The sequence below is a fragment of the Siphateles boraxobius genome, unplaced genomic scaffold (assembly GCF_051911475.1).
Source record: "Siphateles boraxobius isolate OS27281-9 unplaced genomic scaffold, OSU_SipBor_1 25, whole genome shotgun sequence".
Taxonomy (NCBI): Eukaryota; Metazoa; Chordata; class Actinopteri; order Cypriniformes; family Leuciscidae; genus Siphateles; species Siphateles boraxobius.
The window spans coordinates 22160076-23310315 of NW_027508866.1; the positions used below are offsets into that span (position 1 = coordinate 22160076).

The 1150240-nt window shown below is 40.4% G+C and overlaps 21 protein-coding genes and 3 long non-coding RNA genes across 49 annotated transcripts in view; 11 read left to right on the plus strand and 13 right to left on the minus strand.

Annotated features, from left to right (window-relative positions):
- Positions 1-50494, minus strand: part of erbin (erbb2 interacting protein) — a 92510-nt gene extending 42016 nt beyond the window's left edge. The window contains exons 1-2 of one of the 2 annotated variants that reach the window (XM_077243216.1): positions 50044-50494; positions 607-814 (exon numbers count right to left, since the gene is read on the minus strand). In XM_077243216.1, coding sequence (XP_077099331.1) covers positions 607-795 — 189 coding nt within the window. In that variant the 5' untranslated portion in view covers positions 796-814; positions 50044-50494. The remainder of the gene's footprint in view (positions 1-606; positions 815-50043) is intronic. The other variant, XM_077243217.1, reaches the window with a different exon arrangement.
- Positions 50495-51982: 1488 nt separating this feature from the next.
- Positions 51983-65723, minus strand: nln (neurolysin (metallopeptidase M3 family)). Of its 3 annotated transcripts, XM_077243207.1 has the most exons (14): positions 65580-65704; positions 64784-65034; positions 64548-64696; positions 63065-63169; positions 62054-62156; positions 61275-61435; positions 60953-61088; positions 57553-57919; positions 55946-56147; positions 55623-55809; positions 54248-54376; positions 52790-52926; positions 52605-52640; positions 52141-52267 (listed from the first exon to the last, which is right to left on the minus strand). In XM_077243207.1, the coding sequence occupies exons 1-13, from the start codon at positions 65618-65620 to the stop codon at positions 52632-52634; spliced, it is 1977 nt and encodes a 658-aa protein (XP_077099322.1). In that variant the 5' UTR covers positions 65621-65704; the 3' UTR covers positions 52141-52267; positions 52605-52631. The 3 variants fall into 3 exon arrangements, with proteins under 3 accessions (XP_077099321.1, XP_077099320.1, XP_077099322.1); XM_077243206.1 differs by lacking the exon at positions 52605-52640 and having other exon boundaries at positions 51983-52267; positions 65588-65723; XM_077243205.1 differs by lacking the exon at positions 52605-52640 and having other exon boundaries at positions 51983-52267; positions 65580-65723.
- A 2892-nt stretch (positions 65724-68615) lies between these two features.
- On the plus strand, positions 68616-79847 carry sgtb (small glutamine rich tetratricopeptide repeat co-chaperone beta). 2 transcript variants are annotated; one of them, XM_077243210.1, is made up of 12 exons: positions 68616-68714; positions 69905-70020; positions 71960-72063; positions 72194-72269; positions 72453-72552; positions 72640-72744; positions 73677-73815; positions 73947-74009; positions 74612-74649; positions 75670-75753; positions 75930-76050; positions 79097-79847. In XM_077243210.1, exons 1-11 carry the CDS (start codon positions 68629-68631, stop codon positions 76039-76041), a joined length of 1023 nt encoding a protein of 340 aa, XP_077099325.1. In that variant the 5' UTR covers positions 68616-68628; the 3' UTR covers positions 76042-76050; positions 79097-79847. The 2 variants fall into 2 exon arrangements, 1 of the variants encoding a protein (XP_077099325.1); XR_013207138.1 differs by having other exon boundaries at positions 68644-68714; positions 75930-76105; positions 79097-79231.
- Positions 79632-94601, minus strand: trappc13 (trafficking protein particle complex subunit 13). Of its 2 annotated transcripts, XM_077243208.1 has the most exons (13): positions 94482-94601; positions 90149-90217; positions 88870-88969; positions 88190-88274; positions 87978-88105; positions 86913-86985; positions 86585-86629; positions 86188-86205; positions 82846-82979; positions 81226-81424; positions 80998-81098; positions 80776-80923; positions 79632-80249 (listed from the first exon to the last, which is right to left on the minus strand). In XM_077243208.1, exons 1-13 carry the CDS (start codon positions 94564-94566, stop codon positions 80142-80144), a joined length of 1293 nt encoding a protein of 430 aa, XP_077099323.1. In that variant the 5' UTR covers positions 94567-94601; the 3' UTR covers positions 79632-80141. The 2 variants fall into 2 exon arrangements, with proteins under 2 accessions (XP_077099323.1, XP_077099324.1); XM_077243209.1 differs by lacking the exon at positions 86188-86205.
- Positions 94602-96541: 1940 nt separating this feature from the next.
- On the plus strand, positions 96542-112380 carry pum3 (pumilio RNA-binding family member 3). 4 transcript variants are annotated; one of them, XM_077243224.1, is made up of 18 exons: positions 96542-96656; positions 96850-97046; positions 97201-97380; positions 97497-97635; positions 98259-98334; positions 98416-98509; positions 98603-98669; positions 98882-99056; positions 99170-99273; positions 107765-107843; positions 107922-108020; positions 108116-108169; positions 109490-109570; positions 109686-109828; positions 109954-110176; positions 111056-111143; positions 111341-111431; positions 112145-112380. In XM_077243224.1, exons 2-18 carry the CDS (start codon positions 96977-96979, stop codon positions 112269-112271), a joined length of 1890 nt encoding a protein of 629 aa, XP_077099339.1. In that variant the 5' UTR covers positions 96542-96656; positions 96850-96976; the 3' UTR covers positions 112272-112380. The 4 variants fall into 4 exon arrangements, with proteins under 4 accessions (XP_077099339.1, XP_077099341.1, XP_077099340.1 ...); XM_077243226.1 differs by having other exon boundaries at positions 96614-96656; positions 96971-97046; XM_077243225.1 differs by having other exon boundaries at positions 96629-96733.
- Positions 112381-113022: 642 nt separating this feature from the next.
- On the minus strand, positions 113023-116163 carry kcnv2a (potassium channel, subfamily V, member 2a). The gene is made up of 2 exons (XM_077243211.1): positions 114757-116163; positions 113023-114244 (listed from the first exon to the last, which is right to left on the minus strand). The coding sequence occupies exons 1-2, from the start codon at positions 116065-116067 to the stop codon at positions 114002-114004; spliced, it is 1554 nt and encodes a 517-aa protein (XP_077099326.1). The 5' UTR covers positions 116068-116163; the 3' UTR covers positions 113023-114001.
- A 2515-nt stretch (positions 116164-118678) lies between these two features.
- On the minus strand, positions 118679-144480 carry vldlr (very low density lipoprotein receptor). 6 transcript variants are annotated; one of them, XM_077243219.1, is made up of 20 exons: positions 144092-144480; positions 139343-139462; positions 136396-136518; positions 135193-135315; positions 132969-133340; positions 132692-132814; positions 132062-132184; positions 130012-130131; positions 129751-129876; positions 126613-126784; positions 126218-126436; positions 125951-126069; positions 124864-125003; positions 123882-124023; positions 123559-123708; positions 123271-123333; positions 122473-122511; positions 122095-122172; positions 121338-121507; positions 118679-119490 (listed from the first exon to the last, which is right to left on the minus strand). In XM_077243219.1, exons 1-20 carry the CDS (start codon positions 144156-144158, stop codon positions 119455-119457), a joined length of 2625 nt encoding a protein of 874 aa, XP_077099334.1. In that variant the 5' UTR covers positions 144159-144480; the 3' UTR covers positions 118679-119454. The 6 variants fall into 6 exon arrangements, with proteins under 6 accessions (XP_077099334.1, XP_077099333.1, XP_077099336.1 ...); XM_077243218.1 differs by having other exon boundaries at positions 122095-122175; XM_077243221.1 differs by lacking the exon at positions 122473-122511.
- A 2195-nt stretch (positions 144481-146675) lies between these two features.
- sh3bp2 (SH3-domain binding protein 2) lies at positions 146676-169617 on the minus strand. Of its 4 annotated transcripts, none has more exons than XM_077243231.1 (13): positions 169569-169617; positions 159810-159949; positions 159083-159185; positions 157382-157499; positions 157217-157284; positions 156912-156994; positions 155087-155143; positions 154417-154951; positions 152615-152717; positions 151252-151307; positions 149260-149338; positions 149045-149104; positions 146676-147678 (listed from the first exon to the last, which is right to left on the minus strand). In XM_077243231.1, exons 2-13 carry the CDS (start codon positions 159943-159945, stop codon positions 147523-147525), a joined length of 1554 nt encoding a protein of 517 aa, XP_077099346.1. In that variant the 5' UTR covers positions 159946-159949; positions 169569-169617; the 3' UTR covers positions 146676-147522. The 4 variants fall into 4 exon arrangements, with proteins under 4 accessions (XP_077099346.1, XP_077099344.1, XP_077099343.1 ...); XM_077243229.1 differs by lacking the exon at positions 169569-169617 and adding an exon at positions 167346-167593; XM_077243228.1 differs by lacking the exon at positions 169569-169617 and adding an exon at positions 167346-167584 and having other exon boundaries at positions 152615-152714.
- Positions 152829-564618, plus strand: LOC143750294 (uncharacterized). The gene is made up of 2 exons (XR_013207142.1): positions 152829-152937; positions 564481-564618. It is a non-coding gene; the product is annotated as an uncharacterized LOC143750294 (long non-coding RNA).
- spp1 (secreted phosphoprotein 1) lies at positions 217001-222507 on the plus strand. Its single transcript, XM_077243234.1, has 8 exons — positions 217001-217094; positions 218187-218256; positions 218349-218405; positions 218513-218569; positions 219170-219220; positions 219376-219417; positions 220204-220500; positions 221898-222507. The coding sequence occupies exons 2-8, from the start codon at positions 218203-218205 to the stop codon at positions 222243-222245; spliced, it is 906 nt and encodes a 301-aa protein (XP_077099349.1). The 5' UTR covers positions 217001-217094; positions 218187-218202; the 3' UTR covers positions 222246-222507.
- LOC143750291 (uncharacterized) lies at positions 228765-229824 on the minus strand. The gene is made up of 3 exons (XR_013207140.1): positions 229739-229824; positions 229497-229557; positions 228765-229344 (listed from the first exon to the last, which is right to left on the minus strand). It is a non-coding gene; the product is annotated as an uncharacterized LOC143750291 (long non-coding RNA).
- LOC143750292 (uncharacterized) lies at positions 268575-269334 on the minus strand. The gene is made up of 3 exons (XR_013207141.1): positions 269161-269334; positions 268917-268977; positions 268575-268767 (listed from the first exon to the last, which is right to left on the minus strand). It is a non-coding gene; the product is annotated as an uncharacterized LOC143750292 (long non-coding RNA).
- Positions 290488-297373, minus strand: parm1 (prostate androgen-regulated mucin-like protein 1). Its single transcript, XM_077243237.1, has 4 exons — positions 297211-297373; positions 295827-296393; positions 294563-294641; positions 290488-294124 (listed from the first exon to the last, which is right to left on the minus strand). The coding sequence occupies exons 1-4, from the start codon at positions 297245-297247 to the stop codon at positions 294043-294045; spliced, it is 765 nt and encodes a 254-aa protein (XP_077099352.1). The 5' UTR covers positions 297248-297373; the 3' UTR covers positions 290488-294042.
- On the plus strand, positions 300099-302074 carry cldn23.2 (claudin 23.2). The gene is made up of 2 exons (XM_077243238.1): positions 300099-301310; positions 301355-302074. Exon 1 carries the CDS (start codon positions 300164-300166, stop codon positions 300881-300883), a length of 720 nt encoding a protein of 239 aa, XP_077099353.1. The 5' UTR covers positions 300099-300163; the 3' UTR covers positions 300884-301310; positions 301355-302074.
- On the plus strand, positions 303002-305991 carry cldn23.1 (claudin 23.1). The gene has a single exon (XM_077243235.1). The coding sequence runs from the start codon at positions 304290-304292 to the stop codon at positions 305109-305111; it is 822 nt and encodes a 273-aa protein (XP_077099350.1). The 5' UTR covers positions 303002-304289; the 3' UTR covers positions 305112-305991.
- Positions 306834-314161, minus strand: LOC143750288 (uncharacterized). Of its 5 annotated transcripts, none has more exons than XM_077243241.1 (4): positions 313408-313550; positions 311684-311964; positions 308400-308478; positions 306834-308296 (listed from the first exon to the last, which is right to left on the minus strand). In XM_077243241.1, exons 1-3 carry the CDS (start codon positions 313408-313410, stop codon positions 308430-308432), a joined length of 333 nt encoding a protein of 110 aa, XP_077099356.1. In that variant the 5' UTR covers positions 313411-313550; the 3' UTR covers positions 306834-308296; positions 308400-308429. The 5 variants fall into 5 exon arrangements, with proteins under 5 accessions (XP_077099356.1, XP_077099358.1, XP_077099357.1 ...); XM_077243243.1 differs by lacking the exon at positions 313408-313550 and adding an exon at positions 313968-314161 and having other exon boundaries at positions 307813-308296; positions 311684-311985; XM_077243242.1 differs by lacking the exon at positions 313408-313550 and adding an exon at positions 313739-313925 and having other exon boundaries at positions 307813-308296.
- Positions 315411-352555, minus strand: lrp13b (low-density lipoprotein receptor related-protein 13 b). Its single transcript, XM_077243215.1, has 55 exons — positions 352496-352555; positions 351466-351585; positions 351123-351353; positions 350043-350156; positions 349697-349816; positions 348934-349059; positions 348648-348851; positions 348358-348526; positions 348115-348283; positions 347797-348025; positions 347209-347328; positions 346893-347111; positions 346166-346486; positions 345863-346081; positions 345617-345784; positions 344621-344887; positions 344321-344536; positions 342117-342323; positions 341773-342036; positions 341475-341690; positions 337799-338005; positions 337455-337718; positions 337155-337370; positions 335127-335333; positions 334787-335050; positions 334480-334695; positions 333996-334151; positions 333182-333448; positions 332876-333091; positions 332474-332626; positions 332107-332373; positions 330278-330493; positions 330029-330181; positions 329683-329949; positions 329383-329598; positions 329044-329229; positions 328759-328962; positions 328172-328336; positions 327858-328073; positions 327110-327339; positions 326354-326483; positions 326081-326274; positions 324593-324779; positions 324142-324357; positions 322686-322869; positions 322411-322612; positions 321667-321831; positions 321348-321557; positions 320005-320554; positions 319505-319630; positions 318882-318989; positions 317881-318114; positions 316421-316730; positions 316218-316332; positions 315411-315506 (listed from the first exon to the last, which is right to left on the minus strand). Exons 1-55 carry the CDS (start codon positions 352545-352547, stop codon positions 315465-315467), a joined length of 11010 nt encoding a protein of 3669 aa, XP_077099330.1. The 5' UTR covers positions 352548-352555; the 3' UTR covers positions 315411-315464.
- smad2 (SMAD family member 2) lies at positions 355043-385304 on the plus strand. Of its 3 annotated transcripts, none has more exons than XM_077243212.1 (12): positions 355043-355206; positions 355445-355523; positions 359638-360055; positions 369879-369968; positions 371358-371551; positions 371677-371811; positions 372203-372277; positions 374908-374961; positions 375117-375329; positions 376217-376354; positions 380665-380809; positions 383197-385304. In XM_077243212.1, the coding sequence occupies exons 3-12, from the start codon at positions 359817-359819 to the stop codon at positions 383318-383320; spliced, it is 1407 nt and encodes a 468-aa protein (XP_077099327.1). In that variant the 5' UTR covers positions 355043-355206; positions 355445-355523; positions 359638-359816; the 3' UTR covers positions 383321-385304. The 3 variants fall into 3 exon arrangements, with proteins under 3 accessions (XP_077099327.1, XP_077099328.1, XP_077099329.1); XM_077243213.1 differs by having other exon boundaries at positions 355449-355523; XM_077243214.1 differs by lacking the exon at positions 355445-355523 and having other exon boundaries at positions 355050-355206.
- skor2 (SKI family transcriptional corepressor 2) lies at positions 524289-538391 on the plus strand. 4 transcript variants are annotated; one of them, XM_077242018.1, is made up of 10 exons: positions 524289-524567; positions 525598-525665; positions 529559-531359; positions 531940-532003; positions 532999-533079; positions 534598-534663; positions 535244-535342; positions 535553-535620; positions 537565-537633; positions 537838-538391. In XM_077242018.1, the coding sequence occupies exons 3-9, from the start codon at positions 529629-529631 to the stop codon at positions 537628-537630; spliced, it is 2175 nt and encodes a 724-aa protein (XP_077098133.1). In that variant the 5' UTR covers positions 524289-524567; positions 525598-525665; positions 529559-529628; the 3' UTR covers positions 537631-537633; positions 537838-538391. The 4 variants fall into 4 exon arrangements, with proteins under 4 accessions (XP_077098133.1, XP_077098135.1, XP_077098132.1 ...); XM_077242020.1 differs by having other exon boundaries at positions 524340-524567; positions 534601-534663; XM_077242017.1 differs by lacking the exons at positions 524289-524567; positions 525598-525665 and adding an exon at positions 528270-528586.
- ier3ip1 (immediate early response 3 interacting protein 1) lies at positions 539026-543101 on the plus strand. The gene is made up of 3 exons (XM_077243245.1): positions 539026-539167; positions 540355-540456; positions 542467-543101. Exons 1-3 carry the CDS (start codon positions 539077-539079, stop codon positions 542520-542522), a joined length of 249 nt encoding a protein of 82 aa, XP_077099360.1. The 5' UTR covers positions 539026-539076; the 3' UTR covers positions 542523-543101.
- hdhd2 (haloacid dehalogenase-like hydrolase domain containing 2) lies at positions 547189-564618 on the plus strand. Its single transcript, XM_077243236.1, has 8 exons — positions 547189-547243; positions 547857-547953; positions 556277-556485; positions 558736-558820; positions 558917-559133; positions 562829-562892; positions 562986-563141; positions 563595-564618. Coding segments are annotated over exons 1-7 (798 nt in total). The 5' UTR covers positions 547189-547242; the 3' UTR covers positions 563111-563141; positions 563595-564618.
- katnal2 (katanin p60 subunit A-like 2) lies at positions 563319-572823 on the minus strand. The gene is made up of 16 exons (XM_077243232.1): positions 572626-572823; positions 571842-571912; positions 571582-571748; positions 571369-571405; positions 571172-571295; positions 569512-569610; positions 569346-569417; positions 569077-569154; positions 567718-567816; positions 565724-565787; positions 565487-565605; positions 565278-565369; positions 564940-565050; positions 564701-564863; positions 563816-563918; positions 563319-563706 (listed from the first exon to the last, which is right to left on the minus strand). The coding sequence occupies exons 1-16, from the start codon at positions 572674-572676 to the stop codon at positions 563567-563569; spliced, it is 1590 nt and encodes a 529-aa protein (XP_077099347.1). The 5' UTR covers positions 572677-572823; the 3' UTR covers positions 563319-563566.
- A 1089-nt stretch (positions 572824-573912) lies between these two features.
- Positions 573913-577173, minus strand: sigmar1 (sigma non-opioid intracellular receptor 1). The gene is made up of 4 exons (XM_077243239.1): positions 576901-577173; positions 575528-575728; positions 574700-574792; positions 573913-574617 (listed from the first exon to the last, which is right to left on the minus strand). The coding sequence occupies exons 1-4, from the start codon at positions 577043-577045 to the stop codon at positions 574388-574390; spliced, it is 669 nt and encodes a 222-aa protein (XP_077099354.1). The 5' UTR covers positions 577046-577173; the 3' UTR covers positions 573913-574387.
- Positions 577174-577241: 68 nt separating this feature from the next.
- Positions 577242-710917, plus strand: galt (galactose-1-phosphate uridylyltransferase). The gene is made up of 11 exons (XM_077243233.1): positions 577242-577662; positions 578346-578515; positions 580545-580620; positions 581481-581529; positions 593219-593348; positions 606106-606162; positions 629011-629133; positions 673292-673424; positions 677064-677147; positions 703607-703761; positions 708127-710917. The coding sequence occupies exons 1-11, from the start codon at positions 577626-577628 to the stop codon at positions 708205-708207; spliced, it is 1095 nt and encodes a 364-aa protein (XP_077099348.1). The 5' UTR covers positions 577242-577625; the 3' UTR covers positions 708208-710917.
- Positions 710918-1150240: the final 439323 nt, after the last annotated feature.

Below are 1150240 nucleotides of genomic sequence, written 5' to 3' on the forward strand. Positions count from 1 at the left end.
CATGTGTCACTGGCAAGGCTTATACTGTAAATATGTTCACGGTTATTTTTTTTAATGAAAGAATGCATAATCCTATCTTTGTGATTCTAAAATAAGGAAACACACAGATAGCTTTTAATGCTTACTTAATAAATATTTCAAACAATTGAATCAAACAAAGCATACAATACTTGAAATAAAAACGTCTTATAAAAAAGTAATTAGCCATTCTGGCTAATTGAAAGGTGAAAGGTTTTTCTGAGTTGCGCCCTCTACTGTGCAGACGTGAATGTGAAATTTCATTATTCTTTTCATTTTTGGTGTGAAGGGGCCTTTACATTTGCCAAAAATAGAACATTTTATTAAAAACAAAAAAGCAGGCCCAGCCCATATGAGAAAAAAGTAATGCACAAGTAATGCAACATTACTTTTCATAAAAAGTAACTAAGTAATGCGATTAGTTACTTTTTTCGTGAGTAAAAATATTGTAATGCATTACTTTTAACAAAAGCTTTCCCCCAATACTGCTACCAACTAACAAAAAAAGGTCAAGTTTCACCGCCTAAGCACAAACAAACTTTGCAGACATGCAGTGCAAGCGTGTCAATGGTGCGAGTGCACTCATACTTTGGGCAGCTCATCGATCTGGTTGGCGTCGAGGTAGAGCTCCTCCAGGGTTTTCTCGAAGCTGAAGATCTCTTTGGGCACCTGCTCCAGGCTGCAGTGAGAGTAGTCCAACGAGGTGACGGTCTCCTCCTCACCACGCAGGCAGCGGCACGGCACCAGCCGCACAAACAGACTCCGCTTGCTGCTCATCCTCACGACAGCTCAGGCACTACAGAAGAGGAGGAGAACAAGATCAGCATCTCATCAACGTTAATTATTCAAGGAAATGAACACTGGGATACGCGATAGTTCTGCCAAAACAGCTTGGTTTACAGCTTAGGCCATCCTTAAAAATATTCTTGTTTGCCGTAACCCGACCGACCCTGTCAATTTAGGACCGACCCAATTATTATTATTTTTTCCCTTTTAGTCCGACCGACTTGCCGGTTGTAACTTGCGTTAAGACCGACTGATTTTTTTTTACTCTTCAAACAACTAATACAATTAAATAAAATAAAATAATATTAATTATATTTTAGTTAGTATTGTGAAAGTTGCTTATGCCTACATACAAACGTAGGCTACGTTCTTTCTTTTAAATAAAAACCCGTGCGTCATCTATGATTGTTTACACCATTGGTCTACGCATGTCACACTATGGCTTGTACATTCGCTTCGTTTCTTTCACTGTTCGCGCTTGGTAATGATTAGGGATGAGTACCGAAACTCGGTATTAAACGGGCCCCGGGGCTGAATTTCAGCCATTTCTATATATGATAATATTAAACCATTTGTCTGTGATGCAATTTTGCTATTCGCAGTCCAGAAGAGAGAGAGAGAGCGATCTCTCACGCGGAGCCACAGCGCTCACAGATGACAGCCCTGCTTAATGAGTGACAATGAGGACAGTAGTGATCGACCGATGTATCGGTTTACCGATATTTTTCCCGATATTTAAGCATTTTCCCATAATCGGGAATCGGTTTTGTAATATCGGATTTTCCGATAAACGGCACCATCTTGTGGCCGTTTTGAGAATTCCGCCATTGCAGCCCGCGTCTGAGGAGATCAGTCAACAACAACTCTGTGCACAGGTAAAGTATATGTTCTACTTGCTTTGCTTTAATTATTCAACTTTATTTAACATAACAGACATGCATGCAGAAATGAGATTTGAGACATAAATGCCTGATATAGTTTATGCAGCTTGGTTCTAAAAAATTGAGACGAACTCATTGAGCCACGTAGCGTAATCCGTCATGTCCTTCCCCAATAAAGACGTAACTTTACATTAATTAAATAAAACAGACATGAATGAGTGCATGTTGAAAATAAAAGAGCTGAATTTAATTCTCTATCTGTTGTATTTGCTCACCATTAGTCTCGAAAAAAAAGTTCGTTCATATTGCTGAGCACTCACTGGGTTGATGATCAGGAATGCTCGAGCACGGCCACTGAATGAAATTTTTGACAAGATTATCTTGTTTAAACACCCTAGATTATATTATCATTTACTACATAGCAATTATTTCGCTAATACACATCTAAATATACCGCTTTGTGGAAATTAATTATTTATTATCTGCACGCGCGATCGCGGTTGAGTAACGTATAGCCTAATGTTATAGTTATGTGTAAATGCATAGATAAATAGCACTTTGTCATAAAGCATTTCATGATCTAGACCGACAAAAATATTAATAATAATTAATAACATACTAGTTGGAAAATGCAATGATGTATATGCTGTTTTGTTTGTTACTTTCCTGATGTTATAGGCTATTCCAGCTAATATTATGCAGTGAATTAATATTACCCATGAATTATTCCTCACTCTTAGTTTAAACCTATTAAACGGCACATAAACCTTCTAAAACTGTTTAAAATGAATTACATTTCAGCAAAGGTGATATGACTCCTCTGTCAATTATTTTTTCCATATGAAAACATTAGACTTTTAACATTTATTTTGCCTATTGTTAACATTGTTGCTGCTGATGCTTATAAATGATATGTATAATTTAGATATAAATTATATAATGTAATAATATAAATGTTTTTATTGTAATTTGATTAGTTTACCATTTATGCAAACAAATAAACATACCCAAATATGTTAGAATAGTTTTTGTGCTTTATTTTTTACCTCAAAGCTTTTATTTTTAAACAAAGACACTTAGTAACAGTGCACTTTATTTTTTGGACTCAGACCCCTCTATTTATTTGTGTATAAATATAAAGGTTTTTTTTTTGTATGCAAGGAGGGAGTGATTGTTATAAATAAAATGGTTTGTTCAGTTCATTTGTGTTGTAATAATTGTGCCAAAAACAGAAGTATAACAGTAAATAAATATCGGTTCTGCATATCGGTTATCGGGCACATACACATGCAAATAATCTGTATCGGTATCGGTTATAAAAAATCAATATCGGTCGATCACTAGAGGACAGAACTAAACATTCAAACGTAGTTGCACTTTAGATCTGGGATATTATTCTAATTTTATTTTAGATTTCGGCTTTCAAAGATTAGAAAAAAATATATTTGAGATGAAACCATTACAACTCATTCTGTCTAGCGCAACTTCCTTCCCTTCACAGCGATGCGCTGTCATTTCTTACTAAAACCCAAACGTACCGTCAGAATCAGCACGATCGGTGATTGTTGTAAAATGCAGACTCTACTGTTGCTAAATTGCGGACGCGTTTAATCATTAAAAGAGCTATTAAAAGCACAAAAATCTGCGCAAGAGACGCTGTTCACAAGGCGACGCGCGCTTCGAAATGGACTGCAACGAGACAAGAAAAGTATACTTAACTTTGGGTTTATGTCTTAAATGGACGGAAACAGTTGAGAGAAAATGATGGTGCATCATTCACCTATTAGATCTGCACTCGGTCTTAAAGGGGCAGCGTCTAATATACCTGCTGACGATTGAGCCGTTAATGCGAATCAAACAACAAAAGGCAGAGAAAATCACCCACAGCTCTTGAATGAATAACTTAAATTTTAATAAGCATTAATCTATCTATGATAAACTATGCAGTGTTATTTTACATTTGATTACTAAATTAAATTTCTTTTCAGACAGAAACACTAAGGCCTACCTGAAAAGTAATTTTAGACCTTCCTGAAATTAAAGCACTGTGTATATAATTTGTATCTTTGTTTAATTGTAATCTTTTTTTGAACATGTGTTTGTACTCGTTTTTGCTTATCGTATCCTCGCTCATGTATATAAAACAAAAAAGCCTGCACACTGCTGCATAACAAATAGCCTAGATATTTTATTCGTTTTGTTAAAGCATTGATTTTTCTTTTGCTATAGATATTTTACATTTCAAAATATGAAGCAAATGTTAATTACCTAAATGTAAAAAAAAAAAAAAAAAAAAAAAAAGAACCGATAAGAATACCGTTCAAGTACCAGATCGATAAGCAGTATCGGTAAGAGTAGTAATACCATTAAAACCTTAACGATACCCATCCCTAGTAATGATGCAGTAAATAAAATGTTCACGGTCACCGTTCAAAGTAAGGGTGTCACGATTTCGATTTTAAATCGAAATCGATCGAAATTAATTCACAAACTCAAAAATAGAAATAAAAAATGGAATCGTCGATACTGCCACGCCCCCATGTCGCGCCCGTGATGGAAAGTTCGGATTGTTTTACTGACTCTATTGTTCAATCTCGTTCATCAAAATTAACTAATCTTTTTTCTAGTCATTTCATTTTTCTAGGCTTTAAATGTTATACTTTTAACAGGCAAATTCCCCGAACACATCCAACGCAATCTTGATCATATTCTGAATTAAGAAATCATTATAATGCAGTCAAAAGTAATTTACAGGGAACATTAATACTTGACCTTCCGAGTCTTTTGTTCATTTGTCGCGTGACATAGGCAATGAACGGATCGTTCATGAACGACTCATCACGGCGCGAGAAAAAATCACGTGTTGAAAGGCTGTGATTCCTCTGACTTAGATTCTATGCCCGAGCCCGAACGTGGCCAATATTTCCCGTCACTATCCTCGGGCCGGGCTCTTGATCTATAGACGTGCACTCCCAACGCAATAGAGTGCGGCGCGGGACTAGATATGATGGCCGAGTGCGAGCGCGGGCGGTAATGTACTCACTCTGTGTGTGCGGGAGAATAAAAAGATTTGCGGGACTCCCGCAAACTACAAATATCTATGAATAAAACATATAAAAACTAATAATTTTTTTATTAATAATCTGTTGCAGAAAAGCAACAAGAACAACTAAAACAAAATAGAAACGATTTACAGGCCAGAGTTTCTATTTATAACATGTTTGCAGCGTTGAGCGATTTAGCCAATCACAGACATATGTGTTGATTTCTTGAACGCAATGACCAATCAGAAGCATTTAAGATACTCTCCTCACCGCTCAAAACTGACTTTTTGTTCAGTGCTGAATTCTGTAAGCTGGCAAATCCTCTAATTATAACAAACAAAGTGTAGGCTATATATTATGAAAGATTCAGTGTGCAGTCAGCTTCACTGATAATGACAGAGATGCGTGAGATTGCGATGAACTGATGTCAGCTTTTTAGGAGCAACAGCAACCTGTGCTTAAAAAAAAAAAAAAAATCGAGAATCGAATCTAACCGTGACCTTAGAATCGAAAATGTAATCGAATCGAGGATTTGGAGAATCGTGACACCCCTAGTTCAAAGTCATATGGGTTTGGGCACCATAATAAATGCATTCTAAAAAATGCATTAAAACAGCTCGACACCGCTTTAACTTGGCACGAAGTTCTGGAAAAACTGTGCACAGATCTTTTCCCCTCCTTCTCACCTGTCTAACGGTGATCGTGTCGACTGAACTGAAGGAAACTAGGGATGGCGAAAACTACAAAGTTTCTTGACCGACCACCGAGCCTCATTAGCCGGTTGAAACCGGTTAACCGATTAGTTTAAAAAATATGCCACGCTATTTGAAATAACAGCCATTTCGAGCCGCGCCTGCAATTTCGCAACTCTGTCGCATCTCTCTCTGCCTCCCGCTCACACACACACACACACACACAGACAAACACTGCCCCGGCGCCGCGCTTCCACTCACGTCACTTTTTTAAAATCTCCTACAGCGCGAAAGATGAGTCCCGCAAACGCGGGGCCGAGGAGCTTGTATGTAATCGGAGGACAAATGGCTCCTTAGTTTCGAAATGGTTTGGGTACAAGGTGATCGCGTTGAAAATAAAGGCGTTGGTCTGGCGTTAGAAGCTCATTTGAAACATTGCAGCGTCTCATTTAAGAAAATGTCAGCTCCGAAGAGACTCCGCTTAGTTTGAGGTAACGTTAGTGCTAACAATAATAAAGAAAGATGATGATCATCATCACCTTATCTGTTACCACTGAAATGTAGATGTAATGTATTTCTACAGTATTACTACTGTATTTAAGCACTGTATCACACAATTTGCAACTTACTGTATCATTATTTTTGGTGAAATGGAAACGCGAACCCAAACGCTGTGACCTCGCGCCAAATGTTTTTATTGGTTTATTAAGTACAAAGAGGCGAGTTATGAAAAATTGAGTGTGAGGGATTTGTTCACTTCACACAAAAATATCTTCGAATAAGATGGCTAACTGTAGTAGCGTTTAGTCCACTGTCTATAATAGCCTAATTTAGAGATCACTTTTTTTTTTAACCGACTACCGACAACTTTGATCGGTTAACGTTGATACGGTCAACCATCGGTCAAACGGTCATCGGTTAGCATCTCTAAAGGAAACCACTAAAATGTTGGTGGAGGAAACTCAAACTATTGAGGACGTCTTACAATTTGACCCTAAAATCAAAGTAGTTTCTTTTAAATTGAAATTTCAAAGTGAGCCACCACCTACGGGCTTTTTTTTAAACCAAAAATGTGATTTAGGTGGACAGATCAATACAGTACACAGAACATGGAGGATGTTGGAAAATAACAATGTCTTTTCTGTTAACCAAATGCTTTTTAATATTCGCTATTACTTCAATGCAAGTGAACATGCACGCCGTTATTTGTTGCTTAGTGACGTGTGTGTTCAAGTAAGCTAGAAATGCGCAGATTCTGCGCAACACGCTGTATTTAATATATCATGAGGACTCACGAGTTGCGTATTTGCGCTAAATCCGCGCAGATTTGGTTCCAAAGTTCATTTTTACCCGTATTTGGCGGGTTGGAGGGTGTTAATTTCAATCCCTGAATGTTGCACTCCCGTTTGTCATTGTGCACAAAACTTCATGCCAATAAATCATCAGAAATATTGCTGACTTGTGTGCGTCTCAAGCGCCCTCTTTGCGTTAGTCCTAATGCCTGTTAGTTGTCTGTGGGAAAAAATTAATTAAATTTTTTCCCCCATTAAATCTTGAAAAAAAAAATAGACCTACCTACCGACCCTTTTTTTTTTTTTTTTTGCTGTTACTGCAAACCAAAATATTTTTAAGGATGGCCTTAGTTAGTTTCACACTGAGCAAGGAATCAGCTTTTTACGATTCGTAATTGATTTCAATTAAAATAATTTTAAATGATTGAAAACGCGTGTAATTTTAGACAGTTTTAGTTTTTTTCTTTTGGCAAAAATGTCCTTTCAATTTTGTCATTAAATTTCAAAAATTCATTTTTCTACAAAACAACATTTTCATTGACTGTGATGTGTCATATAAAGCTCAAAACTAATTTTGAAAAATGTATCAACATGATTTTATGTTTGATATATCAACAAACAATTCAGTGTGTGAAACATGTCTGCTTATGTGTGTTGTTGCATAAACATTCACAACGTGAGCTACACGTTATGATCACACCTGAAATTTACATTTTCTTTTTTCTGAAAACATTGCTAGAGCATTACTAGAAATTAAACTAAAACCTGCCAATTATCATCATGATGCATTCTTTGACCCATTTTTGGCAGTTTGCTGCTGAAGGGTTTATTGATTTTGTCAGTGAACAAATGAATGTTTCCTTCAGTAATTTTGTTGGCGAGAATAACACTCTTTTAGGCATAAACATACTGCGAATAAAGCCGACAATTACTCAATCTACAATAGCACTGGGAGGAGCACATTAACATTCATTAAAACCTTTATATTCACGGTTGGCCTGAAAAACAGCATCATTATACAATGCCTTTTTATTCTGTTGAAATGCAAAAAAGTCCTCGATATGGCATCAAAAATGGGTGGCCCAAGGTTTGCTCATGAATTGACAGTGGTTTTCACGAGGTGCTGCTCTATTTATCCAAACCCAGTGGCAACAACAATTGCCTGCTGTACACACAAGTATTCTCTGGTGTTGTTTGTGTGTGGACCGTCATGAAGAGCCCTTCAATCTGCATTTAAATAAGACGCCACAGCTAATGCTATTCAGAAGTATGAGTGATCTGAAATCGGCTGACAAATCAGCTGAAAACTATCAAAAACATTTGTCGTCATAAAACCAGGGCCACTGAACCTCAGTTCTACACCTTTCACAGGACATCAGTCCCCATTGATTGTAAAGTCAAGGTGAATTGTTGGTCAACAATGTATTTAACTTCGTGAATCTGGCACAGGATATCCTACAAGAAAAATGCAGTATTGAACTTTTATCAAAATCAATTGGATCAGGTACAAAGAGCATACATACTTTACCAAATGTAGCCAGACTGAATGAAAAAGTCACTTAAGCAATGCCTGAAAGTCTCTTTGGCTACTGGTTAGTGGTTAACATTATGTAATAGGCCACATCACATCAGCGTCACAGGAAAGGTGATACACAGAAAATAGTAACTTCACTTGAAGGAAAGATTACAAAGAAAAATCTTTCTTTCCAGGAATAACATCCTTAAAAAAAGAAGAACAAAGAGTGTTGACTTTTTATATAGTACGAAATACCAAATAATCATATCAGATGGTTAAAATTTGTGTAAACAGATCATTTGTATGCATGATCCTCTAGATTTAGCTATATTAGTGCCACAGCGACTTGGACATGTCAGAGTTCAATAAAGAGATTTGAAGATTGGTTGGTTGGTTTTGTTTAGAGCGATTGTAAGCGATTCTCAAAAGGTATTAATGAAAATAATCAGATGTTGCAGGAGAAAAATTAGAAATACATTAGAAATATATTACATTGATACATTACTTTTCAATAAGCTTCATTACTTGACAAAGCTTTTAATAAATATTTAATAATAATCAATATAATTATATTAATGTAATAATTTTAATAAAAATGTAATACGATTTTATAATAATAACTATTATTTATAATTTATAAGAAGTTTAATAAAAATACTAATAATCATTATTATTAAAATAACAAATTACATTATAATTGTATATTATTACTACTAGCTACTACTATAATTAATAATACTAACTATACATGTTTGTATACAACTAATACATATGTATTTATTTCCGTAGTCTAATAGTGATGCAGTCATTTCAAAAACAGAAAGCAAACAATTACAATCTGTTCTGAATATATCAGTTACTGAACAGTTGAATATAAAAATAACCTTTATCCATCATAAAAAACGGCAGCTAATCAATAGAATCAGTTCATCCCCTGCAATCCTCTGGTAAGAAGCCCAGCTCTTTGACCGCTAAGCTACACTGCGCCAGACAATAGAGGCAGTTGTTTCGGTCATTAGATATTAAACACACTTGATACAGTTATACACTAGTCAAGGTCAGGCATACATGGGTAATGTTTGATGAAAATGACAGGTCAATACTACTGGATAATAAATTAAGAGATTGGTGATCATACTGTATGAATCATTTAGGGAAAGTAAAACAGGCCTCGAGTCTAGTTCCTCTTGAAGAAGGTCTCGGCACCATTGTGTTTTCACACACACTGTGTCGTGATTACAAGGAGTCCTGCGGTATTGTGACAGGGCGTCTAGAGTATCTGCTTTTAGACATGTATTTCAGCGCACAAAGAGACGCAAGCAGTGCAGGAGGAAAAAAAGCCCTCTCAGCCTCTGGCTGCATTGTAGTGGATGAAAGGGAGAAGTTTGAGAAAAAGTGTGAGAGATTTCCGTTTTCAACCAGTGGTTACGTGTGCAGTTTCGTGGCCATGTGATAAATCTGATGATGAAGAAGAGCGGGATTATATCACAGACACAGGAATGCGGCTGCATCAATGAGATCCTTGTGGAGGAGTGTGGAGAATGTGACCTTTCTCCTCCTCCTCAGACGGGCACAGCACAACTCTTCATCACGTGTGCAGAAGTGTTTGGACCGAGCGCATCCAAACAACCACTCCTTCAATGAAAGTCACTGTGGTAAGCTACCAGTCAAACTCCATACACACCTTCTGCTTCATTACATTTCAAACGCTTTGATGGAAAGGCTTAAATGCTTGAAATACTTTTTGTAGAAAAATACACATTTTGCTCAAATATAGATTTCTTTATATGTTTAAAAAATAAAAAATTTGAGCAGGTATGGGTCAATGTCAAATAAAGAGTTTTCAAGATGAAGCAAAGTAAAAATCTTTTACAAATCTAGTGTAAAACTTGTGTGCAATCTTGGTATTCAAGCTGCCATTGAAAAACTACAACTTGCATGATATTTGACTGCCTGAACTAACCCTGCCCGGTCACAAAAAGGTCAAATTATCTGATATTAAGAGAACTTCATAAACCTTAACACACAGATGTGAGAGTCTGCGGAGTCGCCCCCTCTGTGATATTTCCTGTGTGTTTTTTTGTACCATACTTTACTATGGAAACAGCTTCTGATGAAAAGAATAAAGATCATACAGTCTGCATGCAAATCCTTCCCAGCAAAAACACGACGTACCAGTTACATAATTGGTAGTTTTTGGTAATTTCATGATTTACTAATTGACAACATAAATATGACATTGCATGCTCGTAATTTCTTTTGCACTTTATTTATAAGATTTACAGTGCTTTTGATTTTGGCATTTTCAAGCTCAATATCCCCTTACTGTCAGCAAAGAAATGATGAAAAAGAACACCAGGAACTTTCTCCAAGTAATCACCTTATGGTTCAACTGAAAATAGTCAAACAGCACTTCCTGGAAGCAGTTAAGAGTGCAAATGTGTGACTAGTGAGACGCTTGGTAAGGCTTCGTAAGGTCAAAAGTTTGTGCAGAGAGTGATAGCGTATAAGAACACGCTGCTCTCCAGAGACCTCCTCTTAGGCATGAAAAAAAAATTAGTTTGGTTCCGGTTTCCGACCGATCCTGTCAATTTATGTGCGACCCAAATTTATTTTATGAGCTTGGGGAAGAAATAATACAAATTAAATAAATACACAAATAAAAAACTTTGAGGCGAACTATAATGTATGTTTTTGTACAGCACCGTATTTGTAGAGCCTGTTGTCCTCCAGCAATGCTAACAAACGAGGCAGCCACGGGCGTTCACACATCGTTGTTGTCATGTAGATGCACTGCTGCGCTCGTGACAGGGTGCATGAACTGAACGAGCAGAGACAGAGATAGAGAGAGAGCCCCGGTCGCGCGCACGCACGCACTCTCTCTGCAGAGCCAGGCGAAAGTATAGGCTTCACCGTCTCAAAACTAAGCACTGTCTTGCTCTCTCTCCCTCGCACACGTCCGATAATGACACGTATAATTCGCGAACTAATGACTCATTTGAACCGATTCGTTTTAATGAATGGTTAAAACAACTGATCTTTCCAACACTGAACTCACGAGACGTCTGAATCGGTATATAACTAATCGGAAACACTTTACAATAAGGCAACCCCGTTTGCCCCCGCACACACATTTAAAATCAGCGTGTGTGTGTGTGTGTGTGTGTGTGTGTGTGTGTGTGTGTGTGTGTGTGTGTGTGTGTGTGTGTGTGTGTGTGTGTGTGTAACATGCTGGGACACACAAGGTGGTAGAGTACATGTAGGCTATGTTATGAAAAAATAGAGTAGCTTATCAATCGCTACTGTAAATAAAAATAAAAAATAATAATAATTTCCTTCCTATCCCTTGCTGCCACAAAAAAAAAAGTCCCTACCGACCCATGACCTCAACTGACAACCAACCGGAACCAAATTTTTTTTTTTTTACGCCTTATCAGTCATAATAAACACGCGGCGGGTGACGTCCACTTGCGGAGGGAAGTGCTGATGCAATCAGCTTAGCTGACGGGAAGACGACCAGTCGTCTCACACAGGGTGTGTAAGAGCTACAGGGAAGTGGACCCCCTTTCGCCACAGGGGGTCTTATCTGCATTGCTAATGGTCATAAAAGGTTAATATTGGTTGATCTGTAGGTGCTAGTTAGCCCCGGATCTCTGATACCCTGGTCTCTAGATTTGGCTCAGGCCCCTCCTTCAATGTGTTTTGCTTCATGTAGAGGCCATGTGGTGTTCAATACCATTGACTTGGTGAGCTGCATTGCTCCTTAGAGACGTTCTCATCCTCTCCGAGGGATGTAACGCATGGCATGCGTCACATGATGCTGTCAGCACCAATAGGAAGTAAAACCATATTTTCCCACGCACTACAAATTGCTAAGTTATGCAATGCCTGTGTTTAAACCTCAAAAGAGTAAATGCCTAGAATGAAAAGAGCAAAAAAATGCAATTTGTAAAAGAAATGTGCAGTAGCGGTTGTGCAGTTTCTCAGTCTGGACTGGATGCTGAATAATCTCTCAGCTCTTCTGGACTGCTGTAGTCCTCAGCCTTCCACTTCTCTGTAGCTCTTACACACCCTGTGTGAGACGACTGGTCGTCTTCCTGTCAGCTAAGCTGATTGCATCAGCACTAGTTGATTTAGTAATTTAGTAATTTTTACAATAATATGAAATATGATTTTTTTTTCAAATTCTGAAGTTGTCTGTTACTCTGTTTTAATGTTTCTAGATATAAGATATGATTTGATATGAATTGATCAAAAAAGTTAATCAAAGAAAGCCATAAAACATTAAAGATTTAGCCTAAGCTTTTTAAAATATAATCAACTGACAATTCATATTATTGTAAAAATTACTAAATTACTAAATCAACTGTCATTATGAATTCAATTGATTAGACATGCTGTATGATTGTTAAAAATTTAATTAAACCTTCAAAACGTAATCCTGAACATTTAAAAAATAAAAATAAATAAAATAAAAAAACAACCCCAAGAATTTATGAAAAGATAAAAACGGATGTTACAGTAGATATTATTGTCATAGGCAATATTTAAGAGCCAGTAAGTTGTACCCGATCATGGGTCTCTCTCTATCAGGACAGCTCATGAACAGCCAAGCAACTGCACAGCAACAGGTTAAAAAGCACTCAGAAATGCAAGTGCACAGCAGCACCCTGGCAACCAACCACAACACTCCAGCATAGTGATGGAAAGTTTTACAAGCACTAAGACTGTAAAAATCTAGTTAGAAACTATTCTTCTCACTTATCGTAACTGTGCATGTTGCCGCATCCAAATGTTTGTGTGTGTGTGTGTGTGTGTGTGTATACGAGGGGGCAGGGAAGGGGCAAGAACGATTTGCCTACTGGCACAACTTTCACATCAAACAGACCTCCCACAATCTGTCTTCCCTCTTTTGTGCCAGTCCACACGGCTCTCTTTAACCGGAAAACGCCAGCCCATCGGGAAGCCTTTAACCCTTCGGGTCACCACCATTGCCATGGTTACAGTGGGAGTGTGGTGGGGAGAAAACATTGGACAATGTGACAGAAAGCTCAGCACTACTACACAACGACAGCACCTCAAGGTTACCAGGATCATGTGGCATAAAAACAGGTCGGAAATATTCCTGGGAAAACACCACACCTAGAGAACCGTGGCGGAAACCCTTCACACACAGGCTGGCACTGTAAAGCCCAGCCCACTGTTCTGGGGATGGTTTTCATGGATCATTTACCACTGGATTTTGTGTAAGACAGTACAGGCTTATAGTTAAAAAAAACAATGTGACTTGAGAAGCTTACAAGAAATGGTGAACGGGATTTTTTAATCCTGATTTAAAGGAAAAGTGCTTCAAAACAGTTCAATGTATTCACATTGCTCTTTCGCATTAATCTAGAGCAGCAACAAATAATCAACAGCCAATAATAATGAAAGAGTTTAAAAATTCTTTATTCAACATTTGGATGCGAAAAACTTGGGAAAACTGTGGGAAAAGTACACTGCCAATTTACTAAAATTGGTACTTTCAGAAGCTAATACGTAGTCTCATGTGGGTTGCCCTGTCAGGTAGGCTTATATTTACAGGAAACAGAAATTACTAAAAAAAAAGTTACTGTGAACATAGGAGTGAAACTGTGTTGCCATACACTGTCACAATACACTGGTATTGACAATAACCATCATATTTAAAAAAAGAAAAAAAAAGAAGGAAATATTATGTTAGTACTACACATAATAATATCGTAAATTATCCAGCAGCAGTTGGCTGACACTCCATTTTGGAAAGAGATCTGTGTGCAGCTCTACTACTACTGCACAAAATCAAGAGCAAGGAGAAAAATGTCAGTGTGTGAGTTTTCAGGATTGCGTAAAATAGATGGGGTGTCTACAGGAAGTTCTGATCAAAAGTAAGGTCTTTTCGTACAATTTTGGTTCCCTACACTCAAATTGATTGCTTAACTGGCTAAAAAAAGATTAAACAAAATTGACAAAGTTAAAGATGAATTCGACTGATAACAAAATATATATTTTTTTTTTACATTTAAGATTTCACAATAATATTGCTATCGTCACTTCTTTTAGCCATGATAATTGTGTTGATAACATTTGATATGGCGACAGTCCTATTTCCTCAGTGTCTTGTAAGTGACAGGTCAAGTGTGAATATGCAAAAGATTTTGAGGGAATAATGGCTTCAATTTCTGTCTGTTCCTCAAACGAAATTGTATGACTTTGTATACTGAATAAAAAAATGCTGTAGAAACAAATTTGACTCAGAAATTGCTAGTAAATATCAATTAATTACAAAGAAATGGCAAGTAACACACTGAATTAAGTGTGAAATAGGGGTAAGAATGTATCTTTTTTCCAAAATAGATTTTATCGAAAACACATTTTTCGAATACAACAGCTATGAAAAAGTGCACCAGGGACTTTCAGCCTGTAGTTTGGAACGACATGAGTGAGTTTTTGGTTGAACTGTTCCTTCAAGCCGTGACCCATCTGAGATTTCAGCAGGGCAAATGATTCGCCGTGAATCAGTGGCCCCGTTGGCTGTTGTGGGAACTCACTGACCCATTTCCCGCCGCTATGTGGACTGGCTCTGATGACCAATTAAACAATGGTCACATTTTAAATACAACAGGGCTTTGCTGGCCTCCACCCTCCCCCAGTCTGCGGTTATCGAGACGCTCTGCTCACAACAGGAAGAGCTCGTCTGCAGCGTCTCTGATGCAAAGCACTGTTGCCATCTCGAAGCCTGCGTAATGCTATCCAGAGCACCAGCGTCGCCAAGAAACGGCCCCTGCTAATATGCGCTAGCCTGTTTGCGGGTGCTGACGTGTACAGCTCTCAGTTCCTGATGGGGAGAAGGAAACGTTTTCAGATCCTGTCGCACAGCTCTATGAACCAACGACCGACATGTAGCGTATCAGATCCAACTGAAATGTACGGTTTCTGACAACGCTGAAGATATTTATAGGCGAGCTGGATTTGGGTAACACTTCAGCACGATGCGGTTTGACAAACCCAGCTCGCCGGAGGAATGCTCGGGCGATGCATCTGAAAAATAGGCCACGTTTGGAGGGAACAGAAAAGGCCAGGGAGAAAGTGAGAGAGAGAAAAACACTGAAAACATCAAGAAAAACCCTGAGAATATGCAGTCTGGAGGCTAGAACTGAAAATAGCAGTGCGTGAGCTGATGATCTGAAGTTTAGTTACAGCTCTCTGGGAAATCTATATCACTTCGCACAAGTAATGTAGGGCAAGTTCTGCTTGAATACTGTAATACTACAGGAAAGATTATTTGACTCAATACAAGGAAGTCAACATGGAAAGTCCTGCTATTGGGGGTTTCAATCAAGAGCATTAATAGCTGGGTTTCTTAAGGAAAAAGCAAAAATGACAATATGAGTGTAGAGTTGAAAATATAACCTTCAAAACAGAAACATGTCAGAGCGGTTGACTAGATGTAAATCAGGTCAATGCGGAAGTAACCAAAGTTACTCTTGTTTTCTAACCATGCGTTTCACAATATTTAATTATTAATAGTTCACCCAAAAATGAAAATACTGTCATCATTTACTCACCCTCAGGTTGTTCCAAATCTGTATGAATGTCTTTGTTCTGTTGAACACAAAGGAAGATATTTTGAAGAAAGTTTGTAACCAGGCTGCTTTGGGGCACCATTGACAATTTCTTTGTTCTTCTGAACACAAATGAAGATATTTTGAAGAATGTGGGAAACTGAACGGTTCTGAGGCACAATTGACTTCCATAGAATTTTTTTGCCTTCTATGGAAATAGTAGGGGGAAAAAAACTATGGAAGTCAATGTTGCCCCCAGAACTGTCCAGTTTCCCACATTCTTCAAAATATCTTCATTTGTGTTCAGCGAAACAAAGAAATTTATACAGGTTTGAATACAAATTGAGGGCGAGTAAATGATGATAGAACTTTCTTTTTTTGTGTTCCACAGATTTAGAATTTCTTTTGTTTAAAAAAAAATGTTTTTGTCTGAAATATTACTTTAAAAAAGCATTTAGTAAGTTGCTTTGTAATGCAGGACAAGTGCTTTTATCATGTTGTACTGATCTGGCCTGTTCTTGGGCCAGCTCAAACATGTGTCTGGGCGTAAGCAGGGGTCAGGTGTCCGGTTCGCCGGTGAGGTGTGTGTGTGTGTGTCCAGCTCAGAGGTGAGAGGTTGTGTGTGAGCAGCAGGAAGGCTGGGTGTGCGTTTCATTCGGTCTCTTAGTTGACAAGCCCATCTCCCAGACACCGCAGGGGCTCAGGCCACTCAATAATTCAGCACAAGAGACCGCTTTAGAGACACGAACTTACAGGTAGGAAGCCGCCACTCGGGGAACATCTCTGACAGATGCAATGTGGATTCCTTAGTTAAAAAAAAAAAATTCTTGGGAAAGGGTGAAGCCAGGATATAAAAGAGGTAAAAAAAACACTGGTATCGGTGACAAAAGCAGCATAACCGGTTTGTCCAGTTCTGCTCCCCTGTTTTGGTTTTGGTTCTCACCGTTCTGCACAATGCACAGTGGTCTTGCAGCAGTAAGGCAAACAAAACCACTATTGTCCTGGCGTATCTGTTCTGAACGAAGGGCGGGTAATCTGATCTCGCTCCATGTGCTGTGCCTGTGCCGCATCAGCTTCAACTCAAACTTGTTATGTATAGAGACAGTGAGAGGGACCTTTGCACTTGTCAGTTCACTTTCTGGCTGTTTAATTCCTTTGAGACAACTGCATTTGAAAGCAAAAACTGCATTGGCAGAGAGTGATATATAGCGCTGATAGTAATTTTTGGCACATCTTTTGACATTGTAGTCAGAATCCAAAGTCTGTCTTCTTCTGCCAGCAATGCATACTCAGGAAATGACACTAAAACTAGGTTACATATTTTCAAAGGTTATTGCTGAGACAAGTACAAAAAAGTAGCGACAGTGATTTCACCATGCTTAAAACATAGTTACACTCTTAAAAATAAAGATCCCAAAAAGGTGTTCTTGCACAGTAGAGCCATAGAAGTTTTAGAAATTTTGGATTCCCCAAAGAAGCTTTCGGTTAACGCTGGAACTAATGATTATTTTTATGATCTGATTTATCTTTTGGTTGATAAGGTTTATGCAGTGTAGGTCTAATTAGAAAAGTTGTTCACTATGGCTGTATTCACATTTTTGGAATTTACAGCAGCAATTGCTTACAAGTATGAATCCTGAAATGATTTTTTCAGGCAGGAGATTAAAGTATCAGCTTGAATATGTTCATTCAGCTGTAAGATCAAACAGCTGAAGTCACAACCATATTCTAACTATCCATAGCCGTAACCATAGCAATAGCGTCAAACATGGTGTCCATAAATCCGTGAAGTTTTTAAATGATTGACAACGCGTTATTAAATAAATGACTTCCGTCAAATGCTTTGTTATCGGTTGCAGAGAGCAAGTTTGAGCCGCGGGTCTCGCACCCACGACAGCTTGTAAAAAAGTGAATGCTGTGTGAACCAGGGGCTGAATTTCGTTTTGGAAAATAGGGGGGAAATCCCCCTTTAGGTCATTCTTATGGGGGGGATTTTTTAATTTGAGGGGGGAGTTTTTTTAGACAATTTAAAAAAAAAAAGTTTAGCTAAATGTTTGCTCACTCATTGTATTTGTGTTTTTACAATGGGGTCATTTTTTTTAGTTTACACAACAAAAGGAAGCTTGATTTCAATCTTTGAATTAAATTGAAAAAAGTAGCACAAATAAATACATGAAATAAAGAGAAAAGTTTAGGTCTAACACTAGTATTCAGAAATTCTAGAAACGGAAAAAATAACACGGAATAGTCTTTTAGTCCTGTATAATTTGAATACATAGGCTATTAATCCTGATCCCTTACAATTAATGCTATCTTTTGTTGTTTTATATACAATAATGTCAGACACATTTTAGGCTACTCTCACTTTAAGAGCTAGTGCACGGATCCATTAAGGGGCCGTTCACATGTTGCGTGTAAAGCGCAGTCCGCGCCACTTTCTCCTCTTTTAAAAAGGGCTTCCTGTTGCGAAGCAATCCGACGCCTATTTTTCACGCGACACGCAAGCGTGTTGGAAGCGTTTCCAGGCAAAATAGAATAGGAAAAGATGTTTATGTTATTTTGTACATGAATACATATTAATAAATTACATTTTTGACAAATTTAGATATAAATATAGGCCTAATTTAAAAATAAATAAATAAATAGGCCTAATCATCAATTTTCAAATATTGCACCTGTCAATACAGAACGACATATTCTGTAGTCTATTTTGCTGTCAATACTGCTGTGCTGACAGTGTCTTTATCAGTAGGCTTTATATTTATGCTTAACACGAAGTAGGCCTATAGGGCTTGCACAAGTCTCTCCAACATGTCGAACAAGGGTGATGCGTGTCAGCAGCGCCGCGTCAGACACGCTTCTGATGTGCAAAGACACAGAAAACGCAACGCTGCTGCCACGCAGCTGACACGCAACAGAAACGCCACGCTTACGCCACGCAGCCAGTGTGTCCCAGGACTAAAGGATGAACGCGCAAAAGACGTAACGTGAACGGTCCATACTGTTTTTCTTATAGTGTCACATGCATTTTCTTTTTGTATTATTTTTTTAAGACATAACCGATTGTGTTTGAGAGGATACTCCCCAAGACCGGAATTTAGACAATGTTGTGTGCTTTTGACCGTTAAAGCGCTATAATTCGCGAAAAAGAACTCAGTTTTGTTACTCATGAGCTGTTTGTTATGCGGTTTAAAATCGCTTTAATGTTTAAATAGGTAAGACTTAAAAAGACGCACAAATTATAAACAATAGTGACGATGCAATGGCCCGATTGTGCAAGTGACACTTCCATCATATGTCCCGACTCCTGAAACGCGAGAGTCTAGAGTCGCCGCCTGCAGCTGCAACGCGATTGGCTTGCCTTGTGCAACCTATTTTGAGAGACAGAGAAGACGCGGCATTGGCAGAATCACTCACAATGTTTGTGAAATTGCGTCTCGCAGAATGTTTTAAAATGACTGATTTTATCTTATAATCTGTTAGGTTAAATTTACTCATAGGCCTACATGCTAGATTGAATGAATGTTTGTGGGAATTTCCCGCATTATAAACGCAAGACCTGCAGGAATGATTAAAATGATGCGCAATACCCGCAATCCCGCACCAAAATTCATGCCCTGTGAACGCAGGCGTATTAAGCACAAAATAATGGACTGGCAACCGTATTTTAGCACGATGTAAAAATCCACTATAATAGTCCAAATACTTGTGCTGCAGTCTCATCGTTTTGAGGTATGCCATTTCTATGGCTTTTTTAGTTTTACAGAGCACTATTTTATTTGGTCTTATTTAAAAAAATTCTCGAGAGTCGGAGTCCATAATTGGAAATGGGCTTAAACAGAGCAACGAATCGACGCTAATCAACTAATTTCCGTAATCGACATTCCAGCACCACTTTCAATGACGAGTTCTTAAAAGAACCATTTTTCCTTCCTTCTAAATCTATAGAATCTTTTTCCACTATAAAGAACCTTGTGGAATGGAAGGACTCCATGGATGTTAAAAGTTCTTCATGAAACCACAGATGCCAATAAAGAACCTTGATTTTTAAGAGCGTAGACACAACAGCAACATGAGAAGATATGGTCAATAAATGATTAAATTAATTTATTAACAGCCATCACAAGCAGCTCTTCAGCTGAGTAAAATAGTCCATTAGCCTAACTGTACTTTATTTACATTTGCCAAGCAACAAATGATATACGGTCACAGGTATTATATTGGTTATTTTCCAATGGCTTCGAAGACTCAAATAAATTAAGATTTGAACTTCATAGTTAAGCAAAAAGAGAGAATGCTTTATAATGGGAATATAAGGCCAAGAATAAATGTAGCTATTAGGCACAATGGAGAATAAAGCTCATCGTTCTCTCTGTGACTGGCCAGTGCAGGACGCCCAGGGGTGAGTCAAAAGACAGAAATATGAGCTTGAGAAGACAGCCAATCACCACAAACCCCCCTCTGTCTCGATCCCTAAATGTCATATGGAGTTTCACTTACATCCACACCATCCACCCAGACACATCTAAGAGGTGGATACAAATAGATCAAGGGATCAGTTAATTCATACCAATTAAACACACTGAACTAAAGAGTGAAGTCAAATGAACTTTTACGCAAAGCAACAGCTCAAGTGTATAATTGCAGAATATTCTTCTAATCTTCAAAATATCTAGCTCAAGGCATGCCATCCTCACAAAGCTGTAAGGAAGAGCATCCCCCTTTCCTGTGAATAAAAACTGCTGTTGAACACCTTTGCCAGAACTGCAGAGGGAAAGCAGCATGAGCTCATTAAAAAGTCCTGCACTTGCATTTAGTGGCAGATATCTGACCATTTTTCCACACGACCTTATCAATTATGAGTGAGCTGCTGTTTTTAGACGTGCAATCCTCTCACCTCGCTCTGAAACACACTCGGGCAGGGAAACGGAGCCAAAGGAAGCCAGCATTAAACCGGCATCAGCTGCTGAGCTTTTAATTAAATATGAGATTAGCTGAAAATGTGGAAAAACACTGAAAAGCAAATGCCTCTGGGTCCCCTTCATACGGCACCAGGAGATTCATGTTTCAGTGGCAGTGTAAAGATCCAGTAAATGGGAAGTTAAGGAGCTTGTTATGATGCCCCAGTGGAGTTGAAGACCCCAGAGTAGGCTATGTGAAGTTAAAAAAAAACAACACACGTGTCACTCAGATTTGACTTGCTCACAGTAGTGCTGCACAATTTAATATCGCAAACGTGATGTCAAACCTATGTGATTATATGACGCAAAATGCCGAGATTTTATATAAAATAGCCTAAACAAATTAGGGCTATTAATGCAATTAATGCAGCATCTGTTAATTTTTTTTTTCATCATTTGGCTAGTGTTACATGATCCCGCTCTTATTCATGCAAATGCTTTTAAAGCATTCATGCGCGACAAGACAAAAAAACGCGCGACAAAAAAAAAGACGCGCAGCAGTATCATGTGTGCGTATGCCTGTCGCGATAATCAATAAATCAATTAATCGCACGATAAAAAAAATGAGCTCGATAATTTTTCCAGCCGCGATAATTCTCATTTGCATGCTTGTTTGTTTTCCTCGTCTCTCTCTCTCTCTACCAAAGAGACTGGATGACAATATCAACGCTGACCGCCACACATTGATTTTCGAATGTTTTTTTTAATTATTATTATTATTCTTTTTTACTGAGCCCATTTACAATCGTATTTGATTGCAGAGCGCCGTAGCGCAAGCACTACATCTCGCTCGTCCCTCTCTCTCTCGCGCGCGCTCTCTCTCTCTCTCTCTCTCGCACTTATATGAGGTGCCGTCTAGGGCTTAAATCAAACTTCATTCACGCACACAAATATGAAACACTTGCATACACATATACTAAGTAGTCAAACATGCATGTATACTGCTGAATGCTCAAACAAATACAAATAAAATGCACAACGACACACCTTAAGTCGCTCACGCACATACATGCAAACTCTACACACACACAAGATAAGCGCACACACAAACTCTCCACGCACATAGCCTACTCATATGAGACACGAGTGCGCACAGAAACTCTCCACTCACATATGAGACACGCGCTCACACACACAAACTCGCGCACACTCATATGAGACGCGAGCGCGCACACACACACGCGTACAAACTCAATGAGACGGAGCACACACACAAACTCTCCGCACACATACTCATATGCAGGGTCTGAAATTAACACCCGCCAAGCGCCAAATGCGGGTAGATTTTCCGTTTGGCGAGTAAATCTCAAAAGGCTATCCGCTACACTGGCGGGTGAATGTTCCAGACATCCTAAGTCTTGCGGAAGTTCCGGGAGTCTCCCGCATTTTGATAGCGGCTCCCTGATGCCCGCAAATTAGTTCAAATCTCCAGGAATCTAGAGCGAGCGAGAAAGAGTGCGGTCATACTGTGATCCAAACCGTGTAGCGCGCGCACTGCAGAGAGGGAGAGACCTTGTGTGTGTGTGTGCCTCAAGAAGCGTGTGTGAACCTTCACACCAAAAATAGACCAACACTAAATATATTTTTTAACTTAAATAATTAACAAATTAAGATGACAAAAAGAAAACACTGAATCAGTTTGAAGCTTTGAAAAAACGGCTTTTTTTCATCAGACTACGTTTTTTCATCAAATGAAAACAGCAGGCCTACCTCAATCCACAGCTTGTCTAGTTTTTACTTTAAAAAGTAACATGTCTACATGATGTGGGGTGAGTCTGGGTCTCCGATGGCACAGATGTCCCGGGAATACAGAGATAACGTCTCGCTAGAGTGGCCAACTTCGGAAAGCGCCTTTCATTTGCTTGTGGATGTTTGCTTCGCAAGTGATATTGCATTGTACTTGCACTAGGCCTACTGCTATTTTAATACCGCGTAGCATATTTTGCAAGTAACTTCGTCGCCCTTTCTGTCGAAATGGTCCCACACAGTAGCTACGTCTTTTCGCTTGCTTCATTGTGCTTGCTCAGAGAAATGTCTTTAGGCGCGTGTGGTTGCGCGTGTCAACGCACCCCATGATTTAACAAATATAGGCTATATACTGTTTTTTTTAACCATGCAGCAAACAAACAAAAGGCTAAATGTGTGTGTATATTAGGGGTGTGACCCTACACTGGTCTCACGGTTCGGTTCGATTACGATTATCATGTCATCGATTCAGTTCAATTCGATATCGCGATGCATCGCGGTGCACTGCATCTGCAATTTAAATTTTTACTCCAAAAGAGATGTGTGCGTGCGCGCGCGCGTTCGCCTGTTCGGGAAGTCGCACTGATAGAAACAGTGACATTCCAGTTTAAGTTTCAAGGGAGTAAAGCCTGTTTGAAATGTTCATTTAAAAGCAGCGCTCATTAATCAGTGTATAATGTTACCATAGAGATGCGCGCATCAACAGTCGCCGAGCCCGCTGTTGAAGGTAACGATCATCCATTTATAATCACGCGTAACACAGAATAATTGTAATTTGACCATCGGGTTCGGATAGCCTACTTAAATCAGCTCTATGTGTGCGTGACATGAGCGCGCACAGCGTGTGTCTTCTCCAGGTCGTGCTTAACAGGTTGTTCATTAGAGCCGAAATGTGCCCAAAATAGATGTAGGCTTTTAAAGTATTCGGAGCATTTTTAATGACTCACACTTGCGTCTCGCCTCCTCTGCCATTGTATGCTACCGCGACAAAGCATACACGCGACAAATGACGTCAGAAAAGCGCCAGTAACCGGTTATGGTCTATTACTGAACCGATACCGAATCGTCCTCGTCTGCATCGCGATGCATCGTAGAAACGATTAATTTCGACACCCCTAGTGTGTATATATATTTATTTTTTTTTTACTTTTAATCTGTTTAACTGATAGTATTAATCGGTAAAAATGTTTACTTTCGGTAAAGTATCTGATAGTTTTACAAAACCTTCAAATGTACTGTTATGAGCACTAGTTCCATGCTCACATCTTCCATGTCTTACTATTTGTTGCTCTGATTTGACTTCTATGTACTCTTATTCATTCAACATAATACTTATCTCAATTAAATGTACTGAAATGAAAATATGTGACAAAAAGGCTGTTTATTATTTTGGCCGGTAAAAAATATGCTTGGCTGGTAGATTTTTTCATCTACCAGTTCCCGTGGCAGGTGAGCCAAAAAGTTAATTTCGGACCCTGCTCATATGAGACGCGAGCACACACACACACACACACACACAAACTAGTGCACATACTCATATGAAACGCATGCTCACAGTACATAATGCATACGTATGATTCTCAGTGTGAACGGAAGTCACACATTGGTTAGTGCATTTTTTGTTAACAGAGACTGAGAGTCCATTGCTTTTATTGTTTTCGGTTGTTTTGTTCATTTAAATAGTCTTTAGAAACAAAAGTTTATTGATCTTTGAAAAGGTGTACCTGCACTATTATGCCATTATCATTGTTTTAGATGAAAATGGTCTCAGAACGACAATATTATCGTTTATCGCAATAATTTCTTGGACAATTTATCGTCCAGCAAAATTTGTTTTCGTGACAGGCTTATGCGTGCGCACAAGACAGCACGCCAAAATACAGTTCTCTTTCGCGCTTGAACGAACAATAACACACAATTATGCCAAAATGTCTTTTTGTCGAGTAGCTACATAACATAAGAGCAGTCTCATGATTAACGTAAAGAGTTGTGACTGGTGAGAGAATGAGGCGCGTGTGAGATCCGCGTCTCTGTCAGCAGTGGCTGGTCATCCAATTATTTAGTTGATGTTGCTAGTTTGAGTTGAGAAATACACATTTCAGCATTATCACTAATCTGCGTGTGCATTTTCCTTGAGAACCAAGCAAGTTGACTCATGAAACTATTTGTATATTAAATCGCAATCACATATCGCAAACGCAATATTGACCTCAATAATCGCAATATGACATCTTCCCCAAATCGTGCAGCCCTAGCTCACAGTTGTGCCAAGCATGGTGCTTGGCAAGTGTTACTTTTACACTGATTTCTGAGTTTCACATGTGCCACAGAGATGCACACAATCAACAGACTTCATTTCTAAGGTCACTACTATTACAAAGTTAGTCAGTAAGCTTAAAAAAAGTATTCTATAATACAGAAATACTGTTTTTACTGTATTTTGATCAATAAACACAGCCTCGTTGATATAACTTCTTTAAAAAAAATTAAAAATTCTTACCAACCTCAAACATTTGTGTATATACAAACTATCACACATACACGTCAGATTGCCTATTAGATGTAGTTGCTAATATCCTAATATTCTGGTGAATAAGAGTGAAGCGCGAGTAATGCCTGCATGTGTGTGGGTGCATCAGCTGCTAAATACTGCCAGTGTGTCAATGTTGAGCCATTCAAAAGCTCATGTGTGTTTATACAGACTAGAAGAGCTAGCGTGACCTGTGGGAGTTGATTTGACCTCTGTGCATATAAAAGCCTAGTACGGTGCTTCCCAGATTCACTCTCAATGTGTTATAGTTTGTGTGAGACTTCCTTAACACTTCAGAAAAAAGCATGCACTATTACTGCACCCATATTTTAGCTCAGTGTTAAAGGATAGTTCAGTTGAAACATTCTTCAAAAAGTCATAAAGGTTTGAAATGACATGAGTAAAAGATGACAATTTTCATTTTTGGGTGAACTTTCCCTTTAATAAACTATAAACTTCCAGAATCAGATACATGGTCACTGAGCATCACACATCACATCCTCTAAACGAAGAGCAAATGTCAGTGTAGCAGCAAAATCTGCCATCAAACTTCTCATGCTGTATCTTCATGTGCAGCTCTGATGGAGGCACAGATGAAGAGAGAAAAACATTCAACTTCCTCTTTTGCAGTAACTATGTCAGACACATTCAGATCAGCCTATCATCTTCATGCAAACTAACCTCTGCTGTACCTGAAGATTATATCATATCTGTTCACATTCGTTTTATTACACAATCCAGATGAATTCAAAAGAACAGGGCATTTTATGACAACACAGAAGCAGAGAGCAAAGAGCTCTAAAGCAGCAGCTCTAAAGTCAAAAACAAAACCTTTAATTTCACCGCAAACTGACTGTATACAATTAACTCGATTTTTACATTTTCTAAAGAAATCGCAAAACTCACCTGGGTGGTTACCAGGGCGTTGCGAAGGTTTCTAGGGTATTCTGGTGGTGGTTGCTTATGGTCTCAGGTCAAAAGAGCCCCAAGACTCTATGATAATCGGGTCTTTCAGTGAAAGCCTATGGGATTTCTGCCTCGTTTAATACTGGAAAGACGGAGATAACGAAGTCGTCCCTCATAAATCTGTATTTAAATGTGCTCATTAGTACAGTCATCAGGCCTCATTTCTACCCACAGCACGTCTATTAAGTGTGTGCGATCAGTTTTATTCACTGCGCTCAAGTGACCCTCAGCAATGGAGATGAAAACGCTTATTTGTGAAAGAAAAAAAAAGTGCCTCATTTCACTCACATTGCTAAATACACACAGGCCTTGTTGCAATGCAGTGTATGCAAACATTTGGGAAGTGGGAAGTTTTGTTTTTCACATCATCTCCAGTTAATACCATGAACAAGCCAACAAAAACAGACTTGGAAAGTCCAAATTCTATATTGTCAGACTTCTGTGCTGTAATGCACTTTCACCAAAAAAAAAAGTACTTAATAAATATAATACCATCATAATTTATTTTTACATTAAAATGAATTTTACAATAAATCTTAAATCGTTAACTAAAAATGTATATAAAAAATCATTTAAAAAATAAAAATCACCTAAAAATAATTAAATCATAAACATATATTTTAAAATAAAAACACATTAAAATAAAAAGCATACACACACACACGACATCAGTGAACTGTAACATCCAAATGTGTCAAATTATTAAAATATTAACTTAAAAATCTCAGGGGGTAGCTTCAGTAAATAAATAATAAAATAAAAATATGCAGTACATTGCACCTTTACACATTTATCTGGCAGACACCGATGCCAAACACTGGACGCCACGACTGCAGGAATGATAACGGAAGTGAGAGCGAGTCCTCCTGTAAAGGAGACTCAAAGAAAACTCAGAAAGGGAGGATGAGAACGGCCTTGGAGTGATGGACGTAACAGACAACAAACCCTCCATCATCTAAACTGAAACCAAAGGTTAAGACGACCTCTGCCCCAAAGGCAGGATGATCACCAAACACCTCACCTGCTGATATAGACCGTTATTTACTTACTATTAAGGTTACACTTTTAAAACAGTTATAAATTTGAAAACAAAAACATTCATTGCAGTCTAATTTATGTACTTTACTGGAACACACAGTGATAGATTTGCAAATTCGGAGATTCAAGTCGTAGACATTTGTTATTCGTCTCTTTCTGATTCAGTTCATTTACATTAAGATTGACTGTGCCTAACATGAGAATATTTTAGGAGAAAGCGTTATCTCAGCATCGCTCAACTGTAAAGCTGTGTGTGATCAATGTGACAAAGCTGTGTGTGGTCAATGTGACAAAAGTAGTGATATATAGCACTTTTGTCACGCTACACCACTACTTGCTGGAAAAAGTAGAGTGTTACTGGAAGAAAGCAGGTTTGGTTACCCCTCAACACTGAGATCTGCATACTGTAAGCAGAGGACGTCGAAACAGGCCGATTAGCAAGAGGAAAACCAGAAGTTCCTACTGGCTTCATTAAGGAACGTCTCTGGCCCTGAACACCATTAACACTTTCATACCAGGCAGCGCTGCTTTCATCCGGGCTGTGAAACAGTCGTTTACTCAGACCTTCAGGACCAACTCTTTCCAATACAAAACCGCAGTGACAAAACACAACGGGCAAAACCATTCGATACCGCGGCGAGTAAAGCACATAGCCCATCTGTTCCGCTCCGTTACCCTGCATTTCACCTATACTTTTGGAAAGGAAAATAAAGAAGTGTAAGCTTTATTTGGTAAAGGGAAGTGACAAACTTTTCTGGGGGGTTGCTATGGAGTTACTATGAAGATTTTGAGTGTTTTAGACCCTTTTTAAGCTGTGAGGGATGAGTTACGCTACTGTTCAAAAGTTTGGGGTCAATGCGATTTTTCTTTGAAAGAAATTAATACTTTTATTCAGCAAGAACAAAAGTGACATTAAATATAAATCTTGTATAAATGTGTAAAATAAATGCTGTTTCAGTTTATTCGGTCCATGCATTCGGCCCGTCTTAAAGTGACGGCACCCTAATATTCCTGCTGTCGTCTTCATCATTTAATGTTAATAAAATAAAATAAAAATACAGCTTTAACAAAGATTATCCTAAATTTAATTTCTACAGTGAACAAATAGTGTTATTTTACATTTAGGTAGCTTGTAGGATAAATGTGCCGCGCATAGTGCGAGTACCAAACAGCATCTCCATGTGCTCACTTGTGAACCAGATCAAAAAAGTTGTGTACATCTGACTATATTGTTTAAAAGTGTTGAGCATTTTGCGATAACCTGGCTGCAGTTTTGTGTTGTAATGAAATCGGCATATGTTCATGCATTCAGTCCCTTTTAGAGGATCTAATCTGAGCCGCCCACACTAGCAGGAATGAGGAGGTTGACATCATCAGCTCCCACTTCATCCCAAGATAAAACAGACCCTTCTCCCTCTTTCAGCAACATTTTCAACATGAAAACAGGCAATACCAGTAAGCGATTTAAGATTTAAATGTGCATTTCCCTCAAATGCCAAAGAAAAGTTGATTATATTAGTAACGCTTTACAATACGACCTCGGTCTATCGCAATCGGTCATTGAAAAAACACCAATAACATCTATGATGTGAACAATGTGTCAGCAATCTATAATTCAATGCATGACCTATTAAAGGGAAATGGCTGTTTTCTGAAGTAAACAAGTAAACACAGGCTGGCACAGTGATCTTAGCCATGGCGTTCCCTTGCCTTTGAAAAGCGCAGTGTTTGCCAAATCCGTCCACAGAGGGAGTTTCTGAGCCTGCTGACTGCATGCGGGGAACATGTCTACCATCTGCCTGGATCTGCAGACCTACAGCGCGAGTCTGGAAGACCAACCCATGTACAAAATGGTGGTGTGGTACACACAAAGTCAATGCCAGGAAAAGATTTTGGAAAAGAGCAAATAACATTGCAGTACTAGCGGCTGCATCCAAGCTTTCACACATTCCCATGAGACATCAGCTACAGAAATGCCTGTTGAACGTGTTTGTTGTGTTCATTAAATAATAAATGAATTGAAACATTCTCTATTAGATCTCAGACAGCTATAGCTACATTAATGTTGATTGTTACATTCCTAGTGAATCTAATACCGGATGGCAATACCACTACTGCAATAAGGTAATGAGAATTCAAAGACGTCCCGCAGAGCATTATATGAGGCTTCACAGTGCTTGATCAAAGAGGCACGTGTGTGTATATTTAAATGTGTGTGTCTTTTTGTGGTTGTGGATGTTTTCTCTGGAATCAGAAATTCTAAGGGGTTGTTCACAAAGAACACGCTTTCCATTCACTGCTCTACTTTTCCATAATAAAACCAGCACTCTCCATACCTTATTAGTGAAAATGAGTAGCCTATATCTGAATCCCACACATCCTTTACACTGCAAGAGAACATTAGTTGTGGTCTGGATTCGTCACGTTACACCGCTGCTCATATTCACGGCATTACTCAAGCCAGATCTTGAGGAAAAGTGAGGCATGTGTTGTTGCATTACTTATAGCTGTTACTGTCTTGTCCACAGACATCGTCATTGTTCCAAAATACTTGAGGTAAAAAATACATCGCAGTAAAAAGCGAAGTCAACTGAAGTGGTGACATATTCGTGATGTCTGAGGTCTAGAAAAGCGCTTTGGCTTCATTTCTGCTTTGTAATGTCTCGTGTCTCCATCAGAGGATAGCGATACGCCTTGAACTGATACACATGCTCCAGGGACACGTGCTGCTGTTGTGGCCAAGCACTTGTTTTGCAAGAGTCTACAGGATGGGTCATGAGAAATGTTGGCTGAATGCACAGACAGGTTCTGGAATGTGGGGGTGGGGGGGGGGGGGGGGGGTCAAGGAAATGTCTGATGCTTCTTAATGAGTTATAGTGTAGTCGCAAAGCAGAACTGTAGATGTGCCATTACTCTCAACCTGGAAATACAACCCGTCGCTGAAGATGCAAACGCTGACCGAAGAAAAAATACAATCTAGCAACAAGCTAATTTTTCATCAATGCAATCTAAACCTGTGATAATGGACACCACTGTACAATACGGACTGTGATTGCACTTCATTTCCGAATTTGTATTGATCCAAAGCTGATCAATGGCAGTGCAAACAAATCACTCAAACATTGCAATCATTTTCACTGAAGTGAAGACTTAGTCTTAACAGTCATTTATAACAGCTGAATACACTTATTCTTTACTAAATGAACCACACGATTTGAAATGTGGACACGTTTCAAATCTAAAATATTTTCTTCATCCCTAAACCATTCTTTGCCTTTCTTCTCATCCATCTTTGATCTACTGAACTAGATTCACATATATTAATTGAAAAATGCAGAAATGCGTCATGAATAAGAAATACATTGGCTGTTTTAAAGGCCATAATATATGGCAACACCAGTTTTACCACTTGCAACGCGGCAATTTTTTTATTCAGTTTAAAGGGTTCAAAATACTTAACGCAATTAACGCAGTATCCGTTTTTTTCTGTCACCCATTGACTAGCCACGTATAATCATGCTCTTATTAATGCAAATAAAGTCTTAAATGAATGTAAAGATTTGTGAGAAAAGCACTGGCTGGTCTTCAAGTGTCATTAATGTTAATCAAAGAACAAAGCGAGTAAATGACTCACTCAGACCCGGCGCCAGGATGATTATTATACCGGCATCCTAATAATCATGAATGCCCTCCGCTGTCTTTTAACATCTCTGGCGAGCGGCTTCATCGCGCAAAAGAAAAACTCTTCATGAAGCGCAGTGAAATGCAGCGACCTATGGCCTTTCCTGATGGATCAAGGTTGTTCATTTTCTACGTGCAATTAACACGAGCTCTAAGCGTGTGGGAGACTGCTGCAAGTATGCGCTTAATCAGGGTCCGAAATTAACTTTTTGGGTCACCTGCCACGGGGACTGGTAGATGAAAAAATCCACACGCCAAGCATATTTTTTACCGGCCAAAATAATAAACAGATTTTTTGTGTCACATATACATTCATTTCAGTACATTTAATTGAGATAAGTATTATGTTGAATGAATAAGAGTACATAGAAGTCAAATCAGAGCAACAAATAGTAAGACATGGAAGATGTGAGCATGGAACTAGTGCTCATGACAGTACATTTGAAGGTTTTGTAAAACTATTAGATACTTTACCGAAAGTAAACATTTTTACCGATTAATACTATCAGTTAAACAGATTAAACGTTATAAAATTTTTATTTATTTATATATATATATATATATATATATATATATATATATATTAGTGCTGTCAAACGATTAAAATATTTAATCGCGATTAAATCGCATTAATGCCATAGTTAACTCGCGATTAATCGCACATTTTTATCTATTCTAAATGTCACTTGATTTCTATTTGTCTCATTATTTTTTTAATTTTAATGCTCTTATCAACATGGAAAAGTGGATCAGCAGTAAGTTTGTTCTTAGCTGTGGTATCCATGTGCTTCTGTCTGAAGTCATCCATTGTAGAGCTTAGATCGGGCCCAAAAAATCAAACCCGACCCGAGCCCGTGCGCATTGTGTCCGAGCCCGGCCCGACACATAAACTGTAATTATGAGCCAGAGCCCGATTTAAACCCGTCCATTTTTTTAATACGTGGGTCGTTATAACTGACGTTCTCAACTACTTTCTATGTTACTTTCTCCCGCCCGCAACATTTTTTCTCCCGCTCCCGCCCGCAAATAGACTCTTTTTTTGTAGGCTACCTCCAAATACTTTCGCCTACGTGTCGCCACCATACACATCAGCATAAATGCTCCAGAGAAATTATTTGTTATTAAAGCATTAACACACAAACCACTGTTATAACATAAAAGCAAGCGGGCTACTGAGTGCATGGTTTGGCATGACTGAGAGCGCGCAAAATGCGCTCCCTTAATAATTCCTAAAAAGTAGTGGTGGGGGAAAAAATCGATTCTGTTCAGTATCGCGATATTTTGCGCACGCAATTATATCGATACAGTAGCGCAAAGTATTGCGATATTTAATTATAAAATTATCTGTTTTACTTTCCGGTTTTCTCAGAGTTTACTCTGATCATTTACATTTGCGTATTACATCCACAAGGTGGCGCCTGTTGCGATGCTTTGTTGTCGTACATTCGACAGCAAATTCAAATGAAAATGGCTTCAGTATTACGTTTGTACACGACGCTCAGCATCTTTCAAATCGAAAGTGTGGGTAAATTCCGGTTTTATGATTATTCTCAGGTTTATGTTACTCTATTATGTCTGCTTTATGTTACTCTATTGTATTTAAATAATTTTAAGTTATGTGCTGAGAGCTCAGTGAGTTTTGTTTGTTTCATATTAAATATTACCTGCTCGGTCTTGTCTGTCAGCGCGTTGTCATTGTCCTCTATTTTTCACTGCTTGAGAACATGGGTTGAAATCGCCCTCTAAACCCTCATTCACTAAGTTAGGCCTATTCCCTAAGTTAACGTTAGTCCACTAATACTGTTCACTTGAAGGAGTGAATGAAAACGAGTGAGTGACAGGCGTTGAGCGTACATAAGCTGTACATTCGTTAATGCAGTGCAATGTGGGACAGAGACGCGATCTGACACGCGTCCCATTTTCTCACAAATCTCTACGTTTATTTAAATAATTCAAGATTGCTCTTATGAGAACACTTGACAAAACTGACATTTTGGCATAATTTGTGTGTGTTATGGTTTGTTCAAGCCCGAAAGAGAACTTGATACTGACGCGCGTCTTTTCTGTGGGTCGTGTGTGTGTGTACTACAGGCAGGATTTAACGGATACTGCGTAATTGCGTTAAACATTTTTAACGCTTTAAACTTTTTTTTTTTTTTGCGGTGCCGCGGTGGGCAAGTGATGAAACCGGTGTTGCAATGTGTCCCGAATGTTCAAGAACAAGTTTTTCAGTTTTTGCACTTCAGTTAATGTGTAGAAGATAATGTTTACAGAATTAAATGTGACATTTAAAGTGAGGTGAGCGGTCTTATTTTCCTAATTTTTTGTAATGCCTTTGAATAATATGGGGGACGTGAATCGCAATATCGCAGAATCGAATCGCAATACTTGCTGTATCGCAATATATTGAGAATCGCAATAATATTGAATCGTGGCCCAAATATCGCAATACTATCGAATCGTCACATTTTTGCCAATTCCCACCCCTACTAAAAAGCTGACATCAGTTCATCGCAATCTCACACATCTGTTATTATCAATGAAGCTGACTGCACAATGCATCTTTCATAATATATTCACTTTGTTTGTTATAATTTGAGGATTTGCCAGCATACAGAATTCAGCACTGAACAAAAAGTCTGTTTTGAGCAGTGAGGGGAGTCTATTTTAAATGCTTCTGATTGGCCATTGCGTTCAAGAAATCAACACATATGTCTGTGATTGGCTACATCCCTCAACGCTGCAAACATGTTATAAAAAGAAACTCTGGCCTGTAAATCGTTTCTACTTTGTTTTAGTTGTTCTTGTTGCTTTTCTGCAACATAAGAATAAAAATGTATTAGTTTGTATTTTTTATTCATAGATATTCTAGTTTGCGGGAGTCCCGCGAATCGTTTTATTCTCCCGTATCCGCACACAGAGTGAGTGCATTACCGCTCGAGCCCGCCCTCGCACTCGGCCATCAAATCTAGTCCCGCACCGCACTCTATTGCGTTGAGAGTGCACGTCTCTAGATCGGCGTCTCGCGCTCGCGCCATCCACTCAAAACGTAACGTTAGCCTACTACTCTTTGGCCGGCGCGCAAGCCCAAACAAGTACGTGCGGCGTGCCTGTTGTTTTGTTTCCGGTCTAGCTATCCGGTGTGATGTTGTAGTTTTTCTAACGTTACTAGTTGTTGCAACAGCATGTGAAAAAAATACAAAGTTTGCTAGGCCGAAAAAAGAGCGTTAATCTCACGATAAAAAAATTGACGCCGTTAAAATGTGTTTGCGTTAACGCCGTTAATAACGCGTTTAACGCACAGCACTAATATATATATATATATATATAGACACACATTTAGCTTTTTGTTTGTTTGCTGCATGGTTAAAAAAAAACAGTATATAGCCTATATTTGTTAAATCATGGGGTGCGTCGACACGCGCAACCACACGCGCCTAAAGACATTTCTCTGAGCAAGCACAATGAAGCAAGCGAAAAGACGTAGCTACTGTGTGGGACCATTTCGACAGAAAGGGCGATGAAGTTACTTGCAAAATATGCTACGCGGTATTAAAATAGCAGTAGGCCTAGTGCAAGTACAATGCAATATCACTTGCGAAGCAAACATCCACAAGCAAATGAAAGGCGCTTTCCGAAGTTGGCCACTCTAGCGAGACGTTATCTCTGTATTCCCGGGACATCTGTGCCATCGGAGACCCAGACTCACCCCACATCATGTAGACATGTTACTTTTTAAAGTAAAAACTAGACAAGCTGTGGATTGAGGTAGGCCTGCTGTTTTCATTTGATGAAAAAACGTAGTCTGATGAAAAAAAGCCGTTTTTTCAAAGCTTCAAACTGATTCAGTGTTTTCTTTTTGTCATCTTAATTTAAATATATTTTTTAACTTAAATAATTAACAGTGTTGGTCTATTTTTGGTGTGAAGGTTCACACACGCTTCTTGAGGCACACACACACACACAAGGTCTCTCCCTCTCTGCAGTGCGCGCACTACATGGTTTGGAGCACAGTATCTAACACACACACACAGGCGAGTAAGATCTAAGAATTTATTATAGATTTATTATAGATATGATAGACATGCTTTACTCGCAGAGTGAAATTTACTCCTATTGTAGAGGGTTGGGAAGTAAAATGCACTCTGCTGCACCAGCTTTTTATAAGCGATGTAAAAAAAATTTTTACACATTTTATACAATATTTATTCATATTGTCTTTAGACACACAACTGAAATATTTGTAATTATACAGCCATTATACAGTGCATGTTATTATTTGTGAAAAAGCGCCACATAGAGAACAACATATGAAACCTCACAGCTGACAGCACAGCTACTGTGCGTGTTTGAAACAGGAAATGACACTACTAAAATTAGTCACTATGCAAATTCTGAATTAAACAGCACAATTTGGACTAAGTGAAACTTCAAAGGGAAACAAAAGAGTCTTGTGCACCGTTCTGCAGGCGCTGCCTAAACACAGTGTGATGTATGACATATATATACACATCATATAAGCATCTCCCTGGTCCTTGAGGAGCCGCAGCTGTGGAGGAGGAAGGGCTGAAGCTGCAGAGATTGGTCTGTCTGACAGTCACTTACTTCTGCTCTAGTTCCTCCCGGGTCCTTTTATTGGCCTCTTGTGTGTCAAAGATTGACTGTCTGTACACACACATACTCCTGCACGGGACACTGCAACATGATTACCGTTTCTCCTCTGTGAGAAGCAACCGTTTACCAAGAAATATACCTGATCTTGTCAGACTATCGTGTGAATGCAGAAACGTGGCTCTACCGTTTCAACTGATTTTGAGAATGTCTTTACACAAAGATCTTGTTGCACGAGAGGGATTTTTTTAATAAATGGGACAAAAAAAGAGCATCACCTCACTGACCCACATACGTGTGAGATAAAGACATAAACCTTGAGACGTCCCCATCCGCCTTTCAACCGGAACCTAGCAAACTTCAACGCGACACGCTGAAACAAAAGTCAGCATAAACCACAAAACCCTTTCATTAGAGAGGCGAACTCTTCTTGTGCACAATCTTAAATCCGTGTTTTCGGTCATAAAAGTGAGATTGTCACATTAGCGTTTATTTGCTTGTGTTGTATGGAGATGAAAGGGGCTGATAAGCAGGATTGGAGTTTGATGCTGAAACAGTCGTGCGGTAGGGAAAAGAGAGGCAGATGCTGAGGTAAGTAGGTCACAGAAGCACAGTGTCGTATCAACGGGAGAAAAGCTGTCGGCACAGATGTGAGATTTGCCGGACAGACTCAAATGTCGAATGTTACACAAACTGACGTCCCCCAGTAAATGCTACGGGCCCCCCGCAAAATAAACAAATTCCAGCAGGTATGAAAGCAAAATGAGCTTATTTTTGCTTCTATAAATTGCTTCCATACAGTTGCTTTTCACAAAACAATAACGATAAAACACGGAAAGATGACTAGCTCAAAAGGAGGACATTTGGCAACTTGGTGATCTAAAAATAACTGTTTACAAGTAAGAGCTTTCATTCTAGCTTTTAGAATTTAAGCAAGTTTATTCAAAAACAAATTGAAGTACTCAAACACTATATTTCAAATCTTCTGTATATTGCCATATGGTAATTTTATCCTGTTCCTGACACAAAACTTTAATCATCATCCACTGAAAATCTTCCTCTCTCAAGTATCTCTCAAATCTCACCTGCTTGTTTTCTTTTGAACTCAACGGATCTCAAAACTGATTATAATCAGGAATGTTTCTTGAGCATCAATCATCATATTTGAATGATTTCTGAAGGATCATTTATTTATGATTTATGATCACGATGTAGGCCTGTTTGTCACACACAGCTCTCGAATGACTTCAGAAGACATGAAATATATTACAGAGCACATGTAATCGAGTAGTTCTGGTTCTTTTTGTCATCTTTAAAGTTAAACAGCATCTGGCCTCACTTTCAATGAAAGGAAAAGGCGGAAATTGTGTGGAAGAAAACATCATTTGGAATTGAAAGAACAAGAAAATGAAACAATGAAAATTTTCTTTTTTGGATAACCCATTTAAAAAGAGATCAGAGAGTCCCTGGGAAAGATCTTAGCATTTTATATTGTTCCATTTAGACTCTCTCTCTCACACACACACAAACACACACACACACACACACACACACACATCAGCACTTCATTAGCCATTTCCACAGCTGACCTCATCAAACCTCCTCAGCACCGATGACAAATGCACACACCGAGAGGTGCAAACAGAAATCATGCTTGTGACTCCAAACAATATTGATGAATACAAATTACACATCTGACCTAAACATTATACATCTGGCTATTTCTTTCTGCCCTCTTCTGATTTAAATATGATATGTTTCGTGTGAAACTGTTTCTAAGCACCAGCCAAAACAACATCTGCCTGAAATCTGTGCATGTCAGCTACTGACAATAAGTAATTAATGAGGTGATTCACTGCTGGTAACTTTAACTAAAATATAAATTAAAATAAAAAAAATTAAAAAATAAAAATTTATTCAGACAATTCATAATTAGTAAATAGATAATAAATCTAGTAACAGTATTATACTGTAGAAAAAAACACATAATACTATGTCACTTACTGGACGTATTCAAAGTATTTTTTTACATTATAAACTGGGTCTTTATACAGGAAACAATATAGATGCCTTATATTTTAGGATGGGGACCCAGCTTGCACGAGGACTATCATATTTGGTGCTCCATGAGTGAAAACAGGTGAATCTCAGCAGACCTTTAAGAAAAACAGGAAATATTAAATTGCTTAAAAATATTAAAAAAAGAATTCATTTTCTTTATGCAAAAAATGCAATATTACTGATGCAGTAATCATGTTTTAGAGGGATTCAACCTTTACAACAACCACCTGTTATCTTTCGTAACTGAACTTTACATACAACAGATTTTCATTATCTGAAACCTGTATATCCAGTCTTACTGCAACACATCATAGAAGTACTTCAGAAGTAACAATTGCAGCAGAATGAAACCATGTCCACAGTGTTAATCATAACAAGCTCTTGGTGAAAACTATTTGAAATGTTTACCCAACAGCCTGATGGCAACTCGTTCCACATTAGGTCTGAGTCATTTAGGATACAAATGGGATTCGCAATTTACAGAGCAGAGCAATCACATGACGGGGAACAAAGTCTATGGTGCCGTGAGGGAATGAGCAGAAATACTCCCGCATTCTCCTGATTTTAATGGAAACATTCCATAGCACTGACACATACTGTATCTCTGTCAAACACACACACAAAATGGAGCGTATCTAGAATGTATCAGTCTAAATATTTTCTCTGTAGAAGCACACATTTTTTGAAGAGGAAAAGACGGGTTACGTGGAACACAATAAATCTCTAATTGTTCAGTTTGGTGTGAAGAGAATGAGTTTGACTCAAAAGCGTGTTATTTTCCATTGTCATCTTCAGGGCTCGAGACCAACAGCGTCCTATCGTCCTGGGGACGATAGAAAATGTGTTTAGGACGAACAGAAATATTCTCCAGGACGCCTACAGGACGAAAGACATTTTTGTATGCGTGTTCATTTATTACTAGCCTATTAGGCTAACTTACTTAGACAATGCCAAAATAAACTGACGAAGTGCTGACTACAAAGGAGCGCGTCTTCATGCTGTTACTATAGTTACTATCACTGGCCGGCTACTCACCCGGAGATTTGTTCCGCGGTACATCTATCAAATGGCTTAATGACATCGCAAATATGTTGCGCTGGTTAAACAACGGTAAGGTAAAACAGATCGAGCACCAAGACGGCCCTGCATCTCCTCCATCAAACCCGAGTAGGCCTACAATTCCCGAGTTTGATGCGAGTACAATTTAAATTGATTATTTAATTTTTATTAGTCATTGGATTGAAACAGTCTGCTAACTGCTTGCTGCTAACTGCTTGCTGCTAACATCTTGCTACTAACTTACTAACGTAACGGGCGCTACCCCGGCTATGTGTGTGTATATTAGGTAAAGCATACATTTAGATTTCAATATATTTGTGGTCTTTTTTCGTAGTCAGTGTAACTTAGGGTGACCAGACTTTCACGTTTTCTGGGGACAGTCCCTGTTATTGGTGCAGTGTTAATTTCGTTTATTTTCATTATGTTCAAAGACATTTTTTCACAGACGAAAACGAGACGGTAACTAAATAAAAACTAGTTTTGAATGACAAAAACTATGACAAAATTCTATTGACATTTTCGTTAACGAATAAAAACTAGACAAAAATGTTAGATAGTGACGATTTGGGAAGCAAATCCAGTCACAACTGATGTCCTGCGTGTGTGGTAGATGCACACATTTGTACATGCGCTGCATGTCTCATGAAACGTTAAAAAATGTAAACGTCTGGGAGAATGAGTAGAGCAGACATATAGATCTGAATAAGAGTGACGACGCAAATAAAGAGCTCTATTTGGTACGGTTTTCTGTTCGCACACACCCGACCCGAAGCGTGCAGCCATGCACATAGACACCTATACAGCGCGCGAGTACTGAATTGATCTCTCTTTTGTGTCTGAATGGAGAAATACACACAACATTATGTCGAAATGTCCGTTTTGGAGAGTATTCACGTAAACTATGTTGGTTATGTCTTAAACAGTTGTGAGTCTATCGGATGTGCATCAGTGCAATTGGATTGGAAAGAGAAAAGCATTCACTGCTCGTTAATAGCTTTAATAATGATTCATTATATTTAATTCATACAAATAAATATGTCTGCTGCTTCATATAATAAAGAATGATGTATGCAAGTAGTTATAAAGAATGCATAAATCATTCATTGAAAAGAAGACTGTTCTACTTCAGGAAAAGTGGTTTTATTTAATTTTAAGATATTTTTTTTAAGTCACAGTAGTTAAATCTGTATCTTGCATGTTCAAACTTTAAAATCATTCAAATTAACAGGTTAATATATGTTTTCTCCGGAATTTTAGAGACATTCTAAATTAATGCATTAACCCTTTCACACATAAGTTTAAAATATTCTAACTGACCCCCCAGCGTGAGTTTTTCAAGGCGACCGTTATTTAGAACTTGTCACTTTAATGTTTCCATGGTGACGCGTTATTGCTTGTCACGTGACACAGCGCAACCACAACACAGCGCTGTATGAATGATGATCTGCTTTTATGTCATTTTCCCTTTTTTATTAAAAATATTCACAAATGTATTAGCTATAGCATGAAACACTGATATTCCGATTGTCGAATATGTGCAAGTGGATGTGTTTTGTTGTTTAAACACCTTTATAACGATCGCGTTAGTTGAGCTGTATGCGCGATGGGCAGCGCCATGTTAGTTGGTTTCACAGTTCAGAGAATGGGATCTGTTGGATTTACAACACGTCAATTCCTCAACTTCTCACGAAATACATGAAAGTAAGTGGCCGGTGAACTGGGAGAAGAATAGGGTCAAATGTAAAGCTACTTACATAATGTGTATCTGATATGAATAAAATGTGTCGTCTTATTATAATGTAATGTATTATAATGTTCTTATTGCCGCTTCCATAGACATCGGTGTGTATTTTACAAACTCAAAATCAATGTTTTGCTAGTACTTGTGTGTATTTAAATATCTGAAACCTAAAATAAACATTATGTGTTTGAAAACACTGAATAGTTGTGATATATGACAGCACTGAGTGCGTCCTTCTCTGGCTCAGCGCCAGCAAACGCGCGAAAGCACATTTGAATTTAGCAGTTGATCACGTGATGCACTGACCGTTCTAATCACACCGGTGTGATCGTACGCTCCAGGGACCAGCCAAGACTGATCACACCGGTGTGATCGTACGTGCGAAAGGATTAATGCATTTTAGTCTTAGTCTAGTTTTAGTCGATGAAATACAATAAGATTTTAGCCGACTAAATCTACAGTAGATCAACATTTTTATTTTGGGACGGTTGACATTCACTTTAGGACGGTTCAAATTGTTTTTCAGGACGGTTCCAGGACGGAGGTGAAAAAAGTTAGTCTGGAGCCCTGGTCATCTTTGTCATTTCATCTGAATCTATTGAGCTCAACAACCTTACTAAAGCAATGGAAAAAGCTGGAGAAGATTTCTTTTTTGTTTTCAGTTCACAAATGATTCTTTTGAACTGGTTATTTAAATGATTCGATTGAATCGATTCACAAAGCTTATGCAAATAACTTGACTAACACCACGTTACACCAGACGCACGCGGCACGGCGCAACGCGACCTAAGCAAACAGAACCCATTATAATCAGTGATGCCGTCTACACTAGACGCAGCCTGGAATGACACGACAAAAACCTGACCGTAAACTGATGCCCTGTTCTATTTCTGACGTACTTCAACGTTACTTTGACATTGACATTAATTTTAATTATACTGGTCATGTTTGTGCTTTTTGGTTAGGCCTATTTATTATGTGCAACATTTAAATTAATATTCAGAAACAATATTTGTTTTTCTGATTAACTTTTATTAGCCTGCGAACTAGAATAAAATAGGCCTAGGCTACTTGATTATATATATTTTAAATTGGATATATCTCTGCTATTCTTAATTAACTGGATAGTTGTTGTTTTTTTGTCTGCTAAACAAAATTGTATATAAACGAAAAGCATTTCGATTTCGAATAAAGAAAAAATCATATAAAGATCAACAAATCCAGAAAAAAATGTTTAACAAAATTACGAAAGGAAGGATAAATGATGTTTGACAGGAAACGCATCTCAAGGTCGCATACACAGACTCATGTTGACGTTAGAGCAGTCAGCACTGAAAAACAGCCAAGTAAAATATTAAGCCAATTAAAGTTACAAAAGTTCAGTGAGTGATTTTCTTTTTCTTTTGTTCTTTGATCAACATTAATGGTGGCAGCGAGTATAGGCTGTCAATGCACTGATTCAATAGACATAGGCCTACTGTTTTTCTTACTCAACCGTTTAAGCCAAAACCAACTGTTTACGGGGATATTTGAACTTGAAAAAAGGTGTGCATTGACGTCTTTCCATGGTTGAAACAACAATTCTTCTGATGTTTATTCATGTTTATTTGATGCTATAAATTAGATGGATAATTGTGAGATATAATTCTGTGTGTAGACCTATTTGTTCGTGCACTATGTGAGAGGCGGCTCTTTGGGCGCTTCGTATGAGTGCGCAGCTCATAAAACAGGAATGCAGAAGTGTTCTCTTTCGTCTTGCGCTTAAAGAATGCTGTCAAGAAGAATCGATTTTCTATTCGTAATCTTACTAACTAGCCTATAAAAAATATTGAATTCATGTTATTGCATGTGAATAAATGTGTATAACTAAAGGGCTATGTGAAATATATAACATTTTTTGATATTGACGATTATCGTCTGGAAACTGGAGACTGTTATAATCAATATTGCAATACTTTGTGAGACATCGTCGATATGCGATAAAATCGTCATATCGCCCAGACCTACTCCACATAAACTGTTATCATTTTCATGCATGGAGCGTCTCAATAAAGAAAGTGGCCAAATATTAAAGATTAAATGAACATTTGAAATAAATGCCGTTTGGCCAATATGAAACAAGGATTTTGGTCTATAGGGATGTGACGGTGACGATATTTTCCCACCGGTTAATCGACGTGTGACAACACCGGTAATACCGGTATCACCGGCGGGGGCTTTTAAATCACTAATTTAAAAGGCAAACATAAAATGCGCGCGTTTGCACGGATATGCATATAGGTGCTGTCTAGCGGAGCAGAACTGTTTTGTTATTGAGCCCTGAAATGGCGCTAATTTGAAAGTGAAACTACATTTTTTTTCACATCGCTTATAAAAAGCTGGTACGGCAGTGTGCACTTCACTTTAACTTTTAAATTAGCGTCAATTCATCCTTCGCAGGGAGTTTGATTGACATGCGGTCTGACCAATCAAAATCCAAAATTTTTGTCCGACAAAGCAGTCAGGAGAGTTAGTAGAATAACGTCGGTGGATTTGAACTTGGCTTTAACTGAGGCAATCTGTCACTAATACGGTTCACTTGAAGGAGTGAATGAAAACGAGTGAGCGAATTCAGACAGCTGTTGAGCGTACATAAGCAATGTGTCATATGTACATAAGCAATGTGGTATTGGATAAGTGCACTCAATAACGTCCACTATGGTTTCTATTATTGGTTACTATGGTTGCGCTAAATCCGCGCAGATTTGGTTCCAAAGTTCATTTTTACCCTTATTTGGCGGGTTGGAGGGTGTTAATTACAATCCCTGAATGTTGCACTCCTGTTTGTGCACAAAACTTCATGCCAATAAATCATCAGAAATATTGCTGACTTGTGTGCGTCTCAAGCGCCCTCTTTGCGTTAGTCCTAATGCCTGTTAGTTGTCTGTGGGGATTTTTTTTTTTACATTTTTTCCCCCCATTAAATCTTGAAAAAAAATATAGACCTACCTACCGACCCTTTTTTTTTTTTTGCTGTTACTGCAAACCAAAATATTTTTAAGGATGGCCTTATAGGCGTACCGTAGTGATTCAGAATAAGTCAAAAACACGGTTTGGAAAATGGATTCATGATGTAGCCTACTCGTTCATTTTGAACTAGAGCCCGACCGATATGGATTTTTGGGGGCCGATGCCGATACCGATATTAGGGAGTAAAAAAAGCCCGATACCGATATATCGGCCGATATTATTTATGTGTATATTATAATACAGTAGCAATTAGGGCTGTAACGATACACCAAACCCACGATTCGATTCGTATCACGATTTTTGACCCACGATTCGATTCGTATCGCGATTCTATCACGGGGGCGGGGCTTGAGGGGGCGGGGCTTGTGGTGAAAAAAAGAGATTTTGAGAGAAGAAAAAAAATACCGGTATTTTTATTAAATAACATTAGGAAAAACCTGTATAATCTAAACACCAAAGAACAATAATAACTATGCAAATTATTATACTATACGGCAGTGTAGGCTGCTGCTTTTGGGCTGTGTTCTGTACTCCAACTAAATTGATTTCGGTATGGTGCCGTAATATGCATCTGCATGTTGGACGTGTTGCCGGTCAATTGAGGATTAATTTAATGCACTTTCTGAGAATTTATATTTCAAGTTTTGGCTGCAAATTTCACGTCCATAATGCTGAAATTGCCAAATTTTAAATAATTTATCCTCAACTAGTTTTGTGGTGTAGGTTTACGTAGGCTATTTTATAATGTTAACTTCAAATAATACTAATAGTAATTTAAAGATGTGGTAGTTCTCATGGGCCTGAGGGGAGGGGAGGGGAGGGGGGAGGGGGGGATCCCCCCTTTAGATCATTCTCATGGGGGGGATTTTTTTTGTTTGAGGGGAGAAAGGGGGGGCATTTTTTCCAAACAAAATTATTACATTTATCTTGCCTAAATGTTTGCGCTCATTGCATTTTTACAATGGGGTAATAGCCTATTGTTGTTAAGAATTTACACATCACAAGGAAGCTTGATTTAAATTGTTTAATTAAATTGAAAAAAGTAGCACAAATAAATACAATAGAATAAAGATACAAATAAAGACAATTAAAGAGAAAAGTTTTTGAATAGGTCTAACACTAGTATTTATATACAGATACTGAATAAAGTAATCAAATGGAAAATAACACTGGGTAGTATTTTAGTCCTGAATAAATTAAATACATAGGCTATTAATCCTGATTCCTTTAACTTAAAGCCATCTTTTGTTGTTTTGACAACAAAATTAATGACAGACACATATGGCTGCCGTCACTTTAAGAGCTAGTGCACGGATCCTGTGTTCATTATACTGGCATGCGTTTTATGTTTATTAAAGACAAAACCGACTATAGCCTATTTAGAGTATAGCCTACTCACAAAGACCGAAATTGACAATTTTGCGTGTTAAAGCAATATAATCCGCGAAAAATAGTTACTAGCCAGCTGTTTTTGAGGCGGATTTTCTATGAATGTGCGCATAGAAAATAATCTCAGAGAGCGCGCGAGCACTGATTAGTTTAAAATCGCTTGAATGTTTAAACTGGTAAGACTTAAAAAGACTTCAGTCACGATGCACTGCTGGCCCGATTGTGCAAGTGAATATTCCGTCATGTCCCGACCTTACAGTCTATGGTCCCGACTCCAAAACGCGAGTGTGTATTATCGCCGCAGCGCTTGATGCCTGCCTTACACAAAACATTATGAGAAGAGATAGAAGACGCGCGGCACCGCTGAACACTCACGCTGTTTGTGAAATTGCGTCTGGAAGATAGTTGTTAAAAGAATGATTTTATTTTATTATCTGTGTGGATTACGATTGCGGGAATTTCCCACATTATAAATGGGAGACCTGCGGGAATGATTAGAATTATGCTCAATACCCGCGCCGAAATTTGAGCCCTGGTTCTGGACAGGAAGGATAACTCTGGGAGTTGGAAGGGGTGTGATCGCGATTCTGCCTTCTCACATCGCGATACAGGATCGTGGACCTGAGTATCGCGATTTCGATTTTATATCGCGTATCGTTACAGCCCTAGTAGCAATATTATGTATGTGTATTATAGTACAGTATACCAGTCAAAAGTTTGGACACTTTCCTATTGGTGTGTACAAACTTTTGATGGGTACTTTACACAGTAGCTATAAACAGAATAAATATATTTTATAAACACGTTTTGCAATGATCACTCAAATGTGGTAATCATACACTTGTGTGACACAGATATGTAATGGAGGCAGGGGGAATGATAGAATGAGAATTATACAGCTGAGCTGTAACCAAACTAGTTTGCATTGCATGTTATATTATATTCTATTATATTCTAAATACTGTTGCATAATCTTCACTAACGACGACTTTGTCTTTTAATTTAGTCATAACTTGTATCAATAAATATATAAAAAGTGTCACTGACAAAACCTTATTATCTTCTATTTTTACTCTTAATTCCTCTAATCTCTACCAGTGGAGGAAGAACTCAGATCTTTTTACTAAAGTAAAATGAATAATATCATAATGAAAACGTTTTTAATTGCATATGTACAGTACTTTTATACTATTTTTAATAATTAGTAAGCAAAATGTACTAAACGTGAAACTAGGCTACTCTTAATGCAAAATGGCCCTATATAAAGTGTTATAATTATATACATTTTTGGAATATTGCTTGATGTTGTAACGTAGCGTTATCAGGCAGAATGAGCTTTAACACGGTGTCTACACCGGACGCGGCCGTTACTGCTCGCGTCGCAACAGCTGTTTACCCGAGACAAAGCAGAATCAGTTTACTGTCGGAGATCGCTCGCGCCACGCATTTTAATCAATGTTTCATCAACCAATTGCCTTAATAAATAAGAAGAAGGCCTAAATATAGCAGACAATATAATCAGGACTTCTCAGCTGCGCGCTTGCAATAGTCACAAGCTCACACAATACGTGACAGAGGCTTGTAGCAGAGAAATCAATTCTGTGAATTACACTGCGCAAATCACAAGTAGGCTACTACCCACCGGATGAAGAAGGGTTGGCTCTCAGTCTCCACAGGCTACATAAAATATTCATTTTATTTTATTTTATTTTATTTTTCGTGTTTGCATTTATGAGGAAAAAACAATGTTACAGACGCGACAGTTCAGCACTACGGACGTGAGCGCTCTGAAAGCGGCACTAATGCTTTGAAACTTTCACATAGACATCAAACAGAAAGCACAAAACCTTTCGTTTCAAAATGAATTTCGTTTTGTATTAATTGTATCTTAATTTTAATCGATGTTTCATCAGCCATTTGCCTGGATTTAATTTATAAGAAGTAAATTTAGCAGACGATAGATAATCTCGACACGGAGGCGCCTTCGGGTGAACTGGAGCTCGTCTCATGAACCGAAACTCAGCGTATAGACCTGAGAATTGAAATATATCTATATTGAAATGTCTACTTTTAAACAGAACAATTCAAAACGAAAGACAGACAGACTCATGTAATCGTATGAAATGTGCATTTCTCTCTGGCGCGCGCTCACTGAAGATCGCGAGTCAGCATCGTCAACTTCATCTTTGGCTGACACTGACTGAAAACACTTGTTTATTAATAAACAATTAAAATGTCTCCTTGCTATATTTGTTGTATTCATAATCATTATTTTTGCCAGTTCTTGTGACAGCTTTTAGGTGCTTTATTGGCAGCGCCACCCTTACATGAATCACCATACCAGCATTTTTTAAAATATTCATTTATCGGCCATTATAAATGCCGATACCGATAGTTAGGAAAATGCCTAAAATCGGCCGATAATATCGGCCCGCCGATATATCGGTCGGGCTGTATTTTGAACATAAGTTACGGACTGCAGCAGCTGATACAACGGCGTTCTGTTGCTCAAGTGTCCATTTGCACAAATGCGACCACATAACATTTTAACTCGCACATTCTCAAAAAATGGTCGCATATGCGACCAATTTGGTCGCAGTCTGGAACCCTGAAACACATGCACAAGATATGAATAAAACTATTTTTCTAAATGAAGTTACATTCAGGTTTTATATTAAACTGAACACATAACCTTGCACGTTGCACAAGATCTCTTCCTTGAATACAAAACCATCTGAGATGCACATTTGTTACTCTTTATTTAGACGAGAGAATTCTTCTGTTTGCATTTCTAATACACCTGCACTGGAACTCCTGACTAAGCATCCAGCAGATGAAATGGCTTTAAGAAATCAGAACCCATAATAAAAGAGCACAGGGTAAAAAATAAAAAATAACAGCTCAGGCCTGTTACATAACTGCATCCTTGTGACTTATTTATTGAAATGCTCAAAACAATCTGGTGTAACCTACAGACAAACCCTCAGCAGAATCTTTCCCGATTAAAGTTCACACTTGCCGGATCTGTTCCCATCTGTTTGTTGCTGGATGCAGAAAATAGGAATTAGCCATGAGGGAGATGAGCCGAGCAAGTGGCAATAATCTCTCTCAAGCCATCTTATCCCATTAGCTTCATTTACCACCTGCTAAAACGATCCGCTAGACCAACAGAGAACACTGTTGATATCCTGGGTAAAATAAACGCCAAGGCCCAAAGGAACCGAAAGCCACAAAAGAGCTCTCTTATATCCAGATCGTTTCTCCTCAACAGCAATGACATTAAATGGAAGGTACCTTTACAATCTCCTGAGAGACCTTTGCCACCTTCCCACATTTTTCATTATTATTTTTTTACAGTGATTTGCGATAACTGGATAAGTATTTCAAAATAAATTTTAAAGAGATTCTCTCACTCACAAAGAGTAAAATTTATAAAGAATAATGTAAGGGGGGGAGGGGGTCATTTTTAATTAATATTTTTATTTTAGAATTAGATAACTATATAATACACAACTTTTCTGGAAATCACAATTTTAAAATTCCCTCAAAATATTTGGTTTTCTGTGATCATGGTAACCCCGAATGTCTCCTCTAGAGTTTCAGAAGATCTCAATTTCTCAAATTATGTTCAGATTTGTCAAGATGTGAGAAACTACGACGAATAATACAAGAAGAATGACGACAAAATAAACATCCAAAGTAGGGACATCAATTTACATGTATTCCTATAATTGATTGTTCTTTGATTGTTGGACCCTTGGCTAAATATGTTTTGGAATAAATGGCAAGCCATTGCATTGCTTGAAGACATTCGCTACTTAGTACTGCGCTTGAACGGTATAAAATCACCTCAACGCTTAAAAAGACAATCAAATGATAAGCTTTTGTGACGCCGCAGTACAGAAACAAGTGCTTTGACCGCCCACACAGATGTCGCTGTCCAACCAAGAGGTTTGCAATTGGTTAATGGTGTGAATTTACATGTCAACACAAAATTTGCATATGAAAGTCTACCAGGTAAAATTCCTCTGGCAAGAAAATTTCATCAAGCAAGAATAAATGTGGCCACACATTTACAGTATGTCAACAACTGTCTCAAAAGTCGGCATGAAAATGAAGTTGCGCCAGTCTTTTTTTCCCTTTTGTCACGTATATTAGAGCGAAACTGCTTTTGGAACAGGACAAAATGTAGGGCTGGACTTGATTTTGTCCATGGGGAATTAATTGGATGGAGAGTTTTGCTATTGGTGGATCTCATGTGAGTGACAAGTTATTGTCCCGCCCTCACGCGAGTAAACATCATCAGAAAAGAGATGTCAAAGAGGGAAGGGAAGTCATTTTGATTATGAGGGCACATTCATTAAAAAAGTATTTTAATTTATAATAAATACTGCAACATTCTATACAAAAATGAGAACTGTTGATTTTTGATTGCACTGTGACTAATTGTTTCTATTTCTCCAAATTAATTTTTACAAGGAAACTCGACCGATGAAAAATGAAAACTATGAGAGAGAAACATCCAAGTATGACATTTCCCTCTGGGTCGCATTTCTCACAATCCCATGACAGAGGATGAAATACACCCATTCATTCCTCTATCATGAGTTTGAATGGGGCCTAAAACGAGAGTTAAACCCACATCAGACCGTCAACATCACGATCAGACGTTTGCGATCATTGCGGAACTCGAGTATCAGGACTGACTCACTGATTCCGATCATTACACTCTCAAAGCCTTTAACGCCACTGACAAACTAATCTGATCACTTAGTGAAAGGATCTGTTCACAGTAAATCATCAGGTATCAACACAAACCCTGATTTTACCTACAGAACCTGTTCAGAGCAGGAAGTGATTGTGAAACAAAGGCATGAAACGTTAATCTATCTGCGTTATGGCACAATGACGGTATATTACTCATTGAACACAATAAACGAGAGATTGCAGCAGATATGCCTCGTAAACCACACTGTCCTTTCAACAGGAGACAGAATAGAAAACAGGATGTGTATCGAGAGACGGTGGTTAATGTAACGTTACTGCACCTGAACATTTAAACCTCATATGTGTCGATATTGTTCAAATAAGACGTTTTATGCCCATTCGAAAACATTAAGCCTATTAGAACGTGATGTTTTGTGACACATAATGTTACATGGTATAGCTGCCTAAACATAGTACACACTCACGTCTAATCACAGTCATGATAACGTTACTTAATTCGCTACATTGTGAAAACCCGTTGGTTTATGACACAACAAAAACAAAGCCTGAGTCATGTAATACTACAGAAAAAACACTGGGTTACACACGCAGTGCGAACTAGAAAACAAATTAGCGTCCCTCGCCGATCTTAGCATTATCTGGCTAACAGTGAGGAAGACAGAAAACACAGAGGCGAGACGCTGAAGGACAAATAAAATGTCTGGTACTCACCTTAAACTGAACCTTTTCGTTATTTTCCTTTCATTTACGAGGGATAGAAATCATTCAGCTAATCCATGAAGGTTAGTTCACGACTGGAGACACGGAAAAACATTACAAACCCCAGGAAACACGGCGCTTGATACAGGAAAGCCGAGGAAAGCTGCTGCTAGCTGCGCGAGCTCTGCTAATGCATTCTTCACCTCAGCGCGCGACGCGGAAAGTTGCCCACAGCTGCCTGGAAGTTTTTTTGCTGATTCAAAAGAAAACGGGTTGACGAGACGATGAAATTACAAAAAAGTGTCCTTATAATAAAAAGAGCGACCAAAAGGGTCGCCGGGATAATTGATTTACATTGAGGCGCGGAGAAGCAGTCATTGAAGTGATGGAGCAGTGAAGCAGCGCTTGGATAATCTGCACTCTGCACTACAGTTGTGCTAATGGGGATGTTCGATTCACCAGCGAATCGGTTCTTCTGAACCCGTCTTTTCAATGATTCGATCGCCCGATTATGTATATCATTTGACTGGAAAAATCAGAACGCTTAGTAATCGTTATAGCTGCGTGTGGACTTTCCTATTCATCTAAAAAAATATATAATTATTATTAAAATGTATTATTTAAACGTTTGTTAAAAATTATAGACACAATGAAATTGTAATATTTACTTTTCTACAAAAGCGAACCCTTAAATTGTCGCGTGGGGATTTCTGGGAAAAGTGTGTGATACATCGAACGAATCAGTGTATCAAATGGAGACCGGTTTGTTAGGGTTAAAACGAATCGTTCGAACGAACCGACTAGCTAAAATTAATTTAAAACTTATTTGAATGATTATTTAAAATCATAGACACAGTGAAATCGTAATATTTATTTTACTACAAAAGCGAACACTTAAATTGTCGCGTGAGTATTTTCGGGGAAGGTGTGGTGTGATTATTCAACGAATCAGTGAATTACATGGAAACCAGCTTGTTGGAATGAATCGTTCGAACGAACCGACTCGCTAAAATGAATCGTACTTCTCAGCGCCGATGCTAAAACTGGTGGGGGCCTCCGTCGAACCCCATCAACACAGAACAGCTGATAGGCGTACAGTTTGACCCAATGGAAAATGTGTGTCCCCGGTAACGAATAATTTTCTCCCAATTGAAGGCAACGGAAGGAAGAGCCTCGATCACGTTTCCCTCGCAAGGTTATAATTGTGTCATAATTTTACAACGGACGAGTGTTCGTCATGAAAAACGTGTGAGTTTTGGTTTTTATCATGGCTTTAACTCTACGAGGGGCATTGGTAAAAATGTATTAAAAGGTGCTAGTAAAAAAAATTAGAAAATGTCAATAACTCAGAAAAGTAGTGGTATTTAGTCTCTAGTTCATATTTTATGTAATAGTGATAAAATAGTGAAAAACTGATAATCCTTAAATGTCTAAACCTGTTTTATTCAACACTGGCTCGTTTAGAGTACTATCGGTTGGTGTCTGTCTCCCCCTAGTGTTCACTGTCACTTTCAATCTTAAATGACGGGGGTTCTTCGACTTTTCAGGCCAAGGACTCTTTGTGGATACGGCATAAAACGAGACATTATAAGTCTGGTTTATAATAGCATGTGTGCAGCCCCCTATTACTTTATTTAGACACTTATTTACTTAATCTTATGATGCTTATATTGCAAATACATTATTCATCATGGAAATACATATTGAAATTTTGCACTTTACACTGTCATTTCACTTAACTTAAAGTTCAGCAAAATTAGCCATTATCTATTTGAAGTAAGCTTTGATGTTAACCTAATATTTTATTTATTATTTCCCCACAAAAAATAATTTGAGACTGCACAGACCTTGAAGACTCTTCATGCATGACCCAGTTTGCATACAAGCTTATAGCGCCATTCAAATGTGTAGTTGATTATTAATGAAACAAAACACCAGCAAGAAATACAACTTAAAATGTATACATAATAACATTTTATTCTGTATAACACTACAATTAGAATGAAAACTAAAGATGCATGTGTCATTGGATCTCTATATATTCAGAAAAGTTGCTTTCCTGTAGTTCACAGGTCCGATGTCAATGAGAGTTTTGTTCTGTAATTGTTTGGGCGAGTCCTTTACACTGAAAAAACGCATCCTGGCATGGTTCACGACCCAGGAACGTTTTCAGCATATCCATGCCATCCACTGAACCTCCTGTTTCCAGGACCACGCGCCTGTATTCCCGGCCCACCTGCATGTCAAAACACACATGCACACACACCCACGCGCGCACACAGAGTTATCAAACTGAAACATAATCAAAACATATGATTACATTAATTTCACTAGTCAAAAAAACAACAAATATTGTGAAAGCGCTCTACAAATAATCTTCCTCTGAATGCAACACAGACTCATCCTTCAACAATACTATGACTAACTATGACACAACACTCACTCATTTACACAACAATTGTATGAACAATCTATTCTCAGCTAGTACTATTCCTGAGGTATCTATTATTATAAATAATATTTGGCTCTTCTTGGCAGATAATCCCTCTATAGCAGTTTGACAATGAACTCACATTTGCGTCACTGTGGATAAGAGTCTGCTACATGCCCTAAATGGAAATATGAATGTGGAAATGCCGGCACATCAGTCATGTGGTAACTATCAACTGCTATTATGACTCAGTTCTCTATTAAAATGTGCTGTGCCATGATGAGACAATCTAAACATCAGTCACATGTAGAATAACAAGAGTGAAACCTTTGGATTTAAGACCCCCTCCTTTTTGAAGCGACTGAAGAAGATGTCCATGGAGTAGACTTCACTCCACAGGTAGCTGTAGTACTGACCGTCGTATCCTCCGGCTAGATGACTGAAACTAGCCGTCATGTTTGTGCCTGCAGAGAACATGTCGAAAGAAATATGAAATCAGTGCTTAAGAGGCTCCAAGTCTTTTGCTTTGAAAGAACAAAATATCATAACATCTTCTAAATAGGGGTGGGAATCTTTTGGTACCTCATAATTCGATTTAAATCGATTCTTGAGGTCATGATTCGATTAAAAATTAATTCTCGATGTTGAATTGAATTTTGATTTGATATATGCATAGATTTGATTGTAGTTTACTACATCATTATTTACATTAATCTTAATTGTAAAACCTCGAAATTTGTTTTTTCTTCTCATTTTAGTCAACCCGATATAATAAATAACATATGAATATAATAGCATATAATGTGTTTGCGAGACAAAACCTCCAAAAGACAGAAATGGTTAATGTATTACTTAATGTTTTTCATATAACTACTGCCACACGACTAGTGGCTGTTGTGTGCAATTCCACAAATCTAGAAGACTTTTCGAACATATCATATATAAATGATAGGCTTTTTTAGACAGGAAAACCTAGAAAATAAAACAGAAGAATTGGTGGAGAATCAATAAATCATTAATAATTTACTAACATTGTGTAAATATGCAATCATGTAATCAATAAAAAAATATAACTGTAGTCTGATTATGAGTATCTTAAAATGTAATCCAATTGCAAGTACTTCGTTTTTGGAATCTGATTACGTATTCCGGATTACATATAATCCAGTATGGCAGTGAAATAACGCAGTGTCTAGAGATGTTTCTCTAAAAGTTAAACTTCTTTTAACTTCAGCATTGTGTTTTCAGAACACCATGTCATGTGTGAGATGCTGCAAAAGACAAGAGTGCAACAGTCAAACATGCTAGTCTAGACTTTTCAAATTAAACCTCCAGATTGGACTTCTGTACCTTTAAGGGGCAATTCATTTCAATTCCTGCATTTTTGCATTCTCCCGCTGAAGAATAGAGTAAACTTTATAGTTACTAACACAATGTGTATCTGATATGAATAAAACACGTCATCAATTTATATAGTCTGTATGACGCAGGGCGACGTTCTAATCACACCTGTGTGATCGTATAAAGGGTTAATACAATTTGTGTAAAAGATACTGAATAACAAACAAACGCAACAGTAAAACACATGTTTAGCACAAGTTTATGTAGAAAAAGAATATAAAAGCAGCGCCCATATGCAAATGAGCTCTGTTGTGGATAGCTAATCTCTCTGGAGTGTTCACACCAAGCTGCTGAACACTGAATAGTCGTTGATGTGTTAATGTGCTCATTAGACCAGGTGTCATAAGTGTGTTGGGACTCATTGCCTGCATATGTGTTTATGACCTGGTGTGGCTGGGATTCCCAGGATGTCTTTGCTGTGCTTGGCAAACTCGGCTGCAGTGTCCGCTCTGTCTTTAGTGTGGAGTGTTTGGTCAGCTTTACTGAGAACAATCTGCCTGAGGTTCATCAGACCTGCGGACAGAGACCCTTTTTAAATGAAAAAAACTGACATATATTTGAAAAAACAACAACATTTTTACCACAAATTTACAACAAATATGTATAGAAGATATTTAAAGTAACAGGAAGTGCTGTCGGATGAGAATAATGTTTCAGCAATTAACTGTTAATAGTGTAATTTGTATTAAACAATGTGTCAAGTTACAATTACTAATCGAACGCAAGGATGACATAATATGTCAAAAACCAATAAATATTTTATAATATGGCCAATAACAAAGACACAAGAGTATTTTATTGTGAGTCTGAGCACTAAAGACATGGTTAGAATAGACCAAGTGATTACAGTGGCTCAACCTTAAGTTTATCAAGCGATGAGAATACTTCTTGTGCGCATTAAACCCCCCCAAAAATAATTACTTTATTCAACTCTTCATTTTCTTCATTTTCCTCTGAGTGAGTTCACGAGAGTCACGACGCATGCGCGAGAACTGAGAAGATGACGCTCACGATCATTTGATGGGAGAGTCTAAAAGGTAAGCCATTCATTTTGCGGTATTGGTAAGGCACTTTTACGTTTTCTCGTTGGTTTCTCACGATTCGGACATCCAGGAAATGCACACTTTAGAACCATTTTAAACACTACATCGAGACCCATCTGCGTCATCTTCTCAGTTCTCGTGCATGCGTCGTGGCTCTCGTGAACTCACATCAGAGGCCCACACAGAAGAAAATGAGTTGAATAAAATCATTATTTTGGGGGGGCTCTGCACAAAAAGTATTCTCATCGCTTGATAAACTTAAGATTGAGCCACTGTAGTCACTTAGACTATTTTAACGAAGTCTTTACTAACTTTTCTGGGATGAAATTACTTTTCTGCAGATGAAATTACATAGCAGCCTCTGAAGGAGTGAGCCAGTTCTCAGATTTCATCAAAAATATCTTCATTTGTGTTCTGAAGATGAACGAAAGTTTCTCTTCTCCCCAAATGTTCATTATTTTAATACAAAAAGATAGTATTTGTTCTATAAATAAAATATTATAAATAAAGCATTGCATAACAGTGAATCTAATGAGAATCACCATTGAGAATTTAAAAAAAACTCTTTCATGGTCATTAAAAAATAATTTTGTTCATATTTGTTAGATCATTTTAGGCCTACATATATATATATATATATGTATTACTTCCCTCTGAATAATCTTTCCTCAAAATAAGTTGAACATACAGATGTTGATTATATAGATGTAGCGAACCTGTGTTGGCCACTCTAGATGCTATGAGTTTATCCAGCAGGCCGTCTGGGATCGGGCTGCCATCTTTGTAGTGGCGGGACATCCTCCTGAGAGGCTCTTTCTCCCAAACCCAGTTCTCCAGCATTTGAGACGGCACCTCCACAAAATCAGTCTCCACCTGTGTTCCACTGAACTCGGCATAGCGCGTCTGGAACATGCAGGTTGACACAGAAAAGCACATTTGGTACCACCAGTTATACTTCTTATTGATTTGAGATTTTTTCATTCAGTGTGGCCTCAGACATTCGGACCCTCAATCTTTATGTTTGAGAATACTGACTTACCCGGGAGCAGAGCTCATGCATGACATGTCCAAACTCATGGAAGAAGGTCTCCACCTCATGGTGCTGCAATAAGGAAGGCCAGTTGCTTGTGGGTTTTGTGAAGTTGGACACCATGGCAGCCACAGGCATCCTACGATTCCCATCGGGCTGAAGACATCCTGGCTGGAGCCCAAAGCATGCAGCATGGCCATACTTACCCTCCCTGAAGAGTAAAACAGACCAATAAATCTGGAGGTCATTACATCAATGGCCAATAAGCCAGTTCCTTAGAGAAGGACATGAAGTATTCATCAGATTTCATCTGCATGCTCTTAAAAGACTCAGGACTGCACTGGGGTGGTTTAAGTTAACAAACCTCGTTTAGTTTAAATCAGCATGAATTCCCAGGCTGGTTTCCGTGTTATTTTTTGTATTATTTACGCAGGGTTTCTGCAGGTTCAACAGGCTAACTGTTAGACCATTATGAATGCAATTTAAGACTTATTTCATGTCCTTTCACGTCCATTCAACAATCAACTGAATATGACTACACTGAACTGTGTTTAACCAAGTAATTGATGGGCTAAAACTGTACTCTTCAAAATCCTTCTTTCCAAAGTCCCATTTGAAGTGGACAGTTTTGAGCACTAACGTTAACTTCATAAGCCAATAAAGTTAAGACCTAAATAAACATTTTAAGGACTAAAATTCAGATTATTGGATTTTAGACTTATCAACAACCCACAGAAACCCTGTTATGTACTTTCATAGTATTTATTAATATTTTGAATTCGCTTTTGTTTTATATTTTCAGTTTTCATTCATAAAGACAAAACATGTAATTTTCGCCCCTTGAGGTCACTTATTCAAAACAATATCAAAGGCATAGCTTGATGATGTGGTGAATGAGCATGGAATCATGGGAGTGTCGTCTTCACCTCCACAGCCGATGGAAAGCAATCTGACAGGACTCGGGCAGAAATTATGTTCATGAATGAGCTAATGTATTAAAGTTTTATAACGTTAATAAAGCAGGGTGGGGCGGAGAGCCCGGGACATTTTACCTTGCTGTTTTTATTGTGCTTATATGGTGCAGTCATCTGCTGCCGCTCTTTTTGCTTGGTGTTTATGTTTATTTTACCATTTCATTTATGTTTATTTTACCAAGTTACGTTTAACATCTGAACTCCTTCTTCCTTGACCTTTGTTTTCTTCTGTTTCTTCATGCAATCACAGACAGACTCAATGATGGTGAGATGATCAGATCATACCGGCTGTTGACAGACTCCTTTTGCATTCAAAAATCTCACTGGATTATTACAATTAATGACAAAAGGAATGTTTGGAAATGTTAACTGATATTTCCTACTGACACACTACAGCAAAAGAGATGACCTTGCTGACTTTGATCTCATCTCCATGATTTAATTTCCTGTTTTTTTTGTTTTTTTTCCATGTTGGTTGCACCACTTGACATTGCTGGACCAGCATAGCTATTCTGTTTACTAGCAGAACCAAGTTGATTGAGCTGGTCAATGAACAAATCATTTCTGCTGAAGCTTGTTGACCAAGGAAAATTTACTATGTGAAAAAGTGACTTAGTGAATGTGACTTAGTGAATGGTTTACCTGGGATGCAAGTCCAAGTAAAACCGTCCAATTTCATCTCCAGTCACAGAGTCCAGTACTGAGTACAGTTTGACACTTTCGTGCCACACATGGGCATTCTCCACCTGGTGGAAGGCCAGACCCAGCAGATCCTGATATATGTTCAGCAGGCCCTCTGTCACCACCTCCAGAGGGAAGTACTCGATCAGTTTGTCCTTATCCACAGCAAACTTCACTTGTTCCACCTGGTTCATGTAGTAGGGCATGTCCCATGCGTGCAGCTGTCTGTCAAAGGCCAAGCCCCGCCTCTCACAGTCAGTGTGTTTGAGTGTCAGCAGGTCGTGCCGCTCCTGCTCGCCCACTGGTCTCAACCTCTTATACAACTCATCTATTGAGCACCAAAAACATTTTGATTATTTAGACAGGTGGAAAACTGTTCAGAACTAAAACACTAAGCACCTGCCAAAACCGCTCTGACAACCCTGAAGGTGCCCTGTGGTATCATCTGGCACCAAAACATTAGCACCAGACACTTTAAGTCCTGCACATTGGGTGAAGTGACCACGGATGGGACGTTTTGTTCCAGAATGTCCCAGAGATGCTTGATTTGGATTGAGATCTGAGGTATCTGGAGGCCAGGGCGACACTTGGAACTATGTGTACTGGGTGGCAAGATACATTATCCTGCTCTAAGATGCCCCAGCCATTTCGGTAACATCCCACACATTGGCTATGACAACAGACTAAAGTTTGACCTCATTTCTATTCGTTATAGAATCCTGAAAAATATGTATCACAGTTTCAAAAAACATATGAAGGAGCACAGCTGTTTTCAATATTGATAATAATCATTGATAATACGGTACAGTACAGTACAGTACGATTCGGTAAACCCTGATCCGGTTTGCGTTTCCACCGCCAACAGTACCCTTACTTAATAGGCATGGTGTAGCCTTGTCACAAGAAGACAAGCGCCGACATTAGGTGTTTCTCAATAAGTACGCAAAGTTCGGACTTGCCAAGACCGACTCAGGAGAATGACTCCCGAGGATGCGAGTCCTGTAATTCTGCAAATGGAACAGCAGCGTTCTTGAAAGTCTCACTCAACTCGCTCTGCTACTCCGGTTATCTCTGTTTATCTCAGAGGCTCTGGCTGTATGTACATTTTAGGCAACAATAAAACAAACTATATAATAAAACACCACTCTGCCACTTTTCGTTTTCATTTAAAGAAATCTTAAACATTATAGCCACACAAATGTGGTTCAGGCAACGCGCATTGATTATATTCACTGCATGCATAACGTTAGCCTATTTATAACAAAAAAAATATAAAACTCAATCCTGCCTCTTTTCGTTTAAATTTTAAAAATATTAAACATATTAATATGGTCCAGGTAAGATGTGCATTTGTACTACACAACAAATGTTGCAGTAAACAACATTACAGTGATCATCTTCACTGTAAAACTCAAACCAGTCTCTTTTTGTTAAATTTGAGTTTTATCAATATTAGCCATTATAAAAGTATAAGTAAAAGGTACAAGAAGCTACAATAAGAAATAAAGCAAACAATTCAGTCAAACATACAAAGTCAGCGCTCCAGTCTAACCTTACAACAGTAAAGATAAATAGCCTAAATATATAAAGTTATGAAACTTCACTTAGCCAAAACGATTGGCCAGAGAACATATTATAGATTCACGAGACAAAAGATCGCCCGTTAGGTCTACACAAGACGAATTATATCTCATGTTTAACCACTACAGAGACGTCAGAGTCAGAATCAGCGTCAAACGTCTGAACGACTAGCCGAGGAAAGGCTGTTCGTCGTTCCAGGCGGGGTACATGAGCGCCGAGCGTCCGGTGATCGCCTGGAATCGATCTCAACACCTGGATCAAATTTTCATAAATCTTTATAAATAAACCACAGATTTGAGCTTTAAACAACTACATTCTCACCTGAAAAACTCTTAAAACTACATTTTGTGACACAATAACATTAGTATTATATTTCAACTGTATATTAAAAAATGGCGCTTCTTATGTTGTCATTCCCCTTGTAGCACACGCAAGTGACGATTCTGTCAACCAATCAACGTTCTGCAGTGAGTCTAGCTCCACCCTTTAGGTACTCTACCACTGTACCCCAACAGAAGGGTACCGGAAAAGTGGTACGGTACGTTCGGCATTTTGGTAGCATTCACGACTTTTGACAGGGCTTGGGCCCTAAAAATAATAATCCTAAAGAAAACAATAGGCCTTTCCTGATAAGAAACGGAGCAATTCCAATAGGGTCCTCTCACCATCGGCGCTTGGGCCCTAACTACATGTACTTACTATAGGATTAGGGTTATGGACACCTTATGGTTAAGGTGTCATTGTTACAGTGTAATTATATATTTAAGTACTGAGAAATATTAAGCAACTACATGTACTTACAATAGGGGTTAGGATAGGGTAGGATTTGTTTGAGGGTTAGTTGCATGTACTTATGCATAATTTATAGTTATTACTATGGTAAGTACATGTAACATATGTAACAAGGACACTGTAAAATAAAGTGTTACAGGGTTATATGATTAGGGTTTGGTTTAAGGTTTAGTTGCAATTTATTATGCATAATTTATAGTTATTACTACAGTAACTTCATGTTAGGACATGCAAATCAGGTTTATTGGCAAAATGTACAGACTTTCGTCTGTTTGCAATTAACAAATCAAACAAAAGTGTAAGACTGGAAAAACTGAAAGAACTGGGAGAGAGGGCAACTCTCTGAGAAAACAAAGGAAATTAACATTTGAACTCTCTCTTGTGAAGTTAGCATCACCATTTGAGACGCAAGTCTCACCTCAGAATATATCTCTTTCCCTCTTCCCCCACTCCTTCTGTCACGTTTTGGTTTTGTTCCTTAATAATTAGGTTTTGGTTTAGGGTTAGTTGTTTGTAATTATGCATAATTTACTGTTAGTACTATACTAAGTACTTTAGTAATTACTATGTTAAGATGTGTAACAGGGACGCTAAAAAGTATTACCAGTATTTTTACTCAAAAATCACTAAACAGATTTAAAATAATATTTTAGAAAATATTCACAATATTCAAAATATTTAGAATTGTATTCCTTTAGAAATAAAGGAAACTACTAGTTGGCGGATTGCCAGTAAAATATTATCAGTCAATTTATGATTATAAAAATAAATGAAATAAATGCAAAGCACAACCAAAAAGCTACAAGAGGAGTCTAGGCTACACCACAGACAGATGACAACATAATGAAACAGTCAGGTCACTTTAACAACTGAACATGAGGACAAGGGTCACCAAACTGCATGACACTCCAGAATTAAACTGTGCGTGCCTGAATGTAGGTGCTGGTCCTTCACAGAAAGGACTGGACAAAAAGACAACAAAACATACCAAGAAATCGTGCCACATTCTCTGAATTTTTGGCCATGGTCATTTCCAGCATGTAATTGGCATGACTGCTGAAGCCCAGTAGTTTGGCTAGCCTTGCCCGCAACTCAATCAGCTGTTCAAGAATAGCAGTGTTCACCTGTAAACAATGAACAAACGTTAATAGTGCATAGCTAGGACATGACTTTATTTTCATGACTTTCCATGTCAGGGCTGGAAAACAGTTTAAAATCCCCTGATTTTCCACCTGAAATAATAATTTGTTCATTCCAGTTGGGCTAATCCTCCAAAGCCTAACTGAACCCAAAGTACGAGTTGAACCTACATCCTTGCACCTGCTGTGAAAGGCCATCTCCATCTTCCTCCTGGTTTCGGAAACATGACATCTTTTCATCAAGGGGAAGTAGTGGGGATACGCAAGGGTGACTATATACCGCCCATCTTCTGTTTTCTCCAGACCATTCAAGTAGCTTTCCGCAAGACCCACTTGAAAAAGAAAGGAGGAAGTGTGTCCAAGATGAGTTCACTAAAGGGGCTTTCGTAAGGGATAGTTATAGGAACTAGCCACCAGGACGGTGCCGCAGAACCAAATGTTCCCCTAAGGGTAATTTCCCAGGTTGCATTCGCACCGGCAGTAGGAACTGTGAAGTGACATAAGCCAGTGACGTCATTTAAGCACCGCTTACAACAACATCAACAACTCTTTAGCGTGAAGGTTGAGAAGTGCATGGCCTCCATCTATCACTGTTTTCCATGTTCCTGGAGTTAGTTTGTGGAGTAAATATAGGTAAACTGTGTTTGTTTACAAAGGCTTTTTAAAAATGGCGGGTGCTGGTGTTTCATATGGCATGTGTTCGGCCAAACAACATACACTTGCATCACTGGTAGTTCCTGTTGTGCTGAGTTAGACCCTACTCTGAAGTAAGAGCTAATTTAGTTTTCACCCAAAAGGCGTTCCTATATTACCAAAATCATTCCCAGTTCCTGCGGTGCGAATATGCCAAAAAGCGGGTACTTCCCCAATAGTTACAGGAACTATGAAACCGTTCCTCTGGTGCGAAAGCCCCTTAAAACAGTTGTTATACTACAGTTAAACATACTTACCAAGCTCTTCTTGCGAGAACAACAGCACTGTATTTTCTTCATTCAAATTTTGGTTGAAATCTATGGAGAGTTCACTTATTTTTTTAGAGATTGACTTGATTTCCTGAGAAAAAAAAGACATCGAAAGACCAATACAAATAATTAATAACTAGAGTTTTATTTTCCAGGGCTCAACAGTGAAGATTTTCTGCTTGCTCAACCAGGCCGAAAGCCCAAATTTCTAATTGCCCGGCCAATGTTTTCATGTTTTTACTGGCCTCAACAAAAAATGATAAATGTATATTTTTTTAATTACTTTAAATGTATAAGTTTACATTTATAATTTTACTATTGTTTAATTTTTATACATTCATTTTTACATTTGCCGTTATTATAACATAAAATATTTTTTTATATGTATAAAGTAAACGTTTATACATGGTTTTACATTTATTTTTAATATTTATGAGATTTAAAAAATGTATTTATCCTTTTAAATACATATATATGAATGTATTCATAAATACATATAAATATAAATGTATTTTTTCAATGCTTAGTATTTAAAAAATGTTTTATTAATTTATATGTACATTTATCATTTTAATATTATAACGTTTAATTGTTATATGAATAATTTCACATTTATAGATTAAAAATTACAATTTTTACATTTATAAAAAAACTTCTATACATAATTTTACATTTATTACTTAATATTTATCAGAATTATTTAAAAATAGTATTATTATCAAACATTTTTCACACATTTAAATGTTTTTTTTCAATGCTAAGTTTTCTATTGGCAATAATAGCTAGAATATCAAGTGGTATTTTCCAGTGACAAATTTGCTAGAATTTTAGAAGCAGATGCTCAGGTGTCTATTTTTCAGGTTTTTGGGTTTGTTCAAATCATTAAAAAGTAAATACTGTAAAAATAGTAATAGAGACACTCTGCTAAGAAGAATCAAGAGATTATATGTGAATTCATCCTCACAGGCAAGTTTAAAGTAAACACCAAACCAAACCTACTTCTTGTATATCCTTAGACAAGTGCAATCCATTCCGTTTGCCTAATTTTATGAGACGTCCCAGGAATCTCTCAGACTCAGGCAATAAACCACTGGATTGTTTTTCCTATAAAGATAAAGAGGGAAATGCTGAGACACGCACAGTGAATAGCTGAAGTTATGTTTACTGCCGCGGTCCTGACACCAGGCAAAACTGACATGGGCCCGACACCGTACTAGTGTCACATGCTTTCCTGTGAATGGACTCTTCCACAGGGTCAGATTCGGTAGATTTAGCGGGATCACTTTATTACAGCCCAATTAAAAAGGCAGTAAATGCCCTGGAGAGGACAGCCTCGATCGTCAAATGAGCGTTATTGGAGTAGAAAGGCGCAAAATAGTGTCTAGCTCACTCCAACGGGAGATTTCCACTCAAATAATCATTTTAATTTGAGATATCCGCAACATGAAACTGTTTTGGACAAAGAGCTCAGCCAACATTGCCAAATGCCTCATTTTGTGGGTCACCCCTATGAAACCGGACCCGGTTTCCAGCTAGCCAGACGTTTTTTTAGTACCCGGAGATTAAGTTCTCCATTGATGAGTGATGACAGAGGTCATCTTGTTTACCTCCAATCATCATAAAACAACACATATTCATTAATTGTAGAAAACTGACCAATAAACTGTAATAAGCAGGAGCAGACATGAGATTGCTGGAAAATTACAGATTTATAAACTATTCTCATTACGGAGGTAGGAAGATTGTTGGCGCATTTGCCTTTTCCAAATGCAAATCATAAGCGTCTCAAACACACAGCTTTGAATCGAAACTGAACCTCTGAAACAAGCAGCGCGTCAGACTATATATTTATATAATGACATCACAACTGTTTGAGGATCGCACTAAGCTATATATCACATTCCCACAAACCTGCTTCAACCGAGCGTGACAATAAGCGCGTATAATTTATGCTCATCTTGGCATTTCGAACCAGTGTTTTTTATCCCAAAATGTGCATAAAAACTCGTGGATGTAAACATATCTATTAAAAATATCTTCAATTGTGTGTTGAAGATGAAAGAAGTTCTACGGGTTTGGAACGACATGAGGGTGAGTAAATAATGACTGAATATTTTGGGTGAACTATCCCTTTAAGAATCATCTGGGGACTGTTTGCATACTGTTACATTTTCATTTGACATAGACATTTTTGTATACTGAATAGTGGAGAAGAACATATTTGGATGGAGGGCTAGTGGTTAGTGCACATGCACTGACACATTTAGCCGTGGCAATCATGTTTATTGCTTTTCGTCTGCGTGCTCTGAGATACAATTTATTATAGCCAATGAAAATGATCATAGGCTATAATGATTGCCTATAAAAATTATATACTCTTTCCACTGTACCATTAATAAAATGAAATAAAATAGCAGAATTATTCACAATAACACTGGAATGATCAAAATACAGCACTGTGGTGTGTGTGTGGTTGTGTTACCTGCAGGACTAGAAGTCTCTGAAACACATCCGCCCTCATGCTCATTTCCACATCGAAATCAGACAGGCGTTTCTCAGCCTCGGTGCTCGCCAACCTGACCTCTTTACACGGAGAGACATACTGGGGGAAGTCCAACATATGACGTGAAGCTGAAAAAGAGTACAGAAAAGTGAATATGACAGCAGATGAAATAACTTCACATTAATACAATGTGAATGTTATCATTCGCCGCTCACCAGCATAATCTGCTTTTGCATCTGCAATGACTTGCAGAGTATTCTCGAAGCACACCTTCCCGATGTCCACGGAGCCCACAAAGTCAAAGGCTTGCTGTATCCGCTGGATCAGTCTCTGAGTCCGATGTCGGATCTCTTCTGGGGTCAGATCCCATCGCAGGGTGTTGTTCTTGTCAACTGTGCTGGAGCAGCACAGTTGGACTGATCCATTCTGAAGTGTCATCTTGAGCTTTGAGCTGGATATAATGACTCTGCATTATATTAAAAAAAAGTCAGTATTTATACACTTTATTTCTTTCTTTCTGTATTAAAGAAAGAGCCAGTAACACTGTGCAAATATAAGCTTGCATGCATTGCATGGGCTCTTCTATGCAGCTTCTTGTAACTTTAGAAATGGAAAAGCAACAAATTACTGTTCATAAAAAAGAGAAGAGAATATGGGCTAGAAGAGAAACTGTGTGCTGTTCAGTGTCGCAAGCTGTGAATGTTTTCCGTACTAACGATGGACACTTTCACTTGTCTGTCAAAATAGGGAATGTGAACTTGATCTGCTTGTGATACACTTATACTACTTCACATATGCCAGTTGCATTGCCTAGTTCCGAGAGAAGCTAATGAGATAACCTGACTAAAACCAGATATCCTCCAATACTAAAGCTTTGTAAGGTAAGTTCGTGCATTTATAGCTTGTCTATTTGACCCCAGTCACATTCAACCATTCTGTTATTAGCGATATACCCAGTCAAACAACAACACATACAGCATAACGTGTGTTAAACAACAGAATTCACAATACCTTCTTACCGCATGGGCCACTGAAATGCCGAAGATAAACATGGCATGCCTATAATTTCATCCGTGCAAGGTGTAACGTGCAAAAATAGGATGCAACTCCTACCGTCACTCTCGACCGTTAACCAATACTAGTACTACTACTACTACGATGAAGGCTTGGCTTTTGAATATTAATTGCGTAAACCGGCAGGGGATTCTGATTGGATGCAAGGGAGACGTTGAGAGCTAGTCAGCTGGCGAATTAATGGATGTGGTGCAAGATTTTCTTATGAATATTAAACAACTAACAGTGACATATACGTGTTTTTTATTTTATTGAACAAAGATCACAGGGGATGCATGTATCACACTCAAAAAATAGGATAAAAAAACTCGAGGTAAAGCAAGGCAATAAAGTACATTTTCAATTAAGATACAGTTAGACATAGTCTACTAAAAAAATATTCATAAAACATTTAAAGCAATTGAAAATTAAACATACAATACATTAATGCAAATAAATAACATGAAATTTAAAAAAAAGACATCTTCAGGAAATCAAGAGGTAACTTAATAATAATGAAACAATATTTTTTTTAACAACAGAGCAGTTTTAGCAGCTTTGTTGTTGGCTGATAAACAAAATATAAAAACTTGAAATCAACACAGAAAAGCCTAAAATTGGGCTTAGAATCAGTGACTTTACATTTATGGAGATTAAACTTTTATTTTATTTTATTATTATTATGGAGATGAAACTGCCCACATAGAGTAAGCAGTGACATGTACGTACAGTGCTTAGCATAAGTTAATACACCCATGCTAAAGTTGACTAAAAAGAGGAATAAAAAATCATCTTTTGGAAATTGATCTTAATGCCTTGATTAAAAAAATGAGGAAAAATCCAACCTTTAAGGACACCAATTTTCTTTGTGAATGAATGTATCGTAAATAAATAAATGTTCTTCCTTAAAATACAGGTTGCATAAGTCAGGACACCCCTATATGTTAAATTCCCATAAAAGCTGGCAGATTTTTATTTTTAAAGGCCAGTTGTTTCATGGATCCAGGATATTCTGCATCCTGACAAAGTTCCCTTGGTCTTTGAAATTAAAATAGCCCCACATCATCACATACCCTTCACCATATCTAGAGATTGGCATGGGTACCATCTCTCAATGCAAACCAGCTATTAAGCTAACTGAAATAAAACCATGCCAATCTATGGTGAAGGGTATGTGATGATGTACCAAGGAAATTGGTGTCCTTAAAGGTTGGATTTTTCTTCATTTTTTTAATTAAGGCATTAAGATCAATTTCCAAAAGATGATTTTTTATTCCTCTTTTTAGTCAACTTTAGCATGGGTGTATTCACTTAGGCTAAGCACTGTACATGAACAACAACTCCGAAAGAAGTGTTTCTTTTATTAAACGTTAAAAACATGTTAACAGCATTTATGTGAAATTCCTCTTCTACATGGTTTAGAATTTTTTGAATCCCCGTATCCAAAATAGACAGTGTTTGGTAAGTGGAAAAATTAGGCTAATTAATTGCTAGCTAGTAGCTAATTATTACATCGCCAACATTGTTAGAATACTGTACTAATTAATCTCTAAAAGTATTGCATTACTTATTACTAATTACTTTCTAAATCCCATATCAACCTCAGCCAGTTGAACAATAATGATAGACATGAAACTGCACTTTTAATAATATAAAAAACAATAATAATATAAAATTGCATAAATTATTCTTGAACTTGTATTAAAGATATATCTTTAAAAAATATCCCTTACTTTACCTTTTCAAGGGAAAAGTAATTCAATTACAGTAATTAAGTACTTAGTTCTGCATTATATCCAACACTGAAAATAGAAATAGACTAAATGAATTATACAAATTAAAGACAAAATGTGTAAAACATTAAAAGTTCATCTTTAATATTTCAATGTAATAAAGAGTTAATAATTCAAATCGAGTCAGTTAAAGTCACGCTGAAGTGCCTTGAAACGCACCGCATTATTCTATGAGTTGATGTAATTTCCACTGAAATGGGAACGGCGGGACATATTAAACAGCTCCTCCCCTTTAAAAAAATAGCCAATAGCGTTTCGTTTAAATCACAGCTCAGCCAAAGCCGTTAAACTCAGTAAAGCTGAAGTTTCCTCCTAATCTCCACCATGTCGCTTTAAAGAGACCATTCTGTGCAGAATTCAAATGGGTCTGATATGTTTTCCGGTCTGCACCGACTCGATCATATGATCCGCTCTGTGTTTCGTGTATCTCTGGACTGGAGCTGTGGCGGTTCCTGTGACAATAACGTGAAACCAGACTTCATCTGCCTCAATGAAAAGCATATTTACACTGTCTGAATCATTCCCTATCCCCGCCTATATAGTGCACTTTGTGCCATTCATCATGTCAAAAATAGTAATTGTGTGAACAAGGGACAATTTCAGTCCCCACTTTAGCATCTATAGGGGGCGGAGCTTCAGAGTCTAGAGAGCATTTGATTGGACAAAACATCTGATGAGAAGCTGAAGTGCAGAGTGATGTCATCAAAATTACTGATCCATTTTGGTTGAAGTGAGAGACTGTGAGTTTTGAAAGCTTATATCTCATACATGTGAATGTTGTCATTGTTTTGGAACATACTAGTTTATAGATAACAGTAAGACGAACATATTCATAATAAAAGCCAAAAAATTAATTTCACATTTGATGTGCAATAGATCACATGAAATAATGTGATCTATCACACACACACACACACACACACACACACACACACACACACACACACACACGCACGCACGCACGCAAGCACGTACACACACACACACACACACACACACACACACACACACACACACACACACACACACACACACACACACACACACACACACACACACACATATCCACCACTTCTGTTGTTCTGATGTTTTTTGAAAGTAAATAAATAAAAAAGGTAGATTTTTAAAAAAAAAAGGTGTACACCTTTTGCGTAGTAGGATCATGAACTCTTCATTGTAGTCCTTGAACAATGCCATTTCCGGCTTGACGGCGCATGCGCTGTGCTGCGCATCATCATCAGTCTCACGCAAGTGTTCATGACGCTGTGGCTGGAACGAGCGCTGCGGGCACTTTCTCCAGGTAGGTGGGCGGGGGCGCGCACAGCATCCACAAGACTATAATGTTATTGATATTGTGCGCTGATATGAGATGATATGAGTCTAGAAGAGTATCAGAGACTTGCGTTTGCAAAGGTTTCTCTTTCTGTCCGATAATTAAACTGCGAATGTCTTCAGCCATTGCCCAACCTCCTGCAATCTCATCTGTGTAAACCAGTGTAAACATAGACCATCTGTGATGCACAGGCTACTGCTCATCTACCTAACAATAGGTTTATTCTTAAATATGCATCAGGCTATGTGATATTTCATGTTGTAGGGCGAATTTTGATGCCTTTGTCATTACATCATAACTGCATCATGTGTTTTGGCTTTTGTAATCCAGGGACATGCACAACAGACTCAATAGCCTATTACAGTTGCTCGAAACTATGTAGGTTAGTCTACAATATGGGACCAGAACAGTTTTATATATCAGATCACAGCCATGTGGCTTTGATAAGCAGAAGCTGATGAAATAAATAAAAGACTTATTTATTTAATTAACCCCTCGAACAACATGCAGCATAATAGTTTGGGCATCGTTTGAAATTTAGCGATTCCGTTAATCGATTTACCAGATTTTATTAAAGTTAAGTCAAACATTTATATATAACATATTTGTTTAGCAAAACGTTTTGTTGCAACTGATTTCCATGAACAAAAATCTGCAACCTATGGTTTTCCTTATGATTTTAACAAAAATAACACAGCAAAAATAGCTGGACTAAATAACTGAATAAAGTTCAGGTACAGAAACTTGAATCAAATGTAAAACAACACTGCACAGCCTATGAGAAGCCGCTTTGGATGTCTGCGAAATAAAACAGTGTGTGATGCGAGAGTTGAGAGTCTTCTTGCGCTTGTAAATGTTTTGAAATCACATTAAAATGCACACACACAGGAATTGATTAGCGTAAATTGCGGAGTCTAAATTTTAATTGTATTAAAATTACGTATTTGGAATCGATTTTTGATTCCCCTAATTGTTTGTCTAAATAGGTTTAGAATAATCAGCTGATATCACTTGAAAAATTTACACATTATTGAATATTTTGCCAGTACAGTCTCTTGTTAAATCATTATTCCTCTTTCAGCTGACCCATCCATGCCAGCTTTCCTCTAACGTCTGAATCTATTGAAAAGGACCTTTTTCAACAAATCTTTCCTCAGGTTTCTCCCAGACAAAATGGCAGTGGAAAAGCGCTTGGCATATTCTATCGTGCAGTTCCTCCGAGATCAGACACACTGTGGCTCGCTGAATTCAGATGAACAGGAAAGCCTGGAAGGTAGGTCACCCTCATGTTTAAAACATTTAAAGTCACAGGCCTTTTCTACTCTTGGACTGGCAGATTCTGGACTCTGGCAGATCAGAAGGACTTTCTGAAAGTCACCACAGCAAACTATTTGACTTGTCTGTTTAATTACATTATTATTAGTGATATATCGGCGGCCTGATATGTCAGATTGATTAACTGACAAAAATGTGGCCATTTTGTGATTTGTAAAAAAAGAAGTGTGCTTAAATTGTATGGGTAACACTTTACAATAAGGTTCATTAGTTAACTACCTTAGTTAACATGAACAATACTTATACAGCATTTATTATTCTTAGTTAATATTCATTTCAACATTTACTAATACATTATTAAAATTAAAGGTTGTATTTGTTAACATTAGTTAATGCACTGTGAAGTAACATGAACAATCAATGAACAGCTGGATTTTTATTAACTAACATTAAAAAAAAATTTACAAATACAGTAACAAATGCATTGCTCATTGTTAGTTTGTTTTAACTAATGTTAACTAATAAACCTTATTGTAAAGTCTTACTATTGAAGTTACACTTTAAATGCCTCAAAAGTTGGGACATTTTGTAAAATGAAATACAATCAAGAGTTTGTTGGAAGTGTGGATGTAACACTCCACAAATGTTGGGAAAGAGGCAAAATAAAAGTGGAAAGGTTCTAGAATATCCAAGTTAAACTCTTTTAAACAGTCCACAATGAGCAGGTGAATTGGTAATAGGTGAGTGTATCGTGGTCTGTGCAAGTTAAGATGGGTCATGGCTCATCGCTTTATGAGAGAATTGTCAAACAATTCAAAAATCACATTTCTCAATTTGTCTTTCACCATCTAGCATACATAGTATTGTGAAGAGATTCAGGGAATCCAGAGAAATCCCAGTCTGTGTAGGGCAAGGCAGGAGACCTCTGTTGAATGTGCGTGACCTTTGACCCCTCAGATGGCATTGCATGAGAAACCTGTTATGCTACTGTGTTAAATATAGCCACATGTGCTCGAGAGTACTTTGGAAAACCGTTGTCACTGAACACAGTGCAATCAAGAAATGCTACTGTAATCTCTGTTAAGCAAGGAGAAAGCTATTCATCTGTTCAATACAGAGATGCCGGCGAGTTCTCTGGACCCGAGCTCATCTCAGATGGTCTAGAAGGCACTGGAAATGTTTGCTGTGGTCTGATGAGTCTGTTTCAGCTTGTATCGTATTGGGATGCATCAGTGCAAACGGCATGGGTGACTGCCATTTGTGTGAAAGTACCACTAATGTGGTGTATATTTGGATTGAAAAGAGACGTTTAATGGCATCAAGATGACATCTTTCCTGGGAAGCGGATGTCTCGTATCAGGCGAGATTGGGCAAAAATTTCACTTGCAAAACTGCAACAATTAGTATCCTCAATTCCCAAAGGATTAAAGAGTGTAATTAAAAGAAAAGGTGATGTGACGCAGTGGTAAATATGCCTCTGTCCCAACTTTTTTGGAGTGTGTTGCAGCCTTCAAAATCAAAATTTGTTTATCTTTATCTTTACTATCTTTTATTCTTTATCCATGCTATCTTTTCTTTGTACTTTTGTCAGACAAATAAAGGTTAAAGAGAATTAACAAACCAAAAATTCTTATTGCATTTTACAAGTTGTGTACCAACTTTTCTAGAAAATGACTTGCACATAATACTGTATGCATATTTCAATATTATTTCAATAAATGATGAAGTCATGGTAAAACATTGCACATTTAAGATCTTCATAAAACAATTTAAAAAACATTCAAATTAAAAAGTCTTCATAAAAGGCCACGATTGTTGAAGAAACGCCACCATATCAGCATTGCAATATGTAATTTATATATAGCGTTATTGTTTTTTTTTAACAAATACACAATTGTACAAAATTGAAAATATGAATGCATAATTCTCTATTTAAGTTGCCGTACAGTGTCTCGAGACCACTTTCAAGATCAGCTCCAGTGACTGCCATCTGGCCGCCCCTCAGCCACTGAGAGAGATATTCCTCAACTCTCTCCTCAAAGTAACTACATTTTATACATATCAGCCTGTCATGATTTTGATTACAGTTGTTTTAATTCTGCATAGTATGCAACGAGCTAGATTTTAGACACACATTTCCCCACAGTTTCTTGTCTAATTGTTGTTTACAGAATGATATTATCACGTTACCTGAGACGTTTCCATCTCCTGAGGACATTGAGAGAGCTGAGCAGCTTAAAAATGAGGGCATGTCAACCTTTCCTACTGTATTTAGACTCAAAACACTGTCAGAATCATACGATGCATAATGTATAACTTAATCGTTCTGTCATCACGTTGTTCCATTGTGATAATGCAAATAAAAACATGATCAATAATGAATGCATCAATCATTTCCAATGCTCAAATGCTTTTGTGTTTCTTTATTAGGGAATAACCACATGAAAGAGGAGAATTATAGCAGTGCTGTGGACTGTTATACAAAAGCCATTGAGTTGGACCAAAGAAATGCAGTCTACTACTGTAACAGGTGAAGGTTTTGATATCGAGAATGCGTCACTCATAAAGACGGATGTGTTGATGTTTGGTGTTGACTGATGGGATTGTTCTCTCTCAGGGCTGCGGCACATAGTAAACTTGCAAACTACACAGAGGCTACGGGAGACTGTGAACGAGCGATTGCCATCGACCCTTCATACAGTAAAGCTTATGGCAGAATGGGGTGAGATGGTTTAATTATTGTGGTGTAACCGTCAGTGTTGTTATTGTAACTGAAACTAAAAATTAAACTATTAAAAATCATTTTCGTTAATTGAAATAAGGCTGAAATAAAATAAAACAAATATTAGATATAATTTATAAATATTATAGAATTTTATAACATATTGTTAATATTAGTTAACTACATTAGTTAAAATGAATTAACAACGCAAAATAATACTTAATCATTTATTAAACTTAATCATTTCAATTTCACCATTTACTAATATATTATTGAAATCAAAAGTTGTATCTGTTAATATAATTTAATGGACCTGAGCTGATAAGAACTAACAATAGCATTTTCAAAGTTCATGAGCGTTAAATGAATCATTTTTCGTGAGCATGAAATGAATCCGTTTCGTGTGCTTTGAATTAACTGGTTTCAAGAGCAATAAATGAATCAGTCTCATGGGCATTTAATTAATCAGTTTCATGAGAATTAAACGAATCAGTTTCATGAGAATTAAATGAATCAGTTTTATGAGCATTATATAAATCCGCTTCATGAGAATTAAATGAATCTGTGTCATGAGCATTAAATGAATCAATCTCATGAGTTTGAAATAAATCAGTCTCATGAGTTATATTTGGTTACAACTGTACTTTTTTCTGTTTAATATGTAGGTATATAATAAATATAGTTATAGTGGCAAGGTCGATTCCTTAAAAGTACTGAAAATCATAAATGAAATCATTATGGACCTAGCATCCTCAGATGAATCAGAAACCAGAATAAGTGCATTCCTTTTGATTCCCATCCCTGCTGAGTTATACAACAGATTTTAAAAGTTAATCTAAAATATTTTTAAGTAACCAGTATGTTACAGTTATTAATTTACAAAATTACAGTACTTTTATCTTTTATCTTCTTTGATCTTTTTATGATTATAGATTGGCACTAACTTCTATGAGCAAGTATCCAGAAGCGATATCTTATTTTAATAAAGCTCTGGTGTTAGATCCTGAAAACGACACCTACAAATCCAACCTAAAGATCGCAGAGCAGAAACAAAAAGAAGCATCCAGTCCTGTGAGTAGAAGAAACTGCTCAGTCTATCTTAGTTTTTAATAAATGTATATTGAGTATCCCAATTATGTAATTAAATATGAGAACTAGTCAATAATAATTCCTAACATTAGCTTTTATATGTGTTCTCACAGACGGCCACAGGACTGGGGTTTGACATGGCCAGCCTCATCAATAACCCCGCTTTCATTAGCATGGTATGCACAAGTGTGTAGTTTCGCATTTCTCTGTTAATAGAATTTATGAAATGGGTCATGAATCGACCCTGCAACCCCTTTCATCTGTCTGGAATGGAGCCCATGCCAGAGTTAAAGGGCCAGTCGGTTGAATCAGATTGAGGGTGAGCGTGGGGTTTCTAGCACACTGCAGCAGTCTAGAAATTGGGACGATTTCATAAAAAGAACAGACTTTTAAGACCTAAATGCACAAAATCTAATGCTGGGTGTGACTGCTTTGGTGTAGAGGAAGGAAGATGAATTTGACATGCTCTAGGCATTGGTTATGCTACTTAAAGACCCTTTGGCTATGTTTGGAATAGCACATTACCATACAGTACTACTCTGCAGAATATAGCGCAGAGCATTTTATCTGACAAAAACTTCATCAGTATGTTAGTCCATTTTCAAGGAAGCGAAAGGCTACATTTTTTTCTATCGTTTAAAAGTTTGAAGTCTGTCAGAAAGAGTCTCTTTGGTCACCAAGGCTGTATTTATTGGATCTAATCTTACAATGTCACTGTCATGTATTCTTTAAATGTGATGTTTGTATCCACTCAAACACTCTCTCTTTTGCTCTATAGGCTGCCAGTGTGATGCAAAACCAGCAGGTGCAACAACTGTGAGTTTAAATAAAACAACTCTGTCTTGCACGTTTTTGCTTTCATTTAAAGGGTTAGTTCACCCGAAAATGAGAATTCTGTCATCATTTACACACCCTTATGTCGTTCCAAACCTGTATGACTTTTAGAACACAATGAAATATATTTTTTATATTCTGTCATAATGTTTGTCCATCCATTGAAAGTCTACACAATCAACATTTTCCAGCTTCAGAACGTACATGAAGAATGAATTAAGCAGTTTCTCAATTCTTGAACTGATTTATTTTAGGCTTTTATCCACATATAAACATGGTCACTCATACACACACACACGCGCCTTTAGAAATCATTTTAATATTGTTGAAAACCCATGTGCTGCCTATTAGTTGTTTAAACCGTGATAAATTTTTTCCAGACTTCTTTGAAAAATAGAAAGTTCAAAATAAATTACTTAACTTTCACTTCTTTGTCAACTTTTGCACAATAGTGTACATTTGCTAAGATTGGGCAATTTGTTCCAAGCAGTACAATCATTTTATATGATGAACAGATATTTTTTAGGCTTTTATTAAGGCTTCTTATCTTAACAGATCAATGCACGTGCATAGAGTATATCAAATATGGTAAACAAAACTCAACCGTACTTTCTTGACGTATGAGAACCGATGTGGTTTGTTCTCACGCTACAATCACACACGAACAAAAGTTTTTTGGGTGAACTATCCCTTAAACAGCCAATAACAGGGTTCGTACAAGGTGCTTCGGACCTTTTCTCGATACAAATTTCGCCAACACTATAATATAAAATATTATTTATTGAACAATTATAAACTTTGTATTCAATATATATTATTAAATACGTTGCAAGTTGTATATATCATATCTGTAATTTGAGTTTAAAAAAGTCCATGAAAGTCGTGGAATTACTTTTTACCGTATCTGTACGAACCCTGTAACACTGCAACAGATTAAGATACACACGCTATATTTAAAAAAGTCATGACCTGGTGTGTTTGTGATCAACTGTCCAAAACCAGCATGTCGGGCATGATGTCTAATGCAGTGGGCGGACCTGCAGCGGGAGTGGGTGGATTATCTGACATATCCAGTCTCATTGAAGCGTGAGCATCTTCTCTTTGACATTAGATTGATGTGACATGTGTTCCAGGGAAGGTTTTAAGAATTATGTGGTGCAGATATTTAGAGGTGATGTGTATAATACACCAAGCAGAATTACAAACATAGCAGGATGTTTTGATGTGGCTCATAAACTAGGACTCTGACACGTTTCTCTCAGTGGACAGCAGTTCGCCCAGCAGATCCAGCAGCAGAATCCAGAGCTGATCGAACAGCTGAGGAACCACATACGGAGTCGCTCCTTCAGCGGCAGCGCAGAGGAACACTCCTGATCCCGGCAGGTCTGAGACCTCACACTCGTCCTGTTTAAACTATACACTTACAAGCAGTTCTGATGTGAGTAAACGCACATTAGAGTTGGAGCATTGAGCTGTGGTGTTCATGTGGGCGTCTCAAATTTTAATACAGCTTGTGACATTTACAACCTAGGCTCATTGGAAAAAAAATGACTCTAAAACATAAGTATACATGCAATTCACTGCGGTTTCCAGCAGAAATCAACACTAGAGGCAGTAAAACGCTAACAACTTGCATTCCGTTTCACACAAATGATGATTACTGGAGCAGATTATCAATGAATAGACTTATTTTTATGCAAAATGGTATGACTCAGAACGCTAGCTACGTTTACGTGCAGTAATCGGACTGATAGCTCAATCAAACTGAAAAGCATTCATATAAACACCTCAATCAATCTGATCAAGCTTGGGCCAAATGAAGTTTGACTAGACCTGGACTTTGTTTTAGTTTATGCTGCAGCTTTACTTTTGTTTTGCTGTTTATGTTGAACATTTAACATTCTTTAACATTGTTACATTGGTGGCAATACCCGGGAGGAAAGAGGAACGCGTTGTCAAAGAGCACTCAGTGTTTTTTTTTTTTTTTTTTTAAGATGTCATTAAGAGGAAAAAGAACAAACAATTATACTCACAGTTGCTCTGGTGACATCATAATGGTAGTAATTCTCAACGCAGAAGTTGTTCGTAATGTAATGTACATGTAAACACAAATATATACAGGTCCTTCTCAAAAAATTAGCATATTGTGATAAAGTTAATTATTTTCCATAATGTAATGATAAAAATTAAACTTTCATATATTTTAGATTCATTGCACACCAACTGAAATATTTCAGGTCTTTTATTGTTTTAATACTGATGATTTTGGCATACAGCTCATGAAAACCCAAAATTCCTGTCTCAAAAAATTAGCATATCATGAAAAGGGTCTCTAAACAAGCTATTAACCTAATCATCTGAATCAACTAATTAACTCTAAACACCTGCAAAAGATTCCTGAGGCTTTTAAAAACTCCCAGCCTGTTTCATTACTCAAAACCGCAATCATGGGTAAGACTGCCGACCTGACTGCTGTCCAGAAGGCCTTCATTGACACCCTCAAGCAAGAGGGTAAGACACAGAAAGAAATTTCTGAACAAATAGGCTGTTCCCAGAGTGCTGTATCAAGGCACCTCAGTGGGAAGTCTGTGGGAAGGAAAAAGTGTGGCAAAAAACGCTGCACAACGAGAAGAGGTGACCGGACCCTGAGGAAGATTGTGGAGAAGGACCGATTCCAGACCTTGGGGGACCTGCGGAAGCAGTGGACTGAGTCTGGAGTAGAAACATCCAGAGCCACCGTGCACAGGCGTGTGCAGGAAATGGGCTACAGGTGCCGCATTCCCCAGGTCAAGCCACTTTTGAACCAGAAACAGTGGCAGAAGCGCCTGACCTGGGCTACAGAGAAGCAGCACTGGACTGTTGCTCAGTTTTGCATGTCATTCGGAAATCAAGGTGCCAGAGTCTGGAGGAAGACTGGGGAGAAGGAAATGCCAAAATGCCTGAAGTCCAGTGTCAAGTACCCACAGTCAGGGGTGATGGTCTGGGGTGCCATGTCAGCCGCTGGTGTTAGTGCACTGTGTTTTATCAAGGGCAGGGCCAATGCAGCTAGCTATCAGGAGATTTTGGAGTACTTTATGCTTCCATCTGCTGAAAAGCTTTATGAATGAAGATTTCATTTTTCAGCACGACCTGGCACCTGCTCACAGTGCCAAAACCACTGGTAAATGGTTTACTGACCATGGTATTACTGTGCTCAATTGGCCTGCCAACTCTCCTGACCTGAACCCCATAGAGAATCTGTGGGATATTGTGAAGAGAAAGTTGAGAGACGCAAGACCCAACACTCTGGATGAGCTTGAGGCCGCTATCGAAGCATCCTGGGCCTCCATAACACCTCAGCAGTGCCAAAGGCTGATTGCCTCCATGCCACGCCGCATTGAAGCAGTCATTTCTGCAAAAGGATTCCCGACCAAGTATTGACTATTGTGTGCATAACTGAACATAATTATTTGAAGGTTGACTTTTTTTTTTTGTATTAAAAACACTTCTTTTATTGGTCGGATGAAATATGCTAATTTTTTGAGACAGGAATTTTGGGTTTTCATGAGCTGTATGCCAAAATCATCAGTATTAAAACAATAAAACACCTGAAATATTTCAGTTGGTGTGCAATGAATCTAAAATATATGAAAGTTTAATTTTTATCATTACATTATGGAAAATAATGAACTTTATCACAATATGCTAATTTTTTTAGAAGGACCTGTATAAATCAGATTGCAAAAGTTTAGGGTTCAAACAGAACTCTCAGAATCTGAAATCTGATTGTATTCATTGAGATTCATGAAAACTAGTGCATAAACATACTCTCTTTACTGTCACTTTTGTCCAATTCAATGTGTCTTTGCTGAAAAAAGGAATTTATCAAAAAAAATTGTCTTTCAACACTGAGCTGTGGTGCTCAGTTTGAAACTTGTGACATTCGGTTTCCAGCTGAAATGAAAACTAGTGGCAGTAAAAGACCAACAACTTATTCCTTTCACATAAATTATGATTACATGGGCAGATTATCGATTAATAGACTTATTTTCACAGGGTTCCTTGCGCAAAAGAATGCGATGACCTCCAAACACTTTCACCATCGAGCATTTGTAAATTTGTAAATTTGTATACAATAATACATTTTGACGTTTGCATCACATGATCAGCTCCATATCAAATCCATATCCTAAAATAGTCAACTTTCTTGATAGCTCACCTGATACAGCATTGCACTTGTGATGTGAAGCGCTCGAATACAAGTCACGATAAAAGAGCTTAAATCACTTGTAGAAGCAAGCTAAAATGGCTTGGCTGCTTCAGCAAATCTGGTTTAATCTCATGTTTGCTTTTTTGATAACACTATTAGTCTGGTTCATTGTTGTCATTATCTGTTCACGTGCCTGTCTATCCTGCAGAATAATGAAAACTATGAATCTGGTCTATACAGGATCAAGAATCAGAGGAGGGCGGGCGGAAAAGAGACGTGAGTGCAATCGTTAAATTCATTCTTCTATTGGAGTCGAACCCGAGACGGAGGGAATGGCACTTTATACGGAGACGTCAGGAGGGAAGAGGAGAAAACACATCTAAAATCACCTTATACACAGAACATTCTCTTAGGTTTCTTTGTTTTGGTCTGTGTAGATAATGTTTCAGTCCTCTTTATGAATGTAGCTGGTTATGACACATCAGAGTTGACTATTTTACTAAACGAATGATTGATCATATGTTTATGCCTATTAACTAGATGTGGGGCCATGTTATTAACATCCACGGACATTGTATAAGAATAGTTCACAGCTAAAATGACAATTCGCAAATTGTTTGGAACGACATGAGGGTGAATAAATGATGACAGTTGTCATTTAGGGTGAACTAACCCTTTAACGCATTCTGATTATTTTTTACAACATATTCTGTTCGTTTTAGGAACAAGAGACTTTTGTGTGTGGTAATCACTATATCAGCTGCTTCACCAGATCTGTTTGTTTAGTCATTTTATTCACTGGTAATGACAACAAAATGTTGCTATAATAAGCATATGCATAATCTCAGCATTTTCAGTTTTCTTTTGCATGCTCCATAATCTGATATTTGCAGTCAGATGAGTGATTGAAGCCTATGTAATATGCTTATAAAACACAGAGCAGTATAATGTTTTGTCAAAAAACAATGTTAATAAATGTGTCTTGAAATCATTCCGTCGATATCAGCGTCCTTTGCGGCAAAACATTATGATATTTGCTTATCACCCACCGGAACAACACACTTTTGTATAGCAAACCTTAAATGTTGTAACTCACTACATAAACTGATTTTTAATTTACATTTTATTTACATTGACAGTTAAAATCATGATTAAGGGCTTTAAAAATGACATTTTAAAACAACAACCTTAAAGGTAAAGAGCAAAAGGTGTTATATTAATAGATGCAGAACAGATGGGAAGTTGGTCCATTGACACAGACAGTGCACAAGGGTGCCACAAGGGTTCAACTCTCTGGACTCGTGTAAGGACACACCACACAGACCTGTGCGATGTCATCATATTCATACGTTCTTTTCAGGAAAGTATCCGTTAGCCTCAGTCCTGAAATGCTCTGAATGAAAAAAAAATGATAGATGTATCATGGATCCTACATCATAATTAATTTAATTTTTGCTACAGTACCTCTGGTGTTCTTCAGTCATCTTTGACCAAAATTTAAATTAACTTTAAATTTAAGACAGTTAAAGTTGGGAATTTAATTTTCAGGTCTATGCTCAAAAAGTGAATAAATGGATTATAAATAGAGCGTAAATACAATTTTGTATAAAAAAATCCCCTAAAAGTACAAAATATTAAATAAAAAACGTCAAACTAAAATATAGTACATTAATTTAATTGACAAAAATAAGTAAATCTGTCATTTTTGACCGACACACGAAGAGCACCAGAGGGTTGAGGCAAGCCTATCTGTAAATGACTGCTGTTATGATTGGCCCCTTGCATTACATGCCAAATTACTAAATATTGCTAAACTGAATTTGAATTCAAGTAGCAAACTGTCCGACTCTGCAAAGTCGAAAATCTAAAAATTGTACAAGCCCATTGAAACTTCAATCATCAGGCCTGCTGGAGTGTACCTGTAAGCCCTGAACGGACGACAGGAGCCTGAGAGGAATGGACAGGGATGCGCTGGGGCTGAGTTTACCCAGCTGTCTGCCGGACACCCCACACCAGTGGACGGAGCGCGTGTTACACATCTCCAGAACCAGATCCATGGTCCTCTCACTGACAACAGGAACACCAGCTGTTAAAACCCACAGTTCATCTGTAAGCTGACAGGCTCTCAGCCATGCTCTGACCTGCAGTTGGTGATTTTACAGGTGATGTCAAAGGGTTCCTCTAGGTTGACAGTGTCCGGGATGAACTCGAGGGAAAGCCTAACATCACCGTAACCAGGAGCCTAGAAGAGAAGGCCTGAATGAGCTGCGTTCTGTGTAACATACAGACAATTTCTTACTGATTTGTGTTGTAGTTCATTGGATTAACTATAGTGACTGAGCAAATTTTTTTTGTCTAATCTAATGTACCATTCTCTGTAGCTGGCTGGTCTGTAGACGTCCTCTCTCCCCGAGGTTGGTTTTCCACACAATGTCTAGTTTGCCGATTACAGTCACCCCCTTGATGACCCCGGCCTTCTCCGCAAACTCTGGCTTGGGCTTCAAACAGTACAAATACTGCCTCGTGTCCAAGGGCTGCAGATACGACATTTTCCCAAACGTCGACTCCCTGCAGAAATCCAAGGAAAAGTTGAGCAAAAGTTCAATAAAGTCTGTTGCTGTACCATTTACAGCTGTTTAGCAAATGCCATTTCAATAGGAAGTGAACGCAATTGGGAATTTTGGTTCAAGTTGGTCGCATGAATTCCCCATGTTGATCAACAGAAAGCTGCTTTGTTTGAAAGCCAGTTCTGTGAGAGCTGTGCTTTATACATCACTACTCTTTTGACAACCGACAATGGGCCTTTTTAAAGAATATGGGTAACCAAACAGATGATGGACCCCATAGACTTCCATAGTAGGAAAAAAAATACTATACAAGTCAATGGGGTCCATAAACTGTCTGGTTACCCATATTCTTTAAATATATCTTCTTTTGTGTTCAGCAGAAGAAAGAAATTCATACAGGTTCGAAACAACTTGAGGGTGAGTAAATGATGGCAGATTTTTCATTTTTAAGTGAACTATTCCTTTAAACTATTAACACAACTGTGACATGCTGTCAATTACCAAAGAAAATCATTTTGTTTTTCTCCCTCAGTCTATAAAAGCAAACAATCGTTTAATTTACAGTGATGCACTTACAATTGAAGTCTATGAGGCAAGATGTTTCAGAGGGTTTAAAAGCAGATCTGTGTAGTTTGTATTTTTGGAAAAGCGAGAGTTGAAAGATTGGATGTGATTTTGTCACACTAGTCTCAAGTTTTCAAAACAGTATGCATTTTAACATTGCAATATATAGACTTACATTGTAAGCGCATTACTGTAAATATGATTTTTATTTGTTATTACAAAATGTCAACATCATACAAGTAAACATTATTTTCTGTGCCAATTTACAGCATGTCACAAATTAAAACAATCATGAAAATTGTATTGAACCCAATGCATTCTTTTATAAACCTACAATACTGTTCGAATGTTTGGATTGAGTAAAACTGGTAATGTTTCAGAAAGAAGTCTCAATTTAATTGATCAAAAATACAGTAAAAAAAGTGATATTGTGCAATATCATTATTATTTTTAAAAAAAAACTGTTCTATGTGAATATACTGTGTTAAAATGAAATTTATTCCTGTGATCAAAGCTGAATTTTCAGCATCATTACTCCAGTCTTCAGTGTCACATGATCCTTCAAAATCATTCTAATATGATGATTTGATGCTCAAGAAACATTTATGATTATTATCAGTGTTGAAATCAGTTGTGCTGCTTCATATTTTGAGGAAACTGTGTTATATTTTTTCAAGATTTTTTGGGTAAATATAAAGTTCAAGTTCAATGTTTGAAATATTACGATCACTTTGTGGTCACTTTTGATGTATCCTTACTGAATAAAAGTTTTAATTTCTTTAAAAAATATATAACTATACTTACCCAAATCGTTTGACTGGTAGTATAGAACACAATCACAGTAACAGAAAGGCTTACCTCTCGTCCGCAGAGGACACAGCGTTGAGCTCAGTCACATTGTACATCATTGAAGGTTCCAGAGAAACTTTCTCCATGAACATTGGGGATGTAGTGATGTTCTGGATCTGTGCCTCTAGGAACACCTCATCCGTCTGTAGGGTCAAAGGTCAAACACATCAAATCTGGGGTGTGTTTCCCAAAGCCAGCTATGGTCACAAGTTCCGTCGTTACCAATAGAGTTCAATGGAAATTGCAATCATAGTAGGCCTTTCCTCAGCCCTGGTCAGATTTCATGCAGTATTGTACTGTATGTACACTGAACAAAATTATAAACGCAACACTTTTGTTTTTGCTGAACTGAACTCAAAGATCAAAGACTTATTCTATGTACACAAAAGGCCATTTTCTCAACAACAACAAAAAATTGTTCACAAATCTGTCTAAATCTGTGTTAATCTGTGAGGGTAGGGGGATTTGGGTCCAAAAACCAGTCAATATCTGGTGTGAACCCCACTTGCTTCAAATCTTCTTTGCATAGAGTTGATCAGGTTGTTGATTGTGGCCTGTGGAATGTTGGTCCACTCCTCTTCAATGGCTGTGCGAAGTTGCTGGTTATTGGCAGGACCTGGAACACGCTGTCGTATATGCCGATCCAGAGCATCCCAAACATGCTCAATGGGTGACATGTCCGGTGAGTATGTTGGCCATGCAAGAACTGAGATGCTTTCAGCTTCCAGGAATTGTGTACAGATCCTTGCAACATTGAGCCGTGCATTATCATGCTGCAACATGAGGTGATGGTCGTGGATGAATGGCACAACGTTGGGCCTCAGGATCTCGTCACAGTATCTCTGTGCATTCAAAATGCCATCAATAAAATACACCTGTGTTCGGTGTCCATAACATACGCCTGCCTATACCATAACCCCACCGCCACCATGGGCCACTCAATCCAAACCGATCTGACAGTTTGTGCAGAAATTCTTTGGTTATGCAAACCGATTGTTGCAGCATCTGTCTGGGTGGCTGGTCTCAGACGATCTTGTAGGTGAAGACTCTGGATGTGGAGGTCCTGGGCTGGTGTGGTTACACATGGTCTGCGGTTTTGAGGCCGGTTGGATGTACTGCCAAATTCTCTGAAACACCTTTGGAGACGGCTTATGGTAGAGAAATGAACATTCAATTCACGGGCAACAGCTCTGGTAGACATTCCTGCAGTCAGCATGCCAATTGCTCCCTCAAAACTTGCGACATCTGTGGCATTGTGCTGTGTGATAAAACTGCACATTTTAGAGTGGTCATTTATTGTGGGCAGCCTAAGGCACACCTGTGCAATAATCATGCTGTCTAATCAGCATCTTGATATGCCACACCTGTGAGGTGGATGGATTATCTCGGCAAAGGAGAAGTGCTCACTAACACAGATTTATACAGATTTGTGAACAATATTTGAGAGAAATAGGCCTTTTGTGTACATAGAAAAAGTCTTAGATCTTAGCTCATGAAAAATGGGGGCAAAAACAAAAGTGTTGTGTTTATAATTTTGTTCAGTGTATATAAATTAATATTTTATACACTTTATCCTGGTGGGATACTTTATTTGAAGGGCTTTATATGAAGACTTAATGCATACAAATGAATTACAATTCAGTAATATCACAATAAACAGGACTATCTCTTCGCTTCTGAATGGCACTGAATTGAACCATCGTTGTTTAAAGGTCTTTGACCGTGGCCCATCAAATCAAGTACTTCAGACAAGTTTAAGTGGAATTTATGGATTTTTTTCAGAGAGGCATATAAAGCAGCTGTTTGCCCATTAGTGTTATTTTGAGTTGGGGGTTAGTTCATGCATGTGGATCAACAGTACCGTTTGAGAGAAGTGTTGTTACTGATACAGCATGAAGCAAAGAACCCATGCCAAGCCTGATTCATTCAATAGCCCAAAAATCAAACAGTTTGACCAATGTGCATTTGAAATTAGACTATATCATGTCACTCTAAAGAAGTCTTTTAACTCATCACACCATTATTATTGATACTAATGTGATATAAAACTGTTAACATGTGGTTTTTGGAATTTCACACCAAAAGTTATTTAAATCTGTCAACGAAAACATCAGTTGGTATAAAAGATCATTAAAAACAAGCATCAGTTTCTCCCAGCCTCAGGAAAAGAGTGAGTGTTGATCCAGTTGAGCACTGGTGAGATGAGTGAGCAGTGAAGCAAAAGCATTGAGAGAAAACAAGTTAAGGAAAACAGAAAAAAGATATTTTTTATTTTTTTAAATTAAATCTAATTCTCGGTTTACATATTTCTTTATTATTATTATTATTATTAGATTATGTGGATTGCCAATTAAAAAATTATAACTTTATTTTGTTAAATTGAAAAATTAAGGACATTTTCTATTTTCAAATATAATTGATTTAATTTATTAATTCATCCATCCATCTATATCAATCTGTATCCATCTATCTATATCCATCCATCCATCTATCATCTATATCCATCCATCCATCCATCTATATCCATCCATCCATCTATATCCATCCATCAATATCCATTTATACATCCATCCATCCATCCATCCATCTATATCCATCCATCCATCAATATCCATTTATACATCCATATATCCATCCATCTATATACATCTACCTATCCATTTATCTATATCCATCCATGTCCATCTATATCCATTATTCATCCATATCCATCTATGTCTAACATCCATCCATCTATAATATCCATTTATCCATCGTCCATTATCCATCCATCCATGTCCATTATCCATCCATCTATCCACCCTTCCATCTACCTATCTATACATCTGTATCAATCCATCCATCTATATCAATCCATCCATCCATCTCCATCTATGTCCATCTAACTACATTGATCTATTCATCTATCTATCCATCCACCTATCCATCTATCTATCCATCCATCCGCTCTACCTTTTGAAACAACTTGCCATTTTGGCTAATGCTTGGTTTCTCAGATTATTGCTTAGTAATAGCTAATAGCCAAAAAGCTATTCAGGCCTTCTTTAGGGTACTGCAGTAGGTAATGTAGCCTTTCTAAAATCTTGCCAACAGATAATACAGTAAATTGGTGTCGTTTAACACAAATTAAAGGTTTTTGCAAAAAATTATGAATTAGAAAAATAACTTTTACTAATAGCACAGGTCCGGATTTCTCAATAATCTCATATTTTTCATCTCAGTATTGTCCTGTTATTTGAATATCAAAATACTTTTCATATGTTTTCCCCTTGCTTGTTTCAAAGGCTCAGAAGAAGAAAAGAAACAGGTTATGCTGGAAAAAAAGTTGCAATGAGAAAGAAAAACAATTACCACGGAACTGAGGTCACTCTAATGGAGGAATAAAACACAAAAATAAACATTAGAGAAGTGAAGGTTACATGCACCAGAAAATGACAATGTCAGTTTTCTTCTTGAGGCAGCATAAACGTGAACAAAACAGTGAATTATGAATGAAACACACACACACACACACTACTTTCAAAAGATATATCAAATGATGAAAAATGAAAATGTATAAAATGGGATCTTAAAAAGCATAGCCTCACTATAAATTATTTCAAAGACTGCGAGGCAGTGCAGAGAGGAAGATAAACAGTACGACCATGGAAAATACTATAGACTATAAGCGAGTCATTTGGTTTTGTATATATTCTCTAAATATTAGGGGGAAAAAACACAGAGCTCAAACTGGTAAATGTAAACTTACCTCAGCATTGTAGAATTTGGTCTTTACATCTAGAGGCTTGAGGACCTGGTTCAAAATGGAGTTAAAACTGAAGTTTGAGCTGCAGTTTGCTTCTACTTCAACAGAATCCATGTCAAATTGAATTTATCACACAACTCAAGACTGCTTTCGATGACCTAGCTTCAGTTCTTCAACTCTGCTGACTATTTTCATGATGTTTAAAGCAGCATGAGATCTCATGCTCCAGTTCAAATGTCAAGCTTAAGTGTAAATTAAAAGTCTCGGCTGTGTGCAAAATGGTTTGCGTAGAGCTGGCCTCCAATCACAGAGCAGGAGGAAATGAGCTTACCTGAAATTTGAAGAACTTTCTAAAGTATAGCTTCTCTCCAGTCTGAGTGGTGTAACTGACAGCACAGACCAAGCTGGAATCAGATGATCAGAAACAAATATGGTGAGGACAACAGCGTGCTGTATACATCTCTTATTCTTGATGGATTTTATCTACTGTATTTATGGTAGCAACGTGAACATGCAACAGCATTTGCAACCAATTTTAGCCCAGTCATTTGAGTAATTTAGAGGATATCAAACCCAAAAATGTTGGGGCGGGACTTGAATTTACCCATTGAAGTTAATTGGACTGTGAAAAATGGGTGTGGTCAGAACTGAGTGTGAATTTGTGGCAGTGGTATTTTAGTATTTTTTTTAATGTTGTCAAATCGATTAATCATGATTAAATCGATAAAAAAAAGTTGGGGTTTATAAAATCTACGTTTATGTGTGTGTGTGCGAGTATATATATATATATATATATATATATAGTATGTATATGTGCACTATGTACACACATATATAAGCATGTACACATATATATATACACACACATACACTTAAGCATACACTGTGTGTGTATGTATATTATATTTATATAATATATATACACACAAACAGTGTATGCATAAGTCTATGCGTGTATATATATATATATATAAAATATACGCATATATTATATAAAAAAACTTTTGTTAGATGCGATTAATCATTTTTGACAACACTATTTTTTACATATTATTGTAGTATTTATTACAATTTTTTTATGATCATTCAGATCATTTTTATTTCAGTTTTCATTTTTTGTGATTTTAGTACTTCAACCAAGGAAATATTTCAAATTCTCCATTCCAGTTTTTTTGTGTTTTTTTAAGTTTAAGTTTTTCAAGTAATATTTATATTTTATTTCATTTTTGCTTTATTTAAATTTCTCGAAAACAATTTCAATCGCTTTACTTTTTTTGTTAACAACATTAGATTTGCGGAGGACTACTCCATTCGATTCATTATATGATATGATTATATTAACGCTACCCAGCATTAAATGACTAGGAATGTCTGGAGTCTGTCAGAATTTACGCACATGTGTGTCCCGATCTCCTTGACTTCATGATGGATGACATCATCAATGCAGGACTCTGGCTTGAGCTCTGAAACGGCAGAGTTTGAAGCGGACAGATTTAACCTCTGGGAGCTCGTCTGCAGGTCTGCCTGCGAACAGAGACAAACTCGATAGTAGCGAGACAACATAACCGACACAACTACAGGCTTTAATTACTTCACTTGAGCCGTTACCTTTACGAGAATGTCTTTGACCACTTGACTGCTGTCGTTGTGCACGCTGATGTAACTGGAGAAGGTCTCTCCAAGGAAAATATTTCTGTACGGGAAATGGTGAGAATGCATTTTTAGCATAACTGGAATGCTTTGGGATTCAAATGAGCATGTGGCACTTTCCACTAATAGGACACAGAAAAGGACTTGCGGTGCTTGACCAGCAGAAAGCCTTGATCTTTCACCTCAGGAGGAAGTCAAACGAAAAACTATATTTATTTTCTAATCGGTTTATGAGCCATTTGCATTTTTTTAATGTTACAAAAACACATGCCTATATGGAGGTTGTTTTTTTTTACAGTTTGATTTGTGTGAGCATTTTCCTAACAAAAATAAATAAAATCTAGTTTTTTTTTTTTGCTCAGAAATTTCAAAATTACCAGTGATTTAGGATGGTATTATCGATATTTGATGGGCTATTAGGTGAAAATAATAAAGTGGCTGGCGAGTGTGTATAGATAGATAGATAGATAGATATTCAATAATGATATAGATATAAACATAGATGTGATTTTTGCCTCTAAATCTTTTAAAAAGTCATGCGATACCAAAGTGTACCATGTTTGTGGAAAGTGCCATGAACTTATTAATAAATCCAAAAATAAATAATAAAATTTTAGATCATTAAATCTATACATTACCCAAAATTCTGAGGCAGCGTGAGCATTTCCCCAAGGATTAGTGTTTCGGACCCCTTTACGGTAGACGGATCGTCTTTCATGAGTCGTATAAACAAATCACCTGCAGACATGTGATATGCAGAGCTGTAAAACCTCTTGACTGACTGACTAGACCCCCACAGACATCTAAATCAACAGAGCTTTTTATTTGTGCCTTATTTATGTTTAGTCAAGACTTTTTAGAAGGCCACACATGTTGGTCACAGGCCATGATTTGCCAACATGCATGTATGGCAAAATATAACAATGATATCCGAGCCATCAAATTATGAATAATAACCAAATAAAACTATCTGCAAGCCATGATTCAGCTGAATATTTATACAAATTAGAAGCGTAACATGAGGTGGTGTCTGATGAACTCCATTCACTTCATCCTTTCAACATTACAATCTCACTCATGCAGATTTATAGGGGAACATATTTCAGCCACTTTTATATATAGAAGTGCTACTCAGAACTGTCATCGTGACATGCGGTTCTGGAGCACGGCCTCTGGCGATCGCATTTCAGAGCATTGGGTACCTGCAAAAGCATTATACCAGCCCTCTCACAGAGACTGAGCTGCTGCTAATAGCTTTCAGAGAAACTCAACACTGGACTCATGTGTTGCATTACAACAACAAATGTTTCAGTGTATTTACAGTGTTTTACACAGGATTTAGTGAGACTGTGTGGGTGGACCTTGGTCCCTCTAGGTGTAAAATGTTGTACATAAGAGTTCAGAATTAAGAGCTCCAACCGATGTTCAAATTGAACAAAGAAAGAAGTCGATGAATTGATGTGCACCTGAACTTTAAAGGGAGTTAAACCTCTTTTTAGTTGTGATTTAGTGTATCAGACTATATAGCATTCAGGCTGGAACAATTAGAATATAATAATAATAATAATATTGTTATATTATTATTCTATGACAGTTATAGTCATATATTTTAAAAGAAATGCACTGTAAAATAAATTTATTTTATTTTACTTTAAGCTACAGTATTGAAATTACAATACTTTTGTCGTAATTTCTACAATTGCAAGAGATAAACCTTAAGCTTTTATTTTGACGGAATCTGCAGTCGAGCTTTTATTTTGAAGGAAACTGCAGTTGAGCTGGGTACCTCTGCTTTAGACAATTAATAATAATTCATTTATGAATTTCTTTCCCAATGAATCAGTATCTGATTTCACAAAATGTGTGTATTCTTCAAATGATGAAATCCCGGTTCATCTAAGCATCATTGGACTGTACCTGGAAGATCTCGGTCCTCACACGTTACCGGCATGTTAGTGAAAAGCGTAGGTTTGGTCAGCCGCATCACTGGAGGTAGAAACATAACATGAAATCTTTACAATATTTCAGTATCAAACACACATGATGTACAGTTCAGTAAACTCTTGAAGGCTCTAGTTGCTTTTATTTAGATTTATTTAAGGTTGACCAGTGTAACAGACAGTAACAACTTATGTGTAGACACGAATGTACCATGCAGTTCACCATGTTAGTTTCTTGTGTAACTAAATGCTCAGTTGTTCCAAAGACCAACATAGCCATAAAGTGATATTTACACTATAAGGTTAATAATATATATATAGTTAGAGGTCTTATTCCACATATGCCCTGAATTCACATTCCTGTCATACAGCACCAAATGATGATCTATATTCACTTGATTAGCATTGTGAAATTATTTCATGATCACAACTAAGTATATTTAACCTGTATTTATCTAAGTGTAACACAGCAATGGAAAATCATTCACTGGTCTCATAATTCGGACTTCTTTTCTTAGAATTGCGAGTTCATATCTCACATAATTTAATTCTGACTTTATAACACGCAATTGCAACTTTTTATCTCACAATTCTGACATTATAACAACCAATTGCGACTTTATATCACAAAATTTTGAGGAAAAAAAGTATGCAGAAGTAATGTAAATTTGCAATTGCAAGAAGAAAAATAAGAAATGTTAGATAAACTTTTACATTTTTTATTCCATGGTGGAACAAGCTTCCATATCGGTAAATTAGACCAAAAAAACATTTTTTACTTCATCAGAATGTTATGGAACTTGGGGACTTTTGTGGCACTTGATGTATAAACACACACACACACACACACACACACACACACACACACACACACACACACACACACACACACACACACACACACACACACTATTATTAAAAATATTATTATTATTTTTATATATTATTATTTTATATGGTCTATAATTTAGAAGCATTGCATTTGTTCAGGTAAAAACGGGTTTAAATGCATAAAAAGATACTGTGTATTTGTAGTACCTCTCCCATGTATGTACTCGCTTTAACTTTAAAAAAAACTTAGTTATTTGTAACTTTTTTGATATTTTAAGTGTCAAAATATCATGTGGTGCGACCGTCCGTCCGGCCCTAACTTCCGTTTTGAAAACGTCTTTGAAATTACTCTAAATGTATTAAAAATTATTTTCTGCACTCTTTGGCATGATTTCCAAAGTGTTTTGTAATTCTGTAAAAAAAAATCAAATCATTTGTAGTTATATTTCCTTTGACCGATGATGTCCATTTTATGAAATATCATGTGGTGCGACCATCAAGGAACTACCATTTTGGGACTTTTATGTTGAAAACTATTCAAACACAGGAAGTTACATCCAATTTATATATACCAATTTACCAAGGACCCATGGAAGCCACAAGCAGGTTTGTAATTCTCTCAAATAGGAAAAAAAAATAAACCTTTGTAATGGTTGGTAATGTATGCAGTTACCAAAGTTGGATGTCATGTGGTATGACCTTATAAAAATTAATACTAAAGTTATTTCTACAAATATATATTTTTATTCTAAATTTTATATTGACCTTTTGTGGAAAGCTAGCTTGTTTTGTTTAGGTGTCCAATTCTGTGCCCGTAAATTTTGACTGGATTTGAAAATATCATGTGGTGTGACCAAATATCATGTGGCGTGACCACTGCAGACTGTTTTTCATGATAGATATATGTCCTAGATTGGCAGGTTTTGTGCTTTTATATTCAATTGATGGTTTATATACAAAAAGTACTTTAATTTAGTATAATTTGGAATAGATTTTTATGCAATTTGGGATTTTTTTTAAATATTTCAGACGGTTTATGTTTACTCTTTGTAAAATATGAGAAAAATGCAACAAAAAAGTTATAGCATGTAATTTTAGTTTAGTAATTATGCATTTATTAGTAATGTATTTATTATTGCCTTTTTATTTATTTAAAACAATTTTAATCTATTTTACCAGATGCCCAATGCCAAGTGAAGTAAAAATTCTGACCCTGCAGGAAGAGTGGACTACCTTGCAAGGATAAGAGTGAAATATTATTACAGTTTAAAATAGCTGGTTTCTATTTGAATATATATATAGTAGACCGTAATTTATTCCTGTGCATAAAGCTAAATTTTCAGCATCATTACTCCAGTCTTCAGTGTCACATGATCCTTCAGATATCATTCTAATATAATGATTTGCTGCTCAAGAAACTTGATTATTATCGATGCTGATCTATGCTCTAGATCTAACTCTCAATTTCCTGATTGAGGATTTTAGTTATACTATTTTTGTTACTACTGGAAATTGTGGAAACTGTGATACATTTTATATGTCAGGATTATTTGATGAATAGAAAGTTCAAAAGAACAGCATTTATTTTAAATAGAATCTTTTGTAACATTCTAGCCTAAATATCATTACTGTCACTTTTTTTTCAATTTAATTTGTCCTTGATTAATAAAAGTATTAATTACTTTAAAAAAAAACTATTTACCCCAAATGTTACCTATATACAATATTTGTATTACATATACAAATATACATATACAATATTTGTATTACATTAATATATATAACATTGTTATTTTTTAGAAAGAAATTCTAAGTCAAGTTAAATGAAATGGTGCACTTATGTTTGCGATGTGATTTTTATAAAAGAAAAATGTTTATAAAATGTTTGTTCAGGAAAATTCTGTGAATTTTTTTTATAAAATTTGGTTTAAATCTATTTTTTGTATAAAATGCATTGTTCATTGATCTCTTTAAATAGATTTTTAACTATATAAGGTCTTCGTTGTCATTTGGAGCGACCACTCATCATGTGGTGCGACCAATAAAAGCAATCTCTGTATTAAATTTAAAATAAAATATCTTATTTCTGTGGCTGAAATATGAATCACTGATAAAGTATGCTTAAGTGAATGATATTTTTAAAACATTTTAATCAGTTTTATGTGATTTACAGGAAAAATAAGTCTGTTAACTAGATTTAAGGCGGCAACTCTAAAATTATAGAACAGAAAAATGAAAAACAAAAAAATACTTTGTTTCTAAACACTTTAACTACTACGAACTTGAAAAAAAAATGTAAGCATGTTAAGAAAATTAATTAATTTTAAGATAAATCACGGTCACACCACATGACATTTTTTAAGGCTATGGCCAATTCATCTAGATGAAGAAACACTAAAATTAAATCACTTCAATTAAAAATTTTATATGAATTTATGTGTACAAAACATCCTTAATGTACAATTGCAACAGGTATTATTTTTTTTGTATTTTAAAATCGGCCTGTTGAAAATCCTTATACGTCATTGACCCAAATATAGTCATGTGACATGAAAACCCCTCAAAATCCAAAAAAATTTAAGAATAAATATTATTGAAACAAAATTCATTCATTTTGTTAACATTTTTTTGCTATATACTATAGTCTGTTTTGATCGCCAAGTGTGACCTCTGATAAATGTTTTTTTAAAATGCAAAGATTCCAAAAGAAAGGCTTCATTTTCTTTATGCAAAATATGTCTTGTCGTCCTATTTGTACACGTTCTTTAGCACAATATTACACTGCATTGTGTCATTCTGTTCTTTAACTTTAAGCAGTTCAGTCTGACTAATGAGCATGATATAGATTAAATCCATTTAATATGCTATCTGTTTTAAAACACGTTATACCAGTTTCATTAACATACCAAAAGAACAAACTTGAAAATGACTGTGGGGAATAAATTCATTTATTGTTCTTAATTCATTTTGTCAATCTGAAAATTATTCCAAGAAAAGTATAGTAATTATATGAAAGATATAGGGTTATTTATTAAAACCCTTAAGAGATTATGTAGAAGAATAATAAAGCATCACTTCGGAGAACTTTTCAATTACTAGACTCAATGTATGTCGATAATAGAATCAATGATAGACAGAAATCTGTGTATCTGATGATGTCACAAAACACCAGCTGTCATTTGTTAACTACAGCAGCACAAAGCAGCAGAAAACTGCTACATACAGACACATATTCTTACAGTATGTGACTCTTAGACTAGTAAACATGTACCAGGGCTCAAACCTAGTGAGCAGGAGTATATTTGAGACTCAGCCCATCCTGTGCTCAGCAGAAGTGATTAACTTTAGCATGCAGCTAACAGGGCGATCGCTTCAGCTACAGCGGGATTTATGAATGAATATAAGTAAGCACACAACATTGTTCAGACATTCAGCTGCTCTTTCGCTACTAGAGTAAGAAATATTAAACCCCGCAATACCTTTTAATGCGAGCAGATGCTCTTGTTTTGCCTGGTTGACATCCATCCTGTCTGCTGCTGCACTGGACTGACCTTTCACCTGCATATCAGCTGCTGACGGCGACTACAGAGGGACAAACCGCGTTTCAGCGACACCAGAACGCGAACGCAGGCGTCTGTAAATACAGCAAATCCATACAGACACAGTGTGTGATTAATGCACATCATGTAATACTGCAGTTCAACACCTTTTTACTGTTACCACGTTACTATACACTTCAAATAGGACGTTAAGTACTTAACTTTTTTTGTTGGTTGTGTATCGTCACTCTCGCTCACCCAACCCATATTTTAGACTTCAGAGATGCATTCATTGGCTTTTTCTCTCCATAATTATGATTTTATAAATGCACGTACATTATTTATATATGATTCTTAACACTACCTGACATATATATATGATTCTTAACACAACCACCAGTGAGAGGGGATTATAAATATTATGATATTTTGAAATTACACATATTTTGCTGTTGGTGTATTTCATGTCTGTCATGATGGCAGAGTTTTGGCTGAATTCTTATGTTTATTTTTTTCTAAATTCATATTTTTTTACATTAAATTTTCATAAGAAACTGTTTTTAAGAAACACAATTACATTAATGTTTTAAATAGCAATTGTAATACCAAATTAATTAAATGTTTACAGCATTTTTTTTATTGGACAGGTGCAGGCTGTTAATAAATAAAGATATTAGTGGTACACTATGTAACTTTTGGCGCTCTAGTGGTTAAAGGTCATAATTTACTCACCCGCATGTTGTTCGAAACCTGTATGTTTGTATTTCTTCTGTTGAACGCAAAAGAAGATATTTTTAAAAATGTTGGTAACTGGACAGTTGACGGTAGCCATTGACATCCATAGTATATAAATAAATAAATAATTATAAAAAAATATATACAGGTCCTTCTCAAAAAATTAGGCACCTCAGCAGTGCCACAGGCTGATTGCCTCCACGCCACGCCACGCCGCATTGAAGCAGTCATTTCTGCAAAAGGATTCCCGACCAAGTATTGAGTGCATAACTGAACATAATTATTTGAAGGTTGACTTTTTTTGTATTAAAAACACTTCTTTTATTGGTCGGATGAAATATGCAAATGTTTTGAGATAGGAATTTTGGGTTTTCATGAGCTGTATAACAAAATCATCAGTATTAAAACAATAAAAGACCTGAAATATTTCAGTTGGTGTGCAATGAATCTAAAATATATAAAAGTTTAATTTTTATCATTACATTATGGAAAATAATGAACTTTATCACAATATGCTAATTTTTTTAGAAGGACCTATATATATATATATATATATATATATATATATATATATATATATGCTATATATATGAAAGTCAATGACTACCTTTAACTGTCTGATTACCAGCATTCTTCAAAATATCTTATTTTTAGTTACACAGAAAAAAGAAATTCATACAGGTTTGGAAAAACTTGAGGGTGAGTAAATGATTACCAAATTCTCATTTTTGGGTGAACACTGCGGAAGAACACTGTTGACGGAGCTACTCTGTTTATGTCTCTGACGAGACACGCAGGTACTATGCCTCTCCGCAGCAGTGCTCGAGCTAAAATAGTCCAAATACATACCCACCAGTGATTTACGTAGTAAATCGAAAATATAACAGTTCAAAATAATAACATATTTCACACTCCTTGCAGTATTTATTTATTTATTTATTTATTATTTATTTATAATCCCTCTTACGGGGATTCGCATTTGATGTCCTTGACATTAAAATGTTTGAAATAGCCCGTAGAGTGAGAAACTGCTCCAAATTAATCAGTGTGAATCATTGTTCAATCTGCTCAAATGATTCATACTAATTCAACCAGTTAGACCTATTCAATTTAAAGTACCGACTCAAAAGAGTAATTCACTCGAGAATGCTATTTTACTATTTTACCTTATTGCAAAAACCTTAAGCTATTTTATAACAACTAAATATCAAAATATTCTAAACTGTATTTTTAAATAAATTATTAAACGATGTTTTAAACAAATATGCCAGTGACTTTTAAGTTGACTTGTTACGCTGCGACAGACTGTCGCAAACGGGCCCCCAGTTCTTTACGACACTGGAAAACAGATGCCGTATAGTGATTTGTCTGTACACATGGGTGAGTAGTAAAACGTGTCTCGTCGTTTTGTTAAAGAACAACGAAAATGCCTCTGAATTAGGACGAGAACGGTTACAGTATGTAAATATATATGTAACATTTATTCGACTACTTGCCTGTCATTATTTTTAGGTTATTGTAACGTTATAAGCCACTACAGAAACTTAAATTGCCACTGTTTGATTCTTTACAGGGTGTTGTTCAGACACAGGAGATTTTCTATTGTATCGTGATTAAAATTCATGCATTCCAGCTTCCAGAATAAAACACAATTGTAAAACCAGTAATCGGATAATTTAATCAAACTTTTCCAGTCCAGAATGGAGGCTAAACCGAGAAAGAAGTCATTCACGCCCAGAGACGGAAAGAAAACATCATTCAAGCCGAAAGGTAACTTCTTTTACATTCTTATTTTTTATATTATGCTGTAAGATCTCCACCTATTCTTGATAATCAATTTTGCAGTGTTGTAAAGAATACAGAATACAGCTTATGCTCAGGCATATACTTGCAATGCATTAATATCAGTGTTTTCCTTCATTAGGTAAAACTGGAGGAAAACCACAAGGCAAACGGCCATTCAAACCTTACAACACAGACAAAGCAAAGAGTTTTAAAAAAACAGGGGCAGATGGAGGACCAAAGACATTCAACAGAAAACCAACAGGTGGAAAGTTTGCAAAGAAGAGGAAATACCCTGGAGATGGAAGCAAACAAGAGGAAGGTACACATGTCAAAATATGTCCTGGATTGTCTTACCTGGGAAACACTGTAATAGTGTGTTGTGAATTGATGTAATTTTCTGGTGTAAATTAATCAATAGAATGTTTTCTTTCAAAGGCTCTGAAGGGAAGAAACCTAAATGGGATGAATTCAAACAGAAAAAGAAAGATTTGAAACAGAATCGTCAACAGAATGAGAAAAAGGACAGTTACCAGATTGTAAACCGAGCCAAACAAGTGTGGGAAATTGTAAGACGGTAAGTGCTTATGGTTATTACATGCAAGGATTTTGTTTATGGGTTTTTCTTCAGTCATGGGCTTTTAATAAAAAATATAAAATAGCAATAATAACAAGCTGTAATAAAACACTTTTCAGTTGTCACACTCAGTTTAATTGCCTACTAATAATGTCAAACAATAGATATACATGTGTATCACAGTAGAATTCTGTCTTTTTCAACAGTCATTTCCGTCTCATCTCAAATCAATTCATTCTGTGGTGCATCAATGATTGTACATCCTAATATATGCAATTAATGCAGGATACAAATATTGTTAGCAAATAATATTTATCATCTCAAGCATGCTTTGTTTGCACTGGGTATCTCCTTGGTAACCAAGTACACTCAGTTTTGAAAAAAATTTATGGACAAAATTGATGCAAATTGTTTTGACAGTAAATATTGAAATGGTCTGTGTAAGGTTATCTTTGTATAGATTGTTTTTAGTAGTAAAGTATTATAATATGCATATTATTCCAAGAAACTTTTAATTTCAAGAATGTGAATTTCATAAAACCAAAATAAGCTAATTTTAATAAATCTCAAAAAGTGCAAATGCTGAAGAAACACTCTTATCTGTGTGTTTTGTGGAAGTACAGGAAAGACTGTGACAAGCAAAAGAGGGAAAAACTGATGAAAGAACTACAGGATCTTGTGAAGGGAAAAATTAAAACCGTAAGTAAAAACTCTTCTTTGCACTGAATTACAGTATTTTCTAAACTGTGAACCATTCTTTTGTGGTTGTTTTTTTGCTAGATTGCGTTTGCTCATGATTCCACACGAGTGCTTCAGTGTTTTATTCAGTTTGGGAGTGAGAACCAGAGGCAGGAGGTCTTTGAGGAACTCAAAGGTCGGTCTTATTGTCAGTATAATGATCTGCGTGTGTTTATGTGAAGTGATCGTCTCTCATCACCCTTCTCTACCCTGATATTTCACTTTCTAGAGCACATTGTGGAGTTGAGTAAATCGAAATATGCCAGAAACATTGTGAAGAAGTTTCTAATGTATGGGTAAGTCACATCCATTTCTCATGAATCTCTTTGGGTTTGAAACGGTTGGGTTCAGAGAAAGTCAATTATAATGCAGTTACTTTAAAAACAACATTGTATGAATTGCATCCTTTAAGTGTTTGCTATGTTTGACTTAAGGCTCGATTCAGAATGATGTTTTAATGATGCATTTAAACAAGAATCGTTTGATAATGAACTCTTTTGTGGTGTAGGAGTAAGCAGCAGGTGGGGGAAGTGATGCTGGCTTTTAAGGGGAAGGTCAGACAGATGCTCAGGCACTCCGAGGCGTCTTCAGTAGTCGAGTACGCTTACAACGATAAGGCCATCCTCTCTCAGAGACTCATGCTCACTGAGGAACTCTATGGAAACGTATTCCAAGTCTGCAAGGTATGTGCGCTCTCAGCTACTGGATAACATACCTAAAAGCTTTATGTAAACCGAAAGATAAGTGTGTTTGTTGTCCATAAAAATGGTGATAACATTTGCTTTTTTTTTGCCAGTCCCCAATTTGTCCTACGTTAGAGAAGGTTTTGGAAGCAAATCCAGAGAAAATGGAGAGCATCATGGATGAAATGAAGCAGATCCTCACACCAATGGCACAGAAGTGAGTTATTCTTAAAGCTGACATCTAGGGATGGGAATCTCTAGGCACCTCACGATTCGATTACAATGCTAAAACGATTATCGATGCATCTTTTTTTGTGCGTCTGTGGGACTACTTGGTACTTTTAAAGCAAAGTATTTATAATGACCCATAAAGAATTTACTTCCAATATCTTTTATTAATGAAACAAATGAAAGTGATTTGGTAAGTCAACTATAAGGTTACATTTGCCAGCATATCTCCCAACATTGCAAAGAACCAACAGGAAAATAAATGTGTTCCTGTACTAGCAGCATACTTGTAGTAAATGAATATAAACTTCAGCATATTCTGAATTTCTAACATAAAATAGACTTCAAATGTGCAATGAGCAATATAATTCTTCAGACAAAAACATTAACATTTTGCTGTAGCAAAATCACAAACAGCTTTCATACAAAAATACAGAATTATGTACCAGCATAATATTTAGTAACATACAAAGCTGCTCTTATACACAAATAAATAATAAGGAGTCTAAGACTTGAAATTGTTGCTGTATGCCACAATCGAAAGCAGCTTATACAAAAAATGTAAGTGAACATCTGCAGAGAGCACAGTCAAAATGTAACTTTTTGTGACTGGCATTGCACTGATACACACTGCCTGTGGAGGGCAGTAAAGTAAACCTATGAATAACGTACGTATAACAGATCGGTTTACAGCAGATAGCACAGTCGAAATGTAACCTGGCATTGCACTGATACACACTGCCTGTGGAGAGCCTACGTATAAACCTGCATATAACAGATCGGTTTACAGCATATTGATGTGAAAACTAAACAATACTGAAAGCAACTCTCATACAAAAATACAAAATAGACCACAATGAAATTATGTGAAATTTCCATACGTTAGCTTTTAAAGCTGCTGTAGGTCAATTTTGTAAAAAAAATTTTTTTTTTACATATTTGTTAAAACTGTCATTATGTCCTGACAGTAGAATTTGAGAGATAATCTGTGAAAAAATCAAGCTCCTCTGGCTCCTCCCTGTGGTCCTATTGCCATTTGCAGAAATACACCGCTCCCGGTCAGAAACAACCAATCAGAGCCAGGAGGAATGTCTTAGCGGTGTCAATCACGCTCGTGTACACGCTGATCACCCCTCTCTTGCACAGCGTGTACCAGTCGTTCAAATTAAACTCAAGATTGCCGGTGTGCTGCAGCTGTGCTAATGGCGGAGATAAAACCTTATCTGCCAATTTCTCGAGTGGCACCTGCTCATAAAACAAGGAGGTAAAAGGAAAAAGACAGATGACGATAAACAAGCGAAAAAGAAAGAATTAGACAGAGCCCATTGACTCGGGGGCAAAACTCTAGCAGCATAACATGAAGATAAAATGTCACGCACTGTGCTAAGCAACAATTGAAACCTGCTAATTCATTGGCTTGTCATGTTGCTGAAATAATGTACTAGCAAACCTTATCTAGCATTACATATCGCTAGAATAATTACTTGCATACTGTAATGTTAGTTACCGTTATATTAACGCTATCTTACTAGCTATTTATAACCTTTAGAAAGAGTGCAACGTTATAAAGTTACATGAATTGCAAAATACATAATGATTTGAGGACCAAGTTTGTAGTCAAAGTATGGGCAGGCCATAGTCAATGTAAAGCATATTGTTGATGTTTCGTCCCTATTAGTGAATGTTCCATAACTGTTTATAATCCGCCGTCATCGGTGGCCCTGCTTACTAGCCTGCGCGTTCACGGCAGGCTCCGCTGTGGGGGAGGAGCTGTGGAGGGAGGGCTGTAGCGCAGCAGAGAGCAAGTGGGTTGGACCTGTAAGTTGTGCTTGTTCAAATTTTCAGGCTAAGTCAACGTTTTCTCAAAACTCCCTACTGCAGCTTTAACGAAGAGGGTGCCGTTCAGATTTCGAGCTCAGCCATCATGCGTCTCTGTTATGCGTACGCCACAGACTTGCCCGGAGCTGCACTTCCGCGCTTCAGAGTTCTGCCTTTTGCGTTCCATCAATATTACGTTATATTACGTAAAAAAATCGATTTTTGACATCTGTGAATCGATTCAGAATCGTTCATGTACGCATCGCGATGCATCTAAGAATCAAATGTTCCCCCGCCCCTAATGCGCAGTATGACCAAAATTAGAGGAATCCATTTTGCATTTTTTTTTTTTTTTTAATTTTGCTTTGTCCTATAATCTGTAATGGAATTTAAAGGGCACCTATTATGCCCCTTTTCACAAGATGTAAAATAAGTATCTGAGGTCCCCAGAGTGTGTATGTGAAGTTTTAGCTCAAAATACCCAACAGATTAAGGATGTAACGATACATGTATTCGTATTGAAACGTTCGGTACGAGGCTTTCGGTTCGCTAAACGGTTCGCATTACAAACCGAACTATTCGTTGGACCATTTTTCCTGCCGACCAAAATGCGACCACCACACCGTTACGCAACATCAAATGTCAAACGTAATGAAAGCGGAACGAAACTGCACTACTCATTATTTTGTGCTTAACGGACAGTTTATCAGTTTGGACCAATGTCAGTGCTGCACGAGACGATCTTGATGAAGCGACACTGTTTCTACACAGCGCTACGAGATCCAGTAAAGAAAGCATTTGAATTCACCACTGAAGTAATAACATTGCTGTGAGATTTAGTGAGAAGCATTAAAATTTCTCCGTTATTAACGGATCAAACAGCGCTGACGTAGAAACCAGGAGAAACATTGTTCCATGAATGAACTAGTTATAGGCTTTAAGTCCACAGATCAGCAACATTCACCATGGATTTAATGTAGTAACACTAACTTGTAACCATGGAAGTTTGGCAGAAATAGTCAAATGCTTTCAAGTACATCACACTAGAGGTTGACCGATAGTGGATTTTACGGATACCGATAACTAGGTTTGACTGTATGCGCCGATAACCGATTAATCAACAGATATTTTAAAAATGGATACTGTATTAAAAACAAATATAACACTCACAAGTAAAACACAAAGTAAAACAGTACTGAACTGAAATGTGCTAAATGAAATAAATGTATAAATATGAATATATTAAAATGAGAAGTTCTACAGAACAAATTCTACAGAAAATAATTTAAACATTAAAATATTACAGGTTTCTTTAGCTATAACCTAGAAAAATATGTAAATTGAATAGGTAACACTTTGCAAGTCCCATTTGTTAACAAGGATGCATTAGCTATCTTTCATGAACTATATGCTATATTTAAATGCAGTATACATTTTTTACAGCATGTATTAATATTTGAGCAATACAATTGTACCTTGATCATTCATGTTAGTTCATAGTACATTAACAGATAAAATAACAATTAAAACTAAATTTAAAATGTATTAGTAAATGTTGAAATTAACAAACTAAAATTGAACAATACCACAATATTTATTAACCTTAGTTAATGCTAAACATTTAATCTTATTGAAAAGTGTAACCACTTCATATAAATCCCAAGAGTGCTTAAAGATGGCCATCTTTAAATATCTGCAAAGGCCAGAGCATTACAATTACATAAATTACATTATACAAGAGTGTTTTTAACATCTACTCTCGTGTAATGGAAATCATGTATAGTCCCTCACTTTATTTGCTTCTATTAGAACACTTGATGATTATCTAATCAAAATAACTATGTATTGCAGTGATAAAAAAAGAATTGAATCAGATGCGTTTCTGATTTGTTTGTTTCTTTCTGCTACATGAACATATCAATGTTGAGAAAGCAATCACGTCACTAGCTTTAAATATGCAACTTCTCTGGCTAATGAATGCATAAAAGTGAACAGCTGGGTATACACTAATGCAAATAGATGGTAACAATTGCGACATTAAACATTTGGGTCAGGTCTACGTGTGTTTTTGTCACATTTTTTTAACCGATTGAGGTACTAATGTTAGAGTCCTCACAGCCTCAAAGGCAAACTGCTGTTCTTTCTCTGCTGATGCAGCATCTAGTCAACAAATGAATTACTTTATAATTATATAGCAATATGTACTGTAATGTTCTGTATTGATACTGTTTCGCTGTCGGTGTTTTAAATGCGCATATGAAGTGTCAGCGCTCTCTGTATAATGTGTGATCTCCGTGCTGTGTGTTCTCTCCGTGCTGCTTGCGATCTCTGTCCAGCCTCATGTGTTCAAATAAACAGCTCAGCCAGTGATAGTTTGTTATTTGTCCTCTAGAGGCCGCTCTCGCTCTGTATAATGCCAGCAGTCTGTTCTCAGCGCGCTCGTACTGTGTAATGATAGCGCACACTTCTCAGCTGCTCCAGCAACGGACGCAACCCGGAAAAACTAATGGTATGGATTTTTGCCAAGGGGGTAATCCATCAACCGGAAACTGAAGCCTCCCTGGGGGCCGCCATTGTAGCAGACCATCACCTGCTGTTAGCATTCCATTGACTCCCATTCATTTTGGCGTCACTTTGACGGCGAATAACTTTACATCTGAGGCGTCCAAAGACTTAATTTGTCCATTATTTATTTCTAAAGAAACAACATTACTTTGGCTCCATTACTCTGTATCTTACGTTATGGTCCCGTAGAAGCCGTTTGTGTAAAATAAGGCTAACGATTGCGTCATAACCACGCGACTCTGTCGCACAGTAGAGAAATTACCGTATAGACAGGAGAAGCTCTCAGGCAATCTTTTACTGTCTGGGAGGCAAATGGGGGGACATGGAGGCATAAACTCAAGGGAGAAGCCCAGATAGAGAGTCCATAAAAGCAAAAATAGTTCAACAACGTTTTTGAGGAATTGGAAATAATAATGTGATTCAGATTTGTCTTGGCACAGCTACTAGAAGATTTACAACTGTCAGACAGGTTTTCTAGCGTGACATCTACGTCGTCAAGCTCAGTTTGAGCCTGCGCACTACGCTCAGCCATCAGGAAGTGAGTGCTTCTAATGGGTTACCGTTAGTTACCGTTTGAAATCAAGGGGGTCGCTGTGTCCATTTCTTTTACTGTCTATGATTTTTGCCGATAACAGGAGTTCCACCAATCAACTATCGGTACTGATATATCAGCAAAACCGATGATTCGGTCGAACTCTACATCACACATCTTTTTCCAGCAATTCAAAACTCAAATAGTATCATATTTAAATGTTATTTTTAATGTGATGAACAAAACATTATTTGTTCATCCTTCAAAGATTACCCCCATTTATAAAACTGAAAGTTTCAAGATGTAGGAAAACTCACACTTATTTAAAAATAATTGTTCTTTTAAGAAATATGAAATTTCTCTGGCATTTCTTTCTTTTTGCTGTATCGAATACGTACCGAACCGTTACACCACTGTATCGTATCGTATCGAACCATCCCGTGAATTTTGTGAACCGTTACACCCCTACTACAATATCATTTTTTACAGCATGTTTATATAGTCACTTTTTGGGACTCAGAAAAACATGCCGTTTTAGTGTATATCCCTTTAAAATGCAAATGAGCAGCTGCTGCCACACAGGGGGCGGAGCTTCACGAGATCGCACTCAGAGCCAGGACAATCTCATCGCACGGAATGATAATATCAGAACAGAAACTCTCAGTAGCGTGTTCATTTTGACCCGGAGTCGGACAATAATCCCCATAGAGTCACAAAGTATTTATGCTGTGTAGAGATTAGGGTTGGGCGGTATTACGGTAATATCGTATACCGCGGGGTCTTAAAATAGCAACGGTATCAGTTTCAATACCGTCATTACCGGCACTTATATATAATATATAAATATAATTTATTCAATGCCTAAAAATGCTTATGTAGTTGTCATCAAGTGACAGTGTGGAGGAGAAAGAGAGAGAGAGAGAAGGTAGAGGCGGTAAATACTGACGAGGCAATTTGTAAATGTTGCAATAAAAAAGGTGACCGCAAGAGATGGAAACACCTCTAACCTAATGTCGCATCTCCGAAACAACCACCCACTCACTGCTGCGAGAATGCATTTTGCCCCGAGTTCATTAAATAAGCGCATTAGTTTATATCTGTTAAAATATTATAATGTTGTTTTTTTTACGTTGATAATGAAAACTGAACAGTAGAAGTAAGATGGGATGCATCGGGAGTCAGACATTGACCACTTAATTAAGTTTCATTTTGTAAAAGGCCTTTCTTTAAAGTGAATTTCGTTTTGTATAAATTGTATCTTAATTTTAACATTTTTTTTATCAACCAATTGCCTGGATTTAATAAAAAAGAATCAAACATAGCAGACAACATAATCATGACATGATCGTGCGCTGGCGCGCCGCAGTCACTTGCATTAAAATCTCATCATAAATTAACCGAAACTCAGTGTATGTCTCACAGACATGACAGATAGGCCTATATCTAAATAAAGCTTGAAATTTCATTAAATGAAACAATTCAAAACGAAAAGAAATAGGCCACTCGCTGATTATTTAATCCATGATGTGCATTTCTCTCTATGCGCGTTCATACGGAAATGGCGATCATCAAATTCATTAAACGAAACTATTCAAAACGAAAAGAAATAGGCTAGCCTACTCTCTGATTATGTAATCCATGATGTGCATTTCTCTCTATCGTTCACTATGGAGATGGCGATTCGTCAATTTCTTTAAACGAAACAATTCAAAAGGAAAAGAAATATAGGCAGCATACTCTCTGATTAATCCATGATGTGCATTTATCTCTATATAGGCGCGTTCACTAGGAGATGGCGATCGTCAACTTAATCTTTGCAGCACTGACAGAAAAGTTGTATTAATAAAAATCAATGGACGCGTGTCACCGGATTTAGAAAATGCACTTCTTGCTTGTTGCTTGTGAATTTAATTTAAATTAATTAATAAAATGAATGCTTTAATTGTCATAATTAAAATAATTAAATATTATTAAGTGTCCCATTTTTTTTCATTTAAAAATAGTATTTATATCTACCACCCCCTCAGCACCTGGGTTAAAAAATTATTTGGCGCCACCATATTATAACGGCCCACGTATTAAAAATAATCGAGTCTAAATAGGGCTCCGGCTCATAATTACATTTAATGCCGTCAGCCGGGATCAGACACAACGTGCACGGGTTGGCCTTGATTTTTGTTTTGGTTTTTTTTGGTATTAAAAAATCTGGTATTCAGTTTCTGAACGGTGTAGACACAAGCCAACAGTTTGGTGACGCTGTCTGAGCCTTATGTCATAATTTTTAATTAGTCACGGTAATACCGTATACCCCGGTAAAATAGGAAGGAAGGTTTGACGGTATCAAAATTTGGAAACCGCCCAAGCCTAATAGAGATAGAAAAGGTATAGTCTAGTTTAATTACGGTTATAACTTATTTTTCATCTTGCTTTTATCCACTGTTAGTACAAGCCTGTTGTTGTGGACTGCGTCCGAATGATTTGCTGATGAGTTTTATGAAGTTTATTGTACATCACACAAAAGATGAAGTGTTAGTTTTACTCTAGAAAATCACTGTAAGAGCTGAATAAACACAGAATAAGAAGTGCGCATTGAAGTCTTATCCTTAAACTCTCTCTCTCCCTTTCATTATCATCAACTCATTACAACCAACAGTAAACAAATATATACCGAATTTAACCCTTTTCAGTGGGTGCTTAATAAACTGGTAAACTTTATATCCGTAAAACAACTCTGACGAACTGTAATAAAGTGCGTCCTCTCCCTTCCATTACTGCTATGACCAGTAAAGTTAGGCCTATCGCTGCCGAGACTGTAAGCTGGGTCACGAACAGTTGGTACAGATCCTTCCTCCAGTAAAAACTCCAGTAAAAACAAGAGTAAATGAAGACTGCTATGTTCATTCTTACATCCAACAACAAAACACCTCAATTGCTTAGGAGACATTCTTGTCTGCAGCTGCAGTGCTCAGGTGTGGAAACAATGGCGGACTGTGTTTAGCTCACTCAGGGCGGGTCTACGCTAAAACTGCAGTGTCAGTCAACAGTTGTGGGCGGGGCCTGTGCAAAAGTACGACACATTGCCCCGAATCTGAGAACGGCTTGTTCTGAGACGGTGCTTATTATTTATGGGGATTTTAAAAAGAGCACTGGATGGATTTTTATCATTATAAGGGTGGTTGTGTACACACACTGCCAACACACATTTATGTTCAAACACCATGTAAAAGTGAATTTTGCATAATAAGTGGCAGTGCCCTTTAAACAAATGAATAACTTTTGCATCACTGCAAATGCAACCTCACATTATATAACATCTTTTAACACCTGAATTAAAAACAATTTAATTATAATAAAGCTGAAGTGTAAAGATAAAAGGCAATTCAAAATATAGTATAGTATTATAATAATACTAAAATAACCCTGATGTATAAAAAACCTTTTGTCAATTTTATTAGAGTTTATTTTTTACAGATATTTATCATACTGCCCATTCCTACAGGCATGTGATGATAGAGTCTTGATACTTTATTTCTGAGCGAATTAATGCATTACGTTCCCTCTACAGGGAGGCCGTCATTAAACATTCATTGGTCCACAAAGTTTTTCTGGACTTCTTTGAGCATGCTCCCGCCAAACAGAGAACGGTGAGTGTTGTGCCCAGTTTGACTGCTGATGTTACCGTCTGCTGTCTGTACTGATGTCTGTTGTGGGCTGTCCTTCAGGAGATGATCGAGTCCATCAGAGAAGCGGTCGTGTACATGGCACACACTCACGATGGAGCCAGAGTGACCATGCACTGTTTATGGCACGGCACACCTAAGGTTAGCACTCATTCAGACTCTCCACCTTACACTCTTCATGATTGCTGGTGTTTGCTTTTAGCCTGACATGTTTTTGTCTCTGCTCTTTCTTTCAGGACCGCAAAGTTATAGTTAAAACAATGAAATCATACATTACAAAGTTTGCAATGGTAAGCTGACTTTCTAATCTGTGAAATCTATGAATGGGTGAATCTCACAGAAAACATTATATTTTACCCTAAAATCGATATGTATACAGTCCTGGTCAGAATTTTTGGGATCCTTGGTAAATATGACCAAAGAAGTCTGTGAAAACACATCTGTATGGTTAATTCTTTTGACCTTTCATTCAAAAAGTACACAAAAATCCAATACACATTTGCATCAATTAATGGCACCCTTTTATTCAATACCTCTTGCAACCTCGGTTCACCAAAATATCAGCTTTAAGTCTCCTACAGTATAATACATGATGAGTTTGGAGAACACCTGACAAGAGATCAGAGACCATTCCTCCATACAGAATCTCTCCAGATCCTTCAGATTCCCAGATCCATGTTGGTGCTTCTTCTCTTCAGTTCACCCCAATCATTTTCTATAGGGTTCGGGTCAGGGTACTGGGAAGCTTCATTTTGTGTTCAGACACATTTTTGTGTTGATTTTGATGTTTGTTTTGGATCGTTGTCCTGATGGAAGATCCAACAACGGCCCATTATAAGATTTCTAGCAGAGGAAGTCAGCTTTTGATTTTTTATCTGTTGGTATTTGCTAGAATCCATGATACCATGTATCTGAACAAGAAGTCCAGGACCTCCAGCAAAAAAATAGCCCCACAACATACAGTATGAGATCCAGCAGTGTATTTAACCGTGGGCATGGGGTACACATCAGAACTATATTTGGTTTTACTCATTGCAATTGATGATTAAGGGAATTTGGCCTTTGTGTTTCCTCATATTTATACTTCTGTTAAAGAAGTCATGGCTGAATTAGATTGTCATGTTCCTAGTCACCCCGGTGTGCTAAAAAATGTAAATATGTATCTTATATGTATGAATTTCTGGGGTGCCAAATTAAGTGTGGCCAATGTGTATTAGAGGAAAAAAAATCATAATGGGATTTTCCGCCACTTTCATTTGTTTTACTTCAATGAAAGGTTAGATTTTTGTGGTTTGTTTTAAATAAGGATTAACCATGCAGATTTATTTTCACACACATTTATATAATAGTGAGAGTGTGTGTGTTTGTGTAATTTTTAAATTTGTTGAAAGTTTGAAAAACTTCAAAAAATGAGGGAAATAGCGTTGACAAAATTGGCGTCGTTTTCTTTAAGAAAATGATCATTTCTGTTTTCATTTGATTTTCGTGGGGTAAAGTTGACCTAGACACATTATTAACAAACCTCAAATAATTTATTATATTAATTTTAAGTAGTTGTTTATTCCATTAAATGTTTCACGGAAGTAAAAATGAGTTTTATTTATTTTCAGGGTGAATATTCTCATCTTGTCTTATTGGCTGCATTCGATTGCATCGATGACACCAAGTTGGTTAAACAAATTATCATCTCAGTAAGTGTTTTTTAGTTAGATATTTCTTTATTGGCAGTTTTGTCTGCTGTTGTTTTTTTTCTCCAGTATTTGGATGATTTAATATTTCTTATATCCTGTCTTATTTTGCTCTCAGGAAATGGTTAGTTCCTTATCTGACATAATCAGCAATAAACATGGTAAAAAAGTACTGCTTTACTTCCTGAGCCCAAGAGACCCCGCACACCTCTTACCCGAGATCATTCAGGTGCTTGAGAAAGGTGACTCCAATGCACACAGGTATGACGTATGAGAAAATGTCCTCTCTTCTATGAATGTGCATGCCATTTGAATCAACCCTGTCCTATGGACAATAAAGAAATGCTCCACTCAAACGCTGAAGCATTTTGTTTTTGGTCTTCCAGTAAGAAGGATGTAGCGATCAGGAGGAAGGAGCTGCTGGAAGCCGTGTCCCCTCCTCTGCTGGAGCACCTGTGTGAGAACGCTCAGGCTATGGTGATGGATAAAGCCAGCTGTGTGGCTGTGAGTGACATCCTGGGGGCCGCCATTGGAGATCTCAGGCCTGCCATGGAGGCGGTGGCGGCTCTGGCGGCCGGGCCGCTCGTACCAGGTGGAGAAGATGGCCAGGTAACTCATCTATAGGTTTCAGCCTCAGATATTTGCAGTGCTGTCAGTAATACCAGTATTAATATGTGACGTTGTTTTCACTGCAGAGGCAAATGCTCTATTTTTGGCATTGAAGTTTATTGAGATTTCTTCGCAAAAGGATTTTGTAATAATAACTGATTCAAAGTCAGGTCTTGAAACATTGGAATCTTTAAAAACTGATCACCCAACAACTATGAATATTTTAATCAAATTTTCATCTCTCGAATTAAAGAATTTTAACTATTTTCTGCTGGGTACCTGACCATTTGGGAATCTCTGGTATTGAGCAAGCAGACAGTGCTGTTAAAGAAGCATTATCTACAGAACCAGTTAAATGCTCTTTACATTTCACAGATCTGAGACCAACTTTAAATATATACATTAAAAAAAGGCAATTTTTTAAGAGCAGTGTCCATTTAAATAATCGCTGGGATCAAAGCATTTACACACGATGCCGGATAGGATCCTCAAGACTCGTATATAATGTTTTACTATCAGGAGAAAATTCATCAAAGTGTTCATCTTGTTAGAATCCACTGTCCATTAAACATATTTTGCTGGACTGTAATACTTCTGCCCCTTTGAGAAAATTGTAGTTATTCTGCTGATACTTTTGAAAAGGTTTGTAACCAAGTAAATCCAGACTTAGTCTTAAGGTTTAAAAAATAAATAAAAAATCTTTAGTTAAATTTTTTTAATAACTATACCTGGCTCTTGCCATCAACATATGGAGTGCACTACAGTTTTAAGGAGAATGCAATGGCGTTGACTTATGAATTTGTATGTCTTAAAGCATATTAAAAACACCACATAGACATATAAACACCATTAAAAGCTTGATATTTGTGTTTCCTGTAGCTGCATATGGCAGAACACCCTGCTGGTCACCTGGTGTTGAAATGGTTGATTGAGCAGGATGCTAAGATGAAGGAGGCAGCGAGAGAGGGCAAGTACAAAATGTCAAACCTAGACACTCACTTTGGGCTAAAAGAGCTTGCTGGGAATTTTCAGCATATGTTTGGGCTTCCTTTTCTATTCTAAGAAGTCACTTGGTCTGTGTAAGCCTACTAATAAAAATAAAGTGAGCAGTTTTACATGAAACACAAGTTTTACTGTCCTCTCTTGCCTTATTTTGGGCCACAGAGCGTTTTTCCAGGATTCTTCTGGAGAAGGTGGAGTTGGAGGACCTCAAGACGTGGGCTTCGGTCAACCGTGGTGCCATGGTTCTTTGTTGGTAAGTATATGGCTAGCACTACCGAACAGATCTAGAAATAACAAAATGCACTCCTTTTTGTGTACTCTAGTAAATTGCTTTCGAATTGATGGGTGTAAAGAATAGCACATCAGCCCTTGTTGTTTGAGCGTTAAATACGCTGAATATACTCCCAGAAGAACATGCCTGTACATTCATTCATGTTTAAAGCCTCTGCTTCACAAAGCCTCAAAGTGCTTATCCTGTGACATCACAAGCTCACTATCGCAGCAAATTTGCTGCTTTTCCATCATACTGTCAATTATTAGTTAGAGGAATTGCCCACAGTGAGCTTTGGGTTAAGCACATCTTTCAAAGTCCTGCTTCATTATGCCATGCTGTTGTCTGTATGCTAATAAAGGGCTAAACTGTGGCTCCCAGCTGCAAACCCTTGAGTTACACCCCGCAAAGGATTATGGGTTCTTTCCACTCCCAGTCTCAGCCTCAGTCTTTGTCCATGACCTCTTATAATCTCCCTAAGACTTTAAGCAGCGAGAGATTTGTTTCTTTATATTCTCAGCCTAGACTGTTTGTTTATTCTGATGTCACTTCTTTTTTCCACCAATCAAATTTCACAAATTTGAAGCCCATGCTGCATACAGAGAAGCACTTAATCTATGAATGGATCTTTGCATTGGTTGGTTGCATTTGATTCAAGTTTTAGCTGCTTTATTTGGTTTTGTTTGTTTCCACAGCCTTCTTCACAGTGCAGATGAAAGTGTTGCTGAAGAAGTGAAAGTTATGCTGAAATCCATCGTTCCTAAATTACAGAAGATCCAGAACTGTAAAGGAGTAGAGGTTCTGCTGGAAAAACTGGCCTAACAGAAGTTGATGTCCTAAATCAATGTTTTGTTTTTTCTTTCTTCTGGATTTTTAATTGTGAATTTATATGCTGATGTATGTAAATACAAAATACACAAGAATACCCGGACCTGTTTTTTATCATTCTTTTTAATGTCTAATCTTGTGAAACAAATCAAGGACATGTCCAATTCATATTTCGTGTGCCCCCCATATATATATATATATATATATATATATATATATAAAATTATATTTATTGTAGTAAATTGAATATATGCCGTTTAAAAAAACGATTCTGTCAAGACGAGGGGATTATTTCACTTTCCAATTTCTGGAGGAAATGTTTAATTTGCATGAAAATCACAATGGTCATATAAATGTGCTTTTATTTTGTGCCAAGTAAAATTCTTTCTTTTCTTTTTTTTGGGGGTGAAATATGACTTGGAGATTTCTGTGTGAGATTATTTTTTTATATATAAAAACATCTGTGAATATATGACCTCTGATGCAAAAGCCTCTAAAAGCCAGCTATGTCAAAAATTTGATAATAATGAGTGAATGCTCTCCTCGCATAGTATACGTTCATCAAATACTTTCACTTCAAACTCATTAAATCCTAGACTCAGCCCATTCTGAAATGTTGGTACTTATGGTAGAAACCTATAAGAGCCTGATAAAAATGTTAATTTTAAAAAAAAAAATGTTAGATGGACTTTGAGGCTTTTGCATCTGAAGTGTTATATATATATATATATATATATATATATATATATATATATATATATATATATATATATATATATAGTAGCTTTGAGGATGGAGACATGCAGGCTTGAAAATTAATTTTGTTTCCCTGCTCTACTTCCATCTGTCCTTGGGACTTCAATGATCCCCAAGGATTAATCTTTCAAGGATTATCAATGCTTGCATGAGCATGCTTTTCAGATTTAATTACATTCTAGTTGTCTGCATTCTTATAGATGTCACAATGGCCACCCTTTATTAAGTCAACAATTTTTTGTAATTGTAATTCACATACAATGCCAAGTTGTAATGAAGATGTCAGCTCTGAATTCATTTTAACAGGTTAACCTCTGTAAATTTGCTTTAAATCATAAAATAGCCGTCAATACGGCAGTTAACCTTATAGGAGATCTTTTTCCAATCTGCCCAGCTCAGAGTGCTTCCAGAGGAAACCAGTTGATATAAATCGGCTTTTCCTGATTGACACTAAATGCCTATACAAGATTGTAAAAAGTACTGATGCTGAGCTTGTGCTCGGCCAGATGTTAAAACCTTCAACTGATTATTTGAAGCTGTGTTTGTCTACAATGGATTATTTGGCTTAACCTTGCCTTTAGACCATATAAAAATACATTGTTATGACTTTTTTTTCTTCTTACTATTACTTATGGCACAGTAAAAATCAAATGTTTTTAACAGTTGATATTTGACAAATAAATAGGTGTTCCAAGAAGAGTTTTTATTAATCTCCATTATAACCTGTAAGAGCTGTCTAAATGCAGTGATTCAGCATTAAAAAATCTTAAAAGGGCTGCCTGTGATGTAAAGTACAAAGGTTGTTCAATATAAATGTATCCCAGCAGCACAAACAACATGGTTTCGATACAGTTAGCAAGTTGTTTGAAGACAGTTACTTAGATGTTCTGGTTGTTTTTCATTTTTTGTTGTCCATGAGTTAAAAATCCATCCGTGGATAAAAAAAAAGTAGTTCTGCGCATCGCACCCTAAAAACAATCTGTGAACGTCTTTGCAGCCCTTTTCACAAACCTCACTTTCCCGCGATTCTTTATAGAGGAGGTGTATTCATAGGCTTTCAGCTTTGCATAGTAGTCTGAGAATTTATTAAACAGGATGGAGATTGGCATACCGTTGAGAATTATTCCAAACGAGATGCACGCAAATGCAAAAATCCTGCCCAGCGCGGTCTCTGGAAACATGTCGCCATAGCCCACTGTGGAGATGCTCACCTGTGGAATAAATGGACGAGGAATACTTAAGTGTGCAGTAAAATGACAAAAGATCTTTTTAGATTTAGGAAAATCAGTCACAAATCGTCAAAACGCCAGAAATGTCATTAGAGTTAAACTTAAGAGTTAAGAAGAGAAGAGCAGTTGTAAATTATGCAGAGAGAGGAAGCAACACATTGATGTCAGGCAAAGAAGTTCCACTTGGGCTTAACACAATTGAGAGGAAGCATTTAATAGCGTTATAGCAGAAAGACACCAGTAAGTCTTGCTCTGTCAGTCCTCTGCACAAAAAAAGTACATATTACCATGTTTTTTTGGACGTGTACCATGGATATACCATCATAATTTTAGAAGTACTTTGGTGCACTATGTACATCCCATTGTATATGGATAATGTCAGGACCATGATATATTAAAGTATCTTTGCATTATCACCTAATCCCATCCCTTTACCATGGTACAACCACACTACTTTTTATACCAGGCATAAACCTGAAAAAATATGTACTTACAGCTGCCCACCACCATGCATGTGGAATGCTGGTGAAGTTTGTTTGATGCACATCATGCTCTACGGTATAAACCATGGCAGAGAAGGTAAAAATTCCCATCGCAATGAAGAGGAAAAGACAGCCCACTTGTTGGTAACATTGCCGGAGCGTGAAGCCAAAGGCTCGAAGTCCAGTAGAGTGACGCGCCAGTTTTAGGATACGAAATATTCTCATGAGTCGCATGATGCGGAGAACTTGCCCCACTTTACCAACCCGTCCTACAGTCTCAATATCGCTACCATGTCTACCATGGTCGTCACTCTCGAAACTCTCTAGGACCATCTGAAGATATAATGGAAGGATTGCAATCAGGTCCACAGCATTCAGCACGCTCTTTGTAAAGTGTGTGAGGTCAGGTGTGGACACAAGCCGGAGAATATATTCCATGGTAAAAAATGCAATGCAGAGCATCTCAACATACTCACAGTAGGTCTTACCACTCAGGTGACCGGTGGTCATCTTCTGCATTTCCTCTACCGTATTGAGCGTCATAGCCACAAGTGATACCAGCACGAAGAAACTGGATGCTACTGCCATGAGCTTGGCTGTGACCGATGAGAAGGGCTTCTCCATCAAGTTCCAAATGAGAAAACGTGTATGACCAAAAGCCATATCCTGAAACAGGTCCTCGTGTTCCTCAGTTTCCACCTCTGCCTCAAGTTCTCTTTGCACCTTCAGCTGTTCGTTTAGTTCATCTTGCCGTTCCTCAAATGAAATGCGGCAGCAGCGATGGGTGTTCTTGATACGAACGCCCCAGTAGTTGATCTCCTCCAAGAAATTGCGTGGGCACAATTCATCTTTAATCCAGAGAACTCCAGTCCTATAGAAGTTGAATATGCTGTGGAAGACGTCTGGATCCCTGTCAAAGAAAAACTCATTATTCTGCACAGTGTAATCATCACAGAGGTCAAGTTTCCTGTTGTGGTCCGTATACGTTGCAAGACGGCCAATCCTTGTTTTGGGATATTTTGCTGCTACCCTGTAAGAGATCTGGTAGACCTTGCCTCCTACGTTGATGTTGAGCATGTAGTTCTTAGTCGGAGAGGATAGTTTACTAGTGGTGGACAGCAGTCTCTCCTCTTCATCGTCTTCATATTCTGCGTATATGTCATAAATATCCTTACTTAATTCCTGCATCGAATTCCATGGTTTCACCCAGTTTTGCTGGCCGAAAGGAAGTGTGGAGTCCTCTGGATCCTTGGGAATAGGGGCTGTGACCCCAAGTTTATAGTTGGGGAAAAGGCTTTGCCTCCTGCCTTTAAGCTTGATCATTGTGCCAGTGTCCTCTCAGCTTGGCAGATGCACAGGTTACTGGAGGTGTAGAGGCATTAGATGGCTCTAATACCTCTGTGCTGCTTCCCGCAGTTGCTCAGGGGTCTGACTCAGACTAATGTTGCTGACAGAGGGGATATGAGTGCTTAAAGGTTTAAATACTATGATCCTCTTCCAAATTTCTTTCCCAACCGTGATGTCTTTAGTTTGCCGTACATTCACATATCTCCAACCGAATATGAGGATATTACACCGTGTTGCTTATAAACTACAGCAATAGAGGTTATCTTTTGACATACCCTGTACCAGGCAGAGCTCTGGAATATGGACGAGAATCATTTTGCAAGGGATGGATATCAAACCACATTTTAACCATCTCCTTTTTTGGAATCATTGAGAAGTGTTCACATCTGACTAAAACTTCCAAAAATTCCAAAAACTTAAAAGTAAACACAAAATCAAAATGGCAATATTCCATTAAAAAAAATAAGAATAGTCAGTGTTTATTATAAATGATTTATCTGTGCACATCATTTTTTAATTCCTGTGTCCTCGTAATCTTTAATAAAAATATCTTCCCCTCCCTCTCGTAGAGACATCTCTTCTCTTCTCTGATGACGTGCTTACCGTCACGATGGCAACACAACATGTCACTCACATGAGATCGCAGCAATAGTAAACAACAATCCAATGATCCAATCAATTCCAGATGATCAAAATCCAACACCTTTCTTGTTCGAAATGCTGTTTCACTCAACTACGGTGAATGTGATTTCACCAATTCAACATGTTCCTGGATCAACATCTTTGTTGATCCTGGAAGATCGTTCCAATCAACCAATGTGTCAAGTTTAGGCTTACAACCAGGGTTATGTACTTCTACATCTCCGTTATTCCCTCTGATTTTTAGGGATAACTTATGGGTAAGGTAAGGTTTAGGACTACATTTTTGGACAGGAATGTTGTTCTAGGATAAACAAAATATGTTGACCCAGGAACATGTCTTAGGCCCCGTTTACATGAAGGGAAACGCAGATATTTCCCTGCAGTTTGGCCTCTCTTTTACATGAAAACCCCGTTTTTGTCACAGAAAACGATTACTTCTAAAAAAAAAATCCGGCCAAAGTGGAGATTTCTGAAAACGCCGGTTATGTGTTGTGGTGTCAACTGGGAGAAACAGGGTTTTAAGGTTCTCAAACGTCACATTATGCGCCAGAAAATGATTAACGTCATGTGAGCGCCCAGTTTGGCATGATGGCGCTCGACGGCGTATTTATGTGGGTTGATGTAAATGACAACTTTTTTGAAAACGATGTTGTGTGCACGATGTTATTATTGAAAACGGAGGGGGGGAAATATTCGTTTCTCTAAATACCCGGGTATGTGTAAACGTGGCCTTACTTGGCAAAATCATGGTGACCCAGAACTACTATGAACCTGATTTCACCAAGTGCATCATGTTCCTGGCTCAACATCTTTGTTCATCCTGGAATAACATACCAATCAGATTTGTGGGGCAAGGTTAGAGTTTGTCAAGTTTAGGCTGACAGCCAGGATTAGGTACTTCTTCATCAGTTTTGTTCCCCCATCATTTCTCTCTAATTTTAGGGATAATGTATGGGTCGGGTTAGAACTATGTGTTCGGAGGAATGTTCCAGGATCAACAAAATATGTTGGCAAAATCACAGTGACCCAGAAATACGACACAATAGAAGACTGTCGCAACTTCCATTTCATACAGTCTTTAACACCATCAAGCCTTCCCAAGAAGGTCCTACTGGAGAGTTCAGGTGGTGTAACAAATAAAGTGGTTTTGGTTGGAATAATGTGACATGATTTAGCAATTTATCTTCTCTCTCACTTCTCACTAAAAGACAGGAAGCTAATTTTAGTGCTGGTATGACAAAATAAAAAGCAAATATACGGATTAAGTCAAGCACACACTGTATTATTTTTTACAATTATTGTTGCTCACACTGTATATAAATGATTCCAGCACTGAGATCTTTGGTAAAGCCCAAGTGCAACATCAACTTCTTTTGTGTCAGACTCCAAAATACACATCACAGCCAACACTTTGGTCCCAACAACCCAGACTCTTTTGGACATTTGATGTTTAGCTTAATTTTTATCATGAAGGCAGTTAATTACTTTAGTGCAAATAAAAGTAAGCATTTAAAGACTACAGAGTGCCTTAAATGAGAAATGGCTCTCAGACAGCAAAATTATTATGTGAACCCAGCTGTAATTGAGGTTATATCTACACATTTCATTATGCTTGTGCTGCCACTGCAAATATAAAGTTTAAAAATATCAGTTTGCATCATGATCCTTAAATTGACACCTCAAAAAAGTAAGGACTTATCTGGAGTTCACCAGTAATTATCAAACTGATGGTAATTATGTGATGATGCATATAAATGCTATCATTCTGCATTATTACATAACATTATGAACAGGCGACTAGAATTTGAGTCTGGATCAGATCCTGGCCTGTCTAACCTAATCTAGTCTCAAAGGAGCCTATAAAACTTTTTTTTTTTTTAAATTCTATGCAATTAAACATTCAATCACAAGGTTCATTTTCACTTTGACCAATAAAGAAACTTACTTTAAACTTTAATTTTATTTTACGTTTGCAAATGTTTCCTTTTCACAATACAGAGCATTTTGTTCCCCGTACACTGCTATAAAAGGTCACAGGAACAGCACACAAACATACAAAATAGTTTAACAAACTTCTTTTTTTTTTAAATACATTTTCCTCTACCCCAGTACAGTGCCCAACCATAGCAAAATTGTCTCAGTCAAATGTATACAATCTTATTTACAGAGGAACATTTGATCAAAGTGCTTGAAGAATCCTGATGATGTTTTCCAGAGAGGAATATATACAAATGTTTTACAAATCTTGTAACAGCACTTTTCCCTATAAGCTTTAACCCAGAAAGACACAAGAAGCTTCATAATAATGTGTCTCTGGGAAATAATGTTCATTTGGAAAACAGAAAGAAAGAAACTTACATCTTAAAGACATGGCCATCTAAAATATGCATTTTCATTTAAATATTTCAGGCATCCACACACACTACTGGCCATCTATTCTTGATTCTGGTTCTCCAGCTATGCCGTCATCCATTTTTGGATGGTTATGGTGTGAGTGAAGGTAAAAACCCAAACCCTCAGAATTCCTTGATGCTTTGAACACAAGCTTGAGCAGGATGCAAATACTTTCTCGTACCACAAATTACATCCTCTTATTGGGTGAAAGAAAACTTGGAAATGCACTTCAGAAGGCAGGTGGTTGTGAAACCGTTGAAACGGCAGCTGTTGCCATTGGTGCCAATTGGCTAGTAAATAAACTGGAGCATTGTAGGGGGTTTGGGGTTATGACAAGTCATCTTCTGTGTTAACCACTGAAATCTGCAGGAAATGGACAAGAAAATTAGGGGGCTGAAGTTCTAGATGCATTATAGCTTGTTAGGAAAACATGAAGCTTTTAGAAAAATGAAACCGTGGAATATGGCTCCTTTTATATTTTATGCCAGAAATCAAACACATAACCACAGGCCCAGTTTACATCTGGTATTAAGATGTGTTTTGGTTGATCGGATCACAAGTGGATGATGCTAAATACAGGAGTAAACGGGGTCTAAAACGTTTTGACCTTGTCCACTTTTGACCACCTCCAGACATAGTCGTAAACGCATTTGACCGGATTGCTTTCAAAGTGTAAATGCTGATGTGGTTGAATGCTTTCGAACAAAAGACGCCTATTCTTTACTTTATGACCTAATGCATAAACATTATGGGAAGCGGCTAGCAAGAAGGGATTTAAACTTTGTCGGCTGAAGACCAAAGTTTGGTTTGAAGATGAAAAACGTACAAATAACAATGTTTTCTCACCATTCCTGATTTATAACACACTCACAGCGTTCGGCTGGTCTTGCGGCTGTCAGAGCAGAAATGCAATCTGATGCTCTCCGCATGTTTTTTCATCGTCTCTGGTTGCGTTCATATGTAAATTGTGGAAGCTTTTTAATCCATTAGATCGAAAGATCTGAAAAAGCCCATACATTTACCCCATAGACCCTCCCCTCGAAGAAATCAGGACAAAAGTGGTTGAAAGTGGACAAGAGAGACAGATGAAAACACCTGGGGCCCCATTTATAAAACTGTGCGTAGGATCCTTGCTAAAAGTGAAAAAAGCCAGAAAGCTAAAAATGGCGTACGTACGCCAGAACCTGCGCAGAATTCACTTTATAAATCCCAGTTAGCGGAAGATTGTGCGCACATGCGTCTCCTCCCTGAAACAACCATATATGGAGCTTACAACGTCTAGTTTTACTATGCATATCCTCATCTGCATATCAGTTGCATATGATTATTCATCCACGTGATAACATGTTTAACGGTACAAGACATTAGGTAAATATGAAATGCGGCTGTGCTGTCACATTAGTTACATTAATAAAAACTAGTAGCCTATCCTTGCCTTGTTTTTGAATAAATAAATCAAATATTTCTATTTATTGAATAGCCTATAAATAATGTTGTAACTTTTCAGTAATGATTTCATGTAATTTAAGTGTTTAACTCCATTAATCATAATGGCATATTTAATCTAAATATTTACAACAGAAGTAAAACAAAGTTTAAATCATTATTTTATTTATTTAAACTGTTATTGTGAACATGAACTGTATTTATGATTAGGACTTATAATTAAGATTTACGGTTTTAGATGTGTTAGATGCTATACATGCGTCAGTTCCACTAAACGGCCCAACGCGCTTTTAAGAAGGGATGGATGTTTGCTTCATGTGATAGGCTTGGTGAGTAAAATTGTATTTGTATTATCTTTCTGTATATGTATAATTTTTTTTTAGATTGTCTGTCTAAAAGTGACCAAAAATACATGTAACTCCAGCTCACCATCGGTGTCGCCAAACTGCTCCATCTCCAAAAAGTTCGTACGCATGGGTCAGAGTTTGCGTGCAGGTGTGCAAATTTTCCTGTCAGGTTTGTTTTTATAAATCACAACTTGTGCGTCGGAAGTGGCGTACGCCTCTTTCAGGGCCTGTTTTGTGCGTACGCAACGGTTATAAATGAGGCCCCAGGTGTAAAAAGGGCCACAGAACTAATCCTCACTGTTTCCATTTTTGGCATTATGGCATAGCAGAGAAACATGTGTTTGTAACAATGAGGTAGAAGACAAATCTATGGTTTCATTAATCTCAAAGCGCAGATGATGATTATCTATTACTCACAGCAGGATATGTGTGGCCTACAGAAGCACTGTGTCTCGTGATATCGATATTGAGGTCTTCCTCTGTGGTCTTGAGATATACTGGATTATCGAAGTTCATGCTCTTCTTATTTTTTATCTGCCAATTGCGCCACATTAAGTAACCTCCGGCAGCAGCCATGGCCAATAACACTGTAGGCAAAGAAAAATGAATTTAATAACTAACAATTCATCTGTAAGAACAGTGAAAATGTGCCAGCCAATGTGTAATATTAAGAGAAGAAACGTGTTAAAACTCCAAAACTATCCTGACAAAATGTAGTTTTCTTTCCTGTGTGACATATGCCCAAACTTTGTTTCAATATTAAACGGCTCATAGACTTTATTACAAACTAAATGGCTTTATTTACGTCATAGCCATGAAACATGATTTGCTACTTGCTAGTTGGTTGAAGGTGGTATTATCAGGAATGACAAGATCATTCTACAGAGCATTTTGACTGGTCAATAACCTAACTAAACTAAACACTAACAACATAGTGCAAAACTTTTGGTCCATTTTCCCTGGAAGAGGAAGTATTGATTTTCAAAAGGATTAATCTGCTAAAGATTAGTCAACTTTTAGGATTACGTTAACACATACAGTAGATGACTTCAAAGCTAACATGCATGGAATAAAAGCCTTAATTTGAATTCACCAACAAACACAGATGTATAAAATCATAAATATTACAATTGCATTCAGCATATCATTACAGGAGCAGAAACAATGTACTTACACACAGGTAGAATAGCCCAGGCAGCAGCGGATCCTTTGGCCGATGAATTTACTTCATGTATGGAGGTGCTTAGGTTTCCTTCTTAAGAAAAAAAAAAGTAGTAGAAAAGGTCAAATCTAAAGACTATGAAACAAACTATATCAAGAGTCTGCAAAGCAACATAATAATGGAAATCGCATACATGGAGTTTGGATTTAAGGGCAAATAAACAAGATGCAACAAAACGATGAATGGGAGATAAACCCTTAACCGCCACTATTTCCAGTCCTTCTATTTTTAAAGGGTAGGATTTTCTATTCTAAATGCAGTGTTAATGACAATGGCTACAGTTTTATTTTCAGATTAAGATTCAAGCAGACGGGAGGCAACTAGTCTTACCAGTATGAACTGGTTCGGTGGCAATTGATTTTGCAGATGCTGTAAAACAAATTATAAGTATAATAACTGGAGGCTCCTTTTCCATATAACTTATATATTAACATTTTTCACAAGTATTTTCTTCATCAAAGTGCATGCTTCAAATAATCCAACCACAGTCAATGTTATCCATCTTATTTTTAACATAGCGCAGCCATTTGAAATGTCTGGCTCTGGTGTCTGGTGTTGCAAACTGGTATTTCTTATCATATTATTGTAATGTATTGTCATAATTGTGCAAATAGTTTTACCATTTACTGTACTTTGTTATTCTTCTAGTTTTTTTGTTATTCTTCTAGTTCTTTAATTATAGCGGCTAATGTATCGAAAGTCTTGCACATGCACAGAAAAAAAGGAAGTTTCACATAGCAAAATAAGGTAGATAGGCTAAAAGTAAAACAATCTGTAAGCTTTCAGTTTGGCATTTGTTAATCTATAGTTTAAGGGGGAAAAAACAACAGAACTTAGTTGCGACCAGTAGAAATTCAAGAAAATTTACGAATATTTGAATATCCCACATCAATCTGTGCTTATGTTAGGAGGGACTAGCATTAGATAAAGTTCCCAAAATCACTAAGTAGAGCTTTTATTAACAGGTCAGTCATCACACCAATCAGTCCACCTCAATGCAAGATTGAAGGAAATGTTAAAGTGCCACTTCTACTGACTTCAATTGTGAAGCCAACTATCATTATTGCAGGAAGCAAATCAAAGGCATTGATCTCCATGCATGTGCAGTTCTCCTAGTAACTGCTTTACCTTTAGGGTGAGTGGGTTGAGGGGTCAGCCTCCCTCCATCTCGAGGGGCGGCAGTAGGTGCTTCTGTCATAAGAGACCATTACAGAGCCGTAGCAATAAAACGGCTAATTCTTAGCTTTATGTTAACTTGCAATTGTTTTTAGCACTGCAGTCAGAACGGGCCAAAGATGACCACCAAAGAAGGATAATAAATGACAAAAATATGGATGGTACACATTCCAAAATGTATCCGAATGCAAATGCTTGATCAGCAATACACTGACTTGTTACGAAATAAAAGCTACGTGCCTGGTCTGCAGCGCAGGCCATCTGAGGAGAGTGTTTGGCCTTGCGGACACACACAGGTATATTTAGGGGAATGTTTGTTAATTTGTGGAGCTGGCAGGCACATGAAGGAACAGCCTCCATTCTCCATCTTCTCGTTACACCAGTTGGTGCCTGTTTTGAGAAGACAACAAAACCCGGTTACTACCAACATCTCCCCTGACTCTTTAAGATCAAATCAGAGCTCAAAGACTTCAAGGCTTCTGTTCTTTCCAAACAATGGAGACGTTTGTGAATCACAGAATCAGCAAACATAAAAAAAAACTCTAGATAAATTCAGGACACACCAGACAGCTGAATTAGCTCATGGTACACAATGATGTCCTGTGGTTCATTGAGGTTGCTGGCCAGCACAGTTACATCAGATCCTGTGAACTTGTTTGCGCCGTAGATGGCCTCATTCTCACCGTCTGTCCAGAAAACTCGATCCTGCGATGGGAAAAAAGTGAGGATAAGAGAAAACAAACTTGGTTTGTTAAATCAAATCAACAAATGCTCACATACTGCTATAGCACAATTTGATACTTCTATTGATCCATTTTATGCCGGGTTCAGACTACACGATATCAGCCAAATTTTGTCATGATCCGTTTGACGTAGGGCGTCATGGTAATTCATAAAAGACATCGGGACTGGGACTCAAAAAAAGGGCATCGGGACTCAAGAATTTATTGTTTTTATCTTGTATAGCGTGTCATAGTGAACGACAACTATGCTGCATCTGCGGCGCTTCACGACGTCACAACAGAAAGACTAGCACGTTTCATTTTTTCTGATCGTCCACAACAGGTTCCGTCACACCTGTGACTTTATGGAAGATCTTCTGTGCTCCTATTGGTCAGACAGCTTTCAAACATGGCAAAACAAAAGAGAGACAATGGTATTGGTGCTGTTAGGTGGAATAATGCAATGGAAGAAAGGTTCATAGAGCTACAGTAATGGCAACAATACTCATGCCTTTATGATGTTTCCTCGAGGGACGACCAAGACAGAGTCAAAAAAGATAAATTCTGGTGAACGTTAGTGAAGGCTCTTCAGCAACCCGGTGAGTACTGGAATCAGTATTAGGCTAGTCTCAACCTTTGTTTATGCTCTTGTGAAATCAGTTGCTCGTTCAGCCTTCTCGATGACATCACGCACATTGTTAAAGACGGCAAGTGATGATTGTTCGGGAAGCAACGTGTAGTCTGACATGTTTCTTGTTTACGACACAAGAATGCAGGATGATCCCGACATTAGTTGTCAGTTGTAATTGATCTAGTTGCGTACCTCAAAAACAGTAAGGGCAAAAGGGTGGGCCAGGTAGTCTGGCGACTGCAGAACCTTCCGACGGTTGTCTCCATTCAAGTCTACACTACAGAGCATGTGCAGCTTGGAATCCACCCAGTAGAGTCTTCCCTTGATCAAATCTACAAGACAAGAGGCATGATCAGGGGATAATTCATGATTCTGTCTGGTTGCTAGTTGGTCAAACAATAATCAAGTCAAAAGAGCCCAACCCCCATTCAACTGGATCCCTTCAGAGTTTTGCTCCAACCCTAATTAAAAACACCTGAACCAGCTAGGCAAGGCCTTTAGAATTACTTGAAATCTAATTCTGGCATGTGAAAGGCAGGTATGTTGGAGGAGGGTCACATCTAAAGTCTGCAGGACTGTAGCCCTACACTGAGATTGACCAGAGGTGCCAAACTCTGCTCCTGGACGGCCACCCAGGGGGTAGGGTTTAGCTCCAATCTTCCTGCAACAAAAACCTGTAGTTTTCAAGTAATCCTGAAGCACGTTATTAGCTGGATCAGTTGTTTAATTAAAGTTGAAGCTAAACTCTGCAGGACTGTGGTCCTCCAGTTTGGACATTTGGACAATTTCCACCAAACTAAAGTCTAAATGGTTCCACAAACCACTAACCCATAGATGTCTTACTTCACTCCTGGTGGGCCACAATGCTGCAGAGTTTAGTTTCAACTCTGAAATTTGCTAGAGAACTACAGGCTGGTGTGTTGGAGCAAACTAAACTCTGCAGGACTCTGGCCCTTTCAAAAGCCGAGTTTGACACCCCTGCCCTAAACTAGTAAATACCACTTGTTTCTGGGAAAGCAGAATACCATGGAAGCCAACCTCTTAGAGAGCTAGAATGCTGCAGAGTTTAGCTCCAGCCCTAATCAAACACACAAGAACCAGCTAATCAAGGTGTTCAGGATTGCTAGAAAATAACGGGTTGGTGTGTTGGAGAAGGGTTGGAGCTGAAGTCTTCAGGTAGCCTTCAAGGAGCAGGTTTGGCTGCCCCTGCCTTACTGGTTTCAACTATTGTAGTTGGTTCAAAAACAAAGTAGGTCAAACATCACAAAACTTCACACACCAAGAGTGATTCCATTGGGCCACTGAATGTCTGTATCAACTAGGACCTGTCTATCAATCCCGTTCATACCAGACTTCTCAATCTTAGCTGGCTCGCCCCAGTCTGACCAATACAGGAATCTGTAATTGAAGGACAAGGATACAATTATTTGAAATTTATACTAGCTCAAAACAGATGATCACTTTTAAAAGGTTTTAACTGAGCAAATTTGAAAACTTTTAGAGAGCAGTGGAAATGTTTTGATAATACCCATTCCAATCAATTTACCCTGAAAGAGGATCCACAGCAATAGAGGCTGGTTCTTTTAGGCCGCTGTTAAAGAGCACCTTCCTCTTGGTCCCATTGAAGTTGGCAACAGCAATACTCTTACTGCCCAGGTCTGACCAGTAGATGTTTTTGTAAATCCAATCCACTGCAATCCCAACAGGAATCTGAACATTGTCAATCACCTTCGTATGACTTGCTTCCTGCTTATCCAATACTGTGCTGTGGGGGGAAAAAAGCACCAAATCACCAGGCAAATATGGGTTTGTAAGCCATCCAAGTATCTAAGTAGTAAGAGAACAAACACATTTCTAACATGTATGCATGAATACCTATTCATATAGTAGTTACTATATGACTTTAAAGTGAGGAAGAGGCAACAGAGAGCCAGCGGTTACCTAAAAATTGCCTTCTGCCCCAGGTCAGCCCAGAATATCGTCTGCTGAACGAAGTCAGCATCAAGGGCAACTGTGTTCCGCAGCTGCTCCACAATCTGGGTATATTCACGGCGCTCCAGGCCTAGTTTGCGGATGTCTCTTCGATTGGTGAAAATCAAACAGGGCTCTTTACCTGCAAATGCAAAAAGATGAGTACCATAAATGCAGGAATTCAACGTTATCATGGTGTCTGCAGTTCAGCAGAAAGTATTAAAATATCTTAAATTCACCTTTCCCAAATTTAAGGTTAGGGTTAATTTTAGGGTAAATTTAAATACAAGCCACATAGAAATATCTGCAGGTCTTAAATTAGGTCTTTAGAAAGATGGAGAAATCCTGTTAAAACAGTTCTACGTTTCTGTGTTCATTGTGCCATTTGAGCCACCTTAAACTGTCGTCCATCTGCACTCTTCAGCCTGTTGTGCTTCCATCCATCCATCCATCCATCCATCCATCCACACGTGCACAGACTATATACACCTTTGTTTTGTAATTAAATTAGTATTCAATTCTTTAAAAATACTATCTTAAAACAAGCAGATACCTCAGTTTGACACTTTCAAACTATTAGTGGTGCATTTACCCTGGATAAGAGTGGGTGTTTTTTTAAATTATTAATTCCAATGGGAACCAAGCAATGTGGCTTGTGGGATTGACAGTGGATCTACTAAGAGCAAAGACAAGTTCAGAAATACACATGTTTATGCAAATATTAAACACCAGACAGGAGTCAATATTTGTGAGGCACAAGTAGTGACGTCATGAGTGTTTAAATTTTTTTTTTTTTTTAAATTATGCAGGAGTTTCTTTAAAGTAACAACAGGTAACTTTTCAACCTTCATAATACATTTCCAAGTCTCTTGTGATGGTACATCGACTTACAATAGCTTGAATGACACGTCTGCCATAGCCTGACGGGGTCTGTAGCGTTTTTAATTGTACTTTTAAACTTCGGGTTTCTGGTAGTAACCGGCGAACAAAGAGAACTACATAATTCGACTGCTTTACGGCATATACGTCACTTCCACCACCACCCCCACTTCCTTAAAGTCGGATGTGCGAGCCAAATTTTATACAGTCATGGCCGAAGCAGCACAGAGAAAAAAGAAAGTAAAGGTTTTGTCGGAGGAAAGCAAAAAGAGAAAAAGAGAAAGTGATCGCATAAAAGGCAGAACGAGGATCAACATTGGTCCAGCTTTTTCTCGCTGGCGTGAGCTGAAAGAGGAGGAGGGGTTCCCGACAGATGCTGACTTGGCTGTCATGCTTTTGGACCAGTAAGTATATTGCGTGCATACCATCTCTTTGTTTTTTTGGCTGCCTGATTATGTTATGGAAGCTATTTTATCCTCCGTTTATCTTCATGAATGAAGTAATGATAGTAGAGTAGCGAATTATCAATCTGGTAGCTAGTAAACGCTATTCTCGTTCTTTTAGCATTCTCGTTCTGATTGGATCGATGAAATGCAAATAGCAAATGTTTGACCTAAAAAGTGTAGTTTACTCAACATGTACAAACAAAGGAGGAAGATAATAATATTATCATTGAGTTCATAGCTTCTCATTTGTTACATGTGTAAAGTTACTTGATTGTGTAATTTCCGATTATTGCTAGATACAGAGGCAAACGGGATTCTTGTCGCAATTTTTTCGGATGACTAATTTCCACCCTCATGTTGTTCTTGTGCAATACTTCTGTGTGATTGCATTGAAGTATCATATAGATTCAGAAAAACGGTAACCAATAGACTAGGCTACTATAATGACGCTGGCTTGTAAAAGTGATCATCGCGATCATTTGTCGTTATAAAAAAAATAAAACGCATGAAATTATATTCATATGACATGCTGAAATATATGCCATCGTACCTGGGATGAAGACATTTCACACACGCGAGAACACCTGCATGTGACCTCCTCCTACAGTGTTCAGGGCTATCATGGTTGTCAACAAATGCACGTGCATGTAGGATGACAGTTTACGACAGTAGTAGAGGACAATACTGTTTCCTAACTGTAGGGGGAGCCCGAGAGCAAAAAACTACCTGTTGTTACTTTAAACTTTGTGTATATCATATTGTTTACATATTGGACACTTAAAGGGGTCATCGGATGCCCATTTTCCACAAGTTGGTATGATTCTTTAGGGTCTTCGTGTAAAGTTTGTAACATACTTTGGTTAAAATTCCTCAATGGTTGTGTAAAACAACACCCTTTACATCCTCAAAAACAGCTCTGTTCACAGCGACCCGTTTCAGTGCATATCTCTATAAATGATAATGAGCCACTGCTCACCTCACCACTCTCTTCCGTGGGGCGTGTCGACACAAGACTGCATTGGCGGACAGTATACAAATGGCTGAGGGTGGAAATATGCTAATACGGGACAGTCCGTTAGTGGTCGTGGGCGGAGCATGAGCAATATGACATCATATAGCTCAGAAAATCAAAACGGCTTGATTCAGTGTTTTTGATGATAAAAATAAGGAGTGAATGGATTTTTTTCATTGTAAGGGTGGTTGTGTCCACACACTCCCGAGACACATATATGCAAACAACATATAAAAGTGAATTTTACATCCGATGACCCCTTTAACAGTTGTTATACATGTGAATATTCATTGTGACTAGGCTGGCTGGATTTTAAAGTTAAAAAAGTTATTAAATTGACACCTTAATGATGATTATATTGGCTGGGCAATTTTTTACTGTGTCATACATTCTACAGATATAACCCAAAGCAGAGGAATTCTAGCATTGAGCGTAGTTCTGCTGCTGCAGAATAAACACCGTAACTCTGGCTTGGGCTGTTTCAAAGAAATCTATTTAATTTTTATACTTTCTCAAGACATTCTTTCAGGTTTTTAAAGACATGTACCACTGTTACAGTACCTGATTGGTCTGTATGTTATAATTACTGAAAATAAATTCCACTGCCACCATTGGTGTGCATAAAATTTTCAATAACTCATTTGTTCGTCATCAATTATTCCTTACTTGTTTGAATGTGAAACCCAATGTTTAAAACAAAATCACCATATGTTGAATTCAGCCAAGCTGGGTGGAACCTAAAATGAAGTACAGAACTTGACAAGCTCTTACCTACAGCCTTGCACACTCCAGTGGTGGGGTCCATCTGATAGCCATTGTGACACTCACATTTGTAGCCTCCTTTAAGATTTATACAAATTTGACTACATATACCAGGGTTGAGGCACTCGTTGACATCTGTGGAGAAACAATCATAGTCTCAGTTCCTGTTGAGGAGCACAGTCACAAAGATCCATTTTTTAGGACCCATGATAATCAATACTAAATTCATTTTTGGACTACATTTGAACAGTACGTGTCGGTTATTCATACCACCGCAGGTCTTGCGATCGATGAGCTGGAGTCCTGGCGTGCAGTCGCACTCGTAGCCAATCGTCAGGTCGCGGCAGATGTGCGAGCAGCCTCCGTTATTGAGCAGGCATTCGTTCATATCTGGAACAAAATGTGGATTGCTGCGTTACACACTTGGAATATCAATGCGGCACATTCACAGGAGACGCATGGATGCAACATGCTGACATTTACAGGGATCAATAATCCAGAGGGGTTCCACATGATGAATGTCCCCAAGGTGGAACTTTGTCCTTGAATCAGGTTTGAAAACATGGAGCATGCTAATCTATATAGACTCCATGCTGGACAAATGTGGCATAACACTCAGTGTTTTATAGCTTTGAAGAATGATGTTTTGAGCCCATGTCAACTAGTCGTGGATTACAACATAAGCTGTGCTTGTTCTATATGGAAAAAAAGGTAAAAATTCCTGTCCTGTCCACAAACAGTGTATTTGTGCATGGTATCCTATAACAGCCAAAAAAGAGAAGCGAACAGAAACTATTTTCTAAAATTTTTCAAGCATTGTGATGAATGGTGTGAATTTTTATTCTTTTGACCAACAAATGCAATTAACCCTGAAGTAGAAAGTGATACACAAGACAATATACCAGGTCTTAAGGTCTTGTATCTTAAGATACAATAGCTAAAGTTCTGCTGCTCACTCCCTCTGTAAAGGCCTTTTTCCAACTTGATTTCACACAGAATATGCATCAAGTCAAAAATGGATCAAAATAAAATCAGATTCCACTTTTAAAGGGTTAGTACACCCAAAAAGATATGTTGAAGAATGTTGTAACCAAACAATTTTAATGACCACTGACTTTGAGCAAATTATAACAAATCTCATTTGTTTGTGTTTTAAGCACTGAGATATGGATTATTTTGACTAGATTCACATTGTGATCCATTTCAAGGTCTTTTAGCGATGACTGTTTAGTCACTGTTGTTCAGAACTAAACTGATCCTGCACCAGACACATCAAGAGTGCGGCAGAATTCCTTTTTGGCATCCCTTTTATCCGTCCCCACGGTCCATTCACACCCCAAACATCTGGAACAGTTCAAGCATTTAGGTCAAAAGATACAGCTTGAAACAATTTACTCAGACAGCATTGTTGAGTCTAAAAGTTTGCATAACAGACTACTGTTGCTGTGTGAACTAATTATACTGCAGGATCTCCCTCCTGATGCACCCATAATGCTTCAGTCTGTAAACTCAAGTCAGCATACTACACACAACAGAAACATTTGAGTAAACTGTTCTAAGATCAAAGTTCGAAAAATCTTCCATTGACATTATTAAAGTGCCCTCAGCAAACATTCTTGTAATATGTCTCACCCTCATGTCATTCCAAACCCATAAGTTTTCATTCATCTTCAAAATACAAATGAAGGTCTTTTTTGATGAAATCTGAGAGCTTTCTGTCCCTCCACTGACAGTTTACACAACTACCACTTTGACGCTTTAAAAAAATCATTTGTTTTCTGAAGATGAACGAAAGTCTTACGGGTTTGGAACGACATGAGGGTGAGTAATTAATCATTTTGGGTGAACTAACCTTTTAATTGTGTTTATTTGTATAGTGAATTGTGATTGCTGTTTTTTATTTTTTTGTATCCATTTAAGTATTTATAGAGAACTACACTGCAAAGACTGTAACTTTACAGAACTGATGATGAAATTCAGTTATTGCAATTCAAAGCTTTTTGTAGCCTATTTATACTAGTCACAAATGTTAGACTTCATAATTTATTATGCATTCTAATGTTGGGGATGTTGGAAATAATACGTCAAAAAAAAACTTTAAAAACTAATATGTAATACAGTTAGGTGACAAATTACACACTTCTAAGAATAAACCACATTTTAAATATTTCGGACTCACCCACAAGATATTTAATTCAAAGTTTTGTGTGCACTAGTGATATACCTTCTCTGACAAATTTAGATGTATATAGAGAACAGTGATGTCAGAAAGCCCATTTGTCTTTTGTAAGGAGAAGAACAGCAAAACACTTATACGTACTGCACTCTTTGATGGGTTCATCACTCCAGTCAGGACAGTCACGGACCTTATTACACACTTTACTCATCTCAATGCACTCTCCACTCCGACACTTGAACTGGTCAGGGCCGCTACACTGAGTTACTGAGCAAATAGACAACGAGAACATCAGATTCAGTCCTTGAAATAAATCAAACACAAATATATAGGATGTGAACCAATCAAAACATGTAAAATGAGAGCAGCAGTTGTCCATTGGTGGGTTGTGACCCAATATAGGATAGCAATTCTGTTAAAAAATGTGAATGCTAATAATAATAATAATAGTATTCATGCATAGATAAGATAGCAAAATAGGCTTAATTAAAATAAACAAATTACTTGGACTAGATTAATCAGTCAATTGGTAAAATGGCCAATATTAATTCAATATTTGGTCCAGTGTTGATTACATGTTTTATGCTGGTGGATAATATAAAACACTGCCATTATATAAAACTGTCTTCTTTCATTTTCAGCCAATGTCATAATCTTTTATATTACTGGGCTGTTAAATGGTAATATTAAAAACTTTCTTGGGTTTTTAAGGATATTTGTTACTTTTCCAGGTAGAGCATTCTGAGGAAATGTTTTTCAGTTCAACGGACTCACAGTTTTTGCAGTTGACTTCATCTGTGCCGTCTGCACAATCTCTGAGCCCGTTACACTGTCGGCTGCCATGGATACAGGTGCCGTCATCGCACTTAAACTGGTCGGGCCTGCAGGTACGGGCCGCTGCAAATGACACGGACAAACAGAGACCTGTTAGTTAACCAGAAGCTAGAACATGCAGAAAACAAAAAGGTCATGTTTCCATGACAAGAACAGCAACACACAATAAACTCCAGCCATACATTCCAAAACAAAACAACCCCAACAAAGAACTTACAGCAGTTTTTCTCGTCGCTGCCATCCTTGCAGTCTGGGTCCCCGTCGCAGCGCCACTTTCTGTGAATGCATTCCCCCGAGCCGCACTGCATCTCGCTGGGCGAACACTTGGCTGGAGGCGTTGGGTGTCGACCGCAGCGCTCCGGCGACTCGTCCGATTGGTCCTGGCAGTCCACGTCGTCATCGCACAGCCAGCTTCGGGGAATGCAGGTGTTGTTCCCACAGTGGACTTCACTGGGGCCGCAGGAGGCAGGAGCGCAGTCCTGTTCGTCACTGCCATCCCCACAGTCATCCTCACCGTTACAGACGAAATTACGAGACACGCAGCGACCACTGGCACAGGTGAACTCCAGAGGGGCGCAAGTAATGTTACCTAATAACACCACACAGGAGAATGTGTGTGATGCAGCTGTCAAAAGGGCTCGACAAATGCTTCAGGGTTTCAGAATAGTCTTGTGGACAATAATTGCAAATGATTTCATGGAGATCTGAAATTTTCTAGAAAATATATCTTTAATAGTGCTAAATTTCCCTCAACAACTTTCAACTTGTCTTACTGTTTGCATCAGTGTTGTAATTGTTAAATAAAACTATTACTTCTCTGGATAATTTCTTCTGTTAAGTTCCTAGAGGTCAGACGTCCACAAGTAAAATCATGAACACACTGGAGAGCTGCTTTATAGTAGAAAATGAGGTTGTAATTCTACTGAAAGACACTGACATTTTTTTTTTCATGTTTAACTATTGTATAAAGTGCTATATAAATAAACATGACGTGACTTATATCCATATATCTATGATCAAATGCTTTCTTAACTGCTTTTTTCCCTGTTATTTTTTATGCTTTTTTGTTATTGAAATTAAAGCATGCAGCACATATTTATTTAAACATTGCTCTCATCAGTGTGTGTTCGGCGTTCGATGTTCGCTAACAGTGTATCATTGCTCACGTGTATCATTTTTATTCATTGAAGAATAAAAAAGAACTTCACCGTGAGTATATCGGGGACTTAAATTACTAAAAATGTCAACTAAAATTAAAACTGAAAAATATAAAAGCTTATTCAAAAAAATTTAAATACTAAAAATAGTGTATAGTATAAATAAAAATAAAACACTGGTCTGCTTTTATTCAATCAAAGAGCATTTCCCAAAATAAGTATTATGGGATGGAAATTAAATTAATAAAATAAATAAAAAATAAATAATCATACAAAATAAATAAAAAACAAATATATTAATTGTTAATATATATTTGACATATTTGGTCTTGGAAAAATTATGAGAAATGTTTTCAACTATAGTGAAATCCCTGACTTGTCTTATTGCAAATCTGATCAGAGTTTAAAGTCCCCTTGTGGTAAAAATCAAGCTTTTAATGTTGTTTATATGTCTATGTGGTGTTTTTAATATGATTTAAGACAAACCATGAGCAAATTCACAAGTTAACACCAATGCTGAGTATTTTCTCCTTAAAACTGTAGTGAAAAAAAAAGACAGTCTCAAGAACGCAGTTTGAAATCGCTGGTGTTTCTGACGTCACAAACTACAATAGTCAACATTTGAAGTGGATCAATACCTTTCATCAAAGTTATGCATGAATTTTGAACAATGCCCGTTTTAGAACAACCTTGAACTTTTTTGATCCACTCCAAATGTTGACTACTGTACCTTGTAACCAACCAGGTCATTGTGTGATCGCCAACGAGTGGATCTCTAGCTGGTGCGATTCAGTGGAGGCGGGGCTCATTTGCATATTGATAGACTCGTGTACACTAAATGAGGCAAGGGTATAGTTACATTCAAGCTATTTTAAGGCATGAAGAATTTTTTTCAAGTAAAAAACATTTATACATTTAATTTTGGTGATCAAAGATGAGTTTTAAGAGATAAAATTGTCTACAGGGGGACTTTAAAGACTTTAAGAACTTTAACTTTTAACTTTAAGAAGACCATTACTCTTATTCAGGACAAAAGTACAGATATCTTTGATTGGGACTGCATTACAAATCAGTCTGTAAAACACAAATGTAACTATCCAAGCCTAATTCAAACAGGGCTTAAAAGAAACAATTGAGATAATTCCTTAATTTCTCAGAGTTTACTTTGGCTCTTGATGACTCATTTCCAATTATTGGCTTTACATTCAAAGCAGCAGGAGATGAGGCAAGCAAAACAGGAATTCAAATTCACTGTAAGAGGCGTTGTTGTGTCTAGTGACTCACCACAATTAATCTCGTCCTCTCCGTTGTCACAGTCTTTCTCACCATCACACTTCCAGAAGACAGGAATGCACTGCGTGGAGCCGACGCCACAACTGAACTCGTTCACTCGGCAGGTTCTCGTGTCTGGGTGGAAGAGCCAGTCAGGACCATATAACAATTCACCTTAAACATCCGATTTTACAACTCTACAGACAATTTGGTGACCCATACTTAGGCCAGTAATGCCTTCTGAATGGTAACATTTACTAGCTGCATTCCACAGAAGACACTTTCACACAATTGGTGAAACTGTGCAAAATAATCTATTCTAAGTGCTTGCCAGGCTTAGCATAAACAAACATTGTTGTACAACACGTAACATGGGTGTAATCCTTCACATAGAAACAACCTTTAGACTGATGTGAACAATTAGGTTGAAACATTTATCCCTTTGGCAACCCTCCAATGGTTAAAAGAGGTTGGCGGCTCATAAACACGACAGGAAACTTAATATCAAAAGGAAGAATGGTGCGGTTGAGTAATCCATGAAACCGTTGATATTTTACACTATAAGGCCGAACCATATAAACGTAACATATCCTTCATATAAACGGCTTGCTGGATGAAAAAGCAAAAACCAAACTAGCACGCAAACGGAAATATTGAACATGAGATCTTGTATCTTCAAAACACCACGTGTGAGTTTTATAGCCACCCATGTGCAAAAGTTCATGAACACACACACATTGTTGGTCCCTTTCCATTTTCTGCTGACTAACTTTCCAACAGCTGGTCAAACAAGACTTGTTATAGAGCAGCTACGTACATAACTGCACGTACACGATACTCCTGCACGCGACTGTATAGCTACAGTAGGTTATTAAAACAATAGATCATTTTTTAAGCCCCTGTCGCAATAAGGGCTTGAACTTCAGACTAATCTCATCATTCTATGCAACAGAACAAGGACATGCTGAGAAGACATCCACTTGCTTTTGTAATGGACATCATGTAAAATGTTAAACTAACACACAGGGGTGTACCTAAAATATAATTCACAGTTGAGATAAGACTCTCACACTCAGGTTAAAAATAAACAGGAAATTGTATGGTCTAGCTTTCAAGGTTACCCACTCAGACAGGGTTCATGCAGTGAACACAAAGTCCCAGCGAAGAAGGTGAATCAATATGTTGTGTTAAGGTGGAATCTGACTTTAGACTTACGGCACATTTCGATGCTCTCGTCCGAGCCGTCCTCACAGTCTGGTTCACCATCGCACTGCCATCTCTTGGGAACGCACTGTCCACTGCGACAGACGAAGTCTACCTCGGCACAGGTCTTCCTCACTGAAACGGTCAAGTAAAAACCTTTACAAAATCTACTTTTTTAGTAGAATTAGCTTCAAAGGGAGGGAAAAACAAGCCATGCACATAAATGTTCAGGAGTGCTTGAAATACTTGCTAATGACGCCTAGGTATCCAAGCAAAGATTTAGAAATGCTGTATAAGAGTTGCAAATTTTAGACTTTTGGCACAGTATGATCACGTATGAAGCAAATAATGCAATGTGGAACCATTTCAGGAATAATTAGGCCACGTTTTCATTGATTTGTTAACCATTTGAAGTTGAACTCCACTTGGTTTTGCCAAATTACATAATTTTTTGGCTAGAGGCCAGGCTCGGCTCCAGATATAAGATGAAAGGTGGGCCAGGTGATAATTCTAGTGGGACGCAGGGGGATACTAAAGTGTGTAGTAGTAATAAAGTTCCCTAATATTTGCTTTGTATATCCCTACGGAATTCAGAACATCCGTAGCGTATGAGGCTAAGGTTATTATCGTGACAGCCAAAAAAAAAAAAAAAAAGGGAAAAGAAAAATAGAGCTGAACTGAATATCGCAACAACTGCTGTGATTGGTTGTGATGTGGTGTGGGGCCAGGGTGGGCCAAGCTCCTGATTGGATCCCACCATAAATGAATTTATGCTTTTAAAAAAGACGCCACAGAGTGACATCATAACACGACCGCTGCAGCGTCCGTACAAACTTCGCCTGCTCAACGTCTAGTGTGACCACGGCATGATTCTGCTCATATCTATTATAAGGAAAAGCAATAACCTCTGCCGAGTTCTCATAGTCTGCACATTTTTGCCTAATTCAGCACTGGATATTGATTGAAAAGAAAGCCCTTCAACCCTAGAGTGGCACTTTAAGATGGGGCTCTTTGAATCCGGCGATATGAAGTAAAGAGCTCCCTCCCGTCTCGGACACATTCACAGTCTCTTCATGTCTCCTCTCAGCACAAGTGCTCCTCCGAGCAGAAGGCCTCCTGCCCACAGAATGGCAATAGGAGACGGAGCTGAGCAAACTGACAGGACACACATTCTCAACACGGGGCCGAGTGTTTACTGCCACTGCTGGGATACAGTCAACCATGCGGTCAACCATGCGGTACCCCCCCCCCCCCCCCCAGTTGGAGTAAATTCATGTTGCGTTAGATGTCCACGCGTTTTCCAGATGTAAGGCTTGTGTGTGCAACCTTTGCTCACACAGAATCAACAAGAAACCACCTAATATTAACCTAAAACAATATGTCATTAACTTATACGTATTATATATACACAACTAGTTCAGAATAAAAAGGTTTTAATCATATTATATATACACAACTAGTCCGGAATAAAAATGTTTTAATCATTAAGATTTATTAAATGTTTTTGAAAGAACTCACCTAGGCTGCCGTTTTCTGGATCAGAAATCGATCAAATTAAAACCGTAAAATGATCAGTCTTCAGTGTCACAATCCTTCAGAAATCATTCTAATATGATGATTTGATGCTCAAGAAACATTTATTATTATTATGATTATCAATGTTGAAAACAAATGCTGCTTCATGTTTTTGTGCAAACCATGGATTACCATTCAAAAATTTTTTTTAAAAGCAATTAATACTTTTATTCAGTAACAATGCATTAAATTGACCCGAAAATAAGTAATTTTAATCATACAAAATATTCTATTTTAAATAAATGCTGTTCTTTTTAACTTTGTTCATCAACGATTTCTGAAGGGAAATAAACAAATATCACATTTTCCACAAAAAAATTAAGCTAAACCATTTTAACACCAATAAGAATTCACAATAATTGATCATCAAATCATCATATTAGAATGATTTCTGAAGGATCATGAGACACTGAAGACTGGAGTAATGATGCTGAAAATTCAGTTTTGATCACAGGAATAAAGTACAGTTTAAAAGTAATTTAAGAAAATATATTTTTCCCTACATTATGTTTTTTCCTGCATTTCAGATTCAAATAAACGCAGCCTTGGGGAGCAAACATGAAAAAAAAAATATTCCAAACTTTATCAGTAGTGCGTATCATATTGATATAATGCATGATAAAATATCTAAGATAAATATTATATTATTAAATTCAGTTATAAAATATATTTACACTACAATAGTAATCACAATCATCTATTAATATGTACTGTATGTTTGCAATTCCCATTTACTTTTGTAATGGGAGACAGGATATTCAATGAAGAAGAAAAAACGCAGGTATTTATTCTCTGTCAAAATGACCTCAAGGGAAGCAAAAGAGTTGCTGCCGCCCTATGAAACTTAATTTGCTGTTGTCACCATTTTAAAATACCATTTCATTTCAGATTTCAAAGCATGTTTTCATTCTGTGGATTATTCTATTCTCGCGAGTAAAAGGTGAAGAGGCCTAAATGAGAACACTTGGATCCAAAAAAAGACTCCAGCTCATATCTGTGCCGGCCCTCGTCTGCAATTTCTCTCGCATCAATGACCCAGTTATCAGATGAGCGTTAGATCACCCTGCTGGAACTCTTTACACATAAAAAAACACTTAGTATGCAGACATAGGGATGATAGTCAAACAAGCAACTGTAGCTCATCAATATTTTAATTCTGCTGTGGGTTGTCCAACTGCATGCCAATCGCTTTATGCAGACATTATGACAGATTACCCAAGAGTTACATCAGCTCTGAAGATCAAGACTAGTTTAACTGTTGATCAGGGAAATCACATGCTGGCATTACACTAGTAGGTGTGGTTATTCTGGCACACATCAAGACAAACACGTGTGAGAACAATGACGGATTGTTGTGCATGGAGCTGATGTCACACAGACTCACCGCAGGACGTCTCGTCGCTCCCGTCGGAGCAGTCCATGTCTCCGTCGCACTGCCAGACAGAGGGAATACACCGGCCGTTCCCACACTGGAACTGAGATTGCTCACATTCTGTCCGGGAACCTGTGAGGAAGAGGGAGGGAGCTTCAATGGCTTCAGCTCGTCTTGTAACGACTCAATGTACAGAACTGACCAAATTTGCACTTTAAAAAAAAACATCCTGCATAGAGGTGTGTGATATTGATAAAAATATATTTTCTGTGATTTTTGTCAATTTTCTCCCATCCCAGATTTATATGCGGAGAAATCTGCCATCTTTGCTCACGGGCGCTCAGTTCCGCAGCCAAATTGTTTGAGCCAATAAACTGCGCTGTAAATGCCGTGTGAATAACTGGAGCCACAGGAAAACAAAAGTTGGAATGAAACAATGTGATAATCTTTTTTTGCCCCTATTGTGACGTGTATATATAGGGCGGGACTTGATTTTTTCCAGGTTTGCTATTGGTGAATTTCATGTGAGTGACAGGTTGCTCCGCCCTCACATCAGTGAACACATCAGAGAAGAAGAGATGTCACTGCAAGAGGGAGGGGAAGTTATTTTGATTAAAGATTACGAGGCACATGAATAAAAAAAAAAAAAGACTGTACCAAATTATATTTTATAAACACTGCAATATTGCATATTTCCATTGGCCTATAACCCATAAAATGTGAGTAATGACGTCATCGTTAAAAACAAAACTGCCATGTAAATTTAGGTGTATCACACAAGATATCTGACTTTCAACCTTATATGCCTTATCTATCTCTGCTAACCTGACCCAACTGCGTACGTTTAAAAAAAAATTCTGATTGAGTACATGATTTGATCAGGAGTTCTAAGTGCCTACAGCAGAGTTATAATGCTGTCTATGGAAGATCTGTAGAAGATCGGACCAAACGTGATCAAAAGTGTACGGTACAGAACTTACAGTTCAGTATAGGTGCATTAACGGCAAACCAGATAGAAATTGCTTTTGGCAAGACTAATGAGAATTTAGTCAAAACCACCAGTAAAATAACAGTAATCTCTTAATAAAATGACCTGCATGTCTTCTGAATGAGGGACAGTGCAGCCAGTCCTTCAAAACAATGCGGTCACCTCATGGGCACCAACTTATGACACGTGACATTACCCAAAGTCAGCCGCTTCTATGACCTGCCTGCCATTCAGTCCAAGATCAGTCAGGAACACTGTCAAAGCTAGTTAAATCTGTAACACTCCATCAATCCACCCAAAATGAATAGAAAATAACATGGTAGATGTCTCTAAACTAGCTTAAGGGTTTAAAATGCGTTTTACGGTTTCAGATTACCGTTATAGGCTGTGTAAATGCAGGACAGCTGTTCTTGACAATGACCGCATTTCAGAATCTTCTCACAGCTGCATGTGTGCTTTCAGACAATGGCTCTGTTCCGAACAGAACACTAGCAAACTACTGATGGAACACTGATACTGCTATACGCTTTAAATGCAATATAACAACAATAACCAAAAGACATGCAGGACATGTATTAACAGCAAGAACAGAGTACGTTTTTTTTAGATTAAAATCACAAGCATATTTAGAGTCTCACAGCTCTATTATATAATATACACACACACACACACACACACACACACTTATAGAATAGAGCTCTGAGACTTTAAATATGATTGTGCTTTTAATGAAATCACACATGCAGCTGTGAGAAGATTCACTCACACACACCATTTTTAGCTGTTTACAGAGGAATGGCATTTATACCAAAGCATATACCAAATAAGAAAAAAAGCTACTAATTCAACTAGAGTGCATTGCGCAAACCATTTGGCATTTAAAAATTATTTTGATGTTTACAAAATGCAGCACTAACACTCTGCAAACATCCCTTGAAGAAAATGTCAGCTCCAAGTCCGAGATTGACTTTTAAGCTTTGAAGACGACTTGCAGAGACTGAGCTTGCCAAGGACCCAGAAGCTTTATTCTTTCATATCTGTGCAAGTAAAACATTTACCACATGACTCCCAAAGCTCTGATTCATCAGAATATCTGTGCTTCATCGCTGACAGATGCTGAGAATGCCTTAATCTAAAGCACTCCTGGACCATTTGGATCAGCTGGACCTTAAATCTCAAAACCCAACCTCACATCAGCATTACATATTCACTTATGAAGGAAATATCAAGTAGTACTTCCTTGATTTGAAACCCATTTATCTTTCCTCATCAGCAGAAATAGACCAATTACTTCTAAACTGTCATTTAGCAAATGCTTTCATGCTAAATTATCTACAGTACCGCTCATTACAAGGTCAGGCCCTAATGGAGTAACGTGAGGCTATAAGGACCTTTCTCAAGGGCGCAATGGAGACATGGAGATCAAGGATAAACTGCTGGGGTTTAAACCAACAACCTTTCAGTACCAGGCCACTAGGCCACAGCCACCCCAACCTTGCTGTGCTTTCGGTTCAAGCTTAGATATTGAAATTTACAAAAACATCTCACTAAAAGGAGTCACCTATTTAAACACGGATAATCTGAGATTCAAAAAGAAATAAATCATAAGAGGATTCGTTTTAGTGAATAAAAAAGTGCCGTCAGTTTAGGCTAATTCCCGAAAAACAAATGAATCATAGGAGTTCTTTTTAGTCAATCCATTTTATAAAGTGGCGATTTCACATTAATTTGAATGATCTGATTTGTATGAAAACTGGGAGGTTGGTGGGGAAGGAGAGCAAGCATAAAGTTTTACCCCCTAACCTGAATCATAAACCTAACCATACAAATGATACTGAACAAGTTCATTCAAATTAATACTAATTCTCCAAAATATAAAACCATTATGTATTTCCATGAGTTGGTGTGGTCTGATTCCTGAATAAATCTTAGGAGTCCGTTCTTTTTAGTCAATTACAACCACTTATGAATCAATGTCCCACTGAAGTGCCTTGAAACACGAAGACAGGGCGGGGCAAATCAAACAGCTCCACCCCTTTATAAAAATAGCCAATAGTGTTTATTTTATATCACAGCTCGGCCATAGCTGTTGAGCTCGGCAAAGCTGGAGTTTCCTCAATCTCAAACCATTTCTCCTCCTAATCTCCATATTGCTTAAAACGCAGCATTCTGTGCAGAATTAAATTGGGTCTGATACTTTTCTGAGTCTGAGACTCGATCATTGGATACACTCTGCGTTTCGTGTCTTTGGACCGGAGCTGCGGCGGTTCCCGTGACAATAACGTGAAACCAGACTTCATTCGCCCCAATGGAAAGCATATTTATCGTTCCCTATCCCCTATTTAGTACTCTGTGCCATTCACTATGTAGAAAATAGTAATTGTGTGAACAAATGACCGATTTCAGCAGGAGCTTCAGAATATATTTATAGTGTAGGGGGCGGAGCTTCAGATTCTAGAGAACATTTGATTGGACAGAAAAGTGTTTCTGTCCCACCCTAGAACTGTAGAGTGATGTCATCAAAATCATTGATTTATACAGGCAGAAGTGAGTAAGTTTTGAAAGCTTATCTTCTAAATGTGAATTTTGTCATTGTTTTGGAGCACACTAGCTTATAGATAACAGTAAGCCTAACATATTCATGCTAAAAAATAAAGAAATTTTGATTTCATATGGACTTTAACTCACGTTACTTGACTCAAAATTAACCTAAAAGTACGGCTGCTTTATGTATACTAGAAATCAATGTAGGTTTATTACTGTAGTCCTTAATAGTCCTTAATATTAAAGTATTAAGCATACACAAAATTAGTTATGTTGCAGGCTAATCAGAAATGATCTAGCCTAAAAGAATCGTTAAACCATTAAGAAACCGGAATCGTTTCAGAGGAAACAATCTTTCGATTCTTTAAGGTTCCCATGCTAATGTTTACATAGGGTATTCATTAACTTAAGACAAAATTAAACTTAAATACGCGTCTTAAACGCCCCCTTAAATTGCACTCAATCATTGCGCAAGAGCGCGTCCAATAAGGCATTGCTTGGATTGTGTAAATCGCGTATATAAATCACAAGCAAGTATATCATAACTCTTAAAAGTTTAATTCACCCCGAAGCAAATAAACTATCCAAGCAAACCGCTGCTGGAATACAGGCTGACGAACGCGTCTCACACGCGCTACACCCCGAGTCACCTGTTTAATTACCGCAACCAAACACGCCTGACGCCTCGCGTCTTTACCGAGCTAGCGGACTGAGATATTAAACAAGCATTCTTAACGAATAGTGGAAAGCCTATAGCTACACTAACGTTTGAACACAACAGGCCAATACTATGCATAAATAAACGCTCAAACATTAGAAGGCGTTGGCGCAGATATATTCAGCTACGCGTTCAAAACGCACATGATTATATTTAAAAAGGGGAAATCATATCACTTAAACAAATAACACCATCAATAATGTGAAATGTATGTGGGATTGCTATACAGCTACCATTTGCAAGGGCCTATACGTTTAAACGCATTTTAAATAGGCGATCAATGGCCATCCAATCAAAGACATTTTAAACTGAAAGATCCACACACGAACACATTTTTCCCATGAGATAAAGCACCAATGATACAAAGAAGCCCAGTTTAATACAAGACATTTAAATCCCCTCTGAGAATTAGATTGGAAACACTGTAACCACTGACGTTGTGAGAACACGGTATTGTTCTATATGATCTTCCCATGGCAACCATTGTTACATCAGCGTTCTAAACACTCACCGCGCGCAAATCCACACAGCTGAAGACATACTGGCAGGACGAGAAGCCCCAGGATAGACGTGACCATTTCGCGCTAGAGAACCTGAACCCCGTGCTGTCTGTCTGTGGCCTCGTCCCTGATATTGTAGCGCAGCCGATATGTCTTCGTGTGGTACAAACAGAAAGCAGCGTGAACCGAGGGCTTTTATCTCATTTAGGCAGTTCCCCGGTCAGTCTCTCCACACGAGCGAAGCGGTCACAGAACCGCAATCCATGTCCTAATTTAATGATAGCGTGAACCTGCAGCAATTGCAAATAACCGCTCCACTGCCGAACACAGGCGTATTTTTTCCCCCTTCAACATGTCATTCACACATTGTTAACCCTTTCTTTACCATATCTTCCGCTAAAACTGCCTTACACGTATTGTGCAGTGAAGTCTCTCTTAGCCTTTATAAGACATGTGAGGAATAAATAAATCAATAAACCATCTTCTATCCTGTGTAAATTTCAGTCAATTTAAATATAAGTGAAGACCAATGTTTTTGGTACCATACCAAGCTGTTTAGGAACTTTTTAACGTCACTAATTATGGAGAATTAACTTTTTTTTTTGTTGCTTTTATGAATATGTTAGTCTTACTGTTATATATAACTTATGCTAGTGTGCTCCAAAAAAAGAAAAAAATTGCATTTAGAAGATACAAGCATTCATAACGTTTAATCTCTCACTTCCGCCAATATGGATAAATGATTTTGATGACATCTCATTAGGTTTTCTGTCCAATCAAATGCTCTCTAGAATCTGAAGCTCTGCTCCCATTACAAGCAGACGCAAGCTTTGGCTGAAATCGTTCACTTGTTCACACAATTACAATTTTCTACATGGTGAAAGGTATGGGGGTAGAATTGTTGCATTATTCCAAATAAAAAGATTATGATCCACAAATAAATCTAAAGAGTTTCACAAAGAATTATAAAACTCACAAATAGAATGAGAATAGAATTTTTCAAATGTTGTTTATACCACGAACACAAATCGGCCTGGCATTTATTTGTGAAACCGTTTTTTGTGCATTTGTGAATCGGTTCCTGTGCATTTGTAGATGATCCCCTCACGCAAAACGGGGTTCTAGACCTTGTGTGCATTTTTCGTTCCACTGACCTGCATCTGTGTGAATCTGCCCTTTCCTGGCAGTTCTCAATTCGTAGTTGTGACCGTCACTCTTTAGCCAATCAGATTTGAGCTTATCAATCGACAAATCATAATCAATTGAGGGTGTACATATCTGGATGTTACGTCATGAGCTAGCCTATATATATTTATATAAGAATGTAAGAAAATAATATAGAATAAACTGTGTTGAACGGAAATCTCAAAAAATATTTATTTAATGCAGTCTTTTTGACAATTATCTTTTTCATAATCATGTTTTCCCTTTGACAAATTTTGACAGATCAGCTGGAATTTTGGATCAATCCACCTGAATCGTTATGAATTCTTCAAAAGTACTTATAAAATATCCTGCTATTTGATTCTACTGAATATGTTCACTTTGAAAAGACGTCAGGAACAGTGTATCAAACATCTGAGGAGAAGAGTAGTGATCAAAGATCCCTTTCTAAACACAGGATTACATGAACTGGAGCAGATCAGAACATACGCTGGAACCTTTCATGCATATTGATCCTTTATTCAGAGGAGATCAATGTTGTCAGCAGAATCCAGACAGATCAGTGAGCAAGCACTATATTTACTCTGTTCATTAATCACCAGTCCTGACAGCTCAAGTCTTCTCTTCTCATTTGCTCTTGCTCGCCTCCTCACATCTGATTAAAGCTTTGAAGAATATGCCATTAATATCCTGTTTATCTTATGAGGTGATAACATAATGATTAGTTGTGCATGCTAAGGGATGCAGGGAAGCTGTGGTAAAATTAACAGTAAAAATACAGTGAAACTGTAATATTGTGAAAGGTTTCTATATGAATGTTAAAATGTAATTTATTCCTGTGATCAAAGGTGAATTTTCAGCATCATTACTCCAGTCTTCAGTGTCACATGATCCTTTAGAAATCAATATAATATGTTGATTTGATGCTCAAGAAATGTCATGGCGTCACATTTAGGCTCTTTTCAGGACGTCCTGCTATTACAGCTCAGTTTTAACACTAAATTTTAATCATCCTCCATTATAATAATTTATTTAGCAGCCTCTCTTTAATTTAGTCACTCTGTTGCATATTAAATATCTGCCTTAATATTTTAAGTAAACTATGTTTGAATCCAACATGGCTTTCTGAATGTAAATCTAAGACTAGAATGAATAAAAAATAACTGATTTAAAATAGTATTGGAAACATATTAACTTGGGAAACTGAAATACTCAGGTCATTAATTATGTAATTTGTAAAATAAGCTTTTATGAAGCCTTTAATGCATTGCTCAGTTAGGTTTCACATATATTATGTAACAGATTAGCATATATGGGGCCACTTTGTAAAATTTTGTAAAAATGTAAAATTATTTTATTATGTGAGAAAAAAAAGTGTCTTTACTATTCTTATGATTTAATTTAGGCCTACATATGTAGATAAAATAGGCCTTTTCCAGTGCTTAACGATTTTTATTTTCAATAATTCACTTTACATCTGTGTACAGTGTTATAGTACCAACATTACAATAACATACAGTTAATAAATGACTTATATAATGTACAATATAATACAACATTTATACAATAACGTAACAAAGATGACCGAAATTGCAAGAACATTCAGGCTTTTATTGTGTTGGAATATCTATCTATCTATCTATCTATCTATCTATCTATCTATCTATCTATCTATCTATCTATCTATCTATCTATCTATCTATCTATCTATCTATCTATCTATCTATCTATCCATCCATCCATCCATCCATCCATGGGCATGTTCTTGACAAGTTTGCTCGGTTACTGGCTTCAAATCTTTGAAAGGTTTGTTTGAGGCACTTAATAGCTAAACTACATATTTTACTGTATCTCAGAAAACTCCTCCCCCAAATGACACGTATAACCAATGAAATCTGTGATTAATCACATTACATGTCAGGCGACTCTTGCTTTCTAACTGAGCGATTCTTAGCCAGAGTGAGCTACATTATACTAGCATTTGCTATTCAATACTGTTTAATTCACTGGAACTCAAACTAAAACTGGAGGTTCCCTGAAAATCCAGAAGACTTAGTAACAATGTGTCCATCTACTCATGGACTTAAATAAACAGTTCATTAGCACTCATTCATTATCCGTATGATATTCAGAGTAAGACTGGCGACACATCCTCATGAGAGTGCGATGGTGACTCCAGCCAGTAGAGGGCGCTGTCTGCCGTGGACCGGTCCAGGGCACATGTTCACACACAGAGCGGGCACATGTAGGAGTTTCAGCACAGGAGAGGAGGCCGAGGTCACCTGGGTGGGATGTAGCCGTATGGTATATGTAAGCACAGGGAGTAGTTGGGCAGAGAGTTGTTGCTGCTGGGTAGAGGGTTGCTGTAGTAATGTTCAACCAGGGCAGATAAAGTGGGGAATGTCAGATCTGACTCCAGGTACACCCTCTGCTCCTGTAAATATAAAAGAGACATTTTTTGGTGAATTACCCATAAATAATGTGCGACAGTGGCATCTCCTTATAATTCAGTAGCATTAGCATCCCATTACAGGACAGCATAGAAAAGTTTTATACTATTATTATTTTAGAAGTTCCTAATTTTTGGGGGGGTTGCAGATTGCAGCATAATCACAGTGTCTGATATGGTCTACTCTGCTCTGATTGGTCAGATGACCCAGTCTGTTGTGATTCGTCTGCTCTGCTCTGATTGGTCAGATGACCCAGTCTGTTGTGATTGGTCTACTCTGCTCTGATTGGTCAGATGACCCAGTCTGGTGTGATTGGTCTACTCTGCTCTGATTGGTCAGATAGCCCAGTCTGTCCTGATTGGTTTACTCTGCTCTGACTGGTCAGATGACCCAGTCTGTTGTGATTGGTCTACTCTGCTCTGATTGGTCAGATGACCCAGTCTGTTGTGATTGGTCTACTCTGCTCTGATTGGTCAGATGACCCAGTCTGGTGTGATTGGTCTACTCTGCTCTGATTGATCAGATAGCCCAGTCTGTCCTGATTGGTTTACTCTGCTCTGACTGGTCAGATGACCCACTCTGTTGTGATTCGTCTGCTCTGCTCTGATTGGTCAGATGACCCAGTCTGTTGTGATTGGTCTACTCTGCTCTGATTGGTCAGATGACCCAGTCTGTTGTGATTGGTCTACTCTGCTCTGATTGGTCAGATAGCCCAGTCTGTTGTGATTGGTCTACTCTGCTCTGATTGTTCAGATGACCCAGTCTGTTGTGTTTGGTCTACTCTGCTCTGATTGGTCAGATGACCCAGTCTGTTGTGATTGGTCTACTCTGCTCTGATTGGTCAGATGACCCAGTCTGTTGTGATTAGGCTACTCTGCTCTGATTGGTCAGATGACCTAGTCTGTTGTGATTGGTCTACTCTGCTCTGATTGGTCAGATGGCTCAGTCTGTTGTGACAATGGGAGTACTTTATATATGGTAAATATTCTAAAATTTAGTGTCCCAGGGTGTTGCTATGCAGTTGCTAAGGTATTGTAAATGGTATTTGCATGTTGTTTGTGGCAATTAGGGGTTCCTGAGTGGTTTCTAGATGTTAAATTACTGATCTCTATTATATGGTCTTTAATGGGTTCATCTTCTTTATAGTTTTACGAGCAAAAACCTGATGCCACATAATGTTGGTCAAGTTATGTGCCAAATTTAAAATACTATCAGTTAGTACTTTGTTCATGTCCCTTGGTAATAGCAAATCTTGTCTTGGTAAACAACTTTCAGGATGATGATATTATAATATTATAAGAGCATACAGTACATGTATTGTAGATTTAGAGTTCTTGAAAAAATACTAACCTCTTGAAAGAGCCTGTAATTTCTGGCTTTGTTGATACCCGTGTCCCAAACAACAAGCACCTGTGTCAAACAGGAAAAAAGTGCAAGCACAGATAACTTAGATTTGTTTTTGTTTTTAAGGAAAATATACTTTTATTATTTTTAAAAACAGACACTTTATATATATATATATATTTGACAGTCTATATGTATTATGCACATTATGTTGACAGTACCTGTGATGTTTTCCCTGTACCTGATTTTCGGATGCAGTACAGACCGTTCTGTGGGAAGTTGTACGTCTCCTTAAATATTCTGTAATCAGTAAGTAAAGACACAATTAACAATGTAGTCAAACAAAGTGATGCATGGACTAGATCAGTGGTTCTCAACTGGTGGGTCACCACATGTAAGATCTGGGTCCTCGAGTGAAATCAGGCGAGAACAGCAGTTGTCTAAACTCTAAAGAGAGAGTACTGATACTGATGCAGTTTACGGTACAATTAATATTCATTTCCACTAGAGGGCAGCAATACATAGAAAAAAAACTATACACACAAATATTTACAGTTTTTCTCAGTCGCTTTGGTGCATTTCTTAGATCAAAGGTGCAATTCTTGATACTACTTGTACAAATTCCAAATCATCTAGTCACTTGTGCACAACATTAAAGCAATTTCTTATTCCTTTGAACAATTGGCAATTGCTTTTGTACATATTGCAATTGATAATGTACAAGTGTCAGCTTTTTTCCACATTTTCAAATGGTCATGTCATGTTGATCAAAATATAGTAGATGGTTCTCTGTTGAATAGTCTTACCCCTCAAAACATCTAGGCATTAGTTCCTTGCATAAGCCATTACATGCAAAATTGTTGAACTATTTGTCATAAACAGTCAAGCATAGTTTTACACAATTCTATTAGACCTTTTGTACAAAAACGTGAATTGATGAATCGTGCAGGTGAAATTGACCCTCACTCATGAAGGAATGTAAAGTGTTAGTTCAACCAACAATAAACCAGTTGTCTAAATTGCTCAAAGGTGCTCAAAGGTGCATCTCATGAATACAGTAATCAATTGGCAAGCATATAGACAGACCACAACTAAGGGGTGTTTCCTGTGTTTCTTTCTAATTTAGTTTATTTTTCCTTTGTGCCCCTTATCTTTTTCTTTCTGTAAATTATTTAGGTTTTTTCTTTCATAAAGTAGCACTAGTACAAACTAGGGGTGTAACGATTCCCTCATGTCACGATTCGATACATATCACGATATGATATTACAGTATTGCGATACTCCAAGACATTTGATAAAAAAATTAACAAAAAATGAACTGTTGATTAAAATGCTAATTTTGGTATTGCATTGTGTGTGTGTAAATGAATAGTGCTGGAAATACAGGACAATAGAGACACCAGAATAACAATATTCATGATTCTGGAGCTGAAAATACAGAATTATTTTAGATGAATATGCTTGAACTGACTAGATTTATTTAAAATAATGTTGGACACTTTTACTGGTAACATCAGACATTTGGCATTACAGGATCCACAAATATTCCTCCATTGCAGTATTATACATTATATTCAACATTATATATATATAGTATTTTACGTAATGTAGTACTGACACTACAACTCTTATTAATTTTTTTTATTTTGGGTGAACTACACACAATACAGATTGTCACGATCCACGATACATATTGTTGGATTTTTGTATTGCGATATATTGTGACATTATATATTGTTACATCCCTAGTAAAAGCTGTGAAAAACAAAATCCTGTCCATTCTCTTTCTATCGATAACCCACATACAGTAATATGTAAATACTGTTGAAATTGATATATGCCATAGAAGTGCAGCCTTGTGCAATTACAATACAGTAACTGTCATCCAAACTGAAGCCTACTGTAAGTTTACATCAGGTAATACTGTCAAAGTACACAGTTACATTGACAACATGCCTAAACATTTTGATGACCTTGTTCGTGAACACTGACTCAATGACTTATCATTCTGATGACACTGACATGATCATTGGCATGAATATTTACTTTTGAGAGATGTACTAAGGATTTTTAGTGACGGACTAGCTTTAGAAACATATCTATAATATATTGCAGTTTGTACAAATTGTTCTGAGAAATGCACTTATTATTTTGCACATGTTAGGGATGATGTGAAAAACGCACCAAAGCGACTGAGAAAAACTGTAATTTACCTTTCAACATTACTGGTTTCCAACGTGTCCACGAAGACGGAGGGAGGCAGATGCACCTGATGAGAAAAACGTAAACAAATGGATTATTATTGTTACGAGAAAAGGAGGTAAAAGGTAAGATAAGCTTCCGATTAAAACAAAAATCTTGGTAAATGTTGCAACAGCAAAACAAAACAGATAGTTTGAGAAATTAAGTCAAATCCCACACAATCTATTTTGGTTCAGCGTGTCACTGAGGAAGTGACTCATGTTTTCTACTTCACTACAGCAGTTAACAGACAGACAGACAGATAGACAGACAGACAGATAGATAGACAGATAGATAGACAGATAGATAGATAGATAGACAGACAGACAGGCCGACAGACAGACAGATATATGACAGACAGACAGAAAGAGAGATAGACAGACAGACAGACAGACAGACAGACAGACAGACAGATAGATAGATAGACAGACAAGACAGACAGAGATATAGATAGATGACAGACAGAGATATAGATAGATAGACAGACAGAGATATAGATAGATAGACAGACAGAGATATAGATAGATAGATAGACAGACAAGACAGACAGAGATATAGATAGATAGACAGACAGAGATATAGATAGATAGATAGACAGACAGACAGACAGACAGACAGACAGACAGACAGACAGATAGATAGATAGACAGACAGACAGACAGATGACTGATAGACAGATAGATGACAGACAGATAGATAGATAGACAGACAGATAGATAGATATACAGACAGACAGACAGATATATATATATATATATACAGACAGACAGACAGACATATAGATAGATACATAACACAGACAGACAGACAGATATATATATATATATATATATAGACAGACAGAAAAACAAACACATCGATAGATATACAGACAGACAGATAGATAGATGACAGACAGACAGACAGATAGATAGATAGATAGATGACAGACAGACAGACAGACAGACAGATAGATAGATAGATAGATAGATAGATAGATAGATGACAGACAGACAGACAGATAGATAGATAGATAGATAGATAGATAGATAGATAGATAGATAGATAGATAGATAGATAGATAGATAGATAGATAGATAGATAGATATACAGACAGGCAGGCACGCTTTAGAGATGCTGAACATCACTCCTACAAATTATGAAACTTTGAAGCAGAAACCGCTTATTAACAAGAATTAGCTCAAAGAACCCAGATGTACACAATACATGCTGAGACTTCCAGACTTCTACCTGCATCATCAACACATTTTGCGTCACATTGTCTTTTATTAAAAATGCACTTTATTAAAAACAGAATGTATACTGTGTCCACATTCTCAGTTGAGGTAAACTTACATTTTCATAGTCATCATTGTCCGAGTCTTCGCTTGGCACTCGTTTTTTTAAAGGATTCTCTTCAATTGAAGAACGAAAACTTTGTCCATCCGGCGATGCTCTTCTGAGAAGAAATGCACAAACAGTTTGTATAAATAATCTCCCTAAGCCTAATATTCACAGACATACGTGAAAGTTGTTAGGTTACACACACACACACACACACACACACACGCGCGCACGCGCGGCAGCCAGTGCTGCTGTCTGTCCCTCTCCTAATATTATCTTTATCTGTTCTACTTCAGTAATTTCTGTATTAAGTTAGTGAGTTTGTTGAAGTAGAGGTCCCTGATTAAACTGTATTATTTATCTATATAAGTGTGTGTGTGTGTGTATGTGTGTAAGTGTGTATGTGTGTGTGTGTGTGTGTGTGTGTGTGTGTGTGTGTGTGTGATTGTGTGTGAGTGTGAGTGTGTATAATTAAGAACAAGCTAAAAGCCAATTATCTTAGATATTCCAGGTCATAATCTTGGAGAAACACAATGTACAGATATTCAGTGTTTGGGAAGGAAAGCTTTAAGGTGTGACAGAAATCATGGCTCTCTATCTCACAAGTAACACCTGTAATCATAGTGATAGAAAATATACTAAGGTCAGTGCCATGACGCTTGTTTTTTTGTATATTATTTGTTAATTTATTCTGAAAAACTAAAACTGGTATTCAGACATAGTCACTTGAATACACCTCTTCAGTAATGAGCTTGTCTTTAATTTAAAAATTAACATTATTTTAAGTAGTTGATCTATTATTATTATTTCTTCAATAAATAAATAAAATTTTATAAACAAACAATGCTTCATATCAAAAACTTTTGTTCGCCAAATCAGAGTCATGTGGTACGACCAACACGCAGAGATATGGAAGAAAAATACACAAATCACATAAATGAGAAGGAAATATTAGTTCTGGTTTCAAAATATCATGTGACGTGAATTTCCAAAAAACAAATTGTTTATGAATTTTTCTTTGCAAAAATGTCTTCAATATTCAGCTTATTAAAAATATATTTATAATAATGATTAAGGTGTGTAAACTCTCATGTATTCACGGTGTAAAGAAAATATATGATTCATTTTTATTTGATGCTTAAACCGTAAGACATTTTTAGATTCATTACATTTCTTGACAATTGTAAAAAAGTGTTTAAAAACCATTTGAAACCAACATGAATAAAATAATTCAGAGTAAAAGTGTTTTTTAAAACATTTTTTTTAGCATGGACCCTCTTTTATGTGAACATGAAGAATGTATTCATTCAGTATTTTTAATTTAAGATATTTTGCTAACACTTTACTATAAGGTTTCATTTGTTAACATTTGTAAACTACATTAGTTAACATCAAACAGCGACAATGAATAACACGTCTACAAAAAAGATCAAATGTGGAATCTGTTAACAGTTAATGTACTGTGAACTATCATGAACATTTTTATTAACTAACATTAACAAAGTTCAATTAATGCTGTAAAAAATATTTTGCTCATTGTTTATGTAAGTTAATGCATTATTCAATCTTGAGATTATGAGAGCTAATTGTAAATGAGACCTAATTGTAAAGTGTTGCTGATTTCGTGCTCTAACATGTTATGCGGGTTAAACTCTCACACATGTGGTTAAAAAAGCGAAGTTACAGAATGCGGTTGCCGATCTTGTTTTATAACTGGACTGTGCATGAACACAAATGTATTTAGACCCATGAGAGTCTGTGGTCATCATCTCAACAAAAGCAGGTTGTCAGTAAGGATCGTGTAAGACACTTACTGGAAGGAGGGTCTGCTGGGCTTGGGCTTGGTTGGTAAGGGAGGTTTGGGTATCTGTCCCACGTTCCTGTTACGAGCAGCAGAGGACAGGTGAGGCGAGACGGGACGGTGCTCAGGTGTGCTCTTCACTGTCAGCTGCTGGCTTGAAATCTTTGCTTTACTTTCACTGTTCAGAATCACCTTCTGCAAGTTCTCAATGATGGGTAAAGTAGCTGACGTATTCCCAATGAGAAATGCGTTCGGCTTCTTCTCGCAAACAGGCATTGTGGAGAACGGGCCTGACATGGTCTTCATGCTGTTTGGCGGGGGTAAAGGAGGAATGGGGCCAACGGGGCATCTGGTGGAGTGGTGCGAGTCTGGTTTCTCTAAATGTGGGGCGTACGGGAGGGGTGGAGGAGGACCTTTGCCTGAACACACAGGCTTTTTGAATGGAGGGGGGAGTGGAGGTGGAGGGCCTTTCATGTGACGGGTATCTCTTGACGGCTGAAAGGGAACAGGGGGTGGCGGGTACGGTGGGGGTGGGACCGTGGTTCGGCCTGGAAAAAAGACCATCAAACAGTTATTCCACTCAGTTGGTTTCGTCTAAGGTAGATCTGCTCAGTCAATCTGAATGCAACCGTAGCGGAATCGCTAATATATGCCCGAGAAATGAGAAAGAATCAAGCTTTTACCCGCTGATGTTGGTGACCCGTCCTCGCCATCACTGTCTTCATCTTGTGTCATGTAATCTAAATTCAATTCAATCAAATTCAATTAAATTTCTCATGCATGATTTTTAAAATTGTATTTATTTTTATGCAATTTTATTTAATTACAGACTACAAATTTTGTGTAAAAAGATGATTTGTTAAGTCATTATTAAATACATTGTTAAATAAATTAAAATCAAATACGTTTAAATTATCATATACAATTTTATATAATTGAAAAAAAATACATTTATATAGATTTATACAAATACTTTTTACAGCATTTGTTAATCTTTGTTAATGTAAGTTAATAAAAATATAGGTCTTCATTGTTTGTTCATGCATGGTTTGTTCACAGTGCATTAACTAATGGTAACAGATATACTTTTCTTTGTAAAAATTTCTAATGATGTAAATATTGAAAAAAGGTTCTATATAGAACTCTAGGGTTCTTGACTCAATTTTATGCCAAACAGCTTCTATATAAGGATACTTTTTTTCCTAGAAATAAGGTTTGTTACAAGCTACTTAATTCATAAAATGTAATAAAAAAATGTATGAATTAAATCTGTTTGAAGTGCTTGCCAGAACCCTTTAAGGTAAAGAGTATTAAGTGCTGTTCAATGAAATATTGTTCATTGTACATTTATGTTAATTTAGTTAATTCATATGAACGAATGAGGCCTTATTGTAAAGTGCCTGTTACCAAATTTTTATATTTCTAAATAAACACAGTTTTGTAGACCGGGTATATGTTATTGTAATTTGTAATTGTAATTTTTAATTTTTAATTTTTAATTTTTAATTTTTAATTTTTAATTTTTAATTTTTAATTTTTAATTTTTAATTTGCAATTTTCAATTTGCAAAATGTAATTTGTAATATGTAATTGTAATTTGCTATATGGTTAAGTGAAATTAAACTATGAAATACGACTATTAAATATTTTGAATATTAAGAGAAAAAAGTGTAAATCATTTTATTTAAACATTGGTTATGCTTCAATTTAAGGTGTCTGTGTTACAGTATAATTATGCATTAAAGTTATACAAATACTACATGTATTTACTATAGGGTAAGGTTAGGATTAGGGTGCGATTTAGGGTTGCATGTAATTAATCACAATACAGTAAACAGTAATTAGTAACTACATGTAAAGTTTAAAAACTGTAACTGTAATATATAAAGTGTTACCGCAAGATAAATACAACTATGTAGGAAGACTCATTATGGCTATATTTCAGGATGAAAATGTCAAGATTCATCAGGCTTTAACTGTGAAAGAATGTTTGGGATAGAGCATGAAGAATCATTAATGTTGTGAAATTAATGTTGTGATGTTATTTCCATCAAGAAGTGCATCAATGTTTGGTCGAGATCTTTTATTGACAATGCAAGAGTCCAGCACTCTGTAAAGTCTCCTCCAGCACATCCCGAAGACTTTCCATGAATGAATTCATATGTGAATATGATTCTTCATGCTTCCTCCCAACCATTCTTTCACAACTTGAGCCTGATGAATCTTGACATTGTCATCCTGAAATATAGCCATGATGTGTCTTCCTACATGGTTGTTTAAGAAATGAAAAGCTACACACTCCATCTATTAGGGTTAGAAGAACTGTTGCTTAACATATAACATGCTAGAAACATAATAATCACTGCAATAATGAACCAGTCATATACTCTTAAGCATTTGCCAATTTAAATCCAAACAGCATCTTTTTTTTCTTTTTTTTTGGCAGGGCAGTGTATAATAGGTCAGTATAAAAGCATAGTAATTTTGAAGCCCTAGTGTCACTCATACCTGCTTCAAAGTCATATTCAACAGGTCTGATCTCCAGCGGTTCCTCTAACTGCCCATATATGCTCTCAGAATCCAAGTCATCACTATTAAAACACACAAGAGATTCGTGAGAAAAGTTACACAGAACACGTAGATGAAGAATTACACAGACATGCTGTGATTGAAAGAAAGAAAGAAAGAAAGAAAGAAAGAAGACACACGAAGGTACCAATGAGGAGGTAAAAACCATGTTGTGTAAGCGTAATGTGTGTAATGTGACTGAGCTGTTCTGGTGTTGGTTTAATGTGAGCAGATGGTAGTTTTACCTTGGAAGCGGCAAATCTCTTTTATCATTATAATAGTTGATTTCTTTTCTTAAGTTCCCCATCCATTTCTGTCAGAAATGAAAAATACACATTTCAGTTTTATTTGAACTGATCAAAGAAACAAACACGTTCATGGTTGCGCAGTGCAGTCTCATGTGATCTCACCCTTCTCTCATCCTCACTCGCTGCTGAGAAATACCATGTCCGGTGTCTCTTACTGAAGTGGACGATCTTGAAGGGGAACACGTTGCTTGATGTCGTCTCCTCTGCTGCCCGCAGAACTCTAAGCAAAGAAAGAAGTGTTTGGAAAATAAACTGATGGTGATTGATAAGAATAAATCATTTTTGTTTTAAATTTAAATGTACACTACTGTTCAAAAGGGGTCTGTAAGATTTTTTTTTTATCATAACACTTTTAAATTGATCAGTAAAGACATAATATATGTTATACATTATAATGTTTTAATGTTTTTAAACATTATAATGTTGCAAAAGATTTCAAGATTTAATAATTCCATTGTTTTTTGTCTTTCTGTCTATCAAAGAATCCTTATATGAAATGTGTCAGTTTCCACAGACACATTAGGCAGCAGCACAATTGATTTAAACATTGATAAATAATGATAAATGTTTCTTGAGCATCAAATCATCATATCAGAATGATTTCTGAAGGATCATGTGACACTGAAGACTGGAGTAATGATGCTGAAAATTCAGCTTTGATCACAGAAATAAATCACATTTTAACCAGTTATTTTAAATTGTAACAATATTTCACAATATTTCTGTTTGTACAGTTTTTGATAAAATAAATGATGCAGTCTTGATGAGCAGAAGAGACTTCTTTCAACAAAAAAAAAACCTTAAACGTTTGAACTCAAGTGTTTCCGTGTATGCAAAGACTCATAAAAAACGACAACAACACAAAACACGTTTTAACCTTTTGATTTCTGATTATTAGTGGTGCATTCAATCAGGATTATATCGTTTTACTGTATCCTCAGTGTCAGATACATGGCTAAAGGGTCCAAAATTACAATGAACATGCAGTTAAGTGTCCAAAAACATTACAATCAATTCACAATTAAGAATTTTCTTTTAAAGTATATTCCATAATAAATATATTGTTATTATTAACAATAATTAATAATAATAAAACAATAATCCTGTTCCGCATGTACATACTATGTACTTATTGTAGTAATGACACTAGCTGGGTAATAACTAGGTAATGACCCTGAACCTAACCTTAACTCAAGTAGGTATCATTTAAACTCATTATATTACTCAGTATTTAAGTACACTGTAAATTCATTGAAAAAGCACATTCTGTAAAATAAAGTGTCCTTCTAGATCTTGCTCATCCGCGAGCACTCCCTGTGGTCTGCTGTATTAATTCAGAGGGCTATTTTTACCCGATCACAGCCACACAATAATTACATGTTCACCATATGGCACAGTCAACCTGCTTAGGAGGAACTACTGCAGAATCCGACGCCCTTTCCATAACATTAACATCACGGAACATATGGTATTAAACAGAACATACACATGAACGCTGAATTGACATGCACAGGAAACACATGCGAAGGCCAATTCGGTGCAGAATCGAAACTCTTGCATTTAAAAAGTCTGCGTGAGGAACGCACAGCTGTGGACAGGATGTGGCCTGCGATCTTGTCGAGATGGCCACTGGTTAACAACTTACAGATTGCGAAACCTAGTACAGAGAGGTGGGCTTCTGAAACTTTCTCTGGCTGAATGACCACAGATGCACCTGAGCTTCATTTGAGCAAATGCAGTGTTGTAAGGGAAACCGACATGAACTGGTGGAAATAACCAATGGAAACAACCAGAATAACCAACCTGTTGTAGCCATTGAGGGAGAAAGCTCCTTGCGGTGCGGGAGAAGTACTGCTCTTGAAATAGTAGAGGCAGCCTTTGTGGATTATAATGAAGCGAAGCGGCCCTGTGGAATTGGCAGACAATCAATATGTTTCTCTTCAAGGTTTTACAGACTATTCCAGGTTAGTCAACAAGAAAAAGCATTGTCAACCTATTTAACTCCTGCATGGATTAAACTACCATCAAATTCCTGGGTTAAACATTGTATTACCCACAAAATTAGCCTAAATATTGAACATTTATCAATTAAGCGGTGTAAAAAGGTCCTATGGGTAAGTCCTAGTTTTCTGCATGGTACTTCCTAAAACTTTACCCCCTAAATTAAAATTGTGTCATTAACATCACAATTCCATCATGTCATTCCAAACCTGCATGAAATTATTTCTTGCACAGAACAGGAAAGAAGAGCTTCTGAAGAATGTGAATGCTGAATGAATGGGGACCAAACAAACATTTACTTTAATTGGGAATATTATATATATATATATATATATATATATATATATATATATATACACACACATATATATTCTTTCCAAAAAAATCTTCTTTTTGGTTCCACAGACGAAAGAACGTCATACAGGTTTGGAACAACATGAGGGCGAGTTTCCTTTTCTCTAACAGATGTTAATGTATGTTTGATGTTTAGTCTATTGGCTGATGGATTCCAGTGAGCTGCAAAACTCACATTTCATCAGGCTGAACTGGCTGCCTCCTTTCTTGTGCAGATACCCAGACGAGGTGACTCCTCCCGGCATGGTGAGCAGATTCTGAGCTCCGATAGCCCTCATGGGAAGGGGCCAGGAGACCGCTGTAGCAGCCATGTTTCTGTAAGAAAGAAAAGGCCATGTTGTTAAGAATCGTTCTCGACAATTACCTTGTTACGGGAAGGGCTGGGGTGCCTCATTTCACGATCACCTACTGCGGGGGGTGAAAATATCTGAAAAACCACCAAGAACACTCTAGTTACCACCTAACAACATCCCAACAGCCACCCAAACACCTGCGGCCCCAGGCCTAGGGCCAAATCACAACTGTGCTGAAATTCAACACGATATTATCTGTATAAAACACTATTCAAGGCAAATATAACTATCAAAATTAAATCTCTCTTCACGTTGCAAAAATATTAAAACCTTTACATTTGAAGGTTTATAACCTACATTAATGAACTCTACTTTTCAAGTTAGTGGGCCTATTCTGAAGATCTCTCTTTACTGTGGGGTATCTCTACATAAAGGTAGGAAGGTATCCCTATACATTACAGAGGATTTATAATTTTTCATTTTTCACAATTAGAAAGAATTGTTATGCCAAAAAATCTGTGTTCTTGCCCTACTCCAACTCACTATGATAAACCTACAAATAACTAAAAGAAAAAGAAGGCCTGACTACAATGGCAGCAGATATGCTTACTTGCTCAGACAACATATTTCCAGATAAACATCTGGTAGAACTTATTATCAGTGGTCTTGGTGTAGTTAATCAGATTCATTCTGACATGGTGTTGATGGGCAGCCATGGGTAAACCTCAAACCATTAGAACTTCTGAAGCCCAACTAATAAACCCAAACAATGTTCCTCCGCAAGTAATGTTATGTTTCTAACAAAGATGGCAATAGAGAGCCCAGAATTCCGGAGTGTACCTTAAAGCTGCAGTAGGGAGTTTTGAGAAAACGTTGACTTAGCCTGAAAATTTGAACAAGCACAACTTACAGGTCCAACCCCCTTGCTCTCTGCTGCGCTACAGCCCTCCCTCCACAGCTCCTCCCCCACAGCGGAGCCTGCCGTGAACGCGCAGGCTAGTAAACAGGACCACCGATGAAGGCGGATTATAAACAGTTATGGAACATTCACTAATAGGGACGAAACATCAACAATATGCTTTACATTGACTATGGCCTGCCCATACTTTGACTACAAACTTGCTCCTCAAATCATTATGTATATTGCAATACATGTAACTTTATAAGGTTGACCACTTTCTATAAGTTATATCTACTAAAATAACGTTAAAGGATTAGTTCACTTTAAAAAAAAACTTTTGCTGATAATTTACTCAACCCCATGTCATCCAAGATGTCCAAGTCTTTCTTTCTTCAGTCGAAAAGAAATTAAGTTTTTTGATGAAAATATTCCAGGCTTTTTATCCATATAATGGACTTCAATAGGACTCAAACGTTTCGAGGACCAAATGACAAGTTTCAGCGCAGCTTCAAAGGGTTTTAAACGATACCAGACGATGAATAAGGGTCTTATCTAGTGAAACGATCGGTCATTTCAAAAATAAATAAAAAACTTTACGTTTTATAAGTGAAACGATCGGTCAAATTCAAAAATAAATAAAAAACTTTACGTCTTATAAGCACAAATGCTCGCCTTGCTCTGTTCTGTGATGCACGTTCGTGATCGTGTTCGAACTCGTTCATCCAAATGAACAAATCTTTTTTCGAGTCATTCGTTCGTTGAATGAATGAAATGACTCCGAAAAAGACTCGTTCAAAATGAACAAATCTTTTTTCGGGTCATTTCGTTCGTTGAATGAACGAAATGACTCGAAAAAAGATTTGTTCATTTGAACAGGAGAGTCACGAACGACGGTACGTGCTCGCGCTGTGCAAGAGAGGGGTGATCAGCGCGTACACGAGCGTGATTGACACTGCTAAGACATTCCTCCTGGCTCTGATTGGTTGTTTCTGACCGGGAGCGTTGTATTTCTGCAAATGGCAATAGGACCACAGGGAGGAGCCAGAGGAGCTTGGTTTTTTTCACAGATTATCTATCTCATATTCTACTTTCAGGACATAATGAGAGTTTTAACAAATATTTGTTTACAAAAGCTACCTACTGGAGCTTTAAACGAGTTCGGATTTTAGCCCTTCCGGTTCAATCATCCTGAAGTCAATGGTTTTTTGAATGGGATTTTGGTTAAATGCCTGAACTCATTTCTGGGTGTGAACACAGACATATTTTGGGGAGCCTCCAAGGCAAAAAGGTTGAGAATAACTGTGCAAAACTCAATGATAAACAAAAACCTTCAGCATCTAAACTGGTAATACTGGAAACAGACATAACAAATTACAGAAATAACAAATTACAGACATAGCAAATTAAAAGGACATGCTTATAAACACATTGAGCAAACCCAGTCAAAACATGAAGATGAGACAGCCGATAATAATAAACAATGAAAAAACACTACAGCCATCCAAAGAGACCTATCACAGAAACCCTAACAAAATTCCTGCTATAGATCCATAATTTCCAAATAACATCAGTGATAAAGAGAATTCTTAGGAATTTAATTACATAATCATAAACTCCACATAATTGTACTTCAATTAAGAACCCAACTCCAAACAAACTTCTCCAAACACCCACCCACACTGTCCCATGATCCTCAATCTGCTCCCTGACTCCACAATGGACGCTTACCTTCTGCTGACGCATCTTCTGATGCTCTGCACTGCTGGACTCTCGCTGAACATATCGCCAGAAGAGACTAGAGATCACAGAGAGCTTGAGGACGTACTCGTCTCCACCACAAAACTTCCAGCAAAAACCTTAAATCTGGCCGGGACACTGAAAGAACAGGAAACTCTACGTTTCCTTTGGAAAGTCGAGCCCCTCCTGGGCTGTCGAGCGAACAGAGGAATTTGCTTATCCGGCGCGGCACGTCGAGTGCCAGACAGCACATATAGATGGGAACGGAGGAAAGTCCATCTAACACTGGGTGGAGTGGCGAGATTAGAATCCCATGGGACAATTTTGACCTAAATGAGAAGTCTAATGGTAGCGTAGTGGATCCCATCATGACATTATAATATCCAACCAAAGAATTATGGTTCAGGAGCGAGCTTGTGGCAAGAGGATCCTATTTTTAGGAGTTAAGTAGAAGTTTAGTGTGGCACTGTCAGCAAAGTGCTCTTGACCTTCTTACAGACTTCACTTCAAGGAAATTAAAAGAACTAAACGTCACTGTGTTTAAGAAGATTGTGCAAAAACATACAAATTATCCACCAAATCAGCAAAACGTAAAATGGTTACAAATTGCAATGAGAGTGTGTAGTTTTTTTAGAGGTGTTTCATAAGCCAACCCAACTATTACTATTTGAACATCCCCTTGAGCCAATGTATTAAAAAAGGCTGCATTACTGATCCTGCAGTGTTTGTGCTACGTCAAAACAAAAATATATATTTTTTAAAATCTAAAAAATCTAAAATTCTTGTACACTTTATGGCAATCTTTGTATTTATGTTTGGTTTCATATGGTTTCGAAAAATTATTTATCATCATTTTCAACAAAACTTTAAATGTAATGCCTCAAAAAAATTGCCATACATATCATATATTTTCCAAACATGCACTTCCTTTCCTTACACTAAAAAATATATTTAAAAAAATGTTTTTTTAGACTGATTAATATAAGTAGTACGATTTTTTTTCATATCATGAATTATTAATTACAAAATTATCATTTTTGACATGCTCCAAAAAATATCAAAATTAATTAAAATTATAAATGAATCAGAGTCTGAAGAAGATGCATGGGCGTCGAAACGTTACTCATTTTGTACTAATACAAATATTAAAACGTTCTGTGCTCCGGTCCTGCTCCTTGGTCCTATAGCTAGACCTTGGGTCCTTTTCCTCAGAATTTTGTGTCCTGTTCCGTGAGCACCAACTAGGCTGAAGCGCAAGTGACTCCTTTCTAATGTTCGAGTCTTTGTTTGCAGACATTAATAGGGACAAAAAAATTCTCATCAACATATTTGGCTATTTTCCCCACCCACATTATTATGATAATGTCAGCAGAAAAGTACATTGTTTCAGAGGCAAAGCAAGTTATTTTGATAAGTAATTTGAAAAGTTATTTTTTTTCTTATTATATAATGGAAACAAAATAGTAAATATCAACCAATGTGCTTGATATTTTGTTTACATCATGCATGCCCATGTAATAAATTCCTTCTCCAACATAAAGAATTTTGTTTTTGAAGTAGCCTATTACTCAGAATGACCCTGCTACTGTAAACAAACACATGGGTTGCTCTAAGCTATGAAGTATTAATATTAAATTTCCCAAAAACCACAATAAATGCCATGCTCTAGGAACTGCAACAAAATAGCAGGGTGGAGAAGATTTCAGCCGTATTCAAGCAACTTCCTGATTCCTGCTGATATGACCTCATGTGCTGCTCAGCATGAAGTGATAGGAGGTCAAACACAGTATACAAGTGCATTTATTTTTTAAATGTGATGTGAATTTCAGAGGGTGAGAATGTAGCACAGATCTTGATTATCCATCAGGAAATGATTGGATAATGAAAAGCAGGCATTTCATGCCAGAATAGAGCCACATGATTGGAGAAGAGGCCGCAATGATTTAAATGTGGATAAAAATATTACATTTAGATAAAAAAACTCTGTATAATAACTTGAATCAGTCTGAAGAAGCAAATGGAATGAAAGGAATGAAAACTGTGTCCTTCTGTAATGTTCACCCTTCTTGAAAGTGCAAAAGTTCAAGCCAACCAGTCCACAAGAAAAAGAAGACTGGCACTGAAACATATTTGTCTATTTTCCCGCCCACATTGTTACAATGATGTGAGAGGAAAAGTTAAGTTGTTTCAGAGAAAGAGCAAGTTATTGCATTTTGATTAAAGATTATTAATAATGTTTTTTCCGCTTTGGGATGGCATTATTTACAGTAAGACCAGGGATGTGCATCTGTAAAGGGAGTATGATCAATTTCCACAGAAAGCAATATAATATATCATGCCTCAGTGGTGTCTCAGAGTTTCCACATGAGATTGTTTTCAGCTTGTGATATTTTAACAATGTTTCCATTCACAGAAGTCAGTGACCAGAGCTTAACCTGCTCTTAAAGGGTAACTAAACCCTTAAAAAACTTTTTTTAGTTAATGATCTGTAAGACTGTGGCTTTATTAATGCTGTTCATGGATTCGAGTAAATTGTTTGACATTTGGGTATAAAGTGGTTTAATTCTACTATATATGGTGTACAAACGTCTGAGTGCTGCCCTCTTCAGGTTGAATGGTTCCTACTGCAGTTGAATTTTCCTATTGGATGTTGTGGTACTGCGTAGCTACAGAGAGATGCGGGTCTCAGGTGAATGCCCCCCCCTCAACTTTTCCAGCATTTTTCAAATATTGCCAGTGGGCTCTGACCAGGAGTTGTGGGTGAATATGTTAGAAATAATCCATGACTAAACCATTTTAATGCATCACAATGAGGTAGAAAACCACTTGACGCGACCAAAACAAGCTAAACTGACTGATAAAAAGCCCCTTTAAACTGACTGGATAACATGCCTTATCTAGCAAGCATACAATTTTGAGTAATAGAAGTGACAAATGAAAGTAAATTTTATTTCATACTAAATCTAAGATGTCACCCATCCAGTTCATCAGAGTTAGTGAAGCCATCAGGTAGCAAACATGAAAGTGTGTCACTCAAGCAAAGTTGTGATAGATAGTCACCACCAGTGTCAGGTTGTCTAATCTGGTTTAGACTTTATTCAGAGTGAAAGCCCTGTAAAAACTAGAGCAAGGGTTGAAATGTTATTAGCTCAGCTAAAAGCACATTAAAACACCTGTTAAAACTAGATCACATATACTGTATGGTTAACCATATGTAGGCAATATCAGATAGGGTACAACGATACTGAGCGCTTTGAGCTAATCAGGATTTTCCAGGTTAGTGGTATGAAATGTCAGTAGTACAGTAAGTACACCAGATGTCTGTGTTTATTAGATCATTTGTACTCGTCCGCTAATTCTTTCTGGTATTTTCTGCACAGCTGTTTCAGACAGCTGGATAGTGGTCTATCTGACACATTAAACTAAACAAACTCTCCTTGGTCACTGAACACGCCAATCAGACAGTCTCTTCTCACATTAGCGAAATTTTGTGGGCAAAATGGTCCTTGGCTGTTGCACAGCTGACACAGAAATCACTTTCAAACCAAGCAGCTTTCTGTTGGTCAGCGCGACACATTTCTATGAACAGCTTAATCTGTTGTGAAATCTGCTTTGTGAAATCCATTTGTCCTCACGTGAAATTCCTGATAGCATATTTCTAATAAAATGGCAGGATTTCACCAAACAGCGATAAATGTGACTGCACCTAAACGAGCGTTTCTTGGCCAAAATGGACTTTCTGCTGCTACATTCTGAATATATATGAATAATACACTTACACTCGCTTTACTAATATTAAAGCATACATTTTGAATTAGGTTTTATCCCTGAGAGGACCGTTTCCTTATTATGTTAATTTATGTTACAAACCAAAGATAAGAAAAGAATCTGTGGGCATCTGTTTCAGTTATTATTTTTGGTGTGCACGTACATCCTTCCTTCATTTCCTAACCTTCACCTAAAATACAGCTTGAGTCCTGCTTTCAATAAAGGAGAACATGATGCACATATGTAACACAGCATCCATCAACGGCACATGAACTTTTGGTAACACTTTTGAATAATGATCCGTCATTAATAAGTAACTATGCAGTACTACATTAACACTTTGGCTTCTACTATTAACTATTATGGAAACAAGCTTATTCCAAAGTGTCACCGAAGTTTTTTTTCAAACGTCTGCCCACAGATGTTAGTCAGAACAACATTTCATAGTCTGCTGGATGTGCCCCCACATTATAACGTGTAGAAATGCAAAGTGTATCCTGTCTGAAAAGGTCATGTGAACACCTTGAACATGGGGTAGGAGTTTAGTGGTAAAGGTGTGGAGTAACATCCATATTGTGGCCTTGAGTGTGGCAGGGGTTTTCCCTGCAATCATTATGAATGAAAAAGGTTCATTTGAAATACGTTTAACTTTACATTAAATCTGCAGCCTAAATTTTACCAGAGCCACATGACTGGAGTTAAACTACAGATTATATGCGAACAACACTCGTAGGTAGAACTGTACTCTGATTCACTTCAGTCGAGCACCACAAACTACCCACCTTCTCAAGGTACGTCTTAAAAACGACAATAAATCAATGACTCCCATTTACTTTCTTTATACACATGGTCTACAACGGCACTAGCTCACAATACTGCAGTAACCCTCAAACTTGTGCGAATCACTTTCACTTTTCAAACAATTGATAACAAAATACTCTTTCGTACATCAATGTTGTTGCAGACATTCAAATGGACAAAGACACAGAAGTGAAGAAACCCGCATACTTACTTGTTACAGATCTCCTGGATACACATCTTCGCATGCGACTGTTGGAAATGACTGAAGGTACGCTTTTTTTTCATCGAAAGAGCCATTCGTACTGGCTGGTTTTTGCCACCATGTTTTGGTTGATGTTTAATGTACGGTCTGAAGTTGAATGAGTTAGTTGAGGGTTCAGGCAGGAGACGAGTAGAGACAGGCTGTGATCTCAGGCTCATGCACAGTGCAAGTCATTTCCTCTCACGGCCCACATTGGCGTGCGCTTTTTCTGTGTCACAGAGTCACTTCCTTTTGGTTGCTGTATGGACAAACTGATTGGCCAAAGTTCTCAGGACTTGAATTCACTGGCAGGGACTTTCCACCTCTTTTAACATGAAATTATGTCGTCAAGACGGCTACTCTGATAACCTTGCAACAGCGTTTGTTGATTTCTAGAAATGTCTCAAGCTCAATTGTAGGACACTATGTTGATTTTTGTATCTAAATGACCTATACAGCTACAAAAGCCTGACAACAGATCATTTTGTGTGAAACTTAGTAGTTTCATCATGGTTGAGTGTAGGCTAGTATCACTATTAGTATGAACCATTAAACCATTCCCTAATCATAATTACTAAACTTTGGGTAACACTTTATTTTGATGGTCCCTTTTGAAAATTCTTTTCTGCACTTGACAACTACATGTCAACTAACTCTCATTAGAGTATTAATAGACTGTCTGCTTAATATCTGATATTCATTTTGATGCTCCTCAACAGACATTATACTGACTATAACTTTGCAAGTACGTCAACTTATTCTAACCCGAACCCTTCAGTCTTTTAATACTCTACTAACACTCTAATGAGAGTAAGTCGACATGTTGGGGCAACGTTACTTATAGTCAACAGAATGTGTTAAAGGGACCATCAAAATAAAGTGAAACCAAACTTTGATGTGTAAACTTTGAGGTTTCTGTTACATGAATGATACCTCAAATGTGTCCTTTTACTTTTCTAAATAATCAGAGTCATGATTTACATTGTCATGAAAATGGGCAATAAAATCCTTTAGTCTTCCACTGATTTAAGGCCCAAATCAAATCTTGGGTCAGAAACTTTTTGACCCATTAGTAGTCACCTGGAAATTACCCAGAACAGACGACCAATGCCCCAGCAACCCCCTACATCGTGGCGGCAACTTTTTCCACAGGTGTGAACAACTCATTGTAAAAGAAAAAAGTTTACATTTACATTTTGAACACCAGCATTTAATCAAATATGGTCAGCTTCCGTAAACTGAGGTAAATACAGGTATTTATAAAAGTGTTTTCTTACTTCCCTATTACATGAACACAGTTGCCTATATAATACACACCAAACTACATAAACTCTGTGATCATGACAGATCAGAATCTGTAACACAAACTTTTTAGTGCATCAGACTTTACAGATAATTAAAACTAAAACTCAGGTACCTCAGTTATTTTGAAAAGTGTAACCATAGAGTAACTAAAATACTAAATTGAATCTTTCAAATAGAAACATAACATTTATTGTAAATGACCCATCAGTGTCAAAAAGTCAGTGTCAGTGTCACTAAATTATCACAGAATCATTTGAATACATTGAAATGTTCGATTATATAAGTAACGTTGCACCTACATGTCAACTAACTCTCATTAGAGTATAAGTAGACTAGTAGGGTTAGTATAATTACTTGACATGTAGTTGCAAAGTTACTTATAGTCAGTGTAATGTCTGTTGAGGAGCATCAAAATAAAGAGTTATCAGATATTAAGCAGACAGACTAATACTGAGAGTTAGTTGACATGCAGTTGCAAAGTTAGCCTACTTATAGTCAATAATAATGTTCAAAAGGGACTACTAAAATAAAGTGTTACCAAATACTCAACTGAAGTAGGTTGTCATGGCAATTACAACACCGGCACTACACGTACTATGATGATATACCTACTTTTTGGTTTCATTTAGGAAAGGAAAGTATCCTTCTACAGCATCCTCTAAATATAAAATTGAGCAGAAATCCCCAGATAGAGGATGTGAATTCGAACGAGTTCCTTCTCTTTTTCATCTGTTCGGTGGGATGTACACAAGTTACATTGCCTCACCAGATTCCCATGATCAGTCACAATATTTCAAAGCAAAATCAAAATCTATAAAGCATCAGTTAACAGAGTGCCTTGCATGCACCATGATGATACATTTCTTTTAAAAGAACAAAATAACTTACCCATTGAGATGATCTAATGGAGGCTTGGCTTGTACACTTAAAGTGAGTGGTTAGTAGTGAGCACAAGTCAACTTCCTCTCTGCTGCACTTAAAAAAGCTGTTTATGACCCTCCCATTTACAACTCTGCCATTTTTCTGTTGCTCATCAAGAGCTGGATCCAATATATCTGAATATCTTAACACTAGTCATTCTTTGCACTACATAATTATCGCCGTTTCAGAGATGTTCACTTTACATATGGTCAAAATTTTAACAATTTAGTTTGATTATCCATTTAGACATTTTACTAACTATATGTACTGTACCTTTGCAACTACATGTTGCAAAGGTACAGTACATATAGTTAGTCATTAACTGTCATTAGAGTATTAGTAGACTGTCTGCTTAATATCTGCTAACTCTTTATTTTGATGCTCTTGAACAGACATTATACTGACTATAACTTTGCAAGTATATGTCAACTTATTCCACTAACCCTACCAGTCTACTAATACTCTAATGAGAGTTAGTCTACATGTAGGCTACTTGAAAAGTGGACAGTTGAAATAAAGTGTAACCATGTCAAATCTTGTTTTGAAGGTTTTTATGTGTCTAGCTATGAGAAGTATTGTCACATGTATCTTTTACAGTCGAAAATATTTTTGTGTCATATCACATCATCCTCCTAGATAAACTGTATTGGCATTTCCTGAAAGAAAAAAAGTGGTTGCAAGATAGCAGAAGAAAAGTGTTAAAGTTTTCACTAAATTTTGGTTTTAGTTCTGCATTAAAAAAAAAAAGTTGCATCAGACATGCACTGCTGTCAGCTTGTTTTCTGCTGGCTGTTTAGTACGAGAACCAGCTTTTAATGCAACATGTATTTGGTTTATAAAAGGTGGCTATATTGTTAAATAGATGTAAGAATAAAATGACCAGTTACACTTATGTAAATAAATGTAATAATGATAGTCAATGCTAGATTTTAAAACTTGAATCTGTTTTGTCTTGTTGACAAAGACCATTTTCACAAACTCCACCACCATTGTCTGGTTAAGCCAGACAAAATTACAAGAGAAACAAATGACTAAACCAGCAGTGCGAACAGTAGAGATAGCGGCTTTAGCTTTTGACATGTTTGAATCCGCCTTTTCCAATCCCATTCTCCTCCTTATCTCCAGTTTATTTTAAATAAAAATTAAAGAAAATATTCAAGAGTTGAAATAAAGGTTAAAACTGTCAGGGTTCTGTCACTAATGTCTAGTCTATTTCTTGGTTTTGTGACAGAGCCCTGACACTCCTGTTTTGTCCTGAACTGTGTAGCACACAGCTTGTGTTTTACACTAGCTGTGTGCTTTCATGTTTCTTGTCATGTTTCGTGTGAACACGTGGCTTATGAGTGTTTCATTAGCTGCGTGCTCATGTCTCATTTTGTGTGAGCACATGGCTGGTGATTTGTTTTACTGGTCATGTTCTTGTGTTTTAGTCATGTTTGGTGTGAGCACATGGCTTTTCATGTATGTTTCCTTGTGCCATGTGCTCTCCTGTCTAGTCCCTCCCATCTTGTTACCTGATTATTGATTCATTTGCCACCTGTCCTCCCTCGTTACCTGCTTTGTTTGCTTCCTTATTTATTCTCCTTGTGTGTGCAGTTCTGTGCTGTTTCGATGTCGAATGTACCCCTTGTGTCCTGTCGAGTCGAGTCGGGTCGAGTCGGGTCGAGTCAAGTCGTCCCCTACGGGGAACTTTAGTTTGTATTTTGTTTTATTTTTATAAATAAAAAACCCATCATCTCTGCATCTGAGTCCTCGCTCCTTTCACCACTACCACACCTGACAAATACTTTATTTCGATGGTCCACTTTAGACATTAACTACTGTATAAGTAACTTTGTAACTGCATGTCAACTAACTCTCATTAGAGTATTAGTAGACTGTCTGCGAAATATCTGATAACTCTTTATTGTAATGCTCCTCAACAGACATTAAACTGACTATAAGTAAATAAAGTGAAACCACATTAAGTGCCCAATGGGTATTTAATATACTTACAACTGAAACTGGACTTAAAGGTGGACTATAGAGATAACTAATGTCCCAATAAGGCAGCGTCCATGACATTAATAAATAAATATGTTACTATTATTGTATTCTGTTTCATTATGTACTGCAATACACTGAGGTGCAAATAGTATCTGCCACTTTTTTCACTAAGTATACATAACTACTGGCATCTAACTAAAACTTGCACGTAGAGAAAATAGACTCTGCATTAAAATAAAACCAGTAATATCTGATAAAAGCAACGGTTGACTGAAAAACAACACAAGCCCACAAAGAGAGGAAGTACTATAGAGGCTGTGTGGTTGTAGGCTTCCAGAAAGTGGCATGTAAATGAGCACAGTGAAGTGAGAACTGACTGCGAGCGTTTTAATGTCTTATTGTTTGTTTTCCATGTAACTTACCACTATCGTCCACCCACACGGGGCTATTCGAGAACATTTCCATAAAGAACAGACATGAAAAACACCAACAGATAGAGAAATGTAAGGAAAATAAACAGATTTGTACGTAAACTTTACCACAAATTGTTTTATGTATAGTGCTGTCCATTTACGGGTCTGCATGTTTTCCTAAACAAATCTTATAGCGATAGTGAGTGAGAAACGATGAGTGAAGACCGGTGAGACAAATTTTCCACTTGAAAGATGTTTATGATTTTTAAGCCGCATGCACATTAACCGTACGAAAATGCTACAGAATGCAGAATCAGCAATGTATCTTTCGTTGCTAACCTCTGACTATCACTATTTCTAAAAGAATGTGTAGAAGCGGTTTCATTTGTAGACGACAGAACGAAAGACTTTCGATATACAAAGACACTCATATGGGAGAAAGTGCAACGCAAATATGGCAGAATAAGTCGCACCTTTTAAATAAAAGAGCCTATCACCGGTTGCTATAAAAACAGTCAGTGTTCTGAGACACACACTGCGCATTTGCTGGTCCAGTTTTTTTTTTGGACATGATTTGAGTGTTTAGAAACTACATTTATGAGACAGTTTCTGTCAGATTTCATTGCTGATTTCAAATATGAAAATTAATCATAAGCTTGGTGAACAGCTTTGGAGAATTTGATGTTTCCCCAAAGAGATTCAAGAGCTGTGCTTGTTGAGAGGCGTTTCAAAGATGGCCGCCGAGTGAAATGACTTGCCTTAGGGGGCTTTGGCGGAACCAACCAGATCGCAAGTAAGACGCATATTAACGTTTTTCCTAACATCAAAGTTAAAATATATATTCTATTGATAAGTATGTTGCTGAAGCCCCAACTTCATTAAATATCCAGGACCAACAAGCATGATGCCATGCGCTCAGGGTTTGGTTGACTAGCATGTTACCGTCAGCACTGGTAGAAGAGGAATCTAGTATCGAAAAGTATGATTATCGCATCATTCGCTATATGCCAAATGGCTTTAATTTGTTTGTCTTTCACCTTTAACAGAATAAGATCTAGACAAAATATTAAAAAGTTTGTGGTCAGTAAGATTATGTCTCTTATGCTCATCAAGGCTGCATTTACGTGCTAAAAAAATACAGTAAAACAGTAATAATGTGAAATATTCTTACAATTAAAAAAAAATATTATAAATATTATAAAATAAAATATAATTTATTCCTGTGATCAAAGCTGATTTTTCAGCATCATTACTCCAGTCTTCAGTGTCACATGATCCTTCAGAAACATTCTAATATGAGGATTTGCTGCTCAAGAAACATTTATTATTATTATTATTATTATCAATGTTGAAAACAGTTGTGCTTCGGATTATTCTTGTGGAAAGTATGATACATTTTTAAAGGATTCTTTGATGAATAGAAGGTCCAAAAGAACCGCATTTATTTGAAATTAAAATCTTTTAGCATTTACCATTTACTTTACTGTCACTGACCAAATTTTTGAACGGTAGTGTATTTCTGGCCAAAAATTAGATTACTCAATGAAACTTCCATTAAGGTTAATGCTGAATTTGCAAATGAATCTCTTTATGTCATGTGTCTTTTCTTGGTGCTCTCATTATTGTAGCCATTTTTAACATAATATTTAGGGTTAAATACCAGTCTTAAAGCAGTTAAATATCAATGAGGTTTCTTTGTGCGGCCTACCAAACAAAGCCACATCACAGGAGCTTGACTTCTGGAGATTAATGAACACCAGACGGTGTATTTGTAAGCAGAGCCACTAATTACTCTCCATTAAAAGTAGTTAAGTCACAGCAAAGGCACTTTGAGGTAGGAAGATACAAAGTAATCTGACAAAATGCATCTTCTTTGATAGAGCTTATTCTAGATGATTCTTCAGTGTTTCTTCTTGTTTTTGATCTGTTTGCTTTGTACTGAATAACTGTCTATTATTATATTGTTTTGAAACAGATTCAATAACAACTGAACTGATGCAGAAAGCTTGTCTGATGCATGTCTACCCACATCTGTGAGTGCGACTGACGCAAGTCTTTAGCCCACGCATCTGGGACCAGTTTCTATTATTACCTCCAATTCAACGGAAATATTTACAATGACTCAAAAGACCAGGGCCCGTATCCCTAAAGGTTCTAAGAATCCTCTCCGAGAGCTCCTAACTTAACCTAAAAATTCCTTGCCAGGAGTTTTAGCTTAGAAGTGATTCCAGAACATTTTCAGTGAACTCTGAGCAAGGAATGGATGGAAAATCCTATCTTAGTGAGGAGGTGTGGTTGACCCCATTGCTAGGTATGAGTCATCATTTCAAAAGCCGTGATTGGTTGATCCAACAAGTTTGATGAAAATGAACTTTTGGTGATAATGAGCAAAGGATGCACCCTCAAATCAATAAAAATAATTATACACTCTAATCTTATTCAGACTGTAATTGTAAATAATATTTCACATTCAAGAAAGTAGCTGGAAAATGAATAGTAAGCTGTAGGGGTCATAGCCTAACATTAGAATCTAAAATATGTGAAAACTTAAGCTCATTACACCCTGTTCAAATAATGATTTGTGTCTTATTTGCTCATATTAATATCCTAGCTGGCATATTTTGTACTTTCACTCTCATATGGACCCCATTGAAAACAAGATGGCCTATCTCAAGGGGCTGTCCTTAATGAAGTAGAAATTGCAACGTTACAACTCAGTGTGGTCTTAACGAGGGTAACACGGCTCAGCTTGTATCAATGTCTGTAGCGTCTCAATAATTCCCTGTCATCCAGTGTTTGCAGGACATCTCTCCTGCCTCCTGTGTTGGCCATTTTGTACAGCTGCTTAGGGGAACTCCTACGCCACTAAAAGTCCTCTTCCCTGCTCTTAGCAGATCTCGCCTTAGGAGCCCTTTTAACCGCTAGGAATCTTGAGGAATAGCTTTTATATTAACTGGGATTTTCGTGTCACTTTTAGGGGAAATTCTAAGAAAACGTCACGACTCTGAGTATTTTCTTAGAATTTGGCCGCTAGGAGCCACTTTTTGCACAAAAATTCTTTAGGGATACGGGCCCAGATTTCTTTTTTTCTCAGAAAAAAAAAGGTGTGTGAATAAAAAAACAATTAATTCAGTTCAAGTCCCTTTTCTGTTTTGCCTCTATTGAATTTAAAAAGACAAAGCTTGTGTTTTATTCTGGATTTGTTAAAACATAATGCAAACAGATTTATTTATTTTTTTAGATCATCTGTACCCATAAATCTGTATTTGAGTCAAGTATTATTGCCATTATAAACTGAGTACTTAGATATCCCCCTCTCGGCTATATATATATATATATATATATATATATATATATATATATATATATATATATATATATATATATATATATATCCGTCAAAACAAAGTGCCATAATACATGACAAGCAATCTCACTTCCCAGCACTGAGTCCCCTACACATGATACTTTGGTTGGTTTGGTTGATTACATACGTTCTTCTAGTCAATGCCGCCACCTGCTGTTGGAAACACATACATACACACATAGAAAAAAAGTGAACCTTCCAAACAAACACCAAATAGAGAGACTTGTTTTGGCAAATTTACTAAGGGGTGTTTATAGATGAAGTTTGAAACTGCATTTTTTCCTCCTTTGTTTAATTGTTTTTTTGGTATTCAAACAACACTGGACCCCATTGACTTTGTGTGAAAAAAAAACACAATTTTTTTTTTGTAATCCAGAAATTTGGAATATTTACGCTTAACTAAAAAAGAGAAATGCCTCTAAACAAAATAATGCAGGGCAGATCAAGTATTTTATTTGTAATAATTATGTTTTGATTATTTCAATGTAACTGTTTTAAAGTCCCCCTGTAGTCAATCATTTTATCCCTTAAAACTCATCTTTGATCACCAAAATGCCATATTTAAACGTTTTTTCCTGTGAAAAAATATTATTCATGCCTTAAAATAGCTTGAATGTAACTACACTCTTGCTTCATTTAGTATGCGTAGTATGAATATGCAATTTGGTCACGCCTCCACTCACACCAACTCACAGATCCACTCTGCCAACTCACTGAGGTAAACGCTACACAATGGTGTCGCTCTTTACAACGTCGGACACATAACGGTAACTAATATAATTAGCCTTTTGCTTGACTATGTTATCAAAAAGCTAATAATGTGTTGCTGATGTTACACAAATTATGTTCCCGTTCGCCATCTCAGAGTCAGGCAACTGCCTTCTAACAATCATCAGAAACGCTTTAAACAACTCAGAACGTCAGTGGAAAAAGGGGTAACGTTACGGTTCATCATAACATCATAATATACATCATACCGCTATATTGCTAAATCCACCCGATTTTTCCAAATCAACAGAAAAATATAGCGGGATAACCTGGTATCTGTTGAGACCTGCTAGTTCGCTGTTTATGGTATAGACTGTCGGCACGTTGACCTGACTAGTTACAAGTCAGAAAAAACAGCAATTTCAATCCATGTTTTTGAGACTGTCTTTGGTTCACTGCAGTTTTAAGGAGAAAATACTCCGCAATGGTGTTGACTTATGAATTTGCACATGGTTTGTCTTAAAGCACATTAAAAACACCACATGGACTAAACAACATTAAAAACTTGATTTTAACCACAGGGTGACTTTAAATAAATAATAAACAAATACCTAGTAATTAATCAAATTTGTGATAGGTCTATGATTACTTTTGAATAATTAATAAATATTTTATCAGCAATCACTTTACCATAATTTTTTATTTACATTTTTTATGATACTTTTCTATGATACACTTTACACATTCAAAAAAAAAATGCTTCAGATTTCTGTTTAAAATTTTGGGTGTAGTGGCCCACTACATAACTCTAACTGCACCAGTACTGGGAAAATGTGTGTGAATTGCAGCTAAGGCGGTCACTCAAACTCACATGGCCTGAGGCGTCCCTAATTACAGCAATTTGCAATTTGCGGAGACATCAACACCTTTTATTTCTTTGACGTCAACTGATGCAGGTCACTGTGTTTTCTCAGTACTCTCTCAAACAGAGATATGTACGTAGTTTATGAACAAACATTAAAAACAAGCAGAAGACCAATGATAATTTATTTGGCACAAGAATATGGATAATATTGTTACACCAGAAGGCAATACTAAAAAGAAACAAAGTATTTTTGCACAGTGTGAGAAACCGACAGCGCTGCTCCATTGCTCCCTCCTCAGCCCTTGTAAAGTCCCTCAAAACAGACATTTTACAGGATTAACATCTCTGACAGGAAATGGAAAAAAAGCATGTCAGAAACCCCTGCCACGTTCGCCACTTAAAATAGCCGCTTCTCAAGACAAGTATAGCATCAAATAAAAGATAGAATCCTATTAAAAGTACCAAGAAGGGCTAGATATTCCTATACTTAAAACAACAGTGAACTACTTAAGAGCACACCAAAACATCTGTTAATTTTACAAAAAATTACTTTTTTTTTAACCAAATGTTTTTAAAGTAAGGTTCGACATGTACAGTAAGTCAGCATGAAATTAAATCTGACCCTATTTACTTCCTTAAAGGTGCACTACAGAACTTTGGACAATAAAATTACGTTACTTGCGGAGTATCTCGTTTACATTAATTGTGCTGCTGTGCTGATCTGCTTATGGATCAGATGGTTTGAGGAATCGCTATGCTTACCTTTGAAGCAGATCTGTGACGCTCGCTCTACGCTCCACTGATAGTAAGCATTTCAGCGCATGCGAATGCATTTATCATGGATAAGCACTCAAAAATGTTTTTCAGGAAGTGTATGCCACTGTGTGCCAGGTTTTTGACACCCGAGGACACGCACTAAAGACTTGTGCATTAGGTGTTTGGGTGAGGAGCATGCGTGTTCAGTTCTCGAGGGAGCTGAATCTGTCCATTGTGAGAGTTTCACAATGAGGAAGCTCCATTCACGCTTGGCCCAATTCTCAAAGAATGTGGGACAAGTATCTCGGGCCTGTGGTTGCTGAGGCACAGTAGAGACTTAAGTCGTTGGGTTCACCGGTCGGTGGTTCCTTGCACACAGTGGCAGTGTTGCATGCCTACCAGGCAGACCTGCTTAAAAGATTTGGATCAGGGGCAGGGATTGTCTCCTGAAGCTGTCGCTGACCTGCGCCGCACCACAGATCTATCACTCTGTGCCAACAAACAAACAGACGCTGCCATTGGTCGTTCAGTGGCGGCAATAGTGGCCACAATGAGGTATCTGAAGTTGGCAGACATCAAGGGAAGATGGGAAACTTTCTCCTTGATGCACGGGTCTTCCCCTCAGAGCTTTTTGGCACGTCTATAGAGATGGTAGTCGGGAGGTTTAGTGAAGTGGGTGTGGTTGGTGGCTTTCAGGAAGTACATCACGTGCCGATCTAAATCTTCGCCTGGGGGTTCTGGTCCATCACAGTCTGGGGACTGGAGGCAGGGCCAGAGGGAGAGCGTAGCCACTCGTGCTCCTTCTCCTTTGAGGAGTAGAGCACAGAGGAGGCGGGACGTTAAGAGGAAGAGATCTTAGGGAAGTGATCTAAAGAATGCAATTTGGTAAACAGGACCGAATCGCTGACCTATCAGGCACCTTTTTTAGGTGCTGGGAGTCTTGGGACCCTTGACAATTTCGGGCCGTCCTTCTGGGTTAAGTGTATATTAGAACCCTCCCCTTCTGTCAGAGTTTTAAAGTCCTCCACTCCATGTTGGAGCCTAAACCGATCCCTTAAAACCTGTAGAGGCAAGTAGAGGATAATTTGCCTTTTTAGCAGCTCTTCTTGCTATCAGGTACCTTTGTAGGGTGCTGGGAGTCTTGGGGTCCTGGACTAGTCCAGGCAGGGTGTAAGTGCTTTCCCCTGATTGTTCTGAGGTAGTAGAGCTGTAGCTCCCCTGTGGCTTTCTAGAGGTTGGAGTTGTTTGTAGCGAGGAGGGTGAATAGTTATTCTAAATGGAAACCCCCATCTTTGCTCCCTCTAGTAGTAGTGGTAGGTCAAGGTAGCGTATTGAAATCTGTCTCCCTGGGCCAGTATTCACAAATAGCTGTGTCAAGCTAAAGCAGCTGACGTAGCTAAACCTTAGAGCTCTGAGGCTGGGCCTACGAAGAAGGGAGGAAGCTTAAAAAAGTCAAAGACTTTCCTTGTCACAGGGCATATGAGGTTGGGTTATGGTCGAGGGAATATTATCTCTAGTGAGTCTGAGGATGTGCCCTGTATAATTTACGCTTTGTATGATGTATACGCATGTTTCAGACACTGTTCAAACTGATGGCCCCAAAGCATCGATCCAAACGCAGTGCCTCGTTCCCCTTCTCAGGGAACCATGGTTACAGTCATAATCTCAGACTTTTTTCTGTATACATGCAAGAGCGAACAACGTAAGCCTGGTATCCCCCACGTAATCTGACCAGACAACTCATTTGAGATGCCAAGCAACTTGCCCAGAAAGTATTTTGTGGTGGAAATTTTTATATTTTTCCCAGCAACACGTTTTACAATGATATTACATATTTACTGCAGAAGGTGAGGACAAATAAGCTTCTTCTATGTGTTATGAGTGAGTCATTGCATCGATTTTTACCAAAATGCAACAAGCCATATTATACTTTATTAAAACGTGTAGGTCAAGAAAATCTCTACTAAGCGGTTTCGTCACAAATGACAAACAATATATACAGTATATATATTTTCTATTTTTCCTCATTCACTTAAACAATAAACCAATGAAGATATGTTCACTTTTATGTTGATACTCTATTATACTCAAAAATCCTTATTGAAATGAAATACAGACCCATGAAAAACATGTTACATCGGTGTTTTAGGAAAAAAGAGTGCAGAGTAGGACTTGCTACCAAAAATAGACAAACCCATAGACAGACCACACTCCTTGAAAACACCACACTTTTCTGACCTTTCTTAAAACATCACCAGCATATGGCTGAACAGGTCAACGTAATAGGCACCGCCCAATTGTGACCATCTAAGTCTACTTCCTCCTCAGAGAAGGCTGAACTTATGCCGATCTCGCGGCCTCCTTGTGACTCTGTAATTACCTTTGAAGAGGCCCAGTAATGGGTGAGCGTTGGCGTCGACAAACCAACACCACATGCAGCTTCCAGGAAGCTAATGTTTCAGCTTTACCCACTTTCAGTGTTTAGAGAAAGGACAGGATGCAGGGATGATGGGAACTCTTTGGTTAATGGTGATGCCTATAGATCATCATATTTGTTTGCCAATGGCATGCTTGACTATTCAAGCTCTTTGGGCTAAGTGTGACATAAATGTTTTGACTGGACATATAATTGAGAATTTGTGAAAAAGCTTACATTAGATGATCAACTAGACTTAAAATCAACTTTTGCCCACTTTTATTGACATGTCTGTGGTCTGCTATTGTTTGTTCGTTTCTTTTTAGAGACGTTTGCCCACAGAGGACATATTCTTCATGGCAAGTTTAACAGTAAAAAGGGAATTTTTCATGTATATATGGAATAGATTTCCGGGTGTACGCCTTTATGCATGATCTGACTTTTAAACATGAATTTAAAAACAGAAAATAACAGTTTAAGCCCCGCCCTTATGATTTTTAAATAATATGTTGTATTCTGTTCAATTATGTGACATATATTAACTGTTGTCATTAAAACCAAATGGGGAACCAAATAATTTTTAGCAGTTTATGCATATACACACACAGTAAAAGTGTAATTTCATTTTATTAATTTTATGTCAAGGGGACGATTTTCTTTTAAACCAACCTTTTTTTTAATTATCTGAAGGTTCAAATGCCAGGTTCAGATTTTATTGTTGTACCCTGACATTCCATTTTATACTAAAAACATTCATCATAAAAAAGTTTAAATATTATGATCTAAAGAGTGTGTATAGATCATATTTCTTTAAATTTTTATTGTGTGAAAATAATTTATATACATTTTTCCAAAAACTGGTTGCCCCACTACAATAATTTTCACTACAACAAACATATTTGTTTGTGTAAGCTTCTAATAAAGCTTGTGCAAATAAGAAATGTGAATAAAAGCTACTTGAACAGTAATATTTTATTCTGTCTGTTCCAATTAAGCTATAACTATATCAAATTGTGCAAATGAAAATGTCATTTAATTGTATATACTTAGTACTCTAACGGAAAATTGCCCATTTATCTAAATGTTTTAAATGTAATTTCCACCATAAAATGCTATTAAACACAATACTTGATTTTAGATGTGTTCAGAATTCTGCTGATATGTGTATATAAAGTAACAGACATTTTTAATAAACAAATTACATGGTGAAAATGGATGTTATACATTGTATATACAGTAGTGGCCAAAAGTGATGTCCGAAGAAGATATTTTTTTCAATATTTTAAAAACACTAAACTTTGTGAAGGTATTTATCTGACAATAATTATTTGGCCAAGCTACAGCTACAGGTTATATTTTGCTATGCAAAAAAACTAGCAAGAAAAACAGAAGGCTCACCGGAAAAAAGTATAGGCTACATTAACAACAGTATAATCAGTTATTGATATTTTGTTGGTTCTCTCTTGTTTCTGCATGTGTTTCATAATTTCTTGGTGACAGCCTGGACAAAAATTATGTCCGCACAGTTTGGCATGTTTCGGTGCGTTACCACAAACAAAACAAAGACTCTCAGCACAACTACACAATGTGTTAACAAAATCTTTACATTTTCTTTTAATGATATTCGAATAAAGGGTGAAAAAGTCAATTTTTGTAGGTCAGACATCACTTTTGGCAACTAATATATATAGATATAAAATAGATCTAGATAAGATATGTTTTTCTAGAACATCATCTCTTGCCATAGGCAACACATTTTATGCTGCACAAATCAAATAAACATTCACAGTTATGTAACAAGCAGCCAAAGTCTATGTTGCACATAAACACAATTCCATTCAGTGTGCCAGTTGTCTTTAAAGTTTCAGCATTGTGAAACAAGTATTCTCTCAGACAGAAAACTGCTCCCAAAGTAAACAGACTGCTGTGCCAGAGGTCTAGAGAGCCCGTGGAGCTGATTTGTGTGGTGTGGGGCTCCAGCTAGTTGTGAAGGATTTACTGTCGACCGCAACAGACTTCTCTCGATGAACACCCTTCTCCCACACACTGCCTCGGGAAAGAGGCTTTTTGCTGGCCTTTTTTGTATGAAATGGCGTATGTATGACACCCCAATTCGTATTTCCATTATTGGCGTGTTATCAACACGCATAATCGCTTTTCAGCGTGTTTATCAACGCCATTGACTTAACGTTACACTGTATATATAAATATATGACCTACCCAGGGCAGGACTTAGCGTGGTGGGGGCCCCTGGGCTTGAGTCACTTTCGGGGCCTACCTTCTATACATTACTTTAAATATAACTAAATGATACATACACAAGCTATGTATTAGAGGTACACAATTCTGGATAAACTGAAAAATAAAAATAGAGATCACGATTCTGAACAAACAACTTAAAATAACATAATTTATGTTAATTGCTGAAGTCTATTAAAAATGTTTAATTAATCTGAATTATTTAAAAAAACTTGGGTTTGAATGATTCAATTCCTCAATCAAATACACTTGTTTCATAGATGAATCAGCATTTTTGAACAAATCTCTTGAATGAACGATTCAATGAGAAATGTTTTCTGGTGGCGTAACAATATAATCAATCCAATCTTTATTAGTGCAAAGTGCAAAGCTACTTTCAAATGGTGACTGGTACCATAGACAGTGTTACATGTTAAAAAACGTAATAAATTATTCATATGACCACTGATTGAAGCTTAAAGTTTTTTTCCAATAAATAAATGATGATTAAAAAAGTTCAAAGTGATCATGTGTTTATTGCCATGTAGCCTACAAATGTCTTTTGTCAGAATGAGAATAAAACAATAATTTACCTGGAAAACATATTGAAAAACAAACAAATACCATGTAAGGTTGCAATCATAACAAATCATATGTATTCCATATAAATAGCTAAATCTATGAGTGTATAAATCTTTAAAAAAACCTGTTCCTGGTAAGTGCTGACAGATTGTATACATATAGGCAGTATTAGGCTGACTTTGACCTATAGTATGTCTACTACATCACATAAATTACAATCTTAGAGTATAATATATAACAAAATGAAATAAGCATTTTAAAGATCATTAGATGTAATTTAGTACTCTAGCAAAAATACATAAATAGAAATGTAGAACATGCCTAACTTAGTTCAAATTTAGTGGTAGGCTAATATAAGATAGCAATTTTAATATAGGAAGTGACTCAATTGCAAGAATATAGCAAAATAACTCATTGAACAAAGTGCAAGATACATTGTGTGTGTGTGTGTGTGTGTGTGCGCGCGTGTAATACGTGAGTATGTGAGTGTTGTATTGAAAAATCTAAACTATGCACACAAATTAGAAATGTACAGTCAATAAAAAAAATAGTACACTATAATATGAGGCTGATCATTTAAAACAACAACAGGCAAGGTAGCAGGATCAGTGAATAAAGAATCTGTCGCTGTTTCTGACTGAAGAGATGATGATTCATTGATGGGCTGCCCTGCTCGTGAATTCAAAACGTCTCCAACCGTTTCTTCCCTCTGGATTCTCCGCTTGCACATCAGGCTGTGGTGTCATGGGTGTAAAAAATCCAGTAATCCTTTTCATTTTACTGAGAACTTCCTTTTTGCGTTGCTGTCTTTCATTATTTAGTTTTCTTTTGCGCGCCACTCTGATACCGTTTGTCCGCCATTACATCGCTGTCTGCGGACAGGGTTTTTCTAATGCAGTAAACGAGGCACACTACGTAACTGCCAATAACCAGTCAGCTAACCTCAAGGTGACTGACATTTAATTTAGCTACTTAAATTACATTTTTCATTGCAGGGCAGGTACAGGTAACAATGTTAGACCAATCAACAAACTTTAAATGAAAAATTAAAATCAAACGTAAATGGGCGGGGCCCCTTATTGGGAGGGGCCCAGTCAAGCCCCATGCTAAGTCCGGCCTTGGACCTACCCCAACGCGTCCCTAAACCTACCCGTCACTGGGGTAATACCATTTATGAGTCTTCCCCTACCATCCTAGGAAGAAAATATATCGCTCCCCAGATGGATAGGCTACATTTTGCTTCGTTTCGCTCGGACATTTAACGGCGTACACATAGGCTACACGCGGAAGATGACGGTTCGTTTCGGCGTGGACATACTCAAAATGACAACTCAGGACAGGACAAACTCATAGCTCAAAATGCGTATAGATAACACGCCACTTGACTTGAAAGTGGCGTGTATGTTTACGCAAAGTCATGATGTCATGTTGCAGATACAGACTACCTTATAACACTCATGCTCAAAGTGGTTTCTAGGCTTAGGCCTTTTCAATGTATGTCTGTGGTATTTGTATTTTTTTATTTGTTTGTTTTATCATACAACAGCAAAAAAAAAAAAAAAAAAAAAAAAAAAAATGCGGGATCATAATGAAACAGCAAACTTTTCCTCAATAAGCTGGCACTCTTCAATGATGCCTGACTTAGTAAACATTACAAAATAAATGTCCACAGTTAGTTTCTGCACGGGTGAGCTCTCCTGTCACTGTAAAACAAGATTTGTGTGGGAGGAATTTAAGTTTGTTCGCATCTAAATTCCTGGAAGTTATGGGAAGATATTTCCACATAATGGTCATTTTTATATATTTGCTCATTTGTTTTGTCAAGTCTTTGAGGCTCTTTAGGTGACAAACATGGTTCAAAAACATATTTTATGAGGGCAGAACTTTTTTGTATGTTCCCTTCACTGGTGTTTACTTGTTTGAAGATTTCCCTGGCACATCTTGGATACAGAAATGCTATTTGAATCCTATTCCTTGAACATTGTGCACAGAGTTTGGTTTTAATTTGCTTAAAATATGTAGAAGCTGTGTAAATTATAATTACAATAAATTATAAACATTTTAAATATTATTTTTGAACTCGGCGTGTAAATATATGTTACATGTTTTGCATACATAATTAACAAATAATAATAAATAATACAATTAATTGTCTAAAAGCATGATTACAAAATTATAAGGAAAAATGTGAATATTTTTCCTTCAATAAAATAGCCCCTCTGCACAATATTTTCTTGTTCAAAACAAGCATGCAGTTTTGCAAGTGCTATTTGAGCTTTCATACATAATCATAGTCTATAAACCATCTGAATTGGAGGTCCGCATACTATATAATAAGTCATAAAATTATGAAGCTATGAAGTAATAGTGCACATTTGTGTATGTGTTAAACAAGAGATCATAACTTTTTAAAGCTCTCTGAGGTCTCATTCTCTTGGGAATTTCCATTTTTCTCGGTTGTTCCATTTTTCTCGGTTGTTCCATTGGCATTCTGATGTGAAATTTATGACTTCAATTCTTAATACATTGTCTATCTGGTGGTAAATTCATTAACTAGGACTTTCACTGATAATCATTTTCCTCTTATGAAAAAATGAACATTTACAGTTTTGTTTAATTGGACTTTTATTGCATGTACTGGTATGACCACATCTATTAAAATATTTTGTTCATTCTGCTATAGAAGAATAGCCTACTACATACAAAAATAGGCCAGTGGAGAACTTGACATGATTAAAACAGCAACATTTTTCAAAAACTAACACCTTATGACGTTGCTATACATTTCCTTACCTGGAAAAATGCATCAATATACACTTTCTGAATGGATTTTTCCTGTTACTACTAGTCACACTCCCATTCATGCATATAAGAGACATTTATACATAGTGTTGAAATTCCTCATTTTGGTAAGGAAACTCATAGATTTAAATATATGAATGTATTTCTCAACTTGTAACTGAAATGCTAGTTTGTGGATAAAATGTTGGCTGTACATTTTGTACACCTTGTTATAGCACAATTAAATATTGAGACTTTTTGTGCCTGAAGAAAAGCCACACTAAAAACCGAGCCCCAGACAGTTCCACATTTAGCGTATGGGACATTTGATTCTGTTGGAAAAAAGAATGACTCACCCTACCAAAATTATGATGAACATAATGTATGTATTTTTTTTCTTAACCTAAAAAACATTATTTGTGTTTTACTTTTGTGCAAACTAAGTAAATACTTAGAGGAGATGTGGAGATATTCATACTATGTGCATGTCCAACTTAAGCAGGTTCGATATTCCTGTCATTGATATATTGTGTGAGTGAGATATTTTCTTAGATTATCTATTGAAGAATGCATTTTCTCTTTTCAGTTTATGTAAATCTTACATATTTATCACTAAGGTCATTAACAAAAAAGTATTGACAGGTCCATGTCCCACCTTCTGAACAAAATCTGCTATAAATGGAAAGTATAGAAATTGAAAGAATTAATTTTCAAGACCACTAGCCACTGGTGTTTCACAGGGGTCAGTACTCGGACCTATTTTGTTCTTCATTTATCCCAAATCAAAGTAAAATTACCACCTGTAAATTTATAATTTTTAGAGGATATATATAAGTCAGCAAAACATCATCCTATGTCTGCCAGACATTTCAGCCAGCCACCTAAAGCTGAACAAGTAGAAATCAGATGTATGGATGCTTGCCGAGCTTGATCAATTTTGTTCTCTGGATAAGAACGTACCAGGTGCCACAAATGTAAATAATGCAGTAAATGCTTTTTAATTATGAAAATGAATAGAATTGAATGATGGATGAACTTTTCTGTTTATAAAAATGTTTATAGCAAGAGTAAGGTAAGACTTCATCACATCCCTTCTTAAAATCCATTTGAAGTGTGTAAATGTGTGTCCTTAGTAGAAAATGTTACACATTGAAACACATTGAAAATGTGTTCCCTTAACAAAATCTTTCTCTAAACTCTGAAATCAGGGGTGACCAGACAAAAAAAAAAAAAAAACCCACCTAAGACTGGGTGTCTACATTTACTACATACACCATTATGTCACATGGTGCGTTGCCTTTGGCATAGTTTTAATGGTGTATGCGTGTTTGATGTATGTGTTGACATGTTTAAGATAAAATTGCGTACATACTGAGCCTGACAAGCTGGATCCTGATTCTAGTTCTACATATGTGTTCTTAATGACCTTAAGGGAACTGAGCAGCGATACAACAGTAAAGTTTTCTTAGAATGATTGACATTTTGTGGAGCTGGTTTTGAAAACCAAGTAACACTAGACATGGACAGGGACAGACAGTATTACATAATGAGCAAAGATGTTTTTGTCCATGAGTAAGGCAAAAATGGTTTTAATACCACCCATAAACTCTGTTTTTACCCAAGTAAAAAATTATCACTGAGAGCTTAAGAGACTTTTAACAGGATATTTTAGTGTACATTTAAATGTTTTGAAGGATCCCTCCATATCCCACCCATTTACCCCATTCCCTAAGAAGTGTTTTTCCTCTTCAGCAAGTTCTTCAGATGTTTGTTTCCATGTTTATATATATATATATATATATATATATATATATATATATATATATATATATATATATATATATATATATATATATATATATATATATATATATTTTAATACGGGAAACTACATACCATACCAATAAAGTGTCTCATAAAAATGGCAGCAAGCCATAAGATGTCATATACTTTAATTGTTGACCAAACTCAACCAATATTGTTAAAAGAAAAGTATTTTAACAATAATTTCTTACAATAAAATTCTATATTCAGATTTTTTTTCTGTATTCAGAATTGTACTGTCAAATAAATTCAACTTAGTTCAAATAGATATGAGATAAATACTATATAAAGATTATGCTATGAAGATAACAATGTCATGCTGCGTGTGGGGTAATTGTGTGTTTTGTGGGAAGTTACCATTATGTTGAATAAGTGTTTCCTTCAACTGGAAACATAAAACATTTTTTATTTATCTTAATTGTAATTTAGAGCAACAGCAAAATAAACCAGCAAATAATAAAGAAAAGTGCATAATACATTTATGCCACAGTGCATCCTGGGAAAAGTGGACATAGTAATCATTATGATTCTACAGTACAATGCTGTTACAATGTAGCCCTATACAGTGTATATCAAATAAATACTACTACTACTACAACTACTACTGTAAATTCAAAATTTTAAACTACATTTTTACAATACGACTTTAACACCCAATTATCTTTTGTGAACTCTGTTGTAAGCTCATGAATGCCATACTTTAATAAATTACAGCTATAATGCTATTATGGAAGTCATCATGTGCTAACTACCATGTTCTGCAGTATTTTCTGTTTGACAAGAATTATTTTGACATATGAAAAATCTCCACATAGCACCTATACATCAATGCAACATTCAATTGCTTTTTTTAACAAGTACGTTTAATGTCGTTTTGCGGCGAAACTAATGAGCTTGTTTTTTAATGATAGTGTTGACTTAATGTTGGCATGAATGAGATTAAATGTTGGCCTGGATGGACAAACTCACATTTCACAAGTCATTAAATTGAACAATTACTTTTAGGTGACCACAGCAATGGCACCTACAATAGTCCAGCGATTATATTACTGAAATTGGAAGTTAGAAAGCACTATAAGCACACTAGATACACTCAGATTAGTGGTTGAATGCCTTCGTTGATGCCTTTACCTCCAAATAATAAGGAAACGTGCTAATACCTTGTCTTTCCCAGGGATACTTGGTACAGTTACCCAAGGTCTTAACAAATGAATCATAAGCATTTTAACTATCATGCAGTTTTAATATTAAACATTTATTCAAGTTCAAAAAAAAAAAAAAATCACTGTTAATTTTCAAAACCCAGTTCCATATTTTTGTGGTACAACATTGTACAAACATAGTATCATTTGTTAGTATAGTTTCTTATATATGTGTTATACCTATATAAGAAATTATACTAACAAATTATACTATGTTTGTACAATGTTGAAATGTTTAGTAGTGCACGACTTGAAAATAAGGGTTCCAATAGGGGGGATTCGCAGTGAAGTCATTGAAGAACCATTTTGGGTTCACCAAAGAACCTTTTAGTGAACAGTTCTTAAAAGAACCCTAGTGTTACGAACATTTTTTAAATATATTGTTTTCACCATAAAGAACCTTTTGTGCAATGGAAATGTTCTATAAATGTTAAACTTTTGTCATGGAACCATCAATGCCAATGAAGAACCTTTATTTTTAAGAGTGTAACCTTATTCCATTAGTGCTAATTAATAACAATAGCTGGTTTGTCAAATAAATGACAAAAGTGTCTTTATGAGTCAAGTCAAATATGAACAAATAATGGGATTGACTGTATAGCAGTATATACAAAATATCCTACATAGGTAATTATTGATGTTTTGATAAGCACATTGTACTTAATTTTTGATGTGCCTGAGGCAAATAACTTCTTGTATGGTTTGTGAGACAGTAAAGAACAGCATCTTCTTCAATGGTTTCAACATGCATTCTTCTCAACTGAGAGGATGTGTAAATTGTTCAAACATGTCTGGCCCATACAGATGCTTAGCCATGTGTGGAGGCGCCTCAAATCTGGACTAGTCACATGAGCGGAGGGGGATTGTTTTGTTTAGTTTTTATTCGCTTTGTCTTTTTCATTTATTTAGTTTCCTTTAATTAAATAGCTGCAGTGCACATATAAACATAATAAAAGTATTTTTTTCAGGAGCTTTAAGGAAAGCAGAAAAACCAGGGCCTATATACACCCCTGTTTGCCCGATTGCAAAAAACACAAACAAATAATAATAGAGACAAGTCTACAGGAAATGTTGTATGCATTTTGAGCTGTAACATTTAAACACAACTCAAACCAATTATGTTTGTAGAGCATAGCTTGTTTTTAGCTAATCATAACAAAATAAATTTTGACATTGCTATACTAGTTTGAACAAGAGTAAGTCTGCAAAGCCTGTTTTTGTCAATAACCATTAAACAGTTGACCACATGACTATGATTTTTTTTCTCACTATTTAGGACATGTGCTTCTTATTGCACATCCATTACGTAATATTACGTTTTTCCAGTACACCCAAAGACAATTAGAAAATTTAGGTACTTTTTAAGAATGATGCATGAATTGCTTTTACAAAAGAGGTGTTTTGGGCTGCCAAAAATGCCTCTCTTACAACATCTTATTCATGGTTACTCATGGAGTCTAATTATGAACTAAGCACTAGAGCTTTTTGAGACACCATTGAAAACCATCATGCCAGACAGGAAATGTACCTTCAATTATAGACTATTTCCATCCTGGGTATGAAACGCTACAGACTGCGTAGGCGATACACTATTACTAACTGCCAGAAACTTAATAAGTTCAACGGTGCTCTGCATTCTCACAGTTTCTAAATATGAATACATTTTCTACACGAATTATTGCTAAAATTCCTGTGTTCTGTCTCTGCACTTGTGTTGTTTAGATTTGTTGCAGTCAAACAAAGCAGTGACCTGTGGATCCTCAGTCGCTTTTGAAGAAGTCAGCTCAGTTCATTGAAACAGGAAGTATGGATCTGTAGTCATGGTGGAAAATGGGGGTGGAAATCAAAATACATGTAGACTGTATAACATCCGAGCACACACAACCTGGGTAGAGACGTGTGGGATGAGAAAAAACAAAGACTTCATGAAAGACATGTGCCATGTCACGTCTTTCTGACCAAAACGCAACGAATTACTGTAAAAGATTTGGTTTTGAAGAGTTGTGGCTCTTAAATTGCAGTAGTATTACAGAAACAACTTACTTAGCAATGAGAGTGTAAAAGTACTTTTAGATGTTATTTCCAGTATGGATCATACTGAACATTTCCATATTTAATATTGCATATTCAAAATAAATACTGAAAAATACAAGTTCAGGCATTAGTATAAAAAAAAAATTGTGGTTGTTTGCATTTAATTAATGACGTCTCTCACGGACGACTGCTGTCACATATGACAAACACAACATAAATCTAGGCCTGGCCTGTCTCAATCTCCACTGTTGTCAGTCCTCCTTTTATGATTCCGTTCCTCCGTGAGAGATACGTCGCGCAGGTGTCGCTCATCAGTAATCACGGCACCGGCCTCGCGCCGTTCTCCCACGTCCCTCGACCTTGTCCTGCATACATGTCCACATACCCCCATTGCCCCTCGCAGGCCGAGGGGTACAGCTGAGATGGCGTCCTATGGCGCCGACGGCAACAGGCTCCGGCCCACGGTGAACGGGAGCGACTCCTCCGCTCCCTTTCGGACGGCAGCCATCCCTCCTCAACCCAGGAGCACGGCAGCGAGCTCTCCGTCCCACCTGTTCTTCCATCGCTCCAGCACCATCGGCAGTCATCGCTCCTTCGTGCTGCCCGAACTCCTCAGCACCGCGATCCCCCTCAGCAGTGAGGGCTCTCCGACAGCGTGTTCCTCCTTCCTCCCGGATTTCGGCACCAGTGCAACGAGGTTTAGATGTTATGAGAAGAAGGAGATGGGAACTGGCGAACATTCCATAGACTTCTGTCACATACTGTATAACAAACACAACAAAAGTCCAGGCCTGGCCTCTCTCGATCTCCACTGTCGTTGCTCCTCCTTTTATGCTTCCGCTCCTCCGTGAGAGATACGAGACCGGTGCGTCGTCCAGGTGTCGCTCATCAGTAATCACGGCACCGGCCTCGTGCCAATCTCTCACGACCCTCGGCCTCGTCCTGCTCACCACACTCACTTTCTCTCTTCAAAGTGTGGCTTCAATTATTATTTTTTAGTTGGCCCAAACTTGAATCAAACTTAAAAAAGTATTTTGGCTCAACTAGTTTTATAGTTCATTCAACTAAAATGTTTTAATCAGGATTTATTATTTGGGCTTAACTAAAATTGCTGTACTAATCTGTGTTTACTGAGGTAAACAAATGTATTTACTGGTGTGTAATTAATCACATAAAAACACATATGAAAACACACATCAGCCTTTATTTCACAACAATCTGTACAACATACAGGCTAGTGCTCAGTTGACAAAATATTAAATTCAATACTGCCAATTTCATTTTAAACTAATCTGAAAGCTCAGAGCGCTGCAACTGCAACACATGTACATAGAAAAACACCCGCAAATTAAGAAAACATCTTCATCAGTTTCACAACACATTTGTGCTCCAAATACTCAGAAAACAACCAAATACAGAAACGCGCTGCAAACGTTCACAACACAACAAAATACAGACAAGCGCTGCTAAAGTTCACAACAAAAACAAATACAGAAACGCGCTGCAAATAGCACATGCCCCAACGGAAAGGTTTCAAGGGGACCCCAATTTTGACCCTGTTTTGATACAACGTTGCATGTTCTTTTATTCTACATTGGACCATATTTGTTCATACATGCCTAAACAAAGAGAATCAAGGATATTTTTTTTACCACTTTCTAAAACAAATGTTCCAAATGAGCCAAGTGTGAAAACACCCTTAAAATAGGTTAACTTAAAGTCCCTGTAAATGCAATAAAATAAAATAAAATCGAAAACACATTATAACAGAAATGTATTGCTAAAACATATTACAAAGACTGTGAACTGTGAAGTACTAAATTGTGGAGTTAGACCGTTAAACAGTTTTTCACCATTGCTATGTTACGGATTTTTTGGGCGGGGCAAAAACGGGGGCTCGATGACGCACTGGAGTTCCTGAGCTCCTAGACACGCCCCTACTTTATACGCACTAGAGCCACTGAGGCTGGCCCCTCCCCTAACAATATAAATAGAGCACATTAATAACATCAGTTTGCCGCTCAATCGCGAGTTACTGTTAGTATTATTAGTTACCACAGCCTACAGTTTGCTAGCTAGCTATGCGTTCGTCACGGAAATGCTTACTACCTGGATGCGGTCACGTACAAAACGGATGTCCTTATTTACCTTTCCAAAAAACCATCACATCAAGAAGAGTTGTATTAATTTTGTGAAGAGACACCTTGATGGAGAGCTGAGGATCACCGCGAACACCCGCCTCTGTATCATTTTACATGGGATAGTTTTATAAACTTATGTCGGAGACAACTGAGATTCACTGATAACCCGCCGTTACTGGTGAATGGGGCCGAATCGACTATCTCTCGCCTCGGCCTTCATCCTCCCGTCGCGCCGACAACTGGTGAGTATTTACTTCGTGCGAGTGGGCCTGGTTTCAGAGCAGCCAGCAGACACGCCCCCAGCGTTTGAGAGCAGAGACTACTGCTCATTTTTCAAGTTTCGATAGCTTATTTTATGTACTTGCCGGCTTTTTTATCACTCAAATTTGTCTGGGTAGCTAATAACAAATTTTTCTGTGGTCTGACAAACTCAGAACACATACTTAATTTTGACTTTACAGGGACTTTAATAATTTCTAAACTTACTTGTTGTTCCAAGAAAAGTGCTGGCCATCTTAGTCTGATCGTAGTGACAGGTGGTTGATCAGAAATCACCTCTCGTCTTCTTAGGGAGAAGGTCAGGCCCATTTTGGCATCGACTTGGGTTAGATTTACATTCTTTTTCTTGAGTTCTTCTTCAAGCCACATTCTCTCCCCCTCCAGTACTGCTTCATCAAGTCCAGTCGAGAAACCAGGAAGAAAGTTTTTTGAGTGTTCCACCTCGTTTACCTCTTTGTCTCTTGTTGATCTGTACTTCACTACAGCATGTAGAGCGTAGTTTCTGTCGATAATTAGCCATTTTGAACTTTAAACTCACTTTCCATCCCTGCCATCTGGTAACAGGCCCTGGTTTTCTGAGGCATGGATGCTTCTTGACTAATGCTTTAGCAACTTTCTCGTACTCAGTATCACTGAGTAAAAGATGTTGAAAAGGTATACATGGTCAACTTTTCCAGGATGTCAATTTTCACTTCGCAAGTTACTTTTAGAGTTTTATTTTTACTTTTTTCATATTCTTAATTTCCTTTTCTTAGCCTTAGTTCAAGCTCATAGGAAAAGGTAGGTATAGTAAAGTTGGCTGGCCATGGACCTGAATGTTGACACTAGCTGAACGAGGCTGTGGATAGTTTCAGTAGATAGTGCTGTCGGAGAAATTACTGGCTTGTCTGAAAACTTGCAATGACGACAGAGCATCAATTTGGCAACACCCTGATGGAGAAATAAAAGTACAATTGATCACAAAAAATAAAAGCACAATTGATCCCAAAAAATAAAATAAAACGATGCTTATTAAATAATTTAACATAACTATATTAGTTAGGCCTATTTCCTTAAATTTGTGATGAAACAGGAGTTGCGACCAATTTTACTCCATATCGTAACGTATTTGTAATTGAAATATACTTAGGCTATACAATACAAAGGGTTTCAAAAATGTAAGAACTCTAATCCAAGATTATGTGATCACTAATATAAATCACTTAGTAGTGCACAAATTTGAGTACACAAAATAATAGTATCAGCTGATTCACGAACTAAAAAGCTTATTGAGACACCCACTGATAACGGCCTTGTGAAATGCCGTCCTCAAGAGGTCAAAACACCGTTTCAAAATGAGGGCCATTTTATCGTAGCTGGAACGTTAGATATTCAGGTTTATGTCGGCCTCTTCATGGGACGATTGCAAGAGTTTTCACAATCTTAACCGCATTCATCACGCTCACGTTACTCTAAAATAGTGTATTAATGTGTTTAACATTACGCGTTTCATAGATTTCAGTTACTCGCAATCATAAAAGTAGGCCTAACGTTACATGGGCTATAATGATGAGAGAAAGGCCACGTTCTCTTCATATTAACTCTTCACATTAGGGAAACACAAAAAATATCATACAACATACCGAAATTAAACCTATGACACATTACTGTATAGTAGAACATTTGACATGTTTTACAAATTAATATAAGGTAATATACCACGTTCCCTTAGCTAAACGTACGTTATATGGGTGCCTTCCCCTTGGACATAGGCCTAACGTTTTAGTGGTTTTAATGTATTTACGTTTATAAATATCCACACAAAAACAACAAACATGTTTACGTTGTTCGAAAATGTTGTACATAATAAGTTTTTGTCGATAAACTTGAACATATTCTAAAATGTAACGTATTCCGTGCCGAGTGACCTTGACGCAACGTTACACTTAACTTTCTCTCGGACATAACTTATAAAACATTTCTAAATACCAATCACAAACACGTCTCAGGACGTAACAACACACAAACATTGAATATGTTGTACATTTTTGTCGTTATTAGGTCTAAAATTGATAATTTATTCAGTGCCACTTACCTGAAGTTAAGTATGACCTTGACAAAAATGTCTCCCGCAGCCGAGCCAATGCCTTGTAAAACCACTTAGTCAAATGAGCTGTATCCTTCCGCGAAGTCAAATGAGCTGTAGTTCAGATGCTTCTGTGAAGTCAAATGGGCCATAATCCAGATCCTTCCATTCTCTATAAATGTAGTGATGCACTTTTATTTTGTATTTATTACCAAAAATAGATAGCTTAAATTCAAGATTTAAAAAACAAGGTTTTACATATTAAAGTGTTGTAGGATCCATCCGCTCTCATAATGCAGAAACGAAACCTCGACAATTTGATGTTGTTTTGATATTATATCAAATGTTCATTTTAAAAACAAAACAACAAATATGCTCTATTTTACGCATTAAAATATTTTATAGCATAGTTTATTAGTCCAGTCAACATTAGCCATCCTAAAGTTGACTGAATTTGAAAATATCCCTTCATTTTGTTTTTGATATATTTTTGCAGACTTAATATAATGTCTTCTTAACTAATCCTAAGAATATTGGTTCAACTTAAATATTTTTGCTCTTCCAACATTTTATTAATTAGCGTTTTTACAGTGTTAAAGCTGCATAATGTAACTTTGGCCAATAAATTGGCATGTTACTTGCAGAGTGGCTCCTTTTGCCACTTCTTGTTTTTCGTGGATGAATTACATGGTTTGTGGATTCACCATGGTTACCTGTAATTGCTATAGAGTGCAACAGTGCAATATTTTCGCCTTTCATTTTTCCTATAGGAATTTTCAAAAAAAATTAGTAAAGAGTTATAAGCAATGGACCAAGCCAATCAGGTAGGAAGTGAATCACCACATTACAAACTTGGATTTGAAGCCAAAAGTATTTGAAAATCACACAAGACTGTGTACTAAGCCCAAAGTATACTTTGGTTTTTATGTTTACATTAGGGTATGTGTACAGTGTTGGGGTAAGTTTGTTTTAAAAGTAATGCTTTACAAAATAGCGTTACTCTCTAAAAAAGTAACTAATTGTGTTACTTGTTTTAAAAAATATATAAAGTAATGTGTTACGTTACTTTTTCTAATCTGAGCTAGGCTTGCTTGTTTGTTTTTTAATCACAAAAAAGGTACATTTATTTGTAAAGGTGTAAACTAATTCAAATGTATAGGTCCTTTCTCACCAAAAGTAAAATGAATAAGCGTCAGACTTGTAATGGTGGTGGCCCCAAAAGACAGTTCAAAACAACAATAAATATTTTAAGTCGCTGTTCGGGCGCCAGGCAAGTGAATGCCTGTCAAAAATTAACCCAGGATAGCATAATCAACCACCTTTTACATATCAAAATACAAAATTGACATAGTCTGGGGTTTGCTTCCCATCCCTTTTTAATGGCCACAAAACTTATTCCAGTGTGAAAAATTAGTGAGCAATTCCAGTGCTGTATAAGAAACACAACAACTTTATCTCCAAAATCGGTTCAGATGGAGAGGAAAATAAACAAAATAAAACAAAATAACAATAGTCGTACCATATTATTAAACCCCACTACTTCTCTTTTTTTCTTGCTTTTGTTCGCACATGCAAGGGGGAGGGGAAAAAAAAACATACACAGTGCGAATCAGTGCAGATACGTCACAACAGATTTTCCGCAACAGTAGTATTTTTTCCAAGTACACAAACGCCGTAACTCAGCAGTTATTAGTAGAAAAAGGGACAAAATACTAAAACAACCATAATAAACATCAGTCAACTAGACTCCTCGGAAGTATGTGTGTGTGTGTGTGTGTTGGTATAGTTAGTGGGTGTGTCCGGCCGACATGTGTAATTTCGGACGATGTGCGTCTCTGAGAGAGCGTGGTAATGTTTGTGCGGAAGCAAAGCTTGATGCCACTGACCCAAACGAATGTAGCAGACCGCAAAGTCTCGGATGAGTGTCTGGAACCGCCGTGGACTCTGAGGTGAACCTTTTCCCGATCGCGCTTTCCTCTAAGGACGGCTGAATGAAATCCGTGAAGGTGCTTTGCGCCAGTTCACCGACTCAATGAAAACAGAACGTCTGGAAGCGTCAACCGACAGAAACAGAAGCCCCACTCCACATGGCACTCCAACTTCTTTTCTCCTCTCCGACAACCCTCTCACGAGAACTGCATTCACTTGTGACCCCTTTTTTTCTTTTTTTTTCCTCCCAGGTGCGTGAGCCTCGTCCATTAAATTGGCTTCCCCCATTACTTAACGCACGCCTCCCTTTACGTCATGAAATTGACAAAGAGAAAGTATCCTAGCGTTTTAATATGGCGGCACGGGAAACATATTTTTCCCTCTGCCACATTCTCTCCCCCTTGAGAAGACAACGCATAGTTGAAAAGAGAAAACCACTCTAATAACCATGGTATCATGGAAAATTCCACGGAGTTTTTTCTGAGTATGACTTTCTACTTCTTTTGCTGTAGGAAAACACGGTTTCATATTGCAAACATGTACATTGCGCACATACTCTCCTGTGCTTTCCAGTGCAACTTGATAGTTCACAGGACCTGCGATATGGTCCCTTCCACTTCGGGGCCAGCTTAGCAGTAAAATTTCGTTGTGAACTGGATTTGGGGAAGTTTCTGATCCATATACGATCCTTCTCCCCGAAGGTGACATCCCTTCTGTTCTTGTTATAACCCCTCAATTGTCTCGTTTGGGCTTCCTTGCAGTCTTCCACGGCCTTTCTTTGTAATTGAGACAACTGATGAACCACATCATATGAAGGACCCGAGGGTGAAAGGTCGTGCCCCTGCAATAATTTGTCCAATGGACTGTGAAGTTTCCTGCCCAGATGGAGCTCAGCAGGTGACATCCCAATAGTCTCCTGAACTGCGGTATTAAGTGCAAAACAAAACTCAGGCAGATAGTGGTCCCAACTTTTATGATTATCTTCCACAAAAGAAGCCATCATGCACTTCAGAGTACGGTTGACTCTTTCCGTCATATTTGTCTGCGGGTGGTAAGCGGTGGTGAGTTTGTGTGTCACACTCCACCTCGCAAACTATTCAGTGAATAATGCAAATACAAATTGTGTTCCTCTGTTGGACAGGATGTAATCAGGCACGCCCCATCGAGTCAACACTTCTCTTCGTAGAATTTCTGCAATATTCTGAGCAGTGGCTTGTCGCATGGGAAAGAGTTCAATCGATCGAGGAAAATAGTCAACAAAGACGAGTAAATACTCAAGTTGTTTTGTGCTTTTCGGCAAGGGGCCTAGGTTGAAGTTTTCCTGCTGTTTTTTTGTTGTCACTTTTAAGAGTTTGACATTTTACACACCTTTTGACATGTTTCTTGATGTCCGTCCACATGCCCGGCCAGTAGGCAACGTCTTGTACCCTTTTATATGTCTTGAAAATTCCAAGATGTCCACTCAGGTGACTGAAATGATAGTATTGGAGAATTTTGGGCACAAGGCTGCTGGGAATGACAACACGATAGTGGACTTGGTTGTTGGCCAGGTGAGTGGTACGATACAATTTGTCTTACAATACTACATATTGTTCCTTCTCTGGGAGTTCGTTCTCTGCAAGTGCCTGAAACATTTTGCTGACTTCAGGATCCTGATGTTGTTCATTCCAGAGGTGTTCAGGGGTGATCGGAAACTCAGACTCCTCTTTTTGACTGGTGTACACATTACATCCAGGTATCTGGTACATTCGTGAAAGAGCATCAGGTGCTACATTTAACTTTCCTTTCCTGTACTCCATCACAAAATCGAACCTTTGTAGTCCGAGAGCCCATCTGATGAGTCGGCTGGTTGTTTTCGAGGAACTCATCACCCACTGCAACGAGGAATGGTCTGTGATCACTGTAAACAATCAGGGTTCTAAGTAATGCTGCCATTTGTCCAGTGCCCACACCACTGCAAGACATTCCTTTTCTGTGGTGGAATAGTTAATCTCAGCTTTATTTAGAGTCCTACTGGCATAAGCAATCACTTCCTCACCGCCTTGTTCTTTCCGCTGAGTCAACACAGCGCCCAAGCCAGTGTCGCTTGCATCCGTGTAAACTGAAAAAGGTAGTTGGAAATTGGGATGTCCAAGGATAGGTGGCAATGTAAGGCATGTTTTTAAATGCTCCAAGCTTGTTGGCATTGCGATGTCCAAAGAAACGACTGTCCTTTCTTTTTTAGGGTGTTGAGAGGCTCTGCGATCCTAGAGAAGTCTGCCACAAATCGATGGTACCACTCAGCCAATCCCAGGAAGCGCTGGACCTCTTTAAGGTTACGGGGAACTGGATAAGTGCGAATTGCTTCCACCTTGCTGGGATCTGCGGTAACACCTTGTCCGTTCACTACATGATCGAGGAAGGTAATCTCCCGAAGACAGAACTTGCACTTCTTTAGGTTTAACGTCAAACCAGCTGTTTGTAAACGCTGCAGGATGGTCTGGATGTTAAGAAAATGCTGGGCCATTGATGGGCAGTAAACGATGATATCGTCGATATAGACGAAACAGATGGTTCCAAGCAATCCTCTCAAGACTATCTCCATCAGCCTTTGAAAGGTTGCTGGTGCATTTTTTAGACCAAAAGGCATGACATTGATATGGTACAACCCCCCTGTCGTGATGAAGGCGGTCTTTGACTTACTCTCAGGTTCCATGGGTACCTGCCAATAACCACTATTCAGATCCTGGTCCTGGTCCTGGTCATGACGTTAAACTGATCCAATAGGGTCTAGTTCGGGTAACCTACCAGAGGATCACAGATCAACATGTTTATGGGGACCGACCTAGTGTAACTATTGAAGTACCTGGGCAGCAGCAGTGTTACTTTAACCCCACGGTGGCAAGTACAGTGTTCAACTCTGGAAAGGCTGGTGGGGACAAGACGTAGGCGAGTAAAGGGAGACCCTTGAAAGGCGTAGTGTACTGCGCTCCATGCTTGAGGACTTGCGACCCTTCGTGGAGTAACTTAGCAAAGAATACAATATGGAACCACAACACAATTCAAAAGATGCTGGCACGGTCGTCGCCCAGTCGAAAAAGGACCGCGGTGGTAGGTTGGCCACTGGTTACATCAAATCAGCGAAGAGTGGCAACATCAAGCAGTTCTGCGCTGCTACCTACAACGTTAGAACCCTAAACGACACCATCTGTAGCGAAACAGGTGAGATCATCACGCACAAAGTCGATCGAATCATAGCCGGCTGCGAGAAACACCACATCGACCTCGTAGCACTTCAAGAGCACAGACTCCGAACACCCAAATCGGTGGGCTATAAGAAATACAACAGCTGGACAATGGCACATACAGACTCATTGAAAAGCCACGGATCAGCCTTGCTATATAACACCAGAATCACTCAGTCGATCATCTCTGTCACCACTAAATCAGAGCGCATAATTGCCATGCATTTAGAAGGCAATCCTAAAATATGCTTTGTGTCCGCATACGCCCCGACGGAGACATCAGATTCTTCAGCAAAAGACACGATCTATGACGATCTTGATGAGCTGATAAAGTCAATTCCGCCACACACCGTCACCATTCTTGCCGGCGACTTGAACGCAAGAATTGGCAAGGTCAGTCACGACACCAATCCTAGAGTGGTTAGGCAACTTCAGCTACCACGCAACCTCGAACGACAATGGTCGAAGACTAATCAGCATGCACGAGTTTTCCAGTCTGCGCCCAGCGAACTCTTGGTTCCGAAATCGACCGACGAGACTACGCACATATAAGAGCCCAAAAGGAGACTACGCTCAACTAGACCACATTGTCTTCAACACCAAGTGGTGGAAGTCAGTCAAAAACTGTCGCGCTTACAACACCTGCGCCATTGGATCAGACCACAAGATGGTGAGCGCTAAATTCAAACTGGCGCTAAGAACAGCAAGAAGCCCATCCACCGCCAGGTGCACCTTTCAGAATGACAAGCTGAAAGATTTGAACATCCAAGCAAATTTCGACCTGGAACTTCGCAATCAATTCGATTCTCTGCTTGACGAGTCGAGTCAAACAGAAAACGCCCAGAACCTAATACAGCAAAGAGCAGACACACTCAACACTGCGCTGATAGCAGCGAGTGAAAAGGTCCTGGGCAAAAGACTGAGGTCAAAACAGCCCAGCTGGGTCAGCAGTTCAACGTTGCAGCTCATCGCAGAAGAAGAAATGGCGAAGGATGATTTCATGCGCAATCAAATGAGAGAAAAGAGAGATCAGTGGAGAAACAAGCAGTCGAGTGTCAAGACAGCTTTTGAAACTGACAAAGAGGCATATTTCAACACTCAACTAGAAGCTCTCGAACTGGCAAATCAAAAACACGAGCATTGCACAATATGGACTTTAATCGACAAAATCTCAGAGAAGCCGCAAAATGCTGCAGCCAGCAAAGTCCAAATGCTTGATGGCTCTGAACCAAACTCGAAGACTGAGCTCATCAGCGACTGGGGCAAGTACTTCTGCAAACTCTTCAACAACAAGAACGCGACGGTGGAAACGGTCAACTTTCCAGAACCAAGCCCAGACATCGCTATCTTAACAACGAGTCCAACACGAGAGGAAGCGGTGAGAGCGATTCAACAGCTTAAGCGGAACAAGTCACCAGGACCCGATTATGCAATGACAGCAGAAGTCCTCAAAGACGGCGGAGAATTCATAGTAAATGAATTGCATAAACTCTGCAATCTCGTTTTTAAGCATTGCTGCGCACTGGAACAATGGTCATCGAGCTTGATCATCCCACTGCCCAAGAAGGGCAATCTACAGCTGATGAACAACTTCAGAGGAATCAGCCTGATGTCCATCGCAGCAAAAACATACAATCGCATTCTCCTCAACCGCATCCAGAATACAATCGATAAGCTGCTTAGAAACAACCAGGCAGGCTTTAGGAGCGGGCGCAGCTGCACACAACAGATCCACATCCTGCGAAGATTCATCGAAGGAGCAAGAGCACAACTACTACCGTTGTACATCACGTTCGTCGATTTCAAGAAGGCATTTGATTCGATAGATAGACCTATGATGTTTGCAATCTTGCGACACTATGGCATTCCTCAAAAGATCGTTGATGCTATCCAAGTCTTGTACGACGCATCGGTGAGCCAGGTGTACTTGGAAGGCCAGCTTTCAGAGCCATTTGCTGTCACAACTGGAGTATTGCAAGGTGACGTTCTAGCTCCGTTTTTATTCATCATAGTAATAGATTACGTCTCCAGGCTATCTGCTGGAAGCTTCAGATATACCTTACACATAAAGGTCCTCCACGCAGGAGTAATACGAGACCGCAACGCGGTACAGCAATAGCCAAAGAAACTAGAGCAGAACGCAAACTTAACGATTTAGCATTTGCAGACGATATTTCACTTCTGGAAAATGATCTTACTAGGGCACAACAACAGCTCACCCAACTACAAAAAAAAGCTGGCACAGTCGGGCTAGAATTAAATGAGGAGAAGACTGTCCAAGTGCAAATGAATGCTTCCAGTGACAATAAACATTTACTAATAAACGGAAAGGATGTTGAAATCGTAAACGAATTCAAGTATCTTGGATCTTACATCATATCGACGGAGAAAGACGTCAACAATCGTATCTCTCTTGCATGGGTGGCCTTTACCAAGTTAACGAATCTGCTTACCGCTCCACCACCTAAGCCAACGATAGAATTCAGGACTCGGCTCTTTGATGCAGCTTGTCTATCTGTATTGCTTTATGGCTGCGAGACATGGGTTCTAACGAAAGCTCTAGAGGAAGAACTGGATGTGTTTGCGAGAAAGTGCTACCGAACCATGTTGGGAATTAGACAAGCAGACGCCCATATGAAAAACAAGGAACACTACAGACTGACCAAGCAATGTCCAGTCAGCGTGACCATCCGCAAGCGACAGCTAGAGTTCGTGGGCCACTGTCTTCGTATGGAAGAGAGCGATCCAGCCCACATCTATGCCATCTATCATTCAGAAGTCTGTGATAAGAAAAGGCGAGGAGCTCCTCGCTTAACTTTCAGACATAAAATCCGGAGCTATTTTGACGAGTACAACAAAAGTCAAAAAGCCCGGAATCAAATAGCTCTCCTCGCAGCGAAGAGCAGTTAGTCACTCACCCATGTCGAAAGGGAAGAGGAAACTAAAGTGATCATCAGCATCGCCAAGAATAGAGAATTGTGGAAACATATTGTCGAGCTCCATACCAGGGGACCCGACCAATGATGATGATGATGATTCAGATCCAAAGTCGTAAAAATGGCTGCACCAGAGAGCGACTCCAGGATCTCTGTGATGTTGGGAATCGGATATGCATCACTTTCAGTGAGGGCATTGACTTTTCTATAGTCAACACAGAACCTGAGACTACCATCTTTTTTTGGAACCAAAACAACTGGGGATGCCCATGCTGAATAAGATGGTTCTATGATGCCAGCCTTTAACTTGTCTTCAATCTGTTCTTTTACTATAGTTTGCTTTGCAGGGGTGAGCCGATAAGGGCGTTGTTTAACAGGTACCTGATGTCGAGTGTATAGGCAGTGCTGAAGAACATTTGTACGTCCCGGTCGGCGAGTGCACACAACCTGATGTGTCTGCAAGATGTGACGTAATTTGGATTTCTTCATTGTGAGGTAAAGTTGCTTCTTTTAATGCATGGTCAATTAAGACTTGATCCTCTGCATAGCTAGGGTCTGCATCTAGAAGAGGCCAATAGTGGTCGGGGAGGAGGAACGGAACTTAACAAGGACAGATTTTGTTGAGAGCTTTTAGATTTCTTTTGTGTTCGTTGACATGGAACTCTGCTTGCAGGAAAACTTATGGTGGCCTCGTTGGAAATAGTATTCCTCCTCAGGAGAACATTGGAAAGTATATTTCCTTTCCGAGACATTAAGTTGGAGGCCGCTCAGGAAGATGAAGTCTAAACCCAACACTGCTACATATGTCAGCGATGTTGAGGTAAGAACTACAGCCCGCATAGATACATTGGTGTTATGAAGGGTAATCTGCACATTTATCCACCCAAGTGGAACTTCGGCCTCGCCATTTGCTAAGTAGAGAGGCCCTAGGGTCCATGGATGGAGACTCTCCTGGGGGGTATGTTCCTTCCACAAACTCTCATGTATAAGAGTATAGCTAGCTCCAGTGTCCACGATAGCTTTACCCTTCCATGTGCCAATGGCGACCGGAACAACAAGTTGTTGGTGTACTGTTAACTGTTTGCTGTCAGTAACCTGCTTCGTCTGGTTGGCAGTGATGGGTTGGCAGTGATGGGGGATGCAGTCGTGGCGGAGATGGAATTGTGGGAGGGTAACACACGGTTTTTGATTTTGAGGGGGTTGTTTGTTCTGAGAAGGTTGATGCTGATGAGATGGCTGATTTGAAAAAGATGAGGTAAAAAAAGGACAATTTCCTGGGGAATTATGTCCTTTACACCGCCAGCACTGAACTTGGGACCTGTCCATAGGGCGATTAACCGGAGCTCGAGGTGCCATAGCCTGCTGTTTAGGGTGTACGCCTCCATCATACCGGAATTGCTGCTCATAGTCCTTTTCTAATTGATGGCCTAACTTCACCAACTCCTCCACTAAAAACTCGACTGCGTAACTGACTGGCTAGGTGAGGTTGAATATTTTTTAGAATCATTTTCACAATTTCACACTCCGTTAATGTATTTTTCCATCTCTTGCACAATGCCTGGTATGAGAAAGCAAAGTCCCTAATAGATTCTCGCTCTCCCTGAGTCCTTGTCCTGACTCGCTCAGCTAACTCGTCCTCATAGTCCTCTGAAAGAAAAGCAGAGAGGAATGCTGCCTCAAATTCAGTCCAAGAGACAATGGAAGAGCGAGCAACTTCCCACCAGTCACGAGCAGTTCCATGTAAGACTGTACGAAAAGTAGCCAAAAGATCCACGTCTGACAAGGGGTGCAATGCCAAAAAGTCTTGACATTGAGTCAAATAACTCAAAGGGTCTGATTCATCGGATGGCTTTCCAAATGTGGGAAATGTTAGTCGAAGATGATCACTTTTAGCTGTCGGGGTAGTGGAAGATGTGATGGCGGCTGCTTCTGGGCTGGGTGGTGAGGAAAAAGAACTATGGGTTGGAGGTATAGTTAGGGATGCCTCTTTTGGTTGGTCAGTTCTGTCAGTTATCTGCATTTAGATTTTTTTGTTCACTTCTGACTGAAATTTTTGAAAGTCAGTGCAAAACTCCTGCATTTGTTTTTTCCCTTGTTGAAACTCTCTATTAAGTTGATCTTGACTAATTTGCAGATTTTTGCGCATGTCTTTCAGGTCTTTTTGGATTTCTACCTGAAGCTGTTCAACCAAGAAACGTACCTCAGATACAAGAGTAGCCTTTACATTTGTCAATTCTTCTACAATCATACGTTTGGTAGCTTTGGTCCATTGGTCCATCTCACTTTCCACCTGTTCTTTGTTATCGGAGATACACTTTTGTAGCTGTTGATGGTTGTCCTCCATCTTAGTTACCATGTTGGAAATATGTGTCGCTTGTTCAAAAAACTTGGTCTTTACCTCCCGGGTGAGTTGAATAATTGCCCTCTCTTGTTTCTGGCTTGACTCCTTTAAGGAATCCAAATCTCCTTGTACTTGCTGAGTTACTTGTTGATATCCTCTGCCAGATACAAGAGAGGGCAATTATTCAACTCACCCAGGAAATTAAATGCAGATTCAGGCCTGTACTGTAGAGGGTGCAGCTCAAACAAGCCTTTCAGCTCTGCAGCCATTCTGGATCGCAGAAGAACAGGACGCAGGGGAAGAAATTCAGAATTTGGATTTTTCCCACCTCCTTCATGAAAATAACACCTGGAATGTCGCTCAAAGTCGGACATCCGAACTCAGGGCAGATCGATCAACCCTGACCTCAGTGAGACGTTTCATTTGATGTTACTTCAAGCATAGTGTGGAAAATATCTTGTGTCAAATGTAAAATCAAACGAACACCACTTTTTTTTTTGGTTTCACTTTATTTTGATGGTCCCTTTAACACATTCTGTTGACTATAAGTAACGTTGCACCTACATGTCGACTAACTCTCATTAGAGTGTTAGTAGAGTATTAGTAGGCTGGTAGAGTTAGGTGTTAGTAAAATAAGTTGACATGTAGCTGCAAAGTTACTTATACTCAGTAGAATGTCTGTTGAGGAGCATCACAATAAATCATTATCAGATATTAAGCAGACAGTCTACTAATACTCTTATGAGAGTTAGTTAACATGTAGTTGAAAAGTTACTTAGAGGTCAACAGAATGTTCAAAAGGGACCGTCAAAATTAAGTGTTACGTTTTTTATTGCTGAAGAGTAGCAGATAAGGAACTCCCGCACACTATCGTAACTTGCAATTTAAAATGAATGTTTATTAACACACAACGTTTCGGTCACTCGACCTTCATCAGGAGTATACAAATGTTCAAAATCATATCTTTTCAGATAAAAAACATGACCAATTACCAGAACTCCATCTGTAAACAATTAAGCTCATTGGAAGTACATAATTAGCACCACATCACAAACAATTACAAATTGTAATAGTTACAACAATCAATACAGATCAACCTGTAGGTTAACAAGATCATCCAAAATACATAATCAAGACGTCATCATCAAACAGCATCAAATTGTAATTCTAAACAGTTGCAACAGTCAGGCTCCTTAGCCACTCAAACTCATTGTAAATACCTAGTAGAAACAACATGTCATTCAAAACACTACAAAATCACTATAACATTACATTAAATAATGCTTCGTCGTTCATACCCTTAGGTGATAAAGTTTGAAGAGTTTAAATCCAAAACAATTCACGTCTCTCTAGGAGTAATTCAATGTCGCCACCTCTAGGTGGCAAAGTCACTTTCTCAATCCCACAAAACCGTAAAGAGGTAACATCGTGATTCAAAGTTACAAAATGTGCCGCAACTGGATAATTCATATATTTTCTTCTGATCGAACTCTTATGTTCACTAATTCTTTGTTTTAATTGACGTGACGTTTTTCCCACGTAGCCAATACCACAAGGACAACGAATCAACTAAACCACATGAGTGGAAACACAAGTAATCACAGATTTAATACAATATTTTTTGCCAGTTCTAGGGTGACAGAAAAATGATGTTTTAAAAGTATTATTACACTGAGCGCAATTCCCACAACGACAGTTGCCCTTCTGTATAGGACTAAGTAAGCTCTGAGATGTACGAGGACTAGCACTCTGAAAACGCGCATGTACCAAGCTGTCTTTTAAATTTCTAGCGCGTTTGTATACAATCAAAGGAGGATGTCTAAAAATATCGCTCAACTCCGGATCAGAAGACAACAAATAACAGTGTTTTTTAAAAATTGATTTTATCATGTAAGACTTAGGTGAATGTGTTGTAATACAAGAAAAAGAATACTTTCTTGATTTTTTTGTCTTCTTTTTTAACAGTTCAGACCGTGTCTTTTTAAAAGCTGTATTAAATGCTTCATCAACCCAATCTAAAGGGTAACCTCTGTTCAAAAATTTATTTTTGAGGCAGTCCTTTTTTTTTAAAAAAAGGATGAAAACTGATAGCGAGTAAAAGTGTTTTACGATCAGTCTCTTTTGTAAACAAAGTTGTAGTTAAACTACCTTCGTTCTTCTGTACCCACATATCGAGGAAATGTACTTTAACCGAATTAATTTCAGAGGTAAATTCCAAATCATCAACCAAGTTATTCAAAAATGTAACAAATTCTCAAGCATCATCGTGATCACCCAAAAAAATACAAAATATATCGTCAATGTATCTGTACCATTTGATGATCTGTGAATAGAAAGGGTTATTCTCTGTATTCAATATGTAACTCTCTTCAAAAAAAACATGAATAGATTGGCACAGAGGGGGGCCAAAGTTCGAGCCCATTGCTGTCCCACTTATCTGAAGAAAAAAATCATTATCAAAACTAAAATAATTATATTTCAAAAGGTAGGAAGCCATCTCGATGATAAGGTCTGAAGGTGGACTAAAGTCCTCGCGTAACGAAAGATAATGTCTGAGGGCAATAAGTCCTTTTTCATGTGAAATGTTAGTATATAAACTTGTTATGTCCAAAGTTAATAATACAGAAATGTCCGGTAAATCATGTAACTCAGAGATCTTATTGATGAAATCAGTAGAATCTCGAATGTAAGATGGTAACGAATAAACAAAAGGTTTTATAAAATAATCAACATACTGAGATAAAGGATATAAGAGGGAATTAGTCTGTGCCACAATTGGACGACCTGGAGGGTCAATAAGTCTCTTATGAATTTTAGGAAGAGTGTAAAAAACAGGTCTAATCGGGTGTTGACAATACAAGAATTTAAACTCCGATTGAGATATCCAACCCTCCATTTTAGCATTTGTTAAAAATGACAATATCTCAGATCGATAAGTATTGGTAGGGTCACCGGGGAGTTTTTTTATAAAACTTAATATTCTGTAATTGTGCAAGAATTTCGTGTTGGTAATTTTTCGAATCTTGGACTACAATTGCCCCTCCTTTATCAGCAGGTTTTATAATGAGGCTTGGGTCACTTATCAATTCGGTCAAAAAAATTTTCTCGTTCAATGAAAAATTATGAGAGATTTTATTACTAGAAGAGCAAGCTTCCATCACCTCTTGTTCAACCAAACGACAAAAAGTATGAATGGTGTGATTAGACACATTAGGGCAAAAATTACGTTTAGGTCTAAAGGGTGTCCTAGATGCACCCGACTCTGATTTTGAGAAAAATACCATTGTTTCATTTGTCTAAAACATTTGAACAGATCCACCTTTAGACCAAAACAATTAACACCACTAGTAGGCACAAAAGATAGTCCTTTAGATAAAACCACAATTTGGTCATCAGATAGTTCTATTTGAGAAATATTGGTTACCGTCTCTTTGAATAACTGCGGGTCCACGGTCGTAAACTTCTTTGAGGCTCTTGAACCTCTTCGACATTTCTTCTTTGTGGTCTCCGTGGAGGGGCTTGTCTGTCCAAAAAAGAAGTCGAAGTGTGTGCACTCGAATCACTGTCGATGGTAAACTCACTTTCAGTAGAATCACTCCATTAAAAAAGGTTGCTCCATTTCTTCTCGTCCGATTGCGAAAACGAGCCGTAGCTCCAGATGATCCACGGACTAATGCGTTGGCCTCTCGGGTCACGCTGTCTCTCATGTCAGGCAAGGTGGCTGGTCTCTTGTCCCATGGATAAACTTCATTCCGAAGGTAATCCTCTGTATCTCGTTTGTATTTCTTCAACTTGATATCTTTCAAGTAATCTCTGTATTTCTCAGTAGACGACTTGATAGAGGAAAGAAAGGAATCGAAGTCAATATGGGAAATGGATTTAATCTTTCCTTCAAGTAAGACTATTTTTTCGTGGGTCTCATGTTCATCAGCAGATACTTGTTCCACAATCAGAAGCATCAAATCCATAGAACACTTATTAAGAATCTCGCTCCATCTCTTTAAAAACAGTGTGTTTTGTTTGCACAATGTTGGAGGTTTAGGAATTCTCAGACAGTGTGGGATTCTCTTGTTCCTCCAATATTCGCTCAATGTTGAACCATGCATTTTTAAACGCATTTCGTTATGGTACAGTCTTTCAAGTTGCACCCGGTGTTCATCATGTGATAAGTTAAAATCCACGTTCTCCTCTGGGAAAAGGATCTTATATGCATCTTCTTGCGTAAACGCCAATATGTTCGTGCAGTTGTCCGTCAAAATGTTGATCTCTTGAAAAGTAGTCATGTTTCTTTTTTTGCGAGCCTCAGGGTGCGTATGATAAAACTCTCTCAGTCAGCAAAGATACAATTAGTGAACAAACTCCATCGCACACCTGCAGGTGATAGGTGCGTCGGATAATAGGACCAAACAAGTTAGTCATTTTAGCAGATAAGGAACTCCCGCACACTATCGTAACTTGCAATTTAAAATGAATGTTTATTAACACACAACGTTTCGGTCACATGACCTTCATCAGGAGTATACAAATGTTCAAAATCATCTCTTTTCAGATAAAAAACATGACCAATTACCAGAACTCCATCTGTAAACAATTAAGCTCTGAAGAGTACAAATGCTTCAAAGTGAGGCAGGAAGTGACAGTGATGAAATCCCGTGATCCATGCATTGCCCAAATAGTTCCTGGCATCAACACTGGAAGGAAGTGGACTCCATCCACTGTTACAGCAGCCTAAGTCAGCCCTAAAGACACCATTGGCCATGTGCAGCAAGGGAGAGGAAGCCTTAGCCTTTGAGATAGTAACAACTCAATCTCAGTGTCGAAAACTTTTCGTTGAGGAGGTGTGCCGCAAGAGCAAGCAACGAGATGCGTGCAAAGGCTTTTTCCCAAGCAAAGGAAGGGCAGTGGATGAGATTGGAGGGAGCTGAGAGGCTTAAGTTCTTTTGGAAGGAGCTGTGGGGCATGGAAGCATCTCAAATTGTCCTTCCATCTCTAGTGAACCTCAGCCAGTGGTACGGAGAGGATCCTATGTGCCACCTCTGCTAATCTCAAGCGAACCTGAAGCACATCTTGGTTGGCTGCAAGGTAAGCTTGATGCATGGCCGCTATACGTGGAGCCAGAATTAGGTGTCTTGCAGCGTCATTGGACTCCAGACGGACCTCCATCAACACCTTAACTCTTCCGTTATGTCTTCATGCTCCAGTAAAGGAGTTTGTGGGGGAAGGGGCAAGGGAGGTCAAAGTGAAGACCCCAGATACTGGCTAGTTGGGTGAAGCTTGCGGCTGGAAGTTTTTAGCTGATCTGAATCAGAGGCTTTGCTTACTTCGCACTGTGTATATCATAGAGGTTACTGTGCCCTTGGAGGACGGTGTAGAGGAGGCCTACAAACATGGTGGTAGATCTGTTATCAAAATTCTTAAAGATTTAGAAATCTGAGACCAGGCCCATCAGCTAGCTGTCAAGGCCAACACCAGCAGAGTCCTGCACACAGGCGGGTGACCGGCTAATATTTGATGCAACGGGTGTCATAATATTTACCTGTAGGTTGCGGGTCGGACGCGCAGTAGACACAGGTGGACTGCGGGTCCAATAGCCAAGACTATTTCAACTCAATTCGGTGCATTTGACAGCTGCTTATTTGTGTTCACACCCTGTCTGAAGACTGTTAAAGGCTTCAAATTACAGCACGATTTACAGCGCTGAACGTTGTAGCCAATCATGCTGCATCTGATTGAAAGCTATAGTGATTATAGTAAAGGGAGCTCGCTTTTTGTATTTAATATAGCTATTCACAATTTGAATAAAATAAAATAATTTAATAAAATCTTTTTTATTTTTTAAGCCTATTTTTCGTGCTGTTACCCGTAGCTCTTTGTACAGAGGACCAGTGGCCAGGTAAACACTGCTGAGTTTCAGATGAGAGACAACCGCGTTTAAATGCCGAGTGAATCTGCTAAACTATTTAGTAGCTTTAAGCTTACAGTTAAATAGGCCTACTAAAACATTCTTTGTTCTTTTATTTTACTTGTGTTGTTTAATGCAATGTTTAATTAATTGCATTGATTCAGAATGCCTAATGTTGGTTTTATTGCTTGTGTTACAGTGTTAGGCTATATGAAAAAATAAACTCATGTAGGAGATGTGGGTCCGGTTCGGGTCGCGTTTTTTTTTTTATGTCAAACGGGACAGATCGGGTACAGACTGAAATTAGTGTTTCTGTCGGGTGTTCTGTTAAAAACTGCGGGTGACACTCAAGAACAAATGCAGTAACAAATCTTCTCAAAGTAACTTCTCAAAGTAAATAACTAAAAATATTACCTGAACCTAAAATATTAAGATGCCATGACTCGAACTCCAAACTATATTTGTATCAATTTCCAATGTAAATTAATGTCTTTAAATGAGATTAAGTGTCAACAACTTACATGTTAATGAAAACATCACATTATTTGTGGCAGATTTTGTTCCTGAAAGTTCAAAGTAGTTACAATAAGTAAACCCCAAAAACCTACAATAATCATTATATCTAAGAATATAATCGTTACAATATACAGCAGAGTCTATTAAATGTACAATCCAAAAGTCAATGGAGAAAAAACCTAGAATATAATGCATCATTGTTGTTCTGCCTGCCCCAGTTTTTATCGTCAAACATTGTTTTGTTGATGGAAGAATTTTCTTGTTTTAAGAGATTTCCACAAGATTAATTTTATTATTCTAATTGTGTTGCTGTTGGATCTAGACAGTAAACACTTTTGAGGTTTTTATGTTCAAAATTCATCTAAAGTGGGAAAGCATATACTGTATTTTTCCCTTTCCATGCCCCATATAACATTACATAACATACAAAACAAAACAGAAATGTTCTTTCAAAGCTTTTTATATGTTTACACACATTAGGTTATTCTGTTTCCAGACTATGGATGACAACGCTATTGTTTTTGACCAAGTGTACAGTATGTGGTTCAGTTTCAGACAAATTTTGAGTCAGAAGGCTCCTCCAGAGTATGCTATCCTCCAGTTTCAGAAAGTTACAGTTTCTGTTTCCTGTTTGTGTTTTCACATCACTTTCTTCCAATCTTCCCAAGAATTCCCAAAATGTTTCATGCTTAAATTGATCCAGACAGAATTTTACATCGGAGTTCCCTGACAGGAAGCCGAGCATGCATTTGACTTGTCTGCTGAACCTTTGGGGTTAAGAACCTACTACTTAAACCTACACGCGTAGTGGTTAACAAGCGCTGCCAATTTTTTTTAACTTTCACATATGGATATACTGTACATTTTCTGACACTGTATAGCTGATGACTCATGTTACATACAGATTTTCCGACATTGACTGGCTTATGTGGATTTTCCATCGCCATAGCCATAAAAGAGTCTCAATGGTTTGTAGGTCTAGATCATGTTATTCCCCAGTTATAAAACAGTGAAATCTAGACCACATCTGATATTAATGGCCTAATATAGTTTTAACAGTTAAGAAGCTGATAGTTTAATTCAAAGGTCCTTTAAAAGCATGTTTGGGAATGTATAATCCATATAGGTAATGTGTTCCTACAGAATGTTTCCAAACAAATTGACCTCAAAGATTAATGGTTTGGGGCCTATTTAATGGCACACAACTCGAAACTTCATTGGTTAAAGTCTTGTAAAGGGTGACATCAACTTCATAAACTAATGTTTTGGATCAGGGCTGAATTGAAGCCATGTGGTCTTTTTAAAAAATATTTTTTTTTACTTAATTTCCAAAGCCACCAAACCGCAGTACAGAAGCAAAGACTAGGCTGATTAGAATGCAGTCCTGGTGCATGCTTCACTGAGTTCATAAAGTCCATCCCTGTATGAAACACAGACATTGTGGTGAAAACATCACCACACACAACTTAACATTGATTGAAATGTCATTGGACAGTCACGATTCTGTCTTGTGTATGTGATGGCTTCATGCGTTTGGGATTCAACAAAGTTTAAGTGAGTTTAACTTAACGTAAGAGTCAAACATGCAAATTCGAAACGGTTTAAACATACACAAAACAATACATCGTAAAAAAAAAGACAGTCTCGCTCATGGTTCATTGAAAACACTTAAATAACTTGTTTTAAATTAAGCTAGCAATCACTGTTCAGCTTCAAAAAAAAAAATTTGAAAAGATCTCATTCTGCTGGACTTGATGTTCTTGTCTGCCATCTCTACAATTGTTATCACATCACTCGGCTGATGGGCTCACCTCACAGGTAGATCTTTCAAGGTTTTGTGGAGGGAAGAGGTGTCTAAGTCACTTAAGTCAATGGAGTACCTCGGGGTTCTATACTTGGCCCCCTCCTTTTCTCAATGTACACAACCTGACTAGGTCCTTTTATCCAGCACTTGAATTTTCCTTTCTCTGCTACACAGACTATAAGCAGCTCAACATCTTACCCAAGCTAGAGGATTGCAATAGTGCCTACATGGATCGCCAGAACACCACCTCTAACCGAGTGAAGACAGATCTCCTTGCCTTCCCACGCAGCTCAGCAATTCATCATAACATCGATAATGGCATTCAGGTAAGGCCTGCACTTGAAGTGTTTGACCAAAATCTAAACGTCAAAACTAGACTACTGTCATTTCTTGATAGAAAATACTGCAATGCTCTTTTACCTGACCTTTCTGAAAGCATAAGCAAACCTTAAATTTGGTGGCATGTTTTGTCTTAAATTAATCCAAGAGAGCTCATATTACACCTGTTTTCGTTTTACTTCACTGGCCGCCGGTCACCGCCCGCATCAAGTTTAATGTCTGCTACAGACTGTGCGATTTCAGCAATCCTATAATATCATTACAAATAACGCTGTACGACACTGATCTAATAAACTTGGGTACGACATGTATGTATACTGTACGAAGATGACACCTATTGAATTGTAAACTACTGTACGACACAAATTAGTATAGAAGAATAAAATGCCATCAGCATGCGCTTGTGATAAACAAACAGAGCAAGATAAATCGCACTTTGGCAATTGGGTTTTTTAAATGCGCCGTAAAAAGAGGAGGAAACGAAAGAGAAGACGAAAGAGGAGAATTTGGACGCGCACATGGCTAGGTAAAGAGGCATGCCAATTTTGCAAATGGAGCTTGAGGTAAGCAGTTTTAAGTTTTAGCGCCATGTCGCGTTAATACGCCATTTCAGGATGCATTTTTATTGACTAGTCAGTAGACGTACAGTAGGTCGTAGCAGCAAACAGCTATCTTGGCTAACTTTAGTCGCAAGACTGTGACAATGGCCGTCTTTGAACCTCTCTCACTGTACAACGTAGGACCACCGTTTTAGGAGCCATGACCACAGAAATCTCCGTGATTGGTCATCTTTCATCTGGATCAGCCCAAAATCATACAATGTGTACCGTGCATAAGATGCTGACATTCAGAACAGTCACTGAATCTGCATCAAATCAAATATGCTCTGATTAGATTTGATTTTGTGTCATGTAGTATTTTTCTTGTCAGTGTGGACTGACATTAACTTAATTAATGTAAGATATTTTGTTAGAAAATGATTCATTAAAAAAAAAAAAAAAAAAAAAAACTTCTCAGTCATTAATTTGACTGATATTTACATTTGAAAATATGTAAGCTATATGGTGTGAAATCACACACCAGTCCGTGTGATTATTTCTAACAGAATTGGGAAAGTTTCTGTAATTCTGTGGTGTTGTGGTGGTGTCTCTGAGTTTTTTTGTTAATCCATCCGTGAGCCACAGGCGGTTCAGCCGCCATGCATGACAGCAAGACGCTTATTTTGACATAAAAAAAAATCCATCACCAACTATAGACTTCTTACAACATTTGCCTGTGTGAAGAAATGAAAAACATTTAACTTCTTATATGAATGGTGGTTCAATGCTGCATGTCTTAACACGTGTGTTCTCAAGATTATGTTTCTAGATGACAACCTACGATTAGTATGTCTGATGTACTTTATTTCCCCATTTACTTGCACCTTTAAAGTCCCTTTGACTTTTTTTTGTCTTCACTTACATAAGTTGGTAGAATGATTCTTATATAGAGTGATGTATGATGTTTCAAGTCTATAAGCTGCCTGTCAATCATAAGCATATTCAGTCTCTTTAATTGCTGCCCTGAGGTACACTTCACAATATCTTAGCAAATCATGAATCATGAACACTAACTATCACTTTCAGTAGCTTATTTATGTTCATGTGCTGCTCGTTAATGGTGAATAATTGTATAGTACAAGTTAGGGAATGCAAAATTGTCTTGAACATACAATAGTCAAAGACTACATATTCTATATAAACGAACAGAATAACACAGAAGGAGGCACAATGACTGACTTTATTGCTACAAACAGACTGTGAATCACAGGAATGATACAGACTGATGGGAAATTCATGTGATTTTGGTATGACACACCATCACTCTACTCAAAATAAACAGTCAAATGTTTTTCTTCCTTTTATGTGACAAACATGGGTGCAGTATACATAAATCTTACCTAAATAACAATATGATTAACTATTATGTTAAACCGTGAAGTTTTTTTTAACATATATTAGTTACAACTGAAATTTGTAACATAACAAGAAGAACCTGAACATCTAAGTGATACTTGCACAGTGGTTTAAGTATTTGTACACATGCACATCAACCACCATCCCCCAAAACATTGCAGATGTATGAGTCATTCAGTTATTCATTTAATTTCTAATCTGCTTATTAATTTCAAAAACCCACACAAGCCTCAAAATTTGAGGTATCATTCATGTTCATAGCAAAAAGGTAAGTGTAGGGAATTTGAATCCCAAATCAATAGAAATTGTGCCTAGCAAACACTACCAAATATAAACTTAAAATATATTGCAATAAACTGCTCCTTTTGTGATTTTCTGTGACACACTGTTCCCTTCCAAAGTTTGAACTGATTACACACTTAACACTTCATTCTGCTTTATAGCTAGAGGCCTTAAACCCCCTTAATTGAAGCTATTAAAAATTTATTTGCCCTGTTTTATTATACAATAACAATTATAGTGGACATTGAGTCTTTCCATGCTATATGCATAATATGTTAGTAATAATAATAAGCATGACAACATTATATCAAGGATCCTAAGAGCAATATAGGACATTGGTTTTATTTTTTCTGCTTGTCAATGTTTGCATTGCCTGGCCATATAAACCACAGGAAGAGTGGGAGCAAAAAGGTGGGACAGCAGCGGTAAACCTCATGACATCACAAGCTTCACAGGCATTGGCTGTTTCCTGAGGGAACAGGGTTTAAAAGCCAAACCAGCAGCCATCTCTCACTAGCATCAAAACATAGCAAGATCTCATCTGATAAACAGGACCTCAGTCTATCCTCTGACAGTCAAAGGACTTCAAATTTCTCAAAGAGAAAGAGGTAAGTCACAATTAAACAATTCATTTGTTTTTATTCTCTAGGATGTTGAGGTTAAAAACCAATTGTTGTCCAAGGATTCAGTATGCAGATGTTGGAAGAATCCTGAGTATTATGTGGAATGTATTTACATGCTTGTAGTCTGCAATTGAGCAGGTTCGTCAGGCATTTATCTGTATTTATAGCATGTGAAGGACTTAGTTTGGGATCATGCTACAGCCTATTTAACCTTAAATCATGAATAATTTCATTGATGCATTGATGCTGCTCTAAGTAAAAAAAAAATGCAGTTATTGTTCAGCCTCAATGTAAGTACAAGACTGAAGTTATGAAGACTTTTAATGATTCCAACCACAGTTTATTATAGGCAGAGATGATTAACATGAACTTGACAGACAAAAGAGGAAGTTGCGGCTACGGCACATAAAGGCCTTACTAATTTGTCAACTGAGTCATTTATTCCAGCGACACAACCACTAAATTAAAGTTCCATACAAAAGAATAATAATACTGGCTGACTGACATGTTGCCACCATTACTTCTGCCGGCAGCCTCAACAAAACGCTTCCACGATTAGTGTTCTGTGCTGCACTTCACATTTCCTTTGACGCCACAAATTTTAGTCCTTGGCTCACAGCAACAAAGATTCTAATGAGAAACTAAGTCTGGAGCCAGAGGCGTGCTATTTCTTGGGATTGTGGCTGCTACATAGTCTACATATAACTTCTGGAATTATACACCAGAAGGAGATCATTATAGGTATCGCCAAACACACGCTACCTCAACTTATACTTTATGCAATGCAGCTGTAGCTGAAAATAAATGAGATGTTTCATGGTGAGGAAGTTCTTTGGCATTTACCAACGTGATTCTGAGTGCCCTTAAAAGGCATGCTTCCTTCCGAGTCGGTTTGCCTTGCAGTAAATACCAAAACAGAACATTCAAGTAAAGCAGAACAGGCGATCCTATACGTAATACATTCGTGCATTAGTTGGAGTAACTGTTTAATGGCCTTTCTAACATACTTACATTCATAAGTTCAAAATTGACGTTAATTGCAACTGTCCATCTCTTTGTTTTTCTCCCTTTTTTAAGAGTATTTTGCACAAAAATGAAGACTGTTATCGTTTTAACCCTCCTCATCGCCACAGTCTTCTGCCTACCTGTAAGTTCATTTTAATTGTGAAATCTGGGCTTTAAAGTTTTACACTTATGATTTTTTTCTTTAAATGTGTAAATGCACTTTTTTTTTCTCAGGTCAAGCGCTCAGCCAGCAGTTCAGAGAGCTCAGAAGAAATGCTTGCTGTTCAACGGGCAAGTATCTTATTTGATATGGGCAAAATTAACACGGTGTTGAAATGAAATGAATAATTTGTATATAAACTATACTGCTATTTTAACAAAACATCTGTCCTATACAGCCACCTCCTATTCTACAAAAAGCTGATGCTAATATGTTCCAGGAAGAACCTACACAGGTAAAACCCATCCTCTATAGCCTCTAAATGTCTATAAAAGAAAAGTTAACCCCTAAAATTCTGTTATTTATTCACCCTTGTGCCATTTCTTTCTTTTGTGGAACACAAAATGTGAAATGGAGTAATATCTTGACCACGTCTTTTCAATAAAATGAGGACTGGGGCTGTCAAGCTGAGAAATTACAAAAAACCTACAAAAAAGAATCAATTTGTTCTTTTGAGTCAGATCTTTTCAAAGAGTTGGTTGATTCAATTCATTATTTTAAAAAAATGCTCTGAATGACTCGTTGACTCACTGATTCGGTTGCAGTGGTTCAGTTCACTGTTCTTCACAAAATAAATATTGTACTAAACTTTTATGGTGCTATTGCATTGTCAGTGCATGGACTAATACATAAAAATGATCCACTGAAGAAAGAAAGTCACTGGTGACAAATGATGGGTGAACTATAGGAAAATTAGTGAACTATTACTAAATGTCAAAGTACTGATATAAATTAGAACATTTGAGCTATTTAAATTCAAGGATGTGGTAATTAGCACATACATGAGCAATACTGTATTGTTTTATTTATGGCAAGGCGTTTGGTTGTGTTTCAGACCACACCAGCAGATTCCAATGAAAGCACAAACAGTGAAGATGACACTGAGGTAAATGAAGACTCATCCTCTGACCACATCACACGTCACTGCACTCCCACAATAGCCAATAAAAGACAACAGGCTCTAAAAATACCATTCTGTTGGTTTAGACGCACTGTAAGTGACCCTGTTGCGAGTCTCAATATTGTTTTTTGCATTTGCAGGAGGCAGATGAGGAATCTGACACAGATGAGGATGAGGAGAACGTGAGTCACTCTGGTTATGCTAAAATATTTACATTTCTGTGATGTAGAACCATTGTGCCCAGTTGTGGACTAAATCTACTGGTTTTGGTTAAAAATCTAGAATTTAGGATATCAAGTGGCGACCTTTCTGTAGCTCAAACTCTTACTAGCAATGCCAAGGTTATAGGTTCAATTCCCAGAAAAAGAAACAACCGATAAAATGTAAAGCAATATGTGTTGCTTTGGATAAAAGTGTTTGTTGAATGCATACAGTAGTTGTCAAGCCAAACACAATCCAAAATAATACTGTCTATGGTACTATGGTTGATGCACAGATGTTAATGTCAGCAATAAAAGATTCATGAAGTTTCTCCTCCCTTATTTATTGTAATATCGTGATTACGCACGGTTATTTGGCTATTTACATTTTATTATGTGCATTTAGCATTTTCCATGCTGTCCATAGACCTATCAGACCAGACCTGTGACCCATTTTTGGGTCTCAACTCACACTTTGAGAGCAACTGGACTAAACAGTAGGCAGGAAAGGTTTTTTCATTATTAAGCAAATGGCCTGTTCACAGATAATGCAAAACTGCTGTGGGACGTGACAGTCACATATTTGATGTTTAACGCACAATAAGTAGAAGCAGGATTGAGCAGGATTGAGATTTTGGAACAATGAGATTTCACAATGTTCTACCCAGCATGACGCCGCAAAAAAATATAATCCAGCATGATAGAAGGAAAACAAAAGAAATGTGTATGTTCAGATATATTGTGCATTAATATATATTGTCCATTTAGGAGACTGACTCCAGTGAGAGTAATTCTGGAGAAACTCAGAGCACCGTAGTCCCATCCACAGTCGAGCCCTCGCTGGACCCCATCATCAACACAGGCCGGGGAGACAGCATGGGCTACCCAAGCGACTACAAAAAAAACATAGTCTATGTGGACGCGAACAACTTTGAAAAACTACCTTCACCATACAAGTCCTACAGCAGTGACAAGTTAGGCGGTTTGACATTTGTGAGCAAGAAGACGTCTGCTTATGATGATCAGAGCTTCAATGATGTGGAGAAAGAGATTCAACTGCACAAGGTAAATAGAAAGGTTAATTTTTGTTTGGAAAATGTGACCATATGCAGGGTGGAAAAGTAAAAGAAAAGGAAAACAAAGAACAAATGTTAAGAAAGTGCTGTGGCAGAACCATGCTATCAGATGGTAGCCTACTTGGTAATTAGGGGCAGTGTTCCGGGTGACTGACTAAGTAGATATGCTACTAACTTTAGGCTACTACATGTTTCAGTACCGTGCCAGTAATATTTTCATAATAGTGTAGCTTTTCCAGTAACAACCTTTATTTCACAAGTAGCAGTAGTACAGTGCCGCGCAGTTTTTTGTCCATACTACGCTGAGTGAATAGTCAAACGTACTCACCTCAACGGTCCTCGCTCGCTTCCCTTCTCTCGTAGGAATGTGCGAATCATTTCAGTGAATCGATTCATCTTGAACGGTTCTCTCTTGTAGCATGTAGCGTTGGAAAGTCCGATTTGTTCTAGGGAGTCGGTTCATTCTAAAATGATCTCTCTCAGTTTATGGTGTTGGAAAGCCCAATTTATTCGATTTAATCAGTTCATTAGGATGATTCATTTATATGAACAAGCTAACAAAAATGGTTCACTAGTTCGTCTCCCTGTTTTATGTACTATTTTTCTACTGAGCAAAAATATGTCTCTAATTAAATGATAAATTATATCATTGAATAGTCAGCTATTTGTTTTAACATATTGCCCTCCTAAATACATTTAATGTAGTTAGCTATGCTATAACTTAAAACAACAAATAGCTACTTTTTTATAATCTTTAGCTTGATTGTAGTTTATCTTCTTTAAATTTTGACTAGCTTGTTGCACTTTTAAAGTAGCATATAGCTTCCATGATGCTAATTAAAGTCGGCATGAAACTGAAAGTTGTGATAGTCTTTTCTTCCCTATTGTGACGTATATCTGAGTGAAACGGCTTCTCGAACAAGACAAAATGTAGGGCGGGAGTTGATGTTGTCTGTGGGGAATTGATTGGATGGTTGTGGTTTGCTATTGGTGGATCTCATGTGAGTGACAGGTTGCTCCGCCCTCTAGACAGTAAACATCATCAGAGAAGAGAAAATGTTGGTGCAAGAGGGAGGGGAAGTTATTTTGATTAAATATTATGAGGGCATATAGATTTAAAATTGTGTTGTGCATGGATAAATCATTTATAATAAATAGCCTACTGCAATATTCCATAAAAACAATAAATGTCCATTTTAAACCATTTTCATAGGGACTTCAAGGGTTTTGCTTTGACAAGTAATATAACTATTGCTCATACTTAGAGTTAAAAACAGTATTAGTCTTTGTGTAACTCTCCTGTACCATTTATGCAACAGACATGAATGAGTCCTCAAATTAACAACTGAATGATATAACAAAACAAGAATGACTTTTGTTTCCCAGGCTCTACAGGTGCATGATCTTCTGGAGGAGGACACCAGCACCCCCGAGATGGAGAACATGGAGCCAGGAGACCGCCAGGCGACTCTGGGAGGCCAAGAGATCGTTCCTGCCGGGAACCAAGAGTCAGACGGCGAGGGAGCGAGTGCTGGAGACTCCACCGATAGCACCAGCGCCAGTGCCAGCCAGGAGGAGAATACAGAGGAGTCAGATAGCAGCGAGGAGACCACAGCCACCCCTGGAGCAGCAGACAGTGACAGCGACTCCTCACAGAGCACAGAAAGCCAGGAGAGCGATTCGGATGAGAAGAACACACAGACCACCGAGGCTTCCATCATAAACGCAAAGTAATCACCGTCAAGCACAGTCGACACAAACGAATGCAAATGTATTAATTGTATGGTGCTTGGTGACTCCACGTGGTGTTAGTGTGAGTTCGACGACAAACGCAGAGCACAGAGACACGGTTCATACGAGTTCTTGAGCTATGCAGTTTCATCTCACCATTGTCTTCCTGTTCATTGCACAATTATTTACAAACCTAATGTAAATGTAATTTTATACTGCTCTATGTAATGAATGATCATTTATGAATAAATTTTGTCCTATATCAGTTATGCAGTGTTTCTTAGTGCACCGAGAATACACAAGATAAAGCAATTTCTAAATATTACCAACGCTACCTTAGAAAAGATTTACAGATAGAATTCTAGTAAACCATTCAACTTGGACAGAGTTTGCCTTTGGAAGAGTGGAATTTTATACAACACAATTTTTGGTGGTGCTTGGCTGAGGCAAAAAGACTTTAGATTTAAGACTTGGTGAATTTTTTTTATTTTTTAAATAAAATATCTAAACCAGCCTAAACGGGTTTGCTGCTTAGTCTCCCTGATCTGTTCATTGGATTTGGGCACATTTTAGGGTGGTTTGAGCAGTTTCAGCAGCCCAGCCAAAATAATATAGAGTGGTGGTTTTTAAAGTCAGCATGAAACGGAAGTTGTGATGGTCTTTTCTTCCCCGTTGTGATGTATATCCGAGTGAAACAGCTTCTCAAACAAGAACTAATGACACGCCAGTGAACACATCATCAGAGAAAAGCTTCAAGAGCGAGGGGAAGTTAATTTAAATAAAGATTAGGAGGCACATGAATTAAAAAAAAGAAATACTGATGTGCACAGATAAACAATTTATAATAAATGCTGCATTATACAATTAAAAACAAATAAGAATTTTCCATTTAGATTTTTGGTGACTTTAAGCTTTTTGACTTGAAGGCCCCTTATATTGGCTCAAATATACTGGCTGAGATATTTCCTCTGCCATTTCTGCAGTAATTATGACAGTTTACATTATTTTGTTTATTAACAGAAACTTATGACTTGGTCCAGTAACACCCAGGCAATAACCAAGCATCTTGGCCTGACTTTCCAGCAACCACCCTTAACACTTTATAAACCACATATAAACTGTATAGCCACTTTTGAAACATTTCCTTTGATAAATAACAGAAGGCGGGGAAAAATAAATACCTCTCTACTACAGTTACAGGAATGTCTGTTTTGAACGCTATGATGTTGTCAGGGTTTCGGGTAGGTGGAAGCAGCAAGGACTCAAGTGCAGAACAACGGGCTTTTATAAATACAAATAAAACAGAATACAAACAAAACTACCCCGTGGGGGAAACCAAAAGACTTGACAACAGAATCTAGGCAGGACACAAGGTGTACATTCGACAACAAACCAGCAGTAAACACAGGACTGCAAACACAGGGTGAATAAATAGGGAGAGCAAACAAAGGTATCGGTATCGAGGGAGGACAGGTGGGGCAAATGAATCAGTAATCACCTAACAAGATGGGAGGGACTAGACAATCAGTACATGGCACAAGGAAACACATGACAAGCCATGTGCTCACACCAAATATGACTAAAACTCAAGCACATGGCCAGTAAAGCAAATCACTAGCCATGTGCTAACAACAAAACATGACAAAAAACACAAGCACATGACCAATAAAGCACAAGCCATGTGCTAACACAAAACGAGACATGAACACACAGCCAATAGCCGCGTTTCCACTGTCGGGCCAGGGCCGGGCCAGGGCTAACAGCGAGCCGAGCTGAGCCAGTGGCCTCAGGTCTTAAGCACCGGGCTTGAGTTTCCACTGCCGGGCCAGTAGCCCCGCAACGCTGCCCTAAACCCCGCCCCTAACACGCCTTTCTGGATCAAACGTCATATAACCCAACCCATTTCAGCAGGTATTATGAATTTATTTACTTTATAAGTTAGGAAGATAGCATGTATATCAACTCACCGGCCGTGGCTGCAATAGTGTCCGACTTGTCTCGCGAGTCGCCACTAACAGAGGGATGGTGACCCAGCACACCGTCCATCAAGTCGAACCATGGAAAGTTTCTTCTCTGAGCTCCCCTTTGTCCATTGTGCGTTTTAATCGCCTTGTACAATACTGCGCCCGCAACTTTTTTATTTTTTCCCGAACTTGAAGCGTTGCTCGCTGAATGCGTAGCTTAGAAAATTCAGCAACGATGTATTTTATAACGTCCGTCCTCGTTTCTTCACACGCCGTCAAATTGACGTTGTACCCTTTCTTCTGCCCAAATGCTCAGAAGAGCTTTGGTATCTTCGACAGACCAGTACAGGCGATTCTCCATTTCGAGCAGCGATTATTTTGTGCGATATAAAAAGTGAAATGTGCATCTTGCCGGCTTTGCCGCATACCATCACTTTCCCTAACACCCATAAACTCCGCCTTTTACCTTGCCCACGCCTCTAGCCCGAGCTGGCCCGCTTTGGCCCAAGGTATTCGACGGGCCAGAAATCCCGGCCGTTGGCCCTGAGTAAGCCCCGATCAAGCCCCGGGAGTGACAGTGGAAACGCGACTGGCCCTGGCCCGGCAGTGGAAACGCGGCTAATGAGAACACTCATAAGCCACGTGTTCAGACATGTAAGACTGGAAAACTAGTTGAGGAACGATCACTTCTCGAGTGGACAAAGGACCCTGCTGAAAATTACCATTTGAATTTATTCTCGTGCACCATTCGAGACGCATGTCTCACCCAAGAATCATTCTAATCTACATTGCTTTCCCTCTACCCCCACTCTCCCTCCCTCGTGGTGAGATCACCCAAACTCACACAAGAATCAAAATGGTTTTAATGTGAACAATTATCATAGAGTTTATACATGTTTGCTATCATTTTAAATGTCTCAGTGCAACTGGTACAAATGTCTCATTCCCAAAGAATTAAACCAAAAGGTAAAAAAGTTCTTAAGAGTTTATAAATATCTTGCACACAGAAGGGGGTGACTTTCAAGCAGAAAAAGAATCAGGGCCATTTCTGTACCTCAGATCAGCCAGTGAGGCTGAAATTGTAATGATACATTTACCTGACATAATAAATTGTTACATTTGATAATTCTAACTGACTTTGACATTATTTATATAGAGTTAAAGGAATAGTTAAACATTCGCTCACACTTAATGATGCACAGATATCATTAAAACCTTTTCATTTATGGAGTCAGATGAAATAACGAGTTAATACATATGAGAAAATGTATTGAAGTGAATCAAAAATACTTTGTCGTGAGAACACGTAGAGAGTTCTTCACCCGCTGATCAGAAGACCCTCATTGGCCTGACGCAGCGCGGGGTTTACACACAAAACATTACAACATGAAAGCACGTGATAAACACATGCTGCATGTAACACAGCACAAGACAAAACATGACATGAAAACACATGAAACAAGGCACACATACAAGACAAAACAGGAGTGTTAGGGCTCTGTCACAAAACCAAGAAATAGACTAGACAGAAGTTACAGAACTAAATTACAAGACTTACCTGGAGAGATGTCAAACCCTCACTTGATTTCTAAAAACGTATCACACAGCTCTGTCTTTCTTTTGCCAGTGTCTGGATGTGTAGGATTCAGACAAATATTTGTCAAACTTTGAAGTTTGAGTGAGTCTCCAGTACTCATCCTGTAATTATCCTGCTCTGAGATCGCAGATAGTCTGGCCATTTCTTACAAAAATAAATACTATACTAAATAAAATGTCTAATTCTTTAAATTGACATTGGTGTTGACAAAGTAACAGCATGGTGCACATAACTTCTGCTCCATTAATGTGACGTTCTTCTCAACGTACAGTAAGATTAATTATATCTCTAATCACAGTGCTATCAAATCAAATCCCTCAACGTCTGGTACTGTTTGCAGACGCTTTCCATATATATAATTAACCTAACAAAAAAAACACACATTTTGATTTAGGTATGAGGCTCAGATGTAAAATAAAGCACTCTATAAACTGTTTAATGCTGGAAAATATTGAAGGAGCTGTATGTAAGAAATTTATTTCAATTAATCATAAAATGGCCCTGATATGTCACTAGACATTAAGAAATCAAGTTCATTTCAAATACTCATATTACTGACAACAGTAGTCCGGCCAGGATATTGTCATTTAAAAAGTGAAGTTGCAGCCCTCAACTGATGTTGATGTTGTCATATTGTGTTTTGGTCTGATGCGCCAGCCTCCACCTATCTACCAATCACGAAGTCAGTAGTGTTGCGGCATCCAGGTTGCCAGCTCTGCTATTTACCACAGCTGCAGCTACAAACGTGTCGGAATCGTATAAAAAAAAAAAGTCTAACGTTGCGAAACCAAAAAAAAAACTCGTTATGAATCCGAAATACTTCGTGACAAAGTCCGAAATAAAACAAGGATCTGTATAGGAGAGGCATTGGAAAGATGGAGACGGCTGAAAACAGAAAATAATTTGAAGACAGACGCCAACGTTGCTAATTTTCGCCTGGACAGGTAAGATTCATCTATGTTTGGCTAACTTGTACTTGATGTAAATGGACATTTCAAATATTCATGACAGTCGAACAAAGTTATGCATGTTCGTTCAAAGTAACGTTACGTTAGCTCATATGGAAGAGGTGGGCCATTCAATTGAAAAGGTAAGGAATTGTTTAGGTAATAAAAACGGCAAGTCGTCATTACTAACATTAGCAATGCATTATCAGAGCCCGTTTCTCATGCAAGTTCTAGAGCCAAAAATAATAGAATGACATGTAATCTTTCACATCACATATTTTAGCATTATGGACGTGTACTGCAGGGTAAGTTAAAAAATACAGCTGGTCGCTTTAACTTATAGCGTCAGCTAAATGAATAGCTGTATCTTTGATATCGGTTACACACAGTGACAGAGGCTTGTGCTTGTACTTACGTTAATGACAGATACCTACCGTTACAAGTTAGACTAACAGCTACTGTTCTAACAATGTACTGTCACATACGAGCGTACATCTTTATGATTATATTTGGCTAATCGCCATTAGTAAATTTTTGCGATATATAATTACTTCGCAAAACATCTCTCATTTGAAGCATAAACATAATTAACAGAAAAAGCTTCTTGTAGCAGCCTACATTCCTGCTAGATCCTGCAGCCTATCTGGCAACCTCGAGTCAGGGAGGAGGCAGAGGGGATACACCGCTCTACAGTAATTTGAAAGTGATTGCAGTACCAGTTTTGGCCACAATCTTACATACGGCTCCTTTAAATAAAAATTAGAGTAAAGTATTATATATATATTTATTATTTATTAATATTTAGCACTTACTTTATATGCAAATTACTGAGATACTATTAGTCTCAGACAGCCTACAGTTTGTTCATTTACTGACTAATGCATATTGCAAACAAAACTGGATCTTTCAATATCTGGCCATCACTGGCTGACCTTACACAACTTCTGAGATGTGCGAATAAATGCTGTGTCCCAGCAATGCGCTAAACTTGACCTTCCATTTCCATGTGTAACAATGATAAATGGATATCACTATGATTACTGGTCCCCCGCTCACATGGTAATATCTGACCAATACAATGAGGTCATGTAGGAAGAGATTTTTTTTATCTTGTTCTTTTGGATTGTAGCATGTCATAGACCATTAAGTTACGCTGTAACAAGCAATGTCCTTCCAATCCCATATGGCCTTTTCATTATCACACAGCAGATGCACCTTTTGACTTTCAGCATAATCTTTAACCATGCTAAATGAATGCAATGTAGCATATGATGTAAATTGTTGAGATCAGTTGAAGTTCTTCTTCTACTACCATAGGAGGCAGTGTTGCGTAATGCATTACAAGTAAGGCGAGTTATGTAATCAATTACTTTTTTCATGTTACTAGTAAAGTAACTCATAACTAAAATATATGAGTTACTTTATCTAATAAGTTACTCAAGTTACGTTGTTTCTCAGCTCTCCTGTCCCCATGTTGAGAGAAATCTTGCGCTGTATGTGAACATGATGGTTATTGTAGTTCTAGACTAAATGTGAGCATTTACTCATCTCACTTGCACAAAAAACACAACATTGTAACACATTACTTTTAAAAGCTACTTTCATCAACCATGCTAGGATGATGCTGTTAATCTTACTTATTTTTACCTCATTAAAAAAATGTGAATTGTGCATTATTGAATAAGAAAAAAACCTATCTACAAGGTTCCATGTCATTTATACTAATGCTATGGTAATACTACTACAACTATTGATAATTATAATATAATTTTATACTATTCTTATTATTATTATTTCAATCGGTTACTGAAAAAGGTACAAGAAAAATGACTGAACTCACATATTGATATGCTGATATGAAATCTTTTTTTGTTTTACTTCAGACAAAGTACTATTAATAATAACTAATAATAAACCCCATTTAAAATTTCGATTTTTTTCTTCCATCATAAAATAGTTTTTTTTCTTAAATGAATAAAAAAACAACAACCTCAAAATGAACACGACACCATAATGTGGACATGCAATTTTAATCTTAATTAGTTATATTATTCATTAGTATCAAGACCTTCATTATCAATGCATAAACATTATGTTATACTGTAGACTATAATTAGTTGTACACTATTATTTGTGTGTTTTGCATGAAAATACGATTAAACAGCAAGTTATTAGCAGTAATCATCAAGCCTTCCACATGTCCTGGCATTAGTACTGGTCATATTCTGCGTAACCCAGGTTGTGGTGTCTTCTATATTGGGGATTGTGGGATTTGTTGTGCTGTCTGTGGTCGACGGAGTTGTTGTTCTGCTAGTTGGAGTGGCTGTCGTGGGGATTGTGGGATTTGTTGTGCTGTCTGTGGTCGACGGAGTTGTTGTTCTTCTAGTTGGAGTGGCTTTCGTGGGGATTGTGGGTTTTGTTGTCTTAACAGTGGTCGACGGAGTTGTTCTTCTAGCTGGAGGAAATGTGTGTGGCACAATAACTTCCTCAGAGGATTCAGATTCACTTGATTTAGACTCACTTGATTCAGAGTGTGAATCATCTCTGGAACTGGATCTTGAGTCTGATGAATCAAATCCTCTGCGCAAAGGAAACTGGGGATTCAAACAGTTGAAATAAATATAATTATTAATAGCACTGTATTATGCTTTTGAAGAAACTGAAGTAGCAATAAAAATAACATTTATATATATTAGAATATCATACAGAATAAAAATGTAAAAGAAAACAGATAACTGATACTTACTGGTTTTGAAAAGACAGATGCAACAAAAAGCATCAGTAAAATTGCCTGTATTGACTTCATCCTACAAAACAAAAGCACTTAAAGAGATTAATGTGAAACATTTATTCTCTAAATATTGTTTACCACAGAATCATTTTTTTTATTTATAACACATTTTGCTTGCTCGTATTCAGTGATTATTCAGTTAGCAGTAATACAGTTAGATTCAAAATGAAGCATAACTCAAGAGATGAGTGAGTTACCTTGCGCTGATGCTCTTGTCCAGTTATTGTAATGTCACAGTCTGTATTACTCTGGCATCTGTGATAATGAGGCTTAAATACTGGATGGACTTGAATAAACCAGAGCTTGGTCCAGTGAATTCCCATGTAGATGACGTGACAATAAGTCAACATTTTGTGCAACTTCCCGGGTCTATACCAAAACTTTCAAAATGCCTTGCAAAATCCCTTCAGTGTGTAGTAATCCAAACAAGACGGTAAATCATGCAATGCCGCTGTCCCAATGCATTGTTCTGACAAATCACATTGTCTGCTATGTGTTTAGCTTGTAAAAGGTACAAAACATAAGTGTATTCTATGTATACATATATACACACATCTCAAATCCACACATGTGGATTTATTGCCTTTTACTTTATATTTTGTACACAGTCCAGTGCTCGAAACACAGCTTGAGGGAACTTGATGGATCACTGTTTTATATCCTGTACACATACTGTAAATTGTCAAATTACTTAATAAATAGCAATTTGAATACATTTTTAATGCCTGACATTTATATTAACTAATGTTGTGTAACATAAATACAGCATGATCCCATGCTGCAGGTAAGTTACTTTCAAAACATATGAATATTATTTAATTATTTTTGGGTGATGCTAATTTACAAACTTTTGACACATCAGAATCTCGATAAAAACATCGACATGATGAGAGACGTTGTCCTCCGTTGCTTGATCTGTTATCTGGGCGAAATAGAAGATGACCTCAAGAGTGCAATGTAAGTGACTAGAATTATTCTATATATTTATGGTGTTTTGAGAAATGTATTTTTACATTGTTTTCATTTATAAAAATAGAAATGCAACTTAAACAATAATCTTTTTTCCAATTAAATTATATAAAGCTAATATGAAAATATTTAACACAAAATAGATTTTTGTCAGCCACTATATGAAAAAAGGTAACACTTTATTTTGATGGTCCACTTTAGACATTCTACTGACTATAGGTAACTGCAACTATGTTAACTTAATCTATTAACCCTAACCTAGCAGTCTACTAATACTCTGAGTTAGTTGACATGTAGTTACTTACAGTTAGTAGAATGTATATAGTGGACCATCGAAATAAAGTGTTACCTTTTTTCATATAGTGTCTGACAAAAATCTATTTTGTGTTAAATATTTTTTAATATATTAAATATAATTTAATACCCCCCCCCCCCCCCCCTACAATAGTGTCACCAAATGTAATTTTACATTTATTTATTTGTTTCTTCCTGAATTCACCCTCTGTCATTGGTGAAACTTTACTTATGTTATTGTGAAAGTCTTTGTCTTTGTGGTCCACTGAAACATAATATTCGTATGTTTCAGTGATTACAAAGAAAATAAACTATAATGGTTTACTTGTAGTTGTCTTAGCATTTTTAGCTGTTATAAGAAATGTTTACAACCGTACACAAATCAACTTTATAATTATGGACAGACTTTTAATTAGTACTTTATAAAAATACTTCTTTAATGTTTGTTTTACAGTGTGACAATGGAGATATCCTGCAGCACATAATGAAAACTGCCATCTGCAAGAGGGATTATCAGGAGGATTTCAGCATCATGTTGGAGGGGATGCAAGTCATGGCATGGCTTGGAAAATCTGGCAAGAGCCTGTGCTGTTCTTCTTGGACTCACGTATGCACTAAACCTCACCTACCCTAAAGTATTGAGGCACACTTCTTGGAACTGGATGTTTGCAAGTTTTCCCCGAAATTATAACACTTAAAAACAAACTCATGACTTAGATTTAGACAATGCATTATGACCAAGTTCTGCTGAAAAAAAACTGCATTGATTTATGAACGTTTAACATTGTTCTACATACAAGCTTTCAGCAAGTACAAATTATTTCATATGTTTTGCTACAAGTTATTCACAAGTTTTAGTAAAGAATGTGAATTTTCCAACAGAAATTTGTATGCACATGTTTTTGTGTAACAAAATGATCTTTCTCAATGACATGGAAAATGTTAGCATTTTTTTGCTTTTATTTTTCATATCTTAAAACTGCTGTCTTACATTTTATATAGATTTGTTTTATTTGTGCAAAAAATACAGAATAAAAGCATGTTTGATAACAAAAAGTGCATTATGTATTCATTATTATCTTAACCTGAAAAAGTCAGTTAATGTTATAATTAAATTAATTTCATTAATTGATTTATTTATTTATGATTGATTTATTTGTGAGACAAGTTAAATAAAAAAGGCACATTCCACTAATAATATTAAATTCATCATGTGCCATAGACTAAATAATTTAGGAAATTTTACTTAATTTATTCGGGTAGATTTCACTAAAAAAAAAAACCTTAAATTCTACTTAAATATAATACGTGTAATTGTCACGGTGTGGGTTTGTGTTTTGTTCCTTGTTTTTGTCTGTCATGTGTTTCCCTGTCTTTTCATGTTCAGCTGTTCCCCGTTTTGTTGATTAGTCTCCCCATGTGTTTCTGATTAGCCACGCCCCCTTGTTATCTTGTTTAACTTGTTTGCCTGTGTATTTTTATCCTTGTTCTTCAGTTGGTGTTTGTCGGTCGTTGTTTGATGTGAGACATTTCCCGTAGCTGTTCCGTGTCCTGTGTGCCTTATTCTGAGTTTTCCCTGGATTACTGTCTGTTAGATGATTAAAGTGCTTGCGATTGGATTCACTCTCTGCTTCATCCTTGCTGCAGCGTAACAGAATGACCGACCACAAATGAATCCAGCAGCATGGATCTCGCCTGATCTTCCCAGCATGAGCCGGGAGTTTGCTGGAAAGACCGCGGCTTTAGCCCTGAAGAGCTCTGATTTGTTCCAGTTCACCTGGGGGTTTGCCTCACTTGCTGCCTCCTGCTCCCTAGAGGATGAGGCAATAAAATTATGTTACCGGCTGGGGGCTAAGGAGGTCAACCCGAGGGAACTGCCCGATCTCTCCGGTCTGGGGACCTTCATTCCGTGTCACGCCAGGCCTTCACCGCTGGTCCCTGTTCCGGTGGTCCCAGTTCGGAGACGGAGGAGGAGGAGAAGAATGGCCTCCTCAACGACGAGTCCGGTGGCTCCTAAGCCAGAGACCGTCCAGCCAGAAACCGTCCAGCCAAAGACCGTCCAGCCAGAGACCGTCCAGCCAGAGCTTCACGTCAGCCACGTCCAGCCATAGCTTAACGTCAGCCATGTCCAGCCAAAGCTTCACGTCAGCCACGTCCAGCCAGCCCTCTTCACCGCTGGTCCTGCCCAGCGCTCAGTCCTCTTCGCCGCTGGTCCCGTCCAGCTCAAGGCCCTCTTCGCCGCTGGTCCCGTCCAGCTCAAGGCCCTCTTCGCCGCCGGTCCCGTCCAGCACTGAGCCTTCGCCGCTGGTCCCGTCCAGCACTGAGCCTTCACCGCTGGCCCCGTCCAGCACAGAGATTGTTCGCGTCACTTCCTCCGAGCCAGTGTCTACGGACAAGATGGCCACCTCCGAGCCAGTGTCTACGGACAAGATGGCCGCCTCCGAGCCAGTGTCTATGGACAAGATGGCCGCCTCCGAGCCAGTGTCTACGGACAAGATGGCCGCCTCCGAGCCAGTGTCTACGGACAAGATGGCCGCTTCCGAGCCAGTGTCCACGGACAAGATGGCCGCCTCCGAGCCAGAGTCTGTTCCTGTTCCCGAGCCAGAGTCTGTTCCTGTTCCCGAGCCAGAGTCTGTGTTGTCTGTTCCCGAGCCAGAGTCTGTGATGTCTGTTCCCGAGCCAGTGTGTGTGATGTCTGTTCCCGAGCCAGTGTGTGTGATGTCTGTCCCCGAGCCAGTGTGTGTGATGTCTATTCCCGAGCCAGTGTGTGTGATGTCTGTTCCCGAGCCAGTGTGTGTGATGTCTGCTCCCGAGCCAGTGTGTGTGATGTCTGTTCCCGAGCCAGTGTGTGTGATGTCTGTTCCCGAGCCAGTGTGTGTGATGTCTGTGCCCGAGCCAGTGTGTGTGATGTCTGTTCCCGAGCCAGTGTGTGTGATGTCTGTTCCCGAGCCAGTGTGTGTGTTGTCTGTTCCCGAGCCAGTGTGTGTGTTGTCTGCTGTTCCTGAGCCGGTGTCTGCTGTTCCTGAGCCGGTGTCTGTACCGCCATGGCCGCCCGAAGGGTCTTCACCGCCCTGGCCGCCCGAAGGGTCGTCTCCGCCCTGGCCGCCCGAGGGGTCGTCTCCGCCCTGGCCGCCCGAGGGGTCGTCGCCGCCCGAGGGGTCATCTCCGCCCTGGCCGCCCGAAGTGTCGTCTCCGCCCTGGCCGCCCGAGGGGTCGTCTCCGCCCTGGCCGCCCGAGGGGTCGTCTCCGCCCTGGCCGCCCGAGGGGTCGTCTCCGCCCTGGCCGCCCGAGGGGTCGTCTCCGCCCTGGCCGCCCGAGGGGTCGTCTCCGCCCTGGCCGCCCGAAGGGTCGTCTCCGACCTGGCCGCCCGAAGGGTCGTTTCCGCCCAGGCCGCCTGAAGGGTCGTCTCTGCCTGGTCGCCTGCACGAACCTGGCCCTCCGCCCATCCCCCAAGACCGCCTCCACTTCACCACCCTCCTGAACTGTAGTGTTTTTGTTTCAAGGGGCGTCGGGAGCAAGGGGCGTCGGGGCAAATGTCACGGTGTGGGTTTGTGTTTTGTTCCTTGTTTTTGGCTGTCATGTGTTTCCCTGTCTTTTCATGTTCAGCTGTTCCCCGTTTTGTTGATTAGTCTCCCCATGTGTTTCTGATTAGCCACGCCCCCTTGTTATCTTGTTTAGCTTGTTTGCCTGTGTATTTTTACCCTTGTTCTTCAGTTGGTGTTTGTCGTCGTTGTTTGATGTGAGACATTTCCCGTAGCTGTTCCGTGTCCTGTGTGCCTTATTCTGAGTTTTCCCTGGATTACTGTCTGTTAGATGATTAAAGTGCTTGCGATTGGATTCACTCTCTGCTTCATCCTTGCTGCAGCGTAACAGTAATATTGTTACCATATTTTTTTAAGTAGATAGCATGTAATATTTTTTACAGTGTACATGTAGTGCAGTTACTGCTTGTGGATGCGAATTGACAATTCACCATTAAATGTGTTATTTTGAAAAGTGTTTTTATATATATATATATATATATATATATATATATATATATATATATATATATAAATATAAAATATTTTGGCTTAATTCTACTATCTGTTATTCAGATTTTACCTCAAATATTACCTTTGAATTGGAACAACATAATGAGAAGTAATTGGGATGCTACAGTATAAGTTTTCTTAATAATCTTATCATGTTTACTGTGCCTAGATAGCAACGTCAGGTATATCACACATTTCAAACTGGTTTATTCTGTACTTCAAGTGGTAATTCGGCATTTTTTGGATTAATATGATAAACAGGTTTGAGATTGAAAAATTCCCTATGTTTTCCCTTTTTTTCAAAATGGGCACCTTTAGCATAATTTTTCTCAAAAACTACAAGGTTGTGTGCAGAGAACTTTTTCCTAAGGAATCTCTATATATTTCTGATGTTAAATATAAAAAAGTAGGTAGTGCCCCACTTGGTGGAACGAAACGTTATTTCTAGGCGTCTTTTAGGCTACCGACAGCGGCCTAATGATTTTAAAAGTGACCTTTGTGACCATCGACTATGCAATACTTTATTTTACTTATAGTGCTTATACAATTATTAAGCCTATTTGGAGAGAGAGATGTTTATAATGTGACAATATGTCAGTCATCGTGTGATAACGAAAATATGACTAGGCCTAGACTAATTGTTCTGAGCAGGTGCTGTCAGTGAACAGCTAGGCTGTAAAACTGTTGGCTGCAGACAATCATGAAAATGCTAACTATTTGGGAAACATTCTCAAACAGCAGTCAAGTTGTCATTGTTTGTGTCAAACAAGTTGTGATTTTTTTGTAACATTACAACAGGAGATCATGACTTTTCTTGAATTTTATCCAGATACAATAGTGCTATTTTCTGATTGCCTATTGTGTAACCCCTTTCTTTCTTTTTGATTGGCTGATAAGTGCCAGGCTCACTCCAGGGGAGACATGCTTGATTGGTGAGAGCAACGCGGTCAGAGAAATTTTGGGCGCTGCGCATATTAAATATATTATAAATAGTTTTTCAGCGTGAGAAATACAATGTGTGGCGGGAGTGCGTGACAAAAGACCGAAATGAGTGACTGTCATGCTCAAAGCGTGACACTTGAGAGATCATTTTGGAACATCGTTCGATACAATGGGCGTTTCACTCCTAACTTTAGGACTCCTAATTTTTTTCACTAAGAGTAATTCACGAAGCATTTTAGCCCTAAAAGTAGCACCTAAGTCTGGGACAGCTTAAAAGAAGTCGAGAGGACTCCTAACTGCTAACTCACTAAGACCTATTCACAAAGGATTGTAGCGCATACCATCGCCTCTCGCAGTCGTCCGGGGTCCGCGACACAAGCGGGAATGCTGCATTGATCTGCAAACAAATCCTCTCACATTTCTCACGCTTAGTTTAACTTGATATCCCAATGTCGAATTTCCCTTTTATTATGTTTTTTTTTTCAGCAGCAACTGGGCCAGCAGCAGTAACTGATCCTGCGTCCAGTTGGGCTTTCATTTCTGTTTTGGCGAGTTCATTATCCACCGTCATTCAATAGGAGCAACATTTCCTTGCTTTAAGTAGTCTATTTAGGCTATGGAAGCTTGTTTCCGCCACAGAATGAATAATAAAAAAGGTAATTGTGACTTTTTATCTCACAATTGCAACTTTATTTCTCACAATTCTGACTTCATATCTCGCAATTGTGAGATAAAAAGTCGCAATTATTATTATTTATTTTTTATTCAGTGGCGGAAACAAGCTTCCATACTAATAGGATGTCAATTAACCAAGCAAGTGTTAATGCAAGTGTCGTTTTTCATTATTTGGCAAGTGGCGGTTTCATTGGGGTATTGGGCTACCTCAATTTAATTTAATTTAATTTAATTCACCACTTTTCTCTCTCCCTCTCTGCCTTTTTAGAATTACACTTCACTGGGGCCTGCACAAACATGTCATTATATATCCATTTCGATGACATTACTATTATTATTTTGTGTAGGACATGCATAACATAACATAGACGCAACAAATCGTGGAATTACGACATCTAAATATGTCTATATTTAGATGTCGTAATTCCACGATTTGTTGCGTCTGTGTTATGTTATGCATGATGGCCCTGTCATCTAACAACCAATCACGTGATCATTGCGAGGAAACTCGTGCATGAGAATTGACGTCATCCATAGCAACGAAGACTCACTCTTAGTTTAGGAGTTGTCATTTTTCCTTACTAAGAGTAGTACTCCTAGTGGTAAAATAAAATTCTTTGTGAATATGGCCCCTGGTCTTATGATAAAGAGTAGGCCTACAGGTATGTAATTAATAAATACATTTTGGTTTTCACGTTTTTTTTTATACCTCTGTAACAACAATGATGTTGGAGTAGGGTTTTCTAACCTTTTTCAATTCAATCAATGTCAATTCAAACTAAGACAGTCGACACAGGTATGCCTAATTGTTTGAAATTGATTACTAATTTTAGGTGAAAAGGCTACCAAGAAGATTCGAAAATGTATTCCTTGTAAAGGTATGTTAATTTACAGAAACCAATGCACTGAAGGCAATGTCTACATGGCCCCAGGGGCTTACATCATTGTAACATTGTATTTTTAGAGTAAACCAACATAATAATCTCCATGTGCACAGCAAGTGTGATCGTCAGGTGCAGGTTGGTAGCAGGAACATTTAAAGTAAAACAGTGAAATGGACCACCGCATGCTGAAAAACTTTACAGAATCTTTGTGAGCAAGCAACACGTTTCGCCTGTAGCTCCCTCTGATTGTTGCTCACTCGGAACAAAGATTCAGTAAAGTTTTTCAGTGTGTGGTGGTCAAATTTACCTGTTTTGCTTTCATTGTATTTTTAGAGTTTGTAATAACATAATAGTCTTTGTTGGAGGCACAATGAGTGCTTTTTGTTTTTTTGCTGGGGTATTTTATTGGGGTATTTCACACCAAAAGGGGGCATGACACCTTGGTGGTGGCTCATGTCACACAATCATGTCATATGAAGATGGGGGTGGGCTCAGTATGTTTGAATCATAGGAGAGATGTAATGGTTCTTACTGCAAACTCACAACTAAGTCACACTTTTCAGTAAATATTGCACAACTACTAACACAATAAAAAGAAGCCACACCCTGCAAATAGAAGTGATGAGAATCAAGCCAAGAAAAGAATAACAAAAGTTTTGCGCGTTAAGAACACATCATTGTAGCATTTCAATCACCACTGTGGCTATGTCAGTATCGGGCCAATTAGTCACTACAGTTTTGAAAGTACTTTTTTATGACTATTGACTATTTATTACAGATGACTTTGTTCTTCCAACTCCTCCCAAAATGACGAATGCATAGTCTGGTAAATATGGCACAACTACCAACACAATAGACAGATGCCCCATCCTGCATCCTGCAAATACAAGTAATGAGAATCAAGCCAAAAAAGACTAACAAAAGGTATAGACATCCAGAACACATCATTGTAGCATTTTAATCACCACCGTGGATATGTCAGTATCGGGCCAATTAGTCATTACAGTTACTAGTTGTGGCGAAAAGGACGGCCGAGGGACGTGAGAGAACGGCGCGAGGCCGGTGGTGCGATTGCTAATGAGCAGCACCGGCCTTGCGCCGTTCTCTCACGTCCCTCGGCCGTCCTGTTCGCCACACTAGTTAAGTACTTTTTTTTATGACTGTCGCCTATTTATTACAGATGTTCTTTCAACTCCTCCCAAAATGACAGATGCACAGTTTGGTAGGTGGTTGCGTGAAACCAGTTTTGTCTTTGATTGGTATCAAATATTTTTAAGTTTAGTATGCCATAAAAGAACTGAAAGGTTACAAATTGAATTGAATGCCACAAAATATAATTTTCAATTGTCTTTTATGTCAATGTAAACTGTTAATGTTGCTTATGTTGACTAACCAAATACATGTAAAGTAATTTTTAATTATTGACATATTTACCCTTCCCACTGCCTAAACCCTCTAAAAACGCAGAAAGAACCCAAATGGACCTCCCCTCAAGCCTTCAATCTCGATCCTTGGCACACAGTATTAGCAAGAGTCCCTCTGAGTCTCTTCCTAATGGTAAAATGTATTTAATTTAAATATGATCAAAAGTGCAATATTGCCAGTATAAATTAAGCCCTGTTATTATTATTATTATTATAATTATTAGATTTTATTTGGTATGGACATCACAATTACACTAGACAAACCAGATGCACTGATTGAGTGCTTTAGCACTTCCAGATGTAAGAAAATGTTTGATGTACTGACCCAGTAAAAATAGAAATTGCGACACAAAATGATAATTCCCACTACTTTTTATTGAATTATACTTCTTTTTCAATACCTGCTGTAGAAAATTCTTTATTTTTTATTTTTTTTAAACCAGATCATTCAGCCCTGGCCAAGAGAGTCTGTCTAGATCTCATTCTCAGAGACAGCGTGAGGGTTCCCTGAGGGTCTTCCACTCATGGACGGAGGTATTTCATTTAAATATGATCAAAAGTACAATATTGTCAGTATAAATGAAGCACTGTAAAGCTGCAGTCCAAACTACACATCTTCCAGATGTAAGGAAGTGTTTGGCACACACGCGATATACAGTATTTATATATAGATATATATATTTTTTTAAATAAAAACTGCAATGCAAAATGATCATTCCCACTAATTTGAGAATTAGACTTCATTTGCAATAACGGTCATAGCAATGTCCTTTTTAAGTTTTTTTTTAACCATATAATTAGCCGTAGCCGAAGGAGTCTGTTAAAGGTGCAGTGTGTGACTTTTAGCGACATCTAGCGGTTCGGTTGCGAGTTTACACTAAGGGCTCAGCCCACCGCTCACCCCTCCCTTTCGAAGAAGCTACGGTGGCTAAAATAGGACAAACATCGTCGTCTGAGACGGCAGAGAATAGCCAGAGTAAACCAAGTTTCTGTACCACAGTCCATTATAAACCACATCATGGATAAAGTTTACAAAGCCATAGTCAGGTGAGGATCAAGGGTCTTAATACGTAATATAATAATAGTAATTAGTTGATTGTCTCACGAACGTAAGCTGCACATTTCTCCCCACATAGCAAACCCATAATACAGCGAGGGAGAAGAACCACATGAAACTATGCAACTATATATTTTTTCTAACAGGGTAGTAAAAGTTTAGCTGGCTAATATGAGCTGTTAAAGTGGCTGAGCTGGTTAAAGCGTTAAGCCTTGTTTATACTGGACGCGTCCGCAAGAGCCCAAAGGTGCGTGCGGCAAAAATGACGTGATTGTAACAGCGCGCGCGCCTCCGCATCCCCTAGACACCATTTACTACACACAATAGGCTTTTTTTCTCTGATTTTGGAAACTCGATCGACTTAAAATACTTCCAAGATCGACGGGTTGGTGATTCCTGTAACTGTTTTACGGTCAATGACAAGAGTACTAATCAGCTGTCTCACGAACGTAACCAGCACATTTATCCCCACATAGCAAAGCCATAACTGTAACGATGCGGGAAGAATGAAGCGAGCAGTGAATCCAATTGCAAGCACATTTATTAATAAAACAAACAAAAGAAACTCAGACCAGGAACACAGAAACAGCAACCATTACAACATTAACAACTCACAGAGACAGGGCTGAAACACAGGGCTTAAATACAGGGGTAAACGAGCTAAACAAGATAACAAGAGGGCGTGGTTAATCAGAAACACCTGGGGATACTTATTAACTAGAAAAACTACAAAGGACTACAAAACATGACACAGCACAGGAAATAACTAAAGTTCACAAGACAAGGGAAACACAGGACAGACAGGAACAAGACATGAACCCACACCGTGACATAGCCCTCCCCCTATGGGCGGCTCCCGACGCCCGTAAAAAACAAACAAAAAAAAGTTCAGGAGGGTGGTGAAGTGGAGGCGGTCTTGGGGGAGGGATGGAGGGCCAGGTCCGCGCAGGGAACAGGACCAGGGCCTTGCAATGGCGGGCATGGGCCATGGGACGTGGGCGGAGCAGGACGCGCAGGCGGCGGCCAGGGCTGAGCAGCCTGCGCAGGCGGCCAGGGCGGTGACAGTCCATCGGGCGACCAGGGCGGAGACCACCCCTCGGGTGGCCAGGGCGGTGAAGACCCTTCGGGCGGCCAGGGCGTAGAAGACCCTTCGGGCGGCCACGGCGGTGAAGACCCCTCGGGCGGCCACGGCGGTGAAGACCCTTCGGGCGGCCACGGCGGTTAAGACCCCTCGGGCGGCCACGGTGGAGAAGACCCTTTGGGCGGCCACGGCGGAGAAGGCCCTTCGGGCGATCTCGGCTCGGGAACAGCAGACACCGGCTCGGGAACAGCAGACACCGGCTCGGGAACAGCAGACACCGGCTCGGGAACAGCAGACACCGGCTCGGGAACAGCAGACACCGGCTCGGGAACAGCCAACACACACAATGGCTCGGGAACAGCCAACACACACACTGGCTCGGGAACAGACAACACACACACTGGCTCGGGAACAGACAACACACACACTGGCTCGGGAACAGACAACACACACACTGGCTCGGGAACAGACAATACACACACTGTCTCTGGAACAGACAACACACACACTGGTTTGGGAACAGACAACACACACCCTGGTTCGGGCTCAGGAACGGACAACACACACACTGGCTCGGCAACAGGAACAGTCTCTGAATAGGCCATCTTGTCCATAGACAGTGGCTCGGAGGAAGTGATGTGAACAGTCTCTGAATAGGCCATCTTGTCCGTAGACACTGGCTCGGAGGAAGTGACGTGAACAGTCTCTGACATGGCAGATGTGACGTGAACAGGCTCTGACTGGGCAGACGTGATGTGAACCGTCTCTGGATCAGCAGAAGTGACAAGGACAGTCTCTGGATCAGCGGGCTCTGGCGCAGGATCAACGGGCTCTGGGCTGGGCATTATCAGCAGGGCAGAGGGCTTTGTGCTGGGCAGGACCAGTGGTAACGGAAACTCTGGGCTGGACGGGACCATCGGCGAAGGAAACTCTGGGCTGGACGGGACCAGCGGCGAAGGAAACTCTCAGCTGGACGGGACCAGCGGCGAAGGAAACTCTGGGCTTGACGGGACCAGCGGCGAAGGAAACTCTGGGCTTGACGGGACCAGCGGTGAAGGAAACTCTGGGCTGGACGGGACCCGTGGCGAAGGAAACTCTGGGCTGGACGGGACCAGCGGCGAAGGAAACTCTGGGCTGGGTTCATGGGCTGTCGCTGATGTGTGTGCTGCCCACTCACACAAAACAGCCATGGACACCACAATGAGCGCTGTGTCTTCCAGAGCAGACTCAAGTGCGGCGTGTTCAGTCTCTGGCGGGCAGGTGATATGCTCCGGTTCTGGCGAACAGGCGACGGGCTCAGGCTCTTGCTCGAAGACTGGCTCTGGCTCTTGCTCGAAGACTGGCTCAGGCTCTTGCTCGAAGACTGGCTCTGGCTCCTGCTCGAAGACTGGCTCTGGCTCCTGCTCGAAGACTGGCTCTGGCTCCTGCTCGAAGACTGGCTCTGGCTCTTGCTCGAAGACTGGCTCTGGCTCTTGCTCGAAGACTGGCTCTGGCTCTTGCTCGAAGACTGGCTCTGGCTCTTGCTCGAAGACTGGCTCTGGCTCTTGCTCGAAGACTGGCTCTGGCTCTTGCTCGAAGACTGGCTCTGGCTCTTGCTCGAAGACTGGCTCTGGCTCTTGCTCGAAGACCGGCTCTGGCTCTGGCTCTTGCTCGAAGACTGGCTCTGGCTCTTGCTCGAAGACCGGCTCTGGCTCTGGCTCTTGCTCGAAGACTGGCTCTGGCTCTTGCTCGAAGACTGGCTCTGGCTCTTGCTCGAAGACTGGCTCTGGCTCTTGCTCGAAGACTGGCTCTGTCTCTTGCTCGAAGACTGGCTCTGGCTGGACGTGGCTGACGTGAAGCTCTGGCTGGACGTGGCTGACGTGAAGCTCTGGCTGGACGTGGCTGACGTGAAGCTCTGGCTGGACGTGGCTGACGTGAAGCTCTGGCTGGACGTGGCTGACGTGAAGCTCTGGCTGGACGTGGCTGACGTGAAGCTCTGGCTGGACGTGGCTGACGTGAAGCTCTGGCTGGACATGGCTGACGTGAAGCTCTAGCTGGATGATCTCTGGCTGGACGGTCTTTGGCTTAGGAGCCACCGGACACGTCGTTGAGGAGGCCATTCTTCTCCTCCTCCTCCGTCTCCGGACCACCGGATTCGGGACCGCCGGAACTGGGACCACCGGAACAGGGACCAGCGGTGAAGGCCTGGCGTGACAGGGGATGAAGCTCTCCAAACATCTGGAGAGTGCCTCTCTCCAGCCCAGACCGGAGAGACTGGGGAGTTCCCTCGTGTTAACCTCCTTAGCCCCCAGCCGGTAACAGACTTTAATTGCCTCGTCATCCAGGGAGCAGGAGGCAGCAAGAGGAACAAATCCCCACGTATACTGGAACAGATCAAGGCTTTCCAGGGCCAAGGCCGCGATCTGTCCAGCGAACTCCCGGTCTAGCCTGTGTAGATCAGGCGAGATCCGTGCTGCTGGATTCATATTCGGTGAGTTGTTCTGTAACGATGCGGGAAGAATGAAGCGAGCAGTGAATCCAATTGCAAGCACATTTATTAATAAAACAAACAAAAGAAACTCAGACCAGGAACACAGAAACAGCAACCATTACAACATTAACAACTCACAGAGACAGGGCTGAAACACAGGGCTTAAATACAGGGGTAAACGAGCTAAACAAGATAACAAGAGGGCGTGGTTAATCAGAAACACCTGGGGATACTTATAAACTAGAAAAACTACAAAGGACTACAAAACATGATACAGCACAGGAAATAACTAAAGTTCACAAGACAAGGGAAACACAGGACAAACAGGAACAAGACATGAACCCACACCGTGACAATAACACAGCGAGGGAGAAGAATTAAGTTACATGAAACAATCCAACTACATATTTTAGATAGAGGTCTGGGAGAAACGTAAGGCTTGCAGGAGATGCATGTTTGTGCCCTGCCAGGAACCGCTTGCCTAGCCTGCCTGGAGCGAGTTCCTGTCTTTCCACCGTCCAGTTTAGATTAATTCTGACGGTGGTGCATATAATCACATCCAGTAACTCCTCATACGTGGGTGACAAGGAAGAGGCGGGCTCAGACAAAACATCCGCCTCAGCTCCTGTCTCATAGTTCTTTGGATCTACAGCGGCCACAAGCTCTTCGCCGGACTGGAAGAAACAAGCGAGTGGGCTTACGGATTCAGAGCAAGAGCCTCAGGAACTGGTGACAGAGGATTGGGAAAGGGAAAGACCCATCCCAAATTCATCAGCCAGATCCATGATCATAAACTGCGCTGCCGACAGTTCGAGGTGCTAGGGAGGCGCCAGCGCCAGAAGCTTTCTCTCTGTGAAGTTATCAGAGTGAGCACAGCCAGCCCCCTCGAGGGCTGACCATGCATTTAGACCAGTGTCTCCCAACCTTTTATCAGTCAAGGCACCCTTTGAAAATTTTCAAACATTTGTGGCACCCTACACTAGTGTTGTCACAATACTACTTTTATACGATACCTTGAAATGTATCGATTTTCAATACCACAGGGAAGAACCATCATATATAGGCCTATTGTCATATAGATGTTTTTAATATTATCAAAAAAATGTTGTCCATCCATTGAAAGTAGGAATCAGACATTTCTTCTGAAGAGATTACTTTATATGATGACATATTTAATTAAGACTTTTATTCATACAGTGGTGGTCAGAATTAATGGCACCCCTGGTAAATATGATCAAAAGTGCCTGTAAAAAATAAATCTGCATTGTTTATCTTTTGATCTTTCATTCAAAACATTTGCAAAAATCTAACCTTTCATTGAAGTAAAATAATTGAAAGTGGGGGGGTCACATTATGAAATAAATGTTTTCTACAAAACACGTTGGCCAAAATCAGAACTGCCTTAATTCTATGTGGCATTGATTCAACGAGGTGCTGAAAGCATTCTTTAGAAATGTTGGCCCATATTGATAGGATAGCATCTTGGAGTTGATAGAGATTTGTGGGATGCACATCCAGGGCACGAAGCTCCCGTTCCACCACATCCTAAAGATGCTCTATTGGGTTGAGATCTGGTGACTGTGGGGGCCATTTTAGTACAGTGAACTCATTGTCATGTTCAAGAAACCAATTTGAAGTGATTCGAGCTTTGTGAAATGGTGCATTATCCTGCTGGAAGTAGCCATCAGAGGATGGGTACATGGTGGCCATAAAGGGATGGACATGGTCAGAAACAATGCTCAGGTAGGCCGTGGCATTTAAACGATGCTCAATTGGCACTAAGGGGCCTAAAGTGTGCCAAGAAAACATCCCTCACACCATTACACCACCACCACCACCAGCCTTCACAGTGGTAACAAGGCATGATGGATCCATGTTCTCATTCTGTTTACGCCAAATTCTGACTCTACCATCCGAATGTCTCAACAGAAATCGAGACTCATCCGACAAGGCAACATTTTCCAGTTCTATCAGCTTGAATCAGTCGGCCCATTCTCCTCTGACCTCTAGCATCAACAAGGCATTTTCGTCCACAGGACTGCCGCATACTGGATGTTTTTCCCTTTTCAAACCATTCTTTGTAAACCCTAGAAATGGTTGTGCGTGAAAATCCCAGTAACTGAGCAGATTGTGAAATACTCAGACCGGCCCCTCTGGCATCAACAACCGTGCCACGCTCAAAATTGCTTAAATCACCTTTCTTTCCCTTTCTGACATTCAGTTTGGAGTTCAGGAGTTTGTCTTGACCAGGACCACATCCCTAAATGCATTGAAGCAACTGCCATGTGATTGGTTGATTAGATAATTGCATTAATGAGAAATTGAACAGGGTTCCTAATAATCCTTTAGGTGAGTGTATAAAAAATAACACATATGTAGACCTTTTACATTTTACAAAGCCCTTGGATCTTCGGGAGTGACTGGCTCTGATGAAGTCCCTCCAGGAATTCCCTCAGCCAAAAATGCTGCTGCACTGCTAGACACTGGATGCTATTTAGTTATTTAATATGCAAAATGTTTGTAAAGGCAGGTAGCCTACACCCATATGCTCAAGCCTTACCTGATTGAATTATGTTTTCATATCTCATTTTCAGCTGCTGCCTTTAAGTCTTATGTAGATTTACAGTAACCTATGCTTCTCTATCCATTTAGGCTTCTTTCCATATGGTGATGTGAATCTCCTTCTATCTGGTGTTAATAGCTGCAGTGTATTTGCGCGTCAGCACACAAAATGGCTGCAACCACAGTGCGGTCCCCCCATAACAACCCTCAGGATTGAGCTGAGTAGGGAACATCTCTAGGGTCTTCAAGTGGGCACCTTCCGTCCTCAGTGTTTCGTCGACTAGCCCACGACACCTCAAGAGGGCTCGAAAGTGACTCGGGCGTCCCAGAGTCACCCCCCTCCGCCCCCCACTCAACTCAAGCCCAGCTTACTGACCTTTACCTCCCTCCTGCTGCTGAGGTTGCTCCTTCCTCATAGTTCACATGTGACCTAACCACAATCTCTCCACAACCTGACCATACGCGTCAACCCGTTTGACTAAGGCTGTCGAGCCCCACTGCCGTCATTAAAGCAGGTTCAGTGGCAAAGGTTCCGTATGGCATACTACCTGTCCAGACACCAATCCTCATTCACGCAAAATACACAGGAACATAATATTACAATGCAAACTATACAAATAAACCAACAGACTCTTCAAGTTTTCAATAATTCTTCTAAACCGTAGCGTGGCGGCCTGTACACAGCCAGCCAGAATCTTTCCGTCTCAACCAGAGCCAGTTACTGCTCCTCTCTGCTGCTTCAGATAAGTTCTTTACTGTGCGACGCAACTCTTGGCCACTGAATCCGACGTCTCTGAGGAACCGGGTTGTAGAGTGTGCCACAAATCCTCGACAACTCACTTCCACTGGATAAACCCCGACTTTCCATCCTTGCTGTTCTGCTTCAGTGGCTAGCTTAGCATACCGCAGTTTCTTCTTCTCATATGCCTCATCTACAGCATCCTCCCATGGCACTGTTAACTCTATCAGTTGAACAATGCGTGCTGATCCAGACCACAAAACAATATCTGGTCGGAGGTTAGTGGTGGCAATCTCAGGTGGAAAAATAAGCCACTGATCAAGATCAGCCAGCATTTTCCAGTACCTAGCAGCTTCCAGTTGTCCTGGACGAGAATTGGTTTTAACACCTTTTCTGGGTGGTTGCTCGCCTGGGCGGAGGAATGTTGGTGCTTGGCACCAAGTAAACCGACCCTGGCTAAGAGCCACCTTACATCCTGTCAAAATGTGCCTTAATGTGGCAGGTGATGAACACAAAGGACAAGAGGGATCCTCTCCTACCCAGAGGTTTAGGTTCTGTGGTGATGGGAGAACATCATATGTTGACCTGATAAGGAAACTGATCCTACTCTCTTCCATTGACCCAAGGTCTTGCCAGCCCATCTTGCGTTGTTCCACACTCTCCCATCTCATCCACTCTCCCTGCTTGGTCTGGAAAACGGCCTTTACACACCTCATCCTCTCCTCCTGCTTTCGCACCTCGTTGACTACCAGCTTCCTCCGTTGAGCTGGGGCTGCCTTGTGCCATTTAGGAGGAGCTAAACTGAGCCCAAAACCGCCTCTTCCATGCTGTACCTGTCCCACAATATCACCAATTTGAAGGGCCGCCTTTGCCTCTTCCACAGATTTGTTGACCACTTTCTATCAGTTTTTAACACAGGTCCTGCCTCCCTTACATATTTGTCGCATTACTCTACTAAGGTAATTTCCAGTCCGACCTTGGCGCACTTAAACTCCTCGGTTAAAGCAGAGACTGGCAGCTGCAATATTCCTTTACTATAAAGTCCCACTCTGCTGAGTGGCAGCGTGGAACTCCCAACCATTTTCGGATGTATGAACTTATTAACGCTTCCAGCTTATCCACTGTTGTCAAAGAAACCTTGTACACAGTCAGTGGCCACAGCAACCTCGGCAGTAGACCAAACTGAAAGCACCAGAGTTTTGGTTTGCCTGGTAGAGCGCAGCTGTTTATGCTCTTCAACCCTTCCACTGCTTGTTGTCTAACTTCTCCCACTCGAACTGGGTCCTTTAGATCCCCATTGTACCATCTCCCAAGACTCTTCACTGGCTTCTCAGAAACTGTTGGTATTGCCTCACCATTAATGAAGAATGTTTTATCTACTACCTTGCCTTTAATTATCGAGATGGTCCTTGATTTAGAGGGCTTAAATTGCACCCATTCAATGTTATCGGTTAACTTACCCAATAACCGATTAGTGCAGGCTACCGTTGTAGTCATGGTTGTCATGTCATCCATATATGCTCTGATTGGTGGTAGTCGCATCCCAGAAGCCAAGCGCTCGCCTCCTTCTGCCCATTTTGATGCCCTAATGATTACTTCCATTGCCATTGTAAAAGCCACTGGACAAATGGTGCATCCTGCCATTATTCCAACCTCTAAGCATTGCCATGTAGTGCTGAATTCTGGAGTTGAGAAACTAAATTGCAAATCTCCAAAATAGGCTTCAACAGTGTAATTAGATTAATGTAATAATTACTATCTCTATAAAGTATTGGTCTACTTATTACTAATTATTTTATAAATCCCATATCAACCTCAACCACTTGAACAATACAAGGAGAGACAATAAACTGCACTTTTAATACTTTCAAATTAACAATATACAATTGCATGAATTGTTCTTGAATTGACCAAAGTGTGTAGAGGGAGAAGGTTACATTAAAAATATACCTTTTTAAAATGTATGTTAAATCAACTATTGTTTTATACAGAATTGTGCTATGGTCTATCCAGTAGCCTATTTCATGTAATTACATCAGATTTTATTTGAAATTACAGAGGAATTAAGAGTAATCCCTTTAATTAAATTACAATATTTCGATTACTTGGTAATTAATTACACCCAACACTGTATAACAGTAATTCCTCTTTTTGTTTGGTGCTGTTGCCATGGTGACTCATAATATCTGCGCTCCATTGATAATGGCTTTTTATAGTTGTGGTGCACACGCTTAATTCAGAGTCAGTCTGAATTAATCAACTCAATCAACTTAGAGTTGATTGAACTTACTCAATTCAGCTGTTCTGTAACCGAAAACTCAGAGTTTCCCATCTTGGGGTAAGTCAACTCAGAGTTCAAGTTTTAACTCAGTTGAAACTCCTTGTTGAAACAGGCCCCAGGGTGACTAGGAACATGAAATTGTCTAGCCATGACTTCTTGTTTCGCAGGAGTTTAAATATGAGGAAACACAAAGGCCCAATTTCCTTAATCCTCCATCACAATGAGTAAAACCAGAGAATATAGTTCAGGGGCCGTATTCACAAAGAATTTTATTTTACCACTAGGAGTACTCCTAAATCACACTAAAATATTTTAGCTAGGAGTTTTCTCTTAAAAGTTATTCACAACGCCTTTCAGACCTACTCTTAGTAAGGAAAAATGACAACTCCTAAACTAAGAGTGAGTCTCCGTTGCTATGGATGACGTCAAATCTCATGCACGAGTTTCCTCGCAATGATCACGGTGATTGGTTGTTAGATGACAGGGCCATCATGCGGAACATAAAACAGACGCAACAAATCATGGAATTACGTCATCTAAATATGTCTGTGTCCTACACAAAATAATAATAGTAATGTCATCGAAATGCATATATAATGACATGTTTGTGCAGGCCCCAGTGAAGTGTAATTCTAAAAAGGCAGAGAGAGAGAGAGAGAAAAGTGGTGAATTCAATTAAATTAAATCAAGGTAGCCTAATACCCTAATGAAACCGCCACTTGCCCAATAATAAAAAACGACACTTGCATTAACACTTGCTTGGTTATTTGACATCCTATTAGTAGGCCTATGGAAGCTTGTTTCCGCCACTGAATAAAAATAAAAATAAATAATTGCAACTTTTAGCGAGATATGAAGTCAGAATTGTGAGAAATAAAGTCGCAATTGCGAGATATAGGAAGTCGCAATTGTGAGATAAAAAGTCGCAATTACCTTTTTATTTTTCATTCTGTGGCGGAAACAAGCTGTCATAAGCTAAATAGACTAGGCTACTTAAAGCAAGGAAATGTTGCTCCTATTGAAGTAATGTAATAGTTGAATGACGGTGGATTATGAACTCGCCAAAACGGAAAAGAAAGCCCAACTGGACGCAGGATCAGTTACTGCTGGCCCAGTTGGTGCAAAAAAAAAAAAAAAACCTTTTTAAAAGGGAAATTCGACACTGGGATATCAAGCAAAACTACGCGTGAGACATGGGAGAGGATTTGTTTGCAGATCAATGCAGCATTCCCGCTTGTGTCGCGAACCCCGGACGACTGCGAGATTTTAAGATCCTTTGTGAATAGGTCTTAGTGAGTTAGGAGTCCTCTCGACTTCTTTTAAGCTGTCCCAGACTTAGGTGCTACTTTTAGGGCTAAAATGCTTCGTGAATTACTCTTAGTGAAAAAAATTAGGAGTCCTAAAGTTATGAGTGGCACGCCCATTATTTTTAGGAGTTGCTCCTAAATTCGCCAGTTAGGAGCTACTTTTAGCCTTAAAATTCTTTGTGAATACGGCCCCTGATGTGCATCAAAAGATTGTTGAGCTTCACAAAATAGAAAGTGGCTAATTAAGTTGTTCCAATCAACTAAAGATGTTATGAATCTGCCAGGAAGAGGACGTGTATCTATATTGTCTGCACAGCGAGGATGAAAGTTTGAGTGGCCAAAGACTGTCCAAAGATCACAGATGGAGAATTGCAGAGATTATTTGAGTCTTGGGGTCAGAAAGCCTAAAAGAATATATCAAACAACCCCTATCAACAATACCATGTTGTTTGTGAGGGTTTCAAGAAAAATCCTCCTCGCTCGTCCAACAATAAACTCCAGCATATTCAGTTGTCAGACACAACTGGAACTTCAAACAGGACCAGATTCTATGGTCAGATGAAAACAAAAAAAGGGCTATTGGTCCTCATTTGGTGCAAACAGGGATAAAAAGTACCCCATGTCCTCGGTTAAATTTACTGCTGGATCTTTAATGTTGTGGGCCGATTTTTTGGCTGGAGGTACTGGACATCGTGTTCAGATACATGGTATTATGGATTCTAGCAAATACCAACAGATAAATAATCTAAACCTGACTGCCTCTGCTAGAAATCTTATAATGGGCCGTGGTTGGATCTTCCAACAGGACAACGGTCCGAAACAAACATCAAAATCAATACAAAATGTGTTACTGAGCACAAAATGAAGCTTCTGCCGTGACCATCCAAGTCCCCTAAACTGAACCCTATACAAAATGAGTGGACTGAACTGAAGAGGAGAAGCACCAACATGGATCTGGGAATCTGAAGGATCTGGAGAGATGCTGTTGTAGTATAATTCAGGTTCAGTGTTGTAAGGATGGAAGAAGACAAGGGTCGGTGTGACTGGGTCTTGTACACTTTATTTAGAAAACAAAACAAGGGAAAGAAAGATACGCGAGGCGCCTTCACCATAGGTAAACTATAGCACTCGTCAGGGAAAATAAACAGTCCTTTAGCAGAGAAACAACTCAGTCCATTTGTGTACAAGATCCCAGTCCTTCTCTCTCTCTCGAATCCCCGAATCGCCCGGCTTTTATCCGGTCTCCCCACGCCAATCACTGCAATCAGAAACCGGTGTTCGTCATTTTGCACTTGACCTACTTCCTTACCGCTCGGCTCCGCCCCCGTTCCTCCGCTGCAGACCTCGCTAAACCACGCCCCCCTCACTACATACCTCCACCGCCCGACTCAGGCCGGGGAGCTATCCGGACTGCAGCCTCCCCCCCCCCCCTCCTTCTGGAAAGGAAGTCGGCCACAGCCATCTGTACAACCGGCCTGTGGACCTCCTGAAATTTAAAAGGTTGTAATGCTAGATACCAACGGGTGATCCGCGCGTTGGTATCCTTCATGCGGTGGAGCCACTGCAGCGGAGCATGGTCCGAACAGAGGGGGAACTCCCGCCCCAAGAGATAGCAGCGGAGGGTGAGAACGGCCCACCTGATGGCCAAGCATTCATTTTCAATGGTGCTGTACTTAGTCTCTCTCTTCGAAAGCTTACGACTAATGTACAGCACCGGCCGCTCCTCCCCCTCCATCTCCTGGGACAGGACTGCGCCCAACCCCCTGTCCGACGCGTCAGTCTGCAGAATAAAAGGGAGAGAAAAGTTAGGAGCCTGTAAGAGCGGCCCGCCACACAGAGCAGCCTTTATCTGGGTAAAGGCCTGCTGACACAGCTCCGTCCACTGGACGGTATCTGGTGCCTCCTTTTTAGTTGGATCAGTCAGCGGGCTAGCGAGGTCCAACAAATTAGGCACAAACCTTCTATAATATCCCGCCAGCCCCAGGAACTGTCTAACCTCCTTTTTGGTCTTAGGTCTCGGGCAGGTCGCAACCGCTGCCGTCTTATCAATTTGGGGACGCACCTGCCCATGACCCAAGCGGAAACCCAGATACCTGACTTCCACACGCCCAATTGCACACTTCTTTGGGTTGGCCGTGAGCCCAGCCCCCCGCAGCGCTCCGAGGACAGCCCACAAGTGCTGCATATGACGCTGCCAGTCATTACTATAGATGATGATGTATTCCAGGTAGGCAGCGGCATATGCAACATGCGGCCGGAGAATTCTGTCCATCAGGCGCTGGAAGGTCGCCGGAGCCCCGAACAACCCAAAAGGAAGTGTGACAAATTGGTGCAATCCAAACGACGTTGTGAAAGCTGTTTTTTCTTTGGACATTGGAGTTAAGGGGATCTGCCAATATCCTTTTGTTAAATCCAGTGTCGAATAAAATCGAGCAGTACCCAGCCGGTCAAGTAGCTCATCAACCCGAGGCATTGGATACGCGTCGAATTTCGACACGGCATTCACTTTGCAATAATCCACACAGAAGCGGATCGAGCCGTCAGTTTTAGGCACTAAAACTATCGGGCTCGCCCACTCACTGTTGGATTCTTCTATTACCCCTAGTCCAGCATAGCCTCTAATTCCTTCTTAACCACTTTCTTCTTATGTTCAGGCAACCTGTATGGCCGGCTACGCACTACTACGCCCGGATCTGTCTCAATGTGGTGCTGAATGAGATTCGTTCGACCAGGCAGAGGCGTAAAGACGTCAGCAAATTCTGCTTGTAACTTAAGTATATCAGTAATCTGGATCGGCGAGAGGGGGTCTCCTCCAAGTGCCAGAGCGAGAGATTGTGATTTTGAGCTCGTCTCTGGACCGAGATCCTCCTCCCAACTCACCACCGATGCCAGCATTACTGATTCCACCTCATTACACTTTTTTAGCAGATTGAGGTGATAAATTTGACGTGCCCCGTTCCTGTCTGTTCGAATGACCTCATAATTGAGATCTCCCACTCGCCGTGTAACCTCAAAGGGTCCTTGCCACTTTGTGAGTAATTTAGAACTGGATGTGGGAAGCAATACAAGTACTTTATCTCCCTGTGCAAATCCTCGCAGCCTAGTCCCCCTGTTGTACAACCGACTTTGCGTGTCCTGGGCCTGTAACACATTTTCCATAGAGAGCCGCCCCAAAGTGTGGAGTTTTGTTCTCAGGTCCATGACATATTGAGTTTCGTTTTTGCTATTCGAAGGTCCGTCCTCCCAAGTCTCTCTAAGCACATCCAGCACCCCGCGGGGCTGACGCCCATAGAGAAGCTCAAAGGGGGAAAACCCTGTGGAGGCTTGGGGGACCTCGCGTACAGCGAACAAGAGGGGTTCTAGCCATTTATCCCAATTTTTGCCGTCTTCGTGAACGAACTTCCGAATCATGGATTTTAACGTGCGATTAAAGCGTTCCACCAGTCCGTCCGTCTGTGGGTGATAAACGCTGGTGCGAATCGATTTAATGCCCAATAATTCGTAAAGCTCGTGAATCGTACGTGACATAAACGCCGTGCCTTGATCAGTGAGAATCTCTTTCGGGATTCCCACCCGGGAGATTAACTGAAACAGTGCACTCGCCACGCTTTTTGCGGAAATAGTGCGAAGTGGCACTGCTTCTAGGTATCGCGTTGCATAATCCACTAGGACTAATGCAAAGCGATGCCCCCGTGCAGATCGCTCTAATGGCCCGATGAGGTCCATACCAATTCTCTCGAAGGGGACCTCCATCAAAGGAAGAGGGCACAAAGGTGCTTTTGAGTTGGTCGGCGGATTCACCAGTTGACATTCACGACAAGAGGCGCACCACTTGCGCACATTCTCGTGGATGCCCGGCCAAAAAAATCGGGTCATTAGACGATTTAGTGTAGCTGTCTGCCCTAAATGCCCAGCCATCGGGTTACAATGAGCCGCCTGAAAAAGCATTTCCCGGCGGCTTTTCGGGACTAACAACTGAGTTGTATCTTGTTTTGACTGGGTGTCTTGGGTCACCCGATACAACTTATCTTTTATAATCGCGAAATAAGGATATGAAAGAGGTCGGTCTGGGTGAAGAGGCTGTCCGTCGATTGTGCGAACCTGATCAAATGCAATTTTCAGCGTCTCATCTCGGGACTGCTCCAGAGGAAAATCATCGCGTTCTGAAAGATCTCTCCTTTCAACCGCACTCTGTTCCTCTGAAACAGGCTCCGATGGTCCAGAAACAGCCTCTCCCACCTGAGCAACCGCCTTCTTCCCCCGCTTCCTTTTCGTCCCAGAAGCACCCGCACAGAAATGACCCAATAACGTTTTAAACCCTGGCCAATTGGTCCCCAAAATCAGCGGATGCCGGAGGTGCTGACTAACAGCCACCTCTACACTATGCTTTTGTCCCCTGAATTGGATAATGACTGGCATTAATTGGTATTCCATCACCTCCCCGTGCACACACCTCACCTTAACCGCGCGGCTCTTATCCAATGCCTCCGTTCCTGCTCCTCTTTGACATCCAGCAGGGCCCGATGTTGTTCCTGGTGGAGTCCCGCGAGCGCATGGATGATATCCTCAAGTGGCGACGGAGATGATCTGGCGGCGGCTCCTTCTTCCATCCCGGGTTTCGGCACCAGTGTAGTATAATTCAGGTTCAGTGTTGTAAGGATGGAAGAAGACAAGGGTCGGTGTGACTGGGTCTTGTACACTTTATTTAGAAAACAAAACAAGGGAAAGAAAGATGCGCGAGGCGCCTTCACCATAGGTAAACTATAGCACTCGTCAGGGAATCCCCGAATCGCCCGGCTTTTATCTTGTCTCCCCACGCCAATCATGCAATCAGAAACCGGTGTTCGTCATTTTGCACTTGACCTACTTCCTTACCGCTCGGCTCCACCCCCGTTCCTCCGCTGCAGACCTCGCTAAACCACGCCCCCCTCACTACAGCTGTATGGAGAAACGGTCTCTGATCTCTTGTCAGGTTTTCTCCAAACTCATCAGGCATTATAGAAGAAAACTCAGAGCTGTTATCTTGGCAAAAGGAGGTTGCAAAAAGTATTTAATAACAGGGAGCTAATAATTATGGCGAGCATGTTTTGGAGAAAAGCATTTATTTCATAATGTGATTTACCAATTATTTTGTGATTTACCAATTAATTGTGATTTTCAATTATTTTACTTCAATGAAAGGTTCGATTTTTTTCGAATGAAAGATCAGGAGGATAAACAATGCAGATTTATTTTTTACAGGCATTTTTGATCATATTTACCAGGGGTGCCATTCATTCTGACCACCACTGTATTTAAACATCAATTACCATTGCAAATCTCACCTAAATTTTTGCTCACTCAGTGTATTTGTGTTCTTATATTGGGATAATTTTGTTATAATTGCACAAGATAGCTTATTTTTAATATACATTTTAATATATTTTATAATGTAATAATTTCACAGTAAATCTCCAACGAACATAGATAAATAAATACTATGACGACCTATTTACACAGAGGTTAATATTATTTCCGGCCTGTGCTGTCATATAAATCTACAAAATACAACTGTAGATACATCTATGTCAATCCCTTTTGTCAGGTAGTATTATAATTTAGACAATATTTTATCAACAACACATAAATCAGGAGCTATCTAGGTTACTTAAGTTGCTTACAGATAGCTCACTCACTCCTTATAGCTAATGTGACCGTCTAAACCACTTAAGTTGAAACGATTGTCATTTGACAGTGCATCTAGTCAATTTGTTAAAATATTTTTTTGTTTGAGAACTGAAGTAGGCTATGATTATTTTGCACGTTTGTATTTCAGAGTACATCACAGCCCCTGCGTACAAATCTGTAAAACAGCCAATCAGAGCAGAGCTCAATAATAATATTAATGACCCTTCCAAATAAGGTAATAACAGGCCATTTCATTCTAGGGACAAATCCTAGGCTTGTAAATGGACACGTAAAACTGTATCTGGAGAATTTTTGTCCTTACCTAAGCCAAATACCATCTATGTAGATATCAGATAACAATTTAAAATATTGTATCAATGCATTCTATGGCACCCTTAAAGACAGGATTAGCTTTAATGACGTTCTTAAGAAATAGTGGCCTGAAAAACTGAAAATAGGAAATCTTCCTTGTGTTACATCTTCGTCACACTCCAGCACAGTGGAAAGAATGCACATTTCCAGTTGGTTTGCAACCTGCCAATAAATCCACAGAAGAAGACATGGGCTATGTCTGAAAACTGAAAAACGCTGCCTTCGGCGGATGCGTCCCAAGGTCGGGAGGCATCAAGGCACGTCCGAATGCAATGTTAGCTTCATTTTCTGTCTCCTGATATTCCTTCATCTGATCGATTTTTAAAGGCAGCATAGATGGATCCTTCATTAAACCGTTACACTGCCTCAGAAGTCTGTCTGAAATCAATTTAGTGAGATACCTTCGTGAACAGACGCTGCCTGGAAAGTCATTGCCTGATATAGGGCTGCAACAACTAATCGATAAAATCGATTATAATCGATTATGAAAATCGTTGTCAACGAATGTCATTATCGATTAGTTGGTCTGCTTACGTCACGGGGAGCGTTTACTGGTACGGACACACACGCAAGGTCTCTCTCCCTCAGGCGCTCTGCCGAGCGCGCGCGCTACACGGTTTGGAGCAGTCTCTTCTGTCTCGCATATGCGCGCTCTTGCTTGCGTGCTCTAGATTTCGGGAGTTTTAACTAATTCGCGGGCATCAGGGAGCCGCAATCAATATGCGGGGGACTTCCGGGACGTCTGTATTTTGTCTCGAGCATCAGGTTGTGCAATCAGTTCGCTCGCAACGTAAGCGATGGATTAAAATAGCGCTACCGCAGAAATAGGTTAAATTAAAACGGTGTTTACAAAGTGAAGCATTAAATACAAAGGCAGTTAATAACAGCAGCAGTAAAATATTGTTTTTTAGTCACTGCACTCAGTGGTTTTCAGCGAATGCTTGTGCACTAATGCATAATTTCTCCTGTCCTTTACTCAAGCCTGTTAGCTTGCTGGGTAACGTTACCTCCATTCCGTTCTCGTTTTATAGCATTTGTCTACTAAGTTTTAATTGTTTTTCAAACGCGATCTACTGCGGTTCTACATTCACACAATTGTTTTCAGTCTTTCTATATTTATTTAATCAATTTATCCTTATATTATATTCTTTTATATATTATATATATAATATATATTATATTCTTTATCCTTTATTCCTTATATATAATTAATTTTTAAATAAAAATTAAATGAATTATATATTTTAGATGTTTTTAGTTTGTTTTTAGTTCAGATATTCACATCTGAACAACATGTCTGTGTAAATTTGTTTTAACAAAAATTGTGTTAAAACATAATATGTTGGATATCATTTTTTTAACAATAATCATGTTTGTCAACTTGCCATCAGCAATTATCATTAAAAACAATGCAAATATTGATATTAGTAAAACTCAATGTGTGGCTTTTGCACTTTTTAAAGTACACTTTTACACATAAATACCCTGATTTACGGTTTTATTTAGTTATAATAAAAAAAAATCAATTTTAATTTCTATCCGATTAATCGATTAATCGAAAAAATAATCGTCCGATTAATCGATTATCAAAATAATCGTTAGTTGCAGCCCTAGCCTGATATGGCAGGGAGGCAACAAGTTACTGCCTACGTTTTCGGACGCAGCCATGATCACATGATTGCAAGATACATGAGGAGCAAGGGAAGCACATGACAAACAGTAAGCATAACTAAGGCCTTGTCCACACTAACACGTTTTAGTTTTAATCTTTTTCTCTCCATTTTAGCCTTCTGTCCACACTGAGAAAGCTGAGAAAAACTCTAATTTTTATGAATGAAAACGAATCTTTTTGAAAAAGCTCTACAAAGGGGATTTCACGAGTTCACTCTTACATCAATTAAACAGAGTAAAGATTATGCGTATTTGGCGTGCTGTCTGGGGGGAGGGCTCCGAGCTCGGAATTTTTGCCCGAACCCAGAGTACTTCCCCAAAAGCAAAAAGAGCAAGCACAGCCCCAGACTAAAGACCCCTCAAAATGCAGAGATTTGGCAGGCTGGCGTTTGGAGAATAAGCCTGGTTGCTTGACCAGGAGGGCCTGCTGGCTCACGAACGGAGAGCAGTCGTAATTGGAAACAACCAGTCGGGAGGACTCGCTCTGTGTCTTGACGGGAGCACCTCACGGCGCCTGACGGGCGAGCCCTACCGGCTGAAAAAAGCCACCTGATTTATGATTTATGCCGCCTGACCAGGAGGGCCCATGTTGCCGTTTCTTGGCAGGAGCAGCTCACTGCGCTAGGCGGACAGGCCCTACTGGCTGACGAATGAGGAGCAGCAAGATTTGGGAATGCCCGATCGCAGGGGGCTATCGTGTCCGCTGGGAAAGCGATACCTGCATGCTACGTCCACTGGGAGACCAATGCTCGCTGGACAGAGCAAGAGGAAACGTAGATGCTTGCTACGTCTGCTGGGAGACCAATACTCGCTGGACGGAGAAAGAAAAACAGATACATGCTACGAATGCTGGGAGACCGATGCTTGCTGGACAGAGAAAAGAGGAAACCTAGATGCATGCTATGTCCTCTGGGAGACCAATGCTCGCTGGACGGAGAGAGAGGAAACAAGAGTGCTGTACAAGGATTAGAAACACCGGGAGCAACAAACTGATATGTTGAGGGTGGCCGGCGCGCTTGGCTGCAACTGGCGCTGCAGCCTGCTGGTGCGGTCTGACAGTGGACAACCCAGGGGGGTTTAATCAATGAAGGTTTGGTGGGCTTTTTTTAACGTGGAACCGGTTGGTCCTGATATAGCTTTGGAAAGCATCTGAGGACCATTTCCCAAGAGCTTGGATCTGTTGTTGGGAGAGGCCTTTTTAAGCTGCTGAAGTTGCTGCCCCGATACGGAAGGAGTGACTTGAGAAATTCTTTGCTGGAATTCCTGACTGTTGTAGAACAGATTTGAGGTGTTTCTGGAACCAAAAGCGTTTCACGGGTTTATTGGATTCGTCTATGAACTGGGGTTCCAGAGGAGATTTAGCCAGAGAACTTCTCCGTTGCAGATATGCCAGAATGGACTGGTATGGTTGGGTTGGCAATGAAAGGTTAAAAATGTAGATGAAATTACCTTTTTTGGTCAGATTGGTCTGCCTCAGGAGCCAGCGTCCTGCATTTCTGACAGGATCTGTGCTGGGATATTGTGAGGCACTGGGGGAGGCTCCGCAGCGACTGCGTTCGATGGGGCAGGCATCTGTGTTGCTGAGAAGAGAGAGTGCTGAGATTTTGCCTGGAGGAGAGAGCTGGAAGGGACCAAAGCTGGGGCTGCAATTGTCAGTGGAGGCAGTCTTACGCTTGGATCGGCCACTGGGCCTCGGGGGGAGGTAGATTGAAAGAAGCATGAGAAGGAAAAGGTTGAAAATGAGAAGAGTGGGTTTGTGCTGCAAGCGGAGGCAGCCTCACGCTTGCTTGAGCTGCTGGAGCTGCAGGCCACTGAAAAGAGGAGGGGTTAGTAAATGTCGCGAAAAGGTTGGAATGATTGGGCCTCTGTTGCTAGCGGAGGCAGACTCACGCTAGCATCTAGAACGGGTACTGAAGGCCACTGAAAAGGAAGCGTCGAGGAGGGGTTTTAACGGGTGGGTTATGGCAATATCAGTTCTGAATAGCGAAGAACTGGAGTTGGGAATTGGTCCGCCTCTGGAGCCAGCGTCCTGAATTTCTGAGAGGATCTGAGCGCGGATGCTTTGAGACGCTGGTGGTGGTTCCATGGTGACGGTGTTGGACAGAACGAGCATCGGTGTTGCTGTGAAGAGAGAATGTTGTGGTTTAGTTTGAATGAGAGAGCTGGGAAGGGTATAAGCCGGTGCTGCGAATGTCGGCGGCGGCCTCATGCTTAGATTACCCTGTGTGGCTTGGAAAGGAAAATTAGTTGGAGGATAGAAAGGAAAGGAAGGATGATAGAATGAAGTGTGGGCTTGTGCTGCAAGCGGAAGTGGGCTCACGCTTGTTTGAGCTGCTGGAGCTGCAGGCCACGGGAAGTGGGCGGGGTTATAACCTGTTGGGTAAAACTGTTGAAATGGTTGGGCCTGTGCTGCTAGCGGCGATAGCCTCGCGCTAGTGCCTGCAACGGGAGCTGGAAGCCAATGAAAAGAAAAAGGGTTATGAACAGCGGAAGTTTAAAACTGAGAGGCTGTGGGGAGGCCGCTGGGCCTGGCTGCATGTGGCCGCAGAAGACATGGTGAAGGGCTGGGCCTCGTCGAGAGTAGGGTGTGGACCTGCCGCGGCGAAATCTGGGGCGCGGCTCAGGCTCGCTGAAGGCCAGTTGCTGCGGCTCAATGGGCGAAGCGAGCCGGATTTTGTGCGAGGATGACGGTGGTGTCTGGGGAGGCATCTTTTGGACCCTGCGGGCTTTGCTCTGCCTGTGAACCGTCTTGGGAGTTGTTGTTTACTTTGGAAAGAATCCATACAGTCCATACAGAGACAATCATACAGTTCTGCTTTGTTAATTTTCTGCGAAGCCTGCACGTCCGAATTACCCATCGCTTGCCTCAATTCTCTTACGGTCCATTTCCTGATAGGTGGGATCGGGACGGCCGAGTGCTAGGAGGAGGCTGGGGAGGAAGATGAAAGTCTTGCCAGGGGCGGCGAAGACTGGCCTTGACATCTTGGCGAGTGCAGGGCTGTTCTTGCAGGCCTGCGGCCACGCGAAGAAGCCTGGGGCTCAGAAGCGATGTCCGGCGTAGGAGGAATGATCCTGGGGCCGGCGAAATGCAACGGCAGATCCCTGGGGATGTTTGTTTCCTCGTCAGATGAAGAACTTCGGTGTTGCGACATGGTAGCAAAAACGGCGAGCCAAGATGCTGTTAAGCTGTCAACGAACTGAGGTAAGTTTGCTGTATATATACACCTCTTAACTTGTTGATTAAGTTGATTAGCAGTGTGTGCTCCACTCGTGTCTAATAAAGTTTGATTATCTGAGTGTGCTCCACGTGTGTTTAATTAGGTTTATTTATCTGAACATGCTCCTCCCGAACTTTAACAAAACATCATACATTTGAAAACGCCGTTTTTGCGCTGTAGTGCGGACTGTCAAAACGGAGGTATTTAAAAACGATGACGTAAGTTTAGTTACACACATATTGTGCCAATATAAATTCATTTTATACCGGTATTGTGCCTGTTATGTGCCATTCACTTTCACACTGTTGCTTAAATGTTACTTTGCACACTCTTCATACCACTGTCAGATGATAACTGACTCACATTTGCTGTTCTGCGGCAAAACATGAGAACAGTGGCGTTTTAGACCAAACATATGGTGACTGAGTGACCTGGACGCATCAGTGAATGGTGAGATATTTTGCTAAATAAAATAATCCTGTCGAAGAATTGCGCGATAACTTATCAACTTATCGTCTGTATCATCTTAAAAATGGCGCCGAGCATGGCAACCGTGGTGTGAGCTCCAACCAAACTTTGCAGTTTGTCGTCTGTTTTATTAGTAGTTTTGTTGGTTTTTGTACTGGATGTTGTTAGTAAAACGGTCTACGATAGAGACACACTTTTAAAAATCGGCTCATTTGTCGCACATCGCAAACTGGACTTTGAGTTCTTGAATGCCGGTGTTTTGTTTACAAACACCACATCAGAGCCCTTTGTCTGGGCTGCATGGCCGCGACCAAGGAAACATCGCCGAAAAAGGGGGAAGAGAGCCGGCGTCCTCGTCAGACTTAGACGCCGTCCTCTAAGACCTCCTAACCCAACTATTTTGTTGGCTAACGTTCAGTCATTGGACAACAAACTTTGTGAACTGCGGGCGCACATCTCCTATCAACGAGAAACAAGAGACTGCTCTATTATCTGCCTCACAGAAACCTGGATGTCGGCGGAAATTCCTGACTCAGCTATCGAACTTACGGGGTTCTCCGTGCACCGCGCGGATAGATCGAAAGAGCTCTCAGGGAAAAGTAGAGGAGGAGGGGTTTGTTTCTTTATTAATAACTCGTGGTGTGATGAGAGGAACTTACACTCTATTAGATCCTTTTACTCCCCAGATCTGGAATATCACACACTTCTGTGCCGACCATTCTGGCTACCGAGGGAATTTACAGCGGTCATAATTACAGCTGTTTATATTCCCCCTCAAGCCAACACAGATCAGGCACTCGGGAAACTGTATGAGAATGTAAGCGAGCAGGAAACCGCACACCCAGATCCAGCGTTTATTGTAATGGGGGATTTTAATAAAGCAAACTTCAGAACAATAGCTCCAAAATACTTTTAGCACATCACCGTCAATACGCGTGGTGACCCTGCTTTAGACCACTGCTACTCTCCTTTCCGGGATGCCTACAAATCCCTCCCCCGCGCACCTTTTGGCAAATCAGACCACTCTTCCATTCTGCTCCTGCCCGCTTATAGGCACAGACTGAAACAGGGAAGCACCCGTCCTCAGGACGATTCAATGCTGGTCAGACCATTCGGACGTGACGCTACAGGACTGTTTTGAACGCGTTGACTGGGAGATGTTTCGGGCTGCTTCTGAGGATGACATCGAGGCTTACTCGGACACTGTAACGTGTTTCATCAGGAAGTGTGTAGAAGATGTGGTGCCGACAAAAATAATTTGCATGTACCCCAACCAAAAACCGTGGATAAACAGCGATGTCCGAACAGCTTTGTCAGCACGGACTTGTGCCTTTAATTCCGGAAACAAAGAGGATTATAAACAAACCTGCTATGATCTTAGGAAAACCGTCAAAGCTGCTAAACAACAATACAAGGTAAAAATTTAGGTAAAAAAGGTAAAAAAGGACAACTTAACACCAACAACGCGAGAAGCATGTGGCAGGGCATTAATAACATCACAGGCATTAAGGGGAAAACCCCCACCACCGGGAATATTGCCGCCACTCTGCCGGACGAGCTGAACCAGTTTTACGCTCGATTCGAGGCTCATAAAGTCATCCACACAGAGATAGCTCCCGCGCATGTCACAGAGGAGATCAGTGCACTCTCCGTCTCTGTCGCGGATGTAGCTCATTCGTTCCGATGGGTGAATATCCACAAGGCTGCGGGTCCGGATGGTATACCAGGTCGTGTAACCAGGTCATGCGCAGACCAACTAGCCGGGGTCTTTACAGACATCTTCAATCTCTCCCTCTCTCTGTCCGTGGTTCCTCCATGTTTCAAAAAATCCACAATTGTGGATCCAAAGAAAACTAAAATCAAATGCTTGAATGACTGGCGGCCTGTTGCTCTGACACCCATCTTTAGCAAGTGCTTTGAGAGGCTTATCAGAGACTACATCTGCTCTGTGTTGCCTGCCTCACTGGACTCACTGCAATTTGCATACCGTAGCAACCGTTCCACTGATGATGCTATTGCTTTTTGCCTTCACACCGCTCTCTCCCACCTGGAAAATAAAAACACTTATGTGAGAATGCTGTTTGTGGACTACAGTTCAGCATTTAATAACATAGTGCCTGCCAAACTCATTACAAAGCTCCAGGCACTGGGCTTAACCTGTTAAGGTCGTAAACCCGGTACCGTCTTGGAATTGCGTTATTAAGATCGTTATTATGATCGCCCTTTAATATGTAAAGGTCCTGATGAAACATTAACAGTCATATGTGATATCATTACAAAGCTTAGACCCTCTACTTTTCACACAAAACCATCATTTTTTAATTCATTTTACATATTGCATAATTTAAATGTTTAAATTCCTCAACCCGCAACCGAAATACCGATCAAAAGTAAGTGTGATTATGAATTTGAATATTGATGGCATTGGTCAAATTTGATGAACAAAGGCAAGTCATATATCAAACAAAACCTTTCTTTCTCAGGATTTGGTCTATATGGTTTATTTAGTTGACATAATACAACAGATCAAATGATTGCAGAATTAATCGCGAAGTACATCTTTGATATTTGTAAACAAACTAGGAAAAGCGTTGCACTTCGTCTCCGATTACAGCATGTCTGAGCTAAAAGTAGTCAAAAATATACATAGACTTTCACCTTAGACTGTTTTCTTCAAAATGAGTCCATTTTCACCTTCATGTGAGTTTCGCTTGAGAAATAATCCCCCGTTGTGTCTCATTTAGTCCAGTAATGCAGGAAATAAGTCATTGTTTTCATACGATCCACATGATATGTTATCGTCGCCGGATGATGATGAAGTACGCATCATTGGAAAGCTTATGATCTCAGCATTACATGAACATGTCGTGGACACACCTTTCCTCTAAACCAACCAGAGTCTGAGATATTCAGCGCGCATTTTTACCTCAGAGTAAAAAAAAAAGTAATCAGATCTTCTGCGGCGCGCAGTTTTGACGCACTCTTCTCAGATCTCATTTTTTTCTACTCCATTACTTATTTATTGCATGTATTGAGTCTCTTTTGAGAAGAACATGAAACATATATGCAAATATTTGTATTTATATGGGAAAAGTACTTTTAGCAAATAGTAAAAGTGAGATTTTTGGAGTAATTTTCTTTTTTGCATTCGGGACCCAAAAAGACACTAAAAAGCCACCTTTGGTTTCATAGCAATAACTTTTGAAACTTTTCAGTGTTTGGTGACATCTAGTGGAATCAAATGGAACTTATAATATGTAGCCTTTGCACACAATACCAAAATTATACACTTTCAAAGAAAAAAACACACAAAAGCGCCTACTGTTTTGTGTGTTTCTTTTGATATTTTAAACACATACAATAATTTTTATTTCATTGGACACTTGATTTTGTTTTTTAAAGGGTTTCCTATAAAATGACACCAATTATTTGCATTTACTTCACTGTATGTGGGTATCGGGAGCCATCAGATTTGGGTATGTCCAATTTCATGCGGAATTCCAAAATAAACCAAAGAGTTTAAGGGCTTAAACAAATCTCTGTGCAGCTGGATCCTGGACTTCCTGTCAGACAGACGTCAGGTGGTCAGAATCGGCAATACAATCTCTTCCTCGCTGGCCCTCAACACCTCAGGGCTGCGTTCTCAGCCCACTCCTGTACTCCCTGTACACATACGACTGTGCAGCTACACACAGCTCTAACGTCATCGTCAAATTCGCTGATGACACCATGGTAGTAGGCCTGATCACTGACAATGATGAGACGGCCTACAGAGCGGAGGTGTCCACACTGATAAAATGGTGTCAGGAGAACCACCTCTCTCTTAACATCGACAAGACCAAGGAGCTGCTGGTGGATTTCAGGAGACGGAGCAGAGAACACACCCCTATTACCATCGAGGGGACACCTGTGGAGCGGGTCAACAGCTTTAAGTTCCTCGGCGTTCACATCACTGAGGATCTTACATGGTCTGCTCACACAGAGGCAGTGCTTAAGAAGGCACATCAACGCCTTTTCTTTCTTAGGCGCCTTAGGAAGTTTGGAATGACCTCCAATATCCTCAAATCATTCTACACCTGCACCGTGGAGAATATTCTGACTGGCAGCATTACTGCCTGGTTTGGAAACAGCAGAGGGTTGAGCGAACTGCCAGCCATATTGTAAGAGGTGAGCTTCCCTCCCTCCAGGACATCTACACCAGACGGTGTATGAGGAAAGCCCTGAAGATTATCTGTGACTTTAACCACCCATCTCATAGACTGTTCTCTCTGTTACCATCAGGCAGACGTTTTTGCAGCATTCAATCCCGTACCAGCCGACTGAGAGACAGCTTCTTTCCTCAGGCTATCAGGTTCATGAACAGCCGGAACTGATACATTTTATACAGTGCACTGCATTGATTAATACAATAACCCATATCACTGAAATACCAATCATGCGCATCATACTGCACTGTGTATATCTGTATATTTGTAATTCTAACTTATATATACTGTATGTGTATAATATTACACTGTTAAAAACTGTAAAGTATGTTTTTCTGCTACTATTTATATTAAGCTATACAGCATATTGTACATTGTCATCTGTATATTGCTCATATATATTAATTGTAATCGTATATTGTCTTTATGTTAATTGTATTCTGCGCTGTCTGGAGCACGCTCTTAAAGGGTAAGTTCGGGCGTTTTACAAGTAAAGCCCTGTTTTAAGATCGTTCATGATGAAATCGAACGGTTAAGATTAAAATTTGGACACTACTGCTGTCCCGAGAATTTTAGGTTTTTGTGTTAGCACCCCCTCACCTGTACAATGGTTTCATAGGTGCCTTGGAACAATCATTCATATAAACGCATTAAACTTTAGTTTACAAAGACGTGAAACTCACCGAGTGGTCTGGGATGTGCACTGATATGCTCACGCAAAAAACGCTGCAAAAGAAGCTTTCCAACAGGTATTATCGTAGTTTTTGGAGAATGTCCGGTTGTGAGGCGTTGGAAAAATAGGTCCACAGTTTTACAACGAATGGTAAAACATCTTTTGTATGAATTTAGTTAACTAGATTTAACTAGATTTTTAATTTTGTCCTGCCTAAAATCGCCAACATTATAATTTAAGCTGATTTGACTTTATAGTTATTTTCAATGATGGTAGCTATATAGCATTCAATTTAGTTATATAATAACTTTTTACATAATAATAGCCTATTATATTTGATTTATGCAGGCCTGTGAGTAAGGTTTAATGCAAATGTAGTGCCCACATGTTAAACACAGTCATCACTCTTCTGCTTAATGGTAACCACAAAATTCAAAAACATTACAGAAAGTCATCTAAGTTTCTAACATAACTGAACATTAAATACTAACATTAACTAACAACATCTTTCCATAAACTGAAAAACACATAAAATAACACTTTAATCCCTAAATTTACCCTCCTAATGCAGTCCCTTGCAAAGCATGCTGGGAACTACAGATCCACTGCCCAGTTAGTTGTCAACAAAAATTATTCATGTAGTTTTCACACAAATTAAGTAAACTTCAGTTTTAAATATATTAGGTTGATTGAACACAATTAAATTAAATTGTGACAAAATATTAAACAATCCTTTTGCTTATTTTAATTAATTAAATTTAACAAGAGGCAAAAATATTTTTTTGAATGTTCTTTGCTTACCTGTTGATTTCTGCTGTGTCCTGGTTCATTCCGGTAGTGCGCGTAACCTATAATAGCAGTGGCAGTGGTCATATCATTTTATGTAACACTGGTGCTTCACATGTTATAGTTTTGATGTTTATGTGTTGAATGTATTTTTATTATTGTAATAGTTTACTTTGGTTAATACTGTGCTTAGTGTATTTATTTGGCTAGGCAAAATAAGTTATTGTTTTGATGTCATTAATATAAATGTGCATTGTTGGAATATGGAATACCTTGCTAAAATGGTTGTCCTCATATCTGTTTGACGGGAAAATGACTTATTTAACCAGAGAGTTTGTTTGGTTAAGGGAGGTGGTGAGGCTGCTTACAAGAATTCAAAAGCAATTTAGCACTACAGTAGGTTTTGGCTGCTCTAGCCATTTTCCTTTTTGTTTGCCCAGCAAACATTAGTTTTAAAATGTATTCATTTATTTTTGAATAAATTGTTTTTTGTAAGATGCACTTTGGACATATCACAATTATTGTTTATAAATGATCTTCTTGTAAATTGTGCATTATTGAATAAGAAAAAATCATATATAGAAGGTTTCATGTCATTTACACTAATGCTATGTTAATACTACTACAACTATTGATAATAATAATAATAATGATAATAATACTTGTATACTCATTATTATTTCATTTGGTTACTGAAAAAGGTACAAGAAAAGTTACTGATTTCACATATTATTATGCTGATATTAAATCGTATTTTCTTACTTCAGAAAAAAGAAACTACCGATATTAAACCCCATTTAAAAATGATTATTTTTCTTACATAATAATTATTTGTCTTAAATTGAAAAAATTGAACACTTAAAAGCATAATAGGGACATGCAATTTTAATCTTAATTAGTTACATTATTCATTAATATCAAGACCTTCATTGTCAATGCATAAACATGATTTTATACTGTAAACTATAATCAATTTTCAATCAATAAAAATCATTACATTAATTTTGTGTGAAAATTTGATTAAATAACAATATTGCAATTTATTAGCAGTTGTTATCACTGGTTGTTATTAACAGGTCGTGTTAAAACAGGTTGTGGCTTCTTCTATCGTGGGGATTGTGGGATTTGTTGTGCTGCCAGTGGTCAACGGAGGTGTTGTTCTGCTAGTTGGAGTGGCTGTCGTGGGGATTGTGGGATTTGTTGTGCTGCCAGTGGTCAACGGAGGTGTTGTTCTGCTAGTTGGAGTGGCTGTCGTGGGGATTGTGGAATTTGTTGTCTTGACAGTGGTCGACGGAGTTGTTCTTCTAGCTGGAGGAAATGTGTGTGGCACAATAACTTCCTCAGAGGATTCAGATTCACTTGATTTAGACTCACTTGATTCAGAGTGTGAATCATCTCTGGAACTGGATCTTGAGTCTGATGAATCAAATCCTCTGCGCAAAGGAAACTGGGGATTCAAACAGTTGAAATAAATATAATTATTAATAGCAATGTATGCTTTTGAAAGAAACTGAAGTAGCAATAAAATAACATTTATATATATTAGAATATCATACAAAATAAAAATGTAAAAGAAAACAGATAACTGATACTTACTGGTTTTGAAAAGACAGATGCAACAAAAAGCATCAGTAAAATTGCCTGTATTGACTTCATCCTACAAAACAAAAGCACTTAAAGAGATTAATGTGAAACATTTATTCTCTAAATATTGTTTACCACAGAATCATTTTTTTTTATTTATAACACGTTTTGCTTGCTCGTATTCAGTGATTATTCAGTTAGCAGTAATACAGATAGATTCAAAAATGTAGCATAACACAAGAGATGAGTGAGTTACCTTGCGCTGATGCTCTTGTCCAGTTATTGTAATGTCACAGTCTGTATTACTCTGGCATCTGTGATAATGAGGCTTAAATACTGGATGGATGTGAATAAACCAGAGCTTGGTCCAGTGAATTCCCATGTAGATGACGTGACAATAAGTCAACATTTGTGACACTTCCGGGTATATATCAAAACTTTCAAAATGCCTTGCAAAATCTCTTCTACAGTCGTACTTATTTACTTAATCCTCTTCATCCTCAATGTGACATAAAGCTGCCCCTTCAGTGTGTAGTAATCCAAACAATACTGTAAATCGTGCAACGCAGCTGTCTCAATGCATTGTTCTGACAAATCACATTGTCTGCTATGTGTAAAACTTGTGAAAGGCTCAGAACTTAAACGTATTCTATGTATACTTATTTACAGGATTTACTGTACTTTACATCTCAAATCCACACGTGGGAAATTATGGCCTGTGACTTTCGACACGCTCCAGTGCTCAAAACACATGCAGCTTGTGGGATCTTGATGGATCACTGGTTTTTATCCTGTATAATACACTGCAAACTCACAACTGAAATGCATTATTTGTCAAATTATTTAAAACAGCTATTTATGTAACTGTGTGACTCTGTGTTTCCCCCTTTTTCTTAGTGTTTTGGTTTAGTCCTGTTCAGTTTTCCCGCTCCTCGTTTGTCCTCGTTTGCCCCAATTACGTTCCTTTGTTTCCCTGTGTTATTTAAGCCCTCTGTTTCTCCCTATTCCTTGTCCGTTCTCGTTTGTATTTCGTTTGATGTATGACGTGTGTAGCGACGAGTTTTCTTTAAATAAATTCCTGTTCTCCTGTTCCTCGTCGTCTTCCTCATGATTCCTCTACAACGTCCCGTAACAATTTAAATGTTTAATGCCTGACATTTATATAAACTAATGTTGTATACATCATAAAACCTGAGATGTAAATAAGCCTATGTATGGTTAAAGTGTTGATCTATGACACATAAGTGTGTCCCTGATCAAGAAAAAGAAAAATCTATTGGAAATCTAGTTCAAAACATATGTGGCAAGTTCTTGAGGCAAAGTCGGTGGTGCGGTGGACATCAGCGTCCCTCAAGAGGTCAGCTTGGTAGCTGATTTCACGAAGTACAACATGTTCATGGAACAAAATTCCCATCAACCAATCAGATTTGAGGGACAAATTTACAGTTTATTCCAAGTTTAGGCTTACAACCAGGGTTTGGTGCTTCTGCATCAGTGTTATCCAACTATCATTTCCCTCTGATTTTTAGGGATAACTTAAGGGTAAGGTTAGGTTTAGGGGGAGGGATAGGTTTAGGACAAAATTTTTGGACAGAAATGTTGTTCCTAGATCAACAAAATATGTTGACCCAGGAACGTGTCTAACTCTGCAAAATCAGGACATGCGGCTTGATACGCCTGCAACACCACCAGGTTGGCCCACTACCGCTTTGCCCACAAGTTTAGATGTTAACTGACAAGGCTTTAAGGGGAAAGTGGGAGCCTCGCCGGATGAGATGTAACCAGCTAACTATTCCTCCATCCAGGGTATCTTCACATACCCATGTTCCTCCAACCCCGTAACATTAGCATAGTTGGACTTGCTGGGTGGGAACATACAGGCAGAAAAAGATTTCCTCCAAGACCTCAACACCTCATCGTAGAGGTCTGGGAGAAACGTAAGGCTTGCAGGAGACGCATGTTTGTGCCCTGCCAGAAACCGCTCGCCTAGCCTGCCTGAAGCGAGTTCCTGTCTTTCCACCGTCCAGTTTAGATTCATTCTGACGGTGGTGTATATAATAACATCCAGTAACTCCTCGTACGTGGGTGACAAGGAAAAGGCGGGCTCAGACAAAACATCCGGCTCAACTCTTGTCTCATAGTTCTTCGGAACTACAGCGGCCACAAGCTCTTCGCCGGACCGGAAGAAACCAGCGAGCGGGCTTACGGATTCAGAGCAAGAGTCTCAGGAACTGGCGACAGAGGATTGGGAAAGGGATAAACCTTTCCAAGCTCGTCGGCCAAATCAAGCTGCGAACCCCATGACCGTAAACGCCCTCTTTACACAGCCAGTCCCCTCGAGGGCTGACCGTTCATGCTCCACTCCAAGACAAGATCGTTAGTGTCATTTAGTGTCATATGATATATCATTCACACGGAGGTGGTTACTTCCTATATCTGCATTTACTCTTTTTTTTGTTCTCTCACACGTACTTATAGCACATGTACACACAAACAAACTGCTTCCTGAAGACAAAGAATCTGTGTATGTGTTCTCCTTTATACAGTACAGCCAGTTGCCGCACCTATGACATCACCTGACTTCAGTAACCAATCAGGATTGGCGATTAGTACACGTGCTTCAGACACCGGCTCACAAGGAGCATTCCCATAGAAGCAACACTATGATACAGTGCAAGTTTCACTTCGAAAGGGAATTTCCCACAAAGCATGTGAACAACAAAGTGACTTTTGCGTCTTCTGGTACTGGAACATTCACATTAGCAAGGGTTAAACTTTCGTGACGATGTAGCACTGGCCTAACTGTCCCGAGCGTCATTCACGTTTGTTTAAAGGACAATTCCGGCCAAAAATGAACCTAGGGGTAAATAACACATAGGTACCGAGTCGACCGTTCTCTGGGATGCGTTTTCATGATAATCGAATGCACCCAGTTTTATCTTTAGTTTTACCACATATTAGCTTATAACGCTAGTATATTGGGCATAGAATAAGTTAAAATAAAAATTGCTAGTTAATACCACTAACAAGGCTCAAAATGGAAAACAGTCTCGACCAGTTGAACCACGAACGCCGTGCTACATGAGCTGAACTGTGACTGTTGAACAGCACGCAGCACGGCGTTCGTGGTTCGACTGGTCGAGACTGTTTTCCAAAGATGGCTCCTGCTTGTATAAGCGAAGTGCACTGTCTTTATAAAGTATCTCCTTATTAAACTCTCTGTACACTTACAAATTTCTCAATGCTTCGGTTTGCAGGTATAGACCCTAATTATGCTACCGTGTTAGTTTGGGGCTATTTTGAGCCTTGTTAGTGGTATTAACTAGCGATTTTTATTTTTACTTATTCTGTGCCCTATATACTAGCATTATAAGCTCATCTGTGGTCAATCTAAAACTGGGTACATTCGATTATCATGAAAACGCATCCCAGAGAACGGTCGACTCAGTACCTATGTGTTATTTACCCCTAGGTTAATTTTTGGCCGGAATTGTCCTTTAAGTTCATGTTCTCATGACATTGTAATGTTAGAATTGATAAAAAATGTTACCGGCCTTCTGGCAATTGACAACGCTTTATATACTCGCCGATCTTTACTCTCATTTGGTGCTTTCAAGCTCATAATAATAAACAACCCCTGCAAACACAATTAAATAAAACATAGGCGATAACTTTCATCAGGACTTCACTGGAACAGAACATGAATAACGCCTCCACACGGTGCAGAGCACTGATACAAACTTCTATACATGATTCACTCTCATAGTTTAGCATATAGTGAAAAATTGTGCTATAAATCCTAAAAGAATTACACAAGCTAAGTATGCATATGTGTTAGTGGATACATTTGGTGTGTTATTGACCTTCATGACCTTAGACACAGTTGTCTTTACATGTCTCATACAGCTATAATGAGAAGAGCAGAATAAAGTTCAATCTGACAAATCTCTTTCTACAAAATATAACTCTTGATTAGTTTGGTTGTATGAGCGCATTAATTAATTACAGAACAAGATGTAGATGTTTATTCTCTGGAAGATGGGCTAAATGAGCAAACACTGTTACTGCATCCATACACGGGTCAGACCCTCAGTCACCTCTCAAATACCAAATACAGACATTGCCTGTAACATAAAGACCAGAATAGATACACTGGTTTAAAAAAAAAAAAAACACTGGCCTACATGATCAATGGCATGCATCACATACTTCAATGAAAGAGTATTTCATTGTTCATTGTTGTAAGATGTCGGTGGCATGACATCTGACTGCTTATCCATAATGATGGATATTCAGATTTTACCATGGGATTTTTTGTCTTTGGTATCGCATGAGTGAGTGTAACAGTTCATATGACCAGAGCAAACAGGTTTAGCAGCTCAGACAGATACTTCACCAACCTAAAAGACGTCAAGGATGACTGAGATGTGAAACTGTCAGAAATGTAATTTTTTACATGGATGATATCATCTGACATAATCCCATATATAAGCCCCTACATGAATGGTAGAAGTTATAAATAAATGACAATTAACTATAAACTCCATTTATGATGTAAAGGTTTAGGTTTCTAAAACAAAATTCACGATTATACAGAAGTATAAACTGCTAAAAATATTAACTGAGATGCATATTTTAGTGTTTAAATAATAATACATTTGAGATACAACATCATTTTGCAAATAAAATGGTGAATTTTATAAATAGCGTACATAAAAAAAGTAGAACATTGCTTGTTTTTGTCAGTCTTTCTGTCTTCATTCTTCAGAGCTTTTCTACTTCTTTGGGTGTACAGGTACTGATTCTCCTGTTGTCTCCGCTGGTAAAGCTCTGCTACAATAAAACTGACCTTTTATTGTACAATTTTTGCTCTCAAGCTACCAAATACACTACAACACTGTACTAGGGTATCTACAGAGGTGGCAGCCAATGAGTGTGAGGATCCTCTCGGACGTTCAGACAGAGCCGCATTTTACCTATTTCAATTATTACTCAGCTACTAAACTAACTCAATATATTAATTTGGACCAGTGTTGTTAGGTTCGACTAAGGAGATGGAGTGTTATGTAAAAAAAAAATCACAGAAATTAGATTATTAAAGAAATGAAGCCCGCTTTACTGACAAAACAAAATAATCAATTAACTCAATCAAACAATCAACATACAATTGTCAAAAGAGAGTATACTACTTCCTTTAAGATAAATGTCCTCTAAAGTTGGTTATATTCTCAAGTTATTCAGTCCTGTTGTGTGTGGTATGTCTTTTAAGTCTGCTTTCCATTATGTTGAGGAAATCAAGAGAGTTCAGTCCTTATTTTAAACAAATCCAAGACAGTAATCCTACCACTCTGGTTGAGGCCTTAAATGAACCACTCTTCCATTCTTGTCTTTGTTCTTTCTTTATGTTCTTTCATGGGGTTGACTCACCATCTCAAAAAACTGAAGAAATACATTGGTCAATTGGTAAGGGGGCGACAAAAATGGTGTGATTTGCAATGGATGCAGATGAAATGATAATAGCTTTTGATTTCTGAACCATCTTTAAAGGTCAGATGCCTTCGTCATCCTTTGCACCATTGAAAAGAGTCATGTGATCATTCGCCACTTCGCTTTTTCAATGACGTACAGTTCAGGGAAATATCCAATCTGTTCGTTTGCATGCTAGATGCAAATGCACGTATACAATTCATATCATATTTATTTCCACATATGAATGATGCCTGAAACTAATCGGAGAATATCGGAATCCATATGCTTTTTTTCTGCTTACATGTTTGAGGGTCATGATCATGACTCATGGGAGGAAAAAATCTGAATTAATTCATTTGAACCAGGTAAAATGCGGCCAGTAAAACAATGTGGGTCACATCATTTCAGCATGGCGACTATAGGCTACTAAGTGGGACGAGTCAGGTGACCCGCACCATACTTTAGTGAATCACCTAATCACCTAACGTTTCTACAGAATGCACCTTTACAAATTTTTATTCAAATGTGAAACTCTAGGATTAATATTGATTTTCATGTGAGCTTCATTAATGTTAATGTTCACCAGTTCTGGACAGAACGTAGCTGCAGCAACCGTCTGATTTCCAGCACTAAGCTTTTTGCATTATCACAAGCTTTTTGATTTTGGCACAAGAAGTCAAAGTCAAGAAGAGGACAGACTCTCTCAGAGCTGCTCAGAAATTTCAGCCCAGAAAAATGTTCTAAACTGTGTTCACAAAACTCTGTTTCTGTTTAGGCGCAAAACTCGGCGCCTAAAGATCTATTAATGCAACCTGTGGTTTGCACTGAGGCAAAACACACATAAACATCATGGTGTTTAGGGGAAATTAATTTACACAATCAGTCTCGTTTGACACAATTGTGACACAACCGCTATGGTGAGGTTTAGTAAAGTTTCTTGAGTTGCTCTCACAGTCTCAACTTTGTCTTAATAAAATAATTCACCCAAAACTAATACTATTAAAATAATTACTCCTGTTATATTCCAAACCAGTTTGACCTTCTGTCTTACATGGACAATAAAAGGCCCTTTTCTCCAGAATTTGCCACATTTGCTGCATTGTTTCCTTGGACACGTTAATTCTTAAAAGTAGACGTGATGTCCAATTTTGTGAACATTTCTTAATGCTCTATTTTTAAATTCCAATGGATTATTCCATCCACTTCACAAAAGCGGTCTAAATGGTTCGTTCACAATGGGACTGATCTGGTTCTTCAGTTCAGCTCAATGTTTCAGTGATCCAGTGGAAAACAGCCGAGGGGAAGTTCATCAGCGAACAACTTCAGCCTTTACAAAAATCTCTAGCATGAGAAGAAATAAAGTCATTCAAGTTTGGAACAACTCAAGAGTGAGTAAATCATGACCGAATATACATTTTTAGCTGTTCCTTAAAAAGATCATTCATTTCCAGTTTCCAAAATCTGAACAATTTGTGGTACAAACTTAGGATACTTGACAGCTGATATTATCTGATTTCCCCTGTGTATACTATAACTTCAAAGTGAAAATCTAAATCTAAAATATCTAATCTAAAATCATATGATACCATCTCATAATGTTATTTTTAGACAGTGACCCAAAAGGTATTTGGACTTAAGACACACCTTAAACTGTCTGAATGCCATTGTGCCAAATACAGACAGCACAAGTATTGTTTTCAAGTGAAATATTTCACCATGTCTAGTTTGAAAGGTTTTAAGTGATGAAGATGAAAATGAAGACAAAAGGTATTGTGACACTTTCTGAATGTCAAACGTCAGCACCGGTATGGTTAATGTCATAGAAGACCTGTGAGAACTTGAAGACTTCATACATCTGAAAATCAAACAGAGACCAGTTGGTTAAATGTGTTTAAAGAAAGTGAACCTCTAGCAGCATTTGAGCTCAGATGACACTTGGTTTAAGGTTTTCATATAGCTAATGTAAAATCTTTAGTTACCACAAATAATTTTTTTCTCAAACAACAAGCCAAGACGTGCACTGCACACTTAATAGCTGTGAGCGGTTAACTGGATCAGAGACGGAAAATTATCAACTTGATTTCTTCATAGCACTGTTGTGAAAGTCATTTGGTGTGGTAAATGTTGTTGCGCTGATCAGTATAGGAACAAAATGCATCATAGATACATAAGCACATCAACATCAGAAATGGGCTTTTTATTATCAGATATTGTGAATATTTTTTAGATTAAATATGGAGGTACAGCTTGTAAATGCCACTTATCCAGTTTGTCCGTACATTCAAGTCCCTTATATTTCTTTGGGTTGTAGTATGTGCCCTGTAGCAGTATATTTCTTAATGCCTTTAAAAACAAACATCATTACAGAGTATCAAAAAAAATAATCTGAAATGCTAGTGGTTTCAGATCACCTCTGACCACATTAAAAAAAAGAACAAAAGCACCGTGCATTTTAAAATTATCTTTAAAAGGTCACAAGTGAATTTTGAAGTATGTTACACAACTATTTTCAACATGCAAACTGGCTTTACATATGATTTCTGATTTCATTACAGGAGGAGATGATGTAGAATCTCAATCAAGCACGGAAATAAAATCTATTATTCAAATTTTTCTTGACAAAAGTTAAATCTATAAATAAGAAATACTGGATTCAGGTATTCAGGTAAAACCAATTAATCAATTGAAAAACGACTATAAATTGTTTAAAAATACATTTTAACAAAAACAAAATGTCTGACAAAAGTAGTCCTAAATTTTCTAAAATATAAACTATCCCACTATATTATTGTGACTATATTAATGATGATTGTTTTAAATTGGTTCATACATCTATTACTACTGTAGGCCTATAAGACTAACAATTGTAGCCTAATTAATTTCTTATATTTGGTTCCACTTTATTTTTCGATTGTCCACTTTAGACATTATACTAACTAAAAGTAACTTTGCAACTGCATGTCAACTAACTCTAGTTAGAGTATTACCGTACGTTCACACAGCCGCCGACTTGAGCTTCCAAAGCGGCCGGAAGTCATTCATTTTCAATGGAAGCTGGCTTCTCTCAGCTGCAAGGAGCGTCAAATCCCTCGGCGTCGCGTTTTGGGCGTTTTGAGCGTCAATAAGAAAGTTGAAAGAAGCTAAACTTTATGGTAATGAGCTATGACGCGGTTCAGTGGCAAGCAGCGGCAAAACGCCAGAAAACAATCAGAATAAAGACGTCCTTCACTCTGGCTGATTCCGGAGAAACATACGATGTGAGCTTTCGTTCCTACCACAACATTAGTTCCGAGAAAATGGAGGAGAAGCTGATAATCGCTGTTGCTGGGTTTCCTATCATATATGAAATGACGTTGTTTTCTTACAGGGACCAGTTACAAAAGAACGAGGCATGGGATACACTCGTTTTAAGCGGGAATGCAATTAATTTGCTCACGGTGACAACGATTTGACCAATTGCACTAATGCAAATAATAGCCTAATGCAAATAATAATAATAATAATAATAGCTAATTAATTTTTTTTCCCCGACCAAATGTGACCAAAACGGTTATAAAAATGCTGTCATGTTGTGACACTTCTCTTCTCCCTGCTACGTCAGAGCGTCCAAAGCGCCAACGAGCTTCCCCGTGCTTTTTGACAAGCGTCCTTGACAGAGCGGCCAGAGCTTCTTTGACACTCAAGTCGGCGGCGGTGTGAACGTACAGTTAGTAGACTGTCAGTAGACTGTCAGGTTAGGGTTAGGTGTTAGGGTTCGGGTTTGTAGAATAAGTTGACTTGTAGTTGCCAAGTATACTTAGTCAATATAATGTCTGTTGAGGAGCATCACAATAAAGAGTTATCATATAGTTTACTAATACTTTAATGACAGTTGAACTGCTGACTGCTGAACACAAAAGATATTTTTAAGAATTTCAGTAATTAAACAGTTGATGGACCCCATTGACTTCCATAGTATTTTTTTTCCTACTATGGAAGTCAATGGGGTCCATCAACTTTCTGGTTACTAACATTCTTCAAAATAATTATCTTCCTTTGTGTTAGCAGAAGAAAGAAATGCATATCTGTGTCCGAAGAACTTCAGTAAAACTTGTGAAAGAATCTCCTTATCGTGGCTCATTCCACCCGCGTTTCCATATGCAGTATTACATATCAACAACACGACAACTGGTGTCAGAAGCGGGAATGTGTTTGAAACAACGTAAATTAACCCAGAAGAATATCGGATATCGATTTAAAAAAAAGTGGATGCTGCAGTGGCATGCTAATTTGTTAGCGCTTCACTTGAGGGCTGAGGCGCGAGTTGGCTGACGTCATCGTGCCCGATGAGAACCGCGTTGACTCAACTACACTGTAAATTGCCAGAGACATTAAGAAAATCAAATGCTCCTGGAAGATTTCTTTGAGAATAATTTACTGTTAAAACAAGCATCAGCCCACTGTCAGAGATAGGCGGATGCCTTACTGTGATTCACAGTTTTCCTTAGAGAATCCAGAGAGGTCACACAAAATTACAAGCGGACCGTTTGCTGCTTTGCTGGAAGTCATACAACAGAGAGCACGTACTTCAAGCCCTACCAGAGCTTCCCCCTCCATAGAGACAGGTGTTAGGCAACGAAATAGTGAGCGTGGCTCTCAGCTACTGCCACCTACCTACGCTTTTGAACAAAGACACAGCATTTCTCATCATCAAGGCCAACTCGTTTCTCATGAGGATCCCAGAGCAAAGCTCGCTATTTTTGATGTTAGTGGGGACTGGGAATCATTTCTAGTACCATTTGAAAGGCAGGCCAGAAAGTATGGATGGAGTGGAGCCCACAGGGTGGACTACATGAAAGCCTGATGGAGGCAGCAATTAAGTACGTCTGTTCACTTCCAGAGCATATTTGAGAGGACTACACTCTTCTAAAAGAGCAGCTAACTCAACGATTTGGTCAACGAGACCAACCACAATTAGAAGGAAGCTTGGAGAACTCCGCCAGTTCATAGAGTTGGCAGGAGAGTTCACAGAAGAGGTACAATGCTTAGTCACCTTAGCCTACTCTGGTGTGGACCTCAATCTGCAAGACCAACTTGCCACAGATTTCTTCCTCAAAGGGCTTCATAACCAAAAGGTGGCTTATGAAGTAATGAACAGAGATCCCCATTCATTAGTGGAGGCTCAAAGACTTGTAGAGGCCCACAAGCACAATTATCGAGCCACGTGATGGGGGGCGTGATGTTGATTCAAAGAGCAGAGCCAGGCAGATCTCAGGGGCAGATGATGATGACGTGTCCATTGAAACTCCAGCAGCCTCACGCAGAGTGCAGAGTCCAAGCTACGTCACTGCAGACCAGCTAACCCTTCTCTCGCAGAAAACTGCACCCATAACAGAGACAGTGGAGAGAATTAGTAAGAACTACGTGACTGCTGACCAGTTTCACCTCCTGATGAAAAAGATGGAGCAGCTGCAATCGAAACTAGACAACCCTGTGGTTAAGGAGCCAAGAAAGCTGGAGGAAGCAAATCAGGATAGTAGGCGAGGGCGGTCTCCAACACAACGTGGTGCAGCAGAAACCAGATCCTACTCCCCAAGTCCCAGCAGTGTTGGAACAGGTTTGTGTTATCACTGTGGTGAAGAAGGACAACCCTGCCACCCAACTCCGGTCAAAGTAGTAACGATCAAAACCGCAGTATTGCTCCAAGAGACTCAGTAAGCTGGAGAAGTCAGTCCCCCACACCCCAGTTTCCTTCAAATAAGCAGATGGCTTTAACACAGACATGCCTCTATAATGCAGAATCAGGGAAAGACATGAGCGCCAAAGGTGGACTAAAAGGTGGTACCTGGAGTGTAGAATGGGATGTTTTTGTGGCTCTGATACGTGAATCTGTTCATCTGGGCCTTGATCTTCTGCAAGCTGCAAACGAAACAATCCACACTAATGGCAGAGTATTAATTGAGGAGGAGCTGGTTCCTGCTAGGATATGTGTTGAGTCAGTTCGACAGCCTGTAAGACAGACTCCCCTTGGGTTTCAAGGGGAAGAGGAGAGGCATCTCAAAGCTATGCTGGAAGCATGAGTCGTTACACCTTCCTCCTCAGAGTGGGCATCACCTGTGGTGCTAGTTCGTAAAAAGGATGGTGGTGTCCGCTTTCAGCATTCAGCAAATGCTGATGCCATGTCAAGACGTGAGGGCGAGATCCACAATATGTGTAACTGTTACCAGGCGGGGAAGGATGTTTCAGATTTTCCATGTGGAGGTTGCCAACACTGCCAAAGACTCCATGACCGTTGGGAGAGGTTCAAAGAAGATGTCGATGATGTTGTGCCACTAGCACCTTGAGTAGGCGCATTTAGTGTAAAACAAAGGAACACAATGACATTTGCACAGGTGAAGAGAACAGGCCAGCTTCAGAGTTGCTTGGAGCCCCACGTGTTAACTGGTTAGAAACCATTACCAAAAAACAGCTGGCTCAAGAACAAAAAGCTGATCCTTATCTTTCAATCTTGCATGAGTGGAAGGAGAGTGAAACCCTTCCAACAAAAGAGCAGGTAGCATTGAAAAGTCTAGCAGTGAGGAAATACTGGCTGTGTTGGCCGCAAGTCCAATCACATCAAGGTGTTCTCTTCTACCATTGGGAAAGGCCTGGGGGACTCAGCCCTTCCTTGCTGCTACTAGTACCAGCTTCAATGCAAACAGAAGTGTTGCAAGCCTGCCATAACCCACCCCAGTCTGGTCATTTACATTTACATTTAGCTGACGCTTTTTATCCAAAGCGACTTACAATTGCTATATATATTTCAGAGGTCGCACGCCTCTGGAGCAACTAGGGGTTAAGTGTCTTGCTCAGGGACACATTGGTGTCTCACAGTGGATTCGAACCCCGGTCTCTCACACCAAAGGCATGCGTCTTATCCACTGCGCCATCACCACCCCATTTGGGGGAAGGCAAGACGTTAGAGCGAGTCTGTCAGGGTTTTCACTGGTATGGCATGGGTGGAGATGTACTTTTGTACATACAACGTTACCAACACTGCAATGCTTGCAAAGTTGCAGGACCTACTAAGAGAGCCAAACTTCAAAATTACCAAGCCCGGGCCCAAATGGATCGGATCCATCTAGATATACTGTGTCCATTTCCTGTGTCCAGTTCTGGAAACAAATATGTCCTCATCATCATTGATCAATTCACTCGATGGGTGGAAGCATTTCCGGTTCCAGACCAAGGGGCAGAAACTACATCTAGGACACTAGTTTACGAATTCATTTACCGGTTTGGTGCACAACTTGAACTGCACACAGACCAGGGTCGCAACTTTGAAAGTACACTATTCAAGAATGTTTTTAGTCTCTTGCAGATCTCAAAAACAAGGACGACCCCTTACCACCCTGCCTCAAATGGGCAAGTTGAGCGGTTCAACCATACACTCCTGCAGATGATCCGCTGCTATGTGAACCAGGATCAGAAAAACTGGGATGTGTATCTTCCCCTCCTTTCATCAGCGTATCGTAGCTCCCAGCATGCAGTTACCGGATTCACACCAAATAGGCTGATGCTCGGAAGGGAAGTCTACCAACCTCAAGATCTGTGGTTTGGCATAGCAGAGCAGAGGTCAGATAGTTTGGGAGTTCCAGACTTCCTGTACAACTTGGAAAAAGGCTTAAGAGAAGCACATGACACTGCCAGAGAGCACCTTCGAACAACGTCAAAAGAAGACTTACGATCCCAGGGCTCAAGAGAGGATGTATAGTGTGGGAGATCTTGTGTATATAAGAGACAGCACCAAAAAGAAGGGACAAAGTCCAAAACTCCTAGCACCTTGGAAAGGGCCCGTTGTGATATCTGCCTGTCGTGGCCCTGTACTTTATGAGGTTCAGGGGTTACGACACAAGAGAATCATGCATCATGATTGTCTCAAACCTTATGACTGTGAGGTGATTCCAGCATGGGTGAAGCGCCAAAGAAGCCAGACTCTGCAAAAAAGCAATGGTACCCCGGATAATCCTATCATTCAAGAACCTCAGCTTGAACCTGTACAGCTCGTAACCCAGGACAGTAGTGAAACAGATTCAGTATCTTCTGACCTGGAGCCCAAGGAAAACCTGGACAAAGGAAGAAAACGTCAGCCAACAGCTCGCCGACGAAGAAAAAAAGACAGAGAACTTGGGTTTATGTTAGACCTAGGACAAGAAGAAACAATCAAGAGGACCAACAAAGGAAGAGAAATTTGTAAGCCTGCCAGATACAATGATTATGAGAAAAGAGAATGACTGTTCCAGACTTCAGTTAAGTGCAAGTACTTATGGACTGTTATTTCAGGGTTAACACCTTTGAGGGCTTTTCCAGGCTAAAGGTAGTTACTGTTCATAATTACATTTACAATTTTAAGTTACTGTTTTGGTTCCTGTTTTGGGGTTATTGTACTGAAGGGACTCAATACTTCTAAAAGAGGGGGGGTAGTGTTGTAACCTGGCCCTTTAAGTCCCTTAACTGCCTACTGTGTTCTTGTAGCTCATTGTTTGTTCAGATACGCACTCCTTAGTATAGAGCATGAAGTTAGATTGGTAACGTTAGTTGTTGTTCTTAGAGGTCGCTCGCTTGCTCATCGCACGACGGAAAAACTGCCATCCAGTGGGTTAGGGTTAGGTTTAGGGTTAGGTGTAGCGCCTATCAGCTGCAGAAACCTGATATAAGTCTGTGTTCATGAATGTAACACTGTTGGTGAGTGCGCTGTGAACTGTAACTTACATCTGTGTCCAAAGAACTTCAGTAAAATTTGTGAAAGAATCTCCTTGTCGTGGCTCATTCCACCCGCGTTTCCATGTGCAGTATTACATATCAACAACATGACACTATATTCCTTTAATTACCGGCGGAGGAGGGGCTAACAGACTTCAAGGTTTAATGACAAAATAAATAATCTTATATAACTCATACACTATACAATTGAGTACATAGTGCATAAGTGCATACATAGTGTATAGTACGTCAATTAGGACACAAATTGATAGTACATGCATGCTAATTATTTAAAAGTAATGTGTCACAATATTGCGTTACTCCCTAAAAAAGTAACTAATTGCTAGTTATTAATGTGGTAATATGCTAGGTAATATGTTACTTTTGCTTTACTTTTTCTCATCTTGCTTGTTTGTTTTTTAATAACAAAAAATATATATTTTTGGCTATTTTTGGAAATGTAAAGGTCCTTTCACACCAACAGTGAAATGAATAAGCCCCAGGCCGAAGGAAATGCAAATTCACGCTGTACAGTAGAGGCTCAGCTCAAGCAAACCTGGTGCGCAAAAGAACAGGACGCAGGAGAAGAATGTTCAACACTTTTCAGCAATAAAAACTAAAAATTAAACACAAATATGATGTTTATCTAAAGTCATTTTTTGCTTAGTATGGTTGAACTCGATCATCGAAAGTCAACAGTAAAGACATTTTTCAAATGCAAATCAATGTTTTCATTAATTTTGAGGAATACAGAATCTGTTTTTGTTCAAGTGAAATGTATGTTTACATTTAGTAACTACAATATCCATCGTGTTTACACAGCGCACACACACATTGATGTGTTGATTCTCTCAACATGTGGACAGGAGAGCTGTCAGTCAATAAACGGGAAAACAAAGTAACTAGAGTTACTTATTTAATAAAGAAACTCAGATATTTTGTTGTAAATTTATGTAATGAATTAAGTAATTTGTTAATTTACTAGTTACTTGAAAAAGTAATCTGATTATGTTATGTTACTTGTAATGCATTACTCCAAACACCAGATATAAAGATAAATAAATATATCTGCTATAAAGGAATTAAAATACTCGCACCAACATTCATAGAGACATCTCTTGGTTGCATATCCTGTCCATGCTAAATTGTCAAAAACAAATATGATCAATATCCACACACAAGAAGAAAACATAGCTCAAAGACTATATTCAAAATGTTTGTTTTTGACATTACATTCAGCAGAAGCTTTTATCCAAAGCAACTTACATTACATGGTACACATTTACATTCTTATCAGCTCTTGCTTTCCCTGGGAATCAAACCCATGAACTTTGTGTTGCAAGCACCAACGCTCTACTGTTTGAGCAACAGACATCACAGACATCATGACTGAATCCAAAGAGGAAAGTTTTAAATTTATATTTCTTACCCATATAAGGTTTCTGAACTCATTGTCAACATACAGTAGGCCTACATGCAAAAAATAGCAAATGCATTGGTGAAATTAGAATAAAATAATTCACCTCTTTAACTAAATTGAAAAACCAAGTTATGGAAGAGGGTAAAAGACAATAAACAGTAGTGTACTGGTTTCTTTGGAAACATTAAGTAAATAACAAGTAACCATCTTTTGAGTGCATCTTTTGAGTGCAACGATTTGTCCAACCAATCAGACGAGGGCAGTGCCATCATGTCTTTAATCAACAAAATATGATTAAAATGATGAATTAGGCTTTCATTATGTTATTTAAACATAATTAACATAACAACATACTTAGTTAGTTACTCAACTTTATCCAATGATAACTAATGTACCACATTATAGAAACCTTAAAGTAATTTGTAAAAGTGTCTGTCAAAAGTCTGAGGTTTATTCCATATTTTATACTATGTTTTTATTGGGAAGTCCTATGAGCTGATGTTGCAATTTTAATAGGTGTGTGATTATTTCACAATATGTGGTCTCACAGTTTGATCTGATAATGAATTGTATTTTTTTCCAAATAAAAACATGAATAGCAGCGTTACACAAGACCTGATTATTCATTGCTTAAAGGAACTGTAAGTTCACAACATTTAATGCAAATTTGTGATAAGCTGACCCTGTATGTGTGATAAAAACAAGTGTATCATTTTGTCCTTTTTAGGGTAAAACCAGAAAAGATTTGTTTGCAGTGTTGTCACTGGTTTGTGCCACTAAAATGGTTTTGTTCACTGATTAAAATTTGTCCTGTCAAATTGATTAATCGCGATTAATCACATCTAACATAAAAGTTTTTGTTTACATAATGTATGTATTATTATATTTATATATATTATCTGTGTGTGTGCATGTCTGTATACACACACGCACACACGCACACACACACACACACACACACACACACACACACACACACACACACACACACACACACACACACACACACACACACACACACACACACACACACACACACACACACACACACACACACACATACACACACACACACATATATATATATATATATGATGCGAATGTTTGACGCAATTGTGATGAATCGATTTGACAGCACTAATTAAATACAATACTGACCAAATATCTCCTTCTTCAAACAGATGGAGTGATAAAGAGCCCGTCTTAGATGAGTTGAGCAAAGTTTTATCATTTCTGAATACAGTCTTGTCAGCCTATAGTGGCTTCATGTTTTTAATTCTGAATCCTGAAAAATATTATTCTGTTTGTTTGCTGATCCGGGTCATCAGTTCACTGGTCCTCCATTGGCCCAGATGGAAAAAGCATCATGGCTAGAAATATTAACTTTCCTTCTTCAAGACTTGATGTTGATAAGATGTCTTTTTGATGATTGAATATTTTGTGTTAACTGATGTCAAATAATTTGGTGTCTGTGATCTACTGTTTTGTGTGTATGCAACTAGCAAGTTAACAGCTGAATATTTGAATATTGTATATGATTATCCATGATGTCAGAGGTGAAAAGAGAGAGAGAGAGAGAGAGAGAGAGAGAGAGAGAGAGATGCTGACCTCTACTGGTTCAAATCTGTCATTGAAATAGGATTTTTTTTTAAACTATGCACTTATTCAATTTATTCACAAGTACTATTTCTGCCTAGAATGCAAACACTTAATATAGATGTTACCATATGATTTGATTGCCTAAATTTTGAAAGAAAACAATCCTTCAAAACTCTACCACATCAATGAAAAAAAATTCTAAATCTTTGAAAATAAATAATTTCTGAACTAATGATTTCAGGACTGTTGTGCTAACATAGGATAGGCTATATGAAAAGCTAATGTATAAATGTTTCTACATTCGTGAAATTGTACAAATAAGAGTGAAAACATGATACACTTTGTGGCTTGGTGTAAGTATAGTAAGCCACTTTGGATTTATTATTTGAATAATTAATCAAGTAATATTTATCCCTGCAAGTAAATGGTGCTACTCATGCTAGCGTATAGCCACTCAGAATAGACCTTCTTACATAGACCTCATAACTTACAGCAATATAAAAAATACTGAATGTATTATTCTAAATATAAAGTGAAAGAAAAGCGTATATTTTCATCAAGTGATTTATACGACATAGGACCTTTGGAATGCAAAGATGCAGTAGTTACCGTACAACATTTTCCATAATTACTGAGGAAAGTCTTGACAAATATACCTGCAGTTTATGGAGACATAAACAAGACCATGATGATGTCTAGACTTGACAAGATGTGGTTACAATATTATTACTCTGAAACATATGTAAAATTCCTTTTACTATAAACTTCAGGAATTCATTTTATTAACAATTTTTACTTATCTGATTCTGGATAATATGATATTATCTGAACTATGTCTGAATTTGGTTTGATTGGTTTGACTGTAGAATATTCAAGACCTAATGAATTGATGTTTTAATTTATTTAGTTCTGCTATAACTTCACTGTGGTTACATGTGTGATAAAGTCTCATTGGACAGATTTTTGATTACTACCCGTAAGGTATTTAAATGTATCTATTGCAACAATAAAGCAGAACTGATTGTTTCTCACTTTATGGTAAGTTTACAATTCTTTTGCATGCATTCCTGTTCAACAGTCATGTATTCAGGACTTTGTAACTTTGATGCATACGGTACATGACATCTGCAAAGGACTATAATTTATTATGACTGACATTCAGATAAGAACTGAATCTATAAACTTTAAACACTCAGTGACTGGTTTATCAGGCATGCATGATATAAGGTTTAGATGGCCTTAATTTGAGCAGCAAATGCACAAGTACACATTTAAAGCTCTTCTCCATTTAGTTTAACTTGATGTACTAAAAGAACTGAGCCTATAATACAAATTAGTAAAAAAAATAGACATATTACAAAATTAATAATTTAAAAAAAAATAACTTTTTACAAACTTTAACAAAAATAAAAATGAATCAATTGTGGTGTGCCTCAGGGCTCAGTGCTGGATCCAGTGCAGTTTTCACAGATACCACTTTCTTCACCAAAATGCAGATAAAACAGATTTTTTTTATCATTAAAGTGATAAAAATATATTCAGTTATACTTTTGGAAAACTTTAGGTCAAATGGTTAACAATTTTGGGGTCTTTCTTTTTTGACAAATTGCAGCTCTGAGTAAGGAAGTAGTCTTTGAGGTCGGCACATGACTTCCTGCCAATCTGCCAAACTATTGCCCTGTGTCACAAACTGCTCAGAGACAGGATACAAATGAAGTATTTATTGAACAGGGTAATCCAAAGACGTAATCCAAAGTACAGGCAAGGTCAAACACAGGCAGGCAGTCCATACAAACAAACAAACACAACAAGGCAGAGAACACGAGCAAAAGAATAATCCACAGAACAGGTAAGAAATCCAAAACCAAGCGACATGAAACCAGAGAGAATGCTCGGAATTGCAGTGTAACACTAAAAGACTTGAATGAGATAATGAATGAGAAAACCATGCTTATATGGGGTGAGCTAAACAAGATAATGAGACACAGGTGATTAATGTGATCATGGATGAAGAGTCCGGGCAGTGAGTTATGGGAGATGTAGTTCATGAGGGAATGACAATGTCTGATGTGGAGTGCCCTCTGGTGGCTCTCAAGGGCACTCCAGCTGGTGACGTTACATCCTGCTGATTTTATTTCAGAATAGTCTATTTTCAACTATGAATGTATGGTCTGCCTTTTTACTTTCAATTTTTTAATCTATTTTTAATTCTTTTTAAAAATATTTTCTTTATGCTTTGTGAAGCACTTTGCAAACACATTTATTATAATACCTATTTTTGTTGTTATTATTACAATTATTTTTAATTTCTTTATTTTTTAATCTGCTTTATGTAAAAAGTGTTTTGAAGCTTTAAAAGTGTTTTGTGCATTTTAGGGTAAAACTTAAAGATGAAGACAGTCATTGTAGTGTTGTCTATCCTGGGTCTTTGTCTCAGTGATTAAATAAGTTCCACTAAAAAATCAATGTTAAATAGATTAAGCAATAATTAAAATAAAATCATTCTGAACAGCGTTTTCTGTTTTGATACAGGTGGAGCAATAAGCAGGCAGAGATACAGAACAAGTCACTGACGATGTGAGAAAATCATTCCTGCATAACAACATCCCAAGACAATGTTTTTACAAGTCTCCATCTTTCTGTGAACACTGTGTTTACTGATCTAGGGTCAGCAGCTCATTGGTTCTCCACTTACTCAGACCGACCCCATCACCAGGAATATCTTCTGCCTGAATCATTACTTCAACAGCTTCAATGGCAGATGGCACAGGTGAAATCTTTTCATTAAGTATATTTCAGGCTGATGCTCGACAAAAAAATGTCCTTCATTCAATTCTTAAATAAATATACCTTAAGTGTGCAATAATGTGATCTGTTTCCAATTTACTTTGTTATCTAAAAAGGCTTAATTAAGCTATATCACATGATCAAGAGTCCACTTCGTCCAATTATTTTGTCCATACTTGTAAAATTGTTTTACACAATAAAATATGTAACATTGCACTGACTGTAGTGAATTTTATTGTTGCTTCTGTATTATATTCATGAAATAAATAAACAAACAAATAAAGATTATACTTAATAAATAAATGATAGTGCCAACTAAATAGAGGAGATTAGGTTTGTTTGGATATATGGTTTGGTCAGGGTTAAAACAGTAAAACCAGTTGAAATGAGGACTACTCATTTTATATTAAAGCAAAAAAGAACTCCCGCAACTAAAATATTATAAAACAATCTGGAAAGAAATGAGCTTCATTAATCGCTTGTGGTGTACCTCGGGGCTCGGTGCTGGGGCCAGTACTGTTGTAAAATAACATTGTAGTGAAATTATTGTTCCTTCTGTACTATATTCAATAAATAAATCAATAAAAAGTGCCAACTAAATAGAGGAGATTGTGTTGTTGGAGATATGGTTTGGTCAGTAATATAATAATAGTATTACAAGGCATTGTAAAGGCTAAAATAAACTCAATGTTAAGAGGTGTTGAAGTAGAGAGAATGCTGGAGCTTTGCGAGCACAGTTTGACATTCAATCATCACAGGAATCAGCTCTCAGCTGTGTGTTAATGACAGGGCCACTCATTACAGCCTATTACAAGAGCACACTGAAAAACACAACACTTCGTGAGCATCACACAAACACTGTACAGCTGAATGAGAACAGCATGAGAGCAAACTCTGCTCATCTCAACAGATTGCTGAAATGAAGGGGAAATTAGGTTCAAATGAGATTTGGCTTATAATGTTAAAAATGCTAGATTGATCTGAAAGAGGGAAAGTTTTTAATTTCATCTCCATTTATCAGCTGGAATCGATTTTATAATGCTTTATGTGCAAGGTGCAGTCAAAAACAAACAGTGCTTAGGTCTGCCAGATTTGAAGTAGGTTTTAATTTCTTCAGATTTTGAATCAGTTATTTGAATGTTATTTGTTTAATGTGTGAATGTGAGTTCAGTACACAATGATTGTTTATCCTCCAGTAAAATGAGGTCAGGTTTCTGATAATCGAGGTCACAGACATATTTCAGAGGGTATGAACTGCATGGCCTTAGCATAGAAATGCTACTTGAAACTCTCAATTTTCTTAGAACAAAATAGGGAGTAGTTCATCCTTTTTTTGCAGCAAATGGTCTGTGAAATCAGGATCTTCAGAAACCTCAGGAGGACAAACTACATTTTATCTGTTTTGTTTTTCATTCCGTTTAGGACATTGATCCATGATCCAAAACCATGATCCCAAGTTCATTTTTATGTTAGATATTATATATGTTAGATAACTTAGATTTATAAAACATATCTATATGTCTAACGACAAAAAAAAACCCCAGACTTGTGCCTCTAATACTTAAAAAAGTGCACCACATTCATGGATAGCAACATGAAATTTTAATCACAGAAAAAAGTATATAACATGAAATCATTTGATTTTAAACACGAATTCTGTTGAATAAAGTATTCATGACATCCGCCAAAAAAAATCGATCATATTAAATATAACTTTATATATATTAATGAAGTTTAATATGATAATTTTTTCATACACATTGACAGTTTTACAGTACAATCAGTCGCTTCTGCTCAAGAACAGTGATTTAGACAAAGCTGCTATGGTTTGTGCCATTCTAGAAACTAGTGCTTTTGCAAAAACAGGAAACAGTGGTTGCTGTTGAACAGGTGAGAAAAAAAAACTAGGGCGGGAAACAACAAGAGTGGTTTTAAACATTCAAAAAGAAATTCATGGATGCAAAAAAAAATAAAAAATAAATGCAGCACTTCTTACTGAACCCGACCTCAAACAGACCAGAACAGCAGATAATGAATGTGCCTGCATCTGCTCGATGGCTTATTTTTAAGTCTCTAATAACAGTCGTGACTGTTTAAATGCTTAATTGCACGCTGAACGTAGATCCCTGCCATTACACTGACAAGGGGGAAAAATCTGTTATTGTTAAAGCTACAGAAATGTTCAACGGTCTTCAGATGAATACTGGAGGCCACAGCTGTAATTATTCTACATGATAAGGTCACTCTCAGAGACCAACAATGAACACAAGTGGATGGTTTGATATACGAGGCTCGGATTTAAAAAACATTATGGCTAATGTTATTAATGAGGTTTATTTACACTGAAAAATAGGATCATGAGAGGTACAGTTTGCGCACATAATCAGAGCAAACTAATTAGTCAGAAAATATATACCCAGCACAATTAGACGATACATTTCATAAACGAAAAAAAAAAAAAAGAAAACATAAATTTCTAGGAAATCACTTAACAATTTCTATTTCAAGTCTTCATAATAATACTTACAGAAAGTCTCGCCACTATTAAAAAATAAAGGTTCCTTATTGGTATTGATGGTTCCATGTAGAACGTTTAACGTTCACGGAATCTTTCCATTCCACAGAAGGTTCTTTATAGTGGAAAAAAGGTTCTTTAGATTTTTTTAATGTTTTTCACACTGACAAAAAACATGGTTCTTTTAGGATGTTCACGGTTGGTTTGTTTGGTCCGGACCAAAAAAAAAAAAACCAAAACATTTAGTTCTGGTCCGTTTAGCGTTCACATTGGCATTTTAACACCGAACCTAAAGGCATAAGGATACGTTCTCAACCTGACTGGGCGGCTTTTATTCCGTATACACATATGGTTAAAGTGGGATTTGATAGGTGGGGGAACCCTCACATTTTGTGTTGGTGCAACAGGGAAAAATGACTCACCGAGGGACAACATATTGAGTATCGTGGTGTAGCAATACTTTTTGGGACAAGAGTGTCACTGTGGCACTATATCACAATACTAATTTACTTGATATTTTAATTGTTTTATTTTGGTCCATCAACACTGATATGATGACGATACTATGTTAAAATTGCTGAACACTGGGCCAAAAATTGAGCCCTGGCATTGTAGCCACATCAGCCCACATTACCCCCCACCCCCCATAGCCATGTGCATTTAAATGTGAGGTAGTTAGGGGGCACGCTCCCCGATAACATTTTGATTTCTCTGACCTACATATGTGCAATTTAAGACTTTTGAAGGCCAAGAAAATGGATAATAAATAGCTTTAATACCATGTCAGTGTGCATTAGATTATTTGTCAATACCTGCTCTCTCATCTTAATCTTTCTTTTTCTCTCAGTCTCCTTATCCTGCCGTATTTCTTCCCCTCCTAAAGCTGAATTTTGACTGAGATAGTCTTTTCATTTTTGTCTGTCAGTGAAGAAAGTAAACAGGCTCAACTGATGAGTTTTATGAATCATTTTTTTAGATGAGTTAATTTATTCGAGGCTACCAGATCAGCATTGCCAATAGGAACTTTCTACAAGCTTTGGAATTTGAAAAGTAATTTTAAATGATACAAATTATAGGCTACGTTTAACTCAGTTGGTTGAATTGGCAATTAAACGTTCCCTTAGGCATGCATTGTGGAAACGCGTCAAAGCGTTCTCAGGTATAAATATGCAGTATTAATGCACAGTGGTTTTGAACGAATAGCCTATTTAATGTCGATAATGGTTACATAATGTTAAAACTAATCCTGCTGTTGATTTCTTTGTAAGACTCCCGACCCTATATAACAGTGGCATGGGAAAACAAATGTCCGGTGAAATATCGAACCTAAAACTAACTTTGCTAACTTTACCGCGCTCAACCACCGTGAGTGAATTTCACGCATTTATAATCACTCGCGTTCAGCGGGGAGGAAGGGTGGTTGGTCGGCCAGTCGGTCCATCTCGGGACCAGCGAGATTCGTTGAGATTAATAAATCTATTTATTTAATAATTTATTTGAGGTGCCGGACAGTTCCGGCCCACTTTAACCCCTGCGTATACTGTATTTCGCGTCGGAACATCAAAAACAATGCTGTGTTCTGGGATAAATGCGCTCGCTGTATGTGTGTGGCTATATGAGGATATTTTGAGCAGCTGAGAACTCGTGAAAAGCTTATACAATTTGTAAAAATGTCAAAACTGCGTCAGGAATCCCTCCGTCACACAAACCGAGATCTGCTGCAGGGAGACGCGGTTCTGACGCCTGTAAGTTAGGCTACTGAAATGTGATGGGCAACTTCACGACAATGATGAGAAGAAACAGGTATACTTGAGCCTTCTGTCCTTTTTGGGTCGCATCTTGTGACATCATGTCCTGTTTTTGGTTCGTTTACACGTCTTTGGTCCGTGTTGTGTTCATATTTCAGTCGAACCGCAGCAGAGTTTGTTTGGAAGCGGAGCGAGACCCATATTTTCCGGTTGTTTGGTGCACCAGGGTTTATATGGCAGCGTTCACACTTATTCAAATGAACAACACTAACAGAGCAATCGCACCAGAGTTCGTTTTAACGGAACCAAACATGCCAAGTGTGAACACACCCTTAAGAACTGTTCACTGAAAGCTTCTCTGGGGAACCAAAACTGGCTCTGTGAGAACCCCCTTTGGAACCTTAATTTTTAAAAGGATAGTTCACCCAAAAACTGTATATTCTGCCATATTTTACCCACCCTCGTGTTGTTCCAAATCTGTATGAATTTCTTTCTTCTGCTGAACACAAAAAATATATTTTAAAGAATATGGGTGGCCAAACAGTTGATGGACCCCTTTGACTTCCATAGTATGGGGAAAAAAATACTCAATGGGGTGCATCAATTGCAAATTACCCATATTATTTAATCATCTTCATCTTCCTCAAAAACTTGAGGGTGAGTAAATCATGACATCATTTTAATTTTCGGGTGAACTACGACTTTAAAAGTGTACATTCTAAAAACTTCTTGATTCTGGTCAGCGTATGATCTATACTTAGACTGAAGTGGCAATTTTGAGGCCAAAATACAGAAACTTCTGCAACCATATTCATTGCTAAATAAATGTGTGTAGGTTATTTCTCAGAAATGAATGTTTCTTCATGAACACTTCTCTTTTTATCCATCAAACATTGGGTTGAGAAAATTCCCCACAGTGCTGTGATCAGTGTCATTCAAAAGACGCCCATAAGAAGAACGTCTGCAACACACAAACAAATCATAAGGCCAGTGACATTTCATTTAGCAATAATTGTGAAAATAAAATGTGAATTTACTTCATCGCCTATTACTGGATTTAAAATTAAAGGGTTGAACTCTTAATAATGACCCCAAAATTTAAATTTAATTTTAAGTTATATTTTGCATGAAAAAAATAGCATATATTTTAGATAAAAATAAAGAAAAGAAAATTCATTCAATTTATGCACATTCCAGCCCAACTACTATAATGCAAAATGTTGTTTCATTCATAATTTTTTAATACAATCAGCAAATGTTAAACTCACTACAATAAATGCTACCATGATGTATGTATAAATACTTAGCAATTTAAGTATAATGCTCTGTGGGATTCACCCTAAAATGCTTTGGCAGAAAAATAAAGGAAGATATCAACAAATAACGGAGCTTGACTCACCGTATTTTGAAGTAGTACGCCCCACCAAGTAAGATTAATACAATGGCAAGGAAGCTAATTACAATGGCAGCGACACTCCCTAAAAAGGAATGAGGAAAATATTCAGTTTGCTCAATAATTTATGACACACAGTCAGTCATGAAACCTATTTTAAAAATTTTAAGAATAATTACTATATTGTTTGAATAATTTATAATTCAAATCAAGCAAAACATAAAAATCGGGTACAAAACGTATACCGAAAAGACAAATCAAACTGCAGCTGACTGTAATTTTCTTACACTCTTTCTTTTAGCAAACAGTTTCCCTGGAACCAATTTAGATATTTTCGCCATTTGACTTTGAAATTACAGAACTAAACTTAATTGTGTTCAAAATGAAGACAGAAAGTATTGTTCCACTTTGTGGTTGTCACACACGCAAGTGGATCATGTCCATAGTTCCCGTGCTGAACTACACCTGTGGTTCCTCTGCTACAGTATGTGTGAATTTGAGGAGAACTGACTTCAGACATCCACTCAAGCTAAAAGTCATTGAGCTAAAATGTTCTGAGAAAAGCTCTAGAAGCATTTGTTTGCAGAAGACACATGATTTGTTTGTTTGACACTTGTTTAGTGCAATGTCATTCAGAAAGTTTTAAGTCTGGCTGAAGTTTCCAAAATGCCACAGTTTGACTATAAAGTATAAATAACACCTACATAGATGCTATAAAAAGGGTAAGGAATAATATAACCTTCACGGGAAAAGGCTAGGTAACTGTTAAAAGTTCAACAAGTTCAATTGGGACACTCTTAAAGGGTTTGGGAATCAGTGGTTTGGATGTGTACAAAATAATAAATCCAGTTGCTAAAAACACAAACCTGTTTGTGACCTTCCTTGATGAATATCCAAGAATTGTAGTATCTCGCAATATAGTTTAATTACACGCTTAAGGAAAAAAAATGATAATATCTTGAGAAAGTCATCTTACTTTCTTAAATTTCATACTAAAATCTCATCTTTTAGGGTCACTTTAGTCAATAACCTCAATAAATTAGTTTACATTTAGCTGAACTCATCTGGTTTTTGAAAACCATATAGAAGACTAGAGATAAAGTGTAATAAGGAAACAAAATACACCCTTGACCTACTTAAGATCTGGAGCAGAAGGTCAGAAAACAACACTTTTAGATAAATTGGTCACCAGGAACTGAAACACTGTATTAAAATTCTTTGTGATAAAATGAAATATTTACACAAATTGCAAAAAAACATGCACTTTTACCTGAGCTCAGGGCCTCTGGGTCCTTCTTTTCTTGTCCAACACTAGTTATTCGTACTTGTTCATTCGTTTTTACTTCAGTAGAAGAGAACACAGGTTTAGTTGCAGGCCCAGTTACCGTAGTAGATGTAGTTTTTGCACTAGTAACATCCGCTGTTGTGTTTCCCACCGTTGTTTTCTGGGAGGTAAAACTCTCTGAAGAGGATGTTGTCTGAGTGTCAGTCACCAAACTCGAGATTGTGGTCGATGCGTTTGTCATATTGTTGACTGCGCTGGTGAGCTCAGCTCCTGAGGAGGTAGTATTAAAGTCAGAGGTTGTATTTGACGTTGTCTGAGCTGTTGTAGAGTCGTTCGTAGTGCTCGAGCTGGAATTCTCAGGAAAACCAGATGTTGTTTCATGTGTAACGAGGACCGCGGAGGAAGACTGACTCGTCGTGACATCTGCAGATGTTGTGGAAGGAGAAGTCGACGTCGATGAATGAGATGTTGTAGTTGCTAATGCTGTAGTTGCTGATGTCGATGTTGATATTGTATCAGTTGTGCTTGTGCTGCCTCCAAATATCATCCAACCTTAATGGCACAACACACAGAAAAACCACCAAAAAGGCACAAAAAGTCTACATTAACTTACGCACAATACAAAATGTCAACACTAACCACCTCTTGCACCAAAACTAGGCTACATCTTCTAAACAAGAAACACTTACGTGGAGTTGCTTCAAAGGGATTGTTTACCCAAAAATGAAATTCTGTCATAATTTACTCACCCTAGAGTTGTTAAATCTGTTGAACACAAAAGATATTTTGAAGAATGTTGGCAATCAAACATTCCCACCCCATTGACTTCTATGGTATTTTTTCCTACTATGGAAGTCAATGGCTACCTGTTGTAGTACAACGGAAAAGATTCTTCAAAATATCTCATTCAACATTAGAAAGAAACTCTTACAGGTTTGGAACAACTTGGGGGTGAGTAGTAATGACAAAATCTTCATTTTTGGGTGAACTTTCCCTTTAATTAATGTCCAGTAGTTGCGCATTACGTTTAAATTCAAATCATTACCTTTATTACACCTTATAAAAACCAAAGAAACACACATGAGCTACACGTACAGTGACGTCAAAGGGTAATTTTAAGTGGCACATGTTAAGCCTAATATATAATTGTTAAGCCTAATATTATAATACAATTTCCATTACACGTGTCGCTGACATGTAAATATAGTGTAATTACTTACAAAAGCAATGTAATTTAAATGTAAAGAACCGTAAAATAATTCTTGACTAATCCGTGCGTATATTGTTGATAACTTAAACTTATAAGTGGCAATGATGACAGTGAGTAAACAGTTTAATGTGTGAGTAGTAGTAACTATTTTAATCATACCTGCTAATATCACCACCGTTGAGAAATACATCTTCATTTTCCTTCCTCTTTCGTTTCTAACGCAGCGTGTGACAGTTAAACAGTTTCTGTATCGCACTGTAACACATGTGAGTGACAAGAAGGAAATTCACGCGCACAGGTCGTGAGCGCGCAGGGGACACGTGCACTCCTCCGGTCTAATAATGACATGAAGAAACAGGCGGGCAAATGTGTTTTCTAGCCAGATAAAAATATAAAAAGCCAAATATTGTATTCGGAGTGTAGGCTAATGTGGCACGAATTATAAACAGTTCATCGTAGGAGACCATAGAAGTGCAATGACCAAAACTCAACACTAGGTAGAAGCAAATCATAGATTCACTGCACTAGTCACCATGAAATCAAAATGATCAATTCACATTTTTTATGGAATACCACAGTGTTTATCATAGATTGTTTATCCATGCACACTGTTTTTTTTTTATTCATTTGCCTCCTAATCTTTAATCAAAATAACTCCCCCTCCCTCTTGCAGCACATCTTCTCTTATCTGAGAGGGCGGGACAATAACCTGTCACTCACTTGAGATCCACCAATAGAAAACCACAATAGCAGCAGCTATAGACGATTACCTTTAAAGGCACTGTTAAGTTATCACAACATTACTTTGCTTTAACTCATCAAAAAAGTTAAGCAATTTTAAACTTTTTTAATAAGTTATACAAGATTCAACTTATTTAATTCAGTTTAATGTAATTTAAGTTGAAATGACTTAAACATCCATGTTGATTGTAGCCTATAATTTGAGGCAGCAACATTTTTTTACAGTCTCCGACAAACGGATGCGAGGAGACCGGTTTTTCTGTTTGTTCTCGACGTTTGACATTAAGTCTATGGCTACTCTTTAATGTTAATGTGAGGTTTCAAAATGACATTATGATCATACAAATATTAAAGACGAAGAATGAGATACATTACTGAATGTAATAAAAAATCACTGTGAATGCTCAGCTTTTTAATTAATATATTATTCCACAAACATTGGTGTATTTTTACATAAATTGCAACTGCATGCCATTACAGATCCTTCTTGTCCCCACTGTGCCTTCAAATAAGTTATTATTAAGCTTATTGTAAGATAATGCATAGCTTTAGGTACAAATGACAGATAGGCTATTAAATGTAGTTTCAAAGTTTTTTTTAAATCTTATATATATATATATATATATATATATATATATATATATATATATATATATATATATATATGGTCACACTAATTTGGTCATAATATTGCCAAAGTAAATAAATCCACGTGTAAAGGCTATATTCCTGTTCCACCAAAAAATCCAACTTTCCTGTCACTTTATTTATTTTATGGAATAATGCACACCTCGTGTAATAATCTAAAATATTCTGGCAGTAAAATGTAAGCACACTTCATGCACTGCCATATCACTGTAGGCTAATCTACTAACAATAGTCAAATAGCTGGAACATGCGCACTTAGGCTATATGAGAAACAATTAACCAAGATTAAATGGTATAATACTATAGTACAATTGTTATTATTGCCAGTAATTTATTTCATTATTTTATCTTCATTTACAAGTAAAAACGTCACAATTATAGCCTTACTGCGCAATGTTGCAAACCGTCTCTTTGCGCCACCTGGTGGTGATTTCACGAACTACCTACTGTATAGCAAAACTACAGGCGGAAACAAAATGTTGTTGTTATATCATCATTACATATGGTGAGACTTCGTCAGGTTTATCCTCATTCCAAACCACATTCCATGATGATCTGTCAAAATACGTGTAGCGAGTCATATAGGTGTGGAACTCAGTAGGAATAAAGGGCATGTTGACTTTGTTTTGCAACTCACAAATGCACCATGGAATTATTGCGATGATAACAGTAGGCTATCAGTAATATCAATGCTATCAGTAATAGTATAAAACAGAATAAAAAACCTGTTGAAGCATAAGGCGGTCGCTGGTCTACGCTCGCCAGTTGGTTTCCACTGCTTAGACTGGTTTTCAGATTAATCAGTTAGACTAGCCCAGATAAACTATCTTAAACAAACCAAGAGCAGCAAACCAACTTGTGCTAAGCTGGTATTTTGGGTACAGTACATCAAAAACATTCATTCTGTCAGCACATTTAGTAGTTTAATATGCACCTTTTAATCAAAGACCATAAACAGAAAGCAGTGTCATTGAGGCGCTTGTTCTGGGAACAGCTGTTTCAGAGTGACGTTTCAAACATGCTTTCATGATTTCGAGAGTTTCAACATATGCAAAATGATGCAACAACCATACCACGTACAGAATACAACGTGCCAACACTGTGAAATGGTCACAATGGAGAACTTATTGCATTTTAAGCAGCAATAACTCTTTACAGAGCAGTGTTGTTTTATCATTTAGGTACTAGGCTAGTTTGTATTAATATTTTGAATTAGTGTTTATTTTATTTCGAGTAGGCTAATGAAAATGTTTTTTTGAAAAGCTGAATGTTGATTCAGATTCAGAAACAAAAGTTTTGTGATAGCTATTAAATACTCTGGGTCTTGTTTCATTTAAAACGTTGAGTAGAAAAAAAAATATAGGCTACCATATAAAAATAAAGAAATTGACAACATATTCTAATTTTCTATAACATGTATAACTTTATTAACGAATAATTTATTCGAGATGACCACCAACATCAGCACCAAAGTCTCCCCTACAATTTTTCGTATCGCATGTGACGCAATGCCGAGTGGGCGTGGCCCTACAGGTGTGCCGAAACTTGGAGCAGTTTTGATGTTGACGACACCGACAGTCACGTGACTTTCAACAATAGCCTGATTTAATGGGATCCTCCCACCAGAAGTTTCTACTGCCCTTATAGTTTTTAAACACAAGAAACAAAGTAATTGATTTCTAAGAGGGGCTACTTTTTGTGTGTGTGATCTCACAAATCTGTCATGCGAACGCCTGGGATTTTTATTTTCGGGATGGTGCTCGCGCCATGCGGGTGGATTCTGGAGCTGGTCAGCACAGTGGCACCAGGCTGGCGCACGATCAACAACATCCCCGGAGAATCCATAGATCTGGTCCTCCAGCAAGGATTATGGGACATCTGCAAGACTTTCTCATCAACCCGGGATATTCAGTGCAACCAGCCGGACACTCAGTACTTCAGCGCGCAGATCATCCAGATCGCGCGAGGCTTGATGCTGGCGTCACTCATCCTCAATGTCATCGCCTTTGGCGTGGCGTCGGTCGGAGTTCGGTGCTGGAAGGATAACCCGCACTGGACCGTCGCGGGCGTCGGAGGTGTCCTCATCTTCATCTCAGGGGTCCTCACCATCATCCCAGTGGCGTGGTACACTCACATCATGACCTCCATCTTCTCCACGTCCACCGACATTCGTGTGGGATACTGCCTGGTGCTGGGCTTCATCGGCGGGTGCATGGAGGTGCTCGGGGGTTTGGTGATGTCCATCGGGTTGTGTCGGCGCTGTGACGGACGGAGGCCGAGGAAAGACACGCGCAGAGTCCCGGTGCCCAGTGTTATCAGCGGGAGCAGTGTCCCGTACTACTCCAAACACACTGAGATGGACCTCACACGAGCGAAGACGCAACAGGACCGTAGACCAGTGAACACGGCGACTAAAGCACGACCTTACGACTCAGATTTGTAAAATACAGAACTTTTAACTTTGTGAACGCAAGACCCTTACGACAAACACCACTGTAACCATCCAAAACAACAACAACAACAAAACACAGCTTAGGCTGGTCTCAGCTGGTTTAAGCTGGTCTCTCAGGCTGGCTAAGCTGGTATTTAGCTGGTCTCCCAGCCTGGTCAGTGGTCAGCAAAAAAAAGTTTCTAAAACACCTCTAAAACCAGTCTGGGAGACCAGCTAAAACCAGCCAAACATCTCAGGCTGGTTTTAGCTGTGTGAATGACATTTTTTTATTAGCTATAACAGGTCAATATTTGTGAGAAAAAAATGGATTTAGAAAATGCCTTATAGTTTGAAATGGCATTGTAAAATAAAATGATTTTCCGAAAAAAAAAAAAAAAAGTAGTCACTGTAAAATGTACAGTTAAAGCAAGCAGTAAAAGTAAGGGGCCTACAGTTTAAATAGTTTTTATTTTTATTGAAAAGTAAGGGGCCTACAGTTTAAATAGTTTTTATTTTTATTGTCGGTTATGTTTTGTTACATTTTAGGTTTTTAGTTCACATTGAACAGTGTCTGTGTGTGTGCGTGTGTGTGTACGCGTGTGGAAAGGCCTTTTTTAATTATTCATCATGTGACCATCTGTTTTACCACCTGTATTATCATTGATGTTATCAGTGTAAGGTCATATCAACTGTGGCAGAAATCATAGTTACCATTATAAATGTTGTCAAGGGAAGTGAGGTTTTGAGGTTATATCGAAGAGTACTAACACCATCAGTTTGGTTTTATACTTTGCACTTTATAATATAAAGCCCTTGTAATTTTAATGGCAGTACCTTCACTGTCTTTTTGTAGCACACTGGGCTCTAATGTGTAAATACAGTAACTTATCAGGAACCTCTTAAGTTTGCAACTGCAAAAAGCAAACACATTCTTCTGAAGTAAGCTAATATTTGCACTGCACACGGTACAGAAGTGTATGTCTCTAGACATAACCATGTAACATATCTTAGTGGAAGTTTTTTATTTTTGCACAATAATGTTGTAATTGACATCCATCCATAAATTTTAATGCAAAGGCTTGAAGGCTGTTTATTTCTCTGTATTTGTATTATGGTGATGAACACTGTCTAGAGCTGTGGCTCATACATTTACTTGCATGAATATAATAAAGGATGAAGCTAAAAATTGCTTATTTGAAACAATGTCGGGTACAACTTCATGCGTCCTAATGATAAATACTATCCTCTTCTTGCATTTCCATTAATAATCTATTCTTAAACATGATTAAATTTACATTTAGTCATTTAGCAGACGCTTTTATCCAAAGCGACTTACAACTGAGGATTAAAGATAAGTCAAGTCATTGTGAAGAGGCAAAAACAACGCAAGTAGTTCTCAAAATACAAAGTTCAGGCATTGCTCAGAGAGTAGCATAAGCCAGACAAGTGAGGATTTAAAGGAAAAGGAAAGTGGTTTTTTTCTATGTTAAGTGCTCACAGAAGAGATGAGTTTTCAGTTGTCTTTTGAATGCTGTCAGGGATTCTGCATTCTGGATGAGGGTGGGGAGATCATTCCACCAGCATGGAACCGTGAATGAGAATGTTCTGGAGAGTGATTATGTGGCTCTCTGAGTTGGTACCACGAGCCGTCTCTCATTGACCGATCGTAGGCTTCTGGTAGGGATGTAGACTCGTAGGAGCGAGTGAAAGTAGGACGGAGCTGAGCCTGTGGTCGGTCTGTAAGAATGCGTCAATGCCTTTGTTGTGGAAATTTTAATAGTCATTGATCCCAAACAGGTATCATAAGAGAAAGAACCTATTCAATGTATAAAAGTATATGTGTGTACGTGCTTGTGCGTGACTTTTCAGGAACATATGGGACAGGACCTCTGACCTTAGGGACGGTCAGTTTTGGCCAGTTTATTTCAGTACCAGTTTGTGTCTTTAAGTAGAAACTGAACAGCAGTAAGGACCTTATCTGAGTGGGTGAAAGGTACAGCGGGTGAGGAGGAACCTTGAAAACAGTATAAAGGCTGTCTCATATCTTCCTGTTGTGTGTCACTCTCTTGCACAGCGTAACTTCTGTGTACTAGACTGAACCTATTCTTGCAAGAATAAATACTTTTCTTTTTATTAATTTGACTCTGAGTGTCTCTTACGCAGTGATGATGTTTAACAGAATTTTTGCCACAACACCTTGAACTTGATGCGAGCAGCGAGTGGTAGCCCGTGCTTAGAGATGAGGAGAGCAGGGACGTAGGCTCTTTTGGGCTCGTTGAAGACAATTACATCTAAAATGACATTTTATGGAAGTCATAATTATGACATTACATAGAAATTATATAACATTAAGCCATTAAATTAGTATGTCTTATGACTTCAAGTCATAATTATGAGAAAAAAATTGAAATTATTATGACATTGAAATTATGACATACTTCACAAGTAAAAAAAAAAAATGAGATAGCCGAAATTATGACTTACTGTCATTCATGTTTTTTAAGTCAATTTGGACTTGGTATGTCTTTATTTCAACATTCCATCTCATAAATATGATTTAATTGTGATTTGAAAAAAAAAATTCCCTGTGACAGAAATTGGCTTACATAATATTTTCATTATTTATAAGCATATATTTTATATTAAAAGTCATAGCATGACAAGCAGTTGTTAAACAAACCTCATCATGAAACAGAAAATCGGGACAAAAATGTATTTAATGCATAAACATTAAACAGTTATTTGGCCAAAAGAAATGAATTAATGAACTATATTAAGTTACAGCATGTAAAACAACAAGAAAGAGAAGAAATATAAATACACTGAATTTTTTTTTTCATTTATCCAATTAAACAAATTATGGTAATGGTTCACAGCTATATTTTATAACGTGAGCCAATGAAAAATAAATAACTTTTAATAATGTGTCTTTGTCTATGAAAACTATTTCATGAGAATGTATCCTTTAGTTGGGCAGTCTGTGGTCTTTGTAACAGTGTATAGATACAAATGTAAAACATCTAATATGAAAACATCTATTTTAAGCCCATTTTGAACTGATTGAAAACTGATTGATTGAAACCAACACCGACTGAACACATGTTTATGCAGATTAACTTCTGACCTGAAACCTCACTGTTACTCAGGTACAACCACTGTAAACAGCTTTTCACTGTGACAACTGCCCCAGTCAACCCTATTTATCCCCTAGGCCTTGCATACTGGCATTCCAGGTATTAGCTGAAACATGGCATGCAGTAAAAACCAGTTTTGTCTGAGTTTAAACCAGGCCTGCGACACCACACCCTTCAGATGCTAATCTCAGAGAACCACCTCCTCCAGGTTTCAGTGTGTTTCTTCTTAAGCACCAGAGACACTTGACTCGCTTTAGACGGGGACGGCTGCTCAACCCTCAACCATGCGTACTCCAGGGATCTTGATATTCGGCATGGTCCTGGCCCCCTGCGGATGGATCCTGAACCTGACCAGCACGGTTGCACCCAATTGGCGCACCATCAACAACCTGGCCGGCCAATCTGTGGATCTGGTGGTGGAGCAAGGAATCTGGGACATCTGCAATACCTTCACAACGTCTAGATCGCAACAGTGCAACCAACGCACCAATGACCAAACGTACTTCAACAACCAGATCATTCCGATCGCTCAAGGAATGATGATCGCGTCATTGATCGTGACCATCCTTGGCCTAGCGGTGGCGACCCCTGGAGTCAGATGTTGGAGGGACAGACCAAGATGGATCCTGGCTAGCGTCGGCGGGCTCCTCATCTTCTGCTCCGGAGTCCTGACCATTATTCCCATTGCTTGGTACACTCATCTTCTCAACAGCCTCAACTCCACCTCGGTCAAGAGAGACCCATTGAGAGCGGATGACATTCGTGTGGGATACTGTATTGTTTTAGGCTACATCGGAGGTATCATGGAGGTCCTCGGCGGTTTGGTGATGTTCATCGGGATCTGCTCCTGCTGCGGTGGACGGAACCGCGGAGAAAAGCCTGGAACCAACACAGGAAGAGCAGCGACCAGACCAGTGACCAGGCAAGTGGACAGACCAACGCCTCTGCCCAGGGTCAACGTGCCGAGAAGCTACACCAGTGAAAGCAGCGTATCGTACTCGCAGAAGTCACTGGACGACGACCTGGACTTCCCGAGAGCCAAACCCCGGGACAGGGGGATCGTCAACACATCCTACAGCGGAAGACCTTGCGATGCTGATCTGTAAAATGATCAGCCCATACTGTGAATATTAGTTAACCACTTGTGAACGCCGTGCTAGCGGTCTACAACTGAAGCGTACACTTGTGCGTTTACAAGTACTTTTGAATGTTTACAACAGAAAGCAATCGTGCTTTTGCCAGTTGCACTCTCAGGTTAAGTAACATGAGGACTTTAATTTTAGACTTGAAAATAGCCAAAAATGTCGAAGGTTTGTAATTCGGGTTAAAATCTACTCATGCATCTTAATCTAGCCTATTGATATTATTACATCAATACTGAAGGATTTAAGAAAAATTATTTGTGCAATATTTTTTTCTTTTGCTGCTGGAAAAAGTTTAGTGAAAATGGTTATCAGAGTTTTCTGTGATGTAGTATAACTAGTAATACTGGTTGTTTCAGTTGTATCCTTACTGCAAGCATGTGGGTCATGTCTGAACTGTCACGTGACCCATGAGCCATGTGAACAATGCAGGGACAGTCATGAAGTATATATAATAAATATGTTACGGTTTAATGAAAGGCAGTGAGCAGATCACTTACATTCTTCAGTCTGGAAGCATCAAAACAAACTTACCTGTTACACAAATAACATGAGAAATAATACAACAATAACTGAATGAAGCTCATTGATCATTAACTGTAAAAACAGAATGCTTATAAGAGCAAGAAGGTGTAAATGATGTTGAATGGTAATAAAACCATCCAGATAAAGGAAGTAGAGTGTTAATGTGACTATTTTGCTGGAACTCATCAGATCATGTCATATATCCATTTCTCAGGGTTCAAGGTTTGTGTACTTTCTAACAGCAATAAAACATTTTAAATCTCTTTGTAACCATTTTTATTTTATTTTTTGTATTAAAGTACTATTTATTAAAAACAAACAGTGCTGTATCAATAATTATTATTATACAAATGACCACCTAAAGAAATTAATATCAATATGGCAACACCTTTTAACACTTGTTTAAAAAGAATAACTATATTGTAGATGTTTTAATAAGAGTGCTAATGATAATATACTTTGGACTTTTGTAAAACCAAAACTTAGAAAAAAACACACTTGCTATAGAAATATATGGAGCAACCTTTGTAATTTATCCTACTAAATATAAAATTTAACAAACTTGATGTTTATTTTTGCCTGCATATTAATAACAGATCGAAACAAACTAAAGTATATAGCAAACTAAATGTGAAAATTTATTCACATTATTAAAGATGTCAGATGGAAAATACATTTTATTTCATGAATATATATATATATATATATGAATATATATATAGGCTATATATATATATATATATATATATATATATATATATATATATATATATATATATAGGGCTGTCACGATGTTAGATTTTTCACACCACGGTTATTGTGGCCAAAGTAATTCACGATATCGATATATCGCGATATCTATAGAAACCATGGGGGAAAAAATGTCAAATCAGTCAAATTAATGTTTACTTTGTTTATTTAATTTTTCTTTTTTTACTTCTTGTGTTCTCAATATTTTAATGCAATTTTTTGTGAAGTAAGACAAGCATGTGAAGTATATCTGGTTTCAAACTGGAGCGAAACACTGTCTGAATGTTTCCTGAATAACTGAAAAGCTCTTAAACCTATTGTTGCGCCGGTGCAAGTCATGCAGATTTGAACAAAACAAAACACGTGCAAATACAAAAATACGAAAATAAGACGAGCAAAGAAAACAGAGTATTTAATAATCACCCTTTATTTAAACATATGAAAACAGAAACCCGCTGTTAACAGGTTAGAATTTCCCATTCCATGACTAGTAAAATAATCGCAATTTACTCTCTGTAATATAGCGTAATCCCCAGGGTGATGGACACGGAGATGGGTAAAAAGGTTGATGGCTACACATTCTGCAGATTCGGTTTAAGGGGGTCGCACACCGGACGAGAAGCGTAGCTCTGCGCCGCGCCGCGTGAAGTAGGCTACACCGGACGCGCACTTTCTCAGTTCATGACCAGCAATATTGTTCTGCTTAAGGACATTATGAAATTAAGATAATGTCTGTAGGCTACTTTGATATGATTGTGCTGTACAATTAAATACAATAATTGCTAAGTCTACAGTCTGAACACTTTACCTCAGTCCGACCCATTGCTGGGCGCCGCGCAGACGCTGAATGGTGCAGTCGGTGTGTGCATGCGTGTCGTTCTTTTACTGTCTATGGTGCGTGTAAACTCCTAGAAAATAATGTGTTCGAATTTTAAAGAATTCTCTGCGCTTCTCGTCTGGTGTGCGACCCCTTTAATGTGGTGTTTTCTTTGAAGTCGAAGAACTCCCATACTGGCGAACTTACTTTCTCTCGCTCAGACAACATTCTTCTCAGAGTGGCTGCGCGGGCGCGCGCTGCGTCTTCTTATTTGATAGATGCGAGTGCAATACTGCCACCTCAACTGGCGCTGGAGTATACGTGTCATGTTATCATAAAAGTCCTATTCATTTTAAACATTGCGGTTATCACCAATACCGGTATATTGTCACACTCTAAATTAACACGATGTCGATATTTCAAGCTTTGAATACCACGATTATCGTTAATACCGGTATATTGCGACACCATATATATATATATATACACACATACATATACATTTATATAGCAAATATTGTTGAAGTGCATTGGATCAATCTTTCAGTTTGCCTGAAATACAAACAGTCATAATTATATAAACAAAAAAATCTTTAATATAAAATACTGTACAAAAAGGGTTTCATGCAGAGCTGTTGTGTAAAAATAAAACAAAGACCCATAGAAATTGTGGTGCCTGTTTTCCATAAATGTTTGAAAGAGATACTCATCAGTCCATGAAACTGATTAGCTTTCAGTCAGTGAAACTCACCGGACAGGCCTGCGCTAAATATAACCGCACTGGAATACCTGGCGGGTTTTAGAAACAAGTCAATGCATGTTTAACAGGAACATTTCCTGCAGGAAGGCCAGTCCAAACCATGTTTAGAAATCATCTAAATGTGTTGCAAACTTCATGTTTTTCACATGCAATAGTTTTCATTTAAATGTTGAGTGCATGCAGAGCAAATGTATACCAATATCATATGAATATATTCATCCACATCTCAATGCGAGGTAAGTGTCATGGTGGAAAGCTGGTTTATTTGACGTAAAAGTGCTTTATGCGTTGATTGTACTGTTTGAAGAGGGAAACAAAGAGAGAGAAACAGTGCGAGTTTACTTTTGTGACCACGGAGTTCATCTGGGTCATTGTCTGTGATGTAGAATGAATGACAAACCTGTTTTATGGCACGCTGCATTAAGACATGTTAAATATGCGCTCCATTTCTCATCAGGGATTCTTCAGCGGTCTGTTTTCTGTTGACAAAGAGGTAAAATCAGTTTAAAGACTTCATAAATGCTTTAAAAGATTGTTCTCTTTTTAAAGAAGACACTCAGATTAAAATGGAAAATAAAGAGGACTCTAAAACTGCAATAAATACAAAGCCGCATTTGTCTAATCAAGTTGTGTCCAATAATTTAAACTTGATATCACAAACACTGAGGTTCCTGTGAGATTTTGCTAAGGCGCTGTACCAAAAATGGCCACTAAGTGACAACAATACACTGAATTTGTTTTTTTTCAAAGATTTGATTATAAAACAGTGCCATACATTTTTGAAACATGACATTGCCTGCTAGAGGGAGGAGCCAGATGAAAGGTTTTAAAGCCCCCTGTAGTCAATTTTTTCCCTCATATTTGATCACCAAATTGACATTTTTTTTTTTTGCATGCCTTAAAATAACTTGAATGTAACTCTACACCCTTGCCTCATTTAGTATAGCGGTTCTATGAATATGCAAATGAGCCCCGCCTCCACTCACTCACACTGGGGCTGCATTCCAGTCCAAAATTGACATGCACTTCACTCGCTAACTTCCCTGTCTCATTCACTCGGATGTGCGTCATTGCTAACGTTGCACGAGTGCCCACTACTGGCGGAAATTGCAATGGGGTGAACTGGAACGTCCTAAGCCCTTGATCCCTTGGAATCAGCTATGACTTGATTTATTATTTTCAATTTTTTTCCCTTTAATACTTTGTTTAATGCAGCATCCAAATGTATATAGGTGTGTTTGGGTTGTTTTATATAAAAAAAATCTAATTAAAGGAGCTCTATGTAAGAAATTTATTTCAATTAATCATAAAATGGCCCTGATATGTCACTAGACATTAAGAAATCAAGTTCATTTCAAATACTCATATTACTGACAACAGTAGTTCGGCCAGGATATTGTCATTTAAAAAGTGAAGTTGCAGCCCTCAACTGATGTTGATGTTGTTATGTTGTGTTTTGGTCTGATGCGCCACCCTCCACCTATCTACCAATCACGAAGTCAGTAGTGTTGCGGCATCCGGATTGCCAGCTCTGCTAGTTACCACAGCTGCAACTACAAACGTGTCGGAATCGGATAAAAAAAAGTCTAACGTAGCGAAACCAAAAAAAAAACTTGTTATGAATCCGAAATACTTCGTGATAAAGTCCGAAATAAAACAAGGATCTATATAGGAGATGCCTTTGAAAGATGGAGACGGCTGAAAACGGAGAAGATTATCTGGACAGGTAAGATTCATCTATGTTTGGCTAACTTGTACTTGATGTAAAATGGACATTTCAAATATTCATGACAGTCGAACAAAGTTATGCATGTTCGTGCAAAGTAACGTTACGTTAGCGCATGGAGTTGGGTCATCGAATTGAAAAGGTTTCTCTGTCATTATGATGAGACGCTGAGGAAAACAACATTAGCACGCCCATTATTGTTTATCATGCAAGTTCTACAGTCAAAAATAAAAGAATGACATGTAATCTTTCACATCACATATTTTAGCATTATGGACGTGTACTGCAGGGTAAGTTAAAAAATACAGCTGGTCGCTTTCACTTATAGCGTCAGCTAAATGAATAGCTGTATCTTTGATATCGGTTACTCACAGTGACAGAGGCTTGTGCTTGTACTTACGTTAATGACAGATACCTACCGTTACAAGTTAGACTAACAGCTACTGTTCTAACAATGTACTGTCACATACGAGCGTACATCTTTACGGTTATATTTGGCTAATCGCCATTAGTAAATTTTTTCGATATATAATTACTTTGCAAAACATCTCTCATTTGAAGCATAAACATAATTAACAGAAAAAGCTTCTTGTACCTACATTCCTGCTAGATCCTGCAGCCTATCTGGCAACCTCGAGTCAGGGAGGAGGCAGAGGGGATACACCGCTCTACAGTAATTTGAAAGTGATTGCAGTACCAGTTTTGGCCACAATCTTACATACTGCTCCTTTAATATATCAGAGTTGTTTTTGGTGGTGGTGATTAGACGAGCTCTGCGGTGACGTCACAATCGTGCTGCATTGTGGTATATGGAACTGCCTGATGTGTACATATAAAGTAGACTTGCTCCCTCGTTCAAAATCAAGGGAACGAGGGTCTGTCCATATAAACTTCCCTCGTCCATTTCACGAAGGGGAACGCACTTCAAAATGGCGAAAGGGATTCCCCCGAGGGGAAGAGCTTAGGGAAGTTCGCAAGAAAGTGCATGTCTAAAAGTGGACTGGAACGCAGCCCAGCTCAGAGATCCACTCGTTGACTATCACACAATGATCTGATTGGTTATAAGTTTGTGATGTCAGAAACAACAGCAATTTCAAGGTCTTTGGTTCACTGCAGTTTTAAGGAGAAAATACTCAGCAATGGTGTTGACTTATGCTTTAAGACAAACCATGTGTACATTCATATTAAAAACACCAAATTGAAAAATAAACAAGATTAAATGCTTGATTTTCACCACAGGGGAACTTTAAAGTCCAAAGTCAAATTTCAAAACGCTTTTCAGTGTTTTGATTATTTAAGCTTTCGATTGATACCTAATTTATGATGATTATTAAAATATTTATATAAGCGCAAAAAGTTAACAGGTTAATACACGTACCGAGTTTTTAGAAAATATACATTTCTCTTTGTATTCATGTTGGATTTATACTATATAGTAAGGCTTGGCGTTATGACGGTATATACTATCGTGACATGGTATAAAGTGTCCATCGTTAGAGAGTTTCCTATATCATTAATTTCACAGTATGTAAATATATCTATGTAGCACAGTACTACTTGAAGTTAAAAACACGTGAGAGTGACAAAGAAACATGCATGAATGAGAGAGTAAAGAGAGGTATGTGCTTGATGTTGAGCACAATAAGCTATGAAAAAGAATTGACACACAGCTGAGAAACCTCTCAAGACAGCACACGATCATCAATTCAGTTCTCTTTCATGTCTTATTGCGCTTGAATGGTGAGATAGATGTACAATAATGTCAAAATGCCTGTCGTGTGGATTAATAACATAAAAATAGTCGGTTATGTCTTAAATTAACGTAAACAGTTCTGTGACACAACCCCCCCCCCCCCCCCCATCCCATAAAAAGTTCAAATTGTCATAGAAGGTCTGCAGGGCTTGTATAAATTAATTAAAAAAAATCAATGAATAAACAGAAATAGAAAGTCTCTAACCTCTTCTTTGCCTTTTGCCTTTGTCGGAAAAATGCCATCCCAAAGAACAGGACGATGAAGCCGACGATGATCACCAGGACGCCGACGGTGAGTGGAACAGACACAGCCTCATTGATGGTTTCGTCACAGGAGTCTCCCGTGTATCCCAGCGTACACTCACAGCTGGGCTTCCCGTTGGCCAGCACACATCTACCATACTGGCATATGACATGTTCACATGCAACCAGAGACACTCCACCTTTATCCAGAGGACTGGTGGACGGGGCAGACATACCCAAGCTCTGGAGTCAAACACACACAAACTGCATAAATCGGTTTCAAGAACACAGACACCTCAAAATCTCTTAGTGGCAACCGGGTTGTGGACAGTGGGGTAAGATGTGCCACCTCCTACAAAAGTTGTAGTGTTTCTCAAATCCAGTCCCCGGGACTAACCTCGCAGATGCCTTCCTATATTACAACCCACAAAGAAGCTGACGAGTTGAATCATACGTTTTTATTAAAATATGTAGGTAGGTGGATCTCCAGGGTTGGAATTGAGAAACATTGCTCTAGGCAACTACGCCCAGTTGTTTTTCAGGATCTATCTAATCCAGGGATAGGCAACGTAGGTCCTGAGAGTTTAGCTCCAACCCTGAACAAACCTCACCTGCTTGTAGCCTTAGTAATCCATTGATTAGCCTGAAGATATTGATTAGGGTTGGAGCTAAACTCTGCAGGACAGCGGCACTCAAGGACTGACGTTGCCTATCCCTGCTTTAATCGAATGTTATCAGAAGAAATCAGTAATATCATAAGCCCATAGAAATATAATTTCACAAAAAGGTGTGAAACTAACCACTTTATGGATAAATGATATGTTGAATTAACGGAGAGGACACAATGAAAAAATACTTATAAATAATTTCTTATTAATGACCATACATACAGTAGAAAATGTAATTTTCTACTGCATGTATGATCATTAATAAGAAATGTGATATATTACAATTTAAAATAACTCTTTTACAATGTAATTTATTCCTGTGATCAAAGCTGAAATTTTAATTACTCCAGTCTTCAGTGTCACATGATCCTTCAGAAATCATTATGATTTGTTTTTCAAAAACATTTATTATTATTATCATCACCAATGCTGAAAACAGTTGAGCTTCTTAACATTTTTCTCATTTGCATGTGTCTCTCTGTCACATGAGATGGACTTTGTGTTGCCCCTTAAATCATATATTTAAAGTAGGCTACATGGTTTCAAGAAAAAGTAATAGTTTTCTTTGTTGGATCCAGTGGATTGAGATACTAAGTAAGTTAGCAAATAATTTAGCAAATTAATGCTAAATAATTGTGAATTGAATTTCTAACACCAACCCTAAAAGGATCAAACAATTAAACACATAAACAGATTACAATGTGGAATTGCAATTTTTTGCCAGTTCAACCAGGACGATCTTATTTAATTCTTATTTGAGCCTTTCTTTTCTGATTAAAAACACGAACTAAATTAATTAATAAATTAATTATTTAGAAATAGACAAAAGTAAAAAATGATCTCAGTGTAAACTTGACCACTTACCAGGAAGCAGATGTAGCTATTTTTAGGCAAATTCTCTAAGCAAATTAACATTTGAAGACATCTGAAACACGCTTATAAAACAGTTTAAAAGTGTCAATGGAAGCGTGTTAAAGCCAAGACACTATAGCGAGAGTGTCCAAATAGCTATACTCACCATTTCCCAAGTCAAACGTGGAAAACACTATCAAAACTCTAGGTGTGTAACTGCATACAAATGTGGAAGAGAAAGCAATGACAGAAATCCTTTAGAGGAGCTGAACGGCTTGAAGAATAAAGCAATGCTCCCAAACAGAAGAGACCCACCCATTCACCACATCACCTGGTTAACTCGGTGAAACAAGATTCCTGTTTGGTCGCCTACCATGTGGGCCATGATGTGGGCAAGGAGGAGTGAACTTCGGGTCAAATAAGGGCCAGAGATGAAGATAACAGTACAGTAACAGTCTGACAACATTTAAATCAGTGTAGCATATGTTGCTATGTACCATGCGGGCGCTGACACACTAAACAATCACTTATTCAGGCGCGTCCCGTTCTCTAATCTCCCTGCGATCCACAGCACTTCATCAGGTCACGTGAGGTCGACAAGCAAAATGTGACTGAATTCGTATTTTAGTGAAAGATATGTTTTATGGCTTAATAAAATTAAGTCAAACGATAGCTTTATGCGAGAAAGAGACCGAAAATCAACTCACGGAGTCAAATCATTCCAACTGTTTTTGCATCAGTTTAAGATTCAAAGAAAGAACTGTCGCGAAGTCTTAAAACGTTAAGAATAATCAAGAGTTATATATGAAAATTAACTCGGTTTTTGTTGTTGGAGACTACAATACTGCGGCAACATTATCTCAAAAAGTTTAACCATTTCTCTGGAATAATGTAAAATGAACAGATTTATATGAATTCATTGATTTTACTCGGCTGGTGTCCAGTACTATACTGTTATCGAATCGTGAACGATTCATTCAGTAGAACCGATTCAAAGCGAATCTGTTGAATCAGACTGCTTTCTTCTCACATAATCGAAAGTAGTCACATCAGGTTGTGTTCGAGTCGCAAAAAAACAAAACAACTTTTCTAAAATTATCTTAACGTAAACACAAATATATTATAGTAACAAATACTACTTTCTATTGGGTTCTTTGCTTTAAGCGAATGATGATTTAATAATTCTCTATTTTTTTCAATCTCCATTATAAACCAACAGGAACTTAAATTTGTGTGGAAAGCTCAACTCTTAACATTAAATAACCTGTACTGTTGAAATCAGCATTTTATATCATGGAGTTCTGTATGGAATTCCACAGAAAATACACAGATTTAATGCAGAATTTAAACACCCATTAATCAACAATATACACATCCTACACGCTTGCATGTTGCAGCATTTATTAAATCAGTTGACATGGTGGTCCTTTCAACTTTAGCATATCATATGATGAGCAAATCTTATGTGAGCCAACAACAAGTGAAAACAAAGCAAACACCACAATCTGAAACAATGTGGAGTTTTTTTTTTTTTTGCTGGGAGAACAAAGCTTTGACCAATACAGAGAGCCCTCAGACCTTAGTCACACTGGAGAACCTCTTCGTCTTGTTCAGAAACTAGCTCATGTTTCAGTGAGGACGATGGGGTGGAGTAGCAGAGCATTGAAAGGCTGCCTGGTTTTGCATAGCCAAACAAGCCTTTTGTGTTGTGCATTGAAGCAGACAGAAGTGACTCAAACCCAAGGAGGAACACCATTTATAAAAAGGCAACTCAAATAACCATTCAATAAAGCCCTCAAAGCTTTGAGCTATGAAAATACACACCCATAAAATAAGGGTATATTACAACTGTATGTGAGGCACTACGATATGGAGCACAGAACAGATCAACTAATTTCCAAACATCTGCTTCTTACATATTAAAAGTAGTTTCAAGTTAGAAATAACAAAGACTTTCAAAAAACTAGACTCTTTGGTTTCTCCCCATTGGATTAAGCTTAAGTTTAAGTGCTGTGCAAATATTTCTCCTGCAGTTTGGCATCAGTTGTAAGTTTATATACAGTACGTCACAGGCACTTTTCTTGACTTTAGATTTGACAATGATTTGCACTACAGCCATTTTTCATGTTAAAGCTTTTTTATTGGAATAAGAAAGGAAGCCACACCCAATTTCTTGCGAAGTCAATTGTTTTATTAGACATTTAAAATAGAAACAGAAACAAGTTAGCTGACAACAGGTGTGGTCACAACTGGAGCAATCGGAGCCTACAGGAAAGAGGGGGAAGGAAAGTCATAGGATTAAATTCTGAATCAAATTACAATTAGTATTTTTTTCAAATTCTTATACAATTTTTCAATTTTTATACATTCTTTGGGTTTGGAATGACATAAGGCTGAGTAAACAATGACTACTTTTTTGCAGAACACAAAATTATAACTTTAGCAGAATGTCCAGGCTAGTCTTCTCTACAGAGCGTAGGAAGTCACATGAGAAGAAAAAACTAAAAACAAGACCTGCAAATCTGAGGCCACAGTTTTTGTTATTTGCAGGACTTTGCTTTTCTCCTTTAGGTGACTTCCCGGGCTCCATACTTTTCCATACAATAAAAGTAAAGAAAGAATGAAACCGACAGACCAGGGGAGACCGAGACAGAAAAACACAAAAGACCGACAGACAAAATATTGAATGGGTTCAGAAGACTTGGGTTTTTATGTGAAGTTTAATCAAATTTTGATCTTGGCAGTCCTTGATCCAAGAAGAATTTTCATATTTCCACAAATACTGTACATGTTAGTTCACAAAAATAAAATGTGGAAATAAACAATATATAATATTTAATTTTACTGACAATTATTACTCCATAAACGTTACTGTCATTGTATGTAAAACAGCCATGTAAGCGTTTTTCAAAACGCTGTGCTACAGAAGACTGTTAGATTAAAAAACAATAAATAAAATGAGAAACATGATCGCACCTCTTCTGGATCATACAGCTCATTATCAAAGTTTTGAGAGTAGGTTGTGTGCTCCATGTCAGTAGTCACCAGCGTCTCTTTTTCAGTAGACTCTTCTCTTGCTGCCTGCGCTCTTCTGCAAAAAAAAAAAATCATATTGGGATAGTATGAAATCCAAGTGTGTGGCTCAGAAGAGATGCATCTACTATATTAGAAGTGTGAACCTCCTCCTGAGGATGATGGCGGCCAGCAGAGCTCCACCGAAGAGAAAGCTGAGTGAGAGAGCGAGGCCGGTGGAGCTGGAGTTAGTGTTCTGACACAGATCCCCGCTGTAGCCCTCCTCACACTCACACACCGGCTCTCCCTTAACACTCAAACACGTCCCGTGACTCCCGCAGCGCTCCTCACACGACGGGCCGTCCAGATCCTGATCCACACCCTCATCGTCTCGAGACGGAGACCGTCCCACAGCAGAGCCCAGAGAGAAAAGCCCAGATTTGGATTTGACACCTGGTTTGGTTTTCACAAGGTCACCTGTCAACAAGCAGGAGATTGTGTGAGTTGAACATTAATACTAGTTTTAAAATGTTGGACTACAAGATGACAAATGCCCACTAAACTATAATTATGCTTATTCAAATATTCCCTCTCATGCAGTGTTTAATATAGCTTTCTGTGAATGAAAGTCAAAAGTGCACAAATAAAGTTATTTATCTCCCAAAAGAAAGAATAGACGCTGCCCCGCCGTCAGTAATTCCAGTGTAACTGTGACATTTGCATGATGGCGGCCTATGGTCTTCATTGGCTGCCTGTGAACTACGTCTACTTTGATGCTCAAACTGCAGCTGGTTTGTGTACATGTCGAGAAGACTCTGGAAGAGTTTGCCAACAGAATTTGACTCTTCACATCCTCATCCTTTGCAAAAGCTGTGGTTAAAATGACCACAGCGGTGCAATAGCAGTATAATCTTTTGACGATTGATTCTCAAATCTCCGTATGGTCAAAATGGGATTAACAAAATGCTTATCCATTGAAGATGGGACAGTATCCACTTGTTCCTCAATCACAACCTGAAAGTATGAAGAACTATTGATGTAGGTATTGATGCACTTTCTACCGGGTGTTCAATAGTTTTGTGTTTTACATTGTGCAAGTTTCCGGCTAACCAGAATAATTTCTTACTGAACTACTTCTGCTGATCAGCTGTGGGCCACCATTACCTAAAACTGTATTAATGCTGATTGTCTTTACTCAAAGTAGTGAGAACGACAGATAAAGGATGGAACAAGATTTGTTGTACAACCTTTAATATACATCAGTGATTCACATTATAATATATATATATATAAATAATATAATGTGTAATATAATATATATATATATATATATATATATATTCAACATTGCTCAGCTAACTGATGTAATACCGTTGATACAGTTCTCGTATGTGCACCGCAGTAAATTATCTTAATATCAGTAATATTTTATTTGAAAGCAATTACATGGCTGCGCTCCAAAGTTCAAGTTTGGTGAAAACTGACAGGTGAATTCATATGACATGAAGACGGTCTTATGTACTTTTGGTCAATGTATTTTTGGGTGTCAAAAATCAGGACTGTCCCCAGGAAACGGGGACTAATGTGAGATAGATATACATGTATGATGTAATTTAGAATAACTCACAGTCCTCATCCGATCGGTCCTGACAGTCTGGGACCTGGTCGCAGAACTTGGACACAGGAACACACTTGAGGCCGTCCTGGCAGGCTTTACTGCCAACGGGGCACTTGAGGTTGGAAACACATTTAGTCTTGTTCACAGAAAGGTAGTCCTGCGCACAGCGGCACGAGCGTCCACCGGGATACGGCAGGCACAGGTGACTGCAGCCCCCGTTGCTCTCAGAGCAAGCATTGGTTCCTGGTGGGTTGAAAAGACAAAACCAGATGTCACATGACTGACTTTAGGGAGGGTTACAGCTCATACAGTACTGTAGTGTCCAGACTGAAACACTAGCTGACTTACTGAAAAACAAAATGTAAAATAGACAATATCATTTCTTATTTATAAACCAGATAAATGCATAAGAAAAAAATTAAATCTAAAAGAAAAAATGTAGACAAAGTTACACAAACATAAATCTAAATGTAGAGATAAATGTATTTGTTTTAATAAGGAAAAATTTAAATATAAAATCTAATAAATGATAAAGAACAGAAAAGATAAATAAAAAAATAGTACATAAAGTAAAATCAGTTAATGTAAAAGATAAAATCAGATAAATGATTAAAAAATTTACACACATGTGTAAATATAAATAAAATTGGATTAAATAAAACTGCATTGTGGGATTACTGTTTTTGTCAGTTTTTTTTTTAACACCTCATTGTGTACTCAATTTGGCCTTACATTTCCACTGTGGGGAATAAACCATAGTGATAAAGTACTAAGCACAGTGTGTATTATGGCAAAATGCGACTATTAGGGCATTTCAATATACAGAAAATGTAAGCAGTATACATTTACAACATACTATGTACAATAGGAAGAGCTGTATGCCATTCTGAACAGAGTGAGTGTGCACTTAGACGGGTTCTTCAGTGAGAGCTCCAGATGCGTATATTGTGTGGTGAAGCAAACACACGTGATACCCCTCAGTGCAGCTCAGATCACACACACAAGAATACCTTTCTGACTGGACCTGCTGAAAGCCTTCAACTCTAGAACGCTCGTCTTCACCTCAAACCACATCTGCTTGGGCTGGAAGCCATCGCTGTACCACACTTGAGTTGTACCTGTATCAAGAAGCACAAACTTTGCATTATTCTACACCGAAAAGCATTTTGCTCAAAGGACAGCTTTGCCATTCTGATTTGTTTAACATGGTGCATTAATGCAATGTCTTTAGAAAAGTTTTCAAACAAATGTAATTCAGGCAATAAACGAATACTGATATTTAAACGAATACGGATATTTATAGGAGTTTGATTAATCAACATATCAGGAAATTTGAAAAAAGTTACAAAGAGTTATAAATTCATTAATCGTAGAGTTTATAACTCTTTCTCTATGAATTTTACTTCCCATAAACTACTGTCCTAGTTTTATTTGAGACTTGGTTGAAGAAGCCTCGAAGTGCTGTATGTTATTAATAAATATACAAAAGATAGATATTTAATATAAAATAGATATTTAATATAAAATATATTTTAAGAGTAAAGACAGGAAGTTAACGTCTTCCTGCCATCTAGTGGCACCGACACAGAACTGCACTATGGAAACTGGATTTCTGGAGGTCTTGAATAGTTACCGTTATCCAGGGTGATCCAGAAGTTGATGTTCTCGATACGGGCAAAAGAGATCATGAAGGCAGGTCCGGTGCTGTACTCCTTATAACCTGAGCCGTCGATATTAATAGAGCTAATCAGTTCACTGCCTGGAAAAAAAATAAATAATCAGCTGCCATTGTTTATTGCTTTGGAAAAGCTACAGCATACAGCAAGCCATTCAATTCTTGTGGAAAGTGAATATTTTGTTTTCTACTTGTTCAAATAAATAATCAGAGTTTAAAAGTGCGCAAGCAGATTGCATCCTAAACTAACCAGCCATTTAATTTAGGCTGAATTTACAATGTTGATTTGTAGTCATAACCACTAAACTGTTTTGTTGTTTTTGGAAATACAAGTTTATTACTATAATAATAATAATAATTAAACTTGAGTTAATTTATTTTAATTTAGGAAATTAAACAAAAACATCAATCTGAACCCTATTTGTGGAAAGGGAATGTAACTTTTGCTTTTAACGCACCAATATCTGCCCAGTACAGTGATGTTCCCTTCTCAGAAAACGCGAGTGAAGCGGGCATCTTGGCTTTGCTCCACAGCAGCGTGCGGTTCCTCCCGTCCATGTGAGCGCAGTGGACCTGAGGCATGGGCTCGGACCCCCCCCGCCCCACCGTGGTGAAGCACAGCCGGCCCGAGGGAGGGTGCAGGGCGATGGAGATGGTTCCCTCCAGCTCCGCCTGCAGAACCAGGCCGGTGAACTTCCCACCAGGTGACGTGACGTACAGCTGCGGGGTCTTGACGCTGCTCCAGTACAGGTTACGGGTGACCCAGTCCACAGCCAGAGCGGTCACCAGGTCCCCTTTGAGCTGAAGCACGAGGCCGATCGGTGTGAAGCCAGAGCTGCTGAGTTTGAGCTGAGCTACTGAGCCCTGTCCTGCGTCAGCTAGGGAGATGGTGCGGTCTTTGAGGAGCAGATCGAAGTCTGAAGCCTCCTTCACGCCAGGGAGAGTCAGGTTACGGTGCTCGGGCCAGGTCATCAGCCCAACCTCTCCATGAAGGCTCTTGGTGAAGATCTGAGCAGGAGAAGAGAGGTGCTGAATTCAGATTGATTGGGACACTATGTCATTGTGTGCATATAGGGTGAATTCAGGTTGATTGGGACACTTTTTTCCAGTCATCTCAAATAAATACAAACAAAACAAGTTATATAGCTAACCACACTGTAAACGCTGCATGTTAATGTGATGCATGTAAACCAGTAATGGTTTATAGATTGAAATAAAAAAAAGTTACACTGATCTCATTCACTTCCATTGCAAGTGTTTCAAAGAAACATTCAAACAATTAAAAGCAACAATTTATACATTTATAATATAATTATTCATTTTATTTACAATTGTAATTTACTTTAAATTAAAATCAAATGTATATATTAATACATGTATACATACATTAATGTATAAAAAAATATATAATTATACTATATTTATTTTATACATTAGGATATAATAAATATTTGAATTATAATGGGATATAACTACATGTATTCTAAATTAGTTGGATAATTTAATTCTAAATTAATTGTTTATATTTATCATAATTATATAATTTGATAAAGTTTTAAATATTTATTATAGCTATTTGGCTGCTGGTTAACACTGTGCACGATTCATCGGTTCATCAATTTGTGTTCATTTAAAGGCAAATTTGTATTTCATGTTGAATGCGCATTGCTTGTCAGTTTACTTTAAATTATAGTGTATTCTGTAATTAAGTTTTTATTGGTTGTCAGGTCGGTCCACCACAACCGGTCCTGGGGACAAACTATTGTGTCACAAGCCATTCAGTCGTTCACAAGCGGAGTACCTGTGTGATCATAGTAGGTGACAGTAGCATAAGGAAAGAGGAGGAAGAAGAATCGACAAGTGAGGCGCAAGTGACTCCGTCCACGGCCAACAGAAGTCCTGCCGGGCAGCGACACACCGCTTTGAGCCCTGCGGCCAGCAAACACATGTGGGAGCATTTGAGCTTCTTACAGGGGTTGGACACGTTGGGCTGCAAGAGAGGGTGGACAACCTACACCAAGGCAGACAGAGGAGACTCTCACTCATCAGTAATGCAAGGATATATTATGTATAAGACAACTTTGATGACATCACTACATGTCTACAGTATGTACTCTCACTTTGAGGCCGAAAGGCTGTCCGGGTCTCTTGAGAAAAACTTTGCGGTTCTTGCCAGTCAGTTTATTGGCACCTTGAATGGATCTTCTACGAGTGTCAGACCAGTAGATCATGTCATTAAACACCGCCACAGAGAAAGGACTGGGCATCTCAGACAGCTGTAGCAACTGCAAAAAAAAAGGTTTTTTTTTTTACATGTTCATCTTTAAGTGTCTAAATGTTCCTGTTTGTGCATGAAAAAGGTCGTAAAGCACTAAGTCCCTCTAGTGGAAGTTATTCTCTATTTCAAGTGTCACTGTTTCTGAACTCCCTGAAACGACTCCGTTCCTGGAAGAAAACTCAATGGACTACAATAAACACAAAAATATTCCTCATTTAAATAATTCCCACCCAAGGCACATGCAAAATACAGTGACGAGGCCTGATTGAGTTAGTAGTGTTGAAACTGAGGTTATGTAAGAGGCGGGACATTTCCCAAACATGCTCGAACAGGTTGACCAATCACAACACACTAGACCAGCCGACCAATCAGAGCAAACTGCGCTTTTCAGAAGGAGGGGCTTTATAGAGACAGAAACTAAACCGAACGGAAAGTGAGGTGCTGCAACAGTAGAGAATGTCAAAAATAAGGAGGTTTTTATGCTTGAATGTTAAAAAAAACAATTCTAGTAGAGCTCAAAAACAGTGCGCCATCATATTTTACCTGCCCATTTGCAGCACAGTAAACATGTTATACTTCAAATTACCCTTATGTTTTCTCCATCCAATGTCGCTGAGCCTATACATCCGAGCTTCTCGTCAGTCCAATATAGTCGGTCCGTCAAAACGTCCACAGTCACACTGACAGGCCAGATGAGACCGCGGCTGAGCACCACCCTCCTGTTCGAGCCGTCCATGCTAGAGCGCTCGATCTGTGCTGGACCTCCGATCTCAGACCAGAACATTATCCTGCAAGCAACGACTGGAGACATTATGCATCCATACAGATGAACAATCATGTAATAAGGGAGGTTCTTCTTACCCTTTCTGGGGTAGTAGCACAAGGGAGCGTGGCTGCGTCATATCCTTATCCAGAATTACAATGTAGTTTTGGGGCTTTACAATGCTGCTGGTCAATCTCACAGCTAGAATCTGCCCAGCAACACCATCCACCCAGTAAAGGTTCCTTCCCATCCAGTCAATAGCAATGGAGTCCGACTTCACACCTGAACATGCAAAAGAGTTTGGGAAAACCTTAACCAAAAAATCTTTCAAGTTGAAAATCTTTGACTTAAAATACTAAATGCATAATTTGATGAAATCCCTTTATCATCTGAAAGATGGAGCGACTTATATTCCAAAGCGACTTGTGTAATGCAACTACTGCCAAGGCAACAAAACTGGCATAAAGGCCACACATTTGGATTAGAGCTAATTGAGACATACGTGAGCCAGTATTTTCAATTTCGCTCTAATGAAATTAGTTTAGGCTTGGTGGTTACAATAAATGTTATTTATAGATGAATGCCAATATAATTTGTATGAATTATACTTCAATCCTTTCAATTTAATGTTATTCAGAACAGGAATGAAAAATATATGGCGGAATGAGGGGGGAGACTAAGATGCATGCATATAATGTTTGTAAAACATGGTTTCATTCTCTTAATTTATTACATTCAGAAATGTGAAATGCGTGACATACAATGATCCAAAAGGTAATTTTTCGATAATGTAACAGTTCTCTGATGTTGTTAAATGGTCACATTACATGCATGTAAACGCATGCCTTTTTTAGTAAGCATTTTTTATTTCAAAGGTATTCTAATTTTACATTTTGACCACGTGTGCCACACATCCTGAAAAGTGAAGCCAATGGATTGATCGCCCCCTGGTGACTGGCTGCAGTAAATGTCATGAACCCCACCCTCTCCATGTAATCGCATGGGACGCAAGCCAAAAAATATATAAAAATTCTCAATTACACTCCAAATAATTTTCTTCTTAAGATGTTTGTCATTTTAGGTAGTTCTTACTCAGACTTGTGTTCAAGTGTTCGTTTTACCAATGAGTTTGCTTTTAGTTATTTGATGCTATAAAATGGGGTGTAACATCATGATTGACAGCAGTGCTTGCGTTTGATTCTGCGGAAGTGGGAGTATGGGGCGGGACCTTGATGCCACGGCTCCAACTCAGGATCACTACAGCGCAGATTCAGGCAAAATCGGCAGTGACCGTTTCAGGGATTTTTTTGGCTTAATTTTTCTACAGTGGAAGGAAGACGCACAGTCCATCCTTTATCTGTCCTTGATGCTCATTGGTCAATAGGCAAGTTTTATTTACTATGGTCGCTTTACCCAACAGATCTGTGTGTCACTGCACAACACCCTTAGAAAACACTTGTCGTCGTGCCTAAAAATGGCCCTCAACAGCGACCGCATTCACAATATAGTAGCACGGCGTCTCGTAGCTTATTAAATATTCAGATATTTTTTTACCTTTGACGATAGTTCTAATGTTGTCCTTTTCTCCGTGGAAGGCATATTTGATGCTCTCTTCCTCCAGACTGACCCAGTAAACTCTATGCTCTCTCAGATCATAGTCCAGAGAGAAGACGGGCTTCCGTCCTGGCGTGATGAGAGCTTGAATATTGGAGCTTCGCAGACCCAACTTTAACAGCTCATACTGTTCAGAGATCAAAAGACTGGGCTCCTCTGCACAAAAACAAGATTTACATATACTATTAATAGAGTAGAACACTAAGAAGAAAAAAAAAATTTGGATCTCAATATGATCCAAGCACATTTCTGCTATTTTCTAGTTGTGGAAATACATGTGCAATTATTTAGATGATATTTTTGCCCCACATTAGCATTTTTTGTGGCCAATTTTAGATGAGCAGCACAGGTCAACTGTGGTTGTTCACTTTACAAATGAATGGATTGATACCTGCTGTCTTGCAGCTGCGACCATCTGGCTCCAGTATAAATTCAGGGTGGCATCGACACAGGTAGGAGCCTAGCGTGTTGATGCAGTTATGACTACAGGCAGCGGGCAGAATCTCTTTGCATTCATCCACGTCATTGCAGGTTAAACCATCAGACTGAAGCCTGAAGCCAGTCTTGCAGCCACATCTCTGGAAATACAAGAGAATATTTGAACTTACAGCTGATTGCATTTATATTCTCGCTCAAAATGGGTTTAAATTTTAAGTTGTTTTAATCATGATTGAAACATTAGGGACTAGATTTACAAACAGTTTGCTTTAGTACAAATCCACTTTTAGTTTAATACGGACACAACGTCTGACAGCCAGCTCTGTGTGCACGTGCTTCGGATGCGTGTGCTAAGAAACCATACAGCCTATCAGAAGTTTAAACAAATATGGGTTGAAAACGAGTGCAGAAACTTTCATGATGAAGAACTGCAACGTACCACAAAGAATCAAATCCAACCAATGTTTTAGTTTTTGGCAGAGTATGGGAGGCTTGAGCAGTACAGGCTCTGCCTTTTTCTGGAAAGCGGGGCAAGAGCAGCAACTCATGCGGTTTTTGTGCATGTATCTTTAAATGCAAATGTTTTTCCTTTCACTCAAAAATGGGGTTTCAACACAGTATAATACATAGTGAAGTTTCAGCTCAAAACACCTCAGATAGACCCTATTATGCCCCTTTTTCAATGTGTCTAAGGACCTTTTAAGACCTAATGCATAAATCCAATATACTGTTACACATGCAACTTATTTACTAACTGCTTGACAATGTTTAAGCGAAAACTCACAGAAATGTCAAATCCCAGCGTGGTGTTAACCATTTTAGGCACAACACGAAGCTCAAAGTTCACTGCTTAAGTGTTCTCCGTACAGGCACACAGAAAGCCGCTTGGAAAACAGAATCTCTTTTGAGGCTTAATGCGGTTTTAATGACCCTTTTATTAGAGCACATCCTGCAGTTTAGCAACAGTAGCTAGCATTCTACAACAACCACTGACCTAGCAGATTTCAGGGAGGAACAAAAGCACACTGCTGTGAAGGAAATAAATGCACTAAAAAATAAATAAAAGTACAGCTCTAGTTTTGCTGTTGTTGCAATGTCTCCACTCTCCACAAATACATTGCATATTTATTGTATTTTTCAGACACCTCGTAGAACTACCAGACAGTTAATGTAGTGAAGCAATTTCAGCTGCCATAAAAGTTATATCATGAGATGTCTCATCTGATTTGCCTTTATAGAGACCACCAATCAAACTATATAAAACTATTATCGGTCGATATTGATCAGCACCCAAATAATCGGAGCACTCTTATTTCTTTAATATGCACATTGTCATTAGATCACCTGCAGAACTTTCACACCCCCATCACACTAATTTGATTTGAGTAAATCTGGCCCTAGGTATCATAAAACTATATATAAAATGAAAGAATTGTTTGACCGCTCCATGTGGAGTGTTGAAGCAGTAGTGTTGGCATGATGGACGGCTGGGACTGGAGCAGTTGTTCTTCAGACAGCCCACACCCTCATCAGAACCGTCTGCACAGTCAGATTCCCTGTTGCACACCAGATCTGGGTCCACACACTCCTCACTTCCACACCGGAACAAGTGTGTTGGGCATTTCACTTGACCACCTACAAAACAAGCAAATGTTTACAATTTAGTATTATTGAAAGCATTTGGTTATGGAGTTCAGAATTGATGTGCACTCACAGCCAGATTCATCACTCTCGTCTTTGCAGTCCTTCACGCTGTCACACTTCCACGTCTTCGCAATGCATTGAGTTTTAGATGCACATGACCACTGGAACTCTCCACACTTCAGCGGAGTCACCTTGCAGTTCTAAACAGAGAGAAGAGCCTGTCTGATTGCATGGCACAGTTTGATAACTTTCGATTATCTCCTCCTGCTCTTCAGTACACGTCAACTTGCACATTTGTTTAACACACTTAAACTAGTAATGGAACCAGACAAAATTGCAAAAACAAATGTTTCAAAAGGTTCGCCAAAAACCACTGTTCAACAAATAGTTAAATCTGCCCTAAACTCACACCACTGGCTACGCAAACAAAAAAGAGCAATGTTGAAAACATGTGAAGAGAAAAAGTTAAAAAAAGTAAATATGCCAAAACACCACAAACTAAAACGGCTACAAAAAACACCAAACCAATAACAAAAAAAGCACCACAAAAAGCAAAAACCAGCACAAACAAAAACTACACAAAACAAACAAAAACCGTACAAGACATACAAAAAAACAGCACAAGCTACAAACACACAAAACTGCAAAGACACCACAAACAACATTGTGCCATTTGGGGGGGGGGGGGGGGGGGGGGTAGTTAGTACAAGTGCAAACACACCACAAAAAAACGTCTATACGCAACAGCAAAACATTACCTTAATGCTGTTGTGTATAGATAGAGTAGGTTTCCCTAGAACAAGCCTGTCTCAGTGCAGCTCCTCACCCTCTCATCAGACCCATCACTGCAGTCCTGGTCTCCGTCACAGAGCCACTCTTTCAGCAGACACTCGTGAGTGTGAGGGCAGCGCTGCTCCACGGGACAGTGAGGAGGCTGTGCACAGCCCTTCTCATCCGAGTGATCATGACAGTCAGCGAACCCGTCACAGCGGAGGGACAGAGCCACACACTGACCGTTACTACACTGGAAACGGTCACTTGAACACGGCTCCACAACTGCAGGACACATAAAGCCCAAGTGTTAGGGAAACGGTCCAAACACTGAACAAAGTAAATAGTTAAAATGGTGTACAGGTTTATTTTATATTGTAAAACCTGAGATCACCTACATGGTGGGGACCAGTCAGCGGCCCCCATTAAGGAAATGAATTAATAAACATACATAAATAAAATGTTTTTTTTGAAAACGTAAAAATGGAGAAAGTTTTCTGTGATGGGTTTAGGGGTAGCATATAGAAAGTTTGAGAGTTCGTACAGTACAAAAAAAAAAACTATTCCTATGGAGAGTCCCCACAAAGATAGGGAAACAGAGTGCGTGTACCAGCATTCCGCATTGTGGATGTGTTAGTGTTGCCACTTCATTTCTGTTTATTTGTTTTGTGACTGATATAGTGATTTTACTTGGGGAAATGATAAAAACATTGACATTTTTGCCATTATTTTCCAATGTGGGATCTGGGGAGACCCCAAACATCCTGAATGTGACATTGTTTGTGTGGTATAGTGTGACTTACCACAATTGGCTTCATCAGTGCCATCCACACAGTCTTTTTCTCCATCACAGAGGAAGGATTCAGGAAGGCAGCGGGTTTTATTGTCACATGGGTGTCTGCACTCCTCTGAGAGCTTCATGCAGTTGATCTCATCTGATCGGTCCTGACACTGAGGTGTGCCGTCACATACAAGCTTCATGTCTATACACTTCCTGCCATGAGCGCATTGGAATTGGCCTGGAGGGTTGAATTATTGAAAGATTTAAAAAAAAAAAAAAACAGTAAAACTGACTAAATTGACAAAGAAATAATTGCATTTCTACTGCAAAGCGTACCTTTTTTACATTTACGCTCACAGTTCCTCTCATCAGATCCATCTTTGCAATCTTTCTCTCCATCACACACGTGGCTGTACAGGACACACTCTTTCCCATCCCTACAAGGTTTGGATCCCAGGGGACATTTCAGAGGCAGTGAAGCACTTGCAACCACACTAGTGTCTGAAACAAAGGGAAAAAAAATCATTTGACCAAATTAAAGGTAAAGGTCACCCAAATATGACAATTCTATCATACTCATGTTGTTCCAGACACATGACTTTCTACTGCAGATATTCAATTGACTAATTTCTATCTGCTCCTCACACTAAGTGATATGGCTTCCGAAGACTTCAAATATAGCATCCGAAGACTTCAAATATAGCATCCGAAGACTTCAAATATAGCATCCGAAGACTTCAAATATAGCATCCGAAGACTTCAAATATAGCATCCGAAGACTTCAAATATAGCATATTTCTTTAATTTTATGGAAAAATAGGAGAACATTGTTAAACATTCCTGTGTTTTCCAAAATAGAGGAATTATTTGGGTTCTGAACAACATGTAAATGATTCATTAAATGATTACAGGTGTGAACTTACAACAGTTCTTCTCATCTGAACCGTCTCTACAGTCTGGCTTTCCATCACAGAGCTGCTGGTTAGTCAGGCACACCATCTTCTGGTCGCAACGTAAAGCACAGGTGGGACACTGTTGCTCATCCGATCCATCAGCACAGTGCGGGTAACCGTCACACACTAGGGTTCTCCTAACACACTGCCGTCTGTCCTTGCACAGAAACTGGTCTGATTGGAGTACAAAACCTTATCATCAAATGTACATGGACTACTACCCCATTTAAGAAAAGAAGAAATTCTACATGTTACCTGGATCTGGACATGAATGCATGCAAAACTGCTCATCTTCTCCACTCGGACAGTCTGTCTTCCCATCACATATTTGGGATTGTGTGATGCATTTTGAGGTTTCATGACAAAACACAGAAGGGCTAAGGCAGACTGGCTGGGATGATATTTTAGAAGGGTCTGTGATGGATGGGCCAGTAATAGGAGCTAAAAAACAAATTAAATGAGTACATTTAATATCTTTGCATTTAAAAATAATGTAAAAAAAAAAGGTAATCGCTTTAAAACCCAAATTAAATGCAAAGTTGTTTTTAAACTGGTTGCTTAATTGTTTTAACTGAAAAAGCATCTTCATTTTACCACAGTTGTCTTCATCAGTGGCGTCTACACAGTCTTTCTCTCCATCACAGATGAAGTTTTCTGGGATGCAGCGAGTTTTATTGTCACACTGGTGTTTACAGTCGTGTGAGCGAGTGAAACAGTCCAATTCATCAGAGCGGTCCTGACACTGAGGTGTGCCGTCACACACCTGCTTTCTGTCGATACACATCCTCCCATGAGCGCACTGGAACTGATCTAGGAGGAAACGTTTGGTTTAAATGCCACTTACACATGTCTTGGCTACATAAAGCCGTTGCGAATCAGCTTCATGCGTTTTACCTGCTTTACACTTATTTTCACAGCCCCGTTCATCAGATCCATCCTTACAGTCCCTCTCTCCATCACACACATGACTGTACAGGACACACTCACGTCCATCCTTACAGGGTTTAGAGCCCAAACGACACTTTATTGGCCCCGAGGTTGAGGTTTTAGCCGCCATGGTGGGACATCCCATCTCATCTGAACCATCAATGCAGTGGGAGTGACCATCACACACCAGATTCCCATCAATACACTTCCTCCTGTCCTTGCATAGAAAGTCACCTAAAATTAAAATGAAAATTGTGATTTTTTTTGTAATACAGCCATAGCTTGTGCAATTAAGATAGCATCCTTTGGGTACCTGAGTTCGGACATCTGTCAAAGCAAAATGTTTCATCATATCCATCAGGACAATCTCTCTTGCCATCACAGAGACTAGTGTGAGGGATGCACAGCGACCCATCACGACACAATACAGCGGGACTTTCACACTTCACCACCTTTGTGGGGTACCCTGCAGAAGAAAAAAAAAACCTGACATATTAAATGGACTGATTAGTTCAACTAAATTCATAGAGCTAAATCAGACATCCGCATTCGAGATACCCACCACAGTCAGATTCATCAGTGCCATCCACACAGTCTTTCTCTCCATCACACAGGAAGTTTTCTGGGATGCAGCGAGTTTTATTGTCACAGCGATGGCTGCAGCTCTTGCTGCGTGTGAAGCAATCCCTCTCATCAGAAAAATCTTGACATTGTGGTTTGCCATCGCACACAAGCTTTGAGTCAATGCATTTTCTCCCATGGGCACACTGAAACTCCCCTGAGGAGCAACAACAAAACCACTAAGACAGTTTTTGAATAAGTAATATTAAAAACCACCCTCTGTTTGAATACCAAACATAAAGGTGAAAGGTAACTGCCACTGATGCCATAAACAATTAATAAAATAAATATAGCTGCAAGCAGCAATTAAAGGGCGCAGCAATTAAAGGGCCAGGCACCACAGAAGCAGAATGATGAGCTAAAAATCAAGGCAGCGAGTATCAGACTAACTGCAAAAATGAGAGAACATTTAGAGGCGATTAAGCAAAATGGTGGATAGCCCTTAAATACAAATCACTTGTAATGTGACAATTGCTTATTACTTGACCAATAGGTGTCACTGACACCAAATTGATCTGGTGTGGTCAGCCTCAGTTGCAGTATGCCATAAAACCATTTCCATATACCACATCAATGAATTTGGTCTCTCGACAAAATTCATGACTTTTTGCCGACCTGGTCTGAAGATGATCTGATTTTATCAGACAAACGGTCTAGAAGTTTTTAAAAGTAGGTCATTAAAGAAAATCAATATGGTGGACAAAGATCAAATGACTATGGGAAAATAATATCTACTGTATATTCGCAGCATGACCCAAGGAATCTATTAGCATCTACTGTATGTTCTCAGCATGACCCAAGGAATCTATTAAGACCATATTCCTACACAATAGGCATAATTAAATCAAAAGCCTTTAACATTTTTCCCCACAAGGTGGCGCTGTCTCAATACTTTTTAAATACCTTCAAGGACATGGTGGCAATGATACACCAATTTGTAACAATGCGCCAATGCGTTAGTAAAATGTTAATCTCAGCCTCATCACGCCCACGGACTGTTGGCTGAACGACTCATAAGGTTAAAAAAAAATGTCCTTGGACAATGAAAGCTGCGATGGAGTTCAGGCCTTCTGCCATCAATCTGAAGGTCTGGCTATGTGAGGCTGATACCCAAAATGGCTGATATGGGAATATTGTGTATCGTAGTTCAACTTGCTGCACCAAATCTAAAAATACTGTTCAGGGTGGCACTGTGCCAAAGCGGTTGAGACTCATAACCTAAGGATTATCTGCACAATGTTCGGTCTGAATAAAATAAAGCATTGCAGAGATATAGCCTTGCATTCATTTTGGCATGCTCTTCATGGAATCAGTTCATGCATAGAATAACATGGAAAACCAATTTTAGTTGAGCAACAGTCAACATGTCTTAAGATGATCTGGTTCAATTTTCGAGAGGAGTTTGAAAAAGATTTTTGGATTTATAAGAAAAAGAAAAAAATGACATCATAGGGTGCAACCGAATTTGGTTTCCAACCGGTTCAAAAGTCATCAGCATAAATGAGAGTGCAACTTTGGACAGTTGGTGGTGCTAGAGGTATTGAGGTAGAGTGTCTAAATTTACTGTGGTTAATGTTTATACTGTCCTCCATCTGTGTACCAAATTTCTCAATACGGTTCTATGGACTGCCATAGACTTAAGGAAGAGGACGACGAGAAAGAAGAGGAAGACTAAAATATACAATAGTAATAGAAAGAAAATATACAGAATTAAAGTTAATTTAAACAAATAATGAAGTATTGGCATAAAATAATCTTTGGTTTGAATACCTGTTTTACAATTAAAAATGCAGTCAGCTTCGTCCGATCCATCCTTACAGTCCCTCTCTCCATCACACACATGACTGTACAAGACACACTCAAGTCCATCCTTACAGGGTTTAGAGCCCACACGACACTTTAATGACGCTGTTGTTGAGGTTTTAGCAACCATGGTGGGACATCCCATCTCATCTGAACGGTCAAGGCAGTGAGCGCGACCATCACATACCAAATCTCTCTCTACACACTTACTCCTGTCGATACACATAAAATCACCTGGCAGAAAAAGAGAATAAGTCATAAGCCAGCAAGAACTTTATCTCAAGCAATACTGTACATATTATCAGTAAAACTAAGTAAATAATGTGTTCCTTACTGCGATATGGGCAGTTTCGGAGGCACGGTCTCTCATCAGAGCCATCAGGACAGTCTTTTCTCCCATCACACAGATATCGCTGCAGGATGCATAGTGAAGTCCCCTGACAAGCCACATAAGGGCTTTTGCACGGTGATGGAGGGGTCGGCATGGCTGCAACCATTGGCAATTGTTAAAACAATTTCTTTAAAAAAAAAAATAATTAGACTAGAATTGTATTTAATATTCATTGCCATCCAAGTCAAAACTCTGACAATATCTGATAGACCATTCCTACATAGTTAAGTAATGTGACCCGTTGCGTTTAACTTGACACCAGTGGTGCAAAAATGACTCGCATAACCTTTCATAACCCATATGTAGAAGCAGATGTCATTTGTGACGTTTCTACAGCAGACTCACCACAGTCAGCTTCATCTGAGCCATCCCAACAGTTCCTCATACCATTACAGATGAACACCTCTGGGATACAGCGGGTGTTCCCATCACAGCGCATGCTGCAGCTCTTGGTGGGTTTCCAGCAGCCTGCTTCATCAGAGTTATCTGGACACTGAGGAGTCCCATCACACACTTGCCGGAAGTCAATACACTTCTTTCCCTGAATACACTGAAACATCCCTGTGAATGAATCAGCATACCAGAAAGATAAGTAAGCAAAGACAAAAAATAAACTAGGGTTGAGATCGTGAAATCGTGGTAACATCTCACCAGGATTGCATTGAAGTTCACAAAGTTCTTCATCAGATCCATCTTTACAGTCCATCTCTCCATCACACACATGACTGTACAAGACACACTCAAGTCCATCTTTACAGGGTTTAGAGCCCACACGACACTTGAAGGGTGCTGTCGTTGTAGTTTTAGCTGCTATGGTGGGACATCCCATCTCATCAGAACCATCAAGGCAGTGAGAGCGACCATCACACACCAAATCTTCCTCAATACACTTCCTTCTGTCATTACAAAGGAAGTCACCTGTATGAATAACATGGAAAACAGCACAATGTAAGAGGAAGAGGAGAAAAGGTGAAGGAAAAGGGGAACGAGATGGGAGGAGTATGAGAAGGATGCCAAAGAGAAAAAGGTGAAGGAAGAGAACGAGGAGGCCAAGAATGAGGAGGGAAATGCAAAGGAGAACAATGAGGCAGAGGACAAGGAGGCAGAAGAGGATAAGGAGAAAAGGAAGAGAACGAGGAGGCAAAGGATGAGGAGAACGAGGAGGCAGAAGGAGAGGGCGACGAGAAGGGAGAACGAGGAAGCAAAAGATAAGAAAAAAAAAGTGAAGGAAGAGTACGAGTAGGATGCCAAAGACAAGAACAAAAAAGAGGAGAAAAAAGGTTAAGGAATGAGGAGGAGGAAAAATGTGGAGAACAAGAACAAGCAGGAGAACAAGGATAAGCAAGGAATAAGAGATGGTGGGCTAAAATCAGCCAAATGTTGCTTGCTGGTCTTCATGCAAGACCTGTTTGGTGGTTTTAGAAGGGTTTGGGGTACTTGATTCAGATGGGAGAACTTATTTTACCTGGAGAAGCACACGCATCTATACAAGAAGCTTCATCAGATCCATCGGGACAGTCTCTTCTGCCGTCACAAAGCTGCCCCTGAGACATGCACACTGATGTTCCCAGACATAGTACAGAGGGACTCTCACAGCTTGTCTGAGCTGGTCTGGATACAGCTGTCACAGAACATGGAGCAAGTGGAGTCTTATTAGGTAATGGATAACATTTCATTCTTCCACCAGATTTAGAATAAGTCTTTGAAATATGACACCATTTGAAAAGTGGAGAAGACTGATATAGAGTAAAAATAACAAGCAACTACTGATACACCTTTGATATTGGCATAAAGTTAGGTTCACTCCCACTGCAGGCAGTGCAAAATTTCTGCAGAACAAGTCCATGCACATTAAAAACTCTTCCACATAAGCGCTTGCAATTTTAATCCAGTTACTACATAATCTTAGACTAACTGCTTACTACAGTTCAGGAGAACTGTTGGCTCACCACAGTTGGCTTCATCCGTGCCATCCAGACAGTCCCTAACCCCATTGCAGACGAAGATTTCAGCAATACAGCGAGTATCCCGGTCACAACGCATGCTGCAGCTCATTGAAGGTTTCTGGCATCCTGCTTCATCAGACTTATCCAGACACTGAGTCGTCCCATCACACACCTGATTCATTTCAATACATCTCCCTCCAGAGGTACACTGGAACTGCCCTGTGTTGGTAGAACAAGGGCATAATGGGGTCAGTACTTTGATATGACCACCAAATTGTTGATAAAAGTTGAGTACTGAAATTTGTCCAACCAGATTGACATTGACGACCACAGTCCTGTTCATCAGATCCATCCTTACAGTCCCTCTCTCCATCACACACATGACTGTACAGGACACACTCACGTCCGTCCTTACAGGGTTTAGATCCCATTCGACACTTTAATGGACCCGAGGTTGAGGATTTAGCAGCCAAGTAACAAGCCACCTCATCAGAACCATCAAGGCAGTGAGCGCGACCATCACACACCAGATTCCCATCAATACACTTCCTTCTGTCCTTACACAGGAAGTCATCTGGCACAATATTACAGATGTCAGTGATTTGCTCATTGTTTAAGAAAAATATTTACATTGAAGATCAGAGATTTACCAGGTTTTGAACAAACGTGTACGCACGAAACTTCATCAGAACCATCCGGACAATCTATCTTCCCGTCACAGAACAGAGTCTGGGAAATGCACAGTGAGGTTCCTGGACACATCATGGATGGACTTCTGCAGATCGGAGGCGGAGGTGCAAAACCTGAACCACCTTTGTTCAGAGTCACCAAATTTACTTCCTCTTTGTTAGTCTTAGCTGTAAACACATGGAGATCAGGCATTATTCATCAATAATGGTTAAACAGAACAATAAGCACATTTTACATGCCAAGAGGTTAACCAATAATAAGAGGTCATTTACATACAATTCCTGACACTTTCTGGCTTTTCATTTGCAGCTTGATTTTGCTAGAAATAACACTGTGGTGCTAACCACGGCTGCTCCCGACGAGCTGGATGGCGCCTTGCATGGCTGACACCGCCGTCGGTGTATGAGTGAGTGAATGGGTGAATGTGAGGCAAATATGTAAAGCGCTTGGTGGCCATTGGGTCTGTGAAAGCGCTATATAAATGCAGTCCATTTACCATTACAGAAAAAAAAAAAAAAAGTTTGTATGAGTGCATAACGAAATTGACTCGAAATTGAATTGGAAAGGTTTGTCTAACCAATAATTTTTTTTTTTGTGGAAATCTTGAAAAAACCTTGGGAAACCTTTGCAACTCATTTTGGTGATGCTAGTGATGCAGATAATAGTTCACCTTTTAAGACCCCCTGTGGTGAAAATCAAGTTATTAAATGTTTATATGTCTGTTTTTTTTTAATATGCTTTAAAGGGGACATATCATGAAAATCGGACTTTTTCCGTGTTTAAGTGCTATAATCGGGTCCCCGGTGCATCAACCAACCCAGAAAACGTGAAGTGACAACCCAGTAACTTTATTTTAGTGAGCCTTTCTCTGCAAGCCTGTCAGATTTCACTCTCCTTCTGACGTAGGAAGGGATTCTTATAATATCTACGCCCCTTAATCTGCACGTTTCCAGCCACGGCACAACCATTTGGTTTTTGCAAGTGACAGCGTAACCAGTTCTACTGCAATGGGAAAAGTTCTAGCAAAGCATGCAAAAAGTTCGAGCAAAGCATGCGAACTGCTCTGTCGTTGCTGCACAGACGAGCACTGAACACTATAAAACAGCTGTGACGTTTTTTGGTCAAATAAAGACCTCAGGGAATGTTTCAACTTTCAGAAATGTCCAGGTGCGTCTAAAAGTTAAACATAACTGTACATGCATGGATAGTGGATACATTTATAATGTAGTTGTCTCTGTTACATTGATTCATCTCATCGACTTGTGTTAAAAGTTGCAACCTCTTCCTGAGTCCGTAAGGCTGCACTCGCTACTTGTCATTTCTGAGATATGGGAGGAGATTCACGCGTCTTGTTATTCCTGTAGTATCTGAGATATGGGAGGAAATTCACGCGTCTTGTTATTCCCGTAGTATCTGAAGCTCGTGTAAAGGAACGGCTGTTGTCTAAACGGGTGGGGAGAAGCAGCTCATTTGCATTTAAAGGGACACAAAACAGCGTGTTTTTGCTCACACCCAAAAAGGGGCAAATTTGACAAGCTATAATAAATGATCTGGGGGGTATTATGAGCTGAAATTTCAGACACATTCAGACAACCTTGTATAATTCACTCTTCCACTTCTTCTGAATCAGTTTCTGGTTCAAACATATGGCTGAATTAAACCAGTAATTCCACTGGCCGTTGTACAGCGTTTACTATAGTAAGGTTGATTGAGTGAAACAGGTAGTCCGAGCTGGTGTGATGCTGGGTGGAGGCGGGGACTAATTAACAGAATCATGGTTTCCACGTATATTAAATGAAGCAAGGGTGTAGAAATACATTCAAGCTATTTTAAAAGTTAGAAATAAGTTGTAATGTGTCATATTGGTGATTAAAGATGAGTTCTAAGGGATAAAATTGACTACAGGTAGACTATCATTTGTTCAATGCACTAAATCACTGGGTGGGCATAAATATGATAAAGTCTCCATCTTTTGAAAACAAACTCACAGCAGTTGTCTTCATCAGTGGCGTCTACACAGTCTTTCTCTCCATCACAGAGGAAGTTTTCTGGGATGCAGCGAGTTTTATTGTCACACTGGTGTTTACAGTCGTGTGTGTGAGTGAAACAGTCCATTTCATCAGAGCGGTCCTGACACTGAGGTGTGCCGTCACACACCCGCTTTCTGTCGATACACATCCTCCCATGAGCGCACTGGAACTGATCTAGGAGGAAACGTTTGGTTTAAATGCCACTTACACATGTCTTGGCTACAAAGCAGTTACGAATCACAGCATCATGTGTTTTACCTGCTTTACACTTATTTTCACAGCCCCGTTCATCAGATCCATCCTTACAGTCCCTCTCTCCATCACACACATGACTGTACAGGACACACTCACGTCCATTCTTACAGGGTTTAGATCCCATTCGACACTTTAATGGCCCCGAGGTTGAGGATTTAGCAGTCAAGTAACAAGCCACCTCATCAGAACCATCAAGGCAGTGAGCGCGACCATCACACACCAGATTCCCATCAATACACTTCCTTCTGTCCTTACACAGGAAGTCACCTGGCACAATATTACAGATGTCAGAGATTTGCTCATTGTTTAAGAGAAATATTTACATTGAATATCAAGCAGAGATTTACCAGGTTTTGAACAAACGTGTACGCACGAAACTTCATCGGAACCATCCGGACAATCTATCTTCCCGTCACAGAACAGAGTCTGGGAAATGCACAGTGATGTTCCTGGACACATCATGGATGGACTTCTGCAGATCGGAGGCGGAGGTGCAAAACCTGAACCACCTTTGTTCAGAGTCACCAAATTTACTTCCTCTTTGTTAGTCTTAGCTGTAAACACATGGAGATCAGGCATTATTCATCAATAATGGTTAAACAGAACAATAAGCACGTTACATTTCACATACGAGGAGGTTAACCAATCATATGAGGTCATTTACATACAGTAGAGGTCTTAACTATATAGCAGCAAAAAAAAAAAAGACAGAAAGGGTCAGGAATTATGATTTTCAAAATTAGTGGATTTCATGGGTAAAAAATTAACAGGATATTGCACTTTAAGCGCATGCATGTAATTGTTGTTAGAATACTTTCACCTACTCCAAATTTGAATGGAACAGTAAACCAAGGCATTGGCAGGTTGATTTTGCTAGAAAAAACAGTGGTGCGAAAAAAAAAATGAGTGGGCCGGCTTTGCAAAATTGACTCAACCAATGGTGAGAGACAAACAGTTCCAACCCAAACTAACCAATAAAAAGTGGAATGTTTGGGCATACACTTTAAAAAAAAAACCTTGGGAAACCTTTGCAACTCGTTGTGGTGATGCAGATAATGATTCTCACCACAGGGGGTCTTAAAAGGTGAACTAAGTTATTAATGTTGTTTAAAAGTATATCCCCATCTCAATGTCCATACTATCCATCCTAAACACCATGCAAGATAAAAAGTAGTGTCCCAAAGCATAGTATGTTGAAAAGAGTATGTCAAGTCCCCGGATGGTCTACTATTTCCGGTGGATTTTCGAAGTGTGGCTAGTAAAGGCCAATATTGCCACAATCCGTTGCGTTTTGGAGGAACTACAAACATGAGAAAAAAACCCTACAAAACATGGCAGATATACGCAACTGAGAGGTTTAGATAAGGTTTTAGTGACTAATCACTGTCAAAGTTTGACCGATTCATTTTTTTTATTGAATGTTAGTTACATTTAATCTGCAGTAATGTGGACTTTTATAAAGATTCGGTTGGCCATTAACTTTTAAATGCATGTTTATGCATCAATATTAAGAGTCTCTGCATGAAAGACCTGCGACTGCAGATCAATGTCCTACTGCATTTCTCTCCGATAGAAATGGAGGATTTTAACTGTGACAAGATGACTGACAGGCCAGTTTACTGTAACAGGATGCAACAGAGGAACAGTTAAAGATGCAATTGTATGACGTGATGGTATGTCCCAAAGCTTGTCTACTTTTTGCCACTCAAAAGAATCTACTTCACAAAAAGAGAACATAAATATGTAGGATTTAGTATAAGTAGGCGAATTGAGACGCAATGTGAATTTGCACTTGGTTTGTTTTAAAGCAATCAAAAACTCAAGTCAGCGCCATTGGTTCACTGCAGTTTTAAGGAGAAAATACTCAGCAGTCTCAAACACTTTTTGAAATTGCTGTTGTTCTCGCTGTTGTTCTCTACGTCACAAATGCTGTCGCAACGAATCACATCAACGTGTCAATGGGCTTTAGCATATCATTAACTGCGGTGAAGCAGGAGAGTCTCAAGAGAAGCCAGGTTATACAGGTATATTTTTCTGGTGATATAAATAATTCACCCGCTATATTGCTGAATCTACCCGAATGTTATGATGAACTATATGCCTTTATCCACTGATGTCAGAGTTGTTCAAAGCGTTTCTAAGGATGCTGATTTAGGCTAAAACGCATTACCATGTTCAAAGCGTTTCTAAGGATGCTGATTTAGGCTAAAACGCATTACCATTTTGATACATTGATTTGTAGACGACCCTGTATAATTCACTGTTCCATTACTTCTATACCAGTTTCTGGTTCAAACATATGGCTGAATTAAACCAGTAGTAAACGCTGCACAACGGCCAGTGGAAATATAGTAAGGTTGATTGAGTGAAACCGGTAGTCCGAGCTGGTGTGATGCTGGGTGGAGGCGGGGACTAATTAACAGAATCATGGTTTCCACGTATATTAAATGAAGCAAGGGTGTAGAAATACATTCAAGCTATTTTAACCCCTGAAACTCTTTGGTTTATTTTGGAATTCCGCATGAAATTGGACATACCCAAATCTGATGGCTCCCCATACCCACATACAGTGAAGTAAATGCAAATAATTGGTGTCATTTTATAGGAAACCCTTTAAACAAACAAAATCAAGTGTCAAATGAAATAAATTATTGTATGCGTTTAAAATATCAAAAGAAACACAAAAAAGTAGGCGCTTGTGTGTTTTTTTCTTTGAAAGTGTATAATTTTGGTATTGTGTGCAACAGCTACATATTATAAGTTCCATTTGTTTCCACTAGATGTCACCAAACACTGAAAAAAATATTATGCGTCTAAAATTTTGCTTTCAAAAGTTATTGCTATGAAACCAAAGGGAGACAAAGTGGCTTTTTAGTGTCTTTTTGGGTCCCGACTGCAAAAAAGAAAATTACACCAAAAATCTCACTTTTACTATTTGCTAAAAGTACTTTTCCCATATAAATACAAATATTTCCATATATGTTTCATTTTTTTCTTAAAAGAGACTCAATACATGCAATAAATAAGTAATGGGGTAGAAAAAAATGAGATCTGAGAAGAGTGCGTCAAAACTGCGCGCCGCAGAAGATCTGATTACTTTTTTTTTTACTCTGAGGTAAAAATGCGCACTGAATATCTCAGACTCTGGTTGGTTTAGAGGAAAGGTGTGTCCACGACATGTTCATGTAATGCTGAGATCATAAGCTTTCCAATGATGCGTACTTCATCATCCGGCGACGATAACATATGTGGATCGTATGAAAACAATGACTTATTTCCTGCATTACTGGACTAAATGAGACGCAACGGGGGATTATTTCTCAAGCGAAACCCACATGAAGGTGAAAATGGACTCATTTTGAAGAAAACAGTCTAAGGTGAAAGTCTATGTATATTTTTGACTACTTTTAGCTCAGACATGCTGTAATCGGAGACGAAGTGCAACGCTTTTCCTAGTTTGTTTACAAATATCAAAGATGTACTTCGCGATTAATTCTGCAATCATTTGATCTGTTGTATTATGTCAACTAAATAATTTTTTTTTTTTTTTTTTTTTTTTTTTTTTTTAATAATTTATGAATTTGAATATTGATGGCATTGGTCAAATTTGATGAACAATCACACTTACTTTTGATCGGTATTTCGTTTGCGGGTGGAGGAATTTAAACATTTAAATTATGCAATAAGTAAAATGAATTAAAAAATGGTTTTGTGTGAAAAGTAGAGGGTCTAAGCTTTGTAATGATATCACATATCACTGTTAATGTTTCATCAGGACCTTTAAATATTAAAGGGCGATCATAATAACGATCTTAACGCAATTCCAAGACGGTACCGGGTTTACGACCTTAACAGGTTAAGCTATTTTAAATTCTTAGATAATTAATTTCTTAAATGTCATTTGTGATTAAAGAGTTCTAATAGATAAAATTGACTACAGGTGGACTTTAATCACTGAGTGGGCAGAAATAGGAAAGTGCATTGCTTTCAAAAGACGCAGACTTTGACTTTGTTCAAACTCACAACAGTTGTCTTCATCAGTGGCGTCTACACAGTCTTTCTCTCCATCACAGAGGAAGTTTTCTGGGATGCAGCGAGTTTTATTGTCACACTGGTGTTTGCAGTCGTGTGAGCGAGTGAAACAGTCCAATTCATCAGAGCGGTCCTGACACTGAGGTGTGCCGTCACACACCTGCTTTCTGTCGATACACATCCTCCCATGAGCGCACTGGAACTGATCTAGGAGGAAACGTTTGGTTTAAATGCCACTTACACATGTCTTGGCTACAAAGCATTTACGAATCAGCTTCATGTGTTTTACCTGCTTTACACTTATTTTCACAGCCCCGTTCATCAGATCCATCCTTACAGTCCCTCTCTCCATCACACACATGACTGTACAGGACACACTCACGTCCATCCTTACAGGGTTTAGATCCCATTCGACACTTTAATGGCCCCGAGGTTGAGGATTTAGCAGCCAAGTAACAAGCCACCTCATCAGAACCATCAAGGCAGTGAGCGCGACCATCACACACCAGATTCCCATCAATACACTTCCTTCTGTCCTTACACAGGAAGTCATCTGGCACAATATTACAGATGTCAGAGATTTGCTCATTGTTTAAGTGAAATATTTACATTGAATATCAAGCAGAGATTTACCAGGTTTTGAACAAACGTGTACGCACGAAACTTCATCGGAACCATCCGGACAATCTATCTTCCCGTCACAGAACAGAGTCTGGGAAATGCACAGTGATGTTCCTGGACACATCATGGATGGACTTCTGCAGATCGGAGGCGGAGGTGCAAAACCTGAACCACCTATTTTCAGAGTCACCAAATTTACTTCCTCTTTGTTAGTCTTAGCTGTAAACACATGGAGATCAGGCATTATTCAATATCCAATAATGGTTAAACAGAACAATAAGCACGTTACATTTCACATACAAAGAGGTTAACCAATTATGAGGTAATTTACATACAGTAGAGGTCTTAAAAGTATATATATAGGAGCAAAAACAAAAAAAAAAGCCAGGAAGGGTCAGGAATTGCAATTATTTTCAACATTAGTGGAGATCATGGAAAAAAAATTAACAGGATATTGCACCTTTAAAGGCATGCATGTAATTATTGTTAGAATACTTTCACCTACTCCAAATTTGTATGGAACAGTAAACCAAGGCATTGGCAGGTCGATTTTGCTAGAAACACATAGTGGTGCGAACCAAAAACACCATTTGTATGAGTGGGCCGGCATAGCAAAATTGACTGTTAAACGGGCAACCAATGGTGAGTTTGGGTTGGAACTAATAGAAAGTGGAATGTTTGGGAATCCTCATTGAAAAAATAACCTTGGGAAACCTTTGCAACTCGTTTTGGTGATGCTATTCATGGAGATATGGTTCATACTTTGGTGAAAATCAAGTTATTAATGTTTATATGTCTATGTATTGTTTTTAATGTGCTTTTATAAAGACCATGTGCAATAAGTCAACAACACCATTGCTCGGTCTTTGGTTCACTGCAGTTAAGGAGAAAATACGATTTTAAATTACTGTTGTTCTCTACGTCACATATGCTGTCGTAACGAATCACATCAACATGCCGATGGGCTTTAGCATATAAACTGCGGTGAAGCAGGGGAGTCTCAAGAGAAGCCAGGTTATCCCGGTATATTTTTGTTGACATAAATTCACACTATATTGCTAAATGTACTCGATTTTTCATGTGTACATTGGAATGTTATGATGAACTACATGCCTTTATCCACTGATGTCTGAGTTGTTCAAAGCATTTCTAAGGATGCGTATTTAGGCTAAAATGCATTACAATTCTGACACATCGATATATAGACGACCCTGTATAATTCACTCTTCTGAATAAGTTTCTGGTTCAAACATACACTATTGCCAAACGTTTTGGCACGCCTGCCTTTAAGAATGGGATTTCATTAAAGTTCATGTGCATGTAATCCATAGGGTTTAATACAGAGTTGGCCCACCCTTTGCAGCTACAACAGCTTCAACTCTTCTGGGAAGGCTTTCCACAAGGTTTAGGAGTGCATTTATGGGAATTTGACAATTCTTCTGGAAGCTCATTTGTGAGGCCAGGCACTAATGTTAGACGAGAAGGCCTGGATCACAGTCTCCGCTCTAAATTCATCCCAAAGGTGTTCTACCGGGTTGAGGTCAGGACTCTGAGCAGGCCAGTCAAGTTCCTCCACACCAAACTCTTCATCCATGTCTTTATGGACCTGCTTTGTGCACGGGTGCGCAGTTATGTTGGAACAGGAACATCCCCAAACTGTTCCCACAAAGTTGGGAGCATGAAATTGTCCAAAATGTCTTGGTATGCTGAAGCATTAAGAGTTCCTTTCACTGGAACTAAGGGGCCAAGTCCAACCCCTGAAAAAACCCCACACCATAATCCCCCCTCCACCAAATTTACACTTGGCACAATGCAGTCAGGCAAGTACCGTTCTCCTGGCAACCACCAAACCCAGACTCGTCCATTGGATTGCCAGACAGAAAAGCGTGATTCATCACTCCAGAGAACACGTCTCCACTGCTCTAGAATCCAGTGATTTACACCACTGCTGAGCCCACTGTGTGATTTTATGTTGCCTACCACTTCGTGGCTGAGTAGCTGTTGTTCCCAATTGCTTCCACTTTGTTATAATACCACTAACAGTTGACCTAGTGAGGAAAGTGAGGAAATTACCCAAATGGACTTATTGCACAGGTGGCAATATCTTTTTAAGGAAGTGCATTGCTATTTAGTGCATTGAACAAACGACAGTCCACCTGTAATCACTGAGTGGGCATAAATATGATAAAGTCTCCATCTTTTGAAAACAAACTCACAGCAGTTGTCTTCATCAGTGGCGTCTACACAGTCTTTCTCTCCATCACAGAGGAAGTTTTCTGGGATGCAGCGAGTTTTATTGTCACACTGGTGTTTGCAGTCGTGTGTGTGAGTGAAACAGTCCATTTCATCAGAGCGGTCCTGACACTGAGGTGTGTCGTCACACACCTGCTTTCTGTCGATACACATCCTCCCATGAGCGCACTGGAACTGACCTAGGAGGAAACGTTTGGTTTAAAAGCCACTTACTCATGAAGCTGATTTGTAACTGCTTTATGTAGCCAAGACATGCGTTTTACCTGCTTTACACTTATTTTCACAGCCCCGTTCATCAGATCCATCCTTACAGTCCCTCTCTCCATCACACACATGACTGTACAGGACACACTCACGTCCGTCCTTACAGGGTTTAGAGCCCAAACGACACTTTAATGGCCCCGAGGTTGAGGTTTTAGCAGCCATGGTGGGACATCCCATCTCATCTGAACCATCAATGCAGTGAAAGCGACCATCACACACCAAATCTCTCTCCACACACTTACTTCCATCATTACACAGGAAGTCATCTGGAAGAACAAAGCATTTTTTCCATTTTATTTTCCTGCAGTCTAATGACACATGCACACCAAGTCAGAAACACAATAAAACTAAATGCACAAAAAGCAATGCCACTCAACTAACAAGATCACCCCTCCCCGTAACCAACTTAATATTGTTATAAAAGTTGACTATTATTCAAGTATAAATATATATATATAAAAATCTAAAGAATCTAAAAGGGACATGGTGATGGAAAAAATATGAAGTGAAGAAAAAAATATATTTAATGCTTTTGCCTTGTTTGCCAATTATACAGTTGGGTAATTATGTTGCATATAATTTGTGGGCACCAGGGAACAACAATAAATATGAAAAATCCCTTTGAATGCACGCTCGCTTTTTACTTTCACTATTGAACTCCCGACACACTTACTCTGCTTATAGGGAGCGGCAGTACGGACCACAGATTTTACAAGATAAGATTTATCAATAACGCCAAGGATCCGATGTGCGCCAAATCCTCCGACATCATTCTGTCAGTCATCTCTCCTTACTATATTCATGTGAGAAGTTAAATCTGAAATACTGTAATATAAATGACTACCGCAGCAAACCTAAGTCTCTTCAGGAGCTCCGTAGAATGCATCATTCATTTTCTGTGCCTTTCTGCATTCAGATTTAGGCTTTATGCACATCACAAGTTAACAAATTACTTTTTTTATTTTTGGGTGAACTATGCCTATCATAAAGCATACCTGGTTTTGCACACATGTCCAAACATGAGGCCTCATCAGACCCATCTGGACAGTCTTTCTTCCCATCACACCGCTGAGATCGACTGATACACACCGTTGAGCCTTGACAAAAGACTAGGGGACTTTTGCAAGTCACCTCAGTAGGACGAACATCTTCAGTCATCTTATCTGAAGTGCATACAAAACTACAAATAACTAACTGTAGCATAAATCACACAAAATAAAACCCAGAGGAACATTACAAACCTTGTTGGATTTCCCTGAGGGCAACAGATACGCTTACAACTCCAGTCTCGACAGCCACCCCAGAGACACGAGCTCCGTCTTTACGACTCCAAACAGTCAGGACGTTATTGAACAATGCCACCATGTACGGTTCATAAGCAGCCACGATGGAGCCAGGAACAACCCAGTCTAAACCAGCTGAGTACTTCCTCATCTTCAATAGACTCATAACCTGCAAGTCTAAAGCAAACGTAACATTCAGCTGAAGTACATAAAAGCCGACAGTGTTCACACAAACGGTCAATTCAGAAAGAGGACACTCACAAGACTCCATGTTCCAAAGGAAGCCATTCGCTTTTCTGTCAAACACAATGCTGTCGACTCCACTGTCCTCAAAGCTGAAGATAGATTCTGCTCTTCCACCAATCAGACCCAGTTTCATTCTCATGATCTGAGCTCCCTCTAGCCAGTACAGCTTTCCTCTCTGCCAATCCACAAACAGGTCTAGGATTGCAGTTTTGGCTTGATATAGCTGCCTGGAAATGCTTTGGTCAAGGGGGCCAATGGTTGAAACGCCAAGGGAAAGTTCATCACATGCCAGCCAATACAGATTGCCGGTTCTCTGGTCAACTCTGACGACACATGCTAAGGGAAGAGACAAAGCAAGCCAGAATTACTCATGAGCTGGAATTATCAGTAGGAATAAATGTAGTGTAACCAATCAAAAAAAATTCTCAAATATCAAGATTAACTCAAATATAATTAATTTCAGGAATGTCACACCACATGACATTTTACAATCTGAATTAACCATGCAATGTTATAGAAAAAGTTAACTGATTTAGTTCATACCTTCAGTTTTTTTTTATAAGCGATGGTAATAAAATATTATACCAAGCTACTTTTTTTCTCCATTTTTTTAATGAGGATTTTATCCATCATGAAATGTATCGGGAGAGTTGTATCACACTTGATTTTGTTGGGCCAAAAGTTTAGAGTGTGCAGATCGAATCGTCAAGTGTTCAGGCCTTGTGAAATAGTAACAACTTACCAGGTTTTAAAGTCAGAATGTACTCTGATAAGTCCTGAGAATGTATGTTAATCTTTACGTGGCCTGTCCCATTAGACCAAACCAGACATCCTCGCCGCCAGTACATGTCAAAGGACTGAATGTCTTCATCCGAAGTAAAGAGTTCAGTTTTCACAGGAGTCTTTCCAGCAAACTCCAATCTGTATATGGTTGTGGCTGTTGCATAGGCAACTTTAAAATCTGACAATGATGAGATTAAATAAGTCATCAAAAGCCAAGTTATAAATCAATATTTAAATAAATGCTTAATATTAAATGCTAAATAAACAAAACACACTTTCGCAAGATCCCCAAGACATGGGCAACGCTCCCTCAGGACACAGACAGGTGAATCCAACAGCACTTTTCTGGGAGGGCAAACACAGCTGGCATCCTGAGTTTTTACATGGTGCAAAACCTACATGTACATCATGGAAACAATATTTAGTTGAGGCTTGAGCCAATGATGTGGCATAACCACTAAGGCTGTGCGATATTGACAAATTCTCAATATTTTCGGTGTTTTTGTTGATAATGATCAATTGATATTTGCTGAGCTGTGTTATTGTGCTGGTCCTTGGCAGGTTTAGGACTGCAGTAGACCGCTGACTCCTAAAGGTTTTTTCCTTTATAATTTTGTGCAGTGGTTGTGACACTTGTGCACACAGAAAGCTGCTTGAATGGACAAAACCACACAATTATGCCAAAATGCCCATTTTGTCGAGTATCCTTAAAAGTCTTAAATTAGTTAAATGAAGTCTTAAAATAGAGCTGAAAAAGGAATGCGTATCAGATCTGTACCAAGTGCGTCGTAGACATAATATATCGCACATCCTTAGTAAACCCTATGATGAATTAAGGAAGGCGTTTTCAAAATCTAATTCACCTTGGGGTTGCTGAAGCGCATGGTAGACGTTCAGGACAGGAAGCGAGGCTTTCAGGATGAATCCGTCTTGTTTGGCAACAGACAGATTTTGAGGAGCCTGCCAGAGTTTTTTATCATCAGCCCAGTAGAACCAGCCGTTAAATACAGCCAGAGTCTGAGCACGATTTCCTTGAAAGACACCCAAAAAGTTGTGCCGCCCAGTGCCATCTGTCCTGATGCTCTCAATTGACTGGAATATCAATTTAAAGATCTCAAAATAAATATAAAATCAACACATTTGACATACAAAATTAGAGGTTTTTTTCAAATGTAACGCACCATTTTGTAAACACTGATCCAATACAGCCGCTGTGCAGCCACATCCAACACAAGACTTCTTGGTAACTGTGCAGTAATGAACAACAGTGTTGTCCGATTCGAACCATCCATTTCCGCCCTCTCAATGGTTATTTCTTCATTCGTTGCTTTATTCATCCAAAATATGAAACTACACGGAGGGGAAAAAAAGCCAGATATAACGGTGCTCCTCAAATCTGTACCAAGGTGAAAAGCAGTTCGTACCTCTCGATTGGGCTGAGGACCATATCGCTTGGGTCCATTTCTTTGGACATGACGATGCCTACAGCACTACCATCAGCTGCACCAGTGTAGATGGCTTTCTGGGTAACACTCGCCCAATACAGCTGTCCAGTGAGCCAGTCGACGGCTAAACTCTTCACACCAGACTGCCCTAATAAGCAGGGAATAAGACAATAAGCAGGGAATAAGACAAACATAACGTTTTTGGTCCATGCCAAAATATTTGAGGCATTTCTGCATTGATTTAGCAAAAAACCCTGACAATAACTAACCTGAATACAGAATGGTGCTCTTCCTGTAATAAGCCTTGTAGATATTCCCATTTTGATCAGCCCAGTAAATGAAGTTCCTCTGGATATCATAAGTCATGGCTAAAGGGTCACTCTCACTTGAAAAAAGTGGCTCATACACTCTGGTCTTCAAATTCACCAACCCAATGAGTCCCTTCCTAGTTGTCAAAATCTTAATCACAGCTCCTTGAAAAAACAATTTGACATTATCGGTATTGTGTCTACATGTTTTTACTTATAAAACCTGAAAATGTATGCCATAAGTTACCTTGAGCTTCACAAGAGCCATTGTCAAGAGGTTTAAAACCGTTCTGGCACAGACAGCGAAAAGACCCTGGTGTATTAGAGCACAAGTGCATGCATGGTCCAAAAGACTGATCACACTCATTGACATCTGCAATATAAAAAAAAACATATATATTATTTATTCTAAAACTGACCATTATTGGTCACATGTGGAAGATGAACATTTGTCAATACAAAAGGTAATGTTTGTAATTGACAGCGTATGGAATACTGCATCCTGCCGACCCATTACGTTAACAACTATTAGTTGTGCTTGCGAAGCATCGCTGTTGACAAGTCAAAATGTGGTAGCGTCATGCTAAATCATGTTAGCATAATCTAGCTTTGTGCTAAAATATGCTAAGAACATGTTAAAAACATGCATGTTAGCAATAAGCTAACCATGTTATCATGGTTAATATGATGCTAAAAACATGCTAATTGTGTAAGCATCATGCTAGCCACATGCTAAAGAGAATTATAATAAAAAACACCCATATACATTTCAGAATATTGTAGAGTAATGGGGGTGAGCTTTTTTTGTTTCTGGGCAGTGTGGTCGTGCACTGCAAGCAAAACACCACTCACGTTTTCTTCAGAAAATGTACATCTAGTAATTATTATGCAACAGTTTAATTCGTCCATAAAACAGTGTAGATACTGCATTGCAGATTCTGTATGACTTGTACAGTATGTGTGCTACTCCAAATACAGCCTGCTTAGAGGCACAAGTGCAACGACTGTACCTTCACAATCAAGTCCGTTTGCAGAAAGGGTCATTCCAGTGGGACAAGAGCACAAGGCTCCCCAAAGCTGGTCAATGCAAGAATGGCTACAGCCACCATTGCCATTATGGCAAGTTTTACCTAGTTAAAAGAGAAGAGAAAATGAATTCCAAATAATACATTAAAAAAATAAAGTAAACATAATAATGGAACTAAGCCAATATCTAAAACAAACAAACACCTAAACAATAAAATGCTAAAATATCTAAAACAAATAAAATAAATGAGCCGACCGTTGTTGGAGATATGCAGCATGATCAAATTCAAACATACTTCAAAAGAAAAAACATTGCGAGTAACTATGTACCACATGTAAGAGGCTCATCTCTCCTATCCGAGCACTGAGCGACTCCATCACACCTCTCTCTCTGGCTTATACACCTGCCATCAGCACAGCGCATGCTCATTTTCCCACAGGAACCTACAACACATTTCACACAAATATAGAACAACAATCTTAGAGATCAATAAAAAGCACATTATGATATTCTAGATGTCAACAGAAATGCTGTACAACATAGGGTGTCATTTTTAGCCATTACCCACAATGATTCCACTGGCTTGCGTGTTGTGAGTGCAGTATTCAAAGTTTGCAGGACAATGAAGGAATTTACATACACAATCATACACCAATGAGTAACAATGTTAAAGTACCCTTACTACGCTTTTTTTCCCCGATGTTACCTTTCATGTAGTGTGTAATATGGCTGCTTGTGAATATAAAAGCTAAGTTAAAAAAAAATCAAAGTGCATATAAATGGAGTTATGGTCTCCAAAAAGAAAGCGATTGTGAACTGCCTGATACGAGTCGTCAGTAATTCCACTCTTACTTCCTGCTCGAACCTACATAGGATTGTAACAAATTTGCATAATGCCAGTCTATGTCTTCATTCGCAGCCCGCAAACAACGTCTACTTTGACCCTCGAACACTTTAGTTGTAGCGGAGACTGGAAGGCTGCATCTGAAATCGCACACTTACCTACTATATAGTAGAATATAAACAGGAAAACAGTGAATGTAATAAAAATCGTATGTCCGAATTCAAGGTACTCATAAGAGTAGGTAAAAAGCCACCGGATGATCTTCTACTTCCGGCAAGATTCTGAGGTGTGCATGCAATGAACACTTTACTGTCATATGAGGCGAAAGGAGAGAAATATGAGAAAATTACAGGCACTTTTCATTTTCAACCAAATACAACTATCTGAATCTTTTCCATTCAATTTTGCATATGTGAACAAATTAAGACTCTGATAATCAGAGCTTGTCTCTTCTTGCATTTACTTTAACCAAGTGGTACAGCAATTTAACAAGTCAGTTCAAGTCTCCAATGCAATGATATTCATACACCATATAACAAGAGTTTATACTTCTAGAGCATCTCACCACACGTTTCTTCATCAGAGTTATCGCCACAGTCATTGGCGTCATTGCAGAGAAGGTCTCGTGGGATGCAGACCTTGTTCTTGCACTTCCAGTCACCCGAGAGACACCCTAAACGCCAGCTGCAATCCCACTCATCTGAAGCATCGGGACACTGGGGCTGCCCATCACAAACAGCCGACCGAGACACACACCCGGAGCCATCCGCACACTCAAAATCCCCTGCTTGACATACTAATGGTATAAAATGTATGCTTGTTTAGGTGTTTTTCTTCCATAGAATCAAGTTGTAATCGATTGAAATCAACAAGATTATTGTACATGTAAAGAAACAGGTGGTACATACAACAGTCCATCTCGTCTGATCCGTCTTGGCAGTCGCTGACAGCATCACAGCGCCATCTGTGCGGCACACACACCCCATCATCACACGGCCACTGACTCCTGCTGCAGTCCCCATACACACCTGAGAGAACATTCACAGCCCTCGTTCACTTTCAGTGCTTTTGACACATACGCATTATACGACCACTGAATACTTCATATTAAAAGGAAGTTTTCAGCAGGTAAAATGAAAATAGGGATATCCAAGGAGGTAAAAATTTTGTTTTCTTTATAGATTTTGCAGTGACATATCTACTCGCATCTATGATTTCCTAATTGAAAACTGAACACACATTTACCATTTGCAAGAATGGTAAAAAAACAAACAAAAAAACACACTATATAAATTAGACAAAATTGCAACATAAAACATAAAAACTTGCCCTGCAAAACCATGTGTTGCTTCATATTTTTGTGGAAAACATGATATCTTGTGTGACAACATTGATTTTAAATAGAAATTGTTTTGTAACAATGTGAAAAGAATGACAACTTTCAGTTAATTGAATGCATTTATTGCTGAAAAACTAAAATCTTAGTGAGCAGAAAAAGTATTTTTTTTTGCTGGTCTCATTTTTTGATAAAAAGATTATTGGAGTCAATAGATTAAAAAAAATACTGATTCATTATAATTGACACTGAACTGATATTCAGAAAGGAATCAAACTCTTAAGTGTTAATGTTCTACATTTTGAATGGTAGTATGACATGATTTTATTGCTTACTTGTCAAAGGGTGTAAAAATGATAATAGAATTTTAGTTTAGAGGACAGAATTCATACAACGAAAGTACAGTATTTGAAGAGAGTGTCTGAAACAAACGGAAATAGTCACTTGAGAAACCGAACTGAGACGTACCCTTATCACAACTAGCCCGTGTTTCTCCTTTAGCTATCTTGTGAAGTATCGGTGGCATATTCAAATAAATATCATTAAAATGTCCTACCGCTTTTGTAAGTTTATAATCTAAAAGCGAAAGGCAACACACTAACCTGCCAGTAAGGCGAAGACTGCCGTGCAGCAGATTAAACGCCTCAGGTCCATCACACCTGTTTGAGCCACGCGCGCCTGCGGGCCAATCACAATCCTTTATAAGCTGGCGAAGACCAAGACGCGCTCAATCATGACGTCATGCAGGCATGTAAAATCAAACATCTTTTGTTTTAAATAATAAGTAAATACAGAAAATTACCGATCAATAGTTTGGATTAATTAGAATTTTTCAAATATATTTTTGAAAGGACTCACCAAGTCTTCATTTATTTGGTCAAAAAATACAATAAAAAAAAGTAAAATTGTGAAATAGTATTACAATTTAAAATAACTGTTTTCAATGTGAATAGATTTTATAATATAATTTATTTGTGTGATCAGAGCTGAATTTTCAGCATCATCACTCCAGTCTTCAGTGTCTTGCGAGCCTTCAGAAATCATTCTAATATGCTGATCAATTATTAATGTTGCACAATTAGTAGTCGTCGGTCCATGAGACGCAGAACTGTGAGGTGTTTCTCGTCTTCACACTATCCATTAGTAGCTTCACAACATCACAGCTGCCAACTCAGACAATTTTCATTTGCAGTCACATTAATTAGTTAAATGACAAAACTGCTGTCAACTTCAGCAGCCTTGTTTCAGTTAATATATAACATCCATGCAAGCATTTCATCTGAATTTCTTCTGAAAGTTTTAGAAAGGTACAGTACAAAACACAAAGTTTAATTTGCAATTTTTTTTGAAACATTCCTAATGTCACAAAATGTAAATAAAATTATTTACAAATATAAATACATATCTGAATAATAAAGAATATAATAAAATATTAAAACAAAACATATTCAATAAAGTGTAAAAATACACTGCATATGAACAATATACTCATGGGATGATTGTGCACATTACTGACACAGTAAAGTCAAAGTTTAGAAATATAGTACAAAAAAGTTACAAAATTACTGAATAATATAATTCTATTTTGGGTAATTTCAAGATGCAATTTTGCCAAATGATGCAGAAGAGATTAAACTATAATAGTTAGGCCTGATTTCACAGACAGGGTTAAGATTAAGCCAGGAATAGGCCCTAGTTCAATTAGGACATTTAAGTAGCTTTTTATAAATGTGCCTTAGAAAAACAACAACATTACTGTTATGCATCTTGAGACAAAACAATGGCACTGACATATTTTAAGATATATCAGAGCAAGATGCTTAGTTAATTTATTTAATTATAATTAAATAATAATAAATAATACATTTAAATAATAATAATTTAATTAATTTTACTAATTTTAATCTAGGCCTACTTAATGTAATTCATATTTAATAATTATTTAAAAATGATATATTTGAGCAATATTACCCGAGTTTCCCCCATCTCTCCAATACAGGTTCTTCCTGCTGTATCTCAAGAAACTGTGCAGATGTCATGTTACATGCCTCTGTCCAGAAAGGATGAAACATGTACTGTACCTGGTACACGTTTATTCATGCACTGTAAAAATAAATAAATAAATAAATAAATAAATAAATAAATAAATAAATAAATAAAATCACCGCCTTAGATTTTTAAGTACAATCTTCTTGGATGTTTAAGTCATTTTAAACTTAAAATACATTAGACTGACTTTAAAAAAAATTGTCGAATCTTCTTTAACTTCTTGACACATTCACGTAAAAACTTCTTTAATTGCTTAATTAATTTGATAAGTTAAAGCAATGTAAAGCTGTTGTCATAACTAATCGATTATATTTTTTTACAGTGTGCTCTTGACAGCAAAACAACATGCAGCAATTGAATAATGGACAATGGTGACATCTAGTGATCATAAGCTGGTACTGTTTTGTGTGATTTATGTTATTACTGGAATATGGGCTGGGGCTTTATCTTTACATTAAATCCCCTTTATGAAAAAAATTATAATCTAGAACAAATCTTGTCATATTGCATTAGTGACTTCCATAACATCTGTGTTGCATCTCACACTTTTGCCCATTTCTCGACTTTACAGCGAACATCATCACACTGTTGAGAGCAGAAAAACAATGGTGACTTTTTTTAACGTGTGTGTGTGAATGTGCACGCTGCCTCGTAATCTTTATTATAGGTGATTTATTACCGCAAAGGATCACAGGTGGTTTATAGCACACGCTTATGGGATGTTTTAGTCCTATTTGTTACACACTGAATGGCGGATGAACGCACAACACACATCCCGATTTCATAGTAATGTTATTTAGAGGCAGTAACTCGCTTGCAATTTCCCCACCCCGTTCGCTTCGAGTCTATTATGAAGTCAATAGATGGACAGCCACATTGACAAACCACTGCCTTCTACTAGAACCTAAACATCACTGATTAGAAGACACAATCTGATTAGCCAATAAAAATCGACTGTAGTTTGCATATTCAATTTTTATCAAGACCGACGGTTTTATAAGCCAATCGACGAGAAGCATATCCATGACAGGCTTCTTGTTTATCCAATGAAAAGATAGAAGGCGGGGCTTATGCAGAGCGCGTATCTCCTTGCGTGCTTTAATGTTAGGTTGCGCGCGCTGGAGGCCGTCGTCTGCTGCTGTAATTCGGCTACAGTGGGAAGGAAAATATTGTTTAAAGTCGACTTTTACCCACCCACGAATAATCCGTTTCGCTGGGATTTTACGCTACTCCTTCCTTACAGAGAAAGCTTCTCGCTAAAAGGGTGAGTTGAAGGGTAAATGTGAAGATAACGGCTCGCGAACCCGTTTGAAAGCTGTTTATTTTTCTGTCAAAGAAAGTAGCGCAGGCTGCTAGCGGTTTCCACAAACTCAACGGCCACGCAAACTCACACACCTCTCATAAGCAGGCAAATGTCGATTTTTCGCTTTTGCACAGATGAAATAGTTTACAATGCAGCGATTAATGTAAGTGTATTGATCCTGGGGTTTGTTATATCGCAGGCAGACCGGGACGGTGAGTCGATTAGCGGCCCATGCAGCCATAACAAGCCCGTGATACTCCAACAGATCACTGGAGAAGGTAAACAATGCGTTTATTTATTAATTATTAGTCATTTAAAGCTGACAGATGAGTTAATGACGAGCACCAGGGTCTGTTTGGCTCGACTTCTATGCATGTTTAGAATGATACAAGCAGATCTACATGGTGATGTTTGTTTTGCCTATAAAAATGTTTTTCCTTTGGCGTTTGTACACAAACGCATTTATAAGAATATTGTGATATGACTTACTCCTGCCTCATTGGCCTCTGTGTATTGCTTATCTCATGGTTTGGCTGTCAAAACTTACAGAGCTGTCTACCTAGACAACATTTTTGGGCTTCAAAGTTGCATTACTAAATGCTGCTGACAAGGAACGCGCCAAAACGTTAGAATCAAACATTCCAACACGCCAATTATATGCAAAATTGAATGTTCCATTTGAAACTTTCAAAGCATCTGTGATGCTCAAATTTTGTGAACGTTCAATTAAAAACGTTCCGAACACTTCAATGATTTCCTGCTTACAGTGTCCCGGATGCGTTTATTTTGTACTTTCCAATTTGGTCCATGATACCAGAAAACTTAAAACAAATATCCATCGTCCAGGTGTGTCTATATCTCATCAATGCACTGAAAAAATTAAGTAAAATTCCATATGTGCAATTTACTTAACTTGCAAAAGAAAAATGAAGTCCACTTAAATAAGTTAAGTAAAATTAACAAAGAAAATAACTCTAACCTGGCCAGTAAACGTTTAAGTACTTTTTACTTATTTGAAGTTACCTTTGCAATACTTTTTACTCAAACAATACAACATTGAATTAAACCATGCTTTTAAAGTTTAAAGCTTTACTTAGAAACTTCTTAGTAGTAAATAATACAATAGATATTGTGTAGTCATCATGTTTACATAATAGAAGAGACACCGTTCCCACCTGAACACTGGGACCTCAATACTTGGTACACAATGAGGGTAACTTTCGATGGAATGTTTTTGAATACGAACGTGTCATTTTTAATAAAGAAAATGAATTCCAGATGTCACAAAACAGCAATTTACTAAACATAACAACAGAAGCAATAAACGTGTGTAAATACAGCTGGAAAACAGTGAAAAATTAACCTTATTAATTATTCGTTCTCCAGTGCATGTTGGGAACACCACAACAGAAAGTTGAGTTGATTTTACTTAATTTTATAACGTTGATATTTATGCATTAATTTCTTCAAGCTTGAATTGAGTACTAACATAGAATTCTATTCTTGTCTGAACTAACTTTTTCATGTAGACATTACATTTGTTTTTTTAGAAGTATTTACCTCACAACAGAATAATTTTTTTATCAATATGTTTAATATTAAATTCAAACCGTTCAAATAGGCATGTGACCAAAAAAGGTGAACGTGCCCCAAAATGACTGGTATGTTTTAATAAATCTTTCAAATGCTCCCTAAGTCTGCTATTCATGTTCAAATTTAACGTTGCAAATGTGCCTTTGATGTGCTTAAATGCTTCAAATGTTCTATTGAAATCATTTAAACTAACATGTGATGCCTAAAGTGCTGTGAAGCTTGACCGTTCACTGAGTGACCGTTCACTTTTGGACTTTCGCTTTGTTTGGGTTGTCACTAGCGATTTTTTTCGTAATCGGTCAATTATTTTGATGATTAATTGAGTAATCGAATGTTTTTTAATGGTAATAAAACTAGACCTAATTTAACAATTGTCTTTAAGATGAATTAAGACATATATAATAACAATTGTATATGTTATTAGGCAATAGTATTTGGTTTAAATAAAGTATCAAAAACAAGTAGTCTAATCATTTGGTTTTATAAAACAACCAACTAACACTTTTAAAATACATAGTATACCTAATCATCTTATGTACATCTTATGCCTGCAGGTGTTGTTACGCTCTACAGCAGATCAAATCCTTGTTGAATATTGGCCAAACAATATTTAATTAAATTAATTTAATCTTTAATATTTGGCGGCTTCTTTATGATAGAAATGCTACAGCCACTGTAATTTCTTGAACAAGAATATGTGAAAATCAAAACATGCAAACTCGGAGCGAGCATTTAAACCTTTATTTTGAAATTGCGAGTTCGAATGTTGATGTATTCTCCTGTGTTGGCATAGGTTTATACATGGTTTATCTTACAAATGATGAAATGGCGCATTGTGTTCCTAGACAAATGTTATGAGCAACTCAAACTCGCAGTCGCAGCATATGCAGAGATGGAGTTTGAGACGCTCCACTAATGTAAATGATAACAGTTCATGTGGAGCAACTTTTACTGTGACTAAACAGAACTAGCATGTATTAATTGGGCGTGTATTAATTGCATGTGACGGTGTGACCAAAGGGCATGTATTAATTAAATTGAATTGCAGCCTCTGTTAATTCACAATAGCACTATGCTATAGTATGTTTTTTAAAACATTATGCAGCCTTAGAAAACTGTCTAATATATTAATGCGATTAATGTATTCTCGTCCGTGGAATGCTTCACTCCATGTGTTTTGACCTGTATTTTGATTGTAAATTGCAATTGAAGCATTTTTAAAATTGAGTAGCCTACTCTAATTTAATCGAGGACAGTTATCTTATTCAATCTTGACAACCCTAGTTACTCTTCATATAAGCAAGACAATTAGATGGATTAGTTTGGGTTTTAATTTTGTTACGTTAGCACATTTGGCTGTAACTGGCAAAGAAACTCTTCCAGCCCGAAGCGTCTGAAAAGTCCATTAGATCATTAAATCTTTTCTGATGTCATCCATTCTCAAACTCGAATGCATTTGTTGAAGAAGCATTTTGAGGCGTTTTCTCATTGCCCGTCATTTCCCTTATCATAAATGGCACCCAGAGTAAGGGTATGTTGTAAGCCTAACCGAAATGATCAAGATGTTTTACTTCCACTTCCCCATGTTCACAACCTGGCAGTTTTCGCCTGGTTTCTGTGCGTAGATTTTCTTGTTATGTGGAACCTCTTTTCAAATGAAGTTCTAAACCCTTTTAAATGAAAGGCTAGCTTGTTTTCTCCTGTAGAAAATTGTTGTCAATGAAATCCCTAATTTGCTGATTAGGGTTGAGTCACTCCTGAAATCTGAGTGGTTGGGACCAATACAAGAGAAATTTCATGTGTCTTGGTACCACAAAAAGTGTCCAATTGTATTGAACACGCTCCTTTATTTAAAGCTGATTTGTGATTTCTGCTCTACTAGTGTCACCAAACCAAATTGCAAAAATTATGTTTTAAGTTTCTCAAGCATTCACCAGTCCACCATTGGTCAGCAAACAGATAGTCTAGACTCAACTCAGCATTGGTGCAAGAAATGGCTTCTTTGTAGTCTCTGCATGTTTAATTACAATAAGAGAATGTTTTTACACAGTTTTAAGTCAGTATAAAAAATATATATTTCTATTCAGCAAGGAAGCATTAAACAAAATTTAATTTCAAATAAATGCTGTTCTTTTGAACTTTCTATTCATCAAAGAATCCTGAAAAAAATAAATCACGGTTTCCGAAATATTAATCAACACAACTGTTTTCAGCGTTGATAATAATCAGAAATGTTTCCTGAGCATCAAATCATCATATTAAAATGATTTCCGAAGAATCATGTGACACTGAAGACTGGAGTAATGATGCTGAAAATTCAGCTTTGATCACGGGAATAATTTACATTTTACAATATATTCACAATAGAAAACAGTTGTTTTAGATTATAATAATATTTCACAATATTACTGTTTTTACTGTATTTTTGATCAAATAAGTGCGGCCATGGTGAGCTTCTTTCAAAAACATTTACAGCATCTCACCGACCCAAAACTTTTGAATATTATAAAAAGTGTATTAAAAAATTAAACAAAAAATTAGCCAAATTGGTTCATGATTTTCAAATAATTATTGGGTAATAAAGCCTCATTAGTGACCAATAATTCTAATACAGAAATAGATTACTAGCTGTAGAACTAATAATAATAATAATAAAAAGCAATACGACAAATATACAATTGAATTAAGTCTTTAGTTTGCAATTGTAATGGTGGATGGAGGTACTAGTCTCATCCCTGAAGTTTGTATTTTACAGAGTCTGTCATCAGCTGTTCTTGATTTCTGCTTCTCTCCACTCAGGTGACCCCTCGCCCCCCTTTCCTCTCCCGTTTCCTAAGCTTCTGTCCCCTGCCCCCTCATAATCAGCCCAGAGACCCTCTTCCTAAAAGCCAGTTAGGAACGTTGGGTCTGTTCCTCCCCATTCTCCTAGCCTCCATCTGTCTCTCTAACTCTGACTGCTCATCGGACACCCCAAAAACATGTCCTCCATCTTGCCTTTCACTCCGCCCGTGGTGAAGCGTCTGCTGGGCTGGAAGAAGTCGGCCAGCGGTTCGAGCGGAGCGGGAGGGGGCGGAGAGCAGAACGGCCAGGAGGAGAAGTGGTGCGAGAAGGCCGTCAAAAGCCTGGTGAAGAAGCTGAAGAAGACGGGCCAGCTGGACGAGCTGGAGAAAGCCATCACCACACAGAACCTCAACACCAAGTGTGTCACCATCCCCAGGTACGCCAACATCAAAAGCTGCTCGCATTCCTGCTTTTAGCTCAGTGTCGTCTTAGACTTCGAAATCTAGCGCTTCAATCTTTTGAAATGGAAAACGCAAGTGTCATTTATTCATCTCCTTGTCATTTGAAAAAGTATGCTGTAATTTAATAATCAGTTTATGTAGGTTTGAAGAGACATGAGGCCAAGTAAATGTGTACTTTTTTTTGTTTTAGAAAAAGTACTCCTTTAATACGGTTAGAGTTGCAAACCCATGATTGTAAAAGAAAACGTTGTGTTAGTTTTAAGTCTTCATCTTATAAAGCATTAAAACTCCTTAAATGATTTAGAAATGCTTTTATTTAAGTTTAGAAGTAACCTTAGCCGTATCATTGCGTGTGTTGCTTCGTGAGTGAAGGCGAAGGCGTGAGTTGCGTCTACCGTTGTAAAATATCAGCATTACTCCCCTTTGTTTCTTTAAATGATTTCTGCTCCATCTGTCTCGACTTGAGTTAAGGTCATTCTGTACAGCTCCACGTCACCTCCATTCTGAGCTCACGAAGGCTTCTCATGCTGTGTGAATGTCTGCGTTATCAACCATCAGGCTGCTTTTATTCCATTCATCATGACAAATGGTGAAATATCAGCGCTGCTATTTTAGGGAAATGCTAAGAGGAGAGGAAGAGTTGTGTGTCCGAGCCACAACATATCAATAGTTTGAAACCAAGACGTTACAGATACGCAAGGGTCAGGTGATGTCTTGGGGATATTTGAGAGAAATGTATAAATTGATTCAGTTCTCTTGTAAATGCATTTATGTAAGAACTCGTTAAAAACAAGCTTCACATTTTTACTTTTAAAATACTAAACATAACACACACACACACACACACACACACACACACACACACACACACACACACACACACACACAGACAGTAGTCAACATCTGAGGTGGATCAAAACCTTTCATCAAATTTATACATGCATGAATTTTAAACATCTTAGGACAACTTTGATGAACTTTGTTTGATCCACTGCAAATGTTGACTACTATATTTAAAATGAAATTCTATAATTTAACAAATGTATTTAATTTACAACCTTATTAAAGCGTCCATAATGTTTTTCTTTAGATAAACTCAAGAATGAAAATGTAAACTGTTGTGTGTCAGTAAAATCGTGCATGATTAAAAACAAGAAGTGATAAGGGAAATCTGAATTGTCCACTTTGAAGTTCCAGTTGAAAAGGGAATTAATTTTTTTATAAATCAAGTGTAAAGCAGTCGTTTCTGTCGAAGATCGTTTTCTGTAGTCGAAGATCTGCAGTTGGTCAAAGTGCAAAATCAGCATGATATTCACAATAGCCGTTTTCATCCACATTTTTATGCGCATTTTAGAATATTGCATAAAAAACGCTGAATGGAAACTCCCAAGATGTGCCTAAATTCTAAAAAAAATTGCATAAAAAGCTTGTGTGCTCAAGGCGATACAGAAAACTGATAAGAAAACATCACATAAACTTCAATGTAAACACATTTACCTTACAAATTTCTCTGCGCATCAAAAAAGACTCGTGACGTCCCGATGGGACAGCTTAACTGGACTAAACTCGTTGAAATGTTGTTTTGGTCATTCTGAAATGCCTTAGCCTCGTCTTACACGACTGTGTTCCCAAAACAGAAGGCATCTGCCTCCAAAATCAAGATAACATGACGGTAGTGTTTATTACGTTTCACCAGTGTGCATGTCATTTATTAAATACAAATAAAAGACCCACAGTGGCTTCTCCTACTGCAGCAACTTCCATTTTTCTTAAGTGATATTTGGCACCAGTTTATCAGGAAGTGATTTTGTTCTCTTCAACTCCATGAATGGAAACGGTGTGTTATTCGCAAATGTTTTATGCGATATATTAATTTTCGCGAATAAGTTGGAACTTTGAATGGAAATCAGCTTTTGTTGCTTAATTTTATAACGCAACATTCTATAAACGGTCCACTTGTAAGATACACCACAGCCTGTCTTAGTATTTAGATTATCTAACGCTTATGTAAAGGTTAGCACAGGTTCAGCTTCTAATATAGTTTAATTTTGGTGTAAGATGCTAAACAAACTTGAACAGGGCATAATCGCATGAAAGCGGCTTTAAACATTTCCTTGGTTAAATAATTCAAAAAGGTGTTGTCAAAACTGATAACGCAAGCTGCTTATGGCAAACAGGCATTGTCCTTGAGAGATTTATTTCTATTGAATCCTTTTAGAATTAATTCCAACTTCTCAAATCCACAGAGTCTTTTTAAGTGTGTAATTTAACAAATGCAGGCCTGAATGCGTATCTCCCACTTTTTATTGAAAAATTGTGCAATGCTTATTGTGAAAATGCTCTGTGACTTGGCACTATGCCTTAATACTTGATCAGGTTCACTCAGCAAAACCTCTTAAGACTATAGCTTACAATAAATGCAGGTTAAATCTATCCTCCCAGCTGAAATGTGTACAAGTGAACATTAAAATGATGGCTTTTCTCTGCTCAGATGCAGAGCCCTGGTTAAACCTTCAGAAATGCTTCCAAGTCATCCAGAGGGCTTTGTCTTCCCTTGAGAGTGGATTCAAAGGGTGGGAAACTTTGCTTCCAGCATGTGTTTTCTGCTGCTAATCTGTTCTCTAACCTTGGAGGCTTGTGGGAACGGCTGGATCAGTCATTGTGTCCTTTGGTTGTTATGTTTGGTAATGGCAATGTCAAAAGCCTCCGCAACTGTCCTTTCCAGCCTCCCTCACATACCTGTGTGAACAAAAGGCTCAGCTAGAGTGTTCTCCATTTATGAAAAGGCATAATAGCTTGTAAATGAAATGAAGATTGATTTCAGATTTGTTCCATTTGTGCTGTTCATCACATCTAGTGACACATGGACGTGTTTTTCTGTCCCGAGTGCGCTTTCATACCATGATTCGCCCGGGAAAGTCGTGTAGAAGTGATCATATTCATGAGATGAGCTTATGCAAATGGCACACTTTAAAAGAAGCTGGCATTAAATGATTTTCTACACAAGATTTGTTGTTCCAAAACTTAATTAGTTTGAGAGATGAGTTTTTCTCTCTCACCATGCAATGTAAGTCAACTAGTTCCAAATTAATATTGTTAAAGTATTTTGATGACAAAAATGAATTTTCATCTTTGTGGTGAAGTGTAATTTTAATCCATTCCACAGATTTTCGAACAAATCTCTATACTGTTTAGTATCATGCAAAAGCACTATTTACCAAATGTGCATATCTTGTGTATTTTGCTCTATCAGACTGTTTATTTTTGACAGCATGAGAATAATATATCCACAAAGCTTCAATTACTTAATGCTCAACATTTGCTCTTTGGTCTGTTCTATTAGAGCAAAATATTTTCCTGTTTTTGTCTAGAAGAGAAGCACAAACATCACTTAAACGGGTCACGATAAGCAGAATATCTACTGTATTGTAGCTGTACTGAACAGACTTGAATTTTCAAAGTTTAAATGGTTGCAAGTGAATGATTTATCATGTGCTTTTAAAATGCCATGATTAAACCACCCTGTTGCCCTCCTTAAGGATTTTTATCCAGTTATCAAGTACATTATACAGAACTGATTCAGCTGGCAACCTCGAATGAAAGTAAGGAGAGGATTTGTTCTTTTGTCGTTTGGATAGTTGCTTACGAATTCAATCTTGAATTTTTCCAAACAGATCCAGCTGTATGCCATGCGTTTAATTTGCACAAAACAAACACTATATCAAAACAAAATGTTCCTGCATGCGTACATCCAGAACTAAACAATACGAACAATGTTAAATTTTAGCTGATGTTTAGTCCTTTTCATTACTTGTTACGTTACTCTTGTTTAAAGGGAAAACAATCTCGTATCTGTCTCGACCTAACTTCCTGTTGAAGATCTCCTCGCAGGTCTTTAGTACAGAAGTGCTGATAGTGTATCTGTAAGATGCCTTGAGTGAGTGTAAGAATGTGAAGAGGGTTTCTCTGAGGACAGAGCCGGCTGGCGCTGTGGCTTTTTCAGGTCTATTGATTGTAACCTGAAGACTCTGTTGTCTGTCTGGCTTTCCATACAATAATTAAGGCCTGGCTTTCATTTGGTTTAATAAATGACTTTAGAACTGAGGGACAAATGTTTTCTCAGATCACAATTTATTCAGAATATTAGTTATGGTATCCGTTAAGTAGCCTTTGTTTTATGGGAATTGCCAACAAAAATGCAAATCAATACAACAGATCGTATAAGTGGGAGAGACAATCAAGTTAGCCATTTAAACAAAAGGATACAAGTTTCACGTGAAAGGAAATCATTTTATGAAGCATTTAAAAAGACCATCTTGAATTGCTTGTTCAGACGTCTCTCGTGGGATTAAGATGTTGGTCACTTGGCACATGTTCAAATGGAAGCCTGAAACGGGACATTCATTGACTGTTCATTTGCAGGAATCATCCTGAGATTTGACAGAGACATATGGTTTCCTTTGTTGATGGCTCTGTTTAATCCGTCCTGGGGTTTGTTTTGATACACAGCCCATTCATTGTTCCTGCTAAATCTTTGCATTGTATTTTAAGACTAACTTTTCTTTAGCTAGTCACAAGAAGGTGGTGCTTTGTTTTTTAGAACATATTTTTTGCTTTCATCTCGTGCCAAGTGAGGGTAGCAGATGGACTCTGTGTGGTTTAGTGGGGATGTGGTCTCCTCCAAAAGTGTGTAATCTGTCTGGGACACGGACGCCCAGTGATGCTGGTGTGGGATCCAGATTTATCAACTTGGTTCTGGTCACTTTGAATTAGGTCTGTGCGATTAATTGTAAATGGTTTTCAATTAAATTTTTAGCGTCCAACAATCATGAAAACAAGATAATCAAGGTAAAAGGATTATTGTGCGATTAATGTTGCAGCGCTGTGCCAAATGTGTGCCTCCAAAAGCCAAACTTAACATCCAAAACAGCCGAATAAGTGGGACGTGCCCGATATGAAACAATGTCATTAAAAGCAAATTAAGCCGTGAAAGAGACTCTTCCCCAGGTGGCTTTCTGTGTGCCAAACCCGCATAAGCAAAGTATACTGTGGGCTTCAGATACATGCCTAAAAGGTCAAATAGCCTACATGCAAAAATTATCAAGATGCCGTTTTAAGCATCCTCGTAAACCCAGTCGGTTATGTCTTAAGTAAATGTAAACTGTTGAGTATATTGGATCCATGCATCAGCTCTTAAAGTGGCAGCAGCCGGATATTACTGCTTGAATTCAGTGTCATTAATGTTTATCAAACAATATCAGACAAAGATAAAATCACTGCACTGGAATGAATAACTTTTGTAGCTTTAAGGATTAATCTATATGTTTTGTATAAGACTTTGCAGTGTTATTTAACTTTATTCACTTTCTGTTGTAGGTTATTAGTTATCTGAATACCACTAGTACATCTCCTTAAACTAAAATCAGTGTTTATTTAGTTTTTATCTTTTAGTTTTGTTGTATTTTGTAATTAGTTTATTTGTCTTGTGTTGCCGACTGTTTACTTGTAGACTCTGTTTACTTGGCTCCATTACTTAGTAGTATTAACCTAGTATTAGTTTTTAATGAGGTAGCCTAATAAACCTATCCATAATTGGTTTACTGATATCTAAATTTACTCATCTCATGAAATAAGACTTTGATAATCTTAATTTCAATATCGACCACAGTAATCGTGATTTATTATTTTTGCCATAGTCAAGTAGCCCTACTTTGAATTGCTGATGGGGTCCATCTTGTGATGGACTTCATAGTAAAAATTTAATTGTCCTGATTTAATTTTTTGGTGACATTAAGTAATAAACCATTGCATTTTGGGTGTAGGCATTGGTACAATATTTTGTCATTTCTTTGTAAATTACATTAATGTTTTCACCAGTTATCTAGAGTCATGTAATATTGATAGAATTTCTGCAAATGTTCATCATAGTTTTGTGAATTATCATTATCGTGCTTGAATGCACCTCTGTTGATATCACACAGTGATCGCTGTTCGGCCATCTGCTCTATTGTTATTTTGAGGGTTAATACTGAATCGGGTTTCTATTGTGTGCCGAGCGTGTGTGTTTTAAGAGCGTTTTGGGAAACCCTCCATCTACTGGTGTTGAAACTGAAGTCCCCATCCCCCCTAAAGCAGGTCATGTGAGTTTATGTAAACTCTGTGGTTTCACTTCTTTAATGGTTTCACATATACATTCACTTTGCTCTTTCTTTCTCCCTCCTTAACACTGCATGGCATTTGAAATTCACTTTTAGTAAAGCTCAAACTGAAACTACAAAGAAGGTATCAGTTAATGGCAAATATTAGAGCTGTTGGGATTTTTCAATCCATAATTAAATAAAATATAGGCTGGGTTAACACTCAAAGTTAATCTTTAAAACACTGGTTTAATAAAACTTAAACCTAAATCATAAAATGAATATACATGTTTGAGATTGTAAATTGCAATGTAATGATGCCTAAATTGACTTGTATAATTTAAAACAATTTCAGGTTTCGGTGTTTAAAAAAAAATCTATTTAGAAACAATTCTATAGAATTTGAGTATCATGTTATCGTTATTAGCCGTAACATAAAATGATTCCAGTATTGGCCAGATTTGTAATATTGGTCAAATATTAACATTGGAACAGGTTAATTAGATGTGGAATTATGCATGAATACAGTAAAAAAAGAGAAGTGAATTCTGTGCCATTCTAGCAGTTTCTGGTTTAAAAGTACTACAAATGAATCTCACCTGTAAAAATGAGTAGACCGATTTAATCTGTATACTCTCCTTGCATGTCGTTGACTAAAACTGCCTATCGATCATGTTCTCTGAGCATCATGAAATCTTAATTCCCTGGAGGAATAAGGACACGTTATACTCTGAGCAAGCTTCGCTCAATATCTCGGGTAACATCGTTACATCAGGGTCGGTCTCATTAACTTTTGACATCAGGCAGCAGCGAGTGTACAGGTCGTGGGTTAGCGATACACGCGCCGCTCAGATAACCTGCTCTAATGTTAATGTTCTCCTCAAGAGTTTTCTTTCTTTACAGGCTCCTTTGGTCTTGTCCTGTTTTAATGTAGGTTAGTTTGTTGTATAAATGATTGTTCGTCAATGGCTTTACTTTTGAGTTTCAAGCTTCACACAGATGCGACACAAATTACTCTTTTGAAAAAGCTAAAAGGATAGTTCACCCAAAAATGAAAATGGTCATTTACTCGGCCTCATGTCATTCTAAACCCAGAAGACTGTTCATCTTCTGAACGCAAATGAAGATATTTTAATGAAACTTGAGAGATTTCTGTCCTTCCTTTGAAAGTCCATTCAACCAAAACTTTGACACTTAAAGGATTAGTTCACTTTTTGAAAAACTTTTGCTGATAATTTACTCACCCGCATGTCATCCAAGATGGCCATGTCTTTCTTTCTTCAGTCGAAAAGAAATTAAGGTTTTTGATGAAAACATTCTAGGATTTTTCTCCATATAATGGACTTCATGGGGTACCAAATGGTCCAAGATCCAAATGACAATTTCAGTGCAGCTTCAAATGGCTTTAAAGGACACCAGACGATGCATAAGGGTCTTATCTTGCGAAACGATCGGTCATTTCAAAAAGAAATAAAAAGGTTTAAGTTTTATAAGCACAAATGCTCGCCTTGCTCTGTTCTGTGATGCACGTTCGTGACTCTCCTGTTTGAACTCGTTCATCAAAATGAACAAATCTTTTTTCGAGTCATTCCGTTCATTCAACGAACGAAATGACTCGAAAAAAGATTGGTTCATTTTGATGAACGAGTTTGAACTGGAGAGTCACGAACGAGGCGAGCATTTGTGCTTATAAAACTTAAACTTTTTTTATTTATTTTTGAAATGACCGATAGTTTCGCAAGATAAGACCCTTATGCATCGTCTGGTGTCGTTTAAAGCCATTTGAAGCTGCACTGAAACTGTCATTTGGACCTTGGACCGTTTGGTACCCCATGAAGACCATTATATGGAGAAAAATCCTAGTTTTCATCAAAAACCTTAATTTCTTTTCAACTGAAGAAAGAAAGACATGGACATCTTGGATGACATGGGGGTGAGTAAATTATCAGCAAAAGTTTTTTAAAAAGTGAACTAATCCTTTAAACTTCTTCAAAATGTTGTAAAAGTAATCAATATGAATTGAGAGGTTTAAGCAAGTTCTTGCACGTCAAGCAAGTACAGTTGAGCTTTAGTGTTTGCCATATTTGATGTGCTGTATATCAATATGCATTAATCAACTCTTTAACGTCAGTTTTGGTGGAATGGACTTTCAGTGGAGGAGCAGAAATCACTCAGGTTTTATTAAAAATGTCTTCATTTGTGTTTTGAAGATTAAGGTCTACAGGGTCTGGGTTTGGAACAACATGAGGGGGAATAACCCATTTTTCTGTGATCTTTCCCTTTAAGGTCACAAGGTAGCTACATTTAAAATCTTTTTTAAGAGGCAATAACATTTTATTTAATACATTTACATTAAACAAAGAAAAAACGTGTCAAAGCGTAGTAAACGGAAGTGTTTAACTAAATATATTTTGCTTCAAAACAACCTGGGAACTCTTTGCATGATCACTATCGATTTAAAAGATATTTGAATATTCTTTCTCAAATACGTGACTCTTTATATTCAGTTGTTACTAGTGGGAGTTGGAAAAATACTTCTTTATCCAATAGGACCACTGCTGCAGGACAAATGTAAAACAAAAAAATGTAGTCTGTGTTTAAAAAAGATTATCAAGACCATTTGTGATTAGAAGTGACTCCAGGTTGCGGGTGGAGTCTGGCACGTGGTTGTGAGCTTCTGTCTTTCGAGTCCCTTTTCAGAGACCGTTAAACCACAGGGGGCCAAAACTTCATTCATCACATATCAAGTCTGTGCGAGTCCTGTTCCTGTCACGTCACCATGTCTGTTTCTCATCCCATGTTTCTTTTTCAGAACTACTGAAGGTCTGTGTGCTTGTCTGATTGACTGATAGCGTTCTTTATCTTGAGTGTGATGTAGTCGAGCGACAGTAGGTCATAGGCTCCTGTCCTGTGCTGCATGTGTAAATGTTGATATCTGATGTGAAATCAATCCCTGAATGAAACGTCTTTAATAACGTCAATTGCCCTTTTCGTCTCATAACACCGCATGATGACCGGGGAAGAGATTATGCACTGTAACTAGAGCTGGGCGATGTAGCAGGAAATGCCTCTTATTTGAATTTTTTTGCCTTTTAGATATTGACATACATTTTTGCTATAAAACTGCTTTTAAAATAACAACTAAAATAGTCACGTTAAAATAATTAGGCATGTTTTTCCACTAAATGACATTTGTGCAGCAGCATTTGTTTCAGTTAAACGGATGTAAATTGTCCAGGAACATTTAAGTCTACTTTTTTAAATGACAATCTTGAGCTGATTCGAATCATGGAAATGAACCAGACTGACATACTGCCTAATTTTCATCGCGAATATATTGTGAATATTCAATATATCGCCCAGCCCTAACTGTAAATACATTTGTCAGTTTCTCTTCGGTTTTCTCATCTCACTGTTATATGTGAATTTTCCGTTAGAGTGGCTTCTTTTATTCGAGGTGGACCGCGTCGTTCGCCAGTTTCAGACGACCTGCGCAAAACATCTCAAATAAAAGAAACAATGCCCTTCGATTTTCCCCTCATGGTACTTCATCTTGGTATTTTTGAATGAATCATGCCCCATGTTTATCATTTTTTTTTTTGTTTCTTTGTGTTTGTTTTTCTTTTTTGTTTGTTTTTGTTTTTTTACTTTCTGTGCACAGCAATTGCTCTGAAATTTGGGGACTGAGTACACCAAATACGATAGAACAGTGGGATACCTCAGGCCTTTACAGCTACCCTGACCAAACCAGGTGAATATCCTCTGCTGACATTGTGCCACACTCACCCCACAAGCCACAGGTGGGGATGAACGAGCACAGGGGGCTCCAGGGGCCGCGTAATAACCTGCTTTATTATTGTTGATTTAGATTTAAATATCTTAATGATGGCATCACTTATTTTATTGTAGAGATTTAACTCTGAATGTTACAATAGTTTTAAAGCAGATCGACATATTTTCATAACTCATACATACACTTCACTAAAGAAACAGTTTAAAACGGTGGTTCTCAACTGGTTTTACTGATTTTACTCTGAAATGGTGACCCAAACCATTGCCAAATTTATGCAGAAGTAATTATGTCCTCTGTCTTTTTTATGTTAACCTATATATCATTCAAAGATTTGGGGTCAGCAAAAATTTTTTAAAAGAAATTAATACTTTTATTCAGAAAGCATACATTTAATGGATCACAATTTACCATTTAAAGATAGTTATAATGTTACAAAAGATTTTGATTTCAAATAAATGCTGTTCTTTTGAACCTTCAATTCATAGAACCCTGGAAAAGGTCTATCACGGTTTCCGCAAACTCCACAAATTTTACAATATATTCACGTAGAAAACAGCAATTTAAAATTGTAGTAATATTACTGTTTTTACTGTATTCTTGAACAAATAAATGCAGCCTTGATGAGCAGAAGACCCTTTCATAAAGGTTTTAAAAATCCTACAGGCTCAACTTTTGAATGCTTGCGTATACATGCGTATTATATAGTTATTTAGTTATGCTGTTTGATTGGATGCATATCAAAATTAGGGCCCCACTTTATATTAGGTGTCTTGAACTGCTATGTACATGCATCAAAAAAGAAGGTTGGGTTAAGGTGTTAGGGAAGGGTTAACAGTCTAATTGTAGATGTAATTACAGAAATTAATTACTGTGTAATTAGATGCAGGTATTTTATTTTTAAAATAAGTACTCTGTAAAAACATTTAAACAATAAGTGCATTGTATCAAATGATTCATTTTTAATGCTAACACTGTAGTCAATGACACTTAATATGAAGTGGAACCAAATTAATATTAAGCCCACACACACATTTTAACACGTTATATGGTTAGTTGCTTTTAAAATGTTTTTTTCCCCTTCTCCCTTGATGTATACAACCCATTTTTTGGGTCACAACAACCCACCAGTTGAGAACCATTGATTTAATATAGTAGTATTCCATTATTTTGTATGAAAATTCAGGAGTTATAATCGTAAATGTTTAACCTTGCATCTTGGTCATGATTTGCTGTCTAATCGTGCCACCTTCCCTCTTCCCTCCATCCATGCATGTCTTTCTCTGGTCATTTGGCACACTCCCTTCTCTTCCATTTCTCTCGCCCTCTCTCTGTGGATGCTCGGGTCAGATCTCTGGACGGGCGTCTGCAAGTGTCTCACCGTAAAGGTCTGCCTCATGTCATCTACTGCCGCCTGTGGCGATGGCCCGACCTGCACAGCCACCACGAGCTGCGTGCCATCGAGACCTGCGAGTACGCCTTCAACCTCAAGAAGGATGAAGTCTGCATCAACCCCTACCACTACCAGCGGGTGGAGACGCCAGGTGTGGAAAATGGCAGCTGAGTTGCCAAGAAAAGATTCAAATGGTTTTTCTGAACGCTTCCTAATGTGTGAAATTTGAACCAAGTGTTCATTCAGTCCTCTCGATTCTGAATGTCTCTCCTGTAGTTCTTCCACCCGTCCTCGTGCCAAGACACACAGAGATCCTGACTGAGCTGCCGCCTCTGGACGACTACACCAACTCCATACCTGAAAACACCAACTTCCCAACAGGGATAGAGCCCCCTAACAATTACATACCAGGTAGGAACACACGTCTCACACCAAATGTCTCACCAAATCGTTTCACACCAAATTTAAGGCCGAAGACATTATGGGTTATTGTGTAGTTTAGGGCCTGTTCACAACAGGAACGATAACTATAACAATAACAAAAGTCCACAAAAAGACAATAATGATGACGGCACAGAGAAACAATATCGTTGGACTCACTTTCAGAATAATTTTATCTAACGGATGAACGAGCCAATCCGAATCCATCCCGCTTTAAAGAGCTCGACCATTTTAAACTGCAGCATGCTTGGAATAATCAAAGATATTGTTCCTCGGTGTGGATGCGAATATAGTTATTTTTATAGTTATCTTGCCTTTAGAGTAAATTGGTGATCTTTGTTTTTGATTTCTAAATGTTCAGAAACTCCTCCCCCGGGATACATCAGTGAGGATGGAGAGGCCAGTGACCAGCAGATGAATCAAAGTATGGACACAGGTACATTCCCACAGTGACATCACTACATGGGAGTGACAGCCAAGTGTGTGTGTGTTTTAGACTGTAAAGCACAATCCACGTTTACTGCTGTAGATTCCTTTTCGAGCTCCATCTAGACTGTAGGATAATGAACCTCTGAAACCTACCTGGACAGAACATGTTTATTATAGACTGGAATACACTACACAACTTTTTAAAATTTGGACCGATTTAAAAACACTAGGCATCACACATGCAACCTTTGCAAATGGTTACAGAGGAAAAAAAACTAGACATCAAACTGTAAACGGCACACTACTAGATTTTAAAGTCGTTCAAACACAACAATCTCAGAACTGTGTGGCTAGTTGCAAGGCGCATGACAAATGAATATAAAATGTGATCTAAATTCGGCTCAATATCAAACATGTTTGATCTCCTCCGACTGGATGGAATCAAAGTCTGAAAGAAAAAAGAGACTGTCTGTGCCCATCCAGACTGGAATTCATGGCAAAAGTCTGCACTGAAGTCATGTAGTGTCTGTTTCAGCCTCAAGGCAGTCAATTGTTAATGCTTCAGGATCCAGATTTTACAGACATCAAGTGGCAACCTCAGGGATTAAAGTTCTCCGTCGCTACGACGGATTTCCGTTAATTGCAGCGAGTCTATGACGAATTTCATTCAATTGCAGGGTTCCCGTCTATCCTTAATGTCTTAAATTCACTTTTCATAATTTTAAGGCCGTAAATAGGTTTTCATTTCTCAAATAGTGTGATAAATGTCTTGATTTTAGTTTGAATAAGTCTTAAATTAAGGAAAGACGAGGTGTATTCACCCTGCTGAGGGGGATGTGATAAAGCCTGGATTGGAGTGAAAGCACGTTCCTCTCTCCACTCTAAGCATTCTGTAATCACTTCGCTTATGGTCCAGTCCTGGTTTTCAATTCCCGCTCACGGAAAAACTGCTCCGTGTTCACTCAATTAATCTTAGTTTTGGAGAAGTGCATGTCAGGCTACAGCTGGTTTGCTGCGGTCTGAATCCGAGCGCGTTTGTTCCTGGCGCCCCCCGCAGCGTTGGTCTGGTTTCACACTCAACTTGATTCCATCGAACCCTGGTGCGTTTGCGTTCATATTAGCCTACGTCATCGCAAACGTGCACGGCGCGTGATAGAAAACAGAACCGGGTCAATATTGGCCGTTTTTCAATACCAAGTACGCAAACTTAGGACTTGCGTCCTTGGTAGTTCGGACTTGCCAAGTTCGACTCAGGAGAACGAACTCCCGAGGACGAGAGAACGCGAGTCCGGTAATTCTGCAAATGGAACAGCGCGTTCTTGATCGCGTCCCTCAGCTCGCTCTGGCTACTCCGGTTATCTCTTTATGTATATTTTAGGTAACAATAAAATGAAATATGGTATAAAATACAACTCTGCCTCTTTTCATCAACAATAAAACGAAATGTATAAAACGCCTCTTTTCATTTATAAATGAACATATTATCATAAACATATTAATGGCCACACAAATTTGGTTCAGGCAACGCACATTGATTATCTTCACTGCATATATTTATAACAACACGAAATATAAAACGCAACCCTGCTTATTTTTGTTTTCATTTTAAAAATATGAAACATCATTGATACTAATAGGTAGGCTATAAGAAGCTATACAATGAGAAATAAAGCAAACAATTCAGTCAAACATTAGTCAGCTCTCTAAAAGGCTACAAAGTTAAAGTTAAATAGCCTAAATATATAAAGTTATGAAACTTCACTTTGCCCTCAGCCAAAACGATTTGCCATGGAACAAACTATATATTAATATAGTTTAGCATTGTTTTGTCTTATAAGATAAATAAAAACATGCACTGAAAAGTTATGTAGATGGTTGATTATTTGTCAAGCTAAGTAATTTTTCATAGATTAAAATAGCTTTTAAAATACGCAAACTGGCAATATTAAAGCGGGTTAAAAAATCTCCTCTTAAAACGCTATTGGTCTCAACTATTTAAATAAAGTTAAAGGAATATGACTTGGCCTGAAAAAAATTTCAGTCAGAAGAATTTGTTTCACTTTAATCCCTGCAACCTGACAGAAGTTATGTTATGGTAGTAACGCCACCCCACTTAAATTTAATCATACTTAGAATTTCTTTAGTTATTTTAAACATTTCAAATTTCACTTCAGGTTTTTTAAATGCATGTTATTGATTTTATTATGAACAATTCATCCATGAATGTGTTATTATGTTTAAATGCAACTCAATATTCCATTGGAGTGACAGACTTCTCTCTGGTGACATCATCTGCAAGTTTCAACAACCGATGGATTGAACCAAGTCCTTGTCCTAATTTTCTGTGTTTATGATAATCTGTTTTACTCAGATGTACATCACAAAATTGCAACTTATTCCGTTTTTCAACCCAGTGTAACAAGAATTTCCATTGTAGTGCAATGCTGCCTTTTGTTATTGCTCATACGTAGGGTTTCAGGTCTAAACAGACCCCTAAATTAAAATGTAAACTTCAGTTTGGTTTCAGACAGGAATGATGCCTCAAATCATGTGTCCATTGATAGACCGTAACATTTTTACATTGGCAGGCACCAAATTATCTCCATTATTGTAAGGAAAACCTCTTATTTTTGTCAGGTTCTCCTGCAGAACTGTCGCCAAGCACACTCTCGCCTGTCAATCATGGCATGGGTAAGAGCCGATTAACTGCTTAACTTCACTCTTGAAAGCCATTGTATTGACATCTTGTCCATTTCTTAAGATTGAGGACTTCAAAGATCTATGCACAGTTAATACAAGATTGCCAACTTGTTCCCTTACATTGGTCTTCCTCATCTCTGTTTTAGACCTGCAGCCAGTGACTTACTCGGAGCCTGCGTTTTGGTGCTCTATAGCTTACTATGAACTAAACCAGCGGGTGGGTGAAACGTTCCACGCCTCTCAGCCTTCCCTCACCGTGGATGGCTTCACAGACCCCTCCAACTCAGAGCGGTTCTGCCTGGGCCTGCTGTCCAATGTCAACCGCAACGCCACCGTGGAGATGACCCGGAGACACATAGGTATCCAAGACATCTTCAGCTGGTCTACTATCAAGTGTTTCAGTTGAAATTAAGGGACAGTTCACCCAAAAACTAAAATCGACATCTTGTATTTACTTTCACATCATTCTGAACCTGAATGACTTGCTTTAGTTTACAGAACACAGAAGACCTCAGTAGGGCTTTTCACTCTGTACTTAACCCCGGGTTATCATTGTTTTAAACCCTGCTTTTAACCCCGGGTAAAGCCCCGGTTAGATGCTTAGCAACAGACAGCCAATCTCATGCCTCAGATGCTTTGCAAGTCACAGGAACAGCTTGTGTTGTATAAACTGTAAGCTGTGTTTCAGCGGTTGAGGGGGAAAATGTCAAATGGTGACAGAAAATGTGCTATTGCAGTGAAGAAGAGACCGTTCAATTCTTAGCTTTATAGTCTGATAGTTCAATCAGCAATATATAATCCAAGGATGTGCAATGCTAGAGCCTTTATTTAAACTGTTTGCATACAGTGTTCGTCCATTCAGTGACATTGACGCCTCAAATATGCAAACAAGGATGTTAACCCAGGGTTTAGGAATGTCCAGGATGAATTGTTAACCCCGGGTAAATTATGAGCAGTGTGAAACGTGAAGCAAGATAACCCAGGATTCTGTTTAACCGCGGTTTAGAATAACCCAGGATTAACTAGTTCAAGTGTGAAAAGCCCAATTGACTTTCTTTAAAGAAACAAAATAATATTTTGAAACTGGTCTTTTCTTGTCCATACAATGAAAGTTAATCATACAGAAACAACATGAGGATGAGTAAAAGATGATGATTTTCAATTTTGGTTGACCAAAATTATTACTTTTGTATGTACCAAGAAATTTTGTTTTGTCTTTGTTTTGTCTTTGTTTGTCTTTGATTAGGTCGAGGGGTCAGGCTGTATTATATTGGTGGGGAAGTGTTTGCTGAATGTCTTAGCGATAGTGCCATCTTCGTTCAAAGCCCTAACTGTAATCAGAGGTATGGCTGGCACCCTGCAACAGTCTGTAAAATCCCCCCAGGTAAGAGATTCACTCTCTTTCAGTGTCCATGGTACTACAGGTGGGCAGCAAAGCGGTAGACAGAATAAACGGGGACAATCTTGTCATCCAGTAGTTTTTGTTAGATTTGTTGTCTCTGTCGTGGTTGCGCTCGTGACTTGCGGTTAGGGGTGGGCGATATAGCCTCAAAATTCTATCACGATATTTCAAGAATATTTGCGATAATGATATTTATGACGATATAGACATTTTTTTTTTTTGTTATTGAAGCAAATTTTCTTATTATGTTTATCTCGCCTAAATGTTTGCTCACTCATTGCGTTTTTACAATGTGGTTATTTTGTTGTTAAGAGTTTACACAACACAAGGAAGCTTGATTTCAATCTTAGAATTAAATGTTAAATGTGTGTAGGTCTAACACCAGTATTCAGAAATACTACAGAAACATAATAAAGTAATCAAATGTAAAATAGCACATAGTCTTTTAGTTCTGTTTCCTGATTAAATTAAATACATAGGCTAATAATTCTCATCCATTACAATTAAAGCTATCTTTTGTTGTTTTGACGATAACATTAATGACAGGCGCATAGCCTATGGCTGCTGTCACTTTTACAGCTAGTGCACGAATCCATTGTTGTTTTCATTATACTGTCTGTCAGACTGTCACATGCGTTTTATATAGCCTATAACCGACTGTGTTTATGAGTATACTTACCAAGACCGGAAGTTTTACACAATTTTGCGTTTTTCCCCCCATTAAAGCGATATAATCCACGAAAAATAACTTTAGTTTCTCGCGAGCTTTACTCTATGTATGCCGGCAGTGCAACTCTCTCAGAGAGTGCTCGAGTAGACTTGAAAATTATAAACTTTAGTTACGATGCACTGATGGCCTGATTGTGCAAGAGACCATTCAGTCATGTCCCGACTCCTAAACGCGCGCGAGAGAAGACGCGCGTCGGCAGCCCCGCTGAACACTCATGCTGATTGTAAAATTGCTAAATCGTCATCGGAGGCTGACAGGCTGCTCTCGCGCTCAGGCAAGTGTTGTTGTTGTGTGTGCTAGGAAACGTAAATCCGCCATACGTCATCGCGTCGCTATATCATTGATATCGCGATATGACACTTTTTTTATCATTTAAAAATGTATACCAGTATTATCGTGGACGGTATGATATGGCACACCCCTACTTGCGGTGCTGCATCACCATTAAAGATTATAAATTTGCATGTGTTTTTAAGACTTACCAGTTTAAATACTAAAATCATTCAAGCGCAGTAAGCTGCGAAAGTGGACTCGATCTTGTACTCAAGTGCTGTCTGAGCTTTCTGTGCATGTACACTACTGGTCAAAAGTTTTGAATCGGAGAGATTTTTTTATATTTTTAAAAGTCACTTTTGCTCACAGGAATTAAAGTTCTCCGTCGCTACGACGGATTTCCGTTAATTGCAGCGAGTCTATGACGGATTTCCGTCAATTGCAGGGATCCCGTCTGTTCTTAATGTCTTAAATTCCCTTTTCATAATGTTAAGGCCGTAAATAGGCTTTCATTTCTCAAATAGTGTGATAAATGTCTTGATTTTAGTTTGAATAAGTCTTAAATTAAGGAAAGACGAGGTGTATTCACCCTGCTGAGGGGGATGTGATAAAGCCTGGATTGGAGTGAAAGCACGTTCCTCTCTCCACTCTAACATTCTGTAATCACTTCGCTTATGGTCCAGTCCTGGTTTTCAATTCCCGCTCACGGAAAAACTGCTCCGTGTTCACTCAATTAATCTTAGTTTTGGAGAAGTGCATGTCAGGCTACAGCTGGTTTGCTGCGGTCCGAATACGAGCGCGTTTGTTCCCAGCGCCCCCCGCAGCGTTGGTCTTGTTCCACATTCAACTCGATTCTATCGAACCCTGGTGCGTTTGCGTGCATATTACGCCATCACAAACGTGCACGGTGCATGATAGAAAACAGAACGCGGGTCAATATTGGCCGTTTCTCAATACCAAGTAGGCTACGCAAACTTCGGACCTACCAAGGACGGTAGTTCGGACTTTCCAAGTTCGACTCAGGAGAACGAACTCCCGAGGACGAGAGAACGCGAGTCCGGTAATATTTATAATATTTATAACAACACGAAATATAAAACACAACCCTGCTTATTTTTGTTTTCATTTTAAAAATATAAAACATTATTGATCATTAAAACTGACATTTAACAAACAGAGACAGGGTTGTATCGTTTAATTGTATTATGCATGTACACATACAGTGAAGAGAATGCATAATGAAATATATAAAGAATATTTTAGAATATATAACTTTACACAACCTTGTCTCTTTTTGTTAAATGTCAGTTTTAATGATCAACAATATCCAGTATAAAAGTATAAGTAGCCTAATAGGTAGGCTATAAGAAGCTATACAATGAGAAATAAAGCAAACAATTCAGTCAAACATTAGTCAGCTCTCTAAAAGGCTACAAAGTTAAAGTTAAATAGCCTAAATATATAAAGTTATGAAACTTCACTTTGCCCTCAGCCAAAACGATTTGCCATGGAACAAACTATATATTAATATAGTTTAGGATTGTTTTGTCTTATAAGATAAATGAAAACATGCACTGAAAAGTTATGTAGATGGTTGATTATTTGTCAAGCGAAGTCTTTTTTTTCATAGATTAAAATAGCTTTTAAAATACGCAAACTGGCAATATTAAAGCGGGTTAGAAAATCTCCCCTTAAAACGCTATTGGTCTCGACTATTTAAATAAAGTTAAAGGAATATGACTTGGCCTGAAAAAAATAAATTTCAGTCAGAAGAATTTTTTTCACTTCAATCCCTGTGCTCACCAAGGCTGCCTTTATTTGATTAACCCCCCCCCCCCCCAAAAAAAAACAGTAATAATCTTGAATATTATGACAATTTAAAATGCATGTTTTCTATGTGAATATATTTTAAAATATAATTTATTCCTGTGATCAAAGCTGAATATTCAGCATCATTACTCCAGTCTTTAGTGTCACATGATCCTTCAGAAATCATTATAATATGATAATTTGATGCTCAAAAAACATTTATTATTATAATCAATGTTGAAAACAGTTATGTAAAAAGAATTCACGATTCTTTAATGAATAGAAAGTTCAAAAGAACACCATTTATTTGAAATAGAATCTTTTGTAACACTATAAATGTCTTTACTTAATTCATCAAGTATGAATTAAATTGATCAAAAGTGACAGCTTAACTTAGCTAAGTCATACCAGAATAAAACTATTCATTTCTTTTATTTCTATCCCCCAAAAATAAAATTAAACACTACCCTTCAAAAGTTTGGGGTCAGGTAGAATTATGTTACAAAAGATTCTATTTCAGATAAATGTTGTTCTTTTGAACTTTCTATTCATCAAAGAATCCTAAATAAAAATGTGAAAAACTGTTTTCAACATTGATGATAATCATAAATGTTTCTTGAGCATCAAATCAACATATTATAATGATTTCTGAAGGATCATGTGACACTGAAGACTGGAGTAATGATGCTGACAAATTAGCTTTGATCACAGGAATAAACTACACTTTACTATATATTCACAATAGAAAACAGTTGTTTTAAGTTGTAATATTTCACAATATTATTTTTTATTTATTTTTTATTTATATTAAAATAAATGCAGCCTTGGTGAGCAGAAGAGACTTCTTTTAAAAAATATTAAAAATATTACCGATCCAAAACTTTTGACCGGTAGTGTACATACAAATCCGCCAGTCACACAGCGTCTGAGTAGTGCTTTGACTTCTTTTTCACCAATTATTGCGCTAAAACCAACATGCTTGTCTTGGCGAGCATTTATGGAAACACCGTCGATATAAAATCAATGTGTATTTAATTCACACAATAAAGTAAAAGGAAAAAAAACACTGCATAGTCTTCTTTAATTTAAGCACTGTTTATTTAATTTCTATCTTTTTTTCTGTTACATTTGTCATATTGCTTGTAATTAATTTAATTCTTATTTTTTCACTAATTGTTTTCTTGTCTTCCATAAGCTTTAACTTTTTACTTACATTAGTTTGGCTAGTATTCGTTTTTTACTGTGATATCAAAAATGGTATTGATAATTATGAAATTTCAACGGTTTCTAAAATTTTGTTGTCTTAACAACCTTATTTCAGGGGGAAAATAATTCTATTGTGATATATATTGTTATTGTGAAATAAAATTACTCGTATTGTTTGATAAGAGTTTGGTCATATCGCTCACCTTCATTGTACCATCCATCAGAATGTGCCAATTTACGTCAACTATTGACATCATGATATCCTCTTTCTTAGGCTGTAACCTGAAGATCTTCAATAACCAGGAGTTTGCGGCACTGCTGGCTCAGTCAGTGAACCAGGGCTTTGAGGCTGTATATCAGTTGACCAGGATGTGCACCATTCGCATGAGTTTTGTCAAAGGCTGGGGAGCCGAGTACAGGTATGGACAAGCTCTGCCAATAGCATACACATCTTAAATCTTTTTAATGCCAGAATATAACACAATGAACTTTCTCTGGGATGGGAGTATGATCTGTATTCAGATTAATTTAGCTATAGTTATAGAAGGTGTGAATGTGTGGCACGAATGTTTGAAGATTTTGAATAGAAACCATTAATTCCTGTGGAGCTGTGCAGTGTTGTTTTACTATATTTAATATGAGAATGCATACGGTTCCTTTTGAGAGGAGTAAAGATTAAATTACACTTGCAGTTGAATGTATGAATCAATATTTCTCAAAATGAATGAACAGGGGAATACAAACACTGAATATTATGCAAACCTCCTATAATTAATATTATACGCAAATGCACTTTATGCACTTAATCTCACTTTTTTTTCTTACACCAATGTCTTTGCTGTTGACCTTAGATTATTGAATTCAACCACACAAATCACTGCAAATGACTTTACATTAAATGTCTTGTTTCACTTTTGTATTTTTACAGCTGAAATGACTGTTGAACTTGGTTTTCCTGTGTTCTCTTCTTTTTTTGATATCCTGATGCACATTTTGGGTGTGTTCACACTTGGCGCTTTTGGTAGGATTAATACGAACCCTGGTGCGATTGCTCTGTAAGTGTGGTTCATTTGAATAAGCGTGAACACTGCCATCTGAACCCTGGTGCACCAAACAAGTGGACTGAAACCGTTGAAAAGATGAGTCAAACAAACTGCTGCGGTTTGACTGAAATATGAACACAACATAAACCAAAGACATGTAAACAAACCAAAAACAGAATGTGATGTCACAAAAAAAGATGGAATACTCTAGCGTTCCTGTTTTTTTTCTCATCATAGTGGTGATGTTGCCCATCACAGTTCAGTACAGGCGTCAGAACTGCGTCTCCTTGCAGCAGATCTTGGTTTGTGTGACGGAGGGATTCCTGATGCTGTTTTTACTCCTTTACACATTTTATAAGCTCTTTGTAAGTTGAGACTAATTCCATAAAATGTACGAACATACAACGACAGCATTTTAGCCCAGCATTGTTTTGGATGTATGTCATAGCAGCCATCCAATCAGGTTGTGATCCTATCCTTAATCATCTTTTTTTTTTCTTCTCAGTGTTAAAATGACTGTGAACCCTAAACAAACTAGGACTAAATTAATCTTTTTGTTTTTGGTCCATACCAAAAGACCCAAGAGAACCGAACTACAAGTGTGAACACATCCGTAGTTAACCACAACACCAGTCTTAAATGCATCAACTGAATCAAATATCTGTTACTTTCTAGCTCACATGTGCTTGTAATTCCGGATATTAAAAGTAGCAGTGTTTCAAAACTGGAAAAAATAAAACCATGCCAGTTTTTTGTACAGTATTGGTGGTACTTATGGTTAAAAATGACTTCCAGTCTTACCATGGCAAAGGTGTAGCTCAGGCATATCATACCCCTTTTCCACCAACAAGAACCGGGTGCTGGTTCAGAGCCAGAGCCAAAGCTGGTTCAGAGTGGGTTCGACTGACGAGCTTAATAAGAACCGATTTGCCTTTCCACCGGCTAGAGAGCCACAACAGAGCCAGATCTTACGTCACTGTATACGTCTCATGTTGCCCAGCAACGCTAGTGCGGTAGCGCCAAACAGTACGCCAGGCTTGTTCGAGATGCATCGGCTTCTCGCAGATCGATCTCCGCATGACATCAAAGCACTGCGATAGCGATCTAAAAGCACAAGGAGTCGTATGTTCTCCAAACACTCCCGCAGCTCTGATCGGTCCGCGCCGCTCCGATGCATCTCGAACAAGCCATCAACAATAACGGACGTTGCAATACTATGGATGCTCATGGGTTTACAAAATACATCGGAGTCCAACGCGTTTGTGCAGCTCGCCGTAACTTACATAGACGGATATTTATAATCGAGCTGCTATTAGCTCGACTAGCTGCTATTTAAAAATGGCGGTCACAAGTTTCTATTCGTCTTGTTGGTCACGGTAACCCCGCCCCCAGCCCCTGACGCAAGTGGTTCTTACTTGGCTCTGTTCTAGACCAGCAATGATTTGGTGCTACTTAAGAACCACTTTTCCTGGTTCGGAGCTGGTGCTTTGCGTGTGGAAAACCAAAGAACCGAATTGAAACTAGGCTCTGGCTCCGAACCAGCACCAGCTCTGCCTTGGTGGAAAAGGGGTATCAGTGAGGTTGTTGCTATGCTACTTTTTCAGGAGCTAATTAATATTCATGAGTCACGCCTTCACCATAGTAGGATTTGAAATGCCGGCTGTCCATCACTCTAGCAGTTCCTTATGGACGTTTATCACCATAGCAACTTGATTTTCCATGATGCACCCTGTGACCTGTGGGTTGTTGTTGTTGTTGTGTAGACGGCAGACCGTGACGAGCACCCCATGCTGGATCGAGCTTCACCTGAACGGCCCGCTGCAGTGGCTGGACAAGGTCCTGACTCAGATGGGCTCGCCCTCCGTACGCTGCTCCAGTATGTCCTAATCGACACGACCAAGCTCTCTGTCTTCGCCCCCCCCAGAAACAACTGATTCTACAATCACATCAACCGACAACAAGAACAACAGACTTACTATATCCCCGCCCCTTCTTTCTCTATCATAGTACTCGTGAGCCTTTTCTCTATCTCTCATCTCCCGACACTGACGTTCTCACCGTTCGGACCTGAACGCAGCACTTGCTGTCTCATCAGCTTCATGCACCTTTAATTCTCTCTTGTTTTTCTTTCATAAACCCTCAATATTAAATGTATTAGTAGTAGAATATGAAATGTATAAATTTTTTTTTTTGGGATGGTTTTCGAGAAGGAGGGAAGGTGCGTATGATGTGTGGAAGTTCAAGAAGGCAGGAAATAACTTCACACACACACTTGTAGCAGAAAGGCTTTTCCCCCCTTGATGAAGTAAATACTTTTCCTGGATGGCGATCCCAATCCGGTCGTTCAAGGAGGTTACTTTTTCTGGCAAAAAGTCACATTCTTTGTTTTTATACACGTTATGATTGTGTAGATTGGCGCGTTAAGACTTAATCATGTTTTTCGATTTCTTCAGTAATGCCAAAAGATACCTTTTTATTTTAATATTTTACGATTCTCCCCCGTACCCCATCCCCCCTCCCCCAAACCACTATATATGAATGTTGCCTTTGATTCGAGGTATGCTGCTGTAAAACATGCTTCTTTTATTCAAACTGATAGGAATGTTTAGCGCAAAAAAAGCCCCTCGATCAATTCGAACTTCAGAATTAACTTTTTATTCACTGGGTGAAATACTCACTAGTTGACTTTGGAGTGGTTTTCTTCAGAAAGTGGCTTCTTTTAAGGACGAACAAAGACTTTCAAAGGTTATTAAAATGTCTCACGCAGTCCAAATCTTTAAAAAAAAGATTAAAAAAACAAAAAAATCGAAGTATTTAAGCTTTAAGTGTTAATAAACTAGGTTATCCTTCACACAATTACAAGATTTTTTTCCCCCTTTATCTTTCTTTTAGCTACTTTTTGTATTTTCATGTATTTTTATATATAAATATATTTAAGATCTTTAAAGCTCTCTTCCTTTTTATTAGAATTGAATATTTTTTTAGATCATGCCCTCTTTTTAAAGGAACATGGCTTCATAATGAAATGTCCTATCATACGAAAACGTTATTTAGCATGAAATTTTTATAAGCGCAGATATCTTTTCTCTTCCGATTCAAGCTGTTGTCCCGGTTAACGTTTCTCCGTGATCTTGAACCCCCCCACCCCCCCCACACACACACACACTTTGATTTTCTTTCAGTTGCTTTTCCTCCCATGTTCACAACACGATACTGTTTTAACACACCGCCCCTCAAAGTACGGTTACTCGAGGGGGACATTCAGCCTACGGGAACATCGAAGTGTTTTATTTGTTTGCAATTGGGGAAAAAAGACTTCCAAACAGGGAGAACTGTGCAAATTTTGTGTGCGTGCTCGTTGTACAACTTTGACTAATGACTGTGATATAGCTGTCTGTTATTCTTTACTTGTTGTGGCAGTGACCAGGCATTGCAAGTATCCATTCCCCTCTTCCCACCTCTGTCTCCATCTTTTCCTTCATTGATCTTACTACTCTTGCGATTGTACTTTAAGTGCATCTAGTGAAACGCTGGCGAAGATGTTGTGGCCCGTTTTTAAAGCCCATAAGCGGCCAAAAAGACACTGGGAACGTTCTGTTTGCCATTTTTGACTGGGTGTGGAAAGAAAACCAAATAGAATTGAAAGTGGACCAGACATATATGCATATAAATGTGTATATATAATTTTATTTTTACTTTTTCTGTTATTTTTTTTTCTCCTTTTGCAAAGCATTTAACAGTTGGTGAGCTTGTTTTACCATTAGAGAGATGTATTGGTAGGATGTGAACTTCAGGCGATAAGCTTTTCAGGCGTGTTGCATATGCAGACTTCATAAATACACTAATAAAAAGTTTTAATTCTCATGTTAAAGCCTGTATTTCTCTCTCTCTCTCTCTCTGTTGCATAAATTATTGGTGTGTTCAAGTCCTCCTGGGAAGTCACTTTCATCGGAGCAAGATGGCAGTGTTTCCTTCTCTTAATAAACTACACAAAAATACAGCAATGTTTTTAAAGTACTTCTAGAAAAGGAAGAACAAAGATTGTGCATGCAGTGTGTTCTGCTTTTTATGTTTTTAATTCATGAAGCCACTGTAAACTTTATATTTGCACATTATATTACAATGTTGCTATATTTTGTCAAGGTAATTAGCTTAGTTTGTTGTAAATAAAAAAAGCCTGACAATGTCACTGCTAAATATTCCACCATGTTTCTCACTGACACCTCCCAACTCATAAACTCGGGGCCTTCTAGAAAATCCCGAGCTTTCCACTGGGATTTACAACTTTTTGTTGGTGTTCATGTGAGTCCGTTCTTTCCGACATGACTTGAAGGGTTTCTTGATGCCATTTATGTATCATTTCATCTCAAGCATACTCTTTTCTGACAGTGTACTAGGAAAATACTGCAAGTAAACTTAATGTTTTAGAACTTTATACTTTAAAAATTTTTTTGGTTATGATGGAAATGATGCTACTAATGTGAGAGTCATAAATAATTTGTGTGAAACTTCGTTACACTTTATTTTAAGGTGTCTTTGTTAGACTGTAATAACATTTAAGTACTCAGTATTAATAATTAACTTCATGTACTTACTATAGCTTTAGGATTAGTTGCATGTAATTAGACAATTTACTGTTATTACTATATTAACTATATGTAACAATGACACCGTAAAATAAGGTGGTACTGAAACTACTTACATTTTCACACAATAAATGTGACCTTTATATAACATAAGGACAGAAGTTGCTGTTTATAATTTACAAAATGATTACTAAATGTAAACGGTATACTGCATACTACATGCTTCTCTCGTGTCTACAAGATTACATGAGATAAAATGTGTTCTGATCGCTAAATATGAACTCAATGTGTCTAGTAATATACAGTGCTTAGCATAAGTGAATACACCCATGATAAAGTTGACTTAAAAAGAAGAGTAAAAAATAATATTTTGGAAATTGATCTTAATGCCTTAATTAAAAAAATTAGGAAAAATCCAACCTTTAAAGACACCAATTTTCTTTGTAAAGGAAGAATGTATCATAAATAAATAAATGTTCTTCCTTAAAATACAGGATGCATAAGTCAGTACACCCCTATGTTACATTTTTATTTTTAAAGGCCAGTTATTTCATGGATCCAGGATATTCTGCATCCTGATAAAGTTCCCTTGGCCTTTGGAATTAAAATATCCCACATCATCACATACCCTTCACTATACCTAGAGATTGGCATGGGGTACTTTCCATAAGATCATCTCTCAATGCAAATCAAACCAGCTATTAGGCTAACTGAAATAAAACCATGCCAATCTAGGTGTGGTGAAGGGTATGTGATGATGTGGGATATTTTAATTCCAAAGGCCATGGAACTTTATCAGGATGCATAATATCCTGGATCCATGAAATAACTGGCCTTTAAAAATAAAAATCTGCCAGCCTCAATTGAAATTTAACATGGGCTAAATGCACCCTGTATTTTAAGGAAGAACATTTATTTATTTACGATATATATTATTCATTCACAAAGAAAATTGGTGTCCTTAAAGGTTGGATTTTTCCTCATTTTTTAAATTAAGGCATTAAGATCAATTTCCAAAATATGATTTTTTTATTCCTCTTTTTAGTCAACTTTAGCATGGGTGTATTAACTTATGCAACGCACTGTAAACCTGTAGGATTTTATTTGTGCCATAAAAGGTGAATATGCAGAAGTATTACTGAGTGCCCTACAGCTGCTGAGTCATTTAGTAGCTTTTATTTGTGCATGCCAGGATTTTCTAGTTTGCATGAAGACCACATACCAATCCAAGCAGGCTAAAAGTGAAGACAAGATGCACAAAGATTGCCAAAGAGCCTAAAACATTTGTTAGGGTCTTCCTAGTAACAATAAAATGACTACCTAGTGAATTGTGTGATCCTGATATGTGGTGGTTATGTCATAGTGATATTATAAGAATATGCAGACCTTCATTCTGTGACATGGGTGGTTAGAGGTACTTTCCAAACCTTTTTATTATTCATTATAGTAAATGGACTAATAGGGTAAAATCATTCAATTCATAGATAGTGGGCATTATCCACAGGCTTTATTCTTGGTGCTGAGAGTGAAAACTGATTTAAATAATAATAAACAGCTAATATTGAAAAACTGAGCCAGACAAAAAAACAATAAATTGGCCAAATAACAAATAATCAAATCTTTATAATAATAATTATAATGTAATCTGACAATTTTCAGAATCAACTTAATAATATTTTACAATTAATAGCATCTCACCTTAAAACAGTAGCTATAAATTGATCACATTAAATACCCAAACTAATCAGAATAACTTTTTATATTTGTATTTATTTATTTTTTTGACTTTTTAAATGTCACACTGTTTATTTATCATTTAATAACAACAGCATAAGCATAATTCAGCATTATAATAGCATTGATACATGGAGGTAGGCTCTTTGCCACCGGAGTTCCCGAGGTCTAGTCTTCTCTTATAATTGCGACAGACAGAACAAGATGGATGAATCCAAGTATAGCAGTTTTATTAAAAGAAAAAATGAAATGAGTAAAATTAACTCCATAAGTGCTGGGATTGCTGTTAAATTATAGCATTGAACTCTTGGGTCATAAAAGTATGGTATGAGTCAATTAAAAAAAAAAACTACTGCTGTACTTCCTTACTATGGCCACCAGGGAGCGCAAGAGCTTCAGTAAGGTACAGTGTTTCTGTGATGATCAGTTCAGCTGCCCATCAAATGCCTGATGGATATTCTATTCTCATCTCAACACTTTCCTCCAGAGTTTTACCTCAACCCTAATCAAACACACCTGAACATGCTCATCAAGTCTTCAGGGTTGCTGAAGTTCTAGGCAGGTGAGTTTGATCAAGGTTGCAGCTTGATCAATTGTTGTCATCACCACAGACGCCCTATAAAGGCTTATATATACATCTACGACAAATGATTATGTGCCGTTTTACTATGTCAAGAAGTGTTAGGCCACTTCACTGAATCAAGACCTCACTGTTGATTATGTCCATAGGGGCCTCGATGTTAGGCAAGACCACATAGAGCCGATCGTTTGCTAAAAGCTCAGAGTCGTATCACAGCGTTCGTTAATCATTCCTCTCCCGTTAAAACCCCTCTCTGTGGTTGGGATAGGCACTAAGTGGTTTCTCCAAGTTACACTGTAATAGTTCATAATTTATGTTGCATTTAGTCTCGAAGTCTGGTTTGGCAGCATTTCACGGCGTAAACCCCGGTGGCTCGTTAATGTGCACCAGAAAAAACATTTCCCAAAAACGTATATTTACTTACAAACCGACTTACTGGAAATGCCTTCTAAATAGGCCTATTGGGTTCACAACTTGTTTGATTTGAATGGGCGTACAATCAGAGGACATCAACGTGTTCTCGATATGACTGGTACAGTATTTTACATTCACGCATTTGGCAGACTCTTTTATCTTGCATTGCATTCAAGGTATAGATTTTTATTGTGTCAAGCTTTCCCTGTGAATCGAAGCATGGCCTTGGAAGTGCAACTAGTGCCATTTTCTACTGTTTGAGCTTCAGGAAGGCCGTTTTCCGCTTAACCCGGTAAGTACTCGGGGCCAAAATATTATGTCCAACTATCCATAATGTAAGTACGATACTGTTTTCCATTCAGAGTTTGCCACTTGAAGCCCTCTTCATTCACATGATTGGTTAACTGTGAGATTTCTTTGCATACAATACCTTACTGACCTTCACAATGACTCCACCGTCTTATTCTGCTTGGATCACTCAAGAGTAGCTCTATTGTTAAATTTTGGCCATAGGGAAAGAGCAATCATGTATAAGTTATGGCCAGCTAATTAAAACATCATCCTAACCTATACTTGACCCCGACTCCTTTACAATGGGCTCTACAGATCCTTTTGTGCCCTCCCCTCCGACTTGTCCAGTGTGAAGTGTTGGATGTCTTCTGAAGTCTTTTTTCTGATACTCTGGCAAAGGTCTGCAGCGGTAACTGGAGCACAAGGGCCCTGCAAAGAATTAATTAGGCTCAAATGAGTTTTTCCACCCATGGTAAGCACTGACAATGACCAGGATATACAGGACATCAGGGTGGTCAGGTAGTCTCCCAGCCTGTGACCCCAAAGAGACCTGAGGAGCCAGGGATGGTGGAGACATTAAAGGGATAGTTCGCCCGGAAATGCCAATTCTGTCATGATTTACTTAACCATCTTTACTTTTAAGATGATATGGTGCCATTTAATGGAAACGTCATGTGAAAGTCCTGGAGAGAAACTTCAATGATTGTCCAATAGGCAATTCTTCTTGTTTGTGAGGTCATATTTAGTGGCGGATGATTTTTGGAACCTGAAACGACAAACTTTATGCATAATTTTAACTTGATTATGGGAAGTCCCTCACCCTCAAGAATCAATGCACCTCTGAATACTGTAATGCACATTGTTACCAGCAGCTGGCAGCAGTTATAAAGAAAATGATCTGTGTGGGCCAACAGCCAGGCTGGGAATTTGTGTTGTTCTTATTGGCAGGGTAATTAAAGCAATTATACAGATTATTGCAGTTTTAACCAATTAATACCGTTTCAGTAATGAACACTTTTGCCAGTGAGATGCCTTTAACTAACTGCTCTGTTTTGGTAATCACAGGAATAATTTAAAGTGCCAGCTGCTTATTACCAGAGTACTTGCTGTTTAGGTGACTTTGAGTGGGGACAAATCTTAACTATGTTATGAAGGCTATGTAAACAATAGCATTTTGTGTAAATGATACAAAGAGATTGTGAATGCTATGACCTTGTCTTGACCTAAACATGGTGACACTCCAGATAGGAGGGAGGCCATTTAACTGGCAGTGACTGTTTGACCTCAGGGGTCAAGCTGCATATGAACAACTGGAGTCCTGGACCAGGATGTTTTTGGCATGCTAACCTTTTTCGAAGCTGATATAGATGAATTGCACTCTTTTGAGATGTTCACTTCGCATGTCATACAAATATGCTAGAGCAGTTTTGTAAAGGGCCTAATGCATAGCCTTGCTGAACCCCTTAGTTATTTCAAAGCACTAAGTACGTGAATGGCTGTGTTAAAAAGTATGCGTCATAGTTTCCCAGCCTACTATGTAAACATTACATCAGAACAAATGAGACAAGAGCCATGAGGAGTATCAATAATACTTGGCTTTGATGCATGGCACTGCATGCAAGAGATACGAGGGGTTGTGAAGATCTGAACAAACGTCCTCTCATTTGCTGTCTTTTTTCAGAGGTAACACCTAAACGATTTGCTGTACCCCACTCCCACCAAAAGAGAGGCAGGGGAGAGTTATAAAAAACTGTTACGCTTAATAATTGATGTGCTGCATTTCAATCAATTTTACCATGGCGCTAGGCTAATTAAGGGTTGTCTCTGATTCCCAGGGGTAATTTAAAGAAAGAACACAGAAAAGAGTTTATTCTCTCTTCTTTATTCTTTTTTCTCTCTCACCTCACCTCTCTCTCTCTCTCTCTCTCTCTCTCTCTCTCTCTCTCTCTCTCTCTCTCTCTCTCTCTTTCTCGCTCTTTTCCTTCCTAGCTCCTCAGTTCATGGGAATTCGCTATTTCAGGAAGCAGAGATGCGTTCCTCTCCGTGCGTCTCCTGGGGCGGAAGTCTAAATGCAATTAATACAGCCGCTTTACTGCCTGCTAATTATTAAACGATAAAAAGAGATTATTTTACACCAGACTAATTTAAAGTTCATAGATGATTGTTTTAATTAATTAAATAAGAAAAAGTACACTTTAAGCATGACTAACGGCATTTGCATATGAAGGTAATAATTAGCCACAGTGACGGTTCTCACCTAGCTGGGCTATATGGAGGAGAGGCGTATTAATGAGAGCTGCTTAAAAGTGCTTTTCTTTGGGTATTTAACAGTAAAATTAATAACTAAGGAGCTCAGTTAAGGGAAGGGGGAGTTGCTAATCCTTAAATATACAGAGGCACCTCCTCCTTCCAAAATCCATCCGTGACTCAGGCGAAAAGTCAGCTTGACTCAATCTTTAGGCCTGTTTTTGCTCTGACTTTGATTTCAAATTGATTTCCTTTAGATATTTCAAGGTCAGTTTTGTCAACGTGCCATTTAGTCAATGAGTAGTATGGACATCTGATACGTTTTCTGCAGTAATCACAGCCAGTCTTCTGAAGCCTTAAGATAACTTTGTGTGAAGAACAGTGAAATTTTGATATGACTTAAATACATGACTTCTATGACATGCATATTTTTAATTACTAAATTGAAAATAATTTTGATGATGTTTCAGGCATAAAGTCAAGGTGATACAAATGTTCTGACAAAGAAAAAAGTGTAAATAATACTTAAAATAATAAAATCTTTTGAAAAGAAAGTCTTGGGTAGTTCGTCATGCATAAACATTCAGAAAAAGAAACATAAAACACTGTAAATTATTTCATTGAGAGGACCTCTGCAGACCCTCATGAAAGTGTGTCAAGGTCTATAAAATTTCTAATATATCAGATAATAAGAGGTTAAAGGACAAAAACAAGGTTAGTTCAAGTTCATGTGTAATTCTGTAAAAACTTGATATTTAGGCACTACTTCGTTTCACAATGAAAGATACATAGAGTCATTAAATTGAAAATTGTGCAAAGGTTTTTCGAAACCATATGACCTCAAAACCAACATTTCAATGTTTTAGACTTTATATATATATATATATATATATATATATATATATAAAAATTCTGTTTTTCCATTGAAGAAAGTAAATCATACAGGTTTGGATCAACTGGATTTGGTGAGTAAATGATAACAGAATTTTCATTATTGGCTACTCCTTTGAATTGCCAGTTGTTCAGTAGTGTTATTCATAGCACATGTTTTTTTTATGAAGAACCTTCAGCTCAGACTCCTAACCTCACTAGGGCCAGTGGAAATGATCGCGCGGTGGACAATCTAATTAAAAAGTGTGTCAGAACAAGAAAGAAAGTTCCCTTGTGAAGTGGTGACTGATACAAGGCCCCTGAGAGAGGAAGCGGGAGAGGACTTGCTCTCGAGTGTTGATCCTTCCTGAACAGCTATTGAGAAGATGAAAAGGGAGCCATGTGCGACTCTATTAAGCATTGCTTCACGGAGCTTTGTGTTTGTTTGTTTAATTCTGTGTCCTCCTCTCTCTGTCGGTTGTAGAGATGTCCCCTCACCAAATAGCGAAAAAAGGAGGCAAAGGGAGGGCTTTGTCAAAGATGAAAGAAAAGCGAGTGTGGCAAGAGGTTTGGTGGCAGGAATGGAGGCCTTGAAAATGTGCGATGGTCTCAGGTGTTGAAGGAGCCTCCCATTACAATTGGAGCCGGGCGCGCGCTTTACCTCGTCCCGCACTTGCCGTCTTTGGGAACGGCTCTTTTGTACGGATAGCTTATTATCCGTTTTGAACAACAACCGATTGCTGGGCGACAGCGCCGGCCCTTCTGCTTTTGTCTTGAGTGTACTGTTCTGTGTTCTGCAAATCAATTCCATTCTCCGTCTTTTATTCATAATAAAGGAGATACACTTGACAATATACGTACCGACTGAGGCTAAGTTAATTTTCTTAGAAAAGATGGCAGTAATGCATGCTAATAGAATCACTATCAAGGGCTTTTGTTCGAGTTCATTAAAGCCTAAACACTTTCATTTAAGACAACATGTTCTTGTTAATTGCAAACATTCTTGACACATTCTAGGTTTGCATATGGTAAGTCTCGGATGAAATGGCGTTTCACTTCGGTGCACAAACAAACAAGTGTGTGTGCAACATAAGTTAGCGGTCTCATTTTGTTAACTTGATCATCTGTGATATTGATCTTGATTAAATGTGGCAGTGGACTGGTAATTTTGGGAGGCCATAAACAAACCAACTAGAAATGTATTGATTACCCTCGACTTTCTCGTAGAGGAAGATTTCAACTTCTACATATCACCACCCTGAAACTGCAGGATATTCAGCAACTTTATGTGGTAGTACGTTTTAGTTTCAGGTCTAAACTAGAGTGGCTCGATTCTAGACTGTGTGTCCTCTGCAAATCTAATGTCCTTTTAATCTGAAATGAAGTGGGAGAGACCTGTTTTTTCCACCGGGAGTTGGCAGTCTTTGGCAAGCAACCAAAGGTCATTACGTTCAATTAGAAGTACAGCACTCAACGAGCTCATCAAGCCTGACATTGACACCCAGATCGTAATGAATAACTATGGATTGAGGGGGCATTAACCTTGCTTTGCGTTTAGCTTCCTTTCATGTGGCGAATCAAAATTCATTTTATGCAATCTGTTGAAGTTTAAGCTACATGGACCAAACAATTACACATTACAAATACAGTTATCAAATAGGTTCCACAAACACTTCTCCCTCAACCATGGTTTAGACAAACAAGTAGTCCCAACTCTAACTCACACAGGGGCCATGGACAGATTCAGAGCCTAAAACAAAACTTAAAACTTTTTTTTTCAGGTTTCTGTCAGACAAAATTCAAAACATTATTTCAGCAATGTATGGCTAGGCTGCAGGTAAATGAGGCCCAAATCCGATTTTCTTTTGCCCACATGTGACTCAGATCTGTTTTTGTCACGACATTGTGAACGGCACAACCCACATGAATCTGATCTTTTCAGTTCTGATTTGGGCCACTTTCATTTGTGATCCTAAATCCGATACGGGTCAGATGTTTTGCACATAAATTTGCTGACTTCGGCGGCAGATCACACTTTAAATAAACGCATAATCGCTTCCTTTAATGTTCTCCGTGTTTACTTCCGAATAACAGCGTGCCGCATTAAGTCATTTCGTCGTTCTTTTGCGCATGCTGGTCAGGTCAGGACCATGATCTATTCACACTGGAATCTGATATTGGCCACATTTAAAACAACAATGTGAACAGCTATACAACAAAATCGGAATTGAGCACTAAGTTAGCCTAATTGTAGCCTAAGTTAGGTAGCTGTGATATTTAAACTCCAAAACAAAAAACAAACAAAAAAATACTGTATTTTAAGTCTATGTATGTCATGTAGAAGTACATTTAATGTGTAATCATCAAAACAACAATACATAAATAAAGGGACAACTTGTATTTCAGGCAGTCCGGTAATAAGGCATTGTGTGGCATTGTAGAAAAAAAGGATTATTGTGTGGTTTTCCACAAAATATTATTATTTTTTTAATTTCTGAATGTAAAATAGCCTACAATTCAGTGATGTTTGCCAGATATAAAAAAAAAAAAAAAAAAAAAAAAATATATATATATATATATATATATATATATATACATATATATATTTTAAAAAACAAAATCATGCTTTTACTATTCTACATCTTTTTTTGTCAACATCCTCCCTAGCTCTGTCATCCTGACAATTTTTTTGAACATTTCATTTCGCTATTCATAGCTCAGCTGTTCTGTCATTTGCACCATATCCGACATGCATCATACGGACATACTGAGTACAACAAATCTCCCGTATCTCATGATATATGATGTATGAGTGATATGAACCAGTAGCCAGACCCCTGGACGGCCCCATCCTCTGGCTGGTCACAGGGTGGCGTTGACCCCAGGCAGGGTCGGGGTGATGACGGATGGCCGGGCTGTAATGTTGGGGGCGCGTGCTAGAGGCCTGGGGGGTTCACGCCGGCCCTGTTCCCTCGACCGGCCGGGTGTGTGCTTTATTGATGCTCCTGCCCCGGGGGAGGAGAAGAAGAAGAGGAGGAGGGGGATTGAAAGGGGCTTGTGGGAAATGGATGCACAGGGGAAGCTCGTCGTTCTGTCATCAAACAATGGGCTTGTGAAGGATGGGCGGCACTCAATATGATCAGTCATCTGTTGATCAAGCCTGACGTCGCCACTCTATCGTTTCTGAGTTTTTTTTTTACGCATGAGTCCTTTTTTTGTTTGTCTTTAGTTTGACTTCTTGTTGTTGTTGGAGCGGGGCAGTAGTGAGGTAAGTCAATTCTGTGGCTTCATCTGTGTGCGCATGGGATACGCACGCGCACACACACACACACACACACACACACACACCATATGCTCTACGGCAACCACTTCATCTGATATCGTATGACTGTGGCTACTGAAGACCTAATGCACACAAACAGGCAGTCTCGATGCGGTGAATGGGTAATGCGTCAGATCAGAGTGAAGTGCTCGGGCTGTTATGTGGCCTGACCGCAGCGCCTCAGTTTAGTTCCCGCAAAATACATAATGCAGCAGTTCTGACCACTGCCAAAGTATTTACGCTTCTCCATTCACCTTACATTAAAAAGCTCTCTCTGACTTAAGTGTCCTGAGTAAACATGGGCTGAGGGATTGCTGTTAAACAACAGGACTGATGTAGCCTAATAGTTGAAGTGCATCTGGGAAAACATTATCATTGCTTTTTTAAGGAAATTGTTGATCACTCTTACAACTCCACTTTCTGTCAGTGGCCCTGTTTACACCTTGTATTAAGTTTTGGTCGATCGGATCACAAGTTGACGATGCTAAATACAGGATGCTAAAAACATTTTGAGCTTGTCCACTTTTGACCACTTCCAGAGGTAGTTGGAAACACATTAGACCGGATTGCTTTCGTAGTGTAAACGCTCATGTGATCGATCGAATGTGTTCGAACAGCCACAAAAGACGCCTACTCTCCGCCTACTGACCTAACGAGCAAACATTATGGGAAGCGCAGATTGGAGTTAAACTTTGTCGGCTGGAGACACAAATTTGGTTTGAAGATGAAAAACGTCACAATGTTCTCTCACCATACCTGATTTCTAACACACACTCGCAGTGTTTGGCTGGTCTTGAGCTGTCAGAGCAGAAACTAAAGCCGCTGCTCTCTGTGTGTTTTTCTGTCGTCACCGGTCGCGTTCATACGTAAATTGTCACAAAACTACAAGTACTTCTTGCATCGATAAGAGAGTCTTGCCATGGAAAGAGTGCATGTCCATGACAAGAGCTTTTTGCAAGGGCAAAAACACTGTGCCATACAAATGTTGGGATGTAACATTAATGAACATCAAGCAAGAAGATCAAGCCTTGGCAAAAGCATCATGACAGTAAAAACATCATGCCATGCAAAGAGTGTTTCCCTATGACAAGAATCTAAAGCAACTACAAGTACGTTATCCATTGACGAGAGTCATACCACAGAAAGAGCATTTCGCAAGGGCAAAAACTTTGCCACATCAAGAATATCACACCATGATATGAGGGTCACATTATGGCAAGAGGGTCAAGCTGTGGCAAAAGCGTTGTGACATGGCAAGAATGTTCACTGCTACAAGAGTGTTATGCAACTACAATAACATTACGGATCGACAAGAGTATCTTGTCATGGTAAAGGTGCATGACCACAAGAATACAACAGAGCGAATTTTACTTGTCTCCTTAAACACACCTCATTCAGGTCATCAGTTAATCAGAGACTCAAAGCCTGGAAATGGATTTCAGACAGTGTTCAAAATGTGCAGCTCCAGGAACAGGGTTGAGAACCACTGCGTGAACTGGACTTCATTAACATCATTAAATCTACTGATAACACTGCATTAATGTATGAGAGGGAAGAGCCATTGATTAAACTGCCATTAATGAAGGAGCTTTGTGAATATTATGAAAAACATGAACATAAAGCTCTAATTATGACTGCATGAGTATAAGCATAATTATATGAGCCAGAAGGAGAGCTGCAAGTCATGTCTAGGGACCAGACACTCTTTTGACCTAGGCTGTAAAGAATCACCAAAAAAACCTTATCAACTGTATAACAACACTTTGGCAACTACTGATAACACTGTGGTGGTGACTTTTCTTATGAAAATGTAAAAATCTAGTTGTGTTTGTTGAAGCAACAGTTCAAATTCTGCCGTAAATGATCAAATCTGACTTTTCTCTGTGGATCTCACAGGGTTCAATGGAGGTACAATGAAAGGCAAAAGGGCCCAAAACAACATTTAACAAACAGGATAACAGTTTAAAAAATGTATATATATATATTTAGTAGAATGTTTCTTCAGTGCACCACAGAACAATGAAAGTCATACAGGTTTGGAACAACATATGGGCAAGTAAATGATGACAAAATATAAATTTTTGTGTGAACTGTCCTTTTAAACACAGAAAGGATGAGAAACATTTGCAGACAACACTATAATACACTATGACACATGAACAGTCTTACAAGCATCTGAAGTGGGAATATTAGCCTGATGGCTTGTCACTACTTCTGTGGCATTGTGTGCCTTTTTGCCCTGTAACGTTATCCGCCTCTTTAAAGCTGGAAGCATACGCCTTTGGCTGACCCTACTGTCTGACCCTAGTGTAAACACCATGTCATGTTTAGCCCTCTTAAATAGCCAGAGCTCTCATCAATGTTTCATCCTGGGGTAAATATCATATGCTCTTGACTTATTTACATCCGCTCAAGGAGCTCTGAAACCCTTGTCCACATGAAATATTCATCATCATTTTAGCAAATGCATGCCTTTGTCAATACTGTTGGCTTTGGGTGCCCACCCTATCCCACTCTGCCCGGGCTTTATGACTCCATAGATGTGGGACCGGTACGGTTACGGTGAATAACATCAGTCCGAGGAATCCTCCGCGTCTCGACGGCGCAAAACACGATCCTGCTTTTATAGAGCCACGCTTGCTGATAGTTCATTTTAGTTGGGAATCAATGTGATCCAGAGACGAAATGCCACATTAATTTGATTTCTGGTGATCCTTATACAGTGGTGAAATTCATATATGTGTTTGTAAAGAGATCTTTAGACCTTGATATTGTTTTTCTGAAATGATGTCTATTGCATCATCTTTTAGAGTTGATTTTAATGAGAAAGTATATTCTGATTCTGAACATATTGTAAGGCTGTTGTTAAATGGGATATGGCCCACTTCACTCCTGACAGCCTCAGGTGTTAGATTAGACTTCATGAATACACTCTATTTAACATTGCATTAGTTTTAACAATCACCTGTCTCTTCTTTTTTCATCTTTCATCCTTTTATGTTCGCTCAGTCTTTCTTTGCACGTTTTTCTCCACACACTTGGTATCTGTCTTTGATTTTAAATTGGAACTTCAAGATGTTGTATGTTTTTTGCTTTGTGTCACCATTTTGGGACTGATATAAAAAGATTGCATGTTACCTTATTTATAGGGTCCATTTTCAAGTGGCAAATTAGTCAAAGAAGTTTTGAGTCAAAAGTACATGAGTTTTTCTGTAAGAAATTTTGGTGATTTAAATGGAAAAATTGGAAAAACTGTATATTCTCCCCTCTTACACTAAACCCCACCCCTAAACCGACCAATCACACACAACTTTCTGCAGTTTTACATTCTTTATAAAACAGTTTGTCCAATGTTTTTTAAACCATTTTAATTGAGGATCCTAAACCACACTTTAGCTTAGGTCATATTACAAGTGTAATACCCATGTCATTATACAAATTTGTGTCCTCATAAATCATATAAACAAACACACACACACACACACACACACACACACACACACACACACACACACACACACACACACACACACACACACACACACACACACACACACACACACACACACACACACACACATGCATATACATATATACAGTATATACACACACATACTGTATTAAATATATATATATATATACACTATATTACACACACACACACACACACACACACACACACACACACACACACACACACACACACACACACACACACACACACACACACATACTGTATTTTATATATATATATATATATATTATATACATACACACACATCCACATATGATTGGGATGCTTTTTCACAGTTTCACACTTTTTTTTTCACATGCAGGTTTATTATTGTTCATGGTTTTTATGAATTTTTATTCATCATGTGGTCTATTATTTTACCACCTGGCTGTATTAGTACATGGGTAAATGTTATATATAAATTATATGTTATGAAACAAATTAGCTATTTATAATTCTAGATCCTTAAAATTAGATAATCAATATTTCAATGCCTGCCGTAATGCCTGAAACCCTGTCAGTGTATTTACAGCGAATTTATGGCCATTCTTACAGTGTATCTAATACATTCTGATTGAACACAAACACACATTTAAATTCAAACAACTGCAGATGAATGTGTTTCCACAAGTCACTATGGGTAGTATCATGTTTCAAACTGTAGTGTTTGGCTTTTCCATATCAGCGAGGTGTTTGTACTGATTGAGGATAAGTGTCTTCCCGTCCATAAATGAGTCTTTCCAGCAGGACAGATCCGTGATAGTGCGGTGTGTGTGTGTGATCCCATAGGAAGGCCGTCTCAGCCCATCTCATCGGGTCCCAGCAGGTTACAGTGCATTTAGCTTCACACACACCAGGGACAGAGAGAGAAAGAGTAGCGTCTTATCAAGCTTTCAACTCCAGGTCTGATTTTTAAGTGTCTTGCCTATTGTTTCAGTTATTTAAATAGGATTTTGAGTATTTTTGTAAAAATTTCGGTAAAACTTTACAATAAAGGTAACCGTTACTGCATTAACTAACATGAACTAGCAATGAGCAATACATTTGTTACAGTATTTACGAACCGTCGTTTATGTTTATGTTCATGTCATTTGACAGTGCATTGTAACTTCGCTGATTTGATTTTCAACCCACTTTGTATTATTACAGTGTGTATGGTATATGTAAATAGACTATTTTTTACAAGTTCTCCTTGACCGAGAAATTCACGTTTATTTGTCAGCAAAAGTTTTGACCGTTCCATGGCTTTCGTGAAAACTACAAATTATGCTTCTGCGTTTTTTTGTCCCCGCCCACAGACCGCCCGATCGACAGAGGGTTATTAACCCTCATTTATCTTTGGGGTCTATACGACCCCAAACGACTTTTCCGTAGTAAATAAAACATGGTTCCCTTCATCTCAGTTGTATAAAATTTTGTCTCTTTTTCTACATTATCTATCTATACACACACACAAAAACTGGACTTGATTGTAAGAAAAAAGTCACTCTCATGACCTTTGGGGTCAATATGAACCCACATGAATGGGAAAGGTTTTTTATTTTTCATTTGTCAAAAAAAAATCAATAAATCTGAAAATTTCCATACCACAATGAAGTCCTGGTCCTAGATCACAAATGTAATGTGGAACGAACATGATCACATGCGCGCACACAAACACACACACACATGGTGTGACTCCAATAGAAAGCATTTTTATAGAAATTGACAAATAAAATCAATAATTCCAGCATAAATCTGAAAATTCTCACACATAAATGAAGGCCTGGTACTAGATCACTAATGCAATGTGGAATGAACATTATCACACACACATGTGCGCCCACACAGACACAAATACACACACAGATAGAGAGAGGTTTGACTGCAATAGAGACCATTTTTATAGAAATTGGGAAATAAAATTCACACATAAACGAAGGTATGGTATGAGAGCACAATTGCAATATGGAAAGAACATGACTCACAGATCACATACACACAGAGAGACACACGCACAAACAAACAAACAGGTGTGACTGCAAAAGAGAGCATTTTTATTGAAATTGGCAAATAAAATCAATAATTCCAGAATGAATCTAAAAATATTCACACATAAATGCAGTCCTGGTACTACAGCAAAAAAACAATTTGGAATGAGCATGATTACACACACACACACACACACACACACACACACACACACACACACACACACACACACACACACACACACACACACACACACACACACACACACACACACACACACACGCACGTACGTACACACAAACTCACACAGACACACACGTGTACGTGCACGCACATAAACTCACACAGACACACAGGAGTGTTTACTCTTCACTCCTGTTCCTATCCGCCTATCTTTTATTTTTATTTACTTTTTAAAAATGTATTGCTTATTCTAAAGTTAATCATTTTTTATACATTTCGATTATTCAAATAATATGTAATTGCAATCAAGTATTTCTTTTAGTGGCAACTTATGTTGCATTATTGCAAATTTATTTGGCATTACTGCAAATATAGTATTATTGCAATAACAAGACACTTCAAAAGACCTCAAACAACAACAAAAATAATTCTAAACTTTGACAAAATACTAATTTAATGTATTTTAAAATGTTTAAATATATATATATATATATACAAAATAAACAATAAATCTGAGGCACTCAAAAGGAATATAAGTTTAAAAAGCCTTTATTTAAACTTGTCTATCCATTAAAAAAACAATTGCCAACATGTTTCAGTCTCTTTGGGCTTCTTCAGGGCAAATTCAAAATGGCAGTCCGTTGACTGCATGCTATATATCTGCATGTGGTCACATGACCTAGAAGCACAGGTGCTCATCTGCACATTTCACCTGACAGAGAGCAATTACAACAAGTTACTTTAGATAAGACAAGTCACATTTTTACATCAGGATAGTTTAAAATATCAATATAAATGGATACATATAGCAAGAGGTTACTTTATATGACAAGTTACAGAAAAATGTTACATTGTAAAAAATATTTAATTTCATTTCATGCGCTAATAAATATGTGCAATTATCTCAGATGTTGAATAATTTTACAAGGAAAAGTTAGGATGATTCTAAGGGCCCACACACTTTTGGCCCCCCCAGAGATCGATTTTATTACTGGAAAGGGTGCGATAGAAGGCCCAACCTCATATTCCTTCATAGGGCCCAACATTTCTAACGTGCCCCTGCCTGACATTGATGTAAGACAAGTAAACATTATTTAAAAATACAAAGTTGTAAACAAAACAAAGATTATTGGAGCATGTTTTGAAAGAAAATACTATTTCAGTCTTTCTAAAATTGTATGTTTAATTCAGTGTGCCATTTTTTTTGGTGAAATTTAACATCAATTTCTGAGTGATTTCTTTTTTTCCAGTCAATGAACATGATCCACTTTAACATTATACACCCAGAAAGAGTCCCAATGGTTTTCATAATCATTTCAATAATCATTTTCATAATCATTTTCATTTTGAACAATTTATTGATTTACCTATAATTAAAAGACTATAACAAGCGTCCCTTTGTGCATATTTTTTACTTGACAAAATTGTGAAAAAAGTGACAATATGTTTGATATTTTGGTAATATTTTACAATAAGGTTCCATTTGTTAACATTATACTCTAAAAATGCTGGGTTGTTTCAACCCATGTTTGGGTCAAATATGGACAACCCTAACCAAGTGTTTAAATTTTTAACCCAACAGTTGGGTTTGTCCATATTTGACCCAAACATGGGTTAAAACAACCCAGCATTTTTTACAGTGTAGTGAACATGAACTAACAATGAAAAAAACATTAATCATTTTAGTTAGTGTTAATTCCAATATTTACTAATACATTATTAAAATCAAAAGTTGTATCTGTTAGTATAATTTAATGCACTGTGAAATGAGCTAACAATGAACAGTTGAATTTTTATTAAAGGTGCGTTGAGTAATATTTAGGAGGATCTATTGACAGAAATGCAATATCATATACATAACTATGTTTTCAGTGGTGTATAAAGACCTTACTTAGTGAACAGTTATGTTTTTATTACCTTAGAATGAGCCATTTCTATCTACACACACGCGGATCCCCTTACATTGAAATGCACCGACATGTTTCTACAGTAGCCCTAAACGGATAAACGCGTTTCGTCACTATGTTGTTCTTCGTGGAAAAAATGGAAAAAAGCTAGCTAAAGTCAACGAATAAAACACTGACACAATGATGAACAAGTAACAATAATATTTGCAGTAACATATATTTTTAGTGAATATTTAAGTAAACCTAATATCTTAATTTATCTCTGTAAAGAAAACTCATTGCTTAACTGGCTACTCTCTGCTGTCTCAGACGACGACATCACTTCCTGCCGGCCACCATAACTTCTGTTGGTTGCAATTCGCAACCTCACCACTAGATGCCGCTACAAATTACACAGTGCACCTTTAACTAAGATTTACAAAGATGAATAAATAATCTAAAAAATTTATTGCTCATTAGATAATATTAGTTAATGCATTAACATTACTGCAGTGGGACCTTATTGTAAAGCATTACTGATATTTTGTAATAACAGTGTGACTCTTTTAGTGTGTCTATTTTGGGGTCAATCTTGTTGATCTACTAGCAAAATAATAATACTGTGAGGGAAAATATGACATGACATTAAATGACTATTATTAATTTAATTATGTTATACCACTCTCAGAAAAAAAAGGTACAAAAGCAGTCATTGGAACGGAAACATTTCTAAAGCGATTGGAATTTTGGTACCAAAGTGCACATATTAGAACCTTTTGAAAGTGTACCGTCCCAGTGACAGCTTTTTGGACCTTTTTTCTGAGATGAAATGACTATATATGTAATTTGTTTGCATCTTAAAAGCCTTTTTATGTAAAAATTCCAAACTTATTGAATACTTAACATTTGAATGTCCATCACCCTCGCCCGATTCATCAAGGTGACTTGTTTTAGGCGCCAGCTTTGTTCTATGTGCTTTATCTGAGAGCGGCTCACGTCAGAGGACAGCAGAGCCCTGAGTTTCAGAGACTTGAGCGTGACTTTGTCTCTTAGTTTGTCCAAGGTAATGAGGAGACGTGGTGGCAGTCTTCTCTGCCCAGGGTGAAATTATGATAATAAGAGAAAGCAAAGCTATTACTGGCGCTGGGCTTTCATTATGCAAATGATATTAAAACAGGCCGCATGGATGGCCCCTGGCTACAGGCTAATCTCCATGCAGTGATTACAATGTGTCAAACTTAGTCATTTTGATTATGACATGTTAATTACATGCCATGTTTGCACCTGCACAACTGATAGGTGCACTCTAAAACAAAAAGGAGCCGCACCGAGACAAATATCATTTTTGTAGATAAACACACAATTAATTGTTAATTAATCAATTAATTGTGGGGGATCTGTCACATTGTAGATGTTCTGATGGTGGGGCGAAGGCGTAAAATGTAACAATTTAGTTAATTGTAGTGTTATGTCTGCATTTTGAACACAAATATATTATATTAACACACATATTTTACAGTATTAATAATAATACTAATATAAATGTTCATAAAAAAAATATATACTTTATTACAAGCTCAAATTTGACCATTATTTTCCAACTTACTAGTTTAAATTCTGTCATAAATTTTACTTAGAAATTTACTTTATTTATTTTTCCTAAAATATTTTACAGTTCTGTTATTATTTTATATTTTTATATAACTTGTATATTACATTTTACTTTTTAATACTAATTCTAATACTATATTATTTCACAATTTGTAATGATTTGTAATAAAAACTATTGCCTTGTAATTTTTATAAATTACTTATATTTAATTGTAAAAAAATATACAATCAAAATTTGGCACCTCTAGTTCAATTTTTCATTATTTTAAATTTAAATTCCCAATCAATTTAATGTTTAAATTCCCAGTTCCAAACTTGACCTAGAAATAGTGCAGACATCTTATTTCACCTTTATATTATTGTTTTAGATTTTTATATTAATACAAATATTTTATTTTAATATTTTAATACAAATCATTGTAATTTAATTAAATTTAAATGTAATATATCTTATATTCTAGCTTAGCTAACATATTCTAGCTCAGCTTCACTGTAAAATAAAAAGTCATTCCAACATTTGTTTTTAAATTAACTTTAACATGACTTGTACAGCCAAGTTTAATGTAAGGCAGCAACCAAACTTAAGTTTCTAATTTGAAATAGTTGGACATTTTTACAGTGTTGTGCCACAAGTGAAATACAAGGAAAAACCCTGCATGTTCTTAAATAATTCAATAACAGGCACCAAAACCAACAAAACAAAAATAGCATTTCATTTCAATGCTGAGTATTTTCAATATCATCTAAGTGTCCCATTATTTTTTAAGAGCATTACAAACGTGATATGGAGCGTATAAAATCAAGCCAAAGTAATACAAATCCCACAAAGATCTTTTGAGACCCTTTCTTGCGTCATTAACTCCTTCAGTTACAAAAATCAGAATTTCCATATATATATACAGTCAGTATAACACACACACACACACACACACACACACACACACACACACACACACACACACACACACACACACACACACACACACACACACACACACACACACACACACACACACACACACACACACACACACACACACACACACACACACACACACACACACACACACACACACACACACACATTTGCTCACAGTAAGAGGGCTTGGGGATTGTGCTATGATTGTGATCTGTGTGGATTGAGCTGGTCTCTGCTAATGGAGGTCTCTCGTTCTCATTGCAGTGGTTTGGGTTTTCTGAGTGTTCTTCAGCTGGCCACAAACTCCGGCCCATCCACTGCTCTGATTGTTTATGTGCTTTATTTCGCAACATCCTTGGGGATTCATAAATATTGATTGGAGGCAGAAAATGGATGGAGTCCAGGCCCAGGGAATCAACTCTATTTTTCTGACTATAGCCCAAGACCAGCACAATGGGATTAATGCTTCAAAAACGGTCCTTGTTGCCAATTCTCTTTCTTTTTCTTTTTCATATCATGTGTCTGTTTTCTACTTTTGACATTTCCATCTGTTGTTTTTTGAGGCGTATGCACCGCTGTCACTGTGTTAAGCGGGAGAGCTTGTAAATGTGTTTTCATGCCGCATTACAAGCTTCATATCCTCTGGGGATATTCATATCACTGATAAATTGAGGTGCCTGCTATTTAATTAGACGTACATGTAATATTTGCTTTGAAAAACAGAAATACATTTTATCTGAACAAATATATAATTATTTGAACTATTAGATAAATAACTGATCCGATTGAAGTCTCTGCACAGTTTTTTATATTCCACTTCAGATTGACATAACAGACGTGGCATGACAACAAATCATCCGTCACGCATCAGTGTCAGAAATATCATGTATACTATGTTTTATATTAGCAGGGTCATCAGAAGGGGCCCACAATGACGCATGTGTATTATTGATTAAGTATTATTAATAAAACATGTGTACTTAAGTTAAGTTACTTAATGAAATAAATTAAGATGATTGTTTTTAAGATTATTGTTTTTTGTAATGAGGCATATCTGTAATATTGAAAATAAATGTTACAATTTAAACACATGTACTTATAAATAAAGAATATAATTTTTCTGATGATTTCTTATGTATAAAATGAAAATTTTCTTTTAATTATGTATTATATGTTTTGTGCAAAATATCTGGTTGTGATATCTGGCAATTATGAAAATAATGAAAATGTTTACATTTATTAGTATTCTTGATTTTTTTCTTTTTTTTTTTTATAAATAATTGCTTAAAATATGTTTTGGGAAAAAAATTATATTAAGATATTTGTCTAAAAATAAGTACTTAAACTTCTTTCTGTTGACAAAAGTTATAAAGAACAAGTAAATCTGAAAATATCTTCATATTTACAGAACAGAAATATTGTTTTGATAACACCATAACAATTTTATTCTTGTGGTAACACTTAAAAAAAATATGATCGCAAAATATAATGGTAAAGGGTTATTGTTGGTTTAACGTAAAAAAAAGAAAGTAATCTGGTTGCCTTAAAATTTTGAGTTTATTGAAATTAAACAATTGAGTTAATACAATGAAGGAGATGGGTTTAACAAATCACTCAAAATATGATGTTATCTGAACCACATTAATTATCTATGTTGATTTGACAAAAGATAAAAAGTTGTGATAACAAATCATGAAAATAATTGTTTACAGTGACCTGACCTAAACATATTATATAATTACTTTTTATTAGACATAAATAATTGCTTAAATATATGTATTTATCATGTTTAAGCATAAACAAAATATACTGTATATATTAGATTTTTTTAACTATGTTGTCAAATAGTTATAAAGCATAGCTAAATCTATATTTCTGCAAATAACTTCATTCACTATATAGAAGCATTTTTGCCAACACTGTAAACTTGCACTTTATGTCTAAGAATATCATTGCAAAATATCAAACTTTTAATTATATAATTACTTATAATATAAGTACTAGACTTTTTTGTGTAGAGAAGTAACATATGGCTACATCTTTATTTTTGCAAATAACTTTAAATTCACTATATGGAAGCATTTTTGCCATGCAGTGCTAAAAATGTGCTTCAATTTTATTTCATTAAACCGAGTCGACAGCTTCGTTCTATAACAGCTGCACTCTTTTTACAGTGAAGCTTAATTTTCCGTCCCTCCAAAAGGCTTGTTTTCTTAAAGTTCTGTACGTGCTAATGTTTACGGACAGCTAGCCTGACCCAACAGCGTGCTGTCAGCTTTGCTTTAGAAAGACACCTTCTCCCAAATTAGAGCCCTTCATAAGCAAACCCTGCAATTTTGTGCCGAGGAAGAGCAGCGTGGGACGAAATGGGAACAACAACAACTTATTCAGTACCTGTCACCTCCCGTTAATAAATAAGAATCTCTTTTTCGGGGGGCGGGCGCTGTGTCCCGCACCGTCCGGGGCGATGCGAGGTGCGCGCTCGCTAGATTAAACATCTTGTCTGGTCCGGCAGCATGTTAATGAATAGCAATGGAGATTCACTGTGTTTTAATGAAGAAGACACCGCTTTTACAGGGTGCAATTTATTGGGCCAATTCCCCCTGTCCGTCACAGCAAGAGAAGGGTGGCGGACCCCTTCCCCTCTCATTGTCAAGGAGAGTGTGCTGGAAATTGGGCGAGTGCCTGATGTAAGGCCAGGGCCTCTGACTCAATTTACCCAGTGACATCTCTGATCTTGCTCCCTGGATCAGTAAGCAATTCTGGCAATGAGATGCATGGAAATTAATTACTCTATTTGTGACCCCAACACGCACGCGGGCACCTTTCTGCTGAGCGGGGTGACGGATTGGTTTGCATGCGCTTAATAACTGGCCGGGATGTTTTGCGGGTTGTCCACACACACGCTTACACACTCGGTCTGAATGGAAGTGACATGGCCTGTGTTTGTAGGAGTTTCTTCAGTTCTCTGTCCTGTTGTCCTACGTAACGTTATGGATTCTGAGCTGCTCTGCGAAATCTAACTTGTTGAACTGGTTTTAATTAGAAACTATGCAAGTCTATTGCAAGTGACTCATGGATAAAACTATACAATAAGGTTTCATTTGTTAACATTAGTTAAAGGCCCACTGAAGTGCCTTGGAACGCAGAGCTTTGTATGATGCGTTGACGTGATTTCCACTGAAACAGGAAGCTAAGGCGGGACATATTGAATGGCTCCTCCCCCTTTTCAAATAGCCAATAGCGTTTAGTTTACCTCACAGACTACAAGTCATAGTTGATGGCACCATGGAAGCGAATCCGAGCGCTGATGATACATTAAATTCAATAGAGGTGTGAATAAATTCTAGCTATTTCATTCTTAGCCAACATGCAGTTGGAAAACGGAATAAAACTCGAGCGTTTGAGCAACCGAACACACATCTCCAACCCATATTGCTTTGTGACGTGTCAAGGATCGCTTTGGCCAGGTGTTATTTATAGAATAGGGGGCTGAGCTTTAGATTCTAGGCATTTGATTGGACAGAAGATGTCTGCGGTGATGTCATAATAATCCGTGATTCATTTTAGCGGAAGTGAGAGACTGCAAGTTTAAAATGCTTGTATCTCCTAATTGCGAATTTTGTCAATGTTTTGGAACAGACCAGCTTATGCATAACCTAAGGCTAACATATTAATACTAAAAGCTAAGATACAAAAATTTTGATTTCTTTATTACATTAGTTTAACATGAACTAACAATGAACCACTTCGACAGCATTTATTAGTCTTAGCTGTCAATCTCAACATTTACTAATACATTTTAAAGATCAAAAGTTGTATCTGTTAATATAATGCACACCATCTATTTTTATTGGCATTTTGGGATATCACATGCTAAAAAAAGTCGAAATGCCAAGATGCGCTTAAATTATAAAAATGAGCATAAAAACATATGCGCTAAAATGAGGCTGATCCCTCAATGCGCAACAGAGAACTCATGTGATTTTTGCCTCAACAGAGGCTGTGATTGGATAACTGGACTAACCAGCAGACCAATCGCATCGCAAAGCATCTCAAATGCTGCTTTGGTCGTTTTGAAAGTCTATCATTAGAATGATTTGGTTTAATTCCCTCCAAGAAGCGTCTCACATGATTGTGTTTCCAAACACCAGCATACGAACTCAAGAGAACATGACCGCGTTTATTGCTGGAGTAACCGTGATACCCACTCTTTTGATTTCCTATCATGAACTGCATTTCCCATAACTCATTGCCTGGACTCATTATGTGTGATTCGGTTCAGCTGTGTCTCATCCTGTTAAACTCAGCCCATTTAAGCCCTTTGTCTTCACTCACTCTTTGCGAAGTCTTGTATGTCTTACTGCATTTCTGAGCACTCTCCCTCTTGTTAACTGTGTTTTGGTTTTGACTTGGTTTCCCAGATTTCCCTGTTTGTCTGTGTTTTTCTGCCCTGTTGTCTTTTTGGATTATCTGCCCTGTGTTTGAACCTATTTCCTGTTTTATAGATTATGATTCTAGATTGCCCTAATACAGCTGAATTTGTATCCTCAACCATGTCAGAGCAGAGGAAAAAAGAGTCACTTTTTAATTCAGATATTTTACACCAATTTCCCAGGAAGTGACGATTTTGTTCTCTTGAACACATTGGATGGAAACTTTTCCCTGAATGTTTAATGCGATATTCCAATTTTGTGCAGAAGTTAAATTCGCAACTTTGAATGGAAACAAAGCTCTTGTTAGTTCATGTTAAGTTAATACATTAACTAATGCTAACAAATGATACCCTCTTGACAACCATTTTTTTGTGTCATTAAGTGTTGCTTTTGAACATAATGGATGTGCATTAGATGAAATTCCATTATTGCAATGCATGATACTTTTCACCCTGTCTGCCTCTGTGTTCTCTGGAAACTTTATCTCATTGCAGTGACCTTGAGTTAGACTTGTTGTAGACGTTAAGTCAAGTTACTGACAGTGATGCACACATATACTCTCACTCTCCCTGTCGCACAACGTTTTACATTATTTAGTTATTATTCCCACTGACTTCAAATTCTGGTTGGGTATATTTATATTAGAAATGTAGTACTAATAGAGCAAATCAAACTCTATTTATTAGCTAAAAGTGTTGTGTTGCTTACATGTAGCTCAGCATATCACTAGCTGTCATTATCATTCTTTCGTCTGGTTAGATGGCCAATGGGTGACGTGTATGTGGAGGAGCCATTCCTCAAGCAGTCTGGCAGGAAACCTGAGAGATCCCATCTTTACTTATTTATCAGCTAGACATCAGGTCAGATTGGCGTTCACGTTACATTCCGACACTCAATTAGCAAGGCTGCAGTAAACACGGTCTGCCTCAGTCTTTGCTTCAGCAATCCCAGAATCCCTCATCCAAATGTGTCTCCTAAATACACTCTGCCTGTCATCATTCAGAACGCTGCCACAATTGGGCGATGCATTTAGTCACATGATTCAAAAGTCTGCCCTTTACAACCTTAACCTAATGTTGTGTCAAAGTTTAACATAAGAAATAAAGTCTGGTTGTGAGATACAGTCACAATTATGAGAAATAGTCACAAATAGGTACGTTACATTGTGAGACATTACATCACGGTATGTCAAAATGGACAAAGTCGTAATTGCAAGAAATAGTCATATTGTGAGGTGTAAAGTCGCAATTATGAGGTTACATTGTGAGATATTAAGCCACAATTATGGGTAACAAACTTGCTATTGTAAGAGTCCCATTGTGAGATATAAAGTCAGAATTACATGAAATGAAATTTCAATCATGCAAAATAAAGTTCCATCGTGAGATATATAGTCACAATTACGAGAAAAGGGTCATAATTATGAGAAATAAAGTCACATTACTACTTGTTAAGTTACATTGTGAGATATTAAGTAACAATTACAATAAATTATGAGAAATAGTCATATCGTGAGATATTAAGACGCAATTACGAGAAATAGGGTCACAAATATGAGAAATAAAATCACCTTACTAGTTATAAAGTTACATTGTAAGTTATTAAGACAACATTATGAGTAACAAAGTTGCAATTGTAAGAAATAAACCCATTCTGATATGAAAAAGTAAAAATTATGAGAAATGAAATCGCAATTATGAGAAATAAAGTTCCATTGTGAGAAATAAAGTCGCAATTACAAGAAATATGGTCACAATTATGAGAACTAAAGTCACATTATTAGTTATAAAGTTATATTGTGAGACGATAAAGTCATATTGTGAGAAAATAAGTCACAATTGAGAAATAAAGTTGTAATTACGTGAAATAGGGTCATAATTATTTGTAGTAAAGTCATATTTCTAGTTATAAAAGTACACTGTGAGATATTAAGTCAAAATTATGAGTAACAAAGTCGCAATTGTAAAAAATAAACCCATTGTGAGATGAAAGTCACAATTACGAGAAATGAAATTGCAAACTGAAAAATTAAATTGCAATTGTGAGATATAACATATCAATTACAGGAAATTAAGAGATATTATTGTGAGATATTAAATCACATTTATGAGTAACAAAGTCTTGATTGCAAGAAATGGTCATACTATGAGTTGATAAAGTCACAATTACAAGAAAACATGGAATTGCGACATATAACGTCACATAGCGAGATATAAGTTGCAATCATAACATGATGCATTTTACTCTACTAAAACTATTGTAATGTTCATTTTGTTGATCTTTTATTATTAAAATGCCGAAGCTGTTATGCCTACTGTACATGGAATATTTGTGCTTGAAAAAAAACCTTTCTCTGATACTTTCATATATTTTTTTCCCCAGCAGTTTTTATAAAACTTGTGAAGCACAGTCAAAGGGTTCATCTGCAAAGCCAGATCTTCTTTCGAGTCGTCACGTCAAAGTGTAATAATGCGATAGGGAACCAAATGGAGAACGAGTTTAGCTAATGTGTCTGGAGTGTAATTACAGTGCCACCTTTCCCTAAATATCACTTTCTTGCATCATGAATTAGCTATAAGATCAGATCAAAAAACACATGGAGGGAGTCAATGAGAAGATACCGTCTGATCAGTGTAAGCAGGCCTGAAGATAAAGAGTTCAAAGATAAGACACACAGCTTTGAGGAACTTAACATAAGTGCTACCATTTCAGATGTGGTTACGATCTAGTGAACAAATTTTTGATGATCACACATTTCTGAATTTTGTACATATAAAAAAACTTACACTGATCTGTACACACAATCTAATAAACATCTCAAAAAGAGCAAGGCATTACAATCATAAACATAAAAAAAACATCTACTGTGTGTCATCTTCTGACAGGAAATGTTTTAGTGCCGTATTGTACTGTAACACTATAACACTCTAAAAAATCTTGGGGGGGGGGTTCTACCCAAATCCTGGGTTGTTTTTTCAGTACTTGGGTAGTTTTTGTGTTACCCAGCTCCTGGGTCAGACGTAACAACCCAGTCTTCGGGTAGTTTTCTTCTGTTACCCATATCTTTGGTCAGAGTTAACAACCCAGTGTTTGGGAAGTTTTCTTGTGTGACCCAGATCCTGAGTCAGATGTAACAACCCAGTGTTTGGGTAGTTCCCTTTCAGTCGATAACGTCAGACGTAGTCGACGGTCGACTGAATTGGGATCTCGCTAGAGAGCCTATCCTCTTCGAGTACTATTGAACGAGCCAATGTAATTGGCGTGCGTGATTCGCATCACACACTCCGCCCCCGCGGCGCGGCTATAAATACGGAAGTGGATGCACGCACTAGTTGCCTTTCGCTTCGGAGCCGATCGTTTGATGTCTCTGCACAGCACACTAACACCACTCTCTCTACTTTGCTGCCCCACCTCAGGCTCGGCTACCCCGCTCAAGTCAGTGATAGTCATCACATTAGGTGTTGAGCAGACGTGCTCCTGAAAATTCAGTGATATTCATCACACCGAGTGTTGAGCAGTGCTCCTGACTTGTGCGTGCTTATCTTATCCTGCTGGCGAAGGATTTGATATAGCCGCTCCTCCAGCCGGTACGAAGGCCAGTTGTAAACTCGTTCTTCTTGGCCCAAGATTGGTCTGCAGCTCCGACCTGAAAGACATGTGCTTAAAAACAGATCTCTACCTTCCGCACTGCAGGCCATCCTGTGGGTTGCGTGTAAGGGTGGAGTATCAGTACAGTGTCCTTCCCTTCGAGTGCTCCAGAGCCCGTTGGGTCTTCAGGTCAACTGGAACAGAGTAATCCCGGTTTCATCTTCCCGCCAGTGTTTGTGTAAACCGAGCGGACTACCCTTGGACAAACACTGGGTCTCAGCTGCCCCAGGGGCCCGCAGAAATGCGTTTAACCCCAGTGAGCCTTCTAAAAGCGACTGCGACTCATGGTCGCCTTGCGCCTGCTCAAGTCAGTGAAATCATCACACTTCATGTTGAGCAGAAATGCTCCTGAAACTCAGTTAAGTTCATCGCACTCAGGTGTTGAGCAGCAATGCTCCTGTAGCTCAGTGAGTTCGTCACACTCAGGTGTTGAGCAGAAATGCTCCTGTAGCTCAGTGAATTCATCACTCGCAGTGCTGAGCAGAAATGCTCCTGGTGCTCAGTGAAGTTCTTCGCACTCAAGTGTTGAGCAGAAATGCTCCTTAAGCTCAGTGAGTTTATCACACTCAGGTGTTGAGCAGGAATGCTCCTGAAGCTCAGTGAACTTATAACACTCAAGTGCTGAGCAGAAAATGCTCCTGAAGCCCAGTGATTTTCACATGTTGTGTTGAGCAATGCTCCTGTCTTTTTGCGTCCGTCGCTTCCACCTACGTGCCAGTCAGGAGGAACAGGTCTTCATAGTTGCCCCTTATTGGCCCAACTAGACCTGGTTCCCATCGACAGCCTTCCTGACTCCCCCTGAGAACTCTTTCAGGGACGGGGCACGATGGCACACGCGTTCTTCCCCCGAAGATTCCGGGCGGTCTTACATCTGAATGCGGAGGTTCAGGTGGCTATCACAGGGACATGTGATAGTTACCATCACTTCTGCGAGCACCCCCTAGAAATGGGTAGCGTGCTTACGCCTTTAGAAGTGGAACCTAGTCGTTGAGTGCGTCTTCTCTCCAGGGGAGATCCTGAAAGCTTTCGATCACTTCAGTTCTCTCTTTCCTGCAAAATGGGTTGGAGTAGGCTGTTTTCCTTCACCCTCAAAATGATGTTGCCTCGGTGTTTAAACGACGCTCATCGTGTTGCAGAAGTGTGCAGAAGCACGTTCTGATCGTCAGGTTCCTGAGGAGCAAGGTCTTGTAAAGGTCCCTCTTATCCTCTTGGGCCTTGTCCTGGTGCGACTGCACTGCAGAGACCGCCCCTGAGCCACTGCAGGCAGTGAGTTAAAAATTCTGTTATATCAGTTCTCCTGCTCGCGTGGTCTCTACTAGAGGGTAGGGACTTGCTCGCTTTCGGTCAACGTATTGTGCCTGGAGTCTGGGCCGGCTAACTCTCACAAGCTGAGACCCCGGCTCGGATTGTGCCCAAGGTTCCTACCTCTCCCGTAATAGGAGCAGGTGGTGAGCCTGCAAGCGCTGCCCTGGAGGAGGCAGATCCAGCCCTGGCTTCTCTGTCCGTTCGCTTGGACGTGTACAGAATGCAAGCCATAGACCTCAGACCAGCTCTACAAATATCTGTTGGAACTCAGCAGAGAGGGAAGGCTGTTTCCATGCAAAGTTGCACTTAGTGCTTGCCTTCATTTCGGTGAAAATCCGAGATGCAACATGTCCACTTAGGTGTTGAGCTCTTCTACGATGATTGTAAAGTGCTCCGCCTGGGCGTTGACGATATGCTTTGCTTAACAGATTCTAGAGTTGGGGGCTGGACGACACCTAGTTGAACCGCTGCTTCCCGTGGGCTCCCTTCTCATGAAGCCAGTTTCACCGTGAGCCCGGTTCAAGTGTCGGCTTGCTGCGCCATTCCCCTCCTATGGACTGGTAACGTGCTCCTTTCTACTCAAGTTGAGTTCCCTTAAAATTGAACCCTGTTGAGTTCCTCCATACCCCTCCGAAGTCGGACGTGCGGAACGTCTGGTGTTAGGCCTACCACTCGTAAGCAGTGTGGAACCTGTGTTAGGCTGGGTCCATATGTTGCGGTCCCTACGGCGACCCCATATGTGTATTCTTCCACGATACGGCTCCCTGCGTCGAACCCGTGTCTTCCCTCGGCAGAGTCTCTCTGCCGTCACTGTCCGGTCTGTCTCCCCCGTCTTAGCCTGGAGCCACCCCAGTGACATTCCATATGTTAGACTGCCCGGTTTCCGCCCAGTTCATATGTGTATTTTCCACGTTACCTCCCTCTGGGTTGGATGTGGCTTCCGCAGCGTCCCTTCCTTCCAATGTACGGGGAACGCTTTCCCAGTGGTCCTGTAGGAACAGCAGTGACTTCCCCGGCCTAAGCCCTGTCCTTCCCCGCCTTAAATTTGCGGGGGCATCAGGAGGCTTTGTTTTAGGCACTGGAAGGTGACAGCGTTAGTGGCGTGTTCAAAGGGTGATCCCAATTCAGTCGACCGTCGACTACGTCTGACGTTATCGACTGAAAGGGAACGTCCTGGTTGCGTATGCAACCCACCGTTCCCTGAAGGAGGGAACGGAGGACGTAGTCCCCTTGCCACTACCGCTGGACCACCGCTGACCCCGGGTTACTCTCGGCTCCTCAGCGAAAAGCAACTAGTGCGTGCATTCACTTCCGTATTTATAGCCGCACTGCGGGGGCGGAGTGTGTGATGCGAATCACGCACGCCAATTACATTGGCTCGTTCAATAGTACTCGAAGAGGATAGGCTCTCTAGCGAGATCCCAATTCAGTCGACCGTCGACTGCGTCCTCCGTTCCCTCCTTCAGGGAACGGTGGGTTGCATACGCAACCAGGACGTTTTGTGTTACCCAGATCCTGGGTCAGACATAACAACCCAAGGGTTGAGTTATTTATCGCTGGCTTTTTGCGACCTCTTCAGGAGAGAGCAGTGCAGCTCAGTCAAAATGGTGCATTTCTTCGGTAAAATACAGGTTTGAGTAAATTTTTTAATCTATAATTTCTTTATTGTGCTGTATATTGTTTAATTTAATGCAAAACACCGCACATGGGCGCGATGTGACTCACCCAAAGGAGTGTGGCGTCGATCTTTTCGCGTGATGGAAACGCCTGATGCCTTGCATAAAATTATGATTTTATTCAAAAAGATACAGAATATAAATACGTATGATGTTAAAATATTTTCTCAGAACTGTACACTGATTGTTTATGGACAGGTTATGGAGCCTTTCACCGCATATTTCAGCTTCGATTGAAACGCAGGGCGGCGGTCTGCAGTTAGAAGTTCCCCCGTTGAACACGACATAAGGAGGAAACGGGACAACAGAGACTGGTCGAATACACTTAAACTACTTATAAATGTTTAATTTTTACTTCTAATATTTGTTAAACGAGCTTAAATGTTGGCAATATGTATTAAAAAAGTATATAAAATATACTATACTGTAAAATATGATTGAAAATAAAGTAATAATCATGCAAGCCAAGCCAGCCAGTGGTTATATCGAGTATCTTAAAAAAGTTTACAGGATTTAAGTTAATCCGTAGACATTAATTCATGTATGAAATAAAAAAATAATAAGAGAGTATAGTAGTAAAAATAAATCAACTATGCTGGATTAAATCAACCCATTATAATGGGTTAAATAAACAACCAAATTTGCTGGGTTAAATTAACCCAACATGTGTTCTGTCCTATATTTACGCAGCCCTTGGGATGAAAACAACCCAAAATGGGTTGTTTTAAGCCAGTGTTTTTTCTTTTAGACAAACATGCATTAAAGGGATGGTTCTCCCAAAAGAAAAATCTGTCATCATTTACCTACTCTCATTTCACTTTAATTCATCTTTGAAACACAAATGAGGATATTTTGGAATGACATGAGGATGAGTACATTTTTGGGTGAACTAATGCTTTAAATAGACGATCTAGTACAGTACATGCGCTAGGGTCTCTATATGTGTAAATTTGTCATTTATTACATGCAAGTATATTTTGTTACAGTTAACATGCACAAACACAAGTACGTATCTGTCGTACTCTCTATCTTGAGTCCCTTGACTCGTGGTGCTACACTCTCGTTCCGATGTTTCAACATGAAGCAATTAACCTAGCAGCGCGCCTCGGCCCGACGCTCCTCTCTCCACCGGTGAGGGACATGAGGTTAATTGGCAGCTTGGCTTAGACAATTTGCTGGAATCTCAGGCTGGGTTTAAGGGGCCACACTCTGCTTTGTAAGAATCCATGAGGCACACGTACATCACACTCGTCCCTGTGGAACTATGGTTTTACAGATGATGAGTCCTGCCAAGTTACAATTTACCCCCAAATTACTCCATTTTAAACATGTGGCACAAGGACAACCTATGACTTCAACCTGGACAGAAATTACCAGAGACGTTCAATCGGGGACGTATATTATGAGCTTGCAATAATGATTTTTTTTTTTCAGGGCAGGTAACAATATATTAAAGAAAACAGTCTAAATCAGGACGTTCTAGAAATGATAACAGAAACACCCATGATTTTTAATAATAAGATTTCACAGTCAACACGGCATGGCGTTTGTGCAGTAAACTTGCAAAATAAAAAACAGCTCCTGTGGTTGTTAGAACTTTACCGTAAAAACAATCTAATTTTCTTTCTTTGCACCCTTCTCTTGCTGAGACACGAGGAAAGGAAATGAGGATGCACAGATTAGAAATGAGAAGCACCCACAGTTTCCGGTGTAGAGTCATGGAGGTAGGAGCTGAGTGGTCGATTAGTTAATTAGTTGAGTAGGTGAGTAGTATTCCTCCACAATGTGTCAATGGTTTATTTCCAACTACTTAGCCTCTCAGCGGTGACTGGGTGCATGTGCAAAAAGTACCTTTTACTTGAAAACGCTTGTAAAGAAAGCTCCTTATTTTCAGTTGTTGATGCCATTATGCTTGTCTGTGCGAATCTTTCCCCTCCACGTCATCAGTCTTCTGCAGTGCTGGCTGTCACGGCTAATCTCCACACAGTGGAAACCAATGATCACTAAACCAGTATTTAACGCTTGCTAATCGCTACTTAGCAGATTTAGCTGACTCACTGTGGCTCGGCTGCTCGAGCTGAGTCAATATTTTAGCTCCTTGAAGAGGTCAAAAATACTGTAGCATCCTGATACCCCAAATAAACAAAGCTTATATGCAGTTAACTGGTTTGGATTACCAGGGTTATCATAGTTTCGGGAAAATACCAAAGTCACAATTATTGTAACTGTAAAATAATAAGGTTTCCCTTCATTTTGATAGTCCCTTTAACACATTCTGTTGACTATAATAATGTTGCACCTTGTAGACTAACTCTCATTAGAGTATTAGTTAGGTTTTAATAGACTGGTAGGGTTCAGGTTAGAATAAGTTGACGTGTATTTGCAAAGTTACTTGTAGTCAACAGAATGTTCAAAAGGGACCATCAAAATAAAGTGTTACCAATAATAATAATAACAAATGAATATGGGATTTCCTTCAAACTGTTTAAGAAGCTCTTCAAATCTTTCTGTAATTTTGCTTTGATGACTATTATAGATAATATCAAGTTACCACAGTTTAATTAGAGTAAATTACTCAATCAACTATATATTTCATCAGGAACTAGTAATCACAATTTTGTAATGGAGTAGGACATAAAATGACATGTAAATGTCATATTAGTCAAGGTTATATTTCACAATAAATAAATAAAATAAAAGCAAGAATATGTTTATAGTCATTAAGATGTACCTTTTGTTCAGTTTTGTTTCCAATTATCCTTACTGTAAGGGAAAAAAAAGCTATTTCTTTAATTATTTATTAATTTTCTTTATGCAATACCATAATTAAATAAGTAATCAAACATAATAATTTCAAAAAGCTTTGGTTTAAATTGATTCATCAAACATTTATACATAATGGTATGCATTTGACGATGCTATTAATTTATGCTGTTTTTTTTAAAGAATCCCCCCAAAAATCTAAATTTAAACACCAAACTGCATTAGTGTGATTTGCTTAATTATCACAAAAAATATAATCACAATGACCTTTTTATTTATTTTACATTTTACAATGAAATGTAACCTGGACACAGTTTGTGCAGATTAATCCTTATTTAACCCTTTAAAGAAAACAACAATTTAATAACAATCTCACTCTCATTTAGTGGCCGTTGAAACCCCTGTGGAAATTATGGGATGGGGGGGGTTTGTTCACCACTATTTAGATGGGGGTCTTGAATCACATTTGGATCATATGGAGATTTTCCAGTTAACCTGGCAGATTTTCGATTCCCCAGGCTGTTGGTGCACAGAGGAGGAGGCAGGCCCGTGTCCCGCTCTTCATTCAGGTACAGGCGCTGGAAACACGGGGCGGCTCTGAGGGGGTTAAGCACAGTCTGGCCCGCGGCTCGGTCTCTCTCTCTCTCTCTCTCTCTCTGGCGATCCTGCTGAGCCCCATCAGGCTGAGGTCTGAGGACTATTGTCTCTGTTCTGGGGAGGAGGACAGGTTTGTGAACCATGGCTTGGTTGAATTAGCATTCGTCTCATTGGTGTCTTTGCATTGCCGCACTTTCAGCCTTGTTAGCAGCACAGTTTTTGACATTGTCACGTCAGATGCTGCGACACTGATCATCTAAATACTTGGTTAGGCATTAGACAATCAAACACATTTTTACTATACTGTATAACACCAAATGATAATAATAATATATATATTATAGAAATTGGAATCAAAGTAATTTGAATTACATCTATGGTAGTTAGTTCTTTGTTTGTGTTTAGGCTAGTATTTTTTTGTATTGACAATATAAAATATTTTGTTTTTGTTTTATAGAAACCCAGTTACATGCACAGTTAAACTCTGGTGACCATGTAAGATTTATTATAACTACATTTTAATAAGGATTGTGTTAAATGGCAGTTGTATAATTTGCTTATTTGCTCCTTTATAATCATCAATATTTTTACTGACCAAAAAGGGTCACACAAAATTGAAAGCATGCAAATTAATTTTGGACCCTACAACAAATATAATACCATGCTCCATGGCTTTTGTTTTGAATAAATAATTATTAATAATTATTAATAAAAAGTGTTAATATATATATATATATATATATATATATATATATATATATATATATATATATATATATATATATATATATATATATATATATATATAATTTAAACACTATAATTGAAGTTTAAACTTTTAATTATATTTTTATTATATTAACAGATTGTTTTTATTAATAATAATATAATTGTATTTTAAAGTTTGTACTCATTTATTGATGTGAAACAGCCAAAATGAAAGTTTCCTCCATATCAGATTTTTAGCCAAGAGTCTATCAACAACTTACACACAAATATTTGCTAATGTATGCACTCAACCGCCTCCAGATTTATCTGATTGGTCCAGTGTTTAAAAGCTGTCATTGATTCGCTATGCTTCATTTAATAAGTTTAACTGCTTTAACCTTATCAAAAAATATTATTCACCTTAACATGAATATAATGCAGTCCTAGTTTGGACTGCTAAAGTAAAACTTTGTCTGAGGACTAGCATTGCTGTGCGGTTCACTTGACTTGAGAATTACACGTTTGCTCGTCACCTCTCTGCCGACTGGGCCTTTACTGCCCTGTATCGCCAATAAAACCTCCGCCAACAGTCTGAGAGTAATTAAGTGACTGATACACACAAGCAGCCTTCACAAAGACGGAGCAAATTGCCCATTCATTACCAGGGCGACATGGAAGGAGAATTCCAAATAGACAATAGAGCCCCTAGTAATTCAATCTAAGCTTACTTACTTACAGAAAACACTGAGATAATGAACTGCCAGATAACACACGACGATTGAACTGGGATGAGAGGCCAAGAATTTGGGGGAAATATCCATTGGAGAATAGTACACACACACACACACACACACACACACGTTCTGTTAATATTGTCACTCACGCTATGAAAATATCCATCTGAACATCTCACACAATTGTAGTTTGCAGCGCCGGAGCCCCGGGGGACGCTATTAAAGGCGTAGTTTGTGGTGGGTTGGGAGAGATACCAAGAAAAAGAGGGATTTGAGCTGCTGCGCAAAAAAGGAAAGAGATGTAGTGAGGGAAAAAGTAATTTATAGGCATCTGAGGAATAGAATTTATCATACGATCTGCTCTACGCCGCTCAATTGATATGTAGTTGATTTCAAACACCAGCCCTCGGGCACCCACCGGGGACACTTTCAGATTTTACGCTTGGATATATCTGTTTAACTCCCCATTTACCAAAACAACGGCCCCTGACAGCACAAACAACACACTCTGGGGTGGGGATGGGGGTCTGTCCTCCCTCGAGTCCACTGAGAATACAATAAAACCAGCCACAGAATGCAAGAAATACGCTTTTATGGGCCTGTGTAGCGAGTGTGTATACATTAGTGTGAATTTAATTAAGGTGGATGCAAATGTGTGTAATAACAGAAATGAGACAAATACGTTCTAATTCATCTTTCAGCCATCATTGATGTATGAGCTGACACATCCAGTGACATAAACTGACTGGCTTTACATAAGAGCACAATAAAAGGTTTTAGAGCCGTATTCTAATGTAAGCATCAGTATTAATTGTTATTATAACATCTAGGTCTGTTTTTCTTCAATACTTACATGTCTGCAGACCAGTATTCAACCAACTAGCAACCACATAGAACACCCTAAAGCAATGAATAGCAATGGACTAACATATAACTCAGAAGCATGCATGGCTTTAGATACAACATAGAAATAGCAACACCCTGGCAACCATCCAGAACACCATAGCAACACCCAAGCCACAACCTTGAACACCTTAGCAACCACATTAGCCATACAATGTGCTAACAACCACTTAGAAGCCGTTGGAACTTTAGCAACTACCCGGAACACCCTAGCAACACCCTAGCAGCCACCCAGAACACCTTAGTGAGAGATAACAATGTGCTAACAAATCACTCAGGAGTGTGATGTCACGTCTGTTGCAGGGTTGGAAGACATTTTGCATATTCAAAGTCTAGTGTGGCTATCATGCAGAACACTTTAGAAACACCCAAGCCACAACTCCGTAGCAACCACCAAAAACCCCTTAAAGTTCTGGAGTAATGCACTAACAACCACCTAGAACACCATAGCAACACGCTTGAAACCACACAGAACACCGTCGAAAGCACCCAAGACACCTTAGTGACACAATGTCTTAACAAATCACTCAGAAGCATGATGTCATTTCACATTCATTGCAGTGGCGTTACCACATAGCCACACCTCGGCAACTACTCAGAACACCTTAGCAACACTCAAGCCACAACTCTGTCTAAAAATGCTACAAAGTACACCTTGCAATACAGAACAATGGGATAACAAGTCACAACAACTTAGAACACCATAGTAACACCCTGGAAACTACCCAAAACACCATAGCAACATCCAAGCAACAACCCCAAACACCATGGCAACCACCCAGAACACCCTAGTGACCACCCAGAATACCTTAGCAAAACACAACAACACCCCAACCACTATATCAACCACCCAAAACACCATAATGACCAACCAGAACACCTTAGCAACACTCAAGCCACAACTGCAAACACCTTAACAACACCCAAGACCCCTGAACACCTTAACAACACCCAAGCCAAATCTCTGTCTAAAAAGCCACCAAGTACACCTTGCGATGCAGAGCAATGCGCTAATAACAACTTAGAACACCATAGTAACATCCTGGAAACCACCCAGAACACCCTAGTGACCACCCAGAATTAGCAAAACACAACAACACCCCAACCACTATATCAACCACCCAGAACACCTAAGCAACCCCCAAGCCAAAACTCCAACCACCATGGCAACACACAAGACCCCTAAACAACTTAGTAACACCAAAGCCACAACTCTGTCTAAACATCCTCTAAGTACACCTGGCGATGCCGAGTAATGCACAAACAACAACTTGGAACACCATAGCAACACCCTGGAAACCACCCAGAACACCTTAGAGACACCCAAGAGCTTTGAACACCTTAGTAACTTCCAAGTAACAAAACTTTATCAACCCCCTTTGCAGCAACTAACACAAACCTTTTGACAACCAGAACAGCCTAGTAACTGCATAACAACACCTTAAAATCCTCTCAATTTACCCTAGTGATGCATAGCAATGCACCAACTACAATGCGTTTGTAAATTCATGCTTGTTTTATTAAAAAGATCATTGCATTCATAATCTACAATGAAAGTAAATGTGTACTTAGTTTATTTTTTTGTTTTCCCTTTTGTACACATGTATATACAATTTGCTGATGTTCCCATCATTTTAAAATATAGCTATATACTCACATTGATTTTACATTTTTTCCTGAATTCAACACTTTTAAATGTACCCCCCCCCCCCTTCTTACATCCCAAAACTCTTTCTTTCTCTTTCTCTCCCCCTTCATATTTTAGATTGACATTTCATTAGTCTAGCAGTGCATTCCGAGTGGAAGTTGAACGTGTCAAGCTTTAATACAAATAAATATATAATGTCTTTTTTTATACAAGGTGAAGTGACCCCAGCAGTGGCTATTGATTCCTGTTGACTACTGTGTGTCAGCTGGGCCCATGACACCGCAGATCAGAGGTCACTGGTGGAAATCGGATTGGTGACACCCTGGCCTAGAAATCTCTCCAAGCGCTTTTGCTTAGAAGGCCAATGTGATTCTCACCTAGATTGATTGGTTTGTAGACGCAAAGCGAACCCCCACCTGCTCCAACAACAATGCATTTGAAGAGCTGTAATGTGAAAGCTGCCAATACCTTTGATTCAATCAGAAATGATTTCTAGAGCACCTTGCTTTTGGGAGGCTGAAGCCAGGGAGGTGCAAACTGGGCCGATCTATAAGCAATCTCTGTGAATTATGATTATTTTAGTCTGTTTACATCAGTCAAATACAGTATAATAATCTAATTGCCATTGATGCATGATCTCGGTTTAAGGTGAGTATTAAGCAAAAGCGTAGCATATGGAAATGAGCTTCTACATTGACATGACTTTCAATATTCATGTCAGTCTGGTGCCTTGTCCATTTCTTTTTTGTAAACTTCTGAAATATTTTAAACATTCAGGTAAAAAATTTCTTTATGTGGTAATTGCATTGTGTAACGTGCATATGGTAAAGTTTTGGTGTTACTCCATTTTTTAATAGAAATGTATTTAATATAATTTGTATGACTGACTATGGAAGCTTGTTTTCGCCGCATAAAAAAAATTAAAAAGGTAATTGTGACTTTTTATCTCACAATTCTAGCTTTTTTTTTTTTCACAGAATTGCGTAAAATAAACTCTCAGTTCTGAGAAAAATATTTTTTTCCCCCTCAGAATTGGACTTTATAACTTGAAAATGTTAGTTTATAATTCACAATTCTGAGAAACGAAGTCAGAAATGTGAGATAAAAAGTCACCATTACCTTTTTTTTATTTTTATTCAGTGGCGGAAACAAGCTTCCATTCTATAGAGATGCATTTAATTGTTTAAAATATGTATAAAACATATATTATAATAGCTTATATTATAATAAGGTATAGTGATATAATATTGTAAGATAGTTTATTAACTAGTATTTTAACAGTTTATAATTCATTTTGAAATAATTGTAAAAAACTATTTTTTTATTTTATTCGGATTTAATTGTATTTAATTTTAATCAAATTGTGTGCTCAGTGAAAATGGTAGACACAAACATTACAGCTTTCATGAAATACAGTTTGTAAAACTCATATTTTCAGATTTAATTTAATCTGATTTGTATGTTAAGTGCAAATGGTGTGGACACAAACATTAAAGCTTTCATAGAATAACTTGTTTCATGTTTAAGTAAAACTCCCAGCTATTTGATTTTTTAAAATGACACTTTCCTGCCCTGTGATGGATTCTCGTGGTCCGTTTTAAATATATCTGATTCCTTCATTACTTTAAATTAACAGCCATCTGTACTTAAGCACTTGACAATGATGGAATACTATATGCAACATCCCACAAATGTTATACAAAACTTCCAGTGGTTTATCATTTAATGATCCTGTTATGCTGAAGAAACCCACAATGAAACTGCATTGCAGAAATGCAGAGGACATTAAATATAATGAATGAAAGTGAATAGTAGTGCTCTATCTATATGTTCTTCTCATGCACCTCGTGAATGCATTTGTCGCAGTCAAATCCCTGAGGTCATTTGTAAATCTCTGGAAAATCCCCAACAAGTTTGATTTAACTGCAACTAGCCATTGGCTTTTATTTACTGTCTATTGCCGGCCAAATGACACCTTATAAAGATAGTTTATTCATAACCAGCAGGAGCTGAGCTTCTCTATTCAGGGGACATTTTTACACGGTCTCCATAAACCTACTCGCCAACTCAGAGAAATGTAAAAATCAATAAAGCCAAGCCACAAGCACATCAAAAAAATTCCATTTAAAATGGGCCGCAGCATGAGAATTGCTGTATGTTTTGTTAAATGACTGAACGAGAAGTGAGTCTCATGAGTTCGGTTCCTCGGCTATGCAAAATGAGTAATCAAAGGTTGGAAGTTAGCAAATTTGGCCCCGCGAGTGACAACCAAATCTAACTACACCAGTGTAATTTGCATTCCTTCAGCAAGCATTTTAAAATCTAAATTATTGTTTGTTTTTAACGGAGAAACCATTGTATTGTACAGCATAATCATATCCGTCCTGATAATATAGGGAATGTGAGCCCTAGATGATACAACAGAATATGAAATCCTTTTCATTTCATTGATATGCAGAAAATCAAATCCATGAATTTGCATTTTGGGTACACTTCTACAAATAATACATATCACCACTGATATGATTACAGCTAAATGCAAATGGGCCGGCCAAACTTCTCGGTTCAGCTAGACTCATTAAATTAGAGTAGAAGGTACCAATTTTATGTTGTTTCTTTCGCATCTTCTCTTTATTACTTTGCTATGATTATAGTCTCGGTTTGATTTTCACTCTTAGCTCTGCAATGCACCCAGAGACCAGTGCAAATTCAAGTCAATTGATGAATTTAAATATCACCGAGTGCCCCTATCCAGAGACAAAGCAAATGAAGGCAAATCTCAGAAGCAGGCTTGTTCGTTTTCTGCTGATGTTTGCTGCTTTTCCAATGATGGATACAGTGTCAGAAGTTACTCGATTAAACGCCGCTTCACACTGCATAGATTCCTATTTAAAAGTCTCAAGACTCGTAATTATTTATTGATGTCTGCTTCACTCTACATTCTACCTCGAGAACGTGGCCGCGGCGCCTGGAGGAACCGGTTTGCCATGAGCATCCGTTTTATCCGCTACTGTAATGGACTCTGTGGGAAGGGATGTGTGAGGTGATAGGCCAGCTATGTGAAAATTGCATTTGTTTAGTCCCCAAAGAAAGGAGAAATACTTATAAAACTCTGTGGAAAAAAGTTAAGCATGGTATAGTAGACATCTAATAACAACTGTTGTTCACACAAGCTATGGATTTCCATGCTTTATACTGTATGTACTGCTACCAGTCACAAACCACCAGCAAAATCATTTGCCGGGAACCAGTTGACAGCACCACTTGCATTCCAGTGGTTAAGAGAGCAAGAAATATGTCAATTACGTAAGTAAGGGCTAATGTACTGTCTAACTGCACATTATCCTGCTTATTAGACAGCTACTTACCAAATAAATAAATGGACATGAAATATTGATTTGAGTTGAAATGACTGGATTATGTAAGAAGAAACAGCGCGGAGTAGTCTTTGAATAAACTAGCTCAGTAATACAGTTTAAAGGATATAGTGGAACGCTGGGAATGCTTGAAGCTGTTATTGAACATGGTACTGTAGTTTGTTGGTAGCTGCTTTAGTTGGTCTCCCAAAATACAAAAGCAAAAAAAAAAAAAAAAAACCATCTACCACAGGTCATGCCAGTTAAAGATGGTCAAGAACATGGTGGTTTGTCAACCAGCAAATTACGTTGTTTGGACTGTCTAGAAACCAGTTAACAGTTTCAAAACACAGTTACCATCTTGAGGGGTTCTTTATATTACAGTTTGCATGCTAACCGATTAGCCTGCTAATCTACTAATCTGTCATGTATTCTCCACGTTTCAGCATGCTAATCACTTAGCATGTTGTTATTATCATTGACTATTAAAAATCACATTTGATAGTTGAAATAAAATAAAGATATAAAATTATATTAAATAATAATATATAAATAACCAAACTTAAAAAAACTGAAATAAATAAGTTTAAGGGTCATTTACACGACACTGTTTAAAAAAAAAAAAAACGGAAAACTTCTTAAGCGTTTTTGCAGTTCATTTACACGACAACAGCGTTTTGGGGGCCTGTAAATCAAAGCGCAAGTTTTTGAAAATGATACTGTTATCGTCTCCATGTAAACTACAAAAACAAGAATTAGTGTATGTGGATTGTGTGTTCAGTCTATATTCTATAGTCGCGTAGTGTTTCAAAGTGACATCGCCAACTACTGGCCTGGCATGAATAATACAGCATTTTTAGTAATTTTCTCTGATTCGTGTGAACAGGATCGTTTTGACAACATTGTTGCATGTATGTAAAAAACACAACGGAAAAACGTTTCTGTTTTTAGTACATCGTCATTGTTTAAACGTACCCTCAGTTAATATAATGAAATTACTAAAACAAAAATTTAAATAAAAATAAAGATAAAGAGAATAAATGTTTTTTTCAAAAGCATATAAAAATTACTTACACTAAAATGAAAATAAAAAATGAAATAACTATAGACAGAGGGAGAACATGCAAACTCCACACAGAAAGGATGTACTATAATAATATATAAATAATACTAAAATGTCACTGCTGGTTTAATTAACATGTCCAGCAAAACTTCACATTGAATTCCATGCTATATGTTATATATTTTCTAGTCAAAGCTACTGATTTTGATTTGATAACAACTGTTGTCAATGTTGTGAAAAGTTTATTCTTATTATAATGTTAATTTAAGCATTACATTAAAAAGATACAATATTATATTCAATGTAAACCCCCTACAAAACACTAACCCTCAAACAGATGATGTTGTGGCTTTTTATGAACCATTTCTGTCAATGTTAAAACTCCTTAAATGGGCCGTTTGCCAGTGTTTCAAGAATGAGCCCAGTTCAAATTTCGGTCTTATTGAAAAAGGATGTTAATTTTACAAGTGTATGTGTGTAACTACCTTATATTTTTCTGTGCATACAACCACATAGCATCTAAGTTTCTGTATAGTTCTGAATGCTCAACTTTTGGACTTTGTCAAAAGTTATAGTAACTTTGTCTATTTGCTCATTGCTCCATTCTGGTTCTTTGTTCTTGTATGCGAGTCAAGGTTGGAGTCAGACAGCGCTCAGTGCATTAACTCAGATACAACAGGCCCTCAGGTGAGGCAGAGATGAATGGACCAGACCTGCTCACATTAACCCAATCCAATACTTTGGATCCAGAATTGAGGGGGAAATGGGTTTTGAATAAATAGAAAATGCGTTTGGAAAAGAGAGGGAAGCAGAATTGAACGGAGGATGAATAAGTAATGTGTCTTGAGTGAGAACAAGTCTTTGGGCGTAAAGATGCATGCATAGGTAAGGCAATGGATAGTCTGTGAGAACAACTAGGTACAGTTCAATGAAGAATTGCTCCGTGTTGCTAGGGTGTTCTACGTGGTTGCTAGGACATTGCCTGGTCGTTCCAGGGTGTTGCTATAAGCTGCTATGGGTGGTTTCCAGAGCACTGCTGTGTGGTTACTAGGGTATTCTGGGTGGTTGTTAAGGCCCAGACACACCAAACAGAGATCAAAGAACTAGCGGTGACAAGAGCCTAGTGTGTTGATGCCTTACGTCTCCTGCGACTGGGCAAACTACCACATATGTGAGAAGAAATAACTCTCCACACCAGCAGGGGGCAGTAACCTACTTACATCATTCAGAAGGGAAACCGGAAGAGCTAGAACTGCGACGTAGCCACGCCCACGGAAATACTTCAGGAGTTTCTAAGTCGTCCTCTGATTGGTTGAACTCTCCAGGACTTTCAGGAAACATGTTTGTTGCGTTCTTTAATGGTCCACCTGGAAACAAAGCTGTCGTGACGCCAAACCCCCTCATGGAAGTAGAACGCCGTCATGTTTACAACTGTGACAATGAGTGCTTACCAGGATCAACTAAACGCTGGATTTTCAAAAGTATGTGAAGTTCACGGCTCCAATGTTGCAGTAAACTTGCACAACGCTCTTGAATTAATAATTTATAAGATATATATTGGTCTGTAGGAACGTGATGCGGAACAAAACGATCTGTGATTGGCCGCTTCACACACGGTCAGATGGCCTCTGGTTGGTCCTTGGTCAATGAAAGTTGCGATGGAGTTCAGGCCTTCTGCCGTCAGTCTGAAGGTCTGGCTACGCAAAACTTTACAAGCTGTAAACAAAGGTTGTAACCGTTACTTCCCTACTATATAGTTAGCAAAAAACAGTATGTGATAAAAGTAGTATGTCCGACTTCACAGTACTCATAAAAGTGTGGGCAAAAAGTGCTCTGATGACCTACTTCTTATTTCCTGGGAGATTCTGAAGTGTGCATACTAAGGACACTTTACTATCCCATAAGGCCACGGGAGATGATTTATGAATGCCAGTGAAGCAATGTAACTGACGCTGGTAGGGCGCATGATAATGAATGTAGTATGTCCAGATTACATTCATACTACACACACTATATGGAATGTACTTGTTTAGTGGTCGTGGAGTAATTACTTATTCAAAATAAGAACCTACTCAAGAGAGTATTTCAGACGCAGCCAAAGCCTTCTGTGTGCACACTCTTGACTTTGTTGTTTGCTTGCATTCTTCATTACTGTTTTTCTGGTTTGCTAAGCCAAATGAGTGAGTTCATCACTGATTCAGCAAGCGGTAACACTTTATTTTAATGGTCCCTTTTGAACATTCTACTGACTATAAGTAACGTTGCAACTACATGTCGACTAACTCTCATTAGAGTATTAGTACTGTCTGCTGAATTAACTCTCTATTTTGATGCTCCTCAACAGACATCATACTGACAATAAGTAACTTTGCAACTATATGTCAACTTATTCTACTAACCCGAACCCTACCCGTCTACTAATACTCTACTAACACTCTAATGAGAGTAGGTCGACATGTAGGTGCAATGTTACTTATAGTCAAAAGAATGTGTTAAAGGAACCGTTAAAACAAAGTGAAATCCAGCATGCTTAAGCAGACGAAAAGCCGCTGATGGGGGTCCAACTAGTGCCTGCAGTGCAGAACAAATCGCAAACACTGGCCAATCGTGTTGGGTGTTCTGAATGATTGTCAGGGTGTTGCTATGAGGCTCCTACTGTGTTCTGGGTTGTTGCGGTGTTCTTGCTAGGACAATTCTAAGGTCTTCTGTATAGCTGTTAGAGCAGTGCTAATGTAGTGTGTAGTGTGGTATGGTGGGTGGTTGCTAGGGCGTTTTTGTTTGGCTGCTAGGGTGTTGCTAGGTGTATCACTTGGTTTGTACATTTCTGGTCACTAAATATGGTTCGAATCCCCTCCTTTAATGATTTTTTGTCTGGTTTTTTTGTCCATCAGGTGAAATAAATGCTTAGAAAAGTAATCATAAGCCTCTCCTAAACAAGTTACAGAATTTAAGGATTTTGAGGATTCATTCAAATTCCAAAGCTGGTTTGTTCAGATCAGTAACACCTAATATGATCTTAGCAAACACTACTAATTACCTTTTCATATCGATCCATATTTTCACAGTATTTGCAGGAGCGTTTTTATTTTTCTATGGTTTTCATGGGTTATGCCCTTGAAGTTGTGATGGACTCAAGTCTGTTTCGCTACAATGCTTACTGAACTGCATAAAAAAGTGAAATCATGTGTCAATCAACTGAAACTCTTGTTGAAATATAAAGATACACTGAACAAAACCAAATCCATAAAGTTCATAATTACTACTTTCATAGAACAAATGACCGCCATGGCCATGGATCAGATATTCTGCGCTCAGATTATGTAAATGCAGCTTTAAGCATTCTTTCTTTTCACTTTCTGACTAGATTGCTTTGGTATAAAGGGAGAGAGATAGAGAGAGAGAGAGAGAGAGAGAGAGAGAGAGAGAGAGAGAGAGAGAGAGAGAGAGAGAGAGAGAGAGAGAGAGAGAGAGAGAGATTTCAATGCCAGCTTCCCATTCAGACAATGATTAAAATTCATAGGCTAGCGGCTAACAGCGATTGCTGAGGCAATTTTAGAGCAGTCATAGCTTTCTACCAACAAAATTAATTTGACAGGTTTGCATTAAGGTACCTGATCAATATCCACTTAGAGCGGTGAGTGCTAAACGGAGAAAAATAACTGACCCGTGTGTGTTATGAGATGAAAAAAAAAATGGATCTCGGACACTTTTTTTTCTCTCTGCCTCTTTCGCTCTTAAGCTCGCACCTACATCAGGAGCCCCTGACCTCCAGTCATTGATCGACTGCAGTTAACATGACAAAAAGAGCTGCAAGTTATACACCCACTGTATCTACCAGGGAACAATCAACCTACCTGCACTAAATGTTTGATGGAGTGACCAGCATTACTTGGCCTGTGTACAAGAACAGGGGGAAAAAATGAATTTGCTCTCCTTACTGGAAAAGAAATACTGTGGCAGTGTTTTGACAGGACATCTCTGTCCATGCATCTTAACAGGCGGGAAAGACAGGAAAGACCTACGCGTCGAGAAGGGACCGCTGCTAGTTGGCAGTAAACTATCGCTCAAAGGTGTGAAACTTTTTGTTGGGCCACAGTGGCGTCACATCAACATAAATCAATAGCTGTTTCGTAGCCTTGCCTGACAGAAAGGGCTCGACAAACATTTGACAGGGTTTTGATAAAAAAAGGTTGATGTACATCGAACAATTACTGCTTTTTTTACCCCAAAATATTCCCACATAAGCACATATATTTGTGGGTTTATTTTAGTTAGGATTGGGGTTGGTTAATTTGTTGTTAAAGGGATAGTTCACCGAAAAATGAAAATTCTGTCATCATTTAATTGCTCTCATGTCGTTTTAAACCTGTATAGCTTTCTTTCTTCAGTTGAACAAAAGAAGATATGCTGAAACATGTCTTATGATATGGTCATATTACTGAAATTTTGGCAACATTTTTGTTTTTTTGTAATGCTGATTAATCACAAACATAAAAGTTTATATATATATATATATATATATATATATATATATATATATATATATATATATATATATATATATATATATATTAGTGCTGTCAGAACTTGTCTGTCTGGGCCAGTAGAAAAAATTGAGCCCTGATTTATTGTGACATTTATTATGCATTTATTCAAAGATTGTTTTAGGTTCACTTAAATTAAAAAGTTTTTTTTAAAGCCTATATGTTAAAATCTATAGCTTTCAATTATACTGTAATGCTGAATGGCTTTAATTACTGGCTAAAATTGAGGAAAAATAAGTTTTATAGAGACAGTAGTAGCAGTATTTGTAAAGGTGATGCCTTCTTTCATAAAAAGAAGGCATCAACTTTGCCATTAACAAATATTTAAAACATATCGTCTTTATGTTGTTTCTACATTCATTTGGAGTTGAAATGTGAAATTATTAGAATATAAAAAGAAACTGACCAACTTTAAAGTTAAGTGCGATTAATCGGGATTAATGACACATACAGGTGCATACAGGTGGTCATATAATTAGAATATCATCAAAAAGTTGATTTATTTCAAGAATTCAACTTAACAGGTGAAACTAATATATTATATAGACTCATTACATGCAAAGTGAGATATTTCAAGACTTTATTTGTTATAATTTTGATGATTATGGCTTACAGCTTATAACCCACAAAATTAGAATATTATATGAAATCACACAGTAATTACACAGGAATACCATGGTCATTGAGCCAGGTTTTGGTTCTTTTGGCAGTGTGGGTAGGTGCAAATCCTGCTGGAAAATGAAGGAAGCATCTCCATAAAGCTTGTCTGCTGAAGGAAGCAGGAAGTGCTCTGGAAATGTCCTGGTAGACGGCTGCGTTGAGTGGACAGCACATTGGACCAACTCCAGCCGATGACATGGCTCCCCAAACCAACACAGACTGTGGAAACTTCACACTGGACTTCAAGCATCTTGGATTGTGTGCCTCTCCATTCTTCCTCCAGACTCTGGGACCTTGGTTTCCAAATGAGATACAAAATTTGCTCTCATCAGAAAAGAGGACTTTGGTCCACTGTGCTTTATTAAATCCAGAGTCAACGGAGCCGTCTAGCAGGACATTTTCCAGCAGGATTTGCACCTACCCACACTGCCAAAAGAGCCAAAACCTGGCTCAATGACCATGGTATTCCTGTGTAATTACTGTGTGATTTCATGTAATATTCTAATTTTCTGGGATTTTGATTTTGTGGGTTTCATAAGCTGTAAGCCATAATCATCAAAATTATAACAAATAAAGTCTTGAAATATCTCACTTTGCATGTAATGAGTCTATATAATATATTAGTTTCACCTGTTAAGTTGAATTCTTGAAATGAATCAACTTTTTGATGATATTATAATTATATGACCAGCACCTGTACATATAAATACACACTCACACATATCAGAATCAAAAAGAGCTTTATTGAGCTTTATATAATACATTTTCAAACTTTTATATTAGATGCGATTAATCGATTTGACAGCACTAGATAATTTAAAATTCGTATGATATGCAATAGGTGATTATCTAAAGAACATTATTTTTGTTATGCTGGTCTATGTGTGTTCATGTGTTTTGGACGAGGAGTGGCTTTGGACAGCGTTTTGCAGGGAGGGTGGGTTTGTATGCTTTCAATGCTAATAGGCTAAAGGTAGCATTTCTCAGATCACCTATTGCACCTTTACTCACTGCTCACACAATAGTCACTTTCAATCAGAGCAGCTTTCTGTTGGTCATTACAGCCCAGTGACCAACAATTCACTGTGCAATTCACACAGATTTTCCAATCGCGTTAATTCTTATTGAAATGACAGAAATTTTGTCAATGAAAATGTGACAAACAAAGGTAAAGGTGACCGCAGCTTTAGTGATTTTTGAAAGCTTCCCTCATATGGTGCTCATCAGAGATACGCAGGTTCAGATCTGGCACATTTCCCTTTTACCTCGTTTTCTGTCAATGAAAATTTCGATTTATAGAATTACATTGGTAATTAACATAAAAATAATCTAAACAAATTTTTAAATACATCTATTGACATTGACATTAAATTGCATTTTTATTATGGATTACTTACAAATAGACAGATGGGTTTAAATCAAATGATCTAGACCAGAAAAGCATAATTTCATTGACCCTTTAAAAAAGAATAAAGTTCCCATATCACCACACAACAATTAGGTAACAGTAATTACAAAAACAATAACAGCATAAATAAAGTTATCATAAAGCAAAACAATAATCCCAATAATCCGTCACATTTAAATTAACATTTACAGAATGTCATTCAGCAGGGCTGTGGATCAATAAGTGCAGAGGCATGGCTGAATGAGCTGTATTAACCTATGGCATTAACTTCAACTTTTTAATAGACGTCATTAACTATTTATTTTCAATATACACACCATTAATTATGAAATCATAATTTGTGTTGCAGAAATGCAAAGAAAACTTAAAAACACTGTTAAATGTCAAAGAGTTTGTTCCATATGTTTATAAGACTAGCAGGCACATACATTAAAACCCTCAAGCATTACCAATATCATCTCAGAAAAATCATATATACAAACACACACACACTGAAAGCGATGAGCCCCCTGTGGTGTCGCAGACAGATTCAATGTGCTGAGAAACAAAGTTCTGTACGCAGGCAGCAAGCTCTGTTCACCCACACCACAAACATAATGGAGCATTAATACACACACACATCCACCGTACACACACACGCACGCACGCACACACGCATGCACGAACACACACACACACACACACACACACACACACACACACACACACACACACACACACACACACACACACACACACACACACACACACACACACACACACACACACACACACACACACACACACACACACACGTATAAACTGCACATAATACCATTGATTTCTCCTGATCAGAAGCAAAATGCTTGTTCACTTCATATGGGAGTCAAATAAAAAAATGGAAGAATGAAATTGTGACTTTTCCCCTTTTATTTTTTCTATATTATACTACATGATAAGTTTGTTTTAATATCATGAATCGTAAACCTTGTATTCTGCGTTGGTATTTTTATTTTATTATTGCTTCTCTGCCCATTTAATCTTTGAACTGTTGCTTTATTTTCATAGTTCACTGAATTGGCAGGGGCGTCTTCTCTGTGCCGAATTAAAAGCAGCCATAAGTAACTTTTACGAGCTAATGCGTGTGGGCATTCGGTGTAAGTGAGACTGAGAGTGAAGCATTGTGGGTATTATGTTTTTATTGAGTGCAGTCCCTCTCTTTCTGGATGAGAAGCTATTTTCTAGTGGCCGGGGAAGCTTTATGTTGCAAGGCTGTGGGAGATAGAAACGCATCCCATCGACCCTGTTGTTTGCACCATTTTTATTATGAAGATATGATCCAGACGGTATTGACACAGACGTTCCATGCCTGGAATAAGTATCACAAGTTTATTAACAGGTCTTACATATCATAGATATGAGTTACACCTATTGCTGTGTGTAAATGTATGTATAAAATTGGTAAATGTGTAAAATTTTAGCCTATGGTTCAATTAAACATTAAATCAAATCAGAAATATAAACATCTCTCCTAAGGCAAGCATCACTATTATTATTGCTCATAGTTAGGAAACAAACTTTTTTAAGTGATCGTATTTGTGATTTTCATCTCGTGGATAATAAAACAGGTGACAAAATAGAACTTAATTAAATAATTGACGCCTGCCTTTACATGCACATGAACTTTAATGGCATCCGATTCTTAATCAGTAGGGTGTAATACGGAGTTGGCCCACCCTTTGCAGCTACATCAGCTTCAAATCTTCTGGGAAGGCTTTCCACAAGGTTTAGGAGTGTGTTTATGGGAATTTGACAATTCTTCCTGAAACGCATTTGTGAGGTCAGGCACTGATGTTAGACAGAGAAGGAGAAGGCCTGGCTCACAGTCTCTGCTCTAATTCATCCCAAAGTCATGTTGGAACAGGAAGGGGCGGATGGCATGAAATTCTCCAAAATATCTTGGTATGCTGAAGCATTAAGTGTTCCTTTCACTGAAACTAAGGGGGCCAAGCCCAACCCCTAAAAAACAACCCCACACCATAATCCCCCCTCCACCAAACTTTACACTCGGCACAATGCAGTCAGGCAAGTACCGTTCTCCTGGAAACCTGGAAAACTTGTCCATCAGATTTCCAGACAGAAAAGCGTGATTCGTCACTCCAGAGAACACGTCTCCACTGCTTTAGAGTCCATTGACGAATATTTGGAAATATTTGGAAATATGGAATATTTAGTAGTGAAGAAATTTCCCAAATGGATTTATTGCACAGGTGGCAACCTATCACAGTACCATGCTTGAATTCACTGAGAGCGAACTATTCTTTCACAAATGTTTGGCCAACTGTGGCCATGGAAGTGATTGGAACACCTGAATTCAATGATTTGGAGGGGTTTCCCAATACTTTTGGCAATATAGTGTACCTAGAGACTTGAGCCAGTAAGCGAAAACCTAGAAACCGCCTAGAACACCCTAGCAACCACATAACAATGCCATAGCAACCAACCAGAACACTTTTGATTTGAGAATAAGGGTGTTTTCACACTAGTTCTTGGTTCTTTTGGTCCAGACCAAAAAGAGATGATACACTTAGAGTGTGTTCACACTTGGTGATGTCGCAAGATGCGACGCTAGCTATATGATGGTATTTTGAGCAGCTGAGAACTCGTGAAGAGCTTATAAAATGTGTAAAGGAACACGTCAAAATGGCGTCAGGAATCTCTCGGTCACACACTCCGAGATCTGCTGCGAGGAGACGCGGTTCTGACGCCTGTACTGAACTGTGATGGGCAACATCACGACAATGATGAGAAGAAACAGGTATACTTGAGCATTCTGTCCTTTTTAGGGTCTATGCTTGTGACATCATGTCCTGTTTTTGGTTCGTTTACACGTCTTTGGTCCGTGTTGTGTTCATATTTCATTCGAACCACACCAGAGTTTGTTTGGAAGCGGAGCGAGACCCATATTTTCCGGTTGTTTGGTGTACCAGGGTTCAGATGGCAGTGTTCACACTTATTCAAATGAACCGCACTAACAGAGCAATCGCACAAAAGACTGCTTTAATCAAACAAAACATGCCAAGTGTGAACACAACCTTAAAAGTGCACTTCTTACAATCAAACAAAAATATTTCTTGGTTTAACTTGATTGTGGGCAGTTCCACATGTTGGTGTTGCAACATGTGTTGTGTTGCAGAAACCGAAGTAAGTAAATTTAAAAAAAAAACAACTAGTTAGATATTAGAATATAATACTGCAAAAGGAATAGATGTTCAGTCTTTTAAATATCATTTGCATAAAAACTTGTTCTGTTTGGTCTGTTGGGCCGAACTTCTGTGTTTTTCCCGGTCAACAATCCATGAATTCACTTGTAACCAATTTGCACTTAGTTTAGCTTACCTATGCTACTTTTAGCAGCAAAAATAATCAACAGTATTCCAGTGCGACACTGGGATTTTCTCCTGCTCCGACAGGAAAGCTCTACCATGGGAACCGGTGTGTATTTGTTGGGTCCATGGCTCAGTAAATTCTCCAGCCTCAGAAGTGATTCTTGATTTAAGCTCTCCAAATTGAGCATTCATTTTAGCGCAGATTTTCCTTGCAAGTCATGGAGAATTTGCATACGTCTCTATTGCTACATCTCAGGAGGGAGATTCAGTCCGCAGAGGCCTTCTTTTCAATGCTAACATTTGCGGTGAGCAAATGGAAGTGTAGTTTTGAAGATTGCTTGCTTGTCAGATGAAGAATTCCATTACATTTCTGCCTGTTCATTTTCTCAACTCTGTGGCCATGAGGGGAAATACTCTGCAACTTTGAGTCCCTCTCTACCTCGCCACTGAACACAAAAAGCTCTGAGCAGATAAGATTTAAATTAATTTTACAACACTTCATTGCAACCCTGCCAAATACATCGATAAAGTGAGCACTGACAGAGTCAAAGCCAGTATTTTAAGCACAGGGCTCTTGTAATAACCTTGAGAAGCCAAATTCAATCAAAAAATTGTATTCTTAATAAAACAATTTTTTTTAAAGTATTTATTTATATTATAGTTAGGCGTATTCATGCGGTGTGACTGGCTGATATATATATATATATATATACATATATATATATACAAACTAATTATACACAGTACACACATATATTATGTAAACACAAACTTTTATTTTGGATGCAAGCAATCACGATTAATCGTTGCATAATTACATTCATATTAATATTAGTAAATAAAAATACAATTTTAAGTTAAATAGTACATTAGAGAAATGATTGCAAATACTTGTACTGCTCTGACAGATTACGTCCTATTTGTCATTTTTGCCTTAAACCGTTTTATTTTTGCAAAAGTGGTTTTACCTCTTTGAACAATGCATTTGTGCTCATGTGACGCTTTAGCAGTTAGACGGCAAGTTTATGGCAGCTTGCTTCAATTAAGCTCCAGATCCTGATGTACTGGAGGAGTCAATCTGTTTTCTAAGTATATAAACACCGTGTTTCGAGAAAGAGGGAGTGCAGATGGATGGAGTTTGTGAGAAACAGATGCTGAATGTCAAAAGCAGGATACTGACACTCAGAGAAATGATGCGGTTTCGTCGCACACATAACGTGTCGCTAAAGTGACTCTACTTTCCATTCCTGTTGTAGTTATTGTTCTGGAAGCCATTTGTAAGGCATTGGCTTGTAAAGGAAGCAGAAGAGGGATATTTGATATTCACCATCTGCAGTGTTTGTGTCGAAGTTTTTTTATTGACTGAGGCATCGGGTCTGTAATGAGAGTGAGAGAGAAAGAAAATCCTTTTGTACTTGTGTGTTTTTACTCAAAGTGTATCTCTCTGTGGTTTTTACCTGCTGATTTGATGCTCAAGAAACATTTCTTATCATTATTAATATTTAAAACAGTTGTGCTGCTTCACATTTTTGTGGAAACTGTGATACATTATTTTGTCATATTATAAATTATTTAATGTAACTTTTGACCAATTCTTTGTTGAATAAAAATATGAATCTTTAAAAAAAATCTAACTGACCCCAAACTTTTGACAGACAGACAGACAAAAGGCAAATAGACAGATAGATAGATAGATAGATAGATAGATAGATAGATAGATAGATAGATAGATAGATAGATAGATAGATAGATAGATAGATGAGCAAACATTTTCATCAAAAGATTATCAAAGTTTCAACACCTCATAATTTTACATGAAGAACTACTATATTACTAAACTAAGCACTTTTTGTATTTGTTTATTATAGAAGAGTTTGAAGTTGCTTTATGATAATTGACGATAATGATTTGAGGTTTTCATTGAATTATTTGTGCATCGTGGGAGACACGGAGTGAAGTTCTCCTTCCCACTCATCAATGCAGAAGCCTGTAGATAACTGACACGCTCCCATATGCTAAGTGTATAAGCACTGCGCTGTATTGACTGGAGCAGCTCAGAGCATCCGTCAGGATGATCCATGCGAGCGTGAGGAACAGTCGGCCTCTCTGGATCCTCAGGAAGTCAGACTGCAGACCCAACTGTACTCAAGGTCTGTTTACCAGCTCACAGCGGCCACAACTCTCCAAACTGACACGATGACTGAATTATTTCCTCCTAGACTGCTGTGTTGAACCACTTTGATTGAATCACAGGAAACTGACTGACTGATATGAGGAATTGACAGAGTCAAATAAACCATTTGTGCACCAGAGCTTGTTCTATGAGAATCTTAATTGACTGACTAGTGGCTACAGCTTCTTTAGTCTCACCCGTAATTTACTCTCTGACCGTCTGATGCATAAAACCGCAAGCATCACTAAGATTGAAGGAATATAATTGAAATTGTACCAAAACTTTGAGACGGATACATTGGCACGTGCTGATTTTGCAGAGTTAGACGAGTTCCTGGAACAACATTCCTGTCCGAAAATGTACTACTTCTATCCCTAACTCTAACTCTATCCCTCCCCCTAAACCTAACCTTACCCATAACATATTCCTAAAGAGAGAAATAATCAACCTGATCTCATGGCAATTCTTTACGTATTTTACAAGCTGACAAATTCGTACGAATTCATAAGACCTCACTCGTACGAATTCGAATTCGAACGAATGACCTACCTCTGACCCCGCCCCTAAACCTACCCATCACTGGGGTTGGGACAAATCGTACAAATTGGTCGTGAGATAGCGTTGGAAATAGGAAAGAGTAGCGCAAATCAGTGTCTCGTTTAAGACATGCTTTTTTGGGGCGTTAAATAATATCGCAAATACCAGTAAATTGATAGTGCAAACCTTAGTAAATCACCTTGTGTGATTCATGTAAATACTCTCCTCCCATAAATTTTGCGTCTTAAAGTGAAACTCCTATAAATGCATACCGTAAAACTTCAAATAATAAATAAGAAGCTTTTATTGGGGGGGTGATGGCGCAGTGGACAAGACACATACATTTTGGTGTGAGAGACCCGGGTTCGAATCCACTGTGAGACACCAATGTGTCCCTGAGCAAGACACTTAAACCCTAGTTGCATATATACATACATAGCAATTGTAAGTCGCTGTGGATAAAAGCGTCAGCTAAATGAATAAATGTAATGTAAATGTATTTTCCCAAATCGTCGAACTGCACCGGCTTGTATTTGATACAGGCGTCTATATGAGACAGGCCTTTATAATTTAGTGTTGAGATGTTGTTCATTGAGATGTTGAGAGTCTCTAATCTCTAAAAATCTCCAAATGCTCCACGTGAAACTGCGGTCTTCTGACCTTTAACTAACGTGTCAATTGATTTTGATTAATATGCGCGAGGGAGAGAGAGCAAAACAGCGCTCGTGTTGTTTGAAGCGCCGGGGTGCTCTCTCTCTGCTCGTTTGCGCCCTGTCAAGCGCAGCAGTCATTCTACTCTACATCACTAACCGATCAAAAAAGACTTTGGCGGGACACAAAATTTGCTTTGGCGGCCGCCAAAGAGCGGACGATCTGACGGGTTTTAGAAGATTAAATACAACCTGAAACTAAAAAACAGACCCGGCCTCTATTTGAGACAAGCCTTTATTTAACCAAACCTGTCGCCACACCACTTGTGTAAAAGAGACAGGCATCTATTTGGGACTCGGCTATTATTTGAAATTTTACGGTATGCAATAAGGTCAGCCGCAAAAATTACCCTGCCCAAGCATTTTCAGCGCTAATTTCTCACTGCGTTTATCTCTATTCACTGCGAAATCCTGACACTAGTTTTTTAACGTCAAAAGAAGGTTTGCACTGGCGCAAGCTGTTAGTAAATCTGGCCCATAAACTGTAAACTTGTCCCTCAAATCTGATTGGTTGATTGTTCCAGTGTTGTTCCAGGATCAACATATATGAAATCAGAATCTGCGATACAATTAATGCTTTTTTTCTGAAGAATTTGCCAGAGTTTGAAAGTTTTCCAAGACAGCAACATAGTGTCTGTCCAGATCCGGCCCACATCTGGTACGCGTTGAATCCACATGTACCAGATGTGGCCTGGATCTGGGCTGACACTATGTTGTCCTTTTCGGGCTGATTTACAATTGTGGTGGATTTCATATTTACTCAGCCTTCACTGGCAAATCAAACAAAATAAACTATGATTATGCACTTTACGTGATCTTTTTCTGTGATTAATTCTTGCACATCGCTCTGCATTATGATGACTTTTTGAACAAAATGTCTGGTTTATAAAGCCTATATTGGCTTTTCTAGGCCAAGCGACGGCTTCTGTTTATTTTCAAAATGGCTTGTTTTCTATTTGACGGTTTGGCAAAAGCGCTTTCGGTGGTAACCACCTTCTGGTGTGTGTTTTGCCCCATGTCGCCGTTTTCTGCTTCCCGCCAACATATGATTAGAGAAATCTCCATGCATGGCGGGACAGATCTATTTCCTCATCTAACGCAGAGAGCCGACTATAAGCCGGCAATCTAAATTATGGATAAAAACACAGTGTGGTGCTTTTGGGAGATATTGTGTGGGCCCGGTGTAATAACACTTGCTATGACCCCTATCATTTTGTCCCGCCACATCATGCAATGTGCTTTCGGGGTGGCTGTCACCCTCCATTTCCGTCAATAGGCTTTGCCATTCAAAGGAATATGACATAGCTGTAAAGCAATCTGGCCCGACTCTGGGAATTAATTTGAAGAAGCTGTCCAATGAATCACATTCAAATACTAGGGACATGTTTTCACGTGCCTCATTGTACAGTGTCTCTGGCTTGTCAAGGGAAAAAATACCCCCCACCCCCCACACTCTGTTTTTAGGGGATTGAATACATGGGAAAGAGCAGCCCAACTTTACATATGCAAAAACAGTAAGCACATATTCATTGATGTAGCCAGACACAAAGCAGGTGGCACAATCAAAAATGCCATTTGCCTTGTAAGCCATGCACCTTTCATTTTCACGTCATCACAACTTGAATATGAATGCGCCCGAAACAGATGTGGTCATGACCATTGACTAAATGCATTGCATTTGAATATTTTATGTATTATTTGAACAGCCTTATTTTAGTGCAATCCTTTAGTGCATGCTCAAAAAATAAAAGTGTTCAATAGATGTAATCAAACTGAGGAAAAAACAAATCTATGCAATTAAAGGAAGATTGAAAAGAAAAGAAAGAAAGAAAGAAAGAAAGAAAGAAAGAAATACATTTTCATTTTGTCAAGCCTATGCAATAAAAAGAAAAATGTTTCAGCTGGATTAGATTTTTTGCACTACCATAAAACAAGTCATTCATCCATTGTAACAAGGTATTAAAATAATAATACATTACATTATTTCATAACACAATTACACTTTTTTTTAAACACTGGCTATTAATATTATATACATTTGTTTTTATAACAAATGACCAACTTATAGCTGGTCTTTGACAATGTATATCTTTCTATGTTTTTTGCAGAGGAACATTTCAACAAAACAGCCATTGTTGCCAAAAAATTCAAAATTGTTGATATATTAAAAGAACTGAAATTTAACAAAGAATGTCTCTATATTTTAGAATGTACATTTATTACTGTACATGCACTAATATTACAATAATAAACAGCAATCTACATTTGTTACATTTATTGTAACAAATGTACAAATGTTACATTTATCTACATTTATTGTTTATTACTGTACATGCACTAATATTACAATAATAAACAGCAATCTCTACAACATTTTAATATTTTTTATACATGAAAACTGTTTAATATTTGTGTGATTTCAAATAAATCAGAATCAGTTTTGAAATGAACAGTTTGAACTAGTTCATGAAAATGAATAAAACTCACCGACTCAAAGGCAGTTTTTGCTGCTGAAGTTTAAATCAGAGACACTTTCAGTGCATCTCTGTCATTCTTGCAAATCACAAGACGAGAAAGGATCTTAAATTTAGTCTCATTCTTCAACCAAAGAAAAATTGCATTAAAATAAATTTTAAGTGTGCTTCATTTTCACCAATAAAGTAAACATTCCATGTTGCCGGGCCTAATCAAATGTATTAAGCAAATAACCATTTTATGGTTAAATTGAAATTGAAACGTAATTGTCACAACATGTTAAAGAATTATGTTGCGGTAACTAATGTAATTAACTAAATTGAACAAGCAGCAAAAATCTTCTTTTTTTTTTGAGTGCAGGCAAATAAAAATCTTGAATGATACACTCGGTTGAGCATTAATAATCTTGATTATGATCAGAACGTTTTTAATGTTAGATGCTGTTTTGTAATCATGATGGGGATGTATTTGTATTTGATCTTTATATGCAGATACAGGCAGAGGGTACTTTAATGCATGTCGTGGTCAGAGGTAAACACCCTACAGCAGGGTTACCGGCTGTGTGTGTGTGTGTCCTGCGAGATGAAAGCCATTGTCATGTTAATGCACTTCGTAGCAGAGCGCCCACACTTGTATTTCAGACGCCCTCTCACTCGACGTCCATCGCCACGCTCGGGCCCGTGCTCTCCACCCCCTAGAGTCTCTCAAACACTCCCTCTGAAATCAAAGAGCTATAGTAGTACTCCAGGCCTCTAAGAGTCGAGCCTGACCGACACACACGCATGAATGCATGCCACCTCTCCTCGATATTCAAAGAATGCCAGGATTCAGCTGCAGAGAGCAGTAGAAACACTTAGAGATAAAAAAAGGCACAATGGAGAGCGGGCTACAATCAAATTGAGACGCAGGTCGGGACAGATGGGACCCTGTATTAATTGTACGGTGGTCCATTCACAGAGCCACTGCTGGAGCTCCTCTGAATACACACATATAGGCCCACAGTTCGGATGGCTTTCAATATTCATAACCAAATCATGGCCTGGGTTCTTCTGAGTTGTTGTTTTTTTAAACCTGGTCGAGATGGATTTATTTTTCTATTATTTATATTGCTTGTTAAGATTAAAATGCAGACCATATAAGCTTTTAACTTCTAAATTCTCTGTTTTCATATCAATATCTGATCATGAGATTTGTCCAAAAAAAGTAGATTCATATAAATTGACTGATACACTACTGTATCAGTTTCAGTACAACTCCCTCTTTTTTACTTGTACAATCTTAGAAATGTACATATCATTATAAATTCCCCTATATTATATTGAATTCATTGATTGTATTGTATTTGTAATAAATGAGGTTAATTAACCCTTTGCTACTGCTCGTGTGGTGGGCAGAAAAGGACAGATTTTTTACATTTTATTTAGATTAAATTACTATATTTTAGTTCAGTAATGTTTTTTTTTAAATATTATTGTGTTTTTATGGAATTTTATGGTACTAATCATATTTATGGAATAGTTTTAATCCATTTAGGTATTACCTGTTATTCACCTTTTGAACATTGACCTGAAAATGAAATTTCCAACTTAAACTGTCATAGATCTTGTTGATAAGTTTGATCTCTTTTTAAAGAAGACACTTGGCAGATTATTGCTGAAGTGAAAAGGTTTTTTATTTTTATTTCTTTATGTGAACGTGAAGTGATATAAGTTTAAGTTTATCATTTTGAGAAAGGCACAGAAATACTATTTTAAATTTTATATGAAATATATTAGATTTCCAAAACATGTTTTAAAGTAATTTTCTGCAAGAAAATCAAAGCCATAAATCTGAACAAGACGTGTTTCAAATTTGAGGTTGATATCTCTCCACTAGATACAATCCGTTTCCCATTCATTTCCAATGCGGTCATTGTCTGTCTGTCTGTGTGTGTGTGTGTGTGTGTGTGTGTGTGTGTGTGTGTGTGTGTGTGTGTGTGTGTGTGTGTGTGTGTGCATGTGCGCGTGCATGTGTGTGTGTGTGTGTGTGTGTGTGTGTGTGTGTGTGTGTGTTGCCTGTGTGTGTGTGTGCGTGCACGTTGCAAGTGTCAAAATCTTTATCAAGTTTCAGACCATTCCAGTAATGTTAAAAATTCTGTAAATTTGGTTGAGCACCATACAGTATTTAATGTCATGACATGCATTTAAAAAATGTGGCTAATAGCTGGACATTATAACAGTTTTATTCTCTCCTGTTTTAAATGTGTCATCAATAAAGTTTAAGATAAAGTTCTGGCATCAGGATTTGTAAATATTTGTACAACTCTAAAGTTGCACAATCAAAAAATTGCTTTATGTTTAAAATGCTTATAACACAGTGCTTTTGTTCTTTCAGTGTTTATCTAAATATATATGTACATATACTTCAAGGTAGTATTGACATGACAGTACAAAATATTTCATGCAAACCAAAATAATTAGTTATTTAAAAATAAAGAGGTGTGAAAATGCATAAATGAAAATGAAAATTCAATGTATTTATTAAATAATTTACTGGACATTTAAAATTACTATAATAACAACACATTGCATGTAGTTTCTATTCAAAATGCAATTTTTTTGTTACTGTAAAACTTACTGTATATTGATCTATATATCAAAATAGTATTTTCTTGTAAAACTCTCCAAAAATCTTTTATTTAAGCATAACTTAGAAAAATATTGTTTTACAGTGTATGGTCTGATATTACATTTTATTCTTTTTTTTTTATAAATAATTATGTATTATAACAAAATTATTTGACTGAATGACAGAATTTCATGATGCATTGCATCATATACTAAAGAACCGTAGTTTAATTCAATTGTTTTCAGAGCAAAGATTTTATGCCCCTACATATTATTAAGCTATTATAATGTTTCTAATGTTTCTACTGTTTTCTGTAATGTAGTTCTTCATTCTGGTCATTATAACTTGAAAGCGAGAGTTACATTCACAAAGGATGCCATGTTTTGAACTTAACCCTCAATTAGAGAAGTGCACCAACTTACCTAATGAGCCACGCAGTTCGGCAGATGCCTGCGACTTTATTCCCAGTGGGTAATCGTCTTACCGAAATATATATCAAATTAATTTTTTGATCTGTGTCGGCGTCATGACAGAACATCCCCTCTTAAACTTTTAAACCAAAGCAAGCATACATATCAAACACCCCCCGCTCACTTCTCATTACTTTACCGGAATTTCAGTTGAGCAAAAACAAATAAACAAGTTATTTGCATGAGAAATATTACCGCATTATAACTATCATTAGTGCATTTTTTTATAATAACTTATAAAGATGCAAGGCCAGGGCTCAGTTTCAAGCACTAGAGTAAGAAGATTAAAGTTTTGTTTGATTCACTCTCCTTTTTAAACATGCTGTTGTTGGGAAGTTTTTTTTCAGCTGATTTTCTTTTTTACTTTTAAAGGTTGCTTTTGTTTTTCTTTTGTCCTATTTTTTTCATTTCCAATTCACTTTTCATCAAATTTTCATTCATTTATTATAAATGGAAAGCTTTAATACTTAGATTTTCTTTGCACAATACTGCATTCCCTCAGATCTGACCTTGAGCACTTCTCATGCTGGATTTGAAGTTTTAGCTAAATGGATGGTTGATGTTTGCGTGTTAAGGGATTGAATACAATGCAAAGCAAAAGTCAAAAAGTTTAAGAAGATGAACAGATATTAGGCCTTGTTGTGCCTTCTGTCCGCTCACTAAAGAAAGTGATTTTGGCCGAACTGCTCTTTATCACACTGTGCAAGGCTCTTGAAAAGCGGCTCCCGATCTGGACCCCCAATCATGAAATTACACAGAGCGTCTTAAAGAGCGAGGTTAAAGATTATCTGATGATCGTGGAATGCATTAGCCACTCCAAACTCTCCACAAAGATGCTGTGGTTTTCACTTTTCATAATTAAAAGAGTGTTTTTATTATTTCGTTGATAAGTACTTTGAGAAGCTTTCCCTGTCCGGGCCTAAGAGCCTTATGATTAGATTGTTCATTGAAACTGGACAAAAAGGCCATCTGAGATCTTTGAAGAGTAATCCACTAGCTTCGGCTCATACAGTAGTTTGAATTTCTGCGAAATGCTTTACTGGGTATAGCGTATTACTTCAATCCTGATTTTAACTAATCTTTCATCTATTTACAGATTCATTTTTTTGCAAACATTTTTATGTTTTTAAAGTTCATACAGTAAGTGCATACTTAAATGTTTCCTCTTAAGTTTCAGTCTATTCAAACGTACAAAAAGCCACGCTTTTTCATTCAAATACCAACAAATACAAACGAGATGATGTTGATCAGGCCAAAAGGGATTAAAACAAAAGGTTTTTCTAGCTAATGTATAGTTAAATGACTTGTACTGTACCTTCATTCACACATTTCCTCACAGCTGTGTTATGGAGAAAGATACACAGTGTGTATGAGAATGCAGAAGGCGGCAGCTGCACAGGATGCTGTGTATGGATTTGTCTTCCTCTATAACTTCAGTGATTTGTCTATTTCTCCTGAGCTGATAGGAAGCATACGTTATGATGCCCAAACATATGTCTGTAAGCAAAGTCTTATTTCCTTCATCTTGCATTTTAGAGGTTTGAAGGCGATAAGGTGAATTGTTACAGACACGAAGAGTCAACATGAATACTTTTTTGTTTTCCTAATCAAAATCAAATGAATGATTACATGTTTTGATGCTGCTGATTTGAGCAGTTTTTATGTCATGTATTTGATGCCTATGTGACTTATGCACCCAAATTATTATCTATCTGATGCCTGAAAAATGTAGTTCAGTATATTTGGCTCACACTCAGAAAAAAATTAAGGTTCTTTATCTGAGTCTATGGTTGACATCCGTGGAAACTCTCGTAAAAATAAATGTTCCAAAAGGGTGTTTTCACGTATATAGGGGCTTTCGCACCAGAAAATGACAGAGAGTACTCGCTTTTTGACGTGTTCTCACCGCAGGAACTGGGAATGATTTTGGTTATAGAAACACCTTTTGGGTGAAAACTAAATTAGCTCTTACTTCAGAGTAAGGTCTAACTCAGCACAACAGGAACTACCAGTGATGCAAGTGTATGTTGATTGGCCGAACACATGCCATATGAAACTCCAGCACCCGCCATTTTTAAAAAGCTGTGTAAACAAACACACAGTTTACATATATTTACTCCACACACTAACTCCAGGAACAGCGATAGATGGAGTCCATGCACTTCTCAACCTTTAAGCTAAAAAGTGGTTGATGTTGTTGAATGCGGTGCATAAATGACGTTTCTGACGAATGGCTTACGTCACTTCACAGTTCCTACTGCCGGTGCGAATGCAATCAGGAAAATTACCCTTGGGGGGAAAATTTAGTTCCCTTTCGTAGTCACTACGAGTTCTGTCGTGACGACGAATGTGGTTTCGCTTATAAAGCCTCTGTTTGACGTGCGTGGGCTTCGATCACGCTCAGACAGCGTTCGTGGATGCGTCATGTTCGCACTGCGCGAACGTGACCATCGCAATGTTATGGACGAGACTTGATGACCGAGAGCGAGTGTCCCCTCATCCACACCCCGATCTATTCTTTATTCTCTCCACGAGAGGGAATACTTTGGCTGGTGGCCAGGGTGATCTGAGGCAGATAGTGTGGTAACAACCCGACGAATTATCCTCGGTCCACACCCCCCTCTTTCACATTGCAACCCGCGTGGTTTCCGGATGAGTTCGCTGACCAGTCGCGTTCTGAGGACGCCGACTGGCCCAGCTTCTCATTTGGCGCCCTGGCAGATGAAATCATGTCTATCGCCGCATCACAAGGTGAGCTGGAGTCCTCTGGAGAGGACGGTTCAGCTGTGCTGCCACCTTCGGGTGTGCAAGCATACCGAGTCTGATCCAGAGTTGATAGCTATGCTTTCCCAGGCCACCATGAGTATCGGGCTTGCGTGGAACCTTCTACCCGGACGTGCATGAAGAGGTCATGAGATCGTGGGAGTCTCCTTTGACTTTTCGCGACTGCTCAGCGGCCTCTTCCGCCTTCTCTGCCCTCACAGAGGCCGCGGCCAAGGGTACACTGGGGTTCCCCCTGTGGAGTGTTCTGTGGCATCACATCTGTGTCCCCACAGCGCCTCCACCAGGTGGTGTCCACATGTGTGGTCAGACATCTCTGGCTTAACCTGGTTGATATGTGCGAGGCTGAGCGAACCCGCTTCCTCAACTCCCCCATGTCCCAGGCTGGCTTCTTTGGCGGCGCCCCAGTAACCCCAGAAGCACACTGGGGCTATCAATTATGTTCTGACCCCGGGGCCAGCTGCTGCCACCCAGCCACAGGCTAAGATGCCTCAGTCCGCTTGCCGCCGAACGTGCCCTCCTGCGACTTCCGCCCCCTCCACCATGGCCCCCGCAGCAGCTTTCATGCCAGGATGCCAGGCGATGCGGCACTCCCGTTACGGGCAGTTCGGAGATTGGTTACAGTTCTTTCAGGAAGTGGTTGCAGGGCTACTCCTTCCCCCGGTGGAGGGCCGGTGGAGAACCTCTTCTCCAAAGAACTGACATTCCCATCTCTGAGCCCCCAGAGGGCGCGGATAGCAGTGCGCTCTGCTTACGAGCCTCACCACTCTTGTCCCCCTCTGTCGCCAGACCCCTGACAGAGCAGGCCACCGTGGAACGCTGGTCCTTCCCTTGCCTCCTCTGTTAGGATGCGGCATATGACCGTGCCCCCACACCTGGACGCTCCGCCTCCCACGTCTGGGCAGGTCATTCCGCCTTGCAGTCCCATCGTGGGTACGTCTGTGGTTCACATGACCCCGCTGGTTCAGTTTTGGAGCTTTCCTATCTATCCTGCTGGCTCACGAGAATCATCAGGCTCGGTTATGCGATTCAGTTCGCACGGTCTCCTCCCCGCTTCTAGGGAATCCACTATACCATGGTGGGTGGCCATGCGTGTGGAGGTCGTCACCCTACTGGTGAAGGGTACAATCGAGACCACCCTCTTCAGCCCCTGCTTCATTGTACCCAAGAAAACCGGTGGATTCGACCAATCCTGGACCTGTGTGTCTTGAACCGATCCCTTCACAGGCTTCCGTTCTAGATGCTCACGGCCAAATACATTTTGGAATGTGTGCGGCCAAAGGATTGGTGTGCAGCGATCGACATGAAGGACGCATACTTCCATGTCTCCATTCTTCCTCGACATAGACCGTTTCTACCTTCTGTTTTCGAAGGGCAGGCATACAAGTACGCGTTTCTCCCATTCGGGCTAACCCTGTCTTCTCGCGTCTTTATGAAGGTCGTCGAGGCAGCCCTTATGTCGCTATGGCAACACGAGGTTCGCATCCTGAACTATCTCGACGACTGGCTAATCCTAGCTCACTCTCGAGACCAGGTTTGCAAACACAGGGACCTAGTGCTCCAGCACCTAGCTTGTCTGGGCCTTCGGGTCAACTGGGAGAAGAGCAAACTTTGCCCCATGCAGAGGATCTCTTTTCTTGGTATGGCAATCAACTCAGTCGCCATGTCCGCACAGCTTACGAGCGAGCGCGCGCAGTCACTGCTTACCTGCCTGAGACAGTTTGAGGGCAAGAATGGGGTTCCACTGAAATTATTTCAGAGGCTCCTGGGGCATATGGCATCCGCAGCAATGCCGCTCGGATTGGTTCATATGAGAGCGCTTCAGCTTTGGCTTTGCGACTGAGTCCCGAGGTGGGCATGGCAAAAAGGCACGCTCCGAATACCAGTTACTCCGACCTGTCGTCAGACCTTCACCCCGTGGACGAACCTCAGCTTTCTACGAGCTGGAGTAAAAGAAAAAGAGAGCCCTTAGAACGAGTTTCCAGGCATGTTGTTGTCTCAACAGATGCCTCCACCACGGGCTGGGGTGCCATGGGGTGGCATGTTAATTGCCTCGAGTTGCTGGCAGTACGCCTTGCTCTTCACCGCTTTCTGGCGTTGCACAAGAAACAACACGGACTAGTCCGCTCAGACAATACCGCAACTGTAGCGTACATCAACCGACAAGGTGGTCTACACTGCCGTGCAAAGGCAAAAGACCGTAACTTCGTTTTTGGTCGAAAATTATATATATATTTTTGGCACATTCAAGACCTCCCTTGTCATGTGGATACGTATCTTGAGTCAAATCCGTTATTTTTTTGAGAAAATAATGGGTTGTCTTAACCGTAACTTCCAAAAGCCCAAGAGAAACCAAGGCAGAAAACCGTAACACCAGTTACGGCTCTTTGGCTTTGTTTTGGAACGCTCACGGTTGAGTTATGGTACTCTGCCTTTGTTTAGCAGCGCGTCAATATGAAGTTACGGTGCTGGCGTTCTATTAAATAATGCTACCTACCAGATTATACGGTGGTCTGCCTTTGCTTTACTCTCCATTAAAATTTACATTACGATGTAGCCTGTGTAGCTACTTGTACAGCTGTCATCAGTCCTTGTCTTCTGATGTCCTCAGAGCTTTGTCCTGCACTAATGCGGTCAGAACATTTAGTATGAACCCGCATCGACAAACGTGCGATAACGATCGCGAAGGATATATGCAGAGATGACAGAAAAATGTTACACGTGTCATAGCAGGTGAATACAACAAATAACTAAAGCCCCGCCTCACCCAGTTCGGATACCGGACCTGGTTGAAACAGTCATGCATCTAGCTGGCAGAGTGCCAAAACTTCGCAGGCGCCTTCAGCACCGCCCTTAACACGGTCGAGCCGACGCGGGACTAATATATCACAGGGAGTGATAATAATTAAGCAACAAGGGTATGTTGGTGCATACAACATAAGGAAGCAAAAAGTGCTGGTGCATACAACATCAGACTAGCTTTTACAAGCATACAATCATACAATACATACAATCACAGCGTCCGGAATAAATCCGCGGGACGAGCCAAGTGCACAAGCACAATAATACGCCAGACAGCTGAAACCACCGCATACTGAAAAGAAGCGGAACACAGAACGTTGTGCTATAAATGCATTAGTCGTCTAGGTAGTCCAGAACGCGCTCCCTACTGAGTCTCAAGGGGGAAAGCACTACGTAGGCTACTTTTCGTGAACGAACGAGGAGCGTGACACCTTGAACACGAATCTCGGTAAGCATCTGTAAAAGTATGTGTCTTTCATATCCACCGCTATAAACCAGTCTCCGGGTCGAATGTGCGCGAGTATCTGTTTTATGGTGATCATTTTGAACACATGTTTAGCAAGTCTTATGCCACTCGTTACCACTTGAAAATACTCTTTACCCCTATGGAGGTATTTTGTCATGTCTAATGGCAATGGGCTATTAATAGGGCCACCAGAATGCAACCAAGGCACAGGATAGCAATAAGTAGATGGCTATAATTGTAAATCATACAAAATAAATGCCATGATCACTAGATTTTATACAGGTGTTGCTATAATGATTTTGTTAATGGTGATCAGCAACCAAATATTGATAATGTGGATGTTACTGCCTTTTGCCTTGGCATGACTTCTCACTTTTTGCTGACAATACAAAGGCTGAGTACAGTAACTTTAAAATAGTGGTCAAAAGTCAAGTTTGAGCTCAAGATTTTTTCATTACTTAAATATATAATTGCCCGATTTTCAGTGTCCTACCTATGATTTATTTTGCGGGACAACTAAAAATCTTTAAAGTCATTTTTCTCAGTTCCACACTCTAGCGAGTTAAGGTCTTTTGCCTTTGTAGGGCAGTACACTCCCGCCATATGTCGCAACTCGCCCGCCACCTCCTCTTATGGAGTCAGAAAGCATCTGAGGTCGTTTCGAGCCATTTATATCCCGGGAACCCTGAATTGTGCAGCCGACGAGCTCTCACATTTTCAGCCACCTCCTGGAAAATGGCGAATCCATCCCCAGTCGGTTCAGCTGATTTGGGATCAGTTTGGGGACGCACAGGTAGACCTGTTTGCCTACCACATCCCATTGCGACCTGTTGTAGTCCCTGACCTTCGAGCACGCTCGGCAAGGACGCACTTGCGCACAGCTGGCCGCGGGGCTTCCGCAAGTATGCGTTTCCCCCAGTGAGACCCTGTGCAAGATCAGGGAGGACGAGGAGCAGGTCATTTTGGTTGTGCCTCATTGGCCCACCCAGACCTGGTTCTCTGAACTTGTACTCCTCGCGACAGTACCTCCCTGGCCAATTCCTCAGAGGAAGGACCTTCTTTCTCAGCGACGGGGCGCCCTATGGCACCCTTGTCCCGATCTTTGGAACCTCCATGTGTGGCTTCTGAACGCGACGAGGCCGGTTTGAGTACCCCACCACCAGGGGTGGTGGCTACCATCACTTCCGCTAGAGCGTCGTCCACGAGACATGCCTATACGTTAAAGTGGAACCTCTTCGTCAACTGGTGCTCTTCACACCGAGAAGACCCCAGAAAGTGCTTGATCAGTGTGGTGCTTTAAGTCCTGCAAGATGGGTTGGAGCGAAGGCTGTCTCCCTCCACCCTGAAAGTGTATGTGGCCGCTATCGCCGCACATCACGACGCAGTCGAAGGTAAGTCCGTGGGAAAGCACGACCTGATCATCAGGTTCCTGAGAGGAGTGAGGAGACTCATTCCTCCTCGCCCTCCTCTCGTTCCCTCTTGGGACCTCTCAGTGGTTTTAACTGCCCTGCAGAGTGCTCCCTCTGAGTCTCTGCAATCAGTGGAGCTTAAGTTCCTGTCAGTTAAGACAACGCTCCTTGTTGCATTGGCCTCCATTAAGAGGGTAGGGGACCTGCACGCATTTTCCATTGACAAAGCGTGCCTGGGATTTGGGCTGGCCTTTTCTCACGTAATCCTGAGACCCCGGCCTGGATTAGTCTCTACTGGATAGTGGACTCAATTGACTTCCTCTTGGGCTCTAGCGCATGGCGCCTCGCTAACAGACATCTGTAGAGCTGTACACATTTCACATTCGCGAGATTCTACAATCTCTGAGTGGAGCCAGTGTCCTCTCATGTACTCGTTTCAACCAGCCGGTAATAGAATCTGTTCAGGTGTCTTCGCTTGCTCGCCATTCCACTCCACCGACTGGATACGTGTGATATTTTCCTCAGATGAGCTTCCCCAACAAGCCCTGAATTCCTCCAGAACTGTTGACATCAAACGCCAGCAGCTTTTGCGTTGGCCAGGTGCCGCCATGTGCATGGTTCCCCCTCTGGGCGACCCCCACATGTGTATTTCCACTGTAAGACTCTCTGAGCATGTCTTTCCCTTGGCAAGCCACCTTGCCACCCCTGGGGTTGAAACATTCCACCCTGTGGGTTAGACACCCCAGTGTTTTCCGTATGCAGCCCCCTTCCGGGTCATATGTGTAATCTTAAGTCCCCCCCATTTCGGGTTGGCACTGACTGTATATTTCCACTGAGATATGCTTCCCAGTGTACATATGTATTCCTGTGTTAAGTAGGACTCCTTTGTCCGTGTTAGTCTCACGACAGGGAGCTCAGACTTACGCAGGGCACTGGAAGACAGCCCAGAAGGTGGCGTGATTAGACTACAACCTCATTCGTTGTCGTCCTAAAACTGAGTTCCTATAACTACCAGGTACAAAAGCCCCTTATGCCACAGAAGAACCATTTTTGGTTACCCAAAGAACATCTCAGTGGACAGTTTTTAAAAGAACCATTTTTTTTTTCTTTGTGTGAAGAACATTTGGAACAAAAGGACCTTTTTCCACTATAAAGAAGTTTTTGTGGAATGGAAAGTTTTCGTGGATGTCAAAGTCCCACTGAAGAGCCTTGAAAAGCATTATTCAATGTGTTGACGTAATTTCCACTGAAACAGGAAGACAGGGCTGGACACATCAAGCAGCTCCTCCCCCTTTTTAAAATAGCCAATAGCGTTTCATTTGTATCACAGCTTGGCCAGAGCTGTTGAGCTTCGTAAAGCCCCATTTGACAGCTTATGACAGCCACTGTGATTCCCCTTTTAGATTTAATAGAAGAGGTGTTACCTCTTCTACTTGTCAGAGCTGTTTCTAATGCCGGGCCTGTCTAACCATTTATCTTCCTAATGTCCTTCATATCACTTTATAATACAGCATTCAGTGTAGAATTCAAATGGTTCAGATATGTTTTCTGGTCTGCGGTGACTCATATGATCCGCTCTGTATATCGAGTCTCTGGACTGGAGCTATGGCGGTTCCTGTGACAATAACGTGAAACCATACTTCATTTGCCTCAATGAAAACCATATTTACACTGTCTGAATCGTTCCCAATCCCCTATATAGTGCACTATGTGCCATTCACCATGTAGAAAATAGTAAATGTGTGAACAAGTGACCGAATTCAGCCGCAGCTTCAGCATCTATTTATAGTGTAGGGGGTGGAGCTTCAGATTCTAGAGAGCATTTGATTGGACAGAAAATCTGATGAGAAGCTGAAATGCAGAGTGATGTCAATTTTGGCGGAAGTGAAAGACTGAAAGTTGGAATGCTTCTATCTTCTTAATGCAAATTTTGTCATTGTGTCAGAGCACGCTAGCTTATAGATCACCTTAAGACTAATATATCCATACTAAAAGCAACAAAACAAACTTCAATTTTGATTTCAAGGGAACTTTAATGTCATTGAACCATAAATGCCAATAAAGAACCTTTGTTTTTAAGCGTGCATTCCACAAAAGGTTCTTTTTGGTGGAAAAGGATTCTTTGTGTTATCAAAATATTCTTTACACAAAGAAAGGTATGGTCAATTTAAGAACTATTCACTAAAATGGTTCTTTTATAGCATCACTGCAAATAATCCTTTATTTTTAAGAGTGCACGGTTAAGGTCTGTAAAGGTGGACTTCAGTGTTTGCTGACTATGAAACAGAAAGTTAGCCACACTGCCCCTGTTAATATGGAGGTAGCGTTCAGATAGTCTCAGTGCAAGTGCAGGAGTCAAAGCGAAGCTCCTGGCTCCTGGGCACATCCCAGCAAGCGTGACTCCCCTCTCCCCGTATCTCTCTCTTGAATGCTGCATCTGCAAGAACTTTATTAAGGCAAGCGAGCGGTGTTATGCATCTCTGTTTGACACTTTAGAATTACAGCACAGGTGTTTCAACTTAAAAGGGTCTATTCATTCACGCCAAGCAGAGTGACAAGGAGGACCACAGGGGCCACGGGAGGATAGACGCGATACAGGCAGGCGCTCGTAGGGTGTTTGAATGGATGATCGGTGAAAACAGTCACCCCATACCCAGAGGGATCAGACCCAATGATAGTTTTTCTGCGGCTGCTTAGAACATAATGCATGTGCTATTGGGCCAAAGTGATAATGTGCTTTCTGTATTCCCTGCTCTCCCTTTATCTGGAGGAATGAATCAAATAAAAGAAGAGAAACAAGATTTTCGACCCATTGCTTTTGATTAAGTGATTTAACATGCAGAGTTCCCAGGCTCGGCAATATCTCTAATGGTCTGGAAAAACAGGAGAGAGAGGGAGGCGATAGGAAAGCTTTGGTCAGCCTTGCGCAAGGAACATTATCCAGGGGTTTGTGTGTGTGTGTGTGTGTGTGTGTGTGGGGGGGGGGGGGGGGGGGGGTAGGGGGGTAGGGGGGGTGGAGGGCAGAGGGGTAGCTGTTAAGAACTTTAAAATGTGCCCTCTTTGCTTTTTCAAAGACTAGTTGGTGTATTATGGTTAAGTCGGCTTTGGATTTGTGAAAGGCTTTTAACACACACCCCCAAAAACAAAACAATGCAAATGCAGCAAATCTTAGGAAACTGAATGATATGCTGTGTTTGATAATAATCAAGTCCAATATAAGGAATCCATCAAATGTATTATGAATGTTTAATGCATGATTTATTGGTGCCACAACTAATAGAAAGTCTTAGTGCAAAAAATCATTTTTTTATTTCTAAACTATAAGGCTGATTATTTCAAGATAAACATGTGCAACATTTTACAATACGTTACAAATGTGCGCTGAACAAAATTTGTAGTAGTATGAATTACTTTGAAAAAAATTTCGCTCGAACATTGCTAGTAAATTTCACAAATTCTTACAAATATATGGCAGGTAACACATTAGACTAAACGTGAAATTTTATAGAAAGACTGAAATAGTATTTTCTTGTAAAACGTATTCCAATAATCTTGGTTTTCTTTACAACTTCAAAAAATCATTTTATACAGTGCAGTTCATTACTATTAAACTTCTTCTTAAGTAAACTAAGTAAATACCCAGTAATATATACATTTTTTAAATGTATCAGTTTTTATTTGTGATGCTAAGAAAACACAATGAAAAGGGTAATTACATGGTTATTATAATTAATAACAATGTAACTACAAGTACCTCCACAAAGCCATTATACGTTAAGTGCTTTAGTTTATTAGCATTAAACTGCTCTTATTTAAATCCACAGTAAATGGACTACAACATTTATATAGCGCTGTCACAGACCCAGTGGCCACCAAAGTGCTAGATAGAACCACCAACCTTCCGGTTTGTAGACAACCTACATGAACCACTGAGCCACTGCCGCCCAATAGTATCATATAAATAAGTGCATACAGTTTGACAAAATAAAGATGTTTAATCATGTCAGAAAAAAGAGCTACTGTATGTCTCTCAGCTCACCTAAAAATAGTTTATTTAGTTTATTTGCAGAATATTTCTTACAGTATTATATAAAATAATTCATAAAAATCAGATGTTTTATAAAGTGTATGTGTCCTGCTAAAGACTAGAACATTTGACAAGATATAGATGTTTAATCAAGAGTACTTTACTCAGCTAACATAAAAAAAAGATCGTCAAAGACTAGTCATCGACATATAATGTTGTTTTCCATCAGTTTTCATGTGTGAATTACATGCACAACGACAAACTCCTAAAAACAACTTTTCTCTACAGGCAATTATTACAAGTGTGTCGAAAAGAACATTACCGGTAATTATGGCAGGCAATAACTGTAATGATCAGAGTGGGACCATTAGAATGCAGAGGAGCAATTAGAAGTTAATCAACTAAAAGGTGGTAAATAATTATAATAGCAATCGAGAGGTTCCTCCCGGACGATACGCCCCGCTCTGTTTCTAAAACGCTGCAGCAACGTTTGCCAAGAACACATTGCCACATCTGATTCCAAGCTCAATTTGAATTTTAAAGCCGTTTATGTGCTTTTCCGCTGGCAGCTGAGCTTAATGTCTCTGATTCGCTCTCAAATGAATTGCAGGGGATATTTACAACTGAACCGCAAGCTACGTCTACTTGTCTTTGTGTTTTCCCACCCCTGCAGAGGAAGGCCATACAGTAATTGCCATGCATTTGAGATGATACGGGTTGTTTATTTGGAAGTGGGTCTATGTGTGTGTGTGTGTGTGGGTGTGTGTTTGTATAGCAAAGTGGAGTTTGTTTGTGTCATATATCTCCAATGAGACTGAACCATAGGCTGCTGAAACTCACACACGCGTGTACATCCGAGCACACGATACTAATGGTCTGTCTGACAGAGGTAATAACTTGTTGTGTTTAATTACACTTTGTGTATGAGGTAAAGAATTGACTAATTAAGAAGCAGTAATCAGTGCTGCGGCACTAGGAAAAGCCCATCAATAATTAAAGCAGGGAATGCATCAGTGTTCAGTGAAATTAAACAAGAGAGAGTATGTAAACAAATGCAAAATAGCTAATAAGGGCCAAACACAGATATGCATTGTGTTTTAGAATGTGTTGCAATCCATAAAAGAGCATGTTCATATTGCATTCCCAGGAGTTACAGTGAACATTAGTGTAAACTTTCTCCATAAATTATTGTTTGTATTTGAATAGCATCATACTAAGCAGGTTAGTTAAGGCTAAAGTAAGTTACTGTTTGGTACAAATGGCACATACATTTAAAGGAAACACTTTTGTTCCCTCTATGTTTTGCTACTTCCAGCAATACAAGAACATTTACACATTTAAAGGGATAGTTCACCCAAAAATTTTAATTATGTCATCATTTACTCACCCTCAAGTTCATTTACTCACCCCCCTGAACAGAAAAGATGATATTTGAAGATGATATTTGGAAGAATGTTGGTATTCAAACAGTTGATGATGTCCATTGACTTCCATAGTAAAACATACTGGAAGTCGATGGGTACCGTCAACTTTCTGGTAACCAGCATTCTTTAAAAATCTTCTTTGGTGTTCAACAGAAGAAAGAAACTCATACAGGTTTAGAACAACTAGGGTGAGTAAATAAGACAGATAAGATAAATAAGACAGATGTTTAATTTTTGGGTGAACAATCCCTTGAAGTACTATGCAATGTGACCACACACTTACAATGTGGTATACTGATAAAAAAACGAAAAACAGCTGTGGTTGCCAGCAATTTACCGTAACATTTTAGGTTTTACATGACTACTTAAATTTACAGTAATATATACATATATATATATATATATATTTTTTTTTATGAATCTGATATTATTTTAATATTCTAACCTTCTAAAGTACTAAAGTGTTTTGTACCTGTATACATAACTTATAACAAAAGCTCAAAAGAAACATAATTATTAAAAACAAAATACAATGTGTCATGCCTGGAATTGTAGGGATGTCAGTTAATAGTTTTTGGCTGTAAAAATTAAAAATGACCATAGTTTCAACATCTGTACAGTAAACAGTATTTTACTGTGAACTTACGTTACATGTCCATTATGATCTCTTACAGCTTTTCACCATATATAGTAGTGGAATTTGTTTTTAACCAATTAACAGGTAGCATTTTAAATAAAATTAAAAGAGTTAAGGTAACAACCATTGTATGGAAAACTCTAGTCAACATTGTAACCATAGTATTCATTGTAAATTATTTATCTGTGCACATGATGATTTTTTCAATAATTCATGTGTCTCATAATCTTTTATCAAAATAACTTCTCCCTCTTGCAGTTCATCTCTTCTCTTCTCTGATGATGTGTTTACTGGCATGATAAAATCCACCAATAGCAAACCACAACCATCCAATCAACTCCAGACGGACAAAATCAAGTCCCACCCTACATTTGTTCTCGTTGGATAAGCTCTTTAGAGAAGATAAGACTATTGAACTTCCGTTTCGAGCTGACTTTACGATTTTGCACTATTTCTGGGTCTCTGATTAAATGTGACATTGACCATGTGAATGTCTTAGTACAAAAGGTAAAATTTTTCTTCTTTTTTTAATTATCCATGTCACTTAAGTGTTGTTGTCATTAAAGCAAAGGGGATTTTTTGGCTGGTAAATTTAAAAAAATTATTATTATTATTATTATTATTATTATTATTTTCATTATTATGTATGAAATAAAAGAATAAAAAAATAAAAGCATTTCCTCTAGCCAGAGTTTTGGACCCCGCTGTACGCTGTGCTGAACAGCATTTGCATTTATGTAGGTACTTGTGTAGAGTCTGGCCTAAGACTAACATCACAGCAATATAAGGTCTGGAGCGTGTGTGCGTTCACCCGTGTGCCGCTATAACCCAGAAGGCCATCTCACCTGCGCTCTCTTGTCATTGAGTGTCCGTTTTCCACCCACTGATCAATGCTAATTGTCATTTGAGCGTTTATTCTCTGCTGTTAACGCTCCCTCCCCCTCCTCTTGGCCCCTCCAATTTGTGTGGTCCTGTTAAAAGTAGTTTATAGGTCCGTTTGGCTGGGGGACCTGGAGGGCAAGAGCTTAATGAATCTGTCAAGGGCCGCTCTGACTGACACGACAGGGTAAGTGATACATGCGATTGCGATTGACTCCCTAATTACTGCAGCGGTGATGTCTAGAAGGACGCCAGGGCCAGAGGTTAATAGTGCTGGACAGCTCTTGCTCTCTCTCTCTCTTTTCCTCTCTCTCTCCTACACCAGATTGCTGTCGATAGCAGCCGTGGCGCCTGTCAAGGCCACGGTTCAGACCTGATCAATCAGAACGCAACTGGCCTGTTCGACTCCCAGTGACTGACAGCTGGCTCTATTGCCATTTTATTTCCTTTACTTAGACGCTGTAAATAGTTTGCTTAGCTTAGTCAAATTCAATAAGCTAGCTGCAATAAATCCTTTTGTTTGGCTGGTAAACATTTACCTGACGTGTAATTTAAGAACAGCTTTGAATAATCGCTTTGTCTCAACACCAGTACTGATGAAAGGATAACTACTTTTCACCTCAACTGTTTTTAAAACAGAGTGAGGGCTCGTTCACACCAAGAATAAGAAGAATATAGGTAAATACAATTGTAATAAAAATCATTCAACCCCCATTTTAAATCAGCTTTATTGGAAAAATGTACAGACTATCAGTTGTTTGCACTGAACAAATCAAACAAAAGTAATTGAAGTAGCTCAACACAACAAATCTTTCCCCAAGTTCAACAGAAAATGCAACATTTAATGACTTCTGCATTCTCAAAATTATTCAATCCCTTTATGGCAAGAATCTTTAGCATTTAGTAGAGCACCCTTATGCTGTGATGAGCTGCTACAAACGAGATGTATAACCAGACAGCAGCTTCTGGCAGCGTTTCTGAGGAATCTTAACCCATTCCACATGAGCAATGGCCTCCAGTTCAGTAATACTCTTGGGTTTGCATGCTGCAACCGGCTTCTTCAAATCCCTCCAGAGATCTTCCATGGGGTTCAAGTCAGGTGACTGTGAGGCTACTGTATCTTCCAGGACTTCCTCTGCAACCAAGCCTTGGTTGAATTTGAGGTATGCTTGGGATCATTGTCCTGTTGGAAGGTCCAATGACGCCCAAGCTTCAGCTTCCTCACTGATGGCATGACGTTTTCTGCTTGGATTTCCTGATACTTCAATGAATACGTCTTGCCTTCCACGCGCTGGTAATAGTTGGAAACTACTATTTATGATAATTCAGATAGCATGTGAAGGCAGCATCAAATACATGAGGAACAAAAATTTGAGTTTTTGGGTCTAATGAGTTTTCAAGGCTACCTAGCACGACGCTGCAGAAATACAAAACCAAACAACCAATGAGTTATAGTGATTGATGCAGCTAATTATGACACATTTTTATCACATATAAAATACTGTGTAAGGGTTTATTACAGTTTTATTAGTTGTATGAAGTGCAAATGTATTTTGTTCAATGTCATTATAACTGAGATTTGCATTGTTAGTGTGCCAGATAAATTTAAAGATTCTCTTTATCTTCTCTTAGCACCTTTAAAAGCCTTTAATGTAGTTTTTTGTAGTGATTTTTCTATCTTTTTTTTCTCATTTTCAAAATGACAGCCTGTATTGTTTAACTACTTTAAATTAGAAGCTTTTAAGTTTTTTTTAAAAGAAGTTTCCTCAACACACGGCACAAATGAAATGATAAAAAAAAGGATCCTGTGGTGGTCAATATTGCTTAGGATATTTGTTTGGAACTGAAGTGGTAAAAATGGAGCTGAAGTAAATAAAATGATAAGCTATTAAGTTGTAATATGCTCAGGTTTATTAAATGCAGGAACACAATACTCTTTCATTACCCTTTTCTCAGCCATGCTTCATTTTTATGAGTTTGCTGTTGGTCTAACTGCCGTTTGATAAATCTATGTGTCAGTGATGCGGTTGAGGACAAAAGCGTTGCGCCTCGTCGTAGTTTAGTTAATCATAGAAAGAGCTCACCCTGGGATCAACATGAATGGGACGTTCCCTCTGAAGTTATCGCTCTTGAAGTGGGCAAGTCAGAATTAAGGACAGAGGATGAAGGAGGACAAATGCAATCAAAATGTTTAGGGTAAGGACTTAGTAATTTAATGAAAAATCAAATAATATCAATAGCAAACCATCACTAACATGAATTACTGTCTTATTAGTGGTGTTTGCAATATAATATAATATGCTATAACTATAATATGCATCTATACCATAATATAAACAACAACTAATTACATTTTTAGCATGAAACTACATAATTCGTTCTGCACTGCTCAAAAACAAACATTTTGAATTAAGTGAAATATTCCCCAATCTATAAATCCATTTTGATAACTTTATTATCCTGCATAATCCAGTCGACCCTTGAAAAACAACATTGTCTGCTGGATTTGAAGCCATCTAAGATTAGATCAGTGTATATGGTTCTAAGTAGGCCATACTAACGTGCTGCAAGACAAGGAACTGAAATACTTTTACTTGTGAATACCACAGAGGAAGACAAATAATTAAGCAAATTTTCCCAATCCTAAACGTTACAGTTTTTCAATAGCCTGAGGCAGCAAAATGCGATTAGCAAAAGCGGGTTAGAACCCTAAAAGAGGAGAGAATGCTGGTGTTATAATTGAACAAACACAGATGCCCCAGATAATGTGTGCCAGGCACTGTCATAAGGGAGATTGCAATGAAGGAAACAAGACATTAATATGCCACAAAACACCCAACAACTGGTGTGAAAATGTCTAGAAACAACTGATCTAAAGTTATTCCTTAAAATTAGGACAGAACCTGATTATAAACTACAGTAGCACAACCTGTTTAGCTAGTGTATATATAAACAATAAGGGATCGATGATTAAAGGGATAGTTCAGCCAAAATTAAAATGCCACTATTTACTCACCCTCGTGTTGCTTGCATGACTTTCTTTCCTCTGTGGAAAACAAAAGGAAGCGTTTTTAAGAGTATTAATGCTGCTCTCTTCTATACACTGAAAGTGGATGGAGACCATCATTAAAGCTTCATTAAGATTGTCCACATGACTAGTTGTCAGGATTATGCTTTGTGTTTGTTTCTGTTCTTGTGACCTAGTTTTCAAGTTGTGTCCTTCTCAGGTCACCTGTTCTTAAATACTAAGCCAATTAGTTCCCTTATTTGTTCTGGTATACTCCCTATTTGGTTCTGTTGTTTGTCTGGTCTTGAAGTTGTTTTAGTGGACTTGTTTGTCTTGTGTTTCTCCTATGTGGATTTATTAAAGACTGTTGATTCAGTATTCTCCTTCGTCATGAGCTCATTTTTATATAGCCACAGCATAACAGAAGACCAGACCAATACAGTGGTAATCTTTGCGTGTTTCCCCCCCTTTTTTGTTTTCCCTTTCAACATGGACCTGCCATCAGTGCTACTCTGCTTAGAGCAGTCCAAAGGAGGATTTCGGTATGTTTGTTGAGTGGGTGCTAGTTCATAATGGATCAGATTTCAACATCTGCCTCGCGTAGCCCACTTGCCCCACTCCACCTGACCCAGAGCCCAGTCAGCTTTCACCCCGCCTGATGGAGCTACTGTATGGCAGAACTGTAGAGTATGAGCTTGTAAGTGCCAGTGAGCCCAACAGCGCCATGAACTGCCCCGGAGCCTGAGCCCAGTGACACGTCTGACCAGGTGTGCGAGACTGATACAAAACCCGTCCCTGAGGAAGAATTAGTGGAGCTACAGCCCTGCCCACTTCCCCACCGCTGTAAATGAGCTAAATCTGGACTTGGGTAATATTTTGGATTTATTTGAGAAAATAATGCCTTTGAAACTCCCATTACCATGGGTCCCACCCAGTCCAGAGTTTCCTGTGTTTCCCGAGTGCCTGCCCAGCCTCCCTCTCCCACCTCCTCTACTAAATCCAGCCATCAATCCCATTTGATTCTCAAAACCAGCCAAAAAGCCCTTTCTCCGCTGGTTCCTGTTAGTCCCTCGGCTCATCCACAGTTGTCCCCCCTGCAGTGTGGTGGATTTGGGGACTGGTACCCCCTCAGGTACCAGTCCTGTTTCACCTTGGTGTGAGGATCCTCCGTCTTCACCTCCAGCCCCAGAGACCTGGACTCCACCTCGGTCCTCCGACCCCTTGGCTCAGTCTTGGCTCAATACTCCCTGTAATCCACCGTGGCCCATCATCCCACCAGGCTCCTCGTCATCCCGTCTCCACCTTGGTCAGACGTTACCCTGAATCCACTGCGGGATTCCTGGCTTCCAGTTGCACCTCTGCCCTCCATCCCTTCGGCTCCACCGGGCTCCACCTTCCAGCCAGCTCCAATATTGTCTTCGGTCAAACTGGCTCCAGTGTAGTCTTCCGGATCACCTCCTCTGCCTCGGTCCCATGAGCCGTCAGCCTGTCTTCATGTCTTTTCTGTTCCCTCTGGGTCTCCACCGAGGCCGGCTTCGTCACAAGAGATCAAACCCCTGGTTCCATCGCCCAAGCCTCCACCATGGCTCCTTCCTCCTGCGACTCTGACTTGGAACATCACGCTGGCTATAGCCTGGGTCATCTGGCCCCTTCTGCTGCTGGCTCCTCCTAGTCTCGCATAGCCAGACCTTCAGACTGACGGCTGACATGTGAAGCAACCAATCACAGTTTGTTTTGTTCACAGTTTGTTTTGTTGTTCTAAATGCGTCATGTTTAGAGGCATGAACATTTAAAGTTGATGTCCCTACGAAAACAGACTGGCGTACATCTAATAAATTATTCATTCAAGAGCGCTGTGCAAGTTTACTGCAACAATGGAGTCGCAAACTTTACATACTTTTGAAAATCCAGCATTTAGCTGATCCTTGTAAGCACTCATTCTCACACTTGTAAACATGACGGCTTTCTTCTTCCACGAGGTTTGGCGTCATGATGGCTTTCCTTCCAGGTGGAGCGTTAAAGAATGTGACACACATGTCTCCTGGAAATCCTGTAGAATTCAGATGACGACTTTGTTAAGTGTGATATATTCATCAGACGTTCAGCCAACGGTCCGTGGGCATAATAAAAACACAATCTTCGCATCACTTTTACAACATTTCAAACCCCTTAGTTCTCACAATCTCTGAAAAGCCAAGCCAATGTTGATTCAGGTTTTATTACGAGCTCTGTCGCATTCACTTTTTGCCAGCAGACTCTCCTCTGTTTTGTGTGTTGTTGTTTTTTTTTAAACTGGTGATTCCCTGGTGATAAGATATTTAGCTGCTCCATGTCAACCTTTCTCACTCATTGTGAGAACTAACCTCTGCCACTCCCACACCATACACACGTCAAAGTAGCCTGAGAATTTTTCTCTATTTACGGATATGACAGGGCACACATGGGCGAGTGATGTACGTACGCAATTTCCTGTGAAAACCATCCCGACAGGTCTAAAATATAAACACTTATAAAAGGCTTACCATAGTAAATCAAGGTAAGACAAAAACATGTTTTGGAAAAAGGACTGATGATGTATTGTGCAAACACAGACAATGTGATTCAAATCATTCATGAATGAGCCACAAGGACATGATCCACTATGGGTCATGTAAATTTATGATTGACTAATCAAATAAATAATTAAATTTAACTCCAGCAGACTTTTCTTACATTAGATAAATGTTGTCATTTGTCACTGCTTTTAGCTTGAAGAGAGAGAGAGAGAGAGAGAGAGAGAGAGAGATAGAGAGAGAGAGAGAGAGAGAGAGAGAAAGAGAGAGAGAGAGAGAGAGAGAGAGTAAGACCAGCTTGCTGTTAGGGATGCTGATTTATTAGACACTATGATTTGCCAGATCCATGACCCCTGGACAGCGTGCCGCCTGCCGGCCCCTGGCTGCCCCTCCCTGACTAAAGCTCCTGGCTGCCCATTACTCGTAGGAATATGAGTTGCAAAGGCAACTGGGGGCCCTTGTCCTTGGGTTTATAGGCTCGGCGTTGTCAAAAGGAGCCGGCTATAGTAAGCCTCCAAAATCAATTTCAATCAGCATGGAGCGTAATATTATCAAATGTCAAGTGCAACCAGGTTTTGTGCTTTGAAAATTATCCTTGACAGCCTTTTGGTGACTTAATTAAGTGCACAAAAAGAAAAAAAAAGAAGGTTTTGGGGGGTGATGGGAGGGTGAAAAAATCAAAATATCTCAATCGCCTCCTCTTTTTTGAGCTTGACTGGTCGTATTGACATCTTGCAGAATGATTGCCTCTGTGGGGAATGTACATAGAGAAACGAAAGGGGTGGAAAGGGGGAGGGGTGAGGTGGTTTATTGATGGGGTCTTCATCGGCCCTGGCTTTTCCTGATATTGAAATGATTCCATCCAAATAAATCATGTTTCGATTTGTTTGTAATTGCAGCCAATCGATAGTGGCCCCAGGACAGACACTTGGGGAACACTGTTATCCAACCACAAGGGATTTAATGTCCTGAGAGATTTGGGAAGAGACCAAGTGGATCTTTAAAAAGAAAAAGAAAAAGCCCCTGATTGCTTCAATAACTAAACCCAGAAATGTTTTACATACATTGATGAGGGAAACACATCAGAACAAAAGGTGAAGGGAAATGTAAAGTGAGTTGTACAAGCTGTCGGGTCAGTCTAGTAAAATGCACATAAGCGTGACAGAACCAATGACAGACCTGCATGTCCATGAAGAACTGCCAAGTGCAGTAATTGACTCAGTGGCTGTCACACGTTGTTACGTTGTTATACGTGAACGTGAGAAGTGTCAGATGCAGTTGGTGGCTGAAAGGTTAAATGGGTAGTTACATAGGTTGCGCTTGGCAAACACAGCAGACAGTTTTGCGTGGAATAACAGACCTGTTCTTTCACCAAAGGACTCAGTTGTCCTTTAAAGATTCTGTCATATACGTTCAGTGACAGTAGTTGTGGCAATACACATGCTATTCAACAGAAAAACTAAATTAGGCTAGTTTTAATAAAACCACATTTTGGAGATACTCTGCCAAAGCTAGTCATGATTTAAAGTTGCAATGCAACAGAAGTAGCAAAAGATAATTTCTTCTGTATTGTGACTTACATGTGAAACGGATTATTGAAAAGTAAGCAAATGTAGGGTAAGGTCTTAGTTTAAATTCATCATAAATTAAACATCTTTCAAATTACTTGTTAAATTAAATGTGTTACACTACAAGTTGCTAACAATAAGTATGCAAATATGTGAATTACAAGTCAAAACCATTTTATGTTAGCACTGCTGAGTTGAAATATGAATTATTATACAAAAATTGATCGCTTCCATTGTATTACAAAATCTGGTGGTTATGAATATGATCATAGGTTGTCCCCATTACATTTTTTTCCGATCGTGAAACGACAGTGAGCACAACTGGAGCTACATGTGCAAAACTCTAACTACAGTCTGCACTAACAACAGTCACCTGAGCTAACAGTTCACATCACCTGCAAAACTCATTCCAAGCAACACAACTCTTAACACACGACTCAAAACAGGCTCAGTGCAGCCAAACACTATGCACAACCCTCACTGAGATAACACACACTGTCACTCAGAACACACTCAGAGTAAAAACACTATAGCATCAAACACCAATACAGAAAATACAAACTTTTCATCTTTTCAGTTAGAACAATTTCAGTGACTTCATACAAAGTAATATTTTCTTCAAAGAAAAGAGTGACATTCTTTCACATGATTTATTAAAAATTTTAGAACATAACAGTGGTGGTAAGTAACGAAGTAGAAATACTTCGTTACTTTACTTAAGTATTTTTTTCGGGGATCTGTACTTTACTTGAGTATGTTTTATTTGCATCTACTTTTACTCTTACTCCACTACAATATTAAAGGCAAAGTTTACTTTTTACTCCGTTACATTTCCACATGCCCGCTCCAAAAATGTATTACACTGGCTTTCCAAACCAATGAAAAACTTGGTTTTATTTTGAAAAAAAGAATGCGCAAGCTCTTTGCCAGCATACGCTCACATAGCAGTCAGTTCGCCATTGTGGAAGATGACCGCAGAAACAGGTGAAGGTGCAGCTCTGGCCAGCAATGATCCCGAGATTTCCGCTTACCTTGAATCTTGCACATCTTCTGTTTGATGCAGCTAATGTTATGGAACATGTCTATTGCAGAGCTGCCAACTCTCACTCATTCAGTGTGAGACTCACGCAATTGACACTTTCCACACGCTCTCACGACACACATCCATTTTCTCACGCAGAGAAAAATCGCGAACCAAAGAGGACATTGATACCGACAGACAAGACAGAGTAGGTTACTTTTGATATGAAACAAATTCTCAGCTCTCAGATTCTGTCAATTTTATTACGAAATTTAAACAATAAATACCGCTTTGGTGCTTTTAAATGTGAGGTGACCGATAGCTAGCGCCTGCTATATGGGGTGCCGTTAATCTCTTTACTACTAGTTAATTGTAAATAAACACAAATGAACAATAATAGGTAGCCTATGTTGAAAGATACAGTACAACTTACCGAAATGTATATAGCCTACCTTATACATAATATCAATAAATCAGTGTTTTTCAACCGTTGAAATAGGTCAATAAAACAGCTGGAGAACAATATGTCACATAACGTTACATTTACCTCAGGAAAAAAAAAAACATTTAATGACCATAGCATGTTAGTTGGCTAGAAAAATTAGTATTTTATAATATATGTAATATTAGTATAAATTAGTATTTTGTTAAATGTGCACTATATATTTATTATATTTTTACTTATATCATTAAAATATTATAAAGTTGTTATTATAATAAGAATCACATGTATTTTTAACATGTAATAATACCATCTGACAGGGCTCTCTGTAGCCTATGTTTACAGAATTAGGTGAAATTTTCTTTCAATTTAAAAATTAATATGCATCTACTGTACCAAATATTTATCAAAATGAATCTATTGAATCAAGATCGGAATCAAACCACAATAATTGAATTGAAATTGTAAAATTTGTATCAAAGAATGGCCTACCAGTCATTGCACCATAATATGCTGTCACTAAACTTAATGAAATTGTTTAGAATTGATGCAAGGTGCTTCATTGTCTCTTATGATTACAAATCTAACAAATTCTTAATTGCAGTATCTAATAATTTGTTCAATTAAAACAGATCAATTGTTTTGGGAGTGATATGCAATGTTTAATTATTGATATTTACAGTTTGAATATTTACTTTTTACTTTCGGTACTTAAAGGAGAACTCCGGGCAATTTTTAAGTTAATCTTGATCGTTAGACCTTTGTGAGTACTGACTATAGAAAAAAAAACGAACCGGATTGGTGCTTGCTACGCGGAGCTGCGACCGCGAATGCCCAGAACTCCCACTCAGCTAAAACGGCAGCTATGGGGGCATCGACATAAAGAGCGTTTTTGAGCCTCTTAACAGACACAAAATGCAATTAAAATGTCTGTCCAACATGAACAGGGACCCTACATGTGAACAATATGCGTTTAGCAACTTAGCCATTGTTTCAACTCACCTAAATAGTCTTTTAGACGGCAAGCTGTAGTCTCGCGCTGCAGTCCCGTGCTGTAGCCAGAAAAGGTAGACAATGTCCAGGTGGGAGGAGCGTTGATCATGTGCGACGAGTTATGATCAGAGTTGATTACAAGTGAAGAAGAAATGGTTTGTGTTTGTGCCTTTCCGAATTGTGACAACAGAATGCGAAAATATAAGAGCTTATATTTTCATCGTCTTCCTTTCCATGACCTCGAGATTCTGCAGTTTGTGGCTAGTTGTATTTCAACTTGATGTGCAAACTCCCGTAGAAGTACTACGCGCTAAAGATTACCGCATTTGCAGTGAACACTTTGACAAGGATGACTACACACACTCAACACAGCGGGGCCGTTTGAAGAAAAATGCCATTCCATGTACGAAGACTCGTCGCACATGATCAACGCTCCTCCCGCCTGGACATTGTCTACCTTTTCCGGCTACAGCACGGGACTGCAGCGCGAGACTACAGCTCGCCGTCTAAAAGACTATTTAGGTGAGTTGAAACAATGGCTAAGTTGCTAAACGCATATTGTTCACATGTAGGGTCCCTGTTCATGTTGGACAGACATTTTAATTGCATTTTGTGTCTGTTAAGAGGCTCAAAAACGCTCTTTATGTCGATGCCCCCATAACTGCCGTTTTAGCTGAGGGGAGCTCTGGGCATTCGCGGTCGCAGCTCCGCGTAGCAAGCACCAATCCGGTTCGTTTTTTTTTCTATAGTCAGTACCCACAAAGGTCTAACGATCAAGATTAACTTAAAAATTGCCCGGAGTTCTCCTTTAAGTACGTTTTAAATCGGATACTTTTGTACTTTTACTCAAGTGATGTTTGAATGGAGGACTTTCTACTTTTACTGGAGTCATTTTTTATTTAGGTATATATACTTTTACTCGAGTATAATTTTTGAGTACTTTTACCACCCCTGGAACATAACAATTCAATTCAATTCAATTCAAATTTATTTGTATAGCGCTTTTCACAATACAGATTGTCTCAAAGCAGCTTTACAGAAAGTGCATTTCGGAAATGTACATAGAAAAATACAGTTAGTTAATCATGTATTAATTTATGGCATAACATATCGCCGGCTTTGAGTCGTCTCTTCACAAGCGTCGAGTCGTCTCTCAGGCGTTGGGGCATCTGAAGTCTCCGTGAGAGGCTGGATACAAACTGGAGCTGACGAACGCTATTTACCTCGGGACTAGCGTCCCGAGATAACAGCAGAAAGGCAGATGGGAAATAATTAGCATAGCTGATGTTCATAATGTTAATGCATTCGAACTGATTCAGCAGTAGTATTAAAGGTTAAGCATTAAGTGAATGCTTGGTTAAAGAGATGAGTCTTTAATCTAGTTTTAAACTGGGACAGCGAGTCTGAGTCTCGAACAATATCAGGAAGGCTATTCCAGAGTTTAGGAGCTAAATGCGAGAACGCCCTCCCCTCCTTTAGTGGACTTAGATATCCTAGGAATGACCAGAAGCCTCGAATTTAGTGATCTTAAAGAGAGCGATGGATTGTATGGCGATAGAAGGTCTGTTAAATACACAGGAGCTAAACCATTTAGGGCTTTATAGGTCAGTAGGAATACTTTGTAATTGATACGTAACTTAATAGGTAACCAGTGTAGAGATGATAAAATAGGTGTTATATGATCATATTTTCTTGATCTAGTAAGAACTCTAGCGGCTGCATATTGCACTAACTGTAGCTTGTTTATTGAGGATGCAGGACAACCAGCTAATAAAGCATTACAGTAATCTAGTCTCGAGGTCATGAATGCATGAACTAACTTTTCTGCATCAGAAACAGATAGCATGTTACGTAGCTTAGCAATGTTTCTAAGGTGGAAAAAGGCTGTTCTTGTAATATATGAAATATGATTTTCGAAAGTCAAGTTGCGGTCTAGTATAACACCCAGGTCTTTTACTGTAGTGGATAAAGTAAACAGGACATCCTTCTAAATTAAAGTTGTATTGTAAGGGATTTTGTGGGTAGTTTTTTGGACCAATAAGTAATACCTCCGTTTTATCTGAATTTAATAGCAGGAAATTACACGTCATCCAGCATTTTATATCATTTACACACTCTGTCAATTTAGATAAGTTAGTGTTTTCATCTGGTCGTGATGAGATATATAATTGAGTGTCATCAGCATAACAGTGGAAATTAATTCCATGTTTTCTTATAATATTACCAAGTGGCAGCATGTATATTGAGAATAGCAGAGGGCCTAACACCGATCCTTGCGGCACTCCATAGTCTACTGACGTTATCTTTGATTTTTCCCCATTTAAACAGACAAAATGGTAACGGTCTGATAAGTACGATCTAAACCAGCTTAATGCTTGTCCCTGAACACCAGTGTAGTTTTGTAGTCGATCCAAGAGTATTGTATGATCTATAGTGTCGAACGCAGCGCTAAGATCGAGTAGAACTAGTATTGAGATACAGCCTTGGTCAGAAGCTAAAAGTAAATCATTTGTAATTTTAACTAGCGCAGTTTCTGTGCTATGATGCGGTCTGAATCCCGACTGGAATTTTTCATAGATATAATTTTCTTGCAAGAAAGAGCACAATTGAGCGGACACAACTTTTTCTAGTATTTTAGACATAAATGGAAGATTTGAGATGGGTCTGTAATTTGCTAAGTTATTTGGATCTAATTGCGGTTTCTTAATGAGAGGTTGTATTACTGCCAGCTTGAATATTTTTGGAACATGACCTAAAGATAAAGACGAGTTAATAATATTAAGAAGAGGCTCTTCCACTACAGGTAACACTTCTTTCAGTAGTTTAGTGGGTATTGGATCTAATAAACATGTTGTTGGTTTCGATGCAATGATAAGTTTATTTAGCTCTTCCTGTCCTATAGTTGTAAAGCGGTGTAGTTGTTCTTGAGGGGCCATAATTGAGGCTGAATCATAAGACATCATAGAGGATTGTATATTTACAATTGTGTTTCGGATGCTTTCTATTTTCTCATTGAAGTAATTCATAAAATCATTACTACTATATTGTAACGGAATATTTTGCTCTGGTGACGTTTGTTTATTTGTTAGTCCAGCCACGGTGTTGAATAAAAACCTTGGATTATTTTGGTTATTTTCTATTAGTTTGCGGAGATGCTCAGCCCTGGCTGCTTTTAGAGCCTTTTTATAATGTGACATACTGTTTTTCCACGCGATTCTAAAGACCTCTAAATTAGTTTGTTTCCATTTACGCTCTAAGTTACGAGTTTCTCTCTTGATTGCATGCGTAGCACTGTTGTACCATGGTGCTTTAGTTTTCTCTCTAACTTTTTTTAATCTAATTGGTGCAACAATATCTAGTGTACTAGAGAACATGGTGCTCAAACTGCTAGTCATTTCCTCTAGTTCATCTGTTTGTTTGGGTGCACTGCGCAGCTGAGATAGATCAGGTAAGCTATTTAAGAATCTATCTATAGTGGTTGGAAGGATTGTTCTGCCTGGTCGATAACGTGGCGCAACATGACAAATTTCAGCAGTACGTATTACGCAAGATACCATATTTATATCAGTTGGATTGGTTCCATATGATATAATTAAATCTAGTGTATGATTTAGACGATGAGTGGGACCACTGACGTTTTGCGTGACCCCAAAGGAGTTTAATAAATCTGTAAACGCAGTCCCTAACGCATCATTTGTATTATCTACGTGTATGTTAAAGTCTCCAACAATTATTGCTTTATCGACATTGACCAATAGATCTGAGAGAAAGATCTTCTTTAAAGAAACAATTCTTTAAGGTACAGTTTTTTTCAATTGCTAAACGACAGTGAGCACAACTGGAGCTACATGTGCAAAAATCTAACTACAGTCTGGACTACCAACAGTCACCTGAGCTAAACAGTTCACATCACCTGCAAAACTCATTCCAAGCAACACAACTCTTAACACATGGCTCAAAACAGGCTCAGTGCAGCCAAACACTATGCACAACCCTCACTGAGATAACACACACTGTCACTCAGAACACACTGAGAGTAAAAACACTAGCATCAAACACCAATACAGAAAATACAAACTTTTCATCTTTTCAGTTTGAACAATTTCAGTGACTTCATACAAAGTAATATTTTCTCCAAAGAAAAGAGTGACATTCTTTCACATGATTTATTAAAATTTTTTAAACATAACAATTATTTAAGGTAAATGAAAATAAGCAGTTTGCTTCAATAGTCTGTAGTTGTTTACGGACTTACTTTAATGAGAAAAAAAGGTAGAAACTAAAAGTAAATACTGTAATTCAAACAAATAACAAACAAGACCTGCTTAGCCTTTCAGCTGAAATTGCAATCATCAGTGTTTGAAAGGCAAAAGGCTGGAATCTTTTCTGTTTTGAATGTGTGGTTCACAGTTTTGACAGCAGTGTGTTAGCTTTTGAACAAAGTGCTGTAAATCCTCAGTGTTGTGCAGGTTGTCGTTAAAGTCATGGGATAAGTGTGTAGAGTTTTGAAAACTGTGTTCAAGCAATGAAAAACGAGCTAGAGTTTGGTCCGCATGAACTGCTGCTGTGCAGACTTTAGTTAGAGTTTTGCATGTAGCTCCAGTTGTGCTCACTGTCGTTTAGCAATCGAAAAAAACTGTAAAATTTCTTGAAGTGGCTTGAATTATGCCCGTCCAACAAAATTTTTTGTTAACCATTATTAATTGAGTGAAAGATATCTAGATTTAGATCCAAATAAAGATGATTACTAGTGCTCTCCGGAGATGGCTTTGCCAATCTAAAATAGCATCATTATTTCGCTCTCTTGATAGCATGGTTAAGATGAAGTTATATCTGCAGAGTGCTGTATTACATTTAATAAGCAGAGAATTAAAATGCAAATAAAGAGTTATCTTTGGAAATAAAGAAGTCAACAAATGGGAAGGGGGAATCAATATACTGTTAAAAATGAGATGTGAGGTTTCTTGAGCAATATGTTTTCCCTTGCACACCATCCCAGCCACTTTTAAATAAACACAAAACAATAAGAGCCTAAAAATAAAAGTTTATGTCCAGAGTGTGGTTTACATTACTGCATATAAAATTACAAAGCCAAGCCGATCCTTGACTATATGACTAGTGATCAACACATTATGGCTACTTAAGATCAATTATTACTGACCATTAGAGTGAGAGTGATTATTTCTTGTGGTCTGAATGTCTGAGTATGTTCTGAATGGAATACTTACTGCATAGTAGTTAAAAAAAGAAAAAAAAAACATCTTTCAACAAAATTTATTTCAAACAGTAATGCCACTTAATACCAGAATGTTTAATACAACAATTGACATCAGCAATTTGTAAATATGTTAAAGGATGTGTAGTAAACTTAGTATGAAACAAATGTATTTTAAATATTTTTTGGCCACTAGGGCAGTTATTCTCAATATCAGTGTCAGTGTTTCTGAACTCCCTGAAATGCTTCCATTGAAGTCTTGAGTTTTCTTCCGGGAACGAACACGTCACAATATTCCTCATTTAAATAATTCCCGCCCAAGACATACACAGAATAAAGGGATGAAACCTGGTTGAGTTAGTAGTGTGTTGAAACACAATTATGGAAGGGGGGGGGGGGGGGGTGACATTTCCTAAACACGCTTGACCAAACACAACACACTGGACCAGCCGACCAATCAGAGCACATTGCACTTTTCAGAAGGAGGGGCTTCATAGAGACAGCAACTAAAGAGGGGTGCGTTTCCCAACTACCATAGTACGATGCATTGTTGAAGAAATCAACTAGCTAGTCACAACTGTTTCCAATACCATATTGTCGCAAATATATCGTTCAACCATGTTGGTTAATGTTGTCACACAGGTGGTGGAGTGATAACTACTTTTAATGAATCTGTTTGAGTTCGAATTAATGCTAGATGTTTTGCTATAACTACTGACATGGTATCTAAGGACTAATTCTAAATTTTCTGTTATTTTGCTTTATTTCCTGATTCAATCATAGGCTTGTTCTTACGCACACTTAAAAAATGGTGCTTTAAATCTCTTGACAAACTGAAAGACATAAAGGAAATTTGTATGCATTCGAAATTATATATATATATATATATATATATATATATATATATATATATATATATATATATATATATATATATATTATACTGAATGTCAGCTTGCTTATTTTGCTCAAGATAAGGATTTATTGATTCCACATGTCGTGCAAACAAGAAAGCTGTCGTTCCAACCACACAACTTTGCGATGCTGTTTACGAATGTTCGTTGGAACGATGTTTTCAGGAAACACGACTCGTTGAACTATTCTGACAACGATGGAATAGTGTATAGTTTTACATTACGGAAAAACTAAGAGTAGTATCATAGTATGCTTTTCTGAATATAACCAGTAAGATAACAGAGATCCAGCAGTGTGTGTTTACTACAAATCGGCTTTGAGGAAGATTTTGACTGTTTCTGCTTGTATTTGCTCTTACGTATACTGTGTGTTTGTGTGTGTGTGTGTGTGTGTGTGTGTGTGTGTGTGTGTGTGTGTGTGCGCGCGCGCGTGTGATGACAGAGTGAGATAGTCTTTGTGTTTGTGTGTATCTTCGGCCCACACCCAGGGGTGCTCTGTGTAAATAAGCGTGCTCGCTTTCCCAGAGGCAAACCAAAACACACATATATCACCCGCTGCTTTAGGTCATCTCCAGAGAGCGAGTTTACAGTTGCCCTGCTCGCCCACAGCCATCATTTACTGAGTCCTGTTCCGAGTGTTTTTGGACGTGTAACATAGCCGGGCCGTCACAGACATATACAACGAAAAGACAAACCTGTAGCCAGGAGTGTGATGTGTTCAGATAGCTATGGAGAAATTTATTTGTTATACGTTTTTGTCACGCATTTCAGGTGGTAGGATGATGTCAATGGGTCTGAGACTGTCTTTGCTGCAAGTTTATTTCGCTCGTCATCTTTTCTCTGAAAGGATTTTTCTTTATGATTTTTTAAGCATTGACTCTCAATTAGATTGCTAAAAACCTAAGGCTCATATGACAGTATCTCTTTTCCAAAACCTGCTGCCTGGTTGTCTGTCGGCGTACAGCAACCTTTTAGGCCGCATATGAAAAATAACCTCATAAGTGATTGATTTTGAGTGATCAAATTTTGATGTTAGGATGTTGCTAAGCTAACGACACTATTTATATGCATAAAAATACATATCACATAAATTGTAAATGGTCTTGTTGTTAGCATGTTGTTATGCCAATGGCGCAATACTCTAATTAACATAAATACAAATACTGGGTAAAATAACATTGGCGTTAGCATGTTTCTAAGCTAATGAAACAATAATAAGCACAAACATACTGTATGTACTAGTGCATAAATATTCTGTAAATTATTTTGACTTCCTTGCTAAGTTAATGATCTAATACTCTACTAAGCATAAAAATAAACAGCACACAAAATACTGGGTAAAATAGCATTGGCGTTAGCATATTTCTAAGCTAATGAAGCTATAATTCACGTAAGAATACATAGCATACATAAACAGTGGTTAAACGGTCTTCTTAGCATGTTACGAAGCTAATGACGCAATAGGCTACTCTATAAAAATAATTGTAGCCTAGCACACACAAATACCTAATGGGTAAAATAGCTTCGGAGTTAGCATGTTTCTAAGTTAATGAAACAATAATAAGCATAAGAATACAGCAGACATTGGTAAACGGTCTTGATGTTAGCATGTTAAGCTAATGACACAATATTCTATTTAGCAAAAAAATACATACAGTTGCACACACAAATAACGTGTAAAACAGCCTTAGTTCTGGCATGTTTCTAAGATAAACAATAATCTTAAAAATACTTAGCACACAAATATTGGGTCTGTTTTCCTAACATAAGGATGTTGCTATGCTAATCACACTGTAACGAGGCTGTTCAAGGTGGGGATAGAACCCGGGTCTCTTGTGTTCAAAGTCACTGAGCTAACAGATAGAGCCAACTCCCCAATAGATGAATCCAAGAGCAGAGGTGGTCAAAAAGCAAGGAGTCGTAGATCTTCAACGAAAGACAATCTTTACTGATAAAAAGTACAACAAAACAAAGGAAGCCGGGCTTCCAAGAAACAGTAAAAGAAAAGCAGACACAAGGGTCCAACGATATAAACTTAAACATTAACAGGCTGGCTTGCAACTGGTAACATAGGCTCAAGACTGAACAATCAAGCATGGCACAAACACACTTAAATAGGGCAAGACACAGGTGTGATACATCAGGCATAATGAGAAGTAGTGTTCAGCAGGAGTCAGGTGAGAAGCGCCACCTGCCGACCAGGAGGAAAATAGTAGTCCAATTAAGGGATCCTTACACACACCATGGAATACAGTCTTGACTTTGTTCCTGTTTCTAAGCTAATGACACAATATTCATAAATATACATAGCACACACAAATTGCAAATGGTCCTAATGTTAGTGTGGCGATACGGAGGAGGAGCTCGAAAGTGTGATCAACTCACGACTACGCCACCCTGGAATCTTGCCAGGGATAATAATAAAAAAAATGGAATTTCTAATTTAAAGCAAAACAGGATCGTTCACAGTAAATTGGTAGGAGACATGGAAATTATATATTTATCTTTATTAAGAATAAGAGATTTATTAAAAGCAAAGGACAACCATCAATAACACTTAATATAGACAACACCATTACAAGACACACACAGAACGACCTGAGGAGTCAGCGTCGTCAGAATTCGAGAAAAAGGAGCCGTGGCGTGTCAGCAGGGGATAGAAGGGCATGTAAGGCCTCCACGGCAAGTCACCTTTCCCGTACACCTGTGCACAAACCAAACTCTCACACGCACACCACTCATGACACAACACTCGTGAGGAAGACCACCACCAACATTCCATCCCTGCTTTAAGCGCTCAGCTCCTGAAACAACAGAATCAAGTTACACACCTCAGGATTCACAGTTGAACAGACACAACTCACAATGATCACAGTTTGAACAGACACTTCACAAAGACAAAAATTGGAACATAGATATCCACGCTTCCAAAGTGGAAATATTAAAAATTCCAATCACAATATAAAAATAACCGATATAAAAGAAAAGAAAGAAGTAATCACACACACACACACACACACACACACACACACACAGGGCCGCAAATATTAATCCAATTGTCAACTGCAAAGCAACAACGCCCCCAGACGGTAGTCCCCCGCAGTCCAACCGCACGGAAGCTAAATCGCCCATGCGGACGCGACCAATCTGGACTCAATACATCTTATGGGTGCGATCTCCGGGAATCAAACCAGTCAGGGAGACATAAACAGGCGAAACTGAGGGCTCGTCCAGTCCATTGGAAGGACCACGTATGTGCCGGGGACAACCCAGCGCTTCCGCTTTGATACGCGGACGCCCGTATTAGCCATGCTGGAATCAGCCTCACTCAAACCTTTGACCGAAAAGGGACAGTCTCGCTCAATGCCAGCCATACGGATTCATACGCCACCCTGAATGACGGCTGAATGACGACACCGGAAGTGAAGGCGGTGACTCGTAACACCACCCACTCTAAACAACCCGTTTATATACGCTACTGCAGCTCACTGATAGGAACAACTTAACAAGTAGGCTAGCCAACCGCATGTAGGCGGGACGAATTTCATTGGACCTGCCACATTAGCATGTAACGCTAGTTATGCAATAGTTAATATAGCATTTAAATATTCTTGATGTTAGCTTATTGCTTAAGTAAAGAGGCAATACATTATGTGCAAAAATACACAGAACACATAAATATTGGAAAAAAAATATCTATTTTGCAATTAGATGGAAATACAAAGTTCTGTCAAGAAACTCTAGATGGCGCAGGCTGATTGGTCCTTAACTCAGTCTTCTTGTAATCACATCATTCTCTACAGGGCACAGCTGATTGGTTTCTTCTCTATGCCAATGAGCTCGATGCTCAACCTTCAAATACTTGATCAGCATTCGTGCAGCACGCTTTCAGAAACCCTCCATCTTCCCCAGCTCCACCTGTATAGACCTGCTATTGGTAATTCATGTACAGTATTGTACAGCAGCAAGTATTACTTGCTTACAGCAGTGTGTCATGTGTGAAATGGCAGGAGCAAGTCCCGTACTTGCTCTGCATATGCAGTAATAACCAATAACAAAAGCTACAGCGTACAGCAGATCTATTCTACCAAAACCAAACATATCACCATTACCATGCCAAACACTTCCGTGATTTGTTATGACAGAACGTCCTTGTTGCGTATGCAACCCACCATTCCCTGAAGGAGGGAACGGAGGACGTAGTCGACGCCGATTGAGATGGGGATCGCGCCAGAGAGCCTATCATCTTCGAGTACTATTGAACGAGCCAATGTAATTGACGTGCGTGATTTGCATCACACACACTCCGCCCCGCAGCACGGGTATAAATAGGGAAGTGGATGCACGCACTAGTTGCTTTTTCGCTGAGGAGCCGAGAGTAACCCTGTGTCAGCGGTGGTCTAGCGATAGTGGCAAGGGGACTACGTCCTCCGTTCCCTCCTTCAGGGAACGGTGGGTTGCATACGCTACCAGGACGTTCCCTTTCAGTCGATAACGTCGGACGTAGTCGACGCCGACTGAAATGGGGATAACCTTTGAAAGCGTCACTAAAGCTGCCACCTTCCAGAGCCTAGACAAAAGCCTCCTGATGCCCCCATAATTAAGGCGGGGAAGGACAGGGCTTAGGTCAGGAAGTGGGGAGCCGTATCGTGGAAAAATACACATATGGGATCACCGTAGGGACCGCAACATATGGACCCAGCCTAGCACAGGTTCCACACTGCTTACGAGTGGTAGGCCTGACCCAGGACGTTCCGCACGTCCGGAGTCGGAGGGGTAAGGAGGAACTCAACAGGGTTCAGATTAAAGGGAACTCAACTGGAGTAAAACGGCGCACGTATCCAGTCCATAGGAGGGGAATGGCGCAGCAAGCCGACACTTGAACCGGGGTCACGGTGAAACTGGCTTCATGGGAAGGGAGCCCACGGAAGCAGCGGTTCAACTAGGTGTCGTCCAGCCCTCAACTCTAGAATCTGTTTAGCAAAGCATATAGTCAGCGCCCAGGCGGAGCATTTTACACTCATCATAGAGGAGCTCAACACCTAAGTGGACCTGTTGCATCTCGGAATTTTTACCGAAATGAAAGCAAGCACTAAGTGGCCAACTTTGCTTGGAAACAGCCGGGAAGGCTGAATTCCTGAATTCTCTGCTGAATTCCTAACAGATATTTGTAGAGCTGGTCTGAGGTCTATGGCTTGCATTCTGTATACGTCTAACCGCTATAAGCGAACGGACAGAGAAGCCAGGGCTGGATCTGCCTCCTGGAACCTTGGGCACAATCTGAGCCGGGGCCTCAGCTTGTGAGAGTTAGCCAGCCCGAACTCCAGGCACAATACGTTAACCGAAAGCGAGCAAGTCCCTACACTCTAGTAGAGACCACGCGAGCAGGAGAACTGATATAACAGAATTTTTAACTCACTGCCTGCAGTGGCTCAGGGGCGGTCTCTGCAGTGCAGTTGCACCAGAGATAAGGCCCACGAGGATAAGGAGGGACGCAAGGATTTACATTACCCTGCTCCTCAGGAACCTGACGATCAGGACGTGCTTCTCCATACTTCTGCATCACGATGAGCATCGTTTAAACACAGACGCAACATCCTTTTGAGGGTGTAGAAAAACAGTCTACTCCAACCCATCTTGCAGGAAAGAGAGCACTGAAGTGATCGAAAGCTTTCAGGATCTCCTCTGGAGAGAAGACGCACTCAACGACTAGGTTCCACTTCTAAAGGCGTAAACACGCTACCCATATCTAGGGGGTGCTCGCAGAAGTGATGGTAACTATCACATATCCCTGTGATAGCCACCTGAACCTCCGCGTTCAGATGTAAGACCGCCCGGAATCTCCAGGGGTAGAACGCGGGTGCCATCGTGCCCCGTCCCTGAAAAAGTGTTCAGGGGAAGTCAGGAAGGCTGTCGATGGGAACCAGGTCTAGTTGGGCCAATAAGGGGCAACTATGAAGACCTGCTCCCTCCTGACCTGGCACCTTAGGTGCAAGCGACGGCGCAAAGAGACAGGAGCAGTGCTCAACATAACATGTGAAGATCACTGAGCTTCAGGAGCATTTTCTGCTCAGCACTTGATTGTGATAAGTTCACTGAGCTTCAGGAGCATTACTGCTCAACACCTAAGTATGTTAAAATTCACTGAGCTATAGGAGCATTTCTGCTCAACACTAGAGTGCGAAGGACTTCACTGCGTAACAGGAGCATTTCTGCTCAACACTGAGTGTGAAGGGATTCACTTAGTTTCAGGAACATTTCTGCTCAACACCTGAGTGTGATGAACTCACTGAGCTACAGGAGCATCTCTGCTCAACACTTGAGTGCGAAGAACTTCACTGAGCAACAGGAGCATTTCTGCTCAGCACTGAGTGTGAAAGGATTCACTGAGCTTCAGGAGCACTTCTGCTCAACACCTGAGTGTGATAAATTCACTGAGCTACAGGAGCATTGTTGCTCAACACCTGAGTGCGATGAACTTCACTGAGTTTCAGGAGCATTTTTGCTCAATATGACATGTGAAAATTCACTGACTAGATCAGGCGCCAGACGACCCTGAATCACAGTCGCTCTTTAGGAGGCTCACTGGGGTTAAACGCATTGCTGCGGGCCCCTGGGACAGCTGAGAGCTAGTGTCTGTCCAAGGGTAGTCCACTTGGACAACACAGGCAAGAAGACAAAACCGGAGGGCAACTGGCGGCTCTGGAGTGGTCATGACCCAGCTGGACCCCAGGGGATGGAGTCTCAACTCACCCTGGCTCTAACTGTCGTGAGGCTCGCCGGCGGCACGACTGAGTAGAGCGGAAAGTGGAACGAAGCATCTTCAGCAGCTTCAGACTCCAAGGAGGAGGTGACGGGTGAGTCGTGACTTGCGAGGGAAGACTAAGCAACAGTTGCAAAGTCCAACAACTCAAGGCATATATGCCCGTGTAGTCGAGGGTCGCCCAGGCCCCCGTTAAAACACGCCCTTTATACATGGCCCCTTAGTTGCAGAGGGTTTGGAAGCAGACCGGAATGACTATAGTCACAGAGGGTGGGCTGCTCTGCCACGGTCACCTCGGGACTCTATCGTGAAGCTAGAGCTGAAGCGGTCATATATGGAGGAAGCCCCTGGCTGCATCTACCATATACCCCAGGAGCCTCTGAAGTTCTTTCAGTGGGACCCTTTCTCACTTCAACCCCAGCTGAACACACTCTCATTGGAGCGACGTGTTGGACCGAGTCCATCTCCAAAACTGACAAAGAGATACTCAACCCGTGGGTGAGATTACTCTTTTCCGGTTGACCTGAACATCCAATGGGCTTCACAGCACTCGATGGAAAAAGGAGACTGTACTGACATCTCCATACACGCACACACAGGATGGCCTGGGGCGTGGAGGAGGAGTATTTGAAGCACACGTCTATCAGGTCAAAGCTGCAGACCAATCTTGGGCCAAGATGGTCACGACCCACCTGAAAGTACGAAGACAGATTTAACTAGCCCTCGTACTGGCTGGAGGAGCGGCTATCTTAACCCTCGCCAGCGGGAAAAGACATTCAACGCGCAACAATCAGGAGTCCTGCTCAACACTAGGTGAGATTGAATCTTTTCAGGAGCACGTCTGCTCAACACCTAATGCGATAATTATCACTGACCTGAGCGGAAAAAGCCGAGCCTGAGGTGGGGCAGCAGAAAGTGGAGAGTGTGGTGTTAGTGTGCTGTGCAACACTTACCTGTCTCCACTAGCGGCAGGAGGCACGAGAGAAGGAGGATGACCGGGTCCTCGAACGCACCAAGCTGCCTGCTGGCGACCAAGGGAGAGCTGAGGGATGTAAGGCTATACAGGGTCACACCCGCCAGACTGGTCCTCTTGGGACCCAGGAATAGAAAAATTGCTCTTTTTCTGAATATATGGGTACCGCTGACCCCGCTTTTAAAGGGGCCAGCGGCGGAACAAACACACACATAACACAAAACTCCAGCCGGCCCTCCAACCCGCCAGAGGGAGTGGATCGGTGACCACACCACGAGCAATTCCTCCATCCCTGGGAGCCCATCCAGTTTCAGCGTCTTTTCTGCTGTCGCTTACCACCTGGCTTGGCAGCTCCTGGAGCAGGCTGGGCGCCCCTTCCGCGGCCGGCTCCACGCCGGGACCTGGGTGTAGGCTGCTGCGATTGTCCAGTGGGAGCTGAGGCGGCTGCGGACGGACGCCCTCGGCGAAGAGCAGGCAGAGGATCTGACCTCGGCAGGCGGGTGAAGGCAGCAGCGTCCCGCTGGGGTAGGATGTGTCGGATGGCCTCCGTCTGCTTCTGGGCTGTAGGGAACTGTTGGGCAAAGTTCTCCACAGCGTCGCCGAATAACACAACCTGGGAAATGGTTAGAGTCCAGGAACCGAACCTTGTCCGCTTCTCTCATATCAGCCAGGTTGAGCCAGAGATGGCGCTCCTGGACCACAAGTGTGGACATCGCCGAACCGACTGCGCGAGCTGCAACCATCGTCGTCCGGAGGGCGAGGTCAGTCGCAGTGCGGAGCTCAGTCATGAGCTCATGGTCTGGACTACCCTCGTGCATGTTCATGAGTGCCTGGGCCTGGTGGATCTGGAGCAGCGCCATGGCATGCAAAGAGGAAGCGGCTTGCCCACAGGCTTTGTAAGCCTTGCCCATAAGAGCGGACGAGAACTTACAGGCCTTAGAGGGGTGATGAGGATCGGGACGGTTCGGGACACGGTGGAGGGTTCCACACGAGCCCTACCGCCTCGGTGGCCCTTTTCAGCATAGCTGACATTTCTAGATCCGGCTCGGGCAACACTGGTCTCCCAGGAGGAGGCAATGCAGCCGAGTCGTCATCTCCAGAGTTCAGCTCCCCTTCCGATGCTGCGATTGACATACCATCCCCTGGAGGGGCCCCAAATGACACGGCTGGCCTGTCCATTACAGAGGTACCAGCGGGACCAATGGGCTGCGGTTTGAAAGAGAAGTGAGGGATCCACGGGGCGTGGCCGGGCGGATTACCCCTCACTGTGATCCTCAGATCACCCAGCTTGGACGGCACCCCAGTCTTTTTCTGGGAAGGTAACCCAGAAGAAGAACAGGGGCGGGGCCCAGAGGTGGGGACTGCACCAATGCTTTTAACGAAGGCGAGTCTAGATCTCAACACCAAGATGGCCATGTTCCCGCAGTGAGAACATGACTCATACAAGAAAGCTGCCTCAGCATGCTGTAAGCCCAAACATGCGACACAACTTTCATGACCGTCAGAGGGGGATAGCGCCACACCCAGAAACGCACGGATGGAATGGCATCTTGAAAAAGACACACTCATACCCGTGTTGTTCTTTTAGGAAATGGGATCGTCACCAGTGCCGGAGCACACAGGGAATGACTGGAGGAGAGGCAGCCAGAGCATTGGCCGAACTATGACAAGGGGAGAGGTCAGTTTCCGATTTTTCTATTGAATTGAGGACTTTGGCGGCAGAGTGTGGAGGAACGAGGAGGCGCAGTGGGATATGTTCCTGCATGGGTTGGCTGACCACGTCCAGAAGGAGATCTACGCCCCCGATCTTCCCACCACACTTAACAGACTCATTGATTTAGCCCTGCGGGTGGACGCTTGGTTATCCAGAATCGAGCGTCGAGCTCCATCCACCCGCATGCTCGGGGCAGTCGACGGTCCACGATCCAGCGGCAGGGACGTGGTCAGCCCCGTCTACGATCACGAATCCATGCAGGTGGGTCGAGTTCGGCTTTCCCGAGAGGAGAGGGAGAGGCGGAGGTCCCAGGGCCTTTGCCTTTATTGTGGAGGAGCCGGTCATTATGCATACAACTGCCCAGTAAAAGGCCAAGCCCGATAGTAAACTTGAGGCTACTATCGGGTGGGATCTCCGCCAGGAAGACCTCATCAACGACTACATCTACCTCCAGAGGTGGGAGTAGGGGCAGTGTTGTCTCAGCGTTCTCCTGTAGACAACAAGATGCACCCTTGCGCGTTTTTGTCTCACCGGTTATCCCCAGCGGAACGTAATTACGACATTGGTAACAGAGAGTTGTTGGCAGTCAAGTTAGCATTGGAGGAGTGGCGCCACTGGTTAGAAGGGTCGGGGGTACCTTTTATCGTCAAGAACCTTGAATATATTAGAACTGCTAAAAGATTGCACTCCAGGCAGGCTCGGTGGGCACTTTTTTTCGGTCGTTTTGATTTTTCTCTCTCTTACCGTCCGGGTTCCAAGAACATCAAACCCGACTCCTTATCTCGCGTATTTGCTTGGTGGACTGGGAAGGTTACGGTCCGGAGGAGAGAAGTTGGGTACCTGCTAGAGACATCCTGGATCACTCCCTTATCGATGATTACAATCGACAGGTAGGGGAGTCTGGGAACGCCAGGAGGCGTTCTTAGGAGGAGGGGTACTGTCACGGTAGACGTATTCTCTGGTTTCCTCTAGTCTTGTGTTTATGTTGTTGTATGAGCGCATGTGTTTGAGAGGCGTGTATGTATGTCATTACCTGATCCGCTCCAGCTGTTAATCATTACTTCACTAGCTGCTAGCGATCTCACCACTCTATTTATACTCACCGCTGTTCTATCATCCTTATCAGATCGTTGTTTAATGTCTCCTCGTTGGTCTTCTGGTTCCGTGTTCCTGTCTCATGTTCCTGTTCCTTCGTTGTCATCATTGTGGATTTACTTCGTCTCACCGTCTTCACTTCACGTCTGCACCTCACCGGATCTGACCGTCGAAGTCCCTGCGTCACCCTTCATCATCTGGCTTGTACTGTTATGTGGACTGTTCTAATAAATCATTGTTTACTCGCGTTTGCTTCCTGTGATCTCTGTACAGCTATGACACTCTGACAGTTAACTGATGGAACTGATGGAACTGATGAGCACAAGCAGCTGACAAGGAGCATGCGTTTACTACCAAACGTACAGCCTGCCACGGCCGCTTTGGACAGGTGGTATTAATAGCAGAGGGGGCGGGACGCTTCAGACTCTAGATAGCATTTGATTGGACAGAAGATGTAATGAGAAGCTGAAGTCCACGGTGATGTCATAAAAAGCCGTGATACATTAAAGCAGAAGTGAGAGACTGTAAGTTTTGAATGCTTATATCTCTTAAATGTGAATTTTGTCTTATCCAGCTTAATCATAACCTTAAAGGGATAGTTCACCCAAAATGAAAATTCTGTCAGTAATTACTCACCCTCATGTTGTTCCAACCTCGTAAGACCTTCGTTCATCTTCGGAACACAAATTAAGATATTTTTGATTAAATCTGAGAGCTGGATCACTCCTCCATAGGCCTCTAAGGGATTGAAACTTGCCAGCCCCAAAAAGTTATTAAAGACATTGTTAAAATAGTCCAAGTGACTACAGTGGCTCAATCTTAAGTTTATCAAGCGACGAGAATACTTTTTTCGCAAAAACAAACAAAAACAACGACTTTATTTTAACTATTCATTTCCTTCTATGTGGGCCTCTAGTCAGTTAACGTAGTGTGATTGCGTAGAGCTACGTCACACGTAGGCTCACTATTGGCCGACGCTGGTCATGTGTGTGAAGCCTGTGACGTATAACAACAGAAGCTTACGCTATACCTCGAGGAAAAATAAAGGAAATAATAATATTCATACTAAGAGCTAAACAACTTACATTTTGATTTCAGGGGGCCTTTAAGTCAATGTCCAACACTAAATTTAAATCTTTGATTTCTTAGTAACACTTTACAATAAGGCTAATTTGTTATTCATGTATTAACTAACACAAACTAACCGTGAGCAACACATTTGTTACTGTATTTGTTAATCTTAGATAATAATAATACAACTGTTTGTTCATGTTATGTCAGTCAGTGCATTAACTAATGTTAACAAATACAACTTTTGATTTTAATAATGTTTTAGTAAATGCTGAAATCAATATTAACTAAGATTAATAAATGCTGTAGAAGTGCAGTTCATTATTAGTTCATATTAACAAATTTAACTAATGAAACCTTATTGTGACGCGTTACTGATTTCATGATAGCTAACACTTTCATGCATATGATACAAAAAATTTACAACATCAACAAAATGACTCTCCCTGTTTTGTGTGGTAAAGTAAATAATATTTAGTAATATATCATCATTTCCCTATTTTCGTTTAATGTGTTATGCATTCTTATTGTATCAACGTCTTTTCATAGAATGCCAAGGAAAGAAAGGATAAAAACAAACAAAAAAAACAAGGAACTCTTCTCTTTTTTTTGTGCCTTTTTTGATCCTTCCGCCCCTGCCCCTGAGGAGGTCTGTGCATGCCACTGCCGTTTTTTGTCTTCCTTTGGTGATGAAGTTAAAGCAACATGGCGAAGGGACGACAAGTCTCCGTTCCCTGTACTCAGGGAACGAGGGTTACATACGTAACCGAGACGTTCCCTTCGTCCTGGGAACTCCGACGTGTCGTCGGGGGAGTTCCCTGACGAATTGGGATCCCTAATAAAACGCCATTGTGCTGGCCCCTTCCAGCGCCTGGCTTAGCAACCCCTTGCAGTTTCTCAATAAGTTGCGGGAGCTAGCACGGGAATCACACTGCTCTTCCGCAAGACCCGCACAGTGTATATTGGATAACACTGGGTAAGCGTTCGCCCTAGAGAGGGGGGGAACGCTGCGGAAGCCCCAGCCTGACTGAGGAAGGCCAGGAATACACATATGAACTAGCCCAGTGGGATAGTGAAACATATGGCAGTCCCTGAGGTGGTCCCAATCCAAGGGAAGTGGGAGCGCACTCAACAGGGACATAGAACGAGTCCGTCAAGGGGAAGACACGGCTGAACTGCACGTGGCACCATGGGTCACGGTAGAGACCACTGGGAGCACCCAGTCTACTAACAACTCCCTTCTAGAGGTAGCAGACCTGGTGCAGGCGGTCCGCCACGCCCAGCACCGAGGGGTGAAGGAGGAACTCACGAGGCTCACCGACGTAGGGCGCCATACGGAGCAAAGAACACACGTATCTGCTGCGAAGCGGAGTGGCGTAGCAAGCCGACACAACCTATTCCCTCGACCCACTGGTCGTAGCCAGAACTCGGGAGGAAACAGGTTCCACACGAAGGCTATAGAACCTAGTGAACGTGTTTGGTGTCGCCCAGCCCGCAGCTCTACAAATGTCTGTAAGCAAGGCGCCTTGAGCCAAAGCCCAGGAAGCGGCAACACCTCTAGTGGAGTGAGCGTGCAACCTGGTAGGACAAGGCTCACCCAGAGACTCATACACTCGGGTGATAGGATCCACTAAGCAGTGGGCTAACCTCTGCTTGGAGACGGCCTTCCCCTTCTGCTGGCCTCCGTAACAGACAAGGAGCTGATCTGAGGTTCTGAAGCTTTGCGTTCTGTCAATATAAACCCGCAGAGCACGGAAGGGACAGAGAAAGCTAGGGCTGGGTCTGCCTCCTCCTGGGGCAGCACTTGCAGGTTCACCACCTGGCCCACGAAGGGAGTGGTAGGAACCTTGGGCACATATCTGAGCCAGGGTCTCAATACAACGTGAGAAAGCCCCAGCCCGAACTCTAGGCACATTTCGTCGACCGAAAAAGCCTGCAGATCCCCAACCCTCTTGAAAGAGGCCAATGCTAACAGGAGCGCTGTCTTAATGGACAGGATATTAAGCTCTACTGTCAGCAAAGGCTCAAAGGGAGGACTTTGAAGAGCTCTAAGTACCAGAGCTAGGTCCCAAGAGGGTACAGAGTGCAAAACACGAGTTGAATTTAAAGGAGAAGTCCGGGCAATTTTTAAGTTAATCTTGATCGTTAGACCTTTGTGAGTACTGACTATAGAAAAAAAAACGAACCGGATTGGTGCTTGCTACGCGGAGCTGCGACCGCGAATGCCCAGAGCTCCCACCCAGCTAAAACGGCAGCTATGGGGGCATCGACATAAAGAGCGTTTTTGAGCCTCTTAACAGACACAAAATGCAATTAAAATGTCTGTCCAACATGAACAGGGACCCTACATGTGAACAAGATGCGTTTAGCAACTTAGCCATTGTTTCAACTCACCTAAATAGTATTTTAGACGGCAAGCTGTAGTCTCGCGCTGCAGTCCCGTGCTGTAGCCGGAAAAGGTAAACAATGTCCAGGAGGGAGGAGCGTTGATCATGTGCGACGAGTCTTCGTACATGGAATGGCATTTTTCTTCAAACGGCCCCGCTGTGTTGAGTGTGTGTAGTCATCCTTGTAAAAGTGTTCACTGCAAATGCGGTAATCTTTAGCGCGTAGTATTCTACGGGAGTTTGCAAATCAAGTTGAAATACAACTAGCCACAAACTGCAGAATCTCGAGGTCATGGAAAGGAAGACGATGAAAATTTAAGCTCTTATATTTTCGCATTCTGTTGTCACAATTCGGAAAGGCACAAACACGAACCATTTCTTCTTCACTTGTAAGCAACTCTGATCATAACTCGTCGCACATGATCAACGCTCCTCCCACCTGGACATTGTTTACCTTTTCCGGCTACAGCACGGGACTGCAGCGCGAGACTACAGCTTGCCGTCTAAAAGACTATTTAGGTGAGTTGAAACAATGGCTAAGTTGCTAAACGCATATTGTTCACATGTAGGGTCCCTGTTCATGTTGGACAGACATTTTAATTGCATTTTGTGTCTGTTAAGAGGTTCAAAAACGCTCTTTATGTCGATGCCCCCATAGCTACCGTTTCAGCTGGGTGGGAGCTCTGGGCATTCGCGGTCGCAGCTCCGCGTAGCAAGCACCAATCCGGTTCGTTTTTTTTTTCTATAGTCAGTACTCACAAAGGTCTAACGATCAAGATTAACTTAAAAATTGCCCGGAGTTCTCCTTTAACCTCCTGGCACCCTTAAGGAATCTGATGACCAGGTCGTGCGTCCCAAAGGACTTACCTTCCACTGCATCGTGATGCGGAGCTATTGCGGCGACATACACTTTGAGGGTGGACGGGGACAGCCTTTGCTCCAACCCATCTTGCAGGAAGGAAAGCACGACTTCGATCGGGCAAGTTCGGGGGTCCTCCTGACGGGAGGAACACCAATCGACGAACAGGTTCCACTTAAACGCATAGAGGCGCCTTGTAGAGGGGGTTCTAGCGGACGTGATGGTGTCTACCACTGCCTGTGCCAAAGAGTGCCCCGTCTCTGAGAAAGGAGGTCCTTCCTCAGAGAAATCGGCCAAGGAGGGGCTGTCGCAAGGAGCATGAGTTCCGTGAACCAAGTCCTGTTAGCCCAATACGTTGCCACTAGAAGGACCTGCTCCTCGTCCTCCCTAACAAGACACTCCAAATCAGCTGGACCGCCTAGGGATGGAGTCGCCATTCTCCCGGCAGGGGAGGCAACCGAGAGAGCTCGTCTGCCATACGGTTGAGCTCCCCTGGAACGTGAACGGCACGAAGCGACCTCAGGTGCTTCTGACTCCATAGGAGGAGGTGGGAGGTGAGTCGCGACATACGACGGGAGCGTAGACCACCTTGATGGTCTATGTACGCAACGGTCGCAGTGCTGTCCATACGGACCAGTACGTGCCTGTATCTGAGAAACCCCATGAGGCGACGCAAGGCTAGGCATACTGCTTGCAACTCTAGGCAGTTGATATGCCAATGCAGCTGGGGCCCCATCCACAGACCCGAGACTGCATGCCCGTTGTATGTGGCCCCCCAACCCATGACAGAGGCATCCGTGAAGACCACAGCATGCCTGGAAGCCTGGACTAAGGGCACTCCGGCCCGAAGAAACGCAGGATCCGACCACGGGGAGAAGGTTTGGCGACAGTGCGGGGTCACTTTGACCCGGAACGTGCCGCTCTGCCACTCCCACCTCGGGACTCGATCGTGAAGCCAGCGCTGAAGCGGTCTCATATGTAATAGGCCGAGCGGCGTTACTGCGGCTGCGGCTGCCATGTGCCCCAGGAGCCTCTGAAATTGTCTCAGTGGAACCACTGTCCTGCCTCGAAAGGACCTGAGGCAGGTGAGCACTGACTGGACGCGTTCCTCCGTGAGGCGCGCAGTCTGGGCGACCGAGTCCACCTCCATACCGAGATAAGAGATCCTCTGTCCGTGGCAGAGTTTGCGCTTGTCCCAGTTGACCTGAAGCCCCAACCGGCTGAGGTGCCGAAGCACCATGTCCCTGTGATCGCCACTACACATCTCGCGAGTGAGCTAAAATGAGCCATTGGTCGAGATAGTTGAGAATGCGAACGGCCTTTTCTCTCATGGGAACAATGGCCGCCTCCACGACTTTCGTGAAGACACGAGGCGACAGGGCCAGCCCGAAGGGTAGGACTTTGTACTGATACGCTCGACCCTCGAAAGCAAGCCGTAGAAACGGTCTGTGTCGAGGAAGAATCGAGACGTGAAAGTACGCGTCCTTCAGGTCGATCGCTGCAAACCAATCCTGGAGACGGATGCATTCGAAAATGCGCCTCTCCGATTTAAAACTCGCAGGTCCAGGATTGGCCGTAACCCACCGCCTTTCTTGGGTACAATGAAGTAGGGGCTGTAAAACCCGGAACTCATCTTGGCAGTAGGGACCGGCTCGATCACGTCCTTTGCCAGCAGGATATCGATCTCTTTCCGCAAGACAGGGGCATCCACCGACTGCACACGGGTAAAGTGGACGCCCCTGAACTTGGGAGGCCGGCGTGCAAACTGAATTGCATAGCCGAACCGAATGGTGCGGATGAGCCATCGGGACGGACCCGGAAGCGCTAGCCAGGCTTCCAGATACCTTTCCAACTAACCCACCCGGACCACCGGCGTACCCGCGGAGGGGCAGCAAGGTGGAAGACAGGGACCGGACTCTGGTGGCATTGTAGCGACCGAGAGCAGGGTCTGGGTGTGCTTGACATCAACCTGCTTCAACCGAGGGGCAGACGACAGAGAAAGCCCGTGGGGGCTTTCTGTGGAAAGCCACCGCGGCAGACACACGGAGGAACCACCGGGGCAGACACACGGGGAAACTGCAAGCCCGAGTGCTGCACTCACCAACCAATACCAGCCGTTAAAACAGCTCTTTATAGAGAGGAAAACGGCCAGCAGCGGGAAGCGATGTTCGCTTGAAGCGCCGTAACACCAGCAGCAGAGGATCTTCTTTTTCCTTCCAAAGATGACTCGTTGTTTTGTTTTTTTATATTACTTTTTCAAAAGACACAGCAGCTCAAAGAGACATACTGGATGGCTCCGAAGCAAAAAGCATTGCGCAATGTTTACTTCCGCCTTTTATACCCGCGCTGGTAGGCGGGCTGCGGAATGCAAATCTTGCATACCAATGTCCATTGGCTCGTTTTTAATTCTCTCGATTGGCTCCAAGACGTTATCCCAATTCGTCAGGGAACTCCCCCGACGACACGTCGGAGATCCCAGGACGAAAGGGAACACCTTTTTTTGGGATGTGTAACATAACTGGTCATTTAGACTCGACTGTCTTTTTATTAAAAGTCATAAGCTCCAGTTATTCTTCCATGGATGTGACTCAAGCCATACACATAAGAATACACATAAGAACTCAGAATCCATTTAGATACTTACCACTCCTTATGCACTTCACATAACAATCACTAAATACACAACGCACCGAAAGGCCTTAATGGATTACAGCTGCATTATCCTGTTCGTCTGTGCTTAAAAATTCATCAGGCCATTAGCCAGGGCCTCTTGGTGCTGATTGCTATTGTCCAAAGGGTTAATTATCCATAGTGGAAGCCAAATCTCTTAGATTTGGAGTTTTAAAGTATGGCATACTCATATTAACGATTAATGTGTTATTTTACAATTCAAGATCGCATTGTGGAGTTGTTATTAATTTAGGCTACATGATTTGATCCGATGTTTCATTTTTCATCAATACTATGTTGGTCTGGTTAGATGCCGTCTTATTCATGAAAATGATAAAATTAAAAGAAATGATAGCCCGACCTATATCACTCACACACAAGCAGATCAAAAAACGATTTTCTTAAATGAAAAACTTTAATCTGGTTCTCTGGAAGTATATGGATGTATAATCATCATTAATGCAACCTCTTCCTGTACATGTACTGTATTATTGCTTCTTCAACAAGGCTAGATTAAAAGTGCAGCCCTTTATCGCTAATACAAGTTAATGCAGGGAAAATACTTTACATTTCAGGGTCTGAGAGTAATACACTAAGTTATATAGTGATTTTTTTTTTTTTGGCAATGATGTCTATGAGGTCACAGCCTAACAGCCTTTTAGACTTTTTGAGGAAAGCCAATGAGGGCATTTATTTAGAGGAGGATTGAACAGAATGAGGGCACAGAAGCCTAAAACTGCACTTTGACTGTCATGCTGGTATTACTGAAGAAGTTTAGTTTAGTCCTGTAGTTAAAGTGGCCATGAACTGCATTTTATTTTATTTTATTTTATAATGTTTCCTGAGGTGCACTTATAATGTTAGTAGGATTTTTACACAAAAATTTTCATAAGTTAGAAATAAAAGGCCATTTTCAGTCCTCTGATTTGAACGCACTGTTTACAGAACGCGTGTCTGCTGTGAGACTAAATGCCCACTGCCGTGATTGGCTGACATCTTCGCATATAATATAAGTATTACATATGGAACCCTTTAGAATACTTTTATTACTTTTTTACTATTACCGCTGTCGAGATTATCTAATCGTGAAAAGTGTTGATTATAGCATTTTATTTAGATCTACTGTATGAAAGGTTGCAGTGATGAGCATTAAGCAGATGACGGACAATCGGTTGATCGCATGAATCCAGTGATCTCGTTGATTTCTGCACTCTCACAAATGCTTACATCATAACTAATAGTGTAATCACAATGTAAATAAGAGATTGATTGATTATAATGGGAGTTTTGGCGAGAGTCCAGAACTGTCACTGATAAAGTCATGCTTTTTGATTGACAGCTCCAGCGATTGTAAAGGGAGCACTCTTTAATAGCTTTCTTTAAATACTTTGATCACAGTTTAAATAACAGATCATTTTCAACCTACTAAGAGAAACAATGTGAAGTTGACCATTTAGTGAACTTCGATTTTGAGACAAGGAACATGTAGGACTGTACATGAATCATTACATATCAGAAATCACTGGTCACAGATCAGCCATTATAATTGACTGTTGAATGTTGTGGCATTAATGTCAGATCCAAATCTTACAGTAAAAGTCTGTTTGCAAGGCCTGCGCTGAAATTGCGGCTGATTTACCAAAGGTTCCACAGTGACATGTACTGAACAAACAAATAATGCTTAACTGACACATTTACATAGTTGAAAATAAATAAGCACTTTCCTAGCATTAGGATGCTTTGAAAGGTAATGTTATTTTTAATCCAGTGATCCTGTATCACTCTATATCTCCTAATCATTTCACTAAGTGGGCGGGTCCAAATATGTAATGATGTAGAAGTAGGTGTTGATCTGATTCTGCAGAGGTTGTCTTTCGTCACACTATTACGTCATATATTATTTGAACCAGTGCTATTTTAGTATCATTGATATGCTATTTTAATATTTGTTAATATTTTGAATTAGTATATATTTTTTAAATGTTCTGTTTCCAATTACTTTTTTAGTTACAGTTTTAGTAATTTTGTGTTATTGTGTCAGTTTTATCTATTCACATTTATTTATTTATTTTAAAATATATCTATTTGTTATTTTAGTACTTTAACCTAAATTAAATGGAAATGTTGCCTTGGCAAATAGTTTACATATATTTTTTAATTCAGTTAATCAATGTTTGTTTTTTATTTAAATTAATAAAAATGTGTTTTAATGGTTTTATTTTTAGTCAATGCTAATAATCCTGATATGTATATGCACAGTATATAAACACTTAATGTTTACACTTCACTGTAATGTTGTTTGTGTTCATTATATTCAGCTGTATAGTTGCAGTTAAACACTGCAGTGTGCCTTTTATCTAAATATTTAATAAAATAATTGTAAAATAATTGTATGTACAGTATTCATTGTGTATGTTTGATTTTATCCTAATTCATTTGATATTTAAATTATTTGGTTTTCATTTTTAGTGTGGCGGTGTATTTTTTCTTCAAACAAAAACAATCTGTTAAAGATAAAAAGATTGTAAAAGGGCACATTAATTAATTTCCTAATTAATTTATTAATTTATTTTTCATACGAACTATAAAGTATTTATTTATTACAATTATAAATTGGTCAGAGTACTCCCCAGGATTTTTCTCTCTCTCTCTAAACTTTCCTTTTGTTTTATGGCACTTAATTGCTAAAGAGTCAATACCTCTGCACAGTGTTCGGTGATCAGTGATCATATTCAGATTTATTTACACAGAACTGCATTACTTAAAGCCGCAAGCTTTTAAGACAACAATAAGCCATCGCTCCTTTTTTCAGCCTCTTCTTTAATGTCATAAACACCCTGATTGTTTTTATGGTGTTTTAAATCCATCATAAATGTTCAGGAGATGTTTTCCCTGTAGAGTTGTGGTTATCTGGGTTGCACAAGTCTATCTCGCTTTTATGTTCTTAAATATTCATAAGTAGCTTTGCAACATTAATATCTTAGATGGCTTACAAGAACACTTAAATAATGTCCAGTACCCCCCCCCCCCCCCCCCCTCCCACCTCCTCTTGGTTACTGTCGCTTTTTTCATTTGTGTAATGCACTGGCTTGTTTTTGAGATGGTCTAAGGTATTAATGGAGAAACTCCTTTAGTTCAGTTGTACAGAGAGATCATAATGGATGCTTTCAGCTACGCCAGATCCTACGTGACTAATAAGCAAAAATATCTGAAAGGGAAACATTAATTTACTTATATATGGATGTTGTTTACTTGTATTAGTTTAGTGTTAGATGTACATTTATATGTATATATTTATATGTAAGTTTAATGGTGTCTTAAAAAGGTATTTTTATATTTGCTTTGTAACAGAAGTAGCAGCAGATCTGTTCTTCTGTACTGTGTGACGGAGTGTCTGAGTGTAACGTCTGAGTGTAACGGATTTTTGGACAATATGTTGGGCGGGGACTTGGTTCTATGAATCGACTGTTGATTGGATGCTGAGATGTGGGTGTGGCACTCAAAAATGGAGGGGGTTGAACATGAGGGGTGGGGTGTAAACGGGTGAAATAATTTGAAAAGTTGAGCATATGCAAAGTTGTCTGCGGACGGTTGTCCCGCGGAATTGGGCTACTTTTAAATTGTTGCCGCGGGTTCTCCACCCCACCCCACTTGGACATATAAGTTCTATAATATATGCATTAATGAATCATTCACAATAAGATCAATAACATGCATTTAGAATTTTTTAATTTTTTAATTTTTAATTTAGAAAAGCGTGAAATGTCAATTCATGTTGACTTTTTATTTCGCAACAATACAATCTTCTTACATTACATTTCGCTGACAGTGCATTTGCTAGGTGTGAACAGTAATCATTTCTTGAGTGAGATGAAGACTTTCACTGACTGAGCTGGTAAAAGAGCAGAGAGCTTAGCCGGGTCAACCACTGCTTAGCTGGATTAAATGACTCTTATTGAGTTTAATCCAGTCCCTGCTGGAGATCACGACAACTTAATCACATCCTCTGTGCTCCACCGTCTGCTCACTGGCGTTTACAAGGAGAGGATTAAACAGACCAGCGGGATCAAGTCTAACCCGTGCAAGATGCTAATGGTCGTTAAGTGTTAGATATGCTAGCTGTGTCAACAGCTAAGAAAACTATTTAAAAGCTATTTAAATTTAGTAATTTTGTTGCATCAAATACTTCTGCCTATTTAAATGGTATAGCTTTATTGTAATTAGTTTCTGTAGTTTGTGGTGTAGCTAACTACATTTTCAAAAAATAGCTTTACTTAGCTTGAATTACTTTATATTACCATTTGCTTTCAAAGAACTTTTAACTACAGCTTTAGTTTCAGTTAGTTATAAGTTAAGTACTTAGTTTCAAAGTATTACAATAAAACACTAATTCATTCATTAGCACACCAGCATATCCATTCAATTCCTGGCACTGACACTTTTTCTAAACATATTTACATATCACAGATATATCACAAAATAACTTTATTTAACAATAATTGTTGTGCAAGACAAACCTCACATTGTGCTGCAAAAAAATTAAATAAAAAATAAAATAAAAATTTCCAGTGGGAATTCTCATTACATTGTTAAGAAATTACACAGCTGTGGATATCACACGTCTAACAATCATCTAACAAGGTGTTACACACTTAAACAGACATGATTGATGTTTGGTTTAGACATCTGCTCCTAGTTTGTTTGTTAAAATATCAAATGATTACAATATTCTATATACAATATTCAATCTAATCCTGAGACTTTAAGAAATGGACCGGCCCCATAACGTAGCCCTGTGGTACACACCACACACCAGCAAACAGGAGGACGAATGGCACGCTGTCATGCCCAGCTTTGGCAGTATGAGGGCTGGGTAAGTGAACTCTAAGAGCCTGTTCATTAGTTGGCTCGGAGTCGGCAGGAATCGGAGCGCAGCTTCACTTCAATAAGACAAATTTCCACTGCGTTGTCCACACGGCAGCCGGGGAAGCCAGATGGAAAAGAATGATAGGGCCGGGAGTGGCGAGGTTCATCAAAGTCACCTCGCACTTCGCCAGTCATTTTTCAGCCACTGAGGGGCCACGTACCTGGAGCCCACCTGTGAGGTATATTGGACAAATTGAAAGACAACATGTCTCTTTCATATTTCACACACCAGTAGTTTTGGAGGAGAGGGGGGTTAGGGGCAGAAGGGAGGGTGTATGGGGGAGTTGCTCAAGGGGGGAGATATGGTCTGTGCATTCCAAGATGTTATACATTTACAATGTTTGCCCTCAGCAGGGTCCCCCCAACCCCCCCCCAACAGTATCTGCCATTTTTACCAAAGCCTCCATTGGAGGCCCCAAAACAAAGCGCCATAAATATTGCATACAGATCCCAAGTGTTAACACAGCTGTAGGAAACGTGTCAATCGTTTTCTATTTCCTCTTCTATTTCAAATTGAACGAGAAAACAGCAATCCTGCACAGAGCTCACAGAGCCCAGACAAATCTGGAGCCCTTTTTTGAATTTGATATGTTTTTTTTTGATTATGATGCTTTGAATAAATTCCTTATTAAGAAAAGAAAACTGTAAGCAGTTTTCATAATTTTCAGTATTATTGTTTAAGGAAAAAAAGTCATATGGCCAAACCAACATGCAGAAACATAAAACAGGAAATGATATCATAGATATCATGAAATAAGACTCTTAAATTATCAAATAAATTTACCTTTAAAAAACATATTTAAAAATAATGATTAAGATGTGTATGTTTACATGTATTCAAGGTGTAAGGGATGAACTGTATGTTATTACTTTTTACTTGATGGTTACACCACATGATACAAAATGTGTATTTTGAAAAAAAGAAAATTATAAAGATTTCAACCTTTTAAACCACATGAAACCAACATGAAAACAAGTATATTTCTAAGATTTTGGCACGTGTTTTAAACTACGTTTTGTGTGCGTGTGCGTGTGTGTGTGTGCGTGTGTGTGTGTGTGTGTGTGTGTGTGTGTGTGTGTGTGTGTGTGTGTGTGTGTGTGTGTGTGTGTGTGTGTGTGTGTGTGTGTGTGTGTGTGTGTGTGTGTGTGTGTGTGTGTGTGTGTAAACACGTCATTGAACGTACTACATTATTGGTGTCTGCTTGAAAACACAGTCTAATCAAATTACCCAAGATATTTAATAACCAATGATACGAAGGACAGAACTTTGTGAGCAGTGGCCATTTTAAGCTTTTTGAGATTTATGGTGCATTCTGGGTGGATCATGTTCTTACTGGTTTTGGCATCATCTTCTGGGATTAGCGGCACTGATGGGATTTATTCAGCGTACACTTTGTTTAATACTGTTTATTCATGGCAGACAACAGCGCAGCAAACACACGGATGATAATTCATTCACCTTCTCTCACAATGAAGTCATAAAGACCCCCTCCAATTCTCAAATGTGCCCATCAATCAGAAGGTTACCGTATTTAACCCACCTGGACAGCTCTGACTCAATCTCTACGGAGAGAAAGTTTTGCACTGCTATCACTTCCCTGGGATTACCTGAAGGTAGTCAGGTTATCATCAAGCTGTGATGATTCTCAGCGGTGTCAGAGGACCTTTGATTGTAGTCTGCACCTCCGGGTCGCCCCGGGCTTTCTCCAGCCATCATCAAGAGCACATGCCACTGAGACAATGGAACATACAGAAGAAAACACACACATACACCCAAGCATCAGCCATCACTCGCTTGCTGTCAACGCGCCGCATGCCGGATATGCTCCATGACACAAAGATATCAGTTACACGTTTCTCCCAGCTTGGCTTTAAACCCACATAGACCACATGGTGAGGGCAGCCTCAGATGTGCTTTACTTTGGAAATGTCACTAATCCATCAAATGATGAGAGTTCATATCCTCACCCCACATTGTCTGAGGATGTTTACATGTAGTGAATATTAGCGTAGCTGCTGGTGAGATCTGTGGCTTTAGTCCAACTTCTGACAAACTATACTTCCATATAGTTTGTTTTGATCATTTGATTTGGAAAATTGAAAATGTCACAGATTAGCCAATATGCTCCATAAGCAAACAAGGATATAACGTCTCAGTTAAAGGGATAGCTCACCCAAAAAATGAAAATTCTGTCATCATTTACTCATCCTCGTGTCATTCCAAAACAATATGACTTTCTTTCTTCTGTTGAACACAAACAATGGATGCAACTGGGTATTGGAGCCGTTGAGCTCCAAAAAAAAGAGACAAAGAACACAATAAAAGTAGTCCATGGCGCATGGAAAACAGGCCATATGATACAGGAACAGACTGAAATTCGAAAAGTCGTTATTCTCAAATCTCATTTGTATTTTTGTAAGTCAGTTGGAAAATGTTCTTCAAAGTATCTCCTTTTGTTGTTCATGAAAGAAAGGATATATTAAAACAACATAAGTAACAACAAAATGTATTTTTTAACTTAAGTATTCCTTTAAACATCTTTATCTATAAAATATTCAGTTGAAGTTATTACCTCAAACAAGTTATATCCAATTTCCATTTTTTTTAAAACAGTTAACTCCAATTACTTGGAATAATACAAACATTGACCGAAATAAATGAAACTATAAAAAATTTATAACTTATTCTATTTCACCTAATTCACCTTCTCATTTTCATTTAGTTTTACTTCTAAAGTAGATTAAACTAAATAAACTAAAACTACAAACTGAAATGTAATAAAAACTATACTGACATGTTTTTTAAAAAAAATTGTAAAACTGTTATAATTCAACATATTAACAAAAACTATTATAGCAAATATACTAAATTAATGCTGATGATAATAATGTCTGAAATTGTAAAAATGACAAGACCGACTTTATAAGCTCAAGTAATACACACGTTTGAACAGAAGAATTAATTTAAATTCTTTTATAATATTAAGATTCACCTTTCAAAATGGGGCCCATTCACTTCCCTTGTAAGTGCTTCACTGTAGCCTTGATTTTTAAAAATGAAAGGGTATTAGTTGAAGTTTATGGTATGGTAATCAACGTCCCACAAATGCTGTCAATTGAGTATTGAACTCTAACTATTTCTTAATAACCACCAAGAATGATCAAGTGAATGCTCATAAAAGACCTTTAAACTTCAATTTAAAAACCTATTTTTTAAAAAAAGACAGAAGTTATAGACCAAGTGAAGTTTTTCATCCCTGATTGTAATGTAAGTTTTCTCCCACTTAATTTCTCGAAGACGATACAAGCAGGCGATCTATTCATTGTGTTTATATCTCTGTTTAAACATCAGCCTCTATTGAAGCTGCATTAGCGGATCAATATCTCAGCACTCGAGGAGGAGGTGCTGACATTTGAGGTTAATGACTCTATTCCCCAAAAATCAATTACAGTCATCTCGTTAGCGTCCCAACAATATACCTGCCTCAGATGATAGCGGCTCAGTGAATGAGAACTTATGATTACCTCATACAAGATGGCAGCTTTTTGTCAATATCAATATGGATGTGTTTTGATACAGTTTTTTCATTTTGCAATTACTTTTTTTTGTGTGTGTGTGAGAATATCTTCATTTTACCTTAATACAAAATATAAAAAATATATAATATACAAGCCCATTTTGAAGCTCACCCAAAAATGACATTTACTCACCCTCATGTTGTTCCAAATTGTATTTTATTTTATTTTATTTTATTTTAATATATACTGTATATATATATATATATATATATATATATATATATATATATATATATATATATATATATATATATATATATATATATATATTAAAATAAAATAAAATAATATATTGCAATACAAATATGCAACAATATGTATTGTGGTTAGTGACAATTATGTTCAAATAGTTCACCCAAAAAATTCTAGTTTTCAAAGTTTTAGTGTTAGTACTACATTAAACTATTACATATAATGTTTAATAATGCAATGGGGGAATATTTGTGTAAAAAAAAGTGTTCTCCATTATTTTAAATATATCTAGTCAGTGACAGAGTTCAAGCATATTCATGTAAAATAATTCTGTATTTTCAGCTTCAGAATCATGAATATTTTAATTCTGGTATCACCATTGTCCTGTAAAAAAAAAAATATATAAAAGTAAATATATATACTGTATATATAAAATATACTTTTTTGGAGCTTGAGAGATGTGGTCACTCCTTAAACATTTTTCCAAAATTTTTGCTTTGTGTTCTATGCGGAAAACAACAACAACAGAAAGTCTTTTTAAATAATGACAAAATGTTAACTTGTGGTAGAAGTATCACTTTAATGCTGCGCTCCTGATTTCACATACACAGATAGTCTTACTACCTTTTTTTTCTATTGTCTTTTACACACAGACACACACACACACACACACACACACACACACACACACACACACACACACACACACACACACACACACACACACACACACACACACACACACACACACACACACACACACACACACACACACACACACACACACACACACACACACACACACACACACACACACAACAAAAACACCAAAACAAAATCCATTATTGTCTGCCAATGCCACCTGAAGGCATATGTGACATGTACAAACTGTTGCCGGAGGGCGACGGCGGGCGCTAAGATTTTTTTCCTCTTTTTTTCCTGCACCGTGAAGGTTGAGTTGAGTCATTTTGCACCCAATTACACCGCAGTAAATTTGTCGGATGGTTCTTGTCGCGCTGTATTGATCCGCCGTGTCACCTTGAACTTGTTTATTGACACATTGAAAGTGGGCCTCTCGATTTAGTGCCGCTCAATTATGACATTCATATGATGTCACGCCGCTCCTCGCCCGTCGCTGTACATTTCGCTTGTCTTTATCGCCCCCCTCCTCCCCATTTTCCTGTCCTCTCTCGCTCTCTCCATCACCTGCCACGCGCCTGCCATCTTCTCCTGACCTTTCCCTCAGACAGATGGCACTGGAGAAACCGTGCTATTAGCACACATGTCATATTATTCCTCCAAACTGATCCCCTGCTCTTTTTTTGTAAGTGAGAGGTACTTGTTCAACAAATGGATTTTCAATTTGCCGGTTGCGGGCACTTTTTTTTCTTCTTGGGGTCGATGTAAAAAATCACTCTGAAAGAGACAAAGAGGCCGTGACAGAGTGGAAAAGTTCTTGTCCTTTTTTTTTCTCCCTCCACGATCAAGGTTTATATCACTGGCGGAGAGAGCCAGAAGAAAGTTTATCACCTTCAGAATTTAATTTAGCTGAAGGCCACTTTTTTTATTGGAGAAAACATTATGAAGCCCTACTGTGCCTGTCTTGCTGCAAGTTACTAACAATTGAATGTAGTTAAAATACAGTAAATAGAATAAAATAAAGGGGACCTTTTATGCAAAATTCACTTTTATATTGTTTTTTAACATATTTATGACAGACTTATGTGTCTGCAGTGTGTGTACAAAACCACCCTATTGCGGTGAAAATCCATCCATGATATCACATTGGAACAGACCCCGCCCACAGCTGCCATATTAGCATAGACTCCACCCTCAGTGATCTGTACACAGTCCGCCATGCTTATCTCCTAGCCAGAGCATTTAACAGCAGCATTGCAGTGAGTGATTTTCTGTTTTTATTTTGTTGTTTGATTCATATTAACAGGATATTTAGCAGTACTGTATATTACACTGCTTTCACTTTAGATTTAATATACACTAATAGCCAACTGTGTTCATGTGAACTTTGTGTGTTTTTGACATAACCTTGTGTGTATTAGACAGTTTGAGAGCAATAAGTCGTGAAATAGAAAATATTTTAATACCCACAGGATGCTCGGTCTGACAGACAGCTTTCTGTGCGTGTGCTTTGGATGTGTGAGCTCAGAAAACCATATTTCAGAAGTTCAGACTGATATGACTTTAAAACACATGCAGATAATAAACCTTGATGATGGTGAAGAACTGCAATGTCACATGAGAGTGACCACGATAGAGAAAAAGATGTTTTGGTTTTTGACAGAGTATCAAAAGCACGAGCCGTAAAGGCTCTGCCCTCTTCTGGAAAGCGGGCAGGAGCAGCTCATTTGCATTTAAAGATACATGCACAAAAACAGCATGTTTTTCCTTCCACTCAAAAATGGGGATTTACAACATGGTATAATAAATGATCCGTGAGGTATTTTGAGCTGAAACTTCAAAGGCACATTCTGGGAACACATGAGACTTATGTTACATCTTGTAAAAAGGGGCATAGTCTCTTTTAAATACTGCATGTATGTGTATGTTTCAAATTATAGCCTACATCAGAGGTGCCCAATCCTGCTCCTGCCGATCCACTGTCCTGCATAATCAAACACACCTGCCTTTAATCTTTTTTTAAAGAAATGAATACTCTTATTCAGTAAGGACACCGTAAATGTATGTAGCCTACTGTAAAATATGTATACATTTATTTAAGTGTCAGTAAAGACATTTATAAGGTTACAATAGATTTATATTTCAAATAAATGTTGTTCTTTTAAATGTTCTATTCATCAAGGAATCCTGATAAAAAAATATATCATGGTATCCACAGAAATATGAAGCAACACAATACTTTTCAGTATTGCTAATAATCATAATTGTTTCTTGAGCATCAAATCATCATATGGATCATGTGACACTGAAGACTGGAGAAATGAAGCTGAAAATTCATCTTTGATCACAGGAATAAATTACATTTTAAAGTATATTACAATAAAAAAAAAGATATTTTAAAACATAATAATATTTTATAATATCACAGTTTTACTGTATTTTTGATCAAATAAATTTGGCCATGGTGAGCAGAAGAGACTTCTGTCAAAAACATCTTAAAAAATCTTACCGACCCCAAACTTTTGAACAGGAGTTTGCTTATAATCATATTATATATAATTTTATACCTTATGACTTAACCCTTAATTTCAACAGATTAATTTAAATGGCATAATACAAGTAGAATATACTGTAATATGAGTCAGAATAGGGATAAACAGAAGTATTTATGTAAATACTCTTTAATAAAAATGATTACAGTTTTTTTTATTACAAAATTGTGGATTGTATTACACCTAAGATCGACAACAATACAGACTAAGGGAAGTGGGAGAAAAGAATCAAAAGTACATTTTATTTGTATTTAATTCTTATAAGCATCCAGAAATTAATACTGGCTATATGTAATATAAAACAACTGGGTTGAATTTCCAGACAAAATAATTATATCTGGATATATACAGTTTTTAAGATATAAAATGGTTTAAAAAAATAAAAGTCAAATGTATAGCCCTGGTGAGACAGTGCACCTCACCCCCCTCTGAGGTCATTGAGTGTCCGGGGCTCCTGCAGGACCCTGTAAGTGTTCTGAGTCCCCTACAGCACTCAGGAGTGACCACAGAGGACACCAGCCCGTTTACTGCGCCAGCACAGATGCTGGATCCATTTGCTCTAGCTCGGGGTCAGAGATCACCTGTGAATTTTTGATTTCACTCCATCCATCAGCTTTATGGCAGTGATGTGACTGTATGCAGACAGGACAGGGACCGCAGGGGCCCATCTGACTAACCTTCCATCAGACTCTGCTGATCAGTAAACCAATCAGTAAATAACTGACATATATACATTTATTTTATATACTATATATTTTATATTATATGTAATTTTACTGTTCAAAATTTTGAAGTACACTAAGAAAGGTGATTTAAAGGCACACTATGTATCTTTTCGCCACTAGAGGTCGTTTATTCAAAACAAAGATGTAGCTTGATGATGCCTTGATTTCGTGGAGTCATGGGAGTTGTTATCTTTACCTTTACAGCCGGTGGAGAATTTGACGGGAATCAGCAGAAATCATATTCATGGATGACCGGTAATGTATTAGAGATTTATTAACATTACGAGCGGAACGAGCCGCTGGAGTAATTGCTAATGAGAGAAAAGCACGACACTCAGCTCGAGAGCAGTGGAGCTTTTATTATGCCCCTTCCGCTTCTTTCAGTCATGTGCATGTGGGGTAACACAGTGCTGTTTTATCATATTAGATACATTTGAGTGTGATGAAAGTTGTTATAATGCTACTCTACTATAAGATGACACTTATTGCACAATGCAGTGAGCTAGATCGGTATGGCTTCTTGAACATATCAGTGAGTTGACTAAACTCAAACGGCCTCCACATTCACCAGATCTCAATCCAATAGAGTACATTTGGGATGTGATGGAACAGGAGATTCACATCATGGATGTGCAGCCGACAAATCTGCAGCAACTGCGTGATGCTCTCATGACAATATGGACCAAAATCTCTGAGGAATGTTTCCAGCAGCTTGTTGAATCTATGCCATGAAGAAATAAGGTAGTTCTGAAGTCGAAAGGGGGACGCAAACCAGTAATTGCAAGGGGAATCTAATGAAGTGGGCAGTGAGGGTGTATATATCTAACCTTACACACGCTGACTTTCATTTATAAAAAATGAACAAAAATAAGTCTGGATCATCATGTCAATGACTCATGTTCATGAAACTATGGTAACAATTTATTTCGATAGTCCACTTTAGACATTCCACTAACTATAAGTAAACTATATGTGCAACTATATGTCAACTAACTGGTATTAAAGTACTAGTAGACTGTCTGCTTAATATCTGTTAACTCTTTTTTGTGATGGTCCCCAAAAGACATTATAATGACTAAGTAACTTGTCAACTTCAAGTCAACTTATTCTACTAACCCGAACCCTAACACCTAACCCTAACCTAACAGTCTACTGACAGTCAACTAATACTCTAATAAGAGTTAGTTGACATGCAGTTGCAAAGTTACTTATAGTTAGTAGAATGTCTATATGTTAGTAGAAAGTGGACTAACAAAATTAAGTGGAACCGAAATAAAAGAGCACCAATATAATTAAATTTTCTTCAAAATGAATGATTGTGTACATCTGAATAAAATGTTTTTGCACAATTAGTATTTAATCTTCACCTCTCTCATTTTGCTACAGTTTTCAAACACAACGGCTTGTGTGTCATTACCAGCGCTGCTTCACGCTAAATTCATAAGTGTAACTACTGCAGGCCTCAAGGGACACAAAACACTCCTGCCTCCTTCCTGTCACTTCCTTTGCTTGTCACCCACTTAAATAATGACAATTTAATTTCCCATCTAATTGGACCTGTAAGTTATTTAAATGAAGCTCTTGGTGTGTGAAAAGAGGGAGGCTGAGACAGAACATTAACAGCTTAGTGTACTCTCCGATTTTAATGAGAGAGGTTAAAGCAATGAGACGATGTTAAACAAACATCACTTCTCCTTTTGTTTAAATGCGAGTGAAAGGAGGAGTATAGCCCCATCCCCCCCCCCCCCCCCCCCCCCCCCCCCCCCCCCCCCCGACTGGACTTTATCTTCTCTCGTCCTTTCTTTAAATAACATTTAATCATCTCATCCACCCTTCATATCCCTAATGGAGCTCCGCGGTACTTGTTTGACATCTGTTAAACCTCAGCGTTTGCCTTGCATGTGCTCTCCTTGATTAAAACCACCCACTCACTTTTATTTCATTTGTTTCATTCACTTAAATCTTCAAGTAAACGTTACGGTCTGTTTTAATACAGGGCGATGGTAAGTAAAAATAACCCTGCCTAATATCTTAAGATTAAATACATCTTTTCAGAGAACTAAGCTTCCCTAAGCTTGCGCCCCTCTCTGTCCCATCTGATTGTGGGATTTTTTTTAAGAGAGTAGAGTAGAGAGAGCACATGGGCATTACTTTAAATGATGATTTAAATACATTTGGTTATTGGATGGCATGGATTCGGTGAACTGCGTACACTTACAGTTTTGGGGTTTAAGGAGAATTTCATCACGAAATGGACAGGAATTTAAAGAAAAGTGCAGAGGGCATAAATACAGGGACATATGAGGGTAAATTAAAGGTAAAGATTGGGGGAAAAGACTTTGTCGCATGAGAGCTGCTTAGTTTTAATTTTATTTATGGTGGAGGAGGGGTTTGGCAGAGGGATTTAAGTTTGCCACATTTTTTTAAATACATTGAATATGTGAAATATGTTTACACATTGATGAGTCAAAACATTATGACCAGTCACTGTTGAAGCAAATATCATTGATCATCTCCTAAAAATGCAGCGTATTAAGGTCTGGGTAGATTAGATGGTGAACAAACCATCAGTTCTCGTAATCAGTATAATTGGGTAGGAATACAGATCTGAGCGACTTTGATAAGGGCCAAATTGTTGCGCACCCAAGGTTCATCAATGCACAAGGGTTATCTTGTCTGGTCCGAGCCAACAGAAGGTCTACTGTGTTACAAGTCACACAAAATTTTAATGGTTATGGGAGGTTTGTGTCAAAACACACAGTGCATCACACTCTGCTGCGTATGAGAGAGAGCCTATGATGACCCTGTTCACCGTCGAAAGAGCCATTGAAAGAGCCACCGTCAAACAATGGGCTCGCGAGCGACTGACCTGGACCTTGGACCTGGACCTACGGCCATGTACGTAACGGTGTTTACCTGAGGAAGTGTTGCACCAGGATCACTGTGGGACGACGAGCCGCTGGAGGGAGTGTGATGATCTGGACAATGACCTGCTGGGAAACCCTAGGTCTGGCCATTCGTGGTCATCAGTTTGACGTGCAACTGACCTAAACACTTTGTCAGATCAGGTACACCCCTTCATGACAACGGTTTCACTGGTGGAAGTAGCTCTTTTAGCAGGATAATGCGTCCTGACACACTACACATATTTTTCAGGAATGGTTTGAGGAACATGACCCTGGCCTCCAAATTGAGCATCTGTGGGATGTCCTGGACCAACAAGTTCGATCTACAGTGGCTCCACCCCCACCTACGGGACTTGAAGGATCTGCTGCTAATGCCTTGGTGTCAGAGACCAAAGGACCCATTCAGGGGTCTCATAGAGCCCATGTCTCTGTGAGTTGACACTGCTTTGGCAGCACGCAGAGGATCAACGGCATATGCAGGTGGGAACAATGTTTTGGCTCAATGGTGTTTGTTCTTGTTTTAATTAGAAGCCACTTCATTTTGATCAATTTCACAGAAAACAAGACTTCATATTTTATGCATCTTGATTTAAGAATCTTTAGACATTTACACTGGAAAACACAAATACTGAGCAAGAACATCTCTGTTTTGAATGAGATTGAGGCTGAAGGAAATGGACATTCATGTCAGTTGAATCGTCGAAAGTCAACAGCTAAGACACATTAATAAAGTGAGATTAAATACATAAAGTGTATTTGTTTTATTTAACATTTTAGCCTATAGGTAACTATAAAGTCTTCTCCCTGTTCACCAGCAACTCACTATCATGTCTTTCGGGAGAAATGGATGGATTTACGTTTTGTAAATATGACAGGCACGTAGCCCCAAAAAGTGTTACTTGGTGCTTGATACGTCGCCATGGGGCTGTTTGCAGCATATCATAAGAGACAGAGGAAAAACATTGGGACCACTCCGGCACATCAGCTAAGTCACTAAATTGACACATCTGAAGGATAGAATGCCCTCTTGTTCTGGGCTATAAACCGGGACACCCTTCCTGCACTATTCCGAGTGGCCATCAGGGTCTTGGCAGTGCCTGTCTCTAGTGCTCTAGTGGAGCGAGTTTTCAGACATGGAGGCATCATACTACGGCCCCATCGTGCACAAATGTCTGACAGACTTTTGGCCAATTTGATCTTTTGCAAGTGCAATGCATCATAGTGCCCAAAGAAAAGATAAATCACTCTTACTGACTCAAACATTCATTTCACTCACATTGACTCTCTCTTAGTATTACTGTAAGTATGGTAGCACAGCATTTTTAAATTACTGTCTTCATGAGTTTGTCTGCATCCATGTTGCATGTTTCCTCTCTCACTTGTAAAGTGTGGTATAGTAGCAGAAATTTCTTATGCATCTGTGTTTCTCACAGATGTTCTTTTCTAATTCAGTTTATTTTAGGTTCCAAATAATGGCTTAGATACTCTCATAGACACATTCTCTCTCACACACACATACAAAATGTGTAGCAGTTATTTCTATGAAATGATTTTGCCTTTGTTACTCAGTGTAATGAATAGTCCACTGAAGGCAAGTTAAAGTGAGAACCCAAATGCAGCTTTATTTCTAAAACGTGATCAAACATAAAACAAAAGCATGACGTGGCATGGTCCCAATGACTTGGTCCCACCTCAGCAGTGCAGTACGATTCGGTATGGTAAACCCTGATCCGGCTTGTGTTTCCACCACCAAGAGTACCCTTACTTGATAGGTGTGGTGTAGCCTATAGATGCCAGAAAGAAGCAATCAATGTCAACGTCAACATCAATGTGCGAAGAAGAAAGTGACATAGTAAACAACAATGTATGACATACACAGAGCTTGTTCTTGCTTCTCGGCATGTGGCTGTTTGTCACAAGCAGAGGTGTCAATTCCAGGGGTCAGAAAGTAAAAGTCCTGGCATATGTTTATTCCACCCATGAACTCAGCCAGCTGATTTCACTAATTAGTTCTATTTCCTGACTGAAAAACTGTGCTAATTAGCAAATCCAGGTGATTGGAACAAAATACTGAGAAGGAATTTTACTTTCTGAACCTGGACTTGACACCTCTGGTCACAAGAAGACAAGCGCCGACATTAGGCGTTTCTCAATACCAAGTAGGCCTACGCAAAGTTCTGACTTGCCAAGACCGACTCAGGAGAATGACTCCCGAGGATACGAGTCCGGTAATTCTGCAAATGACGTTTTATAAAGCGTCAATCAACTCGCTCTGCTACTCCGGTTATCTCTGTATATCTCAGAGACTCTGTCTGTATGTAAATTTTAGTCAACAATAAAACAAACTATCTTATAAAACAACACTCTGCCTCTTTTCGTTTTCATTTAAAGAAATCTTAAACATTATAGCCACACAAATGTGGTTCAGGCAACGCGCATTGATTATATTCACTGCATGCATAACGTTAGCCTATTTATAACCAAATGAAATATAAAACTCAACCCTGCCTCTTTTCGTTTAAATTTTAAAATATTAAACACATTAATGTGGTCCAGGTAATATGTGCATTTGTACTACACAACAAATGTTGCAGTAAACAACATTACAGTGATCATCTTCACTGTAAAACTCAAACCAGTCTCTTTTTGTTAAATTTCAGTTTTATCAATATTAGCCATTATAAAAGTATAAGTAAAAGGTACAAGAAGCTACAATAAGAAATAAAGCAAACAATTCAGTCAAACATACAAAGTCAGCTCTCCAGTCTAACCTTACAACGGTAAAGATATATAGCCTAAATATATAAAGTTATGAAACTTCACTTAGCCTAAACGATTGGCCAGAGAACCTATTATTGATTCACGAGACCAAAGATTGCCCGTTAGGTCTACACAAGATGAATTATATCTCATGTCTAACCACTACAGAGTCAGCGTCAAACGTCAGAAAAACTAGCAGAGGAAAGCCTGTTCCAGGCGGGGTACATGAGCAACGAGTGCTGTCAACCAATCAACGTTCTGCAGTGAGTCTAGCTCCACCCTTTAGGTACTGTACCACTGTGCTAGGTACCCCAACGGAAGTTGGGGTACTTTTCTGACTTTTGACAGTGGAAATGGAAATAATTGCGTACCATACTGTACTGTACCGTACCGTACCACTCGGTGGAAACGAGCCATTAGTTACTTGGAAAAGTTATCTGATTATGTAACTCACGTTACTTGAAATGCATTACTCTCAACAATGGTAGTGGTTGGGAAGCAGAGCGATGCAAGCTACTTTTTTTATAAAATTAATTAAACAGTAATGGATATTTGTTGGAAGATGTTTTTTCAAACTCTGAAGTGTTGCTGAAACAACTCATTCTGTTTCTCCCTAGACATTTACATTTAGCGTTATTGACGTATTGTTTTCCTTTCAATTTATTCCCTAAACTTTTTTTACTTGGTCTTAAAAAGTCTTAAATGTACTTATATTTATCAAGAAACATAAAGAAAATGTAATTTATCATTATGCAAATATCTTAACATTGGCCGCTGCACTCCTGAGGTTCCACATTTTCTCCTGTTTTCACATTTTTTCACCTTTTGTAATCGTTTTGTGCTTAATCTATTGTGATTAGAGGAAAACATCAACATATAATCATGCAGTTTACCCAAATGATTTTTGGGATATGATTGCTTTGTTCCATTTGGTTTACACTGCTAATTTACTGATATATTATTTTTCATAGCACTGTTCCGGTAAAGAAGTGATTGTGTAGACTTTGTTATATTTGACATTTCAACAGTAGATGTTGAATTGCTCACCATTAGTGCTTTCAAGGTGCCAGAGATACATTTGACCTGTGTTTGCTGATAAGAAGCGTAATAGTTCTGTAATTGAGCAGGGGAATTCAATTTTACTTATGCCCAATTATCCACTGAATCTGCTGTCTGCTAAATGAGATTATTGCAATAGCACAAGTCTCTCCCATTGGGTTCCATTAACTTTGATTACTGCAAATTATTTACTTACAGCTCTGGTCCATATTGCACTGATGTGCCATAGAAAACTCATTTAGTACTTCATATACACACACTCAATACAGTGATTCTGTTACACAAAACAGTAAGTTGGTGGACACACAATACAGTAAGTTGGTGGACACACAATACAGTAAGTTGGTGGACACACACACACACACAGAGAGAGAGAGAGAGAGAGAGAGAGAGAGAGAGAGAGAGAGAGAGAGAGAGAGAGAGAGAGAGAGAGAGAGAGAATTTACAACGGGAGGGGTTGATTGAGTGTTCTGGAAGATTAAAAATACTGTGTAACTGTGTATACACATGTATTATGGACCGCTGTTCAGGAAATTTATACAGGGCTTGAAAATAAAATAAAAAAATTTTGGTTATATCATTAGAATTTGTTTGAGAAAAATGCCATATACTCTGTGCTAGTACGTACAGATGTGAATGCTTGGGCAATGTATAGAACGTTTGCAGTCCCAATGTATTTAACCTCAGTACTTACACTGAACAAAATTAAAAACGGAACACTTTTGTTTTTGCTCCATTTTTCATGAGCTGAACTCAAAGATCTAAGACTTTAAGGCCTATTTCTCTCAAATATTGTTCACAAATCTGTCTAAATCTGTGTTAGTGAGCACTCCTCCTTTGCCGAGATAATCCATCCACCTCACAGGTGTGGCATATCAAGATGCTGATTTGACAGCATGATTATTACACAGGTGTGCCTTAGGCTGGCCACAATAAAAGGCCATTCTAAAATGCACAGTTTATTTTTTTTTAAATTAACACAAATTTAAAAAATTTAAATTAATTTTTTTAAATTAAACTGTGCAATTTTAATTGCACAGTTTAATTTAAAAAAATTAATTTAAATTTTTTAAATTTGTGTTAATTTAAAAAAAAATAAACTGTGCATTTTAGAATGGCCTTTTATTGTGGCCAGCCTAAGGCACACCTGTGTAATAATCATGCTGTCAAATCAGCATCTTGATATGCCACACCTGTGAGGTGGATGGATACAAATGAAGATCAAAGGAAGATACAAAGTTTATTTTTTTTTTATATTTTATTTTAAAATATTTAAAGATGAAAAACTCGATCTCTGAAAATGAATCAAAGTTATCTTTATAATTGTGTGGCCTTCAGATTTAACCCCTCTGTTTCACCTGACATTCCTACACATTCCATCAGGACACAGTCCAATCCACGGAAAGACACATACAGAGAGAGAGAGAGATCTCAAGGCAGCCAGCAGTGGACAGGAGCCCAGCTGTTTGGAGGCCAGTGTCGCTCACTTTAATGACAAATGCAAAGTGGAGAGGAAAACCTCTAAGGCCTAATTTCATGACATTGTCCCTCTCCTAATTGAGAACATTTCTCTCGTTCTCCGTGTGCCAGCTTCCTTGCGCTCGCAGCGCAAAAAGAGCAGGCCTAATTTCATTCGGGTTTGTCTTAGAACAACCCTTTTAGATGTTTAATTCAATCCCAATTTCGTGTAATCAGGCGAAAGGCTCCCCCCGAGGTAGAGCCACGCTACCAGGACCCGCCACCCACAATTTGCAAATGTAATTGGTCCACGTATCTCTCTCTTTCTCCACCCCATGGTTCCACCACAGGCATTATTAACTAATATCACTTTTGAATGTTTTTCATCTATTTTATCACACAGCTTTTCAATTGGTACCTGCGCTCACATATCCAGACTCATCTCGCGGCCCAACGGATGAGCGCAGGAGGGAAAACAGCAAACGTTGGGAACATCATCCAGCGTTTACCTCAAGGCAGCTGCGTTGTTATTGTAATATTCATATTTCTCCGGATTTACAGCCGCTGGATATTGAGTACAAAATCCATTATCATTTGTATATTTTAATTATGCAAATGAGGCTGCTCAGCTGGCTGGCTGATCCTGCAGGGAAGCCTAACTTCATTTCGGGTGATTACAATTTATCCAGTCGAGTCACTTTAATTGTAACAAGCTAATTACCTTGTTTCATTTAGTTTTAACAATGCCAAAAGAAAAGCGTACGGTGATAGCGCTCTCTCACCGGGGGCCCTGACAAATCAGGCCCAATAACAAGAGCCAAAGAGAGAAATTGGGAAAAGATGAGAGAGATCAAACAGTCTCTTCTCTATGGCTCGTACTGATCCTGAAACACACTCACTACTTCAGCAGGGGAGACCGGGGCTAGTTGTCACACGTGTTTCTGAAAAGTGTGAGTTTTTCTCAGGGTAGGTTTAGTTTTGAAACTGGTTTAAACTTGTGTTGTTTTAAGATTTGGCTGGGATATTTCAGGCCTATGTAAAATGAAACATGATGATTTGTTCTCTTTAAGACTGGTCATAATTTTAAGCATGCATAATAATAGATTTGAGAATGAAGAGTAAGACTGCTAGTTGGCAGACTAGTTTATACACAGTCTTAAAAGGCTGTGTTTATGCAACTGGCCGCAGATTATACATTTCTAAGTCACAAATAAAACAGGTAACACTTTATTTTAATGGTCCCTTCTAAGTAACATTGCAAATACATGTCAACTAACTCTGATTAGAGTATTAGTAGACTCTCTGCTTAATATCTGTGAAGTCTTTATTGTGATGCTCCTCAACAGACATTGGTTATACTGACTATAAGTAACTTTGTAACTACATGTCAACTTATTCTACTAACACCTACCAGTCTACTAATACTCTACTAATACTCTAATGAGAGTTAGTCGACATGTGGGTGCAACATAAGCAACTCAAAGGAGGAAATAACAAATGCTAAGAATTTTTTTTTCATTTAACTTTTTACTCCAATTTTTACACTGGTATATCATAATAAGATCAGCAATATTTTTGTCCCCACTTTATTTCATGAATAATTTTAGATTGTGCCACAATGCTGAATTATTTTATTTTATTTTATTCTATTTTATTACATGCAGCACCAAATCTGCTCATCAGATGGACAGACAACGCTGACACTAAAAGGGTTGGTCTTCTAATCATGTCAGTCACTCTAACAATCACAGCGGTGGCTCTATTGATCAAGGACATACTGTAACTGGTGTCTAATGTGTTGAATTCTCTATTGGGATCCATTTTACAGCTCTTATGTCATAGACTACTCAGACAGAGCCTGATTGAGAAGCCCCAGATCGCTGTGTTGTTCTGTAATCTTCACAGTGTTTTAAATACAGTCTTTACAGTCCGGTTTGTTTCTAATATGACTCAGACTACTTGAACCGACGGTCGCTGTCCTTGGTGCTGAACACAACCAAACCCTCAGAAACCTTGATCACAAAGCCAGAGAAAAGCTGTAACTCGATTAAAATGAAAATCAGTTTCTTTAAGCATTTAGAGAAGCATTACCGTATCCAGTCAGTGTTGAGTTGATGCGAATGGCATACTTATATCACTGTCCTGTAAAGACCCACAAGGACACTCATAAGTGAAAAACGTATTTACCTCAGAACTTTTAAACTGTGCATTTAAAAGTAATTCTGCTGCATGTTAAGACAGATTGTCGCGCTGAAAACCAAAGCGCTTTAACCTTTTTAAGAAGTCTGACCCCTGTCATTCCCTATCAGAGTGAAAGCATTTTTATTAACAGTTTACGGAAAAATCTTCATGATTACAACTTTCTGACCAATCAGAGGCCATGGCATCAGATTACCACGGCAACATCTGGAGGGACACTAATGTGCCGCATATGTTTTTCACTGTTAATGTGTAAACATGTTTTTTTTCCCCCTTTCTCCAACACACTTTCACTTAAGAATGATAAACTGAGCTTTTACACTCTTTAGCAGGAGTTCAGTAATCCGTATGGATAAATCACTGGGGTCAGCCGCTAACAAAAGTACTAGTGATGACATTAAAATGCCCAGAAGCACTTAAAAAAGTAAAGCAGCTGTCAATTTAGCAGTTCCTCACGCAGTGTGCGTGGCAACAAATATGTTCTTTGAGATGGACAAAAACAACAACATATTTACATAGAGGCAAATACGACTTCTTCAACCCATATTTTGGCTAAATGTACTTAGTTTACTTCACTATAATGTAAATTAAAAAGAGTTTATTTTGGTAACGCTTCCTTTTACAGTACGTTAACTTACGTGTACTTACAGTGTACTTTCCTAAGAAAGTACTTTCCTAAGAAAGTACTGGTAATAATGCTTAATTTTACAGTGTGTTAACTTACGTGTACTTACAGTGTACTTATACAAAGTACTGGGTAATATAAGGTAAGTACATGGGTTAAGGTTAGGTTTAGGGGTAGGTTCAGGGTTAGTACCTAGTTATTAACCAGTTATTGTAATTACTATACATAGTATGTACATGGGGAACACGGACTGTAAAAGGAAGCGTTACCTTTATTTTAATATAGGCTACTACCATTCAAAAGTTTGGACACATCTACATATTCTATGAATATTATCAACATTTTAGAATAAGTCGAAACTATCAAATAACATAAATGGAATGTAGTGAGCAATATTAAGCATATCAAAACCAGCTTACATTTCAGTTACTGACATTTGACATATAGACATTTGTTGTTCACTTTTCCTTTGGTCCAAATCGATAGATAGATAGATAGATGGATGGATGGATGGATGGATGGATGGATGGATGGATGGATGGATAGATAGATAGATAGATAGATAGATAGATAGATAGATAGATAGATAGATAGATAGATAGATAGATAGATAGATAGATAGATAGATAGATAGATAGATAGATAGATCTGTAAAATAGAGGTATCATATACAGGTTTTCAATAAAACAGTGCAATATTTGATATTAACACACAAACAACCATTAGCACACCTAATTATTTCAACAAAGCATACATCAAATCATCTCTCTGCTTTTTAAATAACCGTTGTCATTAGCTGTAAACAGCGACAATAACAAACACATTAAATTAATCTGCCCTTAATGTGATTTGATTCAGACTCCTGAACTGCTGCTCACTTCATGGAAAACATTCTCCGGCTAGCAGAAGCATATGAAAATATCACTCATTAATTCCCATGATGCTTCATCCACTGCTGTCATCAGGAGATATCGTGCTGTAATCGAGAGGATTAAAGCGATGACGCTCATTAAGACATTGTCTGTTGTTTTTGATATTCACACAAACAAGTTGCTGTCATGTAAGGAGATGAATTGTTTTTCACATTTTCTTGTCATTAAGGAGATTACATGTGTATCAGAAATATATCTCTAAATAACACACCTAAATCTAAATCTGTGTTTAATGATGATGTAAAAACTGTGTTTACATCTGCACATCGCACATTACCTGCCTGTTATTTGATTTTTCATAGACTCACTACCAAATATTAATGATATTACAGTTTGGCACAGCAAATGTCAGAACAGAATTGAACAGTGTTTAAGCACATGAAATATACTGTAAATAAATGTAAAAGTATATACACTACTGTTTTAAAGTGTGGTTTCAGTAAGATTTCTTTTGGAAGAAATTAATATTTTTAAGGATGCATTAAATTGATCAGAAGTGACAGTAAAGACAATCATAATGTTACAATAGATTTCAATAGATTTTCAACCTTCTATTCATCAGAGAATCCAGAAAAAACTGTCTCATGGTTTTCACAAAAAAATTACGCAGCACAACTGTTTTCAACATTGATAATAATCATAAATGTTACTTGAGCAACAAATCATCATATTAGTATGATTGAAAGATCATCTTACACTGAAGACTGGAGTAATGATGCCTGTCTGTCATCTATCCATCATCTGTCCATCCATCCATCCATCATTTGTCCATCCATTATCCGTCATTTGTCCATCCATCCATCCATCCATCCATCCATCATCCATCCATCCATCATCTGCCCATCCATACATCCATCCATCCATCATTTGTCCATCCATCCATCCATCCATTATCCATCCATCCATCCATCCATCCATCCATCATCTGCCCATCCATTCATCCATCCATCCATCATCTGTCCATCCATCCATCCATCTATCATCTCCCCATCCATCCATCCATCCATCATCCATCATCTGTCCATCCATCCATCCATCCATCCATCCATCCATCCATCATCCATCCATCCATCCATCATCCATCCATCCATCCATCCATCCATCCATCCATCCATCATCTGCCCATCCATCCATCCTTCATCCATCATCCATAATCTGTCCATCCATCCATCCATCATCCATCCACCCATCATCCACCCATCATCCATCCATCCATCCATCCATCCATCCATCCATCATCCATCTATCCATCATCTGTCTGTCCATCCATCCATCCATCTATCCATCATCTGTCTGTCTGTCTATCATCCATCCATTATCCATCTATCCATCATCTGTCCATCCATCCATCTATTCATCATCTATCTGTCTGTCATCCATCCATCATCCATCCATCCATTCATCCATCTATCCATCATCTGTCTGTCTGTCATCCATCCATCATTCATCCATCCATTCATCCATCCATCTATCCATCATCTGTCTGTCTGTCATCCATCCATCATCCATCATCTGTTCATCCATCCATCCATTCATCCATCCATCTATTCATCATCTGTCTGTCTGTCATCCAACCATCATCCATCCATCCATCCATCTATCCATCATCTTTCTGTCTGTCATCCATCCATTATCCATCATCTGTTCATCCATCCATCCATCCATCCATCCAACATCTGTCTGTCTGTCATCCATCCATCCATCCATCCATCCGTCTGTCTGTCCTTTATTATGTAGGTCAGTATTACTGCTTGTATCAAAACAATTAGTTAGAAGCATTAACATGATTGTGAATGTTTTTATCTTTACCTTTTTTACTTTCCCGTGTTATCAGACAATGACATTCCTAATAAGGTGTGTGTAACCAGTGAAGGGGCAGTTACAACATATTCCTGTTGTGAAAAATAACCTGTTTTCCCTCTTCACACGATTTGATTTGTTATTCTAACAATGAGCTGTAAACAATCTAATCTGTGTGGTCCTATATTTGCCACTATATGTTTCCCTGGATTAAAACCGGATTAGGGGATTACACAATTAATGCGGCCAGAGACAGCAAAGGCATTCTGACGTAAGCCATTTTTTTTTACAAATAATATCACAGAATAATTGCAGTTCAAACACTACCATTGAAATGTTTGGTGTCAGTAGGATTTTTTTTATTTATTTTTCAAGTGTAATTCTCTTCTGCTCACCAAGACTGCATTGATATTTTTTTATATAAAAAAATAGAGCCAAAACAGCAATATTGTGGAGTATTATTACAATTTAAAATAACTGATTTCAACGTGTCATTTTTTCCTGTGATCAGAGCTGAATTTTCAGCATCATTACTCCAGTCTTCAGTGTCACATGATCCTTCAGAAATCATTCCAATATGATGATTTGAGACTCAATAAACATTTATTGTCAATGTTTAGAACATAAGACTCACTTGTGTTAATTTTGAAAATATGGTAAGCCTGAAAATATGAAAACTGACATCCAGAGAAACTATTTACTATGTCAACATCTTAATTGCTGAAAGGACCAATCAATTGCTGGACCTGCCATCCGTCAGCCTCACGTTTGCTCAGATTACTCAACTAACACCAAACTTTGGCCCAAACAATTGTGATTAAGCAACAGATTAAACCTCCTCATAAATAATGAAGAGCTGTGTTTTCAACACGCTTCCTGTTCACTTCCTCTAATAGCCACATTAAAAGCTCTTTACAAGTCAGTGGTGAGAGGAAGAGAAAAACGAGCACTTAACGAGTTGGAGAGAGAGAGAGAGAGTGATGCCAGTTGATCAATGAGTCAGTGAGGTCCTTAAAGGAAGCCTGTCCTGCACTGATGTAAAGAGCTAATGATGAAGGCAATAAAAGCCCTGGCTCTCAACCGACATCCTAATTAAGGAAGTGGAGGTTAGAGGGTTTTGCTTAACTGATTCATCCATGCCATCTTTATGACCTTTGCACCGTCTCTCGCTGGCCGGACAGCGTTCGGGACATATGATGATAATGACCATAGTTGACATTCTTTACTTAGTTGCTCTTAATTTAAAGATATAATGCTAGTGTTGGAATTCAATAACGTAAGTATATGGTTTAAACATAAAAACACAGAGGGCTGTAAGTACCCCTGCCAGTTTAACCAATTAGAAATTACAATTGAAGTTGTAGAAGAAGGATTTACAGGGGGGAGAGAGTGATTTTGAGTCATTTTTAATATAAATGCAAAGTAAGGGAATGGTAATTATCTCTACCTTAAACCAACTTTCATTGGAATCTATATATATATATATACACACACACACACACACACACACACATTTTTTCTTTACTTCAATAAAAATATGTTAATTCTGTGTTGCCACATTAAGAATATGTTTAAGTTTAGTGACTTTTTTTGTACTTTGAACTATTTGCATAGCTCAGAAATGGTGAAAATGTGTCACATTTAAAAAAAGAGTACAGCTATAAACCATGTAATTGTATAGATAGTTTAACGCTATAGAGTCATTATACCTGATCTATAGCATTATTATTGAATGTCTATAATGTAATTCCACTTATAATCCATGTTGTTGATTTCAGGCATATATACTACATAAATATGTTACACTTTATTGTCAGTATTACAGTGTAATTACTGAGCAATAATAATTAACTACATGCCACTGAAAAACCAATACTTTCATGATTTATCACAATTTTTTTGTCAAATCAACTTAGATAATTTATGTGGTTCAGTTAACCAATTTTGAGTTTCTGATGATTCAACCAGGTTACTTTTTTTATTTAAGTTAAACCAACAATGATTTTTTAGGGTTAGGGTGAGGGTTTGGTTTAGGGTTTAATTGCATGATGTAATTGTGTATCATTTATAGTTATTACTACAGTAACTACATGTAATGTGTAACAATGTCACTGTAAAATAAAGTGTTACCAATCAATGTTTTTTCTTTTAAACATAAAACATATTTGGCACGTGGTAGTATAGCTAGCATCTAAATTACAGATTTTATTCCAGTCAAAAATATTCCAATAAAAAATATATACAATAAAAATAAAAATATAGGCTACAATTAAAATATAACATGAATTTTTAACATGAATGATTATGACTGCACCAACAACAGTCAATTTCAAGGGTCATATTAGGAAGAAATCTATAAACGTATACAGTAACAACTACACAGTCTAACTTTAACAGTGTGATTACTTGTTAAAATAAGGTAAGTTATATACAGAAAATCAAGAGTTTCACTGTGGGTGCTGTGAAGAATTGTGTTGAATTGAAATTTTTGTGGGATACAGGAGATCAGATTCACCAGATAGTGTAAATTACAGTCATTGGATTATTTTACCCTAATCTGACACTAATTAATAACCCAGTAAAGGAAGTTTACTGGCAGCTGAGCTGTTTATACTTTCAACAACTTTCATTATATACTGTATATGATACTAACACACACAAATTCCATAATTTCCGAGAGTGTGCAAAAATTATTAACGTCTTTGTTTTCGGTTTTCTATAAAATATTCTTCATGGTAAAAGAACAGATGTTTTTTGAAGAAAAGCTTTCTCAAAGATCTCATTGTCAATGTGGAATGGCATACAATTTCAGATGATCCATATCAGAAAGATTCAGTCGACACGCTTTCCTTTTAAAACTTTCAGACATGAAATGCCATTATCCACGTTCTGATCCCGGGAAGAGCCCCACCTCTTCGAGATTCTTTGGGATGTGAAGTTCAATGAGCGCATTTCTCGCGCTCGTCTCCAGAGCTGCACGAGCGCAATGCACAGATGCCTGTATATTTGACTCAGAGTGATTCAATAGACCACATGAGCACAACACCATCAGTTCACTGTCAGCCATAGACCTGCATTTACAAAGGGTTTACTTGGAATATCTCACAAAAACGCAGGAAGCGCGCGACGCATCACCTCGATGAGCAGCCGCGCGCGCTGTCAGCAAGAGACGAGCGCGAGACACGTCGCTGTCGAGGTAAGCGTCAGCTGTTGGAAGTTTGCAAAATGTAAAATAATGTCGCGTTTGCCTTTAATTTCTTATTCCTTTGTTATCTAAAACGTACATCGTAGATTTCAGTTCTGGATAAGGCCTATGATAAGCTGATATTATTTTATTTGTAGGTTATATTATCCCGTCTGGACATTTATCTCTTTGGAAGCATTTGTAAATATCTGTCAATTATGATAAATGAATCTCTATAATAAGTAAAAATGCATTAAAACACAGGCAGGTTTGTCGAACTTTTTGTCCAACCAACATGTTTGCCTGAAAGTTCAAGGATGTGTAGCCTATTGTTTTAATAACACTGTCAAATGTTTTCATTTTTATATTTTGACATGCTAATTCCGTCCTAATTTTTGCCATTTCTGCTCGTTGTCAGTGTTTTAGATAAATATCCGTCATAGTAATTCAATATAAAATGGCATAAAAAGAAGTAACCAAATCTGTGCTACGATCACTGCAGGTTAAAACTTTCGAATCACATTGATTTTACTTAAATATTTAAGGCGGCAATTGATTTTATATTTGTATTTTACCAGTAGTAGACAACTATCTATTACCACATGTAATTATCTATCTACTATTATGCTACTACAATCATATCGTGCGTATATTTGTCGGATTATTTTTTTAAACGAAAAAATGTATTTTTAAAACAAAACTTCCCTTTTCTTCTCGAAAAGACTGATGACAGAATCGTTATTATCTGAATTATGCCCACATATTCTACATTCTCTCTTATTCAATGAATGGGAGGAGCTTAAGACAGAAAAAAAAACTTTTATAAAGTGCTTCATTTTTACTTCACGTGTCGCTGATTTCAAACAGAAATATTTCGTAATATATATTTTTCCTAAAGAAGGTCAGAAGTGTTACAAATTATTATTATAATTTCACGAGCAGGAATGAAACTATCATTCAAGCTCGCGTGAGGCATGAAGGACACTAAAAACGCTGCAATTTATGACTGTTCAACGCTCAAATATGTTTCTGACCGTTTCAGGGATTGACTGATGCTGAAGAGGCTGAAAGCTGCTAGAAAACACCAGATTCCCTTGAGCGTTGCATTAGGTAAATGTGCACCAACATACACTGCACAAAATATTCATTTAATTTTACATTTTAAATTTTGAGTAATGCTTAAATGAATCAAAACACACATGCACATCTCACACATCTCCAATAATTTGCTGCATAAGAATACATCTGACTGACATCATAAAAAAAATATATATATATATATATATATATATATATATATATATATATATATATATATATATATATATATATATATATATATATATATATATATATATTCCTTGCTTCATGATGCTTTTAACAATGTATATTTGATAAGCAATTCATTATTTCATAACTTATATAAAGATTCTTGTGTGGTACCACACTGTATCGATCCTATTTACCTGCATGGAGTCTGATTACCTTACAGTAATAATATATATGCAACCATTATAGGCTACTGGAAGTCAGCGTATATATTGAACTATATCCAGGTAACAATTTCATGCATTTCCTTGTCTGCAATCAAGACCAGATAATCAACATTATATGAATGCTTTCAATGATGAGATTGTATTTAAATGATATTGCTATATAAGTCTCCACAGATGAAGGAGGATCTAGTCTTGCAATTGTCTGATAGACCTCCAGTGTTAAATAAGGATTATGATGTAGGACGGTGTACGCAGGCCTATTTTTACTGTGGGATTTTCTGTTCATGACAATTATAGGTCAGAGAGTTGCATTAAAGCCATTAAAAGAGAAAGTAAGTCAAGACATTTCATTTGTTTAAAAAATACAACAGTTTGCCTGAGGTATATTTGGATTGGATGATGGATTTGGTGTGTAATGTCCTGTTCATGTAGCTATTAGGTTCCCTCTTTCTTTTTTTCTTCTGTATTGACCCCCACAGGTCACATAAGTAATTTTTTAAACGCATGATTAATTTCACAGTAGGGTTAACATACATATAGATGAAGTTCAATGCATCAAGCAGACATATGATTTACTAAGGCCTGTGTGTTTAACTGTTCAGCATGCTAGTTGTAATGATAATCATCAGCTGCGGTCTAATATAAACCTTTACAGTTTTTAACTCTTCTGTGTTTTAATTATAAAGCAGCCTTTTTTTCCCACTTATGGACCTATAGCAGACAAACATGCAACACACTAATCAGTAGCTGATATAAATTAATATATACATTAATTTTTTGGTTTAACTTAAAAAAAGCAATTTACCTGGTTGCCTTGAAGTTTTTTGAAACTTAAAATTTGAGTTAATACAATGAAGGAGATTGGTTTAATCAACAGAAACTCAAAATATGTTGTTATCTGAACCACATAAATTATCTAAGTTGATTTGATACAAGAAAAAATGTTTTGATAACAAATCATGAAAATATTTTTTACAGTGCAAAAAAACAACAATTTTCACAAGTATTAATTGAAACATTATAAGAGTTGATGTTTAGTGAAAATTAAAAGCTTAATGAGAGTTACACTTATACAATTTATTTTAAAGTATATCTATGTTTTCATATTCCTGATGAGAGGTCGTATGAGGTGCTCTTTGGCTATTGGGAGACAAAAGCCAGCGGGATGGGCTCTAAATGAGGTTTAGGGGGCTACAGATGGGACCCTCTTTTTCCTGTCAATTTGACTAGGCTTTTCAGAACACTTGACCTTTTGTACTAATTCTATTATCTTGGCTAAATGAAAACGTCACAATTAAGCCAACTTGCGCGCAATGTTATCAACATCCTGCCATGCTATAATGCCGACATTTAAAATAAAAACCCTGCAGATCTGAGGCTTTGAAGCGAAAAAATTTGAGCGAAAAGGGCAATTTTCATATATTGAAAAATCATATTTGGATCAATAGTGCACCTGGCTATTATAGAAATGTTATTGATGAGAAAGTTTGTCGGACAACGTGTCATCGGCATCAAGCGATTAGTTTTATTCTCAGTTGTGGTCGATTCAGTACGTACAGCCCATGTATTACCCTCATAATGATGAAAAAATGACATGCCGACATTTGTCGCCTTTCGCTTGATTTATGAATGCGCGGAAATTGCCTCAATGTTCCATGACAGTTTGGACAGTTTAAGTGTGTGACAATGCAGATGTTGATAGCGAAACAATAAAATATTAACAAAAGCTACTGACTGCTCTTAAACATGAATGATCACAAGACTGGGCCACTTTTACGGCTTTTATACAGTTTATACAAAAGCAATGTGGATGCAGAAAGCGCGGAAATCATATATAGTCATCATATTCGAAAAACCGACCGTCATATTAATTATACTAAATATGTAGGCCTATTGTATTTTTATTCATTTATTGGCATCATCCAGTATATTAACTTAGACCTACAATTATTCGTTAGCTTTAAAAACTATGGAAAATTCATGCGATTAATTTATAATTGTCCTATTTAAATGTACTAAATATATTTTGGTTAGGCTAATTTTTAGGCGTGTAACACAATATATTTATGAAACCGTTTCTGGTGTTGTCCATGCGATTATACCGATTAGCCTGCACATGGTTCACGGGTGTTTTTCCCCCCACTAATTCCGGTTTGAAGTAGACGCGCGCGCGCATCACCCCGGGCCCCTACGGCTCCTGTCTGAGATTCTCTTTAGTGTGTTTGAGTGGCAGTTAGTGAAACGTCATTGGCTCTTCAGAGGGGCAGAGCCACGCCAATCACTCACATCCAACTCCGGCAATAAGAGCCGGTGTGTGAGGCGCGCGCTTATTCGCTCATGCACTAGGCTACTGTTACTGCACACGATAAAGGAGCCTGTTATGATATTGCTTATTGATCGTGCTTGTATTTATAAAGTTTGCGGTCTTGTTGACCGTTTGCATTTCCGAAAATGAATTTCTAATTTCGTATGTGGAATAGGCTTCGAGATGATTTGTATTCTGTAGCGTTTGGACATCTCCGACAGCGCGCGGAGGTAAGAAAAATACAAACTTTTCTTCGTCTTCGAGTCCGTCTGAAAATGATCTGTTTTTGTTTATATTTAGGAATTTCTGACTATAAGTGATTTTTTGTTCTCGGCGTGAAAAGATGCACACAAACGTGTGGAGATATTTTGTAGCCTTGTGTTTGTATGTTTTTTAATGGCACATTGTTATTATTATTATTATTAGGCTATAATACTGGGCTATTATAGACTACATTTCCAAAACATAAAAAAGCGACGTTCTTTATTCTGTATGAAAAAGTCGGAATAGAACGTTGAATCCGTTAGAACATTCTACGGGGAAATCTGCCTAAACTCTCTGTAAATTCCGCTGTGTTGTTTTATTTTCGCATAGTATTACAGTAATATAATATATTTGGAAAATATTTTTAAAGTATTAGGCTACATAGTACGTATTACATTCACGCCTTATCCGGCTTCTTTTTAAAATTTTACCACAGAAACAGCAAAACAGTGTTCATGATTCAAGGAATAAAATTAATAATTGCACTGATTTAGCTAGCGCACTCATCTAGTTCTTATATAGCTATATATATATATATATATATATATATATATATATATATATATATATATATATATTGTATAATATTGTATTAAATGTCAATTGCTTTTATTTACTTTGCGATTGGTCAGCATCTTCGTAATTTTCTCTTCTTCTTTAAATGAGTTTTTATTTCAAGCGCATCATATTCTGATCTACAAACAATGTCAGACATGTGAAAAAAGCCTTACAGTAATTCTGCAAGTTGTTTAATTCCTAATTTGTTGTCTAGTAAAAATAAAATTCTGGTTTAATAACTGTGCCACATTTGTTTATATTATCAAATAAATATTCTTTATTGATATACTTTGTATAGCTTTTAATTAATGCATCTGAATCTTTTTTTTTCTCTAATTCTTTTTTCATTGCTAAATTAACCTTTTAAAATTTGTTTACAGACGAACATCTCCAGTCAGTGGTCTCCAAAGATTGCAAAAGAGTCTTCTGCCTGGACAGAACAATATTGTGATGGCCTCCCCACCAAGTTCATTTCAGCAGGAGCCCCTCACGCCTCCAAGATCCTCCCTAAAGCCCAACCAAGTGGGGTCGGTCATCCTCTACGGGGTGCCTATTGTCTCACTGGTCATTGACCATCAAGAGCGGTTATGCCTGGCTCAGATTTCCAACACCCTTCTAAAGAACTACAGCTACAACGAGATCCACAACCGTCGAGTGGCTCTGGGCATAACCTGCGTGCAGTGCACCCCGGTCCAGCTCGAGATCCTCCGGCGGGCCGGCGCCATGCCCATTTCCTCCCGCCGCTGTGGCATGATCACCAAACGCGAGGCAGAGCGACTTTGCAAGTCTTTCCTGGGTGAGAATTCTCCACCCAAGCTGCCAGACAACTTTGCGTTTGATGTGATGCATGAATGTGCTTGGGGCTGCCGGGGAAGTTTCATCCCAGCGCGCTACAACAGCTCCCGGGCCAAATGCATCAAGTGCTCCTATTGTAATATGTACTTCTCCCCAAACAAATTCATCTTCCACTCACACCGCACGCCCGAGGCCAAGTACACGCAGCCAGACGCCGCCAACTTCAACTCCTGGCGTCGCCACCTCAAACTGACAGACAAAACGCCGCAGGACGACCTGATGTTCGCCTGGGAGGATGTAAAAGCCATGTTCAACGGAGGGAGTCGCAAGAGGGCTCTTCCTTCCTCTCACTGCTCGTCCATGGGTTCGGTCAAGGCTGTGAACTCGGTTCTGCCCCATATGATCTCTCCGGAGTTATCCCAGAAGAGAGGCCGGTATGAGGACGAGGATGATTTGGACAGCAACAGCCTCTCGCCTCGAAAAGCCCCTCGCAGTTACCCGGTCATTCCAGTCCCGAGCAAAGGTTTCGGGATGTTGCAGAAGTTCCCAACTACGTCGCTATTCCCAAGTCCATACACCTTTCCTGCATTCGGTCTTTGCCCGCAGAAGAAGGACGACAGCGAGGCGACCAACGGGCAGAAGAACAGCGGCCTCTCAGGGCTTCTTTGGCCCGGACGCAAGGACACTTTCTACCCGCCCTTCTGCATGTTCTGGCCCCCAAGGGCAACCGGGGGGATCCCGGTACCCACTTACCTGCAACCTCAACCCAACGCCCTTTCATCCCTCACAGAAAGCCCATCTCTCAGACAAGCCTTTTTGGATCTGTCTGAACAGGCCGATGCCAGTTCGGGATTGGACACAAACCCCCGGTCCGGGCTGTTCGAGAGCGACTCCCTGCCTGTGACCTCGGACCTGCGACCGGCCCCGGAGGGCTGGCTAAAGCTGCTGGACGCGCCCTCGCTTCAAGCCCGAAAGGCCAGCTACCACTCCGCCTTCCGCCCCGTGGTCAAAGACGCCGAAAGCATCGCCAAGCTCCACGGCAGCCTGGAGGACTTCGGGACGGATCGGCACCTTTCCCCCGGGACCAGCTGCAGCTACCAAAGCGACAGCGGGGAAAGCGATGAGGAGCAAGAAGTGGATGTGGAGACCAAACAGGACGAGGAACAGGAGGATTTCGGCAGCCGGTCAGCGCAGACGCCCCCCCTGCACATGCGCGGACTTCCCGACAACAACTCGGGCGATCCGGCCAAAGAACAAGCCTCCTTTCCAACCGTTCCCACCGAGACCTCAGAAGACAAACCCGACCTCCCTGTCAGCCCGCCCACCGTCCTCAAAGTCCCCAGCCCCGTTCACGGTCCGCTGGAAGAGAGCACCGCATACAGAAATGTAAATATTCCCTCCAGGCACTTTGACTAATTATTTAAATGCGAGCCATTGGCTGGCAGGGTCCGTATGCATAACAAGATTGATAGCCTGTGTTCCCTGCAGAAATGAAATATTCAGAGCTCTTTGATCCCTCCTAATAAGCCCAGTCGTGTTTTGTTTAATGGCGACATTATGTTTGCTCCCCTTTGTCACTTCTGCCTATTAGCCCTTTTAATCTTTAACCCTTTGACGCTACATTAACAGACAGAACGGGATGAGCGAGGGAAACTGAAACGGGAATTCTTTAGCAATTAGCCTCAGCGCGCACACACACAGGCACACACACACACACACACACATACACACACACACACGTGCACACACACACACGTGTGTTGATTTATCTGAAGAAACTCAGTAGCACCACACAGCCAAACAAACATCAGAATCATATATAAGACATAACAGCGTTGTCATTCTCAAGGCTAATCAATTGTGTGCTTTTGGCTGACTGAAATATTTGGTTGCTCTATGTTTCAACCTTTGGCCTGGTGTTATGAATCAGTTCTAATCAGACATCGGTGGTGTTTTATGGTTACAGGCGCACAAGAGCAGAGACGATGGGCTGCCGGCCTATGCAACCAAAAACAAAACAATCATCTCAGGTGAGAAATGAATGGAAAGTGAAAAAAATTTGATTTTCCATTGAATTATTTTATTTTATTATTATTATCATCTTTTTTTTTAATTTACACTGTTTACAACCATGGCAATACACACACACACACACACACACACACACACACACACACACACACACACACACACACACACACACACACACACACACATATTTGTGTTTTCATTATTTTAGGGGGACTTCTATAAACACAAAATATTTTTTTATATTGTAAAAACTGTATATTCTATACTCTTACCCTACACTGTAAAAAAAATACATTTAAAATTTAAGTACAATCAATTTAGATGTTTTAAGTAATTTCAACTTAAATTACATTAAAATGACTTTAAAAAATTAGTTGAATCTCATTGAACTTAAAAAAAGTTGAAAATAAAGCAATGTAGAAACATTTTGTCATAACTTATTGATTATATATTTTTATATTTCTATATATTATATATATTTTTTACAGTCAGAAAAACGTTCCACATTTTTACATATTCAAAAACATCACTAAGTATGATTTACAAGCTGTTTTCCTCATGGGGACCAAACAATGTCCCCACAAGGACAAGGATTTAGGATATTGCCATCTTTGTCCTCATAATTTAAAGGGTTTACCAGGACCACACACACGCACACACACACACACACACACACACACACACACACACACACACACACACACACACACACACACACACACACACACACACACACACACACACACACACACACACACACACACACACACACACACACACACACATTATTATAGTCTTAGACATCATTTCTCATGTGAAATTGAATGCACTTAAAAAACATAATTTGACAAATATAATTAAATAAAAATAATCAGTACAAATTTATTATAATTAACAAAAAATAATTACATTTTTCACCTTTATGCCTTAAACTTTGATTTATTTGTGTTCATGCATTCACCTCATAATGTCTTATTTTTTTATTTTCCTTCAGACGACAACAAAGAGCAAAGCAGTTTTTTCGTCCCAGAGACAGAAACCTTGTCCGTACCCGAACTCTGGCGAGATAATCCAAGTAAGAACAACACTTTATCTCAACGCTTTATCTCCGCTTTACATCTGCCACTTACAGCAAGAGGGTTCGCAAAATAATACGCGCAGCACGGCTGTCCCATCCCTGCGAGTATATTAGGATTAATCTAAATATAAAAAAGATACAGGACAGAATATACTCTTAAAATGGAGCAGCTCTCTCCACAATGTCATTGGGAAAATGTGTTCTGTAGGGAGCCATAACAGTTCAGGAAGACAATCAGCTCAGCGGTAGGAAGGTGACAATCACCATTTCAACAATATCAAATGGAAATAATTGCCTTTTGCTTGGCAAAATCTTCCATTAGAAAGATCATAGCTTATTGCCTTTTATCTGTCAGAAAGACATTAAAAGTGTTTTATGACATCTATGCCAACATTTATATTATCTAGCCGATAATGATCTCCTCATATACCGTATAATATGTTTGAAAAAAATTACATGAAACAAATTAAATGAAACCACCTTTGCCTGATTGCTAAACGTCTCCGAGGGGCTGCTGGGAAACGTGATTAGAACTTCTGATTTTGCAAAGAGTCTAAACGGCAGTGTCTTAAAGATAGTTCTGTTTCTTGGGAGGGAAGGGGAAAAAATAATCTAATTTTCCATTTATATAATGCAAACTACCTTGGCTTTGACTATTCACGGTTAATTGACTGTCAAACGAGGTTGTTATCCTCAGGCACTGTCTGCAAATTTGCTTGTCAAATGAGACAGAGAGAGGAGGAGAGCGAGAACAAGACCGCTTTCCAAATGAGGAACGCCTTGTTCGGCTTAAGGAGGCAAGACGGGAAATGAGAAGAGAGAGAGAGAGAGAGAGAGAGAGAGAGAGAGAGAGAGAGAGAGAGAGAGAGAGAGAGAGAGAGAGAGAGAGAGAGAGAGAGAGAGAGAGAGAGAGAGAGAGAGAGTGGAATGAGGGGAAGATTATGCCGACGTGTTGGATCACTTCATTTGAGCCATTTGCGATATAGACACAAAAACACAGTCGGCGGACATGCCTTGCAAACGTACCGACTCCTAAGGTTTCCAATCAAAACTGTTTAGAATAAATTTCTGATTCAAAAGCGCAGTAACATTAATGAAATCAGCTCTTTTCACCTATTTCGGGATATTGGCACATTGCAAGGGCGTTTCTAATGACTTCATTTAGCTGCACTTATCAGATATTTTCTTGAATGGCCTATATTTTACTCAGTGGAGTCAGAAATGTATTCTTTTCATAGTATATTATTATGTCTTTACAGTAAATATGCTCTCACAGATGTTTCATACCATATTCATGACATAGGAATACCATTTCCTCCCCCCAGGAAAACAGCATTATATTAAGTCAGATATGATTGTTTGAAATATCCTGTTATCAGACTGACATCTACTGGCTGCTGGTGGGACTACATGATGTGTGTCAGTCCTTTATAACAACTTACATGAAAAAATGCTTGCAATATAGGTCATAAATCTGTACAGTTTTTTAAAAGTCCTCTGTTTTTTTCTGCTCAGCAGACCAAAGTCAAGACACAAACTCTCCCGTATCGCTCAAGAAGGACGTCGAGAACATGGAAAAAGGTGAGATCACAAAGACTTTAGAATGTATAAGATTTTTGTTTTTAAAGAAGTGAATACTTTTATTGAGGAAAGATGCATTAAATTGATAAAAAGTGACAGTAAAGACTTCTATAATGCTACAAAAAAATATATTTTAAATAAATGCTGTCATTTGATTCATGAAAAAATTCTGGAAAAAATATACCGTTCATGGTTTCCACAAAAATATGCATGCAGCGCAACTGTTTTTAACATTGATAATAATAATAATAATAATAATAATATGTTTCTTGAGCATCAAATCATCATATTAGAGTGATTTCTGAAGGATCATGTGATGTAATGATGTAATGATCAAAAATTCAGCTTTGATCACAGACAAATTACATTGTATTACATATATTCACATAGAAAACAGTATTTTAAACCGAAACAGAAAACTGTTACACTGTATTTCTGAGCAAGTAAATGCAGCCTTGGTGAGACTTCTGTCAAAAATCGAGTGTAATCAAAATTTGAAATACATATATTTGGCTGTAAATGTAACAGTGGATAAGTTGGGCGCAGCTGATCATGATTCATTGTGTGCTCTGTCCTTCAGAGGAGCTCCAGAAAGTTCTCCTTGAACAGATAGATTTACGGAGGAGACTGGAGCAGGAGTTTCACGCTCTGAAAGGCAGCTCTCCCTTCCCGGTTTTCCGTAAGTGTACTCACTTCATCATCATGATTTAGCTGGTGAAAATCAGAAAACCAGCTTTCTCTGATCGTTTGATCTGAAAATAAGCCCAAAATCGATAACATTCATTTTTTATAGCACTTTTAAGTCATTACTTTAAATAGGTTTAAATGTGAAAATAGGTGACCATAATATGCCTTTGAATTTAATTGTCCATATTTGGCTATTCTATAGATAACTTTCAGGACCAAATGAAGCGAGAACTGGCTTACAGGGAAGAAATGGTGCAACAGTTACAGATGGTAAGGAGTTTTCTGCTAACATAATCCACATCTGATTCATTGACTTTTGAATCGTACGAATATCCCATAAGCAACCCTGCTATAAGTAAAGAAGAAATGTAAGATAAGCAGCAGACAGCCGGCAGGATCTAATGTCTCATAATCTGTGTTTGAATATTGTGTGATCTGTCACTTCAACATCATCTGTCATATATGAGAGATCACAACATGACACATTCAAAGCTGAACTTAGGGAATGCAGGAAACTTTAATGACATTTAGTAGATCTCTGCTTCCTTTTGCTGTTGTATCACCACATACACTCTTCCATATGGGGGTTTTTACATTAAAGAACCATTTTGGGTTTCCCTGAAGAACCTTTCAGTGATCAGTTCCTAAAAGAACCATGTTTTTCTTAGTGTGAAGAACATTTTAATAATCTAAAATACCCATTTTCCATTAAAAGAAATAACCTTTTGTAGAGTAGAAAGGAGTAGAAATGCTTCTAATAACGATTGTATCAATGACACGGTGGCTACAAGTGACCGTTAAAAATGTATTTATCATTGAATCATTCATTCAAGAGATTCGTTTAAAAAAACGCTGATTCATCAAGTAATGAAACAAGTGACATATTTACTAGTGAGTCATTGAATCATTCATTCCAGCTATTTTTTAAATAATTCATTCTAATTAATTAAACATTTTTTAAATGGACTGCAGCAATTAACATTCTGTCAGAAACTCTAGTAAATTACATGTTATTTTGTTTAGTTGTGTCTGTTCAAAATCTTGGGAGAATCGTGATGTCGCTTTTAAACAACAACAACAACAACAACAACAAAAGTCGTGACTTTTAATTTATCCAAAATATTGCAGCTTTACTTTTATTCTATGGAAACGGCTACAAATGGGAGTTTACGGTACAGTTGTTTACAGTGTTCATAGGTCAGGATGGAAAAATGGCCCTTCTCATTCTTTGTTTGTCGTGTTTTCATCAGATATTTATTCCTGACCCTTCCGTAATTGAAATTTGAAACCCATGATCTTGCAGAACCTTTGAGATTGAAATTGAATGTGTGTGGCCCAATCAAAATATTCGTGTAGCACCCAATTTAAGTCTTTAAAGTCTACGAGTGGCCTTTTTGATGTGATTTGAGTGTTAACGAATTCTCACTCACAAAATTATGCTCTCAAATATGCTTTCCCTCCATAGCACCAGATTTAAAGAAAGAGAACATTTCACTTCCATTTCCTGAGCCAAAGCCTCATGGAGCGACTCATTGCTGCACTTTAATTCAGCTTTTTATCTTCAAGTGACACATTATAATGATCAAAAGTGACAGTAAAGACATTTGTAATATATCACAAAATATTTTTATTAGAACTTTTCATCCTTCTAAGAATGAACAAAAATATCACAGTATTATCATACAGTGGGATGTGTCACAACAATTTAAGCAGCAAAAACTGTTTTCAACATCGATAATACTGAGAACCATTATTAATAACTGAGCACCAATAATAATTATAATAAGAATGATTTCTGAAGGATCATGTGACACAGAGTAATGATGCTGAAGATTGGAGTAATGATGCTGAAAATTCAGCTTTGATCACAGGAATAAATTACAGTTTAGCATATATTCACATAGAAAACAGCTATTTTAAATTTCAGTAATATTTCACAATTTTACTGTTTTTACTGTATTTTCGATCAAATAAATGCAGCCTTGGTGTATTTACTAAATTATAAAAAATTTCATTAAAACATTTTATGAAGGAAACTTCTTTTTTCATGTGATCTACTTCTGTATATATATATATATATATATATATATATATATATATATATATATATATATATATATATATATACACACACACACAGTATGTATTCCCTGACCTGACAGCTGAGAGAAATGTTGTGCAAGTATTAACTGATTCCATAATGTTTATTTGTAGATTCCCTATGCAAACATCATTAGAAAAGAAAAGGTCGTGGGCGGGGCACATCATAACAAAAGCTAAATGGTAAGTATCAAAGTTATTAAATCATATAGTGATGGAATGAGAAATATAATGTGTGGCCTTTCTGTAAAATCAATTGCTGATTTCACTGCATGAAAATGACGAATAACACTGACTTTTTGAATACTTGTAATTTTTACATTTAAGCTTTCTTGATTATTTTGAGAAATCTTTATCATAATGACTATATCAACTGTTCCATTTTAGGTAAATCAATCTGAAACAAAATCAAGCTGCTCTCAACATCTTTTTACACTCTGAGGATAAATCAAATCATCCCAATCTCAAGCACAATGAAAGGAACTTCTTCACCGGATGTTGAACGGTGTCATTGATAAACTTGAGCGACGTCCATCTCTCCGATGAAACCAAACGCCATCAGCGAACGGATACACAGTCATGCATCTACCAATGATTTAGAGTTCATTTGACATACATCCTGTACAGTAACCCCACTTTGATTATTTATGAACTTAAGTTGATTTATTCCCAATGCACTGTACAGTTCTCTTAGCTCTAGGCTGTAAATGTACATATACGAAGGTTAATGTGAAGGGAACGGTTGCTCTGTACTGTGGCTGAAGTCTGAGAGCAATCTGAACATCTGCAAACCTTTCTCGTTTTGCCTGTTTAAATACAACATTGACATAAACACGAGTTTAAAAAATGTTATTGTTAACTGTTCATGCAAATGTATTTAAATATGTTCTTGTAGTTTCTCTACTATTTATGTGGATAATTAAAGTCTATATGATGAAAAAGACTGACCATTGTTTTTTAAATGTTTTTTTTTTTACATTAAGCACTTGTGGAAAAAACATAATTATTTTTTATCAGTAGCCTAGACACAAACACATTACAATACCATTTAATACAATTTAGAACTAAAGAAAGAATGTGTGTGTGTATATACATACATATATATATATAATACCCTTTGAATTGTACATTTTTGTATTTTTATCTGTGTGTTTTTTGCCTGGGAATCAAATAGGCCTACGTTGTTCTACCGAATACAAGATTTGTGAACTAGAGGCCTATTATTATTTAGTTATTAAATGTATTATCAAATATTATCATGTAGTGCAGTTCATATATTCGTTGTATTATATCCTGCATATTATAATAGTGTTTTATTATTATAAACGTATGCTATAATACATAAAATAATAGGTTGCTGTTAGAAAATAAGTTCAAAATAAAAATCTACTATGTATCGAAATACGTTTCAGCCATAGAAATACAGTGAGCACGTGATGCAATAGCTTGGCGTACACAGTACATGGCTAAATTCACAACAGCACACTATTTGATATTTAATAGTTAAAGTAGTAGCCTGGAGTTAGAGAAGTACATGTTTGTGTGTCAATCAAATCTTGTAGCGGCGCGTTTGTGACGTAATCCTCCGCGACGCAAGTCCTTTTACGTCAGCACTATAGTGCCAACATGGCGTTCACACTGTACGCGTTGATTCAAACAGCGATATTATTCACTAATGCTATCGCTGTTCTCCACGAAGAGAGGTTTCTCAGTAAAAGTAAGTTCTTATGAATGGGTTTCATTCTGAAATATAACAATAGGGTTGTTCTGTCATGTAAATATTTGTGTTTGTATTGCCATCTGGTTTGCTAGCCTAGAGTTTACGTCTCCTAAATGTACAGTTGACTAAAGAAATTAGAAAATGTTAACATGAATTAACCTGGTAACGTTAGTTTTTTCCTTCACCTGAATGACTTCGAATCTGTAAAGTTACAGTCGGAATTGCTGGTTGTTTTAACAAAACATTCTACGTCAGTTCACTAGTGTCATAACTTATATTGTAAATGTGCCTAAGTTACATGAATCGCTTAATGAATGCATTTGAAATAAATACTTTTTGAAATGGATTAGCACCTTTGTAGAGTTTTTTTGTAGTCCAAAATGTGCAGAGCTGGTATTTTGACAAAACAAAAAAGCTATTTAACGTTTTTCGAGCACTACACAATCCCCATACTTCTACATTTGTGTTATTTCATACTTCAAGATTATTCTAAAACGTTTGAAAATACTAATGAATACAATTAAGGCTGGACATTGGTACAGATTTCACGATTCTACTCCGTTCCGTTCTCAAATCAATTCGATTCGATATTGAATCAAATAGATTCTATTGTTTATTACAAAGTCGAGTCTCCACTGAATTTTGAATAGAAGGAAACGAAAAACAGGCTATATGCAAATAGCAGAACGAAGAAAATCTCAGTCAGAAAGAGGGTAAAATCATAGTTTAAGAGATTTTACAGTATGGGACATTTCTGCTGGAAAGACTTCAAATCTAGGCAAAGTGTTGATAAATATGTTCTTGTGAAAGAATTTACAGTGCAAAACAAATAGGCTTAAATTATCAATAATTTCAACAGCAAAGTTATCTTTCAGCAAACATTTGAAATCAGAGTTTATAAAAAGAGAGAACTTAAATTCTCCCAAAGGAAATGTTTCTTCCTCAATCTTACGGAACACGCATACATTAGTTGCAATTTGGGAGATAGTTGGAGAAACATTATGCTGAATCTTAAATTGTACTTGTAATTTTTTTGTTTTTGAGATAGATTTTATATATTGAGCAATATTTTTCAGGGATTATCTGTGCTCTTTTCCCTTGAATACTGCTAAAAAAAATTGTCAAATGCGTATATAACATTATAGCATGCTATACATTATCACAGATAAACATATGTTTTTCAGTTGGTTGGGGGGCAGAGCAAAGTATTGGAGGATTTGGAGATGAACCCGGGATTAAAGCACAACTTCTGAACCTTATTCGTTCCGTTAGGACTGTCATGAGAGGTATGTTCATTTGAAGAGTCAGTACTGATTTACTACTTTCCCATCTCAAGATCATGGAGTGTCTATTACCATCAAAAATCATTAAATTACTAATTTATCTGTAAATGTTTTAAGCCTTGTATCTTAAAGTTGGCATGAAAAGAATGTTGGAATAGTCTTTTCTTCCCTATTATATCCGAGTGAAACGGCTTGTCTACAAGAAAAAATTTAGGGCGGGGACTTGATTTTGTCTATGGTGAATTGATGGATTATTGTGGTTTGCTATTGGTAGATCTCATGTGAGTGACAGGTTATTGCCCCGCCCTCATGCCAACATAGGTGGGGACTTGAGTTGCAAATATAAGGACTTGAGACTTTCTTATCTAAATGAAGAAAATGACTTGACTTGGGATCCAATAACTCCACACTTGAACTGTATGACTCAACAAAGTGTTTAAAAAACTAAAGTAATGATTTTTTTTCAAAAATAGATCATCTTAACATGCATTTCTAGACAAAATGTAAGCTACAGAACCACCGGCACCAGTGATCAGAGTCTGCATTGGGGAAAAATAGCGCGGTGAGAGCGCTAAATACAGAGGGTAGAAGAAAACCTCCCATGATAGTTTCTTTTGGATATAAACACTTTGAAATTGACCATCAGGGTTCCTGACTAACATTTGATAGCACCGGTGCCACTACGTTCTACAGATGTTGGTGCTGGGGGGGATTGTTAATCATAAAGACAATTTAATCATAAAATTAAAATAGTTTTGCATTAAAGGTGGGGTAAGCAATATTTCAAAAACGCTGTTGGACATTGTTGATATTTGAAATCAACCCAAACAAACACACCCCTCTCTACGTAGCTCCGCCTCAAACTCGCCCTCCAATCCTAACGGCCCTGCTCCGAGTCGGTCCTGAACCCCGATCCCCTGCAAGCGAGTCAAGTGCAATAACAATGACGCTTAACACCGCATTCTCTAGCAGCCGTCAGTGCGAGACTTCATAACTGACCTCCGTTAGTTACACACGCAATCCAACAGTGGATGTTTGTTTATCATAGCAGAAGCACAACAAAATAAGTTGTGCTCTCTCCAGCACCTGACAGTGTTTGTAATATTAACGCGGGTCATAAAGCTCTTGCCCAGACATAACCCTTAATTTTCCAGTGATTTCTTCTGAGTTTTTCTCTTTTGTATTGTGTCTAATCTCTATTTCTGCAGTCTTTCTTCAAATCTCCCTCTTGATCGTTCTCTCCTCCACCGTCATAGGCCCCCTAATGCTGATTGGCTCACACGTTTGTTGTTCTTGTTCGTGTCGGTCTGACTAACTTCCAAACAGAGTTTTTTCAAATAACGTTTACTCCACCTTTAATAAGTGCAGTTACTAATAATATTACATGTTTGTTTCTTGGAAATTAACATTTGACAGTAAAGCACTGAGTTTGAGTTGAGATGCAGATACAATTTACTTATAACAACAACCTAATTTTTATAGGGAAAGAATTATAATATATAGTGTTAATTTCATATCTTTTTTTGTTTTTTAATTGAAAGTGTTTGTTTGCGACATGCTAGTTTTCCTACATCTTGAAACTTTTAATTTTACAAATGGGGGAAATCTTTGAAGGATGACCAAACAATGTTTTTGGTTGTCACATTAAAAATAACATGTAAACTGGATAATATTTAGATCTTTGAAGTGCTGCAAAAAGTGTGAAGCACTTGAAAGCCCTTGATAAGTGCTTGAATTTCACTCTCAAAAGTTTGTATGAACCCTGAAATGAATAATGAAAAAAACATTTGATTCTATTTGTGCCACAATACCATGGTTATAGTTAGCGTTACTACATTAAATCCATGGTGAATGTTGGTGATTTGTGGACTGATAAGCCTTCTATAACTTTGTTTATGGCACAATGTTTCTACTGGTTTCCACGTCAGCTCTAGTTGATCTGATATGTTATATCTTCTGCACATCTTCCAGACTTCGTTCAGTATTAACGTGTTTTCTCTTCCTGTTCCACAGTACCTTTGATAGCAGTGAATTCAGTGTGTATCGTCTTACTATTACTGTTTGGATGAAGAAAGAATGGACTGCGGCGGATCTAGATCTAATGTGGAACACAATAAATGTGGAAAAAGGAAAATGGACAGTTTTTGTATCTGTGGTTCTAAATGTTGCTCTCCAATATCTGAAAATTATATCCTGAATGAATTACTGATACTGTGGTAGTTTTATATGGCCCATACCAGTAAACATTTTTCTTTTTCATGTTTTGTAACTTTACTGTCTCCATGTGTTTTTGTCACATTCAAGGTCTAGTAAAGTGTCAGTTCCTCAAGCATCAATGTATTTCTTAGAACAAGCAACAGTGGAATCAGCCATAATGATTTTCTTTTTCCCCAAAGCTAATCTTCTTGCGTCTTGGTTTCAAAGAGGGCTTGGAAAGTAAAAGTTGGGTTTAATATATTTAAAGTCTCTGAGTTTTAATAAAGATGAGCTGAAATCGTAGTGTAGTTAAGACATCAAGCTTTAAGATACAACGCACTTGGTCTGAAGGGATTGAAACGTTTGACCAAAGTAGCCTCTATCATTAGGAGCCAGTCATTTAACATTTATTATGTTCAGATTTTAATAAAATGATTGTCTTCATCTGTCAATGTATGTTGGTGAGTTTGTGTAATTTTTTTTTTTGTACAAAGTGCACTATACCTGTAATTATTTTGTCATGCACGACCAGTCAGCATTTATTAGGTGAAATGGTTAAAGGCCTGTTCACACCAAAGATTAGAACTATAACGATAGATATAAAAAATCGTTCTGAGAATAGCAAGCAGAGTCAACGGCCAAACTATAGAGGAACGATGTCGTTGGGATCAGAAGTTCAGAACGATTTTTTCAGCTGATAAAAAATTTACAGCCAATCAGAAATCCATCCTCCTTTAACGAGCTCGCGCATTTAAAGGGGCAGGCGATAAAACTGCAGCGCGCGCTTATGATAGACGGAACAATATTGACCTTGAGTTGGACGCTATTATAGTTCTCGGGCTTTAATGTGTGCTGTTTTAGAGGGTAAGTTAAGTAAATTTGGTTCAGTGATAAGAACCATATTACGGTGACGCATTGCTGCCACATTTTTCCGACTCAATTAGGCCTATATCGTAATAACGAGATCTTATGTCGTAATAACGACATCTTTTCTCGTAATAACGAGATCTTATGCCGTTAAAACGACATCTTTTTCTCTTAATAACCAGATATGCTATGTTGTTATAACACACACATATATATATATATATATATATATATATATATATATAATTGATATAGCCTAGATTACGCCTTTATCAAACTTCTACGTCTAAAAAGCTTAAGCAAATAGTTTCAGCCCCCAGGCAAAATGAATCAGAGGCCCTTTTTTAAAATATATTGTATATAGGCCTATACGTTTTTTTATGTAATATATTACTATATAATATTTATTTTTGTTAATAGACTATATCTTCATTACCTAGAGATATAATTAATAAAAAAAGCAGTCAAAACACATAACAGAACATAGCCTAAGTTGTTTATTTTTTACAACATGTTCTTATTTTTTATTAAGGAAAATAACTGTATTCGTCTTTACAACAGAAGATACAATACAAAAATCTTCAAAATTCAGCCTACAATCTTCACATGTATAACGGATTGTCACCTTATAAACAGTAGGCTACTTTGTGTGGTGAAATAAGCAATGCTATAGCCTATAGCATATAATTTAAACTTTATTTTATCAGTTCATTATGCTAACTCAACTAATTTAATGTAAAGAGCTGGACACTACTTACTAATTAAATAATGTCAACCTTTAAATGTAGGCTATTGATTAGAGTTGCCATATAAAGATTGTTCTAGACTAGTAGGCTAGTCATTCATTTAAGCAGGACTCGCACATATATTTTAAATCCTGGGTGCATATAGGCTATATTCCGCGCTCAAGCGCATGCATACATCTTGCCGCAAAGCACCGGCAAAAATAGGCTAATGATAATAAATGTGTCTGAAAAAAATAACGAAGCATTTTATTTGTTTATTAACAAACTTGTTTTCTAAATCAGTGGCTGCAAGTATATCTCCATACATCGCTGTAAAGTAGATGCGCCTTTCATACGGACATAATCAGATGGCTATACCATAAGTATTTGCTTCCGATTGGATTTTTTTCGTTGGTGGACATTTCAAGCGTTATAGGCTATAGGCTATTTCTCATGCCTGTGGCTGTGAGGCGTCTATAGTAGCCTACTCTTTTTTTCCCAGTTCGTTTTGGAGACGTGCTCCAATTCACGGAGACCATGAAAGCGCGTCCTGTTCCTTTTCTTTTACAAACGCACAACGTTGTCTTATTGTTGTGAGTTTGCACAAATAAAGGTAGTGGCGATGCATTATTATTTTATGTATAACCAGAAATGATGGGTTGTTTCCACTGTTGATAGGAAAATGGGAGTGATGGCACCGGCGCCTCCATGTCATGCCCGCGCTCCACACTCCGCACAAACACTCGGATATGCGCCTAATAATAGGATTAACTTTAGAGCGAGCAGCCATGCCAGACGGATAAGTCCTCTTCATGTTTAACAAATCAAATTATGTTTCATTTTCTTGCGCCAGTTTGAAGGCGGGCTGAAACACAACACTTAGCCTACTACAGATAAACGCCCAACGCTGGTGTTATTCTTTAAATAAATTTGTTTAGGCTTTAAAATAAATATTGTTTGTGGGCTAATTAATGCCACAATAATTTGTGTATTTTATAGGCTACTTATATTTATTCATTTGTGTTCTGCATGAATATTTAAAGGATTTGTTGTGCACCGCAATGCCATCCTCCCATAGAAAGCCACTCATCTGCTAATCTGTAGGCTATACATTTATTAATTAGGTGTGTACATAATTTGATCTTTTAACATGAATGTCCATTGACATGATAGCCTATACATTTTATGTGGATATAAAGGCATATTTTGTACATGACTACACATGTCCTTATAGGCCTAGAACATTTGTCGTTTTAACAACATAACATAAAAATATGTCGTTATTACGACATTGAGTGGAAAAAGAATATGTATGTGGCAGCAATGCGTCACCGTATGGAGTCCATTAACAACACTAGATTACTCCATCAGGATTACAGTACCTTTTTATTAACAGTAGCCCAGACCACGGATAAAACGCTGAATTACAACCATATGCTCAGAACAGCGATTAAAGCCTAACCCTTTTATAATCTATGCTTAATGGTTATTACCGAAGATGTGTCTTTATACTTCTCCAATCCCAGGATTTATTTCATGGCAGAGAAAACAATATGTGAATTTTTGGCAGCAAAATTATATGTTGCCCATTACCCCAAATAAACTGTGATCTGTCAGGATTTTAAAGACATATTGATTACATTATTTTATATTCATTGCATTTTTTTTTCTTCTTCTTAATTTTAATCACTTTGTTCGATTTTACTCTAAAATGTGCCATGGACATTTGGACGAATGTTAAAATGCTAAGAGATTTCTAATATTGGTAAAACAGTATTTATTTTTTAATTAAAAAGTTTTTAGAGCATAAGAAACCATGCACTATACAGATAATGAATAATATGTATTTTTTTCTCAAAAAATGTTTCTTTTAATATAGGCTATAAATAGACTCAAATGACAGAATAGGCAAAAACAATAGAATTTTCTTTTCATTCAATACATTTTTATGTTTCAGTATTTTTTTAAATCAAACTTTAAAAAAAGATGATTCTCAACAATGAAAAGTATAACGGAATGAATTGATACCATTTTACGTAATGCAATATGTGGGTAAAATGCCCATAAATGTGTTTTCGTATTCTATACAATGTATCTGTATCTAATTTGCATATTAAGATGTTCTTGGGGCAACATCGAATGAATTTTTTTTAATAATTTGCAACATTTCCATAAAAATATCTAATATTTCATAGGATTATAGATATATAATTCCTTTCTCTATTCACTTGTGTCTCCCAAAATGCCTGATAAACATGCTGTAAGTCCTGGTTTCTCATGGAATCAATGCCCTGTTTGTAACAGAAAGTCATATTTTAATTAGTAACCCCATACCATTTTCCTGAGATGTTGATTTATGACAAACAATTTGAAAATTAGTCAGATTCAAAATGATAGGCCTATATGCAAAATATCATTATATTTCCACAAGATTGCTACATTTGATCACTAAATTAATGTCAGTCATTTTAAAAGGCTAAGGCATGGTGAAACCTCCATACATTTGGTATCTCTGAAAAGCCCCGATTGTGCACATTACAGACATCAAGACTAAAACTGTGACATGTATGCTGTCAGATAAATCCACCAAAATGTCCACTACAGAGGAAAAAAGTCTGTTCCTGGGTCCCAGGAGGATATGAATTAATGTTCTAAATGCTATTTAATCTGCTATTAAAATATCCAGCATATGTTTTTTATTCACTTAGAGAATAATCTGACATAGACAACCCTCTTAAATGATTATAAACTGCAATGGTGGAGAAAATCCAGTGTGCTCTTATGAATAAATAAATCGACACATTAAATGTTAAAATAGAATATATATATATATATATATATATATATATATATATATATATATATATATATATATATATATATATATATATATATATATATATATATATATATATATATTCCGTAGTTTCATGTACATTTTCGACAGGCATTTTTATGACAGCAAAATGTAAGACTGCGCTAGAGAAGGACCCCAGTAGGAAGTAAGTGTAGTTCAAAATAACTTGTATTGGTCAAATGTGTTTCATCCTTTTCTATTATTTTAAAATACAAATATGTTAATTGTTTGAAAACGAATGTTAATAACATGTCGTGTTTTTGTATTCTAGACTCGGGTTTTCATGTTATAATCATTATATTAAAAACCTAAACACACATTACTCTATTTAACGTTACATGTTCTTAGTTCGAAATGATTATTAAATGGTTTGAGGCAATCTGCTTTACCTTATCCAAAGCCCTTGTTGTTTGGCAGCTCGTTTTAAATAAATGTAGTGTTTCCAAATCCTAAAAAATTATGTCAAACACAGATGAAGAGATGAAGAGTTGTTTTGGAGGCCAGTCATTGTGTTTAATCCAGAGTTCATGGTGAATAAGAGTATTAATTGCACACTCGGAAACTGACAACATGATCCACAAAAATCCAGAATCTAAACGCGTCACGTTTATCTGCCTTTTTTTCTTTTAGCCCAGCCAAAGATTATTAAAACAAAAATAGTTTTTTTTGTGTGTGCTTTACATAAAACACCCTAAGTGATGTGTTGAAGATGAACACAGAAGGCTTGTCGGGTAACTGATGTCCTGTGTGTTTGTAAGTGTCTCTCCGCTCACTGAAAGCAGTTCTGGTGGATCTGAGCGGGACTCTTCATGTCGAGGATGCTGCCGTTCCCGGAGCGCAAGAGGCTTTAACACGGTCAGTGTCGGGATTTGGGGTAATTATTGGCCGTTTTTTATAAATAAATGACGGATAAGATGCAAAAAAAAATTGCATTCACAATTAAAATATATCAAGGCTACATTTTGACATATTTCACAAATCAATTATTTTGTTTGGAAATAAATCAGTGTATAGAGATCGCTAAGACATGTGACCAACCGGGCGGCGACGTCATCAGAACGCAAAGAATTATGGGTATGTTTGGCCCGTTTACATGGGCTGGCATGTGTTCTGGCATGAAAAAAATAAAAATAGCGTGAAAAACAGAATAGGCTAATCCTACTAAATGCAGCGGGCTAAAGAAAACATTGTCGGACCATACCAGAAAACTGTCGTCCGTTCAAAAGTAATGTTTTAAGCACCACACTCCTCGCTCTCTCTCATCTATCTGCATTCAGTCAGAATTCATGTCAAGAGAGACAAGGCAAGGCAAGGCAAGTTTATTTATATAGCACATTTCATACACAATGGTAATTCAAAGTGCTTTACATAGAAGAAATTAAAATAATCAAAAGAAATCAGAATAATTAAAACAGTTTAGAATAAAAGATAAAATACAGAAATCAGAATAATTAAAACATAAAATAAAATACAGTGCAAACAGTCGGACGAACAGTGGCACAGTGCTCATTCAGTAAATGCACAGTTAAACAGATATGTTTTGAGTCTGGATTTGAATGTGACTACTGTAGGAGCACATCTGATCTCTTCTGGAAGCTGGTTCCAGCTGCGGCTGGCATAGTAGCTAAAAGCAGACTCGCCATGCTTAGAGTGAACCCTTTGTATTTCTAGCTGATGTGATCCTAATGATCTGAGTGATCTGTTGGGTTTATATTCAGTGAGCATATCTGCAATGTATTGAGGTCCTAGGCCATTGAATGATTTATATACCAGTAATAATACTTTAAAATCAATCCTAAATGTAACTGGCAGCCAGTGTAAAGACATGAGGACTGGTGTGATGTGTTCATATTTTCTGGTTCTGCTCAGAATCCTAGCAACAGCGTTCTGTATGAGCTGCAACTGTCTTATGGTCTTTTTGGGAAGGCCAGTGAGAAGTCCATTACAACAATCCACCCTACTGGTGATGAAAGCATGCACAAGTTTTTCTAAGTCTTGACTGGAAACAAAGCATCTAATTCTTGCAATATTTTTCAGGTGATAATATGCTGATTTAGTTATTGCTTTGACATGACTACTGAAACTAAGGTCTGACTCCAGAGACACACCCAGATTCCTGACTTGATTTTTAGTTGTTTGACCCCTAGACTGAAGGTATGCCTTCACCTTGAGAACTTCATCTTTGTTTCCAAACGCAATGACTTCAGTTTTGTCTTTGTTTAACTGAAGAAAGTTTTGGCACATCCAATTGTTTACTTCATCAATGCATTGGCAAAGGGAGTCAATGGGGCTGTAATCGTTAGGCGATAGGGATAAGTAGAGCTGTGTGTCGTCTGCATAGCTATGGTAAGCGATTTGGTTCTTTCTAATTATTTGGCTCATTGGGAGCATGTACAGGTTGAATAGGAGTGGCGCAAGAATTGAGCCTTGAGGGACTCCGCATGTCATGGATGTCCACTCAGACTTATGGTCTCCTATACTCACATAATAACCTCTGCCTCCTAAGTATGACCTGAACCATTTTAGGACTATCCCAGAAAGCCCGACCCAGTTTTCCAGCCTGTCAAGAAGTAATTTGTGATTGACAGTGTCAAATGCAGCACTGAGGTCGAGTAGTACCAGCACTGATAATTTGCCTGTATCAGTATTTAAGCGAATATCATTTATTATCTTTATGAGCGCGGTCTCTGTACTGTGGTGCGGTCGGAAACCAGATTGAAAATGGTCAAAGTATCCATTCGAGCTTAAGAATTTGTTCAGCTGATTGAAGACAACTTTTTCAATGATCTTGCCTATGAAAGGAAGATTTGAGATCGGTCTATAGTTGTTTAATATGGTCTTATCCAGATTGCTCTTTTTCAGGAGGGGCTTGACAACAGCAGTTTTCAGGGAGGTCGGAAAACTCCCAGAGAGAAGTGAGGCATTTACCACTTCTAGGAGATCTGCTTCTAAGCTGTGTAACACATTTTTGAAAAAAGATGTGGGAAGTGCATCAAGGGCGCAGGTTGATGTTTTTAGTTGCTGTACGGTTTCTTCCAAAATTTTGCCATCAATTTCTTCGAAATCAGACATAGTGGCTACTTTCTCGTGCTGTTGTCTGATCTGCCTGACACCAGCGCAACTCAAGGATGAGCTGATCACCTTTCTGATATTATTGATTTTCTCAGAGAAGAAAGAAGCAAACTCACTGCACTTTCTCACTGAGAGCATTTCACTGGGAATCTGGCTTGGGGGGTTTGTCAGTCTCTCTACAGTAGCAAAAAGAGTGCGCGTGTTGTTTATATTGCTGTTTATAATATTCGAGAAAAAAGTCGGTCTAGCTTTGCTTAGTTCCTTATTGAAAGCATGGATGCTGTCTTTGTAGATGTTATAATGGACTACAAGTTTTGTCTTCCGCCACATGCGCTCTTCTTTTCTGCATTGTCTTTTCATATTTTGCACTGCTGTTGAGTTTCTCCAAGGTGCTTTTTGTCTGCCACTCTTCTTCCTGACTTTCATAGGAGCAATATCATCAATTACACTCTTAACTTTTGAGTTAAAAGAATCAAGGAGAAAATCAACAGAGTCAGCAGATATGCTTGGTGTTAAAGATATAGCCTTCATAAATAGTACACTAGTGTTCTCATTTAAGCATCTCTTCTTGACAGACACAGATCTACCTTCAATGGCAGGAGAGATCAATATATCAAAGAAAATACAAAAATGATCAGACAGTGCTACATCCTTAATAACAATTGATGAAATGTTTAGACCCTTACTTATAAGTAAATCTAGAGTTTGTCCACGATTATGTGTGGCTCCATGTACATGCTGAGTCAGATCAAAAGTTTTTAAAACAGTTTTGATTTCTTTTGCCATATTGTTTTCTGCATTATCTATGTGAATGTTAAAATCTCCAGCAATGGCAAAGCAGTCAAACTCTGAGGAAATTGTTGATAACAGTTCTGTTAAGTTCTCAGCAAAAGCTGGAGAGTATTTTGGAGGCCTGTAAACAATGATAAGTAAAATGCGTGGAGCACCTTTTAACACAATACCCAGATATTCGAAAGACGGGTAATTCCCAAATGATATTTGCTTACATTGATAGACATCTTTATAAAGAGCAGCTAAACCTCCGCCTCTTCTGACAGCTCTGCAGACACTAATAAAAGTAAAGTTAGGAGGGGCTGTTTCATTGAGGACTGTTGCACTGCAACTTTCTTCTAGCCAAGTTTCATTTAGCAACATAAAATCCAGGTTGTATGTGGTTATTAAGTCGTTGACTAAAAGTGATTTATTTTTAAGTGAGCGGATGTTTAAAAGTGCTAACTTAACAGTCTTACTTTTTGTCCCCACAGCAATCTTGGTATGTCGTGTAATAGGCACCAGATTAGATGGGTTTGCTGTACGGCTTTTGAAGGCCTTAGACTTTCTATCATGTAATCGAACAGCAATAGAAAAAGATACAGGCACACTGGGTTCCCGCTTGTTCTGTAAACATTTGAGAAAGTTATTGTTATCATAGCGGGGACCCGACACATATCACTGAGAGCTGGTATCAGTTGTTTTTGGTTCACCTCGAGCCGCGATCGAACTGTGTGTGTGTGTGTGTGTGTGTGAGAGAGAGAGAGAGAGAGAGAGAGAGAGAGAGAGAGAGAGAGAGAGAGAGAGAGAGAGAGAGAGAGAGAGAGCGCGGGCGCGATCGAACAGTGGAAGTTGGAAACATAAAAAAACATACTCCGTCATTTTGTTCATAGAGGTTATCATTCAAACTGCAAAGTGTTTACATATATTTGTGTAACTTACACTCGCAATAAAACACAACATTGTGCTTTTGTCACACTCTAAACTCTTGTCAAACTGTAACCTACAACTGTCACCAAGCAAACACACACAGTTTTAAAAGCAACATATTTATCCAACCCCATTTCAAAACAGTCCGTGGGTTACATCTTTTGGACATTAATCATATCGCATTGGTTTTCATTTCTTTTCTTCAGAGCAGTTACATATTCTACATTGATAAAAAAAAATCAAATGTGTTTTTAATGGTAGTATAATTTTATACGAAAATCAATTATTTACCATTCAGATGAGAATAAAGTTAGGGTTCATTAAAATTAAGGAAAACAAATATATTGATCCGTTCTTAAAGGATAATTCAGGTATTTAGCACTTTGAGTCTATTTTCTAGTTTGTTTTGGATGAACTAAGTTTGAGTGGTGGGTAGAATTTTGACGATAGGTCCTGTCTCGACGTTTTGAATCTTTTAGAATCGCCTCTGACCGCTTCAGAGTGGCTGTCTACGAGCATACACAAACATGTCCTTAAAACAACACTTAACGTTCGTTTTCAAAACTGTGCAAGAAGGACTATTGCAATTTATAACACAGCAGGTAGACGGCATCTTGAACACTGCGTTCTTCACTCCATGCAATCAAGTCTGGCGCCTTCTGTGTGTGCCGCGGATTCCCAAAATGCTTTGCGTTCACCACTGGCATACGTCACGATGACGTCACATTAGCAATCTCTATTACCAATGGTGCAGACCATACTGTAAAAAAAGATGGACGACGCCCCTTCGTTCTCTTCCATTGGCGAGAACTTGAGTCTGCGCAGTTGCGATTTCAGGACCAGACATGCGCAGTAGTGAGCAGGAAGTAAAGCCACGAAATCAACGTCCCGCTCGCGATATTTTTTTTCACAGGATGGTATGGGAAGACTCATGAATATTCATTAGGGAACCCATGCCTGATTGGTCTGATGACCTAGCCCCTAACCCCGCCCCTAAACCTACCCGTCACTGGTACCCCTTTTCCACCAACAAGAACCGGGTGCTGGTTCAGAGCCAGAGCCAAAGCTGGTTCAGAGTGGGTTCGACTGACGAGCTTAATAAGAACCGATTTGCCTTTCCACCGGCTAGAGAGCCACAACAGAGCCAGATCTTACGTCACTGTATACGTCTCATGTTGCCCAGCAACGCTAGTGCGGTAGCACCAAAGAGTACGCCAGGCTTGTTCGAGATGCATCGGCTTCTCGCAGATCGATCTCCGCATGACATCAAAGCACTGCGATAGCGGTCTAAAAGCACAAGGAGTCGTATGTTCTCCAAACACTCCCGCAGCTCCGATCGGTCCGCGCCGCTCCGATGCATCTCGAACAAGCCATCAACAATAACGGACGTTGCAATACTATGGATGCTCATGGGTTTACAAAATACATCGGAGTCCAACGCGTTTGTGCAGCTCGCCGTAACTTACATAGACGGATATTTATAATCGAGCTGCTATTAGCTCGACTAGCTGCTATTTAAAAATGGCGGTCACAAGTTTCTATTCGTCTTGTTGGTCACGGTAACCCCGCCCCCAGCCCCTGACGCAAGTGGTTCTTACTTGGCTCTGTTCTAGACCAGCAATGATTTGGTGCTACTTAAGAACCACTTTTCCTGGTTCGGAGCTGGTGCTTTGCGTGTGGAAAACCAAAGAACCGAATTGAAACTAGGCTCTGGCTCCGAACCAGCACCAGCTCTGCCTTGGTGGAAAAGGGGTATGGGAGTCTGATGACCTAGCCCTAACCCCGCCCCTAAACCCTCCAGTCACTAGTTCCCTAATGAATATTGATGAGTCTTCCCCTACCATCCTGTGAAAAAAAATATCGCGTCCCGCTCTGGTCCCGCCCTCACTCTCGCTGAATCAAGCGTAAGCACGCGCCTCTGCTGCAGAACAAACTATTATGTCGGTGTGAAATAATTAATTATAGAAATGTATACATTAAATTTAAAGCTCCAATCTCCTCAGTCCTACAAAGATCCCGAAAAAAAGTCCGTTGTTGCTTCAGTGACTACTTTGCTCAGAGAACCTGTCAATCACAGCTGTCAATCATGTACGCCACAGCACCGTTTTTATAGCGTCAAATAACTAACTAAAAACAAACTTATTTTAAAAACAAACACTTGAAATTACATCAGCGCGATGAAAACTACAGTAAATGACTGTAGAAAAAATCCATGTGATCACTCATATCAATGTTATATATCATTCAGCCCTAAAACTTGTATAGTTTTGTGTGAGTGTTTATCTAAAAACATTAAATTATGCAGAATATAGGATGGTAAATATTTAATTGATGAGTTGTCAATGCAATATATAACATCACAATATATAATGTATTCATTCACGCTGAAAACCAATGCTGCTGCTCAGTCTTTTTGCCACTCAGTGGGTGTAACGCAGTCACTAAGGCCAACGGTGATGTCATGCGCATACCCTCTATAGTCTTCTTCCTTATTTTGACGTATATCGGAGTGAACCGGCTTCTGGAACAAGAACAAATGTAGGACAGGGTTTGATTTTGTCGTGAATTGATTGGATGGTTGTGATTTTCCATTGGTCGATCTCATGTGAGTATAGGCTATTATTATACTTTTGTGTAATAATAATATTAATAATAATAATAAAAATAATAATAAAGGAATTAAATAAATTATTAAAAGGGATTTAAGGGAATGAATAAAGAAATAAAAATGGTATAATAATTTATAGGTCAGATTGTAATTATGAAGTAATCAATTGAATCTATTTGGAAATAATATTTTATAAAGGGGTGGTAAAATGGCATTTTCACAAGATGTAAAATAAATCTCTGATGTCCCCAGAGTGTGTGTGTGTGTGAAGTTTTAGCACAAAATACCCCACAGATATTTTTATATAGCATGTTAAAGTTGTCACATTTTGAGGGTTTGCAAAAACGAACCGTTTTGTGCCTGGCCCTTTAAATGCAAATGAGCTGCTGCAGAGGGCGGGGTTTCAAGAGCTCTTGTGTGATAGCAGAGTGATTACCTCATGCAGACACACTAAAATGACAGAAAATGTTCTGCCTTTAATGTTAAAAATTGTGTGAGACAAAGATGGAGAGACTCAAGAAGAAGTGACAACATGTAGAATGCAACAGGACATCTCTGAATGGTTAGCTGATGAATTTATGTTGCTGATGTGGAGTTAACTATCTTCAATTAGGAAATTCTGTCATGTTAGTCTATAAATCGTTCGTATTGGAACTGTTGTGAGATGCACACAGAGTGACTTTCTATTGCATGTGAAAAGAAGGATGCCAAACTTTGAGCTGACTCACAAATGTACTCTTATACAACAACTTTTCCTCTTCTCAACATGGACTGCGTGTCCCGGGGGCGGGGTTTATGTACATTTTAGTGTTGCTTATGTCACTAAACCCGGGAGGAATGTTGTGTAGTCCCTACCAGCCTTTTTTTTTTGTAGTCCTTTTCTTTAAATGCAAATATCTCCCTTTGCTTTGAACTTTGAGCGTTGTATGCTCAAACATCAACATTTTACACTAGCCAAAGTTAGAAAAGTGAAATCATACTTTACCACCCCTTTAAAATGCGCACACATTCACATTTTTTCATATGCCTAATATGTCGAAACGCAAACATTTCTTTTCTAGTCACATTCATTCAGGAATTACATGAAGCATGATCACATATTTTCAATTCAAAACAGCGAAAGTTCATAAAAAGTTGAGTAGTTTGCATCACTAGATAGTCTTTTACTGTCAGTCGCTGAACATTTCTATCATAAAACAGTTGTCTAATACTTACATCTTTACACAAACTCTCGTTGCATTGTCACAGTAAGACCCGCCTTCTTTGATTTTATTGGTCATCTCGATCATTTTGACATTGACGAGCGCTGTTAGACCGCTGAGGTAGAGTTAAAAATGTAATAAACCTAAAAAATTTACTTTTTGTCAAAATAAGACAAATAAAATGAGAAAATAGGAGTCCTATTACTTTATTTTTTATTCATTGCTCAGACAAAATAATTGGCTTTGGTCTAAGGGTGCAGGACTACAAAAAATGACGCAGAACAGGAAAAAACATAAAAGTCCACACAAGACTAGGGAACACAAAAAAGAATCATAACAGAATTGAAAGTATACTTCGTCAACATGAAGACCTATTAAAATCAATGAATCAATTAATCATATAGGAGTCAAAATGATTGACACCTATATGACATTCTGATTCGCTAAAAAAACCCTCTTACGTTGCTTTATACAGAGCCTAGGGCTGTTACAGAGATATGTGTCATTAAAAACAAAAATATTTATGTTAAATAGTTGATATATTTCTGTTGTTTTCCATAAAACTAATTACACATGTACAATATCATTTGTCCAGATTAAGACAGTCTCCAGTCGCTGTAAAATTTGTGACCAACACCACGAAGGAATGTAAGAGAACGCTCTTTGAGCGATTGCGGCGACTGAACTTTGACCTCCAGGAGCGGGAGATCTTCACGTCGCTCACGGCGGCCCGTAATCTGCTGGAGCAGAGTGCAGTGCGCCCCCTGCTGCTGGTGGAGGACAGTGCTCGAGAGGACTTCAGAGGTACGCTGAGTGATACCAGCTTATCTGAGGGGCCGTTTACATTACGCCGTTTTCTACTAAAAACTAAAAACTTTTATGCTTTTTGGCCGTTCATTTACACGACAACCGTGTTTTGGTTGCCTGAAAACGCAAACTTTTGAGAATGGGTTTCAAAGTGCAAGTTTTTTGAAAACGATACGTCTCTGTGTAAACTACAAAAAATTAAGTAAGTAAGTAAGTAAATTTTATTTATAAAGCACATTTAACCATAGCGAAGCTATCCAAAGTGCTGAACAAAGTCAAGTAAAATAAATAAATAAAAACACAGAAGCATAAAACCAAACAAAAACAAAACATTGAGACAGGATATCAAGTATCAAACGCCAGGCAATAGAGATATGTTTTCAATTTTAATTTAAAAGTACAAATGGAAGGTGCAAGGCGGATGTCCAGAGGCAATTGATTCCATAGATGGGGGGCGGCAACTGAGAAAGCTCTGTCTCCCTTAGTTTTTAAACGGGAGCGGGGAATTGATAATAGAGCCTTGTCTGCAGATCTTAATCTGGATGGTGGTAGAGGAGTAAGAAGATCAGTAATATAAAATTGAGCATGATTATTAAGAGCTTTATCATTAATTTAATTAATCATTAATTTTTATAAATTAATTTGTGAAAACAGTGACGTCATGCGTATTACGTGATCAGTCTATAAGCGCGTAATTTTTATTTACAAAGTCACATCACCAACTACTGGCCTGGCGTGAATAATACAGCGTTTTTAGTCGTTTTCGTGGATCCGTGTGAATGGGGATCGCTTTGATAATGTTGTCGATGTTCGCTCGGATTTTACCAAAGCTTGCTCTATTTTGTTGCAGATCATTAAACTGTTACGCTGCCTCAGAATATGTCTGAAATTATTTTTGTGAGCTGCTTTTGTGGACAAACGCTGCCTGGAAAGTCATTGCCTGGCAATAAGTCAGCTGCATAAGCTTTCAGATGCAGCCCATAATATCATAGAGACTTGAGGGGTGAAACTAGATCTCCTTTGCAACTGCATAGCAGTGACCATTTACAACCCCCTAGCAACCATGTAACAACGTTTAGGCAGCCATGTGCACCATTGCATGGTTTTGCACACTTTTTGGCCCTGTTTACACCTGGTTTTAAGATGCGTTTTAGTCGTTCAGATCACAAGTGGACGACGCTAAATACAGGAGTAAACGGGGTCTAAACGTTTTGAACTTGTCCACTTTTGACCACTTCCAGAGGTAGTGGAAAACGCATTCGACCAGATTGCTTTCGTAGTGTAAACGCTCATGTGGTCGAATGCATTCAAACAGCCACTAAAGACCGTCTTCTGACCTAAAGCGTAAACATCTCTAGCCAGACGGGAGTTAAACTTTGTCGGCTGAAGACCCATGTTTGGTTTGAAGATGAAAAACGTCACAATGTTGTCTCACCATTCCTGATTTCTAACACACACTCGCTGTGTTCGGCTGGTCTTGAGCTGTCAGAGCAGAAACAAAAGCCGCTGCTCTCTGTGTGTTTTTCTGTCGTCTCCGGTCGCGTTCATATGTAAATTACACAAACTTATTTCGTCCATTAGATTAAAAGATCTGAAAAAAACCCATACATTTCCCCGCCCATAGACCCTCCCCGTGAAGAAATCAGGACAGAAGTTGTTGAAAGTGGACAAAAGAGATGGGTTAAAACACCAGGTGTGAAAGGGAATGTGTCTCCCTCGTCTACTTGTGGTCCGATCGAGCAAAACACATCTCAATACCAGGTGTAAACAGGGCCTTTCTGCAGAGAAAGATGTATCCAGTTCTGCTCCTGGAGAGCCGCTGTCCTGCATTGTTCAACCCCAATTAAACACCCCTGAACCAGCTAATCAAGACATACTAGAATCAAGTCTTACTAGACATACTAGAAACTTCCAGACAGGAGTGTTGAGGCAAGTGGGAGCTGAACTCTGCGGGACCGTGGCCCTCTTTGGACACCCCTGCCATAGAAGAACCATTTTTGGTTCCTCAAAGAAACTTTCAGTGAAAGAACGATTTTTTCTAAGCGTGAAGAACATCTTAAAAATGTAAAGAACCTTTTTGCACTATAAAGAACTTTTTGTTGAAAAATGAAGAACCGTTATTTTTAAGAGCACATATTTGTCTTATAGAAAATATGAAGATCATGAATAAAATGTAAAGAAAAATCATAGTTTTCCATGTTTGTTGTATAATGGTTTGTGTAGATCTCACACTTGCCTCTGCTGCAGGTATAGAGACGTCAGATCCTAATGCGGTTGTGATCGGATTAGCACCGGACCACTTCAACTACCAGACTCTCAATAAAGCCTTCCGGTAAACCTACAATATTCATAGACTCATTAAAACGACAATCAAATTATTAGAATCCTCCCATTTACTGGTGTAAATATTGCTGCTTATCCTCATCAGACTCATTTTAGATGGTGCCCCACTCATTGCAATCCATAAAGCTCGATACTATAAGAGGAAGGACGGGTTGGCTTTGGGACCGGGTCCGTTTGTTGCGGGTCTTGAGTATGCAACGGACACCCAGGCCACAGTGGTGGGTAAACCAGAGAAAGCCTTCTTCCTGGAGGCCTTGAGAGACCTGAACTGCTCACCAGAGGAGGCTGTGATGATAGGAGACGTGAGTGAGACAACCACTGGAATACTGGCCTCAATCTCACCAAGTCTGTTAAGAACATTGGTTATATTTCACTATAAAATATTAATAACAAAAAACTAAATCATATTTTTTTATAAACAAAAATTATATTTTAGTTAAAGGTGCCATGTGTAAGAATTGAGGTAAAAATATCCAAAAAATGAGCTACACGCATCAAAAGAAATAAGGGCGATGATGTCATCAAAAAAACGCCCGACAGGTGTCATAATACCAGTTTCGACCATGGGAGGCGGTATGCGGGCAACACAAGCCAAACTGAAATACACGAATAACTTGCACGGCTTGTGGGAGTACTTGAACCTGATGTGTTTGATAGTTAGCTCTACCCACAGATCCGATCCGGTTTTCACCTGTTATCTACCAGAGCCTTCTCTAACAAGCTGATGATAAAATGTAACATTAGCTAATTATTTTATGTTTATTAAATTGCTTTCCTGAGGTAAATCTGACATATTTGATCTCAAGCTATGTTATTGACCTCTGCACACTGATTAAACAAAATTATTGGTCGATATTATGTATGAGGAATACATTTTGGTAAGTTGTAGCCTACTGTATCTTTCAACAGTGTTTGTGTTTTTTTACTAACATTCGTATAACATTTACAAGCACCAAACGGTATTTATTGTTTGAATTGCGTAATAAAATTGACAGAATCTGAGAGCTGAGATTTTTTTATATCATAACTAACCTTCTCTGTCTAGTCTGTCAGTCCCCGTGTCCTCTTTGCTTTGCGATTTTTCTGTTAGTGACAAAATTGATGTGTGGCGTGACTGAGAGCGTGTGAAAAGTGTCAATTGTGTGTGTCTCGCGGTGAATTCGTGAGAGTTGGCAGCTCTGAATGGCGCTAGCTTGGTCAACATCAGCGAATGCTGTCTGTCAAATTAATGTAGTTCAAACTAACAATAAAAATCTAATATGAACAAAACGAATACGAACATATTCACTGGTAAAGGTGAAGGGGAGTAGCTTGAAGAAGCCATATTTAAAAATCACTTGACATCAACCAGCGTTCCTCTAGAGTCAAAATGTCCTCTATTAGGAGTTGGCTCGGCTTCGGCTATGGCTCTAGGGTCGTTGTGAAGGTAGGGACGGAGCATAGAGACTATGCCGTTTCTCGTTTGTTACTCCAGAGTAGACCAACTCACTTTCTGGAGGTATACTGCCCCCATCTGGTATGGAATGTGGAGTATGAATTGATTTTTTGGCGGACATGACACAAGGCACCTTTAATGTCAGACAGTTAATGTCATTACATAATGAAAATAATAATGACGATAATAATAATACGTAAATACAGTATAAATATTATTTAGTATAATTACATCATTGTATAATCTTTGAATTTTTGTGAATCTTACCAAGCCTGTGAATAACATTTCTCGGTCATATTTCTCCCTAAAAACTTAATAATAATAATAATAATAATAATAATAATACTACATTTTATATATATATATATATATATATATATATATATATATATATATATATATATAAATAGAATAATTGTTGTCACATTTATTTATTTATATATGAATGACAATTAAAGGGATATTTCACCCAAAAATGAAAATTCTGTCAGTATTTACTCACCCTCATGTTGTTCCAACCACGTAAGACCTTCGTTCATCTTCGGAACACAAATTAAGATATTTTTATGAAATCTGAGAGCTGGATCATTCCTCCATACTAGTCTATAGGCTTCTTGAGGGATTGAAACTTGCCGGCCTCGAAATTTAGCAATTAGTAAGTAGTATTAATAAAGATTTGTTTATTAGTAAGCGTGAGCGCGCTGGGGCGGGCACGTAACTTACATTCGCAGCCTGACTCATATGAGTATTCATGTGCGGCGGCTCGCTGACAGTGTTGGCACGCTGTTTCATATATAACGCCCCGGTTACCTTGGCTTGAACGGGGAACGTTTTCTGAGAGTTTTGTAGCGAGTGTGCGGCGCCGGAGGCGAGGCGTTTATTAATAAGCGTGAGCGCGCTGGGACGGGCACGTAACTTACATTCGCAGCCTGACTCATATGAGTATTCATGTGCGGCAGCTCGCTGACAGCAACAGCTGGCTCTTTTGAATGAGACGACCCGGTTACTTTGAACGGGGAACGCTTTATGAACATTGAGCGGCGGGGACAGTGTGTCTGTTCGGGTGTCTGTTCGTATGTCTTTTAGTAAGAGTGAGCGCTCGTGAGCGGGCATAACCTGAATTATACGAGGTTGAACTGGCCGTGTGACAGAGTGGGCATAAGATGGACACGAGCGCGAGTTCGCGGGCGAATTTAATAATGCGGAGCGTTATTAACCAATTGATCCAATTTACCAATTGATCCATATATAAGGCGCCCCTGATTATAAGGCGCACTGTCGTCTTTTGAGAAAATTAAAGGCTTTTAAGTGTGCCTTATAGTGCGGAAAATACGGTATTCATTTCCTTCTGTCTGGGCCTCGAGTCGTTGTACGTCACACGCATCACCCACATGACCAGCGTCGGTCAATAGTGAGCCTACGTGTGACGTAGCTCTACTCTATTACACTAGTTTAACTGACTAGAGGCCCAAAGAGAAGGAAATGAATAGTTGAAATAAAGTCCTTATTTATGTTTGTTTTTGAGCACAAAAAGTATTCTCGTCGCTTGATAAACTTAAGATTGAGCCACTGTAGTCACTTGGACTATTTTAACGATGTCTTTAATAACTTTTCGAGGCCGGCAAGCTTCAATCCCTCAAGAAGCCTATGGACCAGTATGGAGGAATGATCCAGCTCTCAGATTTCATCAAAAATATCTTAATTCGTGTTCCGAAGATGAATGAAGGTCTTACGGGGTTGGAACAACATGAGGGTGAGTAAATACTGACAGAATTTTCATTTTTGGGTGAACTATCTCTTTAAGTACCCCAAGATCCATTATGACAAAAAGAATTTTTGGGAAAAATCTTAACTGTCATGAAACCAATATTACAATGCAAAAATCATAATTCTGTTTATGCTAAATATTATTGTTACACTTTCGTACTGGGTAATATTAATAAACTACATGTACTTACTAGCTACTATAAGTTAAGGTTAAGTTTAAGATTAGGGTTTTGGGTAACACTTTATTTTACAGTGTCCTTGTTGTAACATGTACTAACCATAGTAATAACAGTAAATTATGCATAATTACATGCAACTAACCCTCAACCTAATCCTACCCTAACCCTATAGTAAGTACATGTAGTTGCTTAATATTTCTCAGTACTTATATAATTACACTGTAACAATAACACCTTAAAATAAAGTGTAAGTGGATTTTGTTTAGGGTTAGTTGTCGCCTTTTTTGCCTTTCTTCGCCTTTCTTGTCATTGGCTTTTGGCTTGCTTAGTTGGGGACATTTAATTTTATATTTAACAAAATTATTACAACATAATTTTCCTGTTATCTCTGTAAAGCTGCTTTGAAACAATCTGTATTTTAAAAAGCGCTATCTAAATAAAGGTGACACGACTTGTAATTAAGCATAATGTATTATTATTATAGTAAGTACCTTAAAATAAATCGTTAACAATGTTATTTATTTATTTTTGTGCAATTCCAGAACAAATGCATGACTGGATTTGTTTGCTTTATAATTGAATTTGACAAACAACACCATCCAAACTATTTGTACAGGATGCCAGAGATGATGTTGGTGGGGCACAGAACGCAGGAATGCTGGGAATTTTAGTGAAAACTGGTAGGCATAATTCTTAATATGCAATTATGTTTTTATAAAGCAGTGGTTATAGTTATTTTGCTGGATATTAATAAGCCTCCTTTAATTTTGCAGGTAAATATCGACCTGGTGACGAGGGTAAAATTTACCCGCCGCCTCACCTGACATGTGACAGCTTTCCAGAGGCTGTCAATCATATACTTGAACATCTCTTAGGATCTAAACAGTCAGAAAACTGAGTTTACAACAATACAAAGCAAAGTAATAATGGTACTGTGTAGTCTGATTATTATTTAACTGTCATATATATATATATATATATATATACACAAACTGCAAAAAGAAAATAAACAAATAGGCTTAATCTCCATTACATAATAAAGTTGCTGCACTCCTTGTGCACTTATTCTTGTGTACTCGTATTAATCATATCACTACACACAAAGATAAAGAAAAAGTTTTTTATTTTTCAATCTAGCTCATGAGAAATCAAACTTGTATTGATCTTTTGAAATATGACAACAAACTATATTTTGAAATGGTTTTTAAAATGCATACACTTCATTAATTGCAGTGTAATTTCCTTTAAAATGTTACATTTACAGTGAGACTTGTAACAAAACACAGCATCTCAACATTAAAAAGAGTACATAGCAGTGCAATAAAAACATTTGTTTGGTTATTTTAATAATGTGTCAGACGGACTCGTACTCTTTCTCCCAGGCCGAGTATCTATCCATCAGACATCTGGCCGAGGGTTTGGTGTGAGCGATCACCTCCAGGAAATCTGCTGTGGTCACAGTTTCTAGTTCAATAACCGGCATATTGGACTGACCTGTGAAGATACATGGAGTAATGGAGACGGTGAATTGTGGGCAAAACGGGATTTTGTGATGAAACAGCAGTTTAATGTCGTTCAGAGTGGGACGTGGCATATTTCTTACCTTCAATATGATTTTCAAGGGCGTCAAAGATTTTTCGCACGGGTCTCATAGCCGCTTCCTTACACACTAACCTGATATCTGACCCAGAGTAACCTCCTGTCTCCTGAAATATCACAAGTAGCAATCTCAGTACAACAGCATATCTATCTATCTATCTATCTATCTATCTATCTATCTATCTATCTATCTATCTATCTATCTATCTATCTATCTATCTATCTATCTATCTATCTATCTATCTATCTATCTATCTATCTATCTATACTGGCATGAGTGTAAATAATACAATATTGCCAAATTTCGGAATACAGAATAATAATAACATCAAAATAATAGAAGAAAATATTATAACATAACTTATATTTAAATAAACAGTGTTACAAATTAGAACATGTGTGAACATTTGATACCACAGTGTTTTAACGTGCACACACACACATTCACCTGCTGTCTCTCAGGCACACACACACACACACACACACACACACACACACACACACACACACACACACACACACACACACACACACACACACACACACACACACACACACACACACCTGTGTGTCTGCTGTCTGTCCCTCTCCTAATATTATCTTTATCTGTTCTACTTCAGTCATACCTGTAAAGTTCTGTATTAAGTTAGTGAGTTTGTTGAAGTGGAGGTCTCTGATTGAACTGTATTTGTGACAGTGAAGGAGGAAGTGCGTCTCGATCTCTCCTGTCCTACTGTGAGTCTCTATCTGTCTGTCTGTTTAGTCAACTGTCAATCAATCAATTAATATTAAAATGTAAATCACTCAGTCAGTCCATCCATCTGTTTATCCTTCAAAAACTGTGTTGACTTTTGCCTCTGTCATCTGTGAAGTGCATGTTTTCTGTCACCTGTGCTAGTGAGTGATAGTCCAGCTCTGTCCGCAGCTCCACCCCTCCTGAGTTACTGACCGGAGGAAGCCAATGGCTGATCATGGCTTGTCTGGCAGGGGCAGATGGGAGACCCACCAGTATACGCTTCTCCAGTCTTCTCAGCATGGCATGGTCCAACTCCCTGACGACAGATTCAAAAAGTTAGAAAGAAAGCCATAACAGAACATTAATATAGTTTCCTCGCAATCACTCCTCACCAGGGTAAGTTTGAGGCAGCAAGTACAAACACAAGATCATTTGATCGTGCTAGTCCATCCATCTGAACTAGTAACTCCGTCTTCATCCTTCTACTGCCCTCATGATCACCTCTTAAAAGAACAATATAAAAATTGGTGTACTTTAATAATTTTCAAAACTATCAGTTGATTCAGTATGATAGTGTTTTTATACATACTATAACATAAATCCAGTCAAAAACACTCAATATCTTCCTGGCAAATGTCCACAACACCCAAGCATTGGATTGTGTACTAAGAGTGAGATTTGTGTTATTTTATACGGCTACTGTCAGTGAAATTCCACGGCTCATGCTCACCCTTGGCCAAGCCCTCGCTGGCTCATCACTGATTCCAGCTCATCCAAGAAAATGGTGGATGGGGCATGATATCTTGCCAGCTCAAACAACACCTGCAGAGAAGCATAACATGAGGAAAATCATTGATCCGCGGAGCACCCCTTTTAATCAAACACTTTCATAAAACAATAAAATAACACAAATCTGAGAAAAAAAAGTCCTCTTCTGACCCGAACCAGCTTTTCAGAGTCTCCCCTCCATTTGCTCACGATACTGGATGCGGAGATGTTGAAAAACGTTGTGTTGCACTCCGTGGCCACAGCTTTGGCTAGCATTGTCTTCCCTGTGCCTGATTTTTTGGGGAAAGTCATCACATTAAGATCATGCTACACACAAAATGAGTTATGATTTATATTTTGGTATTGAATAATCTGTCTTTATACAAACAGAAAAATGAATGGTCACACCTGGTGGTCCATACAGGAGTAAACCCTTCCATGGTGACAGAATTCCAGTGAACAGTTGCGGATACTGAAAAGAGAGGAGAGGTGTTGTGGATAGTTGGTAGGGCATTGTTAAATATTTGTTAAAGTGTTTGAGTAGTTGTTAATAAATTAACTAGGTGGTTAACAGGTTATCTGGGTGGTTGCTGAACAGTTCTGAGGATGTTCTGGGATTACAAGAATGTTGCTAGGTCATTTCTAAAGTGTTCTTAGGTGGACTGTTGGGTTTTTGCTGTGGTTCTCTTGAGTTCTGCAATGATGTTGTAATCTAGATGGTTGTTGGATCATTTATCAAGTTTTCTGATAGTTGCTAGTTGAAAGTTATAATGTTCTGGGTGATACTAGGGTGTTGCTAGGTGACTGCTAAGTTTTTTTAAATGGCTGGTAGAACATTGCTAGGTGGTTGCTATGGTGCTTTGCCATGGCTCTAGGCTTTTGTTAGGTGTGTTGCAGTTTTAAGGCATTCTAAGTCAACTTGTGTTGTTAGGTTGTTGCTGTGCTGATCTACTATAGGGCTTTTAACACTGCGCTTAACCCAGGGTTAGCTCCACTTTTTAAACGGGGTTATGAAACCCAGCTCCAGGGTTAGCACCGCTTTTGCGCTTTCTGAGTGGCTGGTAGTACATTACTATGTGGTTGCTATGGGGCTTTGTCATGGCTGCTTACTTGTTGTTAGGCAGATTGTGTTCGCTAAGCAGTTTCAAGGGTGTTCTGGGTGGTTTCTTGTTGGTTGCAGTGGAGTTCTGGGTGGCTGCTAGTCCATCGCTAGGTTGTTCTGGATGGTAACTAGGTCATTGCAATCACGTTTCTAAGGATGTTATAATTTAGGTGGTTGTTAGACCAAAGAGTGTTCTGAATAGTTGCAATAATGGTATGGGCTAGGTTGTTGCTAGGTGGCTGCTAAGATGTTCTGAGTGCCTGTAATAGTATTGCTAGGCTATTGCTATGATGCTCTGATTGTAATGGGATTTAAAATGTGTTCTGGGTGGTTATATGGGTGTTGCTAGGTGGCTCCTTAGGTGTTCTGAGTGCATGTGAGAGTGTTGCTAAGCTATTGCGGTGTGCTCTGATTTTTACAGGATTGAAAATTTGTTGTGGGTGGTAACTAGGGTGTTGCTAGATGGCTGCTAAGGTGTCTGAGTACCTGTAAGTGTTGCTAAGCCATTACCGTGGTGCTCTGATTGTTATGGAATTGAAAATGTGTTCTGGATGGTTACTAGGGTGTTGCTAGGTGGCAGTTTGAAAGTTTACTGAATGGTTGTTTATTGGCTACTAAGGTGTTATGAGTGGTCACTAAGGTTTTTTGGGGAGTAGTTGCTAGGTCGTTGGTGGATGCAGGTTTAACAGATTTTATCCACTAAGTAAACATCGGATTAAATTTGATAAATAACAGCATGAGCAGACTGCAAGCTGCCTTAGCAAACACCACTAAAAACTGACCATAATCAATTGCGTATTTTTTTTTTACTTTAGTGAGGAGAATAACAATGTAATATTTTCATTGACCAATTAACTGTCAGACACCACTTTATCTAATACATGAAAAGTTCCAAGTATTGACAAAAACTGAGCCACAAGATGTCTTTCACCATAATGTGATATAATCATATTCTTTATACAATTCTTACTTTATGTGCTAGAAGCAAATAATACTGAGCAAACAGAATTTCCAGGTATGACAACAACCTTCTTCACCACATGATTGAGCCAGAGAAGACAAATAACGTTTGCATTTCCTGTTGTCAGGAGCGTATTGTGGATGTGAAGTCATCACCAGAGAGGCCAGAGATGAGCCAGATATGTGAGCGGTCAGATTGGATGGTATTCAGGTATAGATTTCATGTCATCGTAAGAAATAACCCTGAGCTCGGCTTTCCTGTAGCCTTTAGTGGAGATGTATTCAGAATCGAAGGCAGGCGGCAGCTTGAGAAATACCAAAGTGTTTAGCAGCCAAGCACCTTAATGGGGTAGACGACAGCTTCTTTGACTAATCGCTTGGCAGCCTCCAGACCTATAATGTCGTCCCAGCGCACGTTGGGGTTGTTTAAATAGATATCCTTTATGGAGAGACAGCAGAGAAAGATGAAATTGAGTGCTTCAATAATACATGTTCCACCTTGTGCATGTATCTGCACACACAAATGTCACGCTTTATTATAAAACAGACTGTATGCTGCATTCTAGTGTTGCATTAATGTTGAAAATGCACGGTCATTAACAAAAAAGTCTCTTCATTAACTTAAATATTGTCCTATTTTTGTCATTAAAGTAGAATATGGTATAAATGGGTGAAACATCAAAATCAATTGAATGAAAATGAAGCCTATTTTAGGCTCATCAAGATATTTTGCATTGTGCCTATTTAAAGCAACAATATAAATATGTAAAAAAAAAAAAAGTTAATGCTTCAAGTGCATGAAAAAAATATATAATTTTTGTACTAGCAGTCTGTACTTTCAGTCTGAATCTGGTTCATTGTGTGGACAGTAATTTAGATTTATAAATTTTGAAAAAAACTGTCAATATAAATATAAAGATTTTCTGTATTGTATCACAGTAATGAGAATCATCATTGAGAAAAAATAAAATTACAAATAAACTAAAAGTAAAACATACAGTAAGGATGTTATTGAGGATTTTGGGAGACTGAGCTTAACTGAAAAAAGTCCTGATAAATGTTCTTCAATCTTAGTGCATTTTTATTTTATTAAAATTTTGTGGTAAAATGTACATCGCCCCTAAAGGGACATGGTAGTTGGAAAAAAAATATGAGATGGGAGGAAAAATAATAAGTCAATGCTTTTGCGTTCTCTCGCAAATGTTTTGTGTTGCCCAGAGAAACTTTGCGTTCGCTCGTAAAATGTTTTGCGTTCGGCATAAGTCAGACTAACCGGCCGGTCGCCGGTCATGGCCGATCACGTGAAAATCGGCCAATTCAGGTCACCAGCCGATCAATCGGTGCATCTCTACCCCAAAACTTTGCGTTCGCTCGTAAAATGTTTTGCGTTCCCCGAAAACATTGCGTTCGCTCCTATAATGTTTTGAGTTGCCCAGAGAAACTTTGCGTTCTCTTGTAAAGTGTGTTGCTTTGCCCCGAGAATGTTTTAAGCTCTTTGTGAGCAAATGCAACGTTTTTTTCAGGGGAACGTAAAAAATTTGCGAGAGAACGCAAAAGAATTGATAAATTATTTTTCCTCCATCTCATATTTTTTTCCTTCACCACGTCCCTTTAGGCTCTGTAAAAATAAGATTAGGTTTAACCTAATATAGTTTTAAACTGCCATACAAGAGAAATTTTTTGATAAGAATGAACTTACTCTGCTAATAACAGCTGCAAGTTCCCTCATTTCACTGTTTATCCCACTGAAGGCACTTATGGGTTTCAGCAAACGCTCCTGTTAGTCAAATATAACAAACATTAGATCTCAACAGAAACAAAATGTTCAAAACAAATAAATGTTTCACTGTTTCAAAACTGTAACTTGTGGCAATCAGCTGAATATCTCAATTACTCCCAACAGACCTTAAGTTGTATTCAACCTGTAATATTCCTTTAACTGAATGAAAAAAAAAACAGCTGACCTACCGAGAAATCTGTGTCATTAGCAGCACCTTTAACTGCATCTTGAATCAGATTCCTGTAATCAACCTGATGACCCTGATATGAGGTGTGGATATGAGGAGTTTTAATTTTTGCGACAAATGTTTGAATAAACATTCCACGGGTTATGTTTTTTAAAGAAGAGAATGACCTTTCTCATGTGTGTTCCCTCTTCAGCTCCATTCCTGATAATAGGAGACACATTCAGACCAAATCCTGATGTCTCCACAGGTGTCAGGCTGTCACCTTCCTGGACAGATCAAGCAAAGATATATTTAACATTTACATGTTAATTACAAAATTTACATTTACACTTTAGGATAGGGTATTTTCTTCAAACATAATTATTATGTATCAGATTTATATGGAAGCTTGTTTCCACCACAGATTTATTTTCAATTCCCTGAAATTGAAATCCCCTTTCAAATCCCCCCCCCCCCCCCCCCCCTGCAATTCCGAGTTTAAATGTCACACTTCTGAGAAAAAAATCAGAATTGCGAGATATTAATTCTGACAATACTGCCATTTTTTTCCACGCAACTGCGAGTTTGTATCTCACAATTCAGATTTTAGAACTCGTAATTGCAAGCTTATAGTGTATCTAACAATTCTGACTTTATTTCATGCAATCATCAGTTTATAATTTGCAATTGAGTTTTTTTAAATCTCAGAATTGTGATATTTTAACTCGGAATTGCGAGAAAAAAAAGTCAGAATTGGAATACACTACCAGTTAAAAGTTTTGGATTGCTAAGATTTTTAATGTTTAAAAGTCTCTTCTGCTTACCAAAAAAACAAAAAACAGTAATATTGTGAAATATTATCACAATTTAAAACAGCTGTGTTCAATGTGAATATATTGTAAAATGTAATTTATTCCTGTGATCAAAGCTATTTTTCAGCATCATTACTCCAGTCTTCAGTGTCGCATGATCCTTCAGAAATCAGTATAATATGATGATTTGATGCTCGATAAATATTTCTGATTATTATCAATGTTGAAAACAGTTGTGTAAATTTTTTTTTCAGGATTCTTTGATGAATAGAAAGTCCAAAAGAACAGCATTTATCTGAAATAGAAAGCTTTTGTAACATTAAACACTATCGTTCAAAAGTTTGGGGTCAGGTAGAATTTTTATTTTATTTTTTTGGGGAAATAAATAAAATAAACCAATACTTTTATTAATCAAGAATGAATTAAATTGATCAAAAGTTACAGTAAAGACATTTATAATGTTACAAAAGATTCTATTTAAAATAAATTCTGTTCTTTTGTATTCTTTCTATTCATCAAAGAATCCTGAAAAAAAATTGTAACCAACTTTTTTTCAACATTGATAATAATAATGAATGTTTTTTGAGCATCAATTACGCATATAAGAATGATTTATGAAGGATCATGTGACACTGAAGACTGGAGTAATGATGGTGAAAATTCAGCTCTGATCACAGGAATAAATTACTGTTTAAAATATAGTACAATAGAAAACAGTTGTTTTAAATTGTCATAATATTTAACAATATTACAATTATTTTTTTTTTATCAAATAAATGCAGCCTTGGTGATTCGGAGAGACTTCTTTTAAAAACATTAAACTTCTTACTGATCCAAAACTTTTCACTGGTAGTGTATATTATATAAACTAGCAATTAAGAAAGGTATTTTTTCTCACAATTGCTAGTTTAAATGCCACAAATCTGAGAAAAAAGTCAGAATTGCGAGAAAAGTAAAAATAAGATATTTACTCAAAATTACCATTTTTTATTCCATGGCAGAAACAAGCTTCCATAGATGATGTTTGGAGACTCACCCTGGATTTACTGATGTCTCTTCCTGTTAGTTTAGATTCAGACCTTTTAACAGTGTTTCTGGATGGCGGACGCTGGACAGAGTTGATTCTTGGGAGTGTCTGATTGGATGATGATGATGATGTCCTGTCACATATGAACACACGGTCAATAAACAGAAAGTCTTTGAATGTCCTTGTGCTAAAAGTACTGTACATACCTTCTTTTACCACAACTCTTGACAAGCCGACTCTCTCCTATAAAAAAAAAAAAGTAACATTGAACAATAACTTTCATTATTGGTATTAACAAATATTAATACACTATATATATATATATCAATGTACATGCAAAAACATACTAGAACATTACAAAAAAAAACATAAATATTGGTGACTGAAGAGTAAAATAACTACGAAGAGTAAACTCTCACCTTGTTCTGGCAGTTTCTTGGTTATTTTGGGATATTTCTGAAACTTTATAAAATAATAACTCTCATATTCCACGAGAACCGTGTCCAGGTCGACATTATCACACACCTCAAAGCGGCATAAACCAAAACTGCTGTCTTTTTCTAAGGCTTTGGCTGAATCCATATACCTGTGTGAGAAATTCATTCAAATGTATTTACATGTGTGTCTCTCGTTTGAGAGTAGTATGTCAATTTAAAAAGTGTTTAAAGGAAAATCTCACCCCTCCTCCAGTAAATGATGATAAATCAGAACCAGCAAATTTCTCCTGCGTGTTTCAGTTCTCAGCTCATCCTAAAAGAAGACCATGAATTCATACAATTATATCAAGAAACTGTTAGGCCTGGTTTCACAGACAAGGCTTAGATTAAGCCAGGATTAGGACATTTAAGTAGATTTTATAAATATGCATGAGAAAACACATTACTGGTGTTCATCTTGAGACAAAACAATACTGACATATGCTTTCAGTTAAAACAGCTCAAACATGCATTTTAGTCTGGCTACGCTTAAGCCTCGAATTAAGCCGTGTCACGAATTTACCATGATAAAGTTTTTATTTGAATTGCTATATTTTTGTTGCAACATTTCAATTTAGAGTATATTGTTCACAAACTACACTATAGACTGTGTTTATCCGGAAGATGGCGCCAAATCTTACATTAAGGTAAGTGCGACGAGCAGCCTGACAGGTTGCTATAGCAACACAGGACCCACAACGGCTGTAAACCATAGACTGTAAGCTGTAAACAAGCTTATTTAGTAGCTAAATAAACTAACCAGCCCTCTTAATAATGGTGAAAAAATGTAGTCTTAAAAGCCTATTTGAAATTACAGTCGGTTTGATTCGTACCTCCATTTATATTTGTTTATATCATAGACTGTAAAGACAGGTGTATATACTCGTTTCTTTATGCGCATTCAATATTTCAGCACATTTACTGTAGCTCAACAAGTTACACTTTGTAAAATCAAAGTTTAATAGAGAAAACAGCATGAGCTCTTACCGCCTCTCTGGCTTGGTTGGCAGTCCTTATGGCTTGATAAGAGAGATCCATCGCGATATAAACACACAGGCACTCCTGCCATGAGCCTACAGCGACATGGAGTCAATGAGCGCATGTGTCGTGTGTGTATTTTTTACAGTCTATGATGTGAACACACGCGCGCGTTGCTGTTGTTATGTTAAAATACTTTAAATTAATTTGTTCTAATGACAAAGCGAAACAGATTGTGACAACTTTGCAAATTTAATTAAAAAATGAAATAACTATTGCAGAAGTAGCTATCCGTCTTTGGACACTTTGAAATCTAGCTCAGCATTCCAGTTTCGCTTGTAGATGTTACCTCGCTTCTATTGAAGTTAACGTGACCAAACTCAATTGAATGGTCTAACAGCTGAAAATGCATAGGCCTATCAGAGCAAAAAACAAAACATATGAGGTCAAAAGAACGGCCTTGCAGAGCTCAGAGACAGGATTGTGTCAAGACACTGATCTGGGGAAGACTACAGAAAATACATAGTAATTCTGCTGTATTGAAGGTTCACAGAAGCATGGCCTCCATAAGAAGTTTGAAACAACCAGGGCTCTTTCTAGAGCAGAACAGAACTAATGGACAACTCGGTGAATGTCCCTGAGTGACCCAGCCAGAGTCTGTGCTTGCCTTGAACCCAATCAAACATCTCTGGAGAAACCTGAAAATGTCTGTCCACAACGGTCCCCATCCAACCTGACGGAGCCTGAGGATCTGAGGAGAAGAATGGCAGACATTCGCCAAATGCAGGAGTGCAAAGCTTGTCACATCATACATACACAAAAAGACTTGAGGCTGTAAAGGCGCTTCAACTAAGTACAGAGACAGAGTTAAGGGTTTGAATACTTATTTCAGTTCTTCCTTTTAAATAAATTTGTAAAGTTGTCACAAATCAGTTTTTTGCCTTGTCATCATGGAGGATGGCGTGTAGATTGATGTGAAAAGAAAATAATTTAAAGTAGTTTAACATAAGACAGCAATATGAAAAACAAAACGAAGAGGTATGAATACTTTCGTAAGGCACTGTTCCCCTCCAACTCCTATTTTAAACATACATATCTATTTGGGTTAATTCTTTGTTTGTACAGTATGGAAAAAAAAACTTTCAATTCTAAAAAATTCTTCCTTCCTTTAAAAAAAAAAGCTGTTTTAATGAAATATGGATGTAAATTTTTTGTTTTGTAGTGCTACATTCCCCATTTGACATGCAAGACAGAACACATCAAAAATTGAAGAAATTAATAAAATAAAAAGACTGATTCAACGATATTAATTGATGGTTTATTCTGGAGCGACTGCAGGCTGAACATCAGTTTTAAACTGTAAATGTATCTTATGAAAAACAAAGCAGCAATTCATATTATTCACTGTATATTAAAGGTGCAAAGAGTGGGATTTCGAAATACAGAAAACTATTATTTAAACTTTTATCCATACCTCGTTTATTATTATCGTTTCTGGACAGTATTTAGCTGCTAAAACATCTTGCCATGTTCAAACACAGACACTGGACCCCACACACACAATATGTCGAACAGTATGTTTTTGGAAAAGACATTTGATAAATTCTTTATACAGTATGGAAAATAAAAACTTTCATAGTTGGAAAATAATTACATTAAATGCTTTCTTTCCATAAATCCAATTCAACACGTCATCGGTTCTGACCTGACGTTTTGATCGATTATCCGAATAACGAAGGGACGGGACATACTGTACAGAGCAGTGTGGTTTTCAAAGGATGCTGGCCTCAGTTAGGAAAGTGCTCGCCTCCAGGATCATACCCTTCACGTAAACACGAACTGTATAAAATAGTGTCACAAAGTCCTGTGTGCTGAAGACGGTGTCGGCCAAAGCGAATCCCAGCGTGGAGGGAATGAACCCGCGACCGTACTCCACCATCCACGTCCCAGCGCTCCACTGAACAGAGGTCGCCTCTCCCACCACATGCACTATAGTGTCACCTGCCATTACAAACCACATGAAGCTTTATGGGTAAATCACTGTTAGCTCAGAGCATGTGCTGAGGACGTATGGCTGTTATACCTGGATAGTAAGTCTCGCTTTTAGTCGTTCCTTCTTTCCATTGCCTGAACGTTCCCGAAATGATAGTGTCTGATATTTCTGCCCAGTAACGACCTGAAGGAGATACAAAGTGAGTGAACATTCAAGAATTCCTGTGGCAAAACATCTGCTGTGCTGTCAATGTGGAAATGTGAATAAGTAAATCATATTTTGTTGTAAATTTAAAGGCTCAATGAAGTGTCTTGGAAACGTGCAGCTTTGTATGATGCGTTGACGTAATTTCCACTGAAACAGGAAGCTAAGGCGGGACATGTTGAATGGCTCCTCCTCCTTTTTACAATAGCCAATAGCCTTTAGTTTAACTCACAGACTGCAAGTCGTACTTCACCGCACCATGGAAGCGAATCCGAGTGCTGATGATATGTTGGATTCAATAGTAGAGGTGTGAATAAATTCTGGCCATTTCATTCTTGTCAACGGTCACTTTGGCCAGGTGTTATTTATAGCATAGGAGGCAGAGCTTTAAATTCCAGAGAGCATTTGATTGGAGAGAAGATGTGATGAGAAGATGAAGCCCGCAGTGATGTCATAAAAAGCCTTCATCCATATTAGCGGAAGTGAAAGACTAAGTTTTGAATGCTTATATCTCTTAAATGCGAATTTGGGTATTGATTTGGAACAGAGCAGCTTATTCATAACCTTAAGGCTAACATATTCATACTAAGCCTAAAAAAATGTACATTTTGTTTTCAGGGGGCCTTTAAAAGTAATGAGTTAATTTACTACTTACTTGAAAAAAGTAATCCGATTACATAACTCTCACAACTTTTAATTCGTTACCCAACTTACCTGAATGTCCACCCGTGTCCACTGCTGTCCCGAAGAGCAGCACATACTCTGTGAGAGAGGCGTGCAGGAGACACATGGAGCCCATCCACCCACCGGCGTTCACGAACACCCACTGCAGGTCCTCGTCAGGCAGGATATGGCCCGGATACCTCTTACGCAGCTCCACCACCACCTTAGAGAAGGCTTGGTCATGATCCTGGCCTACGTCACACAAACACAGGCACTTTAGACAGCTTTTTTTTCTTTTAAACATCATTTAGGCAAGTTATAGTCAATATGAAATCAAAACGGACCATTTTTTATTACACATACATTTTATAATAAATGTATGTATAATAATAATTAATAATAATTGAAATTATAAATAATACTCTTGTAGCATCTCTTCTCTACTCTGATGATGCGTTAACTGGCTAAAGGGCAGAGCAACCTGTCACTCACATGAGATCCACCAATAGCAAACCACAACCATCCAATCAATTCCCCACAGACAAAATCAGGTCCCGTCCTACATTTGTTCTTATTTGAGAAGCCGTTTCAGTCGGATATATACGGCACAATAGGTAACGCAACTTCCGTTTCATGCTGACTTTAAATGAAGTGTCAGGAAGATAATACACACATTGCCATTATAAAAAGAAATTGAAACTGTGGTAATATCAGTCTTAAAAGGTCAGTCCATCATGTTATTTAACTTTGCTTACCAAGGGGAAAATAACATTTAAAACAACTGAATACAACTTTGTGTGTTACTTTAGTATAGTATATAGTACGTGCAACACAGGCCTTCTAAGTGGCATATTGTATTCAGCTGTTTAAAATATTTTGCTCTTTGTGTTGGTAATATAAGTAAATGGGTCATTGAAAAATTAAGTTTCAAAAAAGGTGAAACAAAACATTAAAACATATGTATTATTTAAATGTGCTAAAAGTGTATTCAAACTAAATGGGTTTTACAGAATGAAGTGATATATGGAATTAATTTATCAAATTATTTTAAAAAGGAAATAGGCAACTGAACTTGGACACAAACATATACACATAATTACATAATTTTTTTGGGTTATTTCATTGTAAATTTACCAAAAAAATAATAATAATAAAAAATTGTTTTTGGTTATTTCATTGTAAATTTACCACAATTATTTTTTTCAAATACACGTCACGGTCATGCCATTGATTGATGAGCATGTATCATGCAATATATATTGCTTTTGGTAATATAAGTAAATATAAATATAAACAGGGCAGGCTATATAACTGTATTACATAATTCACAATATTACTATTTCTACAGAGATTTTGCACATATTGCAGTATCTTAGCAACAGATGTAACTTCAGAACAGAAACGGGTTATTCGTGTTAACTCACCTGCATACTGTTTGGCTAACTTGGCAACATCTTCTTTAGTAAAGACATATTGTTTACTTGCCATCCAGTATCGTATAAACTGCACTGTCAATACCAGAACACCAAGAACCACCACCATCTTTAGAATATTTCTTATTAAAGACATCGTGGCACGACCACAAATGAGTGTTTAAAAGTAAAAAGCTGTCTGAGGTTACAAAAGACATTAAACAGACTTCATTCAGACACACACAGCATGGCTCACATGAAAGGTGACGGTCGCTGACGTGAGGTGACGTAACATCTATGACAACCAATCAGCTGCCACAAATGGCTAGTGCTAATCCAATGAAATCGTACAGGGCTCAACAAGGAAGAAGGCGGCGTGAAGGTGCAGCATTATTATCAACATGCCACCAAAATACGCAAAATACACCATCTTCCTATATTGATACAGTGAAACATATCGAATAATTCAACGTAGTTATGTATTGTGTATTATTTACGTTCTCGAGAAACCTTTAAACGAGGAAACACTGTTCTAATTATAAATCTTTAAAAGCGATATACTGCGTTTTATGTGCGCAGCCTCGTTTACTTCAGGATACTTAGGAGAAAGATCAAATGAAAACTTGAAACTCTTGCAAAAAACAATCACTGAATTCATTTTTGAACTCCATCACGGTTGATCGGATAGATTACATATCCACAGGATAAATTTATTAAAGTTTACCAGTAACAGTAAGATGGACAGTCTTAGTAAACCCATATTTGATCCTAAAGGTAAGGAATGTTTTTACATATTGTCACATATGCATATTTATTTTCGGACCTTTGCATGAATCACAGACACATTTTAGAAGCGATGTAATGCAATGACCATTTTTTGTTTTTGTTTTTATACTCCTGTCTTTTAGATTCACTGAAATTAAATAGTACACTTGCTAGACCAGTCACGTGATGGCTGGCTGTGAAGCTGATCATGTGATTTTATTTTAGCGGTGGGACGTCTGAATGATTTTATGGAATCGATTCGCTCGGACAGTTTATTTCAATGAACCGTTCTGAAACTGATTCACATATTGGGCATCACTCCCTAAGTGTGCGCGGAATTATACTAATCATTTAGCATTTTAGGTAAATTCTGCTGTTTTTCACAGTGTTTTGCTTGTGAAATGAGATTGCTTGTGAAATTTATGATGTTTATGCTTCACTGTCAAATTGTCCTCTCAAGGTGATACAAACACTTTGAAGTAGTTCCAGCGAATCACCAAAAATAACAAGTTCAAAAAATAACATTAAGTGGCAAAGTCTTGCCTTTTACATTTAAAGTTAAATCAAACACAAAAACAGCCGTAAAGAATGCACAAGTAAGCATAATTCAATACATATGTGCTAGAATAACATTTCAAGTAAGTTGAGTGACCTTAACTCAAATTATTTTTTAATCTTGATCTTTGTTTCAGAGCACCAGCATTTAAGGTACAATCCTCTGCGGGACTCATGGGTTCTGGTCTCGGCCCATCGGATGAAGCGTCCGTGGAAAGGACAGGTGGAGAAACCGTCAGAGGACAACATCCCACGGCATGACCCCAACAATCCCCTCTGTCCTGGCAGTGTGAGAGCTAATGGAGAGGTGAGCAGCTCACTGTTTTCCATGGTCTAGTTTCATCCCATTTCTTAAACTGATATGATTTTTTTGTTACACTTTTTATTTCTTATTTCAAAGCTTTCTTAAATAGATTGTTCACCCAAAACTTAAAATTCTGTGATTAATTACTCACCCTCATGTTCTTTCGTTCATCTTCAGAACACAAATGAAAATCTTTTTGATAAAATCTGAGAAATTTCTGTCCCTCCACTGACAGCTACGCAAATACCACTTTGACGCTTCAAAAAGTTCATAAAGAGATTGTAAAACTAACCCTAATTAATTTTCTGAAGAAACACAATCCCTTTATATGATGAACAGATTGAATTTAGGCTTTTATTCACATCTAAACATCTCACATCAACTCTCACATCAGTTGTGGTAAATGGAATTATTGCGTTGCACAGCACGTTTGAGCTTCAGCAAGAACTAATGATGTTCATTCTCGTGTTACGCTACATGTTTGAGCTTCAGCAAGAACCAATGAGGCTCATTCTCGTGTTACGCTACATGTTTGATCTTCTGCAAGAACCAATGAGGTTCATTCTCGTGTAACGCAGCACGTTTGATCTTCCGCAAGAACCAATGAGGTTCATTCTCGTGTTATGCAGCACGTTTGAGCTTCAGTAAGAACCAATGAGGTTCATTCTCGTGTAACGCAGCACGTTTGATCTTCCGCAAGAACCAATGAGGTTCATTCTCGTGTAACGCAGCACGTTTGATCTTCCGCAAGAACCAATGAGGTTCATTCTCGTGTTATGCAGCACGTTTGATCTTCCAAAAGAACCAATGAGGTTCATTCTCGTGTTATGCAGCACGTTTGAGCTTCAGTAAGAACCAATGAGGTTCATTCTCGTGTAACGCAGCACGTTTGATCTTCCGCAAGAACCAATGAGGTTCATTCTCGTGTTATGCAGCACGTTTGAGCTTCAGTAAGAACCAATGAGGTTCATTCTCATGTTACACAGCACGTTTGATCTTCCGCAAGAACCAATAAGGTTCATTCTCATGTTACGCAGCACGTTTGAGCTTCAGTAAGAACCAATGAGGTTCATTCTCATGTTACGCAGCACGTTTGAGCTTCAGTAAGAACCAATGAGGTTCATTCTCATGTTACGCTGCACGTTTGATCTTCCGCAAGAACCAATGATGTTCATTCTCGTGTTACGCAGCACATTTGAGCTTCTGTTTATGTTCGCTGATCAATGTCAATAAAATACTAAATTAAATATCTTCATCATGTAAAGCAATCGAGTCTCTATATGGATTAGTTTTACGATCTCTTTATGAACTTCTTGAAGCGTCAAAGTGGTAGTTGTAGCTGTCAACGGAGGGACAGAAAGCTCTCAGATTTCATCAAGAAAGATCTTCATTGTGTTACCTAGATGAAAAAAAAAAGTCTTATGGGTTTGGACCGACATTAGGGTGAGTAATTAATCACAGAATTTTCATTGTTCTTGACACCTCTGGCTCAGCCTGGAGCATTATGGGTGCTTTTTTACTGAACACAGATAAAACCATCTTGTCTGTGGAAAGTGATGTGTCTGCAGTCATTATACAGCGTTCTCTGACAAAGCAGAAAAAAACGTTGATATCCTCTTTCCCTTGAATGTAGGTGTCTGGCGTCTCTCCGTCGGCTTGTGTGAGTTATATGCCAATGAATATTCAGTGGCACTGTTTTTTTAGCGCTCTCTTAAGCTTGACAAATGTTCTTGGCTGAGTCTCTCATCCTGGATATTATTTTTTAATGATTAATTAAAATAAAGAATGTTGCCAGGCTACTTTACAATCGGACAAGATGTTGAACATGCACTCTTGAACTCTTTGGCACTATTTGGTGATGTTACTTCATTCAGATATACATTTGGCTGGAAGCAGCTTGTCTACTCAAATATGTCAACCTGAGGAAGAACAAACTGAATGAAAGGGAGGGCTCTGGGATGTTTTATCCACCAGTCTTTGATTAAACACAGGCTACATCAGTCATGTGATATTTTCCTCTGTTTTATTTCAGGTGAATCCTGATTATGACAGCACGTTCATGTTTGAAAATGATTTCCCTGCTCTCCAGCCTGACGCACCAGACCCCGGTATGATCCTCTCCTCTGTCACATTCACTGCCATAAGTCTCACTTACACACTTTCTGCTGTTTATGTATTAGTTTTTACTGGATATTATTTGGATCTACTAACATAACTGTAACATCATTTTTTGGACCAGTTACATGCTAAAAATTTAGTACCATGTTTACTTTACTATTTAATAGTTTGTAGACAGTAAGATTCTTTTTAATGAAATGGATACTTTTATTCAGCTAGGATGCATTAAACTGATTAAAAGTGACATTAAATGCATTTATAATATTCATATTATATTATAATATCAAATAAATGTTTTTCTTTTGAACTTGTTCATGGTTTAAACAAAAAAGTGAAGCAGTACAACTGTTTTTAACACTGATCATAATCAGAAATGTTTCTTGAGCATCAAATCATCCTATTAGAATGATTTCTGAAGTCTCATGTGACACTGAAGACTGGAGTAATGATGCTGAAAATTCAGCTTTGATCACAGGAATAAATTACATTTTACTATATTCACATAGAAAACAGATATTTTAATTTGTAATAATATTTCACAATACTTCTGTTTTTACTGTATTTTTGATCAAATAAATGCAGCCTTGGTGAGTAGAAGGTTTCATCATAATAATAATACTAGTAATGATAATAATAATAAAAAAAACTTTTGAACAGTAGTGTATATCAAAGTACCATGTTTTTATGATCTGATACAGTATTATGGTACAGCTACAGTACTTTCAGCCATTATAATAAAATCAGCTTGTGTTCCTGCAAAGTTTAATTGTAAACATTTTAATGTGCAGTTATAGGCTGTACGTTAATGTTTTTTCCAGCAAAAAACAATAATTTTTATTACTGGTTCTAGGTTCAGATCATCACCCACTTTTCCAAAGCAAAGCAGCCAGAGGCATTTGGTGAGAACTGTTTATTTCTTCTCCTTAAGAACTAAACTTACTATTAGTATTGTTGGTTAAGTTAAACATCCCTATTATGCTATTTTAAAGGTTCCTTATTTTGTTTTGTTGTCTCCTACGATAGGTTTACATGCCATGAGGAAACTACATGGGTTAAAGTTAGGTTTATGGTTAGGTTCAGGGTTATTACCTAGTTATTACCCAGTTATTGCAATTACTATATGTACATAAATAATATGTTCATGTGAAACAGGACTGTAAAATAAAAAAAAACTGGTTGGAAATCATGAGATTTATTACAAATATTTTATTCTGTTGACAGCCACAGACATATAAACATTTATATATATATATATATATATATATATATATATATATCAAACAAAAAAGTTAGAACAAAATACATTTTTTTTTGCTGTTCCTTATAATGATTTTAGTTTTTTTCAGAGCACATTAGCACAGATTGCCTTAGATCGCAGGCGGCACTGAGGGATCCTTTGTTAGCACAGTGCATTATCTCAGTTATTGTGCCTCGTGGCCCATGTGAAGCAGTGCTAATAAACTATTTCCCTGCGTTTAATCGTGCTGTGTGTAGAAATTGATTGTGCTACCAGAATTTGGAGACCTCAGGAGAGTGTTAGCTGAGAGGAGAGAGCTCAATGATTTTATGTTCTGAGTCAGATCAAGGCTTTACCAGCGTCTTTTGTGTTAGTGTACTATGTGGATAATAGGGGTGTAATGATACACAGAACTGACGGTTCGGTTCTTCCCACGGTTTTGATGTCTTGGTACGGTGCGTTGCGGTGGGGTTTAGAAAGCTAATTTTTTTTTAAACAGTGGTTTAATGAAAACAATTGTGTCTTTGTCTTTACATTAATTCAATTACAATTAAACGTTTCGCAAGGATAAAAAAAAAAGACCTGCTAATGCTGTAAACTAGCTAACGTTATATAGGGAGCCCACACATTATTAACATTAAAGGTTAACAACAGAGCAAGACTTAGCCTAAATTCAGATGCTATTTATTTTTTAGATATAATAATCAACACCCAACACATTGTATGAAAACATGTAAATTGAACATAATGTAGTTTTTGCATTAACTTGCTTTTACTCTAATTCGTTATTGAAATATAAATTTACACAGTTGCTGTCATTTTCATGAAAGATATTTTAAACATACATTAAATAATCAAGATATCATTAACAGGTTAAGTAAAATATAATATATAGGCTAATATAGTGCATTTATTTAGTGCAAGAGTTAATTTCTCTAGGAACTGGATGATGACTTGCCTGCTGAGGTAAATATAATGCTATGACAAACTGTTTTATTGACGTCTTTCCGCTGCTGAAACACTGATTGAGCGATAAACGAGTTATGATGTCTTTCAGTAAGTATACTGTATCTTTCAACATACCTTCAGGTGTCCATTCATGTTTATTCTGTAACTGAGGAAGAGATGGTCGCGTTTACTCGCGGTCCGCGATGCCGCTTGAAATGAAGAGCTAATAGCGATCTGTCACGCCAAATCAGAGAGCGCCAAAACGGCATTTATTGTTTGAATTTCGTGATCAAATAGACAGAATTTGAAAGATTACACCTTGCTTATTACCGAAAGTAACAAAACACGGAGCTTGCTATATGGTGTTAATGGTGTTTATGCTACAAAACTGAATTTGTTGTGTAGCTACCAGTGATGCGCGGGTTGTTCCAAAATGAGAACACCCGCGGTCACCTGCGGTTACGAGTCATCCAAATATATTTTTTATGATATTGGGGTCGCGGTCGGTCGGGTCGTTTGAAATAAAGATGCCAATTAAACCTTTAAACGCGGGACAAAATGCCCGATTTCCCAACACGTTGAACTGAGCAATGACATTGTAACATTTTAATAGGCTACTTTTAAACGCATACTCAGTAATCTCAGTTCCCTTTCGAACGGTCACTTCGTATTGCGTAGCTATACGCAGTGGGGAAACTCCTTTTCCTCGATTTACTGAAGCCTTTATGTAAAGCGCATTTGCAGCTGCACAGCTAGAACATGAGCGTCTGGCTCGCTCATAGGCTGCGCTGCGGCAACTGCACATCCAATGGCGCAGGCGCCTCTGACGTGCAACCAATGAGATCACTCTGCGTCATACACGTCAGAGCCCGCCAAGGGGGCGTGACCTCAGTCTATAATAGCCCCCGAATTCGCCATTATAGCAGATTTTACTCCTTCAGCGACAAACTTCACGTCTCTGACCATTTATTGAGCCTTCGCCGTCGAACAAGCCTTCAGCCTGAGCCAGCTACAGTTCAGCAGACGACACATTTCACCGTGTTTCTCCTGACGCCGTCTCTCCTGTGGCTATCCGGCGATATCCTTTTCATTGCTCTTTGTATATTGTATTATTTGTACGAGCGTTGTTCAAATGCATCGTGTTAAGACCTGCGCCACGTGCGGATGCAAGCTGCACGAGGCGGACGAACACGCTAGCTGCATTCCATGCCTGGGACTTCACCACGCGGAGAATGCACTGTCTGCCGGCGGATGTGCGGCCTGCGAGAGCATGCCTATCTCCGTGCTGCGAACTCGGCTAGCCCTCTCCCGTGACGGCGACGCCGCCTCTCCCGCGCTTCCTTTTCCGGCCCTACTTCAGCCAAGGAAGAAGAAGCGCCGCAGCCAACGGCAGCCGGAGAACATGGATGTTAGTGAACGCACGCCGGCCTCGTCCCCGCGTGCCTCACTCTCTCCAACCCGTTCATCTCCGGTCCTGTTCGAGGGAGATCAGCGCCCCCCCCACGTGGCGGGCCTTGTCTCCTTCGGCGGGCCTAGCGAGCACGACGACAGCCTGTCTATCGCTGCGTCTGAGGAAGAATGGCCGGGCTCTTTCGACCCCGCCATGGCTTCCCAGCCAACGCCCAACGCCGCAGCTACCAGGACTAACTCCGACGCGGAAATGCTTCGGATCCTGACGCAGGCCGTAGCGGACCTCGAGCTCGAGTGGGCCGCGCCCGCTGAACCCCCTCGAAGTCGGCTGGATGGCTGGTTTCTGCCAGGGCACCAACAGGCCCCTCGTCACAAGCCAGCGCCATTTTTTCCTGAGGTACACGAGGAGCTTACCAAGGCCTGGCGCACTCCTTATTCTACACGAGGCCCCGCAGTTTTCGCGACGCTCTCCTCCGTGGACGGAGCAGCGGAAAAAGGCTATGAGTCGTTGCCGCCCCTCGAAGAGGCGTTGGCCGCTCATCTCTGCCCGAACACAGCTGCTAGCTGGCGAACTAGAGCTGTGCATCCCAACAAGCCGTGCCGTAGCACTTCAGCCCTCGCCGGACGCGCGTATTCCGCCTCCGGTCAGGCTGCATCGGCCCTGCACACGATGGCCGTGCTGCAGGTTTACCAGGCCAAACTCCTCCGGTCTATGGACGAGGCTGGCCCGGACCCTGAGGCTTTTCGGGACCTTCGGAGCGCCACAGACCTGGCCCTGAGAGCTACTAAGGCCACAGCGCAGGCTATCGGGAGGAATATGGCGAGTTTGGTCGTGCTCGAGCGCCACCTCTGGCTTACCCTCACTGACATTAAGGACGCGGAGAGAACAAAGTTCCTCGACGCCCCAGTATCCAGCACCGGCCTCTTCGGCCCGGCAGTGAAGGGGTTCTCAGAAAGATACACCGAGGCACAGAAAGCGTCCCAGGCCATGCGTCACTTCCTGCCTAAGCGCTCTAGCTCGGCGTCGAGTGCTCACAAGCTAGCCCCGCCGACGCCTCGGCCAACAAAGCCCACGAAGCAGGCCTCTCAGCCCCGCCCTGCGGCTGATGCCCAGCGCCAGCCGAGAGCAACCAAGCGCTTCCCGCTTCCCCGACGCCAAGGCCCCAGACCAAGCGCCGCGCCTCACACAGCGCCGCCAAAGTCGTCCTAGCATGCAGGGGAAAGAGAGAGGGCACGGGTCCCGCACTCGCCGGACCACCCTCGAAGAAGTCAACAAAACTTCCCACAGCCCCTTGTTCAGTTCAGGTGGCTGGGGATTTTATTACTGCAAACAGGCCCGCAACAGTAAGCGCGTTCTTGCAAACAAATGCCGTTTTCACGGCGACCCATATAAAGCACAAAAAGAGTATGTTTCACAAACACAACACGTGGGTTCACGGTCCCCCTTCATCAGGCGGCCCCTCCCCCGTTATAATACTGCCTTCCCTACACGCAAATGCTTGTACAGTCAGTCCAATACTCAATGTGTGCACAAATCACAATATAAGGGTATCAGGTCCCCCTTCACTAGGCGGCCCCTCCCCTGTTGTAACACTGACTTCCCCACACGCGAATGCCTGTACAGTCAGTCCAATACTCAATGTATGCACAAATCACATGATAAGGGTATCCGGTCCCCCTACATTAGGCGACCAGCCCCAGTCAGTGTGTCAAGCCCTAGCCACACGTGTTCTAGCCTGGCAAGCTATCCCCGGTGTGTCGAGTTGGGTCATAAACACTATAAAGCGAGGTTACTCGCTCCAATTCGTTCGCAGACCCCCGAAATTTCAGGCGGTTCTCGAGACTTCGGTGAGAAGCAACGTGGGTCACGTGCTTCGCACCGAAGTACAGAATCTATTAGCAAAAGGGGCGATAGAATTAGTCCCCCCCGCGCTAAAACACATGGGTTTTTACAGCCGCTATTTTCTGATTCCGAAAAAAGACGGCGGTCTCAGACCCATTCTAGATTTGAGACATTTGAACAAAGCTCTCATGAGACGGCCGTTCAAAATGTTAACTATCAAACATATCCTCGCGCAAGTGCGCACGGGGGATTGGTTTGTCACAATGGATCTGAAAGACGCTTACTTTCACATTCAGATAAACCCTCGTCACAGGCCATTCTTGAGATTCGCCTTCGAGGGCCAAGCTTATCAATACACCGTTCTGCCGTTCGGTCTATCGTTAGCACCCCGTACATTCACGAAGTGTGTGGATGCAGCGCTTTCTCCCCTGAGACATCAGGGAGTGCGTGTGTTAAATTATCTCGACGACTGGCTGGTGCTGGCACAGTCGAGAACCGAGCTATTAGCTCACAGGGATTTGATTCTCAGCCATCTAAAATGCCTGGGTTTCACAATCAATGTGTCAAAAAGCAAACTAACCCCCAGCCAGAGTGTGATCTTTCTGGGTACAGTTTTAGACTCGAGAGCGATGACAGCGCGACTCACACCAGAGCGCGCGCTCTCAGTGCGAGCGCTTACAGGCACTTTCAGAGCGCGCGAGCACGCGCCACTGAAGAAATTTCAGAAACTGCTTGGTCTCATGGCAGCAGCATCGCCAGTACTCCGCTTGGGATTACTGCGCATGCGCCCGCTGCAGCATTGGCTGAAACGGCGTGTGCCAACTCACGCATGGCAGTCAGGCAACTTGCGCGTTATGGTAAATCACGGTTGTTTAAGAACCCTGATTCCCTGGCGAGCGCAGAACTGGTACCACGAGGGGGTGACAATGGGAACAATTTCCAGAAGGAAAATGGTTCTTACAGATGCGTCCAACCTGGGCTGGGGAGCGCTGCACGAGGGCATGCCTGCATCCGGCCTCTGGTCGAGCACGGAGCAGAGCTTACATATCAACTGTCTGGAGATGAAAGCAGTTGGATTGGCCCTGAAAGCATTTCTGTCGAACCTCAGGGGTCACCACGTTTTAGTCCGCACAGACAATATATCAGTGGTGGCCTACATAAATCGCCAGGGGGGCATCAGGTCAGGAAACCTGCATGCGATGGCGAGAGACCTCCTCTTATGGGCACAAACCAACCTGAGCTCTCTGAGAGCAGCGCATATACCGGGCATCCAGAATGTGGGCGCGGATATGCTTTCACGGGGCAACACTCCCCTCGGCGAGTGGTCCCTGAACCCACAGACGGTCAGTCTGATATGGAAGGTGTTTGGCGAGGCCGAAGTCGACCTGTTCGCCTCGAGAATCAACACCCACTGCAAATTGTTCTTCTCGAAGGACAGGGACGCGCTGGCCCATGTCTGGCCCAACCGTCCCCTTTATGCCTTTCCCCCCGTCTCGATGATTCCACAAGTCATCAAACGGGTCAGAGAGAGCGGGTGCCCAGTCCTTCTGGTGGCCCCTCTCTGGAAAACCAGACCGTGGTTCCCGGAACTGGTTCAGTTATCGGACACAATCCCATGGCCTGTCCCACTGAGGAAAGACCTCCTCACACAGGCGAACGGGACATTGTGGCATCCGAGACCCGATTTATGGGCCCTCCATGTGTGGCCCCTCAACGGGTACCCAAAGACCTTCCTGAGAAGGTCTTAAGCACTATATCTGAAGCCAGGGCCCCGTCGACTCGGCGCCTTTACGCTTCGAAATGGTCGGGTTTTTCCAGCTGGTGCTCAAAAAATCAGGCTGACCCAGAGTCATGTGAGATATCTGTAGTTCTCTCATTCTTACAGGAGCTGCTGGATGCGGGTCGCTCCCCGTCCACGCTCAAAGTGTATGTGGCAGCCATAGCAGCACATCATGTTCTGGTGGCTGGCCAGTCACTAGGAAGAAACGACCTGGTCGTCAGATTCCTTAAAGGTGCTAGGAGAATGAACCCCTCCAGACCTCCATCTGTGCCATCTTGGGACCTCTCCACGGTCCTGGGGGCTCTGAAAGGTCCACCTTTCGAACCGCTCCAATCGGTTGATCTAAAACCCCTCTCGCTGAAGACCGCTCTCCTTATGGCTTTGGCATCTATCAAGCGAGTGGGAGATCTGCAGGCACTCTCTGTGAGCCCTGCATGTTTGGAGTGGGGTCCAGATGACTCCAGAGTCATCCTCAAGCCCAGACATGGTTACGTTCCTAAAGTGCTCTCAACACCGTTCAGAGCACAGGTGGTGACGCTATCAGCCCTCCCTCCTTCTGCAGAGGATGGAGAGGTTAATCTTCTCTGCCCTGTCAGAGCGCTGAGAATCTATCTGGAGCGTTCTGCGTCTTTTAGACAATCAGAACAGCTTTTTGTCTGCTTTGGTGGTAGATCCAAGGGGGATCCAGTCACTAAGCAAAGACTGTCTAGATGGATAGTGGATGCTATTTCTATGGCTTATACCGCAGCGGGTCAAGTTTGCCCTATAGGCGTCAAGGCCCATTCAACCAGAGGTATGGCCTCGTCATGGGCTTGGTCATCTGGCATTCCCATTAGTGATATTTGTGATGCGGCCGGCTGGTCCTCGCCTTCCACATTTATGAGTTTTTATAATATGGAAGTGCCTTCCCTGCAGGCGAAGGTGCTTTCGGTATGATTAAGACCCGTTGGTGGCCGGTCTTGTCATATATTACTGTGCACAATCACATTCACATATATACATGAAACCCGCTGCTGGCCGGTTGTAGTTCATACATAAACCCGCTGTGGCTGGTTATATTTATATATATATAAACCCGCTTTGGGCCGGTTATATGACATATACAAAACCCGCTTTGGCCGGTTATATGACATATATAAATTCCATACATATATAAAACCCGCTTCGGCCGGTTATATTCCATAACAGATATCAACCCGCTTTAGCTGGTTAAGATTTCATATATAAACCCACTTGACTGGGTATATGTTCGTATATTAATAACCCCGACAGAGTCTGGGTTCATTGGTGTAGTATATTGGGTATTTCTACTGATGTATACTATGGAGATCTGATGGTGTCTGGTCTATTTTTACATAAATTATGCGGTTATGGCTTGTTCTGTACGCTCAGGGGTCCTGAGTTGCAGTGACAGCCAGTTACTCAGTGCGGCGTTTTGCATGGCGTCCCCACTGCGTATAGCTACGCAATACGAAGTGACCGTTCGAAAGGGAACTACTCGGTTACTCACGTAACCTCAGTTCCCTGAGTTAGGGAACGAGTATTGCGTAGCCAGCCGCACTATGGTAACATGGCAAGTTGTCGCTTCAGTCGTTAAACCTGCTATAATGGCGAATTCGGGGGCTATTATAGACTGAGGTCACGCCCCCTTGGCGGGCTCTGACGTGTATGACGCAGAGTGATCTCATTGGTTGCACGTCAGAGGCGCCTGCGCCATTGGATGTGCAGTTGCCGCAGCGCAGCCTATGAGCGAGCCAGACGCTCATGTTCTAGCTGTGCAGCTGCAAATGCGCTTTACATAAAGGCTTCAGTAAATTGAGGAAAAGGAGTTTCCCCACTGCGTATAGCTACGCAATACTCGTTCCCTAACTCAGGGAACTGAGGTTACGTGAGTAACCGAGTAGTTTTATGTATTTTCTGAGAGGGGGGAGGGATTTTTGTTGGGAAAGTCGGGGGAGAGACGCACACTTCGATTAGACTGGATAACACATGCAGCATCTTAATTGTTAAGAAAATGAAACGAAATAAATGTATACATCAAGCCTTTATTAAATAACACTAGGCTATATCATACATCATTCAGAAAAAGAACAGTTGTGCTCCTAAGGGCTTTCACACTTTTCTCTCAGTTAAACATAAACATCGGACATCGCACCTCACCCCTAGTTCCTACGTCTATGGCCCAATGACGCTATGATGAGCATTTACTACTTTAACAAAATGCGGGTGAGGAAGCGGGTCGGTATAATATTTTCTTTCTTTTTTTGCGGTCCGAGTTGCGGCTGGGTTAGTTGAAAACTTCGATCGAGTGCGGGTTGTTTACATTGACCCACGCATCACTGGTAGCTACTAGCTACACGAACTAAGGTCCAGTTAGCAGGGGGCGGGCGTGTTCGGTACGCCATGAGAGAATCGCGATACGTATTGTGGGTTCTGCAGTGCGGTTTTTCGGTTCGGTTTGAATCTCGTATATATAAAGTGGATTATTTATAGAATCACCATTGTTCACATTCTCACTTTGGTTTTGTGCTTTTGATTTATCTTTAAAATTATTTATGTATGATTGAGTTATTAAAGATCTGTAACCAAATTTTTTTTTTACACTTAAAGGGGCTATATGTAGAATTCAGAAACCCTTATTGTTAGCGACACCGGTGGCCATTAAGTGAACTGCAGCCAGCTACTTATTGTTGGCACTCACACACGTAACACACACGAGACTGAAAGTGATTCGAGGCCCGATATAGTCACTGCAAAGTTTTTCTTTGTTCTTTGCTTTGAATTTGTAGTGATATTATATATTGTGTTAACTAACATCCCCACGCCATCCAAACTGCCGAGAGTAAGGTTTAGAGGAATATGCAAATATGTGCTGCACGCTTTCCTCTCAATAACAAAATAAACACACAACAAAAATAACAGCGGTGTGAAAACAGCAGTTAAAACATCTGATCGTAGCGATGTGGATATGTTTGCACCAGTTCTGCGATTCACCGGCTTCATGTCGACAGATGAGGTAATCAAAATCACACTTATGATAGTTTGATTATAAAGTATATTTAAGACTATAGACTATATAAATCTGGCTATGTGAGACTATAGTTTGAATCCCTTTTCTTTGCATGACATATTGACATCACAGTACAGAATAGCTCTTTCGGCATTATCCTGAACATTGTATAAGCATTAATTATCGTTTCCAAACATTTCTCATCCACACTGAAACTTCAGAAAACGCTAAATTCACCTTACAGCACATGCATAAACCCTCATAAAAGCTCACTGATATGATAATAAATAATAATAAAATAATAAAGTTATCACACAATTCTTCTGGCAGGATTATTTTATTCAGCAAAATATCTCACCATTCACTGATGCGTCCAGGTCGCACTGACTCACCATTGTGTTTTTGGTCTAAAATGCCACTGTTCTCATGTTTTGCCCAGGACAATCATCTCTGCAGGACTGTGATATGAAGAGTGTGCAGAATAACATATTTTAGCAACAGTGTGACAGTGAATACCACATAACAGACACAATAGATCTATAAACATGCATATCTATCAGTTCACATGACTAAACATTCGTCATTGTTTTCAAACTGCGACACTGGAAAGTGTTTTCAAAAAGCTCAGTTTTCACAGGACAAAAACGCCTTCTCAGTGTGGACGGAAGGCCAAAGCGTAGAGAAAAAATGCGTTTTCAAAGGAAAACGTATTAGTGTGGACTTTAGTAGCTAATTAAGATCTTCAGGTCTTCTGATAATTACAGACAGATGTTTTTAATGGGTCTAATCTGAACGGTCTAAAGGCTTTCATAGATAACCTAGGAAGTTAGGGAAGGTCTTGTTTAAGTTTCGTTTACAAGCTGTTCACACACTGACGGTGAAAATGTGATTATTATATGACAATTCTTACATATACCCTCTTTAACAACATTTTACTCCAGGGAAAGTTCATGTCAAGTGCACTTAACCCTGTATAACAAGTTTCTCCTAAATCACTAATTAAGCAACAAACGTGTCCAAGTTTTCAGGTATTAATATTTTAGAATTGTATTTTTTATTTCTATTAATTATATAAAACATTTTTATTATGCATAATACATGCTGGATTTGAATTGTACAATACTCAGGATTTGCCAACTTTTTGGCTGTAAAGTAAATTGAATACCTCAGCAGCTTAAAAAGACAAATCAGACAAAGTGTGATATTGGCAATATTTAATTACTCTACAGATGAGTTTTATCTCTTTGAGGCCATTTCATATTGTTAACACTAGGTGGTGCTGTCATCAAAGAAGTGGATTTGGTATATAAGTCTGTTTGTAAAAAGACATTCAGGCCTTTTATTTGTGCACACAGTGATTGTCACTTGGACATGTCTTATGAGAGAGACACCATTGAATCGTCTAGTACCCTGATTTCATGATCCCTAGTGCTTTCCGTTTTATCGACTCCACGCTGGTCCATTTTATGCACTATTTTTGAGGGCAGAAGATAACTTCACAGACGGCTGTTCTAAAACGGCACCTGTGTGTGCAACCATCCAATTAGTGGCGTAGCAGAAGAGGCCACAAACACGCACGCCCCACCAACTGACGCTCAACTCTAATGCTTTGGGATCTGACATTGTTTTCAAAGTAGTAAGAATAGCGCTCGAGGCACAAACAAGTCAAGGACACTAAATAGAGAGAACTGGCTGACCCACATAAAGCCTGAAAGAGGAGACTTTGGGAAGTTTGCAGGCACAGCTGTTGGGTATCATTCAGGGCTGAGCATAGACAGAAATACAATATGAATTTATTCATAACTCTGCCGTTGATAGTTGAAGGTGAAGTGTAACATGTACACTGTATGTTTTATGATAAATGCTGCTTAGACCACGACTACAGAAGACAAGTGAGCTGGAAGGATGGATGATCAGATAGATAGACTGACAGGTACATATGATGGACAGACAGACAGGTGTATATGTGAGTTTGATAGATAGATAGATGGATAGGCGACAGAAAGAAAAGAAAGATGGTCAGAAAGACAGACCGATAGATAGGTGACAAAGACAGTCAGAAAGATAGATGGATGGATGAATGGATGGATATATAGATGGTCATATATATATATATATATATATATATATATATATATATATATATATATATATATATATATATATAATGTATACATGCATCTGTGTGTATTTATATATAGAAAATAATTATACACAGTGCACACACATATATTATGTAAACACAAACTTTTATTTTGGATGCGATTAATCACAATTAATCTTTTCCCAGCCCTAATAATATTATAATGTTTTTAGGGGAAGTTTTAACCAAATGTGTTGTTTTCCTGTTTGTTTGTCAGTAAGGTCATGTGTTTCCACCCTTGGTCTGACATCACCCTTCCGCTCATGAAGCCTGCAGAGATCCGCAGAGTGATTGACAGGTGGGCGGATATGATCGTGGAGCTGGGTGATGCGCACACATGGGTGCAGGTTAGTACATCTCGTCCTTCTATTTCTGGTGCACCTGTCACTTTGCATTCACAAGCAAAGCACTGAAATTCATTTTGCAATAAAATGCAGTCGTAAGACACACGACTCATTTTTAAAAACGAGACTGATCTTTTTCTCACTGTGACTCTCTGGGGGGGTGTAGCAATTTAATGAAACATTTGCACCATTTGTCGCCAGAAGAAACTTTCCCAGTAGAAATGATGGAGTCACAGGGATGTGATTGCATAAGATTGTGTTTGTTTAAAGGAGTCAGAGGCGGGGACGCCGCTCGATTGGGTTTTGTCCCAGTCTTCCTCATCAGTGCTAATTGGATCAATTGGGAGATGCTCTTCAGTCAGGGCGTCTCAGCGCTGATCAATGGCAGGCAGTGTGGAGCGCTCCTCTGGCCTCTCTGGACACATTAATGCTCCTGCAAGGGAATGATGGAGCACTTCAAAGGCTTCCAGGGATATGAATGCAGCGAATTAAGATGTTTGTGCCCAAAGATAGTTAACTTATGAGCGTGAGAGAGTTCCTGAGCCTCAATTGCTTTTTGACAGACTATAGATTCAGTTTAACTAAGGAATTCTGCTTAATGGTACAGAACCCTACACACTTTATCATTTAATGTTTTTATCCAAAGCCCACTTATAATGTTAGTTATATTTCTTGCAATAAAAATAGCCATCATTTAGTTTTATATGACTGTTTTACAGCCTTTTTGCTTCTTCTCTAGATAAATGGCCTTGGTTGTGATTGGCTAACCTTCATATAAGGATTTTGCCCTCTAATTTTTGTACAATATGTGCAATATCATCCTTTTCTACATCTTATTAGTTGATTTTTCAATAGCAACATGCATATTCATTTATATCCACTGTCCCATGTTTACATGCTAATGAATAGATGTGAAGGGAACACACAATCTTGTGTGACAGCTGAGTTTTTGGATGACTGTTTTTTTGGCCAGCTGTTGCTGGTCATTGCTTATTCCTATCTGCTTAATATCTGCTAAAACGATACTCAGTTGCTTACTTAACCTCGGTTCTCTCTAGAGAGGGAACGAGTATTGGGTAAGTTTAGCTTACACTACGGGAAAGATTCATCTTCTCGAGATATTGAAGCCAAAAAATTATCCTTAATTTTGTATTCATTGTCAATGCAGTGCAGCAGCTAGCAGACCTAGAGCAGGCCATCTCGCGTGCTCATTGGCTGCCCTGCGGGCAACTGCAGCAGCCTAACAGTGAGCCCGGTGTGACGTCACGCCCAATGAAGGGCGCGCCGGTCTGTATAGGCACATGGCACATACCCTACTAGTGCAGCTCAACCAGGAGAGCTGAGTCACGTGACAGTGATCTGAGCAGGATGATCTGGGCAGAATACACCTCTCCTTCACACTGAAAACAGTTTAGCCTGCAAGGCAGGAACATCTAGGTTATAAAACCTGACAAAGGTAGACGGGGAGCTCCAGCCCGCCGCTACACATGTCATGGATAGAAATCCCACTGGACCATGCCCACGACGAGGCCATAACTCTCGTGGAATGAGCCCTGATGCCCAGAGGGCATTGCAGACTTTTTGACGCGTAAGCAGCCGGTATAGCGTCCACTATCCATCTGGACAGGCTCTGTTTCGAGGAGGCGAGACCCTTGGTGCGCCCACCAAACAAAACAAAAAAGCTGATCTGAACGCCTGAAGGAGGCGGAGCGCGTAATGTAAAATATCAGCGCCCTGGCAGGGCAGAGGAGATTCACAGTACTTTCGCTGTCAGATGCTGGCAGAGCTAACAGCGAAATAACTTGCGCCTTGAATGGAGTGCCCATCACTTTAGGAACATAGCCATGTCTAGGTCTGAGGATGACTTTAGAGTCATTCGGCCTGAACTCAAGATACAACATGCTAACAGACAGCGCGTGCAGGTCCCCCACACGTTTTACTGACGACAGTGCAGTCAGAAAGACGGCTTTCAGTGATAGATATTTCAACCCCACAGAGTCTAGTGGTTCAAATGGAAAGGCTTTCAGGGCCTCGAACCCCAATGAAAGATCCCACATAGGAACCGACGAGGGGCGCGGCGGGTTCATCCTTCTAGCTCCTCTAAGGAAGCGGATGACCAACTCATGTCTTCCCAGTGACTGGCCGTGTGTCGATTCTGCGAACGCTGCCACGGCCGCCACGTATACTTTGAGCGTTGATGGGGACCTCCCATTATCCAACAGCTCTGGTAGGAAGGTGAGCAGATGCGCCACCCCGCATGTCCGTGGGTCCAGACCTCTGTCGGTACACCATCCGGAGAACACCGACCATTTAGACGAGTAGAGCCTTCTCGTGGAAGGAGCTCTAGACTGCGTGATCGTGTTCATCACTCCTTCTGGCAGGACAACGAGTTCCCATTGATCAACCATGCGTGCAGAGACCAGCGCTCTGGATAGGGATGCCAGATCGTGCCGCCAGCCTGAGAGAGGAGATCTGCCCTCACCGGAATCGGCCACGGTGCTGTATGTGACAGCCGTGCTAGTTCCGGGAACCAATCTGATTCTCGCAACGCGGGGCTATGAGGAGCACCGAGTGGGGCGTCTCCCTGATTCTCTTGATCACCTGTGGTAACAGGGAGACCGGAGGGAAAGCATATAGCGGGAGGCTGCGCCAGCGGGGCAGCGCGTCCCCGTCCTTCGAGAAGAACGTCAGGCATTGAGCGTTGTCTTTTGACGCAAATAGGTCGACTTCCGCTCTGCCGAATAGGCGCCACAGCTTCTGGACTGTTTGGGGGTGCAGGGACCATTCCCCTGGGGGAACATTGTCCCTGGACAGTTTGTCTGGGCCATCGTTCAAATGGCCAGGCACATGCGCCGCCCTCAGCGGGCGCAGGTGCATCTGAGACCAAATAAGGAGGCGTTCCGTCAGATTGCAGAGATTTCTGGATCTGACACCGCCCTGACGGTTTACATAGGATACTACAGACATGTTGTCCGAACGGACAAGAACATGTTGGTCCTGTATGAATGGGAGGAAGCGCTTCAGCGCGTTCTCGATCGCTATCATCTCCAGACAGTTTATGTGAAAACACTTCTCTTGGTCTGACCACTGGCCGAAGACCGGTCTGCCCTCGAACAGCGCGCCCCAACCCGAGTTGGACGCGTCTGTCGAAATGACTTTCCGATAAGAGATGGTTCCCATCATCACTCCCTGCTGGTACAAGTCGGCTACTAACCAGGGCTGCAGAGCCGCTATGCAGGTCTGAGTCACTCTGATTTTCTGGCCGACCAGCGTTGGACCAGGCGCATGCGCAGTAGGCCCAGCTGAAGCACCGCTGCAGCTGATGCCATTCAGCCCAACATCCTTTTAAATGTTTTCAAAGGGAGAAAGCTGCCCTTCTGGAAAGATGCGGCTAGGTGGCGTACATGGTGCGCGCGCTGTGTCGATAAACGAGCCGTCATGGTCACCGAGTCCAGTTCCATTCCTAAAAAGTAAATTGACTGGCTGGGCAGTAAAGAGCTCTTGGTCCAGTTGACCGTGAGACCCAAGCTTTCCAGGTGACTGAGAAGCATCTGTTCTGTGAGACAGCAGTTCTGTCTCTGACTGTGCCAATATCAGCCAATCGTCAAGATAGTTCATTATTCGCAGCCCCTGACTTCACAGGGGGGCGAGCGCCGCGTCCATGCACTTCGTAAATGTACGGGGTGCTAGGGACAGGCCGAACGGCAGAATGGTGTATTGATATACCTGACCGTCGAAGGCGAATCTCATTAATTGCCTGTGACGGGGTATTATCTGAATCTGAAAATAGGCATCCTTCAGATCTAGAGAAATAAACCAGTCCCTCGGGCGAACGTGCGCGAGGATTTTCCTGGTCGCATGCATTTTGAACGGCCTTTTCGCAAGCACTTTGTTCAAATGTCTCAGATCTAGGATAGGTCTGAAGGCTCCGTCCTTCTTGGGTACGAGAAAAATATCGTCTGTAAAAGCCTGACTCGCTCAGAGAAGGCGGCACCTTTTCTATCGCCCCTTTGCACAGCAGCTTTGCTATTTCTACGTGAAGTAGGAGTGCTACTTCCGCATTCACTATCGTCGCGGTCCGGGCTTGAAAGCGCGGGAGACAGCGAATGAATTGAAGTGTATAGCCCTGCTTTATTGTGCTCAGCACCCATTCTGAAATCCCTGGGATAGTTTCCCACGCAGCTATGTGAGCCGCTAGGGGGCGAATGGCCTCCGGGTTCAGATCGCCGCCATTTGCGGGCTTGTGAAACTGAACCGGAGCCGAAAGCGCGGCGCGCGCACTCTCGGTTCTGGGCAAAGGCTGCTCGCTGATAAGCCGAAACCGGCTGATTTATGTGAGATGTCCCAATCATAAGGGATGGGGAACATTCTTTTGTCACTTTTGATGCGCTTGCAGCGCTCCGGGCGGAAAAGCTTCCTGTAAGCGTGAGCGCGTGTGCGCGGGCACGAGACTTACAAGTGTATTTGATGCCCCGATCATAATGGATGGGGAGCGTTTTATTAATGCCCTGGGTTTTGTGAAAACACTTAAACACGCGGGTGGAGCCCGGGGGGAGGTTAGTGTTAGTAAGGGTGAACACACTCTGGCGGGCACGAGACTTACATTCATAACCTGCTTTCTTTTGTGAAACTGACCCGGAGCCGAAAGCACGGCGCGCGCGCTCTCGGTTCTGAGCAATGGCTGCTCGCTGAAAGCCGAGACTGGCTGATTTATGTGAGATGTCCCAATCATAAGGGATGGGGATCATTCTTTTGTCACTTTTGATGCGCGAGCAGCGCTCCGGGCGGAAAAGCTTCCTGTAAGCGTGAGCGCGGGCACGAGACTTACAAGTGTATTTGATGCCCCGATCATAATGGATGGGGAGCGTTTTATTAATGCCCTGCGTTTTGTGATAACACTTAAACACGCGTGCGGAGCCCGGGGGGAGGTTAGTGTTAGTAAGCGTGAACGCACTCTGGCGGGCACGAGACTTACATTAATAACCTGCTTTCTTTTGTAAAACTGACCCGGAGCCGAAAGCGCGGCGCGCGCTCTCGGTTCTGGGCAATGGCTGCTCGCTGAAAGCCGAAACCGGCTGATTTATGTGAGATGTCCCAATCATAAGGGATGGGGTACATTCTTTTTTCACTTTTTGCCGCGCGAACAGCGCTCCGGGCGGAAAAGCTTCCTGTAAGCGTGAGCGCGTGTGCGCGGGCACTAGACTTACAAGTGTATTTGACGCCCCGATCATAATGGATAGGGAGCGTTTTATTAATGCCTTGCGTTTTGTGATAACACTTAAACGCGCGGGCGGAGCCCGGGGGGAGGTTTGTTATAGCAAGCGTGAACGCACTCTGGCGGGCACGAGACTTACATTCATAACCTGCTTTCTTGATCGTGTAACAGAGCGGGGAGATAGTGGGCACAGACTTGTGGACACATTTCTTACTTTCAACACTCGAGCGGCTTTTCTGCGCTTTATGTGAGTGTGCTCTGTGAGATTCGGAGTGCTTATGTGTAGGGGTGAACACTGGGGCGTGGGCACTTTCACTACACTTACACCGACGGCATGAGCCGGACCAGATATTATACTGTTTTTGAGATTTTTCTGGGTCGCCGTGAAAACGGCGTTTGTGTGCAGACGAGAGGGTAAACAAACCGGCTCGTTGGCTGCTAATTGAACCACTGAAGTAGCCAGTTTGAAGGGGACTGGCAGGGAATAAACTTTGACGGCGGTCCGGCCGCAGCGGGACACGCACGTCTTTTCGGAGGCGATGTGTCTGTTAGTAAGCGTCAGCGCTCGTGAGCGGGCACGTAACTTACATTCTTAACCTGACATTATACTGCGACTCACTTGAGATTTCTCTGGGTCGCCGCGAGAACGGCGGATGTGTGCAGGCGAGCGGGTTGCATTACCGGCTCGTTGGCTGCCAAATACACCTCTGCAGTAGCCTTATCTAAGGGGACTGACAGGGCGAGACATTTCGACGGCGGCGCGCAAGCCCGTCCGGGTCATGCAGAGAGCTCGAGAGGGCTCTGCTGCTGCATGACGCGAACCGGGACGCGAGGGCAGGGTAGCTCTCTTGTAACGTAAAGAGAGCTAGCCGCGTGCTCGGTGGTCGAGCAGAACTGGAACAGTGTTTGTACGAGGGCGCGCGCACGAGTAGTGGGCACGGGACCTACATATAACACCTATGATGCCCATCCAGGTCATGCAGAGAGCTCGAGAGGGGACACGGTTAGCTCTCTTGTAACGTAAAAAGAGCTAGCCGCGTGCTTGTACGTGTCCCTCGGCCTCATCCTCAGATGCGACTGCAGTGAGGCTCGTGAGCGGCAGCTGCGCGTCGGTGAGGAGGGGCAGGAGTTGTTGAAGGCTTCGAGTCGAGCCCGCAGGGTCGACAGCGGAAGCGCTTCACAGAGCTTGCAGCCCCGGAAGTGCGAGGCGTCTTAAAAAAGACACTCGCTGCTCTTTTAGAATAGGTTTTAGCAAGGTAAAGGATACGTCGCCGGATAGCGTAGCTCGCACGGATGGCTGAAGGTGGCGAAGACGGCCGGCTTCCTCAGCGCTGTCCTAAGCTGGTTGTTCGCTGTTCGACGGCGGCGGTGGCTTCACTCAGATCCAGCGATGCGAAGAGCTTGCTGAAGAGACCAAAAATCAGGGAAGTCAGCCTACAGCCCCTATGTTTATATGCTAAGCCACGCCCATTCTGGTGGGATGTGACGCTATGAAGGCGCGGGCGCTCTATATACATTTGGATGAGTCACTTCTTTCCTCTGATGAGCTAAATCCAAATTGATATTAGGCTTCTTTAATATCCAGGGAGATATAGAATTAAATTGTATTTGGTTTAAAATGTTGACATGTAGGTGCAAAGGTACTTATAGTCAGTATAATGTCTGTTGAGGAGCATCAAAATGAAGTTCTCTTATGAGAGGTTCTCTCGTATTGCGTAAGTTTAGCTTACGCTACGGGAAAGATTCATCTTCTCGAGATATTGAAGCCAAAAAATGATCCTTAAGTTTGTATTCATTGTCAACGCAGTGCAGCAGCTAGCAGACCTAGAGCAGGCCATCTCGCGTGCTCATTGGCTGCCCTGCGGGAAACTGCTGCAGCCTACCAGTGAGCCCGGCGTGACGATGAATACAAAATTAAGGATCATTTTTTGGCTTCAATATCTCGAGAAGATGAATCTTTCCCGTAGCGTAAGCTAAACTTACGCAATACGAGAGAACCTCTCGTAAGAGAACTTCATTTTGATGCTCCTCAACAGAAATTATACTGACTATAAGTACCTTTGCACCTACATGTCAACATTTTAAACCAAATACAATTTAATTCTATATCTCCCTGGATATTAAAGAAGCCTAATATCAATTTGGATTTAGCTCATCAGAGGAAAGAAGTGACTCATCCAAATGTATATAGACAGCAATATTTGGACATAAGAAGCCAATTCCCTTTTCACGTACCTATATTCACAGATGGTTCGAGGGTAGAAAATAGTGTAACGGCAGCAATGGTGACTGGACATCAACGCTATAGAATCCGTATTCCATAACAGTGCTCAATTTTCTCTGCTGAAGTACGTGCTTTACTTTTAGCTTTGGAACATATTGAAAATACTCAACAAAATGATTCTATAATTTTTACAGACTCTAAATCTTGCCTTCAAGCAATGGACATTTTAAAAATTGATCATCCTTTGGTGGACTGTATCTTAACCAAAGTGAATTATCTACTAAATCAGTTCTTCAGTATTATCTTTTGCTGGGTTCCAGGCCATGTTGGACGTTCAGAAAATGAATGCAGCTGCTAAGGAAGCTCTTGATCAGGAAGTTAATAAATGTCAAATTCCTCCTTCAGATATTAGACCGGTAATTATTCGGTACATATTAAATAAGTGGCAAAAAGAGTGCAATATGTGCAAGAATAATAAGCTATATGAAACTAATCCGGAAATTACAAACAGACTTTTAATCACTTGATCAAGTGGTCTTCACCAGATGTCGTATATGTCATACAAGTTTTACCCATGCATTTTTGCTTAAAGGTGAAGACCCAACTTTATGCATGTTTTGCATGATTCCCCTAACTGTTAAACATATTTTATTAGATTGTCCTGGCATCAAAGGTTGTATCAGCCATTGTGGGTGAAGTCACTTCTGTTTGTGTTTGAATCAAGATCCCAAACAAACCAAGTTAGCTCGCCCCTCCCTCAACGAATTCCAATTCGTCAGAATCAACTCGCTCACTAGCATGCCAATCACACATACTAAACCCCTACAATCTGATATTCGCTAGAGCTATCCGAGTTTAGTCGAGCTTCACTCATATTTTTTAAAGAATTATATAGGCGCCGTGCACGAGCGCAAAAACAAACAACACCCGCTGTTGATGATTGGTTGGAAGTTGGAACACTGTTTATTTTGATTTTGAGTGGTGGTTGTACCCATTTGTTTTTGTGTGCAGATCTCAGAGCCTAGGCTGCCTACAGAGACGCGTTTTTTTGACAGCCTGCTTATGGGGCGGGCAGCTAGCGGATCGTTAGGAAAGATTAGATGAATGTGATCATTTTTGTTTGGGCCTGAAATCGCTAGTGTAACCAAAATGAACTCTATATTGTATCTACCAAATGTATTGATGAAGCACAACAACTCTATCCGTGATCAACGGCAGGTGTAAAACAACTTCTAGTCCTGCACATATATAAATAGTAAGGGGGGACACTCATGTACTACCACACAACACAGTCAATTCCAATTAATACAAGAAAAGTGTATTCTCCAGGAGTGCAGAAATACAATAAAAATGACAGTTATGACAGTGCACAAATACCTCTCCTAATGCACTATGATGCTGTGGTATATAACAGCTACAAACTAGCAAGGAGAGCAGTGCCATCAGTTAAAATGATCTTTATAAACATAAGTACAGGGTGTATTCAAGTGGACAAAGCTGTGAGCTGGTAGCCGAAAGTTTGCAGGTTCGAACCTCTCAAGGGGCAATCACTGAGGTTTCAGCAATGAACAAAACACTTAATGACTTGCATTCTTGTGGTACTCACTTGCTTGTGTCTGTACTCTCTCAGAAAAATAACTCAAAAATATATCTTTAGGAGAACAGCGTGTTCTTTTGGGCTGTACCCTCAAAAGGACATCTTTGTACCTGATTTATCCCTAAAAGGTTCGTAATAGTACCTTAAGGGAACATATTACTTCTAAGGTTATGCACCTTGTAGGTGGAGATAAAGAATAAAGTTGTACCTTTACCTGATCCAGTGGCAAGTTGTTTTACCCCTAAAGGTGCAATTCTGTAAAGTCCACAAGACCATTGAGCAGGGCTGTCCAGTCTTGCTCCTGAAGACCATCTTCCAGCAGAGTTGAGCCCCAACCCCAATTAAACACACCTGAACCAGCTAATCAGGGTCTTCAGGATCACTAGAAACAGAGATGGTCTTATTATTGGGTGTTACGAGGGTCCGTGGCTCTTCCATTGGGCTACCAAACGTAACAGCTAACTTGGATCACGTGTGCCTTGATAGCCAATCACATTATAGCCTTGACGTCATTGAAGTTTGTTCAGAGTTGTGCGACAGTAAGTCACTGTTTGCGGATACCATAGAATGAATGAGAAATGCCATAAACTGAACCATAACTGTCGCGCAATTGTCCGTGACTTCTCAATTTTTTAAAACTATTTTTTTTGTAAACTAAAAATGGATCAATCCAATACAAATTACTAAAAACAAACATGTTGAAGATTAGCCGATGGGCTGTCGATTTATTAAATGATCATCTATTTCCTCACAAAAGTGGTTTATTCAGTGAAGTGAAGGTCCTTCATTGACATCAAAAAAAAAAAAGGCTTCTTGTCTCCTACCCTGAGTACCGCAGCATTAGCAGGTTTTGTGCTTTTTTTTTCAGCTAAGGTTGCAGGGTTGCCTTCAAGTGGCTTTGCTAGAAGCTTCCAGGCGCAGGCTAGTGTGTTGGAGGAAAAACTATGCAGGAAAATTGCTCTCCAGGATCAGGATTAGATACCCTGCCATAGAGTGTGCAATTTTTCATTTTATGGATCACAAGGGTGTTAAAGAGCACCCCTTGTGTGGTCATGGCAAAAGAAAGCACCTTCAGTGCTTTTTCTGAGCTAGCATTGCTATGGACTTACAGCATTACGGCACAGTGACCTCAGGAACTCCAGGAACACTGGATCTGTAACTTAACACCCTGTCCTAACCAGGCAAAACTCAACAAGGGATCAGATCTATCTCTTTCATGTCAATTTGAGTTATTGTCCTAACCAATTGGGATTCCGACAAGCATATTGCACTGAGTAGACCTGTGCACTGTAAAATCTCATTGGCCCAAATTATTATTCTACACAGCTGCATATTAGGGTGCTTCCTCATTTGGTTCGATTGCTTGGTCCGAAGCAGAGATTGAATGCTTGTCTTTGGAAAACTGTAGTGTTCAACGAAGTGAGGACACAATGTACTGTAACGCGCTGTTCTCTGTTGATGTTGTGAGAATGTCTCCAGTCAATTTTATCAAAGACATTTGTTAATTTCATGATGTCTTAGTATTCTTTAGTTGACAGGAATAACACTGAAATAAAGATGCATATGCAAGAAACCAATAGACTCTCATGGCAATTCGTAACTATTTTATGGTATGGCAGTTCGGTGGCTAATTCGAATTCATTTTTATGACCTCATTTGTACTTTTTCATACGATCTGCTTACACCCCACTCACGGTTAGGTTTGGGGTGGGGTTAGGGTGGACCTTCATGCATACTTTTTTGTTAAAGGGGTTATGACATGAGAAATCATATTTGCCTTGATATTTTGACATGCAAGAGGTTCTTTGTAACATTAAAACATCCAGCAAGTTTCATAGCTTAAAACGTCCTCCTCATTATAAACAAAGCATTTATTTAATCAAGCTGCAAAAATGGCTTTTTTGGATATTGTGGGATTTGTGACGTCACACGGGCAAACACATTTGCACATATGCTCTAGACTGCCTTTAGAGCAAGACATCGACGGATAGTTTTACATCATCGCATCATAGGCCCCGCCCACTAGCATTCAGACACTAAACGGCTCACACACGCCTACACTGGATCTGAGCGTTGCATCAAAAGCCAATAGAACCCATTATAAACACCAATGCTGTCTACACTGGATACCGTATACCGATTTGATTTCAGTTTCTGATGTAGTTCACACACTTCAGTCTGTCGACAACAGGACAAATGGAAGCGTAAAGCATCGTTTGCTTTGACATGTCCAGTTTAAGTAGCTCATTTGCTCATTTCTGTAGAGACTTAAGCAGGATACTAGCATCAGGAATAAATGTATGGGTTATTTTTAATGGTGTCATGGATCACATCTGAGATTTATATATTCGTTTGGAGCATTTGACTGCAGGTTGTTTTGTGTAGGAGGTGCAGTGAAATGGAGAGTTTACAAATAAACTTTTGTTGACCGATGAAGCAGTCAGCTGTGTCTGACAGCAGCTACCTCACAAACCCGCAAATAAACAATTTCATAAGGCTTTGTCTGTAAATGACATAAATTAATATGGATACAATTTTCAAAACACTTGTCCTTAGCCTTTTCTCAAGGCCGCAGAAGCATGGGTTTTGTGTTTAGTTACACACTTCATTCCACCCGGCGTTCTTTGTTTTTTTCTTATTTATTTAAATCCAGATAATTGATTAAAGTACCCCTGTGGTGAAAATAAAGTTTTTAATGTTGTTTATATGTCGATGTGGTGTTTTAATATGCTTTAAGTGAAACCATGTGTAAATTCATCAGTCAACACCATTGCACCAACACCATTGCACCAAATACAAAAAGTATTTACTCCTTAAAACTGCAGTGAACCAAAGACAGTCTCAAAAACACGATTTGAAATTGCTGGCGTTTCTGACACCACAAACTACCGTGTAACCAATCAGATCAACGTGTGACCGTCAACCAGTTGATCTCTGAGCTGGTGTGAGTGGAGGTGGGGGCTAATTTGCATATTCATAGAATTCATACTTAATTAGGCAAGGGTGTAGAGTTACATTCAAGCTATTTTAAGGCATAATTAAAAAAAATTCAAGGAAAAAACATTTAAATATGTTATTTTGGTGATCAAAGATGAGTTTTAAGGGATAAAATTATTTACTACATTTGTTTTTTTTGTGCATAAAACTTTATTAACATTATAAGTGGACCTCAAGGAACATATAAAAGTAATAGTAATAAAAAAAAATCCAAGTTGAAACAAATAATTATCATTAATTCAGGGTACATTAAAGTTCAGTCCAATCGGAGAAGCATCTACTGGGACGTTGCTATATTTTTCCCACTGGAGACTATCGGTCACCAACTCCTCCGGATAACACCGGTGGTTATCTCCCCTTTCTGTTAAACACATCAGAGTACGTGTTTCGCCTTTGCAATTTACAGACCCTGAAGAGTGGTGACTTTACTCGAGTCAATATTTATCAAGTGGAGTAGTCAAGGACAGATCCTGCCCAAATCCTTTTATATCACCCTTGAGGGAGGTGCCAGGAAGTCTTAAAACTCCCTCCGACAGGATGTTTCCTCTCAAACAGCAACATGTGCTCTGATCTCTTCATGTCTTAATAAGAGAGTGCATGTTTTGTCTGCACCTGTCTGTCTGCAGCATGTTTTGGTTTGTTTCTGTAAGCTTGTATAACGTTTGCTGTGGCTTGTTATGTCTGGGTTCTTTGACAGGACGTAATTTCTCTTTCTCTTGTGTTTCAGATCTTTGAGAATAAAGGAGCCACGATGGGCTGTTCAAATCCCCATCCTCACTGTCAGGTACACCGTAACCTTGTTACTTCATTGTTGTCCTCTTTTTCTGCCTCATTCTGCCCCTCCTCCCAATTAGCGTTTGCCCCTGTCGAATCTCTGAGGCAGAAAGCCCTAGAATGCCTTTCTAAAGATTAAGACGAATCCGCTGCAGTCTTCGACCATCTGGAATCCTCTTTTTTGTTTTAGGCTGGAATAAGGCTTTAAAGGGATAGTTTACTGTAAGATGAAAAATTAGCCCATGATTTACACACCCTCAAGTCATCCTAGGTGTATATAACTTTCTTCTTCTTCTCAGTTATATTAAAAAATACCCTGGCTCTTCCAAGCTTTATAAGGGCAGTGAATGGCCGGTTTCTGATTTGAAGTCAAAGTGCATCTATCCTTGATAAAAGTGTAGCTATCCATCATAAAAGCGCATCTATCCATGATAAAAGCGCATCTATCCATGATAAAAGCGCATCTATCCATGATAAAAGTGCTCCACACAGCTCTGGGGGGTAAATAAAGGCCTTCGGAAGCGAAGCGATGCATTCGTGTAAGACAAATATCCATATTTAAAACTTTATAAAGTAAAATAACTAGCTTCCGGCCAAACATACATAGGGATCCCAATTGGACTAAAGCACTTACAACTTATGTGAGTAATGCGACAAACTGCTTTTATTTACACTATGCCATGACGCACTCGCTACTTCCGACGTCATAAGTTGCGCTTTATACGCAAGTAGACTGCATATGTTCATTTGGCCGGAAGCTAGAATTTTACTTTATAAAGTTTTAAATATGAATATTTTTTTTTACACAAATCCATCGCTTCACTTCAGAAGGCCTTTATTAACCCACCAGAGCTGTGTGGAGCACTTTTATCATGGATAGATGAAATTTGATGATGAATAGATGCACTTTTATGATGCATAGATGCAGTTTTATGATGGATAGATGCAGTTTTATGGACTTCAAAACAGCCATTCACTGCCATTATAAAGCTTGGAAGTGTTTGAGTTCGTCTGAAAGAAGAAAGTCAAATACACCTAGGATGGCTTGAGGGTGAGTAAATCATGGGGTAATTTTCATTTTTGGTTGAACTATCCCTTTAACTGTCACCTCAGCGGAGAGTCTGCTGACGAGACGGGCTAATGCAAGCCTGAGCTTGGAAAGCCTGTAGACTCCAATTAGCAAACTAGAGATTTTCTAGGAAAAGACTTCAATAAAGCCGTATTCCCGCTAGAAAATGACTCTCGGTCTCAGAGTCAAGCGGGATGACAAAGGGGCGGAAAATGTCTCTGCTTTTATCAGTTTCATAGCGTGTGCGTTTTATTGACATCTTCATGTTTCTGCTCTGACTCGGAGCTGCAAGGAACTTGTTTCCTCTCGTTTCCCTTTTCCAGGCTGTCTGTCTCCCCCTTGGTTCTTCTAAGCACAGGAAGCCTGTCACTGTCTTGCCGTGACAGCGCAGCAAGACAAACTCGCTGGGTCTGCCACACACTGAGCTCTCTCTCTCACTCAATTCATTAAGTGCTGATGTACGGCTGTGGTTTCCACTAGGGGGCAGTAGAGGATTTTGAGATGGTTTGACATAAAGCTCCTTTTAAAGACGCTGACACAAACCAATCACGTTTTCCCTATAATACTCTCTTTTTAATAAACCATACCTGAGGAATGTAGGTTTACTAGTCATACCATAGATTTATAGTTTGCCACCTTTCATTTTTCTCTCAGCCTCCTCAAATCTGATCTCTGGTGCCGATGTACTGAACTAACTTGTTAGGTTGTGATTGATATAGTTTAGTTGGCTGGGGTCTGGGGAAAGTAAACCTAATCAGAAGTTGTGAGATTGTTTGTATTTTTTATTTGTAATGCAGCAACTATAATAAATGCAAATGTAAATGCCCCCGACTGACACCATCGGTTAAGCCTAGCAAGTGTTTCCAACTTGTGTTATCATTAACAGAAACGGAATAAAATTGTAACTGAAATAAAAATAAAATGCATGATAAAAACAAAGTATTTTCATCACAATTAAATTACATAAAAATGGACATGACGTGATTTTACTTTTTTTTACTTTACTTTTAGTTTTTCATATTATAAAACTTAAAACCTTAACAATCCTCCTGCAATAAGCATTTCAATTTTCTAGATGGCAACAGTGTTTAGTATTATTTATATACTGTTATATTCATGCTGTTTTGAATTAGCTTTTATTTGAATTTTAGTTAAGTTTTTTATGTGCTTTTGTCATTTTTAATATATTTTTAAAAAATATTTCTGTGTAGCTTTAATTAATTTAATTTCAGTTTTATTTTTGTAATAATTTTGCTACTTCAGCTTAACTGAAAATAAGAAATGAAATAAAATATGTTAAGGTTTTACGTTTTTCGTCTAATATTTATGTTTTATTTCAGTTAATGACTGCACTGAATTATTAATTTTTTTCTGGCTTAATTTTTCAAGTGCAATCAGCTTGGATATTCAAGCCATTACAACTTAAATCACATAATTTGTAATGTGATTTAAGTTGTAAAGGCTTGATTATCCAAGCTGGGCATTGCTGACTTTTAAGTTAAAAATTGCTTAACTTATTTTGTTGAGTTAAAAACATGTTGTCATAACTCATGGATCATATATTTTTTTACATTGTGATTTTTAATAGTATTAATTAACAATAATTTAGCAATAGCAATAATAAAAAGACTGTGTTGAGAACACATAACTTAGACAGCCTAAAAATACTAACACTAATGATGCTAAAATTAGCTAAAATAAACTTAAAACTAGAAAACACTAAAAAATAATAGGCTACAAAAAAAAAGCAAAATAAAAAACAAATCAAAAATGTACATAAAATCTAAATTAAAAATCTAAAAGTCAAATTTGTACTTGTCTCTGCATATTAATCTGGGACAGGACAAAATATTTGAATATTTTTTTCCTAAACGTTAATAGACCCAGCACATTAGACTAGTTTCCTAGGCAACAGCTCATCCATGCATCACAGTGTCAGTATGACAACACATCCACCCCTCGTCCCAGTATGTGCTGGACGTGACATCAATCACCGACCTCCAACATAAATCACCCTTGCAGCGCACACGGGCTCAGCCAAGATTACATCAGCCGTAAGCCCCTCTTAAGTTTCTCATATGATTTTATCAATGGACGCAGCTAAATATGAGTAAATAAATCCCACTCCCAGTACGTGTGTGGCCCTCCGCGGAGAGACCGGAGCTCTGTGTGGCTTAGGTCTATGTCAGCCGGCAGGAGTTGAGCTTTACCCAGCATGCCCTGGGAGAGATGGATAAGCCGCATGTATCCAGCTGCCCACCTTCTCCGGGATGAGAGTATTTGCGGAGAGGGAGCGAGCGAGAGCTGTGTGATCTGTGTCTTTTTCTCTCTCTCTGTCCCACGCTTTCTCATATCATCCGTAACCACCCACCCCTGAGCAAACCCTAAACATCAGCTCAGAAAACAGACTCGTGGTTCTCTCAGAGTGATTATATTGATGCTGTTTTGTGAAATTTAAAACAATTCATCTCAGGGACTTTTCGCACTTTTTCGTCTCATTTAAGAGCTCGTATGAATTTTAGCTTATGTGTGAATGGTTAAATGAAATTGGACCCTTTAAAGCAAACTAAACCGAGACTCTTGTGATATATATTATAAATAATAACAAAAAGAATAATTATAATTAATATAGTGTTTATGAGTTCCACAAAAACAACAACATTGTGCTAGTAAGTTTCAGGAGTCGTTTTAACCAGTCTAAATGCAACGTTAATTGATTACTATGTTTATCTGAGTGCATAATAATTATCATCATCATTATAATTATTATTTTGCTAATATTCAAGTGGATCTGGTCCACAAACACTTACACAAAAGATAAATAAATAAATAAATATTGAATGGAAAATGGACTTAAACCCTGCAGCTAATGGACCTAAAAAGTAAAGAAAAACATCTGAAGCATCTTTTAAGGTCAGGGACAGTTTAAATGAACTTTTTGGTCCACTTAAAGCTGTCCGTTTGGTTTGTGATTGCACTCTTAACCCTGTAATGCAAATTGATTCGTCACGGTATGACCTTTTAGCTTCTGTGTCCTCAAAGTCTTGTGTGAGCGTGGCATTAGTCATATATCACTCATATATTACCACTACAAACCCCTTTAAACCAACCCAGCTTGGATGTTTAGCTTCAACTCAAGTTCACTTTTAGGCTCACTTATAATGTGTAATGTGAACACAAACCAGGTTCACTTTTTTCACATTTGCATAATTACAAATGTTTTGTCATCACCATATTAAAGTACTGATGACTTATATTGACAGAGAAGTAGATAGAATTATAATATACAATACATGCTTGACTAAGTATGCATTTATTTTATCCAAAATACAGCAAAAACAGTAATATTGTGAAATGTTATTACAATTTAAAATAACCATTTTCTATTTGAATATATTTTAAAAGGCCATTGGCTCTGACAATTAGAAGATATTGAAATGCTATGATAAAAAAAATTATATATTTTATGACTTATATAGGGCATAATTGTTAATTGATAACTACGAAGGGAATATATGCATTTAAAGCGGTCTTCTCAAGTAATTTGACAAACTTCTGGTTAAAGCCACGGCACTTACTGTTTTATCCAAATACAGATATGAATAATTCTGAGAGACAGATACAGAATCGCAGATCGCTGCACACCCCTACAGTCAACATGATTCATCACAATGTTAGGATTGTAGATTTAAGTGAAAACAGAAACATTTAACACATTGTTAACAATACTAATACACAATTTCCCCAAATTTGATGGCTGATTGCTAACCAAATTAGTGTTCTCATGGTTGATTCATTAAATTCACTGGTAGACAAATCCACTGATGGTAATTTTACTTTGTTTGCGTAAAATTCGCGTAGAACCTCTCAAGAAGAGGGATATTTTCACAGAGGATTTGAAATCCACTGTACAGTTCACACAGTTTATCCGACTCTGAGGAGCCACAGCAAACAACATGTCTCGATGGACAATTTTGGTAAAATTAGAATAAATGAAGAGTCTGAATTTAGAAGAATCTTCTCTTCTCTTTTTATGATCCAACTCTATTTCCTAAACCAACTCCAGTGACGGCATCTCTGGTTTATCCCTGCATAAACACACATTGTGTATAATGTCGTCTTATCTATGAATTTACATACACAGCTGGACCGATAGCAGAGAAATGGCACGGAGAGAGAGATTGCCGGTCAGAAGTGAGGTGCGATTGACGTTCTCTTGGATCTCCGGCTGATGCTTTTTCGAAACGGCAAGCCAATCTACCGCTCTCCATGGGCTCTGACACAAGCAGGAAATAAATAGTGTATGCATACCTCAGGAAACGTCAATCATCTGAGCCATCTGTTAATAACAGACGTATACAAACTCTGGAGAACTGTAGCATCCCCAAATATCGCCTGTGGGTCAGGCCTGAAAATCATAGCACCACGCTTCTTTTTAATGTCTCTGATGCTGTCACTGCTAGCACATTTACTGACTGTGAGACGTGTTTCTTTATGTTTTTCTCCTTCACTGTTCTAGAGAATAATGGACTGCTGTCTGCCGTTTTATTTAACAGAGGTTCATAAGCGCGGCCTCTAGGGCTCCGTGACGGGTGCGTGAAGACTGCCCGATTAGTCCATCCCTCGTTCCTGAATCCTCCTTTATCACTCCTGACATCCAAATCAGCAGCCAGAATACTGAGGAGATGCACGTATAGCGCCACACACACCGCTGACCAATCGGACTCGGCTTGTTTAAAGTCATGCCAGATTCGCACGATATTACCTCAGAGAGAGAGAGAGAGAGAGAGAGCGAGCGCGAGAGAGAGAACAGAAAACAGTACTGCAAGGAATGGACACTGACAGTAAACCTGGACAAAACCACAGTCATGGTGAAGGCCAGGTCTGGGAAACATTTACCAGTACACATATGGAGGAGAAGTCTTAGAACACAGGACTAGCTACACTTACCTGAGTGTTGAGATCTTAGCATCAGGGGGCTTTAGTCTAGCTCTAAAGGCCTTGAATGAGAGGGCTTGAGGGCATTTTATGCCATCAAATCAAAATAAAAGGTCTTTCGATCATTAAAACAGTTCTACTGTATGGGATCAATATTTTATAGAAAGATTACAGCTGGAATTTGTAAATAAAAAACATTCTAAGGGTAAATAAAGGCACTTCTAACAATGCCTGTAGCAAAGACTATAGAACACTGGTATTGTTTTGAATGGGAAAAGTGCAACGCTCAATATGGCGTAATAAGTCCCGCCTTCTAAATAAGAGCCACTCGGCGATTGGTAAAGTCATCGCGTCACTGCAGCTGCCGCTAGAAGCTCGTTCCTATAGAAATGGTCAGGCGCGCTTCCACGGCGCGAAAATGTCTTTTTCTGTCATGATTCGAGCGAGACAACATTTATGAGACCGTTGTTGTCAGATTTAATTGGTAATTTCAAATACGAAATTCAAACGTAAGCTTGGCGAACAATTTAGTAGCTGCACTTTCTTGACTGAAATAGATGTCCGAGAGGGTTTCTAAGATGGCCGCCGAGAGAAATTACTTGTCTTAAAGGGACTTTGCCTGTAGGGCTGAACTGGGGTTATACCCCTTAAGCTTGGTTTATACTCGCCGCGTCCACAAGAGCGCGAAGATATGCACGGCAAAAATTACATCATTGCTGTGTGGGCGGTCGTCCGTGTTTAGTGCGCAAGACCCTATTTTGGCCCTGTCCCAAATGGCACACTTCATATGCACTTATGGTCTTGTGGACTTACATTGGCTGCCGCATGCGTGTATCCGGTAAGTCAATGAGACTGTAGGGTGTCCCATTTGTCATTTTAGATAGGGTGCCACTTGGGGCAGGACCTTTGTGTGGCAGTGTACACAATATTTTTTTGTAACTTTGTGCGCGGCTCCACTTCTAAGGATGCATGGCTTCGAACCGTTTCTGGCCGAGAAGGTCCATCTGTACCATCTCACAGGCACTCAGTTTGCACTTGTCCAAATTAATTGCTTACATTAATTATTATTGCTAATTTTAATTGTTTGCAAAATGAGTCTGCAATAGCAGAAATTAGCCTTTTTAATGATAATAAAAGTCCAAATTTAATAAAAATGGTTAGTGAAATTATATTAATTCAGTTTTATACATATGTTCTCATATCCATATATTTTGTTCTAATGTCACAAGTAATAATCCCAAGGTTTATTTGATTTTACACGATTCTTTGGCGTGGGTTTGGTGAAGTGTACTAAAATAAACATCGTCACGTGTGCACCTTCTTCTCACCGCTGCTTCCTAATGGTTCAGAGGAGGATTACTCTGAGTCGCCCCCTGTGGTTTCAAAGAATAGTACAACAGCGAGCACGTCAAGTATAAAAGCCTCGTCCGTTTGGGGAGGAGCGTGTGCTGTCAGTGGAGACAGATGAAAGTATAAACAAGGCTTTAAATATTGACATACAAACAAGAGCTGTTCAATTCTGGCATCCGATACTGAATCTATTACTGTAAATACAAAGCCCTCCTGGCCAATGAAACCCACACGGTATCTCATCCTCAACTTAAATCACGATTATATTTAAAGTCTAACTTCAACCACAACCCTGCCATTTATAAAAAGACTGACGAACATCTAAAGTATAATTATGATGAAAACAAAATAAAACAAATTTGACCTACAAACAAAAACTCAGTGTTTTCCGGCCCCAAATATAACCATAAAATTGGCAAATTGCTTATTAAATAAATCATTAAAAGAAATACATTATTTTAAAATATCGACCATGACTTAGAAACAGAGAAAGGAAGACATAAAAATCCTGGAAAGAACAATAGAACAGAGAATATACAGACACTGTGGTTTGAAGCAAAACGAGGATGATAAACACTTTCTTCTTGGCTGTCCCAAGTATACCACTACAAGGGGAATATTTTTTTGACAATTTGCAGCCCTAAAATCTAAAATCACACTCAGTCTTTACTTTAAAGACTCGGAGAGGATGACATGAAAGTACACTACCGGTCAAAAGTTTTAGATCGGTAAGATTTTTAATGTTTTTAAAAGAAGTCTCTTCTGCTCACCAAGGCTGCATTAATTTGATAATATCAAAAACAAAAACAGTAATAATTTGAAATATTATGACAATTTAAAATTACTGTTTTTTATTTTAGTATATTTTAAAATGTAATTTATTCCTCTGATGAAAGCTGAATTTTCAGCATCATTACTCCAGTCTTCAGTGTCACATGATCCTTCAGAAATCATTTTAATATGCTGATTTTATTAAAAATCATTAGTATTTTCAATGTTGTACAATTTTTTTTCAGATTTCTTTGTCGAAAAGAAAGTTCATAAGAACAAAATTACCTCACACACAATACAAGATTGTTAATCCTTTTAATTTGTTTGCTATACTTTACATATTCTTTATTTTATTCTAATTACTTATAATTAATATTAGGATAGATATATTGTATGCTGTTTTCTATATTATCGACTGGTCCTCTTCTGTTTCTTTTTCTTTTATTACTTTGGTGGTGTAATTCCATTCTGTATTTAAATATACTTATTTAAAATGCTTTGGCAATACTATATTCCTAATGTCATGCCAATAAAGCAACTTGAACTTGAGAGATAGATAGGGAGAGAGATGGGCTTTATGATTTCACATGACGCAAAGGATTTTATGCCATTTTAGATATTTAATTGGAATTCTTGGGAAAATGGACTCGATTAAACGAGTGTTTTTTTCGAGTGTCTACTGGGACTTAATGTTTAATGCATAAGCGCACCGGCCTCATTTTCAATAGCTCTCTGAGAAAAGTGCTTACCTGTGTGAACTTTCCTAGCCTCAAAGGTTGCGTGGAGCTCGGAGGGAATAGCGCTGTCATTAAGTACACATAACTAAAGGCCTTCATGTGGACGGCGTGAAGGCAATTATGAAAATGATGATACCGAGAGGGCTTTTTAAAGTAGTCATCACCTCGGGCTGGAGAACCTGTTGACTTGCTGTACTCAAACACCCCCACTTGAGGTGCGCTCTCATTGACAGGGTTTCACAACCCCAAAAAATGACCAGAAGGCTTTTATCTTCAGCGGGTCTTGTTCATGAAACATGAGAGGAATGGTATTCTGTACAATCATTTGTAATGCAGGGTATGGCTTATGCTTAGTCACTCACTTTTAGCTTCACTTATAATTTATAAGGTGAACACAAACCAGGTTCACTTTATTTTCACATTTGCATAATTCCAAATATGTTTTGTCATTACCATGAAGTACAGATGACATGCATGATCGACAGTTAAGTAGATAGAATTATGATTTAATATACAGTGTATGCTACTATTCAAAAGTTTATGGCCAGTAAGATTCTTTATAACAGCTGTAAGTGACTAATAGTCATGTGACAAAGATGAGAACAATTGAACTTTATGCAAATGAGAAGAATGTCTATCAATCGTAAAATACCTTTAAACTGTTATTTGTTATTTTCTTAGCGTAATCTTTTCATTGTTAACTAAAACTAGTAAAAGAAAAGTTTCATTAATTGAAATAAAACAAATAATATATTAATATTGGAAGGAGAAACTAAAAACATAAATGTTGCCTTGGCAACTATAACTGAAATATATGGAAGCTTGTTTCTGCCATTGAATAAAAAATATAAAAGGTAGTCGAGTTCATTTCTCAGTATTGCGAGATATAAAATTCTGAGAAAAAAAGTTGCAACTGCCAGTGTATATCTTGGAATTCTGAGAAAAAAAGTCCAAATTGCAAGATATAGAAACAAACTCACAGTTGCAACTTGCAAGAAAAAAACTCTGAATTGCGAGATTAAAAAGACAAAATTACCTATTAACTGAAAATAAAAAAGTAAAGCTGAATAAAATGTAAGCTACACAGTAGCTTATAAAAAAAAGATAAATACAAAAGCACATTATAACTAAAGCTTAAACTATATCAAAATGAAAACTGAATATAAAAAATAAAAGCACATTTGAACTTTTTTTCAAAATAGTGTAGAAATAACATTATATAACACTGTTTCTATCTAAGTTGTCATGTTTAATGCAAGTCAATTAAGGTTTTTGCAAAAACAAAAACAATTACATTTCCAAATGTCTTAGTATTTTAGTAATTTTGATAATAAATACATTAAAGAGAGTTCTTGCAAAATCTTTTTACACAGACTTTATGTGGACTTTTAACAGTCTTTTTTAGATACTTTTTTTAACCCTTAAATGCATGAATGTTTCTCCAATCATTATTACATGTTCGAGTCTTCAGTGACCCAAATCTATATCTAACAGGGATGGATCTCTAACTGGCGTAATAGTATAAAACTCTCCTGATTTAAACGGTAATGACAAAAATAATAAAATAAAGCATATTTTGTTACCTTTTAGTTTGAGTATCCTAACTGTCCTCATCAGAGCTCATTTCCCAGTACATTCAGCATCTGGCTCATATTCACAATCTTAACCATATTCTGAAAGCTATATTTTTCAACATCTTCAAAATCAATATTTTGATCGCTGACAGCTCCTTCACCAGATCCCTCATCTAGTGACAGTGACACTAATATTTGAAAGCGTTCAGTACTTGCTCCGCGGTAAATTACTGAGTCATTTCAAGTTGTGCTGATGACACTTCCTATTCTTTTGTTTTCTGCCTGCGGTAACTATGAGTGAAACTATTACATACATCGGGTCGATATTCCCTTAAATGAAGACTCATATTCATAAGGCTCGTTTGGAATTATATTTGTTTATTGTATCATTATGATACACTAAGAAGATCTGTCTCATACTATCTGTAAATGTTTTGCGCTGAAGATTAAGTGGCGGCGGCGCTGATTTACCTAAGCATATTTTTACGAACAATTTACACAGACATTTGCTCTGCTTATGTTTCATAAATGAGGCTTGATGTTACACAGTTTTGCACTAACCAAATCTTAATTGCCTAATTATTGGTGAACAGCAGGTGTGCTTCTGCTTCACAGTTTCCCACAATATCAGGGAAACACGAATTGGAAAAACATCTTTGAAAGCCGTCCAACAGTGATTCATATTCTGTAAACTCTGAATCCTTCAGTCTTCTTTAAGCCTCCTATATTCATCTGCTTTTAATGTAGACACCAGCCACTTCTGAGCGCCCCTGCAGAAATCACCCTAAATATGATGAGGTGATCGAAGATGTGACCCACGAGTAATGATTCATTTTCTTATCAAAATCCATCATTTTCAGAAAACCAAGCACGCTCAGACATTCTGGCCCACTGTCTCGAAAAGCAGAATAAACACGGACAAACAAAGTGCTGCTCGGTTCCAGATGTTTGTTGGAAATGGGTCTTGTTGCTGAGGGCTTTAGAAAGAACAACCTTGATTTTTTTCTCAGCTGTGTTATAAAAGTGAACTGCAGGGGGGAAACACATCATCTACATCCCTAAATAAAGCAGCGATGTTGGGTGTAAGTCATTTTCATTGTTTCTTCTGATGATTTCAACACTATTGGCCCTAAGTGTTTGTTTTAACTCTATAGCATGTTTTGAAACTTTATAGTATAACTGATTTCGCGGGTCATTTTTTGATTTTACTGATATTTAAAATCCAGATGGAATTAAGTATTGACCCTATTTACTTTCTTTGTGATTACTGTTATTCTAAATAATAAAATAATATTATTAAATATAATTATTTATTATATATTATTCATTTTAATTGTTTAAATTAAATGGTTATAGAAGGTTAAATATGAAAATAACACACATATATAAATAGTATAACATTAAACCTCAGGATTCCATTTACTATTCACCCACAATTCTGTTGCCCACTTTTCATAATACATGTTTTATCTTATTGATTATTTCACTCTGAGATATGACACATTTCTAAAATGGCTTACTGACAGTGTTTTATGACCTTAACATGACCTTAAAGAGAAATCACAAGGATTTATTTCTTGCTGGTTGGGCTGCATGATTAATCGAAATAAAAACAAAATTGCAAAGTGCTTATCAGCTAAAGAAGCTTTAAGGGCTTTGTGCCATTTTCTATCAAAATAAAAGTTTGATGGTTTAACATTAAAAAAAAATTAAGAAACAAAGAATTATAAATATTGGTATTATTATTTTATAGCTGTAAAGTAAAAAAAAAAATATTTCTTAAATACTAGATTTACAGTGAAATATTACAATAGCGATATTTCTTATTTTCTTTTTTCTTATTTCTTATTAATAATAATCATAATATGAAATTGTAATTTTATAGTTATAATGTAAAATAAAATAATTATTACTATTATTATTTTTTCTACATTTTCTTAAATACTCAATTTACATTGAAATATTACAATTGACATGTTTCTTATTTTGTTTTTATTTAGTAATTTGTATTTTCTTATTTAACAACAACAACAAAAAATAGATTAAAACAATATTTTATATATTGTTATTTTATAGTTGTAATGTAAAACTATTATTATTGTTGTTGTTATTCTTATTTCTTAAATACTCGATTCACAGTGAATATATTTTATTTCATCATCATCATCATCATCATCATCATCATCATCATCATCATCTTCTTCCGCTTATCCGGGGCCGGGTCACGGGGGCAGCAGTCTAAGCAGAGATGCCCAGACTTCCCTCTCCCCAGACATTTCTTTCAGCTCTTCCGGGGGGACACCGAGGCGTTCCCAGGCCCCCGGGAGACATAATCCCTCCAGCATCTCCTAGGTGTTCCTGGTGGGAAGCACCCGGAACACTTTCCCGGGAAGGCGTCAAGAAGGCATCCCGAACAGATGCCGGAGCCACCTCAGCCGGCCCCTCTTGATGTGGAGGAGCAGCGGCTCTACTCTGAGCTCCTTCTGAGTGACAGAGCTCCTCACCCTATCTCTAAGGGATAGCTCAAGATACTTGAACTCTACCACTTGAGGCAGGAACTCTCTACCAACCTGAAGTGGGCAAGCCACCTTTTTCCGACTGAGATCCATGGCCTCGGATTTGTAGGTGTTGATTCTCATCCCAGCCGCTTCACACTTTGCTGCGAACCGTCCCAGTGCATGCTGAAGGTCCTGGTCTGATGGGGCCAGCACGACATCATCATCCGCAAAAAGCAGAGACAAAATCGTGTGGTCCCCAAACTGGACACCCTTCGTCCCCTGGCTGCGCCTAGAAATTCGTTCCATAAAAATTATGAACAGAACCGGTGACAAAGGGCAGCCCTGCCGGAGTCCAACATGCACCGGGAACAAGTCTGACTTACTGCCGACAATGCGAACCAGGCTCCTGCACCGGTCGTACAAGGAGCCTTAGCAAAGGGCCCCGTACCCCATACTCCCAGAGCATCCTCCACAGGAAGCCACGAGGGACACAGTTGAATTCCTTCTCCAAATCCACAAAGCACAGGTGGATTGGTTGGGCAAACTCCCATGAACCCTCCAGCACCTTGGGGATGGTATATAGCTGGTCCAGTGTTCAACGACCGGGACACAAACCGCTCTGTTTCCCGGGGAGGCTGAGAAGTGTGACTTCTGCTTAGGTGATGGACTAGTCCACCTCTGAGCCCTCAGCCTCTTTTTCCTCAATGGAAGACGTGTCAGTGGGATTGTGGAGATCCTTGAAGTATTCCTTCCATCGTCCAACGACATCCCCAGTTGAGGTCAACAGCTGCCCACCTCCACTGTAAACAGTGTTGATAGGACACTGCTTCCCTCTCCTTAGGCGCCGGACGGTTTGTCAGAATCTCTTTGAGGCCAAGCGGTAGTCCTTCTCCATGGCCTCACCAAACTCCTCCCAGGCCTGATTTTTTTTGCCTCCACAACAGTCCACTTGGCCTGCCGGTACCCGTCAGCAGCCTCAGGAGTCCCACAAGCCAGTCAGGCCCGATAGGTCTCCCCCTTCAGATTGACGGCATCCCTTACTTCCGGTGTCCACCACTGGGTTCGGGGATTGCTGCCTCGACAGGCACCGGAGACCTTCTGGCCACAGCTCCGAGCGGCCGCGTCGACAATGGAGGTGGAGAACATGGTCCACTCAGACTCAATATCTCCAGTCTGGATCTGGTCGAAGCTAAGCCAGAGGTGGGAGTTGAAGCTCTCTCTGACAGGGGACTCGGCCAAACGTTTCCAATAGACCCTCACAGTACGTTTGGGTCTGCTGAGTCTGTCCAGCTTCCTCCCTCACCATTGGTATCTAACTCACCAACAGGTGGTGATCAGTTGACAGCTCCGTCTTCTCTTCACCCGAGTGTCAAAGACATACTGCCGGAGGTCGGATGAAACAACCACAAAGTCGATCATCGATGTCCGGCCTTGGATGTCCTGGTGCCACGTGCACTGATGGACACCCTTATGCTTGAACATGGTGTTCGTTATGGACAAGCTGTAACTAGCACAGAAGTCCAATTGTAGAACACCGCTCGGGTTCAGATCAGGGGGGCCGTTCCTCACAATCACGCCCCTCCAGCTGTCACTGTCGCTGCCCACGTGGGCATTGAAGTCCCGCAGTTGAATGAGTCCCCGGTCGGAGCACCTTCCAGCACCCCTCACAGAGATTCCAAGAGGGCTGGGTACTCTGCCGTTCGGCCCGTAGGCACAAACGACAGTGAGAAACCTATCCCCGACCCAAAGGGGCAGGGAAGCGACCCTCACATGGCGGCTGAGCTGGGGGGCTATAAGCAAACCCACACCAGCTCGCCACCTCTCACCATGGGCAACTCCAGAGTGGTAAAGAGTCCATCCTCTCTCAAGGAGTGTGGTCCAGAGCCCAAGCCGAGCGTGGAGGTGATCCCGACTATCTCTAGTCGGTACCTCTCAACCTCACGATCTCAGGCTCCTTCCCCACCAGCGAGGTGACGTTCCACGTCCCTAAAGCTAGTTTCCATGTCCAAGGATCGGGTTGTTTAGGCCCCCGATGGTGGCCCCATGTCGCTCCTTCGGGCTTAGCCTGGCCGGGCCCTATGGATGGAAGCCCGGCCACCAGGCGTTCACATACAAGCCCCAACCCCGGGCCTGACTCCAGGGTAGGTCCCGGCTGCGCCTTGCTCTTAAGACCGTTCTTAGACTAGATTTTGTTTTTATTTATTAATTTTTATTTTCTTATTTAATAATAATACTAATAATGAAATGTTAATTATTATTGTTATAGCCACACTAATATTGCCACACAAATGTTTAGCCAAATTGTGCAGCCCTACAAAACAAGCATGGATTTTTTTTTTTTTTTTTTGTAAATAACAATCACAATTTGTATTCCCAAAATCACAAATTTCAAATCGTGCAGACTTACTTGCTGGGTTTGAATTTCTTACTTTGAAAAATAAAACCCCATCCATCAAAGAAAAGTTGTCAGTAGTTGTACGTCAGTTTTAATAGTGTTACAGAAGAACTGGGATGAATTGTATTCAGCCATTCGTGTCTTTTGATGTGAGTCTTCAGTCAAAACCTTGTTTAAGCTGAGAGGTCAGAGCAGTCTCACGTGTGCATTTAGAGCTGTGGAGCTTGACTCCAATCAATGATTCGCCAGAAAACTGAGGTCAAACAATCTCTCAGAGGTACATATTAGATTCGCCAGGAAGAGCGTGCTTTAAAAAACACTGTGGAAATACTTCTATATTTGCAATCAGTAACCCAGGAGAACTCAGTTCCCGGTTCTCACAGAGAGCCTAATTTATCATTTAGCAAGAGAGCTCCTTTTCACAGTTGCTTTTTTAAATTATTTTTGGCAGCAGGCAAACAGAAATTTGTCTCTTGATTATAACAACTGCTCCCTCGTGGATTATGATGGATTATGGATACGTACACAAGAATTAGAATTAGCTTCTCATTGATTGACTGTGAGCTTTAAACTTGTCACATCGATGACTGCGCATGCAGGGGATATCTCAAAATGTTCAAATTTATTCTGGCATTTGTAGGCCACATATCATAACAGACTCATTTCCATGTAGCTCCATGAGTCACTGTGGAAAAAAAATACGTTCTTTCCGACTGTTTCATCCTGTTTTGTTTAAGTTTTGTTTATGTTGAGATATCCTTGACAACAGTTGGTGAGTTTGCAATGATGAAACGCTCATAGCGTTTTTGAACGTTAATAGACACATCTATTGCAAAACTTTACCCGTTGCTGTTGAAAAGAGACTTTTTATTAGACCTCTGAATGCTGTTGGAAGCATTTCTAAAAGTTTAAGTATAACCACAGCAATCAGATGTATTGAAGTTTTTATTAGGTCTAAGTTTGGTCTCAGATGAGAGATCCCATAACGCTGGGGTTGGCAGGTGTACTGGCAGCTGAAGGAAATGATGTTTCTAGTGGAGGTTTGGATTAAACATGCAAAGGCAGTACGAGACCGTGACCTTGACATTTCACAAGCTCAAGTGTCTTTTCTCTTTCTGTCTCTTTTATAAGATAATTGCCATATTGCTGCATCGATTGAGTGAATTAAATCTGGGATGGATACTGCCAAAGAACTTGAACAACTTACGAAACCTTGATGCTGTTATACAGTATTTTTCATTACAATAAGGTTAAATTGGAAAGATTGATAAAATAAGATTAGGAAATGACAACAAATAATACTTTAACAGCATTTATTAATGTTAAATACAAATAAATTTTTGGCAAATAAAGTTAAATTACATATAAATAAATTACTTGAGAATATAATTAATGGTTATTAGTATATAGTTATTTATAGTATTATAGTTATTGTACTGTTCGAACATGAATTAACAATGAAATTGATGTAGATTAATACATGTTGTAAAACATTTTGTTCTTTGTTTCTGATACCTAATGCATGTTAATGAATTAAACTTTACTGTAAAGTGTAATTACCACACTATACTGTTCAGAGTTTGTAATAATTAAGATTTTTTTAATCACTTTAACGCGCCAGAAACTGAAAACATTGAAGGAGATCCCATAATAATTTAAAATAGATTTACAGTAGTAACAATAAATCATATTTTTTATATGATTAGATTAATATCATATTATTAAATATGATGATTATGTCAGGGTTCTGATGTGTTATCTGTATTTGTATCTGTTATCTGTCTTCCAACAGTATCAGACTCTTTAATTGCAGTAACAACATAATGTAGCACTTTTTATTTTCTGTCCCCCCCCCCCCACCCCTCTCTCTCTCTCTCTCTGGAGCTGCTGTAATAAGTGAATTTCACTGCTGTGGGATTAATAAAGTAAATCTATTCTAATCTATTTGTCTTACTATGAGTTGGTTTTGCCCTGTCATTTGTCTCCTGCATCTGATGTTGTTTTGCTTGATTTGTTGAAGTTTGGTTGTTCCATTCCCTGTCTCTAATCAAAGAGTTATTTTTGTCATGTTTGTTTTCTGTTATTAAACACTAGACTGCTGCACTTAAATTATTTTATTTTTGTATCTTTGCCTCAACCATACGTGACAGAATATCTTTGAGGGGCGATTTACACAACACCATTTTTAACTAAAAACGTAAAACTTTTTATGTGTTTTGGCTGTTCGTTTACACGACAACAGCGTTTTGGGTGCCTGAATACTCAAACTTTTGAAAACGGGTTTCAAAGTGCAAGTTTTTGGGAACGGTCTCCGTGCAAATGTCAAAAACGCGAATCTATGAAGACGGTGATTTCATGCACATGTGTATTATTTGTTCAGTCCATAGTGTTTCATCGGCATATAATGGCCTGGCAGCAGAATACAGCAGTTTTAGTTGTTTTCGCGGATCCGTGTGAATGTGGATCGTTTTGACAATGGTGTCGTCTGTACGCGGACAACTCAAAGGAAAAACTTCTCAGTTTTAGGCATATCGTGTACCCTTTTTACCAACTGATTCTAAACATGTCATGTCAACAAATGGAAAAGTCATCCGGCTGTTTATTGTTATGTTTATTATTGTGCCTTCCGCCCCGACAGCAGGGGAGCGTTTTACCCCAAATACCATAGCCTACTTTTACACATTCTTCCGTTATTGGAAAACTGTTGCTTTAATTACCTTGAACAAAACTGCAAATCATTATCTACAACAATTAAAAAAAGATCAAATATTAGATCAAATTAGCACAGAATCAACTTTGCATTGCTGCCCGTGATCGTGTCAAGGATCAGACAAATATCCAGGTATATGCATTAGTCTAGCCTATATAGACCCCCGAAATAGCCATTATAGCAGGTTTATATGACTGAAGCGACAACTGCACCAGTTACTATAGTGCGGCCGGCTTCTCTCTCTCAGGGAACTGAGGTTACGATAGTAACCGAGTAGTTCCCTTTCGAACGGTCACTTCGTATTGCGTAGCTATACGCAGTGGGGACGCCATGCAAAACGCCGCACCCTAAGTAACTGGTTAACCTGCAACTCAGGACCCCTGAGCTAACAGAACAAGCCAGAACCCAACAAATATATTTATATACATAACAGACCAGACACTGTCGTGCCTGAAAAATATATATGAGTCAGTACAACTGACAGAATATACTAACAAAACCAGACACTGTCGGGATTATTAGCACAATTTTATAACCGGCCTAAGCGGGTTTTATATATATATATATATATATATATATATATATATATATATATATATATTATATATATTATATATTATATTATATATATTATATATATATATCTGTATATGATTATGCACAGTAATCTTTGTAGACAAGACCAGACACCGTCGGGTCTTAATCATACCGAAAGTACCTTCGCCTGCAGCGCCAGCACCAGCCAGTCGTCGAGATAATTCAGCACGCGCACTCCCTGACTTTTCAGTGGGGAGAGCGCTGCATCCATACATTTTGTGAATGTGCGGGGTGCCAGGGACAGACCGAACGGCAGAACGGTGTATTGATATGCCCTCCCCTCGAAGGCGAATCTCAAGAATGGCCTGTGACGAGGGTCGATCTGAATATGAAAATATGCATCTTTCAGTTCCATTGTAACAAACCAATCGCCCGGGCGAACTTGCGCGAGAATTTGTTTGAGTGTTATCATTTTGAAAGGCCGTCTCGTGAGAGCCTTGTTCAAATGTCTCAGATCTAGTATGGGTCTGAGTCCGCCGTCTTTCTTTGGAATTAGAAAATAGCAGCTGTAAAACCCCGAATACATTAGCGCGGGAGGGACTGACTCTATCGCTCCTTTTGCTAATAAATTCTGAACTTCGGTGCGTAGCACGTGACCCACGCTGCTTCTCACAGACGTCTCGATAACCGCCTGGAATTTCGGGGGTCTGTGAGCGAATTGGAGCGAGTAACCTCGCTTTATAGTGTTTATAACCCAACTCGACACACCGGGGATGGCTTGCCAGGCCATGGCCGTGTGGCTAGGGCATGACACACTGAATTGGATGGGCCGCCTAACATAGGGGGACCTGATACCCTTATAATGTGATTTGTGCACATACTGTGTTTGACTGACTATACAGGCTTTTGCCCGGGGGGAAGTCAGTGTTACAACAGGGAGGGGGCCACCTAGTGAAGGGGGACCGTGAACCTGTGTGTTGTGATTGTGAAACATGCTCTTTTTGTGCTTTATTTGGGTCGCTGTGAAAACGGCGTTTGTTTGCAAAGACACGCTCACTGCTCCGGGCCTGTTTACAATAATAAAATCCCCAGCCGCCTGAACTGAACAGGGAGCTGTGGGAAGTTTTGCTGGTTTTTTCGAGGGTGGTCCGGCTAGCGCGAGACACGAGCCCTCTCTCTTTCCTCCTAGTGCTAGGAAGACTGCGGAGGTACCTGGTCAACCACGGCGCTGGGCCGCGAGCCTTGACGCCGGGGGAGCGGGTAGCGCTTCGCGAGCCTTGACTGGCGGTGGCTATCAGCGGCCGCGGGGCGGGGCTGAGAGGCCTGCTTCACCGGTTTGGCTGGATGAGGCGAAGGCGGTGACTTGGGCTTGCTGGTCGTGGAGCTCGAGCGTTTCGGCAAGAAGTGTCGCATAGCCTGGGACGCTTTCTGTGCCTCTGTGTACCTCTCCGAGAATCCCTTCACGGCCGGGCCGAAGAGACTGGAGCTGGAAACCGGGGCGTCGAGAAACCTAGTCCTGTCGGCTTCTTTGATCTCGGTGAGGTTAAGCCAAAAATGGCACTCGAGCACGACCAAGCTCGCCATGTTCCTTCCGATGGCCTGTGCTGTAGCATTAGTAGCACGCAGCGCTAGGTCTGTAGCACTTCTCAGGTCTCGAAAGGCCTCCGGGTCCGGGCCAGCCTCGTCCATAGACTGGAGGAGTTTGGCCTGGTAGACCTGCAACACGGCCATTGTGTGCAGGGCCGATGCAGCCTGACCGGAGGGGGAATATGCGCGTCCAGCGAGGGCTGAGGTGTTTCGGCAGGGTTTGTTGGGATTAGAGGCTCTAGCTCGCCAGCTAGCTGCAGTGCTCGGGCAAAGATGAGCAGCCACGGCCTCTTCGAGGGGCGGCAAAGACTCATAACCCTTTTCCGCTGCGCCATCCACAGAGGAGAGCGTCGCGGAAACTGCAGATCCCACACGTGCTGAGTACGGAGCGCGCCAGGACTTGGTGAGCTCCTCGTGGACCTCGGGGAAAAATGGCACTGGTTTGTGACGAGGGGCCTGCTGGCGCCCCGACAGGAACCATCCATCCTGCTGACTACGCGTCGGCTCCTCGTGCGTGGTACACTCTAGCTCGAGGTCCGCGACGGCCTTCGTCAGGATCCGAAGCATTTCGGCGTTGGAGTTTGTCCTGGTCGCTGAACCACTAGCCACAGACTGAGAAGCGGTGACAGGGTCGAGAGAGCCCGGCCACTCATCCTCCGAAGCGGCGATGGACAGGCTGTGGTCGCGCTTGAGAGATCCGCCGAAGGAGACGAGGCCCTCCACGTGGGGGAGGGGGGGGCGCTGGTCTCCTACAAACAGGACCGGTGATGTCGTCCGAGTAGGAGAAAGTGAAGCACGCGGGGACGCGGCCGGCGTGCGTTCACCAACTTCCATACCCTCAGGTTGCCGTTGGCTGCGACGCTTCTTCTTCCTTGGAATAGACAGCGTGGCTGAAGTGGCATCGCCGTCTCGAGAGAGAGCTAGCTGATTGCGCAGCACGGAGATAGGCATGCTTTCGCAGGCCGCACATCCGCCGGCAGAGAGTGCATTCTCTGCGTGGTCGATCCCCAGGCAGGAAATGCAGCTCTATTGTTGGTCTGCCTCGTGCAGATGGCCTCCGCACGTGGCGCAGGCTGAACGAGGCATCTGAAATAAAACACAAATATTTCGAACAAAGGATATAGGCTGTCACCGGATAGCCACAGTTGAGACGGCGTCAGGAGACAACGGCGTGCAGGCGAAGTCTGCCGAAGAGAAGGTCGCTCAGGCTGAAAAGGTTTGTTCGACGGCGAATAACAGTAGAAAGCTCAGGGACATTAGTACTGTCGCTGAAGGAGTAAATATCTGCTATAATGGCTATTTCGGGGGTCTATATAGGCTAGGCCACGCCCCCTCGGTGGGCTCTGACGTTGGGCTAGCTCATTGGTCGCACTTGCAGCTGTTGCTGCAGCACAGCCTATGAGAGTGCCAGACGCTCAGTGTGCTAGCTGTGCAGCTGCAAATGCGTTTTACATATAGGCTTCAGGAAATCGAGGGAAAGGAGTTTCCCCCACTGCGTATAGCTACGCAATACGAAGTGACCGTTCCAAAGGGAACTGATGTTTCGGAAAGTGCTACTGCAAGTTTTTGTGCCATCTAGTGGTTTAGAGAAACATAAAATCAAAAGTGCATTTCACCCTGGTGCGCCTTAAGCCCTGTTGTAGCCCATATCCTCCCCAAACGGCAGGGGGTTTCAGTAGGTTATTTCTCCGCAGTCTACAAATTCAAACTTAAAAACTTATAAGAGAACCTTTACAAGCTTCTGTTGTGGCTTAGCTTTTTAAGCGTGCACAGATACATACATCCACACATATTTGGATATCATAAATCTCTACAAGGCTAAACATGGGAGAAATGTTATCACCAAGTACCAAGTCCACTAGTTGGTAAGTATGATTTGGTCCTGCGCTTCACTGGCAAGTTAAATATAGGCCTGATTTGCGGTTCTAGTTATTTTTATAGCTGGAAGGGACATATTGTTTTTGTGATTACGGGGGACTGATTTTGATGTACTATGAATTGCAAACAATTTAGTGCTAAATTCATGGTAAAGACACTTGAAGAGAGTTCCGAGGGCATGCGTGGCACTAGATTAAATAGCTGAAATTGAGTTCCCAAAAACTCTTAAATCACTATGCAGAAAATCACATTTGTCTCAGGAGTGAATAATGGGCGAGTTTTCTTTCCTCAGGAAGATACGTGAATGAAGAGCTCTTGTGGGAGCTCTGGTGGTGAGGAAAACGAATCTGAAAAACAGAATCTCTCTTACCACCCTTTTTTGTTGAAGATGTATTGGATATGTTGTCAGAACTCTCTCTGGGCAGCACCAACAGTCTTCGGCGCCTGGAAAGATGAATGTTTTAAAGTGTCTTTTCCAATTTCCATCCCTAAATCATCTCTACAAGGCTAAATATGAAATAAATGTTATCGCCAGGAACCAACTCTACTAGTTGCGAAGTATAATTGGATCGGTTTCCACTGCCACATGCTTCGCTATTAATTAGCAAAATACAGCGTTAAATATAGGCCTGCTGTTCTAGTTATTTTTATAGGCGTAAGGGAGCATTATTTTACTACGATGGGGGGGACGATGTTTTGTGTGTGTGTGTCCCTGACAGCTTTTCTGAAGGTTTTATCTGTGGCTACAGAGTCTGATTAGTGAGACTTCCTACGCAGGTTCACGTCTTCATGCTATTCCTGTTTCTATCTCCAGGTTTGGGCCAGTAATTTTCTCCCCAATGAGCCAGCGCTGGCGGAGCGCTGTCAGAGAGACTTCATGCAGAAGCACGGAGAGCCGATGCTGATGCAGTACGCTCGAATGGAGGCGCAAGCACAGGTAATACACCCACATAAGACACAGTTCATAGCGTTCAGCAGTCTCTCAGCATAATAATAAAAAAAAAAACTCCCTATAGATAAAGGCTCTCACAACCACTATGTGAGAGCGCTTTTGACTGAGGAAAAAAAAAAAAAAAAAAACAACATAAACCTGTCTAAGGTGGTTTGCTGTTCTTGGCTGACCACCAAGCTGGTCAGAATGGTGGAGTTTGATAGTTTTAAAGTGATTTCGGGGACTTTTCAGCTGGTAGACTTTGAGAATTGCACATGCGTGCCCATATGGATCTGTTTGAGTCACATTATTAGTTTGTGATACCCCATCTGAACTGTAGAGGTCAATATGAAGATGTGTCTACACTCTGAAAAGAAATGCAGGGGACCTGTTACCACAACTTGCATGGGTGCCAGACAAAAAAATCCACATTAATTGCCTAAATCCAAGAAAAAAGATTTGTTGTGTGGATGTTTTACTGTATGATGATTGAAATCACAAATCACATCATTCCGCCAGAACTCGACTCATGTTAGAAATATGGATGCTATTCTTACAAAAATGCATAGCTTTGCTTCAGAAGGCCTTTATTAACCCCCTGGAGCCGTATCGATCACTTTTATGATGGATGCGCTTTTTTGGCCTTCAAAATCTCAGTTACCATTCACATCCATTATAAAGCTTAAAAGAACAAGGATATTTTTTAATATAACTCATTTTGTGTTTGGCTGAAAGAAGAAAGTAAGTCATATACACCTCGGACAGCTTTAGGGTGAGTAAATTAATAATACAATTTTTTGGGTGAACTTAATTCTCAAATTAAAAAGTGCTTGTATGTATGAATTAAATAAATTCATACCAAAAAAAAATTAAATGTCCTCTTTCTATAGTATATTTTTTCTAATTTGATCATGCTTTTAGCTCGTGTAATGTAGTATTCTCAGCTTTGTTTTATACTTTTTACCATGTTTAAATCATTTCCTCTGAAATTCCTCCGATTTCTACATTAAAGAATGTGGAAAAGGTCCACAGATTGTATCTAGGCCTGTCCATCACTGTCTACCATAGCAACTTGTCCTTTCTTGTTTGCATTCTCTCTTGTTTGCAACACCCCCTTGTAAACTTGTATGGCGCCTCCCTCACTGTGCCATGCTTGACGAGTGGGCGTTGAAACATTAGCATACGCGGCTGGATCTCTAGTGTGCTGGTTGTGTCTCTGTGTCACCTGGGCCCTGATCATTATATTGTGCGGGACAGGATGCTGATGCCATGCCGAATCAGCAGGGAAGAGCTCGATTCCTGCTCTCGCACTTCAGCGCATTCTGCTAGCCAAGCATGGAGCGCAACCAGAAAAAGCTTTCATTAGCATAATGAGGCAGACATAACTCCGAATCATAGGTAATCAAGAAAAAGAGCAGGGAAAGAAGATGAATGTATTTACGGTGAGAGTAGAGGGTGGAAAATATGATTTAGCGATGTGTTATATGTAGCATGCTAAAGTAGTTTCGTTCATCACATTGTTTAAATACTTGTGAACGCATTGTGTTGTCCATGACCCATCCCGCTTTAAAGAATGATGAAAGTTAATAACTATAATGGATTTGACCAAAATTATACATAGATTTATTTATTTAGTTATTTTTGTAAAATCATTTTTGTAAAAAATTCACGTTGGCAAAATATGCAATTAAAATGAACAGATTGAATGTATGTTAACAGAAAAATGTATTAATTTATGTAAATTTGCTTAGTAGACATGATGTAGTTCAGGACAGTTATTTACATTATATTCCACTTTAATTATTTTAACTATAATTAATGAATTACAAATATATATATAATTAATTTATTATATATTATTATTTAAATAAAAAATGATTCACAATTTTATGGATTTTAACAAATTTTTATTTAATTTAAAAAATATCTAATGTTTGTTTATTATCCACTTTAAATAATTTAACTAAAAATAACTTTAATTTGTAGAGTACGTGCATGGCGTTAGCAAAACCAAGGTCATGGGTTCAATGCTCAGAGACAGATTGATTGATTTGTAAATTATGTTTGCAAAGAATAATAATTTAGTAAACATTATGTAGTCCAGGACATTTCATATCATACTCCACTCTAATTATTTTAACGAATAACTTCAGTTTATTTTACCTTTTAATTCAGTTTTTTTTTTTACTATTAATTCTGAAATTCAAGACATGTTTGTGAGGTTATGTATGTATGTATGAATGTATGTAAATACCTTATTTATAAGGTTACGTTTTATTTGATGTACTTGCTTCCTACCTACGGCGTTCAGAATCTCTAATAAGTGACCAGTAATGTATTCTGTCAGATATATTTCCCAGTGCACACTCCATCACTCAAGCATCCTGCGTTCTCCTTATTCCAGACTGCTTTCTCCCTGCTTTCTTCCGTAAATGCTGGAGACTCTTCTTTATAGTCCCTCGGCTCAGGCCTTGAAGATTGTGAGGACTGTGATGGAATTATAATAGCACCAATTGTGAAGCAGTTTTAATATGTGAACCTCACAAAAACATGTCCAGCTCACATTCAACCATCAAATCTGAAAATAAATAAATAAATAAATAAATAAGAAATAATATTTTGCATAAAGCAAACCAGTCCTTTTTTAGGATCTTCTAGATTTTTTGCTTAGTAACATTATTTTAATTACAATTAGATTTTCATTACTGTAACACGTTTTGTGAGAATACTGTAACAATGGCCAACAATTCCAGATCGCACTGCGTCCCAATTCACATACTATCCATCCTAAATAGTATTCAAACTTAGGATGAGTGTGTCCCAAATCGTAGTATTATAGAATAAGTGTGTCCCAAATCGTAGTAATATGAAATGAGTATTACAAAGATACCCGTATGGTCTACTTTTTCCGGTTAGAATCTGAAATGCAGATCCGTGCGCACTCTAATGGCTAATATTACCCACAACAAATTGCGTGTTGGACGAGGTTTCGATTAGAACTACAAACGCAAACAAAAAGTGTTAAAAAACTACAAACATGGAGGATGTGTGAGTTTGGCGGTTAAGAAGAGCGGTTTAGATAAAGGGGTTGATGAAATGACATTTATTCAGTGTTGTCCACATTATATTTCATCTGCAAGATATGTTTGGTCTTTTAAGTGCACCATTATGCAAACACACGAGAGACTCTACATTAGAGACCCACGACTGGCAGATTAATGTGCTCAAATTTCTTTATTACTCTCCGAAACGGGAGGAAATTAAATTAAGTGTGTGGAGGATTTTAACTGTGACGAGATGATTGACAGGGCAAGGAATCCAAAACGCCATGATGATAAAATAAAACATAACTGTTACAAACATAAGAGGCTTCTTTCAAAACGGCAGTGTACATTTACTATGGTATTTATATGATATCCCAAGCTTCTTCAGAGAACAAGATGGCATTACCACGGTGCATTTTCAAAAACCCATAGAATTCCATATTCTGATTACATTTCAACAAGCCTATTCCACAAGAATGTGTCCGGAGCGGCTGAATTCAGAGCCTCCATCGGCTCATTTTGTTCCATTCTTATCATTAAATGCTGTTCCATTGTATTTTAATATGCTGCATATATTCCATTTGGGTTGGGTTCGCTGCCTATTCTAGGTGAGAAATCTTTTGTTGTCACGAGCGCATCGGAGGAAATGGCGATGACTCGTCTCGTTCGCGCCACAGGGCTTCCCACCCCGACCTGGGATTTCCTATTATCCCGAAACAGCTCCGGATGACAGGGCCTCCATTTACTCTCTCATGTCTCGGCGGTGGGGGGTCAGAGAAAATGTGCTGGCCAGCTGGAGGCAAAATTCACCATGTGCTTTAACCTGGTGTCCTGTGATTCGCTAATGCTTTCTGGCTCTTCTTTTCATGGCGTATGTGTCATTCTGAAATTAGAACTTTTGCGAAATGTAAATATGATTCAGGCATTGTGAATAGAACCTAATGAGAATTCCAATTATAGTAAACAGAATAATGTCTGACAATTAGGTGTCTGGGTGATTTATACTTCTGGGTGTATAATAAGCTATATATCGGAGGCTAACAACAATCTGTCTGTGATGATAGTCATCTCATTCATACAAAACAAGACAAATTACATTCGAATTTCATATTACTCTGATGAGAGTCTGCGGTGTATTTTTCCAGACATCTTTCTGGTCTTCGACTTTTGACTATTGGCACAACGTCTGTTCCAAATTGTAGTTTTGGGCAAGAACTTTAGACAGGAACAGGCCATCTGACTTACACTTAAAGCAACCACTTTTTGTTTTTAACTTGGTATTTAGAATCTGAAGTTAGCATATGATGTGCTCATGGATTTTATTTTCTTGCAAATGCCTAAAGCAAAGTTCTTGAGTATTACTGGGTCATTCCTAAGTGAAACTAAAACCAAAAATATTAATTGAAATAAACCTGTAATAAAATTAATTATTCATATTAGATGGAAACAGATATAAATAGTAAAATGGCTCAAATAAAATAAGTTTAATAAAATGACTAATAATAATTTAAATATAAATATTGAAAAATAATTAAATTCTAACAATGATAAAAATATGCTTATACACATAAGCAATAAATATGCATAAAAAAGTGCTATAACCAAAAAAAAAGAAAAAGAAAACTGAAAATATAAATATAAATATTATTGGTTTAATTCCTATTAATCTCACATTTTTTTTATTAAAAGCTTTTTTTTTCTTTTATCACAATGCTATAATTAAGTGAGCATATGAGTTAAATTTTAAATAATTTCCCCACTTTTCTAACATTAAAAACGGGGAATTTATTACCGTTTGTTCATATTTTGGGGGGAAAAATATATATATTTTTATTTGTAATGAACTCTCATCCTGCTAGTCTTTTATAATATCCCTTTAGCTACTGTAACCAAAAGTGTATAATGGCATCATCCTACAGGAAGTGACATAATTTGGTGGGAAAACAGCAGCACAATCATCAATAAGTATTATTATTTGATTCGTCTCACTTTCAAACTTTCAACCCTTTGATATAAAGGCAGAAATTGCATGATGATTTGAAAACTTCAACAGATGGTTAAAAACATCCAAATAGTTGACATTCTCATGTAAGCCAATGTGATTAGCTCTTTATTTCCACATTGTTAAGCTCCGTTCTTGCAGTTGTTTAACTGAATTTTAATTTTAAATGTTTGAGCTTTACAAGAGCATATTTCTGAAAGTCTAGTTGTGGCGAACAGGACGGCCGAGGGACATGAGAGAACAGCGGAGCGGAAGCATAAAGGGGGAGCGTCGACGTTGATGATCGAGAGAGGAACAGGCCTGTATTTTAGTTGTGTTTGGTTTTTGTATTTTATTTTAGCCAGCAGTCATCCCCGAGGGGCTGCTGGCAGTTCCTTTTAAGTTTATTTTCGGTAGCCAACAGTCGTCCGCGAGGGGCTGCTGCCGGTATTTTGGTTTATTTATTTTATTTTAAAACAAGTATTTTGATTGTTCGCCGGTTCCCGCCTCCTCCTTCCCTGAACATTGCTACACTAGTATATAATATAAATATTTCTTAAAAATACATATATTTGTGATGGTAATTCTAAGATCAAATTGGACCCCATAACGGCAATGACTTGACAAATTCTTCCAGAAGTGCTTATTGTAGTAGCAGCACCTATTGGCAGCTTTCAGGGTCTTTGTCAGTGAAGGCATCTGAGGCTGTGCAATGCTTATTAATAAATGGATGTTGGCCACCCTCTCTTTATGATTGTGACCTTATGCCTGGACACCAGTTTGACCTTCGTCTTGCTTGGCCACATGCACTTGACATCTGTAGACCTCTGAAAAGTCTTCGGATCTTCCACAGCTTTAAGTAGTTTAAAATTCCCTCACAATCTCAATAATTTATTTGCAAGTAATAAGGCCTGACTCCTGAAGCCTATTTTTCACACTTGGCTTTAATTTTTTTTCTTTTTTTTTTCTGACGTCCCATTGATATTGAATCCCTGCCGTTTTCTTTTGATCTTTCCTCAAGTCATGACCGCAACTCTGTGAACTCTGGCTACACTGCCTACCATACCAGAATAAAGACGCTCAACAGACAGCTCATCTTCAGGAAGGCTGGAATTTGACTACATTTTTCGATTCCAGCTCTTGGCAAACCCACAAGCCTGAGAGAAGAGGAGGAACCCTGCTAGGCAAGGCCAGTTTCCATTTAGATTGGGGTGTTTCTGTTGCTAACAGAAAGCAAGTGTTCAAACTCCCTTTTTTTTTTTTGACAGGGCATGGGGAGCGGGCAGGGCTAAAAGACAGGAGCATGCTGGGACCTTTTGCTGTCTTTTGTGTCTCTATCAGCGTGTGAACTGCAATGATCTGTCACTAATCATGAAAGAAGGGTGACTGAAACTGGTTTTAGAGGAGGATTATCATGAGGAACCAAATTTCCCTTGACCTTATTGAGTTTGATGCTCTATACATGTACTATAAAAACATAGAAGCTTATAAAAGTTCCCTCACACTGAAATAAGAGCATTTATTGAAACTATGCTGCAAAAGTAGCTTGTTTTTTTAACTTCTGGGCGTTTATGACATCGCAGTTGTGCTCTTCCTGACTGTGTAGAACCTTCCACTCGGAAGATCCCAACATTAGAAATGATCCACAGAAGTTTATTTTTTAACAGTTAGCAAGTTTCAAAAAGTTCATTCAGAGTTCAAAAAGAGCATTCATGGAAATTTAGCTGCAAAAGTAACTTTAGGTGTATTCACCTCTGATGCGATTGCTCTGTTAGTACAATTGAATAAGTATGAAGGATCTCATCTGAACCCTGGTGCCACCAAACAAGAGGACTGAGACACTGAATAGATGAGTCTCGCTCCACTTCCAAACAAACTCTGCTGTGGTTTGACTGAAATATGAACACAACATGGACCAAAGATATGTAAACAAACCAAAAACAGGACGTGAGTCATGTGACCATAAAAAAAGCACAGAATGCTCAAGCATCGTCATAAGAGCTGTTGCCCATTTGGACATATTGCAGATCTTGGTTTGTGTGTGTGACAGAGGGATTCCCAACCACTGTTTTTACTCTTTTACACATTTTATAAGCTCTTCATGAGTTCTCAGATGCTCAAAATCCTATAATATGAAGCTACGCACTTAAAACGAGTACATTTAGCCCAGAACACAGCATAGTTTTGGAAGTTCAATAAGTTGCATCCCCAAATATACATCATAAAAGCCATTTTTATTTTTTATTTTTTAGCTTCGGGGTAAAAAACGACAGTTGTAAATACTAAACGAACCACGACCAAATGCATCCTTTTTTTTTTGTGGTCAGGACCAAAATAACCAAGAGAACCGAAATTAACTACTTAACTTTTGGCCATTGATGACGTCACATTTTATGCTTTTCTTGATTGTGTAAAACCTTCCTCTGCAGATTCTTACAACCAGTGGTTAAAGTGGGATTTGGTAGGTGGGGGAACCGTCAAATTTTGTGTTGGTGCAACAGGGAAAAATGACTCACCGTGGGACAACATATTGAGTATCGTGGTATAGCAATACTTTTTTGGACAAGAGTGTCACTGTGGCACCAAGTATCTCAATACTTATTTACTTGATATTTGAATGGTTTTATGGTAGTCCATCAACACTGATATGATGACAATACTATGTTGAAATTGCTGAAGACTAGGACAAAAATTGAGCCCTGGCACTGTAGCCACACCAGCCCACCCCATATATTTAATGTCGATAATGGTTACATAATGTTAAAATTAATCCTGCTATTGATATCTTTGTAAGACTGCCGACCCTAGAGAACAGTGGCAAGGGAAAACAAATGTCCGGTGAAATATCGAACCTAAAACTAACTTTGCTAACTTTACCGCGCTCAACCACCGTGAGTGAATTTCACGCATTTGTAATCGCTCGCGTTCAGCGGGGAGGAAGGGAGGTTGGTCGGTCAGTTGGCCCATCTCGGGACCAGCGAGATTCGTTGAGATTAATGAATCTATTTATTTATTAATTTATCTGAGGTGCCGGAACGCAGTTCCGGATCGTTCCGGCCCACTTTAACCCCTGCTTACAACATATCCCAACGTTAGAAATGAGCCACATAAGTTTAATTGTTTAACTGTAAACAAGATATCTGATCATTTCAGTCTGATCTTAAGCATTTATGTGACACATTTTGTAATCTGTTTTGTGATCCTGTCCCAATGTAACAGAGCTTTTCATAGAGGCCTTTACTGAAGGATGGGGCAGTTAAAAATTTGACATGACCCACAAACTTGTTTCTGTGCCACCAACTAGAGCTGCACGATTCTGGATAAGTTGAGAATCACGATTTTGTTTTGTTTGTTTCGAATAGAGATCACGATTCTCCCACGATTTGAAAAGACAGGAGACAACTAAACAAAATAACACGTAGGCCTGATTTACTAAAGGTTCTGACAAAATGTTAATTGATTAGTCTATTTAAAATGTTGAATTAATTTAATTAAAACATTTTTTTTTAAATAATTCTTTCAATGATCTCACAAATACATCACTTGTTTCATTACTGGATGAATCAGCATTTTTAAACGAATCTCTTGAAGGAATGATTCAATGACATGTTTAAGTCACTTGTTGCCACCTACTGGTGCAACAATGTAATTGATACAATCGTTATTTTAAGAGCCAAGTTACTTTCAAATGGTGATTTGCTCTATTTTGATCGCTTTCATGGACATTAGTGCTTTCACTAATTTCACCTGTTACGAACTGCTCTGAGACATAAAGATCGTGGATCGTCTTTATTGAACAGGGTAATCCAAAGATGTAATCAAAGTACAGGCAAGGTCAAACACGGGCAGGCAGTCCATACAGACAAACACAACAAGGCAGGGAATACGGGCAAAAGAGTAATCCACGGAACAGGCAAGAAATCCAAAACCAAGAGACATGAAACCAGGGAGAATGCTCAGAATTGCAGTGTAACACTAAACAAGACTTCGCAGGGAATTAATGTGAAAAACAGGCTATTATAGTGCGAGTTAAACAAGGTAATGAGACACAGCTGAAAACAATGACGCTGAGAAGTCCAGGCTGAGAATAATGGGAGATGTAGTTTGTGAGGGAATGACAATATTCTGATGTGGAGTGCAAAAGGAGCTCTACCAAAGATGACATTGGAAAAATGAATTTCCCTTTAACTTTTACTTTTAAAATTTGTGACACAACCTCTGTTCTTTAGTCTTGAAATCCATTACTGTCTTCCTTTGAATATAGACCTGGATTGATTCTCTGAGGATGTGCACATCTCTCGAAGATTCAGAATTCCATCACGATTACACATGAAACGATAGGAGATAACTTTAAAGCCATGACATTTTAAAATGATTTTTAAAAGTGCAGCTTATTTTCTACAATACGATTACGAGATCTCATCATCAAAATGGTTTGTAGATTTGAATAAGAGTAGTTTCAATGCAAAGAGAATCTGATGCACCCGCAAAGTAATTCAGCAATCCTAAAAGTCATCTGCAAATTAATAAGATGGTCACAGTTTGCTTTATGAGTAAAGAGAGAGCAAAATTAGTGTCACTCCAATCTGGACACATCTCAAGTAATGAAATATGTACAGGACATACTTTAAATATGTCCTGGCTTTTTGGATTGACACATTGTAAAAATATCTGATTTTAATTGGATTTAAAACTTCCTATTTATATGGAATTTGTTAAAATCAGATTTTATTGAAAAGCCTAAAGAAATTGGGTTTGGATGTGCAGTTTTTTTAAAAAAATTTGCAGTGACTTCGTGACTTTGACCATGGAATGATTGCTTGGCAGGGAGGTTTGAGTATCTCAGAAAGTGCCAATCTCCAGGGAATTTCATGCACAACAGTCTCTAGTGATTACAGAGAATAGTGGCAGCTCTGTGGGCAAAACTGGCTTGTTATTGAGAGTGGTCAGAGGAGAATGGCCAGACTGGTTCAAACTGACAGGAAGGTGACAGTAACTGAAATAACCACGTTGCAACAGTGTTATGCAGAAGAGCATCTCTGAATGCGCCACATGTCAAACCTTGAGGTGGAATGTCTGCAGACCACAGCAGGTCCCACTCCTGTCTGTAGAAGAGCACTGGAAAACATTGCCTGGTGTGATGAGGCTAGTTTTACAGCAACCTGCTTAAGAAATGGTCAGAATTTGTGATAACCTTTTCTAGGAGCAAGCCAGTTCCTATCCAGAACTGAATGACGTTCAATTCTGATGGTGTTCATGTGGAGGAACACTGCTACTGAAACTACAGCACAAAACAGACCGATTCCCGAACAAATGACTCTTACAAGCGGATTCTTTTTAGTGAATCAAACGCATACGGTTTACAGCTAATTGTGATACTTAAATCAGTGTTTTTACTGACTGGTTGTTTATATGACAGTGTATAGTTAAATAAACACATTTTGCAATACAATTAGTAACTTTTTTTTTAGGGAGGAACGCGATATTGTAATGCATTACTTTTAAAAGTAACCTTCCCCAACACTGTTTGTCAGTAGTATTTCAAAAAATGTTTTTTGTTTAATATTGTTGCTTAATATATAGTTAAAGCCAGTTATGGCTTGCAGTTATGCTGCCTTCATAAAAAAAAAAAAAAAAAAAAAAAAAATGTTTGTTGACACTTGTTTTAAATGTATTTTGTTAAATGTGGTACATTTTGTAAATGTACCACAATAAGTGCTGAATAATGAAACCGATTATGAACCCGAATCATTCTCAGACACGGAACAGGAATCGTTAAATTATTTAATCCTTGAATTTATATGTAGTGCTACTCTGTGATGTGTATTGTGTACCTAATAAAGTGATACTTGTGATGTCTTAGCAGAATCGAAGCCATATTTTTCACTAGACGAGATATGACCATTCAGTACAGAGATCATTCTGTCAATGTTACATGATTATATTTGGTTATTCTTAGCTGATGACTAAGAATGACACTGGAAAGCTAGAGAATTAAGTGTCATGATACTTGTCAGTAGCTCTGAATTCATACGTCAGATTTCCTGCTATATTTGGTATGCTTTGACAGTGTCACACATATTCCTGCTCAGCTACCAAAACTTTTCACCCATTGTCAAGTCACTCATTTTACTGTCCTTGGGTCTAATTTAATGCACTGAATTGATGTGTCCCTCTGGGCCCATGACTATTTCCCACCCTTTGGATGATTTTGATGCTGCACCTTTAAGATCTCCATATGTAAATAAGCTCTGTTTTGATTGGCCAACCTCAAAAAACTGCTTTTTTGTAAAAACTGCTACTTCTGTCATACATCAATTATTCTCAACCTTAGACCCCCACCGCCCATTCGCTGAGGACTTGATACATATTGTGCACAAAATTGGTATGCATCTGGTAACCTCTAATCTGATTGGACACATTATCAGTCTGCCTGGAAACATCATATTTACAAGGAATTATACTACGAAGCCTTAGAATACAGTAGGACATTGGGTATAATTCAAAACATGGGTATGCATATTAAATTGGTTTTCACCTAGTTCTAATGGTAATGAATTTGGAGTGTTATAAGTTTCAAGATCAGTAATTTTCCTAAATCAGTCCCGAACCATTTCCATGTAAGGGCTTTCCACACAAAGTTTCTTCATTTTTCATTCTCAGCAAACAAATGACAATCTTTAAAAAAGACTCGCTTTCGCTGAGAGAATGTGCAGCAAGATCCTCGAGCAATGCCAAGTGTGCCATCCTCAAAACCACTTCAAGCAAAATAAATGTAAAGTTGGCATGAAATAAGAAGTTTCCTTCATATTGTGACATATATCCGAGTGAAAAGGCTTCTGGTACAAGAACAAATGTAGGGCGGGGCTTGATTTAGTCCGTGGGGAATTGATTAGATGGTTCTGGTTTGCTATTGGTTGATCTCATGTGAATGAGATCCCGCCCACGTCATCAGAGAAGAGAAGAGATGAGCTGCAAGAGGGAGGGGAAGTTATTCTGATTCAAGATTATGAGGCGCATGAATTAAAAAAATAATATGTGCACTGATAAATTATTTATAAAAAAACTACAATATTCCATAAAAAAGGTCAATTTTGATTTCATGGTGACTTTAATACAGACCCAGATTACAGACCTTACATTATCAGCTGTATACACACGCTTTAATGCAGAGGGACCTCGCAGCTCGGACTATAACTTTTCTTTCTCTTTTACTGTATAATAAAATATATATTATACAAATGAAATATCACTGAATTGAATCTTAACTCATTTATAGTAGGGTTTTTCTCTTGTGTAAATTTAGAGTAAATGTTGGTACAAAGGTTATTGGTGAATCATGATATGTTGGTAAAAACATGCGGTAACCTTAGTTAACATGAACTCAGAATGAACAATACTTCTATGTTAATTAATCTTAGTTAATATTAATTTCAACATTTACTAATACAATATCAAAATCAAAGGTTGTATTTGTTAACATAAGTTAATGCAGCATGAACTGACATTAACAATGAACAGCTGGATGTCTATTAACTAACATTAACAAAGATTAGGTAATAAACACTGTACCAAATGTATTGCTCATTTTCAGTTCATGTTAGGTAATACATTAACTAATGCTAAAAATAAACATTATTGTAAAGTGTTACCAAACATTCATATGCAGATTTCAATCAAATTTCAGTGTGCATACACACAGTTAGCTAATGAGACCCATTGAACAGAAAAGAGCAAGGAAAATCAGGTTTTTCATAAATATGACTCGTCATGCGTGGTTGACTGTCCGCTTCATTATGACATGCTGGACCTGTTGTTTCAGCGGTGGCTCGTTAGTTTAATGAACATTTTAATATCGCAGATTGCCACTGCCTTCTGCTATCTGAGAAAATGATGAAACATTTCATGTCTGTGTTTGAACGGTGAAGAAGATCTTGATAGTTTCACCTCTGCTGTCTTCTTGGGACTCCCGAAAGACATAAGTAATAATGGCACAGCTTGTTTGTGATGTGTACAGCTGTAATTTGCAGCAGGCTCGGGACCTGAGAAGGAAAATGGCTTTTTATTGCCCGGCTGAGTAATGGAAACAATTCCATTAGCGAGGGCAATATCTTTGTTTGCTCCTTATTGTGGAGACTTTGTCACGTTCTCGTCTTTATTGTGTTTGGAGCTCGAATCTGAAGGACAATTAAATGTTATTAAGGCTCGTCTTGGCTAGTTTGAGATTAAGTGGAAAGAATCAGTACAGAAAAAAAAAAAAAATCTGACATCACTTTCCTGAAAGACCTTGACCAGTAGAGGGCTTTCCTTTCATAGTTAAAGATGGTACATAACCAAAAAAAAACACACAAAAAAAACGTATTTTTGTTGAACACTATGATTTCCATCTTTTATTCATTACGAAGAAGTAAAAATAATAATATCACATGTATAATGTATGTTCCTGTAATCTTTTCCATTTCAAATTGTTTTAAATTTACTTTTAAAGGTCATTTTTATTCACCTTTTCCCTAAAGAGTTTACTGCTTTTTAGATAATGGGAGGCACTTCCGGTTTCGGGGAAGTTCCCCTCAAAAAAGACTGAAACAAATAATTTTGAATCATAAAGTTGCACTACAAATAATCCCCATCTGTCAGTTTGAAGAATGATCTTCAAAATTTCCTCCTCTATTTTCAGATGACAGGAGAATAACGTAACACTTGGTATTTTAATGTGATGTGGTCTCATTGTACCCAGTTTTTGGAAGTAAATAATTCGGAAAAGCTCCATGGGGCTTAGGAAAAAGGTGAATAGTATTTTTTGGTTGGGTGTTCTTGGACTGTATACTGTCCCCTATTGGTGTGGAGGTAGCACTGGATGTCTTTATAGAAATACCACTTATGTTTGTATTTGTCAACCAGTAATTTAGTGTCCAATAATGAACCAAATTTATCTCTGACAAAAACATGATTTTCTCAGCTTTGTTTTCTTTAAAATACTTTGTCCGGATTGGATTCTGAACGATGATCGGTCAGCACTTGCACATGCGCCCCCACATTCATAGCTTCAAACTATCCCTGCCTATACAGACCTTAGAATTTTATGAGCTGGCTAATTGGTACGAATTATTATGACCTCACTCGTATTAATTTGTACGAATGAATACAACCTCACTTGTAATTCGTATGATATTTGAGTATCATATTTTACGAGTTACCCAATTCGTATGAATTCCTACGCCTGACCCCGCCCCTAAACCTACCCTTTCACTGGGGTTTAGACAAATCGTACGAATTCGTACAAGTGAGATCGTACGAATTTGTACGAATTAGCCACCTTTCACTCACTCTTACGAATTCATATGGATTGGTCGTGAGATACCGTTGGGATTGCTGGAAAAACTCTTCAATGGCAGGGAAAGAGTTACGGTTAACAGCTTATTTAAAGGTAGGGTAGGCAATTGTCAGAGAGGCTTGCAATAGCGAGCTAGCTTTGAAAGCATGAGATCCTACCCTCCCTTCAGAGCATCTCCAAAGCCACTCATCCTTCAAAACACATGCATGCACACAGCAGAGTCTGCAAAGCGTCGCCGCCGCCGGACAAGCAGCTTCCGCCCTGCACTCCATGGCTGTCTTACAGATCCTACAAGCCGATCTCCTCCGTGAATGGGACGAGAAAGGCCCTGATCCAGCTGTTTGGATCCCTGATCCAAACAGAAGACTAGGAAAGCCTCAGGCCCAGACGGCATCTCATCTGCTTGTTTAAAAGCCTGCGCTGACCAACTGGCCCCGGTCTTCACGCAGATCTTCAACAGATCATTGGAGCAGTGTGAAGTTCCCTGCTGCTTCAAACGCTCCACTATCATTCCTGTCCCCAAAAAACCCAAAATCACTGGACTTAATGACTACAGACCTGTCGCTCTCACGTCTGTGGTCATGAAGTCGTTTGAAAGACTGGTGCTGGCCCACCTGAAGGACCTCACTGGACCCTTGCTGGATCCCTTTCAGTTTGCTTACAGAGCAAACAGGTCTGTGGATGATGCAGTCAACATGGGACTGCATTATATCCTGCAACATCTCGACAGACCAGGGACTTATGCAAGGATCCTCTTTGTGGACTTCAGTTCGGCCTTCAATACCATCATGCCTGGTCTTCTCACAGCCAAACTGACCCAGCTCTCCATACCATCCTCGATCTGTCAGTGGATCACCAGCTTCCTGACGGACCGGCAGCAGCGAGTGAGACTGGGGAAACACACATCCAAGACACTCACAATCAGCACCGGAGCCCCCCAAGGGTGCGTTCTCTCCCCACTGCTCTTCTCCCTGTACACTAATGACTGCACTTCTAAAGACCCCACTGTCAAGCTCCTGAAATTTGCAGACGACACCACTGTCATCGGTCTCATCCAAAACGGTGACGAGTCTGCTTACAGACTGGAGGTTGAACAGCTGGCTGCCTGGTGCAGTTATAACAACCTTGAGCTGAACACGCTCAAAACAGTGGAGATGATCGTGGACTTCAGGAGGAACAGCCCAGCACTCCCCCCACTCACCATCATGAACAGCACTGTGGAAGCAGTGGAGTCATTCAGGTTCCTGGGCACTACCATCTCTCAGGACCTGAAGTGGGACAATCACATTGACTCCACTGTGAAAAAGGCCCAGCAGAGACTGTACTTCCTTCGCCAGCTGAGGAAGTTCAACCTGCCACAGGATCTGCTGATTCAGTTCTACTCAGCCGTCATTGAGTCTGTCTTGTGCGCTTCCATCACTGTCTGGTTTGGTTCAGCTACCAAATCAGACATCAGGAGACTACAACGGACAGTCCGGACTGCAGAGAGGATCATTGGTGCCCCCCTGCCAAACCTCCAGGACCTGTACTCTTCCAGAGTGAGGAAGAGAGCAGGTAAAATCATCACAGACTCCACTCACCCTGGACACCACCTGTTTGAACTGTTACCGTCAAGACGGAGACTCAGATCACTGGCCACAAGAACATCTCGGCACAGGAACAGTTTCTTCCCACAGGCCATTTCCCTCCTGAACAGTTAACACTCCTCCCAAGGCATATGCCTGTAAGTGCAATACTCCCACTGTTTAGTGCAATATCCTACAACTCAGGTGATACTTATATGTAGATTTATTTATTTATAATATTCAAAACACTGTAAATAGGTTCATAATCTGTAAATCTGAAAATGTCTATTCTGACTAAACCCAACTGTGATAGTTTTATTCTCATATATTTATATTTTTATTTTTTATTCTTATAATTTGTAGTATTATGTTTCATGTTGTATTTGTATTTGTATATGTCCACTGGAAGCCGCAGTACCAAAACAAATTCCTTGTGTGTGCAAGCACACTTGGCAATAAAGCTCTTTCTGATTTTCTGATTCTGCCGTAACGGACCTGAGAAGCGCAAAGGATCATTCCCTTCAAGCTACCAAGGCTGCTGCTCAAGCCCTAGGACGATGCATGGCCTCGCTGACTGTCACAGAAATACACTTATGGTTAATGCTGGCTGACATGAGAGAGTCTGAGCGGTCTGCCTTCCTCGACGCTCCTCTCTCCAACACTGGTCTCTTTGGCCCTGCAGTGAACGGAATCGTCTACCGTTTTTCTGAAGTTAAGAAAACCTCTCAAGCCATAAATCTGTTCCTGGCCCGTCGCGCTAGCTCCGCTGCAGGTCGCCCACGTGACCAGCCGCCTGCACGAGCCACTACACAGCGCCCAATTCAGCCGAGACAGTCCAGCCACTCTTCGCAGCGACAGGGCGTCCGCCCCAGATCGCGCTCAGCTACCCGCAGCAGACAGCACCCCCCACGTGGTCCGCGGCCAATGATCGCGCTGAAGTCTGAGGAAGCGAAGTCCTCCTAGCAACAGTGAGAGGGAAAAGACGGTTGGGTCTCGCTGCGGCCGGACCACCGTCAAAGCTTTTTGCCATGTCAGTCCCCTTAACACAGGCTACTGCAGTGAGTTATTTAGCAGCCTACAAGTCGGTAACACAACCTGCTCGCCTGCACAGAACCGCCGTTTTTACGGCAAACCAGAGAAATCTCAAAAAGAGCATAATGTCTGGTTATCCGGCTCACGCCGATGGTGTTTTAAGTGTAGAAAAAGTGCCCACGCCACAGTGCTCACCCCTACACACAAATACAGCACTTCCCTAGTCACCCACAGAGCCCACTCTCATAAAGCTGGCAAATGCCGCTCGAGTGTTAACTGCAGGAGATGTGCCCACGTGTCCGTGCCCACATCTACTATCTGCCCGCTCTATTACACGGCCAAGTCACGCGCATCACAAAGTGCAGACTCATATCAATCAAGTTTGGATGTAAGTCTCGTGCCCGCTCGCAAGCGCTCACGCTTACTAACAAGCACTTCGCACACAGCGCCGCGCGCGCACCACGAAGTGCAGCCTTATATGAGTCAGAATATGAACGTAAGTCTCATGCCCGCTTGCAAGTGCTCACGCTTACTAACATGCACTTCGCCCACGGCGTTAAACGCGCGTCACAAAGTGCAGCCCCATATCGGTCAAGTTATGAATGTAAGTCCCGTGCCCACTCACGAGGCGCCCACGCTTACTAACATGCACGCCACCCATGGCTCTGCTCGCGCATCACAAAGTGATTGTAAAGCGCTCCCCATTCACAGCTGTCGGGACGCTATGTATGAAACAGCCTGCTGTTGCTGTCAGCGAGCCGCCCCTTTCAGGCACAGAGAGCACACGCACCGCGCCCACCCCTCCGGTCCAGTTTCTCGAGCCCGCACAGCGCGGTGATCAGAACCCGGAGGCCATTCTGCCCCTAGCTGCGCACATACAAGCATGGGAAGTGATTCCAGGGGTATCAGAATGGGTGCTAATCACAATAAAGCAGGGCTATGCATTACAATTCGCTTCCAAGGACGGACCGCCTTCTCTGAGCGAGTCAGGCTTTTACAGCCGTTATTTTCTCGTGCCCAAGAAGGACGGGGGTCTCAGACCCATACTAGATCTGAGACATTTTGAACAAAGCTCTTATGAAAAGACCGTTCAAAATGCTTACAACCAGACAACTCCTCGCGCACGTTCGCCCGGGAGACTGGTTTATATCTCTCGATCTGAAAGATGCCTATTTTCAAATTCAGATAATACCCCATCACAGGCCATTCTTAAGATTCGCCTTCGACGGTCAGGTTTATCAGTACACCGTCCTGCCGTTCGGTCTGTCCTTAGCACCCCGCACATTCACGAAGTGCATGGACGCGGCACTTGCCCCCTTGAGAAATCAGGGCATGCGAATTCTGAACTATCTGGACGATTGGCTGGTTCTAGCACAATCAGAGTCAGAGATACTGTCTCACAGAGCTGTGCTCCTCAGCCACCTGGAAAGCCTGGGTCTCACGGTCAACTGGACCAAGAGCTCATTAATGCCAAGTCAGTCAATTTCCTTTTTAGGAATAGAACTGGTCTCCGTGGCAATGAAGGCCCGCTTGTCGACTCAGCGCGCGCGCTGTGTTCAGCAACTGGCCGCGTCTTTCCAGAAGGACAGCACCGCCCCTCTGAAAACATTGCAGAGGATGCTGGGTTACATTGCTTCAGCTGCTGCGGTACTTCAGCTGGGTTTGCTACGTATGCGCCCACTACAACGATGGCTGGCCGCTCGTGTGTCTCACCGAGCTTGGGAGTCAGACTGTACCCGGATCAGAGTGACTCAGAGCTGTATCACAGCTCTGCAGCCCTGGTTAGCCGCCGACTGGTACCAGCGGGGAGTGGTTATGGGAACGGTCTCATACTGGAGGGTCATCTCGACAGACGCATCCAACACGGATTGGGGCGCGCTCTTCGAGGGCAGACCAGTCTTTGGCCTGTGGTCAGACCGGGAAAAACTCCTCCATATAAACTGTCTGGAAATGATAGCGGTCGAGAATGCGCTGAAGCGTTTTCTCCCGCTTATACAGTCTCACCATGTTCTAGTCCGCTCGGACAACATGTCTGTAGTGTCCTACGTGAACCGCCAGGGCGGTGTCTGGGGGAATGGTCCCTGCACCCTCAAACAGTCCAGTTGCTATGGTGCCTTTTTGGCAAAGCGGAAGTCAACCTATTTGCGTCACAGGACAACGCTCACTGCCCAAAGTTCTTTTCAAAGAACGAGGACGCGCTGGCCCAGACCTGGCCCAGCCTCCCGCTATATGCTTTCCCTCCGGTCTCTCTGCTACCACAGGTGATCAAGAGAATCAGGGAAACGCGCCAATCAGTGCTCCTCATAGCCCCGCGTTGGGAGAACCAGACTTGGTTCCCGGAGCTGACGCAGCTGTCCCAGACAGCCCCGTGGCCAATTCCGGTGAGAGAGCAGATCTCCTCTCTCAAGCTCGCGGCTCGATCTGGCATCTCCATCCAGAGCGCTGGTCTCTGCACGTATGGTTGACCAACGGTTACCCGTTGCCCTGCCAGACGCAGTAATGAACACAATCACTCAGTCTAGAGCTCCTTCTACCAGAAGGCTCTACGCGTCTAAATGGTCTGTGTTCTCTAAATGGTGCGTTGACAAAAATGTGGACCCAGGGAAGTGTGGGGTTTCGCGGTTGCTTAGTTTCCTTCAAGAGCTGTTGGAAAAGGGAAGATCCCCTTCCACGCTCTAAGTCTTTGTGGCAGCCGTTGCAGCGTTCTCTGAATCGACGCGCGGCCAGTCAATAGGCAGGAACGATCTCATCATCCGCTTCCTCAGAGCAGCCAGGAGGATGAATCCCCCGTGCCCCCCTTCAGTTCCTATGTGGGATCTTTCTTTGGTCCTCAGAGCCCTGAAAGCATACCCCTTTGAACCTTTAGACTCTGCGGATCTAAAATACTAATCACTTAAAACCGTTTTTCTGATCGCTCTGTCGTCAGTCAAACATGTGGGGGACTTACACGCACTGTCTGTTAGCGCCGCGTGTCTTGAGTTTGGCCCGAATGACTCAAAAGTCATCCTCAAACCTAGACATGGCTATGTTCCCAAAGTGATTGGCACACCGTTCAGAGCACAGGTCATTTCGCTATTGGCTCTGCCAGCATCCGATTGTGAGAGTGATGTTAATCTCCTCTGCCCGGTCAGGGCACTGAGAGTTTACATTACGCGCTCCGCCCCTTTCAGGCGTTCTGAGCAGCTTTTTGTTTCGTTTGGTGGGCGCACCAAATGTCTCGCCGCCTCGAAACAGAGTCTATCCAGATGGATAATAGACGCGATTGCAGCTGCTTATACAGCAAAAGGTCTGCAATGTCCCTTGGGCGTCAGGGCTCATTCCACCAGAGGCTGGCCTCTTCGTGGGAAACGGTCCAGTGGAATTTCTATTCATGACATATGTGTGGCGGCGGGCTGGGCCCTTCCATCTTGAAGTTCCCGCCCTGCAGGCGAAACTACTATCAGTCTAAGTGAGAAGTCAGTTTTGCTCAGGTACTATCGTGCGCAAACTACTCTCATATGGCTTAGCTCTTCTGGTTGAGCTGCACTGTATCAGGTTATGTGCTATATGCTTATACATTGACCAGCGTCGCCGCTCTGTATTCCCTGTGAGTGCCTATATACATGCGCTTATATATACATGTGCTTATTATCGCTGATCTTGGATCCCCGGACTTTTCTGGGACTCATAAGTGGATGCTGGCGCGCATGGCGTTGACAAGGGGTCCCCGTAGCGTAAGCTATACTTACCCAATACGAGCGAACCTCTCGTAAGAGAACGTACTCGGTTACCTAACGTAACCTCGGTTCTCTCTAGAAGAGGGAACGAGTATTGCGTAACCTGCCGTGCTTGCGCCACGAGCGTTTTTTCGCTTCAGTTGATGAAAACCAGAGAATTCAGCCTACGAACCCTGCTTACATACGCTAAGCCACGCCCATATTGGCGGGCTTTGATGCTTCATTGGGTGTGACGTCACGTTGGGTTCAGTGATAGGCTGCTGCAGTTCCCGCAGGGCAGCCTATGAGCACGCTAGACAGCTTGCTCTAGGTCTGCTAGCTGCTGCACTGCGTTGACAATGGATACAAAAATTAAGGATAATTTTTTGGCTTCAATATCTCGAAAAGATGAATATTTCCCGTAGAGTAAGCTATACTTACGCAATACTCGTTTCCTCCTCTAGAGAGAACCGAGGTTACGTTAGGTAACCGAGTACTTTTTCATCTCTTCTTTCCAAATTACAATGTATGGCGTGAAAGCAGAATAAGCTCATTATTTTGGTTCAGGAGGAACTGTTAAAGATGGCTGCTGTTCCACAGGCAATGCATTTATATATATAAATACATTTAGACCACCTTATTTAGTGATTGCTATCAGGAAAAAATTCTGGAAAAATTCCCTCCCTTTAATTTGCTGTGAATGGAAACAGGACTACGAGGGATGGATGTTTACTCTATTTATTGGATTTTACTGTTGTGTATGTTGGTGGTAATCGTTTAGCCGATGAAACTTTGCTAATATCTCTCACCAAAAATAATTTGTTTAGCTGTAAAACTTTTTACTGGCTTCTAAAAACTGCTCTTCACCTGATATCAACTCTCCTCAGTACATCTATTTTTTCACCCTGTTCTGAGGATGTCTGTTGAATATTATCTAAGTCTTGTGTTGAGGTAACAAACCCCAGCAGGAGGTTAGCATTATGAGCTTGTTAAGATCGCTCGTTGCTTTTCTCTTTGAATACAAAGAGTTGAATACAAAAGTGTTTTGATAATTGTAACATGGTGTTTTACAAGAATTTCACGGCGGTTATGGAGAATAAAAGGTGTGTAAAATTAAAGAAAACTTGCACAAACAAAGGCTTAACCTTGGAATTCTGGGACAATGTATAAAGAAATATAAAAATATAGTAATTGAAATGCAACATTTCTAGGCATCTTAGGGTTACTGTGTTGAAGAAGGCAAATGATGACTCAACTGAAAACGTCAAAGATTTTTACAATTTAATCTAATTTAGGGACTATTAAAAGGACTATTTTACTCTATATATGTGTGTGTGCTATGCACTGTTATATTAATAGCTTAGCAAGAAGTCAACAACAAACCGTCATGCATATCAATTAGGGCGTTTTCAGACCTCTAGATCTTTTGCTTTGTTTCATAATAGGGACTTAATTTGTTGCAATGTTGCATTTTCTTCTTGATTGTGTTCGCTTTGTGTTTATGCAAGTCACATATTTATCGTTTTGATCTTTCATTCAAAAGTCCAAACATCTAACTTTTCATTGAAGTAAAAGAATTAAAAGTGGGAGGAAAATCACATTATTAAATAAAAGGTTTTCTCCAAAACGCATTGGATCCAGGATACTATGCACTATGCATCCATCACATCACCATACCTAGAGATTGGCATGGGGTACTTTCCATAAGATCATCTCTCAATGGAAATCAAACCAGCTATTAGGCTAACTGAAATAAAACCATGCCAATCTTTAGGTGTAGTGAAGGGTATGTGATGATGTGGGGCTATTTTAATTCCAAAGGCCAAGGGAACTTTATCAGGATGCATAGTGTCCTGGATCGATGAAACAACTGGCCTTTAAAAATACAAATCTGTCAGCCTCTATGGGAATTAAACATAGGGTGTACTGACTTATGCCCCTTGTATTTTAATGAAAAACATGTATTTATTTATGATACATTAGTCAATCACAAAAAAAAAATTGGTGTCCTTAAAGGTTTGATTTTTCCTCATTTTTTTAATTAAGGGATTGAGATCAGAGATGGACATACATACATGTTAATGTATTTAAAATAAAAATACAAAATGCTGTGTGGGAAATTTTATTTAAATACAAATACAAAATACTGTGTGGACATTTTTTATTTAAATACAAATACAGTATTTTGTATTTTGAAAATACACAACATGCATGTGAAATTGGCCATCCAGTGCAGGTATATACTATAGTCACAGTGAATGAAGAAACTACATAGGCCTACTGACTTTTAATTTCTAACCTTATCTCTTTCTTTCTTTCTTTCTTTCTTTCTTTCTTTCTTTCTTTCTTTCTTTCTTTCTTTCTTTCTTTCTTTCTTTCTTTCTTTCTTTCTTTCTTTCTTTCTTTCTTTCTTTCTTTCTTTCTTTCTTTCTTTCTTTCTGGCAATTACAAATAAACTTATTCAAAATAGCAGCCATTTATATACTTATTTCTAACCAGGTTACATGTAGTCTATTACTTGTATAGTACACACTATTAAAAAATTCTTACTGTATGTAAAACTGTGGGAACCTTTTCTGCTATTTAGCAAATAATTTGGATGGGCGATATGACCAAAGTCTTAATTTTACTTCACAGTAACAAAATATATATCATGGTTTCACAATTTTCAATATCAGTTTTCAAAATTATAAAGTTTATCTAAAATTTAAAATTAGTTTTATTTTAATTAATTTGACACTATTTACCTATGTTTACTTTTTTCTATATTTAACTATTGACTATATAATTTTTTTTTATGAATAAAACTAAAAGCTGAAGATTTTTTTGGTGTATCATTCATCAGTGCTTCTTTTTCCAATCTAACGTTCAAATAATTCCTGCCCACTAAAAGCTGCACGGATACACTTGCTTACCCCACAAATAGGCCTATTTATGTAAACAATTTATAAGAAGTTCCATCGATTCACACTTTATATCATCGCTATGATATGTAGTGTCATATCACCCAGCCCTAACATGCTTTAAACACATTTGTCAAGCTAGTTGATTAAAATCAACAACTGATCAAGACTGATTGGCTAACACCATTTTCCCACTTGTCTGTGCTCGATTATTCTTTCATGTTAACTGAAGGCAAATCTGAATAATGCACTATTTTAACTTTAATCAACAAGTAGATTTGATCATGACATCCCCAGTATACCCTGACAAACAGGTTGATTGGCAAACAGTATTTTTCGTATTTTGAAAATACAAAAATACTCATCATAAATGTATTTAAATACGAATTACATTTGATTTTTTCCAAACCTTTTAAAATACAAAATACAAAATATTATTTTGTATTTCAAATACGTATTTTAAATAGATGTATCTGAAATACTACCCATCCCTGATTAAGATCAATTTCCAAAAGATGATTTTTTCATTCCTATTTTTAGTCAATGGGTGTATTCACTTATGCCAAGCACTGTAATTAATGCCCTGATGGTGGAAATGGGGATTTTCTATGCTTTAGCTATTTTCTTACAGCCACTTTCTATTTTGTGAAGCTCAACAATCTTTTGCTGCACATCAGAACTTTATTATTTGGTTTTACTCATTGTGATGGAGGATTAAGGGAATTTGGCCTTTGTGTTTCCTCATATTTAAACTCCTGCGCAACAAGAAGTCATAGCTAGAGAATTGCATGTACCTAGTCACCCTGGTGTGCTTAAAAATGGAAATATACTCCAGACATATTTTACTAATTTTTTAAAAAATTCTAGGGGTGCCAATAATTGTTTTTTGAAGAAAAACATTTATTTCATAATGTGATTTTCGTGACCAGTAGAAGATCGATACGTCACAGCATGACCTCTTAGCTGAAGTAAAAGAACAATATTTTTGCAGTAAATTCGAGTATATTCTATATGTTTTACATTTTGAGTATATTACTATTTGTTATATGTTGAATTCATTTTTATAAAAAGCGTGACATCATATCACAACCATTTCAGTGTTTCAAAGAAATTTTGCATATCGAAAGTATGAATCAGAGCACGGATACTTTTTAGTGAGTATTTATACAATTATTTGAAAATTTATTTGACTTTAAATTACTCGCTCACAAAAGCTTAGTTACATACACACACATTATTAAATAATCGCATTAATAATAATATGAAAAACTTCTAAAAAGTAATGTAAGTAACCTGTGAGAGATGTAAATATGAATTAATTGTTCTGTTCACCCTTGAGATGTAAATGACATATGCATGCCTGAATAATATGTTGGCAACGAGCCGAATAATAGTTTACCATTTAAATGTTTCCCATAAAACTCATTACATATTTATATTTTTTATCGACTTACAATGTGTTCTAAGAAACACTTTGTGATTATATAGCAGAAACACAATTAGGGTGGCTGCAAGAAACAGAGCTTGAACACACAAATATACACTAATTGGAGTTTATTCCATAATTGACATCATTACTGGAAACATGGTGATAAACAGACTTTTTTATCTAAACATTCATTAGCTGTAAAATTATGTAAACTGCTACACAGGGACTCGTGGAAACACTTATGGGTGATGAGTCAGACTTCCCAACTCTAGAAATATTGCCCCCATAACTATGGTTTTGCGCAATGATCTAACAGAATCATTACAAAGCAATTATTTTGATATATTCTGCTCAGATGAGGAAACAAGCATTACTATCAACAAACAAATTATATGTACATATAGTTTATATTCGAATTACTTCGGAATGTAATTCGCAGGCACAGTTTTTGAATAAAACCTCAAATGATATAGCTTTTTGAAGAGAGGTCAGCTGTTACTTTTCTTAGTGTTCAGGCTTCCTTTTTCTTTTCTTTTTTTAAACACCTGGCAGGCTTTAAAACATTTTCGGGACTCTTTTTATTTCTGCCATATCTTTATTTGTTATAGTAAGAATAGTATGCTAGCAAACAACCACCTAGCAACCACCCAGAACACCCTAGCAACAATCTAGTGCTGTCACGAAACTGGAATTTCCAACTTCAATTCGATACCTTGAAAAATATTGATACCATTTTCAAGACCACGGGGAAAACTGACATATTTACCCCCATACAGATAATTTATTATCTCATAGTTTTTTGAAAATGTGGGTAATTTTGTTGTAATAGCTTACACACTGAAGCTTTATCTGAATTGCTGAAATACATTTACAAAAAATAAAGTAATAAAATAAGAACAAATAAAGAAATTGCAAATGATAGCACAACAACATACTGTAGATTAAAGAGACAAATGAAATAAACATGGCTTTACGTTTTTTAGGTGGGTCTGACAGTAGTATTCACGTACGAACTACTACAGAAGTGAAAGCCAATCAAATTTAAAATAACACTGGATAGTTTTAATTGTAAAAATTAACTACAGATTAATGCTTAAAATTAAAGTTACAAAAGTTATGCAGTCAAGAGCAGCGAGTTATTTTCTCTCTGTCTTTTGCAGCAGGTTTATTAGGCTGCTGTCACTTTAAGAGCTTATTCATGGATCCAATATACTGTTACACAACATGTGCTTTCTCTCAACTATTTACATTCCAAAACTGACTGTATTTACCTGAATACTCGCCTAGATGGGCATTTTGACATCATTTTGTATGTATTTGGTTAAGCGCAGTAAGCCATGAAAAAAAAAAGTCAATTTAGTACTTGCGAGCTGTTTGAGGGGCGGCTTTATAAGAGCAGCACTTATATAGATCAGTGATGCGCATGTTTTTGGTGTGAGTGTGGCTAAAATTATGTGCAATACAAGCGCCATTCATTGTGAGTGAGAGGAGGTGGGTGTGCGTCAATTCGCAGAACTGGCACAGCTGGTATCAGTGTATCGATACTGCAGAAAAGGAGTATTGGACCGTTTCAGATATTTCAGTAACGATACATTTTGAAATACAGATATTTTTGACAACACTAGAGTGTAGCAATGCCCCAGAAACAACCCAGAACATCTTATCACCAATAAAACACTTTTTGTATGGGCACCACATTCACAAAATGTAAAAAAAATCTACTTATCAGTCATAGTTATTATGCTGCATAGCATTAGGTATTTTAATCACTGAAAATTGTGACATTAATAAAAAACTTTCCTAGAATTATTTGATTATTTAGAAACGTTAGAGTTGTAGCAGGTATTATGGTGCAATTAATAGCATCACAGTTGTAGAAGCTTAAGAATGCCAAACTCTTGCGAGTGCTGGCGAACACTTGAGCACCATTATAAAAGCTTATCTGCGCTCAAGCAGGAGAAAGCAGCTGCAAAACAGCTTTTCACAACTGTCACAACTCTCTCCCCCCGCTGTTGTAAATCAACCTTCTAATGGCTGCAAGAAGAACCCAAATGAAGATACAGTTAGCGGTGGCGCCTGGCGTGGGAATAAAGAGGCTCTTTTTATAGCACCGCATGATGAGTTAATCATACGTTCTCGCCTGTCCACTCATTCGCTCCTCACGACTCTGTCTCTCAAAGTGAATAGAGCGGGCCTTCTGCTTGAAAAGGGCACCTGGGAGCCTCCTTTTGATGGTAATGACAGCAACACACCCATCGTTTTTCTTTTTTCTGCCCATGCCAGTTTATCAGGACTCTAAAAAGGAAAAAAAAAAAAAAACAGATGAGCCATTTGCATCTTCTCTACTTGGGGTTACAGTTTTAAGAAGACTTATTTTCTTTTCACTTTGATTCGAGGAAGAAAACAGCGGCATTGCCAGCTGGATGTGTGAGAGATAGCTGTGACTTTCCAACCGTAGTCTGGGTAACAATTTGGAAAAGTTGAGGGTTGAAGAAGGGGAGGTTAAAACATATCTTTGTCTTTCGGCATAGACTGGCATAGTATGCCAAGGGTAAGGTAACAACCGCCTTCATGCTATCGCACTGGCTTTGATGTACCAGTCAGAATATGTAGAGAAAAAAAATGCACAGCAATGAATAAAATATATTTTATATCAGAAAGACAGAGCAAGACAAAAATAGTGAGTGTTGGTGGAAAAGTGGTGGACATGAGCTCAGGTAATGCCAGTGGACTCCTGGTCATGATGGTACAGTTATGATCAAAGCATTTTCAGGTTACCATCGGATTTGATCAAATATTTTATGCCTGTTTCTCAGCACGGTGACTATTAATTTACTCAGACTCAAAAATTTTTTGAGCTATCATTTGTGTGACATTTGAGGTTACACCTAGTGTAATGCATTTCATAATGATTTATTTCCGAACCCTAGAGTGCTGACTTTCCTAGATAGACAGCTGCTTTCCAAGTGATAAAAGTGACTAATTTGGAATACACTACATCGTGTCTCCACACTCCATTATACAAATAGTGCTCCTCACGCAAAGAACACAAGGAGACTTGACTTACAATTGACTCCAATAGAATTTAGTATTAGCATGTTGCTAAGCTAACAACGTAATTGTAAAGGTCACCAGCTAGAGTGCCCACTCAAAAACAGACTATTGTCATTCCCTCACAAACTACATCTCCCATAATTATCTGCCTGGACTCATTAGCACTCATTGTTTTCACCTGTGTCTTATCTTCGTGTTTGCTCACCCTATATAAGCCTGGTTCTTTCTGTCATTCCCTGTGAAGTCTTGTTTAGTGTCACACTGCAACTCCAAGCATTCTCCTGGTTTTCTTTATCTTGGTTTTCGATCTTCTGTCCGGTTTTCTTGGTTTCCTCTGTTTTTGCCTGTGCGACAAACTCGTAATCACAAGTTCAGAAGTAGGAAATTTCCGAGAGCATGTAAAGGCAGCATAATTAGTGGTATTGAATGAACAAGTTTAGAATAATTTGTTTCTCACTTTGTTCACCATCTTGAAAGAAATTTTTTTTTTTTTTGACTGAGGTTATCACAATGCATTCTGGGATTGCCTTCTCTGTGAAAAATGCATGCAATGGTGCCTTAGAGTGAGAAAGAGAAAAAATTGTAGAGGTAAGATGTACGGCTGGACGATAACTCGAATGTGTAGTTTACATCAACTTGTTTTAATGAAATCGGTTTTCAATTTAACATCCAACAGACGCTCTCGTCTGGGCTCCCGTAGTTCCGAACGAAATTCAAACAATAAACACCATTTTGGCGCTTGTGAATGTGACGTGACAGATCTCAGTTCAAGCAGCACGTGAACCAATCATCTGTTACTCTTTACTACTAGTTAATAGTAAATAAACATGAATGTTCAATAGGTAATTTGAAAGATACAGTTCAATTTACAGAAATGTAATAAAATCTATCGATCAGTGTTTTTCAATCGTGGAAAGAGGTCCATAAAACAGCTGGATGACAATATGTCACGTAATGTTACATTTACCTCAGGAAAGCCATTTAATGACCCATAGCTTGTTAGTTGGACTCAAAAAATTGCCATAGAGAGGAGTATTAATAATACAAGCAATAATAAAATCAGTAGCATACCATTCACTGTACCATGTTTACAAACATTGTGTTGTCACTAAACTTAATACAATTATGTTTAGTTACCAAATGTTTTGACAATACATCACAATACACTTACTGTGATGCAAGTTATTATTATTAATCGACCCCCCCCCCCCCCCAGGATACATTTGCACTGTTTACAAAGGCAGGGCCTGCCATCTTTGTTTTTATTGGCTTGTTGTTTCTGATTTCACTTTAACCCCAAAGGGGAAATTCAGATCAAATCCCAAAAGGGAACATCTAAATAAAGTTTAAACTTGTTTTGAACAATTTTTTTTTCATCTGCAGATTGATTTTAAGTAGGGGGGAAAAAATCGATTTAAATCGTAAATCGATTTTTTTGTGAAAAAAATCAGTTTTTTTAGGCCATATCGCCCAGCCCTAGTAAGATGTCAATGACACAAGATGTGCAACAATAAAAAACAACAACAACATTTGATTTAAGTAAGCTGAATGTAGTTCTGAAAAATAACTGTTCTATTGTATAAAAAAAAAGTTTTTTTAAAATGACCAAAAAACTTGCATTAGACTCTCTTAATTTACCTTGTTAATACTGTGTTCAAACCTTTCATAATCATGATTACATGATCCCTGTTTCTGTCCAAAGAAAACACACCAATGTAACAAAATTAATAAACGGCCAAGACATTTGTTCGTAATGCAAAATCCAGTAATGCAAAAGTAATTATTGTTCATCAAATGGACTGTATCAGAATTGTCCAAAAATACTGCATGGACATCTGCCACATGAAAGTCAAAACAACTGGTTCCAAGCAAATTTCATCCCATTTCAAGGATATGTGTTTATTTATGATGGTTTTAATCAGTGAATCCCATGTGTTCATTTGCTGGATGCATGTGTTTTGAAATGCGGACACTGGTTTTGGGACAAACCCAAACATCAACACTAAGAACGGAGGCATTCTCAGTCCAAAAAGCTTGCACATTAGCAGGAACATCTGCCAATTTTGGGAAAATATCCCATTAATGTTTACCAGGTGTTTGTTCTTTTTACATGCAAATTGAAGTCTGTGAGGATAAGTGGAATGATTTTAGATTACCAACTGATCTTCCCATCATGCCTCAAAGATTACGTCAATCATATTACGTCAACACGGGCAGAGGAAAGTAATCGCTGATATTACAACCCTGAGTGATTTATTTTCAGAAGACCATAAATGTTTGGTTGAGTCTCACAAAGTAATGCCATTCAAGTGGAATTTGTTTGTTCATCCTCCCCCTAAACTAAACCACAAACCGTTGTATGGAAAGTAGAAACTTTCCAAGTAGAAGGGATTCTTCATTTTGAATTATTTGGGTTCCCGTACTAAATTCAGCTCAACGGCAAAATGCTGTGGGTGGTTGCTAGGCTGTTTCTAAGGTGCTGAGTGGTTGTTTTTTGAAACATCACCAATTAGTTTTCATCCAGTTTTTGATTTTAAGAAAATTATTATGATCAAAAAGTTGTTGTTTTTTGAAAATCACAGCCTTAAAGAGTTAGAAAATTCTGTCAATATTTACTCACCTTCATGTCGTTCCAAACCCATATGACTTTCTTCCTTTTGTGGAAGGGTCATTGGGGCCTAATGTTGTATGGACTAGGGATGTGAACAACCACTAACTTCATTAACGTTTAAACAGACATTTTGCAACCGTCTGGTTGACTTAAAAAATTTCTTCTTTTGTGTCCGGAAGAATAAGGTCCAAACTAGGGATCTGTGAAACTATTCGACCAATCGATTGAAAAGATACTGTTGTTAGTCGACTTGGAAATCCTCGTTGTTTACTTTTCTTTTTTTTGCATGTTTATAAAGGATTGGAATGACATGAGAGTGACTATTTGAGTAAATGTGCATTTAAGGGCGAACTATCCCCTTTAAATCTCTAAGGGCAAACTTACTACAGTGACAAGAACCCAAACCCCCCCACCCCCACACACACTCTTTATAGACATAAAAAGTGAAAAACATTCTCAAAAAATAAACCTTGAAGATGTATGCCTTCCGCCTCTGTTGAGTCCATGGAATGGATGATTCATACTTTCATGACTGCGAACATACAAATCCAGAGTAGAAACAGTGAACAAGACTCATATGAAGGTTAAAGGTCTGGTTTTCTTGGATAAAGCAAATATGGAAAGCATAAATAGCAGGGAAACAGCCTTGGGACCGACCCTTTGTGGGCTGAGATAAAGAAAATGCTAATGATTTCTAAGGTCAAGAGGGTCTAATTGATCATATGCACGGATAATAATGGTTGCTAGGTTTGAGTCCCATGAAGTGCATATTTATATATGATTTTAGATAATGACTGCTAAACTAAAACAGATGAGGCTTGGAGGATCTGCCATCTTTTCACATTGAAAATTCTCATAAACCAAAATATTGCAAGTATAGAAGGTTCATTTGGGAATTTTTGTGACTGCAAACTCAAACTAATTTCTTATTTTATATGTATTGCACTTTTAGATCAGTAGTTCTCAATGAATTGGTCGCAGGTGTGTTCAGGCTCACCTATGACAGGAAAAAAACAAAACATATCATGTTTCCCAAAATCCCATATCATGTGTTGTTGATGTCAAAGGCTGTGCATTCAATCAAACTACAGTATTTTGGCACACATTTTGTGAACTAATCGGCTTTTCTTTTCCTTAAGGGTGTTGATTATCTGTGTTGTAAGCGATCATCTTTATTCAGCCACAACCATGAAAATCTAAGGTGCCCATCAGATGGCTTGAAGTTTATTTGAAGTGTAAAATTGAAAAGTCTGTAATTTACTAACCCTCATGTTGTTCCAAACCTGTATGAACCCATGTGAGATTTTTTTCAAGAATGTTCTCTTATCTCTTCCATGCAATAAAAGTGAATGAGGGATAGAGCTACTGTGCTCCAAAAATGACAAAAAGCACAATAAAAGTATGATATTTGTGCTGTATTCTGAGTCTTCTGAAGCTGTGTTAAAACAAAAACCTTAATTCTCCCCCCCTCCTGAATTTAATCTTCTCCTCTGCTGTCGCTCTCAAATCTTAATTGCACTTTCAAATTTGCACTTGCAGCAAAGGGGGTTTCAGTGAATTCTGGCCTGTTGCTCACATAAAGCCATACTATGGCTTCAGAACACGCAAATTCCAATAAGATATCATGGAAATAGTGATCTAAACCCCTTGCACCCCCCCCCCTCCCCCTCTTTTTTTCTTTTTGAGCTTTACAGGCTTTACTTCCATTGTATTGAGAAAAAAAGTGTTAACACTCTTCTCAACACCTTTTTGTGTTCCGTGAATGAAACAAGGTCATACAGGATTGGAACGACATGAGTGTCAGTAAATGATGACGGAGTTCTCATATTTGGAGGAGCTATTCCTTTCAGATATCATGTTGTGCCATCTGGTAGATTTTATAGCTAAGACTTTGAAGCTTGTCAAATTTGGTAGTTATTTTAAATCTGTGAAGCTATTGTACATTCACCTGTTCAGGGATTATTACTCCCTTATAGTGATGCTTTTGTGGCATTTTTCAAAGACTCTGGAAATAAATAAAAATGCTGATCCTTTGAAAAGGTTGAAAAAGCAGGTTGAGAAATCTCATTGGCCATCTGTGCTTTGGCTTGATGTATTGAAGGCAGGAGATGTATTTATTCACACTTTGTTCTTTATGCTAATCAATGTTCCAGCTAAATTCGTTGTTTGGGGTCTCTAGTCTCTAGAGAGTTGTCGTTTCGACTGACGTTCATTTCTTGGCAGAATGCCCCCGCCTTACTATTTATGATGTCGTGTGCAATTTGTCCAAATATGAATCTCTGCATGTTCAAAAGAAGTCAAATTCAACAAAGGCCAGATATGACAGGAAATTCTGATTGTCATGTTAACATCCAATCATTAATAATTAGCATTGCCTCGATTCATTTTGAGACTGATAATTGTGTCTAATTCTGAATTTTCCCAATTGATTCATGGGAAAAGCTCATTAAGCTCTTTCAGCGACAAACTGTACACATCCTTCACCCTCAGAAGAACATTGTGTAGCTTTCTTCAGGAAGATGTTGAACAATCAACCCTAGACGTTGCCTTCACCATTGAGGAAGTGAGATATGGAAGCCCGAGGAAACGTTTAGCCAAAGGCAATGTCCCTCACTGCATTATAACTGATTGTTTGTTCATAGCAGTGATCCAAACTAACAACTGTTTCCCGAAGATTTCTTCACTATCTCAGGGGATTCTGCTAATGCTGCTGTTTGTGGAATGAGCAGTGCAGATGCTTCTAGCAAAAGATGTTTTCTATCTAGATGTTTTTTTCTTTAACGAGCTGGAGAAGAAATTACAGATTAGCAGATAGTGGGATATGATGTGCAGCTAATCAGTTCTGTTCAAGAGGAACCGGGCTGAGCATCAGCGTTTGCCTCTGGCGTCCAGTTAGGCCACAATCAACCAGCAACAGGGAGCTCAGCATGAGTCTGGTGTTTATGAAGAACGTTCACATAATTTTACTTATGTACTTGTCTTACTGTTCTCTGATTGCATCTGATTGGATTTCTGATTGGATTCTATTTCTTAGATGCACACTAGTTTTTTTTTTCTTTTCTTCTTCATTGATGCTGCTGTCTGAGACAAACTTCAGGGACTGCGAGAACTTTTCCTTTGATTTCTAACCACAGGTGAAGTCCTGACATTTTGTGAGAGTTCTTTAGATGCAAAAAATGTTTTGTAACAATGACATATGGTCTGAGAATAATAATAATTACTAGATTAAAAAGTTAATAGAGTAAAATTTTAATGTTGAGCCAGGACACAAAGTTTTTTTTAAAGTATTTTTAAAATAGAAGTAGCTATACAAACTTGAAACTTGAAGGTTTTAAAGGTTTCTGTAGAGAGACAAATATATAGGAAGACAGACAGATAGAACATGACAGATTGATTGATTGATTGATTTGTTAGTTTGTTGATTGATTGATTGATTGATTGATTGATTGATTTGTTAGTTGGTTGATTGATTGATTGACTGACCTGAGTGATTGACTGATTGACAGACAGACAGACAGACAGACAGACAGACAGATAGATAGATAGATAGATAGATAGATAGATAGATAGATAGATAGATAGATAGATAGATAGATAGATAGATAGATAGATACAATTTCAGTGTGTAAATGAGGATGTCAGAACAGATTGTTGACCTACAAATGCCTAGTCAGCACTGTCAATTCTCACCAAAGCATTAGCTCAGATGGATATTGTACAATCTGACTTAGAGCTGATGTCACACAGTCTACCTTGACTTGTACTCAAGATCTCACTTTAAACAATTTGACAAGCAACAGTCATAAATGACAGACAAAAGTCCCTGGTGTACACCTGGCTTTATTCATGCACTCAGTATAGCCTGCCTTCTTTTGACCTTTTTGCAACTTATTCTGGACAAAAGCCATGTGCTTAGACAGAAGATGGTAGAAGCCAACCATGTTTTAAATTTGATGTGGAATTATACCGTGTTTACTTTTGATTAAGTTCCTCAAACAAAACTAATGAGCCATTATTCGCCATGAACTCAGAAGTGTTATCAAATTCAGCGACTCGTTCTTCCCAAAAAGCACTTTTGTAGCAGTTTTGGAACTTTAACTGACCCCACCCCTAAACACAACTGTCACTGTGACGTGAGCAAATTAGGTAATGCGGTTGGTAATACCCCTCTGTTATGGCCACGCCACCAATCTGGTAACTCCCATTACTGTCCTGCAGAGACCTGTATTTGAAGTGGACCAGACAGGTCAATAGCTGCATAAAAGTATTATTAAAAAAATACCAAAAAGTACAAAAGAATAATTTTAAGTAAAGGTTAGACTGATGATATAATGACAGTGGACATAGTAAATGTAAAGTTCATCTGTCTATATATCACATGACCTTCACCTTCAGTGGGTTTGTTCTTTGTGGAAAATCTGTGTGACTGTGGAAATATGTCTTGCGCAAAGTTCCTGGTGAGGGTCCTCTGAGGCTTTGGCACCTTATGAAAGAGATTAAAAGATGAGAGCTGGAATCACACACACACACACACAAAAATCACTGATATGCCTTATAGTCTTTTCAGCTGGTACATTGACTCCCTGAGGGGATAGGAGTGAATTTCTCACCAAGGGTGATAAGACTGTGAAGATTACAAAATTTAGTTTCACTTCATGTTCTGGGAGCTGTTGATTTATTCCCTGTCATTAACAGCTTAGGTATACATGAGTACCTATTATTTTATGGCTGAGTTTTGTATATTCAATACATTATAATGCATTAGTTATTTTGATTTTTTTTGTATATTAAGTAGAATATTATGAATATTTTTCTAGTGTAGTGCATCCTCATGCTAAATATCTCACCATAGTGTGTTCCTTCTTCTTCCTTCTGTATGAGTCTTTAAACATATTAACCCCATGTATGAGCTACAGTATAGTGGTGTAACACACACATGCGGTCTCTCACGTGTGAAAGGTGAAGCAGGGATAGTGTATGTTTGTACAGTCATGTCTCATAGACAGAGGAATTCTCCTTATCTCAACCCTCATTGGCATCTCTTCTATAAACACCTCCATCAATTCTGCTGCTCCTTCCCCATCAATTTCTATCAGAGAAGAAAGATCTCTCTGTTTTCCAGACAAAACCATGACACCAGCTGTCATTTAGCATCTTTATAAAAACACAAACACATTTCTTGCACGCTGATGTCTTTCATGAAATTCTTTCATAGCTGGGGATCAGATTACAAGGGTTTGCCAGTTGGAGAAATGTCTACAATGTAGGAAGCTTAGATATAACCAGTATATTGTCCATCAGTAAATAAATAAATAAATAATAATTTTAATTATAAAATAATTTTGACACTGTTCATACATACAGATATTTATAAATTCAACATTTTTAATATTAATATATGTGACCCATGCTGGCAAAATAAGTCGCAATCAGTGGCGTCATGCTCATTCAAAGTGAGGGGGCACGTGCCCCCTCAGATTTTTCCTCCCTGATCATTTTTTGTCACAACTTTATTCCTATTATGCTCCATAATTACCAGAGCCTATAACGACTCAAATGTATTCTTCTGGATGTGTAATAAATCGGTCAGCATCAGCCCGCCCCTTTTTCCTAATATGGTTTCTGTGTATATCAAATCTAGATTGCTACGCGCGTAGCGCTCTAGAATCTTTGCTGTGTATTTTCAAGCAACTCACTCGTCTCGCACGTTGAGCTGGCAATGTTCTACAGATGGTCTTGAAGTGGTAATTGGGCAAAGCAACAAATCGGCATTGAATTAGTTATCGGATGATATTAAAAGGTAGTGGGATTATTTGTGGTTGACCTGGAAATTTTAACTTGATCAAAAAGTTATAGATTTATTAGCTGCGAATTCAGAGCATTAACTTAAGTTGTGTCAGTGTAACGTTATCGATAGCTAGCCTAGTCTAACCGTTAACTAGTTGGCTAACTTTACTGCCTGCCATACAATTTGTACTCTTTACAAGTTCCTTATTTAAAATATAATAATGAGCAGTGTAACTACAGTATTGTATGATTTTACTAAAGTAATGTTACATATTACATTTGATTTGATTACTTTTTTAAATTTCTGGCAAATATTAACCATTTTCAAATAAACAGGGTAGTGTTAACCTTATTAGGCACTGAAATCTGTCAAACTTCTTTCAAAGTCCTTCATCATATTAATATTACAATAACTTAATTTCAGAGTACCACAAAGTCAGACCTCAGCACCTTTATGTACCTTTAATGTAAGATCGTTTAGGTCACATACCACTTTGAAATCATAACATAAAACTGCAATGGTACTGTTTTTAAAATAAGATGTAGTAGGCCAAAGTGTACAGTAAGTGTGTGTGTAAACATGCTTTAATGAAGTAGACTTCAAAAGCTTTTGAATTTCAGTTTACAGTTCTTTCATCAACCTGTCTTTTGCATAAACTTACAAAATAGATACTTTAACTTAGTCCTCAGATAGAGGAGGGTTGCTGCTAGCTCCGTTAAGGTATTTCTGTCCCTCCCAAACTGCATTGAAATGCATATGTTTAGCAGCCAGAATTAAAAAAAATTCAGGGGGAGAAACCCCCTGACCCCTCCTAACATGATCCATATCACCCGTCAGAAAACAATTGCAACGTCTCAGATTGTGCCCCCCCCAGAATTTTGGCTTGCATGACGCCCCTGGTCGCAATGAGTTTTCACATTCTCTATTAAAAAACCTTCAAAATTATGTATGACTTGTTTTAATCGGGGGAAAAAAATTACTGCTACACCAGTTTGAAGTCAATTTTGAGGAAAATATCGAGTTAAAGTTTTTTGAAGGTTCCAAAACAAAATCACCTATAAGCCATACCTTATAATCCCTGGTAATAACACCAAATTTGGCATAGTCAAATTTTTTTCCATGATTCCACAATTGTTTGTTTAACATGAATGAAACAGACAGCCTATTATATCAAGAGCTACTGCACGGGTCTAAAATAATTAGATGAAAAACACATTAGATGTTTTTTCCCAACATTCACCTACGACATAACAGATAATGTTTGCGTGAATACTCGCCAAGACAGATATTTTGAAATACTGTATTTCTGATATGTATATATCGGGATTGCGTCTGATGAGTCTTTGTACTTTTAGATGTTTAATTGCTATTTGGAGCTTCCCGGGCCATGGATATCTTAACCAAGTTTAGTGTTTTGTTCTTCCCTCATATTTAGAAAGTTAAAAAAGTAATATTTTCCTCATAATTTAATGGTTTAATTGAACTTGTAGGGTCATTAAATACAAATCCCCAAACCAGTCCACTCCGGACATCACTTTTAACCCCTACTGTAGATTGTCCAAGTTAAATATAAATTAGTGTGGCATGCATACAATAATACTGTTGTAACTAATTTTCAGAAAAGAGCTCCACAAGTGCATGCTGAATCTGCAAGTGGTGTATGAAAAAAGAACATTTAGATGATGGAAGTGCGTTTGGATAAAAAATAATGACTCATACTAACGGCTCATAAAAAACACCATGGAAAGAAAATTCAGAACATTAAGATGAGAGCTCCTGCCGCCTGGCCTTGCTGCTAGCCCTCTAAAAAGTGTAGTTTCTTTGGAAACTGCTATTCAAGAAATTGTTAAATAATGTACTTGTAAATGGGGCCTAATTGGAGATTTAATAATCAGTGGATGTGTAGTCACATTGTGTAACAGAGCTGCTGCTTTTAAATGTTTAATCACTTGAGTGGCGTCTCTGTCATGTGACTCGCTCTGATCTGTGCTTTGTGACTGTGTGTGAACGATGTCTTCATTCTGTGAAATAATGGAGAGGAAACAAATGCCTATTTCCCAGTGATTTTCACTTATTTTTGTGTTGGAAAAACACAATACTTGCTCTCATAGTTGACATTCCTGTCAATTTTTCGGTGGAAATATATAATGGCATAAGCAACGATATATGTGCCAAATGCTTACGTGATGTTATAGTCAGGATTACAGCAAACAGCGAGGCATTGTGGAGAGATTGCTCCCAGATTGTTGTCATGGTGCATGTAGAACACCTTGTATAGCAAGCAGTCTTACGCAGGCAGCAGTTGTTCTAAGTTTAGTTTAGTTATGGGAAAACATCTCAGTGCCGTAAGATTTTAATGAATAATTTGACATATGTATTAGCCTCAAAGCTCAAACCACTGAAGAACAATTGCACTGGCATATGCTGAATAATTGAAAATTTCTTTCTTGAGACATGGGACAAAACAGGCTACAGGACTGTAAAATGCTCTCTTCTTGTCCTTTTTATTAATTTACATAAAAATGCTTTAAAATTCACACATGCAGTAATGTATTCCTATATTTAAATACATTGTTATATTACTGTGGATGTAAATTTAATGTATAAATTCATATACAGAAGGAAAAAAAAACATTAAAATAATGCAATTACTAAAAATAAAATCATATGGGAGAAACATAAAACAGGAAATTACTTCAGAAATTACATGTACACCCTCATGACTTTGTAAAGGTTAACAAGTATCTTAAAATATTGAATTGATCTTTATGACAAGATAAGATTAATTCAGGTTGTAAATTGTCATGTGTTGCGACTCCCTAAAAAAGAATTGATATTTATCATTTATCAATTTGTGATATTTGTAATAAATACTTTTTACATAATGATTAAAATATAATGTAATGTGATCATATAAAAGCATAAAATAATAAATAAAGATGTGTACACCCACATGTATTTAAGATACTCTTTAGTTGGTTATACCAAATTATGTTTTTAGATTATTTTTTTAAAAGTAGCATAAGATCAGCAACCATATGAAATGAATATGAATACAAAGTTAAAACTCTACACGTATTACTTCTTTTTTCATTTTCTTTATCGTAGACATTTAAATATGTCTATTATTTTGGAATAACTCACCCAAAAATGAACATTCTGTCATCAATTCTGTCAAGTCATTCTAAACAAGTCTTTCGTTCAAGCATGCTTTAGCTTCGGTTTACCATATTTGTTGTGCTCTAAATGTGAATAAAAGCCTACATTAAATGTGTTCATCATATGCGCCCTGGTCTTTCCACAAGAATTGAATTAAACTACTCAGTTCATTTGAATTTATTTTATGATTTCTTAATGAACATTTTGAAGTGTCAAAGTTTTGGGTGAACATACTTTAAATGTTGGGACAGAAATCTCTCAGATTTCAGGACAAATATCTTCGTATGTGTTTTAAAGATGGATGAAAGTCTTTAGGGTTTAGAACGACATGAAGGTGAGTAATTAATGACAAAATTGTCAGTTTTGGGCGAACTGTCCCTTTAAAACACGTTAAAAGTTACCGTATGGCTTGAGAAGACTTGGAATATAGCACACGAATGGCCTACATTCATGGTGCTTTTTGTTCGTTTTTAAAAGTGAACTTTTCCTTTACATTTTTAGAACATCTTTTAGAATTATTTGTACTTGAAGAAGTACTTTTACATAAAAAAAGCCATAAGCCAGAGAAATAAAAAAGAAACAAAAAAACTGTGAAAATGACATTCCAGGTCTATCAATCCGTCTCTGTCGGTCTCGCTGTTCTCTCTCTCTCTCTCTCTCTCTCTCTCTCTCTCTCTCTCTCTCTCTCTCTCTCTCTCTCTCTCTCTCTCTCTCTCTCTCTCTCTCTCTCTCTCTCTCTCTCTCTCTCTCTCTCTCTCTCTCTCTCTCTCTCTCTCTCTCTCTCTCATATGTTGGTGCTTTCTCCCCCTCTCCCCCTGCAGTCAGAGTGTGTGAAGATCATTGTGAAACCAAGGCTGTAATCAGTCGCCATCACTCACTGCCAAACAGAGCTGCGCTTTGTCAAACGCCACCTCCTCATCAGCGCTCGCTGCACTGTAGCTGCCACACGTCAACTTCAGACGCTTCGTAATCCATCACTGGATGTCATGTTCCAAATCGGCCCTCGAATCCCGTCCTTGGGATCTCACGGTTTTCTCGTCATCACTGTGATTTATCATACATTGGACACATTTTATGAGGGTTAAATTCTTTGCGTGACCCTTAGGCTCATGAAAGTCCATTTTCTTCTTCATGACTTGAGTTTTAAATGCTCTGGTTAGGACTCCGGGGCAGTGCAGGAGGGAATATCTCCCCGGTTCTTTAAAAGTACAGTTTCTAATGAATGCAACTGACCAAACTACAATGAAAAAAAGATTTGTTTCCAGACATGTCGAGAATTTTTGTTGTGTGGCCCATGTGGGGCACAGAAACATTCAAGGGTAAAATAAGGATGTCAATTGTAATGAATTTAACACTTCTAGTTCCACTTCTAAGAAATTCTTTGTTAAGAATTTACATTATGTCATCGATTTTTCAAGTTATTCCAAGTTATTACTGTATGCTGTTATTTTTTCCATGGAGGTCAAACTGAGGAAAAATCGAGGCATTTTCATGCATCTCTAAACAATATTCTCTAAATATGAGATGGATATATATATATATATATATATGTAGAGTGTATATATATATATATATATATATATATATATATATATATATACATATATTAGTGTACTTGGGCAGAAGACTTCTGACTTTCAAGAACTATCAGAACAAAATGTAATAAAGATCCTTCAATTCCAGTATTTCATTTTTATTTTTAATGGAACCAGTTCTGATATAAACCCATAAAGTAGTTTAAATTCTATAAAAAAAAATGGGCCTGCTTTCTGCTCCAGTTTATTCCAACACGGTTATAACCAATGCCCTTTGTTTCTAATCTTTTTTGGGCTGATAGTGTCACATTCCCTCCATCCCAATATTAAAAAGTATGTGAGATTAGAGTTACTGTGTCTTAATTGTATATAGTGTCTATAAGTAAACAGTGGATGGTATATTTCTTCCGGTGGGTGTTCAAAGTGTGTGTCAGTTTTTTTATTTTTCTTTTAGTATTTCCCAGAACCTTTGTATGATGGAAGAGGAGGAGTTTGGGAAGGTTCTGATGGTATGTTTTCATTTTATGTGAGGTTTCACAAAGGTCCTTCTGTCATGATGTCTGTAAAGTTTATAGTAAGGAAAAAGCTGGAGAAGGTTATAAAAAGAAAAGAATTGGCAGAGCGTTTAACCTTATCCGAGAAACATTATAAAGTTTAGTGTAAAAAATACATGGCACAAACTAGACACAACTATGTTCAGCTGTCGTGCCAAATTGAGCTACCAGAGGTGGAGGAATTGTAAGAGAAGTTTGTGAGAGTCCAGCTATAACACTTACAGCATTTCAGAGCTCTTTTGGTGAAATGAGAGAAAGTGCCAACATTATCTACAGCACTTTTGGCCTCTTTTGGTGACTGTTTAGAAGAAAGCAGCTTTTGAGGCCAGCATTAAGTCATGTCTTGAGTTTAGAAGTCATCTAATGAAACTTGAACACTTTTGGATGGACTTTCTGTGGTCTGGTGCCACTGGTAACACACCCTGGTGTGGCTACTTCGATACGTAGAGTGTGAATTGAAGTCAACAATAAAGCACATTTGCATAATGCCAGCCTATGGTCTTCATTGGCTGCCTGGCAACAACGTCTGCTTTGACGGCCTCAAACACTTTAGTTGTAGCTGAGACTGGAAGAGTTTGGTTCTTGTTTTCAACATATCGAGAATGTGAGAGGTGCTCTGACAGCAAATCCACTTTTCATGAACTTCCAAAGGACAAGGACTCACGCTCAAATTGATATGGAAAAACTGTAGCCATCATTACTGTTTGTATCACTGTGTATCAAGTGCTGATATAATGATATATATGCTGATAAATCAGATATAGTAATGAGTGTTTGGTTTCCGACATGTGCTGTAAGCAGTCGACCACTCACAACAGACTGAGCCATCCGACCAACCAGAGCGGACTAGACCAATCACAACAGACTGAGCCACCTGGCCAATCATAGCCGAGTAGACTAATCACAACAGACTAAGGGGGTCGCACACCGGACGAGAAGCGCAACGCTGCGTCTAGGACAAGTCGAGGTTTCACACTCCGGACGCGCACTTTCTCAGTTTATGGCCAGCAATATTATGTTTTTTTATTATGATTTGAGAATCTCACCTGAAAATTCGATAACATCAGCAATTTTCATTCAAGCAGCTGGTTTCTGTAAATGAATGTTAAACTAAATGTATATTGCAGCACAGGGTGAAGTCAGTATGTACATCAATGACGATTTGAGACAACTATAATGTAAATTTAATATAAAACTATGTAAATGGATTTCTGTGGCGCGGCAGGATTTTGAACAATGTTCTGAGCCGTAGCTGGGCGCCGCGGACAGACGCAGAATGGCACCGCCGGTGTGTGTACACCCATAGAGAATAATATTTTCGAATTTTATAGACTTGGCGCTGCGCAATGCGGCGCTTCTCGTCTGGTGTGCGACCCCCTTGAGCCATCTGACCAATCAGAGCAGAGTAGGCCAATCACAACAGACTGGGTCATCTGACCAATCAGAGCAGAGTAGACCAATCACAACAGACTGGGTCATCTGACCAATCAGACACTGTGACTGTGTCTGAAAGCTTAAAAATGCTGCCTCCGGAGGATGGATTTCAAGGTAGGGAGACAAAGGCACCGAATCCAATGTTCGCTTCACTTCTTGACTCCTGAGACCTTCATCTGATCAATTTCTGAAGGCAGCATAGATGGATCCTTCACTGCCTTTGATATCCCACAATCCTGTACTTTCCATTCTATGACAGTTGTGCTAAAAAAGAAGGATGGCATCTGAAAGTTGCAGTTGGTGGTCAGTTTGTGTGTAAAAGTACATTTCTGTGATTTCTAGTGATAAATGACTATTGTTGTAATTAAATATTCTTTCAGTTTTCACCAAAGCTCGCTCTATCTTGTTGCAGATCATTAAACCGTTAGACTGCCTCAGAAGTCTGTCTGAAATCAGTTTCGTGAGGCACATTTGTGCGCAAACACTGCCTGCGAAGTCGTTGCCTGAACCCTGCTGTAGATTGAGCTGGAAATTGCAGTCGACGGAATCCATCCAACTAATCTGGTGAAGTAGGAACACAGTTGCATAGACGAATGAGCCAAAATTCAAGTGTGCAAAGCTCACAGGCACACAAAAGAAGACTCTAAGTCTGTCACACTGGAGAACTGAGTATTTGTAAGTCTAAATATATATTCTAAATCAAAAATCTGTTTAGTTCTTTGGGAAACTAAAGGGAGCAGGTACACCTAGTGTCCATAAGAGCCTAAATGCAACGGCTGAAATGGCGTCACTTCACAGATCACACTTTTAAAGGGATAGTTCACCCAAAAATAGAGTACTTGGAGGACATGGAGCACTTTTGTTGTCTTTAAAGCTACATTTCCACAGCTTCATTACCAGAATCTTGTGATTGGGAAAAAGTTGTACAATAGCATTCAGATTTTCTAAGGTCAAGCATCATCCTTGGCCAGTGGGAAATTGAACAGCATTAAGTAGCATGATATATAGTTTGTACTTTATGAACTGTGTTGTCTCTGATCACACAGGAGCGTGTGGTAGTGGAAAACAAACACTGGTTGGTGGTGGTGCCGTACTGGGCGACGTGGCCCTTTCAGACGCTGCTGTTGCCACGACGACATGTACTGCGTCTCCCTGACCTCACGGCCCAAGAGAGAGACAGTAAGACTTACTTTTTTCTATTTCTTTTTAAGGAATGTGTGGCATATTTTGTTGGAGTTTATTTTTGTTTCAATTATCCAGTGCTTCTTCAAGGTTTAAAATAATGACTAGTGTAATAATGGTATTTATTTATTTATTTTTTTAAACTTCTCATTCATGCATTTGCCAGTGTAGCTGGGTAATTAAATAAATAAATTCAGTATAAATAAATTAATTAATTGAGTATAATTTCTTTAATAACTTTTCTCACAAATAATAATAAATAATATATACACACACACACACACACACACACACACACACACACACACACACACACACACACACACACACACACACACACACATTAATGCTCTGCAGTACACAGTGTATATAAATCTCAATAGCACAGATCAACAAAATTTACTGTATTCGTTTTTCTTTTGGCTGTGACTTTACAGTCATTCCATTTGTACTGAATTATGATGATGTTTTTTGTTTCCTCACGGACAAGTTTATTTTGACGCTGTAAATTCTGATAGTCACGATGAGAGCCGCAGGAGAGAACTCACTTTTATTAACTCCCTTTGGTTTGCTGTCTGTTCTTAACATTTCTGTCTGAACCTTTAAATACTCCTCGCTGTATCTCTTCCTGAAGTCTGCTTTTGACAAAATATCTCCTTAAAACCTCACGTCTCCTTGTCACATCGCCCAGTGCCCTTTTCCCGCGTCGGACTTGACACACACATTGACACACACTCATACACACACTCATACACACCTACGCACCTCTCAGATGTTATTAAAGTTGCCCTGTCAGTGCCAGAAAAAGTAAAAGGAGAGACTTTCCAAGCTGTGACACCAGATAAACATTCACCTCCTGGATACGCGTCTCTCACGCTCGCTGGCTTAGTTCTGACAGACTTAATCCAGTATGTAAATAAACGTCAGGGAAATTACCGAGTGGGTCAGCTGTTGTCAGAAAGAGCGGCAGAGAACCACGCTAGATCACAACCCCGCTTTGAGCCTGCCAATTATAGAGACCCGGTTGACATCCTGAAGCTTTGACACTCGAGGGCTGCTGTTTGTTTTCATGATAAAGCACTGTTTTGAATTGTAGTTTGAATGGTTGATGATGACACATGTTGAATCTATTGTGGCATCTGCTTTCTTTCAGGAATCTATTTCCTTTTATGTTACGTTTGCGGAGATAATAAACCAAACGGTAATCCAATTGTATGTATACAGTGTTCTCAAAATGCTAGCAACGGACAACCAGTCATAATGTAAAGAAGGCTTGCTTCTTCAAATATTCATGAGCTTGGGAAACAATTTCAGACACTGTATTTGGTTTCAGTGCTTGAAGGAAACATGAACAGTGGCGACAACTGCATAAAGCCTGATCCACTTTGAAGCTCATTCTGCCAAATCTGAATGACATATAAAGCAACCAGTTTTTATTTGACATTAAGTGGTGTGTTTATCTGAAATAGTTCATACCACAATAATATAATCACAAATTAAGTACACTTAATTGTATTGGTACAAATTTAAATACTGTACTTGCTTAAAAATATATTAATATATTATTATGTACTTTAAGACAAGAAGTATAACATTAAAAATCAATTTAAAAGTTATAGTCTAACCTACATATATCATATCAAATCATTGTTTTAATAATCCATAATTTATTCAATAATGTTAATATTTTATTTTTAAATGCATCTTCCAAGTAAACTTGGCAAATGCTTGTCAGTACATTCAGCAGTACACTTATTTCAAAGACAGTAGAGTTATGAAATTGCATATACTGTAAATATGTACTTATCTTCTACTTAAGTGGGTCGAAAAAAGTTAATTGAATTTAAGATAAATACATTTTCATTAAGGTTCCTATAAAATTGCATTCAGTATATTCGTGTAAAGTATATTATTTCCGTAATAAACGGATAAATAAATAAGTTCTTAAAAGAAATGTTGACGTGTACACTTTGTTTACAAGGGAGAACACTGTGGGATAAAAGGGTGTTACTCCACAACTGTACAGAAAACACATAAGAAATTAAGTTAAAACATAGCTATATGGCTAATCATTTAAAGTGTGAAAACTGTATTGATCAATGACACAACAGCGATAGTTCAAAATCTACTGACTATTGCGTTCAACAGACTTTCGTCAATGTCAGTAGGCCTGCAGTACACTTGATAACCCAGAAAATCCTCAAATAATGCATTTCATTATTTGAGGACCATTTGAGACCATTTGCTCACTCTGTCTGATATATGCACATAATAATGCATCAATCATGCTGATGAACAGTATAATGTATAATGTAGATGAAAATAAGCCTCATCGGCTCTTGTTTAACATGGAGATTGGGAAATTGTTTCGAATTGTCTCCGAGCTGTGACGCTCTTCCATTGTTCCAGTTGAAGACACTGCCTAAGGATCACAGACTTCCACCCTTGCATGTAATCTATTTTATAGGCTGACAAACCAAACATTTCCCTGAGTAAGTGCCAGAGCTCTCAGCAGTTTTTAGGCCAACTCTTTCAAACTCTTTCAGACCAAAAGGCTTCATTTGAATGCATAGATAACTCATTTTGCTCAGTTAGCACACGCTTTCTTATTCGAACCACAAGAATTATACTTGCATGTATACTCTGCAAATGAACTCGAGAGTTGGTCTGAATACACTTGGATTTATGTTTACAATAATTTGGGTGTTACATGCAATATTGCAATCAGGCTTACTTTACTAGGATTGTCTTCCACTCTGAACTGAATTGACTCTTTAAAATATTGAATGTGTGCTCAATTGCATTGCACATTTGGATACGCCTGGTTGTAACACTCTTCTATATCAATTGATCATCATTTTATGAATAACTGCTGCCACAAGTGCTAGAAATTGCAGGTGGTTAGTGAACAAGATGCTTTTTTTTTTGCTTAAATAACATTTACAAACTTGGAGCAACTATTAAGTGAATTCACCCCTTAGCGTGAATGGTAAATGGATCCAAATGGTAAAAATCCAAAATGATCAAAGGTTTACCTGTGCATATTGGTATGCAAAGAGAGATTTGTAACTACTAAGCCACACCATGCCATAAAGGTGCAAATACCCCAAAGCAATATTTTGAGAATATATATTGTCAAACTTGTTGGACCAAGATGTGTGATGCTTGTTTTTCGCTCAGCTGTTCCACTATCAAAGTTTATTAAATCTAAGCCCTGATTTTACTGTCATTATTTGTTAAATTACCAAGGCAGCTGTTGTTTTGCTGCGAAAAACAAGCTTGTATTCACCAGCACGTCTTGAAATCATGAATCACTCTTGAAGGACAAATGGGATTTACTGACTGGAGCGGTCAGAAGGAAGCTCCTTTCTGAAACGATACATGTTGTCATTTCATTTAGCAAGGAAGACGCAAAATCATCCATCTTAGTTTTGGTGGGTCTGTGTGTGAGTCTAGTTTTGTTTGGATAAAAAACAAAATGAATGCACCTCCTGGCCATGAAAGGCGTCTGGGTGAAGTGCATGGTGTCTGTAATGAAACCAGGCTGGATAAAACCCAAGCAATATTGGTGGAAAATTGAAGTCAGTTCTTACCGGTTCAACCTTTTTATTGTTCACTCTCTTTCCTTCCCCACAGGTCTGGCATCCATAATGAAAAGACTCCTGACGAAATATGACAACCTCTTTGAGGTCTCCTTCCCCTATTCAATGGGATGGCATGGTAAGAGAATGCATCTGATATTACAATCAAGAAAGGGGGGGGGGGGGGGGGGTGTTGACACTTGTCTTGCTTCCATGGAGAACAATACAAATGAGGCAGGGAAAGATGCTCCCTTCCTTTTTTACTGCCCTGCACTCAGTAATTCGTAGTATTGTCTGCGGTTCAGCGTTGCATGTCAGCCGTGCCAAACGGTTCAAGAATGGATGTTAAAATGACTCGCGGCATCAAGTAAAACTGTCAAGGTGTTTTGGGCAAATTGCTGTGGACTAAGCTCTCTGATGGCTCTTTACTCAATTCTGCAGAAATGTTTTAAATATTTTTCATTGATAATGGGAAATGCGGGCGTGACTCATCTGAGGCTGATGAATTATTCATGAGCAACATTACTCTCTGGGTAATTACTGTTGTGTGCTCTTCTTAAAGAGCTGCTGTGAATGTAAACTCTCAGTTATGCTGGGGGGTGTGGCTGAACTGAGAATGTTGAAGAAGCTTAAGACGGATGGAAGGACGGACGGACAGACAGACAGACCTAGACAGATAGATAGACAGACAGAGAGAGAAACAGATAGATAGATAGATAGATAGATAGATAGATAGATAGATAGATAGATAGATAGATAGATAGATAGATAGATAGATAGATAGATAGATAGATAGATAGATAGACAGACAGACATACATAGACAAACAGACATAGATAGATAGATAGATAGATAGATAGATAGATAGATAGATAGATAGATAGATAGATAGATAGATAGATAGATAGATAGGCAGACAGACAGACAGATAAACAGACATAGATAGATAGATAGATAGATAGATAGATAGATAGATAGATAGATAGATAGATAGATAGACAGACAGACAGACACAGACATAGATAGACAGACAGAGATAGATAGATAGACAGACAGACAGACAGACAGAGAGAGATAGATAGATAGATAGATAGATAGATAGATAGATAGATAGAGAGACATAGATAGATAGACAGACAGACAGACAGACATAGATAGACAGACAGACAGACATAAATAGACAGACAGACATAGATAGACAGACAGACATAGATAGATAGATAGACAGACAGACAGACAGACAGACAGACAGACAGACAGGCATGCATAGATTGACAGACAGACATAGATAGATAGATAGATAGATAGATAGATAGATAGATAGATAGATAGATAGATAGATAGATAGATAGATAGATAGACAGACATAGATAGATAGATAGATAGATAGACAGACAGACAGACAGACAGAGAGACAAACAGACATACGTAGATAGATAGATAGACAGACAGACAGACACAGACATAGATAGACAGACAGAGAAAGATAGACAGACAGAGATATATAGATAGATAGATAGATAGATAGATAGACAGACAGAGAGACATAGATATATAGATAGATAGATAGATAGATAGATAGATAGATAGATAGATAGACAGACAGAGAGACATAGATAGACAGACAGACAGACATAGATAGACAGACAGACAGACAGACATAAATAGACAGACATAGATAGACAGACAGACATAGATAGATAGATAGACAGACGGACGGACGGACGGACATACATAGACAGACAGACAGGCATAGATTGACTGACAGACGGACATAGATAGATAGATAGACAGACAGACAGACAGACAGACAGACAGACAGACAGACACAGACATAGATAGACAGACAGACATAGATAGACAGACAGACAGACATAGATAGACAGACAGAGATAGATAGACCGACAGACAGACAGACAGAGATAGATAGATAGATAGACAGACAGACAGAGAGACATAGATAGATAGACAGACATAGATAGATAGATAGATAGATAGATAGATAGATAGACAGACAGACAGACAGACAGACAGACAGATAGATAGATAGATAGATAGATAGATAGATAGATAGATAGACAGACAGACAGACAGACAGACAGACAGACAGACAGACAGACAGTTAGTTAGTTAGTTAGTTTTGGTTGTTGAAATAATAAATAAACAGTATGTCAACTGTCCATATTTTGTTATAAATCTGAATAAATATATATTCTCATCAGGCCACAATGGTCACTGTCAAAGATGCGCTTGTGGTGAAGAATCACTTCATGCCTGTAGTAGAAATGATATCAGAGAATGATTGACACCTTCTGCTGTGCTCTGGCCCCTGGCTGGCCTTTCAGCAGCGGGACGAGGGTCTGCCACGGGACGACGCACACAGGGCCTGATTTAATCTCAAATCTTGTTATAGCCTCGCCCGACCAGCCACTGCACACTCAGATGATTCTCACAGTCGCTGAATGACAGCTTTAGTGTCTGGCCACAAATCTGACACCTGTCGCCAGTAATCCTGCCAATCTCTGACCTGTCGGAATGCACTGAGCATTTCCCAGCCTGCATTGCCTGGAATTGACTTCGCCATCATCGGTCTCCAGTATACACCTATAGGACGGCTCGATGAAACAGATTCTTTGACTGTCTCTTGCTCTTTCTAACGTACACTTAAAGCCCACAATGTTCATTATGTCTTGATGATATAATCGCCGGCACTCCTGCTGGATTGATCACATCATTGACGTGCCCGGCTGTTGTTTTACCGTCATCCGTCATGTAAATGATAAATTCGCTTCATTCGGCTCGCGTTTGCCTGGCAGTCGAGTGTTTGCAAGCTTCCACCTCGCTGTTACAATTAGCAATGTGTGAATTTAAGAGGGAAGAGAGCGATAACAAGACACTTCTGCCATCAGTGAATATACAAAGGGCTTTATTGTGGTCTGAGGCCACACACACACACACACACACACAGACACACACACACACGTATTAGAAAGCATTAATTTAATGTGCAGTTTGACAAGGTTTTGCTTTGCAGGAAATAAGAACTGTAGTAGTCTAAGATGAGTTTAGGTTTTTAATTAACCCTTAGGGGTCTGAGGTGTTTTCTGGGTCCTGGAGGTGTACTGACATGCTCTGACATTTGTGCTTTTTTCAGTTATTTATAAACATGTAAATGGCAAAGGTGTAAATTCACTCTATATAGCACAAACGGGTCTACCGTAATATGTGAGCAACATGTATGTACATGTTTGTATTTTTAAGATAATAATGTTTATGCGGTGGTTTGTAAAAAAACAAAAAACAAATGTCACTGAAATAAGGTCATAAAACCCATAGTGATTATTTCTTCACAAGACGTTTGAAAATTGTATCACGTAGCCAAGAATATTTGCTCCAAAACTATGTGAAAATCATCCTGCATACTCATTTAGATAAGACAATATATTGATTTAAAATTTGCATGATGTGTTTTGTGTGAGAAAGCTTTAAGCGAGGAGGCGTGAATCTCTTATTAATATGAATGCATTTTACACCTGAGAAAGACAAAGACCCTCCCCTAATGGCCCTATCAGGTGTTATCAGGCCCGATCATTATGAGGAGCCTTGCGCAAAGAATGGCTTTTAGATTGTCTGGATTTATTTACAACACAACATAATCCAAAGATACACAACACAGGACAAAAAGCACATTAGTAAACACACTGATCTAAAGACAAAGACTTAAACAGTCACACACCTTTGTGCCATTCCTGAAACATAGTAGCCTACATACCTCTCACGTCCAAGGTGTTTGACTTTTCATTTTACCATGTTCATGTACAGAGACTCATGTGAATGTTGAAGTCAGCATGACTCATCCAGTGGCATCTGGTCCCTTTCTAAAAAATAAATAAATAAACAGCTGTAAACATGTTGATATCAAGACAAACTATAGGGCTGCACGATTCTGGGAATACATTTTAGATTTTTCACTCACACACACACACATAATATATATATATACACACACACACACACACACACTGCTGTTCAAAAGTTTGGGGTCGGTAAGATTTTTAATGTTTTCAAAAGAAGTCTCTTCTGCTCACAAAGGCTGCATTTATTTGATTAAAATACAAAACAAACCCAGTAATATTGTGAAATAATATTTCAAAGTAAATCAGCTGTTTTCTATGTAAATATATAGTAAAGTGTAATTTATTCCTGTGATCAAAGCTGAATTTTCAGCATCATTACTCCAGTCTTCAGTGTCACATGATCCTTCAGAAATCAGTATAATATGATGATGTGATGCTGAAGAAGCATTTTACATTATCATCAATGTTGAAAACAGTTATTACATTTTTATTTCAGGATTCTTTGATGGATAGAAAGTTCAAAAGAACAGCATTTATCTGAAAAATAATCTTTTGTAATATTAAACACTACCGTTCAAAACTTTGGGGTCAGTAAGAATTTTTATTTTATTTTTGGGGGGAAATAAATAAAATAGATCAATACTTTTATTCATCAAGGAGGAATTCAATTGATAAAAAGTGACAGTAAAGACATTTATAATGTTACAAAAGATTCAATTTCAAATAAATGCTGTTGTTTTTAACTTTATGTTCATCAAATAATTCAAAAAAGGTACACAACTGTTTTCAACATTGAAAACAATCATAAATGTTTCTTGAGCATCACATCATGCTCACACGATTTTGTAAATATACACACGAACACCTAGTTTGTTGTGCCTTGTATATAGGCATGTGTAGTGCTGGATAAAATAATAACAATAGCCTAGATAGCAGGCAGCCTATAAATCGTTAAAAAATATCACTTCAGTAACACTACACTAGACAAACATATATTGTTTATAATATGTTACTTCAAATATTTCTATTCGTTATGAAATGAGATGAGTTTGGCTTTAAGCCTAATGTGTGGCGTGTTTTGCTTTTCAAACACACCGCGTGACTCAGACCCAAACTCAGCGTGTGCAGCGATCGAGCCGCTCCAAACTTTGAAACATTATTGTTACATTATACATCTACGGTTGAGCAGATATCCACAAACACAGTATTTAACAGTAAACACAGGTCTAAACATTAAAATATTCACCATATTAGAATAAACACTCATACTAGCATACTTTGTATCTCATTTCATAACATTTTAGGCTGGCACCAGTTTAGTAGCTACAATGTAAAGTTTATGCAACAATGAAACGCTTACTATTAAGTCTCTTACCTTAAAAATTGTCCTCATAATCAAAAACGTGTCCTTCTGAGGTAAATCCAAGGTAAATCCACGGCACAAACAGTCTTCCAAACTGATGAAAAGTAGAGAAATACTGGAGTCGCCGATTCTCTGTTTCGAGCTGATGAGGGCGTTAACAGCTCTGCGTTCCCTCATGTGGATCATTTGAATGAGAACACCTCGTGCGCGTGGGGGTGTGGTCAAATTAAAGTTAATGAGCTTGGGCTGGAGAAACAGTACATGTCGTTGCTTTCATACGGATTTCTTAAACCGAGAATATTTGTTTTTGATATAATTTATTTAAAAAAGGAGACTTCAAGCTTTGTAAAGACATTACTTTCATGTGTGGGTGGCAAGTATTGTATGAGGTACAGATCATTTTCTGTCGCGTTTCAGAATGAACTACACATTAAGAGAGAAGACAGAACGTGCATCATGTTTTTTTGCTTTATTTACGAAAAACACAACTTTTTGTTTTTATTATTAGTGTACACAAAAAAAGAAGACATTTAACAGTTTTTAATGATGTATAACACTTGCCTGTATGACAAAAATGTACAGAGTTATTTGAGTTTCTTTTGCACTGATAAGAAAAAAAGCGAGACTATTGCGCCGGCGCGATAGCCGACTCCAGGGGTTAAAGGAGTTGCTGGGTAGCAGGAATATAGTGTGAGTAACAGGGGAAACTCAGGTCATGGCGTCCTTGGGTTTGTTCTGATTAAAACCTTGGCACTGAACTACACATTTTTAATGTTTAAAATCATACCTTTTTTCTGCATTTGGATCCCCCCCCCACACACACACCTTGTTTTAATGGTCACATTAAAACTGCCTAAATAACTTTTTACCATGCCTTCATTATTTATTTTTTGCTTTGTTTAAAGGGATAGTTCACCTATCATCGTTTACCCACTCAAATGTAGTTCCAAACCTGTGTCTTTCTGTCTTAAACTAAAGACAGATTTTACGGTTTAACCTTTGTCCCAGACCTTGCATTTCAAAGCTTAAAATATGAAAATGTATCATAAAAAAATGAATTGTTAAATTGTTTTAAATGATAATAATCTAAACAAAATGTGATTATATAAAGTGATTATATATAGATTCATCACCAAAGCTGCATTTATTTGATCAAAAATACTGTAAAAACAGTAAAGTTGTGAAGTATTATTACAATTAAAAATAAACATTTATATGTGAATATATTAAAATGTAATTAATTCCTGTGATCAAAGCTGAATTTTCAGCATCATTACTCATTGGTGGGGGAAAGTATGGTGAGAGTGAAAGTATGTTTTAAGGTTTAAGGAATTGTATTTTCTAGAAACTTGCGCTCTGCTAACGAATGTCGTCTTGTGGTACCATCTCAAAGAGGCACAAAATCTCTTTCTCTGACCTTTACCATGACTGTTCCCTGTTGGTGGAATGATCTGCCTAACTCAACCAGAGCTTCTGAGTCAGTAGCCACTTTCAAGAAACTGCTGAAGACGTATCTTTTTCGACAGCACTTGATTCAGTAGTACTAACACTTTCTATTCACTTTCTCTTCTCTTTTCTTCTCTTCTCTTCTCTTCGCTTCTCTTCTCTTCTATTCTATAAAAAAAAAAAGCACTAAAGTTAAACTGAGAGGGGTTATAGCACTTGCGTATTGTTGTCCTACTGTTAGTTTAACTGCTTCTATTGTTCTCATTTGTAAGTCGCTTTGGATAAAAGCGTCTGCTAAATGAATAAATGTAAATGTAAATGTAAAAGATTGCAGGAGTTGCATATTTGCATAGTTCTACGGTTCAAAACCAATGACCAAAACTAGCAGCCGCTCAACTTCCTGAAAAACATTTATGCTCAGCTATTATATAGTTTATATATAAGTCTATAATACAATCCAACATCTCCAAATCTGCTCATAGCTTTATATAAAAAGTCAGTGAATGGAGCTTTAGATAGTGAGCAGTTTGAGTACTGAATCACTTCTGGCTGAGAACATTGCCTTTATTCTTTCATACTGTAGGAAAAAGCTGAACTTTTCTCTTTAATACACTGTGTGCACAGGTTTTCATTCAACCAGGCCATTGTAGGCGTCTTTGTTAATTGATTGAAAACCATCTGGAAATGGTTTATCTGAATGGATAAACCAAATCCAGATGCTTTTGACCAAATCCATCCAGACGTTTCCTAATGTGGGTGTTACATCCAAAAAAAAATGCCTTCTTGTCATGCTCTCCCCATTTATGTTTCACTGACCCATATCATTTGTTATGAATAACGAATGTTAACCTTTTCAGTTAAAAAAACATAGAAAGGAATCCAAATGAAGTCCATTCAAGGTCAGAATTCACCTTTGTATTACACACTTCTTTTTACTTAGACAGCTTTGCTTGGTTTGATGGCCTTTAGTAATGCCAACTAAGGCAAACATCACCAGAACTATTGCTCATACTAAAGTAGGCATTTAACTCATCTCGCACTCATTTTGCTGATGATGATTGATTGATTGAACATGATTGATACCTCAAATTGCACAACTTTCTGAAGAGAGGAGTTTATTAATTTTCAATTTTTTTAAAAGTATTATTATCTCTTTATTTTTATTTTAAAGTGTCCCTAGTATGCTATTTTAAAGGTTCCTAATTTTTTTTTTGGAGTCCCCTACAACAGGTGTACATACATCCAATATTTAAAAAAAATACACAATGCATATCACCTCTTTTCTCACAGTTTCTGAAATGGTTCAATCAAGGATTCAGTCTCTCTAAAACCCTCCTTTAAGATAGTTTACTCTGTTCTGATTGGTCAGATGGCTCAGTCTGTTGTAATTGGTCTACTCTGATCTCATTAGTCAGATGGCTCAGTCTGTTGTGATTGGTCTACTCTGTTCTGATTGGTCAGATGGCTCAGTCTGTTGTGATTGGTCTACTCTGTTCTGATTGGTCAGATGGCCCAGTCTGTTGTGATGGTCGACTTGTCCAGTTAATACACAATGATACAATATGCGATGGTGTTGGTTTTACCGTCTCAATTCTAGTGTGAGTCATCATCCTTTGGAAGTTCATGCAAAGTGGATTTGCCTTCCGCAGCACAGAAACCAGCGTCTTCTCGACATGTTGACAACATGAAGACATAGGCTGACATAATGCAAATTTGTTACAAACCTACGTAGGTTCAAGCAGGAAGTAACTGGAATTACTGACGACTCGTTTCTTTGATCTTTGAAACATTTTACATTCAGAAACAGCTAGGGGTGTCAAAATTAATCGTTTTGGCGGTGCACCGCGATGCAGATGAGGACGATTCGGTATCGGTTCAGTAATAGCCCATATCCGGTTATAATGTACTGACGCATTTCTTACGTCTTTGGAAGCTCAAGTCGGCGGCGGTGTGAACTACTATATTCAAGTAGGTTTGGCCTCTTGTTTATTTTGGTTTGTAATTTAATTTCATGTTTATACATTTGTCAATATTTAAATGTTTTACAAGAAAGTACACTGCACTAACTATTTAAGTACACTCCCTGCATTATGCACTTTTAGTACTTACTTTTGTGTGTTCTAATCTAATGCTGCTGTTATCTTCTGTGCCGAGACTTGAGTTTTATTTGATGTTTGATGCATTCAAGAAGCGTGTTTTTTGAGGTAAAATTAAAGGTTCAGTTCATATATCTGACTACTTGTATTTATTGACAAAATTGTCTACATGCGAAGCAAAATTGAAAAATAAGGATGCAGTGCATCCTGCATCGTCAATGCATCATGATGCATCGAGATAATCGAATCGAACCGAATCGATGACTTGATAATCGTAATCGAACCGAACCGTGAGACCAGTGTAGGTTCACACCTCTACAAACAGCCATATTACACACTACATGAAAGGTAATATCCCAAGAAGCATAATAGACACCGCTTCCGATTTTTGCCTTCCGCATGAAAACAAACATAAGTAAAACTTTTGTAAAAATTACCTGTAGCATGCAGCACCAGTCATATTTTGTTAAGAAAGTGTAAAAATCCAGTTTTATTAATTTATTTGAAAGCCATCAGTCTCAATTCTTTATGACTTTTTAATAAGGCCTAGTGAGGGATCTTTAAGCGCATTTGACAGGGTAGTCAGAGGATATATGAGTGGAAAGATGTGCTAAGGATGGCTGTGATGCTTCTGTTGGCCAGACTTCTGCTGTACTGGGGCAGAGCGCCGTATGACTGTCACGTCCAATATCAACACACGAGAACTGCCCTCTCTCACAGCCAATAAGTCTTGCTGCAGAAACCTTACTCAGCACTGCCCGTGGCCTAGAGAGTATTATAAATCTGATTTATAACTGAAGGAATAAACCCAGCCAGGTTTAAATTATTCAGTCATGTATCATACACTAGTCGCCTTTGCCTTTTATATATGTTGGTTGAATAATGCAGACAAGATTATTAATTTCTTGGTGAATTGGATTTGTTTTCTTTTTCATTATAATACTCCTCTGTGTATTTTAATCTCTTTAACTGGATTTTTGCTTGATGGATTTTCGTATAAATATTTCTCAAAATGCCACTTGCACAAATATTACAGTATTAAATGGCAAATTATTTGAGAAATGCAAACAGAGGATCTTAAACCACAGTCATTCATCAAATATAAATTAATATTATTTGTTCAACTACATTTATGAACATTTATGCATATGCAGAACAATTCATCATGTGGATAGCTATGAACTAATTGATGTTTTGAGAATGATTTTTAAATGTTGTTTAGCATTGGCTTCTTCATAACAACTTAAAATGTGCTTTATACTGTCATCTATTAATAATGCCTTACTGTTTTGAGTCTGTTGTTCATAACTCAACTGTTGCACCATAGAAATCAAATCATATGCTGCTCCTTTTATTTCTAAAGTAATTTATTCACTAGGTGGACAGAAACAGAAATTACAATGTAAAATATGTACAACTTTTTGAGGTTGGAATTACTCATAGTTCAATACTCAATGACTTCAATGTGGATATGTGACCTGATATCATTTTTTAGATTTTAAAATTAAATATTTAATGAAAGGATAATTATAGAAGATGAACATCTCACCTATTGATTAATATTTAATTTAATTCATTAATATTTATTTATACAACTAAAAGGGTTGAAAAGTCTATTTAATTGAAGCATGATCACCTGTGTTATGCTTGTATGTGTATATACATATATATATATATATATATATATATATATATATATATATATATATATATATATATGTATGTACATATACTGTATATACTGTATACACACACACACACACACACACACACACACACACACACACACACACACACACACACACACACACACACACACACACACACACACACACACACACACACACAAGCATAACACAGGTGAATATATATATAAAAATATATATATATATATATATATATTTGTGTGTGTGTGTATGTGTGTGTGTATTCATTTTGTTTTATTATTGTTGTTGATTAATAATTCAATTTAATACTTCTATAAATATCTTTTTAATGCTCTTAGCTAATGCTCTCTCTATATAAATGTATTCATTGATTTAATAAGTAACATTTAAACTTATTAAAAATAAATGAACTTAATTATTTATCAATGTATCTTTTGGTTTGCATCTATCACATTCCTAATAAAAAGCAAATTATGCAATTTTATGAATACAGTACCTTTCAATCCTGCATGATTACTTAAAAAAAAATCACGTTTGTGTCACGTTATAGTGTATACCATTACACAAATCAGAAATTCATAACATGATACAATAGATTTTGGTCATGCCACCAATCCATATTGACTATCCAGATTTTGCTCAACCTGTTAATTGTCCCAAAGCAAGCAGTGATCTGATAACAGATGATAATACATTAATTCTCTCAAATACTGCAAGATATAAGACTAAATTAGATGTCAGGCTCTGCTACTTGCAACCTTAATTGAAGTCAGATGCAATGTGTGATAACACTGTGAAGAGGCCACATGAGACCGGCCAATAGTGAGACAGTACATCATCTCGCCTCCCATCCCTTCATCTTTAAGAACCTAATTTAATGAAATTGTCATGCTTTCTGATTTTCATTCTCCAGCTCAGTGATTTCTCACACTCCCCCTATAACCTCCTTCTCATTCTCACTCCCAACAGATACAAAAAATAAATAAAAAAACATAAAATATAAAATTACAGAAACAACATAACATGAAGTACTGGGTTCAGTCCTACAGAAGATTTTCATGATTGTTCCACCGATGTCAGCTCGGGTGCTTTAATCTCCAGCTGATAATTGCGAGGAGCAGTCATCTGTCAAATCCCTCTCCTGCTCCTTAACAAAAGGAGTGAGTGTAGTCGAGCTTTGCAATTATTTTAATGGCAGTAATGGAGCCTGTGAAATCAGCAGAGATGGTCCATTAAACAATTGCAGAGAAAAGCAATAGAAGTTTTGAAAGATGGACTTTTACAGTCTTCACACTGGGAAGAACAAGATGTGAAGATGTCAGAGATGAGCAGATATAATGACCGCTGGTAAAGTGCGCAGACGTTTGTGCGGGATCTTTGCGACCAAGATGTTGAATACTGGGATGAATTGATTTTTCAGAATCTACCAGGTACGGTGTTGTTAAGAAACAAGCATTCAGCATTTATAGATTTACTTAAAAGTGTATTAGAGAGCGAAACAGACATTTGAGATGTAGAGAAGATTATCACAGTTTAAAAAGAGATGTCTTATTATCGTGGATTTGCCTGTAAATGCCTTAGGCACTTCGATCTGAGGACCATCAAGGTCATAGATGGAAAATAAATGAAACCCTCTGAAGTGAAGGACAAATGCTCTGACGACAGATAAGAGAACATACCTTGACATCAGATAACCTTTAGAGCGCTGGAGAAAAATGGATAGGACCTTTCTCACTGTGTCCGCAGACCAGATAGAGAGTCAAACTCTGTTAGATCAGTGTTTCCCAACTGGTTTGTTTTCTCAATATTGTACCACATTTTTTTTTTTGGCCCTTTTCACACCAAGAAAGATAAATAAGATTACTGTTACGATAACTATAGCATTCACACCAACACATGGTAAGGTTCTGTTCATTACAAGCTGTAAATGCTCGAGCTCTTTAAAGAAGGGTGGATTCTGATTGGCTGTTGATGCTTTTATCATTCATCAACTGGAAAAAAAGGAATTGTGAAAGTGACTCTGATATCGTTCCTATGTTTTGTTGTCATTATGGCTGTGGACTGTTATTCCTTTACATTTAGAATGATTTTTTATTGGCATGTAGAACTTTTTTTTTTAAAGTTCATTGCCTTTGTTCATTTTTTAAGTTTCTTATGATGGAAATTTTATTGTAATGTTGCTGTTACACTGTCTTTGTCATCAGAGCTCTTTATTGATTGTGCTGTAATCAAAATACAGGGAAATTGTAAGCATTGATTCTTATTTAAGTTCAGAGTAAAAAAAAACATTAGGGAAAGAACATGGTTTAACATTATTATAAACTTTAAGAAAATAATATCTTATATAAAAAAACTTTTGTTATAACATATTTCAGTCTTAAGGTCCTTGCACACTGAGTGCGGAATTTTCTTCTGCGTTTTTTCGTATTTGTCATCCTAAAAAATCGTCATGCACAGGAACCTTGCACACTGGAGTCTGATGCGTATTCATTAATCTGTAGCAAAACAAATTCGCAAAACGATACAAAATCTTCAAGCAATAAGGATGATTTTGTTGTCCTCTCTCTTCTTAAAAAGACAAATAGAATGAGGAAATATGGTCCATCCAATCCTAAAATTGCGTAGAGAGGGATTATGCACTTGTAGGAAGAAATATATTCACATAAGTTTATTCATAATTTGGGGCTTTTGTTCCATTATATGCAAATTAATTATCCTCTTTGAACCATTTTAGAATTTATAACTGTTGCTTTTGTGGTTATGCTTCTTATGCATGCATGCAGTGTGAAACTTTATTTCAAATAATTTCAAATACTCTGTTGTTTGTTTGGAAAAGTGTGTGTGTGATGATTTCTGTATGTTAGCTATAGTTGGTGATGAGAATGACGCACATATGAGGTCAATCATGTAAAGTGTTCACTATATGACAGAGAATGAGAAACTGAGCGTGTGCAGGGCTATGAACTTCCCTCGTGTGCTCTTGGCTTTAGCGGTTGATCTTTCAATAGCCTTGAACTCATCTGCAGAAACTGTCAAATCCTCTCCTTCAATTTAAAAACTAGATGTGTCACTATAGTCACTTTTTGAGAAGTGACAAGTGACACATCTGAGATTGAGAAATTGCCAGATCTACAGCCATTTTTCCCCCAGTCACATAGACCATTTCATTTGACAGTTTTTTTTTCTGTCAAAGGAACAGCTAGTTTGAAACTTTCAAAGAATTATTTGTCTTGAAGTTCTAGCATTCAGTACTCACTGTGTGGTCCAGCTAGTTTAAGTGTATTCAATTCTATTCTGTCATAAAGTTGCTTCTTCGAATATCTGTTGAAGTAAATCATCAGAAGAGGATCGCTTTTAGTTACCCACCATAACCTCCTGCCTCTTATCCTTCGTCCCCGGGATCCACAGGCCATTTCATACCTGACAAATGAATTATCCTCATAAAAAGGATGGCATCGTCCCTAATATGCCATGGTCAGGCTTGTCTGAATAAGCAGCCAGGCATATTAAATCATTCTTACACAGATATTAGGGCTATTCTGTCAGAGAAACACTTAAAACACCAGGACGGGCTGCAGTTTTCTCCATGCATGTCGGAGGCCTGAAACATTTAAATATTCTGTTCTATTTGAGATTCTGTTGTTTTGTGTTATTTTTATATTTAATTCACTTTTCTACTGTCTGAATCACGTTTGTCAGCATGAGTCAAATTGAGCCCAATGACTCAGATATGTTTTACATCTGTGCAACCTCCTAAATAACAATGCGGCTGCATCGGAAATTGCATACTTCCCTATTATATTCTAGGCGAAAAATACGTTCACATTATTTTACATGAGATCTTAAAAACTGAAAGTTTTTCAAACTATGTTTCATCTGTTTTAAAACATTTATCACATATCCTTGGACTAAAGATCTGAACATGGCCTTGATCAACCTTCAAGGGGAAATTTAATTTAAATGATTAAAATTTCTGATCTTTAGGCAGTCACTCTGTTAAAAAAATCTATCTAAACAAAATATAAGAATTCAAGACCTGTTAAAAAAAATAATAAAAAAAATTACAGTATTATACAATAATTTAAATTGTATTTTTAAAATTTAAAAGAAAATAATACTCACAAATACCTAATTAATAATATTTTTTGGAATTCCAATGGAATAATGTAAAGTGGAATCTTCTTGATTTGGACAACTTTATAAATGTATTATTACGCTATTATGAAGCTATATTACAACACTTTTTTCATCGTTAAAACCGTTGTAAGGAGAAGAAATTTTCCCTTAACTGAAGAATTAACAACATATGCCTCATATGTATATTAATAATATAATTTCATAGCGCTCACATTTGTTCATTGATGTGCCATACACTCAACTAAAGATGGCATCTCTCCAAGGTGCCTTTTAGTAAAGATGTCAAGTCTCAATTGGAGCTAGAGCTTAGATTCTCTGCCCGAGCCCGACCCGCGGGCCGGGACGATATTTCCCGCCACTATGCTCGGGTCGGGTCGGGCCCATGATCAAGCACGTCACGTGTCACGCGCAGCGTCTCCTCCACTCGCACACTGTGCTGTATTGTGTAACTTAAGTGCAACATGGAGCTTGAAGAAGTAAAGAAAAAATTAAAACAGGAGAATTAACTTTGAGCAAGTATGAAGGAAAGTCGGGGGTATGGAAATATTTTAAACTAGTTGTGGGCAGTGACAACATATGTGTTGGCTTTGTTGAGTACAAGTGCGGCATGCTGCTAGAGAGTCTGTACGTGTTGTACCCATTAAGTAAGCGCATTTAGTTTCATATTTATTAAAATATTATAATGTTAATTTTTTCCATCTATGTTGATTATGAAAGTGAGTAGATAGGACAGAGTAGATAGGAGGATGCGCAATATCAGGAGGCATGGAGTGGTTCAGGCATGATTTTGATCATTCATTATGTTTTGTTTTGTAGAAAGCCTTTCTTTAAAGTGAATTTCGTTTTGTATAAATTGTATCTTAATTTTAATACATTTTTCATCAACCAATTGCTTGGATTTAATAAATAAGAAGCAAATATAGCAGACAATAATCATGACATGTAGGCGTCGGCGAGCCGCGGTCACCGTAGCATGTGAACTGGAGCCATCTCATCATAAATTTAATCAATTCTCGGCACGCTTGTCACCGAATTTACAAATTCACATCTTGCTTGTTGCACGCTCACATATGTCGAAATAACATTACTAATAATAATGAATCTTTAAGAATATTTGATTGAATGCTGAATGTTGTGCTTGTTCAATTTAATAAAATTAAAACTTTCATTGTGATAATTAAAAGAATTGAATATTAAATATTAAGTGGCCAATTTTTGCACATTTATTAATAGTATATATATATATATATATATATATATATATATATATATATATATATATATATATATATATATATATACAGGTGCTGGTCATATAATTAGAATATCATCAAAAAGTTGATTCATTTCAAGAATTCAACTTAAAAGGTGAAACTAATATATTATATAGACTCTTTACATGCAACGTGAGATATTTCAAGACTTTATTTGTTATAATTTTGATGATTATGGCTTACAGCTTATGAAACCCTCAAAATCCCAGAAAATTAGAATATTACATGAAATCACACAGTAATTACACAGGAATACCATGGTCATTGAACCAGGTTTTGGTTCTTTTGGCAGTGTGGGCAGGTGCAAATCCTGCTGGAAAATGAAGGAAGCATGAAGTGCTCTGAAAATGTCCTGCTAGACGGCTGCGTTGACTCTGGATTTAATAAAGCACAGTGGACCAAAGTCCTCTTTTCTGATGAGAGCAAATTTTGTATCTCATTTGGAAACCAAGGTCCCAGAGTCTGGAGGAAGAATGGAGAGGCACACAATCCAAGATGCTTGAAGTCCAGTGTGAAGTTTCCACAGTCTGTGTTGTTTTGGGGAGCCATATCATCGGCTGGAGTTGGTCCAATGTGCTGTCCACTCAACGCAGCCGTCTACCAGGACATTTCCAGAGCACTTCCTGCTTCCTTCAGCAGACAAGCTTTATGGAGATGCTTCCTTCATTTGCCAGCAGGATTTGCACCTACCCACACTGCCAAAAGAACCAAAACCTGGCTCAATGACCATGGTAATCCTGTTTAATTACTGTGTGATTTCATGTAATATTCTAATTTTCTGGGATTTAGAATTTGTGGGTTTCATAAGCTGTAAGCCGTAATCATCGAAATTATAACAAATAAAGTCTTGAAATATCTCAGTTTGCATGTAATGTGTCTATATAATACATTAGTTTCACCTGTTAAGTTGAATTCTTGAAATAAATCAACTTTTTGATGATATTCTAATTATATGACCAGCACCTGTATATATAATTGTGCAGCTCCCCCCTGTCAATGGTCTAGCATCCATTCAGCACCTGCGTTAAAAAATGATCTGGCGTCGCCCCAGGTTATAACATATTAAAAATGGTCGGGTTTAAATTGGGCTCGGGCTCATAATTACAGTTAATGTGTCGGGCCGGGCCAGGCTCGGACACAACGTGCACAGGCTCGGGTCGGGTCGAGGTTGATTTTTTGGGGCCCGATCTAAGCTCTAATTGGAACTGAGAGCAGCTTACAGAAGTGTGTGTGAGAGGAGGATACGGCTGAACAGAAGTTTGGCTCTCAATGCTTCCCTTTACAGGGGCTGGGAGGAACCGAGAGAACATGGAAAATCAATGTTTCAAGGAATTGTGCTCGACATTGAAAGCTTCATTAACAACGTGCTTCAAGAAACACATAATTGTGAATGAATCAACGCATTTATCAACTCATTTTCATTAGAGCCTTCATAAACTGGTAGAAATAGTTTACACAAGTAACATGAATCTGTGTTGAGAGACAATTAGAGTCAGTTTGGAGGAATGTTACCTTTAATAATTATGATTTATATTATTGTGTTAGTGCTAATATCCATCCATCCATATACTTATTTGTGTAAGATTAATAATCATGGAAATAGCCTGGGGCAGGGTAACTAGTGTATGGCTAAAAAAATATGTAATATTCAAATTCTTTTGATTTAGAAAGATATTGTAAGCAACAAGCATGTACTCAAATTATCTGTTCATATTAACTAGTAATTTGCGAGAACTATATTATTCTGTCTCAGAGTTTATATTGGAGATACAATGATAGTACATGCAAATTTCACAAATGAATCCTCATCGCGATACCACCTTCAAATACCTTTGTCCCTGATATAATCCAAATAGCTTTCTTTTCCCAAAAGAACCCCCCATATTGGCCTGATTACATTTCAAACGCAATGTTTTTATAAGACCATGCCATGCATAGTAAAAAAAGAAGAAGAAGAGAAGTCAACAATAAAAGCCCTAGAGATGAGAATTGACATTTCTCCTAAGCTTTGCATCATGGGTATGAAGCCTCAGATTAAGTTGGGAACAAACTATTTTTATTAGGCCTGTTTACAAGCCACAGTCTGTCAGGGATGGGTGAAGGGATGAGGCAAGGACTCAAGAATGCAGATATCAAAAATAAAACAAAACAAACAAAAAACTACCATGTGGGGGGGGAAAAAAACATGACTGGCTGGACAAGGCAAGGTAAGGCAGGAAACAACTGGTAAACATGACACACAAGGAGAATAAATATAGAGAGCAAACAAAACAGATAACGAGGAAGTACAGGTGGGGAAAATTAACCAACAATCAGAAGACAAGAAGGGCAAGGTTATACAGTAGACAGGAGAGCACATGGCACGTAGAAACAAACATGTACTCAATTAAAACATGACACAAACAAGCAACCAATGAGAGCTCTCAGAGACTGTGTGTCCACACAAAACATGACAACATCAAAGCTTGCGGCGATGAAGTCAAAACAAGACGATGAGAAAGCAGCCAGCCGATTTAAACACGAACCACGTGCTTTACAGAAAACAACAACACACACGGACAGAAGAGCGCATGGGCCGAACCAACTCGAGACCAGAGCGCTCACAACCCAAGACAAACGCATGACTGTCTGAACCCGACACCAAACCGACAGTAGGAGTGTCAGAGCTCTTTCACCAACCCAAGAATAAACACACCGAAGTAACAGAACCCTGACACAGTCAGAATAGTTAAACCGTTTGTTCACACCAAAAATTATCCCATAATTTACTCACACTCAAGGTGTATATGACTTTCTTCTTTCTGCCAAACACAATCAGATTTATATTAAAAATATACTGGCTTTTCCAAGCTTTGAGGAGATTTCGAAACCCAAAAAAGTGCATCCATCCATCATAAAAGTAATCCATATGACTCCAGGGGGTTAATAAAGACCTTTGCAAAGCAGTGCAATGCATTTTTATAACAGCCGTACTCAAGTCTAGTTCTACATCATGCGTCATGTGTCGGGTCAGAGGTCACTCTTCCGCCAGAACACTACCTGCATACGGCTGTTAACGAAAGCTAGTGATTGCAATTTATAAAGTTTAAATATGGATATTTTTCTTACAAAAACGCATCGCTCTGCTTCAGAAGGCCTTTGTTAACCTCCTGGAGCCGTATAGAGATACTTTTATTATGGTTGATGCACTTTTTTGTGCTTCAAAATCTTTACTATTTACTATTAAAGGGATAGTTCACCCAAAAATGAAAATTCTGTCAGTATTTACTCACCCTCATGTTGTTCCAACCACGTAAGACCTCCGTTCATCTTCGGAACACGAATTAAGATATTTTTGATGAAATCTGAGAGCTGGATCATTCCTCCATACTAGTCCATAGGCTTCTTGAGGGATAGAACTTGCCGGCCTCGAAAAGTTATTAAAGACATCGTTAAAATAGTCCAAGTGACTACAGTGGCTCAATCTTAAGTTTATCAAATGACGAGAACACTTTTTGTGCGCAAAAAAAACAAAAATAACGACTTTATTTCAACTATTCATTTTCTTCTCTCTGGGCCTCGAGTCAGGTTACTAGTTTAACAGCGTAAGATCTGTTGTTGTACGTCACACGCATCACCCACATGACCAGCGTCGGCCAATAGTGAGCCTACGTTTGACGTAGCTCTACGCTATTACACTAGGTTAACTGACTAGAGGCCCAAAGAGAAGGAAATGAATAGTTGAAATAAAGTCGTTATTTTTTTTATTTTTTTTTGCGCACAAAAAGTATTCTCGTTGCTTGATAAACTTAATATTGAGCCACTGTAGTCACTTGGACTATTTTAACGATGTCTTTAATAACTTTTCGAGGCCGGCAAGTTTCAATCCCTCAAGAAGCCTATGGACTAGTATGGAGGAGTGATCCAGCTCTCAGATTTCATAAAAATATCTTAATTCGTGTTCCGAAGATGAATGAAGGTCTTACGGGGTTGGAACAACATGAGGGTGAGTAAATACTGACAGAATTTTCGTTTTTGGGTGAACTATCCCTTTAACTTCCATTCTAAACTTTGGAAGAGCCAGGATATTGTTTAATATAATTCAGATTGTGTTTGGCTAAAAGCAGAAAGTCACATAGGAGGATGGCTTGAGGGTGAGTACATTTTCAGTTTTAGATGAACTAACCCTTTAAGGTGTTCTCAGTATGTCTGGATAAAAATCAGGTTGTGGCAGGCTTCGAGGCACAGTTCATTTATTTGTCTTCATTAGTGGTTCTTGTTGAGATAGACTATAAAACTGTCAGAGCAATCCCATGGCACCCACTTGGCATCAACCAACCAATATCCTCACTACCACATTCGTAACAATGGGCTAAAAGCCACCCAAAACATCTTTGCAACCACATGGCAATAAGTTAAAACAATTCAAAACACTTAAGCAGCTGCATAGCAGTACCCTGGCAACCACAAACCAACATGTTAAAAAGAAAATACACTCTAAGGGCTCTATCATACACCCGGTGCAATGCGGCGCCAGGAACGACGCAAGTGTTTTTGCTAGTTTCAGCCCGACGCAGTTATCATTTTCCCGTCCCGTAGATGGTCTGCTTGAGAGCTTTAACCTCGCGCACGAGCAGATCCGTTTCCTCGCTAGAGAAGCGTTCAGTTTTTCCGCTTGCAAATTCTGCCATGTAAATAGCGAATCAGTCATGGAGCGAGCACAACTGTCTTTTAAAGGGAATGGGAGATGAGACTCTGATTGGTTTACTGCACATTACGCCCAAAACACACCCATTACTCAATTAAGAGAATAGGGACAACCCTTTTAGACCATGCGCCGGGTGCGCTGACCATTTTTCCCGTCGTTAAACTAGCAAAAGTGGATTCAGACACGACCTAAGTGCACTTCCTCCGTGCGCTTAAGATCATCATGAAGCAGTTACATAAAAAAAACACCCTCAAAACCCTTAGCAATCACATAGCACAACACAGGCCGTTTTGGAAAGACCAAGTACCAGTCATATTTTCTTCAGAAAACAAAAATCTAGTTGTTAATTATGTTAATTTATGCATCTGTAAACATCCTGATGAATTTTCTGTACTTAAATATGTCAGTCTTGTTCCCATGAGCACAACAGATTCCAGCAGTGGCAAGCCTCATCGTGAGAGTCTCAATGTCCTGACCTCCTGATGCTAGAGAACATCTCGTATCTGATGGACAGAGGGTTTGACATGGTCCTGATGAACTCAATGATTGTTCAGTACACGGTCGGCATGTCCACCTCCTACTGTGTGTGAGCGAGTCTCCTCAGACACAGATACTTTATGAAGAGAGCTGGAGATTTTATTGAGAGGATAATATGTTTCTTTTCACTCAGTTATAGAGAGCCAAGTCAGAAGATTACAGAAAGTGATGAGTGCAACCTGTCCAGGACATATTTCACTCCAAAAGCGAACGTAGGAAACAAGATGTACTAGACACAAGCTTCACTTTCAACTGGTTTTAGTTTTAGGAGACCTCGACTTTTGATTTAATGTTTGGAAAAGTGGAAAGTCACATTTAATAAAGGACGCCAGTACACATCGCGTCCCATGAAAAGCTTTTTATTTTGTTTCCAATGGAGCTCATTAGTTTGGGGAAAGGAAATATTTGTTTCTGTTTTTTTGTCACTGAAGGCACAAAGACAATCTGATGAGCCGGGGAGGTAGCGTTAGCGGGCTAATTAGCGCAGCTCTGTTGTGTGTTAGCAGCATCGCAACTTTTACCGTTAATGAGACACTCTTGCTGATTTTACCTTCTGGTCTTACTTTGGTTCCTTGAATAAGTTTTACTTTTGCAAATACAGGTAGAATATTCTGGCTGAATACAAGTATTAGGCTTTTCACACTTGAAATAGTTCATCATTTTAAACCCTGGGTAAACGAACCTTGGGTTATCTTGCTTCACGTTTCTCACTGCTCGTAATTTCACAACGTGAAAAGTCAGTTTATGAATACCTGGGTATTCATAAACTGACTTTTCACGTTGTACGTTCTTAACTTGTTTAATGTTCTTATTTGCATATTTGCAATGTCAGTATCATTGATTGGACGAATGTAGCATGCAACCTGTTAACTAGGGCTGTTTGATTCTGAAATATTTGGAGTCGACTCCGGTTCCCCGTTCTGGAATTGGTGGACTCTATTCTAAGAATCGATTTCTCACTGTTGTTTGGAGGAACATGTTCCCCTATTATTGCGTGTCCACCTAATATCAAGTCTCATTTTTAGATTTATAGATCAATATTTATCTTGTTTCATTCTTTATCGTAGATGGGTGTTCATGGAGCCTTTTGCTGTGCATTATTGAATTAAATTCTCCTTGAAGGATAGATACACCTCAGTGTAATTTTATTATCACTGAGATACTATTACTGTCTTTATTCATATTTTTTAAAATTAGTATGCAAATAAAATTTAGTTTTTGTTTTTTCATTTTAGGTTTTAGTAATTTTCTTGTGTGCTTTTGTCATTTTAATTAGTTTGTGGTGTTTTTTTCAAATAAAGTTTTTATTTTAGTTATTTAAGTACAGTACATTAAATTAAACTAAATGAAAATTAGAAATCTTGGCAACTACCTCAAATAAAATGTTTATTTTATTTCAAGTAACTATTTTTGTTTATTGTTTATGATTGTGCTTTTATTTAACAGAAATAATCATGCTACAATGTATCTTCAGAATTTTCCCTATAGTAAAACTTCAAGACCAATTGTCTACATATGCGGCTCACTGGGTTTTGTAACTTGGCTCATAAGAGGGTTTGGTGACATCATCAGAAAAGGAAAGTTGTTTGTGACGATGAAGCAAATTCTTACCTTTTTCACATTTATTTAATTTAATTTTATTCATATCTTTTTTTTTTCCAGTAGTAAAAGTTATAAAAGATTGTTTACGTCAAACAAAGACCTTTTAATAATGATCCTCTATAATAGCAGATGAAGGAATGTCAAGGCATGTCAATTGAAGGCTAAAAGAAGACAAAAGACCACAAGATCAGCAAATGCCAGTTGGCTTTCAGTCTGTTTAGGCACATCTAGCATGTAGAACAGCTTTTAGCTTCCACCACTCAAGGCTGTTGGAGCTTAGTATGGTCTGTATATAATAAACAAGTCCTCTTTTACAGCAAGAAATATAATGCATTTCACATTGAAAATTGAAAAAGTATGTTGGAGGCCTCTTTTATGGATTCATATATTTAGCTGGAGAACCAGGATAAACAGTAATGGTACAGTACTTAGACTGCAAAAATTACCAGCCAGTCACCGTAACTAGTGGAACTTTTCAGCTCTGAAATCCTGCTTTTACTGTCATTGAAGTTGTTTGTGAATTGGACATTTCTGCACAGTGGTGTAGTAACTTCAGTCTCTTCCAAACAAGTAGCCATATACCGTACCTTTGTGGATAAGAAATGTGAAGACAGCTTGCCTTATTATTTAGCCAATCCATGTTCATCATGGAGGGGATATATTTCTGTTTATGCAAAAAGAGTTCCTATTTTTATCAAGAGCAAACTTCATATCAACTTTGCATTATATATTAGCGAGAGTCTACTCTGTTTTGATGCACTATTGTCACTGCTAATGAGGCAACCAAAATAACTAGTGCTTCAGCCTTGATTTTAATTGGTGGTTGTGAAAACAAAGTGTGTGCATGTGTGTGCGCGTGTGTGCGTGCACGTGCTAACTATCCTCTTATAAATATTAAAAATATACAAAACATAAAACATACATGGCAACCTTACCTGACATAACATTTATGAAGAAAACTCTTGGTCCCAGAACATACTTTTTTGACCTTATCTAAACTCAGTGTTTAGAACAAACATACAAAACCACTATTGGAGAAAAACTTTTGTGCATCTGGACTTTTGACTCAAATATATTTAAGTTATTGACTTGATGCTTCTTGTGACAACTTCGTCATGCGAAAACTAGCCCTGGTCTTCCCTTTCTACAATTTGAAAGATTACACACACACACACACACACACATACATAATTACCACTCATCCACTTATTTGCCGTATCGTTTTATAGATCTATCATATTTGACTTGTGTTCCTGAGTACAAATAGACTTCAGCAAAAGTTGGGTGGTTCATTAATTTTCAGCAATATTAATGAATCATAATAATGGTACATGTTAGGCGTATGAACAATCCAATTGCATGCAACTTTCCCAATTGTATTAGAAGCGATGACATCACTTTAATTGGTAAATAGACATGGAATGTCTTGTAGAGCTCAGCTCACCAAACTTGATATTCTTGGCCATTGTGCCGAGTGTTTTTACACGTTCAGACTGTTTAAATTAGGTACAGTGTTGGAGAATCTGAGCCTTTTATTATTTTCACTGGCACGGATGAAAATGGACCGCTAGCCAGCGATCTCTACATACCTTCGCACTGCATTGAAGTAACCCCTGAGAGCCGAGAGCCAAATGTAAAGCAGGAACGTCAACAAACTGGGGAAGAAACCCAAGACGGGCCAAAAAGAGATATGTGTGTGTGCATTTGAGTGCTGGGAAGCAAGACCCCGATCCAAACCCTGTAACATCCAGCTAGCATGAGGCAGTCAAGAAAATGCCAGCAAAGGAAATGAACAGCCGTTTCACTGGAGCAGTCAGGATGAATCTGATTTAACTTGCATGATATGCTTTTCATTACATGGGGATAAGAGAGGGAGATCTAGGATTGGGCGGACTGCCAAACCACTGGTTCTCACAGCCGTTTTATAACTTAATATGCACCGTGAAACCTTACAAGAGATGTCTCACATGCCACTGGCATCCGAAGGTTTGCAGGCCTTGTTATTGTACATTGGCTGGGTTCTTAATGAAGGATTTAGTTGCTGTGGTTTGTTCTGTTCAGCATGTTCAGCTTTGATGTATGGCCACATACGCGTCTTTCACTTTTAAGATAGATGGATGCCAAGTCAATTTGATCGGAATGAATCGCGCACCCAGTCATTTTTGACTTTTTTGAAGGGGTTCTGAGAATGACCTCCGTCAGGATAGCTAGCATTTTTGATCTGTTGCTGAAAATGAAACACATAGTAAACTTAATGAGCCATTGCATGCTGCGTCTTAACTTCTTAATGGGAACGACTGAACTTTCATTTCCTTGCAAAGATCACATCTGTTCAGTCGATAGAGGTTGTGACATCATTCTAGAATCAATATGAATTTAAACCTGACCCTATTACTTTCTTAATAAATGTTCTTGGTCTTATTTGATAGAGTTCATCATGGAAAGTTATTCCAAAAACGCTTGTCTTTGTAATCTTTCATCAAATAAAAACTTGGGCAAATGGCAGCTGTTTTATTATTGGTAATCCTTTCTGTTTTATGCAGTGGTTTATCAGGGCGATATACTCACCGAGAAGTTATTATTCATTCTTCACTTAGGGGTAAAAAGAAGATCCTGACGTTGTTCACCCTGCTGAGAGCAGTGTTTATGAATATGTGAATATGTAAATATGTGCTGCGCTATCCTCTCAATAACAAAAACAAAAAAAAAATAAAAAATGACAGCGGTGAGAAGCATCTGATCATAGTGTTCTGGATATGTTTGTACCAGATAAATGTTCAATATTAATGTTTATGCACCAAAAGCGGAATGAAACAGCACTAATCATTGATTTAAACTAGTTTAATTCCAGATGAAACAGCGCTGACAAACACGAGAAACACTGTGCAAAATGATGCAGTGAGAGTGCTTTTTAATCTACAAATCACCATCATTTAACTTGGATTTACTGTAATAACACTAACTGCACCATAGTATTGTGGTAGAATGTGGGACATTCATTGCATTTTGTTATCTATTTAATGTAGACATGCATTAAATGTATTAAAGGAGTAATGTGATAAGCTATAGCATTTGTACTATGTTTCCATACAAATACCATAAAAACCATATAGCGAGTTGCCATATGCAGGGTTTTCATGATCTAAATTTATGCTACTATGGAAGAGCAATGGTTAATTTTAATAAAACTCAAATAATATTTTAATTTTAGGATATAAAATAATATTTTTTTTATAGATGTTACTGTTTTTGTTAATGAACATAAATTTACATCTGCATCTTTACTCAAGCTACTGTCAAATGTGAATTTCTAAGAGCCAAGACATGTAATAATATTAATATTGCTGTCTGCACTGCAAAATGTGCAGGAGATACGCGTCATCAAAGTCAGGCAACAAAAACCTTTTTCATGACTTGAAACAATATCACACGTTAACACATGCACTAAGAAATGTATTTTTCTTGTAAGATATTTATTTTGTTAAGGAAAAATGACTGGAAAAGTGTAAATAATAAAAAAAAATGTTTTGATTGTTTTACCACAGATTTGTGAAATGTTCATTTGTTTGGCAAGTATTTGTCATGTTCTCACAATAAAGAGTAGTTTAAAACCACAATTAATGGTCTTGTTTCTACAACTTTAACTTAGGAGAAAAATCTTGTCTTGATGATTGTTTTGACCATATCGCCCTGCTCTACTTGGACTACATTTTCATTCTCCCCACAATCCACTGCAAACTCACTTTTAGGTCTGGCTCTATTTTCTCATTTAAAATCCATTTCCATTTGGAAATATGTCGCATTTTGGAAGAAAATTGGGTTGGGCATATGTTGTTTTAAATTGAAATTGAATGTAGATATGATGATGCTCTTAATAGTGTCCAATAACATTGCATTATGTGTGGTAACAGTTGTGGTCTGTTACACTTCAGGGGCTCCAACAGGAAGTTATCTAAAGGAAGACATGAGCCACTGGCAGCTACACGCTCACTACTATCCTCCTCTACTGCGATCCGCAACCATACGCAAGTTTATGGTTGGATATGAGATGCTATCTAATGAACAGAGGGATCTTACACCTGAACAGGTATGTTTTCTTTTTTCTTTAACATGTAAAAAAAAAAAAATACGGTAGCACTTTATTTTTCAGTCAAGTTCTCTATGTGCATACTATGTACTTATTATATAAATCACAATAACTGTGTAATAACTAGGTACTGACCCTGAACCGACCTTGAAACCTAACTTTAACCCATGTAGTTACCTTATATTACCCGGTAAGTACAATGCAAGTACACATAAATGCAAATACCGTAAAATAAATGTAACGTGTGTAACATACACTGTAAAATAAAGTGTTACCAAATACAACCAAAATTACCGTGTTTACAATAACATGTTCTAATATGTTCTCGCATGTTGTTATTATTATTATTATTATTATGATTACTATTACTATTATTATCTTTTAATTTTAACATATCTTATCAGGCTTTTGACTTTTTGTAAATATGTATCTGATAATAATTATATTTACAGTAATATTTCTTAGTTGGCTCCCTAAAATGTGCATTGTGCAAAATATTTATAATAATATTTTTAAATACTATTTATAATATATATTCGTTTCATTTTAACATAACTCTTAGCAGACATTTTGGCCCTCTGTAAACGTGCATCTGGGTCTACTCGCTTGATAGGAATTAAAAAGAGTAAGCAATGTCCTGTTTGGTCATAAAATCTGACAATACCGTTTGGATCAGGTCACAGGTTCTCGTTTACAGTCTGGGTTTGGGTTTCAATTTAACGCCTTGGCAGACCTGTAGATTGTATTCTTCTCCTGACTCAGGGGTGTTTTTATCTGTCTTTCCACTACATTTAGAGTTTCCACTAAGCTTTAGTTCTCCAATTATTCCTAGTTCAACACCCAAGATGTAGATAACCTATTTCTTAATGCCTGCTTTTTATGGCCTAACATTACTCTCCCCTGTTTCTCCAAAGACACAGGTTATAAATGGCTTCTGAAGTGGCTTTCCCGACAGCCGATGCTGTCAGTTTTTTAATAATTGGCTAGTGAGGCGACTTTTGTTGTTTATCGCGATGAGTCTTAAAGCACTGTTATAATGTCACGCTTATCAGTTTCTGACTTCTACTTGCGTTACTGAGCTACTGTCCTCAGTACCATTGGAAGAGTGTAGCGTTCGTTTAATTCACAATGACTCATATTTCAGCACTTCTGCACCTACTTCACCTGGTTCATTAATGTGTCCAGTCATGTGGGACTTACTTCTACCATGTAAGTGTTTCTGTCAGGCATACCCAGGCCAGGGTGACCCTGCTCAGTCTGATGCTGTCAAGTGAGGGAAGGAAGCCGAACAAGAAATTGAGTCCCCTATTTTCCTGTCTCGTTTTTCTCATTGGCCGCCGAAGGGAGGATAAGGGTGCAGCACTTTACGCTCTTGATTGATGCCCATCTGGATGTATAGATTGATAGATTGATCAAATTACAGTCTTCCATCCGGAGGTTGTCAGGACACTGGCTGGCAATGCTGATCTGTCACGCTGTGACTCTGTCCGTCGCACAGACTTGGGTCCAATCACGTCCCCCTCCCAACAGCAATCCGAGCCCTTTTCACACTCCTCGCAAACCCATTTCCCCCCTAGCTTGTCCACCTGAATGTGAAATTTATCAGCAGGCGGTGAACGTTATCAGTCCTAAACCAGGACATCTGTTTTTCTCCAAGCTAAACGAGCGAGAATGGTTTGGGCTGCGATAAATTGGACTTTTGGTTATCTGCTGACCTGACCTCTGTCTACCGAGCTGGGTTGCGATTGGTGGGGAATTCAAAGCCAAGTTAGCGTGAGAGCACACTAGAGTGACCAGTCCCGATTTTACAAGCCAATATTGTGCTCCCAATGTACTCTGTTTACGCCGATAATTACTCTTAGCTTTGGTTTGATTCAGTTGTTCACCTCACAATACTATATTTATGTACTTACACCAACTTTTCACAATCGTATTATTGAGAAAAAGAGATTCAAGTCGATGAGAAGATGAAACAGAGATAAGAATATAATTGGTTCCACAAGTCTTCTGGCTACTTATAGTCACTAAAGTGTTTTTGACAACGAAGTTGTACCTTACTTCAGAAGTTTCAGACACAGATTTATTGTGTCACAGATAGACGGACATATTTCAGCTTGAGTAAAGGCTCATTCACATCAAGGACTATAACGATAACTATAAAGTTTTGGCAACACTTTATTTTACAGTGTCCTTGTTACATATGTTCAATTCAATTCAAATTTATTTGTATAGCGCTTTTCACAATACACATTGTCTCAAAGCAGCTTTACAGAAAGTGCATTTCGGAAATGTACATGAAAAGGCCAGAATAATAAAACATCTCTAGAAACTCAAGCGGCCAAATAGCCTCAGGGCTGTACCTACCATTGTTGTCTCCGAGGTCCGGACCTCGGTCATTTTTCTGAGTGTATAATGAACTTTGTGAAATAATTGCCTAATACTCTAATTTGGTGCTGCAATGATTCGCATATCGCGACGATAACCGACCTCATAATCTGAGCTGCTTCAGTAGCTACTCAACAACGCTTGTCAGCAATGGCAAAATGTTTGAGATGACCGATCAAAGCAAGCGGGATTTATGTTAACAGAAGCACGAGCCGTGGCCGCGCGCGAATCCCAACGCGACGCTTCAAGAGATTAGCAAGTGGAACTAAACTAAACAGCTGTTTTACGATAGAAGTTTTAAACGACCAAAATAAATAATCAGTTTGTAAAGACTGTATCAATCAAAGCTCAGCTTCGGGAAGGGGAGATTTACAGGTAACCTAAAGATAAAGAGACTGAGAGAAGAAGAATGAGAGAAGGAGATGGAGATGAGAGAGGAGAGCAGGAAGAGCAATAGCCTATTGCATACTGTGCCCATAAGGAGAATAACTTTATTACAATGGATTCCTATTTAACACAGATATACATGTTCTTTGTCAATGACAGTGGACAAATAATATGCCCCCGAACCCAGATCACTTTTGGGACCTTTGTATTTATGTACGGCTATTGCAATGAATAGACAATTATATTTTTGAAAAATACAATGAATTACAAGGCTGTACAGAACAGTGCACTATTGCAGACTTATATACTGAGGGTTTAATTACATTATTTGAATATAGTCGGTCGGGAACTAAAGCGGGCCGGTCTAAGGTATGAAACTCCAGGGCTGAAAACTAGTCCCACTCCGGCCCTGCACTTGACTTTAAAAAGATTGAGCATTTAAAGCAGCAGATGACATAACTGCAGCATGCTTAAAATAAACGGCATTGTGTGCACATGATGGACACTAATACATTTATCGCAGTTTGATTGCTATACAGTCAATAAACATCTAACGTTTGAAACGATAATTTATTAATGACAGTGTTCTAATTTTTAGGGTGAACTACATAATATCATTAGGCCAGATTTGAATCCAGGTTGTGCACCACTGCTCGAGTCAAAACTCACAAATGTCATAGCCATATTTAGAGCTTGCGTATCGTTGGTTCCTAACTGGTTCCTACTGCGCACAAGCACATCAAATGCCGGTTATTGCCAAGCATTACGCAGGGACGCTAAGGTTTTTTCTTTTTTCTTTTACTTTGGCACTCAAACGTCATGACTGAACGGCTTTCGTTTGGAATATCGTGCTGAACCTCTGGGGCGATTTAATGTGCTGTAACATTTATTATGGCTTTATGAATGCGACACTCCCATTGCGAGCCCAGCTGCCAGTGTTTATGAGACTGACCTCTCACTCAACGGCGGCAACAGCCTCCATCAACCCGTGCCACAACAGCAGTTGCAAAGGAATTAAAGTGTTGTGGCTGAGAGATTGGATCAGGAAGTGACACAGCCGCTAGGTGGTTTAATCACACCCCTGCAGGGACTTATCTCAGGAGAGAGTGGGCGACTGGTGGTTCCTCTACTGTGAGCGCTAGACATGAATACAGAGTCTGTCATCGCTGGAGGGTCTGGGTCACACTGTGTGTTTTTCATAATGTGCTTTCACAGCAATCTGCCTTTTTTGCTACAGATTTATTTTTCGAATGTATGTCTCTATCCCAGCAAATTGTGGTCCAAGCACTTCTAGAGAACTGTTTAGGGGAGACTGGGGCAAGTTGTCACTTCAGTGAATATTTCTCAGCACAGGTTTATTTTATGTAAGTTAGTTTCTGTATAGACATATACTGTATCTGAAGGTCTACAAAAATATCTATTCAACATTTCCACCATTATTGGCAAAGACTTCTTTCAAAAACATTAAAATATAATTCTTACAGACCCCAAAGTTTTGAACTGTAGTCTACAGTATGTGGTTATTGAGTGCCTACAGTAACTAATTTTTCTATTTCTTCTTTCTGTCTCTCTCCCTGTCCCCTATTTTCACAGGCTGCAGACCAGTTAAGAAAGCTCAGAGAGGAACATTATAAGGTGGAAAAAACAGAAGGTGAAGGAGGGATGGAGAACTGAAAGAGTGTGACCTGTCGGCCACCTTCTGTGTCCAACGGCCAGATAATGAGAACATAAAACTGAGAGAAACAGATGGAGCTGTAAGACGACTCATCTGTTTTACTGCAAAAAGTTTAAAATTCGCGCTAACATACTTTCTGATCCCCCCTTTTTTTCTTTCCATTAAGTTAGAAGTTAAAATTGTCTCCCAAGTTTTGGTTTAGGGCTCTAAATGCCAAACCATGGGAGCTGGTAATTAATCAGTTGAGAGCCAAATGATTTTTCAGAAAAGTTTGAAATGACAGTTGTAATCTTTGCTTATACTGAATGTTGTTTTCTTTTCCTTTTTGGCCAAATAAATTTGGTAAGGAAACATTGCAAACAATGGGAAAAGTGTGCTTTAAAAGTGCTTGAAAACTATTGGAAAAGATTTTCACTTAGTGGACAAGTGAAAAAAAAAAGTTTGAATAAATGAATGAATGAAGCATTTATATAGCGCTTTACTATGTACTACTGTACACCCAAAGCACTTTACAATCATATCAGGCCCCCCCCCCCCAGTGTGCAGTGTCCACTTGGATGAAGTGACGGCAGCCACAGAACAATGGCACCAGTGCGCTCACCACACACCAGGTGGATAGGAGACAGAGAGAGATTGATCAAGCCAATTGAAAGAATGGGGATTATTATTAGGAGGAGGTTGATTGATAAAGGCCAATGGGGGGAATTTGGCCAGGACACCGGGGTTACACCCCTACTCTTTACAAGAAGTGCAATGGGATTTTTTAATGACCACAGAGAGTCAGGACCTTGGTTTAATGTTTTACCCAAAGGATGGTGCTTGTTACAGTATAGTGTCCCCATGACTAACCCCCTGCTGGCCTCACTAACACCTGTTCCAGCAGAAACCTACTGTAGTTTTCTCAGGAGGTCTCCCATCCAGGTACTGACCAGGCTCAACCCATCTTGGCTTCAGTGGGCAACCAGTCTTGGGCTACATGGTGCCTTGCAAAACCCTAGAAACTACCCTAACAACCACAGAACATCATAGCAACCGCCTAACAACACCTTAGAACATCCTAGCCACCACCTAAACACACAATATAAACAACCACCCATAACAACCTAACAAAGACCTATCAACCACTTACAACTTAACAACTGTGTAACTCTCGGGCAAGTACCCAAGAAACCCTAGACACCATAAATCAACATCTTAGCAACCATTTAGAACACATAGCAACTCCCTAGAAACACTCTAGCAACCATTTAGCTTCTATGCAGAACACCCTATCAACCACCTAGAACACTTTAAAAACTGCCTAGCAAAACCCTGTAAAATCCCCTAACAACCACCTAAAAATACATTAAATCACTTAACCGTCTCTAACAACCTGCTATAACAACCTAGAAACGACTTAGAAACCACCTACAACTTAGAAACTGTCTAACATCTCTCAGGCAACTACCCAAAATATACATAAATCATATATATACACTTGAGCAACCATTTAGAACACCTATAAACTCCCTAGAAACACTCTAGCAACCATTTAGCTTCCATGCAGTACACCATAGAAACCACCTAGAACGCTTTATCAACTGCATAACTAGCAACACTCTAGAACAACCATTAACAAACACAGAACACCCTAGCAACTGCTTAACAAATCCTTAAAATTTCCTAGCTACCACCTAAAACACAGTAAATCACATAACCATGCCTAACAACCACCCATAGAAACCATATATCAACACCTTAGAAACCACCCCAGCATCAAGTTTTGCGCAGACAAGCACCTCTTCAACTTTCTTCTGAAAAAGTAAAATCCAGTCAAATGTTCTTTTATTCATTACTAACAAGAACTTTCTACAGTACACACTGCAATGTCTAACTTTGCTTTCTGTAGCCGTTAAAACGGAAAGCGTAATTCACGGCCTCGGGGCAGCTCGCTTAATGAGGGAAATGTGTTCAGCGGATCAGTTTTCCTTTTCCTGTGCTGCACCTGCCAAGCTGCAGTTCCGTTTATGCCAGTGCTCAAATGTCTGACATTGAGAGGCGAAACGTTTTTCTTGTCAAGCCAATTTACAGTGGCATAACAGAAGGTCTCTCTCCCACGCCAGGTGCTCCATCATTCTCTCTGTCAGTGATTCTCAGTGTACTTAAGAACGTGAGCGGGCTCAGTCTGTCTGCCACGGCATCCATCTGTTCAGGTGTCTGTTGTCGCAGAGAACGAGGGGTGAGGATCATTCAGAGCAGACGCCGGGGATGTGTGAGCTCTTCAACATGCTGTGGTGAAACCATGAATCATAAAGAAACTGAATTTGGGTTCACTGTGCTTTTGTTGTTGTAACACTGGAATGGAAGTTCATAGAAAATTGTTCCTTCACATTGGCTGCATTTACACTGTAAGGTCTAATGCACAGACCCCACACTTACATAGACGTAACTGACTGTGTTTACATTAATACCCATTCAGACCGTGCAACGCTGTGCTGTCCAAATTGATCTGCACAAATTATTTCAGTACTTTCCATTGGGCTCATGTTGACATTGGTGTGTGCCATGTTGTTTAGTCCCTCTTTTGGACCATGATGATTGACATTTTTCATTTTATATTACATTAAAAAAGTTCATACAATGACTTATACACTAGACGTTCCCTTTATACTAATAAAAACTGTCCTGATGAATTATTGAAAAAAGCATCATTAAAAGAAATAAACCTAATTAAGTAGTTTGGTAAAATCTTTCATATTTTTTAGGAAAAGACGCACTTCTGTTAAAATGTTACAAATATTTGAAAATGTGTGCCATGCAAAAAAAATAAACATATGAGGAAGTTATATAGCAGGCCCTTAAGTCTCTTAAAATATCACATCATTTGACAGTTTTATGCTAGTTCAGGTTTAAAAAAAGTTAAAATCATGTTATTTGCCCCAAAAAATATCCATCACAAATATTATATTAAAGTATGTTTTTTTCGGATAATATTTAAAATATATTTAAAAGTATAATTTATTTTATATAAAATTTTATTTTATTTATTATTTTTATATTTACATTACATTTAATCATTTAGCAGACGCTTATATCCAATGTGACTTACAATTGAGAACAATAGAGGAAATCAAACCAACAATAGGGCAACAATATGCAAGTGTTGTGACTAGTCCCAGTTATTCTAGCACAGTACACATAGCACAGTATACGTAGCAAATTTAATAATAAATAAAATGGATATACAGAATAGAATAGTAAGTGTTAGTATTCTTGGGTCAAGTGAGCATCAACCACTGATCATCGATCACAACTCCAAGGTTCCTGGATGGAGCTGTGGTTGATGAACCCAGATGAATGGAGAAGTTGTGATGAAGTGTTGGGTTGGCGGGGACCACAAGCAGTTCTGTTTCTGCAAGGGTAAGTTGAAAGTGGTGGTCCTTCATCCAGCAAGAAATGTCTGTCAGGCAGGTTGAGATGCGAGTAGCTACCGTCAGATCATCTGGCTGGAATGAGAGGTAGAGTTGTATGTCATCAGCATAACAGTGATAGGAAAACATGCAGGTGGAGAAGAGAAATGGTCCAAGCACTGAGCCCTGAGGCCTCCACGACACCCTGAAGGGGACTGAGATGCCCTTCGTCATGAGGGTTGACAGGAGGATCTAGTGGTTAACTATGTCAAAAGGAGCAAACAGATCCAGCAAGATGAGTAGATGAGTGATATTGTGAGTGATATTACATGAACAGATAAATAGATAAGCAAATGAGTGTTATTACTATTCCAGTTCATTTGTCACTCTGGAAATGGAGGGTTAAGTGAAGCACGTTGTGGGATACAGTTATCAGTTATGTTATGTGCTCTGTTATATACCGCACATTTTGCTAAATGTCCCAAAGATACAGAAAATGCTCATACAGTGCTCAGAAGAAGACTATTGTGCTATTTTAACGCATTCTCATCCTTTGGCGTCATATGTGACGCCATATGACAAAACGGCGAAATACTACGCACATGGCACCCTTTATCGTCAATATAACACGCACTGTGATGGGTAGGTTTAGGTGTGGGGTAGGGTCTGCGTCTCATATTCACGCTAAAGGATGCCAGTCAACTTTATGACGCCTTGGGTTCGCGTGTTATATTCACGCTAAAGGGTGCCATGTGCGTAGTATTTCGCCGTTTTGTCATATGGCGTCACATATGCCGCCAAAGGATGAGAACGGGCTAGCTATTTCTGCCACAGCGTGGCAATGCCCACAGCTAAACCTCATTGGTCTTAAACATCCTGAAATCATGAAAAATGTTTCTTTCAGTGAGGACGGAAAATGACTTGATGCCAGAAATATCTGGCAAAGACAGATATCAGGCAGTCTTTCATTAGATTTGTATATTTTCTAATGCTGCAGTTCTTCTAATGCTGCAGTTTTATCTTGTACCTTTTTTGAGTTCTTTGAGTGCTCAAATATTTTCAAAGACTGTACTTTGAAGCAAAAAGTTCATACGACCGCTTCTGGAAAGTCATCTTTTTGTCATCTGTCATTTTTTGTTCCCTCACAATTTCAATCTCTTCACATTTCATACAACTTGTGAACAAGCTGCAACGTCTGTACATGAAAAATCCGCACAGAATAGGCAACAACGTCCTGTTTGCTGTGCCGCGAAGGTCATTTGTCCTCGACTTTAAGATTGGGTCCTTGTGCTGTCATCCGTTAACTGAGCATTCCCTCCCTTGAGCTGCATCACTCCTACCTTACTGTCTTTTCCACGCTCACAATCCTGAACTTCTTCAAACGCTTTTCGCATAAAAAAAACACTCCTGGTTGGCTGCTTGCCCAAGGTTGTCGATTGATACTGTTCGATCATTCTGTTTGTCATAAGAGCCCGGTTGTTGTCAGCCGCCCACTCCGAAGTTCATGGCAAACTCCTCGCACACGTCGTAACTACCCCTTGAAGCTGTTCATTTATCTTCAGCACAGTTTATAGGTTGTGAATGCCATTACTAGCCGAGCCTGTCTAAAATCCATATGGAGATATGTGTTTATTAAAAAAATGTCTTGTAATCAATAGCGGTTTTCCCCTTCGATGGAGAGCTGCTGTACGTTATCTCACCAGTGAGTGACATTGATAATACTGGATCAATTTTGTTTTTAGGAGACTATTTAAACAATCTATAATATTGTAGGAGGGCTAATGCATCTTTGTCAGGCTGCTCGCCTTTGACGTCAAGCCAGGTACTTCTGCTGTGGGGTTTGAAATAACACTTTGAAAATGGCTGTCAAAGATTTGTAGAAGATGAATTGATGTCAGAATAATGGAGGATATCTGTGTAGACAAATTTGGGTGCTGTTGCTCCACATCTTTTTACAAGGACTTTCATTCAAGTCAACGTGAAATCAAAATTAAACTTTCTCATTATAGTTCCTGCAGGGGCGTCATGCATTTATTATGAAACTTTGATTAAGTTTTCGCTGTAGCCTAATAAATACTATCTTGTTTTATTGGCCTGATTATATACTGTTAAATTATGAACGCAAGCAAGATCATATGTTAAGTATATTGCCTATGCTGTTGCTATTCCCCAACATTTAAAAGTGTTGCATATTCTGTGTTACACATAGCTTAGCTTCTATTGGTGAGCTCCACAAATCACGTAAATGACAAATGTTGGATTCACAAATGATGAATTGTATCACAGCACTGATCATATTTGACCTATATGGAGTCTCTATGGCCGTGTGTCCACCGAAGCATTTTTAGCCAGCTGAAAACGCTAGACGCTCTGCTGAAAACGCCTAGCTGTGGGCGCTTGAAAACGTTCTGGCAGCGGAGCGTTTTTTCAGTTGAGACGATTTGTTGCTATGATACAGAATATCCGCAGCACAGTTTACTTGGAACTGATTTCGCAGATAATTTGTACTAAAAATGTATTTTTTTATCCATTTTGTTCGGTTAGCTCTGCTGGTTGACGTCGTTGTACAGAAAGAATGTTGTGACAGTTGGTCGGTGTGGTATTTGTCCCGCCCCTCCTCCACTGTGATTGGACGGTTGGGTAAAAAGTGACAGTGATGAGCACTGCGTTTTACCCAAAGTTTAACATTCTTCAACTCTCGGCGACCTGTAAAAAACGCAGAGCGCTCAGCGCTTCAGCGTGAAAAAAACACTCAGCGCCTACACACACTCATGGCGTGCTAAAAACGTGGCGCTCCCATTGAAAACAATTGAAAAAATACACCAGCCACGTGAAAAAACGCTTTGGTGGACACACATTTACATTTACATTTATTCATTTAGCTGACGCTTTTATCCAAAGCGACTTACAATTGCTATATGTCAGAGGTTGCACGCCTCTGGAACACTAGGGGTTAAGTGTCTTGCTCAGGGACACATTGGTGTCTCACAGTGGATTCGAACCCGGGTCTCTCACCCCAAAGGCATGTGTCATATCCACTGCGCCATCACCACCACCACGGCCGAAGGGGACATGGAGATGGAAAAAAAATAGTAATATTATTTCCATCCCAAAAATTCAGAGTTCCAGCTCACAACTGTGCAGGCTGGCAAAAGTTTTGCACTCGAACACAACATTTCTTGAGGGAACGCAAACGCTTTGTAAGAGAATGCAAAAGCATTGAAATATAATTTTTCTTTAATCTCATTATTTTACCACCACCTTAAACCTTTAGTTGCTTAGTATTAGTATTAACTACAATAATCAGGTGGGTTTTGTTTTTTTGAGTGAGTGGGTTAGTGCGTACACAGTAAAGCAAAAACCAATTTATACAATCTAAAAAATATCGTGTTGGCTCAATAAAAATGTTAACACATATTATTTTAAGTTATGACAACTTCAAATAAAATTTTGTTTAACTAACAAACTATTTTGAATTAAAAGAACTTGTAACATAAACATACATTTTTAAATTGACTACTCAAAAAAGGTCGCTTCAACTACTTGAGCCGTGGAATGCTTTATAAGTAAAACAATGCTTTTTGAAGTATTTTCATTGTTTGTTTATTTTAACTTATGTAGTGTTAACAAATTAAACCTTATTGTAAAATAAAGTGTTACCAAAATTTATATTAATAGATATATTTCTGTCCACGCCTTAAGAACTTTTTGTCGAGAAACATTTGAACCCCTTTCCATTCAGTTAATCTACAACTCACGAATGTAAACACACACATTGCCAACTGCACTTTCACGCTTATCAGCTGGATATAATCTGGTATTCATACAAACACCATAATGATTTTTGGTTCTTGGCATTTGGACTTTGCTAGACTCGAACAAAATTTCCATTCCATGGAGGTCTGCTCAATTTCAAGTATTAAATTACAGCATCTTTCTCCCTGGGTATGTGTCGTGAATGTATCATGTCAGTCGAAACACTTGTCTCATAGTGCTTTCGTTTGACCGTAATCAGCCATTCTAGGAACATCTGTCGATAGTTGATGGAATGTTGGCAAGCAATTTCAAGTGGCATTTCAAGATTGCAGAACAGGGAGATCACCAACATGCGTGACTCTCATCCCAACCAGATTCCCTGAAAGACAATGGTGAAAGGAGTGAAGCGTCAAATTTGTGCCGTGCTCATGGTTTACGGGCATTGAGCAACATACCATGCAAAAATATGACACGTCGTGCTGATTTTCTCATCATGAAACCAAACTGAAATCACAGTCACTCCACAACATTTGATTACGGAGTGAAACTGCTTCCTTGATTTTAAAAGTTAATAAGCAGATTGCTGGCACTATTTATTATTCCCGGAGATTCATGGTTGGGAATCTTGTCAAGTGCCTCTTGTTTTTTTACATCATGTTGTCCTTGAAGCACACACCAAAGACTAGCTTGGTGAACAGATGCTTGATTGTTTGTTGACTCCTACTGTGTGTGTGTGTGTGTGTGTGTGTGTGTGTGTGTGTGTGTGTGTGTGTGTGTGTGTGTGTGTGTGTGTGTGTGTGTGTGTGTGTGTGTGTGTGTGTGTGTGTGTGTGTGTGTGTGTGTGTGTGTGGAGCCTCTACCTGTACACACCTGCTGTAAATGAGGCAAGAAATTGAACGCTTCCCTTGGCAGAACAGTGTTGTCATCCTCCCCCTCCTCCTCCTCTTCCTCATCTCTTCACTTCAGTGCCCCAGCCTGTATTGGTTACTCTGTAAATGTTGCCCATATTCATCACAAAGCGAAAGAAAAGCCAAGAGGACACACTGCAGACAGGCTAATTGAGAATGAAAGGCACATCCTTGAAAAGAAAATGGAGGAAAATCCTGGATGCTGCTGAATCTATATTTGAATCTGAAGTAAGGAAAAGTTTGAGAATAACTTTGAACTCATTTTACTGTTGCCATGACTGCACAAGTATGATTATTGCCATCTGACACATGCTCAGCGTGACGTTCATAATTTAATTCATCACTGACAAATACAGCCTCCAACGAAGTTCTGACTGTGTCAGAAAAAAATATCTGTATGCATAGCTTTAGAAATGTAAAAATCTTTATGAAAATGTATACTATACTTTGCTATACTAATAATTTGTATACATATTTATATGTTAAACCTGTGTTGCTTAGACACCATTTGACAGATGAGGCTATTATTATCATTATCAGAAAGAGTTAATTTACTTTGTTGTTGTTCTTGTTTTGTAAGAAAGAAAATTTGAAATAAATGTATTCAGCAGGGATGCATTAAATTGATCCAAAGTGACAGTAAATAATTTTATATTGTTAAATAAGTTTTTAATATATATATTATACTGTGTATATGCATTAAAACTAAGCCTTGTTGAGCATAAGAGAGAACATTAACCACACGTTTGAAATGTAGTGCATTTCATTTTTTTTAATGATTTCTTTTTATATATTTTTAAAATGCAATGTTTCACAATATTAGTTGTTTAAATCAGTCTTGTTGAACAGAAGACACTGAACATTAACTGAAAAACAAAAATAGAAAACAAACTAGATAGTTCACCCAATGATGAAAATGCTGTCTTCATTTACTTACCCTCAAGTTGTTCTAAACCTTCTGTAACACAAAATAATATATTTTAAAGAATGTTGATAATAAAACAGCTGAATGGTAGCCATTGACTTCCATAGTATTTTTTCCCCTAAAATGGAAGTCAATGGCTACCATTCAGCTGTTTTATTATCAACATTCTTTAAAATACCTTCTTGTGTGTTCAATAGAAGTTGGAACAACTTGAGAGTGATGACATCATTTTCATTTCTGAGTGAACTCCTTTTAACCAAACTTTGAAAGTAAGGGTATTGAAATGTAGTGTATTTATTTATTAGAAAATACATTAATTTATATAATAAAATAACACATTTTGTGGGGGCTTTCCTCACACATATTCCATCAATCCCCTGGTGGTTTGGTTTTCACATTCCTTATGCTGATAGTCAGATCAGATAGTGTGTGTGTGTGTGTGTGTGTGTGTGTGTGTGTGTGTGTGTGTGTGTGTGTGTGTGTGTGTGTGTGTGTGTGTGTGTGTGTGTGTGTGTGTGTGTGTGTGTGTGTGTGTTTGTGTGCGTGTGTGTGTGCGCGTGTGTGTGTGCGTGTGTGTGTGTGCGTGTGTGTGTGCGTGTGTGTGTGCGTGTGTGTGTGTGTGTGTGTGTGTGTGTGTGTGTGTGTGTGTGTGTGTGTTACCATTGCTTTCACTCAACAAATTAGAGGACAGCGATTTGACTAGGGCTGGGAAATGTTCTACTGAAGGCCTATGAAAAACAGCTCTGGCTCAGTGCCGCCCTTCAAAGATTAGCTCTTGTATTTTTTTCTCCTTTTTTACTTGCACACTATGCAGTTTTCACCATCTGTTGTCTGTTCTTTGTCTTATTCCACCACTCGATCGTGTTTATCTAAAGTAAGGTGATATCAGCCGCTTAAGCGGAGTGGAAACTTTCCAAAAGCTTTTACCATAAAATTCACCTGTCATGGGCTTTGTGTGCTGCTTTATTGACTCTACGTTTTACAAGCCCAGAGACTTCATATAGCAAATTAATTATGTCTTTCAGAAGACAAATAGCGCCAAAGGTTTCTCCTCGTCCTTTATTAGCCACAGTGCGCCATGTGAAGGGCTTTTATGCCCTTGTTTGTAGCATTAAAATATGTATCGTAGGAGTGCAAACAAGGTTATGCCCGCACTTTATGTACATGAAAGCTAATCATTTTCCTTTTTCTGTGTGGTCAGTACAATTATGTCGCTAACAAAAATAGCTCTATTCACCAAACAACACAAACATTGATTTGGTATGGATCAACCGTCTGTTGGTTGTGGAAACGCTGAGAAGGCAGTACGGGTTAGTGTCCTTCATGTGGCCGATACGTATCGTAACTATGGATTATCGCAGAGTGTTGCACTTTTCCCCTCATTGTTGGATAAATAGCTCATTAAGATTGAACACCCTTTGCCTATATTAATTAAACTCAGATTTTTCTTGTGTTGACCTTGTGTTGATTGTGCAAATGCTTTGTGTGATGCATTATGCTGGCATGAAGCCTGTAACCCTTGGGACTTGGTTAAACCCTTTCCCCCTTAAAAAATAATAGTTTATCTGACATCATATTTTTGAGGACTCCAGAGATGCTTTTTGACCGCATGGCTAAAACCGTCAGTGTGGTTCACACAAAATCACAGGGTGACACTTTACAAGGTCTTATTTTTTAACATTAGTTAATGCATAAGTTAACATTATCTTACAATTAGAAATATATTGTTTTACAGCAGTTTAGTTTACAGGGCATTAACTACTGTTAAAAAATACAATTTTTGATTTTAATAATGTATTAGTACATGTAGAACTTAACATTAACTGAGATTAATCAATTCTGTAGAAGAATTGTTCATTGTTAGTTCCTATTAATTAATGTAGTTAACTAATGTTAACAAATTTAAACTTACTGTAAAGTGTTACCAAAACAGGGTAGCACTTTACAATAAGGTTTCATTTGTTAACATTAGTTAACTGCATTAATTACAAGAAAAGTCTTCAGTAATGTAAATTTTAACATTTGCTAATAAACCAACATTTTTTTTAATCAAAAATTGAGTATCTGTTAACATTAATTAATGCACTATGAACTTACATGAACAAACAATAAAGAATTGTATTTTATTGATAGTGTATTATAGCAAATGCATTAACTAACATATAGAGACACATAGACCTTATTGTAAAGTGTTACCAAAAACAGTTTAAAGTGCAACATATCTTTTATGGGTTTCACTTTATTTTGATGGTCTATATAACACATTCTGTTGTCTATAAGTAACATTGCACCTTCATGTCTACTAACTCTAATTAGAGTATTAGGAGGGTATTAGTAGACTAGTAGGGTTAGGGTTCGAATAAGTTGACATGTAGTTGCAAAGTTACTTATAGTCAGTAGAATGTCTGTTGGAGGACAATCATTACGGTGGCTGAGAGAGCTCAACGTGCTGCAACTAAAGAAAACGCATGCAAATAGAAAAAGAAACGCATGCAAATAGAAAAATACACATGCAAATAGAAAAAACCCCTGCAAATTAAGAAAACATCTTCATCAGTTTCACAACACACATGTACTCCAAATACTCACAACACAACCAAATACAGAAACGTGCTTCAAAAGTTCACAACACAACCAAATACAGAAATGCGCTGCAAATAACACAGACCACAACGGAAATGTTTCTGGGGGAACCAAATAAGTGACGAACCTGGCTGGCATGTCTGTACAGCTCAAAATTCTACTTTATTTTATTTATTTTAACTTTTTTTTTTTTTTTCAAAACATACAGAGATTACATTTTTTTAGTGACATACAACTTGTATACAATATACAAAATGTATTAACAATATGTTCAATGTCATCAGAATACAAATGAGAAAAGAGCAATGAGCTGAAAACTAAAATAAAGTAAATAAAAAAGATAGAGAAGAAGAACATGAAGGAAAGATGTTAATCTATTCATCAGTTACACTGGACAAATTGTTTCATGTTATGTTTAAAATTTCATAAAGAAAAGTTTCATAAGACAGATATAATGCATATTTTAAAAGTTTTTTTGTAAAGTAAAAATAAAAAAATAAATTTATTTGCAACTGTTATGTTAACAGCATTATTTCTGTCGTCAGAACTGTTCCAGTGCCATGCTCACTCCAAAGCCCCACTTGAAGAGCTCTGCCGTCTGCCCTTCGAAGGGAGTAGGGAATAGGGATGCTCACGAGCAATAAGCACATCCCAGCCGCGTTCGTCACTTATTTGGTTCCCCCGGAAACATTTCCTTTGTGGTCTGTGTTATTTGCAGTGCGTTTCTGTATTTGGTTGTTGTGAACTTTTGCAACACGTTTCTGTATTTGGTTGTGTTGCGAGTATTTGGAGCACACGTGTTGTGAAACTGATGAAGATGTTTTCTTAATTTGCAGGTGTTTTTTTCTATTTTCATGCGTTTTTTTTTTCTATTTGCATGCGTTTTTTTACTATTTGCATGCGTTTTCTTCAGTTGCAACACGTTGAGCTCTCTCGGCCACCGTACAATCACAATAAAGAGTTAGAAGATATTAAACAGATAGTCCATTAATACTCTAATGAGAGTTAGCTGACATGTAGTTGCAAAGTTACTTATAGTTAACAGAATGTTCAAAAAGGACCATCAAAATAAAGTGTTACCCTTTTATGTTCTGCAGAAGTAAGTCAAACAGATTTGGAAGGACATGAGGGTGGGTAAATTGTGACAGAATTTTCATTTGTGGATGAAATATCCATTTAATACATTTTTTCTTCTACTCTGTATTATTCCACTCCATTTTGAATGTATAGCACGGTTGGTACAAAATATGTTTTGAGAGAGAAATTTGTCATGAATTTCTGTTAAAATGTTCAATTTGTTACAAGACACACTGAAACTGAATGACACTACACTCCTAGCCCTCTGGTGCTGCTAGCATGGCAGATTATTATTAAATTATTATTTTTTTTCCTATTTAATAAAATGAATGTACTGTATTGTAGTTCGATTATGTCTTTTATTAAATATATTTTTATTTTTAGTGGATTTTATGGTACTAAATTATATTTATGAAATAGTTATGATCCATTTATTATCTGTTTGATATTCCACTTTTTGAGCATAGGCCTGAAAAAAGATCCCAGCAAATTTCATAAATCTTGAATGCTTTAGTGGACAGACATTACGTTTGATCTCTTTTGAAAGAAGACTTTGGCGCAAAAAAGTGAAAAAAAAAAAACTTTATAGTAAGTTTAAGTTTATGAAAATGCACAAAAATAAACTGTGAGAAAATCAAAGCCATCAACTGAAACAAGTTGTTCTCCAAATTTGAGGTTGATATCTCAAAAAATTAGCTTTAAGTCAGACTTTGTTTGAGCGCAGTACCAAACGTTTCCACCAGATTAAATTCGTCTCACATTCATTTCCAATGCGGGCATTTTTGACCGCGGACAATACATGTGACTATATTTTCAGGACCATTAGACATTTTCGAATCATGTGCATGTTTTTTGTGCATGTGCGTGTGTGTGTTTACACAGCAAGTGCCAAAACCTTTAGTAATTTTCGTACCATTCAGATGAAGTAAAAATGTTTCAGTCAAAAATGATCAAACAGCACCAAATAGTTAAAAATAAAAGTTCTCTATTTGCATCTATGGCTTCATGAAGAACCTCTAACAACCATGGAATCATTCCATTGTACAAAAGTTCTTTATAGTGGAAAAAAGTTCTTAATCCTTGTGAGTTCTTCTATGGCATTCATTGAGAGAAAAAAAGCTTTAATTTAAAGAGTGTACTAATCTATTGTAATTATAAGATTCAATTTAAAACCTACCATGATGAGGTTGAAATAGCCATAGCTGTACTGGGAAGTTTGAGGTGAAACATCCAAGTGAGGTGATCCAAGGGAAGTAGTGGGCAAACAGCAAGTCTAAGATTCTGAGGGAATTCCTGATGTAGACAGAAGAATGAGTGGTGGCTATTCAGCTTGACATAAATAAGAGTTGGACAGCAGTGATAGTGTCAGTCCCTAATGACAGTGACATAAAAAAGAGTTTGAGGAACAAAGAAATGAGAGGGGCTGAAGGAGATGCAATAAAAAGTATTGGGAAGTCAAAGCCCAGTTGCTTCCTTAGAAGCTTTATTCAGAAAAGTGCAATCCTTTTCCTACTCCAGCAAACCCCCAAGCCCCCAAAGAGGAGACCAGGCCTGATATCATACATGTCGTCACAATGAAGAAATCTCACAAACTTAGTCAAAAATACAAAATGCTGAATTTCTCTAGCAATGGTTTTAACAGTATATGTTGGTATGGCTAAACACCAAATTCAAAACTGTCTTAAATTGTAATGTTTTAGAATGTAATTTTTTTCTTATGCATTCCTTTTTGTAAACCATAATTAATCTATGACCATTAATATTCATCATTCATCATTTTAATGTTTTTGAAAGTCTTTTCTGCTCATCGAGACTGCACTTATTTTATCAAACACACAGTAATACAGCAATATTGTGAAATATTGCTACAATTTAAAAAAAAAAATTTAATGTGAATGTATTGTAAAATTTACTTTATTCCTGTGATCATAGCTGCATTTCAGCATCATTATAGGCTACTTCAGTGTCACATGATCCTTCAGAAATCATTCTAATGCTGATTTGATGCTCAAGAAACATTTCTGATTATTATCAGTGATAAGAACAGCTGGGCTGATTAGTATTCGTACAATACATCAAAACTGTGTGATACTTATAGAACTTACTAGGTATCTATTATTCACTTGTTATCCATATAAATTATATGTAGCAAATGAGTTCCAAATCAGCTGTGATTGAACGTTTCCGTTCCCTCCTTCAGGGAACAGGAGTTACATCAGTAACCTAAACGTTCCCATTCAGTCAGTCACATTACGTCGGACTGACGTCATGGGGTCCCTATGGCACCCTAGTGCCATAGCCACTGAACTATGTTACGAGTGTTGGAGATGCAGATGCCCTTTTGGCAACTGCTCTCATAATGTTGTAACCTACCCAGCGCCCCAAGTAAGATTGAGGGAAGTCCTCCATGCCAAAGGGGATGGAAGGGACAGGGTCTTACTCTGGGGATGGTCAAAGCTGCTGTTCCTACCCCAAGGAAGAGTGCGATTCAGCACAAGCAACCACCCCTCCAGAGGACAAAAGCCCACTCCCCAATGCAGCGATCGACATCTGATCCTCATCCGGAGTGGCAAATGAGATGCAAGGTGCCTGATGTGAGGGACCCACACCAACATTCGTCAACTCAACGGCACATGGCATGCTAGAGGAGTGGGAGGTTCGTGGGGATGGACCCGACCAAGAAGCTTCCACTGTAACACTCAGGTCTCCCAGAGTGCTAACCAGACCCGCGGCTCTACTATGAGAAGCGGTGGGGAGCTGGGTAGCAGCAGTCGCAACCGCAATGCCAACATGGACATGCCCTAACGGTGAGAGCATGCACCATTCACGAACGCTCTCTTAGCATGCTGTTTGCCCAGGCATGTGGGACAGCAATCACGGCCGTTTTCCGTCAGCCGTCAGATGAAGTCAGGAAACGATCGCATCCAGAAACACACGGACGGAAAGATATCCTGAAAAAGGCGCTGACCGCCCTGTGCTTGCTCTTTTAGGGAAACTGCTCTGAACACCGAAGCGCTGAAGGGTGAAGCGCTGCACTCTCTGTGCACAGCCAGCTGGAATACTCTACACCGCTAGATGCGCCATCACACCGGCAGAGAGATGCCACGACAAGCTGCACAGGAAAAGCAATTAAAATTGTTGTTGTCAGATATATACTCCTATTTAGCAATTCAAATCAACTCTTCTTTGAAGGTGGATGGAATGAGTGGTCGCTGTTTAAAATGCTGTCTATAGCAAAATATGAATAAAGTGAGTAATGCAGGTCCTATCTATACCTGTAAGTCCAGGTAGGTGTGATTCGGCATGCAAGTCTCACTGGCCAATGTTCATTGGCACGTTTTGTTACCACTTGAAAGTGATTTGGCTCCCATGCGAGACCCCTTGACGTCAATCCGACGCAAAGTTGAATGTGACTGACTGAATAGGAACACCATTTCAACAAAGTACAAATCCCACCCAAACATTTGATCTCATGTGGTTCTCCTGTGGTCCATTGATGAGAATTTGGCTTCCCCGGGCAAACACTTCAGCCCACAGTAAGGGAGCTGGTTTGAAGTTGGGCGTTGAGGGTTACTTGTTTGTTCACATCTGTCTGTGTGTTTGAACTTAGCTTAACGCATCCCTGCAAAACACATGCAACCAAGAGCAAACATTTTCCCAGGGGAAAGGGATTTGGTTCACCCTCACTGACATCTGTGTAACAACTAGCAGTTCTGTCCATCACCCACTCAGCATCGCAAAGGGTGTAATTGTCGAACTGACGTATAATTAGGGAGCCTATCTGTGAAGTAAGACCACATGAAATTAATTGAGTGTCAGGATGTTTTTGGATCAAATTCAGCCCAGTGACTGCTCTGACAACCGCCTTGTGTGTGTGTGTGTGTGTGTGTGTGTGTGTGTGTGTGTGTGTGTGTGTGTGTGTGTGTGTGTGTGTGTGTGTGTGTGTGTGTGTGTGTGTGTGTGTGTGTGTGTGTGTAGGGGTCTTTAGAGTGAGATCTTTTGGGAATTGCTACTCTAGAAAAAGGAAATTCTGAGGTTTGGGTTTAATGTGGGATTATGTTAGTAACTAAGATTCCAAGACCTCATGCAGTGTTCAAAACTTTGCAGAAAGGGTGGAGAGGGTCTTTCAAATGGCATAACATCTCCATATGCATTTCCTGCACACACTCTGTCAAACATCTCCATGAGATGCATGAGTTCCCATGTGTGCTTTAAAAAAAAAAAAAAAAATTAAGTTGCAAAATTGAACTCCAGTAGTATTTAGCTGGTCTGTCACTGACATTATAGTACCATCAATGATCTTCACTCATAGGTGAACTTTCGGCTAAATTTGTTTGTAATTCGAAGTCCACCACCACAAAAAAAAAAAATGTGAATGTCTGCATGGTCTTGGTTCGATCCGTGGGCAATGATGTCCTACCTGCCTGTCAACATTTACCATGTTTTATTAACAAAGTTCGGGAGAAGCACGTTCAGATAATTAACCTAATTGTCAAGGGAAGATCTCATCAAGTCAACTCAATTAACATCAGGAGGTATATATACAGCAGATTTTACCACTGTTCTATGACAATTTTCCAGCATCCCTGCACCACCCCATCTCCCCACTTACTAGTCCTATCCCAAACCTGGGAGGGGGGACTACTCTGGGTCCAGGCCAAATTCCGAGCTCGGAACCCTCGCCTCGGACAGCACGCCAAATGCGCATATTCCTTACTCTATCCAATTATATGTAAGTGTGAACTCGTGATATGTATTTCCATACCTCCGCGCACCTGTTTGCATCATCAGCGCGTTTCATGCAATGCAGAGTTAGACAGACGTCAGTCACCAAGCACCGCAGCCGAAACAGAAGCCACCTTTTAAAGTTCCTCCTGAACTCTGAAGGGATTATGCTTTCAAAGCAAGTTTGCTATTGCTAGCCTCTCCGAAAATCACCTATGCTACCTTTAACTTATCAGCTCCGATAAGATAAATGTGCTTGTGCCAACATTTTGTTGCTTCTTGGACATTTCGCGACACTTTCAAAGTTAAATGTCCAGTAAGTAGCGCTAAAAGCATTATCAGTTTTGTCAGAATCAGAATCTGGCAACATTTGATTGCGTTGGCTGTTGTTCATATTGCTGCGGTTTGGAAATGAATGCCTGCTGAGTGGCGCTAAAAAATTTAATGCTCTATCGCGTTTGAAAATAACATAGGACCTAAACAAAACCCGCCCCTAAACCTAACTCGTAGTGTTTACAAAAGCAAATGTAAGTTAAAAACACACTAGCTGACACTTGCAATGCTGTACCAGGTGAGCTGCTGAGCAAGTTTACTACATTAGAAAAGCCACACAGCTGGTTATGTGATGCAAACATCAAAATCTATTAGATTACAATCATGCACTAATAAAAGAGGTCGAAACATTGTATTGTGCAACAAGATGAATATTTTCAAATGAGGCTATGTTGAAAAAAATTGCATGGCCTTCAGTGAAGGTGTGTTCTTTTCTTTTCTCAGGTTTGAGCGGATTTAAACACTCACTGCTTTGATTCCCAATAGATAGTGTGATGAACATCAGATCTGAATAATCGGATTACTTTAATCTTTGAATTTCATATTAGATTATGTAAACTGTGAGCAGTCCATTAACACGAGATGCGGGTGTGAACGCTAGCTGGAGTGTCGGAAGTGTTAAATGAGGCTCATTGGTCTGTTCCCTTGGCTGGTGCCGCAGATGGTCGGTGGTCTGAGCCAGCGTGTGTGGAGGGTGCCATACTGGTAATTAAAAGCCGAGCAGAAGGTACGAGCATGAAATGTGTGTGGTGTGTTGCGGTAAGACTGTAAACACCAGACCCTTCTAAACCACCATCAGTTCCAGACTGATGGACCTCCTTTATGTTTGGTGTTAAGAAAAAAAGAAAACTCTTAAAAGATGATTTTCTTAGCATACATGTTACTGAGTTGTATTGAAAAGTATTTTGCCCATTCCTAATATATATATATATATATATATATATATATATATATATATATATATATATATATATATATATATATATATATATATTAGGTAACAGTTCAATGGTCCACTTTAGACATTTCACTAACTATAAGTAAATAAGTAAACTACATGCCAACTATCTGTCATTAGAGTTTTAGTAGACTGTCTGCTTAATATCTGCTAACACTTTATTTTGATGCTCCCCAACAGATACTCTACTGACTATAAGTAACTTTGCAACTACATGTCAACTTATTGTACTAACCTAACTTTCATGAGCATCCTCTAGGTAAAATGTGAAATTTACTCTTAAATCAAGGAGATCTTTCTAAATCTGTCTCTTTCTCTGTCTACACACGTACATATCCAGAGGCTACAGAACATTTAGACTAACTTGGAAATGAGCATCCTCAAGTGAGAGAAGGAGATGAAAGAATGGAATGATTGGAGTGTGTGGGTTGAAATTGTCCCAGGATGTATAACACCAACATCATGAGAACTTTAAACTGGAAGACACTGATGGAATCATAAGAGACACATCTGTCATAACATGTGCGGTTCAAATACGTAACCTTAAGTATAACATATCAGCGTGTAACTCTTCTGCACCGTTTACATTATTCGGGTGATAAATTTGGTGAAAGAATCCTATAGATTTACGTTTGAAGGGGGGATCTGGATCAGTTTTGGGTGTACTCTTTTGAATTGGGCCAATAAGTGACCTCATAAAAACGCCCTGGCAACAACCTGTAACATTCTAGCACATTGGTGACTCATATTTTCTGCATTTCACAGAGGTTTTGGTTCTTTTTCTAATTAATATTATTTTGAAGGCAAAGAAAGTTCATTTTAATCTCTGCACTTGTCAGAAAAAGGGTCAAATGCAATTAAAGTGCTTTTGTAAAACCATTTTACATTTCGACATCTTTGAAAGATTTCTGTTTAAATGCTGGAAATTTAAAATTCCAATCTAATCTGTCACTTTTTTATTTGCGCACCAGAGTAGGTGTAATTTCTATCTTTTGCAGTCATGCTGCGGTGTCTGAGATGACACCTGAGGCAATGAAAGTGAAATATTGTAATGGACTGTCGATCCAAACACACCATTTCTGGATGAAATTCCTTGAGGGTTGCTCTACCATTCCGAGAGTTGGGATATTTATTTGATCAATGACAGCCATCAGGCTGTAAAACATGCTGTGCTGTTTTATATCAAGAAGCTGTAACATTTTGCTGTCTTAAATGGCAGCTTCAGGCATGTTTATACATTGAATGTTTGTACTTGAACATATAACATTGTGCAGTTTTATGTCCGTATTATTAACGCATTCTCATCCTTTGGCGTCATATGTGATGCCATATGACAAAACGGCGAAATGCTACGCACATGGCACCCTTTATCGTCAATATAACACGCACTGTGATGGGTAGGTTTAGGTGTGGGGTAGTTAGATAGATAGATAGACACTTGATTTCCTTCAAGGACTGATACAGAGATTTTTTACGAAAATGGTTGTATGCTGCCTTGAAACACATAGTGTTTTTCAATGTGTTGACGTAATTTCCACTGAAACAGGAAGGGACATATTAAACAGCTCCTCCCCTTTTCCAATAGCGGTTTATATCACAGCTCGGTCAGAGCCGTTGAGCTCGGTAAAGCTGTAGTTTCCTTCTAATCTCAAGCCATTTCTCCTCCTGATCTCCACCATATTGCTTTAAAATATAGCATTATGTGCAGAATTGAAATGGGTCCGATATGTTTTCTGGTCTCCGCCTACTCTGTGGTATCATGTCTTTGGACCGGAGCTGCGGTGGTTCACGTGACAATAACGTTAAACCAGACTTAATTTTCCTCCAATGGAAATTTACATTGTCGGAATCGTTCCCTATCTCCTTTATAGTCCACTATGTGCCATTCACTATGTAGAAAATAGTAATTGTGTGAACAAGTGACCGATTTCAGTCGCAGCTTCAGCATCTATTTATAGTGTAGGGGCGGAGCTTCAGATTCTAGAGAGCATTTGATTGGACAAACAATTGGATGAGAAGATTAACTGCAGAGTGATGTCATCAAAATCATTAATCCATATTGGTGGAAGTGAGAAACTGTAAGTTTTGAATGTTTATATCTTCTAAATGTGAATTTTGTTGTTGTTTTGGAGCACAATATCTTATAGATAACAGTAAGACCAAAATTGAGTCTATTTTGATTTAATGGGGGATCTCTTTAATGATTAGGTTTGTTTGTTCATTTTTAGGTCCTTGATAACATATATGGGCTGTTCACACTTTAAGATGATAAACCCGGCTAACTTTTAACCGTGGGTTAATGTAATCCTGAGTTATACGTTTCCAATGACCAAGTCTTGAAATTTAGCACAGGATTTTGAAAGGCTAGAATTTGCATATTTATGAGGTTGACAGCATTGATTGCATAAGCAAAGAATCTGTTTTACTAACTGCTTGTCCATGTGTTGTCCAACTGCTTGTCCATATGAATGTTGCCACATAAATCTCTTTTGGGATCCATTCTAACATATTAAGAAATCCATACCCCGAATTATAATTAATGAACAAGAACACTTGTTTAAAACATGCTTTTTTTTGGGGTGCGTAAATACCAGTAAATTGATAGTGCAAACCTTAGTAAATCCCCTTGCATGATTCATGTAAATACTCTCCGTCTGAAAGTGAAACTCCTACAAAGGCATATGCAATAAGGTCAGCCACAAAAATTACCCTGTCCAAGCCTTTTCAGCGCTAATTTCTCACTGCGTGTCTTTAGTAAATCCTTACAGTAGTTTTTTAACGTCAAACGAAGGTTTGCGCTGGTGCAAGCAGTTACTAAATCTGGCCCCAAATTCTATATGATGATTTGTTGTTACACAAAAACCGAGTTGTAGCTTCAACATTTTTTGTCACATCACCTAGAGTTATTGAACTGGTTATCTAAGTTAACCAGATAATGGCCCAATTAATTGAAGAAAGACAATAAACATATATAAAACAAAGCACTTACTACCAACAGGGGATGAAAATGACAGCTGCACTGACTTATCAAAGCATTAACACAAAACATACCAGCAGATCTCGGACATATAATATCCAGTTCCACTTCTGTTTCCAACAAGTACAGTGACAACAGTTATGTGTTATCAACACCATAAAAAGTTCTCAGAATTCACTTTATATGTGAAACTGCGCATCTGTCATCACCCTATGGCTCAGTGTTCATAAGCACCCATAAATTATCACAGTATGATGTCACCGCTGCTTTGATTCGCCAAAGTGGGAAAGTCATGACCTCCGTAAATTGTTCAAATTGACTTCGCAAAACCCCCTCGCACTGGCCATTGCCCAAAATCTCTTTTATAGCTCTTAAATGGATCAATCCAATATATATCCAGCATCAATGTCATCTCGACTATTGGTGATTTAGGGCTCTGCACTGGGAAGAAAAGGCCGTTATTAGGAAGAATATAGCAGTAGATTAACTGATCTTTGATAGGGTCACTTTCAAGGTTAAAGCAGTTAGATTCACTCTGCTGAGAGCAGAGACATTAAGTGAATGATAGTCAATATGACACATTAGCAGAGTAAAAGATTTGGAAATATTACAAAGTCAAACACGTAATTTAGAGATTGTATTGGCCAAAATGAATCATGGTGTCTCTGATTTCTAATACTGTAAATATGTAACTAGAGTCTGAGCATTATGCCCGGACGGTATACATAATGTGATTTTGGGCCAATTATGGAGATTTCTGTGGTCGTGGCTCCTAAACGGTGGTCCTACGTCATACGGTGAGAAAGGTTCAAAGACGGCCGTTGTCACAGTCTTGCGACCAAAGATAGTCTGCAATAATTTTCTTACAGTGTATGAAATTTAACATGATCCTCTCATAGTGTGTTTGCTGCTCCGACCAACGTCTACTGACTCACCAATAAAAATGCAATGTGAAATGGCGTATTGATCTACGTGACATGGTGCTAAAACATAAAACTTCTTACCTAAAGCTCCATTTGCAATGTATTGGCATGTCAATTTGGCCTCTTTTCTCTAGCCATCCATGTCCTTATTCTTCTCTTTCACTTACTCTTTTTTTTAGCGCACATAAAAGCCACAATTGCAAACGTGCGATTCATCTTGCTCTTTTTGATTACCACTAGCGCATGCTGATGATGGTTTATTCTTCTAGACTAGAAGCAGTCTTCAATAGGTGTCATTATTGTACATTCTACATCCATGCCGTAAGTGTATTAGATACTTGTCGTACAGTGTGATTTGTAATGATCTTTTAGGATTTCTGAAATTGCACAGTCTGTAGAAGGCATTAGAGAGTTTGGCTCACTGTGTTCAACTGTGAAAGACTAATTGTTGGAACAAGAAGCCAGACTATGAAAATCAATCTGCTTTGTGATTTCGCCAAGTACGGCATGTTTCTAGAACAACACCTCAATACGTCCTCTAGCTCAATGGGGATGAGAAACAGTCAAACATGTTTCAGTCCCCTCCAGCCACCTGTCTGCTGACACCTGCGACCATGAAACTAACGTAGTAAACACAAAGAGGAAGAAAAGATATGTTGTCAGTTGTTTCCTTCCAAAATCCCTATTCCCTCTCCACAAAACTGACCTAGTTGCAAGCCCAGTGGGATTTTTTATGAATATCAGAGGGATCAAAGTTTTGAAATAGGATTTACCGAAGCTCTATCCTTAATATCCAATTCAAAATCGGTTGACGAAGAAGATCAAAATAATAGTTTAGTTTATTTACATAAAGATAACTAACTAGATAACTAAGGCATACAAAACAGTAACTTATGTTGCTTACTCTGCTTCGGAATTGTTTCTAATAACATTAAAAATCCTAATTAATTAATTAATTAATTAAATTCATTTTTATTATTATTATTTTTATTTATTTGTTTTACCTCTCCTCTACAAGTACCACTCTATTCATGTCAATTACTGACTGATCAACTCTAGTTCTGGCCTAATTGCTATTTTATTTTATTTTTTATGAAAGTAAAGACGGTTGTGAATATTGTTTCACATTGACTTTAAGGGGTTAGGACTATATTGTCTGAAAGTTTTTGTTGTTGTTTTTCCCCCCAAAAAATTGATGTTGATCCACAAACATTATTATTATCTGTAGTATCACCCTTGAGCAATTCATCTGGTGCCCAGTCAGAGCAATTTTAAGAGGCACCTACCACACTTCGTTTTTAATTTGATATTTTATGAGAATTTTATTGGAATCATCCATCTCTACGCATTATTATTCGCCCATGCATATAATGTCCTTTTAGGCCTGTCGTCTCCTATTTATCTTTTTCATTTGCTTCATCCAACATGTATTTTTTAATGTTCTTACATGATATTCCATAGAATATATTTTTTTCTGTGACAACAAGCTGCAATAAAATGCATTTAAGTCTTAAGTAATGTTTTTTTGATTTTTTATGATTTTAGTTTTAGTTAACAGAAATAACCTTGCTTTATAGTTAAAGCTATAATATATTAAATCTGTTGTGATAAACAGCAGCAGCAATCATCATAAAATTGTTAATAAAAAACTGACTGACTGTGTGTGTTTGTGTGTCAAATTACTATAATAAATAAATAAATAAATAAATAAATAAATAAATAAATGATATAGAAGACTTTGGGTTATCAGAGAGCATTTATTACTTTACATACTTAACCCATGGGAATTTCTTCACCAATTTCTTAACAGGTCTTCAGTCATAACTGCACTCACTAGCAATAGTAGTAGGGTTCATTCACTATCTCTTAACTTTGGTAGAGACATGTCCCCATAGACTGTCCAAATCTCCGCCTGCGTTAATGTCATTGAGATCCATCTCTGCTTGTAATCACACTGGCAACGGCTCTGAAGGCGGAAAGGCCGAGGCTCAGAGCTCATCCCTACTCTACAGTGTCATTCTCTAGATTAATGGCCAGAGAAGGAAGCAAGAGGTCATATAATCACTCAACTGTAGGAAACTATTAGGTAGACCATTTAAGACTGCACAGGCTGGATCCAGATCTAGGTACCAAGTTAAACTCTCTGACATTTGTGATTAATGCTGAAGCAGATCTTCAGGGAGAGAGAGACGCTGATAGGGAGGGTTATTGAACACAACAACAAAGTAATGAGAAATTGAGTGGTTTTCACTGTGGAAAGGCCATTTATAAGGTCATTGTTGGTTTGCTTTTTCTTAAGGAGACTGAGGGTCAAATTCAATGAGCCACTTTTGTGTGTGAAGAATCAGCGCAAAATCTGTATCTTATTCGCTAACCAGCACTTTAACCATGTGTAAAATAAACTGAAATAGTTTTGCGAGTATTTAATTACTTAGTAAATTATGCCCATTATAGATTGTGCCTTTTTCACAAACAAAATAACTATGTGGCTGGCGTAATTAAAGTTGCATTATTACTGCCTGTAGAATATTCTGGTAAACTGAATATTTTTTAAAAGAGATTTTCTATCATATAATCATATTAATGCTCATGCAGTTATAGTGGTCTTATTTATTTTGCATGAGCATTCAGAGGGGTGAGTTAGGATGTGAAGGGTATATAATGGATATTTAATATTGGAATAATACATTTTTTGTATATTTTTTATCTTCTCCAAACATTTGACGGTCACCATTGACTCTCATAGAATGAGAGCGAGTAAATTATGACACAATTTTCCTTTTTGCTTAAACAATCCCTTTAAAATAGCTTGAATGTAACCTTACACCCTTGCTTTATTTAGTATATGTGGATCTATGAATATGCTAATTGGTCTCCGCCTCCACTTACTCACACCAGGGGCCAGTTGAATAAACATAGCTGCTTAAGTTAATAATACTGATTTAAGAACTAGTCTGACCAATTAGTAATTAGTTAGGACTTATAAATCTTACTTTTCAGATTCAAATTAGACCAACCAACCTTTTTTATGTAACTGACTTAAAAAAAAAATGATGACCAGTCTTGTAGAAAAAAAATGAGATGACTAACTCTAAGACTAGTCTAAGCAGTTTATGCAACCAGCCACAGCTCAGACTATCTGATCAACTCGATCAACTGTAGTAAACATTACAAGTGGAAATTTTAGGTTTAAATCAGCCATATATGTTTGAACCAGAAACTGTTCGGAAGAAGAAGAAGAAGAGTGAATTAAATAAAGTTGATGTATCAGAATGGTTATGCATTTTATGTAATTGATATGATTAGCCTTTAGCTTGACTACATTTTTAAAGAGCTAATAATGCTAATGCTAATTTTAGACAGACCATGTTTCCGTTCACCATCTCAGAGTCAGACAGCTGCCTTCTAAAAATCTGCATCCTTAGAAATGCTTTGCATAACATTGTAAAATACATCATATACATAATTCATCTGCTTTATTGATATATGTACCCATTTTTTCTTGTACCTTCTTAAAGGTGTTCTTGTGCTCACTGTGAAAGCCCCGCCCCGCTCATGACGGGATTGGTTAGAAGCTTTAGATGGTAGGAAATGAGTAGTTCCAAACTGCGCTTTTGAGACTGTCTTTGGTTCACTGCAGTTTTAAGGAGAAAATATCCAGCAATGGCGTTGACTGATGATTTTGCACACGGTTTGTCTTAAAGCATATTAAAAATACCACATAGACATAAACAACATTGGAAAACTTGGTTTTCACCACAGGGGGACTTTAAAAGTTACTCTATATGATTCAAAAGTTTGAGGTCAGCAGGGATGTATTATATTGACAGTGACAGATAAGACATTTATAATGTTACAAAATATTTAAAAGTAAATGCTGTCCTTTTGAATTTTCTGTTCACCGAAGAATCCTGAAAAAAATATATAATGGTTTTCCCCACAAAAATATTAACTAATATCTTTGATTAAATAAATGCAGTTTTAGTGACCATAAGATACTTTTTTTTAAAAACATTCAAAAGTTTGGGGTCGGTAAGATTTATTAAAGGTAGTGCATCTAAAAAAGTTATTTAAAAATATGCCGTAATCCTGAACCTTAATCTTATGCAGCATTAGAAAGTCTTGTTCTCTGTGTTCTCGTCAATCAGTTTGTTTGGATAGTTCATTCGAGGCATTTTAAGCCTTTTCATTTTTTGTTGGAAAACATTTGTACTACTGTTCTGAAAGAGCAGTTTGATTTCAGATTAACTAGGGTACTTTTAATGTAGTATCTTGGGTTGTAGTAACTTTCCAACACAGAAGCCCAGAACAGAAGAATGTCTGTAAAACAATATCCCTCCCTCCCAAATGAAGGATTTAGGGAGTATTTCTATGTATTCTGCAAGTTATTAAATGGATCAGTAGTCTCATTTACAATCTGCTAATAGACTGGGTGAACTTTCCTGTTCTAACACAAAATTGCTAAAGTTTAGCCTGTAGTACAATGTTGTCTGAAAAGTTGTGCAGTGTTCATATCCCACAATGCACCTGTGTATCCTCTCCACATTGTGCTTTTGTTCAAGCATTGGCCTTTTATTGTGGTGTAATTTTTTTACATTAGGTATTTGGTAGTTGTCATTTCAACAGTAGATTGATGGAAACCAGACAAGATTCACCCCCAATCATGAATGATATTAAAAAAAACTCGTCAAACCTATTTATTCCGTCATCAGCACCACCTCGTAAAACCGTGAGATGTTTCATTAAGTATTTTAAAGCGCTGCAACAAACTAGCCGCTACTGTGGTGCTACATGGATATATCATCCATATTGCCGCTCGTGAAAGCGACTTCCATCTCTCTCTCCCATGTGGTCTGGGCCTATAAACATTTAAGTGATTTTCCTATGATCCCAGCCAGATCCAGCAGGATCTAGCTCCTAAAATGTCTAAGGGACTGGTGCGTGTTATATAGTTGTCCTCCCATTGACACATGAGAACTCAGGCTAGTAAACGTCAGCGCTAGGGGAGGGTTAGCATTCCAGCAGGGTCATTGTGGACACAAGAGGCATTAGAGGAGCTCAGATGAGAGGAGTACTAGTGTAAAGAGATGTCTTCATGAGGAGCTTTGTTAGATGATCTAAAAGCCTCCAGATACATCATGAGTGAAAGGTGTGGGAAGACTAGCAGCTACTGCAGTATTGGAGTGAAAGACTGTCTTTAATCGCCCTATGATTAATTTTTCAATCCGCTGTGTCTTTCCCAGCACTCCTATCATCTCATGTTAAAAACTGACCTGACTTCAAACACAACATCAAAAGGAGGAGCTACTCTCTTTTTTATTTACTCTCTTTGCCAGGAGGGAGCCATTCACAAAGAGGCATGGACAAGACACCATGTTTCTTTTTGTGTGTGTTTCTTTTCATAAAACATCTTTTGAGTGTTACCAATTCAATGCCAATTTAATTATTTGAAGAAATTTAATTAGGCTTTTTTTTATTCATTACAATTTCACAATAATTATATTACCCTTTTGCCCATAAGATGGCATATTGATGAGGGGAAAAATGCTTTTGCATTCTCTCACAAAATGTTTGCATTCACTCGCAAAACTTTTGCATTCCTCCAAGAAAATGTTGTATATGCGTTGACTATCTTCATGTCTTCCTTCAGTTGGTTGAGCCACTTGGGGACTTAGGCCCTGTTTACATCTGATTTTAAGACACAGCAGACATTAGACACTTTAAGAGATCTGATCTTGGTCGATTGGATCACATGTGGATGACACTAAATACAGGAGTAAACGGGGTCTAAACGTTTTGAACTTGCCCACTTTTGCCCACTTCCAGAGGTAGTCGAAAATGCTTTTGACAGGACTGCTTTCGTAGTGTAAACGCTGATGTGGTCGAATGTGTTCAAACAGCCATAAAATACCTTCTTCTCTCCGCCTACTGAACTAATGCGTGAACTACACTTCTAATATGTAACTGACCATTCACTCCCATTATAAAGCTGGGAAGAGCCAGGATATTTTTAATATAACTCCGGTTGTGTTTGGCTGAAAGAAGAAAGTCATATACAGCTAGGATGGCTTGAGGGTGAGTAAATTATGGGACAATTTTTGGGGGAACTAACCTTTTAATGTTACTGTTGACTTGTATAATGAGAAACAAACTAGACTCCAGCTTCACAAGTTGTGGCTTTATTGACTATCATATACACTGCACCTAGCAGCCATGCTGAACACACTGACTCTCAGGCCGGGGGTACAACGTACTACAGAACTACAGTACTACAGTACTAAAGAATATTACTACAGTTACTATTCTTCATTTGTACATCTAATATGTATAACATTATGATGATGAAAACAGTTCTATATATCCTAGGATGTTTCTCTTTAATTTTCAAGGTTTGTTACGTAACCTTTATTTTAATAATCTTTGGATCTAATGCAAAACTTTGTCCCTTTTTACTGAAACACCGGTTTAATTTTAAAAGCATGTGCATGCTCTTTACCTTTTCAATGTGTCTTTCAAAAGCATCATTATTAATGTAGCATGTTAAATACTTTATAGATTAAAGACTGAATCAAACTACTCATAAAATGTGCCTCATAAACATAACTCATCCCTTTTCACCACAGTTTAGTGCATAAGTGATTATAATTTCAACATTTACTTCCTTACAGATTTCTGGTCTTATGTTTCGTTCAACCTCTCCCCTCCAATCATGTGGCTTCATTCAGGTAATTTCTCATGATCGATTCAATTCCTGATGGATAAAACAAGTCCTGCCCTACTTTTTCTTTTAAAATGTCAGATTTCTTGTTGAATTTAAATAATAAGCAAAAAAGCAAATCATCAATAAAATGAGTTAATATATATATTTTAAAGACCTATTATGCTTTATTTGTATGTTCATCTTTCTTTAGTGTGCAATGTTGCTGTTTGAGCATGAAAAAGGTCTGCAAAGTTACAAAGCACAAAGTCACTCCAAAGGCAGTTATTCTCTATATCAGTGTCAGTGTTTTTGAACTCCCTGAAACGCCTCCATTGTAGTCTTGATTTTTATTTCGGGAACGAACACGTCACAATATTCCTCATTTAAATAATTCTTGCTTAAGGCATATACTGAATAAAGGGACGAGGCCTGGTTGAGTTAGTTAGTAGTGTGTTGAAACTTCCCAAACAAGCTTGAAGCGCAATCACAACTCACTGGTCCATCCAACCAATCAGAGCACATTGTGCTTTTCGGAAGGAGGGGCTTCATAGAGAAAGGAACTAAACAGAGTGTTTCTGACTGACTGGGAAGAGAGGAGCTGCAACAGTGTAAAATATGAGGGTAATTATTTTTTGAATGTTCAAGCATGAAATTCTATTCTGGCAGTTCCTGAAATCATGACTTTGTAAAAAGGCATAATTAGTTAATTATTTTCTTGAATGTGTATGATTATCTGCTTTTTTTGACCTTGTTATGTTGGTTTCTTAAAGATAAGGTGATTATGGGTTCCTCCTCAGTATTCCAAACATCCTTAAAGTTTAATACCCTGATTTATCTCGCCGCTGCCGGCACTGACAAGATGCTTCTCTATAAATGATGGCTCCGTTTTGACCTCATAGGAAGGCCACATTAATCAAAAGGGAAATAGAGAATCTATTGCAGCCTTTCCAATGAGGTCTGTCTGTGAGTGGCCGATGCCACAGAGAGAGATTATTACAACTTATCTTTTATTAAACCACTGAATACCAAAGGGTCTAATTTGTGAACGATGATAATAACAGCCATGTCTTTCAATTGCTTTTGTGAACTAGGTCTTTTAATCCTCAACTGACTTCAGTAAGAGACGGCTGTTTCGTGCTGATGTCTGAATAAAATATTGGGACATCTAAATGCTGAATGAAATCCTAGACTGAACGAGAATGCATAACTTTATTCATCAAAAGGCCTAGGCCTCTAAATCTTCAAACGTGTTGAACACAGTATTGGATTTCCTTCACCTTATTGTTTCATCATGCATGGCATGTTTTCAGGCTGTACAAATCTGGAAATAGGGCTTTTTTTAAGTCTAATTTTTCCCATCCAGTCCGTTGACAATCACAATGCTTACACTCCTCTCAGATCAGCTCACACCAGATTCATCTGTTGTTGATCTTTGAAATGCCCTCAAGACACAGACAGATATATAATGGAAACGGTTTACAGATGTCCATGGTGCGTTTCACTTTCAAATGGAAAGAACCACCTTCCTCTGAATGGCCACAAACATCTGGAGCCACAAGTGTTAAGGTGAATTTTAGTGGAATAGTTTTCAGAAACGTCTCGGTTACATATGGTAACCCTCGTTCCCTGAGGGAGGGAACGGAGACGTAGGCTGACTGACCAATAGGAATCTCGCTAGAGAGGCCAATCTAATTTGAGTGAAACTAAAACAAGCCAATATACATTGGCGTGCAATCATTTGCATCAACTGCGCGGCCTCATTAGCGCGGGTATATAAAGAGCCAGCTGCTGCAATTGCACTTCAGTTTTTTGCTGAGGAGCCAAGCCTTATAAGCTGGCCGCCCCGGCGGAGACCTACGTCTCCGTTCCCTCCCTCAGGGAACGAGGGTTACCATATGTATCAGAGACGTTCCCTATTGGTCAGTCACTACAACGTAGGTCTGACTGACCAATAAGAATTCCTACCAAAGCACCACAGCCACTGACCCCCATCCAGTGCCCCGTGCAAGCCTCTACACCTTCTTGCCTGGAAGGACAATAGGAGGAGGCTTACACAGAGTGTATCTGTCACTGTGGTTCCGTCATAACCCAAACAGTGAGATATTGGATATAACACTGGGCACCCCAGCTGGTGGCAGAGGCACGTGTGAATACCACAGCATGCCTGGATACCTGTTCCAAGGGGACTCCTGCCCGAAAGGAATGAGAGATCTGACCACGGGCTGAAGGTCTGGCGGCACGCCGGTGTGATTGTCACCCGGTGAGGGTCGTGATGCCATGACCATCTCAGGACTCGGCCGTGAAGCCAGTGCTGAAGTGGTCTCATATGAAGCAGGCCGAGCGGGGTTACCGCTGCTGCCTTTGCAATATGCCCCAGGAGCCTCTGAAGGAATTTCAGTGGGACTGCCGTCCTGACTTTGAACGTGTTCAAGCAGTTCAGTACCGACGGAGCGCGCTGCTCTGTGAGGTGCACTGTCTGTATGACCAAATCCATCTCCATACTGAGAAAAGAGATCCTCTGCACGAGGAGAGTTTGCTCTTTTCCCAGTTGACCTGAACACCCAACTGGCTGAGGTGCTTGAGCACGAGGTCCCTGTGTTCGCATAGCTGATCTCGAGAGTGTGCTAGTATGAGCCAGTCGTAGAGAAAGTTGAGGATGCGAACGCCCTGTTCTGTTGTGGGAACAAAGGCCCCCTCCGTGACTTTCGTGAAGACAGGGGGGGGACAGGGACAGCCCGGATAGTAGGACTTTGTACTGCTCGACCCTCGAACGCAAAGTGCAGAAACGGCCTGTGTCGAGGAAGAATTGAGACATTAAAGTACACGTCCTTCAGGTCAATCACTGCAAAATCTCGGGGACGGATGCATTCGAAAATGCGTCTCTGCGTAAGCATTTTGAACGGTAGGTTGGGGAGGCTCCGATTCAAAACTTGCATGTCCAAGATTGGTCGTAACCCACCACCTTTCTTGGGTACAATGAAATAGGGACTGTAGTGCCCTGACCTCATATCGGCTGGAGGGACCGGCTCTATCACGTCCTTCGCCAGTAGGACTGCGATCTCCGCACGCAAGACATGGGCATCGGCTGCTCTCACTGTAGTGGAGTGGATGGTCCGAAACTTGGGGGGACGCCAGGCGAACTGAATCGCATAGCCGAGCCTGATGGTTCGAATAAGCCAGTGAGACAGACTGGGGAGCGCTAACCCGCTCTCAGAGACCGTACAAGCGGGACCAAATGCACTGTAGGTGTACCCAGAGTGGAGCAGAGAGGTGGAATACAGGGACACGGCTCAGGAGGCTCTCTATGGGAGGTGGTCCGTAGCGGTGTCTGAGTGTGCTGTGCAACACTTACCTGGTTCCACAGGGCAGGAGGCGGCTCAGTGGCGTTCTTGCACCGCTCGGTGGCGTTCTCGGACCACACACTGCTGCCCGCTGGCGACAGAAGAGGCGGATGAGAGTGGTGAAGATTCTTTCCTCCCACTGGTCTCCGGGCATGCTTCAGACCCAGAGATGAAGGAAACTGCTCTATTATTTAGAATTTAGGTACCACTGGACTTGAGGCCAGCGGCTGAACAGAAAATGTTCCCACCCGGCCCGCTTCCGGGGAAGGGAGCAGTGAGGTCACCGTCTCCTGGGGAGCAGTTCCATCCATCTATGGGTTGCCCATCCTGGGGCCACTTACCTCTGGCTTTGCCGCCCTTCTTGGCGGGGGCCTGGACGGCTTCGAGCCGTTGTCCGCGGAGATGTCTGACCCACCCTCCGAAGTAGCGATCGTCATCTGGTCGTCGCGGGGAGTACCAAAGGAAACGACTGATACACATCTCGAGGATGGTCCAGCATGTTCAGTTGGTGACTCAAATGGCTAGGGAGCGTGAGAGGGATGAGGGTTCCTAGGGGCTTGGTTCCCCGAAGGAAGCACGCTCACCGTGATCCTCAGGTCTCCCGTGTTACTGCCAGAAGGCAGATGCATGGGGACTCCGCCCCTTTGCAGGAACGAGAGTCTCAACCGCAGCTCCGAGATGGTCATCTTCCCACAATGGGTACATGACTCATCCACGAACCCTGCCTCAGTGTGTTCGAGGCCCAGAAACACAAGGCAGCGATCGTGACCATCCCGTGACCCCAGGTAACGACCACATCCAGAAACACACAGATAGAACCTCATCTTGAAAAAGATGCAAACTATCTGTGTAAGCTCTTTTAGAGACTGCTCTCCTTGGTGCTGAAGCACGCAGGGGAACGGTCACCGTGAACACAGATAGGAATGTGCACTTGTCTGTGCGCTGTTCTCTCTCGCCTTACCAGCTGTGAAAACAGCCTTTTTTGTTTTTGCTCAGTTTTTAAAACAAAAAACAAAAAAGGGAGAAGAGAAGACCGTTCGTGCTGCTGTGCTGTCACACCCGCACCAAAGTGGAGAGATCCAGAAGAGGCTTGCAGATTCACTCTGTGTAGTCAGCATTCGAAGTGCTTGGCTCCGAGGTAAAAAGCTGAAATGAAATTGCAGCAACTGTTCGTTATATACCCGCACTAACAAGGCCGCGCAACTGATGCAAATGATTGCACGCCATTGTGTATTGGCTTGTTTTAGTTTCACTCAAAGTAGATTGGCCTCTCTAGCGAGATTCCTATTGGTCAGTCAGACCTACGTTGTAGTGATTGACCGATAGGGAACTTATATTGGTTTCAGCGTAAGACCAGCGATTCTGACTATTATGTGTAAGACTAGATTTGAAAACTTTCCCATGAGGAAAGGACAATGGCTATAATGCTTTGATTATCATTATTTGAATTAAGTCAACACTGCAACTATAACGATAACAACATAGAGGAACAATATCGCTTTTTTTCATCAAACTATTCTTATTTGAATGGCTGGTTCACACCTTTACTCTGCACAACAACTCACTTGATTTGGGGAGCCATTTACTAGGACAAAGATAGTTTTTTGCTTGAGGTTAAGCATTTGCTCAGATCCCTAAACTTGAATATCAGCAACAATAGGGGCTTTCGCACCGGAGGAACTGTTTCATAGTTCCCAGAACTATTGGAGGAAATTCACGGATTTTGGTGTGTTCGCACCGGAGGAACTAGAAACGATTTTAGTTCTAGAAACTCCTTTTGGAGGAATTTATTTAGCTCCTACTTCAGACTCGGGTCTAACCCAGAACTATAGGAACTACCAGTGACGTTAGTGTACGCTGATTGGCCGAACACACCGGCACCCACCATTTTAAAAAAAGCTCTCTAAACACACAGATTATAGCCTATATATTCACTCCACAAAATAACTCTACGAACATGGAAAATAGTGATAAATGGGCCTCTTAACCTTTACGCTGAGGAGAAAATCCAACACAACTTTGAGGGGACCAAGCCAAACATGATTATGTATTTCTGCTCACCTAGCAACACTGGACATCAACCACACGCCAAACGCAAAAAAATTATACTGTCTCCTTACTTTATATATGTTACGTTCTGGCAGGAAAGAAGCAGAGAGTGAATCCATTTGCAAGCACTTTATTAAACAAACAAATAGCAAACATAACAACATCAAGAACTCACAAGGACTGAACAAACACAGGGCTTAAATACACAGGCAAACAAGATAACAAGGGGGGCGTGGCTAATAAGAAACACCTGGGAACAATTGACAAGACGCATGGCAAACAGGGAATCACATGACAGACAAGAACAAGGAACAAGACACAAAACCCAACCGTAACAATATAACAGTTCTATCAAATAACATATTAGACAAGACTGTTAGATAGATCTTGGACTAGTGAACACAAGCACGGCTTACGTCACTTCAGAGTTCCTACTGGCGGTGCGAATGCAACCAGGAAAATGTTATTAAGGTTATTAAATGTTATTCTCGCTCACTCAATTATAAAACGCCATGTGCACATAAAAAAGGCGAGGGACATGTCTAGCTAAGACACAGGGCCTCACGTTACCCTTCATTGACTCATTAAACAATCCTATCAAAGTTTTGTGGGACATTCAAGAAAAAAACATAACACTTTAAAGTGGAGTAGAGAGAGAAAATTGCTCTCAGACCATACATCAAACAAGACCATCCATTGTTTGAGGCGTCAGAGATGGTCTTTTCATTGGGTGCCTGAATTCGCTTTGCCCCCCTTCATTGTTTTACTCAACGGCTGACTTTGAAAGGATGACTTTAGTGGCCGTTATTCTGACAGAAGGAGGAGGCGTGATCAATCTGAAATGTAAGCAGCGGTTAACACGTGTGAGAAATGAGGTTGTTTTTGTTGTTCTCTCAATGTTTGCTCATTGGCAAGCAACATTCAGCCCTAATCTTGTTGCACGGTACGACGCATTAGCTGTTTATGTTCCAACTAATGTTTTCCCTCGTATCATATCGTACAAATGTAACTGCAAACACTAAGATTGTCATCGAACCAAGGCATCTGCAGAAAACTTATTTTGGGTTTTTCCATTAACTCCTCTAAACACATTAATTTGCTACGCAAAGCGTACAATTTCATTGCTTTGAGAGCTAAACGATTGATTCCATATACACTCCACTAATGAATCCAAGACACGATCGCATTTTCCCCAGCAGCTGCAAATTCAAAGCATGTCCAACTGAAGAATATCGGGAATCAATCATTTTAGAGAAAAAGGTTCTCAAACGCAGGTGCACAGTTTGAACCTCTGACACTGCACAGCCTTTTGGGACTGACCTTAAGACTTAAGATCATGAGTAAATTCATCCTACATGTGATTTTTTTCTTTCTTTCTGGTGAGTTATTAAAACTATAATGAACCGCAATGACCTAGATACCGCGGTGAAGTTTCCATCAGGGTAATGAGGAGAAATGTCACATTGCTCTCGCAGGCCTTTCAGTCTCCGCACTTTTGTTCTGGGAGTTGCAAAGCAGCTTTGATGCTAATAATACTAACTAGCCACCCCGGGAGCGAACGTTTGTGTTGAAGCCTATTGGCAAATACCTCAATATTTGAGCTATGATTCTGTAGACATTTTCTTTTCTGTAGATTGAGCTACTGAGAATTTAAATGTGGCCCACAGCATTGGATATCGACATACTCTTCAACATTTTCAGTGATCAAAACTAATAAAGTGGAATTGTAAAAAAAAACAGGCAATGCCATGCAAAGGAGGTGCCAGGTATTGACGAATTATTATATATACATATGAAAAGTTGCTTTCAGTAACTCAAAGCTGTTAGCTGTATTTTATTAACATATCACTGAACTGGCCTCATATGGCCTCTTCTGAACGATTCACATTATTGCTCTCTCAACATAATATTCCAATGACTAATGGAGTCAAAAACATTTCTGACTTTGACACTTCATTAACTAACGACCAATACAGTTTGTACTTGAATGTCCTTGCCGAACTAATAAAATATGTCATTTTGCTCCCTTGATTTTTAATAGTTTTCTCAGAATATGTATGTGTGTATATATATATATATATAATGTATTTATTTAAAAATAAACTCTAGGATCAGAGCTTAGCAATAGTTTCCCCATAAGTAATTATGTTGACAATCCTGAATGTTTCACAAAAGGAATTTAGGCAGAATGCAATTGAGGAGGTAATACCTTTAAATATATATTTGTACACGCACGCACGCACGCACGCACAAACACACACACACACACACACACACACACACACACACACACACACACACACACACACACACACACACACACACACACACACACACACACACACACACACACACACACACACACACACACACACACACACACACACACACACACACACACACACACACACACACACACACAGTTAAAACTGGGGTATATCAGCTCAAAAATCTGTGTCTTAGTCACTAATCCTTGCAGTCCACCTCAATCACAAGATGGATGATTTGTGCATATTCCTTTAAGCATAAACACACCTCCTTTCTATGTAAATTATTTTCATTCTATGAATCATGGCGGCAGTTATTTTTCAAATGGCAGAGAAGAGATATATAAACGGGCACATATACAGAAACGTGGTGTAGTCGGTCCTATTTATATAAGTCTAAAATATAACATATTTCAATTTTCTATTTTGAAATTGACTGTTCATATTCTCTTTAAGAGAGAACAGGAGCAGCAAATGTCCACAATTCTTGTTTTAAAACATTTTTATTGGGTTATATTTGATCTGTGGGTCCCTCAACTCCACTCTAAGCCCCAGACTCCACCTCTGCCCTCTGACCCATCGGCTCCATCTTGGCTCAACGCTCCCTTGGTTCCACCATGGACTGTCACCTATTCCTCATCCCTCTGGCTCCACCTTGGTCCATCGTTGCTCTGGCTCCGAGTCATCAGCTGCGCTTCGACCCTCCACCCCTCTGGCTTCACTGGGCTCCTCCTTCCCTCCGGTTTCACCATCATCCTCAGTTACCTGAACTCTGCCCAGGTCTGCAAAGCCCATGTCTCTACCTCAGTCATGCCTGTCTGCAGCTCCACAGTGGCCCTCCAGACCAGCTTTGTCACCCTGGGTCTTCTGCTCCGCCTGGGTCTTTACCTCCACCGGGCCTCTTTCTGGTTTTGCTGGGCCTCTCCACCATGGCTTCTCCCTCCATCGCCTCCACCATGGGCCTTCATCATATCTCCGCTCTGGCTCTTCCCAATCATCTCCTCACTGGTACCTATCACCATTGATTACTCTCTGGTCGTCTTCTCATTGCTGTCTCCCTTTGCTTGCTATTCATCCTCCTACAGAGCCTCCTCCTTCCATCCTCAGTTTGGACTCATGTTTGTAGTGCAAGGATGCAGTTTCCGGAGGGGAAGGAATTACTAATTGTTTGGATCAGTGTTCTAAAGTGAAAAGCATGATAACTCCCTAATATTGACTGAAATCATTGTAAGGTTTTGGATACTAATTACTCAAGTGTCACTACATCCTTCAAAAGGAATTACTAATTGTTTGGCTCAGTATTTTAAAGTAAAGATCATGGTAGCCCACTAGTAAGGACTCAAGTGTTACTAAATCTGTCGGAAGCAATTACTATCAAAAACCTCAAAAGCTTACAATGACTTCAGTCATTACTAGAGAGTTATCATGCTTTTCACATTAGAATACTGATCTAAATAAGTAGTAATTCCTTCTGAAGGATTTAGTAACACTTGCGTTATTTCTAGTGGGTTACCATGATCTTTACTTTAGAAATAATTATGCATTATGCATTATTCACATTCATTCTGAACCTGTATATAGTAGTTCTTAATAGGGAAAAAAAGTATTTACTGATTATCTAATAGTGAACTACCTAATTCAACTGAGCGTTATTACTTACTAAGTCATTAATCAGTTTCTTGTTAGTTAATAGTAGGTACCAGAATGTTAATATTACTATAATACAGTAGGTGTAATGTAAAATATATTAGTTTCTTAAGGAAATTCTGCTGAATGTCTCTTTCTTACTGACAGGTCTGGCAGCTACCAACTTATTGAGTGACATTATCCACAGATAATTGAAACTGACCCAAAATGAAGGGCAGAGGGTTTTTTGAGGGTTTCTCATGACCTGCTCAAATTGCGTTGTTGTTAAAGGTTATAATCAGATCTCTTGAGTTTCGGTCTGCCACACAGTTATTTTAATAAGTCTCAAAATATGCTGAACGAATTTTTACATTCGGTCTTAGGGGTGCTGTTGACCCCAAGCTCAGCCAACAGCTCCAGATGGTAGTAGAACAGAGACGCGATTATGCATTTGACAATTCAATACTATATTGTGACTGCTTAAAAGCATCTTAGGAGAAAATACACACAAAATTAGTATTGAAATCTCCCTAGGCAGCTTTTCTGCAGAGGCTGAAACAAGATGTTAATCAGATGAAAAATATTCATTAACTCTAGAAGCAAGATCTGATTTAATACCTAATTATCACAGGCCGCTTGTGGTAAACATACCCACATCCCTTTGCACCAAAATGACTTGCTTTTGACCTAGTGTTTCCAATCGCACGCTCCTCGCAAGCGTAGCATCAAAAGCGTGAGCGCCGGTGGCATGTCATGCACGTTTCCACTGATTTGCAGCATTTCTACTGGGAAGCAACTTTACAGCTAGGCCTCTTTCATCATAGTCTCTAACGCGCGTAGAATCTGTTTTTTATGAGGTTGAAGTTGTAAAAAACAAATGGGAAGAAGAAGCCTCAACCAGGTCCTTCGTGTTGCATGGCTTTTATTTAGTCCCTCTCAACAACTATTCAAAACTTTCAACCGCAAAAAACAAAATAGGAAATAATTTCAACCAGGACTTGTCAACTGCCATTAACTCCCTCCACAGATGGTTGGCATTAACAAAGCTTCCTCCCTGTCAACCTCCTGGGGAACACATTCCCTTACATGCAGAGAAAGAAGCAAATCCCCTTTTATATTTATTAGTGGAAAGACTCTTTTTGAACTGTATTTCACAGTGGACATGGGGGCATCTATGTCTACTCTTGGTGTATTTATAATACAGATTTATATTTTTTTAAAGAATCTATGGACAGCCTGAAGAAAAATCTCTCAGACTGCCCCCACAAAACGTTTGTCTTGTTGGTGACATCTGGCCTGGTCAATTGTCGGTGAAATATTTCCAACCGCTTGTGCAACTGAGGGGCGTAAACTCCAAGAGTCCTCCTCGCAGCTTCATTTTCCAGTTCATTTTTTGATGTATTTTTGTGGAAGAATCCATAATGGGACTCAAGATACTGGTCGTCTCCAAAGACATCTATTACATGTCCGACTTCACTTTGTCCAGCGTCCAACTTCAGCTTGAAAGATTGATCTATAAGTAATAATACAGAAATTCTCCCCCTTTACCTTAATTAGAAACAGGGTATGCACTGGCAAAACCGTGCAAGATTTACTTGAGGTTGAACGAGAAAGAAACACAGTCCGTGTCCACAATTGATGAAGTCTGTCCCAGCAGTACTATTAAAGACACAACCTTCAGTGATTCATGTTCAATTTCACAGAGAACAAGCACAATCCCAGACCATTCAAACTCTCCCCTGCATCTGAGAGTGTTGCTTAATAAAACGTACATTTCTACACATCATATTTCAATAAAAAAATAATAAAAAAATCCTGTTTAATGCCTTGGTTAAGTGTGCGCTTTGCACTTGCTCTGGTCTATTGCAGGAATTTCAGCAACAGCTTTAAACCAATTTGTTTGACTATTTCATATGGGAAATTAAGTCGCTCCTCTGGTGAGAACACTTTTCCAAGTCACAGCTTTTGAATTCAGCACTGGGCAAAACTGCATTGTCTCTGTATGGAAGCATTTAGCATACAGCAGTGTGAAATGAAACCATTCACCATTAGTACTAATTTAATTAAGTGTTTCTTATGATTTCCTCCGCCCCTTATGGGTTTTTTATAACAAAAGAAAATCAAATGCTAACATTAGAAGTTAACATACGTGCTCTAGAAACAGTTTAGAATTTTCAGTCTGAATTGACATTTACTCTGCATTTTTAAAAATGACTCGATTTTGTTCCTTTGGTGGTGGGCTGAACAAAAAAAGCTTTAAATGTCTATCCTACTATGGCTCCTGCTCACCTACCAGATATACCGTGATTCTTCAGATGAGTTTAAGCATACAGAATGGGCTAAAATGACTACAGTATATAGACTAAATCCATCGAAACCAAACCTGCATGCTTTCCTTTACAAGGTGAAGGTCACTGCACTGTATATGGAAATAATACACTTTAAAATAATTTAATTTGAACTGAAAGTAATGTTTTCAGACACTTAATTACATGTATTATGTATACATTTATATAATGTATTATAGTTTAAATTTATATTAAATTAAATTAGTTGACCTACTTTAGGGTTTCATAATTACTTCATTGTCTTTAAAATATGGTTAGTGTTCCGAATGTACTGAATGGTCAACTAAAATATATTTTAATGTCATCTCTACTGAAACTTGTATGTCATGCATTTCAATATATTTGTACATTATAAAAATAATGAGACCATTTAACACTTTTAGTATGTTATTTGTCTAAAGTCTACTATAATATGAGGTATTTGCAATTCATACTCTAATTTGCAAAAACTATTAATTTAATCAGAATACACAGAGAATTATAGCATTTAACACTAATGCTAAGCAGCCAAACCTTGACCTTTTGTCTCTCTTCTTCTCTTTACTTTCAAAAGAAATATTTATCTTGCAGAATGGTATATCCAGCACATAAATGTCATGTTATAAAATAATTTACACTCTTTAACGTCTAAAATCTTCATAACCTACGCAGTAGGGAAGTCAACTCTCTGCTGTATTTGCATGGCAAGCAGCACCCGTCCATCATAGTATGGCAGCCACAGATGTTGCTCCCTGAAAACCAGTTACTGGTCGCGCTCATCATCATTCATATATTCGCTTCTTCTGGCTGCATCAGGCTCTAAGAATGATGCCGTCCATCACAGCAGATACCATTTGACAGGAAACATACTGAACGATTCGTCTGGTTCAAGGCCCAGACCCAAGTCAGACTCGATTTCGGTGGTAGAGCGTGGGTTTTCATTCACGAGCCAAGCATATCACAGACAATTACGGCGGGCTCATTGTCCACCCCTGCGGCACCTCACATTAACTGTGTGTAAGAGATCACAATGGAGTTCAACCATTCACCATACACATACAAAAAAAGTATAATTTCTCTCCATCCAAGCGAAATGGAGAGGGACAAATTGAGCAGGATTGTGGGATTGCTTTATTGCCACTGTGCAATCTCATAATTGGTCCCAATTTATCACACCGCACACAAAATGGAGTTTCCTGCTCCCTTCATTCTCAGGAAATGTATGTACCGTATTCATTTCCACAATCTGATTCTGCCCATCAACTCGAATAGCTTGTAAGAGGCAGAACTGCAAAATGGTGTTTAAGTTTGGATTTACATATTGTATTTGCAAAAGTGTAATATGGGCATTGTGTTAAATGTGAAGAGAGTTATGTGAAAGAGAAAATGAGGAGGGAGAGAAAACAGAAAGACTGATAAGAATTAATGAATGTTGGCAAAGTCTGTATCATGTCAAAAGTCATAATGGAAGACAGTGGGAGAACTTTAAATGAGAACACAGGTCAACTTCCCTTCCCTGGTTATGAAGGCATAAATCTGACAGTTTGCTTCAGATCTAGAAAATGTACATCATAATAATTTGTGGACCATTTATGAGTTATACAAAAATACGAGATAAATGGATCCTACCCACTCAAACTGAAGGACTAGTTGCTATTTCTATCTCTGATAATTAATTTGTGCTATTGTTACAATGGATAGGCTACTGTTTATAAGGTCAGTAAGATTATACATTTTATTCAGCAAAAAGGTATTGAATTGATTAAATATGACTGTATGATTTCCCTTTCAAGGGAACTTCGAGCTGCGTCAAACGCTGCGGGAACGCCCCTGCGTTGTGCGTCATGAAGCACGTATGGAATCAGCCCAATGGAGAGATGAAACGTCATAGGCGGGTGACGTCATCGACCAGGAAACTATAAAGCACCCCAAAAACACAAGCGCATTAGCTTCTGTGCTTTCAGTCGCGCTACATGTGAATCTGTCCCTGTGTGATATTGTCTGTCTTACATACCCTGCACCACACAAACAATTTATCCCTATATATATATATATTGAGAGATTATGGCGGACGAACAGCAGTTTAGAAAGTGTGTTCCTCCCTGCTCGCGTTATTTAACGAGCGGGGATACACATGATCTTTGTGTTGTTTGTTTGGGAGTTCAGCATGCCCAGTTTGCTCTCGAGGGAGCAGACTGTGAGCATTGCGAGCGTTTGCCGTTAAGGACGCTCCGCTCCCGCCGATCGCTCTTTGAGGAGAGCGGTTCGGTGCGCGCTCCCCGCGGTTCGGGTCCCGCTTCTGCCGAGGCAGAGCGGCGGCGCTTATCGTGGGGATCGCAGATGGATCTCACAGCGGGGTTTGAGACGGGCTCTGCATTATCTCTCCCTTCACCTGTGAGATCCAGTGCCTCAGTCCCGGGTTCGGAAGCACGCGCTGCGGTTTCTTCCGCTCGGGCTGAGGCACCAATGCTGCAGCTATCCAGTTCTGAGGAACTTGATGTTGTTAGTGTTGAGGGAGATGTGGAGGATTCGCCACCCCACACTCCTGAGAGTGATGAGCTTATGGAGGTGTTAACAAGAGCTGTTGAAAAACTTAATATTGAATGGCCAGTGACTAGACAGGAGTCTGTTTCTAAATCAAAGTTGGATGAGAGATTTTTGCCGTCACGTGTGCAGCCTCCACGCCGGTGCCTGCCGTTTTTCCATGATCTCCACACCGAGGTGTCGAAATCATGGAGAAAACCGGTGTCATATAGAGTGTTTAGTCCCCAGACTTCAACATACGCTAATATTATGGGAGCCAAGGCTCATGGTTATGGTGCTTTGCCTCGTGTGGAAGAGACGCTTGCGAGCCATCTCTCCCCCGAAGCAGCATCATCTTTTAAGGCACCGGCATTACCCACCAAGCCTTTAAGAAACACTTCGGCTTTGGTGGGTAAAGCATATTCGGCAACAGGTCAGGCTGTGTCATGTCTGCATACTATGTCAATCTTGCAGGCATACCAGGCTGATCTGCTAAGGGACATGAGTGAGAGTGAGGAGGTCAGTACTGACGTAGTTCGCGAACTGCGTCAGGCTGCTGATTTATCCCTGCGTGCCACCAGAGAATCGGCCAAATTAATGGGTCGTTCTATGGCAGCTCTGGTGGCCGCAGAAAGACATTTGTGGTTAAATCAGACTAATATTAAAGAGAGAGAAAAAGCTTTTCTTTTAGATGCTCCTCTTTCTCCCATGGGGTTGTTTGGTGATGCTGTGAATTCAGTTATCGATAAATTCCAAGAAGAAAAGAAACAAACTGCAGCTTTTAAAAAGTTTCTTCCCCTTAAAGTTCATGTCCCTGGGGCTGCTGGGCGGGAGCAGCCCCGGCCGTCTTCGAGCTCATCACATAGAGCGCAGCAGAGGCAGAGTGTCGCGTCTCGTGCTCCCCCTGCTGGACAGTGGGCTCAGCCGCGACACTCTCAGCCGAAGCCTTCTCCCAGTAGAACTGATCTGAGGACAGTTATATTGGCTAAGAAGGCTTCGGCTAAGAAGAAGTCCTGACGCCAAGCCGTTCAGGATGCTGAGGGTGGTCCCCACCGAGGCGGAAAGGTGTTCACCTCTTTTTACGGTGCCCATTCCTCCTCGGTGCCCTCAGGGGCTCGTTCTGCCAACCCCGCCTTTATGCCGGGGCACAGACGATCCCAGCGAGCGCTTTCCCGAGGGACGCTCGCTCCCTCTGAGGAGGGTCTCAGAGCGGTCAGACCAGTTGTTCCCTGCCGGTGCGCCGTTACAGGGCGCTGCGTCTGCTGCTCAAGTTACACCAGAGGCCAGTCTCGAGAGGCTGGTACCCTTAGAATGGGTCCTGCAGACAGTAGAAAAGGGTTATGCTATCCAGTTCAGGTGTCGTCCACCAAAATTCAGAGGGGTTCTGCACACAGTGGTGGGCCCCGAGCAGGCTCTGGTATTGGAACAAGAGGTGAAAACGCTCCTTCAAAAAGAGGCTATAGAACGGGTTCCTCCTCCCAGTTTGGAGTCAGGTTATTACAGCCGATATTTCATCGTTCCAAAGAAGGATGGGGGGTTGCGTCCAATTTTAGACCTGCGCATATTGAATCGCTCGGTAGGGAAGCTAAAATTCAAGATGCTCACTATCAAGCAGATCGTGTCTCAAATCAGGTCCGAGGACTGGTTTGTCACGATAGATCTGAAGGACGCATACTTCCATGTGTCCATCCTTCCACAACACAGGAAGTTCCTGAGGTTCGCCTTCGGGGGCGAGGCGTACCAGTACAGGGTTCTTCCGTTTGGCCTAGCTTTATCTCCCCGCACTTTCACGAAATGCATGGATGCAGCACTAGTGCCTCTGAGGCTTCAGGGCATTCGTATTCTCAATTACATCGACGATTGGTTGATTTTAGCTCAGACCGAGCAGATGGCGGTTCGGCATCGAGATGTCGTCCTCGCTCATAGCAGAAAGTTGGGGTTGAGGCTGAACGCAAAGAAAAGTGTATTATCTCCTTCCCAGAAGACCACTTTTCTGGGTGTCGTTTGGGATTCGGTATCGATGCGGGCGCGACTCTCTCTGACCCGCATCGCTTCGATTCTCTCAGCTGTGAAACAAGTGAAGCTAGGCCAGCTACTCACTGTCAAGCAGTTTCAGAGACTGTTGGGTCTGATGGCAGCAGCGTCCAACGTTATACCTTGCGGCCTGTTGTACATGAGACCGCTACAGTGGTGGCTCAGGACCAAGGGATTCTCCCCGAGGGGAAATCCGCTCCGCACGTTCAAAGTCACGCGGCGCTGCCTTCGTGCTCTGGTCATGTGGAGAGAAACTTGGTTCCTATCCAAAGGTCCTGTGCTGGGGGCTCTTTGTCGTCGCATAACGCTAACGACGGATGCTTCCCTCACAGGGTGGGGGGCGGTCATGAGTGGTCGCCCAGCCCAAGGTCTGTGGCAGGATCATCATCTTTCGTGGCACATAAATTGTCTAGAGATGTTGGCTGTGTTTCAGGCTCTGAAACACTTCCTAACAGACCTGAGAGGCCATCATGTGTTAGTTCAATCAGACAACACGTCGGTGGTCTCTTATATAAATCATCAGGGGGGCCTGCGGTCTCGCCGGCTTTACAAGTTGGCCCGTCAGATCCTCCTGTGGTCCCAAGGGAAGCTACTATCTCTGAGAGCAATGTATCTCCCTGGGTATTTGAATGTGGTAGCAGACTCCCTGTCGAGGCAGGGGCCGAGGCCAGGGGAATGGAGACTCCACCCCGAGGTGGTGGAGCTCCTTTGGTTGAGTTTCGGTCGCGCCGAGGTGGACCTATTCGCTTCCAAGGAGACCACTCATTGTCATCGGTGGTTCTCCATCACTCTTCCAGCCCCCCTGGGGTTGGATGCTATGGTGCAGCCGTGGCCGAGGTCACGTCTGTACGCCTTTCCCCCGATTGCTCTGTTACCAGGAGTTCTGGAGAGGGTCCGCCGGGACGGGGTCAGTCTACTACTAGTAGCCCCGTTCTGGCCGGCCCGAGTATGGTTTGCGGACCTGATTTCTCTCCTGGACGGTTCTCCTTTGGAGCTCCCGGTCAGGAGGGATCTACTCTCCCAGGCGGGGGGCACGATACTTCACCCCCGCCCAGAATTGTGGAAACTGTGGGCTTGGCCTCTGAGGGGGCCCAGCTCATAGACTCCGGTCTCTCAACCGAGGTTGTTGAGACCATTCTTAACTCCAGAGCTCCATCCACGAGGAAGCTTTATGCCTTGAAGTGGAAACTTTTCACTTCTTGGTGTGGAGAACACCTGCAGGACCCAGTTAACTGCCCAGTGGGTGCAGTGCTGGAATTCCTGCAGGAGCGCTTCTCCACAGGGTTATCCCCCTCCACACTAAAGGTGTATGTGGCGGCACTAGCTGCTTACCACGTCCCTTTCAGTGGAGTTTCTCTTGGGAGACAACCGCTTATAACTCGTTTCCTCCGTGGCACTTTGAGGCTGAGGCCAGCAGTTCGTACGAGGGTGCCGACTTGGGATCTGGCCATTGTATTAGAAGGTCTTTCCCTAGCTCCTTTTGAACCTATCGAAGAAGTTCCCGAGAAGTTTCTCACTTTTAAGACTATCTTTTTGCTTGCTATCTCTTCACTAAAAAGAATCGGAGATTTGCAGGCTCTGTCGGTTTCACCCTCGTGCCTGGAATTTGCACCTGGCATGGTTAAAGCTTTTCTGCATCCTAGACCAGGTTACGTTCCTAAGGTTCCTACTAATATTGTTAGACCTACGGTTCTGCAGGCTTTCTGTCCTCCTCCATTTATGTCATCGGACCAGGAGAAACTTAATTCACTCTGCCCTGTTAGGGCATTAGACGCTTATGTCCACAGAGCTGCCCTGTGGAGGAAATCAGAACAACTTTTTGTATGTTTCGGGCCACCCAGGAAAGGGTGTCCGGCGTCTAAACAGAGAATGAGCAAGTGGGTGGTTGAGGCTATCTCACTTGCTTATGAGTCGGCTGGCCAGCCTTCACCTTTGGTTGTCCGAGCTCACTCTACCAGGAGTATGGCTGCTTCTAAAGCTCTTTTGTCGGGGGTTTCCCTGAGTGATGTTTGTGATGCGGCTGGATGGTCTTCACCGCATACTTTTATTAAGTTCTATGACCTAGACTTAAGCTCTACCCCTGGGGCACAGGTGCTCTCGTCCTCTGTGCGCTAGTCTCACATGACGGTCATTTGGTCCTATGGCGACGTGGGTATTCGCGTTCCCGCAGCGTTTGACGCAGCTCGAAGTTCCCTTGAAAGGGAACGTCTCGGTTACGTATGTAACCCTAGTTCCCTGATAGGGAACGAGACGCTGCGTCGCTCCGCCATACTCCCGGCACTCCCGTTAGCGCTTCCTTCAAGCCTATCAGAAGCTAATGCGCTTGTGTTTTTGGGGTGCTTTATAGTTTCCTGGTCGATGACGTCACCCGCCTATGACGTTTCATCTCTCCATTGGGCTGATTCCATACGTGCTTCATGACGCACAACGCAGGGGCGTTCCCGCAGCGTTTGACGCAGCGTCTCGTTCCCTATCAGGGAACTAGGGTTACATACGTAACCGAGACGTTTTTTTTACATTGATACATGTTGAATTCACCATCTATTCTATTTAAATATAATCAAACAGCAAACACCACTGACATTAAAAAGTGCAAAGCAAATATCAATGAAGTTTTTATTTGCCAAGTCTGTCTATAAAGCTCATTTGACCATCTAATGTACCTTAAAAACCCATAGATAATGTACCTTTTTGTTTAACACAGAATTAAATAAGTTGTTGTAAAATTTATCACATCTCTAGTTGAGTGTAACAGCCCTTGAGGTTTCATATTGTTCTTTAAAAACATAAAATTTATGAAGGCTTGCCTTGAACTTCTGCCATATTCATTCATCGACGTATGCATTTGGGAGAAATCATACGTAAGAGAGATGAGTGCTTACACGACGGCTAAAAATCACAAAGCCTGACCTGAAAAAACGAGAAGGACATATTTATTGAGACATAACAGCATGAGCACCCCTGAGAAAAACTCAAGGCTGACAGGGGATTTGTATTTGCGTAACAGAACTTGAAAACATGTCTATATTTCAAGGCTTCAGCTGACTCGTATTTGTATTAAAGTGCCAATGTTAAAACCATAAGGTATCGGCCTTTCTCTGAATACTCAAAAGCAAATGGCTTGTTTTTGCTTCCCGTTCCTTATTGGTGTTACATGGTATCTGCTAATGCATTCACCTTGTCCAAACATCTTGGTGGTGATATCTGATGTGATCTTAGCACATCCATGTGTATTTCTTAAAGACCGTGGCTGTCAGGAAGAGGATGCAAGTGTCAGGTATGAATTACAAGCCTCAGCTTTGTTCTGCATGGGTCCCATGATGGCCCTCCTGTGGTCACACCGGTTCTTCCCCACCCTGAGATGCTTCCTCCTGGCCTCCTTCCCCTCGTCTGGGCCCGGGAGCTGTGATAGATGTGATGTCACCACCCACCATGCCGTTTGAGAGGTATATTACACTCGGGCAGCTTGGGGATTTCCTAACTCCTGCACAACCTATACTCCAGCTCGACTGAAACACCCACCCATCCCGCACTTAAACCACATCAAAATTAGCAGATCAAAGGTTGCCAACTCCTGGTCTGTTTCTTCTCCACTATATTTTATTTTTTCTAGACTTGTTGTGATATTAGAAAGAAAATAATGTAGCAGCACATTCTGCACATTTTCATTCTGATTGGTCAACCGCACCATTCTACGTTGTATTTCATGTCCATTTATTTATTTAGTAGCTAGGTATTAATTGGGAAAATTTCCACTGGATATACAGTATTTTGCAATTACCGATTGACTTTACAGTACTGATAGGAGAAACAAAGCTTTCTGTATCAAATGATATTGATTCACTGTTTCAAAGTGCTTGAAAAAAACATCACCCTGGTTAAGACGTTAGAAGAATATAGAATATTCTCAAAACAATTGCAAATATGTTCACAAAACTGTAGACGCACAAGTAGTAAAATTGATTAAATTAATAAAAATTGAACCTATATTATAAAACTGATCTGAGATAAGTTTAAACCATTGGACTCTCGCTCAAGGCTTCACCAAATCAACAGCCTCTAGTGAAAGTTTTCGAAACAAGATTCAAAACAGTATGACGTAATGAAGCCTGATTGAATAAGCCGAAATATTGATCGAAACAAAAGATTTGCAAAGGTTAAGAAGCATCATGAAACAGTTTTTGAAAGCACCCATATCTACAGTGCTTATTCTACGCTTTTGTAGCATTTAATTATTAGGGGTATAACAGTCGTAATGTAGTTATACACAACCATTCCCCCACACTGTTTTTGTTACTGTACCTTTTTGATTTATAGCTTTACCTTTAAGATGAAATTTGTTATGAGTGGCTAAACTCTTTACATGTGAAATGTGGTGAAGTGTTGTTCATCAAGTTGAATCAAGTTAAATATTGGGAAGGTGTTGAGATGTAAACATAGGCAATCATGTTAATATGCCATTTTGCAGTTTAATTTCAGTATATGATCTGGCTTGACTAAGAGGAAAGCTTGGCGTTGTGAATGTGAGATACATTTACTCTGAACTCTTTTTATACCAACGAACCAGGAAATTACCTTTTTTTTAAATGATAAAACCCCTTTTAGAGATCAATTTTTCTCCATTACTCTCTAAACGGTCTTCATTGTCCACTGAGACAGTCAGGACTAGCAGCCTTCAAAATATGGATGTTTCACAGAGGGTCCTGGGATTTACTGGCAATACTATACGCTCATAAAGACGTATTTCTGCATTCTACAGGAATGTTAAGCCAGAGCGTGTGAGATGAGCAGACACATGTGGAAAAGACATTGCCTTCGGAAGTTTGTCGAGCAAACTGTCAGTGCAAGTTCCCATAAGACCTTCTGTTACATCAAACCAATCACACTGACATTATTGTCTGCTTCACAAATCTCTGTGGAAAATGCTGGATCAAGGCTCTTTTTCAAAGGCCAAAAAACAATCCCTTGAGCCCAATGAAGTTAGACATGACATTTAATTAAATTTGCTAGTGCTTCCTATTGTTGTTCAGAAGTTTTCTTGTAGAATGAGAGCATGTCTTTAACTGCTCTTTTCTCAAATTATACACTGTATTGTAAGATGTGATCTACACCATAAACTGTACTACTGTACAGTCATCAGAATACCACATTTTTAAACATTGATATCAATTAATTGTTGGACAGAAGGGGGAATTTAAGTCAAAAACATTGAGAACCACTGCAATAAAGGATTTGGTCTAAACTTAAGTGTAGTGCTGTAGAGTGTCTGGAGGCTTGGTTTGATACAAAAATAACCTTGAATTTGCTGTCTGTTTGTTTGTTTGTTTTTACCAAAACAAAACATGGCTAAACGACAACATCCCAGACTTTAGCGGCATGGGCTGACCTCCTACTGAGCGGACAGATAAAAAACACTTTCTGGTAAGGCTCACGGAGGCGGCTTGTGTATTTATATCCACAAGGAATGGTGTAACAATACTGTGGTAGTGTTCAAACATTGTTCATCGCTGGTGGAGTTTGTTTGTGAAGTGTCGACCCTTCTATCTTCCGAGGGAGTTCACAGCCATTGTTGTTGCTGTGTATAGCCCTGTGTGTAAACGCAAAGGATGCTCTTTGCAAACAGTAAAAGCAAGGCTCTTTCATTATATCTGCTGATTTCAACCATGCACGCATAAAGTCAATCTTGATGATGTTCTACCAACACGTGAACTTTGCAAAAAGGGAAGACAACAGATTGGACCTGGTTTATACAACGGAAACAAATGTATACAAGGCTGTACCTCGCCCCCCACCTCGGGTACTCGGATCACATCCCTGTTATGCTAATCCCAGCATACTGACCACATCTCAAACTTGCCAAACTGGTTCAAAAGCAGATAACAGTATAGCCAGATGATGTCATCTTCACACTCCAGGACTGCTTTCAGTACACAGACAGGAACATGTTCAAAGAGTCCAAAGAACCTACAATGTTCACACAGACTTTCACGAATTTACTGATACAGTGACTGTTTATATCAATAAGTGACCATCAGAACTTGCCAACCAGAAGCCGTGGCTGACAGAAGAGGTGCATGGACTGCTAAAGACCCGAGGTGATGAATTCAAATCAGGAGATGGTTCAAACCTTAAAACAACAAGAACCAGTCTGTGACGTTGCATCAAAAAAGGCAAAACAGTTGCATGCACAAAAAATAAACAATCATTTCTTTGACAGTAGTAACACATGGAGCCTGTGGTAAGCCAATCAGATCATCACTGACTACAAGCCCCTTGCCATAGGCCTGTGATGACTACCGTCCCATAACACTGACCCCAATCATGATGAAGTGCTTGGAGAGGTTAGTCATGCACAGTCTCCCAAATACACTCAACTCAAACCACTCTATAAACGATGCAATATTCTATATGTCACGTTTGTATTAAGGAAGCAATAGCGAGTCAACAAGTTTAATGTAAAAGTCGGACAGTACAAGTAGATGGTGAGCAGGTGACGCAGGGACTCAGACGGTCAGAGCTGGTGCAGACAAACTGTGCAGCGGTGACGATGGTGAGACGAACAATCCAGTAGACGAACACGATGAAGACGATGAACCGAAACACCAGGCAGGGAGACAGAACCGGAACCAACAAGACGCACATCCAACAACAACGATCTGACAAGGAAGATGATACAGCGGTGAGTATATATAGAGAGGTGAAATGGACTGCAGCTGGTGATGATAATGATGATCAGCTGGAGTGGATTTGGTAATGACATACATTCACGCCCACTACACACGTGCATTCACACAACAACATAAACACAAGACTAAAAGGAAGTAGAGAATACATCTACCGTGACAGTACCCCTCCTCCTAAGAACGCCTCCTGGCATTCTCAGACTCCCTTACCTGTCGATTGTAATCATCGATAAGGGAGTGATCCAGGATGTCTCTAGCAGGTACCCAACTTCTCTCCTCCGGACCGTAACCTTCCCAGTCCACCAAGTACTGAAATCCGCGTCCCCTCCGCCTCGAGTCCAGAATACGGTTGACCGAATATGTGGTCTCCCCATCTACGAGTCGCGGTGGGGGAGGAACCGGGACTGGCGGATTAATGTGAGCATGAAACACGGGCTTAATCTTAGACACATGGAAGGCGGGATGGATCCTCCTGTACGCAAGAGGTAGTTTGAGGCGGACTGTCACCGGACTAATAATCTTGGTGACAGTAAACGGGCCAATGAATTGCGGTAATAAAATCTAGAGCGATATGGGACCAGGGTCTCGAAGGGACAGGCAGCGGCTGAAGTAACCCATCTGGAGGTTGATTGGAAGTCTTACCAGTGGCACAGACCGAGCAAGCCAAAACAAAACTGTGAATGTCACGAGCCATACGTGGCCACCAGAATCGTTGCTTGACTAAAAAGCTAGTGCGCTTAACTCCTGGATGGCACGCCACGTTGGAACAATGACCCCACTGGATGACGTCAGACCGTAATCCCTCCGGCACAAACAAACGACTCGGTGGGCAACCGGGCGGAGGTGTTACCCCTTCTAAGGCCTTCTTGACCTTCGATTCGACCTCCCATCTGAGAGTGGAGACCACTAATGTCTTGGGTAAAATACACTCGGGAGTGGACGGGCGTTCGGATTGGTCAAAAATACGAGATAAAGAATCGGGTTTGATGTTTTTGGAACCCGGGCGGTACGAGAGAGTAAAATCAAAACGACCGAAAAAAAGTGCCCACCGAGCCTGCCTGGAATTTAATCTTTTGGCTGTTCTAATATATTCTAAGTTCTTGTGATCGGTCCAGACGATAAAGGGAACCCCTGATCCCTCTAACCAGTGGCGCCATTCCTCCAAGGCTAACTTGACTGCCAACAACTCTCTGTTACCAATGTCGTAATTGCGTTCGGCTGGGGATAAACGATGAGAGAAAAACGCGCAGGGATGCATCTTGTCATCTACAGAAGAGCGTTGGGACAACACTGCACCTACTCCCACCTCTGACGCGTCGACCTCCACCACGAACTGACGTGAAGGATCAGGGGCGATGAGGATGGGGGCTGAAACAAAGCGGCCTTTCAGTTTGTTGAACACAACTTCCGCTGTGTCCGACCACCTGAACGTCGTTCGGGGGGAGGTCAAGGCAGTCAGAGGAGTGACTAGTTGGCTGAAGTTGCGAATAAAACGCCGGTAGAAATTGGCGAACCCCAGAAACCTCTGTAGGGCCTTACGGGAATCTGGACTTGGCCATTCTACCACAGCCTTAATCTTCTCAGGGTCCATTCGCACTCCTTCAGATGAAATGATGTACCCGAGGAAAGGAACAGACTGTGCATGAAAATCGCATTTCTCCGCCTTGACAAAAAGCCCATTCTCTAGCAACCTCTGAAGCACTCGTCGGACGTGTTGCACATGTTCCTGGAGAGAAGAAGAAAAAATCAATATGTCGTCCAGGTAAACATATATGAATTGGTCTATCATATCTCGCAACACGTCATTGACCAGTGCCTGGAAGACTGCTGGGGAGTTGGACAGCCCAAACGGCATGACCAAGTATTCAAAGTGCCCCCTGGGGGTATTAAAAGCAGTCTTCCACTCATCCCCCTCCCTAATGCGAACCAAATGATAAGCGTTACGTAAGTCCAGTTTTGTGAAGATGGACGCTCCTTGTAACCTCTCGAAGGCTGAAGACATCAACGGCAAAGGATAAGTATTCTTTACCGTGATGTTGTTCAACCCTCGGTAATCAATACAAGGTCGCAGAGATCCGTCCTTCTTCCCCACAACAAAGAACCCCGCCCCCGCTGGAGAAGAGGAAGGACGGATGAACTTGGTTGCTAGAGAATCAGAAATATATTTCTCCATAGCCTCCCTCTCTGGAACAGAAAGTGAAAATAATTTGCCCTTAGGCGGAGACTTACCTGGCAGTAAATCTATAGCACAATCATAGGGACGATGCGGAGGAAGAGAAGCAGCCCGAGACTTACTGAACACCTCCTTCAGGTCCAGATACTCCGCGGGCACGTTAGATAAATCCCCTACTTCCTCCTGAAACACAGATACAGGTACAGACGGACAAGCAGACATGAGACAAGACTTATGACATTCCTTGCTCCACTCCAGCACAGACTTCTGTTGCCAGTCTACTCGAGGGTTGTGACGGATGAGCCAAGGATGTCCAAGGACGACGGGTGCCAGGGGTGAATCCAGGATGTAAAATGACAGAGTCTCAGAGTGGTTACCGGAAGTGATGAGGGTGATGTCTTCGGTGGAAAAGGATATGGTCGGAAGTTCCTGACCGTTAAGTGTGTGAACAGCGATGTTGTGTGTGAGGGGTTTGAGAGGGATCTGAAACTTGAGTGCAAAACTGTAGTCCATAAAATTACCCTCAGCCCCGGAATCCAGAAGTGCAAGACAGTTGTGCTGGTGAATTGACCATCTGAGTCTTACCGGGAGGAGCGTGGAGGTAGATGTTAACGTAGATGAGGTCTTCCTGGCGGAGATCCCACCCGATAGTAGCCTCATGTTTACTATCGGGCTGGGCCCTTTTACTGGACAGTTGTATGCATAGTGTCCTGATCCTCCGCAGTAGAGACAAAGGCCCTGGGACCTCCGCCTCTCCCTCTCCTCCCGGGAAAGCCGAGCTCGACCAACCTGCATGGGTTCGTGATCGTAGACAGGGCTGACCACGTCCCTGCCGCTGGATCGGGGACTGTCGCCTCCTCCTGGTATGCGGGTGGACGCGGCTCGATGTTTCGACCCGTGACAATCGAGCATCCACCCGCAATGCTAGGTCGATCAGTCCCGTCAGGGTGGTAGGAAGATCCAGGGCGTAGATTTCCCTCTGGACGTGGTCAGCCAACCCATGCAGGAACATGTCCCACTGCGCCTCCTCGTTCCACCTGCACTCCGCCGCCAAGGTACGAAACTCAATCGAGTAATCAGAAACTGATCCTTCACCTTGCTTCAATTCCGCAAGCGCTCTAGCTGCTTCTCTCCCGGAGACGGCACGATCGAAGACTTCCTTAAGGGCGACGGAGAGAGATTGTAACGAGTTGCAGCATGAGTCTTGACTCTCCCACACCGCCGTTCCCCAAAGCGCCGCTCTCCCAGTCAGCAAAGTCAGGACAAAAGCCACCTTGGCTTGTTCAGTATTGAATGTACGTGGTTGGAGTGCAAAATGCATCGAGCAACGGGTCAAGAAAGATCTGCAGAGTGATGGTTCACCTGAATAGGCCTCAGGAACAGGTAGGCGGGGTTCTGACTGGGAGAGGTTCTCAGGTGGTGTGGGAGGAACGGCTGGTGTGGGCGGCACAGCGGGAACACGTAGGCGTTGGATCTGCTCGGTGAGCTCGGACACCTGCGCCACCAGAGCTTGTACTGCCTCTCCAGTGTCGCTAATGTCCTTCTCCTGCGAATTCATTCTTCGTATACTGTGGTGGACAAATTTCTCCAAGGACGATGAAGCTCCGCTCGCTGCTTCCATAGCCGGGTCAGATCGTTCTGTCACGTTTGTATTAAGGACAGGAAGCAATAGCGAGTCAACAAGTTTAATGTAAAAGTCGGACAGTACAAGTAGATGGTGAGCAGGTGACGCAGGGACTCAGACGGTCAGAGCTTGTGCAGACAAACAGTGCAGCGGTGACGATGGTGAGACGAACAATCCAGTAGACGAACACGATGAAGACGATGAACCGAAACACCAGGCAGGGAGACAGAACCGGAACCAACAAGACGCACATCCAACAACAATGATCTGACAAGGAAGATGATACAGCGGTGAGTATATATAGAGAGGTGAAATGGACTGCAGCTGGTGATGATAATGATGATCAACTGGAGTGGATTTGGTAATGACATACATTCACGCCCACTACACACGTGCATTCACACAACAACATAAACACAAGACTAAAAGGAAGTAGAGAATACATCTACCGTGACACTATACCCTCCACCAGGCTCCACCAGGCTACACCACCCTCACGCTTAACTATTTCCTATCCCAACCAGTGATGGGGGACTACTCTGAGTTTGGGCTAAATTCTGAGCTTGGAGCCCTCCCCTCGCCAAATAATCATATGTTTTACTATATCTAATTATATGTAGGGGTGAGCATGTGGACCTTACACTATTCTCCAGCAAAGTCACCATCATTGTAAAGAACTCCACCCACCTCTCCCACAGTCTCTTCTAGCTCCTGCCATCAGGAAAACGGTACAGGAGCATCAGAACCTGCTCTGCTGACACGACAAGACACGACACAGGAAACATTCAAGGGAACATTCAATGATGATCCAACACAGGACTGCAATCACAAGGAGAATAAATAGGGAGCAAACAAGGCAGGTGATGAGGGAGGACAGATGGGGCAAATGACAATCGACAGGAGAGCAAATGTCAAGGAAACACATGACAAGCCATGTCCTTACAACAAACATGACTAAAATACAAGCACATGGCCAGTGAAAGACAATCACAAGACATGTGCTCACAAAACGAGACATGAACCTAATGAGAACACTCATAACCCACGTGTTCACACAAAACACAAAAGCACACAGCCAGTATAAAACACAAGCTGCGTGCTACACAGCAAAGGCAAACATGACATGAAAGCACGCGGCCGATGTAAACACGAACCGTGTGCTACACAGAACACAACAAACGAGCGAACTCGAAACCGCACGCTCACACGATAAGACAGAGCGCACGAGAACGTGCAAAAGATCATTCTCCAAACTAGACCGAAGTGCCGGGATCCAAACACCAGAGATGAGTCTGACTCGAGTCGCAAATTTAAGGAATTGAGACTTGCTTGACTAAATTAAGAAAATCTATCCCTAAATTAAAAAAAATGACTTGACTTTGACCTGAGATCCAATGACTTGAGACTTGACTTGAACTATATGACTCGAGAATGACTTTATATATAATGTTTATATAAATCATCGCAACATTAATTGATGAACAAAATGAAAGCAACATAACCATTGACTGTTGTCATCAGATTCTGCACGATTGCGTGACGCTGTACAAGCCTAGTTGAGGCCTAGTTTTAAAAGAACTGGTTGTTTTACCTTACGTTAATCATTAAATTATATATATATATATATATATATATATATATATATATATATACACACATGTATATATAATTATTATTATTATTATTATTTTTGTTTGTTTTTGTATGCCGCTTTGGTGCGAAAATAAATGCTGAATAAAGGGACTGGTTCACAGATGATAGACTTTAACAGAAATAGACAATATTTAAAAAAGGGGAGAAAAAATGCAGGTTGAAAATATACCTTCCCCTTTTGAAATATCTTAGTGTCACATTAGGCTGCTGGGAGCCTGAAGGATCAGTTGGACTTTATGTGTTCTCCTGCAATCTGTCCACTCATGCAGACCCAACCTACTCATATCTACTTAATCATCAGATCAGACTGCAGCCCTGAGATTCTTCTGAGCTCCATGAAAGCTAGTCACTTACTGCCTATAACACACACAAGCCTGTATGCGTTTCCAATGCCAATTTTAGAATTTTTATCCCCACAAGGAAAGCATAAAATGTGCATATATATATATTCGCAATTATGCATATAATGACTTGAATACACCTATGAATAAAATGTTTTTAATATTTAAAATAAAATTGTACAAAAATAAAATATATAGTGAAACAAATGGAGACCCCCGTGATTGTGTGTCAAATTCAGCGCGTCTAACTAACCATAGCTGACCGCATTCCCAAGAAAACTTGAAGTACCTTTTTTTCACCATGCAGCTATATAAATAGAAAACGCCTGCCCATTTGAAAGTTCAGCACCCCGAAACCTTCCAAATAATCATGTTAGACTTCAAAGAGGAGGAAAACAGACAGATAAAAGGCTACATTGACACATTGAAATTGAAACCAAAACACAGGGAGCCCTTTTTACTGGAAAAGCACAGAGTGGTGTTGAAATACTGAGACCCAAATGAGCACTTGAACTCAAAAAAAGCTTTTCTGTGCATAAAAGAGACTGGAAACTTGTCATTAGTGTTGATATGTTGTGTTTCATACTGGTGTGTAAAACTAAACAAGAAATATTTGACAGACCTATGGTTGTTTCAATGCTGCTCATACACTGAACAAAATTATAAACGCAATACTTTTGTTTTTGCCCCCATTTTTTATGAGCTGAGGATCCGAAAACCAGTCAGTATCTGGTGAGAACATCATTTGCCTCACGCAGTGCAACACATCTCCTTCGCACAGAGTTGATCAGGTTGTTGATTGTGGCCTGTGGAATGTTGGTCCACTCCTCTTCAATGGCTGTGCAAAGTTGCTGGATATTGGCAGGACCTGGAACATGCTGTCGTATATGCCGATCCAGAGCATCCCAAACATGCTCAATGGATGACATGTCCAGTGAGTATGTTGGCCATGCAAGAACTGAGATGCTTTCAGCTTCCAGGAATGTAAAGATCCTTGCAACATGGGGCCATGCATTATCATGCTGCAACATGAGAAGATGGTCGTGGATGAATGGCACAACAATGGGCCTCAGGATCTCGTCACAGTATCTCTGTGCATTCGAAATGCCATCAATAAAATGCACCAGTGTTCGTTGTCCATAACATACGCTTGCCCATACCATAACCCCACCACCACAATGGGCCACTCGATCCATAACGTTGACATCAGCAAACCACTCACCCACATGACGCCATAGACGCTGTCTGCCATCTGCCCTGTACAGTGAAAACCGGGATTCATCTGTGAACACCTCTCCAAAGTGCCAGATGCCATCGAATGTGAGCATTTGCCCACTCAAGTCGGTTATGACGACGAACTCCAGTCAGGTTGAGACCCCGATGAGGACGACGAGCATGCAGATGAGCTTCCCTGTGACGGTTTCTGACAGTTTGTGCAGACATTCTTTGGTTATGCAAACCGATTGTTGCAGCATCTGTCCGGGTGGCTGGTCTCAGACAATCTTGGAGGTGAAGATTCTGGATGTGGAGGTCCTGGGCTGGTGTTGTTACACGTGGTCTGCGGTTGTGAGGCCGGTTGGATGTACTGCCAAATTCTCTGAAACACCTTTGGAGACGGCTTATGGTAGAGAAATGAACATTTAATTCACGGGCAACAGCTCTGGTAGACATTCCTGCAGTCAGCATGCCAATTGCTCCCTGAAAACTTGCGACATCTGTGGCATTGTGCTGTGTGATAAAACTGCACATTTTAGAGTGGTCATTTATTGTGGGCAGCCTAAGGCACACCTGTGCAATAATCATGCTGTCTAATCAGCATCTTGATATGCCACACCTGTGAGGTAGATGGATTATCTCGGCAAAGGAGAAGTGCTCACTAACACAGATTTAGACAGATTTGTGAACAATATTTGAGAGAAATAGGCCTTTTGTGTACATCGAAAAAGTCTTAGATCTTTGAGTTCAGCTCATGAAAAATGGGGGCAAAAACAAAAGTGTTGCGTTTATAATTTTGTTTACTGTATATAGAAAGTGTGTCATACGTATAAACTTCACACCATACATTCAAGTTCCTCTATAAAACCCTTTCGAAGGTTCCTCATTTTGTTTTGGAGTCTCCTACAATAGGTTTAAATGCATACAAGTTCAAAAAACACTTTAATTTTTTCATAATACACATTGCACATCACCTCTTTTCTCACAGTGTCTGAAACGGTTCAATCAAGGTTGTGGTCTCTATAAACTCCTCTTTTAAGAGAGTCTACTCTCCTCTGATTGGTCAGATGGCCCAGTCTGTTTTGATTGGTCTACTCTTCTCTGATTGGTCAGATGGCCCAGTCTGTTGTTATATTGGTTTACTCGGCTTTGATTGGTCAGATGGCTCAGTCTGTTGTTATTGGTTTATATGGCTCTGTTTGGTCAGATGGCTCAGTCTGTTGTGATTGGTTTACTCTGCTCTAATTTGGTCCAGTCTGTGCCCAGTCTCTGTCAGAAACCAAACACCCATTACCATATCTGAATTTCAGCTCCAGTTCTTTCTTTTGGGACACAATAACCTTATCTGCACTTTTAATTTTTTTTGTTTTTTTTGTTTTTTTTTGTTCTTTGGCATCAATATCTGTGTCTCAAGAAATGTGCTCTAACTTTTGTTATTAACTGTTAAAATGTTGAATTCATCAATGTCATCTTCTTTTCATGTGGGTGAGAATTAGCAGTCAGTGAATATACAATATCACTGTTGACTATTTGCTCAACATGCATAGTATTTATGCAGTCTTTGTCATGCTCAAAATTGATTTCTCTATCCCAGCTTGTCTAATCTTAAATGTATAAATTTATGAATACCTTACTTGAGCAAAAATGTCCCTCTTGTGAAAACAATACCTACTGCTAATAGTAATATTTCATCAGAAAGGTGGAAACAAATTAGACATTGAAACAAGCTCAAAAGCCTTGCTCCTTGGGGGACTAATTTTTTGCAAAACTATTATTCAATAAAATAAATCTGAATCAAAATAAATTCTGTCAATCAAATAGTGTAGAAAGTCAATAGGTGTTTCAGCAATGTACACTAATTAAACACAGTCACCCCGAGAGGAGGTTGTAGAGTCAGTGGTTCTGTGTAACACATTGCCTACTTATAAGCAATTAGTCTGTGAACGCTGTGGTCCTTTAACCTAAAGATTTCAGGAAGCTGTTGTGTGGTTTCTCTGAAGATTCCAGGGTGGCCCGTCTTCCTCTTCACACCAGTAAGACCCCTAATATGTGAGGCCTGTCATGGGAACTGTGGTTAGCTCATTTTTACATGTGGCACACACAGGCATGGCACACCATCATGACAGTGTTAAGGCGAAAAACAATTAAAATCTGTATTATTTTGTGTCATTGACTGTAAAGTCACAGTTTTTACCTCTTTGCACCTTCATTTTCATTTATAAAACATACAGTATATTTAAACATCCTCAATAAAATGAGTTTATCTCCAAACTCATTTTATTATTCATGTATTCATGCAAAATTAAAGGTCATGCATTTCTCTTGTGCTATATGAGTTTAAGCTGAAATACTTAGTTTTGCTTTAGGAAATATTTTTAATATGAAATTCTCTTAATATTGACTCGTTTTGTGTCCATCCATCCATCCACACTAATGTTCAAAAGATTGGAGTCAGAAGCATTTTTTAAAAACAAAATAATACTTTTTCTTCAGTATTGAATTGATCAAAAGTCACACTAACGACTTATACATATTACAAAAAGATTTCTATTTCAAATAAAAGTTGTTCTTTTGACCGTTCTATTAGCCAAATCCTGTGAAAAATTATCACTATTTCCCACAAAAAATATAAAAACAAATATTAAGCAGCACATTGATAATTGGAAATGTTACCTGAGCATAAAATCATTATATTCTAATGATTTCTGAAGGACCATGTGAAACTGAAGACTGGAGTAATGTATATATATATATATATATATATATATATATATATATACACACAGCTCAATTGTAATAATATTTCACAATAATATTATCCCCAAATGTTTCAAAAGTATGGGGAATTATTCATTTATTTATTATTATATTGTTATATTTACCCATGAGGAATATGGCAGTTTAAAAACACCTGATTATCTTTATTACAATTTAAAGTAAAACAATTATAACTAACTTTAAAATAGTACATTGTATCCTGTACAAAGCAGACAAAAAAAATGTGAGTTCAACTCAATTTCAGAAGGTCTGAGCACAGCTCAGTAGCCATTACCCCTTTTCAGCTGTCATTTTAAAGCCTTTTTTTCAAGTGGGAGGTCTGAATTCCCCTCCTCGAGGGATCTACAGCCACCGCCGAGACAGGCATGTTTCCTTCACGCTCAACAAATTATGCTTAATTTCTCTCCCGAGCCCAATTTACCCTGAGTTTTGATGTACTGCTTTATGGTCACATATTAAAGACTGCAGCACACAGTAATGCAAAAGAACCCCCTATTAAACGTCAAATACATCAGAGGTTTTATTGGGTTTTTTTTCAAAGTGCTCTACCTCCACGTTTTTTCAGGGAGTGATACAGATTTCTGGAGAGCATTTGCAGGTTGCCCTCTATTTTAGATTCAGATCAATGAGTTTCATTTGCAGTCACACAGAAGCTGGAGGGGTGTACCGAGAGATTGTCATTAGTATGTACCATGGTACATGTAGACCAGAGAAAGCCGACTGCTGATTCAGTCACACTGATTTTCTTTACATGTGTCTGTGAAAGTTTCATCAGACTGCAATGCATATGTAAACGTGGATGCAAGCTATTTATTTGATTTGCATTGCAATGAAGCGCAACTGATCCATCTGGCAATGTTATGCTTACTGGTGCAGATTTTTCTCTAAAAGTAAAACATTTAAGCAACAAAGTGTCTACTTTTAGATACTTTGGTTTACGTTTAATTCAAATAATTTCAGTTGGAGGTCCAAGCATTTCTTCTTCTTCTTCTTCTGTGTTTTTGGTGTGGTCCGTCCATCCATCCATCCTCTATAATCCATCCACCCGTCCGTCCATCCGCCAATCAAATCATAAAATCTGTCCATCAAAGAGTGTAACTCCTGAGTGTGGTCTCAGTCTAAAGTACACAGCCCCCAACATCAGTGCAGAGGAAAGCAGCTCCTAATAGATTTTCTCAAAGGCACATTTTCAGTTACACCTGACAACAATGGCAAGAAAAATGGAGAAGAGATGCCAAGAAATTTCAATTCTATAAACCTCTTAAAAACTCCCATTGCTGAAAAGATAAACATAAAAGCAGAGTCTACTGTTCCATCTCTCCTCAAAAAAAAAAAAAAAAAAAAAAAGGAAAAAATTGATTCAGTCATGTTCCCAAAAAACGTAATGAACACAAAAATAGCATTTCAACCTTGGTCTGAGTTGTGAGCTGGCAAAATTTAATGGAAATCTGCGGGGGCCCAGAGGATGCCTCCTATCTGAATGGAGATTACTCATATCTGTGGAAGGCTCACATACACTATATAGTGTTTTATTAAAATACTCGCCTGCATGCATAAGGAATAATGGAAAGTTGTGCGCAGTCCTACGTCACCGGGGTAATTTACCTAATCATCACGGTACTTTAGACCACGATGGAAACGGGAGGGGGAGGGGGGAGGGGGTGCTGGGGGGAGTGGGACAAAACAAAGCTTTACATAGCTGCCTGATCTAAATGAGTGTTTTGCCCTTTAATTTTTGTGATGTCATGAGCCAACGTAATTTCCTGTTCTGTTTCCTTCTCTTCCGTTTTGTACTGTAACTGAATGGGAGAGTTAGGTTTAATATGGTTTCTGATAATCTTATTTAATCTTTATTGTAATTATTGCTTTTATACCTATATCTTCACCCCAATTTATGTGTAAAATGTTACTTTACTTACCTGTGTGATTATTTTTGTCATTTTACCCTTTTTGAGTTATATTTTTAACAAAAAATGAAGAGTACAGAGAAGAGGAGAAATTCCTTCCGCAAGTGTGCCGACCCGTGTCCCAGATATCTGACACCGGAGGACTCACACGATCTGTGCGTTTTCTGCCTGGGAGAGGAGCACTCTCGAGGGAGCTTCCTGCGCAAACTGTGAGAGTTTTTCTGTAAGAATTCTCCGCTCTCGTCTGTCCCGCTTCTCAAGGAAAGTGGGCGCGGCATCTGAACCCCGCGGTGCTGGTCCCGCTCGGGCTGAGGCTCAGCGGCGCGTGAGCTCGTGGGGCTCTCAGATGGAGCTGGCAGATCGTCTGGAGAGGGGCGCTAACCTCGCGGATGATCTGCCAGCTGACGAGGGTGAGTTACAGGTCGATGTTGAAGAGGTTCTTTCTCTTTCTGAGGGGTCTGTAACTGGTTCTCTTCGGGTTGGGCAGGAGTTGGCTGCCGATGATGTCAGTCTGGTTGAGACTGAACTATCTCAGCCCTCCTGCCCAGTGTACGCTGAGTTGGTGGACGTTATGGGACGCGCCACCAACAGATTGCAGCTGCAGTGGAGGCGCGTCCGGGAGGAACCTGCTCGTGGTATTTTGGACGATCGGTTCCTCCCTACCCATAAGCCACCAGCCCGGATGAGCCTTCCATTCCTTCCCGATCTCCACTCTGAGATCGAGAAGGCATGGAAGAACCTGTTTTCTACGCGTCTCCATCTGCATCAGCGGAATAATTTCGCTGCTGTGGATGGGGCTGCGGAGCACGGGTATGTGTCGATGCCGCCAGTGGAACCGATGTTGGCCAACTATCTCGCCTCTGGTCGGTCTTCGTCACTAGGAGCTCTGTCCCTGCCATCCAAGCCGCTTAAGACTACATCACGCTTGAATGGCAGAGTGTACACAGCAGCAGGCCAGCCTGGTGGCATTTCAGGAGGCATGCTCTCCTGAATAGTGACTGGCTGGGAATCCCTTGGGTCCCCTAGCCACACTCCCTAGAAGGGACCCCTTCTATTAGGAAGTTGTGGACCTAAGTCTTTGAGCTGGCCCAGATATACCCCCCATTAATTATCTAGGCTACATAAATACTTGTGATTTCTGTGAGTTTTTTTATTTCCTTTTTTTTTATTTTTAAACATAATTTGTTTAATATTTATTTATTCTAGTAATTCAATTAAATATTGTGCCTTGTTAGGTGACCAGAGTGTATGGTTAGGTGTGTGTATGTGTTGTTACGCATATGTTAAAATGTGTTTTTAGGCTCCAATAGTTGTGATGTTTTGTTTTAACAGAGTTTTATATGGCTAATACGTTGTTTTTTTTTACATTTTTTTTTTTTTTTTACCATTTTATAATAATAAAATGTAATTGTTTCATATAGTGGCTCTTTGGTAAAACTTTACAATAAGGTTCTATTAGTCTATTAGCAATACATTTGTTACAATATTTATTAATCTTAGTTAAATTTAATTAAAATGCAACTTTTCTTTGTTAATTTATGTTGGCTCAGGTCCATTAAGTAATATTAACAGCTAAAACAAATATTATTTTCTATAAATAATATAAACTTGTAAGATCCCCAAACCTTTTTGTTATTAGTTTCTTTCAGAACCCATCCATAATTAATATCCTGACTTTCACAATCAGACTGTCAGGATGAAGTTGTTCATGTGAATTACACATGTGACTTTCCTTTTATATTTCCCTTTACATAGTTCAGGAAATATGCCAGATAATTATTGAAGAAAAGTAAATTATAGTCAATCAGGTTTATTGACATAATTGTCACAACATGCTGCAAAAACTTTCAAAGAGAGTCACAGTTCATAATTAAACTTTATTGATGTCCTGAATAATACAATGTATTATTTATATTATTAATGAGTGTATTAGTGATATTCTTTAGTCCATAGAAACATCTGTGTTTAGTTAGCTGAATACTACCCCATACTTAAACTTAACTATTAATAAGCAGTTCATTGAGGCAAAAGTCATAGTTCATAGTGAATATGTGTTCCCCAAACTAAAGTGTGACCAAAATTTGTAATATTATGATTTTTTTTAAAGAATGACAATTAAAGGCAAGACAACCCAGGTGAATAGGGTAAAACAAACAAACAAAAATAATAATAATAAATATCATCATACTTCCCCAGTTGATTGTTTGATTGCAAAAACATTTTTGTATTACACCTTTTGTGAAATGTTATGTTTAAATATGCAAATGAGGCATTATCTAATTAAATATGCACTAATTTGCATAAATTTCTAGGACAAAAATCTGAACATTGGATGAAGTCAGGTTCAAAATTCTTGTTGTGATTGAAGGGTCTTTTTACTGTTCCTCCCAGGTGGTAGCTGGAGACATCGGAAGTCCAGCATTCCCCTGTTTGGTGGCATAAAGACTACAACTGGTGTGAATCTGAGACAGAGCATCAGGTGCCATATTTAGGTTTTATTTATGATATTCAATGATAAAATCAAATCAAATCTCAAGTCGCAAGGCCCACCTGATGGTTTTTGTGGAAGACATTACCCATTGTAGTGCTGAATGGTCCGTGATGACAGTGAACACAGTTTGTGCTGTAGGTAGTGCTGCCATTTTTCCAGCGCCCAGATTACAGCTAAACATTCATTTTCTGTAATACCCCTTTCCACCAAGGCAGTGCTGGTGCTGGTTCTGGTTCAGAGCCAGAGCCTAGTTTCAAATTCTTCAAGTTCTTTGCTTTTCAACAAAAATAAACCTGGCTCTGGGCAGAGAAAACAGGTTCCAACTCAGCACCAACTTTGCCCTGGTCTAGATATAAGAACCGGTTACGTCAGGTGCTGGGGGCGGGGTTATCGTAACGTTTGGGACGCCACTTTTAAAACACCGGTCAGCTGTTAGCGTTAGCTTTAAAATCATCCGCTGGACACTTTATTAGTCTTTCTACGTGGGTTTAGTTAGTGATCGGGCTATGATTAGACCACGTCGGCTATGTAATTGCTGACAACCGGGACAATTTCATAGTGGTTGGTGTAAACCAGGACATTTTAGCGTCCTAACGCAACAGTTTTTTCTCTGGACTATGGAAACGTAAGGCAAAATCGGGTGTTAAACGACGCACAACATTCATTTCATAACTTATAATTCCCTTTATGAGCAAGAGTATATAGTTCCCTTTCAAGGGAACTCGAGCTGCGTTTGAGACGCGGTGGGAACGCTCTGCGTGATTACGTCGTGAAGCACGTGTAAAATCAGTCCAATGGAAGCCCGCTACGACATAGGTGACGTCATAGACCAGGAAACTATAAAGCAACCCTGAAATCAGACCGCGACAGCTTCTGCACCTTCAGCAAGCGCTCTCTGTATATCTGTCCTTGTCTATTTATTGTTGTCTGTCAAGCCCAATATATCTATCATTATTATGGCGAGCAAGCAAGATTATAGACGGTGTGTTGTTCCCTGCCCTCGTTATATACGGGTGGGGACACACACATGAGCTTTGTGTTGCTTGTTTGGGAGTGGAGCATGCTCAGTCAGTCCTCGAGGGGGCTGATTGTGAGCATTGTATGAGTCTATCTATGAAGACGCTCCGCTCTCGCCGATCGTTCTTTGAGGAGGACGGTACGGTTTGCGCTCCCCGCGCGGGTCCCGCTGTTGCCTAGACACGGCGGCGACTCGCATTTTGGGGTTCGAAATCGGATCTGACAGCGTGGGTTGGGACGGGCCCCGCCCTATCTCAGCTTTCACCTGCAGATCCAGTGTGCTGCGATTTCCAGTTCTGAGGAATTGGTATCGTTAGTGTTTTGTTAAGAAAAAGTGAACAAAACAAATAAAAATATTAAGAAAAAGGCAGATGTTTGATTTTTCAATAAATAGGCAGCTCATAACTCTGTTGAATAAAGAGGAGCTTTTAAAAGGAGGCTTTTCTAATGCTGTTGCTAGTTAAATATTTACTGGACAGCTGAACATTATGAGAGTGAAAATAAAAAGAGTTTATTAGATGAAATATATCTAAAAAAGCAGGAAAACTCCGTACTGTACTGGTTTTTCCCTATCTCCACACTGAGGAGTCGAGATCGTGGAATAAACCGGTTTCTAATGGGTATTAAGTATCATGGTATGACAGTGCCTTGGATTATAGAGACGCTTGCGAGCTTTCTCTCTCCCGAGTCGGCGTCATCATTTTTAACCCCGACGTTACCCACCAGCCATCTTTAATAATAAATAAATTTTATTAGGCAGTACTGGTGGTTAAAGTATTTAAGGACATAGATGAATGTGAGGATGTCAGCATTGACTCTATTCGAGAATATATATATATATATATATATATATATATATATATATATATATATATATATATATATGTTTATATGTATACGTTTTTCTGATATAAAAATAAAGAAAAAGAAAGATGAAAATGTCTGTTCTTCTGGACGCTCCGCTTTCAAGAAAACTAAACCTTTCAGCGGCGTCCCAGAGGTTTCTTCCTCACCAATCTATGTTCCTGAAACTGGCATAGAGTACAAAGAAGAAGACCTGATGCCGAGGCTATCAGGCTTCTAAGGGTGGTCCCCTCCGGGGTAGGGACGGTTTTGAGAAATCGTTTCTCCTCGGCGCCCTCTGGGGTGCGACTCTCTAAGGAGGGTCGCAGCGCTTCCAGTTCGGTTGTTCCCTGCCGGTTCGCCGTTCAGGGCACCGAGGTGTCAGCGTCCCCATACGATCCTCCGAGGAGGGTCGTAGAGCAGTCAGTTCGGTCTCCCTGCCGGTTCGCCGTTTCAGGGTGCCGAGGTGCCTGCTTTTTCCTAGGATCCTCCGAGGAGGGTCGTAGGAACTAAGCTAGTTAGAGGTAGGCAAGATCTGAGGACTGTCGTCATCTCTAATAAAGCTTAGACAAGAAGTCCTGTCGAATGAAAAAAAAAAAGAGGGACGGTTTTGAGAAATCGTTTCTCCTAACGGCGCCCTCTGGGGTGCGACTCTCTGAGGAGGGTCGCAGCGCTGCCAGTTCGGTTGTTCCCTGCCGGTTCGCCGCTTCAGGGCGCCGAGGTGTCAGCGTCCCCGTGCAATCCTCTGAGGAGGGTTGTAGAATGGTCAGTTCGGTTGTTCCCTGCCGGTTCGCCGCTTCAGGGCACCGAAATGGTTGTTCAATCAAATCCAGAGACCAGTCTCGAGAGACTGGTTCCCTTATCGGAATTTCTGGCAGCGTGGAAACTTCTGCCAAATATTTCTCTATGGGTCCTGCACATAATAGAAAAGGGTTACAGAATTCAGCTCGGTTCTCGTCCGCCCAGATTTCAAGGAGTCCTCCCCACGGTGGTGGACTCACAGCAGGCTCTGGTAATGGAGCAAGAAGTACTGACACTTCTTCGAAAGGGAGCAATAGAAAGGGTTTCTCCTCCCAGCAGAGAGTCAGGGTTTTACAGCCGTTACTTCATTGTTCCAAAGAAGGATGGAGGGCTGCGTCCTATTCTAGACCTGCGCCAGTTAAACAGCAGGGTTCAGAAACTGAAGTTCAGAATGCTTACACTCAAACAGATTGTATCATAGATTCAGTCCGAGGACTGGTTTGTCACAATAGACTTGAAGGACGCGTACTTCCATGTATCTATCCATCCTCATCACAGGAGGTTCCTGAGGTTCGCTTTCGGGGGCGAGGCATACCAATATCGGGTTCTTCCATTTGGCCTAGGTTTATCTCCCCGCACTTTTACAAAATGCGTGGATGCAGCTCTGGCTCCGTTGAGACTCCAGGGCATCCGCGTATTAAATTACATCGACGATTGGTTGATTTTAGCTCAGTCAGAGCAGGTGGCAGTTCAGCATCGAGATGCTGTTCTGTCCCACATAAAGAGTTTGGGGTTGCGGCTAAACACCAAAAAGAGTGTGCTCCTCCCTGCTCAGAGGACCACTTTTCTAGGTGTAATTTGGGATTCGACCACAATGCAGGCACGGCTGTCTCCTGCTCGTATTTCTGCGATTCTCACAGCCGCAAAGAATGTGAAACTAGCCCAGTCACTCACTGTGAAACTGTTTCAGAGACTGTTGGGTCTCATGGCAGCTGCGTCCAACGTTATTACTTTTGGCCTTCTGTACATGAGACCCCTGCAGTGGTGGCTCAGGACCAAGGGGTTTTCTCCGAGGGGAAATCCGTTCCGCAAGATCAAGGTCACGCGGCTATGCCTTCGTGCCTTGGCCTTGTGGAAGAAACCTTGGTTCCTCGCCCAGGGCCCAGTGTTGGGGGCTCCTTGTCGACGCGTCACGCTTTCGACGGATGCTTCCCTCACGGGATGGGGGGCGGTCATGAGTGGCCGCTCGGCGCAAGTTCTGTGGCAGGACCATCAATGTTCCTGGCACATAAATTGTTTAGAGTTGATGGCGGTATTTCTAGCACTCAAATATTTCCTGTCTGACCTGAGAGGCCATCACGTGTTGGTCCGCACAGACAACACTTCGGTGGTCTCCTATATCAACCATCAGGGGGGTCTGAGGTCATGTCACCTTTGCAAATTGGCCCATCAGATCCTCCTATGGGCACAGGGGAAGTTACTGTCGCTCAAGGCGGTATATATTCCGGGGCGTCAGAATGTGGGAGCAGATATTCTGTCGAGACAGGGGCTGAGGCCCGGGGAGTGGAGACTTCACCCAGAATTGGTGGAGTTCCTGTGGGAAAAGTTCGGTCGTGCTCAGGTAGACCTTTTCGCATCATCAGATTCAACCCATTGTCCCATGTGGTTCTCTCTAACGCACCCAGCTCCTCTCGGTCTGGATGCTATGGTGCAGGTGTGGCCGAGGCTGCACCTGTACCTCTTTCCCCCGATATCTTTGCTTCCGGGGGTTCTGGAGAGGGTTCGCCGAGAAGGGGCTCGTCTGCTTATAGTAGCCCCTTATTGGCCGACCCGAGTTTGGTTCTCGGACTTGGTGTCTCTCTTGGACGGCTCCCCCTTGGAGATCCCAATCAGGGTGGACCTCCTGTCTCAGGCCGGGGGCACGATATTTCACCCTCGGCCGGAGTTGTGGAAACTGTGGGCCTGGCCTCTGAGGGGGCCAGGCTCAGGGAGACCGGTCTTTCGACCGATGTTGTAGAAACCATTCTTCAATCCAGAGCTCCTTCCGCGAGAAGGCTGTATGCGCTAAAATGGAAACTTTTCACCACGTGGTGTGTTGAACGTCAGTTAGATCCTGTTAACTGCCCTGTTGGTTCAGTTCTTCATTTTCTGCAAGACCGTTTCTCGGCCAGGTTATCTCCTTCCACCCTAAAGGTTTACGTGGCGGCTATATCTGCCTAACACACCCCTCTGGGGGGTACTTCTATTGGGAGAAACCCTCTAATTACTCGCTTTCTCCGTGGTACATTGAGGTTGAGACCTGAACTGCACGCTAGAGCACCGGCTTGGGACTTGGCCATTGTACTCGAGGGTCTGGCTTTAGCTCCCTTCGAGCCCATCGAGGAGGTTTCTGAAAAGTTCCTCACTCTAAAGACTTTATTTCTCCTTGCTATCTCATCTATCAAGAGAATTGGTGATTTACATGCTTTGTCGGTTGCTCCTTCATGTCTGGAATTTGCACCTGGTATGGTGAAGGCATTTCTCTACCACAGGCCGGGTTATATTCCTAAGGTCCCACTGAATGTTGGGGGCCCAATAGTGCTGCAGGCCTTCTATCCTCCACCCTTTAATACCCCTGACCAGGAACAGCTTAACCTGTTATGTCCAGTCCGGGCTTTAGATGCCTACGTTCACAGAGCTGCCCTGTGGCGTAAATCTGAGCAACTATTTGTTTGTTTTGGGTCACTCAAGAGAGGATGCCCTGCATCTAAGCAGGTTATGAGTAAATGGATAGTCGAGGCTATTTCATTGGCTTATGAAGCGGCCGGACAGCCTTCACCTATGGCTGTACGGGCCCATTCTACTCGGAGTATGGCGGCCTCTATGGCCTTAATTTCGGGAGTTTCCCTTCTTGACGTGTGTAATGCGGCAGGATGGTCCTCTCCGCATACATTTGTCAGGTTTTATGACCTTGACCTCTCCACTCCTGGGGCGAGGTTGCTTGCTTCTTAGTGTGCGCAGGACCTCACACAGAACGGGCATTTGTCACTATGGCGTAGTGGGTATAGGGTTCCCACCGCGTCTCAAACGCAGCTCGAGTTCCCTTGAAAGGGAACGTCTCAGGTTACGTATGTAACCCTGGTTCCCTGATAGGGAACGAGACACTGCGTTTGCCTGCCATACTTCCTGCATGCCCTGATCGACTTGCTTCAGGTTTTTCAGAAGCTGTCGCGGTCTGATTTCAGGGTTGCTTTATAGTTTCCTGGTCTATGACGTCACCTATGTCGTAGCGGGCTTCCATTGGACTGATTTTACACGTGCTTCACGACGTAATCACGCAGAGCGTTCCCACCGCGTCTCAAACGCAGCGTCTCGTTCCCTATCAGGGAACCAGGGTTACATACGTAACCTGAGACGTTCTCCATTGCTCTAATGACATGTTCATTCTCATGACGCATTGCTAGGACAGCGGAGGGAGCCCTACTCTGGCTCTACAGTCTGTGGAAAATCGAGCTGGTTCTTAGATAATTGGCGAATGTAACCAGCACCGAACTGGCATAAGCACCAACCCAGAACCAGAACCTGATTAGCATTGGTGGAAAATAGATATTAGTGAGTAATTGTTCTCTGCTTTATTCAGGTTCTGTTGGCATTAGCAATAACCTGTTCAAATCTTTGTTTCTTCTGGTGGGTCAACTCGACACCCAAACCAGAGTCACTAACATCAATGTACACAGTGAAAGGAAGTTGAAGGTAAGGATGGCCAAGAATGGGAGAAGAGGTAAGATAGGATTTCAAATGTTCAAAGGCTTCCTGATATTGCTGTGTCCAGAGAAATGAACATCCTTTTTTTTCAGTGCATTGATAGGTTCAGCGATGCCGGAGAAGTTTGGTACAAACCAGTGGTACCAACCGGCTAACCCCAGGAAGCGCTGGACCTCTTTGATGTTGGTAGGCACAGGGTATAACCGTATAACTTCCACTTTACTTGGGTCTGCAGATATGCCTTGGACGTAGACATCGTGTGCCAGAAATGTTATTTCCTGATGGCAGAACGTTCTTGTTAGGCAGGATGTGCTTGTTAGGCCAGCCATTTGCAGCTTGTGAAGAACAGCCTTGAGGTCGAAAAAGTGCTGGGCTAGAGATGGTGAGTAAATACTTATGTCATCAAATCAAATCGGTTTTATTTATAGAGCACATTTAAAGTCAACCTTGGTTGTCCAAAGTGCTGTACAGTAGACTAAGCAAGACTAAACAAGGCAAACATACAAGAAAAAGAACATACAAGTTATGGTACATTAAACGCACTAGAGAAAAAATGTGTTTTCAGCAAAGATTTGAATTCAGCTAGTGTGGAAGCTGATTTAATATGTAGTGGTAGGGTGTTCCACAGCTTAGGGCCTACTACTGCAAAAGCTCGATCACCTCTGGCTTTTAAGCGAGATCGTGGAACAGCCAAAATATGTTGATCTCTTGATCTGAGTGATCTGGATGGGTTATAAGTAATAATTAAATCAGAAAGGTATTTTGGGGCCTGGTTGCTAAGAGATTTATAAACAAATAATAAAATTTTAAAATCAATTCTAAATCGGACTGTAACCAGTGCAGAGAATTGGATTGGGGTGATGTGATCTCTTTTTCGGCTGCCAGTGAGCAGACGGGCAGCCGCATTTTGGACCATCTGAAGACGAGAGATAGAGGAGAGAGGTAGCCCGACACATAATGAGTTAAATAGTCAAGTCGTGTTGAAATAAATGCGTGAATAATTGTTTCAAAGCTATTCCTGTTTAAAAATGGCTTGACTTTAGATAACCGGCGTAAATGGTAAAAACTGGCTCTAACTGTGGCATTAATTTGTTTGTTTAGTTTAAGACTGCTGTCAAAATAAAATAAAAAAGTTTTTAACTTCGGAAGTGAGGTATGGTGTGAGGGTGCCAAGATCGGTACAATGTCTGTCAGAGAGCTCATTTGGACCAAATTGGATGATTTGGGTTTTGTTATCATTTAGCAACATGAAGTTGTTAGTGAGCCACAGCTTAAGTTCGTGAAGACAATCTTTTAGTCTCTTACATGTAGTGTTATCATTATGTTTTATAGGTATGCAGAGCTGGGTATCGTCCGCATAACAGTGGTACGACACACAAAGTCTATTCATTATTTTCAATATTATTCATCAATGTAGACAAACAAATGTTTCCACGCAATTTTCCGAAAACACTCTCCATTAGCCTCTGGAAAGTTGCTGGGGCATTTTTTAACTGGAACAGTCCTGATGGAGTTGTGAAGGCATTCTTTGACTTACTCTCTTGACCCATGCTCACCTGCCAGTAGCCACTGTTAAGGTCAATAGTGGAAAAAACAGCCACTCCAGACAATGACCCTATGATATCAGTGATGTTGGGTAAACAGTATGCATCATTCTCTGTAATGGCGTTATTTTTCTTGTAGTCCACACAAAACCTGAGGCTTCCATCTTTTTCAGTTACCAAGATGAGGTCCCATCCAGAGTATGATGGTTCTACGATGCCAGCAGTCAACATCTCCTTCAGCTGCTCTTTTATGCCAGCTTGTTTGGTGGGTGTCGTGTTGTACCAGGTAAGATTTGAGGTACTGCTGAAGCTCCACTTGAATTTGGTCAATCATGAACCGCACTTCAGACACATAGGTAGTCTTAGCTTTGTAAAGTTTATCATAAATCATAACTTCAGTTGATTTATTGAGTTGATTAGTCTCTTTCTTCACATGCTGTTTACTTTCAGAAATGTGTGTGAGCACTTCTGTTTTTTGTGCTCGAGTTTATCAGCAAGGTTAGCAATCAGGCTGTCGTGGTGTGCAGACCTTGTTTTAAGTTCTTAGGAGAGTTGACCAATGGTTTTCTCATGGGTTGGCAAATGTTCCATCAACATGCCCTGGTTTCCTTTAACTTGTTGAATGAGTTGATGCATGTCTTTTCCAGGAGTTGGTAGGATGTCAGGCAAGTTCTGCTGTGCCACTGATAATAGAGATGAAGGCTCTGGTGATGTAAATATCAGCTAGTGTTGAAGTTGCAAACCGCAAATGGGTCCCTGGGAAGTTGGTGGTGCTGGCTTGAGTGTGAGTGAAGTGGAAAGGAGCACGAAGGGGTCCAGGCGATTAGAACTGAGGATGGAGTGCAGGAGGCCAGACTGGAGTCGCAATGTCTGGTGGTTCCATCTCCACAGAAGTGGATGTTGAAGGAAGAGGAGTGGCAGTCATGTTTGATTGTCAATGTATATGTAGTGTGCAAAAATGAAGTGAAATGTCAGTTAATGTTCGGATCTAAAGTAATGTACGAGTGTTTGAAAGAATAAAGTTACAACTGAGTACCCCAACAGTCCAGTGTGACATGTTTCTGTCCGAACAATTCACCCCACTGTTCACTTAATTTCACGCATCAACAATTACATATCAACGACTTAATTGATCATTACCACAGCTTTCAAATCTTAGTTGAGTCGATCAGTTTGACAGCAGATCAACAAAGGGTTGACTTTTTTTTAAAGTTCAAATTCACAAAACAAAACAAAATTTCACACACACACACACACACACACACACACACACACACACACACACACACACACACACACACACACACACACACACACACACACACACACACACACACACACACACACACACACACACACACACACACACAAATTCAGTTCTAAAGGACAAAGCTGTTTTGGTTCAGTTCAGTTGCCACAATGTCACAAACAAAGTGTTGACAATGACCAGTTTCAAGTAATCAGTTAGTGAAACTCAAATTCAAGGTTCATGTAAAATTCAAATTTAAAGGTTCAAGGGGAAATACAAATTCAAGGTTCAGGTCCCTGTTTCGGTGCCACTTATGTAACGGTGGCTGACCCAAATTAAATTTAAAGTATTAATAAAGGTAAATTTCACTAAATTGAAACAAGACAGAAAAAAATTACAAGCGACTGACTCGCTTGGTGTGTGCGTGTGTAATGAGTGTGTATGTGTGTGTGCGTTAATGTTGACTGCATGAAGCGTGCTGCGCAGCGGCCAAACCACAAAACATTCAGGGCCAGGAAAAAAGATGGTTAAAAGATGGACTCAATGGCAGTCCTACTTGTGGCACTTAAAACAGGCTGGAGTAATGTTGCACCAGGCAGGCAAACTGTGCAGAGCTCAATTCCTCCAACACTTTGCGATCGCACCCGGTCAGCACACACAGATAATCCAGCAACAAATAGCAGCGACCGGCCTTCAGGTAGTGTGTGTCCCACTTAGATAACCTGCACCTTTTGATGTGCTTCTTTCCCACTCTTTCTGGGGTTTCCGCCCATTTGGAAATGCACATAAAATGCACAATATAAAAAAATTATGATAATTTATTGTTCTCTCTAAAGACCCCTGCCATATGTTTAAGGAGCCAAATAGAGGGACCAGACATGGAATTTGGCTCTTTGGACTTTTTCTGTTGAGTCACCACCCAAACCACCTGCATTGAGGTAAAAATCTGCCTGCCTACCATTCTTCAGATGACTACAGCCATCTCCATCATAACCATCACCCTGGGATCCTATATCAAATATAAACTATTCTGCAGGAGTAGGTGAAGTTGGTGGAAAGATCTCCTATGTTATGAAAATACAAACTCTTCATTGATTGTGTTCATGGTAGAAGCCTTCAAGTTTGCAGGAGTATGAAGTAAGCAAAAGTCTGTTGGCAATCCTACAAGGACAAAACATACACACACAAGGGCAAACCATCACATTCTTCCAACCAGTATCGAGTCCAAAGAAAGACCAAGTCCAAATGAGTCCATGAAAAGAGAAAGAACATGATCTTGGATTGGACCCCAAATTCTCTTGGCCGTTCATCAGTGTTGACGGATTCCAGTGAACGGCCCTTAGTATTTGATTTACAGCACACATTTTTTAACCTACTAGAAATGTAAACACTATTGTGCTGTTTCACTACAAATAAGATATGTAAATTTAGCAGCTGCTGGAATGGAAGCAGCTCAAGTTAACCTGATAAAGTTGCAGTCAGAGATGGTATTAACCCGGGCTGATCCACTTAAGTGTAGTGTGCTGCTGTATTATGCATGGGGGAAGAAGACAGTAGGGGAAAAGCGCTTGCTCGGAATTGAAATAATTAGTGTGAGCGGTGTACGGGGAGTCATATTTACTCAGTTCAAATGTCTGGAGCTACACATGCCTAATTACTTTCCTCCAGACCAACCGCTGGTTTGTTGTTGTTCAACACAGACTTCCAGCAATGAATTTACACTCATTCATCACAGTGTAAATTATACATTAGTGTGGTGTATATTGAAGCACAGGCTCAATGTGCAGAGTGGGGTCCATTCAAGTCATGCGTTCTGACTTGTTTGGAGACAGAATTAGGATTTAATAACTAAAACATCCCATCGGAATCATATAATACATTAGCTTATTTTTTTCATTCAGTGTCTGGAAATATCATGAAGACGGAACTTTATTCAAGACATTTTAAGGGTCCCATTGCAGGCGGCTTTACAATTGTACAACAGGTAAATGTGATTTATTTGAAGCATGTCTATGTCTAATGAAACTGCCTCTAATACTGACACTGAACATAAATTAACATTAGAAAATGCGCACTGAAGAATTCAGAATTTCCCCTGAACTAACTGTTCGTTCTTATCGTTTTCAGTTGTAAATTACTTTTCTAGCCCTGCTGCACCCAAAAATCCTCCCCGCTAAGCCACTCAAATATTCTCTGAAGATCTAGTTCAGCACCCACTGTGTGCGTGATTGATCCCAGCGCTGATCGCAGAGCCGTACGTGGCAGATTTGGGTTGTTCTGTAGCCTATGAGAGCCTCTGCTCTTTGCCACAAAGGTAATTGTACATGGCCCTAGGGACTAGCTGACTGTAGTAAGACATGCAACTCTGTTTGAACCAGAACTCACATTTTCTAAGAACACCACGGTACTCTGTTCATTCTGTTAATTTTTTACTAGATGCTCACTTTTTTAAATTTTCTTCAAATAATTGTGTTTTTAAGGAGCAATATCATTAGCATGAATAAAAGTAGTGTGCTATGTACCGTATTTTGTTAGATTACTATTTAGCTAAATGGAAGGTTAGTCATTTGTAGTGTGGCAGTTTGTATTTTTTTGGTTAAATCCGACTACGTCACCCGGAACAGTCCAGTCTTTCTCTCAATAGCGACACCAGCAACCGGCTGGTGCTAATGGACCGTAATCAGCACAATAGTGGGTAATGATGGGTCATTCCCCTACTCTTTGACAATCAAATAAACAAAATCACAACCAGAAAATCAAACACAAGAAGACAAAAGGACCAACAATACAAAACCCAAATTAAACCAACCACTTTAAATACCATAAGTATCAAGGAGACACACATAGATCTTCGTCCTCTAAGATTACCCCCCCCCCCCACGTTCCTCAGTCCATCAGTCGAGGAACAATGTCACAGTACCAATTTAAAGATATCCTGGCAGGCTACACGCTGGCGCGTGTTTTGATCCGCCAGAGCGTTGTCTTTCTCCAGATAGAGACCCGCGCTGTCGAGTTAGAATTGACGTACAAGTTCATAAGAAAATACACAGTTCAGACAAGAGGCAGAAGGCGACCGATAAGTGAGACACCATCCAATCCGTCCGGAGTTGTCGGTGTCACACGCAGATAAAGGCTACAGCAAGTAGCGCGAGCCGTCAGCGTCCTCTTAGCCTCCAAAAGTGTGCTAAGCCTGCTGCAACACCTCCACGCTTTGAACCACTGCGTTAGAATATCACATTAGTTTTAGGAGGCAATTGTCTCGTTTAGCTTAGGCATAAGAAAAATTCCATCACATACCTGCGTTAGACAACTTACGCTGCGCAGTGCACTAGAGGACGTGTTAATAAACAGCTCGCTATACTAAGCGTTCACTCCACGCGTCCTTTGTCCTCCTCAGCCACACTACAAATCAAGCGAGTCCCAAATTATCCTTCTTGATCCAAACATTCAAGATGCGCTTGCCATCAAAAGCCCTTACCTCCTGAACCTAAACCGGCACCCAACAAATGACGTCACTTCCCAAACCCGGAATAGCACGCTTGCCTAGATGTCCGTCGCACCTATTTTATATGTTCACGGAACACCATATTTGGGAATTAACCCTATAATGGCTGATTACATCATCACAGTAGTATTGCAGTATTTCTCTTCCGTTGAATATTAATAAAACAAAGGACATGGTGATTGACTTTAGGAGGTCTCCACCTAGTCCTTTGATGACAACATTTAAAGGTCGGCACATTGAAATTGTCGATACTCATAAATACTTGGCTCTGTTGATTGACAATAAGTTGAGTTTTCAACTCAATGTTTTGACCGTTAGTAAAAGGGTTCAACAAAGATTCTTCTTTCTGAGGAAATTAAAATAATTTAGAGTTTGTCCTACAATGATGATTTAGTTTTACAAACAATGTAATAAATCTGTCAATGCAATGCAAATCTGTATTGTGACATGGTATGGCATTTTAAGTGAGACTAATACAAAAAGGTGGCAGGGACAATTATTGGTGTAGATCAGACTAGTCCTATATATGTGTGTGTCTGTGGCTACAAAACTGTTCTGGCCCTGTAAGAGTTGACTTGATATACAAAATTAATGAATTTATCAAGAATAGAGCCTTTTTATTTATGCCTCCAGTATAATTTGTTGTTTATAATTTATGATCTTTTGTATACAATAGTCTATCTAATATTGTATTACATAGACATGGTTAGTGTTCTGGCTCCTTGCTGCAATCCAAGTTTCCCTAAATGGTACGATAACGCTGAGTCTGATATTGTTTCTGACAAAAATGTGCTTGCTCATGCAAACCTCACTCCTGTGTTGTGTCGAGACAACCGTATTTGGCAATTACTTGTTAATCCATTGATAATCATTTCTAGGGCATTGCTAGGGTGTTTTACGTGATTTGGTAGGTTGCTACTAGGCAATCGGTAAAGTCTTAGTAGTTGCTAATGTGTTGCTAAATTGCTGCTTACATCAGCCCAGTTTATCATGCAGGCTACATTACTACCAGTTGAAAATATATGTTGGAAAAGAGAATCTATTTTGTAAAAAAGCTGTAGGTACTTTTGTGCTCCTCCAAACCGTTGTTCAAGGTAGGGTAAGCAATTTTTTATAAACTTTTTTTTGTTATACTGAATAACAGATATAGATCATAGAAGTGGTCCAAATATTAAAACCCCTTACCAGTCGCCCCCCTTTTTGGCAATCGAGTGCAAAATGACATACCCATAATAAAATGGTTGTTGCTAAGGAGTCCTTCTGACTATACACAAAACCAAGGTATCATTTAAAAGCTAACACTTGACAGTTTACTGTGAAAAACTCAGAATTGCTCTAGCAATTACTAATAGAGAGATAAAGCAGCTCAAAAACAATGCACAATTTTTTTGAATGTAAAATTCGGGATCACCAGGGATCCCTGCGGCTCAAGGGGTTAAAACATGTATACCTTCTGTGAAAGTCTCAGGACCAAAAATATTTTGATCTACATCTAGGTCCGAAGGTCAAAGATCTAATGTTCTTGGTGCCTGAAAACACAAACTTGAAAACGGGTTTCAAAGTACAAGTTTTTGACAACGGTCTCAGTGTAAACAACAAAAACGCAAATCTCTGGAGATGATGACGTCATGCACATGCATATTACATGTTCAATCTATAGTGTTCCATCGCTATCGAATGGCCTGGCAGAAGAATACAGTGTTTTTAGACGTTTTCACAGATCTGTGTGAATGGGGATCATTTTGAAAATTATGTTGTCTGAACGCGGAAAACTCAAATATGAACCAAATCAACGAGCTTATGCTGTGTTCACAGTCACAACCGTACGAGATGGCAACTGGTGACGTTCTGTTCACATCTTCAGACTCGGATTTATGTGTTTCTATGTCAACACTTACAATGCCAAAATAAATCTGTACCAGTCAGGTGGTACAAGTAAGAGCTCTGTAAGTTGTTTATTATTATTATTATTGTAATGTTATGTGATATGTAATTTAACCCTCTAGGCGCCAGAGGTTTTTTCCTAAAACGTTCGATTTTGACATCTTCATTTCAAAAGGCTATATCTTAAAATTGATAAAAGATAGAGACTTTCTGTAAATTAGAGAAATGTTAAGGATGACCCACAGTTCATGTAGGGATTACATTTTCCCATATAATTTGCATATTATGACGTCATATGGCGGTGGCCACCTTGGATTATAGAATTTTCAAGAAAGTCACATGTTTAAATGATAAAATGGAGAACTTCTTTCCCCCCAAAACGTCCCTCACCTTCTGTATGCTATATTGCACAATACTGAATGCTCAGGTAAATAGTAAGTAGTGAACAAACTGTGTAAATCATTACTAATAAATGGTAGAAACAAACAATATGGATGTAGCGGTTGGCCTTTTGCTGTAGAGATTTTCCATTTACTACATACAGTAGCCATTCTGATTCCATGTATGGGGCACATATATATTATTCATATGCTTGCGATAGACTATGCATAACCGCCCCTCTGCCCCGTGTCACACCGCCTGCTCCTGCTACGAGCAGCGCGTTCAGATCTGCCTCGCGCGCGCGTGAGTGTGCACAGCTCGGAGTACTGTCATTGTCATTGCGACTCCCCACCCTGCCCCCACCTTGACCCCTAACTGTCCTATGAATACTTCGACCTCGTCTAGCATACCCAGTGTCATTAGACAAAGTCTCCACCACAATACTGTCGCCGCGATTGCGGAGAGGCAAACGGTCTGAAGACAAATGTACGTGGCTAGCGCGGTAAAAATCTCCCGCCTCGTTCCCCACAACACTAACACACCTGCTAACTTCGCGATGAACACTCTGACCTCGGGAAGCATTGTTCCCACCACTGACATTGGGCAAAGGACCATCTACATTGGGCAAAGGATTCACTGTTTGTGCTTTGTGTAGGGCTATAGTTTCACTTTCAGAATCACCATCATCTTCTGAAGGCAGATATTCGTCTTCAGAATCAGGGTTCGCGATAAGACCCAACACTTCATTGCGGGTAAGCTTTATTGATGCTATTAGATAATAATAATAATGATAATAATAATAAAAATACTATTAATAATAATCTAATGCAAATACTCGCTGTCGTTGACAATATTGTTCAGATAAAATGGCTCACTCGCACACTAGCTCCGCTTTTGTTCACACTGATTCAATGCGCTCTAGCTCGAAGATTTTGTTAAGAAGCATGACGTTTTTTTTAGTCAGGGATGAAGTATGACATGTCTGCCATCTCGTAGAGGGGAGTTCGAACGAAATTTGACAAAATCGGACGTTTTATTCAGTGCCTCATCTTGTCGAGTAAACTCGACCGTGGCGCTATAAGGGTTAACACCGTCTCGTCTCGTGACTCTTTGCAGACTCTACTTGGGATGTGTGCGTTCATGTGTTTTGAAGGAGGCGTGGCTTTTGAGATGCTCTGAAGGGAGGGCGGGATCTCATGCTTTCAAAGCTAGCTTGCTATTGCTAGCCTCTCCTAAATTGCCTACCCTACCTTTAAGTTTGTTCTTCCACTTTAGTTAATTTAGTTTGTCTGCACCAGTGGAAACTTGTGTAACAGAAAGCAGTGTAGGTAAAACCTCACTTCCCTTAGCATCCTTGTTAACACACCCACCTCCAGGCCGGTTGATGTAGGTTTAAATCCCGCACAGAATTGGTGCTGTGACCTGGATGGAAGTGATGTTTAGGAGGAAGAGTGTAATGTAGGACAGCTAGTGCTCAAGAACTGCACAAGCAACTGAATATGGGTGGTTTCCTTGTTAGCGCCTGCTTCCCATGCCGATTCGGAGCTTGGAAAATCGGTGTTCTGACATAGAATCTGGAAACTTAGCAGACTGACATGGAAGAGAAGAGATTGTTGAATAAAGTCAGTATTTTGGTTGTGCACAAATAGTATTCTCGATGCTTCATATCTTTAAGGTTGAAACACTGTAGTCACATGGACTATTTTAACGGTGTCTTTACTACCTTTTTGGGCCATGGAAGTGGTAATAACGTGGCAGTCTATGAAGGGACAGAAAGCTCACTGATTTCATCAAAAAATATTTTAATTTGAACGAAGGTCTTACGGGTTTGGAACGATGAGGGTGAATAATTAATGACAGAATTTTCATTATTGGGTGAACTATCCCTTTAATCCTTTGTTGTGGTTCCGTCTCATTGGTTTATTTTTCGACTTTAAAACAACAGGCCAGGGCAGTGTTTTGTCACCTTGTGGACAAACTAATTAGCTCAAAAAACTTTGTGGCGCATGTGCGAGCTGAGCGTAAATTGTGCATGTGGTCAGAACAGTCTAGAACAGAACAGCTGACGAGGAAATTTGCATCACGAACACTGTTCGCATTATCCCAAAGTATACTTATTTAATTAGGATTTAATCTTAATATCCCTCTAAGAACAGTCATTAAACTGGTAGAAACTATGTTTTGTCATGTTTAGCATTTTTATTGTTGGAAATTGTTGGTGTGATAACTTCAGTCTCTTGGATCCTTCTGTAAATAAGTCCAAAGCTGCTGGCAAACTTCAAAAGAATAATTAGTATACCTTGTTTATTTGGTCCTGTATTCCCCTTCTGACTTCAGCTGTGTTATCTGCTAAATTACAGAGCAGCTTTTCAGATCTGACTCCTCTGATTTACATTTATACAAATCGGTCACTAAGGATGTGTAGTTTGTCTTTATTGAACAGCTGTGTTGTTAATAAGAGGGTTTTGAGAACCACACATAAAGGCATGAATTCATAAAATAAAAAAAGGATTTCACTTTAAAACAGGACCTTAAAGTGCAGGGGAAATAATGCATACAGGTTTGGGTACTCTGCTTCAATCTGCCGTGGTCGGAAAAACTAAAAGTCTCACCCAAATCCACACTATTGAGCCAATGTTGCTTCATCGGACTGGTCAGGATCCTGAAATAAAAAGCACAAACTCAGTTTTGATAGGACCACAGAGTCACAACATCTACTAAACTATGACATGCAATATATGTTGTTTGTAGCTTCATGCATCTCAATGGAAAATTATGCTTTATGTTGCCAGATGGTGTAGTTACAACATCTATCAGCAGGGGTTAGTGCTAACCAGATAAAACCTGACACCTTGCCTATTACCTTTATAGAAAATGGCTTTCTAGGGACACTACCATGATGGCAGCTGAGTGAAATGACTTGCCTTTACAGCAGGCTCTGTTGCCGTTAGTAGAAACATAGTTCCTTCTTGAATAATAGTGCAATATCTCATTCTTAAATATTGCCTTTACAGCAAAACTGTAAAAGCTTACAATGATTTCAATCCCTACTATGAAGTTATCATGCTTTTCACTTAGCTGACTGTCCCAAATAATTAATTACTTCTGAAGGGTTTAGTATACTTGGGTCATTACTAGTAGGTTACAATGATCTTTACTTCAGAGTTAATTATACCTAAATTAGGTAAACAACAATTATACCACAATTGGGTATGAAAAAAATGTAGTTATTGTTAGCTAGTAGTGAACTACCTTCAACTGAGCACTATTACTTACTAATTCGCCAATCAGAGTTTCTTGTTACTTAATAGCAGTTACTAGAATGTTACTTTTGTGTTACTCATTTGTTCCTGTGTAGTTATTCATTAATGACAGTATTCTAAAGTGTTACCATACAATCTTATTTGTATGTTCTTGTACAACCTACTAGTGTCTCAAAGGATAGATAAAGGGGTGCAGCTTCACGCTTCATGTTTTGTTATGAATTACATTGTACAATTTCATATAACATTGCAAATTTGTAAAATACATATGTTTTCTTGTGAGATTGGGTTGGAATTTCCGTTCATCCAGAAGTAATGATTATTTCATAGACATTTAAAAAATAAATAATGTATATTTAAGCTACAGAGCATGTTGTGTGTTTCTGAAGCTAATTCATGCATTCATGACCTCTAGACTAGATTAATATAATGCATTACAAGTTAGTCGTCCGGCATCTTCATTAAACAAGCTACAGTTACTCCAAAATGCAGCTGCTAGAGTTCTTACCAGGTCAAGAAAATATGATTATATAACCCAAAGTTTATCATCTCTACACTGGTTTTTCTATTAAGTTCCGTATCAATTACAAAGTATTGCTACTGACCTATAAGGTCCTAAATGGTTTAGCTCCTGTGTATGTAATCGATCTTTTATCGTGCCACAATCCATCACGCTCTTTAAGGTCACACATATGGACTTTTGGTAACACCTAAGATATCTAAGGCCCTGCTTACACCTGGTATTAAGATGCGTTGTGGTCGACCGGATCACAAGTGGATGGCGCTAGATACAGTTGTAAACGGGGTCTTAACGCTTTGAGCTCGTTCACTTTTGACCACTTCCAGAGGTAGTCGTAAATGCATTTGACCAGATTGCTTTCATAGTGTAAATGCTTATGTGGTCGAATGCATTCAAACAGCCACTAAAGACCGTCTTTTCTCCGCCTACAGACCTAATACGCAAACATTATGGGAAGTATTCTAGCTAGACGGGATTTAAAACTTTGTCGGCTAAAGACCCAAGTTTGGTTCAAAGATGAAAAACGTACCGAGCACAATATTCTCTTACCATTCCTGATTTCTAACACACACTCGAGTTCGGCTGGTCTTGCGGCTGTCAGAGCAGAAACAAAAGCTGCTCTCCGTATGTTTTTCTGTTGTCTCTTGTCGTGTTCATATGTAAATCGTGCAAGCTTATTTTGTCTATTAAATCAAAAGATCTGGAAAAAAAGCATATATTTACACCCCACAGAAGTAGTTGAAAGTGGACACGCGGATTAAAACACCAGGTGTAAACAGATATGTGTCTGCTTCGTCTACTTGTGATCAATCAACCAAAACAAATCTTAATACCAGGTGTAAACAGGGACTAAATCCTCTAAAGGAGGAAGAGTGTTTTACCATTTGGCTTCTAAACTCTGGAATAGCCTTCCTGATTTTGCAAATTTCAACCAACTTTTTCCATTTTATGTGTGATATGGATGAAAGAAGGTCAATGGGCGACTGTCATCAGACGGCTATCTAAAACTGAGACTATAACCTTTTCTAGGTTCTTGATACTGAATATTGTGTGGGCTTTCTTTATTTAAGTATGTGTCCATTCAGTGATGATTGATGAAATCAAACTACTGCTTCTATTTCAGATCATTGCTGTTTTGGGCTAAACCTCAGTGTGTGGAAAACATAGATCTTGCATTTCAGATCATTGCTGTTTTGGGCTAAACCTCAGTGTGTGGAAAACATAGATCTTGCATTTTTATCCTCTTCTTCAGTACAGTAAGCTTGCTAATACCTCTATGTTATTCAATGGTCTGTCCAAAATACTCATCGCATTTATGTTAATTACCATTTGTATTCATTGGCTCAGAAGCTCAGATGGGCTCCATTAGTTTTCTTAATGGGATATGGAAATAAGATTTTTTGATTAAAAACAGCTGGACTATATCACCCATACCATTAGTATGATCCTCATACGAAGGCAAACCAATGATTTTGGAAGATGTACACTCACCTTGGAATTACATCACTGCTGTGTGTCAGTCCGAATTGTGCTGAATTAGACTATTAGAGATTTCTCATTACTTTGAAATGAACATGAGATTATAAATATAACCGTGATGAGACCTTGCACAGCAGAATGTTGAAACTGAGTGGATATGATGCCCTATCAGGAAGTTTAATGAGGGTGCAAGAGTCTGAATAGGCAGCTGTTAATGGTCGTTTAGGGTGTCCAGGTGAGGGGATGAATAGGGCCCTATGGAAAGTGCAGAGTCATTTATTTCTATGGGCTTGTATTTTATAGAAGAGGCCTGATAAAAATGGAAACTGTTTGATGGGGTTTCTGGGGGAACTACAACTGAAAATAGCAACATGAATTCACACTAATCTCTAAAGTTCACACTAAAAGGCTTTCATTCACGGATCACAAACAGAGAAGTTAAAGAATTTTAGTGGTCACTGTTTTGGAATAAGGATGCAAAAGCAGCATCAAAGTATCTTTAACATGGTTCACATTACTTGTGATCAGTATTTCAAGTCTTACCAAACGATACAATTTTAAATAAATATGATTTCAAATAAATTGAGATAAAATGAAAGATGTTATTGACTGGAAAAACTAACCTTCTTTTGAGTTTCTCTTTGAATATTTTCAAAGAATTGGTCGATCCACTGCACTAAAGTTTAGGGGACTGTTTAGGGGACAGCCATTTTATACTGTTGTCTGACACCATATACAATACAATTTTTTCAAATGTATTCCTGCAGAAGATGGCGTACCGAGTGTAATCATATAAATTAATGTTTCTTTTTATTGTTTAACTGTGGTTCTCAAAACTTTTAGTGAACAACACTGTAGAAAGTAATGGGTTGAATTTACTTAGAACACCTTTTAAAACCGATTTTCTCAAATTTCTCAAGCAAATTGGCTCATCATTTTTGAGTTGATAAAACTTACTGCAACTTTGTATAGGTGACTTGTGTATTTGTATATACAACTTTATTTTAAAGGTGGGGTATGTGATACTCTTTTTTGTCCTTTTTTCAAAATAACTTGAAATCCTATTCCTAACCCACTTACAGCCACTGAGTTAGAAGCACTGAAATGAAAATTAAGCAATTTATTCATCTGTGGAACGGGCAGGACTCGAAAAACTCCAGCCAATCATTTCCAAGACCACCTGGAATCATTGGACAGTAAGTTCGTCAATCAAACGGTCGCACCATACCCCCCTCCCCCCAGCGCGCGCATACTCAAAGCTCGTGACACATGCACATCTCTTCAGTAAAGCCGGTTCCATGATTAGTAGTAAATCGTCATTACAATCTCGCACGCATTTGAGTTTTCGCTTGTGCATGATTGCGCGTCCATGTTCTTTCGAATGGGTGGAGTCAGAGCCAGCATTGGAGGAAAGAAGGTAGGACCATTTGAATTGTGTATTTTCAAAATCTGCCGGTCGTTTTCCAAATCACATACCCCACCTTTAAGTTTTGAGCACAGAACTCAAACAAACCAGTTGTCTTAACAAGTCTGCTTGTTCACATTACTAGAAAAATGTATGGGAACTGATTGCCTTAAATTTCTCAAGTAAGTTGTTCTCAAAACTTTAAGTTGTTAATACAAAGACATACAACGAATTGTTGGCATAACTATATTTGTTTGTTCCATAAAACTATTCCTTTTAAGGCATGCTATCAAGTCAACAATTTAACACAGTAAGAAACATTGCATACACTGGACCGAATGAATTTTCATTTTCTGACATTTTGTAAATTTTTGTCAAGCTAACGCATGACTTAAGGAGACTTTTACAACATTTGCAACATTTACTAATACATTTTTAAAATCTAAAGCTCTGTATCTGTAAACATTTCTTAATGCACTGTGAATGCATTAATACAACAAAAATGGCATGAAAAAACATATAGTAAAGTGCTACCATTTATATAAAAATATTGCATGGCTATATATGAGACAATATACCGTAAAAGACATGGAAGCTGAATGGACTACTTACATGTAGTATCTAGTGCTTTTGTGTCTTTTGAAGTTTGATGGATTCTATGAAAAGGGAATTTTAAAAATGTCTTCTTTGGTGTTACACAAAGGAAAGTCAGTTTTGGAATGAAATAAGGGTAAGTAAATTAATTATTATAATGTCTACAATTAATGAAACATTCATTCTCAGCAAAATACAAGATTTTAAAAAATCAGTATAAACATAGCCCTTAACACATAAACATATCTATAGCAGATAAGTTATTTGGTTCGTGCCTTCATTTGGTACATTGTGCAAGTAAATATTGCAATCAGCTTCCAATCAAGTAATCAAGTTGACCATTAATATATATATATATATATATATATATATATATATATATATATATATATATATATATATATATATATACATACCACAGATTATTTTCAGAACCTGCAATTCTGGATACAGCTGACAAATACATGGCACAATAGACAACATCTGCCATGCATGGCATTTAATGGCTTGAATGGCACTCTGCAGTAGTTTAAGCATCCATCAGTGATAATCTTTTATAGTGGCACAAAACTTGCATCTTTCCTATCATTTTCCACAAAAATAATCACACTCTGCCCTATTTCCTAATTATTTTCTAAGGCTCTTTGAGAGGAACCAAACTGTTTTGCTGTAGATGGAATGCTGCTTTCTCGACCTGATGGTTCCCAGGGGTGGCCATGTGTACCAGGAGGACGATGGTAAGGACCTCTAGCTGACCATGTGCCTGAACCTCAATCATATGTGCTAAAGCCCTCAATGAGTTCAATGGGCAACAGAGTCTTGTTAATGATGTCAAAGGCCAGGACTCATAAAACCAGACCAGACCTCAAAACACAGTGAGAGGAAATGGAAGATGGCCTGTAAAGCAGCTTTGCTACTTTTTCATCACTGCTCACGACCGTGCACTTGAGAAGGTTTGGATTTGTAGATGTTCAATAATAGTGGCGCTATTATATGACTTGATTGGTCAGCCTGCTTGCTTACCTCTGTTCATTCTTAAAAATAAAAGTTCCAAAAAGAGGTTTTTGCAGTAATGCCATGTAAGATCAGTTTTGGTTCCCCAAAGAACGTTTCAGGGATCAGATCTTATAAAATAACCATTCCCCACGAAGTGTTAAGAACATTTCAATAACTTTTCCCACTAGAATGAACCTTTTGTGCAATGAAAAGGTTCCATGTATGTCAAAGGTTCTTCATGGATAGGACTTTTGCAAAAAGCAAAAGCAAAAAATAGGACAACCATCAATCCCACTAAATTACCTTTACATTTATGAATGTAAAGAACCTTTTGTACAATAGAAATGCTAAACCTTATTCATGGAATCATAGATGCCAAAATAGAACCTTTATTTTTAAGTGTTTAAGAAAAAAAAAGTTTTTAGAATACAGTTTGCTCTTAATGTTGGAATGACTTCATCAATAACTTGAAGAACCAGGCCTTCCAAAGGACCAACAATGTGATCGTGTACAAAGAACTCTTAGAACACACAGTAAAACAAATTTTGATAAAAACTTGTAGTTTTGCTTGATTTAGCATGCAAACACTCTACAAAGAAAGTAGTTATTTTCATTAATTTTTAACTTTTGACCTATTGTTAGAACAGAAGCATATGGTTGGTTGGAGCCATATGCTGTTGCAGGTTCTCATCATTTGGAGCCAGGCCAGGTAGACATCATCTGAATGTCATGTTATTTTTAGCTGCAACCATCAGGCACCATTTCACATATTGCGAAGTGTAATCATTCACAGCTTCCTCCCTGAACTCAAGCAACACTGACTGGAATGCATTCTGATGTACACAACATTACAAGAGTTTACAACATTTTGATACACAGCACCAAAACCCCACTCTACCTTACACAATCCGAGGGCAAGCTGAAATAAACGACCTTGCTCCTGATGTGATGCAATGAGAGTTGTTTCTAAGACACTGTTATTAAACAAGTCGAGTACATTCTCCACCATTGTGTAGACCATTGTAGATTGTAAATCCAGCCGTGCACTTGGGCATTAGATCACATGAGAAAACAATTGTTCCTCCTATAAAGAGACCATGAGGTCAATCACGTGGAGTTGGGGAGCAGTATGACCAAAATCTTATGATGAATAATGTTATTTCAAGTAATTTTAGCTAGAAATTCAATGTAAAATGATTTTATGTTTATACCGTATGTTGCCTAGTTTTTCGTAAACTACTGGATTAAATACGATGAAGCAATGCGATTTATTAATTTATTTATTTACTCAAATAATCTTTATATATATATATATATTTTTTTTTTTTTACAGTGTAGATGACAATCTAGATGTTCTACTCTGGGCTGTTTGGAATTGTTGGTTTTAATGGCAACACTATTAAGGCCAAAATGAATCAGTTTAATTTGAGTAATCAACAGACAAAACCACTATACAACAATTAAAGTCGTTATGAAAATGCTTTGGTGGTACATTTTTTAAAGTTTATTTAGCTTACTTAGCAGGATATTAGAAATTAGTTATCCAGCTGAACTCGTTGCTAGCTACATTAAACTGTCATTTATTTATTTTCAGATACTTACATTAACAATAGTCAATTATATGAATTATAAGGACAATTGGTACAAGTCAGACATCTCAGAAAACAGGTTACTAGTTGTAATTACAAGTTCTGTGAGTGTAACCCCTCCAGTTCTACTCAACCCACTCCAAGCGGGATTTGAACGTCCGTGTCAGGCATGGGACCTGGGCGCGCCTGTGGACTGCAGTCTTTAATTCAATTCAATTCAATTCAATTCAATTCAATTCAATTCAATTCAATTCAACTCAATAATTTATTGCCATGTCAACAAGTTGATAGGAATTTGTCTTGGTACAACTCTCAGACATAAATAACCTAAAAGACAGACATCATAAGTACACCAACAATGTACACCAACAATCCCCAGCAACAATAAGACATTAGACCAAAACCCTGCAAACATTCAAAAAGACAATACCCCACAGCAAAGAAAGTGCACAGTGCATACAGTTAATAAGATGCTGCTAGCAGTCAGTGCAAATTCAGATATCTGATAGCCAGAGGGAAAGTGCTGTCTCTGACACGTGATGTGGAAGTCTTAATGCTCCTATATCTTCTTCCTGGTGGGAGGAGATTAAAGAGATGGTGAGCAGGGTGAGAGTGGTCCGCTATGATGTTTTTAGCTTTTCTGATTATTCTAGTGGAGTGAAGAAAGTGAAGGGAGGCTACAGCCTATGATTTTTGATGCTCTGCGTACTACTCTTTCCATCCTAGTTTTGTCCTGAGCGGTTGTATGACCGAACCCATTAGTGTCCCTTTAGTGTCCGTCACTAGTGCGCCTCTTGAGGCTAGGGGAGAGAGGTTATACTCACACAGCTCATACTAGCTGATCTCCGTTACACTCACCCCTCTAAACCTCACTCCCATCCGGGTCACGGCACCAGTATAAACCCCTGGTCCTACTCGCCCTGCACCGTGCGGGACTCGAACCGGCGTTTCTGGCATGGGAGGTGGGCTTCTAGCGTCTGTTGCTCGTGCGCCTCTTGAGGCCAGGGGAGTGAGGTTTTACTCACACAGCTCTTACTACTGGTCTCCGTTACAGAGGCCAATGAAGGTTATTTACAACTCTGAATTTTGTAATTACTGTTATTAATTACAGGTTATTAGTCCTCAGTCACGATATACCACATACAGTACAAATGTTATGGTAGAATCTCTGTCGTCAACACATATCTGCCTGTGCACGGTATCTGTATTTACATTTACATCCAAATAAGGTGAAGTGCAGATGCTAATATCAATGACAACACTGGCGCAAAGCCACTGTGTTAATGGTGTGAGCCCAGCCTGCTGAGTGAAGTGATTGCTAATGAAAATGCACCTGCCCATGAAGGTGGACCACAGCCGAAAGCATCTGCCTGTTGCTCCCCAGTCTGTCAAAACTCTTTCATGTGTCTGGTTGGTGTTGTTTCAGGTGGCTGTCATCTCTTTGTCTCCGTTCTCGATTTGACTGAAGCTTGTAGCTTTACTGGAACAGTGCAGCTGGTATCCAACAGTCTTGATTTAAATGCTTCACAAGAGCTCCTACAGATGTCCCGAGAAATGCTTCTGGCAGGGCCCCTGTACTGGCGGCTCCTGTAGCGTAGGAGCTCCTGGCCTGCTGTCGCTAATGCGGGATCAAGCGCTAAAAACTAATCATGCCCATTAATACATAGCCTGTCACCTCAAGCTTCTAAGCCAAGATTTTTTTCCCTTCAACTTTGAAGGAGTACAAAGCTAATCAAACACAAGTGGGAGTGCAATAAGTCAAACAGAGAGGTTAGAATGAATTACCGGGGAACAGTTCACATAGCGAGTCAATTGCTGGAATTCATAAGTATTATTACTATCTGCGCAATCATTTTGAAATACTGCTTCGAATTGCATCCTTCACTAGAATTTAATGTAGTGTACTTAGGTGCGCTGTGCCAACAGAAGACATAAGACAAATACATTGCGCCCTGTAACTGCATTAGCTTTTTATATGCAGTTTTTAAGGACGTAACCAGGAACACATTGCTCATAAAACCCTCCTTCCACTTTGGCCCCTGGCCGTTGTCATAGCCTGGCAGCTTCTTGTAAAAATCGACTTATATACACAATGGTGGGAAACATGTGAACTTTAACCTCCGCCCAGGTCAGATCTGGGACAGAGCCAATCCCTTCATTTGATGAAGACAAGTGAATTCAAAATTCCACTATAAGGGCAAGTGGACGCATTCCAGCATACAATAGCTATAGAGCATGTGCAGAAATCAATCCATTAATTTTAAGGTAGGGTTACAGACTTCACAACCTTCTGTGAAGTTTGTAAAAACATATATAATGCCGCCTTATACACATTGTCGTACTTCCTTCATTGATAATTATGCCTACTATTATAATAAATTATAATATGTGTTAATTAATAAACTTGATAAAGATTGGAATGGACTATACCATCGTACCAGTGGAAATAACTTTAAATTTGGCGAGCATGTGTTGTAATGCATGAATCTCACATGCAATTACTTACAAGATCATTCAACAGATAATAAAATAGACCCCAAATGCAAAGTAGGGATTATTATTATTAATGTGGCTACTTACCAAATCACATTTCGGAGAGCTGTGAGATATTACAGCATATAAAGTAATGATCTATCTTAAGAAAATTTGTTAAATTATAAAATGCGTGGTTGATAATGAAGATATACATGGTTGATAATAAAAAAATATTCATAGGTTTTAACATGATTCAGTTTATGAAGTTATTGTGGACTTGTTGACTTGTATTGTGTGTTGTTGAATCTAAACTTTCAAATGCGTAACAACATTTAATAAATGAATAATGTGTAATACAGTATGAATCTTAACATTTAAATACACAGGTTTACATAAATAATATGGTAATACTTTACAATAGTTCATTAGTTAACATTAGTTAAACACACTGATTAGCATAAACTAATAATGAACTGCAGTTAAATAGCATTTATTAATCTTTGTTAATGTTCTAATTAAAATTAAGAGTTTTGTAAATAAAACACATTAATCATTGCTTAATTACCTATACAGGGTTTATAGAAAGTGTCATGAAAACTTATATTAGTTTTAAAGTCAACGTATGCATAGTTTTTTTTTTACAGTATTATGTAAAATAAACACAAATAATTGTCTTAGCATTTAAGATTAATTAAGAAAATTATAATTATTTTAAAATAATTATAATATAATAATAAATATATTTTTTGTCTTCTCTTAGCCTCTCCTCACAATTTTATATTATTGTACTGTTACATGTGTGCCTTGTGTAAATAAAAGCAGTACGAAGTCCTCTGTGGGTCAACATAACCCAAAAACTATAAAAAAAAATTCCTGTCCCATTAGGTCCAGCATGTTGTGCAAAACACATAGAGGATTGTACCCTCAGGTACTTACACTATCATAATACCCCAGCCTAAAACACCAGATCCCCTTTTCCGTGAAAATGGAGTCAGAGGCGACATGGCAGATGGTCAACATTGCAAGGTATACACATATTTCCCAATATGTTGTTATCTGATTTTATAATGTAGCCCCCATAGCCCCCATCTCTTGTTTCTCTGAGGTTTATTTAGGGACTATTTCCTGATGTGGTTCAGAAGAAACTGCCAGGAATTATTGTGTTGGCAATTGTGGGAAGAATTCTCAGACCAGATTGTATCGTGGTGTTTAAATACAACCAGGTGTTTTACTGACACTGATTTTGTCAATTTTATGAGATTATAATGGTACACGTAACCATCATGTATGAAAATCAGATGATATATCCAATATTCTTTAATTGACTTTACATCTTAAACTCTTTCTCTGTTATGGCCTAGAGGAACATGAATTCATTAGCTTGCATGTTCAGACTCTAAAAGGACAATCTGGAAGACAGTTAGTGACATGAGTGAGGCAGAGGAACCGCAGTAAGAGGAGATGGTATTCCATTGGGATGAATCCACCTTTACAAGAGACCTTGAGATTCCAGCATCTGCACTATGAAAGGAACTAAAATCCCAAAACCGCCAGATATCTAGTCCATGAGGCTTCCCAAAGGAGCAGTCCTTCTGAAAAATTGTGAGGAACTAGTGAACACTGTCAGCGGTACATGCAGACATCCTAACATAGATCCACACAGTCTTCTGGGAACTCCCTATGATGTTCTTGGAGAGTATGTATAAGTATTCATAAGGGATGGAGTTGGTTGACACCTTCAGAGCCCCAGAGATTTAAATTTCATCCACTTTAGGGTGAAGTTCAAAACCCCTTGTCAAAAGAAATCCTTGACATGAGTAAGACAGAGGGACAGCAAAGAGAGAGGATATTATTCCATTGGAATGATTCCACCTTTACCAGAGACCTTGAGATTCCAGCATATGCACTATGCTTCCCAAAGGAACAATCCTTCTGAAACTTTATTCAGTATAATAACAGTATTATGAAATTATGAAAACTGTCTGAATAAGTTTATATACTTAGTCATATTAATTCTAAATACTGCCTATTATTTATTAAACACAACAATACAATTAAATACAATGTAATAACAATGTAATAATAATGTAGTAACATGTATAATAACAGTAACATGTATAATAACAATGGTATTACGTTATATGTAATATTTTACCCAACCTTAAAAGAAGCCTTCTAAAATCTAAAATCTAAAAAAGAATATATGAACCATAAACATGTATTGAGAAAGTAAATAGATTGGATTCGGATTGCATGACATCTTTAAATATGTATCAATATGACTGAATAAGCAGGTGTCTGTTATGTCATGGCAAATTTAATATTTAACACAACGTACCATATCTGAAGTGTAATCCGACGCAGTCATGCACGTCAATTGTTCTCGAAGATGTAAATCAGGCTATCGCCTCACCACGTTTGTCGCCAGAATAATCACCATTCTGATTCAGTGCCTGGAGACGAGACCCTGATGGGATGTCATCCTCGCCGCTTGTAGGTTAATGTTACATTTACAATCCAGAGTCTTTCACACATGCACCTCATTTGCCCATAGCCGTGCAACTTGAACAGGACTTTTTCCAAGAAAAGTTATGGGCCTAGTCCTGTAGCCACTCAAACAATTTCCTGTCATTTATTGGATCAATTATGTTATGTAGTACCTTTTGAACTCTGTAGCTTAAATCACATCACACCTCCTGCATACTTATTTTAAGCAAGTGTTTGTGTAAAATGATATGCAGAATTATGCTCTTGTTAAACTCAGGACCTTCAATTTTATTATTAAAACTTAATATTTTACTGATTATTTACATGATTACATAGCTCACACTTTATAGGTGTCTTTACTATGTATTTACATAAAAAAATGTTATGTACACTTATTGTTTTCATTTGTGTATTGATACGAGTCGTCAGTAATTCCAGTCTTACTACCTTCTTGAACCTATATGGGCTGGCATTTTGCAAATTTGTTACAAACCATTCAAATTCAAATTTGTTATAATCCACAATGGGCTCTGCTCCCTTTTACCTAAACTCATTACTTCAGACTTACGTGCCATCCAGAAACTTGCACTCTGCAAGTGAATGCTGTCTTGTGGTGCCATCTCAAAGAGGGACGATACCTCTTTCTCTGACCTTTTTTCTGTCTGTTCCATGCTGTTGAAATGACCTGCCCAACTCAACCAGAGCTACTAAGTCCATGAACATTTTCAAGAAACGGCTGAAGACACATCTTTTTCTGCAACACTTGAACCAATAATACTAACAAACACTTCTATTCTATATTAAACTGGGAAGGGTCATAGCACTTGCATATTGTTAGTCCTATTGTTCTCATTTCTAAGTCGCTTTGGATAAAAGTGTCTGCTAAATAAATAAATGTAAATGTAAATGTAAACCTATGTCTTCATTGGCTGCTCAATATCATCAAGGCCTTTTGCAGCGCAAGCGCCGATCTGAACGGTGTCTAGCATGCCGTCTTTCTGTGCAAAAGCTGGTGTAAGCATGGCCGGACAGAGTCGTGCCCTCTGTGAGCGCAGACCGCCAAGCTGCCCTTTCTTCGGCAAGGTGATGCCATCTGTCAGGATTGATGTCAAAGACATTCATGTCCCGCTTAACGACATCCTTAAAGCAGAGCTTGGGTCGGCCATGAGGGCGGTGTCCCATAGCAAACTCCCCATGGAAGATGGACTTTGGGAGACATTCATCTGGCATATGACGTACATGGCCAAGCCATCTGAGACGCCTCCTCTTGGACATGGTGTACATGTCACATGTACATGTACATGTACAAAGATGATTACATTGACATGCAGGAGTCATACATTATGGACACAAGATTAGAGTCTGTTATTATCGGTGCACAAACAAACCACTGATCGCTATTGAAAATGTATGACAATTGGAAGGTGTGGAGGTGCCATCGTGTATGTTGTGACAAAAGGAAGGCCCACTGTCTTTGACTTTGAAAACCCCTGGTGCACGGGAAGGGTCAACAGTGAAATTATAAATGTAATAATATAAATTATTTACAGCTGCAATTACATACACGTAAACGTGTATATACACAGTAAGTGCATTGAATCAAATTATTAATTGAAATGTTAAGGCATGTTAGTGCAACAGTATGGAAATAAAGAGCTAAAGAGTGAGGGATTGACAGTTAGCTTGCATGATGGTGTCAATGTGAAATTATCTCCATTTTTAACCAGTTTTTGAAAAGTTGATACCATTCCCTGCTGAAAAAGCTACTTAAATAAGCATCTTGGCTGGTCTTAGCTGGCTTAAAAACACCCAAAATGCCTATTTAAACAACCCATCAGACCAGATCAACCAGACTTTTCAACTGAGATTTTAAAAGATATATAATGAAGACAGACTGTATTGCATAACAAGAATGACCCTACTGTCTGCGTACATGTTTCAGAAGCTGCTATAGACCTCCAGTCAGCCTCATCTCTCTGAAAACATCTGCTCTGGGGTAAAATGACCTTGTAAAATACGATAGCACCACCACATCATGTTGGGGCAACTTTGATAAATTAATACTCATGGAGAAAGCGTGCATTGATTATCTTCAAACTTTGACAGAAACTATAACATTTTAAGTGTAATAAAAATAATTATATTTAAGCACAGACATGATAGAATGTCTACATAACAATTCACTAATGCAAACTGTTTACCTACATTTGCTATTATGGAAGAAAACAGTATAATTCAACTGTTAGCAAGCATACAGGAACGTCCTCGTGTTGTTTGTGTTCGTACCATCTTGAAACAATTAAAGTGGACCATCCAGATGTGTAAGAAGTTTGTAGGAAGCGGATAAGTTAATTCTGCGGGTTTGACAGGCTAACGCTTTGACCTAGGGTGTGTTTTATTTGTTGTCAAATTGAAAACAGCATCTGCACCATCCAAATGTGATATATGATTAAAGCTGCAGTCGGCAAGTCTGGCAGATTGACTGGACTTAGGCAAAATTTTGAATGTTTACAACTCTCATGTCCCTCCCTCACTATCAACGAATACCCTCCCACCGAGTTCAAGCTCGTCACGTGTGTCAGATTTTCTGTGAACGCGCCCATCTCATCAGCATCCATCAACACCATGGAGTATTTGGAGATAGTCAGATAGCACATACAATAACAGTAGCTTTACTACTGTTCTTACTCTCGTAAGAAAGATAGAGTAGCATTGATTCTTCCAAAAAGCCAAACTTTATCCCTAAATCTGGACATGTTTATCCACCTAACGTTACGTTCACACGGATTTCAGTGCAAACAAAGCTAACGAACCTGCCCAACAAGTGCTAACGTTAGATATCTATACCAACACATTTTGGCAAACATACTTAGATTACTAACATAACACTAAGAAATAAAGTAACTGGTTGATCAAGCACAATTATCGGTCAAGAAGTAATGTTGCAAGCTCTGCATCCAGCTTGAACCCACTTAAATCACGTAAATCTCTCCACCTTTCAAATGCCGATCCGATGTTGATCCTGGTTTATTTACTGGCACGGTCGCTTTCTGTCTCTACTTCTTTCTTTTCAGCAGCGAAGGGCGGCGTGTGCACGACCTGTGATTGACAGTCAGATCTCATACCCCCCTGCGCTGATTGGACCCGATGATCCGGGAGCGGTGGATCTTTGCAAAACAAATAACACGTTAGAAGTTCAGTTAGAAGCTCAGGTTTTGTTTCTAAAACCACTTTATTTATGTTGTTCTGTCGGATTATAGTGTCGATTTCACTGAATATGATCAAAAAAATGTTGCCGACTGCAGCTTTAAACTTGTAATATTACATTATTCAAGTTTTTTTAATCTTTGCAAAGTTTAGTCGATTGCAATGAGGTCTAATACCTGTAGGAAGTATAAGCATTAGCACTGATCTCACTGTCAGTGCTCGGCTAGTGCATGATTCCCTATAAGTACAGAAAGATACTTCAGTATTTTCAAGTTGAACACACTCAAACAGCAACAGTGTTGTAATTATGTGTGGAAAATAATTTGGTTTTCTTTGAGCCCAGAGTTTTTGAGTTGGGGGTGCATCACGTCCCTGATATACTGTAAGCTAAATCGAAGGAACTGTTGTGACGTCATTGATAACAACTCAGGCCAAAACAGGCCGAAATAGCTTGACAAAGTTAAAGGGTATGTTCGGTGTTTTACAAGTAAAGCCCTGTTTTAAGATCGTTTCTGATGCAATCAAACGGTTAAGATTAAAATTTGGACAAATGCTGCTGTCCCGAGAATTTTAGGTTTTTGTGTTAGCACCCCCCCCCGCCCCCCACCTATATAATGGTTTCATAGGTGCAACGCAACAATCATTCATATAAACGCATTAAACTTTAGTTTACAAAGACGTGAAACTCACCGAGTGGTCTGTGGTGTTCACTGATATGCTCACGCAAAAATCGCTGCAAAAGATGCTTTCCAACAGGTGTTTTACCATTCGTTGTAAAACTGTGGACCTATTTTTCCAACGCCTCACAACCGGACATTCTTCCAAAAACTACGATAAAACCTGTTGGAAAGCTTCTTTTGCAGCGATTTTTGCGTGAGCATATCAGTGCACACCCCAGACCACTCGGTGAGTTTCACGTCTTTGTAAACTAAAGTTTAATGCGTTTATATGAATGATTGTTCCAATGCACCTATGAAACCATTGTATTGGTGGGGGGGTGCTAACACAAAAACCTAAAATTCTCGGGACAGCAGCATGTGTCCAAATTTTAATCTAAACTGTTTGATTTCATCAGAAAAGATTTTAAAACAGGGCTTTACTTGTAAAACGCAGAACTTACCCTTTAACTTTACAGAAACTCTCCAACTGGTAAACACCTTCGAATTACTATTGGTCTGTGGCAAGTGTGGACCATCAAGATAAAGTACATCCTCGCTATTTTGCTCTGATCAAAGTGATTTAAAAAAAAAAACCTGATGTCATAATTATGACTTCATAACAAAAATGAAGCTCTAGCATAAGTTCTGCTGGGAAGACTCAATTGTTATGTCACTCATTACCTTCTCATCTATCCAATCGTGTTCTAATACTTGTGGTATAAAATATAGGTACTTACACATGTCTGAGTTTGCAGTTGCTGACGCTTCCATTTACCTCCATCCTCCCCACCACCACCAGGATGGTCCCTTCCTGTACCTCACAGGGGGTCGGATGCGCCGCAGAGTCCGTACTCTCAGGTTGCGAGCTACGGACGGGGCCAACGCCAAAGAACTTTAAATCATAATATTGCTTGCTGGGCTGTTAATAAATGGTTAATTGTTACAGTATTATTCTCCCGAGTCTTTCTGGTAGAACTAAAACTTTAACCTTACTAAATACAAACTTCCCAAGAGGACATGGATGTACCATATGTTGCAAACTTCCTCCTAAGATGAATTCAATTTCCTAATTGTATTGTTTATTTTATGTTTATTATGCTGCTATATCCAAATTAGTAATTTACAACAGTGTATCTGCTTGAAGTACATCTAAAGGAATGTTTGAGCCAAGTCCTCTGTGTCGTCCTTCCCAGCTGCTTCCCTTCAAATAATTATGGAACACTTATAAGGGTTTAAACATCAAAATTACAGATACCTATCAAACACTATTAATCACATCAAGCAAGGACTTCATGTGGAAACACACTGGCCAAAGTTTGGAAAGGTTCTCGCTTTGTGCTGATACTTATGATTGCCGTCTGTTTGTCGCTATGTAGTTGAATTAGTTAATTATTGAGTAAATATTTGCTCATTAGAAGTGCTTTGAGACTTCTCATGTGTTTATGAAACTTCCAGCCTTCTATCACCGTGCATGAGCGAAGCTGACACTGTTTACTAGAGAGCGTGGACCGCGGGAACACGTGTTGGGGAGAAGGCCGAACCATTTCCAGGCTAACAGGACGCAAACAGGAACCCTTTTATCCAAGGAAACTCCCCTAAGGGGTTCCAGAAGAATTAGGATATTTGAAGGGTTGTGTCTGGGTAGGTGGGAATTAATATTTTCAACATAGGGTTATTGAAAAAATGATGCCTCTCTACCTACATTTTGTAAAAACTTCAAACACGTACAAACCACTGCAGATTCCACCTGAAATGATCACTAGTGGCAGTAAAACACCAACAACTTTTATTCCTCTTTACGAAAATTATGATTACAGGGGCAGATTACAAAGCGGCAACCTTCCGATATCTCTCTTGAATCCAACACAGAAGTGACTTAAACTGCAATTCATTGTCTGGTTGCTAGAGACAGGCTCCAAAAGAGAGTCAATCCCATAGATCCCTCATGTTAAAATGGCCAACTTTGAGGCGGAAAAAAATGTGATTACAGTCTTTTACAAAACATGGTTTTGGTCTAAATATCAAATTTTGCCCTTCATGACAACTGTGAGGGGGGTGACATTTTTTTAACTCATCTGTTTAATTTATATTATGCCTTAAAGTTATGCATAATTAAGTGCGTGGCCACTTGAGATACAGGTGGATTGCCGCTTTATATCCAAAATGGCGACGGTTGGCTCTGCCCACTTTGGGCTACACAAATACTCTTCAGAAATCTATGGGTGATGTTACGGACACTAAATCCATATTTTTTTTTACAGTCTATGCACATTACACAATAGGTTATGAGCTCAAAACTCTTTTAACATGGTGCATGATTTGTGAATTAATACATTTTGATGTTTGCATCACACCACCAGCTTTATATATTTTTTCTGATGTATAAACTTGCCTGACTGCTCACCTTATACAGCATTGCACTTGCAATATGCAGCACTTAGGTATAAGTTCCATGAAACACACAAAAAAAGAGCTGAAACACTTGTAAAGCAGCTAAAATGTGGTGTTTGCTTCAGTAAATGTGTTTTTAATCTCTTGTATGCTTTAGTTAACACTATCAGTTAGGTTAATGGTAGGGTTTAGTGTAGAAGGTACTTGTGCCATTCAACGGACATTTCATTTCTGAACAGCCACGATACGTACAACAACCTAAACAATCAAACGTTGCCAAATTATTATTTATTAATATTATTCACAGTCATCTGTTTCAGATAAAACTGAATGTGCTTTTAGAGCTACTAACTGGATGTTTCACTTTAAAAGTGTTGAGAAATGTGAATGAAGCAACATAATGATGGTAGCTTTATCACTCAAGCCTTCATAGAGTACATTTGCTGGCTCTTTCCCAGATGATGATGATATGAAACCATTCTAATTTGCTTAGTAGAAATGACCTACACATAATTAAATGTACTGATCATTAAAAAAAAGATTAAGTATGCCTAGATTATTTGAAAATAATGTGCAATTGTGCAGAGGCTTTTGAAAAAAAAGAAAACTGCTCATATGGTCATACAAATCACCTGTGACAAGAAAGCCTTGGAAACCTGGCCAATAAAGGCACTTTGTTAAATGGAAAACACACACTTCATTAAATGCACAGAAATGCCTTCATGCAAAAGGGCAGTTATGTGAAGGAACAACTTGCATTATTAAGTTGCCTCAGACATTTGTATTGGGTTTGAGAACAAAGTGGTTGACGATTTTCATAATTTTACTGAATAGATGGAGGACGTGAGGTCACGTTTCTTTTTGAAGAGTGCTCAGTGGGTGGATTAGTTTGTTAATGAGGCCTTTGCAAGCAGAACAAATGAAGCAAATTGGTGCTCTAAAACGCTGAGTGTTTTGTACTTTGCAGACACGTCTGTCTTTTGCTTACAAAGGAAGTGCCTAAGCCTGTGACTTTTATTAATCAATTATTTATAAACTTTCAAAACGTATGCCTTATAAGAATTCCCATAATAAACTAAGGCTTCCATAACATAAATTCTTTTTGAGTCAATGAAATATGCTCATTTTTGTATTATTCTGGATTTAATTTTTCAAAAAGTACATCAAAAATGTAATTTAACCAACAAAGTCATGTGGTATGACTAACATGTCGAAACCTGCAGAAACAAACCAAGGAAATCATAATTGTGTATCAGTGTCTCTTAAAATATCACATAAACGCAAGATTAGTTCAGGTTTTAAAATGTCATGTGGTGAGACTTCCCAAAAATGTGATATGTAACGGATAATGTACATCCAGCCAGTTGTTATCGCAGAATAAACCCCGATTGGGTGATCATTGATGTCGCATCACCCTGGAGGGGTTTATTCTGCGATAACAACAGGCTGGATGTACATTATTTTAAATGGCTACTTGCCACACAAGAAAACAATTAGACATGAAAAAGACTTGAGTTTAAATATTTTATTAGGTCTTTAAATGCAAAGCTTCTGCGGAGTGAGCAGTTGCTAGCAAGCGGCAAGTTCAAACTAGACGGACATTCAATGGATATGTTAAATTCATACCAGAGCATTTCACCACATACATAATTATAGTATTGATTTGAGATGAAACTGTTTTAAAACCTGACAGTTTGTTATCTTATAATCCATTACAGTGTACAAAAATTACAAAAAAGAAACAACAGGAAATAAGAGAGTTAGTCCACGATACCCAGATGACATAATTAAATAATTGTAAACAAAATATTGATTTGAGTTTCAATATTTTATTAGTTCACCAAACGCAAAACTTCCACGAAGAAAAACCGTTCCTAGCAAAAGTATATCATCGACTTCAGTAATCCGGATGAGCCTGTGTTATCAGTTTTTACCGTTTGTTATCAGGCAATAACTTGCCACTGGATGGCACATTTGACCAATCAGAATTAAGCATTTCAAAGAGACGTGTAATACGAATTAATAAGTCATGATACGTTACCTAGAAAATTTTAGTGTAAAGAAAAAGTAACACTTTATTTGATGGTGGATAGAGGTACATTTATTTGACTTTTGAACATTCTGTTAATTTTAAGTAAATTTGCAATTACATGTCAACTAACTATCATTAGAGTATTAGTACTGTCTGCTTAATATCTGATAACAGACATTATACTGACTAAAAGTAACTTTGCAACTACATGTCAACTTATTCTACTAACCCTAACCCTACCAGTCTACTAATACTCTAAAGGTGATGATACACAGAGCAACTTTTTGTGCAATGTTGCTGGGCAATTTTGCCGTTAACGTGCAACCAGATGAGACACAGGGCCCATGACCAATCTAAATTATCCAGATAGAAATGTATTGCACATTTTCAATGGGAAAGCCGCCAAGCAACAATTGCTCTGCAACATTGCCCAGCAACATTGCTAAAAAAGTTGCCCCGTGTATCATCACCTTAACACTCTAATGAGAGTAATGAGAGATGACATGTAAGTGCAATGTTACTTATAGTAAACATAATGTGTTAAAGGGACCATCAAAGTAAAGTAAATTTCCCTTCTGTGACTTACAACCACACAGGCACAAAGCATTGCCTATTGGTAGATCTAAGCAACTGGTTGATGTACAACCCCTAGAATGCTGTTTCCCAATCCTGTTCCTGTGTAATGGGTGCTGGAAGGAGAGTAGCTGAGCCAAAGATCTAATCACAGGCTGTGTTTATTGAACAAAACAAGATGAAGAGAATCCAGAATCAAAAGGAGGAAGGAATACAAAACAGTTTAACAAAATAACGGTTTGTCAAGACAAGATCGGACAGCTCAAACAAAGCAATATATCGCTGCAGGGATGAGTTTTTTTGTAGGCCAAATAAGTGCATTTTATCACTTCCTGTTTAATCGCCTCTGAAATCAATGTTGTTGTTTTTTTAACAGGTTTTTGCTTAAATGTCTGATTCACACAAGCAAGATATCCACGTTTTATTCATAAAATACATCAGTAGCACCTTCTTGTGATTTTTTTTCAAATATATTACTTGTCTTGAAAATGGCTTAAGTCATTCCATTTAAGGGCACAAGGGTCCCACCAGTAGTGGGCACTTGTGCAATGTAAGCTATGAAGTACATCCGAGTGAACAAGACAGAGGGAAGGTCACAAAAAAAAATGGATGGATGTCTCCTTTATCTCACCTATCCATCTGAAATCTTGGAGCCTCAACAGACTAGCTGATAATTTGATCAGTGTAATGGTTCTACTGAAGCAGAGTCAATTTCTTTTTTTTTTTTTTTGGAAATGTGGGGATCACATAACACTTGAAAACAAATAGCCGTACAATCAGGTGTGTTTGATTAGGAAGAGTTTGAATTGTTGCATTGTTGGTCTGCCTCCAGGAACGGAGTTAGGAAACATGGCTCAATAATCCTTTCTACAATTTAAAGCACTACCTGAAATGCTTCTCTTTCTTAAATAATTGTGCTCCCATGTTCTTCAATGAAACACTCATTGTTTACTTTAATAGAATTGTCATTGCTTGTTTCTAACTCCCCTGTCTCTTTGAACCCATATGTGGCAGATTGAAGGAGGGAGATATTTGTACCGTACAGATTAAATTGAGATCAATGTGGACTAGCCAAGTATGCCCTTCCTTTTTGTTTGTTTATAGCTTTTTATAATTGCATATTGCTGCCAATACAGCTTCCACAAAGACTCAGCTCACTTTCAATTATTTTGCAGTGGCCCTTAATGTTTCATCATCAAATGATATTGGGAATGATAGTGGCTTCGTGTTTCTGCACTCTTTGTTCCTACTCATATGTGTTGCGGTATGTCATGTCTATATTTGGAGGGCTCTTGTTCAATTCCTTTGTCTCTTGCTGAATATTGCCCTCTCACTCTCGCATTCAAACAAACATTTAGTAACAAGCCTTTAAAAGATAGTTCACCCAAAAATTCAAATTCATCATTTACCCACTCTCAATATTTTTGAAAGAGGTCTCTTCTGCTTGGCAAGGTTGCATTTATTTAATCAAAAATACCATTAAACCAACAAGGTTGTGAAATATTATTTCAATTCAAAAAAAAAATTCTGTTTGAATACATTTTAAAATGTAATTTATTCCTGTGATGGCAAAAGGTAGCACTTTATTTTATAGTGTCCTTACATTACACGCAGAAGACAATATTCCTCCGCCCAGGCGAGCAACCACCAAGAAAAGGTGCTAACACCAATTCTCGCCCAGGACAACTGGAAGCTGCTAGGGACTGGAAGATGCTGGCTGATCTTGATCAACGGCTTATTTTTCCACCTGAGATTGCAACCACTAACCTACGACCAGATATTGTTTTGTGGTCTGGATCAGCACGCATTGTTCAACTTAACAAGTTAACAGTGCCATGGGAGGATGCGGTAGATGAGGCATATGAGAGGAAGAAATTGCGGTATGCTCATCTGGCCACTGAAGCAGAACAGCGAGGATGGAGAGTCCAGGTTTATCCAGTGGAAGTGGGTTGTCGAGGTTTTGTGGCACACTCTACAACCCGGTTCCTCAGAGACGTCGGATTCAGTGGTCAAGAGTTGCGTCGCACAGTAAAGAACTTATCTGAAGCAGCATAAAGGAGCAGCAACTGGCTGTGGTTGAGACGGAAAGATTCTAGCTGGCTGAGTACAGGCCGCCATGCTACGGTTTCGTAGAATTCTTGAAAACTTGAAGGGTGTTGGTTTATTTGTATAGGTTGTATAGTATTTACAGTCATTACGTTCCTGTGTATATTGCGTGAATGACGGGATGTTGGGCAGATATTGTGTTTTGCGGTAGGTGGTATGCCATACGGAACCGTTGCCACTGAAACTGCATATTAACGCACCAGTGGGGCTCGACAGCCTTAGTCAAACGGGTTGGCGCGTATGGTTGGGTTGTGGAGAGATTGTGAGATTGTGGTTAGGTCTCAGCAGCACTGTTGGTTTATTTGTAGAGGTTGTATAGTATTTACAGTCATTACGTTCCTGTGTATATTGCGTGAATGACGGGTGGTTGGGCAGATATTGTGTTTTGCGGTAGGTCGTATGCCATACGGAACCGTTGCCACTGAAACTGCATATTAACGCACCAGTGGGGCTCGACAGCCTTAGTCAAACGTGTTGGCGCGTATTGTTGGGTTGCGGAGAGATTGTGAGATTGTGGTTAGGTCTCAGCAGCAAGAGGGAAGTAGAGGTCAGTAAGCTGGGCTGAGTTGAGTGGGGGACGGAGGGGGGTGACTCTGGGACGCCAGAGTCACTGTTGAGCCCTCTTGAGGTGTCGTGGGCTAGTCGACGAAACACTGAGGACGGAAGGTGCCCACTTGAAGACCCCTAGAGATGTTCCCTACTCCGCTCAATCCAGAGGGTTGTTATGGGGGGACCGCACTGTGGTTGCAGCCGTTGTGTGTGCTGACGCGCAAATACACTATTAACACCAGACAGAAGGAGATTCACGTCACCAGATGGAAAGAAGCGTAAATGGATGGAGAAGCATAGGTTACTGTAAAGCTATGTCTTAGTTGGTGCTTATCTTGGCGAAAGCCGAGTACAAATCAGCATGAAGTTTTAACATCTACTCTCGTGTAATGGAAATCTTACCATAGTAATAACAGTAAACTATTCATAATTACATGCAACCCTCAACCAAATCCTAATCCTACCCTAACCCTATAGTAAGTACATATCGTTGCTTAATATTACTCAGTACTTAAATATATAATTACATTGTTACAATGACACCTTAAAATAAAATGTAACCAAGCTGGATTTTCAGCAGCCATTGCATTATATGTTTCTTCTCTTCTTTTTACCATTGCGGTTTAGAATATCGGCACTGTTAGGAATGTTTGACTTCCTCTCACTTACAATCTACAGGTATAATAGCACTAGTCTGGTGGTCTGTGCTGGCTTGTCTAGTGGCTCGCTCAAATCTTATCTCGCTTCTGGTACGAGCTGATCTGCACACAGCCACACACAACATCTAAAGCCTTGCAAAACATCTGCCGTTTTTAATGGTACAAGGTGTCTTTCGAATTTTCATAAGTGTGTCAAATGTGAGATGAATATTAATAAATTTACATCCCAAGACCAAAAATTCACTTTAAATGCCAGAAAATACAGAATATTTCGCAAGTTGTATGCACCACTTTCATTAATGTATATGCTTCTTTTATCCTTTGTTGTTTTTTTCAGTTAACAACTGTTAAAGTAAACGTAGTGTACTTTATATAAGTAGATTTTTCAAAAACTGTACTTGCAGATAACATAATAATAATAATGAAATAAAAGGCCACTTAAAGGACATCTCCGTCGCAAAATGAACCTTTGGTCTAATTACACATTGGTACATAGTCAACCGTTCTCTGAGATTTGTTTTCATGGTCATGATTCGACTGGTCGAGACTGTTTTCCAAAGATGGCTCCTGCCTGTATAAGCGAAGTGGACTGTGGAAGTGGAAGTGGATTATAACTCGAACTGTAGCTTCTACAGTTATGTACTAAACAGCATTTAACATATAATTTAGCCACAAACTTAGTTTGCCATATTCGGCTGTACACTTTAACCATATTTCAAAGACAATAGAAGAAATTAAATCGGTCAATACAAACTCTTAAGTCCTGCTAATTGCATTTGCATTTAATTGCATTTATTTACAATTGACATTACATTTAGTTCAAACTGTAGTATATTATTTCTGTAATAAGTATGCTGAAGTGTAGGCTATATTTTTTTTTTTTACAAAGTTAGCATCTAGTCCTGTTGTGTTCCAAATTGTTACCAGAATTATTATTTTTTTCTGTGAGTTTCGTTTTAATTACAAGATTTTGGAACTGTTTTCCTAAAGGCTCTTTCTAAAGAAATGCCCTGATGCTAAAGAAATGCTTCCAAGTCAATTTGCAAGTCATTCTTTTAACAAACTGTCTGACTCTCAGAGTTCACACTATTAAGTCACTGATTTGATGTTTTCCCCTACATCTGTGTATTCCCACGTGCATGATTTTTTTTTCCCGCTTTTTCATGTGTCAGATGGTGAATAATTAGTTTTTGGAAAGCGTTCATCGTTTTCGACACATAATGAAGTAGATGATTTGTTAGTTGCTGTCTCCACAAAATACTTGCTATCAGATAAATGGCAAAGGTTATGTGATTTAGGAGACTAGTAAACAACATACTGAAGCTATCAAAGTTGACAGAATAGTTGATTATTTTTATTGTTGAATGTTTTTGGCTGTTCTCTAATATTAAACATACTTCAGGGTAGATTATTTAAATCTGCTGACGGTGGCCCGTAGAGTTTAATGGGACACTTGTGCTGTTGGGTTGTGTGTAGCTTCCTTCTGAAGCAGTGGCGGCTGCTGGTCTCTCAAAGAGGGGAAGCTCATTTTTGGCCTACATCATAGAATTGTCCATTTATTTAAACGTAAATTCTGCCCTGCGTTCCTTTTCAAGAAAATGCTCTGTGACCCTGTCATACCAACTAGGCGTCTTTTCCAGTGACTATTTATATTTTCATATTTAGCTAATGTTTCTGTGAACTCCCTGTAATTCCCCTTGTTGGATGATTCATTACTCTCATCATGTCCCCTAAATGACAGCACCTGCCGGCCAAGCAAGGATGTCACATCAATAAGGTGGTTTAGGAAGGTCCTGTTTTTTTTACTGTTTCATTATGTTTAGCCACTTGAATGCCAGCACCTTTATTGATTGCATGCTCAACCCTGATCCTGCCCATGCAACTTAATCTTGCACATGCACTCACATTTTCATGGCTCTTTTCATGTCTTTTATATGCCCTGTCAAAGTTAGACAGATCTTCAAACCCCACCTTTGACCAAACAACACATCCGTGAGATGGTTTCATCAAGAGGCATGGCCAGCAGTACATTTTATTTGTCACAGCACTTCCAGTCAGCCAGCTAATTTTGTCATACCAGGAGAGCTTAAAAGGACCTGTTATTTTTCCCTATTGTTTGCACTAAATCAATCTTAGGTGTTGATCTGCCCTTCTGTTTAATTTTAAGCTTTTCCTCTTAAGGAAGACTTTCAAATGACTTCGCCAAAATCGGGTCGACAATATTAGCACTGTCTGACATCGTGTGCAGTTTCACCCACGCTAGCCTTGCCTACTTAATGAATGAAAGAAAGAATGACGATCAAAAAAAAATATTAAACTCGCTAAAACTCAAACAAGGGATGTGGTGTGTAACTGTGAAATATATAAATGAAAATTGGCAATTTCGCACGCAAATATCAAGAAATAAGTTGCAGCAGTTTGTCTTTTGACTACACTTGAGAAATCCGCGATGGGACTGAGCGCGAATAGCTTCAGCGACTTCTTATAGTACAAAATAGCTGTCAGTCAAAAGGAGATGCAGTCTTTCGACAGATCCTCCAATCATCACGCAGACGCCCGGACTCCAGGCCAGCCCACTTCTCTATTCACCCCAGAGACGCTGAGCGTCCGTGGGCGGGGCATAATCGCAGCATTTATCCAATGACCGTCTAGTTTCGAAGCACTGAAAAAAACTGTTCTAAGCAGCCCCATTGAAGTCAATGGACGCTCAGCTTCAATGGGGAAATGCCATAGGGAAATGCACTGTGATGCTACGAGACTGTATGAGAAGGAAATCGAGTCAGCCGACCTGCTATACGTTGCTGATTCTGAACGAACTCGTCTTCGAGATTAACTTGTTCTAACGCATTTTTAGTCAATAAAATATTAACACAATAGTACATATTTGACCATTATTTTTTTGACATTATACAGGGGAAGGTGAGCTTAGAGGGCAGTCTTAAAGAAATCGCCTCTGTTCTGAAGTGTCGGCATTGATTTGAAAGTGCTCTATTACAGACATAGAGATATTTCAGCTGTATTTAGTCACTGATCAGAGTAAAAACAAATGTGAATCAAGCCAATCAGAATCAAGCATTCAACAGTATAAAATGTGTTTAGAAGTGGCTTTGTTTGAGTCTAGAACAATAGGAAAATCACATAAAACATTTGCGAATAAAGCAGCATTTCCATCATATGTGTTCAAGAGAACAAAATCGTCACTTCCTGCTAAATTGGTGCACAATATCTGTAATTAAAATTAAAAGTTAAATAATTAATCTATAATTAAAATTGAGTTGTTGCAAACGGGGAAACCACTGTGGCTCTTTTATCCTCCATCATAAATAACTTGCATCTCAGAGCATGAAGACAAAACACAATATAAATGCTGTGATCTTCTCTTGTGTTCGGATGCTGGTGTTTGGAAACACAATCACGCGAGACGCTTCTGTGAGGGAATTTCTTCTTGACATGTCTTCTAACATGTCTTCGGGCCGGAGCACATCAGAGCCTGCCAGTATGGGCGTGGCTTATAGCTATATAATTATAGCCCCCATTTTAGCCCTAGAATTCAGGTTAAATCGACTGAAGAGATCCCCTGATCGAAGCACAGTAGCATGGCGGGTTACGCAATACTCTTTCCCTACTCTCAGGGAACCGAGGTTCCCTTTCAGTCGCTCACGTTCGACGTAGTCGATGTGTCGACTGATTGGGATCATACTTAGTGAGCCAGTCATCTTTCTAGTACTGTTAAAACGAGCCAATCCACATTGGCGTGCGAGATCCGCATCTCACACTCTGCCCCGCTACGCGGGTATAAATACGGAAATGGATGCATGCACCAGTTGTCTTTCGCTTCAGAGCCGATCGGTCTTCATGTCGATGTCTCTGAAGAGTGTTGTCATATTACAACAAATGAGTGTGTCGGTGTTCTTCTGGAAGACTCTCTCAGTGCTGGTGGTTCTACAGCGCGAGTGCTGTGGTGATCGCGAGCTTCTGAGCTCTCAACTGCTGTTTTAACAGCATCATTTTTATGTGTTTGTTGACAATTGATTAGAGGGCAAAGAAGTGAGTGCTTCACTGTTTCAGTACACTGTTCAGTGTTGCCGCGGTCATTCCCCCATGTGCTCTGGCACTGGTGACGGGTCCCATTTCCTGAAAGATCAATTGCGTCTTTTTCAAGATGTCATTCCATTTGTGCGTTTCTGGATGCGGTCGTTCCCTGTCCCCCTCTGACGGTCACAATGGTTGCATCACGTGTTTAAAAAAAAAGAAAGAATGTATATATACATATAAAAGTATATATTTATATATTCAGCACGCTGAAGCAGCTTTTGTGGATAGTTCATGTTCATGACTATCTCGGTGTTGAGATCGAGACTCGCCTTCATGCATGAAGGTGGAGTACCCATTACCACACCCCGTTACGGTGCCGTGTGGGATGGGTGACCAGAGGATCATAGTGAGGCTTCCCTGCCTGGAAACCAATCCATGTGGGCCCCTCACTATCACACCGCAGCCGGTGGAGCCCCCGTTGAGCGCGCTGGTCCCTCTGTATTGGACCTACCAGCCGTTTCATTCAGGGTCCCTCCAGAGGACAGGATGCCGATTGAGCTGACCTCTGTAAATGATGACTCGGCTGCATTATCTCCCCCTGGGAGTGTAAGGTTGCCCGAGCCAGATCCACAAATGTCTAAAAGAAAGAGCAAATTCCTCTGTTCCTGGGTCCCAAGAGGGCTAGACTGGCGGTGTGCGACCCTGTAAAGCCTTGCACCCCTCAGCCCCCTCTTCTTCGCCAGCATGGCAGTTCGGTGCGATTCGAGTACCCGGTCATCCGTCTTCTCATGCATCCCTGGCCATCTCGTGGAGACAGGTAAGTGTTGTACACCACTATCAGACCCTGCTCTGGGCCGCCTTCGGGCCTTCCGAGCCGGGTCCCTGTCCTCTTCCTCACTTCCCTACCTTGGGTATGTCTGTGGTCCCCTGGCCCGGTTCGTGGAAGCCAAAAAAACTTGCTAACCATCACACATAGGTGTTGAGCAAATATGTGACTTTAGTCACACCTAAGTGTTGAGCAGTGCTCCTGTCTTGTGTGCGCACTTCGCAGTCTACTGGCAAACAATGCATTGTAGCCGCTCCCTCCAGCCGAATTGAAGGACGGCTTCTATAAGCCCGTACTTCATTGTACCCTAGACAGGTCACGATCTTGGTGATTTCCGAAGATGCACGTGCCCACCTGGGTAGTGAGCTCTTCCTAAGTGAGAGTATTGCTCCCTCCTAGGCATTGACACAGAGTGCCTCGCTGAACAGATGTTAATAGAGTTGGGGGCTGGGCAACACCTATCACGTTCGCTAGAGAACTAGCCTCTGTGTCAAACCACTGCTTCCTGTGGGCTCCCTTTACATGAAGCCAGTTTCACTGTAAGTGTTGGCTTGCTGCACCATTCCCCTCCTATGGACTGGATACGTCCGCAATTCTTGCTCCAGTAGAGTTCCCCTACTCCCCCAGAGATCTCACACGCCAATGTGCATTGGCTCATTTTAACAGTACTCGAAGATGACTGGCTCCCTAATCGTGATCCCAACCAGTCGACACGTCGACTACGTCTCTGTTCCCTCCTTCAGGGAACGAGGGTTACATACGTAACAGAGACGTTACCTAAGTAACCAAGGCGTTCCCTTTCAAGAGCTCTCTCGTATTGTGTAAGTTAGCTTACGCTATGGGAACCCCTTTCAAAACACTGTGCATGCTTAAAAACTTAGCTCCATACTATAGCCTAGGGCCAAGCGCCCGAGGCTCATAGAAGAGTAAAGTTATGAGTCCTAAAAGAGGCCAGATCAGTAATGAGCCTCATATAGGGAAATATAGGAATAGGCCTTATAAGGGCCATGCTCCTTCTTTATATGTTATATAGAACTGTAGTTCAGGTTCACCCAGGACCAGACAGTCATCGGGCCTTATATTTGTGGAAATTGTGCTTAGACAATTTATTTATACGGAAAGAACCCTTGCTTGCAAAGCGGGAACTTCCAGGTTATAAAACCTCATAAATGTGGACAGTGAGGCCCAGCAGGCTGCTGCACAAATATCTTCAATTGGTATTCCACTCGACCATGCCCATTGCGAGGTCATTCCTCTCGTGGAATAAGCTCTCATGCCTATGGGACAACGGACGCCCTTAGACTCATAAGACAGCGAGATAACATCAACTATCCAACGTGACAGTCTCTGCTTCGTAACAGCGAAACCTCTGGTGCGGCCACCGTAGCATACAAAGAGCTGTTCTGACTGCCTGAAGGGGCAGAATGCTCCAAATATACTCTGAGAGCCCTCACAGGGCAGAGTAGAATCTTTCGTCTTCTGACGAGGGAAAAGCTGACAGCGAAATTACCTGTGCTCTGAACAGAGTAGAGAGCACTTTAGAAACATACCCGCGGCGTGCCTTGGCTTAAGGACGACTCTGAAATCGTTGTGCCCTAATTCAAGGCAGGAAGCGCTCACTGAGAGTGCCTGCAAATCACCCACTCGCTTGACTGATGCCAGTGCTAGCAAGAGTGCAGTTTTGAGCGAAAGAGGCTTCAGGTCAGCAGACTGAAGCAGCTTGAAGGGGGCCCCTTTCATGGCCTCCAGGACCATGGAGAGGTCCCAGATAGGTACAGAGGGGGGTCGAGGTGGATTTAGCCTTTTGGCCCCCTTGAGGAAGCGCACGACTAGGTCGTTTCTTCCCAGTGATTGCCTGCCCACATGAGCATGAAGTGCTGCTATGGCTGCCAGATACATTATGACCATGGAGGGGGTGCGACCCGCGTCCAAAAGCTCTTGTAGAAAGGAAAGTACCTTTATTACTCTGCGTGAGTAGGGATCCAGGCTCCACGCTGTACACCAGCCGGAGAACACTGACCATTTTAGAGCATAAAGACGCCTGGTTGAAGGCGCTTTGTATTTAGCAATCTTTCCGGAAGGTTCCCGGATACCCGTTGAGGGGCCATAAATGGAGGGCCCACATGTCAGGGCGGGGATGCCAGATCGTCCCGTTCGCCTCCTTGAGGAGGTCTCTCCTCAGCGGTATCGGCCACGGGGCTGATTCCAGCAGCTGAGTCAACTCGGAGAACTATAGCTGGTTCCTCCAGAGAGGGGCTATCAAGAGCACTGCACACTTGGCCAGTTCTGGGCCAGCGCGTCCCTGTCTTTGGAGAAAAATGCTTGGCAACAAGCGTTGTCTTCTGAGGCAAAGATGTCGACCTATGCCTCACCAAAGATGCTCCAAATCAGCCTAACCATTTGCGGGTGAAGAGACCATTCCCCTGGGGGGACATTGTCTCTGGATAACATATCCGCACCCTGGTTCAGAATGCCTGGGACGTGGTTGAGCTGAGCCCATAGCAAGAGATGTTTGGCCCTTTAGTGCAGGTTGTTCGACCTGAGCCCACCTTGGTGATTTATATAGGAAAGCACTGACATGTCCAACCTGACCAAGACCTGGTGACCTTTTATGAATGGGAGGAAAGCTTTGGACCAGTGCTTATGTGCAGGGGTGCATACTTCATAGTGGGCACACAGCATGCATTTATTACAATTCCAGCATGAGCCGGAGGGGCAACTGATACAGTGTGAACAGTGCTTATGTGCAGGGGGGCGTACTTTATAGTGGGTACACAGCCTACATTTATTACACATCCAGCACGAGCCAGAGGGTGAACTGATACTGTGGGAACTGTGCTTATGTGCGTTGGTGCGTACTTTATTGTGGGCACACATCCTACATTTATTACACCTCAAGCGCGAGCCGGAGGGAGAAAAGACAGACAAGTGCTCTTTTCGTGTTGTATTTGTGTCGCCGTTAAAACGGCGTTTGTTTGCAGGCGTGCCTGTTTTAAAAAAGATGTCTTGAGGCATTTGAAACAACGCCTAGAAAATTCCTCATTTAGAAAGTGAGTCGCAGTGGCGAACACACTAAGTTTTGCTTAAAAGGATATACGTGTGCCAGATGGCACATCAGAACAGCGGGCTAAAGGCAGCATCCAGTGAAAAACAGGAAGCCGGCGTCCTCAGAACTGCTTAATAGGTGGCTTGTTCCATTGAAGGCTTTTCGACAGCGGCGGTGAAGGCTTCTAAACCGAAGTTCAGCGAAGTGGAACTTGCTGAAGGATATTACATCTGAATTCTATGGCAAAAATGGGGGCATATACAGCTATAAGCCATGCCCATACTGGTGGGCTCTGGCGCAAAGCGACCTGATTGGTTTGCGCATCTTAGCCGACTCACCATAGGTTTGTGCAGTTGCCGAAGGACAGCCATTGATAACGCTAGACGCTCAGCTATTTGCTATTTGAGCTTGATCGTGCCCCAACATTTGAGATGCGATTGGGTGATGCGCTGGTTAGTTCAGTTAGCCAATCACAGTCTCTGTTGTGGCAAAATCATATGAGTTTTATGTTGCACATTGAGGGATTTATTCTGTAAATGTGGTTCCATCGTAGTTTAGATTAGATTAGATTAAACTTTATTGTCATTATGCAGAGTACAAGTACAGAGCTAATGAAATGCAGTTAGCATCTAACCAGAAGTGCAGAAATATAGTGTTCAATATACAATATACTATGAACAGTGCAGTATGAGTGCAAGGTGCAATTAGAGAGGTGGTGTGGAATTCAGTAGGATCACAGCCTCAGGGAAGAAGCTCTTCCTAAGGCTACAGGTGCAAGAGAGTAGGCTCCTGTAAACGCCTGGGGGTGAAAAGTCCATATTTAGGATGGGATGCATCCTTGGTGATATTCCTTGCCCTTCCCAAACAGCGTTTGTGGTAGATGTTCTCAATAGTAGGTAACTGAGTGCCGTTGATCCGTTGGGCAGTTTTCACCACCAGCTGGAGTGTCTTACGGCAGATATGGAGCAGTTGCCGTACCACACTGAGATACAGTCTGCTCTCAATGATACAGCGATAGAAGTCCACAAGGATCCTGGGACACAGGTGACCTTTCTTAAGGCTCCGTAGGAAGTAAAGGTGCTGCTGCGCCTTTTTAACAAGGTTGGAGATGTTTAGAGACCAGTTGAGATCATCAGAAATGTGGATGCCAAGGAACTTGAAACCAGGCACCACCTCCATTGATGTATATGGTGTGGTCTGAGAACACCACAGACACAGTGTAATCACCATGGGAAAATCTCAGAGTAAAACGTCTCGGGTTACAACTGTAACCCTTGTTCCCCGAGAAGGGAACGAGACACTGCGTCGTCGTCGTGACGACACAAGGGGAATGCCCCCAGTGTAGCGCGTCTGAATCGGTCCAATCCTGATTGGTGTTCCTGACGGCATAACCGGAAGATACAAAGGGACGCCCAGCACACACACACATTAGCTCTTTTGCGATGAAGCAAGCGCTCTGACCGTGATAGGTGTGGCGACGAGACGCAGTGTCTCGTTCCCTTCTCGGGGAACAAGGGTTACAGTCGTAACCCAAGACGTTCCCCTTCGAGGGAACTCGCACTGCGTCGTCGTCGTCGTGACGACACTAGGGGAACGAAATGCCCACTATGCCACACCGTAATCACGCCCACCCTAGTGTGAAGCTGGAAGACCAGGCACACTTAGGACGCGAGCACTCTGGCGCCAGGCGTCACGGGGAGTTGCAGACTGTAGAAACGTATGAAGGTGTGCGGGGTAGCCCACCCGGCCGCCTCGCAGATCTCCTGAAGCGAGACGCCAGAAAGGAGGGCCACCGAGGAGGTCATGCTCCTGGTGGAATGTGCCCTCACGGCCATAGGTGAAGGCAAATTGCGCTACTGAAAAGCCGTGGCTATAGCCTGGACAATCCAATTGCTGATTGTCTGTTTAGATGCAGGCAGCCCTTTCTTGGGTGAACCAAAGCACACCAACAACTGGTCTGACTTCCTCCACTATAAGACTTCTCCAAATAAACCCTTAGAGCTGTGACTGGGCAGAGCAGGTGAAGTGTCCCCTCTTCCGCCGTCCCATGAGGTGGAGGATGGAAGGCCTGAAGAACCACAGACCGTGCCACACTAGACGGCACCTTGGGCACATAGCCCGGTCTAGGATGCAAGATGGCCTTGACACCGCCAGGGGAAAACTTCAGGCAAGTTGGCGTTATAGCCAAGGCCTGGAGATCCCCCACCCTCCTCAGAGAGGTGATGGCAAGGAAAAAGGCTACCTTGAAGGTCAGGTTCTTTGCCTCAGCCGACTCCAGTGGTTCAAAGGGGGCCTCAGCCAACCCTTCAAGAACCACTGCCAGGTCCCAGGTTGGGACTCTGGGACTCTGCCCCACGGAGGAAACGTACAACCATATGGTGCTTTCCCAAGGGCCCAGCACCTATAGGCGTGTGGAAAGCCGCAATGGCAGCCACATACACCTTAAGTGTGGACGGGGTAAGACCGGCAGAAAAACTATCTTGGAGGAACTCCAGCACTGAAGCCACTGGGCAGTTAACTGGGTCCACCTCACGCTCTCTACACCAAGTGGAAAACACATTCCACTTTAGGCTGTACAGTCTCCTGGTGGAAGGAGCCCTGGAGCTGAGTAGGGTCTCGACAACATCTGCTGACAGGCCAGCGTCTAGGTACCGAGCCCCCTCAGGGGCCAGACCCAGAGGTTCCACAGCTCTGGCCGGGGGTGAAATATTGTGCCCCCTGCCTGAGACAGCAGATCCCTCCTCAGAGGGACCTGCCACGGGAGGCCGTCTAGCAGTGCTACAATGTCCGAGAACCATATCCGGGTCGGCCAGCGGGGTGCTACTAAAAGTAGGCTGATCCCTTCCCGGCGGACCCGCTCCAAGACTCCCGGGAGCAGAGCGATTGGTGGAAATGCGTACAGACGCAGCCTCGGCCACGTCTGTGTCATAGCATCCAGTCCCAACGGAGCTGGATACCTGAGAGAGAACCACAGTGGACAGTGGGACGTCTCTTGAGACGCGAACAGATCCACTTTCACTGGGCCGAATCTCGCGCACATGGCCTCCACCACCTCGGGGTGGAGTCGCCTCTCCCCGGGCCTCTGCCCCTGCCTCGACAGGACGTCTGCTCCCTGATTTTGGATCCCGGGGACATACATCGCTCTGAGAGACGACAGTTTCCCCTTGGACCACAGAAGGATCTGGTGTGCCAGTCTGCATAGAGGGCGCGACCTCAGACCCCCCTGATGATTCAGATACGCAACTACAGAAGTGTTGTCCGAGCGTATCAGGACATGGTGGTCGCGGAGGTCCGGGAAAAAACTCCTCAGAGCTTTGTAGACCGCCAGCATTTCCAGGCAATTGATGTGCCAGGAAATATGCCGGGTCTCCCACAGAACTCTCGCAAAGCGGCCATCCATGACCGCGCCCCAACCAGTGAGAGAGGCATCTGTTGAAACAATTTTCCGGCAACATGATGCTCCTAGCACCGGTCCCTGGGACAGGAACCAAGGTTTCCTCCATATAACGAGGGAACGAAGGCATCTGCGCGTTACCCTGATCATACGGAACGGATTTCCCCTCGGGGAAAACCCCTTGGCTCTCAACCACCACTGTAGGGGTCTCATGTGTAGCAGGCCAAAAGGTATTGCACCTGTCGATGCGAGGAGCCGGCAGGCGGCCGAGGCTGCCCTTTAGAGGCAGCCTTCCCCGAGGAGCCAGAACGGCGAGGGAGGTATTGCTGGAAGGCCGCCGACTGTTTTTTAACCTCCTGAAACCTCCCGACGACGGTATCAACCGCGCCGCCGAAGAGGCCAGACGGTGAAATCGGGGAGTCTAGGAGAAAATGTTTTTCTCTCTCCTTCATCCCCGAGAAATTCAACCATAAATGCCTCTCCACACACACCAAGTAAAAGAGGAAGGGGAAGAAAAAAAAAAGGAACGGGTTAAGGCGGGCATACAATGTGCGATTTCAGCAAGGTACCTACTCACACTGAACGAGTAAATCGCTTGCTATGTAAAGCCAAAGCTCAGGAATTATGTGCTCACACTATATGGTCCGAACGTCGAGCTGTGACTTGACTGCTCACACTATACGTGTGAAATATGTGCGATAAACCCCCGTGCTGGGTTGCGCCTAGAGTAGACGATATCTTGTATCCAGAGATATTGTCAAAACAAGCATCAGCTATCAATATCAAGATGATTTAGCACTTCCAATTTATGTATTAAATTGTTATTAGTATTATTGTATTAGGGAAGGCTAATTTTATTATGAAATTAATCTGCTATTATAATTAATTTGCCACGCAATAATTTCACAGCACATCAACGCAATGCGCTGTGAGGATAATAAAATATTACATAGAAGCTTACTCCTCGAGGAATAATAAAATAATAATATAATGATATGCCTATAATTCATTGTAATCTACCCAAATGTTTTAGTCTTAACATTTAGGTCAATTACAATGGCATAGGCATATCATTATATTAACAGTTTATAATATGTCCGAACACTGCAATAATTAGTCATCAACGAAATTAAAAACAGGTTTATTTCAAAAACATTGTTTGACAAATTAATAAAAGAGGCACGGTGCTACATCGCAGCTTGGAAGACGTGGGTAATAACTGGACAAACTGTAGGTAAGCAACAGTAATTTGAGGTAAGCAACAGTAATTTGTAGCTAGTTTGAACTACAGAACTTAAAGAGTTCCCTCTGTTCGTTTTTTTTTCCTTTTCTCCAGATTGAAATGGTTAAAATCTGTTTTCACACAGGCGCAGAGAGGGAAAAAACACTGAGTTTAGGGCAATCGGTTCATAGCTGTGCTTCAATTATGCGATATAGTCACGAGGAGCGACCAAAATTTCTGACATGCCAGAAATTCATCCGACCATCCGATCCGATTGCGGATCGAGAGAGGTTAATCGCCTCTCGTCTCTCCCTGTACACTGCACGATGCACGACAAAGCTGAAAATCGGCTCGACCCGAAAAACAGTCGCACGAGTCAGAATTCGGCTCAAAATCGGACAAAATTCGCACAGTGTATGCCCGCCTTTACCTGAGACGAATCCACAGTCAGTGAGGCGCGAGACGCTATGTTTGGGCTGTGCGTGGACCTAGAGTGAGCAAGTTCTCCAGGATCTAGAGTGAGCGTGAGTTGCCTAGCGATTTGCACTGAGGGTGCGCTGCACCTCTGGACACCGGCTACACTGCGAAAATTGTCGACTTTGAGGTTTACGAGTGAGCAAATTCTCCAGGTTATTCCCTGTTTTTACCCTCACTTCGAAAACTTTCCTTCCTGCCATTATCGGCCAAACGCTCTTTCACACACACACTCCCGCACGCACACGCATGACCGTCTTCAAGCCAACCAAACATTCACGCAACCACTTTCACCACGTATTTCGTATCTGTATAATACAGTGAGTTGTTTCATTTAAACGGTTGGTTTCATTGTTAGTTTGATTTAATGTGTTTTTTTTAAAACTTATTTTACCAATTCAAAAAACAGTGGTGTAAAGACTGTAGGATTTTGAACTTGAACCAAAGTAATTTGGTGTGTGTTTGAGTTTGTTTTGATTCTTTGCTTATGGTAAAACGATACTCGGTTACTAACGTAACCTCGGTTCTCTTACGAGAGGTTCTCTCGTATTGCGTAAGTTTAGCTTACGCTACGGGAAAGATTCATCTTCTCGAGATACTGAAGCCAAAAAATTATCCTTAATTTTGTATTCCTTGTCAACGCAGTGCAGCAGCTAGCAGACCTAGAGCAGGCCATCTCGCGTGCTCATTGGCTGCCCTGGGGGCAACTGCTGCAGCCTACCAGTGAGCCCGGCGTGACGTCACGCCCAATGAAGGGCGCTCGCGCCTTCATAGCGTCACAGCCCGCCAGAATGGGCGTGGCTTAGCGTATAACACTAGGGGCTGTAGGCTGACTTCCCTGGTTTTCGTCGACTGAAGCGAAGTCGCTCGTGGCGCGAGCACGGCCGGTTACGCAATACTCGTTCCCTCTCTAGAGAGAACCGAGGTTACATTAGTAACCGAGTATCGTTCTCTTACGAGAGGTTCTCTCGTATTGCGTAAGTTTAGCTTACGCTACGGGAACACTTTGTCAACGCCGTGGGCGCCAAGCATCCACATGAGACCCCGAGCTTTCAGGGGAAACCCATAAGTGGAAAAAATAAGGTGGCCAGCCACGCGGGCCATCACTTGTACATAAGCACACATAGGGAATACAGAGCAGCGCGCCGGTCTGTATAGGCACATGGCACATACCCTACTTAGTGCAGTTCAACCAGGAGAGCTGAGTCATGTGAGAGTGATCTGAGCAGGAGATCTGGGCAGAATACACCTCTCCTTCAGACTGACAACAGTTTAGCCTGCAAGGCAAGAACTTCTAGGTTATAAAACCTGACAAAGGTAGACGGGGAGCTCCAGCCCGCCGCAACACATATGTCATGGATAGAAATTCCACTGGACCATGCCCACGAAGAGGCCACGCCTCTCGTGGAATGAGCCCTGATGCCCAGAGGGCATTGCAGACCTTTTGACGCGTAAGCGGCCGCTATAGCGTCTACTATCCATCTGGACAGGCTCTGTTTCGAGGAGGCGAGACCCTTGGTGCGCCCCCCAAACGAAACAAAAAAGCTGTTCCGAACGCCTGAAGGAGGCGGAGCGCGTAATGTAAAACATCAGCGCTCTGACAGGGCAGAGGAGATTCACATCACCTTCGCTGTCAGATGCTGGGAGAGCTGACAACGAAATAACTTGCGCTCTGAATGGAGTGCCCATCACTTTAGGGACATAGCCATTTCTAGGTCTGAGGATGACTTTAGAGTCATTCGGTCCGAACTCAAGACACGACGCGCTGACAGACAGCACATGCAGGTCCCCTACACGTTTTACTGACGACAGTGCAATCAGAAAGACGGTTTTCAGTGATAGATATTTCAACCCCACGGTGTCTAGTGGTTCAAATGGAAAAGCTTTCAGGGCCTCGGGGACCAATGAAAGATCCCACATGGGAACCGACGGGGGGCGCGGCGGATTCATCCTTCTAGCTCCTCTAAGGAAGCGGATGGCCAACTCGTGTCTTCCCAATGACTGGCCGTGCGTCGATTCTGCGAACGCTGCCACGGCCGCCACGTATACATTGAGCGTGAATGGGGACCTTCCCTTATCCAACAGCTCTTGTAGGAAGGTGAGCAGATGCGCCACCCCGCATGTCCGCGGGTCCAGACCTCTGTCGGTGCACCATCCAGAGAAAACCGACCATTTAGACGCATAGAGCCTTCTCGTGGAAGGGGCTCTAGACTGCGTGATCGTGTTCATCACTCCTTCTGGCAGGGCAACGAGTACCCGTTGATCAACCATGCATGCAGAGACCAGCGCTCTGGATTGGGATGCCAGATCGTGCCGCGAGCCTGAGAGAGGAGATCTGCCCTCACCGGATTCGGCCACGGAGCTGTATGTGACAGCCCTGCTAGTTCCGGGAACCAAATCTGATTCTCCCAACGCGGGGCTATGAGGAGCACCGAGTGGCGCGTTTCCCTGATTCTCTTGATCACCTGTGGCAACAGAGAGACCGGAGGGAAAGCATATAGCGGGAGGCTGGGCCAAACCTGGGCCAGCGCGTCCTCGTCCTTCGAACAGACCGTCGGGAATTGAGCGTTGTCTTTTGACACAAATAGGTCGACTTCCGCTCTGCCGAATAGGCGCCACAGTTTCTGGACCGTTTGGGGTGCAGGGACCATTCCCCTGGGGGAACATTGTCCCTGGACAGTTTGTCTGGGCCGTCGTTCAAATGGCCAGGCACATGCGCCGCCCTCAGCGAGCGCAGGTGCATCTGAGACCAAATAAGGAGGCGTTCCGTCAGATTGCAGAGATTTCTGGATCTGACACCGCCCTGACGGTTTACATAGGATACCACAGACATGTTGTCCGAGCGGACAAGAACATGCTGGTCCTGTATGAACGGGAGGAAGCACTTCATCGTGTTCTCGACCGCTATCATTTCCAGACAGTTTATGTGAAAACCCTTCTCCTGGTCTGACCACTGGGCAAAGGCCGGTCTGCCCTCGAACAGTGCGCCCCAACCCGAGTTGGACGCGTCTGTCGAGATGACTTTACGATAAGAGATGGTTCCCATCATTACTCCCTGCTGGTACCAGTCGGCCACTAACCAGGGCTGCAGAGCTGCAATGCAGGCCTGAGTCACTCTGATTTTCTAGCCGCCAGGCACCCGGCGGGACACGCGAGCATTCAACCAGCGTTGGAGCGGGTGCATGCGCAGTAGGCCCAGCTGGAGCACCGCTGCAGCTGATGCCATACAGCCCAACATCCTTTGAAATGTTTTCAAAGGGAGAAAGCTGCCCTTCTGGAAAGATGCGGCTAGGTGGTGAACACGGCGCGCGCGCTGTGTCGATAAACGAGCCGTCATGGTCACCGAGTCCAGTGCTATTCCTAAAAAGGAAATTGACTGGCTGGGCAGTAATGAGCTCTTGGTCCAGTTGACCGTGAGACCCAAGCTTTCCAGATGACTGAGAAGCACTGTTCTGTGAGATAGCAGTTCTGTCTCTGACTGTGCCAATATCAGCCAATCGTCCAGATAGTTCATTATTCGCAGCCCCTGACTTCTCAGGGGGGCGAGCGCCGCGTCCATGCACTTTGTAAATGTACAGGGTGCCAGGGACAGGCCGAATGGCAGGACGGTGTAATGATATACCTGACCATCGAAGGCGAATCTCAAAAATTGCCTGTGACGGGGTACTATCTGAATCTGAAAATAGGCATCCTTCAGATCTAGAGAAATAAACCAGTCCCTCGGGCGAACGTGCGCAAGGATTTTCCTGGTCGTAAGCATTTTGAACGGTCTTTTCGCAAGCACTTAGTTCAAATGTCTCAGATCTAGGATAGGTCTGAAGGCTCCGTCCTTCTTGGGTACGAGAAAATATCGGCTGTAAAAGCCTGACTCGCTCAGAGAAGGCAGTACCTTTTCTATAGCCCCTTTGCACAGCAGGTTTGCTATTTCTGCGTGAAGTAGGTGTGCTACTTCCGCATTCACTATCGTCGCGGTCCGGGCTTGAAAGCGCGGGAGACGGCGAATGAATTGAAGTGTATAGCCCTGCTTTATTGTGCTCAACACCCATTCTGAAATCCCTGGGATAGTTTCCCAGGCAGCTATGTGAGCCGCTAGGGGGCGAATGGCCTCCGGTGCGCGCGCTCTCGGTTCTGGGCAATGGCTGCTCGCTGAAAAGCCGAAACCGGCTGATTTATGTGAGATGTCCCAATCATAAGGGATGGGGAACAGTCTTTTGTCATTTTTTTTTTTTTTTGACGCGCGAGCAGCGCTCCGGGCGGGAAAGCTTCCTGTAAGCGTGAGCGCGTGTGTGCGGGCACGAGACTTACAAGTGTATTTGATGCCCCGATCATAATGGATGGGGAGCGTTTTATTAATGCCCTGCGTTTTGTGATAACACTTAAACGCGCGGGCGGAGCCCGGGGGGAGGTTAGTGTTTAGCAAGCGTGAACGCACTCAGGCGGGCACGAGACTTACATTCATAACCTGCTTTCTTTTGTGAAACTGACCCGGAGCCGAAAGCGCGCCGCGCGCGCTCTCGGTTCTGGGCAATGGCTGCTCGCTGAAAGCCGAGACCGGCTGATTTATATGAGATGTCCCAATCATAAGGGATGGGGAACATTCTTTTCTTTTTTTTTTTTCACTTTTTGACGAGCGAGCAGCGCTCCGGGCTGAAAAGCTTCCTGTAAGCGTGAGCGCGTGTGCGCGGGACTAAAGACTTAGAAGTGTATTTGACGCCCCGATCATAATGGATGGGGAGCGTTTTATTAATGCCCTGCGTTTTGTGATAACACTTAAAACGCGCGGGCGGAGCCCGGGGGGAGGTTTGTGTTAGCAAGCGTGAACGCACTCTGGCGGGCACGAGACTTACACCCATAACCTGCTTTCTTTTGTGAAACTGACTCGGAACCGAAAGCGCGGCGCGCGCGCTCTCGGTTCTGGGCAATGGCTGCTCGCTGAAAGCCGAGACCGGCTGATTTATGTGAGATGTCCCAATCATAAGGGATGGGGAACATTCTTTTTTCACTCTTTGACGCGCGAGCAGCGCTCTGGGCGGAAAAGCTTCCTGTAAGCGTGAGCGCGGGCACTAGACTTACAAGTGTATTTGACGCCCCGATCATAATGGATGGGGAGCGTTTTATTAATGCCTTGCGTTTTGTGATAACACTTAAACGCGTGGGCGGAGCCCGGGGGGAGGTTTGTGTTAGCAAGCGTGAACGCACTCTGGCGGGCACGAGACTTACATTCATAACCTGCTTTCTTCATCGTGTAACAGAGCGGGCAGATAGTGGGCACAGACTTGTGGACACATTTCTTACATTCAACACTCGAGCGGCTTTTCTGCGCTTCATGAGAGTGTGCTCTGCGAGGTTCGGAGTGCTTATGTGTAGTGGTGAACACTGGGGCGTGGGCACTTTCATTACACTTACAACACCGACGGCATGAGCCGGACCAGACATTAAATAATCTTTTTGAGATTTTTCTGGGTCGCCGTGAAAACGGCGTTTGTGTGCAGGCGAGAGGGTAAACAAACCGGCTCGTTGGCTGCTAATTGAACCACTGCAGTAGCCTGTTTGAAGGGGACTGACAGGGAATAAACTTAAACACGCACGTCTTTTCGGAGGCGATGTGTCTGTTAGTAAGTTAAGCGTGAGCGCTCGTGAGCGGGCACGTAACTTACATTCTTAATCTGACATTATACTCACTTGAGATTTTTCTGGGTCGCCGCGAGAACGGCGGATGTGTGCAGGCGAGCGGGTTGCATTACCGGCTCGTTGGCTGCCAAATACACCACTGCAGTAGCCTTATCTAAGCGGACTGACATGGCGAGACATTTCGACGGCGGCGCGCAAGCCCGTCCGGGTCATGCAGAGAGCTCGAGAGGGCTCTGCATGACGCGCGAACGGGGACGCGAGGGCGGGGTAGCTCTCTTGTAACGTAAAGAGAGCCAGCCGCGTGCTCGGTGGTCGAGCAGAACTGGAACAGTGTTTGTACGAGGGCGCGCGCACGAGTAGTGGGCACGGGACCTACATGTAACACAGATGATGCCCGTCCGGGTCATGCAGAGAGCTCGAGAGGGCTCTGCATGACGCGCGAACGGGGACACGAGGGCGGGGTAGCTCTCTTGTAACGTAAAGAGAGCTAGCCGCGTGCTCGTACGTGTCCCTCGGCCTCATTCTCAGATGCGACGGCAGTGAGGCTCGTGAGCGGCAGCTGCGCGTCGGTGAGGAGAGGCGGGGGGTGTTGAAGGCTTCGAGTCGAGCCAGCAGGGTCGACAGCGGAAGCGCTTCACAGCCGGAAGTGCGAGGCGTCTTAAAAAAGACACTCGCTGCTCTTTTAGAATAGTTTTAGAATAGGTTTTAGCAAGGTAAAGGTTACGTCGCCGGATAGCGTAGCTCGCACGGATGGCTGAAGGTGGCGAAGACGGCCGGCTTCCTCAGCGCTCTCCTAAGCTGGCTGTCCACTGTTCGACGGCGGCGGTGGCTTCTCTCAGATCCAGCGATGCGAAGAGCTCGCTGAAGAGACGAAAAATCAGGGAAGTCAGCCTACAGCCCCTAGTGTTATACGCTAAGCCACGCCCATTCTGCCGGGCTGTGACGCTATGAAGGCGCGAGCGCCCTTCATTGGGCGTGACGTCACGCCGGGCTCACTGGTAGGCTGCAGCAGTTGCCCGCAGGGCAGCCAATGAGCACACGAGATGGCCTGCTCTAGGTCTGCTAGCTGCTGCACTGCGTTGACAAGGAATACAAAATTAAGGATAATTTTTTGGCTTCAGTATCTCGAGAAGATGAATCTTTCCCGTACCGTAAGCTAAACTTACGCAATACGAGAGAACCTCTCGTAAGAGAACTGAGATTTTGGTCTGTCTGATTTCTTTGAAAATTATGAAAATATATCTGTAAAACTGAACTTCATTTGTGTGATTCTGATTCATGTTTATTCGTAACCGGTGGCTTAAACAGCTATTCCGAGGAAAAACTTTTGACAAGATTAAGCTTGTTTGGCGCCCGAACTAATTTTTTTTATTTTTTTTATACATCTTTCACTTGATGATTTTCATTGTTTGGGGCCCGCGACCATTACAGTATCATTACAAAACTTGGTATGGGTCATCAGTACGATGCTCTGAAATATTCTGAGAAGTTTCGGACCAGCGTCACCTAGTGGTGAAAAAATGTTTTACATGCTTATAGCTTTGGATTTGGTTGACTTATTTTCACGGGACTCATCTCCCTAAATTTCGGAATTATTGCTGAGTCCAATGATACCAAACATGATATGTTTTGCCTTACGGTTTGTGTAGCGTTGTGATTTAGTGCTTAAAAAACTTTTTCTAATAAGTTCATAACTGTTAGACCGATCAAGATGAAAACATAGGTCGTTGGCAAGACGCTAATGCCCATATGTCAAAATATTAATAGTAAGTGGCAAGAAAATGCAAACAAAGTCTGGTGTGGGTAATTTTTTATGTGTTTATACATTTAAATGTCTATAACTCCAAAACGAAAGAGATGTTTTCACCAAATTTGACACACACATGTAGGGGCTCACTCTGAGGACACTTGAACAAATTGGTGGGATTGTGCCTCTTGATGGCGCTATAATAGAACAAAACAAGGAAATTGGCATTAGTTACAAGAGATATCATGATATTAAATGCTACACTATAAGAATGCATGTGTATCATTAAGAAAATCGGTATTTCATTGGCACCATGCCTTGAAGGAACTCAGAGTTTCAGGGAAGCGCCACCTTGTGGTAAAAAAGTTATAACACAATTTCCAAACATGCTAGTAACTTTTGAATACATTTGCCAATTATAATGACACTGGTCTTTATAGATTCCTTGTATTATGCTGAAAACATATACCAATTTTGCCATAGTCAGCCAAACTTTCTGTCCGCCATCTTTATTTTCTTTTAAAACCTACTTATTCTAACTTCTCCTAGACCGTTTGTCCGATTTTCATCAAATCGAATCGTATCATCTCCAGACCGTGCCGACTAAAAAAAACGTTTCACATACCGCAGCAGCAAAGATGAGGCATGATGCCAAAATTACTATTCAGGCTTTATCTCTGCAATAACTTGACACATTGACACCAAACTTTGTATGTGTCATTTTCACCTCACTCTGACCACAATACATCAATTTGGTAACTTCGCCACCTATCGGTCAAAAGTGATATTAAATCATATTTTTAGTTACTGTATATATTATATAGATTATTCCGCTATTTTGCCTTAAATTATCTCAAAATGTCTTTATTGTTCATTGCTGCAGTTGGTCTGACACTCCCAGCCATGTTGGCAGGTCTAATCGTCTTCTTGCACTTGGCCCCGATAATTGCTGCTTGCAGCTATATTTTCTTTTATAACTGTTTTAATTTTCCTTGCTTTTATTTTGTGATTATTTTAATTCCTTTCTGTAAAGAACTTTGAATTACCATAGTGTATAACATGTGCTATATGAATAAACTTGCCTTGTTTTGCCTCGTGTAAATGAGCCAAAACCTGTCCCTAAAAAAAGCTATAAACCTTTAAGAATTTCTGCTCACTATAAACTGTTTGGCTTCACGATGCGTTTTTTTGTTGTTGTTTTGTTTTGTTGTTGTTGTAGGGATATCAATTTACTGCATTCATTTAGAATGAGTAAAAAGCAAATACAAATCTTAATTTGGGGACTTATTTATTTAATTAATTTTATTGTTATCAATTAGTATTGTGTTGCATCACCATTTGATGTACCACTAATGTATGATCTAGATCACAAACAAAACTAACTGACAACCACTAGTTTAGAAGCTGAACCGATTTCATTAAATTATATTAATCACCTTAAAAAACAGAAAATTATTTATTTATTATGTATTAGTATTTATTTATTTAGTTGAGGATGAGAAAATCCCTTAAAATGGAAAGACGGAATAACATGCCTTGTAAGTCTCGTGATTAAATCCAAAGCAGTTATCACACCTTGCAAAAGAGGGACAAGAAAATTGCACACAAAAGATTTCCATGATCCTGCTGTCAAGGTCTAACGGCTTAAGATGTTCTCAAAGCTCCTTTCAGGGAGGAAGTGTAGTTTTTGTATGTGCTCTTCTGGAATAATATGTGTGCAAGTGTTATACATCTGAAATAATCCAGAAATACCTTGACACCCACCTGACACATAAAAAGTTGTCAGAGTCGTGTGTGCAGTGAATTATTTTGCATTGAAGAAAAATTGCATTGAAGCATGCAGTTCCTCCTCTTCCGTTCCCCGTCGTTTATTATTTCCTGTTGTATCCTAGGACATTAAATTCAGACAAGGTCTTTCGCCTAGAGCATGGACACTTTTTTGTTTGTGTAAATAACCGGCCATTTTCATGTCCCCATGAATAATATTGCTCTTTCTGCCAGAACAGAGGTCTGAGACCTTCCAAAATAATATTTTTTTTCTCTTTCTTCCACTTGCACCTTTTCCCATATGACATATAGTTCTTCCCCTCTGTGTGTGTTTAAAGAAGACACCTGATTGGAAAACAGCCACCGTACCGTCAGGGAAACATGAATTTTGATGGATGGAGATTTGCACATCATTAAAACATACGGCTGTAATGAGGCCAGAGGCAGAGCAGGGTTTCAGACGTGAGATCACTCGCTCACAAAACGCCAAGACAAATTTGAATCACTGCTTGATAATAATGTCTATTGTCATTTGGTATTTAGAACATTCAGTCAAAACACCTTTTTTCATGCCTCCATCATTATGCATGCTGAAAAATATTGCTTTCATATGCTGAACGTTTAATCAGTGTTAGTTACAGCTGTCAATAAATTCTAATCAGTTACAGCTGCATATAAACATTTTCAATAAACAATGGAATGTGGGTCAGATCTTTTCCAACTACACAGTTATTGTTGTCATTGGACTTTTCTGAGTGATGCTGTCTGTCAAATAGCAACAGATAAAAAAGTTTGAGGTATCATTTGTGGCACAAGCTTTGTAGGATGAGTCACATGTAGTAATGATTTAGCAACCATCACTAATTAAATTAAAAAAAACACTTTTGTGTTTCACACATTTTAAATTTCATAAATTTCATAAAATGTGCTTTAATCATAAAACAAATACAGCAAGGGTACTTTTACACGATAACGATGTGCTTAAAACTGAGAAGTTTTTCCTTTGAGTTTCCTTTCGAGGGAACTCGAACTGCGTCGAATGACACTTTGGGGGGAACGCCCTTAGCCTAACGCATCTGAAGTATGAATGAAACTAATCCAATCCTGATTGGTGTTGCGTCATGACGTAACATGTGACGGCACACACTGAAGCTACAAAGGCACGCCGGCACACAACAGAGTTAGCTTTTTGCTCTTCAGCAAGCGCTCTGTGTAAAACTGTCTGTCCTATTTGGTGTTGTTTGTCCCATAAGAATTGTCCTAAATAAAGGTCTGCAAGAAAAAAGAAATTGCAATTTAGAATCTATAGGGGCTCGGATCTCGCGTTTGCCGAGGCAGCGTGTTGATTACGAGTCTACTCTGCAATAAAGATCCTGTGACTGGGATCTTGCGTTGTCGAGGCAGCGCGTAGATTAAAGGTCTGCATTGCAATACAGAATCTATAGTGGCTCGGATCTCGCGTTTGCTGAGGCAGCGCATTGATTACGAGTCTACTCTGCAATAAAGATTCTGTGACTTGATCCCGCGTTGTCGACAGTAGCACCTCAATGCAGTACATGAGATCCACGGGGAGGAGTCGGATCAAGATCCAAGGGGTGGAAACGTGTAGGATTAGGGTTGGGTTTAGGGATTAGGGGTGTGTTTAGGGATCAGGGGGCGGAGTTGGCTAGGTTTAGGTGTATGTAAGGTGGGAGGAGTTGGATCTAGATCCGACTCCTCCCCGTGGATTTCATGTTCCGCAGTGAGAACCATCTCATTGTCGAGGCAGCGCGTAGATTAAAGTTCGTACATTGCAATACAGAATCTAGTAGCTCGGATCTCGCGTTTGCCGAGGCAGCACGTAGATTACGGATCTACTTTGCAATAAAGATTCTGTGTGTGTGCGAGGCATGAACAGTCAGCTCCTGAGGGTGCTGGCTGTGTTCATTGAGAAATTTCTCGACGCGCGCAGCCGTGCGTTTTCGGGTGTTTCAGCCTCGCGCCCGTTGATTTTCTTCTCGAGAGATGAAAACCAAATATATTGTGAACGACTCGAATCTCGCGTTTGCCGAGGCAGCGCGCAGAGTACGGGTCTGCAATGAAGGGGACACACACGATCTGTGAAATATTACTGTTTGATGGGCGAGGCATTCACAGTCAGCTCCTGAGGGTGCTGGCAGCTGTTCATTGAGAAATATCTCGACGTGTATATCCGTGCGCTGTCGGATGTTTCAGCCTCGCACCTTTTGACTTTCTTCTTGAGGGATGAAAGCCAAATATGTTGTAACGACTCGAATCTCGCATTTGCCCGAGGTAGCATGTAGATTACGAGTATAAAACAAAACACTATTGTCTGGTAATCATGGCTGCATTTAATTTTAAGAAATTAAAATGATGAAATTTTATCTGACTTTAAGGAAGTTAGATATTTTAATCCAGCCTACCATTCAGACCGTGTTTCACTTATACAGTGTTTATGGCTGCATTTAATTCTGAGGAATTTAAATAATGAGCAGCGAACGCACACTGCTCTGTCTGCCCCACAGGCCTGCGGCCATGCAGTGTTCCTTCTGCACATCAAAAATCGTTTTTCGATTTTTCCCTGCAGGTCCTCCGCTTCAGGGTATCGAAAACGAGACAAAAATTACAGGGCTATCCCCCCGTGGAGGGACGGCTGAGAATTGCTCCTCCGCGGAGCCCTCAGGAAATCGATGTTTGTATCCAGCGTCATGTGCGCTTCGGGACACATCGGTTTTCAGCGAATGCGCGCTGCAGTATCCGCCCCAAGGGCTTGCGGCCAGGCATTGCTCGTGTTCGCCCATCGCAAACGGTTTTCGATTATTCCCTGCCGGTCCTCCGCTTCAGGGTGTCGAGAACGAAACCGAAAGAGCCCTCAGGAAGTCGATGTCTGTATCCCGCTGTTAAGTATGCTTCGGGACACATCAGTTTCCAGCGAACGCACGCTGCTCTGTCTGCCCCACAGGCTTGCGGCCAGGCAGCAATCGCGTCCACCCATCGGGAATCGTTTTCGGTCGAACCCTGCCAGAGATCCGCTTCAGGGGCCGGAGAACGAATCCCGATTGATACCCGAAGCCAGGCTCGAGAGGATGGGGGTTGCGTCCAATAATAGATCTCAGGCACTTGAATCGTTCTCTGAGGCGATTCAGGTTCAAGATGCTCACTATTCCCATCATCGTGAGTCAAATTCAATCCGAGGATTGGTTTGTCACGATAGATCTAAAGGACGCACACTTCCACATATCCATCCTTCCATCTCACAGGAAGTTCCTGAGGTTCACTTTCGGGGGCGAAGCGTACCAATATCGTGTTCTTCCGTTCGGCCTAGATCTCTCCCCTTGCACATTTACCAAATGTATGGATGCAGCTCTAGCACCGCTGAGGCTCCAGGGCATCAGGGTGCTCAATTATATCGACGACTGGCTGATTCTGGCCCAGTCACAAGAGCGGGCGGTTCGGCATCGAGATGTCGTCCTCGCCCACATCAAAAGCCTGGGGTTGAGACTCAACACGAAAAAGAGTGTGTTGACACCAGACCAGAGAACCACGTTCCTGGGAGTGGTGTGAGACTCGGTCAAGATGCGGGCACGATTGTCTCCTGCACGAATCAAGTCCATTCTGGCCACAGTGTCCAGGGTAAAGCTAGGCCAAGCCATCACTGTGAAACATTTTCAGAGAGTGTTAGGGCTCATGGCGGCAGCGTCCAACATTTCTCCATTCGGCCTGCTGCACATGAGGGCCCTCCAGTGGTGGTTGAAAACTAAGGGGTTGTCCCTGAGGGGGAACCCGTTCCGCATGATCAGGGTTACGCGCAGATGCCTTTGTTCCCTATCTATGTGGAAAAAAGCTTGGTTTCTGTCCCAAGGTCCAGTATTGGGAGCGTCATGTCGCCGGAAAACCGTTTCGACAGACGCCTCCCTCACGGGCTGGGTCGCGGTCATGGATGGCCGCTTTATGACAGGCCTTTGGCAGGACCATCATAATTCCTCCTGGCACATAAACTGACTGGAGATGTTGGCGGTGTTCCGAGCTCTGAGGAGCTTCGTGCCGGACCTCAAGGGTCATCATGTCCTTGTGAGGTCAGACAATATGTCAGTAGTGGCCTATATAAACCATCAGGGGGGTCTGAGGTCTCGCCCTCTATGCAGACTGGCGCATCAGATCCTCCTGTGGTCCCAAGGGAAACTGTTATCTCTAAGAGGAACATACATCCCAGGGAGTCAAAATCAGGGAGCAGACATCCTGTCGAGACAGGGGCTGAGGCCCGGGGAATGGAGACTCCACCCCCAGGTGGTGGAGTCAATATCTCAGAGGTTGGGGCCAGTGGAAGTGGACCTATTCATGTCTCGAGAGACGACCCACTGTCTACTGTGGTCCTCCCTCTCTCATCCAGCCCCGCTGGGGTTGGATGCCATGGTGCAGACGTGGCCGATCACTCTGCTCCCGGGAGTTCTAGAGAGGGTCCGTCGCGACGGGATCAGTCTATTGCTGGTAGCCCCGTTGTGGCCGGCCCGAGTATGGTTCTCAGACATTATATCGCTCCTAGACGGCCCTCCATGGGAGATCCCCCTCAGGAGGGACCTGCTGACACAGGCAGAGGGCTCAATATTTCACCCTCGGCCCGAGTTATGGAAACTGTGGGTTTGGCCCCTGAGGGGGCACAGTACCTAGAGGCCGGCCTATCAGCTGGAGTAGTGGAGACCATACTCAGCTCTAGAGCTCCCTCCACGAGGAAATTGTACGGCTTAAAGTGGAATGTCTTTACCAATTGGTGTAGAGAGCGTGAGGTGGATCCAGTTAACTGCCCAGTGGCTTCAGTTCTGGAGTTCCTCCAAGATCGCTTTTCAGCTGGTCCTACCCCGTCCACACTCAAGGTGTACGTGGCTGCCATTACGGCTTTCCACGCTCCTCTTGGTGATAGGCCTCTGGGGAGACAGCAGTTGGTCGTATGTTTCCTCCGGGGTGGGCTTGGAGGATGAGGCCTGCGGCTCGTGCCAGGGTTCCCACATGGGACCTGGCAGTGGTTCTCGAAGTGTTGGCCGAGGCCCCCTTCAAACCACTGGAGTCGACTGAGGCCAAGAACCTTTCCCTAAAGGTGGTTTTTCTGTTGTCCATTACTTCTCTGAGGAGGGTAGGAGATCTCCAGGCGACATTAAAGCCATCTTACATTCCAGGCCGGGCTATTTGCCTACGGTGCCATCTATAGTGGCACGGCCCACGGTTCTTCAGGCTTTTCATCCTCCCCCTCACGTGACGGTGGATGAGGAGAGACTTCATCAGCTCTGCCCTGTCAGAGCGCTGAAATTATATATTCAGAAGTTCTCTTTATGGCGGAAGTCAGACCAGTTGCTGGTGTGTTTCGGGTCACCCAAGAAGGGGCTTCCCGCTTCCAAGCAGACCATCAGCAACTGGATTGTCCAAGCGATATCCACGATATCCACCAGGTGCACAATTTGCTTTCACCTTTTCCCGTGAGGGCTCATTCAACCAGAGGAATGGCGTCCTCTTGAGCCCTTCTCGCGGGGGCCCCGATCCAGGAAGTCTGCGATGCAGCTGGATGGGCCACCCCTCATACCTTTATTAGGTTCTATAGCCTGGACATTCCGTCAACACCTGGCACTCTCGTGCTCTCGTCCTAGGTTTGCCTGTGAGCAGCTTCACACTAGGACGGGCAGGGCGCGTTGTGGCATAGTGGGTACTCGTTCCCCCAAAGTGTCATTCGACGCAGTTCGAGTTCCCTCGAAAGGGAACGTCCTCGGGTTAAGACTGTAACCCTTGTTCCCTGAGAAAGGGAACGAGAACTGCGTCCCTTCGCCACGCCTTCCCCTGCCTGGGAGAGACTTGCTTCATCGCAGAAGCTAACTCTGTTGTGTGCTGGCGTGCCTTTGTAGCTTCCGTGTATGCCGTCACATAACACCAAACAGGATTGGATTAGTTTCATTCATACTTCAGATGCGTTACGCTAATGGCGTTCCCTCCAAAATGTCATTCGACGCAGTTCTCGTTCCCTTTTTAGGGAACAAGGGTTACAGTCGTAACCCAAGGACGTTTTCCGCATACAGACAACATTGTCAAAACGATCCCCATTCACACAGATCTGTGAAAACAAATAAAAACGTTGTATTCTGCTGCGAGACCATTAGATGGCGATGAAACACTATAAACTGAACATGTAATATGCATGTGCATGACGTCATCTTTTTCAGAGATTTGCGGTTTTTTTTTGTTTACACGGAGACCAGTTTCAAAAACTTGCACTTTGAAGCCCATTTTCAAAACTTTGCATTTTCAGGCAGCCAAAACGCCGTTGTCGTGTAAACGAACGGCCAAAACGTTACAAGTTTTACGTTTTTAGTTGAAAACGGTGTCATGTAAACAACCCCTAAAAGAAACTTTTTTGTCCAAGGTCAGGTTAAAGTAACTTTGCAAAGCAGATCAGGCAGCTCTCCACTGCTTATTTGGCAGTACATTTCTGTATCTGCTCTCCTACAGTCACAGCAAACCCTGAAACTGCAACAACAACAGCCGTCCTCATTGTTGGCTTGGCTTATCTCTGCCTGTCCTTGCCACTCACATAAAAAAACGCAGTGTTTACAGTGCAGTGGATTGGGCTGTCAGCTTCGGTAATTTAGTCATTTACCCAGCGTGCTTGCTGACTTTTCTATACTGAGGTGCAGGTTCAGTTTATACAAAGACACAGGTGGCTTTATGTACCATGCGGTGTTGAAGCATTCATGAGAATAAAATGGAATCAAAATACAGACACATAAACTGAGTTCTGCCATTCACGACAGACACAAACACGAGGGATTTGAACGTATCCTTGTGGGGTTTGCACACATTCTTTCACACTTTTCTTCAGCACCGAACAATGGAAATTCAGGCTGCCGTTTTGTTTATGTTCAGTATTTATTTATTTTTGCCTTCAAAACCACTCTTTCAAACTTTTTGAGAATTTTTTTTGTTCTCTTTATTCACTAGAATAAACTTTGAGTATTCACAGCCCTTTAACTCTTTAAAATACAAAGGGAATAACAAATAACTGACCACTGAATGAGATATTGCAAACCTTCAGATTTGCAAGCGTTCGAGGAGTCATTTCAGCCAAGAATTTGGCCCTCGTAATTGAACTGCAGGATGGAGATGACAAAGATATGATTTCATAGTACAGCAAATGTCAAGCTCTATAAAATGTGCAGTGAATTTGAAAGGCAACATATGGTCATCTTGAGAAACATGCCATGTGTGGATTCGGACAGCGTTACTAGTAAATTCTGTATGATTTCAGCCGTGCGTGCTGTGTATGGAAATCAAGTCTAAATTAATTTCATCCAAGTTTTTTAATTCTCACAAAAAAGTCACCCTTTCATATACAGTAGTGGCCAATAGTTATGTTTGGATGGTAATATTGGTATGATATTAGCTTTTAATGACACTATGGGTTTTATTAAACACGCCAAATATGAGGTGTATGTTATATTGGGCAGAATAATACACTAAACTTGGTTAAGGTATTAAAATGACAACATTATTTTTCAAGAAAGGCAAACTTCAGCATATATAATTATGGGTTTGTTGTTGAAACAATACTATGGAGATTGAGGTTAGTATGAATCCATTTGCAGAAGTTTTATTGAAATCAACTTAGGACAAGCAAGGTGACTGGTTAACACTTTATAATAATTATACAGTGACAAAGCACTTATACATAATTTGCAAACTATTATGCATATGCAAAAAGCTAGACAAATTCATGTTCAGATATTTACACAACAAAATAATTTTTTTACGAAAATGATCAAAGATGCTGGTGCTGGCTTGGGAACTTTTTTCAAAAACGCTGGCGGGAAAAGAGTTAGAAAACTGCAGTCCTCTCCTACGGACATACCTGAAACCATCCAGTTCTAGATTGTTAAATTCTGACTGCAGAACACAATTCCAATCTTCCACACTCCAGTCCTTAAGGTTTTTTTTTTTTTAGGTTTTTTTTTTGTTTTTTGTTGATAAAACTATAAATGGTCTCTCAATCCAGCCTCTTGTAGCGGTTGACTTACAGTTCAAGATGAAATTGGAGGTTGGAGGTCTCATCCAGGTCTTTAGAAGCTGTTTTCAGGTGGTCTCACATTCAGGTAATTTATATCCTTCTGTCAAAATGCTCACTAGTCTTCCTTGACCAGCCAGAGCACTTAACTTTCTGTATAGTAGCGTTCCTTTGAAATAATTCTGTGGACATTGGGACCATAAACATCCAGCACACAAACAATACCAACAACCCATTGAAAAGATTTAGCCATTTTAACAATACACCCTTGGTTGCAGCTCCTTCCATCTGGCCATTTCCACTAAAACCTGCAAAATAACATCTAATAACATAGCTAATACTTGCCACATAGTGATTTTATTGCATTTTAGGCTGGGTGCAAGATTGGTTTGATCAATTGGCCAAAAAATGACGTCCACACAATTTGGTTTTGTTTAATTGAATCACAACAAATCATACAATTGAAACGAGGCACACCTACATTTGTTTTACACTCCAAGCACTACTTCAGAACATGTATACAAAAGATTTAATAAAGGTTTGATAAAAAGTTTTCAGAAAGTGCGAAGAAGCCCTTTTCCTAGGTCAGACATAAATTGTGGCCACTACTGTAGATGGTTAGACCATTTCAGTTCTTTGTGGCATGTTTTAAGCAGTCTTGTTATTTTAAACTAAATACATTTACTAAATAATTTAAATAAATTAATAATTTCTGTTATTTGAAATAAAGCTGCAATATACATATAAAATAAATATAAATATGCCAAACTTGCAAAAAAATTTACTCAAAAACGTTAAATGAATGAATAAATAATAAAAAATAGAGTAGCATTTGCATTAAATTGTTACATTCTAAGATGTCCCATCTATACAATTAGCCAAGCTCGCTTAGCCAAAATCATTGATACTATTGCTTACAGTGAGGCCAGAACCAGATTTCAAGTATGCACATGTATATTTGCGTTTGGTTATGAATGTGTAAAATACATTTTGCAACAACTCATGATGGAAGCTAATAACTGAATGCAAATATGACTGCTGGCGATCATGGAAACGATCATGGCTACTTTCACTTACTTGCACAAATTATATTTCTGGCCCAACTCGTCCCCCACATCATGTGTGTTTCAGTGTTGTAAGTGGTTGCCAAGGTGTTGCTATGTGTCTTAAGTTTTCCGGTTGCTAGAGTGGTCTGGGTTGTTGCATACTGGCCCAAATCAGTCTATGATATTCTGGTTGCTGGATATAGCTAAAGTCTGAGCATTTGTTCCTTGTTTTATCGTCTACTACGAGAAAATCAATTAGCTTAGATAGCACAGTTTATCTCTACAGGTGCACAATTTGCAGTATCATCCATGTGCTTTTAGCAAGCACCACTAATAAAATTCCCAGCCAAGAGTCTGACACCAACTGTTTCCTACAGCTGGGATATTTGGTCTGATGGTGTTAGGGGCTTTTTAAACTACACCATTTTCAACTAAAAACTTCAAACGTTTTGGCCGTTTATTTACACGACAATGACAGTTTTGGGAGCGTGAAAACACAAAGTTTTGAAAACGGGTTTCAAAGTGCAAGTTCTTGAATTCTGTCTCCGTGTAAACAATAAAAATGCGAATCTCTGAAGACAATGATGTCATGCACATGCATATTACGTGTTCAGTCTATAGTGTTTCATCGCCACCTAATGGTCTGGCAGCAAAATACAGCGCTTTTAGTCGTTTTCGAGGATCCGTGTGAATAGGGACCGTTTTGACAATGGTGTCGTCTCTACGCGGAAAACCCAAAGGAAAATCTTCTCAGTTTTAAGCATATCGTTGTCATGTAAACGCCTCACTAGTGGTTCAATCAGGCAGGACTGCGTACTTATTCAAATGCATGAATAATGCATTCATGCACTTGTGTATTATTGATTAGATAACACTTGTGGTTATTGATTAGACCCATTCAATCAGAAAAGATTAGCAGGCTACAGACAAAATCATCAGATGTCAGTCAGAGAGACAGGCACATGGAGTACATCAGCATGGCTTAACTCCATTGATCTCACTGGACTCATGCTGTTACTACAACAAGATCCTAGTGATTGTAAGAGCAGTGGGTGGATTGATCAGAGTGTTTTTTTTTTAAATCTGAAAGTAAATTGTGTAAGTGTAGTTAGAATGTGCCATATTGATTATAGTGCTTGCATGAGCATTGATATTTCTCACTCAGGCTAGGGTTTGCTCTAAACATTTGATCCTAATTTTTAACCCCTTGCAATAAATTCAGCCTTAAACGCTTAATTCGATTTGGTAAAACTTTATTTTGATGGTCCAACATTGTTCTACTAACTATAATTAACTTTGCAAATACATGTCAACTAACTCTTATTAGAGTATTAATAAACTGTCTACTTAATATCTGCAAACTCTTTTTTGTGATGCTCCTCAGACATTATACAGACTATAAGTAATTTTGCAACTACATGTCAGCTTATTCTAAATCGTACCCTACCAGTCTACTAATACTCTACTAACACTCTAATGAGAGTTAGTCAACATGTAGGTGCAGCATTACTTGTAGTCAACATAATGTGTAAATGGAACCATCAAAATAAAGTGAAACCCTCAATTTAAACCTTTCTTTTTTTTAACAATGTTTTTATTTTTAATTTTTTTAAGTAAGGTTAGATTTTTAAAACCTTCTTTATAAAAAAAAAGTTATTGTCTGTTGTTAGAAGTGTAAAACAATTGTGTGATTATAGTTGATTACTATACTATTTGAAGGGATTTGTAGTTTATTCAAGTGCATTTTAAATGGAAAACTTTAAGTTAAATACATTTCCAAAGATAAAAGATGCATCAATACCACTTTTTCCAGAAACGAGTCCGATACCGATATTTTTATTTTTGGCACTCGCCGATACCGATACCGATACCGATACCGTATAACCGATACCTGTATTTTCACTGCATTTGTAATTTTTAAATATATTTGTATAGAAACCAAAATAATATAAATCATATTAGTTGGCTTAATTTGTTCATCAAATAAATATTTCCTTCAGTTATTTCCATGCTTAATTAAGCCTGCTAAAATACATTGTATGAGCTTCTGTTACTTTTCATTCTATTGCTCATATTCATCATATTTTATCTTTCATTTAATAACACATCACATATTTAGAGCAGCTCCAGAAGTGTTCAGTGCTGAGGATTGAGTGGTACAAATGTTTAGACACTAGTAAAATATAAATTATTTATTCCAATTTTGATACTATAACAAAAACTCCAGTAATCAATAAAATGTGAGAAAAAAAAACTTTTCCATTCCTGAATAAATTAAATCTAGATGGATCTTTTTGTAAAATTACAAAAGGTAGCCTATTTAGTCAGGAGCCGTGAGTAATTCATTTGTCCTTTGTTTGATTAACATTAAAACAGCCGAACGCACGGATCCCATTTGAATATACTGTCTACGTTCATTTGAAATCGTTAGTACTTAGCAAGAAACGTGAAGGACAATTCAATTCAGTATTCGCGCGCTGAGGCGCTGGTTTTCTCGGACTACGCTTTGGATGTTTGCGTTCATGGAACTTCTTGACTTGCACACGTCCTGTAATAAAGAAGGGAATCACTTGTTATACATAAATCAGGTAACAGTCATGTTGTACTTGCATATACGATTAAGTTTTAATCCAAATACCACATACTGAGTGAATGATCAGCAATCAAGAGTATTCAACAGAAGTGCGCGCTCTCTCTCTCTCGTCAGTTAACGTTAAAGTAACACTATGTAGTTTTTCAACCTTCGTAATGTATTTCCAAGACCCTTGTGATTGTACATCGACTTACAATAGGTTAAATGAAACGTCTGCCATAGCCTGACGTGGTCTGTATCGCTTTTATTGACATTATGTAACTTCGGGTTTCGGGTAGTAACCGGAGCACAAAAAGAACTACAAAATTCGGCTGCTTTACGGCATACATAGTTTTTCTTCGTTTGAGATGTCTTTTATAAAACCATGCATCATACTCTACCTTGTCTGTGGCCATTGTTGATTCCAAAGCCGGTGCTGGATAAACAGCGAGCGTGCGCGTGCGACTGTAGGCTGCGGTAGGCTAAATTATTTACGACAGCGGTAATGGACAATTCCGCTTCCAACCTGTAGGGTGACCGTAGAGGAAAAGTTCCTTGGTGTTGCTTTAATAATAAGCTACATGCCTCGTTTTACTTTCTTTGCCACTCTCATCCGACTGAACTACAAACTTTCCACTGACGTCTGTGGAAAAGGTATGGGCTTGACCAACTCGCGCTTGCCGCTGCGTGCTTTTCTCTTATTAGCTACTATCAACTACTTGTGTTTTATATTCCTCTAATAAGATACATTTACTTCATAGACAGCCTTCTTTTCTATCCCCATTATACTATCTGTTTTCCGTGTTTCTTTGCCTGGACACAAGTGTACAAATGCTGCCGTTATAGGTTGTTGGTAGCAGAGCATTTTTACAAGTACTAGTACGGACTCAGTATCGGCCCGATACTGATACTGGTATGGGTTCATCCCTTACAGATTTATTTTGACTTGAATAGTACCATTTGAGTTGAACCATTGAATTATGTTTTTTTTTTCCCCTCAACAAAACCTTTCTGGTTCTGTCTGACACAACAGTTTATACAGTTGATACTTTTTGCGTAAAGAAATGTATTAAAAATACTTGAACAAAACAAAACCTCCTCCCACATTTTTATTTTTGCTAGGTTACTTCAACTTTTTTAATTGAGTAAAAATGTTACTTAATATCCATACTTTCATAAATAAATATAACTTCCGGGGACTTTTTACAATTCTGCCTGTTGTTGATGATTTTCGTGATTACTTATTTTCTATGAGTAAAGCAGTCCAAAATCGCTCCATATCTCTAATATAGTGCATCAATAATCAAAATCATCTAGCACATTCATTCAATCCCATGTCCAGTGCACTCAACAACTAGAGAATACCAATAATCTTGTTGAATAAAATTGTGTAAGTGACAAAATTGTTTATGCAACAGTTCCGTAACCCCTTCAGCTTCACACTATTTACATCAGTGTCCAAATGTGCTCATTTATTTTTCAAACAGTGGACTACTTGGCATCCACAGAATGAGTGGCTATAGGGCCATTTCAGACACAGCTGTAGTGTGTTTGTTTGCCTTAGATACCTGTACTATGCACTAAAATGATGCTGATGGTGATGGGAAAGTGCATACTTTGAGTTTGCAGTAAGACATTTTTGAATTGGACATACTATCACATCATAAAATTGTATCTTGATATCACATGGTGTGTTCAAGACATCCTGGGAAGTTTGAATTACGGGTTGGGAGGCAGTAATTAGAGTGTCAGGTGCACTCAAATCACTTTGGTCTGCGTGGTGATTTATCTTTTTTCTTAATTAACTGCAAAAAATACAGCTTTTTTAATTCTATATTTTTATTTCTACAAAGAATGAGCTTCAGGTCTGTTTTTGCTAAAGCCATTACAAATTTAAATTGAGCGTCAGCGTCAGTTCTGGCAGGCCAAGTAGTCAAGATGCTGCTAACGCTATTGGCCAACACGGTCTCATCAGCGATCTGCTCAGCTGAGCTGCATCAGCGCATCAGCTGTTCATCTCCCCTCACTGCTAATGATTACGCTCAAATCAGGGCGCCCTATTTAAACAGATTCAGTTCGCTCCTAACTGCTTGCTGCTCGCTCTCTGCAACCCACCACCTCCCCAGCTCCTCCTTGTCGTATATAACGTGGCATTTGCTATTCTGTCATCGTTGCTGCTCTGTTCACATGGGGGAATAGTTCTGCTCTCCCAGTGCTAAACTGTGAGCGTTCCCTAATGCTGCTGCTGTCCTCTGAATCTCTGCTATTTCATGGTGCTCATGAAAAGTCAGAGGACTCCCTGAACAGAGCCATACTGCCAAATTTCAATTATCAACTGAACTGCAATTTATTCAATACAAATGTCCTAATCATTTCTATTGTCTTGTGTGTTCTTGACTTAAATGGACCTGACAGAATTGTCATATATTCCAAAATCCTTCATATCATATCATATTAGCTAGTTTTGCAAGGGCAGACATCTTGTCGAGGCAAGGGCTGAGGCCAAGGAAATAGCAACTCCATCCACAAGTAGTGGAGTGCAAACGGCAGAGCAGGGGCCCGTTCTTCGTATGTTGCTTAAAACATCCGAGATCAAACGAGACATCCAAGATAATATCATCGTGCTCATCATGATCCGGCTAATTAGGTTCTTCGAACACACCTGCCGGTTATGATTAGTATAGCTGGATTGAGTTATCTGAGATAATTGTGCGTTAATGCGCTGGTTTAAAAGGGGAAATGTATCGATAGTAGAAACATCGTTCAGCAACGCTGCTATTGGCTGTTCACCATGGCCAAAGAGCGTGCTCAGTTTTTCACCGCAGCAGAGCAAGAGTTATTGCTTGAAGGATATGCTGAATTTGAAAACTTAATTAAAACGCCAGGGAACACCTCAAAGTGTGCAAAAGCCAGGAGAGAGGGCTGTCAAAAAGTAGCAGACAAATTAAGTTTGTAGTGACCATGTTAGATGTTTTTTTTTATCACTTATTACAGTATATATTTTTGTATTTTAATTATTTCTAAATAATTAATAACTTTGTTCAATGTAATGTCAAAGTCACTACCCACTACTAGAACATGGGAACAAGTAAAAGTGAAGTGTTAGAATATTCTACATAATGGTAATTTGTACTACTTATACTAGTCTCTTTTAAAAAGGCACTGTTAATAAATGTTTGCCTGTTTATAAAAGCAACCAAGAAAAAGGCTGAGAAAAAAAGAAAAACAAACAGGTGGTGGTCCTGCACCCCCACGTAATAGCCCAGCAGAAGAGCTGGCTCTTGGGTTGAATGTGAACCGACACATTGTGGTGGGCATCCCTGGGTTCAGCTCTTCCTCAGATCCACAGCCAGGGACCAGTAGCAGCAACTCCTTCATTACTGGTAAATGAACTTTAAATGATCTTAGTACACTGTAAAAAATGTGTTGCTGCATTAAATTAAGTAGGCCTATAATCCAAAAGGCTGGCCCAGTCATATCTACTGTTAAGCCTTGCGTAGTAATGAATTGCTTTGACTTGTGAAAGTGTACATGTGTGAAACTACATGTAGTTAATGTAAAAAAAATTTTTTTTACCATGAGTTATTGATTCAATTGATTGAAAAAAAAACTTGACAACTGAAAGAAAAAACTGCCACTAGATATAGAGTTGCTTCAAAAGAACTTCAGAGTAAGTGCTAATATATTATTTCACACAGAGTACTATTGCTGACCTTGCGTAATATCTCTTATTGCAGGCAAATTATATTTATCACTGGCTTTTCTTTACAAAGAACAATTAAAATAAAACTCTAATAAATAAGCATATTTGTCTTGTCTTTTATTAAACATTTAATGAAATGTTTAATATATTTTTCCTGATGTTGGCAATGTTGTGTAATATGGCACATGCAACAATGTCACAGGCCCTGTCAGGTGCAACCCTTCAGACACTGAAATCTTCCCTTTAGTTGGCCAAAGTTCATTTCATTGTGTGCCCTTGTCCTGGCTAGAGCTGCATTGTGACTGGTCTGGGGTTTGGGTCAGGGAATGGGGTCATAAAACCCTTGTTTCCAAGCAGGATCCTGTTGTAATCACCTGTATAATTGAAAAATGCAGTTCTGTTAGGATCAGCATAAGTTTATGCAATACAGTGAGCTTGATATTTATATTTTTCCTTGGCACAAAACAAAACAAAAAACTGCTATACAACCTTGGGTCTAAAGTGGCTTGGAAATGCCACAAACCCCCCCTAAAAACTGCTTGAGTGCCAGCTTGTGAATGGCACGACAGACAGCACTTATCACCAAGTTCTCCGCATCTCCAATAGTGTAAAGGAAAGAGCCAGTGACTCGCAAAGAATCTCAGGGCAATGCACACAGTTTGTGCTGTTATTAAAGCCCGACTCCAACGAGCCGAATATTTATGCGTTTCCTAATTAATGATGTAAACGACATCCTCACGAGTCATGACAAAATTATATCTCTCAAAAAGTACACTATCGCGCTGCACTAAAAGACTTCCCCTATCACCTCCACTTATAAAGCCGGGATCTAATCCTGTTAACATCAAATAAGCCTGCTCGCGAGCAGGTCCAAGCTTACGGACCTGTTGCTATGACAGCAAGTCCTGGATGAGCGTCGAAGAACCAAACAATCCAAGATCATGCCAAATCGATCATGCCAAACCTTTCCTCCGATAGCTCTGCTCCCAGCAGTTCTAACAAGAATTCACCAGGACTGATTTCACCTACTTCAAGTGGCTCCAACAATTTTACCCTCTTTAAATGTCAGTATGTACAAATCCTTTGACGGCAGGTTGGAGACAAAGGTTACTCCAATACAATATATTTTAGTAGCAAATATATTTATATATAACATCCAGATAGATTCAAGTCACTTGAACTCTTCTCATGACTAAATTTAATGTACATAAAATTTAAACATTAATTGTGTTTTAGAAGTATCAAAGTAATTATGAATATTTGCTAGAGCTACATCTTATGTATGAAAAATGACATATACGACTAATATCATGTTAATAGAGTTAATATCCAGATTATTTTTCACAGAAGAGCGGGCATGGCCATTTGTAAATTTCATGTGTCAAGGCTTCTGTTGTCATCCATTTCCAGTTATTAATAGTCTGTTATGCTGCTTTATATTGCAAACTGGTATTTCCTACCATAATATTTTAATGTCTTGCCATAATTATCAAGACACTGGTTTGTAGCACTAATAGTTTTACCATTTACTGCACTTTGTTCTTCTAGTTATTTACCTTTAGAGTCTGCATTGCAAAGTAAGGTGGATAGAGCCCATGTTTTCGCAGACAATGTTAAATATATGTGTAGCCCATATTTGTGGCCTAGATCTAACCACTTAACCCCAGGATGTTCAAGGGTCATTTTCTTGTAAGAAGGGTGTGGTAAGTCACTCTGGATAAAAGCATCTTCTAAACCTACCATCTACTTAGTATTACATTAGCGTGCTCAGGTTTCTACTATAAATAAATCAAGTAAATTCAGGTTAGAGCTCTGTGTGGTATGTAATACCAAGATGTCTGTGCAAGGACACGGCACCCTTTCCCACCCTTTAAGCTAATATGAAATGGTAATATTGCCATAATTACTCTGACCTACATGAGGCATAATTCATATTCACTCTATCAAAGTGCACTTTTGACCTGTCCCATATTCCCTACTTCTGTAGAAGGTCAAGTAATATAGCAGCCCACCGGTGCCAAGCTATTGCAAGATGTCTCTAAAACATAATATTGAACTCATTACATCACAAATGTCAGGTATAACATCTGAGTCATGAATTCAAGAAAGGGACCAAACATACATTTAATGAGTGATACCATTGAAAAGGACAGCCTTGTAAATATATATATATACAATAATCTGATGCCACAAGCATTACAAGCTTCTCAAACTCTTCTGAAGTACTTGTTCTAGCAATTTATTACTTTGTAAACCCAAACTTGCATTCAGTAGCAATCAGATTATGACTGGTGATTTCGATTAACTACACTTTTTTTGAGTGCGGTATGCATGCAATTGTCAGTGAATGAACCATGAGCAGTCTCTTGACTGAGACTAAGCTGATTATTGAGCTAAAGCAGTAACAAAGTACAGAGGCCCATTCCAAGCATAGTAGAGGATATAGACTTCAGTCGATCAAACAGAATAATCTGTGATCTGGGCACAAGGCAGGCCTTGATCAAATACCACCAGCAAGGTTTTCTAATATTCAAAGACTCAAAGCAATTGGACCTGATATTGGTACTTGTGGCACTCCATGCAAGTATTTGTTCTTCAATCAAAATAAAACATGTAAAATACCTTATACTCTAAATGTCAAGGTATGCAATGCTAGAATTAAAACCAAATAAAATAAAATAATTATTAATCATGGCTTCAACCACTATCACAATACAGGACTGGTATAGACAGACTGAAAGAAAAAAATCATAGATGAAATGTATAGCTTAATAAAGTATTTTATTTTCTAGTTATAACGGATCTTATATATGTCTGGCTGAAAAAGATTTTAAATCACCTGAAGTGACATTAATACTGTAGGTAATTTATGTAATATTAAACAAGACTGTATAGCAAACATTTTCTATAATTCTCCCCTTAAGCAAAACACACAGATATTATAACGCATTCTCATCCTTTGGCGTCATATGTGACGCCATATGACAAAACGGCGAAATACTACGCACATGGCACCCTTTATCGTCAATATAACACGCACTGTGATGGGCAGGTTTAGGTGTGGGGTAGGGTCTGCGTCTCATATTCACGCTAAAGGATGCCAGTCAACTTTATGACGCCTTGGGTTCGCGTGTTATATTCACGCTAAAGGGTGCCATGTGCGTAGTATTTCGCCGTTTTGTCATATGGCGTCACATATGCCGCCAAAGGATGAGAACGGGCTCGATATTACCTCAGTGAGAAGAAATTGCATGTGTGTGTTTTTCCACACTAGGCAATACCTGAAGCCATATGGCTGATAGTAATATGAGTGAGACCGGTAAGCTGAGAAACCTGTGATTTTCAGCAAAACAGAACGCCTTGTTAAATTTGTGGTCTGATAACTAATGACCTGCAATAGTCACTAGATTAATGACCTGTGCCTAAGAGCATGTCAGCAGAAAAACATGAATTTAAATTACATTTAATGTGATATGCATCATTTCATGTTCATAATATAGAGCATCATTCAGCACTTGATTAATGATCTCAACATATGGAGTAAAAAACCTCAACACAGCTGTCTGTGCTGCTACAAAGGTCACATGTTATGCTCTCAACCAGAAATATCTGACGGTTGCAGGAAAGCTGCTTTTATATTGTTACTGATATTATAGGTCCACAGACAAGCATTTGTGAGCGATGAATCATGAGTGCTATTCAGCAGATCTTTTCTTTTTTTTTTTATTATAGCTTCGTAAAATTCCATATTGGGGCTAGTTGTCACACTTTTTCCTCAATTTAATATCTCTCAGGATAGGTTTATTTTTGAAAGCCATTCTCTGTATAGACTTATAACTAAGTCTATTTAACATTTTCACAATTATTGCCCAAGAAACACATAATAGCTAGGTATGTTCCAAACTTTGTTCAGGGTAAATTATCACAAGTTATCAGAGACCTGCAGTTTATTGACATTAATTTGAAATCAAAAACAATTCTGAAACATATCTGTATATCAAAAATATACATTACAGACTAATTAAAGTCTTTTCAATAAAATGTAAAAAGTTAAACAATTATGAAAACATAACTATTCATGCAAGTGATTAATAATTAATAATACAAAAATGTAATAGCCAACACAAACAATCATCTCTTTTTTTTTTAGCAGTCATGTTGTGTGTTTTCTGTAAGCGGTTTAGAATCAGAACTAGTGAGGCCATATTTACTTTGAATCGGTTATTTCATATCTAATCGGTCAAAGGGGTTTGGGAAAGTCTGAATTTGGTCGTGATTAAGTTGGATTCGTTCTAACAGTTCAATCACATACTGTAAAATACATGATGCACAAATATTTGCAGCGTCTTACATCTAAATAGTTACGGGATACTTTTAAAGACAACATGAGCGCTGGATGAGGTGAATAATTCAGTGATTCATACCGATAAGTGCTGTCATGCGGAATCTAAAAGTGTAAATCTCACTAAAATATGAGCAAATGTAGTGCAATCGATACAGTTCAGGGTGTCTGAGGTTTATAATCAATAATCAAAAAACGATGAGGCCTCTGAGATTAGTGACATCAGACTCCCTACTTCTATCAATGACAGGTTCTCATGGCAGTAACAACCATTCTTCAGATCAGATAACCAAGTACACACACTACTAGAGGCATATTCTACACTTTGATGATCAGTCTACCTCTATCCTGATTCCTGTCTCAGGTATGAGCCTCTTTGAAGTTCTGCAGATGAAAGTTTGAAGACAGGAGGAGCTTTTTGTTGTCTTGTCTCTAGATAAATGGGAGGCAGAGCGTACAAAGGCGATGTTTGTGGAGACCCAAAGTCAAGAGATTTGTGTTCGTGCGAAGAATATAAGCGCCTCATCCAAGGTAACTTTCAAGGAGTGTGCATATCAAAGTCGTCTCACTGCATCAAAGCCACTCCTTTGACATGTCTAACTAAACACCGCAGATTTGTGTGTGTTAATGTTCTGTGCAAGCATAGATAAAATAATAATGCTGATTGATGTATTACTTCACAGACACTTTTAGAAGATATCACCAAGCTTCAAGGTAGGAAGAAAAATCATAGCACAAATTGAAGGTGTTCTTTCCTTGCCTAAGGATGATATATGGAATGGATTGCTTATTTAGCCTCCGAAATGTAAAATGGATGGGCTGTTTTTTTTTTTTCATTTTATCACATAAAACATGAGACAGTCTTAGAGATTTTAGAATTGAGATGGTGAGTTAGTTGAGGTTAAAACATTAAAATACATCAAATATACTACTTGTTCAATTATTGCACAAAATATATTGTTTATGAAAGTTGCTAATTTAATATAAAATTGTTATTCTCACATGTTTTCTTATTCATAGTCAAATTAAAGGGATAGTTCACCAAAAAATGAAAATTCTGTCATAAATTACTCACCCTCCTGTACAAAACAGAAACACTACGCTATCAAACTACGTCAACTGACTCGAGGCCCACAGAGAAGGAAATGAATAGTTGAAATAAAGTTGTTATTTTTGTTTGTTTTTTTGCGCACAAAAAGTATTCTCGTCACTTGATAAACTTAAGATTGAGCCACTGTAGTCACTTGGACTATTTTAACGATGTCTTTAATAGCTTTTCGGGGCTGGTAAGTTTCAATCCCTGAAGAAGCCTATGGAGGAATGATCCAGCTCTCAGATTTAATCAAAAATATCTTAATTTGTATTCTGAAGATGAACGAAGGTCTTACGGGGTTGGAACAACATGAGGGTGAATAAATACTGACAGAATTTTCATTTTTGGGTGAACTATCCCTTTAATATTGAATTACAGAGAACAAAACCAAATAGATTTTTTTTTCAAGGTCTCAAGTACAAAATTATAGTATACAAAATTATAGTATATAATACAATTTAATGATTACATTTTGTTAGGCAAAAGATTGTCTGAAAATTGTCTCTTTTGAGTTTTGGATTTTACTATAAAAACGGACATTCGAAGCGGTTTAGATTCTTTCTGAACAAACAACTCAAGAAATTGAGAAGAACTGTTATAGATTTGCCTCTAATCTGTCAGGACAGTTTCTGTCTAAATGATTGGACATTTAGTCAAGTGTTTCGAGTGAATTATGTTTGTAATCGAATTGGTTAATTAAAACTCATTTGTGTTTCCTTCTCAAGAGTTGAAATGAACTTACCCTGATTGAACAATGCAAGTCAGGTCAAGCATAAATTAAATTATTTCAATGTCCTGTCAAAAGAGACTTGATGTGTCAACTTTACTTGAATTGCCAATTGCAAACATTTCTGTGAGCTTTATCGTTTAAAAAAAGGATGAAAGTTCCGGCACTGGCAAACAACCACTTTCAATAGACCTCCCATTCTGAGATGACTTGCATATGAGTCACATCAGTGCTTTAAGTGGGCCGGTACGCGCCGGTACTCAGTACCGCCACTTCCAAATATAGCTCTTGAGCGTACCTCCACCTCTCCGTGCGCCCAGAACGCGCTTTTAGCGTACCGGTACGCTCATTTGCACATCTGTTTTAATCATTTGCCTGCGCTGCCGCTTTTCAGAGCGCCCTTCACAATGCACGCTTCCTAATTCGTCCCACCGAGAGCAGCGACTACATTACCCATACACCCTTGAGTTTTACAAGTGAAAAGAGCATGCGTTGCTTTTGCCGCTGTCAGTAGCTTCGTTTACATGGACACAATCGGAATGAAATCAATACGATTGATGAATCTGAACAAGGTGTTTACATGAATGATAAATAAAGTAATCGAGTTGATGTGCGCGTTTATATGTCACAAGTTTCAAATCAGATCTGATTTTTTGGCATGCACAAACTGCACGAATATACAGAGTTTCCCGCTGTTCGCGCATAAATATTCTCCTCTATTGGTTCTTTATTTGTTTTAAACAGCAGACGTAATATTAATTTGTCTGTGGTCATAATGTAGACTAGAGCATATTAACCGTTTTGCCGTGCTGATCACGCAGTAAAAATGCCCCTCCCTGCGGCCAAAACCAGGCGTCTGTGGATGAGAATCCACCACAAGGACTGGTGGGACGTTGTTCTGCTTCACTTCACATACGAGCGAGTAAAATGAGAATTTTAGAATGACGGGAAGCTTATTAATATGACACTTTATTCAACAGGAAAAACTGTTCGTTCCGTGCGTTATACTCATTATGTTTATTTAACGTCATTGCACATGTGCAGTCCTTTCAGTTTCGGTTTTCAATCAAGTGTTTAAATGTTCTCTCGATCGGATTACATAAGGGATAAACCACCCCTTTCAATCCGATCGACATGTCATTCGGATCAAGCTCAATCGGATCGATTAAGGTGTTTACATAAGGGTTTTTTAGTCCGATCGAGCCGTCAATCCGATTATAAGTGTCCATGTGTCAATCATGGTGTCAACTCAACGTGGTCCGGAGAGGGTGTGTGAAACGGGTAAAGAAATGAATGAACCATAGCAAGACTCATGTTTATGTTCTACTGTTCTACTGTTCTATGGTTATTATGTTATTATGTTTTATAATTTATTTTATGTAGCCTACATTTTGTTCAAAATGTTTTCAATACCCTTTTGCACATTTTATTTATGTTCAGTAGCTTTTTTTTAGCTCAAGCCAATCCACAATTAAATTATTTTTTATAAGGTCGTCTGTTGACTGTATGACTATATATATATTATATAAAACCCTTCAATATAGTTGTTGTTACCTCAGGGGAGGAGGGGAGTCAGCAAAAAAATAAAAATAAAAATTATAATAGAGTACTGGCACCTCTTTTGGGCCACTTGCCTAAGAGTCACATAAACAAAAATCCTAAACTTTATACCCAAAACATCCCTTAACAATATTTTACTGGTGACACATTTTCCCAAAATACATTTCTTAATTTCTTAACACCTCCTGTCTTTTAGCTGTGCTTGGAATAGCATACAACCATACTACTCTGCAAATTTAATTACATAAATTGAAATAGTCACTCTAAACTAGTTTTTAGTATGTAGACGTGCATATTCGTAATATAATTGGAAAACCTGCTAGCACAGCAATACAAGTTTTGAATATTTTAAAGCAATCATTTCAACAATCAGTCTAGTTTGATGGACCCATGTGCAGCTTCATTGAACATATTCCAAAGTGAAAAAAACCCCCAAAAAAACAATGACTTGACTTGACTTGACTTACAAGATAATGAACCAATGAGAAAACAGAACTGAGAAACACATTACCAAAACAACCAATCAGAACATGACACATTAGACAAGAGAAGCACATGGCATGATCACATGAGGGCAGGGGAACCACTTGACAAAACCAGGAACCTTACTAAAAAAAAACAAATTGAATAAAAGATATGAAAACAACCATGTTACAAATCCCAAAACCAAACATGACAAAGTTTGAGGATGAACACTGACCTCATACTTTAAGAAGTTTATTCCAGCATTCTTATTAAACCAAGACGCTTGATGAATCCATAATTCATGCTTTTTTGATATACTGCTAATTAGGTACTTTCGCTCTCCTGGAACTTGGCCCTAATTGTAATTATACATAGTAGAAAACTGTCACCTTGAAAATGAATTACCCACAAATGTAATTACACAGCTGATAATACAGTTGATAGCATTTAATTTTATAGCTCCATCTGAGGAAGGAGGCCGTTCCCACTTCCCTTTATGTATTTATGTGTATGAACTTTATGTGTGGAAATTTAAAAGCAAAGAGATGAAATTGTTCATTCGTCAAGTGAGGTGTGCTAAAATCATGAACGCATTAGGGAAGAATATGATTTAAACTAAAGCTAAGCATAAAATGAACTGTAACACAATTTTGAAGGCAACATGAAGTACAAATGTATACATTCCATTTGTCTGTATAAAGTATACTTGAAAACTTAACTCAAAGATTAAAATTAATTTAATAATTTTAAAATTTAAAAACAGGCTTAGAAGTATATTTGTAAATTTAATGTTAATATAAATAATAAAAAATATTATGAAGTATACATAAAAGATAATATACAAAAAAATGCAATAAAAATTAAGCAGCAACTTTAACCACAAAAAAAGCACAGGACAATTTATAGTGACAAATGAGCTAAGAAGGAGAAGAAAAATAAGAAATACAGTGTAAGCCCGTATATCGGTCCAAATGGGGGTTTCCGATAAGATGGGTGAAAGTATCTGCGTGTTAATGTCTTTCCTTTTACGCAACACTACAAGAATAAATGAAATACATATTCTTATTAGTATTAGCTCGTTATTTCATCTAACTCCATAAATGAAAAAGGTTTAAATAATATCTTAGCATCATTAAAATTGAATGTTTGATTATTCTTTGTAACTCCTTAATTATATTTTACCCGTTCACTATGTGGCTAAGAGGATCTCACTTCTTCTGTTTAACGCGGGTCTCACGTCATAAGCTCATCAGTTTTGGTCACCAAACAGAGGTAATTGCTGTATACCTGAGATCAGTCACATTCACGTTTACACAATCAAAGATACTTTGATATAGCCCCCATGTAATTGCATACACTTGAATTTAACTTAACATTTACTTCAGTAGAGGTATGGCCACTACTAAAGATATACTGTAAGCTGACCAACATTACTTCTCTGATAATAGCTTTGGATTGGCCATGCTGTGATTGCCCATGTACACTTAACAAAGTAACATTAAATTAAAACAGAGGTAAGACACCCAGATTTAGGTTGGTCAAGCAGAACTTTTGCTGCCCTAAACGGAACTTCACTTTTTGTCTTTGCAAACCAAGTACACTTGAATTAGTGTCAAATATTAGTCGTCACTAATCTGACGCGCAACTTGCTGTAACATACAAATCCATTTAAACTACTTGGGCAAACAATTTCAGAGTCAGTCGGAATAAAATCAAATTTATTATGTCAGGTAAATGTATCATGCCAATTTCATAATCAGCTCAAAGATAATAAATACGAAACATCAAATGCTCTGAAATAAATAGAGAAGATGCGAACCTGACATTATAAAATACATGATGCGGGGTGCCTGCATACACTCCACATTCTCTACAGTTCTATTCCCTCAGTTCTTTGACTATTAATTCTTTAAGTGGCTCCATATAAAGAAATTAGCAGAAGCCATCTTTCATTTCCTGACCTGAGGATTACAATTATGTCTTTATTTTTATATCCAAATTATAGAGATGGACAATTATTCGTGGCATGAAAATTCACCAAATCCACAGACATTCTTGGCTGCCCCGAATAATTAATTTCACAAGTAGAGGCAAACATTCTCTTCTGAGGTATAGCTTGCCAGTATACATTCTCGCAGGCTGTAGAGTATTGAAAATGAATAGGAAACCATATTATAACGCTGAGATTCAGATCCAGCTCTGTTACTGAGGCTATAAAGAATCCAATTTGCTGAAGGGCTAATAGAGAGCACGGCAAAGGCCCGGCACAATGGGGTATCTGTGTGTTCATTCATATCTATCAGCTGTCACTGCATTGGTCTCGCTCCGTCAAAACCGTGGAAGACTGCAAAACACCCTGCTGTGTAATATAAATCTCTTCAAATAAACACAAAACACAAATGTCTATAATTTATTGGGGTAATTCCGTGTATAATCTCAAAGTGGCCATGTGTAATTTTATGATTTCAAAAGGCTTCCTCTTTTCCCTTATTACATGCATGTGGCCTGATTCACACCATGGTTCACACCATAGAAGCAACAACATAACTACAACAGCATTCTTGTGTCACACTATTATTTTCCCATTCATTCATTTAAAAAAAAAGTCTTCATTATAAGCGCTATAAGCCATAAACCAAGCCAGCCAGCTATGAGGTCAATTACAACATTACAAACTTTTATCTTAAGCTTAAGCAACAGTATTTGAAAATCGTACAAAATAACAAAGGTACAAGACTGTGTAACGCCTTTAGTGAAGGGAAGAACTACAATATGCAAACGTCAATTTGCAAACAATTGCAAACATCAATCAAATTTAACACGATGGTGAGAAATAAATGTAGTCATTTAAAGTTGTTGATTATTATCTTTAGAAACAAAATATTTAAACTTTATTGCAATATGTATTTGTGGCACGGTTTGCTAGCCGCAACTTCCTGATTGGTGAAATTTTCTGTACAGCTCCATGGGTAATATAGTTCTTTTTTTTTACCACAAATTTCACTGTTTAACACTATTTTAAAAGAATGCTTAGATAATGTTAACAGATGGCTTCAACAAAAACATGTATGTAAAGGTTTATAAGTTATCGTTTAAAATCCATTTCCCTTTTGAGACAATGAATGGAGTTTTTACTTTCGGAACCGAAAGCCGGGCTCCTTTTCAACGCTGAGCTCGTTGTGTTCTGTCTTCTTACAGATTTATGAAATGCTCGTTTTAAAAAGTTCCCGGTCTACTGACATTTGTTATGACATCCTCCTTAAACATTACAAGGCTTATGATAACTTTCATTAACTCTACAATAAGTAAATCCACTTGACCAGATAATTGCTCTTCAATAGCGATGCCATGTATACACAGAGCTACAGCAAAAATAGAACTTCAAACACAAAATTCTAAAGATGTTGCTTATTTCTCTGGCACATAAGGTCTATGCATAAATAAAAGTGATTTCTGGGTAATTTTATTGAATGTTTCCTTAAACAACAACCTCAAATTGTGAAATGGTTATTGTATCTTATGCAAATCCACATTTTCTATCAGATGGTAATTAATTTATATGGAACTGATTCCCGAACCCTGAACTGTAGCTTTAACCTGCTTAAATCTTCTGGATTTCGTCACTGTGTGTGAACCAAACTCCAGATGTGTGAACCAAACTCCAGATGTCTTATTTCAAACATTGAGTTGTTTGCACTAGTATTTCATGCCTATGTTGCAAAATATTATGTTGATAAATAGTGTGTTTTCACATATTTTCTGAGTTCAGCACCTAGATGTCCATAAACAGAGCTGTATTCTGCTTCATGTTAGTGAAACACAAATTACTTTTGAAAGAATTGATAACAAAGTACTTTATCCTGTGCCACTTTGAGTTTATTGTTCGGTTCTGTTCATTTGTTTCAGATCAACTCGATCCTAAATGGCTTGTTATAAGAAAACGTCTAGTTCTAAGAATTTGAAAAAGGTGTACAGTAAATATAAGAATATAAGAAAAACATGGTTTCTTTCTGTGTCAGCTCACCTGACTTAAGTGAACCTGGGGCGTCTCCTAATTGAAACCCAACCGTCTCCTAATCGAAACTTACAAATTTATATTCTACCGTGCGTTTCCTCTTCGACACCTTCTTCGAGTCGGACGATGTCTCGCCCCTTTTGAATCCTATCATGTGGGAATAAGGTCTCTTCCACTTAAGCACTATCACTTGAGAATGGAAATAAGATCTCAAGTGCTCCACTAAACAGTTTAACTTGGGAATTGAAGTAAGATCTCTAGTGTCTATAGCAGCAGTAATCAGACAGACTCCAGACTATGCCTTCGAATATGCTTTAATCACGTCTGGAGGATCTCAGACCAATTTCAGAAAATAATCCCCCTAACAAAAAGAGTACTGTAGTTTTTATAGAATAGGAGCATTGACACGTTTCATTACATGATTTTTCTCCAATATGATTGGTTCTTCATATGTAGTATTCTCTGTTAAAAGCACATTTGGATTTCTTTGATAACTTCAGCTTATTATGAGGTTATGTATTTAGACAGCCGTCTAGTCTTGTCCATCTGCATCTGTTATTTCAACACAACACGCACTAAAAGTCCTTGCACACCGAGTCCGAAATTCTCGTCCGAAATTTTCACACGTTAAATACGACCTCACGTTGTGTCAATCACGTTTACACACTGGCTCTGAAAATTTAGTCTGAAATAAAGAAAATCGGATTGGGTTTGATTTTTTAGTGTTTTTTGCATCCGTAGCAAGGATTTTTAGATGTGTTTTGACAATTCAGAGCCACCGTACAAGCGAAAGCAAAAAATCTAGAATGGGGTCTGACATGTTGATCCACTTCGTCTCGCAGCACAAAGCACTGTATGACAAACAAAGTGCAGAATACAAAGACACAGAATATAAACACTCATCAAACTGAGCCACTGACATCCTGAAGTAATTTTAAATCACTCAGAATAATCCCCAAGCTCCTTGATAAGGAGGTGGAACTCCCCTTCCTCTCTATGCAATCTCAGGATTGGATGGATCCAATATTTCCTCTTTTGTTCTCTTTTTAAGAAGAGAGAGGACAACAAAATCATCCTCACTGCTTTCGCAACAGATTAATTAATATGCATAGGATTCAGTTTGCAAGGTTTCTGTGCGTAACAAATTTTTAGGATGACGAATACAGAAAAAAAATTGTATACGAAAATTTCTGACTCCATGTGCAAGGACCTTAACTTTTGCCCAAGTTTTGGGGACATTTTGTTTTCAAAAGCATTTAAGTGTTATACCTGTAAGGACAAGGCATTATATTTATGATTAATTTAAAAATTCCTTCACACTTTCAAAGTGGAAAGTTCCTGTCCAGAACCATCTGAAATGTGAGCCATACTTTACCTCAAAGTCAAGTGCTATGCGAGATGCGATTCTGTTACACTCTTCACTTTCTACATCCACAACCTAAACGACTAGCATTTTGTGCTATCACTTTTGCAAAGTTCAAAGTTATCCATCAAATTGAATCGTGCTTTGACAGTCTGTTTGTTGCTTATTTGTTAAGGAAACAAATTATACATTTGGCAGTCTGTCAGACCAGTCTGCAGTGGCAGCAGCTGAAGTTTTTAAAGCCTGTAATGATGTCGGCTCATCTGTCTTTGAGAAGTTGGAAGCGCTGATCCAATTGACTGATTGTAATAGGTCCTGACTAGCGGCAGCCAACACCATCCTGGCGGCACAATTTATATTCCCACTCGTCACAACAGAGCTCACTCCTGCAAAAGACTCCGTGACCACAAATGGGCCGTTATCAAACAACCTTCCCTTACGTTTGGCCCTAATAGAAGGCCTTAACTGTGCCTGAAATTGGGACAATAACTTTAAATATTTTATTTAGTCTTCTGGAAAGGACTGATACATTAAAGCTGGAACATCCTGTCAGACTGACACTGATGAAAGAAGAGAGAAAGAAAGAATAAAGGCGCTGTGAATGGGAGAGAACTTTTCTCTTTCACATTTAGCCAGTTTTTGCTCTTCTGAAGAATATTTAAGTGTATGGAAGATCAAAGAGACACAAAGAACTCTGCTGTGCCCAAGCATGTCCGAGACAAGCTCGCAACAATGGAGATACTGGATATTCTGATGCCTCACAAAGGATGCAAACATGCTTTAATAAACAAGACGACAGAACAAAGACATTCTTTTATTCCCAAAGTACAATTGGCTGACATTCTATTCATGATATACCAATAAATTCAGTTTAGTTTGTTTTTGCATCCTAAGCAAGTTTACAGTAACAAGCAATTTCTGATGCATGGACTTTGGCTTCTTGTCTGGCTGCATGGACTTTTGACTTTCAGTGTAAATATTGGTCAAATTTGCATCTTACTGTCCATTTAGTCAGGAAGGACCTGTTTGATTGACAATTAGCAACCAATCACAGTTAGCTTTTTTATGTGAGTTTTAAAGGTGGGTCAATCACAAGGAATGATTTTCTTTTCAAGAACTTAATTATTTTTGTTATTATTTTTGTTATTATTATTATTATTATTATTATTATTATTATTATTATTATTATGACATTAGGACAGTTCTGTCATGAGGACTCTAGGGAGATTGTTATGGTAATAGATGTTGGCATGGTAATGGATATGGCAATGTTAATGCATTTGGCCATGGTGGAATAGATCAACTACACTGCTGCTGCTGCAAACCAAGAACAGAGACTTGCTACTGGGAATACATTCACAGACATTGCTGTGAGCATGTAAGACATTCTGCTGCTGCTGCACATGTAACATACATGATTACACCTCGTAGCAGATCTATATAGGTGGAGATGGGGGAGCGTGCTGAAAGCGTGCTGCACACTGTTAATAGCATACAATGGCAAGTATTTGAATGTTTGAGGATCAAGCTCATTGGCCGCTGATGCAACAGCAACCAAGCAGCTGTGCTATGTAGATAACAACGTGATTGCTACCGATAAGCAGGGCCACACGCAATCTGCGGACATTTTTTGTGATTTCTGTGCTGAATTTTTGGAAAAATCTGTGGAATTATGCGGAATGGTTTTAATAATTGTGTACATACATACATACATATATATATATATATATATATATATGTATGTATATTATTTGATGTTTGACTGGTTAAGGATGAGTGCTACCAGAATGGTGTGTCGATTAGAACACAGGAATGAGTCCAGAAGTTACTTCTCAAGTGATTTATTGCCATTTGCATTCTTTCTTGGTTCTCCCATTTCCTTAATATGGCTTTACAATTGCTGCATATTGCTGGTGTAAAGTCATAGACGCAGCAAACACATGCAGCAAGCTGAGGAGCAAACAGTCAGCGCAAAGAGAGACACACTAGTGAGGTTGATTAGTAAGGTAATTATCCTCAGGTGAACGACGTACCAGGAAGTGGGCGTGTCTCCCAATAGAGTGACTAATTGGGATTTTTAACAGCCACCCCCAAATATGACAACATATTTGTCAAAAGAAATCCCACTCATACAGTAGGATCAGTGGGAAAGGCAGGAAGAACGATTAATCGGCTAACTGGACGGATAAATTGTTTGCCATTTATGACGATCTCAGCCACTCGAATGCGGTCCTCAGAACTGGGCAAATCCTTAGAGACTCTCCCTATGGGCCAGGAACTACGAAGGAGCTGAGGATCCATCACCATGACCACAGCAGAAGTTGAGATAGAATGACCATCCGTTTTCCACTTTTGACTGGACTGAAGGCTTGGGAGATAATCCTTGATAAAACTAACCCAGAACCTGTCAGCAAGGATCTGACTGTGTCTCCACTTCCTATGTGTCAAGAGCTCAGAGTCAGCATACATTACTTGTGGAAGGGACGCGTCTCGCCGCCCCATCAGAAGAATATTTGGCGTTATCGGATCCGTGTCCGAGAGGTTTGATGACACGTAGCCAAGGGGTTTTGAATTCATTATCTCTTCCACTTCTATAATTACAGTGTGAAGGACTTCCTCGGTGACAACTTGAGTTCCCAAAGTAACACGCAGGGCATTTTTAATAGACCTCACCTCACGTTCCCATGTTCCTCCAAAGTGAGGAGCATGTGGCGGATTAAATGAGAACTTAATCTGCTGCTGTGTCAGTTTCTCTTGAAGTGTAGGGGCAAGTAGAGCATAGGCTTCTCTGAGCTCCCTTTCGCCACCTCGGAAATTTGTGCCCTGGTCAGATATAAGTTAATGAGGACGTCCTAACCGGGCTACGAATCGCCGAAGGGCTAGGAGGAAACGGTCAGTGTCAAGACTAGACAGGAGCTCAAGATGGACACATTGGGTGGTCTGACATTTAAAAAGAATGCCCCATCTCTTCTCATGCCTTCGGCCTATTTTGATGGTGAAAGGGCCAAAACAGTCCATACCAGTTGACCAGAAGGGGGGTTTATGGAGACGAAGTTTAGAGGCAGGCAAGTCAGCCATGCGAGGAACAGAGGGAGAGCCTTTCCATTTCTTACAATCTACACATGTTTGCTGAACCCTCTTCACAGCTTGACGGCCATGTAAAACCCAGTATTTCCGCAGAAGACGGGCATACACTCTTTGTGGCCCAGGGTGACGCAAAGAAGAATCAATTCCCAAGATGATCAGTGAGGTAATATGATTCTTAGGATCCAAAACAATTGGATGGATAATATCAGGCTCAAGATCCTCACTCTGACGAAGTCGGCCGCCCACTCTAATCAATCCTGTAGCCGGGTCATATTCTGGGGCTAATTCAACCAGGCGACTGTGAGGAGGGACATCTCGGCCACTTTGAAGTAGCATATATTCTTCAGGAAAATCCTCTTTTTGAGCTTGGCAGAGTAGATGGAGCTCTGCTTGAACATGTTGGGGCTTGGTGGAGTCCAGCTGTATACTCTCAACAGTAGCATCAAGTAGAGCTGTCCAGGTGCTAAACTGGGAATAGTCAGATTTTAATAAGCTGTCAGACTGCTGGACATGTCCACAGAACAGAGATTTTCTCAGTTCTGGCACGGCTTCATTGGAAGTGAAAACTGGAGACTTTGGCCACTGATCTGTTGGTAAGTACAGGAAAGATGGCCCTGAGAACCAGCGACTGGTATTGATGAGTTATGTTAACTTCTTGCCCCTTGTGATGTCATCGGCAGCATTATTAGCGGTATCCACATACCTCCACTGTTCAGGCTGAGTGTGCTCAAGGATTTCTGTGATGCGGTTGGCCACAAAGACGTTATATCTACAGTTGTCAGAGCAAATCCAGGTCAGAACGGTGGTGGAATCGAACCAAAGCATGACATCATTAATGGGCAGGGTAAGTTCTCTTTGTAGAAAGTAAGCCAACTGAGACCCAGCTAAAGCCGCACACAATTCAAGACGTGGAATGGATATGGTCTTCTTTGGGGCTACCCTAGAACGGGCCATAACAATCTGTGACACGTCTATCTGTGACACGAAGATAGGCAACTGACCCATATGCCTGTTCAGAGGCGTCACAAAACAATTGAAGCTCTCGAGTGCCAGCCATCTCATCGGTTCCTATTGAGTTATACCACCGGGGAACTTGGATGTTAATTATTCCCGGTAACTCCTCCTCTCATGTGGTCCAAGCCAATCTGATGCCCTCTGGGATGTCTGGATCATCCCATTCCCTAGCTGGCTTCATCCACAGTTGTTGGAGCATGACTTTTGCACAAGTGGTGAATGGAATGATAAACCCAAGAGGGTCATACTACCGGGCAAGAATACGATATAGGATCCGCATGGTGAGGACTGTGTACTCCACTGGGCGGTGTTTGAAGCTCAAGGTGTCATGCAAACAATGCCAGGTAAGTCCAAGAGTCCCCTCACACGGGTCAGAGCAGTCATGACTCAACCATAGCTCAGAATGGACAGACCGTGCGTCAACAGGTAAATGATTGATTACAGAGGCATGGTTACAGGCCCATTGACGAACTTCGAAACCACCCTCAATCAAAGTGGAGCGCAGTTTGTTGACCATGGCTTTAGCTTCAAGAGCAGAAGGTAGACTTTGTAAGCAGTTGTCCACGTAAAAAGCACTCAGGACTGAAGTCTGCAGATCAGAATGTTCTGCAGCAAGACTCTGAGCATGCCTTTGGAGCGTGTATATGGCACAACATGGACTGCACGTAGTGCCAAAAGGCAAGACCTGCCATTCATGAACTTTAGGGGGGATGTCTCTCTTCATGCTACGCCAAAGAAAGCGTAACAGGGGCCTATCAGTGGGTAGCAAGCGGATTTGATGGAACATTCCTTTAATATCCCCACTGATGGTAACCTGATGCTCTCGGAAACGGATGAGGACTCCAAGCAAGGAAGGGCCTAACGTTTGACCTGGCAACAGGTAAGCATTAAGATTTTCACCCTGGTACTGGTAAGAACAATTAAACACCAGGCGGTGTTTGCCATTGTGCTCCACGAAATGATGGGGTATATACCAGGACTCATGACTTTCTCCCACTTCCCATGAATTCAGTTTCTTGACATACACAGCATCAATGAGTTTTTGGATCTCCTGCTCATAGATGACTGCACGCTCTGGGTTCCTGGATAACTGTCGCTCAATGCAACGTAAAGTTGGCAAGGTTGCTTCAGGAGGCGCATGCAATAAGGGGGGATTTTTGACTCTGAGCAAAGGAGTGGCATATCTCTGTATTCCATTAATCTCATGGCGCTCTGTTTGTTGCTCTAGGCACTCAAAGGCCTGCTGATCCTGCTTGGACCTGATGACAGCTTTAGGATTCTTAGAATATGGAAATATGTCGATCTGCCACAATCGTTCCACATCCCTCTGTAACTGGTTCTTGTCAAGCGAAGTAAGAAGACACCGGGTATCAGAGCTGGATTCCTGCACCAGAGAGGTCGGACCATGCAACGTCCATCCTAAGCAAGTGTGCAGGGCAGCTGGACTTCCAGGGGTCCAAATCTCACACATTCCGTAGAGCACAAGAGATGAGAATGGTCTACACCCACCAACAGCAATGGTTTGATCTTATGGAACTCCTGCAACGGCAAGCCTTGGAGGTGCTGATAACGTCTCTGCAGAGTGGTGATAGGGTAAGTCTGCTCAGGTAGATCTAGTTGCTTAGCAGTGAAAGCATCTTTGATTTCATATTTCTTCTGCTGTTGGGAAGCTGATGAAATTGAAAATGACACTGTAGCACCCACAATTTTCTCTGTGCCTTGTCTGATTGTGCACAAGATTAAGGTCTCCGTCCGCCCCATAGAGGCCTAAACTCTCCGCAGCAGATGACAGGAGCATGGTTCTTTCTGAACCGTCGTCATGAATGGCATAGGTCTCCAGAGATTTCCCGTTATGAGTCAAGACAACTCTTACCACTTTAAGGAGTACAGAATTGAATCCACTGGGCCTACTCAGATAGAGAATTTGTTGCTCACTTTTACGAGTATTCACTTCATGCAGGATTCCTAAATGCCGACCTTGGCATTGGGGGCAGCCTTTCTTTAAGTCGCAGTTTGATGAACGATGGGAACGTCCACACTTCCAGCAGCGGCCATTGTCCGTAATCCACTTTTCCTTGGCTGCTGCATCAAATTCTTGAAATCCAGGACACCGACTAAGATGGTTAGCTTGACTGTCACAGATAGCACAGAATGGGAATGCAGATTCACTGGAGAATTTCACACGAGGATTAGTGCTTTGATTCTGGATGTGATCTCTAGCACTCTCTTCCTGACTTACACCCTGAAAGAAAGTGGCGGTGGAATGATCTCTGGCCAGTGGCCTTGTAACCCTCCGTGATGACTCACTCACTTGAACAGCCAAACTTTGACATTCTGCTTCCTCCTCTAGCCAGTTGGCAAAGTCTATCAGATTATACGGCACATCTGGTCTTAATAGTCGGGTTTGTCTGGCAAAACTGGCAACCTGGTCAGCGGGGAGCTTACTAAGCAACTGATGGACATGGGACGCACAGGCCAGCTCCCCTTGCACCTTCGTCATGGCCCCAGGACTGAAGCATGCCTACCAAAGCTCTAATACGTACGGCAAACTGACTGAATCCTCGAGAATCTCCAGAGCGAACATTGGGAAGGCTCTGGACAGAAGTAATTTCTCTTAACACCAGATGGTGGGGTTGGCCGTACCTCTTCCGAAGAGCTTTTAAAGAAGTAGTGTAAGGCTGTGGATGATGAGCATAAGCGAGGGCAAGATGACGGGCTGAATCCAATTTCAAATGATCAAGAAGAATATGATATTTATACTGCTCATTTTCCTCAAGTGGCAATAAGTTCTCCAAAGCCATATTTAGCATTGCAAACTCATGAGGGTCTTCTCTTCTAAAAAACGGAAATGAAGGCTTCTCATATGCTGACCTTCCGAGCTGAACAGGGGGCACTGATATGTAGGACACAGGAACTGCTGACTGGGCTGGAAGACAGGAGTGAGCAGCTGTCGTAGAATGAACCCTACAGGGAGAATGCATCCAATCCGCAGGTGCTTCATGAGACTGGGACGCAGAGACTGTGGCAATCATATCAACAACAGAATGGCACTGAACATTTCTAGGGTGACTGGCTGTATACTCGTCTAGGTGCCTACCAGGATCGACTAGTGCTGGGCCCAGAGGCAAATGGCGAGAACTACAAGCAGGCATGACTAGGGGATTAGTAGCAGAATCTGTCCCTCTAATTCAGTCGTCTTCACTATTTTTTTCATGAGAGCCGCACTGATAGGACAAAGTCAGTAGGAGAGCCATTTTTACAGGAAAGTAAAAAAAGTTACATCCAGTCATAAATACCATGTTTTTTTAAATGATTTACCAGTCAAATTTGTAACTGAGACAAGATGATTTCCCTTAATGACAAAAAAGCTGGATTTCCAGAATAGATTCATCCCAGAATGACATTAAGTTATTTTTGTCTACATTAGCCCCTCATGTATCTAATCATCCAAGAGCACATGCGGCGTTAAGAGCTGGAAATACCGCCATAACTGGCAACTCCACAGGGACTGGATATGTTTACATGCACAACTTTTGTTTCAATCGGTCTGAATTCATTGTGATTGATTAATCTAAATGTATTGTAGTTTACATGAATGCTTAACATCGTGATATGATGCATGATCAGGGTGATGTGCACGTTTATAAGTCAAAAGATTCAAATTTGGAATAGGTTTTTTGACATTCGCACACTGCACAAATATTCAAAGTTTCCCGCTGTTGTCGCGTAATAACCATTTTCCTACATTGGTTCTTTATTTGTTTTAAACAGCAGACTTAATATCAAATTCTGGTCATAATTTGGAGACTATGATGAACCGTTATGCCGTCCTGTTTGTATTGATCACGCAGTAAAAATGCCCAAAATCAGTTGTCTGTGGATGAGAATCTGAAACAAGGACTGGTGAGCCGTTGTCCTGCTTCACTTCACAGATACTGAGTGAAAGGAGAATTATAGAACGACGTGACACTCGTTTATACAACACTTTATTCATCAGAAGAACAGCGCGTTCAGCGCGACGGACGGTGTCCTTTCAGTTTTGGTTTTCAATCGATCAAGTGAACATGTTCTCTCGATAAACCCCCCCTTTCAATCCGATCAAAATTATTTGAAAATAGAGCTGACACTTTGAGTTTTTAATGGGTTATGTTATAGTCCAACTTCTTTTTAAATGTTTTTATGAAATATCTGTAGTGACTGCTTGATCATATCACTGTATTATTTACCGCCATGCAAGCCACAAATTAAAGCTTGGCGAGCCGCGCAATGAGTAACACTGCTCTAATTGCTGGAGCTGGTACAGGCTCGTGGGGAGTCTGAGGAGATTGTCGTGCGGCAGCTAGTGGAGCCACATACTCTGGATGAACAGGTAGGGCATAAGGCAGATCAGGAAGAGGATAAGGGAAATACGGAGGCCTAAATACTCCACCGTTTTGAACATAAGGCGCCGGCATCCTAGGAGGGCATAAAGGGCCTGGAAAGTAGAAAGCATTTCCTGGCATTTGACTATATTGGTGGGCATCACTCCTTGCTAACTGAGGGTCACTGGGATAAAGTCCTGGATGACCAAAATCGTAGATTTGAGATAAGTCTTGATTGACACCTTGTGGCCGATTCAGGTAATGTGGAATCGGATTCACATTCATTGGGTGTTGTAAAGTTGAGTTCCTCTGACAGGGAACTGATGGCTCAGGACGTTTAGGCCTGCATGCATGTCCATTGGTTCTCTACTAGATCGGGCAGAGGGTGTGGGAAGCATAGAGGCCGGTGGAGATGGAAGAGTGCTTGGTCTACTCAACCTTGGTGGTGAGGGAGAAGGCAGGCTTTGACTCTTTCCCTGATGTTGACACAGACATTCTCCTAGCTCCTGCACAAAGGATGTCCTAAAGTCCACTGATGGATCTCTCTCTCCAGCCCGTCTCTCAGGAGATGCAGCACGCAAGCTTTGTGAATCAGAATTAAAGGAAGAACATTCACCTTGGTCCTGCATATTCTTCATCATTTCTCCCAAATTCATCAACATGCTTTTCATCTGTTTGACCTCCTGGGTTAGAGACTTCACATCAGTGTTTTCAGATGGTTGCAGGGCTTCTGGATTCACTCCTCCTTGTAATTGATCTCGAACATTTGTAGCAGAAGAGTGGGGATGTACCATTTCATAATCCTGATGCCACACCGGAGGCCTCACATGCCTAGTTGAACACTTCAGTTTCCCAGGGTTATCTTCTGACTCCATTCCAGCAGCCTCTCCGGCTCGAAGGACCATGTATATTATTTGATGTTTGACTGGTTAAGGATGAGTGCTACCAGAATGGTGTGTCGATTAGAACACAGGAATGAGTCCAGAAGCTGGTTCTCAAGTGATTTATTGCCATTTGCTTTCTTTCTTGTTTCTCCCATTTCCTTAATATGGCTTTACAATTGCTGCATATTTCTGGTGTAAAGTCATAGACGCAGCAAACACACGCAGCAAGCTGAGGAGCAAACAGTCAGCGCAAAGAGAGACACACTAGTGAGGTTGATTAGTAAGGTAATTATCCTCAGGTGAAGGAAGTTCGAGGAAGTGGGCGTGTCTCCCAATAGAGTGACTAATTGGGATTTTTAACAATATATATATATATATATATATATACAATAAAATATATTATGGTTTATAGCAATATAAATATGACCTTTTTTAGCTTTTTTTTGTTGCATTTTTGGAAAAATCTGTGGAATTATTTTAAATTTGTTAAAAAGATCTTAGAGTATTAGAAGTGAAAACATTACAAACTATTCACTTAACTTTTACTTGAGGTTCACAATACAAATGCAAATAGAACTTTTATTTTGACGGGTTTCTGAGTGTATCTGACGATGAAATGCTGGAGATGAGCGGGTACTTGAGTATGTATAGTACACAAACCTACACAAACCATTTTCCCTTTCTGTTGTTATGGCGAGCGGATTTGCTCCAGTGCCGTCTGTCACCTCAGGTAATCAACATAGTGTTGACAGTCTTTACAAAACATAACTCCCCGATTCTCATGAAAAAAAAACTTTCGCAAATTATTTTGCTCTGTCCTGTGCTGTGATTTTTGCAGACGTTTCCTTAATTCCTCTGTGTTCAGTTTTATTTTAGACATTTTAAACATTCACTTTCTCATAAAAAAAATTAAACATCAATCAGCGCAGCCTACTACTACCCATCACAATCGCACACGCGCAAGTTGTACTTGTCAATGATGGTCGGGCACTACTACAATCTGCGGAAATCTGCGGAGGTTTCTGCGGAAGTCTGTGGGCGCCTATTCCATATGGGCCTGCCGAGTAGTTAAATACTTCTCAGTCTGCACCATTCAGAGTTTCATGACAGAACTATGTAATTATAGCAACCATATATATATATATATATATATATATATATATATATATATATATATATTAAATTTGTTTTTTTGTTTTTCTTAATATGGTTTTAGTTTCAGTTAACTATAATTACCTTGGTATAAATGAAAATATATATATATATATATTTTCATTATTTGTAGTCCTATAAAAACAAGCACAGCAAACCTGGATTTTTTCAAATAGCATTTTAAATCATGATCACAACTTTACCTTAAAAGGAATAAAAGTTGATGTTGGCATTTTACTGCCAAAAGTGTTCATTTCAGGTTGAAATTGAATGAAATGTATACATTGGTACGTTTTTGAGGTTTTGCAAACATGTAGAGGCACGTTTTTCCAATGAGCCTATTTTTTCTAAACCATTCATGGTTCATTGCAACAGCTTTGTACATTGTGTTCTGAAGGGATTTTGTTGATATCGGGTTACTAGGGCACTCTTCTAGGTTAGTAATGTATTGATGGGTAGTTTATAGCATGGTCTGGGTGGTTTTTAAGTGGTTGTTTACTGCTCCAAATCAAAAGAGCCCACCCATATGCCTCTATGCTATATTCTGGTCTCTACATGGAACATGGGGCCAATGTCAGCTACGCTCAGGCTGAAACCATTTCTTGCCATTTTTGTCTATAATATACATCAGGTGGTCCGTGAACCATCCATGTATTTGCTGTTAAGACTACATTCATTATGGACATAATAGCTCATGCCGTCATAACATGATTTAGTGGTTTAGCAGCATAATCAACAGAGCAGTTCAATGTATGATGTTGATCTTATGTTTGTTGAAAATGGTTCAAGGACCTTCAAGCTCTTTGAGATGACTCGTGATGAGTTGTATTGATGGGTCTCTTTATAAACAATAGGGTGTTTCGTCAAATGTGGAGCCACATTTGGCCCTGTGGAGAATAATCTAACTTATAACATACGTTTCACCCACTAGTTTATTAAATTTGTCTTTTAACAATTCCTAACATCCCATATACATGCTGTGTAGAGGATTTAAGATGGAATTACCATAGTGGAAATATTTTGAAATAAAATGTATCCTAATCTAATCTAATCTAATCTAATCTAATCTAATATAATCTAATCTAATCTAATCTAATCTAATCTAATCTAATCTAATCTAATCTAATCTAATCTAATCTAATCCCATAGCTAGCATTTCATATGTCCCAAATACACTTTATTTAGGATTTGAAATTTTAATAATTTACATTTTATATTTTATGTCTACATTTCTATTAGAATTGAAAAAATAATTTTAATGATGTTGTTTCATCTTTTAACAAGGTAATACAAGAAATGATGCCATTGAAAAGTAGACCAAATAAAAATATAGAGACAGAAAGAAAGAAGGAACTCATGGGACATAAAAATGCTGCGGTTGCACAAACACTAATTTGCATTTGCCCATTTCATAACAGCACTCAGCATAATGACATAGTATTACTCTTAAACAGTACCTATGCCACTCTGTTTTATAACTAAATAGGAATGTATTTCTTGAATGCAGACATGTTTTTCCACCCTGTCATGAAAAACATAATTGATGCGTATGCATATAAAAAGTTGGACATGTTGTTTATTTATGAGAAAGGTAACACAACCCTAAGTCTAAACTCAGAGTAACTCGTTCCATCAGAATGTGCCTGGCTTTTTTTTCCCCTCTCCATAATTACGTCCTTGGCAAAAACTAGTAATGAAACTCCACTTCCTTTAGCTCATTCACTGACATAAAAAGAGATAAAAAGTACATTGTTATTAAAAAACTACATTAAACATGCAATTTACAGACAATAGGTCTCATTCACTAAATAATTGCGTGGATTATTTTGTATTTTTATGCACAGGAAAACTTCTCATGAAAAACTTTCACCTAATTCACAACACGTTCATACACACATTCATTTGTTCTTAACATTGTTCTGAACACTATAAGGCCATACAGATTTAGTGCATTTTTTCGTACGTGTGGTTTCAGTTCTGTAAATTTAGAACAAATTTATTAAGACATTTTTGATGAATCGTGATTTCTTAAAATCGTTTGTACGCACATTTCATGCACGAATTTGTGCGTATGCATGGTAAGTGAATGAGACCCAATGACTTTTCAGTGTTTATATTTATTACTGTTGTCATCATCTCAGTTATCCTTTTTTTCTCATTGACATTTCTGGTCATAATTATAGTTTTTATAATGATAAATCAATCAATCAACCAACCTGATTAGTCAGTTGTATGAATTCAATTGATTAGACATAATTTTTCATCATTAAAACTTAATTAAACCATTAAAAAGGAAATATTAAAATGGAAAACACAGAATTTGTTTTTACAAAAAAAAAAAAAAAAAAAAAACTTTTATTTGCAGGACAGGCTGGGTGAATAATGAAGAATTATGGAATGAAGGTGACGTATTTATAAACCATCCAGAACCACAATTAATATGGTGGTGGTGCTTTGGCACAAGCATATTGTGCTGATTTTGGTCTATGGCATCTTTAGAATACCTTTGGGTTTAGCAAAGGCCCCGGAATGGGTTTTGGACCACATTCAGAGGTTTGGAGTGATTTGTAGGTTTGATGCTGGACCACATACTGCGATCAGCCATTAACTTGAGATACTGTGTGTATGTGTGTGTGTGTGTGTGTGTGTGTGTGGTGGTCGTGGGGTGGCGGGGGGGGGGGGGGGGGGTAATAATTATAATTATTAATTTTAATTAATTATAAGGCTAATAATTTTTTATTCATTTTAGTACATGGACAACACTTAAGAACTCATTATTTAGCATATTACGTGCAGAATGAAAAAGGGGTCTAGACTAATAGTTGGCTAGCCTGGCAAGCCAGACCTACATCAAGATGTTAGGTCTGGGAACTCACAATTGGCATACATCAATCCAAAGGGTGGGATAAACGGTTGTCTTTCAAATTCCCTCTGCACGCAATAGGACAGCGCTACAACCCACCAGAGCAACGGACAGCTGTGGCTGAGTGAGTCCCCATGTGTTTTTCCACCAGCGGAGCTAGTTGATATATTAAACTTTTGCCGTATCCGGTCGTCAAAACTCCGAACACATCTTCCTTTTTTAAGAATGACTTAAGTGACGTTCTCTTAATTCCAAGTCATCCAGAGTTGCGGCCAAAGCCGATTCGAAAGACCGCTGTTCGTCAGCAGCATCTTCTTTGTTTTCAAGTAGCAGGGATATCACCTATGGAAATCACGCGGAACCGTCACAACTCTGCTGTCATTATGTTAAGCCCGCCCAGCAACTCTATACACAATGTGATTGGCCTGACCAGAGTTTGTTTTTTCCAGCTCGAATGCCAACGGAGAGTTGCTAGATCACACTTTGCTGCAAAATAATTTTTGCTGCCGCTAGGGTGCGTCTAGATTTCTAGGCTAATAGTTGGCAGGATTTTGTCATGCGTTTTCTAGGTGTTTTAGGTAGTTGTTAAAGGGATAGTTCACCCAAAAATGAAAATTATACAATACAATACAATTTTATTTGTAAAGCACATTTAAAACAACCGAGGTTCGCCAAAGTGCTGAACACTGACATAATTTCAGACAAATTTTAAACACATGACAAGTGAAATTATGTCATAGTTTACCCATCCTCAAGCCATCCTAGGTGTTGGCGTATAAGCTTAGGTGAGACGAACCCGGAATCGCAGAGTATAGAATTAGTATGAGTTAGGTCTAAAACGAGAAGTTTTAACACTAGAACTACCGGAATTCCATAACTACTAGAACAACCATAGCGGTCATTCTGACCGTTCATATTTTGACGTTCATATGGCCATTCTGAACGTCATTTTCGTCATGTCATATCTACACTCACCTAAAGGATTATTAGGAACACCTGTTCAATTTCTCATTAATGCAATTATCTAATCAACCAATCACATGGCAGTTGCTTCAATCCATTTAGGGGTGTGGTCCTGGTCAAGACAATCTCCTGAACTCCAAACTGAATGTCAGAATGGGAAAGAAAGGTGATTTAAGCAATTTTTTTTGCGTGGCATGGTTGTTGGTGCCAGACGGGCCGGTCTGAGTATCTCACAATCTGCTCAGTTACTGGGATTTTCACGCACAACCATTTCTAGGGTTTACAAAGAATGGTGTGAAAAGTGAAAAACATCCAGTATGCGGCAGTCCTGTGGGCGAAAATGCCTTATTGATGTCAGAGGAGAATGGGCCGACTGATTCAAGCTGATAGAAGGCAAGGCAAGGCAAGGCAAGTTTATTTATATAGCACATTTCATACACAATGGTAATTCAAAGTGCTTTACATAGAATAAATTAAAATAATCAAAAGAAATAAGAGTAATTAAAACAGTTTAGAATAAAGGATAAAATACAGAAATAATCAAATGAAATCAGAGTAATTAAAACATAAAATAAAATACAGTGCAAACAGTCGGACGAACAGTGGCACAGTGCTCATTCAGTAAATGCACAGTTAAACAGATGTGTTTTGAGTCTGGATTTGAATATGACTACTGTAGGAGCACATCTGATCTCTTCTGGAAGCTGGTTCCAGCTGCGGCTGGCATAGTAGCTAAAAGCAGACTCGCCATGCTTAGAGTGAACCCTTTGTATTTCTAGCTGATGTGATCCTAATGATCTGAGTGATTCGTTGGGTTTATATTCAGTGAGCTTATCTGCAATGTATGGAGGTCCTAGGCCATTGAATGATTTATATACCAGTAATAATACTTTAAAATCAATCCTAAATGTAACTGGCAGCCAGTGTAAAGACCTGAGGACTGGTGTGATGTGTTCATATTTTCTGGTTCTGCTCAGAATCCTGGCAACAGCGTTCTGTATGAGCTGCAACTGTCTTATGGTCTTTTTGGGAAGGCCAGTGAGAAGTCCATTACAATAATCCACCCTACTGGTGATGAAAGCATGCACAAGTTTTTCTAAGTCTTGACTGGAAACAAAGCATCTAATTCTTGCAATATTTTTCAGGTGATAGTATGCTGATTTAGTTATTGCTTTGACATGACTACTGAAACTAAGGTCTGACTCTAGAGACACACCCAGATTCCTGACTTGATTTTTAGTTGTTTGACCCCTAGACTGAAGGTATGCGTTCACCATGAGAACTTCATCTTTGTTTCCAAATGCAATGACTTCAGTTTTGTCTTTGTTTAACTGAAGAAAATTTTGGCACATCCAATTGTTTACCTAATCAATGCATTGGCAAAGGGAGTCAATGGGGCTGTAATCGTTAGGCGATAGGGATAAGTAGAGCTGTGTGTCGTCTGCATAGCTATGGTAAGCGATTTGGTTCTTTCTCATTATTTGGCTCATTGGGAGCATGTATAGGTTGAATAGGAGTGGCGCAAGAATTGAGCCTTGAGGGACTCCACATGTCATGGATGTCCACTCAGACTTATGGTCTCCTATACTCACATAATAACCTCTGCCTCCTAAATATGACCTGAACCATTTTAGGACTATCCCAGAAAGCCCGACCCAGTTTTCCAGCCTGTCAAGAAGTATGTTGTGATCGACAGTGTCAAATGCAGCACTGAGGTCGAGTAGTACCAGCACTGATAATTTGCCTGTATCAGTATTTAAGCGAATATCATTTATTATCTTTATGAGCGCTGTCTCTTTGCTGTGGTGCGGTCGGAAACCAGATTGAAAATTGTCAAAGTATCCATTCGAGCTAAAGAATTTGTTCAGCTGATTGAAGACAACTTTTTCAATGATTTTGCCTATGAAAGGAAGATTTGAGATCGGTCTATAGTTGTTTAATATGGTCTTATCCAGATTGCTCTTTTTCAGGAGGGGCTTGACAACTGCAGTTTTCAGGGAGTTCGGAAAACTCCCAGAGAGAAGTGAGGCATTTACCACTTCTAGGAGATCTGCTTCTAAGCTGTGTAACACATTTTTGAAAAAAAGATGTGGGAAGTGTGTCAAGGGCGCAGGTTGATGTTCTTAGGTGCTGTACACAATTTTTCCATCAATTTCTTTGAAATCAGACATAGTGACTACTTTCTCAGGCTGTTGTCTGATCTGCCTGACCCCAGCGCAACTCAAGGATGAGCTGATCACCTTTCTGATATTATTGATTTTCTCAGAGAAGAAAGAAGCAAACTCACTGCACTTTCTCACTGAAAGCATTTCACTGGGAATCTGGCTTGGGGGGTTTTTCAGTCTCTCTACAGTAGCAAAAAGAGTGCGCGTGTTGTTTATATTACTGTTTATAATATTCGAGAAGAAAGTCTGTCTAGCTTTGCCTAGTTCCTTATTGAAAGCATGGATGCCGTCTTTGTAGATGTTATAATGGACTACAAGTTTTGTCTTCCGCCACATGCGCTCTTCTTTTCTGCATTGTCTTTTCCTATTTTGCACTGCTGTTGAGTTTCTCCAAGGTGCTTTTTGTCTGTCACTCTTCTTCCTGGCTTTCACAGGAGCAGTATCATCAATTACACTCTTAACTTTTGAGTTAAAAGTATCAAGGAGAAAATCAACAAAGTCAGCAGATATGCTTGGTGTTAAAGATATAGCCTTCATAAACAGTACACTAGTGTTCTCATTTAAGCATCTCTTCTTGACAGACACCGTCTAGCTTCAATGCCAGGCGAGATCAATATATCAAAGAAAATACAAAAATGATCAGACAGTGCTACATCCTTAATAACAATTGATGAAATGTTTAGACCCTTACTGATAAGTAAATCTAGAGTTTGTCCACGATTATGTGTGGGTCCATGTACATGCTGAGTCAGATCAAAAGTTTTTAAAACAGTTTTGATTTATTTTGCCATATTGGTTTCTGCATTATCTATGTGAATGTTAAAATGTCCAGCAATGGCAAAGCAGTCAAACTCTGAGGAAATTGTTGATAACAGTTCTGTTAAGTTCTCAGCAAAAGCTGGAGAGTATTTTGGAGGCCTGGTAAACAATGATAAGTAAAATTTGTGGAGCACCTTTTAACACAATACCCAGATATTCGAAAGACGGGTAATTCCCAAATGATATTTGCTTACATTGATAGACATCTTTATAAAGAGCAGCTAAACCTCCGCCTCTTCTGACAGCTCTGCAGACACTCAGAAAAGTAAAGTTAGGAGGGGCTGTTTCATTGAGGACTGTTGCACTGCAGCTGTCTTCTAGCCAAGTTTCATTTAGCAACATAAAATCCAGGTTGTATGTGGTTATTAAGTCGTTGACTAGAAGTGATTTATTTTTAAGTGAGCGGATGTTTAAAAGTGCTAACTTAACAGTCTTACTTTTTGTCCCCACAGAAATCTTAGTATGTCGTGTAATAGGCACTAGATTAGGTGGGTTTGCTGTACGGCTTTTGAAGGCCTTAGACTTTCTATCATGTAATCGAACAGCAACAGAGAAAGATACAGGCACACTGGGTTCCCACTTGTTCTGTAAACATTTGAGAAAGTTATTGTTATCATAGCGGGGACCCGACACATATCACTGAGAGCTGGTATCAGTTGTTTGTGGTTCACCTCGAGCTGCTGGAGAAGGGTGTGGGCCCTGGCGCTGTGGCAGAGGCCGAAGAGCTCTCACAGGGGGAGGGGGAGGGCGAGCTGGGCCCGCAGGCTTTGGTGGTTGTGGGGCCTGGTGTTTTTTGGTTGGTATCTGGGGGCTCGCAGCAAAAGAGTGGGATAGTCTAGTTCCAGCATGCACCAGTTGTTCCATTTTCTCTGAGAAGCACAGAAGTGGAGATGCTGGAGAGAGGGATAACGTTTCCGGTGAGAGGGGCTGTTGCTCTGGTGTTATTGGAGGCTGTAATATGCTGTCCTGGTTTCCCTGGCTGTTTTCCAGAAAGTCGTCCTTGGGTGCTGAATCTTGGAGCAGTTCTAGTATGTCACAGTCTGTCTGTGGTGATCTCTGTGGGCAGGGCTCAGCTGAGATTGTGTCCGTGAGCAGAGGTTGTTGTGGCTGAGTGGTGTTATCATTGTCCTTGTGTGATGTGTCAACCGCATGTCCATTCAGGTGCTGAAGTGAAATCCTGTGGTCATTCATACTGTATCCAGGTGTGTGTGTGCCATTCAGGTTGAGTGGATTGGCACACATTGCAGAAGGATGACGGAGGGAGAAGTAGATATTGTCCTTTAGCACTCTTGAACCAAGTTTATTTGGGTGGTGTCCATCCTGTTGAAACAGTTGCCTCTGACTCCAGAAAAGATTGAAGTTGTCAATAAAGTTCACTCCTTTTATATTGCAGATTTTTTTGCAGCCATGTATTAAGCCCAAGCAGCCGTGACAACCTGTTTGTTCCTCTTGCTGGGAGTGGTCCACTGATGAATGTCTGAACTTTCAGTCTTTTAAGTGTTTCAAAAAGTTCATTGAAATCCTTTTTAAGAAGTTCCGACTGCTCTTTATGAATATCATTCTTCCCCGCGTGAATGATGAGTCGATTTGCAGTCTTATGTTTCATCAGAATGTTCTGAAGTTCCCTGTTTACATCAGATGTTGTTGCTTGTGGAAGGCAGCACGTTGTTGTATCCCTGCTATTAATGTTTCTGATTACGGAGTCGCCCACTATCAGAGTCCTGGGCCCGGCTGCGCTCTGAGCTGAGTGCCGCTGTCTGCTTGACCTTGAGCCCCAGTTAGCATCAGTGTTAGCTACTGGCTGATTCACTCTGTGTTCGATTACATTCATCAAATTTGGGGATTCCTCATTCATTAATACTTCAAATCTGTTCTCAAGATGTATAGGCGGTGGTAGGAAACCAGTGTTTGCAATCCTTGTCAGAGCCGTATCTGGGGTAGAGGATGCTACTGCAGCAATATGTGATGCTCGTGACAATCTGATGTCTCGAGTGCCTTTGGGTCTCGCTCCCTGTTTGTGCCATCAATTAGTAAGTCGATCGGCTTGTTTCTCTACACTCAGTATGGCCTGTCGAGGAGCACTAGATTCATGGGACTCACCGGCTGTATGCTGAGGTCGTCCATGACGAAGCTCTGTTGTGTGTTCCGTCTGGTTTAGTGGTCCCGCAATTAACTTTGTTTCAAGAATTGCAATCCTTTGTAAAAGTCTGTGGCAGTTGGAGCAGCAAGTAGATTCCAGAGGAGGCATTTTCTTATCCTTATGAATGTAGGCAGTTGTGTTTTCTCTTCCCCGGAATGTAAGCTTTCAGTGGGAGGCTGGTCAAATAAAATAATTCTGCTTTTTTTTTGTAGTAGTAATCCAAGCGTTTGAGCACTGTGCTGATTTGCTGAAGTTATAATTAGGTGATAAAAGTAGATAAAATATAGAAATATAAAAGCAATAGAGCAAAGCGTGGAGCAGTAAGCGAGAGCGTCCGAACTGTAGCTGAGCAGGAAGTGTATGCAACTTTGAAGAAGAGCAACTTTGACTGAAATAACCACTCATTACAACCGAGGTATGAAGCAAAGCATTTGTGAAGCCACAACATGCACAACCTTGAGGCGGATGGGCTACAAGAGCAGAAGACCCCACCGGGTACAACTCATCTCCACTACATAGGAAAAAGAGGCTACAATTTGCAAGAGCTCACCAAAATTGGACAGTTGAAGACTGGAAAAATGTTGCCTGGTCTGATGAGTCTCAATTTCTGTTGAGACATTCAGAAGGTAGAGTCAGAATTTGGGGGTAAACAGAATGAGAACATGGATCCATCATGCCTTGTTACCACTGTGCAGGCTGGTGGTGCTGGTGTAATGGTGTGGGGGGTGTTTTCTTGGCACACTTTAGGCCCCTTAGTGCCAATTGGGCATCGTTTAAATGCCATGGCCTACCTGAGCATTGTTTCTGACCATGTCCATCCCTTAATGGCCACCATGTACCCATCCTCTGATGGCTACTTCCAGCAGGATAATGCACCATGTCACAAAGCTCGAATCATTTCAAATTGGTTTATTGAACATGACAATGAGTTTACTGTACTAAAATGGCCCCCACAGTCACCAGATTTCAACCCAATAGAGCATCTTTGGGATGTGGTGGAACGGGAGCTTCGTGCCCTGGATGTGCATCTCACAAACCTCCATCAACTGCTAGATGCTATCCTATCAATATGGGCCAACAATTCTAAAGAATGCTTTCAGCACCTTGTTGAATCAATGCCACGTAGAATTAAGGCAGTTCTGAAGGCGAAAGGGGGTCAAACACAGTATTAGTATGGTGTTCCTAATAATCCTTTAGGTGAGCGTTATTTGAACCTTCTCTTTCAGTTTTCCAATGAAATTTTTAATTCCTGTCGTCATTTTATGACATCATCGCCCTTAAAACAAGCACAAAAGAAAGATTGCCCCGACAGGTGCTGCCTCTCTATGTGAGGAAAGTTTTGCGTCAAAAAATATTTTTTCACCACACTCACCACGTGAATAGACATGCAAAAAAGTTAGGAAACGTCAAAGCTTCATACCGTTTAGTACAGCCCTGTTTGTAAATAAGTTCAATAATCAATACAAAATCAAAAAATAAATGGATCTACAATTTTACGATAGGTAGGTAATAATAAAGATCAGGACACAAAATTTAAATTCAAATGAATGTGAAAATGTATTTTCCAGCCTAATTGATTGTGTCTAATGTGATTGTATCTTATGATACAATAAATTATAACATATATACAATAACAAAAACGTCTCAGGTTACGACTGTAACCTATGTTCCCTGAGAACAGGGAACAAGACAATACGTCATCGACGCTATGGGGAACGGCTCAGGCATGACAGGTGTCTGAAATCACTATCAAATCACGTCAATCACATTGACCGGCGACAGCCCGTGAATCATTAGCATGAATGATTAACGTGCGACCTGCAAGTATATAAGGGCGCCTTGGAAACATGACAATGCACCTTATCGTCTGAAGGGACTGTATGGTAGGCAAGCCCCGAGGCATGGCAGGGAGACGTATTGTATAATTCCCTGTCCTCAGGGAACATAGGTTACAGTCGTAACCTGAGACGTTCCCTTTCAAAGGGAACTCAACGATACGTCATCGACGCTATGGGGAACGAAATACCCACTCCGCCATGCTGAGGGGAGTGCATGCCCAAGGGCAGTGACAACTGTCAGAACCAGCAACTTCAAATTAAACGCTAGAACCACTCACCCTCAGGTCACACTGGGCTGTCAGTGACAGCATTCCCTAGGGTCATAGCCCAAGCTACAGCCTCACAGGAAACACCTTCATAAACATGGTAAAATGAAAGGCCTACCTGGGCCGGCTCCAGGCCTGGAACCACAGCTTCCAATTAGAAGGGGTCCCTTATAGGGAATGTGGCTAGGGAACCCGAAAGAACCCCAGCCAATCACTTTTCAGGGGAACGTACTCACCCCGAAAAGCCACCAGGATGGCCTGACCTGGCGTCAGAAAATACACACTTAGTCTGGCCACTTCCTGTCTGTCTGAAGACAGAGCCTCTGGACAAATCCCAAAAGAAAGGCATCCTACCCGATGGACTGCGAAGCTGGCAGTGAACCACTTGGCCAGATTTCAGAGACGTGATATCCCGGAGAGTATGACTCAGCATAGTGCTTTCCAACCCTTGCTAGTGAGGGGAGTTTCTCTACTCAATCCACGGATCAACCCAGTGTCTGTGTTTCAACACACTGAGGAGGCCTGTGAAGGCCTAAGGGCTGATCTAACTGGGAGGCCTCATGAGAGGCCTACGACCGTCTGACCAGACTCAGGAGGCCGCATGCTCATAGTGACCCTCGGTGAGGGGAGCACAAGGTCTGTCTGGTAGGCAAACCAGGCTGTAGGCAGGAAAGGTTACGGGAGGGAACCAGTAGCAGAGAATGAACACTTTAGAGAGCCAGGGCGCAAGCTCGCCTCCAGCAGCTGCCCACTAAGGCTAGCTGAGACTGATAGCAAGAGGCCACTAGCTTCATAAACCCAGCACCATAGGGAACCATTCACAGGGAGGCCTGGAGAGGCCTACAACCTGATAACCACAGTATGCGTGGAACTTCAGGGAGGTCTGGTGAGGCCTACTACCTGACCGTACTCACTCAAGGAGGCCTGTAGGAGCCTACTACCATATAACCACAATCTGTGGGAACTCACCTTCAGGGAGGCCTGGTGAGGGCTACTACCTGATCGTACTCACTCAAGGAGGCCTGGAGGAGCCTACTACCCGATAACCACAATCTGTGGGAACTCACCTTCAGGGAGGCCTGGTGAGGCCTGCTACCTGATCGTACTCAAGGAGGCCTGGAGGAGCCTAGTACCTGATAAATCACAGCATGTGGGAACTCCCCTTCAGGGAGGCCCAGAGAGGCCTACTACCTGACCGCCACAATATTTGGGAGACCACATACAGGGAGGCCCAGAGAGGCCTACTACCTGATAAGCACAATATTTGGGAGCTTACATTCAGGGAGGCCCAGAGAGGCCTACTACCTGATAGCCAACCTAAGTGTGAATTCGCCTTCAGGGCGGCTGGATGAGGCTTACCACCTGACAGTCACAATATTTGGGAGCTCACATTCAGGGAGGCCCAGAGAGGCCTACTACGTGATAGCCAACGTAAATGGGAACTCACCTTCAGGGAGGCCTGGTGAGGCCAACTACCTGACAGACAAATATTTGGAAACTCACATTCAGGGAGGCCCAGAAGCCTACTACCTGACAACCACAATATTTTTGAGCTCACATTCAGGGAGGCCCAGAGAGGCCTACTACCTGACAGCCAATGTAAGTGGGAATTCGCCTTCAGGGCGGCCGGGTGAGGCCTACTACCTGATAACCATCTTAAGTGGGAATTCACCTTCAGGGAGGCCTGAGTGGCCTACTACCTGATAACCACTGGTAGCTATGAGCCCTGAGTTTGGGTGATAGTACAAGGTGGCCTGCTAAGGCCAGCCAGCTGGGGACTCACCTATCAGGGAGGCCCGGTCGGGCCTACTAGCTGATAGTAAGTCAAATTCTGCTATAACGTACACTGTTGGGAACCATACTACACAAGCATAAATTACTATTGGGCTTCCAGTAGCGCTATAAGGTCTGTCCCACAATGTTGGGACTCACCTCCGAGGGGGCCTGTTTAAGGCCTACTACCCATCAGTGAGTCAACTGCCAGAACCACCAAGGCCAACCACGTAAAGTGAGCTGGCCAACAGTGCCCTCTAGGGGGCTGACAATCAAGGAGGCCTGCTGAGGTCTACTACCTAATGGCGCAGCCTTCGTAGGCAGAACAGCTGTTTCCACAGCGCCTTTCAGCATCCTGGTGCTTAATCACATTGCCCATGGCAGTGTACTCCGCAAGAAAGCTAGCAACCTTAAAACAAGGGGAGTACAACATACGCCACTCTGCCTCAACGGAGGCCCCAGTTAATCAGAGGGACTACCATCTATGCATGGGCGTCAGCTCAGGGCAATGCTCTGGCTTCAGGGGAGCGTACTTTGACCAAAGTAGAAATGAAGGCTTACTTCATACTCGACCCGAGCCATGGTGGTGTGAGGATGGATAAAACAGAACTGGGAGTGAAGTGCTCAGACCTACCCTGTATCACAGGGGAATTCTCACACCTCACCCTGAGGTTACCAGGGTGCGGGCCTGCCAGCGGCTCTAGGGGTGAACTAGGGCAAACACCCCGCATCATTCACTGACGCTTACGCACAGTCCACACAGGTAAACACCACCTTTCGTGTGCAGCTCCCACACACTACTTTGTGACATCTGGCACATGTCTCCTTGTTTTTTTTTTTTTTTTTTGCATTTCCTCCTTATTTGGCACTGCCTTCTTCTCTCCATCTGCTGCTGCTCCTGCCGGGAAATTGCGGGAAATGTAGCGGACTTATGATATCTATAATGCGTGCGGTCAAAATGACCGCCATGGCCATTCTAGGTAGAGATAGTCAGAACTGTTTTCTGTTTTGTGATTTTAATAAAATAACAGTGTCAGAATAAAATATACACATATTTAGGAAAAGTCAGAGTCCTACAGCCACATTGATTTTATTTTAACAAAGTTGTTACACTGTAAAATTTAAAAACGGTCAAAATGACTAGCTTGGTAATTCTAGTGTTAAAGAAAAATGACAGAGTATGTTGATACAAGAGCAAAGGATCTACGTCCTAAATCATACGTTGGGTCAGAGGTCACCCTTCCGCCAGAACTCGACTCACTCGTGAATGTGCGTGCTGGAAGCCAGCAATTAGTATATAAAGTTCTAAATGGATATTACTAATACTCATACACTTCTGTGTGTATGAGTCTTAGTGAGAAAGAGAGTTTGGTGTCAAATATTTTATAGTGTTATTTTTTCCCACCACCCTGTATGGCTGCAAGGTTTGTAGAAGGCAGATGACTCTAAATAATCCCCATTACTCCAAATAAACCCCATAGAATCCCTGCATGCTGAATTCTGAATATCTTAAGAGTTCAAGAACACCTACTAACGCATATACCGGGCTGAACTAGGCAGATACCCCCTGCCAAACATGGCTCCCAAAGGAGGAACGCATCTGTTCTCAATGTAACTCTGGTGAGGTCGAGACAGATGCTGCGTCCCAATATGTATGTACACTTTTTGTGGAGAAAAAGTAGATGATTTTGAGAGTGTAGCAAAAGACAAGCTTTGGGACATACTATCAAGTCACACAATTGCGTCTTTAATGGTTGCTCTCTGTCGCATCCTGTCACATTAAACTGGCCTGTGTCACTGGCGAACTGCAGTCGCGGGTCTTTAATGCGCAGACTCTCCTCATATTAATGCATAATGATGCATTTAAAAGTTAATGGTCAAATGGATCTTTATAAAAGTCAACATTGTTATTGCAGATGAAATATAACACGGATAACATTAAATAACTATTTTTTATCAGGTTAAACTTTTATTAGTCACTCAAACCTTATCTAAACCTCTCACCGCCGGTCGTGCACATCCGCAATGTTTTGTAGTTTTAACACTCTGAATTCGTTTGTAGTTCTGAACCAAATCCTCCTCCAAAGCGCAATGGGTTGTGGGCAATATTAGTATCTATAGTGAGCACGGATCCACATTTCACATATCTAACAGAAATAGTACACCATCCGGGGACTTTTGACACACTCTTTTCAACATACTATGCTTTGGGGCACACTTATTCTAATCTCACATACATTTCGGATGGTTGGTACGGACATTGGGACGCAGGAAGAGACACATTTTCTCCTTCACAGTGGTAAATACACAGAGGTGAGAGAGAAACACTTGAACAAACTTTCTAGCCTTGCACCACAGTTTTACACTGATCAAATGCAGAAATTACTGGGTGAAGACAATGACCTGCCTAACTCAACCCGAGCTGCTAAGACTTTTTAAGAAATTGCTGAAGACGCAGTTTTGACCCATTAAAATGAATATAGGCTATATATATATATATATATATATATAATGCTACGTGTGATGTGCTAGAATAACTGGAACTAGTCACAGCACTTGCATGCTGTTGCTATTGTTGGTTTGATTGCTTCTATTGTTCTCCTCATTTGTCGCTTGGATAAAAACGTCTACTAAATGATTAAATGTGAATGTAAATTACCCATTAATTGAAGCAAAATTCATCTTTCAGCTGCACACACTCAGAAACCAACTGATGTCTTGATTAATATAATCAAATATTATTCACGTATACATAATATCTAGATCAGTGGTTCCCAAACTGTGGTCCGCGGACCACTAGTGGTCCGTGAGGGTACTGCAGGTGGTCCGTGGAAAGGCAAAATAAAATATAAAATAATATTTTTTACCTTCATTTTACCAGGAATCCCCATTAAAAAAATAAAAAGTAAAAAGAATATGTAGGCCTCTATTGATATAAAATTTAAATTAAATTGTCTGGTTATTGTGTGATTACTAAAATAGGCTAGTGGTGCTCGGCCGTGACGTTCAAGTTCAGTGCCGTTAGAACCACAACATATATCGGTGGATAGCAACAGGTTCTCTGAAGAGGAAAGCGGCAGAGGCAAATATTTTGTCATTATATAAAATATTTGTCTGATTATAATTTCACCAACAGTAATTCTGAATTGCCTCCACCAAACAGGTAAATAGGAAATAAGCAAATCAGAATACTGCACGCCAAAACAGCAGTATGCGCGCAAGCGTGAAACGCTAGTTCTTCTTGGTGCGTATCTTTTACTGGGGTCTCCAACACGTCGCTCGATTGGAGGTAGCTCATCAAGGGGCCGTTCATATATCGTGTCTTTTGCGCTCTCAAGTTCATTATTTAATGTAGGCGCGCGGCAAGTGGGCTCATAATTGAAGTGACGCACTCATTTTTTTAGGCGCAGCGAGATGAAAACACCTCAACTTTTCAAAATGCCGCACCGCACCGCAGTTCATGTGACAAGAACAAACAAATCAGCTTCATCCTTTCCGTAACCGCACCGCAGTTCATTTGACAAGAACAAACAAATCAGCTTCATCCTTTCCGTAAACATTGAAAGCTCAGTCAATGAAGAATGTAAGAATGCACGTGCACCCAAACACTACGTGTGTTTTTCTCTTCTCCGTAAATAAATCTTGTAGCAGAGCTACAGCAAGCGTTTTTCGGTGGTGGAAATCTATTAGCTACTAAGCACAACTAAGTTGTGGAGAGCGCGCATAGCAATGACAGACGGCACGGGAAAATCGGACCGAATTTTACTATTAGCTAATAATAAAAGTTAAGCTAATGTGCATCGATGTAAATGTCAAGTAATTTATCTTTTTTTTGACTCATTCTTTTTATAAAAATGATTTAAAGGCTGAAATATGTGAGGTTTATCTTTTTATAAACCTTTTTTTGTTAAAACTTTATTTGTATTTCATTTTACTATATGTGCCTATAGGGGTGGCAGGGGTTGGCGGCAATGTAAGTATCTGGATATTTGCCGCAGGGCGAGGGCTTCGATTACCTCTCTCTTTTTTGACCATGCATGTTTGCATCCCTGAAATGAACCTGATTATGCCCTCGGGCGCTTGAGTAAATAAATAAATTAAATATGTGGCAGCCGTTGTGTGCAGTAAACTTTCTTTTAACAAGCTGTTGTACTGATGTGATGACCAGTTATAGTTTTAATGTTAGTAAGCCTATTTAGAGGTGCGGATTAATTCAGGAAGGACTGTGTGTAGATATATTTTATTATGTGTATTATGAGGTGGTCCGTGTAAATTCTTGATTACAAATAGTGGTCCACACACACAAAAAGTTTGAAAACCCCTGATCTAGATAAATGTCTATTTTTATAATATGTATTTATTTTATTTTATTTTATTCATTACTTGGCACATAATTTTAATGTAGTTGTTGTAATATTGTATAGGCTATTTCTTTGTCATTACCTGTGTATAATGCCTCGACAATATTGGATGTAAACACAATCATGCCAATAAAGTTAATGCCAATTAACAGTTAATGCCAATATATTGAATATAAAAACTAACTTAAATTGAGAGAGAGAGAGAGAGAGAGAGAGAGAGAGAGAGAGAGAGAGAGAGAGGCAATGCTATGGTCTGAACATATGGTGATGCTTATTGAATTTGAAGACTGAGAAGACTTAAACAAATTAAACAAATCAATGATCGTGCCATGTGGCTTACATTCTAATCAATTCATTTTCTTCCAAATGAGCTTCTTTAATGTCCTTGACTACAAATTCTGCATGCTTGTACACATACTTGTTACTTCTAGTTTAACTCTCTACATCACAGTTCTTTCTCAAATGATTCTGGGTCGAGCCACAAAAAAATCACAAATGAATTTGTAGGTAATTAACACCGTCTGCTTCAAGATTAGAGGTTTTGAGCATTCAGAGATGATCTTCTGCCTCAAGGTTGGACGTGTTGTGCGTTCAGAGTTGCTCTCCTGCTTCAAGGTTGGACATCTTCAGGGTTCAGAGATGCTCTTCTGCACCAAGGTTGGACGTGTTGAGTGTTCAGAGATACTCTTCTGCTTCAAGGTTGGACGTGTTGAGCATTCAGAGATGCTCTTTTGCTTCAAGATTGGACGTGTTGAGCGTTCAGAGCTGCTCTTCTGCTTCAATGTTGGACATGTTGAGTGTTCAGAAATGCTCTTCTGCTTCAAGGTTGGACGTGTTGAGCGTTCAGAGATGCTCTTCTGCTTCAAGATTGGACCTGTTGAGCGTTCAGAGATGCTCTTCTGCTTCAAGGTTTGATTTGTTGAGTTTTCAGAGATGCTCTTCTGCTTCATGGTTGGACGTGTTGAGCATTCAGTGACGCTCTTCTGCTTCAAGATTGGACGTGTTGAGTATTCAGAGATGCTCTTCTGCTTCAAGGTTGGACGTGTTGAGGGTTCAGAGATGCTCTTCTGCTTCAAGGTTGGACGTGTTGAAGGTTCAGAGTTGCTCTTCTGCTTCAAGGTTGAACGTGTTGAGGGTTCAGATTTGCTCTTTTGCTTCAAGGCTGGATGTGTTGAGCGTTCAGAGATGCTCTTCTGCATCAAGGTTTAATGTGTTGTAAGTTTTGAAATGCTCTTCTGCAGACCTCGGTTGTAAAAAGTGGTTATTTGAGTTACTGGTGCCTTTCTGTCAGCTTTAACCAGTCTTGCTATACTCCTCTGACCTCTGACATCAACCAGGATTTCAACAAAGATATTTTCACTTTTTCAGACCATTCTCTGTAAACACTAGATATGATTGTGTATGAAAACCCCTTTAGATCAGCAGTTTCTGAAACACTCAGACCAGCCCATCTGGCACCAACAACCATGGCAAGTTTAAAGTAACTTAAATCATCTTTCTTCCCCATTCTGATGCTTAGTTTGAACTTCAAGAGATCTTTGACAATATCAATATTTCTTGACTATGGCTGTGTCTGAAATCGCCTACTATCTTGAGTAGGTACTTATTTTGAATAAGTAATTAATTCACAACCTCTAATATAGTATGAGTGTGTGTAGTATTGTGTGTAGAGTTCCTGTTCGAAGGAGTGATGAGATAGTTAGCAGATTGTCATCACTCAATGGCTGGTTATCTAAGTGGTGTCTGCAAAATAAAATAATATAGAATTCATAGACAATTGGAAAAGTTTTTGGGGCAGACCTGACCTGTTGAAAAGAGATGGTATTTATCCCTCCTGGGATGGTGGTGCTCTTCTCTCTAGTAATATGGCACATAGTCTTAGAGCTCAAACATGACAATCTGGGGCTCGGGTCAGGAAGCAGACAAACTGGCTCAACTGACCGTCTGCCAGCTGTCTCATGTCACCAAGGTGAGATAAATCCCATCACATATAGGCTCTTTCACCTAGATATCATCATATAGAGACTGAGTCCGTTCCCCGAATTAGGAAATACTAAAAACTTCCAAACCCATCTTAGGGTAAAATTTTTATTGATGTTCAACAAATAAAAAACAGAAATAATACAAATGAACAAATGATAAAGCTCGGGTTGCTGAATACATTTTAACATATGCTCTCAATGACAAATGCAGAACAATTAGTCCATGCGTTCATGACATCAAGGCAGGATTATTGTAATGCTCTTATGGGTGGTTGCCCTGCACGCTTAATAAACAAACTACAGCTGGTCCAAAACGCAGCCACTAGAGTTCTTACCAGAACCAGGAAGTCTGACCATATTAGCCCGGTTCTGTCAACCCTGCATTTGCTCCCTATTAAACATCGTATAAATTTTAAAATATTGCTGATTACTTACAAAGCACTAAATGGTTTAGCTCCCCAGTACTTGAGCGAGCTCTTAACACATTATAGTCCGTCACGTCTATTGCGATCTCAAAATTCCGGCCAGTTGATAATACCTAGAATATCAAAATCGATTGTTGGCGGTAGATCCTTTTCCTATTTAGCACCAAAACTTTGGAACACTCTTCCTAACATTGTCCGGGAAGCAGACACACTCTGTCAGTTTAAATCTAGACTAAAAACACATCTCTTTGCCTTAGCATACACATAACACATTATAGACTTCTATAATTCAATGTTAGGCTGCATAGTTTAGATCAGCCGAAACCGTGAACACTTCCCGTAAATCCTGATGTACTTTGTACATCATAAGAAGGATGGCGTCTACGCTAATATTTGTCTCTCTGTTTATCGCGAGGTTTACCGCAGTCCACCGTATCTGCCGTATCCGGATCTGATGAAGGAACTGCGCCTGGACACGACGACAACGCAGTCCTGTGAAGGCCTCCTTCCCTTTACCTTTGTACTGATAAAACGTTGTCGGGATAATACCGATTCACGTGGCTACGTGTGTTTTATGCAAATGAGAGTTCGGATCGCATTAAAGAATTTTCTGTTAGAAAGGTGTCGTGTTAGCGGCCCCTAAGTTAATAACTAACGATCGTTGAAACGGAAGTGAATGAATCAAAACTAACTTTAGCTGGACAATAACTTTATTCTAGAGCTGCTATAAAGCCAAAACCTATTATCACTGTAAAGCTGCTTTGAAACAAGTCCATATTGTTAAAAGCGCCATATAAATGAAGGTGACTTGACTTGACTTGACTAGTATGAATTTAATCTGAATGTAGTATATTCATCATGTCATTATCATGTGTCATCTACCAGCGTCAGTTGAGTCACTTCACTGCCATTCACAAATCCTCTCCTGTGGCCTCATGGGATAGTAAAGTGTCCATCGTAAGCACACTTCAGAATCTCACCAGAAGGGAAAGTCATTAGGATACTTTTTGACTACTTTTTTATTCGTACTGTGAAATCGGATATACTACTTTTGTAGGGAAGTATGTGATTTCAGATGCAGCCAAGGTCTACATGCCTAAATGAATTGAGTTGCTGCCATGTGATTGGCTGATTAGATATTTGCGTTAACAAGCAGTTGAACAGGTTGATCTAATAAATTGGCCAGTGAGTGTATATTGATATCTGTGTTTTACGTGTTGCATCGGTACATCATATTGTTAGTAATTTCAAATGTAATATTGATCTATTGTTACACCCCTAGTTATCGCATAGTAGAAGTAACTTACTCCAATTATGTTTTAATTTTGTGATATTTGGATTTGAATAGAATCAAATCGTTCTGAATTTGCAAAATCATGGAGTGCCCAAAAAATCCCACTGTTGTCCACTTCCCTTTCTACCTCATACAGTAGATCTCTCCATGACGCTATCTGCAACGCTTTTCATGTGAAGGTCAAATCTAGTGTTGAAAGGTGCATTGAAACTCTGATGTGAATCACAAGAAAGGGCCTTAACCCTCTGGGCACGGATTGGGCGGTACCGCCCAAAATGGCATACTTTTATAAATGTGTAATTATCTTACAAACTATTAATGATAGAGAGGTGCGGCCTTTTTTGCCGTCTTCCTCAGATTCCGCTGAAAACAGTGGTAACTTACCCGGTTTGTATATATACACACTTCCTTGTGGCGCAATACCACTACGTAAAAGGCCAATTAAATGAATGTTGTTTGGCAGATTCCGCGAGCAACAACCAATGTAAAAATTGCCGATGAAGGAATATTTTTCTTACCCAATCAGAGGAAGGTTACCATGACGTATTCTAGCAAATCAGAGGACCCTGTAGCCTTGCAAGGGGTGGTACTATATAGTAAGGGATATGATGCAAACAGCGTCGAGTGGAGAAGGAGACAGAGAGTGAACGGAGGCTTACGGAGCGGATTATTACACAGCGCACAGAGATTTATATGAGAGAGAGACAGAACAATTATAATATATATATATATATATATATATATATATATATATATATATATATATACACAGATACAATTATAGCATTATTTATTGTTTTAGCACTTTTGTGATGGCAATCAATAAATGATTTATGGTGGAACAAGCTCTGGAACAATTACTGGATAGTGACAAGGAGAAAGCATTGCTTAGAAAATTCTAAGCATTCCTAAGAAAAACGCCTGGGACTATTTGTAAATAAAGTTATTTTTTTCATTGTTCTTTAAACATTTTATTTAACAATTACACATGTCTGTCAAGCAAAGGCTTTGATAAATATATTTTTTGTTCAAAAACTGTTCACTATTGTTGTGTTATGTGTGATTTTCAGAAATAAATGACAAAAATTGAATTTCGTTTTTTTTGAAATTCTCTAGTTTATTGTATTTTTTTTACTCATACTTCCATTATAAACACATTACAGGTGCTGGTCATATAATTAGAATATCAGAATATACAGAAAGTGAATCGGAGGTGCTACTATCGGTGGTAGAAACGAGAAAAAAATATATTTGGAACTTTTTCCTCCGGAATTTATAACAAAAGGAAAAAATATGAGTCGGAGAGTTTGGCTGATGCCGTCAATGCGGTGGGATCTGAAAGTCGCACTGTAAATGACCTTAAAAAGAAATGGTCTGATATAAATGTGGACGTTAAATGGAGAACTGCTGCGCACCGACAAAGTGCGGTCAGAACAGGCAGTGGTAAAGGGGTCGATGAACTTATACCCTTTGAGCAGAGAGTTGCCTCAATTATGGGTGACACTTTACTCTCTGGAGTAGTATCTGTTGCTGTGGGAGACTCGGATTTACTACAGGACTGCCACGAAGGTAACCAATATTATCTGCACATTTATTGAATGGAAATGTTTCCGATTCACATATGCAAATTTTTCAGATGGCGCCTTTATAGCAATGTGTGTACAGTCGATTGCTCCGATTACATTAGGAAAACCGGCTATCGCTGCAAAATTGCGTTTTAATGTTTGGCTGGTCAACTGCATCATATGGGAACCTTATATGCATGGTAGACATGCGGATGATCCCGACCCATACCGCTGGCATTGCGCGGCTCAAAGACGACTGGCTTATTCCTGAGCGGTCTGCCAGTTCCCTTTGTAGAGAACCAGTTGCCAGGAAACCAAGTGTTGTCAGCACCTGCAAGGGAACGGGTATTGCGTGGCTCCTTGCTGTCTCTCTCTCTCTAGATTCGGACCCAACTCAGCACAGAGCTCCAAGAGGATAGCCCTTGGAAATCTGAAACGGCTGGTAAGCCAGTCATCATCCTGGGCCAGAAAATCATTGTGGTCCCTAAAACCTCTTTCTCTTCGGATTCTGCCATAGCAATGTCCTCTAATAAGGCCAAAGCCGCCATGGCCATAGACTAAGGGTTGTATCAATTTGCATATGCTTTTATATGTTCTTACTTAATTGCATAATTGATAGAATATTCCCATAAGGCTCGTGTGACAATATATGTAAATTATTTTATAAATTTCAAATTAATAGCAATGCTTCCCACAGGTGGTAGTCTGATAGAATTCGTTGTGTAATGACTCGACAGCAGTCCAAAAGACGACCATTGACATCTTGCACAAGAAGGGCAAGACACAAAATGGTAAATGGACCCCATTTATTTAGAGCTTTCACAGACCCAATGGCCACCAAAGCGCTTTACATATTTGCCACACATTCACCCATTCACTCACTCATTCATACACCGACGGCGGTGTCAGCCATGCAAGGTGCCATCCAGCTCGTCGGGAGCAGAAGGGGTTAGGTGTCTTGCTCATGGACACTTCAACACTTGGTCAGGTGGAACCGGGGATCGAACCACCAACCTTCCGGTTTGTAGACAACCTACATGAACCACTGAGCCACTGCCGCCCAAAAGACAAAGGTCATTGCTAAAGAGGCTGGCTGTTCACAGAGCTCTGTGTCCAAGCACATTAATAGAGAAGTGAAGGGAAGGAAAATATGTGGTAGAAAAAAGTGTACAAGCAATAGGGATAACCGCACCCTGGAGAGGATTGTGAAACAAACCCCATTCAAAAATGTGAGAGAGATTGACAAAGAGTGGACTGCAGCTGGAGTCAGTGCTTCAAGAACCACCACGCACAGACGTATGCAAGACATGGGTTTCAGCTGTCGCATTCCTTGTGTCAAGCCACTCTTGAACAAAGACACAGCGTCAGAAGCGTCTCACCTGGGCTAAAGACAAAAAGGACTGGACTGCTGCTGAGTGGTCCAAAGTTATGTTCTCTGATGAAAGTAAATTTTGCATTTCCTTTGGAAATCAAGGTCCCAGAGTCTGGAGGAAGAGAGGAGAGGCACAGAATCCATGTTGCTTGAATTCCAGTGTAAAGTTTCTACAGTCAGTGATGGTTTGGGGTGCCATGTCATCGGCTGGTGTTGGTCCACTGTGTTTTCTGAGGTCCAAGATCAACGCAGCTGTCTACCAGGAAGTTTTAGAGCACTTCATGCTTCCTGCTGCTGACCAACTTTATAGAGATGCAGATTTCATTTTCCAACAGGACTTGGCACCTGCACACAGTGCCAAATCTACCAGTACCTGGTTTAAGGACCATGGTATCCCTGTTCTTAACTGGCCAGCAAACTCACCTGACCTTAACCCTATAGAAAATCTATGGGGTATTGTGAAGAGGAAGATCCAATACGTCAGACCCAACAATGCAGAAGAGCTGAAGGCCACTATCAGAGCAACTTGGGCTCTTATAACACCTGAGCAGTGCCACAGACTGATCGACTTCATGCCACGCCGCATTGCTGCGTGTTAATTCAGGCAAAAGGAGCCCCAACTAAATATTGAGTGCTGTACATGCTCATACTTTTCATGTTCATACTTTCCAGTTGGCCAACATTTCAAAAAATCCTTTTTTTTGTATCGGTCTTAAGTAATATTCAAATTTTCGAAGATACTGAATTTGGGATTTTCATTAGTTGTCAGTTTTAATCATACCAATTAAATTAAATAAACATTTGAAATATATCAGTGTGTGTATAATGAATGAATATAATATCCAAATTTCACTTTTTTAAATGGAATTACTGAAATCAGCTTTTTGATTATATTCTAATTATATGACCAGCACCTGTACATGCAAGCTTATGTTAGCTTACGGTCTTCTGAATCCATAGATACCAAACACATAGTGTTCCATCTCGATTACATATGGTTTATAAGCCCAAATGTAAAGATAGATAGAACAGACCAAAAAGGGCTTAGTTCCAAGAGGATTAAGGTTAACCACTCTAAGAATTGATTTAGAACTTTAGAAAGTGTTTAGAACTTTGTTACTTTGAAATTATAGTTATTTGAACTTATCAAGAATCAGGTACCTTTTTGAAAATCTCATTAAATGTAATTTAGATGTCAGAGTTACGGGTAGCACTGAGTAGGCCTCCTCCAATCATGTGAAACACCACAGTTCATCACCTGCACGCCAATTAATGAAACAATTCATAAGACGTTAATATACCTCCTCTGAAAAGAGACCAAAGGGCATCGAGGTGCTGATATTTTTACTCCTAATATAATTAGCTGCATTAAAAGCCAATATGTTAAAAGTAATTTGATATGCTGTGACACCGGAGAAATTGAATATTAATGGATCAAAAATTGGACTGTGTAAATCAGACAAATTCTTTAAAGGATTAGTTCACCCAAAAGTGATTAACCATATAAAGCCTACAGTATCATATTTTATACACAAAGGCATCTAAATTACCAACATGATCAAAACTTTTTGCAGAAAAACCTGTTGTACTCAATCTACTACATGCCTTCTGTCATCTGATTGTGATTCATCCATACTTTTCTTTCATTTATTAAAAATCAAAATGTAACTCAATCTTCCTGTGAAACAGGAGACCTCTCTCTGGTGCCAAGTTTCTCTAAACCTTTAGTCTGTTTAAACTCTGCCCCTTTCTTACAATTGGCTGTATGCTCAAATTCAGATCTGCCTCAATTCAATCAACAAGTGATATCTAGAACCCTGCCCTACATTGTTTCAATAATCCATTTTACTCGGATGCACGTCACAATATGGAAGAAATGATCAATCACGAATGTATGTGAACAAAAAAGGAATCATTTTGAATAATTGTCATGCAAATCTTTTCCATACACAGAAAACGTCATATAGGTTTTCAATGACAGCCATTGTAAACAAAGTAAATATTGGGTGAATAAATTACAGTATAATAGAATAATAAAACAAAATTGTAACATTCTCTTAAATGACGTGTAACATTTTCAAACTGAGATATCTCTGCACACACTGACTTTTATAGAGTGATGTTTCCTTCTTTGAGTGTCTTATCTCAAAAAATTACGTGAAACTTAATACCAGAAGCTCTGAAACTCAAACATATTTGCAGACTTGATCCCAACACTAATATGCCAAGTTCAGACTAATCCACTTTGACTCCCAGCAGTGCGAAACCGGAACATTTATATAAATGTTTGCAGACCATTAACTGCTTAGCTGACCTTCTAAATGACTTTGACAGAGGGAAAGGCGGCTAATGTAAATGGTACAGTTTATTTACCCAGCAAACACACCACTTTACCGCACCAGTTAATTATCAACAGCTAATGGTAAATGAATTTGGGGTGTCTGTTAGCTTTCAAAGTCAACCTTACGCTCACCCATGTTGATTAAGACCAAATGGATTGTGCTTCATTCTGTTAATGTCTTCTTGGATGTTAATGGTTGTACTGCAAGAATTTCAGATAAGAGGTTATGGTTCTGTACTTGGAGTTCAGCTGCATATTTTTAAGTCAGTATTTCTTATGCTGTTCAGAGGCAGATATGACTGTATTGGGCTGTGGTGATCATTTGGGAGATGCAAGGTTAAAACAGGTAGGCCTATGTGTCGTATCTTGATTATGTTTCTGTTATTTCTTGTTTAGTTTTAAGTTTGAAAGTGATTAAATTGGGACTTTGCAACTACATGTCAACTAGCTCTCATTAGAGCATTAGTAGACTGTCTGCTTAATATCTGCTACTCTTTATTTTGATGCTCCTCAATAGAACATTCATCTGGTTGGTGGTTGGAGTCATCACGCCGTAATGGAGATGAGTTTGTTGAGAATCAGTGCCGATGGCTGTCGTGTCCATGAGGCCTTCACAGGGCTGATGAGGTTTGCACTTCAGGGATGTGTTGTGGATGGGTCCAGGCACAGGTCCACCATCTGAAGCCGGGATCCGGCTGACTTCAGTAAACCTCGGAATAAATGGAAAGACTACCATTAGCATAGATGCCATTCTTCTTATGATGTAACGGGTACATCGGGTGTTATAGGAAGTGTCCCCGGTTCCGGCTGACCTAATCTATGCAGCCTAATAATTATTTAAGGGTAACACTTGCATTTGATGGTCCCTTTTGAACATTCTGTTGACTATAGTCAACTTTGCAACTACATGTCAGCTAACTCTGATTAGAGTATTAGTGGACTGTCTGCTTAATATCTGCTAATTCTTTATTGTGATGGTGCTCCAACAGACATTCTACTGACTATAAGTAGCTTTGCAACTACATGCAAACGTATTCTAACCCTACCCCTACCAGTCTAGTAATACTCTACTAACACTCTAATGAGAGTTAGTAGACATGTAGTTGCAATGTTACTTAGAGGCAACATAATGCGTTAAAGGGACCATCAAAATAAAGTGAAACCAATTTGACTGATTTCAATAATAGAAATGTAGAATGTTCTATGTAAATACCAAGGAAAAGAGATGCATTTTTAATCTACAGGTAGATTTAAACTGACAGAGTGTGTCTGCTTCCCGGGCAATGTTAGCTAGACTCATCCAAAGTTTAGGTGCTAAACAGAAAAAGGATCTACTGCCAGCAGTTGATTTTGATATTCTAGGTATTATCAACTGAATTTTGAGATCACAGTAAATGTGAAGGACTATATGCGTTAAGAGCTCGCTCAAGTACTGGGGAGCTAAACCATTTAGTGCTTTGTAAGTAGTCAGCAATATTTTAAAATGTATAAAAATGAAAGATTTGGTATCAAAGAGTACAGCCATGTTCCTAACCGACAACGAAGACTTGACAGAGCAGCCATCAATTGTTAGACAGTATTCTAGGTTATTACGTGATGACGTTTTTGGTCCAATAATTAGAATCTCTGTTTTTTCAGAATTAAAGCTACACTGTGTAACTTTTATAGTTTATTCTTACCTAAAACACTTACTTCTTTCAAAAATATATGTGCTCATTAATGTATATTTACTTCGTTCAAGTAATAAAGTATTCTTGTGAGTGTATAATATGCCATTGAAAATACATACGGGTAAGGGGTTCTAATGTCGGTCGTCATGTTGCCCCTCCATCTTGAAAGTACATTAGCCAAAGAGGGACATACCCGTTAATTCAAGCTTCGCCTTTCGCGTTTTAACACTCATGGATGAGGTCGAACTGGAAGCCATGTTAATCTTGGGCTAGATTGGCCACCGTAGGAATTAAAACGAAATCGGAATTGAGAGGAACAGAAACTAATATTTACTGGATGGTCATATACCTTTTCACCGCTAGATGGGGGTAAAAATCACACAGTGTAGCTTTAAATAGTAGGACATTACTAGTCATCCACATTTTTATATCAGCTATGCATTCCATTAATTTTGTGAATTGGTGTGTTTCGTTGGGGCATGAATAAATATTGAGCTGAGTATCATCAGCATTACAGTGAAAACTAATTCCATGCTTCCTAATGATATCTCCCAAGGGTAGCATGTACAGGGTGAACAGCAACAGTCCTAGTACTGAGCCTTGTGGTACTCCATACTGAACTTTTGATTGATACTACTTCTCTTCGTTTACTGCTACACACTGATAGCGGTCAGATAAGTATGATTTGAACCATGCTAGTGCCATTACACTACTGCCAACATAATTTTCGAGTCTATTCAAAATAATGTTGTGATCGATGATATCAAATGCAGAACTAAGATTGTGATACGGTTCAATGTGTGGGTGGAAGGAAGTACATTCAGAAATAAAATAAACAAAACAAAAGGAGGCACACAGTAGCGCATTCACCAAGTTACCAAGGTAACACAGCACAAAAACACAGAACAAGATGAAACAGATGCTTCTCGGGCAGGCTTTCGGACAGCAGCAGTGTGCGAAGTCCCAGTCCAACTCTCTCTCTCGCTCTCTCTCCCGCCGGCTTTTAATGCAGTCTCTCCACGCCAATAACTGCATTCAGACACAGGTGTTCATCTTCTGCACTTGACCTACCTACTCACCGCTCGGCGCCCTCCTCTATCTCCCGCTACAGACTTCGCTAAACCACGCCCCCCTCGCCACATAACCCCACTGCCCGACTCAGGCCGGGGAGCCATCCTGGAGAGGAAGTCGGCCACAACCATCTGTGCACTCGGCCTGTGGATAGCCTGGAATTTAAATGGCTGTAAAGCTAGATACCAACGGGTGAACCGCGCTTTGGTATCCTTTATGCGGTGGAGCCACTGCAGTGGAGTGTGGTCCGAACAGAGGGTGAACTCCCGTCCCAAGAGGTAATAGCGGAGGGTGAGAACGGTCCATCTGATGGCTAAACACTTCTTCTCTTATGGTGCTGTACATCATCTCTCTCAGAGAGCTTGCGACTGATGTACAGCACTGGCCGCTCTTCACCCTCTACCTCCTGGGACAGGACCGTGCCCAGCCCTCTGTCTGACGCGTCTGTCTGCAGGATAAAGGGGAGAGAAAAGTCAGGAGCATGCAAGAGTGGTCCATCACATAGAGCAGCCTTTATTGGAGTAAAAACCTGCTGGCACTGCTCCTACCACTGGACCGTAGCTGGTACTTCCTTTTTAGTTAGATCAGTCAGTGTGCTGGCGAGGTCCAAATAGTTAGGTACAAACCTCCTGTAATATCCCGCCAGCCGCAGGAACTTTCTAACCTCCTTTTTGGTCTTGAGTCTTTGACAGGTCACAACTGCTGCCGTCTTGTCAACTTGGGGACGCACCTGTCCATGACCCAAGTGGAAGCCGAGATATCTAACTTCCACACACCCAATCGCACACTTCTTCGGGTTGGCTGTGAGCCCAGCACTTCTCAGCGTCTTCAGGACAGCCCCCAAATGTTGCATATGACGCTGCCAGTCGTTACTACAGATGATGATATCATCCAAGTAGGCAGCGGCATATGCGGCCAGAGAATTCTGTCCATCAGACGCTGAAAGGTCGCCGGAGCCCCGAACAAGCCGAAAGGAAGAGTGACAAATTGGTGTAATCCAAACGTTGTTGTGAAAGTTGTCTTTTCTTTGGACATGGGAGACAAGGGGATCTGCCAATATCCCTTTGTTAAGTCCAGTGTCGAGTAGGTTGAATCAGGCTTTGATGAATGGAGGTTTGGTTACATCCTGAATCCACCAAAGCCTGATACGTACCCCCCTTGATACTCACTGGTATCTGGTAAAGGCCAGCTTGATCGGGGGCAGCCTGTGGTGTATCAGGGACCTGGATCATTGTCCCCACCTCCATCACCGGATACCGGTCAATAAAGTGCCCTGGGTCCCCGCAGCACCAGCAGACCGGCCCAGGCCTCCCCGCCACCCCAGTGGCAGGAAGCGGGGCAAGGGATTGGCGTGGAGAGAGTGGCGGCGTGGCTGGTGAGATGGAGTGGCCGATGTTCGAGCCCGCTACAGGGGGAGGGGCCCTGAGTGTGAGAGAGAGAGAGAGAGAGAGAGAGAGAGAGAGAAGCAGATGGAAGGTTCGCGCTGACCCCTGGGCACGCCACCATCTGGTCCTCCGCCACTTGGATGGCCTGGCTTAGCGACGTCGGGCGGTGGCACTGGACCCATTGCGCGGCACAAACTGCTCCAGTACCACTTTGTCGATGATTTCCTCGACGTCGCTTCTGTCGGCCATCAGCAATTTGCGGCTGGAGTCCCGGAGCTGCTTTGCCATGAAGAAGGGCCGGCCGGACTCTTTGAGGCTTAGCGTCCTGAATCTCTGTCGATGTTGTTCTGGGGTCCAGCCGACCCGCTGGAGGATGGCACACTTGAGGTCTTCATAGACCAGGAGATTCTGGACTGGCAGTTGGTGTGCAGCCACCTGCAACTCTCCGGACAGCAGAGGGATGAGCCGCATTGGCCCCGGGCCTCGGCGGACCTCTCAAAAGGATCCAGGAAGGCCTCCGGATCGTCCTGGGGGCCCATTTTATTGAGAGGTAGGGGCGGGGCCTAGGCCGTAGCTGGAGAGGGGATCTTCTCCCTTCCCGGGTTTCAGTACCACTGTGATACGGTTTAATGTGTAGGTGGAAGCAAGAAGACAGGGGTCGGCGTGACTGGGACTCGCGTTTATTCACAAATAAAATAAACAAAACAAAAGGAGGCGCACAGTAGCACATTCACAGAGTTACCAAGGTAACACAGCACAAAAACACAGAACAAGATGAAACAGATGGGCCTTCTCAGGCAGGCTTTTGGTCAGCAGCAGTGTGCAAGTCCCACTCTCTCACTCTCTCGTTCCCGCCGGCTTTTATGCGGTCTCTCCACGCCAATAACTGCAATCAGACACAGGTGTTCATCATCTGCACTTGACCTACTTACTCAGCGCTCAGCTCCCTCCTCTCTCTCCCACTACAGACTCCGCTAAACCACGCCACTCTTGCCACAAAAATCAAGTAACACTAATATAGAGATACAACCATGGTCGGATGCTAAGAGCAAATCATTTGTAAATCCTAATGAGAGCGGTCTCAGCACTATATGGTCTAAATCCTGACTAGAAATCCTCGCAGATACCATTTCTTTCTAAAAAAGGAACGAAGTTGTGAGGATACTGCCTTTTCTAGTAATTTTGACAAAAAAGATAGATTCGAGATCGGCCTGTAATTGATTAATTCTCTAGGATCAAGTTACGTTTTTTTAATATGAGGTTTAATAACAGCCAGCTTAAAAGTTTTCGGTACATATCCTAGTGACGAAGATGAATTAATTATATTAAGAAGAGGATCTATGACCTCTGGAAGCATCTCTTTCAATAGCTTAGTCGGTATAGGGTCTAACATACATGTTGTTGATTTAGATTATTTAACGAGTTTAGACATTTCTACCAGAAAGACTCGGGAGATTAATTGAAAAGCTGTATACATTTATTGACAGCTCAGCAAGCATAAATTTATAAGTTCTATGGCGTAGGCCCCGTCCTTAGCGAGCAAAGCGAGGTTAGCCGAATCTGCATGTCCCGCCTGAGATGAAGGCGGGGGCGCAGCCGACCCCCTGGAGGTAAGGAAGGGACCATCCTGGTGGTGGTGATGGGGAGGATGGAGGGGAAGGTACCATCTTGGTGGTGGTTGGGGAGGATGGAGGTGAATGGCAGCGTCAGCATCTGCGAACTCAGACAAGTGTAAGTACCAATCTTTTATACTGTGACTGTTAACACCTGATTGGATAGGAATGAGGTAATGCATGACGTGCTGATTCTTCCTGACAGAACTTAAGCTAAAGCTTTCATTTCTACCAGAAAGACTCGGGAGATTAATTGAAAAGCTGTATACATTTATTGACGGCTCAGCAAGCATAAATTTATAAGTTCTTTGGCGTAGGCCCCGTCCTTAGCGAGCAAAGCGAGGTTAGCCGAATCTGCATGTCCCGCCTGAGATGAAGGCGGGGGCGCAGCCGACCCCCAAAGAGAAGTGGAAGAATAATTCCACGAGGACGGAGCCCACCCCCAAAGAACTGTAAATAAACATACCCACAAGTCGTGGATCCTGCGGTTCCTGAAACGAGAAAGAAGAATACAGATAAGATGATGAATATTTATTTCCGAAATTATTTATTTATATATTTATATAGAACCGGGCCCAATGGACCATCACGCAAGACCACATAAACACGGGGTCAGCTTGACCACAGGCCATGATAGACCACATAAACACGAGGTCAGCTTGACCACAGGCCATAATAGACCACATAAACGCGAGGTCAGCTTGACCGCAGGCCATGATAGACCACATAAACACGAGGTCAGCTTGACCACAGGCCATGATAGACCACATAAACACGAGGTCAGCTTGACCACAGGCCATGATAGACCACATAAACACAAGGTCAGCTTGACCACAGGCCGTGATAGACCACATAAACACAAGGTCAGCTTGACCACAGGCCATGATAGACCACATAAACACAAGGTCAGCTTGACCACAGGCCATGATAGACCACATAAACACGAGGTCAGCTTGACCACAGGCCATGATAGACCACATAAACACAAGGTCAGCTTGACCACAGGCCATGATAGACCACATAAACACAAGGTCAGCTTGACCACAGGCCATGATAGACCACATAAACACAAGGTCAGCTTGACCACAGGCCATGATAGACCACATAAACACAAGGTCGGCTTGACCGCGGGCCCAGGTAGCCACATGTACGACGGGCTTCAATAGCCCACACATAATGAGTTAATCATAGACACAGCCATTAGGCTACACAAAACCAAGACCTCTAGAGGTCACTAGGCCGCGATGGACCTTGGGGGACAAGGCCACGGTAGGCCACACGGCCATGGGAGACCACAGAGACGAGACCGCTTAGGAGCCACACCGACCGCTAATGCCACATGAAGACAAACCTAAAAGACAGAGCTGCTAAGCCACACAGAAGGTCGCGATGGACCACGGACCACGGATGGCCACATATAGGACAGGCTTTAATATGCCACACATAACGAGCTAATCGTAGACACGGCCATAGAGCCACATAAAACCAGGACCCCTAGAGGTCACTAGGCCACGATGGACCTTAGAGGACAAGGCCACGGTAGGCCACACGGCCATGGGAGACCACAGAGACGAGACCGCTTAGGAGCCACACCGGCCGCTAATGCCACATGAAGACAAACCTATAAGACAGAGCTGCTAAGCCACACAGAAGGTCGCGATGGACCACAGACCACGGATGGCCACATATAGGACAGGCTTCAATATGCCACACATAACGAGCTAATCGTAGACACGGCCATAGAGCCACATAAAACCAGGACCCCTAGAGGTCACTAGGCCACGATGGACCTTAGAGGACAAGGCCACGATAGGCCACACGGCCATGGGAGACCACAGAGACGAGACCGCTTAGGAGCCACACCGGCCGCTAATGCCACATGAAAGACAATATTCACGAAACAAGGCCACTAGACCAGACAGACCAGGCCGCGATGGACCGTAAGGACAAAGCTATGACAGCTTGCACGGACCACAGCTAAACTAGTGGCCGTGGAGGATCACGTAAAGACAGAAGACGGGCGGAGACACCGCGGGACAAAACACAAACGCAGACGAGTACAGAGGGGCGTTATCAGATAATGCAAATTGAACTGCGCTCAAGTGGATAACGTAGTACCACCACCACCAGTAGTTGCGAGAGGATTTACCTGGATTATTAATGGAGAGCTTGCTGGGCTTCGATGATAATTTTTGAATCAGTTCTTATGTAGGATTCGAAAGCTGAGGAAGACCATCTTCCCATTATTTTGATGGCTGATGTAGACACACCTCGTTCGGCTGCTGTGGTGGCTGCCCCGATCCGGAACGAATGACCGGTATAAAGGGAGGGGGGTAAACAGCAGCTTTGTGGGCAGAACTAAATGAGTCCTAAACCAGGCTTTAGAGAGAGGTGCTCCAGTAGTTAGGATAAATAGATTTTTTTTTTTTTTTTTTCGTAGATGAGAATCACCATTTTAGAAAATGTTAATGTGATACCTGAGCCTTGAGAGTCATTCTTAGAGTTCTTAAGAAGAGTAAAGAAATTAGGCGAGAAACCGAATCAGAAAAGGCCATGGGTAAGGTCGGAGTGAATCCCCTGGATGCATGAGTCATGAACACTGTAACCAACCCCGTTACAATCTGAATATAACAATAGGAAAAGAGACTGTTGCGGACGGGAGGTAGTAAAAGGTTGGTTGGATGGATTTGCTTTCCTAACTTTCTTAAGTGTGTAATGTTGCCATTTAAGCATAACCAACATATGCAAAGTTACAACACTCAAAGTTCGAGCAATGGGAGAATTTCATTTAGAAATTCCGTTTTAAGGACTACAACAGCGCTGAGAGGAACCACGCAACATTCCTCCTAGGTTAGTGCATCACAACCCTAATTTTACATGAACCCTGCCCATGGAGCATGATTTATAGAATATCGAGACGGAATAGCTAAAAATAGCTAGTGACTAGAAAATAGCTACGCATAAGCTGCATTTGTCAACTAACCATTCGGAATGTTGCTAACCATTCGGAATGTTGCTAACCATGCGGAATGTTGCTAACCATTCGGAATGTTGCTAACCATTCGGAATGTTGCTACATGTTGACGCCTCTTGAGTCTCTCCATCTGACTTCGGTTTGAACATGAAGCTAATAGTTTTGAAATTTTTCTGTGATAGGTAATCGAAACTGCGAACAAGCTGTTGAATTCCGCCCCTTGTCGGGAGCAGCAGCCCAACTGCATCCAAAGGGACAGACAAAAACTATGCGCTTTACTTACCCTCGAATGACAATTCCAGCATGTTATACGAAAACATACGTGGGGGATTCCGAGCCAACCTTTCACACGCCCTAGGGGCACCGGAGACCAATCACGCATTGGTTTCGTATTTGTTGATGACGAAGGAACAACCGGCCGTGATCAGAATGGAAATAGAAGAATCTGAAAAGAAAAGCGAACATTATAAGCAAATAAAGGCAGAATACGTTTCTTAGGAGTAGGGAGCCAAGCCTTCGGTGATATACGGTCTAGCTGGATTGAGCAGAGAGAGTAATTTGAACTCTGTTAGAGGGCAGGGTGATGAATATGGGTTGCTAAAGGGCAAAGGTTGTCTGAAGCCTGAGACTAAAGCACGAATGCCCGTAGCTGATGAATTGGAGGGCCAGAATGTGAACGACCTTAATCATCCAATTAGAGACTTTGTTAGACCAAGCTTGTTAGGACATACAACGTATATGTTTTGCAATCTCTTCGAACCCGAAAGGATGTTAACAGCCGCTATAGGGTAAATTTTTGTGAAACGCGGATGAACGAAGCCTGAGCAGGCTTGGTAAATCTTCTAACCGCTAAATCTTAATCTTATTAATCTTAGTACGATACTTACCTGAAGTAAGGTGAGGGCATAGCGATAAGATACTACCTCAATCACGCTGATATTCTAATGTTGACTTTTGAGCGTAGTATCCATTTCTCAGCTGCGCAGCATATACCTGGCATACTCTCGAGTTGCTCTTGTAGGAAGAAAGGTTTTTTTTTTTTTTTTTTTTTTCGGCTGAGAATCTCTGGCCATGGCAACCGAGGAGTCCCTTGAATAGAAATAAATTAACATTTAAATTGTACAGATGAGTCGATATGTCACTTGAGTCTCCTTGACTGTGAATTGTTCTGGTGATTGGTTTAGATGTTATAATCTAACTTATAACTCCTGTTAATTCTACTGTGTTAAGCTTGTTTTGGCTAAGTAAATGACCTTTGACCTGAGCATCATTAGTCTGCCTTCTCTGTACATTTAATACCAAATACATATAACGTAGATATTTCTATAACGAAAGTCATTGGATTCGTCACCAGAAAAATTTGAGTTATGCCGATTATACCGTGTTTTTGTTATTGAAGAACTTAAAACTTAAGTATTTAAAATATATTGATGATATGATACTATATATATATATATATATATATATGTATATATAATGTAAAATTGTTATAGAGAATTATCAGCACTTGATATAGAATTTCTTTCCTTTGAATTATATACTCCTGCTACATGCCCATTAAGCCCTACGTATGCTACCACCTTCTAAGCATGATTAACGTCCAATGACCAACTTGCTCTTAAGCTCAGCTTCTTTCTTTTAAGATATGGTCATTTACATGTTTTTCACATTTTACGATTTATTTATTTATTTTTAGGAAGTCTGCAATCATCTAGGTGTGAGTAGAGATCTTTGTGATTGGAAAGTGATTTGCAAAAACGTCTCCATAAATGCCGAAGCGATAACGAATTTAAGAATGGCGTAAACAAGTTGATAGGTATAGGCTACTGCTCCTTTAAGATGGAACTAAGGCGCTCTCACAATGTTGAGTGAGCAGATGAGGAGCGCGAGCTGACAATATATAAATCCCATTTAATATTTAATTTGCTCTTAAACTTGTTTAATTCTGTTCGGCAACGCAGTTGATGTATTTAGCAAACTGCCCTTGTAACGGCCACCTAGTGTTAAATAGTGTTCATGATATTAATGTTTATATGCCTTTAAGATGACTTCTTCTATGGCGTACGTTATTGTATGCGTGCTGTTCTAATGTGAGCGCGCACGCAGAGTGAGAAGGTGAATGCTCGCGCTAAGAGGAAGATGACCGCTCTATCTCTGACTGCTGTTTTATTATAATCTGTTTATTCCACTTTGATTAGTAGCGTTTTACGGAGTGTTTTCTTTTCCCCGTTAACATCCGCTCTTTCGGCATGTATGTGAAGAGTGTGCTTAACTGAAAGAAAGCAACTATAAAAGACTCGTGGAACTACCAGTTCGTTTGCACTGTCTTTCCTATTTTTCATCTGGGCAGACATCAAACTCTGACAGACGTTACACCCTATGAGCGTGGAGTCAACGACGCTAAAAAATAAATTACCACTGAGCTGTGACAGTTACGTGAATCTGCTTGCACTTTGCTACAACAGTTCAGCGAGCTATCCGGTCCTACTGTTTAAGCGTTACAGTATGTTGCGTTGCAATCTCTGAATCAGCAGTTTAAGAAAACTGCTGCGTCACCAATTTGAACTTTACCGCTGATGAAGTGAGCAGCTGAGTAGCCAAGTTAATATACTTACCTAAATGAAGTTTGTCAAAGTAAAGGGGGTAAGTTAACGATGGCTGCTGCAAGCGCCTACTAAAACTTGGAAACCAGCGTAAAAGCCTTGAAAGTTGAACTTGAAAACCATGTAAGGAGATCATGAGATTTAAGCCCATGCGCTGGTTTCCTGCACGCGTGTCTCGCCAGAGCCGGTGAGATCAAACCAACGACACGACCCGTGCTGCAACGACAGGTGTCGAAATGAATGGCAGCGTCAGCATCTGCAAACTCAGACAAGTGTAAGTACCAATCTTTTATACTGTGACTGTTAACACCTGATTGGATAGGAATGAGGTAATGCATGACGTGCTGATTGAGTCTTCCTGACAGAACTTAAGCTAAAGCTTTCATTTCTTCCTCTCCTATAGCAATGAATGAATTACATTTTTCCTCAGGGAGACTACAATGCACTGTCTGATGCGATACTGTAGTAGACGGTTGCATAGCTATCATTTTCTCTCTGATAGTATCAATCTTGTAAGTAAAGAAGTGCGTAAAGTTATTACTGCTGTGCTGTTTGGAAACATCCTGAGTCAAAGTTTTATTTTTCGTAAATTTAGCTACTGTTTCAAATTAATACCTAAGGTTGTGTTTGTTTTCTTCTAAGAGTGTTAAAAAATACGCAGATCTAGCAGTTTTTAAGAGTTGTTCACCGTCTCCCCTACATTTAGATAGGTGGACAAATGCATTTTTGTCTCAGTGTCTGGCAGTGCCGCCGCTAATTTAGCTTAGCATAATGAATGGAATCCTTAGTTGCCGGATAGCATGTCGTGAGTAAAAAAAAAAATATATATATTCTTGTGGCCTGCGTATTCACAACGAGTACAAATAGCAATGCAGATTAAGACGAGGCGATTTCCAGGCAGGTAGTGACTTGGGAATATATGGGGGGGGGGAGGGGCTCATGACACGTTGAGCCTGGTCATCGATGGCAGTACCTTGTCCCACTCGCCACAGCACAGACACTCTGGGCCCTATCTTGCACCCGGCACAAATGACTTTGTACACTGACGCATGTATCATTCCTATTTTGCACCCGCGCAAAGCGGACTTTTCCCTCCACAGACACACGTCGGTTAACTAAGAAATACACTTGCGCTCCCCGGGGCAGTTCAGCGCAAAGAGGAGGCGTGTTCCGGCGCAAACTTTCCCTCATGCTATTTTGGTGTTCTATAAAACAATTGCGCCACTGACCAGAAAAAACCTAGTCTAAAGTCAATGGCGCGTTGCGCGTACATTCAGATGCTATTTATGCTATTTTAAGCGCGCATGCTTGGCCATAATACAGAGTGTAAACAACGCGCATACACTGTAGATGATTTTCTCATCTACACTGATGCATTTAACTTTTTGCAAATGATACATTATTATGAGGAAAAATATAATAAAACACGAGGGAAATCATTGTTGTGTCCATGACGATGGGGAAAATAGGCATAAAGCTTACAGATTTACCCAAATTATTATATGCATGTTTAACCGAAGCTAATTTGGGTGGGTTTGTCCCAACCCCAATGTCACTTCTCTTTCTTTTACGGCCCTGGCGAGAACATCGATCTCCTCGGCTGTGAACCGATTCTGAAGCACGCCAGGTAAATGCGCCGTTATAATAGTATTGCGCCAGGGAACAAGCGCAACTCGTTCATCATGCTCTTAAAGGGAATGGGATATGAAGCTCTTATTGGTTTGTTTCCTGTTACGCCCAAACCACACCTATGAATAATGAAGCTACTTCAGACCAACCCCTTTTAGATTTGCGCCAAGCGCAAAAGGCATTTATCCCGCCGGGAAAATAGCAACAGCGCCGGGATCCACACACAAAGTTACTTGAGCTTTGCGCTTTGACACTTGCGTTTCAGATCGTTAAAATAGGGCCCTCTATTTCAGTCAGCATAGGTTGGCATATTCCCCCACACTCACACCGCCAGTTCGTGTTGGCTCTCGAGCGATCGCAACCACCTCCTCCTGTCACTCTATTTCGTCTCTCACAAAATCCGCCATGCTCATCGCCATTCACTATGTCTACTGTAGGAAAAATAGCCAGCCAATATTCATGCCAGTATGTTGACGTAAGTTGGGGGATTTCAGGTGTTGCGTGATATCTCTGCGCCCAAGTTGCAGTGCTTCCCCCCAATATAGTCCCAGGTCCATATCTGCTTAGAAAATCGCCTAGTCTTAATCTGCATTGCTATTTGTACTCTTTGTGAATACGCAAGCCACAAGAAGTAATTCGTTTTTTTTTTTTTTTTTGGATGACCTTTACTCACTACATGCTATCCGGCAACAATGGATTCCATTCATTATGCTAAGCTAAGCTAGCGGCGGCACTGCCAGACTACGACAATACATGCACTGAGACAAAAATGCATTTGCCCACCTATCTAAATGTTGGGGAGACCGTGAATAAACCCTATTTTAAAAAACGGTGGCATATTCCTTTAAGCGCAATGGAGCAACTGTGTCTAAAGTGCTGGAAAAGAGAGTCAATCATCTCTGTTGCAACATCAAGTTCTTCCAAGCTATCTGGGATGCTGACAAGATGCAACTGGTGAGGAAGAAAAAAGCTATCTTTAGTGGCAGAAGTGATTGTTCTACCATATTTAGAACACAGAGTAGGCTTTGCAACCTTGGCTAAAAAAAGTATACATGAGATTAAATAATGATCTGAGATGTCATCGCTGTACTAATACTCTAAAGAGAGTTAATTGACATGCAGTTGCAAAGTTACACATACTCAGTATAATGTCTGTTGAGGAGAATCACAATAAAGAGTTAGCAGATATTAAGCAGACAGTAATACTCTAATAACTGATTGTTGACATGTTAGTAGTTGCATAGTTACATAGTTAAAAGAAGACTGTTGAAATTAAGAGTGACCAAAGTACCGCATTGAATCTGTTGAAATACATGTGGTACACATGCTCCTGGTTGGGAATCAGTGTTGTAAACAATAGTGTGTATGGAATCTCACTATTTTTCACATTTGGATAGTTTCAGAGATTTTAGAATGCAAGCACACCTGGTTCCTGTGGAAAACCCAATATTGAATACTCACTGCGTTCAGTTGTTTTTGGCTGGTTTGAAAATGCAGTGCAGTCTTATTGTAAGGTCCCCCCGTTGGCCCAACGATGGAATCCAATGGTGTGGGCAAAGGTATAATGTGTGTGTGTGTGTGTGTGTGTGTGTGTTTTCAGTGCTCCGGTGAAGTTCTCTTAATTTTTAGAATTTAGTTTCAATTATACTTTAAATACGCACTTAATCGGACTCCAATTTCAAATGATTATTAAATTTAAAATTGTGTTTCCATTTAGGAACTAATCATAAATATTAGTTATGTATTCATTTAGAAAATTGAAAGTATAGGATACCCAGTAAGAGATTCTTACTCCCACATCCTCCGACCCTCAGGTTGATAGCTCTCTCCAGCCTGATGACTCCTCCTCTCCCCTTCCTCTACTTCTGATCTCTGTGCGCCCCACTGCTGACCAGGTGAGAAGACAGCTGAGGAGACTCCACTCTAATAAGGCAGCAGGACCTGATGGTGTCCGTCCTGGAGTGCTCAAAGCCTGTGCCCCCCAGCTATGTGGAGTCCTTCACCATGTCTTCAACCTGAGCCTGAGTCTCCAAAGGGTTCCTGTGCTGTGGAAGACATCTTTCCTCGTTCCTGTGCCAAAGACACCACATCCCAGTGACTCCAGGGACTACTGACCTGTGGCATTGACCTCCTACATTATGAAGACCTGGAGAGACTGGTTCTGGATCAGCTGCAGCCCATGGTCAGATCTATCCTGGACCCAATCCAATTCACCTACCAGCCCCGACTGGGAGTTGAGGATGCCATCATCTTCCTGCTCAACCGCATCTATGCCCACCTGGACAAGCCGGGAAGCACTGTGAGGGTCATGTTTTTTTACTTCTCCAATGCTTTCAACAATATCCGGCCGACCCTGCTGTGTGAGAAGCTGACAGCGATTCAGGTGGATGCCCCCCTCGTGTCCTGGATCGTTGACTACCTGACTGGCAGACCACAGTATGTGCAAAACTGTGTATCAGACAGCATGGCCTCTCCCTTGCTCTTCACTATCTACACCACGGACTTCAACTACCACACAGAGTCCTGCCATATTCAGAAGTTTTCTGATGACTCTGATGTTGTGGTTGGATGTACTAGCAAAAGTCACGAGACTGAGTACAGAGCTGTGGTGGGGGACTTTGTCACATGGTGCGAGCAGAACCATCTGCAGCTCAACGGGACAAAGACTAAGGAGCTGGTTGTGGATCTAAGGAGAACAAATGTCCCAGTGGACATTGTAGAGGATTACAAATACCTGGGAGTGCACTTAGACAATAAACTGGACTGCGCCAAGAACACTCAAGCCCTCTACAGGAAGGGCCAAAGCGGGCTATATTTTCTGAGGAGGCTGAGGTCCTTCAACATTTGCATGACGATGCTGAGGATGTTTTATGAGTCTTTGGTGGCCAGTGCTATCCTGTTTGCTGTTGCATGCTGGGGCAGCAGGCTGAGGGTAGCAGACGCTAACAGACTCAACAAACTGATCCGTAAGGCTAGTAACGTTGTGGGGGTTGAGCTCGACTGTCTGTCGGTGGTGTCAGAGAGGAGGATGCTGTCCAAACTACATGTCATCTTGGACAATGTCTCCCACCCATTCCATGACGTGCTGCTCAAACACAGGAATACAAGACTTATTCTCCCAAAATGCACCACAGAGCGCCAGAAGAAGTCATTTCTTCCTGTGGCCATCAAGCTTTATAAATCCTCCCTCTAAGTGTTTGACATATGGTAGACCAGTTCATATATGTCTACCTGGATGACATATTGATTTTTTTCTTCTTCTCTCCAGGAACACGTTCAGCACGTTACACGAGTGCTTCAGAGGTTGCTAAAGAATGGGCTTTTTGTTAAGAATGGGCTTTTCATGCACAGTCTGTTCTGCACAGTAGAGCGTTGGGAGAGAACTGCACAGTAGGTGCAGTTCTCTCCCAACGCTCTTCCACAGATGACAAGATGCACCCTTGTGCATTTTTGTCCCATCGTTTATCGCCTGCCGAACGTAACTGTGACATTGATAACAGAGAGTTGTTGGCAGTCAAGTTAGCATTGGAAGAATGGCGTCATTGGTTAGAAAGGCCGGGGGTACCTTTTATCGTTCGCACTGATCATAAGAATGTGGAATATATTAGATCTGCCAAAAGACTCAACTCCAGACAAGCTCGGTGGGCACTTTTTTCGGCCGTTATGATTTTTCTCTCTCGTACTGCCGGGGTTCCAAGAACATCTAAGCCGATTCCTTATCTCGTATTTTTGACCAATCCGAACGCCCGTTTACTCCCGAGTGTATTTTACCCGCGACACTATTTATCTTCACACTCACATGAGAGGTTGAATTGAAGGTTAGGACAGCCTTAGAAGGGGTAAAGCCTCCGCCCGGTTGTCCACCGAGTCGGTTGTTTGTGCAGGAGGGGTTACGGTCCGATCTTATTCGATGGGGTCATTGTTCCAGCATGGCGTGTCATCCAGGAGTAAACCACACCAGTTTTTTGGTCAAGCAACGATTCCGGTGGCCACTGATGGCTCGTGACATTCGGAATTTTGTTTTGGCTTGCTCGATTTGTGCCACTGGTAAGACTTCTAATCGACCCCCAGATGGGTTACTCCAACCACTGTCTGTCCCTTCGAGACCCTGGTCCCACATAGCGCTAGATTTTATCACCGCTCTCCCACCCTCCTAGGGTAAAACGGTTGTTTTGACCATAGTGGAGCGGTTCTCGAAGGCGGCTAATGTCATTCCCTTGCCCAAATTACCCTCTACCAAGGAGACAGTGGTGACTGTCATAGATCATGTCTTTCGCTTACATGGCTGAAGGATTTAAGGGCGAACCAAACACAAATTTATCTTCCAGGTGATTCGTTCAAACATAATTCCACACAAAACTCAACATTCCAGACCCCCAAAACACCAGTCTGATCTAGGGCCATAAATGGAGTGGGCTCCAGCCAGGTCTAAAGCTTCAAAGAGATGTGCCCAACTAAAGGAGAACGTTGTCAACGTTAGATAGTTTGGTAAAGACTGATTGGTTCAGAGATGGCACGGCTCAGAACCCACCAAGATAATGGCAGAGGTTGTTTGAACCCATGACAAATTATTTAAAACAGACCTCCTCCTTTTTAAGGACCTTTTGACGACCCCAGGGTGGAAATCTCTTAAAACCACAGAGACTGGGACTTTACATAAAAAATACATAAAATCATCCCAAAACAATTATTGACGGACTTCTAATCAAACATTGTTCAACAAGATAATCCTATATTGTATCTACAACCTCTGTATGCGTCTATTATGCTTAGATCACATACAAGTCATGTAATTGTTATAACTATTAGATGTTTGAATGAAAGTGTGTCTTGTTTCCTATCAGTACGATCATATGTTCTTAATTCAGAAGATGGCTTGATTGAAATCTGTGTAACATGTTTTGTGTTCTTATAATAGGAATCATGTCTAAACTGTACACTTTTGTACTCTGCTAGAGCCGGAGGAGAGTAAAGAGATCACAGATAACGCATGATTTACGATGAGAGGTGAAGAGAATGCCACCTCCCAAATAAAGACAGTGCCTAATTGGTCAGAACTCATCCAAGAGGCTGGATAAACAGCTGAGTTTAAAATCTTAGGACCCGAACAAAGCAAAGTTTTTTTTGTTGAATTGAATGGAGGTTTGGTTGAGTTGAATTTGTTCGCTAGAGCAGATTTACAGAAGTCATGGAGAAGCCATGACGAGTAACCGGACAGACGAGTAACCATGTAGACGAGCAGACAAAAGAACCCAAACCAAGATCAGACGAACGTGGGTTAAACAGCTTCATTCAAGCCATCTAACTACTCTCGTCTAAATTTTCTTTCTTTCTCTTAGCTTTATTTTCTTTTCCGTTGAAAGTCTCGATTCTAAGTTAAGTTTTGCTGCAAAGTTTCGTGTAAACGATTCGACTGCAAAGCCCGCTTTCCAACTTCAAAGACTTTCCCTCCATCGCCAACACACCACGTGATTGGCCGCCCAAGACATCTATCCAGGCATGAGGAGACCACCAGCCAATCAGCGAACCCGGGAAACCCCTTTTTACGCCGACAAAGGAATCCTCAAAGGAACGCAAAGACAAGCAAGTAGCCTCCAGACTCTTAACTGAACTGGTGCTTTGATATCAAATGTAATTATACCGCCTAAGAAACGATAGAAGGGTTAAATTAATGATTGATGGTTCGCTCAGGCCATGTCTTATAAGTGCATATAGAAACTTGGGATTTCATCATCTCACTCTTAAAACTCATTATTTCCTCACTCTCTTTCTTTCTGCAACTTGTATGCATGTGTGTGTGCGTCTGATTGTGTTAGATATTAGTTTTATGTGTTTCACAATAGTTTGGATATTTATATCTGTTCCCCTTCAGGGACTACCGCTGCGTGAAATCGCAGTGGGAACGCCCTCAGCGTGACGCGTCTGAAGCATGAATGAAATCAGTCAATGGAGAGAATGAGCGTACGGCGAGTGACGTCATCGACCAGGAAGCTATAAATATCCCCTGAGTACACAATACGCCAGCTTTAGTTACTTCAGCAGCTCTGTGTGTGTCTGAATCTGTCGATTGTGTTTGTCTGTTTTGTCAGGAGTTTTCACTATATATATTTTATATAAAAAAACCAATATGAGCGAGCAGTATAAGAAGTGTGTTCCCCCCTGTACTCGGTACATCACGGGTGGGGATTCACACGAGCTAAGTGTGGCTTATTTGGGAGTGCAGCAATGCCCAGTCGGCTCTCGAGGGAGTCGATTGTCAGCATTGCGAGCGTTTTCCCTTGAGAACTCTGCGCTCGCGGCGATCGCTCTTCGAGGAGAGTGATTTGCTGCGAGCTCCCCGAGGCTCGGGTCCCGCTTCTGTTGAGGCAGAGCGGCGGCGCTTGTCTTGGGGCTCGCAGATGGATCTCGCTGGCGACGTTGAGACGGGCTCCGCCCTATCTCAGCTATCTCCGACGAGATCTAGTGCGTCTCACCCGGCTCTGGAAGCACGCGCTGCGGCGGTTACTTCTGCCCGGGTGGAGGCACATGATGATGTTGAATTGAGATTTTCCAGTTCTGAGGAGCTGGATGTCGAAAGTTTTGCATCAGAGAAAACTAGTTTATCACATTATACTGCAAATGAAGAAGGTTTGATGGATGTATTATCTCGGGCTGTTGAAAAGCTAAATAAATAAATAAATAACAGTATCGAGTGGCCAGCTGATAGACAGGTTTCTAGAATTAAAAGCAATCTAGATGATAGATTTCTGTCTGCACGACCTCAACCTTCTAGCCGGTGCTTACCGTTCTTCCCAGATCTTCATGCTGAGGTTTCAAAGACCCGGGTTAGACCGGTTTCAAGCTGAATTTACACAAATCAGTCCAATGCTTATGGTAACATTGTTGGTGCTAAATCTGCTGGTTATGTGACGATACTGTAGGCGGAGGAGACGCTCGCGTGCTATCTCTCTCCTGCTTCATCGTCTTCACTTAAAGCACCGGCTCTTCCACCAAAAAATAAATAAATAAATATATATATATATACCTCTGTAATGGTGGGGAAGGCTTACTCGGTGGCTCGGCAGGCGGCTGCATGTTTGCATACGATGACTTTTATGATGGCTTTTCAGGCCGACCTGCTCAAAGGAAATCTGAGGGGGGTCCCCGCCGAGAGAGACTTGCGTTCACCTCCCTTAAGGGTGCCCTGTCTCTCCCGGCGCCCTCAGGGGCCCATCCTACTAACCCTGCCGAAACAGGGCGTAGAAGGGTCTGGCGAGTGCTTTCCCGAGGGACGCTCGCCGCCTCTAAGGAGGGTTCTAGTGTGTTCAGACCAGTTGTTCCCTGCCGGTGCGCCGTTACAGGGCACTGTGTCTGTCACGCAGAATGTTCAACCAGAGCAAAGTCTTTCGTCGAGTTCGTCTTCCAAAAGAGCACAGCAGAAGCGGAGTGTCACGTCTCGTGCCCCCCTAAGGAGAAACTGGAGGGACGAGGCGGGGCGCTCTCCGGCGCGGCCTTCTCGGGGCAGGACTGATCTGAGGACAGTCATTGTCGCCAGAAAGGCCGCGTCGAAAAAGTCCTGACGGGCTGAACGTCAGGACTCTGAGGGTGGTCCCCATCGGGAAAAACTTGAGTTCACCGCACAAAAACACGGTGCCCTGTCTTTCTCGATGCCCTCAGGGGTCTGTTCTACTAACCCTGCCTATAAAGGGCGTAGAGAGACTCGGCGAGCGATTTCCCGAGGGACGCTCGCCCCCTCCAAGGAGGGTTGTGGAGTGCTCAGACCAGCTGTTTCCTGCCAGTATGTTACAGGGCGCTGTGTCTGTCACTCGGGATGTTCATCCGGAGGCCAGCCTCGAGAGGCTGGTTCCCTTAGTAGAGTTCCTGGCGGAATGGGTCCCCCACCCAGCAGGGAGTTAGGATACTACTTCATCGAAAAAAAAAAAATCCTGACGTGCTGAACGTCAGGGTTCTGAGGGTGGTCCCTATCGTGAAAGACCTGAGTTCACTGCACAAGAACACGGTGCCCTGTCTTTTCCGATGCCCTCAGGGGTCTGCTCTACTAACCCTGCCTTCACATGGCGTAGAGAGACTCGGCGAGCGATTTCCCGAGGGACGCTCGCCCCCTCCGAGGAGGGTTGTGGAGTGCCCAGAACAGCTGTTCCCTGCCAGTACGTTACAGGGCGCTGTGTCTGTCACTGGGGATGTTCAAATCAGATCCGAGGACTGGTTTGTCATGATAGATCTAAAGGACGTTTACTTCCATGTATCTATCCTCCCTCAACACAGGAAGTTCCTGAGGTTCGCTTTCGGGGGCGAAGCGTACCAATATCGGGTTCTTCCGTTCGGCCTAGCACTGTCACCCCGAACATTCACGAAGTGTACGGATGCTGCTATAGCCCCGCTGAGGTTACAGGGCATCCGCTTTCTGTACTATATAGACGATTGCTGGATTCTAGCTCAATCGTAACAACAGGCGGTTCGGCACCGAGATGTCGTTCTTGCTCATATCAAGTGACTGGGGCTGAGGCTCAACGCCAAAAAGAGTGTTCTTTCTCCATTACAGAGAACCACTTTTCTAGGTGTAGTGTGGGATTCAACGACGATGCAGGCACGATTGTCACCTGCTCGTATTGCTTTGATTCTCGCTGCAGTAGATCAGGTCAAGCTAGGCCAGTCATCCACTGTAAAACAGTTCCAGAGACTGCTAGGTCTCATGGCAGCTGCGTCCAATGTGATACCTCTTGGCCTCTTGCACATGAGACTGTTACAGTGGTGGCTCAGGACCAAGGGATTCTCCCCGAGGGGAAATCAACTTCGCATGATCGTGAGTTTGCGACGGTGTCATCACGCCCTGATCATGTGGAAAGATCCTTGGTTTCTGTCCCAAGGCCCTGTGTTAGGAGCTCCTTGTCGTCGCGTTTTGCTAATGACAGATGCCTCTCTCACGGGTTGGGGGGGCGACCATGGATGGTCGCCCGGCTCAGGGTCTGTGGGAGGACCATCATCCTCTGTGGCACTTATACTGCCTAGAGATGTTGGCGGTGTTTCAGGCTCTGAAACACTTCCTCCCAGACCTAAGGGGCCACCATGTTCTTGTCCAGACAGACAACACATCGGTGGTTTCTTATATCAACCATCAGGGGGGTTTGCGTTCTCGCCCGCTTTACAAACTGGCACGTCAGATCCTTCTATGGTCCCAGGGGAAAATTCTTTCTCTGAGAGCTTTTATCTCCCGGGGTATTTAAATCAGGGGGCAGACATCCTGTCAAGACAGGGGCCGAGGCCCGGGGAATGGAGTCTTCACCCCGAGGTGGTGGAACTCCTATGGAAACATTTCGGTCTTGCCGAGGTAGACCTATTTGCTTCTCGAGAAACATCACACTGCCCGCTGTGGTTCTCTCTCAGCCATCCAGCCCCGCTGGGGTTGGATGCGATGGTACATCCGTGGCCGAGGTCACGCTTGTACGCTTTTCCCCCGATCGCTCTGCTCCCAGGAGTTCTGGAGAGGGTTCGCCGGGACGGGCTCAGTCTCCTGCTAATAGCCCCGTTCTGGTCGGCCCGGGTATGGTTTGCGGACCTAGTGTCTCTCCTCAACGGCTCTCCCCTAGAGATACCGATCAGGAGAGATCTGCTCTCTCAGGCGAGTGGGTCGATCCTTCACCTCCGTCTAGAGCTATGGAGGCTGTGGGCTTGGCCTCTGGGGGGTCTCTCGGCTGAGGTCGTTGAGACCATCCTCCGATCCAGAGCTCCCTCCACGAGGAAGTTATATGCCGCGAGGTGGAAACTTTTCACCTCTTGGTGTGGAGAGCGCCAGCAGGACCCAGTTAACTGCCCGGTTGGTACAGTCCTGGATTTCCTGCAGGACCGTCTCTCCACAGGGTTATCCCACTCCACACTGAAGGTGTATGTGGCGGCCTTAGCTGCTTACCACACCCCTTCAAGTGGAGGTTCCCTCGGGAAACACCCACTTATGTCTCGCTTCCTTCGTGTCACCTTGAGGCTGAGGCCTGCAGTTCGCACGAGGGTACCAGCTGGGGATCTGGCCATCATCTTAGAAGGTCTCTCCCTTGCTCCTTTCGAGCCCATCGAGGAAGTTTCGGAAAAGTTTCTTACTCTAAAGACTATCCTTCTTCTCGCTATCTCATCTCTAAAAAGAATTGGAGATATTCAAGCACTTTCGGTGGCTCCCTCGTGCCTGGAATTTGCTCCTGGTTGGTTAAGGCCTTTCTCTTTCCGAGACCAGGTTATGTTCCTAAGGTTCCAACTGTTTCAGTTAGACCTATAGTTCTGCAGGTTTTCTGTCCTCCGCCTTTTCTGACGTCAGACCAGGAGAAAATTAATTTGCTGTGCCCAGTTTGGGTTTTGATGCTTACGTCCACAGAGCTGCCCTGTGGAGGAGATCGGAACAACTGTTCGTCTGTTTGGGTCACCTAAGAAAGGGTGTCCTGCATCTAGAAAAAGGATGAGCAAGTGGGTGGTCGAGGCCATCCCACTTGCTTATGGTTCGGCCCATCAGCCTTCACCTTTGGCGGTAAGGGCTCATTCCACCCGGAGTATGGCTGCTTCTACAGCTCTTCTTTCAGGAGCTTCTCTTCAGGACGTTTGTGATGCGGCAGGCTGGTCCTCACCGCACACTTTCGTTAGATTTTATTCCCTCGATCTTAGCTCCACTCCCGGGGCTCAGGTTCTCTCGTCGGTTTGTGTCTCCTGATGACACACGACGGGGATTTGGTCGTATGGGGATGTGGGTATTGCGTTCCCACTGCGATTTCACGCAGCGGTAGTCCCTGAAGGGGGTCCCTTGGGTCGCTGCTTCAGTAACTTTTAAGCTGGCGTATTGTGTACTCAGGGGATATTTATAGCTTCCTGGTCGATGACGTCACTCGCCGTACGCTCATTCTCTCCATTGACTGATTTCATTCATGCTTCAGACGCGTCACGCTGAGGGCGTTCCCACTGCGATTTCACGCAGCGTCCGTCCCTTCGGGGAACTAGGATTACATACGTAACCCGGGACGTTTTAGAGCTGATAGGACGCTGGACGAGTCATTTGCTTGGCCGTTTAAGTGATTCTTTTAAGATTCCCTATAAATTAATTAATAATTCCTTTTGAGCTAAATTGACCTGTCTGACCCTACAGTTACTACATGGCCTTCTGATGGACGTGGTTTCTGACAGGGCCCCCAATTTGTGTCCACATTTTGGCAGGAGATTTTTAGATTGCTAGGAGCGATTGTAAGTCTGTCTTTGGGTTATCATCTCCAAAGCAATGGCCAAACCGAGAGAGACAACCAAGAGGTGTCACTGCACATGGAGCAGAGCCAGGGATTCTCTGCTCCAGGTAGGGGCGTGCACCAAGGTTAAGGCCGAACGCCACTGTTCAAAACCTCCCGTATACGTCGTTGGTCAAAAAGTATGGCTTTCAACCAAGATCATTCCTCTCCGCTCCGTTCTAACAAGTTAGCTCCTAAATTCATTGGCCCGTTTACTGTCTCTAAAGTCCTTAGTCCGGTGACTCAAACTTCCTCCTGCGTACAGGAGAATTCATCCCGTGTCTCATGTATCCAAATTAAAGCCCATATTTCATTCTCCCATTAATCCACCGGCCCCGGTTCCCCCACCGCCGCGACTCGTAGATGGGGAACCAACGTTTTCGGTCAATCGTATTCTGGACTTGAGACGGAGGGGACGTGTATTTCAGTATCTGGTGGACTGGAAGGGTTATGGTCCGGAGGAGAGAAGTTGGGTTCCTGCTAGGGACATTTTGGATCAATCCCTTATTGATGATTACAATAGCCCCAGGAGGCGCTCCTAGGGGGAGGGGTACTGTCACAGTTAATAAATTCACTGACTCTTTCTCACGCTGTGTTTGTGTGTATATGTGGGCGTGGTCGATGATCAGCCACTGATTATCATCAGCGCCAGCTGATTCTGATCAGCGGCCTCTATTTAAGCTCATGGTCTTTCGTCTTGTGTTTGTCAGATCGTTGATGTGTAGGGTATCTGGCTGAATCATGGGTCATTCATCTGAACACATATAAATGCACATTCCTTCTGAAATCACAAAGCTTTTAACCTCTGAACTCATGAAGGCAAATTATGCATTAGACTCCGGCCAGTCTGCAATAGACGATTCGGTGACAACTTTATGGCACCCAGAGGTCCAACAGACAACAAGACACAGAGCTTCACAGAGATGTGTTATCACCCAACTATCCCCCCTTTCTGGAAAGGAAGAACTCAGGGTGAAGACATACACACACACACACACACACACACACACATGAAACTTTCATCATATAAAGACTTTACCGAAATATATTTGATATGTTTTTTTTATGTGTCGGCATGCCCAAGTCAGACGGGAATATTGGTGTTGTAGTTTTAAATTAACTATAACGTGTGTAATTATGTATCAAGCCGTATCTTTGTAATTCCTATGCTTTTTCATGTGTTGTCTGGTACCAATGTAAATCTCGCAGTTATCCCAGCTGAATCCATATCGTATATTGTGCTGAAATGTATTTTACTATGTTTTATCATCTCTGGAGTAAAATTTAACGAATTTCTGTCACTGTCATAAAACATCTAAATGACCTACGTGACAGGACAAAATAAATTCTGCCCGCCAAAGTTTCGTTGAATGTCATTGGCCAGGGCTCCCCACAGAGGTGTGGACTTCATGGGCGTAGGTTTGGTCTCAGCTTTGGTGGGGACATCCATCCCCCCCCCCCCTTCCCCCCATTCTATTCTTAAAAAAAAAGTCCATTAGATTAAACTGGGAAGGGTCATAAAACTTGCATATTGTTATCCTAGGTTTACTGCTTCTATTGTTCTCAATTGTAAGTCGCTTTGGATAAAAAGTGTCTGCTAAATGAATAAATGTAAATCTGTTGTGGTTTGATGCGGTCTTTCCTGCATACAAAATGGTTAATTAATTTTGTAGTCTATCCTATGGCTAGCAAGTTTAACCCTCCTACCAGATATTGTTATTTGGATATTATCAATCAAGTAATGATTCATTATATTTGAATAACCAACAGTGTTAACTTTCGCCTTTTTAACATTGCCAACATGTTTTTCCAGCACGTGTGTCTAGCAAGGAGGCTACACTCACAAATACATTACATAAACAGAATGTAGAAACGAAAAATGTCTCAGATGATCCATTGTTTATGACTGCAAGATTCTAAGTTAAGGTAGGCTAATTAACATTCAGTGACTTCGTAGCATTCTATCATGATAGCGCAACTTCTATGAGTCTATCCGTGCTGCACACCCCTAATTAATGCTCCTAATCTTGAAAGATTGCAGAAGCTAGGTTTAACTGTAACAATATCCTGGGTAACCAGGATCACCAGTTAATACTATTTTCCACAGTAGAATCTGCATTTGAAAGCCTGGTCAGTCACTGCTACTGCTAGTTATTTGTGTGGCTAGTTATTTTTGCCTACTTACACTCTGCTTTATGAAAAAGCTTTGTATGTCCCCTTTCTTCTTCTTGGGTGACATAGCTGATCTACAAAGTACAAAAAGGGGCAAAAAACGGAATATTAAAATGTTTTACTCTGGCCTTTGTATATGGGAGGCAGAGAGACAACCCTAGTAACTTACCATCGGCGTCGTCACGCGCGCACACACGCACACACCACCCGCTCGCTGCCAGTGAGTGCAAGCACAAAAAGTAGTCCCGGCCCGCGCGTGTAGCCTGCCCGTCAGATAACCCGCCGCCAATCAAATTACGGCGTATCTTGTACTGTCGTCGTCCTGGCCGTTGGAATCGATCCAAATAGCAGCGCAAATATCAAACTACCAGTTCAAAGGAGCTTGCTAAATATTGGTGGGGACAAATTTGTCATCTCAAAATATTGATTGGGACTAGTACCCAGCGTCCCCCCCTAAATCTACGCCCTTGGTGGACTTCAGTTCCTTTAAGAGAACTGACACCCCTGCCTCCTCTCTCTCTTACCCTCTCTCCTCCTATAGCATCATGTAACGGATCCGCGATTCCCCCTCGGGATCTTTTCCTTTGTTTCTTTAAGTTTTTATTTTTCCATTTCCGAATTCTCCTTTGTTCATTTCCACTGACGAGTGAAGTGAACTTAGCCTGAATTGTTTCTTTGGTAATTTTACATCAGAGACCGTTTAAACCTTCGTTTGAAAGTGCGCACTCTAGACCATCTGCAGACCACGTGACTCTCCCACGGAACAAATCCACATGCCTTCGAAGCAGCCACACAACGAGCAACTATGCAAGTATCGATCTTATCGAGCTTTTAGAGCATTACAGATTGTGTTTTCCGTGTTGTCTCTTGAAAGGTTTACTGTCTGGGTGAATTTACCAAGCTGTGATCCGTACGGATCTCCAAGCTTCTCTCCAAGCTTCTCTACAAGCTTCTCTCTCTCTCTCACTCACATGTTTCTTTCACTTTCAATCTGTCAGTGTTTCGTTCGTTATGTGTCTGTATATACATATATCCCATGTAACGTTAGTAACTGTATACGTAGTTCTGCCTTTATTAAATTCCTTTATATTCAGTGATTGATTCATCTGTTTTGTTCATGTTTAAGTCACCAAAGTGTCCGATCTAGCTACGAGCTGTAATAAGTTAACTAAAGTTAACTAGGCTACAGTGTTGGGCAGTAGCGTCGCTACAAGTAGTGACGCTACTAGTTTAACTACATTTCTCAGTAGCGTGGTGGTAGCGTCGCTGTTTTTTTAATCAAATAGCTTTTCAGTAGCGAAGCTCTTTTTTTGATCAAACGGTAGCGTCCACACAAGCTAACGTTACATTTTTCCAAGCATTTCTAAAGCTCAAGCTCAAATCGAAAATACAACTGCTAAGTATCACTGATGCTGGATCAGTTAGTGACGGTGACTTCTTCTTCTTCTTGTTTTACGGTGGTTGGCAACCATAGGGCCATATTATTTCATTAAGTTACCGCAATACGGAAAACATGGACTAAATTGCGATATCCATGCATAAAAACAAAATTTACTGTATAACGCGGAATTTCACGGAATTTGTCAGATCTTGGATGAAAAGAAGGTAATAGCCTAAACTTAAATAAAATCGCGATATAGACTAGTGTCTGTGAATATTAAACCGCTTAAAGACTATTTAAAAAGGAATCATGCATGTTCTGCGTGTCTCTGTGAATGAATGGCTCAGACGCGTGGATTCATTTACCACACACTAAGCACCCATGACGCTTGCGATGTTTTCAGTAATGGATCGATGAACTTCATCTACACAGCCACTCTGAGAGTCACTTTAGCAGTATTTTAGCTTGATTTGAGAAAAACTATCATCATATCAAAAAAACTAAACAAAACAGAGACTCAAAGGTCTAGCTACATGGCAACCTGTCAAAATAAAAGGTTGGTTTTAACCTTTGAAGAAAGTTTTGCTTAAATCATTAGGCCTACATTTTAAATAATTGGTCATTACAATCTAAACCATTGAAAAAAACTATTTTATAGAGCCCTTAAAATGTAATTTATTTAAAAATGTTAATAAATTATTGTTAAATTATATACGTTTCATGATTTCAATTAATTACACGCTTTTGATTACTAAAATGTTATTTAACCATTGAAATGGGAGTCCAGAAAAATGAAAACAAAATAAAACTGAATTTGGAATGTGGGAAAAAATAAAACGGATTTCATAGGCCTACAAACCAGCTTTTTGGTGGATTACCATCACCTTCTGCTCCGTATGGTGTGACATCACGTATCAGTATCAATCCTTGGGCTGACACGTGAGAAATGGAAAAAGATGCACACACTCTTGACACCTGGCTTTGTTATAGTTTTATATAGTTATGTTATGTTATGTTTTTTTTTTTTTTTTTGCCAAATTGGTTTGGAACAGTTGTTGAATAAACAATTGAACTGACAAATTATGCCTGCCTATATGTTTGATTGACAATTTTATTGATCACTGAGATAGCACTGACTTGGAATTAAGTTGGTTCAATATAAAAATTAAATTTGAAAAAGTAGCTTTAGATATAATAAACTACTTTTGCCATATTGCTGTAGCTTAGCTTGCTACATTTTCCAGGGTGGTAGCTTCAGTGTAGTGAAGCTACATTTAATGTAGAGTAACTGCTAGCTTAGCTCACTACATTTTCTAAGTAGCTTGCCCAACACTGCTAGGCTACCGTGTAAAACAGGAAGGCCAAATTCACTGGCCAGAAATTATCTTTCCTGTCTCCAAAATTATTCCTGTATGAGAATTGATAATGTTCGCGTGATGAGCTTGCTGGACAAGCAAATCACAAGATCAGATCAATTCACAGGGATGGCCTCGGAGGAAGCCAGATAGACCTAATTGACACATTAATATTTAATTATAATCCGTTGTGATTGAATATTGATTTACAGTTGAGCTAAATTTTACCTGCCTGTAAAACATGATCTATGCAATTAACTATAACCAGTTTATGGTTAGTTGTCGAGATACGCATGAATGCAGATTCAGATTAACATATTATCATCCCTACTCGGGAGATTAAATTAAATGTAAAGTTGATCTGGTCCAAACCTGTATGAATAATTATGAATTATGAATTATTTGATACAAATACCACAAAATCGACCGGGTCATACTCTACAGATGTTTCCCCATGCTGTGTTTGGTCTTCGTCGTGTGCTACCTGTTCCTGTTGGATTACTCACTGGTTTCTGTCTGCCTGCCGTTTTCCAGAGGATCACCGTTCATTTCTCTTCATTCCTCGGACGATCAGGTTGCCCATCTGCAACCTGATACTACCACAGATACTGTGACTGTTACATCACTCATCAGACCATCTGACCATCTTCCTGTGTTTTCATCAATAAACCTCAATAAACATCAATAAATTTCTCACACTTGCATCTTCTGTCACCTGTTCCGTAACAGGGTTGGGCTCTTTATTATGCTCTTTCTCTGAGATCTTCTCTCCAGAATAATGAGTTTCATTGTTTTATTGCAGGGTGTTTGATCTCAGCTTTTGACTTAGCATGGAAACCAAGTCTTATAGTACATTGTCTATGGATGTGAACGGTCAGAATGATCATGTATCTGCAGTCAGTTTAATCACCGTTCTATATTAATGCACTGCTTTCATTTAAGCAAGCCCACAGACACATGTCAATATTATTACACTGCCATGTGACTTTTATTAATCAATTTCATGATATTAATCACTACATTATATAAGGAGGTAATATGTTATAACATACATTATATTATAAGTAGGTGGTAATGTCCCTGTTTTTGAATTAATTAAAATCACAGCTTCATTGCTAGAGAGACACTATAAAGATGCCAGTAATTAACAAGTATAATAATCAAATAAATGCCATATTACGGATCACATTTATCTATGTTTCTGATTCACAGCGGACAGAATGCTATTTCTAATGAGTAATAGCCGGAAAAAAAAAAAAAAACATTTTCACCAGTCAAATTTAGTTTTGGAAACATCAATGACAGCTTTAACTGTTAAGAATTAGTAATAATTGGTTGCTTTTAAATATAATTACTTTTTAAGCATATTATGTAATTAATTTTGATTACATTTTAAGCATAATTCTAAGTCTTATTTAAAGAAGAACACATATTTCTTGTCTCGAACTTCCATTGCTGAATCTGCTTTGCTATTAAGACATTAGAGCACTATCTCTCCCTCAGGCCCTGGTATCTGTTCAAATGGCATTGACACAATAATGCATAATCCAAGCTGAGCGGCAGTTTACAGCTGAAGGCTTTTTCAGTCTGCAATTATGGGCTCTGTGACCTTTTCTGCTGTTATTTAGGCACAAACAAAGGCAGCACATATCTGACTGTGGAAATAGGAGTGGTGCCATTCCTATTAATTAGGTGTGGGTTCAATATTTGATTTAAATCTTAGCATATATGTGACAGTGAATGATGTGTGTGGTTGAGAGACAGTAAAAGAGCTTCTTTTGAAAGATTTGTTGAGACTACAAATGCATTTTACTTGTGCCATAGTGGGCTATGCTCTCTGTTTGAATATTTTCTCTCCCACGTGACTATAAATCTTAAAACATGAATTATAGACATGATATAGGTAATCTCTTATGCCACAAGGAATAAAATTGTCCTTGATCTTCCAAAAAAAAAGAAAGAATTAGTTTAAAAACATACTGTTACTTTCACAAATTCAAACCTTCTTCCTCAGTCAAAGATACATTTTAAGTGTTCAGAATACTATAGTAATAGAAACTAACAATAATATAGCAAGTCGATATATATTATTCCAAACACCAGAAGAACTAATAATAAGAAGAATATCTGGTAAAGTTTGCCAATAAAGGTTCAATGGGGTTCAGACACATGCCAATCACACATTGGTCATCACGCTGCTCACACACACTGGGCCCTATTTTAACGATCTAAAACACAAGTGTCAAGCGCAAAGCGCAAGTAACATTGTGGGCGGATCTCGGCGCTGTTGCTATTTAACCGGCGGGATAAATGACTCTTGCGCTCGACGCAAATCTAAAAGGGGTTTGTCTGCATTACTCATAGGTGTGGTTTGGCGTAACGGGAAACAAACCAATAAGAGCTTTATATCACATTCCATTTAAGAGCATGATGAACGAGGTGTGCTTGTTCCATGGCGCAATACTATTATAACGGCGCATTTACCAGGCGCGCTTCAGAATCGGTTCACAGCCGAGGAGATCGATGTTCTCGCCAGGGCCGTAAAAGAAAGAGAAGTGACATTGGGGATGGGACAAACCCACCCAAATTAGCTTCGGTTCAACATGCATGTCATAATTTGGGTATATGTGTAAGCTTTATGCCTATTTTTTCCCATCGTCATGGACACAACAATGATTTCCCTCGTGTTTTAATATTTTTCCTTATAATAATGTATCATTTGCAAAATGGAAAATGCATCTGTGTAGATGAGAGAATCATCTACAGTGTATGCGCGTTGTTCACACTCTGGGCCCTAACTAAGAAATACACTTGCGCTCCCCGGGGCAGTTCAGCGCAAAGAGGAAGCGTGTTCCGGCGCAAACTTTCCCTCATGCTATTTTGCTGTCAATTGCGCCACTGACCAGAAAAAACCTGGTCTAAAGTCAGTGGCGCGTTGCGCGTACATTCAGATGCTATTTTAAGCACGCATGCTTGGCCATAATACAGAGTGTGAACAACGCGCATACACTGTAGATGATTCTCTCATCTACACAGATGGGTTTAACTTTTTGCAAATGATACATTATTATAAGGAAAAATATTAAAACATGAGGGAAATCATTGTTGTGTCCATGACGATGGGGAAAATAGGCATACAGCTTACACATTTACCCAAATATTTATATGCATGGTTAACCGAAGCTAATTTGGGTGGGTTTGTCCCAACCCCAATGTCACTTCTCTTTCTTTTACGGCTGTAGGGTATGAGCGCAGAATCATGGAGTCAGCATGGTTTAACACAATAAACACACGTTAACAGGGGTTTCTAAAGCCCCAACCTATGACTCTTCCAATTCTAAATCTTCCGTTAGCGCCAGCCAGTCTGGAGGGTAGATTAGTTTGTGACACCTTTACAGCGTAATGAGTCCCCACAGAGATCCTCGCGCGATCCTGATTTGTTCGCGAGCCAACATCCAAGAAGACCGTTATCTCCAAACCCCCCCCCCCAGCGAGGAAGGAATGCCAGATGCGCAAATGGACAACACACACTCACACACACACACACACACATATATGCATCTATAACATTAAAACCCAGAAATGAGTGATTATGAAATGTATACATGATGTATTCCTGTATGTTTGAAGTTTATACTGTATCCTGTCTATCTAGGACTGTTAGTTATGTAGTTGAACCTTGCGGACTTCTATAAAGGTCTAAGAGTTTATATATATCCTTGTATGCGTAACAAACACGGAGTGATTGGTATTAAACGAAATCGCTCAACTTGCTCGAGCCAAATATATGTAAGAAGTTAATGAAAAATATAGTTTACTATGTTTTCCATCTTTGGAGTGAAAAGAGACCAAAACTAACATCACTGGTGTTCTTAGATAACGGCGTTTACGACCCAAAGGAATGTTCACAGAACTGCCACCCTCTCTGAATTCTAACCAAGGAGGAGAAATGAATCCTGTATTCATATATATACAGGATATGCTATTATATATCCACTTGAGAATTGTATGAACAATGTATCTAAGTTCCCTATTTCATGAGTTGCCTTTTTGTGGTTTGGTCTATGTTTCTCGACAACTCTAATGCGATAATGTTTAAACTTGGCCAACTAATGTTTAACCAAATCCATTTGTGGCAAGTTTGGTCTTGATAAACTCCAATCTTCATTCCCCAGTTGTTAATTGACATTACATTTTGCTAAACTTGTGACGCATTAGTATTATAAGAATTGTGAAGATTCTGCTCTTAAACACCCTAATTTCGTCGGTTTTAAATGTCTCTCTCTTAGACAAAGAGCAATAAAAACCAAAGTCCCGCCTGTGAAATTCCAACCCTCTAATTGGCCAAGTCAACAGGAAGAGGCCGGATTTCTCCAAGGTGATAAATGACGCTTCCCCCCTCCGCTCGTCTCTCTGTTACTCTGACTGTCAAAAATGTAGGGTCTCGCCTCCGGGCGAGCTCTTCGCCTTTCTTTTATTTGTTTCTAGTTTAGTTTGTGTTTTTCAGTCTTAGATAAGTCTCCGTGTTTAATTCCAATCGACGAGTGAAAAGAACACCGCGTGACATATCTCTTCAGCAAATCCATCTACAAGGGACCTTTAAACGAGCGCGCGCTCGTTTTGAAGGAGAAACACGCGCACGTGACCACGTGGCGAGAGACGCACACACGCGTCTTCACCAGCCATGCGAAGATGTGACGTTAACTCCGCGTGATTTCCCCGTAGAGATCTTTATTTCTTTTCTTTGTTAGTCAAAGTTTTGTTTTCCGTAGTCGACTCTGTTCACTTCCACAAAGTGAAACAAACTTAGCCGAACTATTTTCCTTTGGTAATGTTACCCCAAAGACTTGGAAACTCCGTTCAACGCGCGCCAAGCAGCACCCAGTGACGCTTCCTAAAGGACTCCGCTCACGCACGCGCAGGAATGCCACGACACAGAGAGACCCAGAAACTTAAGTATATCTCTTTATAGAGCTTCTAAGAAGCATTAAGATGATGTTTTCGTGTTGTCACAGGCAGGGGACTGTCAGGGGAATGTTGCCAATGCTCTCACTCTCTCTCTCTCTCTCTCTCCCTTCCCCTCTCACACGTGTTTCCATTGTCCACACTCTATGCATTTCTCATTCATCGATGCCTTATCGTGTATTGTTGTTTATTATGTTTGTAAATACATATATCCCATGTAACCGTAGTAAATACATAAGTAGTTCTGCCTTATTAAATTCATTATATTCATCTGATTGATGTACTGCCTTTTTGCTCATTTAAGTCCCTTAAGTGCCAAAAGATCTTATAGCAACAAGCTTACAAATTAAAGATACTTTAAAGAGTATGTGTTTATAGGGCAGGAAACCCAATTCTTGTGGCCACAGAATTGCTTTTCCTGAAATCCTATAAAGTAAGATGATATTGTGGATTCCCACAGATATTAGTCTGACAATTGAGCTAATTAATTTTGCCTGGTTTGTAAAACGTGGTCCGTGCAGGTAATTGCAATCAACTTGTGGTTAAGTGCAAGGATACACAAGCATGCATGCAGGTAAAATTACATATCATCCCTTATCGGGAGTTTTATTAACATGTAAGACTGATCTAATCCAAACATGTATGAATAATTATTAATTACCAATTATTAATTATGATATGCAAATTCCCCACGGATTAGATCCGCCCCAGAGTCTTTACATAATGGTGGAGAATGCAGGCACATTTTAAACTTGTTTTTGAGCAATTCAGTTTCAATCGATGTCTATATTGTGATTTAATAATGTACGCGCGCCTCGAGTGAGCGAACGCAACGCGAACTCACTGGCTGACTGATTAAAGGCACAAAGCCGAGTCCAGTTCAGCACATTAACAGCTGCAAAATAATGTCTAACATTCCTTTTGCATTGTTAATAACTAAAAGTAAAACTGCAGTTTCATAGTATTAAATTTGTCCAACAAAAGACGAAGAAACCTCTTTTGAATTGTGACATTTTAATGTTAAACTCCCCTGTCCGAACGAGATTCTTCTGTCAGGGTGAAGACTAGATTTAGTGAAACGATGCTCTTTCACTATTCTTAAGAAAGGCCTGATATTATAATCGTTAGATTAACGATGAACTCCTGGTTAAACATTGACGTAGCTACTCAATTGTAAAAAACCTAAAGCATATTTAATCATAAGTGCTATTTGATAATATGTCATGGGAGTCGAAAAACAGACGAATATTTCCTGTTTTATTTTTGCACGACGCAGCGAAGCAATCCTGCCAGACGTGTTTGTTAAAATATAGCACCAAAAAATCCAAAACCGAAAAACATTTTTAATCATAAGTGATATTTGATAAATGTTATTTGGATCCGAACGACAGACGTATAATTCCTGTTGTCCATATTAGTGTGTGGAAGCGAAGAAATCCTTCCGTGCACACGTGTGTCGAATAGAAAAAACCCGCCGAGGTTTAAAATTCATAAGCGAACACGTGTGAATAATAGCGCTAATTGTTTATGTGGGAATTGAAAAACCGATGCCTAATTCCGGTTGTCCCTATGTGTGTGTGTAGAAAAAATTCCTGCCACGCCGTTTTGTGAAATATAGCTGAAAAAAAAAAAAAACGCTGAGATTTTATTTTGGATAAGTGTGATCTTACAGAAAACAAAGCATCTGCACGCTCAAATTTGAATCACACATGGAAGCAGGGTGGTTGTTATTCCGCTGACAAACACTAGAGGGCAGCACTGAGGCCTAAGTGCTTGACAGTTCTCGAATTACGCACCGCCCCCTGACTTTACCCTCCATGAGCGAAATGGCGCCATCTCGTGGACACTAGTAACGAGGCCGTCTTTTCCTAAACAATCTCTCTCATCACAATTTCAGATTTTTCCAGTGAATTTCTGAAATTGTGTTTCTAACTTTCAATGCATGTGCAAGTTCCAGTTTTACTAACATGATTTCACTCCCGACTGTGTACACTTATTTTGAATTTGGTTCAAACCACAGTTGAATTTAAAATTTAAAAGTAAGCATTTACAGTTTCTGATGACCACTTAGGAGGAATGCGCCCCTTGTGGCCTCCCCCCTCTACGTCAGCTCATCACTTAGTTCCTAACAATCATTCTTTTCTGAAGTGGCTTTCTCCCAGTTGGTTTTATTTTGGTTATTATCATTGATACCTCACCGTAGTCGTGATCATCATCAAATATAATGCCAACCTTTAATTTCCTACACTTAATCAAATTTGGTTTGAAACAAACAAATTTCAAGATCAATTTGAATTAAGTCTCCTTTCCTGTTGGGAATGGTTTTATGGCTTTATTACTATATTTCCTTTTTCAAATTATTTTTAATAATTTTGATTTGATACGTTACGTTATGTATTTGATACGTTATGACAACTGTATCCTTACTATTCTAGAAGTTACTTAACATCTATGCATACGCTTGATTTGAATTGTATTTAAACCAGTTTGAATGCAATTTAAATCAAGTTCTCTGTCAGCCAGGTTGACCACTAGGAGGAAGTGGCCCAAACCCTTAGTGGCCCAAACGCGCCACTACAGCTTGCTTCCTCCTGTGCTCTTCCTGCTGCACTTAATCTCTTCTCTGAATGGAGGCTAGGTTGTTCTGATAATTAACATTGTCATAATTCCCTTTTTGTTTGTACCATAATTTTAGTAAAACCGTTGCCTTTGATTTTTCTACAAAAAAATAGACACTCAATTTGATTTAGATAGAGAGAGCTTTAATTCACGTTGAGGTTCACTTGTCCTTCATCCTGTTTTGTGTTTGTAGGTAGAAATTTCTCTCGTGCTGTGGTGATTTGACAGTCATCTCTGCTTGGGGTCCAGCTGGCTGGTTCGTCTGACCTGCGTCACCAGCGCTGACTGAGCACGGGTCTCGGACTTTCCTGTATTTCTCCGTTGGTGCAGCCCGCAACACGACATCACCAATTTGGCACTGCCGGTTGTGTTCAAGGTCGGGTTGCGTGAGGGCACACATCGGTACAGATATGCGGAAGGGCCCGGGACACTGCTGTCAAGTGTTTGGGGACGACAGAGAGACCAACCAAAATGCTGACTCCAACCCGAATGACCTCAGTTCACCCCAGGGAAACTAGAAAAGGTATTAAATCCATCACTTAGTATTGGCCACAGAATCTAGAGATTCCCCCGGTCATTGAAGTGTTTGGCTCCCTCCTACTCTCCTAGCCACAAATCGCAGGCTTAGGCCTCCTCTTCCCCTGTAACACTTCCTGTGTACTATTAACGCCATTTCATTACAGACCTTTCCATCTTGGATGGTTGCATGTTACTTAAAACTTTGCTATCTTGCCATTGCTCTTTTCTGTTGTGCTCTGCTCCTTTCAGTTCACTTAGAGACAGAACCTATCTGAGACAACAAGGAACGCTGAATAATAGTTTGACAACCAAGCCGTTAGCATCAACAGGTGACCCCTAAGCTACCGCCCCGTTAAAAATCTTTATTCAGGCCATGCTGACCTACCCAAATTGTCCTACCAAATGATTTAACTGTCGGCATCAGTTAACCAAAATTTTCATACGCGGCATAGCCCGTATTATAGCTTCTTAAACGTAGAACGAACCTGCATACAGATAGCTTTATTAATCCCCAAGGGGCAATTTAGTTCCATTGGTCTCTCTGTGTGTGTGTTGTGTTCCTCTCGCCCACAGTGAAGCCAGTATGTTCCGGTCCTACAGTCCCACAACCTGCTGGGACAACCTGGAGACATGGCTGAGATTCATGAAACCTCCATTCCTGACCAAGGTCGCCAGTGACTCAGAGCCCCGAGCCAAGAGCATCGCAGACGTGGACAGGCTGATGGCGCACAAACCAAGCCAAAGCTCCCACGACAAAGACCGGTCAGACACGTCAACCTCACTTGCCAGCTCATCGTACAAGCACGTCTCCACATGACAACGACCCCGAGCTATAGAAGGAAGTGGAAAGACTTCAAACTGCCCTATCTGATCTTCATCTGCACATAGACCAAAGAGTGTAGTCAGAGAAAAGAACCAGAGAGGAACTCAACGAGAAACTCCGACAAAAGTGAAGCCCCTTGCAAAGAGCAGAGACTGAACTTAAAGAGACTCGAAAGCCACGGCCTGCGAAAGAAACTCGCAAGAGGCCCGTGCTACCATCCACAAGCACGTTCAGCAGAGACAAGATCTCGAACACGAACTTGACACCGTTCACACAGAGTTGAAACCCTCTTATAGACTGCAGAAGGACCGGGAAGGGGAAACGCACATCACAAAGTTTCCCTGACCAGCCAGTCCGCACCTTTCAGCCAAGAACCCAGAGCTGTACAGGGGGGTGAAAGCCCACTGTTCAAAACATCACCAGCCAGCCCACAAGAACCCCCGTCAGCAGCGAGGGGGGAAGAGCCTTTCCAGGAGAGCCCCGGCCACTAACCACGGCACGGCTCCCAAAAGACTTAACAAGCTGGCCAGAAACATCCCTATGTTCACTCCGAACCATGCAGGAGGCCACAACGTGCACGCCATCCGCAAGACATTGACTTTCACTTACAAACTGTTACCAACGTCACCGCGTGGGACAGATTGTACCTGCTCAGAATCACGTCCAGTCGTGATGCGCGCAGCTTCCTCGACCGTCAACCAGAGACAGCCCAGAGCGGAACCCCTCTCGACATGCCACTGGTAAGCACAAGTCTGAACCCACATCAAAAAAAAAAACAGTGCCGCCACATCTGAGACAGCTGAGACCCTGAAGTCGCTGAAAGAGCTTCTTCACAAAAGACTTTCCAAAGGAGACAAGAGGGACAAGACAGACATCCTATGTCTAAGCGTAAGACCTGAACCAGGCAACCAGAACACTGCTCGTCAGCCTCAGAGCACAGAGCTAACTGTCACATCACAAAATGACAGCATCACCCAGCCACCACAGCTGACAGCTGCACAGCCTGAGCGACACAGCACAGTTTCCCACAGCTGGGTCCAAAAGCCCAAAATACCTAGAAATGCTGCTTGTCTGTCCGTCTCCGCAGAGAACTACACAAGACCGGCCCTAACCGCCCATCGATCACCACACCAGCCCCTACGCTAAGACTCCTGGGGAACCTGATCGAAAAAGGGGGTGGCCCGGAAACTCTACCTAGCCATCACTTTGGAAAATGAGGTGAGCTTGGAAGCCCTGGTAGACACCAGCTCAGACCTCACTTTAATGTCAGCTCAGCCCTTTGAAAGACTCGGCACTAAAGCTAAGAGCAAAGATCGAACTCTTATACCCCAGACGTGACAGCTGAACGTGCAGTCGTACAGCCAGAACAACATCCGGCTCGAACAAGTAGTTCCCAGGAACTCCAGCAGCCATCCATGGGTACACAGCCTCAGCACCAAGTCAAGATTCAAGTTCACTACCCTGCACCTTCCAGCTCGCCAGAGACCAAGAAATGCTGCTCAACGATGCGTGAACTGATACAGAAGGCCTCTAACACATAAGGCCTCCTCAGAAAGGGTCCCCTAAGATCCCATTGTTTCCGAACTGCAAAACCAGAAGGCACACAGAATGAACATAATGCAAGACTCTGTAAAAGGGTCCCTGGTCAGCATAAAACATAAAACTTTTAAAGTAGATGAAAATGTGTGCTCGAAGAGAAGCAAGACTCTGCATTAGACAATTTAGAATTTAACTGATTTAAAGAAAATCTTGAATGGACGTGTATGCCTCACCTGCCAACACACTATGCACAACTTTTTCGAAACAAACATTTGCTACATGCTGGTTGAAATGACACTGCTAAACATTAGTTTCCATGACAATAAAGGGTTACAGGAAACCCTAGCTCCAAATAAGGCATACGTCACCTTGACGCCATAGTGTAGGAAAACCACCTGAGTTGAAACTACTGTTAACCTACAGGTTTAATTTGATCATTGCAATCCAAACGGAACACAACATGCGATAAGCATTTTGATCACTGGGTGCTGGCTTGTCTAAATGCAGATAAAACAATAGCTGGAATTGACATCTCTACTGTAAGTGAAAGAGTCTTAGATTTCCTTAATATAAGTAAGTTCAGCAGTAAAGCGTAAGTCTGTTTGACAAAAAAAAAAATCTCATCTCAGCAGCTTGTAAACTGTACCGATATCTATCCTGCTTTGGTTAAAGAAATCCAAATTGCAGTATTGCTAAACCTGTTTCTGACAAAGGAAGCTCAGGACAGTGTTATATATACGTAGACCTGGGTGATGCTCCCCTTTCTACAAGGTAAAGGCCTTACAAATTATTGTTAGATTGATGTAATTCACCTAAAAATTTTAGCTGCATCTACAAGCAGAGAGCTACCTAGCGATCAAAACTGTTCACTCGCTGAAGAGCCAGCATTTGTGCATGAGAGGGACGTAACTATAGATGCTTAGACAACCTTTGACTTACAGCAAATCTATTTCCTTACTCGGTAAACAAATAGAATAAGTTGTGTTAAGTAAAGAGAAGAGTTACATGAGTAAAACTAGCAAATGCCAAAACACAGTCGCATTTTACTTAATGTAACGTCAAGTTCTCAAAAGACTTTAAAGTATAGGCGCCCCCTTATAACCCTTTTAACCCGTTAAAAGGTGCAGACATTCTTCAGGTACTGTCGAATTGTTCTGACATGCTCTAGTTCCCATGACAATGACTTGTCACAGGAAGTGCTAACTCGTGATGTCACGTTGTAAACAAACCAGCCTAGGTGGCTAAGCTAACCTAACCTAGCGTCCATCCAGCTTAGGCTAAGCTAACCTAACCTAGCATCCATCCATCCAGCTTAGGCTAAGCTAACCTAACCTAGCATCCATCTAGCTTAGGCTAGGCTAACCTAACCTAACATCCATCCCGCTTAGGCTAAGCTAAATAATAACTTCTACAGTTAGCAGTTAGCATCATTTACTTTAAGCCTTAATTACAGCTGCTGTTTATACAGCCCAAAGTATTCTAGAATACTTTCTTTAACCCCAGTTAGGGTTTGTAATTCTTCACTTTCCGTACTTTCAATTCTGCTCAGCTAAAGTTCACCTTCACTAGTTTAGGCATAGGCCTTGCTGAGCACTGTAGGCTAAATCGCCAATTAAACTTAAGCTTAAGTACATGTAAAATGTGTAGCTAGAGAAGAATCTGTATAGTAATGAGAATTTTCATCAGCATGTTGACTAAACATTTGAAGGGACACACAAAGTGGTCTTGAACACGCAACCGCTGTAACCCACCATCGAGTGTTGGTCAAAGCGAATTCAAAGTTTAGTCACTAGTGCTACTGACTATTCTCACATTCAGATCATTCCCGCTGTTGTGACCACTCACCCACGTTTTATTTTTATTTTTACTTTAATAATAATAGCATTCAGCTATTACCTTGTCTTTTCGGTCATCTATATGATTCAATTCCATTTCCTCTCTTGTTGGAATGTGGTTCCATTTCCCATAGGGCCCAGAAAGGAAACAGAGACACCTTTATTTGTGATTTTGTTTATTTTCAACAAGTGCACTAATTTTTATGACCCTGCAACACAAGTAATTTCAACGATTACTAGGGCATAACTATAGTCCTGAGGATTGATAATAAGCCTAATTTGAATAGGAAAGCTGTCCTTTTTCCCCCTATCATTCACTTCGTCAAGCCGTAGTGAACCACTAGTTAAGTCCTGAGAAATAATTTAGTCATAAGAACCATCTTAAGTCAGTTATTTCATCTCGGCTATGCCCTTTCCGGGAAATACTCTCGGAACCACATAAGTCTTAGCCTCCTAACATCCACAGCTAAGATGATAAGGATACAAGACACACTTCACTAGCTAGATACACGTGAAACGCATAGCTTTATGCTACATTCCTAGCGAACCCATTAAACCTTGGTTCTGAACTTTTAGGGTCATGCATTAGTCTCACCCCAAGTGCGACAAAATGTCACAGAGCCTCTGCTTAACCTGACCTTAACGTTCCAGCTTACCAAAGACTATGAAAAACAATGGACACTATGAGAAACCACCTCTCATACCCCTCCAACCACCCACGAACGCCGTCTGCACCCACCGACAACCAATGCCCCAGACAACCGACGTCTACCGGCACATGCTGCGTGCACAAGACAACATTCAGCGTTCTGCACCTGATGCCATCACTGCGCCACAGCTTGTGGTGCCACAGTGCAAAAGGGGGGGTCATGCCAATGTATGCCCATGACGCACCATGTGCTGCACACCGCAGCACCAGAGACACTTGCAAGACACCGAACCAAGTGGCATACCGGCGTCCTCAAAAGCGGAAAGACTGTCCTAGCCAACCAAGGACAACACTCGCTGAAATTTTTCCTCCCTTTCTTTTTCTCTCTCCCTTTCACTTTTACCAGGATGCTGCTGTGCCTCCAGCCAACCAGAGAGCAGCCGCAATCGGACATCTCACCAGGTCCGGCATCAGGCATCGTCCTGAGGGAACAACCGGGACTCCTGATCACCAACTGCCGGACCCACACCCAGAAAGTATATGTTCGACTAGACCCGCGTAATGTTTACAGAGCACATTACCCCAGCGCAGTGGCCCAATACAGTTGGGCCGGTGCCCGATGGACAGAGGACTCCCTCACTCACGCTGAGGCCGATGTCAGGCACATGCTCAACCAACTTGAGAAAATGACTGTCACACAAGCGGAGCTAAGTGGACACAACCGCCGCTCCAAACGGTTCCTTGGAGCTTTGCTCGGAGCCGCCGCTGCCGTCGGAACTCTGTTTAACATCGGTATGTCTAGTGTCAACTCAGTGAACTTAGCCACCGTGAGACGGCACGTGGCCGAAATCCGGACTGAAATCCCACAGATAAAAGAGCAACTCAACACACAAAGTGCCTCCCTTCAGACCATCGGCAAGACTTTGAGGGGAACTGTGGTGGTTCTCAACACTCACAGCGTCCTGCTGAACCAGACCGTGAACTCTATGAAACAGCTGTTTACGGTTTTCCAGAATGACTTTGCTCAAACTCAGCTGGTCACAGCCCTGATGGCAGACATGCTGCGGGAGGGGAGCTCTTCCATTGACAGCCTAGCCAGGGGAAGGATTCCACCGTACCTGATACCCTTAAGCCTTGTCCAAACGGTGCTGGCTTCCGCCGTCACCACGCCAACTGACCCTCTACAAATACACCTCACCTGTTGTCCAAGCCTGGACCGCAGCCGACACCGCGCTGCGTATCTCTATGGTAGTCAGCCACATCCTGTCACTAGGCCTGGCCTTCATCCTGTATAGGAGGCTCAACGAGATGCGAACATCGACAGCCAAGCTCACGAAAGCCGTGTCTGGAGGTTTCCGACGGAACCCCCCGGAAAGAGGGGATCACACCAGACACCGCTTTGAATCTCATCGAGCTGAGCCCTCAGCCTCAATAACCACCTGCTACAAAACCCTCATGATTCACCTGCCATCCGCCATTGTGATGATTGTCGTCCGATGATGTCTCCACAGAGACGTCATCCGACGAAAAGGGGGAATGTAGGGTATGAGCGCAGAATCATGGAGTCAGCATGGTTTAACACAATAAACACACGTTAACAGGGGTTTCTAAAGCCCCAACCTATGACTCTTCCAATTCTAAATCTTCCGTTAGCGCCAGCCAGTCTGGAGGGTAGATTAGTTTGTGACACCTTTACAGCGTAATGAGTCCCCACAGAGATCCTCGCGCGATCCTGATTTGTTCGCGAGCCAACATCCAAGAAGACCGTTATCTCCAAACCCCCCCCCCCAGCGAGGAAGGAATGCCAGATGCGCAAATGGACAACACACACTCACACACACACACACACACATATATGCATCTATAACATTAAAACCCAGAAATGAGTGATTATGAAATGTATACATGATGTATTCCTGTATGTTTGAAGTTTATACTGTATCCTGTCTATCTAGGACTGTTAGTTATGTAGTTGAACCTTGCGGACTTCTATAAAGGTCTAAGAGTTTATATATATCCTTGTATGCGTAACAAACACGGAGTGATTGGTATTAAACGAAATCGCTCAACTTGCTCGAGCCAAATATATGTAAGAAGTTAATGAAAAATATAGTTTACTATGTTTTCCATCTTTGGAGTGAAAAGAGACCAAAACTAACATCACTGGTGTTCTTAGATAACGGCGTTTACGACCCAAAGGAATGTTCACAGAACTGCCACCCTCTCTGAATTCTAACCAAGGAGGAGAAATGAATCCTGTATTCATATATATACAGTATATGCTATTATATATCCACTTGAGAATTGTATGAACAATGTATCTAAGTTCCCTATTTCATGAGTTGCCTTTTTGTGGTTTGGTCTATGTTTCTCGACAACTCTAATGCGATAATGTTTAAACTTGGCCAACTAATGTTTAACCAAATCCATTTGTGGCAAGTTTGGTCTTGATAAACTCCAATCTTCATTCCCCAGTTGTTAATTGACATTACATTTTGCTAAACTTGTGACGCATTAGTATTATAAGAATTGTGAAGATTCTGCTCTTAAACACCCTAATTTCGTCGGTTTTAAATGTCTCTCTCTTAGACAAAGAGCAATAAAAACCAAAGTCCCGCCTGTGAAATTCCAACCCTCTAATTGGCCAAGTCAACAGGAAGAGGCCGGATTTCTCCAAGGTGATAAATGACGCTTCCCCCCTCCGCTCGTCTCTCTGTTACTCTGACTGTCAAAAATGTAGGGTCTCGCCTCCGGGCGAGCTCTTCGCCTTTCTTTTATTTGTTTCTAGTTTAGTTTGTGTTTTTCAGTCTTAGATAAGTCTCCGTGTTTAATTCCAATCGACGAGTGAAAAGAACACCGCGTGACATATCTCTTCAGCAAATCCATCTACAAGGGACCTTTAAACGAGTGCGCGCTCGTTTTGAAGGAGAAACACGCGCACGTGACCACGTGGCGAGAGACGCACACACGCGTCTTCACCAGCCATGCGAAGATGTGACGTTAACTCCGCGTGATTTCCCCGTAGAGATCTTTATTTCTTTTCTTTGTTAGTCAAAGTTTTGTTTTCCGTAGTCGACTCTGTTCACTTCCACAAAGTGAAACAAACTTAGCCGAACTATTTTCCTTTGGTAATGTTACCCCAAAGACTTGGAAACTCCGTTCAACGCGCGCCAAGCAGCACCCAGTGACGCTTCCTAAAGGACTCCGCTCACGCACGCGCAGGAATGCCACGACACAGAGAGACCCAGAAACTTAAGTATATCTCTTTATAGAGCTTCTAAGAAGCATTAAGATGATGTTTTCGTGTTGTCACAGGCAGGGGACTGTCAGGGGAATGTTGCCAATGCTCTCACTCTCTCTCTCTCTCTCTCTCCCTTCCCCTCTCACACGTGTTTCCATTGTCCACACTCTATGCATTTCTCATTCATCGATGCCTTATCGTGTATTGTTGTTTATTATGTTTGTAAATACATATATCCCATGTAACCGTAGTAAATACATAAGTAGTTCTGCCTTATTAAATTCATTATATTCATCTGATTGATGTACTGCCTTTTTGCTCATTTAAGTCCCTTAAGTGCCAAAAGATCTTATAGCAACAAGCTTACAAATTAAAGATACTTTAAAGAGTATGTGTTTATAGGGCAGGAAACCCAATTCTTGTGGCCACAGAATTGCTTTTCCTGAAATCCTATAAAGTAAGATGATATTGTGGATTCCCACAGATATTAGTCTGACAATTGAGCTAATTAATTTTGCCTGGTTTGTAAAACGTGGTCCGTGCAGGTAATTGCAATCAACTTGTGGTTAAGTGCAAGGATACACAAGCATGCATGCAGGTAAAATTACATATCATCCCTTATCGGGAGTTTTATTAACATGTAAGACTGATCTAATCCAAACATGTATGAATAATTATTAATTACCAATTATTAATTATGATATGCAAATTCCCCACGGATTAGATCCGCCCCAGAGTCTTTACACGGCCCTGACGAGAACATCGATCTCCTCGGCTGTGAACCGATTCTGAAGGGCGCCTGGTAAATGCGCCGTTATAATAGTATTGTGCCATGGAACAAGCGCACCTCGTTCATCATGCTCTTAAAGGGAATGTCATATAAAGCTCTTATTGGTTTGTTTCCCGTTACGCCCAAACCACACCTATGAATAATGAAGCTACTTCAGACCAACCCCTTTTAGATTTGCGCCAGGCGCAAGAGGCATTTATCCCACCAGGAAAATAGCAACAGCGCCAGGATCGGCCCACAAAGTTACTTGCGCTTTGCGCTTTGACACTTGCGTTTCAGATCGTTAAAATAGGGCTCCATAGGTTTGTTCTGGTCAGTGGCGCAATTGTTTTCTGGAACTGCAAAATAGCACCAGGAACTGTTTGCGCCGGAACACGCCTACTTTTTGCGCTGAACCGCCCAGGGAGCGCAAGTTCATTCCCTAGTTTGCCGGCGTGAGTCTGTGGATGGAAAAGTCGGCTTTGCGCGGGTGCAAAATAGGAATGATACATGCGTCGGTGTACAAAGTCAATTGCGCTGGGTTCAAGATACGGCCCACTATGTCTCTGTGTGCTGGTCTCTACTATTATTATTTATTGCATTATTTATAACACTGATTCCCAACCAGGGGCACAAAAACTTGTTGTCAACGCATAAGTCAGTACACCCCTATGTTAAATTCCAATAGAGGCAGGCAGATTTATATTTTTAAAGGCCAGTTATTTTATGGATCCAGGATACTATGCACCCTGATAAAGTTCCCTTGGCCTTTGGAATTAAAATAACCCCACATCATCACATATCCTTCACCATACCTTGAGATTGGCATGGGGTACTTTCCAAAAGATCATCTCTCAATGCAAATCAAACCAGCTATCAGGCTCACTGAAAACAATTCTCTCATTCTCTCTCTCTCTCTCTCTCTCTCTCTCTCTCTCTCTCTCTCTCTCTCTCTCTCTCTCTCTCTCTCTCTCTCTCTCTCTCTCTCTCTCTCTGTGCGCATGTGCGGGCGTTTGTTGAGCAGAGTGAGTGGTGTGGTGAGTGTGTGGTCTTTTTTTTGTGCCCGTTGTGGCTTTAAAAGACTTTTTCCCCCCTCTTACTTTTTTGTGTTTTTTGTTCTTTTGTTTGTTATTTGTTATGAAGTACTGAGCGCCTGCCTTTACCAGTGTTTTGCACTGGGAAGCATGGCGACTCAAGGTGTTCTCGATTCACTCACGCGGCGCCACAGTGTGAAGGTGGTGGCTGCGGGGAGTGTGGAGGACTGTACTGTTGCGGTCGGTGATGTTGTTGGTCATGAATGTGTGTTAGCGGCGTCTAAGATGAATAACTCAATTGTATTGTTTTTGAATACAGTCGAGAAAGCGAATGAGGTCGTAGGAAAGGGAATAAACATCCGTGGGTTATTTACTCCAGTACTACCTCTTTCTACTCCCGCTAAAAAGGTCACAATTTCAAATATACCTCCTTTTATTAAAGATGAGATGTTGATGAAGGAATTGTCACGCTTTGGCATATTGATTGCTACCCTAAAAAAGATTGCTATAGAATGTAAATCGGGGTTAGTGAAACATGTAGTGTCGTTCAGGCGTTTCACGTTTATGATTCTGAAAGGAAAAATAACTAATCTTGAGGTAAATTTTAAATTTAAAGTGGATGATTTTGATTACACCGTTTTTGTAACTACAGAAATGATGAGGTGTTTTGGTTGTGGAAAGTCTGGTCATTAGATCCGCGGGTGCCCGGAAAACAGCGCTCAGGGCAGTGGGCAGAATGATGGTGCAAAAGGTAACGTTAACGCTTAGCAGAATAAAGACGGAGAAGTCGCCAGTACCTCCAACAATGCGCCAAATTCTAGTGGTCCAAAAGTAGTGTCGGTAGAAAAATTTTTTGAATCTGATCTAACTAGAGAAAGTGTTGAAATTGATGAAAGAAACGCCAACATTTCTGAAATTGTAACCTGTGAGAGTGTTGAAAGCAACAGTATTGATTGTGGAGAAGCTCTTGACAACACACAAATTAGCTTAAATCAGTTCTCTGATACTGAGTCACAAGTGGAGAGTGTAATTCAAAATGAGGACACTTTAATGGATATGGATCAGGTTGTTTTTAAAACACCTCTGAAGAGGAAGAAAAATGACAAGAGCATGGTTTTGAAACAGGCTAAAAAGGATCAAGAAGGGAGTCAAGTGGACAATGAAAGCAGTGAGGGTGAGTGCTCTGACTCTAGCGGCTCCGTTTGTTCGCAATCCAGTTGGTCATGTCTTGAATATGGAGTGGATGAGATCAAGAAATTCTTGAAGGTGACCAAAAATATGAGAGGAGTGAAAGTTGAGGAATATTTTCCAGATCTCAGAAGACTTATGGAAAATATTAAGAGTTCAATGAGTGAAGGAAGATTTATAGATAAAGAAGTATATCGTTTGAAAAAATTGTCACAAAAATCCAACTCCAATTGAATAATGATGATGAAATGGTTTAGTATGTATGCCCTTATTGGATGTATTGCTTTCTGTGCTGTAGTTTCTCTTTCATTTTTAATTATGAGTGACATTCGCATTGCATCTCTAAATGTGAATGGGGCTAGAGATTGCAGAAAGAGAGCTCAGATTTATGAAGTAGCGAAACAGAATAAAATTAATGTCCTGTTTTTACAGGAGACACATAGTGATGTGGAAATTCCTGGGCTAAGGAATGGGCTAAGGAATGGGGTGGTCTTCCTTTTCTGAGTCACAATACTTCACTCAGTGGAGGAGTTGCAGTTTTGTTTAATAAAAATTTTGCTCCCTCATCTTGTTCAGTAGAGGAGATTGTAAAAGGTAGATTGTTAAAGATAAAAGCTCATTTTGAAGATCATGTTTTTGTTTTTATTTGTGTATATGCACCAACCTCACAGACAGAAAGAATGTTGTTTTTAGATCAATTGAATACAGTAATAGAAACATGTGATAATGGAGTTTTTTGGTTGTGGGAGGAGTTCCCTTTCAAGGGAACTCGAGCTGCGTTTGAGACGCGGTGGGAACGCTCTGCGTGATTACGTCGTGAAGCACGTGTAAAATCAGTCCAATGGAAACCCGCTACGACATAGGTGACGTCATAGACCAGGAAACTATAAAACAACCCTGAAATCAGACCGCGATAGCTTATGCACCTTCAGCAAGCGCTCTCTGTATATCTGTCCTTGTCTATTTATTGTTGTCTGTCAAGCCCAATATATCTATCATTATTATGGCGAGCAAGCAAGATTATAGACGGTGTGTTGTTCCCTGCCCTCGTTATATACGGGTGGGGACACACACATCAGATTTGTGTTGCTTGTTTTGGAGTGGAGCATGCTCAGTCAGTCTTCGAGGGGGCTGATTGTGAGCATTGTATGAGTCTATCTATGAAGACGCTCCGCTCTCGCCGATCGTTCTTTGAGGAGGACGGTACGGTTTGCGCTCCCCGCGCGGGTCCCGCTGTTGCCTAGACACGGCGGCGACTCGCATTTTGGGTTTCGAAATCGGATCTGACAGCGTGGGTTGGGACGGGCCCCGCCCTATCTCAGCTTTCACCTGCAGATCCAGTGTGCTGCGATTTCCAGTTCTGAGGAATTGTTATCGTTTGTGTTTTGTTAAGAAAAAGTGAACAAAACAAATAAAAATATTAAGAAAAAGGCAGATGTTTGATTTTTCAATAAATAGGGAGCTCATAACTCTGTTGAATAAAGAGGAGCTTTTAAAAGGAGGCTTTTCTAATGCTGTTGCTAGTTAAATATTTACTGGACAGCTGAACATTATGAGAGTGAAAATAAAAAGAGTTTATTAGATGAAATATATCTAAAAAAACAGGAAAACTCTGTATCTCAGCCTCCTCGTCGGGGACTACTGGTTTTTCCCTATCTCCACACTGAGGTGTCGAGATCGTGGAATAAACCGGTTTCTATATTCTATATGTTTCTATATTTCTTTATGTGTTTAATACCCAAACGTCTAACTAGAGTAATGTTATGGGTATTAAGTATCATGGTATGACAGTGCCTTGGATTATAGAGACGCTTGCGAGCTTTCTCTCTCCCGAGTCGGCGTCATCATTTTTAACCCCGACGTTACCCACCAGCCATCTTTAATAATAAATAAAATTTTATTAGGCAGTACTGGTGGGTAAAGTATTTAAGGACATAGATGAATGTGAGGATGTCAGCATTGACTTTATTCTAGAATATATATATAAATATATATATATATATATATATATATATATATATATATATATATATGTGTGTTTATATGTATACGTTTTTCTGATATAAAAATAAAGAAAAAGAAAGATAAAAATGTCTGTTCTTCTGGACGCTCCGCTTTCAAGAAAACTAAACCTTTCAGCGGCGTTCCAGAGGTTTCTTCCTCACCAATCTATGTTCCTGAAGCTGGCATAGAGTACAAAGAAGAAGACCTGATGCCAAGGCTATCAGGCTTCTAAGGGTGGTCCCCTCCGGGGTAGGGACGGTTTTGAGAAATCGTTTCTCCTCGGCGCCCTCTGGGGTGCGACTCTCTGAGGAGGGTCGCAGCGCTGCCAGTTCGGTTGTTCCCTGCCGGTTCGCCGTTCAGGGCACCGAGGTGTCAGCGTCCCCATACGATCCTCCGAGGAGGGTCGTAGAGCAGTCAGTTCGGTCTCCCTGCCGGTTCGCCGTTAAGGGGTACCGAGGTGCCTGCTTTTTCCTAGGATCCTCCGAGGAGGGTCGTAGGAACTAAGCTAGTTAGAGGTAGGCAAGATCTGAGGACTGTCGTCATCTCTAATAAAGCTTAGACAAGAAGTCCTGTCGAAAGGAAAAAAAAGAGGGACGGTTTTGAGAAATCGTTTCTCCTAACGGCGCCCTCTGGGGTGCGACTCTCTGAGGAGGGTCGCAGCGCTGCCAGTTCGGTTGTTCCCTGCCGGTTCGCCGCTTCAGGGCGCCGAGGTGTCAGCGTCCCCGTGCAATCCTCTGAGAAGGGTTGTAGAATGGTCAGTTCGGTTGTTCCCTGCCGGTTCGCCGCTTCAGGGCACCGAAATGGTTGTTCAATCAAATCCAGAGGCCAGTCTCGAGAGACTGGTTCCCTTATCGGAATTTCTGGCAGCGTGGAAAATTCTGCCAAATATTTCTCTATGGGTCCTGCACATAATAGAAAAGGGTTACAGAATTCAGCTCGGTTCTCGTCCGCCCAGATTTCAAGGAGTCCTCCCCACGGTGGTGGACTCACAGCAGGCTCTGGTAATGGAGCAAGAAGTACTGACACTTCTTCGAAAGGGAGCTATAGAAAGGGTTTCTCCTCCCAGCAGAGAGTCAGGGTTTTACAGCCGTTACTTCATTGTTCCAAAGAAGGATGGAGGGCTGCGTCCTATTCTAGACCTGCGCCAGTTAAACAGCAGGGTTCAGAAACTCAAGTTCAGAATGCTTACACTCAAACAGATTGTATCACAGATTCAGTCCGAGGACTGGTTTGTCACAATAGACTTGAAGGACGCGTACTTCCATGTATCTATCCATCCTCATCACAGGAGGTTCCTGAGGTTCGCTTTCGGGGGCGAAGCATACCAATATCGGGTTCTTCCATTTGGCCTAGGTTTATCTCCCCGCACTTTTACAAAATGCATGGATGCAGCTCTGGCTCCGTTGAGACTCCAGGGCATCCGCGTATTAAATTACATCGACGATTGGTTGTTTTTAGCTCAGTCAGAGCAGGTGGCAGTTCAGCATCGAGATGCTGTTCTGTCCCACATAAAGAGTTTGGGGTTGCGGCTAATCACCAAAAAGAGTGTGCTCCTCCCTGCTCAGAGGACCACTTTTCTAGGTGTAATTTGGGATTCGACCACAATGCAGGCACGCCTGTCTCCTGCTCGTATTTCTGCGATTCTCACAGAATGAGAATCGCACAAGAATGTGAAACTAGGCCAGTCACTCACTGTGAAACAGTTTCAGAGACTGTTGGGTCTCATGGCAGCTGCGTCCAACGTTATTACTTTTGGCCTTCTGTACATGAGACCCCTGCAGTGGTGGCTCAGGACCAAGGGGTTTTCTCCGAGGGGAAATCCGTTCCGCAAGATCAAGGTCACGCGGCTATGCCTTCGTGCCTTGGCCTTGTGGAAGAAACCTTGGTTCCTCGCCCAGGGCCCAGTGTTGGGGGCTCCTTGTCGACGCGTCACGCTTTCGATGGATGCTTCCCTCACGGGATGGGGGGCGGTCATGAGTGGCCGCTCGGCGCAAGGTCTGTGGCAGGACCATCAATGTTCCTGGCACATAAATCGTTTAGAGTTGATGGTGGTATTTCTAGCACTCAAATATTTCTTGCCAGACCTGAGAGGCCATCACGTGTTGGTCCGCACAGACAACACTTCGGTGGTCTCCTATATCAACCATCAGGGGGGTCTGAGGTCACGTCACCTTTGCAAATTGGCCCATCAGATCCTCCTATGGGCCCAGGGGAAGTTACTGTGCATCAAGGCGGTATATATTCCGGGGCGTCAGAATGTGGGATCAGATATTCTGTCGAGACAGGGGCTGAGGCCCGGGGAGTGGAGACTTTACCCAGAAGTGGTGGAGTTCCTGTGGGAAAAGTTCGGTCGTGCTCAGGTAGACCTTTTCGCATCATCAGATTCAACCCATTGTCCCATGTGGTTCTCTCTAACGCACCCAACTCCTCTCGGTCTGGATGCTATGGTGCAGTTGTGGCCGAGGCTGTACCTGTACGCCTTTCCCCCGACATCTTTGCTTCCGGGGGTTCTGGAGAGGGTTCGCCGAGAAGGGGCTCGTCTGCGTCTAGTAGCCCCTTATTGGCCGACCCGAGTTTGGTTCTCGGACTTGGTGTCTCTTCTGGACGGCTCCCCCTTGGAGATCCCAATCAGGGTGGACCTCCTGTCTCAGGCCGGGGACACGTTATTTCACCCTCGGCTGGAGTTGTGGAAACTGTGGGCCTGGCCTCTGAGGGGGCCAGGCTCAGGGAGACCGGTCTTTCGACCGATGTTGTAGAAACCATTCTTCAACCCAGAGCTCCTTCCACGAGAAGGCTGTATGCGCTAAAATGGAAACTTTTCACCACGTGGTGTGTTGAACGTCAGTTAGATCCTGTTAACTGCCCTGTTGGTTCAGTTCTTGATTTTCTGCAAGACCGTTTCTCGGCCAGGTTATCTCCTTCCACCCTAAAGGTTTACGTGGCGGCTATATCTACCTACCACACCCCTCTGGGGGGTACTTCTATTGGGAGAAACCCTCTAATTACTCGCTTTCTCCGTGGTACATTGAGGTTGAGACCTGCACTGTACGCTAGAGCACCGGCTTGGGACTTGGCCATTGTACTCGAGGGTCTGGCTTTAGCTCCCTTCGAGCCCATCGAGGAGGTTTCTGAAAAGTTCCTCACTCTAAAGACTTTATTTTCTCCTTGCTATCTCATCTATCAAGAGAATTGGTGATTTACATGCTTTGTCGGTTGCTCCTGCATGTCTGGAATTTGCACCTGGTATGGTGAAGGCATTTCTCTACCCCAGGCCGGGTTATATTCCTAAGGTCCCACTGAATGTTGGGGGCCCAATAGTGCTGCAGGCCTTCTATCCTCCACCCTTTAATACCCCTGACCAGGAACAGCTGAACCTGTTATGTCCAGTCCGGGCTTTAGATGCCTACGTTCACAGAGCTGCCCTGTGGCGTAAATCTGAGCAACTATTTGTTTGTTTTGGGTCACTCAAGAGAGGATGCCCTGCATCTAAGCAGGTTATGAGTAAATGGATAGTCGAGGCTATTTCATTGGCTTATGAAGCGGCCGGACAGCCTTCACCTATGGCTGTGCGGGCCCATTCTACTCGGTGTATGGCGGCCTCTATGGCCTTAATTTCGGGAGTTTCCCTTCTTGACATGTGTAATGCGGCAGGATGGTCCTCTCCGCATACATTTGTCAGGTTTTATGACCTTGACCTCTCCACTCCTGGGGCGAGGTTGCTTGCTTCTTAGTGTGCGCAGGACCTCACACAGAACGGGCATTTGTCACTATGGCGTAGTGGGTATAGGGTTCCCACCGCGTCTCAAACGCAGCTCGAGTTCCCTTGAAAGGGAACGTCTCAGGTTACGTATGTAACCCTGGTTCCCTGATAGGGAACGAGACGCTGCGTTTGCCTGCCATACTTCCTGCATGCCCTGATCGACTTGCTTCAGGTTTTTCAGAAGCTATCGCGGTCTGATTTCAGGGTTGTTTTATAGTTTCCTGGTCTATGACGTCACCTATGTCGTAGCGGGTTTCCATTGGACGGATTTTACACGTGCTTCACGACGTAATCACGCAGAGCGTTCCCACCGCGTCTCAAACGCAGCGTCTCGTTCCCTATCAGGGAACCAGGGTTACATACGTAACCTGAGACGATTTTAATTGTGTCGAAAGAAATATAGATAGGAATCATGTAGAACCACACATGGCTTCACGCCGAAAACTGATACAAATGATAGAAGGGAATGAGCTTGGTGATGTATGGAGAAACTTTAATCATGATGTTAAACAATACACATGGACGCATACTCGTGAAAATGTGTAGTCAATGGCACGATTAGATAGGTTTTATGTCTTCAAACATCATCTTACTTTTTCTGTAAATGGCTCAATTCTTCCAGTAGGTTTCTCTGATCACAGTTTGGTTGTGTGTAGAATGATTGTTAGTTCTGTTAAATTAAGTAGTTCTTATTGGCATTTTAATGTGACTTTGTTGTCAGATTTACAGTTTAAAGATGTTTTTAGGTTTTATTGGGAGTCTTTTAAAGAACAAAAAGATCAATTTTCCTCTTTACAGGAATGGTGAGACATTGGGAAAGTAAACATTAAGCAATTATGTCAACAATATACTCTAAATGTCATATTGAGTTTTAACTCAGTCTATAAAAAAGTTAGAAGAGGAAATTATAGAAATTCAAGTTTTAATTCATGAAACAGGAAATCAAGACCATTTAGATTCTCTTTTCATGAAAAAATCAGCATTGTCTGAATTCTATAAGAGAAAGGCACAAGGGGCATTGGTCAGATCACATTTCCGGGATGTGGAGCAGATGGATGTTCCATCAAAGTCTTTTTTCGGATTAGAAAAAAAGAATGGTCAAAGACGTTATATTCAGAATTTAAGGTCTGAAGCTGGGGTTCTGTTATCAGACCCAGTCGAAATGAGAGAAAGAGCTGTTAGATTTTATAAAAATCTTTATAGCTCTGATCTTAGGAAAGATCAAGATGTTGATGGTTTCTTTTTTGAAGATCTGCCAAAATTATCAGAAAGTACCAATGCAATACTTAGTGAAGATATAACTTTAATTGAACTGTATGAAGCTCTCCAGAGTACGCAAAACGGGAAGGTTCCAGGGGTAGATGGGATTCCTTTTGAATTCTATAAAGCATACTGGGGCATTATAGGAGAAGATTTGCTTGCAGTTCTTCGTGATAGTTTGCTCTGTGGTTTTTTACCACATAGTAGTCGGAGAGCAGTTCTTACACTCCTCCCAAAGAAAGGAGATTTGAGTGATATTAAAAATTGGAGACCAGTGTCTTTACTGTGCTCTGACTATAAAATTCTGTCTAAAGTATTGGCGATTAGATTAGGGAAAGCTTTAGATGACATAATTAGTCCTGAACAATCCTATTGTGTGCCTGGAAGATCTATATTTGATAACATTTTTTTAATCCGAGATTTGATGGATCTTTCAAAGAGTTGTGGTGTTAATTTTGGCTTGATTTCCATTGATCAGGAAAAGGCATTTGACCACGTAGAGCATGATTATTTATGGAAGACTCTAGATGCCTTTGGTTTTAACTTGGTTTTTAAAGATTATATTAAAGTATTATATAATGACATTGAGAGTATGTTGAAATTTAATGGTGGCTTGTGTTTTCCTTTTAAAGTTCAGCGTGGAGTGGGGCAAGGTTGTTCATTATCAGGCATGCTCTATACATTAGCAATAGAACCACTTTTGCAAAGATTGAGAAGGGTTTTAAATGGCCTCACATTGATGAACTGTGAACGTTCTTTTGTTTTATCAGTTTATGCTGATGATGTTGTTGTAATTGTAAAAGAGCAAAATGATGTAAACCTTTTAATGAAAACTTTGGATGAGTTTGAAATGGTATCAGCTGCAAAAGTGAATTGGTCAAAGAGTGAGGCTGTTTTGGTGGGAGAGCGGATAATAGTGCCCCCCAAACTCCCTGGTGGTCTGACATGGAAACAAGATGGGATAAAGTATTTGGGAGTTTATTTGGGGGATGAGTCTTTTCAATTAAAAAATTGGAAAGGAATGATTGAGAAAATAAAGGGACGCTTGGATAAATGGAAGTGGATTAAGAAAATATTGTCCTATAGGGCTCGAACCCTTATTATTAATAACCTTGTTGCTTCATCTCTTTGGCATCGACTGATTTGTGTTGACCCACCACTACTTTTTCTTGCTAAGATACAATCGATGTTGATAGATTTCTCCTGGGATAAGATGCACTGGGTGATCCATAACCTCTTGCACTTACCAAAGGAAGAAGGTGAACAAGGGCTTGTGCATCTACAAAGTCGGACAGCAACTTTTCGTGCACAGTTCATACAACGTTTCCTGACAGGCCCAGAGTCTGTAAGTTGGAGACCAGTGGCAAGTGCTATCTGAAAAACTGCTGCAGGTTTAACTCTGGACAAATCTTTATTGGATCCAAAAACTTTAAATGTGGAGAATTTCCCAGTTTTTTTTTTTTATTGGAGTCTTTTTATTTAATTCTCTCTCTCTCTCTCTCTCTCTCTCTCTCTCTCTCTCTCTCTCTCTCTCTCTCTCTCTCTCTCTCTCTCTCTCTCTCTCTCTCTCTCTCTCTCTCTCTCTCTCTCTCTCTCTCTCTCTCTCTGATTCACACCGGACAGAATGCTATTTCTAATGAGTCGTAGCTGACAAACTTTTGACTTTTTAAATATATCTCTTTCCTCCCTCATTTCTGTATTATAAATTACTTTAAAAGGGCCCTTTAACAAAGTCTTGATTTTGTTTTTGGGGTCTCCTAGAAAAGATTTTCATGCTTGAAATTTCTTGTTCAACCACATTGGTGTGTGATGTCACGCAGGTGGTGGAGTAATAACTTCTTTTAATGAATCTGTTTGAGATCTAATTAATGCCCGATTTGTTTTGCTATAAATCACGGACATGGCATCTGAGGAAAGATTCTTATTTTTCTCAGGTACTTTGCTTTATTTCCAGATCCAATCACAGGCTCCTTCTTACGTACAAGAAAACTTACGCACATGCACACTCTTCAAAAACGGTGCTTCAAATCTCTTGACAAACTAAAATACGTAAATGACATTTGTATATATTCAAAATAAAAGATATTTATATATATATATATAGCTCACGCTCACTGACAAACACCTCGCCCCGAGCGCCACTCAGTACTGTCACAAGACGTCCCCCATCCAAAGCGATCAGGGCGTCACATATGTATGTAAGTCCCATGCCCGCTCACGAGCCCTCACGCTTACTGACACACGCTTCACGCACTGCTCGCGCGTCACGAGGTTATCACGAAACGCTCCCCATCCAAGCGATCGGGTCGTTGCATATGCGTGTAAATCGTGTGCCCGCTCACTAATAAACACGCTTGCGCGTGCACACATCCTCCATCCCAAGCGATCGGGGCGTCACATACGGATGTAAGTCCCGTGCCCGCTCACGAGCACACACGCTTACTACTAAACGCTTCGCCCAAGGCGCTGCTCGCGCATCACAAAGTGATCACAAAGCGCTCCCCATTCATAGCAATCAGGTCATCCTTTGTGCAGCAGCCCCTCATTACTGTCAGCGAGCCGCCGAACTCAAACACCCAGGGTGCGGGCGCCGGGATACATTGGGCTCACACCGATGGTGTCTTAACTGTAGAGAAGGTTCCCACGTCCCAGTGCTCACCCCTACACACAAACACAGCACTTCCCGTGTCACTCAGAGATGGGGTTTGGGGCTGGGTCAGTGGGACTGTTTCTGGGGGATGAGTCTGAGGGAAGAACAGGAGACACGGGTAAGGAGAATGCAGAAGACAAAAGGTAGGTGAAATAAAAAGTGTCTGGATCAAAAAATCTAATTACGTACACATTGCACTCAATGCCCAAACCCCATCTCTGCAATAATAATTATTAAAGGCTGGTTTCTAAAGTACTTCTTCCTGTATTAATGTTCATGGGTAGCATAAATGGGTTCCATTCAGACCTTAATATTAAATAGTTTACTGTTATATGTCAACAAGATTCAAAAAAACATTTTCACCTGGCTATACCCAATGTTTAGAACTGTTTGGGTAATTATGCAAATTAGCTAATACGTAATTATATTATTCACCGTTTGTCCATGTTAGCAAACAATTTCAAAAAACTTGTAATACATTTTTTGTTTGTCTTGATGTAAGTAATCAACTCAGTGATTTTCATGATGATATCTAAAGGTTAAAATTTTTACCCTTTTCACGTGAGAAAAAGAATGAATAGGCGTATGAATTGGATATATTTGGGTCTTTTTCGAAACTTTCCCCTAATGGGATTCTTCTCTGCTTTTTTTTCTCGGATTCATCAGGTTTATTAATACACCGTCCTGCCGTTGGGCCTGTCTTTAGCACCCCGTACATTCACGAAGTGCATGGACGCAGCTCTCGCCCCCTTGAGAAATCAGGGCATGCGAATTTTTAACTATCTGGACGACTGGCTGATTCTGGCGCAGTCAGAGACAGAGATATTATCTCACAGAGATGCGCTCCTCAGTCATCTGGAAAGCCTGGGCCTCACGGTCAACTGGACCAAGAGCTCATTACTGCCCAGCCAGTCAATTTCCTTTTAGGAATAGAACTGGACTCTGTGGCCATGACGGCTCGCTTATCAACAAAGCGCGCGCCGTGTTCAGCGACTGGGCGCGTCTTTCCAGAAGGGCAGCACCGCTCCTCTGAAGACATTCCAGAGGATGCTGGGCTACATGGCTACATGGCTACATATAGCGCATTTCAGGCACAATGGTAATTCAAAGTGCTTCACATAGAAGAAATTAAAATAAAAGAAATCAGAATAATTAAAAGAGTTTAGAATAAACGATAAAATACAGAATAATTAAAAGAGTTTAGAATAAAAAAAATAAAAAAATAAAATAAAATACAGTACGAGCAGTCGGACAAGAAGTGGTACAGTGCTCATTCAGTAAATGCAAAGCTAAACAGATGTGTTTTGAGTCTGGATTTGAATGTGACTACAGTAGAAGCACATCTGGTCTCTTCTGGAAGCTGGTTCCAGCTGCGACTGGCATAGTAGCTAAAAGCGGACTCGCCATGCTTAGAGTGAACTCTTGGTATTTCAAGCTGATGTGATCCTAATGATCTGAGTGATATATTGGGTTTATATTCACTGAGCATATCTGCAATGTATTGAGGTCCTAGGCCATTGAGTGATTTATATACCAGTAATAATACTTTAAAATCAATCCTAAAGGTAACTGGCAGCCAGTGTAAAGACCTGAGGACTGGTGTGATGTGTTCATATTTTCTGGTTCTGCTCAGAATCCTAGCAGCAGTGTTCTGTATGAGCTGCAACTGTCTTATGGTCTTTTTTGGAAGGCCAGTGAGGAGTCCATTACAATAATCCACCCTGCTGGTGATGAAAGCATGCACAAGTTTCTCTAAGTCTTGACTGGAAACAAAGCATCTAATTCTTGCAATATTTTTCAGGTGATAGTATGCTGATTTAGTTATTGCTTTGACATGAATACTGAAACTAAGGTCTGACTCTAGAGTCACACCAAGATTCCTAACCTGATTTTTAGTTCTTTGTCCCCTAGACTGAAGGTATGCGTTCACCTTGAGAATGTCATCTTTGTTTCCAAATGCAAGACAGTTTTGTCTTTGTTTAACTGAAGAAAGTTTTGGCGCATCCAATTGTCTACTTCATCAATGCATTGGAACAGGGAGTTAATGGGGCTGCAATCGTTAGGCGATAGGGCTAAGTTGAGCTGTGTGTCGTCTGCATAGCTGTGGTAAGAGATTTGGTTATTTCTCATTATTTGGCTCATTGGGAGCATGCACAGGTTGAATAGGAGTGGCGCAAGAATTGAGCCTTGAGGGACTCCGGATGTCATGGGTGTCCACTCAGACTTATGATCTCCAATACTCACATGCGTCACAAGACAACGCTCACTGCCCGAAGTTCTTTTCAAAGAACGAGGACGCGCTTGCCCAAACCTGTCCCAGGCGCCCACTATATGCTTTCCCTCCGGTCTCTCTGTTACCACATGTAATCAAGAGAATCAGGGAAACACGCCACTCAGTGCTACTCATAGCCCCGCGATGGGTGAAGCAGACTTGGTTCCCGGAGCTGACGCGGCTGTCACAGACAGCCCCGTGGCCAATTCCGGTGAGGGGGGATCTCCTCTCTCAGGCTGGCGGCTCGATCTGGCATCCCCATCCAGAGCGCTGGTCTCTTCATGTATGGTTGATCAACGGATACCCATTGCCCTGCCAGACGCAGTAATGAAAACAATCACGCAGTCTAGAGCTCCTTCTACCAGTAGGCTCTACGCGTCTAAATGGTCTGTCTTCTCCGAATGGTGTGCTGACAAAAACCTGGACCCACGAAGGTGTGGGGTCTCGCGGTTGCTTAGTTCCTTCAAAAGCTGTTGGTCAAGGGCAGGTCCCCCTCCACGCTTAAAGTATATATGAAGGCCGTTGCAGCGTTCTCAGAATCGACGCACAGCCAGTCATTAGGAAGGAACGAGCTTGTCATCCGCTTCCTTAGAGGAGCTAGGAGGATGAATCCCCCGCAACCCCCGTCTGTTCCTATGTGGGATCTTTCCTTGGTCCTCGAGGCCCTGAAAGCATACCCCTTTGAACCTTTAGACTCTGCGGATCTAAAACACATGTCACTCAAAACCGCTTTCCTGATCGCGCTGTCATCAGTCAAACGTGTGGGGGACTTACACATACTGTCTATCAGCGCTGCGTGTCTTGAGTTCGGACGGAATAACTCAAAAGTCATCCTCAAACCTAGACACGGATATGTTCCTTAAGTGAGTGGCACTCCGTTCAGAGCAAGGTCATTTCCCTATCGGCTCTGCCTGCATCCAATAGTGAGAGCGATGTTATCTCCTCCGCCCGGTCAGGGCGCTGAGGGGTTACATTACGCACACCGCCCCTTTCAGGCGCTCGGAGCAGCTTTTCGTTTCGTTTGGAGGGCGCACCAAGGGTCTCGCCGCCTCGAAACAGAGCCTATCCAGATGGATAGTGGACGCTATTGCGGCTGCTTATGCGTCAAAAGGTCTGCAATGCCCTTTGGGCGTCAGGGCTCATTACACCAGAGGCATGGCCTCTTTGTAGGCATGGTCCAGTGGAATTTCTATTCATGACATTTGTGTGACGGCGGGCTGGGCCTCCCCGTCCACCTTTGTCAGGTTCTATAACCTGGAAGTTCCCGCCCTGCAGGCTAAACTGCTGTCAGTATAAGTGAGAGGTCAGTTCTGTCCAGGTAGTATCGTGCGCAGACTACTCTCATATGACTCAGCTATTCTGGTTGAGCTGCACTGTATCAGGTTATGTGCTATATGCTTATACATTGACCGGCATCGCTGCTCTGTATTCCCTGTGAGTGCTTATGTGCATGCGCTTATTCCCGCTCATCTGGGTTCCCCGAGCTTCTCTGGGACTCATGTAGTGGATGCTGGCGCGCACGGGGTTGACACAGGGTTCCCGTAGCTTAAGCTAAACTTACACAATACGAGAGAACCTCTCGTAAGAGAACGAATTGGTTACCTATGGTAACCTTGGTTCTCTCTAGATGAGGGAACGAGTATTGTGTAACCTGCCGTATTCGCGCCACGAGCGCTCTTTCGCGTCAGTCGATGAAAACCAGAGATTCAGCCTCCAAGCCCCACGTATATACGCTAAGCCACGCCCATTCTGGCAGGCTAGGACGCGTTGAGGGCGCGAGCGCCCTTCATTGGACGTGACTTCACGCCGGGCTCACAGGTAGGCTGCTGCAGTTGTCGCAGGGCAGCCAATGAGCACACTAGACAGCCTGCTCTAGGTCTGCTAGCTGCTGCACTGCGTTGACAATTGATAGAAAATTAAGGATAATTTTTGGCTTCAATATCTCGAGAAGATGAATCTTTCCCGCAGCGTAAGCTAAACTTAGGCAATACTCGTTCCCTCATCTAGAGAGAACCGAGGTTGCGTTAGGTAACCGATTTGTTTCAACTCACTACTAACTAACTCAAGCAGGCCTCTCCGCTTTATTTTGCGTGTGCCTTGGACAGGAATTATTTAAATGAGGAATATTGTGACGTGTTCGTTCTCGGAAGAAAACTCAAAGACTACAAAGGAGGCGTTTCAGGGAGTTCAGAAACACTGACAGTGATATAGAGAATAACTGCCTTTGGAGTGACTTTGTGCTTTGTAATTTTGCAGACCCTTTTCATGTGCAAACAGCAACATTACACACTTAAGAAAGTTAAACATAAAAAAAAAACATAATAGATCCTCTTTAAATGTTCATGGTTATAAAAAATCCCAGGATGTCCGAAAGAGTAGGGCTGTAACCCAGTATCCTGCCCAAATTTGCCCAGTGGCCTCCGTCCACCATGGCCTCCTAATTATCCCCATATACATACCTATATATATATATATATATATATATATATATATATATATATATATATACACTCACCTAAAGGATTATTAGGAACACCTGTTCAAGTATGGTCCAGGGGTGTGGTCCTGGTCAAGACAATCTCCTGAACTCCAAACTGAATGTCAGAATGGGAAAGAAAGGTGATTTAAGCAATTTGGAGTGTGGCATGGTTGTTGGTGCCAGACGGGCCGGTCTGACTATGTCACAATCTGCTCAGTCACTGGGATTTTCACTCACAACCATTTCTAGGGTTTACAAAGAATGGTGTGAAAAGGGAAAAATATCCAGTATGCGGCAGTCCTGTGGGCGAAAATGCCTTGTTGATGCTAGAGGTCAGAGGAGAATGGGCCGACTGATTCAAGCTGATAGAAGAACAACTTGACTAAAATAATCACTCGTTACAACCGAGATATGCAGCAAAGCATTTGTGAAGCCACAACACGCACAACCTTTAGGCGGATGGGCTACAACAGCAGAAGACCCCACCGGGTACCACTCATCTCCACTACAAATAGGAAAAAGAGGCTAAAATTTGCAAGAGCTCACCAAAATTGGACAGTTGAAGACTGGAAAAATGTTGCCTGGTCTAATGAGTCTCGATTTCTGTTAAGACATTCATGGGTAGAGTCAGAATTTGACGTAAACAGAATGAGAACATGGATCCATCATGCCTTGTTACCACTGTGCAGGCTGGTGGTGGTGTAATGGTGTGGGGGATGTTTTCTTGGCACACTTTAGGCCCCTTAGTGCCAATTGGGTACGTTTAAATGCCACAGCCTACCTGAGCATTGTTTCTGACCATGTCCATCCCTTTATGGCCACCATGTACCCATCCTCTGAAGGCTACTTCCAGCAGGATAATGCACCATGTCACAAAGCTCAAATTTTTTCAAATTGGTTTCTTGAACATGACAATGAGTTCACTGTACTGAAATGGCCCCCACAGTCACCAGATCTCAACCCAATAGAGCTTCTTTGGGATGTGGTAGAACGGGAGCTTCGTGCCCTGGATGTGCATCCCACAAATCTCCATCAACTGCAAGATGCTATCCTATCAATATGGGCCAACATTTCTAAAGAATGCTTTCAGCACCTCGTTGAATCAATGCCACGTAGCATTAAGGCAGTTCTGAAGGCGAAAGGGGGTCAAACACAGTATTAGTATGGTGTTCCTAATAATCCTTTAGGTGAGTGTATATATACACACACTAATTGGCTTCATCACCGTCCCCTCTCCACCAATAAGCTGGTGTGTGTTGGGCGTTCTGGCGCAATATGGCTGCCGTCACATCATCATCCAGGTGGATGCTGCACATTGATGGTGCTTGAGGAGATTCCCCCCTCTATGTAAAGAGCTTTGAGTGCCAAGAAAATCGCTATATAAATGTAATGAATTATTAATTATTATAAGATTTTCATATATCAGCCATTCCATTGGTCGGTCTGTCTCCTGTATGTGTTTGCACCATGAAAACACTTTTTTCACTTGCATATTTAGACCTATTACTATAATAATATCCTACTGAGTCCTATTAGTTAAAAAAAACATACTGCAATTGAAAATCCTCTCATGCGTGAATGTGTTAATGTTATCTGTGTTGTGAATATTTGCAAATGCGATTATTTGTGAAATATTCAAAAGGCAAGAATGAATTGGCCACCAGCTGTGCTTGTCTAAGCCCATTTCAGATCATTTGTAAATTGTCTTTCCGAATGTCCATCATCTCCGGAGTCTGGTATTTTTGTGCAGCCATGCAGAAAACCTCTCTAAAAATGTGTGATTATTTGCACATTATATGCATGACATCTGCATTTGGTGATATAAACTCTGAAAGGAACACGTCAGTGACCTCCACTCATTATTATTCTGCAGTGAAATGATTTTTACAATGCCTGGCAAGTCATTTAAAGTCTGTACAAAATGTTTGTGCTAATAATACACAATGTCATATGTAAGACCTTAGTGATGTAGGACTGTTACTACACAAAACACAAATTCTAAATTACTAAAGCAGTAAATCTTACATTGCTACTGTGCAAAGAGGTGATGTATTGGTAAATATCTAGACCGGTTACAGACAGCGTGCAGGTTCGATATCGGAGCTGACATTATTCCTAACATTATTCCATTGAGTTAGACACTTTACCCCTGGTTGCTCCAAGATGGATGTTAAGGCATTTAGCAATAAACATAATGTATACACATTACAATGTGCACTTTGTGAATTTGGAAGCATTTAAAACTATGCAAATGTAAATTGGACAACAATAAATGATATTTGACATTATTTATGAAAACATCCTCACTGTACAGCAGTTCCCTTTCGAGGGAACTCAACACTGCGTCGAGAATCGACACTTTGGGGACGCTCCCTTAGCGTGCGCCTCTGAAGTAAGAATGAAACTAATCCAATCCTGATTGGTGTTGCGTCGTGATGTAACATGTGACGGCATAACCGGATGCATAAAAGTGACGCTGACACACAAACACATCAGCTTTAGCTCTTCAGCAAGCGCTCTCTGTGAAACTGTCTGTCTTATTTGGTGTTGTTTGTCTGTGCAAAGCTCTGTATTATGGCGAGTGAACAATACACTAAGTGTGTGCACCCCTGCCCAAGATAATATATATGCCACGGGTGGGGACACGCATCAGCTGTGTGTGTGTGTATTGTTTAGGGGCTCAGCACGCACTGTCAGCTCTCGAGAGGGCTGCCTGTGCACACTGTGAAGCACTTCCTATTAGAGTGCTGCGCTCCCGCTTGGCTATATTATTTCCTGATGATGGCCAGGCTCACGATCCCCGCGGTTCAGGTCCCGCGTCCATTGAGGCGGCGCGAAGGCTTAGATCGTGGAGATCGCAGAAGGATCTCGCGGATGAGAACGAGACTGCTGGGGCACCTTTTCTCTCATCATCCGCAGATTCTATGACACTCGTTCACGATGCGGCTTCTTCTACCCGTGACGAGTGCCCAGTGCTCGAGCTATCTGTTTATAAGGAAGTTGATGTGCTCAGCATCGGGAACGAGCAACATGAGTCACACTCGCCGGCTTATGTTTCTGCTTATGTAGAGCTCGTGGAGGTTGTGATGCGTGCGGGGGCCAGACTAAATAAATATATAAATACATATATTTATATATATAAAATATATGAGCTGGCCACAAAATAAGAAGGATGATCCCCGTCAAAATGAACTAGACGAGAGATTCCTGCAGCACCGTTCACAACCTCAGAGCCGGGGCTTACTGTTTTTCCCAGATCTTTATAAAAATATAAATATATATGTGTAGATCCTGGGAAAAACCCCATTCTTTAGGTATCTCACCACATTCATTATATGTTTATTCGAATGTGGTGGGTGCGAGAGAGTCGGGTTATGGCAAGTTGCCGCAGATGGAGGAAGCTTTAGCGTGCTATCTTTCTCCTGATCCGGCATCTTCACTTTAAGCCCCGGCGCTGCCCAACAAACCGCGCAGGGACACCTCTGCACTGGTTGGCTGGGCTTATATGGTGCAGGAAATCGATGTTGCTCTTCCGCCGTTAAAAACGTTTCGGGACACATCGGTTTCCAGCGAACGCAGGCTGCACTGTCCGCCCCACATTTTTGCGGCCAGGCAGCATTCGCGTTCGCCAATCGAGAATCTTTTTTGGTCCAGCCCTTCCGGAAACCAGCTTCAGGGAGTCGAGAACGAATCCCGATTAATACCCGAAGCCAGGCTCGAGAGCCCGGTTCCTTTGGTTAAATATTTAGAAAAGAAAAGGTCAGGCTGGTGCGTGCCTGCACTCTAGGACGATTTTGCAGGTGTACCAGGCCGATCTTCTTAAAGATCTAAGTGAGGCAAATATTTCCTGTTGGCCGCTCCGCTATCTCCTTCTGGCCTGTTTTCCAACGCTGTCACTACAGTCGTTGACAGGTTTCAGGAAGCAAAAAAAAAAAGAGAGCGTTGCCTCTAGAGGCCCTCCTGCGGGAGTTTGGCAAACAGAGGAAGCACTCTCAACCGAAGTCCTCCAGCCAGAAGGGTGACCTGAGGGCCGTCCTTCAGGCGAAGAGGTCCTAATTGTAGGACCTCTGAGGGGTCACAGGAGGTTCCTGAGGTTGCTTTTGGGGGCGAAGCATACCAATATCGGGTTCTTCCGTTCGGCCTAGCACTCTCTCCCCGCACGTTCACAAAGTGTATGGATGCGGCTCTGGCTCCACTGAGGCTTCAGGGCATCCGTATACTGAATTACATTGGTGACTGGCTCATATTGGCCCAGTCTCGAGAAATGGCAGTTCGGCATCGAGATGTCGTCCTTGGCCACATTCAGAACCGGGGGTTGAGGCTCAACACTAAGAAACATGTGTTGGACCCAGCTCAGAAGATTACTCTTCTGGGCGTGGTATAGAATTCGGTTACAATGCGGGCACGTATGTCTCCCGCTCGTATCGAATCCATCCTGGCCATGGTGTCCGGGATAAAGCTAGGCCAGGCCATCATTGTAAAGCAATTTCAAAGACTGCTGGGCCTTATAACAGCGGCATCCAACATAATTCCTTTGAGCCTGTTTCACATGAGGCCCCTTCAGTGGTGGCTCAAAGCCAAGGGTTTTTTCCCCAAGGGGAATCTGTTCCATATAATAAAGGTTACGCGCAGATGCCTTCGTTCCCTATTAATATGGAAGAAACCTTGGTTCTTGTCCCAAGGGCTAGTGGTAGGGGCGTCATGTCGCCGGGAAACTGTTTCGACAGACGCTTCCCTCGCTGGCTGGGGCGCGGTCTCAGACGGCCGCTTTGCCAGGGGTCTGTGGCAGGACCATCATCATTCTTGGCGTATAAATTGCCTAGAGATGTTGGCTGTGTTCAGGGCTCTGAGGAGCTTCCTCACAGACATCAAAGGTTACCACGTCTCAGTGGTAGCTTATCTAAACCGACAAAGAACACTCCGATCGTCTCTCTATCCAGATTGGCGCATCAGATCATTTTATGGCCCCAAGGGAAAATATTATCTATAAGAGCAATATATGTCCCGGGGGATCTGAATCAGGGAGCGGACATCCTGTCGAGGCAGGGGCTGAGGCCCGGGGATTGGAGACTCCATCCAGAGGTGGTGGAGTTCATATGGCAGAGGTTTGGACCAGTGGAAATGTATCTGTTTGCGTCTCGAGGGACGTCCATCCCACTGTCCACCTTGGTTCTCCCTCACTCATCCAGCCCCGCTGGGGTTGGATGCCATGGTACAGGCCTGGCCGAGGCTTCGCCTGTACGTTTTTCCCCCCGATCGCTCTGCTCCCGGGGGTCCTGGAGAGGGTCCGTCAGGAGGGCATCAGTCTTCTTCTGATAGCCCTGTTTTGGCCAGCCCGAGTATGGTTTTCAGACTTAATTTCACCCCTGATAGCTCTGCCATGGCAGATTCCTCTGAGGAGGGGTCTGTTGTCTCAGGCGGAGGGCACTATATTCCATCCTCATCCAGAGCTGTGGAAATTGTGGGTCTGGCCTCTGAGGGGGCTCAGTACCTAGATGCTGGTCTAACATCTGGGGTGGTCGAAACCATACTTATCTCTAGGGCTCCATCTACTAGGAGATTATATGGCCTCAAGTGAAATATTTTTCTACTTGGTGTAGAGAACTTGAGTTAGACCCAGTTAACTGCCCAATGGCTTCAGTTCTGGAGTTTCTTCAAGATTGTTTCTCTGCGAATCTCTCCCCTTCCACAAATAGGGTGTACGTGGCTGCCATTGCGGCGTTCCATGTACCACTAAATGTTGGGCCTTTAGGGAGGCACCAACTGGTCATACTATTTCTCCATGGTATTGGAGGATGAGACCGACAGTCAGGTCCAGGGTTCCTTCCTGGGACCTGGCGGTGGTTCTCGAAGGGCTATCCCTGGCTCCCTTCGAATACCTCCAGTCGGCTTCGCCTAGGACCTCACGTTCAATATAGCCTTTCTCTAGCTATTTCTTTAAAGAGACTGGGAGATCTCCAAGCCCTGGCATTATCGCCAGTTTGCTTGGGGTGTGCCCCCGGCGGAGTTAAGGCCATCCTGCATCCGAGACCCAGCTATGTGCCTTAAGTGCAATTTATCATGGATAGGTCCATGGTCCTGCAAGTATTTCATCCTCCACCTCATGTGTCGGCAGAAAAGGAGAGGTTCCTTGCTCTGCCAGTCAGAGTTCCGAGTATAACCTTGAGAGGTCCTCTTCTTGTAGGAGGTTGGACCTACTGTAGTGTTTTGGATCACCTATTAGGGGCTCCCGGCTATACAAACCATAAGTAGGCCTACAAGGTGCGGAATTTCCCTTCACCTTTGGCCGTTAGGGCTCATTCTACTAGAGGCATGGCGTCCTCTAGGGCCCTCCTTTCGGGAGTTCCCATCAAGGAGATCTGTGAGGCAGCCGGTTGGGCTACCCCACACACTTTTGTTAGGTTCTATAGTCTGCACCTCCCTAGTATGCTTGGCGCACACGTGCTCTCGTCCTAGCTGAGTGCCTGAATCAGTTTCACTCCGGGGCAGGCCTGTTTTCGGTGCGTGGCTTAGTGGGCATTCGTTCCCCAAAGTGTCGATTCTCGACGCAGTGTTGAGTTCCCTCGAAAGGGAACGTCTCGGGTTATGACTATAACCCTTGTTCCCTGAGAAGGGAACGAGACACTGCGTCGTCATGCCACGCCCCTCGAGGCCTTAGAGCGTCTTGCTTCATCGCGGAGCTGATGTGTGTGTGTGTCAGCGTCACTTTTATGCATCCGGTTATGCCGTCACATGTTACATCACGACGCAACACCAATCAGGATTGGATTAATTTCATTCTTACTTCAGAGGTGCACGCTAAGGGAGCGTCCCCAAAGTGTCGATTCTCGGAGCAGTGTCTCGTTCCCTTCTCAGGGAACAAGGGTTATAGTCATAACCCGAGACGTTTTCTACAGTACTGTAGTTTTGTAGGTATTCTCCATCTTGGAAATGTTGTCATAGTTTTTATGGATTTGGTCTGTCCCAGTTATTTCCGTCTCTTCATGTAATCCCAGAAAGTTATTGTCACAGTGTTGGGTTTGTGTTCCCCTGATGTCCACTAGATGTCCTCCTTTCCCACGGTGTCCTTCACTTATGAACTACATTTCCCACGATCCTTGTCTCATCATTGCACTCAGCTGTTTCTTATCACTGATCATTACACTCAGCCAATTCCCCATTATCATTGTCTATTCCCTGTGTATATAACCCTGTCTGTTTCAGTATGTGTCACGGAGTCCTTGTATTATGTCCCCACACTTCCGTTATTTGTATCATACTGGTTCTCGTTTGTATTTTATGTTTTGGATTGCCTTATTGGACTTTTGACCCCTGCCTGGATGACTAAGAGTTTGGATTGCCCTTTTTATTAAACTACTGCTTTTGGATTTTCTGCCTCCAGTGTGTGTTCCGTGACAGAAGGACTCCGTCACACAAGATCCAGCGGTATGTTTCTCAATATCTCTTCCCCAGCCACCGAGCGGGAGAGAAGGGAGTTTTTTAAGGGGACCCGATTAGTTAAGTTTCGTGGAACCCGTGGAGGTCGCAGTGGAGGAGGTGGTCGAGAGCCTGTTCACGTCCCGTCTGCCCAGTCAGAGACTGTTCACGTCCCGTCTACCCAGTCAGAGACTGTTCACGTCCCGTCTGCCCAGTCAGAGAATCTTCACGTTCCGTCTGCCCAGCGAGAGACTGTTCACGTTCCGTCTGCCCAGCGAGAGACTGTTCACGTCACGTCTGCCCAGCGAGAGACTGTTCACGTCACGTCTGCCCAGCGAGAGACTGTTCACGTCACGTCTGCCCAGCGAGAGACTGTTCACGTCACGTCTGCCCAGCGAGAGACTGTTCACGTCACGTCTGCCCAGCGAGAGACTGTTCACGTCACGTCTGCCCAGCGAGAGACTGTTCACGTCACGTCTGCCCAGCGAGAGACTGTTCACGTCACGTCTGCCCAGCGAGAGACTGTTCACGTTCCGTCCGCCTTCCTGGGCCGGGATTATCTGGAGCGTCTGGCTCGGATCCTGGACATGCCCGTGTCTGCTGTTCCAGAGCCGGAACCAGTGTCTGCTGTTCCAGAGCCGGAGCCGGAGGCAGAGCCAATGGCCGTTCCAGAGCCGGAGGCAGAGCCAGTGCCCATTCCAGAGCCGGAGGCAGAGCCATTGCCGGTTCCAGAGCCGGAGGCAGAGCCATTGCCGGTTCCAGAGCCGGAGGCAGAGCCAATGCCTGTTCCAGAGCCGGAGGCAGAGCCAGTATCCGTTCCAGCGCCGGAGGCAGAGCCAGTGCCGTCTGCCTTCTTGGATCTGGACTATCTGGAGCGTCTGGTTCGGATCCTGGACATGCCCATGTCTGCTGTTCCAGAGCCGGAGCTAGTGTCTGCTGTTCCAGAGCTGGAGGCAGAGCCATTGCCCGTTCCAGATCCGGAGGCAGAGCCAATGCTTGTTCCAGAGCCTATGCCTGTTCCAGAGCCGGAGGCAGAGCCAATGCCTGTTCCAGAGCCTATGCCTGTTCCAGAGCCGGAGACTGAGCCAATGCCTGTTCCAGAGCCGAAGGCTGAGCCAATGCCTGTTCCAGAGCCGGAGGCTGAGCCAATGCCTGTTCCAGAGCCGGAGGCTGAGCCAATGCCTGTTCCAGAGCCAGTGTCTGTTCCAGAGCCAGTGTCTGTTCCAGAGCCAGTGTCTGTTCCAGAACCAGTGTCTGTTCCAGAGCCAGTGTCTGTTCCAGAGCCAGTGTCTGTTCCAGAGCCAGTGTCTGTTCCAGAGCCAGTGCCTGTTCCAGAGCCAGTGCCTGTTCCAGAGCCAGTGCCTGTTCCAGAGCCAGTGCCTGTTCCAGAGCCAGTGCCTGTTCCAGAGCCAGTGTTTGTTTCTGTGTTTGTGTCTGTTTTTGTGACTATTACAGTTCTTGTGGCTGTTCCTGAGCCGGTGTCTGCTGTTCCTGAGCCGGTGTCTGCTGTTCCTGAGCCGGTGTCTGCTGTTCCTGAGCCGGTGTCTGCTGTTCCTGAGCCGGTGTCTGCTGTTCCTGAGCCGGTGTCTGCTGTTCCTGAGCCGGTGTCTGCTGTTCCTGAGCCGGTGTCTGCTGTTCCTGAGCCGGTGTCTGCTGTTCCTGAGCCGGTGTCTGCTGTTCCTGAGCCGGTGTCTGCTGTTCCTGAGCCGGTGTCTGCTGTTCCTGAGCCGGTGTCTGCTGTTCCTGAGCCGGTGTCTGCTGTTCCTGAGCCGGTGTCTGCTGTTCCTGAGCCGGTGTCTGCTGTTCCTGAGCCGGTGTCTGCTGTTCCTGAGCCGGTGTCTGCTGTTCCTGAGCCGGTGTCTGCTCCGCCCTGGCCGCCCGAGGGGTCTTCGCCGCCCTGGCCGCCCGAGGGGTCTTCGCCGCCCTGGCCGCCCGAGGGGTCTTCGCCGCCCTGGCCGCCCGAGGGGTCTTCGCCGCCCTGGCCGCCCGAGGGGTCTTCGCCGCCCTGGCCGCCCGAGGGGTCTTCGCCGCCCTGGCCGCCCGAGGGGTCTTCGCCGCCCTGGCCGCCCGAGGGGTCTTCGCCGCCCTGGCCGCCCGAGGGGCCGCCCTGGCCGCCCGATGGATTTTACGTCTCGCCCTGGCCGCCCGATGGACTTTGCGTCTCGCCCTGGCCTCCCGATGAACTGTGCGTTTCGCCCTGGCATCCCGATAGACTTTGTGTTTACCCCTGGATGCCCGATAGATTTTTTGTTTTGCCCCGGTCCCCGGTTAAACCCTCACTCCTTGTTCCTGTCTCCCTTCATGGACCTGGCCCACCTTCCCTCCCCCTGATCCTCCACCGTTCCACCTCCCTCCTGAACCTCTTGTATTATATTGTGTTGTGTTTTCTGTGTTTCTTGTTGTGGTCATGGAGCGTCTGGTAGCCGCTCCGTAGAGGGGGGGTTATGTCACAGTGTTGGGTTTGTGTTCCCCTGATGTCCACTAGATGTCCTCCTTTCCCACGGTGTCCTTCACTTATGAACTACATTTCCCACGATCCTTGTCTCATCATTGCACTCAGCTGTTTCTTATCACTGATCATTACACTCAGCCAATTCCCCATTATCATTGTCTATTCCCTGTGTATATAACCCTGTCTGTTTCAGTATGTGTCACGGAGTCCTTGTATTATGTCCCCACACTTCCGTTATTTGTATCATACTGGTTCTCGTTTGTATTTTATGTTTTGGATTGCCTTATTGGACTTTTGACCCCTGCCTGGATGACTAAGAGTTTGGATTGCCCTTTTTATTAAACTACTGCTTTTGGATTTTCTGCCTCCAGTGTGTGTTCCGTGACAGTTATTTTTTAGGAAGATGAACCAGCAAGCATAGCAGGTGAGTTGGACGAATGCAATTAAGTTCTAAAAAAAAGAAGAAAAAAAAAAGAAAAGAAAGTGTGTTAAAATGTGTACATTTCTGTCACATTTACCAAGTAACTAGCATAAATTGGGGCAAACTTAATATGGCTGCATTGTTTGATATTTTGTTGTTGTTGAAAATAACAATTAAAAACAAACTGTTGCCCCTTTTTATTTTTTATTTTTTTAAGTGAAGGTTTTCCACTCTATCATGGTTTCCTTAAAGCATTTAAACTTGTTTAACAGTGTTTATGGGATATTGGAACATCAAAAGAATACAGTGTTTGCAGTCTTGGTCCTATAACACGGCATGATATTCCTCGGAGCGTTTTGTGACCGTGTAAAGCAAACGTCAGCTGTAATGAGTCCCATGAGGTGGCTGCCAGTACCATTACAGATTCCCCACCATGATTTAAAAACCTGCATACATTGTGGTTGAAGAAATTCTGCGGCTTTCAAATGTAAACCAATCTGGATGCTGGAAATAAAGTGAAAGATGACACATAAAACCACATCAAAATTACTTTTCCTCATAGTTCAGAGGTCCAGGTTTTGTGCTTCTAACTTCATATAGTTTGTATTTGCACATTGGGACTTAATATACTGTGTACAATGACTTCTTTTTTTAAGCATTAGATATACAAATGTGTTTTTGACTATTTGACTATTGCACTTGGATCAACTCTCACTTTCTCTCGAGGACCACACTAGAGACTTTTTGGACATTGATGATCTTACTGACCTCCCGGACCGTGAAGTATGATGGTTCCAAGTCCGGTGGTCTCAGCGCTTCTAAGCCCGGCATTCCAGGAGCATGCGCCAACACAACATGCGTATCTGAGACTATTGGTTCCGGCATCGAAGGTACTGTAGCGGACCCACAGATGATGTCAGTGCGCTCTGGTCTTTTTCTTGTATGGCTGTTTGTTTGGTGTTCTCAGTTCTGCTCCTGGTGTTCAGTTTTGCTCCTTGTGTTCCTTGTTTATGAGTTCACCGATGTTACAGATTAATTGCAATTAACTTGATTACACACATACAACGAGCGCCAGTACATCATTACCGGTATTATAGTAACAGACTTTGTTGGATTCTGTCATGTACAATCCAACAAAGTCTGTTACAATAATAATCAAAAAAAAAAAAAAAAGATTTTGAGGACAGTTACACTGTATTGAGACAGTTGAGAAATAATAATATTTTTACAGTTTTCAACAATAATTGTTATTGTTGAACCCTTGCTCTTATTATGTTTCTGATTTCTCACTTTTTTTTCATTATTTTAGCAAATAATTTATTTGATATGTTTTGAGACAGTTTGTTTTAAGAAGTTTCAGAGAGTTAGTAAAAGAGTAAAGTAAAAGTTAAAACTTTTTTTATTTAAGTAGGCTATCTATTTTTTATTAAGTATTTATTTTGTATTAATAAGACATAACCTAACTGTATTCATTTATAATGTATCATTATTGCGTGACATTTGAGTCAATAATCATCAAGCACAGGTGACTCCGTGTAGTGGGAGGGGCCCCCCAAATCAAATTCTGCTTAGGGCCCCCAAAAGGCTCGGGCCGGCTCTGCTGAGAACATATTTTTATACACATTGTGTTTTCAGGTGTTCCTAGAAACTAATGAGCATTTGATTAAATGTTCCCAATGCTCCTATGATGCCCAAATATGCTGTCTGTGTCTATAGTCACCCTCTTCATCTCTGTGAGCCTATAGAGACGATTTGAAAAACGCATTTCTTTTTCCAATTTCATCAACTTTAAATAAGTCAAGTGTAAGTGAGGGTCTGAAAAGACCCTAATAAATGCAACAAGGTCAGACTTCCCCTGCAAAAATAAATGTCAGACTTTCCATAGTAATATATGTCTGGAACATCATAAATCAAAATAATCTTTTACAGTGGCGGGGCCACTTTGGGGGTAAATGCAAAGCAGACTGGTCTGCAAAACAAAGGCACCTTGACTGGACCACTGCATAGTCCAGGGAGGACTTCATTTATATTAGCTAAAAATAGAAATGCCATAGAGCTCCAACCCCTAGTGACATAATTAAATACTATTTCAGTACTTAATGGCAAGTATGACGATTTTCAAAGAGTATCTGTCCATTCACCACAGAGCATGCATGCAAAAATGCAGTTTGCAATTGAAAACATATATGTTTGTAAGATGGTTTAGTTAGTGCTCCTGAGATTGTATCTGAGTTTCTTTTTGATAACATAATTGGTGGTCATTTGGATTCAAATGGAATTATTTTCAGTTAGCTACTGCTGTGATGTTTGATGGTATCAGTTGATGTCATTAAGATTTCCATTTCAGGTTTTCTGAATGTGTGTTGTCTTTTAGAATAACTTCTAAGTCTTGATTTTGTTTTTGAGTTCTACTAGAATATTTTTTCATGCTTGTCAAAAAACATTTTTTTTTTCACATATTTTACATTGTTGCAGCTCCTCTCTTTCCAGTATGTCAGTAAAGCTTCAAAAGCCAACTATGGTCAGAAGTTTCTTCGTAACGATATGATTCAACGGAACTTGAGACAACAATTGGGTAATTGGTATACCAGTTTCTGGCTCTAGGAAGCCCCTTCTTCTCAAAAGGACAATAAGCTCTGATTGGTCGGCTGGACCAATCCTGTGTTGTGATTGGTCAACAGCTTCGAGCATGTTTGGGAAACGCCCTTCGACTGCATCCGAAATAAACAGTTTTTAAGTTGGTACTTATTTTGAATAAGTAATTCCTTCACAACTGCTATATATTCTATATACAGTGGGGGGAATCATTATTTGATCCCCTGCTGATTTTGTAAGTTCGCCCACTTACAAAGAAATTAAGGGTCTATAATTTTTATGGAAAGTCTATTTTAAATAATTCGGATAAAGACCAACAAAAAAATCCAGAAAAACACATTATATTGATTAGCATTTGATCGAGAGAAATAAGTATTTGATCCCCTACCACCCAGCATTAATTCTGCCTCCCACTGTCACAGTGTTGGGTTTGTGTTCCCCTGATGTCCACTAGATGTCCTCCTTTCCCACAGGTGTCCTTCACTTATTAACTACATTTCCCACGATCCTTTGTCTCATCATTGCACTCAGCTGTTCCTTATCACTGATCATTGCACTCAGCCAATTCCCCATTATCATTGTCGATTCCCTGTGTATTTAACCCTGTCTGTTTCAGTATGTGTCACGGAGTCCTTGTATTTATCAGTGTCTGTTCCTGAGCCGGAGCCAGTGTCTATTCCTGAGCCGGAGCCAGTGTCTGTTCCTGAGCGGGAGCCAGTGTCTGTTCCTGAGCGGGAGCCAGTGTCTGTTCCTGATCCGGAGCCAGTGTCTGTTCCTGATCCGGAGCCAGTGTCTGTTCCTGAGCCGGAGCCAGTGTCTGTTCCTGAGCCGGAGCCAGTGTCTGTTCCTGAGCCGGAGCCAGTGTCTGTTCCTGAGCCGGAGCCAGTGTCTGTTCCTGAGCCGGAGCCAGTGTCTGTTGCTGAGCCGGAGCCGCCCGAGTGGTCGTCACCGCCCTGGCCGCCCGAGGGGTCTTCACAGCCCTGGCCGCCCGAGTGTTCTTCACAGCCCTGGCCGCCCGAGGGGTCTTCACAGCCCTGGCCGCCCGAGGGGTCTTCACAGCCCTGGCCGCCCGAGGGGTCTTCACCGCCCTGGCCGCCCGAGGGGTCTTAACCGCCCTGGCCTCCCGAGGGGTCTTCACCGCCCTGGCCTCCCAAGGGTCTTCACCGCCCTGGCCGCCCGAGGGGTCTTCACCGCCCTGGCCGCCCGAGGGGTCTTCACCGCCCTGGCCGCCCGAGGGGTCTTCACCGCCCTGGCCGCCCGAGGGGTCTTCACCGCCCTGGCCGCCCGATGGACTTTGCGTCTCGCCCTGGCCTCCCGATGGACTTTGCGTCTCGCCCTGGCCTCCCGATGAACTGTGCGTCTCGCCCTGGCCTCCCGATGGACTTTGTGTTTCCCCCTGGATGCCCGATAGATTTTTTGTTTTGCCCTGGTCCCCGGTTAAACCCTCACCCCTTGTTCCTGTCTCCCTTCATGGACCTGGCCCACCTGATCCTCCACCGTTCCACCTCCCTCCTTAACCTCTTGTATTGTGTTGTGTTTTCTGTGTTTTTTGTTGTTTTCGTGGAGCGTCTGGTAGCCGCTCCGTAGAGGGGGGGTTATGTCACAGTGTTGGGTTTGTGTTCCCCTGATGTCCACTAGATGTCCTCCTTTCCCACAGGTGTCCTTCACTTATTAACTACATTTCCCACGATCCTTTGTCTCATCATTGCACTCAGCTGTTCTTTATCACTGATCATTGCACTCAGCCAATTCCCCATTATCATTGTCGATTCCCTGTGTATTTAACCCTGTCTGTTTCAGTATGTGTCACGGAGTCCTTGCATTTATCACGCCACTTCTGATGTCCTGTTTTCCTTGCGTCTTGTTTTGTTCCCTGTGTATGTCGGATTGCCTTTGGATTTTGACCCTTGCTTGGACTTGTTTACGATTTTGGATTACCCTCAAATAAAACTACTGCCTTTGGATTTGCCTTTAGTTTCCTGAGTGTGGATCGTGACACCCACAGATTGGTTATGTGCCCATGTGGAACACAGATAGCCCTGTCACTTTAAGAAAGTACTCCTAATGTCAGTGAACACCTGTCCATAGAATCTGTATCTTCCATTCCAACCTCTCCACCACCATGGGCAAGACCAAAGAGCTGTCAAACGTCAGGGACCAGATTGTAGACCAGTGGAATGGGCTACAAGACAATCAGCAAGAAGCTTGGTGAGAAGGAGACTTTTGTTGGTGTGAATATTCAGAAATGGAAGAAATACAAAATGCAAAATCAATCGCCCTCGGTCTGTAGCTCCATGCAAGATCTCGCCACATGGGGTAAGGATGATCATGAGAAAGGTGTGGGATCAGCCCAGAACTACATGGGAGGAGCTTGTTTGAACCATGGAACCCTCATGCGTGCAGCAGGCCTCAGCCTCAAAGTGCCACGTAGGAAACGAGATACCAGGGGGTCTTTACCCAAAGACATTCCACCCACAGGAGTGTGGTAAGCACCTAAGGCCACCACGTAAACCTTTAAAGTGGACGGGGATAGACCTGCAGTGAACCGCTCCTGCAGGAACTCCAGCACTGTACCAACCGGGCAGTAAACTGGGTCCAGCTGACGGTCACTACACCATGAAGTGAAAACCTTCCACTTCAGGACACAAAGTTTCCTCGTGGAGGGAGCTCTGGATTGTAGGATGGTCTCAAAAACCTCGGTTGAGAGACCTGACCCTATGAGTTGGGCCCCCTCAGAGACCAAGCCCACAGGTCCCACAGTTCGGGACAAGGGTGAAATATCGAGCACTCTGTTTGGGACAGAAGGTCTCTCCTGATGGGAAACTCCATAGGAGGCCCATTTAGGAGAAACACCAGATCTGCAAACCATACTCTGCCTGGCCACCGCGGGGCTACAAGAAGCAGGCGCAGATGGTCCCTGCAAACCCTCTCCAGAACTCCCAGGAGCAAAGCGATCGGTGGAAAAACATACAAACGTATCCTCGGCCACGTCTGTACCATCGCATCCAGTCCGAGAGGAGCTGGATGCGTGAGGCAGAACCAGAGTGGACAGTGAGACGTCTCTCGAGACGTAAACAGATCCACTTGAGCCTGGCCAATCTCCCTCTATATCTGCTCGACCACCTCAGGGTGGAACATCTAATCCCCGGGCCTCAGCCCCTGTTTCGACAGGATGTCTGCTCCTTGATGACTTATATAGGTGACCACCGATGTGTTGTCTGTGTGGAGCCACACATGGTGGCCCCTGAGGTCTGGTAGGCCCTATAGACCCTAAGTTGAGCATCCTTCCAGGATCGCCACCCAGCCCGTGAGGGAGGCATCTGTCATTAGCATCCTGCGACGACAAGAAGCTCTCAACGCGGGGACCTGGGACAGGAACCAAGGTTTCTTCCACATAACCAGGGCACGTAGGCATCGCCGCGTAACCCTGATCATGCGAAAGGGATTGCCCCTCGGGGAAAACCCTTTGGTCCTGAGCCACCACTGCGAGAGTCTCATGTACAGCAGGCCAAACAGTATCATGCTGCCATCAAACCCAACAGTCTCTGAAACTGTTTCACAGTGAGTGACTGGCGTAGCTTTATTCTTTTCACAGCTGACAGGATGGATTCTATGCGTGCCGGAGACAGGCGAGCCTGTATCAACATAGAATTCCGAACCACCCCTAGAAAAGTGGTCCTCTGTAATGGAGAACGCACACTCTTCTTGGCGTGTAGCCGTAACCCCATTTCTTTCATGTGGGTGAGAACGACATCTCGATGACGAACCGCCAACAGATGCGACTGAGCTAGAATCGACAAATCGTCGATGTAATTCATGATGCGAATACACTGAGGACGCAGTACCACCAGAGCTGCATCTTCGCATTTCATGAAAGTGCGGGATGATAGTGCGAAGTCGAACGGAAGAACTCGATATTGGTATGCTTTGCCCCCCAAAGCAAACCTCAGGAAATTCTCGTGATTTGGAAGGATGGATAAGTGGAAGTATGCGTCCTTGAGAACTTTCATGACAGACCAGTCCTCGGATCTGATCTGTGGAACAATTTGTCTCAACATTTTGAACTTTAGTTATATGACGGAAACGTACAGAACTATTAAAATCAAAATGGGACGCAATCCCCCATCCTTCCCTGGAACGATGAAATACTGGCTGTAAAACCCGGTGTCCCTGCTGGAGGGATGTACATATTCTATGGCCCCTATGTCCAACAGGATTTTCACTTCTTGTTCCATTACCAGAACCTGCTCGGGGCTCACCATGGTGGATGAAAGCCCCTTTTGGTCTGCGGGACCCAACGAAAAATATTTTGCAGTAGCTTACACGCTGCCAAGAACTCTACTAGAGGTACCAGACTCTCGAAGACTGGTCTCTGGATTTAGTTTTTGTTGAGCAATCAGCCCGTCGCCCTGTAACGGCGAATCGGCAGGGAACGACTGAACTGACTAATCTAGGACCCTCCTCGGAGGGGGCGGCGATCCCAGGGCCACTATGTTTCCGGGTGGCACCTGAGATATGTGCTCGCTGGAGACTGCAGCGCCCTCTAACACACGAGGTGGCAGGGTTAGCATAACGGTCCCCTGAGGGCACCGAAGGGAGACGGGCACCGTAAAATGAGGTGTTAACCGCTCTGCTTCGGTGTGGAACTGCCCTCGATGGCCTGCACCCTCAGACGTTAGGCCTTTTCTTTGCAGCTTTCTTGGAAATAATGACGGTCCTCAGATCTGTCTTATCCCTTGAAGGCTGCTGTAGAGCGCGCTTTCCGTGTCCCCAGTCTTTTTGTGGGGGAACACGGGAAGCCACGCTCTTTTTTTGTGTGGCACGGTGTGAGGAGCTGGTTTTAGAAGTTTGGGGCTGGTCCCGCTCAGCAACCCCGGAGATATGAGTCTGGTGAGGGAGAAGTTTTTGGAAGGTAGCCGCTTGTATGGCTGATTCCTGAACCCTCTCGACGACCGTGTTCACTGCGTCGCCGAAGAGGCCAGTTAAAAAGATAGGAAAATCCATAAAAATATTTTCTTCCTTTCTTTAATATTGCTCAAATTGAACCAGAAATGTCTCTCAGTGGCCACCAGGGCTGCCATAGACCGGCCGATAGAAATAGCCGTCTCCTTGGCGACCCTGTGAGACAGATCTGTGGCTCGACACAGTTTGCAAACTGCGTTTGGGCCAATAGCCCAGCCCTCATCAATGTCTCCTAACATTTCAGGCTGGTAAGCCTGCAGCAGCGACATTGTGTGAAGAACAGCCGCTGAATAAGCCCTACCCACCAAAGCTGAAGTTACTCTAACTGTCTTGGTGGGTAATAATGTGACTTTAATTCAAAATGGTTGAAAAAGGGTAAAAAAAACACTTTGATTTTTTTTTACAAGATCTATATGTTGAATCAATTAATGTATGTACAGAATAATTAATTTCTGCCTTTTAAATTATTATTAAGATCATTATTATTTTATTATCTGTAGTCGTTTCCCCTTTTTGTGTGTGTGTGAGAAGGAAGGAGACCAGGGTCAGCTGGCTGAGGCTCGTGGGTACTTTATTAAATAAACTCAGATCACACTCGTGCCACATGCGCACGCCGAACATAAATCTCATTCACAGTTCCAAAATACTTGATAGGGATTTTCCTTTCTCTTCCAGAGTCCTCTTTCCACGATCCCACGAGACCTCAGCTCTCTCTCCTCGAACACTGGTTCCAGACTGTCTTTTATACGGTCTCCCCACGCCAATTACTGCAACGAGACACAGGTGTCAGTCATTTTGCATTTGATCCACTTACCGCCGCTCGTCTCTCCACTCTCTCTCTCGTCGCAGACCTCGCTGAACCACGCCTCCCCCGCCACATACCCCCACCGCCCGACTCAGGCCGGGGAGCCATCCGGCCTGCAGCCCCCCCCATTCCTAGAGACGAAATCAGCCACAGCCATCTGCACCCCCGGCCTGTGGATAACCTTGAACTTAAAAGGCTGTAAAGCTAGATACCAACGGGTGATCCGGGCGTTGGTGTCCTTCATACGGTGGAGCCACTGCAGGGGCGCGTGGTCCGAACAGAGGGTGAACACCCGCCCCAGGAGGTAATAGCGCAGGGTGAGGACCGCCCATCTGATGGCCAAACCCTCCTTCTCTATGGTGCTGTACTTAGTCTCTCTCTTTGAGAGCTTACGACTAATGTACAGCACCGGGCGGTCCTCCCCCTCCACCTCCTGGGACAGGACAGCGCCCAACCCCCTGTCCGACGCGTCAGTCTGCAAAAGAAAAGGGAGAGAGAAATTGGGAGAGTGCAGGAGTGGTCCGCCACACAGAGCAGCCTCAAACTGGGTAAAAGCCTGCTGGCACTGCTCATGTCCACTGGACCGTATCTGGTACCTCCTTTTTAGTGAGGTCAGTCAGCGGGCTGGTGAGGTCAGAATAGTCAGGAATAAACCTTCTGTAATATCCCGCCAGCCCCAGGAACTGCCTCACCTCCTTTTTGGTCTTAGGTCTGGGACAGGTTGCAATTGCTGCTGTCTTGTCAATTTGGGGACGCACCTGCCCATGACCCAAGTGGAAGCCCAGATACCTTACCTCCACCCGCCCAACTGCACACTTTCTCGGGTTGGCCGTTAGCCCCGCCTGTCTCAGCGCCCCGAAGACGGCGCTCAAATGCTCCACATGCCGCTGCCAGTCATTACTGTAGATGATGATATCATCCAAGTACGCAGCGGCATATGGAGCATGGGGTCGCAGAATTCTGTCCATGAGATGCTGAAACGTGGCCGGGGCCCCGAACAACCGAAAGGAAGTGTTACAAATTGGTGTAACCCAAACGGCGTGGTGAAGGCTGTTTTTTCTTTGGACATGGGAGACAAGGGGATCTGCCAATATCCTTTCGTTAAGTCCAGCGTCGAATAAAAACGAGCCGTACCTAACCGATCAAGCAGCTCGTCAATCCGCGGCATTGGATAAGCGTCGAATTTCGACACTGCATTCACCCTGCGATAGTCCACACAAAATCGTACCGAGCCGTCCGTTTTAGGAACTAAAACTATCGGGCTTGCCCAGTCACTGTGGGACTCCTCAATTACTCCCATCTCCAGCATTGCCTCTAATTCCGTCTGAACCACTTTTTTTTGTGTTCAGCCAATCTGTATGGCCGGTCGCGAATAACCACGCCTGGCTCTGTCTCAATATGGTGCTGGATCAGATTAGTACGACCAGGCAGGGGCGAAAACACATCCGCAAACTCTCTTTGTACTCTCTTTGTGATGTCAGTGAGCTGCGAGTGCGAGAGGTGATCCCCCGCCGGGGCCAGGGCGAGAGATTTCCCATTGATGATCGCTTCTGGCCCGAGATCCTCCTCTCCACTCACTGCCATCGCAAGCGACACTGACTCCTCCTCACTCCATTTCTTTAGGAGATTGAGATGATAGATTTGCCGTGAATCGCCCCTGTCTGTTCGTATTACCTCTTAATTGAGATCCCCTATTCGCTGTGTGACCTCAAAGGGTCCTTGCCACTTCGCTAACAATTTGGAGCTGGAGGTTGGTAGTAAAATGAGCATTTTATCTCCCGGTGCAAACTCTCGAAGCCTAGTTCCCCTGTTATACAGCCGGCTTTGTCTGTCCTCAGCCTGAAGCAAATTCTCCATAGAGAGCCGCCCCAGTGTATGGAGTTTTGCTCTCAGGTCCACGACATACTGAATTTCATTTTTGCTATCCGAGCGTCCGTCCTCCCAAGTTTCTTTTAGGACGTCTAACACCCCACGGGGCTGACGTCCAAAAAGAAGCTCAAAGGGGGAACACCCTGTGGAGGCTTGCGGGACCTCTCACACGGCGAATAAGAGGGGTTCTAGCCACCTGTCCCAATTTTTCGCGTCTTCCTGTACGAATTTACGATTCATTGTTTTCAACGTGCAATTAAATCGTTCGACCAGTCCGTCCGTTTTTGGATGATAGACACTGGTACGCACCGATTTAATGCCCAATAATTCATATAATTCGCTTAATGTGCGTGACATAAACGCGGTGCCTTGATCCGTGAGAATCTCTTTCGGGATTCCCACGCGGGAGATTAAACGAAACAGGGCGTCTGCCACACTCTTAGCTGATATAGTACGTAGCGCCACTGCTTCGGGATACCGAATTGCGTAGTCTACTATAACTAACGCAAAGCGATGTCCCCGTGCCGATCGTTCTAATGGCCCGATTTGGTCCATACAAATTCTCTCGAAGGGGACCTGCACAAGAGGTAGAGGGCGCAATGGCGCTTTTGGGGCGGCCGGTGGGTTTACCAACTGACATTCACGACACAACGCGCACCACTTGCGCACGTTCTCGTGAATGCCCGGCCAGAGGAATCGGGTCATTAAACGATTTAACGTAGCTGTCATCCCTAGATGCCCCACCATCGGATCACAATGTGCTACTAACTCCGTGCCACTAACAATTGGGTTGTATCTTCCTTTGTCTGGGTGTCTTGGGTCACCCGATACAACCTGTCTTTAATAACGGCAAAATAAGGATAGGAGAGCGTGCGGTCAGGTTGGAGGATCTGCCCATCGATGGAACGGACCTGTTCAAAGGCATGTTTGAGCGTCTCAACTTGGGACTGTTCCAGGGGAAAGTCATCGCGACTGGAGAGGTTTAGCCTCGCCAAGCCGCTCGGTTCCTCTGAAACAGTTCCGCTGGGTCCAGGAACAGCCTCTCCGACCTGAGCGCTCGCCCACCTTCCCCGCCTTTTCTTTTTCCCAGAGGCATCCGTTTACAAACATCCCAATAATTGTTCAAAAGCTGGCCAATTCGTTCCCAAAATTAACGGATGCCGGAGGCGCGGGCTAACTGTGACCTCCACACAATGATTTTGTCCCCTGAATTTAATAGTGATGGGCTTTAAGGGGTATTCCACTATATCCCCGTGCACACACCTCACCTTAACCATGCGGCCCGTATCCAATGCCCCGGATTGTATCAGGCGTTAATGGATGGAGGTCTGTTTACAACCTAAATCCACCAAGGCCTGATAGGTACCCCCCTTAATACTCACAGGTATCTGGTATAACCCGGCTTGATCGGGGGCGGCCTGCAGGACGTCCGGGATCCGGACCAATGTCCCAACCTCCATGACCGGGCAGCGGTCCACGAAATGGCCCGGATCCCCGCAACGCAAACAGGCCGGCCCAGGCTTCCCCGCCGCCCTAGTGGCAGGAAGCGGGTCAAGGTATTGGCGTGGGGAGAGCGCAGAAACCGCGTCGAGCCCTTCATTAAGTCCCTGCCCCCCACCCTCGGCTCCAGCCTTCCAGCGGGGAGGTGCCCTCGGTGGTCCATTAAAACAGATCCTGGGGAAAGCAACGGGCTTAGGGGAATGGGAAGAGAGAGAGACAGGGGGAGAGAGAGATGGATGGCAGGGGTTCGGCGACCCCGGAGCACGCCACCAGTTGATCCTCCGCCAGTTGGATGGCCAGATCCAGCGACGCCGGCCAGTGGCATTGGACCCACTGGGCAGTCCTCTTCGGTAACTGAGACACAAAATGTTCCAGTGCCACCTTGTCGATGATGGCCTCGGCGTCGCTTCCTCCGGCCAACAGCCATTTGCGGCATGAGTCCCGGAGCTGCTGCGCCAAGACAAAGGGTCGGCCTGCTTCCGCCAGTTCCAGCAAACGGAAGCGTTGACGATGTTATTCTGGGTTGAGGCCGACCCTCTGGAGGATGGCTCGTTTTAAATCGGCGTATACCAGGAGGTTCTGGACGGGCAGTTGTTGAGAAGCCTTCTGGGCCTCCCCCGACAGCAGAGGGATTTCCCAGGTTTCGGGACCAGTGTAGTCGTTTCCCCTTTGTGTGTGTGTGAGAAGGAAGGAGACCGGGGTCAGCTGGCTGAGGCTCGTGGGTACTTTATTAAATAAACTCAGATCACACTCGCGCCACATGCGCACGCCGAACATAAATCTCATTCAGTTCCAAAATACTTGATAGGGATTTGCCTTTCTCTTCCAGAGTCCTCTTTCCAGGATCCCACGAGAACTCAGCCCTCTCTCCTCGAACACTGGTTCCAGACTGTCTTTTATACTGTCTCCCCATGCCAATTACTGCAACGAGACAAAGGTGTCAGTCATTTTGCACTCTACCCACTTACCGCCGCTCGTCTCTCCACTCTCTCTCTCGTCGCAGACCTCGCTGAACCACGCCTCCCCCGCCACATTATCATTTTACATTTTTATCATCAACCCTCTGATATAAATATTATAAAACATTGTGCTGCTTTACCACACTTAAACAGTGTCTGTCATTCATGAAACTGGCCAATGAAACTGTGTGCGGCATTTTAACCCCTTGAGCCGCAGGGATCACTGGTGATCCCGAATTTTACATTAAAAAAAATTGTGCATTGTTTTTGAGCTGCTTTATCTCTCTATTAGTAATTGCTAGAGCACTTCTGAGTATTTCACAGTAAACTGTCAAGTGTTAGCTTTTAAATGATACCTTGGTTTTGTGTGTAGTCAGAAGGACTCCTTAGCAACAACCATTTTATTATGGGTATGTGATTTTGCACTCGATTGCCAAAAGGGGGGCGACTGGTAAGGGGTTAAGTTTGAAAATAGGACCGTTGTCGATGTTCGATAATTATCGTATTTGTACGATAATTTTGACCTCTGTATGATGTGCGATCAATAATGAAAAAAATCCCATAATGTACGATAATTTCAGTGTTTTCAGTCGTTCGTCCAAACACACATCCTACCGCTTCTCTCTCTAACCCAGAATCATTTCGCAGGCTCGCCTGCCTGCACGCAAGCACGTATACACACACACACAGGCACCACACGGTGTCCCCCGGCCCGCACGTCAACACTACACCCCCCTACCCGCCAGCAAAACCGAACCCCCCAGCCAACCAGCCAAGGGAAGAGCACGAAAGAAAGTGGTCTTCGAGGGCACGGGATCAAAAAGGTAAGTCTGATTTCACAAATATACACAAGGTGATAAGTTAAACGCATTATGTAGTGCTTGGAGAATTGTAAATGCACAGTTTGTTGAATGAATTTACTAACTCGATATTCAGGGAATGCTTTTCCACATTTGTGTCGCGGAGGCCTACTTTTACAGATGTCGATTGAGGCCTAACGTTACTCGTGCCACTTCAGTGTCGTTTTGTGCTTTTGCGGTTGCTACGTCGATTTTCAGGGAGAAGACATTATACGTGTGCACACAGATAAAAAATTTCAGGAAACTAAAGTGTAACCTTCGATGAGCTAATTTTTCCTTTTAACAGTCGTCGTCATTACTGTCCATTCACAGTAATATCGCGAGATTCGAAGCGAGACTGGCCAAGGGAAGGAGCATGAAAGAGATGGGCGATATGGAAAACAATATCCAATCGAGTTTATTTTATGTTATTTTTTAAATATGATTCACAATATTATTACAATTCTTTTTCATGCTAGATTTCACTGTTTTGCAAGTTGTCTGAGCAAATAATAGTTTAATTAGACTAATGTTGGGCGATATGCTTTCATAACATCCCATCGTCAAAATTATATCATTGTTAACAATTATAGAGACATCAGAGGCAGTGGTAAATTCCAGAAAATAACCTATTCATTGCTATTTAAAAGTGAAATAACTGAACCTACACTGATGAAAATACTAACTGTAAAGCTGCTTTGAAACAATCCATTGTTAAAAGCGCTATATAAATGAAGATGACTTGACTTGACTAATAACGTTGACATCCTTAAAAGCTTTTCCATAAATTTATAGCAATTTTGTTGATCTGGACTGTTTTGATTTTTCCCTTTAGATGCAGTCTTCAATGCACACAACACAACCAGTACAAAAGTAATGGAGACCATGTCCAAAATTTTAAAATATGCACCAGAGAGGATGGTGGTGGTGGCCGTAAGAAGACTCTTCCTTGAAGACACCTTTTTTTTCTTCTTCTTCTTGTTGCTAGTAGAATGTGAAGTTCTACAAAAGACTTCTTACTTGTTCTACAAACTTTCCTTACTTTTACTTGGATTCTTTTTCACTTAATTCTTGAGATTTTAGAATGTTACGAAATGAGTACATATGTTTGTTACGAAATGAGTACATATGTTTGTTACAAAATGAGTACTAATGTTGGTTACAAAAGAGTACATATGTTGGCCACAAGTTTGGAAATGGTAAGATTTTAGTGTTTGTCAGTGTTACAGTTTATGTATTTTTGATCAAACAGACTTGAGCAAGTTTCCAAACCATATTTGTAATTATTTATATATAGGCTATTGTGTGAATATTTGCAGTGTGTATGAAATTAGAATTAAAAACTTTTTCCCTCTGCATTCTGATTTCATTAAACCCTTAAGAAAGCGCTTTGTTGTTGAACGAGAATTTTTTCAATACATATTGTGGACGTGTAAATGTACAATATAGATGTATATTTAAAATCTAAGAAAATTATTTTTCCATTTGGTGTAATTGTTAAACTTTTTCTTTAGAAAATGAAACATCTCATCCCTGCACTGCAGATTTATGAACATCTAATTGTTAGAATGTTATTTTTTTATTTTTATTTTTATGGCGTCCAATTGCAAATCATGTACAGCAAGTTTTATTAGTTTTATTAGTTGCTGAAAATACTAAATATGCACCAAAAATCATAGTTTACATTTCAGTGTTGACGTTTAAGCAAAATTACAGGTAGGCTACAGGGTTACAATATCAACGTTGATTCAATTTGCAAAATCGAAAGGTGATTCAACGTCGACAGAAGACCATAACCCGAGAGGTAAGAGTGAAACGACGTTGCGATTTCAACAGTGAATCAACGTTGTTTCTTCAGTGGTGAAACGACGTCACAATATCAACGTTGATCCGTTTTGCAAAATCGAAAGGTAATTCACCGTTGATTCAATCATGGTACCTGATGTTGTTTCAACGGTGAATCAACATTGAAATGCCGGCTGGGGAGGTAAATGTCCCAGGATTATTCCTCACACAGCATCTCAAGACGAAATAGTACATTAATCGGATGATTACATTTGTTGTGTTATCACGTTTATAAGGGGTGTTGACACGTTTGCATGTGTTGCTTCAGATCATTTGCATTTGAATACCGCGCGCTCTCCGTGGGCGTGTCACATTAGCAGAATAATGATCTGAGAGAACGATAATTAGATCGGCTAACACCTCTCTCTTTTTTTATAGAGTACATAAACAGAGAATATTTATTTTAGTTTTAAAAGTACAAACTTAAATGATTATAAAGATATATTGCTCATGCCTGGGTGAATAGTATTCGCTGAGCTTTGTTTAACTTTAGAGACATGCTCCAGAAAAAAAGTTAACGGAGACAGAGAGGCAGAAAGCACACCCTGTTTATTTTCTTTATTTTACAAAAGCACAATGTTTTATTTCGATTGTAAGTGGACACATAAAAAAGTACACATTCAACAGTTTATTTTTTTATATTTCTTAAGTCTGTATGACCAAAAATGACAGAGTATTTTAAGTCTATTTTCCTGCTATGTGAAAAAAATCGAGCAAAACGCGCCGGCGCGTTTCTCGACCCCAGAGGGTTAAGGGAAGATGCAGATTCAGGGGAGAGATAGCTCGCGAGCGTCTCTTCCACCTTCGGCATTTCCCCATATCCGTGCTCTTTATATTGTGAAATAGAAGAGTAGTGTAATGATTGTGTACTGTACATTCTATATGACAGGTTTCTTTCACGATCTCGACACTTTAGTGTGGAGATCGGGAAAAAACAGAAGGCTCCGGCGTTGAGATAGTGAACGAGAGGGCAGTACGCGTTCGTCTAGTTTGCTTTTTAAATGAACTTCCTACTTATCTGCCAGCCAATCGATGTGTAATCTTTCGACTGCTCTCGTTACAACCTCAACGAGCTCCTCAAAAGCATGAGACTGAGGTGGCGAATCCTCAGTATCAAGAGCATAAACACTAACAACATCCATTCCCTTAGAACTGGATAGCTGTAGTGTTGATGCCTGTATCGGGGTGGAAGAAACCGCAGGGCGTGCTTCCGAACTCTTATACGAGGCATTAGATCTGTCAGGTGAAGGCAGAGATAAGGCAGAGCCTGTCTCTAACCCCGCTGACAGATCCATTTGCGAACCCGAAGTCTGAAGTCTTCGCTGTGCCTCGGCAGCAGCGGGACCTGATTCTTGGGAAACGCGAGCCTGGGCTTCCTTGTTAAAAAACACCAGGCGGGATCGGAGTGTCCACAAGGGAAGCACAATACAGTGCTCACAGTCAGCGCCCTCGAGAGCTGACCATGCATGCTCCTGGGTTGGTATCTGTAAAAAGGAGTGGACCAAAATCCCTCCTGAGATGTGTGACAACCTGGTGACCAACTACAATAAACTTCTTACCCCTGTGCTTGCCAACTAAGATTTCTCCACCAAGTTCTAAGACATGTTTTACTTGGGGAGCAAATACTTATTTCACTTACTGAAATGCATATCAATTTATAACCTTTATAAAATGTGTTTTTTCTTTATTTTTTGGTTGATATTCTGTTTCTATCTGTTAAAATAAACCTACCATATAAATTATAGACCCTTCATTTCTTTGTAAGTGGGCAAACTTACAAAATCAGCAGGGGATCAAATACTTATTTCACCCACTGTAATATGAGTGTGTGTGTATTATGAATGTAATCCTGACATACTACATCCGCCATGTCATTATCATGTGACCTACCAGCTTCAGTTTCAGTACATTGCTTCGTTGCCATTCACAAATCGTCTCCTGTGGCCTCATGGAAGGAGGAAGGATATTAAAGCCTGGATGGCCTTTCATTTTTTTAAATTTAAAAACAGAATTCATAATATTTGGACCTGTGAGTTTTCTGATTTGGGTGCTATAAAACCATACATGACGCCTACTGTAAAAAAAAAAACCTGGGTGTTATAATAGACAGTAAGTTTAAACTGGATAAACAGATTCATTTAGTAATCAAATCCTACTAATTTAAAATACTTTGGTAAACCCTCTGTTTTTTTTTAAGTGCTATCTAAATAAACATTGAGTTGAGTTAATGCCAGAAAGGTTGAAGGGAACTGACATTTTTAAAATATGATTCAAACCCCTCACACAATAGCTAAAGGTAAACAGACACTCTACAGACAGCTTTAAGACTTTATTGACCAACATTGAAAACTGTTAACATGCTTAAAACTGCTCGGAGAACATAATTTCTCCTGTGGACACACTTATGATTAGATATAAAATTTAATAGTGTGACACAGCCAGTGTGATCTGTGATGTAAGATAAGTGCTGTGATGGATGACTTTAACCTTCAGTCAAAGACACAAGATCAGCTCTCTGCTGCTTCAGCTCAACTTTGACTGCTCATTTTATTACTGGAGTAAACAGCCCCTGTAATAAACTGGAAATATGTAAGGGTCACCCCAATCATATTACCGAGAGGCCTTTTACGCAAGACAAATATTTATATCACATAGTAAATATTAGAATTATATTATAATTATTACCTTTGTGGATAATCAGTTTTGTGGGATTTTTTTCTTCTGTAAAGGAATTCTGTAATCTTCAAGAGAGAGACTTCTGACTACCAGACAATGTTGGCCATCTGCATAGCTTATTCTGTTGAAGATGTGCTCATTTAAAGTAATAGTTCACCCAGAAGTGACAAATCCTGTACTAACCCTTATATAACCGTTTCCCAAGGCCAAGGGTCAATAACCACACTCCAGAGGAGCCGACACCAAAGCCACCAATCAGGCGAGGCAACAGATAATATAAAATCTATTTTTATTTATAAATTAATAACACTTAAAAACAGCATCAGAATGACTCCGGGTTCTTTACTTCACTACAGGATGTCCCGCATGGGCCTTCGATGAGGGGAACTCTGGCCAGCGGGAGGTCAAGAGGGTCTGTGATGGCTGACAGCGGAAGATAAGCAGAGAGTGGGTTTTTGGCTCGTAATGTTGGCACAGCCATGCACTCCCTTTCCTTGCAGGACGGCGGAGGCGAAACACCACCTCGGAGGACCAGATCTCTCCCGTCCCCCGGAGGACAACAGGTGGGTAACAGTAGCAAGCTTTCTCAGCTCCTCAAACAGTAACAGATCGATGCAGCAGCCAGCAGTCTCTCCATCAGAGCAATAGTTCACAAGGTCTCTCAGCTCGTAGAGCGGCCGCAGATCGAACTCAACAGTCAGCAGACTGTCCTTCAGAGTAATGATTCACAGGATCTCTCAGCTCGTAGAGCGGCAGCAGATCGGACGCATTAGTCAGTAGACTCTCCTTCAGAGTAATGGTTCACAGGATCTCTCAGCTCGTAGAGCGTCAGCAGATCAAGGCAGCAGTCAGCAGACTCTCCTTCGGAGCAATGGTTCACAGGGTCTCTCCGCTCGTAGAACGGCAGCAGATCAGACACAGCAGTCAGCAGAGTCTATGCACACGGAACACAATCGGGAGTATGAAATCCAACCGCTACTAACCGGCTCTTTCTCCTCTCAGGACAGACGGTGAGGGCGCAGTAGTCAGCAGACTCTCAGCTCTTCCTCCTCTCAGGACAGACGGTGAGGGTGCAACAGTCAGCAGACTCTCCTTCGGAGCAATGGTTCACAGGGTCTCTCTGCTCGTAGAACGGCAGCAGATCAGACACAGCAGACTCTCTATGCACACGGAACACAATATTGAGTATGAAATCCGACCGCTACTAACCGGCTCCTCTCGACAGATGGTGAGGGCGCAGCAGTCAGCAGACTCTCGGCTCTTCCGCCTCTCAGGACAGACGGTGAGGGTGCAACGGCGGACGGCAGAATCCCTCTGTTCCCAGAACAGCAATGATGAGTACAGAATCGAGCAGTTAACACCTGAGTCTTCTCTTGACACAGGACAGCAATAGCAGAATGCAGCGGCGGACGACAGAATCTCTGTTCACAGAACAGCAATGGTGAGTACAGAATCCAGCAGTTAATAACGGAGTCTTCTCTTACCACAGGACAGCAATAGCAGAATGCAGATCTTCCCAACAACACACAGAGCTAAACTTCTCCTTCCTCCAATATAACATCAGGTGGTTGGAACCTGGACACAACTTTACAGTCAACGGATCAGATTAGATTTTTGATACTCCACTGGTTCAGCTTCCCCAAACAAAGATCATAGAATGATGGTAATGATTTGGTCTCCCACACTCGTGCATGCATCAATAATATAACTCTTTACACGTGCTCACTTCACACTTTCAGACACTGCAATGCCCCATCACCTCTCGTGAACAACAGGCCTTCACTCCACCTTTGCAGGGTCAGACAATCCACCAATGGCTTTCTACACGGGGGTATCAGGTTTCAAGAGCAATCCTATAAAGCCCAGTTCCTTCCTTGGTCTCTAAGACTCACAACACGAGAGACAAAACATGCTGCCAGCCAGCACAGATCAGTATTCAGAATGTTCTTGGTAAATCTTCATGACATCCCCTTCCGTGTGTTGATGCAAAAAGGTGTACTTAACTTCTCTCCTTGGTAACAGCATGGATCTTCAACGGTGCCCTTAATCACTCTGTTCTCTCAGTTCCGTATGTCGGGCACTCACCCGTCTTCAATGTGTAAACATCCCCACACTTGTATGCACTGCGGTTGCTGCTTTCTACTGTTTGCTGACAAAAACGCCCAGGGAACCCAACGTGGAAACTCAAGCACCAAGAAACTCACACACCCAAGCACCAAGAAACTCACACACCCAAGCACCAAGAAACTCACACACCCAAGCACCAAGAAACTCACACACCCAAGCACCAAGAAACTCACACACCCAACCCCCCTCCTTATCTCTTCAAACTTCGCCTTGTATGTGCCTCTTCCCGCATGTGCTCACCGATAACGGCCTGATTAGTGTCCACAGCTGGCGCTCGTCAACTCTGGCGGCCATGACAGGAAACCCTGTTACTGCATAATTTCCCCATTATAGAAACATAGTATTCTATTTTGTGGCAAGATGAAGTGACATACTTTAAACCATTCACTACAGAGTGATGTAAATACAGGTAAATCATCTTTTTCAGTTTGTGCACTAATCAAAATCAGAATCAGAAAGCTTTATTGCCAAGTAAGTTTACAACAAACAAGGAATTTGTTTTGGCCCATTAGTGCAACTATTTTTACAGAAGTCATAAACAATACAAACAATACCTATGATAAATTACTAAAGAGATGTAAAAATATGTAAGGTGCAGTTATCTAGTGAGGGTTCTGTGTGAGTGCAGGGAACAGGCTATAGTCTGTTTCGTTCCAGGGGCATGTTCCTGAGGCCTAGAGCAGTAGGAAAGAAGCTGTTCTTGTGGCGCAAGGTTTTGTTCCTGATAGACCTCAACCTTCTGCCAGATGGGAGAGTTCTGAATAGTCCATTTCCAGGGTGAGAGGGATCAGCCTCGATCTTTGCTGTTCGCCTCAGCGATCTGGAGGTGTGTAGAGCGCATAGAGATGTCAGATTGCATCCAGTGACCCGCTCTGCAGAGCGGATGATGCGCTGCAGCCTGCCCGTGTCCTTGACATGGCTGCAGAATACCAGACGGTGATGGAGGAGGTCAGGAGGGACTCAATGATGGCAGTGTAAAAGTGCTCCAGCATTGTCTTCGGCAGGTTAAACTTTTTAACCCTCTGAGGTCTGAGGTGTTTTCTGGGTCCTGGAGGTGTTCTGACATGCTCTTACATTTGTGCTTATTTCTGTTACTTGTGACATTTTCATGGCTAAAGTCTTATTACATTGTAATCAGCACAAACTCTGCTACAGTAAAATGTCAGCAGCATGTATGTAAAAGTTTGGAGTTTTAAGATAATAATGTTTATGCATGGTTTGTGAAAAAACAAAAAAACAAATGTCACTGAAATAAGGTCATAAAACCCATAGTGATTATTTCTTCACAAGACTTTTGAATTGTATCACGTAGCCAAGAATATTTGCTCCAAAACTATGTGAAAATCATCCTGCATACTCATTTAGATAAGACAATATATTGATTTAAAATTTGTATGACGTGTTTTGTGTGAGAAAGCTTTATGCGAGGAGGCGTGATCTCTCATTAATATGAATGCATTTTACACCTGAGAAAGACAAAGACCCTCCCCTATTGGCCCTATCAGGTGCTATCAGGCCCGATCATTATGAGGAGCCTTGCACAAAGAATGAGGAGAAATTAAAAAAATAATGGCTTTTAGATTGTCTGGATTTATTTACAACACAACATAATCCAAAGATACACATCAAATGACAGAAAGCACATTAGTAAACACACTGATCTAAAGAAAAATACTTAAACAGTCACACACCTTTGTGCCATTCTAACGCATTCTCATCCTTTGGCGTCATTTTTGACGCCATATGACAAAACGGCGAAATACTACGCACATGGCACCCTTTATCGTCAATATAACACGCACTGTGATGGGTAGGTTTAGGTGTGGGGTAGGGTCTGCGTCTCATATTCACGCTAAAGGATGCCAGTCAACTTTATGACGCCTTGGGTTCGCGTGTTATATTCACACTAAAGGGTGCCATGTGCGTAGTATTTCGCCGTTTTGTCATATGGCGTCACATATGCCGCCAAAGGATGAGAACGGGCTCGCCATTCCTAAAACATAGTAGCCTACATACCTGTCATGTCCAAGGTGTTTGACTTTTCATTTTACCATGTTCATGTACAGAGACTCATGTGAATGTTGAAGTCAACAGGACTCATCCAGTGGCATCTGGTCCCTTTCTAAAAAAAATAAAAAATAAACGGTAACACTTTATGGTAAGGGTAAATGAATTATCATGAATTCATGTATACATTCATGCATGAATTCTGCATTCATTCATGCATTAATATCTCATGAATCATCAGGAACTAACACAAGTTTTTCATTCATGATTTCATGGATGAACAACACCTTAATTAACTCATTAACTAAGATGAGCACATCATCATGAATTATGGTTTATTACTCATGAACATTATGTTTTCTTTGTTCTTTGTCTAGGTCAGTGACCTAGTCACCACTTTAGTTGAGGGGCCACACAAATGATAAAGTCATTGGTAGATAATGCTTAGTTAATGATGACTACTGTATTGGACAGACCCCAAAATAGACCAATCACAACTCATAGCACACAAATTCTGTTGACATTCAAATACAGTAGTCATCATTAACTAAGTGTAGCAGGCATAGCTGCCTATTTAGTTTTGAGTAACAGCCCGAGTACTGATTAGGTGGTAATTGCCTAATTAGATTCAGGTGCGCTATAGGTGCGGGAGCGCGCATAAAGTTTTCTGTGTGTTGGAAGGTTGTAGGCTGTTGTAAGCTCTGTTGCTGCTTTCCCGAGCTGCTCTCGTGTGGGGATTCTTGAGCTGAGTCGCACATCCATTTGGGTATGTTATCAGAGATGGAGAAATATTGTTATTCAGGGTGAGCTGTTGGCTGCATGTATGCGCTTTGTCTTTTTTTAGTATGCTTGAAGGGCTGTGTTTACCTATTGCGGCTTGAAAGTGGGACAACTGATTTGCAGAAAATCAGGTGGGTAAATTATTGACTTCATGGGAGAATATTCGCGAAAAGACATTGTTTATGTTGTGTTCCTCCTCTGTTCTAGTGGACGAGCGAGTAATGTCGGCATGAGTGCAGCGAGCTGATTGGGATTGTGACCTGGCTTCCCTTTTTCCTTATTTATTTCTTCCCCTTGGGGTTTCGTTCTTCTTCGTCTCGTCCCTTTGCCGTGTGCTGCCTTGCCTCGCTTCATCTGTGGCTGTGACTGGCCCGCATCCCGTGGACTCGACGCTGGGGAGCGCGAGACTCGTGTAGCCTATTCTCAGTGGTCGCTGATCGCCTCCGCACTGTTTCAATTGGAAGAGCGTTTGTGGAATTCGTGTGGTGTGTGAATGAACCCATGAGATGGTGCGAGCTGGATGAGTGTTTGTCGGTTGTGTGTGTGCGCGTGTGGTTTATGGATCAAGAGTAATGTGACTTGTATTTGTTATTTTGGTATTTAACTTTTGTATTTTTCCTTTATTGAGTAGAAAATACAATTTTATTGTCTTTTTGTTTCATCTACGATGTGATTGTATTTTCTTTTCTTTTTGTTTACTTGTGATAATTATTATTTTTATTTTTTTTGGATTGGCTAAGAGTACTGCCTGCCCAGGTCCAAACTAATGGGTACCCTTGTTCACTGAGTGATTTGATTCTTTCGAATTTGTTTGTCACTGAAATGCACGTGTGCTTGTGGTGAAATGAGTACATACGGTTGAAGTGCTTGTAGTGAAGTGGAATTGAGTATATTTGTTATCTCTGGTTGCCATCTGACATGTCGCCTTGGATTGCTTGATTGGTTTCGTTTATGCTCTTTATTTTGATTTTGACATCATATTGATCTTTGTGTGTATTGAACTGTGTGTGGAGTTTTGATTTTAGTTATAATAAAGTATTGTAATTTTACAAGTTCACGTCTCTGCTCTGTCTTGTGGGAACGAACTGGTGTCCTTATTGGACCATTATTTCCTTGGGTGAAATTCCCAGGGTGGCGTAGTCGGTGCTGTAATTATAGTTGAGTCCAGAGTAACGAAATCCATTCTTTAGATGCCACATAAGCATTATCTATCAATGACTTCATCATGTGTGTGGCCCCTCAACTAAAGTGGTGACTAGTCCTTTGAAACACTGATGAACGTCCCGGGTTACGTATGTAACCCTAGTTCCCCGAAGGGACGGACGCTGCGTGTAATCGCAGTGGGAACGCCCTCCAGCGCAACGCGTCTGAAGCATGAATGAAATCAGTCAATGGAGAGATGGAGCGTCATAGCGAGTGACGTCATCGACCAGGAAGCTATCAATATCCCCTGAGCACACAATATGCCAGCTTAAAGTTACTGAAGCAAGCACCCAAGGGGATGCCGGGAGTATGGCAGGACACGCAGCGTCCGTCCCTTCGGGGAACTAGGGTTACATACGTAACCCGGGACGTTCCCCTTCAGGGACTACCGCTGCGTGTAATCGTAGTGGGAACGCAATACCCACATCCCCATACGACCAAATCCCCGTCGTCTGTCATTAGGAGACACAAGCCGACGAGAGAACCTGAACCCCGGGAGTGGAGCTAAGATCAAGGGAATAAAATCTATCGAAAGTGTGCGGTGAGGACCAGCCTGCCGCATCACAAACGTCCTGAAGAGAAGCTCCTGAAAGAAGAGCTGTAGAGGCAGCCATACTCCTGGTGGAATGAGCCCTTACAGCCAAAGGTAAAGGCTGATGGGCCGAACCGTAAGCAAGCGAGATGGCCTCGACCACCCACTTGCTCATCCTTTGCTTAGATGCCGGACACCCTTTCTTAGGTGACCCAAAACAGACAAACAGTTGTTCCGATCTCCTCCACAGGGCAGCTCTGTGGACATAAGCATCTAAAGCCCTAACGGGGCACAGCAAATTAAGTCTCTTCTGGTCTGACGTCAGAAAAGGCGGAGGACAGAAAGCCTGCAGAACTATAGGTCTAAGTAGTTGGCACCTTAGGAACATAACCTGGTCTCGGACAGAGAAAGGCCTTAACCATACCAGGAGCAAATTCCAGGCACGAGGGAGCCACCGAAAGTGCTTGAATATCTCCAATTCTTTTTAGAGATGAGATAGCGAGAAGGATAGTCTTTAGCGTAAGAAACTTTTCCGAAACTTCCTCGATGGGCTCGAAAGGAGCTAGGGAGAGACCTTCTAAGACGATGGACAGATCCCAAGCTGGTACCCTTGTGCGAACTGCAGGCCTCAGCCTCAAGGCGCCACGAAGGAAGCGAGATATAAGTGGGTGTCTCCCGAGAGAACCTCCGCTAGAAGGGGCGTGGTAAGCAGCTAAGGCCGCCACGTACACCTTCAGTGTGGAGTGGGATAACCCTGTGGAGAGGCGGTCCTGCAGGAAATCCAGCACTGTACGAACCGGGCAGTTAACTGGCTCCTGCTGGCGCTCTCCACACCAAGAGGTGAAAAGTTTCCACCTCGCGGCATATAACTTACTCGTGGCGGGAGCTCTGGATTGGAGGATGGTCTCAACGACATCAGTCGAGAGACCAGAATCTTAGAGCTGGGCCCCCTCAGAGGCCAAGCCCACAGCCTCCATAGTTCTGGGCGGGGGTGAAGGATCGACCCACTCGCCTCAGAGAGTAGATCTCTCCTGATCGGTATCTCCAGGGGAGAGCCGTCGAGGAGAGACACTAGGTCCGCAAACCATACTCGGGCCGGGCAGAACGGGGCTATTAGCAGAAGACTGAGCCCGTCCCAGCGAACCCTCTCCAGAACTCCCGGGAGCAGAGCGATCGGGGGGAAAAGAGTACAAACGTGACCTCGGCCACAGATGTACCATCGCGTCCAACCCCAGTGGGGCTGGCAGGCTGAGAGAGAACCACAGTGGACAGTGTGATGTCTCTCGGGAAGCAAATAGGTCTACCTCGGCACGACCGAAATGTTCCCATAGGAGCTCCACCACCTTGGGGTGAAGACTCCATTCCCCGGGCCTCGGCCCCTGCCTCGACAGGATGTCTGCCCCCTGATTTAAATACCCCGGGAGATAAATAGCTCTCAGAGAAAGAATTTTCCCCTGGGACCATAGAAGGATCTGACGTGCCAGTTTGTAAGGTGGGAGAGAACGCAGACCCCCCTGATGGTTGATATAAGAGACCACCGATGTGTTGTCTGACCGGACAAGGACATGGTGGCCCCTTAGGTCTGGGAGGAAATGTTTCAGTGCCTGAAACACTGCCAACATCTCTAGACAATTTATGTGCCATAGACGGTGATGGTCCTCCCACAGACCCTGAGCTGGGCGACCACTCATGATCGCCCCCCACCCCGTGAGAGAGGCATCTGTCGTTAGCATAACGCGACGACAAGGAGCTCCCAACACAGGGCCTTGGGACAGAAACCGAGGATCTTTCCACATAACCAGGTTGCGATGACACCGTCGCGAACTCATGATCATGCGAAGCGGATTTCCCCTCGGGGAGAATCACCTGGTTCTGAGCCACTACTGTAACGGTCTCATGTGCAGGAGGCCAAAAGGTATCACGTTGGACGCAGCTGCCATGAGACCTAACAGTCTCTGGAACTGTTTTACAGTGGATGACTGGCCTAGCTTGACCTGATCTACTGCGGCGAGAATCGAAGCAATACGAGCAGGTGACAACTGTGCCTGCATCGTCGTCGAATCCCACACTACACCGAGAAAAGTGGTTCTCTGTAATGGAGAAAGAACACTCTTCTTGGCGTTGCGCCTCAACCCCAACCTCTTGATGTGAGCAAGAACGACATCTCGATGCCGAACCGCCTGTTGTTCTGATTGAGCTAGAATTAACCAATCGTCTATATAGTTCAGAATACAGATGCCCTGCAGCCTCAGAGGGGCTATAGCCGCATCCATACACTTCGTGAACGTGCGGGGTGACAGTGCTAGGCCGAACGGAAGAACCCGATATTGGTAAGCTTCGCCCCCGAAAGTGAACCTCAGGAACTTCCTGTGTTGAGGGAGGATAGATACGTGGAAGTAAGCATCCTTTAGATCTATCGTGACGAACCAGTCCTCGGATCTACTTGAGAGTGAGCCTCTTGAATTTGAGCTTCCCTACAGCGTGATTTAAGAGACGCAGATCTAGAAAGGGACGCAGCCCTCCATCTTTTTTCGGAAAGATGAAGTACCGGATGTAGTATCCTAACTCCCTGCTGGGTGGAGGAACCCGCTCTATAGCTCCTTTCGCCAGGAACTTTACTAAGGGAACCAGCCTCTCGAGGCTGGCCTCTGGATGAACATCCCGAGTGACAGACACAGCGCCCTGTAACGTACTGTCAGGGAACAGCTGGTCTGGGCACTCCACAACCCTCCTCGGAGGTGGCGAGCGTCCCTCGGGAAATCGCTCGCCGAGTCTCTCTACGCCTTGTATAGGCAGGGTTAGTAGAGCAGACCCCTGAGGGCATCGGGAAAGACAGGGCACCGTGTTTTTGTGCAGTGAACTCAAGTCTTCCACGATGGGGACCACCCTCAGAGTCCTGACGTTCAGCACGTCAGGATTTTTTCGACGCGGCCTTCTTGGCGATAATGACTGTCCTCAGATCAGCCCTACCCCGAGAAGGTCGCGCCGGAGAGGGCCCTGCCTCGTCCCTCCAGTTTCTCTGCGGGGGGGGGGGGGCATGAGACGCGACACTCCGTTTCTGCTGCGCTCTTTTTTAAGTACTCGGCGGCTGGGACTGCCCTCGCTCAGCAGCCCCAGCGACACGCACTTTAAGGGGCATAAATTTCTGAAAAGCAGCCGCCTGTTTCTTCTCTTCCTTGAACCTTTTCGTGACAGAGTGAAGAGCGTCACCGAAGAGGCCCGCAGGCGAAACTGGAGCATTTAAAAAGAGAGTCTTATCTTTCTCCTTCATAGAGGTCTGACTCAACCACAAGTGTCTCTCTGTGGCCACCATGGCTGCCATAGACCGGCTGATAGATTTAGCGGTCTCCTTGGTGGCCCGGAGAGTGAGATCAGCAGTCTACCTGAGCTATTTAATCATATCCACAGAAATTTCACCCCCCTCACAAGCATCTTTAAGCAGGTCAGCCTGAAAAGCCTGCATAATGGCCATAGTGTGTAGACATGCAGCCGCCTGACCCGCCGCCGAGTAAGCCTTCCCCACTAGCACAGAAGTATTTTTTTAGTGGCTTAGAGGGCAGAGCCGGTGCTTTATGTGAAGATGACGAAGCAGGAGAGAGATAGCTAGCGAGTGTCTCTGCCTTCGGTATGGTCACGTACCCTGAAGCTTTTGCACCAAAAATGTTTCCATAAGCATTAGACTGGTTAGTATAAATTCTATTTGAAACAGGTCTAACCCAGGTCTTTGAAACCTCAGAGTGAAGATCTGGGAAGAATGGTAAGCACCGGCGAGAAGGCTGAGGACGTGCAGACAGAAGTCTATCATCTAATTTGCTTTTATTTCTAGACTCCTGCCTATCAGTTGGCCACTCGATGCTGAGCTTTTCAACAGCCCGAGATAACACATCTATCACCCCCTCTTCAGCAGTATGCTGGAGTGACAAGTCAGTTTCTTCTGATGCAAAACTTTCGACATCGAGCTCCTCAGAACTGGATAATCTAAGTTCGACATCATGTGCCTCGACCCGGGCAGAAGTAACCGCCGCAGCGCGTGCTTCCAGAGCCGGGTGAGAGGCACTAGATCTCGCTGAAAATAGCTGAGATAGGGCGGAGCCCGTCTCAACGTCGCCAGTGAGATCCATCTGCGAGCCCCAAGATAAGCTCCGCCGCTCTGCCTCAACAGAAGCGGGACCCGAGCCTCCGGGAGCTCGCAGCAAACCACTCTCCTCGAAGAGCGATCGCTTCGACCGCAGAGTTCTCAAGGGAAATTGCTTGCAATGCTCACAATCGACCCTCTCGAGAGCCGACTGGGCATGCTGCAATCCCAAACAAGCAACACACAGCTGATGTGTATCCCCACCCGTGATGTATCGTGTACAGGGGGAAACACACTTTCTATATTGCTCGCTCGTCACTTTGACACTCATATTGGTTTATATATATATATATATAGTGAGAAAGTCCTGTCTAAACAGACAAACACAATCGCTAGATTTCAGACACACACAGAGCTTGCTGAAGTAACAAAAAGCTGGCGTATTGTGTGCTCAGGGGATATTTATAGCTTCCTGGTCGATGACGTCACTCGCTATGACGCTCCATCTCTCCATTGACTGATTTCATTCATGCTTCAGACACCTTACGCTGGAGGGCGTTCCCACTGCGATTACACGCAGCGGTAGGCCCTGAAGGGGAACAATGTGCTATTAATGGTGGCATAACTGTGAACAAAGAAAACATCATGATCATGTGAAATAAATCATAATTCATGATCATTTTAGTTAATGTTTTAATTAAGATGTTGTTCATCCATGAAGTCATGAATGAAAAACGTTAAACTTGTATTAGTTCCTGATGATTCATGAGATATTAATGCATGAATGAATGCATAATTCATGCATTAATTTATATATGAATTCATGATAATTCATGTACCCTTACTGTCAAGTGTTACCAAATAAACACCTGTAAACATGTTGATATCAAGACAAACTATAGGGCTGCACGATTCTGGGAATACATTTTAGATTTTTCACTCACACAAACACACACACACATATACAATAGCTAACAATGAATAGAAAGTTCAAAAGAACAGCATTTATCTGAAAAATAATCTTTTGTAACATTAAACACTACCGTTCAAAACTTTGGGGTCAGTGAGAATTTTATTTTATTTTTGGGGGGAAATAAATAAAATGGATCAATACTTTTATTCATCAATTAAATTGATCAAAAGTGACAGACATTTATAATGTTACAAAAGATTCTATTTCAAATAAATGCTGTTGTTTTTAACTTTGTTCGTCAAAGAATTCTAAAAAAAAAGGTACACAACCGTTTTCAACATTGATAATAATCAAATGTTTCTTGAGCATCACATCATCATATTATACTGATTTCTGAAGGATCATGTGACACTGAAGACTGGAGTAATGATGCTGAAAATTCAGCTTTGATCACAGGAATAAATTACGCTTTTTCCCACTGAGCAAGCGACGTCTGTGGACATACAAAACAGGTTGATATCACGTCCGTCCGTCCAGGCCATGATCTGAACGTCCATTGACAGTACGTCTTACACAGATCCACTGAGCAACAAAGAGATGGAAAAAGAAAATCCTTTATAAAACATGATAACTCCTTGTGGCACTGCATCAGCCAGATTGCAAACTCTTTTGGAGTAACAGGAATTCCATGCTTTACCAAGAACTAAGAATAATTACAAATTGAACCATTTTGATTGAAAAGTTGAGATACAAAAATAATTCCGTTACCCATCAAAGAAAATAGATTTATGTTTATACAGTAGGTCCTTATTCCAAATTATATATAAGAGGGACGACATTTGCCTAAAGGAATAATTTGACGGGGTTATTCATTATTATAATTACAAGAATTTTAAACCCCCTAGTTTGGAAAAACATAACATTAGGATCAGATTCCAGATAGAGGCGGGCTTAATAAAGTTTTTTATCCAATTTATTTTAAAGGTGTTGTTTAAAGTGGTAAAATCAAGAAAGTTTAACCCCCCCCCTCCCCCTTCTCAAAGGATTTACAGATTTTCTGACAAAATGGCTAAATGCTGCATTTATGTTTCTGCTTCAAATCAAGGACATACTCCCGCAGACCCGTCTGCGTAGCTGCGAACCCCCCTCCGAGCCCCGCCGTACCTCGACGTGTGCACCTCCAAAAATGTGTAACCCTATCGTTGAGGCAGGCCCCAAGGACTTTGTCAACTCGTCCTGTATGTTGATAGTCGGTGTTAAGCAGCCTACTGTGGGGTGTAGCAGTCACTGAATTTTTGCAAATAAACTCACACATATTTTGGTTACAATAACGGTTATTCGTTTGTAATATGTAACATTTTGAAATTAGCCCTTCGCCAGCAAGCAGTTTTTTTTTGGGCAGTTTTTAAAGTTAGCTTGATAACATAAACTGGCAGACACCTTGCAAATAACCTCACACTTATCACCTAGCGTTATCTGCATTTATTATCACCTTTCGCATTATGCGAAAGGGTCGCGAGCGCCTTAGCTGCGTGGAGTTGACGCTAGCTAAGTGTGTCGATGTAGGCCTATGCATAATGTTTTTTTTTATCACTATTGTGTATTGCATTCAACCACTGTAAAAAAAAAAAGAAAGAAAAAAAAGTAGGAATTTACAGGTAACGGTCTCTATTTTTATTTACAGAATTTTGCCATTTTTTCATTATACAGTGAATATTTTAAAGATATTTGCTGCAATTTAATGGTCCACAATTAAATTTACAGGTAATTGTCTGTATTTTACAGGGTTATTATGTGTAATTTTACATAAAATATTAAGTAATATTTTACAGATTCTTTCTGTGAAATTAGAAAACAAAGAAAAGAAGGTAGGCCTATAACTGCAGAAATCAGGAGTCATTTAACATTTCCTTGAAGATCATTAAGCATGTGGGTGTTAAAGTGAGTTTTAAGGTTAAATAATATTTGTACATACAGTAGGCTACAGTAGGCAGACCTATTGAATCCCAGCCGGCACATGACCGACCTTCAACGTTGAAATGGTTGAAATAATATTAAATGGTTGAAAAAGGTTAACAAAAACACTTCTAAATCAACGTTGACATTTTTTTACAAGATCTGTACGTTGAAACAACGTAATGTTTTCAACACCATACAACAGAAATATCTGCATTTTAAAGTATTATCATGATAATTAGCATTTAATGGTTTTTTGATCATAACTCTTCAATGTATGTTAAAATATAATTATTATCATTAAAAATAATAGTTTAACCCTCAAGAGAGCAGTACAGCAGAAATCTTTTGCCTTGTGTGATTTTGTGTGAATTTACAATTTCGTCTGCTTGCCAAAAAGTTTACACTTTGAGTTTACACTTATGTTCTTTGAGCATGATTGGTTAATCTGTCTGTCTTCCAGGAAACTGTCCAATGAGAATGTGCGCGCTCTGCGCGCCTATTTTAAGTTTGAAAATACGTCCGTTACTCGGTCCGTCGGTCGGTGTGAGCAGCTGGTGTTTGCGTTGTGATTACTCGGTCAGACCTCGATGGATTATTTTATATCTGCTTGTTAAATTCTTAAATTTTGAGTTGATAAGTCAATGAAGAACAAACGCTGGAATGTGAACAGAGGAAGCTGGGTCGTATGTGGTCTGTAAAAATACTGGCGATATCAGGTAAGTAAACATTTTTCAGTCCACATGGATACGGGCTTACTGAAACCAAACGTCATAAGATAACGTTAAATAAGTTATCTCTGTGTGTGTTTTTGTACTGCTTCACCATTAGCGCGATATTAGCACGTATTTCGATGTAACATTAGTACCATCTGACATTGCTGTGTTGTGTTAATGTTCTTGTCAGCTAACTTAACGAAACGCATGAGAAGTAAAAAAAAAAGCGTGGGAATGAGTAGTGATAAAACCGTCATTTATTCGTTAGAAGTATGTTTACATAACCTCTTCAAACACTGATAACGATATTGAAAAGATATTTGTTTACTTTTTTTTTATATCAAGAAATAAATTTTTAATCGGTGGAGAACACCCAACAGAAAGACCCATTCACCACCTTACAGTAAGTCAATTTTACCCACTGTTCGAAAACCTACACTGGGATTAATAGTATTAAGTATGATTTTCATCTTTAAAAGACATGTAACGTTACTGATAGAAAGTCTGAGTGACTTTTTGTCCTTTTGTCTTTCTTCTGTTGAAGTGGTGCATTGAAAGGGGATTCATCATGTCACCTTCATCAGTCCTTTATTTAATTCACTGGAAAACATTGAGGGAAAGGTGGAGGAGTATTCTTTAGCTGCTACATTGCACTATCACTTCTGGTAAGTATTCATTGACATTGTGTTTTTTATTTTATTTTACTTATTTAATAAATTACTTTTAATTAGTACAATTTATGGTTAGGATTCTGAATTAAAACAGTGTAATGTTTCTCCACAAATATTATCAGAAATATACGGACATTACAGAGCCCTCAGGGGTCAGGCAAAAATTGTTGAAACAATATAAACCTGCATTGAAAGATATAAGTCAAAGAGCAACAGACCACTACCCTCTCAGCTTAACACCACAATTAGTTGATTTCTTCATCTGTTTTAAGGATGAAATCATGACCTTATGATTATATTAACCGTAACTGACACATGGGTGTAATATTACATTTTTTACAATTCCAGCTCGGGGCTCTGAAGAATCGCTTGTGTAAATTTTCATCTGAATACATCAAATAGGTGTTTTAGAATGGATAGTCGTGTTGTATACTTTGTTTTCTACATACAGTAGGCAGGCCTATTGAATCATAGTCTTTTAATCTTGTCTTGCAAATAGATGCTCATTTTGATCATCATTTGTATTATTCTCCCCTAATTTTATGTATTTTTGATGTATTTTATGAATATTTTTCCAAATCTGCGTTGCTGCACGTTGCGTGGTTTTGTGTGTGTGTGTGTGTGTGTGTGTGTTTAACACTTAAATAAAGTCGTTATTTTTGTTTGTTTTTTGTGCACAAAAAGTATTCTCGTCGCTTGATAAACTTAAGGTTGAGCCACTGTAGTCACTCGGACTATTATATTTATATTTCAATCCCTTAGAAGCCTATGGAGGAGTGATCTAGCTTTCAGATTTATTCAAAAATATCTTAATTTGTGTTCCGAAGATGAACGAAAGTCTTTTCGAAACGAAAGGAGAGTAATTACTGACAGAGTTTACATTTTGGGGTGAACTATCCCTTTAAGCTCCGGTCGATTTATGCAAACTGCTCCTCAGATCTCTGCAGGGTAAATCCAGACAGCTAGCTAGACTATCTGTCGCACGACTAAAACAACTTTTGAACGTGCACGTTCCACCAAAAGAAATTCTTTCCCGAGGCTATTTTGCAGCTGCACCATGGCTTTGCCTCATGCTTAGCGACGCCCAAGACGATTGTGATTAGTTTAGAGAAGTGCCAATAAACCACGTTTTTCTCCAATCCCAGAATGCCGCGCCGAAAATGCGTACATGCTAGAAATAGAACTGACACTTATTTTTCACGCCATGACATATTAATGTTTGAAAGTCTCTAGGTTTTGACCTAAATGGAGATGTACAAAAGCCTCACTCGCCCGCTCTATCCCCCATGATTGGCCCGAATTGCCTGCAGCTGCGACTCCCTCACGTGTTGCACAGAAGACACACCTGTCACTAATTATTAGGCAGGGGATATAACTTACCTGGTCAAGCAGTGCTCCTGTTTGCATCCAGGTGTGACCTGACCGAACTCGCATCTCCTGATCTCCTGCTAGCCCGTGATTAATCCTGTGTGCGTCTTCCAAACGTGAGTTTACTTCCCTTTCTCCACTTGCAAATGTTTGACTTGGTGGTGGTTGCGGTGGTATTACGTTTGCCACACCAACCCCTAATGCTCTCAGCTGCATTTGCTATCCATTGTGGGCTGTTAGCGTGCAATTGAGTTGGCTGCGAGTGTTTGTTTACTAAACAGCGGTATCGCGTGTACTATGCCACCGGAAGTAGCCTAAACCGGAAGTAGAAAGTAATTGAAGACGTAAATGTTTATTCTGATTCCTTACATTGACTGATGTTGTAAACCCACTGCTATGGTAGCTAATTAATTATTCTCCATGCCTTGTCATGTTTGTACATGTTTGTTCTTTATCTTTAATGTGTTACTATAACACAGTTGTGTTATATAATTATATTATATATTATTATATGATATATGATTATTTATATTGATATTCTGTTGATGGCAATATGAGCAGTGATTGTGGATGGCTTTTAGGGCCAAATTACCAAAGTTGGATTTGGTGAGTTTGATTTAAACTGTTATTGCTGGTTGTGTGCTGATTGTTTCTTTGTTCTTGTTACAGCACACACCCACATACCCATACGCCCATATACCAGCCAAGAAGACAAGATAAAAGATAATTTAATAAATACACCCTTTGAGGTGAATTTGGCTGAACTCTGTCTGTGTCCTCCTCCTTCCAACCCGATTCAACTCTCCAACCATCTGACCGTGGTTTGCCTGTTCCCTGCCTCTTTCCAACGTGTCCCAGCCCCCCACTGAGAGTAGCTGCTAATTCGTTCAGGAGATATAAATGTAATTGCACCTGTCAATACAGAACAAAATATTCTGTAGCCTATTTTGCCGTCAATACTTCCAAAGTTGTCTTCAAATCAAATCAGTATTTGTTTAACATGAAGTGTACTACTGCTTGAGTGCAGTAAATCAATTGGAAAGACAAGTCTAGCAGCAGCAGCGCAGCATCAGACACGTTTCTGGTGTGCAAAGACATAGAAAACGCCACAGCCACACAACAGAAACGCCAGGCTCATGCGACGCAGCCAGTGTGTAGCCAGCCTAAGGCTGACGCTGGCTAATTTATGCAGCCCTATGTCCATCTCAGCCAAGCAAGAGGTCTGATGTATGTAGAGATCTGTATGGTTATATTGTCGTTTTCAGTGGAAGGTAAAAATAGTATGGCTGTGCATAATGCCAATGCTCTCTATCAAAATCACTGTTTGTTTTTTGTAATTTATTTTGAATTCCTGCAGAAAAAAGTTAAGTGCGTGTGTGTGTAATAATTGCATGTTATTTTTGTCTTGGATTGGATTAGGCTCTTCACCAATAAGCTGATGACCCTATTCAATATGAAGGGGAAGGGCAAAAAAGATGAAATTAGAATTGAAGACAAGAAATTGTTTTCAGCAATAAAAGGTAAGCTTCATATTATGGTAATAAAAAAAAGTGTGTGTGTGTAAATATATATATATTAGGGCTGTTTTCGACTAAGGATTTTCATAGTCGAATCTGAATCGTTAGATTTTGCCGTAGTCGACTGATAGTCGAACCTTTTTTTTCTTCTTTTTTTTAGATGGCAGCTAGACGTTTGGTTTAATAACTGTTCGTCTGTTATAGGACAACTCGCTCTACGTTTATTTAAAATGAACAGCAAGACAACTAGAAGTGAATGTGCTTTCCATTAAATTAATCCTTGACAAAAAAACGTTGCAATGAACACACAGTAAATCACACACAGTAAACAAAACCTTAACAAAAAAACTTTGCATTGAACTTTGGAATTTAGACACGCAAACTGCGTGCCGGTGCGGTGAGACGTAGCCTACATGCTCGGGCAGATTCGGCTTGAAGTCGTTCATCCTCGGAAAAAAGCTGTGCACACAGCCAAGCGAAATGGGGTCTTGCCGGTCTTGCGCACCCAACGCGTCATTTTTTGCCGTCCGCACCTTCGCGCTCGTGCGGACGCGTCGAGTATAAACAAGGCTTTACTCCGTGTCAGCGCGCGCTCTGATCGGTAAAGGTGCACAGACCTCTCCCGAATCATCTCCATCATTCAGCCTCCGATCGCACCACTAACTCCGCCTCCGTTTCCCTAGTAAGATGATATTAGTATTTAAACATTCTCTATGATAAAAAATGTTTGTAAAAGTATTTTAATAGCACGGTTTTGGCGGTTATAGAGTTCTAATGACGGTGTTCAACTATAACTGTTGTTCTCACGATTATATAATAATCGTCACACCCCTGGTTACATAACACTTCCCTACTATTTGACTATGAGGTTCATAGTCGAATCAGACCTCTCCGAATCGAATCCTCGACTATTAGAAGTCAGCCCTAATATATATATATAGTCAACTGTATATATATATATAGTCCTGTCAACTTTAGTCGTTTAGTCGACTAATCGGTCGATGCCGTCTTGGTCGACTGACATTCTCATTGGTCGACCAGTTGCATTTTTTTTTTTTTTACCAATAGAAATAAATTTTCATTGATTTACTCCTTGATATTTATTCCTTTATAAGCAGTTATATATTACTGTATTAATTAGCCTATGTTTTATCCCCAACTTTAAATGCTGTAATTTAGGCTATTTTGTAATAGCGCGACAGTTTAGCGCACACACGTAGAACACTCGGGAACCGCACCTGTGGCTGGCTGCAGTGCTGCTGCGGCGCGGAGGCGCTTGGAAAAAACAAGCTTCCATTATGAGCGCACATACCATGGGCCTACATTTGAAATAACGAACTTGAGCGCACAAAAGGCGCAATATGTGAGCAGGCCCTTTAACGGCTTTATTATGCTGACTCAATAGATTGTGTTTTCTTATGTTTTTATTTGTACACTTGACACGTTTGAAAATAGCCTAAATAATGTAACAAAACGAAAATAAAACTATATGCCTTCCTAATACAGACTATTATTATTAGGATTGTTTTTTAGGCTATTTGGGTTTGTGTGTTTGTTTTAAAACGCCTAGATCGGCTGGACAAAAGTTAACCCATAGCTTCGAAAGTAAAGAAGAATATACAGCCTGTATAAACGAGAGCTTTTGTTTTGTTAGGATTTTTCATTATTTGGTTGCTAAAAGTAATATTTTTTGTAGTGTGTGGTGTGGTCAGGTGCGCGATTGTGACTCACTATAGACCTAGGACAGAGCTCCTCACTTTGCAGTTAAAAAAAAAATCACTTAATTTTCAAAGAATTGTATTATTATTATTATTATTATAGTTTTATGTATTATTGATGTTTTTTCGTTGTTGTTTTATAAATGCTCTATGACAATTGTTTAATAAATGTTCAATCAAAATGCAAAACATCGCGTTTTTTTAATTTATTTATTTATTTCAGTCGACTGATCGTTGCGCAGGACAGGACTTTGGTCGACTAAGGATTTCTTTGGTTGACTACAGCCCTAATATATATGTGTTTGTGTGTGTGTGTGTGGAATGCTTAATATCAGGCTCGATGTAATTTGACTTGATTTGTGATTTAATAGCGATTTCATTTAATTGATTCGAGTACTCGAATTTTCATCTATGTATACTATGCATCTCTGCTGCAAGCTAAACCACAACAGTGGCATTTGTATTTATTTATTTTACATGTGGATTTTTTTGCTTTGATTGTAGCTGCTGTCATGAAATGGGACCCAGCTGCTACAGAGGCCCAAATAAAGTCTGCTGCATCTCATCATCTGAAACATGCCTGTTTGGTGGTGGCTATAAATGAATAGCCTTATTGTGCCTATTGTGGACCTTATAGCAGCCACATTTTTTTAATTGTTTATTTTATTTATAACTTTACTAGGGGTGTCACGATTCTCCAAATCCTCGATTCGATTACATTTTCGATTCAAAGGTCATGGTTCGATTCGATTCTTGATTTTTTTACATTTATTTTTTTAAAGCCGAAACCGGCCAATCAGGATGCTCTCTGTCTTACATGCGCTTCATGAGGCGCACGCGCAAGGTCTCTCGCTCTCTCCCTCTCTGCCGTGGGCGCGCTATACGGTTTGGAGCACAGTTTTTTCTGTCTCTCATGCTCGCTCACTCTAGATTCCGGGAGTTTTAATTAATTTGCAGGCATCAGGGAGCTGCTATCAATATGCGGGAGACTTGGGATGTCTGCAAACTGTGGCTTTTTTGAAGCGCGAACGTTGTCAACATAACTCACTGGAAATACAAAAAACTTCCAGCACTTCAACACGCGTGTTTTTTCGGCTTGGCACGCCGACCGGACGTGACATGGGGGCATGGCAGCATCGACAATTCCATTTTTTAATTCGATGTTCGAGATTGTGAATTAATTTCAATCGATTTCGATTTAAAATCAAAATCGTGACACCCTTAAACTTTACTGTTCTGGCTTTTAAGTTTTATTATGTTATCGTGTTAATTTATACTTTACTGTTCTGGTTTTAAGTTTGTGTAAAATTGGTAATAAAAATATATTTTGAGATTTAAATAATTGATTTCTTGGAGTGATCAGTTTGGTTTACAGGAAAATGGTAAGCAGTTTATTACAATTATATTGATAAGATATAAAAATGCAAGACTAGTATATACACTACACAGTTATTCAATTGAATATTCAAAATTATCAATATTCTTTAAAATATAATTTAGGTCTGCGTGTCTGCAATTTCATGACACGACAACCATTAACAATGAGTAATTGGGGTTTTCTCAGTGAAAACTAACTCACTGACACTGTTTTGAAGTAAACATTTTTTAAAGTAGGATCCTTGCAAATATGCACAGATGGGATTACCATGTCAGTATGGGTCTTGAACAGTCTTTGACATTTCTACTACAGAAAATGTGTCTAATACAACTTTTATTCTGGCTGCCTTTAGATGTCTTAACAATTATGTCTGTAGCACGTCTTTAATTGACGTCTAAACAATGTCCTGAAAAGACGTATAAAAACCTTCATTCTGGCTCCTATGAGGACGTCTTCTGGATGTCTAAAAATTACGTCTATAGCACGTCTTTAATTGACGTCCAAACAATATCCTGAAAAGACGTATAAAAACCTTCATTCTGGCTCCTGTAAGGACGTCTTTTGGATGTCTAACAATTACGTCTATAGCACGTCTTTAATTGACGTCTAAACAATGTCCTGAAAAGACGTATAAAAAACTTTCATTCTGGCTCCTGTGAGGACGTCTTTTGGATGTCTAACAATTACGTCTTTTAGACGTCTTTAATTGACGTCTAAACAATGTCCTGAAAAGACGTATAAAAAACTTTCATTCTGGCTCCTGTGAGGACGTCTTTTGGATGTCTAACAATTACGTCTATAGCACGTCTTTAATTGACGTCTAAACAATGTCCTGAAAAGACGTATAAAAAAACTTTCATTCTGGCTCCTGTGAGGACGTCTTTTGGATGTCTAACAATTACGTCTTTTAGACGTGTTCTAGACGACTTTTTGCTCGCTGGGTTACTATATATTCACATAGAAAACAGCTGTTTTACATTGACATATTTCACAATATTACTGGGTTTGTTTAGTATTTTTAATCAAATAAATACGGCCTTGGTGAGCATAAGTGACTTATTTTAAAAACATTAAAAATCTTACCGACCCCAAACTTTTGAATGGCAGTGTATATATGTATACGTATTTTGTAAATATACGAACACCTAGTTTGTTGTGCCTTGTATATAGGCATGTGTAGGGCTGCATAAAATAATAACAATAGCCTAGATAGCAGGCAGCCTATAAATCGTTAAAAATTATCACTTCAGTAACACTACACTAGACAAACATATATTGTTTATCATATGTTACTTCCAATATTTCTATTCATTATGAAACGAGATGAGTTTGGCGTGAAGCCTAATGTGTGCCGTGTTTTGCTTTTCAAACACACAGCGTGACTCGGACCCAAACTCAGCGTGTGCAGCGATCGAGCCGCTCCAAACTATGAAACATTATTGTTACATTATACATCTACGGTTGAACAGATATTCACAAACACGGTATTTAACAGTAAACACAGGTCTAAACATTAAAATATTCACCATATTAGAATAAACACTCATACTAGCATACTTGTATCTCATTTCATAACATTTTAGGCTGGCACCAGTTTAGTAGCTACAATGTAAAGTTTATGCAACAATAAAACACTTACTATTATGTCTCTTACCTTAGAAATTGTTCTCATAATCAAAACGTCTTCTTCTGAGGTAAATCCAAGGTAAATCCACAGCACAAACAGTCTTCCAAACTGATGAAAAGTAGAGAAATACTGGAGTCGCTGATTCTTTGGATGAGAACAGCTTGTGGGGGTGTGGTCAAATTAAAGTTAATGAGCTCGGGCTGGAGAAACTGTACATGTCGTTGCTTTCAAAGGGATTTCTTAAACCGAGAATATTTGTTTTTGATATGATTTACTTAAGTATTGGCTGAGTTACAGATAATTTTATGTGTGTTTCAGAATGAAATTCACATTAAAAGCGAACACAGAATGTGCATCATGTTTTTTTTTTCCGTTATTTTACGAAAAACACAACTTTTTGTTTTTATCATTAGTCTACACAAAAAAAGAAGACATTTAACAGTTTTTCATGATGTATAACACCTGACTGTATGACAAAAATCTACGGAGTTATTTGAGTTTCTTTTGCACTGATAAGAAAAAAAGCGCCGACCCCGGGGGGTTAAGCTTCCGCAAGAGGTACATCCTCTTTCTTTGTGAGAGAGGTGATGTCCAGCTCCCACTTGAGGTCCTGGGTGAAGGTGATGCCCAGGATGTGAAAGATCTGCACAGAGTTGACTGGGGAGCCCCCCAGGACGATGAGACAAAGGGCTGCTGGGCTTCTCCTAAAGTCTACTATCATCTCAAGTGTCTTTTGTGCGTTGAGCTCCAAGTTGTTCAGACTGCACCAGATGATCAGTCTCCTCCCTGTAGGCGGACTCGTCTCCATCAGAGATAAGTCCAATGAGGGTGGTGTCATCTGCAAACTTCAAAAGCTTGACAGCATGGTGACTGGAAGTGCAGCTGTTGGTATACAGGGAAAAGATTAGGGGGGACAGGACACTTGCCTTGAGGAGAGCCGGTGCTGATGGTCAGGGGTGTCCGACAAGTGCTTCCCCAGCCTCATGTGCTGTCCTGTTCCTGTGGGTCAGGAAGTCTGTGATCCACCTGCATGTGGACTCGGGCACTCCCAGTTGGGAGAGCTTGACTTGGAGCAGAGCAGGAATTATGGTGATAAATGCGGAGCTGAAGTCCACAAATAATATTCTGGCATAGGTTCCAGGGGAGTCAAGATGTTGGAGGATGAAGTGAAGAGCCATGTTGACTGCATCATTTACAGACCTGTTGGCTCTGTAGGCGAACTGCAGTGAGTCTAATAGTGGGTCAGTGATGGACTTGAGGTGGACAACACAAGGTGCTCAAATGACTTCATAACTACTGAGGTCAGAGGGGGTTTTGAATCACACTGAATGTGTGATTGTGAATGTGAATGTGAATGGGCCTCAATGATGGGGGGGCTGTTGTTGTTGGCTGAACACAGCCGAAAAGGTATGTTGTCAGGACTTCCTTTTTGTCTTTCAAATCTGCAGTAGAACTCATTCAGGTCATCAGCAATTAGCAGATCATTAGTGGATTATGGATATTTAGGTTTATAGCAGGTGATCTGTTGAAGGTCCTTCCAAACCGAAGCAGAGTTGTTGGCTGAGAGCTGTTGTTTTAATTTCTCTCCATACTGGCACTTAGCTTCCTTCAATGCCTAACCAAAGCTGTATTTTGCCTCTCTGAACCTGTCCCTGTCCCCGCTCCTGAACGTCTCCTCCTTGTCCAACCGCAGCCTTCAGAGTTTAGCTGTGAACCAGGGTTTATCATTATTACAGCTCACCCTGGTCTGTGATGGTATACAGCTATCCTCGAAAAAGCTAATGTATGAAGTCACAGCATTAATGTACTCATCCAGACTATTTGTGGCTGACTTTAACATGTCCCAATCTGTGCATTCCAGACACGCACGCAGAGCCTCTGTAGCTACACTGCTCCACTTGTTTGACCTTCGTACAACAGGCTTGGAGAGTTTTAGTTTTAGCCTGTATGTTGGTATTAGATAGACCATGACGTGATCAGAGAGTCCGAGCGCAGCACGTGGGACAGCGTGGTAGGCATTGTTGATTGTAGTATGGCAGTGGTCCAGAGTGTTTGCCTCTCTGGTCAGGAATTTAACAAACTGTTTGTATTTCGGGAGTTCGTGGCTGAGATTACCTTTGTAAAAGTCACCAGGCACAATAACTAAGGAGTCCTGATATGACCGCTCCGCCCCAAGTATCTGATCGGCAAGCTGACGTTGCAACTCCAGCATGTTGGCTTGCGGTGGAATGTAAACACTAACCAGGATAAATGAGGACAATTCCCTTGGGCTGTAGAATGGCTTGCAGTTAATAAAAAAAAAAAAATCCAAGTCAGGAGAAAAGTGAGAACAGTGACTCATAATGTATGACTGTAACATCATTGACCCAGTCGTTGTTGATGTAGAAACATATTCCTCCTCCCTTCGTTTTGCCCGAGTGTTCTGAGTCGCAATCCACCCATAAGATTGAGAAACCAGGCAACTGAAGCACGGAGTCCGGTTCTTTTACCTCGCCGTCGGCGTTTCGCGGCTAGACACAGTGCATATGTAACTTTTACCAGAATATTCAATAATTTGACTGGGCTTATGAAAAAAAAACGGGAATAGATCCACAGGAGTTGTTTCCCTAATGTTTAAGATCGCCTCTCTTGAGAAAACAATCCGAGAATTGTCGCAGAACACTGATTTAACACACAAAAGAAGACAAACAATCGCACAGCTAACAGCCAAGGCAGCCATCCGTGGCGCCATCTTATAGTTTTTGTAGTTTTGAAAGTATAAACCTCGAACTCGAATATTCAACCATGTTTCAAAGATTTTTAAAGAAAAATTATCATAAAGTTTATTTTTTTCTAGGGGGGGGGTAGATTTCCCAACAGCTATAAACCAACATTTAAGCCCAATTTATTAAATGGAGGCATAATTTAGGCTATATCTACAAACCTGTTACTAGTAACCTTGTTCCATTGGTATCTTTTTTTTTAAATATACACTACTGTTCAAAAGTTTGGGGTCAGTTTTTTAAAAGAAATTTATATTTTTATTCAGCAATCCAGGACGTATTAAATTGATCAAAAGTCACAGTAAAGACATTTATAATGGTAAACTTCAATGGTAAATTTAACTTTCTTTTAAAAAAGTATAATGTTTCCACAGAAATAACAAGCAGCACTTGCTTTCAACTTTTTTCAACATTGATAATGAAAATAACTATTTATTGAGAAGCAAATCATCATATTAGATTTATTTCTGAAGGATCATGTGACATTGAAGACTGGAGTAATTATGCTGAAAATTCAGCTTTGATCACAGGAATAATTTCCATTTTACAAACTTTATGGTTTTTACTGTATTTGTGATAATTTACTAGCCTTGCTCAGCATAAGAAAAAAAAAATAAGCCCTATTTTATAACTTTCCATTAAAAGTGCCAAATAACATGAGTTAAGGCCCTAAACTTCCCCTCGAACGTGTTATGCCGGGTTTAGTCATATCACAGTGTCAGGTTGTGTTGTGGTCAAGAAACATGTCAGACTACATGTTGCCTGTTGCACGTTGACTTCTGGAAACAAGTGCATAAACAAACAATGGCTAACGAAGCGGTGCGTTAGCTTAATGTTAATGCTATCTTAATTCTGTCGTGGTCATCCTTCTAGGAAGCATCATAAAGGCAGGCGTATTGTTGATATAGAGCAGCTCCACGAACCTTTCCTCCATTGCATAATTCCACCTAGCAGCACCAATACCATCGTCTCTCACTCGTTTCATCATGTTTGAAAGTTGTGTACGAAAGAGCTTCTGTGTTCCTATTGGTCAATGTCACAGATGTGACGGAGCCCATCGTGGAGGACCGGAAAAAATTAAACTAGTCTTTCTGTCGTGATGTCGTGAAGCGTCACAGTCTGTTGTCATCCACCTACATCAAACAGATCGAGACAAAATCGGGCTGATATCATGTAGTCTGAACCCGCCACATTGTCAAACCAAACAAATAATCAATTTTGTTCCCATAAACAAAAGGGTAGGTTTTTTTTCCAATTACCTGGAGAGCAGCTGGGAGAGCTAATCATACAAGGTGATGCATAATTCAGAGATCTGACTCTCTGTGTCTCACACTGCAAAGATGATCTGTTGACATGGGAACTATAATTTACATGTCAAAGAATGTTTGTACAGGTTCTGCGTTGGCCTTCCGCCACATCCAGAGAGAATTGTAGCTAACGCTCTATGTACTATGAATGTATGATGAATATTTCCACTGTAGGTTTTTAAGGAATGTGACATAAGTTTTTTTCATCTAAGGAAGTTGGTAAAGGTGAAACCTTTCCTTTCCAGGCAGCAGTTAGAAACCGTAATCCATGCCTTTATTTCTTTACGGTTGGATTACTGTAATTCCCTTTATTTTGGACTCAGTCAATCCCTACCCGCACATCTGCAGCTAGTCCAGAATGCTGCTGCACGGGTTTTGACTGGAACCCGGAAAAGAGAACACATCACTCCCGTCCTAGCTTCACTTCACTGGCTGCCTGTGCATTTTAGAGTCCATTTTAAAATCCTCTTGTTTACTTTTAAAGTTTTAAATGGTCTTGCCCCGTCTTATTTAACTCAGCTACTCAACCGCTACACTCCCTCCCGGTCACTCCGGTCGGCTGACCAGTTGCTCCTGGTCGTCCCCGGATTCAAGCGGAAGCTCAGAGGAGACAGGGCCTTCTCTGTTTGTGCTCCTAAATTATGGAATGCCTTACCTTTGACCATTCGTCAGGCTTCCTCAATACCGACTTTTCAAACTCTTCTTAAAACTCACTTCTACACTTTGGCCTATAACCCAAACTGAGACTTGATCCTATCTGTTAGTATTTGCTTTTAATTGTTTTATTTTGACATAGTTTTATTGAGCAGATTTTCAACCCCAGTTTATTATTTTATGATATTGTGACTGTTATTTTTGTTTTGGTTGATGTTTTGCTGCCTTTATGTACAGCACTTTGTTCAGCTGCTGCTGATGTGAAAGTGCTTTATAAATAAAGTGTAGATGATGATGATGATGATGATGTAAATAAAGAACTTGTTCTTTTAACAAGTAAAGTGTCTTCTTTACTCATGAAACAGTATATATAAAGGCTAATGTTCCCTTTAAAGGGAACTTCGAGCTGCGTCGAACGCTGTGGGAATGCCACTGCGTTGTGCGTCATGAAGCACGTATGGAATCAGCCCAATGGAGAGATGGAACGTCATAGGCGGGTGACGTCATCGACCAGGAAACTATAAAGCACCCCAAAAACACAAGCGCATCAGCTTCTGTGCCTTCAGTCGCGATATATGTAAATCTGTCCCTGTGTGAATATTGTCTGTCTTTACATACTCTGCACCACACAAACAATTTATATATATATATATATATATATATATATATATATATATATATATACAGGTCCTTCTCAAAATATTAGCATATTGTGATAAAGTTAATTATTTTCCATAATGTAATGATAAAAATTAAACTTTCATATATTTTAGATTCATTGCACACCAACTGAAATATTTCTGGTCTTTTATTGTTTTAATACTGATGATTTTGGCATACAGCTCATGAAAATCCAAAATTCCTGTCTCAAAAAATTAGCATATTTCATCCGACCAATAAAATAAGTGTTTTTAATACAAAAAAAAAAAAAGTCAACCTTCAAATAATTATGTTCAGCTATGCACTCAATAGTCAATACTTGGTCGGGAATCCTTTTGCAGAAATGACTGCTTCAATGTGGCGTGGCATGGAGGCAATCAGCCTGTGGCACTGCTGAGGTGTTATGGAGGCCCAGGATGCTTCGATAGCGGCCTTAAGCTCATCCAGAGTGTTGGGTCTTGCGTCTCTCAACTTTCTCTTCTCAATATCCCACAGATTCTCAATGGGGTTCAGGTCAGGAGAGTTGGCAGGCCAATTGAGCACAGTAATACCATGGTCAGTAAACCATTTACCAGTGGTTTTGACACTGTGAGCAGGTGCTGAAAATTGAAATCTTCATCTCCATAAAGCTTTTCAGCAGATGGAAGCATGAAGTGCTCCAAAATCTCCTGATAGCTAGCTGCATTGACCCTGCCCTTGATAAAACACAGTGGACCAACACCAGCAGCTGACATGGCACCCCAGACCATCACTGACTGTGGGTACTTGACACTGGACTTCAGGCATTTTGGCATTTCCTTCTCCCCAGTCTTCCTCCAGACTCTGGCACCTTGATTTCCGAATGACATGCAAAACTGAGCAACAGTCCAGTGCTGCTTCTCTGTAGCCCAGGTCAGGCGCTTCTGCCGCTGTTTCTGGTTCAAAAGTGGCTTGACCTGGGGAATGCGGCACCTGTAGCCCATTTCCTGCACATGCCTGTGCACGGTGGCTCTGGATGTTTCTACTCCAGACTCAGTCCACTGCTTCCGCAGGTCCCCCAAGGTCTGGAATCGGTCCTTCCCCACAATCTTCCTCAGGGTCCGGTCACCTCTTCTCGTTGTGCAGCGTTTTTTGCCACACTTTTTCCTTCCCACAGACTTCCCACTGAGGTGCCTTGATACAGCACTCTGGGAACAGCCTATTTGTTCAGAAATTTCTTTCTGTCTTACCCTCTTGCTTGAGGGTGTCAATGATGGCCTTCTGGACAGCAGTCAGGTCGGCAGTCTTACCCATGATTGCGGTTTTGAGTAATGAAACAGGCTGGGAGTTTTTAAAAGCCTCAGGAATCTTTTGCAGGTGTTTAGAGTTAATTAGTTGATTCAGATGATTAGGTTAATAGCTCGTTTAGAGACCCTTTTCATGATATGCTAATTTTTTGAGACAGGAATTTTTGGTTTTCATGAGCTGTATGCCAAAATCATCAGTATTAAAACAATAAAAGACCTGAAATATTTCAGTTGGTGTGCAATTAATCTAAAATATATGAAAGTTTAATTTTTATCATTACAATATGGAAAATAATGAACTTTATCACAATATGCTAATTTTTTGAGAAGGACCTGTATATATGAAGAGTTCAGATGCAAAAGCCTCTAAGTGCCATTTGAAATTTTCTTCTAGAATGATAATTTTTATCAAGCTTGTATATTTAAGTTCAGTAATTTCACTTAAATGACAGTTAATAGGTTGCCATCTTCATTATCTTCATTGCCATTTAAGTGAAATTACTGAACTTAAATATACAAGCTTGATAAAAATTATCATTCTAGAAGAAAATTTCAAATGGCACTTAGAGGCTTTTGCATCTGAACTCTTCATATATATATATATTAAGAGAGATTATGGCGAGCGAACAACAGTTTAGGAAGTGTGTCGCTCCCTGCTCGTGCTATCTAACGAGTGGGGATACACACGTTCTTTGTGTTGTTTGTTTGGGAGTGCAGCATGCCCAGTCAGCTCTCGAGGCAGCTGATTGTGAGCATTGTGAGCGTCTGCCACTAAGGACGCTCCGCTCCCGCTGGGCGCTCTTCGAGGAGAGCGGTTCGGTGCGCGCTCCCCGCGATTCGGGTCCCGCTTCTGCCGAGGCTGAGCGACGGCGCTTATCGTGGGGATCGCAGATGGATCTCTCAGCGGGGTTAGAGACGGGCTCTGCCTTATCTCTCCCTTAACCTGTGTGATCCAGTGCCTCAGCTCCGGGTTCGGAAGCACGCTCTGCGGTTTCTTCCGCTCGGGCTGAGGCACCAGTATTGCAACTATCCAGTTCCGAGGAGCTGGATGTTGTTATTATTGCGGGAGATGTGGAGGACTCGCCACCTTACACTCCCGAAAGTGACGAGCTAATGGAGGTTTTCACAAGAGCTGTTGAAAAACTTAGTATTGAATGGCCAGTGGCTAAGCAAGAGTCTGTATCAAAGTCAAAATTAGATGAGAGATTTTTGCCGTCAGGTGTGTACAACCTCCACGCCGGTGCCTGCCGTTTTTCCACGATCTCCACACTGAGGTGTCGAAATCGTGGAGAAATCCGGTTTCATATAGAGTTTTTAGTACCCAGACTTCAACATACTCAAATATTGTGGGGGCTAAAGCTTATGGGTACTGTTCTATGCCTCGGGTAGAAGAGACGCCTGCGAGCTCTCTTCCGAGGCTGCATCATCTTTTAAGACACCGGCATTACCCACCAAGCCTCTAAAAAACACCCCGGCTTTGGTGGGTAAATCGTTTTCGGCGGGAGGTCAGGCTGTGTCATGTCTGCATACTATGTCCATCTTGCAGGCATACCAGGCTGACCTGCTGAGGGACTTGAGTGAGAGTGAGGAAGTCAGCGCTGACGTAGTTCGAGAATTGCGTCAGGCTGCTGATTTATCTCTGCGTGCCACCAGGGAATCGGCCAAGTTAGTGGGTCGATCTATCGCATATCTGGTGGCTGCAGAAAGGCATCTCTGGTTAAATCAGACTAATATGAAAGAAAAAGAGAAAGCTTTTCTTTTAGATGCACCTCTCTCTCCTTCGGGGTTATTTGGTGAAGCTGTATTCTCTGTCATTGATAAATTCCAGGAGGAGAAAAAACAAGCAGCAGCTTTTAAAAAGTTCCGTCCCTTAAAAGTTCACATCCCCGGGGCTGCTGGGCGGGAGCAGCCCCGCCCGTCTACGAGCTCGTCACATAGGGCGCAGCAGAAGCAGAGTGTCGCGTCTCGTGCTCCCCCTGCTGGACAGTGGGCTCAGACGCGGCACTCCTGGCCGAAGTCTTCAGGAAATAGTACTGATCTGAGGACAGCTAAGAAGGCTTCGGCTAAGAAGAAGTCCTGACGCCACGGCGTGCAGGACACTAAGGGTGGTCCCCACCGAGGCGGAAAGGTGTTCACCTCTTTTTACGGTGCCCATTCTTCCTCGGTGCCCTCAGGGGCCCGTTCTGCCAACCCCGCCTTCATGCCGGGGTGCAGACGGTTCCAGCGAGCGCTTTCCCGAGGGACGCTCGCTCCCTCTGAGGAGGGTCTCAGAGCCGTTAAACCAGTTGTTCCCTGCCGGTGCGCTGTTACAGGGCGCTGCGTTTGCTGCTCAAGTTACACCAGAGGCCAGTCTCGAGAGACTGGTACCCTTAGTAGAATTTCTGGCAGAGTGGAAAAGCCTTCCAAGAATATCTCATTGGGTCCTGCAGACAGTAAAAGAGGGTTATGCTATCCATTCAGGTGTCGCCCACCAACATTCAGAGGGGTTCTGCCCACAGTGGTGGGCCCCGAGCAGGCTCTGGTAATGGAACAAGAGGTGAAAACTCTCCTTCAAAAGGAGGCTATAGAACGGGTTCCTCCTCCCAGTTTTAAGTCAGGTTATTACAGCCGATATTTCATCGTTCCAAACAAGGATGGGGGGTTGCGTCCAATTTTAGACCTGTGCTTATTGAATCGCTCGGTAGGGAAGCTAAAATTCAAGATGCTCACTATCAAGCAGATCGTGTCACAAATCAGATCCGAGGACTGGTTTGTCACGATAGATCTAAAGGACGCGTACTTCCACATTTCCATCCTTCCACAACACAGGAAGTTCCTGAGGTTCGCCTTCGGGGGCGAGGCGTTCCAGTACAGGGTTCTTCCGTTTGGCCTAGCTTTATCTCCCCGCACTTTCACAAAATGCATGAATGAGGCATTAGTGCCTCTGAGGCTTCAGGGCATTCGTATCCTCAATTACATCGACGAATGGTTGATTTTAGCTCGAGATGTCATCTCGATGACATCGAGATGTCGTTTTCGCTCATTTCAGAATGTTGGGGTTGAGGCTAAACGCAAAGAAAAGTGTTTTATCTCCTTCACAGAAGACCACTTTTCTCGGAGTCGTTTGGGATTCGGTTTCGATGCGGGCGCGACTCTCACCGACCTGCATCGCTTCGATTCTCTCAGCTGTGAAACAAGTAAAGCTAGGCCAGCTACTCACTTTAAAGCAGTTTCAGAGACATTTGGGTCTGATGGCAGCAGCGTCCAACGTTATACCTTGCGGCCTGTTGTACATGAGACCGCTACAGTGGTGGCTCAGGACCAAGGGATTCTCCCCGAGGGGAAATCCGCTCCGCACGATCAAATTCACACGGCGCTGCCTTCGTGCTCTGGTCATGTGGAAAGAAACTTGGTTCCTATCCAAAGGTCCTGTGCTGGGGGGTCTTTGTCGTCGCGTAACGCTAACGACGGATGCTTCCCTCACAGGGTGGGGGGCGGTCATGAGTGGTCATCCTGCCCAAGGTCTGTGGAAGGACCATCATCTGTCATGGTATATAAATTGTCTAGAGATGTTGGTGGTGTTTCAGGCTCTGAAACACTTCCTAGCAGACCTGAGAGGTCATCATGTGTTAGTTCAGTCAGACAACACGTCGGTGGTCTCTTATATAAATCATCAGGGGGGCCTGCGGTCTCGCCGGCTTTACAAGTTGGCCCATCAGGTCCTCCTGTGGTACCAAGGGAAGTTACTATCCCTGAAAGCAATGTATCTTCCTGGGTATATGAATGTGTTAGCAGACTCCCTGTCGAGGCAGGGGCCGAAGCTGGGGGAATGGAGACTCCACCCCGAGGTGGTGGAGCTCCTTTGGTTGAGTTTCGGTCGCGCCAAGATGGACCTATTCACTTCCAAGGAGACCACGCATTGTTATATGTGGTTCTCCATCAGGCATCCAGCCCCTCTGGGGTTGGATGCTATGGTGCAGCCATGGCCGAGGTCACGTCTGTACGCCTTTCCCCCGATTGCTCTGCTACCAGGAGTTCTGGAGAGGGTTCGCCGGGACGGGGTCAGCCTTCTACTAGCAGCCCCGTTCTGGCCGGCCCGAGTATGGTTTGCGGACCTGATTTCTCTCCTGGATGGCTCTCCTTTGGAGCTCCCGGTCAGGAGGGATCTACTCTCTCAGGTGGGCGGCACGATATTTCACCCCCGTCCAGAATTGTGGAAACTGTGGTCTTGGCCTCTGAGGGGGCCCAGCTCATAAATTCAGGTCTCTCAACCGAGGTTGTTGAGACCATTCTTCTCAACCGAGGTTGTTGAGACCATTCTTCACTTCAGAGCTCCACCCACGAGGAAGCTTTATGCCTTGAAGTGGAAACTCTTCACTTCTTGGTGTGGAGAACACCTGCAGGACCCAGTTAACTGCCCAGTGGGTGCAGTGCAGGAATTCCTGCAGGAGCGCTTCTCCACAGGGTTATCCCCCTCCACACTAAAGGTGTATGTGGCGGCACTAGCTGCTTACCACGTCCCTTTCAGTGGAGTTTCTCTTGGGAGACACCTGCTTATAACTCGTTTCCTTCGTGGCACTTTAACCTGTCAACCGTTGCCAGAGCGTCGGCGCACTGAGGCGTTTTTTTTTTTTATTTAGTTCAAATTTACTATCAGATTTAATGTTATACCTTGATAAACTATACATCATTAACAAGATATAAGACTCAAGATTCAGTATTTGACCACTATTGTATTCTGAGAAACTTATAGTGACAGTTATGTCTTAATTTGTGTCAGGAGTTATGAAATTAAAAAATGAGTCGATACCTTTAATATGAATTATGAGCGTCAGCTGGTCCATTCATAAAAAACACTCCGTGCTGTCGTCATGACAGCGATTCACAAAACAACGTCCCTCAGGGCTTTAGCTCAAAAATGTGCAGACTTGGAGAAATATTGATATATTCTCATTGATTCACATCATATTTCTATAGACAGGAATAATATTTATTGAATTTATACCCAAATGCGTCGATGTAATCATTATGATCGCTTCTTACTGAGATCTGCTGTGTTTTCAATTCATACCAATAGCCTGAGGGCGCTATATGCACAATAACAGTCCATATATGGATCACGAAGAAGACCCATAGTCATGTGACATTCCAGACGTCACCTCGATACAGAAAGTAGCTGACAGAGATCGCTGTAACATGCAGATAAAGATGTTTTGAAGACAATAAACATGATTGTAATGATATTTGAGTTACCTGTGTTCTTCAAGCCATGTCAGGTATTTCATAATAGTAGATTATATTTATAATGTAATGCTAATCGATATAGATTTCATCATCGTGCAGAACACTATAAATAATAAAATTTCTGTCGGATTTTTTTTTATCTGAAGCCAAATTAGATCACATAAGATTATTTAAAACACTCGACTTGCGTTATAAAGTAAGTTTGGAGCACAAACATGGTTTTAATCTCATAAATGGTCGTGTATTGATGGTGTGCTAAGCTAACATGCTAGCTAGCCCAGGTGCACCTGCCACCAGCAGTTATTGATTTATGATTTTTTTCTAAATAGGAATGCTTACTGAAATGTTTCAGTATATTTGATACCAGTTTCAAATATTTAGTGAGAACTTTGATAAAATAAATTAGGGTTTGAAACCCTATGAATAGCCTGTGAATAGCCAGTCGTTAGTAGCTATAATGCAGACAAAAGAAATGCATATTTAGAGCCATAACCAGTCTGGAGAGGTGTAAATGTGTGCAGGGAGAGACTCACACTGAATGGGGCTCGTTTGCACCTCAAAATAATAGAGACAATAGACTGAATAGATGACTCAGAAGATGACTAAACATCAGTTTGCATTTTAGAGTCTAATCAAAATAAAGTAATTTGACATGATCTTGAAAAACATTTAACAAAATACAGAGTTTTAGACTTATCATTTTCAGATTTTAAATATAAAATGGTCACACATATGGCTTTAGCTGCAGTGCATTTCTAGATTGCTCCAGGGCCAACTTCAATTTTATTTTTATGAAGATGTTTCATAAAAATAAATTTCTAAAAACTTTACAAATTTTGAAGCTATTTAAAAAAAAATTTTTCATTATGACAATAATTAATTCTACATTTACAATAAACTACTAGGTGTCAGCTTTCAAATGAGATCATACTTGTGCTTTTAGTGCAAAGGGTTCATGAACTGTATCTGTTTAAGTTTGGGTATGCCATTTCTGGGGATTTTTCAAAAGTGGCCTTGAAGGTTAACAGGTTAAGGCTGAGGCCAGCAGTTCGTACGAGGGGGCCGACCTGGGATCTGGCCATTGTATTAGAAGGTCTTTCCCTAGCTCCCTTTGAACCTATCGAAGAAGTTCCTGAGAAGTTTCTCACCTTTAAAACTATCTTTCTTCTTGCTATCTCCTCACTAAAAAGAATCGGAGATTTGCAGGCTCTGTCCGTTTCACCCTCGTGTCTGGAATTTTCGCCTGGCATGGTTAAGGCTTTTCTGCATCCTAGACCAGGTTACGTTCCCAAGGTCCCTACTAATGTTGGTAGACCTACAGTTCTGCAGGCTTTCTGTCCTCCTGCATTTTTGTCGTCAGACCAGGAGAAACTTAATTTACTCTGCCCTGTTAGGGCGTTAGACACTTATGTCCACAGAGCTGCCCTGTGGAGGAAATCACAACAACTATTTGTGTGCTTTGGGCCACCTAGGAAAGGGTGTCCCGCGTCTAAACAAAGAATGAGCAAGTGGGTGGTCGAGGCTATCTCACTTGCTTATGAGTCGGCTGGTCAGCCTTCACCTTTAGCTGTACAAGCCCACTCTACCAGGAGTATGGCTGCTTCTAAAGCTTTATTGTCAGGAGTTTCCTTGAGTGATGTTTGTGATGCGGCTGGATGGTCTTCACCGCATACTTTTATTAAGTTCTATGACCTAGACTTAAGCTCTACCCCTGGGGCACAGGTGCTCTCGTCCTCTGTGCGCTAGTTCTCACATGACGGTCACTTGGTCCAATGGTGACGTGGGTATTCGCATTCCCACAGCGTTCGACACAGCTCGAAGTTCCCTTGAAAGGGAACGTCTCGGTTACGTAAAGTAACCCTAGTTCCCTGATAGGGAACGAGGCGCTGCGTCGTTCAGCCATACTCCCGGCATTCCCGTTAGCGCTTCCTTCAGGCCTATCAGAAGCTGATGCACTTGTGTTTTTGGGGTGCTTTATAATTTCCTGGTCGATGACGTCACCCGCCTATGACGTTCAATCTCTCCATTGGGCTGATTCCATACGTGCTTCATGATGCACAACGCAGGGGCGTTCCCAGAGCGTTCGACACAGCGTCTCGTTCCCCAGGGAACTAGGGTTACATACGTAACTGAGACGTTTTTGTATTTGAGGAGCGGAGAAGAGTATCTCAGTCTAAAATTTGTCATCGAGTCATAGCCATTACTGTCTTAAATAGCATGTCCGTATCACTTTAACTCTTTCCAGCCATCGATTTTTCAGTAATCCATGTTCCCTTTTGAGGGAACTTGTGCTCTGTCGATGACGCTTTGGGAAAGCCCCTGCGTGATTGCGTCTGAAGCACTTGTCAACTAGTCCAATGGCGAGACTGTGCTTCACAGGCGGTTGACTTCTAAAGACCCCACTGTCAAGCTCCTGAAATTTGCAGACGACACCACTGTCATCGGTCTCATCCAAAACGGTGACGAGTCTGCTTACAGACTGGAGGTTGAACAGCTGGCTGCCTGGTGCAGTTATAACAACCTTGAGCTGAACACGCTCAAAACAGTGGAGATGATCGTGGACTTCAGGAGGAACAGCCCAGCACTCCCCCCACTCACCATCATGAAAAGCACTGTGGAAGCAGTGGAGTCATTCAGGTTCCTGGGCACTATCATCCCTCAGGACCTGAAGTGGGACAATCACATTGACTCCACTGTGAAAAAGGCCCAGCAGAGACTGTACTTCCTTCGCCAGCTGAGGAAGTTCAACCTGCCACAGGATCTGCTGATTCAGTTCTACTCAGCCGTCATTGAGTCTGTCTTGTGCGCTTCCATCACTGTCTGGTTTGGTTCAGCTACCAAATCAGACATCAGGAGACTACAACGGACAGTCCGGACTGCGGAGAGGATCATTGGTGCCCCCCTGCCAAACCTCCAGGACCTGTACTCTTCCAGAGTGAGGAAGAGAGCAGGTAAAATCATCACAGACTCCACTCACCCTGGACACCTCCTGTTTGAACTTTTACCGTCAAGACGGAGACTCAGATCACTGGCCACAAGAACATCTCGGCACAGGAACAGTTTCTTCCCACAGGCCATTTCCCTCCTGAACAGTTAACACTCCTCCCAAGGCATATGCCTGTAAGTGCAATACTCCCACTGTTTAGTGCAATATCCTACAACTCAGGTGATACTTATATGTAGATTTATTTATTTATAATATTCAAAACAATGTAAATAGGTTCATAATCTGTAAATCTGAAAATGTCTATTCTGACTAAACCAAACTGTGATAGTTTTATTCTCATATATTTATATTTATATTTTTATTTTTTTTATTCTTATAATTTGTAGTATTATGTTTCATGTTTCATGTTGTATTTGTATTTGTATAGTCCACTGGAAGCCTCAGTACCAAAACAAATTCCTTGTGTGTGCAAGCACACTTAGCAATAAAGCTCTTTCTGATTCTGATTCTGATTCTGATTCTGACCTCACGACCAGGAAAGGATAAAAGCACATCCGGCCTGACCGACGTTAGCTTCTGTGCCTCAGCAAGCGCTCTGTGTTCATACTGTCTGTTTTATTTATTGTTGTCTGTCACTATATCAGTCAAAAGCATTGATATTATAGCGAGCAAACAAAACTTTAGATTATGTGTTCTTCCCTGCCCTCATTTCATTACGGGTGGGGATGCACATGATTTATGTGTTTTTTGTTTGAAACGGAGCATGATCTGTCAGCACTCGAGGGCTATTGAGCGTAATTGAGGATTGCAAGTTACTTTCAAATTTACTCGCTCTGTTCCCCCTGTCACTCAAGGGTGTTCAGGCTCGCGTTCCTCGCAGTACCGGCCCCGTTGCTGCCGAGGCAGCACGGAAGCTGGTTTTGTGGGGTTTGTAAATGAATCTCGCGGAGTGGTCAGAAATGGGCTCCGCTTTTTCTCAGCCTTCATCTCGGGGGATACAGCGCTCTCTCTCTGGGATTGGAAGCCCACGCTTCTTCTGCCCTGGTAGAAAGCCTGGTGTTTCAGCACGGTCATGTAGCTCTATATAACAATGAAAATAAGGGAGCGGGCTGTGTTAATTCATAAAATTTCCCAACGTGTATGTGCACTACCGGGAGTTCCCTTTCGAGGGAACTCGAACTGTGTCGAATTACATTTTGGGGGAACGCCCCTCAGCGTTGAAACTAAGCCAATCTTGATTGGTGTTGCGTCATGACATAACCTGTGATGGCATATGCGGAAGCTACATAAGGAAGCCGGCACACAACAGAGTTAGCTTTCTGTTCTTCAGAAAGCGCTCTCTGTCTGGTATGTCATATTTGGTGTTGTCTGTCAGTTCACAAGCACAAATATAAATATATTATGGCGAGTGCAAGTTACAGGTGGTGTGTGCATTCCTGCCCTCGTTATATCATGGGTGGGGACACATATCAAATGTGTGTGCATTGTTTGGGAATACAGTACGCGTAGGCAGCTCTCGAGGGGTCTGCTTACGAGGATTGTGAATCTTTATCGATCCGTGTGCTGCGTTCCCACCTGGCCATTTTTAATGAGGATGGTCAGGCTCGTGAGCCCCGTGGTGCGGGACCCACGTCCATCGAGACAGTATGGCAACGCTCTTCATGGGGCTCGCAGATGGATCTGACAGTGGATCTCGAGACTGATGAGGCACGTTCTCGGGATTCCTCTGCCAGTTCTGATGTTCTCCCTCCTCGCGAGGAACCCGATGCTCGAGCTGTCTGCTTCCGATGAAGTTGACGTGCTCAGCATCGAAGGCGGGGATTTTGGGGATGACTCGCCACCCCATGTCCCCGCATATGAGAAGCTGGTGGAGGTTGTCTCTCGTGCAGTGGCCTGTTTAAACATCAGTTGGCCACATTAGAGGCAGGAAGTTCTTGCTAAAAGCAAGTTGGACGAGCGCCTCCTGCAGCACAGAGAGCAACCTCGCCACCAGGGTTTTCCGTTTTTTCCTGATTTACACAACGAGTTGTGTCAATCGTGGAATAGACCTCATTCGTCTCGCGTGTCCAAACCCCCTGTTTTAAATTATAGTCAAATATTGTGGGGGCGGGAGAGAACGGTTATGGGATGACGCCTCGGATGGACAGCCGCTTGCCACCTATTTATATCCCGATTCTGCATCATCCCTGAAAACCCCGGTGCTGCCCACTAAACCCTGTAGGGATAGATCATCTTTAGTGGGAAGGGCTTATATGGCTGCGGGTCGGTATGGCTTCTGAAGGATATTGATGAGGGGGAGGGTCCAACTCCCGAAGACATCGCGGAGTTGAGGAAGGCTACAGACCTGTTTCTCCAAGTCACCAAGGAAACGGCCCGTGCTATCGGCCGTTACATGGCGGCGAGGGTGGTCTCGGAGAGACACCTATGATTAAATTTATTGGGCATCAAGGAGAAAGACAGGGATTTCATTCTTGATGCCCCTATTTCACCTTCTGGCCTGTTTGGTGACGTTGTAAACACCGCCGTTAACAGGTTTCAGGAGGTGAAGAAGCAGTCTGCAGCCTTCAAACAGTTCCTTCCTCGCCGCTCCAAATCCAAGAAGCCTGCCCCCAGTTGGCAGCCACAGCCATCCACCAGATCCCTCGCCTATAGACAGGCGCAAAAAGAGAGTGTCTCGTCTAGAGCCCCCCCTCAAGGAGCTTGGGGGCACAGACGGCGCTCTCAGGCGAAGCCTCAGCAGAAGCAGGGCGACCTGAGGGCCGTCCTGCAGGCTAAGAAGTCTTTGTCAAAGAGATCCTAGCCAGACTAGGTTCTCTGCGGGGGGCCCCACCCGTGGCGGAGCGATCGAGGTCGATGAAAATCGATGTCGACTTCCCGCCATCAAGTGCGCTTCGGGACGCATCAGTTTCCAGTGAATCCACGCCCCACAGGCCTGCAGCTAGGCAGCAATCTTATCTGCCCAGCGAGAATCATTTTCGGTCGAACCCTGCCGGAGATCCGCTTCAGGGGGTCGAGAACGAATCCCGATTGATAACTAAAGCCAGCCTCAAGAAGCTGGTTCCCTTGGTAAAATATTTAGATGCGTGGAAAAACCTCACGCGTATTTCTACTTGGGCCCTGCGCACCATTCAAAAGGGGTACAGACTGCAGTTCAGTTTCCACTCACCAAAATTCAACAGGGTGGTCTGGACTGTAGTCGATCCAGAGCAGGGTCGGATATTGGAACAGGAAGTAAACTCCCTGCTGGTAAAGGAGGCTATAGAACGTATTCCTCCACCAGACAGGAAGTCCGGGTTTTACAGCCGCTACTTCATAGTTCCAAAGAAGGATGGAGGGTTCCGTCCAATTATGGATCTCAGGCACTTGAACCGGTCTCTGAGGAGGTTCAGGTTCAAGATGCTCACTATTCCCATCATCGTGAACCGAATTCAATCCGAGTATTGGTTTGTCACAATAGATCTGAAGGACGCACCCTTCCACATTTCCATCCTTCCATCTCACAGGAAGTTCTTGAGGTTCGCCTTCGGGGGTGATGCGTACCAATATCGGGTTCTTCCGTTCGGCCTAGCTCTCTCCCCTCGCACATTTACCAAATGCATGGATGCAGCTCTAGCACCGCTGAGACTTCAGGCTATCAGGGTGATAAACTATATCGACGATGGCTGATTTTGGCCCAGTTACAAGAGCTGGCAGTTTGGCATCGAGATGTCGTCCTTGCCCACATCCAGAGCATGGGGTTGAGACTCAACGCGAAAAAAAGCATGTGTGCACCAGCCCCGAGAATCAACGTTCCTGGGAGTGGTGTGGGACTCGGTCACAATGTGGGCACAGTTGTCTAACATCATTCCATTCGACCTGCTGCACATGAGGGCCCTGCAGTGGTGACTGAAAACCAAGGGGTTTTCCCTGAAGGGGAACCTGTTCCACATGATCAGGGTTACGCGCCGATGCCTTCGTTCCCTATCTATGTGGAAAAAAGCTTGGTTTCTGTGATGGGAGCGTCATGTCTCTGGAAAACCGTTTCGACAGACGTCTCTCAGAGCAACATACATCCCAAGGTATCAAAATCAGGGAGCAGACATCCTGTCAAGGCAAGGGCCAAGGCCCAGGGAATGGAGACTCCACCCCGAGGTGGTGGAGTCAATATGTCAGCGGTTCGGCCCAGTGGAAGTGGATCTGTTCGCGTCTCGAGAGACGACACACTGTCCACTGTGGTTCTCCCTCACACATCCATCCCCACTGGGGTTGGATGCCATGGTGCAGACGTGGCCGAGGCTGCGTCTGTATACATATCCCCCGATCGCCCTGCTCCCCGGGAGTTCTAGAGAGAGTCCGTCGTGAAGGGATCAGTCTACTGCTGGTAGCCCCGTTGTGGCCGGCCCGAGTATGGTTCTCAGATATAATATCACTCCTGGATGGCCCTCCACGGGATATTCCCATCAGGAGGGACCTGCTGACACAGGCAGAGGGCTCAATATTTCACCCTCGGCCTGAATTATGGAAACTGTGGGTCTAGCCCCTGAGGGGACACAGTATTGAGAGGCTGGCCTGTCATCAGGAGTAGTAGAGACCATACTCAGCTCTAGAGCTCCCTCCACGAGAAAATTGTATGGCCTAAAATGGAATGTGTTCACCATATGGTGTAGAGAGCATGATGTGGACCCAGTTAACTGCCCGGTGGCTCCAGTGCTGGAGTTCCTACAAGATCGCTTCTCAGCTGGTCTTACCCCGTCCACACTCAAGGTGTATGTGACTGCAATTGCGGCTTTCCACACTCCTCGGTGTGATGGGCCTTTGGGGAGATAGCAGTTGGTTGTAGCTTTTTGGTCAGGCTTTTCATCCTCCACCTCACGGGACGGCGGATGAGGAGAGACTTCATCTGCTCTGCCCTGTCAGAGCTCTTTAAATTATATCTTCAGAGGTCCTCTTCATGGCGGAAGTCAGATCAGTTGCTCGTGTATTTCGGGTCGCCCAAGAAGGGGCTTCCCACATCCAAGCAGACCAATAGCAACTGGATTGTACAGGCTATATCTATGGCCTATCAGCTGCGCAGTTTGCCTTCACCTTTGGCCGTGAGAGCTCATTTGACCAGGGGCATGGCGTCATCTAGAGCCCTCTTCTCAGAGTCCCCAATCCAGGAAGTCTGTGATGCAGCGGGATGGGACACCCCTCACACTTTCATTAGATTTTATAGCCTGGACATTCCAACTACACCTGGCACCCTTGTCCTCTCGTCCCAAGTGTGCCTGTGCGTAGCTTCACACTGGGACAGGCAGGGCTCGTTCTGGCATAGTGGGAATTCATTCCGCCAAAGTGACATTCAACGCAGTTCGAGTTCCCTCGAAAGGGAACGTCTCGGGTTACGACTGTAACCCTTGTCCCCTGAGAAAGGGAACAAGAACTGCGTCCCTTAGCCACACCTTCCCCTGCCTGGGAGTGCTTGCTTCATCACGGAAGCTAACTCTGTTATGTGCCGGCTTCCCTTTGTAGCTTCCACATATGCCGTCACACGTTACATTATGACGCAACACCAATCAAGATTGGCTTAGTTTCATTCATGCTTCAGAGGCGCTACACTGAGGGGTGTTCCGTTACAGTCGTAACCCGAGGCGTTTTCCCCCGCTGTTGTAAACCTTTTCTCAGCAAAAAGAAAAAAAAAAGAAAAAGAAAGACTATGCAATAAGAATCGATTGGCTGAGGCAATGCATAGATTAAGAGTACATAGTGCATTCCAGGCTATGAATTTACGATTCTTTTATTGTATGTTGAAACTATTTTAATATAGTTCTGACTTTCATCCAGACTATGTTGACTTGTATGGTTGATCTTTTACTATGTTTAATTTTGAGGAATTAAATAATTTGGCTGCATTTACTTGAGGAATTAAATGATGAATGCTTATCTGACTTTCAGTAGTTAGATTCATGTATAAGTTCAGCCTTTCATCCAGGTCGTGTTGACTTGTCTGGTTGATCTTTTACTGTATTTAATTTTGAGTAATTAAATAAATTGGCTATATTTGATTTTGATTAAATTGTGCTGGGTTTTCACTTCATAGTGCGGATCTGTGTTGCGACTGTGAGAAGGGAACGAGACGCTGCATCACTTTGCCATACTCCCTGCATTCCTGTGATCGACTTGCTTTGGCTAAATCGAAGCTAACGCCGGTTAGACCGGATGTGCTTTTATCCTTTCACGGTCGTGACGTCACCCGCACGTGATGCTCACTCTCGCCATTGGACTAGTTGACACAAGTGCTTCGGACGCAATCACACAGGGGCGTTCCCAAAGCCTCATCGATGCAGCGTCTCGTTCCCTTCTCAGGGAATTAGGGTTAGAGATGTAACCTGAGACATTTTCACTGTTATAAACATTTTAAGCAAAAAGCTGTGAGGATAATGTTTTTGTCAAACACTATGTTCAGATCAGATTCAGAACGATGATCAAAACACAGATGAACCATAAACCCCCCCAAAGCTTTACAGTCATACAGCTCATCTTGGGTTGACATTTCATTCAGTAACATAGGCAGTTTTAATTTATATGCTGTTTAATGTTGATGATCGCATTATTTTACATATGCATATGATTACATATGCTATCACTTGTTTCTGCTTCTTTATCCCATGTGCTTTGATCAGGAGATTCAGTACTCTTTCAGAAGATGTGTAATAGCGCCCCCTACCGTATAACAGTGAACACATGAAAAGCCGGAACATTTCGTTAATGGCGGGGAAAGAGTTAATTATTTATTATTATTGGTATTTTTTAGAAACAAGGTTTCCGTTCGACAGCAGTCGACTGTTGTATACACTTCAAGTCTTATAAAAATAAGTTTTCAAATCCACTCAATTCAAGTTGTTATCGTTGTTTTCTCTTTGACCTATAATCATACTCTAAAGCGTTGACGACTGCAATTTCTTTCTTATCAATAAAACTAATGAAACTGCAATGATCGACCAAGATGGCCTTGCTAAACTATCCGCCAGATAAGCTTTCTACATCTGAATTCTAACTTAATTAAATCAGATGAGTGCCTTTCTGGGTGGAAGCTTCAAATGTTTAAATTACACGAGTAAGTAAGCAAGATTAATTAATATGATAATCAAAAGGTGAATGTGCCCCACTGTTTGCACAAGTTTAGCAACTTCCCCCAAATGAAAGCAGGTCTTGTGCATCTATTATTCTGTAGGGATGGACTAATTAACTAAAGTAAAGTATGCTAAATTAATTTCGCCTCCAGGACTGTGATGGGCTGGCACTGTATGCTTAATGTAAATGAGACAATAAAAGCAGTATACAGCTCTTTGTGGATTAACAATCAGGTCACACTATTCCACAAACGAACCTATATCTCACAAAAACAAACAAGTTGCTTACGATTTTGCTAGGCAGTTTCAGAATACATATTTATTCTGAAATAAAGATTGATACATTACTGCTCTTTTGTGGCATTAAAAAAAACCCTGCATTAAAATAGAGAGGCAATTGAGTGTAGTTTACTTGTTGTTTGCATCTCCATTCATGCATGTTAATGAATATGTTCATAATATTTAATTTATGTTTTAAATGTAACATCTTTTTATTAGCTAATTGATAATTACATTTTTGTGCAGGTTTAATATTTAATTCAACACAATCAACAATCAAAATTTAATTTAGAGACTTTTATCCTGCATCACCAAAATGCATCTCTCATTAAACTCATTTAAAAGTATCCTGTTATAAACTTTTAGGATAAAATGCATTTATTTATATGTGTATGTATGTATGCATGTATGTTTGTTTGTTCAAATCTGCTCCTCCTAAATTGATTAAAACTGCATAAAATATCATAAATTTAGTACATCCTTAGTTTTAACAATTTAAAAGATTAAAGATCATGTGGAATTTTAGCAAATGACAAAATAAAGCTTTTTTATTTTATTTTTTCTTCTTTTATTTAATATAATATGATATGTAATACTTACATTTAGATGCTGGGGCAATATAAAAAAAATTATAGAAGAATTATGGAGCTAATAACATGACAAAATGATTTGAATTTGAATTGTGTAAATTTGAATTATTTGCAAGTGTAATCTAACACGATTGAATTTTAGGTGGTAGTTTAAATAGTTCTGAATTTTTTTTTTAAACGAATATTGAAGATTTGAAATTTAACAAATTCATTTTTTTTATGGCTGAATTTTATAGACATGTATTTTCAAACAGCTAGTTTTTTTTTCTGAATTCTTATACTGCAAATATCCAGTTTAAAAAAAATACAGTTTCAGGTTTTCAAGATGAAGAAATACGGAACTTCAAATTCAGTTTTCTAAAATTCAATCTCAAAAATTCAAACTCAAGAATTCGACTTTTCTGAGATCATCTACTCTTCCCTCAGGATGACCTGTGACCTACTTTCTGGGTCCGTGTACTTTTTCGTTCATTCATTATTCTATTTCGGAATGAAAGATGAAATTAAAAAAAAAGATGCAGCTTGGTTTTTTGTTTAAAAGAAAAAAAAAGCAGAAATGGCTGTATTTTGTTTTCTAAATGTATTGTTGTCATCAAATAATAGTATTAGCAAATTGGACGGTCGGTGACCGTTGCGTTCATTCGTTTTTCGATTTAATATTGAAAGTAGAAAAATGAGAAAACGGCTCATTTATTCATTTATTCATTTTTCTTTTTAAAATAAAAATTTAAAAACGAGAATTCGGCTTGATTTTATATTTTTATGTTCATGGATAGTAAATGGATAAATGGCTTGAATATTCGATTTCCACATGTGGGCGGGCATGAAACTCCCCTTTCCGCTGATTTGTCAATCAAAGATCAACCCGTGCCGCTTTCAGTTCTTCCACATTTCCGTGCAGAATAACAGTCCTCCGCTGCTGGACGGATTCTTAAAGTGTTTATTACAAGTAAACTCTCTCTCATCCAACAACCGGACTAATGCTTTGACACAAATCGTGCTGGGCAGGGCCCAGAAAGGGTTTTCTTCTCTATAGGCATGGATTCGACAACCTACACAAGAGAAATATTAGCTGATTATTTCAGCTAATTATGTAGATTATCTCAAATCTGCACCCACATGACCCATCATTAGCCTACTTCAAAGCTGGGTGACCCACTGGACAGGGCGCAGATGCAGTTACATTGTAGCGAAGCGCAGACCAATATCCAAGTGTAAATATGCAGCAGTTATAACTATTATTTTAGACTGCGCACTGAGTTTTGGACAAGGGATGAAGCTGAAATATGATATATATGAAAATATATAAATTACATTATTTAGTATCAATGTCAGGTGACTGTCACAGAGCATCTATTTTGGTTGTTATTCTATTAGTTTTTTTGTTGTTGTTTGATTGTATAGCTTTCATAGCGCATAGCCTATAATATTTTTGTACCTTTATAAGGGCAATTATTCTAATGCTTTTTAAATATATTTGTCATCTTTTATGAAAAATTCGTAAATTTAATCGACAAATTCAATTAGAATAATAAGACAATAAGCTAAATATAATAGTTTGAATAGCCTTTCGAAATAGGCTATGAAACTAATGACAAAATGAAACAATACTTAGATTATGAGAGTTAGACTCCCAGTAGGTGGCAGCACGTAACTGTCATAATAATCAGTCAGTGAGTCATTCATTCAACCGATTCGTTCAAAACGCTGATTCATTCAGGAATTAACCAATTGGCTGTATATGGGACATTGAATCATTCACTCAAGCGATTCGTTCAAAGAATCAGATTCATTAATGAACAGCACTGTCCAGTAAGCCGTGCAATAGCATTAATTAATTTGATTTCGGCTTCATCCCTTTTTCAAAACTCAGCGTGCTGTCTAAAATAAAACTTATGACTGCTGCATATTTACATTTAGGCTACACTCGTTACTGATGCGCTCCGCTACAATGTACTAAATAAAACCAGTGGTGTGCCAAAGAAGTAGACTGATGATGGGTAATGTGGGTGCAGATGCGAGGTAGGCCTATAGCCTACATTAATATTTCTGAAATAATCAGTTATTTCTCTGGCACGTAGAGAAGAAACCCCTTTCTAGTCCCTGCCCAGCGCGATTTGTGTCAAAGAATCCGTCCAGCAGCGGAGGACTGTTATTCTGCGGAAATGTGGAAGAACTGAAAGCGGCAGGGGTTGATTTTCGGTTGACCAATCAGCGGAAAGGGGAGTTTCATGCCCACCCACATGTGGAAATCGAATATTCAAGCCATTTATCCATTTACTATCCATGAACATAAAAATATAAAATCAAGCCGAATTCTCGTTTTTTATTTTATTTTTTTAAAGAAAAATGAGTAAATTAGTTGTTTTCTCATTCTTCTACTTACAATATTAAATCGAAAAACGAATGAACGCAATGTACATGGACCGTCCAATTTGCTAATACTATTATTTGATGACAACAATACATTTAGAAAACAAAATACAGCCAGTTCTGCTTTTTTTCTTTTAAACAAAAAACCAAGCTGCATCCTTTTTTTAAATTTCATCTTTCAATCAGAAATAGAATAATGAATGAACGAAAAAGTACACGGACCAAACTACCACCTAAAATTCAATTTTGTTAGATTACACTTGCAAATAATTCAAATTTATACAAATTCAAATTCAAATCATTTTGTCATATTATTAGCTCCTTAAAGAATCATCTAGTAAATTATCGTATGAATTCCATTCAGTCGTTCAAGCATGATATATCCGAATCTCTAAAGCTGAGGATTTGACAGAATCCTCAGAACTGAGGTGAGAAAGTAACTAATTTCAGTGTTTTGGTGGTCCGGGATAAAAGTCACTGCAGCGATGTTTCCTTATAAGACTGCCCTGCGAACATTGATTCCGAGTTCAAAGGATCTGAAAAAATAAGGATGAAACCTGTCATCTTTCTTTTTTCAGAGTTGCTGCCAAGCCTGACAAATTTTTATCTGCCGAGTTCCCAGAGAAAGGGAAGTTTTGTCATATAAGAAAGTTTATAGTGTTCCATATCTACAGTTTTTCAGCATGTCAGCCGCAGATGACTGAGTAAACGAAAAGAAAAACGTTTAAAATTGTGTTTAACCTTTAAAAGTTTTTTGAAATTGGCAGTTGTAGAGGCAAACTATGCTCTAAATTTAGGCTCTGCATTCCTCTGAGAGTAAATAAGTTGCCCACATGCATAAAAATACAAGCATTAACATTTGGAGTTAAGTCGCAGCTCAACAGGCCTCCCAGAAGAGCTGTTGATGAGTGCCAGTATTAATGCTAATAGCTGATATTTTGTGATGATGGCACTCCATCAAAGTCAATTCATGCTGCAGACCTGAAGTTGTGCTTTAGTCTCATTTCCATGCTTCATTTATCAGCAATTAACAATCCATGCATGGACATTTCACCAGACGATTATTTGCAGAATCACTTGGACATGTTTGTTAAGGGTCAGTTTTTTAAACATTTTATTTTAATCTGATTTTGAACATCTTTCAATATCCTATTCAAGCGAGTGCATGATTGAAAATGTTGGCTTGGTTGCAGATATTTTTAATAGCTAAGTAGTATTAGTCAAAACATGTCCACAAAAAGATCTCATTCATGCCTACCACTTAAAGTCAGCATGGAATGGCATTAACAACCCATTTCACTTCCATATTTACTTTGCAATATTAGCTATTTGGTTACTGGTTAACATTAACCAATTCCTACACAGCCTTGATGATGTCCAGAAATGTAATACACTAAAACGGGTCAATTTTTATTTATCGTGAACTTTAATGTAATGAAGTGATCATAATATTAATAAAAAAGGAAGCAGAGAAAGTTTGTCATGTATTCCAATGCAAATCTTTTTGCTCTTTCATGTCACATACACATAATAAAAATATATAATGGATCAAAGACAATGAACTGCTTCTGTTTGCCTTCAAGATGATGAGACGGCAAGTTGAGCAAACTAACAGCTGCTTCACACAGTAATCTCAGTTGTTCCATTTTCCGCCAGCCTGTAAATCTGACATTTGAGCATATAAAGAAACCTGCTTTCCAAGACAAAGATAAAGGCCATAGCGGGTTATTGTCTACAGAGGAGTAATATAAATAACACTGCATTTTGTCAGCAGGATATCGTCAAAGAAAATAGAAATGTCATTTTGAAGTCATAAAAAACAAAAGCTTTATTGCTCTATTTGTGTTGTTTCATGATTTTATGGGTTTTTGCGGCCAACTAATATTGCTTTAGTAAAATTGCAGGCGAAGTTAAAGTCCCCCCCCCCCCCCCCCCCACTGTAAGCAACAAAATGATAACTAGCAAAGTAATTACAGGCTTAAACTGTCCATCATGTTGGCAGTATCGTTGCAATGCCAACAGATCTGTTTGTAAGCAAGAAGCAGACAGCTTGTGTCCCACATGGTATGCAAATCGTTTGTGTCTACGACCAAAAGAACTGTTATTACACTTGACCTTTACAATAAATTGCTGTAGGGTTCTGTTTGTGACAACCACGGCTTACCATTGGCTGTGTCCTGCTCTGTTTATATGGCATGAGTGCCTCCTAAATTTGGGTGATGTCAAGGATGTGGTCTGACATCTGCAGCTTTTCTGAAAACATATACCCACCACATTGATAAAAGTTTACTGGTTCACGGCAATGGTTGAAACCTCCTGAGCAAGTCAGTGACTCCTTTAACTGTTGTAATTATCAAAAAGCCTGTTAATATAAGATGCACAGATAGTAATACACCTGCTTTAAAATCAAAAGGTTGTGTGGACTGGATGTGCGCATCTTTAAATCCATTGAAACAAACTACTTATGCATGTGACAATTATATCTGTGATCGGACTTCCGTTATTGATTTAATTATTTTGTGTTGTCAAAACATCCTAATTTCTCATTTGGAGCATTAAAGGTACTGAGATGGAGGGGTTCAGACCTTAAATGTCCGATCTTTTTCTGTCCACCTTGGGGATTTGTGTCCTCTCTCGTGGGGAGTTCCTCAGGGCTCCATTCTTGGACCTATCGTGTTCTCCTTATACATGCTTCCCTTAGGTAGTCCAAGTGACATGTGAAAATTATGTTCACTTTTTCATAAAAGCATGAAAATTGGTACACATACACAGTTTGAGGCCCTAAACATTTTCAGAAATTGAGCCATCGCAAAAACGCCATGTGGCGACCATGGCGGGCGGTCATTTTGCTTTCCGCCCTAACTGAATTATGTATTTTGTATTATATCTCCTGAACCAAACGTGGTAACATGGGACATGTGATGTCTACCCCTATGTTTTGATGGTCAAGGATTGAAATGATACAATCATCATAAACTGTTCAGGTGAATAGGAAATGGTGAATTCAGTGACGTTGTGAGAAGGATTACAATGAAATCGCAGTATCTGAGAATATCATCTGAAGCTGGGGCCACACTAAAAGATTTTTAAAATCTTAGAATATTTTCAAAATATGAGAGACCACAAACATGATGATAAAAAATCATAAATGGATAAATATTGTTCCTCTAGTGTGTGGAGTGCCGCAATGTGACCAGGAAAGCACACCACGCATTAACAGAGTCCCACCTGTGAACACAGGAAAATCTCGGAAAATATATCCCTTCAAACTTGTGTATGGACTGTCAAAATGTCTGGGTGATGTCCCCTGGGTAGCCACTAGAAGTCCTCTTCCCTCACAGGTGTCAGTCACTATTGGACTACAATCCCCATCACCCTTGTCGGACTCATTATTCATTATCACACTCAGCTGTTCCCACTCACCTTGTCAGTGTCTGTCTATTTGTACCCTGTCTGTTTTATCACTTGTTCTGGAATCCTTGTATTTTGTCACCCGCTTCCCAGAGTTTGTCTTGGTTTGATTAAGTGTTTATTTCTTGTTTTTGGACTGCTTACATGGACCTTGACCTTTTGCCTGTTCCTGGATTTATGATTGCGGATTACCCAATAAACTGCACTTGGACTATCACCTGTTTCTGTGCGTTTCGTGACAGAAGAATTCCAGCAATATATATAGATCCAGCAGTACGAGTTTTCGTATCCGTCCCCCAACCACTGAGAAGGAGAGGAGTGGACGATTTAGTAATTTAACAACCCTACGTCAGCAGGGTCAGACGGTGGGTTGCCTGTCTCAGGCATTTTGGACGCTCTCGAGAGGCATGGGTTCTAATGATGCCACCCTCAAGGATCTTTTTAACAGCTGCCTGGATGATCCTTTGCCTCGATGGGAGGTGGAAGGGCTGGAGATCCTGGATTTTTGGGGGTTTTCCAGTTACCTAGTACATCGGAGCCAGTGGGATGCACCAGAGCCTCGCCATGCTGACGCCGCCACTAGTCCGGTGGTCCCGAGTCCAGTGGTCCCGAAACGGAGGAGGAGAAGCAAGACTTCCTCCGTGACTGTCCCGGTGGTCCCTGTTCCGGTGGTCCCTGTTCCGGTGGTCCCGAGTCCGGTGGTCCCGAGTCCGGTGGTCCCGAGTCCGGTGGTCCCGAGTCCGGTGGTCCCAGTTCCGGTGGTCCCGAGTCCGGTGGTCCGGAGACGGAGGAGGAGGAGAAAGGCCTCCTCAATGACTGTCCGGTGGCTCCTAACCCAGACACCATCCCGGAGGTGACTGCCATCCCTGACGCGCCGCCCCTGCTCTGCAGAGCCTGCCTGAGCTGCTCGCCCTGACGGCGCCACCCAAGCGTCACGCCCTGACAGCGCCACCCAAGCGTCTCGCTCTGACGGCACCACCCAGATGCCTCGCCTTGCCGGCTTGAGCTCCCAGAGCCTTCACCGCTGGTCCCGTCCAGCCCAGAGCCTTCCCCGCTGGTCCCGTCCAGCCCAGAGCCTTCCCCGCTGGTCCCGTCCAGCCCAGTTTCTTCACCGCTGGTCCCGTCCAGCCCAGGGTCTTCACCGCTGGTCCCGTCCAGCCCAGGGTCTTCACCGCTGGTCCCGTCCAGCCCAGGGTCTTCACCGCTGATCCCGTCCAGCCCTGAGCCTTAACCGGTGGTCCCGTCCAGCCCAGGGTCTTCACCGCCCTGGCTGCCCGAAGGGTCTTCACCACCCTGGCCGCCCGAAGGGTATTCACCGCCCTGGTGTAGTCAAGTCAAGTCACCTACATGTATGTAACGCTTTTTACAATATAGATCGATTAATAGGAGCTTTACAGTGATAATGAGAAATTCATTCCACAAAGATGGTTTTGGAATGGTTAATGAACAAAAAATCAAGCTTTTTAAACTCTACATAACCTGCATGCAACAGACATGATATTATAAAGTCTAGCCTATGTTCTCAGTGATTTCCTTCTCACGTCCCTGAATTCACCATTAACTATTCACCTGAACAGTTTATGATGTTTTATATGGTATCATTGTAATCCTTGACACGTACTAGATACTAGAATTGTAGCTTTTTAGCTTTTGGACAAAGGTCCAAAAACATTTGAACACGTGTAATTAAAAAATAACATCACATAACTGACATTATCATTTGAATGGGATTTGATTTCTGAGCAGCAGTATTTGACCAATGGCTTTGTAAAGTAAAAAAAAAAAAAAAAATCAGATAAGATCAAATTCATGTGTCTCTAAAAAAGTATTTTGGCAAAACAAGCCTTGTCCTTGTCTAAAACAAGCCTTTGACACTGACTGGTGTTGAGAAAATGGACATCAGTGTACTCTGTATTTATAAAAAAAAAAAAAAAAAAAACATTGTTTCAGTACTTTATTTTACCAGTGCTGTGCCTAAATGGTTCAAATAAAATCTGGGCATGGTGGCAAAGAATGTATACAAGGTTGTGTTCGAAATCACCCCCTATACCCATTTGTCCATCTGCTTTGCCTCTCCCCAAGAAATATATTAATGGGCTTGAATTCTGCTAGCATGGCTCCTCTCCAGGTAGCTGGTCTTCCTTTCTTCCCTCTGCATATAATGTGCCCAATACACTTCCTTCCCTGGATGGTGTTTACAATGGTTTGTTCAGAGCCAGAGTTCCTGATTTGAAATGTGCTCTGGCCACCTAACACGCAGTATTTGTTGTTGGCAGATGTTGTTAAAGACATGCAGCTTGTGGTCCAGGCTTTTGTTGTGTCTCCAGGTTTCTCCCCCGTACAGCAGTACCAACTTTGGTACTAACAGTATCAGTTTGGTGTGATGGCTGAGACTCATTTTGCTCCACACTGGCAGCAGGATGCAGACGGCATGGTGAGCTCTGGTGATTCTGGACCACACCTTTTCATCTGTTCCCTCTTTAAGGTTGATGAACTGGTTCACATCCTCGATTGACTGGCCACCTATGGTCCATATCCTCCAGATTGTGGTCTGTCTCAAAAGCCTTTTTGAAGTCCACAAAGTAAATGTACAATGGGTACTTTCACTCCAGTGACTGGTTAAAAATGACAAGTAGGGTCATTATCTGGTCTGGACATGATCTCTCGACTCAGAATCCTGCTTGCTCTTCTCTCAGCTTGGCATCAACAGACACCTTAATCCTGTCCAGTAACACTCTGGTGAAAACCTTGCTTGGGAGGGACACGAGATGGATTCCTCTCCAGTTCTGACAGTGACCGTCACTGTGGTTCCCTTTCAGTCGCTCCCTTTCAGTCGCTCATGTTCGATTTAGTCGACGTGTCGACTGATTGGGATCACGCCAGGGTGCCTGTCATCTTCCAGTACTATTAAAACGAGCCAATGCACACTGGCATGCGTGAAATGCATCACACACTCTGCCCCAGAGGCGCGGGTATAAATACGGAAGTGGATGCACACACTAGTTGTCTTTCGCTTCAGAGCCGATCGTTCTGATGTCTCTGAAGAGTGCTGTTATTATACAACGACCGAGTGTGTCGGTGTTCTTCTGGAAAGACTGTCCCGGTGCTGGTGGTTTTACAGTGCAGTGCAGTGCAGCGGTGGTCGCGATCTTTGAAGCTCTCAACTGCTGTTTGTACAGCAAACAGATTTCTGTGTTTGTGTGTGTTGACGGCTGGTTGAGGGCGGAAAAGTGAGTGTCTGTGCGGTTCGAGGACCCGTTCATCCGCCTTCTCACGCATCCCCTGCCGTCCAGTGGAGTCAGGTATGTGTTGCACTGCATACTCAGACACCACTTCTGTCCTGTCCTCCACCTCGCTGCCCCATCTCGGGTAAGTCTGTGGTTCCCTGGCCCGCGTGTGGAAGCCTAAAAATGCTTACCATCCGGTCCAGCTGGCCCCAAACTGTACCATCAGACTCGGCTTGGCTTCCACACAAGTGCAATGATATTCATCATACCTATGTGTTGAGCAGAGATGCTCCTAATAAGTTAATGATATTTATCACATCTAGGTGTTGAGCAGTGCTCCTGACTTGTGTGTGCACAGCGCAGTCTTCTGGCGCATAGCCAGTTGGGTCCTCAGGTCAATTGGAAAAGAGCAAACTCGTCCACTGGCTGAGGATCTCTTTTCTAGTTTGGAGATGGACTCGGGTATAACGCATCTCTAAAAGAGTGTGTGTCTGGTCCGTGCTGTATTGAAGTGAGAAAGGGTCCGACTGAAAACTTTTCAGAGGCTCCTGAGGCATATGGCAGACGCAGCTGCAGACGGCTTTCTCCATGTGAAGATTGCTTCAGCCCTAACTTCACGGCCGAGGGCAGAGGGGCACGCTCCGTGTGAAAACACCCTGGTCTGCCGCCAAACTCTCAGCCGTAAACAGACCTTTTGTTTCTTCGGGCCAATGGCTCCTAGAACGAGTGTCCGTCAAACCGGCTGAGGGGCCACGTACAAAAGGCATGCAGTAGCGGAACTCTGCGAGCCCTCCGACTGCATTGTCATCCATTGCCTCCAGTTGTTTGAAAAAAGTTTCTTTGCTTTGAGACACCGCTGCTCAGCGAGCATGTACTGGTCTGAAAAGACAACATGGCGACCGTTGAGCTACGCTCCCCTCGCATGTCACAACTCGCCCGCCACCTCCTCCTCGGACTCAGAATAAGAGTCGCTTCTTCCACTTATTACTTCTGGCCTGCTCAATCATGCCGCTGACGAGCCTCACGACAGCCTCTGGCCCAGAGAGTGTGGAGACTCCGTCACCCAGACGGTGCAGCTGTACTCGTCCCTCCGCCAGTTGTTTTTTCCTCTGTCTGAGTGGACTCTCCTCGACACAGAAAGACTCTGGGCACAGCTGGCCCAGGGGCTCCTAGCAAGAAATGCATTCCCCAGTGAGCCTTCTTGCACACAACTGTGCTAAAGTCAGAGAAGAGATGGAGCCTCTCCTCTCGACAGCCCTTCCTGACTCTTTCCTCTGAGTACATTCTCAGGGATGGGGCACTATGGCACCCATGTTTAGACCTTGGAGAATTCCAGGTCTAGTTCTAAAAGAACAGGAAGCGGAGGTTCTGGTTGCTACCACAAGAAGTTTTATGCCACAGAGACCATCAAAGATGGGTTGGAGTGAGGCTGTCTCTCCACCCTCTAAATATATGTTTCCTCTGTATTGACGCACATCATGATGCAGTGGATACAAATCCGTGGGAAGCACGTCTGATCGTCAGGTTCCTGAGGGGAGCAAGGAGACCTAATCTGCCTTGCATATCTTTGCCCTCTTGGGACTTATCTCTGGTGCTACTGCACTGCAGAGACCTCCCTTGAGCCCTGCAGGCAGTGAGTTAAAATCCTCTTTTTAGAGAAACAGTTCTCCTGCTTGCTTGGTCTCTATCTAGAGGGTAGGGACTTGCACGCATTTTCTGTCAACGAATCGTGCCAGGAATTCGGGCCGGCTGCTCTCAAGAAATTCTGAGACCCCGGCCTGGATATGTGCCAAGGTTCCTACCTCTCCTACGGGACCAGGTGGTGAACCTGCAAGCGCTGCCCCAGAGGAGGTAGACCAGCCCTGGTTTTTCTCTCTCCGTCCGCTCCATTGTGGTTAGACGTGCTCAGAATGCAAAACCTGGACCTCAGACCAGCTCTTGTCTGTTACGGAGACCAGCAGAAGGGAAGGCTGTTCCCAAGCAGAGGTTGGCCCACTGTAATAGTGGTTGCCTTCATCTTGGTGAGGAAGTTTCCCAAGATGCACGTGCCCACCTCGGTGGTGAGCTCCTACTAAGTGAGAGTATTGCTCCCTCCTAGGGATTGACACAGAGTGCCTCACTGAACAGATGTTAACCCTCTGTGGTCGGCAAACGCGCCGGAGCCTTTTGTTCTATTTTTTTCACACAGCAGGAAAATAGACTTAAAATACTCATTTTTGGTCATACAGACTTAAGAAATAGAAAAAATAAACTGTTGAATGTGTACTTTTTTATGTGTCCACTTACAATCAAAATGAAACATTGTGCTTTTGTAAAATAAAGAAAATAAACAGGGTGTGCTTTCTGCCTCTCTGTCTCGGTTAACTTTTTTTCTGGAGCAAGTCTCAAAGCTCAGCGAATACTATTCACCCAGGCATGAGCAATATATCTTTATAATCATTTAAGTTTGTACTTTTAAAATATCTAATTCAAAACCAAAATAAATATTCTCTGTTTATGTAATCTATAAAAAAGAGAGAGGTGTCAGACGATCTCATTAACGTTCTCTCAGCTCATTATTCTGCTAACGTGACACGCCCACGGAAAGCGCACGCTATTCAAACGCAAATGATCTGAGGCGATCCATGCAAATGTGTCAACGCCCCTCATAAACTCGATAACACACCAAATTTAATCATCAGATTAATGCACTATGTCGTCTTGCGAGGCTTTGAGGAATAATCATGGGACATTTACCTCAGAACATGTGCTGGTTTATTTTCATTTAGAGGAGAAACGGATCTAGTGCTTTGTTCTAATCGTGATATGGAATAGTGTCTGTAAATGCAAAAAGACTGTTTAAATTTTAATCAAGTTTCTGTGTGTGAATGAATTAAGGGCACATATGGGCGCTGTTGTTTATGTTACAGATGAAATATGAAAGACAACATTTCGTAGTTTTGCATAGATTATAACGTTTTAATTCTAAAATAGACATCAAATAAGCCTTTGTTAGCCAGTTCTCTTATGAGAGGTTCTCTCGTATTGCGTTAATGTGTGACGTTGCACCCTCTACGCGTCACAGCCCACCAAAATGGGGGTGGCTTAGCGCATAAAAGACAGCTCAAAGTCTGCATTACTGATTTTATCATCTTCAGCGATGCCCTCCGCATCGCTGGACTTTGAGAGAAGCCTTCCGCCGTCGAATTTAGCGACCAGCACGCAGAGGAAAGCGCCTGAAGAAGTCGGCTGTCTTCGCCACCTTCATCCTTCCGTGCCTGCTACGCCATTCGGCGTTGAGTATCCTTTTGTGCTTTGCAATCCTGTGAGACTTCGCCGTCGCGACACTCACTTTCTCTCTAAAAGAGCGCGAGCGTTTTTGTCAAAATGCCTCGCCTTTCCTACGGCTCCTGTAGAGCCCCGCTCAGTGCCGGAGACTACCATGTGATTTGTGCCCTCTTTCTGGGCCTAGACCACGCAGCCCTCGCCCTGGATTTGGGCCGCTGCGAGCTTTGTGAAGCGCTTCCGTTGTCGACCCTGCGGGCTCGACTCGAAGCCTTCACCTCGGACACTGTCACTGGACCGTGCAAGAAGAAGCGCCGTGCGCAGAGGATGCCGGAACCTGAGGCCACAGTGAAGTGCTCGCCGGATTGTAGCCCGCCAGCCTCACTCTCTCCTTCTCCGCCCCTCCCGGACGCGCAGCTGCCGACTTCGGCCCTCACTGCCGCCGCCTCAGGGGACAAAGCTGAAGGAGCATACCCAGGTGACAGCTGTGCCATCCTAGCATCTGACAGCGAGGAGTGGTCAAGTTCTCATCACGATCCAGCAGGACTCAGGGCTGAGTCTGGCATGGACGCTGGCATGGGGCTGGCATGGACTCTGAGCTCATGCGCCTCCTTTCTAAGGCCGTCGACCAACTAGGCCTGGATTGATCACGGCCTAAGGAGCCCATGCCCAATAGGCTCGATGGCTGTTTCCTTCACAGCTTCTGCCCCCCGCCCGTCTCCAGATCTGCGCCATTCCTGCCAGAGCTGCATACTGAGCTTTCTCAGTCGTGGAGCGCACCATTCTCCGCGAGGCTCCACTCACATGTCTCTTCGGCGCTCTCCCAAGTGGACAGCGCTGCCGAGAAGGGGTACAGAGCTATCCACCCAGTGGAAGAGGCGGTCGCAGCACACCTTTGCCCGCCCTCTGCGAGATGGCGCTCAAAGTCTGCCCTCCCGTCTAAAGCCTAGAGGACCCATCCTCGACCCTGCCCTTTCCTGCCTCGACACTCTAGCTCCTCTGCAAGCTGCCCACGTGAGCTGCTTGCACGTCACGCTAGTCAGCGCCCAGCTCAGCCCCAGCCTCCGCAGCGACGACAGGGTGACCCCTCCCCCAAGGTGACCCCGGCCCAGGATTGTGCTGAAGCCCGAGCAGGCAAAGTCCTCCTAGCAACGTCAGAGAGGAAAAGATGGCTGGGTCTCGCTGCGGCCTGACCAACGCCAAAATATCTGGTCCTGTCAGTCCCCTCAGTGAAAGCTACTGCAGATGTACATTTAGCAGCCAACGAGTCAGCAACACAGCCCGCTCGCCTGCACACAAACGACATTTTTACGGCGACCCAGAGAAATCTCAGAAAGAGTATAAATTCTGGTTATCCGGCTCACACCGATGGTGTTTTAAGTGTAGATAAAGTGCCCACAAGTCTGTCCTCACCCCTATACATAAACACGATGCCCCACGTGTCTCACACACTCACAGAGCCCACTCTTATAAAGCTGGCAAATGCCGCTCGAGTGCTAGATGTAGAAAATGTGCCCACAAATCTGTGCTCACACCTACTATCTGCCCGCTCTGTTACACGGCAACAGCATCACAGTGGCCAAGTTATGAATGTAATTCACATGCCCGTTCACGAGCACTCACTTACTGACAAACACTTCGCCCCAGGCTCCGCTCGCACTAAATGTCATCACAAAATGTTCCTCATTCCCAGTAATTTGGTCATATCAAGTGATACAGACAGCCCCCGCTGTCAGCGAGCCCCCGTTCCCGAGATCCGAGGGCGCGCGCGCGCCCGGCACACACCTCCGGTTCAGTTTCCCGAGCCCACGAAGTGCGGCGATCGGAACCTGGAGCCCATTCTGTTCCTAGCTATACATGTAGAAGCATGGAAGGCTATTCCAGGTGTGTCAGAATGAGTGCTGAGCACAATAAGACAGGGCTATTCGCTTCAGTTCGCTTGCCGTCCCCCTCGTTTTCGAGCACGGACCAAGACGCAAGTGAAAGCGGATGTAGCGCATCTACTCCGCTCAGAAATAGCCAAACTGCTGTGCAAAGGGGCCATAGAACCAGTATCTCCTTCTCTGGGCGAGTCAGGCTTTTATTTTCTCGTACCCAAGAAGGACGGAGCTCTAAGACCTATCTTAGATCTGAGATATTTGAACAAAGCTCTCATGAGACGGCTGTTCAAAATACTCACGACCAGACAAATCCTCACGCAAGTTCGCCTGAGGGACTGGTTTTTCTCTCTCGATCTGAAAGATGCATATTTTCAGATTCCAATTGTCCCCCGTCACAGGCCATTCTTGAGATTTGCCTTTCAGATTCCGATTGTCCCCCGTCACAGGCCATTCTTGAGATTTGCCTTCGATGGTCAGGCACTCCGTACATTTACGAAGTGCATGGATACGGCTCTCACCCCCTTGAGAGTGAAAGGGCTGCAAACTATTTGGACGATTGGCTGATTTTAGCACAGTCAGAGATAGAACTGTTATCTCACAGAACAGTGCTTGTCAGTCATCTGGAAAGCTTGGGCCTCACGGTCAACTGGACCAAGAGCTCATTACTGCCCAGTCAGTCAGTTTCCTTTCTAGGAATAGAACTGGACTCTGTGGCTACCGACCCGACCGTGTAGGCGCCACGAGCGATTTTCGCCTCAGCTGATGAAACCAGTGATGCAGCCTTTGAGCCTGTCTTTTATATGATAAGCCACCCCCATTTTGGTGGGCTGTGACGTGTAGAGGGCGTGAAGTCAGGCCCGAGGCTCAGTGGTAGGCTGCAGCAGTTGCCGCATGGCAGCCAATGAGCACGCAATATGGCCTGCCCTAAGTCTGCTGGCTGCTGCACTGCGTTGACAATAAATGCAAAATTAAGGATAATTTGTGACCCTGGACCACAAAACCAGTCTTATGGGTCATTTTCTTTAAATTGAGATTTATACATCACATGAAAGCTGAATAAATATGCTTTCCATTAATCTATGGTTTGTTAGGATATGACAATATTTGGCCGAGATACAATGTTTTGAAAATCTGGAATCTGATGGGGCAAAAAATCTAAATATTGAGAAAATCGCCTTTAAAGTTCTCCAAATGAAGTCCTTAGTAACGCATTACTAATGAAAGGAAATAAATGAAATTTACACCATTATGAGTTCCCCACCACTAAATGCAAGTGTGTGTGTGTGTGCATGTCTGTTTGTGTGTATGAATGTACATGCCTGTATGTATTTGTTTGTTTGTCTGTCTGTGTGTGTGCGTGCGTGTGTGTGTGTGTGTGTGTGTGTGTGTGTGTGTGTGTGTGTGTGTGTGTGTGTGTCTGTGTGTGTGTGTGTGTGTGTGTGTGTGGTTACAAAACTGTTCCAAACATTGATCGAATTCGTCATCTTTCAGGTCATCCTCCTTTGCCAAGCCAGTCTCTGGACATTGTGTATCATCTTCCCAATCACTTGCGAAAAAATCATTTTCTATGTTCGTTAAATTATTGCTGTCATTAAAGTTTAAATTGAGCAAAATCTCAGAATCCATGGCTTGCACCGTAACCATTGCGGATTGTGTACACTGTGCACGCGAAGAAGTCGCCAGCCAATGAGAGGCACTGTAGCAGACCGTTGCTAAGAAGAAAACAGTTTTTTATACACGAGAAGGGTTTGTTTTAACGCTCTCTATTGTCTTACTGCTCTAATGACGTAGTGGAGAGTTATGTACCCGAAAGGGGGAAATCTAAGCTTGACATAGATAACAAACTTGAGTGGGTAATTCCCAAAGAGCGGACTGCAGCGAGCGAAGTTTGTAGTGTTTTCAGACTTTTTTTGCGCGATTTTGCTGCATCCATTCACAAAAATATATTTTATATATATATTTACGGTAGGAAATATACAAAATATCTTCATGGAACATGATCTTTACTGAATATACTAATGATTTTGGCATAAAAGAAAAATCGATAATTTTGACCCATACAATGTATTCTTGGCTATTGCTAAAAATATACCCGTGCGACTTACGACTGGTTTTTTGGTCCAGGGTCACATTTTTGGCTTCAATATCTCTAGAAAAGATGACTTTACCCGTAGCGTAAGCAACTTACGCAATACTCGTTCCATCTTCTAGAGAGAACGTCCTCGGGTTACGACTGTAACCCTTGTTCCCTGAAAAAGAGAACGAGAACTGCGTCGAATGACACTTTGGGGGAACACCCCTCAGCGTAGCGCCTCTGAAGTATGAATGAAACTAAGCCAATCTCTGATTGGTGTTGCGTCATGACGTAATGTGTGACGGCATACAAGCGGAAGCTATAAAAGGACGCCGGCACACATGAGATGTCAGCTTCTGTGATGAAGCAAGCGCTCCCAGGCAGAGGAAGGCGTGGCGAAGGGACGCAGTTCTCGTTCCCTTTCTCAGGGAACAAGGGTTACAGTCGTAACCCAAGGACGTTCCCTTTCCAGTGAACTCGAACTGCGTCGAATGACACTTTGGGGGAACGAGTACCCACTATGCCACAACGCGCCCTGCCTGTCCTAGTATGAAGCTGCTCACAGGCACACTTAGGACGAGAGTACAAGAGTGCCAGGCGTAGACGGGATGTCCAGACTGTAAAACCTAATAAAGGTGTGGGGGGTGGCCCATCCTACTGCATCGCAGACCTCCTGGATTGGGGCCCCCGAGAGGAGGGCTCTAGAGGACGCCATGCCTCTGGTTGAATGAGCCCTCACGGCCAAAGGTGAAGCCAGATTGCGCACATGGTAGGCCAAGGAAATAGCATGGACAATCAGGTTGCTGATGGTCTGTTTGGAGGCGGGAAAACCCTTCTTGGGCGACCCAAAACACACCAGCAACTGGTCTGACTTCCGCCATGAAAAGGACCTCTGAATATATATTTTAAGAGCTCTGACAGGGCAGAGCAGATGAAGTCTCTCCTCATCCACCGTCACGTGAGGTGGAGGATGGAAAGCCTGCAGAACCACAGAACCTGGGATGTAAGATGGCCATTCAAACATGCCAACGCCGACCAGCTGAATAATAAAACGCATCCTGTTTAGTAAGTATCTTACTACAGCTGTCTACACAGGGTATCCCTACGCTGTGAGGAATAATACTATCTAATAACCCTGGAAAATGTACCAGAAGTGCTGGTAGTTTCATTTCGAAGAGCAACGGATCCAACTGATGTAGTAAGTCATTTATTCTTAAGTGCTTTGTTCTAATCGCAATATTGAATAGTGTCTTGTAAACCGCAAAAAGACTGTTTAAATATGAATTGCGTGTCTGTGTGTAGGCTAAATGATGAATGAACGGCACAGGCGCACGCGCATTGTTTACTACAGGTATACAGCGCGTGTCTGTGCCGTTCATTCACTCTCGCATCTACATTAGTAAACGTCATTTTTACATGAACACATCCAATCTATATTGCTATATTGGATAGATTATAAAGTTTTGACTGTAAAAAAAGACTACTGTCACATTAAATAAGTACGCTTTTGTTCACCAATTTCTGCTCATGTTAAATATACTTGTGTATGATGATTTGTCAAAAATAAAGTAGGTATATTGAATTATCAACTAAGATGTTATTATATTGTTTGTTCCAATATTCAAACTAATGAATCCTTACCTTTTTTAATACGTATGATAAAATGTATACTTTTTACAAAGAAAGAATACACTTGACATATTTTTAAAATTGTAATTGTTGTAGTAATAGTAACATATTTGTAATTGGTTGCAATTTCTAATTGTAAAATATGTATGTATATATAGATCATTTCTTTTGCCCTTGCATTCTTTGGGACCATGTGACACACCTGTGTGAAAGGCATATTAATATGCAGCTCATTATGTATGTGGCACACTATCCGGCCTTTGTCTTCTCAGGTTTGAACACGTCTCCACGCATATTGCCTTTCCAAACAAAAGGTTTCTTATACAATTTAAATCAATGTATTGTTTTGTGTAAATGATTAGGCAGGATGATTTTCAGATCATTTTGAAGCAAAAATTCTAGGCAACAACACCCATTAGTCAAAAGTCTTGTGGACACATATTTAGTATGCGTTTTGTGGCCTTATTTCAAACACTTTAAGTTTTAGTTTTTTCAATAACCACGCATAAACATTATTCTCTAAAAAATACAAACATGTACATATATGTTGCTCACATATTACGGTAGCCCCGTTTGTGCTATATAGTGAATTTACACCTTTGCCATTAACATGTTTATAAATAACTGAAAAAAGCACAAATGTCAGAGCATGTCAGAACACCTCCAGGACCCAGAAAACAGCTCAGACCTCAGAGAGTTAATGTTGCCTGGAGCAAACCCCAGGCACCCATTAGATATAGAGATCTCCTACCCTCCTCAGAGAAGTAATGGCCAACAAAAAAAAAAACACCTTCAGGGAAAGGTTCTTGGCCTCAGCCGACTCCAGTGGTTCGAAGGGGGCCTCAGCCAGCCCTTTGAGAACCACCGCCAGGTCCCATGTGGGAACCCTGGTAAGAGCCGCAGGTCTCATCCTCCAAGCTCCATGGAGGAAACGTACGACCAACTGCTGACTCCAAAGAGGCCGATCACCCAGAGGAGCGTGGAAAGCCGCAATGGCAGCCACGTACACCTTGAGTGTGGACGGGGTAAGAGCAGCTGAAAAGCGATCTTGGAGGAATTCCAGAACTTAAGCCACTGGGCAGTTAACTGGATCCACCTCACGGTCTCTACACCAATTGGTAAAGACATTCCACTTAAACCCGTACAATTTCCTCGTGGAGGAAGCTCTAGAGTTGAGTATGGTCTCCACTACTCCAGCTGATAGGCCAACCTCTAGGTACTGTGCCCCCTCAGGGGCCAGACCCACAGTTTCCATAGCTCGGGCCGAGGGTGAAAAATTGAGCCCTCTGCCTGTGTCAGCAGGTCCCTCCTGAGGGGAATCTCCCACGGAGGGCCGTCTAGGAGCGATACAATGTCTGAGAACCATACTCGAGCCGGCCAAAACGGGGCTACCCTCGGGGTAAAACGGGGCGAGACCTCAGACCCCCTGATGGTTTATATAGGCCACCACCGACATACTGTCTGACCTCAGAAGGACATGCTGACCTTTGAGGTCCGGCAGGAAACTCCTCAGAGCTCGGAACACCGCCAACATCTCCAGGCAGTTTATGTGCCAGGTGGAATGATGGTCCTGCCATAGGCCTGTCATATAGCGGCCTTCCATGACCGCACCCCAGCCCGTGAGGGAGGCGTCTGTCGAAATGGTTTTCCGGCCACATGACGCTCCCAACACTGGACCTTGGGACAGGAACCAAGCTTTCTTCCACATAGATAGGGAAGGAAGGCATCTGCTTGTAACCTTGATCATGCGGAACGGGTTCCCCCTCGGGGAGAACCCCTTGGTTTTAAACCACCACTAGAGGGCCCTCATGTGCAGCAGGCCAAATGGAATAATGTTGGATGCTGCCGCCGTGAGCCCTAATGCTCTTTAAAGATGTTTTACAGTAATGGCCTGGCCTAGCTTTATCCTGGACACTGTGGCCAGACTCAATTCGTGCAGGAGACAATCGTGCCCGCATCGTGACCGAGTCCCACACCACTCCAAGGAACGTGGTTCTCTGGGCTGGTGTCAACACACTCTTTTTCGTGTTGAGTCTCAACCCCAGGCTTTGAATGTGGGCGAGGACGACATCTCGATGCCGAACCGCCAGCTCTTGTGACTGGGCCAGAATCGGCCAGTCGTCGATATAATTGAGCACCCTGATGCCCTGGAGGCCTCAGCGGTGCTAGAGCTGCATCCATACATTTGGTAAATGTGCGGGGGGAGAGAGCTAGGCCGAACGGAAGGACCCGATATTGGTACGCTTCGCCCCCGAAAGCGAACCTCAGGAACTTTCTGTGAGATGTAAGGATGGATATGTGGAAGTATGCTTCCTTTAGATCTATAGTGACAAACCAATCCTCGGATTGAATTTGACTCACAATGATGGCAATAGTGAGCATCTTGAACCTGAATCTCCTCAGAGAACGATTCAAGTGTCGGAGATCTATTATTGAACGCAACCCCCCATCCTTTTTGGGAACTATAAAGTAGCGGCTGTAAAACCCGGAGTCCCTCTCCGCTGGAGGAATACGTTTCCATTTCCAGCCTCCTTTTTCCAGCAGGGAGTTTACTTCTTGTTCGAGTACCCGACCCTGCACTACAGTCCAGACCAGCCCACTGGATTTGGGTGGGCGGAGACCGAACTGCAATCTGTACCCATTTTGAATGGTGCGCAGGGCCCAAGGAGAAATATTCGTGAGATTCGCTTCGAGTATTAATCGGGATTTGTTCTCGACCCCCTGAAGCGAATTCCCGGCAGGGCTCGACCAGAAAAAACGATTGTCGATGCACGGACGTGAAAGCTGCCTGGCCGCAAGCCTTTGGGGCGGACATCGATTTCCTGCGGGCTCCGCGGAGGAGGCGACCTCAATCGCTCCACCACGGATGTGGCCACCCTCAGAGAACCTAGACTGGCTAGGTCCTCTTTGAGGAAGCCTTCTTAACCTGCAGGACGGCCCTCAGGTCACCCTGTTTAGGCTGAGGCTTCGCCTGAGAGTCCCGTCTATGCCCCCAAGCTCCTTGAGGAGGGCTCTAGAAGCGGTACTCTTTTTTTTTTGTGCCTGTCTGTAGACTGAGGAGCTGGAGGATGGCTGCGGCTGTCCACTGGGGGCAGGCTTCTTCGGTTTTGAGCGGCGAGGGAGGTATTGTCTGAAGGCTGCAGACTGCTTTTTCGCCTCCTGAAACCTGTCGACGACAGTGTTGACAGCGTCGCCAAACAGGCCAGAAGGCAAAATCGGGGCATCAAGGAGGAAAGCCCTGTCTTTCTCCTTGATGCCCGATAAGTTCAACCATAAATGTCTCTCCGAGACCACCATTGCTGCCATGGAACGGGCGATAGCGCGGGCCGTTTCTTTGGTGACTCGGAGAGACAGATCTGCAGCCTTCCTCAACTCCGCGATATCATGGGGAGTTGGACCCTCGCCCTCATCAATATCTTTTAAAAGGTCGGCCTGGTACGCTTGGAGAACTGCCATGGTATGCAGACTCGCACCAGCCCGACCTGCAGCCATATAAGCCCTGCCCACTAAGGAAGATGTATCTCTGCGGTTTTTAGGGACGATGCCGACTCAGGAGATAAATAAGGGGCCAAAGGTTGTTCCACCGAAGGCATCGTCCCATAGCCGTTCCCTCGTGCCCCCATGATGTTACTATAATTTAATATTGGGGGGTTGGACACGCGAGAAGAGTGTGGTCTGTTCCAAGATTGACACAACTCGTTGTGTAAATCAGGGAAGAATGGCAAACCTGGTGACGAGGCTGTTCTCTGTGCTGCAGGAAGCGCTCGTCCAACTTGCTTTTCACTGGCGCTTCCTGCCTTTCATGTGGCCAATTAAGATTTAATTTGGCCACTGCACGAGAAACAACCTCCACCAGCTCCTCATATGCGGGAACATGGGGTGTCAAGTCATCCCCAAAATCCCCGCCTTCAATGCTGAGGACGTCTACTTCCTCGGAAGCAGACAGCTCGAACATCGGGTTCTCCACTCGCTCGGAAGAAGCAGCGGGGCGGGCTTCAGCGCGAGGCGGGAGAACCTCGGAACTGGCAGAGGAATCCTGAGAATGTGCCTCAGCAGTCTCAGTATCCCCTGTCAGATCCATCTGCGAGCCCCATGAAGAGTCGCCGCGCCGCCTCTGCGAACGCGGGTCCCGCACCACGGGGCTCGCGAGCCTGGCCATCCTCATTAAAAATGGCCAGGCGGGAGCGCAGCACACGGATCGACAAAGCTTCGCAATCCTTGCAAGCAGCCCCCTCGAGAGATGCCTGCGCGTGCTGCACTCCCAAACAATGCACACACAAACGATGTGTGTCCCCACCCGTAATATAGCGAGGGCAGGGATGAACACAACGTCTGAAACTCGCACTAGCCATGATAGACATAATATATATATATGCTTGTGGAACTGACAGACAACACCAAATAAGACGTACAACAACAGAGAGCGCTTGCTGAAGACAGGAAAGCTAACATCTCATGTGTGCCGGCGTCCTTTTATAGCTTCCGCTTGTATGCCGTCACACATTACGTCATGACGCAACACCAATCAGAGATTGGCTTAGTTTCATTCATAATTCAGAGGCGCTACGCTGAGGGGCGTTCCCCCAAAGTGTCATTCGACGCAGTTCGAGTTCTTCGAAAGGGAACCGAGGTTACGTAAGTAACCGAGTACGTTTCTGCTCATATGTTAAATATATAGTATGTTCGGTCAAAAATAAACTCATCAACTAAGATGTTATTATAGTATTTGTTCCAATGTAAGGGTAGGCTACTTTAAAAAGAATACTTTATAAGAAATTTATGGGAAAAGACAATTTTCTTTTCAAGATGTTTCCAAATCTAACTTTTAACAAATTCTGTAGAATGGTCCATATAGCCTATTTGAACAGGATATGTTTCCAGGTATGACTATGTACTAAATATGTGCTTTTGACGTGTGTGTGTGTGTGTGTGTGTGTGTGTGTGTGTGTGTGTGTGTGTGTGTGTGTGTGTGTGTGTGTGTGTGTGTGTGTGTGTGTGGTCGGTACAATTTTTGATGTTTTTAAAATAAGTAATTATGCTCACCAATGCTGTATTTATTTCATTAAATATACAACACAAAACAGTAATATAGTGAAATATTATTACAATTTAAAATAACTGTTTTCGATTTTAATATATTTTAATATATTATTTGTTCCTGTGATCAAAGCTGAATTTTCAGCATCATTACTCCAGTCTTCAGAGTCACATGATCCTTCAGAAATCATTCTAATATGATGATTTGATGCTCAAGAAACATTTATGATTATGATCATTGTTGAAAACAGTTGTGTACCATTTGTTTTAGGATTTTTTGATGAACAGAAAGTTAAAAACAACAGCATCTATTTGAAATAGAATCTTTTATAACATTATAAATGTCTTTACTGTCACTTTTGATCAATTTAATTCCTCCTTGATGAATACAAGTATTGATTTATTTTATTTATTTCCCCCAAAAAATAAAATAAAAACACTTAATGACCCCAAAGTTTTGAACGGTAGTGTTTAAGGTTACAAAATATTCTATTTCAGATAAATGCTGTTCTTTTGAACTTTCTATTTATCAAAGAATCCTGAAATAAAAATGTAAATAATTGTTGCCTTTCAAGGGAACTCAAGCTGCGTCAAACGCTGTGGGAACGCCCCTGTGTGAGTGCGTCATGAAGCACGTATGGAATCAGTCCAATGGCGAGACGGAACGTCATAGGCGGGTGACGTCATCAACCAGGAAACTATAAAGCACCCCAAAAACACAACCGCAACAGCTTCTGTGACTTCAGCAAGCGCTCTGTGTGTGAATTCTGTCCAAGTGTTTTTTGTCTGTCATGTAGTCTCTACTAGGCAGGAGTTTTCACTATATAAATATACAGTGGTTCGGTGCGCGCTCCCCGCGGCTTGGGTCCCGCTTCTGTTGAGGCAGAGCGGCGGCGCTTGTCGTGGGGATCACAAATGGATCTGACAGCGAGGTTTGAGACGGGCTCTGCCCCATCTCAGCCTTCACCTGTCAGATCCAGTGCCTCAGTCCCGGGTGTGGAAGCACGCACTGCGGTTTCTTCCCCCCCTGAGGCACCAGTGTTACATCTCTCCAGTTCTAAAGAGCTGGATGTTGTAAGTGTAGAGACAGGAGATATTGAGGACTCGTCACCTCATTCCCCTGAATCTGAGGAGCTTATGGAGGTGCTCACTCGTGCTGTTGCTAAATTAAGTATTGAGTGGCCAGCTGTCAGGCAGGAGTCTGTTGTAAAATGCAAACTGGATGAAAGATTTCTGCCCTCGCGTGTTCAAGCTCCACGCCAGAGCCTTCCGTTCTTTCCCGACCTCCACACCGAGGTGTCGAAGTCGTGGAAAAAGCCGGTATCCTATCGTATTTTTAGCCCCCAAACTTTCACTTACTCTAATATTTCGGGGGCTAAATTACATGGTTATGGGGCGATGCCTAAGTAGAGGAAGCACTCGCTAGTCATCTCTCTTCTGAATCTGCATCTTCTCTTAAGGCACTGGCTTTGCCCTACAAGCCCCTCAGAAATACCTCGGCTTTGGTGGGCAAAGCATATTCGGCGGCAGGTCAGGCTAGTGCATGCTTGCGTACTATGTCCATCTTGCAAGCTTATCAAGCTGATTTATTGAAGGATGTGAGTGAGAGTGAGGAGGTTAGTTCTGATGTGATTCGTGAACTATGTCAAGCTGCTGATTTGTCCCTGTATGCCACAAAGGAGTAGGCCAAGCTAATGGGCCATTCTATGGCAGCCCTGGTGGCCGCAGAGAGAAATCTCTGGTTGAATCTCTCCGGTATGAAGGAGAGGGAGAAGTCTTTTCTTCTGGATGCTCCGATGTCTCCCTGTGGTCTGTTTGGTGACTCGGTTAATACTGTCATAGACAAATTTCAAGAAGAAAAGAAACAGTCTGCAGCTTTTCAGAAGTTCCTCCCAATTAAAATTCACGTCCCAGGGACTACTGGGCGGGGGTAGTCCCGGCCGTCGACAAGCTCCTCGCACAGGACACAACAGAAACAGAGTGTCGCGTCTCGTGCCCCCCCCCCCTACCAAATAGTGGGAATAGACGCGTCAGTCTCAGGCGAAGTCTTCCAGTGGTAAAACTGATCTGAGGACAGTTATTATGGCCAGGAAGGCTTCGTCTAAGAAGAAGTCCTGACGCCTCTGGCAGTCAGGATGCTGAGGGTAGTCCCCACCGTGAGAGAAAGGAGTTCACTGCTTCAGACGGTGCCCATTCTCTCTCGGTGACCTCAGGGGCCCGTTCTGCCAACCCTGCCTTTATGCCAGGGCGTAGACGGTCCCAGCTAGCTTTTTCCCGAGGGACGCTCGCCCCCTCCGAGGAGGGGTCCAGAGCAGTTAAACCAGTCATTCCCTGCCGGTGTGCCGTTACAGGGCGCTGCGTTTGCTGCTTAAAATATTCCAGAGGCCAGTCTCGAGAGACTGGTACCCTTAGTATATTTTCTGGCAGAGTGGAAAAGTCTTCCAAGAGTATCTCAGTGGGTCCTGCAGTCGATAGAGGAAGTTTATGCTATCCAGTTCAGATCTCGTCTTCCTCGATTCAGCGGGGTCCTGCCCACCGTGGTGGGCCCCGAGCAGGCTCTGGTAATGGAACAGGAGGTGAAAACGCTCCTGCAAAAGGAGGCTATAGAACGGGTTCCTCCTCCCAGCAGAAAGTCAGGTTTTTACAGCCGATATTTCACCATTCCAAAGAAAGATGCGGGGTTGCGTCCAATTTTAGATCTGCGCCTGTTAATTCGCTCAGTAGGGAAGCTCAAGTTCAAGAGGCTCACTATCAAGCAGATCGTGTCACAAATCAGGCCCGAGGACTAGTTTGTCACGATAGATCTAAAGAACGCTTACTTCCACATTTCCATCCTTCCACAACACAGAAAGTTCCTGAGGTTCGCTTTCAGGGGCGAAGCGTACCAATATCGGGTTCTTCCGTTCGGTCTGGCTTTGTCACCCTGCACATTCATGAAATGTATGGATGCAGTGTTAGTTCCGCTGTGCCTCCAGGGCATTTGTATCCTGAATTATATCGACGATTGGCTGATTTTAGCTCAGTCGGAGCATCAGGCGGTTCGGCATCGAGATGTCATTCTCGCTCACATCAGGAGGTTGGGGCTGAGGCTGAACTCCAAGAAAAGCGTAATATCTCCATCACAGAGAACCTCTTTCCTCTGGGTTATATGGGATTCGACGACGATGCCGGCGCGCCTGACACCTGCTTGTATCGCCTCGATTCTTTCAGCTGTAAAGCAAGTGAAGCTATGCCACTGTAAAGCAGTTCCAGAGACTGCTAGGTCTGATGGCAGCAGCGTCCAACGTTATAACTTGCGGCCTGCTGTACATGAGACCGTTACAGTGGTGGCTCAGGGCCAAGGGGTTCTCCCCGAGGGGAAACCCACTTCGCACGATCAAAGTCACGCAGCGCTACCTTCATGCTTTGGTCATGTGGAAAGAACCTTGGTTCCTTTCCCAAGGACCCGTGTTGGGAGCTCTTTGTCGTCGTGTAACGCTAACGACAGATGCTTCCCTCACGGGCTGGGGGGCGATCATGACTGGTCGCCCAGGCCAAGGTCTGTGGCAGGACCATCATCTCTCGTGGCATATAAACTGTCTAGAAATGTTGCCGATGTTTCAGGTCCTGAAACACTTCCTCCCAGACCTGAGGGGCCATCATGTGCTTGTTCAGTCAGACAACACAGCGGTGGTCTCTTATATAAATTATCAAGGGGGTCTGCGTTCGCGCCCGTTATAAAAGCTGGCTCGCCAGATCCTCCTATAGACGGAAGGGGAAGCTACTTTCATTGAGGGCAATTCGTATCCCAGGGTATCTAAATCAGGGGGCAGACATCCTGTTGAGGCAGGGGCAGAGGCCCGGGGAATGGAGACTCCACCCCGAGGTGGTGGAGCTCCTGTAGGAGAGTTTCGGTCATGTTGAGGTGGACCTATTCACTAGGCACTAGCTGCTTACCATGTCCCTTTGAGTGGAGTCTCTTTGGGGATACACCCACTTATAACACGCTTTCTTCGTGGTACTCTCAGGCTGAGGCCAGCAGTTCGCACGAGGGTGCCGACCTGGGATTTGGCCATTGTATTAGAAGTTCTCTCCCTGGCTCCTTTCGAGCCCATTGAATAAGTTACTGAGAAGTTAATCACCCTTAAAACTATCTTTCTTCTCGCTATCTCGTCTCTTAAAAGAATTGGAGACATTCAAGCACTCTCAGTTGCTCCCTCGTGTCTGGAATTTTCGCCTGGTATGGTGAAGGCCTTCCTCCATCCTAGGCCAGGTTATGTTCCTAAGGTCCCTACCAATGTTGCTAGACCTATAGTACTGCAGGCTTTCTGTCCTCCTCCTTTTATGTCGTCAGACCAGGAAAAACTTAATTTACTCTGCCCTGTCAGGGCTTTAGATGCTTATGTCCACAGAGCTGCCCTGTGGAGGAAATCTGAACAGTTGTTTGTTTGCTTTGGGTCACCCAGGAAGGAGTGTCCAACATCTAAACAGAGGATGAGTAAGTGGGTGATCTCCCTTGCTTATGAGTCGGCTGGTCAGCCTTCACCTTGGCTGTACGAGCTCACTCTACTAGGACTATGGCTGCTTCCAAAGCTCTTTTGTCAGGAGTTTCCCTTCATGACATTTGTGATGCGGCAGGCTGGTCCCCACCGCATACATTCGTTTGGTTTTACGACCTAGACCTCAGCTCCACTCCTGGGGCGTGGGTGCTTTCGGCTGAATGTGCGCTTTGATTTCACACAGTCGGGCACTTGCTCTTATGGCGACGTGGGTATTAGCGTTCCCACAACGTTTGACGCAGCTCGAGTTCCCTTGAAAGGGAACGTCTCAGTTACGTATCAGTAATGTGATAATGAATGTTATTCATTAGTTTTGCACATGTAGCCTATGCTTGCTGAGTTATCTTTAGTGAAAGGCTTGTCAGTTAAAGATAGACTGTAATTGATGGAAAAGTTTTAAAGTGCATTAATAGTGCATCAAAACCAAATTGAGGAAGTTCTTCCCAAACTTTGTTTATCAGAACATCGAGTGGTCATGTGAACATCCCGCAACTGGTTGGACGGGAAGATGGGGAAGTCATAGTGAAGCATCGTGATTGGCAGTCATTCCTGAAGCCATTCTTCCGACATCTCCCGGGAATAACCCGACACCAGCATTATCGGTATGTAATTTATGGTACTATAATACTAATGGCATATATCTATTATGCTCAAGTGCTGTGTGTGTGTGTGGGTGTGTGCTTCTGTGTTACATGGGTATCTGCATTATAATAGTGAATGGATCTTTTACAACTAGTTTTCCCCAATCTTCTGTGTTTTTCAGAATGAGCAGTGACCATCCTGGCTGGGTATTGTACAAGGCCTTTGCCACCTCTGAGGAACAAGGAATATGCTTGCTCCAAGAGGACGCACCACCGATCCAGAGACCCCCTGTCATCGAGCCCCCTGGCCTAGATTTGAAAAGAAAGACTTATCTGTACAAAAATATCCGTGAGTTTTGCACAGAAAATACAAAGGACATTTCATGCCCAAAACCGCCAGTTGAGAAAGTAAGTTGTCCCTCTTCCTGCCCAACTAAGACGAAAAGAGCTGAAATGTAAACTTAATTTGAATCTGAGTGAGTGTATTTATTGTGTATGGATGTGAGTGAGTGCAATTATTGTGTGAGTGTATTTATCTGCAAGGATAATCCATTACAATGTGTTTGATTAATCCAATATTTAACGGTTGGTATCTCCGCTACGAATTTGTTACACTGTTATTTTCAACTAGCCTGCACAAAAATATGATTGCATAGGCTAGCATTATTTGTTCTTGGTTTCCTTGTCTCTCTGCCTCACTATCTCTCTCTCACACACACTTGCTTGTAGTTGTCCATCGAATCCGATGATGACGTCCTCCTTCCCTCTTTTAACGGTGAGTTTTCTGATGGCTGAATAATCCTATTCTGGATCCACATATTCTATTGCAGGTCGGTAGTGATGGGGACGAGACTGCCTATGCCGAGTCCGAGTCAAGACCAAGTCTTTGAAGGGTCGAGTCCGAGTCGAGACCGAGTCCGTTGGTTTTCAAATACAGTCGAGTCCGAGTTAAGACCGAGTCTTTGAAGGGTAGAGTCCGAGTCGAGATTTTGTCTCGACAAGTCAGTTTTGATATTCATGATTTAATATCACCCCAGTTTATAATCAACAGTTAGGCCTACAGACTAAGCTAGATTGGGAATTGTTTAGAGGAGCAGTCTTAACGTCTTAATATGCACTATGCTTTTACTATCATTAAAAAAAAACTACCACATGCATCATCTTCTGGCTATTTTTCTAAAATGCTTCAACAGTGCTGCTCTGTCATCAACATGTTAAGCCCACCCTGACTTTTTTCATCATATTTAGGGCATGCAGAGCAAATTAAAATTTTATAGTGGCATGTCTAAATTAATAGGCTTAGCTACTTTATAAAATTTTCCAATATTTCCCAATTTTAAATATTTTGACAATACACTTAAATTCAGTATCTTTTAAAACTTTATTCCCCCATAACTAGTGATGGGGACGAGACCGACTTTGCCGAGTGTCCCAACCAGCGCAGTTGGTGCTGGGTGATTGTTGCCTCAATACTCTTGCAAACGTCTCAGGTTACGACTGTAACCTATGTTCCCTGAGAACAGGGAACGAGACAATACGTCAACGACGTTATGGGGAACGCCTCAGGCGTGACAGGTGTCTGAAATCACTTTCAAATCATATTGACCGGCGACAGCCCGTGAATCATTAGCGTGAATGATTAACGTGCGACCTGGAAGTATAAAAGGGCGCCTTGCAAACATGACAAATCACCTTATCGTCTGAAGGGACTGTACGGTAGGCAAGCCCCGAGGCATGGCAGGGAGACGTATTGTCTCGTTCCCTGTTCTCAGGGAACATAGGTTACAGTCGTAACCTGAGACGTTCCCTTTCGAAGACGTTCCCTTTCGTTGACGAATTTCAACGACGTTATGGGGAACGATATACCAACGCCGCCATGCTAAGGGGAGTGCATGCCAAGTGGCAGTGACAACTGTCAGAACCAGCAACTTCAAATGAAACGCTAGAACCACTCACCCTCAGGTCACACTGGGCTGTCAGTGACAGCATTCCCTACGGTCATAGCCCAAGCTACAGCCTCACAGAAAAACCTTCATAAACATGGTTAAATGAAAGGTCTACCAGGGCCGGCTCCGGGCCTGAAACCTCAGCTTCCAATTAGAAGGGGTCCCTTCTAGGGAATGTGGCTAGGGAACCCAAGGGAACCCCAGCCAGTCACTATTCAGGGGAACGTACTCACCCCGAAATGCCACCAGGACGGCCTGACCTGGCGCCAGTACATAGACACTTAGTCTGGCCAAATCCTGTCTGTCTGAAGACAGAGCCTCTGGACAAATGCCTTAAGTAAGGCATCCAACCCGAGGGACTGCGAAGCTGGCAGAGAACCACTCGGCCCGGATCTCAGAGACGGGATATCCCGGAGAGTATGACTCAGCATAGTGCTTTTCAACCCTTGCTAGCGAGGGGAGTTCTCTACTCGATCCATGGATCAACCCAGTGTCTGTGTTTCAAAACACTGAGGAGGCCTGTGAAGGCCTAAGGGCTGATCTAACTGGGAGGCCTCACGAGAGGCCTACGACCGTCTGACCAGATTCAGGAAGCCGCATGCTCATAGAGACCCTCGGTGAGGGGAGCACAAGGTCTGCCTGGTAGGCAAACCAGGCTGTAGGCAGAAAAGGTTCCGGGAGGGAACCAATAGCAGAGAATGAACACTTTAGCGAGCCAGGGCGCAAGCTCGCCTTCAGCAGCTGCCTATTAAGGCTAGCTGAAACTGATAGCAAGTGACCACTAGCTTCATAAACCCAGCACCACTAGGGAACGTTACAGGGAGGCCCGGGGAGGCCTACTACCTGATAGCCAACGTAAGTGGGAATTCACCTTCAGGGAGGCCCGTGAGGCCTACTACCTGATAACCACAGTATGTGGGGTGCTCACCTTCAGGGAGGCCCAGAGAGGCCTACTACCTGATAACCACAGTATGTGAGATGCTCACCTTCAGAGAGGCCAAGAGAGGCCTACTACCTGATAACCACAGTACGTGGGAACTCACCTTCAGGGAGGCCCGGTGGGGCCTGCTACCTTACAACCACAGTATGTGGGGAGCTCACCTTCAGGGAGGCCTGGTGAGGCCTACTACCTGGTAAACACTATCTGTGGGAACTCACCTTCAGGGAGGCCTGGGGAGGCCTACTACCTGACCGTTCTCATTCAAGGAGGCCTGGAGGAGCCTACTACCTGATAATCACAGCATGTGGGAACTCACCTTCAGGGAGGCCTGGTGAGGCCTACTACCTGACAGCCACAATATTTGGGAGCTCACATTCAGGGAGGCCCAGAGAGGCCTACTACCTGATAACCACAGTATGTGAGATGCTCACCTTCAGAGAGGCCAAGAGAGGCCTACTACCTGATAACCACAGTACGTGGGAACTCACCTTAAGGGAGGCCCGGTGAGGCCTGCTACCTTACAACCACAGTATGTGGGGAGCTCACCTTCAGGGAGGCCTGGTGAGGCCTACTACCTGGTAACCACTATCTGTGGGAACTCGCCTTCAGGGAGGCCTGGTGAGGCCTACTACCTGACCGTTCTCATTCAAGGAGGCCTGGAGGAGCCTACTACCTGATAATCACAGCATGTGGGAACTCACCTTCAGGGAGGCCTGGTGAGGCCTACTACCTGACAGCCACAATATTTGGGAGCTCACATTCAGGGAGGCCCAGAGAGGCCTACTACCTGATAGCCAACGTAAGTGGGAATTCGCCTTCAGGGTGGCCGGGTGAGGCCTACTAACTGATAACCATCTTAAGTGGGAATTCACCTTCAGGGAGGCCTGAGTGGCCTACTATCTGATAACCACTGGTAGCTTTGAGCCCTGAGTCAGGGTGATAGTATAAGGTGGCCTGCTAAGGCCAGTCAGCTGGGGACTCGCCTATCAGGGAGGCCTGGTCGGGCCTACTAGCTAATAGCAAGTCATATTCTGCCTTAAAGTACACTGTTGGAAACCATACTACACAGCATAATTTACTAATGGGCTTCCAGTAGCGCTATAAGGTATGTCCCACAATGTTGGGACTCACCTCCGAGGAGGCCTGTTTAAGGCCTACTACCCATCAGTGAGTCAACTGCCCGAACCACCAAGGCCAACCACGTAAAGTGAGCTGGCCTACAGTGCCCTCTGGGGGGCTGTCCAATCAAGGAGGCCTGCTGAGGCCTACTACCTAATGGCGCAGCCTTCGTTGGCAGAAAAACTGTTTACACAGCGCCTACAGCATCCTGGTGCCTAATCACATTGCCCATGGCAGTGTACTCCGCAAGAAAGCTAGCACCCTTAAAACAAGGGGAGTACAACATACACCACTCTGCCTCAACGGAGGCCCCAGTTAGTCAGGGGCCTACCATCTATGCATGGGCGTCAGCTCAGGGCAATGCTCTGGCTTCAGGGGAGCATACTTCGACCAAAGAAGTGAAGCTTACTTCATACTCGACCCGAGCCATAGTGGTGCGAGGTAGGATAAAACAGAACTGGGAGTGAAGTGCTCAGACCTACCCTGTATCACAGGGGAATACTCACACCTCACCCTGAGGTTACCAGGGTGCGGGCCTTCCAGCAGCTCTAGGGGTGACAGAAATGTATCTGTGCCCAACCTAGGGGAGTGGGGCTTGAATGAAAGCCAACCACCTACAACCTAGCGCTCGAGCAGTAGCTCAGCGAGGTGAGTGAAGCCTAAACTGGCGGCCTAAATCCGTAGGCCGGTTCTGCATGGCAGGGTCGGGCAGGAAACCCAGTCTTCCTCGTGAAGCGAAAGACGGCCTAACCCTGCTCAATAAAGACATATATACCACGGAGGCCTGTTTGAGGCCTACCATGTCCTTACAAACCATCCTCTGCACCACGCTGCATTACTCTAGTCACCCCAGAATGCAGAGAAGGGGGCGGGCCTTGGCCTAACGACTCCCACGGGAGGAGGCTGTTTATACAGGGATGCTAGAAACCAACATTCACAAAGTGAAGGGTCAGAGGAAGAAATGCTAAATTTTTTAGCAGAGCGCCTCTATTATCCATGGCACAGCCTAGGCCAGCTACAGAGGTGGCCCTGGTGAGGGCCAGCCTGCAAGCATAGATCAATCTGAGGGCTCGGAGGAGCCACAGCCTTACTAAAGAATATAGTCTGTATTATTCCATACAAAGGGCTGCAGAATCGCTCAGCCTAATGAAACCCAAACAGAGCTCAAGGGGCGAAATACTCAGGAAGAAGTCAACGGACCCGTGGGCCGGACATAAGATCTATCTGAAGCTCTAGCGTCAGTCAACACTCTAAGTAAAAAATTCTAAGAGAGAGACCAACTACTCTACCCTGAGGTGGCTAACAGCCCGAAGGCTAACATAGTTATCGTTCTGGCCACCTAATGGGGAACTTCAGGGCCCTAATGATCCAGGAAACTTCGCTTACCTTATTACCTTGACATGACCCCATAGCTCTATACAGGGAACGAGGTCTGTAGAGAGATACATCTCGGAATTTTAATTCACAAAAAATTACTCTTAAAAGACCAGTCAGCTCACCTGTGGCGTGCGGAGTGAAGACTCGCCAGATAGTTCTTTATGACCCTTGGGTCCACCACTTTACATGCCTGAAAGAGGCGTTTCTACTAGCCAAGCCTAGGCGGGCCATTGGAACATCGTTCTTATCATAGGCCCAGCCCCAGGCCTGATGTAATGAACGTCTGGGGAGTCAGAAGAGAGGAGAGGGCTGGATTTCTTTTTAATGAAGCCCTCCGGGGAGATTATCCATCAGCGACACTGTGTGCGCTTGTGCTGGATAACCTCCCTCAGATCCCTCTTCTTGCGGGAGTCACGCCTCTTCTGCGCCCTGTTCCTCCACGGAGGGGGCGCACGAGAGGCGACACTGGCTCTCTGGCCCTGTCTACGGTCCTCGGACCGTGAAGGGCCAGGCCCTCCCGCCTGCCTGGGTGTGGAACCGGATCTCAGCGGTATGCAGGATCCTGCAGCAGGTCGGCCTGGTATGCCTGCAGCACCGCCATAGTGTGCAGGGAAGCACCAGCCTGAACCGCTGTCGTGTATGCTCTGCCATTCAAACGTGCTGTTGACTTTAGCGGTTTGGATGGCAGGGTTGGAGCTCTCATTGTCGATGCCTGCCCAGACACGAGATAGTTCGCAAACGACTCGTCAAATTGGCGGCATCGACACATACCCATGCTCTGCGATTATAAACCTCCTCAGCCATCTCCTGCTCGTCCTGAAGAGCAGCAACTGCAGGAAACCATTGGTGCCTGCAGTTCGCCCTCGTCAGCCGTCGAATCATTTGAGAGGTTTACAGGACTCTCAAGATGATCGATGAGCTCTATCTGGAAGCCCATGATGCAAGTCGCCGCTCTGCCTCGGCACGAGCGGGACCACGCGGACCAGACGTTGAACCCCCTTCACTCGAGAAGAGGTCCAGACGAGAGCGGAGCGTTTTAAGAGAAAAACGCTCACAGTTCACACAGAGGATTCCCTCGAGAACCTCTCATGCGCGCTCTTCTCCCAGGCAGGAAAAAACACACTCGTGTGCTGTACATTTCATTTTCTTACCGTTTCATTGAGTAGCGTTTTCAAACAGACAGTCCCTGAAGACGATGAGATGATTTGTCATGTTTGCAAGGCGCCCTTTTATACTTCCAGGTCGCACGTTAATCATTCACGCTAATGATTCACGGGCTGTCGCCGGTCAATATGATTGACGTGATTTGATAGTGATTTCAGACACCTGTCACGCCTGAGGCGTTCCATAACGTCGTTGACGTATTGTTGAGTTCCCTTCGAAAGGGAACTGCTCTTCTTAGAATCCCAGTGTGGGGCACTCTGTCATGCCAAGTGATTCCCAGGATGCGCTGGAGACAGCAGATGTGGAAGTGTTCCAGGGACTTGATGTGGCGGCTGTAAGTAACCCAGGCTTCACAGCTGTAGAGGAGGGTGGTGATGCAGACCGCTTGGTAGACACAGATTTTTGTGTTGAGATGAAGGTTCTTATTCTGAAAAACCCGCCGCCGGAGTCTTCCAAAGGCAGCTGATGCTTGTTTGATTCTATTCTGTACCTCATTGTCAATGCTATTGTCTTCAGAGATAATTCTCCCCAGGTATTTGAATGATGTAACAACCAACAGTTTATCATATGCAACAGAAAAGATGGGTGGTGCGGATGGGATGTTTGCACTCCACTGGCATATTATGACTGTTTTGGTAGTGTTGATGGACAACCCCATCCTGCTATATGCCCTCACTGCTGCATCTAGGACAGACTGGAGGTCTTGTGAAGAGTGAGATACAAGAGCACAGTCATCAGCATACTGCAGCTCGAGTATCCTCATCCTGTGCAGTTTGGTGGTTGCCTGCAGTCTCCTGATATTAAAGAGGTTGCCGTCCAGCCTGTACGTTACGGTCCCCCCATTGTTGTCTTCAATCTCCTTGTGGAGAAGCTGGGTGACACATATGAGGAAGATGTTAAAAAGCACTGGTGCCTGTACACACCCCTGCCTTACCCCTGTTCGCACAGGGAAAGGGCTTGACTGTTGACCTCCTTTTATCACCCTAGCAGTCATTCCATCGTGAAACTGACGGAGGATGTTGACAAACTTAGTGGGGCATCCGAACCGGAGGAGGACTTCACACAAGAGATCTCTCTGCATAGTGTCGAAGGCTTTGGAGAGGTCGACAAAAGCCATAAACAGATCTTTATGTTGCTCCCTGCACTTTTCCTGGAGTTGCCGGGTTGTGAAGACCATGTTCGACTGTACTCCTGTTCCTTATAAACCCGCACTGTGACTCGGGTAACATTGATTCTGTGATGTCATTGATCAGTCTTTGTAGCATCACCTTGGCCAGGACCTTACCTGCCACAGCAAGAAGTGATATGCCCCTATGGTTATCACAAATAGCCCTATCCCATTTGCTTTTATATATGGTGACAATACTAGCATCCCTCCAATGCTGTGGGAGGAATTCATCAGCCCAAGCCTTGATGATGTAATGGTGTAGTGTTCTTGAGCAGAGATACCCTCCCTGTTTTAGCAGTTCTGCAGGAATATTGTCAGAGCCAGGAGACTTGTTTGACTTCAGGGACCGAACAGCTGTCAGAAACTCAAGGAAAGTTGGAGGATGGCTAAGGTTGTCAATAGGGGGAAATTCAGGAAGTTCATCCAGAATGGTATGGTCTGCATAGGAGTCCTGATTCAGTAGGGTGTTAAAATGTTCAGCCCACCACTCCAGGATGCTATTCGGGTCTTTCAGGACTTTGAGCCCATCTGCTGTTTTCAGGGGAGTGATGCAGTGACTTCTTGGGCCATAAATGGATTTTACTGTATTGTAAAAGTTTCATGAGCCTTCTCCATTCACTACTTATTCTGTAAGTTTCGCAGAGTTCTCTGCACTTCCCGACGATATTTGGAGCGTGGGTGCATCCATTATATTTTGTATTTGGTCTTTTGCTGGAAGACGTGTTGGTTATGGCCAGGTTGTGCTCAGAGCAGAGGGTAAGTAACCTCAAGCCATTTGTGTTGACCTGACCAATCCCATGCCTGCCAAGAACTCCTTTCCATATCCCACTGTTCTGCCCAACACGAGCGTTGAAGTCCCCAAGCAGGAGGATCTTATCATTCTTGGCGATCTGGTGGAGATCCAGTGTCTGGTAAAAGGAGTCTTTAGACTCACTATCAGATGGTAAAGTCGGAGCATACACACTTAGGAGAGTGGCATAGCGGTTCTTCACCAGGTATATAGGAGGATCATCAGTCTTTCACTGATGTACACTGGTTTCAGTGAGTCTTGGCAGTAGTGTGTTCTTAATGGCCAGTCCCACACCATAAAGATGCTGTCCACCTGGGGGGTAGCCTTTTCAGTAGAAAGTGTAGCCCATGCCCTCCTCTGTTAGAGACCCCTCACCAAGGAGCCTGGTTTCACTCAGGGCAGCAATGTCGATATCATAGCGGCTCAGTTCGGCTGCAACCAGGGCTGTCCTTCTATGGGGTCTTTCGGGCCTATCTTTTCGGGTCTTTCTATGGAGTCCAGGCCCAGGTATCCTGTCCAGGCGTAAATTGAGTGGGCATTTTTTAGGCCACCTTTTCTAGGCCCTTCCTCAGCTTGAGGTGAGGAGTGCAGTTCCTAAATAGGACTGCTCAGTCACACAAGGGTCTGCAGAGAACAGCTGCCACTCAGCCCCAGCTGTTAGCGACCATATTTCTTGTGCCGCTGACATGCCGGGCTCTGACTAAGAGTTCCCAATCTATTCAAACCTGCCCCCGTCGTCATACACCCCATCGCCGCCAGACTTCCACCATACCTAGATTCAGGTAATATTCACCAATGGTCAGAGGTGGAAAACCTGCGCAAATAATTTTTTTAAGTGCTAAAGGGGGTGCACTCTCCCCAGTAGCACTAACTTCACCATGATGAGGTAGGTCTGGTGGCATGGGTGGGCCCAGGATGACCAGCTCCTCGTCCTGGCTGCAGGAGGCTGCCGGGACCTAGCTCTGTTTAGGCCCGTCTATTGCGTGCCTACAGCGCATTGCTTTTTTGTTAGGGTGTGCTTCCTTAGCCTTGCCTCAAGAGGCTAGCCCACAAGGCAGTGGGGCTATTTACCCATAGCTGGGGCAGTGGTTGACGGGTGTCAGGGCATGTCCACCGCGTGGTGGGCCTGCACACCACATCTCTGGGGCCCACTGCTGCTCCAAAATCCCCTGCAGTTTAGCCTGGGACTGCGAGGTACCCAGTTACCAAGTGTGGTCGCGAGGAGGCACTGCAGGAGTCTTGGTGGTGGAGAGGCTCTGTACTGGCGGAGGAGACTTACACACTCAGCTCCTCTTTTCACCCCCTATGAGGGGGCTAGCCAGCGGCGGTAGTTAAAAAGCAGAAAATTGCAAGCAGCATACACTATCTACAAGCAGCTCCATACTCCACACTACTGCACTAGAGCTTCACACACACCCTGTGGATATCCACACACACATACACACACACACATACACACACACACACACACACACACAGATACACACACACACTAGGGGTTGCACGACTACTGATTTCTGCTAGTCGATTTCTTTTTTTTATCAAATTTTTATTGAATTAGAGAATATTTTGTACAGAACCAAAAGTAAAATAAACATCATTCTGAACAAATTCTCTTTTCTTTTTTCCCTCCCAAATTCCCAAGGCGACCATATCAACCCCACCCACATCTCCCAAGGGTACATTCAGAGCATACATAGTCTAAGAGCAGTATAGATCAAAATCCAAATACAATAAATAAAAGCAAGAACATGAGATATAGATCTTAAAGACGCTCCTTAATTTTTGAAATGACACCTAACCATGATGAAATAGTCCTCTGAGAAGCTCCATGTAATCTTGCCACTGAAAGCTCCATGTTCGCAATGTCCAAGAAATAATGCATCCAGTGAGTCCACGCTAGAGAATGTGTGGGTTTCCAGCGCAAGGCAAGCATTTTCTTAGCAGAAGTAAGTCCACAAAAAAATGACTTTTTCTGAGTTAAAGAGGGCGTATAAGAGGAGTCATCACTTAGAAGCAAGAGTCTCGGACAGCATGATATCTCCAACTCCAAAATGTCCTTCAACGTAATGGAAACGTCTCTGGTTACGTATGTAACCCTAGTTCCCTGAAGGGAACGAGACGCTGTGTGACAACGCTTTGGGAACGCCCCTACGTGAGTGCGTCATGAAGCACGTATGAAATCAGTCCAATGGCGAGACGGAACATCATAGGCGGGTGACGTCATCGACCAGGAAACTATATAAGCACCCCAAAACACAAGCGCATCAGCTTCAGATAAACCTGAAGCAAGTGCTCACGGGCATGCTGGGAGTATGGCACAGACACACAGCGTCTCGTTCCCTTCAGGGAACTAGGGTTACATACGTAACCAGAGACGTTCCCCATCACGGGAACTCGAGCTGCGTGACAATGCTTTGGGAACGCTAATACCAACGCCGCCATATGAGCAAGTGTCCGTCGTGTGAAGTCAGGGCGCACATTTGGACGAAAGCACCTGCGCCCCTGGAGTGGAGCTGAAGTCAAGATGGTAAAACTTTACGAATGTGTGCGGTGAGGACCAGCCTGCCGCATCGCAAACGTCCTGAATTGATACTCCTGACAAAATAGCATTAGAGGCAGCCATACTCCTGGTTGAATGAGCTCGGACAGCCAAAGGAGAAGGCTGACCTTCCGGTAGTCTCCTGTCCTCGAAGAATGCATTTTGTAGTCTCCTCTCCTCGAAGGCAAGTGAGATGGCCTCGACCACCCACTTGCTCAACCTCTGCTTAGATGCAGGACAGCCCTTCCTAGCGGGTCCAAAAACAAACAAACAGTTGTTCACATTTTCTCCACAGGGCAGCTCTGTGGACGTAAGCATCTAGAGCCCTAACTGGGCAAAGCAGATTATTTTTTCTTGGTCCGACGTCAAAGGAGGAGGACAGAAGGCTTGCAGTATAATAGGCCTAACAGTATTAGTTGGGACCTTAGGAAACTAGCCCGGTCTAGGATGGGGAAAAACTTCTACCATGCCGGGCGAGAATTCCAAGCTCGAGGGAGAGACCGATAGAGCTTGAAGATCTCCTTTTTTATTCTTTTTAAAGAAGAGATAGCAAGAAGAAAGATAGTTTTTCGAGTAATGAGTTCTCAGAAACTTCTTCAATGGGCTCGAACGGCGCTAGAGAGAGACCTTCTTGAACAACCATAAGGTCCCAGCTCGGCACCCTCGTGCGAACTGCTGGCCTCAGCCTCAAAGTGCCACGAAGGAAACAAATTATAAGTGGGTGTCTCCCGAGAGAGGCTCCACTTAAAGGGACGTGGAAGCAGATAAGGCCGCCACGTACACCTTCAGTGTGGAGTGGGATAACCCTGTGGAGAAACGCTCCCGAAGGAATTCCAGCACTGCACCCACCGGGCAGTTAACTGGGTCCGACTGGTGTTCCCCACACCAAGAGGTGAACATATTCCACCTCAAGGCATAAGATTTCCTAGTGGCCGGAGCTCTGAAGTGGAGGATGGTCTCCACGACCTTAGTCGAGAGACCAGATTCTATGAGCTGGGCCCCCACAGAGGCCAAGCCCACAACCTTCTGGGCGGGGGTTGAAGGATCAACCCACTCGCCTGAGAGAGAAGGTCCCTCCTGATCGGAATCTCCAGGGGAGAGCCGACGAGGAGAGACATTAGGTCCGTAAACCAACGTCCAGAACTCCTGGGAGCAGAACGACCGGGGGAAATGAGTACAGGCGTGATCTCGGCCACGCCTGTACCATACCGCCCAACCCCAGAGGACTGGATGGCTTAGAGAGAACCACAGTGGAAGTGTGATGTCTCCCTGGATGCAAACAGGTCTACCTCGGCACGACCGAAATGTTTCCATAGGAGCTCCATCACCTCGGGATGGAGTCTCCATTCCCCGGGCCTCGGCCCCTGCCTCGACAGGATGTCTGCCCCCTGATTTAGATACCCTGGGATATAAATCGCCCTCAATGAAAGAAGCTTCCCCTGGGCCCATAGAAGGATCTGGCGAGCCTGCTTGTATAACGGGCGCGAACGCAGACCTTCCTGGTGATTTATGTAGGAGACCACCGATGTGTTGTCTGACCGGACAAGAACATGATGACCTCTCAGGTCTGGGAGGAAGTGTTTCAGAGCCTGAAACACCAACAGCATTTCTAGACAGTTTATATGCCAATGAAAATGATGGTCCTCACAGACCCTGAGCAGGGCGACCACTCATGATCGCCCCCCAGCCCGTGAGGGAGGCATCCGTCGTTAGCGTTACGCGACGACAGGGAGCTCCTAGCACGGGCCCATGGGGAAGGGAACCAAGATTCTTTCTGCATAGCCAGGGCGCGAACACACCGTTGCGTGACCCTGATCATGTGGAGCGGGTTTCCCCTCAGGGAGAACCCCTTGGCCCTGAGCCACCACTGCAGCGGTCTCATGTACAGCGGGCCGCAAGGCATAACGTTGGACGCTGCTGCCATCAGACCAGAATTCTCTGATATTCTTTTACAGTAAGTGACTGGCCTAGCTTTGCCTGTTTGACGGCTAAGAGAATCGAAGCTATACGAGCAGGAAACAGACGTGCCTGCCTCGTCGGCGAAACCCAAACCACACCCAGAAAAGTGGTCCTCTGTAATGGAGAAAGCACACTGTTCTTGGCGTTGAGCCTCAACCCCAACTTTTGACATGGGCGAGCACGACATATCGATGCCGAATCGCCCGATGCTCAGATTGAGCTAGAATCAACCAATCGTCGATACAATTTAAAATGCGGATACCCTGGAGTCCCAGCGGAGCCAGAGCTGTATCCATGCATTTCGTGAAAGATCAGGGAGACAGTGCTAGGCCGAACGGAAGAACCCGATATTGGCGCGCTTCGCCCCCGAAAGCGAACCTCAGGAACTTCCTGTGTTGTGGAAGGATGGAAATGTGGATGTATGCGTCCTTAGTTCTATCGTGACAAACCAGTCCTCGGACCTGATTTGTGACAAAATCTGCTTAATAGTGAGCATCTTGAATTTGAGCTTCCCTACCGAGCGATTCAATAAGCACAGGTCTAAAATTGGACGCAACCCCCCATCCTTTTATTGGAACGATGAAATATCGGCTGTAAAAACCTAGCTCCAAACTGGGAGGAGGAACCCGTTCTATAGCCCCCTTTTGAAGGAGCATTTTCACCTCTTGTTCCATTACCAGAGCCTGCTCGGGGCCCACCACTGTGGGCAGAACCCCCTCTGCCAGAAATTCTACTAAGGGTACCAGTCTCTCGAGACTGGCCTCTGGTATAACTTGAGCATCAAACACAGTGCCCTGTAACGGCGCACCGGCAGGGAACAACTTTTTTGACTGCCCTGAGACCCTCCTCAGAGGGAGCGAGCGTCCCTCGGGAAAGCGCTCGCTGGGACCGTCTACGCCCCGGCATAGAGGCCGGGTTGGCAGAACGGGCCCCTGAGGGCACCGAGGTAGAACGGGCACCGTAAAAAGAGGTGAACACCTTTCTCCCTCGGTGGGGACCACCCTCAGTGTCCTGACTTTTATGACGTCAGGACTTTTTCTTGGCTGAAGCCTTCTTTGCCAATATTACTGTCCTCAGATCAGTTCTATCGCCCGCAGGCATTGGCTGACACACTGCTTCTGCCCTATGCGAAGAGCTCGTAGACGGCTCTGCAGGAGTCGCAGGAATAACCACCATAAATTTCAGGAAGAAAAACAGGCAACAGCTTTAAAAAAAAAAAAAAAAAAAGTTTCTTCCATTAAAAGTTCACGTCCCCGGGGCTGCTGGGCGGGAGCAGCCCCGGGGACGTGGACTTTTAATGGAAGAAACTTTTTTTTTTTTTTTTTTTAAAGCTGCTGCCTGTTTTTCTTCCTGAAATTTATCAAATGACAGAATTAACTGAATCACCGAATAACCCCGCAGGGGAGAGAGGAGCATCTAAAAGAAAAGCTTTTTCTTTCTCTTTCATAGTCGAAAAATTAAGCCATAAATGACTCTCTGCGGCCACCAAGGCTGCACGCAGAGATAAATCAGCAGCCTGACGCAGTTCTCGAACCACGTCAGAACTGACCTCCTCACTCTCGCTCACGTCCCTTAGCAGATCAGCCTGGTATGCCCGCAAAATCAACATAGTATGCAGACGTGACACAGCCTGACCCGCCGCTGAATACGCTTTACCCCGAGGTATTTCTTAAAGGCTTGGGGGTAAAGTCGGTGCTTTAAATGATGAAGCAGCCTCGGAAGAGAGATGGCTCGCAAGCGTCTCTTCTACCGAGGCATAGCGCCATAATATTTTGCCCCCGTTATATTAGAATATGTTTACGTTAGAGGGCCAGAAAATTCTATAAGAAACCAGCTTCTTCCCTGATCTCGAAACCTCAGTATGGAGATCATGAAAGAACGGCAAGCACCGACACGGGAAGGGAGAAATCTCTCATCTAATTTAGATTCAGTAACAGACTCCTGCCTAGCCGTTGGCTACTCAATGCTTAATATTGACACAGCTCGAGCGAAAACCTCCATAAGCCCTTCGCACAATACTGACAACATCCAGCTCCTCAGAACTGGGTAATAGAATGATGGTGCCTCAGCCCGGGTGGAAGAAACCGCAGCGCGTTCTTCCGAACCTGGATCTGAGGCACTGGATCTACCAGGTAAGGGCTGAGAAAAGGCAGAGCCTGTCTCAATCCCCGCTGATAGATCCATATGAGATCCCCACGATTGAGGCCTTCGCTGTGCCTCTGCAACAGCGGGACCTGAACCGTGGGGAGCACGCACCGAACCACTCTCCTCGAAGAGGCCTCGTCGGGAGCAGAGCGTTTTTATGGACAAACGCTCGCAATGCTCGCAATCAGCTCCCTCGAGAGCTGACTGGGCATGCTGCACTCCCAAACAAACAACACACAGATTGTGTGTGTGTCCCCACCCGTAATATGACGTGAGCAGGGATGAACACACTTTCTGAACTGCTGTTCGCTCGCCAGTTTGATATATATATTGTCTCTTTTATAGTTTATATATATATATATATATAAACTATCAATAGTTTTTAATAGCCTAGTAATTTCTAAGGACAGACAAAAACACTTGAGACACAGATTTTTTCATACACAGAGCGCTTGCTGAAGACTCATTAGCTGATGCGCTTGTGTTTTGGGGTGCTTATATAGTTTCCTGGTCGATGACGTCACCCGTCTATGACGTTCCGTCTCGTCATTGGACTGATTTCATACGTGCTTCATGACGCACTCACGCAGGGGCGTTCACAAAGCGTTGTCACTCAGCTCGAGTTCCCTGATAGGGAACCTGTCTCCAAAACTCATTGACTTTGCACTCTTTAACGGAATGTTGCAATAAATCAAATCCTGTTGTCTATAAGGTAAGGCCAGGTTAAATTCAATCGGTTGCCAAGACACAACAGAGCCAGGATTCAACCAGACTGCTAGTCGATTTCAAAACAATACTTGAGTTACTCGACTACTCGTGGTTCATGCTTCTGTAAATGAAAAGACATGAAATAGTTCTTATCAATAAACATGTATTAATTCATAGCCTAATGCAAACATTACATAAGTAAAATCTCAAAACATAAATATGACATTTTAATTTTCATGTAACAGAGTCAGAATCAGAATCAGAAAGAGCTTTATTGCCTAGTGTGCTTGCACACACACAGAATTTGTTTTGGTACTGAGGCTTCCAGTGGACATATACAAATACAACAAGGAACATAATACTACAAATTATAAGAATAAAAAATAAAAATATAAATATATGAGAATAAAAGTATCACAGTTGGGTTTAGTCAGAATAGTCATTTTCAGATTTACAGATTATGAACATATTTACAGTGTTTTGAATATTATAAATAAATAAATCTACATATAAGTATCGCCTGAGTTGTATGATATTGCACTAAACAGTGGGAGTATTGCACTTAAAGGCATATGCCTTGGGAGGTGTGTTAACTGTTCTGGAGGGAAATGGCCTGTGGGAAGAAACTGTTCCTGTGCCGAGATGTTCTAGTGGCCAGTGATCTGAGTCGCCGTCTTGACGGTAACAGTTCAAACAGGAGGTGTCCAGGGTGAGTAGAGTCTGTGATGATTTTACCTGCTCTCTTCCTCACTCTGGAAGAGTACAGGTCCTGGAGGTTTGGCAGGGTGGCACCAATGATCCTCTCCACTGTCCGTTGTAGTCTCCTGATGTCTGATTTGTTAGCTGAACCAAACCAGACAGTGATGGACGTGCATAAAACAGACTCAATGACGGCTAAGTAGAACTGAATCAGCAGCTCCTGTGGCAGGTTGAACTTTCTCAGCTGGCGAAGGAAGTACAGCCTCTGCTGGGCTTTTTTCACAACGGAGTCAATGTGATTATCCCACTTCAGGTCCTGAGAGATGATAGTGCCCAGGAACCTGAATGACTCCACATTCATTTACATTTACATTTATTCATTTAGCTGACGCTTTTATCCAAAGCGACTTACAATTGCTACATTTCAGAGGTCGCACGCCTCTGGAGCAACTAGGGGTTAAGTGTCTTGCTCAGGGACACATTGGGGTCTCACAGTGGATTCGAACCCGGGTCTCTCACACCAAAGGCATGTGTCTTATCCACTGGGCCATCACCACCCCATACCTGCTCCACTGCTTCCACAGTGCTGTTCATGATGGTGAGTGGGGGGAGTGCTGGGCTGTTCCTCCTGAAGTCCACGATCCTCTCCACTGTTTTGAGCGTGTTCAGCTCAAGGTTGTTATAACTGCACCAGACAGCCAGCTGTTCAACCTCCAGTCTTTAAGCAGACTCGTCACCGTTTTGGATGAGACCGTTGACAGTGGTGTCGTCTGCAAATTCCAGGATCTTGACAGTGGGGTCTTTAGAAGTGCAGTCATTAGTGTACAGGGAGAAGAGCAGTGGGGAGAGAACGCACCCTTGGGGGGCGTCAGTGCTGGTGGTGAGAGTCCTGGATGTGTGTTTCCCCAGTCTCACTTGCTGCTGCCGGTCCGTCAGGAAGCTGGAGATCCACTGACAGATCGAGGATGGTATTCTCGTAAATACCATCAAATAGCCGTATAAATCGGAGTAAAGCCAAATAAATAGCCGTTTACATATCGCGTCTTTTGCGCGCTCAAGTTTGTTATTTCAAATGTAAGCTCGTGGCAAGGGCGCTCATAATGGAAGCGCATAAGGTGCGGTGCGCAGCACGCTAGTTTTTCCAGACCCGCCGATGTATCGGCGAAATGAAAACATCTCAACTTTTCAGAATGCAAGCGCACCGCAGGTCATGTGACAAAGGCCAATCGATCACCTTCGGCCTTTCCATAACATCATCGAAAGCTTGGCCGAACAGTTGATCATAGCTGTACAAGGTGGATTTTTATTTCTCATCTCCATAAATATATCTAGTGGTAAAGCTAATGCAAGGGCTAGAAATCGATTAATCCTTTGCTGATACTTCTTCATCATCATGGAGGAGAGTGCAGTTCATGGTTGCATAGCAACAAAATACACCATGGGAGCGCAAGCACTTGTGAAAAGGAGACAACGGCACAGCTGTCCACGTGTTTTTAGACGCAATATGCGAATGGCCCCTTACAGAGAACGGCCCCTTACAAATTAAGATATTCTTGTCATCCTTGATGAAATACTTCCACACATCTGATGTGTGTTGTCTGTTGGTGACGTTCGCCATTTTTAATTAATTTATGGTTAATGCATGCTCGAGTAGTCGATTGTTTCTGACTGTGCCGACTAGTGGTTGAAGTAGTCGATCTCTCGACTACTCAACTAGTCTATGCAAGCGGTAACACAAACACAAACACACACAGGGGGTCAGACCCCATTGGCAGATCATTTTTCTTATTTTAAGCAAAAACCCATTTCATTTAGGTTTTTTCCCCCAGAAAACAAGACATAATATCGTATAGCATTTTACTCCTCTAGTAAATTCATCTTGATTTAGGAATTATTAGATATTGGACTGGAAACAAGACAAAAATACTAAGTAAGAAAAGCATTTTTTGCTGTGTGTCCCAGTTGTCATGCTACTACATTAGTGTGCATAACACTGTTAGCTCTGCAAATAACTGACAAGCGTAAAATACTGTACAGGTTACAATTACCGTAAATAACAACAACAACAAACATAAAAAATAATTTGAAAAAAACTGAAAATATTGTACAGAAAATATTACAGTAAACATACTATACATTACAGACATATACAAACATACATATGCATTTACAAACATACAGTACTATACATCGCTCTCTTGTTCTTGTGTGAATATGGACCCCTTCCTCCTTGTGTTTCCCGAGGTCACCATGATTTTGCCAAGAAACTCATGTTCCTGGATCAACATATTTTATTGCTCCTGGAATAACATTCCTATCTCAAAATGTATTACCCTATCCCTACCCATAACTTTTCCCTAAAATCAGAGGGAAATGATAGGTGAATAACACTGATGTTGAAGCACCTTATCCTGGTTATAAGCCTAAACTTGACATAAACTGTAAACTTTTTGGAAAAAAACAACAACTCAATTTTGAAATTTGGGTCACTGTGACTCATTGAGCTGGATCAGGTCACATATGTATATTCTTCCACTGTACGGCTCCCTGTGGCAAGCCTGTGTCGTCATCACGGTCCGGTTGAGTCTCCCCCCTATCATAGGCTGGAGCCACCCCAGTGACATTCCATATGTTGTACTGCCCGGTCTTCCGCCCAGTTCATATGTGTATTCCACATGTTACCATCCTTCGGGCGGGATGTGGCTTCCGCAGAGTCCCTTCCTTCCATCATAGGGCACGCTTTCCCAGTGGTCCTGTGGAATAAAAATTGACTTCCCTGCCTAAGCCCTTCCATCCCCTCCTCAAGTTGCGGGAAGATCAGGAGGCATTTGTCTAGGCAATGTAAGGTGGCAGCACTTGTGACGTTTTAATTGGGATCCCAATCAGTCGACACGTCGTCTACGTCGAACTTCAGCGACTGAAAGGGAACGTCTCGGTTACGTATGTAACCCCCGTTCCCTGATGGAGGGAATGGAGATTTAGTCCCATCACTACTATTGCTGGACTACCGCTGACTCCGAGTTACGCTCTGCTCCTCAGCGAAAACAACTAGTGCGTGCATCCACTTCCGTATTTATACCCGCGCCGCGGGGGCAGAGTGTGTGATGCATTTCACGCACGCCAATGTGCATTGGCTTGTTTTAACAGTCCTCGAAGATGACAAGCTCCCTGTTGTGATCCCAATCAGTCGACGCGTCGACTACGTCTCTGTTCCCTCCTTTAGGGAAAGGGGGTTGCATACGTAACCGACACATTATCTTTATTGGGAAGCTTGATTATGTAGCTTAAGCAGATTATGTCTGCTGTAGTTCCAAGGTCTAGTTCCAAGGTCTGATTTCAGGGCTTCTGGTGAAATGTTGTTGGGTCCAGGTGCTTTCCCATTCTTGATCTTCTGGGTAGCTTTCTTTATTTAATCTTTGGTGATGGGGCCAAGATTCACACCCAGGTCCACCTTCTCTTTGATCACTGATGGCCATTCAACTTGGCAGAGAAGTTTCATTTGTGACTTTTGAGCAATTGGTGGCGCTATATAGTTTGAGTGTCAGAGCCCAATAAGTATGACAAATTTCACCAAGAGTTTATTGTTTTTTTCCATGTGGAGTTAAACAGGAGGTAAATAGTACATACATATTTACAGTACTCTTGTATTCTGTGCTCTCACCTGCAGATTCCTCTAGATGCCCATTAGACGGTGGGCCGAACGCTGCTATCTGCTTTAGTTTCTGAAATGATAGATCCTCGAGGATAGAGTAGCTGCTTTTTTCACATAAACTAAATCATCGTACACGTATCCGCTTGTTGGCAGTGTCAAGTCGATCAAATTTTTTTGAAAACTAAATTTACGTTTAATAAATGGATTAGGCGAACGCGAGGGAGCACTATACATCTAACCAATCAAAAAACAAATTCTATCGTCATGTGACTAACGCCTGCCAGTAGTATTTGTTCAAAATATAGTGCCATTACCACGACTGTAGGGTTAGCGTTGCAAATGCGTTCTCTAGCTAGCTATCCACATCCATGAGTTCACACCAGAAAATCTTCTCTAACGAAATCTACACAATCAAACATTTCCCAGCAGGAATCCTATCCGAAGTCTAGAAACATTAACAGCGGCATCCAATATTCCAGGTGTAATGGCTCCGGTAAATACTGCTGTTTATGCCTGTCTAATAACGTTAGCTAAAGTTAGCTTAGTGCATGAGCTCTGTAAACCGTTAACACGTGTTAGAAATGACATACAGATCACAGAGAAGAAAACATTTGTTTTGAGGAGATACAGAGCTAACGTGTTAGCATGTAAACGTTAGCTAGATGTAATTTTAGCAGTGCATGTTAACGTAAACACAGTTATTCTATCAGGCTGTAGCGCTGTAAATTAGGATATGAAAGACGATTACTAGACAGAGATTAAAGTGGAAAAGATAACATTTATCATATAAGTTTACATCTACTAGCTACATCACCTAATAGCTAGGCATGGAAGAGATAACATGTATTAAATAGTTTTACATCAACAGCAGATATCTTAATAGCTAGTCAAGGAAGAAATACCATGTATTAAATATCATTAGAATATTTATCCTTAATGTTGTACATTTTATCATCAAGTGTTTAGTGTATTAATTACTCATGACATACATTTTCCAAAAATGTCTACCTTATTTTCAGGTACTGCAACTGCAAGCTGATTATCAAGTTGGATAACCACTTCAATGGTATGGTTTTATTATTAATATTGACACAAGGTTTGATTACTGTATGCATTTTACCTGGCCTCATCTAGTTACACTTTTTTTTTTTAAGTGCCTCATAAATGTAAATCCTCATTTATTAGACTGTGGCGGGAACCAATAATTGTACTACACTGTTTACAACTCTGCTAATCTGTTTCCCCAGGTTATCCCAGATCCTCAACCCTGCTGTGAGACATCTTCTTGACCTGATCTGACTAAGCCCTGACACATCTATTCTGCTAAAACAATGAAAATGCCCTTTGTTTTTCACGGTTCATCATAAAACCCTTTTAATGTTTTGCTCATCTGATTGGAGCACATTTTCAGTCGCTATATGTTGAAAAAAGTGTCTACTAGATGTTGCTCTGTCTATAGAACCCTTTTATTAGTTTACCTTGACTAAAATGCCAATTAAGACACAGGGCTATCACATCCATGGTCTGGCCTGGCAGGGTTTACATGGGCAGGGTGTATTTTTTGTGTGCATAGTTTCAGAGGGATCTATTTATTGTTTTTAATATGATATGTTAAATGTTCTACCATTATATATGTTACTACTAAAGCCTGCTCGACCAAAATAGTTGTCATTAAGTTATAGTCATTAATATATAGCCAGAATTGTCATTAAGCTATAAAGATAGTCATACTAAGATAATACATATTCAACTTTTATAAGAATAAATATATAATAATTAACTTAATATATATGTTATTACATTATATAATTATATGTTTTTTTTACTATTTCTGAGATGTAAATATCAATAATTTATGTTTGGGGTTAAAAAGGATTCTAAGCATTTATACCATGATTTATCCAAACGTATGAGGTCAAACAACTACACTTAACTACTATAAAGCTGCCTTACAAACCTTCAACTTCCTGTACTGTCTTATTTCTTCTTGCTGGCTCTCTCAATATTTATTTTGTTAGCGTACTGCATGTAGCATTCTCTATGGTAGCCAACATGAATTGGCACATCTGGAATGTGGCCTTCTGTGATTTCATATTTTCCCACAGCTTTTGGGGGGATTTGTATTGTAAAAAAGCTTTTGTATTTAAATTCACCCATTCTAAAGAGCATTGTACAAACTTGATCCAACTTGTTAGTGAAAAGGGTATGATGTTAGTTGATGTACAGCTAGTAACATGCACACAACACTCCATATCCAAGATAAAGTGTCTTATTTATGTTAGATATATAAATATAGGCCTACAATACAACATTACTGATATTATAGCTCCCACCCCTTTCGGGGTCCTAGCCTGGCCGTCTGCGATTGGTTAGTATTTTTAATGACGTTAAAAACTACAATCCAATTGGTTCAGCTACTAGAGCTGTTTCGCGATTTGCTTAAGAAGATTGACAATCAAAACATACATTTGTGAAAATATATGATCAAACCAGAATTGCCAACAAATTTTATTTGACTACATATAATGACTTAATATCGTACATAAAATAAGCGTATACCCTATCGGTTTGAGATCGATCAACAACACGGAAAACGCGTTCTGCCCACCGTCTACATTGCTTCGTTCCTGAGGCTAAATTAGTGTGTTGTTGTTTATCTAAAATATTCTGATAATGAACACTTTTTATTGCACAAATCCTTGTTCCTCAGTGTGAACATAAAACTGCAGCAATTTATTATTCATAACCATATACGGCAAACCTGCTGGCCTCTTAAAATATAAAGCCCTTTCAGTATCTCAAGAGGAACTATTTTATTATCTTTGCATTGCAAGCTTGGAGGTCTCTGCAAAAGGGAAACTGCAGTGATTTAACACTGTGCCCCCAAACAGTCTGGTAAAATGCTTTCCAAGATATGTGTTCACCACATAAGAGTGAAAACAAATGTAATTCAATTTGGAGATAACAGGTTGATTTATAATTGTTCCTAACACTGGGCCACACTGGTAATTCACACAGTCTTAAGAAATGAATAATGGCTTCAAAGACAATTAAACATCTAAAGAGCATGATTATATTTTTAGACAACGAATAATCTTCGGATAAATTGTTCTCCAAGAAAATCCTTGGCAAAACAATGTTGCCCTGCTCTCTGATTGGTTACTCTTGTACACAGAAGCTGAATGTTAAAAAGTTAAAAATGTGATTTTAAACACAGTGGGCTGTGTTTTCCAAAGGCCAGGAGAGGGAAGTGTTTTAAGCGGGCGCTACAAAAAGGCGCCTCACATGACTGCCTAATCCTCAACATGCACACACAAATGTGTGTTGCTCCTCAAGGCAATTATGCATATGTGTGAATGCCCGAGGCAAAATGTAGCTTTCTTCCATGTAGAACAGCCAATGAATGCGGACCAGATTTTCTCATATAGTGATGTTATTTTTATTTTTTATCTCGAGTGGTGGCTGAATAACAAATAAATAATACAGTGAAAAATGTAGCGCTGCCCCTTGATATTTAACATGCTGTTGTATTTGAATATACTGGAATAGTCATTAATATGTGAAGATTTAAGAACTGTTCATACTCTAATAAATACTATAATCACCTTCTAAGAGTATACAGTCATGTGAAAAAGAAAGAACACCATGTTGAAAAATCATCTGGTTCCCTTTCAAGGGAACTTCGGGCTGCGTCGAACGCTGTGGGAAAGCCCCTGCGTTGTGCGTCATGAAGCACGTATGGAATCAGCCCAATGGAGAGATGGAACGTCATAGACGGGTGACGTCATCGACCAGGAAACTATAAAGCACCCCAAAAACACAAGCGCATCAGCTTCTGTGCCTTCAGTCGCGCTATATGTGAATCTGTCCCTGTGTGAATATTGTCTGTCTTTACATACTCTGCTCCACACAAACAATTTATATATAAACCGAGGCTGAGCGGCGGCGCTTATTGTGGGGATCGCAAATGGATCTCTCAGCGGGGTTAGAGACGGGCTCTGCCTTATCTCTCCCTTCACCTGTGAGGCACCAGTATTGCAACTATCCAGTTCCGAGAAGCTGGATGTTGTTTGTATTGCGGGAGATGTGGAGGACTCGCCACCCTACACTCCCGAAAGTGACGAGCTAATGGAGGTTTTAACAAGAGCTGTTGAAAAACTTAGTATTGAATGGCCAGTGGCTAAGCAAGAGTCTGTATCAAAGTCAAAATTAGATGAGAGATTTTTGCCGTCACGTGTACAACCTCAACGCCGATGCATCATCTTTTAAGGCACCGGCATTACCCACCAAGCCTCTAAAAAACACCTCGGCTTTGGTGGGTAAAGCGTATTCGGCGGCAGGTCAGGCTGCGTCATGTCTGATTACTATGTCCGTCTTGCAGGCATACCAGGCTGACCTGCTGAGGGACGTGAGTGAGAGTGAGGAAGTCAGCGCTGACGTAGTTCTAGAACTGTGTCAGGTTGCTGATTTATCTCTGCGTGCCACCAGGGAATCGGCCAAGTTAGTGGGTCGATCTATGGCAGCTCTGGTGGCCGCAGAATGGCCTCTCTGGTTAAATCGAACTAATATGAAAGAAAAAGAGAAAGCTTTTCTTTTAGATGCGCCTCTCTCTCCTTCGGGGTTATTTGGTGAAGCTGTATTCTCTGTCATTGATAAATTCCAGGAAGAGAAAAAACAAGCAGCAGCTTTTAAAAAGTTACTTCCCTTGAAAGTTCACGAGCTCGTCACATAGGGCGCAGCAGAACCAGAGTGTCGCGTCTCGTGCTCCCCCTGCTGGACAGTGGGCTCAGACGCGGTACTCTCAGCCGAAGTCTTCAAGAATTAGAACTGATCTGAGGACAGTTATATTAGCTAAGAAGGCTTCGGCTAAGAAGAAGTCCTGACGCCACAAACACTGGACGCTGAGGGTGGTGGTCCCCAGGCGGAAAGGTGTTCACCTCTTTTTACCGTGCCCATTCTTCCTCTGTGCCCACAGGGGCCCGTTCTGCCAACCCGCCTTCATGCCGGGGAGCAGTCGGTCCAGTTGTTCCCTGCCGGTGCGCCATTACAGGGAGCTGCGTTTGCTGCTCAAGTTACACCAGAGGCCAGTCTCGAGAGACTGGTACCCTTAGTAGAATTTCTAGCAGAGTGGAAAAGCCTTCCAAGAATATCTCATTGGGTCCTGCAGACAGAAAAAGAGGGTTATGCTATCCAATTCAGGTGTCGTCCACCAAAATTCAGAGGGGTTCTGCCCACAGTGGTGGGCCCCGAGCAGGCTCTGGTAATGGAACAAGAGGTGAAAACACTTCTTCTAAAGGAGGCTATAGAAAGGGTTCCTCCTCCCAGTTTGGAGTCAGGTTATTACAGCCACTATTTCATCGTTCCAAAGAAGGATGGGGGGTTGCGTCCAATTTTAGACCTGCGCCTATTGAATCGCTTGGTAGGGAAGCTAAAAAGGACACTTACTTCCACATTTCCATCCTTCCACAACACAGGAAGTTCCTGAAGTTCCTTAGGCGTATCAGTACAGGGTTCTTCAGTTTGGCCTAGCTTTATCTCCCCGCACTGTCACGAAATGCATGGATGCAGCATTAGTACCTCTGAGGCTTCAGGGCATTCGTATCCTCAATTACATCGACGATTGGTTGATTTTAGCTCAGACAGAGCAGATGGCGGTTCGGCATCGAGATGTCTTCTCGCTCATATCAGAAAGTTGGGGTTGAGACTGAACGCAAAGAAAAGTGTTTTATCTCCTTCTCAGAAGACCACTTTTCTGGGTGTCGTTTGGGATTCGGTTTCGATGCGGGAGCGACTCTCTCCGACCCGCATCGCTTCGATTCTCTCAGCTGTGAAACAAGTAAAGCTAGGCCAGCTACTCACTGTAAAGCAGTTTCAGAGACTGTTGGGTCTGATGGCAGCAGCGTCCAACGTTATACCTTGCGGCCTGTTGTACATGAGACCGCAATAGGTGTGGGTCAGGACCGAGGGATTCTACCCGAGGGGAAATCCGCTCCGCACGATCAAAGTCACGCGACGCTTCCTTCGTGCTCTGGTCATGTGAAAAGAAAGTTGGTTCCTATCCAAAGGTCCTGTGCTGGAGGGCTCTTTGTTGTCGCGTAACGCTAACGACGGATGCATCCCTCACAGGGTGGGGGGCCGTCATGAGTGGTCGTCCAGCCCAAGGTCTGTGGCAGGACCATCATCTATCATGGCATATAAATTGTCTAGAGATGTTGGCGGTGTTTCAGGCTCTGAAACACTTCCTAGCAGACCTGAGAGGTCATCATGTGTTAGTTCAGTCAGACAACACGTCGGTGGTCTATTATATAAATCATCAAGGGGGCCTGCGGTCTCGCCGGCTTTACAAGTTGGCCCGTCAGATCCTCCTGTGGTCCCAAGGGATGTTACTATCACTGAGAGCAATGTATCTTCCTGGGTATTTGAATGTGGTAGCAGACTCCCTGTCGAGGCAGGCACCGAGGCCGGGGGAATGGAGACTCCACCCCAAGGTGGTGGAGCTCCTTTGGTTGAGTTTCGGTCGCGCCGAGTTGGACCTATTCGCTTCCAAGGAGACCACGCATTGTCATCTGTGGTTCTCCATCAGTCATCCAGCCCCTCTGGGGTTGGACGCTATGGTGCAGCCGTGGCCGAGGTCACGTCTTTACGCCTTTCCCCTGATTGCTCTGCTACCAGGAGTTCTGGAGAGGGTTCGCCGGGACGGGGTCAGCCTTCTACTAGTAGCCCCGTCCTGGCCGGCCCGAGTATGGTTTGCGGACCTGATTTCTCTCCTGGGCGGTTCTCCTTTGGAGCTCCCGGTCAGGAGGGATCTACTCTCTCAGGCGGTCGGCACAATATTTCACCCCCGCCCAGAATTGTGGAAACTCTGGGCTTGGTCTCTGAAGGGGCCCAGCTCATAAATTTAGGTCTCTCAACCGAGGTTGTTGAGACCATTCTTCACTCCAGAGCTACATCCACGAGGAAGCTTTATGCCTTGGAGTGGAAACTCTTCACTTCTTGGTGTGGAGAACAGCTGCATGACCCAGTTAACTGCCCAGTGGGTGCAGTGCTGGAATTCCTGCACTGAAAAGGAGGCTTTCTCCACAGGGTTATCCCTCCACACTAAAGCTGTGTGTGGCGGCACTAGCTGCTTACCACGTCCCTTTCAGTGGAGTTTATCTTGGGAGACACCTGCTTATAACTCGTATCCTTCATGGCACTTTGAGGCTGAGGCCAGCAGTTCGTACGAGGGTGCCGACCTGGGATCTGGCCATTGTATTAGAAGGTCTTTCCCTAGCTCCCTTTGAACCTATCGAAGAAGTTCCTGAGAAGTTTCTCACCTTTAAAACTATCTTTCTTCTTGCTATCTCCTCGCTAAAAAGAATCTGAGAGTTGCAGGCTCTGTCAGTTTCACCCGCGTGGCTGGAATTTTCGCCTGGCATGGTTAAGGCTTTTATTCATCCTAGACCAGGTTACGTTCCCAAGGTCCCTACTAATGTTGTTAGACCTACAGTTCTGCAGGCTTTCTGTCCTCCTCCATTTTTGTCGTCAGACGAGGAGAAACTTAATTTACTCTGCCGACGCTTATGTCCACAGAGCTGCCCTGTGGAGGAAATCAGAACAACTATTTGTGTGCTTTGGGCCACCTTGGGAAGGGTGTCCCGCGTCTAAACAAAGAATGAGCAAGTGGGTGGTCGAGGCTATCTCACTTGCTTATGAGTCGGCTGGTCAGCCTTCACCTTTAGCTGTACGAACCCACTCTACCAGGAGTATGGCTGCTTCTAAAGCTTTATTGTCAGGAGTTTCCTTGAGTTATGTTTGTGATGCGGCTGGATGGTCTTCACCGCATACTTTTATTAAGTTCTATGACCTAGACTTAAGCTCTACCCCTGGGGCACAGTTGCTCTCGTCCTCTGTGCGCTAGTTCTCACATGACGGTCACTTGGTCCTATGGTGACGTGGGTATTCGCGTTCCCACAGCGTTCGACGCAGCTCGAAGTTCCCTTGAAAGGGAACGTCTCGGTTATGTATGTAACTAGTTCCCTGATAGGGAACGAGACGCTGCGTTGTTCCGCCATACTCCCGGCATACCCGTTAGCACTTCCTTCAGGCCTATCAGAAGCTGATGCGCTTGAGTTTTTGGGGTGCTTTATAGTTTCCTGGTCGAAAACATCACCTGCCTATGACGTTCCATCTCTCCATCGGGCTCATTCCATACGTGCTTCATGACGCACTACGCAGGGGCGTTCCCACAGCATTCGACGCAGCGTCTCGTTCCCTATCAGGGAACTAGGGTTACATACGTAACCGAGACGTTTGTTATCAGGTCTTAAACTTAAAGCAGCACTCCATAACTTTTTTGGGTTAAATAATTATCCAAAATACATTTTTGAGCAAATACATAACCAGTCAGTGTTCAAAACTATTAGCTTGCCTTAGCTCGATTCAAAACGGTAAGCTTATAATAATGTTTTTAATTCCAGTGGTACTGGTGAATTTGAGCATGTATTTGCGTCATTACTTCACGTCTGTACACATAAAGAAGTTGTCTCGGCTAGTTGGCTATATTGCATGTGAGAATGTTGGAGGTGGAGATTTATAGCCTTTTATCACAGCACTTGATATAATTAAACTTATCAATTTGATGGTGGATCCAGAAAGGTTCAAACAACCCGTTGTAAAATGCAAAAGACTACGGACTTTGGAGTGGCTACAGAAAAAAAGAGACTGCAACCGGGCCAATGCGAAAACAAGGATAAATATCGGGAGGGCATTCAGGTAATCATGCAATGCTGATGTTGTTAACATTAACAGCTTGATAACAAAGTATCATTTGCACGGTTTGACGTAATATGATAAGCGATCGTTAGATTTAATCAGCGCGATTTACTGCAATGCTTTTTATTCCTTAGTTGGTCAGAACAAAAGTGGATGTAACTTACTTGTTCAGATGACATTTTCCAGTGAAAATTCTTATGTTGGTCATACTTCCAAAAAGTAGAATCTGTGATTCCGAATGACAGTATACACACCGGCGCGGTGACTGACAGCCGCACATTCTCCTCAAAACATTGGAGGAGTTCATGGTCGACTCAATGACTGCAAGTTGCCCAGGTCCTGTGGCTGCAAAACAAGCCCAAATCATCATCCCTCCACCAGCGTGATGGACAGTTGGTATGAGTTGTTTAGTTTTTGCCTAACTTGGCACTGTGCATTATGGTCAGACATCTTCACTTTGGTATTGTCTGTCGAAAATACATTGTTCCAGAAGACTTGTTATTGTTCAGATGTACCTTTGCAACCTAAGCCATGCTGCCATGTTCTTTTTAGAGAGAACACGCTTTCTCCTGGCATCCCTTCCAAACATGCCATACTTGTGCAGTCTTTTTCTAATTGTACTGCCATGAACTTTACCATTTGGCATGCCAACTGAGGCCTGTAGAGTCTGAGATGTAGCTCTTGGGTTTTTTGGAGTTTCTCTGAGCATTGCACAGTCTGACCTCGGGGTGAATTTGCTGGGCCGTCCATTGTTGGGAAGATTGGCAGCTGTCCAGAATGTTTTCCACTTGTGAATAATATTCTTCACTGTAGAATGATGGACTTCAGATTGTTTGGAAAATGGCTGTATAACCCTTCCCAAATTGGTGGCAGCAACAATTGCTTCTCTAAGATAATTGCTAATGTCCTTCCTCCTTGGCATTGTGTTAACGCACACCTGAATGCTCCAGATTTGCAAACAGAAAAAAACTTCTGCTTTTATAGAGCTGATCAAACTTGCTGATGATAAATTAATCAACGGCTTTTGATTAGAAGCGTGTGACCGCTACTAACCCACTTAATTCCTATGGAAACAGTAAGGGTCTTGGGTTTGTCACCCATGGTTTCTCCATTTTAGCCTAGTTTCTGTTAAATAAATAACGACACAGTGTAATATTTCATGTTTTGTTGTTCTGGGGTTATATTTACCTGGGATTATATTTACCTAAGACCTGCCCGGGACCAGATTATTTGTTTGTTTTGTATTATGCCCTGATATGTAAAACCATATAATTCATTAGGGTGTCCTTTCTTTTTTCACATGACTAGTTAGGGTTTGGTACCAGGTTGATTTTGAAATTGTGAAATTGTCTTTCTCCAGTCTTGCTTCAGGATACCAATTTCTGTGAAGTGGACCTCTGTCAAGTTTAACTTACAAGAGAGATGCCATTTTTAGACAGAAATTACCAAGACTCAAAACCCACAAACTTTTTTTCCCCAGAGTGCTATCCAGCCTGCTGAGAACAACAACATCTCCAGTGGATAATACGGTTACTAAGAACTGTATTAAATCCAGAGGGTCTAACATGCCTTCATCCATCAGAGCAATGCACAGGTGTCACACTGGAGATGGTCAGTATGTACCTTCACCTCCCACCTCGTCTGGTTCACTCTGTGCTTTTCTCACTCTTCTCCTGTGTTCTGCTGTTCTACAGCAGCAGGACATTGCAGGAAAAAAAGTGATAATAGCTAGAGAAATGGAAACTCGGAAAGTCTTTTCAACTGAGTTTTGTTGTTTTTGATAGTCTTTTATTAGTGATTAATCCAGCAACACTGAGTAAAATGAGCTCAAAAGTATTTTCTATAGTAAGCTTATTCCAAATGCATAGAAATTAACATTGTATTTCATTAAATTAAATAATAAAAGGGTAAATTACAGTGATTTTTTTTCAATGAAAGTATCAGTTTACTAAAAAAAATAGATGCTTATAACACAAAACATTGTTACACTGTTTGTCACAAATATAATGAGGGGAATTGTTTTATTGTTAACATACGGAGCCCCTAAAGGGATGTGGTGGTGGAAAAAAAATTAGGATGGGAGATTTATTTGTTTTAAATCTTTTGCGTTCCCTCGCAAAACTTTTGCGTTCCCCCGAGAAACTTTGCGTTCCCTCGCAAAACTTTTGCGTTCCCTCGCAAAGTTATTTGCGTTCCCACGCAATAGTTTTGCCTTCCCACGCAAAAGTTTTGCGTTCCCTCGCAAAGATATTTGCGTTCCCACGCAAAGATATTTCTTTGCGTGGCTAATTCTCCTCATAATATAAATGTATCTCTAAACAGCCGATTGAGGGACAAGTCCAAATAAGAGGCCGTCTGCAAAGTTCAAATCCCAAACCCATCTGCACATTTTATATTATTAAACATATTCTATAGCTTCACTATGACATTGTGGCCAAATTCAGTTCACACATCACCGCTCTCCTGCTGGTTATACTACAATACTTAGTTTGATTAAAAAAAAACATAGTTGTTGTGATTTTTTATGAAATAAAATCAATAACGTCACACTGTTATACAGTGTAATGCCATCGAAATTCAGTAAGCAAATATAATGCATAAGCTATGATTGTAACTAGCTGCACACAGTACCAATATAATTTTGTTTAAATAATAGGCCTACTTATTTTTTATGTGCAATTACTTCCCATAGCTTTCCTGTAGCTCAAACAGTAGAGCGTTGGTGCATGCAATGCTAAGGTCATATAGCTCGATTCCCAGGGAAGAGCAAGAACTCATAAGAATGTAAATGTATACCTTTGGATAAAAGAATTACATTTACAGTTATGCATTTGGAAGACAAAGTGTTGTATAACCAATATTAGAGCAGTGATGTGTGAACTAAATTTGCCGTGTTACAGTGAAGTTATTGAATAAATGTCATAAAATAAAATGTGCAAAAGCAGTGTAGTATGACCAGTGGGTCACCATTGATGTGTAAGCTGAATTGGGTGGCACTACAGTTTGTAACATTGAAGTTAATGACTATTTTTGAATATGAGTTGATGCTGTAGTCGTTTGTTGGGTTATATTGCACTTTGCAGATCGTCCCTTGACTTGTCTCTCAGCCGCCTGCACATAAAGATCCATTTAGCCTATATTATAAAGCTCGTTTTGAGGAAAATTGGGTTGTAGCTCGTTGTCTAGGTTACTGTGCTTGTAAATAGGTGTCGTTTGTGTTTTAACAACGTTTAGCTCAAGAATATTGATTCGGGAAGTTCCTTGAGTTAAACACTGACCGCATTTCTTTATATTTGAGTCCAAGTTCAAACACTATGAAACGCTCCATTAACGTACGGAGCTCTGAAGCACTGCCAGCGGGACATTAAACAGGAAATGTGTGTCCGAGCTCACAACAGGTTTTGCGTGGGAACGCAAATATCTTTGCGAGGGAACGCAAAACTTTTGCGTGGGAACGCAAATAACTTTGCGAGGGAACGCAAAACTTTTGCGTGGGAACGCAAATATCTTTGCGAGGGAACGCAACGTTTCTCGGGGGAACGCAAAAGTTTTGCGAGGGAACGCAAAATATTGAAAAAAAAAAATCTCCCATCCTAATTTTTTTTTCACCACCACGTCCCTTTAGGGGCTCCGTATTACCATAATGTAACCTTGCAAAAATAATTACAATAGAGTCTGTATGCATAGTTCCACAGCTTTAATGTAGCACTACAGATCATACAACCTCACATTTAGCCACAAGTGTCACGTCTTATTTTAAAGTTTGGATTGGTAAATAACTGGCCAAATATATTTCAACAAGTGGGTGGTGATGGCGCTGTGGATAAGATGCATGCCTTTGGTGTGAGAGACCCGGGTTCGAATCCATTGTGAGACACCAATGTGTCTCTGAGCAAGACACTTAACCCCTAGTTGCTCCAGAGGCGTGCGACCTCTGAAATGTATAGCAATTGTAAGTCGCTTTGGATAAAAGCGTCAGCTAAATGAATAAATGTAAATGATTACAGCTGATTACAATCATATACAAAAAATGTACAATGTATTACATTTGCAAAAAAAATACTTGATTACATTTTGCTCAAATAAAATAATAAAAAAAACATTCCTCATATATTTTTTATTAATGACAGACCCCATAATTCACTCAAGTTGCAGCGCACAGATTAATGTGACTATACCGAGAATAAAACATGCATTTACATGCTCTGTCATTCTGTATTAATTCACTGTTGCCCTGTCTAGGGCACATGGTTATTTGTGACTACAAAATAGTTGTATTTGAAAGATATCACATTCAAATGCAGGTGGCTGTACAATCAATACCAGTCTGAACCATGGAAATAATTTTTAATTTAAGAAAGAAAAAACAATCATTCACTTTCTCAATGCAAATGTATATTATCTTCTTAAAGGTATTGAAAACAGATAAAAGTTTAAACCCAAGGGCATTGTTTGTTATGGACCCATGGAGACGGAAGATGTATGACCGCTTTCAAATTTAATCAATCTTCTTATATTTCGGCATCCTCTTATCTCTTAAAGCGTTTCCCTTGAATTAAACTGAAAATGAGTTCATGGCAGTCTTACAACATAGTTCTTTCTAGGCCACATAATGGTGTTTAAAAAGATTTGAGGTGCCAACTGTCTGCACTTAAGCCTGAATATATACCGAAATTTCACTTTATCTCAATTGAACGCTTTCCCATTCTTTGTAAATAAATAGCATCCAGATGGGATGTATTTTCTTCCTTTAAAAAAATAGGGTTTATAAATCTCTGACTTCAATATCCATTGATGTATAGGAGAAAAGCAACTCGTGTGAATGATTTTGCTTTTTGACTTAATCATGTCTAATCATGAACTAATCATGCAGTTTATATCTATTAAGATAGATTTACTCTGTCAGTCATCATGTTTCAAGGTTCCAAAACCCACACAACTCTAAATTTCAATTAATCCCAGAGCACATACAGTAGAAGTGGCCACAGCTAAACCTGGCAAGAGACCTGCCTTACTTTCCTAGCCAAAAATGCTCATAACGGCCTCTAACCCTACACTTAGTTTAATTGAAAAATTAGAGAGCAGTTCTGTTTTTCAAATGCATTCAAATAATGTTCTTCCTTATGAGTTCCCTTTGTACGACCACTGCTGCACACATGGTTTTGCTCGTAAAACATGGCTAACAGAGGATAGCACATGACTCTTATTGAGGGTTTGGTGTGACATTTAAGATGTGCATGTGTAGGATCCTGACCTCAGACCCTACCACCCACAACCAAATGATTATTGCATTTAAGGAGGTCTGTAATATCCGGTAAATTTTTCGGGTACCAAAAGCTATCCGTTAGCCCTTGGATTCATGTGTTGGTAGATGCGTGACTGGAGTGCTGACGGACGGATGGATGGATGGATGGACAGACAGAAGGACAAACAACTAAATAAATATGTTTTAAAAAAGTTTTCTCAACCAAGTTATTCTTAAAAATATTTTTTTTTCACTTAAAAATAAGTGTACATCATACATTTATTCTATTCATTATTGAATATATTAATTCCATTTTAACATTTTGGAAAAGCATTCTTCCCCCATGGTCCATGAAATGTAGATTTTAAAGTAGATTTAAAAAAACAACAACTTTTAAATAAAAATTATAATAATGACAATGTTAAAATATGTATTTAATTCCATTGCTATTGTCAGGCACTGAAATGAAATGTAGAACACATTCTCAATTCAATTCTCAATAACGCACAACCCTGCTTCAAAACAACCTTGTTGCATGGAGTCAATGCTACTCAAATATTTACAGTCACAAGACAAATTCAAGTCAAAGAAGTCTGAGATTGGATTCATATGCTTTGCAAACTTTAGGAAGAGAAATCAGTCAACTTATAAAAAAATATGTCTTTGGTAGATCTGATCTTCAAGAGCAGTTTGTATGCATTTATCTCTCCTGCCTGTCCGCCCCCTGCTTTTCAGTTGAGGTTAGGCCTGTGTTTTATCTCGGACCAAACTTTAAATATTTTCAGACACAAGTCTCTTACCCATCTTCCTTTCGGCAAACACATGCCACAGAATGTGTGAAGTTCAGCAGTTGCAGACTTCAAGTTTACATATTTGTATTCCACCAACCTCTTCAAGGATAAATTCTGTCCACATCCGCTTCTGATATTTCTTCATTGTTTGCATGAAATGCATGACCCTCCGAGATCCTAGTTCATCTTACGGAAAAGCACTATGCAGCCCAGTTGGTGTATCACCAATAGAAGAACTGTTCCAGCTTAATGTATTCCATTTATGTCAAACAGCCAAGCGTGAAGTTGTGCGCTTTTATCATGATGACAGAAAAAAGGTCTGAGAATTCTCCATTTTTGGCTGCCTGAGATGAAGACATGCATTTAAAACAATGGAGAAAGCCAATTAGTGAGCAGGCACGTCTCAGGGTGTGATGACCTTCAGAATTGTACCGAGCAAGAACAACGCACTGAAATGTTCAGAGCATGTAAAAATTAAATAAAAAAAGCACTCTTGGCGCATCACTATTACTGTTGCTCATAGTTAGCATTATACTATTAAAAAACCCTAGTAACCATCTAGCAACACCCTGGTATTCACCTCAAATATTAGCAATTATCAGGAAATCTTTCTACACTTCACCCTATCAATCTAATGACCATCTAGCCACACATTTCCAATGGTCTATCAATTTACCCTCCGCTGGGAGTTTGATTTACAGGGGATCTGACCAATCATAACGCCAAATACACCATTTTGTTCGAAAAACAAACCAGACATTATTACAGTTAGTAGATTCAAGTCAGTGGAATTGAACTGGAAAAATGGTGTGTATGTTGAAACAATTTATTTTGTGCTATAGCAGTGAAGAGTAAGAGATGATTGGTTCACATGCTGCTTGAATTGAGACGCTACAGCGATCTGTCACGACACATTAAAGAGCCACAAAATGTTTTTTATTGTTTTAATTTCATAAAAAAAGTAAATTAAACAGCTGAGATTTTGTTTCACACCAAAAGTAACCTGCTCTGTCTTGTCTTTTGGTGCATTGTCAGTGTCCTCTTTGATCCATGATGTAATTTTCCCTGCTGTGTGGCGTGAGAGTGCCATGGCTTGTCGGACAACAGTCACTAAGGGGGGTGGGTCTTTGCGCAGGATCAATTACCCAGAAATTACCCTACTAACTGTGTAGCAATGCCCCAGAATGTATTTAGTCAGAACAAAAAGAAAACACAAGAATCACCTGGTCGAACACCCAGAAATCCACACCATTGTAGCAGTTTTGCACTGGCAAGAATCACTTGCATTTTCTTCAGAAAAGGTAAAAATCTGTTTGATCAATTACAATTGCTCTTCTTGGCTTTGTGACAACTATTTGTAAAATGTCTGTTTAATTAACAAAAACCTGAAATAATACCCTGTGAAAGTCATGGGACAGCTACTCTTTTTACCTTGGCTAATGAATGTCAGCCTATATAGTTAATTATTTTTCCCAATCTAATTGGAAACTTAATTGACAAAGGATTGTCCATGGGAAGGAAATAATTGCCTTAGCGGACACATACAGAAGTTAGTCTGAAAGCAATTCTGTTCGGTGTCAGCCCCCTGACAAAGTTTTATTTCATATTCTGTGTTAACAAGAATTTAATCTTTTACAGCAGCTTCTCAAGATGGGCTCACCGGTATTAAAAATACTCGTCAAAACTTGATTATTACCACTAACACAGATCAAGGGAAAGATATCACCACGTTCAGACATATCACAAGCCAGAAATTCTCTGAAATTTTCTTCAAATTTCTTAGACTTATCTATAATGTCAAAAGTGGTGTGATGTTTCATAATGTGTCCGTACATTTACATAAATGATTTGCAGATTATAAAAGCATACAGTACGTATAGCACATATGGAAAGCAGACTGTGCCGCCCTACCATATGAGTATGTAGGCCACCCTTTGTGTCCTGTGACTGGTTTGAAATGCACTTAAAGTGTCAACTAACCCTGAAAGAAGTGATTACTAAAGAATTTTTCATTGCTTGGTCTGGTTGCACTTTCCATAGGGTTGCGTGAGCAGTTGTTTTATCTTGAGGTCCACCTGGGATGTTGCAGCTCATTTGGATGAATCTTGGGAATGTTGTGTTTGGGCCAGATAAAGAGTCTCTTGTCATATCCGTGTGTTCCTCGCAGGGGTCTCCAACCCTGCTCCCGGAGAGCTACTGTCCTGCAAATTTTTGCTCCATTTTGCTGCATGTGTGTTGGAGCAGGGTTGGAACTGAAGTCTGCAGGACAGTAGCTCTCCAGGAGCAGGGTTGGAGACCCCTGCTCCATAGTTTATTCACTGTTCTTTAGAAATACGATCTCATCCTCACATGCCTTTATGCGTCTCATGTATATCTTCATTTGACTGTGGAACTTCACATTTGCAATTCTTCAACAGTCTTTTCACAGGTTGCCTAACTTTATTGAGCCACTTTGTAACTTCCAGGTTTAGCCTTCAAAAATATGTCTTCTCTTCAGCAAGCTATATAAACTTGAAACCTGCGGAGTGTTAAAGTCATGGTTCAAACCGGTTAATCTTTGTTTATGTTATGTAATTCACTACTAGCAGCAAGAGTTTTAAATACACATTCATCTGTTTGTTTTGGGATCTGATTTTTGTTTGGGCATGTATTTGATAAGATAATATTGTTTCTTCCACAACTGAATAATGGGGTGATTGGTTACAATTACATCAATTCTTGCTATCGCAAGTTTGTGAAATCCTGAAAGGACTGATCCATATGAAACATTTATTTTCTAATTCTGTCCTTGCAACCCTAGACCTCTGGCTTGATTTCAGCCTGTTCTCACAGCATTTGGTTGTCTCTGATGGTCTCCTTCATATTTTCAAAAACGTCATCTAGGCACTTTTGAGATAGCAGACTTAAGTCCGCCACTTTAGTGACCTCCTCTCGGAATCTGGTCAAATGGGTTCAGAAAAAGCTGGTTTCTCTTTCATTTCTTCCCGATTTACAGGCTTTGACACAACAAGATGCTCAATTGAGGTTTTGTTTTGATTCGCAACAATTTTAATGTTGAAATCTTAATTGATTGAGTATGTTCAACACCTAGCTAACAAGCTAACAGGAGATCTGAAAAGCTGAATTTCAAGAAAAGCTTTGCACAAAAACTCAGCCGCGCCAAAACAACATTCTGCTTTATTGCATCAAAGTGGTTCAATGCAATACTCGATTCAATACAGCATGTACGGTTACGTTTTCAAAAAAATACTGTTCAACTAAAGCAGTTTTTAGGCATGGGTTAAGAATATAATGATGCACTATTCTAATGCATGACTTTTCTGAAGAGTTTGCTGTATCTTTTTCATTAAATGCCAAATGTTACTTTTGGGCAACAAACTCATGTAAGACGTTCCTCATAAATTACATATATTTATTTGAGTTTAAATCTTTTGAAGTTTACCAAACACATTATAATCATATTTTTGAAAGCAAAAAAAAAAACCTTGTATTTGTTTATTCAAAGTCATCCCTTCACATTTGACCATTGTAATGCATCTCATATGCATCATGTGAAGAAGTTAGTTTGTTACCCAATCATATTTATTGCATTAAACACCTTTTTACATAGAGCTACTGTTTATATCACTCCCTCATAGAGGCCAAACCTTAAGCTTAGTTTATGTGTCTTCGAATACATCTGTAGTGGATATATTGACCATATCTTGACAATATTTACAATATAGCATAGGCTAACCGTATTGCTTATATAAAAATACTATCTGTATCTTAACTGAAGAGCACACACACAAAGTGTGACTAAATTGAATCTAATCTCAGAGATGTACAGTATCTTGACATGTTGTGAATGTTATTATGTTGTTATTATTGATACTTTGGCTTCAAAGAATACTTTCTACTGTCTAGAATACTTTGCTTTAAAAGAGATAGATCAAAATGTTTATAGAATGCCGACTGACTACTAGCATATCCTGACATTTTGCTCTCCTTTGTATAAACTGTCCTTATCAGAATTTAAAGGTTAACATTCAGAGTCAAAACTGTCACGTTGTAAATGCACTTACCTGGTAGCCAGAAAGTCAATAAATTTGCTCTAGACATTTGCATACATTAATCTTTCTCTCTCATCATCCAGGGACATGGTGCATAAACATAATTTTGAGTGATTTCCACTGGGTAAAACATAATTGTCTCTGTCTGACATTGTAAGAGTGGGGTTTTGTTGTTATTTATTGTTGTCGTTTCTTTGCTCTTCTTGAAATGAACAAGAGCAGCATCTGTCACATACATCTTGGCATGGATGCCAAGAGAAGCTTTTTGCCGTGTTTGTATTCAAAGATTTTTCCAATGATTTGCCTTTTATACTTGTGCAGAAACATATAAAGATGACATAAACCAGACTTAAAGATTTGGTAGTACTTTTCTTAGCAACTGGGCATGTTATTCTAATGGATAACATGCGCAAAACATTGAGGAACTGAGCCATATGTTGGGACCAGAATATCACAGAGACTTTTTGAGGTTTTTGTGCTCTTGAGATTGGGCCAATAGGCAGCCACCCTAGTAACAGCATACCAATGCACTGAAATGCACTCAGATCAGCCTAGCAACTGCATAGCAATGCCATAGTCATTACCATAATTTCTTCAGAAAATGTATCAGTTGTCTAGTTTCTTGAAAACTTTCAGGTGGCACAGATGGATATGTGGTTTATGAAGCAAATTATTATGCTCAAACTGGACAATCCTAACACATTTTGGATTGGTTTTGATACTCATGAAATATGTTTATATGGTATTTGATAATATTCTCCCTGTAAAAAACGGCTTCAGTACCCAGCTCTGTTTAACTAGATTGGAATTTGTAATGATCACTCAATTCATAGACAGACGTTATTGAGCAATCACCAGATGGTGCAGGGAATCAAGGTGAAGTGGACACGTGCCCAGCCATATCCAGGCAAGTCTGTTCTAGCCTTCAGGCATAATATGGCTCATATAAAGGGGAAGCTGAATAAAGTCCTGTCCATGGATGAAACCTAATCCGTGACTAAATTATGGCCTGCCATCGGTGACTATCCATTGAACAAATTTTTGCTCTGAGCTCTCGTTTAATCTTTGTCTGGGAAACAAGCCTCTAAGTAAGATGAACTACCTCATTTTGTAGATAGTGTTGTATCTAAAAGTTTTGATCTTGATCCAAGGTCACTAAAAATGTCCCTTTATTTAGATAAAGTTGTTATTCCCTGAGAATGAATGCAGTGTTTCCCACAACAGTGCTGAGATTACCCATCAATCATCACTATCTTAATATACGATGCATGCTTTGTTCTATATATATGACGAAATATCGTGCTGTCAAGATTCAAGGCTTGGGAATGAGTTTTAGTGTTTTCTAGCCAGACTTTCCAATAGTTTGCACAACAACTAAACTAAAGGTCTCAAATTGACTTAGATAGTTTCTTACAACCTCTCAAAGTATTATGTTGTGTCCTTAAATCCAGCCTGCAAAGAATTATTTACTTTAGTTTGCTTTGGATTTTAATGAAACACAGTAGTCCAGGGTTCCTAGTTGGCATGTAGCTGCAAAGATACTTATAGTTAGTAGAATGTCTAAAGTGGACTATCGAAATAAAGTGTTACCAATTATAAATAATATATATATATATATATATATATATATATATATATATATATATATATATATATATATATATATATATATATATATTCAGCACGCTGAAACAGCTTTTGTGGATAGTTCATGTTCTCATTGCGAGAACATGACTATCGCGGTGTAGACATCGAGACTCACCTTCATGCGTGAAGGTGGAGTCCCCATTACCATGGCGCCGTGTGGGATGGGTGATCAGAGGATCATAGTGAGGCTTCCCCGCCCGGTAACCAATCCCTTTGGGCCCCTCACTCCTATATCACACCGCAGCCAGTGGAGCCCCCCATTGAACGCGGTGGAGCCCCCCATTGAGCACGCTGGTCCCTCTGTAGGACAGGATGCCGATTACAGCATCGGAGGATGAGCTGACCTCCGGAAATAATGACTCGGCTGCGTTATCTCCCTCTGGGAGTGTAACGTTGCCCGAGCCAGATCCAGAAATGTCAGCTATGCTGAAACGGGCCGCGGAGGCTGTCGGGCTCTAGTGGAATCCTCCACCGTGTCCCGAACAGTCTCGGTTGGATGATTGGTAGTATCTCGGGGCGGGCCGCACTAGTGGTCCAGGAGCGCCATCCTTGGCTCAGCCTGGTTGATATGGCGGATGCGGACAAGGTTCGGTTCCTGGACTCCCCAATTTCCCAGGTTGGGCTGTTCGGCGATGCGGTGGAGAACTGCATCCAACAGTTCTCTGCCGACCAAGCGCAGACGGAGGCCATCCGGCACATCCTGCACCGGCAGCCCGCTTCCTCCGCTTCCGGCCCAGTTCCCCCGCCTGCTTGTCGCCGAGGGCATCCCCCTGCTGCCGCTCCTGCTCCTGCTGGGCCTCCGCAGCAGCTTCCACCCAGGCCTCAGAATGGAGCCAGCCGCAGGCAGGCCGCCTAGCCTGTGTCAGACGCTGCCAATCCAGGTGGCAAGCGTAAGGCCAAGTATCCCTGACACAGGCCACACAGGGATGGGGGAACAAGCTCTTCAGATGGTTACTGTTCCGCCGCTGGCTCCCTGGAAGCCAGCGGTACGTGACTCAAAAGAAAGAGCAAATTCCTCTGTTCCTAAGTCTCAAGAGGGCCAGACTGGCGGTGTGCGACCCTATAAAGCAGAGGTCTTCAATCCTGCTCCCGGAGGGCGCTCCCGGAGGGCTCCCTTCAGAGTTTAGTTCCAACCTGCTTTAGCACACCTGCCTTTGTATATTCAAGCGATCCTGAAGAGCTTGATGAGCTGATTCAGGTGTGTTTGATTAGGGTTGGAACTAAACTCTGCAGGACAGCGGCCCTCCATGAGCAGGATTGAAGATCTCTGCTGTAAAGCCTTGCACCCCTCAGCCCCCTGTCTTCTGTACAAGCCTCCGTTGCTATATCAGAGATGCATTTTCGAATGATCCGTCCCCCGAGATTGGTCTGTAGCGTTTGACCTGAAGGACGCGTCCTTCAGATCTCTGTCCTCCGCAACGCAGGCCATCCTGTGTTTTTGCATTTGAGGGTTTGAAGTCTCAGTTCAAATCCTACCCTTCGAGTGCTACATAGCCAGTTGGGTCTTCAGGTCAACTGAGAAAAAAGTAAACTCGCCCACGGGCTGAGGATCTTTTTTTCCGGTAAGTAGCTGGACTTGGTCTAACACACCTCACAACAGGAACGTGTCTGGACGGTGCTTTCAGAAGTGAGAAAGGGTCCGTGTGACAATCACCTGGCCTGCCGCCAAACCCTCAGACCGTGATCAGACCTTGTTTCTTCTTGTTTTTTGTTTCTCTTGTTTCAACTGCCTCGAGTTGCTGGCAGTACATCTTGCTTTGAGACACCACTGCTCAGAAACCTTGTACTGGTCTGTACAAACACTGTGACCATTGCGCTACAGTTTCCTCGCATGTCGCAACTCGCTCGCCACCTCCTCATTGGAGTCACCTCTTCCTTGGAGTCAGGTCTTCTGAGATCACTTCATTCAATTTAATTTTACGGCCTGCTCAATCGTGCCGCCAACTCACAACGGCCTGGGGCCCAGTGAAAAATGGAAACTCCATCCCCAGGCAATCCAGCTGTCCAAGAACCACTTCGGGGACGCACAGTTACATCTGTTTGCCTCTCCAGACTCTTCCCACTAAAGAAAAGCATTTATTTAAAATATAAATTTGTAACAATGTAAATGTATTTACATCCTTGCTAAATAAAATAATTTATTACAAGCCAAGTTAATTTATATAGCACATTTCATACACTATGGCAATTCAAAGTACTTTACAGAAAGGAATTAAAATAATCACAAAATAAAAGCAAGGAAAATTAAAACAGTTATGAAAGAAATTAAAAGAGATATATGATACAGTTATAAACTGAATTAAAAAAGTAAAAAGATGATACATAGATAAACTTCTCATCTGGCAAATCACCAGTGTATCATTTACACTGTATCTGTGGTGTTCTTTTGGCACGCCTAAATCTATTGGATATCTCAGATGGACCCGGTTTTCACCTAAAATCGGATAGGAGAAGCTCTAGGACTGACTCACGGGGTAACCTGGGGGTTCACTGCCCCATCAGTCCGCACCCCAAAAAACCCATTTGTTCGGAAGTCCTAGGAATGGATTCAATCCAGTCCGCAAGCCACAGAACATCAAGTTTAATCACGTCAAACTCACTACTCCACCACAGACCTAGTTTAATTGCCATCTAATGGTCTGGCAGCAGAATAAAGGGGGTTTTATTAATTTATGAATTTATGAATTTCACAGATTCGTGTGAAGGGGATCGTTTTGACAGTGGTGTCGCCTGTATGATGAAAACTCAAAGGAAAAACTTCTCCATTTTAAACATATCGTTGTTGTGTAAACCCTTAAAATAAGATCAACTTTTGTTAAAGGGTTCTTCTGTGTAACATAAAAAAATATACTTTGACAAACGTCTTAAAGGGGTGGTTTACTGCTTTTTTTCTTTGCAAGACTGTGTTTATGGGGTGCAATATAACATGTTTTCGTGGGTTTTTTTTTTTAAGCCTTATTTTTCATAAATTTCACCTTTGTTGTAAGCCGCTTTCTCCTCTGTCATTTGAACGACTGGTTGACTTCCTGATTCTATGAAACCACTCCCTCAGAAACAGGCAATTGGCTCAGATTGGTTAGTTCGGCCGGTGTGTTGCAATTGGCTAAACTGCGTGGCGGAAACTTTACGCCCATTACCTTTACAGGCGAAAGCTGCATGTGCTCCAGTCAAATCAATGTAAATAATGGTGTCAATACTGCGTATCAGCTTGAGCCAGAATTGGACCCAGAAAGCGGCAATGAAGAGTCAAGCAGAACCTCCCCAAACACGGCTCTTACAAAACATTTCTGAATGGTACATTTTTGAATCATTATTATTATTCTATTCTACTATTATTATATAAGAATTTCGATATGCTGTTACTTGAAAATGCTACTGCTGCTTGTTAGCTTTTGAGATACGGTTTTCTCCTGATTAAATTTAATATAACTGAATAAATGACTGAGTAATACCGTTTTTTAAAGTTATTGTTTTGTCGATATAATCAACAACCGTTTATCTATTCACAAAACTTAGTTTACTCTGTGTCTCATTTTCTTTAGGTGTACATGTGGCAACTGTGTTAAAATACCAACAGAACCTGAAAACATCTGATAACAGCAGCTGAAGTTTGCTGTTGCGGGTTAGGGTTTTTTAACTTTACACACGTTTTTCTTATACACACAAAACAGCAAAGAACGATACTCGGTTACTAACGTAACCTCGGTTCTCTCTAGAGAGGGAACGAGTATTGCGTAAGTTTAGCTTACGCTACGGGAAAGATTCATCTTCTCGAGATACTGAAGCCAAAAAATTATCCTTAATTTTGTATAACTCGTCAACGCAGTGCAGCAGCTAGCAGACCTAGAGCAGGCCATCTCACGTGCTCATTGGCTGCCCTGCGGGCAACTGCTGCAGCCTACCAGTGCGCCCGGCGTGACGTCACGCCCAATGAAGGGCGCCCGCGCCTTTATAGCGTCACAGCCCACCAGATAGGCGTGGCTTAGCGTATAAAATAGGGGCTGTAGGCTGAATTCTCTGGTTTTTTGACGACTGAAGCGAAGTCGCTCGTGGCGTGAGCACGGCCGGTTACGCAATACTCGTTCCCTCTCTAGAGAGAACCGAGGTTACGTTAGTAACCGAGTATCGTTCTCTTACGAGAGGTTCTCTCGTATTGCGTAAGTTTAGCTTACGCTACGGGAACACTTTGTCAACGCCGTGCGCGCCAAGCATCCACATGAGACCCCGAGCTTAAGGGTGTTGTGGCAAAAATTCTGTTAAACATCATCACTGCGTAAGAGACACTCAGAGTCAAATTAATAAAAAGGAAAGTATTTATTCTTGCAAGAATAGGTTCAGTCTAGTACACAGAAGTTACGCTGTGCAAGAGAGTGACACACAACAGGAAGATATGAGACAGCCTTTATACTGTTTTCAAGGTTCCTCCTCACCCGCTGTACCTTTCACCCACTCAGATAAGGTCCTTACTGCTGTTCAGTTTCTACTTAAAGACACAAACTGGTACTGAAATAAACTGGCCAAAACTGACCGTCCCTAAGGTCAGAGGTCTTGTCCCATATGTTCCTGAAAAGTCACGCACAAGCACGTACACACATATACTTTTATACATTGAATAGGTTCTTTCTCTTATGATACCTGTTTGGGATCAATGACTATTAAAATTTCCACAACAATTCCCCCCTTTTTATCATTCAGATTACCTAATCATAATAATAAAAATAATAGAACAAATTTTAAGTCATTTCATCACACTTATACTCTTCATCTCTGGTTTTCACATAACTGACCACTCTCTTAAACATTTGTGAAATAACATTTGGAAAAGTAAAAAGCTTAGGCTGTTTTTGTGGGGATAGTCCCTTAAGTATTAGCAAGCAAGTAAAGACTTTATCTGCAGCCGGGCTGAATGAATAAGCACTGTTATTGCACTCCCGACCTAGGTCGGACCCTCAGTCACCTCAGTATAAACAAGAAATAGTGTATAGTTTAAGTAGGAAACACATCAATTTAACATCTTGAAACCCACATGGCATTTCAACAGGCTAAGAAATACGAAGAAATAAAGTAGAATAAAATCCCTCATTTCGACCCCTCTCCTTGTACGTCATCACATAGCGGATAACCACAGCTTTTAACCTTCTGTTCATATCAAAAACATTCATAGAAAGAAAAAAAAAAGAAACGGAAAACATACAATTTAACACATGTTACAGTAGCTCCCACTACTTGCATCATCATATTTTGTTCATCCAATTGAACAGACTCCCAGCTTTAACCAGTCTCTGTACTGAGCTGGAAACACATTATAATGCATGGTAAACATAACAATATTGATAATCCTATCGCTGAAATTGGTAGTACAGTACCCCCAACCCCCCAAAGATTAACCAATCTTATCCATTTACCATCAGTCCACGCCCATTTCCATATATCACCTCCATTTTCCTAACCATATTTTCTTAACTTTTAACTCGATTCAGCCAATGGTTTTACTTAGTAAGCTCTAATTAACACCATATTTAATAAAATCTATCCAGAAAAGGTTTTATATTTTTTATCCATTCTTTTCACCAATGTAGTTGTTCAAAATTAACTCTAATATTTCAAATACGGACCATCTTTTAGCTTATTACCATACATATTCTCCCATGATCGGCCTTTCTTACCCTTAATGGAAAGCCTAATCAAGTTTCTTCAATAATAATACCTATAATTTACCTGAAATATTTTCTAATGAATCCTTAACCAATCAAATCATTTGATCTAAGCCCTATTTTGATTCAATCAAATAAAATCATCAAAATCATCACAAAAACACATTATTTTGCTAAACTCAAACCATTAGTTCGTGCATCTTCCTCCAGGTGTGTTGGTCATCTCGTTTGCCCCATGGACATTCCGTCTTCACCAGGGTGACTCTTTGCGAGTCGTTGCCGTAGTCTTCCCTCGCCGGTGAGGGAGGCTGTTACTAGCACGAGCCTTTGACCCCTCACGTTGTCCTCATATTTGATTGTTGAGGCCTGTCGGTGTAGTCTAAGGTGAGAGGCTTCGACCCAGGTGTCCCACTCTCCAACCATTTTCTGATCATTACCAGATTTGCCCCTTAGATCACGATGCACCCCTACTGGAGTGAACCATCTCCTGCTTTGACCTGTGAATGGAGACCTTAAGTATTTTGTTAGTGACCGCTTGTCTTGCCGCTCGTGCCTATTGGTGTGACCTGTGGAATTTTCACCATTTGTTCACCTTGCTGATGATATGCATTAAGAATTTCAAGTTTATTCTCAACACTTGTCCAATTCAACTCTGTTTCTTCTCATTTTACAAATCATCTTATCACTAAATAATTTCTTCCTCACTTAATAGCACTCGGGGTCCTTTTACCCTGAAAAACACTCAACCCACTTTGCTCATGTCCACAACACAATATTTATACATTTGGAACAGAATTAGTTCTGTTTTCTGCAATCCTTCCTGACATTCTGCAAAAGGAAAATCTTAAGTTATGCGCTGCGCAGGTGTGGCCTTGTTTCTTTCTGCCACCATAACAATTCAGGCCAGGATAGTAAGTCAAATTCATCCATAACCATTATTTTATTGGGCACATTCTGCCCTGCATCAAAAGTCTGCATGCTCTGTAAAGAAAAACAAATGTCGAGGTTATTTTCAGATAGTAAAGTACACGTAGTTTCTTTTGTCTGCTGTGCTGCCACGGCCTTCGCTGCTGCATCTGCCCTGGCGTCTCCTGTTGAAACAGTCCTGAAATTTTGTTATCAGCGTGTGCGGCACACTTACAGACAGCAATTTTGTTAGGGAGAAGAATGGCTTCTTGCCAGGCTTTTACCCTATTAAGCCCCTTGTCCTCCCAACATATACCGTCCCTTAATAAACCAAATTTTGTCAATTGTTATCCAAATTGTTACCATCCCCCCTTTTGATGCATGAATCATCTCGTGCATCAATCTAACATAATGGTGTTTGGATAAAGTTTGCCATCAACACTAACCCAAACGTTGTCCCAAAGCCAAAATTCCTCCAGACATCTTTCTCTGCCTCTGTAACAAAAATATTACTTAAAGCCACAAACACATCTTCTTATCAGAGTATTTGGAGGGCAACGGCCCTCAGTCTTACAGTGTATCCTGCTTTTCAGGCCTGTTGTTTGGTCTCTTATGCCAGTCATCTACAAACATTTTCAAAGTCATCAATTGTTTCTGTCAGGTCAGGTCGTGCTGTACAGACTTGGTCAATGTCAGTCAAACAACATTTTCCCCCTTTGTTCACAATATTCATAAATGTGAAGGACTCTCTGGAAAATTTGATATTGACTTAGCCAATATGTCACTTTGTTATTGCCTTCAAATCTATAACATTTTAGTTTATCTCAACCCATGATGGACATCTCTCTACATAAATGCTTTTAATCCATAGATTGATTCCTAATTACCAGTAGCAGACAGAGCTGGATAACTAATCCATTTAAAGCTCGTCCCATTTTCTGCATCATCTTGTCATCAGATTGACTCAAAACTATTAGCTTCCTTAAAACTTGTCATTTGCCTTAACCCATCTGTAATGATAAAACCCTCATTCCAGAGGTTAATGACACAATATACACACTATTCAGACGCAGTATTCGTACCCCAAACTAACACATACAAGACATAGAGTGCAGTCACCATCACACACACTCATATTAGACACATATTTTAACTGTTCATTTTTAATGTTCGCTTTTCATTATATCATCTCTAAAAAGATTTAAATTTTAAGTAAGATTTTAAACTTCACATTTTACTGTAGCTTTTACCTAATTTTACATGGTCTCTTAACCAGTTTCAAAGCATGTCTGTTCATTATTCATTTCATCTTAGCAAAGTCAGCTGGGTTGTTTTGGTTCATTATCACTATTTTGTTCTTTAGCTTGCTCTAGCAGGCCGATAACAGAAAGACAGACACAGTTACCATCCCTTCCTCCACTCAAGCAGTCTCTCTCACTATAAACAAATAATCTTTTTCAACAGCCTCCTAAGACTGTAATTTAGACAAATTGTAATATTAAATTTATTACATTAACCTTTTACCATTCACCTTTGTTATCCAGACTCTTCTCAAATCTACAAAAGCCTGACTTCATCTTTAGCCACCACCATGTCCAACGACCTTCAGGAGTTAAAACTATGTTATAAACATATTAGCTCAACATTAACTCTTCTATACATTTTACTTGCCCATATGGCAACCAACATCATGTCCCTCATATAATTAAGTTTTGTTACTGTCTCCGCAGCAAATAATGGCAATCACCTCATGGAATCAGCTGGCTTTTGAAAGTCCACTCCCGCTAATCATTTATCTTTAATTTTCTTCTCTTCAGGGTGTCGTCCCCTGGCATAGTTGCAGACACTTGTCACAATGAAAAACAAGCCATACAATCAATGCGGTTTCTGGTGAGTGGTATAGAGGAACTCACATTTCTGGGTCAGACTGCCGTAAAGTTAATTTTAACCTCACAGCGCATCTCACCTCTCAATGCTCTGCTGACCCCGGTGGCCTCCAGTAATCAGCGCTCAACTCTCATACCTTTCTCACAAATAACACCTGTTTCGTGACCCCCTGCGTTGGGCTGTCCCCTGGCCAGGAAGATCATCCCGTCATTGAGTAGCCACTCGTACACACGTACACACTGGTGACCGCTCATTCCCAATACAATCAGTTTTCTTCAACAGAACTCAGCTGTTCTCTGGAGCTTAGGAAAGGCACGTTCAAGAGTCACCAGAGCCATTCCGATTGCCTAATAGTGTTCACAGGGAGACAGATTAATAACAACAGTATTTAATCACTTAAATCCATTAACTATCTTAAAAGCAGCAACCTAGCTACTTAGACTATACTCAGTGAATTTAGATCACAACCGTACATTCAGTGTACATCATCTGTAGCCGGAGCCATCGGTCCTGAATGGTGGAGACTAAATGAGACTGTTGTTAGTTGTTACTGGTCCTAAAATACGCTAATCAAAATGTCACCTCTATCGTTTAAAGTCTGCATTATTTTAAAGACTTCTTTAAAGTCATTCAGTTTTACTTTTAACATTTTTAACATTTAAATACAAATTGCCCTCTGAACGGTAATGATTTCTTTTAACATCTCCATGTCTATGATTTTCAACTTAAACACTGTGCTTTACTTATGACACAGGCTCAGATAACAGCTTTTAGCTGACATTGAATCAGAGAGAGACTCTGAGGCATTCAGGACTGGTACACTGCATTGTCATAAAACTTTTAACATTAGACTTTATCTACCATCTTTTAACTCTAGCCCAGCTTAAGGCATCTTTGCCAGAAATTACATGTGTTTTCAAATAAACATAGTTTTACAGTTGTCTTTTGCCCATACATCAGGAAATTTAGGCATTACAAATTTCCACTCAGATTGAGTCTGTTGCACTGGCAGTTTCAGCCACAGCACACATCAGATTCAGATAAGCAAACTGTTTCATTACAGCCAATAACAACCTTATCTTTTGAAAGCAAAACATCAGCTTCTAGTTCTTTCATGGTCAACTTTTCAAGCTGTTTGTTTAATCAGATGCCTTTCAAAACATTTTACATTTAGCAACTGTTAATTTGGTAGCCTACTACTTCTGCTTATTTGTTCTTACATAAAAATAATTATTCTAGTTCTCAATAACGTTTCACATTTCTCAATCTCCAATTAGGATTTACTTTTTGACGAGGCAAGCACTCTCTGCTTGTGATACTTTTGCAGTTATTGTAAATCATCTGTGAGATTAGTCTCTCTATATACTCTAAAATCCTTTTTTAAATGTTTAATTACAACACAATCATCCTGTTAGTTACTTTGATATATTTTGTCATTAATTTTACATCAACCTATATTCATCAATTCACTTTTAAAAATTACTATTATAGATCTTTTCTTTAAAAGGATTCACTTTAATACTTCAATCTCTTGACCTTGTTTTTATCTCTTACTCTTTCTCAGACGAAAACTTTAATATCGTTATATAAACACTGATCTACTTTCAAACCTACATTATTACCAGAAATGTGTCACTATATTACACTTTGTTTTTTTTACACCTTCTCGGTGGGCATTTACAGTTACATGTTAGATGGTCCTGATGACCACCATTAAAACACTCCCTGTCATCTAGTGGGTTCATGTGTCAGCCTCAACTACAGCATCAGACACCTGTCCTTGACTATAGTTTGATCACTGTGAGCTTGCAAACGGCTCCAACTTACTGCACACCCTTGAAGCAGTGTGTGTCCCATTCAGGAATGTAAACAGAGCCACTGATTAAGCAGTTCTCTGTATTCTTTTACAGTCCACCAGTGGCGGATTTAATCACAATAGCCAAATCATAATCTTCATCACAAACATTGGCCGCACATTAATTTTAATAAGCTGCATCGAAATGCTCAAAATATTCTAAGTTGTTTTCACAAAGTTTTCGTTTAACTTTAGTCATACTTGTCCAAGGAAATTATCCTGACCCATAATTTCATTTATAAAACAGACAATATCTTTTGCTTCAATGACTTAATATCAACAAAATATCCAACATTATACATTATTGATTTTCAGAATTTTTGGTCAAAGTTGTCTTTACATTTTATTAATTTGGTATTATCATCAACAACCCTAATTACAGAACAAGTACTTTTATCTAACATCCTGAAACCGAGGTGAATAAGCAAACCCTGTTGCTGTACCCCCAGCGTAGCTGGACCCTAGGTTCAAAACACAATGGTTGTCAAACTAAAACTAAACCTAATTTCAATCATTATTTTACCATTAAAATATAGAATTTTTCCCCATTTTGCTTAATGAAACATTCCTTATCTTTATATCACATTAATCCCCGTTAATCATACTCAATGCCTTATTTTTATTCTGAAACTCATTTTTCATACAGTTAATTTGACTTCCATAAATTCTGTCAGACATTTTATTTTCATCACATATAGTTTTCTACTATATTCCTTCTCAATCTTTCCCTACATGTCAGTTCCTTCTGCATCCTCTGTTCTACATGCTAATTCTTTCTTTTCTCTACATGCCAGTTCCTTCATTATCTAACCAGTACATGATTGTTTGCTAACAATCCCCACACACATATCTCACACACCAACCTTTTTGTTTTTCACTTCCCTCTTCCATCAAGTCTCTCACTTACAGTTCCCTCTATTTCACACAGACAGCCTTATTGCTGCTTGCTACTTCAATCCTTATCATGTAAATTTAAGTTCTCAGACATCTAATGTCATGCATCCATTTACTGGATGAAGAAGTAAAAACTTTATTTCTCCTGGCAGTTCGACTTTTTTATCTGCCTATTCACACATGTTGAATGCAGCCATAACAACCTTTTTGTTTCTCACTGCCCTGTTCAACTGATTCTCGCACTACTTTCAGTCTAGTTGTGCTCAGTGTTCCCTCCCTGGGGAAATCATGGTATTTTCTCAGTTTTTTCAATATCTAAAACATTAATTTTCCCCCATAATTTTCTCATTTGATAGAAAAACCGGTGTATCAAATTTTGCATGCTTACCTTGAGACTTCCCCATATTGGCTGCTTCTCTGTTCTCTGTGGATTTCTCTTCAACGCGCGTTTTCCTGATCTGTTAGGCGTCCCCAACAGACCCGATTTTTTCTTTTAACCCAAATCGGTCGGGTTGCACTATTAGTGCCCTCCTAATTAAGGTTTACCAAAAACTGTTCTGGTTCCCCCTAATTAGCCTCAGTACCTAAAAACAATTTGCTCCGTCGTGGAACATCTCATTTTCAGGTTACCTATCTGTTTGAAATCTCTTGATCTGTTACAGACCTCAATTAATCTCAGATAATTTCCTCTCGTATCTGTTTGAAACCTCTTGATCTATATATAGATCTCAATTAATCTCAGATTACGTACCACAGAAACAGCCCTCAGCCAATATGGTTCGCTCACATTTCATACCCGAAACAAAATACTTTTCCCCAAAAGAAAATAGACGTCTCTTACCAGAGATATGTTGGTTGCCACGGGTTCGCTTTCTTTTGATTCCAGTGGAGCCCCTCCCGGACCCGACAGCGGTCGGCCCCTCTCTCTCAAGCTTACGAGGTAGAGCTGGAACTGCTCAGTCCAGGTGGCCAAACACCGTCCGCTCTCAGGTCCAGAAGGCACTTCCATGGAACCCCACTCTGACACCAAAATTGTTGTGGCAAAAATTCTGTTAAACATCATCACTGCGTAAGAGACACTCAGAGTCAAATTAATAAAAAGGAAAGTATTTATTCTTGCAAGAATAGTTTCAGTCTAGTACACAGAAGTTACGCTGTGCAAGAGAGTGACACACAACAGGAAGATATGAGACAGCCTTTATACTGTTTTCAAGGTTCCTCCTCACCCGCTGTACCTTTCACCCACTCAGATAAGGTCCTTACTGCTGTTCAGTTTCTACTTAAAGACACAAACTGGTACTGAAATAAACTGGCCAAAACTGACCGTCCCTAAGGTCAGAGGTCTTGTCCCATATGTTCCTGAAAAGTCACGCACAAGCACGTACACACATATACTTTTATACATTGAATAGGTTCTTTCTCTTATGATACCTGTTTGGGATCAATGACTATTAAAATTTCCACAACAAGGGGAACCCCATAAGTGGAAAAAATAAGGTGGCCAGCCAAGCGGGCCATCACTTGTACATAAGCACACATAGGGAATACAGAGCAGCGCGCCGGTCTGTATAGTCATATGGCACATACCCTACTTAGTGCAGCTCAACCAGGAGAGCTGAGTCATGAACGTGATCTGAGCAGGAGATCTGGGCAGAATACACCTCTTTTCAGACTGACAACAGTTTAGCCTGCAAGGCAGGAACTTCTAGGTTATAAAACCTGACAAAGGTAGACGGGGAGCTCCAGCCCGCCGCTACACATATGTCATGGATAGAAATTCCACTGGACCATGCCCACGACGAGGCCACGCCTCTCGTGGAATAAGCCCTGATGCCCAGAGGGCATTGCAGGCCTTTTGACGCGTAAGCTGCCGCTATAGCGTCCACTATCCATCTGGACAGGCTCTGTTTCGAGGAGGCAAGCCCCTTGGCGCGCCCACCAAACGAAACGAAAAGCTGTTCCGAACGCCTGAAGGAGGCGGAGCGCGTAATGTAAAACCTCAGCGCTCTGACAGGGCAGAGGAGTTTCACATCACTTTCGCTGTCAGATACTGGGAGAGCTGACAGCGAAATAACTTGCGCTCTGAATGGAGTGCCCATCACTTTAGGGACATAACCATGTCTAGGTCTGAGGATGACTTTAGAGTCATTTGGTCCGAACTCAAGACACGACGCGCTGACAGACAGCGCGTGCAGATCCCCTACACGTTTTACTGACGACAGTGCAGTCAGAAAAACGGATTTTAGTGATAGATATTTCAACTCCACGGAGTCTAGTGGTTCAAATGGAAAAGCTTTCAGTGCCTCGAGGACCAGTGAAAGATCCCACATGGGAACCGACGGGGGGCGCGGCGGATTCATCCTTCTAGCTCCTCTAAGGAAGCGGATGACCAACTCATGTCTTCCCAGTGACTGGCCGTGCGTCGATTCCGCGAATGCTGCTACGGCCGCCACGTAAACTTTGAGCGTGGATGGGGATCTTCCCTTATCCAACAGCTCTTGTAGGAAAGTGAGCAGATGCGCCACCCCGCATGTCCGCGGGTCCAGACCTCTGTCGGTGCACCATCCAGAGAACACCGACCATTTAGACGCATAGAGCCTTCTCGTGGAAGGGGCTCTAGACTGCGTGATCGTGTTCATCACTCCTTCTGGCAGGGCAACGAGTACCCGTTGATCAACCATGCATGCAGAGACCAGCGCTCTGGATGGGGATGCCAGATCGTGCCGCGAGCTTGAGAGAGGAGATCTGCCCTCACCGGAATCGGCCACGGAGCTGTATGTGACAGCCGTGCCAGTTCCGGGAACCAAGTCTGATTCTCCCAACACGGGGCTATGAGGAGCACCGAGTGGCGCGTTTCCCTGATCCTCTTGATCACCTGTGGCAACAGAGAGACCGGAGGGAAAGCATATAGCGGGAGGCTGGGCCAAACCTGGGCCAGGGCGTCCTCGTCCTTCGAGAAGAACATCGGGCATTGAGCGTTGTCTTTTGACGCAAACAGGTCGACTTCCGCTCTGCCGAATAGGCGCCACAGTTTCTGGACCGTTTGGGGGTGCAGGGACCATTCCCCTGGGGGAACATTGTCCCTGGACAGTCTGTCTGGGCCGTCGTTCAAATGGCCAGGCACATGCGCCGCCCTCAGCGAGCGCAGGTTCGTCTGTGACCAAATAAGGAGGCGTTCCGTCAGATTGCAGAGATTTCTGGATCTGACACCGCCCTGACGGTTTACATAGGATACCACAGATGTGTTGTCCGAGCGGACAAGAACATGCTGGTCCTGTATAAACGGGAGGAAGCACTTCAGCGCATTCTCGACCGCTATCATTTCCAGACAGTTTATGTGAAAACCCTTCTCCTGGTCTGACCACTGGCCAAAGGCCGGTCTGCCCTCGAACAGCGCGCCCCAACCCGAGTTGGACGCGTCTGTCGAGATGACCTTCCGATAAGAGATGGTTCCCATCATTACTCCATGCTGGTACCAATCGGCCACTAACCAGGGCTGCAGAGCTGTTATGCAGGTCTGAGTCACTCTGATTTTCTGGCCGCCAGACACCCAGGCTCGGCGAGGCGCGCGAGCGTTCAACCAGCGTTGGAGCGGGCGCATGCGCAGTAGGCCCAGCTGGAGCACCGCTGCAGCTGATGCCATACAGCCCAACATCCTTTGAAATGTTTTCAAAGGGAGAAAGCTGCCCTTCTGGAAAGATGCGGCTAGGTGGCGAACACGGCGCGCGCGCTGTGTCGATAAACGAGCCGTCATGGTCACCGAGTCCAGTTCTATTCCTAAAAAGGAAATTGACTGGCTGGGCAGTAATGAGCTCTTGGTCCAGTTGACCGTGAGACCCAAGCTTTCCAGATGACTGAGAAGCACCGTTCTGTGAGATAGTAGTTCTGTCTCTGACTGTGCCAATATCAGCCAATCGTCCAGATAGTTCATTATGCGCAGCCCCTGACTTCTCAGGGGGGCGAGCGCCGCGTCCATGCACTTTGTAAATGTACGGGGTGCTAGGGACAGGCCGAACGGCAGGACGGTGTATTGATATGCCTGACCGTCGAAGGCGAATCTCAAAAATTGCCTGTGACGGGGTACTATCTGAATCTGAAAATAGGCATTCTTCAGATCTAGAGAAATAAACCAGTCCCTCGGGCGAACGTGCGCGAGGATTTTTCTGGTCGTAAGCATTTTGAACGGTCTTTTTACAAGCACTTTGTTCAAATATCTCAGATCTAGGATAGGTCTGAAGGCTCCGTCCTTCTTGGGTACGAGAAAATATCGGCTGTAAAAGCCTGACTCGCTCAGAGAAGGCGGCACCTTTTCTATAGCCCCTTTGCACAGCAGCTTTGCTATTTCTGCGTGAAGTAGGTGTGCCACTTCCGCATTCACTATCGTCGCGGTCCGGGCTTGAGAGCGCGGAGGACGGCGAACGAATTGAAGTGCATAGCCCTGCTTTATTGTGCTCAACACCCATTCTGAAATCCCTGGGATAGTTTCCCACGCAGCTATGTGAGCCGCCAGGGGGCGAATGGCCTCCGGGTTCAGACCGCCGCCATTTGCGGGCTTGTGAAACTGAACCGGAGCCGAGAGCGCGGCGCGCGCGCTCTCGGTTCTGGGCAATGGCCGCTCGCTGACAGCCGAGACCGGCTGACTTATGTGAGATGTCCCGATCATAAGGGATGGGGAACATACTTTTGCCACACTTTGACACGCGAGCAGCGCTCTGGGCAGGAGAGCTCTCTGTAAGCGTGAGCGCGCGCACGCGGGTACGAGACTTACAACTGTATCTGACGCCCCGATCATAGTAGATGGGGAGCGTTTTATTAACGCCCTGTGTTTCGTGATAACACTTAAACGCACAGGCGGGACCCGGGGGAAGGTTTGTGTTAGCAAGCTGTCGACCGTCTCGGGCTCGAGTGGTCGCTGCCGAAGGAACCCGCACCGAACAGGCTCGACGGCTGCTTCCTTCAAAGTCGCCGCCGCGCAGTTTCAGAAACCAGGCCCGCTCCATTCCTGCCAAAAACTTCATGCGGAGCTGACGAAGTCGTGGAATTCACCTTTTTCTGCTAGACTTCAGTCACAGGCCTCCGCGTCGCTCTCCCGAGTGGACGGCGCCGCCGAGAAAGGGTACACAGCGATTCCCCCTGTGGAAGAGGCGGTCGCAGCGCACCTTTGCCCGCCCTCCGCGAGATGGCGGTCACGGTCAGCCCTCCCGTCTAAAGCCTGCAGAGCCACTTCCGCCTTGGTCGACCGCGCTTATGCCGCCTCCGGCCAGGCCGCGTCTGCTCTACACTCGATGGCTGTGCTTCAGATCCTGCAAGCCGACCTCCTCCGTGAATGGGATGAGAAGGGCAATTCTGGGCAATGGCCGCTCGCTGACAGCCGAGACCGGCTGACTTATGTGAGATGTCCCGATCATAAGGGATGGGGAACATACTTTTGCCACACTTTGACACGCGAGCAGCGCTCTGGGCAGGAGAGCTCTCTGTAAGCGTGAGCGCGCGCACGCGGGTACGAGACTTACAACTGTATCTGACGCCCCGATCATAGTAGATGGGGAGCGTTTTATTAACGCCCTGTGTTTCGTGATAACACTTAAACGCACAGGCGGGACCCGGGGGAAGGTTTGTGTTAGCAAGCGTGAGCGCTCTCTGGCGGGCACGAGACTTACGTTCATAAGCTTCTTTGATCGTGTAACAGAGCGGGCAGATAGTGGGCACAGACCTGTGGACACATTTCTTACATTCAACACTCGAGCGGCTTTTCTGCGCTTTATGAGAGTGTGCTCTGTGAGTGACACGGGATTTTGAGTGCTTATGTGTAGGGGTGAACACTGGGGCGTGGGCACATTCACTACACTTAAAACACTGACGGCGTGAGCCGGACCAGACATTATACTCTTTTTGAGATTTCTCTGGGTCGCCGTGAAAACGGCATTTGTGTGCAGGCGAGAGGGTGAATAAACCGGCTCGTTGGCTGCTAGTTGAACCACTGCAGTAGCCTGTTCGAAGGGGACTGACAGGGAAATGAACTTTGACGGCGGTCCGGCCGCAGCGGGACACGCGCGTCTTTTCTCTCCCGCTGTTAGGAGGGCTTCGCGTGCTCAGACTTCAGCGTGAGCCTTTGCCGAGGCCCTCTGGGGGGCGGCAGTCTGCGACGGCTGTCTGAGCGCGATCTAGGGCGGCCGCCCTGACGTCGCTGCGAAGGCTGATGCTGTGCTGGACGCTGGGTGCTGGTTCGCACAGGAGGCTGGCTTTGTCTCTCGTGAGAGCGGCCTGTGGCGGAACTCGAGCGTCGCGGCAGGAAGAGGTTCATGGCCTGCGTGGTCTTTTGCACCATAGAGAAGCGGTCAACAATCCCGTTCACCGCTGGACCGAAGAGACCAGTGGGGGAAAGCGGCGCGTTCAGAAAGGTGGCTCGCTCAGTTTCCCTCATATCCGCGAGCGTTAACCAGAGGTGCCTCTCCGTCACGGTTAACGCGGCCATGGCTTGTCCGATGGCCTGGGCTGCAGCTTTGGTGGCGCGGAGAGAAAGATCCGTCGCGCTTCTCAAATCCGTAACCGCAGCTGGGTCCCGGCCCTTCTCATCCCATTCACGGAGGAGGTCGGCTTGCAGGATCTGAAGCACAGCCATCGAGTGTAGAGCAGACGCGGCCTGGCCGGAGGCGGCATAAGCGCGGTCGACCAAGGCGGAAGTGGCTCTGCAGGCTTTAGACGGGAGGGCTGACCGTGACCGCCATCTCGCGGAGGGCGGGCAAAGGTGCGCTGCGACCGCCTCTTCCACAGGGGGAATCGCTGTGTACCCTTTCTCGGCGGCGCCGTCCACTCGGGAGAGCGACGCGGAGGCCTGTGACTGAAGTCTAGCAGAAAAAGGTGAATTCCACGACTTCGTCAGCTCCGCATGAAGTTTTTGGCAGGAATGGAGTGGGCCTGGTTTCTGAAACTGCGCGGCGGCGACTTTGAAGGAAGCAGCCGTCGAGCCTGTTCGGCGCGGGTTCCTTCGGCAGCGACCACTCGAGCCCGAGACGGTCGACAGCTTGCGTCAGCAGGCGCATAAGTTCCGCGTCAGCTCCAGCGCGGGTACGGGCGGATTCCTGGATTGACGAGGAGGCGGAGTGAAGCGACCATTCCTCGCTGTCTGATGCCAGGATAGAGCAGCAGTCTTTTGTGGCGTGTCCCACGGACTCATCCTCCGAAGTGACGGCAGTGAGGCTCGCAAGCGGCAGCTGCGCGTCAGTGAGGAGAGGTGGGGAAGGCGAGAGCGAGGCTCGAGGGAGGTTCTCCGGCGAGCGCGTCGCTGTGGCCACAGGTTCCGGCTGTCTCAGGGAACGGCGCTTCTTTCTGCGCGGTCCCACAGGGGGGGGGAGTGACTGCTGTGGTGTTGAACGCTTCGAGTCGAGCCCGCAGGGTCGACAGCGGAAGCTCCTCACAGAGCTCGCAGCCCCCGGACGCGAGGGCGAGCTCTGCGTGTTCCAGGCCCAGGCAGAGAGCGCAGATCAGGTGGCGGTCTCCGGCGCTGAGCGGGGCTTTACACGAGCCGCAGGAAGTGCGAGGCATCTTTAAAAAGACGCTCGCTGCTCTTTTAGAATGATTTGCAAAAGGATACGTCGCCGGATAGCGTAGCTCGCACGGATGGCTGAAGGTGGCGAAGACGGCCGGCTTCCTCAGCGCTGTCCTAAGCTGGCTGTTCGCTGTTCGACGGCGGCGGTGGCTTCTCTCAAATCCAGCGATGCGAAGAGCTCGCTGAAGAGTCGAAAAATCTGAGAATTCAGCCTACAGCCCCTATTTTATACGCTAAGCCACGCCTATCTGGTGGGCTGTGACGCTATAAAGGCGCAAGCACCCTTCATTGGGCGTGACATCACACCGGGCGCACTGGTAGGCTGCAGCAGTCGTAGTTGTCCTACGAACTACAGCGTCCGTAGGAAGCCCGAACACAGAAGACCTGACAGCTGGGTGAAAATAACACACTTAAGACGGCATGGCTACTGCTCTCCACTATAACTCTTCCTCTTCGACAAAGCAGCAGAAATTTGGCCACGCCCCCTTTTTTGAATATTCCGGAGGGAGGGTTGGTTATGGGTTAGTTACGTATAAAACCCAGGAGTATCTCGTTGTAGTCCCATTCGAGTTGTTTTTGTAGGCATTAAACTTCCTGATTTTTAAAAGACGATAGCCTATCTCTGGTTACGTTGAACTTTCAGCGCAGAAACTTTGCACATACTGTTCGTGCACCAACAGCAAAATTACACACTATTTAAAAAAAAAGTGAAATCGCAATCAACCAACCCTTTAAGTCAATGGTAACCAAATCCAAAATAATTTCACTCCAATCAACCACTGAGACACCGGTTGAGACACCGTAAACTTGCATTTTATGTTGGTGGATGGTACAGTGTTCTCTGCTATTGTCTGCGTCTCCATTGTTGTTTATAATACTAAGGATATCTAACTGTATGAGATGTCTGACCTCTTCCATTGTGCTTTAAAGCAGAATATTCTGTGTAGAATTGGGTCAGATAAAGATTGTGATCTCCGTCGCCTTGTTGACTTGTGCAAATTATCTGCTCTGCAATATCCTGTATCCTGCAGTTCTCGAGTAATACAATCGCAGGCATCAGTAGATCACTGAACATGCAGAGTAGGATGCTGAGTATGAACCGTTACAAAGCTCTGAAAAGGGCTGTCATGCATCGATAACCGTTTACTTTCAAAATGTATGGATGAAAAATCCATTTGACGAAATTGATGAAGCACACCACCCATCTAATGGCCCTCAGGTTAAACTGTGGGATCCCTGAAGTAGACAAACACCTCTCAGTGGACGTTCTCTTAAAGGGATAGTTCACCCAAAAATGAAAATTCTGTCAGTATTTACTCACCCTCATGTTGTTCCAACCTTGTAAGACCTTCGTTCATCTTCGGAACACGAATTAAGATATTTTTGATTGAATCTGAGAGCTGGTTCACTCCTCCATAGGCTTCTTAAGGGATTGAAGCTTTCCAGCCCCTAAAAGTTATTAAAGATATTGTTATAATAGTCCAAGTGACTACAGTGACTCAATCTTAAGTTTATCAAATGACGAGAATACTTTTTGTGCGCAAAAAATAAATAAATAACGACTTTATTTCAAATATCCGTTTCCAACTCTGTGGGCCTCGAGTCAGTTCACTAGTGATATAGTGCAGTTCCTCTGTTGTTGTACGTCACACGCATCACACACATGACCAGTGTCGGCCAATAGTGAGCCTACGTGTGACGTAGCTCTACGCAATCACACTACACTAACTGACTAGAGGCCCAACAAGAAGGAAATGAATAGTTGAAATAAAGTCGTTATTTATTTTTTATTTTTTTTGCGCACAAAAAGTATTCTCATCGCTTGATAAATTTAAGATTGAGCCACTGTAGTCACTTGGACTATTTTAACGATATCTTTAATAACTTTTCGGAACTGGCAATTTTCAATCCCTTACCCACATAGCAAATTTTTTCTGGCCCACACAATCACTTTTCCCTCGGCCCAAGTACCGCAAAGAATGACGGCCCTGAAGTGGCCCAGAACTGGATTAAAGACAAGGGTCACACATGGGCCATAACTGGCCCGAATCTCAGCCAGTTAGTCACCCTTAACTGGGCCAAAACTGGTTTTATATTGGTACCAACTCTCAGCCATAAGTTAACAATATCGACACCACCCTTTAACCAGAAACCCCAAAACTGAGCCATAACCCAGCCTAATTTTACCCAAACTATGTGAACAAATAAAGCACGAGAAAATTAAATTCTCAAAAATAGTTTATTTAACAATAGGCACAAGACAATAATTATAAATTATTATTATTTTTTATTGTTTTAGTACATTCAAAGCTTAACATCTTATTACCACCTCAAAGTGCATTTAATTTCAAAATGTTCTGGTCTGGCTTAAACATTAATTCACTTATTGTAGTAATACACAAGCCAAAAAAAAAAAAAAAGCTAGAATTTGTGAACACTATTTTAGTTGCCTGAACAGCCAACTATGTACAACATTTTTCAATTCTAACTAAATGAATCTATCAATGAATCTAGCACTGACATTTAAACATATTTTAATGTAATTTTACTCTCAACAAACACAGAGCAAATTTTTAAAGAATACTTAAAACAAATTTGCACGAATGTTTGTATGTGTGAGGGAGGAAGTGATGCTATTTAGGACTGTCACTGTCCTCAGGAAGCTCTGCAGCCCCTCTTTTCTCCTCAAGCGCTCTATCTCCTTCCTCCATCTCTATCAGGAGCAAGCTGAAGCCATCTTTGTATTGTTGCTTCTATCTCCTGATAAGTGGCATGTGTCAGACGATTTTTCCTTACAGCAGCTAAAAGACAAAATACAAAATTAACAAATACATATACAAATATTCATCCACCTACTGTAAATAAATTTAGGTAACAAAATAAAATAAGGTGGCTTCGGTTAATTTTTATACAGGAAATGATTGCTTATAATGTGGCACTATTGAATGACCGCAGGACTTTAAGGTTAAATAAAAATACAAAAAAAATAAGAGAGCTGTAAACACATAGCAGGTTTGATCTGTTTCTGCATGAGTGCAAAAGGTGGTTGCATATCTGCTGTATGTATTACATCTAATGTTAGGTCGTACACAATATAGACTGTAAAAAAGATTAGGGTCGTGCACAAAATAGCTTCACTTACCTGAACATCGGTTGGGTTGTCTGACAGATGTCTTCTACACCCTTCAGCGGGAGAAATTTCAAACGACGCATCACGTGAACCTCATCCACCAACCAGAAAGCTGCTGTTACCGTGGCGATCGCACCAAAATAAACAATAGTTCACTGCACAGTTAACTGTACATATTTTTATTTGGTGTGTGTATATATATATATATATAGTAAGTTTTAACATGATTTAGTGGTGCTTAAACTAAAGAGTTTAAATTAACTCAATTGTCATGTTAGGAACATTTATATTTTGTTCAGGTCAAATGGATTTTGGATTTTTTAAATGATTATTGAATTTTGTGAACACTGCTGAAAACTAAATGCTATATTTATTAATTATTTATCATTTTTTCTGGACATAGCTTTTTTCACTGATTTATAAGTCAGTTCATATTATTATTGTTATTAATTATTAAAATCATTACATCTTTTTCATAGTTTTGATAACTGCACCATCCATGGACAACACTTTAAACTGTTTTATTTCTCCCGTGAAAAATTGTGGTGGTGGGGGGACAATCCTTGAATATATAGTAGCGGCCTAAATACTTATAATTTGTCCAGTACACAAAGTATGGCCCATAATCGCTAAACTGATCTGGGCCACACACCTCACATGCACAATTGGCCCAAATGTTGTCTGCCGTCATGCAGTGTCATCATTGCCACACTTATCACACATTTGGCTGACATGATATGGGCCACACACCTCCCATCCACAATCGGCCCAAATGTTGTCTGCCGTCATGCATGCAGTGCCATCATTGCCACACATGGCCCACAGTTGGCTGACATGGTGCATGCCAGTGCCGGCAACACGCCAACAGTGCCATGATGAGGCCACATTTGGGCCAGGTCTGTTTGCTATGTGGGTAGAAGCCTATGTGGGAGTGATCCAGCTCTCAGATTTAATCAAAAATATCTTAATTCGTGTTCCGAAGATGAACGAAGGTCTTACGAGGTTGGAACAACATGAGGGTGAGTAAATACTGACAGAATGAACTAACCCTTTAGCATGCCAGGCTTCAAAGTTCCATGGGAAAACAATGTCATATTGTGAAAAGATTTTTGATGATGCAATACTGCTGAAACACTAGTGAGAGTTTTAAGGTGCACCCTATAAACGTTGTGAATAATAGCCAAGTGTGTTTGCTGAATGATGCTCTTGTCATAACAAGCCGATAACATGAACAGAAATGTGGTGTGATGTGCCCTGTGCGATTACACAAGCTTTTTTACGGAAAAGTTCAAAGCGTTCACCTTGAAATTGACACAGAGTTTGACAGACGACACATACTATAAAAGTGACAAAGTGTCAAAATGACGGTTTCATCAGAAAGTTTAGTTGCGATGTTCTTTAGTGAAGTGTCACAGTTCATTCAGTGTTGGCGGTGTTGGTTTAGAAGAAAGTAAATGTCAATGACAATGCTTACTTCTGTCTTAAATCACAATAATTAAAGATCACGTGAGGCTAAATGATTGGAGATGTCTTGCATATATAACCAGAGAAAAGTCTGATGCTTTCACTGGACGATCCAGTTATGACATTTTGATTAAACAATTCAAGGTCAAATTAAAGTCACTATGAAATCAAAATTGATAGTAGTTATTTTTTATGGAATATTGCAGTAATTATTATAAATTATTTATCCTTGCACATGATTATTATTATTTTTAAAATTCATGTCCCCTCCCCAAAATCCTCATCCCTCTTTGCAGCATCTCTTCTCTTCTCTGATGATGTGTTTACTGGTGTGAGGCCGGTACAGTCACTCACATGAGATCCACCAATAGCAAAACACAACTCAATCAATTCCCCGCGGACAAAAATCAAATCCCACCATACATTTGTTATTGTTTAAGAAGCCGTTTCACTTTGATATACGTCATAATAGAGAAGAAAAGACTATGACAACTTCCATTTCATGCAGTGTAAAAACAAATATATCCATGTCACTATTATATTCTGTTTAGTTCATGGACTTTTACTTTGCATTTCTTCAGTTCCTGTTTTCCTTGTGTTATCCGTTACTATGGTCACTGTCATTATGAATTCATATCAGCTGTGTACCCTTCATTATCTCGTTTGTGCTTGCCTTATACGTTGTACCCATTCCTTCACACCCTGTCTGATCCCTGTTATGTTTAGTTGTGTTTGACATTGCCTGTCTGAGGTATTGAAATTAAACTGAGTTTTCTGAACTGGATCTGTCTGTGTTCGGCTTCCTACTTGAAACACAGTGTGACAGATGACCGGACTGACCGCACAAAATGGACAAACGGGCAAAGTTTATCATCCAGGCTCAGGAGACTCATGTTTTTGTAACAGAGGTATTTTTCTCTATGGGGACTTTTGGGTAACACTTTATATTACGACCCGCAAACAACTGCGTAAGTACACCATAATTACGGTGTACGTTTCTGGAATTATAGTGTACTTCCGTGTAGGTATAAGGGCACAATATGTTAAGTTTTGGGTAATAAAGGGGTAACAAGCAGATATACAACCTGCAAAGAACTTCGTAAGTAAACCAAAATTACGGTGTACGTTTCTGTAATTATAGTGTACTTCCGTGTAGGTATAAGGGAACAATATGTTAAGTTTTGGGTAATCATGGGGTAACAAGCAGATATACAACCTGCAAAGAACTTCGTAAGTAAACCGAAATTATGGTGTACGTTTCTGTAATTATAGTGTACCTCCGTGTAGTTATAAGGGAACAATATGTTTAGTTTTGGGTAATAAAGGGGTAAAACCAGATATACAAGTAAATTATTTATAACGTAATTATTTTAAAACTAACAGGTACCTATTCTGTTAATATATTCCAGGTAAAAATTGTACGTCTGTTATAAAAGTTCGATGAAAAGTTCATCGCAAAATATGTTCTTTTTTAATTTTGACATCTGTGGGTTGTAAATTAAACATACATATATATATATATATATATATATATATATATATATATATATATATATATATATATATAAACTTTCACATTGTATTGCAATGACACTTAAATGTCAGGGCAAATATACTGTGAAATTAAAATGTTTTTTTGTTTTGTTTTCTTAATAAGAGTACGTTTCTCTGTAATTATTTTGCGAATAGTGTTGTTTCGTATTGTTACATAGTAAGTAGTGTTTGTTACCCGTTTCAACTGTGTATTTACAGGGTAAGTGTAACTCCTGCGGGCTGTAAATTAAAGTGGCGCTTGTTACCCCCTTGTTCTGTGTATACAATACACCCCATTGAATAACACGGGGAGGCGGGGTTTATGAGCTATATACTAGGACCAGTCACCGGGGGGCTATCGAGACGCTTTGGCTTCACTTTTCAGGGCTTGTGCGGCACGCTTGGTTTTGTCGCACGTGAGATCGGAACTGCTGTATACAGTTGGTGCTGAACGGTTTTGAGAAGATTTGAGATTTGACTATTTTGGGTTACCCTGCCATCCAACGGCATCTCAGTTTGATACATCTCTGTAAATTTCATTTTGATTCATCTCAGTTTGATTCATTTGCTTTTTGACTCATTTTTGATACATTTGATTGTTTTGGGACATTTAAATTGAGCTTGAGTGATTCAACTAAGCAATCTCCAGTTGATTTCAACGCACGCTACGTCAAGACAACGCATCTCAACTTATTCCTTTTGATATTTTGATCCGATGAACAGTGAACTGTGAGTGTTCAGTTGAACTACAGAACTTAAAGTGAACTGAGAGTGAACAGATATAGGAACATTTCACGTAAGTGCTCTTCCTACTGTGAAATTTCAATGTGAATGCCGTTGTTGTTTTTTTCTTTCAAATGTGATTGTTTGATCATTTGAAGTTGATCATTTGAAACTAAGAACTATCCTAAGTGGTGTTTACCAAGAAATTACAAATATTTTTCATTTTTGAAGTGGAATTTATCATTGTACAAGTGAGAGGTTTATAACTTTTACACTAAAGGTGGTTATGTTGTAGTGAGTTTAAAAGAAAACACAAGACCATACATTTTTTTTATTTTTTTTTATTTAGTGATTATTAACACTGAAGTAGCTAACACTTGATTACAAGGAAGAAAATGTACGTTACATACAGAAAATAAATATTGTTTAATTTTTGTACTTACCTGCAGTAGGGCGTCTCAGCTACTTTATTAGACCAGGGGAGGGAGGAGTATATTAGACTGTCTCTCACATACTTTTACTTCTGGAGGCCAACTTGTGACATTACTCAAACTGAAGCCTACCCTTGTCGGCCTGTAGTGTGCATCTCAATAAAATAGGAAAGAACATACATACATTGAGTGTGTAATGAGACTAAAAGCACTGGAAGCGGGGACTAAGATCCTTTCGTTATTCAGTCTTCCAGGGCAGCGCTAACAAATTTCCCCTACAAGACGGGCTAAATACCCCGTTACATTTTCTTTTGTCCAGAATTTTCTGTTTTGCCGTCACCAGTTCCCTGGACAACCAAACCCGGAAGACCCTGTTCTGTATCGGGTTTAACTGAGATGGAGGACTGGCTGATAGACTTCGATGGGGTATTGTCAACACCCACCCGATATCTATTCATCTGTATTACTCAAAGAGAACGTTGAGAACTGTGATTTGTTTTTTGCTCTATCCTGTGTGAACTGTGTCATGATTATCTTGGTTATCTGTAGGGCTGGGTAGCGAGTTCGGTACTTTTTAGGTACCGACCGAATTGCCTCGATACTACCGAGTACCGAAACATGTCTTGTTTTTCTGTACCAAATTTTGGTACCTAAGTGGTTAATCTCGTCAACGTCAGTGAAATAATAAGCATGCAGCATGATTGGCTGTGGCGGAAAAACACTAGTTTACGCGGCTGCCCAGTGTGTGTGTGTGTGTGTGTGTGTGTGTGTGTGTGTGTGAGCGTCCCAACCCAGATAGATAGAAAATATGTGGAAATGATCAAAAGTGTACCTATGTACCAGACTCGATGCCAGAAGCACGCAATGCAATATTTTCGACAAGATAATTGCTGCCAAGACCGGCAAAATGATAAATCTGATAAGGCACTTAAAAGTGCACAGAATACACTTTTAAAAGTTTATCCGTCTTCAACTGCAAGAACTGAAGCGCGTCACAAATTAACCGAAATTCAGCGTTTAGGATAGGCTACTTGCCTCACGTCACAGACATAAGAAATGGTCCTATAGACGGTCAAAATATGTCTAATTTTAAACGAAACAATTAGAAATAAATAGTATGATTACCTTATCCATATAGGCGCACGCACGCGTTTACTACTGCAGGAATGACGAGTCAGCATCGCCATAATCATCTTTGCAGCCAACACACTTAGTAAACACTTGTTCATTAATAATCAATTAAAATATCTCCTTGCTATTGTTTCCCAACACATCCATAATCATTAGGCTACTTTTGCCAGTGCTTTGCGGCAAGCTTCATGTGTGCTGAGCGCGAGGCATATATCGCGCCCCCCAGTAGCCTATATTTATTCAATTCCCATTTATTTGTAGGCTATAGCATTTTTTACAATACATATCGTTTCAAAGCAGCTTTACAGCAAATGCATGTGTCTAAATTGCAATTTAGAGTGATCTGTTATCAGAGGTGACTGTGTAATGCATTTCAATTAATTTTCATTCAGTTTCAATGTTAAACAATGTATTAAGTTAAAGGAGAACTCCGGCGCAAAATGAACCTGGGGTGTAATAACACATTGGTACCGAGTCGACTGTTCTCTGGGATTTGTTTTCATGATAATCGAGTGTAAAGAGTTTTATCTCTAAAAACTGTTTAGCTTATAACGCTAGTATATGGGGCATATAATAAGTAAAAAGCGATCGCTAGTTAATATCACTAACAAGGCTCAAAATAGCCCCACTGTAAAGACGGAGAAGAGGCAGTCGAATCCATCTGCAGCACTTTATTCAAACAGGTAATAAAACAAGGAATCACTGACATGAAACAAATGCACACGTTTCAGCATGTAGCGTGGCAAAACAAGACTTCGCAAAGAACATAGAACTGAGCAGTCCGGATAAAGGGTAGGTAACGATTAACAGGTGGGAGTGATGAGACTGAATGGAGAAACCAGGCAGGGATGGAACCTAATGATAGCAGAGGGGAATGATGGGAAATGCAGTTCTAGAACTCAGGTGACAAGGAGCGTGTGAGATCGGGGAGAGGTGAAGGCGCGCGCTCAGTGACAGCCGCGCGCTCCGTGACACCCACACTAACACGGTAGCTTAATGAGGGTCTCTACATACAAACCGAATCACTGAGAACTTTGTAAGTGTACAGACAGTTTAATAATAATATACTTTATAAAGACAGTACCATCGCGTATACAGGCAGGAGCCATCTTTGGGAAACAGCCTCGACCAGTCGAACCACTAACGCCATGCTAAGTGAGCTGAACTGTGAGATTCCAAGTCACAGTTCAGCTCGTAGCACGGCGTTCGTGGTTCGACTGGTCGAGACTGTTTTCCAAAGATGGCTCCGCAATGGTACCGTCTTTATAAAGTATATTATTATTAAACTGTCTGTACACTTACAAAGTTCAAAAAACTAAAAAAAAAAAAAAAAAAAAATTAGGTAATGTTATATTGTTAACCCTCTGAGGTCTAAGGGGGTTTTGGGGTCCTTGAGGTGTTCTGACATGCTCAACATTTGTGCTTTTTTCAGTTATTTATAAACATGTTAATGTTAAAGGTGTAAATTCACTCTATATACCACAAACGGGGCTACCGTAATATGTGAGCAACATGTACATGTTTGTATTTTTTAGAGAATAATGTTTATGCGTGGTTATTGAAAAAACTAAAACTTAAAGTGTCTGAAATAAGGCCACAAAACACATACTAAATATGTGTCTACAAGACTTTTGACTAATGAGTGTTGTTGCCTAGAATTTTCAAAATGATCTGAAAAATAATCCTGCCTAATCATTTACATAAAACAATAAATTGATTTAAATTTTATAAGACACCTTTTGTTTGGAAAGGCAATATGCGTGGAGACGTGTTCACACCTGAGAAGACAAAGGCCGGATAATGTGCCACATACATAATGAGCTGCATATTAATTATACCTGCCTTTCACACAGGTGTGTCACAGGATCCCAAAGAATGCAAGGACAAAATAAATTATCTATATATACATATTTTACAATTAGAAATTGTAACCGATTGCAAATAGGTTACAATAACAACATCCATTACAATTTTAACAATATTTCAAGTGTATTTCTTTGTAAAAAGTATACATTTTATCATACGTATTAAAAAAGGTAAGGATTCATTAGTTGTTCAAATTGGAACAAACACTATAATAACATCTTAGTTGATAATTCAATATACCTACTTTATTTTTGACAAAACATCACACTATAGTATATTTAACTATGAGCAGAAATTGGTGAACAAAAGCTTACCTATTTAATGTGACAGTAGTCTTTTTTTTACAGTCAAAACTTTATAATCTATCCAAAACTAATCACAAAATCGTGTTTAAACATTCATATTTAGTCTGTAACATATTGTGTATGATATATTAGCATATACATGTGAATTTGCAGTTTGTTGCTTATACAGACATTTTATTTCAACATATTTCAGTCTATTTTTACCCATCTTAGTAGGCTATAGCAATATAGTTTGGATGTGTTCATGTAAACATAACGTTTACTAATGTAGGTGCGAGAGTGAATGAACGGCACAGACACGCGCTGTATAACTGTAGTAAACAAAGCACGCGCGCCTGTGCCGTTCATTCATCATTTAGCCTACACACAGACACGCAATTCATATTTAAACAGTCTTTTTGCGGTTTACAGTCAGACACTATTCAATATCGCGATTAGAACAAAGCACTTAAGAATAAATTACTTACTACATCAGCTGGATCCGTTGCTCCTCGAAATGAAACTACCAGCACTTCTGGTACATTTTCCAGGGTTATTAGATATTATTATTCCTCACAGCGTATGGTTTTTCTTTATTCGGCGAAAAGCACAACACATTGTTTTTATTGTGAGTATCCACAAAAATAATAGACACTTATCAGAATCTAAGGATTTACAACACTTAATACATAAGATCAAAATGAACAGAGCATTTTGAGTTTCTTTTGCACTGATAAGAAAAAAAGCAAGACTATCGCGTAAAACTGGTTTCATAAAATTGGTATCGAAAAAAGTATCGTTCAGGAACCGGTATCGAAGTCAAGGTATCGGCATTGAACATTTTGTTACGATACCCAGCCCTAGTTATCTGAAGTCTCGTTTCATCTCCACCACCCCAGAGCTCAGCCAATTGTCCCTTCCTATCGCTGCCGGATGCTTGCAGCCCTGCGCGATCTATGGGGATGCCCTGCATTGACGTCGAGCAACCACCAGGAGCGCCTGTCCTCATCCCCTTCCAGAACCCCCACCATCGTTGTGTCATCTTGTTACGGCGTGAGGACGCGCCTTGCGAGAGGGGGATGCTCTGTCACCATCAAAATCTGTTTAGTTCATGGACTTTTAGTTTGCATTTCTTCAGTTCCTGTTTTCCTTGTGTTATCCGTTACTCTGGTCACCGCCATTAGTTCATCTAGATCAGCGGTGTACCCTTCATTATCTTGTTTGTGCTTTCCTTATAAGTTGTACCCGTTCCTTCCCACCTTGTCCTATCACCGTTATATTTAGTTGTGTTTGCCATTGCCTGTCTGAGGTATTAGAATTAAACTTTGAGTTTTCTGAACTAGATTGGTCTTCGTCTTCCTGCCTGAAATGCAATGTGACAATCCAGACTAATTGTTAACAACAAGTTCTATAACATCCATTTGGAAAACAGATAATGTAAATTTGCATTTCATGCTGACTTTAATCCTAACCATGCCTCAAAACTAGTCCCAAAAGAGTATGTATTATAAAGAGATTAAATTGCTATATATGATGAACAAATATGATTTAGGCTTTATTTACATCCAAGCAATGATTAACACATACATACGTTCTTCGTACGTTGCTTAAAACATCCGAGATCAAACGAGACATCCCAGATGATATCATTGGGCTAATCATGATCTGTCTAATTGGGTTCTTTGAACACACCTGCCGGTTATGATTAGTATAGCTGGATTGAGTTATCTGAGATAATTGTGCGTTCATGCGCTGGTTTAAAAGGGGATATGTATCGATAGTAGAAACATTGATCAGCAATGCTGCTATTGGCTGCTCACCTTGGCCAAAGAGCACGCTCAGTTTTTCTCCGCAGAAGAGCAAGAACTAATAGTCAAAGTTTATGCTGAATTTTAATGTTTTATCAAAACGCCAGGAAACACCTCAAAGTCTGAAAAAGCCAGGAGAGAGGGCTGGCAAAAAGTAGCAGGGAAATTAAATGCGTTTGTGGTGGCCATGTTTTTATAACTTATTACAGTATATATTTTTTTGTATTTTAATAATTTCATAATTATTTTGTTCATTGTCATGTCAGAGTCACCACACTAGATCATGGTGAAAGTGAAGTACAAGAATATTCTACATAATGGTATTTTTTACTAGGCCTACTTATAGGCCTACTAGTCTCTTTTAAAAGGGCACTGTTAAATAAATGGTTGTCTGTTTATAAAAGCAACCAAGAAAAAGGCTGAAAAAAAAAAAAAAACAGGTGCTCCTGCACCCTGGCAAAAGAGCTGGCCCTTCAGTTGAATGCGAATTGACCTATTGTGAAGGGCATCCCTGCGTTCAGCTCTTCCAGACACACATCCAGGACCAGTAGCAGCAACTCCTTCATTACTGGTAAGTGAGATTTAAATGATCTTAGTACACTGCCAAATAATTTGTTGCTGCATTAAATTAAGTAGGCTTATAATCCAAATGGCTGGTATAGTCATTTCAACTGTTAAATCTTGAGTTATGAAAAATTGCTTTGACTTGTGAAAGTGAAAACTGATAAAGTTATGTTAATGTAAAAAATATATTGTCATGAGTTATTGATCACATTTTTTTCCAGTGTAGTTCATTGCATAAAAGAGTAAAACACAATGTCATTACAGTTTTACACCAACACGTTTATCTGTTCCCAAGAAAGTGGTGGCTGAAATATGTGCAGTAAGTGGACTTTATAAGGCTTGTAATACCCATTTGTTTCTTTTGCAAAGGACAGTGAAGAAAAAAAGACTGGAGAAGTACTTGTAAGTGCATAAATAACTTTAATTAATTTATAGTTGTATACATATTATTTCTGATTATTTTATTATTGGAGGATGAAAGGCCAGACAGGCCTACAGCACAAAGTGATACAGAGGTGGGCAGTGTAGTACTTTTCCTTTTTATTTCTGTTGCATGAGGCTTGTTTTTTTGGTAAATCTTTTTATCCCAAAATGGCGCAGGGTGATATCCGTACCATATATAAACGGAATCTACAACAGAAAATTTAGTATTTTGACCTGAAAAAACATATATTTGACATATATTATATATTTGACCTGAAATAGAACTTGACACCTTAAAGAAGAAAAACTGTAACTAGAGATTGAGTTGCTTCAAAAGGAACTTCAGAGTAAGTGCTAATACACTATTTCACACAGAGTACTATTGCTGATCTTGGATAACAAAATATCTTATTGCAGGCAAAAGATGACAATCACTGGCTTTTCTTGACAAAGAATAATTTAAATACAAATCAAGGAACTAAGCATGTTGTCTTGTCTTCTATTCATTTAATGAAGGTTTTTGTTTGTGTATAAAAAAAATAAATAAAAAAATGGTGTTCCACAATTCTGTCCCGTGCAGCTCTGCCACTAGGTTGGTCCCAGTGCACTGGCTGGAGGTCATCATCAGGCTGCACCTCCACCACATGGGTCCTCTCCTTTCTGATAGTGGCATTATTGTGGAGTATGGCACATGCAACCATGTCACAGGCCCTGTCAGGTGCAACCCTCAGACCCTTCTGAAAATCTTTCCTTTAGTTGCCCAAAGATCATTTCAATGTGTGCCCTTGTCCTGGCTAGAGCTGCATTGAAACTGGTTTGTGGTCCAGGGTTTGGGTCAGGGAATGGCGTTATGAAATACTGCCACCAAGCAGGATCCAATCATAAGCACCTGGAAAAATGCAGTTTCGAGCCTCCAGCCGAGCCTGCACTTCACGTGCACTGTTCACGGTGGCTGCGCCACCTTGCCCACCTGAACTATCTGGTCCACCTTGGCCACCTGAACTGTCTGGTCCACCCTAGCCACCTGAACTGTCTGGTCCACCTTGGCCACTTGAACTTTCTGATCAACCTTGGCCACTTGAACTATCTGGTCCACCCTGGCAACCTGAACTGTCTGGTCCACCTTGGCCACTTGAACTGTCTGATCCACCCTGAACTGTCTGATCCACCTTGTTCCCCTGAACTGCCTGCTCCGCTCTGGCCGTCTGCACAGCCTGCTCTGCCCTGGTCGCCTGCACAGCCTGCTCCGCCCACGCTCCACGACCCAGGTCCGCCCACGACCTAGGTCCGCCATTGCAATGCCCTGGTCCCGTTCCCCTGCACGGACCTGACCCTCCATCACTCCCCCAAAACCACCTCTGCTTCACCACCCTCCTGAACTTTTTTTTTTTTAGCGTCTGGAAGCCAGTCTGTAAACCTCATTACACCAATGAGGTTTGCTCTAGCGTGTGACTTACTCACAAGCTTCCGTATGATGTTTACATTATGTGATGCACTCTGTGTGTTTATATTTTTAGGTGAAGCATCCCTTTAAATTTCATTGCATTATATATAAATATCAAACCAAGTGGCATTTCCTAACAAACAATGCTCAAACTTTGATAACTAACTTCTTTAGACTATTATTTCAAACTAATTGGTGTCGAGGTTATTTTATTTTTTATTTTTTTGTGAATGTATGAAGTTGGTTCCCCTCAAGATTACGCAGATGACTTGGCAGAATATAACTGTCACTATTATATTCAGTTTAGTTTGGTTTCTGTCCTTGTGTTCATCTCCTGTCTGCATGTCTGATGAGTTGCTATTGTTTCTGATATTGTAATATCCTGTTCAGCTGAGTTCACCTCGTTAACCTGTGTATTTAAGTTCCTGTGTTTGAATCTTAATTTGTCCGGTATCGTCAGTGTTGTGTGGTCGTACTACTTTGCCTTCCTGCCTTTTTCTAAGTTTGTTCTTTGAATATTTACTATCAAAGACTAAGTAGTATATTTTTATATTTTATTGTCGTGCTTTGGACTTCCACGTGTGACAATAACAACTGTTGTAGTTCATTATACTAACAATAAATGGTGAAACATTTTTCACTATTAACTAGTTCCTTATTAGCATGCATATTGCTCCGATCAGTAGCGAACCGTGACTTTTGAACCTTGGCCCTCTCACCCCCTTCCCTTGACGTAAACTCAGCCTAAAATCAGCCCAATTTACTGTGTACTCTTCTATAATACCGCATGTTAGCTTTGACAAGAAATACCACAAGCATACATCAGAGTGAGCGTGAGAGTTATCAACAAAATGAAACAAAAAGTAATAAAACCCAAATCATCATTACTAATCACAGAGCTGAAAGCATTAGGTGGAAAGATCCTAATATGGAGAAAACGGACGTCCATACAACAAACTGAATCGGCAGATTTGAAGAGCTAATTTCCTCAAAAAGAATTAGATGTTTGTCAAATTATAAATTCCCAAAATAACATTAGACCTGATTACTTTTCATTAAAAAAAGTTTTTCCTTTTTAAACTATTTAAAAGTTTGTAAACATAATTTTACAATAGTTTAGGCCCTCTCTGTCACAAGAACGCGAGATAAGGCAATAGCAGGTGAGAAATGTTTATTGATATAAATCGAGCTTGGTCAGGTCCACACAACAGGACACACAGGGCGGGAGAGTGATGCAGGAACTTCGACGGGCAACCGGGTTGATGATAGATGACAGGTGAGGTGATAATACATGAATCCGAAGTGTAGTGATGATTACAGGAAACGGAGACACATCCAACAGGAATGAGGACAGGAACACAACCAGGACATACCACAACAATCTGACAAAGACCAGATGAAACAGTGAGCATATATAGGCACCGCTGATCAGATGCAGCTGGCTCCGCTGATGAGATGCAGCTGACGCTGCTGATCAGCGGTAGTGATCGGTGACCACGCCCACACACATGCACAATAACAATGACACGAGACAAGGAAGACACGGTGAATTCAGGAACCGTGACACTCTCTGAGGACCTAGATGGCCCTGACGGTTTGCCTCTGACTAGGATATTGGCTGTTTAATAGACTTATAAAGCACATATTAATGCCTTATTCTGCATGACCATATTCTACATCCCTAATCCTACCCAATTCCTAAACTACTACCTTACTAACTATTAAAGGGATATTTCAGCTCTGGGAAGATGAATGTGTATTTAATAGTGATCATTTATATAGTAGAAGCATTCTAGACTGAGAAAAGGCAGAAAATGTATTTTTTACTCATGTGGCTGAAAGGTTTTGGGACCAGGGACCCCTTAGAGTGGAGAAAAATTTCCAAGGAACCCCTCATAACAATAACTGTCTGTGATTAATATGCTTAAAACTATGTGTTCTCTTAAATGCCATAGGCATTAATTGCATTGTAATAATTTTCACCCTACAAACTTAAGACCTGTTTTATAGAACAGGAACACATGTCAGTTTAAATCATGTTAATACCACTTATATACTTGTAAACAGTGGGTATTTTATTCAAACTGCATTTGGACTAAATAGCATTTACACTAAGTAATTTATCTTAAAAGCTTTCATAAAATCAACAGCAAGACAGCAAGCACAGGCTTGTTCTAATAAAACCAAACATTAAAATTCCCTAGATTAAAATTAAAACATTAACATTTTACATTAAAACAATAGTTCCCCATAAATTAAAATTCTGTCATCATTTAATCACCCTCAAGTTTTTCCAAACCTGAATGAGTTTCTTTCTCCTGCTTAACACAAAAGAAAATATTTGGAAGAATGTCAATAACCAAATAGTTGATGGACCCCAATGACTTCCATATGTTTTTTTTTTAAAAAGTACCAGAAACTGTTTGGTTACCCACATTCTTCAAAATATCTTCTTTGATGACACATTTTTCCTTTTTTTTTTTTTATTGGGTGAGCCATCCATTTAAAATAACATTTAAATTATGTAGCCTAATGTTACTTTACGTGCATCAACTTTAAAATAATGAACTCATTGCACCTTATATCAATGGCAGAACAATCAACAAATCATAACAGAATTAACACTGTTGCAGAACACATCCTAGTAATTAAGTTAAAACAAACTTTTATTTTGGCGGGTTGTAGTGAATAAAAGTTTTGTATTGTTATAGGTCCAGGGGCGGAATATTTTTAGTAAAGCCCCGAATATTTTGCTACCTTGTCTTTCTCATATAGAGCAAAACAATTAATCAGAAAAACAAATGTGAATAAGATTACAGCTGCCGTGATTACCTAATCATGAAAAGTGCATATTACAGTTTTATTTATATTTTTCCCTTTGCATTAAAGGTACTTCCAACGTGCTTTTGCAGCGTTGAGCATTGTAGCCAATCACAGACATGTCTGTTGAACGCATTGGCCAATTTAAACGAGTCACTGTGCTGAAGATGTGTTTTGCGCGAGCTTACCCTACACTTTTCGCAAACCTGTCATTATTATTGGCAATAAACTTAAGAGATTCACTGCAATGTATTTGGTAGGCCTATTCTTGATGCTGCTATGATGCACTCCATTACGCACTGCTCTGTTTGTTGGATTACTAAAAGTTCAGCGGTCTAGCTCATTAATGTCAAAATGATTAAAGAAGGCGGGGCTTACCGTTCACAGAAGGATGTTAACAGTGAACGAACGCCTGGTAAAATGTAGGTAGATAAAGATTTAATATTTGACAACTGTAATTATTTCACTAATACAATAAGCCTTTCTTTTTCTTTATACCTATAAATTGCTTTTATAATCAATTCATTATGGGCTAAAGCCCCGAATATCCACTGACCCTAGAACCGCCCCTATTTTTGTATCAAATTAAATGCCGAAACGTTCTCAAAACTGACGGATAAAACAAAAAGAACTGAAAAATTTAAACCTAGCCTCTCAACTTTGATTTTACAACTAGGCTAGGCGACTCTGTATATTCGCGGATTCACTCTTCTCTCTGGATAAGCGCGTGCGTTTGTGGGGGGAGAGAAAGAGAGAGCAGGTGCGCTCTGCCAAGAATTTCCCCGATGGTCTGACTGGATTCCGCGATTCCGTTCATAGGGTTCTAAAATTATTTTGCGGACACCCTGGCAATGGACCCCACTTTGAGAACCACTGCTCTAGTAACAGTAAAGGTTTATAAAAAGAACCACAACCAATGTGAGTTATAACTTTTAATTTAAAAAATATAATTGATATTAACACTTTTACACTCAAAGCTCTTCCAGAGCTTCGCTGTTACCTTATATCCACAGTATTGCCCGTCAGGAGCTGGATATCTCCGTCTGATATCCTGGACAACTCAAGTGGGCAAAACGAGACGATAGTCTTTACCAAGTCGCTCACATTGCAGGACCCATTCCATAAAGTGACGATAGGCTGTTAGGCGATATTGTCTACAAAACAGTAAGCACAACGTTAGCAATGCGACTAGTTTTGAAGTCTGAAGCACGGTAATTCGAAAATACTACTGGTTTTCTACTAATACAAAGCTTAATGCTAAATCCTGAAGTATCCCTTTAATAAGCTGTAATTAGAACTTTCTTGAGGCAAAAGTTGTTGTTAATAGTTAATAGAGAGAATTGGACCCTAATCTAAAGTGTGACAAGCTCCACAAAGTTTACAAAGACTAGCTACTATTCATTTTTTTAATGTTTCTTATTTTGGAACCAAACTAATTTCATTTTGTGAATTTTTTTATTGAAATGTGTGCTTGTGCTAAATTGCCACTATAAATGCCACTTGTTTTGGTATTTGTTAAAATTGTAATTGTATCTTAAGTGTCCAAAATACTGTATGCTTTGGGGCCACTGTACTATATATCTGAGCAAAACCATATTCCCTTTTAGCCATGAGCATTTAACTTTGGTGGTGTTAAGAAGTAATTAAGGCCTGTTTTAATAGGTTTCCTTAAAAGTAGTCATCTGTTGTGTAACACATCCCCATATTCGCTGACCAGTCAGGGCGTCTGAAATACGCCTCAGGGAATATATCCGCCTGTGATCTCTGAAGTTCTTATAAGTAACAAACAGCTTCAGACAGCTTTCAGTCCACTCAGTGTCCATGAACCCGAAGCAAGTCTCTACAGGATTCCTCGCTAATATTAGCATTTTCATATCGTAAATACAATATGCTATGATGAGACATGCATAAAAATAGCACCAATCAAACGAGCACTCAAGCACACAGTGGGGAAGGTTAGAACATGTCCAGTTACTTCCTGTGTGTTCAGTGTTCCACTGAGAGGTTTTATGTAGCTAGATAGTACATTTAAAATTCTGTCTGCAAATATTACAATGGTTTCATTGCTGTTGGTTACATTTTAATGGGCAAACACTCAGTCATTGTAAGTCCATGTAAAAAGGCTGACATTATCGATGAATCAAAGTTTGAATGGAGTTTGCATGTTAAATGATTTAGGCTGAACTAACTGCAGCAAGTTAATACTTCGGGTTAGAGGTTTAGAACAAACCCTAATCTGGATGTACAGTGTAATTGAAAGCAGTGTAATTACCTCCAGGGAAGTTCCCCAACATCAACTGAACAAAAAATAAACCTTCACACTTTTCTTCCATCCATGAAAGGTTAAATTTTCCATATCTATCCATCCATCCATCTATCCATGAAATGTTGAATTTTCCACATCCATCCATGAAATGTTGAATTTTTTATATCTATCTATCCATCCATCCATCCATGAAATGTTGAATTTTCCATATCTATCCATCCATGAAATGTTGAATTATCCATATCTATCTATCCATCCATCCTTCCATGAAATGTTGAATTTTCCATATCCATCCATCCATCCATGAAATGTTGAATTTTCCATATCTATCCATACATCCATCCATGAAATGTTGATTGTTCCATATCGACTCATGAAATGTTGAATTTTCCATATCTATCCATCCCTAATCCATGAAATGTTGAATTGTCCATATCCATCTGTCCATGAAATGTCGAATTTTCCATATCTATCCATCCATCCATCCATCCATCCATCCATGAAATGTTGATTTTTCCATATCCATCCATGACATGTTGAATTTTCCATATCTATCCATCCCTAATCCATGAAATGTTGAATTTTCCATATCTATCCATCATCATCCATGAAATGTTGAATTTTCCATATCTGTCCATTCTTCCATCCATCTATCCATCCATAAAATGTAGAATTTTCCATATCCATCCATCCATGAATTGTTGAATTTTCCAAATCTATCCATATATGAATAAATTAACTGACCTGTTAAGCATCATGTAATGTTCATATCATGTAAATTAAGCTGATGCATCCCAAATGATGGACTATACACTATGCACTATGTACTTATCTGTGTAGTGTATGGATTTTGTAAGGTTTTTTTATCACTCAACATCAGAGTCTAATGCCCCTCCCCGTCTGCTACGTAATTAAAGCTGCGACAGTTGAGTGCATGAAGTGTCCAACATTCCACACTTAGTTTTTTTCCTTTAATTTAGTGCATCATCTGGGTATTTAAAATGCATTTAAAGTGCAAAGTATTTGTCTTTTTGGAATTTTCAGTGTGAACACACTACTCACACTATTTATACTTAAAAACATCATAGATTAGTGAATAAGTATGCGAATTAGGATGCATTGTTGACATTAAATATAAAGTAACTGAACCCCAATTTCTATAATTTTAATGGTATTTCAGTATTTGAGCTGCTGAATCCAAAACCGGTTTGGCCTCTGAACCAAAATAACAGTAATTCCTGTTATCAATTAACAGTATCACTGTAGACTTTACCATCTTCTAACTTTACACTGGGACGGAATAATCCTGCAGTGCATTGTGGGTAGTGTCCCCCACTGACTGAATGGTGAGCAGACTGATAGGAGGCCTAGTAGTGACTTTGCTTTTCTGTGGAGTAGCTCATGTTTAATGCACAGCCCTGCTGAGCTCTGAGTATTGATTTGTAAATGCAAGCCGTGTGTTTATCCGGCTAAGATTCTCACCATTGTTTCAGGAGGCACATTTGCATAGAAGCAAGAGCCCAGGAGAGAGAGAGAGAGAGAGAGAGAGGGGAGGGGAGGGGAGCATAAACTGGTGATGAGCTGTAGTTCAAATGTGGTTTAAAGGAAAAAAAACACGAGAAAGGACAAAAGAGAGATACAGAAGAAGGAAGTGAGGTAAACGATTCAGAGGCTAATGATTGTGATTGGTGGAAATATTCATTAATTCATTTTTCGTTCTTTCATTCCTTTCTGTTGTACATTGTTTACTATTTGGTGTATGGGTGGTCTGTTTGTTATGTCTGGTATAGTTGTTTTTATTTGGTGTATGTTGATTGTTGTGTTTGGGGTACACTGTTTTTTTAAATTGTGTTTAGGGTATGTTGTTGGTTATATTTAGTGTTTGTTGTTTGTTTTTAGCAATTTGCTTCATCTTAAGGACCCTTTGCTTTTTAGTTTGAAGATAGAAACATACAACTGCCAAAGGGGAGCTTTACAAACATTTAAAACATTATCTTTATAAATATTTATATTTATTATAATTATATGTATACAAGCAATTCATCTTAAACAACCCAGATAGGCATCAGTCGGGAAATATTTTGCATTTTAAAATGCCATAACCACAAACCTATGCCTAAAATGCTCCTAGTAAATGCCAAGAAGAAGGAAATATGGCTAATGAGATCTCTTTTACATCTCAATAGTTTCTCCTGGGCAATAATATGATTAAGGAGAGATCAAATTGAATGATTTTCCTCCTGTAAAAAAAAGAAAAAGACTTCAACAGTTTCATGCAGAATCTCAACAGCTGAGCTCAGTCTCTGTTTAATCAAATTGTTCCTTTATTTTTGTCTATTTTTATGTCTCCTACAAAAATTGTA

Coding starts and splice junctions, on each gene's coding strand:
- skor2 (XM_077242018.1), top strand. CDS start 529,629: ATGGCCTCCCCACCAAGTTCATTTCAGCAGGAGCCCCTCACGCCTCCA. Junction 531,360..531,939: donor AGAGCACCGCATACAGAAAT/GTAAATATTCCC, acceptor TTATGGTTACAG/GCGCACAAGAGCAGAGACGA. Junction 533,080..534,597: donor ACTCTGGCGAGATAATCCAA/GTAAGAACAACA, acceptor TTTTCTGCTCAG/CAGACCAAAGTCAAGACACA.
- smad2 (XM_077243212.1), top strand. CDS start 359,817: ATGTCCTCCATCTTGCCTTTCACTCCGCCCGTGGTGAAGCGTCTGCTG. Junction 360,056..369,878: donor AAGTGTGTCACCATCCCCAG/GTACGCCAACAT, acceptor TTCTGTGCACAG/CAATTGCTCTGAAATTTGGG. Junction 380,810..383,196: donor GGCTGGGGAGCCGAGTACAG/GTATGGACAAGC, acceptor GTTGTTGTGTAG/ACGGCAGACCGTGACGAGCA.
- pum3 (XM_077243224.1), top strand. CDS start 96,977: ATGGAGGCTAAACCGAGAAAGAAGTCATTCACGCCCAGAGACGGAAAG. Junction 99,274..107,764: donor CTCACACCAATGGCACAGAA/GTGAGTTATTCT, acceptor TTCCCTCTACAG/GGAGGCCGTCATTAAACATT. Junction 110,177..111,055: donor CAGGTGGAGAAGATGGCCAG/GTAACTCATCTA, acceptor TGTTTCCTGTAG/CTGCATATGGCAGAACACCC.
- sh3bp2 (XM_077243229.1), bottom strand. CDS start 167,554: ATGAGCCTGAGATCACAGCCTGTCTCTACTCGTCTCCTGCCTGAACCC. Junction 156,995..157,216: donor AGAGATTTGCCGCTTCCAAG/GTAAAACTACCA, acceptor GTGTTTTAATAG/TGATGACTTGGATTCTGAGA. Junction 149,339..151,251: donor GAAACCAGTAATGTTGAAAG/GTAAATTACAGT, acceptor TACTGATTACAG/AATATTTAAGGAGACGTACA.
- nln (XM_077243205.1), bottom strand. CDS start 65,620: ATGTTTATCTTCGGCATTTCAGTGGCCCATGCGGTAAGAAG. Junction 62,157..63,064: donor TGTCTAAGGATATACAAGAA/GTAGGTTTGGTT, acceptor TTTTTTTCTCAG/GAAATCAAGTCAATCTCTAA. Junction 54,377..55,622: donor ATCTAGAGTGGCCAACACAG/GTTCGCTACATC, acceptor CTCTGTCCGCAG/GTCTGATGAACCTCAGGCAG.
- lrp13b (XM_077243215.1), bottom strand. CDS start 352,547: ATGGACCTGAGGCGTTTAATCTGCTGCACGGCAGTCTTCGCCTTACTG. Junction 348,852..348,933: donor TGGCTCTTGTGAAGCTCAAG/GTAACTTATGGC, acceptor TGTTTTTTCAAG/GAGCTGTGATTAAGATTTTG. Junction 315,507..316,217: donor AGCTGTATGATCCAGAAGAG/GTGCGATCATGT, acceptor TCTTTCCTGTAG/GCTCCGATTGCTCCAGTTGT.
- vldlr (XM_077243218.1), bottom strand. CDS start 144,158: ATGGTCACGTCTATCCTGGGGCTTCTCGTCCTGCCAGTATGTCTTCAG. Junction 126,070..126,217: donor GCTGTGGATCCTCTTTCAGG/GTAAATTGATTG, acceptor CTTCAATTACAG/ATTCCTGTATTGGTCAGACT. Junction 124,024..124,863: donor TTGCCCTTACTGTTTTTGAG/GTACGCAACTAG, acceptor TTCCCATCGCAG/GATCGAGTTTTCTGGACAGA.
- katnal2 (XM_077243232.1), bottom strand. CDS start 572,676: ATGGATCTCTCTTATCAAGCCATAAGGACTGCCAACCAAGCCAGAGAG. Junction 567,817..569,076: donor TTGCAGCTGTTATTAGCAGA/GTAAGTTCATTC, acceptor CTCTCCATAAAG/GATATCTATTTAAACAACCC. Junction 564,864..564,939: donor GCTGCCTCAAACTTACCCTG/GTGAGGAGTGAT, acceptor ATCTGTCGTCAG/GGAGTTGGACCATGCCATGC.
- trappc13 (XM_077243208.1), bottom strand. CDS start 94,566: ATGCAGGTGAAAGGTCAGTCCAGTGCAGCAGCAGACAGGATGGATGTC. Junction 88,275..88,869: donor ACGCTGCCTCAGAATTTTGG/GTAATGTATAGA, acceptor TTTCCCGTACAG/AAATATTTTCCTTGGAGAGA. Junction 80,250..80,775: donor CGTCCGTTCAGGGCTTACAG/GTACACTCCAGC, acceptor TTTTTCATTCAG/AGCATTTCAGGACTGAGGCT.
- LOC143750288 (XM_077243240.1), bottom strand. CDS start 313,707: ATGTTGTCAGACTGTTACTGTACTGTTATCTTCATCTCTGGCCCTTAT. Junction 311,965..313,572: donor TGTTTCACCGAGTTAACCAG/GTGATGTGGTGA, acceptor GTTTGACTCCAG/AGCTTGGGTATGTCTGCCCC. Junction 308,479..311,683: donor AGGCAAAAGGCAAAGAAGAG/GTTAGAGACTTT, acceptor CTTTGTCAACAG/AAAACAGACCGCTGAAGAAT.
- spp1 (XM_077243234.1), top strand. CDS start 218,203: ATGAAGACTGTTATCGTTTTAACCCTCCTCATCGCCACAGTCTTCTGC. Junction 218,257..218,348: donor CCACAGTCTTCTGCCTACCT/GTAAGTTCATTT, acceptor TTTTTTTCTCAG/GTCAAGCGCTCAGCCAGCAG. Junction 220,501..221,897: donor AAGAGATTCAACTGCACAAG/GTAAATAGAAAG, acceptor TTTGTTTCCCAG/GCTCTACAGGTGCATGATCT.
- galt (XM_077243233.1), top strand. CDS start 577,626: ATGGACAGTCTTAGTAAACCCATATTTGATCCTAAAG. Junction 578,516..580,544: donor GTGTGAGAGCTAATGGAGAG/GTGAGCAGCTCA, acceptor GTTTTATTTCAG/GTGAATCCTGATTATGACAG. Junction 581,530..593,218: donor AAAGCAGCCAGAGGCATTTG/GTGAGAACTGTT, acceptor TTTGTTTGTCAG/TAAGGTCATGTGTTTCCACC.
- ier3ip1 (XM_077243245.1), top strand. CDS start 539,077: ATGGCGTTCACACTGTACGCGTTGATTCAAACAGCGATATTATTCACT. Junction 539,168..540,354: donor AGAGAGGTTTCTCAGTAAAA/GTAAGTTCTTAT, acceptor TATGTTTTTCAG/TTGGTTGGGGGGCAGAGCAA. Junction 540,457..542,466: donor CGTTAGGACTGTCATGAGAG/GTATGTTCATTT, acceptor CCTGTTCCACAG/TACCTTTGATAGCAGTGAAT.
- sgtb (XM_077243210.1), top strand. CDS start 68,629: ATGCGCTGTGCTGCGCATCATCATCAGTCTCACGCAAGTGTTCATGAC. Junction 72,553..72,639: donor GCAGTCTACTACTGTAACAG/GTGAAGGTTTTG, acceptor GTTCTCTCTCAG/GGCTGCGGCACATAGTAAAC. Junction 75,754..75,929: donor ATATCCAGTCTCATTGAAGC/GTGAGCATCTTC, acceptor CGTTTCTCTCAG/TGGACAGCAGTTCGCCCAGC.
- cldn23.2 (XM_077243238.1), top strand. CDS start 300,164: ATGCGAACGCCTGGGATTTTTATTTTCGGGATGGTGCTCGCGCCATGC.
- sigmar1 (XM_077243239.1), bottom strand. CDS start 577,045: ATGTCTTTAATAAGAAATATTCTAAAGATGGTGGTGGTTCTTGGTGTT. Junction 575,729..576,900: donor GTTAGCCAAACAGTATGCAG/GTGAGTTAACAC, acceptor TGTGTGACGTAG/GCCAGGATCATGACCAAGCC. Junction 574,618..574,699: donor AAGCGAGACTTACTATCCAG/GTATAACAGCCA, acceptor TTGTAATGGCAG/GTGACACTATAGTGCATGTG.
- cldn23.1 (XM_077243235.1), top strand. CDS start 304,290: ATGCGTACTCCAGGGATCTTGATATTCGGCATGGTCCTGGCCCCCTGC.
- parm1 (XM_077243237.1), bottom strand. CDS start 297,247: ATGAAGATGTATTTCTCAACGGTGGTGATATTAGCAG. Junction 296,394..297,210: donor AACGGTGGTGATATTAGCAG/GTATGATTAAAA, acceptor TGTGCCATTAAG/GTTGGATGATATTTGGAGGC. Junction 294,125..294,562: donor GCGTACTACTTCAAAATACG/GTGAGTCAAGCT, acceptor TGTGTGTTGCAG/ACGTTCTTCTTATGGGCGTC.
- hdhd2 (XM_077243236.1), top strand. Junction 559,134..562,828: donor AGGCTGTGATGATAGGAGAC/GTGAGTGAGACA, acceptor CTATTTGTACAG/GATGCCAGAGATGATGTTGG. Junction 562,893..562,985: donor GGGAATTTTAGTGAAAACTG/GTAGGCATAATT, acceptor TTAATTTTGCAG/GTAAATATCGACCTGGTGAC.
- kcnv2a (XM_077243211.1), bottom strand. CDS start 116,067: ATGATCAAGCTTAAAGGCAGGAGGCAAAGCCTTTTCCCCAACTATAAA. Junction 114,245..114,756: donor ATGCATGGTGGTGGGCAGCT/GTAAGTACATAT, acceptor TTTATTCCACAG/GTGAGCATCTCCACAGTGGG.